General features: G+C 39.3%; 13 protein-coding genes and 10 pseudogenes across 65 annotated transcripts; 14 read left to right on the forward strand and 9 right to left on the reverse strand.

The window, feature by feature from the left end:
• Positions 1-3,136: 3,136 nt before the first annotated feature.
• Positions 3,137-17,415, forward strand: IFIT3 (interferon induced protein with tetratricopeptide repeats 3). 3 transcript variants are annotated; one of them, XM_072755849.1, is made up of 3 exons: positions 3,137-3,458; positions 3,559-3,765; positions 15,459-17,415. In XM_072755849.1, the coding sequence occupies exons 2-3, from the start codon at positions 3,761-3,763 to the stop codon at positions 16,921-16,923; spliced, it is 1,470 nt and encodes a 489-aa protein (XP_072611950.1). In that variant the 5' UTR covers positions 3,137-3,458; positions 3,559-3,760; the 3' UTR covers positions 16,924-17,415. The 3 variants fall into 3 exon arrangements, with proteins under 3 accessions (XP_072611950.1, XP_025844945.1, XP_025844946.1); XM_025989160.2 differs by lacking the exon at positions 3,137-3,458 and having other exon boundaries at positions 3,507-3,765; XM_025989161.2 differs by lacking the exons at positions 3,137-3,458; positions 3,559-3,765 and adding an exon at positions 6,460-6,603.
• Positions 17,416-22,811: 5,396 nt separating this feature from the next.
• On the forward strand, positions 22,812-28,366 carry LOC112912454 (interferon-induced protein with tetratricopeptide repeats 1B-like). The gene is given in 2 exon segments (XM_025989150.1): positions 22,812-22,870; positions 26,983-28,366. Coding segments are annotated over 2 exon segments (1,443 nt in total).
• Positions 28,367-39,766: 11,400 nt separating this feature from the next.
• LOC112912462 (U4 spliceosomal RNA) lies at positions 39,767-39,843 on the reverse strand (annotated as a pseudogene).
• A 379-nt stretch (positions 39,844-40,222) lies between these two features.
• On the forward strand, positions 40,223-47,590 carry LOC112912456 (interferon-induced protein with tetratricopeptide repeats 1-like). Of its 2 annotated transcripts, XM_072755850.1 has the most exons (3): positions 40,327-40,465; positions 42,206-42,361; positions 45,493-47,341. In XM_072755850.1, exons 2-3 carry the CDS (start codon positions 42,336-42,338, stop codon positions 46,928-46,930), a joined length of 1,464 nt encoding a protein of 487 aa, XP_072611951.1. In that variant the 5' UTR covers positions 40,327-40,465; positions 42,206-42,335; the 3' UTR covers positions 46,931-47,341. The 2 variants fall into 2 exon arrangements, with proteins under 2 accessions (XP_025844936.1, XP_072611951.1); XM_025989151.2 differs by lacking the exon at positions 42,206-42,361 and having other exon boundaries at positions 40,223-40,465; positions 45,493-47,590.
• Positions 47,591-50,295: 2,705 nt separating this feature from the next.
• On the forward strand, positions 50,296-59,860 carry LOC112912452 (interferon-induced protein with tetratricopeptide repeats 5-like; annotated as a pseudogene).
• Positions 59,861-65,078: 5,218 nt separating this feature from the next.
• On the reverse strand, positions 65,079-89,099 carry ZNF248 (zinc finger protein 248). Of its 10 annotated transcripts, none has more exons than XM_072755860.1 (6): positions 88,723-89,091; positions 86,877-86,978; positions 86,735-86,776; positions 79,383-79,509; positions 79,000-79,095; positions 65,079-69,697 (listed from the first exon to the last, which is right to left on the reverse strand). In XM_072755860.1, exons 3-6 carry the CDS (start codon positions 86,747-86,749, stop codon positions 68,199-68,201), a joined length of 1,737 nt encoding a protein of 578 aa, XP_072611961.1. In that variant the 5' UTR covers positions 86,750-86,776; positions 86,877-86,978; positions 88,723-89,091; the 3' UTR covers positions 65,079-68,198. The 10 variants fall into 10 exon arrangements, with proteins under 10 accessions (XP_072611961.1, XP_072611964.1, XP_072611968.1 ...); XM_072755863.1 differs by having other exon boundaries at positions 79,383-79,467; positions 88,723-88,799; XM_072755867.1 differs by having other exon boundaries at positions 79,383-79,549; positions 88,723-88,799.
• On the forward strand, positions 87,739-149,791 carry LOC140598746 (uncharacterized). Its single transcript, XM_072757276.1, has 6 exons — positions 87,739-87,953; positions 88,243-89,418; positions 104,264-104,326; positions 131,718-131,839; positions 146,064-146,291; positions 147,340-149,791. Exons 1-2 carry the CDS (start codon positions 87,739-87,741, stop codon positions 89,381-89,383), a joined length of 1,356 nt encoding a protein of 451 aa, XP_072613377.1. The 3' UTR covers positions 89,384-89,418; positions 104,264-104,326; positions 131,718-131,839; positions 146,064-146,291; positions 147,340-149,791.
• LOC140598598 (uncharacterized) lies at positions 131,858-137,373 on the forward strand. The gene is given in 4 exon segments (XM_072755877.1): positions 131,858-133,273; positions 133,275-133,486; positions 133,489-133,677; positions 133,883-137,373. Coding segments are annotated over 4 exon segments (1,461 nt in total). The 5' UTR covers positions 131,858-132,926; the 3' UTR covers positions 134,596-137,373.
• Positions 148,141-149,833, forward strand: LOC112912459 (protein-arginine deiminase type-4 pseudogene; annotated as a pseudogene).
• Positions 149,834-162,553: 12,720 nt separating this feature from the next.
• ZNF25 (zinc finger protein 25) lies at positions 162,554-197,831 on the reverse strand. Of its 5 annotated transcripts, XM_072755872.1 has the most exons (7): positions 194,234-194,377; positions 193,660-193,763; positions 191,760-191,875; positions 168,382-168,508; positions 167,992-168,087; positions 166,257-166,320; positions 162,554-165,806 (listed from the first exon to the last, which is right to left on the reverse strand). In XM_072755872.1, the coding sequence occupies exons 3-7, from the start codon at positions 191,772-191,774 to the stop codon at positions 164,756-164,758; spliced, it is 1,353 nt and encodes a 450-aa protein (XP_072611973.1). In that variant the 5' UTR covers positions 191,775-191,875; positions 193,660-193,763; positions 194,234-194,377; the 3' UTR covers positions 162,554-164,755. The 5 variants fall into 5 exon arrangements, with proteins under 5 accessions (XP_072611973.1, XP_072611971.1, XP_072611970.1 ...); XM_072755870.1 differs by lacking the exons at positions 193,660-193,763; positions 194,234-194,377 and adding an exon at positions 197,486-197,831; XM_072755869.1 differs by lacking the exon at positions 193,660-193,763 and having other exon boundaries at positions 194,234-194,393.
• Positions 197,491-236,232, forward strand: LOC112927383 (uncharacterized). Of its 12 annotated transcripts, XM_026008754.2 has the most exons (7): positions 197,516-197,650; positions 205,041-205,162; positions 205,279-205,328; positions 206,382-206,407; positions 214,161-214,287; positions 214,565-214,660; positions 231,430-236,232. In XM_026008754.2, the coding sequence occupies exons 4-7, from the start codon at positions 206,393-206,395 to the stop codon at positions 233,661-233,663; spliced, it is 2,472 nt and encodes an 823-aa protein (XP_025864539.1). In that variant the 5' UTR covers positions 197,516-197,650; positions 205,041-205,162; positions 205,279-205,328; positions 206,382-206,392; the 3' UTR covers positions 233,664-236,232. The 12 variants fall into 12 exon arrangements, with proteins under 12 accessions (XP_025864541.1, XP_025864535.1, XP_025864536.1 ...); XM_026008750.2 differs by lacking the exon at positions 205,041-205,162 and having other exon boundaries at positions 197,494-197,650; positions 205,224-205,328; positions 206,349-206,407; XM_072755852.1 differs by having other exon boundaries at positions 197,498-197,650; positions 205,041-205,328; positions 206,349-206,407.
• Positions 236,233-247,293: 11,061 nt separating this feature from the next.
• On the reverse strand, positions 247,294-248,718 carry LOC140598596 (uncharacterized). Its single transcript, XM_072755875.1, has 2 exons — positions 247,874-248,718; positions 247,294-247,471 (listed from the first exon to the last, which is right to left on the reverse strand). Exons 1-2 carry the CDS (start codon positions 248,703-248,705, stop codon positions 247,461-247,463), a joined length of 843 nt encoding a protein of 280 aa, XP_072611976.1. The 5' UTR covers positions 248,706-248,718; the 3' UTR covers positions 247,294-247,460.
• A 2,676-nt stretch (positions 248,719-251,394) lies between these two features.
• LOC112927385 (uncharacterized) lies at positions 251,395-341,796 on the forward strand. Of its 5 annotated transcripts, XM_072755857.1 has the most exons (8): positions 251,395-251,468; positions 264,098-264,148; positions 266,210-266,354; positions 266,621-266,716; positions 319,268-319,326; positions 329,287-329,413; positions 329,699-329,794; positions 336,644-341,796. In XM_072755857.1, exons 1-8 carry the CDS (start codon positions 251,418-251,420, stop codon positions 338,092-338,094), a joined length of 2,076 nt encoding a protein of 691 aa, XP_072611958.1. In that variant the 5' UTR covers positions 251,395-251,417; the 3' UTR covers positions 338,095-341,796. The 5 variants fall into 5 exon arrangements, with proteins under 5 accessions (XP_072611958.1, XP_072611959.1, XP_025864544.2 ...); XM_026008757.2 differs by lacking the exons at positions 251,395-251,468; positions 264,098-264,148; positions 266,210-266,354; positions 266,621-266,716 and adding an exon at positions 314,493-317,693; XM_026008760.2 differs by lacking the exons at positions 251,395-251,468; positions 264,098-264,148; positions 266,210-266,354; positions 266,621-266,716 and adding an exon at positions 317,481-317,693 and having other exon boundaries at positions 319,300-319,326.
• LOC112927387 (PRELI domain containing protein 3B-like) lies at positions 255,392-255,924 on the reverse strand (annotated as a pseudogene).
• Positions 274,317-280,284, forward strand: LOC140598595 (leukocyte surface antigen CD47 pseudogene; annotated as a pseudogene).
• On the forward strand, positions 312,658-313,762 carry LOC112927415 (histo-blood group ABO system transferase-like). Its single transcript, XM_072755874.1, is given in 2 exon segments — positions 312,658-313,418; positions 313,421-313,762. Coding segments are annotated over 2 exon segments (870 nt in total). The 5' UTR covers positions 312,658-312,763; the 3' UTR covers positions 313,636-313,762.
• Positions 320,308-320,425, forward strand: LOC112927425 (U6 spliceosomal RNA; annotated as a pseudogene).
• Positions 341,797-359,122: 17,326 nt separating the features above from the next.
• Positions 359,123-372,810, reverse strand: LOC140598597 (transient receptor potential cation channel subfamily V member 3-like). The gene is made up of 3 exons (XM_072755876.1): positions 372,695-372,810; positions 370,669-370,943; positions 359,123-359,987 (listed from the first exon to the last, which is right to left on the reverse strand). Exons 2-3 carry the CDS (start codon positions 370,921-370,923, stop codon positions 359,865-359,867), a joined length of 378 nt encoding a protein of 125 aa, XP_072611977.1. The 5' UTR covers positions 370,924-370,943; positions 372,695-372,810; the 3' UTR covers positions 359,123-359,864.
• Positions 372,811-394,689: 21,879 nt separating this feature from the next.
• On the reverse strand, positions 394,690-900,922 carry CHRM3 (cholinergic receptor muscarinic 3). 22 transcript variants are annotated; one of them, XM_072755889.1, is made up of 8 exons: positions 900,727-900,898; positions 756,020-756,127; positions 709,889-709,952; positions 671,480-671,542; positions 634,527-634,630; positions 517,766-517,932; positions 443,656-443,684; positions 394,690-397,111 (listed from the first exon to the last, which is right to left on the reverse strand). In XM_072755889.1, the coding sequence occupies exon 8, from the start codon at positions 397,090-397,092 to the stop codon at positions 395,320-395,322; it is 1,773 nt and encodes a 590-aa protein (XP_072611990.1). In that variant the 5' UTR covers positions 397,093-397,111; positions 443,656-443,684; positions 517,766-517,932; positions 634,527-634,630; positions 671,480-671,542; positions 709,889-709,952; positions 756,020-756,127; positions 900,727-900,898; the 3' UTR covers positions 394,690-395,319. The 22 variants fall into 22 exon arrangements, 21 of the variants coding, with proteins under 21 accessions (XP_072611990.1, XP_072611987.1, XP_072611982.1 ...); XM_072755886.1 differs by lacking the exon at positions 443,656-443,684 and having other exon boundaries at positions 900,727-900,905; XM_072755881.1 differs by lacking the exon at positions 709,889-709,952.
• LOC112927414 (peptidyl-prolyl cis-trans isomerase FKBP1A pseudogene) lies at positions 468,654-468,890 on the forward strand (annotated as a pseudogene).
• LOC112927413 (testis-expressed protein 10 pseudogene) lies at positions 758,435-776,138 on the forward strand (annotated as a pseudogene).
• LOC112927381 (EP300-interacting inhibitor of differentiation 1-like) lies at positions 865,533-866,190 on the reverse strand (annotated as a pseudogene).
• A 53,692-nt stretch (positions 900,923-954,614) lies between the features above and the next one.
• Positions 954,615-955,542, reverse strand: LOC112927318 (small ribosomal subunit protein uS2-like; annotated as a pseudogene).
• Between the last annotated feature and the right edge of the window lie 197,891 nt (positions 955,543-1,153,433).

Raw genomic sequence — 1,153,433 nt, forward strand, 5'->3', positions numbered from 1 at the left:
TTTTTAAAGATTATTTTTTTGATTTTTAAAGATTTTATTTATTTGACAGAGAGAAAAAAAACAAGAGAGAGAGAGAGAGCACACAAGCAGGGGGAACAGGAGAAGGAGAGGGAGAAACAGGCTCCCCACTGAGCAGGGAGCCTGACTCTGGGCTCGACCCCAGGACCCTGGAATCATGACCTGAGCCAAAGGGAGACATTTAACTGACTGAGCCACCCAGGCACCGCTTATTTTTTTAATTTTTAAAAATTTGTCTTGTTTTAACTTTTGTTCTTTTTGGTTTTGTTTTATTCTCTTCATTTTTTATTTTCTGCTTTTTTCTTTTCTTTTTCTATAATTATTATTACCGTTACCATTATGTTCTTCTTTCTGTAGAAAACCATTATTTATTGTTTTTTCTTCCAAGATTTTATTTAAATTCAAGTTAGTTAACATATAGTGTATTATTGGTTTCAGGAGTAGAATTTAGTGATTCATCACTTACATATAACTCTCAGTGCTCATCCTAAAAAATGCCCTCCTTAATGCCCATCACCCTTCTAGCACATCCCCCATCTTCTTCCCTTCTGGCAACATTCAGTTTGTTATCTGTAGTTAAGAATCTCTTATGGTTTGCCTTCCTTTGTTTTTATCTGATTTTATTTTTCTTTCCCTTCCTCTATGTTCATCTTAAATTGTCTCTGACTGACATTTCTAAAAAGACACTATTTAAAAGAATGCCTAGCATATACAGCCACAGCTCCAGCCAGCCAACAAAAATCATCCAGCACACAATCTACACAGGGGACACCATTCTCAAGACCAGTCCTTCAAGTTTAAGAGAAATATCCATTCCACCTAATCCACAGAAATAAACAGAGAAGGTCAAGCAAAATGAGGAGTCGGAGGAATATGCTACAAAAAAAGAACAAGAAAAAAATCTCAGAAAAAGAACTAGACAAAACAGAGATAAGGAACATGTCTGATAAAGAATTTTAAAAATATGGGGATCCCTGGGTGGCTCAGCGGTTTGGAGCCTGCCTTCTGCCCAGGGCCTGATCCTGGAGACCCGGGTCGAGTCCCACATTGGGCTTCCTGCATGGAGCTTGCTTCTCTCTCTGCCTGTGTCTCTGCCTCTCTCTCTCTCTGTGTCTCTCATGAATAAATAAACAAAATCTTTAAAAAAAAAAAAAAGAATTAAAAAAAAATTTTAAGTAGCTCTAACATGGGACTTGAACTCATGAACCTGAGATTGAGGGTCACATACTCTACTACTGATGAAGCCAGCCAGGTACCTCATCTGATGAATTTAAAGTTATTATTGTGAAGATGCTCACTGGGCTGGAGAAAAGAGTGGAAGAACTCAAGGAGACCTTCAATAAAAATATTAAAAATGTTAAAAAGAACTAGTCAGAGCTAAAGATTACAAGAATTGAAATAAAAACACACCAAAGAGAATCAGCAGTAGATGAGAGGATGCAGAAGAATATATCAGCCATCTGGAAGACAGGGTAATGGAGACCACACAAGCTGAACAGCAAAATGAGAAAAGAATTTTTTAAAATGAGGATAAATGAAGAAATCTCTTTGACAACATCAAGGAAACAAATATTCACATTATAGGGGGTCTCAGAAGAAAAAAGGGAAAAAGGTGTGAAAACTTAGTTGAAGAAATAATAACAGAAAACTTCCTTAACCTAGGGAAGGAAACAGATATCCAGGTTTAAGAAGCACAGAAGTCACTAATAAAATGAACTCAAGGTCCACACTGTCATACATAATAATTAAAATGTCAAAGGTTAAAGATAAAAAAAGAATCCTATAAAAGCAGCTGGAGAGAAACAAAAAGTTACCTACAAATGATAAACTATAAGGCTATCTGCTGATTTTTCAGCCAAAATTTTGCAGGCCAGAAAGGAGTGGCATGATATATTCAAAGTGCTGAAAGTGTATTCTACCAGGCAAGTTTATCATTCAGGTTTGAAAGTGAGATAAAGATTTTCCCAAACAAAAATTCAGATGTTTATCATCACTAAACCAGCCTAACAGGAAATGTTAAAGGGACTTCTTTAAGTGGAAAAGAAATGGCCATAATTAGACATAGGGAAACTATAATTAAAAGACCTAAAATATGACAACACATACATAAAATGTGGAAAAGGGAAGAGAAAGTGAAAAGGATAAAGAAAAAAAGAAAAATATTTTTCTTTTTGTTCTTCAGAATGTATTTGAACTTAAATGATAATCAAATTAATATAGATTGCTATTTACTTAGGATGTTATATATGGTAACCATAAATCCAAAACCTATGATAGACACCAAAAAAATAAAAATAAATAAAGCCAAACATAACACTATAGAAACTCATCACCCACAAAGAAAGAGAGGAAGAGAAGAAGAAAGGAATAAAGGCCACTTGAGAAGACATGGATGGACCTAGAAGGTATTATGTTAAGTGAAAGAATCAGATTCAGACCAATGCCACACAATTTCACTCATAAGTGGAAACTTCAAAAAATGAATCAAACAAATGAAAAGCAGAATCAGAACTATACATACAGAGAACTGATGGTTGCCAGACGGGAGGCCGTGGTAAGTTGGGCCAAACCGGTGAAGGGAAGAGGGAGACACAGCCTCCAGTTAGGGAATGAGCAAGTCACAGGGATAAATAGCAGAGTATAAGAAATACAGTCAGTGATACTGTAATAATGACGCAACAGGACAGATGGCAGCTACACTCCTCCTGAGTGCAGCCTAATGTATATATATTTTTTGAATCACCAAGTTGTACACCTGAAACTAATGTAATATTGTGCATCAACTACACTTAAAAAAAAATTCTTGGGGTGCTGGGTGGCTCAGTCAGCTGAGTGGCTGACTCTTGACTTTGGCTCAAGCTGTGATCTCAGGGTTGTAAGATCAAGCCCTGTGATGAGATCCATACTGGGTGTGGAACCTGCATCAGATTCTCTCTCTCTCTCTCTCTCTCTCTCTCTCTCTCTCTGTCTCTCTCTCTGCCCCTCTCACCCTCTCTCCCTCTAAAAGAAAAAAAAGGGTTTTAATTTTGAGAAAAAAAGTCAATTGAATATGTCATGTTTACAGAATGCCTTCAAAGTAACACCTTGATTCACATTTGATTCAATACTAGGGATATTTAGTCAAGATGATACCCCACAAAACACTAGAACATTTATATTTTGTGTTTTCTCATTCTAGGTTTTTCATTATTCTTTTCATTTTCAATCGAAAAATAATTTATTTAAATAATATTTTTCCTGTGTCTTGTACCTGCGATTAATAATTAATAATAATGATTTCATTATTTTTTTTGATTTCATTATTTTTTAACAGGTTTTTTTGTTGCTGTTTTCAAAAAGAATAAACAAAATGTTCACTTGCAAGAAGAGAAAGCCCTTTCTTGGGACTTGCCCTAGATTTATCGTCAGATTCAGGGAGTGCTTTCACGTTCTCTCCAACTGTAAGTTTCAGGGTCACGTTTTTAAACGACATGCGACTTGCTCTTGCTCAGACTGAGTCATCACAGATGGCCCCCTTAAGTCTTCTTTTCCTCCTCTCAGGCTGAATCAGTTTCACTTTCCACTTCCCTTCCCTTTCACTGAGGCAATGGCTCAGAAAGGGAGAGAAAACATGAGCTGATGGCCTCCTGCAAGCCCCTTATATAGCTGCTCCAGCACTGATTTAAGGCAAACTCGGGAAATTTCAGAAGAAGGAATCTGCTTGGACCCCGCTTTTCAGTTTGGAAGAGGAGCAGTTGCAGACATGAGGTCAGTGACAGGAATGTGTCAGCGCCCTTGATCTCGGATGCAGGTTGTAAAGGCAGCTCTGGGTGCAGGCAGGGTCCTGTGTAGGTGGCTGCTCTTGGATGCAGCCTGCCTTTCTAAGTGGGGGCACTTCCTATGTCTGTGGGTTTGTTTTTTTTCTGGTGGACACACTCCACTCAGGCTTGTGGAGCTTCTAGCTGGGAGTCTGGACGACAGAAAGGCTTGCAGGAATGTCAGACCCACTGGAGCACAGTTTGCAGATTCAAAGTTATACCTTGTGGGGATTTACTCTTTATGGGCTTTTTGGTGGTTGTTTCCTTTGAAAGGACTAAGGGGCTTTCTTCTTGCTGTTTTGAAAAGATGTATTTCTTTTCAGCAGATATTATTAAAGATGGAATTAGTACTGCAAACTCAACTTCTGCTGAGAGGAATTTTGCTCTGAAACATTGGGTCAGTCCAAGGTGGGAACTAGAAGAAACAATTCTTACAGATGGGCATTTTCCCAGAAATCTTATAGGAAAACAAAACAAGAAGCTTAGGGTTTGTTTTTATTTCTCTGCTGAGAGCTGAGGAGCAGTAACCAATCTCTCTTCAAAACACAGTGACCTAATCTTTTTTAATACTGATGTAATCTCTGAGAGACTCCTAACTCTGGGAAACACACTAGGGGTGGCGGAAGGGGAGGTGGGTGGGGGGTGGGGGTGACTGGGTGATGGGCACTGAGGGGGGCACTTGATGGGATGAGCACTGGGTGTTATTCTATATGTTGGCAAATTGAACGCCAATAAAAAAAAAAATGCTGGTGTAATCTCTAGTGATGGAAAGCAGGTCAGTGGTTGCCTGGATTGGAGAGGGGGTTGGGGCTGGCTAGGAAGGTACACTGGGGAATCTTTGGGGATGATGTAAAGTCTATAAGGAGATAATGGTGGTGGTTGCTTGGGTATATACATCTGTCAAAACTCACCAAGCTCTACACTGAAAATGCGTGCATTTTATTGTATGTAAAGTATAATCTTAGCAAACTTGGTTTTTTATTTCTTTTTTTTTTAAGATTTTATTTATTTATTCATGAGAGACACAGAGAGAAAGGCAGAGACATAGGCAAAGGGGAGACTCGACCTGGGATCATGACCTAGGCCAAAGGCAGACACTCAACCACTGAGCCACCCAGGTGCCCCACAAATTTGGCTTTTTAAAATGCATGTAGATATCCTTAAGTCCTGCCATTAGATGGAGCTAAGAGAAGAACAAGCCGTTCCCATCAAACACCCTTGGGGATCCCAGTGACCACTCAGGGAGTGAGGATTAAGAAAGACCCCCCCCACTCCCCACCCCAGGCTCCCAAGTGCTCTGTGGCTTATATTTGGGAATGTGCTGGCTAAGAGGAAGTCACTATCAAGTGCCTCGGGTTACATTTTTCTAAACATTTATCTCCACGAGTAGAGTTGACCAGAAACCTTGGCCCTGCCCAGCGCTCTGTTAGCTAGTTTGCCCAAGAAGCTTTATGGTGACCTGTGTTTGACTGTGTTCAGAGCCACTGACCTGAGGAAGTCTGGGAGTGCAGAGGGCTCTTGGACCCTGGTAAACTGATGTCCACATCAAGCTGCCCTGTTTACAGAGACTGTAAGGACAGGGGCAAGTGGGGCTGCTTCTCCCCAGCTGGGCTGAAAATTGCCAAAGTGGAAAAGCACTTGAGGAGACCCCAGCACCTGCTGGCTGGCTGATGGGTTCCCTCCTCTGCCCCACAAAAAATTCACTTAAAACTACAGCATGAATATGCCAGTGATTGTGGAGGTGGTAACAATGTCTGCGTGGTCAGCAGTTGGTAGTACCACTCTGTTAAGTCCTTTACATGTTCATATTGCCTTCCCAATAGCCCTAGGAAGGAAGAACTGTGATTTTTTTATTAGTCTAATTTTCTAGATGAGCAAACTGGGGTCCAGAGGGCGAGTTACTTGCCCAAGAGAGTAGATGTAGGAGCAGGATCATTAGTGCTAGGTATCTCATAGCTCTGTGTGTAAAGCCCAAGAGGGTGGAGTGTCTTAATGATGGACTGTCTTAATGCTTTTCATGATGCTCACTTTAGAGGATTAGAAAGGACTAAAAGGTCTGGGGCCTCAGGATCCCAATTTGGAGAACAAGGACCACTGTCTTTGGCAGAGACTCACTCTGTAAAGTGCACAGTGCCATACCCTAGATGAACGAAAAAGTGGATCTCCTCAAGGCATAGCTTCCTATAATTTGGATAGAAGGAAAAAGTAAATTCATTCAAGGCCATTTTGAATATAAGTAAATGAGGCTTAGGACACCATGTAAGAAATATTCCAGAGCTGGTGACAGAAATCCAGATGTCTTGTGGTCATTCTCTATTCTAGATTGCCTGACTCACCGGTTAATACACTACATTATCTCTGACAGGTACATGGGAAACCGCTTTTCAAAATCCTCTTGAAAGGATGCTTCTCAAAATGTAGTACAGAGTTCCCAGGGGCTTGTACAAATGCAGATTCCTGAGCCCAAGCCCACCCCCAGACTTCAACAGAAGCTCTGGGAATAGGGCCTGGATATATAATGCCTTTTCTCAAACCTCCAGTTTGTGAGGAGCCCTGTTCCCGGGGGAGGGTGACCTCAGCTCTGACACATTCAGTTTCAGTTTCTCCTCGAAGGGAATCTAGATAGCTTGGCATCAGTTTCGTTGTCATTTCCTGTTTGATAAAAGCACAGACCTCAGGGCTAGCTTTCTGGGTAAAAGCCTTTTGGCATTTGCTTCCCATCCACAAGGAGAAAGAAAATCAGCCTGGACCCCAGATTTTCAGAATTGAGAGAAATAGCCAACATGAGGTAAATATGCCCTTCTTTTCTGATAGAAAGTTGAGAATTTCTCACAAATCTTGTTCTTGCATGCAGCTTCCTGAACTATGCTGATTCGGGGTTTGCTTATAGATTAAATGCATATTTATCTAATTTGATAGTAAAGGTATCTTAACAGCGCATGAATTTTTAGTTCTGTGGCCATGTCTGATTTACAGACACTGAAGGAAGTGTTCCCAGGGGAGCTGGAACTGGCAGATGGGAAGGACAGGAGCTGAGAGAGCCCCAAGGGAAAGCATGCTCAGATCCCTTTGGCACAATCCCATCAAAAGGGCTGGGCCCCCCCCCAGAATAGTTACTGGAGGTCCAGGTCCCTCTTTTGTTCCTCCTGTGAAAAGGCTAAAGCAGTGGGTTTTCCTGTGGTAGCTGTGGTTCTTTCAAAAGCATGCTTAGGGATCCCTGGGTGGCGCAGCGGTTTGGCGCCTGCCTTTGGCCCAGGGCGCGATCCTGGAGACCCGGGATCGAATCCCACATCGGGCTCCCGGTGCATGGAGCCTGCTTCTCCCTCTGCCTGTGTCTCTGCCTCTCTCTCTCTCTCTCTCTCTGTGACTATCATAAATAAATAAAGATTAAAAAAAAATGTTTAAAAAAAAAAAAAACAACAAAAGCATGCTTAGTTCTCTGCAAATGTGCTAAACACTAAGTCAGCACTGCAAAACTCCAGTTCGTAATGAGGTTGCTTTTGCCCAGGAACTTGCTCTTTCAGAACTGAGAAATATGTTAAAGGGAAGGAAGAAATACCACCCAAAAACGTGCCACTTTGGCTTGTCAGTTATTTTGAGCCAAAGGCAATCGAGACCCAGCAGACTCCTGGAAAACTTTTACCATTCCCTTAACTGCCTGAAAGAATTTAGATGTGGGGCCTCCCCCAAAAGGCAGCTGTTATCAGAAATAACTTTTTATCTGAGAGACTTGCTTGCACAGCAGGACAAAGGTAGATTATCAACCATCTGCACTGGTTTTCCTGGGAATCCCTCCTCATTGCTTTGAATTTCCAGACCCCCATTCAGTCAGCTGAAGATGAAACCTGAGCCTCACCTACCTGCCTGCCTCTGGGTCTTATACTTTAATGGGGCTCCTACACATACGAAATGGATTTTTTTCTTTCCTGCTCATCTGTCATGTCAATTTAACTATTAAGACTAGTCAAAGAACCTATAGCAGTAGAAAACAATTTTTCTGGACTGGTAGTGTCTACCTTAGGCATCCTCTTACTGATCTGACATCATCCACAGGTATCCCAAATGGTAGCAGATGGCCTGTATCCCAACAGATCTGAGTCCTCTGATAGAATGCAAATTAGCAGGCCCTGCATTCTGAAATCCAGATTGGGTAGATCAGAAACAAGGCCTAGAAAAAAAAAATACATATTTAAAGAGGACCACAGGTACCTTACCTACACATTAAATGTTCCCTCCATTGTTTGTATGTAAATATGAGTGAAGGACATCCAAAGTGAGTGGAGATGGGGTGGCATGGGAAATGATGAGGAAGCAGAAGTCAAGCTGAGAAGAAAGCAGAGCAGACACCCAGCACCCACCCCCCCAGGTGGGATTTGGGTGACTTTCCTCAGGCACTCCTGGCTGCCCTAAAGCTAAGGAAAGTAAAAAACAAATAGTTGACTTATAGAGATCACAATCCTACAAGACATGAATCTCCCTCAGTTTACCAATGTCTTAGTAATTCATGAGAACAAAGCATTTTTATCAATAACCTAGCTTTCAAAAAGAAATGTAGATAAAATTAAATGTCCTTATAACCTGCAGCCCATTGATGGATGCTTGAAGCTGTTAGAGTGTCCTGTTCCTCCAGGAAGCTCTCAGCTATCTTAACGTTAATGACTTGCTAGAAGGGAAAACAACCCTAACTTGACTATGGCAAGTCTCCGATATCCTGTAAGATATGAAAATCTTTTTGAAACTTCCTTTATCTTTACCTTCCCCCAACCCCAAAGTCAGGCACCCACAACCCCAGGGCAGCTTTTCCTGCCCATGGGTCCTGTCCGCACCCCCCCCCCCCCCCGCCGGGGCTTGAATAAAACCGAAGACTTTTTTTTCTTTTTCTTTTTTTTTTTTGCACCGAAGACTCAAGAATTCTTTTTGGTCCTTGGCTCTGAACCGCACCCCATCAAACCTCACCTATATCCCAAAACTACATCATTTGGTTCCCTGACTAGGAATCGAATCTGCATTACGAAACTATATCAGAAGAACTTTGATACAAAGTAAGACTTGCCCATTTAGGGGCTGTATTAAGATGAGAAACTGGCCACTGGCAATCTCTGCGAAAAAGGGAAGTCTTCCTGGAGCCTTACTGCTCACTCAGTGTGGTGTGAGCCAAATCATCCAAAGACCTGGTACAAATGCAGACCTGGATCCAGTAGGGGTGGGATGCTGCCTTTTTAACAACCCCCTACAGATCCAGGTGTGCATTTGTACAAGGTCTTTGGGTGACTTGGCCCCTGTGCACGTCAAAGCACTGCTCTGGAGAGTTCTTTGGCTCACTTTCTGAAGTGATGGGCTCCCTGGGTTGTGCCTGTTCTGACCAACTCATTGGGCATGAGGTCTGCCTGTCCCTGCACAAGGTCAACAGGAGCATAACTAGAGCATCCCTTGGTATAAGCTGCCTCAGTAATTCCCTGGAACTCCTATTCTTATCATATGAGATAAGAACCTCTTTCCAAAGATTTCAAGATTCTACTCAAGTAACGGCTTTGACTAGGCCCTGGAAGAAGTGGCATCTACGCTGGGGTCTGTGGGTAATGCCAACAGGCTGTCACCACCCAGGGAGGTGAGTGGGAGAAGCACGGAGTATCCGTGGGTTAAATCTAGGTATTTCCTAAGGACTGGCACTGCTGGTTTTATCTGCTTTGGCCAGCAAAACCTCATGGCTGCAGCTGGAGGCCATGAGAAGTCTCTTCCTGGGCCAGAGGGACTCCCACCTCCCAGGGCTTTTCTAGACACAGAATCTCCAGATAGGAAGGGCATTCAACTCTCCATGTTTCACCTGAACTTAGACATTCTCTTTATCAAGTTTCTGCAACAGTCATCCTACCTGCTTGCTTTTCTTCCCTTTAAATATCTGAATTTAATTATTGCTCAGTAATTTCGTGAATTTCATACATATACATACAAAGAATGTTTAGAGCAACTTTGAAAAACACATATGCGCTAAATTAGTAAGTGAGGAAGCCTTGGCAAATGGGTGTTGGTTTTAAAAAAGACAAGTGGGGGCACCTAGGTGGCTCAGTGGGTTGAGTATCTGACTTGGTTTTGGCTCAGGTCATGATCTCAGGGTTGTGGGACTGAGCCCCATGTCAGGCTCTGCACTCAGCCGGAAGTCTGCTTGAGATTCTCTCTCTCCCTCTCCCTCTGCTCCTCCTCACACATGCTCTCTCTTTCTCTAAAATAAATAAATAAATAAATGTTAAAAAACAAAGAAAAGAAAAGATGCCTTATTTGACTTCAGGCTTCTTAAATTTTAAGATTTGCTTTGTGGCCTAACATAGGATCTGTCCTAGAGAATGTTCCATGTGCACTTCAGAGGACTGTGTATTTTGCTGCTGTTGGATGGAGTGTTCTGTGAATATCTAAGTTCATTTGGTCTATAGTGTTGTTTAAGTCCCATGTTTCTTTATTCATTTTCTGTCTGGAGAATCTATCCACTGTTGGAAAGGGATGTGACAGTCCCCTGCTGTTACTGTATTGCTATCTATCCCCCTGCAGGTCTATTAATATTTGCTTTATATACTTAGGTGCGTAAACATCCTATTCTGGGACTGACTGCTTTGTCATTATACAATGACTTTCCTTCCCTCTTTGACTTGAAGTCCATTTTGTCCAATATAAGTGTAGCTACCTCTGCTTTCTTTGGTTTGCATGAAATACCTTTGCGTCCCCTCCTTTTCCGTGTGTGTGTGTGTGTGTGTGTGTGTCCCAAAAGCAGAAGGCAGCATGTGTTCTTTTATATGCATTCAACCATTCTATGTTTTTTGATTGGAGAATTTAGCTCATTTATATGTGAAGCAATTTTGGATACTTATAGACTTATTATTGTCCTTTTGTTCATTGTTTTCTCCCCACTTGACAATCCCTTTGCTTCCTTCCAATTCCCTTACTCCCTCTGTGATTTAATGCTTTTCTGTATTAGTAGCATGCTTGTATTCTTTTCTCTTTACCTTCTTGTGTATTTAATACATATTTTTCCTTTGTGGTTACCATGATGCTTAAACAAAGCATCTTATATTTATAACAAACTATTTTAAGTATATAACTTAAGGGTTTTTTATTTTATTTATTTACTCATGAGAGACACAGAGAGGCAGAGACATAGGCTCTATGACTTAGGGAGAAGCAGATTCCCTGCAGGGAGCCCAATTGTGGAATTTGATCCCAGGACCCCAGGATCACAACCTGAGCCCAAGGAGATGCTCAACCACTGAGCCACCCAGGCGTCGCTATAACTAAAGTTTGAATGCATACCTTTTTAACCCTCCCGCCCTGACATTTGTGTTTCTGATGTCACAATCTGTATCTTTTTACATTGTCTATATATTAACAAATTATGGTAGTTATAGTTATTTTTTAAGAACTTTATCTTTTAATCATATTGGATTTATAAGCAATTTACCTATCAAGGCAATGGCATTTTAGGGCAAATCTCCTGAATGCCAGCTCTAAGTTTCATGTTTCTTCTTCTTTTCCTTCTTTTTTTTTTAAGATTTTATTTATTTATTCATGAGAGATACAGAGAGAGAGAGAGAGAGAGAGAGGCACAGACACAGGGAGAGGGAGAAGCAGGCTCCATGCAGGGAGCCCGACGTGGGGATCGGGTCTCCAGGATCACACCCTGGGCTGAAGGCAGGCACTAAACTGCTGAGCCACCCAGGCTGCCCTCATGTTTCTTCTTATCAAGACATCAGGACTCCCCGTCCAATATACTTTGCACCAAATTTTAGTTCGGAGGGGAGGGGTATCAGGTATTGAATATCTAATCAAATTCAAAACCTACAGAGGAAGGCTTATGATACCAATTTAATATCAGTTTTCAAAAGATTTTATAATTATGAAGCCACTTAAATAGTTGGCTATCTCCCTGAATAAACTGCCCTTTGTTACCATAAATTTCTTAGCATGGCCAGCTCTAGCATTCTTAAAGTGGTGGTATGGATGGAATATCTGTAAGAGTTCAATCCACAGGGCTCTCTTATGGGTTCAGTAACATTGAGTGAGTTTTTCTGCTTGCCTTACACATCATGAGCCATTGCAATCTCCTAGAGCTTATATATGACAGGGTTAGAAAATGTTTCATCTTGGAGAGAGAATCTTTATCAGTAAGTGCTTAGAAATGTAGTCTGGTAAGATCCCTCTGGTTTACTGATATGTCAACCTGCATCACCACCATGGGGAAAAATAAGAAAGCATTATCAAACTGGCAAGGTGGTTTCTGGTTTTGTTGCAGCAAAAACATCCAAAGTCACCCGCCCTTCTGTAGGCTTACTGAGAAGCTGGATGAATACTCTCTAACAATCCTTAGAATGTTCACCTATCATTTCCAGGCACCTAACCCTACAGATACATTCTACTGATCTGAAACTCGTGCCTTCCCTCTTCTCTCTACATGCCCTAATTGGGCAATCAGCAAAGTTAACTAATCTTGAAACATGGAAATGACTTTATCAGTCCTTAATTGCATAACAGTTATAAACATATTTGTTCAGTAATCATCTTTGTAATTTGCTCTTAATATAACTTTTCTAATAATTGCTACCCTGAGTTATGATCTCTAGTCCTTCAAAACAGGGCAGCTAGAATCACCAGGTGAAGCCAAATTGGAAAGCCCTAGAATGGAGACAAAAGACAATGGCATTGTGGTTCTCTAGCCAGGGACCAAGAGAATGGAAAAGACTACCAAGACTAGAGGCCCACACATAAAAACATATCTAGATAAATAGCAACATCCCCCTCTTCCTTTGCCTTGAGTCAATTCTCTCGCCTCTGTGTCTTTGGCTTACATGAGCTTTGCCAGAGAAACACAGAAGCTAGAGCAGAGCGTTTGCATCAGTGGTGTGTGGGCTGGTGCTGATCCATAGGAAACTGCAAATAAACTCACTGGCTCCTCAGTGAGCAAAATGTATTTTGACCAGTTAAAGGACTTCCCTTCATTCTGATTATATTTTTTACTTCTTCAGTGATGATAAAAATGATTCTTTCCTTCTCTCTCTCTTTTTTTTTAATAGTGTTGGTGAGCATAGGTGGTTGGTGTCTTTTGGGATACATTTTCTCCCAATGTCATTGTTTTGCCAAATAAGCTGGCAGATCTATTTGGCTCATAACCTTTTTTCTGAAGTTGTGCTAGTATGTGAAATCTGAAACTAGGAACAGTAACTGGGTTTCATGATTTTTGGAGCTTCTTTCCAATCTCATGGAATCTACTGGTAAGAAAGAAGGAACACAACTCAATAAAACACCCCCCAAGCCCCAGGCAAATATTGACATGAGAACACACTTTGAGAACTCCATAACTTATTTAACTAAATAAAGCAAATGATCTCTCTTGGTGTCCTCCAACAGCAAAGCTCAAATTTGTCAATTTGTTTGTTTCTCAAAACAAATTCTTTCTGTCTGGGGATCTGGCCTGTGTCAAGGAGACAGCGTAAATCAGGCTGAAACTGAACCTCCAGGGGTCTGTGTGTGTGACTGTAGGGAGATGGTGGAGATGCTGAAGGGGAAGGCTCAGTCTCACAGTATGGTGGCAAACACCCCTGACATTTTGTTTCTCTACATGGTTCTTATTAAAAATAAAAATAAATAAAAACTAAAAAAAGATGTTATTTATTTATTTATTTGACAGAGAGAGAGAGAGTGAGTACAAGCAGAGGGAGCTGCAGGCAGCGGAAGAGGGAGAAGAAGACTCCCCACTGAGCAGGGAGCCTGACATGGGGTTGCATCCCAGGACGCCAAGATTATGACCTAATCTGAAGGCAGATGCTTAACCAAGTAAACCACCCAGGGGCCCCTCCATGGCTCCTTCTAACCAGTCTGGGAGCTCCTAGGCCAAAGGACCAGGATAACTAACTTTTATTTTTCTTAGCATCCTTCAAAACTAACCAAGTGACACAAAGGAGTGGCCCTATAGAGGGTCGCTGGATAGCTGCAACAACCTAGCCCAGAATGTGAAGGCTGAGCAGTGACTTCTAATGGAGTGGGACAAGAGATCCCAGTTCCTCTCCCTGCTGTGCTCTCCTCCCATCCACCCCACCTTGACCTGCATGTCTGCCCACACAGTGGAAGGGACGTGCTCCATGGATTCTTGTACAGACCACAGCAATTGGTGGTGAAGCCAGGAAGCAAGAGGAAGAGTACCTCCTCTACTGTCTAGAAAAACTTTGGGAGATCCCTGGGTGGCACAGCGGTTTGGCGCCTTCCTTTGGCCCAGGGTGCGATCCTGGAGACCTGGGATCGAATCCCACATCAGGCTCCCAGTGCATGGAGCCTGCTTCTCCTTCTGCCTGTGTCTCTGCCTCTCTCTCTCTCTCTCTCTGTGACTATCATAAATAAAAAAAATAAAAATAAATAAAAAAAATAAACTTTGGGGGTGGATTAGTCAGCACTCTCCTGAAAAACAGAACTAGTAGGAGATACATATATGTACATTTAAGCTGCTAGGTGATGGCAGGCCCCATCCACCAAGACTGGGGAGAGAGAACAGGCATTTGTTAAAGGCAGTTGTTCCATGTGTTTACTGGCCAAGAAGTAGACTCTTCTGACACCATAATAGAGAAAATCAGTCAGCCTACTCCAGAGTTCAGGCTTCACTAAGGCCTTTTCTTCAGCTTCTACCTGAAGGTTAAGACAGGATGGACTCTGGGATGGAGAACTCTTGGCTGTCCTGTCATCAGTACCGCCTTGCACTAGAGCCATCAACTTTGCTCAGATCAAAAGTAGGCAGGTACACATAGTGGCCTTACAATGTTCTACCTCAACTGCTTTTTCTGTGACTTTGTATATTTGTCAATAGCAAAACCAAACTGGATCTTTAGCTTTATTCCCATTTCTTTATACAAGAGTCTTTATATAATTGGACATATTTTTTGGTTTTCCTCACAGAGAATTTTAACCCTCTTTTTATTCTTTCTACAACAATTTCTACAGATACTTAATTTTGCCTACTTTTTTCTCTACTTTCCAGTAAAATAAAGATTAAAGATTCTCCCTACTGCTGGTTTAAAATGTGTGTGTGTGTGTGTGTGTGTGTGTGTACACACAAAAAATGAAAAAGAGAGATTTGTTATCGGGAGTTGACTCACATGATTATGGAGGCTGAGGATCATAACCATGGTCCACTGTCCACAAGCTTTAGACCCAGGAGAGCCCGTAATGTAATTCTAGTCAGACTCCAAAGGTAGAACTAGAGGTATAATGCCATAAGCTCTAGTCCAAGTCTGAAGGCCTGAGAACCAGCAATGCCAACAGTAAAAGCTCCAGTCTAAGGAGAGAAGACCAATGTCCAGCTCACACAGCCAGATAGACAGTATTCACACTTCCTCCCTTTGTGTTCTACTCAGGCCCTCAGCAGACTGGGTGGTGCCCATCCACTCCTGGAGGGCAGTCTGCTTCCACTTGTTCTCCTGAGTCAGCTGCTAATCTCTCTTGGGGACATGGTCACAGGCACCCAGAACTCATGTTTAACTAGACATCTGGGCATCCCACAAAATCCCAGGGTCCCCTGGGCAAGCTGACCCACAAAATCAACCTGTAATTGCATCCCGGGGTGAGGTGCCTGGCAGGAGCACATCACAGTGACCATGTTTATTTTCTCCACAGTGAGGTCAACAAGAATTCTCTGGAGAAAATCCTTCCACAGCTGAAATGCCATTTCACATGGAACCTACTTAAAAAAGATGGTGTCTCACGTGATCTAGAAGATACAGTGTGCCACCAGCTTGAATTCTTAAACACTGAGTTCAAAGCTACAATGTACAACTTTTTGGCCTACATAAAACACTTAAGTGGTCACAGCGAGGCAGCCCTGCAGTGCCTAAGGCAGGCTGAGGAGCTGATCCAGCAGAAGCACTCTGATCAAGCAGAAATTAGGAATCTGGTCACCTGGGGTAACTATGCCTGGGTCTACTATCACCTGGGCAGATTTGCAGATGCTCAGATTTATGTGGACAAAGTGAGACAAGTATGTGAGAAGTTTTCAAATCCATATAGCATTCAGTGTTCTGAGCTCGACTGCGAAGAAGGGTGGACACGGCTGAAGTGTGGAGCAAAGCACAATGAAAGGGCCAAAGTGTGTTTTGAGAAGGCTCTGGAAGAGAAGCCCAACAACCCAGAATTCGCTTCTGGACTGGCCATAGCAATGTACTGTCTGGATAATAAACCACAGAAGCCAGTCTCCATCAACATTCTGAAGCAGGCCCTTGAGCTGAATCATGACAATCAGTACATCAAAGTTCTCTTGGCCCTGAAATTACAGAGGATGAATGAAGAAGCTGACGGGGAGCAGTTGGTTCTGGAGGCCTTGAAGAACGCTCCTTGCCAAACAGATGTCCTTCGTAATGCAGCCACATTTTACCAAAAAAAAGGTGACCTAGACAAAGCTATTGAATTGTTTCTAAGGGCATCAGAATCCCTTCCAAACAATGGTTACCTCTATCACCAGATTGCATGCTGCTATAGGGCAAAAGTCAAACAAATTCAGAATACAGGAAGATGTGAAGCTAGTAGGAACAGAGAAAAGATTGAAGATCTAAAGAAGTGTGCTATTGACTTTGTGATTAAAGCTATTGAGAAGGGAGTAGATCCTCTGTATGCATATGCTGATACCACTGATCTCCTGGAAACAGAACCATATTATCAGGTAGCTTGCAGTAAGGAGCTCCCCAGCACTGAGAGGCAACAACCCCACCAGCACTATCCCAATTTTCAGGGGCATCAGGGGAAGGGGAAGTCTGAAGACACCGCTACCCAACATGATTTGGAGGATTTCCCCACAAGAGCAAAATCAACAGAGGAAGGAAAGACAAAGTACTCACCGCAGAACATGGCTGGAAATCAGCTTCCACAAAATGCACCGAAGTCTTGGTATCTCCAAGGATTAAAACACAAGCTGAATGGAGAGCTACTGCAAGCAGCTGAGTGTTATGAGAAGGAGCTGGGCTATCTCTTAAGGAACAGCCCCACAGGCATAGGCAGCTTTTTCCTGCTGTCTTCTGAGCTTGAAGAAGGTGGTGAGGCAGTGGGCGAGTGCCCGTGCAATCCCATTCTCAGAGCTCCTGAGCCCTGAGCAGAAATGCAGAGGAGGGACAGGAGCACTGTCCAAGGACCCAAGACACTCCGAGATGGCTTTAGGGGACATTTGTAGAGTTGCTTCCTCATAACTGTCTCCCCCGTCAGTCTCAGCCATGCACACCCTTCTAGTCTGCAGACCTTACTACATACACAATTACCAGTGGAAATGGCTTCAGGGCTGTGTGATGCTGATTAAGTCTTAGTTTGCACTCAGGTCATCAGATATCCCCCATCTCTGCCCTGTTTACCAAGGCAAACAGCTGGCTGCCGCCTGCCAACAGCTCTCCTGGCCGCTGTCCCATTGCTATCTAGCCTTTCAGGGTGGGACCCCTGAAAGACCACCTTTTGACTAACCCTAGAATATTCTTTATGTCTTACTCTTGGCTCCAGCCTTGTGTTTATATAAATTGATTGTGATACTCTGATAAATATGTATTCTTGACAGTGATGCTACAATAAATTTTAAAATCTTGACTCAGGCTAGAAAGCAATTGTGTGGTTTGCATTGTGACTGTGAGTGATATTCATTCTTAAAATTTCTCTTTGGGACACTGTCTAGGGACAGTGGGTCATTGCTACAGCTATACCATACTATTCTCAAGATGCCCATGTTATCACCAAGGAGGAGCTGGCCTGCCTTTAGCCATGGGAGCTGTGACTCTTGTTTTAGTCCAGGGGCCTTGGCTGAGCCCATGGCCCAGTCGGCAGCTACTGCTACTGAGCAGGGTTGCTATGCAACCAGAAATACCTGGGCAGTGGCCTCCCTAACAATGTGTAAGGGGCACCAGTACAAGGCTAGCTATAGAGACAAGGATCTTCACCTTCCAAAGCAAATGAAAATATTCAAGTATCCTCCCAGCTGGAGAAACCCTTAGTGCTGTCCATCATGCAGCTAAGAGGTGTACTGAGAGCCCTACTGACCTCTCCTCAACCCACAACAATGCCTGTGTTCATATGCTTTTCTACTGGTATCATCAATTGTCTATGTGCAGAGGAAGATTGTTATGTGCCAATTCCCAGACAAGACAGAGGGACTGGCATTCCCATCTCCTTTGTAAGTGGAGAGTTCAGAAACTGGACTCTTTACTCACATAGAAGGGGAATTCTGGGAAGGTGCTTTCTAAGTTACATTGGCTAAAAAAGCAGCTGACTTTGATGAGGGTGCCCCCCATCCCTGAATTATCTGCTGGCTCCAACAAGGCTGAGAGAGCAGCCAAGTGCCCAGCAGTCAATTGTTAACTCCTGGTCAGCCTTAGCCTAGAGCAGCACTATCTCTTGTATCTGGTTCCTGAGGAGTTGCTGGCCCAAACAAGGAATATTACAATGAAAACCAACACTGAAAGCATGGAAGAGCATGGAAGGGTAGTTGGGGGCAAGGTGGAGACTGTCCATAGCTACAGCTTGGGGTTAGCTGAGGATCTGCCTATCTATGTGCAAGCACACATGCTCAAGGACACAAAAATTCTGAATAGTAGTGGTAATCAGGGAGATTGGAGGTTTCCCCAAGAACCTCATCCCATCCCCAGAAATGACACACAGCTGAATCCTAAGAGGATCATGGATACCACCCAGGCTGTCCCCCCATGCTCAGAGTCCCATACGGTATTGAGGCTCCTGACCTACATATCTATGCCATGATTTATTTTGCTGCCTAGATGATTTTATTGAAAAGATGCCTCTGCATCTACAATCTACCATTGTCTAAAGGGAATACCCAATCTGCACTTCCTTGTATGTAACCTTGACCTCACACAACTCTGCCTCTGGAGACCCAGAGGGGATAACATAAATTGCTAGTTTTCACAGACATCTACTCCTCCTTACTACGTGGGGCCATACCCAAACTTATCCAACTAGTAAACTGGTGGGTACTGAGAACTTCTAGACCTATGCCATTTTACCACCTAGGCTGTGGGCAGGCTTGACTGATGGCCACACAGCATGTCCCAGCAGATTCCAGGGCTGTCCACAAAAGAGAGTATTGGAGGACTGTGTGTGCGGGTGTCAGTCTCCACAAGGGAAATCATGGGCTCCTCCCCTCAAGCTTATCAGCTCCAGGGTATCAGGAACCTTGACTCCTTGACTCACAACTGTATTCCTGAAATGAACTAGGCTTAGAAAATTTTGAGGGATATAGGAACACTTTGTCTCCATTGAGAACTATGACACTGCCATCATCACCAGCTCAGGGATTATATCTTCCAAAACAACTTATTTGAATCCTGGAAGAGGGTACTGGGAAGATAAAACAGCAAATGTCCCAAGCTATGAAGCCATAACAATAAAACAATAGCAGGTTTACATACTGGTCTCTGAACTATGTTCCAGGATCTGTGCTTAGTCTATTTTTAGCATCCAAAAACCAGTGTGGAAGGTATGAGGCTCAGAAAAGTTTGGTAACAAAAAAAAAAAGAAAAGTTTGGTAACTTGTCCAAGGCCACACAGCTAGGAAGAGGTATAACTGGCAGTCAACTCCATAACTATGAAACCAAGCCACCCTGCTCCCATGGATTTGTGTACATTCTGATGTGCTATGTCCTGATTCTGTTGGCATAAGCCAGAGGTTTCAGGCTCTACTGTAAGGGCAGCTCAGATTCCTGACTTGTGGATTTCTACTAGAATCTTTTACTGTCATTTTCTCCATTTAATACAAAGTGCCCTCCTTCACACTGACTACTCTGTTTGATTTCTGAGCATTCTGGCTTTCCATGTTACTCCTCCTTCCCATTGTGTTTTGCAATCTAGTGTCAGGTTTTTAAATTCAGCCTGACACAGCTAATTCACAGGACCTTGATAGTGGTAACACTCCTCAAGCTACCTGCAAAGATATTTAGAATTATGTCCACACAGGGCTGCAACAACCCCTCTGGAACCACCAGCATTTGACACAGTAAGCTCCATTTTGTAAAAGTCGGGCCTGGACAGCAAGGATCTCTGAAATGCATGGGGGATAGTATCGTTGAACTTTCAGATTTTCCTCTGCAATACATTTTTTAGTCATTCTCATAGGAAATTGAGAAGGGTGGAGAGATCCACACTCAGCAAGTCTTGGCCTGTCTTTTCTTTCCTTTGTTCCACTGGATGGAGTTACCATTCCCTAATAATCTGCTATATCCTGTTCTCCAGTGAGAATTCTAGGAAGTTGGCATCAAGGATCCCTAAAACACCCCCTGGGTCTGGTGATTCAAGAAGGACTCACAGGAATAAACATATCCTACCTGTGCATTAGATTTATTACAACAAAAGCAAAAGCAGCACAAAGAGTACATGGAGTGAAGGCCAAAGAAACCCAGGCACAAATTGCCCTGAGATCTGCCCCAGCAGAATCTCACAGGTTATACTTAATTCCTCCAGCATGGAATGCAACCATACCTCAAACACTAGTTGGAGCCTCAACACTCAAGGGCTTTACGCTCAAGGGACTCGTCACACAGGCACCCTCTGCTTAGTACATATCAAAATTCCAGATGCTAGAAGGAAAGTAGATGTCAACATTAACCACATCCCACTGTTGACACAAACATTTTAGCTGAGGTAAACTCAAAGGGGTGGATAAAATTAGAGCTTACATATTACAGGGGAGGAAAAATCTTTCTCTCTCTATCCTTCTGCATTTAGGAGCTGGGCCCATGAGCCAAACTGATCAGAGCCAGGTTAATAAGAGAAAAAATAGTTTTAGTTACAAACATACATGCTAGGGTTCACAGGGAAAACGTGGCTTCCAGAGGTGCCAGATGATTGAGGCTTACAGACCATCATGCAGTGTTAGTGAGTGAGTCATTGGCAGACCTAATCCCCTTCAGTTCGTATTCAAACCTGGCAGAATGAATTTGCTGACATCATGATGTCAATGAATTTTCCTTTCTCTCTCTTTTTTTAAAATTGTATTTAATTATTTGAGCACAACCTGGGATGGGGTGAGGATGAGCAGAAGGAGAAGCAGACTCCACTGAGTGTGGAGCCTGAGATCATGATCTGAACGGAAATCAGACACTTAACTGACTGAACCACCCACGCGCCCCTCAATGAATTTTCCTAAGGCTTCATTGTCTAGTGTGGAGTCTCCTGTCTCCATGGACATGTGGAGCCCAGGGAGGCCAGAGGTAATTGAAGTGGGATGCTGCAGGGGCAGCACCACAATCTGGAATGATATTGACAATGTTGAACTTTACCTGAGCCCCGTGCTACCAGACAGAAGCTACAGTCAAAAAATCTGCCCACCCCACAAAGTTTGGTGTCTGAGAGTGCGGAAGAGTTAAGCCAAGCTAATCTGTGGGACTGCATTCTCAGTATCCGTTTTGTGTGGCGATATCAGCCTAAGGTGGGGGGGGGGGTGTTGGGGGGGAGGGGGGAGTCTTGAACTAAGTAGCCTTCGTGTGCAAGCACACACCCTCGATAAGAGCCTGCAGAATTACAAGCACATACAGGCTCCTGATAGGATTTCCCCAGCAGCCCGCCTGAGCAACCCTCTCCCCTGCCTCCCAGGGCCTTCTTCTTCTGCCCACCTCCCCTTTGGTAAGTCCCCTGGGGAGCTTACAAAAACCCCACTCTTTCTGATTTGAAGAGACCAATCCAGCCCAAGGCCCAGAACCCCAAAGCATTTCACTCACAACCCATGATAAAGGCCTCTGGCTATGCCTCTCTCTCTCTCTCTGCCTTCAGTCTGCTTTGACCCCTCCATCATGGGACTATAGGACCTGTGAGGAAGAAATTTGTCCAGTTCAACTTGTCTTGTGGTTTTTTGTTAAACCATAAAGAAGTATCATTTCCTGTATGACTTAGATAAAACTCACCATGGGTCCCTAATGAAAGGGACAGGCCAGACGCAGACCCTCCAAATTCCCATTCTGTGTCTCATAAATGGTTAGCTGAATTATTTGTCCCCATGATCAATCAGAACAAAATGTCTATAAATTTGACTTGGCCAAAACTCCTTCCCTACAAGACTCCTCCCTAGGGTTAAACAAGTATTGGAAAGGCCAAACAATCCCTTTCAAAGCTTGGCTGACAAGGAATGATTTCCCTATCTCACCACCCTCTCTTCTCCTCCCTTACACCTAATTTCCAAGCTTGTTTATACCTCTAAATAAAAAGCCCTCTTCTGACTAATCTTTCAGACTTTTGCAGATCTTAAGACCAGAACTGTCTCCCTATTACCATAATCACTTTCCCTTGTTGCAAGTCTTTTTTTTTTCTCACTTAATAAACTCCATTTTTAGAGCACTTTTAGACATACAGAAAAAGGCATGGGAAGTACTCCTCCTACAGATTCCCCTATTATTAACATCTTGCATTTGTGTGTATAGCTCCAACTGATGAACCAATATTGAAATATTATTCCTAACTAAAGTTCATAGTTTACATGAGGGCTCTTTGTATTGGGCACAACACCAGGTATCTACCATTACTTTATCATACAAACAGTTTCATTGCCCTAAAAATGCCCTATGCTCCAACTATACCACTTCCCTTAAAGCTCTGACAAGTGCTGATCTTTTTACTAATCCTATAGTTTGGCCTTTTAGAATGTCATGAAGTTGGATTCATACAGGATATAGACTTTTTAGGATGCTTCTTTCACATAGCAATGTGCATTTAATGTTCCTTCATGTCTTCTCGTAGCTCGATAGCATGTTTATTTTAACTGCTGAAGAGTATTCCATTGTGTGGATGTACCACAGTTCATTTATCCCCTCACCTGCTGAAGAACACCTTGATTGCTTTCAATTTTGGCACCAACAGGGGTACCCAATTAGCCAACTCACTGAGAGGAAATGATATAACACAGCTTTGCACTTCTTTGAGCCCGATCCCCAGGTGGTATTTTGACTGTCCTAAGAAAAGTAAGGGGCTAGGTATTATCTACAGACCATCAAACAAGTGATGCCCTTCGGGGGTACCAATGCCAAGACACCTGAAACAAACGCATGCCTGGCTGGACCGTAAGGATGTTATTCACATATTGGGGCAACTGTCATATAAAATGTTCTATTTCTAGAGTACCAATCTGGTGTCAGCTGGCACCATGGCCAGCTTTCATAGCCCCATATCCTTATCTGCTTCTGTAGGTTTACTGTGACTTGAGATACAAGTGCTGGTTTGATAGTTCCAGGCTAAAGCCTTCTGGAAGCCTTAGTGTGTGCAACCAGCATCACTGTACCTTTGAATAGCCTAAAAACCTCCCTTCCAGAGCCAGGTGTGGTCACAGCACACATTCTTGGAGGTATTCTCTGAGTGGGGAGCCAGAAGGATAATGATTCTGCCAAAACATTTCAGTTGAAAGGTTAAGAGTTAACCCAAGAAGGTTTTTCGGGAAGAAAGAAAGAACATTTCCTCTGTGATTACAAAGCAACCAATGTCACCTGCTCCTGTTAAAATTAAATACTTATGAATCTGTCTCTCCAATTAGATGGCAAGTCACCTGAGAAGAGGAAACATGTTATATCCATGTCCCAAACATCATAACTAATGGTCACTCATGGTTTGCAGACTTTTGAAGTGAATAAGAAGCTCATGGCAATGAAGGCTGCCTTGGACATCCCAACAACATGTTTGAACTACAGGATCCTAAGCATTTATGGGCTTCTCAGAACCTGGGAATGGCATGTGTAGTGGAACTAATGCTTTGCAGCCCAGTTTAGAATCCTAAATTCCAGCTACAACTAGAAAATAGCTTTACCTCTTCTCATTTCTCTAAGTAGACACAGACTCTCCGAAAGTCTCAAGATATTTCAGACAAGTCTAAAACTATGAACCTCCTAGGATCCTGATAACTTATGCTGTAGACATTGTAAGAGCATGCTATGCAATGTCTTTTTTTAATTTTTTTTAAATTTATGATAGCCATACAGAGAGAGAGAGAGAGAGAGAGAGGCAGAGACACAGGTAGAGGGAGAAGCAGGCTCCATGCACAGGGAGCCCGACGTGGGATTCGATCCCGGGTCTCCAGGATCACGCCCTGGGCCAAAGGCAGGTGCCAAACCGCTGCACCACCTAGGGATTCCTGCTATGGAATGTCTTAAGCCTAGCTCAATTTTGTAAATGTTCCTTAAAATTTACATTGACTATGCCAAGTGAATGAATGCTTGACAAGTAAAAATAAAAACACAAAAAAATTCAATTATAACTACAATACAAGGGAATCAGCCAGAAATCAAAGTTACGATAGGTCAGAGACAGCCATTATGACCTCTAACATGGTACAACAATCACTGAAGCTTTCAGAAAAGAGTAGTTCATGCTGGATGAGTATTTTCTCTCATAGATATGATGTCATGTATTTGCAAACATGAGTAATCTCCAAGGCAAATATTAGAGGTCATGGGTATATAGAGGCCAAAGCACTTTGACCAGCATTTTCATATTTTATCATATTGTGTGAATTATTAAGGTGCACACAGAGACACCAAAGCATGCGCAAATGAAGTTACTCAGAACCTCAAAGAAAGATAAGTAGGTACTGGCAATGAGTTCCTGCCCACTCTTCCATAGCACTTGGGCCTGCAAAGGACCTAGGGATTATCTAAGAAAGTACTTCTCAAACTTTAACATACCAATAAATCACCTGAACACTAGGAGGACTCTAATTCAGTAGGTCTGTGGAGGGGTCTGGGATTCTGCACTTCCTAAGCTTTAGTTGATGCTGATGCTGCTGGTCCACAGACCACACTGAGAAGTCAAAGTCAGGCTCAGTGCTTTTTAGCCACAATTATTGGAAACACAATTACATTGGAGCTCCTTCCTTCCTCCCTCCCTTAGTCAATCAATCAGTGATAATTCTGATGCCTGGGGCTCACTGTCAGAGATTCTAATTCAGGACTAGAGATTAACTCAGGTGTCAGTACTTGTTTTTATTTTGCAAAGATTCCCAGGGAACTTTCTGTTTTGCACTCAGGGTTGCAAAACACTGTCCAAGGCTAACCCTTTTATTTAGCTGCTGAAGGAACTTGCAGAGTTTAAATGAAACTCAACTCACCCAGCTTGTCAATCAAACCCAGAACCAGTCCTGGAATTCTGACATTGGACTCATAGTTCCATGCTTGAGTTTCATATCTTCAGGCAGGAACCCGGTCCATTAGAAAGGAGTTGCCCTCTCTTGTTTCCATTGCTCTTTTTGATTTGCACACATGCACACATAAACACGCTCACATACTTTATTGGCTATTTCCTTTCTCCTTGATGCTGTTCTGTCCTGTGAAGTTTGGGGGTCTGTTTATCCCAAGGAGCCACTTGGCAAGATTCCACAAACCTGATGAGCTGAGCTGGAGCCCCACAGAACCAGGACCACTGCCAGACTCATAGCAATCATGGGATACATAAACACTTCCTCTGTCTGACTGACATGTTGTCAATAGATATCAAAGAGGTGAAGGGGACTAAGGGGCACCGACTTCCAGTTATACAATAAATAAGTCAAAGAATATGAAGTACTGCATAGGAAATATAGTCAATGATATTTTAACAACTTTTTATGCTGACAAGTGGTAACTAGATTTATCGGGTGATTATTTCATAATGTATATTAATGTCAAATGACTATGTATTATACCTGAAACTAATATAATATTGCATGTTAACCATACCAATAAAAAATAATGTTTACGCAAAATAATTTTATGCGCAAAAATTCCAAAGCCATACAACTGTCAGTACAAACAGCCTTTCTAACCTTCATGCCAGTACCTGCTTACATGATGGAGCTTTAACCTCCTGCACTCGGAGCACACAGCCCTAAACTATCTGAGATGGTATGCGTCTGGGAAAGTTCCTGCCATCAGTTGATTCTGTCAAATGACAAATCTCAGATGTGCTTCCTAATAACTCTAATGGCTTTTTCACTCCACATAAAACAATGTTTGGCTGATAGCCACTCTTCCCTTTAAGTGAACTTATGCTTCCACAGTGGGCCAGCTTAGCCCTAGTTTCCTTCCTTCTGCTCCCTGGGTAGTTCCACTCTCTTTCTCCACACTCTCATTTTGCTTAGGGAATTTTACTGCCTACTTCTATCATCAAAGCATACTAAGGAGTGGAATTGGGATTCTCTATATTTGGGCAGTCTTGAGACATGCTGAGTTAGGAAGAACACATGGATCCAAATCATATCCTGTGCTTATAAGATGTTAAGAGGGCCAGCACATTGTTCCAGGAATTAGGAATGGACAAATGTGGTCTACCACAAATTGCCTAAGTCCCTCCTTGGATGAGAGATACAAAGATGACTTTAACTCATCCAGAGAGGGATCTTGTATGACGTTCCTTCTCAAGCACACACTTTTCCTTAAAAAAAAAATTTATATTTGAAGGCATAAAATAGATACATTTCATGTTTCATATTTCTTTTTTGGATAATCCTTCCTGTAATATAACCTTCAACTTTAGAAATGTCAGGACACTTCTCTAGGTGCTGAAGCAAAATGTAGAAGTTCCCTGAAGAGAAAGAAGAGCCCCAGACATCTGGGAGCCAGCATGACACTATCAGCTAGGCTCTGGTGTTGCTGGACAGTGACCCACAGCAAGAACCTGTGTTTTTCTGTAGCACATTACATCAACACCAGATGTGGCCACCCTGACACCATGACAGATCAAGACAAAAACAAGGTCACTCCAAAAACAGATCTGAACACAGACAAAAATATGAACACTCTCCAGCTGAGTCCAAAAAATGGCCAAACACAAGGTGAAACTCTCTCCACTTTTCTTCTGACAGCATTAGGGGGACCACAATGTTGAGAGGGAGGTAGGAGGAGACAGGGGTTTTGCAGTGTTGAGGGAAGGGCTAAAATTATTTTTACATTAGCATAATTAATCTCTTTCAAGTTGTATTTTAGACAACACATAACCTACTTGTTGGCGCCATAAAGTGATTAGCATTTCCTTAAAGTTTTTATGTCAATCTGTCCTAAATGACATTGACGACAGAAGCCAGAGGAGCAACAGATTCCTTCCAACAGGAAGGAAAGAACTCTGGGGATAGTATTTGACAATTCAAAGTGCTAGCTTCATTTCCATCAGACTGAATACTCTGAAAAATACAAATAATTGTCTATTTTTTCAGTAACAAATCAAACAGGCATGTTATTGAAGAGAGCCTGGTTCAACTGAGATGTCACTTTGCATGGGAGTTGCTATTTGAAGACACTGAAATGCCTGATTTAGAAAACAGGATCTCTTTCCTATTTTCTAAACAACCTACTGGCCTATGTGAAATATCTGAAAACCAGGAAGCCCTGGGAAGCCTGAAGGAAGCCGAGGACCTAATCCAGCAGGAACATGACATCCAATCAGATGTGAGAAGTCTGGTCACATGGGGCAACTATGCCTGGCTGTATTACCACATGGACAGACTGGCAGAGGCCCAGGCTTACCTGGACAAGGTGGAAAACACTTGCATGAAGTTTGCAGCTCCCTCCTGCTATAGGATGGAGTGTCCCCAGATGGACGGCGAGGAGGGCTGGGCCTTGCTGAAATGTGGAAGGAAGAACTATGAACAGGCCAAGGCCTGCTTTGAGAAGGCTCTGGCAGAGGACCCTGAAAACCCTGAATTCAGCACCGGGTATGCAATCACCATGTACCGCCTAGACAGCTTTAACATGGCTACAGAGGCTAGTGAGGCATTCTGCCTGCAGCCCCTAAAAGAGGCCATCAGGCTAAATCCAAAAGATGTGTATATTAAGGCTCTCCTTGCCCTGAAACTTCAGGACCTGGGACAAGAAGCTGACGGAGAAAAGTACATTGAAGAAGCACTGAACAACACATCCTCCCAGACCTATGTCTTTCGATATGCTGGCAAGTTTTACCGTAGGAAAGGCTGTCTGGATAAAGCTCTTCAGCTCCTAAAAATGGCCCAGCAGGCAACACCCTCCTCTGCCTTCCTGCATCACCAGATAGGGCTTTGCTACAAGGCATTCATGATCAAAATAAAGAGAGCTGCAAACTGGCAGTGCAGAGGTCAGGATAGAGAAAATGTCCACAGACTGGTTCACTTGACTATATATGAAACTGAAAAGGCTTTGATGTGAAGGCCCACATTTAAGTTTGCTTATATTGAACTGGCTGGCATGTATGCAGAAATAGGGCAATACACAAAGGCTGAGGACACTTTTCAGAAAGTGCTGTACATGAAGAACATTGACAATCATCTACAGCAACAGATTCATTACCATTATGGCCATTTCCAAGAACAGGACAAGGAATCTGCAGATAAACCAGTCACCCATTACTTAAAAGGTCTCAAAATCAAAACAACCTCCCGCACCAGGGAAAAGATTCTTACTACTTTAGAGAAGTTGGCTAAAAAACGTGTTCATCAGAACGTACATATGGTGGAAAGTTTCAGCATCCTTGGGTTCATCCACAAGTTGAAAAGGGAAGGGAGGGAAGCCCTGGAGTGTTATGAGAAGGCTATTAGCCTGGTTGCTGACTTCAACAGGGTGATTTGAAATATAGGTCACTTTTATCTGTTCAGTGTGTTCATAACTAAATATGATTAACATTTTTGCTGATTGCCACTTTCAGAAACACATAACATGTTGAAATACAAAACAGTTGATAAAACACATATTCAGGTTGCTGGCGACCCTTGATGTGTGTGTGTGTGTGTGTGTGTGTGTGTGTGTGTGTGTGTGTGTTTAAAAAAAAAACATATTCAGCTGCCTGCTGAACCCCCTCTTTCTTTCCTTGCCGACCCCCCCCACCTTCTTTCCCTCTCTATCTATGTGTCTATGAAAGGAGCATCCATTCTTCTAGAACACATCCCTGTACTCATTGGCCAAAGCTGATTACTGCTATTTAGGGCACCTACTACCTGCTGGACCAATATGAGTCCTTTTCCCTACAGTTTTGCATTTGGAGTGAGCAGCTTCCATCCTCACTCTAACTGGTCTTCTAAATAAAGGAGTCTTAAACAGGGATGATTTCAGCCCCTCCTAGGCGGACACTCCAGTCACATGCCAGCAGAGCTATGTGCACATACCCCTATGGCTTCAGAACTACACCCATAGGATGGATACACATTGGTCCAAAGACACTCCTGCTGCTTGGTTCTCATGTTCAGGACATGAATTTCTTGACATGACAGTGATCCTGAACCAAGAGTTCAGATTGCTCCTATAGACATGCATTGGGCATTGCTCTACACACATGCTGATCCTGGAGCTCATACCAGGTTATTTCTGCATATTTGTGCATACATATATTCTGTATTGAGAAAATACCTGACATTTGCTACCCACTCAGAATTTAAAAAGCATAATAAACAGAAGACAAAAAAAAGAAAGGATTTCTTTTTTCATGGGGCCAGGGGCAGGGACCCAGCAGATCTGAAAGCAAAGCAAATGAGCAAAGATAAGAAAGGAAAAATAAGGGACTTCATGGGGTCACTACTGTGTCCTGCCCCAAGGCCCATTTCCCAAGACCTGCTGGTCAGTGAGCCAAGTCTATATAACCTCATAGAAACTCGAACTTTTCTGTGTACATTAGTCCAGCCACTGGCAATCACAAAGGATCCCTATGTTCCAGACATGTTGCTGGACATGTACTCATATCTAAGAAAAATTAAAATGTACTGGGGAAAGACAAATATGGGAAAAGCCTTTTTAGGAGGTGCAAGCTAAAAGTGACAAAAATATTAATGCAGTTTTTAAGTGCTTGCTCTGTGGTGGGTCATGTAATCTCCCTTTTCTATCTAAAATATTTTCTCGGGGGATCCCTGGGTGGCTCAGCGGTTTGGTGCCTGCCTTTGGCCCACGGCGCGATCCTGGAGTCCCAGAATCGAGTCCCACGTCGGGCTCCCAGCATGGAGCCTGCTTCTCCCTCCTCCTGTGTCTCTGCCTCTCCCTCTCTCTCTGTGTGACTATCATAAATAGATAAAAATTAAAAAAAAAAAAAGACCCTTGCTTTAAAAAAAAAAAAGTGTTGCATAGGGATTTACTTCAACAGGCCATGGAAATGTAAGGTTGGTTTCTCCCAGAGAGCTGGAACTGACCGATGTGGAGGGACACAAAACATGTAAGTAGCCCCTTTTCAACCTCCTTGCTACTAAACCAAGAATGGATTTATTATATTTAGCCTACAAAAAACCACTAGAGCAGGAATATTGTCTTCTTCTTGTAAACAGCATGGACTGAAGTCATCCGGTTTATCAGCTAACTGTACTGACTGATTTCTTACACAAGCACAAAAAGTAAGGAAAACTAATGGGTAGAAACACATTGCATGATATGAAGCACATCTAGTAAAATGTGACTGTAGGATCTGGGTGGTGAGTAAACTAGTGTTTGTTGTAAAATTCTCTCAACTTTTCTCTGTTTGATGATGGTCAAGACAAAAGTGTTAGGATAAAAGGGTAAAAAAAAAAAGCCATATCTAAAAAGTAAACCAAATAAGGCAAATGAACCAAAATATAAATGGGCTAGAGGTTAAAACCACATGGAGAGGAAATATTCCAAGTGATCTGTTTGAAGTGCCAGATGTTTATTTTCCCCACCCCTGGGACTTTGCACACACACACACACACACACACACACACAACATGCACGGGCATCAGCACCAAGGGAGAAAGGGGCACCCCTGGCTCTCAGCCCTGGACCTCATGGTGTGAGAGGGGAGAAGAGGATGGTTTTTCTCTCCTGCACTCATTAAGGACTGAGGGGATCCATGAGCAAACCCCATCCCTTTCACCTCTCAGCCCAGGAGAAGCTGCCTTGGTAACATGTTGCTGCTAACCTTGACAGTAAGTAGAGAAAGGAGATGCCTGTCCCAACCATTACAGGGTCAGGTGTAAGGGTAAAGAGGGGTATGGTTTGGATTAGGCCATAAAGGGGGGCTGCTGATGCCATCCAGAAGCCTATGCAGCCATGGGGGGCGATGGGGTGCACAGTGCTTGGGCCTCTGAGCTACTGTGTCCCTGGCTGAACAGGAAGAGTAGGGGAAGCAGATAGGGTGCAGTCATTGATTTTGCCCCCATTTTGGGCTTGAGGGAAGTACCACGCACAAGGAAGCCACCGCAGCAAGCTGAAGTGCCCAGTCCTTGCAGGTTGCTCCAGTCACAGAACCTCCATTAATAAATGGGATACTCTGAGCCACTGCATCAGCGACATGAGACTTAAACCATTCCCTGGAGCTTCTTGTGTACTTCCTGTTGAGGTCCTGTCAGTATCCATCGCCCACACAGCCTCATAGGCTGGGACAACCTTGCTTCAGCCCTTCATGTTATCTACAGTAAACTTGGTTTGCTCAAAAGTGACCTTCCCAGTGATACCAGCTTCCCTGTGATGCAGCTTCTCCCCAGTGTAGGTGATCACTTGTAGTTCCTTTGCCAAAGTCTGGGCCACTTTCTGTCCCGTCAGCTCATCTGACTCCTCAAACACAGGCCTTTCTCCCAAGTGCCCAGGACAGCCACGGGACTCAGCCACTGATCACCCAGGGAAAGCCCTGTCCCTCACTTTGCAGCATTTCTGCCAGTCACAGCAGTCCTGGGATCTCGCTTCTGTTGGGCCAAGTCTGTGTGGCTGTGGGGATGTACAAACCACTGAGGTGTCTGCCCCAGTTTGGCGGCGATCAGGGTGGTGTGAGTTCCCCCAGACTCTTCTTATGGAGCTCTCTGCCACGAAGAACTTCCTGAGCGCACCATGGAGCTGGAACCCACACCCTGAAGGTCGGTATCACCCTCCAGAGATTTTCAGTAGCTCTATTTTGACTCTATATTTTTAGAAGGATATATCTTTTTTTTTTTTTTTATGATAGTCACAGAGAGAGAGAGAGAGAGGCAGAGACACAGGCAGAGGGAGAAACAGGCTCCTTGCACCGGGAGCCCGACGTGGGATTCGATCCCGGGTCTCCAGGGTCGCCCCCTGGGCCAAAGGCAGGCGCCAAACCGCTGCGCCACCCAGGGATCCCTAGAAGGATATATCTTAAGGATCAAAAGAATAGCAAAAGAAAATCGTAAACTCTACTCAGCAATCGTTTTGAAGGTTGTCGATTTTCTTACTCTGAAGCTATAGTTAGTGCATTGTCAAACAGATCATAGGACTATCGGCATCACTGAGATACTCAGTTCAGGAGAAAAGATACACAGATGTGACATCAGTCAGGTTAAGTAAAAATCTTATAAACCTGAATTTGTAAGATAAACTTGTGGTCTATTTTATCTTTAAAATATACACACAGTGCCAATGTCACGTTGCTGGCTTTGACACTGTACTATGGTTATAAAGGAATTCACCACAAGCAAAAGGCATACAAGACTCTTCCTTCAAAAGCCTATAATCCTTTTAAAATAAGCCTGAAATATCAGAAAGGCAATGATAACAATTCACTTGGTACCTGAATATGTTGCAATAGGCCAAATGGGGGGTCAAGGTGAACTGAGAGGATTCACTGAGAGCTGAAGATGTGAAATCCATCAGACCATTCACAGCAAAGGACTTCTGTGTCCTTTAGTCCTTCTCTGCAATGATTGCAAGTATTTGGAAATAATCCCCAAAACCAAGAATATGATTTTCATGTAGTGGTCCAGACACTCAAGATTCCATTCTTCCTCCCCACTGTGCTATGGACCAGGAAGAGACTATGGACTTAATCATCTGTGGTGCAGGTCAGGCAATAAGCACAGAGTAATGAAGATACTGGACCTAAGCCACACAGAACAGGGACTAGGTCAGGGATCGAGTCCAGATCCCTCAGAGATCTCAGTCATATAGTAGATTGCAGGGATCCCCAAGGCCCAGGTCCATAAAAATCACCTGAGGTTTTCTGTTTACAACAGAAATGGGGTTGGGGGCCTATCCCAGACATATACTCAGTTGGCTTGGGATAGGGCCGAGCTGGCATTCTTTTTGTAAAAAAAAAAAAAAAAATTATTTATTTATTCATGAGAGATACAAAGAGAGGCTGAGACATAGGCAGAGGGAGAAGCAGGCTCCTTGCAGGGAACCTGATTCGAGACTCAATCCCAGGACCCCAGGATCATGACCTGAGAAAGGCAGATGCTCAATCATTGAGCCACCCAGGTGTCCCAGCATTATTCTTAAAACCTCCCTCGATGCTTCTAGTGTGCAGTGAGGTTGAGACCAAATCATCTATTCCAGATCACTTGTTTAGCAGCTGAGGAGACAAGGAAGGGCTTGTGGAAATGAAGCGGTTCATCCCAGCTGGTCAGCCTCTCAGGGAGCAAGCCCAAGCTTCCTGGTAATGGACTTATCACCTAGTGGTGAAATATCATTTTCTGAAAGTTTTGTTCTCTAGCTCTTGTTTTTTTTCTCAACTGTAAACACACACACACACACACACACACACTCACGGGTGTGCATGGGTGTGTCCTTTGTTGGCTGTTTCCTTTCCAATGTGCCACTCATGAAAGTGTCACTCATGCAAGATTCTGAATATCTGTTCACCCTGAGCCAGAGCTCCTGAGAACCAGGACCACTGCCAAATTCACAGTCATGATAAACATTCTGTCTACTTCTTTGCCTGCTATCCAGTGCATTTGGAAAATTGTAAACCTGATCGCTTTTATCCACCAGAATTCCAAAGACACTTGTCTCCCCAAACAGGAGAGCTCTTCTAATTCATGTATTTTGGCGTTTGCTTACGGCCTGAGCATTTGTTCAGAACACAGGGATAAACTTATCATATGCTCTGAGAAGTTTTAATCTGTACTGAACCTTCTGGCTGGTTCAAGATTCCTCCGAGGAAGTTTATATTACTGGGAAGGGCTGAACTGGGCAGCAAGCTGGGCATTCTTATGTCAAACCACAACACCTTGCTCTTACCTCCTGCCTAAGTGATCAGGGATTAAGAGGCTTTCTTGGTGTGTGGTCCATTTTCTTCATTCCTGAACCAGGTAGCTTGTTCATTTTTGCCAGACTGAAACCAAAGTAACCACCACAGTCCTGATCCCTTCCATAAGAGGAGGTTTTTATATGTTACACTAGATTCCTTCTAGAGGTAGGAGGCTACCTGAAAATGGGGCTACCTCCCTTCATCCTTCCTTTCCTGCACAGCCATCCAGAATCCAGCCACCAACCTCCATGATGGGCCAGGACTGAATGGGTCCAAACACTGGCCAGTCACTGAGTCTTTACACTACTGGGAACACCCTTCAGAAGGGTGCCAGGTCCACCGACATTGGTAATTTGTTTTTATCCAATTCTGTACTCACCTGGAAACCCCATAAGGCACTGCACGCAGTCCTTACCCCTTGATTCCTGATGATTTGATTCCTTGATTCCCCTTGATTTTAAGATTTATTTATTTATAAGAGAGAGAGAGAGCATATGCAGGAGCAGGGGAAGGGGCAGAGGGAGAGGGAGAAGCAGACTCCCTACTGAGCAGGAAGCCCAATGTGGAGCTCAATTCTGTGAACCCAGGATCATGACCTGAGTAGATGCTTAAGCGATTGAGCCACCCAGGTGCCCCTTCTCTTAAATTTCAAGCTGAGGCTGTATAACAAACAAAGCTCTATTTCCCTAATGGAGCTCTAGTTGAGGACCCCTAGCAATTATAACTCTATTTGGTCACTCTGTTCACATTTCCCCCTTTTGATCAAGATCTTTCTTCAGGGGCACCTGGGTGCCTCAGTTAGTGAAGCATCTGCCTTCAGCTCAGGTCATAATCTCAGGGTCCTGGGATCAAGTCCTGCCTTGGCCTCCCTGCTCAGTGGGGAGTCTGCTTCACCCTGTGCCACTCCCCCTGCTTGTGCACGTTCTCTCTCTCTCTCTTTCTCTCCCCCCCTCTCTTTCTCTCTGAAATGAATAAATAAGATCCTTTTTTTAGGGATCCCTGGGTGGCGCAGCGGTTGGGCGCCTGCCTTTGGCCCAGGGCGCGATCCTGGAGACCCGGGATCGAATCCCACGTCAGGCTCCCGGTGCATGGAGCCTGCTTCTCCCTCTGCCTGTGTCTCTGCCTCTCTCTCTCTGTGTGTGACTATCATAAATAAACAAATAAATAAAAATTTAAAAAAAAAGATCTTTTTTTCAGAAAGTACCCATGGTCAATAAATTTTCTGAAAACATTGATGATTAATTTTATGTTTTGAATCCTCCATCACAGGAAGTTTCATTTAGGGTATGGCATGTCCCACATAGGAGAAAAAGAAGTGTATGCCAGTTGTTGTGCTAAGATATTGGCCACACTGGAGCAACAGGGAGGCTCAGGGAAGTGAATCTTGGGCATTGTCCTTAGCCAGATGTATTAGCAAACTAGATGAGCTAAGGTGCTCAGGAGGCAAGGCTTGGTCAATCATTTCCAGTCTGAATTACCATCACATTTTGTGAAGAAACAGCAAAAAGAAATAAATGCATGACACAAATAGTTTGAAGATGCTGAATAGGGCATACATTAAGACTATGATTAACAGCACAAAAATTTTCAATACTGAGCATAAGAGAGTTCTGAGTCCAGTAGGAAGCCAGCTAAAAATAGGAGAAATTAAAATAAAATCATTTGGAAGTAAACCATGAATGTCTCTTTAAGGATTTAACTCATCTGACTAATGTAGGGCTTCTACTTCCACCTGTGAAGAAGTGTTTATCCATGTACAACATGAGGTGTTAGCAACAGCACAGACCCTTTCTTGAACTACATTAAACAGTCTAGTGCTATTCTATAACTCAGGACCATGTGGGCTCAGGAATCTAGAGATTTTTGTTGGGTCTTAATGGTTCAGGTGGTGGAGTGAGCTCTTCTGTTAACAATTCTGGGAAGGTTTTTCATCAGTGCTTCTAAGTCTGCCATGTGTATTCCAAGTCATGAATTTATGATTCCAAGGTATTGGTTAAGCTGATCTCCAGAATATCTGGCAGGAAGGTCACAGACTGGGGTATGACCACAACTGTTGTCTTCATATTAAAAAAGATCCTCATCAGTGTAATCATCTACTACTGATAAGGCCCTTCCCTTCTCCTTCTTAAGTGAGATTCGGGAGTAGTGGTTGTAGCCATTTTGAGAAAGCTAGGATAGCAAATGCCAAATAAACAACAACAACAACAAAAACAAAACAAGAAAAACATGTGCCACCGAGGCCTTTTCAGCTATCAAGACATTCCAAAGGCCAAGAATGGTGATCATATTCACACACAGAAACACAACCCTTAAGTGCATACATCAAACCAGACATGTTGCATATTTATAGAGTAATATAACAGGCAATAAAGGAAGGGTGCACTGAAGCCAGAGGTCAGTTTTGGGGAGTGGCCCACAAGTTACATTGAGTTGGCAAGCTTGAGGATGGAGGGTCGTGGGAGGAGGGTTGAATATATGTAAAGACAGGGAGAGAACAATAGGTATACAGAAGCCTCTAAGATTTGGTTACCACCAGTGAAGAAGTCCTACTGAGAGTAAAACAGCAAAAATCATAAGAATTCCTACACAAAGAAAAATAGTCTCATCTCAGTGAGTTTAGGAATTTCCATTAAATTCTGACAGTTATGAAAGAGTTATTATACTGGTTTGGTCCTGACTCCTGGGAAAGTATATTTAGATGTCATCTGCTTCTTTTTCTGGGATGTGGTCAATTTGAGGTTTTCTTTTCTTTTTTTTTTTTTCTTAAGATTTTATTTATTCATTCATGAGAGACACAGAGAGAGGCAGAGACATAGACAGAGGGAGAAGCAGGCTCCATCCAGGTAGCCCGATGTGGGACTCAATCCCAGAACCCTGGGATCACGCCCTGAGAAAGGCAGAAGAAGCTCAACCACTGAGCCCCCCAGGTGCCCCAGTTTGAGGTTTTCAATTGATTTGGTCATCCAGTTGGTTGATGCAGCCTTTTTAGAATGAGAAACATGAAGCCATGATTTTGTGGCACTGGAGGGGGCAGGGTGAAGTCTTTGTGAAGATATTTTTTCCAATAACCACATGTCCAGGTTGGAGGCTATGATTTCAATGTTTTTGTCTCCTGGGAGCACACTGTGGGAAGGCTATTCTACCAAAGTAGGACTATCCTCTACAAATTTGATTAGGCTGTTGTGAAATTGAAGCATATCCCTGTTGAATCAGCTATGGATCAAAGGAAGCAAGGTAAGGTACGCTGAGTGTCCTGATACAGTTAAATGAGAGAATAAGTCTCATTTAGTCTCATTTAGAATGTTAGAAATTTCTATAATTTTTGGAGCATTACATTTAACATACACTTACAGATATAACATAAAGAAGGTTTAGCATTACTTTTTTTTTTTTTTAAGTAGGCTCTATGTCCAGTGTGGAGCCCAATGCATGACTTGAACTCATGATCCTGAGATCAAGACCTGACCTTAATCAAGAGTCACATGTTTAATGAATTGAGCCACCCAGGTACCCCAGGATTACTCTTTATTTAACCCATGTAATTTAACGTTTAATAGATCTTTGTAATGTTCCAGGGACCATCCTAAAAAAAAAATCCTAAAGTTTCTTCCAGGTCAAAAAGACTTTATTTATAATTTTATTTGGGGAGATTTATAAAGCATATCAGAAGGTTTGGACACTTGGCTAAATAGGACCACAGAAAATTATGAAACATACTTAGTTATCAATTTAATCAAGGCAACAAAAGGATTTCAAAAACAAATACAGAAAATGATATAGTTACAAAAGCCTTAGCTCTTTTTGAGGAGAGAAGACTTAAGTTTTTCAAAGTAATCGCTGATGTGATAAAGATGAAACAGAATCTTTGCTTCCCAGGTAGATTACCTTAGCAATAAAGAAACTTTGCTTACAGTTTCTTATTAAGAGCAGACATATGGGGCACTTGGATGGCTCAGTCAGTTAAGCATCTGACTTTTGATTTCAGCTCAAGTCATTGGGGTCTCTGCTCAGTATGGAGTCTGCTAGAGGTTCTCTCTCTCCCTCTCCCTCTGCCCTTGCTCCTGCTCACCCGAGCTCTCTCTCTGTCTCTCAAATAAATAAAATTAAAAAAATAAAGAACAGACCATAACCCAAGAAAATGTTGTTTTCAGTAGTTTTATTTTTACATCTACTAATTAGAATTTTTAACTCTTAGAATTCCTATTTCCTAGTGTAAACTAAGAAAGCAGCAATTGTGGCCTGGAAAATTTATAAACACATTTCATAATTTCCAGAAGCTTAGTCCTCCTTATAGTAATTTTAATCCTTTTGCAATAAAACCTGTTTATTAACAGGCCTAAATATATATAAAGTGTATAATATATCTCTCTCTATATAATCTGTCTGTAAAAATTAAAAACCAAAATATATAGTCTATATATATACACAATCTCTATAAAAATTAAAATTCAAAATATATAGAAAGCCTATAGGTATACAATCTCAGTAAAAATTAAATCCAAAAGAAAATAGAGGGATCCCTGGGTGGCGCAGCGGTTTAGCGCTTGCCTTTGGCCCGGGGCGCGATCCTGGAGACCCGGGATCGAGTCCCACATCGGGCTCCCGGTGCATGGAGCCTGCTTCTCCCTCTGCCTGTGTCTCTGCCTCTCTCTCTCTCTCTCTCTGTGTGACTATCATAAATAAATAAAAAAAAATTAAAAAAAAAAAGAAAATAGACTTATATGCAGAGAGAATATATATTTAGTCTCCCTGTAAAAATTAAGTCAAGAGCAAATAAACTAATGCTTAGCAATGTCTCAGTGTATTATCTTATTAGGAAATGACCTAAATATTTAATGACTAGCCATCATCTAATTTAACTCAGCAAAACTCCAAAGTTTTAAGTCACCAAAAAGATTTGGGAACACTATTTCTGAAGACATTACTATTGCTGGAAGGTTAATTTATAAACTTTATCTTACTTACATCTCTTTAATTCACTTGTTCTTCATAATTATATTTAGATGACTTATGAACATTTCACAAAACATTAAACAGCTGTCCTATTTTGTCCTCTTTTGGCATAAAACCTGTTTATTAACAGGCCTAAATATATATAAAGTGTAAAATATATCTCTCTATATATAATCTGTAAAAATTAAAAACCAAAATATATAGTCTATATATATATAGACACAATCTCTATAAAAATTAAAATCCAAAATATATAGAAAGTCTATAGATATACATTCTCTCAGTAAAAATTAAAAACCAAAATAAAATAGACTTATATACAGAGAGAATATATATTTAGTCTCCCTGTAAAAATTAAGTAAAAATTAAGACAAATTCTGTAACAGAGGTAACATGATCTTATATGATTAATAAAATCCAGGTAGAAAAAGTTGCTTATCTGGATTACATCTAATCCATTACATCTAATGCTGGTAACTCTGCAAACATGCCTGTTTTAATTAAACCAACACACTTCAATTAACTTTTATTTATTAAAGATTAACCTAGGGCATGTGATCTTGAAACTTATTTGAAATAGTTGCTATTATAATTTTGAGAATTGTTATAAATACTAAATCTATATAAGTACTTAATGTTCTTTTTAAAAAAGATTTCTTTATTTATATATGTATTTATTTTGTGAGAGAGAGAGAACGTGAACAGGAGGGCCAGAGGAAGAAAAGAGAATCTCAAGCAGATTCCCTGAGAGCTTGGAGCCTGATGTGGGACTCAATCTCACCACACTGAGATCACGACCTTAGCCAAAACCAAGAGTCAGATGCTTACCCGACTATACCACCCAAGCACCCCAGCCCTTACTATTCTTTAAGCCGATTAAACAGAGCCACCGGCATCTAGGGAACTGGACAATGCTCCTGCACATCTATGAGAGTCCTATCTGACAAACAAGAACACTTTAGACCACTAGCATAGAGAGCATTAAAAGCACTGTCATTAAAGCCTATAACGTGTTCTGTTTGAAGTTTCAAGATGCTAGCACAGACTTTTTCTCTGTGCCAGTGAACAAGGAAGAGGTTATAGGCTCTTACTGTCATTGGCCATTCTCAGGAAGGGTTTCAGTTAGCAATAATCGTGCCTCAGATTAACCTCATTGGCTACGATACTGCCACTGCACAAAGCTCATTCTCAGGAAGGGTATGCAAGACAAAGGCAAAGAAGAATTAGTGAAACACAGCTTCTCAGATATTAGCAGCAAATCTGGGTTCAGACTCCAGTTTAGAAATATATGCATCTTTTTCTTTATGAAAGGAACACCTTCTGTTTCCAGATGAGCAAACAGAAGCACAAATCTGGGGCTTGAGCTTGGCAAGTTCACACAAGCCAGTGTTCACCAGCACTGGCTCCAAGCTCAGTGGACTCTGGACACCTGGCAACACCCCATTACCAGCTCTCCACGAGGTCATTCAGAGCCTGAGAAAGGAAGTAGCCCATCAGTGAAACTGCTTTCACCAGCCTCTTAACAATCAGTCTCCCAAAGGGAACACAGAAAGCAATCCCTGTTTCATTTTCCTCAAGCTGGAACCTTGCTAACTAGTTTCAGTTTCCACTTTCGTTTTTATCTTGGTTTCCAGTTTAACTTGGTAACAACACGCCCATAAGTTACATCATTAACTGTTTATCTTATAAACCCCTTTGCTGGGGCCAAGTCCTTTGCACATCCTCCAGACTGGCTGGATCTCAGAGGAGCCCATCAGCTCAGCAAAACACTGCAGAACCGCTGTCTAATTCACAGCAGGCATGAGGTAAGGATTTCTCTACCTCTCTACCTTTCCGTCTAAAGTTTTGGAAAAAATGTTAAGCAATACTACCTCAAGAGACTTAGTTTCAGTGATGTCAAGTTTCCTTACTCTTCAATTTGAGCACCTGCTTGTGGATGGAGTGTTCATTAATTCACGCATTTTCATTTTTGTTAGCATCAGCCTGAGGAAGCTGACCTCAGAATAAAGCCCAAAGAAGCAGAGGGATGCAGGAAAAGAGTTTTCTAGGAAGGGAGAAAATGACCCCCAGTCTCTGACATTCTTTTCCCTAAATTTCCTGTCTGACCTGGGGAATGAATGGACATTGGTCTAGAAGGAGACTTTGCTTTTTGCTGACTCCTCACTGTGGGGGAAAAGTGGGACCCATAGAGCTGGAGGAGCCACAGTACTGGGTTCTCTCAGATTCTTGAGGAAAATGTGGTGGCAGAAGCTCACTGCCAACAAGGACAACAAGACCTTTCTCTGTAGGCTTCTGGTCTCACTATCTGTACCACTGGGCGCCCATGTCAGGTCTTCCCAATCTGACTGGATGTAAGGTTAGCAGATTACTTCTCCCCTAGGGAAGCCAGGGGTCTGCAGATCTTGATATCCTCTGGGCCGCCGGGCTTGGCCAGAGTCGTGCACTTGGGAACATCCACATCTTCCTTAACTAGGGGCCCTAATGTGGGAATTTCTATATTGTCTAAACTGAATCTTGATTGAAACCACCCTTGATATCAACAGACTAAAAACCAACTAATTAATATTGACTTTCAAATTTACCCCCGGTGCTCCAGTGGACAAAATTTTGAAGGGACAAAAGTCCCAGAAAATGCATAATTGCACACCAGGGACCCTCCTCCCTGGTCCATAGACAGATGGAATGGTTTATCACTGATAAAGAAAACAATAATTAATAATAATCATCTTATAAAAGTAGCTATCACTTCCTCAATGCTTACTGAATGCCAGCCTGGCTTCTAAAAGTATTCTGTAAATTCTTATAGTTAACCCTCAAAAGACAGCAATGTGGCAGGTACTCAAATCATACTGATTTTGCAATAATGAATCTTAGATTTAGAAACATTAGGGATCACACAAATAGTAAATAAAGAGCTGACACATGAGCCAGAGTCTCTATTGAGTGATGCTTTATTTAACTTTTAAACCAATGTTTCTTTATTTTTTAATGTTTATATTAGAGAGGTGGGGGGAGGGGCAGAGAGCAAGAGATAATCTCAAGTAGACTCCCAGTGGAGTGTGGAGCCAGCATAGGGCTCCATCCCAGGACCTAGATCATGACCTGAGCCCAAACCAAGAGTCAGACTCTTAACTGACTGAGCCCACCAGGTGCCCAAAGCCAATGTTTCTTAAAGTATACCAGTGGGGAGTTCATGAGATCATTTCAGACTGCATACTAATTAGTTTTTGTTTTAATGCTTTTGTGTTTATTTCAACATCTACTAGAGGAAAAAAATATATATCATTTGTAGAATTTCTGTTCAGGTTAGTAGTATGATATTTTATTGTGATAACATATATGTATGATAAAATTAGCCATTTTAACTACTTTCAAGTATACAATTTCATGGAATTTAGTACATTCACAATGATATCCAACCACTGCCAGTATCTACTGCAACAATATTGCCATCACTCTGAGAAGAAAGCCCGGCCCTTATAGCAGTCACTCTCCACTCATCCTTCACCCAGGCTCTGGCAACCATTAGTCTGCTTTCTCTCTAGGGATTTGCCTACTGTGGATTCTCATCTAAAAAGGAAGCATGCAAGAATTGATGTTTTGTGGCTGCCTTATTTCATTCAGCATAGTCTTCAAGGTTCATCCATGTTGTAGCAGGGGTGAGAATGTCCTTCCATGTTCGGGCTGAATAATATTCCATGGTATGCATATTCCACGTTGTGTATCCATTCATCCCTTTGCCATTTGGGTTGCTCCCACCTTTTGACTATTGTGAACAATGCTGCTATGAATAGAAGTATGTAAATATTTGTTCGAGTCTCTGCTTTCATTTATTTGGGGTATATACCCCAAAGTGGCACTGCTAAATCATATAACAATTCTATTTAATTTTTTGAAGAGTCATCACCATGCTACATAGCAACTACCCCATTTTACATTCCCAGTACTAATGCGTAACAGTTCTAATTTTTCCACATCCTTGTCAACACTTGTTTTTTTCTGTTTTGCTCTTAGTAGCCATCCTAATGGGTTCCATACCCATTAGCTCATTAATACCCAGTAGCTCATTAGGTTTCCACTTTGCATTTCATTAGTGATTGGTGATGAGTATCTTGCATGTGCTTGAAGCCATCTGTGTATCTTCAATGGAGACATATCTGTCTTTTGCCCATTTTTCAGTCAGTTATGTTTTTTTTAAATTAAAGATTGATTATTTATTTGAGAGAGAGAAAGAGTGTGTGAGTAGAGGGAGGGGTAGAGGGACATGGAGAGAGAGAGCACCTCAAGCAGACTCTTAGATGAGCAGAGAGTGCGATTTGGGGCTCAATCCCTGGGACCCTGAGATCATGACCTAGCTGAAGGCAGATGCTTAACTGACTGAGCCATGCAGGCACCCCCAAACACCATTTGTTGAAACACCTTTCCCCACTAAATGGTCTTGGCACATGTGTCAAAAATCATTTGGCCTCTGTTATTGACTTAATTGTGGCGCCTAGTCATCTGTGGAAGCTCTTACTCCTGCTGTGACTGTATTTAGAGTTAGAGCCTGTAAGGAAGTCCTAAGGGTTAACTGAGGTCATAAGGGTGGGGCTTTCTCTGAAAGGGCTGGCTGATATCCTTGAAAGCAGAGGAAGTGTACTCATTCTCAATCTGTGCTCCACATAGAGTAAAAGTCATGGGGTGCCAGCAAGGGCCCTTATCAGGAAACAGATCAGTGGGCACCTCGATTCAGGACTTACAGCCTCCAACTGTGAGAAATTAAATGTCCTCTGCTTAAGCCACTGAATCTGTGATACATCATTATGGTAGCCCTAGAAGCTAATGCAACCAGATATGCGAGTGTTTATTTTTAGGCTCTCTATTCTGTTCCACTGATCAATATATCTGTCTTTATCCCCATACTACACTGTTTGCATTATTGGTAGCTTCGTAGTAAGTTTTGAAATCCAAAAGTATGAGACCTCCAACTTAGTTCCTTTTCAAGATCATTTTGGTTTTTCAAGACCCCTTGAGATTCTATCAGAATTTTAGATGGATTTTTCGTTCCTACAAGAAAACACCATTGAGATGTTGATAGCAACTGCACGTAATCTGTAGATTGCTTTGGATGGCCTTGACTTCTGAACAATATTAAAGCTTCCAGGCCATGAACATAGGATGCCCTTTACTTCATTTTTTTTTCTTAACTTTTTTCAGCAGTGATCTGTAGTTTCCTATGTACAAAACTTTCACCTCCTCAGTTGACTTTATTCTTAAGGATTTTATTCCTTTTGATGCTATATTTAAAGAATTGCTTTTTAGATTTTTCATTGTTAGTGCCCAGAAACACAAACGATTTTTACATGTTGATTTTGCAATTCTGCTGAAATCATTTCGCAGTTCTAACAGTTTTTCTGTGGAATGTTTACGATGTTCTATGCACAAAATCATAACATTTGTAAACAGAATCATTTTACTTCCCCTTTTCAACTTAGAATGTGTTTTATATCTTTTCTTGATCAATTGCTCCAGCTAGGATTTCCAGTCCTACGTTGAAGAGAAGTGGCAAACATGAGTATCCTTGCCTTATTCCTGATTTTATTTTATTTTATTTAAGATTTTATTTATTTATTCATGAGAGACACACACACACACACAGAGGCACAGACACAGGCAGAGGGAAAAGCAGGCTCCATGCAGGGAGCCTGACATGGGACTTGATGCCAGGTCTCCAGGATCACGCCCTGGGCCTGAGGCAGGCGCTAAACTGGTGAGCCACCCAGGGATCCCCTTATTCCTGATTTTAATGGAGAAGCTTTCAGTTTCTCACCATTGAGAGTGATGCTAGCTATGGAATTTCAATATATGGCTGTGCACAGCCATGCCATGGAATATTATGCCCCAGTAAAAAGCAATGAACTATTGATACACTCAACAGCTTGAATGGATGTCGGGAGCATTGTGATGAGTGAGAAAGAGGCCATCTCAAAATGTCACATACTTTATCATTCTGGTATACCACTTTCTTGAAGTGACAAGAATTATAGTGATGAAAACAAGTTAACAGAGGCTAGAGATGTTTGCTGAGGAGCAGGGAGGGCCACAGGTGTGATTCTGAAGGAAAAGTGTGAGGGAGATGTTTGCGATGATAAAGTAGTTCTGCATCTTGATTGAGGTGGTGGTTCCATGGATTTACTCCCATGATGAAATGACACAGAATTGACACATCTTGTCCCAATGTCAGCATTGACATTATTGTACTGTCATTCTGTAAGGTATAATCACTGAGGAAAACTGAGGGAAACTTAAACTGGACCTCTGTGCAAATATCTGCAAATATCAGTGAATCTACAACTATTTCCAAATCATAAGTAGGGGAAAACACTTGGTGGTACAAATATCATCTCCTTTAGGTGGTCTTAATTTGTTGCAAAAGCTACAGACTAAGGTCCTGAAATGAATAATATTTCCTAAGGTTCCACATTTCTGACCTGATTACAGATACAGGAACACAGGACACTCATAGCATCTAATATGTATGTTCTAAGAGCTTTACAGAAACAGGCTTATTTATTTGCACCCAACTCCAGACTCCGGTGTGGTGAGTCTATCACTATCCCCATCTTACAGATGAGACTGAGGCACAGAGGGGTGACTTGGGGCAAAGTGGGGAAGCCGGTGTATGAGACTGAGAAAAGTGATTCAAAGTCCGTGTAGATCTTAAGGACTTTAAGGAAAATCAAAGCACGTGTGCCTGTCCAAGGCTCAGTTCTAAAAAAGGAGGTGCTTTTATCTGCTTCTTTCTGTGGGTTGTTCCTCATTCAACAAAGAAAATCTGTTTTTATTTTTATAGTAAGAATGTGGATGAGATCAAAGATAAGCTGGACCAGCTAAGATGTCACTTTACATGGGAGTTGCTATTTGAAGACACTGAAATGCCTGATTTAGAAAACAGGATCTTGGATGAGATTGAGTTCCTAGACACCAAATACAAGGCAGGAATCCACAACCTACTGGCCTATGTGAAACATCTGAAGGGCCAAAACCAGGAAGCCCTGGGAAGCCTGAAGGAAGCCGAGGACCTAATCCAGCAGGAACATGACATCCAATCAGATGTGAGAAGTCTGGTCACATGGGGCAACTATGCCTGGCTGTATTACCACATGGACAGACTGGCAGAGGCCCAGGCTTACCTGGACAAGGTGGAAAACACTTGCATGAAGTTTGCAGCTCCCTCCTGCTATAGGATGGAGTGTCCCCAGATGGACGGCGAGGAGGGCTGGGCCTTGCTGAAATGTGGAAGGAAGAACTATGAACAGGCCAAGGCCTGCTTTGAGAAGGCTCTGGCAGAGGACCCTGAAAACCCTGAATTCAGCACCGGGTATGCAATCACCATGTACCGCCTAGACAGCTTTAACATGGCTACAGAGGCTAGTGAGGCATTCTGCCTGCAGCCCCTAAAAGAGGCCATCAGGCTAAATCCAAAAGATGTGTATATTAAGGCTCTCCTTGCCCTGAAACTTCAGGACCTGGGACAAGAAGCTGACGGAGAAAAGTACATTGAAGAAGCACTGAACAACACATCCTCCCAGACCTATGTCTTTCGATATGCTGGCAAGTTTTACCGTAGGAAAGGCTGTCTGGATAAAGCTCTTCAGCTCCTAAAAATGGCCCAGCAGGCAACACCCTCCTCTGCCTTCCTGCATCACCAGATAGGGCTTTGCTACAAGGCATTCATGATCAAAATAAAGAGAGCTGCAAACTGGCAGTGCAGAGGTCAGGATAGAGAAAATGCTGACAAGATGATAAGATTAGCCATATTTCATTTTCAACTTGCTCTGGAACAAAAGCCCACATTTGACGTTGCTTATATACACCTGGCAAGTATGTATATAGAGGCTGGCGACTACAGAAAAGCTGAGGACACTTATCAAAAGGTGTTCTCCTTGATATCCCTTGATGAAGAAAAACTACAAAAGATACATTTCCACTATGGTCAATTTCAGGAATATCAAAAGAAATCTGAGGTCAAGGCAATTATCCAATATTTAAAAGCAGTAAAAATAGAAAAGATGTCATTGACAAGGGAAAAAAGTATTAATGCTTTGGAGAAACTGGCTATAAGGAAACTTAGTAGAAATGCATTGGATGTAGAAAGCTTGAGCATTCTTGGGTTCATCTACAAAGTCAAAGGAGAATTGAACAAAGCCCTGGAGTACTATGAGCAGGCCCTGCGGCTGGCTGCTGACTTTGAGAATACTGGGACAGGATTCCTAGGCGTGGAAATATAAACCACGTTCACATTTTATTTGATTTTAGGTAAACATGTCAACTCTAATCATCTAATCATTTTTTCAGCTTGCTACTTTAAGAAACATATTTAGTAATCTACCATAGCAATATAAATTTTTAACAATTATACTCAAACCTGATAAAATATTGGTTGTATTCAGAAAATAGTGAAACACTGTGGAAGGAGCCTCGGTGTCCATCGAAAGATGATGGATAAAGAAGATGTAGAAGATGTGGTCTATGTATAAAATGGAATATTACTCAGCCATCAGAAACGACAAATACCCACCATTTGCTTCAACGTGGATGGAACTGGAGGGTATTATGCTGAGTGAAGTAAGTCAGTCGGAGAAGGACAAACATTGTATGTTCTCATTCATTTGGGGAATATAAATAATAGTGAAAGGGAATATAAGGTAAGGGAGAAGAAATGTGTGGGAAATATCAGAAATGGAGACAGAACATAAAGACTCCTAACTCTGGGAAATGAACTAGGGGTGGTGGAAGGGGAGGAGGGCGGGGGGTGGGGGTGAATGGGTGACGGGCACTGAGGGGGACACTTGACGGGATGAGCACTGGGTGTTATTCTGTATGTTGGTAAACTGAACACCAATAAAAAATTAATTTATTAAAAAATAAATAAATAAAAATTAAAAAAATTTTAAAAAAAGAAAAAAATAGTGAAACAAAATATATACATCTCTGTGTGTGAGAGTGAAAGGAAGCATTTCTCTATGAATGTTATATAGTAGAAAAACAGTTTTTTGAGTAGATTTGTAGCAAATGAAGCATTGGACTTTCATAAAATAAATGCTTAATTCATTTCACCAATAAACAGTTTTCAGCATTAGATAATGAATGTGGTGATATAGGGGAGGAAAAACTCTTTTTACTCTACCCATCATAGGTTCACTGGCCAGGACCCCATGATTAGACTGACATGGACAGATTAACAAGAGAAAAACAGAGGCTTATTAACACATGCATCGCACATACACATGGGAGTGCCCTGTAATGAGTACCTCAAGGGGTGGTTAGAACTTGGACTTACATAGAAATTAACATTACATTTAGAGAAGGTATAAGAAAAGGAAGGGGGGACCCCTGGGTGGCTCAGTGGTTGAGTGTCTGTCTTTGGCTCAGGGCATGATCCTGGGGTCCTGGGATGGAGTCCCACATCAAGCTCCCCGCAGGGAAACTGCTTCTTCAGAGGAAGAACTCTGCCTGTGCCTCTGACTCTCTCTCTGTGTCTCTCATGAATAAATAAATAAAATCTAAAAGAAAAAAAAGGAAGGGAACCTTGAGTTTCTATGTGGCAAACTCTAGGAAGGTAAATATGTGGGAGAGATGGGAGAGATTAATGGAAAATAAGAGCGAGTTAATAATGTTTGTCATGTAGATTTCTCTGGTAGTGACTCTGGGCTGATGGCTGGCATAGACTTGTCTATAGGAATTGAAGGGACCAAACTTTTTATCACTGAAGGGATCAGAGGTACATAGATGCAATCTTCCCTACTCACTTGTAACTAAAACCAGAGATATATTAGATCGAACAAAAATGGCATCTCATAATGCTTATGTTTGGGGAAGGAGGCCAGGTGGTGCTAAAATGAATCTGATCACTGCCAACTCTCTCAGAGTGAGAAATATTGAAGGTAAATAATTGTTGGATCATTGGTTGATTCTCAACTAGGCAACTCTTCCCAGGTATGGCTACCCATCATTTGTCACCAGAAAACAGAGCTCATGTATGCAAAATAAATCTCTGGATTTTGGGTTGTGTTTTGTGAGGTGTGTTTGATGATCTGCAGAGACCATGGTGATTGGAGTGTCTTACAAACCTAATACCATCTCTCTAACCCATCTCTGCCCTCTCTGAAACAGGCTTCTGCACCCTCAGGTCTCAGTAGCTCTAACCTTTTCAACAACGTGGATGTTTGTAGAGAAAGACAACAAGTAGCAAATCTGTAAAAAACAGATGCCTTTTGGTATTGAAAACACTATTGCCAAGCTTACACATGACCATCTCCAAGGCATTACCAAGAAATCTCTTTAAATTGACAGCTGACTTCCAGGAGCTAGCTATGGAAATGACTGGCAGAACCTCAGATGGTGTCCTTACTTAGAGCTCCCACCACTAAAAATTTCTCCAAGTACCTAGGAAATGTCTCTTGTGTCCCCTAAATCAGGCTGGGCCACAGCTCCTACCATTCACTGCTGTTAATACTTGAAGCCAGATCTTTGCTAACTGCTCTCTGCATACCCCTGCAAGCTCCAGTTCCTTGGGGATCCTCCTTGGCCATCGACATCTCCATTCTCATGGTGCCTGCATTGGGAAGGAAGGCCCCTTCCTCTAGCCTGCCCCAGCTTGAGTGACCTACCCTCAGTCTGAATCCACAGCTTGTGGCTTGTCCTTAACCAGACCAAATGTGATAACAGCTGCCTCCACTCTGGAATCCCACGTTGAAGGGAGCAGGTCTTCTCTGACATTCCCCTTGCTAGCCACCATTTCACCTAGGTGTCCTTGTGAGTTCCAGGACCATCCTCAACTGCTCTTCGCCTCTGTTCAACTCTCCCTCTCCTACCTGAAATCCAGCTCCTGTCTCTCACAGGCTGTGTTGTGAGGACTAACACAAATGAATTCAAACACACGAGGGTATGACTTATAGCACTGATTCTCAAGGAGGGAGGGTGTGAGGGAAGAAGAGAACCTTGCCCCTGAGAGAGAGAAAGTTGCTTTTGGCAATGTCTGATTTTGTTTGTCACAGTTGCAGGATGCCACTACATCTAGTGGGTGTGGAAGGACGCTGCTTTAATATCTCATGTTGGGTTGCTCCCCACAATGTAGAATTATTCAGCCCAAATGTCAATAGTGCCAAAGTTGAGAATTTCTGCCCTATACCCATTGCTTAGAAGAGTTAGTTTCCGAAGCAGAATTTAGATCAACTGCCATGTTTCACTTTCTATCTCCCTTTGTGCCTAGTTGCTATGTTTTACATATTGATTAGAATTTGAAAGACAATGCACTACTGATCTTTCCAAGAACTCACCCAATCCAATAGTCTGTGAAAAAAGATCAATATTCAAATTCCATCTAGTACTTTTGGCATGTTCAATACCCACTCAACAGCCAGGCTTTTGTTTCTTCTCAATCCTGAAAAGGTATCTTCTTTTAAAATTTTTACAGATGGTTTTTGTCTTTCTGAATTCGAATTCTTAAACAATATAAGTAGATAACCAGGATTTTTTTTTTTCCTTTTATGTTCACCTCTGATTACTTAGTAGCTATCCATCTAAACCTTAATAAGCAAAGACAATCTCTTGGCCCAGATATGGTTAAGAGAAAGGAAGGGAAGAAGTAGAAATGGGCAGAAAACATAATCAACACACCGAAAACTTTTTCAAGCCCTGGGGTGCTATTGGATTTTTCTACATCTTTGGTAAGGAGAAAATTCTGGGTTTACCCTTCACCCACAACAAACTGTTCAGTACCTTTTCTAAAATGGCTTCCTGCTTAAGTTAAACATTACAATAGCCTTCAGGACTATGATATTACCTCTCTGATCTCCTTTCTTATGACTTTTTCCCTGCTCTTAAGGCCACTCCAACTATGCCATCCCCGTAGGGCAAGTATACTCCTACCTCCTGGGGTTTGTACCTCCTCCTTCCCCTACCCGAACTTCCTTCCCTGGCCCTATAACCTCAGTGCTCCTTCACCTGCTTCAGATCTTTACTCAAATGCCATTTACTCAGTGAAAACTATCCTCCTCAGCATATTAATAATGGAAAACACCCTGCACTGTAACCCTGACCATGCTTTTCCCCCACAGCACCATCTGCCGCACAATGCTTTATCTGATCTTTATTATTTTTATCTACTCCTTCTAGAAATTAATTCCATGAAAACATTTCTCATTGCTATATTGACGGTGTCTGGCACAACACTTGGCTCTTAGCAGTTCAATATACTCTGTTGAATCAATGAATGAATGATCAAAGTTGAAGGGGACAAGAATTTTAGCGTATGGGTATTTGGCATTTTCTGCTTAGACTCTCAACACCACCTCTACCTTCATTAGAAGCATATTTGTTGGACACTGGCTCACGGGTGCCAACGTGTCCCGGTGGACGCCCCAGAGACTCAGACCCCAGACAGGCAGATGCAATTAGCAAGAGGGTTTATTGGACGTTTGCGCAAACGGGCTCTCCGCCTCCGAGGAGGAAGAGAGCCCCGATTAGCAATCACAGGCATCTTTTAAAGGCAAAAAGACCGCTTAATGGCAAAGAAACCGGGGGAGTAGCGTAGCATCCAGGTTATTGATTTCTCAACATGAACCTGTTCAGGGACATTTCAGTCAGGGCTGGGGGGGGAGGGGGAATGGTTCTCTTATCTCAGACAACCAGAATATTTTTCGTTGCTCAAATTCCAGGAAGGCGCAGGGATGGGCTGCCTCTGGATTAGGGCTGGCCCTACTTACAAGGGGCGGGAGGTTTGTTCATATTAAATGGAACACCTGGGTGGCTCAGTGGTTGAGCACCTGCCTTTGGCTCAGGGCATGATCCCAGATTCTGGGATGGAGTCCCACATTGGGCTCCCCTTGGTGAGCCTGCTTCTTCCTCTGCCTGTGTCTCTGCCTTTCTCTGTGTGTCTCTCATGAATATAATAAAATCTTTTTTAAAAAAGTGTATTAAACAAGGCACAGTTGGCAAGGGCACAGAAGGTAAGCAGTGTTATACAGCTCTAGATAGTTGTATAAATCTTTCGGCAAAGCCTTTCAGCACACAGCCATTAAATTTTAAAATGTATGTTCATTTTGACTCCAAACTTTCTCTAACTTTACCCAACGGGAATAATGACATGGGTGGGTTGTATGGTAGCGCACCTGTGTTGTTTGTTGAATCAAGATGGGAAGCAGGGACTTCTTTCTGCTTAGGATGCAGAGATATAAAGAGCATCGCTGCAACCCTTATAACAAAAATAACGCAGAACAATCTATTGTCCTTCTTTTTTTAAAAAAAAAATTTATTCATGAGGGACACATAGAGAAGCAGAGACAGAAAGGAGAAGCACGCTCCTCACAGGGAGCCTGATGCAGACTCAATCCTCAACCCCTGAGCCACCCAGGCGTCCCTCCTTTTTTTTTTTTTTTTTTTAAGATTTTATTTATTGGGGAGAGAGAGGGAGAGTGGGCGCACGAGCAGGGGAAGGGGCAGAAGGAGGGGGAGAAGCAGAGACCCCGCTGAGCGGGGAGCCCCGGGCTCAATCCCAGGACCCCAAGAGCACGGCCTGGACGCAAGGCAGAGGCTGAACGACTGCGCCACCCGGGCGCACCTCTCCTGTCATTTTATTATCCAAAAAAAAAGGGTCAGTTGAGTGGCCGCGGACCCGGCGAGCTAGGTGAGGGCCCAGACCCGCGCCCAGCGGCCCCGCTGCGAACCCCGCCCCAACCCCGCGCGGCTCCGGTTCCGCAGACTCGGCTCCGCGCGCGCAGCGGCTGTTTCCTGGAGCGGGGCCCGCCTAGGCCGGAAGCGGAGTCGCCCTGCAGCTTCCTTTGCCGGCTCCGGTGCACACTGCGGGGCGCTGACCCGCCCCCGGCCCCGCCCCCGGCCCCGCCCCCGCCCGGGCTCCGCACCCAGCGCTGGGGCCGCCTCCCCGACAGCCCACCACCACCAGGGGTGGTGCACTTCTGCACTTCTGCCTCCTGACTGCCTCACCACCAACAACAAAACAAAAAACAAATAAAACTAGTAATATGAATCAGGATTTTGTCCATTGCAGACAGTAGAAACCTAATTCAAACTCGCTTAAATAAAGAAAGTTATTTCTTTAAGTAAATAGAGGTTCAGGGGTAGACAGGGTGATCCAGGCAGGACTGCTAAGGCATTGTCATGAGCATTCTCTTCTGTCCTTCTCCTGCCAAAGCCCTGTTGTCCACTCTGTTAGATTCCTTCTCAGGAAGGCTGTCCCCAAGCTTGGAAAGATTGTCCACTGGCAAATCCAACCTTATATTCTACTAGTTGAAAATTTTTAGAAGGAAGAGAGATATAGCTCTAGCAAAAGTCCCATTTCAGAAAAATACTTCAATTGGACTATCTCTGAATCAATCACTGGGACCAGGAATGTGCCTTGCCAGACTGGAGTGAACATGAACAGCCCATGTCAAATCATGTGGACTGAGAGTGGAGGGAAAAGATGTTCCAGAAATGAAATCCAAGAGAAGGGATCCTCACCAAATGGAAGCTGTAGATGTCCACAGCCCTGGGCTGTATACACTTCCGGAGTCAATTCTATGGACCTTGGCTGCAATGCTGAGTTCTAACTGCCTGTTTACTTATAGGCTCTGTATGAGCAGGGCCGTGTCTCCATCAGGGTTCCATCCCCAGGGTTGTTTAGAAGATCTTGCACATAGAAGGCTGCCCATAATGAAGAAATATCTCCTATCCCTTCCTTTCTCCTTCATCTAGTTTCAGAGATCATGTTTCCAGTGGGTTCTGCAGAAATTACACTGGGCCTCACACAAGGGGAGCTTGTAATGTGGAGTGAATGTATTAAGGGCACTGATAAGTTCATAATAGTTGCCCACAACCCCAGAGGTCAGAAGGATGTGGCACTTACAGCAAAACCTACTGAGCTTACTCAGCCTCCTTTTGTCTTTTTCTTATCTCCTTTGAAATCTGTTACTCTTCTTATCTATCTCAAACTTATGCTTTCCCATCTCTCGATAGACCTGGTTGTTCCTGTCTGTTTCTGAGCCTTTTCTCCCCGTGGGGTTTCCTCACTCTCTCCCTCCTTCCCTTTCTTCCTCCCTCTGAAAAAATGATATATTGGTATGGCTTCTGGGTCTCCTTTGGTGTACTTCTTTTTCTTATTTTTCATTTCCCCTCTCTCTTTCTACTCACCATGCAGAAATGGGATTTTTATGTTTGTTATTGACTATTTATATATCTATGATTCTTAATTTTCCAGGCTAGTGAACAAAACATTTAAATTTCCCTCTGTAAAAACTGGTGGCACTGGGGGGTTAGTGACTGCCAAAAGGCAATCAATACCCTGCCATCTTTCCAGGACTTGTTTTGCAATAAGTAACAAGAAGTTAATGAAAAAATCTCTAGGATATAGCTGTACACAGAGGAAACTACTACAAAGTTATAGGGGCCTAGTGTTTCAACTGTAAATTCCAATAGAAAGTCAGTTTGGTTGCTAAGCAGAGAACAATGTGTAAGGTTTAAAAATTGACGTATTTCTTCAAAAATTTAAAGACGATTTTATATTTGACAGTGAAATTCCTAAGAACCCCCTGAAGGCCATCCTGGAGTTAGAATGTCTTAGAATGTTACTTTGCGTGGAATTTACTTAAGGAAGACATTCTGTTTGATGTGGAAGATACAATTGGGCAGCAGCTTGAATTTTTCACCACAGAATCCTGATTTACTCTTTATAACCTATTGGCCTGCATGAAACACTTAAAAGGCCAAATGAAGATGCCCTGGAATATTTGGACTGAGCAGAAGCTGTAATGCAGAGAGACCACTCAGGCAAAAAGGAAGTATGACATCTGGTCACTTGGGGAAACTATGTGTGGCTGTATTGTCACATGGACCAGCTCAAGGAAGTTCAGAAGTATTTAGACAAGATAGGGACCGTCTGTAAGAAACTGTCCAGTCCTCTGACTATGAATTGGAGAGGCCTGAGATTGATTGTGAGAAAGGGTGGGCACTCTTGAAATTTGGAGGAAAGTATTACCAAAGGGCAAAAGCAGCTTTTGAGAAGGCTCTAGAAGCAGAACCCGATGATCTAGAATTTAACATCAGCTATGCCATCACAATATTTTGGTTGGACCATTCTGACCACCACAGGCCTACGAAGAGCTCTTCTTTGGGCCCACAGAGGAAGGCTGTCACCCTGAACCCAGCAAATGCCTACATTAAGGTCTGACTTATGCCAAAGCTCCAAGATGTGTTGTGCCCAAGATTGCGAATCCGAGAAACCACCAAGGAGCCGACGCCAATGCAAGTACATGAGCGTTTATTTACAAGCTCGAGCTTGTGTCCAAGTATACCCAACACAGAGGAGCAGGGACTTGGACCCCGAGACTAAGAAGCATAGTAGTGTTATAGGGGTCCGTGGCCAATGAGATTGTAACATACGTAGAAAGTTGCACAGTCATGTCGGTCCACACGCAGGTGGCCAATTGAATTAGGATTCACCCTACAGTGACCATTTGAACTAGCCTATTATTCTGGTTAGAAATGGTGCGCAGGTTTGGCGGGCAAAAGAGGGGTTTTCATTCCTTGGCAGTTAAAGGTCAGAGGTCCCGCATTCCTATGTGTGCTAGGTTCTTTTTTTTTTTGTGTGTGTGTGTGTGTGTGTGTGTGCTAGGTTCTGATAAGGGTGTGCTTAATAGCTGCCTGTTAACAGGCAGGTCATGTGGGAGGTTTTACATGAGATGGCGGGTGTAGCACAAAATGGAGTTAGTCCTGCTCTGCTTGTCCAGGGGTAGGGGATTTTTGTTAAATTTCCTGGGTCCCACAGATGTACATGCAGAAGCTGAAGTGGAAAGGTATTTTGAAGAAATCCTGGACCAGATATCTTCCCAACCTTACGTCCTTTATTACACGGCCAGATTCTACAGGAGAAAAAAATTCCTGGGACAACGCTCTGGAACTTTTGAAAAAAGGTCTTGAAAGTGACACCAAGGTCTTCATTCCTGCATCACCAGATGGGACTTTACCAGAGGGCACAAATGAGCCAAATCAAAGGCCACAGGCAACAGACCTTCAGGGGAGGATAAATGGAGAGTGGATAGGCTTCTTACAATGTTGCTCTCTCATTTCAGAGTAGCTGTGCAACAAGACTCCACGTTTGCATTTGTCTACACAGACCTGGCCAACATGTATGCTGAGGGAGTCCAGGATAGCAAAGCTGAGGAAGTCTTCCAGAAAGCCCTTCAACTGGAGAACATAACTGATGATCACAAACATCAGCTCTACTACTACTATGGCCACTTTTAGGAATTCTACTGTAAATCAGAAAGTACTGCCATCCACCATTATTTAGAGGCCTTGAAGATCAGAGACTGCTCATCCCTCTGTACCAAACTGACCAGTGCTCTGAAGACACTGGCTGGGAAGAGACTTGGTCACAATGCTTCAGACCTGCAGAGTTTATGAGCCCTGGGCTTTGTTTACAAGGTGGAGGGAGAAGAGAGACAAGCTGCTGAGTACTGAGTGGGCCCTAAGGATAGACCCAGAAAATGCAGTGTCTTGGATTCTCCTGAGCTTCAACTTTCTATTTAAATACATACTCTGGGGGGTGGGGTGGTGGTGGGGAACCTGGGTGGCTCAGTGGTTGAGCATCTGGCTTTGGCTCAGGTTGTGATCTGAGGGATTGGTGTGGGATTGGGTCCCACATCAGGCTCCCCGCAGGGAGCCCACTTCTCCCTCTGCCTGTGTCTCTGCCTCTCTCTCTATATGTCTCTCATGAATATATAAGTAAAATCTTTAAAAAAAAATAAGCAGATTGAAAAGCTGGGAAAAATGTTAAATGAATGGGTACAGTATATGTCCTCGTTCTACCTCCATAGATTACCAAGGTTTCAGTGATTTGGTTTTGGGTTTGGACTGGGTGGTTCTCATACCCCCAGTTTCTGGCCTCTGGTTAATTTCTTCAGCATTCCAAAGTTACTTCTGCGTAGCTTTTTCTTTTGCCTAAAAGTTTCAGACTTATTTTCCTGTAGATCTTCCAGGAAGAGTTCAGCCCTGTTTTTGGTTTGCATATCCACCTTGAAGGCTATACTGCTTAAGGGCTTTTATCCCCAGGGGGCTATTTAAATTGAGATGCTGCAGAAAATTGCTTCTCTAATGTTTCTCTGATTATTGTCCACAATTATATTTACCACCACAGTATTAGTAGAAAAGAGTGCCTTGTGATTAGATTCTCCACACTGCCACTGCCATAAGATTACAATGTATATTTTTTATGTTACTATTTTTAAATATCTGTTATGATTTTATAAAAGTGATGATTCTCATTGTAAAATTTTAAAAAACCGAAGCAAATGAATTTAAAATTTAAGAGCACTTCCCTCACCCTAACCCAATTCCACACCTCCATATGCAACCTTCCAGATATTTTTTCTATGCATATTCAAACATACATCCATACTGCAATGTATTTCATGAATTAATTTTTTTTAATGTTTGTTTTACTTAACTCTCTGCTGACTTTACTAACTTCATTTGTTTATTCAAGAAGGAAGAACAGGGAAGGGAATGATCTTTACTCAGGTATTTCAGAAATTCAGGACTGATGTCCTAACCTGTCAGTAGAAACATTTGTCACATTTTGCAGCACATATTTTATTTTGTAGTAAATCATTTTCCTCCATTGGGAATGATGTTGTAATTAAGGTTATGTTCCCAAGTAGGGACTCCACAGACAATAAAATAACAATTATGGTATCTAAACAGTAATACAGCTATAAGCCTCTATATTTAAATGTTAGACTTTAATTCATATTAAATGACTTTAAAATTCACTAGATATTAAAACATTGAAGAATTGGCTCACAAGATTATGGAGGCTGAGGATCATAACCATGGTCCACTGTCCACAAGCTTTAGACCCAGGAGAGCCCGTAATGTAATTCTAGTCAGACTCCAAAGGTAGAACTAGAGGTATAATGCCATAAGCTCTAGTCCAAGTCTGAAGGCCTGAGAACCAGCAATGCCAACAGTAAAAGCTCCAGTCTAAGGAGAGAAGACCAATGTCCAGCTCACACAGCCAGATAGACAGTATTCACACTTCCTCCCTTTGAGTTCTACTCAGGCCCTCAGCAGACTGGGTGGTGCCCATCCACTCCTGGAGGGCAGTCTGCTTCCACTTGTTCTCCTGAGTCAGCTGCTAATCTCTCTTGGGGACATGGTCACAGGCACCCAGAACTCATGTTTAACTAGACATCTGGGCATCCCACAAAATCCCAGGGTCCCCTGGGCAAGCTGACCCACAAAATCAACCTGTAATTGCATCCCGGGGTGAGGTGCCTGGCAGGAGCACATCACAGTGACCATGTTTATTTTCTCCACAGTGAGGTCAACAAGAATTCTCTGGAGAAAATCCTTCCACAGCTGAAATGCCATTTCACATGGAACCTACTTAAAAAAGATGGTGTCTCACGTGATCTAGAAGATACAGTGTGCCACCAGCTTGAATTCTTAAACACTGAGTTCAAAGCTACAATGTACAACTTTTTGGCCTACATAAAACACTTAAGTGGTCACAGCGAGGCAGCCCTGCAGTGCCTAAGGCAGGCTGAGGAGCTGATCCAGCAGAAGCACTCTGATCAAGCAGAAATTAGGAATCTGGTCACCTGGGGTAACTATGCCTGGGTCTACTATCACCTGGGCAGATTTGCAGATGCTCAGATTTATGTGGACAAAGTGAGACAAGTATGTGAGAAGTTTTCAAATCCATACAGTACTGAATGGCCATTGGTTTTTTCAGTGACCAAAACTGCGGGGGTCCTCTGCACCCCAGGTCACACTGGCAACTGTGGGCACCACTGCTGTGTGTTGACACTGGTAGCTCCTGCTCATCCTTGTTACTAACCTTCTATATATGTTTTAGCTTTGCCAGTCTCTGGGTGGCGCAAAACCATATTAGGGCCTTTGCATGGTGCCCTGAAAGGGTCAGAAAGCTGGGTGCTCACCTGGCTCTTTCTTTTCTTTCCCAGCAAGACCCCTTTTTGGCTGGGAGTTCCCTGTTGGCACTGAACAGCACCAGCCAGGGCAGATGGAACTAGGGCAAAATGAAGCTGTTCCCCTCTTTTTGAAGAGTTATTCTCAGTGTTTTTTTTTTTTCCACTGCTGCTGAGTTTTGTTAGGTGGATTCTTGAGCTATCCCAGAATTGCTCTTATTCACAAGTAAGGTGTGTAACTGTTGACCTCAATTGAGGGAGGCAGGATCCCCTACTTCACCATCTTGGTGACATCACTCTCCAACAGTTTTGTGTTCCATTTTGTTTGTTTGTTTAAGATTTATTTATTTATTCATGAGAGACACAGAGGGAGGCAGAGACATAGGCAGAGGGAGAAGCCAGCTCCTTGCAAGAGAGCCCGATGTGGGACTCAATCCCGGGACTCCAGGATCACACCCTGAGCCAAAGGCAGACACTCAACCACTGAGCCACCCAGGCATCCCTGTGTTCCATTTTCAAATAAATCAAATAATCAACCACAAAACTAAGTCACATCCCATGATTGATAAATATATATAGAACTTACATTTTAAAAAATCTTACAAGAATCCCATAAAGTAGTTACTGCTGCCATTCACTTTTTAGTGAGGGAGAAACTGAGGATTTCAGTGGTTAGTCATCTGTCTAGACTCACAACTGTGTTGAGTGGTAGAGATTGGATGTGTATGCAGACCAGACTGACAAGTCCATACTCCTTGATGGTATCTCACTACAGAGGACTGAGATCCCACAGCCCCAGCTCCTATCAGACAGCCTTTAGCAATTCTCCTCAGTCACAATTGCCAGCCCTATTCCCTGGCATATGCAGCTGAAGAATAGACTTTCTGAATCAAGGCTCATACATTTTATTGCATATAAAGAGTTTCCCTCAAAGGAAGTAACAGAGGCGATCACAGCTCACCTGCTTAATGCCAGTCCTCATCCTCTCCCCTACACCCTTCCCTTCACCTTGAAACAGTACTCACTTGGCACAGCCTATCCTCTGAAGGTAAGTCCCAGGCAGGCTCAAAACTCTTATACACATTAAAACACCCAATTAAGAGCATTTGAAGATTTTTAACACTACCCACTGCAATGCAATTATAACTCTTTTTCTGCCAAATTCTACAGAATCCAAAAGAGCACAAACTTCCTTTCCAGTTCCCTGTCCAGCACCAGGTGTCCGAAGGATAAAGGTTAGAGTCTCCTGTATCAGCCCACTGAGGAGGCTGGAGACCACAAAGAACTGCACATGTGCAGAGCAAAGGGCTGTGCCTTACCTTCCCGGTGTCATCAGAGGTCCCATTATTTACAGTTCAGTGTCCATAAGTCTCTATGGCGTCTCCTTTAGAGACGCCCAAAACAATCTTCTCCCTGGACGTGTTGTTTTTACAATTCTAAGGACAGGGTTTAAAAGTGGGCTTTAATCATAGCCTGTGTTTCAACTACTGACATAAAACTACCACAGACATATATATATCACAGGTACATCTATAGCATTCATGAACATAGGTAAAACATTTAAGAAAAGCTAAAAACAGAGGCCAAAAATTTAAAAATGTCATATCTATGATTATCCAGATTTCTCTTGAGTTGCAAAATATGTTTGCTTGGGAAAATTATACAAACATTAAACAAAATGAAAAAATCCTAAAAAGAAATATAATTCAAAAGAAGACCTCCTCCTTTTTAGAGTTAACTTTAAGTTAAACTCTCACATTTTTATAAAGAGTACTATGCTTTGTGACTATCTCTTTATCAAATAAGACACAGTGGAAATCTTTATTAGTAAATATATTTTAACAATATAAAATTCTTCCTTTATGTCCATGATGATAATATATAGTCCAGGAGGGTTATGTGTTCAAAGAAAAATACATCTAGACATATATAAGAAATGTACAGTCCATATGAAGGAAACTACTGAACTTCAGTGAATAATAAGAGATTTGAGTAAATGGGCACCTGGATAGCTCAGTGGTTGAGCATCTGCCTTTGGCTCAGGTTGTGATTCTGGTGTCCTGGGTTTGGGTCTTGCATCAGGCTCCCTGCAGGAAGCCTGCTTCTCCCTTTGCCTATGTCTCTGCTTCTCTGTGTTTTTCATGAAAAAATAAATCTAAAAATCTTTTAAAAAAAGATTTGAAAAAAAAATAAATAAGTAAAAAAAGATTTGAATAAAAAGAGGTAAAAATCATTTTCCTAAATAAGAAGATGAAGTATATTATGGTGTAACATTCCAAACAAAATCTTCACAAACTTTTGGACATTTTTTGTTCTGTTGCTAGGACAAATGTAAATTTTATTGTAGAATAGTGAGGCAGACATTTTGTGCAAAGGCAGACCGAAGCTGAACCAAAATGTCTTTTTTGTAAAGATTATTTATTTATTTATTCATGAGAGACGGGGCGGGGTGGGGGGCACAGAGACATAGGCAAAGGGAGAAGCAGGCTCCATGCAGGGAGCCTGATTTGGGACTCGATCCAGGGATTCTGGGATCATGCCATGAGCCAAAGGCTCAACCCCTGAGCCACCCAAGCATCCCCCCAAATGTCTTTAATAGCTACAATAATCTACATATTTTAGTTCTGAGTCATGAAAAAACAGCAATACATAAAGTCTTAATATCATGTAAGAATCTAGTATGTGTTAATGTTACAATTTGAAAAAAGTAGAAAATAATGAGCCTCGCAGGGTAACTGATGGTGTCTCTAGACAACTAGTAAGAGTAGGTGTTTACCTCCTATATTGTAATGAATACATATCTGTAAGTATAAGTATTCTTAATGGAAATATTAAATTGTAAACTATCAAAGTTCAAAAATTATGAGTTTCATAATTTTAATATTGTAAATGCATGACACCAACAGCAGACAAAAACTTGTTTAAAAGTTTGAATTTATGAAATCTTGACTTCAAAAAGAATCCTTCTGTAGACAAGTTTTAGAGGACACTGCAAATAAAGAAATGGAATCATATTGACACAGAATAATATAAAGTGAAAACAAGCCATTATGTATAGTTCTCATTGTTGCTATAAAAAATATAGATTATTACATAGAGCACATAAATCAGGAAAATATTGTAATACTCTTTTATGATCGACTGTTATAAAATGAGCACCTCTATTAAACCGAGGCTAAGAAACCAAAGGCACTGTAGGTCCTACCGCCACAGATGCCAGGGCTCTGACAGCTGCAGCCAGCCCTTGCGGGGGAAGCCAAGGAGCAATAGGCAGCAATTGGTCCAGTCGTTCCTTCTGCTCTTGCTCCCCCTGCTGGACCTGATCATGTCACTAAGAGGTCTGCGTGACGCCTTTTGAGCTCTACTCCACAGGAAACCTGTGCCCCCAGGAGCCCAAGGCCTCTCCCCCAAGCCCATTTACTGATCTCCACTTCCCTGTACATGTGGCTGCTCCAAGAACCCCAAAATACAGATCTCAGGTCCATCTGCAGCCTATCTTTTTTTGCAAGCCCAGCCTGATATAAAACAATAAAACTAGAAATTTACAAAATAAATGATAAATAAAAATAAAATGAAGCTAAGGACATGAGTCAACACTAAGAAACTGAAGATGAACAGTCAATAAATAATGTTAAACTGCTCAATGTCTCTAGATAATCAGTTCAAGAATATTATATAAGGTTGTAAAAGTCTGTAAAAGAATAGGATCCATTATGGAAATGGGTTTGGAGAATTCACATTTCCAAACTTTGGATGAACCTGAAATTCATACAGCCTTTCTGGAGTCAATTTCATCAGAACTGAAAATGAACTTAACTTTCAATCCAGAAATTAATTTTAGAAAGAAATCCAGAGAAGAAAACTTGGAGGAGAGTAGAAAGGTATATGCCCAAAAGCACTCCTCTACAATGTTAATTTATAATAATAAAAATACTGGAAGCCACCTAAGCAAGTATCAATAGGTTGTAAGTAAAATGGTACTGTTCTATAAGAAAGAATCCTAGGTATTCATTAAAAATAAGCATGTAAGGGCAGAAAAGCCAACAGACAAAATGTTAATCACAATATTGTGAAATGAAAAATGGGAATTTACAGTATATACATTATCCTAATACTGTGTGCGGGCATGTATGTGTATTTCCAAAAAGAATACTGAACTAGAATCCAAACCAAATGTCAGAGACAGAACTACATCCCACCTATGGGGAACGATAGGGAACAGTGTTATTTCATTAATATTCACATAGAAGTAAAACATTTCAGAGAATGTTAAGTCTATGACTCCTGTGGTATATAAAAGTCATTTCATTTATATTTTCTAAGCATTATTACCTCTTCATCATTACATACTAAACTAACAACATGCTGTTTCATGGGTAAGTTTTTCACAGCCTTTCCTAGTATCTACTATTCTAAAGTTACTGAGGTTAGGGTATGTTTTTCATCACAACCACTAACATTAACAGTTCTTAAACTTTTGGATACGTCTTAGAGGAATTTCTAAATGTTTTAAAGTATAATAACACAGAGTATTTGCACAAATCACCATATCATCTGGGAAAAAAACTCCAAAAAATATTAACAATAATAGTTGTTGATAGGCTATTAAGAATTACGTGGTTTATTTCTCCTTAGTAGCAATTACAAATAGAGTTTGCAAATCATTGGGCATAACAGTTTTAAAGTGGCTTCTAATTCCAGGAAACAACATATTATTTGGAAATGGTAATGTATACTTTTGCTCACAACATAGGATTTTAATATTTTGACAGTATTTCTGATTTGCCAAAGTCAAATGCCCAGAAGAGTTTGGTTTATTATAAATTCTCCATAGGTAAACAAATACGGTTAAAATGCACAGAAAAAGGCCGAGGATACATGCTGAATTAAAAACCAATAGTTATTTTAGGAGAGGCAACTACTGAGTAGCAAGGGTGAAGATGACTCATCTGTTACATTCAAGTAGTTCTAAACTCCCCTCCTGTTCTCTGAGGATGTGAACTACTTTTGGGGGGTTAGACAAGTGAGAATTTTTGGCCTGTGTGTCACTACAAGTAAGCTGAAAATAAGGCCCGTTCTTTCTGATGGGAATAACTATTCCTATTTTGTATATGAGGAAACTGAACCAGAGAGGATGAACCATCCAAACTATGGACTCCAGACACAGTGGAGCAGGCAAGATATCACTTTCCAACCTCCCCAAGTATCTGAGGAGACCTTGCTCTTCTAAGAAGAGATCTTGGTTCCTCGTGGTCTGAAAGAGGAGCCTGGAGATGTGTAGAGTCTAAAAGGAGGCAGGTAGGGAAGAGAGAGGAGGCAGAAATTATGTAGTGTCCCACCACTGAGTGGCACGTCAAGATTCAGTGGAAATAAGGGAAATCAGAATAGGATAAGCCTTCCCCAGAAACACAGAGGTAGAAGGGTAGGGCAAGCACAGCTACAGCTGCAATTTCCTGCAGGGAGCAGCAAGGTGGTTGAGGGCATGGGTTGGAACTTTCCAGAGGCTATGGCTCTACCTTTCCTTGCCAAGTATAAGGCTGGATATCAAGTGACAGGGCACACTGGGGAAGGGCGGGGGGGGGGGGGGGCGGGGAGGGCAAGTTTCACATAGAGAACCGTGGGTCCAATTCCCAAGACAGGTTCTAGGGAGTTTATCAGGAAACAATTTCCAGGCAGTGGAATGTAATTCGCTTAGTCAATTCAGAAAGCCATACCTATGACCCAGTAATTCCTTTTCTGATTTTGCACTTGAGCATTGGTTTTTAAAATCTGGAAGATGACCCATTCACTGACTGTGGCATCAGTCTGGTATATGGGAGCAAACATTTCTCTTAACAGAATGTGGTACAATACAAAATAAAACATCAAAGTGCAGGTAATTAGGGTGCTGTTTCAGAAGCAAAATCATAGGTACGTAAAACTGTTGGTTACACATCTACATGTATCACTCACACATGCACAATGCACTTACCAGATAACCAAATGGCTCCCTCCCACCACTCTATCCTTCCCCATGACGTCATTCCCTCTCTATGCTATGTAGAATCAGACTTTCAGACAACTGTTCCTATCTTTATTTTACTTTACAGCACTTATCCCCATTGTCTTCTCTGTTGCAGACATAATTTCTTGATAGGACTTCTGGCAGCAACAAGGACACAAACTATCTGGTCATGATGACTTGTAAAAAATATTCTAGGATGGGTTCTCATTAGCCTATTTTGTAACAAATGGTGACTCCTGGTTCAATACACACGTGGAGCCAGGAAGAGATGGTATCATCTGGGATAAATGTCAACTCTTGTGTTCACAAGGACAGGTTATGCTACTGAAGAATGTAGAAAATTTGCCTTGAGTAGATAAAAAGCAACAGCCACTACACATAATATTTAAGTACATGTTAAAAATGCCCTATTGAGCAGACAATGAAAAGGGTAAATTAATCAAACAATGCAGGGACAAATGGCTATTTATTTGGAAGAATACAGAACTGCTTACCTCACAACACATTTAACAAGAAACACCACAGAGGGATATATGAATAATGTAATTTAACATAATGTCGGCTTCATGCATGTCAACAGACATACCTTCCACAGTGCTCAATTTCAAAAGGAATTTACTTGTGACAATACAAAAGCACAATGAAGTAAAAAGACTTCACTTTCAACTAGCAGAATAAGTTTATTTCTAATACTGAGACTTTACATAGGAATTTACAGAAACAAACACTGTGCTGCTTATTATCCATCGACTGCACCCAGACCTTCTCTCCACTTTCTGTATCCACCTGGGCTACTCTGCAAATAACATCTGGTTAGATTCTTCAAAGGGAGGCATCAGTAGTTCAGGGCCATGATTCTGGTAGGGAAAAGATCTCCTAGGAGATAGTCTCTCCTCCATGAGAGCAGCTCTTATTGGGCTCTGGTGACACTTGTTTCCATCCTTTGCCCCTTTATGACTTAGAATGGTCACGGCTTCTGGGTGATGCTAGTCTCTAGGTGCTTGAGCGTCCCTTGTTTCTGGCCCACGTCACTGTAGTAAGTCTACTGTGTACAATCCTCTTAGTTGGGGTAGAATTCTGTTTTTCATTAGAAGCAGGGCTGATACAAATAGTTATCTTTGTATTACCTTGTCAAAAGAAATCATTCTTCCTCCAAATCACTGTATAGAACACAAACACTTAGAACCTAAATACTCATCTATTGGAAGGCCTTCATCTAGAAGTAACAGACAGCCCTAAGGATAAAAAAGCAACCATTACCACCACAGTAATATGAAGTCCTAGCAGAGAACAGGCCCAGATGCAGTTATGTGGCTCAATGACATCCCCTCTGAGCCAGGCTTGTCCCATCTACTGCTATCTTCAGACTATTGCCCTTCAAGGTCACCAGCTATAATTTGGTATATAACATACAAATATGAAAAAGTCCAGGGACATTTGGGTGGCTCAGTGGTTGAGAGTCTGCCTTTGGCTCAGGGCATGATCCTGGAGTCCTGGGATCGAGTCCCATGTCGGGCTCCCTGCATGGAGCCTGCTTCTCCTCTCTCTGCCTGTGTCTCTGCCTTTCTCTCTGTGTCTCTCATGAATAAATAAAATCTTTAAAAAAAAATAAAAAGAATTAAAAAAAAAAAAAGAAAAAGTCCAGCATAAGAGAGACAATCTCCCCTTGTGTCTTCTCATGTCACAACAATAGTTTATCACTGAGGTCTTTCCCAGAAGAATCACAGAATATTTCCCAAACAGTTCAACAGAATCATTAGACTAGTATCTCCACGATTAACATAGATTCATCTGAATTTACTCCTAAATCATCTGGGGGAAGAATGGAAAGAGAGACAAAACAGAGCCCAGCAAGTAAAAAATAGAGTATGGGTGCTAGGTGGGCAGTGTCTCTTGGAACTGATGATTAGTGTGTTCCAAGGAGGTGCAGGAAACAGTAGGACAAAGGAGGCAGAGACAGTATATGACACCCTATTATTTTAAATACAAATACATAGTTCCTGGGTCACATACAACATATCATGCCTAAATAGATACAATAATGAAATATCAAGAGTAAGAAAGTAGCATTCTAGTAATACTAGAAATTTTATTTGTGCTGTGCAGTGACTATTCCTGTTCATAAATGATGTTAACCTTTGCAAAACTCACATAAATATCACAGTTATTAACAGCACTTACACTATGGACTGACCCAGAGGCAGCTAAAAACCCTCAGTGGCTTCTTTAGGGAAGTAGTAGATTAGTAACAAGGGCCATACTAATTCATATACGCTAGCAACATCAGAGGGAAGGTTGGTGATGTGGTTTTAAGAGAACATATACTGGCCAAACTATAAAGAGACTCAAGTAGTATTTACAATTAAGACTGATGCAGAGGTAGTTAAAAAAAAAAAAACTCACAAAAACAAATTTGGGGTTCTTCACTCAAGAGGCAGTTCAGCAATAATGGCCATAACCATTTATTTATGTCAGGAAATGGGAGAGGGGGATATGTAGTTTGTTCAAATTTTCCAGATATATTTTCATATATACACACACACACACACACACACACACACAGTGGTGTGCTGGTAAGTATTTGACAACAGGTTCTCTGAGGAAATTAAAACCCTGGTTTGTAGAGTTTGCCAATGTCCAGGGCCTAAGTCCTCCCACTAAAGCCGACCTACTCACAGGACAACACTGAGTGCAGAGGCGGGAAGAGATGTGCAGTAGCATGTTATATGGTATTTTTACCATGCCATTTGATAATATAGGTGACCCAAAGAACAAAGATAAGAGCAAAATGTTATAAAATAATTAGGAAATGATGAGTGCTGAATATTTACTACCCTTGGTTTTAATATAACTTAATTTTTAAATAATGACTGTTTAAGAACTGGCTCACAAAATTCCTGAAAATTTAACTTTCAGCAGTTGCAAGCCAGCATGAGCTTATTCCAACACACCACTGCATACGTGGGGGTATGTGTGTATAAACAGATTTACATATACATATATATACATATATAATTATATCAACCTATAAAGACACTGGTGGTGTTTAGTGTGGGAGATATTAATATAAACCGTAACACTTATTTAAGTACGGATATTTTCTCTTCACAAGTATACAAATCAAGCATACCTCCAAATTCTGCTATATTACTATTACTATATCAGGCCTGCAAACATCAGGACTCTTCACACTATTGTGATTCAACTTTTTTTAAACTTCAGATCCCACTGTAAATATAGGTATGAATGAACACCATCCACTATGTTTACAATAAAATTTGGTATCACATCTGGAATATGACACAACATAAATCCTAGACAAAGATTTCTACAACATTCTTTAAGTGAATAAATTTCCCCTCAATATAAATTTTCTGATGAAAAGTTTCAGTTTTTCTTGAGCACTTTCACATATTCAAAATATCAGTAAGTTTTATTCCAGTATTAATTACTTGAAGTACGACAAGACATCACTTTCTAGTAATGTAAGACATTCTTTGGGCTTCATTCATCTTGTTTTTAGAAATGGTGTAAGAATTTGAATGGGTGGGTGAAGGCTTCTGGACATCAGGATGTGGAAAGAGCCTTCACCCTTGTGTGAATTCTCTGATGTTTTGTGAGTACTGACCTCTGACTGAATGTTTTCCCACATCCATCACACTCATAGGGTTTCTCCCCTGTGTGAGTTCTCTGATGTTTAGTGAGAGCAGATTTTTCACAAAAGGTTTTCCCACACTCGTTACACTTATAGGGTTTCTCCCCTGTGTGAGTTCTTTGATGTACGATGAGGTTTGACTTCACACAGAAGGACTTCCCACATTCATTACACATAAAGGGTTTCTCTCCTGTGTGTGTTCTCTGATGGACAGTTAGGGCTGACCTGTGGCAGAAGGATTTCCTACATGTATTACATTCATACGGTTTCTCCCCTGTATGCGTTCTCTGATGTTCTGTAAGATTTGACTTTACACAGAATGTTTTTCCACACTGCTTACATTCATAGGGTTTTTCTCCTGTATGTGTTCGCTGATGGTTGGTAAGGTGTGGTTTCTGACAAAAGGATTTCCCACATTCAGTACATTCATAGGGTTTCTCTCCTGTGTGTGTTCTTTGATGCTGGGTGAGGTTTGACTTCTCCCAGAATGTTTTCCCACATTCACCACATTCAAAAGTTTTTTCACCTGAGTGAGCTCTTCGAAGTTGGGTGAGATGTGACTTTTTGTTGAAATTATTTCCATTTTCATTGTGCTCGTAAGGTTTTTTGCCCATGTGTACTATCTGATGTTTAAAGAGGGCTGATTTTTCCCATGTTTTATGATCTACTTTATATTCATGGGGAATCTTTCTTGCATAGGTTTCTTGATGAATAATGAAAGTTGAGTTATCACATAAGGTTTGCCCATATTCATTGTATTCATAAGGAGTCTCCCCTGTAAGAGTTCTCTGATGTCCCAATCTTAAATCTGTATAAAAGGACTTCCCACAAATATTGCATTCATATGGCTCCATCTCTAAATGAGTAGTCTGAGATAAACTGAGTTCTAAACTGTGGATGAGGGTTCTTCCACATGCATTATATTTACAGAGCGTCTCTCCAATCTGTATTTTCTTGTTTGTAAAAAAGGCTGCTTCCTCATGGAAGCCTTGTCCATTTTCATTATATTCAGAAGGCTGATCAAAAATTGGCTGATTGAGATTGTGGCTATGATTGAGCACATTCCTTTTTTGATTGTATTTATAAGATTTCCCCCCAGGAGGAGTTTTCTCATGCCTAATATCCAGGAGCAATTTCTCATAGACATTAAACTCATCAGGCTTCTTTCCAGAATAGTTCTTCCTACTAATAATTAAGCCTGAAATATTTTTCAAACTCATTTCACACGAGTCACATATCTTATATGGAAAATTTCTTGAAGGAACAGAATCTGTGCCCAGATTGAAAGCTTTCCTGACTCTATCACCACTATCTATATTTACTGTTTTGTTGGCGGTGAAAGCAAGTTGCCAAAAATGTTCGTCTTCATTGTTCTGGCTGCTCTCTATCAGGTCAGCAACTTTCCAGTCTTCTAGAAATGAGAAAAATAACATTTTATGAATCCTAGTACACTTTCTAATGGGACTGAACTCACACAAATGACCCTTTCATGTAGTTGATTCTTTTGTTTTAGGCTCAGTTTTCTGGTGTAAACTAAATCCAAGCATACATTTCCTTTATCCTCCTGGTTCAATGGAAAATAAATACACGCTGCAGTAAAAACAAGGAAAGGAAACTGGTGATGATATGTAACATTTTAAATATAAAACCTTCAAAACTGGACATAAAAGGGTGAAAATTCAAAGTACAGGGAGCTGGGAGTGACTGATTCAGGGAAACTCAGAATGGGGTAAGCCCAAAAGAGACACTGCACACTGAATAAAGTGATGGTAGAGACTAGTGGACAAGGCTTACAGAGGAAGAACTATGTTTGTGGGAGACAGAACAGTTCAGTCCTTATCCCTTCATGTAAAGATTTCTAGGGAAGGATTCCTGCTGAAGCACATGCTTCTATTCTGTGCACCAAAACATCCTCAGGTTCAATCAAGAAGTCCTATAACCCAGAATCTAGTTTTTCTTTTAAATTATTTTATAAGACATCACCATTTTAAAAAAGGCTATAAGGGGCAGGCTAGAGAAAATAAAATAAACTCAACACAATGAGTAGGGATCAGAGATTTTCTGAGAGATATCCACTCAGGAAGCAGGAAACTCAGAGAACTAAATGAATTCAAAAAGAGAGTTTTTTCAAACAAAAAATAATAAACTACAAATAGACTGAGAAACACAGCAGAGGAAGAATTCTGAGGCAGATCACAGTTCATGTCCTTATCTTCTCACAGCTTGACTACTATGGTAGGATCCTCCCTAGTATGCATGCTGAGAAGCCATTACTATGTACCATGCACTGTTTAAACACTTTACGTGTATGATATTAATTTAAGTATCTGAAAAGCAAAGCAAACAAGAATGAAAGTTGTAGATAGAAGAGAAAGCATTTATAAGTGAAATTTAAGATACAAGACAGTATGGGGTCTAGTGTAAATTCTGGAGAGCAGACAAAAAAGAAACAAGATAGATAGAACAAGAGGACCACAATGTAACAGTCAATGAAAGGAGACTTTAATTTTATTTCTTAATAAGTAGCAACTCTGTCAGGCTAGTGAAAGATAAACTGGTAATATAGGTAACAAAATAAAAATCAGTTAGGAATTAGATCAAGCTAGGGATGAGGGAATGTACAGTTCTGGTTTTGAGTGGGATCAGTGAGAAGTGAGAAAACAGAAAGATACGGAAGTTGGTTTTGACAGGCATGCAACGGGATCCCTGGGTGGCGCAGCGGTTTAGCGCCTGCCTTTGGCCCAGGGCGCGATCCTGGAGACCTGGGATTGAATCCCACGTCGGGCTCCCTGCATGGAGCCTGCTTCTCCCTCTGCCTATGTCTCTGCCTCTCTCTCTCTCTGACTATCATAAATAAATAAAAATCAAAAAAAAAAAGAAAAAAGAAAAAAAAAAAGAAAGGCATGCAACCCCACGAGTATGAGACTAGTAATAGGGAATAACAGGTTTAGTGTGCTGACCCTGGAGGCTGCCATTTAGGGTCAGTCATACAAGGACGGTAGGATGTTCCTTATTGGATGGATTCCTGGGAAACCAGGCTTCAGTTGTCACCTCACTCAGACTATTCCTCTGCAAGCTCCTCTCATGATGAGGTTGAATGGATTTTCACACCTTGTCAAAGTAGAATTCCAGAACCACTAATCTCACATGGAAACAACCACTCTCTAAAAAGGAGTCTTCAAACTATGACTGCTGAGGAAGGGTCCTTCAACTATGAGTGTTTTTTACATTTTTAGAGGGGAAAGATAAAAGAGGCAGTGGGAAGGAGTGAGGAAGAAAAAAGAAAGAGGGGAGGAGAGGGAAAAGGAGAACCAGGAAGAAGAGCAATAGCAGCAGCCACCACCACCCAGATCACAGGTGACCCACCAAACCTAAAATATGGGCTATGGTGTTTACATAAAAGTCCACCAAGAGCAGCCCGGTGGCTCAGAGGTTTAGCGCCACCTTCGGCCCAGGGCGTGATCTCGGAGACCCGGGATCAAGTCTCACGTCAGGCTCCCAGGATGGAGCCTGTTTCTCCCTCTGCCTGTGTCTCTGCCTCTCTTTCTGTGCATCTCTTATTAAATAAAATCTTAAAAAAAAAAAAAAAAAAAAAGGCCACCAACCCCTGAACTAGAAGCTCTCACCTAGCCTGGTGCCTTTTCTACCACCCATAGATGATGTCTCTCACACAGGCACTTCCGGCTCTGGCCTCGGCCATGTGCACCATACTCACAGAGAACCATCTTATTCAACACACAGACTGAGTTCTAGTGGTTCTCTCCAGCTTCTTGTGCCCAAGTTTAAGTATGTCCTAATTCCCCTATAATCTCTTTAAATATCCTCTCTATAAATGGCAACCTGATTTACTCAGTTGCTTGAGACAAATCAGTTGAGTCATGCTGGATTCCTGTCTCCCTTCCACACTATCAATCCTACAGAAAATCTTGCTGGCCTCATCCCCAACATATATGCGCAAAACTACCACTCCTACATCGCCTAAGCCACTATCCTCTCTCCCCTGGAGTATAAAATAGTCTACTAAATGGTATTCCCTCCTTGCTCATGCCTAAGCACCACCTAACCACCACACTATGTTTACTACTATATACATGTATGTATATATACATACACACACACATATATATCTCAAATTTGATGATTTAATCTGACTTGCATTTACTCAAAAAAACAAGGATTTCTCACATCACTCAAAATAAAATTACCATGATCCATACCACTTTTTATGACATCATCTATTAATCTCACCAACACCTACTCACCAGCTACAATGCCCCCCTTGCCATTCTTCAAACGCTCTAAGAACACAGCTAAGAAGTCTGGCATCTGTCTGGAACCACTCACACTTACACTTTACTAGGGTCTCATCTCTCCTGCAGACCTCATCAAACGGGTTTTCTTTGACTCCCTTACCCACTGGCAAATGCCATCATTCTCCACTGCTTTAACTCTCTCCACAGTGCTTACCATCAAAACACTGTATATACACACTCACATGCATAAACACACACACAAACATATATGCTACTTGTTCCTCACTGTAATACATGTTCCATGATAAAAGGAACGTTATTCTTTTTATTACCTAAAACTGGGTCGTAGTGAGTGCCCATCACATGTTTGTTAAATGACTACTGCAAGTATGAATAAATACATACCAGCTAATAAAAGGTGTCTAAGGGAAGGTGAACAATTTTAAGACAAACTAACCAGAAAAACTATCTAAGGTGAAGCTGAGTCTGCGTTATGGGTATTGGTAAATCACCCTATCACAGGACAAAAGAAAGCATTTATGAGGGGAAGTGACACGTGGAGAAGTGTGATTAAGGTAATGGAGGGATCTGGGCCAACTGTCCTTAGTAACTTTCAAAGGTAGAAGACTAAAAAAAGAAATTTCTGGAGGAGGGGGAAAGATGGCGGAAGAGTAGGGTCCCCAAGTCACCTGTCCACATCAAATTACCTAGATAACTTTCAAATCATCCTGAAAACCTACAAATTCGGCCTGAGATTTAAAGAGAGAACAGATGGAATGCTACAGTGAGAAGAGTTCGTGCTTCTATCAAGGTAGGAAGATGGGGAAAAAAAAAAGAAAAATAAAAAGCATCCAAGGGGGAGGGGCCCCCTGAGGAGCCGGGCTAAGTCCAGAGGGGGGAGTGCCCCCAGGACAGGAAAGGCCCATCCAGGAGAATCAGGGGCTTCACCAATCTTCCCAGACGGAACGGCGCTTGCAGGGAGTTGGAGCAGGATCCCAGGAGGGGCGGGGATGCCCTCAGGCTCCCAGGGGCACTAACAGATGACCTGCACCCCCGACCCCGGGGAGAGTGCGCCACACACCCCGGGGGGCCGAGCTCCCTAAGGGTAGCAGTGCGCTCCCAGCTGGGCTGGGAGCACCTTGGAAGCGGCTCCGCGTGGAGGGGGCTCTGCGGCCCGGGGGAGCGATTCCAGCAGTGCAGGCCTTGGAGCCCGAGGCGCCGGGGGACAAAGCCCAGGATCCGGCACTCCCCTTGGGACAGGCACAAGCCAGCAGTGCAGAGGATGGCGGGGACACTCCTGCCGCTGGGCGGCCTGAGCTGAGCAGATCAGGGCCCCGCCCCCAGAGCATCCAGGCCCCTGCGGACTGGGAGCTGCTGTAGTTACTCCACGAGCTGACTCTAGCGCTGGAGAGCTGGCTGCCGCCACTGTTGTTGTTCCTCCTGGGTCCTCACAGAATAAACAACTCCCACTGAGCCTCACAGTGGCCTCACAGGATAAACAAATCCCACTGAGCCATGCACCAGGCAGGGGGCTGAGCAGCTCCCCCAGGTGCTCACATCTGAGAATCAGCACAGAAACCCCTCCCCCCAGAAGACCAGCTACGCGGACAGGGGAAAAGGAAGTTATTGACCAAGCAGCCCTGGAAAGTTCCAGGGGAAGTCGAGGGATTTACAGTATATAGAATCAGACGATACTCCCCCTTGTTTTTTGTTTTCTGTTTGCTTCCCCCCCCCCGCCTTTTTTCTTTTCTTTTCTTTCATTTTTTTTTTCTCTTTTCTTTTTTCTCTTCTTTTTCTCCTTTTCCCAGTAAACTTGTTTTTGGCCACTCTGCACTGAGCAAAATGACTAGAAGGAAAAAATAACCTCAAAAGAAAGAATCAGAAACAATCCTCTCTCCCACAGAGTTACAAAATTAGGATTACAATTCAATGTCAGAAAGCCAATTCAGAAGCACTATTATAAAGCTACTGGTGGCTCTAGAAAAAAGGATTCAAGAGACTTAATGACTGCAGAATTTACATCTAATCAGGCCATATTAAAAATCAATTAAATGAGATGCAATCCAAACTAGAGGTCCTAATGATGAGGGTTAACGAGGTGGAAGAACAAGTGAGTGACATAGAAGACAAGTTGATGGCAAGGAGGGAAACTGAGGAAAAAAGAGAAAAACAATTAAAAGATCATGAGGATAGGTTAAGGGAAATAAATGACAGCCTCAGAAGGAAAAATCTACGTTTAACTGGGGTTCCCGAGGGCGCCAAAAGGGACAGAGGTCCAGAATATGTATTTGAACAAATCATAGCTGAGAACTTCACTAATTTGGGGAGGGAAACAGGCATTCAGATCCAGGAAACAGAGAGATTCCCCACCCCCCCAAAATAAATAAAAACCGCTCAAAACCTCGACATTTAATAGTGAAACTTGCAAATTCCAAAGATAAAGAGAAGATCCTTAAAGCAGCAAGAGACAAGAAATCCCTAAACATTACGGGGAGAAGTATTAGGTTAACAGGAGACCTCTCCACAGAGACCTGGCAGGCCAGAAAGGGCTGGCAGGATATATTCAGTCCTAATGAGAAGAACATGCAGCCAAGAATACTGTATCCAGCAAGGCTCTCATTCAGAATAGGAGGAGAGATAAAGAGCTTCCAAGACAGGCAGGAACTGAAAGAATATGTGACCACGAAGCCAGCTTTGCAAGAAATACTAAGGGGGATTCTGTAATAGAGTAAGTCCAAGGGAACAATCCACAAAAACAGGGACAGAATAGGTATCATGATGACACTAAATACATATCTTTCAATAGTAACTCTGAACATGAATGGGGTTAATGATCCCATCAAAAGGCGCAGGGTTTCAGACTGGATAAAAAAGCAAGACCCATCTATTTGCTGTCTACAAGACTCATTTTAGGCAGAAGGACACCTACAGCCTGACAATAAAAGGTTAGAGAACCATTTACCATTCGAATGGTCCTCAAAAGAAAGAAGGGGTAGCCATCCTTATACCAGATAAACGAAAGTTTATCTCAAAGACTGTAGTAAGAGATGAAGAGGGACACTATATCATACTTAAAGGATCTATCCAACAAGAGGACTTAACAATCATCAATATTTATGCCCCGAATGTGGGAGCTGCCAAATATATCAATCAATTAATAACCAAAGTTAAGACATACTTAGATAATAATACACTTATACTTGGTGACTTCAATCTAGCGCTTTCTATATTCTATAGGTCTTCTAAGCACAATATCTCCAAAGAAACGAGAGCTTTAAATGATACACTGGACCCAGATGGATTTCACAGATATCTACATAACTTTACATCCAAACTCAACTGAATACACATTCTTCTCAAGTGCATATGGAACTTTCTCCAGAATAGACCACATACTGGGTCACAAATCAGGACTGAACCGATACCAAAAGATTGGGATTGGGATTGTCCCCTGCATATTTTCAGACCATAATGCTTTGAAATTAGAACTAAATCACAAGAACAACTCTGGAAGGATTTCAAACACATGGAGGTTAAGGACCATCCTGCTAAAAGATGAAAGGGTCAACCAGGAAATTAGAGAAGAATTAAAAAGATTCATGGAAACTAGTGAGAATGAAGATACAACCGTTCAAAATCTTTGAGATACAGCAAAAGCAGTCCTGAGAGGGAAATACATCGCAATACAAGCATCCATCCAAAAACTAGAAAGAACTCAAATACAAAAGCTAACCTTGCACCTAAAGGAGCTGGAGAAAAAACAGCAAATAGATCCTACACCCTGCAGAAGAAGAGAGTTAATAAAGATTCGAGCAGAACTCAATGAAATCGAGACCAGAAGAACTGTGGAACGGATTAACAAAACCAGGAGTTGGTTCTTTGAAAGAATAAGATAGATAAACCATTAGCCACCCTTATTAAAAAGAAGAGAGAAAAGACTCAAATTAATAAAATCATGAATGAGAAAGGAGAGATCACCACCAACACCAAGGAAACATAAACAATTTTAAAAACATATTATGAGCAGCTATACGCCAATAAATTAGGCAATCTAGAAGAAATGGACGCATTTCTGGAAAACCACAAACTACCAAAACTGGAACAGGAAGAAATAGAAAATCTGAACAGGCCAATTACCAGGGAGGAAATTGAAGCAGTCATCAAAAACCTCTCAAGACACAAAAGTCCAGAGCCAGATGGCTTCCCAGGCGAATTCTATCAAACGTTTAAAGAAGAAACCATACCTATTCTACTAAAGCTGTTCGGAAAGATAGAAAGAGATGGAATACTTCCAAACCCATTCTATGAGCCAGTATCACCTTAATTCCAAAACCAAAGAAAGACCCCACCAAAAAGTAGAATTATAGACCAATATCCCTGATGAACATGGATGCAAAAATTCTCAACAAGATACTAGCCAATAGGATCTAACAATACATTAAGAAGATTATTCACCATGGCCAAGTGGGATTTATCCCCAGGATGCAAGGCTGGTTCAACACTCATAAAGCAATCAATGTGATTCATCATATCAGCAAGAGAAAAAACAAGAACCATATGATCCTCTCAATAGATGCAGAGAAAGCATTTGACAAAATACAGCATACCTAGGAATAAATCTAACCAAAGAGGTAAAGGATCTATCTAACATCTACAGAACATTTCTGAAAGAAATTGAGGAAGACACAAAGTGATGGAAAAATATTCCATGCTCATGGATTGGAAGAATTAGTATTGTGAAAATGTCAATGCTACCCAGGACAATTTACACGTTTAATGCAATCCCTATCAAAATACCATGGACTTTCTTCAGAGAGTTGGAACAAATAATCTTAAGATTTGCGTGGAACAGAAAAGACCCCAAATAGCCAGGGGAATATTGAAAGAGAAAACCAGAGCTGGGGGCATCACAATGCCGGATTTCAAGTTGTCCTAGAAAGCAGTGATCATCAAGACAGTGTGGTACTAGCACAAAAACAGACACATAGATCAATGAAACAGAACAGAAAAAAACAGAAATGTGCCCTCAACTCTATGGTCAACTAATATTCAACAAAGCAGGAAAGACTATCCACTGGAAGAAAGACAGTCTCTTCAATAAATGGTGCTGGGAAAATTGGACATCCACATGCAGAAGAATGAAACTGGACCACTCTCTTTCACCATACACAAAGATAATCTCAAAATGGATGAAAGATCTAAATGTGAGACAAGATTCCATCAAAATCCTAGAGGAGAACACAGGCAATACCCTTGTTGAACTTGGCCACGGTAACTTCTTGCAAGATACTTCCATGAACCCAAGGGAAACAAAAGGAAAAATGAACTATCGGAACTTAATCAAGATAAAAAGCTTCTGCACAGCAAAAGAAACAGTCAATAAAACTAAAAGACAACCTACACAATGGGAGAAGATATTTGCAAGTTACCTACAGATAAAGGGCTAGTATCCAAGTTCTATAAAGAACTTACTAAACTCAACGCCAAAGAAACAAAGAATCCAATCATGAAATGGGCAAAAACATGAACAGAAATCTCACAGAGGAAGACATAGACATGGCCAACATGCACATGACAAAATGCTCTGCATCACTTGCCATCAGGGAAATACAAATCAAAACCGCGATGAGATACCACCTCATACCAGTGAGAGTGGGGAAAATTTACAAGGCAGGAAACCACAAATGTTGGAAGGATGTGGAGGAAGGGGAACCCTCTTGCACTGTTGGTGGGAATGGGAACTGGTACAGCCACCCTGGAAAACTGTGTGGAGGTTCCTCAAAGAGTTAAAAATAGACCTGCCCTACGACCCAGCAATTGCACTGTTGGGGATTTACCCCAAAGATACAGATGCAATGAAACGCCGGGACACCTGCACCCCAATGTTTAAAGCAGCAATGTCCACAATAGCCAAACTGTGGAAGGAGCCTCGGTGTCCATCGAAAGATGAATGGATAAAGAAGATGTGGTCTATGTACACAATGGAATATTACTCAGCCACTAGAAACGACAAATACCCACTATTTGCTTCAATGTGGATGGAACTGGAGGGTATTACGCTGAGTGAAATAAGTCAATCGGAGAAGGACAAACATTATATGCTCTCATCCATTTGGGGAATATAAAAACATAGTGAAAGGGAATAAAGGGGAAAGGAGAAAAAATGAGTGGGAAATATCAGAAAGGGAGACAGAACATGAGAGACTCCTAACTCTGGGAAACGAACAAAGGGTGGTGGAAGGGGAGGTGGGCGGGCGGTGGGGGTGACTGGGTGACGGGCACTGAGGGGGGTACTTGATGGGGTGAGCACTGGGTGTTATGCTATATGTTGGCAAATTGAACTCCAATAAAAAAAAAAAAAGGAAAAAAAATTTCTGAAGAATATTTCACAAGTGAGAAACCCCAAACCAATGGCCTAAGATCTTATTCCCTTCTGGCATATGTGTGTGTACTAACTCACCTTGGTGGCAGTGGCTTGGGAATCCTGCCTCTAATATCCAGGGCTCTTCTCCTTGCTCAATCTTGAAGACCACTTCTGGCTTAGTAATGCAATATCCTGTTAAGAAAAGATAAGACAAGATGATGGCTAAATAGCTTGGCTTCAGGGACTCTTAGAAAATGATGGAGAAGAAAGGTATAGCTTCAGAGACTGCCCAAGAAAGATGCCCAAATGAACCAACCCCTGTGGAGATTAAGAACATAGCACTCTTTATGGTGGCCAGAGGGACTGGCCACCTGAGTGCCTTGAAAATTAAGCTTCAATCAAAATTCCACAGGCAGTTCATATGTTTCAACAACTAAAAATGCACGCTACTGGTAGTTACAAGGAAATGAAATTCTTACCTACTGAGACAAAGTGGCTATAATTTTCTAGAATCACATCTCTGTATAGTATCTTCTGAGCAGGATCCAGCAGATACCACTCTTCCTGAGTGAAGTCCACACATACATCTTTGAATGACACTTGTTCCTGTAATAGTATATTCCTTTTCTATATGAAGCTGTCAGAACTAAATAATGTGGAAGAAATTTAAAAGAGCTTATCTCTTTAGATTTTGCTAAGAACTGACACACAGGATGCCTTCTTTTGTGCTACTTACTATGTAGGATGAAAGAAATATCTTGTACAAACTGAGTTTCCACTAAAGCCCTGAACTGTTCCCTTTGCTGCAAATACTACTGATGAAAACAAACACACCATTCCTTTTCTCAAAGTGCTTATGATCTGATGAGGAGATATATTCATTATTTATTAAATTATACATTGAAGGATCTAGCAGTATGCACACAGTAGACTGGGAAGGAAAGGAGACCAAGAAAAAATTAGTTCTTTAATATCATCAGTTATATGATAAAAAAAATACAGAGACAAAACAGATCAGAAGGGGATCCAGACATTGGAATTAATAAGCAGGAATTTTAAAATGGATTATGATTAATATGCTCAATAAAACAGAGGAAAATCTGAACAAAATAAGTAGGAAAAGTACAATGGATATATAGTATGTGTACTGTGCAGCAAAGAATTACGAGAGCAAGCCTGAGACTGCTATCCTTTGAAAGGTCTGCTGCTTATAAGCATGTCTGCTGGCTGGCTTCTGGAAACTTAAATTCCCTTAGAAGAATCGTTCACTGAGTCTAAACTGTTTGTGTAAGCAATATGGCTTATTCAACACATGTATATTCCTTCTAAATCCAGAAGTTTCTGTGCCAAGCAGAGAGTACCAATGTGATCAGCTTCTATTAAAAACTCTGAGCACCGAGTATCTACTGAGATTCCCTGGGAAACATTTCATGTTTGTTGTCTATCTCATCACTAGATTTGGTAGAAAACTCTTAGAAGTTTGCTCCTGGCTTCCTCTCATCTTTCTCTGTGTGCCCTTTCCCCTGGTTGATTCCGCTTTATATCCTTGCACTGTAATAAGTCATAGCCATAAGTAGAATTACGTGCTGAGTCACCCTAGTAAGTCACTGAACCTGGGGATGGTCTTGAGGACTCCTGATAGATGTGAATACAGGCACATACATATACACATATGTACATAGATAAAATGGGTGTTCTAGAGCTGAAAAATATAACACTGGAATTAACTCATTAAATGGGTTCAAAATCCTATTAGAGAAAACATATATAAATCTAACAAGAGTATCAAAAGAATATATGCATCTAACAAAAGGGTACCAAAATACATAGCCCAAAACTGATAGAACTGACAGGAGAAATACACAAATTTATAATCATAGTTGGGAGACTTCAACACCCCTCTGTCAATACTGAGAGAGATCAAGGAGGCAGAAAATCAGTAAGTATACAGATAACCTGAACCGTACTATCCATCAACATGATCTAACTGACAGTTACAGAATACTCCATCCAAAAATAAAACCCATATTTTATCATTCTATTCTAGCTCATATGTAACATTTACCAAGAGAGACCATAGCCTTGGCCAGAAAACATACCTTAACAAATTTAAAACAACAGCTATCATATAAAATACGTTCTCCGACTACAATGGAATTAAATATAAATCAATAAACAAGAGATAGCTGAAAAATCCCTCAAACACTTGAAAATTAAACAATATACTTATAAATAATCTATATTTAAAGAGATCTCAAAAGAAATTTTAAAATATAACACATGAAATAAAAATATCACATATCAAAATTTGTGAGATACACTGAAAGCAGTACATAGAGGAAAACTTATAGCATCAAGTGTATATATTAAAAAAGAAAAATTTTAAATCAGTAACCTATGTTTGCATCTTAGTATACTGTAGAAGAAAAGCAAATTAAGCCCAAAGCAAACAAAATAAACATTAGAATAAATCAACAAAATTGAAACATGAAAAAAAGAAAATCAAAACCAACAGCTGCTTTTTTGGAAAGATCAATAAATCAATAAACTTGCAGAAAACTTAACCAAGAACAAAGAGAAAAGAAAAAAATTGTGAATCTCAGAAATGATGGGTCAACACTACTGATCCTAAGAACATTAAAATAATATGAGACTACTACAAACAATTCTATTCCTGAAAAATTAACTTAGAAGAAATGGACAAATTCCTTAAAAGACACAGCTACCAATTCACGCAAGGAGAAATAGAAAACCTGAACAGATCTGTATCTGTTAAAAAAAAAAAAAAAAGAATAAGTAATCAAATCACTCCCAAACAGAAAGTGCCAAGCTCAAACGGTGTCACTGGTAAATTCTACTAAACATTTAAGGAAAAAATACCAATTCTCCACAATCACCTAGACTTGTTTTTCTTTCCAAAGATTGTTCTGGTTATTCAAAGTAGAACAGTAGAGAGCCCAGAAATAAACCCAGTTATATGGTCAGATAATCTTCAACAAAGGAGGACAAATATCCAATGGGAAAAAGACAGTTTCTTCAACAAATGGTGCTGGGAAAACTGGACAGCTACATGCAAAACAATGGAACTGGACCATTTTCTTACACCATACAGAAAAAAACACTCAAAATAGATTAAAGACCTAAATGTGAGACCTGAAATCATAAAAATCCTAGACTAGAACATAGGTAGTAACTTCTTTGACAATGACCATAACAACTTTTTCTAGGTATGTGTCCTCAGACAAGGGAAACAAAAGCAAAAATAAATTATTGGGACTACACCAAAACAAAAAGCAAAGGTAACCATCAATAAAACAGAAAGACAACCTACTAATGGGAGAAGATATGTGCAAATGATATATCCATTAAGGATTTGATATCCAAAATATATAATTTCTACAACTCAACACCAAAAAAAACCCCAAATAAGAACAAAGAGAAAAGAAAAAAAATTGTGAATCTCAGAAATGATGGGTCAACACTACTGATCCTAAGAACATTAAAATAATAAAATAATATGAGACTACTACAAACAATTCTATTCCTGAAAAATTAACTTCGAAGAAATGGACAAATTCCTTAAAAGACACAGGTACCAATTCACGCAAGGAGAAATAGAAAACCTGAACAGATCTGTATCTGGTAATGATTACAACAAGAGATAAGAGTATAAACTAATACTTAGCTTAATATACAGATGGTTAATATTGAAATACTTTTATGTATTACTGTATACATATTACATATATGTATATTGAAATACTTATATGTATTACTGTATACATAATACTTATATGTATTAATTATATTAATCAGTATATACATGATTGAGTATATGCATATATTTCCTTGTTCAGTTAGCTGAGAGGGCCTGCAAGCAATGACACACCAGGAGCAAAAGACACACCTAGTCCCCTAATCTTTGTTTCAACACTATGCTCCAATGAAAAGAACCAGAACAGGAGCCCGGGTGGCTCAGCGGTTTGCGCTGCCTTCAACCCAGGGCATGATCCTGGACACCCAGGATCGAGTCCCACGTCGGGCTCCCTGCATGGAGCCTGCTTCTCCTTCTGCTTGTGTCTCTGCCTCTCTCTCTCTCTCTCTCTCTCTCATGAATAAATAAATAAATAAGTAAATAAATAAATAAATAAATAATCTTAAAAAAAAAAAAAAAGAACCAGAGCTATTTAGGAGAAAAAAAAAGAAGCCTAATTCTAGAGCAAGAAATACATAAGATGAATCTGGAAAATCTACTAGTAGGAAGTAAGAAATATTCAAAAAATAATGGCAGATGTCAAAAGACAGAAACCAACAAAAAATGCTTTTTAAAAAAAGTTATTGATTTAGAGAGAGAGAGAGAGAGAGAGAGAGAGCACACACATAAGCAGGGGGAGGAGCAGAGGGAGAAACGGAGAGAATCTCAAGCAGCCTCTACCCTCAGCAAAGAGCCTGACATGGGGCCCAATTTCAGGACCCTGAGATCATGACCTGAGCTGAAATAAAGAGTCAGATGCTCAGCCGACTGAGCCACCGAGGTGCCCCTAGAAGATGCTTTTAATAACCAACCTGAGCAACAAATGAACAAGGTAGCATTGTACCATAACCAAATGTAAAATGTAAAATAACTAGCCATGAATTCATATTGATATAAATAAATGAATTAGTAAGTAGAAGAGAATAGAAAATCTCCTAAACAGAATTCCTGAAAATTTATGTAGCTACTCCAGCATGAAGGAGGTAGAGTTTAAGTTCTCACTTCCTTTCCAAGAGTACAGTATGAAAACAGACAAAATTGGGACGCCTGGGTGGCTCAGCGGTTGACTATCTGCCTTCGGCTCAGGGCATGATCCCGGGATCCAGGATCAAGTCCCACATTGGGCTTCTTGCAGGGAGCCTGCTTCTTCCTTTGCCTATGTCTCTGCCTCCCTCTCTTTCTCTGTGTCTCTCATGAATAAATAAATAAATAAATCTTTAAAAAAAACACACACACAAAAAGAACAGACAAAACAAAGAGTAGCTTTACTGCTACTTGTGACCACATTACTTCAGCCAAGTGATCAACAGTAATATATCACTGTAATGAATCATGTTGAAAGCACTCACCCTTGATATGATGTGACCAAATGACATTATATCTCTGTGTTCTTCCTCCAAGAAACCCATAACCTCAGTCGAATCACAAAAACAGCAGCAGACAATTCCCAATTGAGGGACATTCTACAAAACACCTGAATATACTCCTCAAAACTGCCAACGTTATCATAAACAAGAAAAGTCTGAACTGTCATAGCCAAGGGGAGCCTAAGGAAACGACTAAGTGAAATGTGGTATCCTGGAACAGAATACCTGCAAGGGGGGGAGGGAAGGGGGGAGGAGGGGTGGACACACAGATCAATTATCAAAAGACAAATTATATACCATAATAGTTTGCAACCATATAATAGGCAAGTATTAGTATCCCTGATATATAAAGAGCTAAAAAAGAAGAGGAAGAAGAAGGAGGAAGAAGAAGGAGGGAGGAGGGAAAGGAGGAAGAAGAAAGAAGAAAGAAGAGGAGGAAGGAGGAAGAAGAAGAAGAGGAGGAGGAGGGGGAGGAGGAGGAGGAGCCAGAAACCCAAGGGCAAAATGGGCAAAAGATATGAACAAATGGTTCACAGAAACGTAAATACATCTTTCAGATATGTGAAAAAATATTCAACCTCACTCATAGTTTAGAAAATTACAGATACGAACTTTATAAAATACCACTTTTTATCTATCAGTTGCCAAAGTTCCAAAAGTTGAACCACGTGTCCTATGGGAGACTCAGTTGTGGACACACACTCATGCAGTATCAATGGGAATATAAAATGATACCATAATCCCAACTGATCACATTTATCAGTTGTATTCACCCTTTGGCCTGGCATCACACTTCTGGGAATTTACCTGACAAATAACACTTATACGTACAAGGTCATTCGTTAGAATGTGGTTCGTAGTAGCAAAAGGTTTGAAATAGTTCAGAACTAATAATAACCAGTTTAAAAAACTATGGAACATCCATGCTTGAATTACTATGCAGTTATAAGAAAGAAAGAAGCAATCCACGTTCTGTTTACAGAAAGATGCCTGGGACAGGCTGAAAAAAGTGAATAAAAGCAAAGAAAGAATGGAAGATAGTGTATAGACTTGCTACCCAAAGTGTGGTTCCCTGGGCAGCAGAGTCAGCTTCACCTGGGAGGTTTTCAGAACTGTAAAACCCAGGGTCCCACAGATCCACTAAATCAAAATCTGCATTTAACAGGATACCAGTGATGTACGGGAGCACCTAAGTTTGAAGAGCCCTGAGGATGATGGGTTCCCTTCTAAATAAAAGTAGAAGGCATATAAGGATACATTTTAACTGAATAAAGAAACACTGGGAGGACAAACAAGAAAGGCTGACATCTACAGGAGGGTGACCATCCACTCAGGTTTGTCAGGGACTGTCCTAATATATGCCAGCTGTCTCATCAGAACTGTAGAGAACCTCTTTCATTCTCAGTGAAAATGTCTCAGTGTAGATGAGAAATAAATGTTACCCTTCCTGGAGGGAATGTCACTTAATCTTTAACCATGTTAACATATTACTAATTCAGAAGGATTTTATTTTAAAGATTTTATTTATTCATTCATGAGAGACTCACAGAGAGAGAGAGAGAGAGAGGCAGAGACACAAGCAGAGGGAGAAGCAGGCTCCCCATGAGGGGCCCGATGCAGGCCTTGCTCCTGGGACTCCAGAATCATGACCTGAGCCAAAGGCAGACGCTCAACCACTGAGGCACCCAGGTGCTCCCAGAAGTATTTTATTTAAAAAAAAAAAAAGGAGAGAGAGAGACAAAGCCAATCAGGAAAAAAAGACAGACTGAAAAAAAAAAAAAGCAGTGAGCCAAGGATGGATCAGCAATAAACCCAAGGAGAGGCAAAGTCTGGGGCAAAAGGGAAAGACACCATTGTGAGGAACAGAAAGCTAGGAGAGCTAGGAAGGGGGTGTCAGAGACAACAGAGACCGAGGATTATGCCTCAGGACAGTTAAGTAAGACAAAAACAAAAATTGGATTTGATGACAAGTTGGTGGCCTTTTCTAGAACTGATTCAGGTGAGCGGTGGTGGTGAAGGAGCAAGAATGTGTTCCCGTGGCTGAAATGTAAAAGACAAATGCAGAGACCAGGAACACCTGGGTGGCTCAGTGGTTGAGCCTTCTGCTTCAGGGCGTGATCCCAGGGTCCCAGGATTGAGTCCCACAGTGGGATCCCTGCAGGGAGCCTCTTCCTATGTCTCTGCCTTTCTCCATATCTCTAATGAAAATAAATAACATCTTAAAATAAAGAAGAAAGAAACACAGTGATCAAAGCCAGAACTCTACTCAAGCTAGGACTACAAAGAAGCTGACACAAATACTATGGAGAGTTACTTGGAAGATGTGCAGTCCCCACCATTCTGCCAGATCTTCAAAGTTTTATTCTTGGATCAAACAGGACCATGAGAGACCTGTCTACTCAAATCTCATTGTTTGGTCCCCTGAAAAGCATCCACATGTCTTTGCATGCTGCTGTGTCTATCAGAAATGATCACAGGCAATTTTGTTATTAAAAAGATCAGAGAAAATTTTACAACTTGCACAACTCTGTAAATTTAAGAGTCCTGCATTTAATTCTGCCAGATGCTCTTTGAATTTGCTACTCTCAACATTTTTCCCTTAAAGTAATTCTTGCCTATTTCTTCTTTTTCTTTTTAAAAACATGAATCCATACAAACTTTAGAAAACCCATCTTAAAGCAAAGCAGGAATAAACAAACAGAAAGCTTACCTGAGAACTGTTCATTTTCCACTCTTAGTGGAGGAGGGAGAGCTGAGGAAGAAGGAAGGAAGAAGGAAGTTAGGAGACACTTGGCCTGCCTTGCCGTTCCTGGATTTACCTGCCTTCACAGCATCACATACAAGATACTTACGTGTCCATGTGTGGCTCCGATATATGTTGAGCTTAGACATGATACTTTTCACTGAGTGAATGTAAACATTTGTTTCTTATTGATTTATTACCAATTTAGGTTCTGTGACACAGAAAAATTAAAAACATGAGAAGATGAGTTTAACATTTTACAGTAACCTAAGAGGAGGAAACACTATGGATTTGTCAGAACTGATGTGGTAGGGAAAAAAAATAAAAAAACCCAAGCCACATTGTTAATCTGTTTTCCTTCTAATACCATTAATCCCTTGAGGTCAGATAATCGAAGAAAGCTCTGGAAAAAAAGAGATGGGAGTGTTCAGGGCGAGATAAAAAATTGTTCTAACCTGCTTACAACTTAGTAAGAAACTATCTTTAAGGGGCACCTGGGAGGCTCAGATTGTGATCCCGGGGTCCTGGGATGGAGTCCCATATCCGGTTCCCCACGGGGAGCCTGCTTCTCCCTCTGCCTATGTTTCAGTGTCTCTCATGAGTAAGTAAATAAAATCCTAAAACAAGAAAAGAAAAGAAACTATCTTTGACTTAACAGTGACAAGATGGGCAGTGGCCTGGGAATCTGCAGACTTGACCTCTAACCATGGTTCTGCCACTAACAAACTGCACCGTCTCACTTTGTCAGCTTCTCAAACCCAACTGTTTCCCCCCATTTTTCAATTAAGGTCAGAACAGATAACCTCAAAAAAGCCTTGCCTGCACTACCATCCTGTGCGTCTATCAGGCCAGGAGAGCGGGGACCTCAGCGTCTCTCTAGATGCCATCAACAACAGGGCGCTGTCTGAGGGCAGTTTGCTTCTGGAAATAGCGAAGGGAAAATGAGGGGAGGAGGGTGTTCCCGGAGGGGGATGGCGGGCCTCCCGGCTCTGGCTGGCAAGCCTTTCACTCCCCACCACGCCCTCACAAACTCTCCAAAGAGGGGCCGTCTCCTGCGTGGCCTGTCTGTCCGCCCCTCTCAGCTCCAGCTCACCTCGCTCTTCTTAAATCTGTCCCAGACCTTCCACCGTCACTCAGCCTTCGATGGCTTCAGGATACTGTCACGCTCATACATAACAGATAACAAGTGAACACATAATACACAATGACTGGGGGCTGGGGGGTGTCCGAGCCGGGGAAGGGCCGCGGTGACTGCCTAGTGCAGCCTCTTCCCTCCTCCACTGCACAGATGAGGTAACGGAGGAGCGAGGGCCCTAGAGACTGGCCGCTCCAGCCTCACGAATCACCGAAGTAACAGACAAATACAACAGCAGCTAACAAGACGTGAGCGCTCAGAGCGACGCCGGGCGGCAGGGACCCCCGACGTCCGCACGTCACAGATGAGGAGGCCGGGTCTGACGTCGACCGCTCGCCAGAGCATTCACCCCGGCAGACGCCCCGCCGGGCCCCACGGCGGCCCGCAACCGCACCCCTCCGAGGAAGCAAGCCCGGCTCAGGGACGCGCGCGCGCACGTCACAACGTCAGGCGCGCACGCACGTCGTGCACGAGCACTCACGCCGCCCGCGGCCCCACCCCCTCTCCGTGGGCCCAGCGCGCACACGTCACACTCGCGCACTCTCCACCCGCGGCCACGCGACGAGGCAGCCCGCTTCTCGCTGGGGCTGGACTCCCGCGGGCCCTGCGAACCCGAGCGCCCACGTTCCCGCGCGGGACTCCGGTCTTTTAGTCAGAGACGGCCCGCCCGCCGTCCCTTCAACTCCGTAGGCGCCGCAGACGCCTGGGGTCCCTCCGGGCTCCGCCGGGTGCCGCCCCCACCCGGCACCGCCGCCCCCGTCGGGCCCCCGAGCCACGCGGGGCCCCCCGCAGCCCACGCCCCCACGCCCCTGGGCCTCACCCGCAGCTCCCTCGCCGCGTGGACCCGGAAGCCAGGGAAGGTTTCCCACGAGGGGCTGGAGGCCGGGGAAAGGCGAGCCGGCGGGAGAAGGCGGGGATGCACATGCGCAGAGGGGCGCGAGCGGCGCGGCGGCGGGTCGCGGTATCGGCTCCTGGCCGCGGGCGCCGGGACGTGCCGGGGCCCTGGGGGGTGGCCGCTCCGAGCCGCGGGACGCCCGCTCCTCGCAGGACCTCGCTGGCGGGACGGCAGTGCGGTGAGGGGCGCGCAGCACGCTGAGCGCCTTCCTCAAGATTCTCCTCCGCGGTGTGTGGGTCCGGCCCGGCTTGGAAAGGGGGAGGGCTGGAGAGCTTCTGCCGCCTCGGCGGCGCTGAGGCGGCGACCGGGGCACGCGCTCCTGCTTGGCGGAGCCGGGGTTCCGCCCCGCCCCGAGCGGCGCGCCCTGCGGCCGAGCCGGGAGCGGGGAGCGGCGAGCGGGGAGCGGCGTCCGGGGTCCGCAAGCCCCTTCGCGAGAGGCGCGCCGCGCCGGCGGTTGGCAGCACGCAGTCGTGAGAGCAGCCTCCTGTCAGGCGCTGCCGGCTCCGCGGGCCTGAAGAGGCCACGCTCCCCTCCCACCAGCCCCGCGTGCGGCCCGCCGAGGCTTCCCCCGACTCCCCGGTGCTGACACGGAGGGGACGCTGGGACCGCGCAGCCAGCAAGGTAACTCGGCCGCGGCTCTGTGGGCCAGATTACGGGGCTCGCTCGCATTCCGTCAGTTTTCCCGCCGATGTCCTTTTACTGACCCGGGGATCCGATCCAGCAACCACAGTACATTGTATTATATCTGCTCCACTCTCTAAGAGGTTTTTTTTCTTTTTTTCTTTTTTTTTTTGGCCTTTCCTGTCTTTCATCACCTTCACGTGGTTGAGGAAGAGTAGTTAGGTATAGTGAAGAATATCCTTAAATTTACGTTTTTCTGACGTTTTCTCCTTATTGGACTGAGGTTATAAATTTTGAGGAAATAAATCCCAGAGAGGATGTGCCCAGAGATCAGGTGCCATGATATCAACATGATTTGTCATACTAACCCTAATCACTTGGTTAAGGTGGTGTCTGACAGGTTTCTCCACTGTATACTTAGGATTTTTCCCTTTCCGGTCTACACTTAAAAGTGGGTTGCTAAGTCTCATGCACACTCCAAGACATAGGCAATAAGCTCCATCTGGAATTTGTGGTCATATTTTAAAAACACCGCATGTATTAGTAAACTTGAGGAGAAACTCTCTGAGGCTACCCAAGAATACTGTTTCTTTTTAAATTTTTTTTTTATTTATGATAGAGAGACAGAGAGAGAGGCAGAGACACAGGCAGAGGGAGAAGCAGGCTCCATGCACCGGGAGCTCGACGTGGGATTCGATCCCAGGTCTCCAGGATCGCGCCCTGAGCCAAAGGCAAGCGCCAAACCACTGCGCCACCCAGGGATCCCCAAGAATACTGTTTCTATTTAGAGTTTTGGCCACTAATTTTATCATTCATTGCTGAATCTTGCCTGCAACTTTTCCTGAGGTGTTCTAAAGGGCTATTTTTCTATTTTACTTCAATATTTATTGGGATTCTTCTGTAAAGGAAAGATTTTCATTTCCCCCATTTATTAATTCCGTCATTTATATCAGTACAGACGTGTTTATTTTACTCTTCGCCATTGTTAATCCCACCTTTCTCACCCAACCCTTTCATCTGTTTTATGTCTTAAGGTTTTGACTTTTTCAGAATGTCAACAGAATTATATAATAAGTATCTCCTGGGACGCCTGGGTGGCTGAGCGGTTGAGCATCTGCCTTTAGCTCAGGGCATGATCCCAGGGTCCGGGATCGAGTCCCACATTGGGCTCCTTGCAGGGAGCCTGCTTGTCTCTCTGTGTACCTCTAATGAGGTTCATTCCTTTTTTATTACTGAATAGGATTCCATTTTAGATATTACAGTTTATTCACCTGTTGAAGGATACTTGACTTTTTACCTGTTTTGGTGATTATGAATAGATTATATATAATATATAGTACATTATACATTTTTTCTTTAAAAAGAAAAAAGTATTTCCTGAGTTTGGCTATTTTCACTTAGCAAAATTCATTTAAGATTCATCCCTATTGTTGCTCCTTTTCACAAATCAGGTCCTTTCTCCTCCCTCTTTTCATTTCATCTGATACTATTGTGTTATGTTGCTCATGTTGTTCCAGTTTGGGCATTAAGAGCTATCTCACAGGTTGGCCTCTGGGTCCTTTCTCCAAATTCTTATAATTGTTTCTTTTTTTTTCAAAATTTTATTATTTATTCATGAGAGACACAGAGAGAGAGGCAGAGAAGCAGGCTCCATGCAGGGAGCCCAATGTGGGACTCAATCCCGGATCCTGGAATCATGCCCTGAGCCAAAGGCAAACGCTCAACCACTGAGCCACCCAGGCGTCCCTCTTATAATTGTTTCTGAAGTACTTCTTACTTTTTGACACACAGGATGCTTCAGGCTCCTTGTATTTTCTGTGCCCCAGCCCCAGGATCAGGCATTTTTTCAGAGTCCTGATTCCTTTTAATTGGAGAAATCAAAATCTGAGCTCTAGGTGTGCTGATTGGTCCTGAGTGAAACTTTCTAGACCCTCTCAGCTGACCCCAGCTAAGAAATATATGTATGTGTACCAATCCGTGCTAGTCATCTGCAATCACACTATCCATATTTCTATACCTATCTGTATACACACACAGGACTACATATATGAAAATTAGTGAGCTAACACTAAAATATTTTAGTTTAACCCAAGGTTCATTCTAGCCTTCCCACCCACCCCTTGCTTATTTTTAACTTCATAGACACCAAGATACCTGGTTACCATTATCTACAATATATATATATTCTTCTTGTCCTTGCATACACGTAGTTTCAGAATTGCTAACTCCTGGAGAATTTACCAACTAGAGTGTTTATGTACAGTTCTGTTTGTTTTCAGTCTCAACACATCCAGTCAAAGCATTGTTTTACGGAATTATTTAGGTTAGCTCTTTTACTCCCATTTTAAAACAATTCAGATTATGTGATACATACATTTGTAAAAATTGTAAAAACAGAATGGCTTGTCACAGTCTGCATTGTATTTGTACCCTGTTTGATTTTTTTTCTTTATTTGAATAGAGTTACATTCTCTCTTCGTGGTGTACAGCTCTGAGTTTTGATGAATGCATCCCCATGGTACCATGTGCCATGATCCTAATTACTAGGTTTCCCTCAGGTGACCTGTTCTTACTCAGCTGCCCTTTTCGCCCCAAACCCCTGGCATCCACTGATTTGTTCTCTGTCCTATAATTTAACCTTTTCAAAAATGTCAAAATAGATTAAATGATATAAAATGCAGTTTTTAGGTTTAACTTCTTTCACTTACGCACAAATCATTTAAGATTTTTTTTCCTGGGATGCCTGGGTGGCTCAGTGGTTGAGCATCTGCCTTTGGCTCAAGTCTTGATCCCAGGGCCCTGGGATCGAGTCCCACATCGGGCTCCTTGCATGGAGCCTGCTTCCCCCTCTGCCTATGTCTCTGCCTCTCTCTGTGTGTCTCTCATGAATAAATAAGTAAAATCTTTAAAAAAAAAAAAGATTTTTCCTATGATAGTGTGAGGCATTAGTTCATTCCTTCATTCCTTTTTTATTACTGAATAGTATTCTATTTTAAATATTACAGTTTATTCACCTGTTGAAGGATACTTGAGTTTTTACCTGTTTTGGTGATTATGAATAGATATACTATACATTATACATATATTATACATATATATTATATATTATACATATATATTATACATATATATAATTATACATATACTATACATATATATATATAATTATACTATATATTATACATTGTGTTGAGGATTTTGTGTTGACTTAGTTTTCATTTCACTTGAGTAAATACACAGGAGTAGGATTTATGGTAATTTATGGTAAGTATATGTTTAAATTTATAAGAAACTTTAAAACTGTTTTCCAAAATGTTTATATATGTTTGCATTCCCATCAGCAATGAATAAGAGGTTTGTGTGTGTGTGTGTGTGTGTAAGTGTGTAAGATTTATTTATTTCAGAGAAATCATGAGCACAAGCAGTGGGGAGAGGCAGAGGGAGAAGCAGCTTTTCTGCTGACCAGGGAGCCCAACAACGCAGAGCGGTATCCCAGGACTCTGGGATCACTACCTGAGCCACCCAGGTGCTCCAGTGAATGAGAGTTCTTATTGCTCAAAATCCACAGCGGCATTTTGTATGTTTAATGTTTGTTTTTTGTTTTGTTTTGTTTTGTTTTTCTATTCTAATAGGCGTGTAATAGCCTTATGGCAGTTTAAATCTGCATTTCCTTATAAACTGGTGTTGTACTTGTTTTTCACATGCTTATGTGCTAGGTCTGAATCTTCTTTAGTAACATTTCACACCTTTTGTCAGTTTTAAAGTTCAATCATTTATTTTCTTATTTTTGTTTTTAATAACTATATATTCTAATACAAATACTTTGTCAGAGATGTGATTGGCATTTTATTTTATTTATTTTATTTTATTTTAATTTTTTTTTAATTTTTATTTATTTATGATAGTCACAGAGAGAGAGAGAGAGGCAGAGACATAGGCAGAGGGAGAAGCAGGCTCCATGCACCGGGAGCCCGATGTGGGATTCGATCCCGGGTCTCCAGGATCGCACCCTGGGCCAAAGGCAGGCGCCAAACCGCTGTGCCACACAGGGATCCCTTATTTTAATTTTTTAATTATTTTATTTTATTATTACCAGTGTGTGGCTTGTCTTGTCATTTTAACAGTTTCTGAATGGAGCAAGAGGCTTCCATTTTCATAAAGTCTACTTTATCAGTTTTTCCTTTCATGGATTGCGATTTTGGTGTAAAACTCAAAAATACTCTTTGCATAACCCAAGGTCACAGAAATTTTCTCCTACCCATTCATCTTGAAGTTTTAGAATTATAAGTTTATTTAAGTCTAAAATCCAGTTTGAGTTAACTTTTGCAGGAGGTATGAAGTATAGATTGGTGTTTTTATTTTGTTTTCATGTTTTGCATTTGGATGTTTAAATGTTCCAGTACCATTTGCTGAAAAGACTGTCTTTTCTCACTGAACTAGCTCTGTACCTATGTCAGCAGCCAAGTGGACATATTCGTGTGGGTTTATTTTTGTTCCCTCTATTCTGTTCCATCACTGATCTCTGTATTCATCCTTTCACCAATATCACAGTCTTTTTTTTTTTTTTTAAGATTTTATTTATTCAGGAGAGACACAAAGAGAGAGAGAGAGGCAGAGACACAGGCCGAGGGATAAGCAGGCTCCCTACAAGGAGCCTGATGTGGGACTCGACCCCAATCCCAGATCCCAGGACCGTGTCCTGGGGCAAAGGGAGATGCTCAACCACTGAACCACCCAGGCATCCCCAATATCTGGTTTAGAGTAAGTCTTGAGATTGGGTAGCGTGAGACCACCAACTTTATTTTTCTGCAAAATTGTTTTGACTATTCTAGATCTTTTGCATTTCCACATTAATTTTATAATAAGCTTGTCATATCTATACATAGGTTTGCTTGAATTTTTACTGGAACTACACTGAATCTATATATTAAGTTGGGAGGGATTAACACATAATATTGAGGGTTACACTTTGGGTTCCTTGCTCAGTTGGGGAGCCTACTTCTTTCCCTCTCCCTCTGTCCCTCCCCCCAACTCATGCTCTCTCTTGCTATCTCTCTCTCAAATAAATAAAATCTTTAAAAAAGAAAAAAAATATTGAGGGTTACAAGCAAGGAACATTGTATATCTTTCCTTTTTTTTTTTTTGGATTTTCCTTAATTTCTTTCATCAGTGCTTATAGAGTTAAGCATATAGATCTTGTATATATTTGTTAAGTTTTTACATAAATATTCTGGGTTTTGGCACTTTTAAAAATTATACACAGGGCGCCTGGGTGGCTCAATTGGTTAAGTGTCAGACTCTTGGTTTCAGCTCAGGTCATGATCTCAGGGTCATGAGATCAAGCTCCGCATCAGGCTCTGTTCTCAGCATGAGCTTAAGTTTCTTTCTCTCCCTCCCCCTGCTCACCTGCTTTCTAAATAAATAAAATCTTTTTAAAAATGTATTTGGCCACTGTTAGGTGAAATGCTCTATCGATGTCAATTAGGTATTTGGATGGTAGTGCTATTTATGTTGAAATCCTGACTGATTTTCTTTCCACTGAAAAAAATGCCAATGTCTTCAATTAGGATTTTTCTATTTTTTTCTTTCAATTCCATCAGTTTTTGCCTCCTGTATTTTGAAGCTCTGTTGTTAGATGCATATACATTTAGAATTGTTATGCTTTCTTGGTAATTGGTCTCATTTACCCTGTGTAATGTTGCTCCTCATCTTGGATAATATTCCTTGTGACATGAGTTTATCTAGTATTTATATAGGTTTTTTCAGGTTTTTCTGGTTAGCAATTGGTATATTTCCATTCTTTTCTCTAAACCTATGTGTATATTTAGATGTAATTTGGGTTTCTTAAGAGAATAGTTAGATATTTCTTTAAGCACTTTATATATGCCATTCTATTGTTGTCTGCTTAGTTTCTAGTGAGAAAGCTTCTGAAAGCTGCTGAAAGTGTTTGCATATTATTTGCTTTTGTGTGAACATCTCTTTTTGTGAGCATTTATTCATGGTAATCTTTTTTTTTTTTAAGATTTTATTTATTTGCTCATGAAAGACACGGGGGGGGGGGGGGGGCAAAGACACAGAGGGGTGGGGCAGAGATACAAGCAGAGGGAAAAGCAGCCTCCTCGCAGGAAGCCCAATGTGGAACTTGATTTCAGGACCCCAGGATCACACCCTGAGTCAAAGGCAGACCACTCAACCGCCCAGGCCTCCAATGGTAATCTTTTTGATAACTATTGTACATGATGTGAGTGTACATTCATAATATTGCATGAACAACCATCACAACTATTTTCAACATGAACCAAGACCTAAATAAAAAACATTGTTGAGAATGGTATTTGCAAATATTTGCCTATGAATCAAGAACATGATTACCTTGGTCCTACTGTTCCTACTACATTTGCATTAAAGGAGAAAACGTGTGTGGGCTCTGAGGCCTATAAAGTCTTTTCCGGGTTAAGGAGTCTCTGAGTCTAAGACCCTTGAAGACCTGAAATCTTGGGGTGGTGAGAGTATACAAAAAATCCTCCCATTGATTTGGTATGGTCAATAATGCTCTGTTGGTGCCAGGGGCCTAGCAGCCACTGGGGAAGTGGCAGTAACTTTGCTCACTTGAAAGTATATATTACATTCCTAAAGACTGTATCTATTTTCTGAGGATGTTATCTTCCAATTGGCAACATAACTGAATCTCCAGTAAGCCATTCTACTTTTCAGTTAGGCTAGCTGTTTCAGTGTAATAAAGTATTTGGTAAGACCAGTTAATTCAATGGGCATGAACTTAATGCTGCACTTCCTTTGCTATGAAATGAATTTCTTGACCAGAGGAATACTATGATGGTGAATAAGGCATTCTTTGAGACCATGACTAGTGGTGCTGATAGGAGCAATGCAGATAAGAAAGACAAATCCATATCCAGAATATGTATCTGTTCCAAAAAGAATAAATCTCTGTCCTTTCCATGATGGAAGAGGTCAAATACAAATCAGCCTGCCAGGAGGTAGCTTACTAGTTCTCCCAGATAATGTTGCCGTATCAGAACTTGGTGTTAATCTCTGTTCTTGATGACTGACTTGGCACTTAGTAGTAGCATTATCTAAGTCAGTCTTGGTAAGGGGAAGTCCCTATTGTTGTCCATGTATAATGTCTATCCCTATCTGTTCTTGATGACTAATTTGGCACTAAGCAGTAGCATTAACTAAGTCAGCCTTGGTAAGGGGAGGTCCATATTGTTGCCCATATATAATGTCTATCCCTGCTAACATGGGTACTTTATTCATGGATTTATTGAGACCATGATCACTGTAGTAGATGGGGAAAGAGGCTTGCTGACATTCATAGACCATACTACTTTGTGCACTTGATCAAGAGTACCTTTGGTGGACATTAGCTATTAAGTCATAAATAGTGAAGGTATGAAATTTTCATCTTAACTTGCAAGCTAACAAGTTACCTTGCCATATAGATAAATTATTAGCTGTCAGAAAGATAAAATCACTAATATACACTTGCACACAAATACAGAACACACAGGGCAGCCCTGGTGGCTCAGTGGTTTAGCGCCGCCTTCAGCCCAGGGCGTGATCCTGGAGACCCAGGATCGAGTCCCACATCGGGCTCCCTGCATGGAGCCAGCTTCTCCCTCTGCCTGTGTCTGCCTCTCTTTCTCTCTGTGTCTCTCATGAATAAATAAATAAAATCTTTTTAAAAAATACAGAAAACACAAAGTCTCTAGGTCAGAGTAACTTCATAGCACTGATTCTCCAATCTCCTAACCATGGGGCATCACAGTGAAGGTCAGTTGGTGCCTATACGGGTAATGGAGAAATCCTGAAAGTAAAAACTGATTTTATGTAGAATTGCTGGTAACTTTTAGCCTGTAGATGTTGTGGATTACATGATTTATTTTTGATGTTAAACTAGCTTTGTCCACCAGGAATAAATTCTACTTAGTCATGGTGTATTTTATAGATAGATGATAGATAGATGATTGATAGATAGATAGATGATAGATCTATCTGTACAGCTGGATTCAGTTTGCTGGTATTTTTTTGAGGATTGTTGCATCTAAGTTCATGAGGAAATTGGTCTGTTTTGTACTTCTTGGTTGATAATAGTATCAGGATAACATACATCTCATAAAATTAGATGGGGAGTGTTTCCTTCTCTTCTATTTTCTGAATATTGTGTAAAATGGAATGAATTCTTCTTTAAATGGGGCAATTCTCCAGTGAAATAATCTGGGTCCTGAATTTTCTTTTTTAGGAGATTTTTACGTACATATCCAGTTTTAAAATGGTAGTAGGACTATTCCGATTGCCAATTTCACTTTGGTTGAGTTTTGGAAGTTTGTGATTTTCAAGAAATCCATTTCTTCTACGCTGTTGAATTTGTAAATAGAAAGTTGTTCACAGTATTGCTGCAATATTCTATAATGAAATTCCGTGTTTGTTTAATCACATTGATGATTTATATCTATTTTTATCTTCATCTTGACAATTATTTTATTAGCATTGTACCAAACATAGGATTACTAGATAAGGAGCATGTTCATTTTGAAGTATGATATAAAGAAGCTTCTAGAAAGTTTGTTATTGCTTATACAAAAATTTGGTGGGCATAAACAGTTGCACAGATCCACATCAAACCTGGATATCTCCTACTATTTCTTTTATGTAGCTGTGTGGTACGTTTAGAAATCATGAGGTGTGCATCATTCAACTTTGTTCATTTTAAACATTGCTTTGGCTGAGATGCTTCATACTCTTTAGGAATTTGAAGATTAGTTTTTTCATTTCTGCAAAACAGCTGTAGAATTTTGATAGATATTGCATTCAATCTGTAGATTGCTTTGAGTAATATTGCCATCTTAACATTATGTCTTCCATAGCATGAAAATGAATGTCTTTCCATTTATTTCAGTCTACTTCAATTCTTTTAGTAATGTTGTACAGATTTCAGTGTACAATTTCTTTTCCTTAAGATTATTCCTAGATATTTTAGCATACATACTATTAGAAATGGAATTTCTTAATTTCCTTTTCAGATTATCCATTGCTGCTATATAGAAACACAAGTGATTTTTGAGTATTGATCTTGTATCTTAAAACTAACCTAATTCATATATCAGGGCCAGTAGAGTATGTGTATGCGTGTGTGTGTGTGTGTGTGTGTGTGTGAGAGAGAGAGAGAGAGAGAGAGATTGTTAGTACTTTGTTGAGGGTTTTTATAACTATACTGATAATTTTCATCTATAGTTTTTCTTGGTGAGGGCTTTGTCATTTGGTTTTTAATAAGGAGAATGTTGGCATCATAGAATGAGTGAAGTGTTTTCTCCTCCATTATTTTATGTGAGAGTTTGGAAAGTATTGATGTTAATTACTCTTTTAAATATTTGGTTGAATTCACCAGTAAAGCCATCTGATCCTAGGCTCTTTGTTGTTGAGGGGTTTTTCATTACTGATTCAATCTCTATTTGTTATGTATCTGTTGAGATATTCTATTTCTTCTTGAGTTCTGCTAATTTATGTGTTTCTTGGTATTAACATTGTTTTATATTTATCGTTGGTGCATTTATCTTTTACCTTATATTAGAAAAAGGTAGAGGAGTTACTAATAAAAAATAAAGTGATACTGGTTTTTATATTTACTTATGTAGCTATCTTTACTGGTATTCTTTATTTCTTAACGTGAGTTCAAGTTAAAATAAACCAAAACTAGTGGCATCATAATCCCAGACTTCAAGCTGTACTACACAGCTGTAATCATCAAGACAGTATGGTACTGGCACAAAAACAGACACATAGATCAATGGAACTTAATAGAAAACCCAGAATTGGACCCTCAACTCCATGGTCAACTAATTTTTGACAAAGCAGGAAAGACTGTCCAACAGAAAAAAAGACAGTCTCTTCAACAATTTGGGAAAGTTGGACAGCCACATGCAGAAGAATGAAACTGGACCATTTCCTCACACCATATACAAAAATAGACTCAAAGTGGATGAAAGACCTAAATGTGAGACAGGAATCCACCCTAGAGGAGAACATAGGCAGCAACCTCTGTGACCTCAGCTGCAGCAACTTCTTGCTAGACACATTTCCAAACATAAGGGAAACAAAGGCAAAAATGAACTATTGGGACTTCATCAAGATAAAAAGCTTTTGCACAGCAAAGGAACCATTCGACAAAATCAAGACAACCAACAGAATGGCAGAAGATATTTGCAAATGTCTTATCAGATAAAGGGCTAGTATTCGTCATCTATAAAGAGCTCATCAAACTCAATACCCAAAGAACAAATAATCCAATCGAGAAATGGGCAGTAGGCATGACCAGGCATTTCTCCAAAGGAGACATGCAAATGGCCAACAGATACATGAAAAAAGGCTCAACATCACCTAGCATCGGGGAAATACAAATCAAAATCTCAAGAGAATGGCTAAAATTAACAATTCAAGAAACAGCAGATGTTGGCAAGGATGTGGTGTTGGTGGGAATGCAAGCTGGTGTAGCTACTCTGGAAAACAGTATGGAGGCTCCTCAAAAAGTGAAAAATAGAACTACCCCAGAGACATAAATGCAGTATTCTGAAGGGCACCTGCAACCCAATGTTTATAGCAGCAATGTCCACAATAGCCAAACTATGGAAAGAGCCCAAATACCTGTCGACAGATGAATGGATAAAGAAAATGTGGTCTATATATACAATGGAATATTACTAAGCCATCCAAAAAAAATGAAATCTTGCCATTTGCAAAGACATGCTGGAACTAGAAGGTATTATGCCAAGTGAAGTATAAGACAATTATATGATTTCATTCATGTGTGGAATTTAAGAAACAAAACAGAGGATCATAGGGGAAGAGAAGAAAAAATAAAACAATGAACTGAAATAGGGAGACAAACCATAAGAAACTCTTAATCATAGGAAAAAAACTGAGGATTGTTGGAGGGAAGGGGGCTGGGGAGATGGGTAACTGGGTGATGCCCTTGTGACTTAAACAGCACTGGGTATCATATAAGACTGATGAATCACTGACTTCTACCTCTGAAATAAATACATTATATGTTAATTTAAATTAAAAATATGGCTTCAAGTTACTACATAATATCTAGTGCTCTCTTTATGCTTACAGGACAGCTTTTAGAATTTTTTTATATGTCAAATCCACACTGACTTAGCTTGACTAAACTTTGATCTGGCTTCACTTCTCTTCACAAGCCCCTGCATTTGTTTGGTCCCCAGGTCTGAGCAAACACCCTGAACAGCTCAACCAGCGGTTGGCTGACCACAGCTGGAACATTTCATATCAGACTACGCCATCATGCTTTTAGTTCATTTTCCCCACTCACTTGCCCAGTTTCCTCTCAAAAGTTCCTGCTTATTTGTAAATGTCTTCTCATGTACTCCTATCAGACTTCTTACTCCTCCCTCTAAAAGAAATGCCTTTTTCTAAAGTTTACTTACGTAAGTAATCTCTACACCCAAGTGGGGCTCAAACTCACAATCTAAGATCAAGAGTCACACACTCCCCCCAACTGAGCCAGTGAGGTGCCCCAGAGAAGCGTTTTTCTATTGAATTTTGAGATGCTTTTAGATCCTGAAGTCAGAGCATTGTTTTAATTGAAATAGTCTTTTTGAAATAAGGTTCTCTTTACTGAAGTCTGGATTTATTTTTATTTGATATTTGAAGGTCCCAGTTGCTACCTTCTTCACAGCTGAAATGTTATCTATTGTTTACTTTGAAACAGTTTTTTTATTTTATGGCTAGTATTTCCTATTTAATTCGATTTCTAATATTTACAGTACCCTTCCTACTTATATTCAAAATGCACACTGATTTACATTTAGCTTGGTTCGAAAGGCACACTGATTGTGAGACATTTCTTTGAGGTACTGAAAAAATCGGGGCTGCGTACAGAAGCAACAAACCCATGCCACAATCTCTGAATTGCTGAAGAAGCGACGTTTCAGCTATTTTCCAAAGCCCTGGGCGAGCGGGCTCAGGGGAACCGCAGTGCGGACGGGACCTGGCCTTCCGCCGCTCCTTTCGCGCATGTGCATTACCTCGCGGGCTCGCTCAGGTCCTGCCGCGACAGTGAGGGACGGTTCGGAGTTTCCAGGGCCCTGCAGGTCCGCCTGCCGCTCTGGGAGCTGGTGCGGCCGCAGTGGGAGGGCGGGCGAGGCCAGGGGGCTGGGGCGATCTGGGTGGCCCCTGCGTGGCTCCGGGAAGCAGGCGCCGGCGGCAGTGCCTGGCAGCGGGAACCCACCCGGGGACCTCAGCGGGACTCTCGGCTGTTCCACCCGAGACACGGTACGAGGAGGCGCAGGCTGCGTGGAGGGACCACGGACCACGGGACGGGAGTCTCCGATAGGGGGAGGGGGCCTGCGGGGGGGCGGGGACTCGGCGCCCGGGGAGGATGCACGCTCCGCGAGGACCCCGCGGCGCAGGGGGTGCGGCCGTGGGAGGAGCGCGCGCTGCGCTTGCGCGGTGGGAGCGCTTGGTCGAGCGGGGCGGGCTTGAGCAGGTGCCTCGGCCCGCGCTGGGCAAGAAACCCCTTTGCGGTGGATAACCGACGAGACTTGACGTCTGTGAAACTGAAGATATTAGTAGCATCTGCCTCACGGGACTGTTCAGAGGATTAAATACTGCAGCTCAGTGCCCAGCAGTAGATATCAACTGCTGTTGTTAATAGACTTATTCTTATCACTCATCACTTTATGCTCACAACCGCTCACGTAGGTCGGTGTAGTTCTCCTTGTAACGAAAAAGAGCACTGAGACGGCGAGGAATGTTATATACTCCTGTGCGTGCCACAACGCTAGCAAACTAGAAGACAATTTTAGTTGTTTCTCAAATATCGTAGTCTCTGCAATTAGGTTTCTTGGTTATAAAAAGCAAACATTGCATCCTGCATAGCACTTAAAAGAACTAATTTGACATGTGAAAAAACAATTTGAATGATTGAATCTTACCATGTAGTAGTTCAGTTTCGGGGATTCCTAGGTGTCTTCAGAGCTTTTGATAGGGATAGCATAACTGTTTCCAAATTAGGTCTGTAACAGTGTTTTCAGCAGCCTTGATTTGAGTTTATTGATAGTCTGACCTCAGATACTATATAATAACAAATATGTTTGAACTGTGGGCCTGCGTGACAATTGCAGTTAAAATGAATTTGCCCTTCAGGCTCATTTCTCATCTACCTTAGAACAAGGAGGTGAAGTAAGGAGGAGTCTCTAAGAACAGAATGTTAGGTGGAGAGAACCTTCCCACTATTTGAGTTTGTTTTTAAATAGGGTCAGTGCGGGACTCAGCTCATGACCCTGAGATCAAGACTTCAGCTGAGACCCAGTCAGTTGCTTAACCCACCCAGCCGTCCAAGATGCCTCTTAAACTATGCTGCCTCTGTGTTCCTGGAGACGAGGAGACCCTAGATTTTCACAGCCTGTTCAGAATGAGTGAGATTTGAGAGTGTTGCCACATTCAGAGGCTTTCCCAGGCTGCCCAATGATGGGAGGCCCGGAGGAGGGCAACCAGGGTGAAAGGAGTGAAGGGCAGTTAGCCAACACAGGAAATAAAACTTCAGTGGAGGCCTTCCAGGGATATGTGGGGAAGGGCCTTAACACTAGATGTGAGTCAGTTTTGTCTCACCAATCCCAGCTCAATCCCCACTGTCTTTATCTTTCCCTCTTTCCCAATTCTGAGCTCTTCCCATACAATGAATCTAGCATTTAAAGATGTGTTGATGAGTTCTTTATAGGACAGCAGTACAAGAAGAGTTATGTTTCTTCTTAAAAGTTGAGGAGAAATAGATGCTGAGAGTATACGTGAGTTTCCCTGGCATTGTGTTAGGGGCGGAACCCAGAAGAGATGTTGAGCCTCTCCAATTCAATGGTACATCATCACTGGTAACATACATTCCTTAAAAGACAGCCATTGGAGAATCTGCACGTCCTTTAGAAAAACAATTAAAAAGTACCCTTACCTGAAAGTACCTCCTTCCTTTTTTTCATAGCTTTGGTTGGGTTCTCTAACTGGAGGAGTAAACAAGGAAATGTACATGTAACAACTTTTGTTATACAACCTTTGCTGAAGGTTTAGTGTTGCTTCATTTAACATACTGCAATTTGTCTAACCAATTTTCTCATTTTAAAAATTTCTTTGAAACAGAAGAAAGGGGTATAGACATTGTTTTAAAAGTGTCCTAGATAAGGGACAAGCTGGGTGGCTCAGCGGTTGAGCATCTGCCTTCACCTCAGCATGTTCCCGCGGTCCCGGGATGGAGTTCCGTATTGGGCTCCCTGCAGGGAGCTTGCTTCTCCCTCTGCCTGTCTCTGTCTCTCTCTGTGTATCTCATGAATAAATAAAATCTTTTTATAAATGTCCTAGACAATACTTCCATTCATCCAATGAAAAGTTGCACACCCAAGCTCTGCATGGCCAAATCACAGTCACATGTGGATGTGTGGGTGCTTTATCCTATGTCCTTTCCTGCCCGATCTGTAAGGTGAAAAGGATACTCTCACACAGAGAGGCATTTCACCCTGGTGATGTTTGCAGATTTTTACGAAGACAAGTCCAAGGGGATCCTTGGGTGGGTCAGTGGTTTAGCGCCTGCCTTTGGCTCAGGGCGCGAACCTGGAGTCCTGGGATCAAGTCCCAGGATCAAGTCCCAGGATCAGATTCCCTGTGTGGAGTCTGCTTCTCCCTATGCTTGTGTTTCTGCCCCTCTCTCTCTGTGTCTCATAAATAAATAAAATCTTAAAAACAAAAAAAAGACAAGTCCAAGAACTGTAAGGCAATCTGTACCTCTAATGACTTCATTCCTCTTTTTCTATCCCAGCTCTACCTTCAGAGACCTCTACATTTTTCCAAGAGAGATCAGCAAAATATGAAGAAATCCTGTGTGAGTTGTTGAAGTCGTTTTCTGGTTTGTTTTATAATGGATTTTATAAGGTTAATGATGCCTATATTTAAAATGGAAAAGTAGAACTATAATGAACCTGAAGAAAACAACATAGCACAGTAGTTCTCAAACTTTAGTGTGCATCAGATCAAAACTGGGAAGTTTTTTCAACCATAGAGTGGGGCCTGAGGATTTTCATTTTTGAACAGAATTTTAGGTGATGAGGTGTATAGACCAGTAGCATTGGATTTGCAGATCAATAAGGCAAAGTTGGCAGGAGATAGATGCACACACACATCATATGAAGTTAGATGGTTATCAAACTTAACTTGCAAATATTTCTGGCGTTTTCGCCTTGATTCCCTCCCTACCCCAACCTCTGAAAAAAAAAAAAAAAAAAAAAGACATGCATAGAGCAGCCCGCTTTCTTTTGGAACCTAAAGACTTTCTGGTTTCGAAAGCTGAATAAAAAAATTTTGTTCTGTTTATATAAATGATAAACAACCTTCTGTTGGCAACCATAAACTAAATGCCTATAATTATCCTTTAATGGAAGCAAGAGACAGTACCAAGAGGAACCTAGTTAAATGAGGTTTTTTAGGAGGATGTATGACTGAAGCCCATGTAGACAGCTTTCCATTGGTCTTAGTTTGTTTTGTTTTCCTTTGATAACCTAGAACTTCTTTGGAATAAATTGACTACATGTTCTTAAAACAACTCCAGAATTCCCAGTCCCTGGCAACCACTCATCTCTTTTCCCTCAGTATGGACTTTTGTCTTCTGGGTCTTTTATATAAATGCAGTCATACAATATGTATTGTTTTATGTGTCTTCCTTCACTTAGTATAATGTTTTAAAAATGCGTCCATATTGGGCATGTTACAGATGTCATTCTTTTTCTTTTCCATCTTTATTAAGGTATATTTGACAAAACTGTAAGATACTTAGTGAACATCGTGATTTTGATATTTTTATACATTGTCAGAGGATTCTTCCCATCTAATCTGCTAACACATCTATCACCTCATATGTTTCTTTTTTTGTATGTTTTTTGTTTTTGTTTTGTTTTTTTTTGGTGAGAAACTTTTAAGTTCTCTCTTAGAAAATTTTAGTGGTACAATGCAGTGATATCAACTTTAGTCCCCATGTTATATATTAGATCCTCAGACCTTCTTCATTTTATAGCTGAATGTTTGTACCTTTTTACCAAGACTATGTTCCTTTTTTTTACTTTGTTCCTTTTTATTGCTGAATAATATTCCATTGTATAAATGGACTATATTCTGTTTACTTATCAGTTAACAGACATTTGGCTTGTTTCTGCCTTCCCACTATTGTGAATTGTGCTGCTTTGAACATTCATGTGCAAGTTTTCTTGAATATGTCTTTAGTTCTTCTGGGTATTTACTGAGAAGTGAAATGCTGGATTGTACTTTTGTTGTAGTTTTAACTTTTTTTAAAGATTTTTTATTTATTCATGAGAGACACAGAGAGAGAGGGAGAGACATAGGCAGAGGGAGAAGCAGGCTCCCTGCAGGGAGCCCAATGCAGGACTCGATCCCAAGACCCTGGGATTATGACCTGAGCCAAAGGCAGATGCTCAGTCACTGAGCCACCCAGATGCCCCAGTTGTAGTTTTAATTTTTTGAGGAACAGCCAAACTGTTTTTCACAATGCCTGCACAATTTTATATTTCCACCAATAATGTATAAGAGTTCGTTTTTCCTCATTATTGACAAAGCTTATTGTCTTTATTATAGCCACCCTGGTGGGTATGAAGTACTATTTCATTGTGGTTTTGATTTGCTTTTTTCCTAATGACTAATGAGTATCTTTTCATATGCTTATTGGATATTTGTGTATCTGCTTTGCAGATATGTCCATTCAAATCCTTGGCTCATTTTTTAAATTCGATTTATTGTAAGCGTATTTTGGAGACTAGACTTTTATCGGATATATTTTCAAATATTCTTCCCGTTTTGTGAGTTATCTTTTCATTCTCTTGAAAGTATGTCCTTTGATTCACAAAAGGTTTTAATTTGGTTAAGTCTGGCTTATCTCTTTTACTTTGTTGCATTTGCTTTTGATGTCATATCTAAGAATCCACTGTCAATCTAAGATCATGAAGATTCACTCCTGTTTTCTTCTAAGAGTGTTAATACTCTTAAATGTAATAACTCTTACATTTAGGTCTTTGATCTATTGAGACTATTTTTTCTCCCATTGAATGACCTTGGCACCTTTGTTGAGAATCAGTTGACCATAGATGTGTGGGTTTATTTCTGGACTGTCAATTCTGTTCATTTGCTCTATATGTATATTATTATGCCAGTTCTATCCCGTTTTGATACTGTAGCTTTGTAGCATGTTTGAAGTCAAGAAGTGTGAGTTCTCTAATTTGTTTTCCTGAACAAATTTGCCAGTATTGTTTTGGCTATTTTTGTTAAAATACTTATTTATTTTAGAGAGAGAGAGTGCATACAAGCAGGAGAGGCAGTGAGAGGGAGAGAGAATCTCAAGTAGACTCCACACTGAGTACAGAGCCTGACATGGGGCTCAATCTCATGACTCTGAGATCACTACCTGAGTTGAAACCAAGAATCAGGTGCTTAACCAACTGCAACATGCAGGTACCCCTGTTTTGGCTATTTGATGTCCTCTGCAATTACATATGAATTTGAAGATCCTGTCCATTTCTGCAAAAAAAAAAAAAGGCTGCTGGATTTTTCATTGAATCTGTAGAACACTGGAGGAGCATCACCATGTTATCTATATTAAATATTCCATTTCAAGAAAAAAAGAGTGTCCATTTATTTACTCTTTTAAAATTTCTTTCAGGGGGATCCCTGGGTGGCTCAGCAGTTTAGCACCTGCCTTTGGCCCAGGGCGCAATCCTGGGTCCCAGGATCAAGCCCCGCGTCAGGCTCCCAGCATGGAGCCTACTTCTCCCTCTGCCTGTGTCTCTGCCTCTCTTTCTCCCTCTCTATGTCTATCATGAATAAATAAATAAATAAATCTTTTATTTATTTTATTTTTTTTAAATAAATCTTTTAAAAAAATAAAAATAAAATTTCTTTCACCACAGTTTTGTGGTTTTCAGTGTGCAAGTCTTGGACCACCTTGATTAAATCTGTTCCTAAGTATTTTATTTTTTATGCTATTGTAAATAGAATTGTTTTCTTAATTTACTTTTGGATTGTTCATTATTAGTGTATTGAAAAACAACTGCTTTTTGTGTATTCATCTAGTGTTCTACAATTCTGCTGAATTCACTTATTAGCTCTAATAGGGTTTTTTGTGGATTCTTTAGGATTTTCTATTTAAAAGATCATGTCTTCTATAAATAGGGAAAGTTTTACTTCACTCTTTCTAATTTGTGCATCTTTATTTCTTTTTCATACCTAATTGCTCTGGCTGGGATTTCTCTAACAGTGATGACTTGGAGTGGTCTAAGTGGGTATTCTTGTCTTGTTCCTGATCTCACTGGAAAGCATTGAGTCTTTCACTATTAATAAATATATTACCTGTTTTTCATAAATATCTTTTCTCATGTGGTGGAGTTCGCTTTTACTCCTAATTTATTGAGTGATTTGTATTCTGAAAAAGTTTTTATATGTAGTTATTTTTTCTGCTTCAATTGAGAACTGTATGTGTATATGTTCTTTATTGTTGTGATATATTAATGTTCTTATGTTAAACTGCTCTTGCATTCCCCATGTAAATTCCACTTTGTCATGATTCATGATCCTTTTAGTATGTCATTTGCCTCAAATTCATAGTATTTGGTTGAGAATTTTACATCTGTATCCATAAGATGCATTGTTCTATCATTTTCTTTTATTGTGATGCCTTCATCTGGCTTTACTATAAGGGTAATTAATACCAGTTTCATAGTGTTAAGAAGTATGTATTTATCTTCTTTTTTGATGAGGAGTTTGTGAAAGATTATTGTTGTTTCTTCTTTATCTTTGTTAAAATTCACCAGTGAGGTCATCTGGTTCTGTACATTTCTTTGTTGGGAGGTTTTTGATTACTAATTCTATCTCTTTGCTTACTATTCACATTTTGTATTTTTTTTCTTGAGTCTGTGGTAATTTGTGTGTTTCTAGGAATTTATTCATTTCATCTAAGTTACCTAATTTTTTGGTATTATAATTAATTGTTCATAGTATTTTTTAACAACCCTTTTTATTTCTGTTAGGTTGGTAGTAGTGTCTCAATTTCTGATTTGAATATTTTGAGCTTTCTCTAATTTTTACTTGTCAATCTAGATAAAGGTGTTTCAATTTTGTTGATTTTTTTCCAAAGAAGCAAATTTCAGTTTTGTTAATTCTGATTTTTATTATTCTTTGTCCTTCCTGAGACAAAGACAAAAACACATATTTCTTACTCTATCACAAGGAGAGAGACAAACAGGGAAGACACCATGTGATAAGAGATTGGAATAATGCAGCTGCAAACCAAGGAATGTCAACTGTTGCTGGTCATTATTGGAAGCTAGAAAGAGGCAAGGAGAGAGTCTACCCAGAGTCCCAGATGGGAGCATGGCCTTGGTGATGCCTTGCTTTTGGACTTCCAGCTTCCAGAACTGTGAGAGAATATATTTCTCATTACAAAACTACCAATTTTGGGGAATTTGTTGTAGCAGCTCTGGGAATCTCATATGTGTGCCCATTAACAGATTTGTAGTTATTATTTAATGCTTATATCTTTTAAATCAGAGGAAAAAAACGAAGCTTATTAACTAAAAATACAATGCTGTTGGCTTTTATGTTTACCTTTGTAGTTTAGTTTAATGGTGTTCCTTATTTCTTCTAATGGCTTTGAGTTAATGTCTTCCATTCATCAAGGACTCCTTTTAGCATTTCTTGTAGGATAGGTGTATTAACAACAAACTCTCTCAGCCTTTGTCTGAGAATGGCTTAATTTCTTCTTTTTTTTTAAGTAGGTTCCACACCTAGTGTGGAGCCCAACATGGAGCTCTAACTCATGACCCCAAGATCAAGACCTGAGCTGAAATCAAGAGTTGGATGCTCAACTAACTGAGCCACCCTGGTGCCCCTACTTTTGTCATTTTGAAGAATAGTTTTTCTGAATATAGAATTCTTCATTGAATTTTCTTCTTTTAGCACCTTTTCTGATGAGAAATTGGCTATTAATTTTTCTAACACTGTCTTGTACATGATGAGTCTTCCCTGTTCTTTCAAGATTCTTTTTGTTGTCTTGACAGTTGGTATGCTGTATCTCAGTGTTTATCCTATTTGTAGTTCCTTGAGCTTCTTGGATGTATAGATTAATCTTTTTCATCAACTTTGGGAGGTTTCAGCTATTATTTTTTTAAAATATTTTTTTTGCTCATCCCTCTGGGATCCCATTATGTAGCTTTTGGTATGCTTGTTGCTGTCCCACAGATCTCTTAGGCTGTCTGTATTCTTCTTCAGTCTTTTTTCTTTCTGCCCTTTAGACTGTATAATTTCAGTTTACCGATCTTAGAGTTTGTTGATTTCCTTTCCTACCTTCTTGTATCTGCAGCAGAAACCTCTAGTGGATCTTTCATTTTAATTATTTTTTCAACTTGGGAGTTTCTGTTTGGTTCCCTTTTATACTTCCTATCTCTCTGTTGATGCTTGCTTTGGTGGAACATCATTCTTCTGTTTTTCTTTAGTTTTTTTTTTCATGGTTCCCTTTATCTCTTTAAACCTATTTAAGACAGGGATCCCTGGGTGGCGCAGCGGTTTAGCGCCTGCCTTTGGCCCAGGGTGCGATCCTGGAGACCCGGGATTGAATCCCACGTCAGGCTCCCAGTGCATGGAACCTGCTTCTCCCTCTGCCTATGTCTCTGCCTCTCTCTCTCTCTGTGTGACTATCATAAATAAATAAAAATTTAAAAAAAAATTAAAAAAAAAAACCTATTTAAGACAGTTGACTTATAATCTTTGTTTTGTAAGTCCATAGCCTAGCACTTCTCAGAGAAAGCATCTATTAATTTTTATGAATGGAATATACTTTCCCATTTAAGTGCCCTGATATTTTTTGGTGAAGACCAGACATTTTGAATATTATGTTAACTCAGAAATCAAGTCATCGGGGATCCCTGGGTGGTGCAGTGGTTTGGCGCCTGCCTTTGGCCCAGGGCGCAATCCTGGAGATGCGGGATCGAGTCCCACGTCAGGCTCCTTGCATGGAGCCTGCTTCTCCCTCTGCCTGTGTCTCTGCCTCTCTCTCTCTCTCTCTCTCTCTCTCTCTCTCTCTGTGTGACTATCATAAATAAATAAAAAATTAAAAAAAATTAAAAAAGAAATCAAGTCATCCCTTACGCTATACCCCAGACTTGTTACTGTTGTGTGAAGCATAGTTTTGTGGTTGCGTAATGAGTTTCTAAACTATTTCTATAAAGACTGATTGTTCCATGTCTTTACCAAAGTCTCTATTTCATCTGCCAGTGTTGAACTAGTGATTTAACAGAGATTTAAATGCCTAGGGCCAACAAAACCAAAAATCTCTTGAGTCCTTGCTGCTGGGGTCTAGGTGCATTGGGGTACACCTCCCATAACAAGCTGGGTCATTTACAACTCTTCCTTCACCCTCACTTTTTGCTTACCCACAGCTGGTGGCCATTAGAAGTGAGCTTGGGGCTTTTTTGAATGTGTGCCTCATCCTGAATATGTGTGGTGTCTTCCAGATTTCCAGTAGTATACAGATGTTTTTCAAAATCTCAAACCATTTCACTCCCCAGCTTTTCTTTTATTTATTTATTTTTTTTTTTTTAATTTTTTTTTATTTACGATAGTCACAGAGATAGAGAGAGAGAGAGAGAGGCAGAGACACAGGCAGAGGGAGAAGCAGGCTCCATGCACCGGGAGCCCGATGTGGGATTTGATCCCGGGTCTCCAGGATCGCGCCCTGGGCCAAAGGCAGGCGCCAAACCGCTGCGCCACCCAGGGATCCCCCAGCTTTTCTTCCTAGACTTTTTTGTCATATCTTGTTTGCCCCAGCTGATATCTTTTGCCCCTGGTGGCAACAGCTGGCTCATTTGCCTTTAACTGTTTTAGATGCTTTCTCCATAGTCATTTCTCCAGTGTGAGAGAGTTATTAGCATTCTGCATTAGTCTTGCAGATCACCACTAGATAGGTCAAAACAAACAATCCCAATTGTTTGAGAACCAGCTCTGTTTTACTCTCTTTAGCACCAGGAATCTACACCAAGAATATGGGATTTCATCTTCTAAGACTGTGGCTGAGCTAGTGTCATGGATTAAATTTTGTTTGCTGAAGAGTCATATGTACAAGTCCTAACCCCTACCCAGTACCTTAGAATATGACCTCATTTGGAGACAGGGTTTTTACAGAGGCAATCAAGTTAAACTGAGGTCATTAAGCTGGAATCCCCATTAAAGGGAGATTTGGGCACAGAGTTGCATACATAGGGAAGATGATGTGTCATAGGGAGAAGATGGCCTTCTGCAAGCCCTTGAGAGAGGCCTCAAACACCTCCTTCCCTCACAGTGCTCAGTAAAAAACACTGTGCGAACACCAAACTCTTGGACTCCAGTCTTCTGAACTGCAACTGCAAACAGTAAATTTATGTCATGTAAGCCACTCAGTTTTTATAGTTGTTCTGGTAGCCCTAGCAGTTGTGTGCGGCCTGAGAGGGTGTGGTGGAGCAAGATGGAGTTAAAATGAAACGGATCTCTCCCACCAGGTTTCACTTGCCGCCTTCTCGGTCAGTCATTTGCTTGATGGTTGTCAGCTTTTGCCTCTTTTCCAGGGTTCTGATAAAATTCATTCTGATAGTTGTGGGGTTTTTTTTTGATGTTTCTGGGGAGGGCTGGCACTCTGGGAGTTTCCTGTCATACCTTTTTTCCTGAACAAGGTTTGCTTCAGTGATATTTTGCAGTGTATGAGTTCCTTGACTTCTGTAGCATTTGACTTCATTGCCTGTGCTCCTCTGAAGTCTACTGTAGGCTCCTGTGACTCCATGTAGCCCCTTCCTACCTGTCTAATGATAGTGATAGCTCCTTTATGGAGTCTTGACTTGGTAGAAATGTATAACTGCATTAAAAGCTGTAACAAATGACCACAAATGTAGTGGCTTAAGCCAACACAGATTTATCCTCTTAGAGTTCTTGGAAGTCAGAAGTCTGAGATTAACCTTATGGGTCTAAAATCAAGGCAGTGGCAAGATTGGTATCTTCTGAAGGCTCTGAGGGGAAAGTCTCTGGCTTTTTTTTTTTTTTTTTAAAGCTATCTGGCAACTTCCTTCGTTTTCAAAGTGCATTACTTCAGTCTCCACTTTGTCTTTACATTGCCTTCTCTTCTGTAGTCCAGGCTCTGTCTGAAGGCTTGTTAGGATGCTTGTGATTAAGCTCCAGGCCTGATCTGGATCATCCAGGAAAATTTCCTCTTTTCGATTCTTAGCTTAATCCTATCTGTAAAGTCTCTCTGGCCATATATGGTAGTGTTCACAGGTTCCAGGGATTAGGCCATGAATATTTCTGGGGCCATTAAATCAGTCCATTACTGCGTTTTCATCCCTGACTCACTGTTCCTTTCTATTTGTATATGTACATTGATTTGTTGTTCTATTTGTGTAGGTAGACAGAACTGTATGTATATATCGTAAAATAATTATTTTTGTTTTATATGATTTTTAGAATTATGAAGGCTCTCTTATTTGCTATGTATGTTCCTGCAGCTCTGTTTAAAATTTATTTTTAAATTCTTTTAAAAGATTTTATTTCAGAGAGAACAAACGGGGGAGGGGGGGAAGAGAGGGAGGGGAAAGAATCTTAAGCACACTGTGCTGAGCAGAGCCCAATGTGGAGTTCAATCCTTTGACCCCGAAATCATAACCTGAACCAAAATCAAGACCGGATGCTTAACTGACTGAGCCACCCTGGCACACCTGTATTTAAAATTTAGTATTTCATTTAAGATCTGTCCAGATTGGTTAATACTTGATCTTTTTAATATCCTGTTATACAAGTGTAATTTTTTTTTGGATTTGAATTATGACTTTATTTACCATATCAATAATTTATTCTGGTAATAAATTAGTATGTACAGCAATCAAAAGTGTTGGGTGCTTTCCAAGAAAACAGCTTCTGAACGTGTACACTAAAATATATGTAGAATCATTTAAATAGGCAATTTTATTTTCAAACTCAGAAGTGTGGAAACATCAAGATACTGAAGAAGCATGGAGTCTCTTTCTCTAATAGTTCATGATTTAGTTTTGAGTCTATGTAAAGGTTTTAATCACCATTTCAGCTCCTGCAAGCTACAAAGCCTGAAATTATAATATTCACAGTTTATACAAAGTTAGTAAGAGACAGAGAGGCTGGATTACAGATCAGTTCTCAGAGGTCTGAAATGTCTGTTAAGGTACACAAGGCACATAATACACACAGAACTCTACTCATATCTGAAAGATCCTGGTTTTACTTTCTGCTTAACAACTTTGGGGTATATCTCCAACAGTGCAATTGCTGGGTCGTAGGGAAGGTCTATTTCTAACTCTTTGAGGAACCTCCACACAGTTTTCCAGAGTGGCTGCATCAGCTCACATTCCCACCAACAGTGTAAGAGGGTTCCTTTTCTCTGCATCCTCTCCAACATTTGTGGTTTCCTGCCTTGTTAATTTTCTCCATTCTCACTGGTGTGAGGTGGTATCTCATTGTGGTTTTGATTTGTATTTCCCTGATGGCAAGTGATGCAGAGCATTTGCTCATACGCCTGTTGGCCATGTCTATGTCTTCCTCTGTGAGATTTCTGTTCATGTCTTTTGCCCATTTCATGATTGGATTGTTTGTTTCTTTGGTGTTGAGTTTGATAAGTACTTTATAGATCTTGGAAACTAGCCCTTTATCTGATATGTCATTTACAAATATCTTCTCCCATTCTGTAGGTTGTCTTTTAGTTTTGTTGACTGTATCCTTTGCTGTGAAAAGCTTCTTATCTTGATGAAGTCCCAATAGTTCATTTTTGCTTTTGTTTCTTTTGCCTTCGTGGATGTATCTTGCAAGAAGTTACTGTGGCCGAGTTCAAAAAGGGTGTTGCCTGTGTTCTCCTCTAGGATTTTGATGGACTCTTGTCTCACGTTTAGATCTTTTATACATTTTGAGTTTATCTTTGTGTCTGGTGCAAGAGAGTGGTCTAGTTTCACTCTTCTGCATGTGGATGTCCAATTTCCCCAGCACCATTTATTGAAGAGACTGTCTTTCTTCCAGTGGATAGTCTTTCCTCCTTTATGAATATTAGTTGACCATAAAGTTCAGGGTCCACTTCTGGATTCTCTATTCTGTTCCATTGATCTATGTGTCTGTATTTGTGCCAGTACCACACTGTCTTGATGACCACAGCTTTGTAGTACAACCTGAAATCTGGCATTGTGATGTCCCCAGATATGGTTTTCTTTTTTAAAAATCCCCTGACGGGATCCCTGGGTGGTGCAGCGGTTTGGCGCCTGCCTTTGGCCCAGGGTGCGATCCTGGAGACCCAGGATCGAATCCCACGTTGGGCTCCCGGTGCAAGGAGCCTGCTTCTCCCTCTGCCTATGTCTCTGCCTCTCTCTCTCTCTCTCTCTCTCTCTTCTCTGTGCGTGTGTGTGTGTGACTATCATAAATAAATAAAAAAAATTAAAAAAATAAAATAAAATTCCCCTGGCTATTCGGGGTCTTTTCTGATTCCACACAAATCTTAAAATAATTTGTTCTAACTCTGAAGAAAGTCCATGGTATTTTGATAGGGATTGCATTAAACGTGTAAATTGCCCTGGGTAACATTGACATTTTTACAATATTAATTCTGCCAATCCATGAGCATGGAATATTTTTCCATCTCTTTGTGTCTTCCTCAATTTCTTTCAGAAGTGTTCTATAGTTTTTAGGGTATAGATCCTTTACGTTTTGGTTAGGTTTATTCCTAGGTATCTTATGCTTTTGGGTGCAATTGTAAATGGGATCGACTCCTTAATTTCTCTTTCTTTAGTCTCATTGTTAGTGTATAGAAATGCCACTGATTTCTGGGCATTGATTTTGTATCCTGCCACGCTACCAAATTGCTGTATGAGTTCTAGCAATCTTGGGGTGGAGGCTTTTGGATTTTCTATGTAGAGTATCATGTCATCGGCGAAGAGGGAGAGTTTGACTTCTTCTTTGCCAATTTGAATGCCATTAATGTCTTTTTGTTGTCTGATTGCTGAGGCTAGGACTTCCAGTACTATGTTGAAAAGCAGTGGTGAGAGTGGACATCCCTGTCTTGTTCCTGATCTTAGGGGAAAGGCTCCCAGTGCTTCCCCATTGAGAATGATATTTGCTGTGGGCTTTCTGTAGATGGCTTTTAAGATGTTGAGGAAAGTTCCCTCTATGCCTACACTCTGAAGAGTTTTGATCAGGAATGGATGCTGTATTTTGTCAAATGCTTTCTCTGCCTCTAATGAGAGGATCATATGGTTCTTGACTTTTCTCTTGCTGATATGATGAATCACATTGATTGTTTTACGAGTGTTGAACCAGCCTTGTGTCCCGGGAATAAATCCTACTTGGTCATGGTGAATAATTTTCTTGATGTACTTTTGGATCCTATTGGCTAGTATCTTGTTGAGAATTTTTGCATCCATGTTCATCAGGGATATTGATCTGCAATTCTCCTTTTTGGTGGGGTCTTTGTCTGGTTTTGGAATTAAGGTAATGCTGGCCTCATAGAACGAATTTGCAAGTACTCCATCTCTTTCTATCTTTCCAAACAGATTTAGGAGAATAGGTATGGTTTATTCTTTAAACGTTTGATAGAATTCCCCAGGGAAGCCATCTGGCCCTGGACTTTTGTGTCTTGGGAGGTTTTTGATGACTGCTTCAATTACCTCCCTGGTTATTGGCCTGTTCAGATTTTCTGTTTCTTCCTATTCCAGTTTTGGTAGTATGTGGCTTTCCAGGAATGCATCCATTTCTTCAAGATTGCCTAATTTATTGGCGTATTGCTGTTCATAATATGTTTTTAAAATCGTTTGTGTTTCCTTGTTGTTGGTAGTGGTATCTCCTTTCTCATTCATGATTTTATTAATTTGAGTCTTCTCTCTCTTCTTTTACATGAGGCTGGCTAATGGTTTATCTATCTTATTAATTCTTTCAAAGAACCAACTCCTGGTTCTGTTGATCTGTTCCACAGTTCTGTCTCGATTTCATTGAGTTCTGCTCGAATCTTTATTAACTCTCTTCTTCTGCTGGGTGTAGGATCTCTTTGCTGTTTTTTCTCTAACTCCTGTATGTATAAGGTTAGCTTTTGTATTTGAGTTCTTTCTAGTTTTTGGATGGATGCTTGTATTGCGATGTATTTTGCCCTTAGGACTGCTTTTGCTGCATCCCAAAAATTTTGAACGGTTGTATCTTCATTCTCATTAGTTTCCATGAATCTTTTTAATTCTTCTCTAATTTCCTGGTTGACCCTTTCATCTTTTAGCAGGATGGTCCTTAACCTCCACGTGTTTGAGGTCCTTCCAAACTTCTTGTTGTGATTTAGTTCTAATTTCAAGGCATTATGGTCTGAGAATACAAAGGGGACGATCCCAATCTTTTGGTATCGGTTCAGTCCTGATTTGTGACCCAGTATGTGGTCTATTCTGGAGAAAGTTCCATGTGCACTTGAGAAGAATGTGTATTCAGTTGAGTTTGGATGTAAAGTTCTGTAGATATCTGTGAAATCCAAGTGGTCCAGTGTATCATTTAAAGCTTTCGTTTCTTTGGAGATGTTGTGCTTAGAAGACCTATCTAGTATAGAAAGAGCTAGATTAAAGTCACCAAGTATAAGTGTATTATTATCTAAGTATTTCCTTACTTTGGTTATTAATTGTTTTAAATATTTGGCAGCTCCCACATTCGGGGTATATATTGAGGATTGTTAAGTCCTCTTGTTGGATAGATCCTTTAAGTATGATATAGTGTCCCTCTTCATCTCTCACTACAGTCTTCAGGGTAAATTTTAGTTTATCTGATATAAGGATGGCTACCCCTTCTTTCTTTTGAGGACCATTTGAATGGTAAATGGTTCTCCAACCTTTTATTTTCAGGCCGCAGGTGTCCTTCTGTCTAAAATGAGTCTCTTGTAGACAGCAAATAGATGGGTCTTGCTTTTTTATCCATTCTGAAACCCTGCGCCTTTTGATGGGGTCATTAAGCCCGTTCATGTTCAGAGTTACTATTGAAAGATATGAGTTTAGTGTCATCATGATATCTATTCAGTCCTTGTTTTTGTGGACTGTTCCACTGAACTTCTTCTTAAAGAGGAATTTTAAGAGTCCCCCTTAGAATTTCTGGCAGAGCTGGTTTGGAGGTCACATATTCTTTCAGTTCCTGCCTGTCTTGGAAACTCTTTATCTCTCCTTCCCTTTTGAATGAGAGCCTTGCTGGATAAAGTATTCTTGGTTGCATGTTCTCATTTAGGCCTCTGAATATATCCTGCCAGCCCTCTCTGGCCTGCCAGGTCTCTGTGGAGAGGTCTGCTGTTACCCTAATACTCCTCCCCATAAAAGTCAGCGATTTCTTGTCTCTTGCTGCTTTAAGGATCTTCTCTTTATCTTTGGAATTTGCAAGCTTCACTGTTAAATGTCGAGGTGTTGAACGGTTTTTGTTGATTTTAGGGGGGAATCTCTGTATTTCCTGGATCTGAATGCCTGTTTCCCTTCCCAGATTAGGAAAGTTTTCAGCTATGATTTGTTCAAATACATATTCTGGCCCTCTGGCCCTTTCGGCGCCCTCGGGAACCCCAATTAAACATAGGTTTTTCTTCCTCATGCTGTTGTTTATTTCCCTTAATCTCTCTTCATGGTCTTTTAATTTTTTGTCTCTTTTTTTCACTCAGTTTCCCTCTTTGCCATCAACTTGTCTTCTATGTCACTCACTCATTCTTCCACCTCGTTAACCCTTGTTGTTAGGACTTCTAGTTTGGATTGCATCTCATTCAATTGATTTTTAATTTCTGCCTGATTAGATCTAAATTCTGCAGTCATGAAATTTCTTGAGTCCTTTATGATTTTTTGTAGAGCCACCAGTAGCTGTATAATAGTGCTTCTGAATTGGCTTTCTGACATTGAATTGTAATCCAGATTTTGTAACTCTGTGGGAGAGCGGACTGTTTCTGATTTTCTTTTGAGGTGAGGTTTCCTTTTAGTCATTTTGCTCAGTGCAGAGTGGGCAAAAACAAGTTGTATTGGGAAAAGGAGAAAAAGAGAGGAGAGAAAGAAGGAAAGAAAAGAGAAAAAGAAAAAGGGAAGAAAAAAAGAGAAGAAAAAGTGAAAGAAAAAGAAAGAAAGGAAAATACAGGTGGGGTAAGCAAACAGAAATCAACAAGCAAAAAAAAAAAAAAAAAAAAAAAACGAAAAAGAAAAGAAAAGAAAAAACCACGGGGGAGTATCTTCTGATTCTGTATACTTTAAGTCCCTTGACTTCCCCTGGAACTTGTCCGTCTAGCTCGTCTTCTGGGCGAGGGGCCTGTTGTGCTGATTTTCAGGTGTTAGCACTTGGGGGAGCTGCTCTGCCCCTGCCTGGTGCAGGGCTCAGTGGGGGTTTTTTACCCCGTGAGGCCCCAGGAGGAACAGCCCCAGTGGCAGGGCCAGCTCTGCAGCCCTGGAGTCAGCTCCCACAGTAACTCCGGGGCTCTCCGTCTGCAGGGCCTGGAGGCTCCGGGGCGGGGCCGCTGATCTGCTCAGCTGGGGCAGGAGCGTCCTCGCTGTCCTGGGCCCTCCCGGCCTCTGCCTGTCCCGGTGGAGGCCGGATCCTGGGCTGGGTCCCGGCGCCCTGTGCTCCGGGGCCTGCACTGTTGTATTCGCCTCCCGCCCCGCAGCCCCCTCCGCGGAGCCGCCACCCGAGCCCCTCCGAGCTGCTCCAGGTCCCGCTGTGCGCGCTGCAGCCCTTAGGGAGCTTGGCGCACTCTCCCGGGGCGCAGGTGCCTGTTAGTGTCCCCGGGAGCCTGAGGGCATCCCCGCCCTCCTGGGTCCTGCTCTAACTCCTTGCGGGCCCCTTTCCGCCCAGGAAGGTTGGTGCTGCTCCTGCTTCTCCGGGACGGGGCTCTCCTGTCCTGGGGACACTCTTCCCGGCCTCAGCCCGGCTCCTCGCGGGCCCCTCCCCCTTGGAGGCCTTTTGTTTCTTTATTTCTTTTTCCCCGTCTTCCTACCTTGATAGACGCGCGAACTCTTCTCACTGGAGCATTCCAGCTGGTCCCTCAGGCCGAATTCGTTGGTTTTCAGGATGATTTGAAGGTTATCTAGGTAATTTGGTGGGGACAGGTGATTTGGGGACCCTATACTTCTGCCATCTTGCCCCTCCCTCTACATCTTTTATCTTCATGTTTCTGTCTCATTAGATGAAACTGGTTCATAGAGTCTACCTTTCTTTTCTGGATTGCATCAGACTGTTCCTCTCCGCAGATGCTAGGGAAGTCAGACCCTGCATGGGCCCAGTTCAGCCTCTTGGGCTTGTAGTTTTTGGGAAGTCAGCTCAGCGCTTGTGTTCCTTTCTTTGGAGCTGCAGAAGTGCCAACCCCAGCGACCTGACTGTGATGACCAAAAGAGCCAGCCATTGCTAAGGCTACTCTGGCTAGGAAGAAAGGCACATTTTGATTGATTTATAGACTGAGTCCAGTACATATGCAAAACATTTGTTCATAATGAATTACCATATTAGCCTAAGACTCTATGACTCTATTCCCTCTTCCAGATAAACCTTTTGCAGTGTGCTGTTCCTTAAAAAGCTGACATCCTTTCAGTCTGAGTAATTGAAAAGGAACCAGCACAAAATGCATACAAAACTGTTCCAAGAAAAAAGGGGTGAAAAAAATTGGGAAGAAAGCTAGTTGGTGATTGAATTGTCATCTGATCAAAGCAGTAATAAAGTAGATAATTAATGTGACCAAATATTATTATTTTTTTTTTAATTTTTATTTATTTATGATAGTCACAGAGAGAGAGAGAGAGGCAGAGACACAGGCAGAGGGAGAAGCAGGCTCCATGCAGGGAGCCCGATGTGGGATTCGATCCCGGGTCTCCAGGATCGCGCCCTGGGCCAAAGGCAGGTGCCAAACCGCTGCGCCACCCAGGGATCCCTGTGACCAAATATTAAACCATGAATTTCAAAAGGGTGAACTAATTGAATTATTAATTAATTAATTATCTCTTTGATAATAATTGTGGGGTGTCATACTCAGACAAGAATTGGAACAGAAAATAAAATCACAGTAAGGAAAGCAAATTAGAGGAATCCCAAGGAAGAATAGGTACTTTCAAAATTCTGTACAGAAAGACATGAGAAATATAAGCAAGAAGAAAATGAAATCAATTTTGAAGATTACATTAAAAAAAGAGTTGACATAAATACATACATACAATTCATTCTCCAAAATAGAAAGGAAAAGAAATAGAACAAGTATTTAAAATATTTCAGTAATGCTTTTTGTTGGGGAAGAGTTGTATAATTGAGTCTACATATCCCTAAAATAGCCACTCCTCATCAACATTAGTATATATTCTAATAAAGGGACTAGGTTTCAAAACAGTCATTTTGACAACCAGCCAATATAAGAGGAAGTCCTAACTAGCCTCATACTTTTCCATAGTAAAATCTATAGCTAAGGGTCAGTGAAGCAGTTTCTACAAAATCCTCAAGGTGTCACATTGAGAATATTATGCCCAGTTAAGATATTTTTTAACAAAGACAGCAAATATTTTTTGAATAGACAAGAACTGTAGGATCTTTGTGCCTAGAAGTCTCTATTAGAGTAGTGAATATCAGGTAACCAAGGAATGACATAAAAAAGCATGGTTAGAAGACTGGTGGTGGGCTCTGAATTTAACTGAAGTCCAATTTTATTTTATAATGTTTTTTAAAGATTTATTTGAGAAAGAGAGCGAGCAAGCATGGTGGGGAGAGGCAGAGGGAGAGGGAGAGAAAAGCAAGCAGATGCTGAGCATGGAGCCTGATGGGGGGCTTGATCTCGCAATCCTGAGATCATGACCCAAGCTGAAACCAAGAGTCCACCTTGGTGCCCCCAAAGAATTAATTTTAAAGCAAGTGTGGGAGCTAGATGACAGAAAAGATTGTACCAGTTATAAATCTGGGCAACACAGAAAGGCTGTGTATCTATGTATTTAAGAAGAGGCTAAAAACAAATTGAGAGGAAAGAAGGTATATGAATACATTATTCTTTTATAAAATGATGTGTGTATTCCTACAAAAAAAAATCTGCTGCTCCCTATAAATTAGTGTACTGAAAATGACAGGGTTAATGGAAAAATGGGGTTGGGGATACAATGCTCAAAAGCTTTGTCAGTGAAACAATGAAAGGCAGCATTGAAGTCTCCAGGTATAACTTTGTATTTATTTCTCCTTTCATTCCTATTGGTTTTTGCTTTATCAATTTAAAGAATTTTTAAGTGTATAAGTATTAGAATCTTTATGTCCTCTTGATGAGTTTACTCCTTTATGATGATGTCTCTATTGCTGGTAGAACTTTTTGTTCTGAACCCTACTTTGATATTAATACAGCCACTCTGCAAATCCTAGCTAAGCCATTTATTAGCTTAGACAAATCACTTAACCTCTATGAGCCTCTGTTTCCTCACTATAAATTTAGATAATAAGGCCTTTGTCACAGTATTTGTGAGCATCAGACGAGGCAATATACAAATACACAGTACATATATGTGTATTTTTGCAAGGCATGTGTACAAATACATGCCTTGCTAAAATAGGCAGTCAGGAAGTTTATACTTATAATTAATATTTAACTGATGCCCTCCTAAAAGCTCAGGATACCTCAATGAACAAGAAAGCCAAGGATTTTGCTTTTGTGGAGCTTAGATTCAGGAGGGAGGTATAGACGTAAGGACCACAGAGGAAGAAGTAGACAATAAACAAGGATGCAAATAAATTAATTGTATAATTTCAAATCATGCTGAATGCTATGAAGCATTTTAAAGACAAGAAAATAAGATGATGTGATAGAGGATATTGAGAATAAGTGGACCGTTTCAGCCAAGGATAGCCTCTTCAGAATTGTATTTGAAAAGGTGCTAAATTATATGAAAAATATTGATAGCAAAGATCTATAAGAAGAGCATTCCTCAGACACGCAGGAATGCCCCGGGCAGGTGCACACTTAATCAGTTCAATCAGTAGCAAGATGGCTAGTGTATTTCTACAAGAACAGTGAGCAAGTTTGAAATAAGGTCGGAGGAATCGGCATAAACTTGTTCTTACAGTTCTAGGCCATTCTGAAAAATCTAAATTTCATTAAAAAAAATAGGGGTCCATTGTAGTTTTTAGTAATGAGAGTATAATAAAGCAAAGAAAAAACAAATCTTTCATCTTTGCCCACAATTCCACTTACACAGCTCCTAAGACCCTTGGAGTTTCTGGTGTGAAGAGTGTCTTTTGTACTGACATGACACTAGATCACTTCAGCATTGGGGGTTGCCATCACCAGAGGCCAGTGATTTAATCAAGCCTAGGTAATGAAACCTCTATAAGAGCCTCTAAGCAACAGAGTTTGGGGAGCTTCGAGTGGTGTGCCCCAGAGATGGTATGGCAATTCCACATACCACACACATCCCCAAACCTTACTCATATGCCTCTTCTGTTTGGCTACTCCAGAGTTGAATCCTTTAGAGCAAACTATATAAGTAAATTGTTTTTCTAAGTTCTGTGAGCTGTTCTAGTGAATTATCAAATCTGGAGGTAGGATAAATAGTTACAGGAACCCGCAGTGTAGTCAGAAGTACTAGAGGCAAAAAAAAGAAAAAACGTATATAGTACCTGTAACTAGCTAGCTTGCTTGCTTGCTTTCTAAAGATTTTATTTATTTATTCATGAGAGACACACAGAGGAAGGCAGAGACAAAGAGAGAAGCAGGCTCCTCATGGGGAGCCTGATGTGTGGGACTTGATCCCCAGACCCAGGATCATACCCTGAGTCGAAGGCAGACACTCAACCGCTGAGCCACCCAGGTGTCCCAGTACCTTTAGCTTTCGTATAATGTTTACATGGTATATCTTCTTCCATCTCTTTATTTTTAACCTACTTATATTTATAATGGATTTCCTATAGATAGCACATAGTTGGGTCTTTTTTAAACTAATGTGAAAACCTCTACTTTTTAAAGGGAATATTTTAGCCACTTATATGGTTGCCTTATGGCCTACAATATCTTCAGTTTATCACAGTCTGATTTCAAATGATGTTGTACTATTTAATATGCAGCTGTGCAATGTTTTAACAATATACCTCTGTTCCTCTCTCCCTTTCTGTGATATTTTACATCAAACCCCACAAAGTAGGGCAGCCCTGGTGGTGCAGTGGTTTAGTGCTGCCTGCAGCCCAGGGCGTGATCCTGGAGACCCGGGATCGAGTCCCACGTTGGGCTCCCTGCATGGAGCTTGCTTCTCCCTCTGCCTGTGTCTCTGCCTCTCTCTCTCTGTGTCTCTATGAATAAGTAAATAAAATCTTAAAAAACAACCCCACAAAGTAGCAGCTGTTTCTGCCCACAGGTCTTCATTTGTGCAACATATTTTCTCCTGTTACAGAAATCTGAATTGACACTCCTTGATTTACCTCAGTGTTTTCTGGCTTACATACCTACTTCCTTTTCTGATTTTTAAATCTTTGTTCTTCTGTGTTTAATATTCTATTTTTTCTTGTTACCTTCAACATTTTGTTTTCATCTCTGGTTTTTGGCGATTCAACTCTGATATTTCCATGTTTACCTTTGATTTATTTTAGGGGGTGTCCTAGGTACTTTTCTTGTTGTTTTCTCAGTTTCCTAAATGCATGGTTTGATATGTTTCATCCTTTATTTTTTCCTGAGACTACAGTTACTTATGTGTGGCTATGTTTGGCACTGTTCCTAGGTTTTGGCTGTATCATGTCAGGAGAATTTCCTCAGTGTCTGTGCTCCATATTCAGCTTTTGGCTCCCCATCTAAGCCTGTGTCACAGACAGTTTATCTCTCTGCTCCTATTTCTCTTCCAGAAATTATTGAGCTCATGCTGTTTCATTGAGAAATAAAACCAGACACCAGCTAACAGTGATAGATACACATTTTATTCAGTAGTTATTGGAATAGGAGGCAAGACATTTCAGAAAGACTCAGCTCAACTCCAAATACTGCTAAGACAGCCAGGGATTTACAGCCAGTGGGTAAGATGGGGGCATCACTGGATAGAAGATCACTAAGAAAAATATCAACAATAGGGACCAGGCACTCATACATTAGGGGTGGGGTGTAAGGAACCTGATCAGATATCAAGGGTGAGGGGATTGTCACTAGACTGACTTAAATGGATTCCTGCTAAAACTGAGCTCAGCCTGGACAGACCTAGAAGGCTTCATCAAGGCCTGGTTGAGAATAGGGTTCAGAGGAGCCTAACAAGGGTTAATCAGTGGGAGAGGTCTTGTCAGACTGTATGATAAAATTTGGGTTGATAATGAAATAAATTATAGAATCCATACCTTTTATTGTATAATTTCATTGTAAAATTCTAATGGAGATACTACAAGAAAAGAGAAAAATGAAATCCCAGAGAGTGCTTGAGATGAGAGAAGGAGCAGTAAGTGATAAGAAATGAAAAAACTTACATTTAAATCTGAAACAATAGATGTATAAAATGATTATGATACCTAATATGTAGGGCTAAAAAAAACCCATGAGACACAAAGCAATAACTGCATATAAATGAGGTGAGAGGTGATCAAATTGAGTTTGATACTTCTGCTATTCAGAAAAAGAGGTTTAAGACACTGAATTATTTCAGATTTTAAGTTAAAAATTCATGGTATGATATAAAAGCCATCTAAAACTGAAAACAGGTATGCATGATTCCTAAAAAAAGAGCAAATGGGAAAGATATGAAGTTATTTCAAAAGGAAGGAAGAAAAGTACAATAGAATTGATAGTAAAACTGACAAATATAAAGTACCAAGTGAAATGTAAGAGATGACTTGATATATTTCAGTAATCCCCATAAATGGAAACAGACTAAATTTGCCTGTTAAAATACAAATTGTCAAATCAGATCTTGAAATTACAATAATACCTTGCTATATCTAAGATAATAGGTTTTCATTTATTCTGATAACTACATATTTAAATTTTCAGCATTGTTTCTCTACTTAACATTCAGTGTTATACCTGTTACATACAGAATATACAGGATATCCTGATCCCATCAGAGTGTATGTAGCAAGCAGTAATATCAAAATTAGCACTCACAAATCATAAATTTATTGTTTCATTTGTTACATTCTATGAGTCTTCTTTTCTTTTTATTTTTTAAATTTTTTTAATTTTTTTGTTTTTTTTAATAAATTTATTATTTTTTTTTTGGTGTTCAATTTACCAACATACAGAATAACACCCAGTGCTCATCCCGTCAAGTGCCCCTCTCAGTGCCCGTCACCCATTCACCCCCACCCCCCGCCCTCCTCCGCTTCCACCATCCCTAGTTCATTTCCCAGAGTCAGGAGTCTTTATGTTCTGTCTTCCTTTCTGATATTTCACACACATTTCTTCTCCCTTCCCTTATGTTCCCTTTCACTATTATTTATATTCCCCAAATGAATGAGAATATACACTGTTTGTCCTTCTCCGATTGACTTACTTCACTCAGCATAATACCCTCCAGTTCCATCCATGTTGAAGCAAATGGTGGGTATTTGTCATTTCTGATGGCTGAGGAATATTCCATTTTATACATAAACCACATCTTCTTTATCCATTCATCTTTTGATGGACACCGATGCTCCTTCCACAGTTTGGCTATTGTGGACATTGCTGCTAGGAACATCGGGGTGCAGCTGTCCCGGCGTTTCATTGCATCTGTATCTTTGGGGTAAATCCCCAACAGTGCAATTGCTGGGTCATAGGGCAGGTCTATTTTTAACTCTTTGAGGAACCTCCACACAGTTTTCCAGAGTGGCTGCACCAGTTCACATTCCCACCAACAGTGTAAGAGGGTTCCCTTTTCTCCACATCCTCTCCAACATTTGTGGTTTCCTGCCTTGTCAATTTTCCCCATTCTCACTGGTGTGAGGTGGTATCTCATTGTGGTTTTGATTTGTATTTTCCTGATGGCAAGTGTTGCAGAGAATTTTATCATGTGCATGTTGGCATGTCTATGTCTTCCTCTGTGAGATTTCTGTTCATGTCTTTTGCCCATTTCATGATTCGATTGTTTGTTTCTTTGGTGTTGAGTTTAATAAGTTCTTTATAGATCTTGGAAACTAGCCCTTTATCTGATACGTCATTTGCAAAGAACATGGATGCAAAAATTCTCAAGAAGATACTAGCCAATAGGATCCAACGGTACATTAAGAAAATTATTCACCATGACCAAGTAGGATTTATCCCTGGGACACAAGTCTGGTTCAACGCTTGTAAAACAATGTGATTCATCATATCAGCAAGAGAAAAGTCAAGAACCATATGATCCTCTCATTAGATGCAGAGAAAGCATTTGACAAAATACAGCATCCATTCCTGATCAAAACTCTTCAGAGTGTAGGGATAGAGGGAACATTCCTCAACATCTTAAAAGCCATGTACGAAAAGCCCACAGCAAATGTCATTCTCAATGGGGAAGCACTGGGAGCCTTTCCCCTAAGATCAGGAACAAGACAGGGATGTCCACTCTCACCACTGCTTTTCAACATAGTACTGGAAGTCCTAGCCTCAGCAATCAGACAACAAAAAGACATTAAAGGCATTCAAATTGGCAAAGAAGAAGTCAAACTCTCCCTCTTCGCCGATGACATGATACTCTACATAGAAAACCCAAAAGCCTCCACCCCAAGATTGCTAGAACTCATACAGCAATTTGGTAGCATGGCAGGATACAAAATCAACGCCCAGAAATCAGTGGCATTTCTATACACTAACAATGAGACTAAAGAAAGAGAAATTAAGGAGTCAATCCCATTTACAATTGCACCCAAAAGCATAAGATACCTAGGAATAAACCTAACCAAAACGTAAAGGATCTATACCCTAAAAACTATAGAACACTTCTGAAAGAAATTGAGGAAGACACAAAGAGATGGAAAAATATTCCATGCTCATGGATTGGCAGAATTAATATTGTGAAAATGTCAATGTTACCCAGGGCAATTTACACGTTTAATGCAATCCCTATCAAAATACCATGGACTTTCTTCAGAGAGTTGGAACAAATTATTTTAAGATTTTTGTGGAATCAGAAAAGACCCCGAATAGCCAGGGGAATTTTAAAAAAGAAAACCATATCTGGGGGCATCACAATGCCAGATTTCAGGTTGTACTACAAAGCTGTGGTCATCAAGACAGTGTGGTACTGGCACAAAAACAGACACATAGATCAATGGAACAGAATAGAGAATCCAGAAGTGGACCCTCAACTTTTTTGTCAATTCATATTCGACAAAGCAGGAAAGACTATCCACTGGAAGAAAGACAGTCTCTTCAATAAATGGTCCTGGGGAAATTGGACATCCACATGCAGAAGAATGAAACTAGACCACTCTCTTGCACCAGACACAAAGATAAACTCAAAATGGATGAAAGATCTAAACGTGAGACAAGAGTCCATCAAAATCCTAGAGGAGAACACAGGCAACACCCTTTTTGAACTTGGCCACAGTAACTTCTTGCAAGATACATCCACGAAGGCAAAAGAAACAAAAGCAAAATGAACTATTGGGACTTCATCAAGATAAGAAGCTTTTGCACAGCAAATGATACAGTCAACAAAACTAAAAGACAACCTACAGGGTCTTCTTTTCTTGTAACTGAGAGTCATACTATCATTTTATTTTTCTGTCTTCCTTTCTTACTATTGTTAGATCATTATTAGATTTTTGTAAACTTTAAAAAATTCCTTTTATATTCTTACTTTGCACTGATACTACCCACAACACTTTGACATACTTTTTTACTGTTGATTGTTCTAATTCCTAAATGCAATTAGACTTTGTCCCCCAAAGCATCTAATTTATCATGTTCGTATCTGGAATTATATTTTACTCAATATGTAATATAGTAAATTTATGTTTTTCTCATTTAACAACTCAATTTTTTATCTTTTTATTTTTATTTTTTTATTTTATAAATTTATTTTTTATTGGTGTTCAATTTACCAACATACAGAATAACACCCAGTGCTCATCCTGACAAGTGTCCCCCTCAGTGCCCGTCACCCATTTTTTATCTTTTAAAAAATATTTTATTTACTTAGAGCAAGTGCACATGTGTGTGAGGAGGATCAGAGGAAGAGACAAAATCTCAGGCAGATTCCATGCTGGGCATTAAAACTCGATCTCACAACTCTGAGATCACAACCTGAGCTGAAACCAAGAGTCAAACATTTAACCAAGCCACCCAGGTGCCTCACTGACCCTTAAATATGACTACATCTCATTTCTGTGGCACAGAACTGGTGCTAACGTCCTATTGAATCCTTCTTCCTAAGTATTACCCACAGATATGCTTTCCTGCCATATAAGTCCACATTTCATTTCTAACATACTTGGGGATTCTTGAGAATTAATACGTGAAAAGTACATGGAACAGTGCTCGGCTCATACTGGTTACTTTTCCTGTTAACTTTTCCTGTTGTTAGTATCATTATCATTTAAAAAATTATTTATTCATGACAGAGAGAGAGAGAGAGAGAGAGAGAGAGAGGCAGAGGATGAAGCAGGCTCCGTGCAGGGAGCCTGACGTGGGACTCGATCCCAGGTCTCCAGGATCACACCCCTGCCGAAGGCGGCGCTAAACCGCTGGGCTACCGGGGCTGCCCATCATTATCATTATTTTAAAGCACATTTTAAGGTTTAAGCTCAGCTTGCCACAGGTTTTGTAAAATGTTCCTTCCTTGCTTTGTTTTACATTATCTACTACAGAATCTGATTCCTGGTAGTGTACGGATGTTGAATGAAGCTATTGTCTGAATTATAATTTCTTCAAAGAGAGCATATCTTATTATAGAACATATAATAGATATTGGATCATTACTTAATTCATTAACTGCCTCTTGGGATGACTGTGTGACTCAGTGGTTGAGCATCTGCCTTTGACTCAGGTCCTACTCCTCTTAGACTGCTGTTTAGACCTTGCATCATTAACTGACTGGTACAATTCGTATACAAATGTGTGGACACCAAAAACTACAGATGGTAGTAACACAATGACAGGAGCATCTTGGGACCAAACGTGGCATATCTAAAACTGGATGGGGGGATCCCTGGGTAGCGCAGCGGTTTGGCGCCTGCCTTTGGCCCAGGGCGCGATCCTGGGGACCCGGGATCGAATCCCACATGGGGCTCCCGGTTCATGGAGCCTGCTTCTCCCTCTGCCTGTGTCTCTGCCTCTCTCTCTCTCTCTGTGACTATCATAAATAAAAATAAAAAAAATTTTTGTTTTAAAAATAAAAAAATAAAAAAAATAAAAATAAAACTGGATGGGGGGGTGGTGGACACCTGGGTGGCTCAGTGGTTGAGCATCTGCCTTCACCTCCGGTCGTGATCCCAGGGTCCTGGGATGGAGTCCCACGTTGGGTTCCCTGCAGGGAGCCTGCTTCTCCCTCTGCCTGTGTCTCTGCCCCTTTCTCTGTGTCTCTCATGAATAAATAAAAATCTTTAAAAAACAAACAAACAAAAAACTGCCTTTTGATGAGTAAGAGAGCCTTTATATTCATTCATTCAGAAAATACTATAAGGAATTAATTTCTAAATGCACATGTTGTGTTTTAAACCTGTGGATTCTTGTTCATAACTACAGATTTGTATAAAACCTGAACTTTGTTTTGGAAAAGCATACCACTTGTTAAGGACCATTACTTTCATATCCACTCAGATGTATTCAGAGGAAATGAGATATAAATGCTTGAGATACCATAGGTCTAGTTGGAAAAAGAAAAAAGATTATTTTAAGTTTTTAAATTTCAGCAGTTAATAGGATGTGTTTATGTTTCAAGGGATGTTATCCAACATTGTGATAGAATGATGTGTATATACAATGTGATTAATTTTAAATTTCAACGTAAGTAGGACTTGAAATGGTAGTGATGTTTATGAAGGCTTATTATGAGACAGTGTCATTTTCCCAAAGAATGAACTTGTGAGCAAGTCCAAAATGGGAATGTAAGCCAACTGAGTGAAAAGTCTTGGTTGAACTTGAATGATTTTTGGCAAATTAATAGTCTGGAATTCTAGAAAGAAGACCTTTATTATGAACTAGTTAAATACCTAATGTATATATATATATATATATATATATATATATATATATATATAGTTTTGAAAATGGGAAAAAGTTTTTTGTTGTCCCTGCCCCTGCCTGGATTATAACTGCAGTGTTTGCTCTAATTGTGCTTGGAGACAATGGGCTTTGGATAGGTTCTTAAACAGTCATCATTGTTACATTTTTCTGAGCATAAAGGTAACATGAAGGATAGCTGAGAATTCTTAGGGTAAATAAATATATCAATTGAATGTTTTAGGTTGAGGCTTCTGTGGTCATAAGTCTAAATAAAAACAAGAAAGGTAGCAATGTGGGAATAAAAGAAAATAAATTCTTAATACTATTGCAAAGCAAGTTTAAAATGGGGAACAATTAGCATCTGGTGGTAGAATATCTGACAAAAGAAGCTTGAATATGCCACAACTAAAAACAACTGATGGCTTTGTTCATCTTTCAGGTAGCTTTCTCATTTTTTTGGTTTTACATTTCTTGGTAGACATTTGTATTTTTTGTTAACAGTAGCAGAGGAAAAATTAGAAGTTACATTTAGAGGACTCTATTTACAAGCCCAAAAAATCACCTTCAGAAACTTAATTTGGTATTAACAGTATACTAAATTAATGTACAACAAAAGAGAATTTTAAAAGGAGGAGAATGAAACTGGAAACATGTACAGCATAAAGAGAATTTAGCTGTACAAATATAAGTATGTGAGAAAAATTATGTAAAATCTAATCCTTTAAAATAGCAAATCATTCCTCTATTTCTTTAGGGCATTCTTCTCTACTAATCGTCATGGCCTCTCTAGTACTCTGCATTTCCCCTTCCCAGATGAGTCATTCTTTTTTTCAAAGTCTGCTTTCCTTTCTTCACTGTGCTTTATATTTATTTCTAATGTATATATTAAATTTTAAAGTATATATTTCTAAATTGCCAAGTGTAGCTGTGTGTATTCTACGTTTCTATCTTCCTTTTCCACCTTGTCAAGTTTTGACAAGGATGGGGCACATGACTATTTGGATCACTCTTATTTCACAAGACAAAGTCAGTGATGTAAAAGGGCACTTGTTTTAAGTGTAATTTCATCATAATTATGATATGGTTCATGGCTTATGGTTGGTTTTCTCATTTCTAGAAGTCTGCAAAGTTGATGCAACTAGATGCAACTAGAACAGAATCAACAGAATCAAGAAACCCAGGACAGATGTTTCTGGCAAGGTCCATTTATCAACAGCAAAACACTGACTATACACAGAGGTAATGTATTAGGAAGCATTTTTAATTTCAGTACAGACACAGTTCCTTCCATAAAAATACCCTGTAAGGGGGGATCCCTGGGTGGCGCAGCGGTTTGGCGCCTGCCTTTGGCCCAGGGCGCGATCCTGGATACCCGGGATCGAATCCCACGTCGGGCTCCCGGTGCATGGAGCCTGCTTCTCCCTCTGCCTGTGTCTCTGGCTCTGTCTCTCCTTCTATCTCTCAAGAATAAAAAAAAAAAAAATACCCTGTAGGTGTGATTCGTATGGTATGAATTTGAAATGTATTTCAGAATTCATTATTAATAAGTTAAACTATTTAAGAAGTCTGTTGACCTCAATACATATGGGAAGTTGTTTCTTCATATTAACCATGAACAAACTCAAATGGGGAAGAAACCTTGTGAGTTCATTCAAAATGGAAAATACCTCAGTTATAACGAAGGTTTCATCACATATCAGAGAATTAAAAATATAGAGCAATCCTTTAAAAGCAATAAGGAGGGGATCCCTGGGTGGCGCAGTGGTTTGGCGCCTGCCTTTGGCCCAGGGCGCAATCCTGGAGACCCGGGATCGAATCCCACATCGGGCTCCCGGTGCATGGAGCCTGCTTCTTCCTCCGCCTGTGTCTCTGCCTCTCTCTCTCTCTGTGACTATCATAAATAAATAAATAATTAATTAATTAAAAATAAATAAAAAATAAAATAAAAGCAATAAGGAGCTCCAGGATCACGCCCTGGGCCAAAGGCAGGCGCCAATCCGCTTCGCCACCCAGGGTTCCCAATAAAATATTAAAAAAAAAAAAAGCAATAAGGAATACAAGGAGTGTGGGAAAGATTTCCATGAGAAGGCATTTGTCATCCCATATAACTATGCTCACATAGGAGAGAGTCCTTATGAACATAATGAATCTGATAAAATACTCTGTAATAATTCAACCTTCATGGTCCATAAAATGGCACAGAGAACAGAAAACCTTTTTGAGTCTTGTGAGTATGCTAAAACTTTTGAGCAGTCAGCTCTCTTGAAACACAGAGTTCATTTAGAAGTGCAAGGTTATGAGTATATCGATAAAGTAGATAATTTCAATGGGAAATCACACTTTCCTGACAGGAAAGAGAATACTTGACTATAACAACTTGGGAGAACCATTCTGGGAGAAGTCAGTTCTTACTGTAACTCAGAGAACACACATAGGAGACAAAGCCTATGAATGTGGAAAAGCATTCTGCGAGAACTCAAAACTCACCAAACATCAGAAATTACATACAAGAGAGAAACCCTATGAATGTAAGAAATGTGAGAAATGCTTCTCTCAGAAATCTCTCCTCACTTTACATCAGAGAATCCACACAGGAGAGAAACCATACGAATGTAAGGAATGTGGGAAATACTTCTCTAGAAGTTCACACCTCATAATTCATCAGAGAACTCACAGGAGAGAAACCCTTTGAATGTAAGGAATGCAGAAAAAGCTTCTATCATAAGTCATATCTCACAGTACATCAGAGAATTCACACAGGGGAGAAGCCCTATGAATGTAATCAATGTGGAAAAACTTTCATAAGCAACTCAGTCCTCACAATACATCAGAAAATACACACAGGTGAGAAACCATATAAGTGTAATCAATGTGGGAAATTCTTCTCTAGAAACTCTACCTTACAGTACATCTGAGAACTCACACAGGGGAGAAACCCTATGAATGTGAGATATGTGGGAAAACCTTTTGTCACAAGTCAGATGTCACTAAACATGAGAAAATTCACATAGGGGGAAAACCCTATGGATGTACTCAATGCAGGAAAACCTTTAGTCACAACTCAGGACTAAAAGTACATCAGAGGGGATCCCTGGGTGGTGCAGCGGTTTGGCGCCTGCCTTTGGCCCAGGGCACAATCCTGGAGACCTGGATCGAATCCCACGTCAGGCTCCCGGTGCATGGAGCCTGCTTCTCCCTCTGCCTGTGTCTCTGCGTCTCTCTCTCTCTCTCTCTCTTTCTGTGTGTGACTATCATAAATAAATAAAATTTTTTAAAAAGTACATCAGAGAACTCACACGAAGGAGAAGCCGTATGAATGTAGTGAGTGTGGAAAATCCTTCTCTGAGAAATCAGTCTTCACCGTAATCAGAGGATACACATGGGAAAAACCTTATGAGTGTAATGAATGTGGAAAAACCTTCTACAATAAATCAGACCTCACAAAACACCACAGAACTCACACAGGTGAGAAACCCTATGAATGTAAGGAATGTGGGAAATTCTTCTCTAGGAATTCTTACCTTCCTGTACACCAGAGAACTCACACAGGGGAGAAGCCCTATGTGTGTAAAAAATGTGGGAAGATTTTCCGCCATAAGTCAGACTATATAATACATAAACAAACACACAGAGGGGAGAAATCATATCACTGTAATCAGTGTGGGAAAACCTTTACTTGCAGTTCGGTCCTCAGATCACATCAGAGAACTCACACAGGTGAGAAGCCCTATGAATGTAATGAGTGTGGGAAGTCATTTTCTGAGAAATCAGTTCTCACTGTACATCAGAGAATACACACAGGGGAGAAACCTTACAAGTGTAATGAATGTGGGAAGTCCTTCTATCATAAGTCAGATCTCACTAAGTATCAGAGAACACACACAGGAGAGAAACCCTATGAATGTAATCATTGTGGGAAAACCTTCACTTGCAACTCAGGCCTCAAGGTACATCAGAGAAGACACATAAGAGAGAAACCCTATGACTGTATCTAGAGGGAGATAACCTCCAAGAAATCAGTTGTCACAGTACATTCAAAGTTATACACGGGGAAAGAACATTTGTAAATATTGCAATGAGAGAAATCTTTCTCGTGTGATTCATACCTCAAAATACACAGAAAATTCACAAAGGACATGACCCGTAAGAATGTAAAGAATGGCAAATCTTTTACCATCAGTCATCTTCCAAAATAAATAAGAGAATACTCATAGTAGAAATTACTCTGAATTTAATGAATGTTTGAAAATCTGTTGTAAATAAGAAAACTAAAAGTGACTGTAGAAGAAACCTTACTAATGCATATAGGGAAGGTGGGGAATTATTTTATTATGAAGTAGATCTTATTAAACAAGAAACTTCACTGAGGGAGACACTTGATGGGATGAGCACTGGTGCTATGCTATATGTTGGCAAATTGAACTTCAATAAAAAATACACGTATATTAAAAACAAAAAACAAAGAACTTACATAGGAGACAATACTGTCAGTCAAACAGATGTATGAAAATATTCTTCCAGAATTTGGCCATAAATAACAATCAGACCACACTTCGGAAAAAGTGTCAACTCTTGTATTTTTTGAGACCTTCATATACAAGTTGTACTCAGTGAGTGTCAGGGAAATAATAGGGAGATACCCAAAGCAGCAAACGTGGTTGAGGCTTTATCAAGAAATGCCATTTTGTTGAGCAAGAAAATTGATGTTGGAGAAAGTCGTAAAGATGTTTTGAATGTGCAGGCTTTAACAAAATTCAGGCTTTATTATATCTGAAGGTTGTATTGAAGGATGGGTGTCTTTACAAAATATAAACAGAAATTCTTTATGATTTCTTTTTGATTTCTTTATGATTCTTTATGATTATTAACATGTTTTTCTCTGATCTCAAAATTTTAAATAGAAGTAAAGCTGAAAATAGACATTTATTAAAAACATTAGCTGTGGTATGTGAAGCTTTTTGAAAAGAATAAATTGAATAATCTTAGTCTTTGATTTCACTTTTGGAAAAACATCTGTCACCCATGGCCCTCCCTATCATGAGCCATCATAATTTTTTGATTAATTTGCCCCTAAACTATGCTATTACCTTTGCAAATAATGCTAGATGGTCTGGTTCATCCTGGAATCTACTCTAGGGGTTTTCTCCATGGATTAGAGAACCATTATATATTTTTACCAGAATATATAATGCCACCACCTAGGGACAGTCTGGAGGATGTATCTGCTTCCTCTTCTTAGTTTTAGGAAGCAGAAATAACACTGACTGTGTTAATGAAAATAGAGTACTGCCTCTAGAGTACTCTAGGGCATTTGACCTTTATGCCTCAATTCAAATTTACAGGAAGCTCAACATAGTTTACATTCTTGAATTCAAGCCTCTTGATGCAATGATAGCCCACCTTTCCAGGGGAGACAAACTTTGTGTTGTTTTAGTGAAATATTTCATATGTGTGTCCAGTTATGAGGAACATCATAACCAGTGGTGTGCCTGCTGTAGTTTGAAAGTAATGTATTATGAGAATAATTGAAGTATCTGCATTCCATCCTCAAATCTGTTCCATATCCTATAACTTTTACCACCTTCAGTGCTTTTCTAAATTAGGTTAATATTGATCTCACATCTTATTACTTTTATAGTAATATTTTACCTATATTTCTTTGTGATGTAATAACATTGTTTTGCTAGTATATCTGTTGGAACACACGTTTTGCAACTTGCTTTTGTCTTCAAATACATGGTTTTGATATTTATACATATTGATATATTCAGCTTTAGCTGATTTTAATAAAGCATCATATATGACTGTAACAACAATATTGTCTATTTTTCTGGGTATGATTTTCAAAACATAAGAGCTTTATTAAGATAATATTTCCAAATTTTTATAACCAACTCTAGGCAATAATTTAAATATGGTTAAATATACCCTATTTAAGTAGGCAACTTTAGTAACAGTATACTCATATATATGACTCCTACAGTTAAGAGAGACATCACACCCAGGTTTCTCAGTCACCTTCCTCCTAGCCCCTGGCAACCAGTGATCTGCTTTTTATAACTAGGTTAGACTTCTGTTTTGTTTTGTTTTGTTTTGTTTTAATATCATTGCACATAAATGGAGATACACAAGATGTCTTCTTCCTTGTCATCTTTTTCATTCAGCATGATTTTGAGATGTGTCCATATTTTAGCATGTATCAGTAACACCTTAATTTTTAAGTCATATTTGATTGTATGCATATACTACAGTTTGTTTATCCTTTCTCTTTTCAGTTTTTGATTGTTATGAACATAGCTGCAGTAAACTTCTTGTGGATTTTAATATAAGCGTGTTTTTATTTCTCTTGAGTAAATACTTAGGAGTAAAATTTCTGAGTTTGTAGGGTTAGTATATGTCATGTTAGACTTTCCTGAAGTGCTTTATTCCATTTTACATTTCTCTCACCAGTGTGGAAGACTTATAGTTATTTCACATTTTTTTCAATACTTGATATTACTTTTTAATATAGCCATTTTAATGTGCATAGTGGCATTTCCAAGTGGTTTTCATTTGCATTTCTCTTATTAAATAATGATGTTATGCATCTTTCACTTATTGGCCATTTGTATATCTTATTTTGTGAGCATGTGTTTAAATCGTTTGCCTGCTTCTAGGTTTGTCTGATTTTTTAGTTTTAAGGTTTTTTAATTGAGTATTTCCCCCCAACTTGTACCTTCCCCCCCACCCACACCCCAATTTGTGGCTTTTTAGAATTTTTCATTTTGATAAAGTCCAACTTATCAGTTTTAATCTTTTCTAAGAAATCTTTACAGACCCAATGGTATGAAAGATTTTCCCCCTTGATTTCTAAACACTTTAGCTCTATGTTTAGGTATATGATCTTTTTGGAATACATTTTTGTATACAGTGTGTGTTAAGGGTCAAAGTTTACATATTACTCCATTTGAACATTTAATTTTTTAGCACCATTTTTTGAAAAGACTATCTTTTCTCCATTGAATTACTTAGTACCCATTAAAATATCCACTGATTATTTGTATTTGTTTATGGGGGGTGGTTTCTGCCTATGGACCCTTTATTCTGTCTTATTGACCTGTTTATCTTCTCTACATTGTCTGTATTCCTATATCTTTGTTTATAAGTCTTTAAATGAAATTGTAAGTCTTAAATGAAATTATAAGTCTTTAAATGAAATTCTCCAACTTTGTTCTCTTGGTTAGAATTGTTTTGACTTTTCCAAGTCTTTTGCATTTCTACATACATTTTAGAATGAACTTGTCATTTCCTTTAAAAAAAAAAGCTGCCTTAATATTGCTTTAGGATTTTATTGATTCTGTTTGGGGAAAGTTGACATCTTAATAATACTGACTTTTCTGATCCATGAATATCCATCTCACCATTTAATTAGGTCTTTAATTTCTCTCGGCAGTGTTTTGTATTGCCTGAGTACAGATATTGTATGTGTTGATAGATTTATCCTTAAGTCTGTCTTGATTTGAATGCTATTATAAGTAGTATTGTTTATATAATTTCACTTGCAGTTGTTTTTTGCAAGTAGCAAAATCTGTAGCAATACAGTTGATCCTTGTGTATTGACCTTGTTTCCTGTAACCTTAATAAAGAAACATCATTTTGGTAGCTTTTTTGATTCCATAAGGTTTTCTAATTGTATGTGATCATGTCCCCTGTACTTGCCTTTTTCTTTCCTATCTTTATGCTATTTACCTTTTTTTTTTCCTTTACTGCATTCTCACTACAATGCTGAAGAGAACTGGTGACAAAAGTCATCCTTGCCTTACTTTCAGTCTTAGGGGACAACTCTGAGTCATTCACCGTATGTTTCATGTCAGCTGTGGGTTTTTCAGGTCCGGAATGTTGTTTCCCATCTGAATTTGCTGAGAGTTTTACCATGAAAAATGTTGATTTTTGTCCTTAGTTCTTTTAAGCATAAAATCTAATAATCATATGATTCCTTTTTAAATTTTCCTAATATGATTAATTATCTTTATATATTTTTAAATGTTTAAACAACCTTGTATTTCTGGAATAAAAATCTACTTGGTTGTGGTCCATCATTTATATATTGCTGAGTTTGATTTGCAGATACTGTGTTAAAGACAGTTGTGTCAATATTCCATAATGAATAGTGTCTGTATGGTATGTACCAATTGCCCCTCTTTCATTTATATTGATAATTTGCTTTCTTTTTTTTTTCATCAGTTTAGAGGAAATTTATAGTTGTACTGATTATCTTCTTCAAAAGAAGGAGCTTTTGGTTTCATTGATTTTCTCTATTTGTCTTTTTTTCATTGATTTCTGTTCTCTACTATTTTTCTCTTCCCATTCATTATAGATTTAGTTCTTTTTTTAACTTACTAAATGAAAGGTGGATTTTCTTTCTTTTTTTTTACCATTTTCATTTTAATTATAAGCTTTTAAAGTTCTGAGTTTCACTTTAGCATCTGAAATTTTGGAAAGCTACGTGTTCATTTCACTTAGTTCAAAATATTTTCTAATTTACTTTGAGGTTTCTCCACCCGCCCCTGCCACAGGTATTTAGAAAAGCCTTGTGTGATTTCTAAATATTTGGGAGTTTTTCCAGGTTTTTTTTCTATTCATTTCTAACTTGTTTATGTTCAGAGAATATAATCTTTATGCTTTTACTTAAGTTTTTCATGGTGAATGTTCCATGTGAACGTGAAGATTATGTATTCTGCTGTTACTGGGTGAGATGTTATGTCAGTTGGTTGATAATGTTTTCCACATTGTATGTGTGCTCATGCTGAATTTCCCTTTCAGTTCTGTCAATTCCTGAGAAAGGTATGTTATTTTTAGCTGTAAATTATGACTTTGTGTTTTTCTGTTGTTGGTTTGTCATGTAACTTGAAGCTCTTATTTTAGGTACAGTTACATTAAGTTTGTATGACTTCTTTCTTTATGTGAAATTTCCCTATTTATTCCTGGAAAAATTCCTTTTTGCTGAAATCTACTTTTTTGATATTAATATAACCTCTTCAGCTTTTTATGATTAGTGTTTGCATAGTTTATCTAATTTCATCTTTCTTTAGTCTATATTTGTCTTTTTATTTAAAGTGAATTTTTTTATATGATAGAGTTGACTCTTGTTTTCTCTTCCTGTCTGATAATCCCTGCCTTTCTTTTGAATGCTTTTATTTGGCATAAGTTCTTATTTGAACATCTACCATCTTGCTATGTTTTTAAATTGAATTTTTATGAGATGACAGTAGATTCACATGCAGTTTTAAGAAACCATATATACAAGTCCTGTGAACATTACCCAGTTTTCACTAATGGGTGAAAAATGTCATGTAAATATCACAACCAGGATATTGATATTGATACAATTCAGGCCTTACACAGACTTCTCCAATTTTCTTCTTCTCATTTGTTTGGATATATATATTTAGGACAATACAACTTTATCACTTATGTGTATCTGCCACCATAGTAAAAATACAGTATAGTTCCATCATCACAAGGACCTCTCATATGTTGCCCTTTTATAACCACACCCTCTTTACTCCTGTGTGCCTCCCTCACTGTCAGTTCAAACATGTTACGTAAGTATATATGTATGTCACCTTTTGGATTAGCTTTTTCCCTAGACTGGTAACACCTTGAATATTCATCCAGGTTATTACTAGTACTAATGGTTCATTCCTTTTTGTTGCTGAAAAGTGTTCCGTGTTTTTATATATATATGTATATGTATATATAATATAATATAATATAATATAATATAATATAATATAATATATATGTGTGTGTGTAACATTTTGTTTAACTATTAATTCATTGATAGATATTTGGGGTTTTTGCAGTTTTGGGCTATTACAAAAAAAGCTGCTATGAATATACTATTTTTGTCTTCCTATCAGTAATGTATAAGTCATCTAGTTTCTCTGCATCTTCATCATCATTTATCTTAGGACTACTTTTTGTTTTAACAATTCTGATAGGGATGCCTGGGTGTCTCAGTCAGTTAAGTGTCTGCCTTTGGCTTAGGCCATGATCCTGGGGTCCTGGGATTGAGTTTCGCATCAGGCTCCCTGCTTAGCAGGGAGTCTGCTGCTTCTCCCTCTGCCCCTGCCTTCCCCCAGACTCATGCTTTCTCACATTTGCTTACTCTTTCTCTCAAATAAGTAAAATTTAAAAAATATATGAAAAAAATTGATGGGTGCATAGTGATAGCTGTCATTTTAATTTGCATTTCTCTAATGGTGTTTAAAATGTTTTCATCTGTGTATTTGCTTTCTTGTGTTGCTCTTTGTTGAAACCGTTCTTTTTGTTTTTTGCCCATTTTCTTACTGGCTTGTGGTTTTACTGATGAGTTTGAGAGTACTTTGTATATTCTGGATTGTAGTTCTTTGTCAGATACAAGCATACCTTAGAGGTTCAGTTCTAGATCATGACAATAAAGCAAATATTGCAGTAACATGAGTCAGATGAAGTTTTTGGTTTCCCAGTGTTTATGAAAATTTTGTTTACACCATACTGTAGTCTGTTAAGTGTGCGATAGGCATTATATCTAAAAAAAAAAAAGAGTATATACCTTAACTTAAGAATACTTTATTGCTAAAATGTGCTAACCATTGTCTGAGCTTTCAGGGAACTGTAATATTTTTGTGGGCAGAAGGTCTGGCCTTGTTGTTGGCTGCTGACTGATCAGGGTGTTTGTTGCTGAAGGTTGGGTGGCCGTGGCAATCTCTTACAGCAATAATGCAAAGTTTGCCATGTCAATTAATGCTTCCTTTCATGAACGTTTTCTCTGTAGCATGTGCTGCCATTTGATGGCATTTTACTCACAGAACTTCTTTAAAAATTGGAATCAGTCTTCTCAACCCCTGCTGCTGCTTAATCAACCAAGTTTATGTGATAGTCTGGGTCCTTTCTTGTCAATTCAACCATCTTCACCGCATCTTCAGAAGTAGATTCCATTTCAGGAACTCACTTTTTTTGTTCATCCATAAGAAGCAACATCTCATCTGTTCAGGTTTTATCATAAGATTATAGTAACTCAGTCATATTTTCAGGCTCCAGGTCCACTTAAGAGTTCCATGGTATTCCCACCATATCTGCAGTTACTTCCTCCCCTGAATTCTTGAACCCCTCAAAGTCCTCCATGAGGGTTGGAATCATCTTCTTCCAAATTCCTGTTAATGTTGATATTTTGACCTTTTCTCATGAATCACAAGTGTTCCTGATGGCATCTGGAATAGGGAATCCTTTTCAGAATGTTTCCAATTACTTTGCCCAGATCTATCAGAGAAATCACTATCTATGGCAGCTATAGTCTTTTTTATTTTTTTTAAGATTTTATTTATTCATGAGGGACACAGAAAAAGAGAGGCAGAGAGACACAGGCAGAGGGAGGAGAAGCAGGCTCCATGAAGGGAGCCCGATGTAATCCTGGGACTCCAGGATCATACCTTGGGCAGAAGGCAAACACTCAACCACTGAGCCACCCAGGTGTCCCAGGTAGTTAAAATGTATTTTTTTTTTCTTTTTTGATTGAGAGGGAGTGCAAGGCAGGGGAGGGGCAAAGAGAGAGGGAGAGAATTTTAGCTGGGTATTACTTACCAAAAATTGACTTAAAATATTCAGTAAACTACATTATAAACAGATGTCTTGTCATGCAGGCATTATTGTTCCGTTTGTAGAATACAGGCAGAGTAGATTCAACATAACTATTAAGGACCCCATGATTTTTGGAATGGCAAGTGAACATTGATTTCAATTTAAAGTCACCAACTGCATTAGTCCCTATGTAGTCAGACTGTCTTAGAAGCCTTGAAGCCAGGCATTGTCTTCTCTCTAGCTATGAAAGTCCTGGGTGGCATCTTATTCCAATAGAAGGCTGCTTTGTCTACACTGAAAATCTGCTGGTCAGTGTAGCTACCTTCCTGAATTATCTCAGCCCAGTCTTCTGGAGAACTTGCTGCAGCTCCTACATGAGCATCTGCTGCCTCGCCTGGCACTGTGTGTTATGAGGATGGCTTCTTTCTTTAAATGTCATGAACCAACCTCCTCAATATTCCAACTTTTCTTTGCAGCTTCCTCACCTTTCTCAACCTTCACAGAATTGAAGAGAGTTAGGACCTTGCTCTAGAATAGTCTTAAGGGAATTGTGGTGGTTGGTTTGACCTTCTATCCAAACCACACAGACTTTCTCCATACCAGTGATTAGGCTGTTTCACTTTCTTATCATCTGTGTGTTCACTGGAGTAACACTTTTAATTTCCTACCAAAACTTTTCTTTTGCATTCCTAATTTGGCTGACACACGAAGCCTAACTTTTGGCCTGTGTTGGCTTCTGACCTGCCTTTTTCATTAAGCTGAATCATTTCTAGCTTTTGATTTAATTTGAGACATGTGATTTTTTTCACTTATCACTAAGAGGACACTGTAGGGTATAAATTGGCCTAATTTCAATATACTCTTGTGTTTCAAAGAATAGTGAGATCCACGGAGAGAGAGAATGATGGGGGAATGGCTGGTCGGTGCAATAGTCAGAACACACATTATTAAGGTTGTCATCCTGTATGGGCACAGTTCTGGTGCCCCCGAATAATTATAATGCTAACATCAAAGATGACTGGTTACATCAACATAGCAATAATAATGATAGATAAGTTTGAAGTGTTGTGAGAGTAACCAAAAGGTGACAAAGAGACATGAAGTAAACAGATACTTTTGGTAAAACAGTGCCAGTAGAGTTGCTGGATGCAGGATCATCACAAAACTTTAATTTGTAAAAATATGCAGTATCTGTGAGGTGCAGGAAAGCAAAGCACAGTAAGACAAGGTATGCCTGTATTTGAAAACCTCTCAAATTTGGCAGAAAACATATACAGATTGAGGAAGGAAAGTAAACCACAGAGAATAAATTAATATATTTTAATGCATTGCCATTAGCAATGTGGCCTTCATTGCAGAGACATATTTTAATCAACCTTCTAAAACTAATTTAAAAATCTTGAAGTTTGAAGAAAACTTGTGTATTAACTTTTAAGGAACAGCAATACAAATGGCAAGAGATTTCTCACCTGAGACCTTGGAGGCCAGAGTACATGGCATGAAATTGTTCAAGCGATTAAATAATTATGTACTGTGAATTCTATATTAAAAATAGCCCTTGAAAAAAAAGGGAGATATTTCCTCAGATAAAGGAAAACAGAATTTATTACATGGTGACCTACCTTCAAACAGTGGCTAACGGAAGTTTTTCATGAAAATGAAAACAGAGGAGTCTTGGAAATTCAGAAGAGAAAGAAGGAAATGGATAAAAATATGGGCAAGTACAAAATTATTTTTATAAGTTTCTTAATTATTTCATATTGGAAGCAAAAAAATTAACACCACCTGATGTGGTACTCTACATATAAAAATACTAAAGATAATTGTATTTTGAAATAAAACCTGTAAAGAACATAGGTAGTAATTTTCTACATTTCATTCAACGTTATAAAACATCACTACTAGTGGACTAGGAGCCAACAGTAAGAAAATGGTACAAAAAATACAATGGATGTTAATTTTGCCTCAGTCATCCCTCAACAGGATCGATTCTGAGGTGGTACTCAGAGTCTGAAATGGTGTTAGACACTGTTTTTTTTTTTATGATTTTTTAAAAGATTTTATTTATTCATTCAAAAGACACACACACACACACAGAGAGAGAGAGAGAGAGAGAGAGAGACAGGCAGAGGGAGAATGCAGGGAGCCCGACATGGGACTTGATCCTGGGTCTCCAGGACCACAACCTGGGCCAAAGGCAGGCACTAAACCGCTGAGCCACCCAGGGATCCCCTAAGACACTGTTTTTTCTTCAGTGGCACTTTATTAACTTCTCCACTTTCCTGTCCAACTCTCTTCATTCCCTCTGTTCTCCCGAAGTGACCTCCAAAATAATCTGTGCCTGATTCCTTGTCTCAGCTTTTGTGCAAAACCTGAGTAGTACTGTTGGTCCCAAAAGTGGTCCTAGAAATGAGAACTCGAGTTTGAGAATCTAAAACTAGATTGCTTATTAGTCAGATGGCAATGAGGGCCACATTGCTAATGGCAAGTATGAGGATAATAATCATCATCATCCTGTAATAAAAGGATTCTCCTGTGTGATAGATGAGCGTGAGGTTGGGTAGATTTTTATAGTAGCTATAGCACTTGAACAAGATGAGGCAATGATAAGTTTATGAGTTGTGGAGTTACTGACTTTTCTGCCTTACAAGCCTTGAAGATGGGATGCCTGGGTGGTTCAGCAGTTGAGTGTCTGCTTTTGGCTCAGGGCGTGATCCCAGAGTCCCAGGATCGAGTCCTGCATCAGGCTCCCTGTGTGGGGCCTGCTTCTCCCTCTGCCTCAGTCTCTGTATCTCTCTGTGGCTCTCATGAATAAATAAATAAAATCTTAAAGAAAAAAAAAAAAAAAGAAGGCTCGAAGATACAGGTTCAAGTTAGCTGTCAACACAGGGCACACAGTGAAGGATAGTAGACCTCCATAAAAGCATTCAGAAGATTCTTATGTCCTGAGAAGTGAGGCTGTGTCCTAAGTCATGCTCAAGGTTTAATAGCTTCAGGATGGTAAGGGATTGCAATGGTGCAGGTGTTAAAGACTTGTGTGAAATTCAGGCTAGTGGAAGAACCCATTCCTCTCTAATAGAGAGGAGTACCCTACCACTTCCTGGAGACTGTAGATGCCCAACATGAAGCAGATGCCTTTCAAAATCATACGTGGCCTTCTCAAAAACTACCATACCTATCCTCATTTCTTTCATTAATATTTAATGTAGTTATTGATTGATTTAGTTCTGTAATTTCAATATTTATGTTTGGTTCCTCTTTTTTATCTCTAGTTTTTTGCTTTTTTTCTGTTGAATTTGAATATTTTTAGAATTTTACTTTAATTGATTTGTTGACTTTTTAGCAGTATTTCTCTGCATTATATACAGTATACTTCAACTTTTCACCTAGAAACTTTTCAACTAGAAGTTAGAGTTAATAATGCACCATTTCACATAAAATGTCAAAACCTTGCAACCATAAAAGTCCATTTACCTCCTCCCTGGCATTGTTGTTTGTGTTATAGTTGTTTTATGTGCATTATAAATCCAAGATGATGTAATTTTTGGTTTCTAGTTGTTATGGACTAAATGTGTGTGTCCTGCCAGAATTCGTTTGTTGAAACCCAGACCCCCAATATGATATTAGGTATTAGGAATTGGGGCCTTTGGGAATTAATTTGGATTAAATGTGGTTATGAGGGTGGGGCCCCATGAGTTGGATTTAGGGTCCTTGGTAAGAATCACCCGAGAGCTTGCTTCCTCTTCTGTGCTCTCTGCTACATGATTCAATGAAAAGTTAGCAGTTTTGTGATCCAGAAGAGGGTTCTCATCAGAATTTGTTTTTTTTTAATTTTTTTTTTTTTTTTTTTTATTTATGATAGTCAGAGAGACAGAGAGAGAGGCAGAGACACAGGCAGAGGGAGAAGCAGGCTCCATGCACCGGGAGCCCGACGTGGGATTCGATCCCGGGTCTCCAGGATCGCGCCCTGGGCCAAAGGCAAGCGCCAAACCACTGCGCCACCCAGGGATCCCTCTCATCAGAATTTGACCACGCTGGCACCCTGATCTTGAACTGTCAGCCTCCAGAACTGTGAGAAATACATTTATTGGTAAGCTACTCAATATATGATTTTTTGGGGGTAACAGTTCTTGTAATGACTGACACTGAGCCAAAATGTAGAGATTAATATGTTATCAATAGAATGGATCAGAACGTTATCAAGAATTGCATGATAATCCAGGTCCCTTGGGAATATATTGTGATGGAGAAAACAAGAATTAAGATTGTCACAGGGTAATACAGCAAATACGTACTGCTGTCTACCTCAAGAGAAGGTGCTGATCCATTTCAATTATATAAGCTACACTGTGTCTTAGGAATACTGTGGTCCATAGGCCATCACCACAGATCTCTGTGAGCAGAGGCCTTCTAGTTACGTTTTCATCCTGTGCCCTTTATAGTTTTGTACTTGCTCCACCTTTGTTAGTGTTGCCATCTGGCATATGCGGTGTCAGAATTCCATTGTCTCCTTCGGCATTTGTGAGACAAGTCCCACAGTAGCATCTCCTACCATTAGTTTTGGCCTATGGATGACTGTCATCACTAAGCTTACTTGTATCTGTGCTCCCCTCACTAGGATGTTCCTTACCACTTTACTGTCCTTTGGGCCCTACAAAGTTGGCATGGTCTCTGTAGAGTGAACTAGCAATCTCGTTCCTCTTTGTAACTACTGGTGCTTTGGTTTTAAAATTGTAGGATGACATCTATTAATAGGCTGTTATTTCAGTGGATTTGGGTGAAACGTGTTCTATATGCAATGCTGAAATAGAATGTAAAACAATGCATTATAAGTAATGAGAGTATTTTTCCCAGAAATATATATTTTTCAAGATTTTATTTATTTGAGAGGAGACAGAGACAGTGGCAGAGATAATGAGAGACAGTGTAAGCGGGGAGGAGAGAGAGAATCAGGCTCTCCACTGAGCATGGAGCCCAAGATGACATGGGGCTTCATCCCAGGATCCCAAGATCATGACCTGAGCTGAAGGCAGTCTGAACTACCCAGAGCTGCTTCAGAAAATTTTTTAGGATATAGCTCAATTGTATTTTTATATACTATAAATGTATTTTTTCTGTCTTTAATGCTTTTACTCTAGATATCAACATGGCTCATCCCTTATATCCTTCCAGTGTTTTCTGAAGTGTAATATCATTGAGGATTTCCTTTACTGGACCCCACCTCCCACCAACTTGCTGATGAAAAACTTCCTTTTTGTATGTCTTTGCTTTTAAAGGAAGGGTCACCATGTTACCAACCCCATACTGATTCTTTGAGCTTAAACGTTATTGCTTCTAATAGCCTAGAAATAGAGCAAAACAGCATCCTGTAAAACTCTGAAAAGAACCCAGAATCTCAACATTTAAAGACCTTAGTAGAGAAAAAGAATTTTCTTCATCATCTTAAACTGCAAGACAGAAAAGTATTCATAGCTCCAAGTGTATGGAGACACACCGGTTCCATCTCTGCTTTTCTTGCTCTGCTAGTAGGGATGGCTTTGCCTTGCCCAGTCTTTAATAGGTAAAGATTAAAACTCTACATAATAGAGGATTTTCATCTATCTACAAAAGGCTTACTTCAAAATGTGGGTATCTTCAAGTGAAATACAACTGACTTTGCCATTGATGAATTCAGCCTCTATTTTTATTAGCATTGGTGTTGATATTACATCATTTGAATAATAAAATGTCATTTGTTAAAAAAATTTGCTGTTTTTTATGCAATTCAATTTATTTGCTGTTTTATTTAATTCCAAAGGCTTTATAATGTCATGTTTTCTTTTTGTTGGTATGATCGCTTTCTTAATTCAAATCTAAACCATCATGATGCACCACTTATTTAGCTCTTTTATATAACTGGAACGCAGCAATCTGTTTCCTCTGTACCTGCTATTTCCTAAACTTTACAGCATCTGCCTCGAATCTGTTTGAAACTTTGTAAGGTACCTTGGTTTTCCACCTCTCACAGTTACGTTCCCAGGACTTATGAGAGGCTCTCTTGGACTCCAACCCCTCCTGCATGGCCATCATACATTCCCCTCGGAACCGGCCATCCTGTCCCGTCACTTTGCACACTACAGGGACGCTCTCATATTCTCCATGCTTTCCTGAAATCAGTAACTGCTCTGGCTCTGGCCAAGGAAGCCAAGTGCAAGCTGACCATCCCCTCCAAGGAACAGAGCAACGATGATCGGTGGCTGCAGGATGAGATAGAGATCGGCTACATCCAAGCCCCACACAAGACCCTGCCCATGGTCTTTGACTCTCCGAGGAACAGGGGCCTGAAGGACTTCCCCATCAAGTGCTTGCTGGGTCCAGATTTTGGCTACGTGACTTGAGGGCCCGAGACTGGAAAGGTTACTACTTTCCACTCCTTTGGAAACCTGGAAGTGAGCCTCCTGGTCACGGTCGGGAGGAAGAAGTACCCTCTGGGCAGGATCCTCATTGGGAGCAGAGGCTACCCCAGCAAGGAGAGCCAGGAGATGCACCAGGCCGTGCAGGACTTCCTCAGCGCCCAGCAGGTGCAGGTGCCTGTGAAGCTCTACTCTGACTGGCTGTTTGTGGTCCATGTGGACGAGTTCCTGAGCTTCGTGCCCATGCCCAAGAAGGGCTTCTGGCTGCTGCTGGCCAGCCCCCGGGCCTGCTACGCACTGCTGGAGGAGCAGCTCAAGGGGGGCCACAGGGAGGCTGCGCTCTTTGAAGGCATCAAGAAAAAAAAAAGCAGAAAGTAAAGGACATCCTGTCAGACAAGAAACTGAGAGACCAGAATTCATATGTGGATAAATGCATCGACTGGAACCGGGAGGTGCTGAAGTGGGAGCTGGGCCTGAGTGAGAGGGACATCATGGACATCCCCCAGCTCTTCAAGCTCCACAAGGAGAACAGTGGGATCCTCAAGGCCGAAGCCTATTTTCCAAACATGGTGAACTGCTGGTGCTGGGGAAGCACCTGGGCATCCCCAACCCCTTCAGTCCCATCATCAATGGCCAGTGCTGCCTGGAGGAGAAGGTGCGGTCCCTGCTGGAGCCGCTGGGCCTGCACTGCACCTTCATCAATGACTTCTATGCCTACCACGTGCGGCACGGGGAAGTCCACTGGGGCACCAACGTGCGCCGGCAGCCCTTCTCCTTCAAGTGGTGGAACATGGTGCCCTGAGCCCGCCTCCACCCGCAACCCAGGAGTCCTTGCCCTCCCAAAGCTCCCAGCCAGATGCTCTGGTCCCCTTCAGTGTGGCATTGCAAGAGCGCCTGGGCACAGGCTGGCTCCCTGGCTGTAGCCACCCTCCCGGCAACGGCTTGCCCCCTTCCGCTGTGCCCTGGCCTCTGGGGCAACCCCTTATGAGGACCCCAAGATAGTCCTGGCCTTGCAAACTTGTTTCTGCTGTGTGACGCCACAATAAAGTTTTATAATCTCTTTGTAAGTGGAAAAAAAAAAAAAGCCTAAGAGTAGGCTTTCATCCTAGAACTTACTGCAGTCTGCCATAACAAATAACTTACTTTTTTTGACCCCTATCTACCCTTCCCCATCTAGAATTAAATCTCTGTGAGTGCATGGAGTTTCCTTTTGTTCACTGCCATAAACCTATTGCCAAGACTTGTGCCTGGTACATAGTAAGTGCTTAAATGTTGTTGAGGGTATGCCCACATTGAAGTTCTTACTGCCATTGGGAGAATACTGCATTGTTTAGAGGGAACTGAAGTTAAAGAAAAAAAAAGAAAAATAGAAAAAAAAAACCTGGGAGGCGGGGCAAGATGGCAGAAGAGTAGGGTCCCCAAATCACCTGTCCCCACCAATTTACCTAGATAACTTTCAAATCATCCTGAAAACCTATGAATTCGGCCTGAGATTGAAAGAGAGACCAGCTGGAATGCTCCAGTGAGAAGAGTTCGCGCTTCTATCAGGTAGGAAGACGGGGAAAAAGAAATAAAGGAACAAAAGGCCTCCAAGGGGGAGGGGCCCCGCGAGGAGCCAGACTGAGGCCGGGGCGAGTGTCCCCAGGACAGGAGAGCCCCGTCCCGGAGAAGCAGGAGCTGCACCAACCTTCCCAGGCGGAAAGGGGCCTGCAGGGAGTTAGAGCAGGACCCAGGAGGGCGGGGAGGCCCTCAGGCTCTCAGGGGCAGTAACAGGAACTGCGCAACACACCGCGGGCCAAGCTCCCTAAAGGGCTGGAGCATGCGCCCAGCGGGGCCCGGGAGCAGCTCAGGCGGCGGCTGGCAGCGGCTCGCCAGCGGAGGGGGCTGCGCGGCCCGGGAGCAGCTCCGGCGGTGGCTCCATGCAGAGGGGGCTGTGTGGCCCCGGAGCAGCTCAGGCAGTGCAGGCCCGGAGCCCAGGGTGCAGGGGACGCAGCCCAAGGTCTGGTGCTCCCCCAGGACAGGTGGAGGCCGGGAGGACACAGGACAGGAAGGATGCTCTAGGACACCGGGCGGCCCTGGCTGTGGAGGTCGGCGCCCGGCCCCCCCGCCCCAGCATCCAGGCCCCTGCAGATTGGGAGACTGCAGTAGTTTCTGCGGGAGCTGACTCCAGAGCTGGAGAGCTGGCCGCGATACGTGGAACTGAGCAAGGCCGCAAGGGAGCAGGGCCTCATAGGATAAACAGCTCCCACAGAGCTGCACAACTGGCAGGGGGCTTGGCAGCTCCCCCAGGTGCACACACCTGAGAATCAGCACAGCAGGCCCCTCTCCCAGAAGACTAGCTGAAAGGACAGGGGAAGAGCAAGTTTTTGACCAGGCAGCACTAGAAAGTTCCAGGGGAAGTCTAGGGACATAGAGTACATAGAATCAGAGGATACCCTCTTGTTTTTTGTTTTTTGTTTGTCCCCCCACCCTTTTTTTCTCTCTTTTTCTCCTTTTTCCACTACAACTTCTTTTAGCTGCTCTACACTGAGGAAAATGACTAGAAGGAAAAACTCACCACAAAAGAAAGAATCAGAAACAGTCCTCTCCCCCACAGAGTTACAAAGTTTGGATTACAATTCAGTGCCACAAAGCCAATTCAGAAACACTATATTATAAAGCTACTGGTAGCTCTAAAAAAAACATAGGATTCAAGAGACTTTATGACTGCAGAATTTAGATCTAATCAGGCCAAAATTAAAAATTAATTTAATGAGATGCAATCCAAACTGGAGGTTCTAATGACGAGGATTAATGAGGTAGAAGGACGAGCGAGTAATAAACAAAACAAGTTGATGGCAAGGAAGGTAGCTGAGGAAAAAAGAAAAACAAAAGATCATGAAGGGAAATAAATGACAGGCTCAGAAGGAAAAAATCTATGTTTAAATGGGGCTCCCGAGGGCGCCAAAAGGGACAGAAGGCCAGAAAGTGTGTTTGAACAAATCATAGCTGAGAACTTACCTAACTTGGGAAGGGAAACAGGCATTCAGAGCCAGGAGATAGAGAGATACCCCCCTAAAATCAATAAAAACCATTCAACACCTCGACATTTAATAGTTAAGCTTGCAAATTCCAAAGATAAAGAGAAGATCCTTAAAGCAGCAATAGACAAGAAATCCCTAAACATTATGGGGAGAAGTATTAGGTTAACGGCAGACCTCTCCACAGATACCTGGCAGGCCAGAAAGGGCTGGCAGTATATACTCAGGGTCCTAAATGAGAAGAACATGCAGCCAAGAATACTTTATCCAGCAATGCTCTCATTCAGAATAGGAGAGCTTCCAAGATAGGGAGAAACTGAAAGAATATGTGACCACCAAACCAACTCTGCAAGAAATATTAAGGAGGACTCTGTAAAAAAAAAGAGGAAGTCCAAGGAAACAATCCACAAAAACAAGGACTGAATAGGTATCATGATGACACTAAATTCATATCTTTCGATAGTAACTCTAAACATGAATGGGCTTAATGACCCCATCAAAAGGCGCAGGGTTTCAGACTGGATAAAAAAGCAAGACCCATCTATTTGCTGTCTCCAAGAGACTCATTTTAGACAGAAGGACACCTACAGCCTGAAAATAAAAGGTTGTAGAACCATTTACCATTCAAATGGCCCTCAAAAGAAAGCAGGGGTAGCCATTCTTATGTCAGATAAATTAAAGTTTATTCCGAAGACTGTAGTAAGAGATGAAGAGGGACACTATATCATACGTAAAGGGTCTATCCATCAAAAGGACCTAACAATCATGAATATTTATACCCCAAATGTGGGAGCTGCCAAGTATATCAATTAATAACCAAAGACATACTTACTTGACACTGCTTTCTACAAACAACAGATCTTCTAAGCACAACATCTCCAAAGAAACAAGACCTTTCTTTTTTTTAATTTTTATTTATTTATGATAGTCACAGAGAGAGAGAAAGAGAGGCAGAGACACAGGCAGAGGGAGAAGCAGGCTTCATGCACTGGGAGCCCGACGTGGGACTCGATCCCGGAACTCCAGGATCGCGCCCTGGGCCAAAGGCAGGCGCCAAACCGCTGCGCCACCCAGGGATCCCGAAACAAGAGCTTTAAATGAAACACTGGACTAGATGGATTTTTTTTTCTTAAAGATTTATTTATGACAGACATAGAGGGAGAGAGAGGCAGAGACACAGGAGGATGGAGAAGCAGGCTCCATGCTGGGAGCCTGACGTGGGACTCGATCCCGGGACCCCAGAATCATGCCCTGGGCCAAAGGCAGGCGCTAAACCACTGAGCCACCCAGGCATTCCCCTGGCTAGATGGATTTCACAGATATTTACAGAACTTTACAAGTAAACGCAACTGAATACACATTCTTCTCAAGTGCACATGGAACTTTCTCCAGAATAGAGCACATACTGGGTCACAAATTGGGTCTTAATGGATACGAAAAGATTGCGGTGTGCCCTGCATATTTTCAGACCATAATGCTTTGAAAATAGAACTAAACCACAAGAAGTTTGGAAGGATTTCAAACATGTGGAGGTTAAGGACCATCCTCCTAAAAGATTAAAGGGTCAGGTAGGAAATTAGAGAAGATTAAAAAGATTCATGGAAACTACTGAGAATGAAGACACAACCATTCAAAATCTTTGAGATAAAGCAAAAGCAGTCCTGAGAGGGAAATACATCGCAATACAAGCATCCATCCAAAAACTGGAAAGTACTCAAATACAAAAGCTAACCTTGCACCTAAAAGAGCTGGAAAAGAAATAGCAAATAAAACCTACACCCAGCGGAAAACAATTAATAAAGATTCGAGCAGACCTCAATGAAATAGTGATCAGAATAACAGTGGAACAGATCGACAAAGCCAGGAGTTAGTTCTTTGAAAGAATTAATAAGATAGACAAACCATTAGCCAGCCTTATTAAAAAGAAGAGAGAAAAGACTCAAATTAATAAAATCATGAATGAGAAAGGAGACATCACCACCAACACCAAGGAAATACAAACGATTTTAAAAACTTATTATGAGCAGCTATATATGCCAATAAATTAGGCAATCTAGAAGAAATGGACACATTTCTAGAAAACCAAAAACTACCAAAACTGGAACACGAAGAAACAGAAAACCTGAACAGGCCGATAACCAGAGAGGAAATTGAAGCAGTCATCAAAAACCTCCCAAGACACAGAAGTCCACGGCCAGATGGCTTCCCAGGGGAATTCTATCAAACATTTAAAGAATAATCCATACCTATTCTACTAAAGCTGCTTGGAAAATAGAGTACTTCCAACTCGTTCTATGAGGCCAGAATCACCTTAATTCCAAAACCATCAAAGACTCCACCGAAAAGGAGAATTATAGATCAATATCCCTGATGAACAGAGATGCAAAAATTCTCAACAAGATACTAGTCAATAGGATCCAACAGTACAGTAAGAGGATTATTCACTATGACCAAGTGGGATTTATCTCTGAGATACAAGGCTGGTTCAACACCCGTAAAGCATTCAATGTGATTGATCATATCAACAAGAGAAAAAACAAGAACCATATGATCCTCTCATTAGATGCAGAGAAAGCATTTGACAAAATACAGCATCCATTCCTGATCAAAACTCTTCAGAGTGTAGGGATAGAGGGAACATTCCTCAGCATCTAAAAAGCCATCTACGACAAACCCACAGTAAATATCATTCTCAACGGAGAAACACTGGGAGCCTTTCCCCTAAGATCAGGAACAAGACAGGGATGTCCACCCTCACCACTGCTATTCAACATAGTATTAGAAGTCCTAGCCTCAGCAATCAGGCAACAAAAAGAAATAAAAGGCATTCAAATTGGCAAAGAAGTCAACTCTCCCTCTTTGCAGATGACATGATACTGTACATAGAAAACACAAAAGACTCCACCCCAAGATTGCTGGAACTCATACAGCAATTCAGCAGTGTGGCAGGATACAAAATCAATGCCCAGAAATCAGTGGCATTTCTATACACTAACAATGAGCTGGGGAAAAAGAAATGAAGGAGGCAATCCCATTTACAATTGCACCCAAAAGCATAACATACCTAGGAATAAACCTAACCAAAGAGGTAAAGAATTTATACCCTAAAAACTACAGAACACTTCTGAAAGAAATTAAGGAAAACACAAAGAGATGGAAAAATATCCCATGCTCATGGGCTTGAAGAATTAATATTATGTAAATGTCAATGTTACCCATGGCAATTTACACATTTAATGCAATCCCTATCAAAATCTGATGGACTTCCTTCATTGAGTTGGAAGAAATCATCTTAAGATTTGTGTGGAATCAAGAAAGACCCAGAAAGGGGAAAGGAGAAATTTGAGTGGGAAATATCAGAAAGGGAGACAGAACATGAGAGACTCCAAACTCTGGGAAACGAACAAGGGGAGGTGGGCGAGGGGCGGGGGTGACTGGGTGACGAGCACTGAGGGGGGCACTTGATGGGCTGATCACTGGGTGTGATGCTATATGTTGGCAAATTGAACTCCAATTAAAAAGAAAAAAGACCCCGAATAGCCAGGGGAATATTAAAAAAGAAAACCATAGCTGGGGGCATTCACAATGCTAGATTTCAGGTTGTACTACAAAGCTGTGGTCATCAAGACAGTGTGGTACTGGCATAAAAATAGACACATAGATCAATGGAACATAATAAAGAATCCAGAAATGGACCCTCAACTTTATTGTCAACTCATATTCGACAAAGCAGGAAAGACTATCCATTGGAAGAAAGACAGTCTCTTCAATAAATGGTGCCAGGAAAATTGGACATCCACATGCAGAAGAATGAAACTAGACCACTCTCTTTCACCATACACAAAGAGAAACTCAAAATGGATGAAAGATCTAAAGATGTAAGACAAGAACCCATCAAAATCAAGGAGGAGAACACAGCAACACCCTTGCTGAACTTGGACAGGGATGCTTCTGGTGACTTCACTTTTGGAAATTTAGTTCTTAACTTTTAGGCATATGACAGTTTAAATGACACATTAGATACTTGGTAATGTCAATTTATGAGAGGAAGATTGAACCTATTTCTCAGTTCATTTTGTAACAATTTCATGAGAGTTTATAAGGATTTTATTTTATTTTTTATTTTTTTAATAATAAATTTATTTTTTATTGGTGTTCAATTTGCCAACATACAGAATAACACCCAGTGCTCATCCCGTCAAGTGCCCCCCCCAGTGCCCGTCACCCATTCACCCCCACCCCACGTCCTGCTCACCTTCCACCACCCCTAGTTCGTTTCCCAGAGTTAGGAGTCTCTATGTTCCGTCTCCCTTTCTGATATTTCCCACACATTTCTTCCCTTACATTCCCTTTCACTATTATTTATATTCCCCCAAATGAATGAGAACATATGTTTGTCATTCTCCAATTGACTCCTTTCACTCACCATAATACCCTCCAGTTCCATCCACCTTGAAGCAAATGGTGCATATTTGTCGTTTCTAATGGCTGAGGAATATTCCATTGTATGCATAGACCACATCTTCTTTATCCATTCATCTTTCGATGGACACCGAGGCTCCTTCCACAGTTTGGCTATTGTGGACATTGCTGCTATAAACATTGGGGTGCAGGTGTCCCGGCGTTTCATTGCATCTGTATCTTTGGGGTAAATCCCCAACAGTGCAATTGCTGGGTCGTAGGGCAGGTCTATTTCTAACTCTTTGAGGAACCTCCACACAGTTTTCCAGAGTGGCTGCACCAGTTCACATTCCCACCAACAGTGTAAGAGGGTTCCCTTTTCTCCGCATCCTCTCCAACATTTGTTGTTTCCTGCCTTGTTAATTTTCTCCATTCTAACTGGTGTGAGGTGGTATCTCACTGCAGTTTTGATTTGTATTTCCTGATGGCAAGTGATGCAGAGCATTTTCTCATGTGCATGTTGGCCATGTCCATGTCTTCCTCTGTGAGATTTCTGTTCATGTCTTTTGCCCATTTCATGATTGGATTGTTTGTTTCTTTGGTGTTGAGTTTCATAAGTTCTTTATAGACTTTGGAAACTAGCCCTTTATCTGATATGTCATTTGCAAATATCTTCTCCCATTCTGTAGGTTGTCTTTTAGTTTTGTTGACTGTATCCTTTGCTGTGCAAAAGCTTCTTATCTTGATGAAGTCCCAATAGTTCATTGTTGCTTTTTTTTCCTTTTGCCTTCGTGGATGTATCTTGCAAGAAGTTACTGTGGCCAAGTTCAAAAAGGGTGTTGCCTGTGTTCTCCTCTAGGATTTTGATGGACTCTTCTCACATTTAGATCTTTCATCCATTTTGAGTTTATCTTTCTGTATGGTGCAAGAGAGCGGTCTAGTTTCATTCTTCTGTATGTGGATGTCCAGTTTTCCCAGCACCATTTATTGAAGAGACTTTCTTCCAATGGATAGTCTTTCCTCCTTTATCGAATATTAGTTGACCATAAAGGTCAGGGTCCACTTCTGGGTTCTCTATTCTGTTCCATTGATCTATGTGTCTGTTTTTGTGCCAGTACCACACTGTCTTGATGACCACAGCTTTGTAGTACAACCTGAAATCTGGTATTGTGATGCCTCCAGCTATGGTTTTCGTTTTTAAAATTCCCCTGGCTATTCGGGGTCTTTTCTGATTCCACACAAATCTTAAAATAATTTGTTCTAACTCTCTGAAGAGATTCCATGGTATTTTGATAGGGATTGCATTAAACGTGTAAATTGCCCTGGGTAACATTGACATTTTCACAATATTAATTCTGCCAATCCATGAGCATGGAATATTTTTCCATCTCTTTGTGTCTTCCTCAATTTCTTTCAGAAGTGTTCTATAGTTTTTAGGGTATAGATCCTTTACCTCTTTGGTTAGGTTTATTCCTAGGTATCTTATGCTTTTGGGTGCAATTGTAAATGGGATTGACTCCTTAATTTCTCTTTCTTCAGTCTCATTGTTAGTGTATAGAAATGCTATTGATTTCTGGGAATTGATTTTGTATCCTGCCATGCTACCAAATTGCTGTATGAGTTCTAGGAATCTTGGGGTGGAGGCTTTTGGGTTTTCTACGTAGAGTATCATGTCATCGGCGAAGAGGGAGAGTTTGACTTCTTCTTTGCCAATTTGAATGCCTTTAATGTCTTTTTGTTGTCTGATTGCTGAGGCTAGGACTTCCAGTACTAAGTTGAATAGCAGTGGTGAGAGTGGACATCCCTGTCCTGTTCCTGGTCTTAGGGGAAAGGCTCCCGTGCTTCCCCATTGAGAATGATATTTGCTGTGGGCTTTTCGTAGATGGCTTTTAAGTTTCGAGGAATGTTCCCTCTATCCCCTACACTCTGAAGAATTCTCCTTTTTGGTGGGGTCTTTGTCTGGTTTTGGAATTAAGGTGATGCTGGCCTCATAGAACGAATTTGGAAGTACTCCATCTCTTTCTATCTTTCCAAACAGGTTTAGTAGAATACGTATGGATTATTCTTTAAACAGTATTCTTGGTTGCTTGTTTTTCTCATTTAGGACCCTGAATATATCCTGCCAGCCCTTTCTGGCCTGCCAGGTCTCTGTGGAGAGGTCTGCTGTTACCCTAATTCTCCTCCCCATAAAAGTCAGGGATTTCTTGTCTCTTGCTGCTTTAAGGATCTTTTCTTTATCATTGGAACTTGCAAGTTTAACTATTAAATGTCGAGGTGTTGAATGGTTTTTATTGATTTTAGGGGGGTATCTCTCTATTTCCTGGATCTGAATGCCTGTTTCCCTTCCTAGATTAGGAAAGTTTTCAGCTATGATTTGTTCAAATACATAATCTGGCCCTCTGTCCCTTTCGGCGCCCTCGGGAACCCCAATTAATCTTAGATTTTTCTTCCTCAGGCTGTCACTTATTTCCCTTAATCTATCCTCATGATCTTTGTAATTGTCTCTTTTTTCCTCAATTTCCCTCTTTGCCGTCAACTTGTCTTCTATGTTACTCACTCATTCTTCCACCTCGTTAACCCTTGTCGTTAGGACTTCTAGTTTGGATTGCATCTCATTCAATTGATTTTTAGTTTCTGCCTGATTAAATCTAAATTCTGGAGTCATGAAGTCTGTTGAGTCCTTTATGCTTTTTTCTGGAGCCCCCATTAGTTTTATTATAGTGCTTCTGAATTGGCTTTCTGACATTGAATTGTAATCCAGATTTTGTAACTGTGAGAGGACTGTTTCTGATTCTTTCTTTTGTGGTGAGGTTTTCCTTCTAGTCATTTTGCTCAGTGCAGAGTGGTCAAAAACAAGTTCTAATGGGAATAGGAGAAAAAGAGAGGAGAGAAAGAAGGAAAGAAAAGAGAAAAAGAAAAAAAAGGAAGGAGAAAAGAGAAGAAAAAGAGAAAGAAAAAGAAAGAAAGGTGAAAAAAAGGGTGGAGGAAGCAATCAGAAATCAAAAAGAAAAAAAAAAACATGGGGGAGTATCTTCTGACTGTATACTTGAAGTCCCTTGACTTCCCCTGGAAGTTGTCCGTCCGGCTGGTCTTCTGGGGGAGGGGCCTGCTGTGCTGATTTTCAGGTGTTAGCACTTGGGGGAGCTGCTTTGCCCCCTGCCTGGTGCAGGGCTCAGTGGGGGTTGTTCACCCTGCGAGGCCCCAGGAGGAACAGCCCCAGTGGCGGGGGCAGCTCTGCAGCCCTGGAGTCAGCTCCCGCAGTAGCTCCGGGGTTCTCCGTCTGCAGGGCCTGGAGGCTCCGGGGCGGGGCCGCTGATCTGCTCAGCTCCGGGCAGGAGCATCCTCGCTGTCCTGGGCCCTTCCGGCCTCTGCCTGTCCCGGGGGAGGCCAGATCCTGGGCTGTGTCCCGGCACCCTGTGCTCTGGGGCCTGCGCTGTTGGATTCGCGCTCCCGCCCCACAGCCCCCTCCGCGGAGCCGCCGCCCGAGCCCCTCCGAGCTGCTCCGGGTCCCGCCGTGCGCGCTGCAGCCCTTAGGGAGCTTGGCGCACTCTCCCGGGGCGCAGGTGCCTGTTAGTGTCTCTGGGAGCCCGAGGGCATCCCCGCCCTCCTGGGTCCTGCTCTAACTCCCTGCAGGCCCCTTTCCGCCTGGGAAGGTTGGTGCAGCTCCTGCTTCTCCAGGACGGGGCTCTCCTGTCCTGGGGACACTCGCCCCGGCCTCAGCCTGGCTCCTCGCGGGGCCCCTCCCCCTTGGAGGCCTTTTGTTCCTTTATTTCTTTTTTCCCCGTCTTCCTACCTTGATAGAAGCGCGAACTCTTCTCACTGGAGCGTTCCAGCTGGTCTCTCTTTAAATCTCAGGCCGAATTCGTAGATTTTCAGGATGGTTTGAAGGTTATCTCGGTAATTTGGTGGGGACAGGTGACCTGGGGACCCTACTCTTCCATCATCTTGCCCCTCCCTCCTTACAAGGATTTTAAAAGTTAAGGTTTTACTCTTGTGTTTAAGGATTTTAGATCACATTGTCATTATGAGGAATAGCTGTAGAACCTTAGGCTAAGGAATATTAAGCTTTTCTGGAAGCATCCTGTATTATTCATGTCTTTCCTGTATTTTATATTGGGCTTTAAAAAGCTTGTAGGCCAGGAGTCTGCCCTTCTTAGAGATGCAAAGGGCTGGGTCTGGAGCACATCTTTCAAATGCAAACCAACTTTGCAAGTCCCAGCCCCAACTTCCTCTATCTCAAGGCAACCCAGTAAGGCAACCCAGTATGTATGTGCCCTGCCCTACATCAACCAGACAACCTTAAATACCCTTTTGGCCCAGAGCTATACTGCTCAATGAGGGAAGGTCCCAATCCAGTGTGAACTTTACAGATAAAGCAAGATTTGGTCACTTATTCAATCTCTTAGAATCCTTATGGTTAAAAGAAAAAAAAAAAATGCCTGGACGATTTCAACCTGTCGTTGGGGTTTAGTGTTTTTAATTTCCAGTGTACAGCTGTTGTTGAGGTAGCAGCACAAGGCAGTCTGGTTGTGCTAGGATTGCTTCTCTTTCATGGGGGGGTTATATGTGGGTAAATCCTTTTTAGACATCAGATTAAAAATGGTCATTGTAGTGTGGCAAAACTTCTAAGGGCTTCAAATGCTGCATAACTTTTGAGAAAGAGGAGACTAATCAATATCTGAAACAAGCTTGATTTATGGCTCACTTTGTTTCAGTTATTACTGTGTAACAGAAACACCCAAAACATAATGGCTTAAAACAATTATTTCTTGTAGGTAGTGTGATTTCTCTACTGCACCTGGAATTAGCTGAAGTCTCATTTGGCTGGCTAAACTTATCCAATGACAGGGCTGGGCCAGAAGTTCTAAAGAGACTGCTCACCTGTCTGGGATTATAATTTTTCCTCTTGTAATTTGAGGTTCTTCACAGCTTGGTGATTTTAGAATAGTTGAACTTTCTGTATGATGATTAGGTTCAAGAAGGAAAGAGTTGGCCTGGAACTTCTGCCACATTCTACTAAGCCAAAGCAAGTTATAAGGCCAGTACAGATTGAAGATGATGATAAAAAAAGAATATCTTTTTAGAATGGAGCAAGAAAAGGAATTGATACTGTTTTCCTTTGACCATCATACTAATCAAAGAAGGGTTATACTTACAGTATCAGTCCAGGACAGTAAGAAGTGATACGAGGTTTTGGGAAATGGATTCAGGGATTGGTGGGCTTTAAAAAACAGGAGTGTTGAGAGACTGACTGGCTTTCAGTTGTAAAAGTTTGGTCACCAGAATAAGGTTGTGGCTGACTTTCTAGAACAGGGTCATAGTGAATGCTGTTGCTGATTGGATTTCAGAAACATGGAGCTCTTGGGGTGGCTGGCCTTCATAAGCCTATGTGCTGATTAAACACTGTTCAGTTGATCTGGTGATCAGTTGTTTCTAATCCATTGATCCTTGTGATTATTAATTCATGGCTTGAAGCTCTGGCCAAGAGGCAATCCTCCCCTCCACCCTTTGAAGACCAGGAATATTTTATTCCCATCAGTATTTTAAAAGTCCTTTCATTAGTACAGACTTTTTTTTTTTTTAAGGTTTTATATATGTATTCATGAGACACACAAAGAGAGAGACAGGTTCCACACAGGGAGCCCGATGTGGGACTCGATCCTGGGATTGCAGGATCATGCCCTGAGCCGGAGGCAGATACTCAACCGCTGAGCCACCCAGGTGTCCCAGTACAGACTTTATTCTTAATTACAGGTTTGGCAGAGTTAATGGATTTTCCTCAAAAAGTATTAATTTTTATATAATTTTTGATTGAGAAGCCAGGAGAAAGTAGAAAGCAAATTTGCTTTTATTTACTTATTTTTTAAGATTTTATTTATTTATTCATGAGAGACAGAGAGAGAGAGGCAGAAACATAGGCAGAGGGAGAAGCAGGCTCTATGCAGGGAGCCTGATGTGGGACTTGATCCCGGGACTCCAGGATCACGCCCTGGGGTGAAGGCGGCGCTAAACCACTGAGCTACCGGGCTGCCCGCAAATTTGCTTTTATAGGAGGTTGAAATAAAAAAACTCTAAAGGCATAGTATCTATAATCAAGATGGCATGTTCATGTCAGTGGTGGGTAGAATATTGGTAACAATATTGTATTTGAGTATTCAGAAATTATATAGATAAGAAACCAATTACTAAATATCACAGTAGGTATTCATTAGTGGTAAACAGCAGAAAAATCAAGGCATGCTTGAGAAGCCAAGCATCTCAAAAGTTATCATTTGGAAGTCACAGACAACTAGTTGGCAGTGCAGCATTTGACAATCATATGAAGTTTAGGAAATAAAATCATTTTACTAGTGCTGTAATAACAGTAATGTAGATAACTAGTAATGTAGGTGATGGAGTTGGATATTGTAAGGTTTTTGTTATTAGATTATGTTAACTATGACATACAGATCATCATGGGATAGTGAGAAAATTCTAAAATTATATAGGGGAAACTGGCCATTGACTTGGAAAAAATATTTTAAGTAGGGGCCAATTAATTTGTTTTAATTTACACAATGTTTATTTCCTACATGTACTGCTACATTCCATCAGAAAATGTTCCATTTTTTATGATAATTCAACAAACAAAACACATTTATTTGAAAAAAATTCTAATGTTTAGGCTTTTAACATATAAATACAATGTACAAAATAAATACACTGCACAAAAACCACCCACCCACAAATTGCTGTGTGCATCATTTCTCAAACACATAACCTATATAAAAGTACATCCTATACATTGTTCTGATGTTTTCAGCTCTAGGTAACAGAAAAATTTGACTTTGTAAAGTGCCAGGTAGTAACTATTTTAGGCTCTCTGAGCCTTATGATCTGTGTTAGAACTACTCAACTCTGTTCTTTTAGTGCTAAAGGCAGCCTCAGGCAAAACAGAGACACATGGGTTTTTTTCATTAGTCTTCTAATAAAACCTTATTTATGGGCATAAATTTGAATATAATTTCCATATGTCACAAAATAGTGTTTATTTTTTTCCATCTATTTAGAAATGTAAAACCATTCTTGGCTGTAGGCTACAAAAATGGGCTTTGGGTCACATCTGAATATCTGAATCATTTGTTGGAAAATGCACAACCAAACCAAACCAAGGCACTACAGCAATAAAGTGAGTGATCCATGTTGGTAGCCAACCTTTTTTTTCCAGCATAACTCAAGAAATACAAATTATAATTTTAATAGTATCTAATATATGCTTTACTTGTGTCTCAGACACTATTCTAAGTGCTCTAAAAATATTAACTCATTTATACCTCAAAGGAATCCTAATGTTATCACTTCTCTTTTATAGAAAAGGAAACAGAGGCACAGAGAGGTTAAGTGGCATTCCCCATGCTAGAATTTGAGCCTTGGCAGTAAGAGCCCAGAGTCCACACTTTTAACTACTACCATGTTGCTTCTACTATGAAGAAAAGAGCAGTTATCAACATTCTTAAAACATTCATACAAAATTCTAATGCAGATAGATCTGCAATCTGCTAAAACATCAACAGTAAGATAGATATTGCTTCTTTACATAGCATTATTTGTTTTTATTATAGAGTGTTTCCAGCTGTTTTTAAAAATAATTCTGGTCTTTTCTTAGTAATAAATGTGTTCCTAATGTAAAATTTGGCTGACCATGAGACAGTTGAAAATTTTATAAAAACACATTTAGCTTCTTTCTGAAGGATTAGTTCAGTAACATCTACATTCATTTAAAAATGCCAAGAGATAGAAAAAGATGCATTCATTACAATTTTAAAAGAACATCACACTTAAAATACACATAAGAGTAACAAGAGGAGTCAACGCTGAGATGTAATGTGAAATACCCTCACATACATGAAAACTACTGAACCAAGGCTACGTATTTACCTGTGTACAATTATGGATGAGCTCTACATGCACATAAACATCCATAAGCTGTCTTGTAGTGCACTGACACACATTAGTTGTACATACTAAAGGATTTTTCACGTTTGTGAGGACGTCCCCTGGTTTTCTCAATGTGTTTGTGCTTTTTTAAAAGCTTTAAATATCTAAACTTTTGTCGGTTTCTTTAAAAAAATACTCCAGAAAACAAAGCCCCTCAGAATCCAGTTGCTACAACATGACTTCGGGTGTAACTAACTGTTCCGCTTACTCAGTATAGATTGTCTCTGAATTTTTGTTCGGAAACTTTCACATATTTGAAATGCCTACAAAGGTTCTATCCTGGCATCAGAGTTCTGAAGTTTACTGAAACCTCAATTCTCAATAAAACCTTCTGTACCTGTTACAATCTGTGCCTTTGAGTGTTCCAAGTCCATCTGGTGTAAAAAGGTTCTCAATGCTCAGGAAGGATACTGGTAGGAGCTTCTTATTTGTGAGTTTTTGGATGGTTGCCCTGACAGAAAATTTTCTGACATTGAATTTTTGTTATAGGATTCCTCTCGTGTGATTTCTATGTTATGCAATATAGTGTGACTTCTAAAACATTGGTCTCCCTCATGTTTTACTATTCGTTGGTTGTCTAAGACTTAGTGAAGTCTGACATATGGTAAAAATCTCTCCCTTATAGATATAAAGAATTCCTGTGTATTTCCTTTGTCCAGAAAGACTGACTGAAATTTTCCAGATAGATGATGTTCCTAATTTTTTAGTCTTGTGTGAATTATCCAATTAGGATGAATGCCTAAAAAATTCCCACTTCATATTTATCAGCTTTTCCCCTCTGTGTGTGTCTTCTGATGTGCAGTAAGTTTTGATTTCTGAATAAAAGTTTTCCTACATTCCTGACATTCATAGGGTTTCTCCCCTGTGTGTTTTCTCTGATGTATGATAAAATGGGACTTCTGAGAGAAGGATTTCCCACATTCCTTACATTCATAAGGTTTCTCTCCCGTGTGTGTCCTTTGATGTAATCGGAGGACTGAATTCACAGAGAAAGATTTACCACATTCATGACATTCATAGGGCTTCTCCCCTGTGTGTTTTCTCTGATGTTTAGTGAGGTCTGATTTATAGTAAAAGTTTTTTCCACATTTATTACATTCAAAGGGTTTCTCCCCTGTGTGAGTTCGCTGATGTACTGTGAGGGCTGACTTCTGGTAGAAACATTTCCCACATTCCTTACATTCATAGGGCTTCTCTCCTGTGTGAGTTCTCTGATGAGTTTTGAGGTGTGAATTTCTGGAAAAGAATTTCCCACATTCCTTACATTTATAAGGTTTCTCCCCTGTATGTGTTCTCTGATGTACTGTGAGGTGTGATTTCTGGGAAAAGGATTTCCTACATTCCTTACATTCAAATGGTTTCTCCCCTGTGTGTGTTTTCTGATGTACCATGAGGTATGCCTTAACATAAAAGAACTTCCCACATTCGTTACACTCAAAGGGTTTCTCTCCTGTGTGTGTTTTCTGATGTTCTACAAGGTGTGGCTTCTGGTAGAAGGATTTCTCACACTGATTACATTCGTAGGGTTTCTCCCCTGCGTGAGTCCTCAAATGTCTACTAAGAGATGACAGGTGATAGAACGTTTTCTTACATTCTTTACATTCATAGGTTTTCTCTCTGGTGTGAGTTTTCTGTCGTACTGAAAGATCTTCATTTCTAGAGCCAGATTTGTCACATTCCCTGGTTTTGTTCTTTGAATGAATATGCTGATGTATTACGAGGATAGACTTCTGACAGAAGGACTTCCCACATTCATTGCATTTATGGATTTTCTCTCTGGCATGAGTTTGCTGTTTTTTTGTGAGTTCTCCATTTCTAGAGAGAAATTTCCAAATTCAATAATGTCTAAGGCATTCTAGCTAAGAACCAATTTCTAGAGATTTTTCCCATATTGATTAGATTCATATTCCCCACTATGAATGTTCTCTGACAGACACTGTTGTTTAACATTTGGTAGAGGGAATGTTCCCTTGCATTGTATCCAGACTCTCTCAAATGCCTGAGATCTACTTTGTGTAACAAAGCCTCCCTTACTGTGTAACTCAGAAAAATTAAAAGGCTACTTTAAAGTTTGAATCTCTTGGTCCTAAATAAGATCTCCATTATGGAAGAGAGCTTTCCCATTTGCATTATATGTTTTGGAATTCACTTCAGTGTTCGTTTTCTCACATTTAATATTAACTAGTGCTTTCCCACTTCCAGTACTCCTATCAAGACTTTCTTATTACAAGGCTTCTAATCTTAAAACTGAAATCTTGGACTTGCCTTGAATTTTTGGCTCGGCTTTCCTGGTATCTTGCTCCTAGGTCATGAATTTTCCATAGGTCTTCTACAAAGGAATCCAAAATTTAATACCATATAAATCTTAATGTATTATTATGGTTGTAGAGTTGATTTTTAGGCTTCAGGTCAATCTCCCCAAATAAAGGACCTCTCAAATGCAAATTTCCTCTATCCTATTTGTTTAGAAAAAAACATAAACATTAAAAACTTCTGTAGCAGACCAGGGAAGAAACGTGGTTATAAACCAAGTACCTCTAACACTTTATAAATAAGGCCTTAAAAACTCAGAGGAAATGTTAAGGAAAAAAAATGGGGAGCAGAGAACAAAAGATATTCAGAGTACTGCTGAACAAGACTCAGAATGCTGTAAGCCCATGATAGACAAGGAAAATTAGTAGACAGTTGTGTTCACTGGAAATATCAGGAGAAGATGAAAGTGGATGAAAAGCTAACAGGTCTTTGTCAGCTCAGATCTAATTTGCTGGGATATTTTAGCAGACTATAAACTTCTACTTGATTTCCTCTGTATCCATAATGACAATTTAAATGCTAATGCTAAAGTGATTTTGTGAGAACATCAGTTTCCCCGTCGATGGAAGAACAGTTCTACACTTTGGGCTCTCACTCTCCATCTAGCTGGCTTAATTTTCACTGGGACAGTAGATTCAGGAATGCATATATGCAAAAGGAAAGATGACTAAAATGCATAGTGCAAGCCATCATAAAACAGGATGAACTCCCCTTTGCAGCAGAGATTTTCAAGCCTGACCACCAAATACTGCATGTCCAAAGCAGTGCTATCCACCACTCAACACCAGTCTTACTCTGCTTTCATAGTTTAGTTCCCACATCACTGCTTCTATTTACTGCATACGGACTTGTACAAGGCTAACTGGGACACAGAGGAAACGAGATCCTGTGTGTCTCTGGTCTTAAGAAAGGATGAGCCCTTGCAGGAGTTACAGAGAAGAAGACTGTGCCTGTCTCTTGTTAATGCACATTGTCTTTCAACAAATATCTAGTGTACAACTAATAAGTACTGGCATTGTTCCTGGTCCTGGCAACATGTAAGTGGACAAGTCAGAAAGCATTTAAGGAAGCAGATCATCCTAGTTGCTTTTTGGTTTGTTTTTAGTTTTTTAAATCTTAGTGTTAACAACGCTCCGTGTAAGGTATGGTAGATTTTAGAAGGGATAATTAGTACTTTGTGTGAAAGACAGACCTTATCTAAAAGGAAGTACCAACTCTGAAATAATATAATTGATGAAACGCATAAAGATTTATAATCTGATTTTAGAGTTTAAAGAGAGAATAAGAAGTTAATAAAACTGGTGCTGAGACATTGTTAGTAAAGGGAGAGAAATGGCATTTGGAGAAAAATTTATCAGCAGATTTAAGATTTAACACTTTTAAGATTATAGTGTTCTAGAATTCCCAATAACTGCAATTCTAGAAAATAGACAAAAATCGAAGACAAGGTTAGGTAAAGGTTAGATATTGTATACAGCAAAGAAAAGTAACTATTTTTAAAAGTCTGGAACTTATTAGAAGGAACTTCCATGGAAAAATTAAAACTCAAAGTGTGATTTACGTTGCTTGCATATGCTCATCAAGTGTCCTTGGTCATTTCCAGAAGTATCCAGCATTTGAATATATTTCTGAAGGCAAAAGGCATCAACCACCTCACTAGCAACAGAGGCTATAGGTCCTCACTCACCTGGGGAATTCCAATGTGGAAATTCTACTTCTAGTATCCACGGTTGTTTTCCTTGCTTCAGTTTGAAGACTGCGTTCGGCTTATTCACATGGTAACCTATTCATGGAAAAGTATATAATATAGATTACTTGGAATTTAGGGACTCTGAAGGATAAGGAAGTGCCATTTTAGGAGAATAAAGGTCCCACTTAGGCTTGGCATATTTAGATTTAGATTTTTTTCAGTGGGGAGGGTTGGGACATAAATATTTTTTTCTCATACCCAAAATGGATTCATCAACTTTGACCTCAGAAACAAAGCTAATATTTTCAGTCCTGCAGAGACCTTTCCCAGCAACTGGGAAAGGAAATGCAAAGTACTGGTAGTTACATATGGGGAAGTTTTTCTCACCCACTGAGATTAGGTGACCATAGTTCTCTTGCATCACTTCCCTGTATAAGGTCCTCTGAGCAGCGTTCAGTAACTGCCACTCTTCCCGGGTAAATTCCACAATGACATCCTTGAATGTTACTGGTCCCTGTAACAACATATTTCAGTTCAAACTGAAGTAATCCGAGTACTGTGAAAAAATTCACATAAACTAGCTGGTAACAGTGCCAACTGTAAAGTTTGCTCTAGAAACTTAACATACTTTGCTACATAGATGAAACGTTTAATGTGTATTTACTGAGATGCCACCCATGCCTGGAACTCTTGTTGGAGATACAAAGATGAATGAAAGCAATTATTCCTGCTGTCAAAGAGCTTACAGTCTGACAAGGAGGCAAAGATGTAAATGTATGAATGTAATATGTATAGCTGGTACTCTGACAGTATCTTGTATGTACAAGATACAAGACGGTCACAATGAGGATGGGTATTTGCATTGTGTATTATCAAGTCAGATTTTACTAGGTAAAATAACAAACTTGTGGAATAAAGAAAAGAGAATTGGCAAAGGCCTTGATGGTGACAAACTGCAAATTTAGGAAAATAACAAATAAGACAGCATACTATGGGAATAGGAAAAATTAGTTAGAAGGTGATACACTCCAGTCAGGTGAAAGAACATGGAATAATTCTGAATGTGACTGTAGGCCATAAAATACAGATTTTACATACTCAATTGGTACCTGCTTATTAATATATATTTATAATTATTTATTAAAAATTGACACGTTTTGTTTTTCTGCTTATAAGAAAGAAAAATATGAATAGATATTCTATTTCACACTACTGTTACACTTTGTGGGCTGTCCTGCACATCTTTGGGATGGTCACCCATTCACTCTGTAGATGCAATTACAGAGAACAGGGAGCCACTGAAGAAACGGATGTTAAGTACTAGAGTTACAGGAGTAGACTGGTAGTTTAGTGTTTCGAAAATTAAGTAAATTAAGAGGCATGTGTGAACAATAAACACTTAAAATAGCAGGAGTGGGGACAAGAAACAACTTCACTGGAATTGAATAATTACCGAGAGAAGAGGGAGGTTAACTCCCACAGTATCTATATAGTTTGATAATAGCTAGAACCATAATGCTAATTATTTTCCTTCTCTCATTTTTGTTGATAGGACTATATAAGACTGAAATTTCCTCCAATCATTGCTTTGCTTATATTCTATAGAATCTGGAATATAAGGCAAAAACTTGAAGAATTCCTTTGCTGAATATAAACTCTTGCTTCATACTTTTTTCTTGAAAACATTGTTCTGCTATTGTTTTATATATATGTTGCTAATAAGAGTTATGTCAATTTTATTTTTTCATTGGTGAGTGATGTGGACTTTTTTCCTGTGACCTAGAGGACTCTTTTTTTCTCTACTTTTAAATAAGTCTAGTAGTTTTATTAGAATCTCTCTTGAGTGTTTACAATTCTGGGTCAGTTCTCTCTGGCACACAGAGCCTTTTCAATATGTAATTCAGTTTTTCTTTTATGGAAAGTTTCCTTGGATTAAATATTAGCTTTCTTCTGCTATTTTGGTGTTGTTATACAGGGATTCTACCTTAGCTCCTATTTGTTACTCTCTCTTCCTCATCCTTGTTGATTCTTACCACCACTCCCTCCCCCACTCCATGGCCTCTTTCAGTTCTCCTTCTACATATCATTTATCATACTTTCATTTATCTTCTCCCGCAGATGCACTGTAATTTAATCTGACAGGATTTTCTTTTCTACTATTTCTTTCCTGAGTTAATTTGCTTATATTTTATATTCACTTGTTTTTCTGAGTTCCTGAGTCTTTAACCTCTGGATTTTAAAGTTATTTTACATCTGAAACTCCTTAATATTGGAAAGCTGTACTCTCCTCCGCTTTGTTTGTCTAGGGGAGGAGAAAGGACATCAACTGAATAAGTGTCAATTCATACATTCTACTTTCTTCTAATTTTAGTATTGTATGCATGCTGAGTAACATTTTTTGATCATGATCTCATTTTATGGTGGGGAGGGATGAAAGTGTTATCCTCGTCCTTTGTTCAGAAAACTCTCTGTTGGCATAATATATTCACATTCTTGAAGAAAACAGCAGTATGGGGGTGATGTCTTTAGATTCTGTGCTAATGTTTTTTTTTTATTTTTAGGACACTAAATTTCACCTTCTTGTTTTCTTATTTGCCTTCACTACCAAGCACACAAGGGATTCTACTTCTTTTCCTCTGTGTTGCTAACTTCTTAAAGCTGCCATCTATGTTACTGCACACATTCTAAGTCCCTTCTTTTTTTATTTCCAGTGCCAGTACTTGGACCCCACTATCTCAGACCTCTCCTCCATCTCCCCAGTCAGGGTGGGTTGGGTGCCTCTTCTGTGGCAATGCTCACTTGATGTTTTGTTGTTTTACAACTATGACCACCATCAAAAATTTTCTCTTCTATCAGTCCCCTCCTGACTTCCTGCTCTGGGGTAAGCTCCAAGCTGCTTTTGCCCATGACAGTGATCTCTCAATTTATACATAAACAGAGGTTTGTCTTCCTAGCTATATCATAAGAGGAGATTGTGCTGTGTTTAGAAACATTTGTATTTTGCCAACTAACATTATTCTGTGGCAACTAGGAAATCCATAAAGGAAAACTGGAAAACAAGAAAAAGAATCAGTTGGGCAGGAGGAAGCAATGAGCTGAATTCTGTTCACACTGTGAAGTGACCGTGGCTGGAACTATCCATTTTGGCAGAGATACATGTAAGTAAATTTCCACAAATAATATTGTCACATATATAGAAAATCGGGGTTCCAGAAGAGTAAAAAGAAATAAAAATAAAAAAATAAAAAATCTAAAAGCAACAATATTCAAGGTTATGGTAGGAGAAACTAGGCCAAGACTGAAACCTGATAGAACTTTTCTAAATATAAGGGCAGGCCAGGAGGAGAGTGTTTAGGAAGCCAAAGAAAGATTCACAACTAATGGGCAGTTATAGTTCAAAACTCAAATGTAAAAGTCCAAGGTAGAGTAGCTTGGTAAGTGCACAGCAAAGGAGTAAAAGCTGTAATCATTGAGCATGACAATTTGAGAAATTATTGGAAGACTTAAAATTCATTAGGTAAGAGAAACCAGCTTTTGGACACATATCCTAACAGCTCAGGAAAACATCTTTGCTCAGAGTCAAAGGACTGGAATTTGATAAGGACAGCAGAATGACTGATTTAGTAGGGAAACTGATCAAAGCAAAGCTTGTATGATTCCTTGTTCCCACTCCCACCTCCTTTTTTAAAACAAAAACAGCATTTGGTAGAAAGTAAAAGCTGGTGAAATGAGCTCACCATATAAGGAGAGGCATTCAGGGGCTTGTAGTATGGAAACAAGCAGACCAAAAGAGAAACACAAAACTATGTTCTGCGCACATAGACATTTTATTCCTTTTTAATACATATGGATTTCTTAAAAGGCAACACTTGTGATGTAATACTTCTAAGTACTATGTTCTTATAGCTGTATCACGTCAGCAATTAAGAGAATAGCTAAGAGAATAAGAATAAAGCTGACATGTGACTTGGTTCTGACATATGCAGAACCAAAGATGAAGAAGTATCTTCAAAGTTCTAATGGAAAAGATTCTGAATCTAAACTTTCATGTCCTGTAAAAATTTTCATTCAAGGATAGGAAAAAAAAGTTTTCACAAACATAAAGGTATTAAAATCATATAAAACTATGCACATTTTCTCCAAAGAACTAGACTATGCATAAAAGAAAACAAGAAAGAAAAGCACATGGCAAATGAGAAATAACAGCTAACAGATTACTAAGAACTTACTTCTGGTATAGCCATAACAGGAAGCTGTGGAAGTTAAATTGGATTGCTTTCAGAGACACTGAAAAGAACTGGTCTGTTCTGTAAACTAAACAATCACACTGTCCTTTCTAGATACTGGTAAGTATGTTAGCAAGATACATCTTTTCATGGAATATGCACTGACGGACCATTTTCTGGCCAGAAATCTTAAAATAACTGAAATCATACAAAATAAATTCTCTGACCACTGCTGATTTAAAATTAGAAATTAGTTGAATCTGGTGGCTCAGTCCATTAAGTGTCTGCCTTCAGCTCAGGTCATGATCCCAGGGTCCTGGAACAGAGCCCCACATTGGGCTCCCTGGTCAGCAGAGAGTCTCTCACTCTGCCCCTCCCACTGCCCATGCTCTCTTGCTCTCAAATATATTAAATCTTATTATTTCCCTTAGAAGTCAAGGAAAATAATAACAAAGTTATCTGGAAAATTGCCAAATATTTGAAATAATGTTGAGCACTTTGTTTAGTGTTACTGGAAGACAATGACAAAGTTAGTTCCCTGAAAGATTAAGAAAATTAATAGTTATATCCAGTATGACCATGAAAACAAGTTAACAGTATCAGAAATGAAAAGGGGGACAATTCCTTCAGCCTTACAAATATTAAAAGACTAATAAAGCAACACTATGAGCAATTCTAAGCCTATAAATTTGAGAATTTAGATGAAATGGACAATTGCTGGAAAGTAACAAAATTCCATATCTCACTCAGGAAGAAATACCTAAGCTGAGTAGTCCTATATCTCTAATAAGTAAATTGCCTTTGTAGTTAAAAAGCTTTTGAATGTGAATGATGTCACAAGAAATGGTAGAGTAGAGAGCTTCAAAAATGGGTCCCTCCACTGGGGCAACCATTAAGGTAGACAATACTGACAAAAATCAACCATTTCAGAACTCTAGAATCTAATCTTTAAAAACTAATGAAAAACTTAGAGCAACCAGGGATGTATTTAAGAAAGCAGCTGCTAAATTTGAAGAAAGCATTGTGGTATTTCTGCTTACCCATCTACCAACCCCCTCTCCAGTGTAGCAGGGGCAGTACGGACAGGGCCAGCGTTCTTGGTGCAGCTTGACAGGGTTGAACAATATAGACTGTGTTCAAAATCTGCTGTGTTTTGATCTGTCTAGTGGTTTCCTGGTGGATGAGTGCCGAGGCTTGCCTTAATTTTGTCCTTTTAAGGCTTGAATGGCATTCTGGGCCAGACTCCGTTAAAAATACGTAAGGACATATACTATCTGTGGCCATGTGGAGCAAGGGGTGATAATGGAACAAGCACAGACAACTCCAAATGCCCAGGAAGGAGGAAGGTAAGGAGGAAGAGACTAGGCAGAACAAGGGCTTTGAAGGACTATAGTGCATAAACCAGGGAATCCAGAGAGCAATGTGCATGCCCAGGGCTGGACACAGGCTCAGAAACACTTGAGAGGACACTACGTTCATATGCATCTCTGGCTAATTTTCAGACTCATCAAAAGAGGGGAAGGCTAAAGCAGAAGAGTAGGCAGCCTGTGTTGAAGGAGTGCCCTATCTTAGAGCCAATCTATAAATATCAAGTGAGTATTTGATTTTTCTTTTTGGTTCCAGAAGTTTAAGAAAATCTGTCAGGTCACTGGGTAACCATTGAGATAATGGTACAGAAATGACAGTGACCACACCTGACAAGGAATATAGTGTTTGAAAAATAGTGAAAGTAAACATGAACAACTACAACCTTTAGCAAGCAACAAAAGCAAACCCTGGGGAAGTGGATAATTTGATTTCCAGAGTAACTGCATTATAATATTTAAAATATTATACTTATTTAAAAGGATCTTATTTATTCATGAAAGACACACACACACACAGAGAGAGAGAAAGAGAGAGAGAGAGAGAGGCAGAGACCCAGGCAGAGGGAGAAGCAGGCCCTATGCGGGGAGCCTGATGTGGGACTCGATCCTGCGACTCCAGGATCAGGCCCTGGGCTGAAGGTGATGCTAAACCACAGAGCCACCTGGGCTGCTCCAAAATATCCATACTTTAACAAAAAGTTATAAGGCATAAACAAGTAGGCCCATTCGTAGGAAAAAAAAATTGACCGGAATCATCCCAGACCTAGTAAATATATTGGTTTACTAGAAAATTTCTTTTAAGTATGCTCAAAGGGCTAGAGGAAACCATGGACAAAGAACTGAAGGAAACTAGAACAATGTATGTACATACAATATCAATAAAGAGAAGTTATAAAAAGAAACCAAGAAGAAATTATGAAGTTCAAAGGTACAATAACTGAAATATAAAATTCACTACAACAGGGATCCCTGGGTGGCGCAGCGGTTTGGCGCTTGCCTTTGGCCCAGGGCGCGATCCTGGAGACCCGGGATCGAATCCCACATCAGGCTCCCGGTGCATGGAGCCTGCTTCTCCCTCTGCCTGTGTCTCTGCCTCTCTCTCTTTCTCTCTGTATGACTATCATAAATAAATAAAATTTAAAAAATAATAATAAAATAAAAAAATAAATAAAATAAATAAAATTCACTACAAAAAATCAAAACAACAGATTTGAGCAGGCAGAAAAATCTGTAAAATTGAAGATAGTTGAAATGAGTCAGTCTGAGGAGCAGAAGGAAAAAAGAATAAAGACAGATAGAACCTAATGACCTGTGGGGGCACTATTACCCATAATGAAAGAAGCAAAATGGGAGTCCCAGAAAGAGAAGAGGGAGGAAAAGAGACAAAATATTTGAGGAAATAATGGCCAAAACTTCCTAAATTTGATGCTAGACATAAATCTGTCCATACAGGAAACAAAATGAAGTACAAAAAGGATAAACTCAAACAGCTCCATACAACATATTTTAATCAAATTGTCAAAAGTCAGAGACAAAAATCTTAGAGCAGCAAGATTCTCAATATGATTAAAGCAGATCTCTCAACAGAAACCGTAGAGACCAGAAGGCATTATGAACATTAAAATGCTGGGAGAGGGGGATCCCTGGGTGGCGCAGCGGTTTGGCGCCTGCCTTTGGCCCAGGGCGCGATCCTGGAGACCCGGGATCGAATCCCACATCAGGCTCGCGGTGCACGGAGCTTGCTTCTCCCTCCGCCTGTGTCTCTGCCTCTCTCTCTCTCTGTGACTATCATAAATAAATAAAAAAAAAAAAAAGAAAGAAAGAAAAAGAAATTTAAAATGCTGGGAGAAAAACTTGTCAAATGAGAATTCTGTATCCAGCAAGACAGTCCTTCAATAATGTAGGAGAAATTAAAAGGCATTTGAAGATAAGGCTAAGTGACTGGGATACCTGGATGGCTCAGTGGTTGAGTGTCTGCCTTTGGCTCAGGTTGTGGCCCCAGGGTTCTAGAATTGAGTCCTGCATTGGGCTCACCACAGGGAGCCTGCTTCTCCCTCTGCCTATGTCTCTGCCTCTCTCATGAATAAATAAAATCTTAAAAAATAAAAATAGAAGCTGAGGGACTAGTAGACCTGCCCTACAAGAACTGCCACGGGGTGGGGGGTGGGGGGGTGAAGAAATACCAAAGGGAGTTCTTTGGCTTGAAATGAAAAGACTAGACAATTTTAGGCCACATGAAGAACATAGGTAAAGGAAACCATAGATAAATATGAAATCTGTATTATTGTGGTTTTTTTCTTTTTTTTTTTTAAGATTTATTTATTTATTCATTCAGAGAGAGCAAGAGAGAGACAGAGACACAGGCAGAGGGTGAAGCAGGCTCCATGCAGGAAGCCCTATGTGGGACTCGATCCCAGGTCTCCAGGATCACACCCTGGGCTGCAGGCGGCGCTAAACCGTTACGCCACCGGGGCTGCCCTATTTTTTTTTTTTTAATGTCCTATATGGCTTTTAAAAGTCAAATGAGGGGAGGAGGGGCAAGATGGCGGAAGAGTAGGGTCCCCAAGTCACCTGTCCCCACCAAATTACCTAGATAACCTTCAAACAATCCTGAAAATCTACGAATTCGGCCTGAGATTTAAAGAGAGACCAGCTGGAATGCTCCAGTGAGAAGAGTTCGCGCTTCTATCAAGGTAGGAAGACGGGGAAGAAGAAATAAAGGAACAAAAGGCCTCCAAGGGGGAGGGGCCTGCGAGGAGCCGGGCTGAGGCCGGGGCGAGTGTCCCCAGGGCAGGAGAGCCCCGTCCCGGAGGAGCAGGAGCTGCACCGACCTTCCCGGGCGGAAAGGGGCCCGCAGGGAGTTAGAGCAGGACCCAGGAGGGCGGGGATGCCCTCGGGCTCCCTGGGACATTAACTGGCACCTGCGCCCCAGGAGAGTGCGCTGAGCTCCCTAAGGGCTGCAGTGCGCACAGCGGAACCCGGAGCAGCTCGGAGGGGCTCGGGCGGCGGCTCCGCGGAGGAGGCTGCGGGGTGCAGGAGCGCGAATCCAACAGCGCAGGCCCCGGAGCACAGGGACCGGGACACAGCCCAGGATCCGGCCTCCCCCGGGACAGGCAGAGGCCGGGAGGGCCCAGGACAGTGAGGATGCTCCTGCCCGGAGCTGAGCAGATCAGCGGCCCCGCCCCGGAGCCTCCAGGCCCTGCAGACAGAGAGCCCCGGAGTTACTGCGGGGGCTGACTCCATGGCTGCAGAGCTGGCCCCCGCCACTGGGGCTGTTCCTCCTGTGGCCTCACGGGGTGAACAACCCCCACTGAGCCCTGCACCAGGCAGGGGGCAGAGCAGCTCCCCCAAGTGCTAACACCTGAAAATCAGCACAGCAGGCCCCTCCGCCAGAAGGCCAGCTAGACTGACAAGTTCCAGGGGAAGTCAAGGGACTTAAAAGTATACAGAATCAGAGGATACTCCCCCATGTTTTGTTTTGCTTTTTGATTTCTGTTTGCTTCCCCCACCCTTTTTTCCCCTTCCTTTCTTCTTCTTTCTGTATTTCTTCCTTTTTCTTTTTTCTTCATTTTTTTTCTTTTTCTCTTTTCTTTCCTTCTTTCTCTCCTCTCTTTTCCAGACTCTTCTCTGGCAGCCAGCGCCCCTCTGTGCTGCACCCTCTGCCACGAGCGGCTGGAGGACACCCACTTTGTGCAGTGCCCGTCTGTCCCTTCGCACAAGTTCTGCTTCCCTTGCTCCAGACAAAGCATCAAACAGCAGGGAGCTAGTGGAGAGGTCTATTGTCCCAGTGGGGAAAAATGCCCTCTTGTGGGCTCCAATGTCCCCTGGGCCTTTATGCAAGGGGAAATTGCAACCATCCTTGCTGGAGATGTGAAAGTGAAAAAAAGAGAGAGACTCGTGACTTTCCGGTTTCAGAAAAACCCAATGATTACCCTTAACTAAAACTGCTTGAATTGTGTATATATCTCCATATATATATATATATATATATATATATATATATATATATATGTATATACATATATATATATATATACACACACACTCATATATATATATATATATATGCATATATATATATATATATATATATATCCAAGACAAGGGAAATGTAGACTTCATAAACATGGCTGTATAATTTTGATTTTTCTCCTTTTCCCAAAACAACTTGTTTTTGGCCACTCTACACTGAGCAAAATGACTAGAAGGAAACCTCAACTCAAAAGACAGAATCAGAAACAGTCCTCTCTCCCACAGAGTTACAAAATATGGATTACAATTCAATGTCAGAAAGCCAATTCAGAAGCACTATTATACAGCTACTGGTGGCTCTAGGAAAAAGCATAAAGGACTCAAGAGACTTCATGACTGCAGAATGCAGATCTAATCAGGGAGAAATTAAAAATCAGGGATCCCTGGGTGGCACAGCGGTTTAGTGCCTGCCTTTTGCTCAAGGCCCGATCCTGGAGACCCGGGATCGAATCCCACATCGGGATCCCGGTGCATGGCGCCTGCTTCTCCCTCTGCCTGTGTCTCTGCCTCTCTCTCTCTATCGTAAATGAATAAATAAATAAAATTTAAAAATCAATTGAATGAGATGCAATCCAAACTAGAAGTCCTAACGATGAGGGTTAATGAGGTGGAAGAATGAGTGAGTGACAAGACAAGCTGATGGCAAAGAGGGAAACTGAGAAAAAAAGGGACAAACAATTAAAAGACCATGAGGATAGATTAAGGGAAATAAACGACAGCCTGAAGGAAGAAAAATGTAAGTTTAATTGGGGTTCCCGAAGTCGCTGAAAGGGACAGAGGGCCAGAATATGTATTTGAACAAATCATAGCTGAAAACTTTCCTAATCTGGGAAGGGAAACGTGCATTCAGATCCAGGAAATAGAGAGATACCCCCCCTAAAATCAATAAAAAACATTCAACACCTCGACATTTAATAGTAAACTTGCATATTCCAAAGATAAAGAGAAGATCCTTAAAGCAGCAAGAGACAAGAAATCCCTGACTTTTATAGGGAGGAGTATTAGGGTAACAGTAGACCTCTCCACAGAGACCTGGCAGGCCAGAAAGGGCTGGCAGGATATATTCAGGGGCCTAAGAGAGAAAAACATGCAACCAAGAATACTGTATCCAGCAAGGCTCTCATTCAGAATGGAAGGAGAGATAAAGAGCTTCCAAAACAGGCAGGAACTGAAAGAATATGTGACCTCCAAACCAGCTCTGCAAGAAATTTTAAGGGGGACTCTTAAAATTCCCCTTTAAGAAGAACTCCAGTGGAACAATCCACAAAAACAAGGACTGAATAGATATCATGATGACACTAAACTCATATCTGTCAATAGTAACTCTGAACGTGAACAGGCTTAATGACCCCATCAAAAGGCGCAGGGTTTCAGACTGGATAAAAAAGCAAGACCCATCTATTTGCTGTCTACAAGAGACTCATTTTAGACAGAAGGACACCTACAGCCTGAAAATAAAAGGCTGGAGAACCATTTACCATTCAAATGGTCCTCAAAAGAAAGCAGGGACAGCCATCCTTATATCAGATAAACTAAAATTTACCCCGAAGACTGTAGTGAGAGATGAAGAGGGACACTATATCATACTTAAAGGATCTATCCAACAAGAGGACTTAACAATCCTCAATATATATGACTCGAATGTCGGAGCTGCCAAATATATCAATCATTAATAACCAAAGTTAAGACATCCTTAGATAATAATACACTGATACTGGGTGACTTCAATCTAGCACTTTCTATACTTGATAGGTCTTCTAAACACAACATCTCCAAAGAAACGAGAGCTTTAAATGATACACTTCACCAGATGGATTTCACAGATATCTACAGAACTTTACATCAAAACTCAACTGAATACACATTCTTCTCAAGTGCACATGGAACTTTCTCCAGAATAGACCACATACTGGGTCACAAATTGGGTCTGAACTGATACCAAAGGATTGGGATCGTCTTCTGCATATTCTCAGATGATAATGCCTTGAAATTAGAACTAAATCACAGCAAGAAGTTTGGAAGGACTTCAAACACGTGGAGGTTAAGGACCATCCTGCTAAAAGATGAAAGGGTCAACCAGGAAATAGGAAGAATTAAAAAGATTCATGGAAACTAATGAGAATGAAGATACAACCGTTCAAAATCAGCAAAAGCAGTCCTAAGGGGGAAATACATCACAATACAAGCATCCATCCAAAAACTGGAAACAACTCAAATACAAAAGCTAACCTTATACATACAGGAGTTAGAGAAAAAAGGGCAAATAGATACTACACCCAGCAGAAGAAGAGAGTTAATAAAGATTCGAGCAGAACTCAACAAAATCGAGACCAGAAGAACTGTGGAACAGATCAACAGAAGCAGGAGTTGGTTCTTTCAAAGAATTAATAAGATAGATAAACCATTAGCCAACCTTATTAAAAAGGAGAGAGAAGACTCAACTTAATAAAATCATGAATGAGAAAGGAGAGAACACTACCAACACCAAGGAAATACAAACGGTTTTAAAAATATATTATGAACAGCTATACGCCAATAAATTAGGCAATCTAGAAGAAATGGACGCATTCCTGGAAAGCCACAAACTACCAAAAGTGGAACAGGAATAAATAGAAAACCTAAACAGGCCAATTACCAGGGAGGAAATTGAAGCAGTCATCAAAAACCTTCCAAGACACAAAAGTCCCGGGCTAGATGGCTTCCCTGGGGAATTCTATCAAGCGTTTAAAGAAGAAACCATACCTATTCTACTAAAGCTGTTTGGAAAGATAGAAAGAGATGGAGTACTTTGAAATTCGTTCTATGAGGCCAGCATCACCTTAATTCCAAAACCAGACAAAGACCCCACCAAAAAGGAGAATTACAGACCAATATTCCTGATGAACGTGGATGCAAAAATTCTCAACAAGATACTAGCCAATATGATCCAAGAGTACATTAAGAAAATTATTCACCATGACCAAGTAGGATTTATTCCCGGGACACAAGGCTGGTTCAACACTGGTAAAACAATCAATGTGATTCATCATATCAGCAAGAGAAAAACCAAAAACCATATAATCCTCTCATTAGATGCAGAGAAAGCATTTGACAAAATACAGCATCCATTCCCGATCAAAACCCTTCAGAGTGTAGGGGATAGAGGGAACATTCCTCGACAACTTAAAAGCCATCTACGAAAAGCCCACAGCAAATATCATTCTCAATGGGGAAGCACGGGAGCCTTTCCCCTAAGATCAGGAACAAGACAGGGATGTCCACTCTCACCACTGCTATTCAACTTAGTACTGGAAGTCCTAGCCTCAGCAATCAGACAACAAAAAGAAATAAAGGCATTCAAATTGGCAAAGAAGAAGTCAAACTCTCCCTCTTCGCAGATGACATGGTACTGTACCGAGAAAACACAAAAGCCTCCACCCCACGATTGCTAGAACTCATACAGCAATTTGGTAGCGTGGCAGGATACAAAATCAATGCCCAGAAATCAGTGGCATTTCTATACACTAACAATGAGACTGAAGAAAGAGAAATTAAGGAGTCACTCCCATTTACAATTGCACCCAAAAGCATAAGACATGAATAAACCTAACCAAAGAGGTAAAGGATCTATACCCTAAAAACTACAGAACACTTCTGAATGAAATTGAGGAAGACACAAAGAGATGGAAAAATATTCCATGCTCATGGATTGGCAGAATTAATATTGTGAAAATGTCAATGTTACCCAGGGCAATTTACACGTTTAATGCAATCCGTATCAAAATACCACGGACTTTCTTCAGAGAGTTAGAACAAATTATTTTAAGATTTGTGTGGAATCAGAAAAGACCCCGAATAGCCAGGGGAATTTTAAAAAAGAAACCATAGCTGGGGGCATCACAATGCCAGATTTCAGGTTGTACTACAAAGCGGTGATCATCAAGACAGTGTGGTACTGGCACAAAAACAGCCACATAGATCAATGTAACAGAATAGAGACCCCAGAAGTGGACCCTGAACTTTATGGTCAACTAATATTCGATAAAGGAGGAAAGACTATCCATTGGAAGAAAGACATTCTCTTCAATAGATGATGCTGGGAAAATTGGACATCCACATGCAGAAGAATGAAACTAGACCCCTCTCTTTCACCATACACAAAGATAAACTCAAAATGTATGAAAGATCTAAATGTGAGACAAGAGTCCATCAAAATCCTCGAGGAGAACACAGGCAACACCCTTTTTGAACTCGGCCACAGTAACTTCTTGCAAGATTCATCCATGAAGGCAAAAGAAACAAAAGCAAAAATGAACTATTGGGACTTCATCAAGATAAGAAGCTTTTGCACAGCAAAGGATACAGTCAACAAAACTAAAAGACAACCTACAGAATGGGAGAAGATATTTGCAAATGACCTATCAGATAAAGGGCTAGTTTCCAAGATCTATAAAGAACTTATTAAACTCAACACCAAAGAAATAACCCAATCATGAAATGGGCAAAAGAGATGAAGAGAAATCTCACAGAGGAAGACATAGACATGGCTAACAGGCACATGAGAAAATGCTCTGCATCACTTGCCATCAGGGAAATACAAATCCAAACCACAATGAGATACCACCTCACACCAGTGAGAATGGGGAAAATTAACAAGGCAGGAAACCACAAATGTTGGAGAGGATGCGGAGAAAAGGGAACCCTCTTACACTGTTGGTGGGAATGTGAACTGGTGCAGCCACTCTGGAAAACTGTGTGGAGGTTCGTCAAAGAGTTAAAAATAGACCTGCCCTACGACCCAGCAATTGCACTGTTGGGGATTTACCCCAAAGGTACAGATGCAATGAAACGCCGGGACACTTGCACCCCGATGTTTCTAGCAGCAATGTCCACAATAGCCAAACTGTGGAAGGAGCCTCGGTGTCCATCGAAAGATGATGGATAAAGAAGATGTGTTTTATGTACACAATGGAATATTACTCAGCCATTAGAAATGACAAATACCCACCATTTTCCTCAACGTGGATGGAACTGGAGGGTGTTATGCTGAGTGAAGTAAGTCAATCGCAGGACAAACATATGTTCTCATTCATTTGGGGAATATAAATAATAGTAAAAGGGAATATAAGGGAAGGGAGAAGAAATGTGTGGGAAATATCAGAAAGGGAGACAGAACATAAAGACTCCTAACTCTGGGAAACGAACTAGGGGTGGTGGAAGGGGAGGTAGTGGGGTGAATGGGTGACGGGCACTGAGGGAGGCACTTGACGGGATGAGCACTGGGTGTTATTCTGTATGTTGTCAATTGAACACCAATAAAAAATAAATTTATAATAAAAAAATAAATAAATAATGAAAAAACGTCAAATGAATACAGAAGTATAAATCTGTATTAACAAGCATACAACATACAAATACATGTTACAACAACAATATGAAGTGTGAAAAACAGAGCTACATTTCAGTGTTTCTATGCAACTGAAGTTAAATTGGTATCACTTCAAACTAAATTGTTATAAATTAGGGATATTAATAGTAATCTTCAGTGTAATGGCTACAAAACTTTAAAAAATAACAAAAGGAAATGAGTAAATCAAAATGAGACACTAGAAAGAAATACAAAAAATTAGACAATCTTGGCTGAATTAAAGGAGAAGTTATTAGGCAGATAGAGAATAAATGTCAAATTGCACAAGTAATTTACTTTGGGTTTATCTTGGTTAAACTGAGATTATAAATTTTGGAAGCAGAGTAACAGTCTTTCTCATAATAATGTCAGTGGGGGTACCTGATACCACTGATGATATTAACCTGGATCAGTTTGTTAAGGGAGTTTTTGCCAGTTTTCTCCACTGTACAGTAACTCTTTTTCATACTGTATTATTTCTTTTTCATACAGTATTCTTTAAAAGCAATTCATTAATCCAGCCCATACTCAAAGAGGGACAGAATAAGCACTACCTGTAAGAGTTGGCACTATGTACGTATATTATTTCTAATTCTTCATGTAGAGGAGTTCTCCTTTCTCCCTGTTTATTTGTTCATTTATTTATATCATTATGGCCTCAAATATTTAATGCTTTGCGTTAGAATCAAATAGTGAGTTATTTATTTTGTTGCTTAAATTTTTCCAGTTTGCCCATGAGAAGATGTTTCATGTTGTCTTCTATGTCCATTTGACATGTCCCCATCATTCTGTTTCTGAGCACATACTTTTTGATACTACAAAACTATCTGGGCTTATTTTATATTTTTCTACCTTCACCCTAAAATCAGTAATTTCTCCATGTTATTCAGGTCCCATACTTTTTTTTTTTTTTAAAGATTTATTTATTTTAGAGTGTGTGTGCAATCAGGGGTGGGTGCAGAGGAAGGGGGACTGAGAGAGACACACAGAGAGAGAATCCTCAAGCAGATTCCCCCGCTAAGCATGGAGCAGGATACTGAGTGTGGAACCCAATTCAGGGCTTGATCCCAGGACCCTCAGATCATGACCTGAGCTGAAATCAAGAGTCAGCTGCTTAATAGACTGAGCCATCCAGTGCCCCTCTGGTTCCTTCTTATTGGCAAATAGTGTTTAGAACTAAGATCTGTGTGCTGGGTATGTTCATTGCTTCTAGGGTGTCACTGACTATAGGTATTCTCAGCAGAGTTAGTAAATATATATGTATATTAACTCGTGTATACACGTCTGTAATCATTTCTATATCTATTTGTATACATAGCAAGGAAATATATATTAAGGTAACTTTGATACATTTGTTTTTCAATAAATGGAGCTGGAAAAAAATGAGGATCCATATACAAAGAATGAACCTTAGCCAAGAACTTAAACTTTGTATAAAAATCAACTCAAAATGAATAATAAACCTAAATGTACAATGTAAAACTATAATATTCTTTGAAGATAGGAAAAAGTCTCTGTGACCTTTAGTTAAGCAAAGACTCATCAAATACAACACTAAAAGAATTTAGAAAGAAAAAAATCTAGAGGTCAGAAAAATTTGCTCTGTGAAAGACACTGTTGAGTGAAAAGTGTAGGCACAGATAGGAAGAAAATATTTGAAACAACAAATCTAAGAAATTATTTATATCCAGTTCATATAATAAGAACTCTCAAAATTCAATAATAAAACAGTCTAATTTAAAAATAGACAAAAAATTTGAATAGACACTCCAAAAGGAGATATATGTGGGTAGCAAATAAGCACACTAAAACATTTTCAATGTATTAGTCTTTAGGAAAAATGCAAATTAAAACTATAATGAGATACTACTACATACCTATCAGCACAACTTGAAAGAAAAAAAAAACTGACAATACGAAATGGTGACAAGAATGTGAAACAAGTAGACATCTGTACATTGTGGTAGGAATACAAAATAGTACCACTGTTTTGGTAAACAGTTTGGCAGTTTCTTATAAAGTTAATCACAATACTTAATATGACCCAGGCAAACACATGCATAGGTACTTACCCAAGATAAATGAAAATCCATGTACACACAGAAATCTAAATGCAACTATTTATAACAGCTCCTTTTATAATTGCCACAAAACCAAAACCCAAATGTTTTTCAAGTGGTGAATGGGTTAACCAAGTGAGTACACAGATACAGCTCAATACTATTTAGCAATAAAAAGAATGAACTGTGAATACATTCAACATGATTAAATCTCAAATACATTATGCTAAAAGAAAGTTGGTATTCTCAGAAAACTACATAGTATTTAATTTATATGATATTCAGGAAAAGGCAAAGTTATAGGGTGAAAGAATAAATTGGTGATGGCCAGGATTAGTTTTGGGGGTTCCAAGAGAATTTTGGGGCATCTATAGCATCACTGTGGTTATGATTATATGCTTTTATTCATGTGTCAAAACTCACTGAAGTGTATACCCAAAAAATGAATTTTGCTGGAATTTAAAGAATAAAGACAATAAAACAGCACAAAACAAAAATGACTTCATACCTATTAGGATGACTACTTTCAACATAACAACAACATAAAAGCCCAGTAAAATACCAAATATTGGCAAGGATACAGAGGTACTGGAACTCTTATACATTGCTGGTGGGGATATAAAATAGTGTAACCTCTACAGAGAATACAGAAAGCCAGTTCTCAAAAACATAAACACAGAATTAGCATATGATTCAGCAATTCCACTCAACTTGCACATCTATAAGAACTCAAAGCAGGGACTCCAACAGATATGTGTACACCAATATGCATAGAAACATTAATAATAGCCACAAGGTGCAAAAAACCCAAGTGTCTATCACCAGATGAATGCATAAAGAGGAGGCTGGGAATATATTGGTGGAATAGGAGGACCCTTAGCCTCGCCTCCTCCCTTGGTACAACTAGATAAAACTCCCATCAGTGTAAATAAACCAAGAAAACAACCCCAAGACTAGCCGAACAAACTCCACAACTAAAAGGAGAGAAGAGGCTGCATCAGAGAAGGTAAGTATGAGCATAAACAGAAGTTAACTGGATGCAAAAGGAAAGATGGAACTCATTAAAAAGTGTAAAATCTTGATTCTTAATAAAGAATGTCAATAGCAGGGATGCCTGGGTAGCTCAGCGGTTGTGCATCTGCCTTTGGCTCAGGGTGTGATCCTGGAGACCCAGGATCGAGTCCCACATTGGGCTCCCTACATGGAGCCTGCTTCTCCCTCTGCCTGTGTCACTGCCTCTCTCTGTGTCTCTCATGAATAAATAAAAAAACTAAAATCTTAAAAAAAAAAAAAAAAAAGAATGCCAATAGCAAAAAAAAGACAAATGCATAAACAAAATGTGGTAGGTAGAAACAATGGAATATCATTTAGCTTTTAACAGGAAAGAAATCCTGTCACATGCTACAGGACCGGTCTTAAAGACATTATACTGAGTGAAATATGCCAGTTAAAGGGCCAAATACTGTGTGATTCTACTTATACAAGAGACCTAGGATAGTCAAGTTTATAGACGGAAAGTAGACTGGTGGTTCCCAGTGGAAGGGAGAATAAGGAGTTATTGTTTAATGGTTACCATTTCAGTTTTTCTGGGGCACCTGAGTGGCTCAGTTGACTATGTGTCTGCCTTCAGATGAGGGCATGGTCCTGGAATCCTGGAATTGAACCCCACATCCAACTCCTTGCTCAGTGGGGAGCCTGCTTCTCCTCCCTCTGCCCTTCCCCCTACTCCCTACTACTAGCTCTCTGTCAAATAAGCAAATAACATCTGTAAAATAATTTTTTTTTAGTTTTGCAAAATGAAAGCAGTTCTAAAGATGGATGGTGGTGATGACTGTACCATAATGTGAAATGTACTTAATGCCATTGAACTGTATAGCTGAAATTGGTTAAAATGGTAAATTTTATGTAGATTTTCCACTATTAAAAAATAAACATAAAAAAACACAACTCAGAAAACATGCTAAAAGTGGCTGTATGAAAGCATCGAATATATGCACCAAAATTGGAGGGATCAAGATCCTAGAAAAAAATAGAGTTTTTTTCTATACCTTTAATTTGAATTTTCGGGGCATTTTCAAATTTCATAGAGCAGAAAGTAGCTGAGAGCTAGCATCCTGACCATAGGATTAAAAAGCTGGTTCTGAATGTAATATAGTAAGACAAAAGAGAAGCGGATCTCACACTAACAATAAGAACAATCCCCTAACTTAGAAAATTACAAGTTTTCTAAAACCTATCAGAGAACTGAGAATCCAAAGATGAACAAAGGAAAAAAACTCAGAAGAGATGAATACTCCAGAAAAGAAAAGAAAACCACAATGACTCACTTTTAGGGGTAAGTAAAGGAGAGAGGGAAGTAGTCCAACTCAACAAAATGTTAATGTTTGCTTATGGATTTTCTGTGGTGTATTAGAATCCCTGCAGACTCCAGTTACAACACAAGTGAACACCAATCTGCTGTTTGATACTAGCAGGTGACTGGGGGTTTCACATTCAAAAGGTCCCTAAATTATGGAATCCTAGTATCAGCAGAACTCTTTTTTTCTTTTCTTTTTTTTTTTTTTTTTTTTTTTCACTTGCCACCAAATGTCTCAAAGTGATCAGTTTATTTTAAGTTGGGGAAGCAGTTTCTGGAACCAAATAGGAAGCTCCATAATCAATATGAATGGTCTGAAATATAAACAGCGACCAGTTTTCCCCATAGGCCTCTACTGAGTATACAGCAACAACCCTCCAAAGGTTGGGAGCAGAGCACCATGGCAGGAAGAGATGTCTCAGATGGTGAAAGCTCTGCAGGGTAGGAACTCCTCAGTCACCCAAAGGGAGACTGGTGGCTAGACTATAGAGCACATCAGTGGAGCCTCAGTGGTGCTCTGATCCCAAGCTCAGTTGAAGGGAAAGCCTTGATCCTGCCCTTAAACCATTTGAAATCATTAGTGAACTGAATCTAACTAAAGTCCATGGTCAGTTCAACTACCTATTAGATTGACTTGGGAACCAGACAGAAGAAGGGATGTGCCGTTTTTCTGGAGCTGGAACTTTGATCTCTACTTTTATAAAGTGTCTAGCACATAAAGAATTATGAGACATGCAAAAAAAGTAGAAAATGTTCATACATACCAAAGAAAGAAGGCTTCTGAAGCAGATAACCTAGATGTTGGGATTAGCAGATAAGGATTTTAAAGTAATTATAATGAAAATTAAATAACCAGGTAACAAAACAGACAATATAAATTAAAGAATGGAGAACCATAGCAGAAAAAGAACAAAACAGGAACTTTCAGAATTAAAAGATACAGTATTAGAAGTGGATTTTATGGGCTTATGAATGAAAGTGAATTGAAAAAAAGAAGGAAACCATGAACTTGAAAAATCAGTTCAACAGAAATATTCAAACTGACTAAAAAAAAACCCCAAACTAAGTAGAGCATCTGAGACATTTGCATGTTATTTATATTGTCTCTAACATTTGTGTATAACTGTAATCTTAGGAAAAATGAGAATGGGACAAAGAAAATACTTGAAGAGTAAGTGTTTGAGAACTTTCTGAAATGATGAAAGGCAACAATCCATAAACCTTTATTGTCCTCGAGGGATAAATCCAAAACAAACGATAATTATACACATCACAATCTAACTCTTGAAAACTAGGATAAAAGGAAAATCTTAAGCACTAGTGGAGGAAAAAAGACACGTTATTTTCTGTTGAGTAACAAGATGAGGAATGATATCAGAAACAGCAGAAGACAAAGGCATCCTATAAATGCAGAAACAAAACTTGAAGTACAGTTTTATATTTGACAACAATATCTTTCGCAAACCAAGATGAAATAAAGACATTTTCAGAAAGATAAGCAAAGTGAATTTGTCACCATAACTCCTGTGCTACATGAAATGATAAAATAAGTTGCTTAGGCTGAAGGGAAAAGATATCAGAGAGAATCCTAAACCTGTAGGACAGAATACAGAGCACCCAAAGCACAGATACTTGTACAAACATAAAACACTATTTTATGCACGCATGCACACATCCACAGACATATACGTTAAGTTACTTTAAAAAAAAATTAATACTGATTAAAGAAAAAAATAACAAGTATTTAGAGTTAAAAATATATGGAGAAGTGAGATATAAAAACAAGGACCACACTGGTGGGAGGGTTTAAACAGAATTATGCTGCTGAAATTTAATTATGTCGTTCGTGAATAAATATTTGAAGACATAGATAATGGTGAAAAATGTAATCTTCAGACTAAATAATAAACGAAATGAGAAAAAGTAGAGCTTAAAAGTCAATAAAGGAGATCCACTGTAATACTCAAAATACTCAACCCAAAGGAAGTACAACAAACATCTCATCAAGATCAAGAAAAATCCACACATCCAAAACAGTAGAGATAAGGTATCTTAAAAGTAACTAGCCCAAAACATAAATTTACTTTAGAGGTCTAACAAAAGGTCAATCTTCAGTACTATCAGTAGAAGATAATGAATGCTTTTCAATGTTTCAAAATATAAGAACTGTCAACAAGGAGTGCTATACACAGTGAAAAAGTTATTTATATTTCAGATAAACCAAACTTAGAACTTTCCACCAGTAGGCCCTCACTAAAACAAGCAAGTAAGCAGAATAAAAACAACATAAAGGATGTTTTCAAACAGAAGAAATTTATGCCATTACAACTTGAGAGATGCAAGAAGAAATAAAGAACATCTAATTTGGCCAAAATGGCTATGAACAAACAAAAACTTATGGTATCTGCATAAAATAAACTTTTTCAAGAGTTGTTAGTGATGACTGCTCTCAAATTTTTTTTTAAAGATTTATTTATTTATTTATTTATTTATTTATTTATTTATGATAGACATAGAGAGAGAGAGGCAGAGACACAGGCAGAGGGAGAAGCAGGCTCCATGCCGGGAGCCCAACGTGGGACTCGATCCCGGGACTCCAGGATCGCGCCCTGGGCCAGAGGCAGGCACCAAACCGCTGAGCCACCCAGGGATCTCCGACTGCCCTCAAAATTACTTCACGAAACAAAAAGGCTCACTAGTCATTTGTGCTGTCCAGACTGGCCAGTCAGAAATTAGTTACAGAGCCTAATATGGGAAAATCATGGCACCCCTGAATGAATTCTGGATAAGGAAAATGTCACTTAAAAGAGATACATTTAAGACTAAAGCAAACGTCACTTTAAAGAGGCGTTCATGACTAAAGCAAACTGTTGAATGGGCTATGTATTTTGAGCTTCCGCCTACATTATTTCTCCTTCTTTCGAGTGTCTTTTTCCCCACCCTCATGCCCAAAGACTATGATTTTTAGTTAATAACAGATATGTCCACACTAAAAATTTATGATCTGGTAGTAAACCATTTCAAAAGCTGGGCTGTGAGAATTACATAGGACTGATTACATCAAGTGTTTATGAAAGGACTGAGAAACTGATTGCCAAATACACTGTATGATTTTTAAATAAATAAAATTGAAATTTAGTATTTCCTTCAGACTACAAGGTCCTACATATTACAGTCCCTTCTGCCTCTTTGATCTTCCCTCTTAGATCATTCTCCCCTAGGTTGCTTTGTCGCTTCAATGTCCTGAATACTGTTTCTGGAACATGCCTCAGAGTGTATTTGCTGTTCTTCCTAGAATGCTCTTCCCCCAGAATTCTACTTGGAATTTAACCAGGACTCTCATTTAACCAGGACTCTCTTCAAATACTACCTTTTAGACTGGCATTCCCTAACCACCTTATTCTGTTCCTCATATCTGTGTCACACTGTCCTCCTAAACTGCTTATTTGCCTCTGAGCACATGCATCAGAAATAATACTCAAATGCAGACACACATAAAACATATTATCACATTTGTTAGTATCCTCACCAATCTTCTCCGAAAAGTCTTTAAGTATTAGAAGCTGTCAGCTTCACAGTGGAGGATACAAGTTTTCTAAAAATCTGTATTTTCACATGAAAGCTCAACTTTTAACATTGGCAAAAAATACTGAAAGTTATTTTCCTTGAAGTGACAGGCTCACTTAAGCCATTTCTCAGAAAATGTTTGGTAAATACCAATCCAAATAACCATAATTTGTCTGCCAGTTACTCTTTCAAGTAACAATAGTATTCCATATAAAAGGTGGCTTCGTGAGCTCACAGATTAATTGCACAACTACTTTTCCTCTAGACAATCAACCATCATTACACAGCATGTAGTGAAAGTACTCTATGTGAACTTCCCATTTTCTCATACTGAATAACAAAACGTGTATTCAAGGTCAAGGTCTAATAAAATTAGTAATTTTTACTGTTTCATCAAGGTCATCCTTAAGTAATGGTGGCAGTTTTTTATTGCGAGTTCACTGCAGAGAAATACAGTCATTGCTATCATTGTCATAATTGATGCCAACAGGCAGCAACCTAGTCAACACTGCTTTTACACCATTAGTGTAAAAGGCATTTTGCATCTTAGTATTAAGTTCTGACCTCACAGGCCCTGGAAAAAGGCCTTGAGTATCCCAGAAGTCTGCAGACTATGCTTTGGAACTGCTGTGATATTCAAAGAGCATTTTCCCTGAAGGTGACTTTTAACTGTTTGCACTTTTTAGTTCAATGGATGGGTTGTCTTTCATAAAACTCACTGAAAAGAAACACACACATATACACACAGTAAGAGCTAAATAAATGACGCACCTGATACTTGTTCATTTTCTGCAGTTCTTTGTAAAGGATAGAAACTATGAAGCCAAAACAGGGAAAGTTGGAAGATAGAAGTCTTAAGAGACCTTATCTTGCAGCTCCAGAATCACCTGAAAGAAATTTCCATACATTTTAGTAAAACATAAACCCTTAAAACCCTTAGGAAAATATCCCTTTGAGCCATGAGAAGGAATAGGAAGGACCATGATAAAGGAGTACCTGCCTGTACACTGGTGACTCTGGTACAATCTTGATGGATCTGGGAAAATTTTGAGTGAATCTAAACATTTTCTTGCTAGCTGTTTTGAAAATTGTGTCCACTTAATAACACAAAAGAATAAAAAACTTAAACATCCAATAATAGGCTGGGCAAAATGTATAATATATATCCAAATTATGGACCCCTAACCTGGTATTTCAAATAACATTGAAAAGAAATACAGGAAAGTGTTTAAGTTACATAACAATTTTTCCTGTTAATATTATAAACTCCACAAAGTTAGAAAGTCTTCAAAGCCCTCAAAAGTGTGTTTTGTCTCCCTAAATTCCAGCTTCTCCAAAAATCACTTCTCTAAGAAAATTGTGACTTAAACATGGTACAGCGGACGACCTGGAGACTTCTTTTTTTTTTTTTTTTTAAAGATTTATTTTTATTTATTCATGAGAGAGAGAGAGAGAGAGAGAGAGGCAGAGACACAGGCAGAGGGAGAAGCAGGCTCCATGCACCGGTAGCCCGATGTGGGATTCGATCCCGGGTCTCCAGGATCGCGCCCCGGGCCAAAGGCAGGGGCGAAACCGCTGCGCCTCCCAGGGATCCCCAAGACTTCTGTTCTATGCTAGTGTCTGCTATTAGCAAACCTAGCGACTTAGTTTCAATGCTACTATATTGAATGTGAGGAGGAATGAATGAATGACATAATTTTGAACAAACTTTCCAGTACTATTCTGATTCTGTCAGTTCACTCAGTGCGACACATCTAGATGATACCCTGGAATTCACTGTTGGCTCCACCCTTGGGCCGAGCCCTTAGGGTAAAAGTTAATTAGGCCTTGAAGAACTCTGACATGGCCATCTGCTGATCTTCTGACAGCTGCACAGATCTTAACTTCTTAAAATAATAATATGACAGCATAAATCCCAGAACAGACTCTTTGGGTGGCACAAGGTAACTAGATGCCATAATGCTGGGCTAACAGAACCCTCTTCCGGCTGGCATGACGCTTACAAAATGCCTGGTAACCCAGGCTCAGCAGCCAGAGGCAGTCTATCACTTTCTTAGCCTGGAGCGCGGGTGAAATTCCAGTTTTTGCCTTTTAATTTTTTTTTTTAATTTATTTATGATAGTCACAGAGAGAGAGAGAGAGAGAGGCAGAGAGACACAGGCAGAGGGAGAAGCAGGCTCCATGCACCGGGAGCCCGACGTGGGATTCGATCCCGGGTCTCCAGGATCGCGCCCTGGGCCAAAGGCAGGCGCCAAACCGCTGCACCACCCAGGGATCCCCCAGTTTTTGCCTTTTAACAAGGTCCCATTTCCCCTCTCTAAAAACTAGCCTTGGGGCTGGAGAGGATTCCCAGCTTCTCCAATAAGCCTTAAAATTCAGGGCTCACCTTGCGGTTTCAGTTTACCTGAAACCCGCTGAGAATAGAAATGTGTTGGAGAGTGCAGGAAGGGCCTTAATTCACCTTTTGATACAGGAGTTCCGCGGAAGCCTCTAGAATTTTGGAAATACTTAGTGGTAGGGCTAGGTGCACTGCACGCCACAGTTTTAATCAGGGACAATCTCTGTAGTAAATATGTCGACACTGGTTTTAGCGTGAAAACAACACGAACCAGAGTGAGATGGGTGAGTGCGGACCCATCCTCCCCCGCTAATGCTGAGTACACCGATCTACCTCTGAACCTTCAGGATTCCTGTTAGGATGGAGGCGAGAGAAACCGATTCAAGGATGGTGATGGTGATGATCAAACAAGCCAATAATGAAAAGAACAGCAAACTCTGTAAGAACAAAAGCAGCTCACCTTTACTGAGTGCTTATCCTGCCTTAAGGGTACGGCCCCATCGAATACAGCGACCCACCCCTGTGGTTGCGGGGTTACCGGACAGACGGCGCCGGCCCTGGCCCTGCCCCTGCCCCTGCCGAGGCGACGCCAGCGCCGACGTGGCGGGCCCGGGGTCCCCGTCACAGAGCCGCCCCCAGCCTCCCCGCCCAGCCCGGGCCGGGCCGCCCCGGGCCGCCGGGCTCCGCGCTCCAGAGCGTGTCCCCCCCCCCAGCGCCCCGCCAAGTCCCTCGGGCCGCCCCGGGCCGCCGGGCTCCGCGCTCCAGAGCGTGTCCCCTCCCCAGTCCTCCGGGGCCAGCCTGGCGCTCAGAGGGGGGCGGCGGCTTCCGAGGTCTCCGGCTCCGCGCAGCCGCCAACAGCCATGTCCCCGCCCCCGCCCTCGCCCCCGCAGAGAGGGCTCGGACACACCTGCATGGGCTCGGCCGCCGCCACCGGCCCGCGCAGATTCCAGGCCCCGCCCTCTGCCGCCCCGCGCAGACCCGGAGGCTCCAGAGTCCTCTCCCGCCCTGAGGCGTGAGACGGAAGATGGCGACTGTCAAAAGGAGATGGAATTGCGCGTGCGCAAGAGTCCCCTCCCCCCCCGCGTCCCGCGCCGGAGCCCGCTTCCTAGGAGGCCCCGCAGCGCCTGCGCTCCGGGGGCGCTGCCCGGACTTTCTGGAGGTGCCAGCTGCTGCGACTGGCACCCCGCAGTCTGGGGCTGGAAAGCAAAACTACCTCTTGATAAAGTACTTGTAACCAGGTACAACAGTACAAAGAATAATATCCTGTAACATCTGAATTCAAGCTTTCAAAATTATCCAAATGATACATGATACTTGTAATAAAGAGAAAATATGTATAGACAAGCAGAAGACACTGCCACACGTACCACTGCCCAAAGGAAGAGTACACACTCTGAGGTTTGTACTCAATTTATGCTAATGGTATAAAATACTGTAACTCTTTTCACTAGGGAATCTATACTGAATATGTAGTGATTTCGCGTTCAGTAGTAACTTTATGACAGTAATTTACTCTTTCTTGTGCCAACAACATAAATAAGTTTCCATTCACAGTAATGACTAAAAAAATTTTTGTAAGATTGATTTTAAAGCACAGCTAAAAATATATATACATTTTTGTATATAAATATAAAAATATATATACAATTTTTGTAAGATTAATTTTAAAGCACAGCTAAAAATATATATACATATATTTGTGTCTATGTATATTGTGTATCCATACGCAGGTTCCTGGCGTTCGGAGGTGCAGAAGCACCTGGTACCACCACTCACCGCTGACAGGGTCCAAGGGCGGAGAGAGAAGTCATACTGATACAGGAAAGGAATGTATGCCAGTGAAGACGGGGAAGACAATGCACTGGCAGCTCAAAGGTCTCTTCCAAAGTGCTAAAGTTTTTCCAGGTTTATATAACAAAACGGGGCGGGGGGAGAAGTAAAGACAGTGGGTACTGCAGGTAGGCAGTGAAAGTCCAATGGATCATGGCCTTGGGAGTCAAACAGAGGTGCGGCCCCCAGGGCAGAAAGCATCCCTCATTCTGTAAGAGGGTAGCGTAGTTGGGGTGGGAGTCCTTGCCCTCTTAGTCTTCCACCTGAGCCAAGGGACAAGCTGGAAAGAAGAAACCAACTGGAAAGTCTGAGGTCAAAATGGAGACAGCCCAAGTCCTCTTCATAGACACCAGTTTTCAGGATGGGCAGTTTTGGAGAGAGAATAAAAATAAAGGGTCGGGGGACCCCTGGGTGGCTCAGTGGTTAAGCGTCTCCCTTTGGCTCCAGGCATGATCCTTCTCCCGGACCGCATCTGGCTTCCTGTGGGGAGCCTGCTTCTCCCTCTGCCTCTTTCTGTCTTTCATGAATAAATAAATAGAATCTTTAAACAAGAGTAAATAAATAAATAAAAATAAAGGGTCAGGACACCTGGGTGGCTCAGCAGTTGAGCGTCTGCTTTTGGCTCAGGTGTGATACTGGGTCCTGTGACTGAGTCCCACATGGGGCTCCCTATGGAGAGCCTGCTTCCCCCTCTGCCTGTCTCTACCTCTCTCCCTCTGTCTCTCATGAATAAATAAATAAATAATCTTAAAAAACAATAAAGGGTCATCTTAGAATTCTGCCTGAATAAATGATTTCAGATTTGGGGTTGGGGAACCACGCGTCTAGTTTTTATTTACTGATGAAGGATAATTAATGCATAGATATACAAGTGTTTTTACATAATAAATGTATCATTTTTATTTACCATTATGTGTGGTTAGTACCTGCCTTACTCTCTCTCTCTCTCTCTCTCTCTCTAAGATTTTATATATTTATTCATGAGAGACAGAGAGAGAGGCAGAGACACAGGCAGAGGGAGAAGCAGGCTCCATGCAGGGAGCACGACATGGGACTTCATCCCGGGTCTCCAGGATTATGCCCTGGGCTGAAGGTGGCGATAAACCTTTGAGCCGCCCGGCCGCCCAGTACCTGCTTTATTCTCAAGAGGGTTTGTAATGGTCACTCCCACAACTGATGGACACACACAAATATACAAATTATACAGAAATAACCATTCACAAAAATGCAAGGACACAGACTCAATGACACAATAAATACATTTACATTGCCTAACTGGAAGTAATGTCTATTTGGGCCCTTACCTTCTGACAGACACTGTCATATCTCCATGAATACACACATTTTATGGATAGCTCTTTTGTTACTGGCGTGTTTTTTAAATTAAAAATGTATTTTGAATATCTCTTGTGTGATTTAATATACTTCTATCACATTTAAATGCTGCTGCCTGTTATTGTACTTTGTGGATAAGTATACTTTACCCATAAGTTCTTGGATATTCATATTGACTCAACTAAACCGTGAAGGGCATACATAATAGAAATCTTTGAATTATAAGAGCATATCACCCAAAAAGTAGAATTACTTGAGTGAAGTACTTGCTTATTTAAAATCTTTTTTTAAGTATGCATGTATTTTAATTTAAAAAATTTATTGCTTCTTTAATGTTGAAAAATTACTTTTCTTCAATTTCAAGACAAACTCTGCTTCGTAGGGATGTTATTTTCTTATTGTATTACCGCATTCCATTTAAAAAAATATTTTAATAAGTTCCCTTTTCACAAGAACTGATAACTGACAAATGCCTTCCTTTTATTAGTTTTGTATCTAGAAGATACACCCAGGTCTTTTTACTTTTTCCTTCTTTTATTGAAGTTTCTATTTTCAATCTCAGAATAATAAATAAAAGTGAGCACCCGTAAACCATTTTCTATACTAATTTCATATTTTGCCGTATTTATCTTGTTTGCTGAAACATTTTTAGTTAAATTGGATATATTTCACTCCTTAATACTTCAGTATGTATCTCCAAAGTAAGTATATTCTATAATAGATAATCTGTAATGAAATCCCCATAATGTCCGCAAAAGCCTTTCAAAGATTTTTTTTTCCTCATCAGGATGCACTGAGGGACCACAAATTGCATTTGGTAGTTCTTACAGGGAGGGTCTAACCTCGGGCCGTGTAGTAGGGGGGCGGCCTCCAAGTTGCCTACTTGCCACAGCAACAGCGTCCCTGCACTTCAACGAGGGAAGTTTATTTACATAGTTAATAAGGCGCGCGCGAAGGGTCACGGGAGACGTAGTCCCGAGTCGAGTTTGCTTACCCAGCAGAACTTGCGCGCTGGTCGAGGACAGTGCTGAGCGCGCGCAGCTTCGCCATCTTCCCGTTCCCCCTCCTGCGCCAACAGGTCTAGTGAAGCCCGAAATCCCGTTTCCGGATTTCCCAGTAATTCTCAAGGTCCTGGTTGCCCATCTTCCTAAGAGCAGAGGTTAGAGCGTGGGCCCGGTGGGAAGCGTCGGCGACGCTCGGTGGGGAAGAGGCCCGGGACTCCGCAGCCGACCCCCGACCGCGGGCGGGGACTTCTGGGGGCGGGCCCGCGCCTTGGGTCCCCCGGGCCTCCCAGCTCTGAGCGAGGGGTCCTGCCCCTGCGCCCGGGACGGCGCATGCGCATGCGTGAGGGTCGGGACGGGGCGCGTGCGCATGCGTGAGGGCGGCCCTTGTGGCCCTTGGCTTCGCAGGCTTCTTGGCTCTCAGCTCTACAGGAGCTCTGGATGGGGGCTCCCTTGTCCTTGTCCTCAGTGGCTCTAGTTTCTAGGGGAAACTAAAAAGTTTCAAGAGGTGCAGATTTGGGGAACTGGGTGAAGATTCCAGATATGAAATTGTCCTCTAATTTTTTTTTAAAGACTTTGTGTATTGATTAGAGCAGGAGCGGGAGGGAGGGGCAGAGGGAGAAGCAGACTCCCCGCTGAGCAGGGAGCCCAACTAGGGGCTCTGTCCCAGGACCCTGAGATCGTGATCTGAGCTGAAGTCACATGCTTCACCGACTGAGTCACCCAGGCGCCCCTCTTTATATACTGATTTCCAAGGTACCGATGGGCTCCTGTGAGGTTAAAGAGCTGCATTTTCAGAAACAGAAATCTCATCTTGAAGAGAACTCTTGTGACATATGATCTCTCTGCAGAGCTTCAGAATGGAGACAACCCCCTCCCCCCCCGAAAGGGGTGGATCCTAGAACTGCAGGGCCTACAATGGCCTAGATTCTTTATTTTCCTGATAGATGCCACTGTAACCAAACTAAACTGAGTTAGCACCGTGGTGAGTCACACATACAGACTACACCAGATGCAGTCCTCGTACAAAGGAGAAATTGCAGCAAATAAGGAGATCATGAGCAATAATTTACAAAGCCATGACTCCCTGAGGTGGTGGACAGGTTCCTTTTATTTAGAGAGGGGATGAATATTTAGAAAGGGGATCCTTGTCATTGTAGTAGAGAAGGCATAATTTTTTAAAGGTTTTATTTATTTATTCATGAGAGAGGCAGAGACATAGAAGGAGAAGCAGGCTCCCTGCGAGGAGCCCAATGCGGGACTCGATCTCAGGACCCAGGGATTATGACCTGAGCTGAAGGCAGATGGTCAACCCCTGAGCCACCCAGACGCCCCATAAGCTGGTTTCTTTTCTTTTTTTTTTTTTTTATGATAGTCACACACAGAGAGAGAGAGAGGCAGAGACACATGCAGAGGGAGAAGCAGGCTCCATGCACCAGGAGCCGGACATGGGACTCGATCCCGGGTCTCCAGGATCGCGCCCTGGGCGAAAGGCAGGCGCTAAACCGCTGCGCCACCCAGGGATCCCCCATAAGCTGGTTTCTTAAGGAGACATGCCAGCACATATGTACATTCAATGTTATGTCAATGGTGCTTGTGCTCTTTGAATGGAGATTTGATGTAAAAGTGGTTGTCAGTCATTCCGGAGGTATGTCCATGGTTACACCTGCGCAGGTGAGATTCAGGAGTTAGGCTCAAACTGCTCTGGGTGTCTGGGCCTTGTTCTCAGCAGTTGCTGTTGCTTGAGGTGTGATTTCGTTTTCCATTTGCCCGAGTTAAGAGAGAAGATGGAAAGAAGACATTAAAGAAAAATGAGGGACAGAGTCAGTGAGTTCAAGCAGGTGGGTAGTAAAGGTCAGGTCTTGGGGTCTAGCAGACAACAGATCCCTCCTCTAGTTTTATTCTGCTGCCCATTCTTGGGGGACACAGGGCGAAGGTCAATCTCTGTAGTTACTTCCTGCCAGACATGGTTGTGGTCATCTAGATTGTTAGTAGAGCAGAATTTCCCTCAGCTAGTTGTAGATATGCCTATGGGTCACCAGGTTTACTCCCAAGCTGCTCCTGTCATTGTGTTACTACCGTCTGTAGTTTTTGGTGTCCACACATTTGTATACAAATTGTAACAGTTAATGATGCAAGGTCTAAACAGTAGTCTAAGAGCAGTAGGATTATTAGTGGCCTCAGGAAAGGGAGAAACTGTGGAATATTGGGTAATGCTGTCAAATAGCCTGCAGACTTCATTAGAGGATCTTCCTTTTTGGTTGAAAGTATGTAGCCAGGCTGCCTGGTTGAAGATTTTTTTTAATGTCTATTTCCACTTAACTTGAGTATTAATCCAGGTACAGCATGTTTGTTACTGTATATACTCCTCCTTCCCCTGCAATAAGTAGTCTGGGGCTAGTTGTTGTCTAGTACTATTTTGGCTAAAGAGTTTAGGGAAATTCCAAAGTTTCTGAGGACATTCCCTGTATTTTTAGCTAAGGTTTCTATGACATCTGTTTCTTTGCAGTGACTTTATAACATATGAAACCTCACTAAGAGGCAGCTACTCGGACAGCCAACTTAACACTAGCCAGAATCAGTCCTGAGGCTCTTTTTACCCAATGAGAAGACTGAGTATGGGTCTTCAGTGGAGCTAGCTGACATAGCACCATGTTTCTCTCTTGAGGGAGGCTTCACTGTCCTCTTGAAATAATCAATCCTGGGGCATCTGGGAGGCCCAGTCAGTTAAGCAGTGGACTCTTGATTTTGGCTCAGGTCATGACCTCAGGGTTGTGGGATTGAGACTCCATACTCATCGAGGAGACTGCTTGAGATTCCCTCCCCCCCCAAGTCGCTTGTGTGTTTTCTCTTTCTCCAAAGTAAAATAAATAGATAAAATCTTTGGAAAAAACATAATAAACCCCAAGTATTTATTTTATGGTATCCTTAGAAAGTGGGCCTTTTCTTTGAGACTTTATAAACCCTGTCTGCCAGGAAATTGAACATGGATAAAGTATTTTGGCTAGAAACCTCCTGGATGGGACAAGTTGTCAAAATACCACCTACATATTGTAAAATAGTGCTACTTTTCTGAATTTAATTCTCTTAAATCTTGTCCCAGAATTTCCCCAAAAATGGTGGGGCAGTTTTTGAAACCCTGAGGTAAAACAGTCCAGCAGTACTATTGTGTTTGGTTGGAGGCACAATCTTCCCACTCAAAAGCAGGTAGTTCTTGGAATTCAGGATCTAGTGGGATATAGGAAAAGGCATCCCTTAGATCTAACACAGTGTGATATTTACTGTTACTTAGTAAGTTGGTCAGTAGAGTACAGGGATTGGGAATGGATGTCTCAGGCAGCTTCAGTCACAGCTCTGAGGTCTTGAACTAATCTGTATTCCTCACTTCTCAGCTTTTTAATAGGTAAAATTGGGGTGTTACGTGGGGATCTACATGTCAGGGGCCTAGTCAACCCCTGTTTTAAGAGCCCGTTAATTACAGGTGGATCCCTTGTATAGCATCTGGGGCCAGCAGTCTATTTCAATTTTACTTACAGATATGTTGTTGATGGCATGCCCCCACCTTCCCTCACACGCAGACTTAGGAGGTTGACGTGGCATAAGGTTTTTTGGGGGGATTTTCTCTTTTAGATACTAGCATATGTTGTATTAATGACATGAGTTCAATTCCTTGAATCGAACTATTAAGGACTTGAATTTCTAATTTGTCCTGTTGTGAACTTACTGTGGCTTCCAATTTGTCTAAAGTATCTCATCATAAAGGGACATTCTGGCATATATCAAAAAGAGTGTTTTTTTTGTTTTGTTTTAATTTTTATTTATTTATGATAGTCACAGAGAGATAGAGAGAGAAGCAGAGACACACAGGCAGAGGGAGAAGCAGGCTCCATGCACCGGGAGCCCGACATGGGATTCGATCCCGGGTCTCCAGGATCGCGCCCTGGGCCAAAGGCAGGCGCCAAACCGCTGCACCACCCAGGGATCCCCAAAAAGAGTGTTTTAACCAACTTGACCCTAGAAGGGTCAAAGGGTCCAGAAACCTTTTGGTGTTTCCTTTTCCCGAGAATCCTTTTGTATTTCAATTTTCATTAGAGAGCCTCATTTTCTGGGTGTTCAGAGAAAGTTGCTCCAGTATCAAGTAAAAATTCAACCGGCTTTCTTCAATTGCTAAGGTTACTCAGGGTTCCTTGTGGGAGGTGAGGATCTACTTTTTCCAAGACCAGATGGGGAGCCTGTCTCATCTTCAGTGAGGGACAACTGATATGATTCTGCTTTGCCCTCCTTCCCTCCTTTCCAGAGCAGTTTGGCCAGCCCTGTTTCCAGTGTCCTTACTGCTAACACTGTTAGCACTGATCGGACCCCCTCTTTGCTAGTGGTCTCTTGGCTCCACAGTGGGGTTTGGGGCACTCACCCGCCCTGGGTGTCTCCTTTTCCTCTCCCAGGTCATTTCATGTAGGTTGGAGAGCTACCACCCAAAGAGCAGCTTGCCTTCTCATTTTCTGGTCTTCACTAGCATCCTGCATCACATCCAGTTATTGAACACCTTGAAAGCTCATTCTGGAAGCTGAGCAGAGTTAGTATTGGGACTCATGGCCAATTCTGGAGTTTCCTTTGGATTTCTGGATCAGTTTAAGACATGAAATAGGTTATTAAGGACCATCCAACTACTCTGAACCTCAGGGTCCCAGTTTGTATTTCATTTTAGGCAATTTTGTAACCTTCCCAAAAAGGCTGATGGATTCTCATCTGTCCCTTGTTGAATCTCCCCTAATTTGGACCAGGACATCTACTCATTTCCTTCATAGCTTTTAAAAGAAGCCTTCAGTAATGCCCTAAACTTTCTCTCTTTTTGTGGGAGTTGGGATCCCACTCAGGGTCATCTCATAGCACTGTCTCCTTATTTGGTCTTTGAGAACTTGATCTGGGCTTATAATCTTTTTTTTTAAAAAAACGTATTTTATTTATTTGAGAGAGAGCATGCGCTAGAGACAGAGCAAGCATGAGTGGGGGGCAGATTGAGAGGGAGAAGCAGACTCCCCCTGAGCAAGGAGCCTGATGGGCTCAATCTCAGGACGCTGGGATCATGACCTGAGCTGAAGGTAGATGCTTCACTGACTGAGCCACCCAGGCTCCCCGTGGCTTATATTCTTTACCAGCTTCCTGTCTGGCTTGCGCTTAAATGGCAAACTTCTCTTCTGCCCTAGAGATTGATTAGCAAAACTTGCATATCTGCCCAGGTTGGGTTGTGATTAGAAAAGATACCCTACATTAAATGTATAAATCAATCAGGTTAACCCATAGCCCTTTAGTGTGTGCCTTCCAGTTATACAGGTCTGAGGTAAAAAAATGGGATGTGGATATTAATGAGACACCTGTCTCCCATCTGGTACCCATCTCAACAGCAACATTCCCATCCCTGGCTTAAAATAGGTCCCTAATCTGGTAGTGCTGTCAGACAAAGGAGACTAAAGGGATACAGGATACATGGGGAAAGGCTTTGAGGGTGTTTGTAAAAGTATTAGAGGCTGATGTTCATGAAGCTGGGGTTGCTGAGGCCCGAGTACCAGAAGAATAAGGTGGAGGCTGATTATGATCTCATGACTTGCAGGAAGAGACGGAGATGGATCAAAGATTCCCTGATTCATCAGAGAATACAGAATGCAGTTTTTGGGTTTTTGGTTCAAGCTTCATTTTATAAATCTTAACACTTCCTTTGCAACTCCTCATTTTGATGTAATGCCATAAAACACTGGTCGTATGGAATCTCTTCCTATTTTCTTTCTCTTTTACAAAATGAGCTCAGTTGAGTATTGTTTTAAAATTTAAGGTCCCATTTTCTGGACACTTCTGTTCATCCTCTAGAATATATTATCATGTCCAGACTGTTAAAAAAGAAAGTCATCTGTTCTGGGGTTAAGGAAGGGTGGCCAAATGCTTCTATTTTTGGAGGCTACAGCCCAATAGAGGCTCTCCTACATGGTAAAACTGTCCCTCTCATAGTCCAGGATTCTTTCTTAGGGTCTCCTTTTACCCTCCCTTAAGGCCATTTACAGTGTTTAGTGGTAACACAAATGCCACGCAACCTCACCCACAATGTGTATGAGACTCGATTGACTTAAAACCAAACCCTCAAGGAGAGCAGCTTAATGGTAAGTGTCTGATTGGGTCTGGGTGGTTGTGCCTTGAGGAGCAGTGGCCTGGTGCATAGGCTGCCTCTTCTAGCCCCTCAATGTCTGGGTAGTCCCAGAGGATTCACTCGGGGAATGGCTCAGGAAGAACCTGGTTTGATTCAGCAACTCCAGGCATACTTCCCCTTTTGAGAGGAAAAACAAACATAGAACAGTATCAGATGTCCCCAGCAAATACTGAACAGGTGAAACAGGTAAGATGGAGATACCCTTCACCCCTGCTGATTCTAGACTAGTCTCATTTAGACCACTTCCCATCTGCCAGGCTGAAGCATTCAGCCTCTGAATGTCCGGGTTATGTTATCTTTTGCCACCCAAGGATGTCTAGACTCAACTATAATGAGTGTTCAATCCCCAGGAGTGTATACTGGAGAGGCTGCATTCTTTGCAGCTTGCCAGGCTTGTGAGACCACTCAAAGAAAATACTCTTACAGTTGTGCCATAGGATTGATACCACTTAACCTCTGTGGAGAGATTCTCAACAAGAGGGTTGGAGTGGCCACAGTATCTTCAAGGGGCCAGCAACACCAATCGAGCAGCACAGACCTCAGGAAAGGGCAGCCCCCCTCCTGGGACTCTACCCCCTGTCCCTATTGATTGAACGGGTTAGCCCAGAAGGGCTGCTGCTGACACTGCTCTGTTCTTCGGAAACCAGGTAACTGGAGGGCAGAACCTCAGAGGGACAGCAGTCCCATCTGGGTTGCTAGACTTGTTACCAAACTAACATGAGGTTGCTCCTTGCACAAAGTAAAGGAGATCACGGGAATGACTCCCCGAGCAAGGGTGGATGGGTTCCTTTGTTTAGGGTTAGGATGAAAATTCAGGTCGGGAAGCCTTGTCATCGTGTGTAGAGGCAGGCATGAGGTCGGTCATATGTCTTACGGAAACGTGCTTACACATACATTGTGTTCTGGGCGGGCTGAAGATTTTGTCAGGGCAGTTCCCTGAGGGCTGGTTTCAGTGCCCATTTGTCTGAGTTAAGAGATGAGCTGGAAAGAAGAGCTTCAGGAAAAACGTGAGACAGATGTGGGTACAGACTGGTAGGCTGTTAAGGTCAGATTTTGGATCTAGCTGGAGACAGCACCACATCAGACACCTTACTGCTCTGTTTAACCCCTTCACATTTAATATTGTTGGCTTGGCTAGATTTATGCACCCCAGTTTGCTGTATTTTCTTGTCTCATGTCTTTTGTTCTTTCACTTTTCCTTTACTGCTGTCTTTTGTATTACATGAATATTCTTTACATTTTTCTTTGATCAATTATTAAGTAAATTATTTTAGAACAGTTTCTAGATTTACACAGTTATGGTCAACATAATGCAGAAATTCTGTTAGAGGCAATTAGCTGTGTTCTAACAGGAGGCCTGGAGGCTGTGGACGGGAAGTCATGGCCCTCTTGTGGGGAAACGCAGAGGCTTGAGCTGGCAGCCCTCCAAACAAAGCTGCAAGAAAGCTGGATCCAACCAGATAGACCCATGAAGGTGGGTGCCCAGACGGGAAATTCCTGACCAAGCAAGGATGGAAAAAAACCTTTGCTTGCAGGAAATCTCCACCTCAAGTAATGAATATTCCACCCCCTACTTAACTGTCCATAAAGGAGAGAAACCCAAACTCCAGCAACTACAGCTGTTGAGCATGCCCGCTGAAGTGAGTATTTTGACTTTAATAATAAAGTTCCCCGCTGTGTTCTCCCCTGTGTTGTGTCTGTCCTTGAATTCTTTCTTTGGGGATATCTTTGGGGCAGGCTGGGTTGAGATCCCAGGACCCAGGATCTCCCCAGTTCACCCAGCAACAGTTCTGTAGACCCTACAGTAATTTCTTCTGTTCCTAACATCTTACATTAGTATAGTATGTTTGTCCCAATTAGCAAACCAATAAAGTGTGTACATTTTCATATTTTCTCAGTTTTTCTATAATGTTCTTTTTTCTGTTCTGGATTCCTTTCTAGTAGGATACTGCACTGCATTTTATAGTTGTCTGCTTAAGCTCCTTATGGTTGTGATCATATTCAAAACTCATGACTTCCTAAGTAATTTCCTTCCTTTCACTCATATCTGTCTTCTTGAGACTATTTATCAGTATGGTAAAAATCCTACATAATGGGGGACGCCTGGGTGGCTCAGCAGTTAAGCGTCTGCCTTTGGCTCAGGGTGTGATCTCAGGATTCTGGGATCAAATCTCACATCGAGCTCCCTGCAGGGAGCCTGCTTCTCCGAGCCTCTGCCTATGTCTCTGCCTCTCTCTCTCTCTTTCTCTCTCTCTCTTTTTTGCGTCTCTCATGAATAAATAAAATCTTTATAAATCCTGCATAATGGTATGCTATTTCACATTTCTTCCCATCTCTGTTCAGTGACATCATATTGGTAGTCTGAAATTGGCCCTGGCAAAAGTATTTATGCATCTGAAATTGGCAACTACAAGTCGTGTTTTTGTTTCTGTTTCTGTTTATTTTGTCTGTTTTTTTGAGAGGCTGTTATTAAGTATATGAGTCTATTGGCACTACCTCTATGTGGCTATTCCATCTCTTTTTAGGAAACAAAAGGACATTGTCCCATAGGAAAGCATTTTACCCACTGGTATGCAGGGTATTTGTAGGCAGGTGAATCCAAGAACTGTGGGGGAGGCAAGATCATTTATGACTCCTCTCTCTCTCTTACTATTTCTCAGTTGTATCTTCACATGTCTCCATGCTTTTTTCAGAAGAACAGAAAATGAACAAATCCCAGGTGAGTTTTTTTAATTCCTAATTTGTTTTACATTAGATCTTATGAATAAGGTATAATCTTTAAACAGTAAGTGTAGAAATAGATAAACACAAGAGAGAGGGAGAAGCAGGCTCCCCTCTGAGCAAGGAGCCTGATGCAGGGCTCAATCCCAGGACCCTCAGATCATGACCTGAGCCAAAGGCAGATACTTAACTGGCTGAGCCACCTAGGTACCCCTGTTGGGAGTTTTTTGATTACCAATTCAATGTTATTTCTAGTAATTGTGTTTTTTCCCCAGCATTGTCTATTTCTTCATGATTCAGTCTCAGAAGATTTTATGTTCTAGGCATTTATCCATTTTTTTCTAGATTGTTTCTTTTTTCTAGGTTTTTTTATACAATTTTTTTATAGGAATCTCTTCATAATCCTGTGTACTTCTATGGTATCAGTTTTAACTAATCATCTTTCATTTCCAAGTTTATGTTTTGAGTCCTCTTGTTTTTTTCTTGATTAGTCTGGCTAAGGTTTTATAAATTTTGTTTATCTTTTCAGAGGACCAGCTCTTAGACTCATTGATCTTTTCTTTTTTCTTTTTTTTTTTTTTTTTTGTTATCTCTATTTCATTTATTTCTGCTCTAATTTCTATTACTTCCTTCTCTTCCATCTTTATTTATTTTATTTTTTTACATTTCTTTTTTTTTAAGATTTTATTTATTTATTCATAGAGTAAGAAATAGAGAGGCAGAGACACAGGCAGAGAGAGAAGCAGGGTCCATGCAGGGAACCTGACATGGGACTTGATCCCAGGACTCCAGGATCATGGCCGGGGCTGAAGGCAGGGGCTAAACCACTGAGCCACCCAGGGATCCCTCTTCCCTCTTTTTTAAAGATTTATTTATTTATTTTAGAGAGAGAGAGTCTGAGGGTGGGGCGAGGTATGGAGGGAGAGGGAGAGAATCTCAGGTAGACTCCCTGCTGAGCACAGAACACAATACAGGGCTTGATTTCACAGCTCTGAAATCGTGACCTGAGCTGCAGTCAAGTCTCAGTTACGCAACTGACTGAACCACCCAGGCACCTCTCTATTAATTCCTTCTTTGTGCTAACCTTAAGTTTTCTTTTGTCTTCTTTTTTCTAGTTTCTTTAAGTGTAAGTTTAGATCATTTATTTGAGTTAATTTTGTTTGTTGAGGTAGGTCTTGATCACTTATAAATTTCCTTTAGTACTGCTTTTGTTACATCTTTAAGATTTAGGATTGATGTTTTCATTTTCATTTTTCTCCAGATATTTCTTGATTTTCTCTTTGATTTCTTCATTGACCCATTGGTTGTTTAGTAACATGTTATTTAGATTTAGATTCTACATGTTTGTATTTTAGTTTTTTTCTTGCAATTGATTTCTAGTTTTGTACTATTGTACTTGGAAGAGATATTTGATATGATTTCAGTTATCTTTAGTTCATTGACACTTGCTTTGCGGTCTAGCATGTGATCTCTCCTGAAAAATGTTCCGTATGCACCTGAAAAGAACATGTGTTCTGCAGTTTGTGGGTAGAATAGTTCTATACATTTCTGTTATGTCCGTCTGATCTAATGTGTCATTCAAAGCCACTGTTTCTTTTTTAAGCCACTGTTTCTTTTTTTTAATATTTTATTTATTTATTCATGAGAGACATAGAGAGAGAGAGGGAGAGACACAGGCAAAGGGAGAAGCAGGCTCCATGCAGAGAGCCTGATGTGGGACTCGATCCCGGGTCTCCGGAATCTGGCCCTGGGCTGAAGGCGGCACTAAACCGCTGAGCCACCGGGGCTGCCCAAAGCCACTGTTTCTGTATTGATTTTATGTTTGGATGATCCATGCATTGAGGTAAGCAAGTTGTTAAAGTCTCTTAACAATTATGGTATTAGTGTCAATTTCTCTTTTCCTATGTTAGTACTCGTCTTACGAATTTGTATCCTGTTTATGTTGGGTGAAATAGATTTTCATTTGTTATATGCTCTTGTTGGGTTGATCCTGACCCCTTTGTTATTGTGTAATGACCTTTTTTGGTTTTTGTTACCATCTTTGTTTTAAAGTCTATTTTGTTTGATTTTTATACCTTTTGGGTTTTTTAAAAATTAATTCATCTGCCTGGAATATTTTTTTTCATTCCTTCACTTTCAGTCTGTGTCTTTAGGTATAAAGTGAGTCTTTTGTAGACAACATATAGATCTTTTTTTTTTTTTTTCAGATCTTATTTTTTTATTCATTACATCACCCTATGTCTTTTGATTGGAACATTCAATCATTTACATTTAAAGTAATTTAAAGTAATTATTTACATTTAAAGTAATTATTATTAGGTATGTATTTATTGCTATTTTGTTGTGTTCTCCTTGTTTTCTAGTTGTTTTCTGTTCCATTCTTCTCCTGCTCTCTTCTCTTGTGGTGTGATGGTTCTCTTTAGTGTTATGCTTGGATTCCTTTCTCTTTATTTTTTGTGCATGTGTTTACAGGTTTTCAGTTTGTGGTTGCCGTAGAATTCATATACAGTATCCTATGTGTATGGTATGAACACATTATAAAATCACTTAATTTTTGCTCCCTTTTCCATATTTTATGTATATAATGTCACATTTTATATCTTTTTGTGTATCACATGAATGCTTTTTAAAAGATTTTATTTATTTATTCATGAGAGAGGCAGACATAGGCAAAAGGAGAAGCAGGTTCCCTGTGGACTCGATCCCAGGACCCCAGGATCATGACCTGAGCCAAAGGCAGACACTCAGCCACTGAGCCACCCAGGTGCCCCCCTTTGTGTAATTTTTGTAGATATAATTGATTTTACTATTTTTGCATTTTGATTTCCATACTAGCTTTGTAATAATCTTTTACCTTTACTATGTGTTTGCTATTACCATTGAAATTTTTTTCTTTCTTAATTTTCATCTAGTTGTGGCCTTTTCTTTCCACTTAAAAGAGTCCCTTTAACATTTCTTTTAAAGCTTGTTTGATGAACTCCTTTAACTTTGGGACATTATCTCTTTCAATCCTGAGTGATAGCCTTTATGGGTAGAATATTCTTTGCCATAGGTTGTTTTTTTTTTTTTTTTTTTTTTTTCCTTACAGCACTTTGACCATATCACACCACTCTCTTGTGGCCTGTAAAGTTTCTGCTGAAAAATCAGCTGATGGCCTTATGGAGTTTCCCTTTTGTATAACCTCTTTTCTCTTGCTGCTTTTAAGATCTCTCTTTATCTTTATTCTTGTGTGTTGGTGTGAGCCTCCTTGAGTTCATCTTGTTTGAGGTCCTCTCTGCATCGTGGACCTACATATCTTTACTTCTCCAGATTAGGGGTTTTTTCAATGGTTAATTCTTCTGTTTCCTTATGTCCTTTTTCTTTTAGTACCCCTATAATCCAAATGACACTTAGCTTGATGATGTCACAGAGGTCTTTTAACCTATCCTCATCTTTTTTTTTTTAAAGATTTTATTTATTTATTCATGAGAGACACAGAGAGAGAGAGGTATAGACACAGGCAGAGGGAGAAGCAGGCTCCACGTAGGGAGCCCGATGTGGGACTTGATCCAGGACTCCAGGATCACACCCTGGGCTGAGGGCAGGTGCGAAACCACTGAGCCACCCAGGGATCCCCTATCCACATTTTTTAATGCAGTTTTTCCTTTTTGTTGTTTAGCTTGATTGTTTACCATTACTGTCTTCAAGATTACTGATCCATTCTTCTGCATCCTGTAATCTGTTGGAGTATTCTAGTGTATTTTTCATTTTATGTTCTTCAGCTCCACTTGGTTCTTCTCTGTATTTTATATCTGTCTGTTGAAGTTTTCAGTCACTTCATCCACTCTTCTCCCAATATTTTTATGGCCATTACTTTGTACTCTATCTGACATATTGCTTATGTTTATTTTGATTAGCTCTTTTTCTGTGGTTTTGTCTTGTTCTGAACATATTCCTCTGTCTCCTCATTTTGTCTACCTCTCTGTTTGTTTCTGTGTATTATGTAAGTCAGCTATGTATCCTGGTCTTGGAAGTACTTGGCTTGTGTAGAAGGGGTTCTCTTCCCTGTAGTGTAGTCCCCTTGGTCACTAGAACTAGATACTTCAGGATGTTGTATTGTTGCTGAGCCATGATTGCTGTGGGCATGCTGGTAGATGTATCTTACTCGCAGCCCAGGTACCTGTAATGACCCATTTTGTAAAAAAAAAAAAAAAAGACCCATTTTGTCTGCTGCATGCACACTGGGTGCAGAGGTGCAGATCTTGCTCTCCATCCGGTTGTCTGTACTTAGCTACTGGGACAGCTTGGGTGCACTAATGGGTGGCACTTGCTTCCTGTATGGCCAAATGAGAGTCTTGGCTGCATGAGTTTTAGGCACATTGGTGTTTAGGGTTAGCTCCCCTCCTCATCACTTTAAAGAGGCACTTTTCTTGCTGGAGCTGCCCACAAACTATGGTGGGGTAGGAGCTGCTTTGGAGAAGCACCTTCTAGGGTGGGTTAAATGGGGCAGGTCCAGGGGAAGCCTGGGGCTCAGCAGCTTAGCGCCACCTTCAGCCCAGGGCCTGGTCCTGGAGACCCAGGATCCAGTCCCATGTTGGGCTCCCTGCATGGAGCCTGCTTCTCCCTCTGCCTGTGTCTCTACCTCTCTCTCTCTCTCTCTCTCTCTGTGTGTGTGTGTGTGTGTGTCTCATGAATAAATAAATAAAATCTTTTTAAAAAATAGGGCAGGTCTTCAGGGGAGCACTAGGGTGAGGCACATTGTGCTTGAAAGGTAGATGGAGAGCATTCACATTGGCTCCTATAAGTATCCGGCTAGGCTTTGAGAGGGCAAGAAAAATATTGCCTTCTTCCATCTCCTTTGTTTCAAGGGAAGGCTTTTATAGATCCCAGTACTTCTTGCACACATCCCAAAAATAGTCAGTAAATCTTGAAATATACCCAGGTGCTTTTCAAACTGCTCCTTTTGTGCTGTGATTATAACCGACAATTATTTTAACATTTTGGTATGTTACTTTATTGTGTTCTAGTGTGTATGGGTTGCTTATGAAAAGTCTGCTTTAATTGTATCTTTATTCCTTTTTGTAATATTTCCTTATTCACTGGCTGCATTCAGAATTCTCATTCTCTATCTTTCTCTCTCTAATAGTTTTAATATGCTGTGTGTCTTTATGCTTTTGGGAAACATTTATGCTACTTCGTATTGTTGAGCTTCTTGGATTTTTTGTTTTCTATCATTAACTGCAAGAATTTTTTTCTTTTTTTGAGTTTTATCTTTTTGTCTTTGGTGGGGGATGGACTGAGGGAGAAGAACGAATATCTCAAGCAAACTCCCCGCGGAGTGGGGAGCCTGACGTGGAGCTTGATCTCACACCCTGAGATCACAATCTGAGCCGAAATCAAGAGTCAAATGCTTAGGTGACTGAACTACCCAGGCGCCCCAGTGAGAAATTTTAAGACACTGTTTCTTAAAGTGTTTCTTTTGTCCCATCCCCTCCCCCCACCGGGTTCCAATTATGCATGTGCCAGAACTTTTGATTGTTTTTCACAGCTTTTTAATGTTCTGTTTTGTTTTTCAATTTTTATCTTTGAGTTTCAGTTTGGGTAATTTCTTTTGATCCATCTTCAAGTTCATTGATTGTTTCCTTAACTGTGTTTACTGCTGTTGACTGCTGATCATTCCGTTGAAGAGGTTTCTCATCTGTTCTCATTCCTAGATTTCCATTTGGTTTCTCTCTGCTGAAATTACCCACTTGATTTTGCATTTTGTATACCTTTTCAGTCTTAACATACCTTAGAATCTTTAACATATTAGTTGTCACTGATTAAAATTCTGTTAGTTTCCATTTCTGTGTCCTATCTGATTTTTTTTATCTGATGATTACTTAGTATCTTGGTAGTAACTTGTTAGTTTCTTTCCTTTTCATATGCTTTGTAAACTTTCTGTTGAAGTGTTTGTCTTGTGTCAGACTCTAAACTGTGGTAACTAGATTTAATTGCTGGAAATGGGCATGACTTTCCTGGTAGGCCTTTAGTCTAGGGGTTCTAATTTAACAAGTTAGGAGTTAGGCAAGATTTGAGACTTACTGTTTCTGTTACTACTCTTAATACTGCATAGGCTTCAAATTTTATAGTGATACCTTGTGTTTTAGAATACAGGTTCATTTACCAGAGTTAAGTTTGTTCATTTCTGAGTTTTAAGGGTTCTCTTTGCTCTGTGTCTCAAAGAGGGTCTCTTTGCATGCTTTTATTTTTCTCTTGCCTTTTTGTCAGCAATATTTTATTGGTACTTGTTATTCCTAGCTTCTTAGCTTGGTGGTGAGAAGCCACAGGCAGAATGTGTTCTCTTACTCCATTACAGCCTCAGTGTTAGGTCTGCCCTGTGTACTTGAGTTGTGGAGGATGTGGCCTTCTTGGTTTTCCACAAGGACCAAGGACTTGGTTCTCCCCACCTCCCTGCCCAGCTATAGTTGGAGACTCAGTGCATCATCCTACCCTTCCCCCAGGAATAGCATAAGTGCCCAGTGCGGTTTGCAGAGAAAAAGCCTGTGAAAGGATGCCTAGCTGGTGCATTCAGTTGAATGTCCTACTCTTGGTTTTAGCTCAGGTCGTAATCTCATGGTTGTGAGAGTGAGCCGAGTCCTGCATGGAGCTCTGTGCTCAGTTCAGAATCTGCTTGAGACTCACTCTCCCTCTGCCTCTCCTCTTCTCTCCAAAATAAATAAGTAAATCTTTAAAAAAAGAAGAAGAAAAGAAAATGCCCATAAGAATGTGCAAGTCTCCTCCATGTCTGTGGTCTGAAGGGGTTTCACACTGTTATGTCAGCTCACACTCTGTTTTCATTAATTAACATTCCCCCTATTCTGGGGAGTTCCTGCAGGTATTGTCTCTTCCTAGATTTGGGGCACTTGGGTGCTTTGTGACCTTGCCTCTCCTGTAAGTTAGGAAAAAGTTGTAAATTTGAGGTGAGTTTGACTCATTTTCATTGTAGGAATGAGAATGATTTTCTTCCTTGCTTCTTACATCCTGGGGCAGAACCTAAGTCAACTCATGTGTTTTTAATGCCTTCAGTATTTTGGTTATGCTGTGTTGCCTCATAAATATAAAGAACATTTATCCATCACACGTCAAGCTCTACAACATTAACTCTTCTTTAAGCAAAAGTTGTGATACAAAATAGTTTTTCTTTTCTTTTCTAATTTTAGTAAACTTTTTACATTTTTTCTTTACTTTTTACATTTTTTTTAATTTTTTATTTTTATTTATTTATGATAGTCACACACAGAGAGAGAGAGAGAGAGAGGCAGAGACATAGGCAGAGGGAGAAGCAGGCTCCATGCATCGGGAGCCCGATGTAGGATTCGATCCCGGGTCTCCAAGATCACGCCCTGGGCCAAAGGTAGGCGCCAAACTGCTGCGCCACCCAGGGATCCCTACTTTTTACATATTTTAATATGTTCTAGTAATACCTTATTTTCAGTTTTGGACTGTTTTGTATTTGTGTAATATTTAACTTCCTGGAGAACAAGAACAGTGTTTTACTCTTCTTAGTATTCACAACACCCAGGACCTTTCAAGGCATAGTGCATTAATAAATTAAAATAAGAAGGATGTTCTTTTATTTTTCTTTCTTCTTCAAACCCAATACAAAATCAGGTTGTAGGCACATTGTAACATAAATTCTCAACAGTGAACCTGGGAAGAATTAGTTTCCGTATTTCCTATGCCACTCTGCTTCTGACCACATCAGACTGAGCAGAAATTTGCTGTTTTAGGGGTCACTGTCATTTGGGGATGTGACTGTGGACTTCTCCCAGGAGGAGTGGCAGCACCTGGACCCAGATCAGAGAACCCTGTACAGGGATGTGATGCTGGAGAACTATCACAACTTTGTCTCCGTTGGTAAGCAGTTGTCATGTCAAATCTTTTATAGAGCATGCCTTTTACTTCTTAGATACCAAAATGTTTGGTCTTTGGTAGTTAATACTGTTGAGACTTTAGCTTCAGGAATCTGGGGTTGTTAATGTGTTTTGAGCATAAGGATGAATGTGTGTATTCTCATATCCTCCTCAAGGGGTGGCTCTGGAGCCTCTCCCTCCTCTCTGTTAGAATTGCTGTCCGTTAGAACTGCTGTTGCCAGTGTGGCTTGGGACCATTTTTGTGTCTTTTCCCTTTACAGGGTATCTCATTAAAAAGCCAGCAGTGATCTTCAAGTTGGAAGAAGGAAAGGAACCATGGATAGTAGAGGAAGAACTTCTGTACCAGAACTACCAAGGTGAGTTAGTGAGGAAGCCAGGGGAAAGTATAACCTAGGTGGCCAGTGTGGGATACGGAAATTATTTAAAAAGTTTTCTAAGAATCTCTTCTTAGTGGCACCTAGAAGTAGAGAAAGGAGGTATATATGATAAAATTGGAAGAGAAAAGGGTAGTGCCTGAGAAGGAATGTAAGCTGGTTTTCTGATTGCTCAAAGCTAGGGGTCTAAGGATATCATTTATGCAGACAAGCAAGTAATCCTGGCTTTATGGTGTTTAATAGTGCAAAGAGAAAACTAAGGTAATAATACCTACTAAAATTTGGTTCTTGAGGAGAAGGGAGGAAACAGTGTTTTCAGAATTATGTGTTGTATAGTAGTACTTGATACTCTTTAAACAAATAGTTAATAAACCAATAGGATTACATATTTGTATTTATCAGAATAATGTAACAAAAGTACAGGTTTCTTAATTTATGAAATTGTACTTCTGTTGGTAAAGAAGTATTTTTTCTCTTGCATTCTTGAGTATTTTTTTCTTTGTAAATTTCTAATATTTCTCATGTTCTGGCTTTACATCAATATCAGTAAGAACTATATTCCCTCATACTTTTATATTTTCCCATTCCTTATTGTAGCTGGTGAAGAGGTTTTTTTTGTTATTGATGGTGGTATATGTTTGTTTGCCTAGAATATGGTTGTTGTTTTTTTTTTTTAAGATTTTATTTATGTTTTCATGAGAGACAGAGAGAGGCAGAGACACAGGCTGAGAGAGAAGTAGGCTCCATGCAGGGATCACCCGATGTGGGACTTGATCCTGGAACTCCGGGACCACGCCCTGACGCCAAGGCAGGTGCCCAACTGCCGAGCCACCCAGGGTCCAAAGAACATATGTTTTTTTCAGTACCCTGACAAGATCAATCTATATTCGCTCTATTATTTATTGCATGAAATTTAAATTAATTTGCCTTTTATTGACTACTGCATTCTGGCCTTATTTGGCTGCTCCAATTTTATTTTTATGTTGCTTACACTCATGCTAAACATCATTTGACCCACTCATGTCAGATGTCACTTAGGAATACTGTATTCTTTTTCCATGTCACCCATACCTTTCTTTATTGGGTTCTTTCCCTGACTAGGTACTAAATGAGTTAGTAAGTGAAAATCACTCAGAACATCTAGTATATAAGTAAGTTATTTTTACTGATACTATGTTGACTGTGTTTATGGTATAAGCTAAGTGTATCTCTTCTAAGAAAGAGACTTTGAATGTTTGAGCCACTGTAATCTCTTCTTTGAATACTCAGCCTATAGTGGGTCTTTTACAAGAAACAAAAGTAAAATCATGATCTGTTACTTGTTAACATCTGCCTTTTTCCCCACATGGGGCATGATCAAACAATAAAAATGGCAATCATGTTATTCTTTCTTACTTATGGTATATAACTTGAAATAGGGATTTGATAAACATGTTGATTGGAATTAAGTAGCAGAAAAATTTTATATTTTGAAAACATTGTGAGGGATCTCTGTTTGATTACTTACATGAACCTATAATTCTGATTCATGAGGTATAAAACGGCATAGTGTCTAAAACATTTGTGTTTGAAAAAGCTCTCTAGGTAATGCTGATATACGTAGCTTATTGAAGTCTATTCATTCAAAATTACTCAGATTAAAAGGAAATCAGAGTTAACACCTGTTATGAGCAGGGGTTGTAAAGTATGGTCTGCTGATCTAGCACATGTTTTTGTAAGTAAAGTTTTTGGCAACACAGCCATACTCATTTGTTTACACGTGGTCTTTAGCTGATTTCATGCTTTAATACCAGAATTTGATATTGTGACAGGTATGCCCTGCACAGTCTAAAATGTGTACTATGTTGCCTTTTACGGTAAAGATTGCCATTCTCTGGATTGAAGAATGAGAATAAAATTGCATAAGATACTTTAATTTAGCATTTCATTAAGAAAAAATTTTTTCAATTCACTTAAATTGTGACTGAACAGAATATTATTGCTATATATAAATTCCCTAAGATCAGGAGCACCAGTTAGCAGATGGCATTTATATGAGTTTCTTTACAGTCGTTGACCTTTGCTACAGTTGCTTCTATTTTTTTAATGTATATATATTTTATTGGAGTTCGATTTGCCAACATATAGTATAACAACCATTGCTTATCCTGTCAAGTGTCCCCCTCAGTGCCCATCAACCAGTCACCCCATGCCCCCGCCCACCTCCCCTTGTTCGTTTCCCATATTTAGGAGTCTCATGGTTTGACACTCTCTAATTTTTCCCACTCATTTTCTCTCCTTTCCCCTATAATCCCTTTCACTATTTTTATGTTCCCTGTATGAATGAAACCATACAATGATTGTCCTTCTCCAGTTGACTTACTTCACTCAGCATAATACCTTCCAGTTCCATCCACATCAAAGGAAATAGTATTCATCGTTTCTAATGGCTGAGTAATATTCCATTGCATATATATACCACATCTTTATCCATTCATTTTTCGATGGACACCCATGCTCCTTCCACAGTTTGGCTATCGTGGACATTGCTGCTAGAAACATCGGGGTGCAGGTGTCTCAGCTTTTCACTGCATCTGTATCTTTGGGGTCGTGCAATTGCTGGATTTTAGAGTAGCTCTATTTTAAACTCTTTGAGGAATATCCACACAATTTTTCAGAGTGGCTGTACCAGTTCACATTCCCATGAACAGTGCAAGAGGGTTCCCCTTTCTCCACATCCTCTCCAACATTTGTTGTATCCTGTCTTGTTAATTTTCACCATTCTCACTGGTGTGAGGTGGTATCTCATTGTGGTTTTGATTTGTATTTCCCTGATGGCAAGTGATGCAGAGCATTTTCTCATGTGCTTGTTGGCCATGTGTATGTCTTCTTTGGTGAAATTTCTGTTCATATCTTTTGCCATTTCATAATTGGATTGTTTGTTTCTTGGGTGTTGGGTTTAATAAGTTTTTATAGATCTTGGATACTAGCCCTTTATCTGATACATCATTTACAAATATCTTCTCCCATTCTGTAGGTTGTCTTTTAGTTTTGTTGACTGTTTCTTATGGTGTGAAGAAGCATTTTTCTCATTTTTGCTTTTGTTTCCCTTGCATTTATAGATGTATCTTGCAAGAAGTTGCTGTGGCCAAGGTCAACAAGGGAGTTGCCTGTGTTCTCCTCTAGCATTTTGATGGATTCTTGTCTCACATTTAGATCTTTCATCCATTTTGAGTTTATTTTTGTGTCTGGTGTAAGAGAATGGTCTAGTTTCATTCTTTTGCATGTGGCTGTCCAATTTCCCCAGCACGATTTATTGAAAACACGGTCCTTTTCCCAGTGGATAGTCTTTCCTTCTTTGTCGAATATTAGTTGACCATGGACTTGAGGGCCCATTTCTGGGTTTTCTAATCTGTTCCATTGTTCTATATGTCTGTTTTTGTGCCAGTACTATACTGTCTTTTTTTTTTTTCTAATTTTTTTTTTTGGAGTTCAGTTTGCCAACATATAGCATAACACCCAGTGCTCATCCCGTCAAGTGCCCCCCCCTCATTGCCTGTCACCCAGTCACCCCCACCCCCTGCCCACCTCCCTTTCCACCACCCCTTGTTCGTTTCCCAGAGTTGGGAGTCTCTCATGTTCTGTCTCCCTTTCTGAAATTTCCCACTCATTTTTTCTCCTTTCCCCTTTATTCCCTTTCACTATTTTTTATATTCCCCAAACGAATGAGAGCATATAATGTTTCTCCTTCTCCGATTGACTTATTTCACTCAGCATAATACCATCCAGTCCCATCCATGTCGAAGAAAATGGTAGGTATTTGTCGTTTCTAATGGCTGAGTAATATTCCATTTTATACATATACCACATTGTCTTAATCCATTCATCTTTTGGTGGACACCCAGGCTCCCTCCACAGTTTAGCTATTGTGGACATTGCTGCTATAAACATCAGGGTCCAGGTGTTCCGGCATTTAACTGTATCTGTATCTTTGCGGTAAATACCCAGCAGTGCAATTACTGGGTCATAGGGCAGATTATTTTTAACTCTTTGAGGAACCTCCACACAGTTTTCCAGAGTGGCTCCACCAGTTCACATTGTCACCAACAGTGAATGAGAGTTCCCCTTTCTCCACATCCTCTCGAACATTTGTTGTTTCCAATTTGTTATTTTTCCCCACTCTCACTGGTGTGAGGTGGTATCTCATTACAGTTTTGATTTGTATTTCCCTGATGGCAAGTGATGCAGAGCATTTTCTCATGTCCTTGTTGGCCATGTCCATGTCTTCCTCTGTGAGATTTCTGTTCATGTCTTTTGCCCATTTCATGATTGGCTTGTTTGTTTCTTTGCTGTTGAGTTCAGTAAGTTCTTTTTTTTTAAATAATTTTTTAAAGATTTTATTTATTTATTCTTGAGAGGGAGAGAGAGAGAGAGAGGCAGAGATACAGGCAGAGGGAAAAGCAGGCTCCATGCAGGGACCCCGATGTGGGACTCGATCCTGGGTCTCCAGGATCATGCCCTGGAGTGAAGGCAGTGCTAAACCGCTGAGCCACCCGGGCTGCCCGAATAAGTTCTTTATAGATCATGGATACTAGCCCTTTATCTGATAAATCATTTGCAAATATCCTCTCTCATTCTGTAGGTTGTCTTTTAGTTTTGTTGACTGTTTCTTTTGCTGTGCAAAAGCTTCTTATCTTGATGAAGTCCCAATAGTTCATTTTTGCTTTTGTTTCTCTTGCCTTCATGGATGTATCTTGCAAGAAGTTACTGGGGCCAAGTACAAAAAGGGTGTTGCCTGTGTTCTCCTCTAGGATTTTGATGGATTCTTGTCTTACATTTAGATCTTTCATCCATTTTGAGTTTATCTTTGTGTATGGTATAAGAGAATGGCCCAGTTCATTCTTCTGCATGTGGATGTCCAATTTTCCGACCACCATTTATTGAAGAGACTGTGTTTTTTCCAGTGGATAGTCTTTCCTCCTATGTTGAATATTAGTTGACCATAAAGTTCAGGGTCCACTTCTGGATTCTCTATTCTGTTCCATTGATCTATGTGTCTGCTTTTATGCCAGTACCACACTGTCTTGATGACCACAGCTTGGTAGGACAACCTGAAATCCGGCATTCTGATCCCCCCAGCTATGGTTTTATTTTTTAATAATCCCCTGGCTATTCGGGGTCTTGTCTGATTCCACACAAATCTTGATTATTTGTTCCAACTCTCTGAAGAAAGACCATGGTATTTTGATAGGGATTGCATTAAACGTGTAAATTGCCCTGGGTAGCATTGACATTTTCACAACATTAATTCTGCCAATCCATGAGCATGGAATATTTTTCCATCTTTTTGTGTCTTCCTCAATTTTTTTCAGAAGTGTACTGTAGTTTTTAGGGTATAGATCCTTTACCTCTTTGGTTAGGTTTATTCCTAGGTATCTTATGCTTTTGGGTGCAATTGTAAATGGGATTGACTCCCTAATTTCCCTTTCTTCAGTCTCATTGTTCGTGTATAGAAATGCCACTGACTTCTGGGCATTGATTTTGTATCCTGCCATGCTACCAAATTGCTGTATGAGTTCTAGCAATCTTGTGGGGGGGTAGTCTTTTGGATTTTCTATGTAGAGTATTTTGTCATTGCAAAAGGGAGAGTTTGACTTCTTCTTTGCCAATGAATGCCTTTTATTTATTTATTTATTTATTTTTGTTACCTGATTCCTGAGGCTAGGGCTTCTAGTACTATGTTGAATAGCAGTGGTGAGAGTGGACATCCCTGTCTTGTTCCTGATCTTAGAGGAAAGGCTCCCAGTGTTTCCCCATTGAGAATGATATTTGCTGTGGGCTTTTCATAGATGGCTTTTAAGATGCTGAGGAATGTTCCCTCTATCCCTACACTCTGAAGAGTTTTGATCGGGAATGGACACTGTATTTTGTCAAATGCTTTCTCTGCATCTATTGAGAGGGTCATATGGTTCTTGTTTTTTCTCTTGTTGATATGATGAATCACATTGATTGTTTTACCATTGTTGAACCAGCCTTGTGTCCCGAGGATAAATCCTACTTGGTCATGGTGAATAACTTTCGTAATGTATTGTTGAATCCTATTGGCTAATATCTTGTTAAGAATTTTTGCATCCATGTTCATCAGGGAATTTGGTCTATAATTCTCCTTTTTGGTGGGGTCTTTGTCTGGTTTTGGAATTAAGGTGATGTTGGCCTCATAGAACGACTTTGGAAGTATTCCATCTCTTTCTAATTTTCCGAACAGCTAGTAGAATAGGTATGGTTTCTCCTTTAAACGTTTGATAGAATTCCCCTGGGAAGCCATCTGGCCCTGGACTTTTGTGTCTTGGGAGGTTTTTGATGACTGCTTCAATTTCTTCCCTGGTTATTGGCCTGTTCGGGTTTTCTGTTTCTTCGTGTTCCAGTTTTGGTAGTTTGTGGCTTTCCAGAAATGTGTCCATTTTTTCTAGATTACCTAATTTATCGGTGTATAGCTGCTCATAATATGTTTATAAAATCGTTTGTGTTTCCTTGGTTTGGTGACCTCTCCTTTCTCATTCATGATTTTATTAATTTGAGTCTTTTCTTTCTTCTTTTAATAAGGGTGGCTAATGGTTTATCTATCTTATTAATTCTTTCAAAGGACCAACTCCTGGTTTTTAATCTCTTCCACAGTTCTTCTGGTCTCTGTTTCATTGAGTTCTGCTCGAATCTTTATTAACTCTCTTCTTCTGCTGGGTGTAGGATCTATTTGCTGTTTTTTCTCCTGCTCCTTTAGGTACAAGGTTAGCTTTTGTATTTGAGTTCTTTCTAGTTTTTGGATGGATGCTTGGATTGCGATGTATTTCCCCTCAGCACTGCTTTTTCTGTATCCCAAAGATTTTGAACGGTTGTATCTTCATTCTCATTAGTTTCCATGAATCTTTTTAATTCTTCTCTAATTTCCTGGTTGACTCTTTCATCTTTTAGCAGGATGGTCCTTAACTTCGACATGTATGAAATCCTTCAAAACTTCTTCTTGTGATTTAGTTCTAATTTCAAAGCATTATGGGCTGAAAATATGCCGGGACAATCCCAGTCTTTCAGTATTAATTGTGATTTGTGACCCAGTATGTGGTCTATTTTGGAGAAAGTTCCATGTGCACTTGAGAAGAATGTGTTTTCAGTTGCATTTGGATGTAAAGTTTTGTAAATATCTGTGAAATCCATCTGTTCCAATGTATCATTAAAGCTCTTGTTTCTTTGGAGATGTCCGCGAGGAGCCAGGCTAAGGCCGCGGGCAAGCGCCCGCAGGACAGGAAAGCCCCATCCAGGAGATGCAGGAGCTTTACCAATCTTCCCGGGCAGAAAGCGCTCCCAGGGAGTTGGAGCAGGATCCCAGGAGGGTTGGGGATGCCCTAAGGCTCCCGGGGGCATCAACAGAGGACCTGCGCCCTGGTGTGGAGCGCGACACACACCGCTGCTGAGCTCCCTAAAGGGCTGCAGTGCGCTACCAGCGGGGCCTTGGGAACAGCTCAGGTGGCAGCTTCACCTTGAGGGAGCTGCTGTGGCCTGGGAGCGCAAATCCAGCAGCGCAGGCACCAGAACCCAGTGCACCAGGGGACACAGCCCTGGATCCGTCACTCCCCTTGGGACAGGCAGAGGCCCGGAGGCACAGCCAGGACGCTCCTGTCACTGGGCGGCTCCGAGCTATGCAAATTGGTGCCCCCACTCCCGGAGCACCCAGGCCCCTGCAGACTGAGAGCAGTGGTAGTTTCTGCTGGAGCTGACTCCAGGGCTGGAGAGCTGGCCACCGCCAGTGGTATTGTTCCTCCTGGGGCCTCACAGGATAAACAACTCCCACTGAGCCCTGCACCAGGCAGGGGGCTGAGCAGCTCCCCCAAGTGGTCACACCTGACAATCAACACAGCAGGCCCCTCCACCAGAAGACCAGCTAGAAAGACAGGGGAAAAACAAGTTACTGACCAAAGAGCACTGGAAAGTTCCAGGGGAAGTTGAGGGATTTATAATATATATAATCAGAGGATACTTCCCCTTGTTTTTTGTTTTGTTTGCTTCCCCCCCCCCTTTTTTCTTCTTTTCCCTCTTTTTTTTTCTTTTTCCTTCTTTTTTCTCTTCTCTTTATCCTTTTCCCAGTACAACTTGTTTTTGGCCACTCTGCACTGAGCAAAATGACTAAAGGATAATCTCACCTCAAAAGAAAGAATCAGAAACAGTCCTCTCTCCCACAGATGTACAAAATTTGGATTACAATTCCATGGCAGAAAGCCAATTCAGAAGCACAATTATAAAGGTACTGGTGGCTCTAGAAAAAAGCATAAAGGACTCAAGAGACTTCATGACTGCAGAATTTAGACCTAATCAGGCAGAAATTAAAAACCATTAAATGAAATGCAATCCAAACTAGAGGTCCTAACGATGAGGGTTAATGAGGTAGAAGAACAAGTGAGTGACATAGAAGACAAGTTGATGGCAAGGAGGGAAACTGAGGAAAAAAGAGAAAAACAATAGAAAGATCATGAGAATAGGTTAAGAGAAATAAAGGACAACCTCAGAAAGAAAAATCTACATTTAATTGGGGTTCCCAAGAGCGCCAAAAGGGCCAGAGGGCCAGAATATGTATTTGAACAAATCATAGCTGAAAATTTTCCTAATCTCGGAAGGGAAACAGGCATTCAGATCCAGGAAATAGAGAGATCCCCCGCTAAAATCAATAAAAACTGTTCAACACCCCGACACTTAATAGTGAAACTTGCAAATTCCAAAGATATAGAGAAGATCCTTAAAGCAGCAAATGACAAGAAACAGGGACTGAGTAGGTATCATGATGACACTAAATTCATATTTTTCAATAGTAAATCTGAACGTGAATGAACTTAATGACCCCATGAAAAGGTGCAGGGTTTCAGACTGGTTAAAATAGCAGGACCCATCTATTTGCCATCTACAAGAGACTCATTTTAGACCTAAGGACACCTACAGCCTGACAATAAAAGGTTGGAGAACCATTTACCATTCAAATGGTCCTCAATGGAATGCAGGGGTAGCCATCGTTATGTCAGATAAAGTTTATCCGGAAGACTGTAGTAAGAGATGAAGAGGGACACTATATCATACTTAAAGGATCTATCCAACAAGAGGACCTAAGTGTCCTGAATATTTATGCCCCTAATATGGGAGCTGGCACGTACATCAATTAATAACCAAAGGTAAGACATACTTTGCTAATAATACACTTATACTAGGAGACTTGAGTACAGCGCTTTCTGTGATTGACGGATATTCTAAGCACAACATCTCCAAAGAAATAAGAGCATTAAATGATACACTGGACCAGATGGATTTCACAGATATTTACAGAACTTTACATCCAAATGCAACTGAATACACATTCTACTCAAGTGCACATGGAACTTTCTCCAGAATAGACCACATACTGGGTCACACATCAGGTCTTAACGGATACCAAAAGGTTGGGATTATCCCCTGCATATTTTCAGACCATAATGCTTTGAAACTAGAACTAAACCACAAGAAGTTTGGAAGAAATTCAAACACGTGGAGGTTTAAGACCATCCTGCCAAAAGATGAAGGAGTCAACCAGGGAATTAGAGAAGAATTTAAAAGATTCATGGAAACTAATGAGAATGAAGATACAACCGTTCAAAATCTTTGGGAAATAGCAAAAGCAATCCTGTAGGGGAAATACATCACAATACAAGCATCCATCTAAAAACTGGAAAGAAATCAAAACCAATGGTAACCTTGCACCTAAAGGAGCTCGAGAAAGAACAGCAAATAGATCCTACACCCAGCAGAAGAAGAGAGTTAATAAAGATTTGTCCAGAATTCAATGAAATAGAGACCAGAAGAAATGTGGAATAGATCAACAAAACCAGGAGTTGGTTCTTTAAAAGAATTAATAAGATAGATAAACCATTAGCCACCCTTATTAAAAAGAAGACTCAAATTAATAAAATCAGGAATGAAAAAGGAGAGATCACCACCAATACCAAGGAAATACAAACGATTTTAAAAACGGATTATGGGAAGCTCTATGCCAATAAATTAGGCAATCTAGAAGAATTAGACCCATTTCTGGAAAATCACAAACTATGGAAACTGGAACAGGAAGAAATAAAAAACCTGAACAGGCTGATAACCAGGGAGGAAATTGAAGCAGTCAACAAAAACCTCCCAACACACAAAAGTCCAGAGCCAGATGGCTTCCCAGGGGAATTCTATCAAATGTTTAAAGAAAAAACCGTACCTATTCTACTAAAGCTGTTCGGAAAGATAGAGATGGAATACTTCCAAACTCGTTCTATGAGGCCAGAATTACCTTTTTCCAAAACCAGACAAAGACCCCACCAAAATGGAGAATTATAGACCAATATCCCTGATGAACACTCATGCAAAAATTCTCAACAAGATATTAGCCAATGGGATCCAACCGTACATTAGGAAGTACAAGGCTGGTTCAACACTCCTAAAGCAATCAGTGTGATAGATCATATCAACAAGAGAACAAAACAAGAACCATATGATCCATAGATGCAGAGAAAGCATTTCCAGATTGCCTAATTTGTTGGTGTATAGCTGCTCGTAATCCATTTTTAAAGTCATTTTTATTTCCTTGGTATTGATTGTGATCTCTGCTCGTTCATTCATGAGTTTATTAATTTGAGTCTTTTTTCTTTTTAATAAGGCTGGCTTGGGTTTTATCTTATTAATTCTTTCAAAGAACCAACTCCTCACTTTGTTGATCTGTTCTATAGTTCTTCTGGTACCTATTTCATTGAATTCTTCTCAAATCTTTATTCTCTCTTCTGCTCTGTGTAGGTTTTATTTTCTGTTCTTTCTCCATTTCAATTAGGTGCAAGGTTAGCTTGTGTATAAGTGTTTTCCAGTTTTTTGAAGGAGAGGTGTATTGCAATGTACTTTCCCTCTTAGGTCTGCTTTTGCTGTATACCAAAGATTTTGAAGGGTTTTATCCTCATTTGCATTAGTTTTCACTAAGCTTTTTAATCCTTCTCTAATTTCCTGTTTTACTCATTCATCTTTTAGGAGGATGTTCTTTAACCTCCACGTGATTGAGTTTCTTTCAAATTTCTTCTTGGGATTGAGTTCTAATTTCAAAGCATTATCTTCTGAAATTATGCAGGGGAGAATCCCAATCTTTTGGTATCCATTGAGGCCTGATTTGTGGCCTGGTAAGTGGTCTATTCTGGAGAAAGTTCCATCTGCACTTGTGAAGAATGTGTATTCCATTGTGTTCTGATGGAAAGTCCTGTACATATATCTGAAATGGATCTGGTCCAGTGTATCATTTAAAGCCGTTGTTTCTTTGGTGATGTTGTGCTTTTATATGTCATTTGCAGATAGTATCATGTTGAAGTCTCCTACTATTAGTGTATTATTATCGAAGTATGTCTTTACTTAGGTATTAATTGATTGATATACTTGGCTGCTCCCACATTGGGGCATAAATATTCATGATTATTATGTGTTCTTGTTCGATAAACCCTTTAAGTATGATATAGTGTCCCTCTTCATCTCTTACTGCAGCCTTTGGGATAAACTTTAATTTATCTGATATGAAGATTGCTACTCCAGCTTTCTTTAGAGGACCATTTGGGAGGTCTAAAATGAGTCTCTTATAGACAGCAAATGGATGTGTCCTGCTTTTTTATGCAGTCTTTAACCCTGCATCTTTTGATGGGATCATTTAGCCCATTCACATTCAGAGTAACTATTGAAAGATATGAATTTAGTGTCATCGTAATACCTATTCAAGCCCCTGTGTTTTGGACTATTTCTTTGGGCTTCCTCTTTCTTTTACAGGGTCCCCCTTAATATTTCTTGCAGAGCTCATTTGGTGGTCATATATTTTTTCAGTTTCTGCCTATCTTGGAAGCTCTTTATCTCTCCTTCTATTCTGAATGAGAGCCTTGCTGGATAAAGTATTCCTAGTTGCATGTTCATTTTATATCCTGAATATATCCAGCCAGGCCTTTCTGGCCTGCCATGTCTCTGTGGAGAGATCTGCTATTAATCTGATATTTCTCCCCAAGAGTTAAGAATCCCTTGTCTTTTGCTACTTAAGGATTTTCTCTTTATCTTTGGAATTTGCAAGTTTCACTATTAAATGTTGAGGTGCTGAACGTTTTTTTTTTTTTTTTTTTTTTTTTTTCATTTTGGGATGTCTCCTCTATCTCCTGATCTGAATGCCTATTCATCCCCAAATTAGGGAAATTCTCAGCTGTGATTTGTTCAAATATGCTTTCTGGTCCTCTGGCCCTCTTATCGCTTTCTGGAACCCCAAGTATATGTACATTCTTCCCTCTCAGGCTATCATTTATTTCCCTTCACTTTTCCTCATGGTCCTTTAATTATTTTTCTCTTTTTTTCCTCAGCTTTCTCCCTTGACATCAACTTGTCTTTTATGTAGCTCATTCTTTCCTCCACCTCATTAACTCTGTTCATTGGGACATCTAGTTTGAATTGCATCTCATTTAATCTATTTTTAATATTGGCCTGATTAGATCTCAGTTTTGCAGTAACAAGGTCTTAGAGTCCTTTATGCTCTTTTCCAGAGCCACCAGTAGCTTTAAAATTGTGCTTCTGAATTAGCTTTCTCATATCAAATTGTAATCCATATTCTGTAACTCTTTGGCAGAGAGTACTGATTCTGCTTCTTTCTTTTGCGGTGAATTCTTCCTTCTAGTCATTTTGCTCAGTGCATAGTGGCTGTATGAGCGGGCTGAGTCAAGAATATCAACCACAACCTAAATAAAATACACCCTAGATGATTCCGAGGAGGTTAGAAACCAGAAAATGAAAACAAACATCAGAACAAAATAAAACAAAAGGACCTTTAAAGTGAAAAAGAAATTTTAAAGTAAGTAGTAAAAAAATAAATGGCCAACAATCCCAAAGAAGAAAAAAAATAAAAGGAAAAAAGTGTAGAGTTAAAGAGAAAAGAAAATAAAAATAGGGACGCCTGGGTGGCTGGGACGCCTGGGTGGCTCAGCGGTTGAGCGTCTGCCTTCAGCCCAGGGCGTGATCCTAGAGTCCTGGGATCGAGTCCCACATCGGGCTCCCTGTGTGGAGCCTGCTTCTCCCTCTTCCTGTGTCTCTGCCTCTCTCTCTTTCTCTGTGTCTCTCATGAATAAATAAATAAAATATTTTTTTAAAAAAGAAAATAAATATAAAATTTAAAAAAACAAGTAAAAGAGGAAAGAGATGAAAACGAAAAATAAAGATAAAATAAAAAAGGGGTGGGAGGGACTGGGAAATGGTGGTGGTGAAGAAGTTGTAGTGGAGGGAGAATGTAGTTTACCTGGGGGTCCTTGAGGGTGATCGTCTTGGTTCTGAGTCTATTACGTTCTGTATGTTAGAAGATGCTCCATCCCAAATTTATATAAGCCAGCAATACTTGCAGAAAGCCCCAACCTTGACCAACAAAACATAAACGAGATAAAAGAGGCGGGGCAGAATGGGAATGAAGAGAGAATATAATCTCATAGAATGAACCAGCTCGGTGTTCCACTTCGTCCTGGTTGCATGCTGGTCATGTTTCGATGGTATTAACTTCATCCATTGTAGAACAAAATAAGGCAGAGGAAAAAAAAAAGCACAAAAGAAATCTCGTGTCTCGTATGTTTCCCAACATTAAATTGAGTATGTTGATGGGAATCCAGAAGTGAAAAATATATCTAAGACATGTAATTATAGAAATATGAAAGTCAGAAAGGAAGAAACTTAAAAATGAAGAGGTGGTAAAATATTGTAGTTAAGGTGGGAAAAGATAAAAAATATTGGAAAATTTTAGTCTGATAAGAAACTAGTTGTAATGGAAAAAGGGGAAAAATTTTTTTTTAAGAAATGGGGGGACTCTCTTGTTTTGTATACTACAAGTCCCTCAACCTCCCCTGGAGCTTTCTAGCGCTGCTTTGTGAAGAACTTGTTCTTCTCCTGTGCCTCCAGCTAGTTCTGGTGTAGGGGTTCTGCTGTGCTGATTCTCCAGTGTGTGTTCCTGAGTGGAGATGCCCCGCCCCTTGTCTGTAGACATCTTACCAAGCACCTGCCAGATGCCAGGCTCAGTGTGAGCTGTTTATCCTGTGAGGCCTCCGTTCCCTGGCAGCCCCACCTCTCCCAGGCAATTGGTGAACAAAGGATGAAAAACAACAATGGTGTCAGCCAGATCTCCAGCTCTGCAGTCAGCTCCCTGCTAGTAATTAACCACAGTGTCCCAGTCTGCACTGTCCTATTTGCTCCCAGGGCAGCGTGGGTACAATGATCTGCACAGCTTGAGGACACTTAGCATCAGGAGAGTTCTCACTGTCCTGTGCCCTCCTTGCTTCTACCTGTCCCAGGGGGAACACAGGATCATGGGCCTTGTATGCTGGGTGCCCTGGAATCCAGGGTCCTGTGCTGCTGGAACTGTGCTCCTAGAAGTCATGGCTCCGGAAGGCAGTAGGGCAGATACCTCTGTCTGGAACCAGCCCGCCTAACCAACTCCCTTCTCTCAAATGCCCCATATGCTGCGTGCTCTAGCCTTTTACTGAGATTGGTCTGCAGTCTGTAGTGTGGTTTCCTCCAGGCACCCCTCCTCTATTAGTGACTCTGGGAAACTGGAGGCTTCACTGTCCCTCCTGCAGTTCTTCCTGATTTCCCTCCTAAGCACTTTTCTGTCCGGGAAAATTCCAGTGGCGATTTTTAAAGTTCCTGCTTCTCCAGGGCTGGGATTTCCTGTCCAGGAGTCTCTCACCACCCCGCTTTTGCCTGGCTCCTCGCATTCTCCCTCCCCCACTTGATTCTTTTTTATTCTATTTTTTCCTACCTTCCTACCTTGCTAGAAGCAAAAACCCTTTTGTAGTGTTCTGGGTATTCTCTCTTTAAATCTCAGATTGAATTCCTAGGTGTTCAGGATGTTTTGAAAATTATCTAGGTAAGTTGGTGAGACCAGGTGAATTGAGGACCCCTACTCTTCCACCATCTTGCCCCATATGTCAAAATAAATTGTTATTTTCTTAAATCTAAGAAGCCATAGATTATAACTGGTCCGTTTTGTGATAGACCACCAGGGAAAAACTGTTTTGCTCATTATATGGTGGCCTGCTGATCACATATCTGTGATCAATTGCAAGATGCATTCTGATTTTAAAACATTAGGGATCCCTGGGTGGCGCAGCGGTTTGGCGCCTGCCTTTGGCCCAGGGCGCGATCCTGGAGACCCGGGATCGAATCCCACGTCAGGCTCCCGGTGCATGGAGTCTGCTTCTCCCTCTGCCTGTGTCTCTGCCTCTCTCTCTCTCTCTCTGTGACTATCATAAATAAATAAAAATTAAAAAATAAATAAATAAAACATTAAATATGCATATAAAAATATAGTATATTACAAAGCAGTGTTACCTATGGTTGTTTTAAAACAGCTTGCCTACACAGGAACTACTTTTAGATTTATAATATAAGGTTTGAACATTTTGAAAGTAGGAAGATTTGAAAAGGCATTCTTGGAGGTTTAGAATAATATTGTTATTATGTCATTTTCCTACATCCTAGCCTTGGCTTTGAGTGAGAGTACACACTTTGACCTTGTGGTCAAGAATGAGTAATTTAATGAGACAGCTGACTAAACTGACGCAGAGGATATTGACCGGGGTGTTTTACATCAACTTGAAAATCTGATGTGAATTTAGTTGGTGTACGTTTGTTTGCTGAGTGACAACTTGTAACAGTTTTCCATGGGGTACTTGGCTTGGGCCAGTGGTTTTTTAGTTTCAGATAGACTTTGTTCAATTGAGAGGCAAATGTGGACGATATTCATAAAATGGTAAATCAACATTAATGTTACTCATTTTCTGGGATTTTGTTGAAAAATATGATCCTTAAATTCTGATGATAAATAGGAACCTAATATGTGAGATGTGAAAGATAAAACAAAATTAAGTATTAGCATTTTGGCACTGGTAATGCTGTTTTAAGGGAAAGCAAGTCAACATAAATGTGATTATCATGATAGGTTCAGCTGTTGAGTGGCTATAATAGAGCAATATGAAGGTATCAAAACCAAAATAGAATGATTCATCAGATATATGTTGGCACAATATTACTTAATTTGATATTGTCTTATACTTTATTTTGGAAGTTGGCTTTCCTATAAATTATAGTTTGGATGGAAGTTAGAGTACAATCCGATGATTCTTAAATATAAGGTCATTGGCACATTCAGAAATTTATGTGTTTGTTGTGTAGGATAGAAATTCAAGAGGAAGCATGAAAACTTGTTTGGATGCTATGAAAACAATATAGGTTTGAGAGTATTAGACCTACTGTGTAGTCTGTCTCTTTAATGTCTCATATTTTCCCCATGAGCACCTTTGTTTACTGGTTTTTCTTGCGATTCCAGTTACTTTTCATTAGCTCAGTTAGACTCATCTTATTTTCTGTGATTTTTCTCCTACCTCAATCTGTCACTTGTGTAGAATCTTCCATCCTCATTTCACTGCTTCTTGAATTTATATCTTCAGTTCTCTCCCCATTATGGACATTTTATTTATAAAGCACTGAATAATTATACATCTGCATGTTAATAGTTTTTCTCTCTTTTTCCACATATTTTCTCAAACTGGGTCAGGAAGAAGCATCCTTGATCCTGTGAGATTACTGAAACCAAGAATCAAATATATAATAGAACATTTGTATGTTAATCTAATTCCATTAGAACTATAAAATTCTTATGGTTTGTTCAATATTTTTATTTCTAGAAGACAACAAAGTTCATTACCTAACAGAGAGAATCCAGAAATACCAAGACAAATATTTGCCACAACTTTTATTCAGCAACAAAAAACTGTCCTCAGAGAAAGTTTATGCTTTAAGAAAATTGTCTGATATGAGTACAAATTGTGTTCCTTCAAGAAGAGTACCGTTCAAATATGACTTAAATGGAATGAATTTGGAAAATATTTTAATATCAATTGGTAGTAATAGAACTTCTTCAAGAAAAAAGCCTCACGTATCAAATATATATGAGAAATTACTTGATATTAAGCAGGTGAAACCTCATACTGAAGAGATTTCTTATCAAAATAATCAATATGAGAAAGCCCTGAGTCATAAGAATGGTATAATTCAGCACTTAAATACTCAGTCTTCAGAGAAGATTTCAAAATATGGTGGTGGAAAGTCCATAGGAAAAAAGACCACAATAATTCCACACAGGGAAATTGACACAAGAGAAAAATTCTGTGAATATAATGGACATGGAGAAACCTGTAAGAAGTTAACTCTTTTGAAATGTTATGGGGTCCACATGGAAATAAAACAATATGAAAGCAATCAAGTTGAAAATAATTTCAAAAGGGTGTCACATTTCACTCAAGTTCAGAAAAAACAGAGACATCAAGGTCTCTTCAAATGTAGTGAGTGTGAGAAAACATTCAACTACAAGTCAAACCTCATAGTGCATCAGAGAACACACACAGGAGAGAAACCCCTTGAGTTTAATTTATATAGGAAAACAAGCCACAAATCAGCTGTCACGGATTATCAGTTAACACATATGGAGGAGAAACTTTATAAATGTCATGAATGTGGGAAGTCCTTTTGCAGGAAATCCTCTCTCACTCGACATGAGGGAATGTATAAAGGGGGGAAACCCCATGAGTGTAATGCATGTGGAAAAACTTTCTGTAAGAAGTCAGCCTTCACTCAACATCAGAAAACTCATGCAGGAGAGAAACACTTCCAATGTAATGAACACAGTAAGACTTTCCATCGGCAGTCAGGCATTAAGGTACTTCAGAGAATCCACACAGGAGAGAAACGCTTCCAATGTAATGAATGTGGCAAAGCTTTCCATTGGCAGTCAGATGTTAAGCTACATCAGAGAATTCACACAGGAGAGAAACCCTTTCAGTGTAGTAAGTGTGACAAAACTTTCTATCGACAGGCAGATGTTAATGCACATCAGAGAATTCACACAGGAGAGAAGCGCTATCAGTGTAATGAATGTGGTAAAACTTTCTATTGGCAGTCAGATGTTCACGCACATCAAAGAACTCACACAGGAGAGAAACCCTTTCAATGTAATGAATGTGGTAAATCTTTTCATCGGCAGTCAGATGTTAATGTTCATCAGAGAACTCACACAGGAGAGAAACGCTTTCAGTGTAAGGAATGTGGTAAAACTTTCTATCGGCAGTCAGATGTTAATGCACATCAGAGGATTCACACGGGACAGAAACCCTTTCAGTGTAAGGAATGTGGTAAAACTTTCTATCGGCAGGCAGACGTTAATGTGCATCAGAGAACTCACACAGGAGAGAAACGCTTTCAATGCAAGGAATGTGGTAAAACTTTCTATCGGCAGTCAGAAGTTAATGTACATCAGAGAACTCACACAGGAGAGAAGCCCTTTCAGTGTATTGAGTGTGGTAAAACTTTTTATCGGCAGTCAGATGTTAATGCACATCAGAGAATTCACACAGGAGAGAAACCTTATAAATGTAATGAATGTGGGAAGTCCTTTTATGAGAAGTCATCCCTCACCCGACATGAGAGAACTCACACAGGGGAAAAGCCCTATGAATGTAATGAATGTAGGAGAACCTTCTGCCAGAAGTCAGCCCTCACTCAACATCAGAGAACTCACACAGGAGATAGGCCCTTTCAATGCAATGTATGCGGTAAAACTTACCGTCATCTGTCAGCCATCAATGTACATCAGAGAACTCACACAGGAGTGAAACCCTTCCAGTGTAATGACTGTGAGAAATCTTTTCTTACAAAGTCGACTCTTACTAATCATCAGAGAACTCATACAGGGGAAAAACCCTTTGAGTGTAATGAATGTGGGAAGAGTTTCCGTCATAAATCTACCCTCACTACCCATCTGAGAATTCACTCAGGAGAGAAGCCTTATAAATGCTGTGAATGTGGAAAAACTTTCGGCCGGAAATCAGCCCTTAGGAATCATCAAGGAATTCACATAGGGTAGAAACCCTATAGCAGAAAAACTTGCTATATTTTTCACAATACTCATTTTCTTTGTAGTTAACACAACTTGTCAAGATTTTCTAGCATTCTTTCCATTCATGTAAAGCCATATGACCTCTGAATCAGAGTATGAGCACACATTCCAACCCTATAGAAGACCTCATTTGGGATTTTTCCTATTTCCATTTTTCTTTCCTTATTCAAGGGTAATGGAGATCACCCTCAGGGTAACTTGGGAGCTAGTTATTAGAGATTACAGAATCACAAGGTGGAAGAAATCAGGGTTCTGTGCAGAGTTCTGCCTTCTCTAACATCACTTGTAAGTCTTGTCATGAACCAGAAAGAAATTTCAGTTTTGTTTGGCCATTTATGTATAGGACTTTTTATTGTCATAGTATATGCTAGTCATCTCTTATCTCATATATCTTATGAATGTAATGAAGGTATGAGAAATGCTCTATGTCAGAGAATTCATTAGGGGGGGAACTGTTCTCATTATCCTGCATTTTAATAAACTTCCATCAACAAGTCAAACATTTTGTAAATCAGAAATCTACAAATGGAAACCCCCCAAAATGAAATGAACGTAGGAAATTTTTCACAAAGAAGCTACGTCTGATTAGTCATGAGATTATTGAGAGTAGAATAAAAGCTAATAACTTGGAAAACATTTCAAGATTTGTTTATTGGAGCATACATAACAAAAAATTATCAGTTTAGGAAATGAAGAAAGCCTCCTCATCTAGAAATAATCTTATACTAGAAGCAGTGTTTTGGATGCAGCAGTAAATAGCTTATTAATAATCTAACACAAAATATTTATCTGGCCATTATGCTCAACAAAAGATATGTAGTTTTCAGAAGGCACAAATGAGTTGAGTCATCAAAGTAACAGCACTAAGTGTCACATAGTGACATTCACTATGTGAATAATCATAGCCTCTGAGCTTTGTCAGATTTATACATATGAGTGTACTCTATAACTGCTACTTTCTGAATGCTTGATTTTTGTTTTGGACTCCAAAATAGAGCAGGAACAATGCACCCTTACCTAAATAATTTTTGTAACATACACAACAATTTCTGACACTAAATACTCTTGTTGCTACATCATATACTTAGGCCACAATAGATATTTTTAAAAGAAACCTTGAACGCATGAAATGCTATGTGTCATATGTGTTTTCTACTTTTTGGTGGCATATGTAAATCTGTATAGACATTGTTAACCAACTATTCTTTTAGTAAATGAGCCCAATAATGACTAATCAAGATTTACTTGAAGTATGCAATGATTCAGCAAGCCATTGTTTATAGTACACATCTGAATTTTCAAAATTGGCTTTGAACAGTAGTACTTATTATACTGTACAGATTGAAAACAGGGCCCATTGAAGTCATTTTCCCCATTTTATATTTGTGCTATGTCCAAACTATATGCTTATGTAAGTTTTAAGTGTGAAGTGCAGATTTTATGTGAGCAAAAACTATCTACATTTGTATTTAGTGTGGTAGAATGCCACATTTTTCCTTCTACAATTATACACTTTTTTTTCAAACAGGTTATTCTATGTCTTTCACTTATTTGAGTGTTCTGTGTCGTGGTTTAATCTCTTTGCCTCAATTTCCTCATCTGCAAAATGGAGATAATATTGTCTACCTCATAGATACTGAATAGTTTGGATCAGAGTTTTCTGTTATTAGAACTAAAAGCATTTATGTTTATAACTCGAACATTAGAAATAAAAAGATTTGTCATAAAAAAAAAAAAGATTTTGGAGATCCCGGGGTGGCACAGCAGTTTGGCACCTGCCTTTGGCCCAGGGCGCTATCCTGGAGACCCGGGATCGAATCCCACGTTGGGCTCCTGGTGCATGGAGCCTGCTTCTCCCTCTGCCTATGTCTCTGCCTCTCTCTCTCTATGTGTGTGACTATCATAAATAAATAAAAATTAAAAAAAAAAAGATTTGTCAACCCATAGTATAAAATGTATTTCTGCTTCTTGAGTTGATACAAGAAGATTCTTATTAGAACTTTGTGTTTAAAACATGAAACACGTATTTAAAGTAAATGGAATAATCTATTGATCTCTTTCTGTTGATAGTTAAATATGTAAACTAGAGATCCAACTTTGATTTTTTTCCCAAATGAGAAGACAACTTTCAATTTTGATTATTTCACCCCTATTTCACTGATTTCAAACCACAGTTATATTGTATACAGAATTATCTTTTGATGTGGCTGTTAAGTCTCTAGGCCTTACATTCCTTTCCTCATTATTCTACTGCTGGTGCACAATCCAGGTGGGCCAACTATAGGACACCACCCTCCTTCCCTACACTGATTTTACTGCTGTTCATTCTGCTTTTTGCCACTATGTATAAACTCAGTGAATTTCAGTGATTCCAGTAACATTTTGTCATACCTCGCTTTGTGCCTTATCCTGAACACTGTTGCTTTACTAAAACCAGAATAATGGTTTTGAATTATGTCCGTGTTTATACATGTAGCTCTTGTTATTTTTAGCATCTTCTACTCTGTTCTATTAAAATAAGTTAATTCTGTTGAAAGGCATCTTGTTTCTAATTTTTCATGATTACAAACATTACCATTTTGGAGAATGTGTGTTTATTTTATGCAGAGTAGGGCTGAATCTTCAACCCACAGTGAGAAAAACATTTTAGTGACTCCCTATAAATACAAACATTTGTTGATTCAATCAGCATTTGTTAGTTACTTCTTAAATAGAAGGCAATGTACAACAGTGAATGGAACATAAGTTTTACTCTTCCTGAGATTAAATTCCAGTGAAACATATCAGGATTGTCAGAAGACAGAAACCATAACAATGATTTGAACGCACACAATATGATACAAAGAATTGTTAAACTTGGTGCACAATTGTTCACAAAGGATCTGAAAGGGGAAAAGGGAGCAGAGAGAGATTGTGAAGATAGCAGGAATCTGAAAGTAAAAAAAGAAGTCAAGTGTATCACTAAGATAGCAACTGCAGGAAGCAGCTACCAGCTCTAGGCTAGTCAAATGAAGAACAGGGGAGGCATCCCTTAGAGCTGAAGTACAGCCCCCCAAAAGGAACCTATTCCATTGATGTGGGTATCTGAGTCCAGAGGAGAGACCTCATGGGATTGGGGCCCATTTTGGCCAGGGAGAGAGTGCTGGCTGCCTGGCACTGGTATCTGATGGGGCATGATGAAGCTGGTGTACAAGTGTTAGAAAACTGAATTTAGCTGCTGCTCTCAGAAGGCCTACATGCCTGACTGGGTGAAGCAGCATTGCTAAGATGCTGACAGCACAAGAGGGATGGGAAGCCCACAGGAAACAAATGGGAAGAAGCATGTCCATTTGCCCTCCATCTTTGTGGTCCTCAAGTGTATGCTGTTGGCCAAGCGTGACAGCTGGTAAAACATAAGTGTGATTACAATGGAGAACCTTGGCTGACCCAACCCAGTCAAGCAATTGAAGTTAACATAAATAATACTGACATTTGGTATTCAATAGTATTGAATTTGTGTACCATCTAATAGGATGCAATGAGAATACAGCCAAAAGTGCACAACCAGAGTCTAAGCAGGAGGGAAGCATCAAACAAACTACTTTTGAGGTGCACTTTTTAGAATAAATGGCTTGTAATCTTCAAACATAACAAGTTCATGTAAGTCAAGAAAACTGAGAAAGTGTTCCAAGTTGAAAGAGACTGAAAGAAATGGGATATTGTAATGCATCATCCTGGATTAAATCATTTTGCTGTGAAGGAAGGGATTCAGAGAATGGGTGAAACACGAATGGGGTCTGAGGATTAGGTGGTAGATATTAGTGTTTTCTGATTTTGATGATTGAAATGTGATATATTCTGTTAACTAAAGCATATCGACTATATGCTCTCAATAATTTAGAGAATAAAAGGTTATTTGTACTATTGTTGCAAACTTTTTCTAAATTTAAAATTATTCCCAAAGAATAATGTATTTTGTCCTTGATAAATAAATTATGTAATCTTTGTTTCTTTAACTTAGTTAATAGTGTTAAGCTATAAATTAAAATAGGAGGTTGGTCAAAAATTAAACTAGTTCTAAGATCTTCTCTAGAAGAAGCCCATGTATTCAGTGCAGAAGAGACAGACTCTGAGCTGATTACCATGGACCTATAACTCATGCCTGTCCTGTGTTCTTCACACATGGGTCTTTGGTTACTTTCTTTGAAAAGTAAAGGAAGTTGGAGGATATTGGCAGCTGTGACTGGTGCCCGTGTTTAGTCCTCAGTTATGATCTCTGGGCTCAGGCATTTTGTTCCTGGGCTGGCACCAACCAATGTACTAGGAGAAAGAGTCATTATAAATGTCTGGTGGGGAGGACTGGGTGGCTGGGTTATCTTAGGTAGCCCCTCTCTGTGCCCTCTGTATAATGACTAAACATATATTATCAAACATTACATAAGTGTCAGGCCCTGTGCTAGAAATTGTCAAATTTAACTCTTACTAAGCCAGGAGAGTATGAGTGAATGACTGAGTAATGACATTGAGAATGTGGATCAGGATCCCATGGAATGTAGGAGCTAAGGGTTGGAGCCTCCTAGCATCCTTAGTGTGACTAGAAACTATAAACCCCATGTTGTCTAATTGTCCATCTTAGTTTATTCAGGCTGCATGACAAAGTCCATGGACTAGATGGTGTATAAACAACAGATACTCATTTCTGACACTTCTGAAGACTGGGAAGTCTAAGATCTCAGTGCTGGCAGAATTTGTGTCTGCTGAGCCCCTGCTTCCTGGTTCATAGAAGCCTGTTTTGTCCCTGTGTCCTCACGTGACAGAAAGACATGGTGATGGATCTCTCTGGGGTTTCTTTTATATGGGCAATAATCCCATTCATGAGGGCTCCACTCTCATGATCTAATCATCCCCCAAAGCCCCACCTCCAAATATTATATTGGGATTAGTTTTCCACATGAGTTTTTTGGAGGGAACATGTGGTATGGGACATAAACATTCAATCTATAGCATTATTTATTTTTTATTATTTTTATTTTATAAATAATACTGGAGTATGTTTTTTAAAATTACAGCTATTCCTTTCTTTTCCCTTCCTTTCCCAGCACAAGGAAAGCAGTCCCATTGCAGGTCAGTCACGGGAAGAGAGCTCCACGCAGAGGAACAGAATTGTACAACTGTTCATAGCACAGAGTCATGGGACACTGGGGAGTTGGCTGTTAAGGAGATTATAGATAGAGGAAATTTTTGGCATGGTTGGAGATTGATTACATTGAGGGAAAGATGAATGTATTGAAAATGAGAGCCAGGCAGCCGGGGGTGGCTCAGCGGCTTAGCGCCACCTTCAGCCTAGGGTGTGATCCTGGAATCCCGGGATTGAGTCCCCCATCAGGCTTCCTGCATGGAAGCCTGCTTCTCCCTCTGCCTGTGTCTGTTCCTCTCTCTGTATATATCATGAATAAATAAATAAAATCTTTTTAAAAAAGAAAATGAGAGCCACGTTTCTACCCGTTAAAAAGATTTACAAATATAGAAAGGCAGAAGACCGAACAGAACCCCAAGGTGTTGAATCAGAATTGGAGGTATTGGTAGGAATTGATCATTTTTTAAAATACATATACATAGATGTATTTGTAGGTGTGTGTGCATACATATGTGTTTAGACACATGCACGTGTATATGCAAATATACATGTGTATGTATACAAATGTACACACAAATGCATGTGTGTCTGTGGTATATGAATGTCCTCCATACCTGTATTTCCTAGCTCTTCATGCTGAGATTGCTTAGAAGCAAATCCATCCCAGTAGCAATGAGCACTGGCTTCCAGAGTTTGGTTTCTAGATACTGTCTTCCACTTAAAGGAAGCAGAACTCCTTTGTAAATGCCTGATTCCAGACCTGTGCCTGGAAATATGAGCCTAGAATATCTCCCTGTGAGAGAAGGCAAGGAATGTCTCAAGGAATAATGGGCTTTCAATGTACTTTTGCTATGTACATAAAGTACATAAAAGCCATCTTGGAGACGCTCTTATTGGCCGAATCTGGAACAATCTGAGTGTAAAATTAATACAATGGAATATAACCTGTGGTATAAAATAGAAAGCCATGAATCCATATTGATACTGAAATAAGTAAGTGGGGAGAAGGAAAATATCCTTCTCTAGTAAGTGTATGAGGAATAGTGGAAATAGAAAGCCAGTATTTGGTAACCATTATATGAATGATTGATTCAGGTGAGATTATTAATAGATACTAAGATTGGTGAGTGGATGAGGAACAGATTATTGGCATAATCTCAGAATATAGCTCCATGAATGATTACTAATTTCCATGGGGATAATGGTGATATTATGACAGAGAAACCTGGCAGACACCAAAATGACAAAGTGATCAAGGCTAATGTCACCATGGCCAGCACTGTCGCCCCTGACCTGATACACTGATCCATCTTTTCTGTAGTCACTACCAAGAAAGCATGACCTAAGTCTGATAATGAAGAAACATATCCCTTGATGGGATCCAGGACCAGAAGGGGAAGACTTTGTTGGGACAATAGTTGAGATTGGAATAGGATTTGTGGATTTGACAGTAGTGTTCTGTCAAGGTCGATTTTCTGACTTGCTAATTGGGTTGATGGTTCTGTAAGAAAGTGTACTTGTTCAAGGAGAATACCTAGTGGAGTACTTAGGAATTGTGGTGTATTACATCTGCAGCTCTATCTCATATACTCAGGAAAAGAACAATGATAATAAGGCAGTTGAGCAGACAGATATGAAACAAATGCAGTGAACTGTTAATAGTTGGTGAATCTAGGTATGGGGGATATGGGGATTTTTTTTCACTGTTGTTGCAACTTTCCTGAAGTTTGAAGTTATTTCAAAATAAATCATTAAATAGTTTCTTTGAACCCAACTTGTACATTGGTAGCCTTCCTTGCTATAACCATTTCTGTTACTTCAGTGTATAACCTTTAACATCTTCCTTTTCCCATATATTTAAAACCCACATATATGTACATAAAAAGAATATATAATGAGTGCCATCTTTATGACTGTTTTTGATATGCAAATGTTAAATAACATTCTATAAACATTCATGAAGTCTGATATTGTGAATGTTGAAGTAATACAATTTATGAATTATTATTAATTGTCTGGAATAACAAAATGTAAAACTGACTTCCCAGATGAAACACGAATAGTGCCTCTGGTTGCCATGTGGTAATGATACTTTAACTAGTAAACCTAAATGAGTTCTATAATTGTTGGTATCCTGTGAATGAACCCCACTCTTACACAGTGCATAGGAGGTTTTATGGGTGTTTTGATGATTTAGGCTTCTTTTAAATTACAAATTGAAATTGACAATATTTCTTAAAATCTTTAGAAGTCATCTAAATGAAGGAAATTTAAAAACCATTATTAGGTGAACAATGCATCAAATCTGCAGATGCTATCCATTAACAGATATCCATTAACAGCTATCCATTAACAGATATCCATTAAGCTATTAATTAATTACAATGGGAAAGATACTAACTTTACAGCAGAGGACCCTGGTGGACATAAGTTTAACAGAGTGGTTAACATGCCTCGTAATAAGACATAGCAAAATGATGAATGATGCTCTGAGAAGCACACATCTCTTATGTGGTATTCTTGTCCCAAACATGCATCATCCCAATCATGAAAAACATCAGACAAACACATATTGGGGGACATTCTGCAAAATAACTGACCAGTATTCATCAAAGTGTTAAGGTTGTGAAAGATCAGGAAAGGCTGAGGAGCTATCCCTCCAGTCAATTATGCTTCCTGCCCAGGCTGTTAGCCACCTCCTGCAGCTCCAGCTAGTCCTCCCTTCTGAATCACAGTCATAGTCATTGATGGCTTCTGAGAATGGTGACATCCTGCAGGTTTTGCACACTTATTGGGAGATGAATAACAAATTCTCATCACATAAATGTAAGATAAGCTTGTTTTGGGGGGGTTCTATCTCTGCTCTTTAGCGATAGAGAGAGAGAGAGAGAGAACGAGAACAAGCTCAGGTAAGAGAGTGTTGACTTCCAGGTAGAATTCCTGTTCATTATGTTGGGACCTGAGTACCTGAGAAAAATTCACTTGGCATGCGAGCTTTATCCAGGGTACCAGATCTGACTCTCTAAGAATTCATAGTTCCCTAGAAACCCAGACTATATTTTGTATAAACTCAAATACCACTGAGGACCCAGCGAGGTGGGACAGTGCAGGCATGTCCCAGAAACTTCAATTATGGTATGTTCTAAGGGCTCTGAAGAGATAGCAAGAGATCACAGAAAGATAATGTTCATGTAACAAGATCTAGTCCCATATTATTCCCAGCTTGGAAGTGCTAAGTGAGCTGACAGCTGGAAAGAGTACAGCGGTGCTATAGTCTATAATACATGGGGATTATATTTATTTTTTTAAAGCTGGGTTTCTGAAAATTGGTCACTGTTGCCTCTAATATTTTTGGTCAGTTCTTCCCGGGTCCTGAGCGGTTCAGTTCCCTAATACATTTTATCATCTCCTCAGCTTCCTGTCTGGGCAGCTCTCTCTTTTCCATACTTGGCCCTGCAAACTTTAGCTGCTCTGGTAAATGCTATGTAGTGATGCCCTTTTATCTGTGAGAAGGTAATTTCATCTGTATCAAGAATTTAACAAATTAGGCACAGGCTCATTTTATATGCCTTGTAATCTTTTTGGATGATCTAATGAATCATTGTGGTCTCAATCTTTAATACTATTCTGATAAAAACTTTGGAGTAGAATTTTGATGTTAACATGACACATAGAAAGTGAATCCCCCACCATTCTGCAAATTGTAACTTAGAGGAAGATACTTTGTATGAGATATATTAAATGTTGAGAAAAAAAGAAATATATTAAGATACAATGCTCATAGATTAATGCTTTTGAAGAATGTATCCATCCTTTGCATTTTTTCCTATTGTGGTAGGCAGAAGAGTGTCTTATGCAGATGTACACATCCTAATCTCTAGAATCTGAAATATGTTACTTTACCTGGCAAAAGAGACTTTGCAGATATGTTTAAACTAAGTATTTTGAGATTGGGAGACTATCTTGAATTATCCGAGGGGGCCTTATATAATCACAAGGATCCTTATAAGGGAAAGAAAGAGGCAGGAGAATCAGAGTCAGAGAGATGGGACAATGTAGGCAGAGGTAGTGATGCGGGACAAACCAAGGACAGCCCCTAAGGGAAACTGGTAAAGGCAAAGAAGTGGATTCTCCCTCCTGTTGAACATCCAGGAGAAATGCAGCCCTGCTGACAACTTGATTGTAGCCAAGTGAAATCCATTTGGGATGAGCACTGGGTGTTATTCTGTATGTTGGTAAATTTAACACCAATAAAAAATAAATTTATTATAAAAAAAAAAAGAAATCCATTTGGGACTTCTAATAATGTAACATAATAAATTTGTGTTGTTTTAAACCACTGTAGTAATCTGTTATGGCAGGAAAAGGAAATTAAAACACCTACAAAAAAAGTTAATTTTGAAATATGTGGAGTATGATTTGCTTTATTTTTCATTTCTTTAAGATAAGTAGGTACATTTTTATTGAGATATAATTGACATATGACATAAGTTTAAGGTGTATAACACATTGATTTGATACATTTATACATTGTGATGTGATTACCACCATAGATTCAGCTAATACCTCTCACATCACATAATTATTATTCCTTTTTTGTGGTGGAAACAATGAAGATACAGTCTCTTAGCAACTTGGAAGTTTATTACACAGGATTGTTGTCTATAGTCACCATACTGTGCGTTAGATCTCCAGGACTTAAATATCTAGTAGTTGCTAAGTTTGTACCCTTAAACAACATCTCTCCTGTTCCCTAAAACCCCAGCCCTCAGTAACCATCATTCCCTAATCTGTTTTTGTGAGATCAGCTTTTTTAGATTCCATATATCAATGATACAATATAGTATTTGTCTTTCCCTTTCTTACTTACTTCACTCTTATAATGCCTTCAGGGTCCATTCATGTTGCAAATGGACAAGATTTCCTACTAAATCATGGCTGAATAATACTCTGTTGTGTGTGTGTGCGTATGCATATAGCACACCTGCTTCATCCATTCATCTGTTGATGGACACTTAGGTTTTTTCCCTATCTTGCGTGTTGTGACTAATAATGCAATAAACATGGGAGTGCATATATCTCTTCAGTGTCCTGTTTCATTTTCTTTGGGTATATACTCACTAGTGGAATTGCTGGGTCATATGAGAGTTGTTTTTCTAAATTTATAAAGACCCTCCATACTGTTATTTAGAGTAGATATGCTGATATACATTCCAGTGTACAAGGGTTCCCTTTTCTCTGCATTCTTGCCAGCGCATGTTATTTCTTGTGTTTTTGTTATTAGCCATCCTAACTGGTATGAGGTAGTCTCTCATTTGGATTTCATTTGCATATCACTAATGATGAGTGATGTTGAGCATCTTTTTATGTACTTGGCCATGTAGATAATTACTTTGGAAAAATGCCTATTTAGCACCTCTGCTCATTTTTAGTTTTTAAGAAAGCTTTCATTCATTCATTCATTTATGACAGAAAGAGAGAATGGGGTGGAGAGACAGAGGGAGAGAGAGAATCTCAAGCAGACTCCTTACTGAGCTTGGAGCCCAACATAGGGCTGGATCTCCTGACCCTAAGATTATGACCCTGAGATTATGAGCTGAGGTGAAATCAGAAGTCTGATGCTCAACCGACTAAGCTGCAATGAGATTTTCATTGTTTTTGAGTTATAAGCGTTCCTTGTATATTTTTCTAATATATAGTTTGCAAATATTTTTCACCTATTTTGCTTTTCCATCTTTTTAAAGTTTCTTTTGCTGTGTAGCAAAACACCTTTTTAGTTTAATATACTCCCACTTGCTGATTGTTTTTCTTTGTTGCTGGGCTTTTGGTGCCATGTCCACACAATCATTACCAAGACCATTGTCAAGGAGCTTCTTCCCTATGTTTTCTTCTAGGAGTTTTATGGTATCAGGTCTTAATGTTTAAGTCTTCAACCCAGTTTGAGTTAATTTTGAGTGGTATAAGACCGAGGCCCAGTTTCATATTTCTGCCTGTGGCTATTTTCCCAGTACCATTTATTGAAAAGACTATCTTTTCCACATTGAGCATTTTTGTATCCTTTGTCAAATATTAGTTCACTATAAATCCATGAGTCTAGTTTTGGACTCTTAATTCTGTTCCACTAGTCTACCTGGCTACTTTTATGTCAATACCATACCATTTTAATTACTACAGCTTTGTGGTATAGTGTGAAATCAGGAAGTGTGATGCCTGCAGCTTGGTTCATTCTCAGATTGGTTTGACTATTCACGGTCTTTATGGTTCCATACACATTTTATTTTATTTCTTATTTTGTGAAAAATGCCATTAAAATTTTGATAGGATTGCATTGAATATATAAGTGGCTTGGACAGTATTTTAAATTAAGATGTAATTGACATGAAACACTGTGTAAGATTAGGTTTACAACATGATGATTTAGCACATATATATATTGTAAAATAATTATCATAATAAGCATAGTTAACATCCATTATCACAAAATGTTACAGGTTTTTTTCTTATGATGAGAAATTTTAAGATCTATCTTCACACCTTTCAAAATACAATCCAGGATTGTTAACTATAGTTACCATACCAAACGTTATATCCCCTGGCCTTTATTTCTCTTGTAACTGGTAATCTGTACTTTTTCATCTCCTTTGGTTACACTCACTCCCCATACCCTGGCTCTGGCAACCTCCAATCTGTACTATGATTTTGGTGGTGGTTGTTTTTTTAAAGATTCCACATGTGAGGTCATACAATATTTGTCTTTCACTGTGTGACTTATCTCATTTGCCATAATGCCCGCAAGGTGTAAGGTGTAACCCTATTGCAGATGGCAGGTTTTCCCTTTTTGTGGCTGAATCATATTCCCGTGTGTGTGTATGTGTGTGTGTGTGTGTGTGTGTTTATATTTTCTTTACCATTCATCTGTCCTAGGTGAGACCTCTCCAGGTTGTTATCCCAGCCAAGGCAAAAGACACTGGGACAGGTTTGCTGGCTGTTTTGGTTCTGCAGCTCTTACTGTGCTGCAGAAAATTAAGGCCATTCCACCTCAAGTTTAGTGTTAGCACAAGTGCAGCCATCTCAGGCCCCTGTGAACAAGAGCTGAACTTTACCCTACTTCAGTTACAGGAAAAACCACAGAACGCCCTTGACAGAATGTCCCATATCGGAATGAAAACAGAGCTTAAGACAGAACACCCTTGACAGAAAGTCCCGTATTGAAATGAAAACAGAGCTTAAGAAATTCCTCCACCCCTTCTGGAAATCCCCTAGACCAGCCCATAAAAACCCAGCTGTAACCCACTTCGGGGTCCAAGTCCCTGCTCCGCTGTGTCGGATATACTTGGACCCAAGCTCGAGCTTGCTAATAAACCCTTGTGTGCTTTGCATTGGTGTCGGCTCCTTGGTGGTTTCTCGGATTCGCAATCTTGGGCCCAACACTTACTAAGGTCTGCCTGCCTATTAGTAGGTACACAGGTAGAGGAGACTCATTCTGGGTCTCTTGGCATATAGTGTTGGGTTCCACAACTCCCACCAACACATTTTTGTTTATGGATGGATGTCTAAGTAGTAGAGAAAAAGGAGGAACCAACATCTTACGCTGCCATCATGCTGGTGTCACTCTCTGGTACATTTTTTTTAAAAGTAATCTCTACACCCAGTATGGGGCTCAGACTCATGACCCTCTTATTCAGAATTGCATGCTCTATTAGCTGAACCAGCCTAGCACCTCTCTCCAGTATATTTTTTTAAAAATGTGATGTCTTAAATGTTCTTGTGTAAACCAAATTCTTAATGTATTTTGTAACCAACCCCCATGTAAGTTAGTGTACTTCTGCATAACCAGAAGTTTTGTGTTTTTTTTTTTTTTTTAAGTAGGCTTCACATCCAGTGTGGAGCCCAACATGGGTCCTTAATTCATGACCCTGAGATCAAGACATGAACTGAGATCAAGAGTAGGGCACTTAACCTATTGAGCTGTAGGGGACTGCTGGCTGTTTTGTCCTCCAAACTACAGGAGGCTTGGAGGACAGTGTTAGAGGAGGAGCAAGCTCCTTCTTCCTGTTTGCAGGATGCTCTCTGTAACATTACTCTGGCAATGGCCCTTCACCTTGGCCACTAGTAGTACATTACAGCTTTTTATTTTTTTAAAGTATTTTAAAAATTGAGATGATTCACATTAAATTCATTCCTTTAAGAGAAAATTCATTGGTTTAAAGTATATTCACAGAGTTGTGCGACCATCACTGGTATCTAATCCCAGCAGTTCTGTGACTCTGTGGTTTCTACTAGCTCTCCCACATGTAGCCCTATTGATCCCTCTCTGACAACAGGGGTGGGCCCCCCCCGCCCCCCCCCCCCCCCCCCCGCCCAGAGGCCTTACCCCCGCCATGCCCTTAAGTCAGGCCGGTAACTGGACAACACCCCCCTGGAGGTCTGAATGCTTTTGTAGAGAACACATCAAGGTACACAAAAAAAATCAAAGAGGAAACAAGTATATACAAAAGTTTATTGAGGGATCCCTGGGTGGCGCAGCGGTTTGGCGCCTGCCTTTGGCCCAGGGCGCGATCCTGGAGACCCGGGATCGAATCCCACGTCGGGCTCCCGGTGCATGGAGCCTGCTTCTCCCTCTGCCTGTGTCTCTGCCTCTCTCTCTCTCACTGTGTGCCTATCATAAATAAATAAAAATTCAAAAAAAAAAAAAACAAAAAAAAAAAAACAAAAGTTTATTGAGATGCTTAGAGGAATGTTGTCAAAGAATACTGACTCATTCTGTGGAAGGGTGGCTCTCCATTCAGTCAAATAATCTTCCTGTCACACAGGAAGGAATATGCTTATGTGAATGAATAAAGGTCTATCTTTTTTCGACTGGGTCAATTTTCTGGTTCATCTACATTGTTCATTTATTGCTTTCATGATTTTTGAACTAGCTTTCTTGAGTCCGGCCTCAGCCCTTGGCTTTTCATTTTCTCACAGAATCCCTGATGGTGCCAGATACTTTTTTTTTTTTTTTAATGTTCTTTTACTGTATCGATGGAATCTACTTCCCAGTATTTGCGAGTGAACTTACCAGGCAGGTCCCGCACAGAGACCTCAGCTGTATAACCCGTAGCTTGCGGGCGTCCCTGGCGGGCTCCAGCTGCTTGGTCAGCATCTCCGGGGCCCACGCTTCCTCCCGCGGGGAGGACGGGACCCAGCTCTCGGCCAATCCCGCCCCGCCGGGGTCGGCCAGGAAAGGCAGCGAGTCTCGGCGCGGATGGCCCGCACGTCCCCGCTCTGCGCATGCCCGGTCCCTCCTCCTGCCTTTGTTTGCTTCCGCCCCCCCCCCCCCCCCCCCCCCGCCGTTTTCCTCGGGTCTCGCGCGAGAGGTTTCTCCCGGGCCGCGGAGTCTCCGCGCTTTCCTCGGGCCAGTGCCTTGCGACGAGGGAGCGACAGGTGAGCCCGGGACGGTCGGACGAGTGCCCGCGAGCGCGCCGCGCTACCTGGGGGCGGCAGGTCCGGGGTGGGCGGTCGGTGCCCGAGGGCGTGGAGCAGGTCCGCGGACTCCCCCGACGGCCCGATGGGGACAGCTCCATCAGGACTAGGGGTCGGGGGCATCCGGTCACCAGTTCCTCCGCCGAGCGTGCCGCGCGCTTCCGGAGGCCGCAGTAGGAGCGCTTGTGCGCGTGCGCGGCGGGGGTCCGCTGCTCGTGCGAACGGGACGGCGCTGCGGGGAGGGCGCTGCGGGGAGGGCGGCTGCGGGGAGGGCGCTGCGGGGAGGGCGCGTGCGCGTGCGCGGCGGGGACGGGGCTGGGGCACCTGTCAGGGCTGCTTTCAGTTGCCACACCGCTCGGCGAGACCCGGTTCCCTCGGTTCTCCCTTTGCCCTTCCTGGAGTCCGAGCAGTTCCCCAGGCGTGCCCATCACTGCATCTTGCTGTGCGCGTGCCCTCGCATTCAGGATCCTCAAGAATTCTGTTGTCTCATTTAAAAGAAAAAAAAGAGTTTCCCCCTCTTGAAGGTTAGTGACTTGTTCAGAATCACAGTACGTTAGCGGCGAAGAGGAAAAGTCGTGTCCTTGACTCTCGAGACAGAACTGCCCGCTTTTCCTTGCAAGGAAAAACAAATTTAAAAGATACTTTTGAGAAATGGCAACCAAGATATAGAAATTGAAGCCCAGACCTTTCCTTAAAGCGCTGCTTTTCACAGCTTTCTGTGAAAGCCCTAACCAGAGGTCCAGGGAACCTGATAAACAAGATCAGTCGGGAGTAGTTTTACAACAGTTTTGGTGAAGAGTCAACGTTTCTTCACTGGGTATATATTTTGTTTAAACCAGTTTTTTTATTTAAAGATTTTTTTGTGAGCTTCAAGGGAAGTTTAAACTGTTGAATACTCAGGGAGCAAGTATATGCGTTTACCCAGCGAAAAATGTTTATGCCCAAGAGCATGGGAGTCATGTTAGGTGATCTCTGAACATCTGCCGCCCCTTCTGAAGGTCAGGGGTACTGACATTCTTCCCCTCTCGGATATGTGCAGTTTTATAGGGCGCCAGGATTTAAGGAGCCCCCAGCCAGGCCAGGTCTTCCATGACCCCGCTCCTCTTCTTGTAACCCAACATATCTTCAGAGTTGCCTGCGTTTTTCAAGACAGCAGAAAATGAACGAATTCCAGGTAAGTTGTTCATTCCTCACTTTATTTCACGGTGGACTTTGTGAGATTTGTACAAGTCCATATGTTAAGATGGAAAATTAGTAATAGATAAAGATCTAACTTTACAGAAAATATGAAGTAACAGTTGAGTAGGAGGGCCAGGTTGTCTTGTATGTGATACTGATCATTCTATATCTGAGTTTCTAAGTTGGTCCAGAGATACATCTCTGAGGTTTCTGATAATCCTGGGAAAAGGAAGACACTGTGTTTTGGATATAGACTGTTTTTTTTTTTTAAAGACACAAAGACTTCTTGGAAGATAACTTTTAACATAGGGACACATGGTGGATAATCTTCCAGTGACAGCCCTGAAATGAATGCCTAAAACTGTTCCTTATGGTGAGTAATAGAGTCCAAGAGCTAGTTCAGGTAGTTAATTTTATAATGGTCTTGTTTGATCCTGGTACAAAACCTGATACATTTAGAGGAATGAATGGCCTGCCTGCCTGTTACAAAAACTCTCCATAACACTTTAGCCAGGTTGTGTATATGAGTTGCACAGCAGGTGGTTCAGAGTTAGGTTCTCTGGTAAATGTGTCTGAGCTTCCCAGTCAGATTCATCCCACAGAGTTTTGTCTTATTCTTTCCCCTCTACTTTTTGAGATCTCTCTGGGTAAAGGTCGCCAGTGTTTCAGTTGGAATTACTTTCCTTGGAGAACTGCTCCATTATTGACTATGCACCCAGCAAGTTGTCTTTGTCCTCTTCTGATACAACTCTTTTGAGGCTCCTTCTTGGAGTCTTCCGCATTGTGCCCTATTGTTTCAGTTTCAGTTTTTTGTCTACTAGCTTTATCGTTTTATCTCTACATGAACATTGAAAAACAAAACAATATTGTTAAACAATACTGTTCATTGTTTTTGAGGACTTCTAAAAATACATCAGTTACCTTAATGTATACAATATAGCCATTTTTTTCTCCTAGTTCACCAATAATTTGAGATCTATCCATATGTAGCTTATCCCTTTTAATGCTCTGTTTTTCCCACTGTATGGGTGCACTGTATTCTAAATACTATATTTTATTGGTGGACATTTTGGTAATTTCCACTTTGCATTAATGTAAACGCTGCTGTGAATATCGTTGTTCTCTCTGCGTACATTCAAGTGTATCTCCAGACTCTGGGTCAGTGCTTCTCAACGTTAGATTCTTTAGCCAAAAATGGCAGCGTCACCTCGAAACTCATCTGAAATGCAGATTTTTATGTGCCCTTCCAAAACTACTAGAAGAGAAATTTGGGGGGCAAGGCCCAGCAATCCGTGTTTTTAATGAGGTGCCCATAGGATGCTGATACACATTAAGTTTAAGAATAACTGCTCTTAAAAAGAAAAAAAAAGGAATAACTGTTCTAGAGTCCAGTGATTAATATTTTTGAGGTATGGCATACGAAGATTTCTAATTTTTCTAGGTAAACTTACTCATTAGAAGACTACTTTTCTCTCTTCTCCCTAGATATAAAAATTATTTTTACACTAAAGACTGAAAAACTTCACTGTTTAATTTCCATTTTTCTGATTATTGAGTTTGTGCAACTTTCATGAATTTTTGGCTTTTTAGGTTGTTTACTGAGTTTTGTAAGAATTCCCTGTGTATTTTAAATGGTAGTCTTTTGTTTAAAATTGTTGTAATTATCTTCTCTTCATATGTTTTGTCTTTTAATATAATAATATCTTTCCTGAAAGTTTTATATTGTAATGCAACCCTTTTGTGTCTTGTATTTTTTATTCTTGTTTTCCTGATCCCAGGAGCCTAATTTTGAAATTTTTCTATATTTTGTCTTTTTTCTAGTAAGACTTTTCTGTAATATCTAATACCTTAATCTGGAATTTTTTTAATATAATGTGATGAAAGGATCTGATTTTATCTTTTTCCACCTATAAAAAATAAGGAGCACAATGAAAGGACTAACACAACACATGTGAGTTGGAATGCCTGCCATGTCTCTTCTCCATTATGCATGCTGCTGGCTTTGGACTGAGGTAGATTTTGTTATGTTTACAGAGTATCCTTTGAGTCTTATTTTATTGAAAATTAGAGTTTAATTTTTCCAAATGCTTTCTTAAATTTTATGGGAATGGTGATGTAATTTTTCTTTTTAGGTCTCTTGAATTAACATTTCCACATTTCTTAATAACTAATCTTTGTGTTCTAAAACACGCCCCACTTGGTCAAAAGTGTTATTCTTTTAATGATCATCATAATTCTGTTTCAGTATTTTTTTCCATAAACTTTTCTACAGTATTCTTAATCATTTAAAAAATACTAAATTTGGGGATCCCTGGGTGGTGCAGCGGTTTGGCGCCTGCCTTTGGCCCAGGGCGCGATCCTGGAGACCGGGGATCGAGTCCCAGTCTCCGGGATCGAGTCCGACGTCGGGCTCCCGGTGCATGGAGCCTGCTTCTTCTTCTGGCTGTGTCTCTGCCTCTCTCTCTCTCTCTCTCTCTCTCTCTCTCTGTGACTATCATAAATAAATTAATTAATTTAAAAAATACTAAATTTGATTTCACTCATATGTGGAATTTAAGAAACAAAACAGATCAGTATATGGGAGTGGGGGTTGGGGGAGAGGGAACAAGCCATAAGAGACTCTTGAAGACAGAGAACAGAGGGTTGATAGAGGGAGGCGGGAGAGGAATGGGCTAGATGGGTGATAGGTATTAAGGAGGGCACTTAGGTATTGATGAGCACTGGGTATTGTATATAAGTGATGAATCACTGAACTCTACTCTTGAAACCAATATTGCACTGTAGGTTAACTAGAATTTAAATAAAAATTTGAAAAAAAAAATTAAAATGTTTAATTTGTTCCATTTTGTTCCTAATAGTTTTTCTATTTTGGGGTGAATAATTTTTGACATAATATTTTATTCTTCATGGAACCAACTTTTGGTTTTATTGATATTCACTATGTTGTTTTTCCTTTTTTTTTTTTCTTAAAATATTCATTTGAGAGAGAGTGCACATGCTTACATACGTGTGATCACAGGGAGGGAGGCAGAGGAAGAGAATCTCAAGCAGACTCCATGCTGAGGGTGGAGCCTGATGTGGGACTCAGTCTCACAACCTTGAGATCGTGACCTGAGCTGAAATGCTTAACCAGTTGTGGTACCCAGGTTCCCCTTTACTATTATTTTTACTAGCTTCTGCTTTTACCTTTATTCCTTCCTTCAGCTATCTATGGTTATAGGCTGTGTTTTGTAACTTTTTTTTTGGAGATGAATTTACCGTATAAAGCTTTTTATTATGTCCATGTAAGGATATAATATCTCTCTATTACTACTTTAGGTGCAAAATCTATCAATATGTAGTGCTTTTTTTTATACACAGGTTTCAGTTTCCTACTGAAAGGAAGAAGGCATTCTTCCTTCTTCAATTGCTAAAGTAAAATGTATTTTATTTTTTAATAAATCCTATTTTTGTATGTATAGCAAGTATATTAAAAAATCTATAAATCTTTTTTTTTAAAGATTTTATTTATTTATTCATGATAGTCACAGAGAGAGAGAGAGAGGCAGAGACACAGGCAGAGGGAGAAGCAGGCTCCATGCAGGGAGCCCGACGTGGGATTCGATCCCGGGTCTCCAGGATCGCGCCCTGGGCCAAAGGCAGGCGCCAAACTGCTGTGCCACCCAGGGATCCCAAAAATCTATAAATCTTAAGTCTAGAGTTCAATGAATTATTACATATCCAGCGCCCATGTCAAAACAAGCACTGGCAGCACTTCTAAAGCCTCCCTCGTGCTCCTCTCACAATCCCTACCTGTTACCTCGCTGGTGATTCATTTGTGTATAATCTGTGGCTTCAGTGGTGGAGTTGAGTAGTGAAATAATGGGGAGAGGTCATCTGGCCCTCAAGGCCTAAAAATTTGCTGTCTGGCTCTTTACAAGGAAAATTTTCCAGATCCTTAGGTTAGTTTATTAAATTTGTTAATGTTGGTGTCATTTGTGTCCTATTTAAAATTAATTTTCCTTCTCTAAGGCCATGTATATAATCTCTCATGTTATTTTTAAAATGTGTATTGTTTTGGCTTTCTTTCACATTTATGCTTGTTTAAATGGACTTGATACTTACTTTTGTTGTTTAGAAATCTTTTTATCATTAAGGCATCACACCTTTTTCAGAGCAAGTATAATTTACAGAAATTATAGAAGGCAACTTTTTATCAAATGTCAATGTTTAGCAATGTTTTGTTTCGCTGAAATATTATTTCAGTTCTAAAAACCATTTCTAGTTGCAAAAAATAATCAAAAACCTTATTGGAGGGTGCCTGGTTGGTGCCTGACTTGGTTTGGGCTCAGGTCATGGTCTCGGGCTTGTAAGGTGGAGCCCCCCCTTGGGCTCGGCCCTCAGGGCAGTTTGCTTGCAATTTCCTCTCCCTCTGCCCCTCCCACTTGTGTGCACTCTCTTCTTGAAATAAATAAGTAAATCTTACATACTCTGTATGTAACATACATACATACTCCTTGTGTAATAATTACAAGTATCAAGGGTATTATTTACTGGTTGACAATTGCCTTCTACAAAATATGAAACAAAATACATTTATTGGATTGTTCTTTAGGTGCAGCTGCCCCTTGGCATCCAAAATAAGGATTTCCCAAAAATAAAAGCTCCAAAGCAGTTCATGTAGTGCTTAATTTAGATCAGTGCCTTTTTTCTCATTATCACTTTTTCTCTCCCCCCCCACCCCCCTGCAGTTGCGCTATTTTATTAAAAACACTGAGTACCTCAGATTTATGCTTCAGAAAGACATCATTTGAGTAATTTCTTCAATGACATACAGCTTTTCATGTAAAAAAAGATGTTTTGTGGTCACAATTACTTCAAAAAATAATTATATTCAAATAAGCTGACATGTGCTTTAGCAATTGTAGAGCCATTGATAAGTTAGGCAAATGTGAAATGCTAAAATATGTGAACAGCTGTTCTCTCTAAGTTTGGAGTGCTATGAAATTCCAGGTTGACTTTATTTCTTCAGGGAATGTCATAAGCCCATGTTATAGCATACAAAGTCATAAAGTAGAAATCCAAGGAAAGTAGTACCTTTTCTAAGTTACAAAAGTGTAGCAAATTAATACAGTACTCTTTAATACACTAAAATCCCTTTTTGTTGTTGGAGTCATGTATTACTTTAATGATAATTTTCACTCCAAAAATGTCATCTAAGTAACAAAGAAAACACTGTGGTTTTTAATAGTGGTTTATAGATGTACAGATTAATGTCTTTTAAAAGTATATACTTTTCCTTTTTTAAAGATTTTTTTTTTTGAGAGAGAGAGAGAGGGTGAATGGGTGCTCACACAAGCAGGGGGCCAGACAGGGAGAGGGAGAAGCAGACTTTCTGCTGAGCAGGGACTCTGCCTCAAAGAAGCTCAATCCCAGGACCCTGAGATCATGACCCGAGCCAAAGGCAGATGCTGAACTGACTGAATCACCCAGGCACCCTCATAATTTCTCTTTTAAAGAGCATTCCCTCATGCAGGCTGTTGGTGTTTATCCTAGTAGGATAATTGTGTGTATTTGAGTGGCTCTGCTTTGTTTTGGGGTCAGTCCAAAACCAGGTAGAGTTCTAATGCATGAAAATCTTTAAAATTCTACCTTAAAGGAGATTTAATATGCTAATACAATTTTCCAGGTATTTTTCAGAAATTGTTAAATTTTCACATAAATACTAGACTCATCAAAAATTTAGGTGGTCGTTTCAGACAGTACTACCTTCGGATGATCCTTTTTATTTAGAAACCCTTCACCTCTTTGTTTTGATCAAAAGTCATATAGCTTTGCTTTAGCTTATTAAAAAAAAAATACCTAAAATATATTTTTATGTTTTAAATAACAAATATACTGCCAGCTTGAGAGTTGGGGAGTGGGTGTTGTATACCAACTTTCATCATTATGTCTCTTAAAAACCTGCTGCCACCATTGGTATCCTCATGCTCCCTCTCGCCAAAGCTGCCAAGTCTTCAGTCTTAGCATTTAATTTATGTATCACCCATTCCATTGCTTCTAAGCTTTTATTGACATTTGAAGTTATCGTACTTGCCCTCAGTCCTTCAAGGTAACTGCTTACTCCTTTTACAGTGATTATGGCTTCTTGAGTCAGAATTTTTTTCTGGGTCCTGAGGGTATAGTATATGTACAAACTACTGAAGCCATATTTGTAAATGAAATATTAGTAGATTTAAGTTGCATCATTTTCTCTGCAGGATCAATTACAGAATGTCTTGCATATGTTTTAGTTCTTGCTGTACTGGTATGAGATTTCAAATGGAAGGCAGTCTCCACTCTGTTCTGAGAAGTCTTTAGTTGTGCTGCTTCCCAGAGTGGTCTGTATGTCTGTCCAGTATGTCAACTCCAACATTGAGTATTTCTGCATTGCAGCTGATGTAATAGTTTCTGATGGACAAAGATGCAGTCTGAAGTCCAGATCTTCATGGTGCTGACCATCTGCACAATGTCCCTGCTGTTCACTTTTTTCCTTTTTTAAAAAGGTTTATTTATTTGAGAGAGAGCTCGAGCTCTAGTGAGCACAGGGAGAGGCAGAGGGAGAAAGAGACTTTAGCACACTCCTCACTGAGCTCAGAGCCTGACGCAGGGCTTGATCTCACAGTGAGATCATGACCTGAGCTAAACCCAAGAGTTGGATGCTCAACTGACTGTGCCACCTTGGTACCTCCTGATGTTCACTTTTATATGAAGTAGATAAGTTACTTTTTCCCCATACTGTTTATCTAAGAACCATTTTTGAAAAATGACTTTCCCCACTGTTTTGCAGTGTGATATAAATTGTAATACTGTATACATCTGTGTCTGGGTTCTTTATGGAGTTAGTTCTGTTCCACTAGTTTGTCTCTTCTTAGGCCAGTGTCACATTTGATAAGTATATTTAGTAGTGTACATCTTTCCGCATTTTTTCCCTCTTCAACAGGATTCTGGCTCTCCTTGGCCCTTTGCATTCCCATACAAATATTGTTAGTATTCACAAAATAATGTGCTGGAACTTTACTTGGAGTTGAATTGAATTTATAAATAGATGTGGAGAAAGTTGCTCATTTTTTGATACTGAATCTACTATCTGTGAACATGGTATGTTTTCTACATTTATAGAAGTCTTTAGTAATTTTAAGTTTTCTTTTTTTTTAATTTTTTTAAATTTTTATGTATTTATGATAGTCACACAGAGAGAGAGAGAGGCAGAGACATAGGCAGAGGGAGAAGCAGGCTCCATGCACCGGGAGCCCAATGTGGGATTCGATCCCAGGTCTCCAGGATCGCGCCCTGGGCCAAAGACAGGCGCTAAACTGCTGCGCCACCCAGGGATCCCTAATTTTAAGTTTTCTGTGGAGTTCTTGCATACCTATTTATTGTTAGAGTTATTGCTATGTATTTAGTGGTTTTTTTCTGTGTATCTTTTTTTTTTTTTTTTTTAATTTTTATTTATTTATGATAGTCATACAGAGAGAGAGAAACAGGCAGAGACACAGGCAGAGGGAGAAGCAGGCTCCATGCACCGGGAGCCTGATGTGGGATTCGATCCCAGGTCCCCAGGATCGCGCCCTGGGCCAAAGGCAGGCGCCAAACCGCGGCGCCACCCAGGGATCCCTTTCTGTGTATCTTTAATTACACTTTCTAATTGCTGACCTGCTAGTTATATATTGCTATTGAACCCAATGATTTTTCTATATTAATTTACTACGTCTAATAATTTATCTCTACTTTATTTGGATTTGTTACATATACATATATATAACCTGGGAATAGTGATGCTCTTATTTACTTTTCTCAATTTTTAAAGATTTTTTAAGTTTGAGGTGGGAGAGTGTGGCAGGGAGGGGCAAAGAAGGAGAGAGGGAGGGAGGAACTCTAAGCATGCTCTGCACTTAGCACAGAGCCTAACATAGAGCTCCATCTTATAACCCTGAGATCACCACCTGAGCTGAAACCAAGAGTCAGACACTGAGCTGACTGTGCCACCAGGGTACCCCTTTTTTTCAATTTTTTAACGTTTTTTTATTACCTTGTTAGGTCCCCCAATGTATAATATTAAGTAGAAGCAAGAATAAGTTTCCTTGTCTTGGTTCTGTTCTCAAAGGGAAAGTCTTCCTTTCTATATGTGCTTGTTGCTGTATTATTTTGCATTTCTTATTTTTTTCTTACTATTTATTTGAGAGAGAGAGAGAGAGAAAGAGAGGGCATGTAGACATGCGCAGGAGGGGCAGAAGGAGAAAGAGAATCTCAAGCAGATTCCCTGCTGAGTACAGAGCCCGACCAGGGACCAGATCCCACAACATCAAGATCACAACCTGAGCTGAAACCCAAGAGTCAGCTGCCATCCAGGCACTCCTTATTTCACATTTCTTATCACCTCAAGGATGTCCCATTCTGTTCCTTTTTATATAAAGTTTTTCTTGTTCTCATGAGTGCCTATTAAATTTTATTAGCTTTGGACACCTATTGAAATCATCATATGATTTGTCTCCTATTTTCTTAGTTGATGAATTAAATTAATTTTTAAATATAAAACTAACTAGATATTCCTGAAAGAAATTTATCTGGACCATGGTATGCTTTCTCTGTGTTTCTGGTTTTCGTTTGGTAATACTTTTGTTTTAGGTTTTTATATTTGTGTCCATGAGAAAGATCGATTAGTAAGGGTTTTTTTTTGGGGGGGGGTGGCAGAAGGATATGTTCTTATTAGGATTTAGTATTTAGTATCAAGGATATGTTGAATTTATAACATAATTCTTGAGTATTTCCTCTTGCTTTCTCTATAAGATTTTGTTTTATTTTGTTGCTACTTCTTAGGAATGATTAATATTTGAGGCCAGCTGTGCCTGGAGTTTTCTTCATGGGAAGATTTCTTTCTTTCTGTCTCATTAAGGAAGTTCTGTGCCTAGCATGGGAGTTGAACTCACAAGATTGAGATTGAGAGTCAGATGTTCCATCGACCAAGCTGTCCAGGCACCCGTGGGGATATTTTAAGTTATAGGTTCAATTTCCTTAATAGACATGCAGCATTAGATTATCTATCTGTCTGTCTTTGGTGGGCTCCACATCCAGCATGGAGTCTAATGCAGGGCTTGAACTCATGACCCTGAGATTGAGACTTGAGCCAAGATCAAGAGACAGACACTCAACTGACTGAGCCACCCAGGTGCCCCTAGATTTTCTTTTTGTGAAAAATAAGTGTTGGGGCACCTGGATGGCTCAGTCAGCTGAGCATCTGCCTTTGGCTCAGGTCGTGATCCTGGGGTCCTGGGATCGAGTCCTGCATCAGGCTCCCCACAGGGAGCCTGCTTCTCCCTCTGCCTGTGTCTCTGCCCCCTCTCTGTGTCTCTCATGAATAAATAAAATCTTTCCAAAAAAAGTTTTGACGTGTAGATTTTTTCTTTGAAAGTGACCTTTTTCCTCAAGTTTTCAAATTTATTGGTCCATAATTTCTTCACTATATTTCCATAGACCATGGGACCTGTATAGGGATGTTCTTTCTTTGTGCCGGGTATTGGTGAATGAGCCTTTCTTCTTTATCACTTGATTAGTTTTGCCAAAGAACTGTCAAGGCACAGACTTGGTTTTGTCCTCTGTCTTCCTACCGTATGTAGGTATTGTAATTCATTGTTCATATATTAGCTATAACTTGCTCTTTTTCTTAAAAAAAAAAAAAAAGATACTTACTGATTTTTTAACTGTTTTCTGCTATATACTACTAAAGATTCATTTTTTCTTTTTTTTAATTTATATTTATTTATTTATTTTTATTTTTTTTATCAATTAATTTTTATTGGTGTTCAATTTACCAACATACAGAAAAACACCCAGTGCTCATCCTGTCAAGTGTCCCCCTCAGTGCCCGTCACCCATTCCCCCCACCCCCCGCCCTCCTCCCCTTCCACCACCCCTAGTTCATTTCCTAGAGTTAGGAGTCTTTATGTTCTGTCTCCCTTCCTGATATTTCTTACACATTACTTTTCCCTTCCTTTATATTCCCTTTCACTATTATTTATATTCCCCAAATGAATGAGAACAAACACTGTTTGTCCTTCTCCGATTGACTTACTTCACTCAGCATAATACCCTCCAGTTCCATCCACATTAAAGCAAATGGTGGGTATTTGTCGTTTCTAATGGCTGAGTAATATTCCATTGTATACATAGACCACATCTTCTTTATCCATTCATCTTTCGATGGACACCGAGGCTCCTTCCACAGTTTGGCTATTGTGGACATTGCTGCTAGAAACATCGGGGTGCAGGTGTCCCGGAGTTTCATTGCATCTGAGTCTTTGGGGTAACTACCCAGCAGTGCAATTGCTGGGTCGTAGAGCAGGTCTATTTTTAACTCTTTGAGGAACCTCCACACAGTTTTCCAGAGTGGCTGCACCAGTTCACATTCCCACCAACAGTGTAAGAGGGTTCCCTTTTCTCCGCACCCTCTCCAACATTTGTTGTTTCCTGCCTTGTTAATGTTCCCCATTCTCACTGGTGTGAGGTGGTATCTCATTGTGGTTTGGATTTGTATTTCCCTGATGGCAAGTGATGCGGAGCATTTTCTCATGTGCATGTTGGCCATGTCCATGTCTTCTTCTGTGAGATTTCTGTTCATGTCTTTGCCCATTTCATGATTGGATTGTTTGTTTCTTTGGTGTTGAGTTTAATAAGTTCTTTATAGATCTTGGAAACTAGCCCTTTATCTGATATGTCATTTGCAAATACCTTCTCCCATCTGTAGGTTGTCTTTTAGTTTTGTTGACTGTATCGTTTGCTGTGCAAAAGCTTCTTATCTTGATGAAGTCCCAATAGTTCATTTTTGCTTTTGTTTCTTTTGCCTTCATGGATGTATCTTGCAAGAAGTTACTGTGGCCGAGCTCAAAAAGGGTGTTGCCTGTGTTCTCCTCTAGGATTTTGATGGACTCTTGTCTCACATTTAGATCTTTCATCCATTTTGAGTTTATCTTTGTGTATGGTGAAAGAGAGTGGTCCAGTTTCATTCTTCTGTATGTGGATGTCCAATTTTCCCAGCACCATTTATTGAAGAGACTGTCTTTCTTCCAGTGGATAGTCTTTCCTGCTTTATCGAATATTAGTTGACCATACAGTTCAGGGTCCACTTCTGGGTTCTCTATTCTGTTCCATTGATCCATGTGTCTATTTTTGTGCCAGTACCACACTGTCTTGATGACCACAGCTTTGTAGTACAACCTGAAATCTGGTATTGTGATGCCCCCCACTATGGTTTTCTTTTTTAAAATTCCCCTGGCTATTCAGGGTCTTTTCTGATTCCCCACAAATCTTAAAATAATTTGTTCTAACTCTCTGAAGAAAGTCCATGGTATTTTGATAGGGATTGCATTAAACGTGTAAATTGCCCTGGGTAACATTGACATTTTCACAATATTAATTCTGCCAATCCATGAGCATGGAATATTTTTCCATCTCTTTGTGTCTTCCTCAATTTCTTTCAGAAGTGTTCTATAGTTTTAGGGAATAGATCCTTTACCTCTTTGGTTAGGTTTATTCCTAGGTATCTTATGCTTTTGGGTGCAATTGTAAATGTGATTGACTCCTTAATTTCTCTTTCTTCAGTCTCATTGTCAGTGTATAGAAATGCCATTGATTTCTGGGCATTGATTTTGTATCCTGCCATGCTACCAAATTGCTGTATGAGTTCTAGCAATCTTGAAGTGGAGGCTTTTGGGTTTTCTATGTAGAGTATCATGTCATCGGTGAAGAAGGAGAGTTTGACTTCTTCTTTGCTAACTTGAATGCCTTTAATGTCTTTTTGTTGTCTGATTGCTGAGGCTAGGACTTCCAGTACTATGTTGAAAAGCAGTGGTGAGAGTGGACATCCCTGTCTTGTTCCTGATCTTAGGGGAAAGGCTCCCAGTGCTTCCCCATTGAGAATGATATTTGCTGTGAGCTTTTCGTAGATGGCTTTTAAGATGTCGAGGAAAGTTCCCTCTATCCCAACACTCTGAAGAGTTTTGATCCGGAATGGATGCTGTATTTTGTCAAATGCTTTCTCTGCATCTAATGAGAGGATCATATGGTTCTTGGTTTTTCTCTTGCTGATATGATGAATCACATTGATTGTTTTACGAGTGTTGAACCAGCCTTGTGTCCCGGGGATAAATCCTACTTGGTCATGGTGAATAATTTTCTTAATGTACTCTTGGATCCTATTGGCTAGTATCTTCTTGAGAATTTTTGCATCCATGTTCATCAGGGATATTGGTCTGTAATTCTCCTTTTTGGTGGGGTCTTTGTCTGGTTTCGGAATTAAGGTGATGCTGGCCTCATAGAACGAATTTGGAAGTACTCCATCTCTTTCTATCTTTCCAAACAGCTTTAGTAGAATAGGTATGATTTCTTCTTTAAACGTTTGATAGAATTCCCCTGGGAAGCCATCTGGCCCTGGACTCTTGTGTCTTGGGAGGTTTTTGATGACTGCTTCAATTTCCTCCCTGGTTATTGGCCTGTTCAGGTTTTCTATTTCTTCCTGCTCCAGTTTTGGTAGTTTGTGGCTTTCCGGGAATGCGTCCATTTCTTCTAGATTTCCTAATTTATTGGCGTATAGCTGTTCATAATATGTTTTTAAAATCGTTTGTATTTCCTTATTGTTGGTAGTGATCTCTCCTTTCTCATTCATGATTTTATTAATTTGAGTCTTCTCTCTCTTCTTTTTAATAAGGTTGGCTAATGGTCTATCTATCTTATTAATTCTTTCAAAGAACCAACTCCTGGTTCTGTTGATCTGTTCCACAGTTCTTTTGGTCTCGATTTTATTTAGTTCTGCTCGAATTTTAATTAACTGTCTTCTTCTGCTGGGGGTGGGGTCCATTTGCTGCTTTTTCTCTAGTTCCTTTATGTGTAAGGTGAGCTTTTGTATTTGAGTTCTTTCCAGTTTTTGAATGGATGCTTGTATTGCAATGTATTTCCCCCTGAGGACTGCTTTTGCTGCATCCCAAAGATTTTGAATGGTTGTATCTTCATTCTCATTAGTTTCCATGAATCTTTTTAATTCTTCCTTAATTTCCTGGTTGACCTTTTCATCTTTTAGCAGGATGGTCCTTAACCTCCACGTGTTTGTGGTCCTTCCAAACTTCTGGTTGTGATTAAGTTCTAATTTCAAGGCATTATGGTCTGAGAATATACAGGGGACTATCCCAATCTTTTGGTATCGGTTCAGACCCGATTTGTGACCCAGTATGTGGTCTATTCTGGAGAAAGTTCCATGTGCACTTGAGAAGAATGTGTATTCAGTTGAGTTTGGATGTAAAGTTCTGTAGATATCTGTGAAATCCATCTGGTCCAGTGTATCATTTAAAGCTCTCGTTTCTTTGGAGATGTTGTGCTTAGAAGACCTATCGAGGGTCATTTTTTTTTTCTAAGCATAATTTTGTAACTGTGTCTCACAAGTTTTGGTATGTCATATTTTTGCTAATTCACCTAAAAATATTCTCTAATCTAGAGGTGCCTGGGTGGCTCAGTCTGTCTTTTAATCATGAAAACATCTGAAACTGTCTTTTTCCATGGTAGATCTTCAAGACCTTCAGTTGATTATTCAATCCTATTTCGGGTTATTGGTCTTTACACTTTTCTACCCTTTTCTGAAGCCGTTTTGGTAATTCCTTAAGGTTTCTACCCAAAACATCAGTTTCTTTAGGGATTTCATGTGATATTCTCTTCAGAAAAACAAAATATATTTCATGGATATGTGAGTGTATCTCCTATATTTCCATAGATAGGTGACTCTGTATCTTCAAGTATCCTCATATTTATAGTTGTATTTTCTTTAAATGTTGCTTTTCTGGCATTTGGTGCTAAAAAAGATAAATGATTTCTTAAAGAGTCATCTTTGGTCATTTCATTCTTTTAGGCCTTAGTGTCACCTTATCTGCTGTGAATTAAGCCAAACCATCTTTTATTTTGCTTATATATTTTTTAAAGATTTTTTTTATTTATTCATTTGAGAGAGAGAGAAAGCATGAGTAGGGGAAGGAGCAGAGGGAGAGGGAAAAGCATACCTCCCACTGAGCAGGGAGCCTAACATGGGGCTGATCTCAGGACCCTGAGATCATGACCCAAGTAGAAGGCAGACACTTAACCGACCGAGTCACCCAGGCACCCCTATTTTGCATATATATATATTTTGTTTGTTTGTTTTTGTTTTTGCAGTGTATTTGATATTTGCCCATTATTTTCTTTTCTTTTCTTTTTTTTTTTTTTGATCTTACAACTTGTGGCAGGTTTTGTTTTCAAATCAGTTATGTTTGTCATTGGTAAGAAATTTAGCACATTCGTATGCCATCTTACAGCTTAGGCTTTTTGGGTTTTATTTTATAATTTTGTTTGCTGTATATCCTAGTATAACATCATTAACCCTTTGTGTGTTCTACTTAATTATAGTTTTTGTCATACATTCGATGTATTTTTTCACTGCTAGTCAAATTTATTTTCTTTTTTTCCTAATTTGATAGATTGCTGCTTTCTAGTTTTGATTATGAGGACATTACTGCTATAATTGAGTCTGTATTTCTCTGTTAATGCATCTTTGTTGAGTAATGTTTTATCAAGATCTTTTGATTTTCCATCTTCTCTTTCATCCAAGCTAGAAAAGAACATCAGGATGATACTACATTTCCACGTCACTCCCAAACAGGTGTTTTGGTTTTGCTATGATATTTCAGAATCTTGTGTTTCAGTCTGTTAGTTTAATGAACAGTCTATCAATTTTATGCCAAGAACTTAACATGTATTATAATTTACAAAAAATATCTTTCTCAGTTCATTGAGGTAAACTGCATATAACTTAAGTGTCAAGTCTGATGAGTTTTTATGTGTGTGTATATGCACGCATGTGCATGTGTATATGCATGTGTGGGTGCATGCACACACATATACCCCTTAATTTTTTTTTAAGAGGCGGAGAGAGAGAGCATATGCATGTGCATGAGCAGGGGAGGGGCAGAGGGAAAGTGAGAAAGAGAATCTCCAGCAGATTCCCCCGTTGAGTGCAGAGTCCAACTTTGGGCCCAATCTCACAACCCTGAGATCATGACCTAAGCCAAAATCAAGAGTCAGACTCTTAACTGACTGAGCCACCCAGTCACCCCTAAATTGAACCATTTTTGCTGTAGGTATATGTAAAAATCCATTATAATATTGAGGAAATTCCTTTCTAGTTTACCAAGAGTTTTTTCTTTTTTTAAATCATGCTTTTGTGTTTATACTCACATGAACATATCATCATTTCTTTGTTTTTAAAACTATTCATTCTTATACTTATTTACACCCTCAGGAAATTCCTTCATGGCCTTTTCTTTCTCTTTAAGCCAGTTAAAAAGTGATTTTTCCTCATCTTGCGTTCTTGATTATTTTCAGTGTCTTCTCTGAGAGCCTTGATTCATTGTCAGTGACTTCAAACACTACCGAATTATTGTTTGTCAAATCCTTATTTTCATTCTAGACCTGCAGTATTAGGCTTCACATTTAAGATACATCTTGTTAAAATACAGTATCCAACTTCTTTTTTCCTGAGTTTCCTTGCCTATGTTGTGATACTTGTGTTTATACAGCTGTTTGTGCATATACCCTGAGGAAACTTTCTGCCAATGATTGTTGACCATGTTCTACCACTCTCTCCTTTTACCAATTCTGTTTGCTTCACAGTTTTTGTTATAGTAGTTATGTAAGTGGTGGTTTTTGTTCTTTAGCTTTCCCTTTCCTTTTCTGAGAGAATTAGTTCTATAAAGAAAAGCCTGGTCACATAATTTAAATATACACTCAGATCTCTTCTCTGGTTCCCCTTTCTTTGAAACAGTGAGTGCTAAAGAAGAGGTATGCACTCTAAATGATATCCCAAATAATCCAATTGGATATCTTCTGTATGTTCTACAGCAATTTCACATGTGGTAGTTCCAAAATCTTCCCTTCTCATTTTTTACACATCTTAATTATCATCTCTGAATCGAAGACTTAGAACCTAGAATATGTATTGCAGTGAAATAAAATATTAAGCTGACTTTTTACATTTTAAAATTGAGAAAAAATTTAAAAATTTCATAAAATATATTAGTTTATTTCTATAATTCATAAATATAAACTTGTGTAGTACTCAAAAATATTCTTTAAGGTAGGAAGTGATCACATGCTTTGGAGGCTTGGTCTAAAATTACTCTGTAATCCTTTCCATTACTTCTCTTATGGCCCTTTCTGTCATCATAGCTCCAAGCTAGGTCCTCAACTTTTCCTGTGCTATTTGCCCTTTGCTCATTTCCTGAATGTATTAAAGGAGCTTTGCCTTTGCTTGTCATGGCGCTGTGTTCATGAAGAGCATGGTATTACTGTTTCTCCAATAGCTGTTGTTCAGTGAAGCTCAAAATAGAACTTAGTTTTTCCTTATGTAATCTATCTGCTGTGTACTTTCACCTGAGCAGTTATACTACTTGCATGTTTCCTTACCAGTTTGTAAGCTACTTGGATACAAGAGCAATTTTATTAATCTTAGCATTTCTCAGTTAAACTAGCAAGGTCCCAGATACATTGTGAGATTTTATAATTTTTATGAATTAAGGCAATTGCATTAATATTTTGGTTATGGTTTCTCATCCTCCCTCAAAGAATAAAGCCAAACAAATATTCTACAAACTATTTTGGTAATCATGGTAAAGATTGGTTCCCATACAGCTTTTTCCATGTCATCCAATTCTGAACATTGCAGATTGAACAGAAATTCCAGGGATCAGTATCATTTAAGGATGTGACAGTGGGCTTCACCCTGGAAGAGTGGCAGCACCTGGACTCAACTCAGAGGTCCTTATATAGAGATGTGATGCTGGAGAACTACAGTAACCTTGTCTCACTGGGTAAGGTCTGTTTTTATGTAATTCTAAATAGCATGTTTTAATTCTTCTAATTATGAAGCATATTGACACTGTAGAGTTTAATGATATTGGAACTCAGGAATCTGTTGATGATCCCTTTTGGGCACCAGAAAGGTATTTGTGTTTAACCTCTCAGTGAAATGTTCAGTAGCATCTTCACTGAGCAGCTCCAGAAGTTTCCTCCTCTTTCAGAGGCTCTGCAGTCTAGACCATCTGGTCTGAATCCTATTTTTTTTCTATTTTGACAGGGTATTGTGTTACCAAACCAGAAGTAATCTTCAGGCTAGAGCAAGGAGAGGAGCCATGGATATTGGAGGAAGAATTCCCAAGCCAGAGCTTCCCAGGTAGAATAAATGTATACTCTACAGATGAACATTGGGGGATTTACTATTTTCCCATGACTAATCCAGAAGTTGAAAACTTTGAGATGTTTTTTCAAGAATATCTCTTTAGAATATCTCTTTAATCCTTGAAAGTAACTGGGAATACTGATTTTTGAACCAAATCTCCAGATACGACTCTTACAAAAAAAAGTTCTTTTTGAGTATTTACCATTCTTAACATCTGTCAACAGACCAGCCTTTGTCTACCCTACCTCATCTTTACTGTTGTTTTTCTTCATTGCTCTGTTTCTCAAAGCAGTTTCGGTTGTCCACCTTACCACCATTGCACCGCATTCCTCCCATCATCATGCATTCTTTCATATGTTCTTTTTTTTTTTTTTTTGAGTCAAATAAGGTTTGAGTACTTACTATTGTCTAAGTGCTATAGTACTGAAAGAAACAAATGTTGATGAGTTTATACAAGTAGTAGTGGCCAACAAATATATGAAAAGATGGTCAACATTATTAAACATCAGGGAAATGCAAATCAAAACCACATATCACACCATTTAGAATGGTTAGCACCAAGAAGACAAGACATAACAAGTGTTGTTGGGGATGTGGAGAAAAGGGAATCCTTGTTCACTGTTGGCGGTGAGTTAAATTGATGCACTACTATGGAAAACAGAATAGAGATTACTCAAAAAGTGAAATCTAGAGCTATCATATGACCCAGTAGTTCCACTTAGGAATACACTGAAAGGAAATGAAAACAGTATATCAGAGAGAGAATACGCACACTCATATTTATCACAGCATGATTCACAATAGCCAGATACACAAACAACCTAAGTGTCCACCAGTGGGTGAATAGATAAAGAAAATAGGTACGTGTAAATAATAGAATATTATTCAGCCATGAGAAAGGACATTCTACCACTTGCGACATGGAGGGTTTGAGTGCATTATGAGATAAGTCTAACAGAGAAAGACAGATACCGTATGGTATCACTTATATCTGTAATCTAGAAAAGCCAAACTTATTATAAAAGAGAGTAATAACATGGTGATTAACAGTGGGTGGAGAGATGTGGGAAAGGAGAGATGTTGTTTAAGGGTATAAAGTGTAACAGATAGTAAATAAGCCCTAGAGATCTAATATACCACATAGTGAATATAAACAATATTGTATTGTAATAACCAAATTTGCTAAGTCACTAGAACTTGATTATTCCAATCAAGAAATGGTAATTTCTTGGTAAGAAATGGTAATTATGTAGCATAATAGAAGTGTTATTAGTACCGTGGCAATTATACAGTATATAAATATCAAATTAACAGGTTGTACATTGTAAATTTATACAGCTTTATGTCAAATATAAATTAAAAGCATAGCACTAAAACCAGATACTTATGTGTATTAAAGCTCTGTAGTGGTAAAAATTATCCTAGAAATTAGATCAGAGTTAAATTGACAGTGCTACTCTAAGAAGAGTAGTGAAGGTAAACCTTAAGGAGATCACCATCAGAGTAGAATTTGAATGAAAGGATTGTGTGAGCTGTGGAGATCCTGCCTCTTCTCTGCAGAGGTAATAGCAACTGCTAAGCCAGTGAGCAGGAATATGTTTGGTTTTTTCTTGGGAAATAGCAAAAAAAGGGTCACAGTGGCCAAAGGGGAATGATTGATGGGAGGTGGGGTAGGAAATGATGTCAGGCAGCGATGGTCCAAAAGATGAATATCATAAATCTTACTAAAGATTTTAATTCTTACTAGTGTATTTTGGTAAACAAGTGACATCTTATTTACGTGTATAAGATCTTTCTTACCTCTACAGAGAAAATATTGGGAAGAACCTAAGTACTCATATAGTTCACTAGAGGACCCTTGTGGTTTTCCTGAAGGGTGATCAAGGTCATTTAATCAAAATTGGAAGGCATGGAGGTAATAAGAAGAGGTTGGATTCTCTCTGTACTTGGATTAACTAAGGAACTAACATTTCTATCTTCAGAGGAACAGAAAGGGACAAGAGAGTGGTACTTGAAGTATTTAAAGGACTAATGATTAAAAACTTCCCAAATTTGGCAAAAGGCATGGAAGTACTCTTGAAGAATCTGATTGAACTCAGAGAAATCCAAGATATCCACACTAATGGCATGTCATCATTAAATTTCTGAATACAAAAGAGAAAAAATTGTGAAAGTTAGAAATGAACTCATTTCCTTTGGAAATAATAGTGGATTTCTCATCTGAAACTACAGAGACTAGAAGGAAATAAAATATTTTTTTCCAAGTACTGAAAGAAAAGAACTTTCAAACAAAACTTCTGTGGCTTGTGAAAATATATTCATGAAAGAATGACAACCGAAGATATCATAGAAAGGAAAACAAAGAGAAAATGTTGGTAGCATACCTATCTTTTAAAAATGGCTAGAGGAAGTTTCCAGAGAAAGGAAATAACACAAGAAAACTTGGAACCTCAGAAAAGAAAAAAAAAAAAAAAACATTGGAAGTGGCAAAAATAGGGGTAAATATAGTGGAATTTTGTCTCAGGAGTTTCTGTAATCATATTTGATTGTTGAAGCAAAATTTAGAATATCATATGATTTGATGTTCTACATATGGAGGGAGTGATATAATTTAAAAGATAGAATACAGAGATTTAATTGGAATTAAAGTGTTATAATTCCTTTGAAGTAGTAAGATGTTGATCCAGGAAGACTGTGATAAATTATATATGGGCATTTTACCTAGAAATGGACTTAAATACCTAGAACAACCACTAAAAAACTATACGAAGTAAACACTTGGAAATATTATAAGCAAATAAAAATGGAATTTAAAAAAATGTTCAGGTAACCAGTAAGAAAATAAATTAGGAACAGATGAATGAGAAAACAACAGAAAAATACAATGGCAACTTAAACCATGATGTTAGCAGTGTCTACTGTAAATGTAAATGATCTAAATACACCAGTTGAGGTGTAGACAGTATAAAATGATGCATAAATATGTTATTTGCAAAGAAATTCACTTCAGATACAACGTAGGGAGGTTGGTGGAGAATAGAAAAAAATACACTATGCAAACATTAATGAAAACAAAAGCAATACTGACTCCATTGATAGCAGATAAAACAGTCTCAAGAACAAAGAAAATCATGAGAGAAAAAGAGCAATATTCCAGCAGAAGAGACAGTGATCCAAAACGTGACCCTACCAAACAACAGAACCTCATAGTACACAAATCAAAACTGATTTAACTGAAAGGAGAAATAAACAAATTTTCAATTATATTTGGGGAATTTACTACACTTTCAGCAATTGGTAGAACTTCTAGACAGCAGATATGAATTAACAGCAGAACTGAACACCATGGACCAATAGGATTGAATAAACATTTGTGGAATACTACCTAAAAACAGCAAGATATGCATTCTTCTCAAGTGCCTGTGGAACATTCGTAAGATACAACATCCTGAGCCATAAACAAACCTTAGTAAATTTAGCAGAACTGAAATTGTGCTTTGTTCTCCCAGCACAAGGAAATCAAACTATGAATCAGTAATAGAATGTCAATAGAAAAATACCCAAACCCAGAATGAAACAAGACACATGTAAGTAAAACATGAATCAAAGGAAATTTTAAAAATACACAGAACTGAATGAAAAAAATACACCAATTTATGTGGGAGGCAGCTAAAGCAGTGCTGATAGGGAAATGTATAGTACTAAATACTAACATTGGGTAAGATGAAAGGTCTCAAGTCCATAATTAATTTTCTACCTTAAGAAACTGCAAAAAAGCAAAATAAATCCACAGCAAGTAGGAGGAAGAAAATAAAAAAGAGCAGAAATCAATGAACTTGAAAATAGGAAAATATATAATAGAGAAACCTAATGAAACACAAAGCCAGTTCTTAGAAAAAAAAAATCAATAGAATTTATAAACCTAGCAATCTTTACATACACACAAAAAAGACAGACCACCAATATTAGGGAAAAAATGGGGAATATCATTTCTGCATTCATTAATAGGATGATAATTTAAACGTTATGCTCTTAATTTGACAGTTGAGAAGAGATGGGTCAATTCTTTAGAAATTCCAGATTGCCAAAACTCAAGATGACATGCATAATTTGAAGGTTCCATAGATTATCATCGTTGACATAGGTAATTTGAATTAAAGAAATTTAAGATAAAAAGATTAAAAAATCCCTTCTGGCTGTTTTCATTGTAGAAGACTACCAAACATATAAACTTAAGGAAGAATTAACAGTCATCTTACACAGTGGCCTCCAGAAAAATAGAAACAGGGAACACTTCCTAACAGGTTTTTTGTTATTCTGATACCAAAACCATACAACAACAGAACAGGAAACAATAACAAATCTATAGACCTATATCTCTCATAAATTTACTACAAGCAAAATTCCTTAACAAAAATTAGCAAATAGAAACCTGTCATGTATAAAAAGCATCAGACATATCCATTGTAATCCATTATAGGCTCATAAATTTACTACATAAATTTACTACAAGCAAAATTCCTTAACAAAAATTAGCAAATAGAAACCTGTCATGTATAAAAAGCATCATACATATCCATTGTAATCCATTATAGGCTAACAAAGATGCTATTATACATAGAATTGCTTTATTAATTTTGTTTCAGATTGTTTATTGCAGGTGTGTAGAAACACAGGTGATTTGGGACCGGTTATATTGTAGTCTGCAACTTTTATGAATTCATACATTACCTATGGTAGCTTTCTTGTAGGTTCCTTAGGATGATTTGTAGTTATAGGGAACCTTCCTTACTCTTTTTTTTAATCTCAAAAGCAGATAGTGACTTTAAAAGAAAGAAAAAAAGTACAGATATTTCTTATGAATATAGATGCAAAAATCCAAATAAAATTCAACCATGTATAATAAGCATTACATACCATGGGCAAGTAGGATTGATTCCAGACATGCATGCAAGGTTTGTTCAACATTCAAAAATCAATTAATATAATCCATCCCAAGAGTAGGCTGCAGAAAGAAAAATTATGTGATCCTATCAGTTGATGCAGAAGCAGCATTTGACAGAATCCAGCACCCATTCATGATAAAAACTCAGTAAACTAGGAATAGAGAATTTCCTCAACTTGATAAAAAACGTCTACCAAAAAATCTGTTAACAACATACATAGTCAAGAGAAACTGGATACTTTGTCCCTAAGGTCAGGCACGAGTCAAGGATGTCCATTTTTACCACTTACTTGACACCTTACTAGAAATCCCAGGTAATACAATAGGACAGGAATATAAAAGGTATATAGATACAAAGGAAGAAATAAAACTCCTTTTTTTGTAGAGATTTGAATTGTCTTAAGAATCCTGAAAGAGTACCACATTTGTACAAGTAAGTCATTTATAGCAAGGTTGCAGGATACAAGCTTGATATTCAAAAGTCATTTGGCTTTGTTAATATTTTAGTTGTAGTTGTCATTTTGTTGTTGAGTTACAAGAGTTCTTTGCATGTTCTATATGCTAATCCCTAATTATGTGTATAATTTGCAAATATTTTCTCTCATTTCTAAATTGTCATTTTACTATTTTGGCTGTGTGTTCTGCAGCAAAAACGGTTTTTTGTTTCATGAAGTACAATTTATCTGTTCTGTCTTTTGTCACTTTTGGTTTTGGTATTGTATCTAAAAGGACTGTTTCTCTCCCAAGGACACAAAGATTCACTCCTGTGTTTTCTCTAAGTAAATAGCTGTTTCATTTAGATCTGTTACCCATTTTTGTGTATGGTGTGAGAAAAGGGTTTTAATTGTTTCGCATGTATGTATCCAATTGCTTCAGCATCAGTTGTTAAAAAGGATTTTTTTTAACCATCGAATCATCTTTACATCTTACTGAAAATGAATTGAAGAGAAATACTCAGATTTATTTCTGGATTCCCAATTTAATTGCATAGAGTTTGTCCTTATGCCAGTACCACATTGTCTTGATTACTGTAGCTTTGTAGCAGGTTTTAAGATCATGAAATTTGAATCTCCTTTTTATGACTTTTCCAGATTGTTTTGATTTTTTTCAGTTCCTTCAATTTTCTTTTTTTAAAAAAAGGATTTATTATTTATTTATTTATTTATTTATTTATTTATTTATTTATTTATGTTAGACACAGAGAGAGAGAGAGAGGCAGAGACACAGGAGGAGGGAGAAGCAGGCTCCATGCTGGGAGCCCGACGCGGGACTCGATTCCCGGACTCCAGGATCGCGCACCTGGGCCAAAGGCAGGCGCTAAACCACTGAGCCACCCAGGGATCCCCAGTTCCTTCAATTTTCAAATGAATATTTGAATCAGCTAGTTAGTTTCTGCAGAGGCAGCTGGAATTTGCATAGGGAGTATATTGAATTTAGCTACCACTTTGGCATTTATTGTCATCTTTAACAATGTTAAAGTCATCTGATTCATGAGCATGATGGATATGTTTACATTTTAGCTTTGTTTTGTCTTTTCAGACCTAATGAGCTCTGCATCTCCTTACCTAAGATTATCATAGGTATTTTATTCTTTTTATGAGTGGAATTATTTTGTTAATTTTATTTACAGACTTTTTCTTGTTAGCATATGGAAATACAATTTTTTAAAAGATTATTTATTTGAGAAAGAGAATGCACTTGCACTTTCTCCTGCCCACACACAGCATGAAGAGCAGAGTGAGAGGGAGAAGCAGTTCCATGCTGAGCAGGGCTGAATTCCAGGACCCCAAGATCATGACCTGAGCTGAAACCAAAAGTCAGATGCCCAACCGACTGAGCGACCCAGGTGCCCTTACAATCAGTTTTTGTTTGTTGATCTTGTATCCTGTAACCTTGTTGAATTAATTTATTAATTTTAATAGTGTTTTAGTGGATTCTTTAAGTTCTAGGTACAAAATTGTGTCAACTGCAACTACGGATAGTTTTCTTTCTCTTTGTCCAACCTGAATTTTTCTTTTCCTGGCTATAATTATCTGTATGTGTAGTGAGAGTAGATTCTTGTCTTGTTCCTGACCTTAGAGGGAAAGCATTCCTTTTTGCACCATTTATTGTGTTGTTATTTGTGGGCTTTTCATAGATGTTTCTTCCTCTGCCTATGCCTCTGCCTCTCTCTCTCTCTCATGAATAAATAAGTAAAATCTTTAAATAAATAAATAAATTTGCAGTACAGTATTATTAACTATAGTCACTATGTTGTACATTACATCCCTTAATTTATTTTTTCTAACTGGAAGTTTGTACCATTGACTCCCATGCCCACCTCCAAACCCGGAACTCTGGCAGCTACCAGTGTGTTCTCTATATCTGTCAGATCTTTGTATTTGTGTTTTGCATTTTTCAGATTCCACATATAAGTGAGATCATTATTGTATTTTCTTCCTCTGTCTGACTTACATCACTTTGCATAATGCCTTCAAGGTCCATCCATGTTGTCCCCAAATGGCAAGATTTCATTAATTTTTATTGCTGAATAATATTCCACACACATTCATAATATTACAATATATGTACACATATATGTAAAATATATAATACAGTATGTATAAACACATATATGAAATAAATATAGTATACATAATATATGTAGCTTAATATATAAATATTTATTTATTTGTTGTTTATTTGTGTAATGCTGCAGTGAAGAAAGATGCATATATCTTGTCAGGTTAATGTTTTCATTTTCTTCAGATAAATAACCAGAAGTGGAATTGCTGGCTCATATGATATTTCTGTTTTTTTTTTTTTTTTTTGTGCTCCAAGGTGGTTTATTAGTACACAAAGGAGCCTATTTCTGTTTTTAATATTTTGAGGAACTTCCATATTGTGTTCTAGAATGACTGCACAGTTTACATTCTCATGAACAGTACACAAGGGTTTCCTTTTCTTCACATCCTTGTATACTTGTTATGTCTTGTCGCTTTTAAAACAGTCATTCTAATAGGTGTGAAGTGCTATCTTGTTGAGGTTTTGATTTGCATTTCCCTGGTGATGAGTGATGTAAAGCACCTTTTCATATATTTGTTAGACATTTGGATGTCTCCTTTGGAAAAACAGCTTTTTGTGTCCTCTGCCCATTTTAAATCAGATTTTATTTTTCCAATTGAGTAATATTAGTTCTATCTTAGATATTAACCACTTATCAGATAAGTGGTTGTAAATATTTTCTCCCATTCAGTGCGTTGTCATTTGATTTTGTTGTAGGTCTCCTTTGCGGTGCAGAAGCTTTTTAGCTTGATATAGTCCTATGTGTTTATCTTGACTTATATTGCCTTTGCTTATGCGGTCAAATCCAAAACATTGCTAATACATGCCAAGGAGCTTATTGCCTATGCTTTTCTCTAGGGCTTTTTTAGTTTCAGGTTTTATGTTTAAGTCTTCATTTTGTGTTACATTTTGTGTATGGTATAAGATAGTGGTTCATTTTCATTCTTTTGCATGTGGCTGTCCAGTTTTCTTAACACTATTTATCGAAGTTGTGACCGTCCTTTCCCCATTGTATGTTTTTGACTCCTTTGTTGTAGATTAGTTGACAGAAATAGGTTTATTGCTGGACTATCTGTTCTGTTTCATTGATCTGTGTGTCTGTTTTATGCCAATCATACTGTTTTGCTTACAATAGCTTTATAGTATAGTTTGAAATCAGCAAGCATGATACCTTCAACTTCCTTTTCCTCAAGATGGCTTAAGCTATTCAAGATCTTTTGTAGTTTTACACAGATTTTAGTATTATTTCTTCTAGTGTGAAAATTGCTATTGGTATATTCATAGGGATTGCATTGAATCTGTACTTTGCTTTGGGTAATAGAGACATTTTAATGATGATAATTCTTCCAAATCCATGAGCATAGTGTATCATCTGTGTTGTCTTCCATTTCGTATGCATTTCTTTCATCAGTGTTTTATAATTTGAAGAATACAGATCTTCTTTTGTCTTCTTGGTTAAGTTTAGTCCTAGGTATTTTGTTCTTTTTGGTGCAATTGTAAATTGTAAATGCTTTCTTAATTTTTTCTCTATTCATTATTATTATATAGAAATGTAACAGGTTTCAGTATATTGGGGCAGAGGTGGGGGCAAGGCTGCAGCAGGGTCAGTGTGCAGGCCAGTGTGGGACCCAGGAGGGGACAGAGATGAGGGGCTCCTAGGGGCTGAGGTGCTTAGGTCAGGGGGCCTGGCGACTCTCCTGGAGCCTAAAAGTGAGAGAGAAAATGGGAGAGGATCGGGGCCCAGGATGATGTGTGAGGCAGGAGAGAACATCAGAGGGTGCAAGGAGGTGCCTAGTGAGCCTAGCAACACCTGCTCAGCCTCCTGTAGTGAGCTGGCAAACAGACCGCGATGGGCTGGGGGTGGTGGGTTGTGACCCGCAAGTCTGGCGCCTGCCACTGTGTGGGAATGGGGTCTGAGCCTCTTTGGAGCAGACTGGAGTGGGGACTTGAACTTGCAAAGCAGGAGGGTGATATGTCAACAGCCCTGGGGGCGAGGATGAGGGCAAGTGTCTCTGCATACCTGGAGAGGTAGAGGCAGGAGTGACAGAAGCAGGTGTGGGGTAGTGGGAGTGTATGTGCAGGGCCAGGCAGTCTGGGCAGCGGGTTCTGCCTGTGATGGACTGCAGTGGTGACTCTGTGGCAGCCACGGACATGTGGCCCCTTGTCATGCTGCTGCTGTGCTGGGTATGCTGCAGTTTGTCTCAGCTCATATGTAACATAACCAGGTCTTTAGAATACACTGCTTGCAGTGAAACTGTTGTCACCCCATGTTTTGTTAATAAGACGGATGCAACCAACATTAAAGAAGTGTATGCAAAATGGAAATTTAGAGGAAAAAGATATTTTCACCTTTGATGAAGCCATATAAAGGACCACTCATGGCTCTAAATTTGAGTACCAAAATCTCACCACAAGAGTTACTTAATAGCATTGTCTCTTTGAAGGTGGTTAAGGAAGAGGCTATGGTAGGAAACTATACTTGCCAGGTAACAGAATTAAGCAGAGGAGGGGAAACCATCCTAGAACTAAAACATTGTATTGTTTCATGGTTTTCTGCAAATGAAAACATCCTCATTGTTATCCCAGTTTTGGCTATACCTCTGTCTTGGAGACAGTTTTGTATTGTGATAATAAAATGAAATCCAGTCTGACAAAGGAGGAGACCATTCTTTTATATTTGTTGGACTAGTATTCACTAAAGTTGTCATTTCGTCCCGAGTGTATATTCAACAAAGAATGCTTGTAGACTTGGTGGACTTGGTGTAATTGTAATTCCAACAGTGATATTACTACTGCTTCAGTACTGTGTGTTTATGTTGGTGTTTGACTGTCTTCCTTCACCATTGCCATGTTGATCCTTTAGGTACTGGGCTGTGTGCTCTCTGTGGTGGGACTAAGCGTCTGTGTCTCAGAGTGCTGCACAGGGCATGGCCCTCTTCCTTCTGATTCCAGCTTTGGTTATTACAGTTCTAGCAGAATTACTTGGGCTAATTTATATGAAATGTTGCTTCTCATCAGAAGACTATACAATCTTCTAGGAAATGAGTAACTGATGTGAAATGCAGTATAGAAGTGTTCCTTAGGCAGCACTTGAAGAAGTGTGATAGCATATAAGTATACAAACTCCTTTCCTGGAGAACTGGAGAGCCAGAGTGCAGCAGAGGGAGAAGGCAGAAAAGACATCCTCCAGCTTTAGTGAGGCCAAGGGAGAGTGCATCATTGTGCACACCTACCATTTTCAAATGATAAACCAGCCTTGCATCAGTAGGATGAATCCCACAGGGTCTTTGTATATAACTAATTTTGGGTGTTACTATATGACATTTACTAGTTTTTGCTGAGTATCTGTGGGCCTATATTCAAAAGATGTTGATCTTAGTTTTTTTAGACATTGACCTGTAGTTGTCTTTTGTCGTGTCTGATTTTAGTGCCAGTGTGGTATATATACTCTCATGTAATGAGTTGGGAAGTCTTTTCTATTTTCTGGAGGAGTATTTTAATAATTAGTATTAATTATTATTTAAATGATTTTTTAAAATTCACCAGTGAAACCATGTGGACCTGGGCTTTTTTTATGGGGAATTTTAAAATGACTATTTCAGTGTATTTACTTCTTATACTTTTTTCAGATTTCTTATCTCTTCTTGAGTTAGTTTTTACATTTTTCCTTATTCTAGAAGTTTTTGTATTTCAGCAAAGTTACCAAAGTTGTCAGCATACAGTTCAAAACATTCATTTATAATTTTGTTTTTGTAACATACAAAACATTCTAGTTTCGTAGTTAATATATTCTATCCCTAGTGTATGTACCATCGGTATTCCATAACTTTAGGAATTTGAATCTTAGTGTCTTATTTCCATGTTAGTCTAAATGCAGGTTTGTCAGGTTTCTTGATCTTTTCAAAGAATCATCTGTTGTCTTTCTTTGCTGTTGTATTAATTGTTACTGTTACCTCATTTTCTAACCCTGCTTGCTTTGGATTTGTATTGCTTTTTTTCCATAGTCCTTAGTTGTACAAGGCAGGTTATTGATTTAGGATCATTCTTTTTTTTTTTTTTTTTAAGATTTGTGTATTTGAGAGAGTGAGAGAGTGCATTTATTTATTTATTTGAGAGAGAGAGAGATAGCATGCCTATGCACCCGTGTGAGCTGGGGAAGGGGCAGAGGAGCGGGAGTGGGAGAGGGAGAGAGAGCAGAGGAGAGGGAGAATCCCAGGTAGACTCTTCACTGAGTGGGGCTCAATCTCATAACCCTGAGATTATGACTTGAGCTGAAATCAAGAGTCAGACACTTAACAGACTGAGCTACCCAGGTGCCCTGGGATTGTTCTGTTTTAATATGTTTATTTTGGATATAAATTGTCTTCTAAGTACTGTTTGGTGTGTTTCATAAGTTTGGTATATTAGATCTACCTTTTTACTCAAAGTATTTTTCCAAGTTTCCTTGTTATTTTTTCTTCTATTTTATTCAGAGATGTGTTATTTAATCTTATATCTGATTTTGCAAAATTCCTTTGTATTATTGATTTATAATTTCCTTCCATTTTGGTGGGAGAACCTTTTAAAAATCTATCCTGGGGAACGTTTCTTTCTTTTTATTTTTTTTTAAGATTTTAAAAATTTATTCATGAGAGACACACAGAGAGAGGCAGAGACACTGCCAAAGGGAGAAGCAGGATCCATGCAGGGAGCCTGACGCAGGACCCGATCCTGGGTCCCCAGGATCACACCCTGGGCTGAAGGCAGCACTAAACCGCTGAGCCACCCAGGCTGCCCTACGTTTCATTTTTTGAAGAAATATATTCTGCTTTTTTTTTAGTGGATTGTCATATATATATCTTCTAGGTCTAGATTACTTTATAGTATTGTTGTAACATATTTTTTTGTTGTTGTTTTTGCTTGTATTCTGCCACTTGTTTTATCCATTAGTTAAAGGAGATCTTAAAGTCTCTATTATTGTTGACATGTGTGTTTTTCCTTTGAATTCTGTCAGTATTTCCTTCATGCACTTGATTTGTTTTTTGCAGCATATAATTGCTTGGATTTATGTCTCCTGTACTGATTGACTGGTTTCATTATATAATATCCCACTTTGTCTCCAATAACACTTTTTTGTGTTAAAATAAATTTTGCCTAATAGTAATATAACCCCTAAAACCTTTTTAAAATGTTGTGTACTTGATATATCTCTGATTTTTTTTAAAGGTTTTATTTATTTATTCATGAGAGACTCACAGAGAGAGAGAGAGAGAGAGAGAGAGAGGCAGAGACACAGGCAGAGGGAGAAGCAGGCTCCATGCAGGGAGCCCGACTTGGGACTCAGTCCCCCGTCTCCAAGATCAGGCCCTGTGCTGAAGGTGGCGCTAAACCACTAAGCCACCGGGGCTGCCCTGATTTTTAAAACTTTCAACCTATTCATGCTTTCAGTCTTAATAGACAACATGTGCTTGCACTTACATATTTTGTACAACCTGACATTTGCTACTTTTTTATTGGATTTCTAAATCCATTCCCAGTTTTCTGTTACTGATATTGTTGGACTTATGCTTGCCATTTTACTTATTGGTGTTTATCTGCCTCGTGCCTTTCTGATCCAGTAGTTCATTTATTACTGCCTTCTTTTTCAGTATGTTTTAGCATAATTTGATTTATTTAATGACTATTTCACTTAAAAATTATTTTCCTAGTGGTTGTTATAAGATTTACCTCATCAGAATCTACTTGAGATTTATGCTCCCTTATCTACACAGAAGTATAGAATGTCAATCACATATAATTCTATTTATTCTACTCTATTTTGTGATATTACTTTTATGCATAGTAGATCTGTATATGTTTAAATTCCAACAATACATTTGTTATAATTACTACATTATATAATTTGATGTCTTTTTTTTAAATTATTTATTTTATTTATTTTTTAATGATAGTCACATAGAGAGAGAGAGAGGTAGAGACACAGGCAGAGGGAGAAGCAAGCTCCATGCACCGGGAGCCCGATGTGGGATTCGATCCCGGGTCTCCAGGATCGCGCCCCGGGCCAAAGGCAGGCACCAAACCGCTGCACCACCCAGGGATCCCCTAATTTGATGTCTTTTTAAGAAATTGAGTCCAGAAAGGATAGCAAGTTTCTGTTTATGGAGTTTGTTACATTAACTTTCCTATTCACCATCTCTACTTCATTTCATCTTGTTACTGTGAATTCAGTTACCATCTAGGTTCATTTCTTTACTCCCATCTATGTTTGTTTTGTCTTCCTTGTCTTGTCTAATATCAAATATATTTAATTTCTATAGATGAGAGACCTACATTATGATTACATACGTGTTGGTTGTTGCATGGCCTTGGACAATGGTTAGGAGAAAAAAATCCGTCTTTATACTGTCTTTTAGAATTACACAGTTACTTTTACCTGCAGTCTTTGTAGATTTGAACTAATAACAGGAAATGTATGGGTTTATGTATTTTGCCTTCAGTTTTTTTTTAAGATTTTATCTATTTATTCATGAGAGATAGAGAAAGGCAGAGACATAGGCAGAGGGAGAAGCAGGCTCCATGCAGGGAGCCTGACATGGGACTCAATCCTGGGACTCCAGGATCACGCCCTGGGCTGAAGGCGGCGCTAAATTGCTGGGCCACGGGGGCTGCCCTTGCCTTCAGTTTTGAAAACTGTTCTGCTATTTTGTTTTGTATTTTAAATATTTTTATTTATTTATTCATGAGAGACTGAGAGAGTGAGGCAGAGACATAGGCAGAGGAAGAAGCAGGCTCCCTGTGGTGAGCCCAATGCAGGACTCAATCACAGGACCCTGGGATCATGACCTGAGCCAAAGGCAGATGCTCAGCCACTGAGCCACCCAGGTGTCCCTGTTCTGCCATTTTGGTTTTTCTTTTTCCCCAGGACACTGACTATGTCACCCTACCTACTGCTCTTTATTGACTCTGATGAGAATTCAGGCGTTAATCTAACTGGAATTCCCTTATGTGATGAGTTGTATTTCTCATGATACATAAGTTTTATTTTTGTCTTTCTTTTTTAATAGTTTTACTATAATGCATCTTGGCATGGATCTCTATCTCACATGGAGTTTATTTATCTTCTTGAATTTGTATATTGTTTTTCTCTAAATTTGCAAGATTTCACCATCATTTTGTTGATTGATTTTTCTCCCCTTGATCTTCCTCCTTTTCTTTTGATATTCCCATTATGCACATATTAGTGCAGATAATGCTGTCTTTCGTTTATTTGAAGCTTTGTTCAGTTTTCTTCAATCTTATTTCTGTTGTTTAAATTATATCTATTGATCTATCTTCAAGTTTACTAATTCTTCTTCTATAAGTTTCAGTCAACTGTTGAGCCCATGTAATGAATTTACAGTGCAGGTATTATAATTCTCAAATTTAGAATTTTTGCTTCAAGGATCTCTGGGTGGCGCAGCGGTTTGGCGCCTGCCTTTGGCCCAGGGCACGATCCTGGAGACCTGGGATCAAATCCCACATCGGGCTCCCGGTGCATGGAGCCTGCTTCTCTCTCTGCCTGTGTTTCTGCCCCCCTCTCTCTCTCTCTCTCTCTCTCTCTCTCTGTGACTATCATAAATAAATAAAAATTTAAAAAAATTTAAAAAATTTTAAAAATTAGAATTTTTGCTTCATTCTTTCCTGTTGATTGATACTCTTTATGTGATGAAGTGTCACCAGTACCTGCCTTTACTTCCTTAATCATGGTTGCCTTTTGGACATGATTGTAATAGCTGCTTTGAGGTCTGCTAGGTCCAGTGTCTGGACTCTCTCAAGGCCAGTTGGTTGCCTGCTCTTTTCCTGTTTGTGAATGTTTTTTTTTTACAAAAAGATATTTTGTACATAATCTGATACTGATTCCATCTTTGTCTAGGGCTTGTTGTTATCTTTGCTTGCTTATTTATTTGTTTAATGACTTCATTGGATTATTTGACTGAAGTCCTTTCCTCCCACAGTGTACCATCTCTGATGTTTCTTGTCAGAGAGCCCTGCCTTGGGCAGTATGCACACTTAGTAAAATGACAATAGTGTTACAGTGGGGTAGGGGTGCTCTTTGAGTGTATCTGTGATGATTGATTTTGTGTGTCAACCTTAGTGGCCTTTTACCTTTTACCAGGTAGCTGGTAAAACATTATTTTGGGGTATGTCTTCAAGATATTTCTGGAAACAGCATTTAATTCCATAGAATGAGTAAAGAGATCCACCCTCACTAATATGTTCAGATATCATATAATTTTTTGAGGGCCTGAATGGAACAAAAAGACAAAGAAGAGCAAATTATCTTTCTCTTCTTATGCTAGGATGCCCATGACAAAATTAGTGTTCTTGGCTCTCAGGCCTTCAGGCTCTGGAACTTACATTACTAGCCCTCAAGTTTGTAGGCCATAGGCCATTAATATTTGCTAGAAGTTATACCATCACCTCCCCTGATTCTCAGCCTTTTTGACTCAGACTGAATTATGCTACTGGCTTTCCAGGTTCTTTCAAACAGCAGATTGTGGGACTTCTTGGCCTCCATGACTACATAAGCCAATTCCTTTAAAAAACCCTTGAGACACACACCCCCTCCTCGTTTCTCTCTCTCTCTCTCTTTCTCTCTCTCTCTTTCACACACACACATGCATATAATTATTGGCTCTGTTTCTCTGGAGAACCGTGATTAACACACTGTCTTTCACTGTGTTAATTTCTCTGCCTGTACTTGTGTCACACCCTGTGGTTAGCCTCTACTAATTGTTCGCCCATTGGTCTGTTGTTTCCAACATTGTCCTGGGTCATATATTGCTCTGTGGATTGGTCCAGTTAAGTTTGAGCCCTTTCAGAGAAGTAGTCTTTGAGATCAGTCTTTAATATTTCCCTTCATGCCACTGCTTTCAAAATTACCTCCTAGAAAACATAATATGAGAAAATCATTTCAGTAGAAAATCTTCATCTATTATAAGTGTATTGGTGTGAATGTTTCTGGTAGATACAAATAAATCGATAGCCTGGGTTGCCTCTTCTTATCTGTCTCTTTTCCTTGTTCCTTCTGGTATAGTTTTAGTCAGTCTGTGATTTACCTTGTTGCCCTAATGGAGGTACCATTCTCTTCTTAGTTGCTTAACACTGAAATTTCATTGCTTTTGAAGGTGGCCTTATTTTATTGAGAAGAACTTCATAGCTCTCTATTATGCTTGTATTTCTGGGTAACAGTACTGCATGGTAGTTTTGGAGCTAAGCGCCAGAACAGTGTCCTGCTTCTCTCAAAGTGATGCTGTGGTTTGCGACACTATATTTCTGTCTGAGTGTTTCTTAAAACCTGATATAAGCATAAGACACATGATATTCTTATATAAGAAGCATAAGACAGTATTGAAAGACTTAAAGAAGTTAAATATATGTATGTTGTTGATTATTGGAAGAACCAGCATCATAAAGATGTATTTCACCCTAAATTCACGTGCAGATTCCATTCTAATTAGGATTCCTATGAAGTTTGATGTTGTTATGCTTGTTTTTGTTTTTAAGAAGTCAAGTTATCCCATTAATACTTAGAATTCACAATGTGATTGAGATATACAGTGAGCCTGGGGCAATTCGGTCTATTTAGTTCAGGGGGAGCTTAGAGGATAACTTAATTGTGTGAGAACTCAGTATTTGGTTAGATCTACTACTGCAAAGCACTGGCAAAAGATAGTTTTCTAAGTTGTTCTTAATTCATGTAACATATTACATGTGTCTTTACTGTCTCTCCATTAGAATGTAAACCTGGGAAAACAGATATTTTTTTGCCTATTTTCTTCGCTACCATACATCCCCTTAGACTCCAGAGATTGCCAAGTGAGATAAATAAAAAGGGTAAGATTCAATCACATGGCACCTATTATGAGAAACATGTTAGATTCAAAGACTCAAATAGGTTGAGCATAAAAGGGATGAAAAAGATACACAGTGGTAAAATTATTCAAGAGGCTATAGTCCTGAGTCAATATTAGATTAAATAGATTTCAAAGCCAAGAATATTGCCAGAGAAAGAGGAGGATTTTTTTTCATGTTGGTAGAGATAAATTTATCAAGAAAATGTAACAATCCTCTGCTTTTATGCTGCAGATAAGTTTTTTAAAGTATGCAAAGGAAAACCTGATGGAACATGAAGGAGAAATAGATCCATAGTTACAGTCTGATGTTTCACCTTCCCTCTCCTGATAATTAGTAGAAGAAGGAGATGGAAAATAAACAGAGATATAGTAGACTTGAAGAACACTGAGTAACCAAACTGACCTAATTGACATTTATAAAATATTCTCACACACTCATAAACCAGTGGAATACACCTTCTTTTCAGGAGCACATGAACATAAATCAAGGTAGATCACCTTCTAAGACCTAAAACAAATATCAATTAATTTAGAGGAGTTGGGACACCTGGGTAGCTCAGTGGTTGAGCATCTGCCTTTGACTTAGGGCATGATCCCAGGGACCTAGGATTGAGTCCCACATCAGGCTCCCCACAGGGAGCCTACTTCTCCCTCTGCATATGTCTCTGCCTCTCTCTGTGTGTCTCTCATGAATAAATAAATAAAATCTTTAAACAAATTTAAAAGGAGTCATCATATAAAATATTTTCACCTCGGAGGGTGGGGCAAGATGGTGGAAGAGTAGGGGCCCTCAACTCACCTGGTCCCACCAACTTCCCTAGATAACTTTCAAATCATTCCGAACACCTATGAATTTGACCTGAGATTTAAAGAGAGAACAGCCAGAATGCTACAGAGAGAAGGGTTTCACTTCTAGCAAGGTTTTGGTGGTCAGTGTTGGGGCTTTCTACAAGTATTGCTGGTTTATATAAATTTGGGACTGAGCATCTTCTGACATACAGAACTTCTAACATACAGATCCAAAAGGATCACCCTCTAGGACCCCTCAGAATCATCGAGGGTGAAATTTACTTAGGTCTTGGTTGATCGAAGGTGAAATTTACTTAGGCTACTTTTGACTCAGCTCGCTCATACAGCCACTCTGCACTGAACAAAATGACTAGAAGGAAAAACTCACAACAAAAGAAAGAATCAGGGGATCCCTGGGTGGCGCAGCGGTTTAGCGCCTGCCTTGGGCCCAGGGCGCGATCCTGGAGACCCGGGATCGAATCCCACGTTGGGCTCCCGGTGCATGGAGCCTGCTTATCCCTCTGCCTGTGTCTCTGCCTCTCTCTCTCTCTCTCACTCTCTCTCTCTCTCTGTGACTATCATAAAATAAATAAAAATTTTAAAAAAAAGAATGCAAAAGAAAGAAACAGTACTCTCTGCCACAGAGTTACAGAATTTGGATTACAATTTGATGTCAGAAAGCCAATTCAGAAGCACAATGATAAAGCTACTGGTGGCTCTGGAAAAAAGCATAAAGGATTCTAGAGACTTCATGACTACAGAATTTAGATCTAATCAGGCCAAAATTAAAAATCAATTAAATGAGATGTAATCCAAACTGGATATCCTAACGACAAGAGTTAATAAGGTGGAAGAAAGAGTGAGTGACATAGAAGAGAAGTTGATGGCAAGGAAGGAAGCTGAAGAAAAAGCAAAAACAAAAGACCATGAGGAGGAGGTTAAGCGAAATAAATGAGGAAAGGTTAAGCAAAATAAATGATAGCCTCAGAAGAACGAATCTGCGTATAATTGGGGTTCCATAAATTGCTGAGAGGGCCAGAGGGCTAGAACATATTTGAACAAATCATAGCTGAGAACTTCCCTAATTTGGGGAGGGAAACAGGCATTCAGATCTAGGCGATAGAGAGGTGCCCCCCCCCAAATCAATAAAAACCTTAAAGCAGTGAGAGACAAGAGATTCTTAACTTATATAGAGAGAAATATTAGATTAAGAGCAGACATCTCCACAGAGACCTGGCAGGCCACAAGGAGCTGGCAGGATATACTCAGGGTCCTAAATGAGAAGAACATGCAGCCAGGAATACCTTATACAGCAAGGCTCTTGTTCAGAATACGAGAGATAAAGAGCTTCCAAGATAGGCAGAAACTGAAAGAATATGTGACCACCAAACCAGCTCTTCAAGAAATATTAAAGGGGACCCTGTAAAAGAAAGAGGAAGCTCAAAGGAATAATCCATAAAACAGGGTCTGAAGAGGTATTATGATAGCACTAAATTCATATCTTTCAATAGTTACTCTGAACATGAATGGGCTAAATGATCCCACAAAAGATGCAGGTTCCAACTGGATAAAAAAGCAAGACCCAATTATTTGCTGTCTACAAGAGACTCATTTTAGACCTAAGGACACCTACAGCCTGGAAATTAGAGAAGAATTAAAAAGATTCATGGAAATGAATGAAAATGAAGGTAAAACCATTCAGAATCTTTGGAATATAGCAAAAGCAGGCCTAAGAGGGAAATACATCACAATACAAGCATCCCTCAAAAAATTGGAAAAAACTCAAATACACAAGCTAACAACCTCCCACCTAAAGGAACTGGAGAAAGAATGGCAAATAAAACCTACACCAAGCAGAAGAGAGATAATACAGATTCAAGCAGAACTCAATGAAATAGAGACCAGAAGAAATGTAGAACTGATCAACAGAACCAAGAGTTGGTTCTTTGAAAGAATTAATAAGATAGATAAACCCCTAGCCAGCCTTATTAAAGAGAAAAAAGACTCAAATTAATAAAATCATGAATGAAAGAGTAGAGATCACAATCAATACCAAGGAAATAAAAATGAGTTTAAAAACGTATTATGAGCAGCTATACGTCAATAAATTAGGCAGTCTAGAAGAAATGGATGCATTTCGGGAAAACCACAAAGTACCAAAACTGGAGCAGAAAAAAATAGAAAACCTGAACAGGCCAATAACCGGGGAGGAAATTGAAGCAGTCATCAAAAACCTCCCAAGACACAAAAGTCCAGGGCCAGATGGCTTCCCAGGGGAATTCTATCAAATGTTTTAAAAAGAAGAAATAATACCTCTTCTACTAAAGCTGCTCCAAAGGATGGAAAGGAATGAAATACTTCCAAACTCGTTGTATGAGGCCAGCATTACCTTAATTCCAAAACCAGGCAAAGACTCCACCAAAAAGGAGAATTATAGTCCAATATCCCTGATGAACACAGATGCAAACATTCTCAACAAGATAGTCACCAATAGGTTCCAACAGTACATTACGAAGATTATTCACCATGACGAAGTGGGATTTATCCCCAGGATGGAAGGGTGGTTCAGTACTCATGAAACAATCAATATGATAGATCACATCAACAAGAGAAGAAGCAAGAACCATATGATTCCTCTCCATAGATACAGAGAAAGCATTTGACAAAATACAGCATCCATTCCTTTTTTTTTTTTTTAACAGGATCCATTCCTGATCAAAACTCTTCAGAGTGTAGGGATAGAGGGAACATTCCTCAGCATCTTAAAAGCTTTCTGTGAAAAGCCCACAACAAATATCATTCTCAGTGGGGAAACACTGAGAGTCTTTTCCCTAAGATCAGGAACAAGACAGGGATGTACACTCTCACCACTATTATTCAACATAGTACTAGAAGTCCTAGCCTCAGCAATCAGACAACAAAAAGAAATAAAAGTCATTCAAATTGGTGAAGAAGGGATCCCTGGGTGGCGCAGCGGTTTGGCGCCTGCCTTTGGCCCAGGGCGCGATCCTGGAGACCCGGGATCGAATCCCACATCAGGCTCCCGGTGCATGGAGCCTGCTTCTCCCTCTGCCTGTGTCTCTGCGCCTCTCTCTCTCTCACTGTCATAAATAAAAAAAAAAAAAAAAAAAAAAAACAAATTGGTGAAGAAGAAATCAAACTCTCCCTCTTCGCCGATGACATGATATTGTATTTAGAAAACTCAAAAGACTCCACCCCAAAATTGCTAGAACTCGTACAGTAATTCGGCAATGTGGCAGGATACAAAATCAATGCCCAGAAATCAGTGGCATTTCTATACACTAACAATGAGACAAAGAAATTAAGGAGTCAATCCCATTTACAATTGCACCCAAAAGCATAAGATACCTAGGAATAAACCTAACCAAACAAGTAAAGGATTTATACTCCAAAAAGTACAGAACACTTCTGAAAGAAATTGAGGAAGACACAAAGAGATGGAAAAATATTCCATGCTCATGGATTGGAAGAATTAATGTTGTAAAAATGTATATGCTACCCAGGGCAATTTACACATTCAGTGCAGTCCCTATCAAAATACCGTGGACTTTTCAGAGAATTGGAACAATAATCTTAAGATTTGTGTGGAATCAGAAAAGACCTCATATTCGAGCCAGGGGAATATTGAAAAAGAAGACCAGAGCCGGGGGCATCACAATGCCAGATTTCAAATTGTACTACAAAGCTGTGATCATCAAGACAGTGTGGTACTGGCACAAAAACAGGCACCTAGATCAATGGAACAGAATAGAGAACCCAGAAATGGGCCCTCGACTCTATGGTCAACTAAGATTTGACAAAGCAGGAAAGACTATCCACTGGATAAAGGACAGTCTCTTCAATAAATAGTGCTGGGGAAATTGGACAGCCATGTGGAAAAGAATGAAACTGGACCATTCTCTTACACCAGACACAAAGATAAACTCAAAATGGATGACAGAACTAAATGTGAGACAAGAATCCATCAAAATCAAAACCCTAGAGGAGAACACAAGGCAACACCCTTTCTGAACTTGGCCACAGTAACTTCTTGCAAGATGTGAACAAGGGGTAGAAGAAGGGGAAGTGGGTGGGGGGATGGTGAGACTGGGTGACGGGCACTGAGGGGGTACTTGACAGGATGAACACTGGGTGTTATATGTTGGCAAATCGAACTCCAGTAAAGAAATACACAAATAAAAATATAGAAATTTAAAAAAATATTTTCACCTACTAGAGTGAGGTTAAATTTAGCTAAATTAAAAATCAATAATAGCAGGAGCTATAAAATTTCTAGATAATTAGAAACTTAATAGCATACTTTACCTAACCAATCGTTCAAAGAATTCAAAGCGGAAATTAGAAACTGCTTTGTACTGCATGTTCATGAAAACAGAAGTTGTGGGAAATTTACATACAGAAAATTTTTATATCGGAAACAATGTATGTATAATACTTCATTGATTTCATTGTTTTCCATTGGATCTTTATAACTTCTCTTACTTTAAGGTTTATTTTCTCTTTTCTAGTGTTTTTTTTTTTCTTGATTTTTTCTTTTTAGGTGAAAACAGCTGAGATGATTGAGATCTTATGCAACACAAGTAAATTTTTTTGCATGTACATATCTATCACACATACGTGAAATTCTTTTTAAATGGAATATGTATTATAAGTAATATATATTTAATATATGATGTGTAAATTTCATACATGTTGAATTTTGTGTGTGTTTACACCCACGTATATCTAACACACATGTGAAATTTATGTTGGATAAAACGGAAGGTCACCATTTAATGGCTTCAGCTGCTTCTACCTTAAGAATCTAGGAAAAAAGGAGCAAATTAAGTCCACAGTAAGCAGAAGAAAGGAAGTAATAAAGAACAGAGTATTAAATAATGTAATTCAAAACAGAAAAATAGTTGAGAAAATTAGTCAAACCAAAGTTGATTCTTTAAGATCAGCAAAATTGACAAGCTTCTAAATGAGACAAATTATTGATATCAAGAATAGGAGTGGCAATATTACCAAAGATTGTACAGATGCCACAAGGAAAATAAGAAAATGTTTTGCCTCTAACTATATAAACTCAACAATTTATATAAAATGGACAGTTAACTTCAAAGAAACAACTTTCCAAGCCCACTTAGGAGAAATAGATAAGCATTCCATGAGGAAGACCCAGGTACAGGTCTGAGTTCTACTTTGGTACAGGTAGTGCGTTCTACCACACATGATGTAACACCAGCTTTTACCAAACTATTCCAGAAAATCCAGGAGAAAGTTATACTAAGTCTCTGCAGCCAGCATTTTCCTAATACCAGAACCAGATAAAGACATATCTCAGAGATTAACAAATTTCAGAACATACATGGAAAATCTTTAAGAAGACAATTTTGATTAAATGTATTTTCATGGTAGCTGTACCTCTAAATGTGAAGGATTTTGCAGTGAAAGACAGAGATTTGTGTAGTTGAAAAGCACATAGATTAGTTAATGTTCAGGAAGGCTTTGTATAAAGAAAGATAAAGCACGTGTGGCAAAAATTTAACAATTTGTAAATGTAGGTGAAAAGTACAGAAGTGCTTATTTTATGGCTCAGGTAAACTTGATATTTTGTTTCTTATGTGGAAAATATTCTTTTTATATCTTCTGTCTCTACCAAGTTTAATTTTGATAAGGTGTATTTTCTTAGAAAATTATTTGGTACTCTTCTTTCAAATGTATTTCTATCATGCTGAACAAAAATAGCCTTTAGTATTTTTTCATACCTTGTTCCAATTATTGTTTCTTCCTTATTGCTTCTCATTTTGAGTAGTTGAGCTTTCTTTCTCTTGTTTTTGTTGATTAGATTAGTCAATGATTTGTCTCCTTTTTTTATACATTCTTTTTCTCTTTTTTAATAATAAATTTATTTTTTATTGGTGTTCAGTTTGCCAACTTACAGAATAACACCTAGTGCTCATCCCTTCAAGTGCCCCCCTCAGTGCCCTTCACCCCCACCCCCACCCTCCTCCCCTTCCACCACCCCTAGTTCGTTTCCCAGAGTTAGGAATCTTTATGTTCTGTCTCCCTTTCTGATATTTCCCACACATTTCTTCTCCCTTCCCTTATATTCCCTTTCACTATTATTTATATTCCCCAAATGAATGAGAACATATAATGTTTGTCCTTCTCCGATTGACTTGCTTCACTCAGCATAATACCCTCCAGTTCCATCCACGTTGAAGCAAATGGTGGGTATTTGTCGTTTCTAATGGCTGAGGAATATTCCATTGTATACATAGACCACATCTTCTTATCCATTCATCTTTCGATGGACACCGAGGCTCCTTCCACAGCTTGGCTATTGTGGACATTGCTGCTAGAAACATCGGGGTGCAGGTGTCCCGGCGTTTCATTCATTGCATCTCTATCTTTGGGGTAAATCCCGACAGTGCAATTGCTGGGTCGTAGGGCAGGTCTATTTTTAGCTCTTTGAGGAACCTCCACACAGTTTTCCAGAGTGGCTGCACCAGTTCGCATTCCCACCAACAGCGCAGGAGGGTTCCCCTTTCTCCGCATCCTCTCCAACATTTGTGGTTTCCTGCCTTGTTAATTTTCCCCATTCTCACTGGTGTGAGGTGGTATCTCATTGTGGTTTTGATTTGTATTTCCCTAATGGCCAGTGATGCGGAGCATTTTCTCATGTGCGTGTTGGCCATGTCTATGTCTTCCTCTGTGAGATTTCTCTTCATGTCTTTTGCCCATTTCAATGATTGGATTGTTTGTTTCTTTGGTGTTGAGTTTAATAAGTTCTTTATAGATCTTGGATACTAGCCCTTTATCGGATACGTCATTTGCAAATGTCTTCTCCCATTCTGTAGGTTGTCTTTTAGTTTTGTTGACTGTATCCTTTGCTGTGCAAAAGCTTCTTATCTTGATGAAGTCCCAGTAGTTCATTTTTGCTTTTGTTTCCTTTGCCTTCGTGGATGTATCCTGCAAGAAGTTACTGTGGCCGAGTTCAAAAAGGGTGTTGCCTGTGTTCTCCTCTAGGATTTTGATGGAATCTTGTCTCACATTTAGATCTTTCATCCATTTTGAGTTTATCTTTCTGTATGGTACAAGAGAGCGGTCTAGTTTCATTCTTCTGCATGTGGATGTCCAATTTTCCCAGCACCATTTATTGAAGAGACTGTCTTTCTTCCAATGGATAGTCTTTCCTCCTTTATCGAATATTAGTTGACCATAAAGTTCAGGGTCCACTTCTGGGTTCTCTATTCTGTTCCGTTGATCTATGTGTCTGTTTTTGTGCCAGTACCACACTGTCTTGATGACCACAGCTTTGTAGTACAACCTGAGATCTGGCATTGTGAGGCCCCCAGATATGGTTTTCTTTTTTAAAATTCCCCTGGCTATTCTTTTCTGATTCCCCACAAATCTTAAAATAATTTGTTCTAACTCTCTGAAGAAAGTCCATGGTATTTTGATAGGGATTGCATTAAACGTGTAAATTGCCCTGGGTAACATTGACATTTTCACAATATTAATTCTGCCAATCCATGAGCATGGAATATTTTTCCATCTCTTTGTGTCTTCCTCAGTTTCTTTCAGAAGTGTTCTATAGTTTTTAGGGTATAGATCCTTTACTTGTTTGGTTAGGTTCATTCCTAGGTATCTTATGCTTTTGGGTGCAATTGTAAATGGGATTGACTCCTTCATTTCTCTTTCTTCAGTCTCATTGTTAGTGTATAGAAATGCCACTGATTTCTGGGCATTGATTTTGTATCCTGCCACGCTACCAAATTGCTGTATGAGTTCTAGCAATCTTGGGGTGGAGGCTACATAGAGTATCATGTCATCGGCGAAGAGGGAGAGTTTGACTTCTTCTTTGCCAATTTGGATGCCTTTAATGTCTTTTTGTTGTCTGATTGCTGAGGCTAGGACTTCCAGTACTATGTTGAATAGCAGTGGTGAGAGTGGACATCCCTGTCTTGTTCCTGATCTTAGGGGAAAGGCTCCCAGTGCTTCCCCATTGAGAATGATATTTGTTGTGGGCTTTTCGTGGATGGCTTTTCAGATGTTGAGGAAAGTTCCCTCTTTCCCTACACTCTGAAGAGTTTTGATCAGGAATGGATGCTGTATTTTGTCAAATGCTTTCTCTGCATCTAATGAGAAGATCATATGGTTCTTGGTTTTTCTCTTGCTGATATGATGAATCACATTGATTGTTTTACGAGTGTTGAACCAGCCTTGTGTCCCAGGGATAAATCCTACTTGGTCATGGTGAATAATTTTCTTAATGTACTATTGGATCCTATTGGCTAGTATCTTGTTGAGAATGATTCATCTCCTTTGTTAATATTTCCAAAGAACTAGATTTTTTGTTTCTAAGAGATTTAATTGATTTTTAAAGTAACCTCTTCACACCAAACTTGGGGCTTGAACTCACAACCTCAAGACCAAGAATCCCGTTCTCTACTGACTGAGCCAGCCAGGGGTCCCAAAGAAACAGCTTTTTGGCTTAACCCTTGTTCTACTGTTTTTCTCTTTGCATTCCATTAATATCTAATCTAAGTAAACTGTCCAAAAATAAAAGAAGACCTAATCCACATGTTCAAAGAGACCACCTGGAAAAACTGACATGGAATGGTTTGCTGAAGACATCCTTTAATAAAACTACTAGACCTTACAGATGAAGAGAAAGTTTTATCTGTATTATTGTAAATTTATTTTTGTGTTTATCTGTTTTTACCTGTATTATTTCCCTATTTGTGCTTTCTACTTCATTCTTTTGTGTTACTTTTGTTTTCTTTTGTTTTTTTTTTTTTTTTTGAGTCAAGGATTCAATTGTTTTTCATTCTTTTCACCAATACAAAACATTTAATGCTATGAAATCTATGATCAGTATGCTTATCCCATATTTACTCGTAAGTAATACTTTCACTAGTTTTTTTGTTTTAGAACTTCAGCTTTTGTTTGTTTCCTTTTTCACCAATGAATAGTTTGCTAGAGAGCTGGTTTTTTTGAAGTCCCAATGGAAGCTTATTCTTCCCCAATATGTTCTAGTTTTACTGTATTATTACCTGAGCATGTTTGCATATCAGTGTTTTTAATGTTTCATGCACCCTTGAGATGAAAGTGTAATTTTCTATTAAAAGTTTTGACATTATAAAATCAAATATGGGTCATGATATATGTCTTCTTAATTGTTGTCATTAAGTCTTTTACCCCCCAACTTTCTGCTTTTTGATCTTTCTTGAAATATCCTTTTAAATAGTGTATTTTATTTTTTCCTTGCTTTTCTGAGTTCTGCTCCATGAAAGATTTTTGGACTTTAGATTTTATAAATGTTAATTTTGCATTCAAAATTGAGGATTTATCTTTGTAAAGTGGCTTTTCTGTCCTTTCTGGCAACAGATTTACATCTCTCCTTCCTTACTGTTTCCCTTTGTTTGGAATAATATGGTCCATGCTTTTGGTTTTAGCCTTTTTGAGTAAGTCTCTATAATTATGTTTCTCATCTACAGCATTGATTTAGGTTTTTGTTTGTGACTGTTGACTGAAGTCATTTTGTTAATTGGTGAGTTAAACACTTGTTAATATGACTCATAGTTGGTCTAATTTCTGTCATATTGTTACATTTAATGAGTGTATCACATTTACTGAATTATTCTGTTTGGTCTTTGTTTCATTTTGGAGAGAGTTAGGGAATTTTGATGTTTTTGTTCTCAGAATTACTTTTACACTAATATGTTTTATACTGCCCTTAGTTGCCCATTTCCTAATTTAACCCTCTATTTGATTTTTCAGCTTTTAGTGACATTCTTTAGGTGATTACTTATATGGCTATCTCTGTGTGTATTCTTATATTCTTCTTTTGTTTCCTGTTTCCTGTAGCTTTTTTAGTTGCATTATTTCTACTTCACTAGAACCTGTAGCATTTACATATATATATATATATATATATATATATATATATATATACATGTATATATATATATATACACACATATTTTTATTTTATTATTTGAGAGCAAGAGTAGAGAAAGAGAGAGAACAAGAGAGAGTGAGCACACAAGTGGGTGGAAGGGCAGAGGGAGAAGCAGACTCCACACTGAGCCAGAGGGGGTCTCGACCCCAGGACCCTGAGATCACGACTTGACCCTATATTAGACACTTAACCAACTGAGTCACCCAGGTGTCTCTGACATTTATATATTATTCTTCTGTTCTTGTTCCCAATTTTTTTTTTTTTTTGGTCTTAGACCTACAATAAAATGTATCCACTGCTTAGTTTTTCTGCCAGTGTTTCCTGTCAAATCCTTGACTTTCTTTTAACCCGAAAATGTTGCTCCACTGAGCTTCACTTTGTTTATTGGTGACAGAATCTATTGCAAGACCTACATTTTTGTTTGTTGAGAGTTATTCTTTTTGCCCAAAAGACATTTCTTTGGTTTTAAGGTCTAATAGTTTTTTTTGAAGTGTGTCTTAGTACTGTTCAGGTTAGCTTTCCCAGGTTCATGGTGGTCCTTTAGAATAGGTGGATGCTTAGTTTATGGTTTTTAATATTTATTCTGTGTGTTTTTCTCTGTAGAGACTGTAATCATATGTATAATTGTATTTTAAACACTATTAATTTTGCTGCTAAATTTTTTATCCAGGGCTTTCTAATTGATGCAGTTGTTCTTTCATTAGTTTTATCGTCATTCTTTGTTGTCATGCCTTTCTTCAGTGCTATTTACCAAAATTTCAGTGAAGTCTCTTTTTCTTTTGTGCTCTTTATTAGTCTGCCAGGACTTCAATAACAAAACACCACAGACTGGATCACCTAAATAAGAGAAATTTATTTTCTCATACTTCTGGAGTCTGTAAGGCCAAGGAGAAGGTGCCAGCAGGGTTGGTTTCTGCTGAGCCCTATCTCTTCGGCTTGCAGACAGCACCTTCTTGATATATCCTCACATGGCTTTTTTTTCTGTGCACATAATGGAAGCAAGCAAGTGCTGGTGTCTCTTCTGCTTCTAATAAGGATACCATTGTATCAGTACCACATCCTGATGCCCTAAACTCAGCCTTAATTGCCTGCCTAGCCCTCTGTCTCCAGATGTAGTCGCATTGGGGATTAGGGCTTCCAACATACGAATTTGGGAGGAGGACAGTTCAGTTCATATCCTGCTCCTTGTAATTCAAGTCTATTCTAAGATCACTGTGTCCTTTTTAGGATTTTATTCCTCGCGTGGATTCCCATATACTACAAGTCCCTTTTGTTGGAGTTCCCAGTGGCCTAAGTTATCATCTATCAGATGTCATCTCAGTATTTTCCCACTCATACTAGGACTTCCCCTTTCTGGGAGTGATTTTATTTGGATTTAATTATCTCTGAGTTTTCTGTCTTTTCTTTAGGTGTGGTTGCCATGACTCTAGAGGACTCTTAAATGGATGTGAGCTCATTATCAGTTTCTTCTGTATTTAAATGTTTTTTTCCCTAGTGGCAATTTGAAGTTAGTAGTATTTTGTATCTCCTAGTTATACTGAAGTCATGGTTTGTTGTAGGTAATTTTTATTTGCTCTCCTTGTATCGACCCATACAGTTTTCTGGAGGATAAATGGACACATTCAGATTTTAGCAGCTATTATTATTATTTTTCAGACATCACAATGTAGATGTATGTGTTATGATAGCCAGTTTCCTCTCCCTTTTTCCACTATGCCAGGCTTTTTTTTCTTATTTTCATTTTTGTTCTTTCGTGTCAAACCCAAGAATAGGAAAAATATGTACTTACAGTTATTTTCTTCTCAGGAAACTAGATAAGAAATCTAAATCAGCATTTTTATATATGTTGCGTTCCATAAGAAATATGTTAATATTTATATGTAAGGTTGACTTTTCTTATTTTTAGAATCCTGGGAAACTGATCACAAGAAAGAAAGGAGCCAAGAAGACCAGCCTAAACATGTGTGGGAAGTTTCATTCATTAATAAAACAATGACTAAAGAACGAGGTAATGGAGAAAAACCACTTACCTTGAATGCAGACTCTTTTCCTTCCAAAAAGATCCTCTGTCAATGTGACTCATGTGGAATGAGTTTCAACTGTGTTTCAAAATTATTTATCAATAAGAAGAACTATTTAGGAAAAGAGACTGATGAATATAATGCTTTTGGAAATTTGCTACTTGATTTTAAACATGAGAAAACACATACTCGAGAGAAAAGTGGGTTTTTTAGAAATGGGAAAATTTTGAATCATGATGAGAACCCTGTTCATCATAAGAAGATTCAAACTTTAGAGCAAAATTTTGAGTATAACATTTATCAAGAAACCTTCCTTGAAAAGGCAATATTCAGTCCATACATGAGAGAAATTGCAGAAGGGAATGACTGTGAATGTGATGAATATGGGAGAACCTTCTTTGATAACTCTTCCTTCTTACTCCATCAGATGAATTCCTCAAAGGAAAATCACTATGGATTTAGTGGTTGTGGAAAATCCCTGTATGTGAAGGCTACCATTTTGAAACATCATGGGCCACATATGAAACACTATGAATGTAATGGAAGTGGGAATAATTTCCGGAGGAATTTATGCCTTTCACAACTTCAGAAAACTCATAAAGGAGAGAAACACTTTGAATGTAATGAGTGCAGGAAAGCATTTTGGGAGAAATCCCACCTCACTCGACATCAGAGGATACACACAGGAGAGAAACGCTTTCAATGTAATGAATGTGGAAAAACCTTCTGGGAGAAGTCAAACCTCACAAAACATCAGAGATCACACACAGGGGAAAAACCCTATGTGTGCAATGATTGTGGGAAGGCCTTCAGCCACAAGTCAGCCCTTAGGTTACACCAGAGAACACATACGGGGGAGAAACCCTATCAGTGTAATGCATGTGGGAAAACTTTTTACCAGAAGTCAGATCTCACTAAACACCAGAGAACACACACAGGGCTGAAACCCTATGAATGCTATGAATGTGGGAAATCCTTCTGTATGAATTCACACCTTACAGTACATCAGAGAACTCATACAGGTGAGAAACCATTTGAGTGTCCTGACTGTGGGAAATCTTTCTGTCAAAAGTCACATCTTACACAACATCAGAGAACTCATGTAGGGAATAAACCCTATGAGTGTAATGCATGTGGTAAAACTTTCTACCACAAGTCAGTACTCACCAGGCATCAGATAATTCATACAGGGTTGAAACCTTATGAATGTTATGAATGTGGGAAAACCTTCTGCTTAAAGTCTGACCTCACAGTACATCAGAGAACTCACACAGGGGAGAAGCCCTTTGCATGTCCTGAATGTGGGAAATTCTTCAGCCATAAGTCTACCCTCTCTCAACATTATAGGACACATACAGGGGAGAAACCCTTTGAATGTCACGAATGTGGAAAAATCTTCTATAATAAGTCATACCTAACTAAACATAATAGAACCCACACAGGGGAGAAGCCCTATGAATGTAATGAATGTGGGAAAACCTTCTGCCAGAAGTCTCAGCTTACTCAGCACCAGAGAATTCACATAGGTGAGAAACCCTATGAGTGTCATGAATGTGGAAAGGCGTTCTGTCATAAGTCAGCTCTGATTGTCCACCAGAGAACTCATACAGAAGAAAAGCCCTATAAATGTAATGAATGTGGAAAATCTTTCTGCGTGAAGTCAGGCCTTATTTTACATCAGAGAAAACACACAGGGGAGAAACCCTATGAATGTAATGAATGTGGGAAATGCTTCAGTCACAAATCATCCCTCACAGTACATCACAGAGCTCATACAGGAGAGAAATCTTGTCAGTGCAATGAATGTGGGAAAATTTTTTACCGTAAATCAGACCTTGCTAAACATCAGAGATCACACACAGGGGAGAAGCCTTATGAATGTAACACATGTGGAAAAACCTTCTCTCAGAAGTCAAACCTCATTGTACATCAGAGAACACACACAGGAGAAAAACCTTACAATTGAAGTGGGTGTTAGGAATGTCGAGCTGCAGTTCAGCACCCATTATTACGCTTCAGAGAATTCACACTGTGGAGGAACCTCTGTTGACATCCTGAATGTTCAGGAACCTTCTTCCACAAACTGGCTTTATGTTACTCCAAAGTAGAGTGCAACAAATATAGGGCAGTCTTGTTAAATAACATTTCTCTGAATGTCACCAAGTAAATACTGGTATAAGACAGTAAAGATTTTTTGATTTTGCAAAAGTGTTTTTTTTAGCAAAAGTACAAACTAGGTTGTGTCAGATTTTATTTTGAGAAACCTTTCAATTTGAGGTATATAGCTTGAAGATTATTTTTAGAAGTAATATAACATTAGAAGTTGTGTTTTGGGTTTTGATGTCATATTTATCTTTAGGAAACATAAAAAGTTTTAATTTGTAGATGTATATTGTGCAATGTAAAGTTTTAAAAACCAAAAAAAAAAGTAGTAAAATGAAAAATCAATTTAAAAGAAGCTGCAGTAAGTACATAGAATTCTCATGTGCCCTTCATCAAGCTTCCTCTAATGCTATCTTCTACAACCATGGTATATTGTCAAGCACATGACATTGATGGCACTACAGTACTCAGTCACACACAGTCCTTCCCACTTCAACAATGTTTACATGCACTTTGTGTGTATGTCTAGTTCTGTGAAATTTTATCACTTGTATTTTTAGTAACCACCAACACAGGTTACAAAATCAAAAGGGAATCTGGTGTCTCTGTTGCATTAGGATTACAAAGGAATTGGGATTTTACCATGAGAAGTTCCCTCGTGTTGATAGTCATAATGCAACTTAATATAATTGTGAACAGAGAATAGACACCCCCTAATTTAGCTGCTGTTACAATATCAGGCACATCTCCCATGTGCCTAAGAGCCTGGAGCATCCTTTTAAAAGTAGATGCCCACAGAGCTAATGTGTAACCATTTAAAATGTATAAATCAAAATAAGGTGGCAAATAGGTTATGTTCAGTGAAGGTTATCTAGTCCCTAGTGTCATTATCCCCTTTTACCCATGGTTTGTGTCAAGCCATGAGGTGCCTTGAGTGTACATATGTGAGTCTTCTAGCCCTCAGCCTAAATTTTCTACAGACTTAACTCTGTAAGTTACTGCCCTATAAGCATGGGCTGGTGTACCCAGAGACAGATCGGAGCCCTTGGAGATTTTTTACTCTGAGAGGAGAGTGGGTTAAGACTGGAACAGATCCAGAATGAAAGTAGCTTTGGGCTTTTACTCACTGACACAGTAAAAAGTGATATACTAAATTCTACAATCAGTCAGGTTACATAAACCAGGTTATACAAACTAATGATCTTAACTTGCACAGAGAGTCTAAGCTTCTATCTTAGGAAATTAGGAAAAGGAGCTGATTAAATCCAGAGTAAATGAAACAAAAGAAATACGAATTAGAGCAGAAATCAGTGAAGTTGAAAACAAAATAGAGAAAATCAGTAAAATCAAAAGATAGTTGTTTGTAAAGATCAATGAAACTGATAAACTGTTAGCTAAATTAACCAAGAAAAAGAGAAGATATAAGTTGCTAATATCAGAAATGAAGGAGGGCCATAACAGCTGATTCCATGGATATTAAAAGGATAATAATACTATGAACGACTCTGCACACAAATTTCATAGCCTGCCACACAATCTGCCAAAAGTCACAGAAGGATAAACCTGAATAGCCATGTATCTATTAAGAAATTGAATTAATACATAATCTTCCAAATCAGTATCACATCCAGATGTATTCACTGGTGAATTCTATTAGACCCTTCAGGAAAAAAATGATACCAATTCTCTAAAATCTCTTCCAAAAAGTAAGAGCAGAAGAAATACTTCCTAACTCGTTCTGTGAGGCTAGCATTGGTGTTGTAGCAAAACCAGACAAAGGCATCACAAGAACAGGAAAGTGCAGACCTATATGTCTTACAGTTTCCTCACGTAGAAATCCTCAACAAGTCACAAGCAAATTGAACCCAACAATATATCATTTTTGCAGTATGACCAAGTGGGATTTGATTTGTTCTACACGTGCAGTGCTGCTTCTACATTTGATAATCTGTTAATTTAACCCATCATATCAACAGGCAAAAGAAGAAATAATCACATAATCATATCAATAGGTACAGAAAAGCATTTCAGAAAATCTTAACTCATATTCACAGTAAGAAATTTCAGTATACTAAGAATACAGGGAACTTCTTTAACTTGGTAAAGAACATCTACAAAAGCCCAATAGCTAACATCATACTTAATGGTGACAAACTAGATGCAGTAAGATAAGGAGGAAGGCAAAGGAGGCCCCCTTTGACCACTGTCTTTCAACCTCCTGGAAGTCCTCACTAACACAGTATGAGAAGTAAAGGAAATAAACTTGGGATTTGGAAGGAAGAGATAGAACGGTCTATATTTACACATAACATGATTCTGTAGGTAGAAAATTCCAAGGAGTCAACAGCAATATGCTTTGACACTAGTAAGCAATTATATAACAAGGTTATAAGATGCAATGAGTAAAGGGATGGCAAAAGGCAATCATAGCTTTTTGTAACAGAAGTAACAAAACATGGAGGAACCTTGCTGGCAAATTGCTAAATGATAAAAGCCAGCCTGAAAAGGCTTTACACTTTGGTATCCATCTATAATGCATTCAGATACAAAAGCACAAGTATATGGAGATAGTAAAAAGATGTAGTGGTTGTCAGGGATTCAGGGCAAGGGAGGGAAGGATGAATAGGTGGCTTATAGAGGATTTTTGGGACAATGAAACTATTCTGTAGAATATTATAATGAAAGATACATGTCATTCATTTGTCAAAACCCATAAAGTATAAAATAGAAAGGGTAAAAACCCTATGTAAACTAGTTAGTAATAATGAATCAATATTGGCTCATCTGTTGTAACAAATGTACCACACTAATGCAAGATATGAATAATAGGGGACTATTTAGAGGGGGGTAGAAGTGAAGCAGTATGTAGGAACTCTGTGCTTTCTGCTCAATTTTTCTGTAACCCTAAAACTCCTCTAAAAATAAAGCATATTGAATAAATAAACAACCCTTCCTGCATATAGCAATACAGATGAATCTGTGAAGGTGCTTTCTTACACACAATATTTAAAACTCACATTATTCAGTGTCAGTTTTCCTATGGTGGGAGACAGAGTGCATTCTCAGAGATCATATATTGATAGCCACTATAAAGCTAAAGCCTGTTTTCAGTATATAGCTTGCTGTTCTTGTAAGCCTTATCTTTTTTGAAAGTGTAAATTTCCTACATCTCTTCATAACATCTTGTTTCTATACCAAATTGTTCTTGACGGACTGGTTCTGTGATATGACAAAGGCCACTTGGGACAGCTACCAATTGCTGGCAGGCCTACCTTTTGATGTGCACTTTACTGCCTTCTTTTGGGAGTGTTGCTGTGTCTTCCCACCCTAAAAGGCTCTTGACCCTAAGAGAATTGTTAATTGGCTGTATTAAAGGATATTTCCTTTTGGGTTCAGTTTGACTAGAGGTCTGAGGCAGGGACAACACAGGACCCCAACTGCAGTTGAGCCCCACCTACCAAGGGACTGGCTAGAACTCTGGTTACTGCATATAGTCTGGTGACCATCCCTGGCTATTCAGGGTGCCCACACATACCATTGTTTGTTATTGTGCACCACTGGGGTGGGCATGCAGATGGCCCTTTGTGAAATTTTGGAAAGGTAGCCCTGGAAGAATTAAGCATGGCACTTTTGTGGTCTAATGAGCTGTTGCACAGGTAGGGGCAGCAGCCTTTCCCCTCTCCTCTGCTGCTACTTCCCTTGCTGCCATTGCACACATGCCTGATGCCCAAGGGTGTTGAGAACATGTGCAATTTCCTGAGGCCCAGATGATGAGAAAAGAAAAGGGGATCCCTTCCAAATTACCAGAGGGAGACCTCAAATGCTCTTCTAATATAAAACCTTTAGCCAGTGAACCTGAGGTCTGTTTAGAATTGCTATTTTATCAGTACATCAAAGGGCTAACCTTGGGATCTTGGAGCTTAATGGCCTTGACCTGGGCCATGGACAAAAGGCCCATAGTGTTTGTGAACCCTGACCCCAGAGAGATTGACCGGCATTCCCTGGAGGAAGCTGCAGCTGCCTATGAGGTCAGCTGTTGGGCTCTGGCACTTTCCCTCTAACCACCCAGGTCCCAGACATATTTGCCAGGTTTCTGTTAATATAAAGATGTAAAATTGTACATTTCTTTTGATGTGTATCAGACCCCTTTATGGGTCACAATTTGTACTGTTTGACAAATATTGGGTCTTACATCTGGTTATAGGTCAAGTGCAAGTAGAGGTAATGTAGGTAAGTCCTGAAGAGGATCAGAATATCTTTGCAAGACAACTGTGTCACAGAAGGCCATATTAGGTTCCTATGGTCAAGGGAGGCTAAACTCAGGTGGGAAAGGAAGGGCTGGTTCTATTGGAAAGAAGACTCAGCAGGTACATTGAAGGTATTTATAGGCATTGAAGACTCAGCTACTTTGAAATCTGCTCATGTTTTTCCACCCCGGTTTTCAAGATCTCATTCCCAATCAATGCCCTAACTTTAGTAAGAGACCCTATAAGTTTGGGAACTCGATCTGCATTATAATCATGCCAATCAAAGGATTCAACATTGGATTTGATATACATAAATCTCAGCCCTGCAGCTTTAGGCAATAAGATTTTCTTTCAGGGTAGCCACATACCCTGAAAGGTAAAATCCCTTATGTGGTCCTTGAGCTTGGGACTTAAACTCCTGAGCTTCTCATGTTCTTTCCCCCAAGTTCTCCAGCACAATTAGCAGTAAACAACCAATCCCTACTATACTCCTTATGTTCACTAAAATATCTAGAGCAGCATATACATGATCCCCCCCCCCCCCCCCAGAGCCTTGCTATCTCTAGGCACTTGATTACAGGTCTCCAAAAGTAGTAATAGAGTAACCGTATTATCACTACATGGACTATCAATGCTCCTTTACCACTAAAATAGTCCCATTAATGGTTTAAAGTCTAAATATAATCTGATTATATATAATCTAATGCAGATACTCCAGATTCATTTTGGTACAAATTCATGATTCAGACAGCATTTAATTAGAGACAACCACCAGGAGAGTGTCTGTGTGTAATGGGACTTGTTACAGAGAGTTGACCTCATGCAGTTAGGGGAAATGGCCAATTTGTCTCTTCAGTATGGCTGTCTTCATGTCTGATGAAGGCACTTGAAGTCCACAGGGCAGATAATAAGGAAAACAAGATAGACATGACAGAAAGAAAGCAAAAACAAGTCAGAACCCACAATCATGAGTAGAGCTCCTAAGGATGGACTAAAGCCGGAGTTGGTTCTCATTGCTTCTGATCTTGATGGTGGGATGTCTTGCAGAAGCTGGGGCCCTTAATCATAGAAGTGATCACACATACCTGGTGGAGAAGCTGAAGTATCCACATGAAACAGTCAACAGTCCTGATGCTGCCTTAGGCCAGTGAGGTGGTCAATAGATGAGCAACAGCATGTGTGAGCTACAAAGTGGCTGCTACATCACTTATACCCCCCAAATCTTGCACAAGAATGTCTTTTGTCGTCCATCTCATTTGGAAATATACAGAAAAGTGAACTCTGGGAAATGTAGTGCAGTCTAGCCAAGGTAACACATTATAAAGCCACCACACTGGCCTATTAAGGAACTGTGAAATTAATTCAGTGACTTGACTTTTAAAGAAATAGAACAAAATCTATCAGAATTCATTATAGATACAAGGAATTATTGTTTCATGACAAATATGTATAATCATGGACTGAATTGTATTTCCCTCAAAATCCATGATTAAAGCCCTAACCCAATATGACTGTATTTGGAGATAGGGCTTCTATTTTATTTTATTTTTTTAGAAGATTTTATTTGTGAGAGAAAGAAAGAGAACATGAGTGGGGGGCGGGGAGGCAGAGGGAAAGGGAGACACACACTCCCTACTGAGCAGGGAGCCCAACACAGAGCTCGACTGATCTCAGGGCCCTGGGATCGTGAACTGAGCCGAAGACAGACACTTAACTAAACTGAGCCACCCAGGGGGCCCCAGAGACAGGGCTTTTAAAGAGATAGAGGTCATAAGAGTGGGGCTCTAATCTAATATGACTGGTGTCCTTAGAAGAAGGAAGAGACATGAGATGTGCATGCACAGAGAAAAGGACATGTGAGTACACAGCAAGAAGGTAGCCATCTATAAGCCAAGGAGAGAGGTCTTAGAAGAAAACAAACCTACTGATACCTTGATCTTGGGCTTCCAGCCTCTAAGCTGTGAGCAAATACATTTCTGTTCCTTAAATCACCTTGTCTGTGGTATTTTGGGATGGCAGCTGCTGTGTTCTGAATGTTTGTGTCCCAGCCTTAAATCCATATATTAAATCTAATCCCTAATGGGATGATATTGGGGCCTTTGGGAGGTGATTAGATCACAAGAGTGGAGTCCTCATGAATGGGGTCTTCCAGAGTTCACAGCCCTCCTACTATGGGAGGACATAGTAAGCAGGTGCTGGCTTTTACCCAGGAAGAGGGCCTACCCCAGAACATGACCATACACATGTGCTGATCTTGGATTTCTCAACCTCTAGAACTGTGAGAAATTTCTGTTGTTTAGGAGCAAGCAAGTCTGTGATCTTTTGTTATAGCAGCCTGAACAGACTAAGCAACCTTAGTAGTCTGATACATGCATGTGTTAAAGATCGAATCAGGCTTCTGGCAACTCTCTCTTTTTTTTCAATTAAGACTTTTATTTTTTTAGAGAAGCTTTAGATTCATAGCAAAATTGAGGGGAAAGCATAGAGATTTCCCATATATCTCTCCCCACCTACACACATGCACAACCTCTCCCATTATCAACATCTCCACCAGAGTGGTGCATGTTAGAGTTGATGAACCTACATTGATTAAACATAATTGCTTAAAGCCCACAGTTTACATCACAGTTCACTCTTGGTATTATCAGTTCTGTGGGTTTGGACAGATGTAAAATGACATGTATCCATCATTATGGTATCATGCAATGTATTTTCATTGCTCAAAACATCCTCTGCCCATTCATCCCTCCTCCTGACCCCAAACCCTGTCAACCACTCATTTTTTTTATTTGTCTCCATAGTTTTTCCTTTTCTGTAAACTATCCCCTTTCCTACTATAACTTTTTACCAACTTATTACTTAGTATATGTATTTTTCTTGCTTATTTTCTTTGTATTCCCTCACTAGCATATAAACTACATCAAAACTGAGATTTTCTCTATTTTTGTTAGTACTATAAATCCAGTGCCTAGATTGTGGCACATTGTAAATACTCAATGAATAAACGTTAAATGAATATTTGTGTTTATTGGATCATGAATTAACTATAAATTGAGGTTAAAAATATTTACAAACCTTAGCAGTTTTTTACAAGGCTAAACATAGTCTTATACAATCCAACCACTGCACTTCTAGGTACTCAACTTAATTGAAAACGTCCATTGACACAGAAGCCTGCATATGAATACTTATATCAGCTTTATTCATATTGTCCCAAATTGGAAGTAACCAAGATATCTTTCAATAGGTAAGCAGATAAACAAACTGTGGCATATCCCTACAATAAAATACTATTGAGTGGTAAGAAAAAATGGTGTGTTAAAAGTTCCACTAAAACTCATGGAACAATCTTAAATGCATATTGGTTAGTGAGAGAAGTCAATCTGAAAGCTACACAATGTATGATTGATTTCTACATGACATTGGGAGAGGCAAAATTATAGAGACAATCACATTTAGAAGGCTTCAAGGGGAGGTTGAGGGGGCTGAATAAATGATTAGGAAATTTTTTAAGTGGTGAAGCTATTATTCTGTAGGATACCATAATGGATACATGAATTCATGCATTTGTTCAAACCTATAGGACTTTACAACACAAGTAAGGAAACAATGTAGGCTTGTTTATTTATTTATTTATTTATAGATTTTATTTGTTTATTCACGAGATACGCACAGAGAGAGGCAGAGACATAGGCAGAGGGAGAAGCAGGCTCCCTGTGGGGAGCCTGCTGCAGGACTTGATCCCAGGACCCCGGATCACAACCTGAGCCAAAGGTGGACACTCAATCACTGAGCTACCCAGATGCCCCAATGTAGGCAAATTTAAAAAGCCATTGAGGGGTTCCAGGGACACCAGGAAGGATTATAGACTGTGTAACAACCTCAGGGAAAGAGGTGGAAGTAAAATGTGCTGACTTAAGTAACTATGAGAGTGGATGGAGACTGTAATGCTCAAGGCAAAGAACTGCTTATATAAGCATTCCACTGTAGTTGATAAAGTCATTTTCCATGGGGTACAGGTTAATAATTCTGGTAGTGCTATACGTTCACACTGGAATGGAATAATTAAGTAAATGGATGGCAAATGGGAAGAGCCAGGTTTATCATTATTGCGTTGGGAGTTTACAGGTGGACAAGAAAAGGAAGCTAGAATGATCCGTATGGCAGGAATTAGAGCTGGAAATATCAGTATGTATAAATACATATTATTACAAATGTTTTTATGTTTATATACACATGTTAGTATACACAAAATATATCTTTTCTCTGTCAGCAGACAGGATATAAGTGCAGGAATGTCCTAGAAGCAATATGTACATGCAGTGCCCAGATTCTGGTTTTTCTAATACCATATTCCATATTTAATCTCCAAATAAAGACAGTAACAAAGTCATACTTCCTGTACCTAACATTATACAACTATCCAGGGTACAACTGAAAAAACATCAGCCCTATCCCTGAAAGAGGTTGCAAGGTCCTTGGGTGATGTTTATTTACTCTTCTCTTTGATAGCCCATAACTCAAATAGTATTATGTCATATGATTTAAGTTAACAATACTTGAATACTATGATATAAAATCAGTACACCAAGGATGCCTGGGTGGCTCAGGAGTTGGGCACCTGCCTTTGGCCCAGGGCATGATCCTGGAGTCCAGGGATCTAGTCCCGCATCGGGCTCCCTGTATGAAGCCTGCTTCTCTCTCTGCCTATGTCTCTGCCTCTCTCTCTCTCTCTCTGTTTCTCTCATGAATAAATAAAATAAAATCAGTACACTATATGTTATGGATATAGGGATAAGAAAAGGAAGTAAACAAAGACATTTGCTTAATATATATATATATATATATGTATATATATATGCCAAATATAAATTAAGTATGTGTGTTATACTAAGTATAATATGTTAAGTAAATATTTAGTATATATAATTAAAGATATATCCGTACACCTATTAACAAAATAAGGAAGAACTACTCCTCTGACAGTTGCAGTCCTTATTTCTGTAACTGGTCATGCAGTCACAGTGGGTATTTATAATGACCTTCTTCTACTACCCTTTCTTATTCCTTTTACCCTCAGCAAGCACCTCAGCTAGTTATGGTTCTTTACCTGTTGGGGTGATCCAAGCCTTCCTTCCTGAAGGTTCTGGGCTATTAGCAGTCTGTCCTGAATTAGGTTGTTATGGTTTTCCATTGATTTTAATCACAGGACATGCTAGTACTAAGAGATGCCCCAAGAGATCTCCTGTATTCTAGACATACTTTTCCTCACCTCCAATGTGTAGTAGAAGTCCAGTTTCTTTAGTAGGATCAATCACCTCAACACAGTATCTTCTTTATTTGCCTGTTGATTTGAAGTCATGGGGAGCCCAAATTGGCCAAGTTGACAGTCTTAACTTCCATTTCAGTTGAATCATTGTTGTGTCTCCTGGTGGAATTATTCCTCCGTTTGGAACCAATATTTCTATGCCAGCAGAACAGAAGTGTGGTCATGGAGACAGCAAGCATAAATTTTGCTACTGGTCAGCAGGGGTAATAGTGAATGGTGCCAATCCTGTTTCCACCCCTTGGTTCAATGACCTGTGTATCTGGGCAATGAGGGAAATAGCACCATTTATGGGACACTGATTCAGAGCATATACAGCCTTCTGGAGAACTTGCCCCAGCTCTGTAAGGTATTGCCACCTAGTTGGCACTGTAACTGAGTTTTCAAAAAGCTAATCCACCATTCAGTCAACCAACTTCTTGATCATGGTAAATAAGATAGCGACACTAGTGAATTCTATGAGCCTGGGCCTATTGCCTCACTACTTCTGCTGTTAAGTGGGTTCCTTGACCAGAAGCAACATAAGTGTGAAATACCATGATAGTGAATAAAACATTCTATAAGTTCACATATGGTTGTTTTGGCAGAAGTATTGTATGCAAGGAAGGCAAGTATCCAGAGTGTCTGTTTCAGTAAGAACAAAATGCTGCTGCCCCTTCCTTGAATTTTTGCTGGGTTTTTATTTCCCACTCTTGGGCACACAAATGTATTTCTGCTTATTTCTTCTATTGTCCTCCTGAGACTCCTATAATGTGTTTGTGGATTTTCTTGATAGTATTCCATAGGTCCTATAGGTTTTCTTCATTCTTTTACCAAATAAATTTAGGGCAAACAATGTGTGATAAATGATGCTCTCAAGTCCTTACTTGAGGACTAGTTATTGTTTATCTTGACAGCATGTATGTAATGGGTTGTATCTGCTTGTCTATGAAAAGGGGTGAGGGATGCCTGGGTAGCTCAGGCGGTTAAGTGTCTGACTCTGGATTTTGGCTCAGGTCATGATCTAAAGGTTGTGAGACCAAGCCTTGCACTGGGCTCTGCACTGAGTGTGAATCTGCTTAAGATTCTCTCTGTCCTTCTCCCTCTGCCCCTCCCCACCCACTCATGCTCTCTCTGTCTCTCAAAAAAAAAAAAAAAAAAAAAGGAGGGGTTGAGATTTCTTTCTTTCTTTGGATTGTCACATCATTCAATAATAAAGTTGTTTTCTTTGCCTTCTGTATGAGTGGATAAATTTTCTAGGTCTGGAGAAGATTTTTTGTTTTTAACTATATTTCCTTAACAGTTTTGGTGATAAGGATGGGATGAGTCTGGCAATTCCTGACTGGATCAGCTGAAGTTCTATGGTCACACACTAGTCAAATAAGATGCTAAATTGTAAAGTCTTCCTTCTGGCTTTCTACTTTTTTGGAATATTAGCCAAACAAACCACCCTGTCCAAATTCAAGATTTTACTTTCATTATGGGAAAGTATTCAACCCTCCACTATTAAGTATGATGTTAGGTTGGGTTTTTCATTAATGGCCTTTATGCTGAAGAGATTGAGGTAGTTCCATTCTATTCCCAGTTTGTTGAATGTTGTATCATGAAAAGGTGCTGGATTTTGTTGAATGTTTTCATGTCTATTGAGATTTATCTCAATATGTAATTACTTGAGATAACAATATGAGCTTATTCTATTAGTTTGATATTTTACTGTAATAATCATTCTTGATAGTCTGTAACAGATGGTTTGGCATCTCAAAATTGTCATCAAGCTAATGGCTAAAGTTGTTTATATTCATATCATCTCCATGTTCTCACAGGTGCACAGAAATCATACTAGAAACCCTCCAACCACAAACCCTAAATCTGCTTTGCATCTTGCTCAATGGGGCACATCCCCAACTAAGAACTTCCTACCACTATAGAAAATAAGGATATCATCCATGATTTTCTCTTACTTCTGTCTCCTCACCAACCTTCATGCTTCTCAGTGTGGCCCTGCATGGTGTGGTGTTTCCTTTCCTCTTTAAAATTGTAAATAATAAAGTTTTTCTTAAAAGGCAGTTATCTTCATGTCTGTCATCCTGTCATATCTGATTAAAACAAATCCTGTAGTGAGCAGTGTGGTTCAGTGACAGACAGGGATGGCATGTCTCTAGAATGCTTTTGGCTTACTAACCAATCCATTAGACAGCAAATGCAGCCTGGGAACACACTGCTGGGTGTTGGTACTCTTGCACTTTAGTGGCCACCACATTGTACTGTCATTGGGTTCCCTGGTTGTTCAGTTCAGTTGTGTTAGAGCTCAACAAGAGAGATCAATTGCCTAGCTTAGGGTGCTGTAGTCTGGGCAAAGCAGTCCCCTGTTGGTGCCTATGTGTTTGTGACAGAGACACCTAGTCTAGATGAGGTCTCCGGGTACTTAGGGAAACTGGCCACAATACTGAACAGAGGTCCTCTAAAGGGACTGAAACAGTTACCCTCCCAACCTCATCTGATAGGCAAGCTTGATCTATTGACTCTCTAAGCCAATGTGCCTAGGAGCTGCTCCATTATCCACCCTTTTGTTCCTTTAATACAAAAATTGCTGTAGGTTGCCTCATCAGGTGTAGGAGACCGTGTGGCTAGACATTCTTACCCTGAAAGAACCTCTGATTGTTGGTTTGGGGATGCCTGTCCCACAGAGACCACAGATTCCCCACAGGTGTTATGTTGCTATAAACCCCTGCTGGTGTCTTCCTTGGTGCTCAGTTTGACTCCAGACCAAGCAGGCTGTAAGAGAGCCCATCTCTAGAGAACAGAGGCTCAAATGTTCAATAAAAAAAGTTACACGAAAGGGATATCTGGTTCTGACTTTGCCCCAAATCCCAAGGATGTGGTCTAATTAATAAATTATCAAATACTTAATCAGTGTGTATGGGATCTCTTAAGTACTACTGTTTATCAGAACACAAGGATCTTATACTCAAAACAAAACATTTGAAAGCTAAAGCTGATGCCACAGGCAGCCCGGGTGGCTCAGCGGTTTAGCGCTGCCTTCAGCCCGGGGCCTGATCCTGGAGACCCGGGATCGAGTCCCACGTCGGGCTCCCTGCATGGAGCCTGCTTCTCCCTCTGCCTGTGTCTCTGCCTCTCTCTGTGTGTCTTTCATGAATAAATAATGAACAAAATCTTTTAATAAATAAATAAATAAAGCTGATGCTACTATTGCAGTCTTGGATGTAAACTCCAGATACTTTGAGGTCAAGTGGGATACTCTTGAAAGGAAGACCACTGGAGGCCACCAGGAGTTGTTTTTTTTTTTTTTTTTAAGATTTTATCTATTTATTCATGAGAGACACAGAGAGGGAGAGAAGCAGAGACACAGGCAGAGGGAGAAGCAGGCTTCATTGCAGGGAGCCCAATGTGGGACTCCCTCCTTCCCTCCTGGGACTCCAGGATTACGTCCTGGGCCGAAGGCAGGCACCCAGGGATCCCCGACCAGGAGTTTATCAGGTAAGCACTTAAAAGGGGAAAAGCAAGAAAAAAATTATCAGGAACAGATGACAGAAAGAAAGAGAAAGAAAGAAGAAAGAAGGGATCCCTGGGTGGCGCAGTGGTTTGGCGCCTGCCTTTGGCTCAGGGCGCGATCCTGGAGACCCGGGATCGAATCCCACGTCGGGCTCCTGGTGCATGGAGCCTGCTTCTCCCTCTGCCTGTGTCTCTGCCTCTCTCTCTCTCTCTCTCCCCCTCTCTGTGACTATCGTAAATAAATAATTAAAAAGAATTTAAAAAGAAGAAAGAAAAGAAGAAAAGAAAAAGAAAGAAAGAAGAAAGAAAGAAAGGCTAAACTTATCCACCTAGAGATACAAATAATTCTAAAAGATTTTGTTCAAGAATAAGAAGTGGGGGGCAGGGGGATCCCTGGGTGGCTCAGCGGTTTAGCGCCTGCCTTTGGCCCAGGGCGCGATCCTGGAGTCCGGGGATCGAGTCCCATGTCGGGCTCCCTGCATGGAGCCTGCTTCTCCCACCGCCTGTGTCTCTGCCTCTCTCTCTCTATGTCTATCATAAATAAATAAATCTATCTTAAAAAAAAAAAAAGAGTAAGAAGTGAGGAAAGACTCTCATTATATCATAGACTGGGCTTATCTCAGGTAGAACCTGCTGCCTAAAGGCACCAGGGTGCTCCCTCCTCCTCTTCTTTTGCTTTCAGCAGACACATAATCTAAAAACCATGGCTTCAGGTTGCTAAAAGTGATGATTTTTTCCGGGACCGTTTATGCACAGCCCAAGGTGCTAACACCCTGCAGGAGCGATGTGTTGGTCCTGACCCCGTGGCTGGCGCCTGTCGTCTGGGAAGGGACCTTCAACACTGATGTCCTGAATGAGCAGTTCCGGCTCCGGAACGCCACCATCGGACTCACCGTGTTTGCTATCAGAAAATACGTGGTCTTCCTGGAGCTGTTTCTGCAGACGGCAGAGAAGCACTTCATGGTGGGACACAGGGTCACTTATTACGTCTTCACCGACCAGCCGGCTGATGTGCCCCACGTGCCCCTCAGGGAGGGCCGCAGGGTGGAGGTCCTCAAGGTCCCCAGCGCCCCGAGCTGGCAGGTGTCCATGCACCGCATGGAGTTGATAAGCAACTTCTCGCAGCAGCGCTTCCTCCACGAGGTGGACTACATGGTGTGCGTGGACGTGGACATGAAGTTCTGTGACCATGTGGGCATGGAGATCCTGTCCCCCCTCTTTGGCACCCTGCACCCCGGTTTTTATGGGGCAGCCCGCAAGGCCTTCACCTACGAGTGCCAGCCGCAGTCCCAGGCCTACATTCTGAGAGACTAGGGTGACTTTTACTACACAGGGAGCTTTTTCGGGGGGTCGGTGGTCAAGGTTCTCCAGCTGACCACGGCAGTCACCAGGCAATGGTGGTGGACCAGGCCAATGGGCTCGAGGCCGTGTGGCACGATGAGAGCCACCTGAACAGGTACCTGCTGGACCACAAGCCCACCAAGGTGCTGTCCCCGGAGTATCTGTGGGACCGACAGAAGCTGGGCTGGCCCCCTGTCATGAAGAAGCTGAGATTCGTGGCTGTGCCCAAGGGTCACCTGGACATGCGGGGCTCCTGAGGGGCAGATCCAGGCCCCCGGCCACCCCCACGCTCTGAGGTGCTGATTTTCTTTTGAAGGTAGATTCTTTTTTTAAAAAAAAATTTATTTATTTATGAGAGACACAGAAAGAAAGAGAGAGAGAGAGGCAGAGGGAGAAGCAGGCTCCATGCAGGAAGCCTGATGTGGGACTTAATCCAGGGTCTCCAGGATCAGGCCCTGGGCTGAAGGCAGCACTAAACCCCTGAGCCACCGGGGCTGCCCTGAAGGTAGAGTCTAAATTACTTTAGTATTTGACAAAATGCACTAATTGACAAAACTTGTGGATTTCATCAACACTGGGTCTCAAATTATTTGTTATGCCTGGGGATACTGCTAAATTTAAGCATCATATTTACTATAATCTTAGGATATTAACCCAATAACAGAGGGAAAATAAATGTTTCACTTTCACTGTAGCCTTGACTAAATTTTCCATAGTTATAGCACCTGCTTCCTAAAATATCCCATATTAGGCAAAGATGCTCTAATTCAATAAATAATACTTTAAAATTAAAGTAGATCTTTGAGACTTACAAATTGGTTTGATAAAATAGGAACCCCTGGAGTCCAGTTAAAATCGTTAATATATCCTAATGTGAACTAAAACAGGGCATTAGAGGATTAAAACTTATTATATAAAACCTAATTAATAAAGAACTGATTATCCCCACTATTTTTCTGTATGACACCCCAATTTTTCCTGTTCTTAAACATGGAAAATATAAGGGATGCCTCCTGATGAATCACTACAGCCTGAATCCTGTGGTCCCATCTGTTAGGGCCTTTCTATCAGCGTACTTAAGCTGCCATGACAAAGTAGCACAGGCTGGGTGGCTGAAACAATGGAAATTTATTATTTCACAATTCTGGAAGCTTGAAAGTCCAAGATCAAGGTCTGATGGGGTGCAGTCTCTGGTGAGGGCTCTCTTCTTGGCTTGCAGACAGCTGCCTTCTTGAGTGTTGACACATGGAGAGAAAGCTCACTATCTGGTCTCTCTTATAAAGCCATTAATCTTATTAGATCGGAACCCCACTCTCATGAGATAATTTAACTTTCTTACTTCTTTCTCCAAATATAGCCACACTAAGGGGTTAGGTATTCAACATACACATTTTGTGGGATGCAAATATTTGGTCCCTAACAGCCCTCATGCCATCCAATATTGTTAAAATTACTGATTCTACCCAATCAGGAGCTAGTAAATAGTTGGCTCTTGCAGGCTTGGCCAGCATGTGTTCTATTCAGTGCCTAATTTAATAGCCTCTCAGCTGCATTTTGCCTTCAGTACCCAAGGGACACAACACCCTTTTTCAGATCACTCACAGCATACTTCAGTGGTTCTGCCATTGTGCTCAATGTTTGCAGATGAGATACTAACTGCATCACCCTTTCTCCAAATGGCTGACATTGCAGCACAGGTACGGCATGACATTGATGACATCCTCCTACAAGGAGATTCTTCTGACACACTCATTACAGACATACAAATCTGGTATCTTTTAGTCTTTTGGGTGATTCTAGAGGTAACATAGTTCTCATCTATAACTTTTGCTTATTCTCACTGCTGCTGCTTCTTACAAATCAACTCACTGCAAGTGGGGTTCTCTCCAACCAAAAAACTCTAAAATCTGTCCGTGTTAAAATCAACAGGCACTCTTGTGAATGCTCTCAGAAACTTCTTCACTAAAGAGACTTTGACAACCTCTTCTCATGCTTCCTAGAGTCTCTGGACCACTTATGATGGCCATAAGTTGCCCAGGAGCTCCCGATGGGAGAGACTGCATCTTTTAGCTTCATGCTATACATCAAATTACTGATTACATCCTGGGATATCTTGGAGCTAAAGGCTCTCACAGATCCTAAACTTATGGCCTTCCATAATTTCCACCTGCATTTTGGTGTAAATTGATAAATTTTCTGAAAAGCAAACATTTATTAAGCAAGGAAAAATTCCCTTTGAGGCTTTTTGTGCAGCATACAAAAATGGAAGTCAGGTATAGGAGCACCTGGGTGGCTTAGTGGTTGAGCCTAAGCCTTTGGCTTAGGTTGTGATCCCGGGGTCCTGGGATCGAGCTCTGCATCTCCCCTGCAGGGAGCCTGCTTCTCCCTCTGCCTGTGTCTCTGCCTCGCTATCTGTGTCTCTCATTAATAAATAAATAAAATCTTTAAAAAAAAATAGAAGTCAGGTAAAAAGCAGCATTTATTAACAGTAAGCATAAGAGATGTATTATTTTCTCAACTATAAAAAGGGTACTATAGAAAGTGACAAAATTATGATTTCAAGGAATTCAGATTGAGATATAGTAACTTCAGCGTAAGTTTTAAGTATGCTGTGCACTGTATATCATCACCAGTCTCTCATCTCAAATAGACTGTTTGAACGTACTGCTGAATAAGTGTTTTCTGATTCTGAAGTTGCAGTCAGAATTGAGTGCCAGGATGAAATCAACAACAACAAAAATAATAGCTCCACTTATGATTACAGAGATTATTATCTAAATGCACCAACTTTTACAATACAGAAAATAAATATTTTCTGGACCTTTGCTACAGTGTTGCTTTTGGTGGAGGTATACTAATACAAATTTTAGGGGATGTTTGCATAAAGGTGCAGACATTTTTATTCCAAATAGAAGCAAAGCATGAATGATTCTCTGGAAGATGTTAGCTGTCTTGCTTATATTACCTGCTGCTCAAATAGCTTTTGATATTCTTTCTGTACATGCTGAAGTAATTGTTATGAAATTGTTCCCTTCGAATTTATGCTGTTTGAATTGAGTGACTGAAGGATTTATGTATTTTTAAATAATCCACTGAGTGACACTAATTTGCTTACTTCTTGTTCAGTTTCCAGTATCTTTTTAGCATAGGATTACGGAAATGGAAAGAAAAACAAGAAGTATTATTAAATATTCCAATCAATGTTAAATGGAACTTGAAAACATCAAAGGAAGAATTGATGAAACCTTCATAAATGTCAAGCTTGTTCTTAAAAGGGAAAACATTACTTATAAATAGGAAAATAAGTTGACTTGTGGATAATCATTGTACTTGCCATGACTGTCTTTTGAAATGAATTTCATCTTGAAATTTGAAAATTTTGATTTTTTAACTTAAATGTTACTAAATGCTTCTCCAGCATGGGAACAAGCGAATTATCATGTGTAAAGTTAAAGAGGAAGGGAAAAATCGGAAGAAAAAAAAAGAAACAGTTCTCTTTTTGTTAGTGGACAGTATTTTAAAAAGTCATTAACCGAATGATGCAACATAAAGTCTCGAAGAATGGAAAAGGCAGGTCACCCCGTGAAGAACGGTGGCACGTGTCTCAACAAAGCCGATCTTGAAAGCCAGCCCCAGTGTTGACTTCAGGCCAGTGTGAGCGCTCGTCGTGCCAAACCGAGGGCTTAACGAGTGGCCAGAAGTCTCCATTCTATCCGCCAGTGAATGGCCGGAGAGGCAGGCGGGATGAGGGATCCGAGCACTCCTGAGGCGCGTCGGCCGTGAGGGGACGCGGAGCTCCCGGGAAGGCCCTCGGCGGCCGCGCTCCCGACACGGAAGTGCCCCGGCGGCCGCCCGCACGGGCCGAGGTGCGGCTTTAGATGCTCACCGTTAATTTGGGGCGAACGACGCAGGAGACTGTGGTGTCAGCGCGTCAGCGGCTTCCCCCTCAGTTGCTGCACCTCCGCGTCCCCTCGTCTGCGGCCCATTTCCCCGCGAGGGGGCGCCGGCATGTCGGGGACGCGGCTGGTTCCCGTCGGCGGCCGCGGTCTCGCGAGAAGACGGCCCCGGATGCTCCCGCGGCTGCGGGCCGGGGCGCGGGCGGGAGGACGCGCCGGGGAGCCTCGGGGCGGTGTGGGGACCCGCTGCGGGGCGGCTCCGCGGGGCGCGGTGCCAGAGGCCGCGAAGGCTTTGGTGCCTGAGCTCGGGGGTCCTGCTGCGTCTCCGTGCTCGGAGGGTGACCCAGCCCGTCGCGGCGCTCGTTGCCGAGCGAAGCTTGGGGTCTTGCCCTCCGCCGCGGAGGTCGGCGGGAGCCCGGGTGAGTCCGGCGGGAGCCCGCCTCGGGGCGTGCGGCCCGACCCCGCCTCCCGCTTCCCCTACACTCGCGGCCCCTCGTGGCGCGCCCAGCCGCCCGCGGTCATTGTCGCGTTCCCATGGCAACCGCGTGGCGGGCTCGAGCGGGGTAGATGCCCTTCCTGCCCCTCCGTCCGCCCCGACCTCGCTCCCGGAGAGCCTGCGACGCTGGCGCCTAAGGGGAGGCATCCAGGGCCCACGGACATGCCGCAGCTGCCTTTGTCCCCGGGAGCGGCAGTTTGCACGGACACAGGGTCCGGCTGCTGAGTCGGGGACAGGAAGGTCCAGGAGCTTTCGGTCTGGGATGGGGACTCTGACTGGCCGTGCCCTGTTTTCCTAGAATAAGGCAGCTCTTGTGGGGAGGGAGGGGGATCCCGGGGGCAGGGACCCCCTCCTGGCCCCTGACCTCAGTGGAGGTCCGGAGTGAAGGTGGGAGGAGCAGAGACTGGGTCAGCCGGAAGCCACTTGGCCCTCCCGCCAGAACCAGGGTGGCAGCCAGGTCGGCGCGGACGCTGTGGGCCAGCTTCCAGGAGGGATGTGGGCTGCGGCTGGCAGGAGCGTGGGCCGCAAGGGACAGCAGGCGCGGCTCGTGGGGAAGGCGAGGGTCGCGTGGAAGGAAGGGCCTACCGGCCACGCGGGGGGACCACCGCCTTCCTCGCTCGCTCTGGGCTCCCCTCCCAGATCCCGCGGGGCTGCCGATCCGATGGAGTCCGAGACGGTTCTGTAGGGCGGGAGAGGCCTTCACGTCGTCGCTGTTTGTGCCCGGCTAAGCATAGGGGTGGGGTAGGGAGAGAAGGAAATGGGTCTTCTTTCACCTGCCTTACCTGCTCTGCTCTTGGTCACGTCTTGTTGTGGCAGAAACAAGAGCAGACAGGGAGTGTCTTGACAGTCCAGGCAGGTGTTTTCTGCTTTGACAAAAGATAAGCTAAAACCGGTTTGTTGTTATTTTTAGTCAAAAGATGTGTTTGAGAACCTGAAACTGAGTTAAAGCAAACTTTTTTTTTTTTTCCCTTTGGAAAAAGACCGGACCTTAAAAACCCCATCCCTGTTTTCAGAACCTAGTGGGATTCTCTGGTTTATAATGCATTACAGCTTGAATATTTTTGCTCAGCAACGGTTTTTAATGAAAGCATTATGTTCCATTTCTTGGCTTTTCCTAGTTTACTTAATTATAAGTGTCCTGTGTTATTTATTTTTTTCTGTGTTAGAGCATACATTGTTACTAAATCTGTCGAAAACAAAAACATTTTTTAAGGATTTTATTTTTAAGTAATCTCTACACCCAACATGCAGCTTGAACCTACGACCCCAAGATCAAGAGTTGCTTTGCCCACTGACTGAGCCACCCAGGTGCCCTGAAAACAATTGTTTTTACATTTAAGCACTAGCCTGTCCAAGCACTGTGGAATTGTGCATCTGCTGCTCCCTCCTTCCTGTCCTCCTTTCTGCCCCTTCTCAAAACACCTCCCCTTCAGAGGTGTTTTGCCAGCAGCTCTGTGGAGTTTCTCAGGCATCTCATGATGGTTCTTATCTTCTCAGCTGTACCCTCACGGTTATCCACACTCTTCCAGGGCCAGCAGAAGATGATCACATCCCAGGTGAGTTGTTCATTCACAGTTTTGCCTAACAATGATAATGTGAAGTTCATAAAATGTCTATGCCTTTATATAAAATAGTGGAAATAAATATGTTAACATTAAAGAAAATACAGAACACATGCCAACACATTACAGTACATGGGCCAAATACAGCCTGCTGCCTATTTTTCAAAGGCCCACAAACTAAGAACTTTATTTATTTATTTATTTATTTATTTATTTATTTATTTATTTTTAAAGATTTTATTTATTCATGACAGACAGAGAAAAAGAGAGAGAGAGAAAGAGAGGCAGAAACACAAGCAGAGGGAGAAGCAGGCTCCATGCAGGGAGCCCAACATGGGACTCCATCCCAGGTCTCCAGGATCAGGCCCTGGGCTGAAGGAGGTGCTAAAGCGCTGAGCCACCTGGGCTGCCCAACTAAAAACTTTTAAATGGTTGAGAAACCAATCAAGAGTAGATTTTGTGATGGGAAATTATATGAAATTCAGGTGTGTTTATAAAGTTTTATAGACATTCATATGTGGCTGTGGCTGCTTCATGTTATAGGGATAGAGTTGGGTGGTTGAGACAGACAGTATAGCTCAGGCAAGCCTAGACTATTTACTATGTGACCATCTATCAAAAATATTTGCTGTTTGCTGACCTCTGGTACAGTAAGGCAAATATGCACTGTAGATAAATAAACACCTTTGATCTGAGTTTTGAAACTGGAACATAAAAAAGTTTTTTGATAAGCTTCATTTGGTGGCATTGTGTACCTTTCAGTGTGAGTCCTGCAATTACACGAGAAGTGGTAGGCTTATAGTGAAATAATTCTTGTCCAATTCAGAGGAAAAGTTGCACATGAATTATGCCAGCATTAGGACTCATGGTTGTTCAAAGACGGAGCAAATTAGTGCAGACTAGAATGACCTAGGGTGGTCAGATAGGCCTTGTGACAGCCCTGGGGGCTGGGCAGAATCTGCATTCCTGCAGAGCGCTTGCTTTGGCCACATATATACTAAAATTGGAATGATAACAGAAAAGATTAGCATGGCCCCTGTGCAAGAATGACATGTAAATTTTTGCACAGTACAGTGAGGTATGCCGCTTTTTTTGAATTGTGAAATACACATAACATGAAAAACACATAACATGAAAAAAAAATAAAATAGAAAGGTTTAAATGTGAATACATTTAAACCTTTTTATTTTATTTTATTTTTTTTTCATTTAAACCTTTTTAAAAAAAAAAAAGATGTAATTTGAGAGAGAGCGAGCCTGTGCGCGCACAAACAGGGGGAGGGGCAGAGGGAGAGAAGCAGGCTCCCCATTCAGGGACTTCCTGCATGAGGCTTATTCTCAGGCCCCCGACTGAGATCATGACCTGAGCCAAAATCCGAATCAGCCGCTCAACCCTCTGAGCTACCCAGGTGTCCCACATTTGAACCTTTTTAAAGTCTAGAATTCACTTGCACCTAATACATTCACATGTACAACCAAACCACCCACTCCTTCCAGAATAGTTTAATCCCACCAAAAGGAAACCCCCCCCCACCTTTAATGAGCAGTGCCATGACTTAATGAGCAAATTACTCCCCAGTCTCCCTAGCCCCTAGCAACCACTAATGTGCTTTCTGTTTACAGATGTGTCTATTTTGGATTTCTCATTTAGATGGAATCATACAGTATGTAGTCTTTTATGTGTAACTTCTTTCATTTACCTTAATGTGTTCAAAATCCAAGTCGTAGCATGTACCACTCCTTTATCTTTTTTTTATGACTGAATGATACCTTCTGTGTATCCATCTGTTGATGGGCATTTGGAGTGATTCCATGTTTGGCTATTGAGAACAGTGCTGCTATGAGTATTCACGTACAAGCTTTTGTTTGAAGACCTATTTCAGTTCTTTCCTGGGAGTAAAATTGATGAGTCCTTCTGTGTTTAACTTATTGTGAAACTACAAAACTGTTCTACATCAAGATCCCTTGCAAGTCCATGAATTTTAGATTAACCTTTCTGTTTCTGCAAAGAAAGGCTGTTGGGATTTTGGTAAGGATGGCATTGAATCTGTGCATCACTTTGGGGAATAGTGCTGTTTTAACAATATTAGGTTTTACAGTCTGTGAGCTTGAGAGGTTTTACTTAGGTCTTTAATTTCTTTCAGCAATGTTTTCTAGTTTTCAGAATGCAAATTTTAGATATCTTTGCTCAAATTTATTCTTAAGTATTTTATTCTCCTAGATGCTGTTCTAAATGGAACTGTTTTCTTAATACAGCTCTAATTAACTTCTCTTTCAACTTAGTTGAAAGCAAGTAACTGAAAACCACTTGACTTCTAAGAGGGGATGTTATCCATTCTCACTCACCAGTCATTCCTTTTTTGATGTCCTGAAGGCTTTTGCATCATGGGGGTATTGCAGCTTAGTAAGCTTTGACATACTCTTTGTGAGTATATTTTTTGATAAGGAACACATAACTAGACATTTTTAGCCTAATACGAAATGCCCTGTCCTTTATATTGGAGAATTTAATCTATTGTCGTTTTGTTGTGGTGACTGATATGTGGCTTTAACTCCTTCATCTTTCATTGTAATTTTATTCCGCGCACTTTCTTCTTATGTATTTTTTAAAAACCTAGTTAATTGAGGCGAAATTCACATACAGAATTAACTATTTTAAAGTGATCAATTCAGTGGCATTTAGTGTTATATGTTATTCACAGTGTTATATGCAGCCACTGCCTTAATCAAGTTTCAAAATATTTCATCATTCTGAATAAAGCCCTTGATTCACTCATGAAGGAGTTTCCCTCTATTCTCCCATTCACTCAACTCCTGGCAACCAGCAGTCGTGTTCTATCTCTGTGGATTGGTCTATTCTGAGTATTTCATATAAATTGAGTCATTCAGGGGCATTTGGCGGCTCAGTTGGTTAAGCGTCTGCCTTTGGCTCAGGTTGGGACCAGCCCTGTGTCCGGCTCCCTGCTCCCTTTTCCCTCTCCCTCTGCCTCTCCCCACTGCTTGTGCACACACTAATTCTCTCTCTCTCAAATAAACACATAAAATCTTAAAAAAAAAAAAAAAAAAAAAGCCAAATTGAGTCATTCAGTATATGGGCATTTGTGTCTGGCTTCTTTCATGTTTTCAAGGTTCATCCATATCGTAGTATATATCAGTACATTTTTACTTTTTTTTCTTTTTTTATGGTGGTAAAAATACAAATAACATAAAATTTACCATCTTAAACTTTTTTTGAGTATACAGTTCAGTGGTTTTATTTTTTTTATTTTTTTTTAAAGATTTTATTTATTTATTCATGAGAAACACAGAGAGAAAGGCAGAGATACAGGCAGAGGGAGAAGCAGGCTCCCTGCGGGGAGCCCGATGTGGGACTCGATCCCAAGACCCCAGGATCATGACCTGAGCCGAAGGCAGATGCTCAACTGCTTGAGCCACTCAGGTGCCCCCACAGGAGTGGTTTTAAATACATTCACACTGTTATGCATCTATTACTACCATCCATCCCCATACTCTTATCTTGTAAAACTGAAATTCTCTACTTGTTAAACAGTAACTCCCCAATCTCCCCTATCTTCAGCCACTGGAAACTATTATACTTCCTGTTTCTGTAATTTTGATTGCCCTAAGTACCTCACATAAGTGGAATCTGTAGCATTTGTCCTTGTGTGACTGGCTCATTTCACTTAGCATAATGTCCTCAAGATTCATCTGGGTTGTAGCACATTGCAGACTTTTTTCTGCTTTTAAGGCTGAGTAATATCCCATTGTTTGTGTACATGTATTTTGCTTATTGATTCATTTGTCCATGGACACTTGACTTGTTCCATGTTTTAGCTATTGCGAGTAACAATGCTGCTGTGAAAATGAGTGTACAGACATCTTTTGAGACCTTCTTTTGGATATATACCTTGAAGTAGAATTGCTGGGTCATATGGTAATTCTATTTTGAATGTTTTGAGGAATCTCCATTCTGTTTTTCATAGTGGTTTTACCATTTTACATTCCCACCAACAGTACACGGGAGTTCCATTTTTCTCTACATTCACACCAACAGTTATTTTTTGTGTTTTTGATAGCAGTCCTGATGGCTGGGAGGTGGTATCTTATTGTAGTTTTGATTTGTATTTCTCTAATGATTCATGATGTTAAGCATCTTTTCATGTGTTTATTGACCATATGTATATCTTCTTTGCAGAAATGTCTGTTCAAATCCATTGTCCATTTTTGAATTCAGTTGTTTTGGGTATTTTTGTTACTGAATTTTAAAGTTTACATATTCTGGATATTAATCCCTTATCAGCTATATGACTTACAAATATTTTCTCCTTATCTGTGGCTTGCCTTTTTAGTCTGTGGATAGTAATCATCTGTTGTGAAAATATTTTAATTCCCATGAAAAAATTATCAGTTTCTTTTGTTACTCATGCCTTTGATGTCATATCCAAGAAATCATTTCCAAATCCAGTGTTGTTTAGCTTTTGTCCTATATTTTCTCCTAAGAACTTTATTGTTTTAGGTTTTACATTTGGGTATGATATCCATTTTGATTTGATTTTTGTATATGGTGTTAGATAAGGGTCCAACTTCATTCTTTTGCATGTGACTATCGAGTTTTTCTAGTGCTGTTTGATCAAAAGACTGTCGTTTTTCCATTGAATGGTCTTGACAACCTTGTCAAAAATCATTTTACACTATATGTGAGGGTTTGTTTCTAGATTCTGTTTTCTATTCCATTGGTCTATATGTTTCTTTTTATACTGGTACCGTCCTGTTTTGATTACTGTAGCTTTGTATTAAGTTTTGAAATCATAACGTGTGAGTCTTCTATTTTTGTTTTTTTTCAACATTGTTGTGGATGTTCCAGTTTCTTTAGATTCTGTATACATTTTAGGATAGATGTCTTTATTTCTGCAAAAAAAAAAAAAAAAATCATTGGCATTTTGCTAGGGATTTCATTGAATCTGTAGTTTGCTTTGAATAATACTGACATTTTCACAATAAGTTTTCTAATCCATATACATGGGATGTGGTTCCATTTATTTATATTTTCTTTAATATGTTTTAGCCCTGTTTTGTAGTTTCCATTGTGTGAATCTTTTGTATCTTTGGCTACATTAATTCCTAAGATTTCTTTTGATGCTTTTGTAAATGGAATTGTTTTTGTAATTTCCTTTTCAGATGTTTCATTGTTTCTGTATAGAAATGCAGCTGATCTTTGTGTGTTGACATATATACTTCACAAAAAAATAAATGAATTCAGCATTTAGTTGATCGAATAGGGTTTATTTTTTTTGTGAAGTCCTTAGGTTTTTCTACATTTGCAGAGATAATTTTACTTTTTCCCTTCCAATTTGGATACCTTTTATTTCTTTTTCTTGTCCAGTGCTCTGACTAGAACTTCCAGTACTGTGTTGAATAGAAGCAGTAAAAGCAGACAGCCTTGCCTTGCTCCTGATCTTAGAAGAATAGCTTTCAACTTTTCACCATTGAGTATAATTTTTCCTGTGTTTTTTACATACATGGCTTTTATTATGTGAGGGTAGTTCCCTACTATTTCTATTTTGTCAAGTGTTGTTAACATAAAAGATTGTTGAATTTTGCCAAGTGCTTTTTCTGCATCAGTGGAGATAGTCATGTGGTTTTTTCCTTCATTGTATCGATGTAATCATATTACATTGATTAATTATTGTATGTTGAACCATCCTTGGATTCCAGGAATAGACTTGTTCATGGTATGTAATTATTTTTATTTTATTTTATTTTTCAATTGAAGTATAATTAAATACAATTTTGTGTTAATTTAAGGTGAATAACATCCCAATTGAACAATTCTATACATTAGTCAATGTTTACCACAATAAGTGTAGTCACCAGCTGTTGCCATATATTATCACAATATTATTGATTTTATTTACTGCTCTGTACTTTTCATCTCCTTGATTTATTTTATAACTGAAGGTATCTATATTTTTTTTCTCACCAATCTCCCATCCCCTTTGGCAACCACTGATTTGTTCTTTGTATTTATGAGTTTACTTTTCATTTGTTTGCTCATTTGTTGATTTTTTTTTTTAGGTTCCACATGTAAGTGAAATCATATGGTATTTGTCTTTTTCTGTCTGACGTATTTCACTTAGCTATAATATCTTTTAGGTTCTTCCTTTTTGTCACAAATAGCAAGATCTTATTATTTCTTATGGCTGAGTAATAGTCTATTGTGTCTGTATACCAGATCTTTACCCATTCATCTATCAGTGGACATTTGCGTTGTTTCCATATCTTGGTTATTGTAAATAATGCTACAGTAAATATAGGGGTGCATATATCTTTCCAGTTTAGATTTTTGCTTTCTTTGGATAAATGCCCAGTAGTAAAATTACTGGATCACATAGTATTTTTGTTTTTAATTTTTTGAGGATCTTCCATATTATTTTCCACAGTGGCTGCACCAATTCCATTCCCACCAAAAATGTACAAGTGTGCCTTTTTCTCCACATCCTCACCAATGCTTGTTATTTCTTTTTGATACTATATATTCTTACTGATGTAAGGTGATATCTCATTGTGGTTTTTTTTTTTTTAAGATTTTTTTTTATTTACTCATGACAGAGAGAGAGAGAGAGGCAGAGGGAGAAGCAGGCTCCAGGCAGGGAGCCCGACATGGGACTCGTTCCTGGGTCTCCAGGATCACACCCCGAGCTGAAGGCGGCACTAAACCGCTGGGCCACCCGGGTTGCCCTCTCATTGTGGTTTTGACTTGCATTTCCATGATGAGTGATGTTGAATATCTTTTCATGTGTCTGTTTGCCATCTGTATGTTTTCTTTAATCAGATTTTTTTTTTTTTTTTGGTGTTGCGTTATATAAGCCTTTTATGTTTTGGATTTTAACCCCTTATTGGATATATTCATTTGCAGATACTTTGTCCCATTTACTGGTTTGCTTTTTTGTTTTGTTGATGATTTCCTTTGTGCAAAATCTTTTCATTTTGGTATAGTTGCAATAGTTTATTTTTGCTTTGTTTCCCTTGCCTTAGGAGACATATCTAGAAAAATGTTTCTATGTCCAGTGTCAAAGAAATTACTGGCTCTGTTTTCTTTTAGGAGTTTTATGGTTTCAGGTCTTACATTTAGGTCTTTAATTCCTTTTGAGTTTATTTTGGTGTATAGTGTAAGAAACTGGTCTAGTTTCATTCTTTTGCATTTAGCTGTCCAGTTTCCCCAGCACCATTTGTTGAAGAAACTGTCTTTTTCCCAGTGTTAATCTTACTTCTTACTTTGTCATAGCTTAATTGACCATATAGGTATGGGTTTACTTCTAGGGTCTCTATTCTGTTCCATTGATCTTTGTGTCTTGTTTTGTGCCAGTACCTTATATTTCATTTAGTACCTTTGTGGTGTATTAATCCTTTTACTATGCTGCTGAATTGTTTGGTAATATTTTGTTGAGGATATTTTACATCAATGTTCATAAAGGATATTGGTATGTAGTTTTCTTTTCTCTTTATTTTTTTTTTTAAGATTTTATTTACTTATTCATGAGAGACACAGAGAGAGAGAGGCAGAGACACAGGCAGAGGAAGAAGCAGGCTCCATGCAGGGAGCCTGACATGGGACTCGATCCCAGGACTTCAGGATTATGCCCTGGGCTGAAGGCAGACGCTAAACTGCTGAGCCACCTAGGCTGCCCTTCTTTTTTCTTTTAAAACAGTTTATTTAAACAAACAAAAAAGAATTCACCCATTTCCCCCACCCCGCTCCCCAACTCGGGCAACCACCAGTTTGTTCTATGAGTATGTTTTGTTTTGTTTTTAAATATTTTATTTATTTATTCATGAGACAGAGAGAAAGAGAGAGAGAGACAGGCAGAGGGAGAAGCAGGCTCCATGCAGGGAGCCCAGCACGGGACTTGATCCTGAGTCTGCAGGATCAGGCCCTGGGCTGAAGGCGGTGCTAAACCACTGAGTCACCTGGGCTGCCCTGTTTTGTTTTTTTTAAAGATTCCACATATGAGAGAGATCACATGGTACTTGTCTTTCTCTTTATCACTTAGCATCATTCCACAAAGTCCATCTATGTTATTGCAAATGGCAAGGTTTCATTCATTTTTACAGTTGAACAACACTCCATTGTACATATATACACCACAATTTCTTTATGCATTCATCCATTGATGGACATTTAGGTTGTTTCCATATCTTGGATACTGTAAGTAATGCTGCAGTAAACATGGGGGTGCATATATCCTTTTGAATTATTTTTTTTCCTTTGGATAAGTACCCAGAGGTGGAATTGCTGGTTCATATGGTAGTTCTATTTTTAGTGGTTTTTTTTTAAGATTTTATTTATTTATTTATTAATCAGAGACACACAGAGAGAGAGAGAGAGAGAGAGAGAGGCAGAGACACAGGCAGAGGGAGAAGCAGGCTCCATGCAGGGAGCCCGACATGGGACTTGATCCCAGGTCTCCAGGATCAGGCCCTGGGCTGAAGGTGGCGCTCAACACAGGCCACCCTATTTTTAGGTTTCTTGGAGAGCCTCTGTACTGTTTCCATAGCACCAATTTACACTCCCACCAACAGTCCACAAAGGTTCCTTTTTCTTTACATCCTCAGTATAATTTGTTACTTCTTGTGTTTTTGATAGCCATTCTAACAGGTGATTGATACCATTGTGGTTTTTATTTGTATCTTCCAGATAATTAGTGATGTTGAGCTTTTTTTTTTTTTTTTGAACCTGTTAGTCATCCATTGTTTGAAAACGGTCTATTTAGATCTGCCTATTTTTTATCAGATTTTTTTTTTTTTTTTTTTTTTTTTTTTTTGCAGATGGGTTGTATGAGTTCTTTATGTATTTTGGGTATTAGTCCCTTTAGACGTATTACTTGGAATTTTTTTCTCCCATTCAGTAAGTAGATTGCCTTTCCATTTTGTTGATGGTTTTCTTTGGTGTGCAAAAATTTGTAGTTATGATGTAATCTCATTTATTTCTCTTGTTGCTTTTGCTTTTAGTGTCAAATTTAAAATTATTGCCCAGACCTATGTCAAGAAGCTTGTTACCACCTGTGTTTTTTCTAGAAGTTTTATGGTTTCAAAGTTTCCTATTTCTTTGTATACCTTGTAATTTTTTGATTGAACACTGGGCATTGGGCATTTGATAATGTGGTGACTCTGGAAATCAGATTCTCTCCATTCTGCAATGTTTGCTATATTTCCTTATTATTTTTGTATATATTTATTTATTGATTGATTTTTATAGTCTGTCTCTGTGCCAAGGATCAGACATGTGTGTAAACTTAATGTCTTCTTAGGTGTTTTCTGAGCCTTTCCTTGGGTATGCCGTTACATTCTAATTTTCCTAGTATATGCAATTGTTTTTAAGTGTCCTGGTGTTTGATGTCCGGTTCTTGAAGGGGGAACAGCAAAAAACAAAGGAGGGGAGAATGAAAAGGGAAAAATGCAAACTGGGGGAAGTGCATCAACAGGGGCTTTGTGCCTCTTTGTACCCATATGATCAGAGACATCAGTCTGATCAGAGCATGGGGACTTGCACAGAACCCCTTTATTATTTCTGTCTGCATTGCATGTTTGTGGTGTGGATTCTTTAAGTCCTGTGGTAGCTGTGTCTTTGTATGTTTTCTTATGAGGATAAATTCTTTGAGACTGGGAAGAGTATTTTATTCAACTTGGAATTCTCAAAAACCAGGGCAGTTCCAGGAACAGGGCACTCAGATTTTTTGCATTAAATAATAAAATAATTCACCAATGGTATTTCTACTATGATTTCCTTTTTACTCACAAAGTATAACACAAAACAAGTTATATAGCAGAGGTCCTTAGTAATATTTTTTGGCTAGTTTTCAATGATAAAAAATGGTACAAATTAGTCTTTTAACTTCTTTATTTCTCATCATCTAATTCTAACCACTTCAGACTGAGCAGAAAATTGCTTTTCCAGGGATCATTGTCATTCAGGGATGTTACTGTGGGCTTCACTCAGGAGGAGTGGCAGCACCTGAACCTTGCTCAGAGGACCCTGTACAGGGATGTGATGTTGGAGAACTATAGCCATCTTGTCTCAGTGGGTAGGTAGTGTTTGTTTCATCCTAGTATGGGTGTCCTTTTTTATTTACAGAGACTTGCAGAGTTTTTTAAAGAATATAATAGTATTTAGCTTTGAAATTTGGAGGTCAAGGATGACTTTTCTCTTTTGGTTATCAGAAGGAATTTGTTTTCCTCTGCCTCATAACAGGGATTAAATTAATTTTTTCTATTGTATAGCCTTTCAGTTATAATGTCCTCGACCTTTAGAGGCCCTGAAACTCATTCAGTATTCAGTTTGTCTCAAGTCATACAATTCTTATTCACAGGGTATTCCATTGATAAACCAGAAGTGATCCTCAAGTTGGAGCAAGGAGAGGAGTCATGGATATTAGAGGAAGCGTTCCCAAGCCAGAGTGACCCAGGTGAGTTAGTACGTATGAGCCAGGTGGAGTTCAGGAGGAAATTAGAGCACAAAGGGTTAGTTCAGAGCTTTAAGACCATTGACATGGTCTTCAGGAATCACTTTTTTAGAGGCTCTGGACCTTTGGAAGTAGCGGATTGATGTGACTCAGATACTCAGTATCACTGAATCCAGTATCTCCAGTGTCACTTTTATACACAAATGTTATCTTTTTCCCCCTTTAGGAATAAATTACATAAAGTACACAGATCTTGGTATACACATGTCCTGACATCCGGCAGTATTAGCCTTCTAGCTTTGCTATTTTCTTCAAGGCTGCATGGGTATAGCATGAATACAGAATGTTGCCAAGAACAACTTTAATCTAGAAAATATATTAAAATAATTTCTATGTTTCCAGACATTATGGACAATGCTATGGTACTATGAACTTTTGCATTTTCATGTAAACTTTAGAATCAGCTTGTCCGTTTTCACAAATACACACACACACACATACCCATACAATCATACCCATACGCCTATAGCTACTGTTTTAGGGCTTTTATTGGGATTGCATTCATCATTTTGGAGAGAATTGACATCTAATGCAGTGTATAGAACAACATTTGAGGGGCCTCTTGGTGATTCGATTGTTTAAGCGTTTGCCTTCAGCTCAGGTCATGATACGGGGGTCCTAGCATTGAGTCCCATGTCAGTCTCCATGCTCAGTGAGGAACCTGCTTCTCCCTCTTCTTCTGCCTGCTTCTGCTGCTTAATATCCTCTCTCTCTCTCTCTCTCTGTCAAATAAGTAAATAAATAAATAAAATCTTACAGAGGGAAAAAAAGAAAAACTATTGCTATTTGCATACCAGTCTTGTAATCTACAACCTAGCTAAGTTTACTTATTCTGTTAGTTGTTTTGTAGGTTTCTGAAAAATTTTTGGGTAAATAATTGTTTTCTCTATGAATAAAGATAAGTTTACTTCCTCCTTCCTAATGTTTGTACCTTTTTTCTTTCCTTTGCCTATTGTACTGGCTAAGAATGCCATTAACATATTGTACAGAAGTGGTGAAAGTGAACATCTTGTCTTGTTCTTGACTTCAGGGAGAAGCTGTTGAGTAGTTTAGAACTAATACTGATTTTAACTGAAGGATTTCTATAAATGTGCTTTATTATTTCGAGGATGTTCTCTTCTATTTTTAGTTAAGAGGGTTCTTTGTTGTTATGCTTTTGTTTTTAAAGATATATTTATTTTAGAGAAAGATCAAATGCATGGTGGGGTGGGGCAGAGGGAGAGGGAAAAGCAGACTCCACACTGAGTCGGGAGCCTGACGTGGAGCTTGATTCAAAACCCTGAGATTACAACCAGAGCCAAAATGAAGAGTTGGATGATTAACTGACTGTGCAACCCAGGTGCCCCCCCTTCTTTTTTTTTAAATTATGAATGAGTATTGAATTTCGTCAAATGCTTTATCTGCATGCATTGAGATACTCATGATTTTTCATATTTATTCTGTTAATATGGTGAGTAGTCTTGATTAATTTTTCAGCATTAAGCCAACCTGATATATCTGAAGTTCATCCTCCTTCATCATAATGTATTTTGCTTTTTATAAATCACTGAGGTTGGCTTTTCACTATTTTATGTATGATTTTTCTCTGTGTGTGTTCATGAGAACTATTATCCTATAATTGTCCTTCTTTGTAATGTTTTCAGGTTTGGGGTTAAAGACTTCACACTTTTCTATTCTGTGGATGATATTATGTGAGATTATGTTATTCTTTAATGTTTGGAATATTTCACCTGTGAAGCTTTTGGGGTCTGAAGTTACCTCTTGGTGGAGATTTTAAATTTCAGACTGTTAATTTTTTAGTATTTATCTTTGTTAGTTTTACCAGAAATACAACATGAGGTTTCTGGAACAGAGCAGACAAATTAGTATTTACTTAAAACCAAATAACAACTTTGTGGTTCTAGTGTACCTGAGTTTCTTACTCATGGGGCAATGAGACAGAAACCAGGTGTCTTACACATACATACAAAGTTGGTATTTTGGGTGAAAAATAACAGTAAAATGAATTTGAGTGTTTCTGTAGAAGAGAGAGGTAGCTAACCCCCTACCTTTTTAAAAGGAAAGAGGAAAAAAAAATGAAAGAGAAAAACCTTTGCTCCCTTGAGAAGGAAGGATCCTGAGTTCACATTCTAACTCTTTGGACTATGAGTAAATTTCTTCAGGAGAGAAAGGAGACCACCATCTCCAGCTTTATACCCAGGGATGTCACTAGAGCCTCAGGTTCCAGTGCCACCACAGAAATGTGAATCTGGAGTTTGTCCCTATCTAATTAGTCATAAATTACTTTCCAAGCATTCTTTTATCTTAAGCTCCAAATTACTTTCCAAGCATTCTTTTATCTTAAGCTCCAAGTTTTATTGAGATTTGCTCAAAAAGTTCTAAGTGTGCAGAAACATAAAATTTATTTTCCCTACAGACCTACACAACCACTCATTTTATTTCTGACTTCTGGCCAGTTTTTCTGCATACGTGCTAGTCCTTTTGGTGTACATGTTTGGTTTAAAGTCTTTAACCACCAAGTTCTGTGTTAGAAAGCTAGATGCTCTTCAAGAGTTTCCATTCACCTTTCACCTGGCCCAAGGCATCAAACCAGGGGCAGCAATATGTGTTAGTATTTTGCCTAAACTTCATCTTGACCTGCAAGGAAGAAGTCTGTGGCACATTCTGTTATTCATAGAGCTCTGGCCAGCCAGTTAAAACTGACTTGAATGGCTTTCAGGCTGAGACAGGGTCATGAAGCATATCAGCTCAAGGCAGGAACAGATTCTGTACCCCTTTCTAATAGAATAACCACATTATAGGTAAACCTGCTCACAGAAGGCATATCTGAGGTCTGTTGGACTAGCAGGTGTTTCCTCAAATACTTGAATGTTTATGATAATCACTTTTGGGTGCAGATCACACTTAGATTACAAGTTAATGCCTGACTTTCACACATGCACACACGCACGCACAATCCCAGAGGGTACACCTGGAAATAAAGATTTTGCAGTTGTCAGGGAACTCTGCCTCCCTGTCCTGCTCAGTGTGACTTCTCACTGTCTGGTTCTTGCAGGTTTTATTGTAAAAAGTCTTATTCACCTTGCCAGTGGTAGATTCCAAGTTGATCTACCCAAAAATGGGTTCAACAGGCTAGAGACCCATCATCAGACTCCAGTGGGGCCAGGCATCAGATTTTCATAACAGCACATTAGCAAACTCAAAATGACTATTTCACAAGACAACTCCCAAAGTGTCTGTGTGGACACTGCCTCCCTAGTCATGCTCTCTCCTTTGCACACTTCCTTCCTTAGGCAAAAATCATCAAGCATGGAGGCTTGCTCTGTCTCCAGTATTGTAAGATTCTAGACAGGGACACTAAATCCTCACTCACAGACACTTCTTTCCTTGATGGGGATGACTGTCTGTAGGACTTATGCCAAATTCTTTTCTACCAAATATTTGGATGTAGTTGCCACAAAACAAATACAGAGCAGTGTTTTTAAATTCCCCCTTTTTTCACTTACTGCAAATTTTGCAGCATGTCCTATCAACTAAATTCAACATTGGCAGGTTTACAGTCATAGCTGTCTAGGTCCTGAGTGAGGCATAGCTGGGGCTGTAGGGCTGCCATGGACCTTTCTTTTAGGGCCTCCCTCCTTTAAAATGTGTTCTTTGATCCATGGGCTGTTGAGAAGTGAGTTGCTTCTAAAATCATTTTTTTTCTAGTTATCCTTCAGTTCTTGAGTTCTAATTTAAAACAGAGAATTTCAGTTTCTCGAAACAATTTCAGTTGTTTGAAATTTGTTGATACTCTCTGTTTTCATAAATGTTCCATGCATGCTAAAGAAGGAAATATACTCTGTAATTGTTTTGTATAGGTATTTTTTCAGGTCTTCTGTATTCCATTTTTTTTTTCAAGATTTTATTTATTCATGATATATTTTTTTTTAATTTTTTTTCAATTTTTATTTATTTATGATAGTCACACAGAGAGAGAGAGAGAGGCAGAGACATAGGCAGAGGGAGAAGCAGGCTCCATGCACCGGGAGCCCGACGTGGGATTCGATCCCAGGTCTCCAGGATCGCGCCCTGGGCCAAAGGCAGGCGCCAAACCGCTGCGCCACCCAGGGATCCCTATTTATTCATGATAGACACAGAGAGAGAGACAGAGACACAGGCAGAGGGAGAAGCAGGCTCCCTGTGGGGAGCCCAATGCAGGGCTTGGGATCATGCCCTGAGCCGAAGGCAGACACTCAACCACTGAGCCACACAGGTGTCCCAGGTCTTCTGTACTCTAATTGTCTTTTGTCTGCTTTTCCATCAGATACTAAGAAAGGTGTTTCAAAATTCCCAACTGTGATATTTCTTGAAGCTGTATTCATTAGGCAAATAGAAACTTAGGATACATCTCACTTTTTAATGTATGCTTCAACCATTATGCAGTGCCTGTCTCCATATATGCAGTCATACCTTTGCCTTTAAGTCTGATTCTGGTATTAGTGTTGCTGCACCAGCTTTCTTTTCTTTAAAGTTTGCTTGGTATGTTCTTTATCATCCTTCACTGTCAGCCTTACCATGTTCTTATATTTAAAGTGTGTCTCTTATAAACTGAAAACAGTAGCAGTTTGTTAAATCTAGTTTGACACTTAAAATTTCTTACTTATTTAATCCATTTATGTTTACTGGTATAATTGGGCTTAAGCCTACAGTCTTGCTATTTCTTTTCTTATGTACTATTTCTTCTTTCTTTTCTTATTCCTCCTTTCACAACTCCTTTTGGATTTTTTAATTATTATTAATTTCTTTTGCCTCTATTAACTTTTCATTTTATATTCTTTTAGAAAATTATTTGTCTTTTAGAGGTTACACTATTTGTAATGATATGTAAGCATGGATGCCAGCAGTGCAAAGACGTTCAAAGTTGTGGGAACTATATGAGATATTCTTGTTCGTGAATGTAAATAAATGAGAGATGTGGTCTCATGGCTCAATCCTGGGGCACCAAGAGGTTTAGAAGTGAAGATAAGGAGTATTGAGCAGCGGGATGGGACTGTGGGAGGAGTCTGTGAGGATGAACGAAAGCTAGAGAATGTGACATTCTAGAGGCCAAGAGAAGAATGTATTTCAAAGAGAAGTAAATGGACCTCAGGTTTGAAGATGGAAACATGAAGTTGGCATTTTAACCTTGACTTCTTAGAAACAAGAATACAAGAAGAACTAACAGATACAAATCCAACCCCACTTTTGAAAGAATGAACAGAAAGTTTTAACTCTCAACAATAAAACAAAATGAAGGGTTGCCAATAGTAGTGAAATATCAGGTGGAGGTATGTGCAAGGCTGCAGATTTCAGAGTTGCTACTTTCAAAGATGGAACCTCAAATTGCCAAACCTAATCTTTTAGAAAGGCAGGAAGGGTTTTCAGGATGGTGGTAGATCTCTATACTGGGTTTCTTCTTGAGAAGCACAGGGATGGGGTAGAATCAAGACTCATAGGCACAGGCTGTGTTGGAAAGCTGCAGTCCATCTGTGAAATTGTAGAAAATGAAAAAGACTTTGATACTTCAAAAAACCAAAAAGACTTCTGTCAGTTGGATAAGAGTAAAGATTAAGGAGGGCATGTAGTGCCCTTGTTAAGAAATATTCCTACCAGCTTGGAATATGGTTCTCAGTTCACCCGTGGGAAACCTGGATCAGGAAGAAACGCACCTCTTAGTGCTCAGGAATTAAAAAGAACCAAAACAGCCATCACAAGGTATTTTCAAAGTTACTACAAAAAATAAAAGAAGATAGGACAAGCGAGTGGCAGGGGAAAAATAATTCACCTGAAAAATGTTGTCATGTAATGCCTGGATATTTTTACTAATTTTTAATATAAATTAATGATGATTTCATCATTAATGGCTTCTGGTATACAAGAATATAAAGTAGGCAAATAAGAGGTTCAGAAAGAGTAAGACCACAAGAAGATGTATTATGAGCTGTGTTATGTCACCGGAAATAATTGGAAAAAAAGAACAAAATCACTGCAGTAATCAAAATACAATTTGAAAAAAAAAAGGTAAAAAAAGATAAAAAAAATTTTTTAAATCTTTTTAAAAAATATTTTCAGTTCTTAGTTATTGAACTCAGTAGTATTAGTATTGGCATTCTATAGAATTGTATCATATGTCATTACAAGTACAGTATTGTAGATAGCAAAGGAATAAAGACAGGTGTGCATAACTAAAAAATATTAAGGTACAGGTAAATGAAAGTTCTACAACTAGGTTTAGAATTGTAGGTTTTTATATTACGTAGAGATATAAAAGCATATGTATACATATATGCAAGTTTAAAAGCTAATGATAAATCAGGTGAGATTTGGTTGGAGGAAAGCCAGAAAACATTAGAAGAGGGTTTGATGGTCAGAAGTGCACTAATGAACAATTCTGACGGAGTATAAGGAAAACACCATAAATCAAAGGAGCTGTAGATCTGGTCCTGTGGCGAGAATGGCTTTACCACTCATTGATTTTGCTATTTTGTTGTGTGTTTTTATTCCTATTCAATCAGCTAGAAACAGAATTAAAGATATTAGATATTGGGTTATAGTACTATTCCCTTTTGAATTAGAGTTCTTAGAAATTTGATTTATTGCTATTGTGTAGAATAGAAAAGAGAGATGAGACTGAAGGTGTATGTACTGTTGTCATAATCTAGACATGAAGAGATAATGACCTAAACTTGTGCACTCCCCAAAACCTAACTAATTGTTTCTCCTAAATACCCTTGTCAACTAATCTTTCTTGTTACTCTATTTATATTTCAGAATTAATTAATAGCAATAGAAACAATTCAAGAAAGAAGTTGAATGAGTTTAACAAAGTTAGAGATTGGCTCCATAATGATAAGTATGAAAGAATTCATTCTGAAGAGAAACCTTGTGAATATAATAAAAATGGGAATGACCACCTTAATGAAGACTTTGTTCACCATCAGAAAATTCAAATTTTGGAGCAACCTTTTGAATACAGCAATTGTAGAAAAGCTTTCCATGAGAATTCACTCTTTGTTGTACATAAGAAACCTTATACAGGAAAGAACACCTGTGAATACTCTGAATATGGGAAGATCTTCTGTGATATGTCATCTCTCCTTGCTCATCAGAGAACACATCCAAGAGAGAGTCACTGTGAATTTAATGAATGTGGAGAAAATTTCTTGGAAGAATCCATTCTCTTTGAGCACCAGAGTGCTCAGCCTTTCAGCCAGAAGTCAAACCTCATTCCAATTCAGAGAAACCACTCAATTGACAATATACTTGAATATAATGAATACGGAACATTTTTCAGTGAAAAGTTAGTCTTTGGTGTACAACAGAGAACACATATAGGAGAAAAACCTTATGAATGTCATGAATGTGGAAAAACCTTCAAGCAGAAGTCAGCCCACACAAGACATCAGAGAACACACACAGGGGAAAAATCTTGTGAATGTCATGAATGTGGAAAAACTTTTTATAAAAATTCTGACCTCATTAAACACCGGAGAATTCACACAGGGGAAAAACCTTTTGAATGTCAGGAATGTGGGAAATCTTTCAGTGAAAAGTCTACCCTCACTCAACATCGGAGAACACACACAGGGGAGAAACCTTATGAATGTCTTGAATGTGGGAAAGCCTTCTCATTTAAGTCTGTCCTTACTGTACATCAAAAAACACACACAGGCGAGAAGCCTTATGAATGTTATGAATGTAGGAAGGCCTTTCTCAGAAAATCAGACCTCATTAAACATCAAAGAACTCACACGGGGGAAAAACCTTATGAATGTAATGAATGTGGGAAATCCTTCTCTGAGAAGTCAACCCTTACCAAACACCTGAGAACTCACACAGGTGAGAAACCCTATGAATGTATTGAATGCGGAAAATTTTTCTGCTACTATTCGGGTTTCACAGAACATCAGAGAAGACACACAGGGGAGAAACCTTTTGGATGTAATGAATGTGGGAAAAATTTCCGGCAGAAGTCAGCCCTAATTGTTCATCAGAGAACTCACATAAGACAGAAACCCTATGAATGTAATGAATGTGGAAAATCATTCTGTGTAAAGTCAAAACTCATTGCACATCATAGAACACACACAGGGGAAAAACCCTATGAATGTAACATTTGTGGAAAATCATTCTATGTGAAGTCTAAACTCACTGTACATCAACGAACACATTTAGGGAAAAACTCTATAAATGTAATAAATGAGGGAAATCACTCTGGGTGAAGTCAAGAATTTATAGAAAGAGAACACAAAAAGGGAGAAAAATCCATTAATATAATGATTTTGAGAACATCTTTGGTCTAAGGTCCATTCTCACAATCAGAGAACTTGTGGGAGAAGATATGAAGCTTTGGAATATTGAAAACTTTGTGGTGGAATTTGAATTATACAATACATCAGAAAGCTCAGAGTAGAGGAAACATATTGGTAAATGAATGTAGGGAACCTTTTCCCCAAAGCCACAGCTCACTAAATATCAAAGAAAACACACAAGTTAGAGACCTCTGTCCTCATCATAGAGTAGAGAAGACTTTATGCAGAGGCTTTAGAAAAGGCACAAATTATAGGAAACTATAGGAAAGCATTTACTATGAGGCGGTATTTTATTAGACTTGGGTGAAGTGCTTGAAGTAGTATCTCAGTGGATGTCAGAAGTTACTAGAGAAAATACTTGAAATAAGTGGAAGCTTTAAGTTAAAATCTAAGCTTATACCTCAGAGATTTTCAATTTGAAGGAATTCTAGCAATTTAGGAAATGTGGATAATGGTTTTCATTTAGAAATAGCATTTTATTTTTGTTGAGATACAATTTGGCCCATTGCCAGGTGTATTGTTTTCCTCCATTTAATGTATTAGATGTGAAAATACATCACACTGGGACCAATAGTTATAAGCAAGTCAGGCTTTTTGCTCAAGCATATGCGGAACAAGAGATTTTTAGCAAGAGGACCCACCAACAGGATTTTCTGATGTCCAAGTAAAAGAGATTTTGGATCTAGTAACACACTAGATCTAGGAGGATTCTAGGAGGAGCTTGCCAGCAAGAAGTTTTAGTAATTCTGAGGCCGACTCATTTTGAGTGGCTCATTCTGGAATAGTAGATCAAAGGGGAAAAGTGAGTTGCCGTGTATGCAACTTAGTGGATGTAGTAAAAGTGAGTGTGGAGAATAAGTGGATTCTGCCCTGGCAAGTGTTTAACAGTTTGTCCAAGTGTCATCTTCTGTGAGTGACATGTTGTACCCAAATCTATTTCTCCACATATTTAACACCTTTCATCTGTGATGTAGCAATTAAAAAATTCATATACAAAAATACAGTCTTAAATATAGAGCTTTAGAAAGCACAAGTAGATTCTCCGACTGAGTAGGTTATAGTAGCTTGTAGCAGATCAGTGTACTAATTGAGAACAACTAGAAAAATACCACAAAAAGTATCTATTTTAATGGAGTCTATGAAGCAAAGAGGACTAAAAGGAAAATTCAGGAGAGAAGTGAATTACAGAAAGTACATGGGCAAAATGCAGCTGTTTTACCTGGTCAGGATACTTGCTAGTTCTGGCCACAGGGAAGAACCTGAGTACTGAGTATGGCTCAGGTAGAGGAGGAAACTATTTGTAGGAGGGCAGAGCCCAGTCTTTCAAGGCTGGAGTGAAAAATTCTTAAACATTACAGGTTAGACATATACTGGTTTTAAAGAAATTTTTAGAAGGACTCCATGCAGAGCAGGAGCCTGAAAAGTGAATCTGAATGTAGATTTTTTTGTGTGTGTGTACTGCCAGTAGGATGGACCCTTGCTGAGCACAGGATGCTACCATTAAAAGCAAGGTCATTATCAGAGGTAGAGTTACCATATTGCAACTGCAAACAATATCTGGTATTTAAAATAAAAAAAAAAAAAAACCTGCCAAGAAAGAAAACTAAGAACAGATGGCTTCACTATAGTTATTCCAAATATTTAAGAAGGAAATAATACCAAGCTTTTATTAACTTTTACAGAGAAAGGAGGATGGAGCTTTTTTTTTTTATAATTTATTTTTATTTTTATTTATTCATGATAGTCACAGAGAGAGAGAGAGAGGCAGAGACACAGGCAGAGGGAGAAGCAGGCTCCATGCACCGGGAGCCCGACATGGGATTCGATCCTGGGTCTCCACAGGATCGTGCCCTGGACCAAAGGCAGGCGCTAAACCGCTGCGCCACCCAGGGATCCCGGATGGAGCTTTTCTAAATCATTTTGTGAGCTCAGTACAACCTTGATACCAAAACCTATAAAAGACATTTCAGGAAAGTAAAGTTACTGATATTTTATGAAAATGCATAATAGTAAATTTTAAAAAAATCAGTTATATCCATGTTTATTAGAAGAGTCAAAGGATTTAATATTTAAAATTAAATCAATTTGGCCAATTCTTCCTCCTGTTCTCCTTTCTCCCTTGTACTTTCTGTATTTTTCTCTTGCCTTTGTAGAATGGAAGTCAGAATAGGCCTGCCTTGGAGAATGAGAATGGTATTGTGGTGATGTGCATACTTGCATCAGGTGTGTTGATGGCAGCTGGAAGAAACAGCATGGCTGAAATACTGTAACACTGAGCAAATACAAAAATGTGTTGAGGATGATGAGAGCCAGATTGGAGGTTTTTATAAAAATGGAGAAGGGGGGGATCCCTGGGTGGCTCAGCGGTTTAGCGCCTGCCTTTGGCCCAGGGCGCGATCCTGGAGTCCCAGGATCGAGTCCCGCGTCGGGCTCCCGGCATGGAGCCTGCCTCCCCCTCTGCCTGTGACTCTGCCTCTCTCTCTCTGTGTGTCTATCATAAATAAATAAATAAATCTTTTTTTAAAAAAATGGAGAAGGGGAAAGTTAGAAAACCCTGGAGTGTTGGATTGGAATGTAACTCGTGTGTGTGTGTGTGTGTGTGTGTGTGTGTGTGTGTGTGTGTGTGTTTTATGGACTGTCTGCTGAGAGGGCTTACACACAGTGACACCCAGTAGCAGTGAGCACACCAGTTGTCAGTAAGAAAATGTTGAAAGAATCATGGGGACAAAAGAACCACCTTGGACAGGTTCCACTGGCCAAATTTGAGACAGTATAAACATCAAAATAACCATAGCATCAGAATACATGAGACTTAATAAAATGGGACTCCATTAATTTATAGTGATATAAATAAATGAGTAAATTCATGGAGGAGGAGGGAAAACTTTTCTTTACAGATTAATGCCAATTAATAAATGTAGGGAGAATAATGACAATAGAAAAACACCATTTGGCAGCCATCAGAATGGTGGTTGATTCAGGAGGTAGTTGCCAACATAGGCTAGCATTTGTGGATAGAGGTTTGATGAAGAATAGGATGTTGGAATAGTCTTCAAATATCTCTCCACAAAATACTAATCAGCTGCAAAGGCAAAAGCGGTGATTTTATGATTAAACCCAGCAGACACCAACGTGATTAGGTGATTAAAGTTCACCTCACCAGTGGAGTAGGACAAGTCAACATGATGTGTACCCTGATGGGATGCACTGAGAGAGCCAGCATCATGTGGTATTTTTGCCAAGAAAGCGTGACCTGTGTTTCCTTAGGAAATATCTGGTGAACCCATTTGAAAGACTATTTACTGAATGCAAAGCCTTTATTCTTTAAATATGTGAAGGACATGAAAAAGACTTGAGAAACCATTCCAGATTGGGGGAGAATGGAAATATTTTAAAGATTTTTTTTATTTTAGAGAGTGAGCAAGCAAGTAGAAGTGGCAGAGGAAGAGAATCTTCAGACTCACTGCTGAGTGGACGACTCACCGTGGGGCTTGATCTCATGATCCTGAGATCATGACCTGAGCTGAAACCAAGAGTTTGATGCTCAACCAACAAAACCACCCAGACTGCAGCTAGTTTTAAATAAAAACGAAGAATAGATAACTATTAAAACAGTTGACAGAATTCAGTGTATGGATTGGGTGGTGGTGTTTATCTCTTTTAAAAAAGATTTTATTTATTCATGAGAGACAGAGAGGCAGAGACACGGGGAGAGAGAAGCAGGCTCCACTCAGGGAGCCTGATATGGGACTCAGTCCCAGGATTCTGGAGTCATGCCCTGAGCCAAAGGCCATTGATCAACTGCTGAGCCACCCAGGCATCCCAGTCAGTGTTTATCTCTTGACTTGGATGATTATTGGGTGGTTCTGTAGGATAACGCCTCTGGGGGAAATACACACTGGAATGTGTAGGAGTAATGGAGTTTCATGTCTGCAGCTTATTTTCAAATGGCTTTAGAGACAGACTAGTAAGTGTGTGTGTGTGTATAGAGTGCGAGTATGCAAGGGACAGATGGAGGAGATACAGTGCGTTTAGGAGAATCTGAGGGGACATGGGAATTTTTTGGTGTTATGTATATGACTTATAAGTAAAATTATTTTGGAATAAATATTTACAAGTTTAAGTTAATTGACATGACCTACCACATCGGTAGAAAAAGTAAGTGAAGCCACTTTATTATTTAAATAGATGGCAGAAAATATATTTGATTAAGCTTTACACCCATTCATGACTAAAAAAACTAGGACTGGAAGGGAAGCTCATTAAAAATAAAAGGAAATCAACATACAACAAATATCATACTAAGAAGATAAATACTGAAATAGCTCTTTCTGGTATTAATGAGACAAGAATGCTTGGTACCTCTTCTATTTAACATAGGACTGAAGGCTCTAGCTTACCAATAAGGCATAAAGGAAAAAAGTTTAAGACGTTAAATGGGGAAGACTGAAGTATAGCTCATTATTGGTAGGTGGTATCATTGCATAGAAATGTGAAAAAAATCTATGAAGACATTATGAGAGTAATTTGGCAAACTCGCTGTAGAAAAATTGTTTATCAAAAAAAAAGAAAAATTGTTTATCTATATAAATTGCAAATAGAAAATAAACTAAGTGATACCAGGACAATTGAATCCACTCAGGACAAGATAGCAGATTTATCTGCTGCCTAAAAACACAGGGGAGAAAGGAAACATAGTTAATTGTTTTCATGTCAGTGGACATCAGGCAATACAGGGGGCAGTGATCCTTGCTGGTGATGGGTAGGCTCACTATATGGTGGTGATGATTATACAGGTGTGTTTATCAAATTATATCAAGATATAACTTTAACTGCTGTTAAATTGCTGTTAGGTTTACATTAGTCCTAAGAAAGTAAGTTCTAGAAATCCAAAAACTGCATCACCAAATTCAGGGACATTAAAGACCAATATAAGTGGAGGGAATGAGCAAATCTGAATTTAAAACATGCAGATGCAATGATTAACTGTAGCTAAGACAACCTGAAAATAGAAAAATAAACCTACCGGACTTAGATTGCTAGATATCAAGACTGGTATAGGCACAAGCATAAACAATGTCCAGAAACAGTCCCCAATATATTCATGTATTAAAAAGATGGTATTTTTGATAAATGGTGCTGGGTTAATTGGCTCTCTATATGCATAAGAGGAATATTTTGACTATAGCCACCCACCATACACAGAAACTCGTTTTGTATGGATTGTACATCTAAATGTAAAACATAAGGGATCCCTGGGTGGCGCAGTGGTTTGGCGCCTGCCTTTGGCCCAGGGCGCGATCCTGGAGACCCGGGATCGAATCCCATGTTGGGCTCCTGGCATGGAGCCTGCTTCTCCCTCTGCCTTTATCTCTGCCTTGTCTCTGCCTGTCTCTATATATATGACTATCATAAATAAATAATAAAAAAATTTAAAAAAAAATAAATGTAAAACATAATACAGTAGCACTTTTAGAAGAAAATATATGTGAACATATGGCTAAGACACCCTAAACAAGAAACAAAAACCATAGATAAATTAGGCTATGTTAGAATTAAGCGCTGTGGGACTTCTGGGTGGCTCAGTGGTTGAGCATCTGCCTTTGGGTGTGGTCATGATCCCTGGGTCCTGGGATCGAGTTCTGCATCAGACTCCCCATGAGAAGCCTGCTTCTCCTCCCTCTGCCTGAGAGAGGCAGAGACACAGGCAAAGGGAGGAGAAGCAGGCTCCATGCAAGGAGCCCAATGTGGGACTCGATCCTGGGATTCTGGGGTCAGGCCATGAGCCAAAGGCAGATGCTCAACTGCTGAGCCACCCAAGCGTCCCTATGTAAAATATTTTTTAAAAAAGAATTAAGAACTGCTGTTGTTAAAGAAACAGAAACCAAAAATACATGACTAAAAGTGAGTCGCAGACTCAGAGAATATAATTGCAATACGTATATCAAACAAAGCACTATACTACATAATATAAAAAGAACTCCAACAAGTGAGTAAGAAAAAAAATGAGCAGCAGATGGAACATAATTGACAGTATATTTAAATGACCGGTAAATATGGAAAGTTGTTCAATTTCATTAGTCATCAAGGAAAAACAAATTCTAACAAAAATGTTATACCACAGCTACTGCAGCATACAGAAGGGCTACAGTGATAGAACACCAAACTGATGAAGACCTGAAGCATCTGAGACTAATACAAGTTTGGTGGGAATGTAAGTTGTGCACTTTGGAAAATAGGCTTTTTGTACTAAAGCTGGACATACATGTAAATTTTGGCTGTGTAATTATACTTCTAGGCATATATCCAACAGAAATACATGTTTACTAGAAGTAGTAGTTAGTAGTAGTGGTAGTAGTATTCTCAATAGCCCGGAAGTAGTAACCGCACAAGTGGCCACCAACACTAAACTGCATACATAAATTGCGCTTTTCTTCCAGTGCTGTATTCTATAGCAGGAATGAATGAAACACAATTGTATGCATGCAAAAGAACACAGAAGAGTAAGTGCTATGTATTTTCATTCGAGAAGCAGATAAATATAATACTTGGTGTTAGAAGTTGGAATGATGGTTTTTGGATGATGGCAGTTTGCAGAGATTGTCTTAAGGAGGCTCCTCTGGTGCTAATAGTATTCTTTTTAGCTCAGTATTGATTGTAGTTGTATTCAATTTACAAAATTTATTACTTGTGAATTTTTATTTAAATATATTCATGTTTGAGCATAAATGTTCCTTAATAAAAGCAGAAAGTCTGGCATTTTTTTAAAGGTTTTATTTATTTATTTATTTGTTTGTTTGTTTATTTATTTATTTATTTATTTATTCATGATAGAGAGAGAGAGAGGCAGAGACACAGGCAGAGGGAGAAGCAGGCTCCATGCAGGGAGCCTGACGTGGGACTTGATCCCGGGACTCCCGGATGTGCCCTGGGCCAAAGGCAGGCGCCAAACCACTGAGCCACCCAGGGATCCCCGAAAGTCTGACATTGTTTGCTCTCTGCTTAGATTCCTCCAGCAGCTTCTTTAAAAAAACATACAAGAGAATAATTAGGACAACAGCAGTAAGCACGTGTGTCAAGAATCCCTGTGGGGGGGAAAAAAAAGAATCCCTGTGTAATAAGTGTTTATATATGAGTTTAATATCGAAAATATTTTGTTCCCTTTGCTATGTGACCAATAACAAAAGTATTCCATATTAAAAGCTAACAAATTAAAAAAAAACTAAAAAAAAAAAAAAAAAGCTAACAAATTAATTTTATGCAATATACATCTTAAGTGAAATAATACTCCACAATTTTATCATATCTTATACCTGTTCTCTCACAGTTTCCTGGCTTATAAAAGTAGATATGGCCAGTGTTTTGTATTAATTCTTCAATTAAGAATTCAAACATCATGTTTATGAAGTTTTCACCTGCCTTAGAGTCCACAAGTGGGTGTAATGAAAATACTAATTACACAAAATAAGCAATATCAAGTCAGTTAATGAAAGCAGGTGTGAACAGTTCTACTTGAACTCAACACAGTATTGCTTTCCATTATATGAAGAAAATATGCAGCCAAAATATTCAGATGAGAAATCTACTTAGGTACTATGTATTGCATAGCCAAAGTGTAACAGGAACTATCTACTATGATGCTGTATATACATATTTTGTCTTATCCCTTACTTCCCAATATAAGGGAGGCTGTAGAATTAGATGCCAGATTGCCTGGGATCTTTTGATATTGTCTGGCCCTATCACTTAATAGATTTGAAACAAATTACTGTCTGTACTCAGAGTCTCATCTGTAAAATGGGGACATTAATAGTGGCTAGCTCATAGGGGCAATTTAATATGAGTGTTATTCTTTTATATCTTAAATTAACTTCCAAACAATTGGTAGGTTCTTAGAGACTGTACCCAACACTCATTTTTCCCTTGACGGCAGAGCCTTAACTTGTTTTTCACCTTAGCCTTGGAAGGTCCAGAGGTAAAGGTTGATTGGATTAAGCCAGTCACAAGACACTCCGCTCAGAGATTTGTTTGGGATCAGCACATGTTCTAGTTCTCTCCAGCGTTGTTTGCAGATGTGTTCTGAAAACTTCTGGAAATGATTTCCTTCTTGCCCAGCTGAAATGTTTTATGTCTGGACTTGACAATTCTGTCTTGCAACTCGAAGAAGCACATTGTGGACTGAGGATGGTAGAGCAGAGTGAAGGGTTCATGAGGATGTTATTGAGCTTCCTGTTCTAACAGTTCTGCAGTGAGAGGTTGTGTTCATCAGTAGGCAGAGTACTGGAGGAGGGTCCCTGCTGAGGCCAGGCCACAGAATAGGCAAACAGGCTGGCAAAACTCTTGCTTGGGGAGCTGGCCAGGCAGAACTTGAGTGCCCCAAGTTTTCTGGTCAAATGGAGCTAGTGTCCTCACTCTGCAGATGTGTAGTGCTGCTGGCTGTGATCTCCATTCAAGTGCCATGGGGTTAGGCAGCTTCCCCGTGCTCACGTTAGGCCTTTTCATCTGGTAGGGTGGGCCCTGCACTCAGTAGTTTTATATTAGCTCCCCTGGCTGAGTGGAAGGGGAACCAGCTCCAAGCCCTGCAATGCTGTTTGTGTGTGTGGTCTTAGGCTTGTTCTGTGGTGGTACAAATTCCCTAACAATGCTAGTTTAAAAGTTAAAAAAAAAAAAAAAACTTAGTAAAAGTAACCATGAATACAATAACCTTTTATTGTATATACAATATAAAAAAATATATACACTGTAACATCAATAATGGGAATGTCCAAGAGAGGAGAAGTAAAAGTATAAAGCTTAGGAATGCTGTTGAATTTGTTATCAGTTTAAAATAGACTGTTGTAATTTTAAGATACCACAAGGGAAAAACCTAGCATTTACACAAAAGAACATGATAAAGCATACTGACCAAAAGACATCAACACACAAATGGATAAGAAGCAAGAAACAAAGGATCTACAAGAGAGTCAGAAAACAGTGAACAAAATGGCAATTGTAAGCCCCTACCTTTTAATACTTACTTTAATGTAAAGATGGCTTCTTCAAAGACATAGAATGATTGAACGGATAAAACAATTCCACAATATGTTGCCTACTAGAGACTCTAGCATTAAGACATATACAAATAGAGAGTGAAGGTCTCTATATGCAAATGGTAACCAAAAATAGCAGAGGTAGTTAGACAAAATCAAGTTTAAAAACAGTAAAAAGAGAAAATATATAATGTTAAAGGCATCAACTCATCAAGAAGATATTTGTATATATTTATGTACCAAACAAATACATAAAGTAAAATTAACAAAGCTAAAAGGAAAAATAAACAGCAATACAATAATATTAGGGAACTTTATTACCCTTTTCTCAAAAAGGATAAATCATCCAGAGGGAGAATCAATCATTAAGTAGCAGGTTTGAATATTACAATATATGAAATGGACCTAATGAACATATATAGAGGATTCTATCCAACAACAGCAGAATTACACATTCTCAAGCCCGCATGTAACATTTTCTAGGGTAGGCCATAAGTTAGCCCACAAAACAAGTCTTAGCAACAAGAAGATTGGAATCATACCAAATATCTCCTCTGACTACAACAGTATGAATTTAAAAATAATTTTAAAAATCACAAATACACGGAAATTGAACAACACTCTCTCAAAAACTAGTGTATGAAAGAATAAATTAAATGGGTAAAATAGTATCTTGAGACAAATGAAAATGGAAAGACAACATACCAAAACAAACCAATACGTATCCTTCTCAAACTATTCCAAAAAACAAAAGAAGGAATGCTTCCTGATTCATTCTATGAGGCCACACCAAAGCCAGAAAAGGGCACTACAACAAAAGAAAATGATAGGCCAATATTTCTGATGAATACAGATACAAAAATCCTCCATTAAATATCAACAAACCAAATTCAGCAGCACACTGAAAGGATCTTTTACCATGTTCAAGTAAGATTTATCCCTAGGGTGCAAGGATGATTCAGCATATGCATATCAATAAAGGTGAAACAACACATTAAAATAACAAAATTTAAAAAATCATATGATCATCTCAAAAATGAAGAAAAAGGATTTGACAAAATTTCACATCTGTTCTGATAAAATCTAACAATTATAAAAGGAACATATCTCAACATAGTAAAGGCTGTATATGACAAGCCCATAACTAATATCATACTCATTGGTGGAAGTCTGAAAGCTTTTCCTCTAAGGTCAGAAAGAAGACAGAGGTGTGCCCTGACATCACTCATATTTAACATAGTACCGGAAGAGCATTTAGGCAAGGAAAAGGAAGAAAAGGTATCAGAATAGGACTGGAGGAAGTAAAATTGTCTATATTTGCAGATGATAATTTTATATAGAGAAAATCCTGTAGACTCCACCAAAATATTGTTAAAGTTAAATAAAGATTTCAGGAAAGTTGCAGGATACAAAATTAGCATTTTGATACACTAAAAACAAATTTTCAAAAATAAAACTCTGCTATACACAGCATCAAAAACAGTAAAATACCTAGGAATAAATTTAACCAAAGAGATGAAAGGTTTTTTTTACTGAAAACTGTTAAGACACCGATGAAAGAAATTGAAAAAAAAAAACAAAACCCACAAATGAAAGGCATTCATTCCATTCATACAAGCATGAATTGATACAAGCATGAATATTTTTGGCTTCCATAGTAATCGAAGCCATCTATAAATTCAGTGCAATTCCTATCAAGATCCCAAAGGAAATTTAAACAGAAAAAAAAATTATCCTAAAATTTTGTATGGAGCAGCTAAACACCCTGAATAACAAAATCAATACTGTGGGAGGTTCACACTTCCTGATTTCAAGCCATGTTATAAAGCTAAGATGATCAAAATAGTATAGTAGTAGCATAACACAGACATAAAAATAAATTAGGAGCTCAGATGTAAACCCAGGCCTATACAGTCAACTAATATTTGACAGGGGAGCCACAAATAGTCCATGGAGAAAAGACAGTCTCTTCAAATAGTGCTGGGAAAATTGGACATTTGAGGATAAAAGAATGAACCCCTATATTACACTGCTCATGAAGATGAACTCAAAATGGATTAAAGACTTAAATGCAAGACCAGATACCATACAATTCCTAGAAGAAAACATATAGATAAAAAGTTCTTTAATACTAGTCTTGGTGATGATTATTTTTGATATGACAACCTAAAAAGCACAAGTTACAAAAATAAACAAGTGGGACTGTCTTGAACTAAAAAGCTCTGCACAACAAAAGAAATGATCAACAAAATGGAAAGACAATCTATAGAATGGGAAAAAATATTTGTAAACCATATATTTGATGAAGGGTTAACATCTGAAAGGTATAAAGAGCTCATGCGATTCAACAGAAAAAAATTTAAATTAAAAAATGGGCAAAGGGGGACACCTGGGTGGCTCAGTGGTTGAATATCTGCCCTTGGTAGCTCAGGGTGTGATCCCGGGGTCCAGGGATTGAGTCTCGCATCAGGCTCCCCCGGGGAGCCTGCTTCTCCCTCTGACTGTTCTCTGTCTCTCTCTCTAATGAATAAATAAATAAGTAAAATCTTTAAAAAAAAAATAGACAAAGGATCTGAGTGAGCACTTTTCCAAAGAAGATATCCAAATGGCTAACAGGTAATATCACCAATCACTAGAGAAGTGCAAATGGAAATCACAGTAAGACATCTTTGGCTTGTTATAGTGATTAGAAGAGAAAAATACTACTGAGGGGGTGGGGGAAAGGGAAACTTTTGCATTGCTGGTGGGACTGTAACTTGGTGCAGACACTGTAGAAAATAGGATGAAGGTTCCTCAAAAGATTACAGATACAACTGCCATATGATCAGGTCATTCTACCTCTGAGAACACATCTGTAGGAAACAAAATGTCAATGGGATATCTCACTCCATGTCAGGTGCGGCATACCTACAATTGCTAACACATGGAAACAACCCCAGTGTTTATCGACAGATGAATGGAAAGAGAAGATGTGGTACGCACATACATAGTAGAATATTCAGCCATAAAAAGAAGGAAATCCTTCCACTTGTGACAATTTAGGTAGACTTTGAAGGCATTATGCTGTGAAGTGAGACAGAGAAGAATAAATGTATGATCTCACTTATATGTGTAATCTAAAAACCAAGCAAAAACAAATGAAAAACTACTTGTAGAAAAATAATTCAGATTTGTGGTCACCTGAGGTGGTGGGTAGAGGATGTGAGAATTGGATGAAAGTGATCAAAATGTATAAACTGTACGTTATAAATTAAGTACTGGGTATGGAATGTTCAATATGATAACTAATTAGCTCTGCCGTATGGTATACATGAAAATTATTAAGAGAGTAGATCCTAAGAGTTCTTATCACAAGGAAAATTATTTTCTTTTGTATCTATATGAGATGATGGATGTTAACTTACTATGATAATTCATCATATATGTGTATGTATATATACCTGTATGCCAGGTTATGCAGTACACACACCTTAAATTTATACCATACAGTGTATCAATTAAATCTCAATAAAGTTGGGGGAAAAAACACATAAAGTAAAGGTGTTTATGAAAGTGGAATCTGTATTCTATCACAGGGAGTGTCATTTAGTGGAAAGGATGTGATAGACATTCTGTAATGCATTAGAGAAATGTCTAAAACTTATGTTATTGTGATAGTTTTATGAGGGCACAGGTAACCTACTCTGACAAGAGTGTTATTTAAGGGAACAGGTGTGATAGCTATATCAATGACACATTAAGGTAATTTTTTTAAAGTAATGGAGATGGTTATAGTGCTAGGTGTCTGTTACTTTGAGAAGAATATTATTTCAAGGGATGGACATGATAACCTTTCAGAATGCATTTAAAGAAGTGTTTGAAATACATAATAAAAATGGTTATAAGAGTAATGTGACTTTGAGTATGATATTAAGAAATTGACATTTTAAACATTCTGTACATTATATAGGGAAGTGTTTAAATAGACATAAAGATCATTATTAGAGTGATACATAAATCACTGAGAGGATTGTTATTTGAGTGCGTAGATGTAATATCCAACCTGTAAGGCATTTAAAAGAGAAATAAAAACCAAATGTAACTACTGTGGCTCTAAGAGTGCTACTTGCATTCTACTTTGAGAAGAGTTATTTTAGGGCATGGATGTGATATCTATTTTGTATTAACATAGAGAAGTGTTTAAAATTGTACTTAAGGGATCCTCGGGTGGCTCAGTTGTTTAGTGCCTGCCTTCGACCCAGGGCATGGTCCTGGAGTTCCGGCATTGAGTCCCAAATTGGGCTCCCTGCATGGAGCCTGCTTCTCCCTCTGCCTGTGTGTGTCTCTCATGAATAAATAAATAAAATCTTAAATAAATAAATTAAATTAATGAATAAATAAAATTGTACTTAATAAAGATGGATATAAGAATGCTTGTTGCATAAGCTCTGACAGTTGGGTTTTCTCTTTTTTGTAACGTAAGCACCTGACTTAAGCTTTGATTGCTAAGGGTGCACTTCAACAAAGCATCCAAGGCATCCTGTTCAAAGGTGACTCTTTTTTGCCACCTGCATGCCAGCCACATGACATGCAAGTAAGAGCTGGCTTGCACCCCACCCCTGAGGCTCCGTTTATCTTGGTTGGTTTGGTAACTGACCATTTGAGCCACTTGTTTTTTCTTTTCCCATGCTTTAGATTTCCACTCTGTTTAAAATTTACCAACAAAGTGAGCCCGTGAAACCCTAGACCCCTACCCTCAACTCCAATAAAAGCTAAACTAACCCTCTTCCCCCACCTGCAACTTTGAAGTGTGGCCTCAGATGTGTGTATCATTTTCAGGACTTGTAAATAATAAGCCTGTTTTTGATTTTTTTTAAGTTTTCTGATGGTTATTGCTGAGGCATCTTGCAATCATATTAAGAACCATGCAGGCCTGTCCAGCTACACTGGTCATCAACAGGCTAAGACTGGCACACAAAACAAAAAACTTGCAAGCTACCTTGATAAGAGTGTTATTACAGGGGAAGTATGCTATAGACATTCTGTAAAACATTATAAAAGTTTAAAAACAGTAAAAATGGTTAGATGAGTATTATGTGGAAGCTATTTTGAGAGGGGTGTTATTTCAGAGAATGGGTATGATTGCTCTTCTATAATGCATTTTGAGAAGTTTAAAAACACATGTAATAAAGTTTTTAAGTGTGCTGCCTACTGGCTAGGAAAACAGTGTTATCTAATGTAATGGATGTGTTGTCATAATGTAATGCAGGTAGAGAAGTGGTTAAAAACACACGTGTTCTTGAGAATAAAAAAAACCACACATGTTAACATTTGCTATATGAGTGATCTGTGCAAGCTCCTTTGACTAGAATGTTATTCCAGGAATTCATGTGATAGCATTTCTGTAATGCGTTTAGAGAGATTTTTAAAGATCATGTAATAAATATGATTAGAATAGTATTACCTGCCTTCTGTGAAGAGAACTGTGTTGTTAAGTGAATGGATGTTACTGCATCTAGAGAATTATTTAAAAGAACATGTAATAAAGATGATTATATGAATGCAACATGGAGGCTGCTCTAAGAGTGGTATCATTTTAGGTTACAGGTGTTTTTCCACTTTTATTATGATATAATTGACATGTAATTGTATAAGTTTTAGATGTACTACATAATGATTTATGTGTATATTGAAAAATGGTTACCACATAAGATTCGTTAACCTTTCTTAACACACGTTGTTGCAATTATTTTCCTTGTGATCAAATAAACATCTATTCTTTTAGCAACTTTCAAATATATAATACATTATTGTTAAGTTACTATTTTTTTATTTTTTTAAAGATTTATTTATTCATGAGAGACACACACAAGAGAGAGAGAGAGAGGCAGAGACACAGGCAGAAGGAGAAGCAGGCTCCTTGCAGAGAACCTGATGTGGGACTCGATCCTGAATCCTGGGATCATGCCCTGAGCTGAAGGCAGATGCTCAACTGCTGAGCCACCCAGGTGTCCCATTAAGTTACGATTTTTAAAATTACATCCTCAGAACTTATTTCTCTTAGAGCTGGATATTTGCAGCTTTTGTCCACCTTCACCTGATCCCCCACTCCAAACCCCTGCCTCTGGTAACCACAAATCTGATCTCTTTTTCTATGAGTTAGCTTATTTTATATTCTATATACAAGTAAGATCATAAAATATTTGTCTTTATATAACTTATTTCAGTGCCCTCAGGGCTATCCAGGTTGTCACAAATGACATGATTTCCCTTTTTCATGACTGCATAGTATTCCATGTTTACATATATGTATATATATTACATATCCCCCAATTTCTTTAACCAGTCATCTTTTGATTGACATGAAGTTTCCATTTGTTGTCTAAATAATGCTGCAGTGAACATAAGGCTGCAAACATCTCTTCAGAACAATGATTTAATTTCTCCTAGATATATACTAATTTTTAAAAATATTTATTTTTTAATTTTTTTTTATTTGAGAGAGAGAAAGAGCGCACAAGTGGGGGGGGCAGAGAGAGAGAGAGAATCTTGAGCAGACTCTGCTCACTGCAGAGCCCCACACAGGATTAGATCTCACAATCCTGAGATAATGACCTGAGCTGAAATCAAGAGTTGGACACTCGGGGAGCCCTGGGTGGCTCAGCAGTTTAGTGCCTGCCTTTGGCCCGGGGTGTGATCCTGGAGTCCCAAGATCAAGTCCCACATGGGCCCCGCTGCGCGGAGCCTGCTTCTCCCACTGCCTGTGACTCTGCCTCTCTCTGTGTGTCTTTCATGAATAAATAAATAAAATCTAAAAAAAAAAAAAAAAGAGTTGGACACTGAACCAACTGAGCCACTCAGGTGCCCCTGGGTACATACTAAATTTTTAATTGAGTTAAAATCTCAATTTTAGTTTGGATTTTAAAAGCTGAATCATATGGTAGTTTCAGTATTTTTTAAAGATTTTATGTATTTATTCATGAGAGACACAGAGAGAGAGGCAGAGACATAGGCAGAGGGTGAAACAGATGCCTTGTGGGCAGCCTGATGTGGGACTCGATCCTGAATCCTGGGATCATGCCCTGAGCTGAAGGCAGACGCTTAACCACTGAGCCACCCAGGTGTCCTGGTAGTACTAGTTTTAATTTTTGAAGGAATCTCCCTTCATTTTCCTTAGTGGCTATACCATTTTGTAATTCCCACCAACAATGCACATGGGTCTTTCTCCACATCCTCACCAGCATCTGTTAGCTCTTATCTTTTTGAATTCTAACAGACTCTGATTTTGATTTGCATTTCCCTAATATGAGGTTGAGCCGCTTCTTATATAACTTAGCCATTTCAATATCTTCTTTGTAAGAATGTTCATTTGGGTTATTTGCCAATTTTTATTTTTTTTATTTTTTTATTTGCCAATTTTTAAATTGATTTTTTCTTTGCTGTTGAGTTGTGTTCTTTACATATTTTAAATATTAATCCCTTAGATATGTGGTTTGCAAATAAATTCTGCAGTTCTGTAGATTTCTTTTAGATTTTGTTGATCATTTCTTTTACTGTGCAGAAGCTTCTTAGTTTGTTGTAGTCCTGCTTGTTTACATTTTTTATTTTGTTGCCTGTGATGTAGGTGTCATATGAAAGGAATCATTTCCAAGACCCATGGCAAAAAGCTTTTTCCTATGTCGTCAGTCTTCTCAGAGTTTTATAGTTTCAGACTTACATTTAAGTCTTTAATCCATTTTGAGTTTATTTTTGAGCGGTTTAAGATGGAGAGTTAGTTTCATTCTTTTGCACATTATCCAGTTTTCCCAGCACCACTAAATGCAGAAACTACCTTTTCCCCATTGAATATTCTTGGCTCCATCATCAAATGTTAGTTGACTGTCCATATGAACTTTATTTCTGGGTTCTCTTCTGTTCCACTGGTCTCCATGTGTCTGTTTTTATGCCAGTAGCACAGTATTTTGATTCTTACAGCTGTGTAATATACTTTGAAATCAGGAAGTGTAATGCTTCAACCTTTATCCTTGTTGAGATTGCCATATAATACTTTCTTAAGATCTTATGTATGTAATACTCTATTTTATGCTGGTAACAGTTTAATTTGATAGCATTACTAAGCTTTTCAGTTTTACTCACCACCTTCCTCACATTTTAGGTTGTTGGTTTTATAGTTTACATATTTTTATATTGTGCATCCATCCAATAGCAAATTATTGCAGTTACATTTATTTATAATACATTTTTTAAACTTATAAACTAGACTTATAAGTGAATTATGTACAATTACAATATTGAGAAATATATCTTCTTTTTTAAGATTTATTTATTTATTTATTTATTTATTTATTTATTTATTTATGATAGACACAGAGAGAGAGAGAGGCAGAGACACAGGCAGAGGGAGAAGCAGGCTCCATGCCGGTAGCCCAATGCGGGACTCGATCCCAGGACTCCAGGATCGCGCCCTGGGCCAAAGGCAGGCACCAAACCGCTGAGCCCCCCAGGGATCCCCTTTATTTACTTTTAACAGTAGATTTTACACATATCCATATGTTTTATGATGTTAATTTGCATCTTTTTATTTTCGTTTAAAGAACACCTCTCATCATTTCTTGTAAGGCAGGTGTAATGACAGTGAACTCCCTCAGCTTCTGTTTGGGAAAGTCTTTATTTCTCCTTGATTTTGCCTCTCCATAGGCCTCAGTTTCCCAATTGTCCAATGAGGAATTAGATTCAGAAACTGAGTGTGAATGCAGCAGTGGCCCTAGCTCCCTCTGCCCCAAATGCTGCATGGACAGGGCTGCTAAATGTCCATCCGGGCTGCTCAGTGCCCCCTCTCCCCCGCCTCATTCTACTAACAGCCTTTTCCATAGTCCCCTGAGAAAACCCAAGTGCAACCAGGGCCCAACTTTGAGGGCACAGCTGGGTTCACACCTGGCTCCACCTTCTTACTGGGAACATTTTGGGGCCTTCTGCTTCTCTCCTGAGTGGCTCTTTGCAATCCCACCTCCTCATGAACACATACCTGTGTAGTTCGCTTCTGTGAGTGTGGACTGGACTTAGTGACCTCTGCTCCATAGAAGATGGCAAAGCAATGCACTGTCACTTTCAAGAGCTGGAAATGACTTTGAGTGACTAATGTTTCACTCGCTCTTTCTTGCATTCTCTCTTTTCCCTCTTTCTCTCTCTTCTGTCTCATGTCCCTCATTCTGAGGTAGAAACAGAAATTTTATTGGCTGTGCTAGGAGAGGTTCCTACAATCCATGACTGAAAGCGACCAAAAGAGAAGTGCTCAAGCCCTCAGTCCACACTGAGTCCTGCTGCACCGCGGAGTGCATGCAGCTCTAGTCCTGACCTATGGGAGCCTCAGTTTAGACCATAGCCCCCACCTCTTGAGATTCCTTAGGAAAAAGGCTCCTAGGACCACCTGGGTTCCTGGCCCACAGAAACCATGAGATAATCCATGTCTATTGTTGCAAACCACTGTATTTGGGGTATCTTTTCTACCCAGAAATAGATTATCAATTCAGTCAGCCAGACCCCAGGCTCCTCTTCCCGCCCTCTTTCCTCTTCTCCCAGTGAGGAGCCAGCCACGTTGGTGCTTTCTTATGGCTTCTCTGGCCACACTCACTTCTGCCTTTGAATTGCTGTACAGATGAGTCTTGCCCCAACACACTGTTCTAAGGCTTGTTCAGGGCCAGCTTCATCTTACCATTGGCAGTCACAGCATAAAGGTCACCTCAGGGTAACCTGTTCCAACCTCCTCACCTGAGGCACCCAACCCTCTGTCACAGCACTGTGCTTTGTTCAAATACAGCGTTTGGCTTTTTCCTTTTGCATGTATTTGTTTTACTGGTGATGTCCATGTTTCCCCCCAGAATGGGAGCTCCTGGAGGGCAGGGCCACGTCTGTCCTTTGCAGCATTTCAATCAGGGCTAAATCAGTTGCTGAAATGAATACGTGAGAGGATCTTGGAGCCCCCATCGCACCCCGGACCAGTGTGGATTGTGCAGCTGGATGCCCATAATTTAAGGTGCCTGTTGGGCTGGAATGACCTCTGGGTGTCTGTCTGAGATGGCTCCAGTTCCCCCAGAGAAAGAGAGAGGTGGGGAGGGGAGGGAATGGGGGCGGGGGGGAGGGGGAAGCAACCGCTTGCTCCCTGGTGGCCAGCACAGGCATTGCCACCTCAGGAGGAAAACCAAGGAACAAAACACCTTTGTTGGGGGTTCTCATGGCAGTGCATTTCAGAGGGCAAAGAGGAAAAGGGAAGGATCAAGGGGTGCACAGCTGTGTGAGCCTCTCCAAAGTCCCACAGAATTCTTTTGCTCACATTAATTTGGCCTGGACTTCACATGGTCATTCTTAGCTGTAAGAGGTGAGGAGCTAGAGCCTTTTAGCTTGGTGAATGGCTACCCTGAGTGAAACAGAATCTCTGAGGTTAAGAATTGAGAAGAATATAAATCATGTGCACAGGCCGGGGCTCTTTCCATGCACCAAACTCCAGATACGGGAGGCGATGGAGCTATTTTCCGATGCATTGGCCATTCATACCACATTCTACCACAGCCTCTCATTTCTTGGTTTTGTTTCCAGAGACAAAGTCTTAGTTTCAAACCCAGATATGTGAGTAGGAAACATGCTTTCACACAGAAACCATAGGGACAAGGATGGGAAGTATGGAATAGGACCTTCAGGGGTATGTAGTGATGGATGATTCATAAGGTGTGCCTAGAATTGAGATTGATGGGTAGTCTACCAAGAACAAAGATCTAGACACCATGGTTGCCCTAGTGAGAAGTCACGGTCTGTTACCTAACTCTGAGCACACTGAGCCAGTATTAGACTCTGAGCCCCCAGCTGTAGGGAGAGACTGGAGCTCTCTGGGTAATGACCCTGCACTCAGCTCAGATGTGTGCCATGCATCTTCTCCCCACCTGTTGGGGAACATGATTAAAAAGATGTGATGACCGATTGACATGTGAGCTGGACCCAGCCCCTTGGGGGCTTGTACCCCCCACCCCTGTCCTTGGAATGTGGGTTCTGCTTGCCTTTCCACTCCTGGGTCTGCTCCAAGGATATTGGCTTGTGATGTGTTTGGATGGTGATGTGCTGAACCCAGTTAGGGCCTTTTTATAAACTTAAGATTTGGAGTGGATTTGGTAGTGGAGATCCATTCGTTGTGATGCTGCCCAAGACGAGCTTCATCTGTCAGTTCGTTTTGCCACCTGGCAATTGAAATTGCCACCTACCGACATGGAGTAGCCTGCTTTTTTCTTCCATCTCTCCCTCCCCTCTGTGTTTGGAGGCTGGTTTCAGATTATATCAGGAAAGTTCCCGAGAGGGTTGTGAACCTACACCAGCCATCCTCAAATGTCCCCAAAGCTGCAGACACTTACCAGTGTGACCATACTCTGGAGAAAGGGAAATACTGCATTTTTTTTCAGGACTTATGTGTATTAGTTTTGAACATATGTTGATTCCCAAAGATCAGACACACTGTGTGGCCCATCAGTTGAAATAGGGGCTTAGGAGATCTAAGATAGGAGTCTTGACCCCACATGTACTCATCGTATGCTGTTTTCCCATCTGGAAATATATAATGGGACTAGGTATATTAGCAACTGGTGGAATTCCCACCTTGGTCTCCTGAACATGGGAGTTATTAGGGAATAAAGGGCCAAGCAAGCCATGAGGTACTTGGGAACACCCTCCTTCAGAGTAGGCCACAGGCCAGTCCTCATCCATGGAGGGGACAGGAAAGATTAGTGACATCCCTAGGCCCTGGAAAGATGCAGCGCTGGACTTCTTACCATGTTCATCTTACTTGCCAGTTTGGCTACTGTGCAAGTCAGATGGATCATGGAGACTGTTGGTGGGTGTTTGCAGATTTCATCAGATGCAGTGTTTCTGCATATGGTTGGTTTCTCTACTAGACAACTCTACCAGTTATCCCCGTCTCTCAGGGAACCAAGCCTGAGCAGTCCACTGCTGGGGGAAGGGCAGGAGCTGGGCACAAGACCCCTCCCCCTGCGAAGCTGCCTGCTGAGAATGGCAAGGTGACACAGGAAAACCCCCAGTCTCTCCAGTCCCCACAGGAATCACGAGGTAACAGCAGCCAGCACCTCACTAGGAGAATCTGACACCAGCATACCTGTTGACTAGCTAGTCTCAGCTCCCCACAACATGGCCTGGGGGAAGAGATGCTCCTATCTCTGGACTCAAATCCCTTACCTCTGTTGTGTTGTTCTTTTCTGTAATCTTATGTCAATAAATTCTGAAATAAAAACAAAATGGACAAATTTCTTAGAGGAAAAACAAATCTGACTGCTTTACTGTTTAGTGAATTTTTCATACTCAATGAAATGCTCGCAAAATGTCAATCTTTTTTCTCTTTCCCGTCAAAGCAAGATTAAGTAACTTTATTTTCAAAATGCATGTGCTCATTTCTAGAGTACCACTGACATTCTCTATCAACCACCCAAGAACCCCACACCTGCCCCTCGTTCCAGCATATTTCCAGGTTTCCCAGAGATGAGGCTACTGCTTTCCTTGGTTAGGTGATGCTCACAGATGCTCACCTTGCCTCTAAGAGAGACACAGCTCACTGTTCAGGAACATTAACTGTCTCTCCTTCCCGAGTTGCAGGCATCCGATGTGGCCAGATGACAGAGGTCAAGCTTGAGGAATGTGACAAGAATGACATGTGTCTCCTCTGGGCTGCAGCTCTTCTGCTGGGTGAATTCTGGCAACTTGGAGAAAGTCTTGTCTCTGCATTGCATCGAGGAAGAAAACTGCCTGTTGGTCAGAAATATCTGTCATGTGAACGGGCAACAAATTACCATCTTGTCATCCAGCATTAATGTGAGTGATATAGATGTGAGGGTGGATGATAAAGCATTACTCATGTCAGATGACATGTAAAAATGGTTTTGCTAAATAAATATTTTGAAATTTATTTATTTATTTATTTATTTAGCACGTGCGTAAGTGGGAGGAGGGGCAGAGGGAGAGGGAGAGAGAGAATCTCAAGCAGACTCCTTGCTGAGTGTGGAGCCTGATTCAGGGCTCTATCCCATGACCCTGAGATAATGACCTGGGCTGAAATCAAGAGTCAGAGCCTTGACAGTCACCCAGGTGCCCCTAGATAAATCTTCTTAACTAGATGTGGCTAAGACCACTAGCCTCCCCCACTATTCATTGTTTTCTTCCTCCACAGTAATGAAATGTCTAAATTTAGCTAGGAGCATGGTGGCTGAGAATAAAGAAGAAATGATATTTTCCAGCTCCCATTGTATGTCATGGGTGTGACTGACTAGATCTGGCCAAGTGACTAATTCTAGTCAATGAGATATAAGCAGCAGCATCACATAACAGTTGGTAGAATCCTTCCTTAAAAGAGAGATGCTTTATGCAGTGTGCCCTTTTCTTCTTGATTCTTTTCTACATTCTGCTCTCTGGAATGCAGATATGATGGCTGGAGCCCTGACTGTCATCCTGAGTAATGAGGATACATACACTAGGGATGAGAGAGTGTGGGGTAGAAGGAACCTGAACTATGGGGATCTCATGGATTACCTACATTCAGACTTACATATTAGAAAAAGATATATTTTTGTATAAATCACTCTTATTTTGGGATCACTATTATACATAGCTACAGTGAATCTTAGTTGAAAGACTTGGTTTAAAGGATAAGGAGGAGTTACCAAGCTCAATAACTTTGAAAGGACACCGTGTGGGAAGCACAGACAAAGGAACAAGTGAGTCTTTCTTACAGATTGGAGGGCCATAGTACTAAAGGTCTAAGCCATTAATGTGGAGGTGCAAAGGCCTGTGTGGACAGAATACCATGGTAGTGTTGCAGGGCTGCTATAACAGAGTTGCAGCTGGGTGTCCTGAAAGCAGCAATGTATTGTATCACAGTTCTGGAGGCTAGAAGTGCAAGGTCAATTTGTCAGTGGGGTTGGTTCCTTCTGAAGTCTCTGAGGGAGCCTGACCCATGCCTCTCTCCTAGCTTCTTGATCTCTGCCTTCATCCTCACATGGCATTTTCCCTGTGTGCCTATTTGTGTCCAGATTCCCTTTTTTATAAGGACATTGGTCACTTCTGGATCAGGGGCCTGTCCTGTTCCAGTCTTATCACATCTTAACCTAACTCATTATATCCATAGCAGTCCTATTTCCAAATAAGGTCATAATCTGAGGAATTATGAGGACCTCATAATCTGAGGTCCCAGCAGTTATTGACACATGAACTGGGGGAGGAAAACATAATTCAACACATGTACTGACATTGGAATGTCCATAGGCTGAAAATCATTCCTCCTTGGTTTTTCTGACATTGCTAAACATAAAGTAAGACGGCAAGGGCATTCATTATCTGAGGGTTGAGGTTCATTGCGGATTTATTTTATGTGTGTTCCCTCCAGGGTGAGTGTGTGGAGAATACACAAGTGAATGAAAACTAGTCCCGTCTTCGGGACAGCCCCAGAGGCAGAGCATCACGGAGAGCTACAGTCAAAATGCTACAAGTGTGTCTAGGAGGAGTATGGTTACCTTAAAGTGAAAGCAATGAGTATACAAATAGTTTTATTTATTAATTTTTTATTTACTTTTGAGAGACAGGTGTTGAGGGAGAAGCAGAGGGAGAGAATCTTAAACAGACTCCATGCTCGGTGTGGAGCCCGATGAGGATCTTGATCTCATGACCTTGAGATCATGACCTGAACCGAAATCAAGAGTTGGATACTAAAAAAAATAAAAAATAAAAAAAATAATAAATAAATAAATAAATAAAAGAGTTGGATACTAAACTGGCTGAGCTACCCAGGTGCCTTCTGTATGATTTTATTTTATTATTTTATTTTATTTATTTTATTTTAAAGATTTTTAAATTTATTCACTCATGAGAGACAAAGAGAAAGGCAGAGACACAGGCAGAGGGAGAAGCAGAGGAGCCTGATGTAGGACTCGATCCCGGACACTGGGATCATGCCCTGAGCCGAAGGCAGACACTCAACTGCTGACCCCCCCAGGCATTCCCTTCCTGTATGATTTTAAACAAAAAGCCAGTACCACTTTGTTTCTAAGATAATGTAAACAAAGCATGAGGTCTGCACATCCCTTGGAAATCCAGGGTCTCTATGGTCACAGTTGTTTAGGGAAGAAACACTAATGAAATCCAGTTTTACAGGAAATAAGCTGATGGTCCATGATGGGGGGGCAGGAATCACAGGAGCACATTCCAGGAGGCCTGAAGCACAGAAGAAAAGGTGGTGGTGACAGCCTCTGTGGCCTCAGCAGACAGACAGTGATAGCAGCCAGCACCCCGAGCTGGGGGAACAGTGTCAGGGCAGGAGGTGGCCCTCTGTCCAATAGCCGACTTCAGAATGTTCATGCATGTGAGGCAGAGCTGGTACAGTGCATGGTTGTTTTCAAAGCTGAAGTAAGGGTAGATGGGGTACCACATCAGGGTTAACGCCTTAATCAAAACCTGCCTTTCTTTTGGGGTACGTGTTGGTCTGCATAGCTGGGTTCTACCAGTTTCTTCTGTATTCCAGGACTTGGGTTAATACTGTCGGGAAGTCCCAGGCTTGGGGCTCACCCTCTGGCTGCATGCAGATTCTCTGGGTTGTGTGTCGATGCACACTAATGGAGAGGTCTGAATGAGCCCCAAACACACCTGTAGAGCAGCCTCTAGGTGGGTTTGATGCTTGAGCGGCATTCAGAGTTAGCTCACACTTTCAAGAAGGCAAAGGGATGTGAGCAGCCCCTTTAAATTTGGCACAAAGTCTGTCAAATCAGAAACTGGTGATTTGAATCTTGTAATGATATCATCCAAGTATGGATCACCAGCCCCTGGAATCTTGTAATAATTAAGACCATCTAAATAATTAGGGGGAAAACAGTAAAAATTTACAGCAAAATATCCTCCTCTGCTTATTTTAGTTCTCCTCTCTCTATTTCATGGATTTAACTATAATTTCTTGAAACTCACAGAAGGAAAAGCTGTTTTATATGTATATAAATATATAAAAAAATATATAAAACATATAAATACATACATATTTTATATATAAATATATATAAAATATAAAATTATATATAAATATATATATAAAATATATAAATATCTCTCTATATATAAAACAGATATATATATAAAACAGCTTTTTGGAGAGGGAACAAAAAAAGGGATGGAAATTAACATTTAATCGGTACTGACTTCTATGCTAAGTGGCTTTAAATTCACTTATTTATTTCAAAATAGTGATTACTATTTCCATTTTAGGTAAATGGTGATGAAAGCTTAAGAGTAGTTAAAAATGAAATTTATGGAAGGCCTAGAAAAAAAATACTTTTAAAAACAACAGGTTGGTGGATCACATTCCTCGATCCCATGACTACTGGAAATATATAGTAATCATGAAAGTGTGGTATTGTTGTCTGGAAAATAGACATAGAGACCAAAGCCCAGAGGCAGATCCACATTTATACACTGATTGTTTCCTGACAAGAACACACAGACAATTCAGTGGTGGGAGAGGGGTTATAATTTGTGTACTTTTCAGTCTAATTTTTCCTGCATACCATGATGTTTTTAAAGATTTTTTCAATTTTATTGCATTTATCAGTAGTTTCTTCCTTTTGCTGTGGAGTAGTATTTCTCTTGTGCAAAAATACTCCTTTTATATACTTTCCCATTCTTCTCTGATGAGTATTTGAGTTGTTTCCAATTTGGAGCTGTTATGTACAAAATAGTTAGGAACTCTTGGTAGGAGTGTCTTTTGGGGCATGTATTTTATTTATCTTGGTCGATACTAAGGAACATGATGGTTGGGTTATAGAACAGATACACACTGTACTTTTATAAGAAACCGCTATGGTAATTGTACTGTTTTACAGTCCAACTAGCAACTAGCAAGGTGAGAAAGTTCTGACTGGTCCACGTCCTCTCTGGCATTTGGTGTCTTTAGTCTTTTTAAAGTTTTAGCCCTTAGAGTGTTGTAAGCTAGGTCTACTTCACTGTGGTTTTAATTTGTGTTTCCCTGATAACTAATCATGTTGAGACTGTGTTTCTATTAACTATATGTATATTTTGCTTTGTGAAGGTCTGTTTAAACCTCAGGATTTTGAGGCAGGGCAGGATGGTGGAAGAGTAGGGGTCCTCGGGGCAGCCCCGGTGGCGCAGCGGTTTAGTGCCGCCTGCAGCCTAGGGCGTGATCCTGGAGACCCTGGATCGAGTCCCACGTCAGGCTCCCTGCGCGGAGCCTGCTTCTCCCTCTGCCTGTGTCTCTGCCTCTCTCTCTCTCTCTCTCTCTCTCTCTGTGTGTCTCTCATGAATAAGTAAATAAAATCTTAAAAAAAAAAAAAAAGAGTAGGGGTCCTCAACTCACCTGGCCCCACCAACTTACCTAGATAACTTTCAAATCATCCTGAACACCTATGAATTCGACCTGAGATTTAAAGAGAATAGCCAGAAAGCTACAGAGAGAAGGGTTTTCACTTTTAGCAAGTTTGGAAGGTGGAAAAAATAAAAAGAATCAAGTGGGGTAGGAGCAGTGCAAGGAGCCAGGCTAAAGCCAGGCCGCAAAAGCCTCCGGGACAGAAAAGCCCAGCCCCGGAGAAGTGGGAACTTTAAAAATCCGCACCGGATTCTTCCCAGACAGCAAAGCGCTTAGCAGGGAAGTCAGGGAGAATTGCAGGAGAGGCAGAGGAGCCTCCAATCTCCCGGAGTCACTATAGAGGAGGGGCGCCCCGGGGAGAGCTCACCGCAAACTGTGGACTGATCTCAGTAAAGGCCTGGAGCGCGCAGCCCAGGGCATTCGGGGGAAGCCAGTTGGTTATGGGGGCAGCTCCTGACCGACGGGGCTGCGCCCTGCTGCCGGCGGGAGCCACGCCCCTGGGAGTGTGATTCCAGAAGCACAGGGCCCCGGATTCCAGGGCGCGGAGCAGACAAAGCCCATGATCCTATGTTCCCTCTGGGACAGGCGGAAGCAGGGAAGGCACAGGACAGCGAGGACTCTCCTGCCACTGGGCGCCCTCAAGCTGTGCAGATCAGTGCGCCCGCTGCCCTGGGAACATCTAGGCCAGTGCAGACTGGCAGTTAGTTGCTCGCGGGGAGCTGACTCCAGAGCTGGAGGACTGGCTGCTGCCACTGTTGTTTTCCCTCCTTGTTTCATCGTGTGCCTAGGGGAGGCGGGGCCGCCAGGAAACAAAGGCCTTAAGGGATGAACAGCTCCCACTGAGCCTGGCACCCAGCAGCGGGGCGGGCATCTCCCCCAGGCACACGCACCTGAGAATCAGCACAGCAGGCCCCTCCACCGGAAGACCAGCTGGAAGGACAGGAGAAGAGCAAGCTCTTGATCAAGCAGTAGTGGAATACTCCAGGGGAAGTCGAGGGATTTATAGTATATAGAACTAGAGGGTCCCCCCTTTAAATTTTTTTTTCCTTTTCCCATTACAACTCGTTTTTATATCAGACTAAAAATTTCCAATATTTTTTCTCTTTATTACCACCTTAACTACAATATTTTACCACCTATTCATTTTTAAGTTTCTTCCTTTTAGGCTTTCATATTTCTACAATTACAGGTCTTCGATATAATTTCCATTTCTAGAGTCCCTTCAACATACTTGGTATAATTTTGGGAGATATACAAGTTATTATTTTTTTGTTTTGTGATTTTTGTTTTATCTGTCTCATTTTTTTTTTCAAAAATGGCAGAAGTTAATACCTTCTAAAACATGACCAGCATGCACCCAGAACCAAGTGGAACACTGTGCTGGTTTATGCTGTGAGAGTATTTTCTCTCTTCATTCCCATTCTGCCCCCCTCTTTTATCTCAATTATGTTTTGGTGGTCAATGGCGGGGCTTTCTACAAGTATTGCTGGTTTTTATAAATTTGGGATTGAGCATCTTCTAACATACAGAACTTAATACACTCAGAATCAAGAGGATCACCCTCGAGGACCACAGGTAGACTACATTCTCCCTCCACTACAACTTCTTCACTACCACTATCTTCCCTCATTTTTTTCTCTTTTTCCTCATTACTTTATCCCCCTCACTTTTTTCTCTCACTTTTTTTTCTTTTTTCTCCTTCCTTTTCCTTTTTCTCTTCTTTCTTTTTCTTCTTCTTTGACCTTTTTGGCCATTTATTTTTTACTACATTGTTTTAAAATTTTTCACCTTAGTGGTCTTTTTGTTTTATTTTGCTCTGATCTTTGTTTTCATTTTCTGGTCTCTGACCTTGTCAGAATCATCTAGGGTGAAATAGACTTAGATGGTGGTTGATATTCTTGACTCAGCCTGCTCAAATAGCCACTCTTCACTGAACAAAATGACTAGAAGGAAAAACTCACCACAAAAGAATCAGAAACAGTGCTCTCTGCCATTGCGTTACAGAATATGGATTACAATTAGATGTCAGAAAGCCAATTCAGAAGCACAATTATAAAGCTACTGGTGGCTCTAGAAAAAAGCATAAAGGAATCAAGAGACTTCATGACTGCAAAATTTAGATCTAATCAGGTCGAAATTAAAAATCAATTAAATGAGATGCAATCCAAACTGGAGGTCCTAACGACAAGGGTTAATGAGGTGGAAGAAAGAGTGAGCAACATAGAAGACAAGTTGATGGCAAGGAGGGAAGCTGAAGAAAAAAGAGAAAACCAATTAAGAGACCATGAGGAAAGGTTAAGGGAAATAAATGATAGCCTCAGAAGGATGAATCTACATATAATTGGGGTTCCAGAAAGCACCAAGGGGGCCAGACGGCCAGAGGGCCATAAAGCATATTTGAACAAATCATAGACGAGAACTTCCTTAATTTGGGGATAGAAACAGGCATTCAGACCAGGAGATAGAGAGGTTCCCCCCAAAATCAATAAAAACCATTCAACACCTTGACATTTAATAGTGAAACTTGGAAATTCCAAAGATAAAGAGAAAATCCTTAAAGCGAGATTCTAAATCCTTAAAGAGATTCTAAACTTATATGGGGAGAAATATCAGGTTAACAGCAGACCTCTCCACACTGACCTTGCAGGCCAGAAAGGGCTGGCAGGATATATTCAGGGTACTAAATGAGAAGAACATGCAGCCAAGAATACCATATCCAGCAAGACTCTCATTCAGAATAGAAGGAGAGATAAAGAGCTTCCAAGATAGGCAGAAACTGAAAAAATATATGACCATCAAACCAGCTCTGCAAGAAATATTGAGGAGGACCCTGTAAAAGAAAGAGGAAGCCCAAAGAAATAATCCACAAAAACAGGGGCTGAATAGGTTTTATGATGACACTAAGTTCATATCTTTCAATAGTTACTCTGAACATGAATGGGTTAAATGATCGCATCAAAAGATGCAGGGTTTCATTTTTTTTTTATTTATGATAGTCATACAGAGAGAGAGAGAGAGGCAGAGACACAGGCAGAGGGAGAAGCAGGCTCCATGCACCGAGAGCCCGACATGGGATTCGATCCCGGGTGTCCAGGATCGCGCCCTGGGCCAAAGGCAGGCGCCAAACCGCTGCGCCACCCAGGGATCCCAGATGCAGGGTTTCAAACTGGATAAAAAAGCAAGACCCATCTATCTGCTGTCTACAAGAGACTAATTTTAGACCTAAGGACACCTACAGCCTGAAAACAAAAGGTTGGAGAACTATTTACCATTCAAATGGTCTTCAAAAGAAAACTGGGGTAGCAATCCTCATATGAGATAAATTAAATTTTATCCCAAAGAGAGGAAGAGGGACACTATATCATACTTAAAGGATCTATCCAACAAGAAGACCTAACAATCAAGAATATTTATGCAAAAATTCTCAACAAGATACTAGCCAATGGGATCCAATAGTACATTAAGAAGATTATTCACCATGACCAAGTGGGATTTATCCCAGGATGCAAGGGTGGTTCAACACTCGTAAAACAATCAACGTGATAGATCATATCAACAAGAGAAAAAATAAGAATCATATGATCCTCTCAATGGTTGCAGAGAAAGCATTTGACAAAATACAGCATCCATTCCTGATCAAAACTCTTCAGAGTGTAGGGATAGAGGGAACATTCCTCAACATCTTAAAAGCAATCTATGAAAAGTCCACAGTGAATATCATTCTCAGTGGGGAAACACTGGGAGCCTTTCCCCTAAGATCAGGAACATGACAGGGATGTTCACTCTCACCACTGCTATTCAACATAGTACTAGAAGTCCTAGCCTCAGCAATCAGACAACAAAAAGAAATAAAATGCATTCAAATTGGCAAAGAAGAAGTCAAACTCTCCTCTTCGCAGATGACATGATACTGTACATAGAAAACCCAAAAGACTCCACTCCAGATTGCTAGAACTCATACAGCAATTCGACAATGTGGCAGGATACAAAATCAGTGCCTAGAAATCAGTGGCATTTCTATACATTAACAATGAGGCTGAAGAAAGAGAAATCAAGGAGTCAATCCCATTTACAATTGCACCCCAAAGCATAAGATACCTAGGAATAAACCTAACCAAAGAGGTAAAGGACCTATACCCTAAAACTACAGAACATTTCTGAAAGAAATTGAGGAAGACACAAAGAGATGGAAAAATATTCCATGCTCATGGATTGGCAGAATTAATATTGTGAAAATGTCAATGTTACCCAGGGCAATTTACACGTTCAATGCAATCCCTATCAAAATACCATGGACTTTCTTCAGAGAGTTGGAACAAATAATCTTAAGATTTGTGTGGAATCAGAAAAGACCTCGAATAGCCAGGAGAATATTGAAAAAGAAAACCAGAGCTGGGGCCATCACAATGCCAGATTTCAAGTTGTCCTGCAAAGCTGTGATCATCAAGACAGTGTGGTACTAGCACAAAAATAGACACATAGATCAATGGAACAGAACAGAAATGGGCCCTCAACTCTATGGTCAACTAATATTCGACAAAGCAGGAAAGACTATCCACTGGAAAAAGGACAGTCTCTTCAATAAATGGTGCTGGGAAAATTGGACAGCCACGTGCAGGACAATGAAACTAGACCATTCTTTTACACGATACACAAAGGTAAACCCAAAATAGATGAAAGATCTAAATGTGGGACAATAATTCATCAAAATGCTAGAGGACACAGGCAACACCCTTTTTGAACTTGGCCACAGCAACTTCATTGCAAGATACATCTATGAAAGCAAAGGAAACAAAAGCAAAAATGAATTATTGGGACTTAAGAGAAAAAGCTTCTTTACAGCAAAAGAAACAGTCAACAAAACTAAAATACAACCTACAGAATGGGAGTAGATATTTGCAAATGACATATCCAAGATCCAAAAAGAACATATTAAACTCAACACCCAAGAAACAAACTCATGAAATGGGCAAAAGACATGAACAGAAATTTCACCAAAGAAGACATAGACATGGCCAAGAAGCACATGAGAAAATGCTCCGCATCACTTGCCATCAGGGAAATACAAATCAAAACCACAATGAGATACCACCTCACACCAGTGAGACTGGGGAAAATTAACAAGACAGGACACAACAAATGTTGGAGAGGATGTGGTGGAACAGTGGTGCACACTGTTGGTGGGAATGTGAACTGGTGCAGCCACTCTGGAAAACTGTGTGGAGGTTCCCCAAAGAGTTAAAAATAGACCTGCCCTACGACCCAGCAATTACACTACTGGGGATTTACCCCAAAGATACAGATGCAGTGAAAAGCCAAGACACCAGTACCCCAATGTTTATAGCAGCAATGTCCATGATAGCCAAACTGTGGAAGGAGCCTGGATGAGATGAATGGATAAGGAAGATGTGGTCTATATATACAACGAAATATTACTCAGCCATTGGAAGCGACAAATACCCGCCATTTGCTTCAACGTGGATAGAACTGGAGGGTATTATGCTGAGTGAAATAAGTCAATCGGAGAAGGACAAACATTATATGGTCTCATTCATTGGGGGAATATAAAAAGTAGTGAAAAGGAATAAAGGGGGAAGGAGAGAAAATGAGAGGGAAATACCAGAGAGGGTGACTCATATCTCTGCGAAATGAACAAGGGGTAGTGTAAGGTCAGGTGGGTGGAGAAATGGGGTGACTGGGTGATGGGCACTTAGTGGAGCCCTTCATGGGATGAGCCCTGGGTGTTATACTATATGTTGGCAAATCGAACTCCAATAAAAATAATATACAAAAAAAATCTAAATGCAAGTCATATTTCAACATTCACATATCACACCATAGACTCTGAGCAGAGCATGCCCATTAGCCTGAGTTTGTCTCACCTGTGCTGCTGTCCAGTCATACCTTATAATTAAGGAACCTAGACAGAGTTCCCCAAACCTGGCCAACCACAGGGAGATTGTGCAGATTCCCAGGCCCTGCCCCAGATCCACTGGTGCAAACAGTTGTCAATACTATGTGCCGACCTGAGTCCCTGTGAAGACCCCCATGAGAGGTCTCTGCCAGACTCACCTGTAGACGCCAGATGCGCTCACTGTCCTTGGAGACATTCTCCACTGTTTCTCCCATAGGGCATTGAGCAGGTTGAGGAGGAGGACAAAGGTAAGGATGATGTAGGTGATGAGCAGGAACAGAACCAGGATGGAGTACTTGGGAGTTCTGCTGTATGTTCAAGTCGCCCAGGCCTATGGTGAGCTTAAAGAGTTCCAGCACTGTATCAGTGAAGCTGCCATAGGAGCTGCAGTCCTTGTTGTCACTGGGATACATCTCGATCAGCGAGGCTAGGGCTGGGAGGACACAAAACGGTTTGTCCTCTGGCACTGTGCCTGGTTAATTACCCAATAAGCTCATGCATACTTTCATATATATATGAAAATATATTCTTTATTTTTCCCCATACAGATGGCAAAACTAAATTCTGAAAGTTTTTTCAGTATTTGTAACCACTGCCCAAATGAAGATATAGAACCTTTCTGTTGCTCTAGAAATTACACAGGTTTTATTGATTTGTTCATGAGAGACACAGAGAGATAGGCAGAGACATAGACGGAGGAAGAAGCAGGCTCCCTGCAGGGAGCCCGATGTGGGACTCCATCCCAGGATCACGACCTGAGCTCAACCACTGAGCCACCCAGGTGCCCCGCTGCAGTTAAATTCTTTCTCTGAAGTAGTTTGCACTTTGTTAGGTAATAACACATTTCAGGACAAATTCAAGCACAAAAGACAGTACATTCCATGATTCCATTTATCTGAAGTCCAAAAACATGCAAACCCCATCAGAAAGTGCAGAGGGGTCAGGGGGTGTTACATGTCAACTTAACCAGGCTATATAGTCCTTGTCTACCAAGTGCTAAACTAAGTTGCTGTAATGTGACTAACTTCCACAGTCAGTTGACTTTAAGTGAATAAGTATATGCCTCCACGATCTGGGTGGCCGGTAAAGTAGAAGGTTTTCCTGGGGAAGAAGAAATTCCACCTGTGGCCTGGAGCATCAGCTCCTGCCAGAGAGTCCAGGCTGCCCTTCCTGACATGGTGTCCTCTGTTTTTCAGACTTGCCCAACCAGTATCCCTATTTCCTTGCTGCATATAGAGAGACACACAGGTGCAGACAGACAGACGTGGGTCTATCTAGCCATCTAATTGAGATCTATGTCTCCATCCATCCATCATCTATCATCTATCATCTATGTGATGGATCAGGAGGGGGGACCTTTGTGAAGGCATCAAGGTCAGAGGAAGTCACAGGTCTCCACCCTCCAGAATGTGTCCCAGAGAGCGAGCTTCCTCTCGCAAGGGTGAGCCCAGCGCCCGGCCGCAGCCGTCCGTGAATGGGAGGCTGCTGTCCACACGCCAAATGTTCCGGCTTCTTGACCTTGGACTCTGAGCCTTCAGAACTGTGAAGAATAAGTGTCACTTCTGTAGACCACCCAGGCTATGGTATTTTTGTTATAGTGGCCGAAGCTAATGCTAGATACATAAGTATAAATGTCTACATAGATGTAAATACGTGCACGTGCGCAACTGCGAGTCCCACATGGGGACCCCGCGGGGAGCCCGCTGCTCCCGCTGCCTGTGCCTCTGCCTCTCTCTGTGTCTCTCATGGATAAATCAATACAATCTTTAAAAAACAAGTCAACAGCAATGTGAGTTGAAATCCTAAAATCTGGACCAATATAATAGGAAGATAATGGAGTGCAGTAAAGAGGAATCGTGTCCGTTTGCAAAAGGTAGGACCATAGATAAGGAGCACAGGAATCTGGTCAAAGCCTATAGCCCGATCTCCGGGACCTGACATGCAAAACGTGCCACCTGCGGGTCACAGTCAGTCGCGTGGCTTCCACGCGTGTCGGCCGCGCTACGACCCCTGTGGTCCTGCGTAAGCCCCAGGGGTGACCCTTCGGGTGGTGGCCGTCCCGTCCGCTCCAGGCGAGCGCCCGACCGCGCACACCTGGCGGGAGGCGCCGCCGGCCGGGCCGGGTCCTCAGGAGGCGCCAGGCAGCTGCCGTCTAACGGGGACGAGCCAGGAGAACGCACCGACCTGCGACGGCGACGAGAGCCGCAGCTGGGCGCGGGCGCGGCCGCTCGGATCTGAGTCGTGACTGCAGCGGAGCCCGGGACCGAGGCGCTGCACCTCGCCGCGGGAGCCGCCGCCGGAGGAGCGCCCGGAGCTTTGGCGCCACCTTGCGGCTCCGAGGGAAAGGCCAGGGCAGCCGCCCGGAAGCCGGCGTCGCGCCCTCGCGCGGCTTGGGCCCCGGCCCCGCCCCGGCCCGGCCCCGGCCCGGCCCCGGCCCCGCCCCGCCCCGCCCCGCCCCGCCCCGGCCCCGCGCCGGTCTCCCACCGCCCCTCCGACGCCGGCCTTGCCTGGGAACTGGCCCTTCTTTAGCAAGTCGTTTTTAAGTTAGTTTTCACGGTACCAATCACTGTGGGTTGATTTCTCCCTAGAGAAGCGGTGTCTTCTTTGATCAATGCATTTTTTAAACGTTTTCTTTATCTATTCATGAGACACAGAGAGGCAGAGCAGCAGCCCAGGGAGCAGCCCGGGAGCAGCCCGGGAGCAGCCCAGGGAGCAGCCCAGGGAGCAGCCCGGGAGCAGCCCAGGGAACAGCCCGGGAGCAGCCCAGGGATCAGCCCAGGGAGCAGCCCGGGATCAGCCCAGGGAGCAGCCCAGGGAGCAGCCCGGGAGCAGCCCAGGGAGCAGCCCAGGGAGCAGCCCGGGATCAGCCCAGGGAGCAGCCCAGGGAACAGCCCAGGGAGCAGCCCGGGAGCAGCCCGGGAGCAGCCCGGGAGCAGCCCAGGGAGCAGCCCAGGGAGCAGCCCGGGATCAGCCCAGGGAGCAGCCCAGGGAGCAGCCCAGGGAGCAGCCCAGGGAGCAGCCCAGGGAGCAGCCCGGGAGCAGCCCAGGGAGCAGCCCAGGGAGCAGCCCAGGGAGCAGCCCAGGGAACAGCCCAGGGAGCAGCCCGGGAGCAGCCCGGGAGCAGCCCAGGGAGCAGCCCAGGGAGCAGCCCGGGATCAGCCCAGGGAGCAGCCCAGGGAGCAGCCCAGGGAGCAGCCCGGGATCAGCCCAGGGAGCAGCCCAGGAGCAGCCCAGGGAGCAGCCCGGGAGCAGCAGGCTCCCTGCGGGGCCCGATGCGGGGCTCTATCCCGGTCACGGGGGACCCTGAGGGAGGGCGGGCGCTCAGCCGCAGAGCCACCGGGCGTCCCTATTGATCAGTCTCTGCTCTGGCATTTATAGTTTAGCTGATTCCACCATCTCTTGTTGAATTTGTTTTTTCTCCGGCTTCTTGCAGTAGAACTTTAGTTGACTGATTTTCGATGATTCTTCCTTTCTGATACAAGCATATGAAGCTGTAGTTTTCCCTTTGAGCAAAATCCACATGTATTAGTATGTTTTGTTTTCGTTGTTTTTGTTTTGGTGCTTTGTTTCGTTTTCCCCGCCATCCAGTCCAGAACACCTTGCTGTTCTCCTGCGACGCCTTCCCTGGTGCACGGCCCCTGGAAGCACACGGCCTCCTCTCAACACTAGGCCGTCCTCCGGCCCTCTGTCACTGATCTTACAGTTTAGCATAATAGTCCATTTTGGTGAATTTTCCATTTGCCCACCCCGCCGCTGTGAGGTGTGGCGTGTCCATCCTGCCCGTTCCAGCAGCGAGTTCCAGGGCTGTGCACTAGCTCCAACTAGGCCTCTGGATATGTCTGTTTCTTCCTTTATCTCGAATCTACATTATTACTTGCAGACAAATTTAGGATGTTTGTACTGTCCTAGTGAACTGACACTTCTTGAATTTTGAAGTGTTCATCTTGATCTCCAGTAATAATTCCTCACCCGAAGTCCACTTTATCTTATAGAACTGGAGCGACACAGCTGATACAGCTCCCCTGCTGGTGGCCTTCATTATTATTCTCTCCTTATTTTCTGTGTCAGTGCTTGTGTGCTACGTGTCAACAACATAGAGATGAGTCTTGTTTTTTCTTTGAGTCTGACAATATTCACACTTAATTTCCTCTGGATGAGTCCACTCACTTTATGTGACTGTTGGCATAGTTGGAGTTATGTTCACCATGTTGCTACTTTATTTCAATATTCTGCTCTTTGTTGCATTATTTCTCCCTTCTTGCTCTCTTCTGAATTATTTTAATTATTCTCCTTTGTTAGCTTTTTAATGACACATATGTCATATCTCCCTACTAATAATTTTAATTGCTATTATTTTTTAGTGGCTACCCTTGAGATTTGGTAATTATTTTCTTTTGGATTAATTGTTTTTTTAATTCCACTTTTCTGCTAGCTTTTTAGTCAGGTATATATCTCTACATTTATATCTATTTCTATATATGTATATGTAGATACACATAATTATTTTAATTTGGTGTGTATTGCTCTAGACAGTCAATATTTACCATATACGTAGAGTTGCATGGCTTATATTACTTTTACTACTTGTAAACAAAATGTCTGAGGACTCATTACATTCATTCATCATCCTTCTGCCCTTGTTACCATAGCTGTCCTACGTTTTACTTCTTTGTGTTACATATTATTATGGTTGTTACTTCTTTTTAAAGATTTTATTTACTTATTCATGAGAGACACACAGAGAGAGGCAGAGACACAGGCAGAGGGAGAAGCAGGTTCCCTTCAGGGAATCTCATGCAGGACTAGATCCTGGAACCCCAGGATCATGACCTGACCCAAGGGAGATGCTCAACCTCTGAGCCACCCAGGCATCCCATGATCATTACTTTTTAAAATCAATGGTAAGCATTTTCTTCTTTTTACATACACATATACATTTATTCCTCTTCACCTATATGTATTTTACATGTCTGTTATACACACACACATACACACACACGTACTCTTAGCTCCTGCTTATTTCTTCTTGCTTCAAGTAGAAAAAGTTTTCCCCATCTGGAAGAATTCCCTGTTATATTTCTTGTAGTGCAGTTGTAGTGATGAATTCTTTAGGCTTGGTGAGACATAGTTTTCCATGGACCGCTACTTCAAAAACGTTGCCTTAAAACAATGAATGCCAATAAAGGTGGACATTACAGTCAAACAAGGAAAATATTGGATAAATATTTTGCATTAGGTGGGAATTTGATTGCTTCTCAGGTCCCACTGGTGTGGGCAAGAAACCTCTTTCTTTATTCAGATGTCACTGCTTGTCTTAATAATATCCAATTAGCAGTTCTTTTGAAGGTTTTATACATTTCATGCAATGTAAATATTGACTAATTTCACTGCCTTTGTTAATTGATCTTAGGATTAAAGTGCATGGCTTATGGTGAATATCCAATAAACATTTCCTAAATGGATGAACTCAAAAAGAGGTTTTAAAAATAAAAATCATTATGTTGTAGACTCAAAGATAAATATAACCATGCTCTACCACTTGTCAGTTTCTCAGACTCTATTTTGATTAGCAAGCATGACTAATAAACTTCAGTTACATAAGCCAAACTGTTGAGCAACAGTGAAACATGTGGCATTTAACAACAGATTTTCTGGTTACAACTGCAAGAGAGATATTTGAAGAAAAACCTTGAATGTGCAGATTTTTTTCTTACTGTATCATGACAAAAGTCACACTCTTTCTGTTTAATTTGATGCAGCACCATATTAATATTACATAATTATAAACATTATAAATCACCAAACAACTCTCATCCAGATGGAACTGAGTGTATTTATAGCAAATGACATATAACATTATTAATTGAGATCTAGGTAGAACAAATTTTATATTTAGGAAATTGGTAATTATCAAAAGTATTCTTCATTTATACCTGAATTACATTAAAAAGCAAATGAGTCATATCAATATATGTCTCCTTTCATGAATGTAGGTAAATTCTCCAAATTCATCTTCCCATCAGATTTGCCTTGTTTATGGTCAAGACAAACATGTGACTTGTTAGTGTGGAGACACACAAAACACAAAAATTCACCTACTAATGAACCACATATCACACTTCATTAACTTCAAATAGCTTTTCTTCTGTTAAGATAGTTTGCTTTTTTCTTTTGGGTGCAAAAGTAGTCAAGGAGGGCAGCCCGGGTGGCTCAGTGGCTTAGCTCCTACCTTTAGCCAAGGGCCTGATCCTGGAGACCTGGGATTAGTCCCACGTCGGACTCCCTGCGTGGAGCTTGCTTCTCCCTCTGCCTGTGTCTCTGCTTCTCTCTCTCTCTCTCTCTCTCTCTCTCTGTGTCTCATGAATAAATAAATAAAATCTTTAAAAAAAAAAAAGTAGGCAAGGAGTCAGACTTTTTTCCCCTTCTGGAAACATTAGCATAAATTAAACTTTAAAAATCACTATCTTAAAAAAAAATCACTATCTTTTGTTTTAGAAAATTATGGTCTGTCAACGCCAGTGGCAAAATGATAAAAATGAAATATAAAATTCTGTATTTCACTGAATCTAAGTGACCAGTTGTTTCTTTTTTTCTATGTATGGAATCATTTTATTTTTGCTTTTTCTTTTCAAATTTTTCACTTAAATTCTAGTTAGTTAATGTGCAATGAAATACTGTTTTCAGGAGTAGAATTCAGGGATTTCTCTCTTACATACAGCACCCAGTGCTCATCACAAATACCCTCCTTAATGCCCATCCCCCATCTAGCCCCCCCACCTCCCTCCATCAACCCTCCATTTCTTCTGTATCATTAAGAGTCTCTTAAGGTTTGTTTCCCTCTCTCTTTTTACCTCCCCCATGTGTTCATCTGCTTTGTTTCTTAAATTCCACATATACATGAAATCTTATGTGAGCACATTGTTTTTTATACCAGAAAACTTCCTTCAGTTTACAGTTGCTTTTTTTTTTAAATAAACTTTTTATTTTAGAACAGTTTTAGGTTTACAGAACCCTGAGCTTTTTCGTCATTATCATTGTTCATTTAGTGACGGAAACCTGAAACCAATATTTCACTGCCCCTTGGAAACTTTAGGTATGGATTTAAATCATGTATCTTTCTCATGCGTCTGGAAAGAAGGGACCATAAGCAAAATAATTGTTTCAGACATTCTCAAAGCTTCTTGATATTCAGTGTTCCACTTTTCTGAATCAAAGTCCCCAATGTCCACTTTTTTCCCTCACACTCTTTGTTCTCCAGAACCTTGGTGATGCCAACCTTTTAAAAGCATAGCCCCATCTGATTGCTGGGATTTTCTTCCTGCTTTTATGTTCATTCTGCAAGTTTTTGACTACCTTCTCTATCAGGTGTCAAAATGATTTCAGATGATCAGAACATGTACTCCTTTCCTTAATGGTCCATGGAACCATGGAAGCATGGTTTTGTTGACTCAGACAGGTCCCAAGTAATAACCACTAAAGTCACACGTTTATAGGGAACAATCATATCATCCTCCCAACCAGACAACTGTGTTTTTAGGATGCAGTCAATATCAGATGCGTGTGAAACTGGGGAAAGCACGTGTGTCATGGAATGCAGCCCTTCCCCCACCCCTTACCCCAACTGAGCTGGACAGTAAAACAAAACAGTGCAACATACCTATGATTTTTCTTATCCTTATTTTAATGTCAGAGAGAGAAGTGGTTTGCATACATTTTTAAATCATAGAATTTTTTTGCAATACAGAGAAAAACACATTGTTCTGAATTGTATCATTCTTATTGTTTATTACACATTGTTGGCAAAGCCAGCACTGTGGGTGGCCAGGCCCTACAGGCAAGTGGCTGGGGCACTGAAAGATGACTGGAAGCCACGGGCCGTGGTGACCACATAGTGGCAGCCAGCCAGGAAAGCCTGTGTGTTAGGTGTCCTGTGGGGTCACAAGCCAGCAAGGGGGATTATACAGGCAAACTGCAAAGTGTCAGGGGCCTGGGCAGAGGCAGCCCATTCAGGATCAGAGGCTAGACGAAGACACCAGGTAAAAGTCATGGGACATCCTGGAGACTCATGGGCAGACACGAATTCCAGCACCCTTGGGAACTTGGGCTCCTAGAAATAATCCTGGGAGCAGAATCATTTTCAGTCCTGTGATGCAGCCTCACCCACATCTCGTGTCCATGTGCACTGTCTCTGCTCACCAGATTCCATTCATAGGCCCTGCCACCAGTCTCAAAGTGGATTATACTGGTTATGAGTATGACCTAAAGAGCACTGCATGGGAAAAGTAGAGGAAGTGAAAGCAATAATGACAAAATGGGCTTAGGGATCCTGAAAGGACCCCCTTACAGAGTCCATGGCATCTTCGTGGAAGAGGAGCTAAAAAACCTTTAAAATCACACAAACCAATATCTGAATTCTAGCTCAGCCAGTTCATAAATGTGTGATCTTGGGCAAGTGACTTTTCTGAGACTTGGTTTCCTTTTTGTGGACTAAATGTCTCCTAGGACTGTCGGTAGAATAAGTAGGATGCAAATATGTTAGGATAGCACCTTACCCATAGCAGACATCCAACAAAATGAAGCCCACCCTATGTCATTAAGTCCAGTGAATATGAAGTTTTGAGGATTCTTTTATAAAAAACTGGTACTTTGCAGTAAAAACGAACTTATAAGGATTTGGGAAGCTTATTATGGCCTTTCAGAGTACACTGGCTCTTCAAAATTAATGTATATTCTTTCAGTTAACAGGAGAGTTTACACACATTTCATGTTATAAATCATTACGGAACAGCTGTAGAAACTAGAATTTGTAATCCTGTCTGTACATACACAGTGTCATTGAGGTAGACGTTTCTGTATCATTTTTAATACTCTGGGAGGATCCCACCCTTTCCCATGTTCTTCTTTCTCACCCAGATGATAGCATACCTTGAGTTCCATTTTTTAGAAATCACTTTTGTCAGCTTTTCTTTGGAAAGACAAATCTCTGTCCCTCCTGGGGAGGGTGGGAGGGCGAATGACACATTACCAATGCAGTTAGGCGGAGTCACAGCCCCCAAAGACACCCATGTACTCGTTCCTGGAACCTATGAATATTTGACTTTATGTGGCAGAAGGGATTTTATTTTATTTTATTTTTAATTTTTATTTATTTATGATAGTCACAGAGAGAGAGAGAGAGGCAGAGACATAGGCAGAGGGAGAAGCAGGCTCCATGCACCGGGAGCCCGATGTGGGATTTGATCCCGGGTCTCCAGGATCGCGCCCTGGGCCAAAGGCAGGCGCCAAACCGCTGCGCCACCCAAGGATCCCCAGAAGGGATTTTAAAGACGTGATTAAATTAAAGACCTTAAAATGGGGAGATTCATATAGATTATCTGGCCTAGTTTAATCCTAAGAGTCCTTATACATGAAAGAAGGAGGCAGAGAATCAGACTCAGAGAAACAGATGTAAGAGTGGAAGCAGAAGTGCAGTGATGAGATCGTTGGCTTTGAAGGTGGGAGGAGCCACAAGCCCAGGAATGTGGGCAGCATCTTGAGCTAGAGAAGGCAAAGCCGTGGATCCTCCCTTTCTCCCTCTGGAAGGCGTGCAGCCCACCGACACCTTGATTTTAATCCAGGGAGGTTCATTTTGGTGTCTCACCCACAGAGCAGTAAGAATACATTTGTGTTGTCATAAGCCACTACATTTATGGTAATTTGGGACAACAGAAGTAGTAATTAATGCACCTCTCAAGTCTTGTTGTGAAGTAATTTAGTAGATGTTTCATCTAGATCAGTACAGACATGGAACAAGAAGGAACTGGGGAGAAAGACCAAAGAACCCCCCCCAAAAAAAGGTAATGAAAAGATGTCTGAATATGAGTGTATTTTGCATTTCTGGAAATGACCATACAGAACCATCAGATTAAAGGAAACAAAAGAAACCCAAAGAAACCTGAAAACAAACAAATGAAGACTCCTCTCAAATGTGAGGCTGGAGCTGCCCAGTACCTGGAGCCCATGTGATGGTTCATCTGCACATATGCACCCTCCCCATTCCACAGTTACTTTCCAGGTCCAGGTGTCCAAAGCATTATCTTTATCTTGTAATGGCAAAGTACATTTAAGTACTGGACTTTACTTTTTCAAGAAAGAAGACAGAAATAGCTGACTCCCTCATATTCTTCTGTAGTACAAAGGATTTGGGGAATGGTGAGTCATTGTCCATGAAATATAAGAAAACGTTTCAGCCGGGGTGGGGAGTGTGGGACACCCCAGATGATCAACCTGGGAGATTTAATAGGGGCGTGCTTCTGGATACTGCTGCCGGAGGTTTGGGGGCTCTCAGTGGAAGGGACAAAGTTATTATTATTTTTTTGGATTAATAACTTACAAGCATAAGAAGAAAATGTGGGATATGAAGGGTGTTACAGAGATCACTATGGGTTTTGATTTGAGCCAGTTTCAAGCTAGAATAATCCTAAGGCAGGAGAAAAACATAACCATTTGGTGCCTCACTGAATAGTGTGAAGTTTGAAGGATGAAAGGAAAAAGGTAATAGTATCAAAATTGAGGAACTTAAAAAATATGTATGTATTCAATATATATATTATATACTTATGCATTATATAAATATAAATATTACACATTCATATTTTAAAATATATGTACTTATATACACATATCTATACATAAATCTATATCTATCTTTCTATATATGAAAAATCATTGATATATAAGTATGCTATATTAACATTTTACATGGTCATGGAGAAATTTTCCAACTATGAGTACACTTTGGTGAAAAATCTAGAAAGAAATGTAAAACATTACACTAAAGATCTGAAAATGTATCTAGACCATTTGAAAATTCACATCACCATCAAATATGTGATACTAAATATTTCCTAAGCTTTTATTGCAATGAACTCTTTTTATTTCTAGAGCCTTAAAAATAGTAGAAATCATAGCACATCTTGCACAGAAAGGTCTCGACTGGGGAGCAGAGAGCATTGTTACAGGCTATCCTGAAAGGCTGGCAATTCTTGCTGCTTGAGGAGCAATTGATCACACGTTAGTTAGGAAACTCCATATACTGAAAGAATAATTCAAATCAATTGAAATGTGGAAGTTTGAAGACAGGCTATTAGAGTTTAGTCTATCCATTCACCTAACAAAAATATTTTAAGTGCCTTCCAAGTATCAGAGTACTTTTGTAGGCTCTATATACGCACATGGGGTGGAGGGAGACAGGAAAAATAAACAAAAAGTCAGTTTCCATGCAGCTTACACTCTATTGAGGGGACATAACAATAAATGCATGATAATAAATAAATGCATTTAGAAATGTGTAAAGTAGGAGCACCTGAGTGACTCAGGCAGTTGAGCATCTGGCTTTTGCATGATCTTACAGATGTAGGATGGAGCCCTGCATCCGGCTCCCCACTCAGTGGGGAGTCTGCTGGAGATTCTCTCTCCCTCTCCCTCTGGCCATTTCCCCCTCTCTCTCCCTCTCAAATACAAAAATAAATCTTTAAAAAATGTGCAAAGTAGCAAAGTGCTATGGAGAGGCATAAAGTAGGGTAAATAAATTGAGAATGGGGTGGGAAGGTGCTATTTTAGATAGGTGGTGTCAGGAAGGCTGCTTGTTAGGTAAGGGTTGGGGATCCTTGCTCTTCCATAAAGCAGCCACACAGGTAGCTGAGAGAGGCACAATTTGGGTGGAAATGGCAGGAAGCTAAGGCATGCAGTTGAAGCGAGCATCACTTGTGCCTAAGGAAACTCCTCTAGGCTCTTTGTCTCCTGTCTGTGGTCACTAGAGAATTCTGGGCAACTCAGTCCAACTTCAACTGCCACCCAAAACAGATCATCCTAAAGCCACTTTACCCTTTATCCTTTGCTTGACATGGGCACTCTGGACTTTGGAATATTCCCACTGTGCCATTCCTTAAATTTCCCACTGCAAAATAATGAAGGCAGGGCATATATAACCAACCCCTAAAGTACAGCTTCAACCATGAACAGGAGCATTTGAGACAGTGAAAATTCTGGAAACCTTCCCTTTATTATGAGCAGACTTAACCATGAATCTTGTTTCACCGCGTAAAATAGGAAGGACCAGCATAAGAAATGCCATCATGGGGCTTTGAGTAGCCTCTGCACTTCTCAGAGAAAGCCTTGAACACTCTGTGGCCAGCGTGACCTGAGGCGCCTGGGGCTGCTGGTCCTTGAGCCGGGACAGAAGGCTATTTTGGGGGCTTTCCTCTTTGCTTTGCCCTCTGTGTGGTAAAGCAGCAAGAAGCCTTATCAGACAGGAAACAGAAACTTCCAGCTGAACTGGAAAGGAGCCAGAGTTTTAACCCAGAAACGAACAAGCAAACAACAATGGTTGGCTATAGGCTGGAGAAGACAATGGGAGATACAGGGGTCAGGAGGGACTCAGTGGAGGTGCTGCCTGAGGCTCCTGGCTCCGCAAAAGCCTGTTAGCAGTGACCTCTTAGAAACTTGGGGAGCAGGAGGCTTAGAGGCTCAGAGGCTCTAGAAGCAGCCTATGGGAGGTTTTAGAATTTCCAAGAACAGTTTTCTTTCTCTCTCCCTTACTTTTGAAAGCTATGGTTCTGAAGACATCTTTTTATCATATAGGTTGGTCCAAAATCTCCATGGAAGCTCAGAAATTCAGATTTTTGACTCTGTCACTTTGCATCAGTCTTTGCCTTGAGGGGCAATATACAGAAACCTATAGGTTCAGGTGCAAGATTTGGGGGTGAGGGAGACCCCTGGGTGGCTCAGCAGTCGAGCATCTGCCTCTGGCTCAGGCCAGGATCCCGGGGTTCTGGGATCGAGTCCCACATCGGGCTCCCTGTTTGGAGCCTGCTTCTCCCTCTGCCTGTGTCTCTCTCCCTCTCTCTCTCTCTCTGGGTCTCTCAGGAATAAATTTTTAAAAATCTTAAAAAAAAAAAAAAGATTTGGCTAGGGATGAGGGCCTTGGGAATTCTATGGTGGTGACAGAGAAAGTAAAGGACCTGGAGAAACTAAGAACATACAGCCTTGACCCTTGCAAAATCATAGCCTGTCTTGTGTGTTTAAGATGCCACAGGCTCTAACCATATCACCGTTGGTCTTGCTTATTGACACATGCATCTCAGCGGAGGTGGACACACGCTTCCTTCCAGCCTCCCCTCTTCTCGGGCTTCTGCTTTTTGGCTCTTTTCTGCTTGTCCATTGTGCGTCGAGGCCAACCCATCATCTCTGACACATGGGATTAGAGATTCACTGGAGTCCTGTGGTCAGTTTAAACTGTGGCTCTTCAGAGGATGGAGCATGTTTTTGTGTTTGGTTGACTGCTTCTATGTGGACGGTGAGTAGGGACCAGCCAGCTGCTGAGCCTCAGGTATCCTAATGGCCAGGTGGGGGTGTGAGGTCCTGGAAAGGCGGAGCTGGGATTTGCTGGGATCACTGGCTCCTCCCACCCCAGTGATGCCCTTGACCCTGAATTAAGAGGGATAGCTCAGGCTGTCAGGGAGGTGTAAAATGGAGAGCAAGTGGTGTGGAAGAAATGAGAACTGTCTTCCTATCTTCATGACATGCCACGTGATGAGGGGGTTTGGTATTATGTCTTCTGTTTCACTGTTTCCACCGTATTTACATAAAATTTTAAAGCTATATGCCTCTTGCATATTTTTGTCTGTAAATAGTTTCAATATAAGTTCAAAGGATGTAATTTCCCGCATATGCCAAATGATCTCTGTTCATTAAATATATTTTTTATCAAAACTTTGGGGGCACCTGAGTGGTTCAGTTGGTTGAGTAGCTGATTTGATTTCGATTCAGGTCATGATCTCAGGGTCAGGGAATGGAGCCCCACCTCGGGCTTCAGGCTCAGCAAAGAGTCTGCTTCTCCCTTTGCACCCCCTTTGTACTTTCTCTTTCAATAAATAAAATCTTTAAAAACCCCAACTTCGTAGTGTAGATTTTTTTCATTCTCCTTATGGAAAATGTATATACCTTATAATCCAATTGGCAAAGGCAGCCCTCATTGCTAATCAACCAGATTTATTTACTTTGTTAGAAAAAACCTGACCTAATTTTCCAATTTAAATAAATGTGGTCATACATATTCTTATGACAACTACCTCACCTTTGAATTCTAATTCATGAATAGATTAATGGATGGATGGATGGACAGATGGACAGATGAATGGACGCATATATGGATGGATAGATAGAAGCAGCATGGAGGGGATCCCTGGGTGGCTCAGTGGTTTGGCATCTGCCTTTGGCCTGGGGCTGATCCTGGAGCCCTGGGATCGAGTCCCACGTCAGGCTCCTGCATGGAGCCTGCTTAAAAAAAAGAAGAAAAAAAAAAAAGAAGCAGCAGCATGGAGCTTTAGCAAAAGTTTTTTTCTCTGGATAAAATAAGACACTGCTTTCTGAATATTTCTTTGAAGCTCTATTTGCGTTTCTGCTACAAGATATTTTCTGAGGACCTGTGCATTTAAAAAATGTCCTTTTGTTTGTTGCCCAGATTATTTGTGCACATGAGTGAGCTTCAGGCTGAGTGAGAAGTATGTCAGGAAAAGTTGGAGAAAGGCAAGTATAAAGGAGATGATCTTTTAGGCAGGTCAGCTTTGAGAAGGAGGACCTGTGACAGTTGAGGATCTGGTCAATGACTTCCTTAAACTGACCATACTCTAGTACTCGCTGGAAAGTCCTTACATATCCACACTGATATCCAGGTACCCAAGGTAGAAGATCAGTGCCCCAGAGGAGAAGGCAACAGACAGTGGATAAAGTGTAACAAACAATTAAAATCCTCTAAATGCAAAGTGGCCTGCTTTACTTGATGAGTTTCTTGTCATTGAAATTATTTGCATCTGGGTGGTCAGCTGTGAAGCATGCTATAGAAGGAGGGATCCTTGCATTGAGTATAAATTTGACTGGACAATATTTAAAGGATCTTTTCCAACTAAAGGGTCTAAGATGATTTCACTGAGAAGTGCTCAAACTTTGTTAGTGAGCTAAGATCCTGATCTTATTTTGGAATCCTGAAAGAAAACAGAGGAACCCATTATCTTTTAATAAACAATGAGTGTTTATTTTCTTTTTATTTATCTCTGTATCTCTGTTTTTACACATTGGTTCTCTCTTCTAAGTGAAAGTCACTTCTGTTTGCCAACTCTTAACTAACACGATGATCTTAACAGTACACAAAATCACTTCTGTAACTTCAGAAGCAAGAGGGTCTCGAGTCAAATTAGAAAACATATATGAAGTTTCTATATTTGATGTCAACAAGGGGAGACATGAAGCATGAGGAAGGGAATTGAGGTTTGGTGGGAGGGGAGGGCAGAGAGAAAGGTTGGAATATTACCAGAGTTTTCCCACCCTGATAAGGAAAACTCAGGCATGTTACTGATACAACCAAAAAGGGAATGCAGTTGTGGCAGATAGCCTACGTGGATTTTCCAGAAGTTTCTAGTAAGTCTGATCTTGAAGCTGGTGGGCATGTGGATTGGTGGTGGAGGGGGTGCACTTGGGGGATATCACGTATCTGATTGCTGCCTCACAAATGCTCCCACTACTGTTGGTGAACAACTAGAGCTGTGTCACTGACCCCATGGCAGGAAGGGGGATGATTTTGTACAATGCTACTGAGAAAATACTTAGCTTCTGGGTCAGTGGCAAGGGACTGGCCTTTTTCTATTGTTCTGAAGTTAATTTCAGAGGTGGCCCTTCTCTGTGATGCCAGTTACAAAGGTACTCACCAGAGCCAGTGGGTAGTATTGGTTTTCCCTAATGGTCTCTACTAGTCATGACCTTCCTCTAGATTTAGTGGGAACCTCTACTGACTCTTTCCATTTCAAGCTAACCTAGATAGCACGCAATGCAGTCAACTGTTTCTAAATATAGCTGTCCCTGCTGTTGGAATCCATTAAAGTGGTCAGATTTCTAAAGGCATTTTGTATTCTAGAAGCCAGGGGGGTGGTGGGGGTTGTGTCACTTAGAGATCTGTCTGTATCCATGTGCCAACAATTTAATGAAATAGATTACTTTTTAAAGATTTTATTTATTTATTCATGAGAGACACAGAGAGAAAAGCAGAGACACAGGCAGAGGGAGAATCAGGTTCCCTGTGGGGAGCCTGATGTGGGACTCGATCCTGGGACCCCGGGATCACACCCTGAGCCAAAGGCAGATGCTCAACCACTGAGCCACCCAGGGGCCCCAATTAAATAGATTATTATTAACATTTCATTGACCTGATCAAATTACAAGTCAAGGAATCATTCCTATGGAGAGTGTATGAATCACCACTGCTTTCTATTGGTTTTCTCAGCTTGTAAGCAGCTATCTGTAGCAGAAGGACAAATTCCATATTTGTCATCTTTATGAATTAATTGGCTCAGAAAGATAAGCTAGTTAAGAGAAGGGAAAGATAGTATTAGTTATGAGAAAAGCACTGCCTGGGGTGAAGTCAAATCCATACCCAGCCTACCTTGTTACTGCAAATAGTTTCTTCCAAATCCAACAAGTAAAATCACTTAAAAATCAAAATCCATGTTTTTCATGGAAAAGAACAATTGGTAAAATGAATTAAGGACTAACTATGGTAGATACATCATTTGCAAACAAGGTATTATGAGAGATATATCATTTAGTGAATCCAGAGCATTAATACTTTTTATTTAAAACATCCCCACTGCATTACACTGTCTAGATTGAAGAGAAATTCAATGAAGAGACCCTTGATGTGATGATTTTGAAGAATTACAAAGATGCATATCCAAAAGATGACAGAAATGGATGTAAGCATCATTGTTGTCACTCTCAGCTTCAGTATTGGCCAGCTCACCCTACTTTTGAGGTGCCTGGGGGCTCAGACCCCTTGCATGGTGATCTGGTCTTGTATTCATCTTTACTTTTTCAGCATGCTCAGGGCAAACTTTGGATCCTATAAAATATCTATCTTGTGAAAGCATGTATTTTCCCCCCAACAGAGCTTTCTGATTGCTCAAGTATTTTCCAATAGCAAATGGGCAAACAATTGGTGTCAGAATAGGCAAAGTAGTGGCGTGCAGGATGGACTGATGAATGCAAATCTTAGTGGCATGTCTCACTAGCTGTGTGATCTGAAGTCAGCCCTCCTTTGCTTTGTTTTTGTTGCAGTATTAAGTTGGTAGTTCTCTTATGAACCAAGGTTAAAATACTCTGTTTATAAAGCACAGTGCTGAGGAGAGTGAGTTCTACAATCTGAGGCTCTTGTTTCAACATGATTCTCATCAGTGTCTTCATAGAACTCAAATGAGAACCCATCTTTGACAATTATTGCTTATGACTAGTTACTTCTGCCTTTTAATAATGTGAATGCTGTCAGTTAATTCTTGTGGAGAATAACGAGTTCCACTGGAAGATACATGTGGCATCTCCAAAAAACTGAAGCAGGGATCAGGGTGAAGGGCGGTGTGCAAAGATGCCCAAAGAAGACCACACAATTAGACCAGTGAACTTCTGCTCCAAAGAGGAGCTGGCTGCATTCCCTTTACAACTCTGTAAGTGGTCTGGATGGCAGGATGTCTCTTCCAGAAATGTGCTACATGCATACTGTTCCTACACTTACCTTAGTAAGGTATAATTTTAATTAAAAAAAAATTCAAATGAACGTTTAATTGTGAGAATATTTAAATCAACCGAATGGTCAATTAAGCCCAAATGATCAATCCTATTTTCTCACTGAAACATAATTTAAGATTTCACAAACATTTGTGTTTACTAATTCACTCAGCTTGCAGTGGGTAGTCCTGCTTAGATACAAGTAATAGATGCTTAACCCAGTGCCTTCAAACTAAAATGTTACACTTATTTGATGAGTACCTGGGACAGGCAAAATATGTCCGAACAACCGTGCTCGGAAGAACTGTGGAGATGGAGCTGGACCGGAGCTGGACCTTGGGGAAATGAGTGATAGAGGGCATCTTTTTCTTACCTTTATCTCTCGAATCTCATTCATCTCATTTTTTTCTCCACATCAGTTTCTGATGTGCTGATATGATAAAACATGGCTGCTAACTAGTGTGTCACCCTCCTGGCTACATGAGAGGAAACTGACCCCCAGAGCCTCTACTCCTCAAACTAAAAATTCTATGGGAAATTTTTTGATCAGTCCAACGAGTTACCAATCCCTGGATCAATTGACTGAGGTCAAGAGAGCAGAGTTGCTTTACAAAATTGCTTCCCATGTAACCATTCAGATTAAGAGGTAGCAATTCCTTCCCAAAGCTATTTATCATTTCCCTCCAATGTACCTCTCAGTTAAAAATCAACTCATGCCTGGTTGATCTTTCCAACATTAACATGTTCTTATGGCTCATTAGTTTTTCCATACTCTCAGCCATTGTTTTTTCCTCCCTATAGTTATAGGTTATATCTAATATATTTATGTAGCAAATTATGGGAGACTTCAGTACAACAGAAAGCTTTTCTTATTCAATCTCTGTTAATTTCACATGAAACTGCCTGATCATAGAGTGTAAGAAAAGTAGTTCATTTTCTAGCAAGTTGGATAGATCTCCTTAGGAATCATCATAAAATGGAACATCAAATCAGACAGGGTTTGCCCTAGTTGAGAGCATGTGTCCAAATCATAAGCCAAAAATGAGGATTTAATTAATGATAAAGGAGAGAGAGAGGGACAGAGAGTTAGAGAACGTTTTCTTGCTCTTATTCACAAGATGAATATCAGGAAGTTTCCACACTCAGGAGGCATTGTTTGGTTTTTATGGTACATGCTGTGCATAAGAGCCATAAATTAACCAAGAAACACATTAAGAAAAAAAATTCACGTCTCTTGCTAAGAGTGACTTCGGTTGGTACCTGCACCTGTAGTAACTTTAAAGTTGGTGTAATGAAATACTATGCTTGATTTTTATTTTCAGTAAGAAAGCATTTCTGATGGGTCCAAAGAAACAAACAGAAAGAAAAGAAAAAGATGAGCATTTCTTTTAAAAGGAGGAAAATAAAAGCCTCTGTTAATGTATCTACCTAGAGAGAAGTATGTTTCCTCACATATACTTTTGGAATAAGGACTGCATGTGTAGATAGATTTTACACGTGCTTAATACACATCCCTAACACATTATTGTGAGTGTTTTGGGTTATGACAGTAGAAATCTTGGTTGCTGAAGAAAATTCTGGTGTATATAAAAAAGAAAGAGTAGTCAGTGCAAATACTGGCGTCGTTAAGAATTAGCCCTTCTGCACGTTCTCCCTTTCACACAACAAATGGCTGCTGCTGTGTAGACCTTGGATGATAAAGAAAGCAAACCACATTCTTTGTTTATTAAAAGTTTTATTTCCTTATTTCACTGTTAAACTCAGTATAATATCACCACAAAGTTGCAGGCATCATTTTATAGTACAGACAATGGATATATTTTCAGGAGAAAGAATGAGCGTGGCATGTGGCATACTTGAAATGCCTACTGAGGAAGGGGTGGCCACCAGGTCATAGAAATGGGTAAATTCAGTGCCTTTGGTAAAGATGTGGACACTGTTTTAGATACAACTAGGATACATGCCTTTTGCTTACAAAGCAAATATATAGCCATCTCTTTTTGGGCAGTGGTTTCTCACTACATCCTCATGAACGAGAAGGGTGTGATTACTGAATGCATCGTAGATGCTGCCCACAAAGCTTTCTGCCCACAGAAATCAATGTGTTGCTCAGCAACTTGGGAGGCCCATTCTCATTTAATTATCCCTCAAACCTGCACCAGCTTAGTTCATATGTGTTTAAACAAAAAGAAAATCAAAAGAGGTGTTGCTTGAAATGTTGCCTACCATGGCTCTAAGCACAAAGCCCCAAGGAAATTTCTCTGACGGTTGGTACATAGGTGGCTGAAAAGCCCACGGACTGGATGAGGAAGGGAGATAAGACAGGACTTTTGTTCAGTTGCTTGCAGAACAGAATGGATTCTTCCCTAACTTCCCATACCAAGCAGAACTACATGCAGGCAGGCTTTACACTCAATGACAGATCTTCATCTGCACAAACAGAACACTGATCTTCATGACCTCTCCAGGCCCTCTCAGTCTTCTCATACAGGGACAACTGGAGAGGACTCCAGAGAGTTGACCAGTCAGGTCAAAAGATCCCGAACTCTAGTGATAAAAGAGATTTGATTTTTTTTTTTTCCTTTCTGGACTCTTAATTCTGTCAATGACTTCAAGTCTGTTTAAATAGTCCTCCTTGTTGCTTAGTAACATTTTCATAAGCTAATAATCATCACATTTTCCCTTAAGTTACTTTCCAGGCTCAGTGACCCCTGACTACAGTAGCAGTGTGGGGCAGGGGTGTGTACATAGTTCTGTTAAGTGTGTGTTACATGGATTATAAGGACTTTATATTTAACGTTCAACAGCATTTATCAAATGTCCACTCTTTGACAGACACTGTGCCAGCCACAGGAGACAGACACATGCATGAGATCCACTTGGTGGCATCCAGGAACTCACAGAATTGAGGATAAAAATAGTTTGGGGCTGGGTGTGAAAACTGTAGAAGTGTTAAGTATTTTCGACTTTGAGAAAGAACGGTAATATGCTTTGATATTCAGGGGATTATTTATTCTAGGTTAAGAATAGGGTTACTGGATTCTGATTTGGGGGATGGTCAGGGTAGTTAACACTTGTCTATTGTTGAGGCTATGGTTTCGTTTTGCATTTGCCTTTTATGTAGGCAAAAGATCTTGTGTAACTCAGATCGGGGGTGCCCCGAGCCCGGGCCAGAGTGAGAGGGCCAGACCTCAGCGTTCAGTCTCCGTGGTTCTGCTACGACCACCACAGGCCTAATGTCCTCCTGAAGCACTGGTTCTACCCAAGTGCTTGGTGTCCACATCTACACATCCAAGAGCACCGTCTACCTGGGTGTGTGAGGCTGCTAGTGTCACTATGTCCACTGAATGTCAGGAATACCTGCCTATTTTGGAGCCAGTCTGTAGGACATGGTGCAGGATTAAAGTTGCACTGATTAGAGTGGCTGTAACTAACTTGTCTTTGTTCATCTTTTGTTCTCTCATCAGCCCCCTTTCTCAGGCAGGAACACTCAAGCCAGAGAAAGGGAACAAAGTTGACGTCTCCAGTTCTAAGTTCTATTTGCAAATTCAGATCCTTGCGTGTTGTCATTTAGTACAAACATCTGGAGGCAACCCAGAGAGTGTAAGCAATGTGTCCGGCAGAGGACATGTTAAGTCCCTGGTGATAGACCTGGGCCGAGAACTCAGGCCCCCATGCTGCCCCTTCTGCCTGCTAAGTCTAGTGCTTCTTTCTGCCATCTTCACTGGTCCTCTGAAGGTGATGGACAGTGATGGATGGTCCAATTTCTTAGTAATATGTCACCTTCTGGGAATCATCTCTACTCAGGTAAGTATGGGAACCCGGAATGAGCCCCAGGCTCTGTGCTTGTTCATGTGGTCTGGATCAGAGTCCTCCACCAGCCTGAGCCCTGGCACTCTTCTGCCCTCCTGAGGGCAACCTGAGGCACCCTCCACATCAGACTGCCTTCCCACGTCTCACAATCCATCCTGAGGGGCTCTTGTCCCTCTCCAGAGCCATGAACTTGCTCCATCTTCTAGAAGGCCAGTTGACAGAGAAAGCTGATATGCTTGAAAGTCCTTACCCACTGCAGCTTCTAATGCATAATGATGTGCTTCTGTTTGTTTTCTCTGTCAGAGTGTAGAACTAGGATATGTGAAAGCGTGAACAGAGATGAGTCAAGGCTGCATTTAAGGCAAGGATGACTCAGGAAAACGTGAAGAGCCAGCAGAGAACACAGATGGCTGAGGGGCCAGAGAAGAGAGCCAAGGGAGGTAGGGGACCAGACAGGTCGCTTCCCTTATCCATCGGGAAAGGCCTGGAGAACAGAAGATGGGAGAGTGGATGTACATGTGTATTCATGTGAGTGTCAGGGGCATTTTTCATGTGCGGCTTATTTCAGGCTTAGGTATTTTGCTCTTTCCGTTAAAGTGAATAATCATGAAAACTCTGCAGACCTCATTCATGTGGAATAAAATAGGTTGAGGATGAAGACATTTTGATCTTAAGTAAATGCCAAATACCCTCTCACATCCACCCATTTGGGAAGTGCATGAGTAGCTGTGTCCAGTTATAAATGCTCCTACCACTTTGATCACCCATATCCTAAATCCCCCTTATTCAAAAAGAGTCTATTTTTCTTATTTTCCTTCTCTGAAAGCATCCTAAGAGTTGGTCCTACCTTTCTATAAACACAATCAGTGATTAGCATAGAGAAGCAGCTTTCATCCATAAGAGATTTAAAAGTGGGGAAGTTCAAGCAGAGTGGCTACTGACCTTCGCAGTTATGCCAAAGCTCGGGGGTTCTCCATTTCTCGAATTAAACGCTCTCTAATTTGGTTTGAATATTTCAAACAGGGAACAGCCCTTTGGGAGGAAGGCAGCAGAGAAGTTTCAAAGAGAAGAGAAATTACGGAAGTCCTGGGACACTCAGGTCAGCATTCACATCTTTATTAGTGCTAGGCCAACGGGAGCAGTAAAATATAGATGCAGTTGCTCACCAGACGCTTCACAGGTGGGTCACAGAACATTCCGTAGTTTGCTATATGTCTTAGAAAATAGTCTCTGGTTTCTCTTGTTCTTTGGTTGAATGTGCCCCCCACCCAAAAAAAAAAAATTCTTTCAATTACGCTGATCTTTTTTTTTTTTTTAAAATACCCTTGTCATGTGATTGCAAACACCACAGGGGAGGGTTGCCTCGTTCAGTTCCCATCAGGTTTAACTAAAGACTGGTTTTAAATGTTCACATCAACGTTACAGTTGGCTTTTTATTACCCAGGAGTTAGGGACTTGTTGACGCCAGCAGGGTGGCTGTCTCCTTCTTCTCAGCCTCGTGAAAAGCTCAAGAGATTTACTCATGGCCCAAGTGCACCCGAAAGAATTGCTTTCAAGGGACACCGCAGCTGAAGACTGAAGAGTAATATTTATCAACGTTAAACAGACACTTGGTGAAGTATGCATAAATATTTCTTCATATAAACAGAGCACGAAATTAAATAGTTCAGAAACACAAACAGCACTGAGTCCACATCCACTGTCGTCAGCTGTAAACACCAGCTCACACTGAACACAAAAGCAGCTGCTACCCTGGCCCTGGGTCCGAGACGTGAGGCTCTGTACAAGGTGAGATTGCTTCTCGGCCCTGCCACCCCCCACCCCTCCCGTTCCCCACACAGCCCTCGCAGAAAGGAAAAGAAGGTAACCCCAACCACTACAGCAGTGACAAAAATGACAAGCAGCGGCAGCACCCCTCCCCCCATCCCCAAATACAACATTTAGCTTTTGGATCAATTCTAAGGGGATACAGAACACATTTTTTCTTTTTTTTTTTTCGAAACGGAAGGAAATCAACCAGAAGCAATACTTTTCAAAACATTCATACTTTCTCCAGAAGACACACGAGTTCCCAAACCCCACCTATGACTGGGTGAAGGTGACACAACAAACCCTGAACAGCACGGGCCATGGCCAAGCAACACAGGCCGAACCCTCTTCCATCTAGAAGGTGCCAGGTAGCAAGAACTCAAAGACCACGCTCTCCTCCCCTCCTCATGATGTCACTTCTGCTCGGCCATATGTATTGCTGGGTGTGACACTATTGACTGGCTTTCAAACAGTTTGGGTAGCAGAAATTTTGTTGGGAAACATTCAGATTTAGATGATTGAATTCAAACTTGTGGCTGTGGTTCGTGTTTTGAGCTCAGAGGGACCCCGATCTCATTGAGCTTTGTGGAGATCAGCAAACTGCCCTGCTTACACTCAGGGTCTGGTAAAGCCCTGGTGCTGCATCTGCTTTGGGGTGGGTGGGTGGAGGGGGTGGCCGCTCTGCACACACCTGCTGGAAGGGCCTGGCCACGCTCTGCTGCAGGTTCCCCAGGGTGGTTTGTGGAAGAAAATGCCCTGGTTTCCAAAACATTACATTGATGTTGTGTTAGGATCCTAGAGAACTTCAGTCATCAGAGTATTAAAAACATATATTGCAAGAATGATTTGCGAGCTCAGTGATTCCCACTATATATATATATATATATATATATATATATATATATATACACACATATATATATATATACACGCACACACACACACGCACACACGCACACACATATATATATACTTCTATATTTTTATTGGTATGAAACTGGAACTGCACAAAACAGTACTTTGCAAGAATCGAGTCCACAGATGGGGTTTAACAACACACACCAAAGAAAGACAGAAAGCTCTACTGGGACAAGGAGGTTCAGCTTTGCAACGTATGAAAGAATTTCAGAACCATGGATTCACTAGCCTGATGTGTCCCACATGGGATGCAGATCACCACGTTTGGGATCTCGGAAGGAACGTGGCAACTGAGTCAGCTAGGTCTGTGCCTCTGAGATTCCAGTGGTCACGGGAACTCAAAGAACCCAGCAGATCAATTTGGGTATGTAATTGCTATGAAACAATTTTTCTTTTCCTCTTTAAGAAAAAACACCTTAAAAGTCTATTTCAGGATAAATTTCTTTGTATTCGGTAGGACGCTTTATTTTCTTTTTTGCTGAATTGGTATTTGACTTTCTATATTAAGATGGATTTATTCAATGGGTCAGTAAACAGGCAGCTTCCTTTATATCTGGGTGATTAAAAAAACCAATCCATTTTTATCACCCTTGGAAATCACCCCCACCCTCAGCTCACACTCCCCTAAGGTTTGTGGGTTGATGTGTGCGTTTGGTCACTGCGATGGACAGAGCCTCCCTCTACGAGGCCTGCTCGGGCATGCGCTTGTGAAAAATGACTGACTGTCTCTGCTGGTACTGCTGCTTGCGCCGCTTGCGTTTGTCACACTGACACAGCAGCAGCATCTTGAAAGTGGTTCTGAATGTTTTGTTACACAGCGCATAGCACACGGGGTTCACCGTGCTGTTGATGTAGCACAGCCAGTAGCCCAGATTCCAATAGGTTTTGGGTATGCAGCTGTCACAAAAGGTGTTCACCAGAACCATGATATTGTAGGGGGTCCAGGTGATGATGAAGGCTAGCAGGATGGCACTGAGGGTCTGAGCCGCCTTCTTCTCCTTGATGAGGGACATCCGTTTCCGCTTGGTGATCTGACTTCTGGTCTTGAGAGCAAATCTCTTGGCCAGGGTGGCTTCCTTGAAGGACAGAGGTAGAGTGGCCGTGGTCTTCCCTGCTGAGGAGTTGACCTCAGACATCTTGGTCGGGTCCACGGCTGACTCTAATTGGATGGGAAGCTTGGAGAAGCTCTTCTGGAAACTGCCTCCATCGTCTAGGCTCTTCTGGGCCTGCAGCTTGCTGCCTTTCCTGTCCAAGTCTCCCAGCCCCAGCTCCTCGTCAGGCACCTGCAGGTTGTCTGCTGAGGGTAATTTGGTGGCATTGAGGATGGTGCTGTGACCGGGCAGCTTGAGCACGATCGAATAGATGGCTCTTGTCTCAGAGCCTATGTCTTCCTCATCGGAGGAGGCAGAGTTTTCCAGGGAGGCAGCGGCATCGTTGTTATTCCAGCTGTCACTGCTGCTGTGGTCTGGGTCCATCTGCTCGGTGCTGGGCTTCCAGCTCTTGGTGGCAAACCAGAAGTGGCAGCGGCCGTACTTCTTCCTGGCCGAGCGTTTCAGGCTCTGCTGCTGGAGCTCATAGCTGCTGCAGCTTCGAGAGCTGCCTGTGGGGTGGACGAAGTTCTCGGCCTCTGCTTCCGTCCCGGACGCCTGCAGCCCGGCAAGCTCTTTGGTGCGTTTCTCGGTCTCCTTATAGATCCTCCAGTATAAAATAGTCATGATGGTGACGGGCATATAGAAGGCAGCGATGGCCGTGCCGAACGTGATGGTGGGCTCGCTGAGGAACTGAATGAAGCACTCTCCGGGGGGCACAGTTCTCTTCCCGACAAAGTACTGCCAGAACAAGATGGCAGGGGCCCAGAGGATGAAAGAGATGACCCATGCCAGGCCTATCATCACTCCAGCTCTTTTTGTGGTTCTTTTGGCTCGGTAGGTGAGGGGCCGCGTAATGGAAAAGTACCTGTCAAAGCTAATGACCAGGAGATTCATAACGGAGGCGTTGCTAGCCACGTAGTCGATGGAGAGCCACAGGTCACAGGCCAGGTTTCCCAAAGCCCATCGATTCATGATGATGTAGGTGGTAAACAGGTTCATGGAGATGACCCCAATGATCAGATCCGCACAGGCCAGACTTAAGAGGAAGTAGTTATTGACCGTCTTCAGCTGCTTGTTGACCTTGAAGGCCACGATCACCAGGATGTTGCCGATGATGGTCACCAAGGCCAGGATGCCTGTCAGGAATGCAATGAAGACCACCTGCCAGATGGTGTGACCTCCCAGCGGGTCGCTGGTGGTGTCATTTGAGGAGGACAAATTTCCAGCTGCCTGAGAAATGTTGTAGCTGCCGAAGTGAGTGACGGTGCCTGGAGGCAGCCCTGCGTCCAAGGGGCCATGCACCCAGGACAAGCTGATGTTTGGAAACAAAGGCGAGGTTGTACTGTTAGTGTGCAAGGTCATTGTGATTCTCGGACATAGTCTGGAGAGATAAGAGAAAAGACGCAGTTAGAGAAACATCTGCCTTTGTTTGATTGGTTTTTTGCATCGCACAATTTAAAAATACATGGGAGATGGCTTACAGGATGCTCACTCTCAGGCCGGAAATATCCAGCTCTTTCTCTTACTTTAAAGGTAAGGAGATTAGAGCAGGTAGTTTGATTTGTTTGTGCACAGTTAGCTGGTGGCATGCACCGCATTCTCCTCATTTTCGAAGTGTATACCACGTCCCCTTTCACATTATGCTGTCATCAAACCAAATCTCTTATTACTTTTTCTAAAGATTTTATTTATTTGTTCATGAGACTCACAGAGAGAGAGAGAGAGAGAGAGAGAGAGAGAGAGGCAGAGACACAGGCAGAGGGAGAAGCAGGCTCCATGCAGGGAGCCCATTGCAGAACTCGATCCCAGGACCCCAGGATCACGCCCTAGGCCGACGGCAGGCTCTAAACCGCTGAGCCACCCAGGGATCCCCAAATCTCTTATTTTAAAGAGAAGTGGTTGGGGGGGAACACTTGGGTGGCTCAGTGATTGAGTGTCTGCCTCTGGCTCAGGTCGTGATCCCGGGGTCCTGGGATCGAGTCCCACGTCAGGGTCCCCACAGGGAGCCTGCTTCTCCCCCTGCCTGTGTTTCTGCCTCTCTCTCAGTGTCTCTCATGTTATTCATAAATAAAACCTTTAAAAAAAATAAAGATAAGGGGGAAAATATGAGATGCTTCTAGGCTACTGATGCAGCATAGCTTTATTATCATGCTACTCGATAAACTGATCTTATTCGTCTGCATTTTTTCCACCTGGGCCCATACCTATCCCAGGCTGGAGAAATACACAGTGTTAAGGAGACAGCAAGCACTTAAGCCTCCCTGGCATGAGCAACATCAACCCAGAACAAGTGTAATTCACTTTGATTTGTATCACCTCTTTAAGACGCAGATAGAAAAGCAGCATATTGGTTCTGTATGGTGGTTGATAGCGGTATACAAAGCAGCTGTCATATATTTGATAATATGCAGGATCTTTGCCAGAATATTCTGAATGGACCCCACCGGTTTTGAATATTTTCAGTATTTAGATATTTTAACTTTAGTGCTGAGAAAGTATTTTAGCACCACACGCACACCTTTGGTACAAAGACTTGCAAAATCGCAATTAGTTCTTCAAACACTTGTTAACCAAGATACATAAATAACTAAGAATCATTAGAGTGGATGCATCACCAGTAAGACCCCTGAGCTGTCACAGAAAGTTCTAGGTGAGACTTGCCCCATCCCCTCAGATCCTCCGGGGTTGTTGGCCTAGGGATGCTCACACATCACCAGCCACTGTGGACTTGACCCAGTAAATCATTCCTCAACGAGTGTCAGTCTATGAGTTCAATGTCAGATAATCCTAGCAAAATACTATTGGGAACACTTGTGTTTCGGCTCTTGATTTAAAAAGTGGTAACTATGAACTCTTATGTACAAATATGTACATAAATCACCTGGCAAGAGCCCTGGATCAAGCCTTTAGACATCGCATATCACAACAGTCTCTCAACAGACAGCGGTCAGATTCACACACAGCCTTTTGAAATGGCCTCAGCACAGAGTAGGAAGACTTTGCAGTCCCAATGGCGGAGGTTCAAATCTCGGCTCAGCCACTTCCTGGGGTGGGGTCTTGGGTATTAACTTTTTTTGAGTACCAGTTTTCTCATTGAAAAATAGAAATAGGCATGCAAGCTGGTACAGCCACTCTGGAAAACAGTGTGGAGGTTCCTCAGGAAGTTAAAAATAGAGCTACCCTATGACCCAGCAATTGCACTACTGGATATTTACCCCAAAGATACAGATGTAGTGAAAGGACAGGACACTTGCACCCCAGTGTTCATAGCAGCAATGTCCACAATAGCCAAACTGTGGAAGGAGCCATGATGTCCTTTGACAGATGAATGAATAAGATGTGGTCTAGATACACAATAGTATATTACTCAGCCATCAGAAAGGAAGAATACCCACCATTTGCTTCGATGTGGATGGAACTGGAGGATATTATGCTGAGTGAAGTAAGTCAATTGGAGAAGGACAATCATCATATGGTTTCACTCATTTGTGGAATATAAGAAATAGTGAAAGGTATTATAGGGGAAAGGAAGGGAATTGACTGGGAAAATTAGAGAGGGTGACAAAACTCCTAAATCTGGGAAATGAACAAAGGGTTGTGTAAGGGGAGGCAGGCGGGGGGATGGGGTGACTGGGTGACAGGCACTGAGGAGGGCACTTGATGGGATAAGCACTGGGTGTTATATGTTGGCAAATTGAATTTAAATAAAAAATTAATTAATTAATTAACAAAGAAAAATAGGAATGAAACATTCTGTATAAACTGTTGAGAAATTTAATCTAGAATTCAATAGTAAGTGGTCAAAAAAACTTTGTGTCTCAAGGCAATGTTCTAATATGTGTAAAGTACTTAGTATGGAGCCTGGCACAGAGTGTGTGCTTTATAAGCATAGGGTCTATTGTTACTTTACTGTTCTTTTTATTGAACAATGAACTCACTTTGTTTTGGCTTTCAGATGCTCAAAGTTCAATATAGTGCAATAATAAATTATTAAAAGAGAATATATATTGGACACTTCCTAACTGGTACATGTTGTGCAAATCACCATATGTTTTGTCTCATTTAATCTTTAAAATAATCACATTTTATAAAAAAGAGAGACTCAGAGAGTTAAGTAATTTGTCCAAATATCAAGCTAAGGAGAGGGGAGAGGTTCACACCCAGATCATCTCAAGCTCACCACCTCCTAGCTCCATGGTGATGTTTCTCTAACTCTCCACTAACCTGTCCAGATGCTGCATACAATGAGCCTCTCCTAACTGGCTAAAACTCATACATCTTCACGTGGATTTATTTATTTATTTATTTATTTATTTATTTATTTATTTATTTATTTTTAAAGATTTTATTTATTCATGAGAGACAGAGAGAGAGAGAGAGAGAGAGAGAGAGAGACGCAAAGACACAGGCAGAGAGAGAAGCCGATTCCATGTAGGGAGCCTGATGTGGGACTTGATTCTGGAACTCCAGGATCATGCCCTGGGCCTAAGGCAGGCGCTTAACCACTAAGCCACCCAGGCGTCCCTTCATGTGGAATTAATGTGCACATAAAAATTAATGAGATACTGTTTGTCACCTAAAAGATAAGCAAAATATAAACGATTGGATGGATGAAGGCAGTATTGAGGACAGGGTGAAGGAAATAGTTTCATGGTCTCAGCTACAGAGTAAATTGGTCAACAATGTGAGATGTAATTTAGCAGCATTTGTCAGAATAATGCACAAATACCCAGATCTCAGGAGCTGACAATGTGTATGTGTAGTATATATGTATTGTGGGTGTGTGTATAAACATAAAGTACACGGTTGGACATACACAATCTTACATACACTTACATACACATATATACTTGTATGTATTTATTTCAGCACTACCTGAAATAGTAAAAAAATTAGTCTAAACATTCTAATGTATTGTTCTATTACAGAGAAGAATAGTTTAAGGACTTCTGTATAATCCATACATGAAATCTCCCACAAGTCACCAATTTCCAATTACAGATAATGGATAGAGTTTTCTTCCTTATTTCTTTTCACTCCTCTGGGTTTTATTAGGTGCAATCAACTCATCCTCACCTCCAACTTGTTCCCACTGAAGGATGTCCATATCTGGGAGGTGCTACCTGGTGTTTGGGTAGTCAACTGCATTTAGTTTCTTCCCAGATGCAAATGCAGAAGATCTATCTGCTCTCTCCCTCTACCCGGTTCCTGGGTTCCCATGGTTCCTCAAGGTGTCTTCCCATCTTCCATATCACACCTGCACCCATGTGGATAGAAGAGAACAGACTTCTCTTGGACCAGACAGAGTCCAACATCCCATCTCTGAGGTTTACAGTCACCTCCTCCTGGGGAGGCGAGGGACTCTCTGGCATCCTCCACTACTTGTGCTCCAATGAGTATTCTTCACGTGATCACCCTTAGTCATGGATTTCTCTTCTACCTGCCCCATAACCCTGCTAATCTTTTACACATTCTTTGAACAGCTTTATCTCCCCAACGGCTTTCATCCCAAAGCTTCCTGGACATAGCAGCTGAGTTTGTGTCCTTGCTTGGGTGGGACTGTGGCCTGTAGTACATTCCCTCCTTCTTCCTGCTCCTCCTCTCTGCTCCAGCCCCTGCTGCGTGCTCTGAATCTCACACAACCTTGTACAGCACCTTTTAAAAAAGCACAGCACCTTTTAAAAAAAGCACCTTCTAAGTCTCTGCCATCACATCCCATGGAGTTGATCATGTTCATAGCTTTGGCCTGGCAGATTTTCTTGTAAATCACTATAATGGCCAATAACCCCAGTGCTTCATATTTGTGTTGATGATACATCTGTCTCCTCTCTTCTTTGTTTATTCTTGTCAATGCCATGCAGTGGATATCTGCTCATCTTTCCTTCAGCCATTCTTTTGGAAATGCCCTGTTATCTACAGTATGTATTTCTGGAAGGGCATCAACCACACAGCCCTGACTCCTCTACCTCAGCAATAAACATGAAGAAAACATGCAAACAGGATCAGTAAGAGTAAATTTAGGGAGCTGATAAGGATTCTTGAAAGAGAGAGCTTCTCTGTCCTTTGGGATTTCTAGGTACTGGCAACCTATTTATATCCACATGGAAAATCTGAGAAGCAAGCAAACATGGAGGAGAGATATGGGGGAAGGAGAGAGATGGTAGGCAATGTGGAGCACAAAGGCAGCATGATCATGATGTCCTCTCAAACCTGGTTCTAGCCACTCTTGACCTTGCAGGTTATGGGATCCAGCCATTTAGGTAATTATGACTGGTGTTATTGAATTCAGTTAGTCAGGACTCCCCTCTCCACGAACTTACCTTCCTAGATGAGATATGGCATATGAATAAAACAGTTTTTAACAAGCACCAAGTATTTTAGGCAATGTCAAATTGCTCCCTGCAGGGAATCACATATTTGTAAAAATTCAAGAGCATGGGCAGCCTCGGTGGCTCAGCAGTTTAGTGTCGCCTTCAGCCCAGGGCATGATCCTGGAGCCCCGGGATCGAGTCCCACGTCAGGCTCCCTGCACGGAGCCTGCTTCTCCCTCTGCCTGGGTCTCTGCCTTTCTTTCTCTCTCCTCTGTGTCTCTCATGAATAAATAAATAAAATCTTTAAAAAAATTCAAGAGGATATTAATTTTCTCAGTTAACCAATGTTAGTGAAGAATAGAAGTAGGAATTTTAGAAATATACCTTAGATCAATTCTTCTCTTTTGGTTCATTTTATCCTGTGGATCTGATGAGCACCACAAATTATATAATATTCCGTTCGAATTATACTTTGTTGGAACACAGAATATAAAAGAAACCAGAATTGAGGGAAAACACCCAGGACTAGGACTAGATCTCTATATTGGTTTCATTAAGTACCCATTCTGGTGCTCCTGGAGCCTAGGGGCTTCTTGGCTAATCACTAGAAACTCTCACAAACTGTTGGTGATCTTTGATGTAAATTCTTTGGCATATCTTTGGCCATTGTTCTTATTATAATTCAACACCAATTCAATATCTAATACCTTTTAAAAGTTTCAGATATATGCTTTTTCTTATTTTAAAAATATTCTAGTCTCCATCTATCACACCATGGATATAGATTATGAACCGAGCAAAAATTTTACCTTTGCCAAAGTACCATTCAAGAAGAGTAACCTGTAATTCCCCATGTGATACAAAATCCAAAGGACAATAATTAATAAGTTAATAATCATGCATTCACTTCAGATAACTACACTTGTCTCCTGATATCTTCATATGTGAAAGCAAAAAGAAGGATGTGAATATGTCATTGAGTAAAAGAAAGTCTTTTGAATAGGAAGCATAAATTATGAGCAAAGCACATCATCAAAACCTGCTATGGGGAAGCCCTGGTAGCCCAGTGGTTTAGAGCCGCTTTCGGCCCAGGGTGTGATCCTGGAGACCCGGGATCGAGTCCCACGTCAGGCTCCCTGCCCGGAGCCTGCTTCTCCCTCTGTCTGTGAGCACCCCCGCCTCTGTGTCTGTCGTAAATAAAAAATTAAAAAATTAAAATAAAAAAAATCTGTTATGACTTATAGCTATGAGGGGAGAAATGCCTAGGAAATCATGGGCACTCCTCCAATGCTATAATACAATGAGATGCATTAACATCACTTCTAGTAATAAATAGGATGCTGATTACCAGAAAGAATTTTTCATTGGAAAGAAGCAAAAGGTAGTTGAAGAACCATGGTCTTCAGAGCCTATTTGATTTGGATTTGAGTTTTGGGTTGGCTGAGAAGGTGTACACACCTGGCACTTGGCACACTTGGCAAAATGCCCGACTTCTCTGAGACCGCATTTCTTCCTCTGTAAAAATGGATTACCTATGTGGAACCACAAGGCCCCCGAAGAACCAAAACAATCTTGAGAGAGAACAACAAAGTGAGAGGCAGCATAATCCTCGATTTAAAAATATATCACAAAGTTATAGTAATGAAAAGAGTATGATACTGGCCTAACGACATATAGATCAATGTAACCAGAGAGAGTGCTTAGAAATACATCCATGTATATATATGGTCAACTGATCCTTGACAGGGGTACTAAGGACATGCAACAGGAAAGGATGGCCTCTTCCATGAAAGAAGCTGGGAAAACTGGACAGCCTCATAAAATTAATGAAACTGGAGCCCAATCTTATACCATACACAAAAGTCAACCCCCAAATCAACACAAATTGGCTGAAAGACTTACACATAAGACTTGCAACTATAAAACTCATAGGAGAAAACACAGAGTGAGCTTCATGACACTGTTCTTGGCAATGTCTTCTGGGTATTTATCCACAAGAACTGAAATGAGCATCTTGAAGCGCTCTCAGCACTTCCCTGTTCATCATAGTGCTCTTAACAGCAGCCACCATAAAAAAAAAAAAAAAAAAAAAAAAAAAAAAAGTAGCCACCATATAGAAACAAACTAAACATCTCTGGAGGATGAATGAATGAAGAATATACAGTGCGTACATACTGCAGAATACTTTCCAGACTTAAAAAAGGAAATAATGCACTATGTGACAACACAGATGCACCTTGAGGACATTGGGCTAAGTAAGATAAGCCAGTCACAGAAGGACAAATACTGTGTTATTCACTTATCTGAGGCATCTGATAGCAGAACTCAGAAGCAGAGAGCAGATTAGTGGTTGCTGAGTATGGGGAGCCGGGGGCAAGGGAAAGAGGAGCTACTTACTCAGTGGGCACATGTTATAAAAGATGAGTAAGTGCTGGAGGCGTCTTGCACAACAGTATGTCGGCAGTTAACAACGGTGTGCACTTAACATTTTTAAGGAGGTAAATCTCATGTTAAGTGTTCTGATCACAAGAAAAACAAACTGAAACTCTGGAATACCACCACCTGCTCTCTGTGGGTTATGAAGAGGGTAAGGAACATGGTGTGGTAAGTGAATTCTTGGAAGTATTCGCTGATATACTGCCTGCCTCCCACCAATGCCAACTTCTTGTGTCCTTGGGATTGATTGGGTTGTTACTGCAGGAACACAGGGAAACCATGCTCAAAGTTTGCTTTTTATTTATTTATTTTTATTCCTTTTTCAAAAAAGGATTTATTTATTTATTTGAGAAAGAGACGGAGACAGAGGGAGAAGGAGACAAGCAGACTCCTATTGAGTGAGTAGCCAGACATACGGCTCGATCCCAGGACCTTGAGATCATGACCTAAGCCAAAACCAAGAGTCAGATGCTCAACCAACTGAGCCACCCAGGTGCCCCTCTAACTTTGCTCTTTAAAGTAGACTCTAAACATTCTGGTATAGACAGAGTTTAAACATTTAAGTTTTTGAACATCAAGGAATGTTGTACCGGCCTAAATACATGGCAAATACAAAAGGTCCCTCCTCACCCTATTAAAGTAAATTGATACAACAAGGTGATTCAAAAGGATCAATCCCATGGAAAAAGTATGTACACCAGGAGCCAGCAGTTTAATTTCTAGGTATGTGTCCTCTAGAAAATCTTGCAGAGAGTTAATAATCATGCATTCACTTCAGATAACTACACTTGTCTCCTAATATCTTCATATGTGAAAGCAAAAAGAAGGATGTGAATCTGGTAGGTGAATATATGATTAAAAGAAAGCCTTTGAATAGCAAGTGGAAATTATGAGCAAAGCACATTATTAAAACCTGTTATGACTTATAGCTATGAGGGGAGAAATGTCTAGGAAATCATGGGCACTCCTCTGATGCTATAATACAATCCTATAATGCTATAATAATACAATGCTATATAATGTGTATATATATATATATACACACACACATATAGTTTAAATATAAACTATATATAGTTAATTATATATATAGTTACAGATATATACATATATTTAGAGAAAGTTCTGAGAGTTCTAAAAATATATTGTTGAGTAAGAAAAAACAAGTTGTGGGGTGAAGAATAAAAATGATATGGCTTAGGCAGCAATAAAACACATACAAAAATAGTATATATCTTATATAGACATTTATATAGTTAGAAGTCTCATAAAAAGAAAAAAGCAAATCCTACACTAGCACTGATGTCTTGGACGGGGAACACGATGAGGGTGAAGGTGACCAACAAAGAGGGCTTCAGCTTGATCTGTAAGGTCCCTACTGAGAAAAACACACATTTCCAAAGCCAGAGGGATGCAGGGAAGAGAGCTGAGGGGAAGATCCTGGAGGTTTTTTTTTTTTTTTTTTTTAAGAATTTATTTATTTATTCATGGGAGACATAGAGAGAGAGAGAGAGAGAGAGAGAGAGAGGCAGAGACAAAGGCAGAGGGAGAAGCAGGCTCCATGCACCGGGAGCCCGAAGTGGGACTCGATCCCAGGTCTCCAGGATCACGCCCTGGGCCGAAGGCAGGAGCCAATCTGCTGAGCCACCCAGGGATCCCCAGATCCTGGAGTTCTGCCCTCTGTCCTGGCGCTGGTTCTCCAGGACAAGGGTCAGGAAGAACCATGGCTGAGGATTGGTGATAGTAAATAGTAAGGAGTAAATAATAAATAATAAATAGTGAACGGATGTTGTTCTAAGATGCTAAGTGTGTGCTGATTCCTGATGCAGAATGGGGCCTGAAAATAGAGATATAAGTTGTTATATAAAAATAAAATTCCCAGGGTGCCTGGTGGCTCAGTCTGTTAAGCATCCGACTTTTGATATTGGCTCAGGTTTTGATCTCAGGGTTGTGGGATTGAGCCTCGGGTCGGGTTCCGGGCTGGGTGCAGCCTAAGACTTGCTCTCTTTCCCTTTCCCTCTGTCCCTCCCCTTGCAATCTCTCTCTGTCTCTCTCTCTCTCTCAAAAAAATAAATAAAGTAAAATAAAAAATAAAATTCCTACTCCCTTATCAAAATATTAATGGATTGAAAAGATGAAATGCACTTTATGCATAAAGTGTTCACGTCCTATCTGGCACACAGTACATCCTAGTCCTTCTGTCTGTCATGGAGCTGCTCTCTCTACCACTGTGGGGGCCTTTCTTCTCTTCGTTCCTCAGAGGGGACATTTGCAGGGGCCATGTCTCTGCACAGCACACATCTTCTATCTCGAGTGGGGTGCATTTCTGCTGGCCCTGCTCTAGTCACAGCGAGGATGGATCTGGTAAGGGGGTGTCCATATGTGGCCAGGGAATGAGATCCCCTCCTCCTCCAACTTTCACTCAGGTCCTGGTTCCTGAGATATTTTCCACAACTTTCTCTCTGCCCGTGTGCCACATTCATCTACTTAAAAGCATCCTCGAGCTCTGGAGTTTCCACGATGGAAGTCTGGCTGATATGACATCAGAGGAAAGCAACGGGAAGGTCATAAAATCTTCCATAAAGAATATCTAAAAATATTTACTGGACATGAAAGTCCCCTAATGTCTTCCCTCACATACACCTGCCATTTCCTATGTAATAAGTAATTTCCTAAGAACCAGCGGTCCTGGGTGGGATCCCAGTGAAACAGTGATAAACGTGGGCATTCTGTTTAAGAAGGAGATAGGATTTCCATGTGCCACACTCTTCCTCATCCTGACCCAACAGGCCATACACTGCAGAGCTTGTCCATTTCAGATCGAGGATGTTCATAATCTGTGTTGACTTACTGGTGAGGGGAGCTAAGGGAAGCCCTACTTTCAATGCCCAGGAAGAAACAGGTGTGGGAACGGGGACCCCTGCGAGCCTCCTGACCCTAGCACCTTGTAAGTAATCCTAGGCAGAAGGTCTAGGAACGCAGCCCTCACAAGGGCAGAGGGGGTGGCCTGGGAGGAACAGAACAGAAACCGAGGGCAGATTTCCATCCTGTTGGGTGGGAGCCCGTGGCGGGTGGTGGGACACCCAGGGCATTGCTATGGAGGTGTCCCGGCTGCACACCTCAGGCAAGAAGTGCAAAACTGAACCTGATCCTGCCAGTGGGTGCTGACTTAAATGCCTTCACTCCTGGATTCTGGAGGAAGACCTTAACCTTCCATGTGGATTACTCACATCTGTGCATACAGAGGGTGGTTTTTTTTACTTCATCTCTGAGGTGTATTTTTCCAGACCATTCTCACCACATTCTATTTATGAGCACATACAGAATTGATTCACTGAGTTTTTCAAAATAGAAGTCAGGAACCAATTAGTGGGCCAACAGGAGAATAAAAAATAAAAAAAGAAAAAAGAAAGAGAACCAAATAGGGCATGTCTCAAAAGACTTCTGTCAAAGACACACCCATTCATATATATAGTCATGATGTCAAATGGAATTTATACTGTAGGTCCTGGTCGGCATTGTTTGAAAGCCACTGCAGTGAGCAGTTTGGCATCTTCTATTAATATTTAAAACTAGAAAGTGAACCAAAATGTGAAGTAACTATTTGAGAATACTAAGTTTATGGGGAAGTAAAGGATAGTTATGAGAAACATACCCCCTCTAAGTCGTAGAAAGCCTTTTCTGGGATTGCAAATCTGTAAAATATCTAGATGGAATTTTAAATTTTAAAATATGTAAATATCCAACGTGAAAACACATGTGCAAATGCTTAGAGGAACCTGACAGGCCAGTGTAAATGTGGGGCGTGTTTTTAACGTTGCATTCCAAGAGACAAAGTTCTCTCATTTTCTATAAGCCATCCTTGACTGTACCCGTTCCGAGAAAACATTGGGGGTCGTCAATTTTTAATCCTCCTGAAATTTTAAAAAGTGCAAATTAATTTGTTCTAGAAGTCTAAGTTAATGCCACCTTTAGTATTATTATTGCTATTATTTAAATCGTGAAAAATTGTGAAAAATCATGCCAAAAAACCAAAAATACCTTTGCACAACCATGCTTTTTCCTAAGCTCGGTTAATGGGCGCTTCCTCCGTATTCCAAATCCAGTCTGCATCATTTCCAGGGCTTGCTATGGGTCTCTCTTCACCTTTTTGCTAAGAGAGTCTCAGTTTTCTGTCACCGTTCGCACCATCCTCGGCCGGCCGCTAGAAGACTGCGCCCCCGTCAAAAAAAAAGACTTTGCCCCGCAGTCGGGGGAGCGGCAATGCCAGGGCCCGCCACGAGGTGGCGCAGCGGACTCGGGGAAGCGCCGTGCGCCGGCGGTGTCCCGGGCGGTGGCGCGGCCTCCTCCGCGCTCGGCCACGCCGCGTGGGCCGTACCGGGGAGACGCAGGAACGCGCCGCCGTCAGACGCGTCTTTCTGTCTTTCTCTTTTTCTGTTTTCTTTTAAGTCTGAGAGTTGAGTCTTCGACCGGGAGGCCGGGTGTCCTGTTCCGTCGGGGCACTGAGGCTTCGTTCGCACGGTTCATCGCAAGTCTTGGGGTGCAGTGGGCCGGGAGGGCGGCGTGGGGCGGCCCTGTCCGTCCGCTGTCCCGCGCTCTTCCCGCCTGTCCGTCCGCTGTCCCGTGCTCGTCCCGCCTGTCCGTCCGTCCGCTGTCCCGTGCTCGTCCCGCCTGTCCGTCCGCTGTCCCGCGCTCTTCCCGCCTGTCCGTCCGCTGTCCCGCGCTCTTCCCGCCTGTCCGTCCGTCCTCTGTCCCGTGCTCGTCCCGCCTGTCCGTCCGCTGTCCCGCGCTCTTCCCGCCTGTCCGTCCGCTGTCCCGTGCTCTTCCCGCCTGTCCGTCCGCTGTCCCGCGCTCTTCCCGCCTGTCCGTCCGCTGTCCCGCGCTCTTCCCGCCTGTCCGTCCGCTGTCCCGTGCTCTTCCCGCCTGTCCGTCCGCTGTCCCGCGCTCTTCCCGCCTGTCCGTCCGCTGTCCCGCGCTCTTCCCGCCTGTCCGTCCGCTGTCCCGTGCTCTTCCCGCCTGTCCGTCCGCTGTCCCGCGCTCTTCCCGCCTGTCCGTCCGCTGTCCCGTGCTCTTCCCGCCTGTCCGTCCGTCCGCTGTCCCGTGCTCTTCCCGCCTGTCCGTCCGTCCGCTGTCCCCGCGCTCTTCCCGCCTGTCCGTCCGCTGTCCCGTGCTCGTCCCGCCTGTCCGTCCGTCCGCTGTCCCCGCGCTCTTCCTGCCCGGCCCGCCCCGGACGCGGGCGCACCCGTGACTTCCTGGCAGGTGGGTCCGGTTTCAGGGCCGACTTCTGAGGGTGACGGGGCGGCCGAGCCGCTCCTCTCGGGGCCGTTCGTCCGCACCAGGGCGCGGTGGCGCCGGAGGGTGCCAAGGCGGCCTCGGTGGGTCGGTGGGCGGGAGCCCGGAGCCCCGGAGCTGTGCCCCCGTGGCCGCAGGACGGAGCGGTGGGGCCCCCAGAGGAGGCGTCAGCGCCGACCAAGGGGCCGGCCACCGGCCAGAGCCGGCTTCCTGGGCTTCCTCTGTGCTCCGCCTCGAGCTGCCAGGGGGAGCGATGTGCCCTGACACGGCGCCGGCGCCCACGTCGCCAACAGAGCAGCCCGGAGCGCCAAGGCGGGATGGGGTCTCACCTAGAGGGGGCTTGGTCGTGAGATGCTGCGTCGCGCCGCCCGCCCTGCCTGCCGCCCTCACGGGCTCCACGCGGTCCGACAACAGGAGGGAAGGCCGCCCTGCAAAGGCCCCGCGGCCCACCGCGGCCCACCGCATCCCACTGCGGCCCACCGCATCCCACTGCGGCCCACCGCATCCCACCGCGCCCCACCGCATCCCACCGCGGCCCACCGCCGCCCACCGCGGCCCACCGCATCCCACCGCGGCCCACCGCATCCCACCGCGGCCCACCGCATCCCACCGCGGCCCACCGCGCCCCACCGCATCCCACCGCGGCCCACCGCATCCCACCGCGGCCCACCGCGGCCCACCGCATCCCACCGCGGCCCACCGCGGCCCGCCGCATCCCACCGCGCGCGCACCGCCGCCTCGGGCAGGCCCGCTTGGGACTCGCCTGCAGTGTCCGCACCGGCACGTCGGCCTCGGACCGTCCGCTAACAGGACTTCCAGAGACACAGCAAGAAGCAGAAGACAAACAAGAAGCAGCTCTTTCTAAACATAGATTGGGACCACTTTGCCCGGAGAGGCCAGGTCCCTACCCCTGCACTTACTCCTCTCTGAGAGAAAGAGATGGAAAGGGCAGCCCGGGGGGGGGGGGGGGGGGGGGGGGGGGGGGGGGGGGGGGGCGCAGCGGGTTAGCGCCGCCCTCAGCCCGGGGTGTGATCCTGGAGACCCGGGTTCGAGTCCCACGTCGGGCTCCCTGCATGGAGCCTGCCTCTCCCTCTGCCTGTGCTTCTGCCTCTCTCTCTCTCTCTCTGTGTGTGTCTCTCAATAAATAAATAAAATTAAAAAAAGAAAAAGAGGGAAAGAATATGGCCCGACTCTGTCCACTGCAAACTTTCAAGATCTGAAATTCGCTTATTATTTCTTCAAACAATGGCTCAGGAATGGTGCTTGTAAACTGCAATCAATATAATTGTAGAAATGATTCTGATTGAAAAATCTAGTGAAAACAGTCATTTGGACTACATATTTCTAACCTGTCCATTTGTATACTGGAAGGACACCGGGTAAAGAATGTTCTTTTGGCTTAATATTTATGTTTTAGGATTGCTTGGAGGTCTGTATTTATAAGACTATTTCTGTATCTGGACATATTTCACACATCTGATTTTCTTTTAACCTTCAGCCTATTTGCATCTCTCTCCCCCGCACGCCCCCAATTCCCACAGTTATTGAAGACTATTTGCAAAAAAAAGGGAGCAGGAGTCATTTGGAAGGCATGCAGACAAGGATGCACTAAGGCCTGCCTGAGCACATTAGGGTCAGAAAACACACCCTTCTGCCCTGTGAGCAATTGCCTGAGCACTGTGATCCTGCTTCTTCATCTATAAAATGAGGATTATTCTACTTGTGGATTAGATACAATGTGTAGGAAACACTCAGCATAGCCTAAGTGGTCCCCAGCAGTCAGTTTCTGTGATCATCCGTTTGATTTCACAGAATGGCTTTCTCCAGGGTAAACAAGCGCCAACCTTTGTTGAGCTCTAAACCCAGGGCGACTTTGCCTCCTGGGGACATTGGGCAATGCGTGGAGCCATTTTTCTTGTCATGAGTTGAGGGGAATGTGCTCCCCATGTCTAGTGGCTGGAGGGCAGGGATGCTGATAAAAACCCTACAATGCACAACAGAACAACCCCCTACAAGTTACCGGCCCGAGAGGTCAGGAGTGCCAATGCTGAGGAACTCTTGTGTTAAGAGAGGTGTAACAGAGATCCAGAAAAATGCAGCATCCTGTTTGCCAGGAAAATCTGGAAAATGTCCTGGCACTTACTAACCTGGCAAACTCTCTGGCAAGTCTCTTCAAGAATCCGCTCACGTTGAATTCCTCTGGAAATCACAGTCTCCCCCTCCCCGCCCACAGGAATCAATTTTGTCCTACTTGGTTCAAACTCTTCCATGGTCATTTGGGATCGTCAAGGGGTCTGAGGGCTTACTAAGGCCTCAGGCTCGGGACAGATTCTTGCTCCTCAGAAACCACGTGCTCCAGACACTGTCAACTACATCAATCATCACGATAGGAGGATGAACATCAACCATCGGCTTTGCTTGAGTCAACGGGGAGATAGCAAAGGAAAGGGTATTTGGCGAGTCTTGCGAAAGCAAGCCCAGGCTGCCAAGCAGGAAAGAAAGAGCACAGCATTCCGAGGAGGGAACAGCACACGGGAAGTGCTGTGGGCGCACCTACCCATGCTCCCGTCGGAGCGCACAGCATTTCACATTTTCTCTCACCACAGGCCCCTTGAGCGAAAGTTCCATCTTCTCCCACTCGACCTTCTACCCTGAGATCTGGCACAAGTTCTCTCTCCTAGCAGACCGACCAGAGCTGCCTGCACTCCAACGGACCTGGGATGAGTACAGGTGCACTGAGGGCAGGAGAGCGGGTGACAGGAGGGCTGGAGGAGATGCGGGTGCAGGGAGGGAGGCAGAAATAGAGGCTGCACCTGGCAAGCAGCCTCCGAAGGGGAGCAGGGCAGCCTGCTCAGAGGCCACCATGGGGAAGGCAGACACACCACCCCGGGGCCTCCCACCATCGCCTGGCATCCAGTGCCACTCAGCTGGGGGCTGACCCAAGAAAACACAGAATCAGTGGAGTTCATTTTTTGGGACTGGGAGGAGGTGTGGGTGGGAAAGAGGACCCTCCCCATTGTCAAGGGGCGGCCCGAGCCTCTTCCACTGGAGAGAAAGAGAGAGAAGTCCTCGCCTGCCCCAGCCCTTCAGCAGTGCCCGTGATGGACACAACACAAATAGTTTCCTGGGAAAACAAGCACGGTACATTATTCTGTGATCGTTCTTTGCTGCCTCCGACTGTGCTCCGGACCTCACACTGATGACACTTGTCACGTACCCTGAAGGCGCTGGGAGTCCTGTGAGGTGATCGTTTGGGTCGGGTCCTGCCTTGCTATTTCCAAGCTCTGGGACTCCTGAAACCCTCAGTATCTACACCAGAAAATTAAAAATAATAACAGCGTGTGGTCCTTGAGCAAATTTAAAGAGATGATAGGTAAAGCAAGGGACACTGACTGCCACCACTCAGCAGGACCTCAGAAAGAGGTCCTCTGTCTTCTGCTTCATGGTCACACCCAGAGCTGAGTCCCTGGTATGTGCCTGCAAGGTGGGATTGCAGGCTGTGTTTGCACTGTGGCCACCTGTGCCATTCATTTGACATATCGCTTCTTGCAGCTGCGCAGCTTCATTTTACTATTAGGTCATAAATTCCTGGGGACAATGTGAAACGACATTTTTACTGCTTTTTTTGAGTTTCCAAGTCTTAGACTCCATAACCATAATAGAAGTAAATAAGCTCCTCTGTGGTTAACGCTTTTAGTGCATCAGTATTTGAAGCATATGGTTTTATTATAATACTCACTTTTTCTTTTTTTTAAAACGATTTCATTTTATTTTATTAGAGAGAGAGCATGTGAGTGGGGGGAGGGGCAAAGGAAGAGAGGGAGGGAGTGAGAGAAGCGGACTCTGCTTTGAGTGTAGAGCCTGGTGCAGGGCTCCATCCCACCACCCTGAGATCATGACCTGAACCTGAACCGAAATCAAGAGTTTGAGGCTCAGCCAGCTGAGCCCAATAGCATAAAGAGGGACCATCCAGGATTCATTTACACCTTATGACCTTGACTCAAATAGTTTTCAGGGCAGGAAAGTATATGAGACGCAGCGTCTACTGAAGATTCTTCCTTCTTTTAAGTGAAATGTTACAGACTAAATCTCTACAATACTCTGAAGAAGAAAATGACCAGTTTCCAGACTCATTTTCCCCAGTTATTCCCCTAGAGTCCTAGGGGAAGGCAAAGGGTTGTGTCTCCACGTTCACGGCAGCTGGCCACTGACCTCCTGGCCCATGTCACAAAGCCACGCAGAAAAGTTACACAAATGAACAGACATGAAAGACCCCGATGATACAGAAGATGCTTGGGGGCTCGAAAACACTAACCTCCAAGAACAGTGGCAGATTTGGATGAAAGAAAATGGAAATTAAATTCTTCAAGTCTGATAAAGCATAGAAAAGGGACTGCTGTGTTGAAAGTACTACCATTCTGTTAAAATGAAACAATGGGAACAGAAACTGTGAGCATTAAATAAAATAGTAAAATATATATTTTGGCACAGCCCAGACAATTAAATATTAGAAAACAATGATCTCTTGTTTTGGATTTCCTGAAGCCAAATGGAAAGTAGAGCTCATATCACTATTAATTCTGGCTCCCTGGGATTAAAAACAAAGGGGCAAAGGAATAAGGTTGAACCAGTTCAAGAAAACAAGGTGAATCCTTATTCTAAAACCCGAGAGGAACATGCATGGAAAAGAGAAACACCATAAGTATAAAATCAATAAAATGAAAAGATGGATTTAGGCAGAAAAGAAGAAGTTATCCTAAGGATTCGGAATAAAAGCAAACAAAATAGAACTTCAGACTCTTGAGGTTTGGTGCCTTGAATTATTTTTAGAAACCCCCACCAAACTGAACTTCCCTTGAGCGATCCGGCGCTTGCTCAGGGGTTTTGGGGTGGAGGGTTCTCTGCCCCATGAGTTCAGAAGCATCCGGTCTCCCCACTGCCTCTGCCCTCAGGACGGAGGGCAAGGATAGCCTCCAAGTGCACCTGTAGCCCAACAGAGCCAGAGTCACCTGATGGCACAGGGTACACATCCCTGGGATCTGGAAGGTTACTTTGCCTCTGACTCTTGGTCTTCTCTTTCGTCAGATAATACAGGTAAATCTGCTTTGGCGGCCACGATGTTAAGTCTCTGCGGTAGATGTTAGCCTGTCATACTGCTGACCTACAACGCATCAAAGGCTTGGTAATATTAATACAACCCAATAGAGTGGCCATGCTTCTCTGAAGGATGAATTTATCAACGGCCAACTCCCAGGCCCAAATGATCTTAAAGTCTTTATGATATCGGTGATTCAACTTGTTGTATCATATTAATACCAGAGACTGAATTGTGTGCCGCACAGTGAATGGTGCTGACCTGTTCTATTTCAGCGTGAGCCACAACATAACCAGTTCTACAGTAACTGGTCATACTACCATCTGTTGAGTTCCTATTCCATATGTGGCACATGTATTATATATATAATATTCAAAATATATATTCATTAGGGCAAGTCCTTATAATAGCTCTGTAAGATGGATATTCCTAATATTTTATGTTTGAAAAAACAGCTCAGAGGTTAAGAATTTGCCCAAGGTGGGATCCCTGGGTGGCTCAGCGGATGAGCGTCTGCCTTTGGCCCAGTGTGTGATCCTGGAGACCTGGGATCGAGTCCTGCATCGGGCTCCCTGCGTGGAGCCTGTTTCTCCCTCTGCCTGTGTCTCTGCCTCTCTCTCTGTGTCTCTCATGAATAAATAAATAAAATCTTAAAAAAAAAAAGAGAAGAATTTGCCCAAGGGCCATGGGACTAGTTAAGTAGCAGTGCTGGGATTACGGACTGTATGTGTCTGACACAAAACCACAGTCCCCATGACCGGTGGGGTCATCTTGCACCTGGCTTTAACCACATGGTTAACACTGTGTTTAAACACTGCTGGTTTTGAGAGTTGACAACATTTGATCTCTCTTTCTCTGCAATCAATGAAGCAGGTGATGATTCATGGGAGAATTTTATAAAGTTCTAGGGTTAGGCCCTCCCTGAGTTTAAAATTTGCATTCTTTGATACAAAACGTGTCTTACTCATTCTTACCTCCCTCATTTACAATTGGTTAAATCTCTGACGTGGGCTCAGCACATCCCAGTTTGGGATTGGTGGCTGAAACGCCGCCTCCAGGAATTACGGATACTGGGAATGGGCCGGCTCACGGTTAGCCACTGCCACGGACATGACACGGTATTTGTTGATCTCCCTTGCTGGTGTGGCCTGGTCAACCTAGTCCCTATCAGCCTTTGGTAGAGGTGTACACAGAGGTGAAGTCAGTGCTTAGGGCAGGTGTTACATGAGAGGGGAAGTCACATTAAGATTCCTTCCCTGACCCAGGCAAATGAGGAAACCTGACTGGAAACTCCTGATGAGAATTAATTACTCAGGGAAGCTGATACACACTGCTAGGCTTCTCCATGAAGGCACAGTATAGAGAGCTTTAGCCAGTCTGTTTCTCACTGCTCTTCTTATTGCATTTGTTTCCAGAGAAGAACACTGCAGTGACCATGAACACCACTACCTCAATAGGAAGAAACCCTTTCAACCATAAAACCAGGTAGTGAAAGAAAAGGCTTTTGTTAATATTTCAATACATTCCAGTCAGGGGAAGATATAGGCTTTGGGGAGGTTGACTCTTCTATAACCTTACGGTCCCTACAGAGAGGGTGGTGGTTGGGTGGCTCAGCCAGTTGAATGTCCAACTGTTGGTTTTGGCTCAGGTCACGATCTCAGGGTCATGAGATCGAGCCCCATGTAGGGCCCTGTGCTGGGTGTGGAGTCTGTATGAGATCCTCTCTGTTTGCCCCTCCCCTCCCTATTTCTCTCTCAAATGCATAAATAAAATCTTAAAAAATTATTAGTCAAAATGCCATCACTCCCTTCTCCCTCAGGGGCTTGTCTAAAGGGACAGAATAGAAGTTTTAGCTTTATTAGCTTCACAGTAAATTTTCTCCTAATTCCAAGAAAAATCGAGACGGTCTGGTTATAATTGAGGAACTGAAAGTTTTAAAAACTCTACATATAACTAACTCAATATGTGTATCTGTATATTTAGAGGTAATGAAATTCTCTTCCTTCCAAAATACTTCAACAAACATGCAAATACAATGGATGGAAAATCTGATGCTGTGAGGAAGGAAATTTAAGTTGCCCAGGTATGACGTATTCCAATGGATTAGGTATCTGAAAGTTTAATCAGCTTCCAAAGTTAAGAACCCATAAGTTCCTACTGTATGCCACCAAATGATCAGGTTCAAAAAATGGGATTTGGGAGAGCTATTAAAAAAAAAGAAGAAAGGAAAAAGGAGTGAGCTCCCTCTGCTGGTGAGCTGGTGTCAACGCAGAGCCAGAAGTAACAGGAACACTGCCCTGGGTCCTCCATGAGGACAAAGGGAGAAATCAGGACCTACCTGCAAACCTCACACTTGAGGGGTTTTGTTTTTCTGAGAGTGGTAAAGAATAACAAAGAGGAAGTCACTTTGATATGATTACATGTCAAAGAAACGTTTATGGGCAAATGTCCTCCGTGTTTGTGGTACAACATGGCTCACCCAGAGACCCAGCAGTGCTCATTGGAACAGGCTGGAAGACAGCAAATGTGTGACAAATGGTACCATCTCCAGCTGGAAACAGGTGTCTACTGTGGTTCCTGAAGGAATGTTCAGTTCAGCCAACTTAAAATCCTAAATGAGAGATCCAGAAATAAATGCTAATAACATTTTTACATGATAATAAACTGGCAACTACTGAGAGCAAAGCTGACATACGAAATCCATAGAATTGCCTACCAGTATACAGTTTATTAAAGAAAACCTCTGACCAGATGTTATGTGATCCAAGGCCACTGAAGATAGATCTACAGAAAGATTAAGTTTAAGCTGATTCCAGGAAATATTTAAATAAGATATGATAATGAGACAGAAGAGCTAGCCCTGAGAAAATGTTTCCATGGGAACGTCTATTTTTTTCTCCCCTGTGATATTTTATTGATGTTTTTTTTTTTAAATTTTTTTTTTAATTATTTATTTATGTAGTCATACAGAGAGAGAGAGAGAGAGAGAGAGGCAGAGACATAGGCAGAGGGAGAAGCAAGCTCCATGCACCGGGAGCCTGACGTGGGATTCAATCCCGGGTCTCCAGGATCGTGCCCTGGGCCAAAGGCAGGCGCCAAACCACTGCGCCACCCAGGGATCCCTCCCCTGTGATATTTTAAATTAGAATACATACCCATCGGGGTTGGAAACCCTCATGCACATACTCCAAATCATGGGTCTGTGGCACATCTCCTGTCCCATTCTTCTGGCCATCTGTCGTCGGGCAGATCTGTCATGTGCTGCCTACAACTGCAACCCAAGACTTCCCTCACCAAGGTTTGGGCACCAGAGAAGATGAAGTCAAGGCCTAAGTTCGCCCTCAACAAACATCAAGGACCATACCTATCTTATTGGCTTCCTCAGAAATCCCATGGTCATGTGACTGGCTTGGAGTAACAAAGCATATCTAATAAGAAATTAGAGGAGAAGCTTGTGTGGTACCCAGTATCTTAACAGAATTTTGTTGGTCAATTAGAAATAACTGGGCAGCCCCGGTGGCGTAGCGGTTAAGTGCCGCCTGCAGCCCAGAGTGTGATCCTGGAGACCCAGGATCGAGTCCCATATCGGGCTCCCTGCACGGGGCCTGCTTCTCCCTCTGCCTGTGTCTCTGCCTTTCTCTCTCTGTGTGTGTCTCTCATGAATAAATAAGTAAAATCTTTAAAAAAAAATTAGAAATAACTGTGAGATCATTTAGAAATAGCCGTGAGAGCCTTTTAATTAACATTCTCCTCCACTCTCTAGCGAGGTATCAGAGAAGAAGGGAGACAGGGGAGTTTTAAGTCAGGTTGCTTCGACCAGTTAGCTGTTTAGCTGAGTCACCTTGTAAGGGATGGGAGATGTGCCACAGACCCATGGGCCTGGTAGGAGCTAAAGATCCCCTTTGGCCTTTTTGTGGAAGGAAAAGCCACTGTGGGCATTGTGCTGACACAGTATTATTGGCTTAGTCACAGTATGTATGTGGGATGCACAGAGCAGGTGTGCCCTCTGCTCGATGCGGCTGCTGGAGTACCCACCACACACGGTCATTGTTCGGTTGGCACCAGAGTTATCACAAATAAATGGATCTGCTGTGAAAAATATACTGAGGGCTTCAGCACGAAAACACATAGTGCTATTTCTCTCAGGGTACAAGAAATGATCCCAAATAACTGCAATAAGCCAAGCAATTTAATTAGATGAACGAATATACTTACATCATAGGAATTTCCTAGACTAGTGCCTCTCAAAATGTGGTCCCCGGACCAGCAGCATCAGCATCAACGGGTTATTTGTTAGATGTGTAAATTTTTGGACCCCACTGCAGACCTCCTACATCAGAAATTCTGGAGCAATCAGTGTTTGAACAAGCCTTCCAGGTATTTCTAATGCATGTGAAAGTTGGAGAACCATTGTCCTGGATGACTGGCCTGTGCCTTCTACCTCACCTGTTAGCAGAATCAAGACACCCACTGGCAAACATGGGGGTATTTCAAGGACATCAGGTATTTCCCATCTCTTCTGAGACACTTGCCTGTTATGATGTCTCCAACGATCTCTAATCCTCCTCTTCAGGCATTCGTTCTGGTCACCTCTCCAGCCCCAATTCTTACCAATCAGATCTAAACAGATAGTGGATTGCAAGCTCTTTGACAGCAAGAAGGAATCAAGACCAGCAGCATGATTCACATCTTCTATCTGGTAAGACATCTGTTGCTGGGTGGCTAAGCAAGTCCACTTGTTTTCTACGAGCCACTCAGCAAGAATTCACTCTGCACCTACGAATATAGCCTCCTAAGGCTTGGAGGGATATTTAACAAACTTCATGGCATGTTTTGAAACTAAGGGATTACAGTCCAGCTGAACAGAAGGGAACAATTAAAAGCATTAAAGTTACAGGCAGGCTCCTGCTTTGCCTTCCTTCCGCAGTGCCCACAAGAGCAAGGGGCCAGGGCAGACCTTCCCTATGGACCTGCTCCATGCCAATCCAGGAAGCGAAATATTTGAAAACTTAGCAGCAAATGTCACACACATGCTGGATTTACTCTACATTCATCCACAGGCACGCCCAGTAAAGCTGGGGTAGTGAAAAGAGAAAGGATCCTTCAAGATGCCCAAGGTAAGCTACGTTTCTTACATTTCTAGGAAAGAGATGAACCAAATTGGTTTCGAAAAGCTTCATTAGTGAAACTGAGAAGCACTTACTCAGTCTTCTCATGTCAGAGTATTAGTTTCCAGTGGCTGCCTTAACAAATCACAGCTAGGTTGACTTAAAACAGCAGAAATTCATTTGTTCACTGTCCCAGTGGTTAGATGTCTAAAGTCAAGGTGTTATAGGGCTGCACTTCCTCCAGAGGCTCTAGGAAGAAGAACCCTCCCATGCTTTCTCCTCTTTCAGGGGCTCCAGGCACTCCTTGGCTAGTCTGTTCTCTGCTTCTGAGCTCACACTGCCTCCTCTTGCCTTCTCCTATGTCTTATAAAGGATACTTGTCTCTAGACCCACATAGATAATCCGGGGTGATCTCATCACAAGCTCTGAACTGAATTACACCTGCAAAGACCCTTTTTCCAGTTAAGGTAACGTTCACAGAATTGGGCAGGTAAGGATGTGGACCTATCTTTTAAAAGGAAGCTGTAGTCTGCAAACATAAAACAGCCCCAGAACAGAACTTCTATCAAGCCAGGGCTGATGGTTTGAGTGTTTATTGATGGGTTTCTCTTTTCATATGATAAATATATTTCCTTTGCAACTTTAGCTTTGTCAGTGTGTTTTTCATTTGCATTTGAAAGATTTTAAGAGGAAAGAAACACTTTCAATAATACTTCAAGAAAAAAAAGATGAAGAGATTAGAAGCGGGGATAAATATAAATAAAGGTGTAGGAAGCAAAGCAGTAGGGAAACAAACACAGTTAAGTAGGAGACATTTCATTCTCTGCTTCTTTCTTTGCATTTCTTTAAGGTATCCATATGTCCAACAAATACGAATCGAGCATGTACATATTTATTAAGAGGAATATTTGAACACAAACCCAGAGCTAGATTCTGTGGGTTCAAAACCACATAGAACTCAGTTGTGTGCCTTTTAGACATGTTACTTGATCTTCTCGTGCCTTAGTTTCTTCATCTGTAAAACATCCAGTATTGAGTACCTGGGCGTAGGATTGTAAAGAGGATTAAATTACTTAACGAAGCAGTTAGAATCCCGGGTGCATAGGGGAACAGGCACTGTTTGCTAAATAAAGAAAATAAACGTGCCAGGTTCTGAGCTGACTTTTGGGATGAACAAGACAGACAAAAGGTTACATCCCAGGAGAAAAGAGAATCCTCCAAAGAAATGAACAGAATTGAGGTGCTGCAAGGAAATAAACAAGTTCTGGAGTAGAGTTAAAGATGTGTAGGATGGGGAACCCTGTTTTAGAAAATGTGGGGCAGGCTCAGCTCTCTACTGAAGTGACAATTATGCTGAGCATAAAAAAAGAGAGGTGACTTCTTGATAAGGCCGATTGTTTTGTACTTGACAATGACGGGTCAGAAGAGCCAGCACTCATTCTGCAGAGTAACTGGTTCCATAGACGCATACAGAGGGTGGAAATAGGCAGGAAGTTCTCTTGAGCCACAAGGAAAATATCCCATGAGGGAAACACCAGATACAAATTTCCTAAACTACTATGGCGGGATGATCCTCCAACAATCTCAAAGAGGAGAATCCTTTCTTCGCAAAAAGTAGCCTTGGGGCTGTGGCATCTCCCTGAACAGAAATCACACCCGTGGGTAAATTTCACTTCATCGTGGGTTTATTGGACTCTTCCTGGTGGGTGCAGCCAGCGTGCCCCAGACCAGGGGTGCAGGGACCCTGCTTCCTAGCAGCTCACAGCCCATGATAAAGCCCTAGGCTACATGGCCTTGTAGTCACGAATGTATACATTATAAAGATGTGAACGTTCCGGGTTTTTTTTTTTTTTTTCCCCGTTTCAGGTTTTAAATTAGTACAGATTAGGCTTTCCTTCAAATTTGCCCTCTTACCGCTCCCAGCTGAGCCACTCTCAATTTCTTCTACATATGGATGTGAAAGATTAAGTTACTAGATGTCCTTACACAGAGATGTGCCTCAGTTTCCCGGGCAGCAAAGTGGAGATGATAGATAATAGCACCTACCTAATAGGGTTGCATAGGGATCAAATGAATTAATATATGTATTCTGAACGGTGTCTGTCACATAGTAAAAGTCAGGTAAGTGTTAAGATTATAGTTATTAATAGTCTGGCCAGGAAACCGTAATTTGCAGCAAAGTAAAAGCAAACGAAACAACTAAGGGCCGCCTGCCCTAATTAGCATATGATCTGGGCAAGCGGTTTTTCACTGTGGGCTTCAGTTTTCTTCTGGGTCAAATGAGGACAATGAAAGGAAATGAGCTGGTCTAGCTGTAACTTGGGAGAACTCTCCGCTTCTAGATTCCTCAGTGCTTCTGTTGCTGGGGGACTCTCCTGACAGTCCAGCTCTTCTGCTTGCAGGGGAAGAACCATAAAAGGGTCTCTTCCACTGGTGAAACTCAGACTCTAACAAATTACTTTCAACAGTTACCAAAGGGCATAGGAAGCAGATAGTTGAGTGTGAGTTCCAAGTCAGTGGCTTGGGAAAGAATCCTGGGAACATTAAGGGATATGGTTTCTTCTGTCTGATGCAGGACGTTGGAAACTTTGGGAACAATGACACAGAGGGCAGGGCAACTGACCGTGTCCACCCCCCACCCCCCGCCGACAATTAGGCGGCATATACACGGATGGAGCCCAAAAGAGACTGGCATCGCATTTTGCCCTTTCTTTCATATTTTCCCCCTTTCTTTCTCTTTTCTTCTCTCCCACTTTCCTTGCTAGGCCAATGGGCAGCAGCAACCCTCTCCTGTCTGGTTCCTGGTCCCTCTCTCCAGTGCTCGCTTGCTGCCATTATTACCGAGAATCTTACCCTCTGTGCTTCCTCAGCTGAAAACTAGGATTGCCAGTTTCCTCTTGTGAACGTTCAGACATATACAGATTAGTAGCAGCAAGCCCATGTTTGAAATTATCCGTTTTGTTTTCATGGCCCTCAGACACAGCCACGTGTCTATCTAGCACTCCCAGCAGGGCTGGGAAGGGAGAGGTTTCTAGCAACCAGTCCACCAGACAAGAAGCTGCTTGTGAACCTGGCAGGATGTGTGCTTGACCACCTCTGCTCTGGACCAGCAAAAAGTTCAATAAGGGGGCTAGGGAGGGTGACAAGACATCTGCAGGCCAGGCACTCCAGCCCACGGCCCCATGCCTGGACCTGCCAGTTCAGCCAGGAGCCTGACTTTCAATTCAATGATTCATGGCTTCCTTACAGGGGAAATTTGCAGATTGGGGGGAAAAAAGGAAATTGGACAGATTTATGGATGTCTTCATAAACATAAGCAATGCAAAGATGGTTTCTGAAGTAACACATGGATATGAACACTGAATTGATCAAACCTAGAAAGCACATCCTGACCTACAGAGGCCCCCCAGCTGTGATGTTCAGAGCAGTGCTTGCCAAGGGTGGTCCAGTAGCACCAGCATTGCCTGGGAGCTTGCTAGAAGTGCATGTCCTTGAGTTCCACCTGCTGAGTCAGAAAATCAGGGGGTGACACTCACCAGTCAGTGGTGTTTTAACCCACCTTGCAGGTGATCCTAATACATACCTGAGATTGAGGACTTTGGGTTTAAAAGAGTCTTGAACTGGGGTGCCTGGGTGGCTTAAGCATCTGCCTTCCACTCAGGTCATGATCCCCAGGGTCCTGGGATTGCCCCACGTCAGGCTCCCTGTTTAGTGAGGAGTCTGCTTCTCCCTTTTCCTCTGCTGCTCCTCCTGCTTGTGTTTTTTTTCCTCTCTCTCCCTTTCTCTCCCTCTCTGTCAAATGAATGAATAAAATTTTTAAAAAACGATTAAAGAGTCTGGATCATTGTCTCTGCTGTATCCCTGCACTTGCCAGTCTCTTGGCCTGGAAAGTCCAACCTCACCTTTTGCAGTCACCTGGTCAAGCCCGGGAGGAAGATGCTGCCGGAGCCAGTCCTCCTCAGGCTGGGACAGGTGTCCCTGTTATATAGTCACAGAGCACGCAGCACATTCCCTCACATGGCAGTGAGGAAACCAACTGCCTTTTAATGGTTCCCTGCCTCCCTGTACCTGTGGCTATCTGAGGGCAGCAGCTGGTCTGAATCACTGCCTTTCCTGAATATCTGGCAAGCCGCTTGGCACAGAAGCAGTGGATGGATGGACATTCCCGTGTGGGGGAAAAGGGAGATGGGTTTTATTTTTTAAATCTAGCAACTTAATAAATACTAAGAAGATAGTCATCACATACAATTTTCTGTAAAAAAAATTCTGGTAGCACCTGCGTGGCTCAGTGGTTGAGTATCTGCCTCTGGCTCAGGGTGTGATCCTGTGGTCCTGGGATCGAGTCCCATATTGGGCTCTCTGCAGGGAGCCTGCTTCTCCCTCTGCCTGTGTCTCTGCCTCTCTCTGTGTCTTTCATGAATAATAAAAAAAGAATTCTGGATTTTCTCTTACTAGGAAAAAGCATAAGGCAGTTCATGGACTCCCAGGATTTAAATTCTGTCACAAAACGATGTGGCCTTAGGTCAGTTTTCATCATGCAGCCTCAGTATCTTCATCTATAAAATGGAGAGATTACCCGTCTACAGTAGTTCAGAAAGTCAGAAATGATGCGTCACAGTATCTAGCACATAACACTCACTAGATAAATGCAACTGATGTTATTATTCACCAGTGAGACTTCATATACTGTGCTGTGAAAGCAATATATTTAGTCCTTTCTAAATAATGGGGCTGTGGTTCCCCTAATGTCTCCAACTTCCTAGAGGACTTGAAAGAAAAAAAAATGCCCTTATGTTTCAAAATAAGAATCTTTCAATGAATTTCTGAAGGAATGATTACAATCACATCTGTAACTGAAATCCTAACCCTTTTGATGGAGCAGCTTCCCTGCTATGGTGCAGTTGCTCTCTCTGTGAGAGGACTAAGGGAAGCTGAGAACAAAGGAACTGCTGAATAAACACTTTGGGAAACTAATGGTTGGCATAACCAAAATTTTAAAAAAATTATATAGTGTGCCCCAAATGTAGAGTGGTCTCAGTAAAAATCCCTCCGGCTCTCTGGTTTCTTATTGATTGATTGATTGATTGACTGATTCATTCATTCGTTCATTCACTCATGAGAGACCCAGAAAGAGGCAGAGACAGAGGCAGAGGGAGAAGCAAGCTCCCTGCAGAGCAGAAAGCCTGAGGTGGGACTTGAGCCCAGGACCCCAGGATCATACCCTGAGCCAAAGGCAGATGTACAATCACTGAGCCACTCAGGCTCCCCTGGCTTTCTAGTTTCTGTTGGTACCTATGATTGGCCAGGGTGAGCCCCAGACGTCACACGGCATCGTCTCTCTCTGGGGAATGTGTACTTGGGACCCAAGGGCAGTGAGCGGTCAGTGGGGGCCAGTGTCACGTTTGGGGTATTGTGTACTCGGGCTCTGGGCATGTCACCTTCTGCTCACTATTTACACACAGAGAGACGGAGAGTGAGTTTGTCTGCAGTGGAGGTTGGGGCTCAGATAGAGATGTTGCCCTGCTCGGGGTTCTAGAGGCTCTCCAGTTCCCAGTCAGGGCTCCCCATCGGCCTGGCCCTTTCCTGGGCTCAGCTCTCCTTTGATGGCTGGCTGGTGTTTCGCCTCTTTGGTTTGGGTCATAAAAACAAGTGGAGTTACTCAGTCCCTTTCCAGGGGAAGGTGTGCAAATCAGCTTTTCAATGCCCACTGTTGCCACAATTTAATTTAATTTAAGGATTAAGATGCTATGTACTACTCCACAACATCTGTATACACACTGTGTCAAAGTATCTCTGAGCTGGAGTTTGGAGAGAAGTTGGGGCATGGCAGTAAGTGGTCTGATTTTGGAAGAAACAGTAGGAGAAATCCTAAGATGCATTAAACAGAAAGATATAAACTTACAGTGAATTTTGACCAATTGCAGTCAACCAACATGTTACATCAAACACCAACATAAGACCGATGATTTGTAGCAGAACCAATGGCTGTGACATTATCCTAAGATACAGCTTCTTACTTCATTATTGTCAATTAAAAACACAGTTGAGGTAGGTTCCCAACTGTCATGCTGTCCCATAGATCTGGGGTTGACTGTGGGCCAAATCCATCAAGCCTTCTTATTTTGTAAAGCTGCTAACCTAAGAGTGTTTTTTTATACTTTTAAAGAGTTTCAGACTAATATCAAAAGAGTAACATTTTGTGACATAGGAAGTATATGGAATTCCATCTTCAGTGTCTATACAGTTTACTGGAACACTTGTTTACGTGTCGCCTGTGGTTGCCTTAGTGCTATGACACAGCTGAATAGTGTAATCGAGAGAGCGTGACAGCAGAACCTAAAATATGTACTCTCTGCCCCCCTCCTCCCCCCCAACAGAACAGGTGTGTGGAGCACGGCCATAGGAGCATGCTGGGCTTCTGTGTGACACCATCTGCTCTTGGGTGTCACAGGTCCAGAGGGGCTGGAACCTTGTCTGTGTATCATCGCCATTCACCCAGCATAGGATACATGCTCTGCACATCCTTGGCATTCAGACACATTTATCTACGATTGGACTGTGAACAACGTTTTCCTAGTCAGACATGTGCAAAGATATATAATATGCTGACCTTGCCTTAGGCCCTCCCAGGGGCCCTGAACACCTCCGTGTGTATGTATGTTCTCAATGAATAACGAGGCTCTGGAACAAGACAGGTTTGGACTGCGTGGGTTCCCTTACACACAGATTGTTTTCAACCAGTACAGTACTGTAAATATATTCTCTTCCTTATGATTTTTTTTAAAAGATTTTATTTATTTATTTCAGATAGAGCATGAGAGAGAGAGAGAGAGCATGAGCAGGGCAGAGGGAGAAGCAGACCGCCCGCTGAGCAGGGAGCCTGACGCAGAGCTCAATCCCAGGACCTGAGCCCAAGGCAGACACTTCACCGACTGAGCCATCCAGGCCCCCCTTATGATTTTCTTAATAACATTTTCTCTTCTCTAGTTTACTTCATTGTAAGAATACAGTACATAATGCATATAGCACACAGGATATGTAATAATCAACTGTTTACATGATTGGTAAGGCTTCCAGTTAGCAGTTACGTTTTGGGTCAGTCCAAAGTTTTGTGCAGCTTTCTGACTGTGTGGGGCGTGGTACGGGTGACACCCCTAACCCCTATGCTGTTTGAGAATAATTGTTTTATACATGTGTATGGTCTAAAACTAAAGTTGCAAGAAATTATATGAAAGAAGCCTGCACACGGTCAAGTTCAAACTGCATGAATTCAAAACCAGTTTCTTAGATTGGTGTTGGTGGCTTTGGCACATCACCCATCTTCTGGGCCTCACTTTGCTCACCTGTAAGATGGGGATAATGCATATCTCTCTGGGCTCCTGTGGGAATAACAATAGATGACATATGTGACATTCCTAGTTGGGTGCTGCGCCCTCGATAAATGGCAGTCCTTGTGCAGTAAGAATTACAGAGAGAGCCCGATGGCAGGCCACATAACTGCGTGGAGAGGGCTGGCCTATCAAGGACCAGTTCCCAGATCCGAGAGGGCAGGCCAGGGTCAGGAGGTGTCTGGCACACACTGAGGAGGAAAATGAAGTGAGCATTCACTTATAGGGAAACGAGAAAGGCTGGACAGAGGGCTGGAGAAGCAGCATGCCGTGCAGGCCCTTATTTTAGAGTTTAGAGTCTTATTTAAAAATGGAGATCAGGGCACCCGGGTAGCTTAGGTGGTGAAGCGTCTGCCTTCGGCTCAGGTCATGATCTGGGTCCTGGAATCGACTCCCCCGTGGGGCTCCCTGCTCAGCCAGAAGTCTGCTTTTCCCTCTGCCTCTGCCTCTTCCCGACTCATGCTCTCTTTCTCTTTCTCCCTTTCCTTCTCTGCCAAGTAGATAAATAAAATCTTAAAAAGAAGAAGAAGAAGAAGAAGAAGAAGAAGAAGAAGAAGAAGAAGAAGAAGAAGAAGAAGAAGAAGAAGAAGAAAGGTGTTTCTACAGGGAGTGGTCAGCACAAGGGTCTGTCTAGAAAATTTGTCTCCCATTATCTTGTTACCTGGGAGGTCTTCCAGCTTGTGTGCTGTTCCGCCTGGAAGATTCCAGATGTGTTGGCAGGCGACCATCCTGATTGTACTCTGCCCTCCTGTTGGTGACTTTAAAACCATGTGGTGATCTCACCAAGGGCTGTGTTTCCCTAGCATTTTCTGTCCTGGTGTCATTTCAAATGTACATTCTGGAAACAACAGTCTCCTGGTCCTAGATTCTATGTGCAGTTTTGGAAGAAGAACATGAATAAACTTCCAAGCTGAACAAGAGGAATTCTGACAAAAATACAGTTTTGTGCAGGTGGCTATAGGCTCTGAGGATTCAGAGCCTGCTGAGTTTTGAGGTCTGTTGCTGACATCTATCACAGCATGTATATGACTTGAAAAAAGCATACGTACCCACAATGCTAAAAATACTCCACAGCCTACCCGGATGGCAGGCTGTCAGATGCTATATTCTGATTTTTATACTTCCTACTGATATTTGGACATTCTCACAAGTATGTTGTTTACCTTTTTTTTTTTTTTTCTGTAATAAAAGGATGGCCTTGGACTCGGGCTTAGGGAGGACATTCTCAGGAAAGGATGTGTGTTATGGCATGTCATTCCCAGTTGTCATAGATAAATCAGGTTGCCCCAGGTGCTCATCCGTGGAGCCGATGTGGGTTTGGGCCATTCTACCATGTAGAGGTGATTCTAGAGGATTCTCACCGTGGCTACATCTCTTCCTGGTCTCACCGGGGCCCACGGGTCTGTTGGGTATCACTGGTGCTGTGATCTGTCAGAGGATTCAAGCTGAAGGGCAGTCACTGGCTCCCAAACCTCAACGAACCCACTAATCATAAACTAATTTTTCAGATGTGAAGACCCAGATCTTCAGGGTTCTGTCTGTAACTGGAAAGTGGGAGCTCGACTAGAGTTCAGATCTTTGGACTCACAGAAAGCGCGTATTCTGACCACACTTGCTGCCATGTTTCTAAACACTCAAGATTCCCCTTGACTTAGTTTTCCAACCTGTAGCTCCAGGTCAGACTGTCCCGGGCCTCGGGCCTCAGGGGACCCTAGCACCAGTGGTTCCCAGAGAGACAGAGGGTTGTGGTGGGGGTGAGGTGTGCTGGCTACCTTACCAAGTATATCAGGACAACCATGGACTAATTGACTTTTGTTTCTGTTTTCAGAATCTAAGCCACACAATTGCTCAGATTAATTAGCAAGAAGTGGAGCGGCTGTATATAAAAACACAGGCGTACTTATGGCCCAACAACTTTTTTTATTCTTCGACCCAGTTAAAATTCTCAGTGCTGACCTCATATTTGGCAATCTTTGGGAATGCTGCCTTTTACTGATGAGAAAAGGAGAAACTAGGTTAAGGCATTCACATACACTCTGAAGCAGTAAGCATTAGAGCTTCGGAATCCCTTTTGGTCTGAGTAGCTCACACGCTCCACAAAATGTGACAACAGGGGCATATTACTAATGAGCAAACCAAAACAAGGCAGGAGGGAAGACAAAACAAACTGCTAACCATGTATTCTGATTCAGATTTACCCTGGTACTTACTTCCATTCACACTGTGAATAAAACATAGAAAAGAATATAACAAGCCCACAGGTTAGTCTGGGTGTATCCCAGCCAGGCCAGCCAGGCCAGCCAGGCCCTTGTCTTTCAACCTGAGACGCTCTCTTTATATGTAATATTATGTGTGCAATACCATTAGAATATGAACCTTCCACTTCTCTTTCTTTTTTTAAAAAAAAGTTGTTTTTTTTTTTTTTTTTTAAAGAGAGTGAGAGAGCAAGAGAGTGAGCATGAGCAGGGGGTGGGGCAGAGGAATAGGGAGAAGCAGACGCCCCGCAGAGCAGGGAGCAGGTTGTGGGGCTCTGTCCCAGGACCCTGGGATCACGCCCTGAGCCGAAGGCAGATGCTCAACTGCTGAGTCGCCCGGGGGGCCCTGGCCCTTCACTTTTCCTGATTGTCTTCTCTCACTAGTACATTTGGAATGATTCCACAATCCTAACTTTGCAAAACCCACTGGGACCATATCTCAAACAGGGGACCCTACTGGCGCGGGTGGTCGGACACGGTACTTCAGATCAGAACCGGAGCACACCAATCAGGGGTCTGGATACTGCAAGAAGGGATACATAAAATCACTAAAATCACCTCTGTGGCTGGCTATGGTCTCTATACCGTGCTCACTAGAAGTGAAGCTAGTTTTCAGGAATGCCTCAGGCGAAAGCTAATGATTGTCATTTGAGTGAAAAAGAGGATAAACAAACCCAGCACCTGTGTGAGAAGGTTTGGGAAGCAGGATCTCCTTAGAGCAGTTCTGCTTTGACCAGATTTTAGTATTAAGAAAAGTGGGCTAACGAGGTCAGTAGCTATTCTAGAAGCATAGCCATGGAGTGAATATCAGTGTAGAACACACACAGGAGGTGTTTTTTTTTTTTTTTTTTTTTCCTTCCCAGAACAGCAGGTGGAAATTTGGGGAAAAATAACCGGAGAGCAAACAAACCAGTGAGCCAGCCCATAAACCCTGAAACTGCTCACCTCTGAGACCGAGCTACCCTGTCAGCTGGTCCACTTTATGTTTGAATTGCTCGTCTGTCTAACACTCCCAGGAAGGGATGGTGTCGTACGTCTGGCACATTGCTGACATTCAACAAACAATATTAATCCTTATCATATGACTTAATTGAAGGTCTGCGCAGGAAGCTGAGAGACAAGGTTTCATCTGTCCTCCCTGCCCGGAAGGGACAATTCTGCTTATTTGGACAACTGTATGTACCCTGGAGATGGACAGCCGCTCAGATCTTCTCCTCTAGCTTCTCTCTATGTCCCTGGGTACAAACATGTGACTCTATGGATATGTGACTTCTAGCTCTATTTCCTTCTTCAGGACTGCATACAAATGCCTATTCTTTCCCTCTTCAGATAATAAACACCTTGTGTGCAAAGACTGTGCCATTTACACATTTAGAACCTTCCCAGGAGCATGGAGAGTGGGCCTCAATCCTATTCAGCTTCTAGGACTGAAGAAAAATTTAAGAACAGGAGCACCACAAGGGCCTCCCAAATTAAAGCTCACATGGCAGTAAAAACAAGAATCCCTAGGGGCACCTGACTGGCTCAATCAGTAGAGCACATGACTCTTGACCTTGGGGCTGTGAGTTCGAGCCCCATCTTGGGTGTAGAGATTACTGGAAAAAAAAATCTTAAAAAAAAAAAAGCAATGATCCCCAAATGACCTGTTCTAAACAGAAGATAATGTTCACAAGTGCCTCCTGAGTGCTCCCTCCCTTTGTGGACTCTCCCTTTGCAGCTGCCTGAAACCTCTGGCACCTGATGAGTCCAACGCTGAGCGTCCATTGATGAGTATTTGCTAAACACCCTCAGAAAATCAGGCACAGAAATTTTTAGACGCAGCCCCTGCTTACAGGAATTCACAGTCTGGGCACGTGAAGAGACAATACCTAATAAGAAGCAATAACTCCTGGCTCAGTGATTGACTGTCTGCCTTTGGCTCAGGCTGTGATCTCGGGGTCCTGGGATCGAGTCCCACATCGGGCTCCCCACAGGGAGCCTGCTTCTCCCTTTGCCGTGTCTCTGCCTCTCTGGGTCTCTCATAAATGACTAAATAAAATCTTAAAAAAAAAAAAAAAGAAAAAAAAGAAGCAATAGCCCTGTAACAGCAGGCACCGAGCTCTGGAGCTGGAGGAAGCCCCTGGGGACAGGCCTGCCCAGGTGTGGGGAGTGTGGCTCCAGGGTGGCCAGGCCCTGGCAACTCTGTCTGTGGATGAGCCTGCATCCCTGGAGGAGTAGGGGGGGCACCCACAGGCTCACCTCGTTGAGGGAAGAGCAGGCCCGGAGGTCCAGTGGACCCAGTGTCCTCACCTGAGTGCTTGATCCCCCTGCCACAGGCTTATGGATCTGTGTGACTGCGTTATTCTTTCCAGATAGTGAGGTCAGAGGGGGAAGTGGGAAGGCAGTGTCGGCTCCTTCCCTGCTGGCCTCCTGTCATTGCTGCAGGACAGACTTGCCACCATGTCCCTTGAGCCTAAGCCCTGTTTGTATCAGGTTGTGTCACACCTGGTTGACAGTCTGTGAGAGGGACATTTTGTGGCTGCTTTTAGTACACGCTGCTGGAGTTGGGGTACATTGCACTCATACGTGGCCCCCCCACTGACCAGCAGCTACACAGGCGGGGCTCCCTATCACCCTGCTGTGCTGGGGTCTTGCCCCAGGGTGCAGCCAAATCTGTGGGACAGGTGGGCTTCCTCCCTGCCTCATTCTCTGTGGCTCACCCTGGTTTGTGTAAATGCAAGATGCATGCAGCAGGCTCCTCTGGTGTGCATGCGAAGGGATGCTCACAGCCAAGAGTAATGTGTCCCCATCCCCTCTGGGAACCGGGGACTTCAGCAGTTCCACAGGCAAGCAAAGGCTGCTTTGCAGAGGAGCCACAGGCAGGACTGTAGACACGGCTACAAGAACACACTGTATTTCTCTGGGATGCTCTTAGGTCCCATGGCATGAAGTCCCAGATGGTGTGTGACTTCCAGCATGTCTTGAAAAGGCCCTACTCCTAGAGGGCATACTCCCATTCCTTACCATCCAATTCAGTTTCCAACAATGCAGAACACATTTATATGCCCATTGCGTCTACATGTATGGCTCTGCTGTCCTCAGCACAATCTACATTTAAAAACCATCCTCTCCAGGGCTGGTGTTGGGGAAAAGGCAAGATATTTATTCATCTTATAACTCTATTTTGACTGGAATAAAACAATGTCCCTCCATACTGTGGGTGCCTGCTTGAGGCTTTGGGCTAGAAAAGATCTCTGTGCAAACACTCCTGCTCTGAGGTTGGCAGAGAGGGAGGCTACGGGCGGCAGCCCACGGCTCCAGAGTCCCCGGATGCAGGTTTGAGTGTGGGTTTACCACACACTAGCTGTGTGGCCTGTGGCAAAGTGGTTTTCATGGATATTTGTCCATTCTTCCTACATAAAATAGGCTTAGCAATATCTACTTTATTGGATGACTGTTGAGTTCTGGTAGCACGGTATATACAAAACCCCAAGTAAAAGTTCATTAATCCCAGATGATTAATAATGCTTTTTAAAGTAGGATCCACACCCAGTGTGCAGCCCAATGTGGGGCTTGAACTCACGACCCTGAGATCAAGACCTGAACTGAGATCAAGAGTCAGGCACTTAACTGATGGAGCCACTGATATTTACTAGGTGCCCCTGATATTTGTTATTCATCCCATATCTAGTCCAGTGAATTTCTTTGCCCACAGTGATTAATAATATTTGTTGAATGGATGAAGACATATGCTGCTTGCTTTTCTTTCTTTCTTTCTTTCTTTCTTTCTTTCTTTCTTTCTTTCTTTCTTTCTTTCTTTTCTTTCTTTCTTTCTTTTTCTTTCTTTCTTTCTTTCCTTTCTTTCCTTTCTTTTTCTTTCAATATTTTATTTATTTCTTCACGAGAGACACAGAGAGAGGCAGAGACACAGGCAGAGGGAGAAGCAGGCTCCATGCAGGGAGCCCAATACAAGACTCGATCCCAGGACCCTGGGATCACACCCTGAGCCAAAAGCAGTTGCTCAACCACTGAGCCACCCAGGTGCCTACCTTTCTTTCTTTCTTTCTTTCTTTCTTTCTTTCTTTCTTTCTTTCTTTCCTTCCTTCCTTCCTTCCTTCCTTCCTTCCTTCCTTCCTTCTTTCATGTTCAGGATCCTATTCAATGGCAACTGTAAAGATGTCACCTAATATTTCCTGGCTTAGTATGCTATTGCATTTTTTTCTGAATTTTTGTCTTTCCGTTCATGTCCACCACCACAATCCTAGTTTACAGAGGTATTTAAAACAGAGTTTTAGTATTCTTTAAAACCACAGACTATACAGACAGAGTGCTTGGTGAATCCAGGCTCCGCCCTGCCTGGCCATGACTCTGGGCAAGCTTTTCATCAACCCCAGTATCAATTTCTCCCATCTGTAAAATGGGGACAATGGCAAAGCCCCCTCATACGGTTGTTGCCAGGATTAAATCTGGCCCTTCATGGAACATGCTAGAATAGCATCTGGCATATGGGAAGTGCCCTAGCTAGCCCTACTTGCAGGTGCCCCTATTGTGTGCACCAGGCTCTGCTCCAGGTAGGGGTCTACAGGGCCGAACCTGCCTGAGTTTCTGTGCTCAAGGAGCTGATGTGCTAGACTTTTTCCCTTAAACCTATTTTCTCAGCTGGTAATGGGTTAAAGCCCTTAATAGAACATTTTTGATCATGTTTCTTCTCTAATAAAAAGCCTCTGATGGTTTCCCATTGTCTGCCAAATAAAACACAGCTCCTGTCAAGCTTGGAGCCCAATGCCCTATGCAATGCTGCCCTAGGCTTTCTGCCTTTGATTCTTCCTCTGCTCATTCTGGTGAAACCCAAATTCCTGTTACCCTTTGAACATCCTCCCCTCCCGTACCTACTAGCCCCGACCCTGCTCCTGTGTTCCCACCATAGGCAACACCCACACTGTTCTTCTCTGGCCTCACCCCTCCTGTACACGGGGCATCCTTTTAGCTGCTTGGACTACATCAGCTGGTCAGTGAGATTCTTGCCATACCCCCTGCTCTTTCTCTGTTTTCTCCTTTCTTCCTTCATTTGCATTTTATTCATTTATTTTTTGAGAATAAAAAATAAATACTGTGTTCAGATGCTTCAGAATTTAAGAGCTCCAAATGACAATGCTTCCCTGACATCCTCATCCCTCACTCAGTGTTCTGCCCCACAGACATCCAATGCTTTCTGTGTCCCATGATTCCTTTTAGAGGATGTTTTATGCATATATAAACTTATAAATTCTTTTCTTCTTGTCATACAAATGGGAGCTTCCTGTACACAAACAGGAATTTACTGCAGATATTGGTCTCCATCCCGCTCTTGCTCACTTGATGTACCCCAGAGGAGAATTAGTCCATGTCCATTCCCAAGGAGCGTCCTCTTTCCCTTTATGTCAGCATTAGACTCCATGGATGGATCATGGTGGATGGATGGATACTTGGATGGATGATAGCTTAGTCAACTGGCCGCCACTTAGGTTTTTTTCTGTGTTTTTACTATTCCACACAATGCTGCAGTCTACATAATTCTTCACTTACGTAACATGTGTAACTGGTATGTGTAAATATTACCAGTAGTCGATCTGATGGTGGAAAGATATGTGCATGTGTGTTTGTGACAGAGACTGTCACAGTCTCCATCGGAGAAGACATATCACTTTGCACTCCCGTCAGCAACATGAGAGAGTGCCAGCCCGTAATGTGTCACAACGCTTGCTAGTTTTCTCCAATCTGTAGGTAAAAAATAAGATCCTGGACAGCTTAATTTGCACGTGAGTCTATCTTTTGAGAATGATGGAGAATCATCTGATAAAATATTTGTATTCCTAGTTTCACGTTTGATTGCAGCAAGTTCAGGACAATTTTATGGACTGAGGGGACAGTGACCATCCTTGTCTTATTCCTGATTAGAACTGAAATGCGTCTGGTCTTTTTTCCTTAGGGTCGGTGCTGGTTTTGGAGGTAAGATCTATGCAGAAGATCTTATCATTTTTCTCCTTAGATATCTTAGTGTGTTGAATTGTAAGAATTGGTTCCATTATGGCAAACCATCCTTCTATTCCTGGAATAAGCAAGACTTGGTCATGGGCCATTTCCTCCTAATCCTAACTGCTACTGTGTCCTGGCTGCTGCCATCATATGAAAGCTTGGTTCATCACTTTTCTTTCCTTATTTTTTTAAAAAAGATTTTATTTATTTATTCATGAGAGACATACAGAGAGAGGCAGAGACACAGGTAGAGGAAGAAGGAGGCTCCCGGGAGATCCATGCAGTACTCGATCAGGACTCCGGGATTACGACCTGAGCAGAAAGCGGATGCTCAACAGCCACACAGGTGCCCCTATTACTTTTCAAACATAATATTACTTGGTGGTTTTTGTCCTTTGGTGAGCTTTCTAACATCAATGTACTGGTTTTGTTAGGTTGCCCCACCCTCCCTGCCAATCCCACACAATGTTGTGAAGCAATTTTAACAGCAGCAGGTGATCTGTTGTTAAAGAGTTTGCTAAAATTCCCCTTGGAAACTGTCTAGATCCAGTGCTCTTCCTGGTCCCATTTTAAGGACCTAGCCTCCAGTGGTTCCATCGGCCACCCTGGCTGCTATGCTTCCCCTGGGTGACACCAAGGAGCTGAAGTAAGGTGCTTTGTAGTGAGCTTCTGGCCGGTGAGGTCACCCACACTGCAAAGTGACTGGGGACCTGACACACTGAGCTCTTGGCAGTTCTGCCATCTGAGCAGCCCACACAGAAGGAAAAGAAAGTGTTCTGGGCTGCTCAGAGTCTCGCAAAATGATGGCTATGTCACTGCAGGAACAATCATAGCCCGAATAAAGACCAGCCATGATCCCCATGCTTTCAGAGGATGGCAGAACAAGCCATTGTGCCTTCAGAGCAACCAGGTCTGAGCTTATGTCTCACATGTCTCTTCCTTGCAATAATATTCAGAACCTTAGTGATATGAGAAGATATGGCTTAGCCACAAAGAGTGCAGTTTTTGGAGTAGAATAGGCCTGGGTTTGAGCTCTTGCCCCCTCTCTGTCAGCCTCCTGCCACTCACGCCAAGACTCCCAACCAGCCTGGAAGGTTCCTCAAGGCAAAAACGCTTCCTGATGTCCTGAGGCTCAAAGACATTTATGATGAAAATAAATGGACTCTGTCATCTTGTATCCACTTTATTAATCCAAAGGTTAGGGGCATTTTTCTAGAAATCTCTTTTTTTCCACAAGCTTTTCATTTAGAATTATAAGGCTGAAGATAAATTGGAAAACTGCTCTGATTGTCTCTGTAAAGTGTCTATGAAGTTCAGTGGAATAGGTGCTGTGACCTGTAAAGGCAAATGGAAAGAAGCTGCGTGAACGTGAGCTGCGCTTGGGCAGCTCAGCCTCTGAGCATCTCCTTTTGCTTTTTGTTCTACGAAGTTGTGCGAGAGTTTTAGTCATATTTATTTTCACAACCTGCTAATAGGCAATAACAGGCCACTTATAGAAAGCAAATTAATAACTCTCGAAACATAAATTTTAATTATTTGCCTACATGTTTAAACATACCCTACCTGAAAATCTCTACTCTAAGTGCTATTTTAAAAATGTTAATCCTTAGTTACTTTTTCAGATTCTACCATCCTCTTGGGACTCGGCGAAGAAAACAAAGTAAAAATAATAATGTCATTGGCATCGTCATTCACGATTTCCCTAGTCTACTATCACTACACGAATGAACCGGTCATTGTAAGTGTTTTTCTTTGATGTAATCTTAAGTGAGGTCAAAGGGACGATGGTCATCCAAGAAGTGATATTGCAGAGGTTTCAATTTTCTGATACAACTTCCTTTTTAAATTTATTATTTTATTATTTTTTTTAAAGATTTTTTTTAAAGATTTTTATTTATTTATTCATGAGAGACACACACAGAGAGAGGCAGAGACACAGGCAGAGGGAGAAGCAGGCTCCATGCCGGGAGCCTGACGTGGGACTTGATCCTGGGTCTCCAGGATCATGCCCTGGGCTGCAGGCAGTGCTAAACCGCTGAGCCACCAGGGCTGCCCCAACTTCCTTTTTTTAATACCTAGATTTCTCACGTAAGAGGGAAATACACTAGCCTAAGAGTTGTGTTTTCTCAAAGTCAGAATAATTACTGAGAAACTTAGCAAAGATCCTCTTGTCTTTATATCCACTTTTATACTCACAAAATTGTGTGTCTTTTATACTCACAAAATTAAGAGAGAATTCCATGGGTTCTAGAAAGCTTTGCATTCTCTGATTTTGCGCCTTTGTTCAGACAACTAGTCCTGCATGAACTGAGGGGCTGGGTCTGCAGCGAGTTGTGCCATCCCCTATTGGAAACCAGGGACAGAGGCTCAGGTCCTGCAAGCTGTTCTGGATCTTTCTGATAGTTCTAGCATGGGCTCCACAGACAGTCTCAGAGAGAGGCCTGTATTAGAGAATTTAGTTTCCCATCTGCAAAATTGCCTCTCTCCAGAAACCATTCTTGTTTTTCTACTAAAACATTTTCTTTCTTCTTTCTTTCTTTCTTTCTTTCTTTCTTTCTTTCTTTCTTTCTTTCTTTCTTTCTTTCTTTTCTTTCTTTCTTTCTTTCTTTCTTTCTTTCTTCTTTCTTTCCTTTCTTTCTTCTTTCTTCTTTCTTTCTTTCTTTCTTTCTTTCTTTCTTTCTTTCTTTCTTTCTTTCTTTTTCTTCTTCTTCTTCTTCTTCTTCTTCTTCTTCTTCTTCTTCTTCTTTTCTTCGATTTTACTTATTTATTCATGAGAGACACACAGAGAGAGGCAGAGACAGGCAGAGAGAGAAGCAGGCTCCCTGCGGGGAGCCCAAGGCAGGACTTGATCCCAGGACCTCAGGGGATCACGACTTGAGCCAAACGCAGACATTCAACCATTGAACCACCCAGGTGCCCCTATGTTTTTCCATGATTTGATCAGCTTAATCAATTACTAAAATCACTAGAATTAAGAAGGCTGGAACAAGAAAACACAATGAAATACTGGGTTGGGGGATCTCAGTATGAGTTTCCCAGGGACATTTCTAACGTCCTCAGAGATGTGCTTTCGGGCAGCCTCTGAAAAGCAGACTATGAAGTCCATATGGCCTTGAACCCGTGACTCAGCATCTGCCACCCTCATCTGCATCTGCATCCCTGTCCTATTTGGTCCTGGGGAGAGTCTTGAGGACCTGAGTGGCCCTGCTAGTTTCCCCTGCCTCATCTGGGGCCCTTCTCTGCATGGTCCCTGCTTTTTAGCTGTGGCCACCATGGTGGCCACAGTAAGTTTGGGCTGTTTCCCCCAACCTGGACCCATCTGGCTGCCCACTCTTGCTGAGGCATACACAGCCATTCCTTAAGTATCAACTCCATCATCACTTCCTCTGGAAGTCCCTCCTGATCTCCCATTTGCCTCAGCCTCCCCTGCAGACCCCATTATTACCAAATGCAAGGGTATTTCTCTAATTGTGACTTTGCTTATGTGGTTACTGGACCACAAGTTCCCTTTAGAAGCTCTGCAGCCTCTTTACAGCACGCAGCACTCCTAGGGCCCAGCTGAGGGATGAACTCATGGAATATACCTGGGAGAATATAAACTGGATGCTATTAATAACGAACATTAATGACAAGAAGAAAAAATCCTCCTAAATCTTAGTCATCATTCTCCCACCAAGTGACTTTTGAGACATTGGGGGCTGCATTTCTTTGGTCTTTAATTTTCTCACCCTGTGAGTATGGACAATAATAATAGAGTTCAAAGGATATTAGAAAAACAAAATCATGGGTATGACTGTAACCAGTCAGGATTAATAAAGGATATTTGAAATGCTTCAGAATTCTTTGATAAACTCTACTACTCATGTGTTTGATGCCAGAAATTTGAGCTGCATGGACTAGTTTCTCAATTCCACCCTATCAGTTGCTATCTGCATATTTAGAAATAATGGTCAATCATATTTGCAATAATTTATAGTTTAAAAGGCCTGTATACTTTTGATTCTGTGCTTGCTGTTAAATGCAGAAATGTAGGTATTCATACATTTTATTTATAATAATGTTTTTGTATAGTGCTTTATAATTTACAATGGGCTTTCATAGACATTATTAGGGTCCCATTTCACAGCTAACAGGCTCTCGTTGATGTGATTAGGTGAGTTGCCCAAGGTCATAGGCCTAGGAAACAGAAGTGATACTTAGGTGGACATCTTTTGGCTTGAGTCTCAGACTCAGCTCTGACACTTGGAGCATCCCCACCACCTGCCAGGTCCTAGGCAGTTTTCTTCTCCTTGTGACTACAAATATTAGAGAAAGTGAACTTCCTTTTCAACTGCTGAGTGTCAGATTCTTTGGTCTGCATATTTCAGCCTTAGTGAGTTTGAGGTTGGGTTTTAGAGTGTCCCGAAGCTCTTTTTTTTCTTTTTTTGAAGTAGGCTCCACGCCCAGCATGGAGCCCAATGCAGGACTTGAACTCATGACCCTGGGATGAAGACCTGAGCTGAGATCAAGAATTAATGGTACCTAGGTGCCCCCCTGAAGCTTCTTTTAGTGCCCACCTGTGGTCAGGGTGATTTTGGCCAGATGCCACAAACAACATAATCACAAGCACTTCAGCTCCTACTACTGTATTGTATATGTGCCTACTCTCTTTCAGATGCTATCCTGGGTCTTTTTCACCCATTATAGATCATTTTAACAATAATCCTACAAAATAGGTGTTACTGTATCCATTTTATAGTAAAGCAATGGATTTGCCCAAGGTCATCTGCTTGATGCTAGCAAGAAGAAAATCAAGGCTGTCTGGGTTTAATTTCTTCCTAATATTTCCCCCACCTCTTTAATTCATACAGGAGGATCCAAGTACAGAAAAGAAAGAGTGGTATTACACAGCGTGAGTCTGCCTTACACATCATCATGGCCACACCACTTTTCTGGGTGTTAGTAACCCAGCCATGTCTGGTGGTAAATAATTTCATGCTAACCTCTGACATTAGGTACATAATCAGCTCCTTTTTTGCTTGCTCAGAACTTAATTGGACATTTCCAAACAATTAGTCATTTGTTGCAATGTCCCTGCCAATGGTGAACCTCATATTTCTAACTACTCTAAATGGGCTGTGATAGATGGAACAAGCAAATCTCCACGTCACATCAAATACTAAAGAAAGAGTAAACTAGTTGTGTTCTCACTCTCAAGATTATAGGTATGAGAATTAGAAGTGCAGATTTTTCCTGTAGCAGATTAAAGGAGTGGCTGCATTTGAGGTAGAGTCTCCTCTTCTTACGATCCCCCTACCCTCGTCTTCCCACTCCTGGTGGGAGGACTCGAAAGGGCAAGGAGAAACAGGAGGGACTCCCACTAAGGAGTGGACAGGACTCCACCTCACTTCCTCAGCTGACCCTTAGCTGTGCTTCCCAATGTCCCATCCCTTCTGCTCTTTCTTTTTCCTCATGATGTAGGCATACTTCTTGCTTCTTGTTTACTGTTTGTTTTCTGTTCTAAGGATGGTAAGCTCCAAAAGGAAGATCCTTTCCCCATCATTTTCTTTTTGTTTGTTTGTTTGTAAATTGTTATTATAAAACTCCTAGAACAGCTTCTGGCATATGACAAGCACAATGCATATTTGTTGAAAGTATGAATGAACAAATGAATATGTGAATAGAATAGAACTTCTTTTAGGTTTATGTAGGAACAAAACCCTAAAAGGACTTCTGGTCTACCTTAAGAACAGAATCCTCATTCTTGATGAACTAAAAGCAATGAAGTGATTGTTCTACATTTGGCATATTCTGGAATGACAGAGAGGGTTAGAGAAACAATTCTCGTATCTTTTGGGTATTCTTTCTTTTTTTAAAAGATTTTATATGTTTATTTTGATAGAAGGAGTGGTGGGAGAGGTAGAGGGAGAAAGAGAAAGAGAGAGAGAAAGAGAGAGAGAGAGAGAGAGAGAGAGAGAGAGAGAGAGAGAAATAGACTCCCCACTGAGCAGGAAGCAGGATATGAGACTCAGTCCCAGAACCTGGAGATCATGACCTGAGCCAAAGGTAGGCACTTAACTGACTGAGGCACCCAAGTGCCCCTCTTTTGGTTATTCAGTGGAAGATTAACTAATGGTGAATAAGTTATCTTCTTACATTTCAATAACATTATGTTCTTTTCTATGCTTGTTCTCTCTGGTTTTCCATCCTAACTCACATTTATCATTTGTGAAGTACTGTTCTAAAAACTTTACATATAATGATAGTATACTTATTTTGAGATTAAATGATTATATATATATATATATATATATATATGCATGTGTATATATATGTAAAGTACTTAATATAATACCTGACACATGGCATGTACTATACACGTATTATCTAGTACTCAATCAGTCTTTATTAAAAATGATATTAGGCCAAGAGGACTTTGAAAAGATGCTCAAAAAAAAAAAAAAAACAAAAATCAAAAAATAAAAAAATAAAAAAAGAAAAGATGCTCAATCTCATTCATTATTAGGCCAATGAAATCAAAACTACAAATAGATGCCACTTCATGGCTACTGAGTTAGGCATAATAAAAAATTAAAAAGGAAAATAACAAGTATTGACAAGGATATGAAGAAATTAAAACATTCATCTACTTGGTGGGAATTTGAAATGGTGCAGTCGCTTTGGAAAACAGTGTGGCACTTCTCCAAATGGCTAAACATAGAGTTCCCATATGACCCAGGAATTCCACACCTAGGTTCAAGAGAAATGAAAACATATTTCCACACAAAAACTTGTACACAAACGTTCTTAGCAGCATTATTTATAAAGTCAAAAGGCAGAAACAACCCAAATGTCCATCAGCTGATGAATGGATAGACAAAATGTGGTATTTCCATGTAATAGATTATTATTCAGCCAGAAAAAGTAATGACATACACCTGGTACAATGTGGATAAACTCCCAAATCACGCTAAGCAAAAGAAACAAGAAACAAAATAGCACATATTGTGTAATTCCACTTATATAAAATGTCTAGAATAAATAAGTCCATAGAGATAGAAATCAGACAGGTGGTAGCTAGGGGCTGTAGGCAGGAGGGGATGGGGAGTAACTGCTCTATGTGTATGGAGTTCGCTGTTGGGGTGATGACAATATCTTGCAACAAGACAGAGGTGAGTTACCAATGCTGTGAATGTCCTGTCCTAAGCGTCACTTAATTAAAATGATTTGTGGTATTATGTTATATAAATTTTACCTCCATTTAAAAAAAATTGCCTTGACTGTAGAAAGCAAGTATGATTACTATCTCTGTTTTTATAAACGAAACTCCTCAGACACAGGAAGGTCAAGTAACTCATTGGGGGTTTCACAGGTAGTTGATAGAAGAGCCAAAATAGAAATCTAGGTGGCCTGATTTCAGAACACATACTCAAACAACTATACATTAATGGTCCTATTATTATTGCTTTCTGCTACTTTTTGATTTGACAAATGACAATAAAAGCTCAGAGCCAGCTCTAAAGGGGTTAAGTGTGGAGAAGGAAAAAGATCCAAAATATACTTAGAATGCATTCATGTGTGTGATTAAAGAACAATACTACCTGGTTATGCAATATTGTGAAATCACAATGCCAGTTTGTGAGAGCTCTTGAAAATTGGTCAAGGATTTTAACTGTTGGTGCTTCCTGGTTGTCTAATAAAATGACCAGTGTATCATTCAGTGAATTAATTTGAAGTCACCTTGCTCTTTGGCAACCAAGAAGAGTTATGATGGAGGCAGTGTGAACTATATAATTTCTACCTTATATTTATAGTCTTATTTCCAAGAGATAAGCAACTTTAATTAACATCTGTATCACGTAAACTGCCTACTTTTCCAGAGGGACCACACAGATAATATAGCCCAAGCAAGTTCAGATCATGTTACATAACATACAAGACTTTAGATAGCTAGCAATAGTAGCAAAGCATAATTAAAGACCCCAGGTAACTTAACAAACCCTTTGTCAGCTGATAAATTATTTCACCCCTTCTATCCGATGGTGGTTTCTCATCTCTTATGCTTACCTGGCTGCCTCCCAGGTCTGGTCATGGTCCTAGACAAAGTAAACAAAAGCACTTCAAGTCCAATTACTTAAAGCGAACCTCTGGCAGTGCTAAATAATTAGAATAATTTAAAAATTATTTAAAGAAATAAAAACTCTAGTTCAGCTTCCAGGCATCCAGACTGTAATTCTGAAAATCTTTTGGAATTAGAAGAAAAATTTTAGAGAGATGCTTTTTTTTTTTTTTTTTTTTTAGAGAGATGCTTTATTTTTATCTTGATTTTTTATTATGTGCAAACACATAGTTTTCTTGATTATTAAATATTTTCGACCTTTGAAAGCCAAAAATCTTACCTCCTCATTTTTAGGGAACACACCAATATTTTCTCTGTTTGCTAGGCTATCATCACGAGTCAACCTGGGAAAGGCATCTTCGTTGTCATATACATACATAGGAGGGTTGCTGGTTCCAAATGGAAATGTCAAAAACATTATTTTGGCTTTCTGTGTAAGATGTGTGTTGAGACATGATCATTTTCCTGATAAATACTGGGGTTGTTAACTAAAAGTTATGCATCTGTTATTGGCTTTAGCAACTTGCTTGTGTCCCACACTTGCCACTCACTCATCTCTACCCTTGCAGTTTCTATCTGAATCTTAAGTCCTTAAAACAGCCTCCTATGAAATCGTCTGTTTTAAAAACACTCATGAATGCTATTTTGTCTTCTGGAAGCTTTCCCCAGTCAAGTTTCCACCACCAAGAATACAAATACTGGCCATTTCCACTTTTAATCAATGTGCTAAGGAGATTATGCCCAGCTGAGGGTTTGCTTAAAATTTTCTATCGATATGAGTCGTACCCCTGTCTTCATGAAACCTCATTCAAGTGTCAACTCTTCCAAGGAGCCTTTACTTATCCAGCTAATGGCGTCCCTTCCTCTCCTTCCCTCTCTCCCTCCCTCTCTCCGTCCCTCTCTTCCTCTCTTCTCCCATTCTTATATCCATAAAGGTTTATCGAGTACCATCTACGTTTCAGACACTGCGAGGCACTCTATCAAGTACCACTGCCTTTCATGATTTGCAATACTCTGGCTGTCATCTGTCTTTGCTGGTACTGATTTTACACCACCCATATGGCTGTAAGCACTTTGGTTCAAGAACTTTAACTGATTCATGGTTGCATACACAAGTCAGTGCACTGTAGGGGAAAGGATAGAGATGGGGACACAGAGTTAGGACAATTAGTATCAGGCTCCAGGGAGTTGTAGATGAAGTCAAAAAAGAGAAGGGAGAATACTGAATCTTTGCCAAAGCCAGACCAACTAGACTAAAATTCTGAGTAGCTTATGATATTTAAGATCACCCCAAATGATCCATTCTTGGAAACTGTTATGTAAAAATTAGTTACGTTGGTATGTTTGCTGAAATATATAGGGGAACATATACTGATGTCTGCAACTTGGAAATGCAACAAATAAATACGATGACTTGTTGGATTGATAGATGTAGATATGTACTATGTCAAGTATTGCACAACCCCGATGATTGATTCTAAGAGGTTGGTTTGGGGATGCTCACTGTGAAATTCTTTGTTTTTTAGTATTGAAAAAGTTTTATATTCATTGTTGAAGAAAAGTTAGTTATGATGGAAAAAGAGATAAATCTTATTTTACCCACTGATCAATCTACAAACAGACAGGCTTATCTGTAAATATAGCCCTTGCATGTGTGTGTTTGTTTGCACATATGTGTGTTGTGAATCTGTAAAAGGTCCATGGGTTAGTAAACCTATTAATGTTAACTAGGTTCACAGAACATATTGATATATTAAGCTCATGTGCATTCATCTAATTTATTGTCTGCGTTGTCTATGTACAGTGAAGAAAATTCTTGTCTAATGGAGGGAGTGTTCTGGAAATAGTAATTCATCTGAAGTGTACATAAAAATGTTCGATGTAAAACGAGTTATGTGGTTTCTGAATGGATTTCACAGTGAAGCTGCTAATCAAAACAGGCCAACTTCAAGCCTAAAAAATCTCTCTGTCATTTTTTTATTCACATGCTAAGAAATGTTTTGGGAATATTTGAGGACTCATGATCATTTTGACCATTTCAAAGTCATTATTGAGAGGTAAAGATTTATCCAAGGGATCCTCGTTTATGTTCAAGTAGGCCTTCCTAAAGTAACTGCTGGCGAGGTGGAATATGCTAGAGTGTCTGAAACACTTAATGCATCTAGATCAATAAAATATATTTCAATTTGCAAAGTCAAGAGTGAAGGACATTACCAGAAATAACTGCATAATAAGACGGTTAAATCATTGTAGACTATGAATTAAGTGACATCCAATACACAGTGAAAGAAGATACCTGACAAAAACTAGGAAATGGCTTTTACTCTTCAATTTGAGCAATGCAATTTATAAAATGGAGCAATTAACTTTAAAGTGCCTTCCACTTATCTGAATTCTTTTGAGTCATCGGTGTTAAGCTTTAAAAGAGTGAGGGAAACATGGTAGAGCTTAGTAAATTTTCCCCATAAAAATATTTCTGAAATCTCTAATAACCTTAGCAATTGAGAATGAACAGACTGGTAAAAACTTTGGAATTACAGTTCTTCCTTGGGAATAATAATGGCAGAGAGCCCATGTTTCTTTCATGCAGGATATGATTCCTTAGGCATGAAAGACAAGGCAACAAACAGGTGGTTTGGAAAGTATTTAGCCTTTTTCATTATGAACTCAGGTGGCATATGAGTCATATTTTCTGTAAATCACTTAGAGGCAAAATCGAGCCCATAAAAGTTGAGCACTTTGGTGTTTGCTTTTTTTTTTTTTTTTTTTTTTTTTTTAACGTGCCCAGCAGAAGCTTTTACACATCAGGCAGGAACAAATGTAAGCTTAAATGCCTATGAGCTCAATATATCTTGATAAATTCCCTCATTACAGGGATATGGCCACCATGGCAGATGGTGTTTTTTAATGCTTTTAAACCATAGAGATGTCAGAGATGGTTTAATAAGAAACCAGATGACTTTAACAGACAAGAGTCTTCACATGAAATTATTATTTCTTTAGCTTCTTTACATTTGGACCCATAAGCTATAACCAAGGATTTTCCAGGTGCTATCAACAAAGAGATTCACACATGGAATAAAATGTGCTCTCGAGGATAACCAGGGAACAATCCACTTAAGCTTTTGTAAATCACTGACTGTTCTGTTCACACATGCATGCATTTCAAATGATCAATCAAGTGTGTATTACTCGCCAATTCTGTACCCAGTGCTATGGTGAAATGTAGGAGAAGTAAAAAGCACACAGCATGGCCTTTCAAGAGCTTCTAATCTGGCTGGAAACAATTAGTGAGTGACAAAAGATCCAATATAAAGGAGTATTAATTATGGAAGCATAGACTATAGAAATGAATTATTATTGAGACACAGAAATACATAGAATTGATACAGTATTTGCTTTAAACTCTCTTAACAGTTATCAAGGTACTGCTAACCTTTGTTAAGTTACAGCTTCTCACCCCTGGGAGAGTCAAAAGCTCATGGAAGAAAGAGATTCACTTGGCTCAATTAAATTCAATATACTTATTAAATAACTTACATAGGAAATATAATTGTTTCCCTTGTCATGCTTCCCTTTTGAGGAATATCTCTAGTCTTACGTAAATGAGAGAAAAAGCAGGAATCATGGAATTTAATTTTCGAATCATCTTTGTAGGTCTATCATTGTTTTGGCTCTATTTTTTTTTAAAGATTTTATTTATTTATGAGAGAGAGAGAGAGGCACAGACACAGGCAGAGGGAGAAGCAGGCTCCATTCCATGCAGGGAGCCCAATGTGGGACTCGATCCCTGGTCTCCAGGACCACACCCTGGGCTGAAGGCGGCCCTAAACCGCTGAGCCACTAGGGCTGCCCTTGGTTCTATCTTTGATGTCAATTGGAAAGGAACAGCATGTGAATGATTTTAAGTTTGCTAATTTACTCTTATATACATTTCAAAATATTCACAATACATAGCTGGCTCTCAATGCATATCTGTTCTACATCCCTCCTAATAATCATTTGCAAATATGATAACCTTGTAAAATGACTTCTGAAGTTGCATAGAACAACCCAAAGTAACTTCCATTATAAAAATCCTCCGAACTATATTTTACAATAGAGGTCACTTTTTCACCGCTCCTTATTTAAAAACAAATAGCAAAAGCCTAAGGAATCCAGTTATAAAATGGGCAGAGGATCTGAATAAGCACTTTTCCAAAGAAGCATATAGATATACAAATAGGTATATAAAAAGGTGCTCAACATCACTCATCATCAGGAAATACAAATCAAAACCACAATGAGACATCATCTCACACTGTTAGAATGGCTATTATAAAACAGACAGGAAATCACATAGGTTGGTGAAGATGTGGAGAAAAGGGAATGCTTGTGCACTATTGGTCCGAATGTAAATTGGTGTAGTCACTACAGAAAATTCCATATAGGGCCTTAAAAAGTTAGAAATACCTTATGATCCAGTAAGCCCCCTACTGGGTATTTATCTGAAGGGAAAGAAAGCACTGATTTGACAAGATATACATGCCCATATACATGTATATGACTTGTATACATATACAAGTAATTCATAGCAGCATTACTTAAAGTAGCCAAGCCATGGGAGCCACTTGAGTGTCTGCTGATGGATGAATGGATAAAGAAAGTGGGGTGTATGATTTCACTTATATGTGGAATCTTAAAAAAAAAAAGCAACAACAAAAAGACAAGCTCATAGATACAGAGAATGGTCTGGTGATTGATGGGTAAGATAGATGAAGGGGTCAAAAGGTACAAACTTCCAGTTATAAAATGAGTAAGTCATGGGATGTAATATACAGTATGGTGACTATAGTTAACAATACTGTATCATATATTTAAAAGTTTCTAAGATGATAGATCTTAAAAGTTTTTGTCATGGGGGGTGGTGTCTGGCTGGCTCAGTTGGAGAGGCATGTGACTCTTGATCTTGGGGTCCTGAGTTCAAACCCCATGTTGGGTGTAGAGATTACTTAAATAATAATAATAATAAAACTTAAAAAAAAGGTTCTCATCATAAGAAAGAGATTTACATCATAAGAAATACCATTTACATGATAGCCACATGTGGCGATGGATGTTAACCAGACTTATGTGATAATCATTCTGTGACATATACAGATATTAAATCATTATGTTGTACATCTGAAACTAATGTTATTTTTCAATTATATCTCAATTTTAAAAATTAGTAAAAAAAAGTTCCAATTAAAAAAATAAATAATTCCATTCATTTCCCATAGTCTTTCCTTGTTTATTCTGTATGTATCTTAGTTCATATAAGATGGTGTAAATGTTATAAAACACCTAAAAACACAAAGTCTAAAAACACCATGTTATAAATTAACTGCATTTATTTATGTCTTGATCCAACACTTATTCATTAAAAAATCATCTTTTAAGTATTCTGCTTTAATAAGTCTATTTGTAGCTCAAATATTTTAAACTGCCCTTTATTACAGACTGTATTGATATTTTAAATGAATCTCTCTCTCTGGATATATATATATCTGTATGCCTATATATCTTTATCTGTATCTATAAACTGCTCATTTTATTTTAAACCCTTCTCCCAAGACCTCATTCTTTTCAAAAGCATATGAATAACATTCTTAGCCTGTCTTCTTATACTATATTTTAATAACTCACATTCTGTTCTTCAGCATTCCTTTAAATGCTTTCTACTTTATGCATTTTCGCGTTTAGGAAACAATAATTTAGATTGAGTTTAAGAATGTTTAAAAGCAACACTCTAGATGAAAGCCTATGAAGATAAATAGTTTTCTTTTTTCTTCTATTTCCAACTGTTTGCTTCTTTGTGATCCTTGCCTCCTCTTGATTTTTCCTTGTCAGAACTCTGTCTTCTGGGTAACATTTATTATTACTAGTTCATTGTACCTATGCTAACGATTAGTACTCCTTCTTCCCCTTAAGTTTTGTTTTGTCACTTGTACTTTCATGGGTAAAACACATGATGCTTTCCTATCCTGGTCACTCTTTCTGCTCACAAGATCCCTGGACACCCTGTGTTGCTCAGTGAGAGGCATCTCCAGTGCTGAGAATGATGCCTGACCCATAGTTTACAGTTTAAAATGCCTGATAAGGAATGGAGCTGTTCAGTGCAATATCATTCCATCCTTACCATTAGCCATGAAAGTCATCCTGTCCTTGGGAAAAATTATACCACTGGGTTACTTTCTTCTCTGATAATTTAAAAAAGAATGAATTTTATTATTAATTGGAACATGGACTGAGCAACATGAAAAAGCATGTATTTTATTCAGTGTAAAGGATATGCTGGGAAATACCATTTACATGAACTTCCATGGGAATGATGCCACTGAAGTCGTGCAATGGAGTGGTTCAACTATTCCCTTTAGTAATGCTACTGAGTACAAAGTATTTTTTGTTCCCATTTAATTTCTTAAAAGTATTATTTATTTATTTATTTATGCACACACAGTGGGGAGCAGGGTGGGGAGGACCAGAAGGAGAGGGACAGCAGACTTCATGCTGAGTGTGGAGCCCAATATGGGGCTTGATCTTAAGACCTCGAGATCAGGACCTGAGCTGAAATCAAGAGTTGGATGCTCAGTGGACTGAGCCACTCAGGTGCCCCACTTGAAAGTACTTTCTAACATAAGTTTCTTTTATTCATTTATTCATTCACTCACTGTTCATTTATTTTTTACAGTATTATGGAGACATATGGCACTGTCATATGGCACTCTGAAGATGTAAGGTGTATGGCATGATGACCTGACTTCCATAAATTGTGAAATGATCACCGCTATAAATTTAGTTAATGTCCATCATCTCCTATAGATAAAAAAAAGATAAAGAAGAAAAATTCTTTCTTGTGATGAGAACTCAGTATCTATTTTCTTAATGACATCTAAATACACCACATAGCTGCATTAGTTATTTCTTAAAAAATATCTTATGTCATGATTGAAAGTATTTGCTCAATAATTCTGGAGTATGGGAAGAATTGATAAAATATGGGCAACTGGAACAACTGAGGTTGGTTGTTCATAATCTAAGATTCTGCGAGCACCTTTTTCATTTACACGTTTCTGGAGAATCTATTGGCATTGTGGGTCTGAATGCTGAGTCAAGAAACCTGGATTCCCATCTGGGCTGCTAATTATGACTTTATGGTCTTTGTTTCAAATAAAAAAAAAAAAACCCTCCGTCTCTAGAAGGATAGGACACTGCTGGTGTCTGAAGCTGCTCAAAAGAATGTAATTGAAGACTTGAAAAATATGCCTGTTGTTATACTTGGCCAAGTGCATAATCATGATGTTGGAAGGGACTTGAGGATCATTTTAAGAGACAAAACAGGTGAGTTATAATGACTAGACCAAGTTCCCATTTACAATGAAGGGCAATGCCAAATTCATTGCTTTTTCAAATTTGTCAGATTCTCCTTTTCCTTCACTTCACTTCTATGAAACAAACACAGATGTAAAAAATAAGCCTTTTCTAAATTCCTTGAATCCTTGAATTCCTTGAATCTCCTTTACAACTCTCAACAAATGCATGTTAATAGGAATAGAGTGAGTTAACTGGAGTTGAATTGGAGCTACTGTCTGAAGGGTGATAGTGAAGAAGATGATCTAAATCAGCACTTCTCAAACTTCAGTGTGGCTTACAAATTAGTCTGGAATTTGGTTTGACAACAGATTCTGCTGCTGTAGGATCGGGTTGGGATTTGAGAGTCCTCTGTTCTAACAAATTTCTAAGTGATGCTGATGTTGCCGGTCACTTTGAGAAGTGAATGTCTACCAGATGGTAGGAAAGCCATGTGGGAGAAAGCCTTTCATTTAGTAACTAATTTTATGTAAACTCATTTCTAGAGTGAAGGAAGCGACAACCTTCCTATGCTAGCTTTATGGAATACAGCAAAGAGTCAGCAGGCAAGTAGATGGCAGCCATGCTTCCTATAAACGAAGTTCTAGGCCACTGCTGAAAGCAGCACATGTTTCCACCATGTCTACATTACCAGGATCCTGGTTCCTGAGAAAGTGTCAAATTTTCTCTTTATTTCCTATTCAGATAGGACTGTAGGTGTTTAATATGTTTCAGAAAAGGTTTTTCATCAAACATGGTTAAAATCAAATTTAGATTCCTGGGGCAGCCCGGGTGGCTCAGCAGTTTAACACCGCCTTCAGCCCAGGGCCTGATTCTGGAGACCCTGGAGACCTGGGGTCAAGTCCCATGTCGGGTTCCCTGCGTGGAGCCTGCTTCTCCCTCTGCCTGTGTCTCTGCCTCTCTCTCTGTTTGTGTCTCTCAGGAATAAATAAAATCTTAAAAACAAAAACAAAAACAAAAAAACAAATTTGGATTCCTAAGGGCGTAAATTTCATTTGTTAGACAATTGCATTATCTGTAAAAGCTTCTTAAGGGTAGGAAGTAAGAGGCATGTTTTTTACAGTTTTGCTTGCTCCTACCACATAATATGGGAAGATAAAAAACACTTGCTTTTATTTGCAATAATTTAGTAAAGAGATAGTTCTTAAATTTAAAAAGATGGAAATTAGTTTTTTAGAATTTCCATATTTCAGTGATATGGATTCTACCTAAAACACCTAGTTTTTTTTTTTGTATTGAAGGATTTAAAATCACTAGATTGCATTCTTGAATTTTTTTATTTTTCATTTCTGAGATCAATGATTAAATTTTTTAGGTAACCCTTACTTTTCAGAATGAATTGCAATTTTTTACTCATTCAGCACATTTTATGTATTTCACTGGAAAGTAATAACTTAAGTTTACCTCATCAATATCATTTTTCCTAAGCCAGCCTTGGTTTTACTCACTTATTCCAGAACTTCACTATCCTTTGGAATATAGGCTCTGATTCTCAGGGTTTGTAACAGATATAAGAATGTCACATGTGTCATGGATGTCCATAGTCTGGAAAACATAGATGTTATTTTTCTTCTGCTTGATATAAAATATGTGGAATGGTAGAGTCACTTCATTTTTTCATATTGGGTCATTTTATTTTATCTCTTATCGATGGGAACACACAGAAAATAATATTTTTAGAGACCCGCATATCTCATAATTGGGAATCTACCTTCCATAGATGGATGACTGTTACAACAGATTTCCCACCAAATGATGTGAAAGTTTTGAAAAGATCATATATTTCTTAAGTATTTTCCCAGTAACTCAGTAAAATTATATTAAAAGTGTATGGCAAGTGTGAAAAAGGGATCAAATACATTTCAGTAAGGAAACTAGGCTCATGAGCCAGATAGCAAGTACGTCCATAACTAATATTAACAAGAACAACTAACATTCATTGGGCACTTACTAGTAGCTTTCTCTATATTCTCTTATTTCTTGGAGAAACTCTATGAGACTAATACTGTTGTTATCTCATTTTATGGATAGGGAAATTGAAAAAAGATGAGGTGAGTCAACTAAGTCACACAGCTAGTAAAGCAACTATCTTTATTGATCAAGTCAGAATCAACCTACTTCAAACGCATGCGCTTTTAACTACTACTTCCGAAAAAGGGGGAAATGTCAACATATTTTAATAGGAGCTCATTGCATTTTATTGCACAATAAATATGATTTTACTTCTTGCAAATTTTATCATTTCTATGGCAATTTTTCTAGTATTCAAAGAGATGAAGTCAACAACCGCACTATGCAGTCAGGATTTTAGTTCTAAGACTCAACCCCCAGGCATGCAATGAACCTATAATAGGAACTGTCTGTAGATGGAAGAATGTAGCTTTGGTCTTATATTTATGCTACAATGATACTTGAATCATCACCAGTAATAAAGACTCTGAGGACAGTGAAGTAAATATGCAAAATCAGAATGGTATTCAGCGTTTTCCTCCATTGATGTGTTGGCTTTGCTAAAAACAGCCCAGATTTTGCCTGAATTGTAAACTAAGCAAATATGACTAGAGGAGACACAGGGAACAGATGTTGATTTTTAAAAGACCACTTATCCATCATCACTTTTGTACATAATCAGCTGAAACCAGCATTCAATCCCTTTTCTTAAAATTGTTGTAAGTTTATCTATGAAGACTAAACCTCAAAGATTGTATGAGGAAAATGGAATGATTTCTTTTGAAAACTCTACTGTAATGATGATTTGGTGAAGTTATTTATAGATGATCAAATTATTTTCAATCTTATTGAATCAAGAAAGTTCGGAATTGTATTCCTGTACATGCTGTTTAAACACCATGACACATATGTAACATGATTAGATTAAGGAGTCAAGGGGCATTCTACCATTTCTTGACAATAAACAAGAGGTGTGAGTTGTTCTGTTATACACAAAAATGGAATATGGAGATTCCCTTGCAGAAATAAATTCAAATACATACAAATACTTCCGAACAGATGAACAGTCTTTTCCCAAGTTGGAGAAATACAGCATAAGGGTTCAGAAACTAAGATCAAAGCCAGCACCTGCTGCTTTCTAGAGATGAACATCAAGTTATTTAACTTCCCATGCCTTAGTTTCCATTTGAAAAATGGAGATAAAGTCTCACAAAGATAAAGAGACAGTGTTAGACCACTGAACACAATACCTAACAGTCAGGAATTGTACTAGTTTTCTATAATTTTTGTGGAGCATCATTAAAATCATATACATTTAACCTCTGGACAACATGGGTTTGAACTTCATGGGTCCACTTACACATGGAAATTTTTTTTCAATCAGTAGACATACAGTGCAGTAAATGCATTTTCTCTTTCTTACGATTCTCTTAACATTTTCTTTACTATTGTATGAATATACACTATAACACATATAACATAAAAATATTTGTTAATTGACTCTTTATGTTGTCTGTAAGGCTTCCAATCAACAGTAGGCTATTAGTACTTAGATTTTGGGGGAGTCAGAAGTTACATAGAGGTTTTCAAGAGTACAAGGGTCAGTAGCCCTAACCTCTGTGTTGTTTAAGGGTCAACTATAAAATTCCTCAGCACCAGGGAAATATTGATAAGTGTATGGTTTTTTGCTATGGGTCTGAACCAAGCAGAAAAATGACTGAGCAAACCAAGATAATTTTGAGGTCAACCTATTTCCAGAATAATTCTGAATAACAGAAAAGATTGATCACAACTCCATCTTCTATTTTTTTTAAGATTTTATTTATTTATTCATGAGAGAGACACACACACACACACAGACAGAGAGAGAGAGAGAGAGAAAGAGAGAGAGAGAGAGAGAGAGGCAGAGACACAGGCAGAGGGAAGTCCCCTGCTCCATGCAGGGAACCCAATGTGGGACTTGATCCCGGGTCTCCGGGATCACACCCTGGGCGGAAGGCGGCACTAAACCGCTGAGCCACCCGGGCTGCCCTCCATCTCCTATTTTTAAAAGCATTAGAGTAGTGATTTATTCTTTAGTTGAATCAGAACTAATCTTATTATTGGATAATGAAAATTTTCTGAATTTGGACATTGTCTCGCCAGTCATGGATAGGTGGACATATGTATTACGATTAGGCAAACTTACCATAAAGGTCTTAACAAAAAGATATTTTTAATATAAGGGTGAAGACTATGTTAGATGGTGGTAGTTTCCATTTCAAAGAATGAGATCAGCTGCTTGCTATCATGAATCCATGTAGTTATTTATCCTTGGCTTATTTTACCCATGTAGTTCAATCTTTCATCTGTTTTTGTTGTTATTGGTTCAAGAAAGTCATAGCAGTAAAAAAAAAATCAAAGGCATTGAAAATAATACTTAGATGTATCCAAATCATATGGAAATACTTACATTATATATTGTTTCGATTATCTATTTAGTGATTCTCTTTCTCTCTGAAATAAACAGATACCCTACTTTTAGCCAAACATAGGACTACCTCATAAAAAACTGCATTTCCCTGTCTTCCTGGCATCAGGACTAAGTTTTAGCTAACGAGAAGTAAAAGGAAGTGTTGACTGAAAACCTCTTTAAAAGACAAGTGGCAAAAAATAAATAAATAAATAAATAAATAAATAAATAAATAAATAAATAAAATAAAAATAAAATAAAAGACAAGTGGCATATCATACCCACTTTCATCTTATTTTTGAAATACAGATGTGATGCATGGAGCCAACTTGGATTATAATACCACAGATCAAATTCTATGGTGAACAGAGCGGAACATCTGAAGAAGCTTGAGTACCCTTTAGAAACAGAGCCATGTCAGTCCTGGCCTGCTTCTAAACTTCTTTTACATGTGAGAGAAACAAGATTGCTAAAGTTTACTAATCTGTCTTCCACAGCTGAATTTAACCCTAATCAATATATGAAGAATTTTATGTAGATTATTCATCCGAAGAGATGTTCTATCCAAAATGGATTTCTTTTAGGAATTACCATATGCCATATATCTTCCCTGGGAATTCACCATTCATATTAACAGAATAACATAATAAAAACTCAGAGAATCCCATAATAAAAAGAAAATGTTTGACTTCATTAATGTATTGATTCCCAAATTTATTTAATCAGAGATTTTCAAATTTTTGGAATAATACTAATATCCAGGTTATTAGTATTCCTTCCACACAATGCACTTTGGGAAATGCTGATCTATTTCTGTTGCTGTTCCTCTGAATTAGCATTTGTCATGAATTGTCCATATTGTTCAGTCTTTTGCTTACTTGCTGCTTGGGGAGCAAGCAGTCCCTCAGTTTTGTCTCAGATCTTGGCAAAGCTGGCACTTCTGGAATATTTTTTTATCATTTTTCCATTGATGCATTAGACTGAGAATCCTTTCTGTGATATGGAGGATTAGTTTGATTGAATTTTGACTAAGTCTGTTGGATTTTTCTTGAGTTTATAACAACAGATTACTAGATATCTACTAGAAGTAATAATTTTCCTTTATGCCTAGATAAATGTTCAGGCCAATAATTATAGCAGTCCTAAGAATATAATTTTTATTATAGGCCTTTCAAGAGAAAGTATTTTCTGGACTTTACTTTAAAAATGACATTGCGGGGGGATCCCTGGGTGGCTCAGAGGTTTAGTGCCGGCCTTCGGTCCAGGGCGTGATCCTGGAGACCCGGGATCGAGTCCCACATCGGGCTCCCTGCATGGAGCCTGTTTCTCCTCTGCTTGTGTCTCTGCCCCTCTCTCTCTGTCTGTGTCTCTCATGAATAAATAAACAAAATCTTAAAAAAAAAAAAAGTTTAAAAAAAATAAAAAATAAAAATGACATTGCCATCTATGTCAGAAAATTTATAAGGAAACAAAGGACAGATTTACTGTGTCAACAGGAGTCCTGGCCTAGAAAATGTGTATTAAATCATGGCTTTTTCTTTTTTTTTTAAGTAGGCTCCACGCCCAGCATGGAGCCCAATGTGGGGCCTGAACTCAGGACAGATCAAGAGTCAGATACTTAACCAACTGAACCACCCAGGCACCTCAAACATAGCTTTTTTTAAAAAAATAAAAAACCTATAAAATTAATATTAAAATTGTTAAACCTGAGATAAGTGTTATCAAGATACATTTTCTTCAACAGTTAAAATTTAATTAGTGTGCATTTAAAAAGTGTACCCACCTATCCCTCTATTGATAATTACTTTCTACCAAACCTTTATGTTATAAAAAAATATAAATTTAAGATCCATTTCCACAAAGGCAGTACTTAAGAGTGATCTATTTTAGAAAAGCCCAAATAAAGTAAGATTAAAAAAACACAAGGACCTGTCTAGAAGGATATGGCTTATACTGATATATGAATGTCCACGCTTGAAGTATGGTTTAGCATCTGTAAAACAGGCCAGAAATTAGAATTTGGTATGCAAGGCCTAAGCCTTCAACTGTTTTGTGGATGTTCTTTAGATATACAGCAAGTTTATTTTCTTTAATGCTCCTTTGTGCAAAATTGCTTCAGAAATAAAATTATGCCTTGTTCCATGTAGTGAACTTTAGCAACTTAAAAAGTGTTCTTAAAGCTGTCATAAGGAGGTGGGTCTATGCCCACATGACTACAAGAGCTGGGTAGATGGCATACTGAGTGAGGCAGGCAAGTTGTAAGACAAAAGGGCATGATAGGAACCTTCTGGAAACACAGGACCATTGAACCTGTGGATTCAGATCCAGTGTTGCCAGATTTGTCTCTTCAAGAAAAGCATATAAAAGTCCTGACTGGGATCCCTGGGTGGCGCAGCGGTTTGGCGCCTGCCTTTGGCCCAGGGCACGATCCTGGAGACCCGGGATCGAATCCCATATCGGGCTCCCGGTGCATGGAGCCTGCTTCTCCCTCTGCCTATGTCTCTGCCTCTCTCTCTCTCTCTGTGACTATCATAAATAAATAAATAAAAATTAAAAAAAAGTATTTAAAAGTCCTGACTTTAAGATATTGGCAACTATTTAAAAGCAAAACCAACCAAACAAAGCCCACAAAAATGAGCAGGGTAAAAATCAACCAAAATCTAATGAACAACAGCATATCTGTGGGTCTAATTCCTGATTTGCCCAGGGGCTGCAGTTTGCTACATCTGGTTTATACCATCCTATTTCTCCGCTCAACACCTTATTGAGGAAGCATTTTCTACAGTTTTCTAGTATCTCTTTCTTAATCAGCTCTTGCACAGGCGCTATGTAACTTCTTTCTACTGTGACTAAGTGGGGCATAAGGGAAAATTCGCTGTGAACTGACTACAGCAGATTCAGTCCATTTGTAACCTCTGATATCTTTAAAATAAACTTATCTTTTAGATATAGATAAGTCTCCCCTGAATCTGGAGGTTGGGAAAAAAATTCCAGACTCTTCTATAAGCCTTTTCCCTTTGTCGGCATTGCATTCCATCTACAACATTCTCAGACCATGTTCTCCCTACCCCTGCATCCCCGATTACCAAGATGGGTGTCAGTGTCTTGGTTAAGAGTCTGAGCTTTAAACTCAAGACACATGGGGTGACTTCCTGTTTTGCTACTTACTCATCAGGTAACTCAGAATAAACTGTCCAGTATCTTTGCATCTCAACATCCTTATTGGTGAAATAGGCTTGATAATAATGTAATAGACTGATGGGAAGGATTGAATGGAGAAACAAACCACAGTTTGCTCTATCCTTTCTTTCTTTTCTTTTTAAAGATTTTATGTATTTATTTGACAGAGAGCGAGAGAGAGAGAGAGAGAGAGAGAGAGAGAGAGACCAGGGGAGGGGCAGAGGAAGAGAAAGAAGGAGAAGCAGACTCCCTGCTGAGCAGGGACCCTGATGTGGGACTCAATCCCAAGACCCTAGGATTTTGACCTGAGCCAAAGGCTGACACCTAACTGACTGAGCCACCCAGATGCCTCAGTTTGCTCTATCCTTAACAGTAGATATTAGTAAGGGCAACCCATTTTGTCATTACATAGCTGTAATTCTCAGGAAATTCTCCTTGAATTCGAGTTAAAATGGTACCTATTAGCCTCATTCTATCATCTATCTATCTATCATCTATCTATCTATCTATCTATCTATCATCTATCTATCTATCTATCTATCTATCTATCTATCTATCTATCATCTATCTATCTATCAATCATCTATCTATCATCTATCTATCTATCATCTATCTTTCTATCTATCTACCTGGAATATTACTCAGCCATAAAAAAGAATGAAATCTTGCCATTTACAAAAATGTGGATGGAACTCAGATATATTATACTAAACGAAATAAGTCAGTCAGAGAAAAACAAATGCCATAATTTCACTCATATGTGGAACTAAAGAAACAAAACAAATGAACAAAGAAAAAAGAGACCAGTGAAAAAACAGACTCTTAACTATAGAGGACAAACTGATGGTTACCAGAGGAGAGGTGGGAGGGGAGAAACAGGTGATGGGCTTTAAGAGCATACTTATCCTGATGAGCATTGTGTAAAGTATGGAAGTACTGAAGTTCTAAAGTATTGATTATATTGTACACTTGAAACTAATATAACACTGTACATTGATTAAACTGGAATTAAAAAAATTAAATATTTTTGTATCTGTTTCTTTCTTTTGTTGGAAGAAAACAGAGGCACAGTACTTCTCCTATAGGGACAATTTAAGTTTTTTAGCTGGTCCCATGTGGAAATGCTAGAGGAACCCCATGTTTCCTTCTAGATGTAGTCTTATTATTCGTTCATTTTCGGTGATCTATTACAAGTCACTGTAGAATTTTATTGTGTGCAGATTCACACCCTACCAGCTGTCTCTAAGGGAGGAAAATAAAGAGTAAAACTCCATTATTTGTTGACTTCTTATTTTTCATTAGACCTTCAGGGACTACTATTTTTCCACAATGAAGAGAAGTTCCATGTGGTTAGATACCCAAAAGGCTGTCTGTGGGATTTGGTATACTAAATTCATTGGCAGGTAATGAAGGCATTCATTTAAGGCATTAACATAACTGGCTTAATTTCATCTCCATGGGAAGATGGACAGCCTCAGAAGCCCCAGAAACTGGTCTGTTTTATCAGAATGCAGCGTCAGGGTCAGACATGCCCCACCAAACCCCACATTCCTTTTAATTCTTCTCCAGAGCACACTAGCTCAAGGCAAAAGTTCTAGCAAAGTGTCCCCCAAGTGTCAATATCTAACACATACTACATCAGTTTTATTCAAGGAGAGGCTAATTCTGTGAGAAAATTCAGTGAAGTGTACAGAGCTTTATCATATCCAAAGTCATTGCTCAACCTTTAAGGGTCAGTGAGGCAACACTCATGTTCTCAATCCCTGCTTGGTAATAAGGACATCTCGAGTCAGTTTTGTAGTCGACAGAGAGGCAGGGTGTTTTGAAGTACAATGTAGGTGGATGGCCTCTGATCCATCTGTTCTGGTAGCTGGGCCTTTGTAAATGGCCTAAAATTATGATGTCTCCTCTGTCTGCTGCTGCCCACACGTGCACCATGAAAAAGGGATGATCACTTCATATGCCAGGGCAACAGTAATGAATATTAATCACAAAGGAGTGGAACAAACAGTGACTGTGCTCCATTTCTGATTAGCATACTACACACTGACATCATCCTGGAAGTTCTAAAGAGGCAACACCATGGTAACTCTTTCTCTTATTCTAACTAATGCTCTTGGAATTATTGGAGGAGCACACAAATGCAAAGAATGAGATTTCTGTTGTTCTGAAGATTTGGTTTGGTTTGGCTTTTATTTTATTTTATTTTTTATTTTTTAAGATTTTTAAAACTTATTCATAGACACACAGAGAGAGAGGCAGAGACACAGGCAGAGGGAGAAGCAGGCTCCATGCAGGGAGCCCGACGTTGGACTCGATCCCAGGTCTCCAAGATAACACTCCAGGCTGCAGGCGGCACCAAACCGCTGCGCCACCGGGGCTGCCCTGGTTTGGCTTTTAAAATCAGGTCATTGAAACTTTTCTCTTTTTATCCCAGAAAAATAGCCTGTACATTGGGCAGCAACACTTTTAACATCCTGCCATTCATCAGTCGTGTCTAATTATGCTCCCTAAACCTATATATTATATTACTGTCATTTTCTTCCAAATATCAGTTTATTAGAAGTTAAACTGGACTTCAACAGCTAGACTGCTTCTCAAAGCGTGACTGTGAATAGGAAACCAATGCTGTGTGAAGTGTCTGAGTGCTTGGACTAGTGATTGACTCTTAAATGCATCATAGGGCATAGAGATTGTGTTAATGGGGCAAATTCTATTAACTTAGTGTCTTAAGGTAATCGACTTCTCAGTATCTTTACTAAGGTGCACAGCCACCCATGCTCAGTGGTTGAGCATCTGCCTGTGGCTCAGGTCATGACCCTGGGGTCCTGGGATTGAGTCCTGCATCAGGCTCCCTGTGGGGAGCCTGCTTCTCCCTCTGCTTATGTCTCTGCCTCTCTCTGTGTGTCTCTCATTAATAATAATAAAAAAAAGATGCAAAAGAGAGATACCACTATCAAAACAGATGTATAGATTTCCAAATGCACACTGAGCATAAAGATAAACTTACAATTGTCCAGAGGAATATGCCCAAAATTGAGGGAGGAGAAAATCCTCTAGGGAGGAGAGTGAGACCAAGTGCTGGTCAGGGAGAGATGGTAGTTCCATCTCTCCTGTTAGAAGATGTAGAGTAAGAATGTATCATTCGTTCATTATTGTCCAAGTTAAAAATAAAATTTTGAAAATGGAAATGTGAGTTGGATTGCACTCTGCACCAGGGACTGACATTCTTCCTCATGCACTGGGGGAAGAGCCCAGGTCTACCTCTTTCCTTCCCTCTCTCTTCACTTCTGCTCCAGCTCTGAGAGTGCTATGGGACTGCTCACACTGTCCCACTGAATTCAATATCAAGCTTCCCAAAGCCTTTAGGGCCTTAGTTGCTCCTCTGTAAGCCTCCTCACCCTTGCCTCTCTGTTTAAAGGCTGGACACGAATAAGTGGACCTTCAGGAGGTCCTTATCACTGAACCTGGATATTTTAACACACTTAAACATTTAAGGATATAAGTGGTAGTGTTCCTTAGCATCCTATTCTGACTTGGATAGCGCTTCCCAAAGCCTAAACAAAAATCTATCCCAATAAAACCTAAAAGATATGGATGATCAGTATGCAGAACCACTAGAATAGGTTATGTATCCCAAATCAAATACACAGTCTGTAACACTTTATTATTAAATCATCTCAAAGGTCCTGATGTAAATCTAAAGGCAGTCAAAGTGGCTTTGAATTAAGAGGTATAAGAACCACCTGAGTCCCAGTCCCAGTATTTTACTAGTGTGACCTGGGGCAAGTTAATGAGCCTTGGTATTTTCATTTACCGAGGAAGGCATAATTATACCATGGTTCTCTTAAGCGGTTATTTGGAGGATCATCTGTTCTGAGATTGCCCTGAAGGGCGGATCACATGGAGGAGGTATTTATGTTGCATTTTACATTTTCAAAGATGAATCTAATGCTCCCTTCTTTTTACCTGTCCTCTTAGAAAATCTGTCCCCATCTGAGCTCGACCTTTTTAGATGACATGACACTTTGTTTGACATCTTCCTTAATCTAATTTGAGTTTTTTAGGGGTCTTCTATGAATATATAAAAGATTATCTAGCTGCATTTTCCAGAAGTGTCAGTTTTCCAGAAAATAACTTCATATTTCTGCAATAAGAGTTTTCCTTTTTACCTGTAATTTTTTTTAAAGGTTTTATTTATTTATTCATGAGAGACAGAGAGAGGCAGAGACATAGGCAGAGACACAGGCAGAGAGAGAGGCAGGCTCCCCATGGGGAACCCCGTGTGGCACTCGATCCCAGGACCCCAGGATCACGACCTGAGCCAAAAGCAGATGCTCAACCATTGAGCCACCTGGGTGCTGTGATAATGTTTTACACATAAAAAGACCCACTGTATTATTTCACAGGGCTGGTGGTTAACGGTACAGTAACAACTATGTATTGAGGGCCCTGTCATATAAGAGGGAATTCCCTGGATCTGCAGGCAGAAGATTCCAGTGTCCACTTTGTCACTAACCAGCTATTTGACCAGATGTCCAATCAACAAACCTTCTTGGGTTTTCTTCACCTAACATGAGATAAACCTTCATAGGCTTGTGGTAAGGAATAAACGAGATCAGTTGCATACAAAATGGGCACGTCAATTTTAAAGAGTTTACGAATGTTAAGAGAAGTAATGAAAGAAGAAGGAATGTATTCGCCATGTGTTCTGCCTGCCACTTACAACCAACACGATACCCATATATTGTAGTGTCATACCAAACTGTCTGAAAACAAATGGTGTTTGTAGTGTCACATGGCTTTAACCACACACATCTGTCTCTGATCACATGGCTTCTTTCTGATCAAACCCCTTCCATGGGTCCCCACCATCCAGACTCAAGTTGAAGCTCTGTTACCTACAATTGTCTGACTCCATGATACCCTCCAACTTTGTGTCCACACCACCTCCATTTATAGACCCCATTGCTCAGTCAAAGGAAACTGCTTCCCATCTGCCAACTACTACTGAAATTTCTGACCTCACTGTTTATCCACTGCCCAGAGTGCTGTCTCCCATTTTTATATGTCCTGCCTGGTCTTTGGGCCTCAGGCCAAATGTCACTTCCTTTATGATCTTTCTCTGAGTCATACTTTCTGAAGTCTACTCTCTCTTCTTTAAAATTCCAGAGCTTTGCCATTTTACCCCTCCTACCTTTTAGTATCATTACCTATGCACACAATTTACCCTCCCAATGACACTGCAAACTCTTTAAGCCTGAGCCACCCTGTTTCAGCCTCATGGAACCTGCACAGTTTGGCCCAATGCATCTCACTTAATAGAGACTTGGCCAATGAGCAATGAATGGATAAAGGAAGTGGAGTGACAGGGATCACATTCAGTTGATGCAGGTCACAGAATTTCAAAAGGACACCCCCAATGTAACCTGCTCTGAAAGATCAGCGATTTCAGATAAACATGTGTACTTAGCAATCTATAAAATTCCAAAGGAGAAATGTCTGGCCATCATTATGTAATTGTGTAGTTAGGTGCTTAAATGTAAAGATAGTTTGCAGGGACTGAATTGTACTGTTATCAGACATTCTTCATGTCCATGCTTCACCTTAAGTTCTGTGGTGTCTCATGGAAAACTTATATAACCTATTAAGTCTCTGGGGTTAATTGGTTGCAAATGTCTGTTGGAGTTGGCAGATTTCTAAGGAGGGCAGGACAAATGGGGGAGGCAATGAGGACCGGCACCTGACCCCCTGGCCAGGGTCCTTCCCCACTCAAAACTTTGGTAATGTCAGTTTTAGGAAGATATGTAGACAAGAGGCCAGCCTGGACAATCTCTATGGATTCAATCTAATTTTGCAATTCTAGGCTCCTGGGTATTTTTCTGGCTCTCTTGAGCTATCATTAAGGATGTGTCAAATATGTCATTTTATTGGCTCTAAACAGACACTTCAAAGGGCGAGCATGGAAATGAAAGAAAAGTAAGATGCGTTCTCTCTGCTTGTACACTGTGAGGCATGACAGATTCCCAATTCATGGTTTGGGCAGCATTTTGGTGGGTGATCCATGAAGCACGAGGCAAAAGGACTCAATTTCTTCTCTTTACAACCCTATTTATTGCATTTCTGACAGCAGGGAATGATGACTATGTGCTCCAAAGATTCCTTGCCCACTTCTATTCATCTTAAACTTTTTTTTTTTAATTTTTAAAATTTATTCATGAAAGACACAGAGAGAGGCAGAGACACAGGCAGAGGGAGAAGCAGGCTCCATGAAGGAAGCCCAATGTGGGACTTGATCCTGGGACTCCAGGATCATGCCCTGAGCCAAAGGCAGATGCTCAACCACTGGGCCACCCAGGCATCCCTCATCTTAAACTTTAAGAAAATTTCCTTTTGTTGCCACTTCCTGCATATGCCAACATTGTTTCAGGAAACCTAGGAGGCTCTGCTCTCACGTGAAAGGGAGCTTTGAGGTTTGTGTTCAGGAATGGTGGTAATGAATTCAGATCTCATACTTCTAGCAGTATGTTAAGTATGTTAAGGACAGAATATGCTCCTACTTCAATTTCCCAGCCAAGAAATATACTGGGATGGGAATAACATAATCACAGAGTTTCTTATATTTTTATCAATTGAAATATATTTATATTCTGCTATTTTAAAAACAGAGAAGGATTTGATATGGCTTCATTCAGCAGCACTGTGCCAGGCTCAGATGCTTGGCTGGGCCCAGAATGAGAAAAGCACACTTCCTCTGAAGCCACGCCCTTTCTTGGTCTGAGGATAAGACTTTGTTTTTGAAATAGCTTCAAGAGATGGTACTCGACCAGCTTGCATTTCCTGATGCTGTGTTAAGTGTTCCTACATCTCACTTATGAATTTGCTGGATGGGGAGCTGGTCATGGGAGATTCATCAATTTGAAGCCATATACTCCTCGGTCGAAATAAGAGTGCACACCAGGTCACTGGCTGGAAGCTCGATCCATGAAGAAGTATGCGTGCCTGTGCAAACATGGCACTGATCACCTTCTTCTCCACTAATGCATCTCCATCAACTCAAAATAAGCCCTCCTCTAACTTACCCTGTGTAGTTAAATTCATTCTGCACTGAACATATTAGTGTGTGTGCGTGCACATGCACCTGTCCTTTTGTGTTGACTTTACAGGCTGTACGTGGTATTATTTACTGGGCATTTACATAGATGTTTCACAGGGAAAATGAACGGGTTTCCTGAGACACAGGCGGGGTCATGTGAATCCAAATGTTGAACAGAGGAGTCTGATTTATTTCCTTATCCTATTTTGCTCTTCTTACCTAGTTTCAAACTTTGTTGCTAGCACTGGAAGTTATTCTTGAATTGGCTTTCCATTAGGTAGGTTCCCTACTGCCTGGCAACTCCGATAGCTCTCCTCTACCTGGGTCAGCTTCCTTTGATAACCCTTGGATAAGCTGGATCATTTTCTCCTCTGCACCTGGTACTTGCTTTTCCTTATTGGGCTTTAATGCACTGTTTTGATAGTGATTTAATGCTTTCTTCCCCTTACTAGATTATAAATCCTTTAAGGGCAAAGACCATGTTTTATACCTCTGTGTTCCCACTGATTAGCCCATTGATAATTAATTCATGTTTATTACATTTAACTTGAAAATAAAACTCTAAAGATTATTAGCTTCAAAATTTTTAAGATTTTCCTTCAAATGCTCCAAAAAATATGTGAGAGATATGGTTGATTCTTTTTTTTTTTATAAAGATTTTATTTATTTATTGGAGAGAGAACAAGCTTCAGAGAGAGAGAGAGAGAGAGAGAGAGAGAGAAGGAGAGAGAGAACAAGCATGAGTGAACATAAACCCTGGGGAGAAGCAGAGGGAGAAGGAAAAGCAGGCTCCCAGCTGAGCAAGGAGCCCCATGTTGAGGCTTGCTTGATCCCAGGACCCTGAGATCATAACCTGAGGCAAGAGTGGACACCTAACTGCTTGAGCCACTTGAGCCACCCAGGCACTCCATGGTTGGTTCTTTCTTGAACAAGACTGAATATCTGAGCTTTACTCAGACACATTTAGAGATCCAAAAAAGGGATCTGTATATAAACGCATAATATATGATACGTAAAGAAAATGGCCTCAAGTAAAATACCAAAAGTGATTATCTCTGGGGAATGAAGTTATAGGTCATTTTTCTACATCTTGCACTATAATATGATGAGTATGTCTTATTGTTATAATAAAGACAGTAAATATTAATCACATGGCAGAAAACATACATGAGAGCTTTTCATCCGTGTCCTTCTGCATATTACATAGCAATGAATTAGTTCATCTAAGTCCACTACCTCATGAAAGGATGCTTAGGGTAGCACTTCCATACAGAGCTCCCTGGTCCTGGGAAGGGAAAGAGGCAAAGTGGTCCAAATGTGATGTAGTTGGAGCAGTCTGGATCCTTGACACTTGTTCATTTGACATTGGATTCTCTCACACTTCTCAACTTTAATTTCTTAAAACCTGAATTGTAGTGACTTATGTACATCTTCATTGATTCCTCTGAATCAGTGGGCTTCTGACTTTTCTGACTGTATCTTACAGAAACCTTGTATCTTCGCTGTGATCTGGTGCACACACATAGCCACTCTACTGAGACTAAATCTTATGTGATAATATCTTCACTTCATAGGAGGTACTCAGATGCTTTCTATTCTTTACTATTCTACATAAAAAATGCACTTCTTAATCTACTACATTGATTTCATATCTTGAAACTTGAAAACCATTGTTTGAAAGTCGAAGGACTTTGAGGTCGACAACCATGCTTTATTCATCTCTTATAATGCCTTCACACATAGAAGAAAGTCAAGAAATACTGTTACCTATTTTTTTTTCCAAGTAAAATGAATAATCTCTTGAACACCACTGACCAAATGATCTTTTGATCCTTGCCCCATGTTTCCTATAGTGCAGAGAACATAGTGGGCATTGGCTTGCTCAAAGACCACAGAAATCTATAAATATTCACACTGTAAAGTCTTCATGGAAGGAAGGAATAAGGAAAAAAAAAAAAAAAAGAAAGAAAGGCAGAATCAGTTCTGTTTGTCCTTGAACAAAAGGTACAGGAATGAGTTGGCATGGAGACTCTGAAATGACTAAAGATTTGCTGAGTCTCATATGGGCCAGCAAGAGCTCCATGTGCTTTTTATTTTATCGTTACTAGACAAAACTTTGCTAACGGGGAAACATGCTTAAATCAAAATGGCAGGTAAACCAGCACTTTTCCCTTGATCCCCAGTCCCATCGCCTAAATCTGTGGCAGATTTGTTCTCTGACATCTCTAAGTATTGAAAAGGCACTAATTAGTCAGGAACCAAGAATTGCCCATATCTTCATTTGCTTTTCCTACTGTAGTGTCAATGTTAAGCATACAACCTTGTGCCTATATTAAACTTTATCCTAAACAGATTCATTTTAAGACCCTTCTCTACTGGGACTTATTCAAGTTGTGCTGAGCAGGTGTCACTGAGAACTTGCTCTATATCGGGCATGATTTTAGATCATGTGGGGCAGAAACCTAAGTGATACCTGAACAGTTCGTGGTCTAGTTGGCAGAGGCAGCCATATCCACAGTAAGCTCTGCTACCATATTTCAAGTGTAATACCAGAGGTCTGAGCAAAGAGCCATGGATACACAGAAAGGGAGCCCATGCTTCTGCTGAGCGTGATAAGTAGAGTCGGGGGTGGGGAGGGCTCACAGAGGAGGAGACATTTGAGCAGGGCTTTGAAGACTGGGCAAGAGTCATCAAAAATAGAAGTTATGGGGAATGGCTGCCAGGTCCGCTGTGGGCCCACGCCACCTGCCGCTCACCTGCCCGTGCCCAGCATCCCCAGCTGCCTCCGTCAGGGGAGTGCAGGTGGAGACCATCTCCCCAAGCAACGTATGCACCTTCTCGAAGCAGGTCAGACCTGCGTGGTGAACTACAAGGGGATGATTGAAGATGGAAAGAAATTTGATTCCTCCTGGGACAGAAACAAGCCCTTTAAGTTTATGCTAGGCAAGCAAGAGGTGATTCCAGGCTGGGAAGAAGGGGTTGCCCAGATGAGTGTGGGTCAGAGAGCCAAACTATCTTCCTAGGCTACGCCTACAGTGCTACTGGGCACCCAGGCATTTATCCCACCAAATGCCACTCTTGTCTTAGATGTGGAGCTTCTGAAACTGGAATGACAGGAACGGCTTCCTCCCTGAGTTCTCCATTCTTGGATGTGCCATGGAGGGATGGTGCCTCCAGATGTGCACACGCGACTTTGTATAGAGCTTTTCCTGATGTTCCACTACACTCTTTGTATAAACATCAACCCGACTGAATGTATTCTATCACTCAGCTTTGTTCTTTCCCTTTCTCCTCATATGTGTGTTGACCTAAACTATATGTCATAAACCTCAAGTTACTCATTTTATTTTGTTTTCATTTTGGGGTGAAGGTTCAGTTTCAGTCTTTTGGATCTGGGTTTCCACTTAAGTATTAATTTTCCACTTAAGTCAAGTATTAACACCACAAGTCACGGGTTAACTTTAGAATAGGAATTGGTATTGGGGGATTACAAGAATCTTTATTATTTTTTCAGATGAAATTTTAATCTATTATATATTAAGCATTCTTGCTGCTGCACTACAAAGCCATAGCAGATGTGAGGCACAGTTGATGGCTGAAGTAACTCTCCCAGTTGAGAGATGTCCTTGGGTGGAGTTAAAAGCCCTACCTGATGACCTATCAGATAAAGGGCCAGTATCCAAGATCTATAAAAAATCTGTTAAACTCAACAGCAAAGAAACAAACAATCCAATCATAAAATGGGCAAAAGACGTGAACAGAAATTTCACAGAGGAAGACATAGACATGGCCAACAAGCACATGAGAAAATGCTCTGCATCACTGGCCATCAGGGAAATACAAATCAAAACCACAATGAGATCCCACCTCACACCAGTGAGAATGGGGAAAATTAACAAGGCAGGAAACCACAAATGTTGGAGAGGATGCAGAGAAAAGGGAACCCTCTTACACTGTTGGTGGGACTGTGAACTGGTGCAGCCACTCTGGAAAACTGTGTGGAGGTTCCTCAAAGAGTTAAAAATAGACCTTCCCTACGACCCAGCAATTGCACTGTTGGGGATTTACCTCAAAGATACAGATGCAATGAAACGTCGGGGCACCTGCACCCCGATGTTTCTAGCAGCAATGTCCACAATAGCCAAACTGTGGAAGGAGCCTCGGTGTCCATCGAAAGATGATGGATAAAGATGTGGTTTATGTATACAATGGAATATTCCTCAGCCATTAGAAATGACAAATACTCACCATTTGCTTCGACGTGGATGGACCTGGAGGGTATTATGCTGAGTGCAGTAAGTCAATCGGAAAAGGACAAACACTATATGCTCTCATTCATTTGGGGAATTAAAAATTAGTGAAAAGGAATAAAGGGAAAGGAGTGAAAATATTAGTGAGGGTGACAAAACATGAGAGACACCTAACTCTGGGAAATGAACAAGGGGTAGTGGAAGGAGAGGTGGGGGGGTGGGGTTACTGGGTGATGGGCACTGAGGGGGGCACTTGGAGGGATGAGCACTGGGTGTTATGCTATACGTTGGCAAATTGAACTCCAATAAAAAAATTAAAAAAAATAAAGCTCACCCACAAAAACAAACAAACAAAAACATATTAGACTGTCAAATCACTGTTATACACCTGTATCTAATGTACATTGTGTCAGCTGTACTGCAATTTAAAATAACAAATACTCCCTCAAACCAGAAGATAGTAAAAAAAAGTTTGAAAACACACATATAAATAAAAATAACTGTAATTAAAAAGAAAAAAAAGCCCTACCTGAAACTGAAGTGGGGAGGAGGAAAGCCTCTGCCTTCACTGCCCCTCTCCCCCATAAACCCTCTGCCTTTCGGAAGCAGATTGTTCTGACAGCAATATTGGACACTACAGATATCTGTTCCCAGGCCAGCAGGGACCTCCTGCTGAAAGCCTTCTTTATGGCCTGGCTCTTTGTTTTGTTTTGTTTTTTTTCCATCTTGTGGTTTTTCTAACAGATATTCAGGACTTTTGTAATCTCATAGCTATCTGAGCTCCACTTTCTAAATTTTAAGAACTTTAATTGAAAGTTTAAATTGAAGGTGCTGTTTGTAGACACATAATACCCAATAAAAGCCCAGCCATCATGACAAACCCTTGAGTGTTGTCTTGAGGAAATGATGCTGGTCATCACAGCTTCAGCATCTCCTGGTTTTTGATGTTCAGCTCCCCTGGCTGATCTCAGAGTTTCCTGGCTTTTCCTCCTCCCTCTCTCATCCCATTGCTGTCCTGCGTAGTGATCTGGTGAGAGAAATTATTGCAGCCTACCCCCACCCCCACTTGCCCGCATTACGTATGAGTTTCAAGTTTTATTATTGCAATAAAATTGCTTTATTCTGGCTTTTCTCCAAAAAAAAAAAAAAAAAAAAAAAAGAAGTTACTGGTAAGGGGCATTCAGGGTAGTGGGGACTATATGAACTTGGCTGTATATGAACTTGGCTGTCAGCCGCAGGTTAAGTGCAGGATTCTCTGAGGATTTCTGAGTGGCTGGGTGCCTAAAGGTTTATGGTGTAAGGAGGGGCAAAATTAAGTTGATATCGAGATGAGAAGGAACTTGAGTATCATGGTAGGGAGTTAAGTATTTATTGGGCGTTTGAACATGGACCACTTTGTTTACTCGTTAATTGTCGAGTATGTGCAAAGCTTGTACTCTCCAGTGTTTGTGATGTGGAATTATACAGCTGCAAGGGAGCTCAGGTTATTTTATACAAACCACTAATTTTATACATGAAGAAACAGAGAAACAGAAGTCATTTGGTTAAAAGGGTCTTTTCCCAGGGTTTGGAGAGAATTCAGCCTATTTGCATATACATAGAAAGCAATCTTCCTGCTGTGGTTGTATAGACTGGCTCTAGTCAAAAAGAAAAACAACTCACTGTTTATTTAAATTAACCAGGAAGGAAGTGTGGGGGCAGGCGGGTGTACCGAATAATCTCACTATTCAGGACACAGAGGAATTTGGTGTAAAGGTAGCTTTGATTTGGATACCTTCCAAGGGAACAGAGCTACATAAGTACCGGAAGGACTTGGTAATGAGGCAGTTTTATGCCTAAAGTAATCACAAGCAAGAGCCTCTCTTCAACTCCACCAGGGCATCTTTTGCATTCAGTCACGAACAACACATGTAGGAAATCTCCTTGGGGATTTAAAACAAAATCCTCCTTAGTTAGTGTACAGGAATTCCTCTGTTGGTAAAAATGATTTTTGGGTGGAGTCTGAATCCCATGAATATACTGAGTCTAAGAGTATCGGCCTCCTTCAATAGGTCCTGTTTTGAATGTAAGAAACCTCTCTTCTCATCTGGCTCTTTCCTTCAAGTGCGCTACCTCCTGATTTTTATGGTTGTCAAGCTATGGATTGTAGGGCCATCTTGAGCCTAGGTCGTACTCATTGTAGTGCCAGGCCAAGGTTAGTGTTTTTGCACAAGCAATGAAGAAGTCTGTTGAGAAATATCTCATGCTGAGGGAGGACAGAGTCTAGGTAATAAGCTAGATCCAAGGAAGAAGCCTTATTTCTGTGGGGAGATCCCAAGTCATTAACTCTAGTTCAGCCCTGGTCCAGTCCTACAAGGGAGGCGAACCCCAAATCAAGTCAATACAAAAGCAGAACTTTACTAACTCTCTGGGAGGATGGAGCTTACAAGGCTTTAGGCCCAGTCACCATTGTCCTCACTGCTAAGGAAGGCTGGGATGACTTCTTAGCGTGTACAAGTAAGGAATGAATAGAGTGAAGGCGCATATATTTCTAAGAGTAAAGACAAATGCTGCGGATTTTGCAAAGGCAAAAAAGTGATTCAAAGTTGAGCAAGTAGCCATGGACGTCTAGATGTCTTCATAGGCAGCACAGATTCCAATAATCAGGTTTTGTCTCAGTCTGACAAAATTGTAAACGAAGAGCAAGACAATGACAAAAGGTCACTGGCTGGCAGCTAACTGGTGGAGAAGCACCGCTTCCTCTGGAAGTCAAGAGGTCAGTATCACAATGGAAGGATCCTGCAGTTCACTCATGGCAGTTTCCTCTCAAGTGATTTTACCATGAAACAGTAAGTGACAGGTTATGTCCTAGGTTGCAAGCAGGGAGATCTAATTCTTTTCCTCATTTCCACGAAGGTCATGAGCAAAAACTGAGCATGATGGCTGAGGCAACAGTGTAATGATCTTTTTAGTAAATATATAAAGCATAAGCATATAAAGACTGTGAGTGCTTCTAAGTGGAAAAAAAAAAAAGGTATTTCTACCTGCTTTCACAGACTTACTGTTTTATTCCTGAGAAGATATAAATATATTGATTCAACCTATAGGGCACCTGATCTCCTCCTCAGGTGGCTCTTAGGAAATTCTGTCTCCCTCGCCACCTGTTGGTGTTCTGGGTCAGGGCGCCTCCAGACCTCATGTTTGCCGCTGAAATTTGATTACTTTTTCAGAGAGTGGATAATTTGTCAAGCTGACTTTGCAATGATAAACTGCACCCCTCCCTCCATAGTTCCCCCAGTGTCTGCGACTCCTTCTACAACTAGAGACAAAATTGTGGAAGATGAGCTTCCATCTTCCTGCCCAGGTCTGTTAAAAGTGCCAGAACGCTTACCGTCATATGGCCAGGAATAGAAATATATATTTTAAAGTAATATACAAAGAAAAATAGTTCCTTCTCATAGTGAGTTTGTTCTCCCAAATCGGTCAGGAGGTGTTTATAAAGCACTTGGTGCCAAAAGGCTGTGCTGGAGGAGCCAGCACCTCAGACACCACCAGCCAGCAGCTCTCCTCCCTCTCCTGGTCCATCTTGAGCCCAGGCTATGACCACCTCTGAATTTCATTTCTCAAATAGTCTGATCACAGGGAATCCAAGGATTGCAGATGAATGGAAGACTGTAGGGAGCATCTTATTGGAGATCTTCCACTTATAGCCGAAAGAATGCAGAGATCGACTGGCACATTTCAAGGGCCTCGCCTATCCCTGCTCCTGGCCACATCCCACCCTTGGGCAATGCTGCCTTTACCCTCGGGGGGACAGGAAAGCAGAGAATGCAGCATGATACAGCATAACCATTTCCTACACGTGCCCTTAAAATACAAAGTCCACATAAAAAAAAAATGCTAAGCACAAAGACAATTTTGAAAACCTTCTCGTGAAATGAATAGGGGATTTTCCACCTCCTCAGCTAACTGGTACTGAACATTCTGAAACTGGGACAGAGGATACATCAAACAAACATCCAGCAGTTTCAGGCATGAGAGATGCCCCACCCCCACCCTGCGACTCTCACCCAAGAGAGACACGTCCCACTGAGACATTTCATTCCTGAATCTTGGGGCATCTTGTTAAATTCCACAGATGCTGCTTTAGGTTACACACATTGTGCTTGGGGGAAGGGAGGGATAAAGAATATTCAAGATATTTTTCAGTACTTCACATACATTCTCTCTTTTAATCCTTTCAACAACCTTGAGAAGTACGTCTTTTAATCTCTATTTGACAGATGTAGGAATAGAAACTCAGAAAGAATCTCCTCAAACATACAGAGCCAAAGAATAAGCGTGCTGGGATTAACAGAGTTCTTTCTGAGTTGAAAATCTAGGGTGTTTCAAAAGGCACGTTTCACAAAGGGTCTTAAATCACAGTTCCTGGGCATGGGTATCATTTCACTATTAAAGAGGATTCCTTGAAAGAGACACAGCATTTTCTAGATTCTTTAAAAGTAGAGGTGGGTACAGTGTTCGAGTAGAAAGAAGAACAAATAATTATAAGAAACTCCTATTTAGTTTGTTCATGTATTAGGCTATGCTTCAAGTGCTCATCAGATTAATTTTTGTGGTCCTCATAGCAATCCTGTGAGGGAAGACCGCTGTTATCTCCATTTTAGAGAAAGCAAACTGAGCACAGAGAGGTTGAATAATTTGCCCGAGATCACACAGCTATGAAGTGGCAGAGATGGGTTTAAAATCCCAGTGGCAGGGCTCCAGAGACCCTGGTTTGACCACTCTGTTGTGGGGCCCTCCCTAACCCTCTCCAACCTGCCAACAGACTACTCAGGTCAAAGCATTTCTGGTAAGGCTGGTACAAGAAGGAACACCAAAGATTTTTTTTTAAAGATTTTATTTATTTATTCAAGAGAGAGAGAGAGAGAGGCAGAGACACAGGCAGAGGGAGAAGCAGGCTTCATGCAGGGAGTCTGATGTGGGACTGGATCCCGGGTCCCCAGGATCAGGCCTTGGGCTGAAGGCAGAGCTAAACCGCTGAACCCCCAGGCTGCCTGGAACACCAAAGATTGATATGCTAAGCCTTACCTGAAAATAAATGCTTTTAAAATATGGAACGTAAAATAAGGTAATGGATAGCAGGTGTTTAGAACCCCAAGGCTGAAATAATTGTTGACCTGGCTAATCAAGTTTAAAAATTCTAAAAAGAAGAAGTAGAGGAGGAAGAAGAAGAAGGAGGAGGAGGAGAGGGGGAGGGGCAGTAAGGAAAGAAAGTAGAGAAAAAAAACCCTTCTAGTTGGTACAGCCAACTATACCTACACCACTGGGAAGCTCTTTGACCAAGCTGTGGCAATTGTGCTGGTAGAGGAAAGGGGTTTATAGTTTACATATAACTTATTACTGGGGAAACGAGGCCCAGAGAGGCCAAGGTTCCCACCACTGGAATCCAACTTGGAACTGCTAGTTCTACACGTAGCTGTCCAACTCACCACACAGATTCCTTTATTTCACAAAAGGATGGAGTAAGTCAGAGCTAAGCCAAACCAAACCAAACCACAACAGAAACAAAAGCAAGCTGACCTGAAGGGCGCTTTAAGAAGGCAAGTTTCTGCACACCAGTTTTGACAAGTCACATTTAGCTAATGTCCCACAGTTACCTTCTCGAATGTCTCCTACACCATTCTTCCCCTTACCCACTGCTCTCTGGCCGTACATTCTCTCTCTACGCTGCTCTGGGAATACTCCCAATGTGCTTCTACTCCAATGCCTTTGCACACTGGGCCTGTCCTCTCTTCCTTGAACTGGTCTTTTCCCAGAGAGCACTGTCATGTCACTCAGTTCTTTCTTAAGTGTCATTGTATCAGAGTCCATCCCTGACTACACCAGATAACCATCTTCTTCATGCAGTTCTCTCCATAATCATTTTCTTTCATGATCATTTTTGTTCTATAACTTTGTGTGTGTTTCCAAATAGGAATATAAGCTCCATAAAAGCAGGGGTGTTATTCAGTTCACTACTGCATCCCTGTGTCTAGAACACTTCCTGGAACACAACAGCTGCTAATAACATGTGTCTAGTGAGGACTGAATAATGGATGATCACAAGGGTGAGTCTGTGACACAAAGGGAAAATTAAAATTTCTCCTACGTATTTTGAAAACAATGTAAAGAATTGTCATGCACTTTATAAGGATTTTTAAAAATTTAAAGCACATTGAAATTATCTTAGCTTTGATACTTGATTACCAAAAATATCTTTGTAGTTCAAATGATATATGGCCTAAAATTTATGAATAATTGAAGTTCACTGTTAGGTGGAAATGATGTTGGTTTTTTTTTAAGAAGAGTAAATTTGTGCTTTTAAAAATGTCACATTCTTGGGGCACCTGAGTGGCTCAGTCAATTAAGCATCTGACTCTTGGTTTTGGTTCAGATCATGATCTCAGGGCCCTGAGATTGAGCCCTGTGTCAGGCTCTGCGCTCAGCAGGGAGTCTGAGTGAAGATTCTCTCCCTCTACACCCCCATCCTGTGTGCATACTGTCTTTCTCAAAAAATAAATAAATCTTAAATCTTAAATCTAATAATAAATCTTAAAAAAAATTTCATACTCTCTATGCATAATGAAATTCTTGCTGGTCACCAAGTGTATCTTAGTAAAAGTGATAACAAAAATAATATGAGAAAATAGCTAATACTTATGGAGGTATGTTCCTCCCACGCACTGGTCTAAACTTTTTATCAATTCTCTTTCGTTTAATCCTTTAAAAATTTCTGAGGCAGGAACCATTATTACCTCCAATTTACTAATGAAGAAACTGAGATACAGAGAGTTAAAATATCTTCATCAAATCACACAGCTAATTAGCTGTGGAGCAGGGATACAGTCGGCAATTTGCCTACTTCTACTTACTCATCCATTTTTAGTTTAAAAAACCCATCTTGCATAGCTCCAACGTGGTGGGCACGGAATTAGGTAACAAGGATGCCACACAGTGATGCAAGCCCTCCCCTCTGGAATAGAGGGATGGACAAGATGCCAGGCTGCCCTACTCAGGGAGATGCACAGCAGGAGTAGTTCATGGGACAATGACTCAGACCCTTCCCCATTTGTCTTCCTATTTTATTTTCTTTTATTTATTTTAAAAGATTTTATTTTTATTGAGTTGAGAGAGAGAGTGCATGACAGAGGTATGGGCAGAGGATAAGGCAGGTTCCCTGCTGAGCAGGGAACCCAATGTAGGGCTTGATCCCAGAATCCTGAGATCATGACCTGAGCCAAAGGCAGACACTTCACTGACTGAGCCACCCAGGCACCCTTGTCTTCCCATTTTAATGGTGTGGTCATTAAGCATCACGGAGGGATCCAGGGTCTCCCTCTTGGGTCCTTAGAGTCTTCTACTGAACCCAGAAGGGAAAGGGACAATTTCAGCAATAAGTTGCTTAAGGCGTAATGTGCATTTGTGACTTTGTAGCATGTCACTCTGGCTGCACACTTCCATCCAGGTTTTTCCTGACATCTGAAGAGGCAGTGTCTCCAAAGAGTATATTTTTGTATTTCTCCATATGCTGCTTTTTGTCTCCTCACATACACTGCCAATAAAAGTTGTGAGCTCCTCCACAGGCCAGCTCTGCAACTTGCGTTTAGGGTTGGCCTGGAAAGAAATAGACTATTGCTGTTTCCCCTGATTTATAGCTTTCCTTCTGTTGTAGAAATGATATTTCTTGCATTTTCCCTCAGTATACTGATGCACTTTTTGTCATCTCATTTTATCCGTATTTCTTTTATATGACTCATAGGTTGCTTTTATTCATGATTGCACTTGCTTCCACCTAAAGGCCACTTAATAGAGTGCCCTACTTCTGTGTTTCTCTCAAAGCTTTCCTTTGATTATTGGATTCTTTTCATTTTTTCCAACCCCGTGGATTAAGGTAATTTTTTGCTTATTTGGCTCGTTGCCACAGTCTTCTCAAAATATCAGTGACATTGACTTTGGTTTCATCAGACTATGGCTGCCACACGACATTGAGTCCAGAGAGGTCAGAGATGCTTTGAAGCTGGAGAAATTTCTCCCTTTGCCTCCCCCACTCTCTCCCACATAATTCACTTTGCAGTCATTCAAGTATGTCTATTGAGCATCTTTGTTTATCTTGTGTTTTCAGTGTCTACAGAATGTAACAAGTGATGCCAGTATTGTAAAATAGCAAGAGGCAGGGACCCTCAAGGTCTTCACAAACAAATGGGATGGGGAAATGAGCATAAGAGATTTTTACCAACATATATGTAAATTGTGGTAAAATACACACAAAAAATACCACCCCAGCCATTTTTAAGTGCACTGTTCAGCGGCATTAAGTATGTTCACATTGTTTTACAACCATCACCAGAACCGTTCCATCTTACAGGACTAAACTCTGTATATCTGTTCAACACTAACCCCCTACGACCTGACAACCACCATTCTACTTTCTATCTCTACAGATTCTGTATCCCCTCTAGCAACCTGGTGTAAGTGGAATCCTACAGTGTTTGCCTTGTTGTACCTGGCTCCCTGCATTCGGGACAATGTCCTCAGGGTTCCTGCATGTTGCAGCAGGTGTCAGAATGCTCTCTTCCTCTTGAAGGCTGCATAATGTTCCACTGCATGTATACAGCACACTTCGTTTATTAGTGTCTATGTCCATAGACTCATTAGGTTGCTTCTCTCCATAGCTATTGTGACTACCGCTCTATGAACATGGATGTGCAATTATATCTTCTTAGCATGTGTGACTTTGAAGGCTCAAAGTCACTGAATATCACAGACACATGGTGAGCACTTACAGCAGCACGTGGTGCTGAGTGTCATGGGACGGGTGAGGCCAGCTGGAGGCTGTGCGGAAGAGGGAATTGTTGAGTGGCACTTTCGATGTGGTAGGAGATAAGGTTTGAGAGTGAAGAAGAAGGAAGGGTGCTCGGCATAGTAGACTTGTACACAAGTCTTTGAAAAGACACAAAGACACAACGGTCTTTGACTGTTGACACCGTAGAGCCCTTGAGGTGCACCAAACCCTCTAGTCACCTGTGGAATAACCACAGAAGTTGAGAAATGAGTGATGGGGTTGGGTGGGGGATGGGACATTCTCTAGGTGTGAACATAGAGTGCAATGAATGAGAAAACTGATAGAAAACATTAAAGACCATAACTGTAATGGGTTTTTTTCTTTTCTTTTTTTTTTTTTTTTTTAAGATTTTTATTTATTTACTCATGGGAGACACACAGAGAGAGAGAGAGGCAGAGAGACACAGGCAGAGGGAGAAGCAGACTCCATGCAGGGAGCCCAATGTGGGACTGGATCCCAGGACTCCAAGACCATGCCCTGGGCCAAAGGCAGGCTCAGCAGTTTTGCTGAGCTACCCAGGGATCCCTGTAATGGTTTTCCAAAGAAATCTAGACAACGCAGAAACTGTGAGTTTCCCAGATCTGACGAGGCATCCACTGGATGGCACATACCATGAGGGCAAGACCTGGTGCCCAGCACAGAACTTGCACCAGGACACGTACAGCAAGCATCTGTCAAATGTGTGTGATCAGCTGAGGAGGGGACAACTGTTAGGCTGGAAATGGGTTAACAGAGAAAGCTAGAGGACTGGGTTTTGGGTTTCATCGCCAGGAATTAGGGCTGAGTGCACAGCTGTGAAAGTAACTAAGGTACTAGATCTGAAACACTGTAAGAAGGAAGAGTCTGTGGACCAGATGCCGGAACTCTTTGGTGAGGATTTTGTTTGTAGCCATCATCAATGCCAAAATAGGTTGGTTTGTCCTAAGAAAACTGATTTCTAACTGATGGATATTTTAACAGGTGTTAATTTCCTTCCTTCTGTCCTGGGTTGGGTGTGCTCCTAATCACTCATTTTCTTTACAAGGCTCAGTGGTCGTCAGAATTTTCACAGGAAGATACAATCCTAAGGGATACAAAAAAGCAAACATGACCCTCATTAATGGATATGCTAATTTTGTTTTCTCAGCTAGTCTACTTTTCCCTCTTCCAAGAAAAAAGAAACAATACATTGATTAATTACCCTGTGTTCATCCACAAACTTACAGAGGTTTTTATTTTTTCACTGAACTTTGCAATTATGTGCCAGCAATAAATGGAACGCTCCCGGCAGTGGACAGGTCCTGGAGGCTGGCATCTGATAGTTTAAGGCGTTAAGCCTGGAAAGGAAGTCTCGTTCGCAATGCCGCATTGGAAATGCTTCAGCTGAAGGCCTGGAGTCCACCTTGTGTATTCCTGGACTCTAAATGGAAGATGATAAAAGTATTCGCTGACTTGGGGGTGCCTGGGTGGCTCAGTGGGTTAAGGGTCTGTCTGCCTTTGGCTCAGGTCATAATCTTGGGGTGCTGCGAATGGGCCCTGCATCAGGCTCCCTGCTGGGGGGGGGAGTCTGCTTCTCCCTCTCTCTCTGCCTCTCCCCCCTCATGTGTGCTCTCTCTCTCTCTCAAATAAATAAAAAAAAAAACAAAAAAATATATATTTGCTGACTGAGATGTCTGACATGCATGGCATGAGGGCTGGAGTGGAGTGAGGCACTGCTGTGGCCAGGGTGAGATGCCAGGGAACCAGATGCCACCAGGCAGGTGGCCCTTGGCTATGCTCAGTGGTTATCATCAGCGTGGTTGTGAGCTTTGGGTATCTGCAGAGGGCCAGCATCTGATCTAACACCCCATGGTCTCCTTTACTCTGTTTGCATCTGACATTCTACCAGCTTGCCCATTTTCTCTTCAATTCCTTCTGGAAAACTTTTCTTATCCTCGTTTGCTATTTTACTTAAAAAAAAAATCATGAAAGGATCCTCTTCTTGAGTTGTCCACCTTTTTATTGCCTTTCCTCTTCAAACACCTCACATGAACCTCTTATTTATGAGAAAAATAATTTTATCTACATCATAAGTTTATAACTATTTCTGAAATTATTTCTTAAGTTTGAGCTGACTCATCAATATGTCATTTAATTGGTCATATTTTGAATGATCAGTTAGAATATATTCTTTTGGTGATACTAACTTGAGGCTGAGAGGGGAGGGAGCAGGAACACAGGTGTGTATGGGTTGACACTCTGGGAAACAGGACGCATGGCAAGTGGGCAGGACCTGGGCTCTGCCTCGGGCATCACACAGGTGGCCTTCCTGGAGCAAGGCTGGGGGATTTGTCATCACCGGCTTGTTGCCCTTCCTGGGCACTTTAGACTCCATCTTGCTTAAAGGCACGAGGCATAACCATGTGGTGCCTGGAAGCCTTTCCTAGCTCTACTATTCCATATTACTGTTGGGTTTTACATTCCCAGCTGAATGCAATGATGCTACTCATTGCAGCTCTCAATTTCCTGGAGGAACGTCACATTATCTGCCTCCCTCATCAAACTGTCTTGGCAATCAGATAAAATGATGTAGGACAGAGTGCTTTGAAATTTATAAACTGCTACACAACTGTTAGAGATTATTATTAGAGATTAGGTGATATATAGCAACAGTGGTCTTTGACATAAATCTGTGATAACCTTTCTGCCATTGCTTTGTAACATTTCAGCCTCAAGTTCCTGAGCACTTGACCGAACAATTCTTAATGATATTATTTAAATAATAAATTTCCAGGGGGAGGCCACAGTTCTAGTCTATTTCTTTGCCACTTTAGCCATGGGAAAATGAGAGCTGCTGGGTCTGGGTCTCTGTGTATAACCTTTTTTTTTTTTTTCACTATTTTCTGGATCTGCTTCTCTGAGTACCCATGTTACTACAGTAATGATGCTAACATATAGTTTCCTATGTTCCTTAAAGGAGTTACTTGATGCAAAACCCTGTTGCATGTTTCATTCATTAGCAATGGTGTTAGTGTCCATAATCCAAGTTTACTTCCTATTAAGTATATTCTCTTGTTTTACAAGTTAGGGTGAAGGTGTAGATGATAACAATCTCTGGGTTATGATAATTTACTGAAAGATAATTTATTGAAACCAGAAAATGAACAACTCCTACCCAGCTAGTTATCTTTGTGCCATGCTCTCCTGGTTTTAGAAACACAGATACAAGTTACAAGACATGGGTGCTTTTCAGGAGCGCCAGCATCCCAACTAAATTATATGTATCGTTTGTTGGTTATAAGAGAGTTATTGTTATTTAATCGTGTTGCTTGTGGGCCATAATTTTTGGATGATGCTAAAATTTAATGGGTTAGGGTCCCATCTAGAAATACCCGACATTAATGCTTCTCTTTTATCTCTTATGTTGTGAATGTTCAAAGTAAGTTTTAGAAAGCTATATTCTGATTCTAGAATTTTAAAATTCTATTCCAGCTGAATTTAACCCTCTATAAAGTAGTTCCAAATTTACTTTTTAAAAAAATGCCATAAAGAATTGGGCACTGGTGTGCAGGTGGAAGGGTAGATTCTCATTTCAGTGTCTGGAAGACTGGCACAGACCAGGCTCGTGTCCCCACTCTTGCCCCTCTGTTCCCTCATCATGGACACTTCCATGGCATCTGTCACTTGGTTCCTATTTCCCACCCAGAAGCACCAGGTAATGTCTGACCTCTGTTGAGACCAGAAAGCAGGTGTATTCAGAAGGTGCACCAGAAGTCTTCTGGGAAGATCCTGATGACTGATGGGCCTGCAGTGTCATCTAAAGGTCAACAATAATATCAGAGTGAGAGCAGCAGAGAGCACCCCCTGCCCTGTGTTCCAGGAGACACTTCAGATCAGCATCACATGCCACAGTGGGGTAAATGGAGCCACTGTTCTTTTAGAGCAGGCCGAGATGTGCACTACAGACTGTGTCTTCTCAGTTTGGGATGGCCACATAACCCACTGACTCAGGACGTGTAGCTCTTTCTGCTGTTCTCTTTGGGTGGTTTGGAGGCAAACACGGGACAGTAACAAGCCCACAGAAATCAGGACAGGTTGTGGCTTCTAGTTTGTAAAAGAATGTAAGGAGAGAAAAGAAGAAATCTCACTCAGTGCCCTCATTGTGAGTCTCTAATGAACAACATATAAACCCAGCTACGATTGTTTTCAAATGGCTATGTTCTGAATGGCGTTAATAAAATTGGTTAAAGAGACACATGGTTCCTTCTGGAATGCAAAATAGCAAGGACACACTTTCTGGCCACTTGTTTTTGTTTTTTTTTTTTTAAAGATTTTATTTATTCATGAGAGACACAGAGAGAGGCAGAGAGACACAGGCAGAGGGAGAAGCAGGCTCCATGCAGGGAACCCGATGTGGGACTCAATCCAGGGACTCCAGGATCACGTCCTGAGTCAAAGGCAGATGCTCAACTGCTGAGCCACCCAGGCATCCCTCTGGCCACTTGTTTTACTGTCTATCTTGAAAGCCAAAGTGGAAACTTCCCATTTACTATGCTTCAGAACTACCTGTTCTTTTGGGCTCTGGAAGTCATAAGCGGTATCTTAATACCCAGGAAGTCTCTTCCACCTGCTACACACAGGCCATGGCCTCCCCAGTGTCCTCACTGTCAGGTGGGCATAGGGACAGGTGGCCATCTCTGGGGCTGCACCCCGGGCTGCATCTAGGAAATGAGGTCAGTGCGTGAAGCTGTGAGCTGAACAGGCGAAAGGCAGATCCTTTTTATGGGAACAGGAAGATGATTGGTAGAGAATAAAAGCTCTTAAATACCTCTAACCTGCTCAGTACTTCAAGCTTCACCATCAACAGATTCACAAAATGATGGCATATTGATGTAGCAGGTCTACACATGTCTATGCCTGTGGTAGTGGGGTTTCCCCAATATCTTTAGCATGCTAGTTTCTTCAGTGTACATTTCTTGAAAAAAAATTTTTTTTTAAGATTTTATTTATTTATTTAAAGGGAGAGCATGAGCAGAGGGAGGGGCAAAAGGGGAGGGAGAAGGAGGGGGAAAGAATCTCAGGCCGACTCTGCTGATTGTGGAGTTCATCATGGGGCTGGAACCCCACAACCCTGAGATTATGACTTCAGCCGAAACCAAGAGTTGGATGCTCAATCGACTGAGCAGCCCAGGCCCCCTTCATTGAACATTTCAACACAGCAAGTACTTCCCACAGTCATCTTATGCCATTGTCCAATCTTATATCTACCTTTCCTACAAGCTTTTATACAGTTATTTAGCTCTCTGACCAATTTTCTCCTATTGTTTACTATGTGCACAGCTCCACACCTTCAACTGTTCTTCTAACACTGCCAGGAAAAAACAGAAAATCCAGGTAACAGACCCAAACATCTGCTATTCTTATTCCTCCGAAGGGAGGACAGGTCCCAAGATGATACCCAATCTCTAGAAATAATAGAAACTTGAAACTGTGGCGAGTGTTGGCTCTACCCTTTCCTATGCATGTGATAAGACACTTGAGCAGGGACCTCTTAGAGGGGACCTAAGCTACCTGCCTGCAACTATAGGGTCTATGATCATTTATTTGGGGTGCTACCAGCTGGAGGGAGTACAGGGCCGAGGTGTAAGGAGGGTGAGGCAGAGCTCCCATAGGTGCACAGCTGCTCAGTGTGGTGGGGGCCCCAGTCAGCTGTGCATGCAGAGTGGCAGGAAAGTGGAAGCTGAATGACACAGGGTGCAGGCATCCCAAGAACATGACAAGCTCTTAGGAGCACAAGGCACTTCATCTGCTGGGAGGCTGGCCATGTGCATGAAGCAGCAGAATTGAGAGGCTCAGTTAATAAACAGGCTGCCTTTCTGTTTTTGGTGGGGGTTGGGGTGTCAGAGGGAGAGGGGGAGAGAGAGAATCTTAGGTAGGCTCCATGCTCAGCGCAGAGCCTAATATGGGGCTCCATCTCATGACTGCAAGATTGGGACCTGAGCCAAACCCAGAGCTCAGTGCTTAACTTACTGAGCCCACCAGGCACCCCAATGGGCTGCATTTGAAGCAGACTCCAGGGCAAGAGGGACACACGCATTTGATTTAAAGATGAAAACCAAAGTGTCACCAGGGGGTGGGAGAAGCATAGGAAGAGCGAGTGATGGCCACTTACTGTGCAACTGTGCTGTGTGCTGGAGGCTGAGACATGCCCCCTCAAAATTCTTATGTTGCAGTCCTACCTACCCCTAAGGTGACCGTTTTTTTGGAGACAGGGCTCTTAAAGAGGTGATTAGGGGTACATGAGGTAGTGAGGGTGGGGCTCTAATCTGATAGGGTAGGTGTCCTTATAAGAAGAGCAAGGGACACCAGAGATCTCTGCCCAGGTGTGTGAGGAGCCGAGGCCATGTGAGAACGTGGTGAGAAGATTGCCATCTGTGAACCAGGAAGGCAGGTCTCACCAGGAACCAGCTCTGCTGGCACCTTGATCTTGAACTTCTGTCCTCCAGCTCAGTGAGAAAATAAACATCTGTTGTTTGAGCCACCCAGCCTGTGGTGCGTGCCAGCCTCCAGAGCGGACTGAGGCAGTGCTGCATGCCGTGCCTGCTCTCAGCTCCCTGAATTCTCAAACCCTCTGTGTGAGGCAAGTTTAGCATCTCTATTTTATATACATAAAAGCAGTTTCAGAAAAGGAAAGTCATTTCTCTAAAGTTGCATGGCTGCTGAATACCTGCAGACATATGAGCAGGGGAAGGGAGTGTGCAGCAATACAGGAGCTCATCAGCTGCCTGAGTCACGGTGCCCTGGGTCTGGAGAGTTAGAGCTGAGGGGCATGTCAGTGCAGGTGGGTGGGTGCTGGGTTTTGGGTGCATGCTGCCTCTGTTGGGGGGAGACACCTGCTGAGGAGAGCTGGCAGGAGGCTGAGGCAGAGGAAGCCAAAGGCCATGCCCCAGCAGCCCATGGAGGTGTCCACATGCCTTTAAGAGATTGTAGGAGGTCCTAGGGACCTACACAAGCTCTAGCCCATGGTCATTTCAAGGTGCTGTGTCATCTTGAAGATTTGGGTGGTTCTGGGGGTTGGACAGGTAGGGAATATGACTTACCATCAGCCTGACTGGAAACCCCTGCTAGGCAGGGGACAGTAAGGAGAAACAACTCAGGGAACGACACCTGGAGGGAGGGCTGGCCGAGATTTGAGTGGGGCTTCAGGGTCAGGTCGGGTATTTCCTAGCTTCTCTGTGGGTGCCCCTGGCACCTGGACAGGCTTGGGGCTCTCGGAGTCTGGTCTCACTGCCCCACTGCCTCTCTGGAGAGGGTGACAGGCACAGGTCCAAGCGTTGTGCAAGGCTTCTGGCATTCATCAGCTCCTGTGCCTTCACCTGTATTTTGTGACGCAGGGACTAACACCCCCACTTTGGAAATAAAGAGGCATAGAGTGGCTGGATCATTTCTTAGAGGTCACTCAGCCAGCAAAGAGGACAGGTGTTGAGCCCAGGCAGCCTCACTCCCCTGCTCCTGACCATCAGATTCCAGGCCCCGGTGACTCCCTGGAGAAGAACCTCCTTGCCATATACTACCTGGACCAGAAGACAGGTGTGGTGGGCAAAGGGCTGAGCATGGTCTTAGAAGGGCTGACGTCGAGGTCTTACTCCACCTGGGTCTCAGGTTGCCTTGCTTTACAGAGTGCCATTTTATATGGATTTTACTTATGGGCTCTCTGTGGGGATTAGTGAGGGAATGCTTAGATGTTCTGAATAAAGCTTCTCAGGAAAACAGGATTACGTGGATAAAAAATTATAAAAACGCAGCCACACAGCTGGAGTCATTACACAGCAAGACTGTATTAGGAAAGACTATCTCTTTGAAGCAAGACAAACACATTCCCTTGGCCTGAATCAGCCTCATGGGGGTTGGCAGTAGCAAACATCACAAGGAGGTGCTGCCTTCCCCTGATTCTAGATGCTTATCTGCAGCCCCGAGGCTCTGCCTGCTATCAGAGCAGCTGCTGGTAGCGACTGGTGGGTGAACCCTCTGAAGATGACGATGGGAGGAGAACCTGAGAGGAGCACTCTGACGTGGAATCCTGGCCATGGGTTTTGTTTCCCCGAATGAGAAAGTCTTAACCAAAATCGAAAAGCAAAACCCAACCAGAGTGAAATGCACTGATAACCAGCAAACGGCAGGGACCAAGTGTCCAAGTTGTCATTGACGTAAGAGCGCTGCAGCGATTTTGCTGAAGTCACTACACGTCATTCAACTGCAGAAGAGTCCATTCAAAGTGCGATTTAAAGATACCTAAAACACGACAGGAGGAGTAGCCTTGGACCCAGGCAACACATACCCCAACAGCAAAGTCAGGGCCCAAGATGAAAACGTCTTCCCCTCCCAAAGTCAATTTACCTCTGTCCAATGTTCAAATAACATCATATTGTTTTATATTTCATTTGACTGCCTGCAGGCTAAGCTGGACCTTCCCTGTGGTGAATAAACATTCTAGCATTTTCTTTATATCAGAGTGTATGAGAGCTACTTTCTCCTGTTTTTTAAATTATTATTATTATTATTATTTTTTTTTTGCAAGAGGGAAACTTTCAGAAGGATTGAACTTCTGCATTTATATGCTTGGTTTTAATTACTGTAACTTCTGAAATGAGTACTAATTAAGTCAAGATACTATACCTAGTTTATGGAATGAGAGAAAAAGGCGGAAGAGCTCTGAGAACGTTTTCAACAAATCTCTTCATTTTACAAATAGACAACCTTGATTAAAAATGGAAGGGAAAAAATTCCACAGGACAAAATGCAGGCAGTTTAAAGGCCTTGTTCAAAGTCACACGTTGCCTTTACTGGGTGAGTCATGAGAATGGGTACATGCTCAACGGCCATGACAATGCAGAGGAGGTGTAGCTACATCGGCACAGCACTTTTGGATTTTATTCATGAATCCTTTTCGATCCTTTGACTTGCAAAATTTACTTTATCTCTACTTTCCAATAACACAAAACACGATAAAGAGCCAAAATGCATATGGTCAGGGGGCAGGTTGCCAGAGGGAAAAGAAGGAAAAGCAAATGGTCAGTAATGCGAGGAATAAGAAGGGGCTGAAATCCTGCCCTTATCTCTGAGGCCAGCTCAGAAACCACCTGCTGGGCTGAAGCACAATGCTGCCATTTACAGGGCTTTTGTGTGGTGCCTTCCCTGGACCATCTTGCTCACCAGCTCAGTGGCCAACCAATGTCCTGTATGCCTGGCATGACTGAGTCAGCATTAAAGCTAATTTTGTTGGCTTCCATAGTGCTGAAGGTGGCAGCAGGTACACGTGGCAGTTCCCACGGATGAAGGAACAGGTGCATTCCCTCCAGGGGAGGTGGGGGAGGGGAAGGAAGCTTTGGTTCCTCAGAAAGGTTCCACGTTCATATATTCATCTCTGCACAGCTTCGATGTGACTCAGGACTATTCTCTGGTGTGTGACTAGGACCAAAAGCAGCCAACACTGTAAAGCAGAGTAGCCTGGGTTTGCCAAGGAACACATCAAACAAACCCTACGGTGACCTTCTTAAAAATCGAACTTTGTCTCCCAGGAGCAAGACCTAGATGACACAAATGAATCTTATGATATGGAGGGAGAGAAGGAGGGAGGGAAGGAAGGAGAGAGAGAGAGAATCCACACTAATCTTCATTTTTACTTTGAAATTAACCATTTGTCTTCTAGTCCAGGGGTACCAAAAATGTTTTAAATTAATTTAAATTTGGATTTTAGGAGTGAAAAGAAGGGCATACCCCTCGGAGTGACAGCTGCTGGCACCTCCATCAGTGGGGACTTCCCAGTGCCTCCCCCTCCACGTGGAATAAGACCTCAGAGTGGGAGATAAGGTATGAGGTGGCTGAGGAAGATAAATATTTGCTGTAGTTAGTTCATGGAAAAAAGTTTTGTTTGATCAAACAGGTGTCTGAAACGCTGGGCAGTCCAAAGCAGGTCTTCCTCCTCCTTTTTTTAACTGTAAATTTTACTATTTAGAATCATCAATATACTGGCATGTATTGTGAACCTCCAAATAGGAGAATGTTTTTATTTTTTATTTAAAGATTTATTTATTTGAGTGAGAGAGAGAGAGAGAGAAAGAGAGAGGAAGGAAGCACTCAAGTGGGGGGCAGAACAGGGGGAGAAGGAGACAATCTCAAGCAGACTTCTCCGAGCATGGAGCCCAATGTAGGGCTTGATCCTATGACCCTGAGATCATGGCCTGAGATAAAACCAAGAGTCAGATGCTTAACTGACTGAGCCACCAAAGTGCCCCCCAAAAATGTTTTTTTAAAAGATTGTATTTATTGATTTGTGAAAGACACACACAGAGAGGCAGAGACACAGGCAGAGGGAGAAGCAGGCTCCCCACAGGGAGCCCGATGCAGAATTCAATCCCAGAACCCTGGGATCATGCCCTGAGCCAAAGGCAGACTCTCAACCACTGAGCCACCCAGGTGACCCCAAAATGTTTTTTTAAAGGAGATTTCACTCATTCAGCTTTCTCAGAAGCTTCCTTAGGAAGTGGGGCAGCAAGAGAAAGAAATCAGGTTTTAGAAGGACATACAGACCCTGGCTTTGCCATTTCCCATGTATGTGACCTTGGGCAAAATTCCTGTGAGCATTTTGCCTCCTCTATTAAATAAAATACCTGTATTTCCAGGTTGCTGGGCTGGAAATTGTTGTGTGCTTGGCAAAGTGCTGGCATAGGTAGACACCCAACTGATGGGGGCTAGACTATGATCTTCATTTCCATGATGGACTTATGGTTTGCTCATTAAGATCATACTAGTTGAAAATAGATGTTTTTTGCAATTGTAGAAAAATGTGATTTGTTGCCAGCAAAGTCAGCCTTTTATAAATTTGTATAAGTGGAATCTATGTTAAGTGGAATCTTTGAAATTGTCACTCCTACTTTGTATTTAATTTTACAGAAACCCTGGACTCCTAGTGTACTTCTCTCTCATTCGAAATAGCCTTTTGAGTTATCCCATGCAGTACGTAGGAGTGTCTTTCTTATTACCTAATTTTGCTATTGCTCATGTGGTCTTGAGTACATCATTCAGTACATGCTGAGTCATCTCTAAATATTATCAAATTAATATCTTTTTTTCCTCTGTTAAATATTTCATGATATACTTTATGGTTTCTGGGAAGCCCTGTCACTGACGGCTTATAAGTAAACATGTACATGCTTACAGGAATATTCTGCATTTAATAGGGAAGATTCTAACCAAAAAAGTGGCTAGGAAATCCCCTCACATTGCACCACCAGTTCTGGGGGGGTCCCAACGAGACCCAAGCCTCATAGCTCAGCAATGACAAACGCCAGGGGACTGCCTGTCACATCCCATGGCTGAAAGATTGTCACAATAGCAGTATCAGGTTATTTTTCCTCTCGGAGAAGGAATGGTTTCCACTAGCTACTAGATTCTAGCAAGAGACTCCAGGAGACAGAAATCTATCAGCTAGTTCCTTCATCAATGAAATGGAGTCAAGCTTTGCTCGTGGTGTTGAGCCTAGGACTGGAGTTGCTGAGTTGGGAGCCATGGTTTCAAGCTCAAACATGCAGCCTAGGTGTTCTTTATAGACAGTAGATATCCAAAGGTCTAAGAGATGGACTGGGAAAACAGATACAACCGCGAAGAGATTTGTATTATTATAAAACTTGCCCAAGTTTTCTTAGTATAAACCATGAATCTTAAGTAGTATTTAAAGGAAGTTGGGGTGTCTGGGGGGGTGCTCAGCTGGTGAAGAGTCTGACTCTTGATCTCAGCTCAGGTCTTGATTTCAGGGTCATGAGATTAAAAAAATTAAATTAAATTAAAAAATAAAAGAAGTAGACACCCTTATGTTGAAAGAATTCAATGGGAAGCCCACTCTGGTTGCTTTCACCCCTATAAATATCCTGTAAGTCCTTCTTTCCTGGAACCAATGACTTGTTTTGTTAGCTTAGAGGGTAGAGAACATGCCTTTTTAGTTTTCTGAATTCCACCTGACACGTATGAGGCTTTTGATATGTTCTGTCAAACAGATGAATGAATGCACAAGTGCATTTGATTAGGAGTGGTCTGTGCCTGGTACTTTGTGTCATGTTGCTCACTTGCAAAATCTACCCATTAGTCACCGAATAGCTTTTCATTCTATTCACTCTGATTGCTTCCTTGTTTGTGCCTACAAATTAAGTTTTCCCCCCTCCCATCTTTAAACATGCTTAAACTGTGTTTATTTATTTATTTGTAAAAAGATTTTATTTATCCATAAGAGACACAGAGAGAGGCTGAGACACAGGCAGAAGGAGGAGAAGCAGGCTCCATGCAGGAGCCTGACGCTGGACTTGATCCTGGAACTCCAGGATCACGTCCTGAGCTAAAGGCAGATACTCAACCACTGAGCCACCCAGGCGTCCCTTAAATTGTGTTTAGAATAACATGGAAAACTTTCTTCTCCCCCTAGAACCTCCCCCCGGAGGGACACTGACATTAGGTGGTCTGGTGACCATTTAAACACACAGAACATGAACTGACACGAAGGTCTCATTGTGGCACATTCCTTCCTAGCTCCCAAGGGTTAGGGTGCCAGTGGAACCAGCACGAATGAGACAGAGACTTTGGTTTATATGTCCTCATTCTGTTTCAGTAAAGTGTCCTAGTCACAACAAGGTATTGAACAGGTCAGACTGTGTTCAAGAAGTCTGAGAAGAACCGTGTTTGGCTGAAGTTGAGGAGGTGGCAGGAGGTGAGGGGAAGGCGGGGGGAAGACCTGTGGTTAGGGAGGCGACCGTACTGTGCCACGGCAGCCAGAAGGAGGAGGCTGGGGCTGGAGAGAAGGGCTTTAGGAGCCAGCCAGAAGCTCTCAGGGAGGGAGTGACAGGATCAGAATGGCTGGCAAGAAAGGTAATTTTCACAGCGGTCTTGGATGCCTGAGTGGGAGACAAGGTCTTGTGGTCAGCCTGCTATCTGCTACCAATTGAGCTGCCACATCATAAGCGCTAAAATAAATCCTATCACAGACTATCTGGAAACAAAAGGCAGAGCCTCCCTGTAGTGTCGATCTGCTCGTGGTTTACAGATATTGTTCTCACTGATGCCCTGAAATGTTACCTAGACTCTGAATCAGGATGGCTTTTACTGACAAAGTAAAATCATGGCCAAGTGCAAATTCATAAACTGGGTCTTGCTTTAAAAGCAAAGAGGCTTGGGGCTCCTGGGTGGTTTAGCGGTTGAGTATCTGCCTTCGGCTTAGGGTGTGACTCTGGGGTCCTGGGGTCGAGTCCCATGTTGGGCTCCTGGCAGGGAGCCTGCTTCTCCCTCTGCCTGTGTCTCTGCCTCTCTCTATGTCTCTCACGAATAAATAAAGTCTTAAAAAAAACCCAAAGAGGCTTTTAATTCACATGTACGCATTGAGTGTGCGTATCCCTCGAATATGCAAAGTATCAGGGCTCTTCTATGCCCTTAGAAGCAAATCGTGTGGTGAGTCTAAGGCTTTCTTTGGAAACCGTGTCTCATTTGGAATCGCATACAGGTGCAGGTACTTGGCCGTGAACTTTACACTTACAGATGGACATTTTCAGAAATGCACCCACAGTATATTCCAGGGAGTGAATGGTCAGATGAGGACAGCCCCTTCCCTCAGCCTGGGAGCACTGATAAGCAGGTGGCAGTATTTCATCACAATGCAGATTCCATCCCGCTTACTAGCTTTTACTAACATGATCAAAATGCCTTTGGCCTTGGCCAAAGATACACGAATGATAACTGTGATTATGCTAAAACTGAACATTTGTTACTTGGCTCTCAAGGATAGCTACAGTGGGAAATGAAACTTCCAATAAATTCCATAGAGATAACGTTTGAAATAACTAGTGTGGCTTTAAATTCTGAGATCCCCAAGCACCTGATTTTAAAGTCCTACTTCTAGTAGGACTAGAAGTCCTCCAGGCTCATTCCCCATGAAGGTCTTGGAATGTGCACCATTTGGCCTATGCTTTTTAAAAATCTCACCACAGGAAGTCAACATTCCCCTGGCTAGCCTTGCTTTCTGATGAGACTGTGCAGTCCCCGGGGAAGCTACAGCTGTGCCTTGGCCCCCATGCGTCCATGGGCGGTTGGACAGATCTTCAGCAAGAGAGCAAAGCATGGTTCTCTCTTGTCCCTTTAATAGCCTGGGAATCCAAAGCAGCACAGATTCCTTTTCAGTGAGGATTACCTCTCACCTGGCATCTCACCCCAACCCCCAGGGTTGCAAAAGGATATTTGTTAGAATAGTCATCATACTGCGGAAGTGGCAGTGCATGGATGAGCGTGGGTCCCTTGGTCCGTGGCTTGGCGTTGGCCAGAAAGCACAATAAACACAGTGCCCTCCCCTCACACCCCATGAGAGAACGGAGTCTCAAGACTCCGTTCAAGGAAGCTTTCCTCCTGTGTTTTCTGATGGTCTCACCATCAGAAACTGCTGTGGCCACACACCCTGCTCCTCCTTAGTTGAGCAGATGGACATTTACCTTTCTGAGGCTCGGGATCACATAGGTACACACAGGTGTGCAGCTTCCCTGTCTTCTCACGTGCTCTGACGAACTCAGCTGGAAGGACACAAGGAGCCTCTGGAGAAGCGAGCAGGTAACAGCAATAGGCAGGCAGGAGATTTACTCCTGGGAAGGGCCAGGGGTCGGGGACAGGGGCAGAGAAGGGGAAAACCTCGGAGCCACTGCGGGCTTAGCGCCAGACCGCCACCCTAAAGCTCATATCACCCTGAAAAGTGTCAGATGGTTTTCTTCTTTTTTGTACTTCCTGGGGCTTATAAAAGTTATGTTGACAACTACAAAGTAGCCGATGCAGCATGCAATTGCATCATGTCTAAAAAACACAATGTACACATCTTAGTCAAAAAAATCCTTTATCACTGGGACGCCTGGATGGCTTAGTAGTTGACTGTCTGCCTTTGGCTCAGGTCATGATCCCAGGGTCCTGGGATCGAGTCCCACATGGGGCTTCCTGCAGGGAGCCTGCTTCTCCCTCTGCCTGTGATTTTGTCTCTCTCTGTGTCTCTCATAAATTAATAAATAAAATCTTTAAAAAAAGAAAACAAAAAAATCATTTATCGCTGAAAAATGCCATCAGCTGAGGTTTCAGTAAGTCAGAATCACTGATCACAGACCACCATAACAGAGTAGTAATGAGTCAGGTCATGTTCGAAGTATCCGGAGATAACCGCAGTGTGGCACAGAGACAGGACAGGAACAAATGCTGTTGGCAACAGTGCCAAAAAGACTGGCTCCACACAGGGTTGCCACAGACCTTCACTTTGTCAATAAAACCTAAACAAGCCAAAAAAACAGTATCTGCAGAGCACAAGAAAATGAAGCACAGTAAAACGAGGTGTGTATGTACAGATCTTGGTCGGGGGGAGGTGAGCAAAACATCAACTCACAGAGTCTCTGATTTCCTTCCGCTTACCTAGAGATGTATGAAGATACTGGTAGGAGGAAAGGCAGGATTACAAACCAGCCTTTTAATAACTGCTTGTGCCCTGTCAAGGAGTCTTCTTTGATGGGTTTTCTAGAAGAGTGCTCATTAATTCTCTTTAAAATCAGTGTATTTCTAGAAAGGGAAACTCCTTTAGGCAAGGGTCTGGAAGGCTTTTTCAGAGTCTATGTAAAGTCTAAGGTTTGCCCTGATTTTTCCTTCACCATCCATTTTAGGCTGCGGGAAATAGGAGGCATGGCAGTTCTGTCACACTTGATTCATCAGCCCCACAGACACGGTGAAGACGATCACTAGGCATTTTCAAAGTGATAAATAAGAAGATGTCTGCTTCATTCTTTTAGACTTGATGTCTCACTACACCTAGAAAAGATCACCTGCTAAGACTGGAAGTGGTTCACACAGCGTGTAATTAAGGCAGCATGAGGTCACCTCCTCAGCCATTGCATGATTTTAGGGCAAATTCTCTGTCTCCCTTTGCTCAAACACCCACCATGAATTCCCACTTCCTCTGGTGCAGACAAATCCTGCCCATACAACAGCCTGGCACTTTACTGACAGAGATCAGGGCTGTACAAATGTCCCACGCCCAAAGGTCACATGATGGGGGGAACAAAGGAGAGGATTGCGCTTCCTTTCTGCAACTCTGACTTCAGCTCAAAATTGTGCATGAGAGCTTTATGCAAGGCGGTCTTTATGGAACTCCTACAGAGAGGACACTTGATTCAGAGGAGCCAGGTTGCCACCAGACTCCGTGACTCTCTCGATTGGGGTCGAAGCAACCAGTGTCTCAAGTGGCAAAACGTGGATGAAGATTGACAAAGAATTTAAATGATTTTGGCATAGGTTTCTTTAAAGACATCTTCTATTTTTTATAAATATAATGCATAGACATTGCATAACAGCTTGGAAACAGAGGAAAGAAAGTAGTTGATGTGATAGATCACTGTAATCACCCCGGGGCACCAACTACTTTGACAATTCTGGTGTATTTCAGCATTTGGGGATATGTGTGTGTGCACAACAAAACAAAAACTCGACAATGTGTTTCCAACACATGACAGCAAATTTGCCTCTCTTACAGGTACTAAAAGGTATAAATTAGATCTTTTATTTGGTGAAGCTGATGAGTTAAAATACAACAGAGCACATAAAGATCAAAGACAAAGTGAGAAAAGCCAGAAAACATTTCACTTAAATATTTGAATGCAATGCATGATTACTAAGCCAAAGAAAAACTATTTATCTGGCCTGAAGAATGTTATTTAAATCCCAGGCTCATTCATGCTAAACAGAGGCAACATTTTCCATTCACTTCTCCAAGGCTTCTCTTAGGCTGGAAGTGACTCCCTCCTCTTCCATCTAGCATTCCTATTTATGGGCTTAATGCCCACAATTGAGAAGGATAAGTTTAGAAAGTGCTCATTGCCAAAATGATGATATTTAAATGGTAGGTCAATTTTAAACAAGGTGATTTTTTTTAGGTTGTGCCAACCTATAAACATTATTCTTGCCATAAAACTATAAACTAAAACCCACTAATAAAAAGGCCAGAAGAATAATTATTTACAATGATGTATTAAAGAGCTTGGACTACTTTTTCCTTTCTAAAGAAGTAAAAAAGAACTGAATTTTCAAAGATGAAAAAGTCACACGATCTCCCTAAATGAGCCTTTTGTTTCTTTTCCTATATTTTCATTGAGTTCACAATTAAAATGTGCAGAAGAATGTATTTGTCAAAATCTTGTAGTTTGCTAGACACAATCCGATGCTAACGCCAAGTAAAGAAGTATTATCATGAAGAATTTTCATTATCATCACCATCAAAGCTCACGGGGAGGCACAGCCATTTGGAACATTCTCTGACCAGAGATCACCCTATGGAGTGATGGCAGGTGCCACTCTCAAGACAGAATGCAACTTCTTTTCAGTTCTTCTATGAACTATTTATTATGTCTTGAAAGATAATGGAAGTATACCTAATATTGCCAGATTTCTTGTATTTCTAGCTCCTCCTTTCATGTTTTTCTTTCCTTGCTAAAACTGCCTGTTCTGAATGATGAAAGGAAAAAAAAAAAGTTAAAATGTATCTCTATTTTAGAAAGGGAAATATCACATAGGCATATATTTGTTTTCAACACATATGCATTTTTTAAAGATTTTATTTATTTATTTGTAAGAGACACAGAGAAAGAGGCAGAGACATAGGCAGAGGGAGAAGCAGGCTCCCTACAAGGAGCCCGATGTAGGACTTGATCCCAGGACCCCAGGATCACACCCTGAGCCAAAGGCAGATGCTGAACTACTGAGCCACCCAGGTGCCCCCCTCACATATGCATTCCTAGCAGTGAACACAGTGATGGTCCACCCCGCCCCCCAGAAGAAGGAAGCCCTGCCTGTATGGCTTGTCCAAACTCGAGGCCATGTGACCTGCAACGCTGCCTGCTATTACTCTGCAGGCCTAATAGGTCTGGCCTACTAATTCGCTTACTGCTCTCGGCTTAATTCGCACAGTCAATCCTATTCTCTTGCTAAGCATGCCCATCTGCTCCCGATGGGCTCAAAAATTATAATTTCTGGATGTGCACAGATGTGTGCATGGTGTGTAATTCTATCCCATATTGCTGGGCCCCATTTAACACCCGTGCACAGGTGGTATTTTTTAAGTGAATGAGGCCAAAGCAATTTGAGGCCAACAGGACACTGGAAGAACAGAAAGTCTGAGATTTTCAGTTCTCTTCTTTAATAGATAGTTGCTCAAAGCCAGGCAAAAGCTGCTATTGAATTGGAGGCCAACAAGTATGTGTGTGTGGTTGATTACAGATCTCAGAACCCCTCTTAGGATCTGCTGACAAGAGCAGGGTAGGGGGTTTATATGGGGCTGTGTGCCAAAGATGTCTGAGCAGATGGGGTTTCCTGATGGCCTTGGGAATCAAAAGCTTTCAAAAAATAGACTCAAGCTCTGAGAGAGATCTCTCCCTCTCTTTTTTTGTTCCTCCTTAAAATGTGGCACTGAAATACCAATTACTAAGATATTGGAAAGAAACAGAGTGGAAGCAAACTTCTTTGGAATTAATCAATAAGGGAAATCAAGTGCTTTGAAATTGGTACAGTAAATAATAATAAAAAATGATGATTCTAATTGCAGTCTTCCTTGGAGCATGTTTTACACTTCATGAAGCGTTTTAAAGTACATTTAGTCCTTACAATAACATAATAGGATATATGGCACCGATGTTCTCATTATTCAAAAAATGTAAACCAAGAGACAAATACATGTATGAAGTCACAGAATGGATGGAGCTGGGACTCAGACCCAGAGGTTTATTCCATTGATGCTCACCCTGCTAGTTAACCCTTTTCCTTTTTTTTTTTTTTCCTACTTTATGGTTTCATGGTAGATTTGGCATTTTGTGAGGTGATATTATAGCTGAGGGAAGCAAACCATCAGAAGGTACCTACTCCATACTGCCTGGGTTGGGGCAGGGTGATTTGGAACTACATAAACATGTGATACATTTTGACTGAAAGCCAATCTTGTGGACATTGCTACTCTGAACTTTGGGGTGCAGGTGCCCCTTTGGATCGCTATATTTGTATCAAAATTTGGAAAGAGCCCAGATGTCCATTGACAGATGAATGGATATAGAAGATGTGGTACAAATATATATATATATATATATATATATATATATATATATATATACACATACACACACACACACATATATATATGTATATATATATATATACAACAGAATGCTACTTAGCCATCAAAAAAAAAATGAAGTCTTGCCATTTGCAACGACGTGGATGGAACTAGAGGGTATTATGCTAAATGAAGTAAGTCAGAGAAAGACAATTATCATATGATTTCACTCATATGTGGAATTTAAGAAGCAAAACAGAGGAGCATAGGGGAAGGGAGGGAAAAATAAAACAAGATGAAATCAGAGGGGGACATAAACCATAAGAGACTAAGAGACTAAACATCTTAGTCATAGGAAACAAACTGAGGGTCACTGGAGAGGAGGTGGGTGGGGGATGGGGTAACTAGGTGATGGACATTAGGGAGGGCATGTGATGTAATGAACAGTGGGTTTTATTTATTTATTTTTAAAGATTTTATTTATTTATTTATGAGAGACAGAGAGAGAGAGGCAGAGACACAGGCAGAGGAAGAAGCGGGTTCCCCATGTGGAGCCCACTACAGGACTGGATCCAGGACCCTGGGATCATGCCTGAGCCAAAGGCAAATGCTCAACTACTGAGCCACCCAGGCATCCTGAGCACTAGGTTTTATATACAGCTGAAAATCACTGACCTCTACCTCTGAAACTAATAATACAGTATATGTTAATTAATCAAATTTAAATGTAAAATATTAATAGGTTAAAAAAGGAAACCAACCTTATGAATTTGTATATTTAATTAAACCAACTGTAGGGCAGCCCCCGTGGTGCAGCGGTTTAGCGCTGCCTGCAGCCTGGGGTGTGATCCTGGAGACTAGGGATCGAGTCCCACATCAGGCTCCCTGCATGGAGCCTGCTTCTCCCTCTGCCTGTGTCTCTGCCTCTCTCTCTCTCTCTCTCTCTCTCTCTCTCTCTGTCTCTATGAATAAATAAGAATAAAATCTTTAAAAAAATTAAACCAACTGTATATTTAAAAAATATATTTATAGTTTTCTTTACTACAGGAACAATCCTCCAGCTTCATGGGAAGGGGTAAATAGGACCAGGATAAGCTTGACCATTCCTTGCCCAACCACTTTAAGGCTGTGATTCCTCACATCACCCCCAGTCAGGCCCCACATTTCTGGGAGCTCAGCTGTAGCAAAGTACTTCAAGTCTTAGAAAGATCAGTTCTCTCATTTGTTTGCTCTCCCAGCTGTTTTTCTTGTTCCCTACCTTTCTTCCTTTCCTCATCCTCCTTCCTCACTATGCCCACCTCTAGTGCCTGAATTTGTGAGCTGCTTAAGATATCCAATATATAACTATTGAAAGGTGTGCAGTAAAATAAACTTACCTGCATCAATGGATACGGGTCAATGAATGGCCCTGAGTGAAGTGAAATGGTGTAAATATTTATCAAGCTTCACTCGAGGCCTATGAGTTATTGCTCACAATTAAGCAAGCCATGTCCTTTTTTTTTGTACACCGGGAGTCAGATAAATTGTACCAGACCAGTAGTTCTGTCAGCTATTCATTGTATGAGCCTCATCAAATCTCATCAATTAAAAGGGCACAATGTCATCTTCTCCTTTGCAGGGATTAAATGAGATGCCAGATGTGAAATGTGCAGCCCAGTGTGTCCTGAAACATAACAGCTTCAACATATAATAATTTCTACTCTCATCATTGTGACTTATTTTAGGTCTAGAAGGCAAATAATGTTTAGAGTTAAGGAAATGAGCCGAGCATGATTTCAGAATAGGGAAGGAACAGGAGGTGGAAATGAGTTAATGATCTTTGGGATAAATGAGAAGAGATTAAAGAGTAGAAATATTAATACAAGGACATGATAAAAGAGAACATTTTCAAGAGAAGAAAAGAGCTTGCACAAGTCACAGCCAGAGAGACAGAAATTAAGGGGAAAATATACACAGTGCAAGCGACACAGGGAGGAAAGGACTGATATGAGAGGAGTGGGAAGAAGATTCATAAGAATGACATTCAATCTTCTGCTGCCTCCCTCTGCCTCAATTAAGAGGAAGAGGCTCCATTTACAGAAGCCAAGTCCTAGGATTTTGGGATGAACTTGCACATGGCCCCTGTGGACCATAGGACCCTCTAGGAAAGAAGCCATAGAGTTAAGTAAGACTCACCATCAACTTGGCTCCCTCAGAAATGCAACTACAAAACAAACTCCCTCAAAAACAAAAGGCAGTTTTTATCTAAATGAAGACAAGACTTGCAACAGTAATTAGTGGCAGGTGGGTCCTCCACCTATGCGAAGTGGGAACAAGGCAGCTCAGAGGCTGCCAACTTTGAGGAATCCCCAGGAGAGAATGTCACAAAGCAAATACACAGGTCTTTACCACAGGAAGAGCAATTTCCACGATGTGGTCTTTTATGAATAAAGAAAAATGGGGAGGGCATGTGAAGCTGCCATAAGATAAATCAAAGGATAAAAAAGTCAATTTCCCTTCATGGTAATGACATGTCGTTTCTCACTCCTGAGTTTTATTCAGTTTCTACTTCATAATGTGGTTCCTCTTTCCTATGCCACTGACCTTGGAAATATGTCAAAAGACGGCTGATCTTGTGAAAGCACCTTCTGTGGATTTTCTCAATAAAATCATAAAGCTATCATCACTGAGGAGAGATAATGTTCCCTGAGAGAGGGGAAGCTGCCTGTCTCCATTACCACAATGCCTATCACTTCTGGAGGCTATAAATCCTCTGATCACCAGAATTTAAAGATAATTTGGTGTGGTTGGCAAGTCTTAGAATGGCTGGATACCAGTCTCTCTGCTATGGGACTCAGGGCTGTCTCTGCAGAGTGATATTCAGACAAATGAGAATGTAATGAGAGGCAGTTACTGAGATCTCCATAGGCCATCCTGACAGAGAGCGCCCTGCTTCTCCACTTCCATTTGTGAGAAGCCAGCTCTGCCTGGCAACATGGTACAGACTCTCACCCTTTATCATGTAACTTGTTAGCCATGATCACCTACCTTATGCCTTTTGGACTGGACTTTAGTGGCTCAGGCTATAATATTCATACTCAGAAAAGAGTTGATCTTCAAAACATTATGATTAAATCTGACACTGAAATGGTCACAACTTTGACAATCAGTGAAGATGGGTAGAGAGACCAGGCACCTTTTGAAATTCAAAGTTCTTTGTATTAGCTGCAGCTGATAAAAATGGAAAACATTGCCTAGGGACTCCTGCCTCACATAAACATATTGGGGAAATGCACGTCTTTTAAAGAGGAGTTGGTAAACAGATGCACGGTTCTGAAGGGGATGTGATGATGGACATGTGTGCCTATAATCTTAAGTTCTTTTTCTTTCCATTTTCCTTACCATAGCCAATGGAATAAGTGGTAAGCAAAGGTGTACTTCCATTCACCTGTAGGAGGTGCTCTAAGGAAAGACTTCTCTGAATTTGCTGCCATGCGTTAGGCTTTGTGAAGAACTCAAAGGTATCACCTTTCTCAGGGACATTTGTATTTTAAAACAGTGGGAAGAATATGGCAAGATTTAGCATGAATCCTAGATTGCATATGGTGGATTGCAGGCTCCACCAGAGGAAATGCTTAGCTTCTCTGCACCTCTCAATCAAATCTCTAAGTAAGATGTAGAGATGACTCCACATGCCATCTACATGAGGAGTCCTGTATGCCCCTCAGCTTCCTTTCCTTGAAAGGCTGTGTGCTGCTTCACTGCTATCCTAAGACGACAGAGGGCACTGCTAAGCCATTAGCTAAAAACTTTAGCAACTAGCTCACAGGGGTAGTGGCGCTTCGAACTGCATTACCACTTGGTGTTCTGTATTTCTTGCTTAAGAGACTGTGCTGAATTTTTGCATATTCTTAGCTACTGGTAGGAAATAATTTGCAAAATGATGGTGTTGTATGGTGCAGAAGAATATTTTTCATTAGTATATGCTCCAGGGTTATCAGCTTAAGGAGAGAGACACAGAACTTTAGGGTTCCCACTGACCCTGGGTGCTACTGATGGTCTCAGCAACATCAGATTGCATAATTTCAAAGCTACTTGATTTTCTCCACACCTGAGCCACTACAGAATCTCCCTTAATAGAAATGACCCAGAGTTTCCCACTTTTAGAAAATCCAGGGGGCAGCCAGGGTGGCTCAGCGGTTTAGTGCCGCCTTCAGCCCAGGGTGTGATCCTGGAGACCCAGGATCGAGTCCCGCGTCGGGCTCCCTGCATGGAGCCTGCTTCTCCCTCTGCCTGTGTCTCTGCCTCTCTCTCTTTCTCTGTCTCTCTCTCTCTGTGTCTCTCATGAATAAATAAATAAAATCTTTTTAAAAAATCCAGGGATTCGTTATAGGGAGAAGGAGAAAATTTTGATATTTTTGTCAAATGGAGGGCCGGAATGCATAAGAGAAAGTGGCCTGCCTTGGGGCGACAGACCCTGCAGCACTTGCTCTTGGCTGCCAGGTCAATCTGTGAGCAGCATGTTCATCCACATCCCAGAAGGTATGTAGTGCATAACAGCACAGACACGGAAGGAGTAATATCACAAGCATGGAAAAATACTACAAAAGACTGGCTTAGATAGCTTCTAGAATGCTGAGTTGAAATGCACAGAAGAAGGGAATTTATTCTTTGTAACATGCCAGGTGCTACCCTTTTATGTTCCATTTGTATAAGGGACGAAACCCATTAACTGCCACCTAGTAATGCAATTTATAAAAACTCATTACAGACACTCTCCTCCTTCAGCTGTGACGGCGGCTTGGCAGAAGTCTGTCCACATTAGTGAGAAAGTACTGGACTGTCTAGGAACCTAGAACTGGGGATCAGGTACTGAGGAGAAAACCCAGTGAATCTGCTGGCTGTTATCAGGAAAAAAGCAAGGAAGGAGTAAATATCCAGGTTCATACAAGGCACATCTCTATAATTTTCAAAGGCATCCTGCCAACTCCATCAACCTGCTTTCTCTCAGCTTCTCCACGGAGTCCTGGGCGGAAGTGCGCTGTTCTGGTTCTAGCCCTGGCTCTCTCCTTCCTTGGGAGGCTCTGGAACCCCATGGTTGAACAGCAGGGACTTTGACGAAAGTTAGATGTCTGTTCTGGGGCAAACTGCACAGCTTCTCTAAAGGCTCATTTTCCCCAGGTCCAAATGGAAACAACCATAATACACATTCCAGAAAACTGCCATGAATAGCGAGATAACATATGCATTGTGCACCACACCTGGCTTGTACACAGTAAGAACCCAATGAATGTCAGCTGTCATCCTCCATGTTGTAGGAAGCTGACGAGCGACTCGAACCTCCCTGGTCTCCATTTCCTCATTGGGATTATACTAGTGCTTCTGAACTTTTGCCTCTGAAGTCTCCCGGCAGCTTCTGATCTGAATGCATCCTCCAGAGCCAAACTGGGAGCGTAACTTGCAGGGGGTGATCTCAACAGCAGATAAATCTTTTATACTTTGTTGTTTTACAGTTTCCGTTTCTTGCAGTTTTTAAAATCGAGTTTTGCATTTGACTTCACAATAGACCTTTGTCTAAATATTTTAAAAGATGTCGGGCGTTCAAATTCTGTTCAGCCACATCTGACACCACTGGAAGAGGACCTGGGATCATCCTGGGGGTCTGCCATAGGGGAGGGAGTGCACCCCTGCCACACAAGTCATGGGACTGCTGTGGTCTGCAAACCAATGTGGAGTGGAGGCGCCGCTGTAGAGCTTGTGAGCAATGCAGAATCAGGTCTTAACTGCAGATCCACAGGGTCAGTGCTACATTTTCTCAAGATCCCTGGGAATTAGTATGCCTGTTAATGCTGAGAAGCACTGCACTTGATTTCCAAAGGGCCACCAGGGCTGACCTACTCTGATAAATCAGATGAGGAAATCAGCATACAGTCATTGAGGCTGGGAGCCTGACATTGTGTTAATTAGGTGAGGAGCATAGAGATGACAACGCTTTGTTCCTTCTTTCGAGGGTTTTCTGGCTGAGAACAAGTGAACAGCAATGACCTGGCCCCACAGAAAACTGCTATCTGCCCCATTAGAAATTTGCTCAGCTATTCATTAGAGATTGTCCCCCTTTAAAGAGAGGTGATTATAAAGGAGTTTGGTGATCTGAACCTGGAACTCTTAGAATAATGACTGTGATGCCCTCTCCTTCTCTACCTTCTAATCCATCTCCAGCCCTAATAAAATATTCTTCAGTGTTTTAATATATTATTATTTCATTCCTACACATATCATTAGTGTTGAAAAATTTTAACTACCTGGTGTGAAGAAGAAATAAAAATCCATTTTGACACGATTGGCAATAAGCAGTTTTCTTAAGGCAACTCTTGGGATGCATAATGAGTTGTCTGAATGCTGCAGACACCTGTTTACAGTCTAAGCCTCCGACATGCTCTCATTTGACTCTGCTGCTGATAATTCATGGGTTCATTGAGAGTTACAAGGGAATGAATGCTTTTCTGTATTTTATAGAGCCTTCACGCTCTTGCTGAGACAGGGTTGTGTTGAGCAGCTAAAGTTTGATGCTGTGCAGAGTGACATTTTCGCTTGAAGATCACAGGATCCTCATTGTTATGAAAGACTGTTGGGGCAGCAAAAACAAAAAAGTCAATGGAAGCTCAATCCAACTGTTTCTCTTGATGTCTGGGGCTGTGTCACCAAAAGTGACAGTCAGTGGCAGCAAAGTGTCATCTGTGGGCCTGGGACTTTGGAGAAGAGGAAGGTAAGAACAGAGCCAGTGGAGTTCTGAGGGATACTCTGAGGGGCTGCCTGGTTCTTTTTTTTAAGATTTTATTTATTTACTCATGAGAGACACACACACACACAGAGGCAGAGACATAGGCAGAGGGAGAAGCAGGCTCCATGAAGGAAGCCCAATGTGGGATTCTATCCCTAGACTTCAGGATCATACCCTGAGCCAAAGGCAGATGCTCAACCGCTGAGCCACCCAAGGAGCTGCCTGGTTCTTGTGAGCCTGGGTGCCAGGGCGGGAGGGAGGGCCTCTACCCCGCCCATCAGAAGTGCATATGCCACAAATGTGGCCTCCCTATTTGATGGCATCTATGGCGTCTTATTCCTTTCCTGTCTAACACCTGAAGGTCTTACCAGTACCAGCGCTCCTCCTTCCCACATGCTCATTTAAACCGCTGCCAGCTGGCTCACCCCCTTCCCTTCCAATTACACAAAGTCTGCCCATGGCTTCTTAGGTTCCAAGGCCAGTGGCTTTCTGAAAGATCTCCTCCCACTAGATTTTATTCCAATACTTGAAACAGTTTGTCTTCTACCCTCCTCTCTTCCTTCAGCACCTCATTAGTCTGCTTTTTTTCAACATATCTTCTCTTCTGTGCTCCCTTTAATGGCTTGACCCCTCACCCTGTTAACCATTCACTTCCTGAGGCCCAGCCCCTGACTTTGTAGAGCTCTGCTTTTCATTTTTTTAGATAATGTATTCACTCCAACAGCTGCAAATGATGCTTCACCAAAAGTACCTCTCAGATACATAGATCAATATATGGGGTTCTTTTTTTAAAAATCTTATTTGCTTATTCATGAGAGATACAGGCAGAGGGAGAAGCAGGCTCCCTGGGGGAAACAGGACGCGGGACTGGATCTCAGGACCCTGGGATCACGACCTGAGCTGAAGGCAGATGCTCAACCACTGAGCCACCCAGGTGCCCCAACATCTGGGGTTCTTATTCCCTGGGATCAAATAGTAAATCTCCCACTGTCTCCTGGCTATTTGCTTATGATGGATAATCTCTCCATCTACCTGCATCAACTCTAAATGCTACCACCACTCCAGGTTGAGCACTGGTTTTACTAACACCGTGAAGCCTTCAACAACTTCTAAGCCTAGAACAACCTGCCTTTCCCCTGTGAAGTGTGCCAGTTGAGAGATCTGCCTAGTAACACTTGCTGCTTGGTATTTTGCAGAGCTATTTCTCTCCCCAGAACAGTGCAAGATTGAGCAGTCTGATATTGTGCAGAGTAAGATTTCTGCCTTATATCACTCATTTATTTAACAAATATTTATGGAGCATCTACAGTGTGCCAGGTACTATTCACACAGGTAGGAATAGAGAGGTTAACAAAAATAGTTTGCCATCAAGAAGCTTATATTCCAGAATGGCAGGTGGACCTGGCCAATCATCCACCTACCTACCTACCTACCAACCTACCTACCTACCTACCTACCTACCTACCTACCTACCTACATATTACAGGTGGTAATAAGCACCATGAGAAAAAGTGAATACAAGTAAGAGGGAAGGAAATGATGTGTTTATAGAGGAAGGCTATTTACTTAGGGTTATAAAAGGGGCCTTTCTGATGGCTTGATATTGAACAGACATCTAGAGAGAGAGAGTAAGTCATGCATGAGACATCTGCAGGAAGGGCATTTGGTGCCAGGCACAGAGCATGCTTATTGTGTACAGGGCCAGTGATGAAGCCAATGGGGGCCTGACAGTGAGGGAAGGGGACGGTGTGGGGAGATGATAGTGGAGAAGCAATAGGGAACAGATCACTGAGGGTGTCAGGTCCCAGCAAAGACTTTGGATTTCACTCCAGATAAGAGAAGAAGCCATTACAGACTTTTGAATATGACTGAGTGTGACAAATTGACTTACATTGTGTAAAACCTGTTCCGGCTGCCATGCTGAGACGAGGCTGGAAGGACTTTTGTATTCAGAGAAGAATAAAATAAAATAGTTCAGATGGGAGCCAGTGGTGAGTTGGTCTGGGAAGCAGGTGTGGGGCTATTAGAATTGGTCGGATCTTGTTATATATATATGTATATATATTTTTAAAGAGAGAGCTAGCAGCAGAAAGAAAGAGAAAGAAAGAGAAGAGAAGAAAGAAAGAGAAAGAGAAGAAAGAAACAAGGATGAGCTCAAATTTTTAGACTGCAGGACCTGGGAAGAAGGCGATGTGAAAGACAGAGGAGTGGGTTTGAGGCTGTGGGAATGCAGGATTTGGTTGGGCTTTCTGAGTTGGAGGGATGTGCTGGGTTTAGAAGTAAAGAATCACTAAGGCAATTTGTTATATATGCCCTAGATACCTCACTCTAGCTTCTCCAATGCTGGGTAGCCATAAGAAATCAACTACACAGAGGAAGGCAGGAGGCACATCACACAAACGGCTACTGCCTTTATGCACGCTACACATGAAAACAGCCATTCACTACATGAAGCTGTTTCCATTCCATAATTGAATTATTCCCTCAAATCAGCCTAACCATTTTCATTTTTAAACCATCATTTTGGAACAATTCAGTTCTCTGGTCTTACTCTTATTGTAAAAACTGTCAGTGTAGTGGAAGGTGAGATATTCGTACAGTTGATGAACTCTTTAGTTTATAAACAGCAGAGGATCAAATATACACAGGTATGATGTGGTAAATGCCAAGGAGGGGTTGTGGACACTGAAACTCTGCCTATCTGAAATAGCCTCTCGTGATGTTCATTTTGAAACCTCCATCCCTTCCTCTCCCCGGTGACATTTGGGTAAAATTAGTGTTCTCCATTTCCCTTTCTCCTCTGACCCCTTTTCTTCTCACTTTATCTCACTATCCTTTCTTTAACTCTAAAGGAAAAGAGAGAATATAGAGGAAGGAGGAAAACATCAAAACACTTCTATGCCTGTGCATCCTTGGATGCTCTAGAAAGATGAGGTCCAATCCCGACATGAATTCAACATATACTTGTTCAAAGCAATAATATTAATAAATGTTTTAAACAGGAATTTCAACATGTTGCATTTCTTTAACTTAAAAACACACTTAGCTAGAAAATTCTAAGAAATACGTTCCCCACGCCAGAATGTAAATGTCACTGAATGCAGTCAATGAGAACATTATCAGCATAAACTCTCCTTACACCTTATCATGTGGAGACCAGAGTTTATTTATACTCAGCTCAGACGAAGATGAATTGGTCAGATTGAATGTGCTGCCAACTAAGCAAATAACAATTTCAGTTATTTAAAAATGTGGTCCTTCTAAATCTGAAAAAAACCAAACAAACCCACAAACCCCTTTCATATAAATGCAAGGATGAAAAACCTTTGATAAAAACTGTGAAGCTTTTAAACATCTTCTCAATTTCTGAAGTTACAGTAAATCCACTCAATAAGTATACTACTACAGATTAGAAAAGAATTTTATGAGATGGAGGGAACAAATGAAAAAATTAAGAGAAGGTCTTCACCTTTACTCTCCTGTCCAAGTCCAATCAGTTTGATTATTTTATTTGGACAACTAACAGTACCAAAAGACAGCTACTGGAACAGCACAGAGGAGACCCACTTCACAGAAGATTAATCAGAAAATACTCCCTGAGAAACTGATGTGCTAACTCACAGCATGAGGGGTTGAAATGACCAGCAGTTATACAAGTCACTCTCAATGCAACTAAACTCCACTGGTGAACAAACTTTCAAGTCACTTCACTCAAAAGCATGCATTCTCTTGAAGGATCTTGAGAAAAACTACTTTAAAGGATAGTCAATAAAAATTTCCATCTACTTTGATAAAATTATTATTATTTTTTTTTTGAGAGAGAAAAAGTACATGCAGGGGGAGGGGGTGGAAGGAGAGAGAGAGTGTGTGTTTTAAGCATGGTCCATGATAAGCATGGGGCTCTATCTTGCAACCCTGAGATCATGACCCAAGTGGAAATCAAGTGGCTTAATCAACTGAGACACCAAGGCTCCCCTAGTAAAATTACTCTTAAAGGCCATCAGAAAATATCCACTATTGCCTACCTACTTTTTATACTCTCTCATTTTCAAAATATAATTCAACAAATCAAGGGACTTTATATGCGTTAACACCAGAGAAGCAAATATTGTCTAATTTTTGGTTAAAAGAAATGTGGTTGCTGCAGCAAAAATAATACTTAGTTTTTCACACAAAAGGGCAAAATAATTACTAAAGACAATTCTACTCTCTTATGAATAACCAATAGCACAGCAAGATATAAAAGAATGAAACAAGACCACTTTCTAACGCCAGATGCAAAAATAAACTACAAATAGGTTGAAGACCTAAGTGTGAGACCTGAAACCATAAAAATCCTAGAAGAGAGCACAGGTAATGACCTCTCTGACATCGGTTGTACCAACATTTTTTTAGCTATGTCTCTTGAGGTAAGGAAAACAAAAGCAAAAATAAACTGTTAGGATTACATCAAAATAAAAAGCTTCTGCAGAGCAGCGCAAACCATCAACAAAACAGACAACCTGCTGAATGGGAGAAGATATTTGCAAATGACATATCTGATAAGGGGTTAATATCCAAAATATATAAAGAATATAAAGAACTTATACAACTCAAAACCCTAAACACAAATAACCCAATGAAAATGGGCAGAGGATCTGAACAGACACTTCTCCAAAGAAGACAGACACAGACACATGAAAAGAAGCTCAACATCACTGATTATCAGGGAAATGCAAATCAAAACTGCAATGAGATATCACCAGACACCTGTCAGTATGGCTAAAATAAAAAACACAAGAAAGAACAAATGTTGGTGAAGATGTGGAGAAAAGGGATCCTTCATGCACTGTTGGTGGGAATATAAACTAGTGCTATCACTATGAAAAACAGTATGGAGGTTCCTCAAAAAATTAAAAATGGAAATACCACATGATTCAGTAGTTCCACTATTGGATATTTACCCAAAGAAAACAAAAACACTAATTTGAAAAGACATATGCACCCATGTTTAATGCAGCATGATTTTCAACAGCCAAGATATGGAAGCAGCCCAAGTGTCCATCAATAGACAAATGGATGAGGATGGTGTGAGGGGTGTGTGTGTGTGTGTGTGTGTGTGTGTGTGTGAATAATGATATGTTAGCCATAAAAAAGGGAAGACACTGTGCCATTTGTGAAAACATGGATGGACCTAGAGGGTTTTCTGCTAAGTGAAATAAGTCAGAGAAAGACAAATACCATAGGATTTCACTCATACATAAAATCTAAAAACAAAACAAAACCCTAAAGGGTTTAAAAAGCAGAATAAGACATGTAAAAATAAAGAACAAACTGATGAGTGCCAGAGGGAAGGTGGTAGGGATATAAACAAAATGGGTGAAGAGGAGTAGGAGGTATAGGTTTCTAGCTACAGGATCAATGAGTCATGGGCTAAGAGGCACAGCTAAAGAATATAGTCCATGCTACTGTAGTAGTTCTGTATGGTGACAGATGGGAGCCATGCTAGTGATGAGCACAGCATAATATATAAACCTGTTGAATCATTATGTTGTAGACCTGAAACTAACGTAACATTGCGTGGCAACTATACTCATAGTAAAAAAAAAAAAAAAAAAAAAAAAAAAAATATATATATATATATATATATATATATATATATATATATACATACAATGTCAACAAAAATAAAATCAGTACCATATTATAAAGATTTTGAATACCAACAGTTAGCTTGCAAATATGAGTTAGTTAATGAGCTAATAATCTATTCTCATGTATGGATCATATAAGCTACTCTGGAAGTGATCCAAAATTGGATATTTATGGAAATGTGACAGCAACTTAATATGGTTATCTGGCCAACATAATGGCTATTCTGTTTAAAAGATTTGTTAAATTTATTGGTATGACCAGAAACAGCTTGAAAACATAAAATTCAAGAAAAAATGATGGAATGGAGATATAGCAATGTAATATAAATTACCTGCTTAATATTAGAAGTGGTTTAATAGCTTATAAAACTTGCAAGTTAATAAACAGAAACACTACTGCTTATTCACAGAGTGGTAACTAAAAATTTGCAAGTTTTATAAGCCAAAACAAACCTTTGCATTCAGACAGCCCAATTCCCACATTTTACCAGTAGAAAAATAAAAACAGAGATTATGTATCACGTACTCCATGGGCACTGATAGAAGCATAGCACAGAAAGTATACATCAGGCCCCTGGCTACCACTCTTGTTGCTCAACTATCTGAAATCCTGGCATGCTACTGAAACGTAGTGTGAATCTGAGTCACAGAAGGGTCATGTGATCCATGTGATACAAATTACAGGTCAGTCCAAGGGTAAAAAGACAAAAAAGGAACCAGTTTATAAGTGCAGGAGACAAAACTCAAGTTAATTCTGAGATGTGTGCTGTGCTTATGAGGTTTTCCCTACTCGAGTACCTGTTGTCATTACAGCAGACAGGCCACCTCTCATTTTACTGTATATTCTGTATTGTCTTTAGTCAGAAGTCTCAGAGCTAATACCTGGTACATAATCTGTTTTACTGTAATCGCTGTATTTTCCATTCAGAAATATTTGTGTACAGAAAATAAAAATTATCTGACCTAAACAATTGACATGAGAGCCTGGAGGAAGTATGTGTTGGGATTCCTAAAAGTTACACATCTGCTCACTTCCAAAGCAGAAGGGTGTGATAAAGTGGGAACTCCCCAGAGTCCTCAGCCGAGATGGTGTGCCAATTGTCCCCCATCAGACTGTCTGCCCAATCCTAGCAGATGAAATGTTTTCAGACTTACAAGCTCAAAAGATAAAAGCATCTACAAGTGGCGTTCACTCCATGACTGCTAATCTGATACGCTTAATTATTTTGCCTGAACAGTTAAGTAAAATTCTGGATGTTTCTAGGGATCATTTTGCTTTGTATTTATGGTATCTTTGCTTGCCATCAGTTTTTAAAAAGTCCCTAATGTGGGTGTGCTCCCTCTCATTGTTTTCCGGAATTATAATGACTTGGTGGATAATCTGAGAGGTGACTGTCCTCAAAGGGAAGGTCACTGATCTTGCCAGTGTCCTCCTGGTAACTCCATCCCAGTGAAAAACTAGGGGGCAGGTATTTGTAATTTTATTTAGCACTGCTCCAGGGACAGATAAAATCTTCATCTCTTGAAACGAAAGATAAAAACTGTATTAAAACAAAATCCTGAAGTAACCCCCAGAGAATTAAGACACCAGTGTCCCAATATCATTTAGAATGCCTAGCAATTTTAAAAGAAGCTCATTAATTCATATTTTAAGGTTGGGAAAATAATCCAAGTGTGTGACAAACATCGAGAAATGACTAAAGTACATTTGTAGTATTTTTTGAAAAGTAACTCAGAGGCCAGTCAAACCCTCTCTAGTCAGGAAGAGCAGCTGGCAAGTTCCGGATTTGCCTTCCTATATTGATACTTGTATTATAAAAGATAATCCTTCTCTATATAATGGCACCTGTAGCTAGACCATTCACAAATACAGGCTAGGTATTGCTGTAAAATGCAAATCACAGCTGTGTCACTTATGCATGTCATGATTTACCAAAGACACCAGAGCAACACTGTAACTTGATGAGCAAACCCCAAACCCAGGGCACAGCTTCGGTGTTAAACTTGATTCTTTGGTCCACTATCCAAATGTCCTTGGAAAGGACCAGTTATTGTATATGACCCTTGAAGCTCACCATCTTTAAAATCGATTCAAGTCCTAACATCCTGGAGCTTTATACAAACGCATTTTGTTTTTAACAGACAGCTATAAACAGCAGGCAAACAATGAATTTTAAAGTCATCTTATTGATAGTTTGTTGGATAGAAGGAAAATCTTATAAAATGATTTCATCCATTCGTGAACCTTAAATTGCATATTGATATTGAAAGTTTCTTGGGATTTGTTTTGAGCAGAACTTACATGAGAAAAAGAAAGTGACTTTTTGTCTGTCTGTCCCAAGGTTTTGCCTGGCCCACAGGCTATCTTTAGCTGATACTTGAACATTAATTCTGCATCTCAGAAGCTTTTTTTTTTTTTAAAGATCTTATTTATTTATTTATTCACAAGAGACACACAGAGAGAGGCAAAGATACCGGCAGAGGGAGAAGCAGGTTCCCTGTGGGGAGCCTGATGCGGGACTCTATCCCAAGGACCCGGGGATCACGACCTGAGCTGAAAGCAGACCCTTAACCACTGAGCCACCCAGGCGCCCCTCAGAAGCTTTTTGATGAACAGATTGAAAACACTCAGTGGGCCGGGACTTCTGTCCTGTTCAGCATTGCTTCCCTGCTGTCAATAATCCACAAATAAATAAATAGCAGAGCCTTTTCTCTTCCATGATTCAGGCAGTAAAAGTCAGATAGAGAAATAAAAGAGCATAGGAAAAAAATAGCATACTATTTTTTTCTATTAGCCTTGCTACCGGTGGCCAAGCAGCTCAGAGAGGCAGAGGCTGGGAGAACACCCACCCTGTGGTCAGTGGCCACAAAGACACTTGACATAGGGAACTGAGGAAGCCTCTTTTATATTTTGACATGTCCAAGGGCTTGCCCTATTCACTGGACTCTTCCTCCTCTTCTTTATTAAATATCAGTATTCTGAGGGACACCTGGGGGGCTCAGTGGTTCAGCGTCTGCCTTCAGCCCAGGGTGTGATCTGGGGGCCTGGGATCGAGTCCCACATCAGGCTCTCTGCATGGAGCCTGCTTTTCCCTCTGCCTGTGTCTCTGCCTCTATTGCTCTCTCTGTGTCTTTCATGGATAAATAAAATCTTTAAAAAAAATCAGTATTCTGGGAGGATTTACAAGAAATTTATCTATTTAAATAGATATATTTATAGACACACACACACCACACACACACTGTAGACCTTCTTGTCCCCTGCTCACCCAACCAGGGTGGTTCTGGAGTCCCCATGCCCCATCTCTTTCTCACCTTTACAAGTGGACTGGTAAGCTTTTATCCCATCTCTTTACCCAACTCCACAAGGACCTAATCTTCCCCCTTCTGCACCACCCAAGTGTCTGCACCTAATGAAATACATTGGGGTTTTTGTCCCCTCGAGCTCTCAGGGCTGGCAGAAATGATACTGAGCCTTCAGTTTGGATCATGATCTCCCAAGGTGAAGCAAATCTCTGGAAGGCTAGGAAAATGTACCATTCATCTCAGACATCGAAAAAATGAAATTGATTAGAACACTGAAACATCAACTGTAGTACTTCTATGGCGGCTGAAGATGCAGAGGTACCCAGACAGATCCATTCTTAATTCATCCTGCTTCAGCACATCTTTATTGATATTACTGAAACTGCTCAGCCTGCCCCTTTGACAGCCAGGCTACGGATCTTGACAAACTGTGGGACATGCCTTTTTTTTTTCTTCTGGAGAGACTCCCTGTGGATATCTTCCTGTATTGTGTGTGTGTGTGTGTGTAACTTTACTACTTAAAAGCAATAGTCTGTGAATAATTTCATTGTACATTTTTCTTTTAGTAGTTCTTGCCACAGAAGTCATACCTTTCATGTAACTGCAGAGTAAATGGGGTTTTGTCCTCCAAGTGTGACTTTCATGTCCAGAAAGCTGCGTTTGGAGACACAAGCAAGGTCCTGGCTCTTGTGTCTGGGCTCTAGGAGACTAATGTGATTTAGGAACTGATAATGCGAGAGCTCAGGGAACTCATCTTCCACTTTTCATGCTTCTACTAACAGCCTTGTATTTGCCTCTGTTTAGGTTTGCACAACTGCCAGGTGAAAGAAGGGGTATTTATCATAAGTAATCCTCAAAAGACTAAGGAGGAATTTCTTAGGTAATCCTCAAAAATTAAAATCGAACTAAGTGCGTATTTATTCAGTGTGGCTGGGAAGGTGCTATTCCAGTTAAGAACAGTAAAAAATATATGCACAAGGGACACCTGGGTGGCTCAGTCAGTTAATTGTCTGCCTTCAGCTCAGGTCATGATCCCAGGGTCCTGGGACGGAGTCCTGGGTTGGGCTCCCTGCTCAGCATGGAGTCTACTTCTCCCCTCCCTCTGTTCCTCCCCCTGCTTGTGTTCTCTGTCTCTCTCATTCTCTTTTTCTGTGTGTCAAATAAATATAATCTTGAAAAAAAAAATATGCACCATTTCTTATCACTTACATACTGTGCATTGACTGGCTAATCTTCAAATTAACTTTCTCTTTCTCCTGAGCATAGAGCTAGATAACATTGTCTGGCCTCCTTATAATTAGGTAAGGTCTGGGCACTAGCTACCAGCAGACCATGGGCAGTAGTAACGTGCACCACTTCAAGCTTGGCGCACAGCATCCTCCCATGACCAGTTTTATATGCTCGCTTTCTCTTCCAAATGGTTGCAAAGGAGATACCCTATCTGAACACGGTGGAGCCAGAGGATGGAATGATCATCAAATCACTGCTCAGAGAAGAGATGCCTGACCAAAAAAACCCAAAGAGTACTCTTGCATAAATAAAATAGAAGCTAATGCTGGTTCTTTTTCTTTTTTTTTTTTAGTTTGCTGAAAAGTAATTTTCATTTACTTAATGGGCATGAATTGCATCTTAATTTGCAAGCCTTTAAATTTTTATTTATTTTTTATATTTTAATTTCAGTGTAATTAATATACAATGTTATATTAGTTTCAGGTGTACCACACAGTGATTCAGCAATCCCCTATATTACTTAGTGCTCAGCATAGCAAGTGCTCTCCTTCATCTGCATCACCTATTTCCCACCCCTCCACCTCCCCTCTGGTGACCATCAGTGTATTCTCTATAACTAAGAATCTGTTTGGGGTTTGTCTCTCTTCCTCTCCCTCTCTCCCTCCTTTTCCCCTTTGTTCATTTGTTTTGTTTCTTTTTTTTTTTAAAGATTTATTTTTATTTATTTATGATAGTCACAGAGAGAGAGAGAGGCAGAGACACAGGCAGAGGGAGAAGCAGGCTCCATGCACCGGGAGCCCGACGTGGGATTCGATCCTGGGTCTCCAGGATTGCGCCCCGGGCCAAAGGCAGGCGCCAAACCGCTGCGCCACCCAGGGATCCCAAATTTCACATATGAGTGAAATCATATGGCATTTTTGTCTTTCTCTGGTTTATTTCGCTTAGCATTATACTCTCTACAGCAAGACTGAGTTCTTTTTTTATGGCTGAATAGTAGTATTTCATTATATATATAATATTCCATTATAAATATATATAAATATATATACCTCATCTTCTTTATCCCCTCATCTACTGATGGGCACTTGGGCTGTTTCCATAGTTTGGCTATCGTAAATAATGCCGCAATAAACATGGGTTCGTGTTCCTTCAAACTAGTGTTTTTGCATTCTTCGGGTAAATACTCAGGTGTGTGATTCCTGGATTGTAAGGTAGCTCTATTTTTATTTTTTTTAAAGATTTTATTTATTTATTCATGAGAATACAGAGAGAGAGAGAGAGAGAGAGAGAGAGAGAGGCAGAGACACAGACTGAGGGAGAAGCAGGCTCCATGCAGGGAGCCGGACGTGGGACTCGATCCCTAGTCTCTAGGATCACACCCTGGGCTGAAGGTGGCGCTAAACCCCTGAGCCACCCGGGCTGCCCTATTTTTAATTTTTTAAAGAATCTCTATACTATTTTCCACAGCAGGTGTGCCAGTTTGCAATCCTATCAACAGTACACGAGGGTTCCTGTTTCTACACATCCTCGACAACACTTCCTGTTTCTTGAGTTTTTGATTCTAAGCATTCTAACAAATGTGATGTTATATCGCATTGTGGTTTGGATTTGCATTTCCCTTATGATAAGTAATGTTGAGCGTCTTTTCATGACTTTGAGTTATATTACAAAGTTGTCATAATCAAAACAGTATGATATTGGTACAAAAATAGATACAAAGATCAATGGAACAGAAAAGAAACGTCAGAAATAAACCCACAGTTATATGACCAATTAATATGCGACAAAGGAGAAAAGAATATGTAATCGGAACAAGACAGTCTCTTTAACAAATGGTGTTGGGCAAATTGGACAGCTACATGCAAAAGAATGAAATTGGACCACTTTCTTACACCATAAATTTACACTATAAATTTTTTCTTACAAAAATAAATTCAAAATGTATTAATGATCTAAATGTGAGACCTTGAAAACATAAAAATCATAGAAGAGGGCACAGGCAATAATTTTTCTGATATCGGCCATAACAACATCTTTCTATGCTTTCTACGCTTCCTGAGAGTAAGGGAAATAAAAGCAAAAATAATCTACTGGGACTACATCAAAATAAAAAGCTTCTGCACAGTGAAGGGAAAAAGCAACAAACCTGAAAGACAACCTACTGAATGGGAGAAGAAGACATATCCAATAAAGGGTTAGTATCTAAAATATATAAAGAACCTAGACAACACCAAATAAACCAAATCATCCAGTTAACACAATGGGCAGAAGACATGAACAAACATTTCTACAAAGAAGGCTTACAGATGGTCAACAAGCTAATATTGTTTTATTTCACTCAGGTTTTGGAGTTAATCAAATATATTAGCTAGAACTACCATAATTAATACATGTTGAGTATCCTTTCAAGGAATTAAAATGGCATAAAATATACTATTTTCCATAGTCAAATGAAATTTCTTCCTTCTCTGGTGTTTTAACATATTCTGCAGAGAATTTCATTCAGAGTCATCCAAATAAAAAAAAAAAAGTCAAGTTGCTGCAGCTTGGTAGTTGTCTGATTTCACACCATGAAAATAGTGGCCTTACCTGGGATTCAGAGGAAGTAAAACACTTAATTGAATTATTCAATCTAAGAATGACGGTAAAAATGGCCACAATTCTCATAAAAATGTACTTTATATATGTCCTATATTTATATGTTACAAATATATAAAATATATCAAACATAAAATCTTTGTACACCTATTGGCACATTTAATCCCCCACATATTCTTTGAGATGCCCAGTATTAACTTCACAGGTTAGAAGCTGCGGGTAAGGTGTACTGTCACTCACCTAAGGTCCAACAGGTTTGTCAATGGCAGAGCTGTGCTGTGAACTCAGTTGTGCTGATGCTCATGTTCAGTCTCATTAAAAGATGAGTCAGAGAGAGTTGTTTCCACATCCTCCTGCATGGGCCAGCATGATCAGAGTCTGCGCTGTGTTTCACTCCATTGACCTATCTTAAGATCACAAAGACCTCTGAATTGCCAGATCTGATGAGCCCTCTATCTATCACTTCTGCCACCAGAAACTCTGGTCTTGGCTTCTAAGACTTGATTCTTTCCTGGCTTGTTCCCATCCTCACAAGCTCGCCTCAAGCTTTTCCACTTCCTGTGACATCTGCCCCGTGAAGCTCTCACTCTACATATGGGTGGTTTTACTCCACTGCCTGAAGCCCCCCCTACTTTTGCCAGCTACTTTGAGGCAGAAACTCTAGTCTCTTCATATTCCCTACCGCTCTCTAGCTGCCTTGCAGGGACACCATGATGACTCTGGCATTTCAGCCTCTAAGGATCCAACATCTAAACTCACAATCTTTCCTTTTCTGCTGGTCTTACTGAGTTCTCTATCTGAAATGGTATCACTGACTTATTTATGAAAGCCAACACCCGAGATTTGAATCTTCTCCTGAGATTCTCCCGGGGTTATTGCAATCCCCCACTGATTAGGCTCCCTGCCTTCTGTCTGGACCCTCTGCCAGCCATCGCCACAATCAAGCCAGAGTGGTCTTTCTGAAAAAGACTTGTCATTGAATTTGCTTGCATATTGTCCTTTAATGGCTCTGTATGACTTCAAACTCCCTGGTTTGGCTACAAGATTTTCTACAACCTGGTGTCCTGCTCACCAAACTCCGCTACAGCACTCTGCTCACTCGGTTTTTCCCCTGCCTTCCGTTGTACTAAATGGACATACATGACTTTAAAAAATAAAACTAGGGATATCTGGGTGGCTTAGTGATTGAGAATTTGCCTTTGGCTCAGGGTGTGATCCCTGGGTTTGGGAATCGAGTCCCACATCAGGCTTCCTGTGATGAGTCTGCTTCTCCCTCTGCCTGTGTCTCTGCCTCTCTCTCTGTGTCTTTCATGAATAAATAAAATCTTAAAAAAAATAAAACTAAATCAGACTGCATCTTGACTAAAGCAACACAAGACTTCCTGAAACTAAACTGATAACAGAAGAATGATAGGCTGTTGTTATTGTAGGGGAAAAAGAAGATGGGTTTAAAGTGAAGCTGATGAATCCCTTCATGATTACTATGGTGGATCCTTGAACAACACGGGTTTGAACTACACGGGCCCACTTATATAATGGACTTTTTTCAGTAAATGTGGGACAGTACTGTGAATGCATTTTTCTCTTCCTTATAATAACACTTCTTTTCTCTAGCTTACTTTATTGGAAGAATACAGTATAAAATACATATAACACATGAGAGCACCTGGGTGGCTCAGTCAGTTAAGTGTCTACCTTTGTCTCAGGTCATGCGTTGAGGGTCCTGGGATCAACTCCCACATTGGGCTCCCTGCTCAGTGGGGAGCCTGCTTCTCCCTCTTCCTCTATCCCTCCCCCTGCTCACTCTCTCTCTCTCACTTTCTCTCTCAAATGAATAAATGAAATCTTTTAAAAAACCACATATAACATACAAAATATGTATTCATTGAATGTTTATGTTATTGGCAAGGATTCCAGCCCATAGTAGACTATCAGTAGTTAAGTTTTGAGGGAAGGCAAAAGTTGCACTATATAGATTTTCGACTGCTGGGGTTGGTGCTGGGGTTGGTGTCCCACCCCCATGTTGGCCTGAGTCCTCAAACAAATCACCTAAGATAATGTGTTTAAAGTATCAGATTTGGGACACCTGGGTGGCTCAGAGGTTGAGCATCTGCCTTTGGTTAGGGCATGATCCCAGGACTCCAGGATCGAGTCCCACATTGGGCTCCCTGCATGGAGACTGCTTCTCCCTCTGCCTGTGTCTCTGCCTCTCTCTCTCTCTGTGTCTCTCATGAATAAATAAATAAAATCTTTAAAAACAAAGTATCAGATTTGTTGATATCATGAAAGCACTCACATGTGCACACACAAGCACGCTTGACAGGATTTGTTAAAACATAATAGCACTTAAAGAAAATATTTCCACCCCCTAGCAGAGCAAAGGCTCCTAAGTGCCAAAACAGGAAGGATCTACAAAGGAAATCTTTCCCTGAAGATTAAAATAACAACTGTGACCCACTGGGGATGGCTCCATCCAGAGTCAGTTTTGTTCCCATTTTTTTTTCAAGGAACGAACCCTTGTCAGTCTCAGATGATACATGTGGGATCAGGAGAAAGCATTGTCCAGGGCAAAAATTAGCTGCGAAAACCACAAAATATTAAGAGATAAGAAGTTAGATCATAAAAGAAAGAAAGAGGAAGGAAGGGAAGGAGGAATGAGGGAAGGGTGAGAAAGAAATCTCACACCAAAAGGAGAGAAAGAAAAAAAGGTAAAAAAGGACAGGGACACTAAAAGGCCCAGAGAAGTACTGAGGCTGGAAGAGAAGAGAACAAGCCATCTTTGGGGTCTCCATGCAGATAGACAGAAAGCCAGGGGCTCCAGTGCTTTTTCTATGTTGATACCCTCAAATTCTCATCTCAACTAAATCCCAAAATCCACTTAAAATAGAACAGCCTTCATAACTTAGATTTGAACTTCAAGAAGTCACATAAACCAGATCTTATAAGGTGTCCCATCCCATTAATTTCACCTTACAGATGCGAAAGAAATGCTCCTACAGGGAGTCCCAGGGGTCCATCGGTAATCATGGGTCACCAGGACGCTGGCCTTGGAGTATGTGGCTCTGTGGGCGGAACAAGAGGCTGGAAGGGTTCCCTCTGCCTCCCTGATTCTGTTTATTCTGGGACCCTCAGATCCTGCCGAAGGAGCCACAACCTTGCCAGGAGGTTGCAGAGCTGGCACGTGGGTGGCGGGATATCACCAAGTCAGCAAACTGACATACGGTAAATTAGAAATCGAGCAAGAGAATGGAGGAAGGGATGGAAATGATGGGTCACTGTGGATGCAACACTGTTTGGTTTTAATTAACAATTCGGTATGCAAATCTAGTACACAGTAGAAGGAGAACAGGACTAAACCCAAATCACCGAAAAACAGAGCTGGGAGAGACATTATAAATAACGTAGCGCTCACCCCCCCTCCAAAATTTATCAAGGGAGGAGACCTGGTCACAAGACCTGTGTAAGGCCTTGCTGCCAACAAGTTAATTCAGTCCCTAAAAATACAAGCAAATAAAAACAAACCCATACATCGAGATCACTTAGGATTAGTAGGTGATCCTTCTAAATATAAAGACAGGAAAAACAGTCCGCTGGCCCTTTGACCAGAAGATAATGTTATTTCTTCCTCCTGGAGGGAATAAGAGTGGAAATGGACTCACAGAGACCTCACCTTTCTGAAACTATAAGTGACTCTCCTTTAAGGATAGGGCTTTTTATGGCCATTGCACGTGTTTATAATCAGGGAAGGAAAAGTTGGACAAAAAAGGCCAAAATGAATAGGATCTGGCATCCCCTATAATTGTGGCTCTAAGGAGAGGAATGACAGGATCGCGTGTGGGTAATGTCCAAGTCATTTCTGAATCGAATCCAAATCCCCTAGCTGCTATCAGAAAAACACTGTTTGTGAACCCGCCGGCCTATGATCGCCCACCTCACAGCAAGAAACGTGTAGGCTGCCCTTCCAGAATCCTACAGTGTTGTTGGAAACAGGCCAGACAGAGGCGGTGGAAATGAGGAGGGGCAGGAGGGGGCCGCGAAGTCTGTATAAATTCTCATCTGCCAAGATGAGTGTGCAGGAGGAGCTGATGCAAGCCTGTAAGATCATAAAGGCTTGGATAGGGTAAAAATGGAACTTTTATAGCTAGATGCTATTAAAACCCACAGTTCTGAGAGGCTGGTGGAGGAGACAATGCCTCGGAGATGTTAGGACTAAACTGAGGATGAATAAGGATACCACTTAATCAGTATATCGTAAACTTGTGTCACTCATTACTTCAAGAACTGGTAATGGCTGAAAATATGTAGAACTCCAAAGGATGGCTTATGTAATATCAGGTCTAATAGTTCAATTTTCTCTTTTGAGACTATATCCCTAACATGTCAGGATGGAAACTATTTGGAGAGTATATCCTTATGCTTTTGAGTTTAAGGGTATAGCCTTGCTGAGTGTGTTCCAGTTAAATGGAATACCAGGGTGGTTGGTCAAGGGTCGAATCCAGCACTGTTTCCCTGAAGCAAAGAAACATCACATAGTGTCTGGAGGCGCAACATTACCATGATCTGAACAATTCAAGCTCATTGCTATTGTCTTTCATAAATCCCAAAATACAGCACGCTCTCTATGACTAAGTGGTTCCTTTGGTTTCTTCTGCACATCACTTGTGTCTGAGTAGCAGAGATCACTAGTTAGCCTTGTGATCCTTGTGCTCAAGGAAGAGAAGGCCTTTTTCACTTTTGTGTACACGCATCCCCCTAATTCCTGTAAACAAAACTTTTGTGCCTTTCCCAAATTTGTAGCTGTTTACTGGCTTAAAGGTGATATAAGTTCATGTTTTCTCTACCTGAAGGCTTTGTTGCAATTCAGTTAATTGTAACTATTCCATCCCAAAAAGCACAATCCCAGAACAAAGCTTTATGGAATGATGTCAGGTGTTCTTTGTTATTTGAAATGTTAATTACTGATTTAATAAAACATCCATCTCATTGCATTATTAAGCAATCCATGTATTTTTTCCCAATCATAATGGCTTGAAAAATTTTGTCAAATGTCATTCTGAAATCAAGATGTTCTCATTTGAAATCAAGATGCACAATGTTTCGCTTTACCAATCTCTTCTATCAGATAGATGATGATGTTGCTGGGGCTTGATTTTATTTTGGTGGGCTCTTGTTTCTCTCTCTTCTATTTATCCATTGCTCATAATCATCTGTTTAATAAACTTTTCTAGAATACAAATAGTACAGTGCATAACAGAGACAGCCAAAGAACTTTGGTTGAGAGAATTAGGACTCCCACTCATAGATGAAGGATGTACTATTTTACATTGCACTCTACAGGCAGTCCCCTGGCATGGACCTCATTTGGTATCTTTTCTTGGGCTAGAGTCTTTCTTTCCAGTCCTTCCTTTTCTACTTCCCCCCTTGCTTTCATGAAATTGTGTGAAGTGTGGCATCTAGTTCTGAGTAGCAATGTTAAGAGAGATGAGAGTATCTTGAACGATTCTTTATATTATTACCTTCTTAATAATTGGAACTGGTTTTGAAATTTTACTTGATACTATATTTTATTTTATTTTTTATAGGGAGAGTGTACATGCAAGTGAGCAGGGAGGGGATGAGCAGGGGGAGAGAGAGAATCTTAAGCAGGCTCCATCCTGAGCATGGAGCCTGACAATGCTGGGTTCATTCTTAGGACCCTGAGATCATGACCTGAGTTGAAATCAAGAGTTGGACACCTAACTGACTGAGCCACCCAGGAGCACGAAAATACTGTTTTACATATTGTTTTAAGGACTTAAATATCATTAATTCATGTACTTTTTCGTAACGACTTTATAAGGTAGAAAGTTATTCCCGTTTTACGGATGAGAATACTAAGGCAAAAACCCAGGGAGTCTGGCTCCATGGTCTCTGCTTTCAGCCACCTTACTATGCTGCTATGGAGGCAACAGAAGAAATATCTACAGAGGCCAATTCATCGCCTGACGTCTTTTTCAACAGAGAAGACTGTGAATGAAATGAATGGAGAAACAAATAAACCAGCACACATGAGAATACAGATGCACAAAACCGGTCACACTTCTTGAACTACAACATGCATAATATGTCTACCATGTATACGACACATATGACAGGATGTCAGATCTACAAATACCTGTGCAAGTTAAAAGCCTCAAATGGATAAGAAGCAACCACAGGGCACCATCGCCAGGTGGTGAGATCTCCCTTCTTTCAAACTTGCCTATATTGCACTAAAAGCTCCTCCCTTTCCCCTGTTGTCACTATTAGCAGCAACATTAAACCTCAGTCTGCTTCTCCTCAAATTCTGCTCTGGATAATCTATTTCTTCTCTCTACTATATTCCACAGATTATTCAGTGAGTATTACAATATGTCACACATTTATTTGTCCCATAACATGATATGGTCCACAATCCATCTTTTGTAATACCCTGAGCTTTCTTCCACCCAAACATGGAAATCCTGAGCAAATGTGCTCCAGGCATTGCCACAGGAATACAGGCAGCTAGGGGACCACAGTAACATGTAGACATCTGGGAAGTTCTAAGAATAAGCTGAAGCTCAATAGAATTATCTGTTTCAGGAGATTCGTGACACTTCATTCATACTACAAAGTCATATGTATTTATAAGCCTGTTTTTCACAGCACAATTCTTTTAGGTAAAGTTTGAAAGTTGCAAAAATCCCTCCCATCTGGGTGGAAATCTTAAACATTTTCACAGACGGTCCTTTACCTTCTAGAAAGCTGACTGTCTTACGTAGACAAAGAGCACCTGGATTTCCCAAATAAGTACTTTTCAGAGAGTGATATTTAATTGTGCAAGGCTGCGGTTCAAATATGCTTGGAGAAGTAAGTAGGAAAACTTTCAAGCCTCAAACTACTTCTTGAATAATAAATAGAAAAGTGTTACTGGATTATTAGTGTGGACGTCAAAGACAAAGTTATTGTTTGATATTTTAGTAATTTGCAAAACTGATCTAAATTCTTTTTATAACTCACCTAAAGAAGTAAAATAAACTTTCAGGCCATGATCCCAAATTGGATCAGACAAGGGAGGCTGTCAGATAAGGGAGAAATATCAAATAGCATTTATTGCAAAGTTTCAATTCAGAAGAGCTCCAAAAAGACAGAATTCATATGAAGAATACATGTGAGGTCTTTGGCTTTTTATTTTCAGATCCTTATTTTCCACCAAGATTGATTCTCTCTTCTATGACAGAAACAATTCCAGAACTATTGCGTACTCAGGTTTAAGGAATCCATTTCCCCTTCCTCAAATCCTCAAATCCTTCCTCTTTGTACCTCAGAGTGCTATCAGGAAATGCCTGAGTGGTATATGGTGTCCTTTTTTCTGTGAAGAGAAAGCCTTCCTGATCCTTTTCATTAGTAGGAATATCTGACAAGGCAGGGATCAGACAATTTTTGTTTCTAATTTAAGGGACTTCACCCACATCCTTCTATGAGCTGATGCAACCTCAGATTTTGGAGAAACTTACTGGATGGAAGTAAGAGTGAAGAGCCCCAGATGGTTAGCCCTGTTCTGAAACAGGATGCAATTCCTCAGATTCATTTTACTTAATGATATGTCTGTCATTGTTGATGAACAAAACATTAGATTTTAACAAAGTATGTCATCCAAGAACTTCAGGTTCAAAAGAAATTTTATTTTGCATGGGTCCCTAAATTACATGCTATTTTTCTATATCTTGATTGTACAAATCTTTCTTTTCCCTATATTGAAATAATATTTCAATATTATTTGCCTTTCATGATTATTTGCATGAATATTTGATATTTGATATGAAGATTAAACAACACAGGAACTGCTATGTGTTGTAAACACTTCATTTTAAATTAGTACGTTGTCTAGGTATCCTTACTTTGACCAAACACTTTAAAAGCACCTAATTTATATCCAACCAGACAGAGCAATGACTACACAAAGAACAATGACACCAGTGAATTTAAATGGAGATTGAAAGTCAAACGCACAGAAGAATCTATCAAGATCCCTGCACCCCAAGGGTTCTGGTGCTGCTGGTATGCCGATCATGGGGCTCACAGTGGCTTGAGCTTGAGGCTAGCAATCTTGATTTGATCCTTACCATGATCCCATGAGATAGATACACGGTATTTTCATCTATTTTGTAGCTAGGGCAAAAAGTGCAGAGAAGTCAAGCAATCATCTCAATTCCCATAGCTGTGAATAGAACTAGAATCTTCCTGTCTAATCTCTTTATGATTTTTCTTCCTAGTATATCCAGGTCCAGTCACCTGCTATTCTGATAATAGTAATCAATACTGGCACAGACAGTATTTGCTCACCAGATTCATCCTCCCTCTTTCTTTCATTTAAAAAATATCCTTACGTCTTGAGGTAACATGCAGAATTTCCTTTAATTAAGGGAGGCCATTTTCATACTCCCAAGGATGTTGGGAGTTGAATCATGATTGATGTAAACTAGTCACCTTCATCTCATTTCCCTTGACTAATGATTGATAGGTGAATGGCCATGGGTAAGGGGTCAATGAAATGTAAGGCAAAGACTACTCGTAAAGACTTCTTTTTCAGAATTAAAAGACCATGAAGAGAGGCCTTTGCTCCTATACTTTACCTGCCTCAAATGTGGATGTGATTCTTAGTGGTGTGTAGCCAATGCAATGAGCATATGCCAATAAATAGTAAATGTAAAGATGAAAAGTGCATTTGCCCCTGTTGCCAGCACTGAGCAGGTAATTAGGGATCAACACATGCCTTCCCCTAGACTTCATATATGAGACAAGTAAACACTTCATTATCTAGGCCATTAACAGGGTACTCTATTACTTACAGTTGAATACAGTCACTATGACTATAGCTATAAATCAACATCTTAGAATGTGTTATTCGACTTAAAATGCAAAAAGTTTTTGTTTGTGTTGGCTACTTAGATGGTGCTGAAAACATCTGAGTCCACAAGCAAAAAAGCATATCCACGTATGCACACTTTTCTACAGATCATTAATGAATAATCCTTTTCTAGATGGGGATATTTAAAACATTTTGCCATATGAGTCTCTGTTGTAGACTTTACTGAACGTTTTTAAATTTCAGTGTATAAATTTGAGTGTAAACATCTCCCTATTGTACCACTAAGATTCTTAAAACATTTCTTTGACTAGAAGTCTCCATCTGTATAGATTTAATGAGTGTGTACTGTGTGCTAAGCTCTGTGCTGAGTATGGAGATTCAGAAATGACAAGACAATAGCCCTGCCTGAAGAAACCCAGTCTAACAGTGGATATGAAAATGGAAATATTAAAATGTTGGGAGCAATTTTTGCCTATAGGCAAAAGTGAGAGATCATAGAGAAGGGGACATTGAGCTGGGGCTGTGACATATATGAGGAAGATCCTGGAGGAGAAGCAGAGCAAGAGCCAATTAGAGAAAAGGAAGCATCATTTGTGCAGAGAGGAAGTCACAAAATGGCATGGTGTGCTGTAGCGTAAAAGGGGTTTTCCAGACGAGGCAGGATGATTTGAGATGAGATCAGAGCAGGTGGCTGGGCAGATCACAAACTGCCTTAGAAGCTCTAATAAATGGCTTAGAGTCTATCCTATAGAGAATGCAAAACAACAGAAAGAAGGTCTTTAACCAGTGGAGAGACAGGCTCAGATTTTAGATGATTCATTATTTCAGTATTTTCCTGTAATGTAAATATAATACATAGTCATGTAAAAGTTTAAACAATACAGAAGTATATAAAAATGTAAAGTATGTAAAAATGGAAAATTTCCTTGCCTTCATACCTATCCTCTCTCATAAGAGCATCTAGTAATATTTGGTGTGTATTCCTCTGGATTTTTCTTTTTTGTGTATACTGTATCACATATTTTATCCATTTATTCCTTTGCTTGCATCTGTCTCTGTCTGTCTGTGACTCTCTCTCCCTATTATACATTATTTGTTTTAGAGAGGGAGAGAGAGAGCGAGTGAGTATGTGCATATGTGTGTGTGCAAAGGTGGGGGGTAGAGAGGGAGAGAGAGAATCTCAAGCAGACTCATGCTGAGCATGGAATCTGGTGCAGGGATTGATCCCATCACCCTGAGAACACAACCTGAGCTGAAATCAAGAGTAAAAGGCTTAATGAACTGAGCTCCCCAGAGGCCACTATCGTTGTGGTAGCTAGTTTCTTGATATAAGAGCAGAGTCAAGTAATCATGGCAGAGATCGAATAGCATGAAAAACCAAAAGTATTACTATTTGCCCCTTTACAGAAAAAGTCTGCTGACTTCTGGTATAATATATATGCATTAGAAAAAATGTCATCATTTTTGTATTCACAGACACTTAGGTCACCCAATTGTTTTGTCACAAATAAAAGATTAACAAATGTTTTGATACATATATCTGCATCCTTTTAAGTGAGTTTTCTGTAGAAGAGACTACTACTTCTCTAGAAGAGACTTCTAGAAGTGGATTTGCTGTATGAAGAGATTTTCTCTAATTTTTTTCTTTTAAGGAGGGAGTCCTGGTGGTAGTGTAAAGGAGTCTTAGGGCAGATGGATCCAGTAAGAGGTTACTCCCATGATCCAGGCCAGAGGTGAGGAAAGCCTGAAGGTGAGAACAGGCAGAGGTGTTTGAACTGAAGGGAGAACTATTGAGAATGCCACACTGGATAAAGTCAATGTGGAAGGGAGGCGTTAAGTGCTTCCAAGGTTAAAATGCTCCTGAAATCACAAGATGTGTAACTTACCCCCCTGAGAAAAAGGATAAATACCATTGGGAATACTAATTTAAGGTAATATATTTTCTTGAACATCACTTCTCTAACAAATCGAAAAGCTCACACATGCACTTTCATTTTGTGATAAGCAAGATTGTGAACAAAGATTTGTGATTCTTCGTATTACCAACGTTAGCTATTTTCAACCCAACAGTTCCTGTGTGGCTGTCAGGATCCTGTCTTTCCACCTTCCTGCCCATGGTGAGCCTTCCCTGGTCCTGTAGGCAGCTGTCTTCATTACAACTCATCATCCACCACAGGGCTGACAACATGCAAAGGCCACCAGCCTGAGTCCCTCAAGTTAAGATTCTTGAAATGTTTATTCAGGGGCCTAACTTTTTTCTGGATCACATTTTCATAGGAAGTCACATATTTTCTGTATATATCCTCACATCACAAATTAAACATATTTTCATATTTCACTAAAATTGTTTATTGACCATGTTTCACAAAGAGATAAGTTTTCCATGTCACAGGCTTTACTGATTAAGTTCAGATGATTGGAAGGCCACAAAGTCATATGGATATATACACACAGGTACTGTCGAGGCTCACCCACAGCCTGGGAATCCATTCGGAAGTAGACGTCCACAAACGTTCATTGAATTTGGCCAAATTAGAAACTAGTAAATCAAGCCACCCACCATGCCTGGGTGGCTCAGTGGTTGAGGTCATGATCCTGGGGTCCTGGGATCGAGTCCCACATCAGGCTCCCCACAGGGAGCCTGCTTCTCCCTCTGCCTCTCTCTCTGTGTCTCTCATGAATAAGTAAGTAAGTAAATAAATAAATAAATAATCTTAAAGAAAAAGTAACTAGTAAATCTGAAAATGCCATGGGGGTCCGTTGTTCAAGCACTGTTCAACATGTTTTAATATAGAGTCTTGGTGAATATTAAACCAGAATGCTGTGAAATCTATAAAGTACTTTAAAGATGAGGTAATATCACATTTGTGGTTTGTTGTTTATCATTGCAACTTTTAAGAGGAAAGGAGCTGCTGTAACAGAATCTGACCAAAAGAAAGCTACATTAGTTATCCTCAAGAACAGGTAAGTACCAAACAAATGATTCCTGATCCTCAGAAGAAAAAGTGATGGAATTATTGAGTGATCTAGAAAGAGAAGACTATAGCAACGAAGCTGATAGCAAAATGTCAGGATTCCTTTTTGAATGTGAGGTTTATACAACTGTTCTATATACTGAATAGGTCAGTAATCATATGACCAAAGTTCACATTTTAAAAATATTTTTATTTTTCTTAAAGTCTTTATTTATTCATGAAAGATACAGAGAGAGAGAGAGAGAGAGAGAGAGGCAGAGACATAGGCAGAGGGAGAAGCAGGCTCCCACTAGGAAGCCCGATATGAGACTGATCACAGCACCCCAGGATCATGTCAACCACTGAGCCACCCAGGTGGCCCCAAAATTTGCATTTTATTATTTTTTTTCAAAATTTGCATTTTAAAGGAAAGAAGATCCTGTGGCTGTCTCAGTCTGTGAGAACCAGAGTTCTTAGCTCTGGCCAACATAATAGCAGCCTAGATATATTTGCTTGAGATCTCTGAGATCAGATCCAGGCAACCAGGGGTAAGACCAACGAAAGCCCAGTTTCAACAGCCAGCCAGGGATGCCAAGGCAGGTAGGTGGTGATGCAATGGCTGTTCTTTGCTACTTACTGCCCTGATTCCTCCCACCCTGGAAGGGAAAAGCAAATGGATCCAAGTTGTCAACACTCCCCCTACAAAGCAACTGAATTGAAGAAGCAATTCAAAATGCTGATGTGGGCAGCCTGGGTGGCTCAGCAGTTTAGTGCTGCCTTCAGCCCAGGGTGTGATCCTGGAGACCTGGGATAGGGTCCCACGTCAGGTTCCAGCGTGGGGCCTGCTTCTCCCTCTGCCTGTGTCTCAGCCTCTCTCTCTCTGTGCCTCTTATGAATAAATAAATAAAATCTTAAAAAAAAATGCTGATGTGCAAAATCATGCAGGACATGTTCTGAAGACAAAAATAACCCACTGATGTTCTGGCCTGGCCCCCATGCAGAAGTACGGAAAGGACAGAAGAAAAGGTTAAATCTGGAAAATGTTTCTAACCCCTGCACAAGAAATTCATGCACAGTCTAAGGATGTCAATAAAGGAAGCATCAGATACAGAAAAAAAGAATTTAAAACTACAAAGAAAAGTTTAGAATGAATAATTCCTCTATTTCTTACTGCATTTTTAAAAACTTACATTTAAAATTCATTTAATCCTGCTGTACAGTTATTTTTTTACATTTATTTCCACCAGGTTGGGCTCTCCTTGAAGGCATGAGTCCTGCTTTATTTATTTTTGTATCTCCCTCTCCTCCCTCTGTCCCTTCCCAACTCCAGTAACTATTAGGCATCATAACAGTTACATAATTTTACCCCTTTCTGACTGCTGCCAAATCTTTGTTTTAGTATTTTCCAGAAAAGGCATTACCTTTAAATAATCAGCTTGATGGAAAGTGATACTTTGGAAGTGAACGCTAATCCTGAGGTATGCTTTAGGAGAAAAGATTTCTACTGCCAAATAGATTTGAAAAATGGGATATATGCTATTCTCCTTTCGGGTCACAATGCATATTAGCAAATTAAAGGCTCTGAGAAGAACTGCAAACAGGTCAGTTCGGTCTTGCTTATCCTAGTCTTCCCTATTTTGGTGAATAAGAGTACTTTTTTTTTTTTTGCTTTAATCATTTCTATGGAAATATTCTGGGATTACTGCACTTCAGAACTTTGTACTTGAAGTGTGGTCTCCATGGTCACCAGCACTGACATCAACCGGGAGCTTGTCAGAAATATCCAAGATGATTCACATACACATCAGTGTTTGTAGAACACACCTGAGGAAGCTCTGGTGTCCTGGAAAGGGTGTTAGCTTTGGAACCAAGTAGATCCATCTGATTCTATCAGTTACAAATTGTATGATCTCCTGCCAGAAAATACACATCTTGAGTGGTCATGGTAAAGATAATACATAAATCACCTGGCACATGAAAAATAATCCATAAAGTGTAGGAATTAATATTACTCATGCTCTTTATATACTTCACTCATATATTACATAGTATATAATTATAGCCCTTCATTTCAAACGATCACCAGAATTAATTTGTTAATGTTTTTGATGTTTATTAAAATTAAAGGTGAATTGCATAAAACCCAAAAAGTTCCCTTTTACTCCTCCAAAGGAGTTTTATTTTATTTTTTTTTAAATTAAATTAAATTTAAAAATTTTAATTCTAATTAGTTAACATATGGTGTTATGTTAGTTTCAGGTGCAAAATACAGTGATTCAACACTTCCCTACATCATGCTCATCATGAGTGCACTCCTTCATCCCCATTACCTGTTTCACCCATCCCCCACCTGCTTCCCCTCTGGTGACCATTAGTGTGTTCTCTGTAGTTAAGAGTCTGTTTCTTAGTTTGCTCCTCTCTCTCTTTTTTTTCCTTTGCTTCTTTGTTTTGTTTTTTAAGTTCCACATGTGAGGAGATCCTATGGTATTTGTCTTCCTCTGACTGACTTATTTCACTTAGCAGATGGCAAGACTGCATTCTTTTTTTGGCAGCAACATTCCACTGTACCTGTATATACCACCCCTTCTTTATATATTCATCTATCAGTGGACCCTTGGCCTCCAGAAGTTGTTTTTATTATAGGGACCTACACTTTTGAAGGAATGGACAGTGTTTTACAAAAGTTCTAGTTGGTTCTCTATGATGGTTTTCCTTTTCCTGCAGGAGAAATGAAAGACACAGACTTGGAACTTAAGTCTTGAATCTGAAAGATTTAGATTCCTGAGGGTCACATTTTATGCCGTTAAATTAATAATCTAACATTTAATTAGCATTGCAACTTCAGTTTATCTTAGGCACATATAAACAATATGCAGTAAAAAAAATCACACCAGCCTGATTTTCATGTTGTATGTAGCAGACATTAACTGAACTATCATTAGAAAGAAAAATATGCAAGTCCATTGGGAAAGAGGTGAAAATGAATAAGAAAAGATTTGATTAGCAAGCAAAGGTCCCTTCTGTTCACATATTTTCTTTTTTTTTAAGATTTTATTTATCTATTTGTGAGAGACTCAGAGAGAGAGGCAGAGACACAGGCAGAGGGAGAAGCAGGCTCCCTACGGGGAGCCCAATGCAAAACTCAATTCCAGGACCCCGGGATCACGACCTGAGCCAAAGGCAGGTACTTAACCATTGACCCACCCAGGTGACCCTCTGTTCACATTTCTATGTTTGCTAACTTATTTAATATAGAGCTTGTGAACTCCATCTTTATTTTCTACCCACACATGCTTTAAATGGCCAAAATTTTAATTTTTCCTTAGGATTACAGAGTCCCAGAAATTATGTGTTTCAGTCTCTCTCTAATCTTCTCTATGTTATATTATCTGTATTATGTATCACATATAACTCACATGTAATATATATATATATATATATATATATATATATATACACATATATTTTGAAGATTTATCTGAGAAAGAGAGTGCAAGTGCACTAAAGGAGGGAGGGGCAGAGGGAGAGAGAGAATCTCAAGCTGACTCTGTCCTGAGTGTGGAGCACAACGTGGGGCTCAATCCCAATACCCCGAGATCACAACCTGAGCCAAAATCAAGAGTTGGATGCTTAATCAACTGAGCTATTCAGGTGCCCTGCATAATATATATTTTTAAAGGCTTGGGAGGTCCTTTCCCAGTTACCTTTCTCTAAGTCTTGCAATATTTCCTTAGAAGTAGAAGAGACATATAGCATTTTTTTAATAGAGCACTTCAGAGGCCTCCAGGGGCTTAAGAGTTGGGCAAAAGGATACACAGTGTTTTACAGGCAAAGCCAGGATAAGAATTCAGGTTTTCTGTGTGGTTTTGTCATTGCCCTTGCTATTTATATGCCATTCTTCTATGAAATCTACTATTGCATCAACACTAAGTCTTCTCGGATATAAAGACACAGTGAAATATCACTTGGCCATAAAAAAACAATGGGGTCTTGTCATTTGTGACAACATGGATGGGCCTGGAGGGTATTATGCTAAGTAAAATTAGTAAAAGAAAGACAAATACCACATGACTTTATTTATATGTATAATCTAAAAATCAAAATAGATGAACAGACAAAAAAAAAAAAGACAGAAGCAGACCTATAAACAGAAAACAAACTGGCAGTTGTCAGAGGGGAATAGGGTAAGGGGTGTGTGAGAGACAAGCTCCAGTTCCAGAGTGAATCAGTCATGATGAAGTACAGGGAACAGAATCAGTGCTACTGTAATAGTGTTATATGGTGACAGATGGTAGCTATACTTGTGAGTGCAGCATAACGTATAGTGATGTCAAGTCACTTTGTGGTACTCCTGAAACTAATGTGACATCACGTGCCTACAAAAAAAAAAACCAACCCCCAGAACCACAAGTCTTTCGGAAGTTTGATTCTCTAGTGTGGGAGTCTGCATGTTCTGAAAGTAGCTTAGCTGTTGGAAGCTTGTGTCTTCCTGATGTAGAAAACACTTCCCCATCTACCTAGCAGGAGGATTAGTGAGATCCATAGCTGTGAGAACACAAATCTTCTTCCCCTTGAAGTGTCTGTATTGGATGTCACAAAGAGAGTGCTCTGTGAGATGGAGGGTAAGGTATTTTATGTATTCTTCACATATGCTTAACTATATGCTTAACAAAGGTTAAGCAAAACCACAAATGACATTAATAATTTACTGCATCCTAAAGTTGAAGATGTTACTATCCGAAACTTCTTTATTTGCAGTATTACTAGTCTGCATTTACTTATGCTTAAAGGACCTTGGCTATTCATTGTGTATTTCAATAAGCCTTGGCAAGACAGTACGCTGTGATACGTGTACTGTTTTTTCCTCTTTCTCTGCACTTTATTTTCTCTTTATGACAATACATCCATTTGATGATAAACTCTCAGAATTTCAGTTATTTATACAAGCCATTTCTTCTTACTTATCTCACCCATTTCTAGCATTTTTGGTAAGAAAGTACTCATTCATTTTATTGTTTCTTTCATTGCTAGTTCGATGCCCACCCCCCTCCACGTTTGACCATAAAAATGTGCACTGAATGTACTCACTGCTTGAGGGTCTTTTTTACCATATTTCATATGTTCTTATATCGAATAAAATAGATAAAAGTCAGAAGTTGGGCTCTTCCCCTACAATGCCACCTATGGTGTCAGGTAAGAAGGAGACTTCAATTTTTATGACCATCCTGACACCAGCAACATCAAGAAATTAAACTACTGGTCTTTCGTCCTCAAAATGTGTCTTCAGTTCATTTCTGTCAAATGTCACAGACTGTTGAAATAAAGTCTGCATAGGTTTCTACTGTCTGTTGCTATAAACAATTACCATTACAAACGTCATAACTAGTGCACAACTAATGCATAATAATAAAGCATTATGCAAGTACTTGACCCTGAAGAGAACTTATTGTCATAGGAATGGGGACTTAAAAACAGCCAGCTAGGCACAGAGGCCAATGGCAAGGGGACCTCTTGGGTTTCCTAGAAAGCAATGGAGAGCAAAGGGGAGAATAAAGATGGATTCCCAGGCTCCATGAATAAAGAGACATCTGTACACAGGTTTGCTGGCTTCCACAAAGAAAGATCAACATCTCTCCAGAGAAGCCTGGGCAGCAGACTTTGGCACCTCTAGTACCTTCTAGAACGTTCTGAGGGAGGCACCCTGAGACACTGAAATGAGGGAATAAAATGACAATCTCCAGGTCTCTTTCATTTCCAGACTACTACAAGTTATGTTTCCAGACAGAGCTAGGAATTTTTTTTCCTGGAATATCCTGAGTCATAGAGCATGGTAAAATGGCAGAAAAGGCTTTCTAGAGTCATATAATTTCACGTCAGTGGTGGCCAATCAACTGTATGACTAAATTCCTTCACACGATCACAGTTGTCATCCAACAAAAGGCAATTTCAGGTTCACTGGACAAGACTCTTTTGAATAGTAACTGTGTGAAGTATGTCTTTACCTGTTCAGAATTTGTCAAGCCAGGAGATAAATACGAGGAGAAGTGGCTAGAGAACAGCCCTTCTTTGCCAAAAATATTCTATTGAGTTAATGAAGCCTAGTTTATCAACCTATTATGCTATCGGACATTCACAAGCTAGCAGAATTCTTTTCTGTGATGAAAAATTGCATACACACACAGAAAGGACATGAAGGGATTCTGAGAAGTGGAGTTCCCACAGCAGCTGCATAAGACCCCTGGATTCGTACTGTCCCATACCCAAATCTTGGGCTCAATACACACACTGGAGCAGCTGATCTGCTCCACGGACTCCCTGAGAGAGCAATCCACCCCAGATGGAAACTCAGTCAAGGTCCATGCACCACACGACCTCTGTGCTAATATTCTCCTCTTTCCCTTCTGTTCTGATGGGAACATCTTCTGCATGCAAAAGATAATTCTTCCAGTTTAGCTTCAATTTTACCCTTTTTTTGGTCCACATTTCAACAAAGACTGTCATTAACTTATTGTTTTTTAAAAAGATATATTTATTTATTATTTGAGAGAGAGAGAGCATGAGCATGTGTGTTTGGGGGAGGAGATATAGGAGAGGGAGAGAGAGAATCTCAAGCAAACTCTGTGCTGAGTGCAGAGCCTGGTGTGGGGCTTGATCTCATGACCTGAGCTCATGACTTGAGCTGAAATCAAGAATTGGATGCTTAACTGACTGAGCCACCTGGCACCCCAACTTACCATTCTTAAAGAGGAATACAAAACAACTTAAAAATAAATAAATAATTTCAGGTGGCATAGTAACATAAATCACTAACTCATATATAATGGGAAAAGAGTTGGCAACATTGTCAATTTATGATATTTAATGGTCATCTTACCCCCAAGGAGTTAAAGAAATGAAAGCTCACTGAGGACAAATGTTTTAGGTTGTCTTTCAAATTTTTTTTTTTTTTTTTTTTTTTTTTTTTTTTAAATTTTATTTATTTATGATAGGCACACAGTGAGAGAGAGAGAGAGGCAGAGACACAGGCAGAGGGAGAAGCAGGCTCCATGCACCGGGAGCCCGACGTGGGATTCGATCCCGGGTCTCCGGGATCGCGCCCTGGGCCAAAGGCAGGCGCCAAACCACTGCGCCACCCAGGGATCCCTGTCTTTCAAATTTTTAGTGCCACAATCTGAGAAGTAACTAATATATTTTCTTTTCTCCTGAATTTTGAAGGAATTCATGGGCATTCACAGCAGCACTTTTTCAGGAGGGTCCAATCTCCAAACCACAAACAATAATATTTACTATCTCCCATTTTATAGCACTTTGATGCTTTTAAAGTACTCCACAATATATCCATGCATTTGGGACTATTTGTTTGACACAGAATTGTAAAAATTTCTATTTCTGTTTAGACTATGCTACTAATTAGCTATCTGACTTGAAATAGGATTCATCTCTTTGAAACTACTCAATTTTAGGAGTGCCTGGGTAGCTCAGTCAGTTGAATACAATACTCTTGATTTCAGATCAGGTTGTGATCTCAGGTCTTGAGATCGAGCGTTGTTGGGCTCCATACTCAGCAGAGATTCTGCTTGAGATTCTTTCCCTCTGCCCCACCCACCTCCTCGTCCTACTTGCATTCCCTCTCTCTCTAATAGGTAAATAAATCTTTAAAAAAAGTTAAAGAAAATACTCAATTTTATTATTTGTAAAATGGAAATAATATTTCACAAATTAGCTGTGAAGTTTATGTATATATATGTATATATATAATATTATATATTCATGATACAGCAAAATGCCAAAAAAGTTATTTGAATACTAGGCATTTTTAACATGCCTGAAAGCAGTTAACACAGTACCCACTGAAATGTTAGTCAATGTTCATAATAGTTTGCCATGTTTTTCATTTACTGGCTCTCAATGCTAAGGCTAGTACTTTGGTTTTGATTATAGGCAGTGGTTGTTCTTTTTTGTTTGCATGTTTTCTTTGTTACAGCATGATAATTTTCTGTACATGCACCTCGTTCTTGCAGGAAAATAAAAAAACAAAAAGGAAAAAGGGAATAAGGTTTCTTCATGGGTTCCATTTGCAACAATTTAATAACTTTCTTCTTAAAGTCCTGTATTTGCTAATGCTCTTAAAATAAAAATAGACCTCAAAAATGCTACAGAATTTTATAAGGATTGTATGATTATGACTGTAAAAGGATAATTATCTTTGCCACTTTTACAAAGCATCTTATAACAATAGGAAATTTCACGTTTGACACATTTTCAGCTTGTGATTCACTATGGCTCTCACAAACTTCCGTGGTTCCAACCATCTCTATCATGACAGGTGGTTTAATTGCTTTCTAAAATTTAATACCTTGTAGTTTCATTTCATTTTACTTACTTTATGATCACTCATTCTACTTGCCAATCATATAATTAACCCTAATCTTGTATTTTGAGATTATTACTCCCTTTGGATTTGGTATATTCTATAAATTTATTGAATGTGCTTATTATTCCCTCCTTCCTGTCACTGGTAAAATCATGCAGAAAGACTGAAGAGAGAAGGCTGGGCAAATGCAAGTATTGGAAAACGTGTTTCATGTGTTTCATTTTTCTGCAGTGTTAAACAGAGGCCCAAATTCTCCCATATTAACTAATGTGGATATATTATGAACACTTCCATTCACTCAATTGACCTTTATGATGCACCATGTTTGCACTACACATTTTGTCATGTGTAGTAAGGAAGAGAGGGGCTTTAAAAAGGGTGTGTCGTGGATTTTTTCAAGAAGCTTACAGTTTACTGAGAAGTAACTTGTAAATCTCAAGGAATAATGCAAAATGCACTGATTTGTGCCATAATGCTGGAAAAAGTGAAAAGCTGAAAAACTGTAGATGAAGTTATAATCAATTCTCTTGGGGAGAAAAGAGATTCACAAACGTCCATGAGGCATGTGATGCCTGGACTAGTATTTAAGGAATTGCAAAGAGAGGGGGTTCTGGAAAGAGAAAGTCGGGTGTGACTGCCCAGGGCGCGTGTTGAGGAAAACTACATGAGGCTGGGGGATGGACCCCAAAAAAGGAGTAGCAAAGTGATCTTCAGAGCACACAGGGCAGGAAGAATTCATATCTTATCCAGAATGGAAAAAACTCCTGACACATGGGACAGCTGGTAAAGCACTCTGAAGGTGCCACCACTGCAGTAGTTGGGCCATTTTAACCTTAGACTAAAGACTCTCTGCATCTCTCTGAAAAACCTTAAACACAAGTCTCAAAAAAACTGAAAAGTTTCCATCTTAAATGCATCCCAAAACAAAGACAAAACATTTTAGAGGAAAAAAAACCACAACATTTTAGAGGAATATGAAGTATCAGTACTCCACAGAATAAAATTCACAATGTCTGGCATCAAATCTAAAATCCCAGATATGCAAACAAGCAGAAAGCTACAATCCTTGATGAAGAGAGAATCAATGGAAATAGGCTAGGGCATGAAATCCATGGCATCATAGTAGACAAGGATATTAGGGGACCTTACACACACACACACACACACAGACACACACACACACACACAGTGTTGAGAAAGTGAAGTATAAGCATGATAACAGAGTCACACAGACATAAAAAGCACTAAATCAAACTTCGAGACAAAATATACAGTGCCTGAGATTAAAAAAAAAAAGAATGGGGCATTAGTGAGAAGTGGGACAACACCACATGGCCAAAATAATGTGTAATGAGATTTTCGTAAGAGGAGACAGAATGGGGAGGAGGAAGGTAGGCAAAATATTTGAAGAAATATTGACTGAAAAATTTCCACATCTGATGAAACCTGCAAGTCTGTAGATTGAGAACCTCAAAAAATACCAAACAGAAGAAATATGAAGGAAGATACAGCAAGGAATGCCATAAGCAAATTGTTTAAAACCAGTGATAAAGAGGAACTCTTAAAAGCATCTGGAGAAAAATACCAATAAGTGGAGTGGCAAAGTAAAAGATGACAGCAGACTTTTGTCAGGTTTGACGCAAACCACAAGTAAATAGAGTGACCCCTTCAGATGAAAAGAAAAACCAGCCCTCCACTTGGAATTCAGAATCAGAGAACCTATCTCACAAATACAAAGGAAGAGGGCCACCTGAGTGGTTGAGTGGTTGAGTGTCTGCCTTTGGCTCAGGTTGTGATCCCACAGACCTGGAATCGATCCTGCATCAGACTCCCAGTGGAGAGCCTGCTTCTCCCTCTGCCTGTGTCTCTGCCTCTTTCTCTCTCTGGGTCTCTCATGAATAAATATCTTAAAAAAACCCAAATATAAAGGGAGTGAAGGAGTTCACTAGTGTAATAAAAGGTGTGGAGGTAAGAAGAGGTAACTGTGAATTCAGGGAGCAGACAAGAAAGGGAAGGCATGTAGGGAGGGGGAGTACATGGAAGGCAGAGCTGGTCACAAGGGTGGAAGGACAGGGTAGCAAGAGACTGAAGGGCCCCTTGACTCTCAAGCCACAGTAAAGACACTTAAAAAAAAAAGATTTTATTTATTTATTTCGAAGACAGAGAGATAGAGAGTACACTGGGGAGGAGCAGAGGGAGCAGGGAGCCCAATGTAGGGCTTGATCCCAGGACCCTGAGATCATGACCTGAGCTGAAGGCAGACGCTTAACTCACTGAGTCACCAGGCACTCCTAAGAAACTAGTTTTTTCAAGCACAACAGGCAACAGTGTAAATTTTAAAGTGGGATGATATGCTGCACAGTATTTTATAAACTTTTTCCTGAATAAAGACTGGAGAGCCAGCCAGTGTGCCAAATTTTGGTGCATACGTGTGTGTGTGCATGCATAAATATGTAAAATTATATATTGTGTAACAATATTATATATTATAGAAAAATATAATTATTTAAAATATAAGTATTAAATATAAATGTATCAATGACAATAAAAGGTACATTTTGGAAGTTGGATAAAAATTATTCCATTGTCTCTATAAAAAAATAATGTCCTTACTTTTTTATCAACTAAGTACCCAAAATTGTGTTCCAGAAGAAAGAGCCACGAGACCTGCACTCATTTCCTCTGTGACTTCCTGGCTGTATAAAAATGCACGACACATGGCACAACCACACCTATGTTTCCCGTTTCAAAATCTCTTAATTTTACAGTTTCTTTCAAAACAAATGGAAAGTAACAATGTGATTGTTGTTGCTATTTTAATACACAGACTGAAGAACAAATTTAGATATCTATATAGACATGGTGTTGTTCCATCTTGGATGACAAAAAGGTTGGAAAATACTATAGTTTCTCTCATCTCTTTTGTTTTGCAGGTACATGGCCACGATTTATTTGGCATACCAAAGAACTGTTACTTTTTTTGCTTGTAGTTCCTTTCTTAAAGTATGACAAGTATCCATATACATCCTCATGTCCTATTTGATAGATTGATATAAAACAAAGCCTAGATGATATTAAACAGATGATATATTAAAGAGCTTGTTCCAAAATAATATATTTTTATTGAGTTAAAATCCAGTCTAAACCGTGTTTGCATGTAATTTAAGGTATGAGTTTCCTCTCTGCTAATGCCCACAGACCTTTTGGGCCCTCTTATTTTTTTTTTTAAAGATTTTATTTATTTATTCATGAGAGACACAGAGAGAGAGGCAGAGACACAGGCAGAGGAAGAAGCAGGATCCCTGCAGGAAGCCCGATGTGGGACTCAATCCTGGGACTCTGGGATCATGACCTGGGTCAAAGGCTCAACCACTGAGCCACCCAGGCATTCCCCTTCCAGGCCATCTTAAGAGAAACACCAAGTTAGGAGGAAAATGTTCAGGTTCTGTTGGTTCTCCACTCTTGCTTTTAGGATTTAGGTATGGAGCCACTTAATAAATCTGAACGTTCAACTGTATATGCTGTGGAAAACCTAAAAGTTCAAGCGCCAAGTACCTGATTATAAGATAGTCTGTAGAGCTGATTTCCTGATTTCTTCAAAAAGATACCTAGAGCTTTAAGTTTCCAACAGGAAGCCTTCAACAGCCAGGTGTGCGAGAACTGAGATCACACAAACCAAGCCCAAGCTCTATTATGCAAATATTTGCAAAACAAAGTTGTCTGTTTCTGAAATTTATCAATAACTGCAACAGCTTACTCAACACCACAATAGGCTGTATAAGATTTTTCCTAACAGAGAAAAAAAACACCCAAAAGAATCATAAACTATAATCTTCAAATTGAATCAGTTATATTTCAAATTGCTTTTAATAGACAAGCCAGTTTAAAAAAATCAAACATTCAACAATTTCAGTTACCTGAAACTTATGAGGCATGAAGAAAACTCCTAAAATTTGGCATGATTTACATGTATGTTTTTACATACTCTTGTTCCATTAAGCAATTGCCAACCATTTTCTACCTTGTTGGTGGACCAGGAGAGACCATGCAAGTTATCATCTACTGACTCATTCACACGCATTCACTCACCAAGAGCTATCATGTGGGGCACAGAGCTCCATGCTACATGGGAACACGATCTACCTACCATTTAGGGCACAATTATTAAAAATACCAGATACAAAAGGTTCTCTCCTAATTACCATTTTGAGACATTTATTTAAAGGTTCAAGAGTTGCAGTCCTTGGAAAGAACTGTTCAGGTCAAGGCAAACTTTACTTTATCCCCAACCTATCCCCCAATTGGGGTCTTAAATTTGATTAAAAAAATCTAGATCGTTAGCTAAGTTTCTTGTTTTCCTTTTTGGATTCTTGTGGGGGGATGTGGTCAGAGGCTAAAGTACATTGATGACAGGCAAGAGGAAGTATTCATTTGCAATGCGCTAGTCCTGACTGTAATGGCCAGTGAGATCTGGCAGTATCAGGCATCCTTGCCAAGTCCAGAACAATTGCATAAGGTACTCAGTATTATCAACCACTACCAATAATTACTATTTATGCAACAAACTGATAAGATCTAGCACTCCTTTGTTGGGCAGTGCTGGGAATTATTTAATTCTACAAATTAAGTCGGATTTCTTAACAGCACATAAGATGTTTGCAGTTGACTGACTGCTTCTAACCTAAGAGTCACTCAGCAAGAATGAGTGGCACTTAAACATCTTCATTTCATCAGGATTAAGTGCTTAAGTGCCTGCTGCCTTTAATAAGGCACCTGCTTCCCTTTGTCTATTTCATGAGATGAGCAAACAATGCATTAACATTCAACATTCATTTACCAAATGTTTATTGAGCTTTAAGGTAAGAAAAGCAAAGAATTAAAATGGATTGCTTATATTGAACTTCTACTTTAGATAGCCCCTGGCAAGTACATGAAAAATAGCTTTCACATCTACCATCCAGACATTCTTTATTGTTTGTTTGTTTTTTGTTTTGAATTGAGATAGTGAGAGCAAGAGAGTGTGAGCGAGCGGGGGGAAGAAAAAAAGGGAAGGGAATGAGAATCTGAAGCAGACTCTGAACTGAGCATGGAGCCTGACTGGGCTGGATGCCATGATCCTGAGATCATGACATGAGCTGAAACCAAAAGTCAGATGCTTAGCTGACTGAGCCACCCAGGCACCCCTCATCCAGACATTCTTAACAAGGATATCTTCCCTACGTCTATTTTAAAATAGAGTGTAAATACTGAATGGGACATATACAGTCATTCATTAGAGAGGATAAGGTAAGATACGTGAACAGCTGATTTTCAGTATCTCACTCCTTGGATTACTAATCAAAGGAAGTCTTGGATAAACATGAATTTGAAACTATTTCATGGATAAGGAAGATAAATTAAAAATCGCCTACAATTTTCATTTTTGTTCTCAAGAGCCATCAGCACCTTTGTCTTGAAACTCTCAAAGTCCTTCACAAATAATGTTCACAACACTGTCGTGTGAAAGAAAATGGTATTTTCAAGTGAAAAATAGGAGGCTATAGCAAGGCATGTGGTCTATTTAAAATTCCATTTAATAGACTATGTATAACTACAAAACTCTTCAGTGGTTACAAGTCCCTTATCCAATGCTTAAAAATGCAGACGATAACCTGCACCTCAGAATTTCCACTTAAGCAAGCGTTAAGAATCTAAAATATTTACCTTTGTGTAGTAAGAAGGCACAAATATTATGTAAAATGCTCAGGCAAGAATAAGATGAGAAGAGACTAAGGATAACAGTTTAGTTACACTGCCCACTGTGGGTACCACAATTTATCTACACCTCAAAACCTTAGACAGAAACAGGCCAGTCCTTCCCACCTTTGTTCTACTCATAGCATCCAGTTCATTCTCTTAGGGCCATCACCCATTGTTTATCATTATTTCAATAAGTAGTATATTTTTCTTCCTTATTGGATATTGGGTATTAGAACAATAGTGATCTGAGATACACAAACATTTTAGGGCTCTGCATTTTACTCTGTCAATACTGATTAGTCCTTTTCTGAAATAAATTGATAGGCAGAACATGCTCCACAAATGCAATTAGACTAATCTAGGACTTACTAACAAAGAGATAAAAATAATCTAATATGTAAGCTTTAATTATTACATAACTGATATTTTCCATTTTGGTAGCATTTGATTTCTGTCCAATTCCTCAATTCTCTTTACATAGGCTAGTGCAAAATGAATAAAAGAAGTGCTCTCTCTCCACTCTAAGGGATGTTGGAAACTGTGGTTTCAGGCATGAACCAGCCTGATGATGCAGGTTAGTGAGGGATGGAGTCATGAAGCATCCAAATGTACATGAGGAAATCAAGTGAACTACATACAGTATCAAGAAATCTGTAGGTCAGGAAGATAATCTCCTTTGGTGAGGGGGGATAAGAAAATACAGAATTTGCTCTGTTTAGGTTTGAATAATTCCAACTTTCGAAGGTGGATTTCCGAACTTTTACATTGATCCAGTTTTATTAGGAAGTGAGCTATCTAAAGAAGTGTTTTTTTTTTTTTTCTCCCCCAGACAACTATGGCTTAGTCTTATAATCAGCACAATTTTTAAAAATTACAAATTTGGAAAAAATTTTACACATTTGAGGGGAACCTCATAAACGGTGCTACAAACTTCTCCTGCTTCTTTTCATATGGTACTAGGATCACCAACGACCACACCAATAGAATGAGCTGTGTTTCAGGAACGGCCTAGCTGGACGGCCCCTCTGAACAAAACAACTGGGTTTCAAACTCACATGGTTTTAGAGTTCCTTTATTTTTTTCAAATAAATGTGCAGTACGCTTTTCCTGTACCTTCTCCTTGCTAGGCTGTAGGGCAGTCCTGTTCCAAACCTCAGCCTGAACTGAGCAAGTCTCTGGCTGTGCATTTTTCAATCTGTCGCAAGCCAGGGAAGCAGATCATCAAGCTTCTTAGACCTGTATGTGAATTGAGAATACACTGACTCCCAGGAGAGCCTGGAAGTTTTTCATTTTTGGCATGAAAATCAGGCACTTTGTTGCTTGGGTTTACTATATCCTAGATATTTGAGGTTCACAGATAAGGCACTTCCTGATAAGTGAGGTTTTATTGTGTTACTGAAATAAAACACAATGGTTTACAAAATTCAGCCTGGGTACTGCCTGACATACCTAAGGTGAAGGAAACTTTTCAGAATGTTGATCATAACATCCTCAGTGGTTTTGAACAGACTTCCTTCAAAAGAGAGGAGGATAGAGTCCCCCAGAATATTTAACCTGATTAAAGGTTAAAGTGATAAGGACATGCTTTGGATTCAGTTTTAAGAGAACAAAGAAAAGATAAATCGCATTAAAATTAAAAAGAATTCTATCTCAATAAGGTAGGAAAGTTCTTCTAAGCTTTGCTGGAACAGAAAAGTCCCATAATCCAATCCATAATCCTTTTAAGACAGGGTAGGACAGCCTTGGGTCTGCACATTTTAAATTCATTAATGGTCTTAACCTGAGAATAACACTGGGCATTTTTTTCCCACCATCAGACAAATTATGAAGGAAAATCTTCCCTGCTCCTTCTGCCCCTTTCAGCCTCTGGAGGACTCACCCGTAGCTCATAGATTTTTCTTCCTCACTGTCCTCTGGCTGGAATTACCTTAGGATCACAGCCCCTGTCACGAACATAGCATTAATTCTCAGAGGTTCTGGTATAATTCTTTTTGTCCTGTGTTCCAGTATGTGAATGGCCTGCCCATGCTTAGCCCAAGACAGATATCTAAAGCAGGATCTTCGGAACATAGAAATGGAAAAAGAATGACTTGATCTCTCCTAGTGCTTTTTAATGGGAAGCCAGTGACATTTTGGACAGAATGACTCTCCAGGTGTACTGAGCTGTCTGGGTACTGTAGGGCATCCAGAGATCTCCGCCTCTGCCCAGAATGCACAGTCACGGTGAGAAATGAAAATGCACCCAACGTATTTGCAAATGCCTTCTGGGGCAGGTGGACTGGCCCCAAGTTGAGAGCCACTTCAGACACTGCTGTGCTGAAATGTCTCCTAGAACAATCACTACCACCACCCTCTCGACAAAAAGTCATATGGGTGAAAATTAGTACCCGGTAGAACCATGAAATAGTTGCTGAGTCAATATACAGAAGATGTTCAGGTTCCAAATTATTTGTTCACGTGGTATGCAAATATTTACAGTTTATAACCATGCTTATCAGACACATTTCCTTTGTTTCAACCACTGCAATTGAAAGACATTTGTTCAGAGTGTCTCCTAATTGAAAAACCCTGCATATCTTATATGAATCCTGTATATATACACATACACAGTCTGCATAAACTAATAGCGTGGCCACTTGTCTGTATTTTCCCTTGAAGTATAAGTTCATCAAAGGCAGTCCTGTCACCCTTGTTTGTCACTATAATTCCTAAGCTGTATCTGGCATAGATAAATATTGAAAAGAAAGAAAATAAATGAGTAGGTGAATGAACACAGCAAAGCCTCTACCAACCATTCAAGATGCCTACAACCAAATGGGCTCTGTCACAAATGATTTATGATATTCAAAAGGTCAACAGATGAAATTGTCTACTTCTATTGGGTTACTTTTCTTAACCTGTCAAAAAAAAGTCTTTAAAAAAAATTCCTTGGGAAATATCCATTGTTGTCTTTGTAGCAACTATGGTCATTTGCCAAATGACATCTTCCCAACCTGCAGGTTGCTTACATAACCCAGGAGTAAACTGAGGCCTCTCTGATGCTCCAACTTCTACAAATCAACCATTCATTCACTGAAATATGGGAATTTAAACAATTCTATCTGTATCTATAGCTTTATCTATATATTTATATCTATAATCACTCAGGCATCGCTCTAAATCTTGAGGCTGTGTCCTGGTGAATCAGACAGATACAATTCCTGCTTCAGTAAACTATAATGAAATTTCCATATTCTAAGTGCCAAATTCCTTGGAAGAGGTTCCTATGCTCACTCTAGTAGATTTCAGAAAGAACACAAATCACAGTAATATTACACGGAGTAGGTTATGTCTTTGCCCTCTATGTTTGGCCATTTATCAAAGTAGTTCTTCTAAACAAATACTGTGTTGCCCAAAAGATGAATTTTAAAAAACATCACTTATCTCCTTGTATGTCAATAGCAATAAAGAATCAGGTATACCTTGGAGTTTCTTGTTCTCTTTACCAAGATCTGAAAAAGCTGACACTAACCCTGACCTTCATCCCTTTTCTCTTTGATTTCTGATGTGAATTTCAGGACAGCTGAAGCCTGGTGAAAAAAATATCTTAAAAATACAATGATCACATCTAATAGACAATCATAGGAATTTCAGGATTTTCTAATTTAGAAAAACAGCTTAGGAAAACTGGCATTGTTAAACTTCTCTATTTGTTTTTAAGAATCTTTGAATGGATAAATTTGGCAGTTGTTTATCCTAACCTCACTTAATGTTATTTCATATTTGAAAATGGAAAACAAAATAAATCCTCATAGTACTTACCCTATATTTTTGTTGGCGATTTTTCAATTAGGAAAATATTTAACCAAAGTGGGATTTTGCTAAAGTCAGTATTCTCCAATTCTATAATACTGGGAACTAGAAGCAATCTTGTAAATGGTTTATTCCCTCTCCTCATGTAATACAAAGAAAAACCACAAAACTATACACTTTTGATGGGCTTGGCTCACAGACTTCACAAGTTGGTAACTTGTGTGCTCTGCCAATCTCCCCAAAGAAGACAAACAGCTCAAGGAAAATGCACGCTCTCTCTTCCATAGAAGCAGAAATGTGGCCGGTCAGCTGTGTCCCTTGCTATCGTACCCAGCTCTGTGATTATTCTTCCCCAAATCTCTCACCTTTGCTCCTTCTTGCTTTTTGTTCTTTCCATGTGCTGAGATGACACTAACTACAGAGACCTTGAAAATGACCTCGTGAGGTAGAACTCACTGTCTTGGGACACCCCTTGAAAACCTTTATGTGAACAGTACATAAACTGCATTACTTGAGCTCTTGAACTACAAGGGATCTTTTGCTAGAGCTTCGTAGCATTCCCTATCTAACACATACATCGTCCTGATGGACTCTTCCAGCAAATTAATTCTTTTGTGATTTGCTGCATTACTTTAAAGTAATAATGTGTTATTATTATAGCTTCTATTTTTAAAACGCTTAGTCCGTCTCCACTCAGTGTTGAACACTTTGCCTAGATCATATTATTTATTCACACAAACTCTCTACCAAAATGCAGGTAGACTGTATTGTTCACCCATTTTGTAGATCGAGGGTCCTTGATTAACACGGAGGAACTGAGATGAAAGTCCTCGTTTATCTGACAGAATCCTTATGTTCTTTCTTCTGACCTGATAAACATTTGTTTCTTGGAGTTACACTAGCTGCTTATGTAAATGGGCAGTGGCTCGCAACACCAGCACCTAAAAGAATGATGTCAGGAGTAGAAATATTTTTGATAAAAATGTCCATAGGGATGCCAGAAATATGAACGTTTTTGAGAGGATTTTTCTTTAAGATTTTATTTATTTATTCATGAGAGACACAGAGGGAGAGGCAGAGGAAGAAAGAAGTAGGCTCCATGAAGGGAGCCCGATGGGGGACTTGATCCTAGGACCCTGGGATCGTGCCCTGAGCCTAAGGCAGATGCTCAACCACTGAGCCACCCAGGCGTCCCGAAAGGATTGATGTCCACTAGTTCCTAATTCACGAGCACAGGTCAGTTTAAGATGACTGTTGTAAATTGCGGGTTCACACTACAGACATCAAATGGCAGACATTGATGGGGGGTTGGCGCTTTTAGCCCAGAAACCCTTAGAGCAACACAGAAGATGCAAACGGGAGGTGGCAGTGACTCTTCAGTGCATATCCTCTCAAGGGGTAATTATCTTATACATCTTGATCTGGAATCTTATCCTTTGTTAAGGATAAGAATGAAAGGATCCACCAGGAGGTATTTGGTGGAAAGAAAATATTCGGGTAACGGCAGTGTGGAATCCTCAGATGGGAAGTCCTCACACAGAAATGGGATTTGAAGGGTTGACCGAATAATGACAGAAACACATATTATTAAGGAAATTGCAAAAAATGCATTTGACAATAAATATACATCACTGGAGACTTCGTGGAGTAAGCTTCCATTATAGGACCTGCATGTGATTTTTTTCCCCCAATTTTGCTTTTATAGCCTTTCATGTACTTTCTTCTAAGCACATTTATCCATTTCTATTCTGCACACATTTACTAAATCCTGTTCCAGCCAGTCCATCAACTAGGTTGCAAACTCTGATGCTGAGTTACAGGACAAGGATGGAGGGACATACAGATCAGAACAGCTGGGAACGGCAGTGCTCCAGAAGAGAGTGGGAAGAAGACGTGTCACAGAATGAGTGATATTTAAGATAAAACTCGATGCAACAGGACAAGTATTATCCCAATTAATAAAAATTTCATTGACAAATAACTATTTCTTCCACAGCTGTCATGGACTATATCCTAACCATTAACTGAGACTCAAAGCCACAGTGTTAAGTGCCTTTATAACACCCACACAGGGCCTTATAACTCAAATATCCTCTTTCCATCAGGGCAAGTAAGTTCTTGAATAACTTACATGGACATTTTAAAATCTGAGGTCAGGATGTCTTCTATGTTTTAATTTATTTACAATAAAAACTCTTTAATAACATACAATAATTTTGGAGAGTGATGAACCTGCCTTTGTTAAAATTCCATTTTAATTTCGAAGCTCAGATGATCACAGACCAGGCAAAGCTACTCCTGAAAGTGTGTGCTGAGCACTTCAGAGTTTGCAGTGATAATGAGAACACTTCTGCTTTCCTGCTTTAGGATTTGTCAGGCATAATTCAGCATGCACAGTAGTCTGATCAAAACAGAACTTCCAAAAGAAAAAAATAGATTTCACTGTAGCTCACTACTGCAAAATTGTCAAGGATCAAAAGATAAAGTTTCGCTATTGGTAATGATTCCTCATTCTTTACCAAATAGTTCCGAACCCAAACCCACAATGTACTAAAATATAAAACAGATCTTGGCGGGGGGCGGGGGGGGGGGGAGGCGGAGAAATACGTAGCTAGCCTTCTGTACCAGTGAGAAACACAACCTGTAGTCTTGGAGCCATGCTGCTCATTGCGTGGGCTTTCCTCACCTGGACTGTACTAAGGAATCATCTTTCCTGTGCATTTCAGGACATGGTACTCATTCCTTTCTTTTTTTTCTTTTTAAGATTTCATTTCTTTATTTAAGAGCAATAGGGACAGCACATACACTCACACTTGGGCATGAGAATACAAGCGGGGAGAGGAGAGGGCAGAGGAGGAACCGAGGAGAAGCAGACTCCCCACTGAGTCCAGAGCCTGACATGGGTCTTGATCCCAGGATTCTGAGATAATGGCCTGAGCTGAAGGCAGACGCTTAACCAACTGAGCCACCCACGCACCCTGATGGTTCTCTTTTTAAGACTTGTTTTCACAGAGTTGAATCTCTTTCACAGAACCACAGGTACTGCCTTGGTATTTCATAGAAATCATTCTCCCTCAGTGAAGCCATCCATTCAACACGAAGGTCAAGTATTTCAGCCCTGTATAAGTCTAGATAGGGCTAACTCCTAAAACAGAAGACACACCAAGATTTGCATAAACCTCCTTTGTCTTCTGCAAATTGTTTCTTGTTTAATGACGTTGGTGTTTAAAGGCTGATTGTATTTATCAAATGAATTCAGTCCATCCATTTTGGACTAATCACATATTCCCTGGCTGTTCCTTCTTTCCTTCCTAACACTGGAGTGACAATGAAGCCAGATAGATGTAAAATGAGTCCAGTTAATAACTTCATAGCTTGAATTCTTCTGACCTAGAAATCAACTTTTGCACAGAATTTACTACTTAACTGTCCAGACATTTTATTAACTGGAAAACACTATTTAAAAATTCTATGGAATTAAAAGGAGTCAAGGATAGATGGGTATTATGACTTATCCCTTACTAGAATAATGGCTGAACAAAAGTCCACCATGTGATAGTAGGTTGATTAAACTGAGAATGAGAAAAAAATGCCCATAAAACCCTGCCTTCAGAACAAGAAAGAATTAATGTATGGAAAGCCAAAAAAAAAAAAAAAAAAAAAAAAAAGAAGAATGTGACTCTCAAAGTGAGAATTAATGAAAAGTAGTTAATACCCAATGCATTCTAAAGTAGTGCAGATGATGGGGAGTGTAGTATGTGCACACTTTCCTGCTGAGTGGTAATTTAAGATACCCCAAGAGCTGATAATCTACAATTTTACACAACAGTGAAATCTACAGGTGCCTATTCAACTTAAAATAGCATAATTTCCTTATTCTTGTTTTGATCACAGTACTTTGCACATCACTGTTCCTACTAGATTAAAAACATTACTCCGCTTGTAAAACCGATTAGAAACATCTCATCAATACCTTTAAAATACTGAGCAGATTACACATTCTCAAAGCAAGAACTCTGTGCTCTGTGTTTTCTCAAGTTGCTCTCCGTGTTTGACCAAAGGGTGGGAATTTGATAAGAAAAGAGCAAGTATGGTTTGCAATGGAGGGATAATGTCTATCACCACTTCTTTCTACAAGAGCTTCCCAGTCCCAGGTTCCTAATCAGTACCCTGTGAAATTTTTGAAGCTCGCAAACATCCTAGGATTCTGATGGACGTTCTATGCATCTTCAAGGTGCTCCTTGGGGAATTCTGATGGATGTCCTCAATTGAACACACTGCAAAGTTAACTGAATGCTCCCAGAAGGCAGGGATTTCTGTTTATGTTGTTTACTCTATTTAACTTCCAGAACAATGCCTTGTAGATAGTAGGTGCTTAATAAGTATTTATGCAATGAATGCACGAGTTCCTTGCTAAGGAAACAATTGTAGAAATCTGTCCATGTAAGTATATGTAAAGTCAAATAATTTATATTTCTTACATACTCAAAAATAAATTTTAATTTTTCCTTTTATTTCATCAATTATCCTCAGAAGTGAGACAGATTTCTTGTTAATGGATGGAGATATGTGGAGTTATAAGCATTAATAAACATTAATCTTAGGAAGGCTTTTAAGTCTTGGAGAGCAGACAGGCGAAATCTCTTTGTTTTTGGACCTTTCATACTTATACCTGCATCCTGACCAGGGAGAGAACGAATGACTTAGAAAGAGAATTAATGTTTATTGATGAGATGGATCAATCTTCCTAACAGCATTCCAAACCTTCTATGAGAACAACATTAGCGAGATGCTTCTACTCATCTACGCCTATTTCCCTGTACACATCAAAAATGCTTTCTTATTATAGCAAGCTAAGCAGAGGTCAACGGAAGTAACCATAACTTTGGATAAGAGCTGTTTGTCCTTAGCCAAGTTACTTAAATCTCTGAGCCTCAATTTTGTCACCTGTAAATTTACACATGTAACATAGTATTTTAAAAGTTAAATAAAAATTCACTTGACAGTGACAGTGCCTGGCACAGAACAGACATGCAAGAAATGTGGCTTTGCACTCCGACTTTATCAACCCAAAGAATCTCAGCTCCTGTTTGATTATTGGGACCTCCCTCCAACAAGTGTTAAGGTATGCATATGCTGGCTCCTACGGCCTGTGTTTGGATAAAACACTCCCCCATTTCCAAAATGAAATACTGCAATTTGGTTGGTATGATATGGGTAAAGGCATTCAGGGATTGAAAATATGGGGACATTGATTACCACATTTCTTTTTTCATATGTTAAATTAAAATGGGGGCGAGGTGCCTGGATGGCTCAATCGGTTAAGCATCTGTCTTCAGCTCAGGTAGTGATCTCAAGGTCCTGGGACGGAGTCCCACATTGGGCTCCTTGCTTAGTGGGGAGTCTGCTTCTCCCCCTACCCCTCCCTCTCCCTCCTGCTTGTGCTCTCTCTTTTTGTCAAATAAATAAACAAACAAACAAATAAATAAATAAATAAAATATTTTAAAAAATAAATCAAAATGGGATTTAGTCGTAAGTAATTTGGATCAGCTTCTTCAGAACCAAGTAAAATGAGTAGTTAACTGTGACACTGGAGAGTCCAGCTATGTGGAGAGAAACGTGAATATTTACAGTGTACTCACATTTCAAAATTGATCATCTGTTTATAGAAGGAAAATTATTTAAGGCCTTCAAGAAAAAGAAGTCACACCCATTATATTATGCTCTTACAAAAATGATAACAATAAGTAACATTAAAATAGGCCATTATTTTTTCTTTCAGGAATATCTTTCAACATACAATCTTTCCATAGCACTCAACCTGTATGTCATGTGACGGTCACTTTCAACCTTGTTGATAGTTACTATGTACATGAGTTAAGTCTTCTCCAATTTAGCCTTCATTGTACTGCCAGGTATCTTTCTAAACGATGTATCCGATCATGTCACATTCCTGTTTAAAAGCCTCCATGGCTCCCATCTGGTTGCAGTACAAATACTAAATTGCTGGGCATGTCGTATAAAGATATTAGCAATCTGGCTCTCCAGTCTGTTTCTCTAACCTCACCACCAGCTCCTTCCCATCCCCTCCGCACTGTGCCCTGCAATACAGCCACATCTGACACCACTCCCAGCACTCCAGACCTTTCCTTGTCCTGTGTCCTTGTGCAAAGTCCATCCCTCTGGCTAGAATATCCTCATTCTCAATTTCTGCTCCTTGATCTAATGCAAATTCTTCAGCATCCAGCCTGGATACCATCTCTTCTAGGGCAACTCATCGTATTCTCTTCCTTCTCTGGGTTGCCACAGATCTAATTGGTCTATGAACTGAAGACTTCCACATGGACGTGCCAGCCCAGATATCCTCCTGCCTGGTGTTCCTAATTCTTGTATCTATCTATGTGCCTTCTTGATCACTGTCTATGGATGTGCATCTCAAAATGAAAACATCTAAGAGAAATCCTGTCCTCTCACCTGTCCTTCTCAGTAAACCTCCCCTTGCTGGCTGCCCTCCAGCTACATGGGCCTCGATCTTTCTTGAACTACTATTCATGCTCCTGCCTCAGGACACTGTGCAGGGAACAGATTTCTACTCCAGCAGCCACTGGACCCTCCCCCAACTCCCCCAGGCCTCTGCTCAGCTGCTGAGTGAGGTTTTCCTTGTTTTCCCTATTACAATTCAGTGACTCCCTGTCATTACCCACACCCAACACACCTTCCCTTTTCCTATTTTTTCTATAGTGTTTATTACCTACTTATATGGTATATGTAGTTTATTCCTTATTTTTGTTTTTTTGTTGTTCCCCTGTTCAGAATGTAAGCTTAACTGTATGAACTAGGCCAGTTTGTTTGCTGTCGAATCTCTAGGGCCCAGGAGTCTACTATAGTGCCTAGGACATACAGTGAATACACGCTGAGCGAAGTAGGTGTTAACTGTACCATTAAAATGGAGGGTACTTATGTCGAGTTTTAAAAAATGAAAATAATTTGATTCTTAAAAAAAAATAAAGGCCCTGAAGCAGTGAGAAATTGAACAATCAGTTCTGAGTAGCCTGGAAAAGGAATAAAACCTGGTGGTTAAGAGTGCAGGTTTGGATCTGGGTTCTAATCCGGACTTTATCACCTACTAGACCAGTGTCCCCAAATGTATGACCAAATCGCTCTGTCTGGGTTTGCTTCCACTTGAAGTGGGAGAAATCAGATACCACACTTGAAGGCTGCTTGAGGTCTATTTAGCAGGTCATAACTGCTCAGTCAAGGTCAGCAGCTACTATGATCAGATCCTGGGACTCTTATTTCCATCTCCCAGGACTCTTATTTTCAGGCTACACCCCAGTAAGATCACATCATCTATTTCCATGGTTCAATTATTAAGGAATGCAAGTCGGGTGCTCTGTTAGAATCTGGGAATTAAACTTCAAATGAGGATGGTCCCTGCCTTTGGAGAGTGGACACCTGACCACGGAGGAGGCCAACATGTAAAGCAACAAAAAGAGCCTGATGGGCTAGAATTTCAGTACAGAGAGCACGACAGAGGAAGTCTGTTAGAAAGTGTGATGCTTGCCTTGACTTCTAACAAGTGAGTAGGAGTTAGATACACCAGCTTCTGATGTACGTTCTGTGTAACCCCAAACAAATTTCACAATCTTTATGATCCCCAAGGTCCACCTGCTGTAAGAAGGCTGACCCAACGTGCAGTCGATGCTCAATAAATATCAGTGCAATGGCAGCTGTTGCTGCTGATTTCATCATTAGCTAACTTTGTGGTAGCGCGTGGTCAGATGATCACTCCTGAAATGATTCAAACCTACAACCCTCTAAGAAAGAACCACAGAGTGCTGTGAAAGAAATCACTGTAGCCCAGATCACAGTTTAAAGCAAGGAGACTTCCCTCCTAATCCCAATCCCAAAGAAAAGGAAAGAAAAGAAAAACTGGGGGAAGTAGAATCAAGATCACTGGTTGAGGCATCCCATCCCAACTTTGTTTTTTCTTAAGGGTCCATCACTTCTAGGGGACTAAAAGCCCTTTTGTATGTAGTATTAATTAAAGACGCCTTTTCCTTCCAAAATATTCAAAGAATAAAGGGACGCATTGACAGAAGAAAGGGAACATGTGGAGAAAGCCTTGAAGGATAAAAGGTTAAAACTATGAATTACAATAAGGCACAGAGATTTGGGAAGAAAAACGATGTGTGTGTTAAAATCCTAGCTGAGCACCAGTTAGTGCCAAATCTAGACCAAGTTAAGTTGATGGCATCTAGTTCTCTTGTCTGAACCAGGATAGCAAAACTTTTGGGGCTGATGACACAGCCTGGATTAAACTGTAGGAATGAAGGAAAAGCTGGTCCTCAGTGCCCCAGCTATGCACACTGTCTAAAGCTGTGGCTGAATGAATCAATGACTGCTTGACAGAGCTCCCTGGACTGCACTTGCTTATCGAATGGGTGTAACACAATGCCCTTTCTTTAACACTAACCTCTGGAATTATACAGACTTGAGACAAAATATTCAGATTTTTCACACATTCAAGCTGACTTGGGAACTGACATGGTCAGAAGTAATAAATTTGTAACTGACAGCTTTTTTTTGGTTTTGTTTTAAAGATTTATTTATTTATTTATTTATTTATTTATTTATTTATTTATGATAGACACAGAGAGAGTGAGAGGTAGAGACACAGGCAGAGGGAGAAGCAGGCTCCATGCTGGGAGCCCGATGCGGGACTCGATCCCGGGAGTCCAGGATCGCACCCTGGGCCAAAGGCAAGCGCCCAACCGCTGAGCCACCCCGGGATCCCCCTGTAACTGACATCTTTAATTTGGCAGTGGGAGTAGGGGAAATTTTTCTCAGCAAATAAATGTATGCTGTGTTTCTTTCTTGCTTTATGAGGGAAATCGTAAAATCTTACTGTAAATCTCCTCTACACAGAGTTCATGAGTAAGAATATCGTCTTTTGAAGACACATCCCTTCCCCAAATAGAGCTCCACCCTCAGCTTTATGGAAGTGTAACTGACAAATGTATGTTTTGTTTCTTTCAGTTGTAGCTTGGATCTGAAATGATGGGGCTCACTTGATGGGACTCTCACAGTAATCTCATCGCCATGTTTCATGGAAGTGCTGTGTGGATGGATTTGCATAAATTTTACAAGGACCAATTTCCCCAGCAAGAAAACGTCAATGCTAAAATGATTAAAAGATGTTTATGCCTAGCTGGAGTTTACTGAGAAGTATATATTGAGAAAAGCACCTGGAATACAATATAAAGTGATGATAAATGGCATCCAATGGTCACTTGACACTAATATAAAAAAATTCTTTTTTTGGAAAACCTATCTCAATTTTGAGGGCAAATTATAAAGAAAACTAGTAGTAAAATGGAAGTATCTTCATTACATAAGTGAATGCTAGAGTTTCCATCTAAATAGAAGTTATTTTTTAAATTGATTTTACTTTGGGCTTTGAGTAATGGTTTCAGTGAATTATCAGGCACTGAACACATCCTCACATTGTTTCCTCTTTCAAGAAATTATAGGAACTGGTAGATTTTGAAAAAGATCTGTACTCAGTAGGCGAGGTTTCGGTAGAGCCAGATGATAGTACAAATGAGTAACATGGGCAACAACAATATAGATATTCAGTTTTCTCTCAATTATCACAGGACCTGATTTTTCATTGACTCTTATTAGAAGTTTAAAAATGACACTAGACTCGTTTCCTTAATATTCAGACTTGTAACATGTTATTTCTTTTAGTTCTATATCTACTACTAATTAAATAAATGTGACACGAATTAAGATGGTGGTAGATTAAACCTGGTCACAGATGATTTCCTGTCTTTCCCATCATGGGAGAGTATTTCTTCAGCCCTAGATTCCAAGCTGGACTTGTGACTTGCCTTGACCAAGAGGATATGAAGGTCCTGACATATGTGACTTGAGTTTGGCTCTGATGAGGCCTGTTCTTGCTCTCAACCTTTCAGACTGGGAAGATTATCATCAGAAGCCTGGCTACCCTGTTGGATCAGCCACGCAGAGGGAAACTGATGCCTTCAGGCATCCCTGCTAGCTGCCACCATACAGATGAGTAAGACATTCTTGGGCCATCTGGCCCCTGCTGGACGGCTGCATGAGTGACTGACCCCTGCTGGACAGAACACCTGCCCAGCTGCAAACAGCCCAAATTGCAACAATGTGAGCAGCAGATGGTTAGTCCTTGTAGTCACTAAATTTTGGGGTGGCTCTGTAGCAATAGGTAACTGTGACAACAGTCCTTAAAATAACTTAAATGACACAATTGTTTTCTAAATTACATCATTTTAATATAAAATTTCTCTTGTATCAAGTTCAGCAGAGAAGGAGTAAACAGAGAAGGAGGAAAAATATATGCACCATTAGTTGTAACGCTTTAGGACAGATATCCATGGCAATTGCTTCGACTCCTCTTTCCCTGCTCCACCCCCCCTCCGCCCCCGAAAAAAACTCCTGGATTCATTACATTGCTGAAGAAATTTAGAAGTATAGAGGAAATTGTTCCAAGGTGTATTATAAAATTAACACTTATATTAAGTCTCGACTGATTGAAACTATTCTGTTCCTTTTTGGTGCCTCTCGGGGTCCATGGATCTGTGACTCATGAGGCACAGAATTCATACATACTTTTATGCACAAAATAATTAGAAAGCAGAAATGTCAACTTATTTAAGGAATAAACAATGTGAACTGCAGGGGCCTACGGGTCCAAATCCAAGTGCAACAGGCAGAAGACCAGAGAGGCCTGGGATTGGGAGCAGTGTGAGGAAGTGTGGACATGGCCACAGTGCTGGAGGAGATGGTGGTGACAGGCCGAGGGGATCAGGAACTGCCACAGTGTGTGGAGCTTTCTCACAGGGACAGGCGGAGATGTGGCTGATGGACAAGATAGACTCAGATTTACATTTCAGAAAGAAGCTTCCTTTAATCTACCACAACTCCATCTTAGTGAAGCTAAATGTAGCTTTTGACTATGTTTCCATGTACAAGTAAGGGGTGTGTGAGGGCGTGTGTGTGGTGTGACTATAAGTATATATGAATGGGGTGGGGGCTTCATTGTAAATAAATAAAAAGACTTTGACTGAATTTAGTCAATATTCAATTGTCTTCAGCGATGGAATTCCTCTCATTTATTTGTTCAAACCCAGATGTCTTATGAAAAGGATATGAGATCGCTTACAGAACATATACAAAGAGCTGAGAAGAAAACACATGAATACATCAAGAAAAAAGAAAAACAGGGAACCATAACAAGATTAGGCTGGGGGAAATATTTTGAAAAACAACAGTGATTTATTTTCCTAACTTGACCTTCACCATCACTTCTGTAGTGTTTGTGAAAACACCCTCAGGATCAATTTCCTGGGTAGCCCGTGGTACCTCCGTATGAGCAGCATTCATGCTTCCTGCTCAAGCAGCTCAGACTGAGCCTAGAACATCTTGTCAAAATTCCAGACTCCCAGCTTTGAAAGTGGGGAAACAATGGTTAATAATGATAATAATAATAATAATAATAAAGACAATTTTTCCTCACATCTGAGGCATAGCACTTCGTAATATTATTTTGAGGTTTCCAGTTGTGTTAAAAGACAAGTTTTCTTAACTTTGGTCTTAGCCTCTAAAATTCCTGGACAAAAGAAGATCCTATTCCCTGACAGGAAGAAGGCTGGATGACAGAAAGTGATCTTGCCAGAGACACCCGAATGCCTCAGAGCAGACTAACTCTTCACTACAACTCTGCCATGAGCTCCACCCCTTCCTGGCTGCTCTTCTGACTTGGAAACCAGCACAAGTCACTCCGTTAATACCCACAGAGAAGTCAAGTCCCGCACAAGCATACATGTCAAGGAGAGCTCTCCCCTGTCAAGCAGCTCACGTTCTTTGCTCTGGTGCAGGATGGTGCAAAAAAAGTCAACTGGCCTTCAGATGCCAAGCACCCTCCAGCTACAGAGGATAAGAGAGATCAATCTTTTTCAAAAATATTGGACTGCTAAAGAAAAGAGACACTAAGATTTTGACATCATTTTTTGCTCTTTTTCCCATTTTTCCAAGTGGGTTTTCTTTTTTTTATTATTATTATGTGTGAGCCCAAGGTAGGGCTTGAACTCATGACACTAAAATCAAGACGTGAGCTGAGATCAAGAGCCTGACACTTAGCTGACTGAGCCACCCGGGCACCTCATTCCAGCATATTTTTTTTAATTAATTAATTAATTAATTTATGATAGAGAGAGAGAGAGAGAGAGAGGCAGAGACACAGGAGGAGGGAGAAGCAGGCTCCATGCCGGGAGCCTGACGCGGGACTTGATCCCGGAACTCCAGGATCGCTCCCTGGGCCAAAGGCAGGCGCCAAACCACTGAGCCACCCAGGGGTCCCCATTCCAGCATATTTAAGACAATATTTCCCTCCTTCCCCAGCAAATATATTTACCCTCCAGCACTCGACTACGGTGATATGGGTACATAATATGATGCTGAACTCTTCAGAATTGAACAGTGCCCTGACATTATAGCTGAGTTTGGTGTTGCCCAGAGTAAATAAGGGGACCTCTGCATTCACCAATCCCATACACTATAAATTCTATAATATCTTGTGCACAAAGGAATTATCTTGCCTAAAAGTGAATTTGATTTAGCTCTCCTGACCAAAGTTTTAACAGCTACATGATGGTATGCTGAAAGACTGCTACAGTTGGCTTGATTGGTAATGTTTTGGAAGAAAAAAGCTTTTGGATTCTTCTCCACCCACCGCCCCCCCCCCCCAATACACATATAAGTTCTGAACTCCTATTAATAGTCCTTGCAAGTGCTGTAGCAAAGCCCAGTGCACACTCATTTTCAAGTGCTTCTGAAATGACAGGGAGCTTTCAAACAGAACCAGGCAATGCATTTTTCCAATGCCTATCCATGCTGGTGCTGCTGGACTCTGTCAAATACATAATATTGAAAAGCCCAACTAGACACCTATTTGCTACAATGGTCTTGGCTGTTCTCCGCCCCATCATGTCTCAAGATAGAATCTGCTCAGAGCAACATCAAGTCTATTCTTAGGTGCTTCCAGTAGTGAACATTAACAAAATGACTGAAATCTATGGAGGCAGGTAGGGATGGGGAGGAGGGCCTGGAGAGTGAAGACTCCCCAGGAGCAACCTCATGAAAGACAGGACAAGTAGGATGCTTTACAGTCTGATGGAGACTTTTACATCAAAAACACATGTTAAATGAAACCAACACTTTGCAGGGCTATGGGTGGATTTTTCAATCCCTTCCTAAGAGATACACAACTCCCTGTTTACACAGTGCTCTACTAAGTGCACTGAATACACTACGTATCTATAGAGAGAGCAGAAAGAGTGCCAAAGTGGTCAATTTTCAGTTTCTGTTCCCAGAGCACAAGAACTAGCAAAAGAAAGTAAGTCATGGATCTGCCTTGATCGAGTTCTCTCTCTCTCTCTCTCTCATCTTATTCCTCATGTCCAAACATCTAGTTCACAGGTCTCTTATACCAAACCAATTCCATTCACCTGCCAAAGACCAGAGTCACACTTGCTCCTGGGGGGAGAAATGGGTTTTTGACCATCCTGGGATTAGGGCATCCCAATCTCCCATTCACACATAGCCCCTGGCTCTCAAACCCCTCTGAGCCTGGCCCTAGGATGGTAATCCCCATCTGGCTGGCTGGGATTACTCACTGTCCCTAACAATAAGCTCCAATGCTGACCATAAGCCAGGGCTGTCCCTACGGGGTGTGGATGCTTGTGCGCTGGGGATACAGCTTATCTCTAATTCTGTATAAACACAGGTGGATCCTACAACTACAGATGGCATCAGAGTGAGGAAATGAAGGGCACAGAGTGACCAAGGATGAGGATGGGGCGGGGAGAAGGGACCAAAGGCTCTTTTCCAAAAGAGATATGTTTAAAGAAAAGTTGGGTTCTCTGCAAATCCTTCATGGAAATGAAACTCATGAACCTCAATCGCTAGTAGGTATTCAAAGTACTTCTCTTCATTCTTTTTTATTATCATTATTCATGAGAGAATGATCATTATCCAGTCCTATTCATTGCTTTTTATAGCAACTAAAAAATAGAAAAACTAAGAAGTTCTATCCATGAGTAATTATTTTTTCTTGAACTGACCATGAGAAATAAACACAATGCTCACGTGTGTTCTGAAAGATCAGTTTACTTGACCTTGAGTTGTGGAGGTGTGATCTCAGATACCTCAACAAGCATCTTTGTAATCTGTTCAGATTCTCTCCTCATTGGGATATTTTAGGGAGAGTTGTCTGCATTAGCTATTACTTCAAACAACTCCAAAGAGCAGAGAGAGTAGCACTGCACTATGATGCTCTCCTGTGAAAACACTGCTCTGCCCTGGGTCACCTCACAGGGCCAGGTTCAAGCTGCAAAAAAGAATGATAAAAAAATGCAAGAAGAAGGTAGCTGTATCTTAAGGGTGAGGAGAAAAATATTGAGAAAAGAACAGACAAGGTTAAAGCTACTTGGCAGAGCTCTAGCTTTGAACTATGTGTTTGGGACACTGGTAAATGGCTTTGACAAATATGAGCACCTGTACCTATGGTTAGTTTTTTGGTTTGTTTTCTCCTTGAAGTGATTTGTAGCAATCATGACAACAGTAACATCATTACAGTTTCCACGACTGATCCTGGATGAATGATTAGATTCATGTTCCATTATTTGCTCATCTTTCCTGTGGAAAATTCATTTTGTTTGAGTAGATCATTACGAAGCAGCTATACTCATTACCCGCAGTGATAAAGGGCAATAATTAAATTATAAAAGTTATTTGGTCAAAATGCAGCTAAAGATTCTAGTAAATAATATGCTAAAGTAAATATGCCCTGGATGACTAATGATTCTAAGTCGACTCGGGCACATCATTCTCAATGCATATATAGTACTCTAGAGTGATATACTGGAAGTGATATATTCATGGAAAATACAGGTATTAGATCAATTATATACTTGGTCGTCCAGAAATTAGTGTTTTGGGGAAAAAATTCCTGAAATTAACAAACATTAAACTAAAAATACTTTTGCAGTAGCAGTAAATACAGGCAAATACAAATACAAATTTGTATTCCATGCAAATACAAATGTGTTACATAAATGTATCCACACATTTTTGCTTAAGACTTAACTTTCATACAAAACCCAATTAAGGGATCCCTGGGTGGCTCAGCGGTTTAGCGCCTGCCTTCGGCCCAGAGTGTGATCCTGGAGTCCCGGGATCGAGTCCCACATCGGCTCCCTGCATGGAGCCTGCTTCTCCCTCTGCCTAAGTCTCTGCCTCTCTCTCTCTCTGTGTCTCTCATGAATAAATAAATAAAATCTTAAGAAAAAAAAAACTAAGAGCAGAGAATTGACTTCTGTGATTACACAATGGATTGTTCCAAGTTGATTCCAAGTTGGAGCCATTTTTATAGGCAATTTCTTTAAAAGTTACATTATTATACCTTATTACATTTAAGGAAATAATACAAATGGAAGACTGCCAATTTAATGCTGACAATGTGAATTTTATTGGCATCATCTGTTATGGGACAACTATGAGCAAGTGATTACACTTGGAAAATTTTCAAGAACAAAAAAAACTAGATAGAGTTTCAAATCTTTGACATAAAGCATAATCGTCAGCCTTCTGTATTAATATGGCAGCCATTAAGTTTAACATCTGATGATATATCCTAAAATAAATCCTTTACTCCCACAGTCCTAGCTGTGGACCTACCAATGCCCTGATGTGTAATGCAGTTGAGGTTGCTATCATCTGTGTTTGGGGCAGTATTAAAGTCAAGATGGACTTAAATGATATGTCAATAGGTTTTAAATTCTTCTTCTCCTGCACCTTCTTGTATTATTTGGTGATTGGTTATATATTTTTATTTATTTATTTTTTATTTTTTTTATTTTTTTTAAGATCTTATTTATTTATTCATGAGAGACACAGAGAGAGAGAGGCGCAGAGACACAGGCAGAGGGAGAAGCAGGCTCCATGCAAGGAGCCTGATGTGAGACTCGATCCTGGGACTCCAGGATCACACCCCGGGCTGCAGGCGGTGCTAAACCGCTGTGCCACTGGGGCTGCCCGGTTATATATTTTTAAAAGACTTAATTATTTGAAAGAGAGACAGAGAGGGAGAGAGAGAAGCAGACTCCCTGCTGAGCACACAGCCTGATGCAGGGCTCGATCCCAGGACCCTGAGATCATGACCTGAGCTGAAGGTACATGCTTAACTGAGCCACCCATGACCCTGGTGACTGGTTATGTTTTTAACTACATCTTCTCTTTTAGCTGATTCATCCTTAAAGAAGCTATTCATCCTTAAAGAGGCTGTATTGAGTAGAGTTAAAAAGTACAGGGGTTCAGCTCAAATTGCAGATTTCAAATCCTGGCTCTGTCACAGTCTAGTCCATTGGCTTTGGGGGAGCTCATTTACTATAGCTCATAAGACATGTATGTCTACAGTAATAAATAACACCCTCCCCACATAACTTCTGTGAAGATGGCACACAGGAAGTTCAGGCTCTACCAACTGTTACCATATAGTCAAGAATGTAACAGTATAGTGTTGGTTTAGTTCCCTTGCCTTCTAGGCTCCAATCTCATTAGGGGAGTAGTGAAGATGGGGGGTCATCACATCATTAATTTATTTGTCCATAGTGTTACAGAAAGAGTCCTGATTCCTGAGAATGGTTAGCAACACATGTTATTGCACATCCATGCATCTCCGAGGAAGTCCTCCTTTGTGGGCTCAGCTGCTAAATTATTTCAGCCTAGCTGCTTTTCTGATGTAGTTTATTTGTGTAAATTATATAATAATGTTAATTTGTCAGCATTCATCTTAGGGGAGGTAGTTTTCTTTGCATAGCAAATTTCAAGGACAAAAGAAAAAGAAGTAACTAAACCGAATTCAGTCCTCAAGAGGTAGTGATCAGTGCAATACAGGCGGTCAGAAAAAGAAATGTGACAGCAATTTACACCTCCAGCCAAATTACTGCTTCATTTATTATTTGTTGTTTCTATTCACTGTTTTTATTTTATTCAGAAGTTATGAATCTGTGTCTGGGAAAGAAAAGTTTGACAGTGGCTTGTTTTGACAAAAATACTCAGAACTATTTCATGATTTTTAAAACTGGGGTTATCATTTTTTTAAAAAATAATGAAAGCAGGGAAGAAATGGTCTCTCATTTTAAACTTGTCAGTTACACAGAACATGTGTAGCTGCAGTGGATAGACGGTGGTGAACAGGATTATCTGGCATTGCAGAAAACGACAAGGACAGTGTGTTTTGAATACCCAATTAATGCATTAAGCAAATCAGTGGTGTCTGTAAGACAAAGATAGAAACAACTGGACTTTTGCTTTGAAAGAAGACCCATGCAGGGCCACTAGAATTTGAGATCAGTCACATGAACTCAGCCAGGGTAGCATTAGGGATGATAAACTCATGTGACACTGATTTTATATTAGAGTTTTATGTTTCTGTGTTTGAGCATATATATTTAGTTGCTTTTTTGCCTACAAAAATGGATAAATTAAAAGTATGATAATTCTTTCCCTTTGCTGACATCACCACCCTTTTGGAGCAGATGTAAATGCCCCTTCTTTCAAATGAGTACAGCCTCTGGAATAAAAAATATGTTTTTTTTTATTTTAAATAATGGAAAATTTCCAACATACACAAATGTAGACCTATTGTATTGAACTCCATTACCCAGTTTCAGCAACTGGCAATATTATTTCATCTAACTTCCCACCTACTTCTCCCCATCTTGGATTGTACTAAAGCAAATCCCAGGTGTAGAACCGCTTATCAATGTCACACCTAAAAAATTAACACAGATTCCTTAATGCCCACTAATAGCATTTCTTCCATTATATCCTAAGTGTTATTTAATGGTTGGTTTGCTCAAATCTGGGTCAAAATAAGGCCTACACATTGCATTTATTTGGCCTTATTCTCTTTTAATCTATAACCCTCCCCCTTGCTGTCCTTTGTTGAAAATCCTGATTTATTTATCATATATAAAATGGTGATTTTACCAGTGATTGATGATCTGTGCCCAGATTCATTATTTTATTTACTGGTTAAATAAACTGATAGTGATATTGAGTTTATCCACTTGTTAGATTCCACTTATTAACTGGAATTCTTCTAAAAGGAGCATTTCACTCATCAGTGACTCAGGATAGCCCAAGATCCAGCTGGCAAAGAAAAGGCAGGAAAAATCCCTGAATCCTTCTCTTCACTTACCAGTTTTCAGAATGCTAAATTCAGTTCCTAGCATTCTCCCAAAACTATTATTTTACTTGTATTATTATTACAAATCCATAGAACTGTAACACATTTAATGTGCTTAAGTTATTTGTGGATGTACTTTCTGACTTTCGAACTGTCCCATCTCTCATTAGTAGAAGTCCACTAAATTGGCTCCGGGTCATTTTGCTAGAACTTCAGCAGACTCTGTCTTCCTCGCTATTGGTGCAACAAGACACTCTAGGCTCATTCTGACTATTTCCTTTCCCAGACCTGGAGCTGGCTATTTCTCCAAGAGGAACTCTTTCCTTTAAATGGCAAGTGATTTTTTTTTTTTTAAATCTTTTTTTTTTTTTTAATTTTTTTTTTTTAATTTTTATTTATTTATTTAGGATAGTCACAGAGAGAGAGAGAGGCAGAGACAAAGGCAGAGGGAGAAGCAGGCTCCATGCACCGGGAGCCCGATGTGGGATTCGATCCTGGGTCTCCAGGATCGTGCCCTGGGCCAAAGGCAGGCGCCAAACCGCTGCGCCACCCAGGGATCCCGGCAAGTGATTTTTAAAGACCAAAATCTGAATGCTTGGATATCCATGGTTATTAGGTTAGCTGTCTTCCAAGAGTAAAAGTTTGGCTTCATAGAGCCAGAGATGGAGGTAATAGTCATGTCATGGATGAAAATAACAGGCAATTGACTGGCATTGCACCTGTTATGTCATGCAATAGTGTGGACAGTCTGTGGGATACGGTAATTTCTCTCATTTGAGAAACTGCTTAAATAAAAATAAAATTTGGAACCACAACATCTAGAACCGAGTTCAGTTCAGTTTAATATCTACACAAAGAAGCCTAAGAGAGCAAATGCTTTATGTTAAAGTGGATTTAATGAAATAAAGTTGGTAAAAGGCCCTGGCAGTGTCTGACAGATCAGAAATAGGATGAGAGTTTACTCCCTTTCACCTTTCCCTATCTAAGGAAAGTGTAGCAAAGCCATACCTATGCTAATATTTGAATTTACTTCTTGACTCAATCCAATTTCCCATTTAGTCTTACCTTTAATTTTACTTCAATGTTTTCCCCTCTCAATGAAAACAAATGTGCTTTGTGATGAAACTACAGTACCTTTATGTGCATCCTCAGAGGTGATAGCAAAACAGGAATTTATGGCTATGGCTCTCTATCTTGAACTTTACTAAATAATAATAAATATTTCTTGGATGCATATTGAATGTCAAGTATATACGTGCAAATAGTCACCTGCCTACTGTCTCAATTCCTTCCTTTTGCTCATAAATCTATGAGACAGCTGAAGAAACCCTGGGTTTGGGGAGGGGGTCTTCATTCCCTTCTACTCTGCATCCCTCTTGACCTTGGAGCCTCTTCCTACCTTGCATACTTGGGGAGCTGTCCAGATGCTGGAGCTGGACCCAGTCTCCCCTTGGCTCAAGGCTGATGGAGATAATTGATGATACAGTTTAGGATTAGGACCATGGAGTGGTAACTCAAACAGGTAGAGAGCTAGAGAGAATGGAAACATGTGGACAACTCAATTAAATGACCATAAAAACAGATGATGAAAGGATAAGATGACATAAAATCTTTTTTGAATAAAATGGCATTTAGGCAATGGAAACATCTGGAGGGAAAATATCACTTCTAAGAATGGAAGCAAGGTTAAAATGACATTTGTTCCTCTTTCTGGATAAAGTTAGCTCAATTAATCAAATGAAATATTAACTATGATTATCTAAATGCAATATGTTTTAAACAACTTCATGTGAATCTCTTAATTTTATCTGCATTTTATCTGCATGGGGGCCAACCAAATGCAACTTTCTTCTATGGAAGAATGTCCTCTGCTCAAGCTGGCTGTGTCCTGTGATTATGTCACTGAGCATTTTCTGGACTCAGAGATTTTTCTCTGTTAGAACTCAAATTGAAAGGTTGCTAAATAATTGTGTTGAGCCTGTTTATACTTACTCGTCATATTCTAAATCCATAATGTTTTACATTATGCACATATGGCTGGTTACTGGTTAATTTTTCAGTTTTGGACTAACATTTCTGTCAAACTACTGAGGACAGCAGTAAAGATTTTTAAATGTTTTTGAGGGAACAATTTTAATGGCTATTTGTAGATCATAAATGGTTGGCAAAAGATACATTTGACTCTAAACCAAAATTAAAATGTTTTAAATGATCTAAATGCTGCCAAATACTTAAAAAGAGCAGATTTGTACTACAAAATGTTCACAGTTTCCATATACATTCACATTCACTACACTCCATGCCCTTCCATCTCTTTTTCTCCCCACTCTTTTATTCTTACTCACATGAAAGAATGCATACAAATATCAACATATAATGATAGCATAGGAAACCAACCGTGGAGGAGAATCAACCACTGAATTCTTCATTTGTAAACAGATCAACAGCTGGGGTCCTTCTTAATTTCAGCCTTAGGGAAAACAGAAGGTTGATACTGAAGTTCTTCTAAATAAGACAATAGTCACTACAATAGCCAACATCACCTGCAGCATAATTCCTTTTGCCCTGTGTAGCTCTTTGACTGATAGCCTCAACCCTCATCTATCCTCACCCTATGCCCCATGTCTCAGCCAGAACTGTGGATCCAAAGGATGTCTCTGTACTGACAGCATCCCCGTCTCTGCTTTCAGCTTCTGTGTTCCTCCTTTTTTTTCTATTTTTTTTTTTTTTAATTTATGATAGGCACACAGTGAGAGAGAGAGAGAGGCAGAGACATAGGCAGAGGGAGAAGCAGGCTCCATGCACCGGGAGCCCGATGTGGGACTCGATCCCGGGTCTCCAGGACCGCGCCCTGCGCCAAAGGCAGGCACTAAACCACTGCGCCACCCAGGGATCCCCTTCTGTGTTCCTCCTAACAGACGTGTACATTCAAGTGCTTACTGGCTCTCTCCACTTGATGATCCAGTCATACACAGCTCAAAATGTTCAAGTATACTAATCAACACAATCCTTTCCCAATTTTTCCCTCCTTTCTTTCATGCAAAGAATGGCACCATTGTTATCCAACAACCTATGCCAAAAAACTTAACAGCTATGTTTTTTCACCTTCTTCGTCATCCTCTGCATTCAGTTGGCTCCCAAATCCTAGAAATGTAACACCACTATCACTGCTCAAATCTACCTCTTTATTCTCCCCACTCCTACCTGTGATTGACAGTCTTTCTCAGTGCCCATATGAGTCTCCAGGGTACTGCTAGAGTTGGCCTTCTACAACAAGAATCTTTTAGTTGTTTCCTCCATGGTCAGAACCATGTTCAAGTTCCACTGCTCCAGCTTCAGCTGGACTCACTCCAGCTGGACCGCGACTCACTCATGTAACCTAAATTTGTAGTTTCCAGAACACAGGATGGACTCTTATAATCAGTTTCTTTGAACAGCATGTTCTCTCTACAAGGATTCCCACATGATCCTTATTGGCCTACTATGTACTCAAATGTCAAGATTCAGATGGATATCAAGATTCAGATACACATAAAGACTCAGATACAGTGTTACTTTCTTTAAGAAGCCTTCTCTGTCCCACTTCTGTGAGTTACAAGTCCTGTGTCTTGTCCTATAGCCTCTTACAGAACTTCTACTTCAGTGTCACACAAAATGTAGCAGCTGCGTTGCTTGTTCTACTTCTATGAAGTTGTGAAGGCGAAGAGCATGGCTTTGAGTCTGCACTCCCCACATCTAAAACACTGCATCTCAAAATTTTAGTCCTTTTTACACCATTAAGATTATCGAGTATACCAAAGACCTTTGGTTTATAGGGGCATAGATAGCAATATTTACCATGTTAAAAGGTAAAACTGAAAATTTAAAGAATAATCTAAAATAAGTCAATTACATGTCAACATAAATAATGTATTTTTGTGGAAAAATGGCTATATTCTCTAAAGCAAAAAAGGTACTGGTGAGAGTAGTACTCTTCTCCATTTTTTCAAATTACATTAATGTCCAGCCTTATAGGAGATACTTGTTTCTGAATTCAATGTGTTATGAGATGTGTTGCTTCAGTTGATATACGTGAAGAAACATGTCTTTTTTTTTTTTTTAAGAAACATGTTTCTTGTTTACTTTGAAAACACACCCAGGGGGCCTGAGTGATTCAGTCGATTGAGTGTCAGACTCTTGGTTTTGGCTCAGGTCAACTGGGAGATCATGACCCTCCTCAGAGGGGGGTCTGCTTCCCCTCTCCTTTTGCCCCTTCCTCTCGTGCTCTCTCTCTCTCAATAAATAAATACATCTTAAAATAAATAAATAAATCTTAAAAAAGAGAAAGTACACCCAAACTCAGCAGTAGTGGTTTCTTAAATATGAGATGCATGTGGAATCAAAACCATACCTACAAAGTTTCAAACTATGTTATATTGGAATCCCTTGTATTTTGAATGAATCTTTACCCATGATTTTCACATTTTTAAAGAAAACATCAGTTCACTGAATTATGTAGATCTTCCAAATGGCAACACTTTTCATTATGTAATACAAAAAAAGTCACATTAATTAACATCACAGCTTCTTGTCAGAAAGCTCTTTAAATTCTACAAAGCTGTCAAACTCACGGTGGTGGATTTAATTTTGTCACAATTTTCATTTTTACTTGAAAGTTTAAATTTTACCGTTGGCAACAAATGCTGTCAACCATTTTCCCTGAAGTAACAGTTAATTTCATTCATCATTGAGAGAATACCTATAAAAGTCTGAATAACCCAAGTTTACCTGTTAGTCGTTCTTTTAAGTACAAATGGTGTCCCATGAAGACATGATTAGTTCAGTTGCATTTCAAACAACTACATGTGTTCCTTTTGCAAGACGAACATCATGCTTCTGAAGCATGATGAAACAGAAATGCATGCATGTTTCACATGTATTAAAAACATCGAATCTTTAAAATTTTTGTGTACTCAAGGATGGAGATTTAACAACATTAGTTGATTAAGAAAAAGAAAAAAACTGCTTCATTGCAAATGTTCTTACCTGAAAAATGTGTGGGCAAGGGGCAGTAAGGAATGGCAGCAAGTAGTATAGTTCTGTGTTCCTGCCTGGATTCCTGCTAAGGGACCGTAGTTTCACTTACTACTGATTTACCATCATCAGTGCAAATGTCCACAGAGTGCACATCCTCTTAGTATTATAACCTAATGCTCTCTGACCTGGCCTACTCCCTAAAAAAGTCTCAAAGACACACACAGCTCAACAGACCACACTTGGAGAGCTGTTGGTCTAGACAACACCTAAGACACAGTGAGCACTCAGAATATTCTGAATGAATGAATCCATTTTGCTTCATCTATAAACACAGTCTTTCTGATGGCTTCAAGGATATATGTGAGTGTGCATGCACCTATGGGTGTGTACGTACAGAGGAGACTGTCTCCTTGATGTAGTTTAGTAGACCCTGGAGTCAAAATCAGAATGAAAAACTGAGACTTTGTGCCAAAATGTCCATTCTGACTTGGGAATATACAAATAGGAAAGATCTGTTATTCCATTAAGTGTGCCACCTTCAAGTACAAGGGAATATAACATTTTTGTCTCATTTTATATAGACTGGTTAGTTCATGCTATTTTAATTATTTTGAAAAGCAACTTATCTACTTAATCCTTAATTGAACTACTCTTATGAACTTATAAAAAATATGGGACAAACAAAGATGAGATGATCTGAAAGACTCACTCAACCAAATTGAGTCAGGAATATGGACAGATGCACATAGCATATTCCAGAAGATCTAGCTTCCCCTCTCTCCATTGTATCTGCATTATTTCCTTTTCCAGAGAGTTGGCCATGAAATAGGGATATCTTCAAGTCACATGAATCAGAAACTTGGGATTTTTGCCAGAACCCCTAAGATCTCATTGTTTTAGATCCTAGTCTCATTCCAATGGTGTATAACCCTGACCACTAATGTTAAATTTTGCTTCTGTCAGTGGGGGTGACACAAAGTGTGTGTCTGTTCTGAGAGAAATACAGTCTTTGTTCCATTTATGAGAAGCCCTTATCAAAAACAGGCAGAAGTGGCTGCCTCTAGAATCCTGCTGACACTGTGTAAAAAGGAAGTAGGTTATGTAAATTAATTTGGCCGGGGTATCCCCTCTTTAGGAAAGGTATTTTTTTCTTGTACTCTTACAGAGTGATGAGGTTAATATTGACAAGTTCAACAAGCAAGCTTAGAGGCAGCATGAATTCCCATCAAAATAATAAGTGTATCTGATGTAGTGTGTTTAACATGCCCTTGTCCCAGCACTCTCAAAATGGGCAGGCTGAGACTTTACAACCAATGTGGGGTGATTAGCTGTCTACTCCAGGAGAACACACGTGGAGAAGTTGTCCATCAGTGGAACGGGTTTGCAAATATCCAACATGGGAGACTCGCCATTGGTCTTAATGAAGCTTGCATACGTCAGTGCTGAAAGCAAATGGCAAGGCTGTTGGTTTTTTTCCCTCCCTCTCTGTATTACTTCTCTCCCGTTTTAAAAAGTCATTTTGACCCTTGCTGATCTGCGGGGGCAGAGTGCCCAATTAAATTACTTTCATTATAAAAGCACATACAGACAAATACTTTTTATAGCATGGGATTCCAAACCTATAATAAGCATCAAGAAAAAGTAGCACAAAAGCTTTTTAAAATTAAACAGAGACTTTTAAACAATTGGTGATACCAAAAAAGGTCAGAGAGAGTACCTCACTCTCAAGGGTTCAATAGGCAAAGAAATTGTGAAACTGACATTTTGAAATGAGAGAACATTTTAATAACTCATTTTCGGAGAGTCAGGGGTAGGCTACTCAGAATAACAATTATATCCAAACAGAAGATGAAGATCTTTCAGGATGAATTACTTTCAAAATAGTCTATCCTTCTTTACTTAAAATTTGTATTACTACATGATAATAACTTGCATTCATTGAGAGCTGCCTATGTGCCAAGTGCGTTTATTTGAATTTTACCCTTTGATCCTCATAATAGGCCTATGAAGTGGGCACTGTTATCATTCTCATACAGAGGACTGTGGCTGTGAGTTTTATTGTAGTTAAACTCTGTGAAACTGTGGCATAGAGTTTAATTAATGTGTGTGAAGTGGCTGAGATAGTGAATGGTGGAGCCAGAATCCAAACCCAGAAGCTGCTAACTCTAGAGGCTACACTTCTATTGTTCTGGAAGGCTATTGCATCATTATTAACTTAGACAATAAATATCTGATAAGCACTGCTATCTATCAGGCCTTGTGGTAATAAATAAGAAATTGACTTTATTTCTTCACTAACATATAGTTTCATCAGCACATCATTTCTTGGAGTTGACTTGGTAAGACATTTATTGTCATGACTGTTTTCACAGAACGGATACCAAAACAGATTGTCCAGGATTTTACACTCAATTGAAAACAGGATTACTGTCCATTGATTTCATCCACACGCTCTGTCCACTACACATCACTCGTGTGTCTGGTAGGGAATCAGGAAAATAATTTTTGAGACCATAAAGATGGGTTTTGTCCCCCCAAATGTTCTAACCAACTACTTGGTTAGAACTCTATAGACGAAAAAAAAAAAAAAAGAACTCTCTAGACAAAGAAGCTACTTTAATATTTTAAATTGTATGGTGGCCATATTTTTAGAAAGGCAAATCAGAATTAGTCAAAATATAAGAAAGTAGAAAGGAACTAAATGGCCAATAAATGTAGCCTAGTTTAGCAATATGGCTCATTAATTCATTATCATTAATTGTAATGGATATTACAAATTTACCAATACTTTTAATTCTGAAGTTCAGTGCAAATATTATTTGTAATTCATAGATAAAACATATATCTGCTTACAACGCACCAAAATTGCATATTAATATAACCACATCTAGACAAAATATTACAACAGCTAATATGCTAAATCAGGGCCCTTTCATTAAAGGGCCCAAGAGCTTCTAGTTTGCAGCCTCTGTTGCAATTGCTCAGCTCTGCCATTTTAGTGCGAAAGTAGTCCAGCAAAATGCAAATGAATAAGCCTGGCTGTGTTCCAATGAAACTTTATTTACAAAACAGGCAGTAAGGTGACTTTTAGCTGAGGGCTACAGTTTGCTGACTCGTGTGCTAGACCATGGGAGTATGAAAGAGTTTAAAGAGATTTATGCTAGTGTTTTTAGCAATATTTTCTGATACTGCTTAGTACATTTTAAAAAAGGGATAATGTGCACATTTCAAAAGTCAAGCCACACATTTGCTTATTTGGATTCAAACTAGCAGCACTCAAAAAAAAAAAAAAAAAAAAAAAGAAATCCAATCTACCTTTAACCCTTTGAAATAGTTTGCATACTCTAGGCTAGATTGTAGGGAAAGAAGCCTTCCTAAAATATTTAGCCAGGCAACAAAACTCTCATTACCTTTGGTTAAATAATTCAAAATTAGCTATCTGACCCTCAATCAGGCAACAAGCATTTACAGATTGATTACAAAGTGTTTTGTCTTTTGTAAACACAGGGGAAATTCACTCTTCTAAGAGTTCCCTTGTCAAGAAGCTTAAAATATAATAGATGGAGGCGGGATGCCTGGGTGGCTCAGCGGTTAAGCACATCTGGCTCAGGGCTTGATCCTGGAGAACCAGGATCTAGTCTCACATCGGGTTCCCTGCATGGAGCCTGCTTCTCCCTCTGCCTGTGTCTCTGCCTCTCTCTTTCTGTGTCTCTCATGAATAAATAAATAAAATTTTAAAAAGAAAATAGATGGAGACAACTATACTATATTTATGCAGCGACTGACATAAAAAGTATGACTATCTATAGAAACAAGGTGTATGTCTAATAACAAGAAACAATTAAGTGCATCAGGCTGCATAGGGTGGAATTACTCCAGCCTACTATATATATACATATATGCATATATATATGTTATATTCTAGTATATATATATATATATACTGTATATATACATGTTATACTGTATATATATATATATACAGTTATATATATACTGTATATATATATGTTATACTCTAGTATAATTTAAAAATTACACTAATAGGGACACCTGGGTGGCTCAGTGGTTGAGTGTCTGCCTTTGGCTCAGGTTGTGATCCTGGGGTCGGACTCTCTATGAGGAGCCTGTTTCTCTGCCTCTCATGAATAAATAAATAAAATTGTAAAAAAAAAAAACAAAACCCGAAAAAACAAAAAACCAAACACCCTACTTTAGTGTGTCTGCATCCATCTTAGGTAGAAGTGTATTCAATTTTAGCTCATATGGGTATATTTCTACCTAACATGTTATTTCAAACTTCTCATATTTTGAGAAACAAATGGTCAGTAATTTACTGGTTTTAGCTTCTGACTTAATATTCACTTCCCATGTTCTAATTTCATCACAATGGTAGTAGAAAAGCGGCAAAATTATTTGGTAAAGTTTCCTATATTAACACCTCAAAAACAAAGAAAATATAGTGTCGTCATTCTGCAGACAGTGATTAAGCCAGATTTTTTTCTAATAGCAAAATAATTGTAAAAACTCATTTCCTAAGTAACGTCCAAAGTGCAAAGCGGGTGTGGAATGAAATTATATTAGAGAGCCAGAAAGCAGCTAGATCAGAGAAGAGGCCCCCTACTTTCAGGAGGGCAGCATGGGGGTCACCATGTCAGGGAAGGACGTTCTAGGGAGGGAGTGACAAGGGGTCACATAGGGAATGTCGGGCAAGACTGCACATGAGAAAAAGTGATTGGCTGCTTTATAATCAGGTCCAGAGATGTCAAGGGCTAAAATATGGCCCTGGCAAGAGAGGAAAATGAGGAATATATAGACAGGAAAATCATTAGACCCTGGTAACTGATTATACATGGGGAATAGAGAAGGAAGAGTAAGCAATGAGAATTTCTAGCTTCGAGGATTAGGGGAGAAGTTGAAAGGTGACATCCAGAAACACAAATGGATCAGGGGAGGAAGATGAAGGAGTTCTGTTTGAGATATGCTTGGAGCATTTGTGTGCAGAAAATGCCAGATTGATGACTCATTAATATAAATTCTTTGAACATTGACACTTGTCAAATGTGGTCTTTGTACAAGAAACTGTGTGATGCATGTTACATGTACAGTCTCACTGAATCCTCAAAAAAGCTCTACTGGTGTACACATTTTCCAGGCAAAGGAACTAATGTCTACTGAGGGTCAGTGATGTCAAAGCATGAACAGTCAGATAAATGGCATATTCTGGCTTTTAACTCATTAGTTCATGATTCTAAGTGGACTCTTAACTACTAGCAAATTGTGATAAGACAACTCACTCCAGAATATATTGAAAAAAAAAAAAAAAAAGACTGCTGTAGCCAATGCCAGCCCCACTCACATGCTGTTTGGGATTTGTCATGTGTCTTATCAACAAATACTTGATAAAGCAGATTACATTTACTGCACTTGACTGGGAGCTCAAGATATTCTTCCATAAAGAGAGGAGGTTTATTAGGACCAGAATGTATTCATGTCCTCCTAAGTTGACATTCTTGCCAACCTGACACTGTTCCAGTGTTCCCATATCTACAACATGATCAACAAAGGGAAGACTTCTCACTTCGGCCAACTCTGATTTACAGAAAGACAAAAAGCCAGATTTGTGGGCTTCCAACCATATTTGAAAGTAACAGAGATTGTACAGCTTGGCTTTTGTGAGTATCAACCAAGGGCCCAAATATAGCCATTCATACAAAGGAGTTTGCTTCCCGACTTATTGTGGTGAAAGCCTCTGGGTTTTTGGCGAGTTCCACAACTGGGCACTCAATTGAATTTGAGTGCTTTAGGGAAGCAACATACTACTGGTCTGTATGCTGGCGCCTCCTATTTAAGTTCCAGAATCAGTAGAAGCTAAGAGGTGTAGAGGCCTGGATGAGTCATGCTGACCACAGCAATACCCAATCTAGTTCTAGAAACAACTCACACAATTTGCCCTGAGAACATTGATCATATTTAATTACTTTACCTCTTATACTACTGGTATAGTGAGACACAGCATATGGTGTACTAAACGCTGCCTGGCACACACAAATTGTTTGATATATGTTAGCTATTCTTACTCTAACTTGCAGAAGTGTAGTTTAGTAATAGTGGTAGGGGAGCTTAATAAACATCCGCAATTGTTGAACTTGCCAGTTAACATGAAACATTATATATTTTAAAGATAAAGTTGAAAAATAACATGTCCAAAATAAGTAAAAAACAAAACTAGCATCTCTATTAAAGATAATCTGAACTATTGACCTTTCAAAAAACATACTGGTGATATCATTAAAATTTTTAAAATTAAAAGCTGTGTGGGGCTTCTGGGGTGACTCAAAAGTCAATTAGGTGTCCAACTCTTGATTTCAGCTTGGGTCCTGTTCTTCAGAGTCATGGCATGGAGGGAGCCCTGAATCATCAGTAGTGAGTCTGCTTCGGATTCTTGCTCTCCCTCTGCCCCTCCCTGCCCTTGCTCTCTTTAAAATAAAATAAATCTTTGAAAAATTAAAATAAAAGCTGTGATTCGATTATACTTTAGAAAACAATTTTATCCTCATCATAAAGTATCTATAGAAATCACGTAGGCACTGTTGTATGCTTACTGAAGGGAAATGCTTCATGTATTTGGTATTTTTGGAAATTAGCCAAATAATGATGCCTTCTGCATAGCTAAATAAATTGAAGTAAGGACCTCTTCCTCACATAAGCATATTTAGATGCCACTGACAGGGCAACTTAGTAATATTTATAATCTCTTAAGTGTTATCTGCTCTCTATCTACTCTGGGATGTACTCACATTTAAGAAGCCAAGGTAAGGGGCACCCTGGGTGGCTCAGCGGTTTAGTGCCACCTTCAGCCCAGGGAGTGATCCTGGGGACCCGGGATCGAGTCCCATGTCAGTCTCCCTGTGAGGAGCCTGCTTCTCCCTCTGTCTGTGTCTCTGGCTCTCTTTCTCTCTCTGTGTGTGTCTCTCATAAATAAATAAATAAGATCTTTTTTTAAAAAAACCCAAGGTAAAAGAAAGATTAGGTTTGATAAAGCACAATCATGTTTGTGAAAGTTATCACAGTAAGCACAAAGCTTTTCGAGGTAAGAAAGAACTCATTTGAATTGTCATCATACATGCCACCCTTGCATGGTCAGCAAGAAATGAACTTTATATTTGTACAAAATTATATTTTTTACTTTAAATAATGAAGATTTTTAATTCCCAAATATTTGCTTTGCTGACTAAGCATTTGCATTGTTCAGTGTACTTAACGAGTAAGAACTTGATGAAGAAACACTGCAATGAAGGTTGATTAAATGACCTGACCAGAGTCACAAATCTAGTAGGCAAAGACAGGAAGACTAGGATCTAAGTCTTCAGATTTTATTATATCCTTTTTACTATAAAAATGCAAGAGGAGAGATTGTGTAAGTCAGTAGAAATACTTAAACCGGGAGGTGGTGGTGGTAGGGAGCTATCATATCTGTTCATGCAACTGATTGGGCATATGTGAGTGGTTAGGTGCATATGGCCAATAGGTGCCAAGAAACATGTCCGCTGGGTTTTTAAATTTTTTGCTAGCTATCAAGTCAAACTGACTGAGCAAAGGTGCATTTCACAAGAGTGGAGGAAAATTGGTTTCAGTCGATCCTTTTAGCATTTTCCAGAAGAGTGCATCTTTATAAACCTCCTGGAAAAAATCAAATGGTTAGTTACATGGTTTCACAAGCTTTGGCTGGAACATTAAAGAAATGGAATATTTTATGCAGGAGAAGATCAAATAAGTGGAATTGTATCTAAATGCTGTCCCTTGAACCAAAAACTGAATGTGAATAGGAATAGTAACTATTTTTCACTTTTTTCAGGGATTTTATGGTCTGGAATATCTTTCCTAGCCCTCTGCTCAGGGGATACATTTTTCCCATTTTCAAAGTCCGTCATAAAAATCAATGTCTTGGAAATTCCCCATATGAACTCTGGTTCCCTCCCTCACCTTCACAATATTTATTTTTACATGTTACACTGTTATATATTTTTTTGGTGTTGTTTATATTTTCTCCAATTGTTTCACGAGTACATGTAACACACAGGAGTGCATACAATTCCATCCAGACTCAACATGCTCAACACTTCTTGATATTTTCCATACTATAGAGAGATAATATATATTGATTCTCCCACGATGGATTTTCTCTTTTCTTTCTGTTAAGATTTTTATTTATTTGAGAAAGTGAGACAGAGATAGTCACAAAGATAGCAAGAGAATACATGAGCAGGGAGGAGAGGGAGAAGCAGACTCCCCACTGAGCAGGGAGCCTGATGTGGGGCTCCATCCCAGGACCCTAGGATCATGACCTGAGCTGGAGGCAGATACTTCACTGACTGAGCCACCCAGGTTGCCCCCATGATGAATTTTGAATGCAGGAAACATTTCAATGAAATGTTCTTCATTTAGGCTGACAGTATGTAAGAGATTTTTTTCATTTTTTGGAATCAGGAGGGTTTTTTTCTGTACTTGATTAAAAATAAATTCTTATTTTGACTTTCAGTTTGAAACTTTGTACTGCTTATTAATGAAATGCATTTATATCATCCATGGGTTACACTTTCTTTCTAATGTTTTAGAAGCCCTGGAAAACACTAATGATTATTCAATAAACATGTCATTCTTAAGGTTTGTTTATTTATTTATTTATTTGTATTCTTAAGGTTTAATGCCATACATATCACTTAAATGTTCTTCTTCCCACCTGATATGCAATATCTGGGATTCTGATCTAAGCAGGGCCCTCTGAGCTGGTGGGAAAGGACTCCAGCAAGGGGAACAGGAGAAGGCATTTCTTTTCCATTTATCACTAATCTCATCTTCTGTGTTCAGCATTCCCTCTACAGAGAATTTCACTCACAGAATTAGACAGGAACTCCTTTACAGTGTCTGTTTTAAGAACTAAAGCACATTTGATTTTCTGAGAAATAGGCATCATTTCACCTCACGGAGAGTTTGGGCTTTTGACATATTTCTCATCCTTAAACTGAGTACTTTCTTTAATTGGATAACCTGAGTACAATTATGATTACTTGAAATTTCACAATACATAATTTCCATATTATAGTAATTAATGGAGACCCCTGCCTAAATAAACACATGTTCTTCTCAACTCTATTTCAGTCAAATGTAAATGAAACAAAAATAAAATTTTAAAACGCACCCTGCCTCTCAACAAAATCACTTTCCTGTTTAAATCACTCCTGTTTAAAGAAGGAAATTTTACTCACACAGAAAAAAGCTGCATTCAAATAAGGGTTATTACTGGTCTTTATTTTCATTATATGCAAGGAAATGGCCCCTCTGATCACATGTAAGGAGACCTAACAATAGTCATTATTTCCAACATGAATTACACAAGGCTTTGTTCTCTCTTTAAATCATGCCTGTCCCATGCATTTTATAGTAAAAGCTCTGGAGAATGGCATATTAGAAAAGAAAAAAAAAACCACTCAAATTTCCCATATCTCTATAGACAAAGCTCATTAAGGTTTGGGATTAAGCATCTGGAAACATCCGGAACATTTAAAATATGCTCATGCTTAGCTCTTGGTACTATTTGCAACATGGAAAGGTCTTGATTTACACTTTGAGAAACATGGAGGCAAATGGCTTTACTATTCCATTTTAAAAATCCATGCTGAATTTTTAATATAATTTAATTCTATTTTATTTTATTAAAGATTTTATTTATTTATTCATGAGAGACACAGAGAGAGAGGCAGAGGCACAGACAGAGGGAGAAACAGGCTCCATTCCGGGAGCCTGACATGGGATTTGATTCCGGGTCTCCAGGATTACGCCCTGGGTTGAAGGCGGCGCTAAACCGCTGAGCCACCCGGGCTGCCCATAACTTTTAATTCTATTTTAAACTTTTTTATTTTAAATTGGGTGCTACTTTGCCTCTGAATAAGTGATCAAATCATTCACTACCAGTGGCTTTATGTAAACTGTAGGAACAATATAAACAGTAAATTTTGGTTTTAGCAAAATTTATAGTCCCATTCTATATATTCTGGACATCCTCACTGAAACAACAAGCAGTAGCTCAAAATGTTACTACCAGAGGACTCATTAGTCTGCAGGCTGGATATAGGACATGTCAAATCCCTTCCCCTGAACCGTAGTAATTAATGACACAGCTATAACAAAGTTTGCAAGTCCTTGCCCTCCTCTTCAGAACTTAAAGCTATCATAGGTTCCTGCGTATGTATCTTTAGTGTCCAGTTCCTAGTTCAGTGTTTAAAAATCCTGCTGATCCTGGAGTTGGAACAAAGCTTTCGGAAGCAATCAACGACTCTTGCCATCACAGGTGCCAAACACACCCAATGTCCTTTTATTTATGGAAATACACACAGATCTATTCTACATGTGCTCTGAGCACAACACAAATACCACCCCTTTCCCACAGGCAACAGGAAGGATGTGGTTTGAAGGACACGGTTGCTTCATCTGAATGTTCACTCCTTCAAAGACCTCTTGTTTCTACACTGAATCGCTGCACTTTTTAAAATAAGAAACAACTGGCCTCTGCCTGAAATCCCACTCTTATTTAGCTAAAACTGGCACCGAGGTAGATCGTGCCATATTCTTTTCCCCGCTTACCTTCAGTGTCTGCATGCTGAAAGTGTGTTCATAATCAGAAGGCATTTCCATGAGTGGGTGATCTAGTAATTCCCTACATACACGGGTCATCTGCAACAACAGTACTAAAATCGCCAGATGAAATGGTCAGAATTACCCAGCAGTTTAAAAAAATCAGCTTACTTTGAGTCTAATCCAGGGATAAATATACAGAAAGCTCCAAGCAGTGGAAACTGTAAACATCGTGGAACTGCCCCCGAAACTATAATACAGGCAGGTCTGTCACTGCCAGGAAAACAAACATTTGTGGAATTAGAGGGCATTATCTTGGTTTTTACCTGAATGCGAATGGGGGCCACATAATCAATCACAGGCTACTGTTGAAAGTGGAAAAATGTAACATGCAGTACAATGGACTCTTTCCATCCCCCCCAAACAACTGTAAACTCAGAACATGCAATCCGCTAAACCTGATCATTAATTCAACATATCCTGCATTCCTGGAGCTCACCCACTTCATCATTTCACTTGCAAACCACCAGAGCTCTAAGCATGTACATTCAATCCACAGCCCTGCATCTTTTATTTTCTCCATTATTCTCATCCTTCCCCCTTTCCTGTGTGTTCGACAGATGACCTCTCTTTTTAAGTTTCGCCCCTTGTACCTGTCTGTCATCCCTACTAACCCAATATTTCTGAGCTCCTAAGAAATATGTTAAGTTTTTCCAATTCTGCAGATTCAGTCTTTTGGGGACTGGAACTTACCTTGGGGAAGATGTATTGTTAGTTACCAATTGCTTCTTCAGCTTTGCACACAGTCTATTCTCCCTTTATGATTCCCCTGCAAAGGTACTAGCTCATGAGGATCTATAATTTGAGAAAATAGCTTTGTCAAGAAGGTGGGTAAATTGCTACTAGTGGTTACTTAGGAATTACTGGAAGCTGACTCTTGTGTTTTCTCTAACCACTTCTCCTTTTTTCTAATCAGTTTTACTATGTGTGACATATGAATATACTTAGAACTACTGAAGAAGATGTCAAAAGAAAGCAAAATGGAAATAGGATGAAAATATTTTACTGGTAATACAGACCTAAAAATACCACCTTCTGAGAAAGTATAAGCAACTCCATCTATCAGGTGGAATATTACTCCTGCCTCAGGGTATTAATAAGTACCGATCTTTCCCCAGTAGCAACAAATAACTCTTGATCATGTCTGTGCCCTGGTCTTTCAGAAATCCATATCTGGCTCTCAGGTGCCAGAGAAATTTCACCTAGCGTTATGTTTTCTGCTGAGAGTTTTGTGTAGCTCTTGTGTAAACCTTGGGGCTCTAAGACACATTCCAAGCTGAATTTATTTCGAATTCCAAACTGGGTTTATTCCATTCCATTCACTTAAAATTCCTATTGTGATTGGAAAATATACACTTCATTTATCTTTTGTGTAGTGTTCAATGAACCACTTGTCATGTTTCACCCTAGAAAGCTGCGTTTCAATCCGGATGGATCTGTATCAGTTGATTAAAGCTTTGCCATTATATTTGAAAGGAACGTGGTAACATCCACTGTTATCTCTCTCAGCATTCTTTGATACGGTAACATGAAAGTTCTGACACAATAATATGTTGGTTGCTACTCTTTCCCCTACACCTATAGAATTTACTTGTCAGTACACAAAATCATGTTTCAAAAGAAGTAGAAATACATGTACAAAAATCAACCTCCCTCTCCTATTACATCTCTATCACCATATAGACAGACATGACATAAAATGTGATCACTTGATTAACTGATGAGTTAGACATGGATTACTACCATTTATTTAGGGCAGGATGAGTCATTTCAGGACATGGCCTCAAGGAATGTCAACTTTAGAAGAGGAAGGATAAAACTCAAGCCATGGAGCTGGCTCTTTGTTTAGTTGAGGTGGATTTCCTGGACGATGTTTAAGCCAGAAAATGACAGGTAGCATAAAAGAGTAAACCCACCTTGGGAAAGAAAATGGTATGAGTGCCTCAATCCCTGATGTTTGCCACACAAGACCTTACTACATGGGTCTTTCCTCAGATCTGAAGAAATGTAATTCTCATCCCTAACCAATTGATAATAACCACCAACCACATTTATAGTTACTGTTTACTAACAATGAGAAACATCTGTGTGGATGTCTATTAAGTTTTGTAGTAGGACAGGTGATGGAACTGTCTATTAAGTAAAATATTTCGATTTCTGCCAAAGGAGTGGCCCCAGCTCCCCACTATGACACTGAAATGTCCAGCAAGGCTCTGGCTACTTAAAAATAATCTGTTCAATGCTTTACTGGTGCCAGCATGACAAAGTCAATACCACTAGCTGCTCAGGAAGTCAATGGCTACTTCTTCAGCTAGCATATGGGCCCAGCATGTGCATAAACCCTGCTTAGGGTCCCAGAATTTGCAGTTGAGACATGAATCTAAAAATACTTTTTTTAGAATCATGATTCATCTCAGATCTTACCCTTGAACTTTCTCTTTCCTTGGAAGATGTACTCATGGCAACTTTTTCATACAAGACAAATGAACATGATTAAGAACACCCATGTCTTTCTGGAACTGAAGACATTTCAATTATTGTTCCCTAAAGAGTCACTCCCCCCTTTTTTTTTCTTAAGATTTTATTTATTTATTCATGAAAGACACACAGAGAGAGAAAGAAAGGCAGAGACACAGGCAGAGGGAGAATCAGGCTCCATGTAGGGAGCCTGACGTGGGACTCAATCCCAGGTCCCCAGGATCACACCCTGGGCTGAAGGCAGCGCTAAACCACTGAGCCACCCAGGCTGCCCCCTGACTGTCTTTTGGACAAGCATTCTTCAAGTATGCTTGTGTGGATGGTTAGAATCAAAGCAAACTAACAAACCTAAACCAAGTTGAGCAAACACACACAGGAACCAACTAAAACCCTCCTATGCATTCTCATATTCAGAGAGATCTACTTTTCCGTTCCCCCCCCTTAGCCACACCTGGGCTCTTCTCTGAGTCCACTCATATTTCCTAAAGTTCAAGGTCTTCATTAAAAAAAAAAAAATCCTATTATCTCAGGATCCACTGGCCAGCTTTCTTCATTACCACCTTAACAAATGCTATTCCTTCACTCTCTTATAGAATGCTCTATTCTAAGGAGCATACTGTTCAACTGTACCCTGTTTCTCTTTGCAAACAGTTGCAACCTGAGTGAGCCCCCCTACATATAACAAAGAGTTTAGCATGTGTTTTAAAGTCTTATTATCCAGTACAAGATCCAGGGTGACTTCAATGTCCTTTTGAATGACTCCCTAACACCGTAGCTTATTCACTGTGGTGATTCCCACCTCCACTCTGCTTTGGCCAGTTATATTCACAACCATGCACAGGTCAGTTACCTCTAGACTGGTTTACTCTGGGATATTCTCCAATGGGCACCCTTCTCCACATTTCATCTCTCAACATCGTATTTCTATTATATCTATTTTACAACCTCGTTAAGGTTTTGAATCTCTTAGAAATAGGATTTTCTTTCAGTTTAACAACTCCTTCTGGCTCTATTTTTTTTTCTCCCTCTTCATCCTAGACATCATTGCCTATCACTTTGAACGTTCTCTTGTCATTATGCACTGCTTCCCTGAATTCTTGTCCTCCCCTCCATATCTCCTGCAAAATTTGAACCCGAGAACCATGCAATTGTTTTATTTCTATGTTCCTATACTTGTGCTGCTAAGTTTTGGAGAACTCCACATGGCTTTGCAGAATGGTACTGGTATAGAGCCCTGGTCTGCAGTATCAGTGGAACCCAACACTGCCCAACTATCCTACCACACCCACCTTTCCTTCAAACTTTGACTATTCCTTCCAATCCAGTATCGTATATCAACTGTAACTTCCTCACTGTCAGCAAAGTCTTCATTAATTGATTTTATTTTACAGATAAAATAGCCCAACGAAGTGAGCTCTTTCAACTTCTTCTCCTCTCTCTCAATTTATTTTAACCTGGTTCTTTGCCTCTTAGTTCATTAGAAAAGGTATCTTTTCTCCTGTCCAACATTGATCTTTTGACCTTTCTTCTCAACTCTACCTCTTCCTCTTTACCTGCACTATAAGGTAGTTCATTCTGCATGCAAACCCTTAGCTACTCCCAGTGTGCTAGTTTCTACAAAGTGTTGTGCTAGAGCTGGTGGCTGATTCTGTGTCTCTTCCCCTATCTGCATCAGTAATGTCACACTGACAACTTGATGTCAGCCATGGTGGGAGTACTGACAACATGGCAATAGGCCAAAGCTACAAATTGGGTGTTTGGTCATCAACTCCAACTCAGGGAGCTGGTTTGTCAGGATACCACTGCACATAAGCCCTGCTCAAAAGAAACAAAAATACTGACAAAAAAAAAAAATCCTTACTCCAGTTAGACTATGTCCCCTTTGAGTTATATTATCCTCTCTCCTTTATGTTCTACTTAAAAATGTGGTGTGTACTCAATCATTCCCTCCTAACCAATCTAAGTATGCCTTTAATTCTTACCAGTTCTTCACTGAAGTTGGTATTTCCGAGGTAATCAGTAACCACCTAGTTGATAAATCTAATGGCAATTTTGCAGTTATTACCAACAATCTGATTCTATTGGCAGCTCCCTCTTTATAATTCACTTGCCTGGGCTTCCAGGATATCGTCATGTCTTGAATTTCTCCTTGTCATTTCTTCTCAGGGACCATTATTTTGTGTTCTTTCCTCAGACTGACCCCTACACATTTATTCGATGTAGTTAGTATCTGTCTCTCTTTAGACAGGGACCTCTCGGAAGGCCAGACTGTTCTTTCTTGCTCACAAGTACACACCTTGGGGAGCTCTGGGGTGGCTCCATCTGTTAAATGTCAGACTCTTGATTTTGGCTCAGGTCATCATCTCAGGGTCATGGGAGCCCTGCATAGCTCTCCAAGCTCAGCAAGGACTCTGCTTGAGATTCTCTCTCCCTCTGCTTCTTCCCTTGCCTTCTATCTTTCTCTAAATAAATAAAATCCTTAAAAAAAAAAACAAAACCACAAAACCTTAAAAAAAGAACAATAAGTTTGCAGCCGGGAGTTTATGTCATGCTAGCAGTGCCAGTCCTGTGAATATTTACTGGATGCATGAATACAGATCCTGGGGACTTCCAGGATTTCTTCAGGTGGGGAAACTGGTAGAACCCTAGATTTCCTGCAGACAAGCAGAAAGCAGTTTTAGGGCAGGAAATTAAGTCTCTGATAGAGACGTAACCTGATTCAGTAAACATCACAGGTGAGGCACAGACAGAATTACTCAAATGATTTAAGAGAAGTTTGTTGTCTTCACAGGACTTCTCACTTAAAGATCAAGGTTTAAAATCATAAAGAGCTATGCACATTTTTCTAGTTCTTATGCTCAGTCTTTATGTATGCTCAAATAGGATAACAATATAATTTATTATGCAAACTGGGGCATATCTGTCAGTGAAAGGAAGTGATATTAATAATAATGCCACAACAACACAGATAAACAGTGGAGACCTCCAGATAACTGGGACACATGATCACCTTAGCTTCAGTTGACGGAGCAGAACAAAATAGGTAAAGGCCAAATTCTCTGTTCATGGGAGAATGTGATTAGAGTCAGAGAATGACCAGATCCGTTACAGAAGAAAGCTTCTTATATTGTGGTGTTGGTATTTGAAACTATGGGATGAGGAATGTATCTGCAATGACCATCACAGATAATATAACTGCATTGATCAGCCTGCATTTAATCCAGAGATTCTGTTGTTTATCATGCTATTTGATCCCCATGATAAACCTAGATTCCTCAAAAAGCTCTGGGCCCCACACAATAGCAGAGTAAAGGAAGAGCCAGATATAGACCACCCCTAGAGAATCTATTGTTCAATTAGAAAGCAAAATATTGTCCATATTTATGGATGAAGAAACTGGCACCCAGAATTCAGAAATGTAGATCACAAATTGCATAGCTGGAACTCTGAGTCAGATCAGAGATTGGTTCATTTGCTCAGCTGCCTTGGAAAACAGGGATGGCACACCTAAAAGTATTTTATGTCCTTGTCTACTACCACACAGAAATGCCCATAAAGAACATTTACACAATCTTTGCAGAGGCAGGCTGTGTCCAGGATTAGTTTGTATTGTCTGTGCAGACTTCCTTTTTAGGTACTGAGAGCTGGCCTTGTGACAAGGATTTAAAGGGGCTTTAAAATGCCAAACACACAACTTCTGACTGGCTTGTTGTTGTATCATACCTCTGTTTAAATCCTGGGTAAATTAAAAGAGCAAAAATATATCCTTTACTGTGTGGTCAAATTTCACTTGGGGGAACAAAGAAAGAGTCCAGTTGTGGTCACTGTAGTCTCAGGGATAAGAGGCCACCTCTACCACACAAAATGTGGGTATTTCTCCACGATTTTCCATGAAATATTTCACCTTACAGTTAACAGTTGAATTCTAATTTATTAGTGCTTTGGGAGTCCTCTTCAGTCTTTACAAGATAGATTTTTCGCTGTTCTCAGGTTCTTAAGGGAACTCGTTTTTCAGATTGCAATTAGGGTGTTAAAGGCAATATGCCATCATGCTGTATTCTAAATGTGGGCAAGAGGAACACATTACAATGTTGAGGCTTTTTGGTAGTCAAACTCCCCCCTGTCCCCTGTTACAAAGACCTCTGGGTTTTCATTAATTCCAGAGACAGACTTCTATTAGTATAAGATCCTAGTAATCAACTCAAAGGTGAATTTTGGTATTTTCAAAATACTGTTTTTCACTTGTTTTACAGAAATATTTCCTAAGTAGGTGATAATCTTCACACTATCTTTCTGTCTTCTGAGAAGAATTCTGTAAAGGACAAAGGGAAAATTAAAATAGCTCACCAATCAATGAAGTCATTCAAATCACAAGCAAGGATAACTAAAATAGAAGACTCTGAAAGTTACCTAAAATTGATCAGAGGCCAAATTAACTGAGACAGTAACAATCAATGAATGTTTGTTTGTTTTAACATCTATAGATATCTTGATCCTCTTCTCATGACAAAGATGAATAAGATATGTAATTGAGATAAAAGGAATAATTCTCTTTCTAGATTGTCTGAGAGTTTCTCCTAAAGGAAGAACTTATTTTGTTGGGAACATTTCTGAACAAGCTTGCTAGGGATAAAAGCTGAGCTGATGGGGAGCCTCGGCCTAGGAGGGGCTGCCCTGAGTGAGCTCTGGGCAGGGATCTGGCTGTAGCTTTAAAGGGGAAAAGGAAGATAAAAGAGGCAGAGGGAGAGAGACCGATCAGGAACTCAGGATTGGGTGGAAGGAGGCTTGTTGTGTTGTTGTTGTGTGTGTTGTTTTCCTTTCCTGGAAACCCTTCAAGTCTTTGATAAATCATTAATTAGTTCATCAAATTCCAGGGAAAGTTGAAAGAAAATTGTGAAGGGATTGAGTGGTGTGCGTGGGTGCTAGATCATTACTAGCCACACAGTTAGGAATGAAGACATCGGTGATGACAAAGAAATAAACCCATGAGTAAATTCCAGGGCTTGTAGGGAGAACTCTGGACTCTAAGAGGATGCAAAGGTGGATGTGGTGAATACTGTTCATCAAATCTCAGAGGAGCAAGAAACTCTTACCATCAAGATGACAGATACAGTCTATGCACGACCCCAAAGCCTCATGGTGAGGAGGGCAAGACAGATGGGCAAGCAATGAACAAAACCTTGATAGTCTCACCTGCCTCAGAGTGGCTATATCTGTACAATGTTGTGGGGCCCCGGGGTAGGGCTCCCTTATGCTACCTTGGGACTCAGGGAGGTGTCACCTGGGAGGTGGCTTTTATGGTACGTACTGCAGGATGAACATGAGTGGTCACATAATTTGGAAAACTCAGGACCATATTCCTTCAATTCCCTCAAAAGAAGACAAAAAAAAAAAAAAAACTGGAAAAGAAGAGGATAGAGCTTTCCATATAGCATGAAGGAAGTTGGCCAGGGACACACACAGGAATGGGGGAGGGGGGGCGGGCAGTAAAAGATGCTGGGCACATGGCTGAGGAGTGCTCAGATGTAGCACCTAAAGGCTCTAGATATTGTCCTTATGCTTAGGAAGAAGCAATTTCCCCAAATGAGACATAAGAAAAATTTATTAAATTACTTAATCCGAGCTATTCAATTACAGTCATCTAATTGTCCATACTCTACTTGGTTAAATAATACTCAGTAAATTATTTTAATATGCATGTTTAATTGAAGTTTATGTCTGAAGTGAACCTCAGCCTCCCTCCCCTCGTGTCAGATACAAAGACCCAGATACATCTCCTTCTAGAGTTTTAATAATCTTAATCATTTACGGTGCTCTGTCATTACTTCGGCGGTACTGATGTATTTTCTTGCATTATCTGCCTTACCACTGATATGAAATTACTATGACTTTATGGAATTTCCTTAGATCAGGGAATTCTGTCATGACTGATCTTGCTATGAATATAGTTACATAGACGGAATATAGATATCAATAGATGGAAGGACTTAAACAGTCCTATCTTTTAGTCTTGAGTTGGGATATGAAACTGTTTAATTCACAAAGGCTTATTCCTGGGGTCCCCTGAAAAGCTCATCAACATTATCCAGTCTTCAAGGTCAATGTTGGCAAAAAGAAATTGCCATAACAAACACTATAATCAGTGCTTTTCTTGTCTGACCGGGGTATAGGAGGACTGTAGTTTCCTTTAGTAGTATCCCATGATATAAGGACATCTCATGCCAAATGCCAATTAATATCACTTTTAGCTTACCATGACGTGGATATTGTTTTGATTTATTATAGTGACTTTTTAAAAACACTTAGGCGTTAAAGCTAAAGTAAAACAAGGTCACTTTGCTATTGAGTTAATATTTGTTAGTAGTAAAGAATTTAGGTATATCAATGGTTATCTCTTTAAGCTTATCTGGAATTTAGCTACTTAATAATATCTCGCAACAAATCATAAATTGCAGAAATTGCCTTACAGAGAACTCTTTAAAAATTTTTTTTTCTTTTATTTATTATTTATGATAGTCACACACAGAGAGAGAGAGAGAGAGAGAGAGAGAGAGAGAGAGGCAGAGACATAGGCAGAGCGAGAAGCAGGCTCCATGCACCGGGAGCCCGACGTGGATTCGATCCCGGGTCTCCAGGATCGTGCCCTGGGCCAAAGGCAGGTGCCAAACTGCTGTGCCACCCAGGGATCCCAGAGAACTCTTAATAGACTGTCTCTGACAAGAGGACTTCCAAAAGCAGACAAGACAATGAACAGGATAAAAGGACTTGTAAAATCCTTTCAGCAGTTCCATGTCTACAAGAAGGATTTCATTCATTCATTCAATCACTCATTCATTCAATCACTCATTCATTCATTATTTCAACAAATACACACTCCCTCAACATAGTAAGGGCTACTTTAGTTTGGGGCATAGAGGTAAAATAGATAGACAAAGTCAGTAATTAAAAGGGATGTATTCCAACAGGAAACATAAAACTGCAACTGAATTTGTATAATAACATTAGCTGCTTTACTGAAAACATAAAGCAGGGTACATGGATCAAAGGAGCAACTGGAAAAAAAGAGGATGAGGTGTCAAGATTATGACAACGTTAAATCCAGTGGTCAGTGAAAGCTGCCTAAGGTGGAGATAGCTGAGCAGTCCCCTGCTCCCCAGAGGGCAGTCTGTGAGAGCATATTCTAGACAGGGAACACAGAACAAAGGCCTGGGATGGGGACAAGCTTAATGTGCCCAATAAGCCACAAGGTCAACAGGAGTGCGTTTGAGGGCTCAAACCTTGGATAAATACTGAGTTTAGCTGCAGAAAATAGGGAGAAAAGAAAGCATTATATTTTTCAGGTTATGCAAATGACCCGGGAGGACGAGATGGAAAGAGTAAGTTTTGGGTAAGCTCTTTTGTTTTTAATGGCAGTGTCTTCTTGCCAATGCGGACCTTGAAGGCTAGTTAATGTTGTTGAACTTGTCATGGGACCTGAAGAACAAACCACTATGGATAAACATTCTAATTGCCCAATGAAAGACATGGGTAAATAACTTCAAGGTGACGTTTGGCCCTCAGGCTCAGAAACCATTTCTACAACCAAGTGGAAGACAAGCTGGGCATTTGTGAATATTCCTTCACTAAGTAACCATTCTAGCTTCTGAGGAACAGCTGTCTTAAGCTACCTTGTATATTTCACAAAAGAAATTGAAATATATATCTTATTCCTAAACATCATTTCCAGGATAGAAGAAAAGCTTTCTCTGTATCTTTTGGCTGGGCTCATAAAGTCATATCCTTTTGGATATCCTAATTTCTCAGAAAATTAATTTTCCATTTCTTCATGGAATGTTTAATGCTTACATTTTAAGGGTTTTTGTTCTTCAAAAATCCACATTCATAGTAACTCTGCCAAGGCATTATTATAATTTGAAATGTATTTTCTTTCTTGGTTTTGAGGAGTGAAAAAACTAAATAATCTGACATTAGGAACTGCATTCTAAGGCAATGCAGATATGATAAATCTTTAGCTATTTAAGAGGGTACTCACTGCATGGTCATTTATTATGTTGAAAATATTTAAACACTGAGATTGTTATAAATGCCCAACAATAGAAACATATTCAACTAGATGAAAGACTATATTTCCTGAAATATATATCGGACAAGATGAGAATTATGAGTTAAATGAAGCAATGTGAAAGTCCATACTATGATGGGAAATTTAATTAAGTTTTGTAAAAGATATGTAAACCTTTATACACACTCTGATCATGAATAGGAAAAAGGATAAAAATGTTAAAAGCTGAGTGAAATTATATATATTTTTTTCTATTTTCTTTTTTTTTTTTTAAGATTTTATTTATTCATGAGACACACACAGAGAGAGAGAGAGAGAGAGAGAGAGAGGCAGAGACACAGGCAGAGGGAGAAACAGGCTCCATGCAGGAAGCCCAATGTGGGACTCGATCCCAAGTCTCCAGGATTAGGCCCTGGGCCAAAGGCAGGCGCTAAACCACTGAGCTATCCAGGGATCCCCTATTTTTTCTATTTTCTAAAAAAATATATAATGTTATATTGCTAGCATTGGATTTTGTTTTGTTTCATCTATTGGTCATGTTCTTTAAGTTTCTACTTAAATTCCAGTTAGTTAACATAGAATGGAATATTAGTTTCAGGCATACAATATAGTGATTCAACACTTGCATACATTGTCCAGTACTCATCAAAACAAGTGCACTCCTCAAAAACAGACACATAGGTCAATGGAACAGAATAAAGAACCCAGAAATGGGCCCTCAACTCTATGGTCAACTCATCTTTGACAAAGCAGGAAAGAATATCCACTGGAAAAATAGACAGTCTCTTCAATAAATGGTGTGGGGAAAATTGGACAGCCATGTGCAGAAAAATGAAACTGGACCATTCTGTTACACCACACACAAAGATAAACTCAAAATGGTTGAAAGATCTAAATATGAGTCAAGAATCCATCAAAATCCTAGAGGAGAACACAGGCAACACCCTTTTTGAACTTGGCCACAGCAACTTCTTGCAAGATACATCTATGAAGGCAAAGGAAACAAAAGCAAAAATGAACTGTTGGGACCTAATCAGGATAAAATGCTTCTGCCCAGCAAAAGAAAAAGTCAACAAAACTACAAGACAACCTACAGAATGGGAGAAGATATTTGCAAATGACATGTCAGATATAGGGCTAGTTTCCAAGATCTATAAAGAACTTATTAAACTCAACACCAAAGAAACAAACAATCCAATCATGAAATGGGTAAAAGACATGAACAGAAATCTCACAGAGGAAGAAATGGCCAACATGCACATGAGAAAATGCTCTGCATCACTTGCCATCAGGGAAATACAAATAAAAACCACAGTGAGATACCACGTCACACCAGTGAGAATGGGGAAAATTAACAAGATAGGAAACAACAAATGTTGGAGAGGATATGGAGAAGGGGGGATACTCTTGCACTGTTGGTGGGAATGTGAATTGGTGCAGCCACTCAGGGAAACAGTATGGAGGTTCCTCAAAGAGTTAAAAACAGAGCTACTCTACGACCCAGCAATTGTACTACTGGGAATTTACTCCAAAGATACAGATGTAGTGAAATGCCGGGACACCTGCACCCCAATGTTCATAGCAGCAATGTCCACAATAGCCAAACTGTGGAAGGAGCCTCAGTGTCCTTCAGCAAGTGAATGGACAAAGAAGATGAGGTGTATATATACAATGGAATATTACTCAGCCATCAGAAAGGAAGAATATCTACCATTTGCTTCGCCGTGGATGGAACTGGAGGGTATTATGCTGAGTGAAGTTAGTCAATTGGAGGAGAATCATCATATGGTTTCACTCATAGGTGTAATATAAGAAATAGTGAAAGGGATTATAAGGGAAAGGAGGGGAACTGAGTGGGAATAATTAGAGAGGGAGACAAACCATGAGAGACTCCTAACTCTGGGAAACCAACAAAGGATTGTGGAAGGGGAGGTGGGCGGAGGGTTGGAGTTACTGGGTTATGAGCACTGAGGAGGGCACGTGATGGGATGAGCACTGGGTGTTATACTATATGTTGGCAAGTTGAATTTAAATAAAAAAATATGGGCAGCCCCGGTGGTGCAGCGGTTTGGTGCCGCCTGCAGTCTGGGGTGTGATCCTGGAGACCCGGGATCAAGTCCCACATCAAGCTCCCTGCATGGAGCCTGCTTCTCCCTCTCCCTGTGTCTCTGCCTCTCTCTCTGTGTGTCTATGAATAAATAAATAAATAAAAAATCTTTAAAAAAATATATAAACCCCCCCATAAAACCAAGTGTACTTCTGAATCCCTTCACCTATTTCACCCTTGCTGAAATCCCCCTCCCCCCTCCCCTGACTCAAATATCCTGCAGGCCACAGCTTCTCCCATATTCCACAATTACTACACTGAAATACCGACAGTCCTTTTTAAGGAGATAAGTAGGTATTTTGCTTGATAAAATATTCCATAATATTTATTTACCAAGTTAGAGACAGATTGAAGGAAATAGCTAAATTAGTATACATGAAGGCATTTAATGTCTATAACTGTGTAAAAAATTGCTCCAAGGCCAAAGATAGCCGGTACTCTACTATATTAAGTTGTCCCAAGGTATGTTTATTTTCAATCTATGCTTATGTTTAGCTACAGAGTTAGGGATAAAGTAGGATAAGTGAAGGTATTTAATTACTGTTTTCTCTTATACATTCTCAGCAGAATAATTGCTGACAAACTCTGTTGCCCAGAAAATGTCTATTGGAATTACTGAGAATAAAAAATAGAAAAGCAATGAAAAAACGGAGGATTTATTTACGTCCTTTTTAAAAACCAGCGCCTCTGTGTTATTAATGTCTTGTAGGACCAGGACCATACATCTGCGTAAAAAGTTTGAGATTGTTCCTAAAGTTTTCTTCCAACATTCACTGGTATATTCATTTGAAAATGGAGATTTTATTTACTTATAAAACAAGTATCTCATTATTCAGAATATCCAGGTTTGTTGGGACACCTGGGTGGCTCACTTGGTTAATTAAGCATCCCACTTTCGATCTCAGTTCAGGTCTTGATCTTGGGATCATGAATTCAAGCCCTGTGTTGGGCTCCACACTAGGTTTGCAAAACTAAACAAACTGAAGGGAACTTTACAGAAACAATAGTTACCAGTTTTGCTGAGACTCATCACACAGTCGTATAAAAGCTATGTGTCTTTCCATCCAGAGATTCAGATTTTTTTTTTTATTGCCCAGCTAATTTATTTCCAACTTATAAACAAGACAGCAGATCAGTTTGTGCATATGCTGGTGTTTAAATCTAGAGGGAGAAATGTCTGGAAGCCTTTTGGATAGGACAATTAGAATTCATAATAGTGAAGGAAATATACAGCACTTACTGTATTCTTCATCTAGCTCATTTCATCTAATTGTCCAAATTACTAAATGACACATTTATCCCCCTCTTCCGTGGCACATTAACCAGTTTGTAAGATTAGTTCATAAGTCCACAGCCACCTAGAAAATGTTGAGGCAGCGCATGTGCAAGATGGCCTGCCAGACTCCAAGTCTTTGCTCTATTATTCACTGCCTTCACTTTTCTCACACAAGCTGAAGAATACCACAGTTTTTCACATTTCCCTGGAAATTACTGATAATAAACCTGGTTTTTGTAGTACCTCCTTAGTACTTCCCAACATCACACATAGACATGTATGTCTGTCTGCACATGCATGTGCACACACATGTGTGGAGGGGGGATGTGTGAAGCAGAAAGGGAGTAAAATTTTTTTCTAGATGCTGAATTTCAGGAAGTAGTGGAAATCCTCATGGCTAACAAATTCTATCCCTTCAAAACCCACAAGGAGACGGTTGTTCTAACCTGGGAGATGGTGCATGACAATAGCATTTCAGGCATTTTATAATTTGGAGTGAGGAGACAGTCTGCACATTGGGTCATGGGATGTCCTTGCTGTGTTCCAGCATCTTTAGAATCTCTTGGAAGCTGAAAAGGTATTCTTTCCCTCAGTTAATATTCCTTCCATCTCAGTAAATTAGCCATCCTCCTTGACGTTCAAACTCCTCCTCTCAGATTTAAAATATTTATTTAAGATTTTATTTATTTACTCATGAGAGACACAGAGAGAGGTAGAGACATAGGCAGAGGGAGAAGCTCCCTGTAGGAACCTGATGTGGGATTTGATTCCAGGACCCCAGGATCACACCCTGAGCCGAAGGCAGACACTCAATCACTGAGCCACCCAGATGACCCCAGATTTAAAATATTTACTTGTAATTTCTCTAGTATCTTCAGTATCATCTACCTCTCTCATTCATTTCACAACTTTGCATCCTAATGGTGTATGAAAGCTTATTTAGCATCCCGAGGTAACTTAAACACCTTGCACCTATTGGCCATAGAGCTCCAGTGCTTAGAATAACGTCTATATTTCTTATTTTGAAAATCAAGGCCATTGGATATATATAGTGAATCTTTCTCCCAGCCTGTCATTTTTCCTCCTTAACATACTTTTGTGGGTTGATTTGTGTCCTTCCCAAAAGATGTGTTGAAGTCTGACCCCAGGACCTCAATACGCAATCTAATTTATAGTAGCATCTTAAGAGAGGTAATTGAGGAAAAATAGGGTCATTAGGATAGGTCCTAAACCATTGTGAATGCTGTCCCCATCAAAAGTGGAAATTTGGACACAAACATGTGGGAGAAAACCATGTGAAGATGAAGGCAGAGATTGGGGTGATACATCAGCTTGTAAGCTGAGGACACCAAAGGTTGATGGCAGCCCCATGATGCGAGGAAACAGGCATGGAACACATTCTCCCTTCCAGCCCTCAGAAGGAACCAGCCCTGCCAAGCACTGTGATTTCAGATTCAGCCTCCAGAACTCTGAGACAATACATTTTTCTGGCTAAGCCCCTCCGTCTGTGATACTTGATAACAGCACCCTAATAATTTTTTTTTTTTTTTATGATAGTCACACAGAGAGAGAGAGAGAGAGAGAGGCAGACACAGGCAGAGGGAGAAGCAGGCTCCATGCACCGGGAGCCCGACGTGGGATTCGATCCCGGGTCTCCAGGATCGTGCCCTGGGCCAAAGGCAGGCGCCAAACCGCTGCGCCACCCAGGGATCCCACAGCACCCTAATAAAGTAATAACTTGAACTACGCTCAAAGAGGGCGATTTGCTTTTCCTCAGCCATGTTCCATACTTCTACTTTTCAAACCTTATTTCATGTATGCCTAGAGAATTCCTCATTATCATTTATGATTAGCATGAAGATGATTTCCACTGTAAACTCTGAAAAATTGCTAGCTAGAAGAAATTTATTTCCTCTACGCTCCCTGTAGCACTTTATTTATTTTTTGTTTTTTAAGATTTTATTTATTTATTTATCCACGAGAGACACAGAGAGAGAGAGAGAAAGGCAGAGACACAGGCAGAGGGAGAAGCAGGCTCCATGCAGGGAGCCCGACGTGGGACTCGATCCCGGCTCTCTAGGATCAGGCCCTGGGCTGAAGGCTGCACTAAACCGCTGAGCCCCCTGGGCTGCCCCTCCCCCTCCCCTTTTTTTTACTTTATTTGTATCTTTATGGTAAATGTTAATAAATTCTACTTTGCTTTGTTGTTACTTGTATGTATGTCTTCCTCTAATAAATAAACCAAGTTCTTTGGGGGTGAGGACTACCTCTTCATCCTTCCTGTACTGCTCTGGTCACAGTGCTCTGTATTGAGAAGGCATTTCATGTTTATTTTGTCACCTGAGTTGCACAAGAGAAGTCTAGCTACTTGGGAAAAGGTTGTGGTGAATTGTTTTTCTGCTTCCATGACAAGAAGCTAAAAACATACTTCTTGGGGATCCCTGGGTGGCTCAGTGGTTTAGCGCCTGCCTTTGGCCCAGGACATGATCCTGGAATCCTGGGATCGGGTCCCGCATCGGGCTCCCTGCATGGAGCCTGCTTCTCCCTCTGCTGTGTCTCTGCCTCTCTCTCTATCTCTCTCTCTGTGTGTATCTCTCATGAATAAATAAGTAAAATCTTTAAAAATAAATAAATAAAAAATAAAAACATACTTCTTTTTTTTTAAATTTTTATTTATTTATGATAGTCACAGAGAGAGAGAGGCAGAGACATAGGCAGAAGGAGAAGCAGGCTCCATGCACCGGGAGCCCGACGTGGGACTTGAACCCGGGTCTCTAGGATTGCGCCCTGGGCCAAAGGCAGGCGCCAAACCGCTGTGCCACCCAGGGATCCTAAAAACATACTTCTGATGCTTTATTCCTTCTCCCTGGATCTCAGATAACACATTTTCCCTTTTTGTAATCAATACAAAAATTCAAATGAGAGTTTGGCCAAAAGGTCTTTTCTTAGACCGATTCATCAGTTCAGTTGGAAGAAAGAATTGCCCACTCATTCATCATTTCCCTGGCCAGCACTTCATTACTGGCTTAATCCCATGGCTCTTGACTGGTACTGGATGCAGACACACTTTAATATTTGCACATGATGTTGGTCTGCATGTGCACTTACTTCTGCTCTTCTTGGTAAATTGACCTTCAAAGTTATTTATGTGGAAATCATACTTGGTATAGGATATTTCCAAAAAGTTACGGGAGGGAATTTCCAAAAATTTTCATGCCAGCATTTCTTCTTTAAAATGAACAAAGCTGGGGATCCCTGGGTGGCTCAGTGGTTTAGTGCCTGCCTTCGGCTCAGGGCATGATCCTGGAGACCCAGGATCGAGTCCCACGTCAGGCTCCCTGCATGGAGCCTGCTTCTCCCTCTGCCTGTGTCTCTGCCTCTCTCTCTCTCTCTCTCTCTCATGAATAAATAAATAAAATCTTAAAAAAAAAGTTAAAAAAAATAAAATAAAATGAACAAAGCTGGATCAGTCCTCTGAGACTTTCATGAAAAGCCTACAGGTGAAATGTGTACTACCAAAGAACTAGTGCCCTAAAGTTATGGCACTCTCTTCCAGCTAAAATGTCAAACTGGATGCAAAAATGAATTGCTCCCACATTACTTAATAAACAAATACATTCTGAATAGGAGTGAATCAAATACAAGTTCTATTTTTTTAACTTTTTTTTTTAACTTTTATTTATTTATGATAGTCACAGAGAGAGAGAGAGACAGAGAGAGAGAGAGAGGCAGAGACATAGGCAGACGGAGAAGCAGGCTCCATGCAAGGAGCCCAATGTGGGACTTGATCCCGGGACTCCAGGATCACGCCCTGAGCTGAAGGCAGTCACTCAACCACTGAGCCTCCCAGGTGTCCCTAGTTATTTTTCTGTTTGTTTGTTTTTAAAGATTTTCTTTCTTTATTTGACACACACACACACACACAGAGCAAGTGATAGCATAAGCAGGCAGAGCGGCAGGCAGAAGGAGAGGGATAAGTAAGCAGGGAACCTGATGAGGGGTGGATCCCAAGACCTTGGGATCTTGACCTGAGCCGAAGGCAGACCCTTAACCGAGTGAGCCACTCAGGCACCCCTCAAATACAAATTTTAAGTGGGTTCATCAACAAATGCTTACAAGATGACATTATTACTTATTAAAGTTATATCACTTATTTACTGATTTGTACTTATTATGTTATTATCTCACAAAAGCAATAAGAACTTCGCTTCCTTTAACTTGAATAAGAGGACATGTATTTGGGGGTGAAAAGAAAATGGAAGCTTGTCAGGTAATAGTCAATAGTTGGGTGCCTTTGTGAATTTCTTGATTTCGTCATCATTTCTTATACTTCTACCCAAGACAATAAAGATCATACTAATAAGTACTTATCATTTTGTTTTCCTTCCTTAACATAATACCTCCCGAATGTGACGGGAACCCAGAGTGGACTCCTGTATTTTTCTTTTAGTCTGTAGGCACAGGAACAGTGAAAGCTAACTCATCTAGCTGCAAGTATGTGGGGATATGCAATCTCCAGACAATTTAGAAACTTCCTCTGTCATCCTAGGAACCAGATACTGATGTAAACTTGTAAGACAATGGAGCAAAATAGAGTTTCCCAAGAGAGCAAAAATATGGCTTATCCACACTGCTCCCTTCACATAACATTGAGCCCAGTGCCATGCCTAATGAGGGGCCTAGTTAATACATTTATGGGGTGAGGATACAGTTTTGAATTAATTACAACCACATGTGATATAGGAGGATGGGAAAACAGCCCGTGAAATTTTGGAAGCAGTTTAAAATGTTATCAATCTACGTATGATATCTATTGAAGACTATGCACGAGGCTGAAATAAAAACACTGAAAATCAAGTTACGTTACATGCCACTTTTAGGAATACAGATTCAGGTCTCTACAGAAACTCAATGGACTGAATTCATATTTTAAGTTATTATGTACCAAACAAGGTGAATTTTCTTTTTGTAAATGTGAAACTGATTTAGTATATAAGACAAGAAATTTCTATAACTCTTTATAATACTGAAGTTTCTTTTTGCATGTCCCTTATGAAATTAAAGTGGAGAAAACAAGAATAAAGAGAAAGACAATGCCTACTTTTCTAGACATAAAGTGACACATGTGTAATACATTGTGAATAACATTTGTGAAAGCTCGAGTAGCACCCATTGCTCAGCAAAGATAAAAATCTGTGTATAAAGTGTTTAAAACAAGAACTACCTACATTCTTCTCCTTTCACAGGAAAGTTAGGATTGAATCTGAGAGAGCCATGGTTACGAGACAAGTAGAAAACTCTCCAGAACTATTGTTAGAAGGGTTGATTTTAGTTTTCCCCAAATACTGTTCTCAATCTGAAATTCCACAGTTAATTTAATTGCACAATTGATCAGTGATTAATTTAAGCACCACATTCCTTTAATGGTAAAGATTTCAACCCGAGAAAAACATTCATCAAGGATCCACTGTAGGTTTAATGCTATCTCTGGAAAAGTATTTAAATAAAGCATTAACTGACATGGCCCCTTCTCAAGGTGCTTACCCTCCAGCCCAGAACGAGGAATGTAACACACCTGGAACTATTAAGAAAGTGGTAATAGAATCTTTTGGAGTTGACTTAGGTTGATTAGTGTGGGCCAGAGCAAATACATTACACAGGAGAAGGGGACTAAATCTAGTTTTTGAAGAACAGGTAAGATTTGGATAGTTGATAAGGAGTCTAAAGAATGTTCCAGGTGAAATAAATAGTATGAGCAAGGCATAGAGCAAGAAAGAGCAAACTGGTATTTAAGTCTGTAGGAGTCCAGGCTGCTCAGAACACTGGGTGGGTCAGAAAGGAATGGGGGTGGGGGGTGGGGAGATGGAGATGGTCACTGAAACTATGCTCCCCACAGCAAACAATGTGTCCTTCCTTCCTTCCTTCCTTCCTTCCTTCCTTCCTTCCTTCCTTCCTTCCTTCCTTCCTTCCTTCCTTCCTTCTTTCCTTCCTTCCTTCCTCCCTCCCTCCCTCCCTCCCTCCCTCTCTCTCTCTTTCTTTCTCTCTCTCTTTTTCTTTTCTTTCTTTCTTTCTTTCTTTCTTTCTTTCTTTCTTTCTTTCTTTCTTTCTTTCTTTTCTTCTTTCTCTTTCTTTTCTTTTTGATTTTATTTATTTGAGAGAGAATGAGATTGGGAGAGATCACAGAGGGAGAGAGAGAAGCAGACTCACCACTGAGCAGGAAGCCTGATGCAGTACTCGATCCCAGGACCTTGAGATCGCAATCTGAATCTAAGGCAGGCACTTCGCTGTTTGAACCACCCAAGCTCTCTTCCAGAGTCAATTTAACCAGCATGCCTCTAGACATTTTGCTATCAGTTCACAAGCAAAAGCCATCTTGAGGGAGGTGTGCGGCCCCCTGTTTGTGGGGCTCTTCTCTGACTGGTCCTGCAAAGGACTGTAGTAGGACATGACAAAGATTGCAAGCCTCCCACAGACAATGCAATCCCATGAAGGACAGACAGAATCAGGACACAGAAATTCTCAAAAGTTTGATTGGTGGGCCAATGTGAGGAGGAGATGCTCAGGAGTCACAAGTACAGAGCCCTGTGCTTCAGTTCAGGAAACTAACTGCAGAGGAGAGTGCCTGGGTGGCCCAGTGGTTGAGAGTCTGCTTTTGGCTCAGGGCATGATCCAGGGCCCTGGGATGGAGTCCCGCATTGGGCTCCTCACAGGAAGCCTGCTTCTCCCTCTGCCTATGTCTCTGCCTCTATCTCTCTGTGTCTCTCAGGAATAAATAAATAAAATCTTAAAAAAAAAAAAGGGAAAGAAAACCCCTAACTGTAGAAATAAAGGCAGAGTATAGCCTCAACAGGACATCTAAATGGTGGGAAAACAGCCTTAGGAACTTTAATTGTTATGAAGAAGATAAAGAAGAGTAAACAAAAGACAAGTGTATAAATTGCTGATACACAGTCAATTGATTTTAACCCACATGTGGAATGTCAGTAAAACTAGGGAGATGACAGCTCTCTTTTCCTCCAAGAGCTTCCAACCAGACCTAGTTTTATGTTCAAGTGAGGGATGTGCCTTTTAAGACAGAGGTCACAAACAGAAACGTGTCTAAAAGATGTCAGGTAACTCAGATGAGTAGTAACTTCAAGGAGCAGGAACAATGGGAGAACAAGCCAAATCAACGAAATAAAGGCCCTTCAGATCTTTCTTTTTTTTTTTCCTCCCAAATACTCAAGGATTAGAAGCCAAGCTATAGGCTATGGGTTTATGACATCTGGTTTAATAGGAACATGCCCACAAAGGGCATGTTCTAGAGGTTACAGGATGCTAATGGGAACTCAAAGCTCTATCACCTATCGGAGAGAGGATGGATGGATAAGATTTACCCAGAAGAAGGTTTATTTGACAGCTCCTTTCAGATTTCTTAAGGCTTTCAAGTCAAAGTGGAATTAGATTTGTTTGTGATCTGTCCAGAGGGTAGGTATCAGCAGATGAAACTGACCAGTGAAGTGGTGGGTTTCCGGTCACTGAAGGTGCTCACACAGATTAAACGAACATTCAGTGAGGCTGTTATACAGGGAATAACACACAGTGGGTGGGATGTTGGGATGATAGCCTCTGAAGTCCTCTGCAAATCTAAAATTCTAACACTGGATGACATCGAGGTCCCAAGTGGGAAAGGATGGAAAAGAAAAAGTACAGGAGCTGATGAGGGAAGAGCCCCCAGAGTGTTGGTCCAGTATTTCTTTCATGAGCCTCTAGTTATCAGGCACCATCTTTGTAAATGAAAGAATGAATTAAAGATCTAAAGGCATAGGAATGCAGGAAGGATTCTCTTCTAGTGAAGGAAAATACAATCCTGCTGAATGGGAAGTATACTAAGCCTAGGAAAAAGGAAACACAAAAGAAAATAAATCTAACTTTCTTCCCTAATTTCTTAAGGCTGGTTCCAAATACAGTTCTGATAGTTTAATATTTGGAGGGTTTTTGTCATGAATTTCTGTTCAGTGCTGTGAGGCTGAAGACATGCTTTCTCCATATTCCTTTTGGCTATGTCATTTGGTACAACCAATTTACAAACATTTAGCAAGCATTCTTATCTTTGATCAGATAATTCCACTTCTGAGAATTTGCACAAAGGAAGCAATGTGAACTAGAGAAAAAAATACTTTATGCACAAAGATGTATACCACAAGGACAGAGTTCACCTATGAATAATTAGAAATAAACAGTATAACAAGTCACTTGCTTTAATCACCTCAGGCTCCTATAATAAAATACCACAGACTGGGTGGCTTAGACAGCAGAAATTTCTATCTCACAGTTCCGGAGGCTGGGAAGTCTAAGACCAAGGTGCCCACAGATTCAGTCTAGTGAAGGCTTTCTTCTCGTGGCTGGCAAATGGCCATCTTTTCACTGTGTCTTATTTGTGTTTGCATGGAAAGAGAATGAGCTCTTTGGTGTCTCTTCTCCTAAAAGCACTAAACTTTTCAGTCCAGAACTCCACTCTCTTGGCCCCTTTTAATCCTAATACCTCCCAGAGACCTGACATCCAAATTCCATCACACTCAGGGTTTGGGCTTCAACATATGCATTTGGGGTGAGGGAGAAAGAAACATTCAGTCCATCAGACTGCTCAACAATGAGCTTTCCAAAACTATGTAAGAAAGCAGAACATAGGGACGCCTAGGTGGCTCAGCAGTTGAGCGTCTGCCTTCAGCTCAGGGCATGATCCCAGGATCCCGGATCGAGTCCTACACTGGGCTCCCTGCATGGAGCCTGCTTCTCCCTCTGCCTGTGTCCCTGCCTCTCTCTGTGTCTCTCATGAATAAATAAATAAAATATAAAAATAAAAGAAAGCAGAACATATTTTTGATAGATTAAAGAAAGAGGATTCAGAAATTGCACATATAATATTACTAAAATCATGGTGAGAAAAACTCAAACATAGAAAAAGAAAGTCTTCAAAGAAAAATAGTAACATGCTAGCTGTGGTTGTGTTAATGTGGTCAGACTATGAATGGTGTTTCTTTTTTCTTTTCTTTTTTTTTAAACCTTTTTGTTTTCCAGGCTTTAATAGATAAGTATGTAGAACTTTAAAATCATGCTGAAAGAATTAAGTTCCTGGGAACAGGCCTGCCAACCTGCTCAACAACAAGTGATTGAGAGTTTACCACCTTTGTTATGCAAATGGCCCTGAGAGGAAACCAACCCTGGCCACCCACACACCATAGACAGAGCCCTCTGGACACACAGTGGACCCTATTGAACTCCCTATTGAACTCACTGTTTCTGCAGTAAGATAGTAGCTGAGTATTGTTGCGGCAACTTGAAAATCAGTGTGGCTCCTCCTAAGCCAACGGTCTGTGCTCTAGTTAATTAGCTTTGCTATGTAGAAGAATTAAGATCTGCATTAACAGTCTACTTAACTGGAAGGACATTATATTTATTGTGTTCTAAATCCTGTGTCTGGTTAACAGTTTAGTGGCTTCATAGCAATACGTATTTTACTCCCAAAACAAAAAGAAAAAAGAAAAAAATGAAACTGGTTCACTTCTTTTTGTGGATGAAATGCTAAGCAGCACTCCAGAATACCAACCATATCAGTTGGGCTTCTTTTGCTCTTTTGAAAGGTCCACAGACATAAGTTAAATTATTGCAGCAAGTAAAGAATAAATCTGCTTTAAACTTTTAAGCTATTTTCCTATATGCTACCTTAAATTTCATTTTAGATTAATGACTTAGAAATAATGACCTTTGAGAAGGAAATGAGAGTGATTTCTTGAGATCTGAAATAATCTCTTAATTATGTAGCAATGTCAAGTGTAGACATACATAGTGGCATTCATAATACCTGCCACGGTGTAGTTTTACAAAATAATAATTACCTCTTCTTAATGCCTGTTTTTAGCAAACGAATTTGACAAACTTCGTTTGTCATTCCTTTCTTAGAATCTTTTTTCTTAATTGCCCCTGTGTATGAATAATTCTCTGGTTCTGTGTGCACAAAGCCAGGGATGTCAAATTTAGTGCACCTTCCCTTCCTACATTTTTATGCTGCCAGTTTCCCCCTTCCTATAAACCAAGGAGAATGGTTTCTGATGTCACAAGTATGAAGGGAATGATTCAGAGTTTCTTTTCCTATTTTATTTTTTCTTGGGAAACCACTGGAAAGTGGTTTCTTTTCTTTTTTTTAAAAATTTTTATTTATCTATGATAGTCACAGAGAGAGAGAGAGAGAGGCAGAGACATAGGCAGAGGGAGAAGCAGGCTCCTTGCACTGGGAGCCCAACGTGGGATTCGATCCCAGGTCTCCAGGATCGCGCCCTGCGCCAAAGGCAGGCGCCAAACCGCTGCGCCACCCAGGGATCCCAGTGGTTTCTTTTCTTTCTTTTCTTTTCTTTTCTTTTCTTTTCTTTTCTTTTCTTCTTTCTTTTCTTTTCTTCTTCTTTCTTTTCTTTACTTTTTTTCTTTTCTTTTTTTTTCTTTCTTTCTTTCTTTTTCTTTTATCTTTCTTTTTCTCTTTTTTATTTATTCATGAGAAACACACAGAGAGAGATAGAGGGAGAAGCAGGCTCCCTGCAGGGAACCCAAAGCAGGACTCAATCCCAGGACCCCACAATCAAGCCCTTGAGCCAAAGGCAGATGCTCAACCAATGAGCCACCCAGGTGCCCCTGGAAAGTGGTTTCTATGTGTACCTCTTGACCCCTCTCTGTGTTGCTCTCTCTATGAATCAGCTTCGGTGACATATCTGCTGGTAGAGTGGCCAAATACTCTGGGGTGAAACCAGGAGGATTCTACCCTCAGCAAGGACATGTACTTTAGTTATTTAGACTTTGGAAAATTAAAGGAATTCTCAGTTCTTGTTAAAAACTAGCATAGTTTTGAATGTCTGTTGCTTCTTTCTCTTTAACACTTCCTTGAATTCCTCCACCGCCACTGGTTTCCATTCGTAGGGACTGGTTTCTCTGCAATCCAAATCCATCCCCCTTCTATCCTATTGTTACTTTGATTTTCCCTGAAATTATTTTTCTTCAAGCGCTTTTCCTTCTGAAACCTGCTAAACAGTGACTTGGGTAGTTGGGCTGATGGTAATTTCGTTTACTTCTGGATGCTTTTCTGTATACTGTGAGCTTTTACAGCAAAGATGTATTACTCAGCATATAGAAAATTTCTTTTCTTCCATAAAAGAAAAATAAATATTACAAAACTGAAATAAAAAATCATGTTTTCTTCCTCATGTATATATATAGGATTCTGAGCAGGTATTACAAATGCCAACTACAAAAATGTGCCAGTATGATGTTGAACATGTGTGTTTTTAAAAAACTCAATATGAATTATTATTTATTTTATGCTCACTACATGCCAGATTCTTCTGTAAGTAATTTACATGTATTTCTTGTTTAAAGTTCACTTTGACCTGGGAGGGAAATGTTTTCATAATCCCTAGTTTAAGGATGAAGAAAAGGAAACTCACAGAGGTTCATGAATCTTAACCTAAGTTACAAAGTTGTCAAAAATGACATATGAGAAATGAATCACAGAAGGACACCAGTGTTTGTGCTTCAACCAAAATACCTACATTATTGCCCCAATGAGAACTTGAATTAAAAAAATTAATAATGTCTTTTATTTAGCTTTACAGGTCCCAAATATTATAACTTCAGAATTTAACCAAATGAAATTTACTAATGCAGGCATTTCAAGTGCTGAATGGCTGTATGTGGCAGGTGGCTACCATAATGAATACTAGTTCTAGCCATAGATAATTTTCAGCTCATAATTTATACTGTTTCTTATGTTTTTGTTACTTATTTTTTGCACTTTTAAAAATTTCCAGCTTTATTGAGATATTACTGATGTACAAAGTAAGATTAAGATGTACAAAGTGATTGGGGCACCTGGATGGTTTAGTACTTGAGCATCTGCCTTTGGCTCAGGTTGTGTTCCCAGGGTCCTGGGATCAAGTCCTGCATCAGGCTCCCACAAGGAGCCTGCTTCTCCCTCTGCCTGTGTCTCTCATGAATAAATAAATAAAATCTTTTAATAAAAGGTGTACAATGTGATTTGATACATGTATAAATTGCAAAATATGACCATACTAAGGTTAATGAACACCTCCATCTCCATATATAATACCTATTATTTTGGTGAAAAGAATATTTGCAATCCATTTTCTTTTTTATTTTTTGCAATCCATTTTCTTAACAACTTTCAACTTCCAATGTAAGTGACAACACACAAAAGCTTGCATTTAAAAAAATTCTAGTATAATTAATACATAGTGTTATATTAGTCACAGGTGTACAATATACTGATTCAACAATTCTATTCATTACTCAGTGCACATCATAATAAGTGTATCCTTAATCCCCTTCACCTATTTTACCCATCGCTCCACCCACCTCCCCTTGGGTAATCATCAGTTTGTTCTATATAGTTAAGAGTCTGGTTTTTGGTTTGTTTTTTTTTTCTTTGTTGGTTTGTTTTGTTTCTTAAATTCCACCTATTAGTGAAATTACATGGTATTTGTTTTTCTCTGATTGACTCATTTTACTTAGGATTATATCCTCTAGATTCACCCATGTTACTGCAAATGGCAAGATTTCAATCTTTTTATGGCTGAGTAATATTCCACACACCACCTCTTCTTTATCCATTCATCTATCCATGGACAGTTGGGTTGTTTTCATATCTTGGCTATTGTAAATAATGCTGCAATAAACATAGGGGTGAACATATCTTTTCAAATTCATGTTTTTGTTTTTTGTTTTACTTTAGGGAAATACCTAGTAGTGCAATTATTGGATCATAGTTCTTTTTTTTAAAAGATTTTATTTATTTATTAATGGGTGACAGAGAGAGAGGCAGAGACACTGGCAGATGGAGAAGCAGGCTCCATGCAGGGAGCCCAATGGAGGACTTGATCCCAGGACTCTGGGATCACACCCTGTGCCGAAGGCAGACGTTCAACCACTGAGCCACCCAGGCATGCTGAATTGTTCTATTTTTAATATTTTGAGGAATCTCCATACTATTTTTCACAGTGGCTGCACCAGTTTGTATTCCCATCAACAGTGCACAAAGATTCCTTTTACTCGGCATCCTGACCAACACTGTTGTTTCTTGTGTTTTTGATTTTTTTCATTCTGGTAAGTGTGAGGTAATAACTTGAGGTTTTATATTTCCCTGATGATGAGTGATGTTGAGCACCTTTTCATGTGTCTGTAGGTCATCTCTATGCCTCCTTTGGAGAAATGTCTGTTCGTGTCATCTGCCCAATTTAAATAAAAATTTTGGGGGGGGTGTTGAGTTGTTTATATTCTTTATATACATTGAATACCAACCCTTTGTCAGGTATGTTCTTTGTAAATATAGTCTCCCATTCAGGAGGCTGACTTTTTAGTTTTGTTGATTGTTTCCTTTGCTGTGCAGAAGCTTTTTATCTTGATGTAGTATCAACAGTTTATTTTTGCTTTTGTTTCCCTTGCCTCAGGAGAGATAGCTAGAAAAAAGTTGCTATGGCCTACATCAGAGAAATTACTGTTGTGCTCTCTTCTAGGGTTTTTATGGTTTTAGGTCTCACATTTAGGTCCTTAATCCATTTTGAGTTTATCTTTGTGTATCATGTCCAGTTTTATTCTTTTTCAAGAATGAAATCTTTTTAATCTTTATCAAAGATTAATTGAGCGTACAATCATGGGTTTATTTCTGAGTCCTCTAATCTGTTCCATTGATCTATGTGTCTAGTTTTGTGCCAGTACCATATTGTTGTGATGCTACAGCTTTGTAGTATGTCTTGAAATTTGGGGTTGTGGTACCTCCAGGTTTATTCTTCTTTTTCAATATTGCTTTGGCTATTTGGGGTCTTTTGTGGTTCCATACAAATTTTAGGATTATTTGTCCTAGTTCTGTGAAAAAATGCTACTGGTATTTTGATAGGGATCACATTGCATCTGTAGATTGCTTTGGGTGGTATAGACATTTCGACAATATTGGTTCTACCAATACTGGGAACATGGAATGCCTTTCTGTTTATTTGGGTTATCTTCAATTTCCTTCATCAGTGTTTTATTGTTCTCAGAATACAAGTTTTATATAATCACTTGGTTAAGTTTACTCCTAGCTATTTTTTTGATTTTTGGTACAATTTTATTTATTTTTATAGGTTTTTTTTTTAAAGATTTTATTTATTTATTCATGGGAGGCACACAGAGAGAGAGGCAGAGGTTTTTGGTTTGTGTTTTTTTTCTTTGTTGGTTTGTTTTGTTTCTTAAATTCCTATTAGTGAAATCACATGGTATTTGTCTTTCTCTGATTGACTCATTTTACTTAGGATTATACCCTCCATCCATGTTATTGCAAATAGCAATATTTCAACCTTTTTATGGCTGAGTAATATTCCATACACCACCTCTTCTTTATCCATTCATCTATCCATGGACAGTTGGGTTGCTTTCATATCTTGGCTATTGTAAATAATGCTGCAATAAACATAGGGGTGAACATATCTTTTCGAATTCATGGTTTTTTTGTTTGTTTTTTTGTTTTCACTTTAGGGAAATAACTAGTAGTGCAATTATTAGATCATAGAATAGTTCTTTTTTTTTAAGATTTTATTTATTTATTAATGGGTGACAGAGAGAGAGGCAGATACACAGGCAGAGGGAGAAGCAGGCTCCATGAAGGGAGCCTGATGTGGACTCGATCCCAGGACTCCAGGATCACACCCTGAGCCAAAAGCAGACGTTCAACCACTGAGCCATCCAGGCGTCCCTTTTTGGTGCAATTTTAAATGGGACTTTTTTTTTAAATTCTTTTTTTACTACTTCATTATTATTATATAGAAATGTAATGCATTTCTGTACATTAATTTTATGTCCTGCAACCTTACTGAATTCATTGATCACTTTTAGTTGTTTTTTGATGGTGTCTTTTGGATTTTCTGTATAGTATCACGACATCTGCAAATAAGGAAAGTTTTACTTCCTCCATATCAATCTTTTAAATCATTTTGTTGTCTGATTGCTGTGGCTAAGACTTCCAATACTATGTTGAATATAAAAATGGTAAGTGTGGACATCCTTGTCTTGATCTTAGGGGGTAAAGCTCTTGGTTTTCACCATTGAGTATGATATTAGATGTAGATTTTCTATATATGGCCTTTATTATGTTGAGGTATACTCTCTCTAAACCTATTTTATTGAGTGTTTCTATTATGAAGGAATTTTGTACTTTGTATGAGATATTGGCCTGTAGCTCTCTTTTTTCTTAGTGTCTTTGGTTTTAGTACCACAGTAACGCTGGACTCAGAATGAATTTGGAAGATTTCCTTCCTTTTCTATTTTTTTGGATAGTTTGAAAAGAATGTGTTCTAACTCTAATTTAAATGTTTGGTAGAATTTACCTGTGAAGCCATCTATCTGGTCCTGAACTTTTGTTTGTTGGGAGGTTTTTTTCTTTTTTAAAGATTTTACTTATTCATTCATGAGAGACACAGAAAGAGAAGCAGAGACACAGGCAGAGGGAGAAGCAAGCTCCAGGCAACGAGGCTGATGTGGGACTCTATCCCAGAAATCTGGGATCACGCCCTGAGCCAAAGGCAAGTGCTCAACCGCTGAGCCACCCAGGCGTCCCGTGTTGGGAGTTTTTTGATTACTGATTCTATTTCATTGCTGGTACTCAGTTTGTTCAAATTTTCTATTTCTTTCTGATTTGAGTTCCTGGTTTGGGGAGGTTATACATTTTATATTATATCTTCCAATCCTTTTTATTTCTGTGGGGTTGGTTGTTATTTCTCCTCTTTTATTTCTGTTTTTTTTTTTTATTGGGGTCATCTCTCTCTTTTTTGATGAGTCTCATTAAAGAGTTATCAATTTCAATGATCTTTTCAAAGAACGAACTGCTGGTTTCATTGATCTCTTCCATTTTTTAGCTTCTATTTTGTTTATTCCTGCTCTAATCTTTATTATCTTCTACCTTCTACTGGTTTTGGGTTTTGATTGCTCTATTTTTCTAAGAGTTTGCATTTTTATATAAGATATAATCTTATATCTTATAATCTTATATAAGATAAGATTTTTATATAAGAGTTTATAAGATATAGCACTTATATTTTGACATAAGATTTTTATTTCAGCGATGCCTGGGTGACTCAGTGGTTGAGCGTCTGCCTTTGGCTCAGGGCATGATCCCACGGTCTGGGATTGAGTTCCACATGGGGCTTCCTTCGTGGAGCCTACTTCTCCCTCCGCATGTCTCTTCTGTCTCTCTGTGTCTCTGCTTCTGTCTCTCTGTGTCTTTCATGAATAAATAAATAAAATCTTTAAAAAAAAAGATTTTAATTCCAGCCCCAGCAAAGGTATCATCTTTATTTTAATAAGGCAGAACCTGGAGTTTAGGGAGTTTAAGTGTCTTACTCAACGCTAGACATTTCAGAAAATAGCAAACTCAGGCCCAGAAATCATGTCTTTTGGCTTCAAATCCAGATATGTATTTTCTAGTACTTTACTTGGTAAAGATGGTCTACACAATCTGTGTGTTACAAATAGTAGTCTTAAGAAAGAATGGTAGTGCATAAATGGAAAAGATGGAGAAGATGCTGAATTTAGAGGTAACATTTATCATATGTTATGATGACTACAGAGGTAATCCATTCATTAGAAAAGAAAACAGAAATCACGAGAAATAATTCTGAGGTAACCAGGGCATATGAATTGTGCATATTTTCTAGAATATTCCCCAAACAACTAAAGTTAAATGTGTAACTGTAGTTCAAGATCCAATTACAGAATAGTAAACCTGAAATAATTCAGGGGCAATGAAAATTTTTTCTCTGGTTCTTAAAAATAATTTTCTAAGTGAGTATTCTTTCCTTTTCATTTCCTCTAGATATTATTACTCTGGGAGAAAAAGTGATTTCATATAACCTTCATAATAGCTTAAAAAACTTTTAGAGCCAAAGTTTGAGTTTCTAATACTATAGCTTATAACATGCACAAAAACCTTTAATGTTTTACATGTAATTTGCATGTTATGACTGTAGTTTACCACAGAAAAGGCAATGATTTTAGTTATTGGTCCCTCAAGATCTCCCAGATTTCTAATGAAATTAAGATAAAAAAAATATGTAATATCAGTGTGCCAACATGTCAAAGCAATAAACTAAATTTTTCTAATTAACAACCATCAAAAAATAGGGATCCCTGGGTGGCGCAGCGGTTTGGCGCCTGCCTTTGGCCCAGGGCGCGATCCTGGACACCCGGGATCGAATCCCACGTGAGGCTCCTGGTGCATGGAGCCTGCTTCTCCCTCTGCCTGTGTCTCTGCCTCTCTCTCTCTCTCTGTGTGACTATCATAAATAAATAAAAATTAAAAAAAAAATTAACAACCATCAAAAAATAGTAATTCATTTTGTCAGTATTGTATAATGTAAGATATATAAAATATGAATAATTTCCCCAAATAAAATAGAAATATTCTTTAATAATCAACTCCAATTTTACCCACATTGTCATTTCTATGATCTTTTTTTGTTTTTTGGGTGGGTTGTTTTTTGCTCTGCCATATAGATGTCAATGAAAAATAGATATAAAACTCAAAGAAGTAAAAAAGAAGTATGGAAGTTTTTATTAAAATTAGATATACATATTATTACTAAAATAAAGGATAACTTTTTTCATATATGATGCAGATCAAAATTAGTGTGATAATTCTAGGATATTAAATGTATTAAAATACAAATGAGGATCCCTGGGTGGCGCAGCAGTTTGGCGCCTGCCTTTGGCCCAGGGCGTGATCCTGGAGACCCAGGATCGAATCCCACGTCGGGCTCCCGGTGCATGGAGCCTGCTTCTCCCTCTGCCTATGTCTCTGCCTCTCTCTCTCTCTCTCTCTCTGTGTGTGACTATCATAAATAGATAAAAATTAAAAAAAAAATAAAAAAATAAAATACAAATGACTCAGAGTTTATTCTTCAGTATCCATTTTTATATGCTCATTAATGTGCAGGAGAATGGAACCTTTTAATTCTTTTGATTTTTAAGCCCAGAGTCTCAAGGTAAATATGAAATAAAATAAATTATTTTTCAAACAGAGAGAGGGCAGTCTCCACTCTTTAACATCAACCGGAAAAAGAAAAACAAAAAAAAAACAAACCACAAACTTACTTCCACAAGCAAGAACAAATTTACATTCCATAAGCACTTTGCCCAATAATGTCAAAGACCTTTTCTTATTTCTTGAAACATCTCACACCTCCTTTGAAAGATTCAGAACTTGGATGGCTCATTTACATAAGATATGTGGAAGCAGAGACATCATCATATGCCTGATTTGGCTGAGCTCTTCCTATAACCTGTGATAAATGATTTGTGCCTTGCTCTTACTGACCCAGGAGCACTTCCATGTGCCTGGTGGAAAATGAAAGCAGATCTTGCATGCATTGTGTGACTTCACATCTTAAGACAATGTTAAATTATCCTCATTGTATCCATAAGTTTTTGGTTCCATACTGATCTAATTCTTTATAATTAAAACACATCTGAGAGGTAGAGAAGCTCATGATTGAGGTTGTATGGAGTGCATGCAGACCAGAAGTGCTGAGAGGCAGTAGAGACTGGAAGTACTGTACACCCAGATTGATGGGGCTCAGCTCCTACCTTGTGACTTATGCAAACAATATTTTTAGCCTTAACTACTCTGTCTGAAAAATGGGCGTGATGATCATAACATCCACTTCAAAGAGGAACACTATGTGGAAAACAGGAATTAATAATTGTAAAACCCTTAGAAATTCCTATGGCTCAGTGTATTCTAGGCGTGATGATTTTCTAAATTTGCCAGATCATACTGAATCCAATGAGGATCATTAAGACATTTAATTACAAGCTTCTATAACAAATCTGTGAGTCTGTGCTTAGATTAATATCTATCTCTCATGTTGGTCTTTTATTCTGAGCATTCACTCCTTCATGTAAGATGTTTACTGAGCAATTGTTGTTATTGTATGAATATACAAATGTAAGAACAAAATGTTTTAAACAGTGGTGATGTTCTAAAAGAAAACATGCCTAAGTTCAGTATCTTTATCTTCTTTGAGTTATTTGTAATGATGCCTTTCTTGGCTAAATTCCTATTGTACTGGGAGTAGGCAACTTATCAAAGTCTTCAGCTGCCAACCACAGTCTTATTTGCTTTTGATATGTAATTCCTGTCTCATTAAATTTTGACTTTTGTCCTTAATTCTCTTAAATGACATAGATCTGAAACTTGTTTACCATACAAATAACGTAAAGCTCACTATATCCTAATACACGGTATCTAATATATAAGTTATTGCTATGTGAAAAGGAATTGAAAATCATCTTTCTGTAGCATAGCTTACTGTCATTTATATATTGGCCAGAGGCTAACCCAGCTTTTATTTATATTGGAAAAATAATCCCACTGTGCATCAAATCAAAGGAAGCCCTGTTAAGTTTATCTCCTGATCTGTTCACTAAAGCACTAAAGAGGTCTGATTTAAAGAGTGTTCTGGCACTTTCCACGTATGGCATAACCCAAGTCTGTTTTCACTCTAATGAGAAACAGCTGAAGGTGGACATGCCTTGAGCCTTTCTTATCCTACCATCCTCCTCTCGTCCCCACTACCACAACTACCCCTGCCCTTCACCTCCATGGATATACTTATGAGAACAGTACTGTCTAATTTCTAACCTTTCTGCTAATTAAAGCCAGCTTGAGATAAATGAGATTATGATAGTCAAGCAGCAAGCATTCCTTTTATTAGTCTACTCAGATTACCATAACCAAATGCTACAGACTGGGTGGTTCAAAAATACAGAGAGCTCACAGTTCTGGGGGTTAGAGAAGACCAAGATGAAGGTTTTAGAAGATTTGATTCTTGGTGGGAGGATCGAGTAGGTGAGGGCTACGTTTTTTTTTTTATTTTTTTATTTTTATGTATTATTCATGACAGATACAGAGAGAGAAGCAGAGACACAGGCAGAGGGAGAAGTAGGCTCCCTGTGGGAGCCCATGTGGGACTCCATTCCAGGATCCTGAGATCATGATCTGAGCCAAACTACTCAACCACTAAGCCACTCAGGCACCCCTGTTTTGTTTGTTTGTTTGTTTCTTTTCTATAAGGTCACCAAACCTCTGGGATTAGGACCCATCCTTATGATCTCATGTAACCTCAATTCCCTCCTAAAAGCCCTATCTCCAAATAAAATCGCATTGAGGGGTAAGGCTTCACACATGAATTTGGTGCTCTCAAAAGTTATTGTAGCTTTGTGACCAAAAAGGAAGTGGTTTCTGTTTTGGTCTAGCCGGCCAGGATTGTATACAGACCTGATAGTAACAATCACAATACTTTTCTTACAAAATTAAGTAAAGAAAACACCGGGCAAATAGAAGTTTGCACAAATGCACAGCAGTACTGCAAATGTTGCATATTCTCTGATGATCTGGTTTCCTACTCCTAAATACACTGAAGATGTATATTTCTGGAGCAATGAAGAAATTCACAGAAATGGTTAGAAAAGACTAAGGAGTCAATCTGAGGGTAGAACTTACTGGAGCCCAAGCAAATAGATGAAAACACATCTCTAAACTCCAATTCTTTGAACAATTAAACTTTACAGTCTTTTAATGCCCTCCCTCCCTTGCTATTTCCGTTTCACTGTCAAGAAATAATTTTTCATCCTGCAGTGTAAAAGCCCCCATGCCCAGCTACTGTCTGTTTGGTTGTGCAGAAAGAATAAGACAGAATCACCATCTCCTCTCCAGAAGCTGTTCATGCATTTAAGTCCTTCTTGAGAAGCTCTTTGGTTTTCTTAACGGCTCCTACTTTTTCTTCCATTACTCATCCTTGTGATTATCCTTTAATTCCTTTTCAAATTCTCCATGCTTCTCTTGAGTTATGGAACCAATGTACTCATTAAGGTCTCTGCAGGGAGGAGCCTAACAACAGGATTACCTGGTTATTTTTGAAAATAGCTAGCAACATTGCCAGAGGCACAACAGTTCTTAGCCCACCTCAACTGCCAATTCTTTTTTTTTTTTTTTTTTTTTTTTATTCAGAGAGAGAGAGAGAGAGAGAGAGAGAGAGAGGCAGAGACACAGGCAGAGGGAGAAGCAGGCTCCATGCAGGGAGCCCGACGAGGGACTCGATCCTGGGTCTCCAGGATCAGACCCCGGGCTGCAGGCGGCGCTAAACCGCTGCGCCACCGGGGGAGCCCCTCAATTGCCAATTCTTAATTTGTCTCTTTTTGTCTTATTTTGTCTTTCAAAATTGTAACTAACTGGAGGCCTTCAATTATTTTGAATTATTATTAATTATTTGAAATTATTTTGAAGATGGCCTCTAACCAGAGTTCAAATTTCAGAGTGTTGATTCTGAAACCCTAATTCTCTTCAACTCCATAGGCATACTATATTCTCTATAGAGTCACTTGGCCCGAGCATATGCAAAATGCTCTGGAAGATGAATGGCACCATAAACAAGGCAGATTTCTTCAAAAGACAGTGTCCCATTTTTTTTCCCCTTGCCTGATGGATTCCAGTGTCTGAACATTTATCTCAAAGATATATATTTGCTCAAGATACCTAAGAGACAGACCACCTTTCAGACTCAAGAGAAAGAACCTGGAGCAGATTCCAGGAAATTAGCCTTGGGGGAACTGACATAAGATGCTGGTAACATCTGAAGTCACTAATTCATTTTGAGGTACTTCCATCCCCCATGGTCTCTTCCCTCAGGATCCTTAAAACATTGAGACAAGTACCATTTGATTGTATATTTTCATAACTGATCTTTCTAGACACTTGGTCTTAGGGGAAAATCCTCAAATGATGTGCCATGGGGAGCTGGAAGCTCTGAGTCTAAAAGTGAACATCGTATTTCACAACAAAATACAGAGAGAACCATTCAGTCCACTAGTCCTGTGCACACCCAAATTAGGAGATGTCAGCATGACTGAACAGAAAAGGTGAATACAATTTAAAACATTTAGAGTTTATTTAAAATTATGATTGATTATTTTATCCCTAGCAACAATATTTAAAACTTAAAATGGATGAATTACTCTATGATGAGATTCCCCAGGTTCACATGAGGAACACGGCTTAATGTCACTTTCATCCACCTTCAGATAACTGAGCAATAGTTACTCCCTCAAGCTGAAATTTTATTTAAATCAAACAAATACATGGACGACATTATCTATGTCTCTTGGCTAAATGATGAAAAGTCTGTAGCCTCTGACCTTTAAAATATTTTCTTTTTCTTTTTCTTTTGATAAGAGCCAGGAAATTTTTGTAACAACATGTTGAGTTAAGGTAAAATCCTTTAAGCAAACACAGGGCATATCCACAACATTAAAAAAAAATTACTCTTAGAAGCAAGTCATTTGAAAGTTTTTTTTTTTTTTTTTAAGATTTTATTTATTTATTTGAGAGAGAGAGGCCATGAGCCATGAGCAGAGGGAGAAGGAGAAGCCGACTCCCTGCTGAGCAGCCTGCTGAACAGGGAGCCCACCATGAGGCTCAATCCCAGGACCAGAGTTGAAGGCAGACGCTTAACACACTGAGCCACCGTGGTGCTCCCCTTTGAGAGTTCTTTTTTTTTTTTTTTTTACGAAAAGATTTTGTTTATTTATGAGAGAAACGGAGAGAGAGGCAGAGACACAGGCAGAGGGAGAAGCAGGCTCCTTTCAGGGAGCTTGATGTGGGACTCAATCCCGGGACCCCAGGATCATGACCTGAGCTGAATGCAGACCAGACCATTCAACGGCTGAGCCACCCAGGTGTCCCTGGCAAATTTTCTTGAGTGATACTGGTTGTTTAGCTCCTTTGGTCTCATCTAGAGCCATTCACCAACCAGAGGTTTCTGCTTTCTGCTGCTCTTAGCTAGTGTCCAAACAACGTAATTAATTCAACTTCGGATACTTTAGAGCTTGTTATCAACACTCTGGATTCCTTTCTCTTGAATTACTATATACATAGCTATATAGCTATATGTATATGTGCTTAGGTATTTTGTTACAAGCCGATGAAACAGAGATAAATATATATTTAAAAATTACCAGGGGGGATCCCTGGGTGGCGCAGCGGTTTAGCGCCTGCCTTTGGCTCAGGGCACGATCCTGGAGACGGGGGATCGAGTCCCACGTCGGGCTCCTGGTGCATGGAGCCTGCTTCTCCCTCTGCCTATGTCTCTGCCTCTCTCTAGCTCTCTCTCTGTGTAACTATCGTAAATAAACAAAAATTAAAAATAAAATAAAATAAAAAAATTACCAGGCACTACAGATCACACAAACATTATGAATTTTTAGGAATACTAATACAAACAACCATATGCAACTCTTAAATGATGATTCTTTCCCAAAGCAGCCAGAAAAACAATTAACCATGAATTTCCATGTAAGGGGTAATTTTTGAGAAAACAGTCCTATTTTTAAGTGATTCCACCCCCCCCATAAGATGAAAAAGTACTTTTGCATGAAATATGCTCAATTTATGTTAATATAGCCCCTTCTTTTGGTGATTATTTTGTCCTGCTGGGATCTGCTTAAGAATTTCAAGTATTAAAAAAAGAAAAAAATAATTTCAAGTATTATATGTCCTAAAACTTGCTCTCACATTAAGTTGGAGAGGCAAATTGGAATGAAAATCCATGGCATTCTGGATGTTAGAGCAAAAAAGGAAAAGAGAAATGAAGACAAAAAAAATTCCACCTACCAACACCTACTCTCCCTCTGAAGATGAGGTGACCCTTTGAATATGTTCTAGAATCATGCTTAGAAGCATTGACATCCCTATGGTGCTTGTATTTTTCACTTTACAAACTTTTGTTTCCACGGCTTGAATTGATATATAACAATATAAAAGAACCCCAAATCTTCTCCAACCAGACAACTCCCATGTGCCCCTCCCAAATATTCCATTTGGAGTTCATCTAAGCACCCAGTATTTTACATGTTCAAACCCTAACTCACGACTTCTCCTCCACAAACTTAGACCTCGTAACCCATGTGCTACTACTGTGAATGACACCGAAACTGCCCTTTGCACATTTATATCCACTCTCCATGTTCTTGCCTCCCCTCAGACTCTTAGCTGGTCACATGGAGACCTTCCTTACAACTGGGCATGGCTGTGCAAGGAGGAGAAATGTTCATGTCTACTTCTCACACTCCTCTACATTATTGATGGATTGCAACCCTTCCTCCATCACAGGAAAGCCAGAATGATCTTTCTACAAAATCCTTAGATTACATCACTCCTTCGCTCAAAATCTTCTAAAGGCTTCCCAGGTCATTTCGTCTAGAATTCAAGGTCCTGCAGTAGTCTACTTGGCCTTGCAATGATCTGCTCCTCTTCCATCAATTTCTGATTTGATGCCATTTTCACAGTTATCCTACTCTCTATCCCAGTCTCTTGGCTCCTCTCTGCCTCTCCTCAACACCTCAAGCATACTCCTACCTCAGGACCTTTGCTGATGCTGGTCCCTTGCCCTGGCTTCTTCTGGTCTCTTTTCCAATGTGGCCTTACTAAAAGGGATTTTTTGAACCCTGTCTTTAAAAGAACACTGTGGGGATGCCTGGGTGGCTCAGTGGTTGGCATTTGCCTTTGGCTCAGGTCATTATCCTGGTGTCTTGGGATTGAGTCCTGCATCAGGCTCCCTGCAAGGAGCCTGATTCTCCCTCTGCCTGTGTCTCTGCCTCTCTCTCTCTGTGCCTCTCATGAATGAATAGGTAAAATCCTAACAAACAAATAAAAGAACATTGTGCCACATCCCTTTCCTGCCAAGATTCTTTGTGGCCCAAATATGCTTATTAAGACGGATCTCCTTAGACACTCAACATTTGCATGTGTATCTCTGTAGTTTCTATCTGCCTCCATCTGTACCATGACCTCCAAAAAGGCACAGCTTTTTGTTTTATTCTCTGTCAGTCTTGGTGTCTAAGGATCTCTTAGTTTTAGAATCTCTCAGAAAGAGGAAACATATGCTCTCTGAAGACACAGTGCAAAGTTGGTGAAGTATAGGACGTCCGAAATACAAAATAATTTTATATTTGGGGTGGTAATGTGCAGCATTATAAAAAATCTAATAAATAAGCCCTGCTTTCTACAGGGCTTTTTTCTTTTTTCTTTTAAGATTTTTATTTATTCAAGACACACACACACACACACACACAGCGAGAGAGAGAGAGAGAGAGAGAGAGAGAGAGGCAGAGACACAGGCGGAGGGAGAAGCAGGCTCCACGCAGGGAGCCCACCGTGGGACTTGATCCTGGGACTTGATCCTGGGTCTCCAGGATCACGCCCTGGGCTGAAGGCGGTGCTAAAACCCCTGAACCACTTGGGCTGCCCTTTACAATTCTTTTCACTCTTACTTTTAAAAAAATTCTAATCAGAGAAATTTACATTTGTATTCATGTTCTTATCACCCTTTTATGGAAATGTTTACTTAGCCTATGTCTGAATGTAAATCTTTCTGTACACAAAGAAGTGTTCTAAGCTAAGGCAACGCTTGGTCCCACTAATATTTTATTACTCGTCATTCCTCCTGCATCTTAAATTTGTGACACTTCAATTAGAATCCTCTTCTGAAGAAAAATTAACTGAAAAAATCTCACTCTGTGTTTTTCAACAAAACAAATTAGCAGCATTTCAAGCAGATCATATTTTCATTGTACTTGTTATAAAAAAACACTGTGGAGAGAATTAAAGAGGTTTACATTATTCTAAAACAAACCAGGAATAATTATCTATCATCTATCTATCTATCTATCTATCTATCTATCTATCTATCTATTATCTATCATCTTCCAGAATATCTTTTAATTATTATCTTCAACCTTTGGTTTTTGAGTTAAATCCTTTTTAAAAAAGATTTTATTTTTGGGACACCTGGGTGGCTCAGCAGTTGAGCATCTGCCTTTGGCTCAGGGTGTGATCCTCGTCCTGGGATTGAGTCCCACATCGGGATATCCTCGAGGAGCCTGCTTCTCTCTCTGCCTATGTCTCTGCCTCTCTCTGTGTGTGTCTCTTATGAGTAAATAAATAAAATCTTTAAAAAATAATAATAAATAAATAAAAAGATTTTATTTTTTAAGTAACCATTACACTCAAACTCAAAACCCCAAGATCAAGAGTTGCACACCCTTCCTACTGAGTCAGCCAGAGCTTCCCATGGTTTTTGAGTTAAATCTGGAATTGTGATGTTCAATGATGAATTTGTAATATTGGGAATGAAGTGATATATTTCTAATAACCAAGACAAGAGAATAAATAAGACTGCAGTTCAAGGACTTAACTATCCTAAGGACACAAAATGATTTAAAGGACTTTAGAAACATTTGTGTTTTTGAAAGTCTTGGTATTCCTTAAGTATCATTCTTTCACCTCCCTAACATAGGTACCTCAAAAGTACCACTATCAGCACTTTGTCTGTTAATCTGTGTTACATATTATGTACAAAACGAAACAAACAACTATGTCTTGACTTTCTTTTCATTTAGTACACATCAACAAAGTTTTATTTCATTAGGGATGTTAAGAAGAAGATAAATATTTTAAAAATATTGAGAAGACAAAATCCAGTCATTTATAAGCAAGAAAAGGAAAAGAAAAAAATTAAGGAAAGAATTTTAGATTGAATACAGAAAAGAACACAATGAGACCTAAGGTGAATAAAACTATCCTAAAGGCATATATTATTTCCAAAGTGTTAGTGAATAATAATAATAATAATAATAATAACAATTTCTTAAAACTTGAAAATGTTTTTCTTAACACTCTAGTTCTAGTTATTCAAGTTCACCCATTTGTTCAGTTATTAAACAAATATATATCGAGTGTCTGTGCCAGGCACTCTCATACCAATTAAGACAGGATTCTTGCCCTTGGGATGTGAAAGCAGCACAGCTTCACCAAAAAGATTACTTTCTTTTTGCTATACTCCTGTGGCTTGAAGACTCTCTGTGCTCATCCCTGACTTGAATTCCCCATAGGAATTCACTAAATTCACTAAAGTGTCAAATTTTTCTTTAAATGCATTATTACCCAATGTTTCTGGAACTTCTGGAGTTTCAGAGCATGGAAGATGCAAAGATCCCTCTGGCCCACCAGGACCTCAGGGCTGGAGTCCCTGTGAATGGGCATGAAGGAAGCCTTCATTCTGGCGCTCCAGAGCTGCCTGACTTACATTCAGATAACTTTCCTATTGCTTTGCACATGGCCTTTCCCCCTCTATCCCTCCTTTTGACATAAAATTGAGCTGTTTTTTAAAAAAAATTTTAAAAAAAGATTTTATTTATTCGAGAGATAGAGAGAGAGAGAATGAGCCAGGGAGAGGGGCAGAGGGAGAAGGAGAAGGAGATTCCCCACTGAGTAGGGAGCCCAGTGTGGGCCTCTGGCCCAGGACCCTGGGATCATGACCTGAGCCAAAGGCAGATTCTTAACTGACTGAGCCACCCAGGAGCCCCTAAGGTTGAACTACTAAAGGCCTTTGTGAGGTCTAAATTAAAATCACTCTTCTCTGAACCCTAACCTGCAAAGGCATGGAGAAAGCCCTTTATATACCTCATTTCATGGAATCTTCAATCTCTCTGTAAGGTGGGCTGGATTACTGGGAAAGCAGTGGCTAAGATAAGTCAGGAAACAAGGCGACTCCATTGGCCCAGAGCTGCTGGGTACAAGTTTATGCCCATAACCACTACACTATGCTACTTACTGCTTATATGGAAGTACTTTCTAAATCATTGATACACTGACATACAATATTGTTAGACTCAAACGAAGAAGAACATATACAAATAAATATGTACTAATGCAAATATGCACTTAGTGGACTTGAATAGTCTTAGCATTAAAATATAGAGCATATAAAACATTAAATTTTGTATTGATACTGCAGTTTGAATAAAGTTAAAAAATAGTCATCAAATTTGTGTTGAATACCAGTATGGTAAAATATTTTTTGGGAAAAAACCATAACAATGCTTCTAAGTTAGTGAGAAATACATATATGTATATATGATAACATATATGGTAATAAACAATAATATAAAACAATATATAATACACTAATTATATACAATATTATACACTAACAGATTTATATCAGTCCCTTCTTCAAATAGTTTGATGAAGAACACTGACATATTAAAAAAATAAAAGAAGGTATCATAACTAATTTTTTTTTTTCTGACTGGCAACTACCTTAAAAGCAGAGTCTTGTTCATAATTGTAAAACATCCAGTATGGCATAATGCATTCATAACAGTATTTGATGGTGATAAGAATATACTTATATAGTAAATTCTATATATAGTATATTTTGTTCTTGAGTGCACCTGGTTAAAATATGTCATATTTATCTTGGTAAAGGCAGGTTTTTTTCTGATTTTGTGATATGAAGACCACAAACTTGTTATATTTGTTCAATGAAATGTAAAAGGAATGGCTTTAACTATGTACTGAACTGATTTTTTAAAAGTATATCTAAGCATTTCTACGATCTAATTTACTCAGAAAGACCATGTTGTAATAACAATATTGCATGATGTTGTTGTTCTGGAATATTCCTGCCCATAAAGCACAGTGACCAATAATCTTTGAACCCCATGATATAAAGGTAACATTATCTTCCATTAGGAGTTTATGAACAAATAAATTTAAAGCCCTAGATCAAATATAAAACTTGTAGATATTTTCTAAGCATAAGTGAGTCAATTAATTATTCTTGGGCATTAGAGGACACTTTTTACATCTCATTAATTTTCAAAAAATTACTATGATTATTAAAATATAGTATTAATAGAATAATAATGTTCTAGGTAATCTGGCACAAAATAGACAATAACACAAATCTACTGAATGAATGGATGACCTCTGACCATAAGGGACAGCATTTTTTCTTGAGAGATCAAGATAATATCTTAAATTTTCCCCAACTACTTATGTTAGTAAATGAACTGCCAAAGCGAGCACTAAGGATTTAAGTTAATAATTATGAAGAAATTGAATGACAATACATCTTATAAAAGGTGTTAATGTCTTAGGAGGTAGGTACATTATATTCTTCTCTATCTGAATTTCTTCCCAACTGAAAAATAATGGGAGGGTAAAAGCTCAAGTTAATGAAACACTGCTAATCTTTTTGGATGCTCCAGAATGTTGAGCAAATTAATTTATTGCATCACTTCCCTAGCTGCAAGGGAATAATAAGTCAAGAGAGATTCATGGATCACTTAGCATTTATTCAACAATAAAGCATTTATGTAGTGGCCACTTTGTACTGCCACTAGAATACTATGATGAAATGATGGGGGTCCCATTCCTCAAAGAACTCACAGTATGAAGGGGCAATGATCAAGGACATCAAGAAGCTATAATACAGGGTGGTAAGTGCTGGGTGACTAAGAAGGAAGGGTTTTGGGGTAAAAGCATGGTGAACTGATCTCTGCCTGGGGGAGACGATCAGGGCATGAGGAAACCCATCAATGAACAAGTGAGATGTAATCTGGGTTTTGAGATGAATGTACATGTGGCAAGTTAAGGGGGGGGGGGTCAGTGTACTGCAGGCAGAAAGAGCAGCATGTGCAAGCACAGTGTTTAGATAATTCCCAGGAGACAGTAAGACGCTGGAGTAGTGAAACTTATATAGGATTGGTGGAAGGGAGCTTGCAAAAAAACTATGTGATTTCAGGGTGAGTTTGTAGGACTGGTGCCTACAGGCACCACGGAGCCAATAGTTTTATTTTGTTTTGTTTTAGATTTATTTATTATTTGTGATAAAGAGAGAGAGAGAGGCAGAGAAACAAGCAGGCTCCCTGTGGGGAACCGAGGTGGGACTCGATCCCGGGAGTCAACAGTTTTTAAGGTAGAAGGGCAACATTATGTGGTTCACTTAAAAACAGATTATTCGGGGGATTCCTGGGTGGCTCAGTGGATTAGCGCTTGCCTTCAGCGGGGCGTGATCTTGGAGTCCCAAGATCGAGTCCCGTGTGGGGCTCCCTGAATGGAGCCTACTTCTCCCTCTGCTTTGTCACTGCCTCTCTCTCTCTCTCTCCCCCGTGTCTCCCATGAATAAATAAAAAAATTCTTAAAGAAAAAAAAAACCAGATTATTCTGGGATCAATGCTGAGAAAAGACAGGAGTGAGGTAAAACTGGTGGCAGAGATAATCGAGGAAATTATTGAAAAGGACATTAGAGGGCAGCTGGGTTGGCTCAGCGGTTTAGCGCTGCCTTCAGCCCAGGGCGTGATCCTGGAGACCCGGGGATCAAGTCCCACATCGGGCTCCCTGCATGGAGCCTGCCTCTCCCTCTGCCTGTGTCTCTGCCCCTCTCTCTCTTTCTGTGTCTTTCATGAATAAATAAAATCTTTTTTAAAAATAAAAAGACACTAGAGTCATTAAGTTGCAATGAGGGGACATGCAGGATAATGGGGGAGGGTGAGTCAAAGATAGAACACAATTTGGAGAGCTAGCAAGACCCAGACTATGGGGGAAGCAGAGCAGAAGGTTTTTATTACTGCTTTTGTTTGTATATTTGGGTGAGCACACAGAATGCAGAGACAGTATTCACAGAACTACTGGTTACAACTCCCTTGCCCTGTTTTTGTTTTTGAGATAGCCAATGAAATGACACGTAACTGAGGACCTCATAGAATATCTAGAAGAACTCAATTTGTGTTAGATACTCCTTTATTCCTCACTACAATCCCAGGAAGAACATACTACTATTTTCATTTTTAGAGATAAAGACATCTAATTTCAGAGAAATTAAGTACCTTTCCTAGAATTATCGAGCTATCTAGTTCGCGGCTAGGGTTCCATGAGTGGTACAGCTGAAATGCAGATGTGGAGTGAGACAGAGCCCCCAACATGTAGTGGGTCAGGACATTTCTTAGAGCTTACATGCCCTGTGGCATCAGAAAGGGTAGGCAGACAGAAAAAAACATGAAAGTCCAGCAAAGTGCTCAGTGAGGCTGAAGCACAAGATGGTTGTGTCTGAAGGGATGAATGAAAGGAGGAATAGCCCGTTTTCAGGCAATTGATTTCAACCCATATTAGAAGTTGAGCTTAAAATGGAGATGGACTACCTCTGAGTTTGTTTCCCCCAAAAGAGTGTGCCTTTTCGAGGGGAGATAGCATGTCCTGTATTTAAAGGAAGGGGACAAACTTCGTACAGGTTTCCACATGTGTCTCTAGGCTCCATCAGCAAAGCCTTCCACTCCCTCCTTTTCTGCAGCCCCGCAGCCTCTAGGCTCACTCTTTCCAGGGTCCCTGTCAGAATATTCACACTCCCTGTACACTTTCTTTTCTTATGCACATCTGTGTCCTTTCACTAATTACTCAATAGTAATTACTCAAAGGCACCTTTTTAGAGCAGGGTTTCTCCACCTGGGCACCATGGACATTTTGGTCTAGATAATTACTACTTGGGTGATAGGGGTATCCTGTGCATTGTCGGAAGTTTGCATCATCCCTGACCTCTGCCTACTAGATGCCAGGAATGCTCCCCTCCTCCGTTGCGACTAACAACATGGCTCCAAAAATTGCCCCATGTCCCACAGTGGGCAAAATCATCCCGGATGAGAAGCATTGATGTGCACGATGAGGGTTTTGCACTGAGAAGGTAAGGTTCTGGTTATGATGGGTCATCTTTCTTAGGATATGGGAATTACTGGTGACTCAACTTTATTGTAATACATTTTTTTAGTTACATGAAAAGTGAGGATGATATTATCTAACTCACAGGGCTGCTTTGAAGATGAAATCAGATAACCAAAGCAATGATATGTGCTAGGGGTCCTACACAGGGACTGGACCGTAGCAGTGTCCAGTAAATATGAAATAGTCAAACAGATTAAAGGTGATATTCAAGTGTTACCTGCTTTGCATTAAAATAATCAATTTAAGATAGTCTTTATAAGTTGGAAAAATGTCCCAGAAAGACAGCTTTCAGTACCACCATGTTGACATTTTGTTTACAATTTGGAGACAGGCTCTCAAATTTATCTCTTATTCTAAATAGGAAGAACATACATTGCAACCAGAAGTAAAAAATATGCTCAAAGTGAAATTATAAAAGAACGGCTATTAGGAAAAAAAAGAATATGGTCAAAGTAGGTAACTACTGTAACTAGTGGAAGAAGAATATAAATTTGAGATATTGGCCACTCATTACTTTATTCTACCTGCCCTGATGTTTTAATACTTTGTATTAAATTAATGAGTATGTATTACTCAGTATTTGGAAAAGAGCTATATATTAACATGGAAGAGGGGTGTTTTACTGATGATTCATTCTTTCTTATGGATTTATTTCCATTAGTTTTTCCATATTGAAAATAGACTTTTCAAAAAAAAAAAAGAAAATAGACTTTTCAATCTCTTAAGGCCAGAATTCATACATAGGGATTTCTCTTTATCTTTTATGTAATGTTGCTTGCAAAATATCTGATTCCCTTTTTTAAATTTATTTTTTTTCTGATTCCCTTTTCTTTCCTTTTTTATTTTTTGAAGATTTATTTGTTATTTTGGAAAGAGAGAGAGAAAGTATGCAAGTGGGGGGAGGGGAGCAGAGGTAGAGGTAGAGAGAATCTCAAGCAGACTCCATGCTGAGCATGGAGCCCAACACAGGGCTTGATCCTAGGACCCAGAGACCAGGACCTGCACTGAAATCAAGAATTGGATGCTTAACCAACTGAGCCACCCAAAAACCCCATTTTTTTTCTTTTTAAAATGATCAAATTGTGTGTCATGCTTCTATGAGAATTGATCACAAGAATTTTCATATTGTATTTGCAATTTGAAATTTGATGGAAGATTTTTTTTTAATTGTATTTATATATTCATAAGAGGCACAGAGAGAGAGAAGCAGAGACATAGGTAAAGCAGAGGGAGAAGCAGGCTTCTTGCAGGGAGCTCAATGCAGGGCTCGATCTCAGTACCCCAGGGTCACGCCCTGAGCTGAAGGCGGACACCCTCAACCACTGAGCCACCCAGGCGACCCTACGATTTAAAATGGGGTGGATTTCAAGAGCAGGACAACAACATACAGTTTGTGCCATTAACACCAGAAGGTGTTGTTTCAGAAAGTAAGTAGCACTTTACTAGTCTTTGTTCAATGATTCTAATCAGAATAAATAAATAAAAAAATAAAGATACATTCATTTTTTTCCCCCAAAAGCTTAAAGAGTAACAAAATAAAAAAACATGTATATCTGGTAGTAGTCAACATAATAAAAACAGTGTTAGGCAAGCACACATTTTTTTTTTTTTTTGCCAAATGAAATAAACTAAAGAATTTGAAACAATAAAATTATCTCCACTTTCCTGAGAACCTAGAAAGCAATTCTGAAACTATAGCTTCAACTTGATTGCATAAAGTATCTCAAAATTTAATGCTGACAAAGGAACCTGGCTGGCTCAGTCAGTGGGGTAGGGGGACTCTTAATCTCAGGGCTCTGGATTTTAGCCCTACTCGGAGTGTAGAGGTTACTTTAAAATAAAATCTTTAAAAAAATTTAATGCTGACAGTGGTAGGCAGCAGAAGACAAAATGAAGACTTCTGAGACCATTGAGGTTAAAAGGCCAATGAAATTCAATATACAAAATCCTGACTTCAATGGATTTCTTTCAACCATCAGCTGAAACACGACTACAGATATAAACAAACAGATATAAACAAACAGATCCATACCTATGGTTCAGGATAGCTATCTTGTTCCTATTGCTGTGATCCTTCATATGAGTTCAATGGTCCTTCCACATCATAAACACTCCTTACTCCTTGACTCCCAACAGGTGTGTAATTTCTTTCTATGTTAATGAGTATGTTAATGCTAGGCGGTATTTGCTTTTCTTAAGGTTTTTTTTTTTCTTTCACATAACAAAATTGCCTAACTAACTTTTGCTTTAGCTGCCAGGAAACTCAGAGGCAAGCCTAAGGATCTACAGTAGCAACTGCTAGTTCCTAGGGTTTGCCTCATTGTGACTGATATTTTATTTCTCTTCTGGTTCTCTGGTTTTATTTATATTTTTCCACCCCTAATTTTCTATTTTGTATAAAACTATTCTATTTTATTCTTGTGCTAACACACCTAAAATCTTTTTTTTGGTAAAAACAGCATAGTACAGATACATACATAAAAACAAGTTAATAGAAGAAGAAAATGTTTTAGAAAATTAGTAATGTAAAGAAAAATATGTTTGAGCACCGATAAGGCCAAGTTAAGTATGGACGTTCTTGATTTCAAAATACTTGTAATCAAAGTTATCATCAATCATATTTTAGGATTCTGATAAAGAAAAATGGTTTGTTTTTAAAGTCTCACCAATATGAGAATATGATTTAAGAACTCTAAATATAAGAAGTTACTTATTTCCCAGGCACTCCATGGCAAATGCAATCTACTTTTAAAGTCAATCTGCACAACGACTGAAAAAAATAACTTCATGTATGAAGGGCTTCTAGTATTGTGAAGACCATCATATCCAATTGGACCATCTATTCCTTTTCTAAAATGCAAGCGTGAAGCAATATAAAGCCTAACATCTTATTTTGGGCTTTAACTTTGCCAAGAAAAGACAGAAATTTTAACAGATAAGTAGACAGACACATGGGAAAGATTCAGATACTTGCTAGCTTTTATTTGAATGCATCAGAAGCTACTCAATTGCTCACTAGTGTGGCTCTTTCTATACTAGACTAGTGTTTGTAGCCACTCTGTAGAATTTTACCTTCTGATGTTTGTCCACATGACTCTAGCAAAGTTTCGAGATAAAGCACCTCTGCGAGGAGATTTTAGACCAGAACATCTCCTCAACATAGCAGGGAAAAAATTAAAGATGAAAATTCTGGTGAAGAGGAAGGAAGTAAATGGTCCTGGCCTTAATAAAATCAGGATGAGCTGCTAACCAAAATATTAGCTTTCTTGGCCCTTTGGCTTTGTCCAAATCCTTTAAAAATGATGCCCATCTCTCTGCTTTGGCAGAACACATCAGATATAGTCTCTGATTTGATGAATTACCATTTTCATTGCTCATTATTTCATGTGTGTACTTCACTGGCCAAGTAACTTTCTAGCTTTGGCATTTCATTTGCTTGTGTCTAAGAGTAAAATGCATTGGAATTATACATGCCACAGATCCCACAAATATTTATGGAAGTGTAATGGGGAGTCCAAACACGGAGGATACTGAAAGACTATATGTTTTGTTCTAGAATATTCATTCTCAAAAGTTGGCGAGGGGAATGATAGGAATAAGAAAAAGTCTGATGCATTAGTAAGTATCTGTGACAAATGTGTAGTTTTGGAACCATTTGATGTATTAATATAAAATAAGACAAATATTCGTAATGAACTCAGTATTACCAAGCATCCATACTGTGTCTGCCCTATGATAAACACAGGATATATTTATCTTTTATATTCGATTTTATTTTATTTTATTTTATTTTATTTTTTTTTATATTCGATTTTAAAAATTAATCCAAAGCAACTGTATGTTAGTTTTAGGGAACCTCTCTGATTTAAAGAGACATCGTGGCAAATGAAAAAGTCATAGAAAATGCAAAGTGAAGTATGCTGAACCCAAGGTTCATTTCAGACACTATAAATTTCTCTCTCAATAGTTGTTCCATATGGTGGCAAAATGGCAGATTTTATAGAAATTTTAATCTTCCCTGTCCAGAACCCAGAGATTCAGGGATATAAGGAATTTAGAAAAAGAATGGTTTTATACTATTTGAAAAACTTTGCCTGTACTAATGTAAAACTCTACAACAGAGGAAGCATCACTGCCTGAATCCTTTCAAAGAAATTCCTAAAATGGCATGAAAAGAATCTGTGGCCTTATTCCAGCTTTATTCACCAGAGAGAATTCTACGCAAGACCAAGCCTCCCTGATCCCCAAAGGAAATGCATGAGCATTTCATTAATAAGCATTGTCCTGTCACGAATTCCTAGGGATACTCAGTGCGTGTCTATGCACGGGTGTGCATGCGTGCATGCATGCCCTCTCTATTTTTTTTCTCCATTTACCCCCAAAATAAACCTTTAGGAGAAAGCTTAAAATATCAACTATTTTCTTAAATGAAAGATAATGCTGTGCAGGCACATTATTTGGGCAAATTAGGTCCACAAACACACTTTAGCTTCATGGATGAAAATAATTGAGGGTAATAAAGGGAGCCGTACTGCAGGCATTAATTCAACCCCTAGGAAACCACATTTAGAACCTCTCTACCGATCTCCATTACCTCAATGTCAAACGCACATTTTTGTTATGTTCTTAATGCACGCAGCTCCTTGATCTTTTTAATAATGTAAGTGGTGAAATGCTGCAGTTCTATGTGGAAGACAGCATGAAAGAAAAGCATGAAAGAATAGTTCATTACACCATGTGTGAGGGGTGCTGACACAGATCCAAATTTCTACTCAGCATCAAAGCAGCTTACAATTATTGATTTCTCTTAAACCTCTGATTAAAATAGCATCACTATCTCTCAAAGGGTATCTTTTGACAAAAACATTTTGATGACAGCTTATCCTCTTCCCTTCCAATGGAAGTGCAACATCTATAGTTACAGGGTTCTTAAGGTCTGAAGGAAAGATTTCGGTGGCTGAAACAGTGGTCTATAAAGTCACTCTACAGTCATTATGAGAAAAAAATGTCTCCACCACAGCTCAGATAAATAACTGAATTTACATAATTTACTGGTGAAAAGAAAAGCCTATATATCTGAGCTACAGAAGAAAAGATCCTAGCTATAACCATCACCCGCCCCCCACCCAACGGACACATGCCCCTAATTCTGTTATTCTGCCTAAAAACTTACCAATATCATCGTATTTTGCTGGGTGAATCATGCCACTATGAAGGAGTGACATTCAATAAACTTTAGTGGCTGTGCCATAAAATTAATGTCGTAATAATGTCACTGACCAATTATGAAATCTGTTTGCTCCTAATGGTAGTGTGAGACCAAGACGTGGATTAGGCAGCGGTTTGTGGGACAGGTCAACACTTCTGGCTTCTCAGTCACTGCCTGGAGGAGCAGGAAGGCAGAAGATTTGGCCAGAGGCTTGATGAGGTGATGCCTTGATATCTTCAACAACATCTATTATGCCCTTTCTCCCACTTGCTCCTAAAACTCACTGCCTCAAGTGACTTGATCTTTCAACAAAACCTCAATTCAGATTATTTATCCAAGCAAAGCATAAATGATCAGTACCCATTATCTATTTTACTATTGAAGAGGCATAAGCAGGAATTGAATAGATATTTTTCTATTTATAAACAATCTGGCTGTTGGGTGGGTAATGAACTGGAGACTAGAACAGAAAGCAAGAAGGTGATTTGGGGGACTATTGTAGAATGCTGATGAGACAAGGAAATGATGGATGTCACTCTCAAGGAAATGATGGATGTCACTCTCATTCACTTGCATTGAATGAAGATTTTGAAGCAGTGCTTTTAAATCCTCAGCTACACCTATGAATCATCTGAAGAGCTTTAAAAAATCCCAAAGCCCCAGCTCCTCTCAGAGATTTGGACTTAATTTCCTGGGTACAACCAGGACACCAGCATCTTCTTACCCTGAGGGTTGACAACCACTGAGTCCAGGTCAACATGGAAAAACTGGATGGGGTAGACAGGGAGTGGTTAAAAAGAGGGAATTCTCTTGTATGGCAACTAGATTTGTTAAGTGAGTAACTGGCTAAACTGTAGTACCACAGAGGAAGACTGGGAACCCAGATTTTTATGTGAACTCTCCTGGTTTTATGATTTGATAATTTTTATAAACACATATCAATTTTGTGTAGGCCACAAAACAAAACAAAGCCTGATAAAAATAAACAAACTAAGATAGATCTGATACAGAGGTGGCCAGTTGCAAATTCTGTTGTTTTTTTTTTTAATTTTTATTTATTTATGATAGTCACACAGAGAGAGAGAGAGGCAGAGACACAGGCAGAGGGAGAAGCAGGCTCCATGCACCAGGAGCCCGGATGTGGGATTCGATCCCGGATGTCCAGGATCGTGCCCTGGGCCAAAGGCAGGTGCTAAACCGCTGCGCCACCCAGGGATCCCGCAAATTCTGTTTAAATCAGGGAGTTAAACTCTAGTTATGGATTTCAGACTCACAGAACTTAGGAGTGAGATTCTTTGGAGACTCTTAAAAACACAATCATTAATTACCTGATCCTTCATTAAGAATAAAGGTGACCTGGTGTATTCGGTACATTGTAATTTTGAATTAATTTATTTTCTCCCCCTCTGTCTTACAAGTTAAGTGACAACACTCTTCCTAAGGAAACAAAAAATTCTTCCAAGGTAATGGGTTAAGTGGTAAGGCCAAGTCCTCATATCTGGTTAACTCTCAGGTCTGTGCTACTTCCAAATGTGGTTTTCAGAACCTTTTTTTGAGGGGAGGTAGGGAGTAGTTAAAGAGTTTTAGCTTTGAAAACACAATTATTACAGATGGGACACTTTTGTAAATTCGTAAGAGCATCTCAACAAGCCTACTGTATTCCTAGTAATATTTTAAAAGTTGAATACCAAAAAGCAATGAATCTTGTAATCAAGTGTCCCTTAGTGATAACATACCACACACACCCACAAAGTAGTCATCCAAGTAGTCTGAATTAGATCAAATCAAGAGTTACAGGGCTCATGTCTTATAACAATCTAATTTTAGAGAATTTCCTTCAAGAAAATTCATTATATAATAAAACTGTCAAACACTGTACATTTTGTTTTAAGCCATATTCCTATCATGATATACACCAAAGGAGTAATTGTCACAAACTTCAGAGATCAAGGGATCATTAATTAATTCACATGCGTTGTTATTCAGTTCATAATTTGGCATTTAGTTTTGTCTAAGCTTGTATGAATTTTCAGGAAAAAGGAAGTTCATACCTGTCTGTTAGAACTTTGAACAACAGACATTGCTTTCACAAATATACCAGAGGATCGGTCATATTTCATATACTTGATTTCCACAGAGTTGTAGATAAATCTTGTTATTTTCAGAATCATATGAACACAAAATTTCCCCTCTTTCCTGGAATGGGTGTATTCTTAATGTGTATTTATCACATGAGAAAAAAAATAAACGGGTCTTTAGGAGCCTTGTAAGTCATACTATAAACATATACTATTAAGCAATAAAGACAAAGTCATCTCTGACATGAATTTTACTCCTCAGAACAAACTGCATTCTCAGTGAGCAACAAGAATAACAGTAATGGTTTCTTTTGAATCATATTTATGATTCAAAACAATGGGTAAGCATATGGACATTTTACATACCTATTCCAGGTAGGACCATCAAACCAATCCAATTTATCAAGGACTCTGCTGTGCGCTGAATTTCTCTTGTAGAAACAAAACAGATGCCATATCACCACAGAAAGCTGAAAATCAAACAAATAAAGAAGAGGTAAGTTAATCTAAGTCAAAATAAACTTTGAAGGAGGATACTTGGATCACTAAACCGTGAGAGAGCATTTTATTTATTTTTTTCCCATTTTACTGAGAAACAATTAACGTACATGACTGTGTTAAGTGTAAGGTGTACAGCATAATGATTCAGCTTACACATATTGTGAAATGATTACTGCTATAAGTTTAGTTAGCGTCAATCATCTCATATAGATACCATAAAAACAAAGCAAAAAAGAAAAGAAAAATAATTTCTTTCTCCTGTGATGAGAACTAGGAAATTTGTACCTTTTAAAAAATATTTATTTATTCATGAGAGACACAGAGAGAGAGGCAGAGACACAGGCAGGAGGAGAAGCAGGCTCCCCGAAGGGAGTCTGATGTAGGACTCGATCCCAGGACCCCGGGATCATGCCCTGAGCAGAAAGCAGATGCTCCACCACTGAGCCACCCAGGTGTCCCAAGTTTGTACATTTTGATCACCCTTCTCCTATTCCTCCAGAGATGGCATTTTAATTAAATGAGAAATTTTACAAGTAGAGATTTATGCCAGCATTTTCCAGATATTCATCAAGAAACTCTTATCTTCTACAATACCTGCTCATATCCTATCAGGATGAATGAGTGATCCACAGCAGCTACTGAGATCTACTTACAAAATGAGTTTGTGAAGCCTACCTTTCCACACAAACATCACATCTTGTGATCTCTGTCCTAGTCACATGTCCTCAGCCTGAAATTTCCAACAATTGGGAGTGTTTTATTAGCTTTCCCTCTTACTATGTACACGTGATGCATATATATTTGTGTTATTTACAGAAAGCCAAGTATTGAGTTTCCTTCATTAGTTTTATAGCAAATAAGCAAAGAACCACTTAGTTAATACAATTTTTAAAGATTTATTTATTCATGAGAGACTCACAGAGAGAGGCAGAGTCACAGGCAGAGGGAGAAGCAGGCTCCATCCAGGGAACCCGATGTGGGACTCGATCCCAGGACCGCAGGGCGCCTTCCTGAGCCAAAGGCAGACACCCAACCACTGACTCACCCAGGCATCCCCATAATTAGTACAATTTATTTCATGGCAACAAGTATTTGACATTCATTCATCATTTTGATCAACATTAACTGAGCAAATAACATGAACCAGGTATTGAGTTGAGAACTGAGTAAGACCTGGTCCTGCCTTCAAACAGCTGGAGTCCGGTCAAATGGAAGAGCACACTGGATACAGATCATCCCAACAGGGGCAAGTAACTGCCCCACCATGGAACAGAGAGGGCACAGAGGTGGGCACTGGCAAGCAGGAGGTCTCTGAGTCCTGAGTGTTGAGTAGTAAGAAGCAGACAGACAAAGGGACATGGGGGTGGAGGGGAGGAGGAAGATATTCAAGCAGTATATTCAAATGCAGGAAGCTGTGAGGAAGAATGGCATGTTCTGAAAGCTGCCTTAAAGGGCGTACAATAGAGTGAGAAAAATAGAACCTACACAAACAAATGGGAGCATATCTTTTTACAGATTTTAATTACTGGAAATGAGCCTCATTGTACTAACAAAAACCCCTACCCCAATAATTGTAGAGAATTTGAACCCTGTTCCGAGATCCTGTATGCATGTAATCTCACCCTGGCGTTGCAATCTCTCTGTAAGGCAGGATAGTGTGACTTGACCCCGCACCATGCACTAGGGGAGATCGTAGTTGAGGGGCTTGCCCAAACCAAAAAGTGAGTCGTGTAGACCAAGGCTGAGGCCGGGGGCCAGTCCTCCTTTGGCTCACAAGGCCAGGATTCACAAGGAAGAGCATGTAAGATGATGAACATGGCATGGCCACTCTGGTCACCCTCCCATTTCACATCAAGAGCTTTTCTTATTGTATGCTACAGAGTGGGCTCTGGGCACAACGACACTGTCTCTGGTGTCACCACTTCTGCTCCCAGCTTCATGAATGCAAGTGTGGGGCAGAAACACAAGTTTGGGATTCTAGGTGCATGTTGCTTCATCTTGTCAGTTTCGATATTTTCCTTTCCTTTCTTTTTTATTTTTAAGATTTTATTTATTTATTCATGAGAGAGAGAGAGAGGCAGAGACACAGGCAGAGGAAGAAGCAGCCTCCCTGTGGGGAGCCGGATACAGGATTCAAACCCAGGGCCCTAGGATCATGACCTGAGCCAAAGTCAGACACTCGATCACTGAGCCACCCAGGCATCCCGAGTTTCGGTATTTTCAATGCCAGAGGTCTCTACAGCCACACTGCAGGAGTGATGGCTGCTGCATACTGCTGAGTCACAATGGAAACGTCAGGCATTTTGTCTATACCCCGCTGTGATCCTCCAATTCCTTCTGTGGACTTAATTGTTACAGAGGAGCCTCTCCCAGGCTTGGTGGGTTTTCACCTCAGAAATTGTCAGTACTTGAATAACTTTGCTGGTCCCATGTGTGGATGAAGGGCTTTGATGTTTTTAAGAAGTTAGAATTGTTGCATCTACTGAGATGGGAAAAGAGGCCAGCTCATTTGTAATATCTAAAAATGGGGAGAGTGGGCCTGGAGATGACGGAAAGTGGGTTTAGCAATGCAAAAATGAAGAAAGCTTGTATGTGACACATAAAGAGAAGGCTTATGTAAGAAATAAAAAATCAAAAGGAGCCCGTAGCATTCTCCAGACGATAAGAAACGCAGTTGCTGAGGCTGGAAAAGATTGCAAAAAACTTTTTCCCTTCTTCTCCCCCCTCCCCCATTTCTCTTTACAAAATCCCGAGTGAAACTACTTAAAATACATCTTAGTTCAATTTCTCATCATGAAGGTAAGAGACTGGAAAATCTTCTGGTAGTCCCCAAATTGCCTTGCCCTCATGGAAGAGGATAGAAATTTATATTTTCAATGCTTTCCAATTGACAAATTATATGCCTGTTAATAGGCTTTCTCATACCTTACAACGTATCAGGAATTATTATGGCTTTAAAGAAGAATATTTGCTTTGAAAGACAGTTCCTGTTACAAAGGCCCTCAAGATGGAAACTAATTCCAGGCAACCACTAAGCAATAATGCCTGGAAAACAGACACTAGATGTAAGACAGACAAAATTCAAATGACAGCATCACCCAGAATGCAGCGTCTAGCAATTATATTATCTTTCGACTGCTTGACCAACTGTACTTGTGACTACAGAAAAAGCTTGTTCTTGGCTGGGATGCAACAGATAGAAGGTTAAGCTAAAGTATTACCCAAAATCAACAGAAAGAGGCAAATAAATCAAAACATCTCTGAGAAACCTAATGGAAGAAAACTCGGACAAGAGACATTTAATAGACAAACTGGACCATACACAAAATCCTAAGGTAAGTAATTTATGGAAAGACATTTATGTTGAATGTGTTACCAATTTGTTTGTGAGAACACTTAGTTAGTTCATGGGGTCCAACAGATTTGACCTCAGGGCTCTGCAATATAACTGAGCACTTGATGGCAAGACGGAGATCAGTTCTCTAGAAAATGTTGACAATGAGCCCCCCATGGATTATGACAAAGCAGGTTCTATGAAATTATGTACCAAGAGAACTTGAGTGAATAATCAGTGTGAGAAGTCAGAGGCAGGAGGGTTGGTAGAGAGATGAGGAAGGCAGAGACAGAGGGAAGAAGAAGTAACCTTCCCCTGTGTGCCACTAACACATGAGGCATCAATCAATTCATTGAATCATTTTAACAATTTTAAGAAGCAGGCCTCACTGCCACTAGTTCATAAATGAAGAAATTATCATTATTTTTTTTTTTTTGAGAGGTTGATACACAACAAGAAGTGGCCTGAGCTGGAATTTGAAACCTATACTTGTCTGATATTTAAGTGGTTTCCTTGATTAAGCCTCACTAATAATAAGTCTTATGAAAAGTAATATGTAAACTTTTAAAATCCAAATCGCAATTAAAGAAATACAAATAAATAAAAAAGTGACACAGATTACATTAACTAAAATTATAAATCATAAGATATAAATGCAGGCGAGACAATTGGGAAAACAACTGATAAACTCATGTATTTCTGGTGGTACTATAGACATGTACAGCCCATTAAACCCCCAATATGACCTATACCCATATTAAGAATCCCCAGATATATTCATACCCTTGGATTTAGTAATCTCACAAATTATCCCAAGGGAATAATGAAAAATTAGAAAATGGCATACTTAGGAAAATGTTCTTTACAGCCTAATTCATTATAGTGGATAACAGAAACAATCCAATAGGGGAGGATCTAAGAAAATGTTTCTATATTAACTCCACAGTATATTAAGTAGCCAATAAAGTAATAAACAAGTCATAATACAGAGAATGATAAAGAAAGCTGTTTAAAAATTGTATGTTCTGATTATAAGTAGGAACAAAGTATACATGTGAGTAAATACTAGCTGGTGACCACAAAAGAGATAATAGGGGTGCTAGGGTAGAGTAGTTATGAACACATTTAAGAACCTTAATCCCCTTCTCACCATATAATTTAAAATTGTACTCATTTAAAGTACCCACTGAATTAAAATACAAATACCTACAAATACAATATAGTCAGAGTTTGTGTTCACATGGTTAAATCGTTTCCAGCATCTACAATATTATTTTGTCACATCATTAACCATTTGATGGTGGAGGAAGGGAGAAGGAGAGACACTTTGTATGATGCGAGGATAAAATACATCTATTTTAATATAATGACGAAAAGCAAGTATTTTTATATTATGATAGTCCATGGAAAATAAGATCACAATAGGAAGATCTGTTGACATAATTGCCAGTGTATATGATTTTAAATGGCTCTATGACCAACAGTCTTTTCCACTATGTATTACAGTTTTCATCTCTTCACATTCCCTCCATCCCATTTTCTAAAGGGAGAAAAAGCTCAAGAAAATAGCTCAGCTGCAGAATTCTCCCACTCCTCTGTTTTCTGTTCTAAGACATCACTCAGGTCTCCAACAAGGTCTTTTCCATCTCTGGGAAGACATTTGTCTTTGGCCAGGCAAGAAGGAGGAGCATTTGAAGAAACAAAACTAGTCTTTGGCCGCTTGCTCCTGACTCATGTAGGACTAAGGGAGAGCCAGCAAGTGTGTATCATCTGTGTCATCTGGTGTCACATTCCTCTCTGCCCACTCTTGGTCTTACTCTTGGTTTTAGGCAGTAAATCTCTAGCATTTGTTGCTCCGTAACACTCCCTGTCTTCTAGAAGTGAGATCAAAGTAGAGAAACTTTTTGGAAAGCAAAGGTGCTTCCTAAGTTTATAAATCTTACAAATCACTAGAAATTTACAAGCCACATCTCTGTCCTTCTTCCTACATTGTATTTAATGGAAAGAGATGTGCCTTCAATACATTTGGGAACAGATAAAAGGGTTTGTATCTCCAGACATAACTTTTTCTATCTGCTCTGATCTATGGGGCAGGGCTCCTTATCCATCTGTGTGCTCCCGGTTTTCCTGACATTATAGTTAAATCCACCACAGGGTAGGTATGCTGTCTGCCTTTTTTTGGCCTGCTATGGTTGGGCAGACATCTCTGTTGAATGCTTCTTGCTTCCTCCTGCTGATGATGAGGCCTTTTCTGGGTGTGATCCCAACATCCCCACTGAGCCCAGTGCTGCAGCCCTTAGTAGAAGTAACCTGACCCACATGATGGCACCCCAGCTGCAGCGCCAAGTTCTCCAGCTATCCTGAGGTCCTATCTCTGCCACACAAGGACCTAACTTCCAAGGCTTTCCTTTGGCCTAGCAGGCTGAACTGCTGATTTCATTATGATGTTGTAGAAGGGCTGCGTGTGCAACAGCTCCCTGGCTTGGTGTATGCCTCATTTTCACTGACACACCTCTCCTTCTCTGGGCTCAAACTCCAAGAGAGAAAGTTGGCAGGCACACATTCTACAGCTTCACTTTCCTACCTCCCACTGTCATTCCTGTTTGGCAGAATTCCTCAGGCTCAGGAAAGGAGCATGCTTTCTTTTCTCTTTCTCAGCATCATATTCTCATACTATCAGAGAGTAGGCCTAGGGTTAATAAGTTGAGGGTTTTTTTTTCCCCAGACAATATGACTTGAATTTTCTGGGCTTGGCTCTTGATAAACTAAAAAAGAAACAGAACATTTTCAAAAAATAACCTGAACTTCTATTTATAGCCATGGCAGAGTAACAAGGGTGGAGTGTAACCTACATTGCTTATACCTCACGACCCCCAAAAAAGGTACCTTAGAAGACTGCACAAGATAAACTAAATAACTGTTCTCAGGAACAGACAACAAGTAGTGCATGCAGGACTGTAATGATTGAGAGACAGGAAACCAGTAAGTCAAGAAAATCTAACACCTGGGCTCTTTGTTTGGAAGAGATTTCTGGAGACTGGGAAGAGGAAGTGGGCAGAGCACGGCTGCCTCATTGAGTTGAGAAAGTGATGATCCGAGTTTGAGGAGTCCAGTAAACCTATGAGTAAGCTGCTCAGCAATGTGAGTTATCAGGAAATGCAAAATAAAGCTTCAATTAGGAGTCATCACATGCCCATAAGAATGGCTCACATCAAAATGACTGCCTGTACTCATGTTGGCAAAGACAGGATATAAAGCAACTCCCATATGCTGCTGATAGGAATGCAAAGTGGTACAACCACTTCAGAAAACAATTTTGCAGTTTACTATGTAGTTAAACATATATTTAGTACATAGCTGAGCAATTATACTCCATTAGTTTCTAAAGAGATATAAAAACACTTATCTATACAGAAATTTAGAAAAAAAAATTTTTAAAGACTTTATTTATTTATTTGACACACACACACACACACAGAGCACAAGCAGGGGGAGTGTCAGGCAGAGGGACAGGGAGAAGCAGGTCTCTGCAGAGCAAGGAGGCTGATACAGGGCTCGATCCCAGGACCTGAGCCAAAGGCAGACACTTAACCAACTGAGCCACCCAGACTCCCCCCAAATTTCTTTTAGAGAGAGAGGAAGAGAGCATACAAATGGGGTAGGTGGGGGGCAGAGGGAACATGATAGACAGAATCCCAAACAGATTTCCCACTGAGCAGGGAGCACGACATGGGACTTGATCCCAGGACCTGGTGCCCCAAATATGTTTAATCTCATCCAAATATATACTTAGAATGGGTGCTTGTTGTTATGTATACATTATACCTCAAATTAGTTGATTAAAATAAAACCTTAACTGGTTTCTTAATTCTTTTATAATATCAGAGATAATCTCTTAAAATTAAATATTTTATTTAAAAATAATTTTATTATTCAAATATTACACTAGGGACATCGGGAAATACACGTATCTTGCATTTGTTTTAAAATAATACAGTGTCTGTGGCACCTGGGTGGTTGAGTGGTTGAGCGTCTGCCTTCACCTCAGGTCATGATCCCGGGATCCTGGGATCGAGTCCCACTTCAGGGTCCCTGCAGGGAACCTGCTTCTCCCTCTGCCTGTGTCCCTGCCTTTCTCTCTGTGTCTCTCATGAATAAATATATAAAATCTTAAAAAAAAAATAATCCAGTGTCTGTGGGAAAAGAGGGCCATAGAGAAAAAACCAGCTGTCTGAGTGCTGCCAATTACTGAAGCTAGGGGGTGGGTACAGGGGTTTATCATGCTCTTCTGTCTACTTTAAGTAAACTGTCTACTACAGTTTAAATATCTAACAGGTTGCATTTTTAAAATTAAGATATTATTAATAGATTTGTTACCAGGAGATATATGTTTTAACCCTCTCCTCTCCATATCCTTATCCCTGGGTTGTGTGGCGAAGTCTTTCTGTGCCTTCCTTAAATTTTCTTTGCTGTCTTTCACTTTTCTCTTGTTATCTTTTAGCTAACAGCAGCTCTCATATGAGAATCAATGTGTGTCACACATATAAGTCAAGACCTGAATAATGAGGGGAAATTGGTTAAATCTGAGTCTAGTTCGTGATATTAAACAATAATGCATTTCAATGCAGTCTGGCCTGTGGAAGAGGGGCTCTTCTGGGAAAAAAGAGAGCAAGGTGTAGAGAAACACCCACTTTGTCACATGAAGTTGAGTAAAGTCCACTTTAACAAGTTGATTGAAACAAACAGAACCAAGAAACTAGTTCCACATAATGAACACCAAGGAAGAAACAGTAAAAAAAATTTTCAAAGGGAAAGGAAATTTGGGTTTCATCATTTTCATCCTACCTCTCCCTTTTAAGGCATTAGAATTCTTGCTAACTTTGGGGAAAGTTGGCTGCAGGCTCACAGTCACATGAGTGGGGTTTGGGTCCAGAAGTACTGAGCCCCTTCCTGATGAACACGTGCATGAACAGGCTCTGTGCTGGCAAAGCCTCTGAGATTTTCCAGTGAGATTGAAGCTAAGGATGAAATCAGTCAGAATAGAAATTGATGAACAATGTAGAAGGTAGTGTTCAACGATGTATGCGGGATGCCCTTTAGAGAAATTAATGTCCCTTTCAATTTTTTGGTATTGTATAAAATGGAATATGGCATTTCCTCCTTGATCCTATTATCGCTAGAACTACCCGTTCTTTCTGTGAATAAGACCCCAAACTGTTTTTCTAATAAGCAAGAATGGACAAAAAAACAAACCAAAACAAAACCATGTACTAATTTCCACCAAAGAACATAAGCTTCTGCAATCACACTCTGATGTGATAAATTAGAATTCTGTTTTCCAAAAACTAGCACATTATGGATGAACTGGGAATTGTTCTGAATGTTAAGCTAGAACAATAAAACACCAGGATGTTTAAGAGTGCAGGCTGTACAGAAACAAAACTTAATCCCATTATTGTGGAGCTCTAATTTTCCTGTAGGCACAATTTTTTAAAAATTTTAACTTTATCTCCTTGTAAAACAATTCACTTTAATAGTAGGAGACCTTAAATAACGCCAAAAGAAAGAATATGACTACATAGAATAAGGGTCAGAAAAACTTTTAGAATAGAGACATATTACATCTCTTTCTTTTCCAAGATGTTCTGTATTTAATTATTCCAAAGGACTTCAAGCAGAGAGTATGATACACGAGGGATCTAACGTCTCTGTGGGATATAAAGAAGTGGAAATCATCGTCATTGCCTTTGGGAAGCTTATATGATCTTTTGGGCAAAAAGATAACCATGTTATCAGAAAAATGACAGAAAGTTACATATATGCACACACACATATGTATGGTGTGGATCTATCTAGCTATCCACCTACCCATCCATCTATCTATCCATCCATCCACCCACCCACCCATCCATAATGTGGTGCTCAGTGTTATTGGCAGTGAGTCCTATAGCCCCAATGGGAAAGGTTTACATTCATAAAAGATAAATTGAAAAAAGAAGGAAATGCTTTACAGGAGATAAGCTAGATCTTAAATTCTGAGTGTAATTCAGAAGTGCTTCAAGGAGGGGGTGGACAATAAAAACAAAGCCTAAGAATCAAGATGATATACTGTGGGATCAAGGGGGAAAATAACACTGAACTGAGTTATAGGAAATTAGGTTGGAGCCAGAGTGGGGAAAGCTTTAAAAACTGGTCATTAGGAATTTGTGTTTTATCCTGAGAGCAAAGCAGAGTCACTGAATGTTTTGAGTAGAAGGCTGATGTGATAGAGATCTTTAAGTGAAAGAGATCTATAAGTAATGCTGACTAGATACAAAAAGCCAGGGACTAAGCAAGCAGAGGTCAAATCAAATTTGGAAAGTATGTCCTTAAGTGATGAATGAAGAAAATTTTTAAGTAGTAGCAAACTCCCAATAAAATTAGGTGCTTCGAGTCTGAACATATTGCTGAATTTCAAAGCAATTCAACACAAAACACTGACTCCATACCTCTTGGAGTTGTGGGAGAAAGACAATAGGTTTTGTACCAGAGTTATAAAGCTACAGGAACACAGAGAGAAGGATGGGCTCAGTTCTCATCAGGCAGGATGAGGCAGTGGGAGATTTGTTGGATCCTGCAGAGTGGGGTAGAGTTCTGACAGGACAACATGGAAGATAAGAGGGTTCAGGCTCTGAGGTACACAAGAAAATGTCCAGAGGCTGTGGCAGGGAACATGCCAGGTAGCATGCCTAGCCCACCTATACTTATGGAAGGTGGCACATGCAAAAGGAAAGAATAAAAAGATGCTTCTTTGAGTAAAATCCCCTTTGAGCTGCAGTCTCCTCAAGGAGCTCTACGTTTTTATGACTTGGATTCACACTGAAGACATGTCAAAAAGTTGAATGATAATCAATCTGTAATGGAGAATTGAAACAGAGTCATGGTGGGGATCAGTCACACTGGGGATGGTGAGAAAGAATGAGGCCCTTGGTAGGACCTGGGGGGCCACATCAAGAGTCTAGGCACACAGTGACTGAAGCAGATCCTGTGCCAGGACTGGAATAGGAGGGACAAGTGACAAAGAACCTCATGAAGAACACGGTTGACTGGACTTCGGTAGTACAAGATCACTTTTGATCACTGCGGCATCAATTTCAAAGACATCCATCTCAAGTTAACATACTGCTTCTGTGGGACACAGCTGCTAATAAAACCACCAGATAAGGAACCAGCCTTCTCCCACGCATGAAGTTCCCCTTCTAGAAAACCCTGGGTAACCGAGGGAACCAACAGCTTCAGCAATTTCACTCTTCCCTTCCTAAACCCTAAGTCCTGCTTTTTCTCATGTTTTAAATTGGTCACTAGTGAACCTATTAGTAACCCCTGGGGACCCCACCCTTGGACTCCTAGAAAGGGGAAACCTAGGTCATGCTCCTTCTTCCTATCTATGACCTCTCTATGTGGCCCTTGGGTGTGGCTAACACTTTTCAGAACTGTGAGAAATACATCTTCTTCCTCAAAGTCCCCTGATGGTGGTTGCTGAGATGTGTTTTGAAACTATAAGAACCACAAGGGCCGGTTGAGCCCCAACACTGTCTCCGATTGGGGAAACGTCAGCGGGGGCCTCACTGCAGGTAGGATGGACTCAGGCAGAGATCAACACAGAACTTCTCAACTGACTGGATATAAAAGAGAAAGGAGATGATTCACATATTTTGATCAGGCCAAATTACCAGGAGAACAGCAATTCCTTGGAGATAAAAAGGAGAAGGAAATGCATGTGTGTGTGTATGTAAATTTCAAGAGAAAATGTTAAGTAGTTCTGTGTTTCAGAGGGGCTAATTTTGATGGGAGGGTGACTCATTGGGCCATTTAAACAGTAACACAGAAATTAAGCCTTGAAGAGATAGTTGTTTTTTTTTTTTTTTTTTAAGATTTAATGTATTTATTCATGACAGACACACAGAGAGAGACAGAAACAGGCAGAGGGAGAAGCAGTCTCCATGCAGGGAGCCTGATGCGGGACTCGATCCTGGGTCTCCTGGATCAGGCCCTGGGCTGAAGGCGGTGCTAAACTGCTGAGCCACTCGGGCTACCCGAAAAGATAGTTTAAAGATTAAAATATGAAGACAAACTATCCGCCCAACAGCTATGAGAGTTATGTGAGCAGAGGCACAAAGACTAGGAAGAAAAGAGTGTAAGACAGGAGAGGGAGACTCAGTCTTAGGGAATAACTATTTTAGGAGGCAGGAGGTGGAAAAGAAGCTGCTAGCCAAAACCCAGGAACCAACTAAAGAAAGTGAAAAAACATAGATTCTCAGATATTACTGATGGCAATGTAAAAAAATTGGTAACAATTGCCTCAAATTCTAAGAAGTTTCCGAGGAGAAAAGCCAGAAAAATAGGGTAGGTTAGATTAGGTTAGGGTAGACAAGGATTCACTGCAAGTCTTTATGACCAATATTTTGAGATGATGAAGGAGGAGAAGCCAAATGACAGTGACTAAAGATGAGAGGGGCCTGGGGAGTGTAGGTGACACTACGGAGTCTCAGCAGTGATGGGGAAGCAGGGAAATGCATGTTTGCTGGAGACAGCACCAGGCACACAGTGGGGCACTCAAGACTTTTATTTTATTTATTTTTTTAAACATTTTATTTATTTATGGGAAAGAGAGAGAAAGAGAGGGAATGTGTGGGGGAGGGGCAGACGGAGAAGCAGATGCCCCGCTGCACAGGGAGTCTGATGCAGGTCTCTACCCCAGGACCCTGAGATCATGACCTGGGTTGAAATCAGACACTTAACTGACTGAGCCACCGAAGCACCCTGGGCACTCAAGTCTTTTAGAATGAGTGAAAAGAAGAGAGGGAGGTGAGGTCAGCAAACATTTAAAATTATTTTTATTTTTAATGTTTGCATTAAAAAATAAGGATAAGAAATCAGTATTAGGTTAATAACTAGAGCAAATATTGAAGACCAGAAAGAGAAGGAAGAGTCCGGATAGCAAAGAGGATGTCTTAGTTGCAGGATGCTTCTCCAGCAACAGAGGGTGGGATGAGAGAGGGGTGGAATAGGGACAGGCGGCCTTAAAGATGCCTGGAGGGCACAGGTGTGAGCTCTGGGTTTCTCACAAAGCAGGTGACGGGTATTCTAAGAGAATTAGGTTAGAAGGGCAGTGTATAGGTTTAGGGGTGAAGAGTGAAGGAGAACTGGCAAAGCCACTGCGAGGAGTAAACTCGGATGTTCAGGAAGGTAAGCAGGAGGCATGCTGACAAGCCAGGAAGACCCAGATTTACGATGGGCTTTGTCTGCAAGGTTTGTGGGAGTTTCCAATAATGTCTTGAGACACTGAATCAAGAGAAAAACTCCAATGAGAGTGACAGCCTCGGGAGCCCCGGGGGGGCCCTGAGTGAGCTGGCCGAGGCCTGTGCAGTCTGAAGGGAAGTCCCAGAGTAGTCTCCACTGGAGACTCTGAGGAACAAAAGGACCCACAATTCACGAGGACGATTCTGAAGATAAGGGGTGTGGGAGCACAAAATGAATTCTGAAAACAGTACTGGTCCCTTCGCCAAGGGGGCAAGGGAAATTTCTTTCTCCCTCTCACAGAATAAAAAATGAACATGTTTGGAAAGTATTTGGATATACATAGAAGGCCCGATTTGTTCTTAAGGAAGCAAAAACCAGTGTGCTTGTGACTTTCATTGTACAGCACAAAGAACAGGGCCACACAGAAGCAAGAATTTAAAACACGCTTTTGATACTATGCAATCAGTGATAAATCAAGCATGGAATAAAAGCTACTTTCCTTCCCAAACTCTGATATCCTTGTAAGTGTGCTATTACAAAAGTCAAAGTTCTTGTGGTGATCTGTATTTAAAGAGGAGCGAAGACAAAGGAAGAGAAAAAGAGGTGAGATTGAAAGCCCTGATGAAGCAAACAGGACAAACACTCCTCAGCTCCAACCTGATAGATACCCCAGCACCAAACAGCCCTGGTGACTAAATTAAGACCTTCTGCTTCCCAAGCACATTAATTCACAAGAGATATTTAACAGAAGAAGAAGAAGAAAGAAGAAGAAGAAGAAGAAGAAGAAGAAGAAGAAGAAGAAGAAGAAGGGAAGGAGTAGGAGGAGGAGAAGAGGAGAAGGAGGTAGGAGGAGAAGGAGGGGAAGGATGGTGAAAAGGGGAGGAGGAAGAAGGAGGAAGGGAAGGAAGGAAGAGGGGCAAGATGGGATAGGAGAAGGGGAAATAAAGACCAACCAAGCAACATAAAAACAAAATCACCAGATAAATACTCCTGTTTTGTATTAACATCAACTGCAGACAGTCTAAAATTGGACTTGTATTTATTGGGCATCTCTCCTGAGCAAGGCAGAGCCACATCAACACAATCTTTATGTTCACAGGTTCCTTCAAATATTTGGCAAAAACTAGGGCTGATATTGTTTTAAGGTGTCAGTCAGTTCTGCTGCTCTAAGAAAAAAAATCAAGACACTGACTATTTTACCCAAACTTGAAAACGTAGCTACTACATCCAGTCAGGAATGGTGAAAAACATTCTGACAAAAATCATTTTGCCATCCACATCTTTTGGGTTAATTTCATTATGTCTTATGGTTGAACACTTTCATAAAGCATCCTGTAACTATAATGTACAACCATTTCAGAAAGCAGACATACCACAGCAAACACACTTCCTACTCCTTGATGGCTGTGGATGAAGGACCATTCCCTCTTATGGGAGACAGCCCTACAATCATGCCCAGAATTCCGAGTTGGCTTTTCAAACAGCCAGCAATTATGTATTGATTTTGTAATATTCTCTAAAACAGTGGCTTTCAAACTATTTTGACTTTCTTATCCACAATACAATATATATACTTTTCTGTCCAACCCTGTGCACCGCTTTGCATCCCTGCCTACACATCTAAGGCTGCAAAAATGTTTCTTGAAACAGTAATTATTTTCAGAATGAGTGCTGTGCTTTGATTATTTTCTGTCCAATCTTTTAAGTTAACAGAACTTATTCTTTAGGGTAGTTTTAGATTTGCAGAAAAGCTGAACAGAAACCATACAGAATTTCCACATATATCCCTTTCCTTCCTCCCACCTCCCCCCAGTCTCACTAATTACAAACCTCTTGCCTTGGTGTGGCACATTTGCTAAAATTAACAGAAAATATTGACACGTCTTTATTAACTAAAGTCTGTAGTGTACATTAGGGTTCACACTTCATGTTGTACAAGCTTTGGCTTTTGACAAATATATAGTGACATGTATCCACCATGACATTATCATAGAAGTGCTTCACTGCCCTGAAAATCCCCTGTACTCTATCTGTTCATCACTCACTCTTTCCCTCCCCCAGAATCCCTGGCAACCACTGATCACTTTCCTGTCTCCATAGCTTTACTGTTTCTAAAATGTCATATACTTGGAATCCCACAGAATGTAGCTTTTCAGACTGGCTTCTCTCACATAGCACTATCCATGTAAGTAAGGTTCCTCGATGTCTTTTAGAGCTCATTGTTTTCATTGCTGGGTAATATTACATTGTATGGAGATACCATAGCTTGATGTTATTGTGTTCTATTTCATTCAGATAATCGGGTTGTAAATTAGGTAAATAATAAACTGATTTCAGAAACTAACAAGGGGTCATCTAGTTTTAAAATGATTGCTTAAAATGCAACATTAGGTTTTTGCTAGACACAAAGGGCAAGACAGCTTGGTCCCTATCTTAGAAGCTTAGATATTATTGGGAAAGAAAAGTCTTCATAGGTGAGGTGTTCAGTAATAAAAGGGTAAGAACAAAACAATGGCTAACAATAAAACAGAAGACAAAAGAGCAATAAGAATGTAGGAATTCTTTAGCACAGTTGAAGAATATGAAGAACTGACAAGTGTTATAAATTATGTAAAGGAGCAAGGGAGGGGCAAGACAGTAGAAGAGTAGGGGTCCTCAACTCACCTGGCCCCATAAACTTACCTAGATGATTTTCAAAACATCCTGAACACCTATGAATTTGACCTGAGATTCAAGAGAGAACAGCTTGAACACTACAAAGAGAAAACTTTTCTCTTCTAACAAGGTAAGAAGACAAAAAAATAAAAATAAAAATAAAAAAATAAAGTGGGGGTGGGAAACTGTGACTATCAGAGCTAAAGTGGAGCAGCGAGAGCTTCCGGGCAGGAAAGCCCAGCCCTGGAGAAGCGGGAACTTTAAAAACCCACTACAGTTTTCCCTGATGGAAAAGTACTTAGCAGGGAAATCAGAGAGAATCTTAGGAGGGGCAGTGAAGCCTCCAGAGTCCCAGAGTCGATAAGAGGAGGGGCACCTGGTGAAAACCCCAGGCCGATATTAGTAAAAGGCTAGAGCACTGCAGCCCTCGGAGCATTTGGGAGAAGCCAGTGGGTTATGCGGGCCAGCTCCAGGGCTACCTTGACCCTAGAGTTGGCAACAGACAGAGGTGGCTGTCCTCTGTTCCCTTTGGAAGAGGTAGTCCTGGGGAGTGCCGGTCAAGCAGTACAGAGCCTTGGATCCCAGGGCACCCAAAGTGGACAAAGGCAGTGATCCTCCATGTCCCCTGGGACAGGCAGAGGTGGGGAGGGCACAGGAAAGTGAGAACTCTCCTGTCACTAGGCGCCCTGTGGGTTATACAGATCAGTGCACTTGTGCCTGCCCCAGGAGTCTAGGCCAATTTGGACTGGGAGACTGTGGTTAGTTACTCGCGGGGAGCTCGACTCCAGAGCTAGAAATCTGGCCGTTGCCATTGTTTTTCCTCCTTTTTTCACCTTGTGCCTGGGAGAGGCGGGGCTGCCAGGGAACAAAGGCCTCACGGGGTAAACAGTTCACACTGAGCCCTACACCTGGTGGGTATTATGCTGAATGAAGTAAGTCAATCGGAGAAGGACAATCATCATATGATTTCACTCAAATGGGGAAGATAAGAAATAGTGAAAGGGATTATAAGGGAAAGGAGTGGAACTGAGTGGGAAAATTAGAGAGTGAGACAAACCATGAGAGACTCCTAACTCTGGGAAATGAACAAAGGGTTGTGGAAGGGGAGGTGGGCAGGGGATTGGGGTTACTGGGTGATGGGCACTGAGGAGGGCACTTGATGGGATGAGCACTGGGTGTTATACTATAGGTTGGCAAATTGAACTTAAATAAAAACAAAACTATAACAAACGAAACAAAAAAAAAAGCTTTCTATCAGTCACTGATCATGGGACCTTGGTATGTCACTTTAATATTACTTAGATTACTCATCTGTAAAATTTATAGAATAATAATATCTATCCCATTGGATACTTATGGGTAGTGAACCAAATCATGCACCCATAGAGGTAAGAAGAGGACCTGGCACATAATAACAAACATTTATTATTATTATTATTATTATTAACCACTTTATCTTTGGTGCCTGCCTGAAATATAGTAAAACGTCAGTAGGTTTTTTTTTTTAAGATCTATATATTTATTTATATGAGAGAGAAATATAGTAAAACGTCAGTAGGTATTTTTTTAAAGATCTATTTATTTATTTATATGAGAGGAGAGGGATAATCCTTAAGCAGACTTCCCACTGAGGCAGGGCTTGATCCCAGGATCCTGAGATCATGACCTGAGCTGAAATCAAAATTTGGCTGCTTCATGGACTAAGCTACCCAAACACCCTTTCAATAGATATTTTTTAAAGCACTGAAGGAGGGGCACCTAAGTGCCTCAGTGGTTGGGCGTCTGCCTTTGGCTCAGAGCATGATCCAAGGGGTTCTGGGATCCTGTCCTTTATCGGGTTCCCCACAGGGAGCCTGCTTCTCTCTCTCTCCCTCTGTCTCTGCCTCTCTGTGCCTCCCATGAATAAATAAATAAAATCTTTAAAAAAAAATGAAGGATTCCAATTTTCATAACCTTAATTTTTGGAGAAGCCAAGATGTGAGCCTCAATGAATCTATGTAGTTGTTGAATGTAGACAGGAAGCGGGGTGTAACAATCTGAAGAGATAGCATTAGCCGAAGCTGAGAGGTAGAAAAGTAAAGGTACCACTCAGAGGATAGTGATGCATTACTTTAAAGGCCATTAGGAGTCAGGATTGAGAAACTGACACTGGACTGCCTTCTAGAGATGCTAATGACCTTTGCAAATGACATATATTTGAGCTTCCTCTTTCAAATGGCTGTAAGGATGGCTTCAGTTAGCTAGGCAGAGAGAACTAAGTCCTGGCGCCCTCAGACACCCACTCCATGTGCTGATTTCACTACTCCCCACCTTGGGGCAGTACTAGCTATGTACTCCCCTTGGGTGGATTGGAGAAGATACACTCACTTTCTGTGACTTTCTGTGTTCTGTGGCTCAGGGGAGGGACTCTGGCTCAGAAAGTCTACCTAGTTTCCATTATCGCACCCATTTGCCCTATGTGACTGTTTCAAATTTAAATTAAATGCGAAAAATTGAGAATTCATTTCTTCAAGTTACACTAGTCACCTTTCAAGTGTTCAACAACTGCCAGTGCTGAGTGGCTACTGTGCAGAGATAGGACATTTCTGTCACTGCAGAAAAGTATTTGAAAGATATAAGATCAAGAGGCAGGAGAGCCACTATGAGAGGGGAGAAATGAGATGGTGAGGGAGAAATGGAGGCTAGTGACAGAGTGTGAAGTTTATCCTGAAACAGGGAGACTAGTAGATCTTTAAGGAAAAGAAAAAGCTCCAGACAAGAGAAAGGCAGGGAAGTTACTACTAATCTTGGGAATGGCTGAAGCACAAGTTTCTGGGAAGGGCAGAAGATAATGGCAGAGCAGGAGCTTATCTCAAGGTGAAGGAGAGAAGCCCCCTATCCCCAGAGACATAAGGAGCAGATGGAATGTACACAGAGAGTTTCAAATAGAAAATATATAATTTGCACCTGTTAACTTTGAGCAATAAAGGTTAACAAAATGGCAGATGATGGATTTAGAGTGTTCTAGTGTTCCCACAAAGTGAATATGGGATCAACGTCCTTACCAAAAATGAAAATTGCAAAATTATTTTGAAGAAGCTATGAGGGTGCACAGACACACTGCAGAACTTGGCAACTTTCAGGTGCCAAAAATTTGCACCTTTGTATATCCATTACTCAACCAATCAATTATTATTGATTGGGTCCTGACATACCGGGTATTCTGAGCAAGCTAACAACACAATCAAAAAGTCTGTATTTACAGAAAAAGCTTAGAGAACAATAATATAAACAGATACTCAATTATAGAATACAACTTAAAAATGTTACCGCAAACTGGGCATGACAGCACCCAGGCATTTGCATGCACCTCCTGGCTCCTGTCCCTTTGTAAATATTATGAATCTGTCTTGATGTTCCTTTTGGTTGGGCCCAAAGAAGCCTCTGGATGCCCGTCAACACAATACTTATCATTCAATCTACCACTTAGTATGAGAACTAAAACTTATTTGTAAATCTAGTGCAAATAATGTTAGAGTTGTGTGGTGAGTCACACAAAGGAAGCCCGTGGTGAAGCTACAATTTCTTTTACAATAAAATAAAGTCATCTCACTACTTGAAATCCAAAGAGTTAGTCACTTGGAATAAAAACGTAGATCTCAACAGTTGGTCTCAAACTCTATTAGACATTCAACCTCTAATCTGGGGACTTCCCTTATTTCAGACAACCACAAATACAGCATTTTAAGAATTACAAAGTAATATTAACAAAGGGGCACACACTAGACCACTTAAAAAAATAACTTCAATAACGTCTATTGCATTGTTCTCAGTTTTTCAGTACTTAAGAAATAACACAGCTGTCAGATAAAAAGTTAAATCTTGCAATTTCTCTCCGAGGACTGTAGAAGGAAGAATATAGATATATTAGTTATTTAAAGGACAAAGCCACCAAGGGCAGTGGAGACAGATGTCATTTTTAATGGGATTTTGTTTTACTTTAAAAGGAGCCTACGAAAGTGAACTTTTGCTAAGGGCCAATGACTTTTACCTGTCTGTACTTTAAATCACAGAATCAAACTACAGTTAAAATGGCTTTATAGTGAGATTTAGTACCTAAAATATATTTCTGATGGGGGGAGGAGGATGTTAAAGTAAAAAAAGGCAATTAAGGAAAAGGAAGGATTCTCAAATGCCTCTTCTGGTACCATTCTTGATGAATTGTTACATAAGCTGCTGACTTTTCATTGCTGAATCATCAGTGTCCTTAACTGCTGAGGCTATCTTGTTACCCACTCACCTGACTCCTGAAATTCCCGGATTTTCAGGGGAAAAAAATTGGCAGGATGGTTGGTTGTACCTTGGTGTCTCTCAATTTACCTGGAACGTTCCAGATTAAGTGCAATAAACATTGTGGAGTACTGTTCCATTTTCTTTGATATTCTTGCATAAAGTTGGATAATTTTATGACAATAACAGAGAAATTGAGACATTGGAGGTATTCCATCCTTTGCTCATGTTTCACTGTAAAATGACTGTCTCCAAAATAATTGTATTTGCTAATTATGTCATCATGTAGAATTTTAATGGATTCGAAATGGTATATACATGTGTTAATATAGCACTCATAAAAGTTTGCAAAAATATACCTACTGGCCTTTCTTGTGAAGGATCCTTTTTTGTTCTTAGACCAAGTTTTTTATAGTAGAATATCCTTTCGTTTTTTTCCCCATTTTTTAGAGAGAGAGAGAGTGGAGAGAGGAGTAAAAGGAGAGAGAGAGAGAATCTTAAGCAGGCTCCATACTTAGCACAAAGCCTGATGTGGGCTTGATCTCATGACCCTGAGGTCATGACCTGAGGCAAAAATCAAAGGTGGAATGCCTGACCGAGCCACCCAGGCACCCTTACACTTTCCTTTTCTTAAAAATTAAAAGCAAAGATTAGTTGCTCTTTACAAATTATTTCATTTTTCAAAACCAAAAATTTCTAATTTCCTATTAGCCTCCTAAGCTATTTTGAAATCCTAAAATTTAACAACCATCACCATAGAAGAAAAGAACTCTGATGTGCACAATCAACAAAACATTTCAAATGTTATTCAGAAATGAAAAATCAAAATTATAAAAATGAAGTATGATATGTATGCTTAGAAACGTTTTTTAAATAATAGATCTTTTCCCATCATCAGATGAATGATAAAAGAAAATGAGGTAAATATATACATATATAAATACATATATATATATATAATAAAATATTATTCAGCCATAAAACAGAACAGTCTTCCCATTTGTGACAATAGGGATGAAACTTGAGGGTAATGTGCTAAGTGAAATAAGACAGGGAAAGACAAATACCACATGTTCTACTTATGTGTGGAATCTAAAAAAATAAATCTTATTAAAAAAAGAAACACAATCCAAAACCAAGTTCATAGATACAGAGAACCGAATTGGTGGTTGTCAGAGGAGGGGGTTGTCAGAAATGGGTGAGGGGGGCCAAATGGTGAAAACTCCTAGTTATAAAATAAGTATATCCGGGGATATAAGGTATAGCATGTTGGCAACAGCTGATAACACTATACTGCATATATGCATGTTGCTAAGAGAATAAAAGTTAAATAAGAGTTAAAAGTTCTTAACACAAGAAAACAAAAATTCTTAATTGTGTGTGGTAATGATATTAGTTAGACTTATTGTGCTGATCTCTTCACAATATGGGTAATACTGAATCACTATATTGCATACCTGAAACCGATATAAGTTGTATATCAATTATATCTCAATTTAAAAAATAATAGTTTTTCCAACTCCTGTAAGCAATATTTGTTCATTACAAAGACTGAAAAGAAAAATAAAACATTTTACAAATCACTTACGATACCAGTATCAATATCACTTACTTTTCTTTGCATTTTCTTAGTATTTACTTTTACAAAAAAAGGGGGAATGGCATGAAGTCAGTTGTTTCATTTCATATTATTTGGGAAGCCTTTAGAAAGACTGTCCCTGAAGAGACGATATTTTAAGACAACACTAAGACCGTGCCTCTTTTGCAGGTTTTAATGAACTAATTTTGGAGATGAGAAGGCAGGTGGGCATCCAGCTCTGAGTAAGTGGGATGAAGGTGGCTAGTCCTCAGTTTAGAGAATTTACACCAGGAGAGAAAGCTGGCTTGGAGCCATGTGTATGAGGACATCCAAAGTATGTTTAATTTTGGACTCTACGAAAATATCTTGAAACCAAGGCATTTGAAAAGCCTTAGTGAGAAAGACTGGGATAGATGAAAGTATGATTATCTCCCATTCAACAGATGGAAAAAAACAAGTTCAGCCAACAGCCCAGGGGGTCAAAGAAGGGATGAAAGTTTTCGATGCAGTCTTGAGCTCTATTGTTAGATCTTGCAAATTTTGGTAAGAAACAAGAAACAGTTTAACTTTACTTTGCTTGGCCTTTTGGCCTGCAAAAATACTAAGGCAGGCTGACATTTCGGCTACAAATTTTGCAGCTGTGTAATCGCTGGGGTCTGGAAGACCTTACTATACTTGGTTCAGCTCTTGAATGCCTTTTGAGACCAAGACAATAGAACTTATAATTAGCAAACTACCATAAGTCTCAGAGTATGACACATCAAAAGAATTCTTCCTTTTTCTCTTTCCCTACACAGGGACATAAAAATAGAACAAGTAACTAGTATATTCGCACTTCTACTCACACTAACTTTAAAAAATATATCAAGACCTGGAGCTTGGCTAGAGCAATGCTCATTGAGAGGTGAGTGATTTTTATTTTCCTTTAATACTGAGGCTTCTTGCTGACAGGGAAGAGTCATGTTCCAAAGGCATCTGCCCCAAACTGTCCTTTTCTTCCATTCACAGTGTTACAAATCCAGGGCCTGATGACTTCTCCTGGGCCACTCAAATACTGATTCAGTCTCCCTACTTCTTCCTGGTTCAAGCCAAATCACATACGGATGCCTTCCCTCATCATGTCAGTTCCCAAATCACAAACAGTGTATGACTAGCCATCACAGAGAAATTAGGAATTGAGCAGTCGAGCTCCTCCAAAATCTGGTTTCCACCTACCTCTACAACTGACTCTTCCTCTCCAGCCCGGTGCAATCTGGAGCTTCCAAAGTCGATTCTTCACCCTTCCTTCACATGCCTCAAGCTTCTCTGGCTCTTTTTTCTCATGCTATTTCCTCCATGAAGACGGCAACTCCCTCTCAAGATTCTATCCATCCCCCAAGGCCAACCATAAAAATCTCTCTCAGAAGCTCCACTGACACCCAACCAGATGCCATCATTACTTTCTCTGATCCTCTTTAGAAACCTTCCTCTATGCCCACTTACTTTTGTCTTGCTCTTTAAGTCAATGTGTCTTTTTTTCTGCTCCTACATAAGATGAAGAGCAAAATGATTAAGGATCCCTTGAAAGTCTAGGTCATTTTTTCAGAAACAAACTTTCTGGGATGTTTCCACAGAGACCTCTGTCTCTGAAAATGGAGCTAACTTCCTATCCTCCCTATCTGTACCTAGAACCCACCTGCTCTCTATCAAAAGAGAATGTCATTTCAGTGATTCCACTATGAATTGCTAGCAAATGATAGCAATCATTTAGGTAATTCAGCACTTGAAGTTATTCAGCCTCTCATCCTAGGAAGATTGTTTCTAATTGTGAAATCTGCTATGCTCCCTACTCCAGATGAGCTCCTTAAACAATAAATAACAGACTATCTAATAAACAATGTCTTATAGACCATTTCTCTTGGTTTCTCACATCTCTGGGCAGACTAATGAGACCATCCCATGATCCTGGGGAGGACAAGGGGGCTCGAAGAGGATAAGTGACTTGTCCATAGGAATGTAAGCAAAAAAAACTTAGTAGCAGAAGGAGACCCAGAGAAACTATGAGCTCTACTGCCAAGCTTCTGCTAAGTTTAGGACTGGGAAAGTAGAGAGAAAGGTCATGGTGAAACTCTTCTTCCTCACTATTTCCTTTTCCTCCTGCTCATCAGAAGGGAAATAATAGAAGTAGCTAAGATTTTTCGAGTGTTTACTAAAGGGCGTGCACTAGACAAATGCTTTACATTTAACAATCTTATTTACAAGAAATGATATTTATGAAGTGTCTGGAACACAATCCTATCTACACTTATATTAAATGCATTTCAGAATGTCTGGCCTTTTTCCTTTGACTTAATACATCAATTCATATTAAATTCCTTAATTTTGGGAGTGCCTGGGTGGCACAGCTGGTTGAGCACCCAACTCTTGGTTTTGGCTTGGGTCATGATCCTGGAGTTGTGGGCTCAAGCCCCACCTTGGGCTCCATGCTCAGTGCAGAGTTTGCTTGAGATTCTCTCTCCCTCTCACTCTGTCCCTCCCAATTTTGCTCTCTCTCTCTCTAAAATAAGTAAATAAACCTTTAAAAAATTCCCTAATTGTAGAGCTTTCAATAATTAAGCATGGTTTTGTATTATATCTGTTTGTAAGAAACAAATAGAATGTAATGGCTGTTTTTTCTTTCTTCTTTTTTTTTTTTCCACTGAGATGGAGTCCTACAGTATAAGCTACACAAGCTGCCAACACAGGCTTCATTTGTTCATTTATTCATCCACCATTGTCCAGTAGCTACGATATCCCAGGCACTGTGCTAGGTTTGCCTTTGGATCCTTGTGATTCCATTTGAAAATCAAGACGCATAATATACATACATATATACGATATATATATATATGATATATATAAATATATATATTTATTTAACAAACTAGATTTTAAAGGTTTTATTTATTTGTCAGAGAGAGAGAGAGAGAGAGGGAGAGAGCACAAGCAGCGGGAGCGCCAGGCAGAAAGAGAAGCAGACTGAGCAGGGAGTCTGTTGCAGGGAATCCCAGGATCCTGGATCATGACCTGAGCTGAAGGCAGACGCTTAACTGACTGAGTCCCCCAGGCATCCCTTTAACACACTGTTTTTATATTATATTCATGATACTACAAAACACAATATTTTGATTAAGTAATTCAGTTTGCTTAGTTTCAACCATTTTGTATACTTGCTCAGATGCTCTGATATAATGTGGTAATTAATGTCACTTCCCAATATAAAATCTCATTACATTAAGGTAGGCTCTGCAGATATGTGTTCTGAAATCTGCCTCTGTACACACAAAACATCTGCTCACCTTTACTAAAGTGAAAATGAATAAATTTTTATTAAATTTATCAACTTCAAAAGAAAGGCTGGGCCTTGGCCACATTACCAGGCTTCAACTGGCTTCCACTTTGTTAAAAAGTAAGTTTTAAAAGGTTTTGTCTTCAAACCACAAATCATTCTCTCTCCCCATTTTCATTGCTGCCCAGCAAAGATGTCTCGGACACTCACTCAGTTTCCTTTTCTTTTTATGCTCCCTTGTTGTGTGCTGGGAACTTTATGTGCAATTTCTTTCTCATTCTTGTGCTATTTGTGTGTGGCTGGAGTATCATCAACTGCATTTTGTACATGGAAACTTAGGCTCACAGAAGTGAAGGGCACAGATGAAATGTATGTAGTAGGCTCAGTTTTACAAACTGTATGGTGTTCTCTGAGTAGTGTCATCTTTCATCACCATGTTACCACAGCAGTGCTGAGGCAGGAAGAGCTAAGTGCTCGGCCTCAGCTGACGTGGACAGTTGTAATGGGTTTGGGGTCCTGGCATAGGAGTCCAGTCTGGCCCAGTCAAGTGCCTCCCACACCAGCGCCTCCCACACCAGCTGTGACAAGGGCCCCACAGCTGAAGTAAGAGGTAAAGCCAGGACACAGAAGTCTATCTGAAAACAGGCCACTGTGGTCAGTTGCTGGGCACATGGCCTGCTTTCTTCTGAGGGGGCCTTCAAACTGCAAATCATTTAAACTGAAGGGAATACAGAACCCTGCTGAAGAAAAAAAAGTGATAATGATTGGGAACCGCTTCCTTTTCTGAGCCTTGTTACCTATCCACTCAGTGCCATCCATGCTCATGAAGTCTACCTTCCCTCCCTGCATCTGCCAAAGGCCATCCCAGGCACAATTCCTCCTCTCCCACTTCTCACAGGTCTTTACTCCTGAAGCAGCCCCCTCTCTCATCCATTATTGGTTTGTCATTCCTTCTGTCCTTTCTTCCTTAATCATGTCCACCATTTCAAAACAGACTTTCATATCCTTCAGCTTAAAAAGGCCCTCTCTGGGTTCCATGTGCCGCCCCTATAATCTGGATCACAACCACTACCGTGTTTCTTCTCCCCTGTGAGATCAAGCGGGCCTATAGCATTGTCTATACCACCTACCCCTCCACCTCTGTTTTAAACCCCATTTCATATCAGTCTTTGATTTCTCTGATTGCCAGTATTTTTTATAATAAACACTATAATACTCTTATAACCAAAATGCAGTTGATCCTTGACCAACATGGGTTTGAGCTGCTTGGGCCCACTTACAGCAGGTGTTTTTTACAGTACTCTAAATGTATTTTCTCTTCCTTGATTCCTTAATAACATTTTCTTTCTTTTTTTTTTTTTAAGATTTTATTTATTTATTCATGAGAGATACAGGGAGAGAGAGAGGTAGAGACACAGGTAGAGGGAGAAGCAGGCTCCACTCAGGGAGCCCGATGTGGGACTCTATCCCGGGTCTCCAGGATCACGCCCTGGGCTGAAGGCAGTGCTAAACCGCTGAGCCACCGGGGCTGCCCCTTAATAACATTTTCTTTTCTCTAGCTCACTTTAACATAGGAATACAGTATAGAATACGTTTAATATATGAAATACATCTTAATCGACTGTTATGTTACCGGTAAGACTTCCAGTTAATAGCAGGCTGTGAGTAGTTAAGTTTTCAGAATCAAAAGTTATACATGGGTTTCTGAGTGCAGGGGGTCAACACGCCTAAGCCCTGTTATTGGAGGGTCAGCTATCTATAAAAATGTGTAAGTATACATGGCACTATATGGCACTACATACACACATACCGTAACCAAAAATACTGTGACTCATTACTACTGTGTGTATATGTTAGCATTGTATCTCAGCTTCCTAAATATCACAAACTTATGTGTGTTTTGTCCTTTCCTCATTCTTAAGACTGAAAGCCTCTCTTCTTTGGAATTTTTTTTCTGGAATTTTTTATGCAGGTACAAATTTATCACCAGGTCAGCATGAGCTCTCCTTGTCTTGCTGGTCGCCCCCATCATAGTCCTTTGCACTGTGCCCCATGGATCTCTAATCCATTGTGAACAATCTACCACTTCCCTCACATCTTTGGTTTAGCCTTTCCCCAATATCATCCTATTCCCTTTTGCCTTCTCCTCTTCCAACTTCCGCCTTTTCAGCTATCTCAGACTCAACTGAGGAGGAAAAGGAGCTGACTCTCCTCTACCCAGGGCCATTTCTAGGTGTACAATTGGTGTGTCTTATGCTTATTCTCTTTTGTCCATATCTTATGGTTATACTTCTTCTCAAAACCACTCCCACCTAAAGATAAATAGTACATCTACCACCGAGGAGCTGACAGGACGGAGAGGCAGATAAAGATGTGCAATCAGTGGCAATGTAGAACAAATTATTCTAAGGTAGTGGCTTTCTAGGGGCACCTGAGGGAAAACTAATTGAGACGTGGAAAGACAAAAGCAGGAAGAGCTATGTCATATACACTCTGATGATCAATGGAAATGACCACAGTTAAGCTGTGATCTAATACCAGGAAGAAGAACCAGTGAGCTCAGGGCAGGGTGGGGCAGAGCATAGCACCTTAGAGCATCTTTTTTTAGGGGCTTGTGGATCATGACCACAGGGTTGAAGTTGGGAAGTGTGAAAAGTGAGGTTTGGGAATTAGGCAAAAATAAAATTCCATGCTAAGAAGACTAGTTTTGGCTTCTTTTGAAGTCAATGGGGAGTCTATTTCAAAGAATGCAAGGGTCAATATTTATTGAGGGCTTACAATGTGCCATTGATTATCTTTATAATACCACCTGTGAGGCAAGTGCTAACTATTTTTTCCAGTTTTTAGATAAGAAAACTGAGAGCCATAGAAGTTAAGTAATGTTGAAGGTCACAGAGCTAGGAAGTGGCTGCATTTGAATTATGATTAGATTTTCACTTCAGGAAGGTAAAGGGATGTGTCTGGTTTCAGGGTTGCACCTGGATAATGCTCATAACAGTAGGGCAGACCCAGAGAAGCAGGGAGTGGCCAGAGGAGCAGGAGTTCAGTTCTGCTATTCTGGTTATGAAGTAGGTGGTGAAAACCTGTCCAGAGAGTTGTCTGGGTGGATATATGGATGTGGACTAGGCAAGGATGTCTAGGCTAGAGGCACAGATTTGAGGCATCGGGATAAGGGTTATAGCCTAAGCCTGAAGTTCAATGACAGGAGAATGCTGAACAGAGCTTTGTGGGGCAGAGAAGAGGATGTGCACTTATAGGCAGGTGACAGAAATTCAAGGAGAGGGAGTTCCTTGCAATCCAAGGAAAGAGAGAATTTCAAAAAGGCTATGGCAGCAAAACTTGCAGGGACCGTCAATAAAGCTAGGGATTGAAACTTCTTGGGGTTCCTCACATACAAGGAGATCGCCACTCATTTGGGTAACAGCATTCCCAGGCAAATGGGGAAACCAGAGGCCAGGCTGCAATGGGTTCTGGAATGCAGGAGGAGGAGGAAACAGAAGGAAAACTGGGGTCAGCCAGGGTTGGAGGAAGAGAAAGATGGAGACAGAAATGAAGAGAGAACCCAGGCAGCAGTGTTTGTTGACTGTTCTTTCTCTTTCCATCTCACATTTACAGATGAAAGGTGAATCATCAAAAGCACTGAAAAGTGTGAAGACACAGTAGAACAAACAGCACTGTGATGAGACTAAGTTTCTCCTTGTTGATTTCTGAGTCTATTCTTCCCTCGTTCCGGGGACAGGTTCCTCTTCAGTCCTTAAGGTCCTTACTCCTGATGAAACTTACCCACCTTCCATTTACTGCCATGTAGTGTTGCCCAGTTCATTCTCTTCATGTCAATCCCTGGCTCACGCTCCTTCAGCTGTACTCTGTGATTTTTCAGATAAAACCCAAGCTGCTGGGGCACCTGGTGGCTCAGTGGTGGAACATCTGCCTTTGGCTCAGAGTGTGACCCTGGGGTCCCAGGATTGAGTCCCATATCGAGCTCCCCGCAGGGAGCCTGCTCCTCCCTCTGCCTGGGTCTCTGCCTCTTTCTCTCTGTCTTTCGTGAATAAATAAATAAATAAAATCTTCAAAAAACAAAACAAAACAAAACAAAACAAAACAAAACAAAACAAAACACCCCAGGATCCTGTACAATCCTCCACATTCTGCTCGTCCGGGTCTCTCCATATCCTTGGAGCCCACCTCGCCTGCCCCAACTCGCCCACACTAGAAATCTGTAGCTATCACCTGTCTTCTGCCCCATGATCCCTGGCAATGCCTACCGGTTCCTTTCTGCCCATGTAAGTCCTACCTTTGCTCCTGCCTCTATGTATGTCACCTCATCTTCGCCCTTGAAGCCATAAGGAAACATTACCTCTTGTTCTGCCCTGGCAATGTCATTAACGCATCCTCTTCAGGCACACATTTGAAAGCTCACCTGAGTCTATCCCTGTGGAAAGTATCAAGGATGTTGAGATGCTAAAGTATGCCCAAGACAACAACAGAGCCATGGTCTGTTTGCTACTTAAACTGCTTGGTTATGTTCCTTATATAGGGTCTTGTATCTAACACAACATTTAAAAAGTGTGTGGAACTTCTCATCCAAACAGGACTGACTGCACTGCATGCTCTTTAAGAAAAGAAGCTATATGAAAGCATGGGTATAGATTATCTAAGACTTCTCTTAAGAACACACAGCAGGAACTGAGTAACTAGTTTGCTGAAAAGAAAACTGGACAAAATTTGCAGTCTTACAACAGTAAGAAGCTGCATAATGGAATCCTCCCCCTGCCCACCCACCATAGGCTAGAATGTAAATAAAGCACTTGCAATAAGTGGAAGCTTTGGCCTTCCATCATCACATGAGATCTTTGCTTTTTCCAAGTCATTCTCATGTGTGCTTTGAATTGATGTCTGCTCATGGTTGCACACATGCTGTATATTGTTTGGTGTGAAGATAGTGGCTCTAGTTTTCCATGTTCTTTTCTGCAGTTTTTATTGTAATGAGCTCTTTCATTCTCTTGGAATGTGACTGAATTTTGGTTTGTTATGGAATTATGTCTGAAGCTTCCTTTCAGATAAAAAGTGTCCCCTACCTAGTTAAAAAGTGTCATCTACAAACTTGAATATTTATGAAATTAATCACTTCTCTTACTTTACCTGATAACTAGTTTTCTAGTTATCAAGCTGTTCTTTTGTTACAAGTTTTTAGAGTCATCCCATAAGATTTATTTTATTTTTGATTCCCATCACCTGATACCATTTGTGTATTTGTTTGAAATGGTGTTCTGTGAGATATTTTGATAATCCAATCAACCTCAGGGCAGCATTTTATTTCATTCGCATATTAGATTTTCACTTCAGGAAGATAAAGGGATGCGTCTGGTTTCAGGGTTGCACCTGTATAACACGCATAACAGTAGGACAGACCCAGAGAAGGAGGGAGTGGCCAGAGGAGCAGGAGTTCAGTTCTGCTATTCTGGTTATGGAGTAGGTGGTGAAAACCTGTCCAGAGAGTTGTCTGGGTGGATATATGGATGTGGACTAGGCAAGGATGTCTAGGCTAGAGGCACAGATTTGAGGCATCGGGATAAGGGTCATAGCCTAAGCGTAACACATACTTATTTCCCGAACGTTCCTTTTAGCTTATTTTATTTTGTTCCTGGTGTGGACGTTCTTTTCAACTATTCCTCTGAGAATTTAGTCTTTTTTTAATGCACTGCTTTTCTTGGGTCATTTATGAAAACTTTTTAATCTAGTCCCACATAACATATTACAATCTTGCTAGAGAACTATTGGAATTACTACTTCCCCCTAATGTGTCTTTTGGAACCTGATTGTGGGGCTTTCCCACACAAGGAACTACAGCGCCCTGGGTAGTAGGATACTCGCAGATGCCCTCGGAGCCCTGTGCAGCCAGTGGGTCTGGGTGGAGGCACCAGCCTTTCAGAGGGCAGGTGTGACTGAGCATAGGTTGGTTCTGAGCTCTCATGGGCTGCAAGCACGATGGGGACACCTGGCCCTTGATGCCACTCTGCAATGCTCTGAGCAGAGCCAACATGGGCTCTGCCACCTGGACATCAAGTTCAGTGCCCAGCCACACAGTAAGCTGCTACACTCATGCACAAGTGGCTGGGAGCCATGGAAGGTACAGCTGGTGGCTCAGGTAGACAAAGGACATGACAGAAAATTGGGAGGAGTAAGGGTGGCAAGAGATACAGGCCAGGGGATCCTGGGGGTGAAGTCAGTGCTCTGTGGCAGGCCTATGTCTGTCTTCACCTAAAGCAGATACTTCTGCCCAGTACTGCTCTGCAACTCAGGCAACAGTACCCCTGCCATGACTCTGTGGTCCCACTGTGTCACCATCTAGCTCCTAAGAGCACAGTCAATGTCAACATCAGCCTCATCTGGGACCATGTCAGAAATGCCAAAGCTCGAGCCCACCTCGGTCCCTCTGAATCTGAATCTGTATTTTAACAGGGGTATACACATTAGTGTTCGAGAAGTGCTACATCCTAGAATCCACTCTGGGTTTCCTCTGTCCATGAAATGCCCTCAGGGAGTCAAGTTTCTACTAGATCAGGCTTCATATCTGCAAGTCCCCAGTATCCCTTGCCAAAGGCAAAAGTTTGCTCATTTTTAAAAAAAATTTTATTTATTCATGAGAGACAAAGAGAAAGGCAGAGACACAGGCAGAGGGAGAAGCAGGCTCCCTGTGAGGAGCCCAATGTGGGATTCGATCCCAGGACCTGGGGGCCACAACCTGAGCAAAAGGCAGATTCTCAACCACTGAGCCACCCAAGTTCCCCAGGTCTACTCATTTCTTTGAGCATAACTGGTTTCTTCACCAGATGCATACTTACGTGTCCCTGGGACCCAAGGCTGGCTAAGGGACAGCTGTGACACAGTGGGGGAGAGGCATGTTAGCATTTCAAGCTGAATGTCCACATGAATGGAGAGAGGCAGGGAAGAACCAGGGGAGAGAAGGGGCAGTGAACCCAGAGCCTCCAAATGCCCTCTGCCTTCTGGATCCACAGATAGGCTCAAGCTTATTTTTGCCCATCTGTGACTACTATGACCTTGTAGTGGAGCCCAAGATATGTGTAGGGTGATAGCTACAGAAGAATCTACGCTTTCCATGAAGTTTTAAAATCCTTGATACTAAAACAGGTTGGATTCCAAAATCATTTGCTTGTAGAAATTTCAACATAGCATTTGCCCATGAAAGAAGGTAATAGCCATTAGATTTTTTTTTTTTTCATTAGATTCTTTAAACATAATTTCAATTGCAGGAAACTCTTGAATGACTAAAACACGTTTTAAATTTTCTGTCATCTACTTGTTCTTACAAAGCATCACACAGATAGTGACTGTCAAAACTTCAGACAGACCACTGATCAAGAATTATAGGTCACTCTTCTTACATAATACCTGATAAGAAAAAGTTATATGTAATATCTTTTTAAAAAATTTATTTATTCATGAGAGACAGAGAGACAGAGAGAGAGAGAGAGAGAGAGAGAGAGAAGCAGAGGGAGAAGCAGGATCCCTGAGGGGGGCCTGATGCAGTACTCCATCCTGCGATTCTGGGATCATGCCGCTGAGCCACCCAGGTATCCCGAAAACGTTATATGTAAATGTACACTTCTCATAAGAACATTTGGAAGTATTTTATTGGAAAATTCTTTTTTTTAAGATTTTATTTATGAGAGAGAGAGAGAGAGGCACAGACACAGGCAGAGAGAGAAGCAGGCTCCATGCAGGGAGCCTGATGTGGAACTTGATCCCAGGTCTCCAGGATCAAGCCCTAGGTTGAAGGCAGCGCTAACCTGCTGAGCCACCCAGGCTGCCCATTTCCTGGAAAATTCTATATAAATTCAATGCCTAGTGTTGTTCCCAACACTTATTTAATCTACTTTCAATACTAAAAATATGTATGGATTTTTTTCCTGCAAAATTCCATAAAGATGGTCCCAAATCCTGTCTAATTTACCCATGTACCACACAAACATTACATATGCATAATAAAGTGAAAAAAATGAGAAGCATGTATCTAGCTGGACAGAGCTGATTAAGAAAAGCTAAGGTGCCCAGAACAGACAGGGTGGAGAAGAATATTCCTTCACCTTACATGCAGTAGGTCTTTGGATCACAAACATCTATTATTTCTGACTTTTATTAGAAATATATCCTTTAGTAATTTCCTTCCTTTGTACAATTTGAAAAAAAAAAACAGATTTTTTTCCCCTCACCAGATTGGCTTCAAAAATTTTTAAAACATTTTCCTAACATGTAATTAACATCTTCCAAAGACCCAAAAGTGCTGTCAATGTGCCTGAAATAAGAATGTAAATATTTTATAAACGGCTGTCAAATCTCAATTGGCAAAAAACAAAAAGCCCCCAAATTGCTATAATCTAACTACGAGGCTACATCATTTAATTGACAGATAAGACATTTTTCTAGTTTCCATTTTCCCATCCGCATTTTAATACATTAGCACGGTGTGCCATTCTGGATAGTCACTGTGACAATTTACTTGAAGAATAAATGAATTCTGAAATGCTCTCAGGGAGATGCCTAGCACAGTAACCAAATTCTGTTTCATGGAACATTTTTCACACTCAGTGTATTTGGAATGTCTGTTACTAACACGGACTGAATATTGGCATCAAGGGAATATTATCATGCCCACTTTAAAGAAAAAGGCAAAAATGCTCTTAGCAGTTCAATAATTTATTATTTCATCTTTTGGGTCTTCATTCCACAAGCATTTCTGATCATCTATGTGCCAAGCTTAGCCAATAAATCTATGTGAGATCCAGAGAACTGGCCTCTGCCACACATCATCACAGACCAAACACACTGCTGGGAAAAATACCTGGAATGGTCCCTCCCAAATATTTATTGCTATTTCTGTGTGCACGGCTATCTGTCCCTCCCCTTAGAAGTTTTTTGTTTGTTTGTTTTTTTCATCTTTACTTTTATTTTTTTCCCCTTCCTTCCGAAGCAGTAGACTTACTGGGGACACCTGTAAGCTCTGCTTAGCTTCTTTTGGGATATCTGACCTATGGCATTTTCTGCATCTACATTCATCCATTCAGTAAATATTTACTAAGCTTCTTGCAGGGAACAGGCATCTTCATAGGCACCATGGCTTTGGCAACGAAGAAACCCAAGGGCCTTAGATCATTCTACGGCAAGAGATAAGCAACAAACTATCAACAAATCTGGCTGAATTCTTCATGTCCTGCCTAAATCGCTTAAGTTGTAATGTGTACATATGTTTACCATATGGGGGGTATTGTAGTACACTTTACAAAATAAAATTCCTAGTTTTTCGAAGGAATTAAATTCGGGTGCCTGGGAAGCACTCATTTCCAGAAAGTGGTTAGGGAAGATTGTGGCAGCAGAGCTGTGAATGTAAAGGGCCTCAGGATGGGGACGGGAACAGAAAGAAACACTCAAGGAACAGTATAGAGGACAGACAGTGGTGCTGGGAAGCCAGGAGGAAGGTATGGGAAGGGTAAGGCATGGTTGTACGTTGTGCCCTTAATGCAGAGGAAGGCATGGGTTGAAGGGTTCTAAGCCGGTCCCAAGCAGGAGAGTAACAAGATGTGACCCGGGATCCCCGGACACTGGCTGCTGCACACAGAAGGGACTTCGGTAAGACAAGAATGGAAGCCAGGAGACCATCAGGAAGCTGATGAAGCTGTCCAGGCAAGACAGAAGGACTTGCAGTCACCACAGAAGAGACAGAAAGAAATGAAGGGATTCAGGATCACTTTGAGAGAGAAGAAAGGGACAGGAAAATCAGTGAGAACTCATAGCTTCAAAGGCCAAAAGGAAAGGTTGGCTTTAGTGGATACAGCATGTCCCTGGCATGAACAAAGGAGATCCGACAAGGTAAGCTTTTCTTTCACACAGAGAATATCAGAATATCTGACATCCTCAATTTTTAAATGAAGAACAAAGGTCTGGGGAGGTGAGATGGCATTTTTAAGCCTCAGAAGAGCTGGCTGTCACCTGCATTGCCCCTCTTGTATTTTCCAGCCCAGAGACTTTCCCATTACCTGAGCACCTCCTTCCCTGACCCAGCTCAGTACCTTTTTCAATATCGTGCATGACTTTCTTTGGAAAGGAGTTTCTTTATATAACTTATCTTCTACCTGCATTTCCACCCCCTTCCTGAACCCAGTAAGTATGAGTGAAGTAATAGAGGCTGTCAGAAGGAGAATATTTAATATTAGGACTGTAGGGGTCAAAAGCTGAATTTTGTGGCCATATTGAGACCATTAGTTCTAACCTTTTATTTCAAAAAAAATTTTTAAAAAGCAAAACCAACCCACCTTGGAATTAATATTTCCTTCACTTGCTTTCATAGGCAGTTCTAATTCACCTTGTTTTCCCCAAATTAGAGTTTGCCCTTCTCTTCTTTTTTCTCTTTTAATGTGAAATAGCCTCAGTTTACTTAGTTTCATAAATGGATAGTCTAATAGGAATTCCGTATTATTGAAGAGCAAACATTCAAAGGGCTAGTGAGCTGGCAATGCCACTGACTACCTAGCAGATGTGATCAGCAACAGCACAGGCTCCTGGCATATATTGTCAGGGTAAGCATCAAGGTAGCAGAGTATGGGGAAAGGCACCTGACAGGTCCAGTTCAAAAATCGCCTTTGACAACCTGTAATCATAGGCCACAGTTCTTAACATCTCAGGTTCCTCATCTGTAGATGGGTATAATCATACCTGGATGGCACTCTTGTGAAGATGAAAGAGGCATGTCTAGCACAACGCCCTGATCTGAATGTCCATGAATCAGCTATGTCTGCATTCAGCTCCAAGTGTCAGGAGATCTAACAAATCAGGGATTTATCCGAGTAATGCCACAGGAGAGTGTATGGTAAACTTGCTAGAGAGAAGGAATGTCATCAAGGAGTCAAGCTCACTTATGTTTCTTTGCCAACATCTCTAGCTGTGGCTTTTGTCCTTGGGATGATGAGATGGGGGCTGTGCTGGGTACTAATCTGGTTTTTTGTGTATTTTATGATGTTTTGAGATCTTAAAAGCTGGCTGCCCAGGGATAGACTGCTTCTCCCAAGCTAGCCAGTCTTACATATAGCAAAGAACGTGGCACAGAGCACACCTTTCATATGTAAACCAAGCAATCTACAGTCTCAATTCTCCTCTTTTACACCCCAAGCCAGTATTTCCCCAGCCCTAAGTCATACAGGGCCAGGGACCAGACAGCCAGAGATCATCCCTCTAATCCAGACACCAACCACACTGTTCCAACTGGCCAGTCCTCAACCAAGTGCCCTGCCCTGCAAAGCTATTCCCACAGACCTTCCCAATAAAGGCTTTGACTTAGCCTTTCTTTCTGAAAGACTTTCTTTCTGACTTAGACTTTCTTCTCATTCTGTCTTCTGCCTCCAGGTCAAAGCTGGTGCTTCCTCAGGTGGCCCTGGTGGCAGGGAGTGGCCTTTCTCTCAGGATGTGTAAGTAATAGTCTCCTTTCAATGGCACTGACCTCTCTGTGTCATCATTCAGTTACCTCTGTAAGTTAAAATTTGGCTACAAATTTTAGAATAGCTTTCCAGGCAGGAAGATGGAGTAATAGCAAAGAAAATGTTCCAAAAATATTCTGCTCTTAAAGCCCTGCTCTTTTATTTCAGGAATGAAATAAAATCAGGAAGGGAATAAACTCAAGAAGGGAAGCCCTCCCTGGAGCTCACCATCCACAAGTCATTAGCCAGAAGCGACTTACATATGTGGCCTCAGTAAAGGAGTCAGGGAAGGAACAGATTTCCAAAGTAGGCATTTCACTGCCCTTCAAAACATCACAATTAGTATTATTATTATGGAAGGGTGAAGGGATATTGGGTAGGCTAGTAGGACTGTCTGCTAAATAAAGTTTAAACAACGTTTAAAGGAGATTCAACTTTTTCCCCACATTGCTTTTTCTTTATATTCACTAGCAGATTTTGTACAGCATTGTGGATAAAGTGATATAAATCAAGGGATAATATTTAAGCTTCTAAAAATTAGATGAGCTATAAGATTCCATATATGCTAAAAATTCAAATGTTTTGCATTAATTTCCAATAACCCCATATTGCTACAATTAACACAGAAATGAGTATTTGAAATAAAACAATTTATTTCATATTTTAACAAACATGCTTTCATTGTAATTTTGAATATTATCAGCAAACAAGCAAAAGAAGTATCTTAACTAAGGTGCAAAAATCGAGCATGACTAGTATATCTGTATTAAGATGCACAGGGAGCAATTATAATCATATTGAAACACACTGACTCAGGAATTCCTATTCTTCGTTAATGTTTCACTCATCAAGCCATAAATCCTTTTATGAAAGCAAAGAACTCAACCCCCCAAAAGCTCTTACCTTATAGTACCTTAGTGGAAGTTCTGAATGTCACTTATTCAGCCTCTAATCAGAATACAGGTGCTAGAAGAAATTAAGGAAATGAGGTTAACATATAGCCCTGGGAGGGGATAAGTCAATAGGGTACACAAAAGGATTTGAGGATGTCAGAAAATTACAGAATTTTCTAGACGAAGTGATCTCAGAGATCATGGTACCTAATCATCTCATGTAAGAGATAAGGATACACATGGTCAGAGAGTTAAGATCCCTGTCATTGGCAGAAGAAACATATCCACTGACTTTTTACAAAAGGCTCTTTGTATAGAGTTCCACTCCTCACACCCGCCAAAGTTCTGGTCACAGTAAAGGGACATAAAGCAAGAAGAGAAAACAAGAGAAGTTACACATTCCTTCACTTTATATGTTAGTGAGGGTACCCTCCTTTTTTTAGCCGGTGAGGACATGTACACACACACACACACACACACACACACACACACGGTTAGCTCTGCTTAGCCCACTTTTCACCCAGGAATACAGTAAAATCTTTTTTTTTTAATTTAATTTTTTATTTAAATTCAATTTGCCAACATACAGTATTAACACCTAGTGGTCATCTCGTCATGTGCTCTCCTTAGTGTCTGTCGCCCAGTTACCCCATCACCCCGCCCACCTCACAATAGAGTCAAATCTTAAAGAAAATCCCCCAACCCCATTTCAGACACTGATATTCACATTTTAAAGTGTACAGAGCCTGACATTTAGGCCAGAACCCTAGGAAAGCTTTCTGAGGGTGCACTAGGGAAAGAAAAAGAGGCACCAAATTCCATGAGCAGAGAATGAAGGAAGGGTTTTCTTGTCAATGCCATCACTGGGTCAGGAGGCAACAATAGGTGCTATGGGAGAATGTGAGGATGGGAGTGACAAGATGTTGCTGGATTTTTAAAAGAAGGACCTTGCAGTTTCCTGGGAGGTGAAGGTGAGTTCAGAGGACAGGATGAAAGAGGCTGTGAGGTTAGAGGTTGAGAGTTCCTGGGATGTGTGTGATCAGAGGAGCTCAGGGCAGCCTCTGAGAGTATGGTCTACAAGATAAGCCTTGAGATGAAAAGAAACGTTTCATTCATAACAAAAAACAGATTCATGTTTTGCATGTTTCTCTTTTTTGAAGTAGCCATCTGCAAAGAATTGGGGCAAAGGGAAAGAAAGAAAAGTCACTGGTCCTGCATCAGTGTGAGAAGCACTGTCCTAGAGAGCATCTTTTTCTAGATGCTAGATCTCCTCAGGAAGTAACATATAGGCAACTGGAACTTCAAGAGAATATTTGGCCATATTGACACTCTCATTCTTACTAGAGGAAATGGTGGGAAAGTCACCAAATTACACTTTGGTGGGAGGATACAGACACTTCTGTCTCTGGTCTCTAACACATGGATGTTTTCAGCCATGTGGGTCATTGCCAGTGACCCTAGACTTCACCTTTCACCACTGATTCCTTCTAGACTCTAACAAGCCCAAGGACGAGTAAATACCACAGAGGCACATGTCAGTCCTCTCACTGTAACCTGCTAATTGTCCCGCGGATAGTAGTAGTTGCTTGCTAAGTATTTGTTATATGGATTTTATCGTTAATATTAACAGTTATCCAGAACACACCTGCCTAATTTACAAGAAGTGCCAACATTCCTACATACTGGGATTTAGATCATTTTAATAAGTAAATACTTATCTCTCAATTAAATAAAGTCACACAATGATAAAACAAACATTAAAGTGTCTGCTAATAAAAAATATTCTGTTCACTAAATGAACTGGAGAACAATAACTGGGATTGAATACCTTGAAGTATCTCTGAGTTTCTTGTGTTAGATGTGGCAAAGCATTCATTCTGAAAACCATTGAGAGAACTAGCTTCACTCTAGCTTCAGATTACTTCTCTTGTAAATTAATTGCACGTGACATTCATTTAGGGGTAAGCTTCAAATCTCTGAGTATAGATGACAGGCTCTACCAAATCCCAGTAAACACAGTTCAAAGGTTATATAATGAAAATATGATTGCCGATTCCAGAGTTTGTTGTCATAATCATGCAGTTAGCCAAATAAAGAGGAACACAAAGCCTGAGACTAATAACTAGGGAAGGGCTGATGAGAAGCCTCGTTCAATAGGCCAACACAATACTACTTTTTGGATATATTCAGAGAGAAGTAGGCATTTTCGTTAATGTCCTTAAAGTAACAGTTTCTTTTTGTCACATCATAGGTATTTACAGACGTAATCAAGTATCAATGAAGTGGCAGTTCTGGACTTGTAGTATCACCATCTGAGCCGTCCCATTTCCTTCCATCTTTTCCAAAACGTCATTATTCGCCTACTTTCTAATTATTGTGAGCAGGCATACTGCTCTTATGCTCTTATTGCCTGGAAGACACAGAACACTTGAGCAGATGTTTTACTATCTGAGTAATGTTAACTCGATCCTCGGCCATCTGATTTAGACAGCATCTTACCTGCTCACAGCTCTGACATAAATAAGCTTAATTAACTAATTTAACTTCTTGTATTCGGCTGAATTAGAGCCCAGTCTCTTAGGAAAGATATAGAATATTCCTTTTAAATTTCACAATATAGCTTTAGTTTTTAACTTGCCTTATCTGAAGACCAAAATAACAAGTGTTTTGACAAAGTTGTCCCTGACAGCCTGTTTTAAGGGAATATGATAAATATGGTTCCAAAAATGTATATATTATGCTAAGTCTGGTTTGCATTAAGTTCTTATTTACAAACAGGATTCACTAAGTATCTGCGCTTACTCAGATATTGCATCATACCCTGACTAGTTGCCTTCAAAGTCTATCTTCTCATTTTTCAAGCCATTCCATCTAGACAAGGAAAGACAGAATTTTTTTTAAAGATTTTTAGATTTATCTACCTGAGACTGAGTGAGTGAGCACATGAGTGGGGGGTAGAGGAAGAGGGAAAGAATCTTCAAGCAGACTCCCTGCTGAGGATGGAGCCAGACACAGGGCTCTGTCACACAACCCACAAGATCACGACCTGAGCTGAACCCAAGAGTCAGACACTTAACTGATTGAGCCATCCAGGTGCCCCAAAAGACAGAGATAGTTAAAATGTGTAATTGTTCTAATGAATGCAATTATTCATTCCTTTGTTATAATTCCCATTTTTCAGATGAGGCTTAGAAATCGAGTAACTGTCTCAGGGTTGTCCAGTGAGAGATGGGTAAAGCTGCTGTCCAAGCTTGGATTCTTTCCATTTCTAATCGCACCTAATTGTAGCAGTAACAATAACAGCAATGATGACTATTTACCAAATGCTCGCCATCCTCCAGGTGCTACAGCAAGCCCTTTATACACACCCAATCATGTCATCATTACAGCCCTATCTATTGTCTACATTTTATAGATAAAGAAGTAGCTGCCTGTTTGCCCTGTGTAGGGGAACTGCAGCTCTATCAGGATCATTGAGACAAAATTTGGTGCTGCTTCATCTTTATCCATTCACCCTTCCCCTTCGCTTCCCATTCCTTTTTATTTTAGTTCATTCAAGACAAAATTAACACAATTCCTGGTTTGAATGGGCCGTGGTACAACAGGTCCAGCAATATCTACATTTTTGAGATGTTGCTTTGCCTATTTTGATAGTCAATGGGGTTCAGCCAGAGCAGCACAATGAGATCTCTTAGTGGACACTGAGCACTCTAAGACAGACAGCCTCTACCTGGGTATTCCTGAGAACATAATCCTCTGGAATGGAAGTGACAGTAAGTGGGAATAGCATTCTTTGGGGTTTGCTGTCTAGGAGAGCTACCACACTGCAGTGTCTGAGAAGTCACTGCAAAACCAGGATAATGTCCAGTGGGCCAGGTTGATGGAAAACACAATTTCAGAAGTCTTCAGGGCAGGCTGCCTACTCATCATCAGGATGGTAGCAGACTGAGTGACTCACATGCGCTGACGAGACCTCAGCCAGCTGCTGGGAACATGGGCAAGGTTTACCATTCTGCAGTGAGTGCACTGGTAGTGGTGCAGCAGATCACCGAGTCCCTTGCTTTCAGAGGTGTGTTGAGGTAGGGGTTGGGGGTCATCAATTTTAAGTAAGAACTAGGGGAGCAAACTAGGATTTGAAGGCAATGAACTGTAAATGTTGTCTCACCAAGACCCTAGACGTCTAAGTTTTACCTAGACCTCTCAGAGGTCACACAATTCCCAGAAGCCGCCAAGCAGAGGGGATGAATCTGCTTATTTTCTGCAACTGGGCAGGGTGGAGTCTTACTGGCTGGCAGTTTTCAATTCTTACTCTGGGAGCCTGAGATCAGCAAGAGTGGCCACCAAGATTCTTATAAAGTCTCATTACGCCAAGAGTTTGGGAATTTTGATGCAGAATCAACAATTAAATGAAGAGAAAAGAACTGCTCTCCATTTCACTTTTGGTAGAAAACAGGAATGGAGAAGAAAACTTTACCCTATCTGTGGCAAAGAACGGCTTCTCCATCCAATTTCCACAGACCTAATCTTACACAGTGGAGATAAAAGTTGGGAGGCTGGATTCGACTAGATGTAGAAAACAGTGTGAAGAGTACTATCCAAACTTTGTAATTTCACATTTCTCTGTACACAGGAGAGGTAACAAAATGGAACTTCTTTAATAATATTAACACTGTTGGCTGACTCTCTAATTAGATGTGATTCTCTTGTTTTCTTTCATTTTTTCTTATAAATTAGAAGAAAAAGTCTTTACTATCAACAAACTAGTATTTCTACAGGGCCAGTTAAATAATAGAAGCTGTTGTTTACCAGAATTTAACACATTTAACCAGTTCTTGCAGCATTAACTATCTTAAAAAGCAAAAAAGGTAGAGTTTTAAAAGTCACTTTTGAGAAAGATATACATACATACTTCACATTTTATGTTAAATATGAAGACATCTTAACAATTTAATGAAATAATTCATGACCTTCTAAAATAAGATTCTATAGATTATGCCTGCTGGCTTGAGTAGGCAGTTAAATGTCAGTTCAATTTTTTTCTTTTACCAAAAGACACAGTGAAAACTTAGAAGGGAGAAACTTAGCATAACAAAAATATACACAAATTTAGTATCCCATAGTATCCTACGTTTGTTTTTCTTCCTGTCACAGACTGAATTTTATCCCTCTCAAACTCATATGCTGAAAGCCTTAAGCTCCCAATGTAACTCCATCTGGGGATAGAACCTTAAAGAGGTAACAATGGTTAAATAAGGTGACAAGGATGGGACCCTAATCCCATAAGATTGGTGTCCTGATAAGAAGAAGAAGAGGAGCCCTGGGTGGCTCAGTTGGCTAAGCATCTGACTCTTAATTTTGGCTGAGGTCATGATCTCAGGGTCATGAGATGTAGCCTTGTATCAGGCTCTGCACTGAGCATGGAGTCTGTTTGGGATTCTTTCTCTCTCTCTCTCTCTCCCTTAATTCCTTTCATAACATAATCAATCTGAAGGCAATACATAGCAATAAATAATATGTGGACCCTATATCTAAATTAGAGTGAAAGAGTCATTTGCTGCATGTGATTCATTATGATATTTCTAAAACTGTTGAGGTAGGTTGATCAAAACGTAATCTGTATTACTAGTGGGAATGAGGTGGGAAGGAAAAGGAGCCATGGGTTTATCCATTTTCACTTTTCCTTTTATATAGAAAAACTATTATATTCCATCTTTTAATCACCTTTGGATATGGAGGTATTTATGAGTTGATACATCCATTTATAGGTAAACCTAGGAAACTAACTTATCTATAATTTCAAGGAGTCTATGGAATCAAAGCAGAAAGCATAAGGTAGGGGCAGGAGGCTCTTCTGTTCACCCAGAGTCCACCATTAATTTTTGTTCTGGAGCCTTCATCTTGGTCGGCCTGAATTCCAGGCAACCTAATGATTTAGAAATGGAATTACATGGCCATTCATGCACAATAGTACATAATAAAATATTTTCTATTTTTTAGCTATAAAGTAATAAAGCTCACTTAATAATCCAAAACATACCTAGTTATATAAGGAGAAAAAATAAATGATTTTTGTCTTTCCCTCATTCTCATGCCCAAGTTCAACCCCCATGAATTTAATAGTTTGATGTTTATTTCTCCTTATGCTTTGTCTTATCATTCAGCATACCCATTTTTTTATTATTATCCTACTTTTCATATCACTATGCATATGCTCTTCTCAGTAAACAGTGCAATACATACTCCTCATCAATCCATATGCATCTAACTCATGCTTCGTGAGAGCTGATGAACCCACCTCAGCATGAAGTGCCAAATTTTATTCAATCCTTTTACCATTTCGATCCTTTTACCATATATGAGATTAGGACTGTTTCATTTTTTTCTATTAGACACAATTTAGCAATAGCCATCTTTGTGTATATGTATGTTCATTTTGTAGGTATATATCCCTAAAGCTGTAATTTATGAATTAAGGGGTCTTCATATTTTATATGTAAGCAGATAATGTCTATTACTTATCAAAAAGGTCGTAGTAATTTTATTTGCCATTGTCCATAATTGTGTATTGTCTCTAATCGTGTATTATCTCTCTTTCTATTAATCAATGAATAAATCTATATTATTTTTGGCAAGAAAATCCATGTTCTCAGAGTTATCTCTTTATTAACCTGTTGGGCCTCAGAAAGAGTTTTGTACTAATGGCACCCTGTAAATAATCTTTGGCCAATGTTCCAATGTTGTGGCATAAGAGGGAGATAGCCCTTGGAAAATATATTTTAGGAAAAGCAACTGTAACTACTATTCAGAGAAAGAATGTAGAAAGGTGTTGCACTGAGTGAAAACAAGTAAATGCTCCATTCAGTGAGTTGCTCTACATGGGACAATACATTCTGATTCATAAAAGGCATTTCTAATATTTTATCCATAATACTGTAATTTTAAAATGTCTAACCCAACAAATGGTTTCCTGTATTCTTTAAAAGTTCAAAGGAAAATCTATACCAAAGGAAAAGGTCCAGTCTTGAAGTTCTTTTATTTTATAAACAATATTATATTACTAAAATGCTACCCTTCAGCCAGAAATGGCTCAGTTCACACACTGGAAATGTTAATCACCTTTTCTTCAGGTAACTGTTCCTCAGTCCCTACTCAGGTGGCTTGAATTATAGTCCTTAAATCTCAATCTTTCTCTCTGTCCCTGAAGTTAAGTCATAATAGGACTGTGAAAGCTGGAAAGGAGTATTTTTTATTTTTGGTCGAACCAGTGTTAAAAAGCCTGATCAAATAACAACAATGTTTATACGGATGAATTTTAAAGGAGAAAAATGTGCCTAGAGTCTAGATTCTTGAGAAAAAGAAAAAGAAGCCAAAAGAGCAGCAGCCGGAACAACCGCAGCCAAGTACAAGTGCAAATTAACTGCCCTCCAGGTCAGTCTGTTAGTGACTGCACATTGTTTCTGTGTTTATTCATGAGATTCATGAGAGACACAGAGAGAGAGGCAGAGACATAGGCAGAGGGAGAAGCAGGCTCCCTGCAGGGAGGCCAAGGCAGGTCTCCATCCCAGGACTTGGGGATCATGCCCTGAGCCGAAGGCAGAGGTTCAACCACTGAGCCACCCAGGTGCCCCATAAAGGAATTTTTTGGGGGCTTCCATTAGGCATCTGCAAAATTTCTACAGGAATGAGGACACGTGTACAAAAGCGATAGGAAATACTACGTCTAAAGGATAACATGGCTGCATTTTGAATGATGGGAATCTGTGTGATTTTTTTTCTACACGACATTCCAGTTTTCAACTTTTTAAAAATCTAAGCAGATATTATTCTGACATCAAAGTCATCTGAAACAAATCCCCTACAATAATATGAAGGCTGAGCACTTCTAAGTCAGACAGTATCCTCCATGCCTGACACCTTCTCTGAGCTTCTTCTTTCCCCACACTCCTGCTCTGGGCTGTTAGCTTCATCTGCGGTTACCATGCTCCCTGTAATTAAATTAAGCCTACTTTCTATTCATGTGTCTGGCTCTTACACAGGATTGTAGGTAAGGACTGTGTGCCCCAAATGTTCCCTTAAGTGTACAATGCTTCCCAAGTAGACAAACAGCTAAGATCAGAGGAAATAATGAAGTCACGCCTGGCAAATTCTTCTAGCAGGCACTTCTCAGAGTATCTTGCAGCTAAGGCAGATTCCTCAGGAATATAGTTTATCAAACAAACTAACAGAGGCAAAAAAATTTAACTGCAGGAAGAATCTGAGATTTATAAATTCTTCTATAAGATACCAGATAAGCAGGATACCTAGAGACACTGTCACGAAACAATAGTAGTGTAGGGACATGAAAGGGACTATCCTACACCATTCAAATCCAGATACAAAAAAAACCTCCAGTGGAACACTACAGTGGTCATCTAGCTACGGATTGTTATCCAGTGTGTGTGTGTGTGTGTTTGTGTGTGTGTGTGTGTGTGTGTGTGTGTGTAGCAAAGGAAATTAGCATTAAACTATCATTCACAGTGTACTGTATATAATATGCATATACAAATAAAGACATTTTAACATTATACTGGAGATTCAAAACTTTTGGCACAGAACTATCATTTATATAAAAATTAACTCTTGCTGGCATTGTCACAGTGAGCCACCCTAACTGGATTCTGATAAATGACCTACGGAATACTGTTTAGAGTAGACAAAAGCAATCAGACGCCTCTTCACAGGCGTTTACAACATTTTCTGAGCTGTACCTCCTAGTACCTCCAAAATATTCAAAAAAGAGATTTGGTGCTCAAATAAAGCTGGGAACTACTGGGTTAAAGAATACATTACCATCATCTTTACATCAGGATCATTCAGAAATTAAAAGGGAGACGCACATTATGAATTTTATAAAGGCAGATGCATTATGATGCTTGCTTTTACAATTTTTTTTGGTCACGTGAGTTTCTCTTAGGGGAACTAAGGTAAATGCTGCATTGCACAGCTCAGGATTTTTTTCTACTTTGGTACAGAAAAAAAAAGATATATTTCTTTTATAGCCGAGGTTGAAATTGAATTTGCTCTTCAGTCTGGATTAGTATTTTCCCCCAAATTCATAGACTCTATAACATCATGAAAAATAAATTTGTCTTTCCCAAAAGAGAATATGGCATGTTGTACTGCACAACAAAAACTAATTGATTTGGAATAGAAAAAAAATGCAATAACCATATTCGAAATACATATTTTCAAATACCACATTTTGACATGTAACCATGATATTCTAGGATAGACTCTTGAAAGTCAAACGAGCTCCTGAAACTGTATTTAGCTAAAATTTCAACCTCCTATATTTGGAAAAGGTCAATTTTGAAGTGATGAATTAGAATTTTGAAAATTCCTATTGTACAGCTGTTCTTGGGAAATATAATGCTGTTGGTGATGGAAAAAAAACATTTAATCAGTTCTCCCTGGAGTTTTCTTGTAAAATATCTTTCAGAAAACGATCAAATGTTCTGAGTTAGTATCGCGTTTCCCTGCTGGATTCAACAATATCTTTGGAGGAAACCTGGGTAGCTCAGTGGTTCGGTATTTGCCTTTGGCTCAGGTAGTGATCCTGGGATACTGGGATCAAGTCCCACCTTGGGCTCTCCACAGAGAGCCGCTTCTCTCTCTCTGTGTCTCTCATGAATAAATAAATTTAAAACAACAACAACAATATCTTTGGAAGGTAGATGGTTAACATATATTGCCTTCTAATAACCAAGGCTATGCCTTTCTAAATCAGAAGCAATCTGAAGGATTCCTATAGCCAACATGCTAAAAAAAGTTCTAAAAACTAAAAAAAGTTCTTTCCATCACAAAGAAGTGGCTTTTCTCCCAGCTGAGGCCATGGGAGGAGCTGATTTCCTAATTGATGGCTGAAAACATGAAGGCATTTGTATCTTCCCGTAGAGAAATCCATCCAGATAAGTCTGTCTGGATGTCTGGATTTCACAGAAATGGCTTCATTCTAGTAAAACTCATTTTATTGAGATCACATACATCCCTCCCCCCAAATAACATGGGCAAGAAGAAAATAACTAGACTCTAATAAAACTACTTGTCATTCAAAATAAAACAAAAACCAGGGAGAATTATTAAGAGTCAACCAACACTGTATGCCAACTACACAGGAATTAAAATAATAATTTTTAAAATAAGACAAAAAAGAAATATTCAACTAAATAATAATGCTTGAAAAAATGTATTAATTTTTTTCTATATTACAGACACTACACAGAAGTGAACACTTTTCAAGCTAATGAAGGGTATTTTTGTTCAAGTATAATATCTTCATATTCCATCTTGTTTTTTGAAATTCCATTAATCCTACTACACCTGAGATATTCATCACTTTGAAAAAGCTGATCTGAGTTTCTGCCAATTATTTTTTTTTAAGTTTTTTTTTATTTATTTATGATAGTCACAGAGAGAGAGAGAGAGAGAGAGAGAGAGAGGCAGAGACATAGGCAGAGGGAGAAGCAGGCTCCATGCACCAGGAGCCTGATGTGGGATTCGATCCCGGGTCTCCAGGATCGCGCCCTGGGCCAAAGGCAGGCGCCAAACCGCTGCGCTACCCAGGGATCCCAGTTTTTGCCAATTAAATACTCAATTAGGGACTGAAAAATATTCTACATGAAAATATTTCTATAATCCATGAAATCATTTCCACCTTTGCACAGTTTTCTTTCAACCACATGGAGTATCAGCTAGCTATACGGGGAAAATATAAGTCGGTTTTTTTTTTTTTTTAGATTTTATTTATTTATTCATGAGAGACACACAGAGAGAGAGGCAGAGACACAGGCAGACAGAGAAGCAGATCCCCTATGGGGAGCCCATGCAGGACTTGATCCCAGGACCCCCGGATCATGACCTGTGCAGAAGGGAGATGCTCAATCACTGAGCCACCTGGGTGCCTAGAAAATACAAGTTTTGTTGGATGAGGTAAGATCTGGATGTTTTGATGGCCTAGAAGTTAACAGGTGCCACTGGGAATCTGAGGTATAGTGAAGGAAAAGACACTGGAACGTAGGTTCGGGATTTATTTTCCCCAAGCCAATGAGTCTGTTCTATGCATAAGTATTAAAATCATAACAATGATTGCCATGACTTCCTTGTGAGACTTGATAACCACTCTCCCACATCCATAATGTTATAATTCCTTGAACTCAAGATTTATATTTGAAATTTCACATTATATGTAACATTGTTTTCTTGTACCTTTTGCTATTCACCCTCATAACATTATCCAATTGATGTTTTGATTTGTTTAGTTGTAAGGTATCGATAGGATTGTGAATATTTTTCGAGTAAGTAGAAACGTGGTCTTTAAGAAAGCGCAGGCCAGATACAGAGCTGTTTGACCTACTCTACCCTTCTTTTTCTCTTAAATGAGATACTGCATACTTCCTGATTATTGCTTTCATGATTTTACATTTCTGATTAATCGTTATTAATGTGGGGAGAGTGTGTCTAAATGCCCATGCACATGTGCGTGTAACAGGAAGAGACAGAGCAATAGATTAAGAAACACAAACAAGCAGAAAGACTGGCAGAAAGGCTGACAGAAAGGAGAGACACACACACACACATGGACAGATGTAAACATATACAAATACACAAAGACAGACATGTTTTTCTTCACCTATGGCCTCTTTATTTTCATTTCTCTTTACCTGTAGAACTTTCATCAATGAACGTTACACATGTTGAGGCCTGCAATTCCCTAGGCTTCAACTTTTGGTGTGTGTGCATGAGGCTGACCATGAATAGTGCTGTAGCGTGTGGTACCAGAGAGATTTTTAGAATATATAATCTGTGTGATTGTCATTGCTGTATAAATACACACCATATATTTAAATATGCATAAAAACGTATGTTGTCTTCATTCTAGTTTTTAAACAAAACTAAAGCAATTTGTTGCTCTGAGATGGCATGTTCTGCTCCAAACCAGTAGTTGTTCCTCAGAGATAACCTATAATGTGGCCATATGAATGATGGTCGCTGGAGGGGGTTAAGGTGAGGGGATGAATAAACTAGGTGATAGACATTAAGGAGGGCACGTGATGTAATGAATACTGGGTGTTATATAATACTGATGAATCAATGACCTCTGCCTCTGAAACCACTAATATATTATATGTTAATTAATTGAATTTAAATGAAAAAATTTTTAAAAAGAATGATAATGCGTCTAGCCTTTGCTTGTTGTGCACAATAAGTGCAATTTGCATCTGACTTGGCAAAAGTTTGTGCTTAATGACATCAGCTCTTCACTATCTGTGGAAGTCCTCCCAGGAGCACTGGATGAGATTCAGGGAAGATGAGGTGAGGACACCAAACCACATTTGCCTATTTTGTGCTGTGCTTTTAGGTGGGATTCTCCTTTTTTTTTTTTTTTTTTTTTTTTTTAGGTGGGATTCTCCTAATCTTGAGTTCACGAAAAGAAAAGAAAATCTGACTTCAACACGGTGCTTTCAACAATTGATAGATCTTCTAAGCACAACATTTCCAAAGAAACAAGAGCATTAAATGATACACTGGACCAGATGGATTTCACAGATATTTACAGAACTTTACAACCAAATGCAACTGAATACACATTCTTCTCAAGTACACATGGAACTTTCTCCAGAAGAGACCACATAGTGGGTCACAAATCAGGTCTTAACCGATACCAAATGATTGGGATCGTACCCTGCATATTTTCAACCATAATGCTTTGAAAATAGATCTAAACCACAAGAAGAAGTTTGGAAGGATTTCAAACACATGGAGGTTAAAGACCATCCTGCTAAAAGATGAAAGGGTCAACCAGGAAATTAGAGAAGAATTAAAAAGATGCATGGAAACTAATGAGAATGAAGATAGAACTGTTCAAAATCGTTGGGATACAACAAAACCAGTCCTGAGGGGGAAATACATCGCAATACAAGTATCCATTCAAAACTGGAAACAACTCAAATACAAAAGCTGACCTTGCACCGAAAGGACCTGGAGAAGGAACAGCAAATAAAACCTTCACCCAGAAGAAGAAGACAGTTAATCAAGATTCGAGCAAAACTATATGAAATAGAGACCAGAAGAACTGTGGAACAGATCAACCAAACCAGGAGTTGGTTCTTTAAAAGAATTAATAAGATAGATAAACCAATAGCCAGTCTTATTAAAAAGAAGAGAGAAAAGACTCCAATTAATAAAATCATGAATGAGAAAGGAGAGATCACCACCACTACCAAGGAAATACAAACGATTTTAAAAACATATTATGAGCAGCTATATGCCAATAAATTAGGCAATCTAGAAGAAAGGGACACATTTCTGGAAAACCACAAACTACCAAAACTGGAACAGGAAGAAACAGAAAACCTGAACAGGCCGATAACCAGGGAGGAAACTGAGGCAGTCATCAAAAACCTCCCAAGACACAAAATTCCAGGGCAAGATGGATTCCCAAGGGAATTTTATCAAACATTTAAAGAAGAAACCATACCTATTCTACTAAAGCTGTTTGGGAAGATAGAAAGAGATGGAGTACTTCCAAATTTGTTCTATGAGGCCAGCATCACCTTAATTCCAAAACCAGATGAAGACCCCACCAAAAAGGAGAATTATACACCAATATCCCTGATGAACACAGAGGCAAAAATTCTCAACAAGATACTAGCCAACAGGATCCAACAGTACATTAAGAAGATTATTCACCATGACCAATTGGGATTTATGCCCGGGATGCAAGCCTGGTTCAACACTCATAAAGCAATCAATGTGATAGATCATATCAACAAGAGAAAAAACAAAAACCATATGATCCTCTCAATAGATGCAGAGAAAGCATTTGACAAAATACAGCATCCATTCCTGATCAAAACTCTTCAGAGTGTAGGGATAGAGGGAACATTCCTCAGCACCTCAAAAGCCATCTATGAAAAGCCCACAGAAAATATCATTCTCAATGGGGAAACACTGGGTGCCTTTCCCCTAAGATTAGGAACATGACAGGGATGTTCACTCTCACCACTGCTATTTAACATAGTACTGGAAGTCCTAGCCTCAGCAATCAGACAACAAAAAGAACTCAAAGGCATTCAAATTGACAAAGAAGTCAACTCTCCCTCTTTGCAGATGACATGATACTGTACGTAGAAAACCCAAAAGACTCCACCCCAAGATTCCTAGAACTCATACAGTAATTCGGCAATGTGGCAGGATACAAAATCAATGCCAGAAATCAGTGGCGTTTCTATACACTAACAATGAGATTGAAGAAACAGAAATTAAGGACTCAATCCCATTTACAACTGCACCCAAAAGCCTAAGATACCTAGGAATAAACCTAACCAAAGAGGTAAAGGATCTATACCCTAAAGACTACAGAACACTTCTGAAAGAAATTGAGGGAGACACAAAGAGATGGAAAAATATTCCATGTTCATGGATGGAAGAATTAACACTGTGAAAATGTCAATTCTACCCAGGGCAATTTACACGTTTAATGCAATCCCTATCAAAATACCATGGACTTTCATCAGAGAGTTGGAACAAATCATCTTAAGATTTGTGTGGAATCAGAAAAGACCCCAAATAGCCAGGGAAATATTAAAAAAGAAAACCAGAGCTGGGGACATCAGAGTTCAGATTGAGAGTTCATGCCAGAGTTCAGGTTGTACTACAAAGCTGTGGTCATCAAGCCAGTGTGGTAGTGGCACAAAAACAGACACATAGATCAATGGAACAGAATAGAGATGTGGACCCTCAACTTTATGGTCAACTAATATTCGACAAAGCAGGAAAGACTATCCACTGCAAAAAAGACAATCTCTTCAATAAATGGTGCTGGGAAAATTGGACAGCCACATGCAGAAGAATGAAACTAGACCACTCTCTTGCACCATACACAAAGATAAACTCAAAATGGATGAGAGATCTAAATGTGAGACAAGAGTCCATCAAAATCCTAGAGGAGAACACAGGCAACACCCTTTTTGAACCTGGCCACAGCAACTTCTTGCAAGATACATCCATGAAGGCAAGAGAAACAGAAGTAAAAATGAATTATTGGGACTTCATCAGATAAGAAGCTTTTGCACAGCAAAAGAAACAGTCAATAAAACTAAAAGACAACCTACAGAATGGGAGAAGATATTTGCAAATGACATATCAGATAAAGGGCCAGTATCCAAGATCTATAAAGAACTTCTTAAACTCAACACCAAAGAAACAAACAATCCAATCATGAAATGGGCAAAAGACATGAAGAGAAATCTCACAGAGGAAGACATAGACGTGGCCAACACGCACATGAGAAAATGCTCTGCATCACTGGCCATCAGGGAAATACAAATCAAAACGACAATGAGATACCACCTCACACCAGTGAGAATGGGGAAAATTAACAAGACAGGAAACAACAAATGTTGGCAAGGATGTGGAGAAAGGGGACCCTCTTGCACTGTTGGTGGGAATGTGAACTGGTGCAGCCACTCTGGAAAACTGTGTGGAGGTTCCTCAAAGAGTTAAAAATAGGCCTGGCCTATGACTCAGCCTTTGCACTGCTGGGGATTTACCGCAAAGATACAGATGCAGTGAAACGCCAGGACACCTGCACCCCGAAGTTTATAGCAGCAATGTCCACAACAGCCAAGCTGTGGAAGGAGCCTCGGTGTCCATCGAAAAATGAATGGTTAAAGAAGATGTGGTCTATGTATACAATGGAATATTACTCAGCCATTAGAAAAGACAAAAAAAAAAAAAAAAAGAAGAAGAAGAAGAAAAGAAGAAACGACAAATACCCACCATTTGCTTAGAGTGGATGGACCTGGAGGGTATTATGCTAAGTGAAAAAAGTCAATCAGAAAGGGACAAACATTATATGGTCTCATTCATTTGGGGAATATAAAAAATAGTGAAAGGGTATACAGGGAAAGGAGTGAAAATATCAGTGAGGGTGACAAAACATGAGAGACACCTAACTCTAGGAAACGACCAAGGGGTAGTGGAAAGGGAAGTGGGCGGGGGGGTGGGCGTGACTGGGTGATGGGCACTGAGGAGGGCACTTGGTGGTATGAGCACTTGTGCTATGCTCTATGTTGGCAAATTGAACTCCAAAAAAAATTAAATTAAAAAAAAAAGAAAATCAGCATACACATATAGCTTTTGATGTATTCCTGGTGGTCTTCAAGAATGACATCTGATTCTCATGAAAACTCCTTATCCTCCATGTAACTGAGAAGAGAAAATTAAGATCTGGAAGGGGAGATTCCTCAAGACAGCACAGGTAGTAAATGGCAGTGGCAGAGCCTGAACCTAGACTATCTGGATCCACAACTGGGTCTCTTGACTACCACACTACTGCTTGGTGAGTTAATCCCATCTCATATCAAACAGAAACTTCAGGGGGTGTGACCTTCCATGGTGGATCTGGAGGTTTAATGTGAGACAATGGACAGCATTTCGTTAGGTGTATTCTGCAGGGGATGGGGGAAAAAAAGTGGAGAAGGGGGGGAATACCAACTAGAAATGAGACTGCTTCTGAATGATACCCTGTCTCAACCTACATTTCTCAGTGTGTAATGAAGAGTAGGGCTGGCAGGCAGTGAGGAATAGGCCAGTTTCTGTTTATCTATGGATTTGATTTCTTTTTTCTTATCTGTCTGAGGAAGAGGGCATGCAATTTATAGAAGAAGGAAAAACATATTTTCTGATTTAAGGAAAAGTTTTAAATGCAGACCTCAGAAAATGTTGAGGCTCTTGATTTATCAGAAGTGGCATTCAATACACAAAAAGCGCACCCTATTGCTATATGTCAATTAATAAAATCACCTCATAAAAATTAAGCAAGAACTACTAAATGATATGTGGTATGTCTTTTGACATACTAATTAAAATAAAAATTAAAACTCTGGTACATGTCTTCTATGAGTCTCCCTTTTAAGAAAGTCAGAGTAGGAGAAATTGTGATTGTCCCTTGGATAGGACAAAATACTCATTTATGATTAAAGAAAAAGACGTGGTGTTTCCATCTCTGAATATCTTTAAGCAGAGAGTTTATTGCTAGGTTCATTTGGACATGGTAGAGGAAAAGAGCCACTCTAGAAACCCACAAGAGCAATCCTGGTTTCATGAGCCACTGGGTAAGTTATTTTATGAACGAGTGTATGTGTATAAACTCAAATCCATAAATTAGAATTTTAAAATTCTACTTAGAATTCTTAAAACCTGTGAGAATTTTCTCTTCATTTCACTTGATCAATATCAACATCATACACTTCTTACTTATAACCCACTGACAATAAATTTTAGGTAAATGTGCCTGAATTATCCATGTTATAAAAATTTTGTATACAGTGAGAAATGACCATCTTAAATTTTCTCTTAGATGCATAAGATGTCATTTAAAAAAGTATGGATTTAGAGGTGCCTGGCTGGCTCAGTAGGTAAAACATGCAACTCTTGATCTCGGGATTGTGAATTTAAGTTCCGTATTGGGTATAGAGATTACTTTTAAAAAAAAGTATGGAGTTAGCTAATGTTTAATGAATTGTCTACTTATTCGATATTATACTATTTAAATTGTCATTTTATACTATTTACATGCTGTAGAAATTAGCACATTAATGTATCATACTCAATGTGTTTAATGAATAAGAGCTTGATTCAGAATTCATAGATTTTCCAGTGAGCTTAACATTTTTTCTTTTCTCCTATACATTTCGACATTTTCATTACTTAGAAGGGGAAATGAAGTTAGCGCTCAAATTTTTGTTTTATTTATACAATGGTTAATCTGGTGACAAAAAAGTCATTAATGCCCAAAGCTTTCTTTTTTTTTTTTTTAATTAACTTTTATTGGTGTTCAATTTACCAACATACAGAAAAACACCCAGTGCTCATCCCGTCAAGTGTCCACCTCAGTGCCCGTCACCCATTCCCCTCCAACACCCGCCCTCCTCCCCTTCCACCACCCCTAGTTCGTTTCCCGAGTTAGGAGTCTTTATGTTCTGTCTCCCTTCCTGATATTTCCCAACATTTCTTTTCCCTTCCTTTATATTCCCTTTCAATATTATTCATATTCCCCAAATGAATGAGAACATACACTGTTTGTCCTTCTCCGACTGACTTATTTCACTCAGCATAATACCCTCCAGTTCCATCCACGTTGAAGCAAATGGTGGGTATTTGTCGTTTCTAATTGCTGAGTAATATTCCATTGTATACATAAACCACATCTTCTTTATCCATTCATCTTTCGATGGACACCGAGGCTCCTTCCACAGTTTGGCTATTGTGGCCATTGCTGATAGAAACATCGGGGTGCAGGTGTCCCGACGTTTCATTGCATCTGAATCTTTGGGGTAAATCCCCAACAGTGCAATTGCTGGGTCGTAGGGCAGGTCTATTTTTAACTCTTTGAGGAACCTCCACACAGTTTTCCAGAGTGGCTGCACCAGTTCACAGTCCCACCAACAGTGTAAGAGGGTTCCCTTTTCTCCGCATCCTCTCCAACATTTGTTGTTTCCTGCCTTGTTAATTTTCCCCATTCTCACTGGTGTGAGGTGGTATCTCATTGTGGTTTTGATTTGTATTTCCCTGATGGCAAGTGATGCAGAGCATTTTCTCATGTGCTTGTTGGCCATGTACATGTCTTCCTCTGTGAGATTTCTCTTCATGTCTTTTGCCCATTTCATGATTGGATTGTTTGTTTCTTTGGTGTTGAGTTTAATAAGTTCTTTATAGATTTTGGAAACTAGCCCTTTATCTGATATGTCATTTGCAAATATCTTCTCCCATTCTGTAGGTTGTCTTTTAGTTTTGTTGACTGTATCCTTTGCTGTGCAAAAGCTTCTTATCTTGATGAAGTCCCAATAGTTCATTTTTGATTTTGATTCTTTTGCCTTTGTGGATGTATCTTGCAAGAAGTTACTGTGGCCAAGTTCAAAAAGGGTGTTGCCTGTGTTCTCCTCTAGGATTTTGATGGAATCTTGTCTCACATTTAGATCTCTCATCCATTTTGAGTTTATCTTTGTGTATGGTGAAAGAGAGTGGTCCAGTTTCATTCTTCTGCATGTGGATGTCCAATTTTCCCAGCACCATTTATTGAAGAGACTGTCTTTCTTCCAATGGATAGTCTTTCCTCCTTTAACGAATATTAGATGACCGTACATTTCAGGGTCCACTTCTGGGTTCTCTATTCTGTTCCATTGATCTATGTGTCTATTTTTGTGCCAGTACCACACTGTCTTGATGACCACAGCTTTGTAGTACAACCTGAAATCTGGCATTGGGATGCCCCCAGCTATGGTTTTCTTTTTTAAAATTCCCCTGGCTATTCGGGGTCTTTTCTGATTCCACACAAATCTTAAAATAATTTGTTCTAACTCTCTGAAGAAAGTCCATGGTATTTTGATAGGGATTGCATTAAACGTATAAATTGCCCTGGGTAACATTGACATTTTTACAATATTAATTCTGCCAATCCATGAGCATGGAATATTTTTCCATCTCTTTGTGTCTTCCTCAATTTCTTTCAGAAGTGTTCTATAGTTTTTAGGGTATAGATCTTTTACCTCTTTGGTTAGATTTATTCCTAGGTATCTTATGCTTTTGGGTGCAATTGTAAATGGGATTGACTCCTTAATTTCTCTTTCTTCAGTCTCATTGTTAGTGTATAGAAATGCCATTGATTTCTGGGCATTGATTTTGTATCCTGCCACGCTACCAAATTGCTGTATGAGTTCTAGCAATCTTGGGGTGGAGGCTTTTGGGTTTTCTATGTAGAGTATCATGTCATCGGCGAAGAGGGAGAGTTTGACTTCTTCTTTGCCAATTTGAATGCCTTTAATGTCTTTTTGTTGTCTGATTGCTGAGGCGAGGACTTCCAGAACTATGTTGAACAGCAGTGGTGAGAGTGGACATCCCTGTCTTGTTCCTGATCTTAGGGGAAAGGCTCCCAGTGCTTCCCCATTGAGAATGATATTTGCTGTGGGCTTTTCGTAGATGGCTTTTAAGATGTCGAGGAAAGTTCCCTCTATCCCAACACTCTGAAGGGTTTTGATCAGGAATGGATGCTGTATTTTGTCAAATGCTTTCTCTGCATCTAATGAGAGTATCATATGGTTCTTGGTTTTTCTCTTGCTGATATGATGAATCACATTGATGGTTTTACGAGTGTTGAACCAGCCTTGTGTCCCGGGGAGAAATCCTACTTGGTCATGGTGAATAATTTTCTTAATGTGTTGTTGGATCCTATTGGCTAGTATCTTGTTGAGAATTTTTGCATCCATGTTCATCAGGGATATTGGTCTGTAATTCTCCTTTTTGGTGGGGTCTTTGTCTGGTTTCGGAATTAAGGTGATGCTGGCCTCATAGAACGAATTTGGAAGTACTCCATCTCTTTCTATCTTTCCAAACAGCTTTAGTAGAATAGGTATGATTTCTTCTTTAAACGTTTGATAGAATTCCCCTGGGAAGCCATCTGGCCCTGGACTCTTGTGTCTTGGGAGGTTTTTGATGACTGCTTCAATTTCCTCCCTGGTTATTGGCCTGTTCAGGTTTTCTATTTCTTCCTGCTCCAGTTTTGGTAGTTTGTGGCTTTCCAGGAATGCGTCCATTTCTTCTAGATTTCCTAATTTATTGGCGTACAGCTGTTCATAATATGTTTTTAAAATCGTTTGTATTTCCTTGGTGTTGGTAGTGATGTCCCCTTTCTCATTCATGATTTTATTAATTTGAGTCTTTTCTCTCTTCTTTTTAATAAGGTTGGCTAATGGTTTATCTATCTTATTAATTCTTTCAAAGAACCAACTCCTGGTTCTGTTGATCTGTTCCACAGTTCTTTTGGTCTCAATATCATTGAGTTCTGCTCGAATTTTAATTAACTCTCTTCTTCTGCTCGGGGTGGGGTCTATTTGTTGCTTTTTCTCTAGTTCCTTTATGTGTAAGGTGAGCTTTTGAATTTGAGATCTTTCCAGTTTTTGAATGGATGCTTGTATTGCGATGTATTTCCCCCTCAGGACTGCTTTTGCTGCATCCCAAAGATTTTGAACGGTTGTATCTTCATTCTCATTAGTTTCCATGAATCTTTTTAATTCTTCCTTAATTTCCTGGTTGACCTTTTCATCTTTTAGCAGGATGGTCCTTCACCTCCACGTGTTTGTGGTCCTTCCATACTTCTTGTTGTGATTAAGTTCTAATTTCAAGGCATTATGGTCTGAGAATATACAGGGGACTATCCCGATCTTTTGGTATCGGTTCAGACCCGATTTGTGACCCAGTATGTGGTCTATTCTGGAGAAAGTTCCATGTGCACTTGAGAAGAATGTGTATTCAGTTGAGTTTGGATGTAAAGTTCTGTAGATATCTGTGAAATGCATCTGGTCCAGTGTATCATTTAAAGCTCTCGTTTCTTTGGAGATGTTGTGCTTAGAAGACCTATCCAGGGTAGAAAGAGCTAGATTGAAGTCACCAAGTATAAGTGTATTATTATCAAGGTATTTCTTGAGTTTGGTTATTAATTGGTTTAAATATTTGGCAGCTCCCACATTCGGGGCATATATATTGAGGAGTGTTAAGTCCTCTTGTTGGGTAGATCCTTTGAGTATGAGATAGTGTCCCTCTTCATCTCTCACTATAGTCTTCGGGGTAAATTTTAATTTATCTGATATAAGGATGGCAACCCCTGCTTTCTTTTGAGGACCATTTGAATGGTAAATGGTTCTCCAACCTTTTATTTTCAGGTTGTAGGTGTCCTTCTGTCTAAAATGAGTCTCTTGTAGACAGCAAATAGATGGGTCCTGCTTTTTTATCCAGTCTGAAACCCTGCGCCTTTTGATGGGGTCATTAAGCCCGTTCACATTCAGAGTTACTATTGATAGATATGAGTTTAGTGTCATCATATCTATTCAGTCCTTGTTTTTGTGGATTGTTCCACTGAACTTCTTCTTAAAGGGGAATCTTAAGAGTCCCCCTTAAAATTTCTTGCAGAGCTGGTTTGGAGGTTACATATTCTTTCAGTTCCTGCCTGTCTTGGAAGCTCTTTATCTCTCCTTCCATTTTGAATGAAAGCCTTGCTGGGTAAAGTATTCTTGGTTGCATGTTCTTTTCATTTAGGACCCTGAATATATCCTGCCAGTCCTTTCTGGCCTGCCAGGTCTCTGTGGAGAGGTCTGCTGTTACCCTAATATTCCTCCCCATAAAAGTCAGGGACTTTTTTTCTCCTGCTGCTTTAAGGATCTTCTCCTTATCTTTGGAATTTGCAAGCTTCACTATTAAATGTCGAGGTGTTGAACGGTTTTTGTTGATTTTAGGGGGGGATCTCTCTATTTCCTGGATCTGAATGCCTGTTTCCCTTCCCAGATTCGGAAAGTTTTCAGCTAGGATTTGTTCAAATACATATTCTGGCCCTCTGGCCCTTTCGGCGCCCTCAGGAACCCCAATTAAACGTAGGTTTTTCTTCCTCAGGCTATCATTTATTTCCCTTAATCTATCCTCATGGTCTTTTAATTGCCTGTCTCTTTTTTCCTCAGTTTCCCTCTTTGCCATCAACTTGTCTTCTATGTCACTCACTCGTTCTTCCACCTCGTCAAGCCTCGTCGTTAGGACTTCTAGCTTGGATTGCATCTCATTTAATTGATTTTTAATTTCTGCCTGATTGGATCTAAATTCTGCAGTCATGAAGTCTCTTGAGTCCTTTATGGTTTTTTCTAGAGCCACCAGTAGCTGTAAAATAGTGCTTCTGAATTGGCTTTCTGACATTGAATTGTAATCCATATTTTGTAACTCTGTGGGAGAGAGGGCTGTTTCTGATTCTTTTTTTTGAGGTGAGGTTTTCCTTCTAGTCATTTTGCTCAGTGCAGAGTGGCCAAAAACAAGTTGTATTGGGAAAAGGAGAAAAAGAGAGAGAAGGAAAGAAAAGAGAAAAAGAAAAAAGAGAAAGAAGAAAAAATAGGGGAAAAAGAAGAAAAAGAAAGAAAAAGAAAGAAAGGAGAAAAAAGAAAAAAAAAGGGGGGGTGGGGGAAGCAATCAGAAATCAAGAAGAGAGAGAAAAAAAAAGCACAAAACAAAACAAAACAAAACAAAAAACAAAAAAAAAAACCACGGGGGAGTATCTTCCGATTCTGTGTACTTTAAGTCCCTTGACTTCCCTTGGAACTTGTCCGTGTCTCTGGTCTTCTGGGGGAGGGGCCTGCTGTGCTGATTCTCAGGTGTGAGCACTTGGGGGAGCTGCTCTGCCCCTGCCTGGTGCAGGGCTCAGTGGGGGTTGTTCACCCCGTGAGGCCCCGGGAGGAAGCCACAGTGGCGGGGGCAGCTCTGGGGCCCTGGAGTCAGCCCCCGCAGTAGCTCCGGGGCTCTCCGTCTGCAGGGCCTGGAGGCTCCGGGGCGGGGCCGCTGATCTGCTCAGCTCGGGGCAGGAGCGTCCTTGCTGTCCTGGGCCCTCCCGGCCTCTGCCTGTTCCGGGGGAGGCCGGATCCTGGGCTGTGTCCCGGCGCCCTGTGCTCCGGGGCCTGCGCTGTTGGATTCGCGCTCCTGGCGGTGCAGCCCCCTCCGCGGAGCCGCCGCCCGAGCCCCTCCGAGCTGTTCCCGGAGTCGCGCCGCCCCCTCCGTGGAGCTTCTTCCTCCGCCCGAGCCGCCGCCACCGAGCTGCTCCCGGAGCCCCGCAGCCCCCTCCGCGGAGCCGCCGCCCGAGCCCCTCCGAGCTGTTCCCGGAGCCGCGCAGCCCCCTCCGCGGAGCCGCCGCCCGAGCCCCTCCGAGCTGCTCCGGGTCCCGCCGAGCGCTGCAGCCCTTAGGGAGCTCGGCGCATCTCCCGGGGCGCAGTTCCTCTGTTACTGTCCCCGGGAGCCCGAGGGCATCCCCGCCTTTCTGGGGATCCTGCTCCAATTCCCCGGGAGGCCTTTCCCCCGGGAAGGTCGGTGCAGCTCCTGCTCCTCCGGGACGGGGCTCTCCTGTCCTGGGGACACGCGCCCCGGCCTCAGCCCGGCTCCTCGCGGGGCCCCTCCCCCTTGGAGGCCTTTTGTTTCTTTATTTCTTTTTCCCCGTCTTCCTACCTTGATAGAAGCGCGAACTCTTCTCACTGTAGCATTCCAGCTGGGCTCTCTTTAAATCTCAGGCCGAATTCGTAGATTTTCAGGATGATTGGATGGTTTTCTAGGTAATTTGTTGAGGACAAGTGACTTGGAGACCCTACTCTGCCGCCATCTTGCCCCTCCCCTCCAAAGCTTTCTTTTTTTAAAAAAAAATACCCAAGCCTTTAACAGAGGTAGAGAGTATGCACGCTGGAGTCAGATAGCCTAGATGTGAATCCTAACTCCACCATCTACTCGTCCGTGACTCTAGGCAAATGTTTTTCCTTCCTTTGACTCAGTTTTCTCATTTCTAAATGGGTTCATAATAGCACACTCATGCTGTTGTGAGGACCAAATTTTTAATATATGTAAAGACCTCAGAATAGCTTAGAATAATGCCTCACAAGGAAAAGTGCTATATTTACTTTTAGCTATTATGGTTATCTGTATAAAGTTACAAGATATTATAAATCTATTACAGATCAAGAATAACATTAGAGAGAACTTGATAACTATGGCATGAGAAATGGGACAGCAATACACCATTTAATAAAATGTTATAATCTAATATATAAAAGACGTAGGCATTAAAAATAAGAGGTATAAATAATGATAGAACAGTTCTTTTTTTTAAAAAAGAGAAATAAATTTTCTCTTAAATTTATTATTATTTAAATTTATCATTATTATTTAAATTTCTCTTAAGAGAAATAATATTTATTTTATTTTATTTATCCTCAAGCATGCACCTCATGGAGCATGATCTCAGGACCCATGAGATTACAACCCAGGAAATCATGACTTGAGCCAAAACCGAGTCAGATGCATAACACAGAGTCACCCAGGTGCCCCAGTGATATCACAGTTCTTGAAGCATGAACAGTAATATTAGAGATGATTCACACTTTGGATCATTCTTTTAACATCAATTTTAAGAGTTATAGAAATTTAGTGTGATGCATTTTTGGATAAAAATTGATCTTAATAGCATCAAATTAACTGTAAACCTTAGTTTACAGAATTATACCTGAAGCCCATGAAGAACTATTAAAACTCAATAATAGAATGAACAGACCCCAAGAGAAATATAAACAAAAGATTTTAACAAACACTTGCTAAAGAATGTATACAAATGGTAACTAAGCAACATGAAAAGATGCCCAAGGTCATTAGCCATTGGGGAAATGCAAATAAAAACAAGTACCAACACATATGCTAGAACGACTAAAATAAACACTGGCCATAGTAAGCATTCATAAAAATGTGGAGCAACTGGAACTCTTAATTGCTGCTGGGAATGTCAAATCTATCACCATCTTGAAAAAGAGTTTGAGGATTTCCTAAAACATTAAACATCACCTACCATAAGACCTAGACATTTTACTCCTGAATATTTGCTTAAGAGAAATGAAAACATTTTCCATGCAAAGATATGTACACAAAGATTCACAGCAGAATTTTCTTAACAGCTCAAAGCAGCAAACAAGTCAAAGGTCTATTAAGAGGCAAATAGATAAACAGTTACAGAATACTAATAAGCAACAAAAAGGAAAAAACTACTGATGCAGGGCAGCCCAGGTGGCTCAGCAGTTTAGTGCCGCCTTGGGCCCAGAGTGTGATCCTGGAGACACCGGGTCAAATCCTGTGTCAGGCTCCCTGCGGGGAGCTTGCTTCTCCCTCTGCCTGTGTCTCGGCCTTTCTCTCTCTCTCTGTCTCCCATGAATAAATAAATAAAATCTTAAAAAAAAAAAACTACTGATGCATATGTAAGTATGAAAAAATCTCAAAATAATTATGCTGAGTGAAAGAAGCTAGATCAAAACAGAGTACCTATTATATGATTCCATTTATATGAAATTTAGAAAATGCAAGCTAATCCATACTGCCAGAAAGCACAGCAGTTGTTGCCTGGTGACAGGGAATGAAGAATGGACAATGAAGAGAGTGATTGCAAAGAATTGCAACATTACAAAACATTACAAAGTGACAAACATTGTCATTATATTGCTTCTGTTGATGGTTTCACAAATAAACATCATGTTATGTCAAAACTTAACACTGGATGCTTTAAATGTGTGCAATCTATAGACGTCAATTATGCTTTAATAAAGCTGGAAAAAAATAATAAATCAACTGTATGTTTCAATTTAATGTATTTTTCAATGTCCTGCACTTTATGCAAATAGACAATAAAGAAATGGTGTTGGCTCTGCAAGAAAAATGATTTTGCGTTGAATTGCTATATATAGGGCAGCCCCAGTGGCGCAGCGGTTTAGCGCCGCCTGCAGCCTAGGGCATGATCCTGGAGACCCAGGATCCAGTCCCATGTCAGGCTCTCTGTATGATGCCTGCTTCTCCCTCTGCCTGTGTCTGCCTCTCTCTCTCTGTCTCTATGAATAAATAAATAAAATCTTAAAAAAAAAAAAGAATTGCTATCAAATCCAGTTGTGCAGTTAAAAAAATCTTCTCTAAGCAAACATCATGCTTAACAGTTTTTATATTCAAAACCTTTGTCCTGCTGAAAATCGCCACATTCCCCCCACCCCAACTGAGAAGTGGAACAGATAAACTTTGCTTTCATTAATGTTGCTGCGTGTGAACCACTGTTAGTGTCACCACATGCATTTGCAAGGTGGTGTTCACAAGTACCAAATGAACTGGTCCATATTGGAAACCTCAGAGTTATCAAAGTTTATGGTTTTTGGTTTGGCAAGAGAGCTCTGGCTCGCTCTTTTCTTGCATGTGAAAGTATCTATGTTGGTTATTTTAGCGCATATAGAACAATTAAAACAGATGGAAGTATTTAGGAGGAAATATCCTTGCCAACAAGAGTTTTGTCAGAGCAGTTCTTTTCAGAAACTCTAAATTATTAAAAACCACAAAAGTTTATTTAAACAATAAGTATGTGGGGAACATTTTCGAAAGCAACTTCTGAACAAAGAAGGCATGTGTGATAAGCACATAAAGATTCAGATGGCAGACTTGGGTTATATCCTGCATTTACCATGATATTTATCAAGAAAGTTCAGGCAATGATAAATGAGTTTGATTCATTTATAAGTAAATGACTTCTTTTTTTTTAAGATTTTATTTATTTATTCATGAGAGACGCAAAGAGAGAGGCAGAGACACAGACAGAGGGAGAAACTCCCTTGGGAGCCTGATGTGGAGCTCGATCTCAGCACCCTGGGATCATGCCCCGAGCCGAAGGCAGACGCCCAACCACTGAGCCACCCAGGTGTCCCTACATGATTTCAAAATATAATTATACATAAACTTCAAAGGTTTGCTGCAACAAAAATTATTTTTAACTCAGAGTGAAATTTATTCTATTCATTATGATAGAGTGCGGCCTGTAAAATAAAGGAGCCCATAGAACCTAAGAAAATACGAAAACTGCTTTGCTTATTAATACCTACCTGGTCATTTCTTCCAGGAAGTAAAAAATATATATATTCCTAAATGCAAACAAAAGAATGCATAATTATGCCACGATCTTAGAATACGGGGTATAATGTGAAGCATATTTTCATCAAGTTTCTTACATCTTAGTTTCTTATATCATAGTTTTCTTTGCTGTGCAGAAGCTCCATAGTTTGATGAAATCCCACTTGTTTATTTTTATTTTTCCTTTGATTGCCTTTGCTTTTGGAGCCAGACCCAAAAAAAATCTTCACTAAGACCAATGTGAAGAAGCTTACCAGCTATGTTTTCTAGGAATCTAATGGTTTCAGGTCTTACATGTAAGTCTTATGGTATAAGGGGATCAGTTTCATTCTTTTGCGTGTAGCTGACCAGTTTCCCAACACTATTTAATAAAGAGACTGTCCTTTCCCCTGTGCATATTCTTGGCTCCTTTGTTGTAAATTAACTGAGTATACATATGCCTGGATTTATTTCTGCGTTCTATATTCTATTGCATTGTTCTATGCTTGTGTTTTATGCCTGCACCATAGTTTTGTAATATAGGTTGGAATCAGGACATGTGATCCCCCTAGCTTTGTCTTCTGACTCTAGATTGCTTTCGCTATTCAAGGTCTTCTGTGATACCACACAAACTTCACAATGGTTTGTTCTATTTTTTTGTGAAAAATGCCACTGGAATTATGATAACAATTGTACTGAATCTTTAAATTGCTTTGGGTAGTATGAACATTTTAACAATATTAATTGTCCTAACCCATGAGCACAGAATATCTTTTGTGTCTTCTACAATTTCCTACATCAATGTCTTATAGTTTACAGCATACAGATATTTTACTTCCTTGGTTAAATTTATTCCTAGATATTTTATTTTATTTTATTTTATTTTATTTTATTTTATTTTATTTTATTTTTAATTTTTATTTATTTATGATAGTCACAGAGAGAGAGAGGGGCAGAGACACAGGCAGAGGGAGAAGCAGGCTCCATGCACCGGGAGGCCGACGCGGGACTCGATCCCGGGTCTCCAGGATCGGGCCCTGGGCCAAAGGCAGGCGCCAAACCGCTGCGCCACCCAGGGATCCCCCTAGATATTTTATTTTTTAATGCAAGTATAAATGGGATGAAAGATCTAAATGTGAGACAAGATTCCATCAAAATCCTAGAGGAGAACACAGGCAACACCCTTTTTGAACCTGGCCACAGCAACTTCTTGCAAAATACATCCATGAAGGCAAAAGAAACAAAAGTAAAAATGAACTATTGGGACTTCATCAAATAAGAAGCTTTTGCACAGCAAAAGAAACAGTCAATAAAACTAAAAGACAACCTACAGAATGGGAGAAGATATTTGCAAATGACTTATCAGATGAAGACTAGTATCCAAGATCTATAAAGAACTTCTTAAACTCAACAGCAAAGAAACAAACAATCCAATCATGAAATGGGCAAAAGACATGAACAGAAATCTCACAGAGGAAGACATGGACATGGCCAACATGCACATGAGAAAATGCTCCGCATCACTGGCCATCAGGGAAATACAAATCAAAACCACAATGAGATACCACGTCACACCAGTGAGGATGGGGAAAATTAACAAGGCAGGAAACAACAAATGTTGGGAGAGGATGCGGAGAAAAGGGGGAACCCTCTTACACTGTTGGTGGGAATGTGAACTGGTGCAGCCACTCTGGAAAACTGTGTGGAGGTTCCTCAAAGAGTTCCTCAAAGAGTTAAAAATAGACCTGCCCTACGCCCAATGCAATTGCACTGTTGGGGATTTACCCCAAAGATTCAGATGCAATGAAACGCCGAGACACCTGCACCCCGATGTTAAGGTCCATCCTCCCGCTGTCCAGAGCCCTGGGCCCCCAAGGCTGACTACCCAGGGCATGTGTACAACGTGGTCTGCATGGCAAAAAAAAGTCATTTCCTTGGAGACTTCCTAATAACCTCTCTTTATACTGGAAATGCTGTTTCTGCTGTGACAATTTTTTAGTCTGTCAGGTCGTACCTTCTCTCTAGAAAGGAATTGCTTAAGGTTAAATTCCATGTGCCACTAATAAAACATATTTTGAAAGAAAAAAAAAAAAAAGGTCTGCTTATTTGATGTAGCAGCAATGTCCACAATAGCCAAACTGTGGAAGGAGCCTCGGTGTCCATCAAAAGATGAATGGATAAAGAAGAGTGGTCTGTGTATACAATGGAATATTACTCAGCAATTAGAAATGACAAATACCCACCATTTGCTTCAACGTGGATGGAACTGGAGGGTATTATGCTGAGTGAAATAGGTCAATTGGAGAAGGACAAATTCTCATTCATTTGGGGAATATAAAAAATAGTGAAAGGGAATAAAGGGGAAAGGAGGGAAAATGAGTGGGAAATATCAGAAAGGGAGACAGAACATGAGAAACTCCTAACTCTGGGAAAAGAACAAGGGGTGGTGGAAAGGGAGGTGGGTGGGGGTGACTGGGTGATGGACACTGAGGCGGGCACTTGATGGGATGAGCATTCGTGCTATGCTCTATGTTGGCAAATTGAACTCCAATTTAAAAAAAAGAAAAAAGAAAAAAATTAATTTCTCTTTCCACTAATTTGTTGTTAGTGTACAGAAAAGCAACTAATTCTTGTACATTGATTTTGTATCTTGCAGCTTTACTGAATTAATTACTTCTATTTTTTCATTCAATCTTTAGGGTTTTCTATATATAATATCATGTCACCTGCAAATTGAGGCAATTTTACCTCTTCCTTTCTAATTTGGATGCCTTTTATTTTTTGTTCTTATTGAATTGCTCTGGTTAGGACTTCCAGTATTATGTTGAATAGAAGTGGTGAGAGTGGGCATCCTGGTCTAGTTTCTGATTCCAGAGGAAAAGCTTTCAGTTTTCACTGTTGATAATGATGCTAACTGTGGGCTTGTTGTATACAGGCTTTATCATATTGAGATACATTCCCTCTATACTGAATTTGTTGAGAATTTTTATCAGAATGGTTGCTGAATTTTGTCAAATGCTTTTTCTGTGCATTTATTGATATGATCATATGATCATTATATTTCAATTTGTTAATGTGGAATATCACACTGAGGTTAGACAAGGTTGAACGATCCTTTCATGCATGGAAGTAAATCCCCCTTGATTTTATACTTTTAAATTTTACAACCATGACTTGCATTGCAAGAAATATTTCAAATTAAGCTAAGGAATGCATGTGAGCTTTTAGGTATTTTTCAGATCAAGTAATAAATTCCAAAATTAATTTATGACTCACACACACATATATAATGGAATGGTTGATTTTTCATTTTAGTTTTTCATACTAGTGGCATTCCAGTGAGATAAATAATTTAGATGGAAAAATAAAATCAATTTTTTATAACAAAAAAAGCTAAGTGAGAGTTTTATCTTTAGTTGCCAGCATTCTAAATTATTGAAGAAACTGACCCTACCATTAATATCAGTCCTATATGTATTTTTATTTTCCCTAGGGACATCAAAGCGAGGAATACAGACAGCCTCCACACCAACAAACACTTGTTCGGCAAGATGCCTAGGTATTTGCTAAAGGAAATTTGACAACTCTTTTTTTATATAAGATTTTATTCATTTATTCATGAGAGACAGAGAGAGAGAGAGAGAGAGAGAGAGAGAGAGAGAAAGGCAGAGACACAGGCAGAGGGAGAAGCAGGCTCCATGCATGAGCCGGACGTGGGATTGAATTCCCATCTCCAGGATCAGGCCCTGGGCCAAAGGCGGCGCTAAACCGCTGAGCCACCGGGGCTGCCCCAACAACTCTTTTTTAACAAACAAAAATGATCTAGCACTTTTCATCCATTTATTATGTCCCAAACATTATTCTAAGCACCTTCAATGTACTAATTCATCTCTCACAACCACCCTATGCAGCATTATTGCATTACTATTCTCCTTGCAGGGCTGAGGACTGGAGCCAGAGTGAGAATTGGCTTCCAGAAAGGAATCAGGTTAGCTAACCGGGCTTGCCCATAACACACGGACTTACTTTTTTTATTAGCACTCTGCTTACGTAGAAATAGTTTTTTGCTCTTTTAGTTTAGAAATTAATATATTTCGACCTAAATGAGATGTGAGTGGCAGGGGGGAAGAGAGGCCAAGTGGAGAGTGAATAAGAGTGAGAGGCCAGTATCCCTCCTCAGAGGACATGTGCCACAGGACTGCAGCCAGGAGGCTCTCACATCTTGGGTACCACCCTGTTCACCTAACGAGAATGCGATTCGATGGTCTTAGGGGCATTTTGGATGCACAAAAGAGACGACTTAAAGGTTGACTCTGGATTTAAAATTTAATTTTCAGTTCATTAAAGTTATGAATCGAAATCACACCTTCCTTAGGAATTTTACTTAACCACCCGCCCCAGCCCACACCCCCACCATGAATCTGGTAATTTTAGCAATCAATTTAGAGTAGTGGGTCTCAAGGTTTTAGGCTTCAGGATCCTATGCCACTCTTAATGATAATCGAGAAGCCCAATGAACTGTTCTTTAAGTAAATTAAACCTATCAATATTTACTATATTAGAAATGAAAACTAGAAATTAAAAAAAATAATCCACTTGAAAATAATAAATACCTACAAAAATTGACAGGAGTAATTTATCTTTTGGTGAAAAATAACGATGTTTCCCAAAACAAAGCAACAAAACAAAAATGTAGTAAAAAACAGTGGCACTGTTTCACATTTGTGCCGATCTCTTTAGTGACTGGCTTAATAGAAGACAGCTGGGTTCTCCTATCTGCTGCATTCTGTGGGTTGCAATATCATATTTGTGGAAGCTTCTGGGTGAGTCCACTGGACATGCTGAGGCAGCAAGAATGAAAAAGCAAAAGAGTCTGAAATTTTAGCATCTTTATGAAAATAGTTTTGACCACATGAAATCCCTAATAGATCTGGGGATCCCACAGAATTCCAAGGCACACTTTGGAAACTCATCGCAGCAGTGACTTTGAATGCTGTTTGTTACCAATCCATAGGTCTAAATCTTTTTAAGGGTCACAAAAACCCAGAAGAAAAACCTCCCTAAGCACGTATGTAGTTCTCATGCATTTAATAAGTTAACTTCATAAAAGCCAGAAACCTGAAGTTATCTTAATTACCCAAAAAAAGAACATAAACTTACCAAGATTTTTGTCCCAAATCCCAAGTTTAAATGATTATACATTTTACACTGGAGTTATCAGACTGTGATTCTACTAGGGTGATCTTAAAATTACATGTCTATAAACTACTGATTATGCAAAGATTCTCCTTAAAAAATATTAACGTTATGGTCTTGATTCTCTTAAACATTTATATTTTAATTCTGTATTTTCTCAGAGGTGAAAGATGCTTACTTCCTAGGGAAGGCAATTACCTTCCCAGTCTGACTGGGATTCCTTTCGACCTGTTCCCTTAGCCAGTGTTTTCATGGGTTTTTAATTAGCTGATCTTATGAGAGGCACTAGACTTCACATGGTCATTATATCAATGGTTCCATACCATCAAGAGGGAATAAATCATGTAGCCCATGGTCCTGAATTCAGTTATAGGTATGACCTATTATTTTCCTTCTACTAAAAAAAGTCTAAAACTCTCACACAGGCTGGTGGCTTGACTGGATTTTGAATACATCTGGATCTTAAGCTTTGTATATGTCTTCTGGCCTAAGGACCTTTGAACTTGACAGTAATTCATCATTCATTCATATTATCTGGACCATACAGTCATTCAGATATTTAAACTCTTACCTGACTCAATTATGGATAGCTCATGTGGCTCTTCCTGGCATAAAAACCAGTGTCACTCAACCGATAAATGATTTCGTGAGATACAGAATTCATCCTAACTTTATAAAAATAGAATTAAATCAAATTTTCCTATTCATAATCTCAGCCATTAAATGGAGCATTATGATTAAAAATAAAGAAAACCTAATGAAATTAACCCATGTAATCATAGGTTAAGAAAGTAAAATGGAAGGAATTTAGTCTGCACTTAAACAGCCTAACAACCTTTCGAAGGCACAGAAATTTAAAAATACCAGTTGGCATTCAACTTTTCCCAACTGCACCACTTCAGAGGAAAAATAGCTACAAATCCCTGGATTAAAGGAACAATAAAAGTATCTATATTTCTCAGACTGGAATGTTGTAGATGAACTCTATGTTGGGATCGATTTCTCTTGGATTATTTAGACTGATTTATCAGACAGTAACTGATCCTGTCTCTGGAGATCCACAGTCTGTCACTTCATGAAAGGGCAGTTGCCACTTGACATGCAGAGAGGCAGTAGAGTCTCACATGACTCTAGACAGAAGTCTCAGAGAAGGAAGCATAATGTTAGACATATTGTCAGAGACTGTAGGGGATCTTTCCATTTCTCAATCATTTCAGTTTTATCTGAAGAGAGATGGAAATATGTTTAAGAATTCATCGAGCCCAGAAATACAGAAATGGGGTACATGAAATGAATGGAATGAACAAATACCAATGATATTATTTTCCTGATTAAAAAAAAGTCTAGCCTCAGGTTTCTCAGATGGGCTAAGAGTTTTCTATCCCATTTAAAATGTTACTAAGTCTCCAATTCAATAAATGCTACTTCTTGAGGTGCAAATAATCATCATTTTTCACTCACAGAACACAAAAGCACAGGCATGAAATGTTTAATCCAACATCTAAATCCCAAACTTGACCACAAAGAAGATGTTTAATTCAAAGAGAAAGGACTTACCTGAGGAGAGAAAAAATTTAAAACGTATTTCAATTTTAATATTTACATATTGTGGATCCTCTTCATTTTTACCAACATAACTAGGTAGCCTGTGGTTCTTACCAAAGTTCATCTTTTACTGCATTGTTGAAACTTCAAAATACCACCAAGGAAAGTCAAATAGAATTTAGGCCATAAACTGCTATCTCCAGTAGCAAATGACTAAGCTATAAAAAATTATTTATGGCTATAATTTTTACTCCAAACAGAACTTAAGGTAAAGCTACTCATTTTTATGATGCAATTTATCTTTATTTATAAACTATCCATACTGTATCTGCGTATGTGTATATATGTGTGTATATGTATGCATATGTGTGTGTATAAATGTAAAAGAAACACTCATGCACCCACAACTCAGCATACCTTTGAAGTTCCTATAAGCATATCATGCATTAGTCATATATGGCCATTTTTCATGGGGCATTTATATATTTTCTCGTATAAAAAAGAAGGTCAGTTTCTAGATACAGCTTCAAAAAAAAAAAAAACAAAAGAAAAACTTATAAAAGTTTATATAAAAAGGGTTATAAAAAGGTCAAACCCAGAGCTCGTTGGCTTGGACTACACATGCTTATTTTTAAAATATTTTTTTTTTAAGAAGTGAGCAAACAAGAGAGAGAATATGAGCAGGGGGAAGGGCAGAGAAAGAGGGAGAATCAGACTCTCCGCTGATCAGGGAGCCTTGACAAAGGCTCTATCCGAGGACCCTGAGATCATGATCTAGCCTAAGGCAGACGCTTCACCAACTGAGCCACCCAGGGACCCCTACATGTTTATTTTATAGCCAATTTCCTTCCAAAGGCTAAGAAAGTCTGATCAATCCCAAGCAGAACATGAAAATAGCATATGCCTGCTTTGTCCAAAGTGACAAAATGCTTACCAGGATACAGCACACATGGCTCTGTCTATGAACACAGAAGTGTTCACATCTGTTTAGAAAAACTCAAATGTTCTTGAAATATTCCTTTGTTATTTATTCTTGCTTTACCTCTCTATTCCAAAAAGTTAATTTGTCTGAGTTCTTGCCTTCAATTGTAGGAACTCTTACAAAAAATTTGACATGAAAAAGAAGAAGCATTATTTTATTTTATTTTTTTTAAATTTTTATTTATTTATGATAGTCACACAGAGAGAGAGAGAGAGGCAGAGACACAGGGAGAGGGAGAAGCAGGCTCCATGCACTGGGAGCACGACGTGGGATTCGATCCCGGGTCTCTAGGATCGTGCCCCGGGCCAAAGGCAGGCGCTAAACCGCTGCGCCACCCAGGGATCCCAAGAAGCATTATTTTAAAAAATATTTCCTATTATGATAAGGGATTATTAAATATTCTTACTTTTTTAAACAACAAATAATGAACTGAAAGTATTACGATGATTCTATATTCCTTTGATACAAAGGAAAATGAAAATTAAAGAAGTAATTATAAAAAAATAGACAATTGGACTATACTAAAATTCAAAACTTCTGTGTATCAAAGAGCATAACCAACATAGTGGAAAGGTAACCCACAGAATGGGAGAAAATATTTGTAAGTCATATACCTAATAGGGAATTAATATCCATAATATATAAAGAACTACTACAACTCAACAACAACAAAACAAATTTAAAAATGGGTGAAGGATGTGAATACATAGCTCTCCAAAGAGGATACAGAAATGGCCAACAAGTATATGAGAAGATGCTCAATATTACTAATCATTAAGCCAACGCAAATCAAAGCCACAATATCTCTTGACACCCATTAAGGTGACAACTATCAAAAAACAGGAAATAACAAGTGTTGTTGAGGATGTAGAGAATATAAAATGGCACAGCCACTATGGAAAACAGCATGAAGTCTCTTCAAAAAAAGTAAAAAATAGAATTGCCATATGATCCAACAATTCCACTCCTGCATATAAATTTGAAAAAGAATTCAAAGCAGGATCTCAAAAAGATATTTGTACCCCACGTGCACAGCAGCACAACAGCCACAAGTTCTAGGAGGAACCCATGTGCCCATCAACAGATGAATGGATAAGTGGACATGGCATATACACGAAATGCAGTATTGTTCAGTCTTCTAACATCTGCTACAATGTGGGTGAACCCTGAGGACATTATGTTAAGTGAAATAAACCTGTCACAAAAAGACAAATACTGCATGATCCCATTTATATGGATGAGATATTTAGAGTAGTCAATATCACAGAAAAAGAAAGTGGAATGGTGGTTGTCGGGGGCTCGAGGTGCTAGGGACTGTTGTTTAATGGGGATAGGAGTCAATTTTGCAAAATGGAAAAGTTCTGCAGATTGGTTGCACAACAATGAAAATGTACTTAACATAACTGAACTTATGAACACTCAAAAATGATGCAAGTCCCTTACATTGTCATTGCAAATAGCTCTAAAAAATGAATTGTTCTACAGATATTTAGGAAAATACTTCTAGTTTTACATAGGCACACTTTCAGCAGGCTTCATAAATAATGCACACCAAGCATTAATTCAAAAAACATATGTTTTAAGCACCTATTTGCCTGTTGTTAAAAATGCTACTTTTTATTGCATAAAGATCTATCAAATAGACACTTTTATTAATTTCTTTAGAGTTCAGGATGGGCTTTTCAGGGCAGAGGGACAGTCTATTTTCTCTCACCTAAACACATCACTAATGGAAATCCCTCATTAGTTTAACATTTCATACTCTTCTTTTCACACCAAAATTCATGATTCTTTTTTTAAGATTTTATTTATTTATTCATGAGAGACACAGAGAGAGGCAGAGACATAGGCAGAGGGAGAAGCAGGCTCCCTGCAGGGAGCCCGATGTGGGACTCGATTCCAGGACCCCGGAATCAGGACCTGAGCTGATGGCAGATGCTCAACTGCTGAGTCACTCAGGTGTCCCCCAAATTCATGATCTTAAATGGATACTACATCTCTGACAATATCTCAAATTGTCCATGTTTGTTGTTAGAATGATTTTTTAATTATAAAATGATAATCTTAGAGTCTGAAGTAACTCTTCTCACTCAAAACACTTTGAAAAAAAACAGGACCAACTTATTAGCATCATGGGCATTTACCTATTAAAAGTTTTGGGAGAAGAAAGAAGGAAGGAGGCCACAGGGAAGTCATAACCTGTAGACTAACATGGTGAAAAACAGGTATTGCACAATGAAGACCCAAAAGATAGGGAAAGGATTTACATCAAAAGCATAGCAATGGAATACACTGAAAAACATACAAATGTCTAAATAACAGCTATGAGAGCAGTCACAGAAACAGAGCCAGGGCCATCAGTTACCCATCTATTGAATACTCATGCTTTGCACTGTATTCAGTGCTTTATAGGTTATCCATTTATTTAATAATCACAAGGAATACATGTGATTAGGCTATCTTCTCCCTCATTTTAGAGGTAAAGCTGATGTTCAGTGAATCTAAGTAGTTTACCTAATGTCACATAGTTGGTATTGTGAGCCTCCCACCTTTTTTCTAATTGTTATTAGGAGCTATCAGACTAGGAGAGGCCCAAATATCCCTCTAAAATGCAGGCACTTTATTTAACTATAACCTCACTCCCATTCCTTCCCACTTTATTACCCAATAAGCTCTGCATATTGACATTTCCTTTAAGCAAATACAGTTTAAAAACCATTTCCATCACAGAGGATCAATCAGGTCACAAAGATTATTTGCTTGTTTTATGGATCAAGAAATAACCCCACATTGCCATTGGTTATGTCACCACAACTCACTTTCAAGGCTTCTTGAAGGTCTCCCATCAATCACCAAACAGCACAGACCTCAGCAAATTAATGGAGGAACACACAAAATTTGAGAGCAGAGGATGGGGGAAAGCTGATCCAGCATGGGATTCATTCCCTTAGGATAATTAATTATAGCATTCCTGAAAGAGGAAGATCCACTTAAGAAATGACATAATCCTTTCCATTGGGTTTTTAAAGGTAATATTTCAGAAGAAAAAGATGAGTCCAGCCTCCTGTCACTGGGTTTTAAAACCTCTTTCTTCCCCTACCCCCAGGCCACATCCTTTAAATCAATGGATTTAAAAATCTCAAATATACTTTGTACAATATGGGAAAATATGAGGTTACTACCTACATGAAAAACGACCTCTGTCTTGAGTTTCCATGAGTAGCAACGCATCATTCCATCCTTCATGTCTCTGTGAAAAATAACACATGCCTTATTTCCAACTTCACAAATTGTAAAGAAGAGTCATCCATTAGGAAAAACAGTCATCTTTCTTGTTTCCATTTGTTTTTTGAGATATTAAACCAAGTGACACAATCAGTTCACATGATGGTATGCTATTTCCATGTTCTGCCTGGGATTGATCAGACTTTCTTAGCCTTTGGAAGGAAACTGGCTATAAAATAAGCATGTAGGGGTCCCTGGGTGGCTCAGTTGGTGAAGCATCTGCATGGGCGGGGGTGGAGGGGAAGAGCATTCACAGATGACTTTGAGGTTTCTAGTTTGGGTTGGGGAAGAGGCATTGCTTTTAACCAAAAGAAGGCACACACAGTAAAATATAGATTTAGAAGAAAAATCAGTTCTTACCTGTGCATGTTATGTCTGAGGAGCAGTGTAGTGGGCATAAACTGTATGTCATTGGGTTTTACCCTACCTTGGTGGGAGGTATGGGTAGGTAATAAGCTTTGGGAGTAATCAAATGGGTAGAAGTTAACTTCTCCCCACCCCCTTCTTCCCCCTCTGCCTGTACCCCTGCTCATGTACTATAAATAAATAAATAAATAAATAAATAAATAAATAAATAAATAAATAATGCTTTAAAAGAATAAAAGAAAAAATACAAAAACCAAAGGAGAGGTAAGAAAATATGAAAGCATAGCTCTCTGCTCCAGGTGAAGTAAAAGGGAAAGTTGGAAGAATAAACACAAGTCAGCATTGCAATCAGTTGCCCTGATTTACACAGGACATGAAACAAATCAGAAGGATCAACGAGAAACAAATTATGATGAGAAAATGAAGTTCAGTCATTTCATTAATACCTTTTGTACCTAGATCAGTAACTTTAGAGACCACTGTTTTACAGTGGTTGCACTTTGTACCTTGGACAAGACCTTTGAGCATCCCCTACAGGTCAGCCCTGACAATAATTTTACTGCATACCATTTTATCTTTCACAAATAAATTGCCCTTTTGATGAAGCCAATGAAACAAAAATAAATGTGCAATTATTTTTCTGTAACAAAAAAATATCAAAACATTAGAATCACTGAAGAATAGAGAACACACCCCATACCTCCTTGTGTCTCCAGGCATTCACTCATAGGAAATGCACCCAAATTGTATTTTGATGATGTAGAAAGAGGAATAATTCCAAAAAAAAAAAAAGCTAAAATAAATTATAATTGAATTTTCATCCATAAAGTCTTTTGTTTTAATTTAATTTACTTATTTGTTTTATTTTATTTTATTTTTGACTCCTCTGTTTAAACTGTGAGCAATTTGGAAAATCAAAAAATAGCTCATTTCTTTGCATAAAGGTTCTTGTTCTTGGATTATGCCTCACTCCCTTCTAGAGACACGCAGAGGAAACTGAAGCCTCTTTGGCTTTCTGTGTCGTGAATCTTGTGGGGAAAAAAAAATTCTGGTCACTTGTGCAGCACTTACACTTATACATAGTATATGTATATATATGCAGATAAAGAAAAATCCATTTTGGGGCCCTTTATCCACTAAATTTTAATCTTTTAAAAAATCATTAACAGAGATTATATCTGATTCCTCAGAAAGTGCTTCACAATCTGGCACAGCACAGCGTGCACTGCTGCAAGAAAGGGTTCTTCTGAAAATGTGATGATTAGAGCCGGATCCATCCTCTGATTTACAATTAACCAATTTACTAACTGAAATTAAAATTTATCAGATGAGGGATGCCTGGGTGTCTCAGTTGGTGAAGTGTTTGCTTTCAGCTCAGGTCATTATCCTGGGTCGTGGGATCGAGTTCTGCATCCGGCTCCAGACTTGCCAGGGGTGGGGGCAGGGGGGTCTGCTTCTCTCCTGTCTCTTCCCTCTGTCCCCCAACTTGTGCGTGTTCTCTCTCTCTCTCAACACTAAATAAATGAAATCTTTTAAAATTTTTTTAAAAATTAAAAAAATAAAATTTATCAGTGACACACCCATCTTTGATAATATAATATTTATCCATCATGAAGAAACAGTATAGTTAAGTAGCTCGTTTTTATTATTTTTATTTTATTTTTATTTATTTATTTATTTTTAAGATTTTATTTATTTATTTATGAAAGACACATGGAGAGAGGCAGAGACATAGGCAGAGAGAGAAGCAGGCTCCCTGAGGGGAGCCCGATGCAGGACTCGATCCCAGGACCCCAGGATCTTGACCTGAGCCGAAGGTAGACGCTCAACCACTGAGCTACCCCGGTGTCCCTGTAGCTTTATTTTTTTAATGTGTCATAGTCTCCAAGTAGTAAAACAATGGTTTGTTATTCTTGCTAAGAATTTTTTAAACATGAGATGCTCTACTTTGGTTCTCTTTGCTATTTTCCTTAGGTATGAGCTGCTGACTGTGTCTCAGATTGGCAGCAATTCTTTCACTCAAAAAAAATAAAATGAAATAATTAAATAATTAAATTAAATTAAATTAAACTTTTAGGGACATATGGCTTTTCTTCCACCCCCAGGTTTCAATTTTACTTCAAAACACCTACACAGAGTTGGAAGTTCCTAAAGTGTCAACAGCTGAAATGTCCTAGGAGTTGCAAATGCTTTTCATGTAAAGACTCAGAGATGGAAAATCACTGGATTTGAAGACAGAAGAGAAGAATGGAGAAGAAGGTGGTCTTAGAGGAGTTAATTCAACATTGATTTATTTCTATGCGACTTCACATGGTCCAGTGGAAAAAACAGTCAACACAAAATGTTTTAAACTTCAAATTTTGTAAAACCAGCCAGGTGAAATATACTTTAAAGTGAATTAAAACTAAGAAGCATGAACTAACACTGATTCTTGGTATAAAGACACTGAATGTTTTAGAATGGTTCTGTTTCCTATATATAACATGTATTACATATACTAAGAAAGACTAGTATAACTTAATATTCAAAATCACAGGGTTACTTGTAAAGACTTGCATGCAGTATTCTAAAAATTAACTCTGAAGTTAAGGAAATAAAAAGTAGAAAAACAGAACTAAAATTTGGCATTGATGTTTATATCAGAACATACTTCCCCTGGTATGCAATTTTATTTTCAGCAACACTGGTACTAATTTGGCCATCGTATAGTGAAACGGTTAAAGTAGATTTAAATTTGTTTCTCTCTTTTAAAAAAAAAGATTTTATTTATTTATTCATGCGACACACACACACACACACACACACACACACAGAGGCAGAGACATAGACAGAGGGAAAAGCAGGCTCTATTCAGGGAGCCCGACAAGGGACTCAATCCCGGGTCTCCAGGATCAGGCCCTGGGCTGAAAGTGGCACTAAACCGCTGAGCCATCCAGGCTGCCCGATTTAGATTTGTTTAAAGAAAATTCTAATCTCTGCCACTCAAATGAATAAATATTAAACATTGTTTCAAAAATTTGCCATGCTCACAGCCTTGGAGAGTTGGACAATTGAAAGAGAAGTTTAGAAAATACCCTGATACACTTTGGAAATATATGGCTTTCAAATACATAAAGAAATCCAATGATTTTGTGCTTTATAAAAATGTAAGTAAATAATTAAGATAGTAGAGGTCCAATTGCATATGTCAATACCTTAAGTTATGGAAATACACCCAAAGACATACTCCTATTTTACAACTGTGCTTATCAAGTTTGCCTGGTGTTAGAAATGTACTTTTATTCACTTGCTTGTAAATGAAAGGAGTCATTTGAAAAGCACTTCACTTCTGGTTTCCAAACGTTAAAACTAATAGCATTGTTATATCATCACACAGAATACAGAAATAATCCGTGCCTTGCAAAATAATTTAGACATTAAAAGGGAGAAAAAAGCTTATCTGCTTCCATGTTTCACAGCACTTTCTGATACCACCCATGCCTGAATAATCATTAATACAACATCAAGAGGGAAACACGTCAGTAATATGGAAAATACCTAAGAACACAAAGTGGTGATACAGAGCAGTCAGTGATGAACTCGCTTAAGAGTGGACTTGAACATCAGGGTTTAATTACACTTCTGAAGATTTTAATGTAAGTGCTGCTAAGTATGAGTTATAGGTGCTAAGGATCGCTTTTGAACAAGATTATAATCAACTGTGGTAATGTCAGATGTATTAATGACTTCTGTTCTCCTTAGTCCTGAATGAATGTCTCCATCAATGGATGTTCTGCTTAACCTGGTGGTTCCCTGAGGGTTTGACACTGTATCTTCTAGTTGAGAAATGCTATCTTAGGAGACTCAATAGTGTTGTCTTTTACCTCAAATCACTCCAGGTTGTAAACTTCACTTATGGTGAAATTCTGAGCTTGATAAAGAAATGTGTATATATTCTCTTGAATGAGGTTTCAAAGAGGCAATTAGTTTGAAATTGTGATCTTCTGTGTATGAGTTGGTCCACAAAGACACATTTTTAGAGAAATCAGGAGAACTAAGAGAAAAAACAAAACCCTGGTCATTTGTCTTTAAAAATGGAGCAGGGAAAAGTTTGGAGAAGCTACTGAAATTAATATAGTTATTACACTTTTTAATATAAGTTGGTAACTGCTTTCATAGATACTATGAACTCAATATTGAATTATAACAACCTACTAAGCAGATCATAAAATTGATATCAGGCAAATGAAATAAAATATTTGAGCTTTATCATTTTTTTAAAGGAAAGGTCTGAAGTAAGACATAAGTCAGGCAAATCCAATTATTACTTTGGTCTGATGCCCAAAGAGATTTTGCAAACTAAAGTAGAAATTGAGGCCTCCAGGTATGAGAATGAAGATCAAAACAAAAACAAAAACAAAGACAGTTTCTAATGAGGAAAAAAATGGTAGGTGTATTATGGAGGAAGAATACAATTTTAGCTTTATTTTTTTTTTTAAAGATTTCATTTATTTATTCATGAGAGACACAGAGAGAGGCAGAGACAGAGGGAAGTGGGCTCCTCACAGGGAGCCTGATGTAGGGCTCAATCCCCAGACCCAGGATCATGCCCTTTGCCTAAGCCAAAGGCAGACGCTCAACTGCTGAGTCACCCAGGCATCCCTAAAAGATTAGTTTTAAGGTCAATCATGGTAGATCACTTCATGCCCAAATAATTATAAAGGGCACATATTTCAACACTCATCTATTTTTAAGAGAAAAAGGCCAAAACCTCTTCTGTAACGAAGATTTCTGAGAGTAAATTTTACTTTTCTATACAGCTATGCCACTATAACATCTAGGACACCATGGAATATTCTGATGTCACATATCAGGGACTCCAAATATTTTTAATGAAGACATGGTGGTAAGGCCTAATTCAAAGGAATGAGCCCCACTAATAGTAAGTCATCTTTCAAGAAAGAAAATTAAAGACTTGAGATTCTGCAAGCACGGACCCATTTGTTTGGTATGCACAGAGTTTTCCAGCAGGGGTCTGGAGCTTTACAGTGATCAACAATGAAAGTCCCAGACAATCAAGGCCCATGAATGCTGATACCCCGGGCCCTGATGAGGGGTAGATACCTGTATCTCCCACCTCACTTACTGCACTCTCTCTCTCGAGGGAGTGGAAATAGCATTCTTCTTCTTTATAAACGGAGACAAAATACTGTCATTTCTCAGGACTTACAATTAGGAGCAGTTGCATGCAGATAAATTTGAAACTGTGTTACCATAGTATGTTCTCAGACAAAGAGCCCAATGATTCACCTGTTAGGGACCCAGCTATTTTGAACTCAGAGCTACAACCCATACATTTACTTAAGTGGTCATGAAAACTTTGGTTCAGAAGATTCACTTAGAGTGATCTTTTTGTTTGTTTCTTTCTTTTGGGGAACGGGGCTGGGTAGCAAAATCAGCTGAGCAACTGACTCTTGATTTCAGCTCATATCGTGATCTCAGGGTCTTAAGATCGAGCTCTGCATCTGGCCCCCAGCTCAACAGGGAGTCTGCTTGGGATTCTCTCTCTCTCTCTGCCTCTGTCCCTTCCCGTCCCTCCCTGTCCCTCCCCATCCTTCCCTTTCTCTCTCTCTCTCCCTCTTTCTCTCTCCCTCTCTCAAATAAATAAATCTTTTACAAAAATGAAAAGAAAGAACACTTCTTAAGTAGTAAATTAAAGTCTCTGTGTTAGCATGTTAAGATGGTTAACCATACTCTTTCACCTTAGCTGTGAACTGAATACTAGACAGGAAAACAAGATGATCAACACCATGGGTAAGGCTGCAAAGTGTGTAAGCCCTGTCTCTGACACCAGGGAATGTCAGGAAAGCAGGCACCCAGGGCAAAGTGTTAAAAACAAAAAGAAAAATAAACAAACAACAACAACAAAAAGCCCAGCCAGGTTATCCATCTGGATGGATGTTAGAGCATTGGTGTCAAAAATGGATGTCGGCCTTATAAAGAGAAGAGCTTGTCAAAGGGAAGAGTGATTCAGTTTGAGGGAACTAAGAACTGTTGGAAGTGAGGAACTGATTGAACAGGTAAGAGTTGTTACAAACTGGACTGTGTATCTGTGTGTAGCATGTGGTACAGTTGGTTGAAACCCATATTCAAGATGGTGGGGCTAGTTGAGAGAAACGTGTGTGGATGTTTCTTCACACAGAGCTTTTGGATTTTCCCTTATTTTAAATGTGACACACAGAACCAAACTGAGTATTCTTCAGTCGTGCTCCGACTGGTGCCTGGGATAATGAGCATAATAATATTTCCTGTGATGTGGAGACTATGTCCATAAATGATAGCCCAATGTTGGGGTTTTAGTTGTTACATCCTACAATGGGCTTCTACTGAAGTTTATGGCCAAATGAATTCTTTAGACCTTTTTGTTCTACATGCAAGCCAGTGCTTCTCTTGTCTTTTATCCGTATGATAACATTTTTAATTTAAATATAGGATTTTATGTTTATTCTTGTTATATTTAATCTTTTCTGTTTTGATCCAGCAATTCAAATTCATCGTGCCAAAAATTCAAATTGCTAAATAAGGGATATGAGTAAGCTGTGTTCTGTCTTACCTAGAGAAAGTAAGGAATTTCAAGTTAAAAATGCATCCCGAAGAATTTGGGTAAGATATAAAGAATTTCATAAAGGAAGGGTCAGAGAAGCTCAAATATACACAGGGAAAAATTTTGGTCTCAACTTTGTAAAAATTTGTCAAGGTCCTTTTTCTTAAATTATCAAGTTTTATCTTATTAAAAGTGATTAAAGCATAATGCTTTAAGTAAGCTTTTATCCCTATCTCATGGTGAATTGGCCACCCATTCTTTGTATCCCAAATACATCTTGTTTTATATGTAGGTCATAATACTAGTAAGAAATACTACTCTTCTTTGCCCACTGGTCTCCTTTTTATGCTCAATTGTGAGGTTCTTGGGGATAGGAATCATATCTTATTGCTCTTGATATCCCCAGATATAATGGGCATTTAAAATATTTTTAGTGGGACACTTGAGTGGCTCAGTGGTTAAGTGCCTGCCTTTGGCTCAGAATGTGATCCTGGGGTCTTGGGATTGAGTCTGGCATTGGGGCCCCTGCAGGGAGCCTGCTTCTCCCTCTGCCTATGTCTCTGCCTCTCTCTGTGTGTCTCTCATGAACAAATAAAATAAATAAATAAATAACCTATTAAAAAAGATTTTTAATGGTTGACTTAATAGATCACCAAATGAACTGGAGGCAAAATATGAAACATCCAGCATCTACTATATTTCTGGCTGAACTAGAGATCTTCATGGGCAAAGCCACTGCTTGGCCTCCTGAGGAGATGAATGGAGGAAGGGAGTCAAACAGACCAGGTGATCTATTAAGGTGACCTGGAGTCACACGGATCCATCATGTTCACAATTTTAGTTCTAAGGCCAATTACATACAAACATTATAATACGCCTCAGAGAAGAATCTAAAATAATAGAAGTTTTTTTTTAAATTCATGATGTTTAAAATGTGGATTTTTATATAAAAACCAAAGATACTATTATTTTATATTCATAACTAAGGTATTCTATGACATTTGTAAATAAATCGTCTTCTAAAGTCATGCATTTAATGAGGACTTCTATAGTACTTCAAATGCAAAGTCAGAAATATAGTTTTATACAATTTTCATGTACTAATATATGCTTTTTATTTTCATGAACAGTACTTGCATTTGGTGCCTTGAATCATCTTTGGCAGAGAAATGCCTACAAATGTAGGAGGCTATTTTCACTCAGTTGAGTGATTTAGTAGATATTAAATTTGGTTCATCATTGAAATCAGTACATTATTCAGAAGTAATACATTGCTTGATTCTCTTATAATGATGCTTCAATAACTCATTAAGGTAACAGTTTTGCTTTTTTTTATAACACCTAAAGGTCTAAGGTGGCTTTATAAACCCATTTCCTTTCCTACAAAGTTGTCTGGGCATTTATGAACTATCATATAAATGCACATACATGCATTCCATTTCTTACATAGCTAAAGCCTGTGGTTTTTGTTGTGGTTGTTTTGTTTTGTTTTTGTAAAATGTTGTTATAGGCAGCATCTTCCCCAGCCTGAGCATCCAGAACTAATGACATTCTGGTTCTTCTGTCACAGAACAGGACACTATGGTACAAGACATATGTATATATGTTTTTTTCAAAGTTTAGCTCAGTGCCCTTGGTTTTATTTTCCTTTTGATTTTCAAAATCATCTTTTTTCACAAAAGTAAGACAACTGTCTACTCAAGCAATATAACATCTGAAAACAGAAAATGAAAAGAACAACTGAACATTTCCAGTGGGGGCTTGATTATCGTCACACATGGAATAGATGATCAGTGACTCAGTCAACATTTGCTGGTTGAGCTTTTCTCAGATACCATGCACTCTGCCACCTATTGGAGGTCTATGCATTCTATAGACAGATACTTGGTTAACAATAATAAAAATATCTCCCTATGATAGAGAGACACTTCCAGACACAGGACTTCATCTCCAAAGACCAGTGTCAACTGAACAGTGTGAAGCTTGATCGATATTCTAGATTATAGTTTCATAAATATTGTCCCCAGGCTCATCTACTCCCCAGGAGCCGCAGGAATGGTATTCTAACTAGCAAATGAACCAATCTGCATACATGCTTAAATCAAGTTTGTTTAAAATTAGAAAATGGCATAATGTATACAAAAGTTTTTATGCAATACTCGCACAGAATTTAAAATATGCTACATGGTTTGCATTAAGAGAGCAGAGATGTGTAGCTCATCTATGGGTCTCAGAATGTTTGAAAACCAAACTTTAAGAAACCTTTGTACTTAGGTAAAAACAGGAAAATAAAAAAGTAGGAAAATAGAATGCACAAGCTTGTTTAGTGGTCTAATAAAAGTACACTTAGTAGATGTGAGAGAGCTACATCGGTTAACCAGATATATAAAATTTAAGTCAACATGAAGCTTCTTTCAGTGCTTAGCCCAAGAGAAAGTTTCATTATAAAAATGTGAGAAAATGTTTCTGTTTGCCAGAACAGGCTTTTTAAACTGTGGCTGTAATTCCTGAATTAAGCCCTGGAAAAATGCTGTTCACGGGCTAGAGAAATGGAGAAAGGAGGGCAGTGTAGGACAGAAAGACGGGCAGATAAACAGAAAAATAAAATAAAGACTGGTGTCTGTAGGTAATTTAAACAGTTTTGCCAACCTTACTATTTTAATTGCATAGCTGGCTTAAAATGCCCCAATGCACTGACCTCATGGGCCACCATCGGCTTCCCCATGTCCCAACTTGGCTTAAATGATACAATTTCCTGATAACAAGAGACAGTCCTTTCAGGTTTGTGTGTTTGGGGTGGTCTTCCTTCCTTCCATATTTTCCATCAAAAGGAAAAGAGTTGCAGTAAACTAACTGGTAAGAACTGGCCTCTCTGGGGTGTGCTATTTACAGGATGGAGGGCTGAGATCTCCGCTCAAGAGGGAACTGGCAGCGTGTCACTGTCTGACTGTGGTGAGTGTCCCAGTTCTGAAGGACCTAACTGGTTGCTCCGCTCAACACCTGTGGGTTAGGCTGAGGGCCCACCTGCCAGACGAAGGGTCACCCCGAGCTGACTCTGGTCTGCCTGTGACAAAACATATGAAGTAGAGCTGAGGTCAGTCCTCCTCTGGTTCAGGTAAGAGGACATGCACCGAGCTTTCTCTACAAACCTGGAAAGTTACAGCCCCAAGAATTTAGAAGAAGCCCCAGATTTGTTCATTAGTCATATTTTTAAATCCAACTTTACCAAAAAGACCTGTGTTGGGAGATGCCACAATCCATCCTAAATAAAAGTGAAGCATCAACCTTTCCTTTTCTCTTCCTCTCTACCAGAGAGAGCCTAGAAAGAATAAGAGACAATAAACCAGCACCTCAAACTTCCAGTACCAAGCCTAGAACTGGCTGTAGCTCATTATGTATCTCAGAAAGTGCAAGAAAATAATTTTAACTTACTCCAGAAATTTAAGAAGCCTCCTAGCACATTTTTTTCTTGACTGCCAAAGTTATAATCTGCACACAGAAATAAAAAGGAAGCATGCAACATATCTGCTTTATAACATCCCAAAATATATAATGAAAAGAACTGAAATGTTTCTCCAAGAACACCTGAATAATTTATAAACAAATTAATGGTGAATTTAAGAATAATCTCCTTGACACATTGAAGAATGGGAAGGGGATTATTTTTTAGCCTTTTGTTTTGGTTCTAAGAGGTATCTAAAATTTTGTTTCTGTCTGTGTTTTGATTCATGAGTATCGAAGCCCTGACATTTGCTTTGAGAAACTTCCATGCGGCAAAAAATAGACTGTAGTCCAAGCTCACCTCTGCAGTTTTCACAAAAATACCTTTATGGCGGCATAGGCCACAGTTTTATATTAATAGGCTTTGGTGTAATTCCAGAGCTAAAATCCACTAGAGATAGCAACAAAAAAAAACCTATATAACTTGCCATCAGTTCTGACTCGGTTTGGCCTCAGATACTGTCTTAGAAGAATCAAAACATCTTTATCACATCAATTCACAGACATCATAGGTCTCTGGAACTGTCTGCTTTCTGAAGCAGAGCAGGGTTAGATAGAAACTGTTCCTTCAAAAAGACAGTGTAGATGGAAAGCCAATCTATCAAATCAGGCTTTGCATCATGATTGATTAATGGAGTTCGCCTAGCAAGATCACGGTCACTGGGCCTAAGGATTCTCATCTCTAAAATAAGAATGACAAATAAAACTGACATTGTAGAGAACTTTTTTTTTTCAAGTAGTTGCCAAGTGCTGTGGCACTTGGATCATGGAGTTCTTTCCCTTTCTCCTGAATGCTGTGCAAAATTTGATATAAGATGTTGACCATAGTTTACAGACCTAGTTTATTTTGATATGGCTACTAAGAATTCACATTCTGTCTCGTCAAGTACAAGGATTCACTAAACTACAATTCTCCACTGGCTTTCATAACATTCAGCCTGAGGAAGAAGGGAGGTTTTCTGCCTGCCAAGCATTTACAGTCACCTTCCACTATGATCATCAGACGCAGGCTACACTGGACCCATTCAGCTCAGTGTTTACCCTTGAGCACTTCTGTTTAGGGGAAAAGCTGATATGGGGGCTTTTGATGACAAGATGATCAAAGGCAAGGTGTTCCTTCTACATACCTCTGAACTATGAAAAGTTACCAGGGTCCCATTCTATGAATGCATCACATCTTATCTTGCTTCAATCATCCCAATCCTTTTTCTAATGTTAGAAATGCTCAAGATCTTTGCCTATTAACCTCGGCTTCAACTATCTCTCTACTATCATCAAATAAAATAACTTTCTCTCCTGACCAGCTGGTAGACTCTTACAAAGGTCCTGGACACCTATTTTTTCTCCCAGATGATACATCTGGATAATCGCAAGAGAGGAAGGGCAACCCTTCTTATCCAAATGAAATGTCCAGATTATTATCCAGATTATCAGTATCAAAGTGTTTACAGACGTCTGCCTACAGATATATGTCTGAAAGTATGTGTAGTTTTATATATATACATATATTCATTGTATCTCCAAACAATCATGTAAGTCATTTTTCAAGTTTTATTTTGTTGCTTCATGAAGAACTATCGCCTCTTAAAGCTGTAAGTCATGGGCCTATTTGAATTATTCCAACCAGAATCGAGTGCATACATTCACAAAATAATTTGACCTTTGAATTAAAATACTGAACTCCAGGTCTTTTTTTTTTTTTTTTAAGATTTTAGTTAGTTATTCATGAGACACACACACACACACACACACACAGAGAGAGAGAGAGAGAGAGAGAGAGAGAAAGAGAGGCATAGACAAAGGCACAGGGAGAAGCAGGCTCCATGAAGGGAGCCTGATGTGGGACTCGATCCCAGGACTCCAGGATCATGTCCTGGGCCAAAGGCAGGCACTAAACCGCTGAGCCACCCAGGGATCCCCTGAATTCCAGGTCTTAATGAGCTTCTGGAGTATCAGGGAACACAATTTACATACTGCTAGTCAACACGATATCCATGCCACCAACAGATGCTTTTCCAACCTGCATTTCGAACGAATTATGAGGAACACACCTTGAGCTGAGGAGAGAAGATGTCCTTACATGGGGCACTTTATGGCGACTAAATCTGAATAGTAATGAGAATCTTCTAAACCCAGACCTTCTTGACTCTCTTCTCAACACAAGCTGTTAGCCACTCTCAACAGTTCCCAAAGATTTAGTTTGTATCATACCATTTTTAAAAAGATTTTATTTATTTATTCATGAGAGACACACGGAAGAGAGAGGCAGAGACATAGGCAGAGGGAGAAGCAGGCTTCCTGCAGGAAGAGCCCGGTGCGAGACTTGATCCCAGGATTCCAGGATCATGTCCTGAGCCAAATACAGACACTCAGCCACTGAGCCACGCAGGCGTCCCTGTATCACACCAATTTTTAAGACTATTTTGTGTTTACTCTTACCCTCACTTTTCTCTTCTTATATATGCTCTTAACTACTAAAATATTTTAATTCAGCTTTAAAAAACTATAAAATAATGGTTATTTAAAAAAATTAAAAGCTCAAGAATTTGAAATAGACACTAATCATGGGCATTTGTGTTTTCCATCTCAGTCACCCAGAGGGTTATTCCAGTCAAATCTGAGAGAAACAGAGCTTGGCTCTGACATTCTGATGCTGAGCATGGTCTGGGAGGAGGTAAAGGGGTTCTGGGGCCAGTTGGCAAGGGGAAAAGCAGATCTTGTCCCAGAGTCAAGACTTCTTCGTTTAACGGAGTCATAAGGTTTGAATCTATGGTGTGTTCACTGGGCAGCAGGCTAGAAGAGAACCCATAATTTAAAACAATTTTTTTCTAAATAGTCACAAGATTTTTGCAACACTTCCCCAGCTAGAGTAAATAAAAATGAATGATTAGTAACTATTCTGACAATAAAAATGTGCTGGGTGATAAAAATTAAAACAAAGTCCTCTTATGGTGATTACACTGATGACTTTATATTGTCATGATGCCAAATGAAGGGAATTAAATAAATCTTACATTTCTGCTCAGAAAAGTGGGTGTAGGGGAGGAGAAAAGGGAGAGAAAAGGAGGACAAAATTAGTAAAATTATTTTCAAAGTAACTCTTAGCTAAGTAAATTAACCAGTAAAAATAGGTTCTGAGACATATTATCCCTATATTAAATTGATCTACATTACTGCAGTTCTTTGTGTCTATGTCCTATCTTCTCAACTAAATTGTCCAAAACTTTGAAGACACACACTGTGCCTTATATGTTCTATATTTAGCACAGTTTCAGACATAGGAGAGGTGTTTACTAAATATTTTTTGAACAAATGCATTCTTTCTTGTGCCTAGCATTTAGTATGCACTTAGTAAATATAAGCATTTTTGAGACTCATGATATACTTGGCTATTTCCATGTCTTATAAACTCAGTGAATCATTTACAGTTAAGCTATAAACAAATACATATGAAAATTTAATATAAAATACTACAAATAGTATTAACATACTTGCTTTCCACATGCTTTATTCGTACATGAGACCTGCCCTCATAAAATGTCACTCTCCCAAGAAAAACAGACAGTTATGAACTAAAGTGTGGTGGATAGAGATATGGGGAAGTCACATGGTCCAGAGCAAGCAGAGACTCATCGAATGGGTGACAGGGGAGATGTAGGCTAGCCCCAGTAGTCAGCCTGAGTGAAAGCATGGGTATGAGTGAGCTCTCACATCAGAGAAGTCCAGAGACAGGAAGCCTGGTGGGAGGGCAGCAGGGAAAGAGAGTGGCTTATGGTGAGTCCAGAGAGCTCACCGGGTACCATATCTGAAGATGGCTTGCAAATTGAATAAAAGCCATTGTACTTGATCCCAAAGAAGACACTCAAAGTGTTCTGAGTGAACTCACAGCTTGATCCCATCAGAAAGACCCATGTGATTTTGGAAAGTTTCCATTAGTCACTGTGTGAAGAATAGATTCTAGAGGGGAGAGACTTTGTTAAGGGGCTTAGTTAAAGGCTATGATGCCATTTCAGTAACTCAGATGACAGAGAATGGTGCCATGAGCTGGAATGGCACTGGAGAGATGAATTTGAGAGACTGAGAGCCAAAGAATGTTTAGTTTGAGAGGTGGTGTGTTTGAAGTATCTGCAGCACACGGGAAGTGGTGTGGAATACAATGAAACGCAGGATATACTGTTCTGGAGCCCAGGACACCTTCACTATCCAGGGATATTAGCACGTGACTAGTGGCCAAAGCCACACCGTGCATGGGTTCTCAGGTAGGAGATTCACCACTTGATTGAAGAATGTTGCTACAAGTAGAAAATGGAATTTGTGGTAAAATATTCAAAAGGTAGGTACTATAGACTTATTTACTTTACACAGAGATGGTTCATTTTTTTAATGAGATAATAATATAGATTAAAAATAAGTATTTTTAGCAAAGCAAATCTGCTAATTCTCTAAGATGATGGTGCAGTCTAAATCCTCTTCAGTTTGACATTTTCAGGGTAGTAAAAGCAGAGGCAAAAGTCAGAAGGATAGGTGCTGCCAGAATCTGTATTATCCAATAGTATCCTGTGTTTGTAGCACATAACCTGTTTCACTCAGAACACAGTTTAGCTTCACTATGCTCTCTTACAAGAAATTCAAAGCTTTAGTTACCTAAATGGCATCGATTTGCAAAATAGGTTAAAAGTCCTACAAATATTTGGCTGTTATGTTTTCATTCATATGTATCTTTTTATGGTATTGTCACAACATTATGGCAGAGATGAAAAAGGACAAAAAGAAAAGGTATCTCACATCATTTGTGGAACTTATTTTCCTCTGCTCTGTACACAGTTGAAAGTATGAAAATATTTCTCCTAATTTCTTTTCAGAATAGCAAACAAACAGACACAGAGTAGACACACAGGCTTTGGAGGCAGGCAACCTAAGTTCAGGCCATGGCTCTTCCACTGACTTGCTAAATGACACCCTAAACTTCAGTTTTATCATCTGGAATACAGAACATCAGCTACCTTTTAGGGTCACCTGTGACATACATTATTAAATAAGATAATACAATAAAAATAGCCAAACTGTGGAAGGAGCCTCGGTGTCCATCGAAAGATGAATGGATAAAGAAGATGTGGTTTATGTATACAATGGAATATTACTCAGCCATTAGAAACGACAAATACCCACCATTTGCTTCAACGTGGATGGAACTGGAGGGTATTATGCTGAGTGAAGTAAGTCAATCGGAGAAGGACAAACATTGTATGTTCTAATTCATTTGGGGAATATAAATAATAGTGAAAGGGAATATAAGGGAAGGGAGAAGAAATGTGTGGGAAATATCAGAAAGGGAGACAGAACATAAAGACTCCTAACTCTGGGAAACGAACTAGGGGTGATGGAAGGGGAGGAGGGCGGGGGGTGGGGGTGAATGGGTGACGGGCACTGAGGGGGGCACCTGACCGGATGAGCACTGGGTGTTATTCTGTATGTTGGTAAATTGACCACCAATAAAAAATAAATTTATTATTTAAAAAAAATAAAAATAAATGAGATAATGTAATTAAGATATCTGCATAGTGCGTTACCCATAAATCACTCAACACATGGCTAACCACGGTGAATTGTGTCCAGTTAATGCTTGGCCCTTAATCATGTCAGCACTCACAAGGTGACCGGTAGAGGGAGTTTGGCTTTGCAGGTCCTCAATAAATATTTGCCCAATGGAAACTCTGTAAGCATCTGATCCACATGCTCACACACACATGCATGTACATACATGCAAAAGCATGAACACACACTCGCACACACATGCGCCAACAGGAAAGTCTCAGCAATCTCCGTAAGAAGAGAGAGCACTGGTATCAGAAAGCCCAGGGTTCAAATTCCAGCTTTGTCACCTGCCAGCTGTGTGACAACTTAAACAACTTATAATCCTTGAAGCTTTGATTTCTCCATCTGCAGCAGAAGAGTAACAATCCTCTATCTCATAACAAACTTTTGAAATTTCAATAAGGTAACTATAAGTCCTTAATGCATTCCTCCTCCCCCTTCTCATTACTAATATTCACAGTCAAGAAACAAAACCACACAAGTAAGAGTATGTGTTCTGTCCTGTTACTTCAATGGCTCATACAGTAATTTCTTACCAAAAGATCCTTAATTAAAATGAATATTAAGGGCTGTGTTGAGAGGATTATGAAAAGAAGTGATGAAATGCAACTCTGGACTACTTAGAGGTCTCTGTAAAGGGCCATGTCCCTGGGTCACGGCCAAGTGCTCAGAGTGTGACCCAAATAGCCCATGGTGGTCAGATACCTTAGAGGCAAATAGTCCTCTGTTCCAGTGGGGGAGAGAGGTGCTCATCTGAAAATCCAAACTAAGAAGCAGTTTCATTGAAAACTTCCTATATGTTAATATCACATAAAATTTCTTAACTTCTATATAATGAATATGAATATATACAATAAAATGCAAATATAAATATAAAAATTATTTATAATTTTTATTATTTAAAAATTATTGTATAAAAATAAAATACAAATATATAAATTTATATATAAATAGAGAAGCTTTCTAATAGGGAATTAGGTGTTTTCTTAAAAAGATTTTATTTATTTATTCATGAGAGACATGCAGAGAGAGAGAGAGAGAGGCAGAGACACAGGCAGAGGGAGAAGCAGGCTCCATGCAGGAAGCCCGACGTGGGACTCGATCCCGGGACTCCAGGATCACTCCTCTGGCCGAAGGCAGGTGCTAAACCGCTGAGCCACCCAGGGATCCCCTGGTCCTGTCAGTTTTGATAAATTCTCGATGACCACAAATCAATCACTTACGGTTTTCTTCTTTGGTTTGAGTGAGAATAAGAGTGACTTCCAGCAAGCCATAAACAATTGCTAAAGTTTTCACCAAAAGAGAAGATTATATAAATAGTTGAAAAGTGTGAACAGCATGGAGGAATTTTAGTTTCCTTCCTCGTTAGATAATAGCATCTTAACAATTTGATTTAAAAAGAAAATATGGAAACTGGTCACAATATTCAGTTAAATTTATTTATTTATTCATTTATTATTTTTAAAGATTTTATTAATTTATTCATGAGAGTCACACAGAGGGAGGCAGAGACATAGGCAGAGGGAGAAGCAGACTCCCTGCCGGGAGCCCATTGTGGAACTGGATCCCAGGATTCTGGTATCATGACTGGAGCTGAAGCCAGATGCTCAACCACTGAGCCACCCAGGCGTCCCTTAGTTAAATATATTTAGTCAATTTCTTTTCAACTAACGTCGTGGTTAGTGTGTGCATGTGGGTGTGTTTTCTGAATAACATGGTCTGATTCCAAGAGACATGGCAAAATGTTGAAGGAAGTCATGTCATCTGTGCATTCACAAACACTCTTGGTGACAGAGGAGGGGGTACGAAATGAACAGGGTCAACGCAGATGCATATAATACTCTTCACTAAATTCATCCAGTACCAAACTCTGGACAAAAGACATGGACCAATGATCCATACCTGACAACAGCTAAGTAACAAGGCAGTCTGGCAGAGTGGTTAGGACTATTAGAGCCAGGCTGCTTGAACTCAAATCTCAACTCAAATACTTTGGAACCATAGGACCCCTGGACAAATTACTGGACTCACCTGTGCCTTGGTTTCCTCCTCTGTAAAATGGTGATGATAGCTGCCTACCTCGTAGTGTTTTTGTGAAGATCAGTAAGTTCACCTACACATATAAAACACTTCTAGCAATGCATGCCATCCTGTGAGGACGAAGTATTAATTATTAGAAAGGACCGATAGGAACATTGTAAAAGATATAAAACTCAAAAGAAGTTAAAGGGCACAGCACTTATTAAAGCCAAGAAAGATTATTTTAGGAGTAAGGAAGATCACATTGATGACTTTGGGGTAATTGAGTTATGTTACTAGATGAAAAAGGGATGTGCAAGAAACTGAAAATTCTCCAGCTTTAAATATATTTCTTGTCTTCTTGAGCCCTGAGTGGATGGGAAAATTGCTAAGATGAAATCCCAACTCTAGTTACAGGAAAGCCAGGATTTCACAAGGGGCTCCTCCAAGGGGGTTCCATGAGTCTTGCCTCTGGGGAAACAATTTACAGGTACTGAAAGAATCCACAAGCAAGAATATTTAGTCCTGACTGGCGACCTTTAAAACCATATACAGGGATCCTTGGTTGGCTCAGCAGTTTGGCACCTGCCTTTGGCCAAGGGTGTGAGACTGGGAATTGAGCCCCACATCGGGCTCCCTGCATGGAGCCTGCTTCTCCTTCTGCCTGTGTCTCTGCCTTTCTCCACTCCCCCACCCCATCTGTATCTCATGAATAAATAAAATCTTAAAAAAAAATAAAACCATATACAGCACACCAAGAGTTCCTATAATTCTGGAAAATGTAAACTGTCACCAAGATTCGGTAATTCGGAGGAATGTGTGATGTAATAAAACCGGGGTCAGAAAGGCATTTAACAAGGTCTATCATGATATCTCCATTCATTCAATTCATCATTCATTCAACAGATATTTCATAAATGCTCAGATTATGCCAGAATAGAATTCAATTCTCTTATTTGAGAGAAGTGGTGAGACATTCATGTTCATAAATATAATAAAGGGATGGTGAGAGAATTTAAAACATAAAATTGAGTGGTTCATCAGTTAACTAGCTGACTCTTGAGTTCAGCTCAGGTCATGATCTCAGGGTTCTGGGATTGAAACCCTCAACAGACTCCATACTCAGTGAGAAGTCTGCTTGAGAATTCATTCTCTCCCTCTCTCTCCACCTCTCTTCCCACTTGCTCTCCCTCTCTCTCTCTTTCTCTCAAATAAATAGAAAATGTAAAATGTAAAGTTGATAGGATCTTGTTGCTTGATAAAGCGGGGATGAGGAACTTTAGAGTCACTCCAAGTTTTCTGGACGGGGTAACTACATTAATCGTTCGCAATGGCCCCCAACAAGCAGTCCCCTGGTTGCACAGGGGTACTTCCGAAGCCAATTACAACTACACATTTTGGGTGGGAGACCAGGAGATTCTGGGTCAGGTCTCTGGGCAGAGTCCTAGTGATCTCTTAGTGTAAAAAGCTTTTGAGGTGGTTCTGATATTCATCTAGGCTTCAGAAATGCTGAAAAAAAAAAAAGGTAATAAAGGGCTTAACCCAAGATAGTGAGATTCATTTCATAAAACCTGACACACCCGACTCTGTCCATTTTGGTTAAGTCAGGTCATTTTCACAATAATCACATAAGAAGTTTCATACTAATGATACAAAAAAAGTATCATTTTATTATAATGTCATAGAGTGCCTCTTCTGAATGTTCCTCAGATTCTGTAGCATAATCCTTTGAATGCTGACCATGGTAGTAAATTCTGACCTTTACTGAGAGATTTAGTTTTTGGAAAAATTCCAGTTATTCAGAGCTAAGTAATATCAATAGGTGCATAATTACTTGTTAATATTCCTGAACAAAGTGTTATCAATGAAACATATGAAATCTATATCTTAGTAAAACTCAGAAAATAATTCTGGTAAATATAAAAATATGAAATATAACATATAAAATATGAAAATGTACACAGAGATTTCTTGAACCAGACACAAGACACAGATTCAGAAATGTACTCAAAGTAATTGCACACAGAGATGGGGCTATAAATTACTGTAACCTGCAAAAAGCTCTACCTGGCCTTCCATAAAGACAATCATCTGTGTGATCAGACTTCAGGGTTCTCCAGAGCCTATATCTTACCAAAAAAAGTCTCATTTCTTTGGTTCACTGTAGACATTCAAAATCCACCCGTAAGTTTTCTATTTCTCAGGCTAAAGCATTGACCATTATAAAAATGCTGATACCCTTGGGAAGGATGACATAATAAGCCCTCTCAGATACTAATGCCTTCACATTAATAAGTCTGTCATTTCCTTCATGAACAGGGTTTTGCTAGAACTGTAATGATTCTCATGAGGGATCAGAGGCCCTGTAATGGGCACTTGGGGGAAGTGCCACTGACAGGAGAAGTCAGGATGCTGTAAACAGGACTTGCCTCCTTCAGGATAATGTACAGCTTGGGCATATTTGAAATGGCAACACATAAATCTAACAGGAAGCAGGATTTGTGAAAAAAAATAGAATGTTACATTCAAACATGGTGCATTTTATGAAGGATTTTTAAAATTTTTATTTGTTTATTCATGAGAGACAAAGAGAGGCAGAGACCTAGGCAGAGGGAGAAGCAGGCTCTTCGAGGGGAGACCAACATAAGACTCCATCCCAGGACCCAGGATCATGACCCGAGCCAAAAGCAGATACTCAACCACTGAGCTACCCAGGCATTCCTTTATGCAGGATTTTACAACGAAATAGGTAGCAATGCAAAATCATTAAACGGTTGTATTCAGAAGCAATCATTATTCCAAAACCCAAGTGCAAGTGCATGTTGCTAACAGTTTTAAGAATTTATATAACCATCATTGTGCAACTGTGATAGAGGGGAGGGGATGATGCATGTGGTTGTGGCAACACCGGTCATGTGACACACCCTCCCCCCTTCCATGAGAAGATTATGTATTAGTCCCAACTGAGCTGGCCTGCAGGTTTGGCCCATCCTCATCTCAGATATGAGAACTGCTTTATGATGAATTTTCTCTGGAATGGCTTGTTTTCTACTCTGGTTTTCAAAATGTGTATGAACAAAGAAGGATTTCTCATTTTAAAATAAAACTAGAAGGATAAAGGTCATAGCATAACTTCATCAATGAACAAATACCCAAAGAAAGAAAGAAAACGGGACACAAGATAAGACCAGAACAATATTTAGTTGGAGATTAGAAGCCTCTAGATCAGAGTCCTTTACAAATTTAGAGGAAGAATCACAAACAGATGAAGTTTCTAGTATTCTAGTTTCAATGTAAAGATTTCAAATGGGCTTGAAAATTCTGGACTGCTTGTGATCATCATTTTTACCCCTGGAAACGTTTTTTTCTATTTTTTATTTATTTATTTATTTTTCTTATTTATTCATAGAGACAGGGAGAGGCAGAGACACAGGCAGAGGGAGAAGCAGGCTCCATGCACCGGGAGCCCGACGTGGGATTCGATCCCGGGTCTCCAGGATCGCACCCTGGGCCAAAGGCAGGTGCCAAACTGCTGCGCCACCAGGGATCCCATAAATGAAATTTTTAAAAGAAATAATAATTTTTTTGTTGAGACAAAAACCCATATAACATTAAATTTACCAACTTAACCATTTAAATCAGTACAGTTCAGTTTTATTAAATACATTCACATTGCTGTTCTGCCCACCTCCAAAAGTGAAATGGTGTCCTCTGTTCTAAGGATAAATTAGGGGCCAAGTTATCAATTGTGTAAGATCATTACTTCCATTCAATAAATATTTTTGAATACCCACTATGTGCCAGATATTATTCTAAGTGATGATGGTGATGACAAGCATCATAATTGTAATTACATGATGAAAATTATTGCACTTACTGAATATAAGTAAGAGAATAAATAATAAATCCAGTAAAAAAGTAAATTATATAGAATGCCGTGACAGGAACAAAGGACAAACAGAGTGAGCTGATAGTGACAGGAAAGACCTGGGTGTGGTGGGGAGGTGGGACAGCTTGCTCTATTCTGCAGGATAGTCCAGGTAGGCCTGGGAAGGGAAGTGAGATTTCATCAAAGACTTGAAGGAAGTGAAGGGGTTGTCCCAGCATGTACCTGAGGAAGAATGTGCCAGGCCCTAAGCCAGAGCACTGACTCCAGGACAGAAGCATATGTGGCATGTGTGAGGACCACAGGGACAATGAGCTGGAGAGAGATGAGAGGCAGAAGGGGAGGCCTGCTGAGAAACAGACATCCAGAAGCTGGGCCTTTTGGACCCTGGAAAGACCGTGGCTTTGACTCAATGCAATGAGGTGCCACAGAGGGAGATGAGTAGAGAAGTAGTGTGCTCTCCTTTATGTTTCACAGAGGTCACTTTGGCTGCTTTGCTGAGCATCCACTAAAATGGGGCAAGGAATAGGAAGATCGATCTCTCTCCCCCTTTCCAGAAACAAGTTGTATATGAATAAAAGACTAACTCTTGCTGGACTGTCAGGGTCCATCAGCTGGTGTGGACTACGCTTAGATGTGATGACAACAGGGTCATCCTGGTATACTGCAAAGAGCACTACATCAGGAGGCCAGAGGCCTCCAAGACAAATGGGACAACTGAGTATCAATCTTCCAGGGAGTGGAGGGGACCTGGCATGGGAGACCAAGTCCAGAATATTAAAGCTCTGGGAACAAGTTACAGGAAGACTGTGGATCCAGAAACAAGAAAGTTTGAAGAAGGTCAAGATGAATTTATCTACAAGATGGGGATTTTAGCTCAGTGCCATCGTTTAGAAGAGAGCAGGACAATCACAGAGGGAGGAGATTTAACGGAGGACCTTGAGAGCCAGCAGAAGGAGACCTTGGCCAGAAAAGCTGCTACCTAAGGAGAATTAAAGTGAATAAAAAGCATGGTTCATGGGGACTGCTACTGCACTGCTTTATGAGATTATGGGCATTTACAATTGGCTGTTTTTAATATAGGTTATGTGCATTTAGTATAATTTTGTTCTCATCCAATAACTCTTTCTTAAGCAGTAAAACCATTAAGGGACTTTAGCAATCACCAGGGAAGAATATGGCTTAAAAAAGAGAATTTCTGGGACGTGTCAGAGAGCTACGGCCAAGTTTTAGCCCTGGATTGGATCAGTGTTAAATTAATCAAAGTAATTCTCTACAGAGAATCTTTTCTTGATATTTCAATATAATATTACTCAGCAGCCTCATCTTTTTTGAGTTTCATTTCACAGTAGGCACTCTGCAAAACTGCCCAGCAAGACAGTCCACACAGCACCGGAAAAAGGATTAGGGGAGAAAAGGAGAAATCAAGTCTAAAGTTGAAAGAAACTGGCCATCAAAGGTGGTAGGAGAAGGGATGCCAGACTGCCAGCCTTGTAATGGAAAGGGATACTGAGAGGAAGAAAAGCCCTCGGGGTCTCTGTGCTCCATATGCTCATGGGAGAACGAGGGTCCAGTCAAAGCCCTCCAAATATCAGAGAACCCCTGGAAGCCTGGCTGGAATGGGAGGGTATGTACTACATACTAAATGAAGCAGAAGGTAAGAATGTTCTGGAGAAGTAAGGGTAAATTGGAAGTGACAGTTAAATTAAAAAAGGGATAAACAATCACAGAAAAGGGAGGGTTATATGTAAAGTATATACAAGCTCGCTTTGCTCTCTTTGTGCTTTGGAAATGTTCTGTATAATCTTTAATAACATGATTTTATTTCTCTTAAATAAAAATAGTCACTTTGAAAGAAATTTGAGGGGCACCTGGGGACTCAGTGATTGAGCATCTGTCTTTGGCTCAGGTGGTGATCCTGGAGTCCCAGGATGGAGTCCCGTATCGGGCTCCCTGCTGTGTGTGGAGCCTGCTTCTCCCTCTGCCTGTGACTCTGCCTCTCTTTGTCTCTCATGATTAAATAAATAAAATCTTTAAAATAAATAAATAAATAAATAAATAAATAAATAAATAAATAAAATAAAATAAAATAAAATAAAATAAAATAAAATTTGAAGCAATGGATATGTGTAAACAACAAACACCTCAGATTCTATCCATGAAGAACTGGCCATTCCTTGTCACTGTTTACTTAACTAATTGCCCAAGGGCACATCATTATCTCAAAATGATGCATAAAAATCCACTAATCCTTGAGAACAAAGTTTTGATATATATTAAGTACTTAATGGAAATAGAAAGCTTCAATTAAATAAACTGGTTCAAAAGAGCAGTGGAGACAAAAATGTATGAATTTGCTCATTGCTGATGATTATTAATTATGATGCATACTGGCTGAAAAACGTGCACATTATCCTAATACACGTTGATGCTGAATTAGGAAATCTCATTCAATATGACCTTCATCAGTATCACATTTCTAACAGTAATTTACTGATATACAGTCTAGAAATGATAAGTTTCTCAGTTTCACACAGAAAATTAGCAGTGTCTCGGATCCACCTAATTGCCTGGAAGAGAGGGCTGAATTTGTGAAAGACTTACACATTGGAATCTCTTCTCCATTTCATCAAGATGGTCCAGGATCCCCAGCACTCACAGTGGGAATCCCACAAGGCTTCAAATCATTCTGGATAAAGGATTACTCTCCCTAGCACCTGCATCTATACTCCCATGCACACATGTAAGTCCTAGGTGGCAACTTTCAGGAGCTAAATGGCTAATAATACAGCCTTAGGTTAAATCCAAGTTAAAATGAGGAATGATGTAACTTCCCTATAGGATGCTTGTAAAAGTAATTTGACATTGTATGTAAATTACTCAGCGTGGTGTTTGGCGCATGGCATCTGGGATTTGGTACTTTTACAATTAGATGGTAGCTGACAGGACATACTGAGTGAGCCGGGGCTTAGAAAAAGAAGTCAAAGAAGTCAGCTCTACTCCAATGCATTAACCAGTATTGAGAGATCGAATTCCAGTGGGAAGAAAGGTGCTAATGCCCAATGCCCACATATCTACTTAACATTTATGAATTAGTACGATGATTACTTTTAAGAGAAAAAAAAAAAAAAAAACACCCTGGACCTTTGACCACTTCCATTTGGAGTTGGGCATTTCTGAGACCTCTGATGGCCTGAGATTGCCCTGACAGAGCAGGATAGAATAATGAAATATGATGCAGAAATCATTAGGAATAAAAGAAGTTCGAAGTGGGAGGGCCTGTGTGGAATGTTACTGTGGTGGTGGCTTTGTCTTCAAACAAGTGTGTGTCCAAGGTGGTTCCTCAGGGTGTAAGGGAGGACATCTCTTAGAGATTATTCCAAAGATCAACGCTCCATGATGGTCTAAATGTCACAGTCATGTGCGTGTCAATCTTAATTCACTCAAGTGGAAAGCAATGACATGTCTCTTCAAACTGGAGACATTTGCCCTCAGTTTTGAGAAATGTTTTTGCACCGTCTCATTATTAGAATCTTTCCCTGCAATTTTCTCTGCACTGTTTCTGGAATATTTTGTTAGAGGCTTTCCTCAAATAGCTTGTGCTCCTTGGCTGTCCGTTCTTATTAACTTGTGAAGCCCCAACAAGCTCATTGGAAGGCCTGGTACACTGGGGAGGGCTTGTCCATTTCATGGTAGAGTGTTTGCAGGGCTAGTCAAGGATTTTCATCTGGTGGTCCCTTCATTGTTATGATCTTTAGGTTATTTCTCTGGGTAGAATTAGCATATCAAAAGAGAGCTCCCCCAGCACCTCTGGCCAGGCAGCAGCTGTCATCTAGAACTGGGCAGACAAGAAGGTTTAGCACCAGCGTCTCCAATTCACTGCAGAATTTCACATAAATCCCCGAATTTAGTCTGGCACCTGCCCCTCTTCCCATTTTCCCAGAATTATTGCTAGCAGTAGCTCCCACTATCAGAGAAGATGGAGTTTGAGTTTATTTCTAGTTATTTTTGTTTTTTTGTTTACAAGTGATTAGATGAGAAGGGAACATCTGTATACCAAGGTAGGGGTTTGGATAATCTGAATATGCCCTATTACTAAGGTTCCTCTAGTCAAGTTACTTACTTCTCTCTAGAGGGCATTTCCCACCTGACATCTATGAGCAAGCTCTATGATTTAAGGGAACATCCTTTAGCCAGTTCACCATTTTTATAAGGCACCCTCAATTATCAATTATTTGAAACAATGGACAGATCAATGCTCAGCCTAAAGCAAATAAAACTGATCTGCAAGCATTACTGGAGATTTCAGTCTGTCTGACAAACTGGCCATTTGTAAATCGCCACTCCATTTGATGTTAGTAAAAACTCAAAGGAAGTAAAAGAAAGATTTTTCCACACCTGTGATGGTTCTTCTCACCGGGGGAGAGCAGGAGCTTCTGACGTGTCCATTTGAGAAGTGGCAACCTCACCTTTCTTTGTTTTGCTATTGCCACGTTTAAAGTTTTATTTATTTTAAAGATAGTATTTATTTATTTGACACAGAGAGAGAGATTAGGCAAGCACACAAGCAGGGGGACCGGGAGAGGGAGAAGCAGACTCCCCACTTCTACATTTTCTTCTACTTTTTAAAAAGATTTTATTTATTCATTTATGAGAGACACAGAGAGAGATGTGGAGACACAGGCAGAGGGAGAAGCAGGCTCCATGCAGGGAGCCCGATGCGGGACTCGATTCCGGGACTCCAGGATCACGCCCTGGGCCAAAGGCAGGTGCCAAACCGCGGAGACACCCAGGGATCAATGGTCCCCCAATGATGTGTTTCTTAGAAAACTCTTCCAGTCATCCCGGAATAAAGATCTTGGTCTAGTTAATTTTACTCCACACAAATTTGGTACATTTCTGCAAAGACTTCTTAACCTATACTGCGAATGAGCTTGCACCAGACACATTATATGTACTTATGTTCAGTTAAAGGAATCGTATTTGTTACCAAGAGAGAGCTGCGCCTATTGGCACCCTTTCTTTTTGGACCATCTCTCTGCCACGGGACCTACTGTTCACAAGGCTGCCTGGCTGTGGTGTAGAGTCCACACTCAGTAACTGAATTGCCAGTATTTCTTTGTGAACGTGGTGGGGTCAAGGGACAGCAAGCATGTTTCTGCAAAGTTCCCTTCAAATCCGCATTCCTAGGAGAAATTTTCATGTCCCATAAAGAATTCAAGTCCTGTTGCATTTGACAGCAATTTAGAATAAAAAGCAAATAATGAACCCGAGGCTGAAGAATCCTTCAAGGTAATAAACATACACAGAAGAACCTGAATTAAAAGGGTCTGAAATCAGGCATCTAAGTAAAGATGAACAATTCTGAGGCAAAAGTTATAGTGTGTTTTAATAACCACAGCTTCTCTTTCCATTAGCAGGTATAACTGCTGCCACTTAACGAACTAATATGTCTCTCCTGCCTCTTATTACGATGATAAATTGCTAGTGAAATGCATTCCAAAGTGAGTAATGTCTTGCTGGACATTGGTAATTCACTTTAACTAATTAACATAATAACAGATACAATGACATAATCTCCGGATTCACATTATCATCTATAGCTTGGTCTGCTCTTGCAGACATGCTGCTGAATCAATATCAGACAGGCTGGGGATGAAAACAGTGTTTTGTTAATGTGGCGTTTTAACATGTATCTTTTTCCCAGTTGGACATACTATATAAAACAAGACCAGATCAGAGATGTTTTTTTATCGTCTTAATTTCTTTACCATGAGAACAAATTGTCTGAATGTGAGGAAATGATCACTAAAAAACCAGAACAAGAACAAGTACACTTAAACAACTAATTTTAAAAATGCCTAAGAGCAAGAATTCTAAGGTATTCCCAGTATACACCAACAAAAACCATTTAGGCAAAATTTGTTCATGAAACTCTGGAAAGTGAATTTCTATTAAATAAATTTTACTAAACCATTTAAAACTTGATTTCTACAATATTTAATTAGCACAGGACCATAGAGCTTTATTGTATGACCTCAGTAACTAAGAAGAGATGAAGTCTTTGAGGTAAAAAGTAATTTTGGTACAAAGCTAATTTTTTTCACCCCAAATTCCTCCTCTCCTGTACTATTACTGTGATAGCTTTGATTAGCTTTATTTAGTTAAAAGCTCTAGTTAACACCTATATATTTTTTTAAAAGATTTTATTTATTTATTCATGAAAGACACAGAGAAGCAGAGACACAGGCAGAGGGAGAAGCAGGCTCCCTGCGAAGAGACTGATGTGGGACTTGATCCTGGGATTCCGGGATCACGACCTGAGCCAAGGCAAACGCTCAACTGCTGAGCCACCCAGGCATCCCTAACACCTACATTTTAAAATATTGTACAGGGGCAGCCCCGATGGCTCAGCGGTTTAGCGCCACCTGTAGCCCAGGGCGTGATCCTGGAGACCCGGGATCGAGTCCCACATCAGGCTCCCTGCATGGAGGCTGCTTCTTCCTCTGCCTGTGTCTCTGCCTCTCTCTCTCTCTGTGTGTGTCTCTATGAATAAATAAATAAATAATCTTTAAAAAAATAAAATATTGTACAAACTACATTAGATTAAAGCTACTTGAGAATAGGTAACTCCATGTTGTAGCATAGAGTAGATAAATAATGCCTCCCAGGAAATTTCAGGCCTAATCCCTGGAACTTGCAAATGTGATCTTATTTGAAAAAAGTCTCTGCAGATGTGATTAAGCTAAGAATCTTCAGATGGGGGAATTACTGTGGATTATCTAGGTGAGCCCTAAATGCATTCCATGTGTAAGAGGAAAGCCAAAGGAGATCTGACCCACAAGGAAGAGGAGGTGATGTGAAGATCTGGACAGAGGTAAAAGCAATATGGCCACAAGCCAAGGAAAGCCAGCATCCACCAGAAACTGGAAGAGTGGAGAGTCCTCTCTTAGAGCTTCCCTGGAGTGCCCGCTCTATCACCATCTTGATTTTGGACTTATGTTCCCCAGAGCTGTGAGAGAATAAACAACGGTTTTATGCTGGTATTGGGAAACACAGCATTTGATTTTTGTTCCCCAATATCTAAATAAAATCTAGAGTCAAAGAGGCAAAAATTCCCATGAAAAATGCATTTTGTTATTAAAAAATACAGTTAGTTGCAATGGGTAATGAATGCAGTGCAATCATATATCCTAAGATGTATATCTCATATAGTCACCTTATAACTATAAATTTATGTCTTCTAACTAACACCTCCCCATCTTCCCCATCCCCCAGCTCCTGATAAGGAAACTTTAAAAAAAATATTTGTGTGTGTGTGTGTGTGTGTGCGTGCGGCGGGGAGCTTCATAAAGAGATTCCACTCAAATCTCTTGGAATGATTTTTTAAAAAGATAATCCTACCTATGGGTCATTAGTTGCATTAAAATATTTTTCCATATATATTTTTACATTGTATGATTTACCCTTTTCCTTTATCTACTCTAGTTCTTGGGTCTTTAGGGATTCCAATTACTATTTCTACCAATCCTACTACCTCCTTATTTGGAACAATTAAGTGTAGTTTTATAAAACGCTACATATTCTACTTTACATTGGGTTTCTGGATCATTTTCTCAATGTTAGCTAAAATGTTTATTATTCTATAAAATGGATTCTAAGTGTGGATTTCAACCTAGTACAATTTTTATGAATGACGTAGGCAGAAATTTGTCTCCTTTTATCTTTACTCTGTTTGAAAAAAATCTCTATTCTAGGATAATTTCTGAGTAACTAAAGTTAGAAATATATGCATTGTCTCATTTAAGAGTCCCTCAAATGGCTAAGAAATGAGCTTCTAAAACTCATTTTCTGCTATTAAAGTTTTACAGAAATCTGTTAGAGGCAAGTCAGCGTACTTTCTGAGCCATTTTGTCTCCTTCTTCCAGGGCTCATGATAAACAGGAATGCTTTAGATGAACCAGCTGCTGGATTGCCTAGAATAGTAAATTACTCTAACACTCCTATTTGATCTTGTCACACTTTTTTTTTTTCCAGCAGGATTTCCTCATTTTTCACAACTATTTGTTTCCACTCGAAATTAGCTTCCTACAAATAGTGTCTTGTCAAATGTGTACTGAGTTATCTGCTCAGTTACCATAAATAAACTCCAGTTCACTATGCCCACCTTCCTTTAGTTAAATATATCACAAAATATAACATTTCATTAAAATGTGGCTCCTTGCACCGAAATATATTACTGCACTAGTATAAAAACTTAAAATTTTCTGTGAACTCATTTGGAATATTTCATCATTATTGAATTTTATTGCAAAATGTTAGAGATTAAAAAAGAACAATCGTGGGAAGTCTGGGTGGCTCAGTGGTTGAGCGTCTGCCTTTGGCTCAGGTCATGATCTGGGGGTCCTGGGATTGAGTCCCCCAGTGGGCTCCCCACAGGGAGCCTGCTTCTCCCTCTGCCTGTGCCTCTGCCTCTCTCTGTGTGTCTCTCATGAAAAAATAAATAATATCTTTTAAAAAAAGAACAGTTATGAAAAGGTCCTTCATACCTCTGAAGAACTAGTATAAAAATGATTCAAACCTCTTAATTTTTTTTAAGTGTAAGCCGTTCTCAACTCTTCTACCTTTTATGTACCCAAACGGTGATTTTAGTGACATTCTGAACATTCTTTATGAAGTTAGCGCTCTGGGAAACTCAAAAATATCACAAACGCACTAAACTGACCTCATGCCGTTTCTGTGATGATCTACTTATTCTTGGAAACAAATAAATATTCATAATTTTTATTATATGATCTAAAGAAAGGGTCTCCACCTGGATGGATCCCTTCATGGTTTCTTGCCTTTTTGCTCCATATCAACCTTAGAATGAAGGACGTATTACCCTTTATGAGAAGGAAGGCAAGTCTCTGTACCTGTAAGCTTGTCTAGAATATGATATAAATCCCATCTGCACCAATTTTGATGATGCAATTTTATTAATGAATAAATAAAAGGTTTGTTGAAATATGCAGTAGCAGTTTATCATTTCTTTCCCTGGATAAATGATGGATTCCAGTCTCTTCCATTTCTACCTGTGAAATATTCCTTTACATAGTAAAACAGATACCTAAGTTTCTGGAAATATTCTAAAGGAATGACACCTGTTTCTTTTTAAAATATTCTGAATAGAACACTGATATCCAGAATCCACACTAAAACTTAATGATTAAGGCTCAGGAAGTTTGGATGATAGACATAAACCTTTTATTTTTATGACATCCCATTAGCAGCTGGGGCTTTGGCACCGGCCAGACTTGGGCACACATTTAAGTTCTACCACCCGTTAGTTCCATGAAACATAATCCCTCAGAGAACATCCCTTCATCTACAAAAAAGGAATAATATCTATTTTTCTAGGGTTGTCATGAGGATCAAATGACATACACGTAAATACTTAAATGAAAACAAGTATGATGCCTAACAGGATCTCAATAAATGTGTACCCATTTGCTTCCTCCTTTACTTTTAGACATCATCAGATACATGTGGCCTGCAAGCATTGGTCAGAAGTGAGGGGCGCCTGGGGGCTCAGTTGGTTAAGCATCTGCCTTTGGTTCAGGTCGTGATCCTGGGATCCTCGGATTGAGCCCCACATCAGGCTCCCTGCTCAGCAGAGGGTCTGCTTCTCTCTCTCCTACTGCCTCTCCCCCTGCTCACACTCTTTCTTTCAAATAAATAAAATCCTTTTTTTAAAAAAAATTTATTGGAGTTCAATTTGCCAACATATAGCATAACACCGAGTACTATCCCGCCAAGTGCTCTCCTCAGTGCCCATCACTCAGTCACCCCCACCCCTCGCCCACCTGCCTTTCCACTACCCTCTTTTTTTTACTCTTGTTCATTTCCCAGAGTTAGGTGTCTCTCATGTTTTGTCACCCTCACTGATATTTTCACTCATTTTCTCTCCTTTCCCTTTATTCCTTTTCACTAATTTTTATATTCCCCAAATGAATGAGACCATATAATGTTTGTCCCTTTCCGACTGACATTTTTCATTCAGCATAATACTCTGAGTTCCATCCACGTCGAAGCGAATGGTGGGTATTTATTGTTTCTAATGGCTGAGGAATATTCCATTGTATACATAAACCACATCTTCTTTATCCATTCATCTTTCGATGGACACCGAGGCTCCTTCCACAGTTTGGTCACTGTGGACATTGTTGCTATAAACATTAGGGTGCAGGTGTTCCGGCATTTCACTGCATCTGTATCTTTGGGGAAAATCCCCAGCAGTGCAATAGCTGGGTCGTAGGGCAGGTCTATTTTTAACTTTTTGAGGAACCTCCACACAGTTTTCCAGAGTGGCTGCACCAGTTCACATTCCCACCAACAGTGCAGGAGGGTTCCCCTTTCTCCACATCTTCCCAAAATTTGTTGTTTCCTGTCTTGTTAATTTTCCCCAGTCTCACTGGTGTGAGGTGGTATCTCATTGTGGTTTTTATTTGTATTTCCCTGATGGCCAGTGATGCGGAGCATTTTCTCATGTGCTTATTGGCCATGTCTAAGTCTTCTTCTGTGAAATTTCTGTTCATGTCTTCTGCCCATCTCATGATTGGATTGTCTGTTTATTTGCTATTGAGTTTAACAAGTTCTTTATAGATCTTGGATACTAGCCCTTTATCTGATAGGTCATTTGCAAATATCTTCTCTCATTCTGTAGGTTGTCTTTTGGTTTGGTTGACTGTTTCTTTTGCAGTGCAGAGGCTTTTTATCTTGACGAAGTCCCAATAATTCATTTTTACTTCTGTTTCTCTTGCCTTCATGGATGTATCTTGCAAGAAGTTGCTGTGGCCAAGTTCAAAAAGGGTGTTGCCTGTGTTCTCCTCTAGGATTTTGATGGAATCTTGTCTCACATTTAGATCTTTCATCCAATTTGAGGTTTATCTTTGTGTATGGTGCAAGAGAATGGTCTAGTTTCATTCTTCTGCATATGGCTGTCCAATTTTCCCAGCACCACTTATTGAAGAGATTGTCTTTTTTCCAGGGGATAGTCTTTCCTGCTTTGTCGAATATTAGTTGAGGGTCCACTTCTGGATTCTCTATTCTGTTCCATTGATCTATGTGTCTGTTTTTGTGCCAGTACCACACTGTCTTGATGACCACAGCTTTGTAGTACAACCTGAACTCTGGCATTGTGATGCCCCCATATATGGTTTTCTTTTTTAATATTCCCCTGGCTATTCGGGGTCTTTTCTGATTCCACACAAATCTTAAGATGGTTTGTTGCAACTCTCTGAAAAAGTCCATGGTATTTTGATAGGGATTGCATTAAATGTGTAAATTGCCCTGGGTAGCATTGACATTTTCACAATGTTAATTCTTCCAATCCATGAGCATGGAATATTTTTCCATCTCTTTGTGTCTCCCTCAATTTCTTTCAGAAGTGTTCTGTAGTCTTTAGGGTATAGATCCTTTACCTCTTTGGTTAGGTTTATTCCTAGGTATCTTATGCTTTGGGGTACAATTGTAAATGTACCTTGTACATTTGTACAATTGTAAAGTACAATTGTAAATGTACCAATTGTAAATGTCCTTAATTTCTGTTTCTTCAATCTCATTGTTAGTGTATAGAAACGCCACTGATTTCTGGGCATTGATTTTGTATCCTGCCACGCTACCAAATTGCTGTATGAGTTCTAGCAATCGTGGGGTGGAGGCTTTTGGGTTTTCTCGGTACAGTATCATGTCATCTGCAAAGAGGGAGAGTTTGACTTCTTCTTTGCCAATTTGAATGCCTTTTATTTCTTTTTGTTGCCTGATTGCTGAGGCTAGGACTTCCAGTACTATGTTGAATAGCAGTGGTGAGAGTGGACATTCCTGTTGTGTTCCTGATCTTAGGGGAAAGGTTCCCAGCATTTTCTCCATTGAGAATATTTGCTGTGGGCTTTTCATAGATGGCTTTTGAGGTGCTGAGGAATGTTTCCTCTATCCCCACATGTGTACCCATTTGCTTCCTCCTTTATTTTCAGACATCATCAGATACAGTTGGCCTGCATGGATAGGGTCAGAAGTGAGGGACGCCTGTGTGGCTCAGTTGGTTAAGCATCTGCGTTTTGTTCAGGTCATGATCCCAGGATCCTGAGATTGAGCCCCACCTCACGCTCCCTGCTCAGCAGGGGGTCTGCTTCTCGCTCTCCTTCTGCCCCTCCCCTTGCTCACACTCTTTCTTTCAAATATACAAAATCTTTTTTTTTTTTTAAAGAAAAGGAGTGGGCTTATAATGAAAAATATTTTAAGAATTTTTTTTTAAGATTTTATTTATTTATTTGAGAGAGAGAGCACAAGTAGGCAGAGTAGCAGACAAAGGGAGAGGCAGGCTCCCTGGTAAGCATGGAGCCTGACAGGGAGCTACATCCCAGGACCCTGAGATCATGACCTGAGCCGAAGGCAGATTCTTAACCGACTGAACCACCCAGGAGCCCCAAGAAAGATTTTCAAACTTTAAACTATTTTGGCCCTGATGATAGAAAGTAATATGAAAAATTTTTACAATTGGTTAAATACTATGTACTGAACTGATAAAACAAAATTATATATGCCCTGCTGGATTTTGGGCGGGGTGGTAAATTTAGCCCTGCCATATAATGGGTGATGGGAGGGAACATTGGCATTTTGTAAGTATGGGCAGTAAAGATTGAGAAGCAAAAAGTCAGAAAGTTTTTGACTGAGAAATTCTATTTAATACAAATTATGGTAACACATCTCCATGGTTTATTTGTTCATTTAGTAAATATTTAGTTTCCACCACAAAGTAAAGCGCTATTCTTGGTTCTGGCGATAGAGCTGTGAGTGAGTAAGACTGAGTCTTTTGTCTGCTTCCGCGGAGCTTAACATTCTGATGTGTAGATGTATAATAAACAAATACATGAGTATTTAAGAACTAGTACACATACGTGGGAAACAAAATGTGGAGGTCTGTTTGAAAGTAGTTGGGGCTTTTTACTTTGCACTGGGCAGGAAGCCTCTTTGGGCCATGGCATGTCCACTGGACCCTGAGCAAAAGGGAAGAGGAAGCTTGAGTGTGAAGGGAGGGGATTTTCTACCAGGCAGAAAGAAGCCAGCTTGGCAGACAAAGAGCCAAAGAGGAAGAGAGTGGTGGAAGAGGAAGGGCAGCCAGCGCAGGTGACTGTCATATGGGGCCCTGGCAGCAGCCAGAAGAGTCTGGACTTTATATGGGTGTTGTGAGAGCCTCCCGCAGGGTGGTGAGCAGAGGAGAGGTGTGACAGGTGTCAAGAGTGGTCGCGGGGCGAGCCAGTGGGAAGTGACAGCGATCCGAACCCAGGCAAGCCAAATAGACCAGGCGGTACTGGAGCAGTGGGAGGGTGTGTTAGAAAACTGACTTAAAATGTACTGGTGAATTACATGTGCGGAATGAGGAACGAAAAAAAGGAAGAAAAACAACACCTAAGCTTTGCCTGGCTCTCTTGGGAAAGGAGTAAAGTTTGGAGAAGTGAAACAAGACAAATGGGGAGAAGCACATTTGGGGTGGAATGGAGAAAATCCAGTGCAATTCCACGCATGTTAGTTTAGAACTATCTGTCCGGCACTCATGTGATGACAGCGTCTTCGTTACATGGAGTCTGATCTGCAGAGAAGGGCTGAGGGCTGGAGCTGTCATAGGATCCAGACATACAGATTTATAGCAAAGGATGTTTACAATTTTTTTCTCAAAAAGTTGTCATGTAGAGTGAATGAAAACAAATGAAATTAATGCTAATACGGGATAAACACATTATGGTACATCCATATGACACAATGCTATGTATCCTTAAATTATCTTTTAGAATAATATTTAGAGAGACAGAAGGGCACCTGAGTGGCTCAGTAGGTTCAGTATCTGCCTTTGGCTCCAGTCATGATCCCGGGGTCCTGGGATGGAGCCCCACATCGGGCTCCCTGCTCACGGGGAAATCTGCTTCTCTCTCTCCCTCAGCTGCTCCCCCTGCTTGTGCTCTTTCCCTCTCTGTCAAATAATAAATAAAATCTTTATTTTTATTTATTTATCTTTAAAAAGATTTTATTAAAAAAATAAAAAAATAAAAAGATTTTATTTATTTATTCATGAGAGACACAGAGATAGAGTCTGAGACACAAACAGAGGGAGAAGCAGGCTCCCCGCGGGTAGCCCAATGTAGCACTCGATCCCAGGACCCGGGGATCACACACTGAGCTGAAGGCAGACACTCAACCACTGAGCCACCCAGGCATCTTATAAATAAAATCTTTAAAAATTAAAAAAATACATATTTGGAGGGACAGAGAAATGGGAAAAAAGGGAATGTACTGTTATATTATTAAGAGGAAAAAGGTATGAGTTTTGTAATCCCACATTTGTGTAAAAGTATGTAAAGTTTAGATGTCTACAATATGGGGGTGCCTAGCTGGTTTAGTCGCTGGAATTTGGGGCTCTTGATCTCAGGGCTATAGGTTCAAGCCCCATATTGGGTGTAGAGATGACTTAAAATTTTAAAAAGTCCAGAATAGGGGATCCCTGGGTGGCTCAGCAGTTTAGTGCCTGCCTTTGGCCCGGGGTGTGATCCTGGAGTCCTGGGATCAAGTCCCACATCAGGCTTCCTGCATGGACCCTGCTTCTCCCTCTGCCTGTGTCTCTGCCTCTCTCTCTCTGTGTCTCTCATGAATAAATAAAATATTTTAAAAAAATAAAAATAAAAAGTCCAGAATATAAAAATATTTGAAGTTACTTTGGAGTTTTTCAGTGGTAAGATTAGAGGTGTTTTGTATTACTTTTTGGATCTTTTTTTGTATTTTAAAGTTTATAAAAATATGGGAAAATTAACGACAATAAAAACATCACTCAGCCTCTGAGTTATAATAAAACAGCAGGATACATTAAAGAAAGGTTTAGCAAAAACAGTTCAACAGTATTTCTTTCCCTAACATTTCTAAAAATTTCTTAACTGAGAAATAGAAGTATTGATATATTTTCTAATTAATGTGCTTTATAAGGGTATTGTTTAATTTTTTTTACAACACAAAACATTTCTCAATATTTTTTTCTTGTTCTTTGCATACATAAATTTTTGGTCCCAGAGAATTTTTGCATACAAGTTACTATACCTCCCCATTTGTACTTTTTCTTCCAAATAAATGGTATATAGTTAGTTTATCCATCACTCTTAAATTTACTTGGAAAAATGCAATGTGACATCCACTGCTGTTCATTTCAAAACAAAAGAGCCATGAAATGTTTTATTACTCCTTAATGATGGATTTGGATGACACACTGGAAATGATCAACTGTATAAGAACTGAGTTCTGCAATAACAAAAAAGGGGAAAAATGTGATTAAGGCACATCATAGTCATTGGAATAGTGTCATATATATATATATACATATCTACAGTTATAAAATCAATGCAATACTTTCCCTTATTAAACATATGCTATTGTGGCCTTCCAGTGAAATGTAACAATGTCATCAATTCAGGCACAAGAAATGTTGATTAGCTTCCTATAACAGATATGTCTTTACCAAAATAAACAAGTCACTATGCTCTCTCTTGAAATTCTTCCTAGTTTTCTTTGAAATCTTACAAAGAAAATTTTATATTTAAAAAAGTCAGCCCCTCAGAATTTGATGTTAAACTCTGATGCGGTGGTTAAACTGTCAGTTGTTTGTATTTAATTAGAAACTTTTGATTATAATAAAGTAACCAGGGAAAATGTTTTGTAAACAGTATTCAAGGTCAAGGTTAGGGTCAATGTTAAGATGAAATCCAAGATCTGATGTTATTATCCTTATGTTTTATATTTTTAAAGATTTTATTTATTTATTTGAGAGACAGAGAGAAAGAGAGAGAGAGCATGTGCAACAGAGTGTGCACACAAGGCGGGAGCGGAGAGGCAGAGGGAGAAGGAGAAGCAGGCTCCCTGCTCATTATATGGGGCTCGATCCCAGGACCCTGAGATCATGACCTGAACCAAAGGCAGACATTTAACTGACTAAGCCACTCAGGTGCCCCTCAAGATCTGATTTTAAATACTAGTATTTAAATAAGCATTTGTGCCCATATTGGAACATTTCTTTAGGAAATATACTGTAGTAATATAAACTGGTGAATCCATGTAAAATGATCTTAATCCAGGTCCAGAGTATCAACTGGTTATCAAGGTATTTCCATGGACTGTGAATAATGGAGACATACTGCTTTTCTTAGACAACCTTTTCATGTATTATAAAACTCACAGATTTAGAGAAAGTGATGGAGAATGGTTATGGTGATTATCATTTTATGTCATAATTATTATGAGGTCAGCAAGAACTATCCCAGTGATAGAGTGGGGATAAGAAGATAAGGAGGGCCATATCAGTGAAAGAGGACTGGCAGATATCTTAGATGTTTCTGGCACAAGAATTCACTCAGCCAGTGTGGACTGAGCATCCTGCTAGGGCTCAGCACTGTGACATGTTCTATCTTGGATTGCAAAGGGAACTTGGCAACACAGATGCAAGAGAAGCTTAAGAGTCCTATTAGGGCCAGGAAGCTGAACATACAGTGAAGGATTTCAGTTCCATAAATACTTAGTAAGTAATGGCAGAGAAGCAGACTCAGGGGACTCAGAATTCTTACATTCGGCAAAAAACTTGGAACAATATCTTAATGGATGTGTTGGCATTTTCCAGGCATAACAGAAGGTGAAGGCATTCTAGGCAAAGAGGAGAACAGAGGCTAGTCCAGGCTTGTGGCCCAGTAACACAAAAGATCTTAATATGTGGAATAGCTGAGAATACCAACCCGAGCTCAAATGTTAGCTGTGTGAGTGGGTGGAGCTGGATATATTTAAAGAATTTACAGGAGGGCCGCTTCTTCTCACTGAAATGTGCCTGGATTTTAATCTCAAGGCAAAGGGCTATGGGGAATGTTTGCACAAAGAGTAAAATATTCAGAATTCTGTGTTAGAAAGGATTCCAACAGCAAGAGCAATAACATACCAGAGGGAGTAATGCTGCAGTCCGAGTCTATTACAATGCTAATTGTAATAGTTTAGGTATAAAATCACAGGACCAAATAGTAGTCATGTCAGGCTAAAGAATAGGATTGGTTTTATTTGGATTTAAGAGAGAGACAGAGAGAGTGAGCACAGGATGGGGGGCAGAGGGAGAGAGAGAATCTTAGGCAGATTCCATGCCCAGAGTAGAGCCTCATGCGGGACTCAATCTCAGGATCCTGAGTTCTTGACCTGAACTGAAATCAAGAGTCAGATGTTCACCTGATTGGGCCAGCCAGGCACCCCAAGAATAGGATTGTTTAATAGGACATGAGGTCGGGATCCCTGGGTGGCGCAGCGGTTTAGCGCCTGCCTTTGGCCCAGGGCACGATCCTGGAGACCCGGGATCGAATCCCACATCGGGCTCCCAGTGCATGGAGCCTGCTTCTCCCTCTGCCTGTGTCTCTGCCTCTCTCTCTCTCTCTCTCTCTGTCTCTCTCTCTCTCTCTGTGTGTGTGTGACTATCATAAATAAATAAAAATTAAAAAAAAAATAAGACATGAGGTCATCTGGACTGATCACTCACTTCAGTTAAAGAGGTGAGGAATTCCAACGGGGAACTGCACCAGTGGTCATAACAGGTACTAGGGGAGGAGTAAGCGGGGAATTAAAAATTAAATTCAAATTTGGGTTTATAAAATTGTAACTGCTGTCTGAATGCCATGAACTCCTTACTTCAAATGACATTTACAGAGCACCCCAGGGATCTCTGTACTAAGTGTTGGCTATCATGAGATAGATACTGAGGAATAAGAAACTATCTATACTGATATAAAGGAATTACTGAAATGAAGATTTTGAAAAAAGTATGGACTAAAAAGGACAAATTAAGAAGACAGAATTTAGAAGAAGGAGAGGGGATTAGATGAGTAATAGCAGTTTTCTAACTTTTTTGACTGTGGCCCCCAATAATAAACACACTTTATCTTTAACACATCTATACACAAATATAAATGAAACAAAGGCTTTATAAAAAGTAATGATGGGATATACTCGGGCCTTTTTTGTTTTCTCGTGTTTCATCTAAAAATGCTGCCGGCAATCTACTAAGCTGATTATGATCAACTCAGGGTCACCCTTGAAGTTTGACCAACGCTGACAGAGAACTCCAATGGAAAGCCTAGTTTTTTGTTCAGCACCCAGCTGAACACAGAAATCTGAGTGTCAGGAGTGATGTGATTCAGTTGCCTTACTCATTAGCTGGCAAAACAGAATCTGAACAAAGGGAGAGGGCTCTCTCTACTAATTAAGTGGCTTTTCCCCACTCTACACAGCCCCTGAGGATCTCCTGGCCCATGGCAGAAAGGAAAGAATAAGATTAAAGTCTATGATTCAGTTACTTTTTAAAGTTAAAAAAAATAAACTTTTGGTAATACAGTCTAAGCTTGTAGTTTATCTCTCAAAGAAACTAGGAAGCATCATTCTAACTCAACGATCATTTATTTGCTTCTTCCTTTGTGCCCCACGTTGTGTTAATTCCCCACTGAGAGTTATAATAAGACTGAAATAAACAACCTCAAACTCCTATACAATGGGTTTTTCCTTGCCTTAAGACTTATTATTTCTATCTTGCAACTTATCATATGTGCTTCCTCCTTAAGGAAGGTGGAGATGCATCTCTAGCTGAATTGAAGAAGATTCTGACATTCTTTTTTTTTCTTTTTAATATTTATTTATTTATTTGACACAATCGAGGGAGGGGGAGAGAGAGAGAGAGAATATCAAGTAGACTGTGAGCTGAGCGTGGAGCTTAATGCAGCTGACCCCGAGATCATGACCTGAGCTGAAACCAAGAGTCAGACACTTAACCAACAGAGCCACCCAGGTGACTCAAGACTCTGACATTTCTCTAACCTGTTTAATATATTTTAATAGACAAATATTAGGAGTATTAGACACTGAAATGCAACTGTAATTACTCTACTGTTAGAGTGCCATACTTTGCAGGTTGTTCGTACACAGGATGGGGAGTCAATGATAATTACTTTGTCAACAAGTTTTACTTTGTCAGAAATCCTTTATTTTTGCTCTCTATATGGAGTAGTGGAAAAAAGCAAAATTAGCACTGAGGAGCTATTCGTGTTCCTCTACCTAGTGCTGTTGGGCCCCATGTCAAAAAGCCATCAGATATTATCATTTGACTACATTATTTTTTAATCTATGTTATTTTTAAAAAGCTAGATTTAAAAATCCACTATCAAGAATGGCTATGAAACCTTTTGTCACATTTTGTATCAAGCACTGATTTTTACATCAATGGCATGGAAGTTAAGTGATCTTGATTTGGGAAAGCTACCAAAATCATATACTCAGAGAACCCTGAAAGTAGGTAAGTTTTCAAACACAAAGCTCTGCTTCATGAAAAGAAAAGGAATGTTTTTTAAAGGGAGGCATGGTTATGATGTTTTTCATTTCCCCCCAACAGGAATGGGCTACTTTATCTATCCCTGCAATCTAAGTAATCAGAGTTTAACATACACTTATTTGCTGAGCTTAAAAGGTCATTATTTCACATCCAAAAATCACTAAAAATGATTGACTCACTGGCTCAGCACAGTGCATGGCTGATACTTTGTTTATCCAATTTTTTACTTTTTCCTTTTGTCACAAGCTCTGCACATCTGATACTACATTTCTAATTAGGTAATGTATATGAATCAATGACTCTGGTTCTACAACCAACTTTCACATGATTAGGTAACACAAGTGCAACACATCCACTTGACTCCATGCTTTAGCAGAGAGAGAACTTCAACTGTGATTGAAGAATAAAAGATTGGAGTTGCATTTCTTCTGTGTTGTTTTTTCCCATTTGGGTCTCAGTGTGTGTACATTTTCAGCCCCCCTTGGTCCCCATAACCACTCTCAAAGCAATCTGATGATGCAAAAATAGTCCTGAGGATTTCTCCTTTAGATTCTGGAGCACCTACAAATAATCTTACAATGAATAAGGAAAACAAGATAGGAAACACATGAACCATTTGTAAACAAAGATTGTGATAGTTTATCAAAATGTTCATTTCTGGAATTGATCAGAATATGAAGTTTTGGTGAATAAGAATTTCCAACTTTGTAATCTAAAATAATGCTTTAGAGAAAATTCAACAAAAGAATTATTTTTGCTATAGAAAGCAACTGCTTTTATGTAAAGTTAAATTTATTACTATTTGTATATACATATATTATATATAAATAAGATATATATGTATATATATACATATACACATATACACTTTATGTCCTCCTCCATACTTTCTGCTCCCCACTCCCCAGAGGCTACCTAGAAAACTCCATGAAAACAGGAATTTTGTTTCTTGTTCACAGCCTTAGCGCCTACTGCACAGAAGGAGGTCCAAAAATATTTGTTGAATGAATAAAGGGAATACTCGACTTCTCCAGTTCAAATATTTAATATACTTTAAAACATGATTTCCTTTCAGATTATTTAGTCCCCTAAAATTTTAAATGATTTCAAAATATTATAAATATCTTCTTTAGGGCAGCCCGGATGGCTCAGCGGTTTAGCGCCACCTTGGGCCCAGGGCGTGATCCTGGAGACTTGGAATCAAGTCCCACCTTGGGCTCCCTGCATGGAGCCTGCTTCTCCTGCCTGTGTCTCTGCCCCCTCCCCCTTTCTCTCTCTCTCTCTCTCTCTCTCTCTGTGTCTCTTATGAATAAATAAGTAAAATCTTAAAAAAATATATCTTCATTATTTAAAAGCAAATGTTAAAACCACTGCTTCTTCAAAGCTATCTCTGTTTCCCAGGCTTATTTTTTTTACTGCATTTATGTGTTCCTTGCTGGAGGAAACAGATCTGTTGAGTGCATATCTAAGAGACAGTAAAACACTTTAATATCTGTCCATGGGAGAGAGAAGCAAAATATGAGAAACGTCATCAAATTCTTTTCAACTAATTGAGCGAAAAGAAATAATTAATGTAAAACCATTTGGTGAGGTGCCTGGTGTACAGGACACATTCACTGAGACCAAGAGTTTAGTCTCAATTTTGTGAAAGCAATCGATTTCACTATGAAATACATGCTGATTTCATGGCATTTACACTGACCATTCATATGAAAAAAATAAGACATAAGACAATATGTTGAATGAGATATTACTAAGGATAAATTGTCCAGTCTTAAAACTAACACCTGCTTGCATCTGTCACTGAGGACATATCTCAAATAAATGCATATTCTCATTTTTATTCATATCAGTTATTGCAGAAGGATAAAAGAAGGAATATTATTAATTATAATTTTATAAGCTATTTATTCTCTAGGTCATGAAATAAACATGGCTGAAAATCTGAAGCTTATATTTTCAAAATTTTATTTCAGAAGTCAAATTAGTTTTCTACTTTCATAAAATAGGATATGCCTTCATATGTATACGCCCATTCCAAAGTGATGAGGCTGTTACAAATTTAGGTTATGTAAGTATGCATGTAAATCAGTAGTGTGCAACGCATATTATACATCTCCTTTGTAAAAGAAGATGATAAGGCTGTTCTTGAACAGCTGCTGTGAAGATGGCATGATGATGTTGCATAATTTGAGATGAAACCCCACTGCACAGTAACTAGCTCAGTAGATGGTACTCACCATTATTATTACTAAATTTCAACATACAACTATAAGTTCTTGAGCTAAAAAGAATGTCAAAATATAGTCACTGAGATATTCTAATCTTCAAATACATAAAATGAAGACTTAAATGAGATATTCTCTGATTCTGAAAATGTCCTTCTTGCCATATGTTATATTTAGGGAACTTTAGAAATGTGCCCAATTATAAAATTGACTTTGTTAGATCCAGAATTTCAAAAAAGACAAATGAATAAGTTAAATCAAATCATAAAATGCAAACATAACTTATATATGGCATCCTGATTTTTTAAAAATTACTTTAAAACTACATTATATAATAATTTGTAATTATATCTTCACAGCTCTCGATGCAGGGAATTGTTTACCATTCCTTGCCAGATGCTCTAGTAAACCATCGTAACCAAAGCAGTATGAGATATATTTTAATTATTTCCTTTTCTTCCCTCCAGAAACGGAGACTTCAAAAGGTTCAGTACCACCATAAATTAACAAATGGTTATGAACCTAGAGCTTTCTGATTCCAAAATCTGTGATGGTCACCACAATCCCACACCCATCTAGTAAATAATAACCATTAATACTAACTGGTTACTAAGCACCACACAGCACTCCTAAGCACTTCACTCTAGTAACTCACGCAATCCACACAACAACCCTATGAGATAAATATTCTTATTATTAGATTTATTTTATGAATGAGCAAACAAAGGCACAAAGAGATTAAGTGATTTGTCCAACGTTGCAAACCTGGAAAATGAAAGAATTGGCTTGCAATTCCAGTCAGGTGTCAGTCTGACTCTTGACAGCCATCCATACTTAAGGACTATGCTACAATATTACTTAGTGAATATAGGTTACCTATTATTAAGGTTTTTTTTTCCACCTAAATGCAAACACTATGTAATAAACCTTTTGCTCTTCAATAATAATCATATCCAATTTCTAGAGAATAATTTGCAAACCAGTCTCATTGAATTGGCCTTGTTATATAACAACTTGTTTAATTTTAGTGAAAAAAGTCTTTCTCAATCTAATTAAATATATTTGTTAAGATTTTTATTTTCAATTTTTTAAACTGAGTAGCTGTATTCTGTTAGCAAAAGAGAATGTTCATATGAGGTACTGAAGAGAGTGCAGTAGAAAGGAATTAAATATATTAAACCATACAAATAATATCTGATTGGATTTCTACATCATGTCCTTAGTACCCTGAAAATAAACTATATTACATAGTTAACATAATTACCATATACATTAGATAAAAAGTATCTAATGTATCTTTTTTCCTCCAAGTTAAATTCCCAAAATTAAGTCTAATAAGTGACTATTCTGGAGATCAGAAGCAGAAACCTAATTCTTATAGTTGGCGATTGGGTGTCCAGTGTGCATTGAAAAACATGTTTCTCTCATTTCTCAAAATTTAAACACAATTTTCTCAAATACAAAAAATTAATTTGAGTCATGAATTAAAATTAGGTATGATTTTATATTCTAGGGGAATAATACACAAAATATCAAGCTGTATTAACCACCTTAAAAAGGAAAGTATATGGGGATTATGGAGCGCACTTATTGTGATGAGCAATGGGTGACATATGAAGTATTGAATCACTAATTGTACACCAGAAACTAATATTATACTGTCTGTTAACATTACTAGAATTTAAACTTAAAAAATAAAAAAAAAGCAAAGTATGATCACAACTTTTGTCCAACTCCCTAATTGAAATATAGGTCAGTCACAGCTGACCTAGATGGGATTTTTTAATGGAGTTTGTGGTTAACTAATAATTTCATATTATTATCTCACTGGATCTATAATCTTATTAATTAGGTAAAGCAGAAATTCTTCCTCCCATTTTGCAGATGGAGAAAACTGAGGCCTGGAAACCTAAGGAACTAGTCATATGATAAAAGTAAGGTTTTCTGACATAGCATAACTCCCTTTTCATGACACTATAAACATCACCTATCATTTACCATAGGACACATGTGTAAGTGGAAGCGTTATCACATACCTTGTTTAAAACTATAATAAAATCAAACCCCTTCAATACATTAGGTAAAATTTTTACGCTTATATTGCCAGATTTATATGATATTACACAAACAAAAGGCATTGAAACTTCCCAATAAAATTTTTTCTCAGTTAAAAGAGAGGTAAAATTCTATACTCCTAAACTCTGCTATGAAAATGCATATATATTACTATACAAATAGACATACACATACATAACAGATGCATTTTAACCTGTTCTTTCATTTTGCAGTTGGTTGGCACATAACTAGAATAAATCTAAATACATTCATAACAGCAACATGAACACCTTTACCTTGCACGTTTTTTCATTATAAATATATACTCTGTTGAAGATCTCAATATGTAACTATGTAAATGATAGTAGAAAATACCTACTAGTGAAGGCCCTTCGAGGTGTACATCAGGACGGGAATGTTTATAGTTCCATCAATCCACAGCTCACTGAGCAATTCAGACTGAAATATGTGCCATCACTATTCAGATCTAAAAAGACACACAAAGAGAGAACAAAGTCAGTAAGTGTTATTTTATATCATTCATACAAGAGTATCTTTCCAACCTACAGCATTAAGAAAAATGTTTGACAGGGATGCCTGGGTGACTCAGTGGTTAAGCGTCTGCCTATGGCCCAGGGCATGATCCTGGAATCCTGGGATTAAGTCCTGCATCAGGCTCCCTGCAGGGAGCCTGCTTCTCCATCTGCCTGTCTCTCTCTCTCTCTCTCTCTCTCTCTCTCTCTCTCTCTGTGTCTTTCATGAATGAATAAATAAATCTTAAAAAAAAAAAAAGTTTGACATCCAGCAGAAGGGCCTTAATGCACACATCTCTGTTTTCCCCACAATGCATAGTATAGCCATGGAAATGCACTATGCAGTCAACAAATAAGTCTGATTAGAAAGTAGTAAATTTAGTAGTAAATTGGTGTAACATTACTGAAGGCTATACATTTACCAACAAAGAATAAAACAGAGATGCCTGAGTGGCTCAGTCAGTTAAGTGTCTGACTCTAGATTTCAGCTCAGGTCATGATCTCAGGATCGTGGGATCAAGCCCCACATCAGGCCCTCTGCTGCACATAGAGTCTGCTTAAGATTGTCTCTCTCTCCTCTCTCTGCCTCTCCCCACTGCCCCTCACATTCTCTCTTTCTCTAAAATAAATAATAATAAAAAGGACAAAACAAAGGGCATTTTTAACACCCTAAGTATATGGAATACATTTTAAGGCCTACATACCAAACATTATATCATGTCTCTGAATAATTGTTTTTTGGGGTTTTTTTTGGCTTCACAACAAAGCTGCAACATAGATAATCTCATTTACAACATTTAGGGCTCAGAATAGTAGAGCAACTGGGCCCAGACTCTGACCTCTTTCAACATACCATGTGGAGTGTGCAGGCACATGCCTCATCCTACACTTACTTGTACCCCGTATGTCCTACAATATGAGTAACAGATACCAAGAAGATCATAGAAAGATGAATTTCATTGATCTCTGCCTCCCCTGTAGTTCTCTGGAAGATAAGCATGGTACTCTGCTCATCACCATATGTAGAGCTATAAAGTGAGATTTCATTTTGAGATTTAGTGCCTGGCACATGTAAATATTTGCTAAGTAAATGAACAAGTAAATGGCAACAACAAAAGTAGGAATTGGCTATATTTTTTGTCTAAATTCACATTTTTTGTTTCATCAATCCTTTCATTTACTTGCCAAAGTTATCTTCCTGTTTGCAACATGATCTCAAGAGAAAAAAAGTAGAATAAGTAATTTGAAAAATCATGTGAATTATACTCATATATGTTCCCTCAAAGAATTACAAATTAATTAGCAGTCAGTTTAATTTTTCAATTAAAGAGATTCCTGAAGAACGGCAAAAGGTTAAGAACAAAGAAATTTTCCAGAGGAAAAGAATTCACCTTTCATGCTCAGATCAGATACCAGCTTGCTAACAGAACCTAAGCACCTTCCCCTATGCCAGATCCCTTCATGCTGTCCTTCCCTGGCACAAAGGCAGGAGCAAACAGAAATGACTAAAGCCTCCAGGAAGGAACTAGAAAAAGTTTCTTTGGATTGGAGATGCTGTAGAAAAAGTTACATTCAGAGATTCCAACAGTCAGACCCAAAATGACCCTGCTGAAGAAGCAGTGAGTACTGTGGTGCACTGTCTAGAGCAGAGGCTGGCAAACTGCAGCCTGCTGTCTGTTTTTGAGCTAAGAATGGGTCTTACATTTTTAAATCGTTGAAAGGAATCAAAAGAAGCATGCAAATTATTTGAAATTCAAATTTCAAAGTCTATAAATAAAGTTTTATTGGAACATAGCCACAGCCATTCATTTACATAGTCTCTGGCTGCTTTCACACTACAATGGCAGAGTTGAGAGGTTGTGACAAATAGCATGACTCGCAGAGTCTAAAATATAGACTATATGACCTTTTATTGAAATGGTTATCTGCTTTCTGGTCTAGAGAATTGTTAACCCTTCTTTTGGAGGGGATAATATTAGAGAAAGAGCACGCTATCGGGCAGACCGTAAGCAAGTGGTGGGAATCCAATCCTCTCATAAGACGGGGAGTCCCAAAGGCAATGCAACAACTGATCATGGCCAAGCTTGTTTGGGAGGGGCAATGGGCTTTTCCCTGTAAGAGACACCAGAAAGGAGGTTAGACTCCACCACATTCAATCTGGCACACAGGCTGGGCCGATGCGGATGGATGGAGAAAGCAGGCCACCAGGATAGGTGTCATTTTCCAATGGGCCAAGATGTTCTCACTAGCCATATCTAAGGATGGATAAAGGGGTGATGAAGGTAAACAAAACACAGCATAATGCCTATAAAGAAGAAACTGTTGTGATGAACACCGGGTATTGCATGTAAGTGTTGAATCACTAAATTGTATACCAAAAACTAATATTACACTGTATATTAACTAGCCTTTAAATATAACTTAAAAAATAAAAAAAATAATTTATAAGTCTTATTAAAAATAATCTGCTCTGTGGCCCACAGAAAACCATGCTATCTTTATGAAGAGGAAACATTTACATTTGAAAGACATCAAAGAAAATTAAAATAAGTTTTGTAGAACATCCGTGTTGTACTGTCAATGAAGTTTGAGACAAAGCAGAACAAAATCCCAAAAATTTATCTTCACAGAAGTTAATTACACTGAAAGAGGGGCATCTGGGTGGCTCAGTGGTTGAGCACCCACACCTTTAGCTCAGGTTGTGATCCAGGGTCCTGGGGTTGAGTCCCACATTGGGCTCCCTGCCTCTCCCTCTGCCTACATCTCTGCTTCTCTCTGTGTGTCTCTCATGAATAATTTTTTAAAAATCTTTTTAAAAAAACAAATAAATGAGAAGCCATTGATGTGGTTTTCCATTTAAGTACTAATTGCATCTTGGTGAAGAGGGGAGAGATTCTGATCTCAAAGACTTGGCTCTGAGCACCAAATTCACCATTTTCTTGCTGTATGACCTTGAACAACTTCAAATTCAAAGTCTCATTTCCACCACCTCTAAAACAGGGTTATTCAAAACTTAGAAGAAAAAAAAGTACATAGAATGTCCAGCATATTGCCTGTCACGTGGGAAGTATGTGATATTTACCAGCTTCCACCTTCTCTCAGATCGACCTCTGCTTACTTTCCCACCCTCCTGTGCTAACACTCATCCATCCACCATGACAATGACAGCTATAAGAAAAGGATTACTGGAATGTAGGTCTCTCCTGACTTTGCATTTTCTGCTTTCTTTGGTCAGATTACACTTTTTAACATTGAGCTCTTTTCTAATATCACTGATAAATTGGTATTGGCTTGAAAAAAAATGTTTAATTCAGTAGTGAATTTTGTTGCCACCCTGAATCCCTTGGGCAGAATTATACAGCCACAACCTTTTGTGCATAAGCCTAATACTATAAGTCATAGTGTATTCTTTGTTAATATGTGTCTTTCCCAGGAGATTGTATCTTGATTATCTTCATTGATACCATGATATCAAAATGACCACTATAGTCTCATGCAGAAGACAGATATGTAACACACACACACACACACACATACACACACACACACACACACCCCACAGACATTTCTGCCTACCTACTACTAGCCTAGCAGCGGAGACCACACCCAAGTCTTTTGACTCTTGTTGACCAGACAACACCTCTTTCATGCCAGCTGCAACCTGAATATAATAGCGATTCAGAAATGCTTGGTGCACAAGACATCTGTTATTTGTTGAAAGAAGAAATGAAGAATGAACAGAAGAAGAATGCAAAAACAAACGTGGTAAGGATCTGGTAAGGAAGAAATGAAGAATGAACAGAAGAAGAACGCAAAAGCAAACCTGGTAAGGATCTGTTCAAAAAATGAACAGTTAGCACATTCTTGGGGGGCACCTACTGCTTAATTATCCTGGAAATCCATTTGGAAATATGGACAAAACAGTATACATCTCTTCATCTTACAGATTTGGGCAAATCAAGTTCAAGAGTAGTTCTCAATTACACTCTTTCCCACTTCTTGAAATGTGTCACTCTGGGAGGTACAACCTCAAGGTCAACCTATTTCCAGTTTTAATTTTTTCAGAAGAATAAGTTAAAAATGAGCAAAGAATAGGAAGTTCTTTCTTGATTAATGTCACACAGAGGTGGAACCTTACATATATCAAATTCTAGGCATTTCTACTTAAACTAAGCTTGGTGCCTATTTTGTTAAAAGAAGCTCTTAACAGAATACTTACTGTGTAGTCAATAAGTAGTAACTTTTTATTTAAAGATTTTATTTATTTATTTATCAGAGACAAAGAGAGAGGGAGGCAGAGACACAGGCAGATGGAGAAGCAGACTCCCTACAGGGAGCCCAATGGGAGACGATCCCGGGACTCCAGGATCACAACCCAAGGGGAAGGCAGACACTCAACTGCTTAGGCATCACTAAGTGATAGTTATTGTTACTACTATTATTATAACCCAACAAAAGGGAAACAGTTTATTACTGTGGACTGTTATATCCTGAAACTTATATTATGCTTTGTTTGCTATAATAATAAGTATGGAAGTTATGCTAACATAAGAATATGTATCTATAAACACAGAATATAAAAGCTATGATAGGCTCATTAAAATTACAGATAATTTCATGTGAGCAAATAATAAATACTGGAAGACACTATGATTTAGATAAGACTGTGATTATAGCTAACTTTTCTGAAATAAACTGAATTTCAAAAAAGTACAAACTTGCTTGAATTCAATTTATGTTTTTAAAAAAGCAGACATGTCTACATTTTTTTTTTAGATTTTTTTTTAATTTACTTATTCATGATAGACAGAGAGAGAGAGAGAGTGAGAAAGAGAGAGAGGCAGAGACACAGGCAGAGGGAGAAGCAGGCTCCATGCAGGGAGCCCGACGCGCGAACCGATCCCGGGACTCCAGGATCAGGGCCTGGGCCAAAGGCAGGTGCTAAACCGCTGAACCACCCAGGGATCCCACATGTCTACATTTTTAAAAGTGGTGGTAACATCCCAGACTCCTCCACATTTGAAATCTCACTTTTTCTCTGAGCAGGAGAATGCTCACTGTTGTTTTACTAAGAGCTATTTGTTTGTCTACTTATTTTGCTCTTGGAAACGTAAACATTTAGCGGTGGGTTTAAAAAAGCACGAATTACTGAAACTAAGTTCTCTTTGAAATGGAGTCATTTAAACTATCTACTCTACTAACATAGACAAGTTTACCTTAATATTTGCCAATTAGCATAAGTAAACAACACATGATGATGCTGACTCCTGCAGTAGGAAGATTTATATATATTTCATACAGAGAGTGCACTGTTTTAGCAAAACCACATAAAAGATAATGACAAAAGTCATCACCCAGAAAGGGAGACAACATTTGACAAAAGCAACAGCTGAAGCTCGAAAACATGTTGATTTGTGCTCAGACAGGACCTGAAAGCTAACTCTGCCGGAGGATTTCCAGCTAACAGCTCATCTTCTCAGACTGAAGGCAGTTTTAACCTGTGTCACTCACTCACGAGGCAACTGATGTTCTCTTATTCTCATTGCATTATAACAGAACAAAGCCACAGAAATTTAAAGAAATCTGTTTAATCAAAAGCATCTTCTATGAAAGAAAGTACAAAAGAGTGATCTTGATTGTATAACAATGAAACCTGATCACCCAGGAATCAGAAGCAGTTCCTTCTGCGTGAGTGGGTGGCTTTTCTCTCATACAATGATTATGCCCAGAGATCCACGGATCTGATATACACATGGCTTGAGCACACTAATGGCTATGCCCAGGGCACACAATGATATTCTGGATGAAAATACACATCTTAGTTATGTTTCCCACTATCGAAAAGAAATTTGATGGGTACTTATCTTTCTCTCTTAGGACTCTAATTTTCATGAGAATTAACTATTTTAGTAACTCCATTGGGCAGCTATAGTGTTAAGGTAGGAAATAATAAATCAAAATGAACAATAGCTTTGCTGAAAAAGGCTCAGAGATCACCAAAGTAGAAGGTGTATTTCTAAGTTTGTTTTAAATTGCTACTGGGTAGGTTTATATGTGTTTACATTTGTAATGAGGCAACTGTCACTTCATGTTTATGTTTATTGGCTATTAAACTTTAAAGACTAGTGGCAGTGACAATGAACTTCCATCCTTATTCTACATTTGCTTTCTTGATGTTCCAGTTAGTCTTTTCTATTAATTTTAAGAAAGGGACAGTTAAATTTACTAGACAAAAATCAGTAAACTTTTCATATGTAACATACAAAACAGAGATAGCAGAGTCTAACTTAATTTAAATTTTAAGTCTAACCCCAATATTATCTGATTGGGTTGAAACATCCATTTGGCAGGCTGTGGATAAAGCATTCTCTTATGAATCACAGCTGTCATAATGGTGGAGAAGTGGCCTAGCCTTTTGATGGAGGGGCAGTGTGGAGGTTAGCTAATGCAGTAAGACAGTGGAAAGTTAGGGCAAAGGGCCAAGAGAGAAAAGGTAGGAAGCACTTTCTATTGGCATCTTCTTGAAAAGAAAAAAAAAACCTTTCAGAGACTCTCATCACCCTTTGTGATCACATGGAAGATGACAGCTATTAAGTTAAAAGAAGAGATACTTGGGAAAACCCTCCCAAAAGGCTATGGTACAATCTAGAATCTCATTACTCTAATCATTCCATGGTCCTTCTCTTGTCTTTCTTCTTTTCTTCCTCTGCTTCTTCTCCTCCTCTTCTCTTCTTTCTCCCTGTCCTTTTTAGCAGGAGCATTATAGCAGTCAGCATTACTCACATGTCTACTTGTGTGCCAAGCACTCTGATGGATGCTTTACATTTGTTTTCTTTCCACAATATTCCTAAACTGTTGCTATTGGTATTTCAAAGAAGCTGAGGTTCTTACAGACTGAATTTCAAAGCCAAAGAGCCATTAGTGGGCAAAGGCAGAAACTAAGCCCAATCTAACTGATTCTTTCATTAAGAAAAGTAATATTCCTGGGAGTAGAGCTCTGCATAAATGCAGAACTCACTGCAACATTACAGATCCTAAGCATATAAAGAATTACAATGTGGATTTGGGGTGGAGTAGGAAACTGGGAGCTGAATTAGGTTATTCCTCAGAACGTGATTCCAAGGGCAGCCTGGGTGGCTCAGCGGTTTAGCGCCTTCAGCCCAGGGCCTGATCCTGGAGACCTCGGATCTAGTTCCACGTCAGGCTCCCTGCATGGAGCCTGCTTCTCCCTCTGCCTGTGTCTCTGCCTCTCTCTCTCTGCATGTCTCTCATGAATAAATAAATAAAATCTTTTTAAAAAAACACCTAATTCCCTATTAGAGAGCTTCTCAATTAAACATTCTTAATACGAGAAGAACTTAAGGAACAAATGGAATTGATGTCTGAACCTTCATGTTAAAAGGGACCATGATCAGTGCCAATGTCCAAGTTAATTTATGGATGATAAATGGTAAGAAAAAGAATTGTTGTTATTAGACCAAGAGGTAACTAGACTGGAGAAGTAGCTAAAGGGCTATTTCTTTCTTTTTTGTTTTAAAGATTTTATTTATTCATGAGAGAGAGAGAGAGGCAGAGACACAGGCAGAGGGAGAAGCAGGCTCCCCACAAGGAGCCCGATGCGGGACTCGATCCCGGGACTCCAGGATCACACCCTGGGCCGAAGGTAGGCACTAAACTGCTGAGCCACCCAGGGATCCCCTAAAAGGCTATTTCTTTACCAAACTGCAGCAAAATTAGCAATCTATGAATACCTCAGTCATTTGATTGATATCTGCTAGGGCTTCCAGAGATATAGCCCCAGGAAAGCAAACTTAAAAGTTATCTTGAAGCCTAAGAAACGAAAGTAAAGGGGGAAAAAAAAGTTTAATTATGATCTTAAAACCTAATGGAATCTACTAATGGAATGCAAAGTTTTCTACCAGAATAGATCAACAAAGGCAAAATATGCATTATCTCTAAGTGGGAATGGTTTCCTTACAAATTCTTATAAGCTGTCTGTTAGAGTGTATGCTAACTTTCTAGTACTGAGAAGCCAGTCCACCAGCTGGCTTCTGACACCTAGAAAGGCCTTGATTTCCTGGAAGCACAGTAAGAAGGAAGGCAGCCAAGAGAACACAGAAATTAACTTTGGGGTTTTCGCTTTTTACCTTACCAGCCTGGATATTTAGATGGTTATCATCATGAATGCCTTTAGACGCTTTCCTAGTTTTGTCTTGAAAGGAAATGATTTATGACTCAGAAATCACACAGCTACCTCTCGTGAGTATTACAGTTTTCAAAAAAGATGATGGTTTACTAGTATTTCGGGTAAAGAGATGTCTCAGGTAGATTTTGGAGCCAGAGCTACAAAAAAAGTCAAATCTAACAAATGTTCCTTAGTCTTTGGAACTGATAGCACTTCTTAATGTCAGGGCTCAGGGAAAGACAAACGTGCAAGCATTCCTCGGTGCTGATATTCAGTGTTCTCTTGACTAAGTAAGGAAGACTAGAGCAAACGTTCAGGGCAATAGGATACTGTGTTCTTAGGGCAGAAGGAGGACACCCTCAGGGCTTTAAAGTGGCAGCAAGGCTTGCTTATGGCAAAACGCATTCAGGATTTCAGTGCATGGCTTCATGTAGCTGTCTCTCGGCGCAAGGGCCCTCCCTATCCTACACATTTAAGCAAGGAAAGTATTACTCTAAATGTGGATAAAATGAAGGACTTCCATTCCATTAGAGAAAGTAGGTTTCCAGGCCACTTACAAATTGATATTGAGGACAGGATTAAGATATCAAAGGACAAGCAATGGTCCTGAGGTATACAGGCATCTTATGCATATTACTAAGCTGTTCTTAAGCTATGCCTTTATACAATGAACACACCCAGAAGATTATTAGCCTCTGGAAAGGGATATAACTGAATTCCATAGGCATACAGTTTCCTGATGGACACAGGAACACACTGGCTGGCAGCCTCACCTTGAACTACCAGGGCCAGTTGGTGAATGCACCTTTTACACATCACCCTCTTCCCCAGTTAGAGCTCCTGATCATTAATCCTGAAGCTATGCTCTCCATTGCAGAGGAGACTATTCAACATGGGAGGTCAATGGCTGTAGCCATGAGAAAACTAGTAACTATGTCCTCCAGCTGGAACATCTAAATAAATAGTTGAGATTGAACAGAGGGCACTCAAGCCACATTCTCCTCAAATACTTTCTGCACTGTGGGAATTGGAAAACCAAATCCAAAGTGAGAATTTTAGTACCTAAACTTGAAACCATGAAGATTAGCCATATGAGTCCAGGGTTAATCCTGACCCCCAGACTCCAAGCAGAGAGTGGAATCAGGAGCAATGGACCATAGATGGTCAATGCCAAGACTCAGACCTAGTAAAGTAATGATGGAGTCTCAGCAGTACTTCACATGGGCAGCAGGCACGCAGTTTGAAAGCAATACATTGCTCACCCATCATGCTTAAAAGAGTCAATCTGCTCCATCAACAGTTCCAGGCTAGGCAGCAGGTCAAAGTCAAGCTGCAGCAGCCTGTGTCCAAAGGCCCAGGTGACACCTCTACTCAGGCCTAATCTATGACCATGCTCTTTAAAGCAGATTTCTGTGAGGCTGACTCCTTGATGCTAGGGAGCATGCTTCAGAAGTATCCACAGCAGCTCCAGGCCAGGAAATCTACAGGGAGGAATCTCTAAGAAGGAAAACAAATGTACAGATGAGAGGGAGAAATATCTTCCCCATAAAAAAGGTTACTAAAGCCTAAGACAAAACCAAGGTCAACATAAGAATCTGAAGATTTGCCTGGCAAGAATGTGAATGTGTTTTCACAAAGCAAATCTCACACTCAGTGTGGGTCTGGGGTGCTAGAAACAGAAGGCCCAAAGAGGGAAAAATAAATCTAAAGGACTTAAAAACATATACTAGATGGAAAATAAAGGTCTCTTAACTAACACCTGGTGATGGGCTCCACTCGAAGTTCTCAATTTAGTAACATGGCAGCAATATGATGAACTCTTCCTTTTGGAGAGAAGAGACAAGATGCATTAAGAGCTTTTTGCCCCAGGTATGATGAGAGCATAATGCCAATATTAACCATTAGGTGATTGCTCCCAACTGAGTTTAAGTCCACAGCATGCAGACTCTGGGCCCCTGACACTGATTGGCAGGCATCCTCACCAAAGCCAAGTTTTAATCTGTCCATCCTCTTGTCAACAAACACTTGGTGCTGAATGAATTCCATCACTGAGGTTCTGATAAAGCTACAATCATTTGGTGGAAGAAAAGTTGTAGAAGCAGTCCAGGATACACATGCTAGAGGCCCATCTACATGGTCAGCTGCATGCGAGCAGAGGCTCTTTCTCAGTCCTGCATCTCCAGCACCTAGAATCGTGCCTGACACAAAGTAGAATACTTTCAAATGGATGAGCATCCTTACAGAAAGATAGTATCTTCAAAATAAGCCGTTACTCAAGTTCAGCAGCCACCAACAATGGTACCACACACTTCAATTAATGAGAGCTTTACTACAACCACAGATCATTATTTTCATTATACACTGCTATTTACTGAGGTTCTCCCATGGGCTAGGTCATATGCTAATTGTGCCAAATATGGACTGTATCATTTAATCCTTCCTACTACGTTGAATAGGTATATTAGCCCCATTTTACAGATAAGGAAACTAGTGATTCACACTTAGGTTGGATTATGCCAGATTTCACTACCTTCCACCACACAATAACTTAAATTCTTGTTTATTTTCTATTTTAGGGAATGTTCCTTAACCAGAAATGATTGGTAGACTTCTTCAGGTGATAGGTAGTTGCTAATTCTGACATCAGCATATAGTCCTATGACAGTAATCTAGCCTGGGATCCCTTTTCCAATGCTACTACACTGGATAAAAATAAGTAACATGCATGTGAAAATGCCTTGAAAGTTAAAGAGTTATCACTGTTAAGTCAGCGTGTGTGTTCGCTTAAAATGAACACGGCCATTCTGACATGCATATAACGGTGAGGAAAGGAAGCACCTCAGCTACAGAGCAAGGGCTGTTTAGTCTGCTCACACTCAGTGGGGCAGCAAAGGTGGCAGTTAGATAAGCCTCAGTGCATTTACCATCATGGAATGGTAATGGCTTAGTTATGAAAGCCTTAGTATGTTTCCTTATCAAATTCACATAAAAACTGAGGAATAAAAGGAATACAACACCTTTCTTTTCTAAAAATTTGTGATAATTTAACCCTTTGTTCTCTCTCCTAAAGGGGAATGAGAATACATCAAAATGTTATTTCTATCAGAGTGCTTTAAATAGTTCAAAGATGCTAAAGAATTATTTAAGGTTTTAATTAGCAGCATTTTGAAAAAATAAAAAAATCATGAAACTAATGAATAAAAGTGAAAATCAATTTGAAAACATAAATAACACCTGGTGCACCAGGGAGGCTCAGTCTCCTAAGCATCTGCCTTGGGCTCAGATCATGATCCCAGGGTCCTGAAATGGAGCCCCATATCGGGAATCATCTGTTTGTTGGCTACAGTTAAGAGTCTATTTCTTAATTTGTCTCTCTCTTCTTTTCCCTTTGCCTGTTTGTTTTGTTTTTTAAATTCCACATATGAATGAAATCTTATGGTATTTGTCGTTCTCTGACTGATTTATTTCACTTACTATAATACCCTCTAGCTCTATCTATGTCGTTGCAAATGGCAAGATTTCATTATTTTTCATGGCTGACTAATATTCCACTATATACATATGCCACATCTTCTTTGTTGATTCATTAATCGATAAACCCTTGGGCTAATTTCATACCTTAGCTATTGTAAATAATGCTGCTACGGACATAGGGCATGTAATCCTTTGAATTAGTGTTTTTGTATTCTTTGGGTAAATAGTTGTGCAATTGCTGGGTCTTTGGGTAGCTCCATATTTTTTTTTCTTTTTGGTAGCTCCATTTTTAACATGTTGAGGAACCTCCACATTGTCTTCCATAGTGGATGCACTAGTTTGCATTCCCACCAACAGTGCATGAGGGTACCCTTTTCTCCACATCCTCACGAATATTTGTTCTTACTTGTCATTTTTATTCTAGCTATTCTGAGAGGTTTGAGGTGATATCTCATTGTGGTTTTATTTTTATTTTTAAAGACTTTTTAAATTTATTTCTTTTTCATGAGACATACAGAGAGAAGAGAGACACAGGCAGAGAGGGAAGCAGGGTTCCTGCAGGGAGACTGAGGCAGGACTCAATCCCAGGACCCTGGGATCATGACCTGAGCCAAAGGCAAACACTCAACCACTGAGCCACACAGGTGCCCCTCTCATTGTGGTTTTAATTTGAATTTCCATGATGATGTTGAGCATCTTCTCAAGTGTCTGTTTGCTATCTAGATGTCATCTTTGGAGAAATGTCTGTTCATGTCTTCTGCCCATTTTCTAATTGGATTATTTTTTGGGTGTTGAGTTTTGTTAAGTTACATGTTGGATACTAACCTTTTATTGGATATGTCATTTGCATATATCTTTTCCCATTCCATAGGTTGCCTTTTAATTTTGTTGATTGTTTCCTTTGCTGTAGAGAAGCTTTTTATTTTGATGAAGTCCCAATAGTTTATTTTTGGTTTTGTTTCCCTTGCCTAAGGAGGCTTATCTAAAAAGAAGTTACTATGGTCAATGTCAAAGAGGTTACAGCAGTGTTAATAGGATTGTTATAGTAATTTAGGACTCACATTTACTTCTTTAATCCATTCTGAATTTATTTTTGTGTATGATGTAAGAAAGTGGTCCAGTTTATTTCTTTTGCAATGTTGCCGTCCAGTTTTCCAAACACCATTTGTTAAAGAGATTGTCCTTTTTCCATTGAATATTCTTTCCTGCTTTGTTGAAGACTGATCATACAGTTGTAGGTTTATTTCTGGGTTTTCTATTTTGTTCTATTGATCTATATGTCTATTTTTGTGCCATATATATTGTTTTCATACTAAAGCTTTGTAATATAACTTGAAGAATGGAACTGTAAAGCTTCCAGTTTTGCTTTTCTTTTTCAAAATTGCTTTGGCTATTTGGCGTCTTTTGTGGTTCCAATTTTAGAATTGTTCTAGTTCTGTGATAAATGGCATTGGCATTTGATAGGGACTGCATTAAAAGTGTAGATTGCTTTGGAGAGTATAGATATTTACATGATATTTGTCCTTCCAATCCATGAGCATGGAAAGTTTTTCTATTTCTTTGTGTTGTCTTCAATTTCTTCCATCAAATTTCATAGTTTTCAGAGTACAGATCTTTCATTTCTTTAGTTAGGTTTATTCCTAGGTATCTTACTGTTTTTGGTGCAGCTGTAAATGGGATTAATTCCCTAATTTCTCTTTCTGCTGCTTCATTATTGATGTATGGAAATGCAACAGATTTTTATATCCCGTGACTTTACTGAATTCGTGTATTAGTTCTAGCAGTTTTTTGGTAGAGTCTTTTAAGTTCTCCATATTTAGTATCATGTCAATGGAAAATAGTGAAAACTTTACTCCTTCCTTACTGATTTAAATTGCCATTTATTTCTTTTTGTTGTCTAATTGCCATTATTAGAACTATTAACTCTTCTTTTGAGTTTGGTAGAATTCACATGTAAAGGCGTCTGGTCCTGGACTTTTGTTTGTTGGGAGTTTTTGATTGCTGACTCAATTTCTTTGTTGGTTATCAGTCTGTTCAAATTTTCTATTTCTTCCTACTTCAGTTTTGGTAGGATATATGTTTCTAGGAATTTATTTATTTCTTCTAGGCTGTCAACCATTGGCATATAATATTTCATAATAGTTTCTTATAGTTGATTGTATTTTTGTTATGTTGATTGTTATTCCTCTTCTTTCATTTGTGATTTTATTTGAAAACTTTTTTTTTTTGTCATGGTAAGTCAGGCTAGAGGTTTATCAATTTTTATTTTTTCAAAGAACCAGCTCCTGCTTTCATTGATCTGCTCTATTGGTTTTTTAGTGTATCATTGATTTCTGCTTTAATCTTTATAATTTCTTTCTTTCTTCTGGTTTTAGGGTTGGTTTGTTGTTCTTTCTCTTGCTCCTTTGGGTGTAAGGTTAGGTTGTGTATTTGAGATTTTTCTTGCTTCTTAAGGTAGGCCTGTATTGGTATATATTTCCTTCTTATGACTACTTTTGTTGCATCTCAAAGGTTCTGGACTGCTGTGTTTTCATTTTCATTTGTTTCTATGTACTTTTTGTTTCTTCTTTTGTTTCCTAGTTGACCCACTTATTGTTTAGTAGCACATTATTTAACCTCCATGTATTTGTGGTCTTTCTAATTTTTCTTTCGGTTTATTTCTGATGTCATATGGTTGTGGTCAGAAAAGATGCATGAGGGGATCCCTGGGTGGCTCAGCAGTTGAGTGCCTGCCTTCGGCCCAGGGCATGATTCTGGAGTCCCGGGATCGAGACCCACATCAGGCCCCCTGCACGGAGCCTGCTTCTCCCTCTGCCTGTGTCTCTGCCTCTCTTTGTCTCATGAATAAATAAAATCTTTAAAAAAAAAAAAAGATGCATTATAGGACTTCAATCTTCTGGGCAGCCCTGATGGCACAGCGGTTTAGCGCCACCTGCAGCCCAGGGTGTGATCCTGGAGACCGGGGATCGAGTCCCACATCAGGCTCCTTGCATGGAGCCTGCTTCTCCCTCTGCCTGTGTCTCTGCCTATTTCTCTGTGTGTTTCTCATAAATCAATCAATCAATCAATCAATCTTAAAAAAAAGAACTTCAATCTTCTTGAATTTGCAGAGGCTTATTTTATGGGCTAATGTATGATCTATTCTAGAGAATGTTCCATGTGCACTTGAAAATAATGTGTATTCTGCTGGTTTAGAATGGAAGGTTTTAAAATTATCTTAAATCTGTCTATTCCAGCATGTCATTCAAAGCCATTGTTTCCTTATTGATTTTCTGTTTAGATGATCTGTCCACTGATGGAAGTAGGGTGTTGAAGTCCCGTACTATTATTGTACTATTATCAAAGAGTTCCTTTATGTTTGTCATGAATTGTTTTATGTATTTGGGCCCTGCTATGTTGAGTGCATGCATGTTGACATTTGTTATATCTTCTTGTTGGATTGTACCCTTTGTGACTATATAGTGTCCTTCTTTGTCTCTTGTTATAGTCTTTATCTTAAAGTCTGTTTTGTCTGATATTAGTATTGCTATTTTGGCTTTCTTTTGACATCTATTTGCATGACAGATATTTTTCAATCCCCTTATTTTCAATCTACAAGTGTCTTTGGATCTGAATGACTCTCTTGTAGGCAGCATATAGATGGGTCTTGTGGGTTTTTTTAATCCATTCTGTTACCTTGTCTTTTGATTGGAGCACTTAGTCCATTTACATTTAAAATAATTATTGATGGGGCACCTGAGTAGCTTGAGTAGTATTCAAGTAACTGCTTAAGTATCCAACTCTTAACTTTAGCTCAGGTCATGATCTCAAGGCTCTGTGATTGAGCCCCAGGTCAGGCTCTGTGCTCAGCAGAGAGTCAGCTTCTCCCTCTGCCTGCCCCTCCCCCCCTGCTACTTTCTCTCTTTCTCCCTCTCAAATAAGTAAATCTTTAAAAAACTAAAATGATTATTGATAGATATTAATTTATTGTCATTTTATTACTTCTTTTATGATTATTTCTGAAGATTTTCTCTCATCCTTTTTTATCTTTCATGGTTTGCTGATTTTTTTAGTGATATCTTTGCTATTTCTTTCTCTTTATTCCTCACATATTACTGGTGATTTTTGATATATGGTTACCATAAGTTTGTATATAAACTCTTCTGCAAATAGCAGTCTATATTAAGTTGATAGTTATTTAAGTTTGAACCCATTCTTTTCTTCTGTCCTCTCCACATTTGGGTATATGTTGTTATATTTTACATCCTTTTATTTTGTGCATTCTTTGACTAATTTTTTTACAGAAATATTCATTTTTACTGCTTTTGTGTTTTCTACCTCTACACTGTCACTTTTGATCTATCCTTTCCACTTCTTTCCACTCAAGAGTCCCCTTTAATATCCCTTGCAGGGCTAGTTTACTGGGCATGAATTCCTTTAGCTTTTGTTTGTCTAGGAAAGTCTTTATCTCTCCTATTCTGAATAACAGCCTAGTTGGATAGAGTATTCTGAGCTGCAAACATTTCACATTCAACAATTTGAATATATCATGCCACTGTCTTCTGGCTTAGCGTATTCTCAATTACTCTCATACTTACCCTCTCAGCTTTCATTACACTGCTTTTCTTTCAGGGTCTAGTTCATCAACTAGAGTGGAACTCCTATATATCTTGTAAGGAAAATTTTTCATCTTAGAAACCAATTCTGGAGACATTCTTTACTACAAGACAAACTATAGACACAATTCTTAGAATTAGCCAAGTTTATGATACCTTGAAATACCTTGAAATACTTAATTCAGAATAATTCCATTTTAAGTAGAATTTCAGAGTGCTACTCTCTAACATTTTAGGATTACTGACATGATCTAAGTAAATGATTTATGCTTAATCCCTAAATACAATTATTTAAAAGTTTGTAATCAGGCATTCTCATAATCCTTTAACATTTTTAAATATAATTTTCCTCATTTAAATCCATCATATCAAAACAAATAAATTCATCATCTGTATCATATATGTAGTTATTTCCTTCTTTTTGTCCTCAAAACTTTTAACAAATACTGGTCAGCTGCAATAAAACAAGTTCTGAAATAAGTCCTACACTTTTATTATCACTATCAAATACATTAACATGGTGAGCTTGGTAAAAAAATATGATTCCAGGGTGCCACGAAGCGCACATGTTTAACTGCAGAAAATCTTATTCCTTCAAGAGTATAGTTAGCAAAGAAATGAAATAAATCTTGATTTAACTTTATGATATGAACAAATAAGACATATAATTTGATATATAAAAGAAATCACATTATCTAAATGTATGTACATTTTAATGAGAAGGGTTTTTGAAGATACTGATACACTAAACTGGATTGACCAAGAAAAGCTTCCCACAATACACCCATCTGAGCTTGGACTAGACAACAGAGAAACACAAGAAACGATGGCCCATTCTGAGCATGGGAGACAGCTCTTTCTCTGTTCGTGATGACAAGTCAGATGGTCTAATGTAGGTAACTAAAGTCCCTGTGCTAGAGAATAAAGTTTGGTTTGACAGGATGGGCAAAGGGAAGGGAAATGCACTTCATTAAAGTCTTGCATCTCTGAAATGGCAAAGACAGAAAAGACAAAAACAAAGAGAAACCCTCAACTTTCAGTTGATATTTTCAATATTTTTAGATATAGGAAGAATAGAATTAATACAAGATTATGTGGCAGTTACATAACTTTTCTAAATATATCATTTCTGATAACTGAGAAAATTGTAATACGTATTACATGGTAAACACTGCCATTGCATTTTAGTGAAAAGAAAGTAAGTTTTCAGCTGCTAAGTGGCAAAGCCTAAGTTCACAAACATCATGGTTCATTGATTCAAAAGTTCATGTTCTTTTAACTAAATTGGCAGTATTTACTAATATGTTATTATAAATACATTCAAGATGTTCTTTCTTTAATTTTAAAGTTGAATTTGTTGAGATGATATCATATACAATAAAAGTCACCCCTTTTTTAACTGTGTGGCTTGTTGAGTTTTTGTAAATGCTCATAGTTCAGTAAACATGTCAAATATCATAGTATACATTTCCATCACCCTAGTAAGTACGTGCATCTCTTTGTCATCAGTGTCCTTTTACTACCCCAGTTCTGGTAGCCTCCGCTCTGATTTTCATTCTTCAAGTTTTCTAGAATGCAATACAAATAAAATCATGCAGATAAAAGCCTTTTGTGTCTGACTTCTTTTAGTAAGTAAAATCAATGATCTGTCTTTATACATCACATTGTTTTGATTACTGTAGTTTCATATTAAGTTCTAAAGTCAGGACATATTAAGTTCTCCAACTTTATTCTTCTGTTTCAAAATCATTTGGTTATTTTGGATGTTGGAAATTCCCACATAAATTTCTGGATCAGCTTACCTTTTTGCAAAGATCCTAGAGGGATACTGATAGGATTTTTTGAATCTACTGATAAAGTTGGCGAGAACTGCCATATTAACAATTCTGAGTCTTCCCATCCATGACCATGAGATGTCTATTTATTTAAATCTTTATGAATTTTTCTCGCTAACATGTTCTGTCAGCTTTGCTTTGAAATTCTGATGTATAGGCATTATACTTCTTTTGTTAAATTTACTCTTACATACTTAATTTCTTTGTGAATGAAGTTTATTTTCATTTTCAGAAAATGCATTGATAGTCTGTAGATATGCAATTGTCTATGCTTATTGATATTATATTCTCTGGTATTGCTGAACATTTTTATTAGTTTTAACAGTATTTTTGTGGACTGCTTAGGATTTCCTTCATATGGGATCACATCATCTGCCAATAAAGGCGATTTACTTTTCTATTAATCTGGATGCCTTTAATTAATTTAAAAGGTTTCATTTATTTACTGAGAGAGATAGAGAGTTTACGAGCAGTGAGGAGGGGCAGAGGAAGACAGAGAAAATCTCAAGCAGATTCCACACTGAGCTTGGATTCTGACACAGGCTCAATCTCACTACCCTGACATCATGAGCCCCACTGAAATCAAGAGTCAGACATTAATTGACTGCTCCACTCAGGAGTCTCTTTATTTATCTTATTTAAATTTAATTTTGGCCTTACTGCAAGTGGTCAGAATGTCCTATACAATGGTGAGTAGTAATGAGATTGAATATCTTGACTTGTTCTCTATGAAAGGGAGCAATATCACTCTCTCATCATTTATCTTCCAACAAACAATAGAAAACATAAAGGATTTGCTGTCACAGATGCATCACTACAATGCTGGGGTTAAACAAAGTGCTCTTCTTGGACTTAAAGACCTTTTGTCTCAGTACCCATTTATAATTGATGCACATCTTTCAAACATATTAAGTGAAGTGACTGCTGTGTTTACAGATAAAGATGCTAATGTACGTTCAACTTCTTCAATTCCTGGCCCCCAAAATACAAGCCGAACAAATTTCTCCATTTTTTCCTTTGGTAAGTGCCCATCTCTCTAGTGCCATGACTCACATTACTGAAGGAATTCAGGAGGACTCTTTAAAAGTTTTGGACATTCTGCTGGAACAGTACCCATCCTTATTTACTGGCCGTAGCAGTATATTGCTTAAGAATTTTGTAGCACTTATTTCTCATCAGCAGCTGTCTAAAGGACTAATAAATAGAGACAGATCCCAGTCCTGGATACTTTCTGTAAATCCTAATCGGAGACTCACTTCTCAGCGATGGAGGCTGAAAGTCTTAGTGAGACTCAGTAAATTCCTTCAGGCCTTGGCAGATGGATCCAGTAGGTTGAGAGAAAGTGAAGGACTTCAGGAACAAAAAGAAAATCCCCATGCCACTAGCAACTCCCATTTTTATCAACTGGAAGGAACATGCCAATGACCAGCAGCACATCCAGGTTTATGAAAATGGGGGTTCACAGTCAAATGTCAGTTCACAGTTCAGGCTACGGTACCTGGTTGGAGGACTAGGCAGTGTGGATGAAGGCCTCTCATCTACTGAAAACTTGAAAGGATTTATTGAGATAATAATTCCATTGCTGATTGAATGCTGGATTGAAGCTGTGCCTCCACAACTAGCTGCTTCTATTGGAAATGGTAGAGAGTGAGAACCTCTGCAGGTTATGCAGCAAATTCTTAATATTATTTCCCTTCTGTGGAAACTCTCTAAACAACATGATGAAACTCATAAATTGGAGTCATTGCTTCTAAAGAATTATCTTCTTGATTTCAAACACCATTTTATGAGTCACTTTCCATACACCTTAAAAGAAATAACCAGGCACAAAAGGAAAGAGACATTTAGCATAGTATTAGCTGTACATTTTTTGTAAATGCCTTTTAATAGACTGAGAAAATTGCATTTTATTCCTTTTTGTTGAAAGTTTTTTGTTTTCACTTTTGTTTTTAAATAAGAAATGGATATTGGATTTTGAATCATTTTTGCATCTTTTATGATGATCATATGTTTTCCCCTTTATTCTATTAATTTGGTGCATGACATTAATTGATTTTTTAATATTACACTAATTTTGTTTTGTTAAAATGACAAATCTATTAATTTACACATGTTGGTCAATTTAAACATTGATTTGGTTTGCTATTTTGTTTATGTTTTTTGCTTAAGATTTTATTTATTCATGTTTCATGAATAAATTCATGTAAACATAATTCATGTAAACATAAATCTATGTTTATGAAGGATATTGATCTAATTTTCTTGTGGTATCTTGTCTGGCTTTGAAATGACAATGATATTGGAATCAAAGAATTAGATAGAAAATGGTTTTTCCTCCTCCAAATTCTGAAGAATAAAAGAATAGTATTACTTCTTCCTTAAATATCTGAATATGCACCAAGGAAGCCATGTGGGCCTGGGTTTTCCTCTATGTGAAGATTTCAAATTGCTAATTCTATTTTTTAATTATTGGCCATTCAGATTTTCTATTTTTTTTTTAGTCAGTTATGGATGTGTATCTTTCTAGGTATTTGTTTCATCAAATTGTCCAATGTTGACAAAAAATAGTTCAAGTATTTCTTTACAATGCTTGCTTCTGTAGGATTGGTAATGATGTCCTCCCTTTTATTTCTGATTTTGACAATGGGTATCTTTTCTCTTTTTTCTTCGCCAGTCTAGCTAAAGATTTGTCCATTGTGTTGATTTTTTTCAAAGAACCAATCTTTGATTTTATGTATTTTCTCTATTATTTTATTGGTTTTCTCAACTGTTTTCCTATTTACCATTTCATTGATTTCCACTGCAATTTTTATTATTTTCCTCCACATTTTCATTTTCGTTTGTGCCTTTTCTAGTATTTTATGATGAGGCTTAGATTATTTTTTAAAGGTTTCATATATTTATTCACAAGAGACAGAGAGAGGTGGAGACTTGGCAGAGGGAGAAGCAGGCTCTCTGTGGGGAGTCTGATGTCTGATGCAGGACTCGATCCCAGGACCCCAGAATCATGACCTGAGCCAAAAGCAGATGCTCAACCACTGAGCCACCCAGGTGCCCTTGAAGCTTAGATTATTAATTTGCAATTTCCTTTTATTATAATATTGTAGGCACTTGAAGCTACAAATTTCCTTTATCACTGTGTTAGTTAAATCTCACAAATTTATATATGCCGTATTTTCAGTCATTTCAAAATATTTTAAAATTTCCCTTGTGATTTTTTTGTGACTCATAGGTTATTTTAGAAGTATTCTGTTCACGGCAGCCCTGGTGACTCAGCAGTTTAGTGCTGCCTTCGGCCCGGGTTGTGATCCTGGAGACCTGGGATTGAGTCCCGTGTCCGGCTCCCTGCATGGGGCCTGCTTCTCCCTCCGTGCCTCTCTCTCTCTCTCCCCCTCTGTGTCTGTCATGAATAAATAAAATCTTAAAAAAAAAAAAAAAACTTTCACCTTTAAAAAAAGGGAAGTATTTTGTTCAATATTTAATATTTGAGGATGTCTCCAATTTTTTAATTGTTGACTTCTATCTTAATTTTGTTATTGTGAGAGAACAGGTTGTATGACTTGGACTTTTTTAAGTTTATTGAATCTGTTGTATGGGACTAGCATATGGTCTATCCTGAAAATGCTCCATCTGCACTTGAAAATAATATGTGTTTCAGTGTTTTGTGATGGAGTGTTCTACAAATTTCACTTACTTCAAGTTAGTTGATAGTGTTATTCAAGTCTTCATGTTCTTGCTGGTTTTGTCTCATTATTCTATGAATTGTTAAGGGTAGAAGTTTGAACCAATTCTTGTTGAATTCTCTATCTCATTTCAATTTTATTAGGTTTCCTTCCTGTTGTTAGGGGTCTATATGTTTTTAAATTTTTTATCTTCCTGATAGGCCTTTGTCTCTATTAAATGTCTTTGTTTTTCTGTTAGTTCATTTTCAAAATTTTACCCTTGTTTTTGTCTTTCAAAAGTTTGAGCATCACGTGTCCAGGCCTGGATCTCTTTGTATTTATTTGATTTGGAGTTTGTTATGATTCCTAGATATACACATTGATATCGTTCATAAAACTTGGAAAGTTTGGTCATTAGTTTCTAAAATATTTTCCTGTGTTTTCCGTCTTCTTCTGGAGCTCCTATATATTGATACGCTTGATGCTATACCAGAGCATCTGTGGCTCTGTTCATTGCTCTTCGTTTTTCTTGTTTTTCATGAATTATACCTAGTCATAAGCTTCAAGTTCACTAATTCTTTCTTCTGCCATCTCAAGTCTACTTCTGAGTCCCTCTAGTAAATTTCCATTTTTTTATATAATTTCTTCCTCTTTGTTCATACTCTCTATTTGGTGATATGTCATTCAAATACTTTCCTTCAATTCTTTAAAGCATAGAGTCCTTTAGTTCTTTGAACATATACTTATCATAGATCCACTGAAGACTCCTTTTGCTAAATTCTACACCTGGGCCCTCAAATGATAGTTTCTATTAAATACTTCTTCTTTTTTATTCATTCATTTATTTTTTTAGTATGGATCACACTCTGAAAGTCCCACTTTCCTTAAAATTTATAACTATTAATTTTTATAAACATACTACTTAGGGTTGCTCACTGTTTAAATGTCAACATAAGTTTTGCTGGATCAACCAATATAGACAAAAAATGTTATATTAGTTTTGCTTTGTTTGTTAGGATGGAAATTTGAATTTGAGGAATTGGGAAATTAGTAGCTAATTCAATTGTGCAATTTAAATTTATTTTTTGACAAGTTTATTATCAAAAGTAATGGGAGACATGATAGCTTGACATGGTTGGAGAAAAGAATTTGTCTGTCAAATAAAAGTGATTTTATTAGAAGAACATAAGTTCTATCAGCACCTAAAGCTACCAGTAAACCTGCAAAGGGTAATCTCTGAAGGCAAATGACTGTTAGGTTGATGTAAAGATTAATGATATAGGGACAGAAATGGGAAAATGCATAATTAATCAAGTAAAGTAACAGGTAATTAACAAGACATTTCATAATGTATTATTTAAATTTAAAAATGAAAGACATTTTAAATTAGAAATTCATATATTCACTTTTTAAACTACATCAAAGCAGCTGATAATCACTAAACTGAAGATCTGCTATATTCCTGACATGGAATATTCTCTGCAAACGAAACAAGATTTGCAAGTATGTCTTCAGTAGCAATTTTTTAATCATATTTTCTTTCTTTAAGGGCAACAACTGCCGAAACAAAAAAGAAATCGCTCTGCTGAAAAGGGAATGAAAGCTGGAGAAGATCCAGCAAGTAAAGATTGCTCTTTTAAGCCTGATTAAGAAAAAGAATGTCCATACTATGGGGGGAGTTATTCCAGAAGACAAGATTTTGTTATGGTTGTCTCCATTCCAAACTAAATGAATATCCTTTTATTTCCCTCTCTAACCTCTGCTGCTCCAGGATTTGTAGGTCCTACTTATAATGAAAATTGCCAGGGTCCCTATTCAAATCATCTTGGCATCTACAGTAGATGGATTTAGTAGAATTTACAGGAAGGTATCTTATTTCTTCCGTCACCATTATGCCCTACACCTTCGAACAAATGAAGTCCAAGGCAGAATAGTAAGGATCTATTCAAAGTGTTTATCTTATTGTCAGAGACATTCAGTAAGACTTTCCAGGTCTCTCACTGATCAATATAATATTTACTCCCTGGACAATAGCAGGAAGCAGTTCAGTTGCACATTAATAAGACAAAGTCTCAAGACTCGTCATATTCCATTACACAGTGAGGTTTAGGAGACAGCTGACACAGACAGCTGTGATTTGCCATCATCTCAGATAATAAATAGAAATCAGCAACATGAAAGAGCTTTACTCCCTCCTGAATTCATCCATGCATTTATCTAAACTTATTACATAATGACAGTTGCTGGCATTTATTAAGGGATTTCCAAGCTAATCAGTTTAACACTCTTAATCCGCATACAACCCTATAGAGTCTTCATTACTGAGATGGAGGAGTTAGGTAACTTGTAAGAGCTCCTAAGTTTCCACTGTGTGCTGAGCACTTGCATAATATGGAAATACAAAACATATGTCACTGTGCCCATCCTTATAGAAAGTAACCATGTAAAATGAGGATATAGGTTTTTTAGGAAATTGTACTATGATAAGACGTAATAATAAAAAATAGTTAATGTTTTTTAAAATGCTTACTACTATACAGCATACTGTTAAGCATCTTAAATTCATTATGCCCTATCATCCTCACAAGATTGAAATGGGATAACTGATTAACTTTATTTTTGTAGATGAGGAAACTGAGTCTTACAGACATTCATTAAATCCTCAAAAGTTATCAGCTGGGATGCCTTGGTGACACAGCAGTTGAGTGTCTGCCTTCAGCTCAGGTCGTAATCTTGGGGTCTGAGATCAAGTCCCACATCGGACTCCTTGCAGGGAGCCTGCTTCTCCCTCTGCCTGTGTCTCTGCCTCCCTCTCTCTCTCTCTTTCTGTCTCTCATGAATGAATAAATAAAATCTTAAAAAAAAAAGTTATCAGCTAGTCAGTGGTGAATGCTATGATTGTGGTATTTACTATGTGCTATAGGAACACAGAGAAAAGAGCAAACAACCAATATGGGAGCTCAGTGAAAGGTTCACACAGAATCATCTGACATTTGAACTAAGGTTTGGATCTTGAGTGGCTGTTCACCTTGAAGGAGATAGCAAAAATATCTGACCTAAGGAAAGACATTTGGAGAGACACGTGGTTATCACAGTTGGGGGACATTCCATAGGTAGAAGGCTCTTGAGAAAGAATGGTGAAGACAACAGTGAGAACATAGAAGGATATAAGCGGAATTGGACAGTAGGTTTTTTGAGGGTCTTGCCTATTTTTTTAAGTCCAGTTTTCACAAGACCATGGTGAATAGCTCAGGCTCTGGGAACTCATCACTCCTAGCTTAGATCCTCTTACCTCTGTCATTTATCAAATATGTAACCTTGGCCAAGGAAGTTTATCTCACCCACTGTTTCTTTGTCTGAAAAACGGTCCTAAGTATATAGGAATTATTTTGTAGGTTGTTACAGCAGCAAATGAGATCTAAAACTTGTAGAAGACTTATTGGTGATGTAAAAAGAATCCAATGAAAGTTAGTTATTTTTATCATTGTACTTATTATCATGACGGATGAGACAGACTTAGTTTGCAGCTGTTGTAAAATAAAAGTAAAAAAATAAAAAGCCTAATAAATGAAAATGAGCTCTTTTTTCCCTGCTCAGGGAGTTAGTCCTATTAAGTACAGCAAAAACTGCTGTATTTCACTTGCATTTAATTGTGGCAAAGGAATCCGAGCAGGAGTGTGTTTGCTGAGGCCAGAAAATGTCTTTCTCATTAAAGCTATGGGGAGGCCAACCTAGCCAGGGTCCTCTAGCAAGTCCTCATCCCCTGGCCAACAGCATTGGTATTTGTCACACAGCTCCCTCCAGTAAGCAAGGGATGCCCTAAAAATACTGGGCTAAAGTATGATTGTTGTGACTCCCTGTTAATATAAAAATATCACCAAAATATCAGGTATCCTTTGTACAACCTCAGCCAGGGTTTGGAGAGTCAGGAAGCAAGACTTAGCTCTGCAGGGAAAAGGATCAGGGAAGAGCAGGCAAGCAATCAGATGTGTACCAGTGACACTGATGACAGTGTAAGGAGGGACCAGTATAGGGAAGAAAACCTGTCTTGTGTGTCATTCCCACATGCAGAGACAAGATAGGCAAGGATGCAGGCAGTAAGAGGAGATTCAGGGTCCAGGTAGGGTTTGCTTCAGCAGAACAGATCCCAGTAAGGCAAGAAACACTACCTAATTCTGACTGCCCCAGTTGATAGAGTTAAGGCTACTTCTCTCCTTCCAGCTCCAGTATTGCTCCCAGATGCAACTGCACTACCAGGTAAGTTCAGGGCTTCCCAAACCTGGCTACCCAACGGAATCACTTAAGAACCTTTAAAACGGGGGTGCCTGGGTGGCTCAGTCAGCTAAATGTCTGCCTTAAGCTCAGGTCATGATCCCAAGGTCCCAGGGTCCTGTAATCGAGCTCTGCATCAGGCTCCCTGCTCAGTGAAGAGCCTGCTTATCCCCCTTCCTTTGTCGTCAATTCCCCTGCTTGTGTGAGCTCTCAAATAAATAAATAAAATCTTTCAAAAGAACCCCAAGAATCTTTAAAATGTACTGAAGGCAGAGTTCCCTCCTAAGGACTATGATTAAAGTGGAAATGGAGCATCAGGGTCATTAAAAGCACCCCCCAAGTTGATTACAACATGCAGCCAAGGTGGAGAATCACTGAGGTTGACAATATGCTGTGAACGGTATCTCATTTCCTGCCTATTTACCATTATTCCAGATAATGGTAACACAGAAAATTATCCTTTAGAAAAAAATGCATCACCCTGAGGATGGTTAAAAAGCCACAAATCTAATCTACTTTTAAGCATTAAAACAAAAAAAGCTTAAGCTTTCATGAAATAGTGGATATGAAAAGGTGAAGAGGTATATACACATATGTTGCCAAATAATTTGTTCATTTCCTCTAAAGGAAAATCTGGGAATATGTTATAATTTGTATTATTCAACTTCAGATGAACTTTTCAATTAAATCCCAAATAAATAGTCTAATCTGTATATAAGTATTTATACTATATGTGATTTTAAAGTTTTTTTAAGATTTTATTTATTTGTTCATAAAAGATACACACAGAGAAAGAGGCAGAGACATAGAGGGAGAAGCAGGCTCCCTGTGGGGAGCCCGATGCAGGCCTGGATCTCAGGACCACGGGATAACTCCCTGAGCCAAAGGCAAACGCTCAACCACTGAGCCACCCAGGTGCCCCTTAAAAGTTTTAAAAAGAGAGAGAAAAGGAAGCCAAAATGTTTAACAACCCAATAGCTGATAATCAAGTTAAGATACAGCAACATGGTATCATGTGACTAGGAAAGTAAAAATCAGGTGGATGGTTTTAAAATACAAAACCTTGTATAAGAAAAATGAAGCAAAACACACAATAATATATTCTGATTAGTATTATGTAAAAGATATGTATGTGAACAGATTGGAATGCTTGAGCACACTTGGTTTTTCACTTTGCAAAACCCAATATAAAAATTCTTAATTCATCCAAGTATTAAAAGAGGGGATGGTTAAGTTTTTTTCTAAAAAAAGATGGATTTAAGAAAAATCAAAAGAGTAGTATCTGGAAGCAACCTTTGTGGATCAGGCTTTCGGATCTAAGCCAGGCTTCACAGAAAGGTGAAGATACTGCAGCTTAAGAATACACTCTGACATTACCAGTGTCTCTTTTCAAATTTTTTTTCATTTAATTTTATGTATGTATGTATGTATGCATTTATTTCTATTATTATTTTTTTAAAGATTTAATTTCTTCATTTGATACAGAGAGAGAGAGAGAACATGAGCAGGGGTAGGGGCAGAGGCAGAGGCAGAGGGAGAAGCAGACTCCCCACTGAGCCAAAAGCCCCATGTGGGGTTTGATGGCAGGACCCGGAGATCATGACCTTAGCTGAAGGTAGATTCCTAACTATCTGAGTCACCCAAGCACCCCTTATTTATTTTTATTATTGAGGTAAGACATAGTTCACTCTGATTAGAATTCAAAAATGGAAGGAAGGGGTGCTTGGCTGCCTCTGTCAGTGTAGCATGTGACTTGTGATCTAGGGGTTGTGAGTTTGAGCCCTGACGTTGAATGTAGAGATTACTTAAAAACAAAAATCTTTAAAAATAAATAAATAAAAATGGAAAGGAAATTTGATTTTCACTCTCAGTTTATAAATTCAGTCTGTGGACTTAAATATGATCGATCATATTTAACAGAAAATCCCCTTGTGAGAACACTTTTCTTAATTACATTTATCACATTTTAGCCAGGTATGCAGTTCACCAATCCTGCAGATGGACTTGGCAATACATAACTGAATTCTCCATCCCTTGTTTTCAAGAAAACCACGCTGCAGAGATACAGAGCAATTTCACTGGGTTGTTACCTTAAATACTACACACTGGAGAATAAGTTACTTAAACCAAATGCCAGATTGCTCGGAAGGCAATGACAAGGAACTGTCTTCTTGAGGAGATAAAAATACAGACTGTCAGTAAAATCTGTACTGATTTAGAAAATCACAGAAGGCCTGTTTTGGGGGAAAAACAGCAAAATAATATTATGATATATGTATGTATAAATATATATATATATATATATACTTTAAGTCATTTGGAACCTAGAATTATAAATTGGGTGGTGCTAATGGGTTTTCAAAACTGTTAAAAAGGTAGGATGCAGACCTAATGTTGTTGATAGGTTTAATACTGAGTTTTAAGAGCTGAGAAATGTGACTTTAAATTTCACAGGAGTGCCAGACCCTTGGTTGAGTTCTACCTTATAGATCTTACTTTCTGATAGACTTGATTGATTTGACATAGTCTGTCTGGTTTCACATCCCAAATATTTCATTTATTAATTTATTCTTTGATTTATTCAATTTCCTGATTTGAGCACAGCTTTTCTGATTGTAACTTCCACACAAAATGACATGGAAAAAAATCCAAACGAAATGTTTTATTTGACACGACCACACTCCTTCTCCCCTTTATTTTCATCTTACCTTCCATCATCTCAGCTATACTTTTGGCCCTTCTGAACATACTGTTCTACCAAACACACAATAGTTCTTTGCTAATTGTCCCTGCTAATTGTCCCCTCTATAGGACCTTTTATGTTCTTGCCTCTATTTTGATCAAGAAAATAAAGTGAAATCAGAATTTCTGAATTACAGTATGATAATAACAGAGAGACATCAGATGGGAATTAAAAAAATAACATAAAACATTTTCACATATGGGGGACAAAAGATTCAGATTTTATTTTTGTCTTAGACCACATCTGTCACTCTCTCTGCACTCATCAGCTTATCTGTAATTTTTAAAATATATTTTCATTTGCAAAACATTGCTGCTGCGAAATTAGCTTCCTATTGCAATGCTAGTATCTAGAGTACTGGCTTCAGAGCCAGAAGCCTAGTCTGGACATATGTCACTAATGTGTTAACCTGGGCATTAGCCTTACTGTAAGATCTGTAATCTCAACTATTAAATGACAGAGCAGGACTCATAAGATGATAAAGGCTAATTCAGTCTTTTAAGATTCTAATATTCAAGAATTCTCCCTAAACTGTACCTTCCTTAGTGAGAAGGAACAGGATATACCAAAAAAGTGCTTGGTTTATTATAGAATATTGTAAGATAACCAACTAATGAAACAATAGGCTAAAATAAAAGCCAAACATTCATTAATTTACCAAATATTTAGGGAGTACTTAATATGTGCCAAGCCCTCTGCTAGGAACTATGGATAGATCAGTGAATAAAATGGTCATGGATGATGTGCTAATGGGAAGACAGACAAGTAAACAAGTACATAAACAGGTAATCACATAACTTATAGGAAGAAAATAGAAACAGTGCAATTAGGCAATGAGCAATGGGATGGCCTCAGGTCGATAATTAGGGACAGCTTTTCAAGGGGGAGGTGATGTCTGAGTGGGATCCAGAGGATGAAGGTAAAGTGCAGAGGTGGAGGAAAAGCTTTCCAAAAGTGGAAACTCGGACGAATACCCACGCCCATGTGTTTCTGGCTCTACATTCTTGTTACTGCCATTTAATTGCCAGATCTCAGGGAAGGTCCCAGATTGAAAGTCTTATAAATGTCGGCACAGGGATCCCTGGGTGGCGCAGCAGTTTAGCACCCACCTTTGGCCCAGGGCGCGATCCTGGAGACCTGGGATCGAATCCCACGTCGGGCTCCCGGTGCATGGAGCCTGCTTCTCCCTCTGCCTATGTCTCTGCCTCTCTCTCTCTCTCTCTCTCTCTCTGTGACTATCATAAACAAATAAAAATTTAAAAAAATGTCGGCACAAATAACTGGAAAAGGAAAAATAACTAGATCAGAAGAACTGTAGGTAATTTCTTAGTGGAATTAGCTGATCACATTGGATATGCTGAATGTATTAAGAGAGTGAGGAACTCCAAATGTGAAGCAAAATGTACCACTCTTAAGTTTTCTAGAAGTTATCCTCTACCACACCTGTGAAGGAAAATTATGAGACCACAATAATCAGTGCCAAAACTGCTGGAAAGCAGCTGCCACTGTCTGCAAATCAAAGACCAAGACAAGTCATTTGATAGCATCCTGGTTCTTCCACTACAGAATGCACCTAAGATTGCTATGACTAGTTTCTGGGGCGTGTTTGAATTGCACTGTATAGATATTATCCCTGTTTTGCTAACATTTAAAAGATTTATTTATTCATGAGACACAGAGAAAGAGGCAGAGACATAAGCAGAGGGAGAAACAGGCTCCCTGCAGGGAGCCTAATTCAGAATCCTAATTCAGATCCAAGGACCCCAGGATCATGACCTAAGCCAAAGGCAGACACTTAACCACTGAGCCACCCAGATGCCTCCGTTTTTGCTATTAAAAATTTTTGATAATACAAACTCCTATTTGGATTCACTACAGAATGAAATGTTTTTGATCAAACAACCCACTAATGACAAGTGTACAAATATAGAGAATATCTTATTTTCCAATACCTTGTAAATGGCATAAATCCTTAGGTAATTCTGCATGAACTTCAGGTCACCACTAAGAATGGTGTTACCAATCTCTGCTCAGATAAGAGGCATGGCTGTGGAATAAGATGCTGTCTGTATTTTTCTCTCAAAAACTGAAGCCTAGGTTTTGGAATAATTTTGCTACAAAATTCTTCATTACATATGTTTTGAAATGTAGTCAATCCCCCGCTGTTATGTGCTGGATGCCTGTTAGGTGCTAGGCACATTTATACTACAGAGTTTTTAAATTATTAGAAAAAACTAATGAACACAATCATCTCTTGATGCTACGTGATACACATTTCTGAGGCGTAAGGGGAAGGTTTTAAAATCAGATTTGCTTCAAATTATAGTTCTGAAATTAGCCGTGGGATGAGCCTCGTGAAACTAACCTCTTTATCTTAAGTTCTTCATCTATAAAATATGTAAATTGTAGGCATCAAGAGTTTTTTAAAGATTTATTTATTCATGAGAGACACAGAGAGAGAGGCAGAGACATAGGCAGAGGGAAAAGCAGGCTCCCTGCAGGGAGCCCAATGTGGGATTTAATCCCAGGACCCTGAGATAATGACCTGAGTTGAAGGCAGAGGCTCAACCCCTGAGCTACCCAGGTGTCCCTATGCATCAAGATTTTTGAAGGAATTTAAGGTGGTAGCATGGTAATCTCTGACTTGACAAACAGAAATGGCTACTTATTGAATATTGTAAGGGATCAACAAATGGTTTAGATATATGCATGAATATATGTAGATGCTGGTGTGTATATATTGTCAAAAAAGAAAATCACTATACGCATATACATATAACATGTATATTATATACTGAGATGGTTAATTTTGTATCAACTGACTGGCTCACCTGTTGTCCAGATATTTGGCTAAACATTATTCTAGGTGTGTCTGTGAGGATGATTCTTGAGATTAACATTTGAATCTGTAGACCAAGTAAAGCCAATTGTTCCCTGAATGTGGGAACTGACTCAGGAATAGTGAGAATGTACTCTTCCTGTCTGAATGGGTCTCCAACTTGCCAGTTACAGATCTTGGGACCTCTCAGCTTCTAGAGCTGTATGAGTGAATTTCGTAAAATAAATAAATACATAGATATATATCTCTGTATATTTTATTACTTCTTGTGTCTCTGGAGAACCCTGATTAATACATCTACAGGTGCAATCAACTTGACTTTTGTAATTTTCTTCTTTTTCACTGCTGTTCTTCATGTGAGTTGGATAGGTGGGAAGAGTCCACACAACACAACCCAGTGAGTTCTCTGTTCCACTTTATTACAATGTCTGACCTTGCGAGGCAAGCCTGGGGCTGATCCATCCCTTACAGCAGAGCCATCCTGGGCCCAGGAATCCATGCCAACACCCGCAGGGGGAGTAACACTTTATACCCAAGAAATGATTTTGCCAGGTCTGACAAGATCGAAGTGTTTGCTAGACCATCACTTTTTCTTCTTAGGTAAGCTTACATGACCTTTCCAGAAGGATTTAAACTAACAATGTATGAATTTCTGTAGGGGAGTGTTTAGAAACATTGAGAGTGTCTTTTTCTCAAACTCAGCATCTGCAAGGCCACATATTTTTTGGTTGGAGAAAGTGTGTTCAAAGCCTATACAGTCCTCTATCCAGAATGACTTTACCTCTTGATTTTCAGCAGCCAGAAAGCACACTTCCCCAAATGCACAAAAGCAGAACATGATGACATATATGCCCAACCTAAATTGATGTCTGCTCTCTATTCCTATAAAGTCATTGCCTCAAAACATAGTGGCTCCATACAATAATCATGGCTATTACTCTTCATGTGGTTCCTGTTGGACAGGAACTTGGGAAAGGTCTGGCTGGATAAGTCTACTTTAGGGTCTTTCATGCAGTTGTAGTCATGTGTTGGCTAAGCCAGGAGGATCCATTAAAATTGGGTGGGGATGAGGCATTAACTTCCCAGGAGGCTTATTCAAAAAGCTGGCAGGTTGGTAGAAGCTGGAGGTTGAGAGCATCAGGCCCTCTCCTTAAGGCCTTACCTCCTCAGGGTGGCTTCAAGGTCCGCATGACAGGACGCCTGCCTCCCTAATTGCAAAAATTCAAGAAAGCAAGATGTATGCTGTAAAGCCTTTCATGACATGGTTCACAAGTCAAGTGTCTTATACTAAGAGTTGAGGCAGCAACAAGAGTCTGCCTGTGTTCAAGGAATGAGAGAACATTCCCATCTTTTGACTGAAAGTTTTCAGTGTCACATTGAAAAAACCGTGCTATAACCAAAATAATATATATCCCTCCCACACATAAAACATAGAGTAAACCTGTATGTCCAGCTGTGCAGTGAAATTTCAAATTTCACCATATTTCTGTAAAATTAATGTATGGAAGAAATCATTTGACAATTCAGCATAATTCATATGGTTTATCATTTCAATATCAGAAATTGCTTCTTCATTTAGTAAATAACCACAAAATTCTACTTAGGGGGAACCATTATTACAATGTCAACAATGGAGAATTCAGAGAATTATGTGGAGCACAGATTTTCAGTGAATAATTCTGAAGCTGCCTTACAGGAGGGTGGCAAAGACCCATTGTGTTGTATCACTCAGATACAATGTCTTCACAAAGACACCCATAGCTTCATTGGAGTTTTAACTCTAAAGGCTTAATTACCAGGAAAATTGTGTGTCCTAAGGGAAGTAGGAAGTGGGCAATGCTGAGCTTAGCAATAACCATCTGTTGACCACTGGAGAGCTTCAAATTGCTTGACAACTACAAAGGAGTATCTTTAGTCTTTAGCTGATAGATGAAGACTAGGTTTGTTGCTATAACTGGAATTAAAACTAACAGACTTCTGGATGGTGCTACAGTAATGTGGGAGGAACATATAATCCAATTACTTTTAATACAAATCTTAATAATAAAATACATTCTAAAGGATTTCCTGCATGTCTATTTTTGCACTCTCACTGCCAACTTTCAAGTTCTTCCCAGGTCAAATCTCTGTCTTTTCTGTGCTTTATAATTATTCATACCAAAGAGACAGGAGTTTTATTAGGATACATTTGAAACACTTTGTAAGTTTGCACTAACAGTATGTCGTGCATGTACAAATGCTTTGGATTGAAGTTGCCTTTTGAAAGTCAATAAATACTTCTGCAAATACATGAAAGAATCCCTAAAACAGGGTCAATATTAAATCAGCTCAAAGGAGCTGACTACTGCTAAAGCCCTACAGAACCAGAACCTTGTCGGGATGTTGTTTTAGTTATTGATTTGACTTGAATTACGACACATCTGCCTTGTTATGAACCAGAGTACCTGATGATCATAAAACATTTCCATTCCCCAAATATTACTGATTTCAACATAAATTCCTGAATGCATTTCTTGGATGCCAGAATATTAGTACATCATGGGAATTAAAGTAGTTTTTTTTCTCAGCAATAATTGAGCACATTTAGAGTTAAGACAGTTGGTATTTGAATGTGAAACAAAAGAGGAAAAGCAAAAGAATAAGAACCAAGGAGCTAGTTTTTAACCATGTGAAAATGGCAAGTGAGTCAAATGGGAAGGAACATGGAAGAACAATTCTCTTACGGCGAAATAGTCAGGAAGTCAAAATAAAGTTGATGGACACTGAATTTTCTCTGTTAAAAATCTCTCTGCTGGGATCCCTGGGTGGCTCAGTGGTTTACTGCCTGCCTTTGGCCCAGGGCGTGATCCTGGAGTCCCAGGATCGAGTCCCACATCGGGCTCCCTGCATGAAGCCTGCTTCTTCCTCTGCCTGTGTCTCTGCCTCTCTCTCTCTCTCTCTCATGAATAAACAAATAAACAAAATCCTTAAAAAAAAAAGTCTCTCTGCTAACAATAGGTCTTCCTTTGATGATAAAAAGAATATTAACCCAATTAATGAACTGCTGAAGAATCACTAACAATTCACATGTAAAACACGGAAAATTGAGGTTTCTAATATCAATGAAAAAGTACAAAAAAGTTTGCAACGTCTTAAAACCAAAATTTTGCATGTCTTAAAACATATAGAAGATGTTATATTTGTTAGTACAGCCTCACAATGCATGGCTTTATTTGAACTACAATAAACAATCTTAAAATTTGAGTTTAAATTACAACAAAGGAAAAACTATAAATTTTTATTTATGTAGGTGGGTACCATATGCTACATTTTTATACTGTTTACACTGAAGAAATTACATTCAAAGTCTCCCTAAGTTATACTCAAAGAAAAATGTATGTTGATGACCTTTCAAAGTCAAATCGTGGGCAGCCGGGGTGGCTCAGTGGTTTAGCGCCACCTTCAGCCCAGGGCGTGATCCTGGAGTCCGGGGATCAAGTCCCATGTCAGACTCCTTGTATGAAGCCTGCTTCTCCCTCTGCCTGTGTCTCTGTCTCTGTCTCTCTCTCTCTCTCTGTGTCTATGAATAAATAAATAAAATCTTTTAAAAAGGTCAAATCGTTATGATAAAAAAAAACATTAGTCCATTATTCTGAAACTTCCGATTCTGAAAATTTTCAGACCTATAGCAAAATGGAAGGGCCTTCACCCAGGGTGACATCTGCTTTCTCCATCACCTATCAAGACAACCTAATGGGAAGTCCTTTTTGTAGACCTCAGTTTGGAAGACTATATAGCATAATATAACTGAAACCAATCACTTGTGCTTGTACATGTATTATGCATCCAGTCCATTTATAAAGTTGAGAGTGACTTTGGTAAGAGAAGGGGGCAGTGGGGTTAACTGATGATTGAACTGAGATGGGTTCACATCCATATTCACTTGATTCCCTTATGTAAATGGGGGGAAGTCTTCATTTGTATTTACTATTTCCCTGCATATATTTAATGAGCTGGTTACTTCTGCTTATTAGAGATAGCTTGGAAAATTTACTTACTATTTAGTCTTCCCTTGTGCTCTTTAAAAAGCAATTAAATGAAAGGCATCTGGATGGCTCAAATTGTAGAGCATGTGACTCTTGATCTCAGGGTTGTGAGTTTGAACCCCACAATGGGTGTAGAGATTACTTAAAAAATAAAGATTGTTTTAAAAGCAATTAAATAGTTAGTTTTTAAAGTAGAGTATGCAAAGACAATCAAAAGAGTCCTTAAAATGTATCCTTTGAAATGCTCATTCCTAAAGATTTCAGTAGTTCCTAGAGAAAAATAAAAATAATTCAGATGTTACATTTTTTAAAATCCAGGACTCTGCTAGAAGGTCTGAAAGACACTCTTTGTTCCTCTGTCATTAATGTTGCTGATAATTAGCCACCTCATGTATTATACTTCATTAAATTCTGAAGCATCTTTATACGGTATATTATATCTCTGATAAACTAGTGTTTATTCATCATCTAAATGCAAAGCATAGCAATGGCAACAGATGTAAAATCAATGGGAAAGTGAAGATTTTGAAAGTAGGAAGACTAACTCTTTGCTCATAAGCTGAGTGAACTTGGGAAAGTTGTCTCTTTTTACCTTAGCTCTCACATCAAGGAATGGAGAGAATGTCAAGGTCTGAGATTTCAAGTGATCTATTTTTTTTTTTTAAGGACAAAGGTTTCTTTTTTTTTTCTTTTTAAGATTTTACTTATTTATTCATAGAGACAGAGAGAGAGAGAGAGAGGTAGAGACACAGGCAGAGGGAAAAGCAGGCTCCATGCAGGAAGCTTGATGTGGGACTCGATCCTGGGTCTCCAGGATCACACCTCAGGCTGCAGGTGGCACTAAACTGCTGAGCCATGGGGGCTGCCCATCAAGTGATCTATTTTCAAGATTGTAGAAACTACTTGCAAGTAGCATATTTCTTTCAGCTAGTCCCCTTAATTTGATATGTTTGCGTAACTGCTTACAATGCATCCCCTCTAGCAAGATCCCTGTTTCATATGGTAAATCCCCTCAAAAAAAAAAAAAAGAGACGGAAATATTACACTAGAAGGACTAGGCTACAAATGGTTGTTGCAAATAAGCAAAAACTGAGCTCTCAGTTTCTGGCAATCTCAAGAGAAGAAAAGGGAAAGCAATGACTTATCCATCTCTTCATGGCTATTAAAAGGAAGATTACCAAGAATAAGATTCCTACAGTCCTATTCAAAAACCAAAGCGCAGCACTCTTAGTTCCTAAAAGTTCCTAAAAGTTTTTAATGAAGTTTTTAAGAAAGAAACGGAAAGTCATGGAAATATAAAATATGTTATTTTTAGGTACCTAACTGGCTATTAATGGTATTATATTTTATTTATTGCAAAGTGAATAAGTCATATTTTGCACTACCTTGGCAAAATGATGACAGTTCTGCATGTTTCATCATTTTGTTTGTTCCGGATGCAGATTTCTGCCTGCCTAAAAATATGATTCAAGGAGTTGAACACATTGTCACTTTTCATCTCTCACAATAGTTGTTTGTCTGCCATGTTTTTGAAGCCATGCAGCATACTTTTAGAAAAGTAAATAAGTTAATGTCCAGAGAAATAATTCTCTGTTTATGGCAGAAAAACAGGTTTGCGACAGATACTGCTCTTCTTCAAGTATAAATATCGTGAAAATATTTAAGCTAAGATAATTTCCCTTCTTCATTCTTCTCCCAGAATTTTAAAAGGACATATGAATAAATTATTCTAGATGTTCCATTAAAATTTTCAATTATATAACATATGTTCTGCCTTTTATTCTATTTCTATTTTTAAGTTAATGCTTATTTGTAAAGTCAGTAGAAGATTTGAATTCTATTTCTATTTTTAACTTAATGCTTATTTGTAAAGTCAGTAGAAGATTTGAAAGGCAGAAGGGATCTTTCCAGATTTTTAGGAAAAAAATTATATTTATTGTTCTACTAAGCATTTTTTAAACTTTGAATTTAAAATTTTACTTTATTTATAAGAAAATATACACAGTTATCAAGCACTATCACACTTTAAGCATTAAAAATGTGACCAGTAAATACACCTATCGATAAATAAAATTAGTACATTTTTTCTTATACAGTTCAGCATTACATCTACTCACATTTGTCTTATTTCTACAAATACAGAGGTTGTTAGGAAAGGAAAATATTTTTAAGTTCTTAGATATTCAATGAAGTCATTTTAATTTTCATTTCTGTGGTGATGTTTGGATTCAGAGAGGATTTTATGATAAACTGAATCCTGAATTTTTTAAAAATTGTATTTCTGTTATGGTTTAACACTTTATAATGAAGTACTTCCACTTGCAAATTTTCTTGTTGATCAAGTTCAGTAGACAGTAGCCAGGGTAGGGCACTGAAATAAGTGATCTATGCAAAACACTTAAATTCTGCACAGAGAAAATATTCAAAATAGTAAGTTTTATAAAGGCACCCTTAGGAGAAACTAGAAGCTTCCCCAGTAATCTCAAGAACAAGCCAAAGACGTCCCCAAAGGATGACAATGCCTTTTCAAAATTCTACTGGAAGTCCTAGCCAATGCAGTAAGTAAAGAAAAGGAAATAAAGGTATACAGATTAGGAAGAGAGAAATAAAATTGTCTTTGCAGATGACATGAAGGTCTATGCAGAAAATCTGAAAGAATAATTTAATTCTTGAACTGATAACTGATTATATCAAGATTACATGATTCAAGGTTAATACAGAAAAGTCAACTGCTTCCCAGTTTACCAGCAATGGACAAGTGGAGTTTGGAAGTAAAAAGTAATACCATTTAAATTAACATCCAAAAATGAAATAGGTATAAATTTAGCAGAAAAATACAAGATCTACATAAGAAAAACTAAAAAAAAAAAAAAAACATCTATGGGTGAATAAAATCAAGAAGAACTAAATAAATAGAGAGATATTTCATGTCCATGAATAGGAAGAACCAATTTTGTTAATTTGTCAGTTCTTCCAACTTGATCTGTAAGAGCTGATGCAATCCTAATCAAAATTCTAACAAGTTATTTCATAGATACTAACAAACCGATTCTAAAGTTCACACATGGAGAAACAAAAGACCCAGAAAACCAACTGAGTATTGAAAGAGAAGAACAAAGTTGGATGACTGACACTACTGGACTTCAAGACTTACTATAAAGCCAAAGTAACCAATACAGTGTGGTATTAGAGAAAGAAATGACAGATGGAACAATGGGATAGAATAAAGAGCCAAGAAACAGACCACTATATAATTAACTGATTTTTAACAAAGGAGCAAAGTAATATTATGGAACAACGATGGCCTTTTCAAGAAGTAGAGACAAAGCAACTGGGCATCCACATGCAAAAAAAAAAAAAAAAAATCTATAAACAGACCATACACCCTTCATGAACTCAAAATCACAGACCTAAATGTAAAATGCAAAACTACAAAACTCTGAAAAATTAGCACAGAAGAAAACCTAGATAACCTTGGATATGGTGACAATTTTTTAGATAAAACACCAATGGCATGATCCATAAAAGAAATAATCAATATACCGGACACTTCTTTGAAATTAAAGATTTCTGCTCTGTGAAAGACTATCATGAGTATGAAAGGACAAGCTAGAGATTGGGGAAAATATTTGCAAAAGACACGCCTGGAAATGGATTGTTACCTAAAATATATAAAGAATTCTTAAAACTCAACAATAAGGGGGGATCCCTGGGTGGCGCAGTGGTTTGGCGCCTGCCTTTGGCCCAGGGCGGGATCCTGGAGACCCGGGATCGAATCCCACGTCGGGCTCCCGGTGCATGGAGCCTGCTTCTCCCTCTGCCTGTGTTTCTGCCTCTCTCTCTCTCTCTCTCTCTCTCTCTCTCTGTGACTATCATAAATAAATAAAAAAAAAAAAATTAAAAAAAAAAAAAAACTCAACAATAAGAAAATGATCAATTCAATTTTAAAAAAAGCGAAAAACTTTACCAGACTTTTCACTAGAGACGATATACAGATGGCAAATAAGCATATGAAAAGATATTCAACATCCTAAGTAATTAGGGAATTGCAAAATCAGAACAAGATACACACCAAATAAGTCAAAATCCAAAAACACTGACAACACTAACTGATGGTAAGGATGTAGAGCAACGGGGACTCTCATTCATTACTGGTAAGAATGTAAAATGCCAGAGCCACTTTGGAAGATAGTTAAGTCATTTCTTACAAAACTGAACATACTCATACCATATGACTCAGCAATCATCCTCCCTGATATTTAATACAGATCAGCTGAAAACTTATGTCCATACACAAATCCGCACACAGATGTTTGTAGAGGTTTTCTACATAATTGCTAAAACTTGGAAGCAACCAAGATGTCCTTCACTAGATAATTGGATTAATAAACTGTAGTCCATCCTGACCATGCAATTCAGTGCTTAAAAGACAAGAGCTATTAAGCTATGAAAATACATGGAAGAACCTAAACTGTAAAGTAAGTACAGGAAGCAATATGAAAAATCTACATGCTATATGATTCCAATTATATGACATTCTTGAAACAGTAAAACTATGGAGATGTGAAAAGATCATTGGTTGTCAGAAATTAGTAGAGGGGAGTGAAGCATGAGCAGACATAGATGTATAGGGCAGGAAAACTAGTCTCTAGGATAATATAACTGTGGATGAATTATACATCTGTCAAAATCCACAGATTGTATGACCTTAATGTAAACTAAAGACTTTGGGAGACAATGAAGTGTCAATGTAGGTTCATTGATTATAACAAATATACCACTCTAGTGGGGGATATGGAAGAGGTAAGGTAGGGCATACAGGGACTCTGTACTTTCCCTTCATTTTTGCTGTGAACTTAAAACTTCTCTAAACAGTAAAGTCCAACTGAAAAAATAGGCACTTTTTACATAAGCTTATACTTTAAGGCATTTTCCAACAGTATCGTTCTTTTTTTTTTTTTATGTATTCATAGAGACACAGAGAGCTGCCCTATCGTTATTTTCATTCACAAAACTGACTCTAGTTGAAACAAGTAAATGATGTGTTTGCTCCAGAAGAATGTAAGTGCTGTGATATCAGGAAGTTTCCTAATTGACTTTCCAGGGCCTGGAACAGTGTATGCCCACTGCCATGAATTGGTTATTTGTTAAATGACTAATTATCTGACTGAATTAGTTAATTAATATTTCAAATACTGGGAACATAGCTGATAAAAAGATAATTAAAAAATTTTGTATATCTAATTTACAGAAAATGCTCTATTTCCAATTGTTAGAATATTTATAAAGTTTGTAGAAAATAGGAAAAAATATCGAATCAATTATGTATAAATAAATCAAAATGTTATTTTGAAAAATAAAGACAGAATTAAAATCAACAGATTTAAACTAACTGAATCAAGATAAAACAAAAACCAAAAACCAAAAAAAAGGAGCAGGGTAGGATGCCAAAAGACTAATAGTACCCTTTTATTATCTTGTTATGGTTTTACCATTCCTATAACAACATTTAAAATATATCATTAGAAACCCACTTGATATTGGACTAACTTCCAAAATCTAGATTTCTGATATCAGAAATATGACCTAAAATGTAAAAACCCTTTCAGTATAAAACATTTATCAATGCTGGAGGTAAAGGGGCATGAGAACAGGCATCTCTCAAATGCATGGCACAGCTGCAAACAACATAAGAGAAATCATCAGAGTGAGCCAAGAGTGAAGGAGAAGCTGACAGCTGGATTGGGGAGTTGGCACAGAACATGTGCATGGGCCTTATGCCTTTCTGCTCAACCAATGGTTCTGATTCTTAGAATTTTTCTTAGGGCAAGAGGTTATGACTGGGACCCACACAAAGTAAGGAACTGAAACCTTCACATACAGCTAGGTGCCTTAGAGTGTTGGTTATACCTCAAAAAACCCAGACACCAAAAAAGAATATCCATCAGCAAAGGGTTATGACAGGAAGGAAAGAAGGAAGGAAGGACGGACCAGCTTCTAGATAGAACAGGCCAAGCTCTCCTAAAAAACAATATTCTGAAGTTAATGTCAAACTGTAGTGAAGTCAACAAAAGAGACTGGAGATAGGGATCCAGGGATAGAATGGTGATGCTCAGGCCTCTGCTGCTTCACGTGCCTTCACTTTTAGTGAATGAGGTCTCCTACACAGAACAGACTTTTTGCCATGAGGTCTCCTACACAGAACAGACTTTCATTCCAGTAAAATTAGTTGAATGGAGTTGAAATCCTTTAGCTATTACCAGAGCTCAAGGGCTCCCACATTTCTCTGAGCCCTCACCTGATTAAAACCCTGAGTTCTACCTGCCCCCCCAAAAACCTAGACCTAATGATCCCACATTTACATCAATGACTGTCTAAGAGTGAATTGGAGTCTCCACCCAAACCGCACCTCCTCTGGACTGCCCTTTTCTGGATTCTTTATTCTTTGAAAAAAAAAAAAAAAAAGTGAATCCTTCACCTCTCCCGCTGGTTCCTTTCAACCAGTTCCCATGCCAGGGTCCTAGCCCAAATCCTCAACCAGAATGAGCAGCTCCCTCCAGCTTGCTTCTTTCTGTATTAATAACCCTCCAATCCATGTATGTATCATAACCAATTATGATTCCAATAATATTCCTCTCTTTGCATAAATGAATTTAAAATGTACTTGCAATAAAAATATAAAGTGCTCATTCATTACAATTTCAGTTACCTTACAAAAAGCTTATTTTGCTTCCTTGATCTACGATTTGGCAATGGTAGGATTTTCACTTTTGTTCTCTTCCTTTTAATTTCCCATGAAACGTGTTTCATTCCAATCAAGAAAATAAATCTGAAAGCTAAGTATCACTCTGTACTTCATGGAATTAAACTTAATCACAAGTAAAGTTTTAATTTGCTACAGGTCAGGCAAAAATTCTCCAAACACTTCCATATAATCTGGTGCAACTCCCAAACTTATTGAGCCTGATTTATTTTTGAAATCCCATATAGTTGAAATCATTTAATAAAGTAATGACAAAAATGGAAGAGACAGATCTAACATTTTTGGAAATTTATTTTTAAGGAGAAAAATAACCAGAGAAATCAGATTTGACACTTTCATTTTCTAATCCTTTAAGATACTTAATTCTACCAGAAGAAAGTGAGCATCTACTTTCAGTTACAGAGTAACAGTATTATAACAAATAATCTCACCTTTCTCTGTGTTTAATTAATTTTTAAAAGATATTATAAGTAGTACTGGAAAGTAACATCCATGGTTCTACCAGTTTTCATAGTCATTAATGAAATAAAACTGTATGTAATCAATTTGATTAAAATCTCTCTCTGATTTCTTGCATTAATTAGAGTGCAAAACCTAGAACCACATACAGGTGACTGACAAAGGCTGTTCAGTTCTAGGCATCTGGTATTTTTCTTTAATTAGCCCTTAGACATTTCATTCTCTTCTCATATAGAGGTGTTGGTGTTTCCTTCTTTAATATTTTATTTCTCTTTATTGCTGCAGTTGCATCTTTTTTTCTTCTGGATAATTCTATTTTGCCCCTAGGCGAATTCTGTATCTGTTAAGAGGTAGGTAGGAAAAAACCTCAAACTAGTTAACACTTATTATTTTACGATACAAAAGTCTAGAGGGTTAGTGTGGGCTTCAGGCACATTCTAATCCAATGATGCTCCTGAAGACACAGTTCTTCTGTCTCAGCTGTGCCATTAGCTTCTCAGTGATGGTCACCATTCGGTGGTCACATTTTCATGCCTCAATACCCAGAGGAAGAAAAGGAACAATCTGTTTTCATTTCTCTTTCTAATGAATAAGAAAGCCCCAAGCTGACGCTGCTCTTGTCTCAAAGACCTAGATTACTGCACATGGTCTCTTCTAAACTGGCATTTGGTAGGAAAATAGAGTTACTACCTCTTTAAAAAAAAAAAAAGGATTACTTTGTTTGGCTTAAACTAACAATCTGGGAGTTTGAGGAGAAAACCTCAATGACAACTACGGCTTTTTCTATGGTATCTCAGAATTCTCACACAGGGTAAATAGCTTTTACTTCTTAAAACTTTTTAGTTGTTAACTAAGCAAAACCAAAACAAAACAAAATAAAACAAAGAACACCTCATCAACACACACGCAATTCCTAAGCAAAATTAATGTTCAAGAGGCACACATAAAAATATCTTTACACGTTGAATTTAGTCTAAAACATAAAAAACACATAATGTTATTCTTATCGACACTATGATAGCATCAACAAATAAAGCTCAGGACAGCATGCAACTCTTAAAAAACTGTGTCTATTTGCTACCCATAGTATAAACATTTCTACATAAACAGGCATGGATGGTTTCACATGATCCCAAAAACTTGTGAGTTGCTGGCTGGAAACCAACCACTCAGATCACATGGTAACAAACTCTGCCTGTACTTTGGGGAAAAACATTTGCAAGTATTCTATACAGATTTTACCAAGTCAAAAGCATGAACATTGTTGGACGGAAATTCTAGGTTGATTTCCTCTTTGTATACATGGAAAAAGCATAGAGCTGGGTATTTGCTGGAATTTATTTTAAATATTTTCAAGACCATAACATATATGATTACTCAATAGTAAAAATAAAAAGTTCATGTTATAATATATTCAAGAAGACTGGGTAAGAAGAAAGAGTATTTCTCAAGAAAAAATTTCAGTCATATACATTTATAAAAATCCTGAAGATTTTCATTGGATGGATTAGTTAAATCAAGAAAAAAAGAAAAAGAAAAGAAGAAAGAAACAAAGAAAGAGAACAAAGAAAGAAAGAAAGAAAGAAAGAAAGAAAGAAAGAAAGAAAGAAAGAAAGAAAGAAAGAAAGAAAGAAAGAAAGAAAGAAAGAAAGAAAGATACAGTCTATGGTCACACTACCCTGAGTGCACCCCACCTCGTCTGATCTCTGAAGCTAAGCAGGGTCAGGCCTGGTTAGTACTTGGCTAGAAGAAAATAAAATACTAGGTAGATTCTGAAGAACATGTCTTTCATCTGCTTATCCAGTGTATTCAACTGCTTATCCAGTGTATTTATTTGAAAAAAAGTCCTGCTTCTCCTAATCTTCTCTATTGTTTATAGTTCATGAAAAGTTTATTTTTCCCCCACATTTTCCAAAACATCATCTCACAATAGCTGAAAGGGCCCTCAAAAGCACCTGGTTCAAAAGATTTTAAAGCCTAATTTGAAGGAGATTAAATGAGTTGTCCCATGTCACAATTTAAGGATCACAGAACTGAAACTAGAACAGAGCTTGCTTGATACTTGGCTCAATTAATCAATAATTATGTGTAGAACATCCACTATGTCAAAAGCACTTTGCTAAGACTTAGAGCTGATTTTAAAAACATCATACAGGGGCCCCTGGGTGGCTCAGTTGGTTAAGTGTACAATCCTTGGTTTCAGCTCAGGTCATGATCTCACAGTTGTGAGACTGAGCCCCTTGTTGGGCTCCACGCTCAGTGGGGAGTCCGCTTGAGATTCATTTTCTCCCTCTGCCCCTCCCACCCTTGCACTCTCGCTATAAAATAAATAAATAAATCTTAAAAAAAAAAAGAAAATGGTTGACTTAATTCTCACTGCCTTTGTTCATAAGAGGATTCACTTTTCAAGCTCAAGAAATAAGTATCAATATGGGAAACATTCTAGTCTTTGTAAGCTTCTAGTCCTTTCCATAATAATGTACCCATTGGAATTGTAAATAGGTTATTGTGATTATACTTAAAGCAGAATCCTCAGGGCAGAAGTCAGACTGCCCTGAGTTGAGGAAGAGAATAGAGAGCAAAAAAGTAGAATCACTTTTATCCTAAACCTTAGAAGAGGAAAGAATAGAAAGCAGGGACAAAATAGAGCTTGTGGTATAGTTTTTAAAAATGCAACGAATTCGCTTACATTCATATTTGGCGCTTAAACATTTATATTTTTGTGAGAACTTCTGATATTCATGATATTCAACCAACCCGAATTCCAGAAAATATTGAGGTAAGTTTGAGGTCCTATTTCATCGTACAGAACTGTGCTTTCATGGTCAACTACTAACAATTCCTAGATTGAAAATTTGTAGTTTCATCTCTCATTTTTCTATGAATGCTAAAATGGAGAAAGCCAAGCTAATCCTTTTCTTCGGAGGATAAATTTGCATATGATTAATAGTCATTTCTAACGTCTTCAAGATTTACAGAAGTTTGTCCAGTGCCATGTACTCTGAACTCTTCTGTCTCCTCCATCAGAAGTGGTGTTTTCAGCTCAGGCTCTGTAGCATTGGTGCTGGAAATGATAACTGCATTCTGCCTTGTATTCTTATCAGCCATATACCACGGAGATTCTCTCCAATTGTGTCTTGAATTATCACCCAAATCTCTGTTTTTCTCATGGGCACAAAGTCCTATTTTCAGGGACTTCTATATAAATTTTAGGGATATCCCCTCACATCCTAAACCCCAGAAGGATCAAAATAGAATTTATCTTTTTCACTCGAATATCTGTTTCTTAGCAGTCCAACAAGCACAGCTGTGCTTGACATACAAAAATAAATGAGATCAATTCCCTGAATTCAGTGAGTTTTAGTCTGTTCACATAAAGAGGCCCATAAATACACCATTGAGAATATAATACAGTAAGCACTTAGCCTACAAAAAGGTGATCTCTTGATGTTTGTATCCCACTCATCAGCATTATCAAGAACTACCACCATCGGCATCATCCTTATCATCATCACAATAGATAGCTACTGAGTCCTAATATGTCTCAGGCACTTTTCTATATGTTACTTCCACTTATTTCTCACAACACTATCAGATAAGTATTAGTAGGATCCCCAGTCTTAAGGTTGAAGAAACCAAGGCCAAGGGAGCTCAAGAATTTTCCCAAAATACAGAGCTGATAAAGAATGAAGTCTTTAGTTGTGATTAAGTTACAATCTAGCGCTCGCTTCGGCAGCTCATACACTAAAAAAGTTATAATCTATTAATGTTATCAATTACGATATAGGATAAGCATTAACTGTGTATTAATGTTACATACGAAACCATTATATAATATAAATTACATACAAAATATATATACTGACTATAGGTTTATAAGTATATAATTGACTATATACTGATAATATTAATAAAGTTAAAATGAGTTATTCAATTCCATTTTAATATGCAGTTATTAAACACTAACAATACATATTTTGTTCACAGGTCTGCAGTTTGGACAAGGCTCAGTGGGGATGGCTCATCTCTGCTGGTAGCATCAGATGGAACAGTTCCACTGTGGATTGAGGGACCCACTCACAGGGCTGGCAAGTTGGGATGCTGGCTGCCAGTTGTGAGCAAGGCAGGGGCTGAGGGAAGGAATTTTGGGTTCTTGTCCACATGGGCTCCTCCTTCTGCTGCTCTGCAGCTTCCTCACAGTATAGTGGCTGAATTCCTAGCATTTCAAGAAAACCAGGTGGCAGAGCATGTCACTTTCATAATTTGACCTTAGAAGTTACTTCCACTTTATCCACTGGTCTGAGCAGTGATAATGGTTTCCCTAGGTTCAGTGGAAAAGGACACATCTCTGCTTCTTGATGGTGGTGGTGCTGGTGGTAGCAGTGGAATAGTTCGAGAGACCACATGGGATGGAAGACACTCTTATTTCTCTCTTTTAAAAAGTTATAAAGAAAATCCTCTTTTGAGAAGTTGTAAAAATAAAGACTCCTGAATGCAAGTATCCTCACATTTACTAGGAAAGGAGGATCCATATATAAGAGAGCATGCTAAATAAGTTAAAAATTTGTATAGCATTCTAGGGAGGAGGCATAGGTCAAAGTTTATCAAAGGTGTAATTGTATCATAACTTGTAAACACCTAGAATCGAGAACTGATCTATTAGAGTTTTACTAGCTACCTGACCTCTAACAGGACAAGAGGGAAGAAATATATTTTACATGTAACTCTCAGAAATTAATTTACACATAAAAATATGGTTTTGCCAGACATCTACATTTCAGCTTATTAAGGTGATGTCCATTACAGCATTGATGAATAATTCACTCAACAGTCAGAGACAGCATTCTTATAGACTCAAAAAGTCTATACTTTTTTTGTTTATGTCCTCTTGTTTTACTTATTAATAAAAAAAGTGTTTGTCTTCTGTGGGTCCACCTGCCTCTTAAAAAAACTTAGGTTACACACACACACAAAAGAGATGTAGGATTCATTAGGTGGAAACAATTTTATTTATATCAAATTCATTTTCTATTGAATAATCTATCTCTTGCAATCCATTTTTATAATTACTAGGTTAACTTTAATAACAAATATAATGACTACAAAAACCAAGAATGCATGTGACTTATAATCATATTCAATATGCTAGATATCTCAAAAATCTCTAAATCACTTGCATCTTTATAAATTGAATTCTTGTTTATAGTAAAAACTTGATACTTGTAAGATTTTTAGTTCTAAAGGCAAGTGTCTTGATATGGACTTACATATGATGAATAAAAGGTTGAAAAAAGCAAACATATAATTCCCCATATCAACAATGATCAATGTTCACATTTGACTAGCAGTTTCCACCACTGGGACCTCAATCTTGCTCCACATGTGGCCTTATGGCAGACATTCACAGTAGTTCGTAAATTATCAAGACATGTTTGTGTTAGTTGATAAATAGCTGCTGACTGACTCAAACACCCTGGTTCTTCCCTGGCTGCCCGGGGAGACCTGGCTCATATTCTAGACATCTTACACTTTTCCAGTGGAGAGCTAATGAGTGGCATGGTGGGCTTCCTGCTCCAGCAACATGGCCAAATCCATTCTGACTGGTTGCTGCGACTACTCTAGTTGTTTTAAAGAATTCACAACTCACTCTCTAGTTTCTCCTCTTGATCTTCTCAAAGCATTGGCCATGGCCTCATGCCCTGTTTGGTCCATCACCACTACTCTGCCTTAGCCTCATACCGCCATTTTACCTCTCTCCTGGAACCCTGGAACCTCAAGAAAAAGAAAGAAAGCACAAAAAGTGAGTCTCTCTAATCTCTCAACCTTCCATTATCCTTTAGAGGTAGTAACTTCCAGAGAAGGAAAGGAAGATCTCAAGACAATGCTATGATTTGCTTCTACTCATCTGAGTGAAGTTCATGAGCAAGCAAAGGACTGAGACCACAGAAGCACAAATGGACATTCAGACAACAACCTCAGTGTGCTGTGGGGCTTTGGTGACAGTCTCTGGTACCTCTGGCTTTATTACTACTCCACGGAAAATTGTTTATGTATTTGTTCATTTATTTTCTCCAAAGCCAGTCTCTTCACAACCCCCAGAGAGCACTGAATAAAATGAAAAGTAACTGCCAAATTGGGACATCGAGCCCCTATCCCAAAGTATAAAAAAATGACCACGTGGGTCCTTATCCTCATCACCAATCATCTTCTAAAAATGTTAACACCACTTCACATTCCTTGGGATAACATTTCTCTCTCTAAATCTACTCTCCAAAGCCATGATTCTGGTTACTATTTTCAATAGACCAGAATTTGGGAACTTTAATGCAAGGGTCCTTTTTGGGTCTGTCTAGTTATTGTAGCATACTTTCCACCCCAAATACCCCTCATAGAAACCTAGGAGTCTAGTTCAGTATCTGTGTTTACACATACATAGATGAAAAGACTGGATGGGGAAAGGGGAATTTTCAAAAGCAGTGATGAGGCAGAGAAAATGGATTTAGTAGCAGCTTCTCTTCAGCGGAGAACCTCAGTGATTCGTCAAGACAGTGCCCTGATTGCTCTGTTTACACATTAAAAACAAACAAAATTAAACCAGGGTGGCTAAGAAGATTCAAAATCTGACTCTTGGTTTTGGCTTGGGTCATGATTAGGGGATCGAACACTTTGTTGGGCTCAGAGCTCAGTGTGGAATCTGCTTAGAAGATTCTCTCTCTGCCTCCCCCTCTGTTCCTCCCCCCACTCATGCATGTGCATGAGCTTTTTTTCTCTCAAATTAATAAACAAAATCTTTTTTTAAAAAAACAAACCTTCAGACTGTAGAATTAATCATAATTCTTTACACATATAAAAGTTGTGTGAAAATTATATTCAAAACACATCACCCAAGTTGGAGAATTCTAAATATCAACACAAGGAGCTGCTTCAAAAGTTCATTCAGGGTGTAATCTGGAGATAAAAAAGACAAGAGTTGTCACTGCAGAAAAATTTTCATTGTACCCCTAATTGTTGAGGTGTAGAAAGTTCAAAAAAACTCATAAAACTAGCAAACGTAGGACTGGAATTTGAATGTAGGTCTTTGGTTCAGTGTCTCTCTCCAAGCCTGGAATCCCCACATGTAAAGTGAAAGTCTTGTGGAAGGCCGGCTCCTGCTAGCTTCCCCTCAGATGGCATCATGAGATATGCTGTTTTCATCTAGCTTGTCCCTTTGATGATTTCTGCACTATAAACCCACGAAAGAGTGAGATATAAAGAGACATCTGAAAATAAAGAGTGGAAAATGTATTATTTTATGGACTCCATGAAAGATGATGAATGTCCTCAGGCTCCAGGACATTAGTTAGCAGTAGACAGGAAACACTGGTATAGAATCCCTGGTACACCCTCCCCCTCCCAGGGACAGTGTATATACATTGTACCCCTTTACCCTCTTACTCCTGGTGTTTTTGTAGGTTGCCAAAGATAGGAAAAAATGGATAAGAAATTTATAGAAGGCCTGCTTGCTTTCGAGTAGAAGAGAACTTCAACATGGGGTGTGCAGGAATGAGTAATAATAATGACAGCAGTGAAAATTAATAATAATAATAGCTAATATCTATTGAGAGGTTATTACATGCTGAAAACTTGATTCATTCATTTTACAATATTATACAATAGCAATTGTAATTATCACCCTCATTTTATATGTGACGATCTGAGTACTAGTGTAAGGGCTTATGGTTGATGGATAGCAAAATCTTGTTCAAAAGGAGGTAGACTGATATCAAGTAGGACCCGCCTGCTGCACATGCAACATTCTATCTCCCATATCCACTGTGAACACAGAGAGCATTGCTCCTCCGACTCAGAACAGGGATGGAGAGGCACACAGCACTGTTTCATGGATGGACCAAGAGACTGCTTCACAGAAAAGACAGCCAAATTTGCATGAGGGTGGTGGGAGAGTGGTGGTAGGGAGGGCAGGAGGCTGAAAGGAAGCTTAGTAGAGAGGAGAGAGACAGGACTACAAATCCACTGCCTGTTTCTTGGGCTAGTTTCTTGCTCTTCCCTTTTGCCAAACAGTGGATAGTTTAATGTGGAGAAAACCCAAACATCTACATGAATTCTATGAGTTTAATTCTAAAGACACTCATGTAACCTCCTTCTTGTGAGTAGACAAACCAGTAACAATACACGAAAGCAACATAAGACATGCTGCCTCCAGGTCCTGGTACCTAAATTGTGAAAAATTATAAGCAGATGCACTAAGAATTTTGCCTCCAATTGAATGAAAAGCTGTGATATAAGGAAGTGAATGTCCTAATCTGGACAGACATGAAAAATGAAATACTTACTGAAAAATGTCAAATGCTTTACTACAAAGATGATTATAAAAGAAGACCCAGGAGAACCCAAAGATATTATTCTATCAATTGGGGAAAAAAAAAATATTTTCCCTAGGGAGAAGAAAGTGGAGTAAAAATACAAACTACACAAATATTTTTGGCAACTTGTTTAGGTGTCATGTATGTAAATGTCCAGACATATATTTAATATCAAGTTAACTGTCTATTGAAGTGAACATTAATATATAGTTTGCATTTTTTTTAAGATTTTACTTATTTTATTCATGAGAGACACAGGCAGAGGGAGAAGCAGGCTCCATGCAGGAAGCCTAACGTGGGACTCAATCCTGGAACCTGGGGAGCCAAAGGCAGACACTCAACCACTGAGCTACCCAGGTGCCCCTCCAGTTTGTATTTAAGAATGCTTTTGGAGGCACCTCAGTGGCTCAGTCAGTTAAATGTTCAACTCTTGTTTTGGCTCAGGGTTGTGAGATGGAGCCCTGCGTTGAGTCTGCTTGAGATTCTCTCTCTCTCTCTTTCCCGCTCTGTGCTCCTCCCTGCTGCCAGCTCTCTCTCTAAAATAAATAAATGAATCTTAAAAAAAAAAAAAAAAGTGCTCTTGGACATTATCAGACAGCAGTACCTGGACTAGTGGACGTTGAGCATAAATAATGTTGAGGGTCTGAATTCCTGTTCCTCCTTACACATAGTTACAGAGTTAAACCACATTGCAAGTCAGAAATTTTAATTTTCTACTTAGTGGGAACCTATTAACTAAGTACAGAGCTCTTACACATATTTAGTCTCACTGCTTTTGAAATCCCTACTGTGTGTTTGGCATGGTATCCAAATAGTTTTTTAAAGCTATTTTGAACAGTTTTCAAGAAATCTCAACCATAAATAAACTTCCACCTTATAAATATGTGATAAGAGCAACTTCCCACAGAGATTAATTTAGCTGTACAGGAGGGATAGAATTTTCAGTACAGGAGCGATAGAATTTTTTTTATAACTCATCTGGTAGGGCTGTGTAATTAAAGGGGACAGCTGAACAAGCCCAGTGTGAAAACAGAGTTCTTCAGCTAATAACTGGCATCTCCCAGTTGGGTGCCATAGATCTTACTGAGAAATAACATGGGTCAACTTGCAGTGAATGAATGATTGAGTGAATGAACGGATGAGAGTCAGCCTGAAGGAGCTCCTACCGGCCAAACACAGGACAGTTTGAGCACCAAAGTAATTAAGGGCAGTTATAAGCTATAAATCACTGAAAAAAATCTTGGAATCCAGGAGTCCACAACAATAAATATACAAAGATGTGAGCAAGGAGGGCTCCTACTAAAAGTAAAATGCCAAATACCAACTGGTAAATATAGAGAGAGTGTTAAGAGTCAGAAAATCACCACTCAGCAACAAGTAAACACTGGTTCAGGCAAAATTCATTAATAAATGCTAAACCTAAGGAACAAATGTCTACGGTGCATGACTTCATCAATTGTTTATTCCTAATATTTAATTACATTAAAACTAATATAATTCCTAACAGTATTTGGTTTTTAATATTAGCTTTTCTTTGCAAAATTTTGATTGCTGGAAAAGTACTGAATCTGTGTTTTAGCTTCAGTTCAGCTACTGTCTGAAACTGTACAAATTCTTTATTTCTTTGAGCCTCAGTTTCGTTACCTATAAACCGAGAGTTTGCAATGGTGAGTTCTCAGGACTATCACAGTTCCCAAATAGTGTCATAGTGAGTTCTGAACCAACTCCATATATACCAGCTGTCTTCTTAGATGGGTTTTGGACCAGTGAGAAGTAATACCAAAGAGTCAATAAATCCCCCTGAGTCTGATAAAAGTTGGTCTGGAGAAGGAGCAGAGTAGTCAACTCCACTTATCTCACTGGGGGTAGCCTTGGACTGGGCAGCCCCCCTCTGCCAGTGCAGGGACGTTGCCCCCATGTTCCCAGCCTGGCCCACACAAGTAAAGGGCCTGTTCTTTGCAGGCAGGCAGAAAAAAGTGCTGCTAATCAGAGAACACCGGGTTATTCTACAGCAATTTCTGCTACAACACTTTTCCCACGTGGAGGAGGGAAAAGTGATGGATTACATCGAGGCCACCTGTTTGGGCAAAATACCTTCCAGGAAATTAGGAACAGAGAAGAAACATTTCACTTTAAAAAATGAAACCATGATTCCTGACACATCCAGCTTTAAGGCAGGAGGTCCTGATGATATATAAAAGTTTAGATTACATTCATTACCAGGAGATGAATGCTCAAATAGAGTAGTCAAAAATTACACCCTGCCTTTCTCTACCTGCAAAGTTTCTAGGCAAAACTTGATAATCTTCATTTGCAACCAGACTTTATTACAAAAATAAAATATGAATAAATTGAAAACAGGTTTGTATATTTAGTAGTACAGATTTTGTTAAAGGAATAATATTTTTCTTTTCGAGATTAATATTTATAAATTTGATAGGATTGATAAGTGTGCTATCATCTTAGGTTTATTTTTCTCATATCCTTGTAAGCATTACGAAGATAGTCTTTTGTTGTTTTGATTGGGAATGCAATACAGTTATAGACTAATTTATGGACATTTTCACAATACCAAAACTTCCTATCTAAAAACATGCCATGTGTTTCCATGAATTCAGTCATTCTTTTATGCCCATAGTGAAGGTTTGAAATGTTTCATAGTGGTTTGACACAATTCTGACTGAATTTCTTCCTGGATAGGTTATGGTTTTTGTTGATATTATGCATGGAGGCTCTTCTTCCAAAATTTAGGTGTTTATTTGTTGTGTGTATGGAAGCTTACTTAGACTAAGTTATGTACAATAATTTTTTTAAAGATTTTATTTATTTATTCATGAGAGACACACACAGAGAGAGAGAGGCAGAGACACAGGCAGAGGGAGAAGCAGGCTCCATGCAGGGAGCCTGACGCGGGACTCGATCCTGGGTGGGTCTCCAGGATCACAACCCGGGCTGCAGGCAGCGCCAAACTGCTGCACCACCAGGGCTGCCCTGTACAATAATTTTTTAATGCAGAACTTTTACTAAATTCTTTTTTTCATTTGTTTCCACTAAGATTTTCAGGTTTACAACAGATAATGTTATCTGAAAATAATGATAATATTATACTTAATTTGAAAGGCTAACAAGATCATGATTGGGATTTTGAATGTCCTTTACCCCAATAATTCTACATAAACATCAAAGAAAATAGCTCTTCCTTTCATATTTCAATGTCTTAAACAAGGGCCTTTTTCTTATATTTACTTGGAGTTTATTGATTTTACAAAGTCCAATATATGGATGGTTTCAATTTTCCTTATTGACTTTTCATATTTGAAAGGAAGAAAGATTAGCATAAATATGACAAGAATTTTATCTTCCTTGCATTGGTTTTTATTCCTTTTCTCAGTAAGTTCTATCTACAAGTTGGTATTTGTAGTACGTATTGAAAATCAGAAATTTCAGTGATATTGAGCAAATGGTTCTTCATATTTTCATTTAACCAACATTCAGTATAGGGTATATAAAGAATGACATGTGGCTTTCTCCCCCAGGAATCTGCCACCTTGTTACAGAGGTAACCATTTTATTACAATAGACAGCAGTAGAGGTGAGTGCCACAGATCAGAAACCAGAATTATTTTCTAGTGATGATGATGAGAAAGCATCAGAGAGCAGAAAGTTCAGGAACACAGAGGTAGGGATCCCTGGGGGTGACGCAGCGGTTTAGCGCCTGCCTTTGGCCCAGGGCGCGATCCTAGAGACCCAGGATCGAATCCCACGTCGGGCTCCCGGTGCATGGAGCCTGCTTCTCCCTCTGCCTGTGTCTCTGCCTCTCTCCTCTCTCTCTCTCTCTCTCTCTCTCTCTCTCTCTCTCTGTGACTATCATAAATAAATAAAAATTAAAAAAAAAAAAAGGAACACAGAGGTAGGGGAGAAGATTTTAACTCAGGTATCAGTAAACTATAGCTTGTCAGCCATCTGTTTTGTAAATAAAGTTTTAGTGTAATATGCTCTTTCCTTTACATATTATCTAGCTGTTTTTTTGTTTTGTTTTGTTTTAGATTTTATTTATTTATTCATGAAAGGAAGTCTGACATGGGACTGGATCCCGGGTCTCCAGGATCACGCCCTGGGCTAAAGGTGGTGCTAAACCACTGAGCCACCCGGGCTGCCCATTATCTAGCTGGTTTTACAGCACAACTATGGAGGTGAGTATTTTCAACAGAGATCACATAGCCTGCGAAGCCTAAAATATTGACTTACTGGTCCTTTACAGATAAAGTTTGCCAACCCCTATCCTGAACCATATCATGACTACATTCCCACAGACAGAACAGAACTAGATATTTTCCATGGTTTGTGTATGTGGGTGGGACCTTTGGAAGTAAACGAGATTGAGAGCGGATTGGGTCTACGAGAAATAGTTTGGAGCTAATACCCAAGGCTGTCACGTCTGCAGTAAGCACTGTGATAAAGAGAGGCTGAAGTACAGCTCCATTGAACAAAGCCTTGAACTTCAGGCTAAGCAGTTCAGAATGCATTTGGTAGTAGGAGGAATTTATAGATGCTAGAAGGTGGGATATGATCAATATAGATACTGAGAAAGGTAAACCTGGTGTCTGGAGAAAAAAAAAAAAAAACCTGATGTCTGGGCAGGAGTATTTGCAAAAAGATACAGCTGAAAAAGGACAAGCGTAACAGTCAGAGAATATGGCTTATCCAGCTTTGTGTCCCAAGCACTTCCTACAGTGTCCAACACAGAGAGTAACAAGTAGGAGACGTGCAGGAGGCCCCCCTCCGTATAAGCAGGGGTTCCTATTGTGCCCCAGCTCTGCCATTCCCCGAAGCTTCCCAACATTGAGGCCAAATATCATCTGCAATTAATCATTGAACTGGACATACAATTTTCTATTCCCATATCAAAAGAAAGAAGGATAAAGAGGCGAGGATTTTCGCACCTTTTGAGAAAGAAATGGTAGGTAGCAAATTGCCTAAGACTGAAAAGACTAGTTCTGCTGATTTAATAGCAAACTCCTGGCCTACTATGTGACTCCTGTAGACAGCTCAGCTTTTGTACACTAATCCTATTCATATAAGACATAGCAAAAAAGTGGGCAAGAGCTGGGTTCTCAGGCATTCTAAGACAGCTAAATTAATCTATAAAGTTTTCATAGCTTAATAATACAGATAAATGCAATTGCTAAAAAATACAATGCTCTATTCAGAATATTAAGAAAATATTAAGGTGCACTGATGAACCTAAAGATCATAGCCAATGCAGGGAACTGTTTAGCAAAAATCAATTTAATTTCAAGATTACCATAATGGAGGTATGCACTACTTTTCTCTGTCTGGCAAAAATGGATAAGTGAACATAGAGTTTTTTTAGAAATGAGTAAGTTGGAGTTTCCCTATAATATATTCTCTTACATAAAGTATTATGTTGCAGAAGGCTTTATCATAAGACCCCCTCTAGATTTTGTCTTTGCTTTCTCAAAACACAGCCACCTGAGCATATATCAGCTTCATACTATGACTTTCACATCATATCCCTGCCTCCGTCTATGCAGAATGCCCAGCCTCACCCATGGACCACACCTGTCCTCCATTCCCATGTCTGGCTTTCTTCCATTCTAATAATCATGTTCTCCATGTTGGAATTATATCCTAGAAATGCCTTACAATGAAGATCTTTTGGAGATCTTGAAGGGATGTTTCAGAGCTGACTTGTTTACACATTTATTTTGTTAATGGTTTTCTGGTATTCAATAAAGTCCACTGCAGTGCAATTGTTTTCCTTCCTGCACAAAATAAACATCCAAGAGAAAGACAATATTCGAAGCAGGCCATATCCTGGTTGTGTAAAATCTACATTTGCTGTGATACCAAACCAGCTTTCTAGCCAATTTAAGGGTAGACAAAAAGTAAGGACAGTAGTTTACCTACAGCCCACTTAAGTAGCCAAAGGAGGGGCATGATTTGCCTCTACTTTATTCATACCACCTTCTGTTTATATAGACTGTCTCTGAGGTGCTCACATAATTTTTCAGACGGTATCCAATTAATCTCTCACTATGTAGGTGGCAGCATTTCAGATTAAATTATCTTCCAGTCACTCCCTCATTAAAAAAAGAAAAAAGATGTCAAGCATGTGACAAAGCATCTTGTCAAAAACAATTTCACAGTTAAAGAAGCTCTCCAAAAGAAGGGCACGCTGCTCCCATCCGCTCCTGCAAAGCCCCGTGTGTGCCGCAGACCCCATCTACCCTTTTGACAGGTAAACCATCTCAGATTACTGGGTTCAGTGGTAGTAAAAACTCCAGGGGTGAACAGCCTCTTTCAGGGAGGCATGCAGGAAATGGAGATCCAACACTGGGAACCCCAGCAGCATGTGATCAGTTAATTCTACAGAAGCCTGGAAAGAAATAGTTTAGAATTACAGGGGGTGCTTATGACGAGAGCTTCTCACCAGCTTCTGCGGAGGTGAAGCAACAGCTTCTGAGTTTCTTCTCATTATAAGACTTGAATACCTTCCTGTATAATGAAGGCTGGAATCCTAAGAATTCAGAAATGTAGAACAGACAGGTAAAGTTGTTGTAGGTTTTTCAAACACTTTAAGTCTGTTAATTATTGCTGGGTTCACACTGACATCTTCAAAATACTCCATTTACCTCTTTCAAACTTACTATGAGAGGGCCATAAATCAAAAAAGACCCATTTGATTCAAATAGTACCTTTTACAAAGAGGCCTATGAAATCAGCACAGATAGAATGAAGCATCTTTCACGGTGGGGAGGAGAAGCCATGCTTCAGAATCCCATTGGATACGAAAATATTGAGGATAGGAACAAAGTTCGAGGAATTCAGTGTCACGAAAACAATAATGAGATATTTCCCTATATTTTATGTCATGCTATTCATTCATTCATTTGTCAAATATTTCCTGAAAGTCTACTAAATTCCAGCTACTAAGCTAGGTACTGGCCATAAAAGATGAATACGACAAATAGGATACAAGGCAGAATGAAATTTATGGCTCAGTGGATAATATGAACAGGCAAGTGCACCATAAGTTAAGAATAAAGCTATGCAGCTCAGGGTTACATAGAGGCAACCTGGGGGTGGGGTGTCAGAGAAGGTTCCCTGGAGGAGAGCTATCTAATCTAACACATGAAAGATGAGCAGATGGCTCAGGTTGTGATCCCAGGGTCCTGGGATCGAGTCCCACATCGAGCTCCTTCTGGGGAGCCTGCTTCACCCTCTGCCTATGTCTGTGCATCTCTCATGAATGAATAAATAAGATCTTTTTTTAAAAAAAAGACCTTCTTGCCAGATGAATCGTCCTGAAACCCTGTTATGTCTGACGCCATCAATGACCCCACATCCCCACATTTTGCTCCACAATAAAGCACCAACCTACCTACCTCCCCATGCTCATCATTTCCCCCAAAACACCGCACTTCACCAACACATATTGGCAGTTTTTGGCTTCCCCCACCTATAAGTGTATCATTCTTACCTAAGGTGATATATATGACCTACCTCATAACTCAAACCCCAAAATACTGCCCATCCAGTAGCTGTTCAAATATTACCTTCTACATTATATATTATTCTAAGCAGTCCTTTTTTTACTGTGTTTGTCTTACACCAATATTTCAAAGAATTGTCCTCCAACATTATCAACATTCTTCTAATTGAAAGCTCAACACATATCAATGCCAATGTGCCAGGGCATTATACTGGGTAAAAAAGGAAAGACATAGATTAAAAAAATAGTCTCTGTCCCTAATAAGCTCATGTTGTGAGTTCTCCACCAATTTGGTGCAGTGAAATGAGCAAAATTCTGATTTAATTTAAAAACCAGGCTTTTCAAAACTGGGAAAAATTAATCAAGTATGTACTAAAAATACTTGGATCTTTTAAAAGATTTATTTTAGAGAGAGAGAGAGAGAGAGAGAGAGAGAGAGAGAGAACAAGGCGGGGAGGGGCAGAGGGAGAGGAAGGGAGAATCCTGAACAGACTCCCTGTTGGAGCGCAATGTGGAGCTCGATCCCAGGACCCTGAGATCATGACCTGAGCTGAAATCTAGAGTCAGCTGCTTAACCGACTGAGCCACCCAGGTACCCTGAAGTATGTAGTAAAAATTTTAACAGCAAAAGTGAGTGCTAAAAGAAGTAGCAATCCTAACCCTCAAGTTCTAAAGTCTCTCTTAGATTCAAAACCTCTTAGTAGTTCTTATTTATTGTTAAAAGCTAGTCTATGTGTGTACATAGAGATGTGTGTTTGTGCATAAAAGCATAAAAATTTGCACACCTATAACATACATATGAAAATATATGATTCTCACTATATTCAACCTGACTTTTCCCACTTAAAATTATGTCATGGATATTATTCCAGGCCAGCATATTTAGATCTACTACCCTTTTTGATAGCTGTATAATATTCCATCAAATGGAAACACCATAATTTATCATTTTCTTCTTAGTAGAACTGTGTTATTTTCTGTTATTTTCTATTCATGCAAACAATTTTAAAACCTTGTCTGTGCATTTTGGAGTGTATAAGAGCAAGTGCTCAAGTCTCACTTGGTGACTTAGTTGCTGTGGGGTTAGGTAAGCTATAAGTCATGTGAGCCTACATTTCCTAGTTTACAAAAGAAGGGCTATAAATCAGTTTAAATGTGGAAAGCATGGTACCTGGCACAAGGATACACTCAATAAATTATAGCTCTTACGTTTAGAAGATCATTCAAATATTAAGTATTATGAGATGCTGTTCACGGGCTATAAACCTCATGCTGTATTGCTACATATAAGCTCTGAATAGTTAATATGTTTTAAAGATAAATATATATACATAAGTGTAAACCAAAAACAATCTGTTGTTTTAGCTACGTATTTATCCTTTTTGTTGTTCATTCTTTTGTATAAATCTGAACTTTCATCTGGTATTATAACCTAAACATTAATCTTTCAGCCTAAATCCCTTCCTTTACTATCTCATTTAGGGCAAGTTGGCTGCCATCAAATTATCTTAGCATTTGTCTGCCCTAAATGTTTTATTTAGCCCTTATGATGTAAGGATAGTTTTTTCTTGATGTAGAATCTTAGGAGGACAGATATTTTCCCAGTGCTTTGAAGATGTTCCATCAGCTCACCATCCTCCATTGTATCATAGGAGAAGTTACCTGTTTTTCTTACCTGTGTTCTTCTGTAGGACTTCTCATCTGGCAGCTTAAAAAGATTTCTTTCATATCTTTGGTTACATAAGTTTAAATACAGTATATTTAAGTATGGTTTTTGTTGTATTCACCCCCATTTGGGTTTATTCGGCCTACTGGACTTGTAGATGACAGTCTTACTTTAATTTTGAAAAAATAGGTAATTATTTATTCAAATATTTCTTCTACCACAATCAGTTTCTCCTCTCCTAAAGGAATTTCAGCTACTAATATAATATTATTTATTGTTGTCCATAGTTCTCAGGTATCCTATTACATTTTTTTCACTTTTTACTTCCTCTTTATGTATTAGTTCACATAATTTCTATTTATCTGGGACGCCTGGGTGGCTCAGTGATTGAGCATCTGCCTTCAGCACAGGGCATGATCCTGGGATCTGGAATCGAGTCCCACATCAGGCTCCTTGCAGGAAGCCTGTTTCTCCCTCTGCCTGTGTCTCTGCCTCTCTTTCTCTCTCTGTGTCTCTCACAAATAAAATCTTTAAAAAAAATTTCTATTTATCTGCCTTAAAATTCACTGATTCTTTCTTATCATTATTAAAGAATTTATTAAAATTCCATTGTTAAAATCATGGAATTAATCTTCAAATCTTATATTTTCAGGTTCAGCATTTCCATTTTTTATTTGTTTGTTTTACTATTTGCTCTGCTAAAATTCCATGTATTGCCTTGCCTATATTCCTACTACATCTTTTAGAATATCTATTATACATATTTTTAATTCTTTATCTAGTAATGTTAGCATCTATAGCATTTCTAGGTCTGTATATACCAACTATTCTTCTTTTGACTATTAATGATCTTTTCTTGCTTCTTCAACATTTTGTCATTGTTTATTTTATGCTGAAATTTATGTGCAATGATCAATCAAGACTGAAGGTAGTAATATATTGTTCCAGAAAAGGTATACCCCCTTCTACTGTCAGGTTGTGGTGTGGGGATGAATCAGTGTTATCTGAATTTGACCACTGTTTGCGCTTTTTATATCTTCATTCACTTAACCATGGAGGAATCAGGACTTCCCTTGCAACAAGACTTGTGAACTTAACACCAGAAATAGGCTAGATAATCAGTTTTGCTTCCAGACCAGCCACCTGTTTTCTACACTGTGGGAAATCTTTCTCTGCCTTATTAACCTCCTTCCCAGCTCTTTGTTTCAGTGGGGCATTCACCCTCCCTCCTATTCCTGGTTTACTGTACACTGGGAGCTCTCTGTGCTGCTCTAGCTTCACGCAGCATTTCTAGTGCAGGTAATAAAGGCCCACAGGGCCTCAAGGGAATGTCCTACTCATTTCAAAGTCTTGAATAGTCACTATGTGCACATGGTGAAGTATGGAGTCCTTGCACGAGGATTCTCTCAGCTTTCCTGCTTCTCCACTACTCTGCACTCAATGAAGGCCTACAGTTTTATAAAGGGTGGGGTTTTTTCCCTCAACTTTCTCAGACTTTGCTAAGTTTACCAGCGATGACCTCAGCTTTGTACTTGCAAAGGCACTATATAGTCAGTGAAGGCTCATAGGAAAGAGTTGAGGGGTGGTACAGACTCATTCTGCAGCTGGAGTTCCTCAGGATTCTCAACTACCACATGAGCTCTCATGAAGATGTTAAAAGTTTATTAAAATTTAGCTGGCTCCTTCTTACCCCACATGGTAGACTCCTCTCTTTTGCTACTTCTCTAAGATCGAAAGCAACTGGGCGGGGTTTGGGGGAGTGCCACTCTTCATCAATTTCTGGATTTTCAGTTCATTTAAGTTTCTTTGCTTCCTCAGGTCTTGGGTGGATTTAAAAACAATGATTTTATAGCATGTCTAGGTTGTTCTCACTGTTAAATGGTAACAACAGTCTCTTAAGATTTTTTAAATCTTTATGTGGCAATTCCTTAAGCACATATTTATGTCCACTTAGGAGTGCTATTGTTCCAATGCTCACGACTTTATGATCCTCGATTTTAGAGTTGGAAATGGAGTCACAGAAAGATGAACTTGCTCAATTTATATAGGCAGTCGGTGGTTGAGTCAGGATTTTAACCAAAGGAGACTAACACAATTTATTATTCTGTTTTAACCAGACCTTAAATCATACAGCATTAGGTGGGCTTCTGTGAGTTTGCCATCGTACTCCACCCGAACACCTGTGTACATACTGTTTTAAAATCTACGCTGTCCTCCACTGGATGGTCTGCAGGACCAACTCCTACTTATCTTACATTTTTCTTCTAATACCTAAATCACTTTTATCTTGTCTTCTTGCCCTTTATGTCCTCCACTCCCTTGAAAACTGTCCTATTTTCCCTGTGTTTCCAGACTTTTTGATGGTTGGTCCTATGTATATTATATTTTCTGAGTATAACAATGGGATCAATTGCCTTAAGTTTAGAGGTACTCCTCTTGAAAAGATATCTGGAGGTTGAAAAAAATCCACATTGAGCATATTATTTGAAAATGTAATTGGTACACTTATTAAAAGGACTTTTATTTTGCATTCTCTAGCTTTGTACCCCCTGACCAGTATCTCCCATTTCTCCCTCCCCCAGGCCGCAGTAACTTAACCACTACTCTCTACTTCTGTGGGTTCAACTATTTTAGATTTCACATGTAAACTTGAAATTTGCTAAGAAAGTTAAGTGCTGTAACAACAGCAGCAACTAAAACAAAAATAAAGGAGAAAGAAAGGAAGAACAGAAATGGCAACATATGAGCTGATGAATATGTTCATTAGCTTATTAGCGGTGATCATTCCTCAATGATCACATGCCTTAATCGTGGTTGATATTAATATAACTAGTAACGTTTCAAATTCTTTTTGTACTAGCATATCTCTTATTTTCTTCATGTCACATTCTTCTTACCTGTATATATCCTTCACAGATACAACATGTATGAGTTTGTTCTAACTTCATTGCTTAACCACCCTGTATACAATTTTGTCCACTTAGGAGTTAAATTATTCCACTTTCCTGATTGTTTTTGTTGTTTTTCACATAACTTCCTTTGAACTGCATATATCTGTCTGGTATTTTGGTACCTAAAAACAAATACATAAGTATGGTTTACTTCATTCTTGAGACTGGGTGAGATCACTGGCTCTGCTTGTAGCCCAAAACAATACTGTGTAAGTATTACCAACTTATTCAGATGTCTAGTTTATTTTGTTTGATGTAACTGTGGTCTAATATTGTAAAAATTAGTGGTTTATAATATTCAAATGCTTACCACTTATCTAGACTTCAAGTAAAAGTGATTTTAGATTATTTTGGGGAGAGCTCTTTTATATGTAATAACTGCATTCTTTGTATGCATAGCCCACCTGCTGCAAACAAAGTGTCACTGACAGCATTAATTCTCAAAGCCATCTTTATTTTTTTTATTTGTCTCATTATATTTCCACAATATGTCATTCTACAATTATTTATTGAGTGTAACTAGGTATCACTCACTATTTTAGGTGCTGGTGACATGGTTACATAGGAGAAGACAAAATAAGTTAGCAAAAACATACATATATGCTCACATACACACCAACAAACAAAATATGTATATGATGCTTACGGTATATATGTAATAAACACTTTCTCACTTTTATATTGTGATTTTATTTATCTTATTATTTATTTATTTTTTAAAAGATTTTATTTATTCATGAGAGACACAGAGAGAGAGACAGAGACAGAGGCAGCGGAAGTAGCAGGCTCCATGCAGGGAGCCCAACACGGGACGTGATCCTGGGTCTCAAGGATCACGCCCTGGGCTGAAGGCGGTGCTAAACCGCTGGGCTACCTGGGCTGCCCTATATTGTGATTTTACATATTGCTCATATATCGTGGATTGCATCTCTAGTCATTTATTTATAACAGAATTAGGGCAGTGGAAGCGATGCTAAACCAAAAGGCATGAAGCATAAGGGCTGCTATATTATCTTCCAGAGTACTTTTACCAAGCCCGTCACAGTGAAGTTTAGAGGAGGTATGTTTCAGTGTAACTCAGCTGGTTATTTTTTTAAGTCTTTTCTAGTTTCATTTCAACGCTTTAGATGTTATTTTCAAATAAGATGTTATTTTCAAATAAGATCCTTTATATGGATAATGACGGTATCTTTATTTCTTTGTTTGTATTGGGAAATACTTGTGTTACCTTATGTACATACTACTGAAAATCATTACCTAACACACGCCTTTCTAAATCTTAGCATTTGTCTGTTTCAGTTATTTCTTAATAAAATAATGATTCTGTTGAAGCCCTCCCTGATACCATTTTTTTCTCTGTTACTCTCTTCAGAGTAACCACTACCCTGAATTCGACATTACTACAAACATATGTATACATAAATAATACATGTGCTTTAACAATACAGAAATGGTATAATATAGTATGTACACCTCTGAAAATTCCTCTTTATTTATTTGACTTGCTTTTGCTTAACGGATGTAGGGGGTACACTTATCCATGTTGATTTCAGAGCACAAGCTGATTCATTTATGTTATTCCACTGTATTAATATACCACAGGTTGTCTGTTTTGTTATTATTATTCAGACTGTTACATTATATCATTATCACAACAGTGTTGTCATTAAAATATCAAATAAAATTGCTTTACTATATGTCCTCAAATTATAATCCAAATTAATTATGTAAATTAGTCACCCACTGACATTTCTTTCCTTTCCTTTTCTTTCTTTCTTTTTTTTTTTTTTTTAAGGTTGTGGGGGCAGACACAGAGGAAGAGAGAGAGAATCTTCATCAGGCTCCATGTCCAGCCCAGAGCCCAAGGTAGGGCTTGGTCTCACCACTCTGAGATCATGACCCTGAGATCATGACCTGAGCTAAAATCAAGAGTTGGACACTTAACCAAGAGAGTCACCCAAAAGCCAATCACCCACCAATATTTCATGAAGGGTCTGTTGGCTTCACATTTTTGCAGCCGTTTGGACCGTGTCTTATGTGAACTGCCTATTCTTACTTTTTCTCTATTTTTTATTGTTACCTTTTTCTTGCTGTATATAAGAATTTTCTGTATACTGTAGTCTAAATATCCATCCATCCATGGTTGATAATATGTGTTGCAGATAAATTTCCCCAATCTGTGAGTTGTTTTTCACTCTTTTGCGTATCTTTTTATAATTTTTGCTTGTGCTTAAATTCAATTTAGTTAAAATATTCAGTCTTTTTGCTTATAGGCTTTTTGATTTAAGATTTATGCAGTTAAAAAAAAGATTTATGCAGTTTTCTTTCATTCACAAAAATATTATTCTATATTATTTTCACATTTTAAAATTTAAAAAAATTAAAATCCCAGGCTTGATGAACCTGGGATTTACTTTTATTAGTTTTTATTTTTAAAAAAATTTTAATGGAGTTCAATTTGCAAACATGCAGCACATCATCCAGTGCTCATCCCGTCAAGTGCCTCCCCAGTGCCCATCACCCAGTCACCCCAACTCCCTGCCCACCTCCTCCTCCACCACCCCTTGTTCATTTCCCAGAGTTAGGTGCCTCCCATGTTCCGCCATCCTCTCTGATAGTTCCCACTCATTTTCCCTCCTTTCCCCTATAATCCCTTAGAGAAAGAAGCAGGCTCCATGCTGGGAGCCTGATGGGGACTCCCAGGACTCCAGGATCATTCCCTGGGCCAAAGGCAGGCGCTGAACTGCTGAGCCACCCAGGGATCCCCTCACTATTTTTTATATTCCCCAAATGAATGAGACCATATAATGTTTTCCTTCTCAGATTGACTTACTTCACTCAGCATAATACCCTCCAGTTCCATCCACGTCGAAGTGAATGGTGGATATTTGTCATTTCTAATGGCTGAGGAATATTCCATTGTATACATAGACCACATCTTCTTGATCCATTCATCTTTCGATGGACACCAAGGATCCTTCCACAGTTTGGCTATTGTGGACATTGCTGCTATAAACATTGGGGTGCAGGTGTCCCGGCGTTTCATTGCATCTGTATCCTTGGGGTAAATCCCCAGCAGTGCAATTTCTGGGTCGTAGGGCAGATCTATTTTTAACTCTTTGAGGAACCTCCACACAGTTTTCCAGAGTGGCTGCACCAGTTCACAGTCCCACCAATAGTGCAAGAGGGTTGGGATTTACTTTTAAATTGGTTTAGTTTTTGTCTTATATTTACTCATTTATGCCAGTAGGAATTTTTTTTAATTATCTGTTTTTAAAAATTTTATTTTATTTAAAGTCAATTAATTAACATATAATATATTATTGGTTTCAGAGGTAAAGGTCAGTTATTCATCAGTCTTATACCTAGTGCACACTATATTATGTGCCCTCCTTAATGCCCTTCACCCAGTTACCCCATCTCCCATCCTTCTCCCCTCCAGTAACCCTCAGTTTGTTTCCTATGATTAAGAGTCTTTTATGGTTTGTCTCTCTCTCTTTAATTTCATTTTATTTTTCCCTCTCTTCTCCTATGATCCTCAGTTTTTTTTTCTTAAATTCTACATATGAGTGAGATAATATAATTGTCATTTTCTGACTGACTTATTTCACTTAGCATTAATACTCTCTAGTTCCATCCACATTGTTGCAAATGGCAAGATTTCATTTTCAGATGGCTGAGTAATATTTGTGTGTGTGTGGGTGTGTGTGTGTTTGTGTGTAGACCACATCTTCTTTATCCATTCATCTGTCGATAGACATCTGGGCTCTTTCCACAGTTTCGCTATTGTGCACATTGCCTTTATAAACACTGGGATGCAGGTGCCCTTTGAATCACTACATTTGTATCTTTGGGGTAAATACCCAATAGTAATAATTGCTGGGTTGTAGGGTAGCTCTATTTTCAACTTTTTGAGGAACCTCCATACTGTTTTCCAGAGTGGCTGTACCAGCTTGCATTCCCACCAGCAGTGCAGGAAGGTTCCCCTTTCTCCACATTTTTGCCAACATCTGTCATTTCCTGTCTTACTAATTTTAGCCACTGTGACTGGTGTGAGGTGGTATCTTATCTGCTTTTTTAAATGCCAATTTATCATACATCAAGATTTCTTTTGTATGTGAGACTATTTCTGATCTTTGTTATTTCCTTGGTTTATTGTTTATAACTGCATCAATACCATAATATTTTAATTAGTAGGGGCTTCTAATTTAATATCTGTAAGAGCAAACTGTTACCTGCTTTTATTTTTAATTTTTAAAGATCTTATTTATTTATTCATGGGAGACACAGAGAGAGAGGCAGAGACAGAGGCAGAGAGAGAAGTAGACTCCATGCAAGGAGTTCGATGCGGGATTTGATCCTGGGACTCCAGAATCACGCCCTGAGCTGAAGGCAGATGCTCAACCACTGAGCCACCCAGGCATCCCCCTGCTTTATTTTAAAAGAAATCTGTCTAGTCTTGGCACTTCAGTCTCCCACATTTGAAGAGAACTGACCTATTTTTGATACTGCATTTTGCCTGCTATCAATGAATATGGCCTATCAGTCTCTTCATTCTTTTCAGAAGTTTCTAGCAAAGGGGATTTCCTATAGAGGTAGGCTATAGGAAGCAGGAAGAAAAATCACAGAATGTACAATATTAGTTTACCACAAACACCAAATCCATAAGAAAAATAAAATCACTATAGAACCAAAATAAGATGAATGGTAACAAACGTTCTCAGTCCTCACACTTGAAGACAAGAAAAGGACATTCAAGGTTGTCTACAAGAAGATGGTCCAGGAATGGAATCATTAAGAGAACAGTAGAGAGGTACTTGGGTGGCTCAGTCACTTGGGTGTCTTTGGCTCAAGTCATGTTCTTGGGATTCTGGGATAAAGCTCATGGAGTTTGCTTCTGCCCCTCCTCCCCGCACTTGTTCTCTCTCTCTCTCTCTCTCACACACACACACACACACACATATACACATATGTATATATATATATATATACATATACACATAACATTTAAAATTAAAGAAAGGAGACCATAGAGATATATAATAAACTATCCTCATACTAGAGGGTCATAAGCTTACAATTACTGTGTTCCTTTTGTCTATGAAGTGATGTTGGGTACAGCATGATAAATGCATGGAACTCAGGATGCCTGGGTAGCTCAGCGGTTGAGGATTTGCCTTTGACTCGTGATCCCGGGTCCTGGGATCGAGTCCTGCATCAGGCTCCCTGCATGGAGCCTGCTTCTCCCTCTGCCTGTGTCTCTGCCTCTCGTGAATAAGTAAATAAAATATTTTTTAAAAATGCATGGAATTCCATGAAGCTATTTGAGGAATATTTGTTTATCCTCTCCACCTTACTGGGGTGTCCCTCCTATCTGGAAACAACAAAACTAAAACTTGAGGAATTGGGCTTTTGGTTAAAATCTTTGTATGATTCTTCAGAACTGACCACAGGCAATTTTGCCTGGCAGGTGTCATGACAGAAAGCTGCCCTCTCCACACCAGATCTGGTGCACAGAAAATAGTGCAATGCAGTGTCTGAAAGAGAGGAGTTACAGTCAAAACTCAGGACCCTCCCCCACAAACCCTTGCTGATCATGTTCTACAAGTGTCTGCATAACTAGCCCCAGTGCCTTCATTCCTAGGTCTCTCTATCTAAGGCCTTGGACAGAGGTTTTCTTCAGATCTCGGAAGATCTCCTTAAGGGGAAGAGGAATGGAAACACATGAAGACACCTTTCCCAACCCAACGTGGTACCCAATACTTTCCACTACCAGTTTTTACCTCCCCTGCTCCCCCCACCTTCATCCTGCCAGGGTTGATGAATCTCCCAGAGCCTTTAGATAGGGGCTTCCTCTACAATGAGACTTTTGTGCTGATGCACTTGACCATCACCCAGTGCAACCATTTTATGGGGCAAACAGAATGGGGGAGTTCAGCACTTTCTCCAATTTTAGACTGCTTATACCATCTCAGTAAGTGATTAAAGTTTTAACTCTTTTGTTCTTGTTGTTGCTTTAATTATTCCACCTACTCCAGTACTTGGCAGCTGGGTTTTCTCTCCCTCAGCTGAGCTCCTGACACCACTCTGATTTAAAAAGGGAGTCTTTTTTAAATAAATAGCAACAATGAAATATTAACAAAAATTTAGTGTCATAAATCCATAAGTTATTTTGAAATTCCTTAAAGTACAATTACTGACTCATGGACTTATCTCATATAATCAATGTAGTAATCTATGCCCATTTCTTAAGACTATTAAAAGGTTAAAAAAACATATGGCCTTTATACCTAATTGCAGAGAATCTTATTGCTTATGTAAATGATATATTTGATTCTAGGCCAGAAATTTGGCCCCTTAAGACTTTCTGCTAAAGACCATTCTATTTCACCAAGAATTTCTCAGGAAGTGAATTCAGTAAAAACTAAAGCCTTTTTGTAATTCTTCAACTTAATATATACAGTGTCTTAGCTAAGTCTTTTACAAAGCAGAGCCTGAAGCAAGTAGTAAAATATACTTTTTTGTGAGGTCCGCTTCCACAGTGGTGATGAAAGTAAGGAAAGAAGGAAAGAAGGAAGGGTTCATACAAGAACAGTACTCACGAATATAGGGAGATGATCCCGTCTCAAAATCCTTAATTAAATTACATCTGCAAAGATGCTACTTTCCAGATAAGGTCACAATCACTGGTTCTGGGGTGTTAGAATCTGGACACCACTATTCAATCCCCTCCAGGTTGAAGGCACAGGTGAGGCTCAGTGGGTGTTGTGCAAAGGCCCTGGGGTATCACCTCAGACTCCAGCCTAATGCGGGAGCTTAACCAGGGTAGGGGTGGCCACAGTCCTGGGAACAGGTGGTACTTTTGGAAAGAAGGTGGCCATTGGAGGAATCCAAGAAAGTGCTCAAAGCTTGTGTCCTGGACATGCACTGCATTTACTTGAGGCCCAGGCTGAATGAAGATCTTCACACAAGTAGTGATTATGCAAACAATGTTCAATCCTTCTATCGTAAGTTACTAGGAGCGTTCAGGAGCTACAGATAACAAGAAGATTCACATACATACCTTGAAGTGCTTACAGTCTACCAGGGAGATAGACACGTAAAATAAATCGGCAAAATAAACTCCAGGGTATGGGAGGAAAGGAGGTAGAACCATAAGTAGAAAGTTAGGAAAGTGCAAAGCACTTTAACATGCACTGTATCTGTCTGACCCTCCACAGAAATATTGAAAAATAGGTCAGTTTGAGACCCACACTGAATACATTATCCAGATCTCCCTGTGAGACATATGAGAAACACACATTAGGACTCGGGCCTTTGACTACAAGTCTAATTTATATTTTTCATTATGCTTGCCTTTCCTAGAAATTAACAACTTCTGGTCTTCCCTTACTAATCTGGATTTTAATAACCCAGAACAATTTTTCCTTCTGTAGGAATATATTAATGAGGCGATATCATTTACTAATTATGGCCTATTTTTTTAAAGATTTTATTTATTTATTAATGAGAGACACAGAGAGGCAGAGACACAGGCAGAGAGAGAATCAAGGACTCGATCCCGGGTCTCCAGGTCCAGGCCCTGGGCTGAAGTTGGTGCTAAACCGCTAAGCCACGGGCTGCCCCTAATTATGGTCTATTAATGAATATACTAGCCATAGCTTTCCTAACGTGGCTTAGAGACTGAACTGCAGGAGCCACACAGTAGATATTTGAGTTTCATTGTTTGCCATCTGTGTCTGAAAACCTGTTTCAAAGTATTTTGTGCATAAGACTATATATTAATCACATGTTAATCATTTAAAGCATATTATGGCATTAATTTCCTTTTTGTAAAGATTTTATTTATTTATTCATGAAAGACAGAGAGAGGCAGAGATACAGGCAGCAGGAGAAGCAGGCTGCCCGTAAGGAGCCTCATGTGGGACTCGATCCTGGGACCCTAGGATCATGTCCTGAGCCGAAGGCAGATGCTCAACCACTGAGCCACCCAGGCACCCATATGGCACTAATTTCTAAGATAAAGTCATAGGAATGATGTCTAGTTCCTCTCTTTTTAATTTCAGTATGCCAAATGCTAAATAGTACAATGACATTGTTTAAAATACTTGGTGTACCACTTAAAGCAAAGAATTTAAAGAATTTTTTAGAGATTTTATTTATTCATAAAAGACACACACAGAGAGAGAGAGAGGCAGAGACACAGGCAGAGGGAGAAGCAGGCTCCATGCAGGGAGCCTGATGCAGGACTCGATCCTAGGACCCGGGGATCATGCCCTGAGTTAAAGGCAGACACTCATCCACTGAGCCACCCAGGCCCCCAAATTTAAGGATCTTGACATAAAATCTTAGTGCTATTTCTAGGAGCTAACAAAAATCCTTCCTAAAACAGCAAATTTCAATCATATAGAATTGGCACCTATCACTCTCATTTTGCCAAAAACTTCATGCCAGACATTAGCTTCAATGAATTAAATTTTCCAAAGAAGAAAAACTATATTTTAAAATGAGTACATACTGACTAACTATTTATAGAAAAAATATATTTAACATTGATGTAATGGTAGAAGTATACTGCAGTGGTAAAAGCAGCCGAAGATTTCTCTGTTACCAAAAGTCAGAAGAAAACTTAGTAATAATCTCATAATTTGATAATATATTTTATTTCTCTTATCATTAGAGTTACCCATCATGGTCACTTTTTCTAAAAGTCTATTAAATCATCGTTTCTCAATGACTGATCCAAAATGGACATTTTGCACTCTGACAAAAGAGCAGTGAGTCAGAGTGGGGAGAAGCAAAGATTTCTTTATGTGTTACTCAAGAATAGCAAAGTCTATTCCATTACTAAGCCTAAGTTTTGGAGCTTTTTAAAGAAAAAATTATAAGAGGCCATGTGCTTTTTAGCATAATTCCATCTGTTTTACCACTCAGAACTCTTTAACACCCTCAGACTCTGAGGAGACAAATGATCACATTTTGTCATCTTTTCTTTTTGGAATAAAGTTTGGAGGGGGCAGGAAACATTGGTGGAGAAAATGATGAGTTCTATTTTAAGGATGGCATTCTGGGAAATACAGAAAATAAAAGTGATCTAACCCTGTAAGCAAGAGAAGAAAATGACATTAATCATAATTCCCTTTAATCCAAGCAATAAACTATCTCAGCAAAAGTGTCACATACTATTCAATGTTAGCATTATAGCTGCATACTATAAAATGATGCCAACAGGTAAAGTTTATAATATATCCAATGCCACAGAAATCTACCCCAGATACTTTTTTCTTAATGTCTATGTTCTCTTGCTCAAGATCTAAAGGCATTTAAACTCATTCACCCATCACTGGAACATATTCATCACCGAAATTTAAAAAACAAAACAAAACAAAAGAAGGGCAGGCCCGGTGGCCCAGCGGTTTAGCGCCACCTTCAGCCCAGGGCGTGATCCCGGAGACCTGGGATCGAGTCCCATGTTGGGCTCCCTGCATGGAGCCTGCTTCTCCCTCTGCCTGTGTCTCTGCCTCTTTCTCTCTCTCTGTGTCTCTCATGAATAAATAAATAAAATCTTAAAAAAAAACAACAACAAAAGAAAAACAAGCATTCAATTCTAAGGCATGCAGTCTGTGTTTGAAGTCCCGAGAGGTGTATGTTTCAAGTCACAGGGCCACTTTCTTGATTGCTAAGTGCACCATGTTGAAGGAAAAAAAACTAACCAGAGGAAAAAAATTCAGTATACTTAATCTCCTGTTTAAAGAGGGGGGAACACTAAAACACTTCTTTATTAATCTTCAAAACTGCATTACTCTTTCTCCAGGATTACAAAGATCTTCTGGAGGGACGAGAAGAGGCAAAGAAAAAGAAAAAGACCCAAACATCTGAACATTATTATTAGCCTTAGTTGGACACCTACTCAGGTAAGTGACCATGAGAAACTGATAGGAACCACTTGCATCATTTCCTCACGTGTCTAGTACAGATTTATCATCCTCCTGTCCATATTAGGAGATTTACATGAACCCTAATAATTGGAGTAGAGTTGCAAATTTACCATTTTAAATTATAAACACTACATAATATGCAACAGAAACTGGTCCTTGTTCTCAGAAACATTCCAGCAGCCAGATTGGGAGATTTGGAATTACACAGCACAGCTAAGTATTACCTAATTCGAAGTTTCCTGCTCAGCACCGAGACAGTGGGGAACACAGAAGAGTCAAAAGTGACCCTTAACCTTTCATGTCTCCTAGCTTGGCTGTAGAAGAGAAGATAAGCACAATGCTACGTACGAATGGCAAACACAGGCAAGCCAGCTGCAGAAGGAAACTGATGAGCAAAGGACCGTCAATGGCACATCTGCATCCTGCTCAACCACCTGCCGGGCTGTGTCAGAAACGACTTTGCTTTTCTTGATTCGATCCCATAAGCCTGGAGGTTTCTCTTTGTTACCTCCTCTATCACCAGAGAGTCCAGGGCATAACTTTCACTAAAGGACTGGGAGCTGAGAGATGGGGCCACACCCTCCCTGTTTCCCTAACAGGGGCACATAACACAGAGCTACACTGGCTTCTCATACATGTTCTGTATTGAATGGTCACTGTATAAATAAAGCAAGCTTAGAAAACACCAAGTCTCCATTTACATGCTTTGATATTAGTATGAAATATTTTTGGAGAAAAATGTGTAGGCATCTAAACTGAATTCAATTTGGGAGGAATATATCAAATTAGAGGCATAGCTCTCCAGAGCTATTCTGTGAGGAGGGGCTTTGGCTCACTCCCTTTTAGTCTTGCTTTCTTCATTTCAGGGATTTGCAACACTACATCAAAGTTAAGTATTGCACTTTTCTTAGAAAACACAGGTATGGACATAAATTCATAGATAGGTCCAGGACGATTTTTATTTTTTATTTATTTTTTAAAAGATTTTATTTATTTATTTATTTATTCATTTGAGAGAGAGAGAGAGAGAGAGAGAGAGAGAATGAGCAGGGGTGGGAGTGGCAGAGGAAAAGCAGGCTCCCTGCTCAGCGGGGCTTGATTCCAGGACCCTGAGATCATGACCAGAGCCAAAGGCAGATGTTTAATTGACTGAGTCACCCAGGCACCCTGATAATTTTTATTCTTATAGACTCCTTGACTTTGAACTTTTTAACAGTGCAATTTTTTTTCATTAAAAATATTTGTTCATATTCCTCAAATAGGTGTGTGCATTCATACATAAATCATAACCACATTTTACACAACATGTAGGCTAAAATAGAAATGATGCACCAAATGAAAAATTTTAAATATGCAACAAATGTAAACAATAGCATTTGCTTCCTACACCCAAATAAATAATCTTTTACGCTGTGCTTTGGAGACCACTGCTTCCAGTAGCGATGTCTTAAATAAAAATATAAGTTAGAATCAGGAGCCCATTACAATCATTTCTTTAGAAAATAGGAAAAAGGAGGGGATCCCTGGGTGGCTCAACGGTTTAGCGCCTGCCTTTGGCCCAGGGCGTGATCCTGGAGTCCCGGGATCGAGTCCCACGTCGGGCTCCCAGCATGGAGCCTGCTTCTCCTTTTGCCTGTGTCTCTGCCTCTCTCTCTCTCTATGTCTATCATATATCAATCAATCACTCAATCAATCTTTAAAAAAAAGAAAATAGGAAAAAGGAAACAGGACCACCTCCGGGTGGTCAGGCTCTTTATGCGGAGGCTTGCAGAGTGGACATTGACACTCCAGGTGAAAAGAAGCAGAAGCTGCCCATCTCTCAAGGCTCAGGACTGGAAGCCAGCAGAGGGTCCCTCCCGACATACTGTGTTGGTCAGAACATTATAGAAGCAGCCCATGTCCAAGGGCAGGGGAGACAGACATCACATCTCAGTGGGAAGCATATGAAATAATTGGCAGTCATCTTTAATCCATCACAGCCAGAAACAAACCCAAGCTGCAAGTACACTTAAACAACTGCAGAGTGAAGTATCACACAGCTTTGGGGAAGAAAAAAGAGCGCATTCCAGGCAAAGGGAGAAAGGCTCCTGTAGAAAGTGTCACAGGAATGAGTTCACAGGAATGGGAAGTAAAGTCCAGCACAGGAGGAAGATAAACCAAACCAAAATAGAGATCACATGCCAATCAGAAGTGGGGAAGTTCTGGTTTCGAGCTTCTAACTGGAAAAGCCAGAGAGGTAATAGCTAGATTTATAATTTGCTGAGAAGAAGCATCGTGAGATACTATTTAAGACAGATGGATGTGGCAGTCACAGATTCAGAAAGCTCAGCTGGGGAGCTAATGTGGAATTGCAGAGCAGGGAAGCACAATGCTGGGAAAAGAGCAAAGAACAGGCCAGGAGGAATAAGGAGGATCCGGATAGATGCTGTCATGAAAGCCTTTCAAGGGCGCGCCTTTTCAGAACTCACCAGGAGAAGTTATGAACATTAGACCATATGTGGAAACAAGCTCTGACTTTGGTGGAAACGATGTCATGCAAAATTGCAACCTAGATACAATCAGTTGTTGCTTATCTATCTGTTAACTGGCCTCCTCAGGACTTACCGTCCTCTGTTATACACGAGACTCTGTGCCAGGGCTGATGCTATGTGTGGATACTTCCCATGTTGTGACCTATGTCATTCAGCTAATGAAGTCATTATATGTAGCCTGGAATAATACAAAATGTAGTTATGTATTTTAGCTGCATAAAAGTGAACTGCTTTTTCTAGGAATAATGACTCATGAATCATTTTTCTCTATTCCTCTCATCATTTATTTGCTGACTGGTGATCAGAAAATTAATTTTGTCAACCTGAAGAAGAAACCTAACATTGTCTGAAACTGGTTTCATAAAATGTCTGAAAAGAGTAAGTTTTTTTTTTCACAGTGTGGAATTTTAAAACCTGATGCTAGTAAAATATAACTATCAGGAAATTGCTGTCAACTAAATTTGTGATATAAGTTCAAAAGCTTGAAAAATTGCTTTTAGCGTTAAACACAGTATATATATATAAAGTCGATCTAAGACTAATTTACATATTTTTAAATTGTCTCTATTAAAGTATTTGTGAGTAGTTTAAAATCAGTCATCTCTCTTGCCCTCTTAATCTGCCAGAAAAGTGAACCTGTAGTCAAGTTATTTTTACACATACCCTGCAAGCAGCTGTAAAAGTGTGAATGTACAAAATGAAATGCTGTTTTTTATATCCCTGGGATGCATTTTATTATAAAAACAAAACCAAACAAAGGAATTTATGACCTGGCACAAAAACAGAAAAGTTTTCCTTTTTTCTTTGGACAACTATGGACTTTCAGAGTCACAACTTTTGAAACAGATCAACTCTGGGTCACAAAAACCTGCTTCTTGTTAATATGACTAATCTGATATTACCCCACCTACCTGATTTATTTACCCAGTGATATGACAAACAGTAAACACTTCTGCTCACATAAACCTGCTTGAAGGAAAATAAAATGAATGCTCCCTCAGTTCTCAAATTTAGTAAACATCTCTAAAGCCCCCACACATTTTCAACTTTAAGCAAATTTAGCATTCATGCATTTTAGGGCTCAGAAAGAAAAAAACAAAGAAATTCACAATTGTTTACCTGTTCAAATGCATGCAGAAAACTGAAATTTGACTCATAACTAAATCAAACATAATTTAAAAAATTAAAATTGCCACTCGTCTGTGAAATAAAGTTGTGTTACTTAAGGGTAGAGAAGTCAAAAAGCAGGCTCGACAGAAGGTTGTTTTCTCCTGACTTTACTTATTTGCTTTTGAAAATGGGAGATTATTAAGAATGTAGAGGAGAGACAGGGACGCTTGGGTGGCTCAGCGGTTGAGCCTTTGGCTCAGGTGGTGATCCCGGTGTCCTAGGATCAAGTCTGCATCAGGCTCCCGGCAGAGAGCCTACTTTTCCCTCTGCCTGTATCTCTGCCTCTCTCTATGTGTCTCTCATGAATATGTAAAGAAAATGTTAAAAAAAAAATGTGGAGGAGAAAGAGCTTGTAGGAAGCAAGATGGTGGAGAAAACGAGGTCAGGGTATAGCCCCCAAAGATGTCCCCAGAGGCGACAGGAGAGGGGGTATGCAGGGTCCTAGCAGCATTAAGTCCAGAGAGAAGAGGCTGAAAGTGGTATTAGTTACCTTCCAGTGAAAAGGGTATATGTTTGCATGTGCTGGATGGAACCATACTGCAAATCAACCAGAAATACTACCCAAAGAGCTCATTCTGTCAAGGGAATTACACGATTTTTTGTGTGTTTACAGAGACAAGCACATTCTCCAAGGTCGGCTTGTATAGAATCTGCATTAAACACACACAAAACAAAAAGAACATAGATGTAAAGGAATTATGACAGGATATAGGATTCCAATCCTCCCACAGTGTAATTTGTTTTAAAAATCCAATCAAATAAACAAATAATATCAACTTTTGCAAATCCCTTCACCTTTAAATTATTTCTTCTCAAGATGGCATGAGATTGAACACTGTATCATCTATGTATATTTAACAAAGAATGCATCAGTTTATGTCTCCTCTCAGAAGAAGTCATACACAATTTCTAAATTACAATGCTTTCATTCTACAGTAAATGAAAACAACCATTTGATTAAAAAAAATAAACTGGATCAGAACCTATAACCCATATAAGTCTGTCCTTGGTCGGCACATCCTAACTAGACTTAAAACATTCGTCAGAGAATACAAACTTAAACTTTCTTCTCTATTAAATCTGGGTACACCTGGATGGCTCAGTCAGTTAAGTGTCTGACCTTTGACCTCAGTTCAGGTCTTGATCTCACAGTCCTAAGTTTAAGCCTCACATTGGGCTCCACACTGGCCCTTCAGAGAACTGCTCTGGCGAGAGCTTTCTTAGATATTAAGCTACAGACCTCAGTAAAGGTGGTATTAACAAACAGCCGATGAACTTAATTTTTGTATTTACTATCAGTATCACAGATGCTACTCATTGTAACACAATGTCTCTGCATGAGGAACCAAGAAAGTCCTCTCTGCCGCACGAGGATGATGACATTCTGCCTAGGAGTCTTTTTTAACCCAAAGACCACTGCATTTTACATTTCATTTTCTTTTTTGTATTGACTGCTGGGATACTGCAATCCTATTTGTTTCCCATCATTTTTAAGCACACCTGCATTGATGTTAATTAACTGCTAGTCTTCTAATTGTTTTCTATCATTACTTCCCTTACTGACCTCATTTAATTTTATTGTGTTGTATTTCAAGTATTTTTGAAAACCACCTTAAGTCTTCTGGGGGGAGTTGTATAGAATTTCTTTTCTTTTTTTCAGAGAGATTTTATTTAATATTCACAAGAGACAGAGAGGCTGAGACATAGGCAGAGGGAGAAGCAGGCTCCCTCTGGGGAGCCTGATGCAGGACTCAATCCCAGAACCCTGGGAGCATGACCGGAGCCAAAGGGAGATGCTCAACCACCCAGGCGTCTCTAGAATTTCTTTTCTTGATGTATAGGAATGTAGAATAAGAAAGGATGTTTTCCTTAAATGGAAAGGACAAGTAATATATATAAACAGAGAATTGCCAAAAGCGACAATGAAGAAGAGAAAATATCATATGTGATGCAACAATGAGTTGAAATCAACCACTAGGGGACACCTAGGTAGCTCAGTGGTTGAGCATGTACCATCAGCTCAAGGTTTGATCCCAGGTCCTGGGATTGAGTCCCGCATCAGGCTCCCTACGGGGAGCCTGCTTCTCCCTCCTCTGCTGGTGTCTCTGCCTCTATCTTTGTGTCTCATGAATAAATAAATAAAATCTTTAAAAAAAAAAGAAATCAAGCACTAATTTCACTGGTTACAAATCACTTCTGAATGGAGTTTGGTAGGAAATCCATCCCACAATACAAAGAGGTTTCACTGGCTTTGACCAATGATGGCAAGTTTGGACTAATAAAAAAGGCAGAACTCTCTTCTTAATACTTCAGTTATGGCTGAAGAAGTAGGAGTTGGATGCTCATGCCCAAGACAGAACAGAGGAGGAAAGGCATAGCTGGACCCACTTCTTCCCTGACCCCTTTTTTATTTGTTTGGCTTTGCATTCTCCCCTAATGCTTGATTGCTCCTTACACTTTCTTAGAAGCTCCTAGAGAAACATCCAGCACATCTTCCTGTTCAGAACCATTCTGAAGGTCTAAATCCCAGCCCCACCACTGACTAGCCAGGTGGCTGCGGACCAGTTATGTAATTATTTTGTGTCTCAATTTCTCCATCTGTATAATGGAGATAATAGTATCTTCCTCATGGGGTTGTTTGCAGAATTAATTTAATTAACAGTGCCTGACATACAGTATGTGTTACTTATTCATTAAATGAAAATGATCACCCTGAACACTGACATCTTTCAGGTGACAGTTAACTAATGTCAATGTTCTACATAAATGCATTTACATCACTTCTTTAGGAAATTTGGAAGTTACTTTTAATAAGAATCCTCTGAAGAAAGACTTCCCACCATGGAGAAAGTCAAAAGACTCACTCACCACCTTGATTTGCTTCACCTAACCGGCAGACAAATCTATCAACTGTCTTAAAATAATACTGAGTTGGGGAGGAAGAACCTCTGAGCACTCTGTCCAAAAATGCTATCTAAAAAACTGAAATAAAATATATTTTAAAGTACATTTTTTTTCCATTTGGGTATAATTGCAATTCTTAATTGAAAATGCACTGCAGGGGATCCTTGGGTGGCTCAACGGTTTGGCCCCTGCCTTTGGCCTAGGGCATGATCCTGGAGTCCTGGAATTGAGTCCCACATCAGGCTCCCTCCATGGAGCCTGCTTCTCCCTCTGCCTGTGTCTCTGCCTCTCTCTGTGTCTCTCATGAATAAGTAAATAAAATCTTAAAAAAAAAAAAAAAAGAAAATGCACAGCATTCAAAGGAATTCATTCAGTTTTACCCCTATAGTATCCCTCTAGAAGCCTAGTGCTTATGACCGAGGAAGGATTTTAAGGCCAAGGATCATAATAACCTGGAAAATAAATAAAATATTAAAAACATCGACATCTGGGGAAAGATTACTATACACAAGGTGTAGAGAAATTTAAGAGGATTAAATGGACTCTCAAAACACTTTCAAGAAAAAATATTTTCATCTGTATTTTATTGTAATCTAACTAGAGAAAAGCAGTGAAACTAATACAATGATTTTCTTCTTCGTGGGTTTTATTTCTTTTCTTTAAGATTTTACTTATTTATTCATGAGAGACACACAGAAAGAGGCAGAGACACAGGCAGAGGGAGAAGCAGGCTCCCTGTGGGAGCCCGATGTGAGACTCGATCCCAGGACCCCAGGATCAAGACCTGAGCCTAAGGCAGACACTCAACCCCTGAGCCACCCAAGTCCCCCAGTAAGTTTTATTTCTTTCTTGGTTTTAATTATGACCATCCTATGGAATTACTGGGAAGCAGAAAAGATTCAACTCACATAATAAAAAAATCAATTAAGGTACTTGAGGAAACAGAAAAAAATTAATACTTTCTGTTCTCTTAGACCCACTACATTTCTTCTCATAAGCTTTAGTCCATTCCAAAGACTCTAACTCTTTTTTAAGGCTCTACCCACTTTCAGGAAACTCCTGTCCTGCATCTAACTTGTTGACTTTCTTACAGACCATCAGAGTTTGGCTAAGTAAAACCAGATATTGGACAAAAGTCTTTCTTGCTACTAGGAAGCTGCCCCACCCTCAGCAAGTCCATCCCCGTCCCATGTGGGATCTCACCCACATGGTCAGCAAGACTCCCCTTGTGTAGATCCGAATAACTGGGGGTTGGACAGTTATTTTTTTAAAAAGTACTTAATTTGGGGGTGACTGGGTGGTTCAGTTGGTTGAGCGCCGAGTTGGTTTTGGCTCAAGTCATGATCTCAGGGTCCTGTGGTCAAGCCTCACATTGAGCACAGAGACTGCATGAGGATTCTCTCTCTGCCTCTCCCACCATTCACACACACTCTCTCTCTAAAATAAATGAATGGATCCTTATTTTTTTAATTTAAATTAAAAAATTAAGAAGTACCTGATTTTTCTTTTACTTTTTTTTTGGGGGGGGGGGTGGGTGGGTTAAGACCCCAGACTCCAAATGATAAACTTCATCCTGCTTCATTAGAAATGCCATCACCACACCTGTAGCCACTGGTCAACATCACAAAATCCCGTCTAAAGCTCCTCTATGTAACAAGAAACTGAAATCCAGACACCCAGCTGGGGAAGAGCCCCTAATAAGAGGGGAGAGACACCTACCTGCAGTGAAAACAATTCTTTTAAAGAAACTCCTGACAGCTCTGTTCAACATAATGGGCCATTTCTGTATAACCAATATAAATAAAGTCCCTGGATCCAAAGTACCACGTAGCCAGAAGAGCTGCACCTTGATGATACTTCTTGTGTTTCTTCTTCCTGCCTGCTAATTACTCACAGTCTTATTTTATTTATTATTTTACTGAGGTAGTTGACATGCAATATTATATTAATTTCAGGTTGTACAATTAAAAACTTTTGAGCCTGCAGTCTTTATTTCCAGAACAGTACCAAGTAATTTCTTGCTTTCTGTGATGAGGACCTTGCAAAAAAAAAAAAATTATACAAAATAATAACGCAGGCTAAAAACAGTGAAGGGTTTTCAAAATTTGGAAATGCCTTCAAAATACATTCAAGAAGAAAAATCCTTTGAGTTTTAAAGCTTGTACATTTATAATACCTTCTAGAATTTAGACACAATGTGTATGCCTTATCATTTTAATTATTCTGCTTCACCTTATCTATTTTCGTTCCTGTATTAACTTAAATACTAAATTTACTGTTTCGTACCAAGTATTCAGTATTGTTTCATTTATTGTTCAGTACCAAGATAGCAGGGACTGCTATCTGGAAAGAAGCAATGTATTTGTTTTCATCAATGTATTTGTTTTCATCTGCCGGCTTGTTGTATTAGTTAGAACCATACCAATAAAGCCTAGAGTATGCGTTTAGCTTTGCTTCCCAGCTGTACACCACATCCCTGTACTCAGCCAGGCATCTTAAAAATATGGGTCTTGGGACCAGTGGCTTCAGTATGCCTGGAAAAACAGTCACAGTTTATGGTAAATCTTGTCATGTAATACCCAAGGCCTTCTTCTCAGCTTTATTTTTCTCCATAGATTTATCACCACACAACATACTATATATTTTCCTCTTTCCTTATATAGTTTCTGATTTTATATTGTCTTTTTTTTCCTTCTCCCAACTATAATGCAAGCTTCCCGAGAATAGGTTGTTTTTGAGGTATTAATATTCAGCTACCACTGTAGTATGTTTTCCTGGACAGAACACAAGGGCAGCATCACTGAAATTTAATTGACACTCATAAATTTATACTTTCAAATGAGGAGCAAATTCTGTCACTGGCAGGGTCAAGTGATGAAGCAGTTTCACAAGTCACTTGGGTTGGATCCACATGAGAAGCTGCTGTGTTCAATCTCACTCTTCATAATCTCTTTCTCAAACTATTTTACTTTTCTCCTATCTATCAAGGGCACACTCAAGTAGTTAATTTTGTGGTGTGCATTTTTCACAAAGTAACAAATGTAAGAAGAGCTGTATCATTTCTTGACTAGTAAACCAAGCACCTCTGAGTTGCAGGTGTGTTTGCCTCTGTCCAGACGAATGGTGTGTTTCCTTTTATCCATGAGCTTCCCAGCCATTGACATTTATTTTTGTTCCTCAGAAATATGAAATGATAGTACTCATTGCAGAGCTGATTTTGCTTGCCAATAGTCAAAACATCACATTTAAAATCTACAGTACTAGACAAGGTCCCAATTTGGTATTTTACAGATCTCTGACATCATTTATTCTATATTTTACATTACACGAAAGGACACAATCAGAGCTTTCAAAACAAAGCCTGTCAGCTCAAGTGGAAGCCATATATATGTGTGTGTGTATATATATATATATATAGCAACTCAGATATTTCTGGGCAAGACTATGAAATGTATAGATAACAGAAGGATACTCAAAAATTGTACTCATAATAAAAATTGCTAATGTTTTCAAGCGCTTAACAGAAGGCAAACATCATATTAAGAGGTTCATATGTATTCTGTCATTAAATCCTTACTTTCAATACTTGATTGTCTTCCTCCCAGTTTACAGTTAAGAAAAGTGAGGCTTAAAAAGTTAAGTAACCTGCCTATGAATCCAGACCCCAGTGACCCCCTGGTTTGAACTGGGAAAGCATGGCTCAAACACCAAAGACACAACAATGTGACATTTTTGTGGGGTAACAGAAGCAAGTAGTTTAACCTACTGCCAGGCCTCAGAAATGAGAGGCCTAAAACTTAGAAATCAAACCATAAAGCAAAGACGTACATCTATAAATTGATTAAAAAAAAAAAAAACAGTTAGAGACGGATAAACTTCCAAGTGCTAGGTAAAGGTGAGTTTTTACTTTTTCCATGGGCATCAGCAAGATGGCTCCAGCACTCTGCTCTGAACTCCCTCCAACAGAACCTGCTTTGAGGAGAGTCGTTGCCTAGCAGCCTCTAGTCCCTGTACTTTTGATCCACTATATTGTTTCCAGCAGACCATGTGCCCTTCTGCCAAGCCCAACCCCTACTGTCCCACTCCAGCAGCTCCAAGTCAGTTGTCAAGCAATAGCAGGCTACCAGGGTCAGCTATTTCTGCCCAACACTCAGGCTTGGAGACTTTCTCTGAACCACACAGGCCTCTGAAGCTCCTGCATCCTGACATTCCTTCCCTGCTGCCTTCAGAAATGCCAGACTGTGGTTTGAAGGCCCTCCCTACCAAGTCCCACCCACTTCCTTCCCTGACCCTTCACAGGCATCTCCCACAAGTGAATCTCTTATACATTTAAATTCTCTCTGGTGTCTGCTTCCGAACTGATACAGATTTGCTCACAACAGTAATAATACTTTGTTTCAGAATCCTTGCAATATTTAAGATTATCTAAGAGAGTACCTAAGTCATATCATATCTAAGATATGTCATATCTAAGATATACATATCTTGTATAGACAAGACATACTTTATGCCTATGTGCATCCTTCTGCTTTTAATGACTCAACTTGTTCATTTCTTCTGTGTTCATTGTGTGTAAATATAAGTGAGCAACATCTTGTTTGTAACATGACATAATGTGTCTGCATGAAAATTTTGTGCAAAATTTTACAAAGATGTACCTTTGTCATTTAACATGAGAACATGGATGCTATTACAGACATCTGCATATATTTAGAATGAAACCACATTCAAGAAATTAATCAATTTCCCAAAGTAGGCATTTTATTTTATTTATTTTATTTTATTCTTAAGATTTTATATGTTTACTTAGAGAGAGAGAAAGAACAAGCAGAGGGAGACACTGAGGGAGAAGCAGACTCCCTATTGAGCAAGGACCTAGACTCCAGACTAATTCCCAGGACCTCAAGATCATGACCTAAGCCAAAGCCAGACACTTAACACCTGAGCCAGCCAGGCACCCCTCAAGGTAGGCATTTTAGTTTAGCTTTTGCTACAACACATAGGATAACAACAAACCCGTCTCCATTTACTATTCTGAATTAGTAATTTCATATTGATAAATATGGTATGGTAAGAATTAAGAGGTTAAAATGAGATTTTCTCTGTCTCATTTCTCAGAAGCAATGCTGAAATAAAATGGAAAAGTTAAATTATCTTCAAGACAGCATACTGAGCTTGAAATTTTCAGACTTCTGAGCTGATTCGCCCTCCTCTTGGTCTCTTTTATCAACACTACCCTGCATCATTTAATTAGAAACAAGCCTAAATACAGAAAGAATCTGTTTCATCTTTTTAACTCTCCCTGCTTTCTGAATTAGAATGGCTTTCTTTTCAAATATAACTGTCAGATATTTTTTTTTTTTATTTATTCATGAGAGACAGAGAGAAAGAGGCAGAGACACAGGCAGAGGGAGAAGCAGGCTCCCTGCAGAGAGCCTGATGTGGGACTCGATCCCGGGTCTCCAGGATCACACCCTGGGCTGCAGGAGGCGCTAAACCACTGCGCCACCGGGGCTGCCCTGTCAGATATTAATCTAGAGTTTTGCTACAATTTATACTCCCTTTGGGTAATGAATGTGATACAACCATTAACTCTGTTTGCTGACATCAGGTACTGACTCTGATAGATCCTACATTATTACAATGAATTTACCCCCATGAAATATCTTGGCTACAGTAGAAATTGGTATTAGGAGAACTGGAAAGCTCAGTGGTTCTTCTGGCAGAGACTCTTAAGATAGGAAACCACCTTTAAAATCTGGGCTTAATGAAGCAATTAATTTATAGAATTCCTGACATCTTTTTCTGACTTTAGTGTCAACCCCCTGGAAATGCCATTGGTCACTGCTATAGATATTCATGGATGGGTAAAGAGACTCCCGTTGTCTAATAGTATATGTTATAAACTTTTTAAAGAAACAAGTTATAATTAGTTTTTATAAATAACCAGTGATTCCTGCTACATTTATGCAATCCAAGCCTAGGTTAAAAATAATTCAAACACATGTATTCACAATTATTTTAACATGTGAATTTTCTTTCCTTCATGCGGCCTAAATCAGGATAGAATGTAATATATTTGAATTATAACATGTGGGTACCAGTTTGTGTTGCATAGTGATTGGAAAAGGATGGACAACATTTCTTCTTTGGGGGCATAATATTTCATGGAAACTATATTTAAACAAGAATGTTGTATAAAAACAAAAAAGATACATGAATAGTGCGTTTAGATTTCATATTTTATTTCAAAATATACTTGTGTTAATCAATTAATGATTGTATTTCTAAAATCTAACAGAATAAGTATTAGAAAATATAATATTCAACTTAAAAAGGCAACAGAATTTAGGAAAACAACATCAAATATTTTATGTATTATGTTAATTCTGAACACCTTTACTCATATATTCTGCATTGTAAAATGTATTTTATTTTTCCTGTCCTGCTGGTTACCAAGTTAAGTTTATTAAAAATGCCTTCCAAGGGTGGCGCCTGAGTGGCTCAGTCTGTTGAGCATCCAACTCTTGATGTCAGCTCCAGTCATGATCTCAGGGTCCTAGGATCAAGCCCCACATCAGGCTCCACCTTCAGTTTGGAGTCTGCTTAAGATTCCCTCTCTCTCTCTCTCTCTCTCTCTCTCTTTCTCTCAAATAAATAAATAATCTTTAAAAAAATCTTCCTGGAGCTCCTGGCTGGCTCAGTTGGTGGAGATCACAACTCCTGGTCTCAGGGTCATGAGTTTGAGCCCACATTGTCTGTAGAGATTACTCAAAAATAAATTTTAAAAATATATCTTACTGAAGTTCCCAGTTCTGCTTCAGTGGAAATATCTGATTAAAAAAAAATGTTCCAGACACTTTAAAAGTTCCCCTCTCCACATGTGTGAATTTGTTTAATCTGTATGAGATCTGCAAAGTGGTGCTATTCTTATCTCTGTATGCCAGTGAGGAAACAGAGGCACACAAGCTGGAGTAAAGCTGCCTGTGGCCACATGAGCAGGATATCAAACCAAGTGGTGCGCTCCTGAGCCTGTGCTCTCAATACCAGGAGGGCCAGCCCTCCACATTTTTTACTAAATAGGTCTTTTCTTGCCTAAATATTCATTCGTGGCCATAATCTTGGTATTGTCTGATATAACTTACAAACTTAATTCTGCAAAATTATAAAAGATAGGCTGTTTTCTTTTAATTTAAATGCAGGCTACTGTGGTGTATTACTTTGACTCAAAGAGTGCTTCCTGGGCCTATACCTAAAATGCCCAATTTTGAAACTGATATTGCTACCTGAACGCTGATTTCATCTACCAATTCACCCCATAATGAGATTTTTAGAATCAGATCCACACATGTTCTAATTTTATAATAATACTTCAATACTGCCTTGAAAAGAATCCTTAAGAGACTTAAGGACAGACAAACTAATCAAAGATAAATTGTTACATCTTATAATTGCACACAATACAAACCAAATATAGACCCAATGTGGACATGTGTTAAGTGTGAGTAACCTGCAACAATCTCACCAGCAGCACAAGTCTCTCATGCATTGGCGAGAAAGTCTATACCTTTCCCTCCAAAGATGTTTTTATAGCTAGCTTCACAGAAGTTTCCTGCTAAATACTCATAATCAAAAGTGGAATTAGATAGAAACTCACTTTTCACGACTCTATTCATTCTCTACACAGTGAGTGCTGTGTAGGAGAGGAAATCTGTGCAGGACATAACAAAGCCAGTCCTAATTGTCACATACTGAAACTACAGGGCTGTTCAATGAAGTGGCTGAAGTAGCAGCATTTCATACTTTTTAATATCACAGACAATTAGAATAAATGTACAGAAAAATATGACAGAGTAGAAAAAAAACAAAAACTGGAGAAGTATGATTCATTCTACAAACTTCAAGTCCGCACTTCCTTTCCGGTGGTAGGGTTAGGCTCTGCACTATACCCCAGAATTCATAATGAGTAAGACACAGCTCCTGTCACCTAGAAGTTTGTAGTCTAGTGAGTGAGAGAGACAAGTAAATAGTTAACATATTAACAGCGTGATGAGGGCTGCCCTTCCAGGAAGAGCACTGTGAAAACCAGCCCCACTGCAGAGTTAGCTGGCAGCAGTGCAAAATGATGCCATCACCCACCCATTTGGCAGCACATTTCAAAAGTATGAAAAATATACATACCCACGAATTCTTTTTCTAGGAATCTGTCCTATAGAAATAATATTAGATGTGCACAAGAATGCTTTGCTTATAAAAGCCAAATATTCTAAACATTGTTGATGGAGAACTATTAATTACACTCTGCATGATGGATTATTATAAAAATACTAAAATCATGCTTTCAGGGCACCTGAGTAGGTGAGCCAATTAAGTGTCTGCTTTCAGCTCAGGTCAATGATCTCAGGGTCCTGGGATGGAGCCTGGCATCAGGCAATCTGCTCCATAGGGAGCCTGCTTCTCCCTGTCTTTCTGCCTGGCACTCACCCTGCTTGTGCACACGTGCTTTCTCTATCAAATTAATAAATAAGATCTTAAAAAAATAAAATCATGCTTTCTAAAAACATTTAAAGACATGATCGAATATTGAGTGGAAAAGAGAATAAAAAAGTATATACACAAGAGTTCCCAGTTGCTATTGTTATTGCCTGTATTTTGGAGGGGTTAGAGTTAAATGTGAGGTAAATATGCTAAAATGATACAATGATATTTAGGGGATTTGACAAGATAAACTAAACTGTTTCACCATAAGCCTTCCTAACTAATTCATTTATTTAAGGGGGTTAGCATACAGTTAATTTGGAAAAAATATATTAAAATATTAGTGGTATTTACCTATTCATGGAGTTCATGGTTCATACTTATTTTCACTTTTTTATGTCTGTATTTTAATGTAATGTATTTATATTAAGTTTAGAAGCTATTAATGTTTTTAAAGCAAAATAAGAGGTAAGTAAAATAACCCTGGAGAAAAGCTTTAGAATGGAGGTGGCATTTGAGATGGGCACAGAAGGATGACAAGCTCTCACTTGGAGGGGAGCCAGAGGCATTCTTAACAAAGGAAAGGGCTTGTGCAAATGCAGAACCACTGGGTGCTTAAGACAAGGGGGATCTCTCTTGGCTGGAGGGAAATGTAAAGAATGGTGGCTCGCAAGGGCACAAAATGTGTAATTTGCAAAAGTTCCTATGTTATTAATAGGCCCAGAACATCCATAATTACCATTTAACTATGAATTAATAGATTTGAGAGCTTTAATAAGCTCACAATAATTTACTTTGTTACTGAAAATGTGATATGTATACACGATGGAATATTACTCAGCCACAAGAATGAAATCTTGCCATTTTCAACAACATGGATGGAGCTAGAGAATATAATGCTAAACAGAATATGTTAGTCTGAGAAAGACAAATTCCGTATGATCTCATTCACATATGGAATGTAAGAAACAAATGAGCAATGGAGGGCAGCCCGGGTAGCTCAGCAGTTTAGCACCACCTTCAGCCCAGGACCTGATCCTGGAGAACCGGGGATCGAGTCCCACGTCGGGCCCCCTGCATGGAGCCTGCTTCTCCCTCTGCCTGTGTCTCTGCCTCTCTCTCTCTCTCTCTCTGTCTCTCATGAATAAACAAAATCTTAAAAAAAAAAAACAACAAATGAGCAATGGAAAAAAAAGAGAGAGAGAGACAGACCAAGAAACAGACACTTAACTATGAGATCAAACTGCTGGGTTCCAGAGAGGAGCTAGATGGAATAGGTGATGGAGTTTAAGGAGTGTACTCGTCATGATGAACACTGGGTGATGTAGGAAGTGCTGATCACGATCTTGTACGCCTGAAACTAACATGACATTGTATGTTAACTATACTGGAATTAAAACAAAGACTTAACTAAAAAAAAAAAGTGGTCGTCTACCTAACACACGGCTGAGTAAGGACTTGAATTTAGGTCCTACTCCAAATCTATGCTCTTTCCAATCCACGTTGTTGTTCTGCCTCTTTATGTTACAATTTTACACACACATGGACATACACACACACACACACACACACACACACACACACACGCTAGAAAATGGCACTACATCCTAAGTAATAGAAAGCTGAGAAAATTAAGTCTGGTTAAATAAATACTGTAATTAACTAAATTCTTTGTCTTGGTGGGATCTATTCTACTTACTAGAAAAGAGCATTTGGAGCCATCTGCAAGTTCCACAACACACCCTCTCCAACTCCTTCACTTTTACCTTGGTTCTAAACCGAAATCAAATCCTAGATCAACCTATAGGAAGGAGTATGAAAAATTATTTTAATAAATTACACATCTTTCATTTTTTAAAGTCTCCCTTTAAGCTCATATGTTTATGAGCTTTATGTTCACCTCCTTTGCAAGTTTTATGTATTGTTCAGGTTTTTGTGCAGTAATTTTTTTTTGGCTCTTTTTTCTAAATAATCAGCTAAAACATCCTTTCCTTTAAAAAAAAAAGTGGTTGAGGGACATTTGGGTGGCTCAGTGGTTGGTCTGCCTTTGGCTCAAGGCGAGATTGCAGGATCCCAGGATCGCGTCCTGCACACGGCACCTCAACGAGCATGTTTTTCCCTCTGCCTCTCTCTCTGTGTCAGGAATAAATAAATATAATCTTTTTAAAAAGATGGTTGAGATTGCATTATTAAATACCTATTTAAATATGCTAAAATTAAACTAATAATATCTTTGGGGTTTGACCAGATAAACTAAATTGAGCTGTCATAAGCCTTCTTAATTTATTTGCTCAGCAGAATTGTAAATGCAGCAAAAAACAGCTTACTGTAATGTAAACAGAGCTTTCCATGTACTGTGCACAGGACAAGTTTATTTAATGTAATATATTACACTCACCCATCATTGCTACCTTTCAGTTTATACTTTTATGGTAACAAACGGTTATAATAAACAGAGCCGTTGTGTTAAAAATCAAATAGAGGCTCAGTATTCATCCTGTAGTTGAAAAGGACTGGATATTCCTTAACTTTATACTTTGTGATACTAAAACCTCACAGACCAAAGTATTTTAAAACTAGAAAGACCCTTGATTCCTAATATTGATCCATGGAGAATTCTGGTCTAGATTGTTTACAACTAATCTATCCTTCAGTATCTCTTTTCGTGGTTTAGCTGATTTGTAAGCAGATTTAAAAAAAACTATATTTGCCCACAATAGCATTATTTGGGTGTTTTATTGTAATTATTACCAATACTTCTTATTTTACAATTATCTTGCAACAACAGTGATATTTTAATCATGTCAAAGAAATCTGATAGTATATCATTCTGAATGTTTATAAAGGAACATTTATTTCCTTTTTAAACAACTTTTCGACAACTTAGGTAACCTTTTCTTGTATGAGGTAAAATTGGGCTCAGTATTTGCTACAAACTTGATAAAGTGTTCGTGCTCTAAAAATCCATTATCTTTGATTCAGTATTTTGAGATATAATTTAATGAAAGATATACTAGGCTCCAACCTACCATATTTACCAAACATTTTATTCTATGTGTAATACTTTTAAATTAATGATTTGACAAAACCCCTAAGACTCTGATCCAGGAAGTGAATTACACAGGAACATTGTCTCCATTTTGAGAACCAAGAATGGAGTAACCCACACTTTGGCACTGACTGTTTCTTGAATATTTATTATTGGTGGATGCTCTGCTAAATCCTTCCCCAGGTTGTTTCATTTAATCCTCCCCCCACCCCCCGCCCAAATCACTTTATAAGGTGGTAGTCTTCAGCTTAAAATTAACGACACAGGAGCTTAGAGACTTTGACTAATTCACCCAGGACCTGGGAATGGTAAAATGACAAAATCCAGACTGGAATCTGGAGGTGGCTCACCTGAACTGCCTGCCTCTTTTTTTCGAGAACAAAATGATGGGTTAAGTTTACAACCAATGGTGTGGCTGGGATGGGTCTAGCATTGAATAATGACACGCCAAACTGTGTCAAAAAACAAGAAGATACTAAAAGGGCTGTAGATGCCAAGATAAACACTCTAATTCATACTGTCAACTCTGACAATGCATCTCAATAAACTGATTCCAATTTTAAGGCTCTTCCGCCTAGACCCAAAGCTCCTGCTATAATATTAAGCATTTGTGAATTTTGTTTTGTTTGGTTTTTCCTGACACTCAGCTGCTTTTGAAGAAAAAAAAAGTGCTTGCAATTTTTTTTCCCTCCAGAACTTTCCCTCTACCCTTCCCCCTCTTTCCCCAAATTCTTAGAATATTCCAAGAAAATATATAGGGAAACTCACTTAGAAATCTACTTTTATTTAATCTTTTCCTTCTACATCTTTTTTTAAATTAAAGATTCTTACAACTTTTTCCAAAATAATATTTTTAATATTGGACATTTATGAAATCCTCTTTTTTTAATCTCTAAAAAGAAAAATAGATTACCAGCCCTATCAAATTATTCTGAAAAATCAAAGTGAAATCATTTAGGGAATATTTTTAAATGCTAATTAATTTTAAGCTTGTGATGAAATTAATTACATACATACATATCCATGAACTAGATTCTAATTAAAAATAATTTGTAAAAAGTGAAAAATCAAAAATCACTTATAGACTATGTACCAAGACCCAATACAACCAAAAATAATCCCTCTTTGTTTTTATTTTTATTTTTTTTAATTTATTTATGATAGTCACACACATAGAGAGAGAGAGAGAGAGAGGCAGAGATACAGGCAGAGGGAGAAGCAGGCTCCATGCACCGGGAGCCCGACGTGGGATTCGATCCCGGGTCTCCAGGATCACGCCCTGGGCCAAAGGCAGGCGCTAAACCGCTGCGCCACCCAGGGATCCCCCCCTCTTTGTTTTTTTTTTTTTTTTTTTTTTTTTTTATTTATGATAGTCATACAGAGAGAAAGAGAGAGAGGCAGAGACACAGGCAGAGGGAGAAGCAGGCTCCATGCACCGGGAGCCTGATGTGGGATTCGATCCCGGGTCTCCAGGATCGCGCCCTGGGCCAAAGGCAGGCGCCAAACCGCTGCGCCACCCAGGGATCCCCCCTCTTTGTTTTTAATGCCTATATATTTACATACATACTTTTTGTAATCTGCTGTATTTATTTATGAGTGTTATATAGGCAATTTCCATGCTGTTAAAAAACTTACTGACATCCTTCTAAAAGGTCCCTTAGAACCACTGTTACCTAATCACTCCCCATGTCTAGATGAATATCTAGGTTATTCCAATTTTGTCCTGCTTCAAATAGTGCTGACTTGTTGGGATGAACACTGGGTATTGTATGTCAGTGATGAATCACTAAATTCTATACCTGAAACTAATATTACACTGTGTGTGAACTAAAAAAAATAAAAACAACAGAAAAACAGAAGTAACATCTTTCTTTAATAAAAAAAAAAAATAGTGCTGAAATAAAGATGCACGTTACTCTCACCATACTTAATCATACTTCACTAGAGTAGCCCATTCAGGTTTACATGTTGCTAACTTTCTTGTCACAGGGATGATACCATTTAAACTGTTGTTGGTAATGCATGAGTTAGCTCGTTTTACTGCATATTGACAATCACTAAAAATGTCTTAAAATTTGAGTCTAGTCTACAAAAGAAAATTTAGGTCATAATGGTTTTAATTTATAGTTCTCTGATTACTGTTTAAGATATAATGGTTTTGTTCCTGTTTAGACATATTGATTACTCTTTAGTAAATGGCTGGTTACTTACAATGATCACTAATCTATGAGGTATTTATTAATTTAAATTAATTCATTTCTTAACAGTTTAATTGCTATTATGTACCAAAGACAGTTTCTCTTTATTTTGTTGCAAGTTACATTTACAGCTTAGTCAGCTCCTAATGTGATTTCTTATGTGGCATAAAGGTTATGAACACTAATGCGTTCAATTCTATTTGCCTTCATTCTGTCTTCAAGGCTTAGAAAGTGTACACCATTTAGGATGTTTGGTAATTAACTCCACTTTTTTTTTTTTTTAATGGATCAATACCCTCTGTAGTTGGCTGTTTTGCATTCCTTCCTCCACTGGACTGTTTCTTAATGGCAGGCTCTGCCTTTCATCCCTGAGTTCCCTGATACCTAGTAAATAACACTCCATATTTACCGGTTTTATATAAGGATGAATGGATGGATGGACGAGGACAGTAATAACAATGGCTAATGTTATTTGATTTCTGAAGCATTGTTCCAATCACTTTTATAAATATTAACTCCTCAAAGCATTAAGGTTTCTATTCTTAACCACACTTAGAGAACGATCTTAGAAAGAGACAGAAATCCACCTTCAGTAGCCTGCTTTTCTAATGAGGGGACATTAGAGAATAATTGTCAAACTTCTATCTGCACCTTATGTCTTAGTTGGTGGCCGTTCTGACCACCTGCAATGGTAAAGTAAAGGTGACGGCAAAGTGCTGTGGAACATTGAGGACATCACCTCTCGCTTCCAGCTGCTGTTGGGAACGCACGTTCTCACCCCTAAGCTCAGATGCCTTAGTCTTTGAGACAAGTCTGTCCTATGGATGTCACTCTCTAGTGAGTGTCTTTTTTCCTTCATCAGTAGAAAGAAAACCCTAATACAAACTCCTTCTGCTGTGAAGAGTAAATGGGGAAATACCTCAGGCAGTGCCTGGCACCTGGCAAAGCTCAATAACCATTAGCCATTATCAGCAACATCATTCCCGTCAGAGTAGCTAGCGTCACCCAGGTTTCCACTCCTTCTCTGCTGCCAAGCTAGAAAAATTTCTGAAAAATAATTATTTCATACCTTTATAGTTCAACTTCCCCAACTTTCAAATATTCTCCAACATTACAATCGCATTTCCATTCATGAGGATACTAGCCCCAGGGTCCATCATCTCTTCCTTGCTAAACCTGCTGCTCCGCTGCACAAAATGAAATCATCTATCAGCCGAAACCTTCGAAACCTTCTGTTCATCCCTCCGGCTAATGCCAGAGACCTCAGTACCACTGTCTTTCCACTTGTCCCTATAGGTAAATAATTGTCCCACAAATATCCATCAAATCTGATCCCTCCACCTTGGCAAGACTCTATTCCTTTCCACTCTCTTAGCTCACATCATTTCCAGAGGCCACCAGGAAATATGCAATATCCTCTGTTCTTTTTTTTTTGATTTGTATTTTTCTCTTTCTAAGACATGGTATATTCTATCATCCAGTTGACTTTCCCCTCAAATTCTCTGAAATCAACCAGACTGACCCACCATTCCAGATTTTACATCATCTGGCTCCAGCCTCCCTTCCCAGCCACCATCTTTTCTTTTTAGTCTATTCCTTATACATGACCTCTCTCCTTGACAAAGTTCTTTCTCTACCTTCCTTTCAAATCCTGGCTCGTCCAGCAGGGCTTCAATGAGGTCTTTCTTTTTTTCATTCTAGCACAAATTAAGTGTTTCATCTTTTATAAATTCTTAGTTTTATATTCCTCAATTTATCCAAAACATTCTTTTTATTTCAGTTGTGTATGAAATGTCTGTCTCTCCTACTATATTACATGATTCCTTGTTTATCTTTGTAGGGCTCATTGTACCCAGTAAGAGAAGAGAAGAGAGAGAAACAGAGAGTGTTATTTAATTCTTCTGGATCTTTTTTTATTCCTTTTCAGAAAAAGAAAACAATTTGAAAAACAGAGAGAGAAACCAAGTGGAGTAAAAATATAAGAGGCTTTCATATTTTCACCGACATATTGCATGACTCTTGAGGGAGAACCCACAACGAGCCTAAAGGGTTTTTACTTATCAGTGAAGCAAGAATACTGATCACTAGCTGAAGGGTTGTCATAAGAACTGGAGAAAACATATGACAAGCCTGGTGTGATGCTTGGCTCTTAGTATTCAAGGTTACGACTGCAATTATTAAAAGCAAATGCCTCATAAGCTATTTTTTGGTAGGCATTACATAATAAGAAGTGGAGATGGATTTTTAAGCTATAAAATGCAGACACATATTTTACACAGGAGAGCTCAAATAATATAATTAGGAGAACTGGAAGACCTGAACAAATGTTTAATTGAATCTTCGTTTACTCTCTCTGAAATTCTCTGTGATGACTGAAGCTTCCTTCGCCCAACCGATTTTGGGTATATCTAGCCTCTGATGAGTCAAAATACACCAATGACTAATGCTCAAACAAAGAAAAAATACTTTTCTCCACATTTTCACTTCCTAAGCATTTCTTCAGATTCTTCATTAAAGTAAGTACTTTCCAACAAAATATTCTGGATTTATTATATACAGCTTCCAACGTGACAGTCACATTAAACAGCCGGAAAAATCTTATCCTAACAGTGGTTTTTCTTCACAGACACTTTGATACGATCTTTGCAATTCCAACTTCGTTTGTGCTTACATAATTGTAGTTTATTGGCAATTTTTTTCCAGATTTGATGTTCTCATAATTATTGCTTTCAAAAACCTGGTATCAATTTTGTACTAGTCACACTGCAAAAAGATTTCTTTAGTAAACCACAGGAGACTTTACTAAGAGATATTTGCTTTAATACCATATTAGGATACATGAACCATGATAAATTATACAATCATCAGATTATTCCTCAAATATAGGACTATTCCCATAAATGACTTTCATCGTCTATGGACACCAAAAACTGCAAGTCACATATGGGGGAGGGGGGTAATACAGCAAATTTACTTCAAATATTTTTATAAGTGACAACAATTACCTCAGACTTCTGTAATTCACTATTAAATGGAATAAAATAAGCGTTGTTATCTCACAATAAATTAAACACATAAAACCATCAAGTAGTAATACTTTGTACAATCAAATGAAAATGTTAAAGATAGGGAGGGGCTGTTAAACTGGAAATTCTTATCCTTATTTATAAATATGTTTTGGACACCTCAGACTTGGTTACCAGGACTTGTGCACAGGAACAGCACATATACCCACCGCCAGGGAAAGAAGGGTGACCAGCACACAGAATTCACCAGATAGAAACTCCACAGGTTCTAAGTATGAAATGAGGATTTTGACTTTCTCTTCCCTCGTCTGTTGGCCATGGGAGAAAGTTTAAGTCTCTGCCATGTCTGGTCCCTTTCTAAACTAAAAAATAAAACCTGTCATAAGTTTAACCAACTTTAAACATCTCCCTGCTTACAGTTTCCTTTTTCATCTTCTCTAATCTCTTTGATTTTGCTCTGAGAGAGTCTGTTCTAGGGGCCACCTGAAAGGATCCAATCCACAGTGCCCACTCTGCTCAGGTGATCCCTGACATGTAAAGAAATACAACTGGTGTGAACCCCAGATACATCTGGGTCCAGGTACAGTCCATAATTTCTCAACTTGAAAAAATCATTATCTCAAGAACACAAAAAGAAAAAAAAAGTCGTCTCTCTCTATGCTTCCATCAAAAGAGCACGTACTTAATCTGTCTTTAATGCTAAATGACAATCTGAGACAACCTGATATTCAACCCTGCTATTTGAGAGGAAGCACTTAAGAAAACATACAATTATAGGCCCTATGAAAATTAATACCTGGGCTGTCTCTTTCTAGGCATACAATGAAATTCAAATCGCACCATATGGTAAAAATGATATATCGGTTATTTTATCTTAATTTCTGTTAAACATTTCTTTGTTATCAAGGATTTTAAGTTTCATCTGTGCATGGCAACAGGAGGCAGTAGTTCAGCTCATGAGAAGTGCATAAATTCTCAACCACACAAACAGCTTTATAAACAAATGGGTCAGACAAGATTTGAAGAAGTTCGTTTTGTTTAAAATTATTAGTTGCAACCATGAGAGAGAAGTGAAAGCTTTAACCACCAGGGAAAGTGCTTCCCAGTCTATCTCAAGGACTTATCTGAAAGGATCTTCATTGCTTTATTTCATGCCAGGTCACAAACAACATTTACACTGTCTATGGCCCTTTTCAAGATGTGCTGGCAGTTGGCTCAAAGAGTCCACTTAGTGTCCCTCCTTCTCCCTGAATAAGCGAGGACAGGTTTCCAGACAGGTGTGCCCAACTATAAATCTGCTAATTCTCGCGCCCTCCATTTGTAGATTCAATTCCACTCACATGCAGAGAAATAATGGAAGCTCTGAATGAAAAATGAATGGAAATGTGAACTTACCCCTCTTTAGAGGAACAGAGATTTTTGAATGTCTTCGAAGATACATATGGATGGCAGACACAAGTGTCTAAGATCTTACATAAAATGTTCAGAACTAGCTCCAATTTAGGTAGCAGTTCTGTTTTGTTTGCTTTTTTTTGTTTTGTCTTACTTTTGCTTAAGTTGGCAAAGAACCAATAGCTCTAGTAACTTTTCCAATTATAAATGTTCTTTTACATTTTTTGTTCCCATTCTGGACCCATGCATCAGCAAACGATGAGACATGCTTACAATAATAATCAATAATTTTGTAAAACTTTGTAAGGCCTTCCATTAGTTAATAACCATTATTAGGAGAATTTACTTAGCTTATTTTTTTCATTTCTGTCCTCAATCTGTGGGTTTATTAGTTCAGCCTTGGACACTCAGAGTACTCAACAGTCAAAAAAATGTCAAAATAAAAATGCCACCCAGGGTAAAGTCTGCCTTACAAACGAAGAGTAAATGCAAATCCAATCACCCAGGGAGACTGAGCTATTTATGAAGTTGAACCATAAAGATCTGAGTTAATACTACAGGTTTCCAGACAAGGATTAAGAGATTATTTAATTAGGTACAAGTCTGGGGCCATTCCTAGTGTGCCATTTTAGCACTATTGTGAAGGATACATTTGGTAATTCACAGTGCATTGAGAGCTCTATGGCAATGAGAGCTCTATGACAAAAAGTAATACATTTGACAAATATTGCTATCAATGAGGAGATAGGAATATTCTCAGTGATGAATCATCACTTTTTTAATATTTCTCCACCCTCCAAACTGGAACAGCTTAACCCCACCATCAAGAGTTAACTGTGTCCTTAACGCTAGTATTTTTCTTAATGCGATATATACATTGTGACAGACCAACAGCTCGGCTTCCTGGTTGGATTTCCTGATCTTCTGTCCTCTTTTTGTGTTCTTTGTGACTCGATTTCAAGAACTACCTTCTAAACCCACCAGGCTCTTGGCACTGTAGTGAGGTCTTATAAACTTCCAGATATCACCTTCTTGCACATTATTTCCTAAAATCTAATGGGCTGAGTCCATGCCCTAATGGCAGGTACGATGACTGCCTTCTGCTCCCCTCTGCATGTTCTCTGTACTGACAGCCCCACTCTATGTCCTAGATACACTCAGTCTACACCATTCAGGTACATCAAGCATAGTGACACTGAAATGGCCATGACGGATCATAATAAACCAATGAAGCCTAAATTAGCAAGAGTTTTAATAACTTGGATGTTTTTCAAGATCAACTTTTTGTAGTATGTTGAATGTCTCCTCCATGATTCTAAAAAAAACAATTAGAATTTGTCCAACAAGCCCTCTCTGATCCTTCATTGTGCCCTATTTCAATGTCTATGCTTCATTGCTCTTCCATCCTTCCAGGGTTTGCTGTCCTAGTGCTGTTCCAGTACAGAGTCCAGAGCTAACTGTAGCCTCCCATCAGCTCTGGTCTTCAGAATGTCATAAATGCCAATATTAGTTTTCTTTCCCTAGCACTCTTCACATTTTTCCATGAGTGACTAAATATAAAAGCTATTGAGTGCTATTACTATTATTATTTTTGTTTTTTTTTTTGTTTTGTTTTTTGTTTTTTTGTTATTTTTAACATCAGCAGAGCCATTCAGATTTAGGTCTCAGAAGACTGCCTAACCTGACCTAATCACCTAGGATAACCCAGGAGTTCCAGTGCAACCCAAACCCAAGGCGCATGTTTCAAAATTGTACTTTTACTAACTAATGGCCTTCAGTGTGATTGCTGGACCAAAGGAAATGTGCCTTTTCATTAACTGCCATTAATGTCGATTTTCCCACTATGTATGCCAAGAAAAGATACTATTGCTACTATTTAAGAAACTGAATATTAAGCTGGACTCGTTTTATATAAGTATTTAGGAGGAGTGTCACTATGTTCATTAGAGTCAGAATGGCACTTTGATTTTGTATGAAACATTCTTTGTTTCCAGAGTCCCTAAGTTATCTCAATTTGGTTTTCTATTTTTTGATGATTGGGGCACATCTGAGCAATCTTTTGTTTAAGTAATATCAGAATTCTGGAATAGGTGTTAGATGCACATCACTACTGAAAAATACTGTACAATAACTATTTTTTCTTAGTTTGCACACTTAATTAGGAAGCTTCAATGTTCTTTAGAAGAGATTCATAATTATAAAAGTAAACATCTCTCCTAACACATAGATCACTTAAAGCTTTCTCAGCTTAGGAAAGCTTCTTGATTCTCAAATATTGAGTTGCTATTGTGACTGACACAACAGTTCTAACAAGTTTACAGTAACTATAGGTTTACTATAAGTCCATGTCATATAGACAATCTACAGGAAGGAGATTATATAACAAGCTTTGGTGTATAAAAGTAAAACAGAGAAACAGACTCCACCTCAACATGCTGAGGAAAGTAGCAGACTGCTTGCCATGTTTAAGCTTGGCCGGATCAAAGCAGCAGCTTGTCCTTTATCAGTTTATAAAATGCAACTCCATTTTCAGTTGGATATGGGTTTGAAATTACACTCAGAAGTAGCTTTACTTGAATATGTCTCTGTGTGTTTATGTGTGTGTCAAAAATCAGCACTATTTTGGGGCACCTGGGTGGCTCAACTGGTTAAGCATCTGCCTTTGGCTCAGGTCATGATCCCAGGGTCTGAGATCAAGCCCAGCATTTGGGTTTCCTGCTCAGCAGGGAGTCTGCTTCTCCCTCTGTTCCTCACCCTGCTTGTGTGTGCATTCTTTCTCTCTCGAATAAAAAAAATAAAATCTTAAAAAAATTAGCAAAAAAAAAAAAACACTATTTGTAGACAACTTATGTAAGTTTCATGTCTCAACACTTTAGCTATAGTTGTTGAGGGCTAATCTTTCTTAACTTTTAAGAAAACATGCCAGGGTAGAAATGAGTGTAACTGTACTTAAAATACCATGTCATGAAAGATGATTTAGGTGAGAGCTTTAGCATGTTCTGTTGTATTTTAAAATATAATAAGCTTATGACTCATAAGGAGAAATACAATGACCAGGAAGTCACTAACGAACTTTAGGATCTATTAGAGCTGTAGCTGTCATTTCTCCTCTGTGTGACCCTGATCCTGAGATTCCCGCATTCCCTATTTCAATTACCACAGTGAAGCTCACAGCTCCACACTAGGCAAAGACATAAGGACATAAAAAGACTTTAAAATATTATTTTAAAATGCTTCGGTTTTCATTTAAACAGATAAAATCTTTGTTCTTTGATAGTACCAGCTAACAAAACCTCAGTTTCAGATTTCAGTCTCAGGTTCCTGAAGTTGTTCTGATGAATCTCTGGGATTCTCTGGTCAATTTTCATCTTCTGCCATTTCTATGGTGTGTGCAGGTCCAATAAGAAAGGCTCTCCAGGGACGCCTGGGTGGCTCAGTGGTTGAGCGTCTGCCTTTGGCTCAGGACGTGGTCCTGGAGTCTTAGGATCGAAACCCACATCGGGCTCCCTGCATAGGGCCTGCTTCTCCCTCTGTCTGTGTCTCTGCCTCTCTCTCTGTATCTCTCATGAATAAATAAAATCTTAAAAAAAATAAAAGAAAAGAAAGGCTCTCCATGTGACCACACTCCTGAGTGCCCCCAAGGCTATAAAGGGGAATCAAGAGAGCAGAATCCCAAAGCAGAGACTGTGGTTTTATTTCAAAGCTCTGTAAGAGGCATGGCCAAATATCGAGAATTATTTAACTGGAAGTGAAATTAAAATTTTCCTTACCCACTAGATTGTAAAATATGTGAGGTCACTAATCTGAAAAACAGAAGAGTTCATGTACACGATATGTTGCATATAGCGAGCCATTCTCATGTGGTTCTGGAATTGGAAATCCCAGGAGAGGTCACTTTACTGGGGCATCCTTAATGATAAGGGCAAACAAACAAACAAAAAATGGCCAGGAAACGGCAAAGCTCCCAATAAAGATGGAAAAATAGCACCATTCAAATCAGAATCTTATCTGGGAAGGTGACTGGGGCAAAAAAAACAAAAACAAAACCAAAAAACTAGGCATAAAGATAAAACCCTACATTGTTACCAAAATTAATATGCTTGCCCTAGAAAAAGTAACTGTGTATGACTCTGAGATCTTTCCCTGCAAAGCCTTTCAAGGAAGAAGGTCACAAAGAAACACCACACAGAAAAAGTATTTGAGCACAATTAATGGATGTGAGAGACATCCATAAGGCTCTCCCACTTTGGATCAGTACAGGGGCCACTAGCCCCAGCCTGGTTCTGACAGGTTGGTGAGTTAGATGAACCAGTATAGCAGTAGATACAAAGGAACAAATAAAGCCATATTATCTCCAGATTGCACACACCACCAGGCTGCCCACGATAAAATGCCAGGGGGCAGGGACAACCTGCCCGTTCACTTCGTAATAGTCCAGTGAGAGCAACAGCAGTGGACACACAGCTTGGCTGAGGAAAGCAGGCTCACATCCTGTAGCCCCTGTCCAGGGATGCTCAGGAACAACCACATACCGAACGACCCCATGGCTTGTGTCCCTCACACTCACCAGTTGAGAAATGCCTTGACTGGCCTAAAGTGGTATCTTTGAAATCAATGTGTTTCAAATCTGCCGGGCCACATCAGAAACACTCTACCAAACCAACCCCCCTGCTTTTTCAAACGCTAAGCTAAAATAGCCAAGACTTCCCTCCCTTTCTTACTTATGTGCCCAGGAGCCTGCACACACATGTGCACATACAGATTCATTCTGTAAAAATTTGTCTCACGTTATTATTTACAGTATCTTTCAAAATCATTTTTAAAAAACACTGCATATCTTGGGGTGCCCAGGGGGCTCACTTGGTATGGTGTGTGACTCTTGATCTCGGGGCTGAGTTCAAGCCCCACACTGGGTGGAGAGATTACCTAAAAATAAGATATCTTTTAAAATACCATATATCTTTAATTCCCAAAAGAGAAGTGTGATCCTCTGAACAATGCCTTTTTTCTAGCCTCTACAGTGCAAAATACCACACTATGGAAATGTTGAAAAACAGTAGTATAAAATGAGTTCTGGGAAAATCAAAGGTCCAGTTGAGCCCAAAATTAAATGTAGGTACTGTACAAACATGGTGGAATTCATTATTTCTATACATTATCTTGTTAAACATGGAAAACACTGAGTGTATGTCTAAAAGCATGGACATTTACCAAAAATAAATAAGAAACTGCCAAATGCTTAGCATATCTTAGATACTGATTGGCAGGAAAGCTGCAAATCAAACATTCATTCGCTTACTCATTATTTCTTTGGGATCATACCAAGTGGCAATTCCACCAGTAATAGTGGGGAAACCTTTTCTCGTATCCTTAAAAGCACTGAGCATTATTAACTAGTGTTCTTATTTCTAAAAAAAATTAGATATCTGTTCATATAAATTTTTTTCTACTCCCAAGTTTTATGAAACATTAAACATTAATTAATAGGAAAGAAAAGGGCACAATACTGCCCTCCACAGGCAATAGAGTCCTGTAAGGAAGTCCTAAAGCAATAAATAGAAAGCATGAGGGGAAACAAACAAAGCAAAACAAAAACCCCTGAAAAGATCTTAAGAAGTTTGCTTCCCTTTCCGTAGACTGATATTTGGAAATCTCAAATCCCCAACCAAAATACCCATTATTATTTCCCTTCAAAGCAATAACATCCCATAATTTAATCTGTGCTTCTTTCTCTGTTCTCTCTCCTTCTCTCACAGTATCAAGCAAATATTATATGCTAGAAGATAAACTCAACGTGCAGGGATTTCTTTTTGTTCACTTAAGTGCTACAAGTAGTTAGTGCCTAGCACAAGGTAGGTGCTCAATAAATATTTGTTGAATTGAACTGAATATGTCCATTACTGGGTAAAGAGCAGTAAGACAGTTCCTACTCTCAGGGCAGTCACTATATATCTAAAGAACAGCCAAGACTATCATATAAACCATGTGTTATGTGGTAAATTACAGGAGACATGCACAAAATGTTCCTGGAATGCAGAAGGGCAGCCTAGTTATTCTACTTCTATATAGATGGAGTCGTCTTGGGAAAGATCCAAGCGAAGATGATGTTTATCCTAAGTGTGGAAAGAAGAGCAGGAGTTAGCTAGACATACAAGGCAAGCAAGGGCCTTCCAGGTAGAAGAAATAGGGCACATAAAGGCATGAATCATGAGATCACAAGGCACTGCCTGCCCAACTAAGGAGAGGCTTGTATAAAGATGAAGGGGATCGAAGCTACCAGGCATCAAGACTCAAATGTGACTGATGGGAAACCACTGAAAGAATTTCAAACAGAAAAGTCATTCAATCAGATTGTGACCTTCAAAATCCAGGTTTGAGGGTCAGGGAAGAGGATACATGGAAAGACTGGAGGACTAGAGCCTAATTCAGGACAAATTACATTTGTTTAGGCCAGAGTGTGGTGGGGAGAGTAAAGAAGGGGGCAGAGCTCAATACATAACTGTCAAATTAATAAAAGATCAAGAATAATATCTAAGAAGCCCCAGTATTTGAAAATAAAAGAGCCTACAAACTCAGAAGAGAAAGCAATACTTAGATATTAGCAGACATACTATCTTTAGGCAGAAAATGCACTTGACTAAGTCTGACAGTTTCTCTTCAATTCTGAAATACCAGAGAAAATGGAATCTTTTCTCTAGATGATTAAACTATACTTGGTTTTCATATATTCTATTTTCAAACCCATCTTGTTGTTTATCACATCACATTTTCAGATGATAAACATCAAAATCAACTCTTCAGAGTAAACAAAAGCAGACGTCCCAGCACAGCACTTCCAAATAACATATCACGGGGTCAGTGTTAGCCCAAATTAGTTCACTTTTGCATAAACAACTCTGCTCACAATCTACCCATAAAGCATCCTCCCTACTCACTCTTCATATACCAAATAGCAGCAGCACTGAGACAGCTAATTACATAAGATTAAACATAAATGAAACCAGATGACTGAGGAGGAGGATTAATATATTTCGATATAAATACAGAATTTGAATGTCATGTCAAATTATATGTGCACAGACCAGCTAATGTAATACCCCTGAGAAGTTATCAACCAATAACAAGATGCTCCCCGGATTTTCCCAGGAGGTAAAGAAACTGCTTATGAAATGACTGAGTAGGTAGGTAATCACCAGACACTTCCAGATGGGATTCTGAATTTGACCCTCTGGCTTATCTTTTCTTCCTCTTCCACACCCTTTGACACTCAACATCCATAAACCACCATAGGGTGACATATTACCGTTGCACCACGGCTGTGATAGCCACATTCTTCAAGGGTAAGGGAGAGAGACAGTTCACAGTTACAATGCAAGGGTGTCAGCTTGCCCTGTGATGAGACGAAGGGGAGCCGCCCCCCACCCCCACCCCCTCTTTCCCGCCCTCCGGTTCCCTGCTCTCCCCCACAGCAGCGGCTCGCTGAGGTTTTAGATCTGGTCACAGCATAGTTGTTAGCACTCTAGCAGATTTACCCTAAGCATGTAACTTCCTGATTCTTGGGGGAAAGCCTCTGGACCCAGTAAAATGGAGATGAATGTAGTTTAGGGTTAGAGCCTAGAAGTTTAGTCAGCTAATTACCATTTTAAAATCCCCAAGACAGGGGTCAAAGGAACTCTTGTTAGCATAATTTCTTCAAAGGATACAAAACATTGTTTTCTACCTCTCTGTATCTCCCGCAGTACTTAATATGCACTAAGTGAATGAAATGAATCACTGTACACTCAGGTGACAACCAACAATATCAATGACTGTAAATTACAGAGCATGGGAAAGAAAGGCAGAGAACTTAAGGGAATTCATGCCAACAGTCAGTCTTCTCTTCAAAAAGCAGTGCCTGACCTTGAACTCTGTCTGGGTTTATTTTGCTCCAACCTAAGTTCACACAAAGTAACTTTTAGGGATAATATTTATTTCCTTGTTAGTAAAGAGACTATTGTGTCATGTAGAGCCCTTGACCTTGTTAATTTCTTATCTGGCATGTCTAGTTATATCCTCAGGCATTTTAATTGCTCTTTCATAGCCCTTAAAAATCCTTTTTCTGAAAATGAAAATCAGTGAAGCAGATTTGATAACCTGTGGAGGGTTGAGAGGTAACTAAAAAAATAAATACACCTTAACAATAAAAGAAACTCAATGTCAACCAAAAATAATAGATGTTATGATTTTCAGTATGTTGAAAACCCTTTTCTATTATATATAATGTTAGAAGTAACTACAATCTCCTTACCCACTATTCCCTTGATGCTCTGAAAACTCCTCTATCTTACAAAAAAATGTACTTATTATAGAAAATCAATGTACCAGGGAGCATATCAATGCAAAAAAAAATATTTACAAGAAAATGGTAAAGAGTTAAACTATCAGCCATTTGATATATATATATATATTTAGAAAAGTTTGTGTGTGTGTGTGTGTGTGTGCATGCACACACACGCGTATGTGTATCTGTATATACGCATATATCTGCAGGATAAAAAACAGTATAACTTAGGTATGAAAATCCTTTTCTAAAATTGAATCTACCACGGCAGCCTGGGTGGCTCAGTGGTTTAGCGCCTGCCTTCAGCCCAGGGCATGATCCTGGAGACCTGGGATCTAGTTCCACGTCAGGCTCCCTGCATGGAGCCTGCTTCTCCCTCTGCCTGTGTCTCTGCCTCTCTCTGTGTGTGTGTCTCTCATGAATAAATCAATAAAATCTTTTAAAATCTTAAAAAAATTGAATCTACCCTCTATATATGTCATCAGGGAAATACAAATTAAAACAACAATGAGATATCTATCTCCATACATGATTAGAATGGCCAAAGCCCAACACAGGGACAACACCAAATGCTAACGAGGAATTAGAGCAAGAGGAACTATCATTCACTGCTGGTGGGAATGCAGAATGGTACAGCCACATTCAAAGATAGTTTGGTTGTTTCTTACAAAAGAGGATATACTCTAGCCCTGTGATCCAGCTTCTTGGTATTTACTAGAAATAACTGAAAATTTATGTCTACACAAATGGATGTTTGTAGCAGCTTTTGTCACAACTGCCAAAACTTAAAACAACCAAGTTGTCCTTCAGTAGGTGAATGAATCAATGAATGGTGGCCCACCCAGACATGGAATATTAAAAAAGAGATGAGCTATTAAGCCATGAAAAGACATGGAAGAAACTTATATGCATATATTATGTGAAAGAAGCCAATCTGAAGAGGATACACACTATATGATTCCACCTATACGACATTCTGGAAAAGGCAAAACGGGAAATAGTAAAATTATCAGTGGTTTCCAAGGAGTTGGGGGCATGGCAAGGTATGAATGGGTAGGTAGAGCACAGAGGATATGATACTATGATGGATACATATAATCTATATTTATCCAAATACATAGGATTTACAATAAACATCAAGAGCAAACCATAAAGTAATTTATAGACTTTGAGTGATAACATTGTGTCAGTGCAGATTCATCCATTGTAACAAATGTACCACTCTGCAGGGAATGTTGATAGTGGGGGAGATTATGCATATTTTGGGAGAGAGGAATATATGGGAAGTCTCTGTACCCTTCTCCTCAGTGTTGATGTTAACCTAAAACTGCTCTAAAAAACAAACTCTTCATTTTACAAAACTGAGTCTACCATGTTTAATGCTTTTAGCTAGTTATCTATAGCAATGTTTTCCTAAAATTCAGCTAAATATGGTTTTCTTCTGATTATTGCAGCCAATGAGGAAAAAATATCCAGCGGTCACATGAAAATTATACCTATTAACTTATAAATGTTGAATGTATCTTAAACAGATACCTAGTAGTAGTTTGCAAGAGTTTGTGAGACTAATGTATTTGGGGCATTTCTTTACTTAATTTAGAATCAAAAGTGAAAATGTAAAAGATGTGTTACCTTATGCATTTTACCTATTTTCATGTAGAGTGAAAAATACTTACAGGACTGAGTGCTTATTTACTTAATCAAGTGGTTTTACATCATTTGAGCATATATTTTATTTAATTATAATCAAATGTTTAATAAGATAAGAGGTACTAAGATGGCAAAACCCATGTGCAGGCAGTTTGGGAAAACATAAAAGAATTACCACTAAGATGTTAGAGGAGAAAAACTCATGATAACGAAGACGAACAGAAAACAGTGACAGAAGGGGAAAATAATTAAATGCAAAGAGAAGAAAAATGCAATCAGACTAACCAGATAAAAACACCAAATATGAAAAATCAACACATTGTCAGAAGTGTAAAAGAGCAAAGCACAGAAAATATGTGCCATGCATTTGAGTTCTGTAGTGTAAAATGACAGGGCAAGAGTCAAACATTAAGTAAGTATTGGTATGTAACAGTCACATCCTGGTTAGCATATGTTATACTGCGTATGGGTGCTAGGTCACAGTTAGCCTTTTTTTTCTTTTTTTTTTTTTTTACACAGAACAAGAAATTTTATTATCTCGAATGCTGGTGCATAACCAATGACAAGCGTAATTAGAGGAGATAGAGGGAAACTTCAGATACAGAGGTGGATTTTTGGGCAGGTTTTAAAACCTTTAAGGGCTGAGGGCATAATTGTTCAGTCTTTTTTTTTTTTTTTTGGATGTAGGGCTTTCCTTTTACTTGACATTTTCACTTTAACAGTTCTTATATTATGAAGTTCAACTAAAGTCCTTCACCTGTAAGTTAAATGAAAAACTGAGAGCAAGTAAAACAACTTCCCTAGTATGTAAAAGTATCAGATAGTCTGTTCCTTCACATACATTTTAATGTCTAACTTTGAAATTACGGACGTCTTAATTTTTGAGTTTTAAAAATGGCAAGACAAATTTTCTTGAATTATAGATCATAGTAGCTTTATAAATGATCAAGATACATGTACAAACAAAATTTCAGATGCTCTTGAAAACACATTTTGAGATAGATCACACATGATATATATTTCTTCTTGGGTTTATCTTTTTGGGATAGTGCAGAATACCCATTTTTTTTTTACACTAAAAATTTGGCCTTTGAACACTGGCTTGGACAGACCACAGAGTGGAACCTCCAGAGTTCTGCCAGTGGGCTTTCAGTCCAAACGATTCAGACATCTTGCGTCCTAAATTGGATGTCACTACTTTTTCTCATGTAATTGGTATCAGTGGGGGTCTCGGACTGGCAGTTTGTCTCGGTCATAACTTATTCTTGCAAAACCATTCCTTATAGTGAAATATGAAAGGTATTTTCCCCAATGCAAGGAAAACAATCGGGATCAGTAACCAAGTCTAAGCGGCAGGTGTTTCAGGAACATTCTTGAAAACAGATCTCCACAGTCCTGATGTGTTCCTTCTTCTCCAGCAATGCTTTCCCGAGAGCGCAGTCCCTGCCCTATTCTAGTCTCTGCCAATGATCGCATCACCCGAGTTCTTGGGTCAGGCGACTGACAACTGTAAGTGAAGAAAGGCCAACGGATCAAACAGGGTCTTCCTCTAATGCATTTGAAACCCGCCACCCAGGGCTGCTTCTCTGGCTCTGGACGTTCTCGGAAGCATCTCGCTGGCTTCCCCCAGGCCCGCTGGGGCTCTGCAGCCCGCAGCCTCCGGTGCTCCTCCTCCGGATAATCGCAGTCTCCTCCCAGGCATCAAACTGCCCACCTCGTCCTGGCTCTCAAGTCAGGGCCCGGGCTGGGCCGCCTGCTCCTCCACTGGGCCCTCCTCGTCCGGCTGCGGCTGGGGCTCCTGCTCCCGCCGCCCACCTCCACCTGCGGAAGGTCGCCCTCGCCGGGCATCACTCCCGTCTGCAGGTCATTGCTCTCCTCATACAGCTCGGGCAGCTCGTCCATCTCCGACATGGTACTGCCAGCGCAACCCTAGCCGGGCGTTCCTGCAGACAGCCTTTTTGAAGCTAATCTTAACTGGACTGGAATAAATCACCAATAATGACCTAAGAATCATGTATTAAAACCTTACTCACCAGATTCAATTCAGTTAAATAAGCATCTGTCATCTTATACACCGTATTCGGGGATGATGAGTTTTAAGACACTGTTCATGTCCCTCCTACACAGAGCTACCACCATACCATGTGCATTCTGCAGGCCTACAATATAAACCACCAGGTTTACTTAGTTGAGAGACTTGTTAGATACCCCAAATGCTGAAGATACTGAAAGTGTATTCATTCAAAGGCAAACTTAAGAAATAGTAATATCAATGTGCCTTAAACTGCATCGGGATGCATAACAATGTTTCTGCTCTCGGATCTAGTAATTTGATTTCAGGAAATCCAAAAAATTTCCTGAGAAAACAACCCAAAACTCAGTGGAAAAAATTCTGGGTACAAAAACCTCATTATAATGTATATTTGTAGGAGTGAAACACATGAAAAAGCATCAACTTCCAGGCATAGGATAACATTTAAGAAGATAGTCTTGAATTTTTCAAATAGGTGATTTAATTCAGCCACTAAAAATGATGCTTGTGAGTAACATGGAGAATCCCCATCATATAAAGAAAACCAGGAAACACTACATAGAACTGTATTAACTGTATACGTAATATGTAAGAAAAAGGGGCATAACACAACAATCTTGGAAGAAATTTCTCTAAGTGATAAATATATGTTGGCATGTTAAAATTGCTGTTGTAGTTGTTCTGTTAACAAATTCATATTTTGTAATGGGCAAAAATAAACTAGAAACAAACAGTGAAAATGTTACTTTTGCTAATCCTTTGGTGAGATGTCAAACAATACAAAATGAAAACATTTCCTCTACCAAGTATTCTTATGACTAAATTTGATAGCATCTCTCCAAGTGTTCCTTTGTTTTATTCAACATACATTTATGGAATGTTTGCTATGCATTGTGCCCTTCCCCATATGCACTTCACTCGTACTTCCAAGTGCGAGTCTCCTAACATTTCTACAAATACAAGGTACTCTCTGTAGTGATTTCTGACTCCTTGTCAATTCACAACCAGGTCATATTTTGTATTCTGAAATATCACTTCAAACTGTGCCAAAGAGGGAACTATTAATCACTTATGTAAAATAATCTACTACCATTTCTGAAATGGAAAACACTGAACTCTTGCTCCTATGTCTGCCACTCTAAGAGGAGTGTCAGACTCCGGGTGGGGGTGAGGGGGTGGGCAGGAGTAGGGGTGATTAGCAAGCAGCAAGCTACTCCTTTCTTGTTGCTGGCAGTTGCCACTGCCTTCCTTTCTTGGGCAGCATCATTGTGGTGCACAGAAGTTAAAAATTACCCATCTTCCCTCACACTCCTTTCTTTCTGAGTGTGTACTTGGGAGAGTCAGGGGCACAGATGGTCCAGGGGATACAGAGAAGGAGGAGTCCATTATTGAGAACGGCCAACTCTCTAGCCTTCTACTCATGTTTGATGCAAGAACAATGACACTCAATGTTACAGATCTGTTCCTGTGGCCACCGTCAATTTCATAAACTTGTTTGTGCACATCACAATGTGAAATAAAAACATTCACCAAGGATCCTCAATGACTAATCTGCTGGGCATGCTTTGACCTTTTGTTATTAGGTTTGTCTCCTGTATATGACAACCTACAGTCTCACTATCCACTTTTCTCTAGGCCTACTCTGGGCCCAAGGAAGGCGACCTTTATGGAGCCTCAAAGTGTTTCCTTGCCCTTTGGTTTCATTGTGGATTTGGTCAATGGGAGGCCACAGTTCAGATCGTGGGAATAGACGGAGGTCATAATATGTATCCCCCAAGCCTCTTTTCTTGCTAGGCCACTTCTGGCAGTGGCCAGGTTCCTGTGCTGAAGGCTACAAGTACTGTTAGGCAACTCTCCTATAACCACATCTACAGATTTCACTTCTGCTGGTCTACGTTCTGGTAAATGCTCCTTCTCTTTAGCTCTCCAGACCTAAGAGTAACAATGGCTCTCTGCTGTTGCTAGTCCCAGCATATTTTATCAACCCAGTTGGTTTCCTTCATCCTGCCCATAACCTCTATGAACCATCTTATCATCAAATTCCCTTGATTACCCCATTTGTCTATGACATCTGTTTCTTGCTGCAATCTTGACTAATACTCCATCTTAATCTCACTCAGCCTTGATTACCACCACAGGGCAATGACTTTAAATGACTATCACCCAATTTCTTTCCAATTTTCAAGTACATGTTTTAGAGTACCTTCTAGGTATTCTAAAATAATTTCAGATTAACACTGCACTGCTTAAGTTACACCTATCCCCTTCACTGACTTCTGCCTGCCTTACCCACATCTTCCTTAAACCCACTTCTCTGTAATTCTCATTTTGGAGATAGATAACCATCCATCCACCTGCATAATCTAGAAAACTGGCAATTACCATCCAGTCCTCATTCTCTCTGGCCTATTGTCAAGTACTTTCAGTTTTCCCTCCTACATAGTTCTTAAACCCATTTCCATCTGCATGGCTTCTACTTTAGTTCAGAGTCCATTCTCATTATATTGCACAAGCATCCCTATTGGCTCCCATTGACTAGGTTGTGATCAATTTGAGGATGAAGACAACTGCTTGCTATAGTCACCAGTAAGAGCATTTTGAGTGAGTGACAGGATGAATAAGGTGCAAAGTGAAGATATGAATAACAGAATCTCACTTTTTCCCATGGGTCTTACAAATAGCTCCAAACCACTTCAACCTGTGTATATGCGCATGTGCACACACATATACACACTTGCTCATTGTAATCCACTAATCTTAGTTTTGTTTTATTTTTTGGTTTTTTGGATTCAAAGCAGTAGTGTACTGGACAGTAACTAAAAAACCAGCTTTCTGAGGGAAAGACCAAAGCTCTGATTTGTAGCACTTGGCAGTTTCCGTGGTGAAAACACTGTCATTATTGCCAATTTCAAGCTACCAAAGCAACATCACTGAATAGGAGCGGGCGCATTGGGCTCTCCTGAGCCAGAACCAGCTGGTCCAGCATACCACTGAAAGCCCCATTTGTCACAAGGAAGGTCAGATTACCTAACCCATCAGAGATTTCTGAAAGAACACAGTTACAAGGAATGGAGCGTTTAAAGATTCAACATGAAAAATAATACAAATTAATAATCATTTGCCAGGAAAATAATAAAAATAATAAATAAAATTAGGGACATTGGCAGAATCTGATTATCATTTGGAGACAATTTAATTTCATTCTGTGGAAAATTGCCCTCCTTTGTTTTCTTCAATTTACTTTACCTTAGTTGAATAAGCATTTACCATGTGCCTATACTTTGTGGGTCTCTGTTCCAGTGGGAGGAACCAAATGTGAAAAAGAGGCTCTTTGTCCTTACTACTACTGACCAAGTGGAATGCCTTCTTGTTTGAGAGTTGTAACATTTCTGGAAGGCTGGGTGAGGGCTGCTATTTCTAACTAGGAAGGCCCACAAAGTGCTCTTGGAAGAACAGGTTAGAGTTGCACTTTAGTGAGAGAAATTACAACAAATGGAGAAACAGAGGAAAGGGAGAGGTTAACAAGGGTACGTGGTTTTGTGTTGACACATAGTAGGCACAGTCAGTACTGAGTGAATGAACGAGTAAGTAAATGACTCACTGTAAAAATGACTGAGTAAATGAAGTAAAGGTAAAGGCAGAGATGTGAAAGGTCATTTGATTTGAGTTTGATCTATTGCATCTAAGGTTGCACCTTTCAGCACTCATCTCAGAATAAACTATTAAACCTTAATTCTTGTTATTCCTAAATCACTTATAGTGAGGTTACCAATCCTTCTTTGTCCCGTTATCCATCTACTCTGTCTCCATCATTAGCACTCACATCCAAGTCTCCAAGGGGCTGCAAACAACCTCCTTGACCCTCAACTGGAATCCAATCTGGCCCTGCCTCCCTGCATCACCCACACTGCAGCCAGAGTCAGCTCTTTGAATTCCCAGAGTGAAAGTCTGATGATTTCTGCCACCCCTTCACTGCTCATGTTAAGATTAAAGATTTCTCAATGGTTTGGACTGTTCTACAAGAAAGTCACACGTCCTTAAAGTGGAACTATTTGATCTGGTCCCCACTGCCTTCTTCAGGCTAACACCCACTACTTTCTGCCCCCTACCTTCTTGCACTGGCTCCACAGCCTTCTTTCAAAACATCACATTGTGTCTGCAACCCTGTTCCTTGTGGTTAAGAATCCTCCTCCTGTCACCACATTGCACATAACACTCTGTGCTCTCTGACCAGGTCAAACACTGTCTTAGAGCTCCATGTACCTCGCATTTGTGGAATTTATCACAGCTACTAATGTGTACTTACTGTCATGACTGTTTGATTAATGCCAATTTCTCCCACTAGTCTGTATGTTCCAGAGGGAGAGGCTATATCTGTTTTTACTCAAGTGCTTGGCACCAAATTGCTACTTAATAGGTGTTTGTTGAATGAATGAATGAATGAATGAATGAATGAAGTGACATGCTCATTTCAATCTCCACATCTTTAAAGATGGTTCCCATTCCTGAAGAGACTCTACCCTCCATGTCCTGCCATGAACACAAATCTAATATTTCTTCCCATGTCCAGCTCAAAATCCACTATTTAATTAAACAAATAGTCCTTTAGGGACTCTTATGTTCCAGGTCCTGTGTTATAAGGACTTGGACCATATAGTTACATAAAATCTTCTCAGCTCCCCGGAGAAATTACTGGTCTACCCAGAAGGATATACCACCAATTGCCATACTATGTGTAAGGAGCACTAACATAGGTATGGCAGAAATCTATGGACACACAGTAGAGAAACAGGTTAATAGTCTTTGGACATTCGATGTAGCTTCGCAAAGGAAGAGGCATTCAGCCTGCAGTTTTAAAGCTTTCTTCTTGATGCTTTTCTATTTCTTAGGGGAAAAAAAATCAGAATAATATCTTTAATTTTTAAATCTACTAGTTATTGGGCTTCTACACTGTACCAGTCACTCTGAATAAGGCTTTTTATAAATTTACCAATTTAATCCTACTTCAAATATTTTCTGACTCTACATTTTAGTAACATCATTTTACAGTAACATTCCACTCAAGCATATATTGAATAATTGTTAAATAGTTTCACTGAATGTCTTAGCTTCCCAAAATATTGCTCAAAAACTGCGATCTGATATTGTCTTTCTTCTTCATTTCCACTGTCTTTATTCCTCCATGGTGCTGCCCTAGACACATGCTAAGTGGTTAATGGATATCTTTGGATAAATGGATTTCAGGTGGTCTTTGAGTATATGTGGTAAAGAGCCTCTATTCCAGTCAAAATGTTCCATAAACAAGTTATCATCATGAGAGTTTTAACTTCTTGATTCATATGATTTTTAATGCAAAAATATGAAGATCATCATTGCACACCTGCTGTATATATTTTTTTGATGCATGTCCTAAAAATATCGAGAAACACTGAGGAAGAAACAAAGTGGAATTTCAATTTCCCAGAATTCCATAGGTACAAGTGTCCTGCAACTGACTCTAACATGCTTTAGCCCATTTTGCTCTGGCTACAGCTCTTTGAAATTGATAGTGCTAACTCTGTTTCACAGATAAGAAAACTAAAGATCAAACAAAACTTATGCAACTCGGTAGAGATCAAACCAAACTAGCACCCATGTCCTCTGATCTTGAGGCCTATCCTCTCCTACCATACTTAAATTTTCTTAGTTGCAAATTTGTCCCATAATGACTTATTCTATGTGATCACTGCCTTCATGCGTTCCATGGGTTTTACTCCTGACAAAGTATTTCATAACTTATCCTCATTACAAAATCTTTGCTTTCTCAATTGCTGAGACTATCTTTGTTTTTTTTTTAATTTTTTTCGAGGTTGTCTTTTAAAACTAAATCTGTGAAGTGTGGCATGATACAACTGCAATCCCCACTCTTCCAATGCTCATTCTGAAGAAAAAAAGGAATGCAGAAAACAGCAACAACAACCACAACAATGAAACGAAGCAAAAGAGGACTTACTGACTTCCCAGGAGCTCCCTACATGCATGCACCAAGGCAAAGTCACTTTCTCAAGATTTGCAGCGTTGAAAACATTAACTCACTGAACACAGTGAAACTGAAAACTTCAACAAAGTCTGCAACAGGAAAAATGCAGTCTCTGCCCAAGTCCTGTAATTCCAAAGCTTCCTAATATCATTGAAATGGTCTTTTATCTTTGCATCAAATACAAGCATTTTGTAAAATATAAAAGAAAACTCCCTTCTTTTGACCATGATAGATAAGTGACTTTTTTTACTTATTGTCTCTTGGTTAAGGTGTCACCATAGCCTTCATTTTCCTGAATGTTATCCATGTCATAACTTAACAATGAAGACAAGTCAGCTACAGGGGATAATTGCATATACGTGCCTTACAATTATTGTATTATATGCATTCTACAGTGTAATATAAATTATAACTTTCATTCTTCATGAGGTTAAAAAAATAATCACATTAGCTAGTCCAATAAAAAATCTGGCATCGGGCAGCCCGGGTGGTGCAGCGGTTTGGCGCGGCCTGCAGCCTGGGGTGTGATCCTGGAGACCTGGGATCAGGTCCCACATCGGGCTCCCTGCATGGAGCCTGCTTCTCCCTCTGCCTGTGTCTCTGCCTCTCTCTCTGTGTCAATAAATAAATAAAATCTTAAAAAAAAAAAAAATCTGGCATCAGTATGGTGCGGTTTGGCAAAGAAAACCAGAGACTAAAACTAGCCTAATATAGATAAGTGGACAGATAAAGAGCACAGGAGAGGTGATGCAATCCACAGGGTAAATTTCACATGGATGAGTGGAATTTCTCAATAAAAGGATAAGAGAATTGAATATTTCCTGAACTATGTTTTGGAGGTCAAATCAAGAATGACCAGTTAATATATTTGGAGAGCAAAGAAATTCTTTTTATAAATAGCAAGTCACACATACATAAATGTACGTAAAAACAATACATAAGTGCAATTTTTTAAAATTAACATTCCTGGGACACCTGGGTGGCTCAGTGCTTGAGCAGCTGCCTTTGGCTCAGGGCATGATCCTGGGTCCAGGGATTGAGTACCACATCAGGCGCCCTGTGAAAAGCCTGCTTCTCCCTCTGTCTATGTCTCTGCCTCTCTCTGTCTCTCATGAATAAATAAATAAAATCTTTAAAAAAATTAAAATTAAAAAATTAAATTAAATTAAATTAACATTCCTTATGGGCATCTTAACGAGGAGTTTAATATTTAAAATATACTTAAGGAAAAAAATAAAATAAAATAAAATAAAATATACTTAAGGGATGCCTGGGTGGCTCAGCAGTTAAGCATCTGCCTTCAGCTCAGGGAGTGATCCTGGAGTTCTGGGATCGAGTCCCACATCGGGCTCCCGGCATGGAGCCTGCTTCTCCCTCTGCCTATGTCTCTGCCTCTCTCTGTGTCTCTCATGAATAAATAAATAAAATCTTTAAAAAATAAAATATACTTAAATGTTAAGTATTTATTAATGAAACATTAAGCTTATATAATCAAATGCAGATTCATAACACCCCCCCCCACCAAGTCACTTTAATAAAACGTCAGTGCCCCCCAAATAAAAGACTAAGAACACTGTGGTAGTGTGGAAGTCAAAAAATACTAATTGTCACTAATGACATGATGTTTCCAAGAATTATTTTATTTATTTATTTTTTAATTAAGTAGGCTCTCTACCCAACATGGGGCTTGAACTCATGACCCTGAGGATCAAGAGTCACATGCTCTACTGACTAAGCCAGCTAGACACCTAGGAAGAATTCTTTTTAACAAGCATTCTAAACATACAGAATAATCTTGCCATTTTATGATAACCAGGATGTCTTATATAACAAACATTTGGTGAATTATTAAAGAAAGCTGGTACATCTTTTTAAAAAATCAATAAACTGGAATGCATTATTATTCGTTTCCTTTGAAAAGATCCAACTCTATCTGGCATCTTATACAAAGGTTTTATGAATTCTCTATAGACTCTTGTCATTTTTCCCCTTTAAAAATGTGAATCCTTTTTAAAAGTAGACAAACTTGTAAGAAATTAGATGAAGTTATCAAATGGCCACTAGACTTATCGGTCAAATATGAGAAAACAATCTGCATCATGGTGCTCTGATGTTTTAATGTTTTAACATCACAGTAGGCTTATGAAAGTTTCATTTTCTTTCTTTCTAAAAAATAAGGCGAAAAAATACATTTAAACTTTGGCCATTCACATAAAACTTATAAAATAACTGGGGAAGCTAGCATAGTAGTCCCAGAGGATTTATACTGAAATTAATACTTATTTACCAGTCTTAAAAGATAGCGAGTACTTTTAATAATCTTATTCAGAGTGAGGAAAAACCTCATTAAGATTTCTTATTATGAAACACATTTTTAGACTAAAATTTAAATGTTCCTTAAAGTGTGTCAATACTATTAAATTTACAAAACCTTAATAAAAATCCAGCTCAGTGGCTTTCAACTCTGCTATAAATCAGGATCCCCTGTGAAACTTTAACCATCTATTGAATCAAAATCTCCCAGGTAGATTCAGAACACCTCAACTTCTTTAAAACTTCACAAGAACTTTGAGAGCTCCAGTCAGGAGTCTGTTTCTTTCATTTGGCATCTGTTCCTGATGCCTACTACATTCCTGATGGTGACTATTATATAAGGTGCCAGGAAAGCAAGGATGCAGAAAACATTATGTCCCTCTCATCTTTAAGGAACGGAAATAGTTGGTTACAAAAAAGTGAGGGAAGTGTTGGACAGAGGTAAACACACAGTGTGCTTTGGAGCACCAAAGAACCCCTGAACCAAGAGGCTATGCGAGAGATCTCATGTCTCCAAAAACAAGAAGTCTTCATAGTCTCTTCCTTTGCCCACACACCGTGCTCCTCAAGGAGCCCGAGCCAGCAAAGGAATGATCCACTCTTACCCCATGTTAGAACTTGGACCATTGGATGAAGTATACAGTCTGATTACTAAACTGAGTTTGGTGTGTGACAGAGGAGCCAGAAAGTCCCTGGACTGTTTGTTTTCATACAGGAGCAGAAGAATGCAAAGCCCCATTGAGATGACATGAAGAGGCAGTGGGAGAAAGATACAAATACAACTGCTTTCCACTCGCATCACACAAGTTAAGCTTGTTCCAGGTCCCCTGGATCAAGTGCTGTACAATAAGACCATGAAGAATGATGTAATCTAGAATGCAAGGATGAAGTTTTGTTTGTTTTATCTTTTTATACAGTGAACTGCTCCCCATTTGCATTCTGATGGTTTACGTGAACATTGTTAACATTTAATTTTATTAAATTTCGGGATATATGAATAATATGGACTGTAGATGCCTAAAGTCCAAAAGCTTTAATCATATACAATCTGATCCTTTTAACTACCGTCCTTCAAAATAACAGGCAGATAAACTTAATAGTCTTATAAAAGTCTTCCCTTGTGAATTCCTAACATGAAATCTTAAATCCCAATTGTATGTGATGTTATAACTTAAATAAAAATCCAAATGTCAAGACAAGTTCTATCTTCATGCGGTTAAAGAGACAAAAGGCATAACACTCCCATCCTAATTCTTCTAAAAAAGTTAATGCAAAGGCTCATGATACTCAAATTTGTTTGACTCTATAAGTACTTGTAAGAATTCTCTTGAGAGCTGGATATCTAAAGTCAAATCAAGTCAAATCCACAAATTCAATGAGGCAATACTATGGATTAAAACAAGAAGAGATAGATGTCTCTGCCTTCAAAAACATGACAAGTCAGAGAAACAGGTACCATATAAAGATTCGCAATACAAGGACTCTTAGACTAGAACGTGACTGTGTGTCTTGTCTTTCACTTCCTTCCTGCTTTTATCCTAAGCTTCAGACAAACTGGGCGATGCATCCAACCTCTGCCCCAAATGCACCTACCACAAAACCCACCCTGCCTTTCTCTACAAACATCATTTCTGCTTCAGAAATCCCACAGGTCCGGGATCCCTGGGTGGCACAGCGGTTTGGCGCCTGCCTTTGGCCCAGGGCGCGATCCTGGAGACCCGGGATCGAATCCCACGTCGGGCTCCTGGTGCATGGAGCCTGCTTCTCCCTCTGCCTGTGTCTCTGCCTCTCTCTCTCTCTCTCTCTCTGTGTGTGACTATCATAAATAAATAAAAATTAAAAAAAAAAATCCCACAGATCCTTCAAGGTCTATTTCAAAGACACGTTCATGCTTAACACACACTGGATTTGCCCTTATCCTCCTATGAGCTCCCATCTCACTGGGCAGCCCGAGTGGCTTAGCGGTTTAGCACTGCCTTCAGCCCAGGGCCTGATCCTGGAGACCCAGGATTTGTTTCTTGATTTATTTCTTGTCTGTCATCATTTCTGTTTCCCATAATAAGTGATCTAAATCTATTTTTTAAAGATTTTATTCTTAGGGGATCCCCAGGAGGCTCAGCAGTTTAGCGCCTGCCTTCGATCCAGGGCATGATCCTGGAGTCCCCGGATCGAATCCCACATCGGGCTCCCTGCATGGAGCCTGCTTCTTCCTCTGCCTGTCTCTCTCTCTCTCTCTCTCTCTCTCTCTGTGTGTGTGTGTGTGTGTGTGTGTCTCTCATGGATAAATAAATAAAATCTTTTTTTTTTAAAAAAAGAACAAAGTCACCAAGAATGGCATGCACCAATGTCCCATGAGGCAGCAGCAAGGAAACCAACCACCAAAGGACTAATTCTCAGGGGCGATATCTTCCTTCTCAGGCACCACACTTTGTCCGACTGTACTGCCAATATCACCATAATTTCTCCCTAAGAAATATCCAGGGCAGGCGGAAAAAAACACATAGAAAACTTCAGCTCCTTCATCTAAAGCAAATGGATTTTGAAGAATGCTATTTTTAATAATTAAAACCTTTCAAGGCTTTCAATAAACTATAAAGATAACCATAAAAAAAAACACACACACACGAATGTTGGGTTACCTGGGTGGCTCAGCCAGTTAAGCATCTTTGTTTGGCTCAGGTCATGATCCCAGGGTTCTGGGATCTAGTTTGGCTTTAGCAGGGGTGGGCCTGCTCAGCAGAGAGTCTGCTTCTCCCTCTCCTCTGTTCCTTCCCCCTGCTTATGCTCTCTCTCTCACAAATAAAGTATTTTTTAAAAAACAGCAATGTCTCCCCAATATATCAAAGATTGATGGACTCAAAATCACAAATGCTTCTAAGACATAGGTTAAAATTCAAGTAATACAACACTTGGTGTGCAATATCATGGACTACACACAAATACTGGTTCTTAATGTAAACACAAAATGTCTGTCCACTAGCTAGATTTTAACCACAAAAATCTTTTGTTTGCTCATGAAAATTTTTAACATATTTAACAGAGATATATGTTAACATATTTATGTTATATGTTAACATATTTAACATATTTAATAGAGATATACATATCTATGTAAAATTATGAAAAAAGCAAAAATGAAAATTTAATTTTTAAATTTCATATACTGGTTTAAAACATAATTTATGAGTATCAAGGATAATAACCATACCACCATGAATTTATAACTTATTGTTCATTGTCAACCTTTTGTCAGCTTCTATGGCAATACTCTGAAAAAGTGAGTATGGAGTAATCTCTTTTTCTTTTCTTTATTTTTTTAAAATATTTTATTTATTTATTCATGAGAGACACAGAGAGAGAGGCAGAGACATAGGCAGAGGGAGAAGCAGGCTCCTCACAGGAAGCCGGATGTGGGACTCGATTCCAGGACCCCAGGATCATGACCTGAGCTGAAGGCAGATGCTCAACCACTGAGCCACCCAAGTTCCCTTTTCTTTTCTTCGCAGAACCAAATGGAACGAGCTTAAAGTTTACCCAGAAGCGCAGAACACTTGCTCTAAAATATACTAGACTATATTTTTTATTCTACCATGAAATCTATGAATTTCACATCTTAAAATTTTTTCCATTCACACATTTTTCTTTTGAAAACAGCATGTGTGAGCAACACATATTCACAGCTGAAATTGTTTTCTTCGCATCTTAGAAAGATGATGAAAAGTTCACATGCATCTTCTTTCCCCAAATTCAGAAACAGATGGTAGGGTGATTGCAAATTCACCCAGTCAGTCTGTTATTAAGCAGCCTCTAGATACCACAGGATTCTGGTATCGCAGACCTTTTTTTCATCCTACAGATGAACCACTGAATTCCCATAATATTACAAGTTTATCCTCTTGTTCCATACTCTTGCTCGATGAATTGAAAAAGCAATTTCAGCAACCACTTTCCTTCCTACTGGTTCTCCTTCCTCCCTCTTCATCAACAATGGCGTGACCCAGCTCCTCATATTCCCCAACTACACATTCTCCTATCTAAAGAGAGGGCTAAAGCAGCTTATTAGCTGGCAGTACTGTGGGCTGCCAAAGAGTTTCCAAGGAAGAGGAGGAGGGATGCATACAAACCCTTCCAGAAAGTCTCCTTGCCTACCAATCCTGGAATGAGTCTGAGAGGTAAGGGCATACTCGTTAAGCCTTATGCTTCTTTAATTTAAACTTTCCCCTCCTTGTCTTGACTTACAAACGAGAAATCCATGAAATCATTTTCAGAAAAGAAGGAAAATATCAATTGGTAGCAAAAAGAACACACAGTTCACAACTGCTACTGATACACTGATACCTCATAGTCATTAGTACAGATGGATATATTTTCATTAGAAAGAAGATACAAATCCATTTCATTCTAGTTCCCATTCCTGATCATTTATCCTTCAAAACAAAAAGATTCAAAATGAAATGCCCATTAGAGATTCTACTCATCACCCCAGAGAACAATATTGTTCTAGAGAGAACACCTGTCTTTTATGTTTATTCCTCTGCTTTTCTACATAGGTCAACAGTAAGTTTCCACATTGACAACAAATTGTCATTTGCTCGAATTTAAATTTCAAAGGAAAATGAATAATAGGATCAGATAAAAATTAGTCTACAAAACTAAACAATTCTTAACAAAAAACAACCTATGATCATTGAAGACACACGATGATATGAAGAATAGTCTTTATTGTTTTATTTCCTTAAGGTAGATTGTGAAATTCAGATCAAGCATGTTTTCCCCAGGATACTTAATTTTGTTCCTGAAGAGGCTTTTCATACTCTCAAGACAGCTGATAATCAAAGAAGCTAAGCACAATGGCCTTCCCACTAGCACATATTCATGTTTGAAAAGTCTGCTCTTCTTCCCTTAATTTTTATCTGTTTGGAAAATCTAAACCACATATAGAAATTGAGGATTTCTATTTGTCATCTTTTATAGCAGCAGTGCATTACTTACATGAGACTACTAAATTAGTTTCCAATTCTTTTCTATCAGTCTGTGAGATTCATTTTTTAGTCCAAAGACTGCAAACACCTTTATTTTTTTAATAAGATTTTTTTTTAAAGATTTATTTATTTATTTATGATAGACACAGAGAGAGGGAGAGAGGCAGAGACACAGGCAGAGGGAGAAGCAGGCTCCATCCTGGGTCTCCAGGATCAGGCCCTGGACCGAAGGCAGCGCTAAACTGCTGAGCCACCCAGGGATCCCTGCAAACGCCTTTAAAACCAGAGTCAGACTCTCATTTGTTTGAAACCTGGTTTGGACAAATCATCAAATGTATGTGTGGCTTGTTATGCTCACTTATTAATCAGCAGATACCTACTTTGTAGTTCTGTTTTAAGGATAAATGAGGTATTACAAAGGAAATACTTAGCACTGTTCTAACACAGGGCAAGCACACAGCATGTTTTGTAAACATTAATATTTATATTATCGCCAGTGAATCATTCTGTATGAAAGTCATACTGGTTTCCTACACCTATCAGCATTTCCACTACTAGCCATTTGTTCTACAAGGACAGAAGCTCCCAACAAACTGATCATAAAATACAATTTTCTATTCAATTCTACTCTATATACATATAGATTATGAGCACATATTTCTATAGAGCATATTCAATTTCTACTCTATACATTGAAATAATCCTCCTTGCTCTCAGCTGAATTGAATTTAGGAAAATTAAGCATATTAGCTATGCTAGTCCATTTTTCTGAAAAGTATGTTATCTCATTAAACTATTTTTTTTTGTTCCAGATTTTTTACTACCTGATTTGGAGCAAACATAAGCTAGAGGTTGGTGTCTGGTGAACATCACACAGCACAGGCAACTTGGAAAGTGCATCCAAATAATATCAAACTGTTGTAAACAGTTGCCTTAGGGAGTTGCAACTTACATGAATATTAAAAAATTAGGTTTATTAAAGTCTAAGTGAGGAAGGGGTGAACACCCTTTTAAAAAGATAAGCCACTTGTGTGATTCATTGTGGAATTATTCTTTTGATTTACGTCAAAGACAAGTATTCAGCTGTCACCAAAGCAAGTGTGTTCAATACAAAATTAGTTGTGAATAGAAAAGGAGCCAAGGATTAGATGGAACACAGAGCACAGCAGTGATGAGGCAGGCCAGTGCCCTAACATTCACTCAAACACATTTGGATTTTCAGCTGCAGAGACACCACCTGTTTGTAATGGCAAACGTGAGGATTGCTTACAAAATTACCACAGAAGCTTCACAAATGACAAGGTCCTAGGCAAGTCTGAACCTCAAATTCCTTTTGTCAAGAACCCTCCTTTCTTTTCAACAAACACTTCCCTGTCTTGGGTTTGCATTATTCTGATATCATCAATATGATTAAAACCACCAAAGCAAACATTTGCAATGGAAATAATCACAATAGAAAACAAGCTAATGTTGTTTACTTCTTTATCTTAAAAAAGTATATGTCTATTTGTGTGTGTATCCTCTACACCCCAAAACCAGAGTAACTGCAAAGTAACATCTAAATCCCCTTGATTTTGAGTCTTTTCCATTTAATGAATTAACTAAATAGCCTGTACAAGTGAGTTCTCTGTTTCGACATAGCCATTCATCCTTTGATGTTCTCCAGTTTCATTCAACACTAGAGTAGTTGATTAAAGTTCACAAGAGTGTAGAAGACTATTAAAAGACACCACCATTTGATTTAAATTCAGATTATGGTTCAGTTCCAACCTTCACAGAAAATGGGCCTTTTTTAGGAGGGCCAGAGTACAGGGAGGTATGGCCAACAGGTCAACCAGCACCTCTCAGCCAGACTGCGAAGAATCATCCTTCTCTCCTCCAAATGGTATCTGCTCGATTGACCCTTGAAAGAAGCCTACAGTATGGTGGATCATTAATAGTAAGTGTGACAATTACAATTACATAACTCTGCAAGGCTCTTAATTTATTCCACAGTGATCTCCTACTCTACTTATATCATCTCATAGAAACTTTGCAATGAGACAAGATAATAATAAAAAAGTAACAATAAAATAGAGTATATAATAGCAATAATAACAAATAGTTACTGTGTTTTGGGGGTGCAAATTATGTGCAAGGTCTACTAAGTGCTTACACATATATTCATTTAATCTTCCTGATAATCAGAAGAGGCAAGTACAGTAAGTATCTTTCTCATACTATAGATAATAAAATTGAGGCACTTTGAAGAAAGGGACAATGCAGGGAGGAGTATAGTGAAGGAAAACCCTAAGAGTGCAGATAAATGTCAGGTCTAGAGAACCACCAGTTCTGGAAGACTCCTGGGCAGATGGAGGAAGGAAGGAAGGAAGGAAGGAAGGAAGGAAGGAAGGAAGGAAGGAAAAAGGAAGGAAGAAAGGAAAGAGAGAGGAAGGGAGAACATGAGACAAGTATTAACTCTGAGAAAACTAAAACAAAAATACAAAAAGAGAAAATATCCTAGTTCACTAAATGGTTCAGCAGTGAGCAAAATCTACATCATCAAAACATGTTCATATTCAATACCGATATAACCAAAATTTTAATGTAATTCTCTCGGGAGTATAAGGAAAGAGATTTTCTATTGTAGGGAGTAAATTCTAAAAGCCAAAAAGCAAGACACAGCAGTCTACGCATGGTATTTAGAAACATGCTGTAAATAACAGAAAAAAAAAAATAGCCAAAGAGTTGAAAATGACTGCCTCTCAAGAGCAGGAAGCCGGGAGGCTCGGGTGCTAAGGACTGCTGTAATTTTATCACAGCCTTGGGAACCAGGTGATTTTCTAAAAGACTGAGATATTACAAAAACTCCAAAACTCTTTGATGGCACAGGAATGGAAAAACTATGTAAATCATGTAAAAAAGAAAAAAAAAAACACACAACAGTGGCTCTATCTAGGCTGTGCCTTATATGCACTGTACTTGGGTGGTAAGAACAGGCAGACTTGCCAGGGAACACAGCAAGTTTAAGGACACCTGCAGCCGTGTAACTAGGAAAAAAACAGTAAGCAGCTGGAGATAAATGAAATCATGCTTGGTTTTCTTATTTTGCCTTAGAAAAACATACTGATCTTCTTGACTGCTCAGAAACCCAGTATTAAGGAGCAAGAGTGGAAGAGATGTTTTACTGGAAATCCTTCTTTCTCAATAGCAGATGAGTCAACTCTATAACCAGTCCTGCAGGGTCAGAGGATTCCCACAGAGATGGTGGAGCAGGGATACTGATACTGAGGCTTACACGAGGGGATCACGTCAGCTTCCAGGGAATGACAAAAGGGGACTAAAGACGTAGAGAAGTGTGAGGAGCCACAGAGTCACTTCTGCACTGATACTGTCCTGGTTGATGGCTAAGGTAGACATTCTACGCAGACGATATTAACCCCCAAGCAAGTAAAAATGGGTTCTTACAGGGCAAATAAGAGTGGCAGAGGTTGCAAAGATTTCCAGCTTGCTGAATGGCCACATGTTATAAATAGATACACAGTATATGTATGCTATTAAATTCTCCTGGGTTAGAAAGGAGATTATAAAAAACAAAGCCCAACAACATTGAAAAGGCTTCTTAGGGGGATCATAATGAGGAACATCTAGATGAGAAACACTGAAATAAAAGAGAATAGGAGAAAAGAATGGCTGGAGAACTTTGGAATGGAAATTGGTAAAAACTGAGAAGGACCTTACATTCTGGGAGTACAAGAGCATTTTGTGGTTAAAAAACATATTTAAGGTAAAATATCAGCCACCTAATAACATACACCAAATCATTCTTTAAAATGTTAGAGCAGTAGAAACCCTCAAATCAAAATGATCAATGAGTTTGTTTTAACCGAAGATATTCTCTATTCAGTGAATTTCTTGATACCAATCCCAAGCATCTCACTGCCCTTTAGAGATCAGTTAAGCTCGTAACAACCCCAAATTCTACTGGACAGTGGCTTTTGTATGATCCCAATAAAATATCTACCTCACTTTCTAAATACCTGCTTTGAAGCCACACCTCCTGTACAAGCATTGTTTCCCACTTTGATTCACAGCCCAGACAAAAGTTTCCATTTACACACATATAGTTTCAAGCCCTGAGAAATGGGAGAATGTCAGGCCCAACTGAGTTCCGGGCGCTGCTCAAACAATCCATACACTTAAGTGTGTGTCTGGGTCCGCAGGTTCCAGAGAAGCAGTGCCTCCAGTGAGTGTCTTCTATCCAGCCATCATCAGATCAAAATTTACAGGATTAGGACTGTTGGTCTCCTCATGATTATGCCCACAAATCAGCACCCTTCAAACCAGATAACAATAATATTTTTTAAGGCTACTTCTCAATAGCAAGAAAAAATAGTTGATCTGCTTAAGCCTCAAGCTCCTATTCTCCAAGTCTGGAATCCCGTAATTCACTATAAATGATGCTATTAGTGATGACAGTATTTTTTTTAAAGATTTTATTTATTTATTCATGAGAGACACACACAGAGAGAGGCAGAGACACAGGCAGAGGGAGAAGCAGGCTCCTCACAGAGGGCCTGAAGCGGGACTCGATCCCAGGATCCCGGGATCATGCCCTGAGCCAAAGGCAGACCCTCACCCACTGAGCCACCTAGGAGTCCCAGTGATGACTTTAATATGGGTGTGTAGAAGAAAAGGCCATGGTCGAAAGGACAATATGGGGTGGGTTTGTCAGATTTTGTTCTGCAGTAAGAAACACAAAAGTGGCACTATTTATTTATTATTCAGTTAGTGTTTGTTGTGAGCCTACTGTGGGCCAGGCAGTGTTCTAGGAACTAGAGATTTAGAGATTTAAAAAAAGGATCAAGTTCTTGGTCTCAGAGAGCTCATATTACAGTGATTATAAAGAGACAATAAATGAAGAGGTAAATATACATGATGTTGGGTGGTGGTATTTATGATGAGGAGAAAGATGGTAGAATGAGGAGATTGTGAATCACGGAAGAGAGTGCACGTCATTTCAGATGAGTTGGTCAGAGAATGCTGGGAGCAGGTGACCCTAGAGGAAGACCTAAAGGAAGTGAAGCAAGCTGTATAGATTTCCAGAGAGTGTTCCAGACAGATAGAATAGCACATGCAAAGTATCCGAGGTGGAATGTTCCAGGTTCGGATAGAAAAATAGCAGAGAGTCTCTGCACATAAGGTAATTTTTGCCTGACTAGCATGCCTTGCATCTCCTTCTATTTAAATCTTACTGGTCCTTTAAAGTATCTCTCAAGTGAAATTCTTGCAACTGAGAAGTTCCTGGAATCCTTCCAAAAAGATTTGGCTTCTCCACCCTTTGAGTCCCAAGAACAACTTGGCTCAGATAACTCTATATAACAAATTAACATTCTTGTAGATACAAACACATATCTAAGGACAAGACTTTGCCACAATTTTTTATAGACCCTTCTGAACTTAGTTGCCCTAAAACAATCCTGTCCAAGCTGCATAGGAAGTCAAAGACGGCATTTGTACTTGGTATGGGATTTAAAAAAATTTTTAAGAGTAAGTACTACTTCTTTATAGGTTGGTCTGCTTTGGACTTGGAAAGCACACAGTCCTTTAAAAGACACACTTTATGTCATGATTTGGTTAGTTACTTCTGTGCTGAAAAAAGGATAAATAGATGGGATCTTCATTAGCAGGATTTGAGTCAGCTTTTCACTTTGTAATGGTAATGTTAATCTTGGTGTACACATATGATTTGGATAGAACTTCTGTTCATGTTTCATTTTCTCTGGATTCCTGTAACAATAGTATATCAAATGAAGTAGTCAGGCTGGGTTTCAGGTATCTTTGTTTCTTCTGTCACCATAAAAAGAAAGAAACCTCTGTTTCTCACACATCTGGAGTAGTAGCACACTGCCTGGGTCCACCAGGTGTGTTCATCTAGGTCTCAGCTTGCAAAGTTTATTTTAACTTTTTTTTATGTATATAAAAGGAACACTGGTCAAAGTATGGTAGAAAATTTCTATTCTAGCTACTATATCTCATATCTTATAACAATTTAAATATTATAAGATAAAATAATATCTTACATCGTAACTTCAGCAATATATGTGACTTTCAAAAAGGGTTTATTTTTTTTAAAGATTTATTTATTTATTCATGATAGAGAGAGAGAGAGAGAGGCAGAGACACAGGCAGAGGGAGAAGGAGGCTCCATGCAGGGAGCCCCACACGGGACTCGATCCCAGGACTCCAGCATCACACCCCGGGGCCAAAGGCAGGCGCCAAACCACTGAGCCACCCAGGGATCCCGGGTTTATTTTTTTTAAGATTTTATTTATTTATTCATGAGAGACACACACACAGAGAGGAGAGACAAAAGCAGAGGAAGAAGCAGGAGCCATGCAGGGAACCTGTTGTGGGACTTGATCCCACGTCTCCAGGATCACACCTAGGGCCGAAGGCAGTGCTAAAACACTGAGCCACCGGGCCACCCTCAAAAAGGGTTTAAAAAATGGGTTGCTCTGTGTTTAAAAAGAAACAAGCACATTAAAAATGCCACGTTAAAAATGAAGTGCCCAAACAAAACAAAACAAAAAATAAACTGAATGCCAGGGAGTAAGGACTGGTCATATTTAAAGCCTGAAATCTATGGAATGTAACAGCAACCCCTATCTCTACCTCCTGTGGAACTAACACTTTCTCATGTCAAGGGATTCATTTTGAACTTCATTTTAATTTTTCAAGACTTGACCCATTCAATGGACACACAAGTGCAGATGCCTGCCATCTAGTGGCAAAAAAACAGTATCAGCAGCCTTATTTTTATAGAAAACACTCAAATTTTTTTTTAGAAAAATTCAATCTAAGCTGTAAATTTAAAAGGTAAGAGAAAAGTAAAACCTAGGAAGGTCACACATCTAACTGGCCATGCTATTCCAATACCCATATCTCTCTGATCTTGACACCAAGTTAGGGCAGGCCTGTTTAGAACCCCTTGGGAATACTCTTTCAGAGCCTATAGATCTTCACAAAGAAAGAAGTTCCGTGAAGGCAGCATCATGGCATATTTATTCATCTCTTTATCTCTAGCACCCAGATCAGTGCCTGAAACAATTCAGGAAACTTAATAAATTTAATGAACTAGTGAATGGCCAGCAGAAGAATGGGAAACAGATCAGACTACGGGTCGCCTACCACAGGAATTCCTAAAATTCTAAAGAATAGAGGTGATTGATAATTTTACTTAATTCTCTTAAAAACTAATATAATACACTTTAAATTTGTAAAATACAATTAACTGCATTATACATGCATTTTAAAACTTATTTCTAGATCTACATAGAATGCCTTTTAATGAGCAAAACTAATCTATGCCGATTTTTATGAATATTCATAATAACTGAATTATTATGTACATATGCAGCAGTTCTAGACTATTTTGTCTCACTTTCTTGACATTATGTTTTTCATATCAATAATATATGTCATATACTTACTTAGAAAGATAATCCCTAAATACAGCACTACACATATGCAAAAATATGGTCTGCTTATCATAGCTTCATAATATATGATCAAGAAACAAAAAAAAATTGTTGAGGACTGCCTATATTTGTGATAAGAACTTCTGTTTTAATACCACCTGCGAACACATATCCATATTATTTTAAAAACACACGCAAAAATATATTTAGATACGGTGTAGTACATTCAATGGAAAGAGTTTCATCTTATTTCTACACCTGAGATCTGTCCTTGCTCGCTTGTGTTTAAATTCCAATGGAAAAGAGCACTCCACCCTTCCTCAAAGCCTGAGAAACACCCTAAACTGAATATGACTCATCTTACCAGAGAGAACAGCCTAAGATAATGTCCGGTTGCCAACTAGGCTACACAGAATCTACTTAGGAAAAAAAAAAAATGTTTCTCTTTCAATCTCTATCTCTGTATCTCTGTCTCTCTCTCACAAACACTGTTATTCAATTAGTGAGTCTTAAAATTTAGCAAGCGTAAGTATCATTTGAGATATTTATTTAAAAAGCAGCCTGACAGAACCTGAGTCCATTCTGATTCAAAACTGACTAAAACCGGTCTGGTTTCAATCCCCAGGATTGTATTTTTAACAACCACCTCAGGTGATTCTCAATCTTGGGTTCTGTATGGCTATAGACACATAACTATTTTATTTTTATTTTTTGTTACCAATCATTTTTTATTGGGTACTCATTCTTTTTTTTTTTTTTTTTTTTAGATCCCATTTATTTATTTAAGAGAGAATGAGAACATGAGCAGGAGAGGGGAGGGGCAGAGGCAGAGGCAGAGGGAAAAGCAGAACCGCCCCCCCCCCAACACACACACCCCGAGCAGGGAGCCGGATGTGGGGCTCCATCCTAGGACCCCGGGATCATGACCTGAGCAGAGGGCGGACCCTTAACCAACTGAGCCACCCAGGTGCCCTGAAACATCAAAATTTCTAAATCTTTCCAGTATTTACAAGAATCCCTCAAGAGAGCTGGCTACTTAAGATATCAACCAGTAATGACTACTTCCAGAGTATAATTGGCACTAGTTGACGAGAGGAACCACACTAGGAGGTTGCTATCTGAAAGAACCACGCCTCTCAAAATGTTAGGGTCACCAGCGTAACCATTAGAACTACACAGACAACCCTCCAAAGCAAGTGAAACTCTGAGTCTGACCTGGGATAATTCTGTTGTGGTCTGTATGATACTCATCAAGAACTGCTGTTTATTAACATACAAACTATTTCGTCATTATGAAGATACACTGAAAACTGCTAAATCTCCTATTTAATTTTCCTCCCCAAAAGGAGTAGTAAGAGGGAATTCACTTAACCACAAATACATAATGCGAGTCTATTAGGTGCCAAGTGCTGTTTTTGGTCTTTGGGATATATCAGTGAAAAAAAAAAAAAAAAAACCATAAAAATCTCTGCCCATACAGGGACAGATTCTGTGAGTTTCTCATTCAGATTTTACAACATCAAGTTATTTTTTTTAATTAATTATTTTTTATTGGAACATCAAGTTACTATAGATAGAAAAAAAAATAATGGTGGCTCCCGATGAGATAAGATGCTGAAAACCTAAAGGAGAAGCCCCTTATTTACATAATTTAGTTCCAGTACAAACAGGTATGGCAAATGTTATAGCAGACAGGGGAATAATACAGCCAAGGGGCAAGAGGACTGGAAAGTGAGCCTCCAGTATCTGCAGGCTCACTCACAGAGCAGGGCTGGCATCTCAGGAGGCATGGGGGATTCTGGACAGAAACCCTGAGGTAAGAGCATGAAGGCCCATGCAAAAACCCTCCGGCAGCCCAAGGTGGCCGCAATGCCCCAGCAGAGGGAGAAAAGGACAGTGGAACTGAGTGAAACTCTAAAGGACTTTGACCTCCTTACAGAATAGGGAAAAGCAGACTGAGCGCCGGGAGACACGTTCAGGAAATACAGATGCAGAAGGTGGAGTCTGAGATCCCAGGGTGACTGTGATACAGTCAATTAATATAGGAAAAACGGGGAATATTTTGGGGACAGGTGATCGGTTCTAATGTCCAAATGGAACATTAGAAGTGCCCAGTTGATAGTCTTCATGGAAATGTCCAGAAATGGATGTTCCACACTCAAGGGAAGAGAACTGGGTCTGCCATCACCAAAATCCAAATCGCAGCTGGGATCTCCAGGCGAATATGACTCCAGGCAAGAGATTCAGCACAGAAGAACACAGAAAGAACACAGAAATCCAGATGTGGGGTCCAAAGACCCAGGCTTATTAAGTCTCTGACCTTGGGTGAATCACTGAACGTCTTGGGATCTTGGTTTCCTCAAATATAAGACAAAAGATGTAGAAACGTACTCCATATAATTTCACTAACTCTGACCACAAGAGTCTCATTCATTTCCAAGTTGTTAGCCGTTTATTGTCTTTCTACTTCAAGATTTTTTCTTCATAACACATGACCAGCTTCATGGACAACTGCAGATGCCCAAACATACTTCACCCCGCCCACCATCCAGGCAAATGATCTTCCAGAATTCTACCACAAAGACGATTTTTCAAAAATGAACAAATATGGTAGTAGTAGCAAACATGCATCTTTATTATGAGTTGTCTCTCCAAAATTCTTAGAGGAATTTTGATTTTTACTTCTATAAGAATTTTCTTTTCAACAAATGCCTTATATTGTGTCTTCACTTACTGACATTCTAAGACATAATACATAGGACCTTTCTTTTTGGCACTTCTCCCTGAATTACAATTTTATTAAATATACAAAACAATTGTGTTAGATCTTTGTTAGAGATTTTCTGGTTCTTTTACCCTAAGCTTAGATTCATTCATGAAACAAAAAATAATATACATATATATGTGTATGTTAAATAAATATGTCCACATTCATAATTCAGAATGAATCATCTGCTCTTTACAGATCTAAAAGTACCAGAAAGTTTAAATTTCAATATAAAATTCAGCTATCTGAGAGTCCATGTCATCAAACATAATGACTGCAATCTGGCATCAAGCATGAGTGACCACTACATCTCCACCAGTCCACCTGCCAACATTAGCCTGAAGGTACAAGAATAGCCTGTGCCTATTGGGGCAGTATTATGTCTTACTCTGACAAATCTAAAGTGTCTAATCCCGGGGGCAAAGAAAGTGCTGAATAAAAACAAGCTTAACTGATCACAATTTCAAAGCATACATATTTCTATTCTGCTGGGCCATTTTAAGTGGACTGATTTTTATGCAGTGAAATCAGTAGATATTTTGGAAAACATTGCAGATTTTAAAAAATAGGGAGGTAGATTTACATTTAAAGTCTGGTCACAAAAATATATTATTATCTCAGGTTTGTATAAAGTAAATGTGAGGATGTATACAGAAAAATATCAGAGGACTGGGGTGCCTGGTTGGCTCAGTCAGTAGAGATGTGACTCTTGATCTTGCAGTCAGGCGTTCAAGCCCCACACTGGGTATAGAGATTATTTTAAGAAGTATCAGAGGATTACGTACCAAATTTGTTAACCATAGGCACTGGGTCATGACAGACTTTTACTTTTCACATCATATAAATTGTTGTAATGTTTGATTTTTAGTATAATCTCTATTACTTTCATAACAATAAAGCAGCAAATATACTATATTTACACATTTTATAGCCTTTTGTTTTAAAGATTTTATTTATTTATTCATGTCAGACACAGAGAGAGAGAGAGAGGCAGGGACACAAGGCAGAGGGAGAAGCAGGCTCCATGCAGGGAGCTCAATCCCAGGTCTCCAGGATCACACCCCGGGGCCGAGGCGGTGCTAAACCGCTGAGCCACCGGGGCTGCCCTCTATTTATACATTTTATATTGTTGATGAGTATACTGAGCATTTACAGGAAGACTCCATATAGAGTCCTTTAGGGCAATCAAGGACAAATGAGACATGGCATCTTCAAGGACTTCACACTCCAGTATTTGAAATAATTTACACACACACACACACACACACACACACACGAGTAAATGTGACCAGTGATGGAACTGAGAATCTGATAAAGACTAAAAGATGAATTCATAGTAAGAAATGTCAGTTCAAGCAGTCCTTGACAAATTGCTAAAATCTGGGCCCATGAGGATGTGGAAGAAAGGGCATTCTAGGCAGCATAAAAACACATGAAAGTCATGAAAATGGCAGAGCGTATACAGAACAGCAAGTGCTAGGGGTAAAGTGAAAGGTGACCCTGAGACTTGGAATTGAATTTAAAATGTAAATCCAAGCTACAGAACAAGTCAAATGCTAGTTGAATGCTGATATAACAGATTTAACTGTCATTCAATAATAATAGAAGAGGATATCAAAGCAGTTTTCTGAGGATACGAGAAAAAAATGATCAGACTGGTCTTCAATAAAAGTGATCTGTATTAAAATAGACTAGAAGAAGAGGGCATAGTCAATGAAATCATGGGGGAAGCTCAGAGATTGTGGGAGAACAGTGTATAGAAGGCATGACTTGCATTAGCATCCCCATCACCTGGGCTTGTTAGAAATGTAGATTCTCAGGCCCCAGCCCAGACCTCCTGATCCAAAGTCTTTCTTTTACCAAGATCTCTATGTGATTTGAATGCACACTAAAGTTAGAAAAGCAATAAATCAAGGTGCTGGTAATAGGAAAGAAAAGAAGCCAAAAGGTTTGAACTATTACTTGGTTGAATTATTACAATTTGGCATCTGACTAAATGTGGGAGGCAATGGAAGGGCATAAATCAAGATTACTCAGAAATGCTGAGCTGTAGGATGGTCAGGCTATTCATAGAAATAGGAAACCCCAGAGGAGCAGGATAAGGAGGAAACAGATGAAGGCTGTGCTGTCCAGCCAGCTCATGGAAATCCACCTTCCAGAAGCCAAGCCAGGCTTAGAGACCATGATATGGGTGTGATCCATACTGAGGGCACTAGAAGCCATAAAATTAATACAATTATAAAAGGCGGAGGGGGTGAAAAGGCATGGACGTCAGCCAGGGAGAAATTTTTACAGAGCCTTGCACTACTTAAGAGACGGGTGGGGAGGCTAGGAGGAGGCAGAGAAGCCACAGGGGAGAAGAGCCAGGGAAGTATGATGCTTTGAAAATAAAGGGAGAGGAAAGGTGTTGCTAAGAAGTCACAGGGGACACCTACGGAAGGGTCACTTGTTTTGTGACTAAGAGGTCACAGATGACATTCAGCAGAGTGTTTTTTGTGAACCTGGTGAGAGCCAAAGATTAGGGTCACAGGATAGTGAAATTAGGTGTGTGTATGTGTGGGGGGATTGGGTTTGGATCTTAGGCACTTGCACTTTCCGTGCAAGTGAAAAGATTAAGAATAAAGCTAAAAAATATTTAGGGGCCCCCGGGTGGCTCAGTGGGTGAAGCGTCTGCCTTCTGCTCAGGCCACGATCATAAGGTCCTGGAATCAAGCCCCGCATCAGGCTCCCTGCTCAGTGAGGAGTCTGCTTCTCCTTCTCCCTCTTCCCCTCCCTCCAATTTGTGCACATGTACTCTCTTTCTCAAATAAATAAATAAAATCTTAAAAAAAGAATAAAGGTAAAAATTTCAAAGGGGATAAAAGACTAGGTTGAATTAACTTTAAACTGTTAAACTTTAAGGATTTTCTTATGGAAGAAAGATCAGAAGCATTCTCTTCATAATTCTCAGAATTATTAGGAGGGTAAACAAGCACAGCTAAGAATTAGAATTTTGACTCGATATAAAGAGGATCTGCTTCTCACTGCTCTCTGGAAAGGGAAAAGGCCACCTTTCAAGCATTAATTTCTCAAAGCCTGCAGAACAGACAATTCAATAAGGAATCACAAAGTAGAATGTTGCTCATCAATGACATCTGTAGTTGACTGAACGGTGGTCCCTCAAAATATATGTCCACATACTAGTTCTCAAAACCTGTAAATATTATCTTATATGGTAAGAGATGTGATGGTTAAGACTTCTGGAAGGAGGAGCTTATCCTGGATTTTCTGGGTGGGTCTTAAATGAAATCACATGTATCCTCATAAGACACGCACATAGAGAGGGAGGCACACAGAAAAAGAGGAGGCAGAGACTAGTGGCAGCATAAGTCAAGGAATATAACAGCCACCGGAAGCTGCAGGTGACAAGGAAGAGTTTTCCCCAAGAGTCTTCGGAGGAATTGTGCACCTGCCTGCACCTTGATTTCAGACTTCTGGCCTACAGAATTATGAGAGAATACATTTCTTTTGACTTAAGGCATGGGAAATCAATACAGCACCTAACGTCACCTTTCAACTCTTAGATTTCTGGAGTTGCGCTCAACTCATGCAGATTATAAGCTCCTGGAAGGCACAGCCCTGGTTCACTCTCTTGTGAATCCAAAAACTGATGTCCTTGGTGCCTGGCACGTTACATGAACACTGAACACTGACAGGGAGAGTTACCACAGAGATCTACGCTCACATGTGAGTGGAAAGTAGAGATGGATACAAGACAGAGAGAAAGTAGATAAACAACAGACAGACAGGCAGATGGACTGATAGACTCATTTTACTCAGGCAAGCAAATTAAAATGTACTTATACTCTCATGAATCTAACTTCACAAATCCTACCTGAGTTATCCTTGACGGTCACATTTACTCTTAAGGATGGTACAACCAAAATTTGGAGGAAGGACATATGCCTTGTGGTTGCTTAAACTTTCAGTTTCTCACAATTAAATGAATTAAAGGGTTGAAAATAATTTATCACAAGAAAAGCAGAATGATAGCTACACTAAAGGAAAGTTGAAAAAGGTTACCTGGGGATTTGGGGCAAAGAAGAAAGAAAGGAAGACTCTATATGAAGGAATACTGTGTCAATTCCAGTTTTCCCAAATGCTTCCCTTCCCCCAAGGTAATGTACATAGTACATGTTATCATCATGTGAGGACTCACGGGAAAACAAGACATGAGGATCTCCACATCCATTTTATGCATGAGAACTTCTTTCCAATGCAGACAACTTGAGAGATCTCCACATGAGATAAATTGTGCTTTTAGACTATTTTGAAGTAAAAAAAAATGGAAAATCACACCAAAAAATCACTGTGTTCAATAACACTTCTCAGTGAATACAAATAGATATAAATAGATATTTATCTAGATAGATACATACATAGTAGACACACAGAACCCAGAAATACTTGAAATTTATATGGATTCTTGGTTTCTGCCAAATACAACTGGATTGGGATCCACTGGAGTTAAGAGATGGCTAGATTAAACCCCAAATGGCTGTGGGCAAAAAGTGCTTAATTGAACAGTAACTGGGTTTCCTCCTGACTGGGTCCCATGGGCAATTCCAACAAGGGAATCTGCTCCAAAGTGGTAAGTTTAAAAGAAGTGGACAAAGGCTGTTGGTAGATCCCTCCTCCTAAAGCTCATTAGCAGGATATTCTGGTATGAGTTTAATTCCACGGCCATGGCTACCTGTGATAAATTAGGAGACCTTAGCAGAAGAACACCTCACATAAATGCATGGTTCTCTGTAGTAGACATCTGGTAGCCCCATCCTCTCTGAAATGGGCTGGTAATATTTTACTTTGGCTTAATCTTACCTGAATTTTATCTGAATAGCAGTATTTGGAGGATATCCTGCCTGACCCAGGATGTCTATACTAGCACTACTTCCTGCAGCAGAGGTGACTGAAGGTAGAATATGTCATGGCTCAGCTGGTGTGCCAGATTTCAAGGGAACACTGGGGACAGGAAATAAGCTAGGGCTAGGCTAGAACAAATGACCTAATGAAGAATTAATTTTGTAGTGGATAGTCAGCAACTCAAATTACAGTGGCCAGGAGGAGTGTGGAGAACTGAGATTTGATCCTGCCAACAATGACACACAAGGAGATTTTATTTGTCAAGTGGAACTTGGCTGCACAAGTCTCCAGGCAGAAACCATACACTGTCAGGAGGGTGGCTGAGCCTTAGGCCGGGGGTGGGGGAGGTTGTCCACTTTAGGGCTGCATCAGAGACTTAGAAGAGAAAGAACAGTCTTGCTCCTGGAGAGAAGTTCTTGGCAAGGGTGAGGCTCACTGCCAAGGTCATCGCTAAAGTCCTTCCAGGCAAGAGTCTAGTACTAAAAATGCAAACATAGGAGAAGGCTAGCCTCAGAGATGGCAAATATGACAAGAGTTAAGAGAAACTGAGGCCAGCTGGGCATGGCAAACACTGGAGCTCACTGGGGTTAGGCCAGGTGAACCAACCTCACATTCCGTTCTGTGGAGTTCACTGGTAGAAGAATCCAGAAGCCCAGCCTCTAAGTCTCATGCAGCACAGGGCAGGAGAAGGCTAGAGCTCAAAGCTGCCATGCATCTGCCAGCTACTGTTTGTCCAATTTTATTCACACATTTTCTCCCATCATTGTTTCTCCTCGAAGTGTTCCTATTCTAGCTGGCTTCAGGGTGGGAAGAAGGAGGCAGTGGTTCAAATATGCCTTCTGTTGGCTTGCTGTCACTGCCAAGGGATCTCAGGACTGTGTCAATGTGGGGAGCTGCAGCCACAGTCTGGGCAGAGAAAAGTCTAAGAAGGTGCATGCCAGCCAGAGTACTTGGCCTTCAGGAGTGGATGAGCAGGAAGTTTCAACAGGTGGACAGCAGAACTGCCAGCCTGACAGGGGAGAGCCTGCCAGAGGCTGGGGAGTCTACAAGCTGCCAAAACATGTGCACAAAAAGGAACACAAGGCAACCGACTACTGAGCCAGAGGGACACCTATACTCTGGCTCTCCGTACTTGACATCAAATAATATTAATTAAGGGTCTAAATCGCACATCACATTTAATAGTGCTTCAGGGATTGTTCAAAAATCACTTTCACATGCATCACTTCTTTGGACCCTCAAAAGCACTCTGCAACATGCACAGGGCAACTACTTATCCCCTCCACTTGTATGCCGCTAGGGAGGAAACACAATTTTTTTCTAAGGTCCATTGTGATTTAATATTTTCAATAGCTTCACTGCAACAAAACTGTCTTTATTTCCTTATTTGAAGGCAATACAAATGCAGATCCATACAGCCCAAGATAGATGGAAGGGAATGAAGCAGTCTAAAGGAGCCCTCTGAATGCGAATGCAGGGTAACAATGGAAGGGGGTGCCTACACAGACTTTCTTCTGGAGTGCTGGTAGAGCAAGAAGGGCCATGACTACTGATTTAGGCTTCAGAGAACTACTTCTAATTTGATCTGAACAAGGACCACTTCCTTAATGGAAAAGACAAGAGTCCATCAGACGTGAGAAATTACCTTCCAACTTGACAGGCTTTGCCACTTGTCAAATTCATTAGATGATCTTTTTCCCTTTCTCCCCTAAAATCAAAACTTTCCACAGAGGCTGCAATTCTATCCCAAAGTTCTGTTAAGATTGATAACGAAGAGTCCACTGGACTAAATGAGATTGGTAGGTTAAAAAAAAAAAAAATCCTGTGGAACATTTCACTGCCATCACACATAGGGAAGCACCACATTCAAGGATTAAGCATAAGGCATAATTTATTATGCTGATTATTGTTTTTTTTAAATAACCATGGTAGAGGCAATTAACTTTTTCTTGGAGCCATCTATGTCTTTTTTATATTTTCTTGCAAGAAAAATGTATTTTAAATTCACAAACGAATTATATTAAATGAAGTATAAAATGAAACATTTCCAAGTACTCACTGATCCTTCAGAACTACAATGTGAAGATAATGCTATGGATCACAATATATTATGACCTAAAATTAGATTCCATAAGTGAAGGACAGATGCATCTCTCTGCATACCCATCAGAGACTCCATCTTCATGATTCACAATTCATTCATTTCATATCTGAAGTGCCACTACACCACAGCTGTTCTCAGTATAAACTTCCCTGCATTGCAAAGAAGACCTAGTTTCTTAATAGTTACACTGACAATGTCCAGGCCATGTAGGAGTAGGCAAGTAATTCTTCCAATGTTAACTTTGTTAGGCAAGGACAATATGTTGGCCCGGGAAATGACAGAGGAAATTTTAGGTAAAAATACGAACAAAATTATTACTTTATAATTTGCAAATGCACAAGGGAACTTTGCTTTTAATTACATCATTTAATTTTCTTTTTATCCAATATACTGGTGTGGATTCTAAAATTCTAGTTTGTGAATTTTATGCTTTTTTTTTTTCCAGGCTCGTTCTCAACAGGTTGCCCGCAGTTAAAAGCTAAAATATCATTAAAAGACATTCACACCTTTACCACACTGTACCTTAAACAACACATTTTCTTTCAGTAAGAAAGTAAATCATTTGTCTTTATAAGGAAAAGAAAATGGGTGCATCCTCAAGAACTCAGTATGCTTAATCATCTTCAGAAATAAGTAATACTTTTGAGGTGATATTCCCCTTTTTCCCCAAAAGAAAAATAGAGTAATGTGCATCCATACATCTCTCTAACTTCAAAGTTTCCTAACTAAGTTTAAATGTAGGTTTACTGCAGAACTACTCTTATAACGCTCTCAGTCTTTCTCTGTATGTTAACCAATTCCACAAATTTTCCAAACTATACTTTTCTCTTACAATAATTTTCCATGCAAAAGATATATGTTGTCAAGGATTTTTCAAAATCTCTTTATTTCATTTTCTTTTTTTAAATATCAAGTCTATCTGAATAAATATTATTTGATGTCATTTACATAAATGGCACTTTAATATTACGACTTTCATGTTAAATTCAATCTTACAGCACCCTCCAGCTTATAGAAACAGTCTAAATCACATCTACAACATAAATGATTTTAATTTGGTCATTTAAGATAAAGTTATATCCCATATGGAAACCCTTTTAAAAATAACATGCTTTCTAACTCAACAATAGCTAATCATATATTAAGCTAATTGAGACAAACCATGTAAACAAAATCTCAAGATATGCTATTCGGTGACAGGATTCTGTGGCATGCTGAAGAAGCGGCACACTGGAGAGGTGGGCATGTTCTACGCATTCTTCGCAATACCGGCTCCCCTAATAAGAGGGTGCGCCCAACGCCATATATATCCCACCACATTTGGAACAGAAAGAGCTCAATTTTTAAAAATTAATACATGACTATCACAACTTTGTCTACGTGCAAGTATTTGTTAGAACAAATACTTCAGCTCTCCCCTTTCTTAAGTGCATTTCTTAGGCAGGGTCTCTTTCTTAAGTAAATATGGGAGCATTGTTTTAAACACAGGAAATAGTGATGAATGTTTCACGCAATTCAATGATACCACAACATGAAATTATTTGGGACTACATAATCAACAAATACACTTTAAAAAAAGATCATTTTTCAAGTAGTAACCCGGATAGACCCAAGATGGGGGATTAGGCTATGTGTTTTGCTGGAACTCAGAGGCCAAGAGAGGAACGAAAGGCCTGTGCAAAGCATACGCTGCTATCACCAGTATCCTTAACGGCACAAACGCTCGGATAAACACGTTTACCTCCTGAGAAGAGCCATCCCCTCCGCGCCGCGGCACAGCCAGCCGGGACCGCGCAGCCCTGCAGCCAGCGGACGGCTTCAAGTGACACTTGCAAACAAATGAGTGTTCGCCTTCTCGTGCTCCGTCCATCGGGATGCAGCTCCCAAGCCCCCGCTCCCTCACCGCTTCCAACGTGTGCGCTGGGAGTTGCACAGGCGCGCGGGCACACGCGGGCACAGGCGGGCACACGCGGGCACACACGGACACACGCGGGCACACGCGGGCACTCACGGGCACGCGCACACGCCGACCCGGAGCGCGATTCCAACCCGCGCAGCCCGAGGACAAGCGAGCCGCCCTCCAGGCGACCGCCTGCTCCCCCTCCCGGCTTGAGAACGCGCGCAAGTTAGCCCCGCGGTGAGCGGCTGCTCCGTGCAGGGGTCCGGGGAGGAGGCCCGCGGCGTCCGACGGCTGCCGCCCGCGGGTGTGGACCCTGCGTCGGGTAGGGCGCGCGCCCGGGCTACCCACCTTGGCCCGGCGCCGCACGGGTGTGTCACCCACGCCCCTTCGCCCCCTGAAGTGCGGTCCGGACGGTCCGCCGGGCTCGGGGCTGGCGAGCGCCTGCCGTAGCCTTCCCGAGCGTCGCTAGGGCATCACGCGGGGGGCACACGCGCACGCACAAGCACACAAGCGCACACACGAGCACACGAGCACACACGAGCACATGCACACACACGAGCACATGCACACACACGAGCACATGCACACACGAGCACACACGAGCACACACGAGCACACACGAGCACATGCACACACACGAGCACATGCACACACGAGCACAGACGAGCACACACGAGCACACACGAGCACACACGAGCACATGCACACACACGAGCACATGCACACACGAGCACACGCGCACACGCACACCGCGCGCCGAGGGGTTGCTCGGGCCGACACTCCGCGCCTCGCTCGCATCCGGCGTTCCGGGGGAGGATCCGGGCGCAGGGGGCCGGGGGGGGGGACGGGGCGGCCCGCGGCTCCCCCGCCCCCCCCCGCGTCCCCCCCGGCCCGCGGCCCCCCGACCCCCGGCCCCCCCCCGCCCCCCCCCGCCCCCCCCCCCGGCCCCCCGGCCCCGGGCTGCGGCTCGGCTCGAGGCCGCGCTCCCTGCACGCAGGTGTCGGACACCGCCCGAGCCGGGCCGGCCAGCTCCCCGCACGTCTCCGGCGCCCTCCGCGCGCCCCCGAGCAGAGCCGTTCCCTACCGGGCCGAAAACTTTTTCTCGCCTCCCGGCGCAGTCAGGCAAGAAACCGCGTCCCGGACCGCCGCCCCCTTCGCCCCGCGCGGCTGAGCGCCGCCCCCTTCCCCGTTACCTGCCCGCTGCTCCGGGGCGGCGTCCCGTCCTGCCGCCTCCCGCCGGCGCCCGGGGAGCGGGTGTCCGGGACCGCTCGCCCGCGCTCGAGCCGCCCTCCGGTCCCGCACGTCCCGGCAGCAGCGACGCTGCCGCCCGCCAGCTCCCGCGGGGGGGCGCGGGGGGCCCGGGACGGCGCCGACCGGCCCGCGGTGTGGCTCCGGGGCCCAGAGCGCTCCGCCCGCGGGCAGCTGCGGCCGCGTCACTTGCCGCCCCGGCGGGCCCGGCACCTGCTCCAGAGGCAGCGCCGCGGGCTCCGGGCTCGGGCTCGGGCTCCAGGCTCCGGGCTCCGGGCTCAGGCTCCGGGCTCAGGCTCCGGGCTCAGGCTCAGGCTCAGGCTCCGGGCTCAGGCTCAGGCTCAGGCTCAGGCTCCGGGTTCAGGCTCCGGGCTCAGGCTCCGGGCTCCGGGCTCAGGCTCAGGCTCAGGCTCAGGCTCCGGCTCAGGCTCCGGGCTCAGGCTCAGGCTCAGGCTCAGGCTCCGGCTCCGGGCTGAGGCTCGGGCTCAGGCTCCGGGCTCAGGCTCAGGCTCAGGCTCAGGCTCCGGCTCCGGGCTCAGGCTCGGGCTCAGGCTCAGGCTCAGGCTCAGGCTCCGGGCTCAGGCTCAGGCTCAGGCTCAGGCTCGGGCTCAGGCTCAGGCTCGGGCTCCGGGCTCAGGCTCGGGCTCCGGGCTCAGGCTCAGGCTCAGGCTCAGGCTCAGGCTCGGGCTCCGGGCTCGGGCTCAGGCTCGGGCTCCGGGCTCAGGCTCAGGCTCGGGCTCCGGGCTCAGGCTCCGGCTCCGGCTCCGGCTCCGGCTCCGCACGCCGCCCCGCGCCTCGGGCTCCCCGCGCTCCGGCCCTCACCGTCACGTCGCCGGCGTCTCCGTGCGCACTTTTCCCGTCTCTCCTCCTCCTCTATCTTGTATATTCTGTTTCTCCAAAAGCAGACCGCGGGCGCTCCGAGGGGGAGGAGGGTCTCGGTCCTCCGAACCCTTCCTCTGCCTGGCGGCGGCGGTCGCGGCTGCCGCCCGCCCCTGCTCCCCTCCCCCTCCCCCTCCCCCCTCCCCTCCCCTCCCGGGCTCCTCCCCCCAGGCCCGCCCCGCCCGGCCCGGAGCCCGCCCCGCCGCCCTGCTGCGCCCCGCTCGGCCCGAGCGCTGCGCCCCAGGTGTGGCCGGTGGCTGTGCCGCGTGCTCCCCCGCGCTCGCCGTCCGGAGCGCTGGACGGATCCGAGGAAGCGCCTCGGGCACGACTGCTCCGAGGGCCCTGCCCGCTGCCAGACCCGGGACGCGGCTGAGGACCTGCCCAGCCCAGCAGCCTCACGCTTCTTTTTTTTTTTTTTTTTTTTTTTTTCACTCCTTCGGCGAGTCTCTTCCTACGGAACAATGTGGCCGAGAGAGCACCACGGACCTGGCCTCTCCTCTCCCGGAAACTGGCACCTTAGGACTCAGCGAGAAACACGCATCTTAGAAGACTCGCGCGCGCGTGCGCGAGCCACGCACCTTTTTTTTTTTCTTTTTTTGATCAGAAGATAAAACGTCCAATCTTGCTGGCCAGGCTTTTAAATTTTCTAGGTGACCCAAGAGGAATGAGAAGCTACAAGAGAGAAAGAAGGAAAGAAAGAGAGAGTAGGAGGTGGGAGGGAGGAGCCGCGCCTCACTACTCAGCTGACTGAGTAAGGGAAAGTGCACAGATGCCAAAGTTGCAGACAGACCAACGGGGCTGCTCCACAGCGCTCTGGAGGTTTTTCAAAAACCGTGTAAGGAACAATTACAGGATAATGGCACAAAGAAGGACGAAGACAGTAACTGTAACTCGGGGGGGGGGGGCAATAAAGCAAGTTAGAGCGCGGTATGACATGAAACTTTGGATAATAGGGGAAGAGGCAAAATGATTTTGTTAATCTATTTGGAGCAGGAAAATAAACAGGAAAAGAGCTCTTTGAGAAAATAAGTCATGTTAAGAGGGAAAGAGAAGTACACAAATTCCATTCGGAGTCTATGTATTATCTTTTAGGTATAACTGTCTTTAGGAGAGAAGACACTAGATATTGTTTGGAGACAATTAAGATCACAATAGGAAAAATCTAGTGAGAAAGCATGTGGCTACTCAAATCCAAATATCCAAGCTCCTGAATTACATCTGGAATGATAATACCTATTAATATAATAGCCATCTTGTTTGGAAACCTCTCAGGTGGAAATATAATAGCCTTCATTTCCCTAATCTTCAAAGCAAACATTCAAAAAAGGTATTTTACTCCCATTTAATAAAGGAGGACAGAAATTTAAAGGACTAGGCAAATTGCCCATTACGTAGCTAGTAGGATGATTATAAATTCAAATTTAAAATATCTTTTCCATCACATAAAATGGCTATTTGCCTGTGGACACGGGAGTACTTTTGATAATATTTGGTAAATCCATAAACAACATACAGGAGGCCAGAAGAATGGGCATATAAAAATATCCCAATTTCTGGGGATCCCTGGGTGGCACAGCAGTTTGGCGCCTGCCTTTGGCCCAGGGCCCGATCCTGGAGACCCGGATCGAGTCCCACATCGGGCTCCCGGTGCATGGGGCCTGCTTCTCCCTCTGCCTGTGTCCTCTGCCTCTCTCTCTCTCTCTCTCTCTCTCTCTCTGTGACTATCATAAATAATAAAAAAAAATATATCCCAATTTTTTTAAAGGTAGATTCTTTTATCTATATAAGAGAACTATATACATAGCTCACTATGTAGTGATTAAGTGTCAGATGGATTACTGACAATATTCTAGAGAAGATCATGAAATAAATCATTTGCCACTGGTTTGAAAACAAAATAACTAAAATTAATGAAAATCTTTTATCTGACTTGCTTCATTTTTTTCTTTCTTCATTAAACTCATGAACCCAGTTATAGCTAACTTTCTCATTATTTTTATGGACAAGGTAAGTGTAAATTGTATGTTAACATTGAACCATCTGAAACTAACAGTCTGGCAGAGCTTCCCCGAGTGTCTTGGCAAGTATATTCCTGCTAGATCAGAGTAGTGTTTGATGTTGAGCTTGGTGCCCTATTGTTCAGCAAATTTATCAAGTTTATCTATCATCTACCTATCTATCTACCTACCTCTCTATCTAGAATATACAGAATTATATATAAATGGCATTATCTATATTAAATTATATATATGTATATATGGAAAATATATGGGTTACTTATTAGATTTGAGAATGAACCAAATTAAGTGCAGCAATAATTTATAAGATGCTAAAAGTCAACCCCAGAGATCTTTACTTCAGATGTTGATGTAAAGCAAAGGAGAGAAACCAGAGATAAAATACATTTTGAAATCTTAACTTTTAGGTTTGCTCACACACACACACACACACACACACACACACACGATGAGGTGTCTGGCTGGCTCAGTTGGTAGAACATGAGACTCTTGATCTCAGGGGTGTGAGTTTGAGCCTCACTTGGGCCTGGTACCTACTTAAAAATAAACAAACAAAAATCACACACACAAAGGATAGACATAAGATTTATTCATGTATTCAATTATTAAATAAGATGGGGGAGGGCTGGGTGACTCAGTTGATTAAGTGTGTCGTTTCAGCTCAGGTCATGATCTCAGGGTCCTGGGATTGGAGCTCCGTGAGGCACTCCCTGCACAGCCAGAGTCTGCTTCTCCCTCCCCCTCTCTCCCTCTCCAAGCTTGTTCTAGCTCTCAAATAAGTAAGTAAGTAAGTAAATAAGTAAATAAATAAATAAATAAATAAAATCTTAAACAAAAAAAGACTGGTTATGGACAAGACAGCTAATAGCACACTTATCCTTCTACCATAAAATAACTACAAAACCTGGAAAAATCTATAAAACTACATTTTCAGCTATTAACAGCAACCAACACAGGGCTGAAACCTTTGAGTGGAGGCACTGGAGGAGTCATTCTTCCAGATTCTTTCCTATAGGCCATGCCTCAGCCCTCCTGCCAGCAGAATCACCAGGAGGTCCAGTTCAAGATGGCTAAGTGGGAAGCTCCTAAGCTCACCTCCTCCCACAGAACCGCTGAATTCAGTTATATGCGGAATCATTTCCTCCCTGAAAGACCTCAAAACTAGCAGAACAACCCCTTGGCATCAGCCAATGAGAGAGCCCACGGTCACAGGTAGGACGGGCAGTCTCAGCATAAGCACCACCCCACCCCCTGCACAGGCCCACAAGTGGGAGGTAATTCAAACCTTGAAGCTTCTCCCTGAGGAGCCAACGGTGCCTCTTTCTCTTTGGGTACCCCAAGTTTAAGACCAGCACCTGAAAGGTGAGCCCCCAGAACAGGTGGCTTTGCAGACCATTGGAGCCCCCACCCAGGAGCAGGAACAGGAGGTGCAGGGTGCACTCTTGCCAACTGAGGAGCCAGTTATTAAGGGTCCCCTCAGACGCCCCCATCCTGGGCCCAGCGCAGAAGCTGCCCTTTTGCAAAGTGCCCAGACTTTCTGAGAAAGGGACTCATTTGGTCATTTAAATTTATTTATTTATTTTAAGATTTTATTTATTAATTCATGAGAGACACAGAGAGAGGCAGAGACACAGGCAGAGGAAGAAGCAGGCTCCCTACAGGGGAGCCCCACATGGGACTGAATTCCAGGACCCCAGGATCGTGACCTGAGCCAAAGACAGACATTCCACCACTAAGCTACCCTCATTTCTTCATTTTTAAAGCAAATATTGGCTTGACACACCTAAAACACACACACACATACACACACACACACACACACACACACACACTGGCCAGAAGGGCAGCCAGTGCTGAGAGATTCACAGGTGGACAGAACTGGCTGGCCCATTTTCCAGCTCTCCTCCTGTCTCACTAAAGCCAGGGGGCTGCAGATTTTTCTTTCTTTCTTTCTTTCTTTCTTTCTTTCTTTCTTTCTTTCTTTCTTTCTTTCTTTCTTCTTTTCTTTTCTTTCTTTTCTTTTCTTTCTTTCTTTCTTTCTTCTTTCCTTCCTTTCTTTCATTTTTCTCTTTCTTTCTTCTTTCTTTCTTTCTTTCTTTCTTTCGTTTTTTCTTTCTTTTCTTTCTTTCTTTCTTTCTTTCTTTCTTTCTTTCTTTCTTTCTTCTTTCTTTCTTTCTCTTCTTTCCTGTTTTTCATTTTTCTTCTTTCCTTCTTTTTTTTTTCCTTTTTTTAAGTGGGCACCATCTTTGCACTCCCTTTCCATCTGGCTCCAGTCAGTGGGCAGCTTGCCTGGCTCTTGCTCTCCTGCACTCCAAAACTATAGGCTCTTTTGCAAGAAAGCCTTTATACCAGTCCTGCATTCTGGTTTTTGCGTCTGGTGCCCCAGGTTTTTGCACACTTCTGCTAATGATATGACCATACTGTGCATCACACTTATTGTAGCATCTTAATACATTAAATATGTTATTTCTGTTATTATAATCTCTTGATAAAACCCCTTTGGTAGAGGTGAAAACAGGCTCACATGGACACGAATATCTTGTTAAATATGACAGACGGAAATAGATGGCAGAAGTTGGATTCATATGTTCCATCCCCACCCCCCAATCACACAGTGATAATTTCTGCCTACAAATAATAACATTGTGGTGATGATGGAACAGTTGTGCTTAAGTGAAACAAAGTGAAACAAAACTTTATGATCCCATTGCTGGAGCCAATTCAAGGTCGTAGTCTTAAGAAAATAAAGTATGGTTGAAAAGAACTGAAAAAAAAAAAAAAAAAAAAAAGAAAAGAACTGGAAAGTATATATGAATAAACCCTGTGAAGGCCTCTATATAAACTTCTAAGATAATGGCAGTTGGGCTTGTGGCTGCCCAAGACAAGTCTCCTATATAAATCCCTTGGCTTTATATCCCTTAAACCTGCCACCTACCAATCTGGAGTGTTCTGCCTCTTTGGGATCTCCTTGCCCTCGGTGTATTGAGGGCAGTTTGGAATTTCATCTGGGGAACTCTCCAGGTTATCTATCAACATCAGCCCCTTGGCTTAGGGAAACAGATATCTCCAAAAGAAAAGTAAAGAATTCTATCAGGCTCACTCAGATATGCTTTTTTCTTCTCAAGATCTTGGTCTCTGAAATCAGGTTGTGTTGAGAGCAGTTTAATGCCTTTGATTTGTTTTAATATACAGTTTTTAGTTATTCCCGTTGGAAAAGTTGGCTTGACTATTATAGATGTCAATTAATGGAGAGTTGCATATGAAGGCTATGTTTAAACAAGTCTATAAGGACATTTTAAATGAGTTATAATTGCAAAGGGAAGGCCGGAAACACAGTTGTGTCAACACTGATCGGTGACAGTTGTGTTTGACTCTATTGTCGTCAGTTCAATTTCTTTACTTGTACCTGGACTTGCTACCCTGTTCCTATATGGGTGCTTTTAGGATTGAATATTATATATATATATATATATATATATATGCACAAGTTCATATATATATAATACAAACTCAAATTAACCTCAACATTAGACAAGTTGGAAGCTTATTTTGCTCACTCTAAAAATAATCCAGAAGTATGGTAACACCACAGTACCCAGGGAGGCATGTTCTTTCTTGCTTTCTGCTCCACCAGAAGTTTGTAGTGATTGTCAAGATCTCTTCATGGTCTACAGCGGCTGCAAGAGTTCCTATAATAATGCCTGTGCTGGAAACAAGTATAAGGAGGATATGGTAAGGAGGGAAGATAAAAGGGATAATCTTTAGCCTGGGAAAGCCCACTGTAAGGTCAAAAGGATCCATCTGCCCCTTTATATCTCATTGGCAACTCCATTCGCAAAAGAGGCTAAGAAATGTGGTCCTTTGCTCAGAATATAATTGTAAATAAAAAAGGCTGGGAAAGTAGATATCAGATAAAAACACTAACAATCTCTACTAACACTTTCCCCTTTGCTCTTAACATTAATGTATAACATGTTTTGAAGCATTGCCTCCTTCTAGCCATAACATAGTCTGACTCAGATAATTTTACTCACCCTTTTATAATTCTACTGTAAGGTACATCACCACCTATATCACTCTCTTTATAAAACATATTAAGCTGTATAGCTGATTACATTGCTATATCTATCTATATTATTCTAAACAAACCTGATCCGAGACTGAATTCCACTTAGCTGAGAACATACAAAAATAGCAGATACTAAAGGCATTTGTCTCTTCTAAACTGTACTTTCCTTTTAAGAAAAATGTAAGTTTTACTATTTTACATACTCTTAAAATTTGATCAAAATTTAACAATAAAATATGAAAACAATGGAATAGGTCAAAATTAATAAATGAGAACACAAGTTCATTGAGAAAAAGCAAACATATTTTAGGACTCTCAGAACCTATAGAGGTTTCGCTGATACTAGCAACCTGACTTATTTTATTTTTATTAATTTTTAATTCCTTTTAAGTTTCTATTTTAATTCAATTTCAACCAACATTTTATTTGTCAGTCTTTTTTTTTCTCTACCAACTCCAAAATTCTGTAACCAGCTTGGTCTTCGGATATATAAACCAGCAAGTAAGTAAATAAATAAATAATAATCTCAATAATTTAGAATAATCTGTTCTCAATCAGGAGTTACTTAGGAAGCCATTTCAGTTAACACAAGCAGGAAATGACTTAAGAGGATAAGCCAAGGGTGATTCCTGGGGGATAGGTGAGCTATGATATTCAAAACTATTAGTTCTGGAGAATGGCTTTGTTTAAGAGTGAAAATGATTTCAGTGTTTCCTTTGTTGAGTTCACTTTCCTTTGGGAAATGAAAGTGGAGGTGACCATCAAGCATTTGGAACTCACATTCTGAAGATTAGTGTGGATCTCATGCTAGGGGTGTAGAGGTGGGTCACCTGCATGTTTGAGACAGTTGGATCGATGAGAATCAAGGATAATATTCCGGAAAAATGTTAAGATTGAGGTGAGATGCTAGTGAAATCCTAGGAAACAGCTACAGTTCAGAATTTGGAAGAGAAACGGGAGTAGATACAGAAGAAAGACCAGAAACTCTCAGAGACATGTCAGCAGAATAAAGGAATTTGGGAAATTGGAATTACCACAATTAATCAAATCCGCTGGAGAGGTCTGGTAAAATAAGGATTTAAAATGTATAGATATAGATAGATAACAATTCAAATATTAATGAGGATCTTATTGAAGCTGATTCTCTAAAGTGATAAGAACAGAAACAAATTTTAGCGGGTTAAAAAATAAATGGGAAACCATGTGTATGTAAGTTTTAATAGGTTTGCTGAAGTATAATGTATAATTGATATGTGTTGACATATGTGTGTGTGTGTTTAATCAGATAATAGAAAAAAATGCATATAGCTGTCTCTGCCCCTGGTTCCTGGAACAAAGCCCCTAAACCTTGCAATTTCCTAAGTAATAAGAGCACTAGGAGCATCTTTGTTCTAATATTTGGTCTTTGACCTGGGTTTCTGACACAGAGCTCCAGCTCCCTTGGACTGTCCTGGGTGATAGGAGTGTCTTTTGTTCTCATGAGGCAACTCTTAGTAGGCTCCTGGATGGGGTCTTATCACTGGAAAGACCAAGTTGTGAGCGTCCCTCCATCCCCATTCTTTAGAGAGGAGAGAGAGAGAGAGGCAGAAAATGAAGTTAATAGTCAATCATGCCTACATGATGAAGCCTCCTTAAAAACCCCTACAGTAAGGGGTTTGGACAGCTTCTTGGTTGGTGAACACATGGAGGTACTGGGAGAGTGGCACCCGAGAGAGTGTGGAAGCTCCATGTCCTTTCCCATATATACCTTGCTTTATGCATCTCTTTATCTGACTGTATCCTATCTATCTGTATCATTTATTATAACCTTTATAATAAACTGGCAAATATAACTAAGCATTTCTTTGACTTTTGTGAGCCATTCTAGAAAATTGCTGAATCCATGGAGAGGACCATAAGAACTCCAATTTATAGCCCACTGATCAGAACTACAGAGGACATCCTGTGACTTGATACTGGCATCCCAAGTGGGGGTTGTCTTGTGGAATAGAAGCCTTAACCTGTGGGATCTGGTGATAACTCCAGATAGATAGTGCCAAGGCTGCATCGAAATATAGGGCACCCAGTTAATGTTGTAGAATTGCTTAATGTGTGGAAAACCCACATAGCTGGTCAAAAATGTTGTGAGTTTGGTAGCAGTGTAAGAGCAAAGGAGAAACACAGGAGTGATATGTACACACACTTACCCTCCTTGTTCTTCATCCCCTGGAACTCCCGATTTGCTTTTAGTCACTATAGATTACTTTTCATTTTCTAGAATTATATAGGAATGGACTCATAAATTACATTCTCTCTTTTTGGACTGGCTTCTTTCATTCAGTGTAGTATTATGGGATTTATTCATGCTGTGGTTATTATAAGTCATTAATTTCTTTTTTTAGTACTGAGTATCACAGTTTGTTTATACACTAACCTATTAATGGACAATTGGGCTTGGACTATTATATATATGTATAGATTCTATGAACATTTCTGTACAAATCTTCTTTGGATGTTTCCAAAGACTATACTTTGTTTCTCCAGGATAAATATCCAGGTGTTGATTGATTTGGTCATGCAGAAAGTACCTGTTTATTTTTTTTAATGATACCAAACTTTACCATTTTATGTTACCACACTTCCAGTATATGAGAGCTCCAGTTCCTCCATACCTTCACCAACACTTGATATGGTCAGGTCTTTTATTTTTAGCCAAATAGGTGCATAGTGATATTTTATAGCAGTTTTAAATTTTTTTTTTTAAATTTATGATAGTCACAGAGAGAGAGAGAGAGAGAGAGAGAGAGGCAAAGACACAGGCAGAGGGAGAAGCAGGCTCCATGCACCGGGAGCCCGACGTGGGATTCGATCCCGGGTCTCCAGGATTGCGCCCTGGGCCAAAGGCAGGCGCCAAACCGCTGCGCCACCCAGGGATCCCCTATAGCAGTTTTAATTTGCATTTCCCTGATGACTACTAATGTTGAGCATCTTTTTGTCTGCTTGTCACTGGTACATCTTTGGCCAAATGTCAGTTAAGTTCTTTTGCCCATTTAAAAACTTTTCTCCTCATTACTGACTTTAGAGAGTTTTAAAAATATACTTTGTTTAACAAGGATAGAAGACAGAAATCCTGATAGATAATATCTTGGAGATAGAAAGGCATATGGTCAAAAGAATAGATAGCAGGGTTAGTTGAAAGGAGCTGGCATAATTATCTTCTACAATTGGAAGGAGAAGAGACAAAGACAAGCATGGATATAGGAGCATAAATGCTCAAAGCATCTCACAGTTTTCATTCTATTCTAAGAAGGAATGTGACTTGCCACAGAGAACCTTTGTTGCGGTAGATTGGAAGAGATCTATACAACTGAGATCTAGAAATTGAGATACATAAGGAACGACATGGTACTCCTCTTAGAGAAGAAAGTATCTGGGTGAGGAAGCCACAGGTAATTTTTTTTTTCCAAGAACCACATAAAAATGATGTTGGTCAGTAGCTGTAATGATTAGTGGAAGTTTAGAGAACTCCTGGGACATCTTGCTACTATTGGTATAATCCTATTAGTACTTCCTCTGGGGAATTCAATACTGACTTCCATTACTCTTCAATGGTTTTGAAATTAAAATTGTTTCTTTTGGATACAAAACTCCTGCAACTGATTTCAGGCCAAGATTTACACACACACACACACACACACACACACACACACACACACACACACGAGTTTGTAATTGGTGGGGATGAATATGGTAAAGGTACATACATAATTGGTAAGCCAAGTAGAGTTTATGAATTAGGGGATAAATTATCCCTGGTAGTGTGAAGGATGGAGTTTAAATAGGGGGTATAAAGAAGGTAGTAAAGAATAATTTTTCAAAAAAATCATTGAGGCAGCTGAGAGAAGAAGCTGAAAGAGATTAAGTGAAATTTTTGCAAGTTCCTCTGAGGTCTCAGCTAACTTTTAATGCCACAAGATTTTTATGGTTAGGCAGCTATTTGTAGGAACCCTCAGCTTCCAGGGTGTAGGAGCTAAGAAGTTAGATCATCACAACAAATGCACTGAGCCCGGATAGTGGAAACATAAGACAGCCTCTGGGTGGCAGATAGGAGGGGAGACCTGATGTCTCAGAAACAGGCTGTGTAGGAAAAAGGAGAAAAGCAAAGAAGGTGATAGTTCTGGGGGTACACAGTACTGACATCAGGATGAGTAGATCTTTCACTGATCTCTATTCTTCAACTTAGCTGTGTCAAGAAACTGCCCAGTAAACCCAATCATTCTATCTCCTTTATTACAATTGTCATTGAGTATCAGTACACCAATAATGGCATATTAACAGGTACTGAACAAACATACATGGCACAAATGTGTAATATGTGAGGGATGCAATGATGACTAGTACTTGGACCAGTACTGGACTGATGGTGTTCTCAATTGCACTTCCTTTTACAAACTCACATCTTCTGTTTCTTCAACATAGTCTTTTTTTTTTTTTTAAAGATCTTATTTATTTATTCATGAGAGACACACAGAGAGAGGCAGAGACACAGGCAGAAGGAGAAGCAGGCTCTGCGGGACTGGATCCTGGACACCAGGATCACATCCTGAGGCAAAGGCAGATGCTCAACTGCTGAACCACCCACACATTCCAACACAGTCTTCTATCAGCAGCTGATAATCTGATAACTGCTCACATTCCTTAAAATGCTTTTTGACCACTGTTCCCCACATGACCTGATACTGCACAATTGTCTGCTTCTTTTGTAGGACTCTTTCTCCACCTTATATTTTGTTTACCTCAGTAAAACAAGGTACCTCTATTGACAAGAAAAGATTTAAAGATAACTATTTGGGTGCCCTACAAATTGTCAACTGTTTAAATTCTGTCATATATTTATCACTTTTACAGAAGTTAAGCCTCTAGTTCTTGCTCTGTATTTACAGTTGTCTTTCCTTTTTAGTAGTTCACTTACTTTTCCCCAATATTATTACAGCCCTGGGATATAAAAGTATGTATAATTGCTCCATTAACCCACATTTTTTGTGCTTGCAAAAGATAGGGTTTCTAGCCAGATATCCTTCTACTCCAGTCATTTATTAACGGGCCAATAAAACATACCTTAAAATGTCTTCATCCAAGAGGAACCGTAGCAGACATTTATATAGAGGTTTCCATTCTGTGAGATCCAAAGTGCTTGGCAGATTTTTGCCATCAAACTCACCGAATTTAGGTGTAGCAGAGTAATAATTGATTAGGCAAAGAAATGTAATGATTTTATTAATACAAAATTAAAAGAGAGTGGCTAAAGGGGAAGGAGGAAGAATATCTTTGCCTTCTTTTAATACACCAAAACAATGGTATTTACCATACAGGAAAATATGGGATGGAAACAAACTAACAAAGATGTGCTCCTGGGGTGCCTGGCTGGCTCACTCCGTAGAGCATGTGATACTTGATTTGGAGGCTGTGAATTTGAATCCCATGCTGGGTGTAAAGATAACTTAAAAAAAAAACTTTTAAAAATGTGCTCTCAAGTGGGCAGTAATGAGTTTGCAAAATAAACGGAAGGAAAAGAGAGTAAAATGATAAGTTTGTGAGGTACAAAGAACTTAAAGGAATATAGGAAGAGAAATAGATGTTTCTATTGCACTCGCTTTGAACCTGCCCTACCTATTGTGTCAGGTCAGATGCCAGCAGCAGAAAATAATTCCTGGGCTTGTTCAGCTGGTGCAAAGTGATCATGCTAAACATACAGATTCTGAAGCCTGAAGCTACAAAGACTGTAATATCCCCCTCTTTTTTTTTTTTGTTTTGTTTTACTTGATAGGCAGTGAGTTTTGATCCTCTTGCAAGGATAATGGAGTTGACATTTGAATTCATATTTATACGTGGTATAGGATTTCAGATGCACAAATATAGGCATCATAATGAATGGGGAAGTCATTCTCCTAGGTTGAATATATGATACAGGAACAGTTTAAAGGCGTCACTAGAAGAAAAAGGTTTCTATTTTATCCTTGTAAAAAGATGAGCACAAGAATAAAACATAAAATCCAAATTACATTATTCTTCCTTAGACATTTTGATGGGGTAGCGTAATTGGTAAATAATTCCATGCATTACGTTGAAAATACTGTAAGTTGGACTTTACTACTGAGTGCAAAGCAAATTCATATGAACTTTTAAAATAAAAGAGAAGGCTTTGGAGAAATTTCATGCTTGTTGTGAAACGCTTTGAGCTACTTAGTCATCCCCTACCTCCAAGAAATAAGGCTATTTTCTTCTGTCTTAGGGGGAATTTGCTGGGTAAGTTTGAGCTTTATGGCCTTAAGAGAATAGATCATGAAAGTGTTCTTGTAAGACTCTAGCAGCCAGTTTGGAGTTACCAAATTGTTGATAAATCTAATTAATACCATTTGAAAGCTAAAGAATGAGAAAATGGGAAAATGAACCATTTTACTACAACAAAGCAGCATTAGTGACTCCAAGTAATGCCTCTAATAAAGCTTGTTTAATCACCTGCTATGAGCAGGAATTTCCTTTCAGCATTTGTAGACTCAGAACAAAGGAACTATTTTACTTTCTCCTTTTAATGCATTCTGTCAAAGCCAGCCTTCAGTGTAGTTGATTTGGTTACCTGCTACAAGGGATGATTTCAAAGTGTGGTGAAGCCTTTCCTGCCTCTCAGCTCCACCCCACCACTGGGTGTCCCAGTCTCTTTTGTCTAGAAACTTCACCTTTGGAGTCACTGTTGAGCAACAAACGGTCACTTACATTCATGTGTGTTACCCAAGAAGAGGTTTGTGTAAAAAAAAAAAAAAAAGAAGAACATGGCTTTGGCTGTTATTACACAAATCAAATATTATGTATATTTAAAGCTGTGGGCTATTGAGGTATTGGAAACTCTTCAAGCAAAGGACAGATTTGGATTGGATGCTGGGGAGATGTTGCTCAAGCTGTGGCCACAGGTTTCAGTGACCATGACCAAACCATGACCAACTGACCACCTGGCAACATTCCTGATTGACAGCTTCAACTAAAGCAGGCCTACCCCTATAATTCCATGGAACCATAAAATTAGTGCCTAGGAATAACCTTCTACATCAACTCTTGCATTTTAATAAATTGGGAAACTAAGTTTTTAGAGAGATTCAATTGCTTTCATATAGTCTCACCAGTAGGTACTACAAAATCTAAAACTAAAACATGCATTTTCTGGTTCTTAGTTCAGTGTTCTTTTAGATATCATTGGTAAATCTTCTAAATATGAGTAATCAATGCCAACAAATTAAAAAACACATAATTTTAAATTATTCTTCAGTTTTTAAGATAAGGAGAAAAGAATGAGAGAAAATAAACATTGGAGAGGAGGAAATAATCAAAGAAATAATACAGAAAATTCCCCAAAGTGAAGGATATCAATCCTCAGATTGCAGTGAATCATTGAGGCTTCAGAATAAGGAATTAAAAGACTTACCCAAGTCATGTTTTTAGAAGACTTTTTTTTTTTTAATATTTTTATTTATTTATTCATGAGAGACACAGACTGAGAGAGAGGCAGAGACACAGGCAGAGGGAGAAGCAGGCTCCATGCAGGGAGCCCGATGTAGGACTTGATCCCAGGACTCCAGGATCACACCCTGGACTGAAGGCAGGCACTAAACCGCTGAGCCACTTAGGGATCCCCCTGCTGAGCCACCTAGGGATCCCCTTAGAAGACTTATCAATATCATATCATAAAAGTTCCCAGAATAAAATGACCAATGCTATACAAAGGATCACAGCTAAAAAAAAGGATGTATACATACATACATATAATGAGAGTTTTCTGTAATGACACTTGAAGCTAGAACACATGGATCTGTGAATTAAAAATTGTTTCTACAAATGTTATAAATTGCTAAGGTTGGGTAGCCTGGGTGGCTCAGTGGTTTAGCCGCACCAAACCAATGCGCCACCAGGGCTGCCCTTTCTGGATTTTTATTTTCGAATTTATCACCTCTCATTCACTCTTCTATTTACTTCAGTTGGACCTTCCTTGTTACCACTCTAAGAAACTGCTCTCATCAAGGTTCCAGTTCCCCACATTGTCATATATAATATCTAATTCTCTGTTCACATCTTTCTTGCTTACTGAACAGAATGTGGCACAGTGAACTACTGTCTGTTGTTTGAACTAAGTTATTTACGTGACTTCTGGGACATTACCATGCATAATTTTCTGGAAACTTACTAGCTCATCTTCCTTGGTCCACTCCTCCTCTATCTGATTTCTCTTGTGAAGTTTACTTGGATGTCTAATGGACATCTTAAAATTTTTACAACATATTTCTAACTACTTCTCATTGTATTTAAAAAGCTGCAATCCCTGGGGCACCTGGGTGGCTCAGTTGGTTAGGTGTCAGACTCAGTGCAGAGTCTACTTAAGATTTACTCCCTCTTCCTCTGCTTCCCTCCCCCACTCACACTCTCTCTTTCTAAAAAAAAAAAATAATAATTTTAATTTAATTAAAACAGCTGCAACTCCTGACTATAACATGAAAGTCTCTATATTGATGCTGTCCATTGAAAATATAATGTAGGCCATAACTACAACTTAAAATTTTCTAGCAATCACTTGAGAAAAAGTAGGGTTTTTTTTAGCTGGTTCTAGTTCCGTATATATATTTTTTAATTTTTTTAAAAGATTTTATTTATTTATTCATGAGACACAGAGAGAGAGAGAGAGGCAGAGACACAGGCAGAGGGAGAAGTAGGCTCCCTGCAGGGAGCCTGATGTGGGACTCGATCCCGGGTCTCCAGGATCATGTCCTGGGCCAGAGGCAGGCACTCAACCTCTGAGCCACGCAGGGATCTCCCTATTTTTTAATTGCTTTAATAACTTACATTCAAATATTTATTACTCATTTTCTTTTTAAAAGATAGTTTATTTATTTATTAGGGAGAGCGAGTGAGTGCATGAGCAGGGGGGAGGGACACAGGGGAAAGCAGAATCCCTGCCAGGCAGGGAGCCCAATGTGGAACTTGATCCCAGGACCCTGATGAGATCATGACCTGAGCTGAAATCAGATGCTTAACTGACTGAGCCACCCAGGAACCTCTCTTTTTTTTCGATTTTTAATGTGTGTAGGTGACAAACAATGTTACATTAGTTTCAGGTGTACATCATAGTGATTCACCATCTTTATACATTGTGTTATCTATGGTCACCACAGGTGAAGGTAACCATCAACAGAAGAAGACAACTACTAAATGGGAGAAGATATTTGTAAATGATAATATCCAATAAGGGGTTAATATCCAAATATATAAAAAATATTCAAAACATATAAAGGACTTTTACAGTTCAACACAAAAAGCTCCCAAACAATCCAATTAAAAAATGGACAGAAGATCTGAATAGACATTTTCCCAAATAAGACATACAGATGGCCAACAGACACATGAAAAGATGCTCAACATCACTAATCAGCAGGGAAATGCAAATCAAAACCACCACCTGTCAGAATGGCTAAAATCAAAAAGACAAGCAATAACAAGTGTTAGCAAGGATGTGGAAAAAAGGAACTCTCATGCACTGCTTGGTGGGAATACAAACTGGTACAGCCACTGTGGAAACCGTATGACATTCCTCAAAAAGTTAAAAATAGAAATATCATATGATCCAAAAATTCCACTACTGGGTACTTACTCAAAGAAAATGAAAACAGTAATTCAAATAGATATATGCAGGGATGCCTGGTTGGTTCAGTCAGAGGAGCATACAACTTTGATCTCAGGATTGCAAGTTTGAGCCCTCTGTTGGGTGCAGAGATTACTAAAAAAAAAAATAGATAAACTTAAAAAAATATAAGTACCTCTAAATTTATTGCAGAATTATTTACAGTAGCCTGGATATGGAAGCAACTCAAGTATCCTTCAATAGATGAATGGATAAAGAAGATGTGATAATTATGCATATATAACTGATATTATAGTATTTCATTTATATATTATATTATACAAATAATGTATAAATAAATAATTTGTATAATTAAACATAAACAAATAAAATATATAAAATTTCATAAATAATTATATAAGTATTACATATAAAATGTATACCATATATATAATTGAATATTACACAGCCATAAAAAAGGATGAGAACTTGCCATTTGTGACCATGGATAGACCTACAAGGTATTATGCTAAGTGAAATAAGTCAGACTGAGAAAGACAAATACCATATTATTTCACTCAGAAAAGTAATTTAATAGTAAAACCTAACAAGTCATCTCACAGTAAAAATGCATTTCATTTGGAATACCTGGGTGGCTCAGTGGTTGAGGGCCTGCCTTTGGCCTGGGGCATGATCCAGGAGTCCCAGGATCGAGTCCCACATTGGGCTTCCCGCATGGAACCTGCTTTTCCCTCTGCCTGTGTCTCTGCCTCTCTCTCGGTGTCTCTCATGAATAAATAAATACAATCTTTAAAACATATATATATACACACATATATATATTTATATTATATATATATTTATATTTCATTTATATATATTTTATATATATATATTTCATTTCATTGAATATATATATATTTCATTTATATATATATATATTTCATTTAATCTAGTATGTCCCAAATAGTCATTTCAATATAAAGTGACATTCAATATAGCAGTATAAAAATTATTAATGGGATATATTCTTTTTCTCTACATTCAGTTTGTATTCCAAGTCAGACTATCTTGATTCAGACTTCAAGTGCTCAGTAGATCCATCTAGCTAGGGGCTCCCATGCTGGATAGTGCAGATGTACACAGCTTAGCACTAATTACTCCTGCTACCTCTGTTATTGTCAAGTCTCTACATCTTCAGTCATACTCATCAAACTGACCTTCCTTTGTTCTCCAAATATGCCATGTTTGTTCCCATCTTAGGTCTTTTGTATTGCCAGTCCCGCTCTCTGGATTTTGATCCCCCAGAGTGTCTCAAGATGAACTCCCTCTTATATCAGTTCAAATCCTGCTTCCTTGGTTAAGTCTTGCCTTACCATCCAATGTAAAGTAGCACTCTCTCTCCAAATCCTCTTAGTCTTATTAATCAAGTTTGTCTTTTTCATAAAATGCATGTGTTTAGTTATTATCTGCCCTTTTGCACCACTATACTGCTGTCTTGACCATACAAACATTTTTTTTTTAAGATTTTATTTATTTATTCATGAGAGACACACAGAAAGAGAGAGAGGCAAAGACACAGGCAGAGGGAGAAGTAGGCTCCATGCAGGGAGCCCGAGGTGGGACTCAATCCCGGGTCTCCAGGATCACACCCTGGACTGAAGGCGGTACCAAACCGCTCAGCCACCCAGGCTGCCCGACCATACGAACTTTATGTAGCTTGTTCACAGATGTATTCACAGGGCTTAAGAGCAACTCCTGGAATACTGACAGAAAGTATGGACGAATATATAAATGAAAGAATAAAAGGAACATTAAAATGTTAATAGTAGGGCAGCCCAGGTGGCTCAGAGGTTAAATAAAGAGAATAAATAAATAAGATCTTTAAGAAAATGTTAATAGTAATAATCAGGGATGCTTGGGTGGCTCAGCAGTTGAGTATCTGCCTTTGGCTTAGGGTATGATCCCAGGATCCGGGATCGAGTCCCATATCAGGCTGCCTGCATGAAGCCTGCATCTCCCTCTGCCTGTGTCTCTGCCTCTCTCTCTGTGTCTCTCATGAATAAATAAATAAAATCTTGAAAAAAATAGTAATAATCACACACTATTGTTTATTCCATTGCTTTGTCTAAGTTTGCTATAACAAACACATGTTACCTTTGGAATAAAAAAGTAATAATAAAAGCCTTGTAATAAATTAACAAAAAATGTTATGAAGCCACTGGGTGCCAGACTAGGTGAATAGTCAGAGGTATCAAAAGTATTAACCTTCCTGGTGAAGTGAATGTAATTTCTTCTAAATGAGAGATTTAGCTGCTTTACAATATACATTTGATGAATGTTCTGACTCTTAATCCTCAGCTGACCAAAAGTATGGTTTACCCCAGATGATGCAATGGATGGATAATACTCATTATCGAATTCTGTTCTTCTTGGTATTTGGCATCAGGCCAAATTATAGCACTCATACACTGCCTACAAGGTCACTCTAGAGAGCATGGTGGGAAATATTTGAGAGGTATTAAAACCCCTTGCTTTAATCTTAACTATTCAGTTGAGTATGGTGAGCAAACATATGTTTGCTCCAGGTAAACGGTACTTATTTCCCAATCTCAATCTCAGGAGATTCTCTAATGCATACATGTTTAACTAGTATCTTGCAAACCTGCATTCCTAAACATTCATTCCAAGAGATTCTTTTTTTTTAAGTTTTTATTTTTTTATTCATGCAAGACATAGAGAGAGAGAGAGAGAGAGAGAGAGAGGCAGACACAGGCAGAGGGAGAAGCAGGCTCCATGCAAGGAGCCCAATGTAGGACTTGAACCTGGGAATGCAGGATCAAGACCTGAGGCAAAGGCAGCTGTTCTACTGCTGAGCTACCTAGGCATCCCATTCCAAGAGATTCTGTTGACCTTGGTTGTGAAGCCCAGCCTGAAGTCAAGAATCTATTCCCAATAGTTCATTTTCATCAAGATAAGAAGCTTTTGCACAGCAAAGGATCCAGTCAACAAAACTAAAAGACAACCTACAGAATGGGAGAAGATATTTGCAAATGACGTATCAGATAAAGGGCTAGTTTCCAAGATCTATAAAGAACTTATTAAACTCAACACCAAAGAAACAAACAATCCCATCATGAAATGGACAAAAGACATGAAGAGAAATCTCACAGAGGAAGACATGGACATGGCCAACATGCACATGAGAAAATGCTCTGCATCACTTGCCATCAGGGAAATACAAATCCAAACCACAATGAGATACCACCTCACACCAGTGAGAATGGGGAAAATTAACAAGGCAGGAAACCACAAATGTTGGAGAGGATGCAGAGAAAAGGGAACCCTCTTGCACTGTTGGTGGGAATGTGAACTGGTGCGGCCACTCTGGAAAACTGTGTGGAGGTTCCTCAAAGAGTTAAAAATAGACCTGCCCTATGACCCAGCAATTGCACTGTTGGGGATTTACCCCAAAGATACAGATGCAATGAAACGCCGGGACACCTGCACCCCGATGTTTCTATCAGCAATGGCCACAATAGCCAAACTGTGGAAGGAGCCTCGGTGTCCATGGAAAGATGAATGGATAAAGAAGATGTGGTCTATGTATACAATGGAATATTACTCAGCCATTAGAAACGACAAATACCCACCATTTGCTTCAATGTGGATGGAACTGGAGGGTATTATGCTGAGTGAAATGAGTCAATCGGAGAAGGACAAACATTATATGGTCTCATTCATTTGGGGAATATAAATAATACTGAAAGGGAATATAAGGGAAGGGAGAAGAAATGGGTAGGAAATATCAGAAAGGGAGACAGAACATGAAGACTCCTAACTCTGGGAAGTGAACTAGGGGTGGTGGAAGGGAGGAGGGCTGGGGGTGGGGGTGAATTGGTGATGGGCACTGAGGGGGGCACTTGACGGGTTGAGCACTGGGTGTTATTCTGTATGTTGGCAAATTGAACACCAATAAAAAATAAATTTATTATTTTAAAAAAAGAATCTATTCCCTTTTGCAATGCAAATTCTTCTGAGAGGAATACAGTGATGACATAAGCTATTAGCAATTTAGAGGATGAGATTTTCAGATCTTTTTGAATTGGCAACTTACTGAAAGCAGAGTTTAAGGAGAAAGCAGTAAAGTTTTCTGTAGAGGGTGATGGCTGCCCAGGGAGAGTTATTATAATAGAATTTCTGAGCTGTCAGGGCTCAGATAGCATAAGACTGGGCATGGCTGATCTGCAAGAAGATGGAAAGGCCTCAAAGAAAAGCAGTGCCTACCACACAATTTTTCGAAAAATTGCAATCATGTTGGGGAAAAATCCTCCATATACAAATAGACACACAATTCTAAAGAAGAATGAAGAAAAATGTTAGTATTTTGGAACATAGGGTTATAAGCAGCACATTCCCTAGATCCCTGTTGGAAGCTTAGAGATTTACATAACTGAGGTGTGGAAAGATAAATTGTTTGGTATGACACTCCAGTATCCTATCAGTGATGAGAAATGAAGACTGAATCAGGGATCTTAAGGACTCTGAATCACCTGGCTATTAGCCTAAAGTGGAATAAAGAAACCATTTAATCTCTTCTTTCCCTTTAGGATTTAGGTTTAGTGAACCAGTTTACACCTACTGCTGATGAATCATCTTTCTAAATGACCCTGCTAAATCATATGCAGTTAATTATAAAGATTTTAGTGTTGTTTTGTGTGTGGGTTGCAGATTACCATTGCCTGACCACATCCTCAGTAAAATTTTAAACTGTCATCAGACTACAAATAAGAGTGGATTCTTCATTTCCTGTAGCTGTAGAGGAAGAAAAAAAATATGGGATAAACTCTCATGGCAAAATAAGATTTGACTCCAGCCCTTTGTCTCTGAATGTCCTGGCTGCACACCGCTGACTCAGACTACATCCGGGACTCTTTGGTACTGTTACTTTAACTATCTGCTTCTTTGTGAAGGAGAATGCCGGTAGAAATAGAACAATAGTCTTGTTAAAAATTAAGAAAGTTTTACATCAGGAAAAGAGAATTACGTAGGGTGAAAGACAGGTTTGTGGGGTCAGGTGATGTGAAGGGCAAATGTTTCTTGTAGGTGATAACTTCATTGGGCAAAGACAGATTCATCTCAAAATAAAATAACTTTTCCATATCATAAGGGATAAAAGTTATTGGAGGGTGGGATGCTCAATATTGGATACCTGAAATGCCTGATTCACTTGAGGAAAAAATAGTATCTGTGTTTATAATTGTACTCCTTGGTATTTACCCTAAGGAGTTTAAAACGAATGTCCACACAAAACCCACAAACAAATGTGTACAGCAGCTTCACTCATAATTGTCAAAGCTTGGAAGCTTGGAAGCTTGGTGCTTGGAAGCACCTCCAATAGGTGAATGGATAAACTGTGGTCTATCCAGACAGTAAAAGTTTAGCACTAAAAACAGATGAGCTATAAAGTAATGAAAAGACAGGGAGAAACTTTGAAAGAATGTTCCTAAGTGAAAGAAGTCAATGTGTAAAGGTTTCACACTGTGTGATTCCAGCTATAGGTCATTCTGGAAAAGACAAAACTATGGAGATGGTGACAAGATCAGCGGGTGGGGAGGGCTGAATGAACATTGAAGCACAGAGGATTATAAGGACAGTCGAGACACCCTTATGAATACCACAGTGATGAATACACGTCTTTCCACATTTGTCCAAGCCCATACAGCATACAACACCAAGAGTGAGCCAGGTAAACCATGGACTTTGAGTGATGAGGCTGTGTCACTGTGGACTCACCCACTGTAACAAATGTACCATGTTGGTGGAAGATGTTGATAATTGGGGGGTGGGGGACAATGCATGGGTGAGGCAAGAGGGTAATGGGAAATCACTGTAGCTTCTGCTCAGTTTTAGAATAAACTTAAAACTGCTCTAAAAAAGTAAAGTCTTTTTAAAAATATATTTATTTACTTATTTTAGAGAGAGAGCATGAGAGCCAGGTTGGGGGAGGGGAGGCAGAGAGAGAAGCAGAGGGAAAATCTCAAACAGACTCTATGATGAGCATGGGTCTGCATCTCATGACTCTGAGGTCATGAACAGAGCCAAGACCAAGAACCAAAGCTCAACTAACTGTGTCCCCCAAAGTGAATTATTAATACAAATATTGCTGCCATCAGTTTTACTATTTACCACAAACCAAGAAGTCCCATAAAATATATCAAATTTACAAATATTTGATTTAACATTTTACCAAAATGTGATGCTGAATTAATGGGGAAAAAAACACATTTTTTTTTTGCCATTTCCTCTTAAAGAGACTTTAAACCTGGCTTAGCACATATTTTTTAAAAGTCTTTATTGCAGAGAAACCTAAGTTGTTTCCCTCAACTTAATAGTCCATATAGTGTTTTAATAGCAAGCACAAACATTTCTTAATTCTGAGAAGGGAATGTATGAACTCCTAAGTCAATAATGTCCAATGTATGAACTCCTAAGTCAATAAAGTCCACCTCTGTGAAAAGAAGGAAAATAAAATGCTTAAAAGTCTAATTTTAGGGGATCCCTGAGTGGTTCAGTGGTTTAGCGCCTGCCTTCGGCCCAGGGCATGATCCTGGAGTCCCAGGATCAAGTCCCATATCGGGCTCCCTGCATGGAGCCTACTTCTCCCTCTGCCTGTGTCTCTGCCTCTCTCTCTCTCTCATGAATAAATAAAATCTTTAAAAGAAAAAAAGTCTAATTTTATCTGTCATAGAACAGATTATAAACAGTAGAGCTTTTCTTCTAGAAGAAGTTTTGAAGCTCCTCACAATTAATTTTATCCTAATTTTTATTATTGTTATGTTTTGCAGAATATAATTCATGTTAATTGTAGATTTTAAGAGTAGAGACAAAGTGAAAGACTCCTATACATCATCAACCCTAAGATACTCCATTTTTGATGTAACATCTTTGTGATCAAACTCATAAGTGTTAGTTATTTCTCCCTTACTGTTCGCTTCTGTAATGAATGTTACAATAAAGCGCTTTTGTTCAAGTATCAATTGGCAGTTGTCTAGTGGTCCAGAAATGTCCTACCACTATCTATGAATAGTAAAAAGTACTATGAATTTTACTCAATTTACATTTCTTGGTGAACTAGTCAATAAATAAACACAAATCAATGTCTATTAATTTGTAATTAATTGGTAGCAAAAGTGGAATTCTTTTTAATCTTCTTACTACCTATTTATGTTCCTTTGCTATTAATTTACCAGCTCATGTCTTAGCCTATTTTTAAAACACTGGTGATTTTTTTTTAACTTCAGGTGCATTGAGTTAATTGTACTCATCAGTAGTCTGGCATGTTATTGTTGTTTTCTGCAGAGTACAATCCTGTTTTGTTCCTTTGTTTTTGTTTTTTACTTATTTATATATTCCATTTCTTTTGTTATACTTCTAATCTCTACCCACACAGATATTTGTGCAAAAGTAATCAAGGTACATTTTTTTTTGGTCTGTGTTTTTGTATGTATGTTGTGCTTTATGCACATATGAATTTGGTTTACATAAATTTTATATTGTGTTAGATGTAGTGTTCTAGGGATCCCTGGGTGGCTCAGTGGTTGAGCGTCTGCCTTTGGCCCAGGGCATGATCCTGGAGTCCCAGGACTGAGTCCCACATCAGGTTCCCTGCATGGAGCCTGCTTCTCCCTCTGCCTGTGTCTCTGCCTCTCTCTCTCTCTGTGTCTCTCATGAATAAATAATTAAAATCTTAAAAAAAAAAAGACATAGTGATCTATTTAATAATTTTCTATTTCTTCATATTTAAAAATAATTAATCTAGATTGTTGGGTGTATATCTAGTTTATTACTTGTGACTTTTACAAAATAATTCTGTGTTGGGCAGCCCGGGTGGCTCAGTGGTTTAGTGCCGACTTCAGCCTAGGGTGTGATCCTGGAGAGCCGGGATCGAGTCCCACATTGGGCTCCCTGAATGGAGCCTGCTTCTCCCTCTGCCTGTGTCTCTGCCTCTCTCTCCATCTGTGTCTCTCATGAATGAATAAATAAAATCTTTAAAACAAAACAAAATAATTCTGTGCTCATTAGGCACATTTTGTGAGTCTTATCTCCCAAGAAAGGGCACAAGATTGCCCGTAATGTCCCAGCAATAAAATAAAATACTTTTAAAAAAAATCTTTAATTTTACCTAGGAATGTAGTTGCTCTGCATTTTTGACTCAGCACTGTTACCTGTGTCACAAATACTTCCCCTACTTTGTAACTTATTGATTGATTTGGCTGATTGATTATGTAATCAAATCTGTCAGCTTACTCATAACTCTTTCTGGCCTTGGCATCACATTTAGAAGGCGGTCCTAATCTACTAGACATATACGTATACTATTTGTCTATGTGATTTACTTTATTATAGTCATAACTGTAATGAATTTGGAATTAATTTTGTTAAAAAGAAGAGGTATAAATTTCACTTAATCTTTTTCAAATATTTAACCAATATATCAACCTAATTCATTGAATACTTATTTCTTTTCTGCACACTTTGAAATGATAAACTTATCTTTACTCAGTTGTATTTGAATCTGTTTCTGGACTTGCTCTTCACTTTCACTGATTATTTTATTCCCATGCAGATGTAATATTTTTCAATAAACATAGAATTATAGTATTTTTTTCTGGTTGAGTAAGATACATTTTTATTTATTATTTTTTATTTTAAAAAGAACTGCTTGTTTTAAAAAATAAAATTATAGGGCAGCCCCTGTGGCGCAGCGGTTTAGCACCGCCTGCAGCCTGGGGTTTGATCCTGGGGACCCTGGATGGAGTCCGACATCAGGCTCCCTGCATGGAGCCTGCTTCTCCCTCTGCCTGTGCCTCTGCCTCTCTCTCTCTCTCTCTCTCTCTGTGTGTGTTTCTATGAATAAATAAATAAAATCTTTAAAAAAATAAAATTATACATAGGAAAAAATTAATACTCATAATTTCTTTTTTAAAAAATTTATTTATTTATTCATGAGAGACACAGAAAAAGAGGGGCAGAGACATAGGCAGAGGGAGAAGCAAGCTCCTTGAGGGGAGCTCGATGCAGGGACTTGATCCCAGGACACCAGGATCACACCCTGAGCTAAAGGCAGATGCTCAAATGCTAAGCCACCCAGGTGCCCCAATACTCATAATTTCTTAATCGCTATAAGTCATCATAACATTGTTATGATTTATAACATTGTTAACATTTATAAGTCTACCTTGTGATAGTTTGCCCTATCTCTTGTAACATATATGTATTCTTCCAAGTTTTTTTAAAAATGTGATTCTAATATATATATATATTTCCTACAACTTGCTTTTTTCACTGTTCAGTATATCCTGGATATATTTTAAATACGAAAATACTTTTTATCAGTTATAGTAAGCTGGGTTATGCTTCAATAATAGTAAATATAATAATAATAGTAGTAATAAACCATTCCCATATAGCAGTGTTTTAAAACAATTAAGGCTTATTTTTTGTTCAACTATGTATTTATTGAAGTTGCTGGGATCTGCACTCTATAATATTCTTATTCAGTGTATTGGAACAAGTTATGTCTATGACAGAGAGAAAGAAAACACAAATTATAAATAAGTTTCAGCCGAACCAAGCAGTGTCATTTCATTGGCCAAACCAAGACATATGGCCAAGTCTAACTCTAAGAGGATCTGAAATTGCAAAGTATACTACATACCCAGGAAGGGGGAAATGACATATTTTTGAGCCATTCTAACAACTATCACAAAACATAGCTGAATTTATATATAAATACAATGTCATTTTTTCAGACGATCTTCATTAATAAACATTCAGAATATTTCCATTTTCCCTTTGTCATAGAATACTGTGAGAGATATCATTTACTAAAAGTGTTGAAAATATATTTATGGATCAAATATTTTATGAATGCATGATGAATTTTTAATTAACTTAATTGCTGGATGAAGTAATTGTCGAATTACTTCAAAGTTTAAGGCAACTTGCCATTCACTGTTGCATAAGCATACTCATTTCTTTATATTCATGTCACATTAGATAGTATCAATCTTGTGATTTTTTTTTTAAGATTTTATTTATTTATTCATGAGAGACAGAGAGAGAGAGGCAGAAACACAGGCAGAGGGAGAAGCAGGCTCCATCCATGCTGGGAGCCCAACGTGGGACTCCATCCAGGGTCTCCAGGATCACACACCCTGAGCTGCAGGCGGTGCTAAACCACTGCACCACTGGGCCACCCCTTGTGATATTTTTATTTTGTGTTTTAATGATCACATCTTTAATACTGGTAGGATAGAAGGTTCTTTCATGGGTTTAATGTTTATATTTACTGTTTTGTGAATTGCCTTATAATATTCTTTGCCTAATTTAAAATTACTATTTAAACATAAGTTTATACTGAAGCCAAAAACCTAGGTACTTAAATCTGTATCATATTTATCAAAAAATCTTGTGTTTTCCTAAAGTCTTTGTGAAAAGATGACTTTGTTTATTCTTACCCACTCCCATTTGAAAACAAAATAAATGATTATATTATTTTACTGGTTTGACAAAATTCTTTGGCTAGGAGTTAATTTTTTTTTCCCCTTAAAGCTATTCATAGTACAAACTGCAAGGAAAATGTGGGGAATAGTTTATGTAAATACTGTGTCAGGAGGGTGATCAACCAATAGTCTGTTTTTAACTTTCTAAATTATCAAAAGTCAAGAACTACATTTTATTTGTTTTTGTTTTTTTCTTTGCCCCTCCACACAGTGATTGCCATGTAGTTTATTAGTAGTATTGTCAATAGTGTTTGACGAAATGCATGAATGTGTTACTGGGAAAGTCCAGGCATTTATTTATATTGCAGCACTTGACTTTTTAGATCAGTCAACTACAGCCCTATAAATACTATGTAACATGCTGGGGCTTGGGGGGGAGGGGTGTTGTTGATTTTTGTTGTTTTGTTTTTGTTTTTGTTTTTCTTGTATTTTTAAGACAGAGAAATGTATTCTTAAATTCCCAAGGGTTAAACTCTGGGGTTATGGAACATGTTTGCTTTCTTTCCTCTCAATCAGGATGACAGTAAATTGAAAATCATTTAGGGAACCTGCTCTGAGGGCCAGGGGCCCTATGGCGTCATTGCTCCTGATAATCCAATTATGGCAGGTGGCAAATCAGGCAAATCTCTCAGAACCTTTGAGAGCTCCACAGCTACAAAGAGATGTAAGGCAGGAGAGATTTACAGGGAAGTTTATTTGAGTGCCAGTTATATTGCTGTACAAATAAACACCTTCCTACATTATTACCATGTCTAATCATTAACATGTAGGTATAAACTTTCCCTTGTTCACACCTCACTCAGTTCACAGCTCTAGGGGACTGGGATTCACCTTTTCTTTTTTATCTACCAATCTTTGCCTAGGGAATATATTGGTGTCTCTCTCTCTTAAAACTTTTTTATTTTCCTTTCTATTGACTCTCAGACAACAAAACTGCTGAAGTCACTTCTGCCTAAAATAATAAACACAAACAAACAAGTGGACAAATCTCTAAAGTTACTAGCTCTTCCCACATGGCCCGTATCTCCTCTTTCTTTTGCCAATACAGGACTTCAAGAGGAGAATGTGTTCCCGGGCTCCTATTTGCTCCTCTTTTAATTTTTATTTGTTTGTTTGTTTGTTTGTTTTTTCAGTGTTTTTGTCCCTCTCCCATTCCCAAAACTTCTAAGTATCAAATCCAATGAATTTTTTCACAGTCTTCATCCTTTTTAAATATTTTTTTTTCCAGACTATGACAATGTGGCTGATGTCCTCTGGGGTAGATTGTTGCACTAATGGAACCCAATGACTCATGCCTGCCTACAGTCTCATGCATGTGTAAGTCTTTTCCCACATTCCTTCAGTGCTTGACCAATAGATTCAATGGATTGTTGAAAAGGCAATTTGTTCCCAGACTAGAGAACATCTTTCATCCTGAAACATAATTTCTTTAGCTTAATTTCATGTTCTCTTATGCTCCTGGTTCTTTATATTACTCCTTCAGTGATTTCTCTCCCTTGATTCCTTTTTTTTTTTTTTTTTATTCCTTTCCAACTCTAATAAGAAGTGGGATGTATTGGGCAGCCCTGGTGGCTCCGCAGTTTAGTGCCACCTTCAGCCCACTAATACGCCTCCAGCCTGATACTAGAGACCTGGGATCGAGTCCCACATTGGGCTCCCTTCATGGAGCCTGCTTCTCCCTCTGCCTGTGTCTCTGCCTCGCTCTCTCTCTGTCTCATAAATAAATAAATAAATGTAAAAAAAAAAAAGAAATACCAATGTTTAAAAAAAAAAAGAAGTGGAATGTATTAACTTTAGCGAGACTAGATTACAAAGTAGAACTATAAAGATCGTTGGTATCCAGGCACTTTTTCTTTTTTTTAAATATCCAGGCACTTTGTATCTCTACCTACCATTCCTGTGGAAAAAATGCAAATGACCAGTGACTTTCAGTAGTAAGAAAACAATTCCTCTTTGAGTCCAAAGCTTATAATCAGAATGGTGGTTGTCATTACCTGTATGCTGCTTGTGAACATTAGACCTACTTAGATATTCCTTTGAATGAAATCACAGGTTTTAATGTGTCATCTGTGTGAATTATTGACACTCTGCTGTATGAAGAAAAAGTGAATCATTTGGTTTTTGATTTCCCACATGTATTTTTCGTCATTTATTGTTATTAAAGTGACAAATGTACCTATTTTCTGTGCATAATCAAAAGTTATTTATAAACCTACAGTGAGTCACTATATAGCATATTTAATTACTTATGCAATCTTCTTTATGGTTATTTATGTGTAATAGCAAAAGCCAGAGCTTTGTATATTAAATAATGGTTTAGTGTGGACATACTCTTGATGAACAGGATATTTAATTAAACAGGAAGAAATGTGTCATTCTACTTTGAGTACTGTCTCACATTTCTGACTTGGGTCAGATCAGATGACAAAACTAAATAATCTTGTATATAGATCTACATATAAATTTTTTCACACAAGAAGTGAAGCTATACTCCTTTATAAGCCTACAGTCTTTCTGTTGGTCATTCCAGTTGGAATTTCTTCCTAACATTTTCTTAGGCTGAAGTGAAGATATGGAAGGATTACTTTTTGGCTGGCCCACCTGAAAATAGTTATGTGATTATAAAATGCCTGCATCTTTAGTATTTCCCTTAGTTTACTAAGTACTGACAAAACTTTTGGTTATTCTTCCAATAAACAAAATACAGTGAATATTTATTAAATTACAGATTAAGAACATGATTATGTTAAAAAAAAAGCATCAAAAAAAAAAAAAAGCATCACTCATTTAGCTTTTCTCTAAATATGCCTGCCTGCAGGACAACAGAACATGTTTTAGCTTGTATTACATAAGGAATAGCAAATCCAATTTTTAAAAAAGTGCCATTGAATGGAAAATGTGTTTAATTCCTATGAGTTATTGTAATGCATTTGGTAGAAAGTATTTAGGGGAATTTACTTGTATGCCCTGAACCTTTAAAGCTCTGTATATCAAGTCAGCCAAGGAGAACTAGCTTGATGGTATTCATCATAAGCCAAAAATAACACAAATGCTGTTTAGCATGAAATACATTTTATTTCATCTAATCAAGAATATATTCATGAGAGTTTTTTCTTGGTCTTCCAGGCTTCAACCAACCTTTGGCTGTTTTTACATCCCTTTTTTTCCTCCTCTCAAATCAAACAAAACAAAACAAAACAAAACAAAACAAAACAAAACAATACCGACCCCAAGGCTTGGACTAGTCACAACCCAGGTCTTCCCCTGTCATCGGTGGCTATTCCTGCACAAATGATTGCTACGTTCATTGAATTTCTTACTGTTAAGGATGTTTTATCTTCACTGTAGGCCTGGCCTGAATAATTTTATTTATTCAGAATCATTTTTTTGCCACTTTTTTTACTTTATCAACTTGTTTTCTTTGTTTAATTTCAATAAAAGCAGTTGGAAATGATACTAGCAATGAAGCTCACATTGGTCCATTGGATATTTTTTCCTTCTTTATATTTTATATTTATATAATTTATATATTTATTTATTTTTATTTATATTTATATTTAAGAATTCAAACCTGAAAAGATATGGAAACCTAAGTAGAATTTCAACTTGAGCTGCTGAATTAGTGATGACCAATATGAATTCTTGAATTAAAAGCATAATGTCAAATATTCTACTAAAAATGCAAACTGGTTTGACCTAGTTTGAATTATATTACTTTTCAGATTTATAAAGGAGCTATTCTATTGGTTGTAATATAAAGTACAAAAAAACAAAACCTGGGCAGCCCGAGTGGCTCGGTGGTTGAGCACCTACCTTTGGCCCAGGGTGTGATCCTGAGGACCCTGGATCGAGTCTCACATCAGGCTTCCTGCATGGAGCCTGCTTCTCCTCTATCTGTGTCTCTCATGAATAAATAAATAAAATCCTTAAAAAAAACCAAAAACAACAACAACAAACAAAGAAACAAAACCTGAATAATTAGGTGTTTAAGAAAGTTCTTACAAATTGTACATTTTGGAATTATTTTAAAATTAATTTTCTAGTCAGGAGATATTTATGAAAAGAACTCAAATTGTATTTTGAAAGCCAAAATGTTACAAAACACTTCTGATCACTTCTTTCCCCTCAAAAATAAATAAAAGTCAACATGCTCATTTATTTTTTTAATGTTTATTTTATTCTTAAATTAGAGTGCCAGTATCAGAGTTATCCTGCTGTGAAATGAAAAGTAATATTCAGGCCTTGGAATGCTGATGTTTGCTGAAGCTGCCTCTTGCAGCCTAACCAGTGCTCATTATAGAATTTGAGCCGGAGTGCCTGGGTATACATCCTGACTTCCTCATGTAGTTGTGTGACATCTGGAGTTATTTACCGCTCTGTTTCTTGACTATTACAGGAGCTATAAGTACCAAACATGTCAACAATACCACCTATAGACCAGTGCCCTAAACATGACGTGGACTAGGAAGCTCATTATTTTGCTATTATTTCTATCTGGTCTAATGATTTACAATCATTATAAATAGTAAATCAGAAACAAGTTTATCAACAACTTTGAGTTAATGTTCTTGTTTCTAGAGGAAGAAACATAGAAATGAAAGACTGGATCGCTAATATGAACCATGTAGTTTCCACTGTATCAGAAAGGTTCAAAATAGAGTTACATCTCTATTAAATTGAAAAAAAAGTTATTTCCTTGCATGATCACATAAAGGTCGAAGGCTTTAGTAACACTGATACAAAGTACAGAAGAAAAGTCAACATCTATAAACTAAACTATTCACTACAAAGAACGCACTGCTTGTTTTTTTCTGGCTGTTTTGGATGGGGAAGAAGTGTAGTTTCAATTATATATTATATTGCACTGTGTAACAAAGACTGATTATTTAATCAGATAAAGTAATGAAAGAAGGAAGACTTTAGATGAATTACAGGGAAGGGAAACTTCTCTTTTAATTCAATTTTCTCTAATGAGATTTTTTTTAAAAGATTTTATTTATTTGTTCATGAGAGACACAGAGAGAGAGAGAGAGGCAGAGACACAGGCAGTGGGAGAAGCAGGCTCCATGTAGGGAGCTTGATGTGGGACTCAATCCCAGGTCTCCAGGATCACACCCTGGGCTGAAGGTGGCACTAAACTGCTGAGCCACTGGGGCTGCCCTAATTAATGAGGTTTTATGAAAGCTTATAAAATACAAAAATATCAAGTCACGGTTCTCACTGAAAACTATACAATTTAAACCACCAAGAATTATATAAAAATCTAATCACCATAATAAGGTAAATACCTTATTCCTAGGATTTTCACTGACACCTATAGTTATATACTTGGTCTAATACATGAGATGAATTCTGTTAGTCTGGTGAGGCTTCAAAAATTTAGCTTATTGTCATCAGTGAATATCATAGAAACATGCCAGCCTTTGTACTTGAGGATTATCTGAACCATTATAGTAAGAAATAGCTTCCGGGTGTATACTCTAGCAATAGAAATAGATTTGATTTTGTGCAAATGTATTCTGTTGTCCAGTATTCCTCTTAACCAATGGTAGAAGTGTCAAAGTTATTCTGAGCTAAGAGATCTTGGTTGCAAAGCATGCTCACAAAGGCTCCAGAGTCAACATTTGATGATTGAGTAAGCCCCAAATGTATTCAATGTTATTAAAAATATAATACTAATTGAATCTAAAATACTAGATAATAATACTTCTAATATTCATATTAAAAGATCATATTCATTGATTTAATCTTTTTTTCTATTTCAATTGCTACGTTTGATCACTAAGTTTTGCTATAGTTGTTATACAATCAAAATTTTCTTTTTCTTTTCATTAATTATTTTCCCTATTAATTTTCCTTAAAAATCTCTTTAAACTATGCTCAGAGAGCACTGACATCTCTCCTTGAGGCAATTTTAGAAACAGCTACATCATTATCTTAAGAGAAAATTATCCCTAAGCCCTCAAGATGTCAGTTCTGTTCTCAGAGGGTAAAATGCATGGAATTATTGTGATTTTCCCCCTCATTTTATTTCAGCTTTTCTTTGAATTTTAATTAGCTGCAGAAATGAATTTACATTTTGGGAAGAAGTTTGATTCTTATAATTTTTTTATTTATAAATTGTTATACTATAGGCTATGAATTTTAATGCTTTGGTGACTAATTAATTCATCAGCTTTTTCCCTATGCTGTCAGACATACAATGTCTCTTTCTGAGTGGTATTCACCACCAAGTGGAGCAGATTTGTCCAGAAAAACCATTGAATCTATGAAAAAAGGAAAATACTTTTCCTGAAATGAGTGCTATCTTGGTTTTTCATTTGCCCCAATCAAATATGAAATTTAATATATCTTATAATTTACCTTTCTCATCCATCATTCTCTTCCAATTTATTTTCCCCATCATAAGGGAAAACAATGCTCTGAAAAACACTCATTATTGGACATCTCTATACTTGTTTCAGCGTTCTACATTTATTAAGTTATAATGAATCCCTATGTGGGAGGCCAGGACACAATTACTCAAGAGTATTTATTAGACATCTAAGCAAAACATCATTGAAGTGCACATCTAGAAGGACCCTTAGATCCTTAGAGATATTTTATTTTTTTATTTTTAATTTTTAAAAGATTTTATTTATTCATGAGAGACATGCAGAGAGAGAGGCAGAGACACAGGCAGAGAGAGAAGCAGGCTCCACGCAGAAAGCCCGATGCCGATGCGCGACTTGATCTTGGGTCTCCAGGATCACGCCCCGGGCCAAAGGCAGGCGCTAAACTGCTGAGCCACCAGGGATCCCCCCCTAGAGATCTTTTAGCTTTCAAAATGACTTCTTAGGGATATACTACCTTCTTAGAGATCTTTTAATCATAGTCTTTCATTGTTTAATCAAAGTCTTTCATTGAATGTTCCTAAGGCTGGGGGAGGGGGAAGTGACTTTTCCAGAGCCACACAAATACCTCTCCTGTTAGTATAAAAACAGAACAATAACTGCAGGAAGGGATGGAGAGCTAAAGCATTTGACACATTCTTCTTTCTAATCTTTTTGTTGACTCAATCACCAAGACTTGCAAAGCATTTCCTTTGTTCTGTTCCCTTCCAGGTCAGCCTGTCCTTTAGCTTGTTACTACCATCAAACATACCCTTCTGTTTAAAACTAGAGTTCAGTTTATTCCAATGCTTACTGCTGGGGCTTGATCTTTGGTACTATTCAGCTGTGTGAAAAGAAACTTCAGTCAGCTCTATCAGTATGGAGTGGGGGCTTCATATTTTTGCTCATGCTCAGCCCCACCTGGAATGCTGTCTCTATTTTCTATCTATTTGTAAGGGCTCAGTTTAGGAACAGGTAGCCAATCCATTTCTCTCATCTTTTCATGTCTGATAGCATATACTGTAAGTATGTCTCATGGTTTAATGGGGAAAAAAGCAAGACTGCCTCCAACAGACCTGGTCTTGAATTTTGACTCTATTATGTATAATTTATATATTTATAGCCTTAGGCAAGCTACATTACCTCTTTGAGCTTGTTTCTTCATCTGGATTATTGGAATATAAAAGCTTATTTTCAAAGGTAGAGCTGAAGATTGAACAATAAAATGTTTAAAAATATCTAGAACCTCCTATCACATAGAAGGCCCACTAAAAATGAAAACTGGGGAATCCCTGGGTGACTCAGCGATTTAGCGCCTGCCTTTGGCCCAGGGTGCGATCCTGGAGACCCAGGATCGAGTCCCACGTCGGGCTTCCGGCTTGGAGCCTGCTTCTCCCTCCTCCTGTGTCTCTGCCTCTCTCTCTCTCTCTGTGTGTCTATCATAAATAAATAAATAAATAAATAAATAAATAAATAAATAAATAAATCTTTAAATTTAAAAAAATAAAAATGAAAACTATATTTCATTAATACTTTCTTGTATCATTATATTTTTCTTTATATGAATGCATTATCTCCCAACTTGACCCTAAAATGCCTAGAGTTTATATAAGTTTTTGTATTATCACTATTTGAAGCTGGGTATTGGATAAAAAGACCATTAATATTTGGGATGGGAATGAAATACTAAATTTCTAATTTTAGTAGTTTTGATTTAAAATTTTCACTTCTACTATCACGTTTACTATGAACTGCTTTCCCTCAAGTATAATTTGGTTGCCCAACAAGAAAATTCTTTTTTTGAACATATTTATTCAGGAAAAATTTTAATTACATCATTTTTATTTTAAGATGATTACAGTTACAAAGAATTCTTAGAGCCATAATGACTACATTTTAACTACAGTTCTAATATCAACTATAGTCTTGGCAACAATCTCTATGGCTTTGGATAACATTACACAAGTATATTGCCAACCCTGTAAGATGTACGTAAGCACTGTTGTGCCTCCTGCCCCCTCACAAGAGAATGTGAGAATTATTAATTCTATGCAAAAGTGTTTGAGTCTTGAATGCAAGCAGGTCTGAGCCAATATTGAAAGCATGTGGGTTTCAGATTGTTGAATCCAGGGAATGTGCATCATGTTCTATTCCTAAATTTCACAGTAGAATTGAGTAGGTGTTTTTTTTTCTTCTTCTTTCTTTTGAACTTCTTAGTTTAGGAATTTATCAATATTGGGACATCTATTATTGTAATGTCTTAAATCTAGTCTTCAGAATAAAACTCAGTTCCTAGGACATTTTGATTCTTTTCATATTCATCTCCCTACATGTTGGAAGTGTTGTAGGTGGGATGCATGTTGTAAATTCTCTTTTCAACTTCAGTTTTGAAAGTACTAAGTTTATAAAGTACTGAAGAAAGGACTCAAGAACATTTTTTACTTGTTTCCTCTGTTATTTAGAATCAGTCCACACAACTAGATGCTAATCTTACATCTTCAAATTTAAACAAGTCTTGTTTCAAATATTTAGCAAAAACACTTACCTAGAATGTGATACTTTACTAAATGAAAAAAAATCTTCACGATCTTTATAGATTGCAAAGAATTAATCTGCTTTAAAAAACAGTATCAGCTTTTAGGATGTGAGAAACAATAGTATTTTAAACTTTGCTAAGAAACACAGAAAGAGATATATAGGATCTCTGTCTATTCTCTTTCCTCTTGCTTTCAATTTTTATGATAATCCTGCAATGTAGGTATTTATCATTTCAAACGATGGGAATATTGAATCTCATAAAGGTGGACTGATATGCTCAGGGTCTTGGAGCTTATTACTAACAAACTTGATATTTCAATTCAATCCTCTGATAATAGATTCGATTCCTATACTGCATCCGTAATTAATAAGAATCTTGAAACTGTTTTTGCCATCGGTACTCATGTACCGTTTTCTGGTGAAAAATTTTCAAGCTATTTTGAAAGCCATACATGCTCTACAAATAAATATTAATGAACATGTTTGCTCTTCCAATTCTGTACCACATGTGTAATGTAAGCCTAGGAGATTAAGGCATTTTGTATCTCCTTAGATCTCCAAAGAGAGAATAATAACTTCAATAGAAAACCTATTTTAGGGATCCCTGGGTGGCGCAGCAGTTGGCGCCTGCCTTTGGCCCAGGGCGCGATCCTGGAGACCCTGGATCTGGTCCCATGTCAGGCTCCCTGCATGGAGCCTGCTTCTCCCTCGGCCTGTGTCTCTGCCTCTCTCTCTCCCTCTCTCTCTCTGTGTGACTATCATAAATAAATAAAAATTAAAAAAAAAAAAAGAAAAGAAAACCTATTTTAATCATCTTTGGGGTGAGAAACTATTGAACTTAGCAGAGGAGTAATGGAAACCCTATCATAAACTATTCTGCAGTGTATGTAATTGACTCCAAACAGAGCTTTAGCACCTTTACTCATGAATCAGTGCTCAGTTTAAATCCTTACTGTATTTAGAAGTAAACATCTTTTTTTTTATTTTTTTAAATTTATTAATTTTTTTTTAATTTTTATTTATTTATGATAGTCACAGAGAGAGAAAGAGAGGCAGAGACACAGGCAGAGGGAGAAGCAGGCTCCATGCACCGGGAGCCCGACGTGGGAATCGATCCTGAGTCTCCAGGATCGCGCCCTGGGCCAAAGGCAGGCGCCAAACCGCTGCGCCACCCAGGGATCCCTATTAATTTTTTTTTTTTTTTTTTATGATAGCCACACAGGGAGAGAGAGAGAGGCAGAGGGAGAAGCAGGCTCCATGCAGGGAGCCTGATCAGAGACTCCATCCCAGGACCTCAGGATCACTATCTAAGCCAAAGGCAGACACTCAACCACAGAGTCACCCAGGTGTGCCTGAAATACAAGCCTATGTATCTAATATAAAAATAGAACTGTGTTAGTTTTATACTAAGTTCAGGATGAATAAGAACAGGATGCAGAGGGAAGGTAAAAAAGAGTCTCAGTAACAACACAAAACCTTAAGTTCTTTATTAAGTGTATGTTTATACCCACATGCATGTAAGCACATATGCACCTGTGCACACATGCACATTTTTTAATCACAAAATTATATTTAATTCTAAATGATTTTAACTCAGATTTATCAGGTGAGATGTTTTTAAAGTGTGTCATATTTGTGTACTTAGAAATTCTAAAGCCACAATATTTTCCCCACTCATTTCTTCACATAGAACAATGGTCTAGGGATCCCTGGGTGGCACAGTGGTTTGGCGCTTGCCTTTGGCCCAGGGCGCGATCCTGGAGACCCGGGATCGAATCCCACGTCAGGCTCCCGGTGCATGGAGCCTGTTTCTCCCTCTGCCTATGTTTCTGTCTCTCTGTGACTATCACAAAAAAAAAAAAAAAAAAAAAAAAAAGAACAATGGTCTACTGTTAATGTATGAATTAATCCAATGTGTGTGACAAGACCAAAGTACTACTATATTGTCCAAAAAGTCACAAGCTGACACACAGACATTACTTGCGAAATATTAGAAATGTTGAATCATCTCAGGTGTGGGAACTTCCTACTACTGATTGTATTGTGCCACTGTGTTTAAGTGCGATCTCTGAGAAAAAATAGTTTCAAATACTTTAATTGCATTATAGATCTCCTCAGCTCCCCACAGTCATAGAGCTGGCTTTCTAAGGCTCTTTACTATGCTCAATTAACAAGCTTAAAAACTTGGGTTTTAGAGTAGGGCTGATTTGGAGCTAAGTCTTGGCTCCCACACTTAATCACTGTGTAAATTTGGTTTAATGACTGAATCCTTAAGAATTATATTGTTTTCAACCATATATTTTGAATAATGACACTCATATACAGGATCCACTCAACAGATGTATGACAAAATGATAGACAAAAGAGGCATGACCTATCTCCCAGGATGCCTGTAGGAAACTGGGAAATGTTCACATGAAGCAGTTAACAAATTATACAGGGTAATGAATACATAAATGAAATCTAAGATGCCAAGTCTAAGCTCTTAACAATAATTGATGTAGGAAAGACGTTAGGGTTTGAAGTTGATGTCCAAAAAAGGATTCTTGAGATGTCTTTCATGCAAAAAGGTGGTGCACAGGGACAGGACCCTTGGGCAGAAAGAGCTGCACTGGGGTCCTGAGGAGTGGCCCATGATATACTTTCACATTGGGATGGGGTTAGGGACACCATACGCCTCCCAGGCATTTTTGAACAAGGTTTCCAGGATCTTGAGAGGGCTGGCAATTGTTAGGAAAGGTCATTTATTACTGTTTAGTAGAAACTCAGTCATGAGACCCTTCAGATGTATATCAGTGGGTCATATGCTTGGGGAATGATAGCCAACATCTATCTGGGGTGGTGGGGGTAGAGATAAAAGAAGTTTCCAAAGAAATTTTTATATATTAATGGACTTACAGGGCCCTTGGGGTCAGGCTAAGATTACCTGTTGTCTTTAGCAAAGTATCCACATCAAAGCAGCTAAGTCTCCAGAGGAATGTCACTCTGCCTGTTTCCAGGACTTGTCAATCAATGGGCTGTAGGTAATAAGGAAATTCAATAATTTTTCTTCTGCTCTGTTTCCCATATTAATAATAATTATCTAAGATAATTAGTTGAATAAGATTTCAGAAAAGAGTGACATGGTTGATAACAAGGATCATTCCTAGAAGACTTCAGATAAAATAGCATTATATCTATCTATTATCTATCTATCTATCTATCTATCTATCTATTTATTGAATTTATTTGAAATTAGCTCTTTTAATAGCTAAGAATCCATTTTTTTAAGTAATCAAAGACCTGACGAAGACAACATGAAACACATAAGATTCTTTTGAGAAGACACAAAAATCTTTGTTTTATGGGCAGATTACTTAAAGAGTAAAGGAAAACCTTTTACAATTTCTTATCAAGAACAGACTAATAATCCAAGAGACTTTATTGTTTTAACAGAGAGAAAAACCAAATTTTAATTTTGTACTACCTTACTTTTTATATTAAAACACATTCATTTTTTAAAAACTTAATTTATTCTAGTCTGAGCCAACTTGATCACACACAATGTTCTTTTCCAAAGATTCATTTTCCAAAAATTGTCTACAACATTTTTAGTATCCCTTCAGTTTTTATCCTGTGTCTTTCCTCTTTACCGTTCTGAAATAATCAGTCTCACTTTAGGACAAAATTACTGTCTTTTCCCTCAACAGAAAATGCATTCCTTACACCTTCTTTTACTGAAAACACACATCCTACCTTCATTGCATATGGAGGTTTTTTAAAAAATTATTTCTGGTAGCTTTAATTAGTAAAATAGGCATTTAGATGTCTACAGGAAATTGGAGAAAAATTTCCAAGAGGAGAACTATATAAGCAAAGATTCAAGCAAAAGGGACAGAGACCTAATTCCCCCCCACACCCTGGCATTTAGGGAATTGGCTTTAACTTTTTTTTTTAAGATTTTATTTTTTTCTTCATGAGACACACACACACACACACACAGAGGCAGAGATGTAAGCAGAGGGAGAAACAGGCTTCCTGCAGGGAGCCTGATGCAGGACTCCAATCCAGATCCCAGGATCATGCTCTGAGCTGAAGGCAGATGTTTAACTGCTTGAGCTACCCAGGCATCCCAGTAATTGGCTTTAGAAGTGCAAAGTTAAAGGTGGTGGTGGAGAATGTTCTTGACAGGTATGATAAACCCAGGTTATAAAGGGTACCAAATGTGAGAAAACAGAAGTTAATTTCAATGTGTTAAATAAAACAAAATCAATCAACTTTTAGAAGAGGGAAGTACTATGATGAAAACAAGATGGATAGGAGAGCGATAATCATGGAGGAGTCACGGGAGGAAGAAGGAATGATGGCACCAACTAAAGAGAAAAAAGTTGGGGAAGAGGAAGTGCTTGGTTTTTAATCATATTGACTTGAGAAACAACAGCAACAATAACAGTGGGACATTGGGTGAAAATGGCCAGTCAGAAGGATGTGCAGTGCAGATTTCAGTAGCTAGTACAGAATGCTTCAGAACGGACAGTTCCCTTAAAAAACAAAACAAAACAAAACAAAACTATTCATTGGCAAATGAAAAATTGAGATCTGGAGATGTTGAGAAATTAGCCCATGAATTGGTTTGGGGGCTCTCTCCCAGCTCCTAGTCTAGCACCATTTCCATCAAAATGACATCGTAGCGGTGAGAATGACTGCACTCCCCAAAGGGCAGGCAGGTTGTCAGGAGAGGAATCCAGGAGGCTTAAATACGTTGAGTGCAAATGTTTAGAGGAAAATAAGTCTGTGAGGAACATCACAGGGATGGTCAGAGAGAATGAGGTAGGATTAGTATATCCCAGCTCCCGGAAAGGAAGGGAAAGGAGGAAACCATTCTGTGGGGAAGATGATGTTCACCTGAACCTGTGCTTGGGAAGGACAAGATCGCGAATCCGAGAAACCACGGAGGAGCCGGCACCGATGCAAACACACGAGGGTATATTACAAGCTCCAGCTTGGGCCCAAGTGCACCTGACACAGCGGAGCAGGGACTGGGACCCCGAGGTGGGTTTTAGCTTCCTTTTAGGGGCTGGTCTCGGGGACCTCCAGAAGGGCTGGAGCAATTCCTCCAGTTCTGTTTACATTCTGATATGGGGCCTTCAAGGGCGTTGAGCTCTGTTCTCATTCTAATAGGGGCTTCCTGCCCTTGGCCTGGGCTCAGTTCTTATGCTCATGTGGGGCTTTCTAGGACATTAAGCTGTAAACTTTTGTTTTTTTCCTGTAACTGAAGTAAGGTAAAGTTCAGCTCTTCTTCGCACCCGCCTGGGATGGCTGGACGTGCGCTAACGCTGAACTCAAAGTGGAATGGCCTTAATTTCCTCGGCCTCCACACAAGTAGAAAATAAGCACAGACAACAAACAGCGTAGGCAGAGAAGAAATATCTAAATGAGTGAGAAAATTCAGAGGAGCAGAATGTGAGAGCTGTTGGAAACGGATGCCTGCCCTCCAGGATGGGAGCAAGCAATGTTAACACAGATTAGCTCTAGCCAAGTGAAGGGAGGGTTTTATTTCAAGACTCATGGGAGGAACAAAAAAATGTACAATACAAAACACAACTGTTAAACTAGATGTAAGGATAAAAGAATACAATTCAAATTTATTCATTAATTGGTTTGTTTGGGGTAGAATAAAAGTCAAACTCACAGGTACATAACAAGGCCACGAGGAGTGGTGAATTGTTATTTCAGAAAGAGAATTCAGGGAGCCTGGCTGGCTCCATCGGTAGAGCTTGCAACTCTTGATCTCAGAGTCATGAATTCAAGCCCAACGTGTGATGTAGATATTAAAAATAAAATCTTTTTTGCAGAGGGAGAAGCAGGCTCCATGCACCGGGAGCCCGACGTGGGATTCGATCCCCGGTCTCCAGGATCGCGCCCTGGGCCAAAGGCAGGCGCTAAACCGCTGAGCCACCCAGGGATCCCCTAAAAATAAAATCTTAAAAAAAAAAAGAAAGGAAGAGTAGAATTCCTGCAGAAGTTAGTGTATGGAGATTAGAAGGAAAGAGATAAGGGGCGCCTGGGTGGCTTGAGTGTCTGCCTTCGAACTCAGGGCATGGTCCCCACTCAGGGCCTGATCCCCGGGTCCTGGTATTGAGTCCCACATCAGGCTCTCCCAGCAGGGATCCTGGTTCTCCCTCTACCTGTGTCTCTGCCTGTCTCTGTGTGTTTCTCATGAATAAATAAAATCTTTAAAAAAAGAATGAAAGAGTTTAGGAAGGATATTGTATTAGAAATGTGTTGTGATGAAAATAACAAAATAGCGGAGTCACTGTGGCTTTAGATATTTAGAAAACTCCCATTATAAAAAGTATAAAGAAAGGTAGTTTCTGAATTGGTTCAACAATTCAACAATATCAGGGTTTTGTGTCAGGACAAAAAGGTGGAAGGAAGAGTGTGAGAACAGAAAATCTCCCCATGCATCTTTTTCTTTTGTATTAGAAACAAAACTTAGACCTTGTTCAAATGAAAATTGTTTTATCTACATCTTGTGAAAGAAACTTGGTGAAAGAATGAGTTAACAAAGATGGGTGGTTGCCAGGAGCAGGGTGTGGGGAGCTGAGGAAATTGAATGAGAATGGCCAGAAGGTATAAACTTCTAGTTTCTTTTTTTAAAAGATTTTTTTTTAATTGATTCATGAGACACACACACACACACACACACACACACACACACAGAGAGAGAAGCAGAGACACAGGTGGAGGGAGAAGTAGGCTCCATGCAGGGAGCCCAATGTGGGACTTGATGTGGGACTCAATGTGAGACTGGATCCCCAGACTCCAGGTTCACACCCTGGGCGGAAGGCAGGCACTAAACCACTGAGCCACCCAGGGATCCCCAACAAACTACTACTTGTGAGGTAAGTTCTGGGGATGTAAGGTACAGCATGGTAACTATAGTTAACTCTATTGTTTATTTGAGAGTTGCTAGGAGAGTAGATCTTAATCTCATCACAAGGGAAAAAAATAATATGGGAGGTGATGGAGGCTAACAAAATTTATTTGTTAAGCATTTCACAATATTTACATATATCAAATCATTATTTGTACACCTAAGACTGATATAATGTTATGTGTCAATTGTGTCTCCATAAAACAACAAAATAATTCCAATGATGTGAAAAGTTTGGGACTCACAGTGAATGATCAAGAAAGGATTCTTGATGCATCTTTGGTGCAAAAAGATGGTTTTTTTTTTAAAGATTTTATTTATTCATTCATAGAGAGACACAGAGAGAGAGAGAGAGAGAGAGAGAGAAGGGACAGAGACACAGGCAGAGGGAGAAGCAGGCTCCATGCGGGGAGCCCGACTTGATCCTGGGTCTCCAGGATCACACCTCAGGCTGCAGGCAGCGCTAAACCGCTGCGCCACGGGGTCTGCCCCTAAAAGATGGTTTTATTCAAGCACAGGAACAGGACCCGTGGGCAAAAAGAGCTGCACTGGGGTCATGAGGAGTGGCCCATTATATACTTTCAAGTTGGAAAGGAGTTAGGGATAGTGTAACTCTCTAAGGAATTTGGAAGCAGGGTTTCCAGGACCTTGAGGGGCTAGCGATTATTAGGAAAAGGTCATTTATTACTAAGAGTCATGAGACCCTTCAGGTGCATATCAGGGGGCCATATGCTTGGAGGATGATTACTAACATATATCTTGGCAGGGTCAGGGGTAGAGATAGAGCATGTTTCCAAAGTAATTTTTTTTTTAAATATTTGATTTATTTATGAGAGAGAGAGAGAAAGAGGCAGAGACACAGGCAGAAGGAGCAGCAGGCTCCATGCAGGGAGTCCCCGACATGGGACTCGATCCTGGGTCTCCAGGATCATGCCCTGGGCTGAAGGCGGCGCTAAACTGCTGAGCCACCCCCACTGCCCTCCAAAGTAATTTTTATATGCTAAAGGAGACTTAGAGTATCCTGGAGGTGGGATTGATGTTAAGCTAAAATTGCCTTTTGCCCTGAGCCAAGTATTAACTTCAAGGAAAGTCACTTTGTCAGGGACTTGTCAATGGGTTGTAAGTTGTAAGGAACTTTATTCTTCTTTTGTCTTTGTTCTCCATAATACCAGGAGGTATTCTACATCTGTTGGTATATAAATGGCTTAATAGACTTGGGCTAGTCACTCAGCCTCTCAAAAAATATATATATATACATAACATTTTGATATAGTATTCAAATGGTATGACAAACACTTTAAATCAGCTTCCTAATATTTAAAATAAGGAAACATTTGCAATTGAAATTCTGTCTGCAGGGTGATATTCACATGAAGGCTTTAAACAGTAGACGAGTTGCATTGATTTAAAAGTGTTTTGTAATGAAAATTATCTTTCCAGTTTTCTTTATTATTATTAATTAGATCTCTAGTAGAAAGAAAAAAACACTCTGGCAATGGTATTGGTGGTACTGGTGTTGGTGAATTTTGTCAGACATTATAAAACCACAAAAGAGCCTTGACATAATGCATACCTTATCTGAACTCCTAATGGAATAAATAAGTCAGTAAATAAACATAAATCTATTTGACCAACATTACCAACATTACCAACGATACATGGCTAGTATGCTACCCTATAAGTGATCCACATGATAGATTAGTGTTATTAATTTTCTACAAAGATAAGAATTAGATGTGTTTCTTGTTAATGCAGTCTCTGTCATAGGAAGAAGTAGTGCTAATTGGTACTATACACTGAATAATGGACATACTGAATATATGTTGGATAGGGACAGCTGGGTTAACACATATCTGGGTTCTGGACTGGCCTTTGCCTCTGGGTAAACTTGTGGTCGCTTAAACTCTCTGACCCTTAGTTTCTTTATCTGTAAAATGGGAATAATCACAGTAGTTAAATGAAAAGATACATGCAAAACACTTTGCATGGTGTTTGGCATGTTCTAGGTGATCAGTAATTGTGAACTATTGATAATCTTGATTATTAGTTTTTACACATAGTAAAGCACGTATTTCTTTAAAAATTTTTGCTTAGAAGAATCAGAAACAGTTTCCTTAAGAGCTCAAATTTCACCTATATAGCAAATTAAGGCAAAAAGTCAGTAAGAAAAGAAACAAGATAAAAATTTTTCCATGCCATTTACCTGATAGGATGCCTCTGGAAGAAAGATATTCACCTAATCAATGATTATAAAATAATTGATCTGTTAAGGTAGGGCCAGAGAGGAGCTTGCTTTGCTACCCCCTGCTTCATTGCAGAATATAATCGGAGGGTCCTTATTTCATGTTTTGTTTTGTTTTTCTTAATTTTCTAGAGATCCTTTCCAGTCAACCCCCACTGCCCATAGAAAAATATATTGTGATTTCTGTCACCACAGATTGGTTTTGCCTGTTCTGAACTTAATGTAACTTTATGGTATGTATACTTTAATGTCTAGTTTCTTTCACTCAACATAATAATCATGAATTTCATTTGTGCTGTGTGTACCAGTATTTTTTTGAAAACTTTTTTTCAAGTATACATAAAAGCAAGACTAATTCTTTTTTTTTAAGATTTTATTTATTCATTCATGAGGGACACACACACAGAGAGAGGCAGAGACACAGGCAGAGGGAGAAACAGGCTCCATGCAGGGAGTCCGATGTGGGACTTGATCCCGGGACTCCAGAATCACGCCCTTGGACCAAAGGTAGGTGCCAAACCGCTGAGCCACCCAGGGATCCCCTGCAAGAATAATTCAAAAGATTTCTGTATACCATTCATCCAAGGTACTAATTGTTAACATTTTACTTTATTTGCTTTGTCTTTCCCTTTCTTAACCACTTGAGGTAACTTGTAGACTTTATGCCCCATTAACCCTAAATTCTTCCATGTATATAGTTCCTCAAAACAGCATTCTGCAGAATATCAGTATAATTATCAAAGTCAAAATATCACATTGCTCTCATACTAACATCTAATCTAGACACCTTATTAAAATTCCACCAGGTGTCCCTATATTTTCCTTTATAGTTGTTTTGTTTTATTTTGTTTTTGTATGGTTTGGTTTGGTTGGGTTCAAGATCCAATCCAGGGCAAGTATTACATTTACTTTTGAGGTCTCTTTGGGATTATTTAATTAGGAACAGTCCCTTAGTCTGACATTTTCTTTCATAACCTTGACATTTTGAAGAGTGGAGGCATTGTATAATGTCCTTGAATTTGGGTTTGACTGATATTTCCTCATTATTAGATTCAGGCTATGCATTTTTTGGCAGGAATATCCTAGGAGTGATGATGTATTTTTCTCAGTGCATCATATCAGGAGACTCAGAGTGTCAATTTACCCCATTAGTTGTGATGTTTGTATTGGAGATCTGGTTAAGTTAGTGTCTGCCAGGTTTTTTCTTCTGTGAAGTTATTATTTTTACCTTTGTTATTAAGAAACACTTTGAAAAGAGTTACTATATTTTACTTTTTTAGAAAAAAATTTATATAATTTCTATGCTCAGTATGGGGCTAGAACTCATGACCTGAGATCAAGAGTCACATCCTCTTAGCCAGCCAGGTGCCCTAGTTTATTTTTTTTAAACCAAGTATTCTCAATGGTCAATTTATTAATCTGTGTATCTGTTGTTGGGAATTGAGTTGCTTCCATTTTTGTGTGATTACGAACAAATCTGCTGTGAACATTGTTGTGCAATTGTTTCTATGGACATATCTTTTCATTTATCCAGGTGGATAGTAAGACTGAAATTGCTAGGTCATGTAGTAGATGTTATCTTCCTTCCTTCCTTCCTTCCTTCCTTCCTTCCTTCCTTCCTTCCTTCCTTCCTTCCTTCCCTACTTTCTTCTTTTCCTTTCTTTCTTAGTAAGCTCTACACTCAACCTGTGCTTAAACTCACACACCTGGGATCAAAAGTCACATGCCCTATGTGACAGCCAGTCAGGCACACCTGGTAGATGTATATTTCACACACACACACACACACACACACACACATACACACACACACACACACAAATGGATAGAAAGGTTTCCAGAGTGGTCATACCAGTTTATAATTTTCCTTAACAAGGTAATGTTTTCCTGCCACTCCAAATCTTGGCAATACTTGGCATTGACTTCTTTTTAAATTTTAGCCATCTGAGTGCTTGACAAATGGTATCTCAATTTTATTTTAGTTTTAATTTCCCTCATGACCAATAATATTGGACACATTTTAATATGCTTACTGGCCATTTACATGTATTCTTTTGTGAAGTGTCTCTCGAAATATTTTTTTAAAAGATTTTATTTATTTATTCATGACAGACACACACAGAGAGAGGTAGAGACACAGGCAGAGGGAGAAGCAGGCTCCATGCAGGGAGCCTGATGTGGGACTTGATCCTGGGTCTCCAGAATTACACCCCAGGCCGAAGGTGGTGATAAACCACTGGGCCATCAGGGCTGCCCTGTCTCTTGAAATATTTTGTCTACTTTATGTAGGGCTATTTTACTGTTGATTATTATTCTATAGGAATTCTTTATATATTCTGGATACAAGTTTTTCTTTTATAATTTTATATGGGTTCTTTATGTATTCTGGATAGCAGTCTTTTGTTATACATACTGATTGTATATATTTTCTTCCAGCCTATTGCTTATCATTTCATTTTTCTAGCAGGAGCTTTGATTTTAATGAAATCAATTTGTCAAAAAAAATTTAAAGAAAGAAGTCAAATTGTCATGAAAAACATTGTAGCTAATAATTTTCTCAAACTAAGAAGTCTTTTGTCTAACTCAATTTCATGAAGAAATTCTTGTATGTCTTCTAAAAGTTTTATAGTTTTAGCACCTATACTCTTGGTTATGATCCATGACAGAGTACTTTTGTTTTAAAGATTTATTTATTTATTTATTCATGAGAGATGCAGAGAGAGGCAGAGACATAGGCAGAGGGAGAAGCAGGCTCCCTGCTGGGAGCCCAATGTGGGACTGGATCCTGGGACTCCAGGATCACTCCCTGAGCTGAAGGGAGGTGTTCTACTGCTGAGCCACCCAGGTGCCCCTTTGACAGATAATTTTTGCACATGGCATAAAGCAGAGTTCAATTTAATTTTTTTCCTATATGTTAATTTAATTGTTTTTGCTTCACTTTTTTTTTAAGATTTTCCTTTGTCATTTAATTATCTCAAGCGTTGAAAGCTTGTTAATTATATATGTATGGTATTCAAACTAAATCGATTTTGTTAATGTGTTTGCTTATTATTATACAATATCAGTTGCCATAGTAAGGTTTTTGGCTATTTTCATTGTCATATAAACTTTACAATAAAATTTAAATTTCTATTAAAAAAACCTGTTGGGATTTTGAATCGGTTATAATAAATTTATACATCAATTTGAAGGGAACTGCCATGTTAGTAATCTTGAGCTTTTCTTGTTTTTTTAAGATTTTATTTATTTATACATGACAGACACAGAGACAGAGAGAGGCAGAGACATAGGCGAGGGAGGAGCAGGCTCCATGCAGGGAGCCTGATGAAGGACTCAATCCTGCGACTCCAGGACCACCCCTAGGCCAAAGGTAGGCGCTAAACCGCTGAGCTACCCAGGGATCCCCTAATCTTGAGTTTTTTAATCAACAAGCATAATATATCTATTAATTTATTTAACTCTTAAAATTTTTTTTCTGCACTGTTTGGTAGTTTTCGGTTTACTGTTCTTGAACATCTTTGTTAAATTGAATCCTAAATGCTTTATATATTTTATGTTATTCTAAGTGGAATTGTTTGAAAATCCATTTTTCAATATTAATTGAAATACAATTGATTTTTTTCTATATTGAGATACAATTGATTTTTTTGTAAATTGAGGTTGCATCCTGTGGCAGTCCTCCAGAGTGTGAACTTAGCTCCATGTTTTTCCTAGATACCCTTGACCATACTGATAAAGTACCTTACAATTTTTAGTTTGCTAGAGAATTCTTTTTTTTTTAATCTTTAATGAGTATAAATACAGTCACTTGCTTTATCTGATAATCAGGTTTTAATCCTTTATTCAATCTTGGTGGTGAATTAAATGATTGATTTTTTTTAATGTTAAACTAAATTACATTTCTGGAATAAACCTCACTTGGTCAGGATGTGCTGAATAAAATCAATCAATCAATCAATCAATCAGGGAATGCCTGAGGTCTCAGAAACTAGAGAGATACAAAGAAGGAGCCTCCCTTGGGACTTCTGTTTTTAGAATTCTATACTCCAGAGAATAAACATCTGTAATTTTAAGCCACAGAGTATGTGGTCCTTTGTTATGGCAATTTTAGGAAACTCCTACGAGTTCTAATTCAAATACTGGTAATTTCTACTTTGCTTTCCTTTTTGGGGGGAGGGGGAAGGGACGACTCTTGAGAAGTTTGTTAATTTTATTAGTCTTTTCAAAGGAACAAATTTGATATTGTTTGCTTTTACTTTTCTATTGTTTTCCTGGTTTTTATTCGTTGAAATTTGTTCTTATCCTCATTCTGTCTACTTATTTTGGGTTTAATTTGCACTTCAATTTTTATATTATTTTTTAAATTAAGTTTAAAAAATTTTAATTCCAGTATAGTTAACATATAGTGGTATATTGGTCTCAAATGTACAACATAGTGATTCAACAATTCTGTATGTTACTCAGTGTTCATCAAGTTAAGTGTACTTTTAATCGCCATCACCTACATCACTCATTCTTCCACCCACCTCCCCTTTGGAATCATTAGTTTGTTTTCTATAGTTGAGTCTGGTTTTTTTGTTTGTCTCTTTTTTCCTTTGTTCATTTGTTATGGAATTTGTCTTCTCTGACTGACTTACTTCTCTTAGCATTATTCTATACTGTGTAGCTCCAACAATGTTGTAAATAGCAAGATTACATTTTTTATGATGAATTATATTCTATTGTGTATATATATATATATATATATATATATATACATATATACAACAACTTCCTTATCCATTCATCTATCAATGGAAACTTAGATTTCTTCCATAATTTGGCTATTGTAAATAACGCAGCAATAAACATAAGGGTGCATATATCCCTTCAAATTAGCATTTTTATTTTCTTTGGGTAAATGCCCAATAGTGTGATTACTGGATTAATTAGAGTAGTTGTTTTTTTAACTTTTTGAGGAACCCCCATATTGTTTTCCACAGCCGCTGCAACAGTTCCCATTCCTACCAAGAGTGCACAAGGGTTCCTTTTTCTCCACATCCTCACCAACACTTATTGTTTCTTATTTTCTATATTCTTAAGGTGGGAATTTAGATAATTGATTTAAACTATTTTACAATAATATAATCATCAAAAAGTATAAATCTTCCTCTATGCATACTTTAATCTTCATTGCAGGAAACTTGATATGTCATGTGGTCTTTATTATTTAGTTAGAAATATTTTCCAATTTCTCTTGTGATTTCTTTGGTCACATGGGTTGTTAGTAGTATGTGATTCAACTTCCAAATATGTGGATAATTTTCTAGACATATTTTTATTTGATTCTTAATTTAATATTGGCATTGTCAGAGAAAATAATTGGTAAAATTTTACTCTTCAGAATTTAGAGACACATTTTATTTCCATTATGTGGTCCCTCTCAATAATATTCTATGTGCACTGGAAAAGAATGTGTATAAACCTTGAATGTAAACATCGAATGTAGTGTTCTGTAAATTATTAATTGGTTATTTCAACTTGAATAATAATGTTTTTGAAATATCTATTCTTACTGACATTCTTTCTAGTTTTTCTATGAATTATTAAGAGAGGGATCAAATTATCCAATTAAAAACTTACCTACTTCTTTATTTCTGAGTTTTTGTTTTATGCATTTTGTAGCTCTGTTAATAAGTACTTACACATTTGGAATTGTTAAATCTTATTCAATCAATTCACCTTTTATGGTGACATGTATGTATTTTACATATTATACATATTTACATGTTATAATTGTACAATGAGCATACATTTTACAATATGATTTTTATATATTAACATATACATATAATAAGAGGTTACTGATATACATCTGTACATATATATATACACACAAAGGTGTGTAACACAAAGGTGTTATATATTATTTTATGTATATACATACATATGAATTAACACACACACATATATATGTATATATATGTAAAATCTGGTAATCTTACCTCTTTATTTCTGCTAATATTCCTCATCATTTTTTTAAGGTTTTAAAAAATATTTTATTTTTAAGTATTCTCTATATCCAATGTGGGGCTTGAACTCAAAGCCTGGAGATTGAGTTGCATGCTCCACCAACTGAGCCAGCCAGGATCCCCAATATTCCTTATCTTGAAGCCTAATTTAATAATGCCACATCTATTTTCTTGTGCATACTATTTGTATGTAAAATCTTTTCCCTTTTTATATTTTATGTATCTTTATCTTTTAAAGTAATTCTCTTATTATAGAGTTGATTTTTTTTTTGAAGATTTTATTTATTCATGAGAGACAGAGAGAGAGAGAGAGGCAAAGACACAGGCAGAGGGAGAAGCAGGCTCCATGTAGGGAGCCTGACATGGGACGTGATCCCTGGTCTCCAGGATCACACCCTGGGCTGCATGTGGCACTAAACCTCTGCGCCACCAGGGCTGCCCCATAGGGTTGATTCTTCGCTTCCTAACCAGTTTGACAATCTCTGTCTATAATTTGCATGTAAATTTCTTTTATAGTTAATGTAGCTATTTCTATGTTTGAGTTCAAATCAAGTCTCTTGCTCTATGTATTCTAGTAGATCCATTGAATTTCTGTTCCTTTGATTTTCTTTTCCTGCTTTACTTTGTATTAACTAAATAATTTTAAGTACAATATTTTAATGGCTCTTTGGGCTTGCAACTATATTCTCTTCTTTGTATGATTTTCTAGTGTGGTGAATATGGGGTTGCAATATACATTACTAATCTATGAAAGTCTACTTAGAGTTAATAGTGTATAATTTCATGCATAATACAAGAATCTAAAAGCAATAGAAGTCTATTTATTTTTTATTTTTAAAGATTTTTATTTATTTATTCATGAGAAACACACACAGAGAGAGGCAGAGACACAGGCGGAAGGAGAAGCAGGCTCCATGCAGGGAGCCCGACGTGGGACTCCATCCTGGTACTCTAGGATCATGCCCTGGGCCAAAGGCAGGTGCTCAACCCCTGTGCCACCCAGGCTTCCCAGAAGTCTGTTTAACTATCATTCATCTTTATGTGATTGTTGTTATATATTTTACATCTACAGATGTAATAAGCCCTACCAGTCAGTGTTATTATTTTTGTCTAAACTATCAGTTGTTTTTCAAAGAAAATGAAAGGAAGCTAAAATAAAGTCTGTGAAGTTCACCCCATACTTATCATTTCAAGTAATTTCTTACTATAGATTTTAGTTTTTGAGTGAAATTATTTCCCTTTAGAATGAAGAACATCTTTTAGTATTTAAGGTAATGATTGTAAACCGGTAACAAATAACCTCAAATTTTCTTAACTGAAATGTTACTTTTTGTAGTGGTTTCTCTCTATATAGAATTTTGGATATTTCTTTTTTTGAATGTTTATTTAAATTTTAATTAATGTACAGTGCAATATTGGTTTCAGGAGTAGAATTAAGTGATTCGTCACTTCGTACAACACCCAATGCTCATCACATGTGCCCTCCTTAATACCCATCACCCATCTCCCATCCACTTCCTTAGAATTCTGTGTATTTCTTCAAATTTCCTTAAGTACTTTGAGTATATTGTTTTATTGTTGTTTTGTTCCTATTGTTCCTAATTAGAAACCAGTCATTACTCACATTTTTGCTGTAATGTACCTCCCCACCCTGCCACTCCCAGCGTCCTCAAAGATTTTCTCTTCATCTCTAGTTTTAAACATTTTAACTATAATGCATCTGAGTGTGGTTCTTTTCTATTTTTTTTTTAACAATTAGAGACTCTTTTTTATTTATTTATTTTTTAAAAAAGATTTTATTTATTTATTCACGAGAGACACAGAGAGAGAGAGAGAGGCAGAGACACAGGAAGAGGGAGAAGCAGGCTCCATGCAGGGAGCCTGATGTGGGACTTGATCCTGGGTCTCCAGGATCATGTCTTGAGCCGAAGGCAATGCTAAACCGCTGAGCCACCCAGGCTGTCCTCAAAATAGAATTTTAATGTCATATTTGCAAATTTAGGTAATTTTTTCAAAAATATTTATCCTATTCTCTCTTTCTAATGGGACCCAATTTCATATGTATTAGACTATTTGACATTTTCCTTCAGCTGAGACTCTGGTTGATTGTTTTTAATTATTCTGTTATTCAGATTGCATATATTCTCTTGACCTGTTTTCAAGTTCAGTGACCTTTCTTCTGCCAGCCCTAATCTATAGAACTCCATTCAATTTACTTCTGACTTCAAATAATGAATTCCATTTTTTCATCTATAATTTTCTTTTGTGCATTGTGACCCTTTGCTTCTTCTTTTTTCTTTTTAAGTTCTCCAACATATTTAGTAAAGAGGCTAAATTCTTACTAGCTAATTCAAATATCTGGGTTATATCAAGGTCAGTTTATATTGGAAAGCTCTTTGTCCTCCTAGATTAGGGGATATATTTTCTATTCTGTTGTTTTATTTCCTAATAGTTTTGACTATTTGGTGTATATTGTGTGGAACGTGTTTGAATTAGGTCATCTTCCCTTAAAAGATGTTGAATTTTGTTCAGTGAGGTAGTTACATCTTTTTTATTCTGTCAGGACTGGTTTAATCTTGGCTTGATGGAACTACTTCAGTTTTAAACTTAATCTTTGGGATCCCTGGGTGGCTCAGCGGTTTGGTGCCTGCCTTTGGCCCAGGGCGCAATCCTGGAGTCCTGGGATCGAGTCCCGTGTTGGGCTCCCTGCATGGAGCCTGCTTCTCCCTCTGCCTGTGTCTCTGCCTCTCTTTCTCTATGTCTATCATGAATAAATAAATAAAATCTTAAATAAATAAATAAAATCTTAAATAAATAAATAAATAAATAAACTTAATCTTTAATTGTGACCCTTCTTATAAGACATTTCCCTTTTCCCTAAGTCATGACATTTATAAAATCTTACTTGAAAGTCACAGGAACTCACTGAAGTTGTATCATTCTTGCTGGACTAGAAGCCCAATGTGTCCCAGGACTTGTGTTGCCTTTCAGTCAAAGATCATTGTCCTATGCTATGTGTGGCTTAATTCCTGAAACAATTGAAATGGTAGTGTCATATATGTTAGCTTGTTACATAGTAGTCACTATTAAAGATGGAAATGGAGTTTTGTAATTTTTCTTTTTCTTTCTTTCTCTTTCTTTCTTTCTTTCTTTCTTTCTTTCTTTCTTTCATTTATTTATTCATCCCAGAGACAGAGAGAGAGAGAACATGCTAGCACTCCGGAGTGGGGAGTGGGGAGAGGAAAAGAGAATCTCAAGCCAACTCCCCACTGAGCATGGAGTCCCATGGTCATAACCTGAGCTGAAACCGGAAGTAGGTTCATCAACCCACTGAGCCACCCAGGCACCCCCAGTAAATTCTCTTTCAAACAAAAACTTTAAACTTTGAAGATTTTGCTGTCATATAGAACATACCTTCACTTTTTTTTTTTTACTTTTAGAAACTGTTTATTTTCCTTCAACCTTATTGCCATTTTGTTTGCTTCTGTGGAAGAGCAGCTTAAGACCACTCAGTGGTTGTTCCTACCCATTCAGTGGCCTGAGCAGTGGGAGCTGCAGACCAATCTTCAGTGGCTGGCTGAGTGCTCCAGTCTTCAGTAGGGAACAGAATAGGCAGAGAGGGCACCTGCATGCCTTCAGACCAGTCTGCAACTTCAGGCTGAGAGCAGGGAACTCAGGGCTGGAGCCATTCATTCACCCTGAAATTCATCCTCAGTCACAGCCTTTTAAGCAGCGGCCTGTTCTTCCTTTTCAAACTCTTCAGGGTCTCTGTAGAAGTAGAGATCAGGCATGATTTCCTGTGAGTGCTCACGGGAAATGGTGCCATGTATGTGCAAGACTTCCTGGGCTAGCATCCACCACATCAGACCCACTGAGTGAGCTCCCTTGTTGTTTTAAGGGGTGGCAATGTCCATGTAGCTCAGAGGAGAGTCTGTGTTACACAGAGCAATGGTAGGCAGGTTAATGTAAGAGGCTTCTGTGAGAGGCTGGTGGTCAGCCCTGGGATCAGTAACCACCAGAAGCCTTGGCTCTTGGAAGGCTGCCTGCCTGGATCTGGTTAGTCAAGTTTCCAGAAGTGAAGTGGCCAGCAATAGGAGTGGCTCCAGTGGCAGCAGTAAATTTCAGCACAGCAAACTGGCCAGTATTCCTAGATGATATGACACTGACATTGGCAGGGTTTTCAATGGCAACAATGGCACAAGCTGCTAACAGAAGCTTCTCCCAGGTTCTCTTCAGATTTATGATGTAGATACCATCACGTTTCTTTTTGTAGATGTACTGTTCCATTTGGAAGTCAAGGTTGGTGCCACCTAAGTGGGTTCCTGCTGCAAGGAATTTGAGGACATCCTCCTCCTTCATTTGCAGAACATCAAGGTCTCTGGACATTGATGGGAACACAAAACAGTATCATATGGACCCTTCTCTGGGTAGTGTGGAAAGCCCTTTGCTTTCTTTTAATAAGATGCAACAGTGTATTAATTTCCTATTTCTGAGGTAACAAATTACCACAACCTTAGGAATTTCATGCAACACAAATTTATTATTTCTATTTATCATATGTTTATCATATAATTATGTATTATATTTGTATAAATATATATAGTATGCTTATATTACATATTTATATAATATATTCATATAATATAAATCATTGTATTTTATTATATAACATTCTATTTATATTTATCACATAATTGCATATTATTTTAACTTATTATTTGTTTGTTATGTACTTATCTAATAGTTTGGAAGTCAAAAGTCAGAAAGGAGTGTCAGTGGGGCTACGTGCTTCCACTGGGTCAGTGAAGGACCTAAGACCAAGCCCTTACCAGTCATCATGGGCCATGTGCACTACTTGGATCCAGGCTGCTTCCTCTGACTTGTATGTGCCTGGATCCAGATTCTGATTCCACATTCCTGTCTCCTTGTCTGGCTTTGACTCTCTTGCCTGCATCTCACAAGTCTCCTGTGATTACTTAGGTCCATTTGATAATCCAGGGTCATTTTCCCATCTCCAGATCTTCCTATCCTTAATTTAATCACATCTGCAAAGTTCCTTTTACAGGTACAGCAGTGTTTTAACAGCTTCCAGAGATTACAAAGTGGACATTCTGGGGAGACCATTGTTCTGTTAATATATTATATATAAACATTATATTATTATATTAATTATATTATGTTATTTATGAAGTGTAGTCAATTCTGGACTTCATGGCTTTGGGCAGAAGGCATGAAGAGGCTATAGGATAACCTGATCTGAAAAGGAAATATATAAGAAAAGTTATCTAGGAGAGTGTTCAGGGAGAATGTATCTTAAAAAGCATAAGCATCAGTTTCAATTTCAGAAGTTTTAAGGGGATGATTTAGATTCAAAGCTAACCCATCTAGTGATGTGATGAGGGGAAAGTGTCAAGGTACTTTGTTCTATTTCACTATCAGGTGGGACAGATGGAGTCCCAGGGCAAGGAATGGCAGTGTGTCATTTCACAGGGCTTGCTCCTTTGGGATTTATTATGTAGATTGGGAATCAGAACAGAAGTACCATTTGAAACTTGGGCATGACATTGAATCTAGTGGAGAAGCATATGGATTCATATCTTTTTTTGAGCAGGAAGACTCTTGGAATCTCATCTGAAGGTGAGAGTTAACATTCTTTTTTTTTTTTTTTTAAGATTTTATTTATTCATGAGAGACACAGAGAGAGAGAGAGAGGCAGAGACACAGGCAGAGGGAGAAGCAGGCTCCACACAGGGAGCCCGACGTGGGACTCAAACCTGGGTCTCCAGGATCACATCCTCTGCTGAAGGCGGCACTAAACCGCTGAGCCACCTGGGCTTCCCAGAGAGCTAACATTCTTAAAGGAGTTCCCAGGATTGGCTCTTAACTGCTTGAGGCCTAGAGTGGGCTGTATTTGCTGGCTTCAGGTTTTTAATAATCACAACTATGCAGTCCTGATCAGTCAGAATTTAATAATCCATAAATATAACCGGTATTAACCAACTTTTGTTTGTTGCATAATGGACAGTAATGGATGAAGCTCTGAGCAAAGCTTTATACTACATAAATGGTTCATAATACTCAAGTTGTGAAGATCAAACATAGACTCTGCACTGCATATGCTTTCCACCTAATCCTTAAACATAGTGGATGCTCATAAATGTATTACCAATATTGTTCTTCTTATTAGCATTCTTTGTCATGTGACAGCTCTTTCCTGCCTTATTGCCTCCACAGCCTACCTAAAACATGCTCCAGCCATGCCTGCCCTGCAAATATGCAAATCTTTTTGGTTCTTCTCAGCATCTTCTGCTTTGGCACAGTCGGTGACTTCCCTTGCCTCACAAACTCTTCACCTTCAAATTCACTTTGTGTAAATGTTTCTCTGACTTTCCTAAATAAAGTTTGCTTGTCTGTCTCCCCATAGCACTTTATGTGTCTCATGGTACCTTTCTCACATGGATTGTAATTGTCTGTGCCTTTGTCAGTAGACAGAAAGGCAACTTGCCAACCATCTTTGTGTTTCCAGGAGGTAGAATCCAATGTTAGTGCTTGACACCTGGTTGGTGACTTTAATTAATTAATTAGTTAATTTTATTTATTTTATTTTTAAAGTAATCTCTACGTCCAATGTGAGGCTCAAACTCATGACCTGAGATCAGGAGTCATGTGCTCTACTGAGTTAGGCAGCCAGGCACCCCTCTTGGTGACTTTTTAGATTTAAGTAGTTTTATTTACTATAAGGCAAATCTTTGATGTGGTATTTCATATTTAGTATTAGTAGTTATAATTGTACTACTTTTAATGTAATAATTAATATACTGGTAAATTAATAAAAAGAGTCTTTACCAAGTTTCAGTATTAGGTGCCACTAATACAAAAATGTGATAAAAGATGAACTAAAACATACTGGTATAATTTATAATTAACGGGTGAGATAATTTATAATTGAATGGGTGACTTGTGGCAAGCTTTATAACACAATTTGCTGATTACCACAACAGAGGTTCTGTGGACTCACAGAATGTCAGCTGTTAACCATTGTCTGGAAAACCTATTACTTGTGTTTCCATTTGATCCCACAGGTCTTCCACATTCTACGTACACATAGTCTCTGCATCTTCATGCCTCTCTGCTGACATGAGTCCTCATTCTGGTAGCTTTTCTCCGCCTACCACCTTACTTCTACCTCCTTGCACTGCATCACACTTTCTTTCTTTTCTTTTTTTTTTGAGATTTTATTTATTTATTCATGAGAGACACAGAGAGAGAGAGGCAGACACAACAGAGGGAGAAGCAGGCTCCACGCAGGGAGCCCGATGTGGGACTTGATCCTGGGACTCCAGGATCACGCCCTGGGCCAAAGGCAGGTGCTAAACCACTGAGCCACCCAGGGATCCCTCCATCACACTATCTACCAGAAATATTCCCATAACTCTCAGTCTGGTCCTAGGGGCTCACACTCTGTACTCCAGGGTAATCCTTTCCATATGTCTATTTTTGTAATCAGCACATTGTGTTATAATTGTCTGCTCAAGTCATCCACTCCGTTGTAAAAGCCTTAAAGCATAAGTAGGATGCTTTTTTTTTTTAAAATCACTTGTTGCTGTTGAGTTTAAGAAGTAAGCATGCTCCCTATCCCGTTTGGTAACCACACTAAAAATGCATGGGTTCCTGGGAGGCAGCACACAGCAGGGAATAAAAGACAGACTTCCAAACAGCTTAATTTAAGGAATACTCCACAATGGTGTCAGCAGCCATTGGTTCAAGCCAAATGACACAAATTAGTTTAGTATAACAAGAGATTAAAAGATAGTTTAACCAGAGGAAGAGAGAAGCAATAGAAGAAAGTTGAAGTCTGGAGTTCTTTTTGGTCTCTGTAATGGTGGGTATATGTTCAATCTGTCTCCCCTTAAAAATGGAGGCCATCAAGATCATTGCTGAACATTGAGGAGGCTATTCTGGGCATAGGAGACTAGAGTTTAGGGGTATTTGCTCAGCAGCAAAACTTGCTTAGAGTTAAGTGCAGCAGTTTGGTCGTGTGGATAGTGCAGTCTGGGGGAAGGGACAGAACTTGGTAGAAGAAAGCAAAGACAATCTCCAGTTTCCCTCAGAGCTAAGTTTGATTCATAGATTTCCAGTGGGTCTACAGTTGCCTGTGAAAAGATCTAGAAGGGTGAGCCACCTATTATAGTAGAGCTCTGGCACCAGAACATTTGACTGGAACTCCCTCTGCAGTGACTTGGAGGGGGGCAGCCATGCTTCCCTGCACTGGGACCCATCGGGGGATGCACAGACATGGAATATTTCATATGCTGAGGTGAGCTTTGGCTGCTGTCCAGCCTGACATAGCCAGTCCCAGGGATGGATTGAGGTTTGCCAGTAACAGCAAAAGACAAAGAAGCACCCAGACCACAGATGCATTCTCTCTCCTTTGAGGGAGGACAGTCAGTTAAGCCCTCTCACCTTCTCCCACCTGCAGCTCCAGATGAAAGGAACACAAGCAGCCTAAGAAAAGGAAGTGAGAGCAAGAGGTGATGTAAGACTCTGTGGTTAGTGGAAATAATAATACTTGAATTTTACTGAATATTTACCCAAAGGAAGTGAAGTTTTAAACTAAGAGAAAATAGAATACCTGGAAATGTCATGATTTTGTTAACCCTTGGCTATTGAGAAAGAATGAGGCCTTGAGAAAGGAAACCCGTTTTATATCAAAACAAAGAGAGGTTTTTTTTTCCCCCTGCAAACATTTGATTTTACTGTCTAATTCATACCTGTTAAGAATTGCAGTTATGCACCATGTTGATATTCAGGGCACTTTCGCATAGAATCAGTATGCTTTCACTCTTGTGATTTGTAACAATAAATGGAGATCAATGAATACTATAATTATAGTTTATTATATTATTTTAACTTGACAAGGATAGAATTTTATTTCTTAGTTGGAATGATCAGCCTCAGAAAAGTTGTGACTTCTGACATACAGATCAGTGATTATTCTGCTGCCCATGCTGCTTCAATAAAGATCAGTGATAAGAATGTTCCAGACATCATTCAGGGACCCTCTGCATCAGAATCAATTGGAGTATTTGTTAAAAATGGGGATTCTTGGGCAGCCCGGGTGGCTCAGCGGTTTGGCGCCGCCTGCAGCCCGGGGTGTGATCCTGGAGACCTGGGATCGAGTCCCGCGTCGGGCTCCCTGCATGGAGCCTGCTTCTCCCTCTGCCTGTGTCTCTGCCTCTCTCTCCCTCTGTGTGTCTGTCATGAATAAATAAATAAAATCTTTAAAAAAAATGGAGATTCTTGGTCACACACCTGATCTGTGGAATCAAAGTATGTAGGAGTAAAGCCTATCAAAACGACGTCACTGTGTTGCCCAGATGATTGCCGCTTGCTGAAATCTGAGAGCTACTGAAGACTATGCTCCTTCAGCTGATGTGTCATCTTGAAATGGCCTTAGTGTTTGTGAATAGGGCTGAAAATACATCAAATTCCATTTTTGACCTTTGCAATTCAGGATTCATGTAGAAGCCCTTTCCTTTTACCTCCAAATCATGCACTTTAAACAAAAATTAAAGTCCAAGACCTCAACTGTGAGAAATTGCAATTGAATCGTTCATATTCTGAAATGCTGTAGCTGACAGCTTTGATCTGTGCAGACAGAAGTCACTGTGAAGCAGAGTGTGCAAATGACTTTTCCTCTACTTGTTAGGTCATTAGTTTTCCTGTTGCTTATTCTCAGCTTCCTCTCTTCCTTCACTTCAAACCTTTAAGCCATCTTGTATCTGGCAGTGAATACCTTTATACTTTCTTCACGTCCTGCTTGTAGGAGCCACTGCTTTTTACTCAGATATGTGAGTAAGTGGTTCCTGTGAGTCCTGTTTCATTTTTGGTTTTATGAATGTTTCTTTATTTACAAGTTAAAAAACACTGCAAGTATCTGGAGAAAATAAAATAGAAGGATTATGATATGTGAGCTTGACATGCACAGGGATGTCCCAGGCCTATGCAGATAAGGCCATGTATCTGGGCTTCAGAAGAAGTTGGAAGTAGGTTATGAATGCTTCTAGGGCTTGACCTCTCAAGCTCTTTCTTTTTGGAGGTACTTGGTCTCTTTATCTTTCCTTCTCCCTACACATCAGTTTTATCCTTCCTGTTTTGTGGATGATGGACACTTAAGACCTACAATAATCGAATCTTTGTTCATCTTCAAGCCTTCTCTTACACCAATATTTTTCTATGCTTTCCTCAAAATAGGTGGCTTCCTACTGAGTTACTATGCCCTGTGTTTTCCTTGCTTTGGTCTCACTCTGCCTTTATTTTTATTTTTTTTAAGATTTTACTTATTTATTAGAGAGAGAGAGAGAGAGAGAGAGAGGCAGGCAGAGACACAGGCAGAGGGAGAAGCAGGCTCCGTGCAGGGAGCCCCGATGTGTGGCTCGATCCCATGACCCCAGGATCATGCCCCTGTTGTGCCCCAGATTGCGAATCTGAGAAACCACCAAGGAGCCGACGCCGATGCAAACACACGAGGGTTTATTTACGAGCTTGAGCTTGGATCCAAGTGTACCCGACACAGCGGAGCAGGGGCTTGGACCCCGAGGTGGGTTCCAGCTGAGTTTTATGGGCTGGTCTAGGGGACCTCCAGAAGGGCTGGAGCAATTCCTCGAGTTCTGTTTACATTCTGATATGGGGCTTTCAAGGGCATTGAGCTCTGTTCGCATTCTAATATGGGGCTTTCTAGGACATTAAGCTGTAAACTTTTGTTTTTTTTTTTCCTGTAACTGAAGTAATGTAAATTTCAGCTCTTATTCACAGGGGCCTGGGATGGCTGGACGTGTGCTAATGCTGAAATTAAGGTGGAATGGCCTTAATTTTCTTGACCTCCACACCCGGAGCTGAAGGCAGGTGCTCAACTGCTGAGCTATCTAGGTGTCCCTCAAATTATGCTTTCAGTGTGAAATTTAGGTAAAGAAAAGGCCGTTGTCAAAACAGTTACAAGACTTCATTAGGTTACTGATGTACTCTTGAGAATATTTTTTATAATATATAAGTATATAGCACTGGGATACCCTATAGAGTAGAAATCCTGTGGAAGTAGTCAGGAAGAGTGTATAGCAGCTGATTTTCAAAGTTAAATAGTCTGTTTTACAAAAGGAATTATTCAAATATAAGAAAAAGCTTTCGCTTGTAGAAATCAGTAACTAAAAAAAGATTATTCTCAAAAACATCCTTCCTTTTGCTGCTCTTGGGGGAAAAAAAAGACAACTTAAAATAAATAAAATGTCATCCAACTTCCCCTCCAACATGCATAGCAGTTTAAAAAAATCGAAGAACAAATGTGTATGCAGCCAGAGCCAAATTGAACCAAATGCAAATGGGAATGCTTTCCTAATAATACTCTTCCCAATAAACCCTTCAGAATGGCCTCACAGTGAAATTTTTGACGTATTGTTCAGTGTAACAAAATTCTAGGGTCAACATAAGTGCCAACTGTGAAGTGTGGCTGTATAAGGAATAAGAGGATAAGAGAAAGAGGAGAGAGAGAGAGAGAAAGTGTGCATGAGTACGGGCATGCTTGCATGTGCACGCAGGCAACCTTTAGAAGAGAGCCAATAAAAAGTGCCAGATGAGTGGCATCTAATTGAATATAATTGCTCTTGCGGTATTGGTAACTGAGCCAGAAAGTAGGTCATGCAGCCCATTTGACTTCTTTCCTGGGATCAATTAGCCTGGAGCTTTTGCATTCTTTGAACAAAAAGAGAGGAAAATGATCAAGGCAGACATCTGAACAAAGACCAGCTGTTGATATACACAGGGTGGCTTCTAGAGCTGATCCCTTACCTGATTTGGTCTATCAGTGATTTGTACCTTCTGCCTCTTATGTAAACTCAAAGCTGTGCCTTGCCTTGCTGATTTTCTCTGATAAGTTTTCACTGCCTGCCTTCAGCAGCAGTTTGCATACCGTAGGTAATACCTTCACTCAGCATCCATATCTGACCTACTGTTCATCAGGAACAGTGAGTTACAAAATTGAATCCTCAAATACGAATGTGTTCTAAAATAAAAGTGAAGGAATATTGGTCCTTCAGAGTAATCAGACAGGAAAACACAGACCTATAGTATATGGAGGCATAAGTAATGTGCTATATCTCCATATACAGTGTAATTTATAATATATCTAAAAATTAAAGCAGAATTAATGCTTGCAAATCAAAATTAAAAACTCAAGTAATTCTAAACCTCTCCCTTAACTGCATATTTCAGATTTTCTTTCACAAGATCTTTCTTTCATGAAAGCAGATCTGTTGCCAATATGATCTGGGAGATCTGACTCATGAAATGTAAGAAAAGAGACCTCGATACATTGTAAATAATAATTACCATCATTGATAGCATTCAAAGTGTATTTTTGATTTGATAATAATAAAAAGAGTCCAAATTTTTAGTAAGAGGGAAACCTTGATGTTCTTTATAAACACACTCCTTGTATGGAAAACCCAGTTGTTTGACAGTCTGGACTAACATCCAGACACTACGACTGTTCTGTTTTGATTTCTATTTTGATTTAATGTAAAAGCTGCAGCTTTGATAACAAAGTAAAGTAGCTCATGGTGAGATATATTGAGCATATATGACTTGCATTGTAGTGCAAATAATTGCAGGTAATAACATGTGAAAACACTGGTTCTCACACTAAAGGTGTGTAATAAAAGCTTATTGAGTAAATATGATAATCCAGTATATCTTAAACTATAATGTGGTTATAACCTTCATAACATAAATGTCCAATATCTCACAGGGCAGCCAGACTTTCAACAGAATTATTTTACTGGAAGATGGATTTAAAGCAATCTAGATGGCAGCCCAGGTGGCTCAGCGGTTTAGTGCAGCCTTCCGCCCAGGGCATGATCCTGGAGACCCGGGATCGAGTCCCACGTCGTGCTCCCTGCATGGAGCCTGCTTCTCCCTCTACCTGTGTCTCTGCCTGTCTCTCTCTCTGTCTCTAATAAATAAATTAAAAATAAATAAATAAATACATAAATAAATAAATAAATAATAAAAAATTAAAAAAGCTTATAGGGCAGCCCCGGTGGCTCAGCGGTTTAGCACCGCCTTCAGCCCAGGCAGGGAGCCTGCTTCTCCCTCTGCCTGTGTCTCTGCCTCTCTTTCTCTCTGTGTGTCTCATGAATAAATAAATAAAATCTTTAAAAAAATAAATAAATAAATAAAGCCTATAAAATCAATCAAGATGGAGAGTATTTCTTTGTGATTTTAGTTTGTTGAATGTAATTTTACTAATAATATACTTAAAATTATTCAATGTATAAACATAAGAGTGACACTATTTTGGACTTAATGTTTCTAATTTTTAAAAATTTTGTGACTTTATCAATTGCTAAACCTAAAGCATAGTGATTCTTTGGGTTTTGGAAGGCCATTTCATTCCCCAAGTATCTCACATTTATGAGTATTTTTTATCATCAGAGAATGTCATTCCCTGCTACCATTCCCTTACGCATCAAGTGAGATAACAAGTAAGGCAGGTCTGCTACTTGAGCAGTTCCTGTTCGAGACACCTTGTGTTCCCTAGCAAAGCCTTCTTGATTTTTGTCCTGTGACCTTTTACCTCCCATTGATTGGTCCAGTCATTTCTCCACTAACATTCTTTACATCATAGCCCAGACTCAATGATAAGGTTGGGTAAAGTAAGTGTGCAGTTATTTGGATAATTTAAGCTACCACCATGCTTTGTCTCTATTACCTAAACAATTGACTTTCTAGGAAGTGAAGAGATTATTAACTTGTAATTATTCAGGCAATTCAAGTCAAAGCAATATTTTTACTTGAATTATCCAGATAATTGTTTCAAATCTATATTTTGCTTTGCTAATTGAGAGCTAACCTTGGGAAGCATGGCTTTGGCAGCAAATAGCCTCAGAGATTCCAATTCAAACATTCATCCCTGAAACTTTTATTGGTAGCTGATTTCATTATACTTTTATGAGGTTAATACATCTAACTTCATGGACAAGGAACAGGTAGGTAAAGCGCCTTGTGTGACTATGGATAAACATGAAGTTACATGAGCTTCATAGACCATTAACTTGCCATTTAACCTGTAATTGCTGTTGGTCAAAAGCAAAAGAATATTACGGATGATATTCCATGTTCTGTAGTTCTTACTCTATAATTAGGCAGATTATATCATGGTTCTCTTGGGTTCAAAGAAAAGTGGTCTACCTCAATGCCTAAAGAAAGACAGGATTTATTTTTAAGATGTACAAAGGCTGGAGCTGAATTGGAAAGGTGTCCTCTTCTCTTTCTCCCTCTTAGGACTCTCCGGAAAGCTCACTCAGGAATCTCAGCATCTCTCAGCACATTTGGTCATCATCCTACTCTTTGCATTTTGCTTGTGAAACATCTAGAATGGCTGCTCCTGCTTCCAATCTCTTCCAGCTATCCAGCTCCATTAAATCATTTCAGTCCCAAAGCTTCCTATTTCTGAACTCTCAAGAGATGAAAATGATGGTTCTGCTCAGTTTTTCAAGCAGGTGGAAAGTGGGGGCTTACCATGAATCTATTGACCATGGCTAAGTCAATAAGCTGGGGGCAGTCCATTAGATTCAATGCAGAACAGTCCCTTGCTCTGGAGGTTCAAACACAGAGTCCCTTGGAAGTATGTGTGGTGAGTCAGGTAATGACTCACTTCTATAATGCTAAATGTATGCCTTACGGGTATTGTTGAAAAATTGCAGGATTCAGCTAGTCTTTTTCTTCAAATGATGGTAGTATATAAAAATCACAAATATCCAACACATATTGTCTTTATTAAAAAGTAGGGCTCTGGAGACTAATAAGTGTTATCTGCAAACATCTATTGAGTGTCCATTATATTTCAGGTGCTGGTGCTTGGAATACAGTAATAAGACAGATGGCATGTCCTATGCTGCTTAATTTGTAACGGAGAGACACACTAAGCAAATATGTAAATTCTACAAAAAGCAGGGTCTGCAATGATAATTGCAATGAAGGAAAATAAAACTTTGTAAGGGGACAGAGAATGTTTAAGGTTAATATTTAAATGAGATGTCAGAGAAGGCTTTTCTGAAGGGGTGACATTTAAGCAGAATTGGAAGGAAGCATGTGACTGTCTAGGGAAGGATATGCCAGATAGAAGGAAGAGCAAATGCAAAAGCCTCCCCCTTCCCCACAGTGGGAATGTATTGCCTAGTGTCTTCTAAGAATATGAAGGAGGCCACTGTGGCTGGATAGCGGGGAGCTAAGGGGCAAATAGTCATAGAAGAGGTGACTATAAGGGAAGAAGGCAAGTGTGGAGTTCATATCACTCTTCAGGTCATAGGATCAAGTTTGGACTTCATTCTATATGAGATTGCAGGGCTTTGAGCAAGACAGTAGCATTGACATTTTTAAGTTTTAAGAGTAACTTGTGCTGCTATTTGGATTGTAGACTGTGCAGGGTGAGAGAGAAAACATGGAGCCCATTAAGAGGCTGTTGGAACTTGTGGGTGTCATTAGCACTTAGTATAGGAATGGTGAGAAATGCTGCATTCACAGTTCTAGGATGTATTTTGATAGGAAAGCTGATAAAATTTGCTGAAGGTTTTGATTTGGGTTATGTGTGAAGCAAAGGAGTTAAAAATGATTCCAGTCATGTTAGCCTAATGAAAGGATGAAGGGTAGTACCATTTTCTGAGATGAGGGAGACTAGGGGCACCAAGGTTTTGGGTGCAGGGAAGCAGTAGTTCATTCTCAGATGTGTTAATTTTGAGTCATGCAAATGTGGATGCTAAATAATTAGTTGTCTAATTCTAGAGTTGAAAGAAAAGATTAGACTGGAAAATAGATGAGAAGCTATCTTTTTTTTTTTTTTTTTTTTTTTGATGAGAAGCTATCTTTAAAGTGAAGCGAGGATTGCATCATTGAGACAGTTGTGTGGAAGAGAACTATCTCTTATTCAATTCCTGAATTGTCTTACCTAGTTTTCTTATATCTATACACAGAGAAGTTTCCGACCTCATCATTAGCACAAATACCCTAATTATGATACTGCCTGATTCCTTGCACATTATCACTATAGTTCCCTGCTCATAATTACTCCTGCTGGTTTTTTATTTCACCAATGCTAGTGATTTCCTTTTGTTGTCTTCTCCACCAAATTATGAAGTTATATCTCTCACTGTTTAAAGAAATTAACTTAATACTCATTTTCCACATTAATTTCATGAGGTTCTGACTCATCCTTTATTCTGTACCCATATTCCAGTGGGTTCCATTTGTGCTATATTGATTTTATATTTGATTCAACAATACTTGTGAAGAATTATTATGAGCCAAGAGTTGTGCCCTTATGCTTTATAAAAGTTCTGATTTTTTTTAGTATCCATTATAATGTTAACAGCATTGTCTTCTAATTTAAAAAAAATTTTAGGGATCCCTGGGTGGCGCAGCGGTTTGGCGCCTGCCTTTGGCCCAGGGCGCGATCCTGGAGACCCTGGATGGAATCCCACATCAGGCTCCCGGTGCATGGAGCCTGCTTCTCCCTCTGCCTGTGTCTCTGCCTCTCTCTCTCTCTCTGTGACTATCATAAATAAATAAAAGTTTAAAAAAATTTTTTTTAAAAACATTTTAAAACTACCTTTGCTTAGAGAGAGAGAGAAAGAGAGTGGGGGGAGGGGCAAAAGGTGAGGGAGAGAGAATCTCAAGCAGGCTCCGTGCCCAGCACAGAGCCCAACATGGGGCTGGATCTCATAAGCCTGAGATTACGGCTTGAGCAGGGATCAAGAAGGGGACACTTAACCAACTGACCCACCCAGTAGGTGCCCCTACAGCATTGCCATTTATTTATCTATCGATCTATCATCTATCTATCTATCTATCTATCTATCTATCTATCTATCTATCATCTATCTATCTATCATCTATCTATCCATCATCTATCATCTATTTAAAGATACTCTACCACTGAGCCATCCAGATGCCCAGCATTGCCATTTATTTATTTTTCTTTCTTTCTTTTTCTTTCTTCTTTCTTTCTTTCTTTCTTTCTTTCTTTCTTCCTTTCTTTCTTTCTTTCTTCCTTCCTTCTTCTTTCTTTCTTTCTTTCTTTCTTTCTTTCTTTCTTTCTCTCTCTTTCTTTCTTTCTTTCTTTCTCTTTCTTTCTTTCTTTCTTTCTTTCTTTCTTTCTTTCTTCTTTCTTTCTTCTTTCTTTCTTTCTTTCTCTTTCTTTCTTTCTTTCTTTCTTCTTTCTTTCTTTTTTTCTTTCTTTCTTTCTTTCTTTCTTTCTTTCTTTCTTTCTTTCTTTCTTCTTTCTTTCTTTTAAAAGATTTTATTTATTTATTCATAGAGACACACACAGAGGCAGAGACACAGGCAGAGGGAGAAGCAGGCTCCATGCAGGGAGCCGGATGTGGGATCCTGGGTCTCCAGCACCATGCCCCAGTCTGCAGGCGGTGCTAAACTGCTGTGCCACTGGGGCTGCCACCTTTTATTTATTTATTAAAATTGTTTTTGTTTATTTTTTTATTGGAGTTGCATTTGCCAGCATGTAGTATAACACCCAGTGCTCATTCCATCAAGTGCCTCCTTCAGCGCCTGCCACCCAGTCACCCCATACCCCTGCCCACCTCCCCTTCCGCTGCCCCTTGTTCATTTCCCAGAGTTAGGAGTCTCTCAAGTTCTGTCAACCTCATTGATATTTCCCACTCATTTTCTCTCCTTTCCCTTTTTTTTTTTTAAATTTTTATTTATTTATTTATGATAGTCACACAGAGAGAGAGAGAGAGAGAGAGGCAGAGACATAGGCAGAGGGAGAAGCAGGCTCCATGCACCAGGAGCCTGACGTGGGATTCGATCCTGGGTCTCCAGGATCGCGCCCTGGGCCAAAGGCAGGCGCCAAACCGCTGCGCCACCCAGGGATCCCTCTCCTTTCCCTTTTAATCCCTTTCACTATTTTTTATATTCCCTGAATGAATGAGACCATATAATGTTTTTCCTTCTCCGATTGACTTACTTCACTCAGCATAATACCCTCCAGTTCTATCCACGTTGAAGCAAATGGTGGGTATTTGTCGTTTCTAATGGCTGAGGAATATTCCATTGTATACATAGACCACATCTTCTTTATCCATTCATCTTTCAATGGATATTGAGGCTTCCTCCACAGTTTGGTTATTGTGCACATTCCAGCATTGCCCTTTAGATAATAATGTTAATGTTTGTAATCATAATTACATTCCATAATATGTATATGCTGCTTTACTTTTTTTTAAGATTTTATTTACTTATTCATGATAGACAGAGAGAGAGAGAGAGAGGCATAGACACAGACAGAGGGATTAGCAGGCTCCATGCTGGGAGCCCGACTCAATCCCAGGACTCCAAGATTGCGCCCCTGGCCAAAGGCAGACACCAAACTGCTGAGCCACCCAGGGATCCTTTACTTTCCTTTTTTTACAAAGACTGGTCACATGTAATATCTCACTTAAGCTTCCCAATGAGACTGTGAGGGTGATATTACTGTTATCTCAATTTTATAGGTATTTATATTATCTGTTATGACACCTGTTCCAGGATATAAAGAAGATATAGAGAAGGATGGGAAAATGACACCTCGTTCTATTGGCTTATAATTTGAAATAATATTTACATTTAATTAGATAGAAAAAGAAGGCAGATCAAAGGTAGAGTTGTGTAGCAACTAGAGGTGCAGTGGCCTGTATTATATGAGCAAACACCGTTAATTGTGAGGACAAGATTTCCAGCAGTTCCAAAACTGTAGTTGTTTTAAGAGTGTGTTAACATTTTTTTTTAAGATTTTATTTATTTATTTATTTGTTTATTTATTTATTTATTTATTTGAGACACACAGAGAGAGGCAGAGACACAGGCAGAGGGAGAAGCAGGCTCCCTGCGGGGAACCTGATGTAGGACTCAATCCCAGGATCTGGGATCACGCCCTGAGCTGAAGGCAGAAACTTAACCACTGAGCCACCCAGGCATCCCATCTAACAACATTTTTTATTGTTATTTTTGAATCTAAAAATGAGTGTGAAATGAAGCTTAAAGTTGGATTATACCATTTTGAATTATTTTAAGTCAAATATATATATACGCAGAGTCCTTTGCTAAAGAGAAAAATCATTACTCCTTTCTTAGTTGACTAGATTGTTGAGGAGTCAAGAAAAACAAAAACAAATTACTCTTTTTTTTCCTTATTCGACATTCTCAAAGCAACAGAAGGCTATATAAAACTAAAAACCATGGGGATTTTCTCTTTTTCTTTCTCATTTTATCATTGTCATGAGTATGATCATTGTTTGGTTGCTTCCAGCAAAGGTTTAGTGGACTTTGTCTAGTTAAAACATTCCTTCCTCATTATGAGAAATTGCATGAAGTAAGGAAGGGGCCCTGGGATTCCTTTATCCTATATACTAAGGAATTATTTTAACATATTTCAATGTCTTGTGATCAGAAGTTGTTGCTTCTGTCCATGGTGTGTTTCCTTGGGCTAATATATTGATCTTGTTGAGCCACCAGGAACCAAGCTGTGCAACTTTGAGCAAGTCACCTAATTCCTTAGTCCTTAAATGTCCCAGCTATGAAGGGAGGTAGTTGAACTATATGATCTCTGTTCTTCTAAGTCAGAAGTTTTGTGAGTGTATGACATGCATAACAAACTCGATATAATACTCTGCCTTTCCTGGAACTGTTGGTGTTCACAATTTTGCAAAGTTCTATTCTTGACTGTCCTTTGTCTGTGAACAATCACATATACTGTCAAGGCTTTAATACCACATGAATATTGCTTACTTCCAAAAGCAGATCTACAGCCCAGCATTCCCCAAACTGTGTTTGTAGGGCTCTAGTGTTCCTGGAGATAGTAATAGTAATCAGTCAAAAACAGTTCCATTGGATTCTGCTTACTCTATTCCCCACTTGGAGATAAACAAAGCTTTATTTGTTTACACATTAAACACACATTAAGTGCTTTGAAAAATCTTGCAGTGTAGAGAGTTGTTTAAGACAATGTCAAAGACCTGTTTTGGGATATCAGCAGATATCTTTGTTTGCCTATCTTCTCTTGAACCCTGCAAATCCTCAGTAAGCACGAAATATAGAGCTCCTGGTACTTGAGTAAGTCCTCTGGGGTTAGGATCCTTGCATATTTGCCCATGTGAGTCATGAAAGACTAAGATCTCATGTTTTTATTTCTCAAACTTCAAATACTTTTTTTGCATTCATATTTTCTGCAGTGAAAAATTGCTGTAGTTCAAAATATCTAATTGATCAAAATCTGGATGATTGCTCAAGTCAGACCAATAAAAAAAGGAAAGGAAAGTCAGATTGTGCATTTTCATTTGCTCATCAAACAAATGCTGCAATATTTATGATTTTCCTCTTCTACTTCAGTGGTAGAAAAAACTGAATGTTTAAATTAATACTTATGTGGAATGCAGAAAACAATTGTTGGGATATAAAATCTGGTGAGGGCCAAATTTCAGATATGATATGAAATTTAAAAGATAGTGTTTCTGAAATCACTTCACAAAGACCTATTTTAGCCCACATAAGGAAGCAAGCTGGATATTATTTCATGAAATTCAACCATGTAAAATAAACTTCTTTATGACTGATTCTGTCATTAAAAAGTAAAATTTCTTGTAAATATTGGAAGAAAGTGGGTGAACACTGTAATTATTGTGTGCACACATAATATTAGGGCATATTTAGAACTTATTCTAAGAATAGAGCTACTTAAAGCTCACTGCTCACCTGTGAACTGTATTATTGAACAAGGTCATTCTTATCACACATCACAATTGCAGCTTACCTTAGTTAATTGTTAATAGGCCTGAGCTGTGGCTTTCAGTAAACAAGTTATCAGGTCAGTGCCACAGTTACCTGAAATGAAACAAGTTCCTCACCATTTTTATTCTGGGCATTAGACAAATTATCTTTCATGAGATAAGGTTAAGTGCATAAATTTGTGTCACAAGAATATCTTATTCTCTATGAGGGTGATAATAGTTGTCTTAGAAAACAGAGTTAAATCTTCAAACATTGACAGGGGATACTCCCATTTGCATTCTATGACTAAAATTTTGGTTTAATTCTCAGAGGAGAGCTTGTCATTCCCTTAGATTCCCTGCTTCTTTAATGTTTTCAAAGATTGAATTTCCTACAAGGAGAAAGATTTAGGAAAGCAAATAAGGTGTCTCTGCTTATTAACAAGCAAAAATGAGACATTTAAATAAGTTGAGCTTTGCCGGTCTTAACCCAACAAATCCCCCAAAACAAGTTTAGCATTAAACATTAAATTGGCCAGAGGAAAGAATTAACAGGAAACCAAGTCAATTATATTGCAGCTGTCCAGCAAAAAAAAAAAAAAAAAGTTTTTATATTATAATTTCTTTTCCCCTCCCACAAATATATGCCTAAATAGAGAATCTTATGTAGGAAATATGGTGGGTTCTTATAACTTCTATTTATTTATTTTTAAATTTATTTTAAAGATTTTTTTATTTGAGAAGGAGGGAGAACAAGTCAGGGTCAGGGAGAGGCAGAAGGAGAAGTTGACTCCCCACGGAGCAGGGAGCCCCATGTGTGGCTCCATCCCAGGACCTCGAGATCATGACCTGAGCCAAAGGTAGATATTTCACTGACTGAGCCACCCAGGCACCCCAAGGGTTCTTATAATTTTTAAAATGCTCAGGAGAAGATGGTTTATTTTTCTTCCTGGTATGAACTGTACAAAGGTAAAATTCTACTTATAAAATTGTGGGATTTTTGTAACTAAAAAAGTAATTTTCATTAAATGGCCAAACATTTCTTTGGAGTTCAGAAAATAAAACTCAGTAAAAGAAGAATATTAAAATAGCAACAGACAATGTGTATTAGGCTCCTGGCATTTCTAATTCATTCTTCTTACACTACTGATAGCCTTTCTTCCAGTCATAAGTCATCAGGCATAAGCTTTGCTCGAGTGCTGTTCACTGATACTACATATCCATTGATAATTACTATTGGAGTGTGTTCTGTTCTCAGGCTAAGGGCCACCTTTTCTGCTCAGGAGGCATCTTGGTCTCAGTAAACCAGAGATGATGTGAGGAGGTATACAAGTAGAGGTCTGTTCCAGTGTCAAAATAAAGCAGACATTCAGCTTCTCTGCTGGCATCTAAACTGCATGAATTTCACTAGTATAAGGAAAGGTTCTGACATTTAGCTAATAGACCCAGAAATTTGGGTGTGACACTTGCTCAAGCTGAAAAACAGCTGGATTTCTAAGTTAAACTAAGCAAATCATTGCAGGTAATGGAAGATAAGGCAGCACAAGGTGGATGTTTGAATCCATTCTCTTCATTTTACAAATTAAAAACCTGGGGTCCTGAAAGGTCATGTGGCATAGTGAAGATTTCATGGCATGTAAGTGTTGGCTAGGAGTTTAATCAGATTCAAATCCAAGTACACTACCTGACATGCTTTCTCTTTCGACATGTTCGGTCAATGAAACATTGACTGATTTTTTTACAGTGAACAGAACACTGAACTCCTCCGGGAAATATACCTAGGAAATTAAACTCAATGTAGGGATTTTTTCAAAAAATTAAAAAAAAATATACAACAAGATAGTAGAGTTGAGCACTTATCCCCTGACCTTAAACATTATCACAAGTTAGTCTATGTAATTTATGACAAGTTGACATAAAGAGGCAAGGAGAGATGAAGGAAAGGATACATAATCTGGGCAATTATTTTTCATCCTGTACTTGCCTACCCTTTGTGTTGTTTGTAAATAAGAATTTTTTAGAATGTACTTGTAGGCTAAGCCAGAAAAAATCAGTGAGAAGCATTACAAATCTCAACTCCACTTTGGCTTGGATGCCATCACTGTAATGGTTTTATGATCATTTATACTGATACTTAAGAACTACTGTAGTACAACATTCTGAAAATTACTTTCATTCACTGTATTTAGACATAGGGAGGGGATGTTATTTACCTTAATATTATTGCATTGGCTTTTAAAGAATAAGTATAAGAAGACCTGCAATCAATTACCCCGGATCCCCTTCTGAAGCACCCTTAAATTTTATGAGAAATTCTCTTATAGCTGCCCTAACTTGACTTCACAGATAAGGAGAGCTCTTCCTTCCTTTACATCCAACATGGCCTGAGAAGTCCTGATAACTTCTCCCCTTCCTTAAATGTCTCAGCCTTCTTTGAATTTCTGGGTTGGGATGATGCTGAAATTAACATGGCTCATTCTTTCATTTCTAAGTAAGCTCTTAACATGTCAAATTCCAATTTGAGGAGGTTTATTTATTTATTTATTTATTATTTATTTATGTATTTTTAAAAGATTTTATTTATTTATTTATTTGAGAGTGAGTGAGAGAGAGAGAGAGATCCCTCTCACAAGGATGGGGAGAGGCAGAGGGAGAGAGGGAGAAGCAGACTCTTTGCTGAGCAGGGAACCAGACATGGGGCTCCATCCCAGGACCCCGAGATCATGACCGGAGGCGAAGGCAGACGCTCAACCAGCTGAGCCACTCAGGCCCCCCAGAGGTTGCTTTAGAATGTGGGAATACCTAACACTTCTTTAGTTTCTGTTTTGGGCCCATTAAGAATTCCTGAAAATCAGGAAAGTGTTCACATAGCATCTTACTAGGTAGTCTGCTGATACCAATCCTGCTAACAGTGGTGACTATGATTTCTTTCTTTTTGAGAGGCTTAACAGTTATAATCCAGTTTAAAGTGATAAATGCTTGAAGTTTGTCTGGAAGTTGCTCACCATCTTTAATACTTTAGTCTATTGGTTTATTTTGGAAGCTGATGATGGTGGAGGTTTTAATAGAAATTAAAGCAAATTGTGAAAAGAGTCTTCCAGCTTCTTCAATCCTTGCTCTACATGCCTCTTTCCCCAACCAAGCCATGCTTCAGTTCCTGGTATTGTGGTTGGCACCAATAAAGAAATGGTTCTTTGAAATGATGACAAGCCTGCTGCTTCTTGCATGCCAAGCTCAGCTCTACTTTGGGAGGAACACTAAGATACTGCTCCAAGTATGTGGACAGAGTTGCTCTCAGTGTCCATTGGAACATGTGTAATTCTTTTTGGTGGGGCTTTTGTCTTTATAAACAAAATTCATGGGTCCATATAAGGTATGGTGACTCATTGATTTAGATTTAGATTTAGATTTAGAAGAATGGGTGGAGAAGAGGTATCCAGTTATTTGTTTATCATTCAATCAGTGCATGAGGATCATTTCTGATATTTAAGTATTATCATCTTCTGTTCAGATCTAGGAACTATCTACCTCCTTGTGGACTTTACTAGCAAATGCACCTTTCTTAGGTAATTTCATATGTCCACCACAATAAAAAGGTGGCAATTCTGTTAGTATTTAAAATGGCACCACTCCTCAGAATCTGTTTCTATTCAAATAATTAGATATTTCTCCCTTTGCAGTTGCCTTATATTCTTTACTTAATGTTGAGTACATTGATCCTCATGACACCATATTATCCACTGAACCTTCCATGAATATTCTCTCTAATCACAGGTTGTTACTATGCCTTGCTGAGAATGAGCTCAGATGTAAATCTTACCCAGGATATTCAGAATAATGTGAAAGATAATTCATTTTCTTGTCATGTTAAATTTACTGTTGGGATTTTATGGTGTAAACACAGGGACAACATATCTTCCAGTCATGTCTTCTCTTGAGCTCTTTGGGCCACAGCCACCATATTCCTAGAACATAGTCTCTTACAATGTTGCCCACATACCAACAGAGGTGGGGAGGATAGTTAAAGGGCAAAGCAAGAGGTGTGGTACCATTTGCACAAGGAATGTTAGTCCCTCTTCTGGAATGGCTTAATAATGTCCAAGGAGAGCACAACATTGCCATACCTATTGGAGGCAAGAGAAGACATTGATTAGCATGGCCCATTTCTGTTGTGGAGCAATAATTTCAGAATCCCTTGAGAGGATTTGGCACAGCTACCTCTGACTACTGCCTCATATGTTCTGGGAAGTTTGTGGAGGAGGTCAGTTGACAACTTTGGGGGCTGGCGGCATGGAGAACACAGGGTGAGGAAATTCTACTGTTACTCCATTACTCTCAGGTATAGACCAGAGGCAGTGATGCATGGGTAAGAACCAATTACGTGTCCCACACATGGCTCAGGTCCTAGGATCAGTGGTCTTCTAGTAGCCAATAGCCATGAATGTTTTCTGTTTCCTCCATGAGTCAAAATCATCCCCAAATTGGTGTGTCAGCATGATTCTGACAGCACAATCTCACATGATCCTATAAAAGAAATACTACACCAGCCAGTGGGAGTAATCTGTTTACCAGATTGTTCTTCTGGAAGTGGAGGTTGAAGACAAAGTCCTGGGATAACCCCAAAGGGATGAATCCTACAGCTCTTCCTTGAGGCATCTGTAGAGTGGGTGTGGGAGAGGTGGGTTGATGGGTGAGGTTGGAAAGTGCCCTGTAAGGGAGAAATGGGGACTAGGGCCAAGCAGTCTAGGCCTGGGGCACCGTGAACTGATAGCAGTGGAGCGCCACACACTGGAAGGATCCTAAGATATTCTCAGGAAAGCATTCTGAAGTGGAATAAGGACAGTACTTGGCCAGATCTAGTAGTGGTATTGCCTATGAATGGCACAAGTAAGGGTTGGCCAATGTGTGCTATTTTATCAGTGAATATCACATAGTTGGTATCTAGAAAAATTGCCATTTAGGACTCAGATTGTCCATTTTAACTGATAAAAATCACTGTTAGCAATCTGTCTGCTTTAGTACAGGTGGGATTAGATGGTATGTCAATTCCGTGCATTTCCTGAGGTCCTCTGTCTATCAGATCATGAGTAAATTTGATGTTAGGGTTTATCTTCCCTTTACCTGGATGTGTCTAGACCAAGTCTGAGATCTCTGCATTTCACTGATTCTCAGAGGCCCTTTCTTTCTTTGCTGTAGTCACCCATATGTACATGATCCAAACCTTTGGTATTTATCTTTCTCCTAAAGTGGAGTCCCTAAAGACATATGGCTAGGATCCTGACTGTTTAGCTCTTGTCATCTGGCTGATGTCTCTCAAGTTTTTGTGTGAGTTGGGCAGAGAAGAAAATCTAGGATGAATTTAACTATGTATCACTATCTGGGGCTCTGGCTTCCAATTTTTATGAAATCTACTTTATGGGAATGGAACACACTATATGTGAGTCTGAGAAATTTCCTCTTTTTCTGGACTAGAGATAAACCTATGCTTCTTGCCCCATCATTTCTTTTCCTGTCCCTCACCCCAAGGCCTCACTTGGTGCTCCAGAGATGAGGGCTATGCATCATGTCAAGCAGGAAGGTATACCATACCAAACTAGACAGGAGAAGACAGAAACAATCCAAAATACTCAACCCCAGAAGGAAACAAGAATTACAAAAGGGCTGAAAGAGATTGATCCCCAAAATGGTGATACTAAGAACATCCCAAAAAAGATTTTCCAACTGGAAGTAGTTGCTTTTCGAATTGTTATCATTCCCCTACCCACCCCAAAACCATGTGCTCTAGCACCAGTGGTGTGTTTGGCATTGTTCTAAGCCAGCAGCCTGTATCCTGCAAGGAAGGGTGAAACTGTGAAAGAAGGTGGGAAATCTGGATCATTCTCCAGAGCAGGGAACATGCTTTTGACCTGTAGCACTGTTTCCTTGCCAGGAGCAGACACACTGATTTAAGAGCCTTAATTCCTAGGTTACAGTGAATATATGGAATTGATTCTTTATTTTATCTTCTCTCAAGATGAAGTGTTTTTTTGGTTGTTGTTTGTTTTTTGTTTGTTTGTTTATTTTGGCTGTAAATCAATTGATAGCAAAGAAAAAAAAGTCACAAGTTCTCCTAAATTTTTCTTTCATGAGCACTTCAAGCCTGCTACTGTTCTTGGAGAAAACAAAATGTGAAACTAAATCATGGAAACTTTTTGGAAAAGATTAGTTTATAGGAAAAAAATTAGAGAACCTGAAATACCAAAATAAAACTGTGACTCACAAACCAGAACTCTGATTAACAACATATTATGTAATATGTTATTAAGACCTGGCAAATAACAGAGCACATTATATGCAACAACATTTATGGAAATAAATATAATCATCCAGTCCCTCTCTCTTAAAAACCTGTACCACTATTTTAACTTTTCAGACAAAACTTATTTTTCACCTGATTGTTCCTTGGTATAAAAAATAATGAAGTAAGATATTGCTAAGGTATTTGAAGTTTGTTATATTCAAGTGATATACATTTTTTTCCAATTCTCTGAATATTTAATAATTTGGTGGAAAAAGATACTTCTAGATACCTATTGGAAGTGATAAGGGAAATTAGAGCTCTCTACATTTCTACAATATAAAAAATTAAACCAGTTGCTCAGGCCTTTGAACAATGGCATTATTTTACCTAAATAAAGCTATGTTGCTTGAGACTAAATAACATGAGAAGCATGTTTTTATGTATTTTCAGATGTGCTTTTCCCTAGCCACTTACATAAAGAAAATATGCAGTCTCATAATAATTTAATTATTTTAAATGCAGAAAATATGGATTTCAATTTTAAATATAGACATAGTTTATCTCAATGAACATATATCCTCCTCTTGGGAATTTATCACAGATTTTTCAAAGCAAATTTGTCTTGAGGTTACCATTAGTAGTTGGAAAGCTCAGCTTTTCTTTCTTTTTTTGATTTATTTTCTTTCTTTTTTTAAAGATTTTTTTAAAATTTATTCATGAGAGACACACAGAGAGAGGCAGAGACATAGGCAGATGGAGAAGCAAGTTCCTTGAGGGGGGCCTGATGCAGGACTTGATCCTAGGACCCTGGGATCACGACCTGAGCTGAAGACAGATGCTCAACCACTGAGCCACCCAGGTGCCACAGAGAGCTCAGTTTTTCAAACTATGAAACGCTTCTGTTTCAAGAGTAATGAGTTCATTGCCCTGTGACAATAGGCTGTTATATATTTTTTGAACAATTATCTAATAAGCACCTTAAGCAGACTTGTGTTCCTGCTGACAGGAAACTTAATACCTTATTCAGAAAATACATCCTGACTCCAATACCCATAGTGAAAACAATAAAGCCTAAGAGAGTTTGAAATGAAACCCTAAAATAAAAACATTTTGTGTAAAATCTTTTTTTTGAGACAAATTATAAAACATTTTAGTCAAAGAGAGCAGAATGCACAAAAAAATGTCAAATAAATAAGCTGTTTTTAGGAACTGACCAATAAACCATTTTGTCTGAACCATGGAGTAATATAGGGACCAAATGGTGTAAGGGTTTGTACTTGATGGTGAAGAAAGCAGAATCTGACAGGAGATGAGACGTCTGGGAAGACATCAACTGCAGGCATCTGGAATGGGGACCTGGGGAGTGGTGGGGTAGAGCTGGCTGGGCATTCAGACCCTGAAGTCATCTGCATAAAGAAAAGAAGTGGAGCTATCCGAAGGCATCACTTTCAGAGAGCTGGAAATCAAGAAGATAAAAGGTGTTGGAAAGAACCTGGGACACTACTCCTCAGGGGATATTAGGAGAAATAAGAATGACTGGCTGGACAGAAGAAGCATTGGTATAGAACACCTGTGGGGGCATGGCAAACAAAGGTGATCAACAGGGGCAAATGATGGGCAAATCTGATGAAGGTGTAAGCTGAAAAAGACCATGGGGTCTGGAAATGAGTGATATTTGAGTAACAATTCAGTTGACAGCTCTGGCAGAAACAATGGGTATCCATTTAAAATACAACAGTTATTTCTGAAATGTTTCCTTTGTGGGATGTGAGAGTTATTGCATTTTTCTTAAAAGGGCCTCATTGACCATTGTAGAATAACTTGGACACTAAAAAATCCTCCTCTTCATGTCTGGAATTAATCACCTCCAAAAAATCTGCGGAAGAATAGTCAAGACAGTGAGAGTGACAGTAAATTTATACCCTTCAGGTTTTTTTTTTTTTTTAAGATTTTATTTATTTATTAATGAGAGACACAGATAGAGAGGCAGACACATGCAGAGGGAGAAGCAGGCTCCCTGCGGGGAGCCTGATGCAGGACTCAATCAATCCCAGAATCCCAGGATCACCACCTGAACCGAAGGCAGATGCTCAACCACTGAGCCACCCAGGTGTTCATACCCTTCAAGTTTTATTAAAGAATCAGAATCTGGGGCGCCTGGGTGATACAGTCAGTTAAGCCTCCGACTCTTGGTTTTGGGTCAGGTCATGATCTCAGGACTGTGAGATTGAGCCCCTCATCCAGCTCCAGGCTCAGCACCGAGTCTGCTTGAGATTCTCTTTCGCTCCCTCTCCCTCTGCCTCTCGCCCTGCTCTCTCTCCCTCTCTCTCTCTCTCTCAAATAAATTTATACATATTTTTTAAAAAATAAATTAAAATCTAAATTGCTAGGCTGAAGTATGCATCACTATACAGAGAGAGACACGTTCAGCAAAGCTAGATGTTAAATAAACTTTGAACAAATGAACTTTTCACTTCTTTCTGAAGTTTCATTACAAAAATGAAAATATGTCCTTAGGACACAAAAGCACTGTGCTCTAGATGAAAAATAAAAAATATCTTTGACCATGGATAAAGTCAAAGATTGAAATATAAAGAAAACTAAGTAGTTTTCTTCTAAAAAGTTAAGAAATGTCATGCAAACAAAGGTGCATACATATTCTTGGAGATGAAGTCTTATCTGGGATAAGCATTCTTTTTTTTAAAAATAAATTTATTTTTTATTGGTGTTCAATTTGCCAACATATAGAATAACACCCAGTGCTCATCCCGTCAAGTGCCCCCCTCAGTGCCCATCATCCAGTCACCCCCACCCACTGCCCTCCTCCCCTTCCACCACCCCTAGTTCGTTTCCCAGAGTTAGGAGTCTTTATGTTCTGTCTCCCTTTCTTATATTTCCACTCATTTTTTCTTCTTTCCCCTTTATTCCCTTTCACAATTATTTATATTCCCCAAATGAATGAGACCATATGTTTGTCCTTCTCCGATTGACTTACTTCACTCAGCTTAATACCCTCCAGTTCCATCCACGTTGAAGCAGATGATGGGTAATTATCATTTCTAATTGCTGAGTAATATTCCATTGTATACATAGACCACACCTTCTTTGTCCATTCATCTTTCGATGGACACCAAGGCTCCTTCCACAGTTTGGCTATTGTGGACATTGCTGCTAGAAACATCGGGGTGCAGGTGTCCCGGCGTTTCACTGCATCTGAATCTTTGGGGTAAATCCCCAACAGTGCAATTGCTGGGTCGTAGGGCAGGTCTATTTTTAACTCTTTGAGGAACCTCCACACAGTTTTCCAGAGTGGCTGCCCCAGTTCACATTCCCACCAACAGTGCAACCAGGTTCCCCTTTCTCCACATCCTTCCAACATTGGTTATTTCCTGCCTTGTTAATTTTCCCCATTCTCACTGGTGTGAGGTGGGATCTCATTGTGGTTTTGATTTGTATTTCTCTGATGGCAAGTGATGTGGAGCATTTCCTCATGTGCTTGTTGGCCATGTCTATGTCTTGGGATAAGCATTCTTTAAAAACCAAACATGAAAATTAAAAGCAGCTTTCTACTCCTTTTGGTTCTTTGTTCTTTACTGTAAATATACTAATTGTTCATCTGTTTAACTCTGCAGGGCTGACAGCACATTAAAGGTATTTGCTGCTATTGATTTGTCATGAACTACAGACTTGTACACAAGTAAGAGCCTGCTTGGACTTGTACCAGAATATATATACGTATTATCTTTTCTCCTTATGGGGTGGTTTTTCAAAATGGCATTTTCTAAAATGAGATTGATGACTTTTCAAGGAAGCAGTATGAATATACCTCTCTAAATAGGCATAGACTTCGTTAGACTGCTTAATTAGTCATTGCTCTGATCTCACTGTTGGAATATTCTAAGTTTAAAAGAAAATTGATAGGAATTTAATGGTCTGGATCTTTTCAACCTAAGATTATACAAACGACAAAAATAAGCAAAAATGTCCAGCTTGAAGAATGCATTATTTTTATGGAATATAATAATAATTTCTTCTATATTTTGAATGCTACAAACAAAATCATTTATATCACCAACAAGATAATCAAATTACCGTTTACCATTTAGTCTTAACATCTTTCTAGGGTTAAGCTATTATTTCTATGAGCTAAATACTGGGATTCATTTTTCTTTTTTGAGTACGTACCTAAATGTTCTTATAATGAAAAGACTAAGGTAAAGGAAATGCCATATCATAAGATGGCTAAAGGAAGGAGGACAATTTCATAGTTAAAAAGTTAATATTTCCAATCTTGATGTAACTTAAGAACCAGAAAATGAGTACCTCATGGTATTGAACATTTTCTATTATTTATTTATTTATTTATTTATTTATTTATTTATTTATTTATTTTAAAGATTTTATTTATTTATTCATGAGAGACAGACTGAGAGAGAGGCAGAGACACAGGCAGAGGAAGAAGCAGGCTCCCTGCAGGGAGCCCGACATGGGACTCCATCCCAGGTCTCCAGAATCAAGCCCTGGGCCAAAGGCGAGCACCAACCTGCTAAGCCACCCAGGGATTCCCGAATATTTCCTATTTAAAACTTGGTGGCTTTTATCTATTTTTTAGAATTATTGAGGTGGGTTGCATTTAATTTGTTACTTAGCAACTCTATAACTTTAGTAAATATCTTAACATCCAAGATCCAAGTAAATGTATTCCTACTCAAAATTATTATGTTTGTTGGTAACAAATATTAATCCTAAAATGCTATTTTTTTCCTGTTTGATTTAAAGCAAGTAAAACCAAAAATCAGTGTAGTTTGATTGAGGGATGTATATGTTTTCCATATGTATATGTGTTTCCAATTTAACCACTCTCAATGATATTAATATATCATAGTTGTCCTCTAAGGAAGGAATTCAATAGGTTCCTGCAGTAGGTTAGGATTCAAGCAGATTTTGTTCACATCTGAACTCAGCATGTGATCTTGGTTAAGTTGTTTTCCTTTCAGAGTCTCTCCTCTTCTATAAGATAAGCGTAACATGCCAGATTCATAGTTTAGAAATGATAAAGTAATGGTCTGACCCAGTAGCTTAATGTCTTTCTGTAACTTAAAACCTATCAGCACACCTTCACACTCCTTGTCCCATGTTTTGATGTGGAAACAAAGCCTTTTGTTTGAATAGATGTCCACTGATGGATATCTCTGAGTCTTTCTTGAATAAACCATATTTAAAATTCTTTGACTAAAATTTCAGTTCTTAATTTTTTTTTTAATTTTTATTTATTTATGATAGTCATCAGAGAGAGAGAGAGAGGCAGAGACAAAGGCAGAGGGAGAAGCAGGCTCCATGCACCGGGAGCCCGATGTGGGATTCGATCCTGGGTCTCCAGGATCGCGCCCTGGGCCAAAGGCAGGCACCAAACCGCTGCGCCACCCAGGGATCCCGTAGTTCTTAATTTTTAATGTCAAGTGGTAGCTTGTAAGTGTTATACACAAACACTTATGAAACACATTCAGGAAAATCAATATTTTTACATCTTTAACTCATATTTTACAGTTATTTATCCCACAACCTAATTGCACAGATGGTTTGGGGGTTAGTGGCAAGGAGTAACCACTTGCCTTTACTGAGTTTTCAGCTATTCAGCTTGTTTTTTCTTTCTACAACTATGTGTTGTTCAGTTTTTTGCTCTCTAATAAAAATACATTGTGAACATAATGAGTGAAAGGTATAAACAGGTGAGATAAGAAGCCCCTGCATCAAGTACTGGGCCCATATTAGTATTTTTACAGGGAGAATGAAGAATTCCTGGTAATTCCAAATCAACACCATATAAGTTAAAACTCTTCTGTAGTATTAATGACCTCAAGCCCTCTTCAAATATGTGTTTATTAAAGCAAAGCCATCATCTCATATTTTACATAATCTTTTTTTTAAAGATTTTATTTATTTATTCATGACAGAGAGAGAGAGAGAGAGAGAAAGAGGCAGAGACACAGGCAGAGGGAGAAGCAGGCTCCATGCAGAGAGCCAGACGTGGGACTCTGTCCCTGGACTCCAGGATCACACCCTGGGCTGAAGGCAGGCACCAAACTGCTGAGCAGGGATCAGGGATCCCCTCTTTTACTAATTTCCTAAAAGCACTTACCACATGGGGACAATTAGAATACCAAACCATACTGTTCTTCAACCACATATTTGCTCATTTCCTCCTTAAATTTCACATTCAAGTGATGTCTATTCAATTATTAGCTTTCTAGTTTTAAAGTTATAATATTTTAAATTTAAATTTAACAGTGCTTTTCAAAATTTAAATTGTGTTTATTATTTTCTTTAAATTGTGTTTATTTTTAATAGTTCAAATGTCACATATTTTGTTATTTTAGAGTTATCCATTTCAGTTAGTGTGTATATAGAGTTTATTAACCACTAAATTTCAAGCTGTTTTTTTTTTTAAAGTAAGTTGGGAATTTTTTTTTTAAGATTTTATTTATTTATTCATGAGAGACAAAAAGAGAGAGGCAGAGACACAGGCAGAGGGAGAAGCAGGTTCCATTGGGAGCCCCACGTGGTTCTTGATACCAGGTCTCCAGGATCACCCCCTGGTGGAAGGCGGTGCTAAACCGCTGAGCCACCCGGGCTGCCCTAAATTTCAAGCTCTTAAATGTAAGCCAGCACAAATACATTTTCAAAGTTTATCTGTTTTTTTTCTTTCTAACTTTTAATGGCTATAGTCCTGATGTTTGTGCTGCTTCTGAGTTTATCCACAAAAACAGAGATTTAAAATGGGGGTAAAGTCTAGCATTTTCATCCTATGAGAATTCAGAAAAACTCATACTTATCTGGCCTAAATACTATGGCCACTTCCTGGCATTAGAAAATTCACTAATCAGCTACAGGTAATAGAAAACCAAATGAAAAAATGCTTAAAAAAGAGGGATTTTGTTTGTTTGGTTTTCTAACATATCAAGTAGTCCAGAGTAGGCTACCCAGGACTGGTATTGTAGCCCTAGGGCTCTGCTTGGGATTCAGCCTTTCATTCAGCCATCTTTCACATGTTGTACTTGTCACCTCCCATTGGCCTCCAGGGTAGCACTAAGTTTCAGGCAGGAAGAAGAAATAGAAAGGCCAAAAGGCATATGTGTGCTGAGTCTCCCCGATTTAAAAGAAATTTCCTCAAAGCCCCACTCAGTGTCATTATGTACCTGTCATTAGCCACCTTCAGTTATCTCTAATTACAAAGGGGCCTATATATTGAAACTTTTTATCTGAGCATATTGCAACCTTGAATAAAGTGGGAGCCTTGTGGGCAGGAGGAAAGGGAGAATAAACAGTGCCTAGGCTGGCAACAGCACCTTGCACAATGCACTAAGACCCATGCCCTTGCACATAAAAGAGCTCCCCCTAAAACTGTACAGTTGGAGGTTTGTATTTCCTGTCTGCCTATGTGTATGCTGAGATGGAAAGCGTGGAAGCATTAGCAGGGAGGTGCTACATTCTGACATGTTCTCAAGTTTGAAGAGATGCCTTGGAAATCCCAAGATCTGTGCTTGTGAGCAAGAGTAGTTTGCTAAGTGACAAAGTATGTTACACTTTAACACAAGCTGTGACACCTCAGAGTGAAGCTGGGAAGGAGGGCAGATGCTGGGTGGATAGATACTCCTAGCGGAATCTAGGAGAAATAATTTTCAGTTTGGTGATAGTATCGTCAGATTTTGAGAAAATAGCATATCTTCGTATAACATTTTAAAATTAAAATGCCTCTATTTTCCTGCTTCATTCTGTAAGTCTTGCTGGCTGGGTGATATTGGTTCTTTAGATGTTATAATGTAATCTAAACTTTCAATAAGTGCACCTAAAATGTTTATATATATATATATATATATATATATATATATATATATATATACACACACACACACACACACTCTTACATAGCCAAATGTGTATCTTTACGGTTCTTACTGTGTCTGCTGGAAGGTGTGCTGTACCTTTGATGACTATGGCCTCCAATTCTATGGAACACAGAGATATAGTGATGAGAAAGTACAAATCCCTCAAGAAGGTCACTGGAAGTGATGGGAAGTAGAATCCAGATGAATCATCTCCAAGGGCTGAACATTAAAAAAAGAATTGTATGTTAAAGCAATAAGAAAGAAAGAAATTTCACATAATAGGATGTTGTTTTGAAATATCTGTGATATATTTTTTTATGAGAAGAGATGCATTATATAGGAGCATTTTTATTTTTTTCATAGCATTCCCTGAAATGAGTGATTTCCTACTGACAGATGTATTTCAACTTTGTGTTTGGAGTGGAGAAGCTAATGGGCACTATTTAAAAGCGTGGTATTTTTATGTCAATATAAGCGAAATTTATTGAAAGTTTTTAAAACAAGATTTTATCTACCTATCTATTTATTCATTGAGAGAGAGAGAGAGAGAGTGTGTGTGTGTGTGTGTGGTAGGGAAGGTGGGGGAAGGAGGGGCAGACAGAGAGAGAGAATCCTAAGCAGGTTCCATGCCCAGTGCAAGCCTGACATAGGGCTCGATTTCACGACCTTGAGATTGTGACCCGGGCTGAAATCAAGAGTTGGATGCTCAACTGACTGAGCCATTCAGTCACCCCTAAAGATTTTATTTTTAAGTAATCCAGTGTGGGGCTTGAACTTACAACTCTTGACTCAATCAAGAGTCACATGCTTTACCAACAGCTAGCTAAGTTCCTCTGAAAGTTTTGATGATTGTTTCAGTTTTGAGAAGGGACAATTAAAAAGTAATTTTTCTTTTTTTTAAAAGATTTAAAATTTTTTTAAAGTAATCTTTATACCCAACATGGGGCTGGAACCCACAACCCTGATCAAGAATCTCCACCAACTCAGCTGGCCAGCCACCCCTAAATACTATGTTTTCTAAGAAATTGTATCTCTGCTTTCATTCTTGCCAGGAGACTGTAGACTCCAGTATAAAACAACTTCCCATGACTTTGAAATGTATTCACTGCAGCTTGAAGCTGGACAATATACAAAATGTTTATAACTAAACTTTTCATACGTACCTTAGCTAAAATTCAATTTTATCTCCTCATTTTTGTATTGCTAATCATACCTACAAGAAAAACAAAGACTAATTCTGTGCATATAATAGCACAAATTCAGTTATCTTCTGAAACTAGACTTCTTTCTTTGTAAATTGGATTTTTTATAACCTTGTCATTTGTGAAGGGAAATAAAATTGTTTATAAGGAAAAGGAAAGGAGGTTTTTTTTTAGTTTCAAGGTTTTTCTCTTAGTATTCTTATATTTTTATGAAACTGTGTATATACTGAAGAGTTTCTTAACCTACAAAACTTAAAAAAAATGTTTAACTTTTTCTTCTGCCATCAGTGCCCAGAACAATAGTCTTGTTCAAATCCTTCATTCCTTGACTGTAGCTTGCCTGCCTGGCTGCAGACACCTGGTATCTTCCTCAAGTTCTGAGAATGTCTAAATTAGTCTAGCGGTGAGCTTTTTCACAGTGCTACCTTGCCTCAGGCCTGTTTCTTCCTTTTTACCAAAACTTGCTCATCTTACATTCTAATATGACAGACATGGTGTTATTCATGCCAGCACTGGACAGTTTATTAGAGAGTTCTTTTTTTTTTTTATTAGAGAGTTCTAATAAATTAATGTCTTAGTGCAAATGTATACAAGTTTCTTCAAAGACATTGGTATCATCTTATATTTTACAAACTGACTTCTATCTAACAACACTGCCAAAAGATGTTTATATATGTCCTATTAAAAATATAAAAGCATTTTAGAAATGGTGCATTGCAGGTACACTCTCTGTGTTTAGTTTTCTAAGTTAATTGTAATCCAATCTTCCCTGAACTGAGAAAATATTCTTTTATGGCTTTTATACAGCTATAGATACCTACCTCTAGTTTCCTTGTAATTCCCACTAGGGAAATGGTGGCTTAACCCAACAGTGGAATTCTAAAAATGATAATTTAAAGTGACACCATTTTAGCCAGGAAAGTAGATAAATGGGCCTTTGAGAATAACAGAGGAAGAACCCAAGGAACTGTGGTATTCAAATGAGAAACAGAAAGAAAAGAGAGAGGAGTGAGAAGTGAGAAGGAGCAAAGAGAGGGTTGTGTCACACAATCCAAACAAAGAGAGAGAAGTCTAGGTGGTTAAATACTGGATATACTGAATAAAATTTACAAGGAAGTTGATTGCCAGATGACTGGAGGTCATGGAAAGTTCAGTTTCAGCGGGAAGAAAAGGGGCACAGACCAGATTATGTGGAGCAAGGGAAGACAAATGAGAAAGTGTGACTTTAAGAACCTTCTGTGAAGTTTGGGTATGAAAGCACCGAGGGAGCACACGGAAAAAGATTTTGAAATGTATTCAAAGATTTTGAAGCATTTTGTCTAAGGGTGAAAAAGATTTGGACTTTTCTTAAGCAGAGTGGATCCATGAAAACAGTGGAGAACAGCAAATATAATTCTCAATGGGGAAGCACTGGGAGCCTTTCCCCTAAGATCAGGAACAAGACAGGGATATCCACTCTCACCACTGCTGTTCAACATAGTACTGGAAGTCCTCGCCTCAGCAATCAGACAACAAAAAGACATTAAAGGCATTCAAATTGGCAAAGAAGAAGTCAAACTCTCCCTCTTCGCGGATGACATGATACTCTACATAGAAAACCCAAAAGCCGGGGGATCCCTGGGTGGTGCAGCGGTTTGGCGCCTGCCTTTGGCCAGGGGCGCGATCCTGGAGACCTGGGATCGAGTCCCACATCGGGCTCCTGGTGCATGGAGCCTGCTTCTCCCTCTGCTTCTCCCTCTGCCTATGTCTCTGCCTCTGTCTCTGCCTCTCTGTCTCTCTCTGTGTGACTATAATAAATAAATAAAATCTTAAAAAAATAAAGAAAACCCAAAAGCCTCCACCCCAAGATTGCTGGAACTCATACAGCAATTTGGCGGCGTGGCAGGATACAAAATCAGTGCCCAGAAATCAATGGCATTTCTATACACTAACAATGAGACTGAGGAAAGAGAAATTAAGGAGTCAATCCCATTTACAATTGCACCCAAAAGCATAAGATACCTAGGAATAAACCTAACCAAGGAGGTAAAGGATCTATACCCTAAAAACTACAGAACACTTCTGAAAGAAATTGAGGAAGACACAAAGAGATGGAAAAACATTCCATGCTCATGGATTGGCAGAATTAATATTGTGAAAATGTCAATGTTACCCAGGGAAATTTACCCATTTAATGCAATCCCTATCAAAATACCATGGACTTTCTTCAGAGAGTTAGAACAAATTATTTTAAGATTCGTGTGGGATCAGAAAAGACCCCGAATAGCTAGGGGAATATTAAAAAAGAAAACCATATCTGGGGGCATCACAATGCCAGATCTCAGGTTGTACTACAAAGCTGTGGTCATCAAGACAGTGTGGTACTGGCACAGAAATAGACACATAGATCAATGGAACAGAATAGAGAACCCAGAAGTGGACCCTCAACTTTATGGTCAACTAATATTCGATAAAAGAGGAAAGACTATCCATTGGAAGAAAGACAGTCTCTTCAATAAATGGTGCTGGGAAAACTGGACATCCGCATGCAGAAGAATGAAACTAGACCACTCTCTTGCACCATACACAAAGATAAACTCAAAATGGATGAAAGATCTAAATGTGAGACAAGATTCCATCAAAGTCCTAGAGGAGAACACAGGCAACACCCTTTTTGAACTTGGCCACAGTAACTTCTTGCCAGATACATCCACGAAGGCAAAAGAAACAAAAGCAAAAATGAACTATTGGGACTTCATCAAGATAAGAAGCTTTTGCACAGCAAAGGATCCAGTCAACAAAACTAAAAGACAACCTACAGAATGGGAGAAGATATTTGCAAATGACATATCAGAGAAAGGGCTAGTTTCCAAGATCTATAAAGAACTTATTAAACTCAACACCAAAGAAACAAACAATCCAATCATGAAATGGGCAAAAGACATGAAGAGAAATCTCACAGAGGAAGACATGGACATGGCCAACATGCACATGAGAAAATGCTCTGCATCACTTGCCATCAGGGAAATACAAATCAAAACCACAATGAGATACCACCTCACACAAGTGAGAATGGGGAAAATTAACAAGGCAGGAAACCACAAATGTTGGAGAGGATGCAGAGAAAAGGGAACCCTCTTACACTGTTGGTAGGAATGTGAACTGGTGCGGCCACTCTGGAAAACTGTGTGGAGGTTCCTCAAAGAGTCAAAAATAGACCTGCCCTACGACCCAGCAATTGCACTGCTGGGGATTTACCCCAAAGATACCGATGCAATGAAACACCGGGACACCTGCACCCCGATGTTTCTAGCAGCAATGTCCACAATAGCCAAACTGTGGAAGGAGCCTCGGTGTCCATCAAAAGATGAATGGATAAAGAAGCTGTGGTCTATGTATACAATGGAATATTCCTCAGCCATTAGAAACGACAAATACCCACCATTTGCTTCAGTGTGGATGGAACTGGAGGGTGTTATGCTGAGTGAAATGAGTCAATTGGAGAAGGACAAACATTATATAGTCTCATTCATCTGGGGAATATAAATAATAGTGAAAGGGAATATAAGGGAAGGGAGAAGAAATGTGTGAAGAAATATCATAAAGGGAGACAGAACATAAAGACTCCTAACTCTGGGAAACGAACTAGGGGTGGTGGAAGGGGAGGAGGTCTGGGGGTGGGGGTGAATGGGTGACGGGCACTGAGGGGGACACTTGACGGGATGAGCACTGGGTGTTATTCTGTATGTTGGCAAATTGAACACCAATAAAAAATATATTTATTATTAAAAAAAAAGAAAACTGTGGAGAATCCTAGAGAGAGCCAGTCTGAGGGGCCACAATAAGCAGCAGGTGGGGTCCCAGCAAAGGGAGCTGTCACAACGGGATATATTGTTTTTGTGTGGAGTAGAAAACTGAAAAGATGCACCTGAGGTTGATTCCATTTTCTTTGTGATGTAAGAGAGCAAGAAACTATCCTAACCATGACAGTGGTTCTTTTAGGACAGAAGACCTAATAAAATCATTTAAAATTATGAGTGATCATTGAGGAAGATGGGCTAAGAACTCACCAGTGATGTATAAGACTTTGTTTTGCATCCAGCTAAGTGTAGCTTCAGGTTAACATTCCTTGGCATCTTCCCTCCAACTGACTGCCTTGTAGAATATCGAAGAAGATGTTTAAGAAGAAAAAAATGGGAGGAGGAGAGACAGCTACAGAAAATGCAGATTATATGTATTATTGAAAATTTACAAGGATTTGTTTTAATCAGTTATGGCAAGACACACATCCACAAATAAATGTCATGGAAAAAAACTATTTTTACACTCAAAGATCCCTGGAAACAGAGTCATGGCATGCCATGCAGGGCCACGTGAGGAAACCATAGCGTCGGTCAGATGGCAGAAGGAGTAAGAGGAAAATTTGGGCAAAAGTTTTTATCTTGGTTTGTATGAGAGGGGATGGGTGAGGCCAGGTAGGCGGGTTTAGGATGGCTAGTTAGGGGCAGCCCGGGTGGCTCAGTGGTTTAGTGCTGCCTTCTGCCTGGGGCATGATCCTGGAGACCTGGGATTGAGTCCCCCGTGGGGTACCCTGTGTGGAGCCTGCTTCTCCCTTTCCCTGTGTCTCTGCCTCTCTCTGTGTGTCCCTCATGAATAAGTAAATAAAATCATAAAAAAAGAGAAGAATTTAAGGATTGGCTAGTTGGAGTACTTTCAATGGGCTCTGGAGTGTAGGGGTGGTATAGGTGTAGGGATGGCCCCGGGTTGTCTGATACCTGGACATGGGGTAATTAGGGCTATTAGGATATTAGGTAATTAGGATAGTCGCTAGTAGTGTGAGAGTTCTAGAAGGGAGGTGGGCTCTGGATTGGTTTGTGTATGAAAGTCATGCTCAACAGAGGAATTGTTTACTCTCCATAAGAACTGGCTAGCCTGGAAGGGGCAGTCTCTTACCAACAGTGAGGCCTCAGAGCAGCAGAAATTTGGGGATATATATATATATATATATATATATATATATATATATCATAAAAGTTCATAGGCCCAACAGGGCTATATTTGCTGGATTGAGAAAACAATTGGTGGTTTATTTAATATTGTCATCTTCTGTGCCTTAGCAACAACAGCCAAGAAGAAGGAAGAAACATTCAACTTGATTGACGACCTGTGAATCAGTGTTCTCCAGCAAAACAAGCGTGACTCTAGCTCCTTCTGGAAAAAAATAGTTTAGTATAAGAAATGGGTTACACAGATGAAGAGTGGCCTGACAAGATAAAGAGAGACAGCAGGGCATTCTAACCTTAGCTACAGTAATGTGAAGCCACTATCAGCCCAGAAGTAGAGGAAGAAGAAGAGATAAGGTTAATAGAGCTCAGAAGCTAAAGACAGGGCAAGAGCAGAAAAATCACAGTTGGTTCCCTGCTTGGAGCTGTGACATAAAGGGAGGTCCCATCCTATGGGAGCTAAAGCTAAATGAGGAGACGCCAGGAGGCTGAGGGTGGGTGACACACGGTACAAGGGCTTCTCTCTTCCTTCAGCACTGCTTCCCATGGGCTCAGAATGCCCAGAGGCCAGAGGACAAGGGGGCATGGAAAATAGTTTCCTGAGATGCAGAGCAGGCAGGAGGCTGTCAGGAAAGGATCCAAGAGCAAACAGGCCATATCCTGCAATTCAGAGATGCAGGCTCAGGAGGACCAGAGAGGAAGCCTCTGGGGTGCTAGTGCGGGTGCTTACTTCTGAGGCAGCTACATCCAGGTCACCCAGTTGCTCTCCTCCAATCTGTTATGAGGAAATGGAGCCAGAAGGAGAATGTAGGGAGAGTTCCAGGCCTTGTAGGACCCTCTGACTCTTGGGTCTTCCACACCACAGCAGCCGTGACTAGGAGGCAGAATTCCTCAGCTCGATCCCTCAAAGGAAACATCTTCTCCAGTCTCTGCAGCCTGATTATTTCTGCAAGACAGACGGTCTTCGTCTTTCCCTTTGTGAGAACTTAACTGCAGCCTCTTTGAGGCTTCCTCTGACTGCTAAACCTTGTTTAAAATTTGCATTTTAGGGATCCCTGGGTGGCACAGCGGTTTAGCGCCTGCCTTTGGCCCAGGGCGCGATCCTGGAGACCCGGGATCGAATCCCACATCGGGCTCCCGGTGCATGGAGCCTGCTTCTTCCTCTGTCTATGTCTCTGCCTCTGCCTCTCTCTCTTTCTCTGTGTGACTATCATAAATAAAAAATTAAAAAAAATAAAATAAAATTTGCATTTTAGGCTTCGTCGCCTGTGAATGGCTCTGTGCATGTATAGGACGGAGGGGTTGTTGCACACTGCCCTCCATAAATTGTCTTCTGATGCCTGTGTTAGCAGAAAACACACTGAATTAGCTGCTTCCCTTCTAGTTCTTTCATAACTTGATTGGTTTCCTCTAGGACTCCAGACTCTGGGCAGAAAGAGACATGCTGTCTCAGTGGAAATTGAAAGGTAACTTCTGTTTCCTGCCTGCTTGTGTGTGGCTTACAGTAGCACGCCTGTCTTTAATAGCAGTGCTCTGTGAATATGAATACTATAACCTCATATGTATCTGATAATTCTGCTGGATTATCCTCCCAGGCTCTGCTCAATAAATAATTGCTGATTGACTAGTAATTTTCTTTTGTGCTTTGACAGTATCTCCAAACTGTCTCCAAATGGAGCACAGCAGACTACAGAAATTACAATATTCACCTAGTTACAGAAAAAAGCAAGTTTTTTTTAAAATTGGAATTCAATTTGCCAGCATATAGCATAACACCCACTGCTCTTCCCGTCAAGTGCCCCCCTCAGTGCCTGTCACCGAGTCACCCCAGCCTTCTGCCCACCTCCCTTTCCACTACCCCTTGTTCATTTCCCAGAGTTAGGAGTTTCTCATGTTCTATCATCCTCACTGATATTTCCCAATCATTTTCTCTCCTTTCCCCTTTATACCCTTTCACTATTTTTTATATTCCCCAAATGAATGAGACTATATAATATTTGTCCCTTTCTGATTGACATTTTTCACTCAGCATAATACCCTCCAGGTCCATCCACGTCTAAGCAAATGCTGGGTATTTGTCGTTTCTTTTTTTTTTTCTTCCTCTTTTCTAATGCCTGAGTAATATTCCACTGTATACATATACCCCATCTTCTTTATCCATTCATCTTTCGATGGGCACCGAGGCTCCTTCCACAGTTTGGCTATTGTGGACATTGCTGCTAGAAACATCAGGGTGCAGGTGTCCTGCCATTTCACTGCTTCTGTATCTTTGGGGTAAATCCCCAGCAGTGCAATTGCTGGGTCGTAGGGCAGGTCTATTTTTGACTCTTTGAGGAACCTCCACACAGTTTTCCAGAGTGGCTGCACCAGTTCACATTCCCACCAACAGTGCAGGAGGGTTCCCCTTTCTCCACATCCTCTCCAGCATTTGTGGTTTCCTGCCTTGTTAATTTTCCCCATTCTCACTGGTGTGAGGTGGTATCTCATTGTGGTTTTGATTTGTATTTCCCTGATGGCAAGTGATGCAGAGCATTTTCTCATGTGCGTGTTGGCCATGTCTATGTCTTCCTCTGTGAGATTTCCCTTCATGTCTTTTGCCCAATTCATGATTGGATTGTTTGTTTCTTTGCTGTTGAGTTTCATAAGTTCTTTATAGATCTTGGCTATTAGCCCTTTATCTGATATGTCATTTGCAAATATCTTCTCCCATTCTGTAGGTTGTCTTTTAGTTTTGTTGACTGTTTCTTTTGCTGTGCAGAAGCTTCTTATCTTGATGAAGTCCCAATAGTTCATTTTTGCTTTTGCTTCCCTTGCCTTCATGGATGTATCTAGCAAGAAGTTGCTGTGGCCAAATTCCAAAAGGGTGTTGCCTGTGTTCGCCTCTAGGATTTTGATGGAATCTTGTCTCACATTTCAATCTTTCAACCATTTTGAGTTTATCTTTGTGTATGGTGAAAGAGAGTGGTCTAGTTTCATTCTTCTGCATGTGGATGTCCAATTTTCCCAGCACCATTTATTGAAGAGACTGTCTTTCTTCCAGTGGATAGTCTTTCCTGCTTTGTCAAGTATTAGTTGACCATAGAGTTGAAGGTCCATTTCTGGATTCTCCATTCTGTTCCATTGATCTATGTGTTTGTTTTTATGCCAATACCACACTGTCTTGATGACCACAGCTTTGTAGTACAACCTGAGATCTGGCATTGTGATGCCCCCAGCTATGCTTTTCCTTTTTAAAATTCCCCTGGCTATTTGGGGTCTTTTCTGATTCCACACAAATCTTAATATGATTTGTTCTAAATCTCTCAAGAAAGTCCATGGTGTTATGATAGGGATTGTATCAAATGTGTAAATTGCCCTGGGTAGCATGGACACTTGCACCAAGTTAATTCTTCCAATCCATGAGCATGGAATATTTTTCCATCTCTTTGTGTCTTCCTCAATTTCTTTCAGAAATGTTCTATAGTTTTTAGGGTATAGATCCTTTACCTCCTTGGTTAGGTTTATTCCTAGGTATCTTATTATTTTGGGTGCAATTATAAATGGGATTGACTCCTTAATTTCTCTTTCTTCAGTCTCATTGTTAGTGTATAGAAATGCCACTGATGTCTGGGCATTGATTTTGTATCCTGCCATGCTACCAAATTGCTGTATGAGTTCTAGCAATCTTGAGGTGGAGTCTTTTGGGTTTTCTATGTACCATATCATGTCATCTGCAAAGAGAAGAGTTTGACATCTTCTTTGCCAATTTGAATGCCTTTTATTTCTTTTTGTTGTCTGATTGCTGAGGCGAGGACTTCTAGTACTATGGTGAATAGCAGTGGTGAGAGTGGACATCCCTGTCATGTTCCTGATCTTAGGGGAAAGGCTCCCATTATTTCCACATTTAGAATGATATTTGCTGTGGGCTTTTCATAGATGGCTTTTTAAGGAATGTTCCCTCTATCCTTACACTCTGAAGAGTTTTGATCAGGAATGGATGCTGTTTTTTTGTCAAATGCTTTCTCTGCATCTATCTTGAGAGGATCATATGGTTCTTGTTTTTTCTCTTGTTGATATGATCTATCACACTGATTGCTTTATGAGTGTTGAACCAGCCTTGCATCCTGGGGATAAATTCCACTTGGTCATGGTGAATAATCTTCTTAATGTACTGCTGGATCCTATTGGCAGTATCTTGTCGAGAATTTTTGCACTTGTGTTCATCAGGAATATCGGTCTATAATTCTCCTTTTTGGTGGGGTCTTTGGTTTTGGAATTAAGATGATGCTGGCCTCATAGAACGAGTTTGGAAGTACTCCATCCCTTTCTATCTTTTGGAAAAGCTTTAGTAGAATAATATTGTTCCTCTTTAAACGTTTGATAGAATTCCCTTGGACAGCCATCTGGCCCTGGACTTTTGTGTCTTGGGAGGTTTTTGATGACTGCTTCAATTTCCTCCCTGGTTATTGGCCTGTTCAGGTTTTGTATTTCTTCCTGCTCCAATTTTGGTAATTTATGGTTTTTCCAGAAATGCATCCATTTCTTCTAGATTGCCTAATTTATTGGCATATAGCTGCTCATAAGATGTTTTTAAAATCGTTTGTATTTCCTTGGTATTCGTTGTGATCTCTCCTTTTTCATCCGTGATTTTATTAATTAGGGTCAAAAAGCAAGTTTTGCATACAAGGTGTCTCTCAAAATGGAGTGGCCATTGTATTGATAGTATGAGTCTGTACCAACTGCAATAAATAGGCACAGATGAACTCATCTTCATTTTAATTCTGCTAGAATCATAATAAACTGAATTTGTGAAGTGAGGGAAAATATTTGGAAATATTCCTGACATACCTTGGCCGAAGTAGGATTTATAATATGAAAGTAAAGAGAAGAAATATGTACATAGATATCAGTTACGTTTCCACTAACATCTAAAGAGTTTTTTACTTTTATTCTCTAAGAACCAAAATAACAGTGTTCCCTGAAAGGAGCTGACATATACCTTTTGACTTACTTAGCAGTTTTAAATCTAAATGTCTTCTCAGCATGGTAGGGCAGGTCAAACAGCAAAATAAGATGGGAACAAAGGTCAGAATGGCTGACAGAAGCCAACTGAGTAGGCGGATCATCATTATTTACAAACATAAAGAAGGTAGGTGGTAGGAAACTTGAAAAGGAAAATTCAATACCTGTGCTAAAATAAAGAATGGCGCAAGCTGTCCAAAATAATTCCCCTTTTCTTAAATCAAATGTGAAGACCAGAAAAGAAAATAATATTGCACTGTGCTTGTGTCTTTCTCCATTTGTCTTCACCGTCCTTTTTCCCATTTTAACTTTGTCCTGTCTGCCCATACTCTCCTTTTCACTTCACTAAATGCTGGCTGTGTTGGTTACCTATTATAGAAATGAGGTTAGGTCCCGGGAAGTATTCGTTCATTTGTTCTTTCACTTGCCTGCTCACTTGTTTCATACTCTTTGCAATTTCTGTACATACTTTTTGAGTGCTTCCATGTATCAGGCACTAAGTGCTAGGAAAACAGTGGTGAGCAAAGCAGACAAAATCCCTGCCTTCTGGGGTTTATATTTTAGTGAGGGGACAAAGACAATCAATTAATTAAATAACTAAAGCATATAACAGACTACACAGATGGTAAGTTTTACAGAAATAAATAAAATAGGAAGGAGATAGAGGTGGTCATGGAAATTTCACCTTCTTGAGAGGATCCGGAGGGCTGCTCTAGGAAGCTGACATTAATTATTTATTTTTTAAAAATATTTAATTTATTTATTCATTACAGACACACACACACAGAGGCAGAGATACAGGCAGAGGGAGAAGCAGGCTCCCTGAAGGGAGCCCCATGTGGCACTTGATCCCGGGACTCCAGGATCACGCCTTGGATGGAAGGCTGAGCCACCCAGGTGTCCCGGAAGCTGACATTTAAGAGAATTTGAAAATTTGAGAGAAGTTGAGAGAATGAGCCATGCGGATATTTGGGAGAGGAGTAGACAAAGGGAATAGCCAGTAAAAATACAAAGGAGTTTGCCTGGGATATTTGAACAACAGCAAAGAGGCTGAAGGACCATCATGGATCCCAGTGAGCTGGGGCTTAATGGGCTGAAGCAAGGGTGACAAATCTTAAGAAACACTGTAGCACATGGCAGTAAGTTGGCTTTTTACTGTGAGTCAGATGTGAAGCCATGGGTAGGTTTGAGCAGCAGGATTTCTTTAGCCATCATGTTGGGAATAGGTTGAAGAGAGTGAGGGTATCTGTTGGGAGACAGATTTGGAAGCTGCTACCACACACCAGGTAGGAGGTGATGGTGCTTTGGGCCAGGATGGTAGCAGTAGAGGAGGTGAGAAGTGTGTGGGTTCTGAATCTATATTGAACATAATGGTAAGAGATTTTGGTGATGGACCACTTATGGGATAGGAAATGAACAGAGTCAGAAATGACTCCAGAGATTTTATTTTATTATTTTATTTTATTATTATTTTTTAAGTAGGCTCCATGCCCAATGTGGAGCTTGAACTCACAACTTCAAATTCAAGAGTTGTGCACTCCACCAACTGAGCCAGCCAAGCACCCTGATGCCAAGGGTTTTAGCCTGAGCAATAAGAAGGGTGGAATTTGTCCCCACTCAATGTGAGAATCTGCATTAAGAAAGGATTTAGTGGGCACCTGGATGACTCAGTTGGTCAAGCATCTGCCTTTAGCTCTGGTCATGATCTCAGGGTCCTGGGATCAAGCCCCGAGTAGGCTCCCTGCTCAGTGGGGAGTTTGCTTTTCTTTCTCCCTCTGCTCATGCTCTGTCTCTGTCTCCCAAATGAATGAATGAATGAATGAATGAATTAATTAATTAATTAAAGGAAAGGACTTGGGAGCAAGGAAAACTCGAGGCTGACTTTAGGACAGGCTGGGACTTGGATGTCTTTAGAGATACTGGTGGAAATGTCAAATAACCAGATAGATATAAGAGGTTGGAGTTCATAGAGAAGTTTGTGGCTGGAGATATAAATGCAGGAGTTGTCAACACACAGGTATTTATTTATTTATTTATTTATTTATTTATTTATTTATTTTCATACAGATGGTTTTTAAAGCTTAGAACTGGAGAAGATAGTGAAAAGAATTAAAGTAAGTAAAATATAAATGTTCAAAGGATTGGTCTGGGAACAGGGCTACCATACTCAATAGCACAACTAGGTGCTGCACGACTCCTTCACAGGCCATTTACCTTGACCAGAAAGAGACAGAGAAGCAGGGGTGGTGTGGGCACAGGAAAGCTAAGAGTCTAGTAACCTGACAGTCAAACAAAGCAAGAACTTCAAGGAAGGAGAATCAACTGTGCCAAATGCTGCTAAGGGTTCTAATAAGCTGAGGACTGAACAATTGCCTTTGGCTCTATCATACAAAAGAAATAGGACATGGCCATGCCCTGGGAGTAATTCAGAGTCTAGCAGACTCTAACAGGCCAAGTTTTACAACACAGCAATAGGCAAAATGCCAGGAAGAACACAGGGTTTGGTAGCAGTTCTGATGGAGAGTTATGAGAAAGAGTGCAGGGAAAATGTGATATAACCACGTAAGTGTTGATATGAATAGCTGTTAAGGGCTAAGGCAAATATTTGAAGATATTAATGCAGTAAGTGACCAAGAATAAATTATTTCTGTTCAGTGGAGGAGACTTATCTTAGTGAGATTGGTCTGGAAGATGTTCCTTCCATGATAGCTAGGGCTGACCTCCCACTCTTATTTATACTGTTTTGGGTACTTCTGAAGGCATTTCTGGTAAATAGAGACACACATCATCTTGGAAGCACCCAACACTAGGCATAGGGCAGAAGAAGCGCTGGAATGTTTCGCATTATGTAGACCCAAGTAGGGTCAACTAAAGATAAGGATATCTGAAATACTATGAATGCAGTTAATCCAAGATTTGTTTGAGGATCCGGACTTTGAGCAGAGATGCAGAACTCTGTACAATCAGTTTAGCAGTCCAAATACTGATAAGAATTTGTTCTATCCCTTATTTTTTAAAAAAAAGAGAATAAAGCTTGGGACAATTAACTAATATAACTTGTCTGGATTAAATGAGAAAATACATCTGTAGTGCCCAACGTAAAATAATCACTCAAGACAATGCATATATTACTAGTAGTTTATGTAATTCCTTAGTCAACTATTACCATTCCCTTCTAGTGTTTAATTATTCTTAACTAATTTTTTTTTGTTTTGTTTTTTTACATTCCGGAGTAAAGAATCCTTGAGGTTTGGTTATTGATTGGCTTTTGACATTAATATTTTGTCACTCATTGTAAATAAACTGAATAAGACATAGCCAACAAATACTATTTCTTTGTTTTTGTTGTTTTGCTTGCACTGTGGTGTCAAGAGCATTTAAATTGTATTTTGAAGGATATTTAGGTATTTTTCAGTTAAGGAATAAAGTCTGCTTTAGAAAGAGGGCCTAGATATTAAGGCTTGGTGGCAGGAGAATGGCATAGGGCACAGCAGTTAGCAGTACAATGTGATTGCAGGACAAGATGCACACATACGGGAGGTAGGTATTAAGACTATGCACTTTTCATAATATGCTGACAAACTTGGACATTGAATTAAAGCTTTTCCACGGGGGTTTAATTAATGTGCAATTTAGAGTATACAATTTGATATATTCTGACATAGGTAGACACTGATGACCATCACTGTAATAAAGATAATGAACATATCCATCATCACTAAAAATTTTCTCATGCCCCTTTTGTGGTTCTTCCTTCCTGAAATGCCCACATCCCCATTGATTTGCTCTTCTCACTATTGATTTTACACCCAATTTTAGGAATATTCTAGAAATGGAATCATTAAGCACTTTTTTGATTTGGCTTCTTACACTCAACATAATTAGGTTGAGATTCATCCATGTTTTTTAATATATCCATAGTTTATCCCTTTTATTGCTGAGTAGTATTACGATGTGTACTTATACCGCAATTTGTTTATTGATTCAGCTGTGGGTGGACAAATGGGTTGTTTCCAGTTTTGAGCTATTATAAAGCTATTATAAATAGTAATGTGCAGGGGTCCCTGGTTGGATCAGCCTGTATAGCTTGCAACTCTTGGTCTTGGAATTGTAGGTTCAAGCCCCAAGTTGTGTTAAAATAATAAAATCTTAAAAAAGACCCATTCGTGTATACATGTATTGTTATATGCTTTCATTTGTCTTGGGCATGCCCAGGAGAGGGAGGGTTGGGGCACCTGGTGTCTATTTACAGGATTAAGAAACTGCCAGCCTATTGCCCAAAGTGATTGTACCACTTAACATTTCCATCAACAGCTCAATTTTGCTTCACATCCTTGTCAACATTTGGTATAACCAGCCACTTAACTTGAGCCATTCACATACATATTTAGTGGTATCTCACTGTAGTTTTAATTTGGATCTCCTTAATGACTAATGCTGTTGAGTAACTTTTCAGGTGCTTATTTGTCTACCATCTTCTTTGGTAAAGTCTTTTGTGCATTATTTTGATTGGATTGTCTGTTCTTATTGGTGGGTTTTTAGAGTCTGTTATATATTCTGGATATATCCCTTTATCAGATGTGATCTATCTTTTGTTTAATTCTACTGTGATTAGAGAAAACATTTCTATGGCTTGAAATCCTTTAGACTTGTTGGCATTTTTTAATGGAATATTTTCTTAAAGGTTCCATGTGTACTTGAAGAGATATGTATTTCATATTGTTGGGTAGAGCAGTCAAGCTAGTTGATACAGTTGGTTAATACTTCTATATCCTTATTGATTTACTGTCTATATGCTATATCATTTATTGAGGGAGAGTTATTGAGTCATCTGACTGTAATTATGGAATTTTCTTTTTCTCTTTTCATATCTATTATAAGTTTATGTGTCATGAATTTTGAAGTTCTATTATTAAGTACACAAACATTCAGGCTTTTTATGTTCTCATAGTGTATTGACCTCTTTATCATTTTTGAAATGACCTTTTTTTTAGGTCCTTAGTAATATTCTTTGCTCTGAAAGATACTTTGTCTGGCTATAGCAATTGTAGCTTACTTTGGATTAGTGTTAGAATGCCATCTATTTTCCCATTTTTTACTTTTAATCTTTTGTGTTTTTATACTTAAAATTAGGTTACTTATTGGTAGTGTATGAGTTATGTGTTGGCAGAAAGTTGGACCTTATTATTATTTTTAAAAGATTTTATTGATGAGAGAGAGAGAGAGAGGCAGAGACACAGGCAGAGGGAGAAGCAGGCTCCACGCAGGGAGCCCGACGTGGGACTCCATCCTGGGTCTCCAGGATTGTGCCCTGGCCTGAAGGCAGCGCTAAACCGCTGAGCCACCTGGGATGCCCTTTCTTTTCTTTTTTTATTCTTTTGAATTCACCTTTTTTATGGTTCTATTTTATGCACTCTCTTGGCTTTTGAAGTATAATTCTTTGTTGCGTGATACTAGTAGTTCCTTTAGGACTTTTAGTGTATGTCTTTAGCTTGCCACAGTCTACTGATATTACACCACAACGTTATAGTATAAGAAATACACATACACACACCCCTTATGTATGAGGTAACAGGAATATTTATCTTATCTTATCCTTTGTCTTTTTTTTTCCTTTGGCTATACATTTCACTTCTGATAAATATTACAAATCCCACAGTACATTGTTATTTTTGCTTTAAACGATCAATTACCATTTGAAGAGATCTAACTGATAAGAAAAAAAGTCTTCTGTATTTGCCCATGCAGTTACCATTGCCTGTGCTCTTCATTTCTTGGTCAGATTTCTAGCCTCTGTCATTCTCATTTCCTTGCAGGACTTCTTTCTGTATATATTATGGTGCAAGTCTGCTGATGGTGAATTCTTTCAGCTTTTCTTGGTCTAAAAAATGTCTCTCTTTTCTCTTTGCTTCTGAATGTTGATTTTTGTTGGTTTTAGAATACTAATCAGTGGTTGTTTTTTCTTTTAGAGCTTTTAAGATTTTACTTTACTGTCTTCTGGTTTATTTTGTTTCCAATGGGAAATCTGCTATCATTCACATCTTTGTTCCATTGTATGTAAGTTGACTTTCTCTCTGGCTGATACTAAGTTTTACTCTTCATCACTTCTTTTAAGTAATTTTTAAAAGCAACCATAGTTTTTTTCATTTGTTGGAAGGAAGATTAAGGGGTTGTTGAGATTCTGACAAGTGTTTATATTTTGAGCTTCTTATGAAAGAGCTATAGACTTCATCAATTTTTTCCTGCCCTCTCTCATCCTTTTGGGATTATAATTAAATATATATTACGCCATTGAAGACCTTAGAATTATTATAATTTATGAAATATTTTTAAAAGTCTTACGTTTTGGCATGTTAACGACTTTGGTAACATTTTGGACTGTGATTAATAAAAGGGAGAAACTAATGATTGAAGGGATCAATTGGGAAATATGGTAATAGCATTGGTGAATGATACTGAGGTCCTAAATTTAAGCAGTGGAAAAAAAGTAGAACTAATGGAATAATATGTATCATATAGAATTTATTGTTTGGACATTCGGACAATGTTAATGAGTTACAGAGAAAAATCTAGAAAGTTTGCCTTTAGTTTGGACAATCAGGTTCTGTTTATTCCAGTAGGCAACATATAGATAGGCAACAGCAATAGATTTGAAGATGTAAGGGAGATGATGATTCTAGATGTTCATTCGAGTGTCATGCAGGATATTTGGGTTGAAATGCATATTTGCCAGGAGTATAACTTTGATGGGGAGTTATACTCCCTGTCTCTGGGGAGACAGCAGCAGAGAGGATATTACGTGGGAACTTATAATATTGTTCTGTTAAAATAGAGTGCACAGGTGCCTGGGTAGTTTAGTGGATTGGGCAAACGACTTAGCTCAGGTCATGGTCTCAGCTTTTGTAGGGCTCCATGCTCAGGGAAGAGCTTGCCTGTCCCTCTCCACCCCCCTACTTGTGCATTCTTTCTCTTCTCAAACAATTAAATAAAATCTTAAAAAAAAAGAGTGCACGTGAGACAAAGAAGAGGTTGCTGGAATACTTGTATAGGATCAGGAGCTAGGACACTGAGACTCACCACATTAAAAGCAGAAAATAGTCTCACATCATTTCATGTCATGTAATCAAGTCTTACCTTTCAGGTAAGACTTATCAGGAGGCTAGAGAAGTAGGATGGGGCCTGTGGAAATGCTGAAATTGGCCACTGATCACTGTTCATCTTGCAAACAGAAGTTCCAGTAACATGTTTGGAATTTGAGTCAGCTTAGTGTGGCTAGAAGGATGCATAGAAAGCTAAGGAAAGAAAGGCAGGAGACATTTTATGAGCTGTGTGATTAAGAGATGAAGAAGAGGGATCCCTGGGTGGCGCAGTGGTTTGGCGCCTGCCTTTGGCCCAGGGCGCGATCCTGGAGACCCAGGATCAAATCCCACATCAGGCTCCCGGTGCATGGAGCCTGCTTCTCCCTCTGCCTCTCTCTCTCTCTCTCTCTCTCTCTCTGTGACTATCATAAATAAATAGAAATTAAAAAAAATTAAAAAAAAGAGATGAAGAAGATGGACAGTGAGGAAAGAAGATTTAAGTTTAGGATAGGGAGATAAGGGTGTGATTAGGAAAATGAGAGACTGAAGATGTTAGAATTGAGGAGGAAAGTGAATTGTCTCTCACTGAGCAGTGACTGAGAGACAAAGACGATTGAAGTCTTGGAGAGTTTTGATTTAAGAAAAAAAAGCAGAGAGAGAAATTCAAGATTTTTTAGGGCCTGTATATTGCTGGTTGCTTATCACTTCTTATATAATTTATATTGTGGGTAACTATCACTCTAAAAGGTAGTACTTATCACCTGCACTTCAATTGGGAAAAAAAGAGACTCAGACAACTTTAATAATCCATTGTGTCATGGTTAATAAGTGATGGGACCGGGATTCATATCTAAAGCGGTATATCTAATATTCTTTTTCCTCCACCAAGCCAAGTTGGGGAAAGCTTTGAGTGTGAAAATGGGATCCTTTTTTTGATCTTTCACAGAAAGAAAGGAAGTAAATATAAGCGAATACAGAGATCTTTGTGTCTGGAGGCAGAGTGAAATCAAAAGGTTCATATCTGATGGTCCTATTTTATCTGCAGATGAATGTATACCTGGGTATACAGGTGCATACCTGGGGGTGCATACCTGGAGACTTGGGGCAAGCAATGGAGATTTAGATAATTTGGGGCACCTGGCTGGCTCAGTCAGTAGAGCATGCAACTCTTGATCTCTTAAGTTTGAGATCCACTTTGGGTATGGAGATTACTTAAAAACAAAATCTCACTTTTTTTTTTAAAAGGTTTTACTTATTTATTCATGAGACACACACACACACACACACACACACACAAAGGAAGAGACACAGGCAGAGGGAGAAGCAGGCTCCATGCAGGGAGCCCGATGTGGGACTCGATCTGGGGACTCCAGGATCATGCCCTGGATCGAAGGCAGGCGCTAAACTGCTGAGCCTCCTGGGGATCCCCTAAGAATAAAATCCTTAAAAATCAGATTTAGATCACTTATTATGGGAAACAGAAATGATGACAGACAAGAAACAAATCAAGAAATTATGTTTGTTCAACTTTTAAATATATTTAGGAGAATTTCTTTGAAGTTTCATCTGTATATCTATTATTAGAAAATGAAGCATATGAAGTTCTTAGTAAGAAATTAACACTTCTGACTATCATAGGAAAAGTAGAAGTAGATGTAAGCCATAATTTGTTGTTATTTTGCCTCAGTGTTTCATTTGCGGGGTATAAACTGTTCTAAATTTATTAGAGGGGATCCCTGGGTGGCTCAGTGGTTTAGCACCTGCCTTTGGCCCAGGGCCTGATCCTGGAGTTCCAGAATCGAGCCCCACATTGGGCTTCCTGCATGGAGCCTGCTTCTCTCTCTGCTGTGTCTCTGCTTCTCTCTCTCTCTCTGTGTCTCTCGTGAATAAATAAATAAAATCTTAAAAAATAAATTTATTAGAACTACCCTGGAATACACTGAATTTATTACACCTTTAAAGTCACAAATCTTCTGAAAAACAGCAGATAACACATCCATTTGGGATTGGGTATAAAGATACTTTCATCAAATTCAATAACTTTTTCTTTCAAAACTCTCTTTTAGATTATAAATAAATTATGGTAAAATAAAAATTAATCTTTTTTGAAATCTCTTGAAATGAAAGGAAAATTGGCTTGAAAAGATAGACATGATATTTTCCCTCTATTCATGATGACCATTGATCATGACAAAGGAGATTATTTTAATCAAATGTTTAAAATAAGTATTTAAAAATGTAGACAGTGAGAAATAATTCCACTTATTGGAGAAAAATACATTTATTTATTTATTTATTTACTTATTTTTAAGATTTATTTATTTATTTATTCATGATAGACATAGAGAGAGAGAGAAAAGCAGAGACACAGGCAGAGGGAGAAGCAGGCTCCATGCCGAGAGCCCGACGTGGGACTCGATTCCGGGACCCCAGGATCACACCTTGGGCCAAAGGCAGGCACCAAACCACTGAGCCACCCAGGGATCCCCTGGAGAAAAATAAATTTATCCATAAATGAAGTGGCTCCAAGAAGATAACTAGAAAAATTCATGATGATTCTTTAGTGTGTGTTATAAAAGCAAATAATAAACAAACCAAGTGTTGAAGTGTTTACTAAGTGAATAGAATGAAAGGAATTACTAATGCTTTGTGAATTGTGCTGGAAAAAAATGAAAATGAAAATGAAAATATGAAAATATAAGGAAGGGCTTTAAGAAAGACTTTGCATTTGCCTGCTGCCTTGGAGTATGGTTAGGATTAACCAGCTCTTAACAGGGAAAGACTCTGATACAGAATGAAAAAGAAATAGTAGCAAACACCTGTGTAATGGTTAGTATGTGTTAGTATGTGTCAGGCTCTTCCTAAAGATTTACATAAAATAGGTACTGTTGTTATTGTTTTGTATGAAGAAACTGAGGCATTCGGAAGTTAGTAATGAGCACAAGTTTTCACGGCTAATATGTGATGAAGCTGAGATTCAAACTGTGAACATAAAACATGAAAGAGTGAATTAATGCATTCTTCCAGAATATTCTTGAATATTCTTGAAGGGAAAGTTTCAGATCAGTAGGCATGAAATCTAAAAATAAAGCAACAACCTGTGAAATAGACAAGATAGATATGATTCTCAAGTTATATAATATCATACATATATGATATTAACGATAATATATGTCAGAAACAGAATTGAAACAGGAATTCTAGGGCAGCCCGGGTGGCTTAGTGGTTTAGTGCTGCCTTCTGCCCAGGGCCTGATCCTGGAGACTTGGAATTGAGTACCCCCTGCATCTGGCTCTCTGCATGGAGTCTGCTTCTCCCTCTGCCTGCGTCTTTGCCTGTCTCCCTCTCTCTGTGTCTCTCTCATGAATAAATAAGTAAAATCTTTAAATTAAAAAAAACAGGAATTCTAGTTTCAAGTGCAATGTTCATGCTCTTTCATTTGAATGTTGATCATGTGCCACTCAGCAATCATTTATTTGGCCAACAAATATTTATCTTGAATTTATTATGTACCAGATATTCTCCTAGGAACTGGGGATTCAGTGAAGAATGAAGCTTCCATTTTATTAGGGACAATAATAAATAAATATATAACTAAATATAAAGTCCATAAACAAAAATATATGATGGTGATAATTCCGGGAAGAAAATATAACAAATACAGAGTGACTGAGCAAATTTAGACTGAATGGCCTGGCCGGGACAGTCTTCTCTGAGGATGTGATGTGATTCATCTCTGAGAGATGAGTGAGATGGAAAGACAGATGAGGAGAGTGGTTCAGGTCCATCTCTGCTCTCTTGTCCAGCAGAGAGCACAAATGATGAGATGCTGTGGCACAGGTGAGCCACGTGTGGTCAAGGAGTAGAAAGCAAGTACGTGCTGCCAGAGGTAGCAAAGGGAGGGGAGCGTGGAAAGAAGCCAGTGAGCAGAGTTATTCTGTCAGATTATGTATAGCAAGGGTTCGGGTTTTTTTTTTTTTTTAAGATTTCATTTATTTATTTGAGAGAGAGAGAGAGAGAGAGAGAGAGAGGCAGAGACACAGGCAGAGGGAGAAGCAGGCTCCATGTAGGGAGCCTGACATGGGACTCGATCCCAAGACTCCAGGATCATGCCCTGGGCTGAAGGCAGGTGCTAAACCGTTGAGCCACCCAGGGATACCCCCGGGTTCAATGTTTTTTAAATGTTAGTAGGAACACTGGAAATTAACCATTTCGTGTGCAGGCATAAGCCACTGTTTCCAAAAGCATACATGCTGAGTTTCATGTAATCCATGCAGACTATTTTTTTCACAGCCGCTTTCTTTATAGACTTATCTTCCTATAAAAGTTCAGAAAGTTCCAGAGTGATTCACATATCATTATGTTCAGCATACAGAACCTAAGTAATCAAAATGCAGCTAGTGGGATCTCTCAGGACTGGAAAAATTCTAGGAGAGAATCTAGCAGGAAAGCAATATTTAGTAATGCAGATGTGGATACCTCTGGAAATAGAGCAGGATTTTAGGTTCTAGTGTACTGTGCGGATATAGATTCATAGTTTCATAATGTTAGAGCCGGAATGGAGCTCAGTGATCATCTCATTTTATAAATGAAGAAATTGGAGCCCAGCCAAGTTATTCACTTGCTCAGGGTCATAAAACTCATTAAGCAGAGCCAGAATGAAATTATTCCTGTAAGTAAGATGCTGAAGAAGGGAAATAGGAAAATCTCTCCTTTATATTAATTGACTTTGCCAAAGGATTTCATTCTGTGCTATAGTAATTCATTGAGGTTGAAACCAGTCTTTTGTGCAATTCAATGATTGCTCCATCTATGCTTTTCTGTCCTTTGTCTTGCCCTGGAGACTGCCCATCTCCTCATGTATTCATCTACTAAGAACCAGAGATGCTGCTATTCTAGCCTACATGAGACATTTTTTGTGTCCCACCTCACTTTCCCTCACCCACCTCTAACCTCTGTGTGGCCTTCAGTGTGTAGTTGCAACCTGAAATACCATGACTTAGCTCTGTCACATATTTCTTACTTTTTGCCCTGAGAATTCTCTGTTGCCCTCGCCCTTGGCCCCCATGGGCATCTTAAGGGATCCACTTGCCATTCTGAGGTAAGTAAGATAAGCCAGGAAGAATGAGGAAACTTTGCCAATGAGAAGGGAGGTTGATGGATAAGTATACACTGCTTCCATGGCTAAGGCAACCAACCCTGAGGACTACATTTCATGGCTCCTTAGAGAGTCCCCAGTGGAATTGGTGCCCCACGGTCCACAGCAGTAACCATGTAGCCTTGAACTTGTCTTCAATCTTGCCCTGTTTCATGCTTTTTAGTCCTCCACTTTTGTGTAGTAGATCTTGAAAATGCTTCTGAAAATAAGCTACAGGAGTACCATCCTTTGTTGGGGAACTTACACTGATATTTCCCATTTGTTTTATGTGGCAGTTAGATGAAAATTCAGGTGAGAGATGGGATTAAATAATTTTAAGTGATCCTATTATTCATAAAATTATATCCTAATTTATAAACCAGTATAACCACTTTATGGAATATGTGATCAGAAGAGAGAAGAAAAAAACATGACATAAATCTTAGCATCTAAATGTAACTTCTTTCAGAATATTAATGTATTTCAATCAAATCTTCTGTCTTATATTTATTTTATATACATGTAATCATAGTTTGCTAACGTTTTTGGGTCTGTGTTTAAGGATTTACTATATTATTACATGGTATTTATTAGAATGGCAATGATGGTTATATAACCAATTGGCTTATGGTGGCATCTCAACTACTTTGGGGATATGAACATAAAACTTTTTATTTTTGTTTCTTTTTTAAAAAGGATTTTATTTATTTATGCATGAGAGACACAGAGAGATGCAGAGAGAGAGGCAGAGACACAGGCAGAGGGAGAAGCAGGCTCCGTTGATCCGGGTCTCCAGGATCACACCCTGGGCTGAAGGCAGCGCTAAACCACTGAGCCACCCGGGATGCCCTTTATTTTTGTTTCAATCATTGCTTTCAAATTACAATGTCAAATATTTTCCTGGCTGCATTTCAAGCACCCGATGACATCTAGAGTTGATTCTAACTCTTCTGTCATTTTTTTGTCATGGAAATGAGTTCACTCATTTAAAATTCCAATTTCATATCCAATTCAAAGCCCTTCTCTTTCTCTTGGGAGGGCTAGCTTGAAGTGTGGAATGGGGTAGGGGCTTGACATCATCTTAACAAGTCCCTTTCTTTTTCAGGTAAAGTCCTTCCAATCTTGGGGTCATAGAAGAGAGTTTTGAAGGAGCAGATGCCTCCATAGAATTAATAAGGTCCAGTCCTCTGCTTGTTGGTTGTCTCTGTCCCTCCTGTTAATACTGACGCACTCTGTGTAGCTGATGCCCGAATGGCAGTTCTAATATGGAATGTGGCTCTGGCTCTCTGTTTCCATCTTATTTCATCTCCAATGCCTGAATTCTGTTGCTGGTTGGATCTCCTTGCCTTTTGGGTGGTACCCTTAGTTGGATTATGAAAAATCAGTTGAAGCTCTACTACATACATGTCTTTGAATTCAATGAAAAATCTAAAAGGCAAAACTTCAAAATAAATGCTTCTAAATATATGGTGCAGACTCTGTGGAACAGTTAGTTATAAATTGACCTCTCTGGCTATCTCAGCTAAAATCTTTGGCTAGATTAAACAACAATATATTTTAGAGGAAAGTGGATTACCTAATTTGCATGCATACATAGACAGTGTCATGATATCAAAGCCCAAATTGAATGTGGTTCATGGGGAAGACAGCAATGATGTGTTTGCTCTGATATTCTAGGGTTAAGACACACAAATAAGTAGCTCTAATTTTAAAAGTCAACAGTCCTCATGGACAGGGAAAGAATCTAGAGCTGTGGCTCGTCTGACCACCCTGAGCTCCAATCATAGATCACAGACAAGAGATAATCAAGGGTGATGCTGTCCTTTTGTCCCTGCTGGAAGGAAACTTAATGATAGCCGTAGCTACCATTTATTGAATACCATGTACCAGGCACTTTATGCACATAATCATTACATTACTCTGCAAGATATATATCATTTGCATTTCATTGATGATGCTCAGTGTTAAATGATTTGTCCAAATCTACAAAGCTAATAAGGGCCTGTAATGTTTCTTTCTCAGAGACTACATAACCTGGGGAAGAAAAAGTCTTATTTGCATTACCACTGTAATTGTTGTCAAATGTTAGCTTTCTTTTTGCCCAAATTTCAAGATCTTTTTAAAGGAAGAGATGATAAACATGCATATTCAAAAACAAATGTTCCTTCAAAATATTTTGTTTCAGAGTGTGGAATATTACAGGCAAACACATTTGCTTCTCTGTCAAAGAGAATCGAAAGTTCAAGTGGCAGAAGTAGAAAGAGGTGCAGTGGGTGGCCTCCAAGGAAAGCAGGCTAGACTTAGTGACTTTTCACTTGAAAGAGCAGAGGCAGAGCTTGTGGAGAGATGAAAGTGCTGAGGGACACAGGCGCCCTGTCCGAGGCCAGATCAAGGTGATGCAAACAACATCCAAAGCCCACGCAATGGAGTCAGCGCTGAGTAGTCCACCGTAGCCCAACACCACTGCTGTATTCAGACAGGAAAGTGAAGCCACAGACAGGAGAGGGGAAAACAGAAGAGAACCATTAAGGGAACCCCTATGATATGTACATATTGGGCTTGACATTATTCTAAGATCAATTATCTGCTTTTTTTTTATATGAGGTTAGCTGAGGCTTTTCTTTTTTCTGACATCCTTCACTGTGGCTTGAATATTCAAAGCGCAAAACTGACATTTCAAGAGAATAAATCATTGACAGGCTGCTTTAATCTCCCCAAGGGGCAGTAAAGAAGAGGTTATTTTGTTGAGGTACTTGACTGAGTGTTTTGAAATGACAAAGAAAAACTAAGGTTTTCAGCATATCTGAACACGGAGCATGCCAAAATGAATCAATTGCTGTTACTGAAAGTCTACCTAATGTTTCATGTGAAAGTTAGCAGTTCATAACTGAGTAAAAATAATTGAGTTTTGTTAATGACAAGCTATTGTCCCTACATGAGCTTATCAATTATCTACCTAAAATTCTCTTCTAGTCCGATACTTGCATCTGTGAAGATGTGTACCCATAAACTAACCCACATAGATATGAATCGAGAGAATATTCATAAAATGAGGTAAACCACTTAATATAGATTCATACCTAAAACCATCTTTCTATAAATAATGTCAGAAATTTGAAATAGTTGATTCATAATAGAGTAAAACAGTCAGAGATCCTATTTGTTTTCTTGGGATTTGCCCTACTTTATTATTATTATTTTTAAGTAGGCTCCATGATCAATATGTGGCTTGAGCTCATAACCCTGAGATCCAGAGTCATATGCTCCACACTGACTGAGCCAGCCAGGCACCCTTGTCCTACTTTATTTTTATTTTTTTTAAAGATTTTATTTATTTATTCATGAGAGACAGAGAGAGAGAGAGAGAGAGAGAGAGAGGCAGAGACACAGGCAGAGGGAGAAGCAGGCTCCATGCAGGGAGCCCGATGCAGGACTCGATCCTGAGACTCCAGGATCACACTCTGGGCTGAAGGCAGATGCCCAACCGGTGAGCCACCCGGGTGTCCCTCCTTGTCCTACTTTAAACCAAATTCACTATTGGCTTTAAAAGTACTGATCATTTTGTTCATAATTTTGATTTTTGTCTTTGACATTCAAAATCTGGAAGTTGTATCAGTTGGGTTTCCATCAAAGAAACAGCATACACACACACACACACACACACACACACAGGTTTTTTTCAAAGAATTGGTGAATGTAATTGTGGAGTCTGGCTAAGTAAATCTGATATCAAAAGGTCAGAACAACAGGCTGGAAACTCTGGCAGGAGCAGGAGCAGAGGATGCAGTTGAGAGGTGGGATTTCTTCTTTCTCACAGAAGTTTCAGTTATGCTTTTGAGGCCATTCAAATGATTGAATGAAGCTCACCCACATTGTTGAGAATAATCTCCTTTACCTAAAATCAACTGGTTGTAGGTATTAACCACATGGACAAAAGAACTCACAATAACATTTAGAGTAGTATTTGGATACTGGACACTCAGATGTAGCCACATTGATGCGTGAAAGTAGCCAACACAGTGATTGACTCAAAGTTATATTTAGAATTTGACTTCAGTTTCCATAGAACATGATGCAGAAATTAAACAAAGAGACGTTTAAAGATACAATATATTTTTAAAGGTCTGTGGAAATCATAGTGCATAGGAAGAAGGGAAGAGGTTTCTGGGGGGCTCAGTCAGCCAAGCAGCTGCCTTCAGCTCAGGCCATGATTCTGGGGTCCTGGGATGGAGCCCCACATCGGGCTCCCTGCTGAGCAGGGAATGTGCTTCTTCCTCTGCCTCTGCCCCTCTACCAGCATTGCCCCTCCACCTGTGTGAACGCTGTCTTTGTGTTTACTATTTTTTAAAAAAGGAAGAAGGGAAATAGAATACAGTTTGATTTGACATGACATGACATTCTTCCTATTTCATTTTTATTTTAAAACGTTGATGTTCTTTGGATGCTTGGGTGGCTTAGTCAGTTAAGCACCTACCTTCTGCTTAGGTCATGATCTCAGAGTCCTGAGACAGAGTAACATACAGGCTCCCTGCTCACTGGGGAGTCTGCTTCTCCCCCTGCTTGTGCTCTCTTTCTCAAATAAATAAACAAAATCTTAAAAAACAAAAAACAAAAAAAAAAACAAAACCCCGCACTTTGGTGTTCCTCCAGTGCATAGATTTGAATTTGCATACTCCTCAATTTGAAGCACACTACTTCATTAATTTGTGTTACGATGTTGGCTTCCCAATTTATTTTTTCCTTGCTCAAAAATAATTTGCCTGTTTTCACTAGGACCAACTTTCATCCTTCCTCCTGTACTATATCGTCTACATTATACTGCTATAGTGTGTCGTGCTGGGTGTGCTATACTATACAGTAGTATGCATATGATACATACTATACGTACGTCTATACCTATTATGTTAGATAAACATGCATCCTTTCATAATGAAGGATACATATCCTTATATATTTATATATTTTAACATATTTTAAATTATGCTATATGTTTCATTCTGTTTTCTACTTTTATTACTCAGTGATATGTACTGGAGTTCTTTCCATGGTGCTGTGCATTCATCAATTTCAATACTTCCTTCTGCTGTATACGTTTCCCTGGAATGTATCCACCATATTTTATTTTTCAGTTTTTCCATTTTTATGGACACCTGTCTTGCTTCCAAACCATTATTATTCTACACATAATAATAGAGTGATGAAATTTAAGTACATGTCTCCTTTTGGATTTTTGCAAACATTTTCTGGTAAATATATACCCTGGCAGTTATAGCAGTTTATAAATGTAATTTGCCACATGAACTGACAAAAGAAAATATAATGTATTTTGTTCAATGCATATAAAATACAGATAAAATTCAATATGTATTTTAGTTAAAAACTCTTGAGTATGATGGGTAACTTTTTAAACATACTTTATTTAATAATTTTTAAACTATAATTCTAAGTGAAATGAACTTACAGTTTACTTCTTGCAGTCTACTTATTGTGGTTTTGATATTGAGTTTGTAAAAGCCTTAGAAAATGGATTAAGCAGATTTGTCTTTCTCTGTTCCGTGAAATTTTGGTATAAGTCATCTGGTCAGCAGTCTTCTAGGAGAGAATGAAAGGTATTGTTTTTTACTCTTATTGCTCAACTTTTAAAGATTTTCATTTCTTTTTGCACCAACTTGGTGTTTTGTATATTTTTCAGAAACCCATCAACTTGGTTTGGGCTATTGAGTATATATCTGATCAATATTATTCCCTTGTTCTACTAACCTTTCCTGAATCTAAAATTTATCCCCCTTTAATTATTTGTATTTTGATTGCCTGAAATTTATTTTTCTCTTGTTCCATATTGCTAGAGGTTTGGTCATCTTATTGATCTTTTCAATAAATTAGATGTTCAATATGTTGTTATTGTATTCACTTTTTGGTTCTCTGATTTGTATGTTTTGATCTTACAGTTATTTTTTTCTTTCACCTTCTTACTAAAGGAGTTGCTATTTTTTTCTAGGTTCTTGATTTGAGTGCTTGGTTCTATATTTTCAATATTTCTTATTTTCTGGTAAATACATTTAGAGTATATATCAAGCTATAAATATTACTTCTGCACTATCTTGCAAATATCAGTATATGATGTTTTCATTGACAATTACTTTGATGTATACTTTCTTTTACGCAACTCTCTTTAACAAAATTAATTAGCAATATATTATGAAATCATAACGTGATTTCATTTTGAGGTATCCTTTGGCAATTGATTTCTAATTTTGTTGTATTGCGGTCAAGGAAAAAAGTCTCTATTATGTTGATTGTTTGCATTTTATTGAGACTTGAGATTATTTTTTGAGAATTGGTTCATAGTAAAATTTAGTGAGCATTCCAGGTGCAGTAAAAAACCCCACAATGGTTGTAATATTTTCTTTGACCATTTTGTCTATTCTATCAGTTTCTGTGAGTGTGCCTTGATAGTTGGCCAGTTGGTGCTATATTTACCTGAAGTTATTATATTTTACACACACATTATAAAATATAGGTTTTATTATTATTTAAGCATGGAAAGGCCAACAGGTCTGGAGATGATTGCCATTGAAAGGACAGATTATACATACAGACTGTAAAAGCAGGAGGCATGCCATGCTGGGGGGGCAGGCACACGGGAAGCATGAAAGTCTTTCAAGAAGGCAGAAAGAGAGAGAGAGAAGATAAATGTGAGCAAGACCCTTCATGTGGTTCCTGTGGGAAAGAGTGAGTTAGGCAGGTTAAGCAGGTTTAGGATTGGTTAAATTGAATAACTTTAGTAGGAGTTGAAATGACTACAGGCTTCTCAAGCAGACAATCTGACTTTTGTCTCAAATCCAGTAGTGATCAGTTGTGGTATCTTGGGAAAGCCACTTAAATTCTCTGAGCCTTAATTTCCTTTACTGTAAAAAGGGAAGAATAATAGTTCCCTTATGGAGGTGTTTAAGTGTGTGAAATTCTCTTATGTAAAGGACCGGTCTTACAGTAGGAACTCCTTAATGACTATTCTCTTATGCATGTCTATTGTTCTTTGAGTCTTGCCTCTTTCTTGCCTCAAGTTAATAAATTACCTTAGCTGCAAACTCTCAGAGCCACTGGACATTGTCTCAAGGGTAAAATAATTTTCACAACACTGCATATTTGCCAGTATTAATAATATTTCCTCTTATCAGTGCTGTACTTCTGCCATTCTTGGCATGTTTTATAAAGGGCAGTGTTTCTAGGAGAAAACTCTTTCTCTCTCTTCCTCTCTCTTTCTGTCTCTCTTGAGTTAAACCTGGCTGCTTCCATGAAGCCTTTTCCTTAAATTCTGGCAAATTTCTCAACACTTGTCTTCTTCAGATTCGTTAAACTAGAACAGGGAAGGCCCAGAACTGTCTGGCTCATTCCAGATCATTTTTTTTAAAACAATCCTAATAAAGGTAAGAAATACACGAGGAGCTTTACCTTAGCAATAAATGGGAATTGAAATTAGTCTTAAATATAGTATTCAATGATCAGGGCTGAATTTACAGAACAAAATATCCACTGAGTTTCCTAATTTATTCTAACTCTAGGAAAAATTTATCTCAACCTTGGTTTTTATTCAATTTCTTTGAGAACTTCTACAAACTCCAGCTTACCTGACAGAGGAACTTGGAACACACTGATTCTGGCTGGCCCTTTTCTCAAAGCAGGGGAACTCTGAATCCCATCTGAACCTGAACAAAGTGCATGGTACCATGACCCCAGCTTCATTAATATGCCCCTTATTCACCAAGTGTACTCCTTTCCCTCCCCACTACATTTTAAAAAAGATTTTATTTATTCATCCATGAGAGACACACAGAGACATCCAGAGAGACACAGGCAGAGGGAGAAGCAGGCTCCCTGCAGCAGCCTGATGTAGGACTCCATCCTGAGACCCTGGGGTCATGATCTGAACCAAAGGCAGACACTCAACCACTGAGGCACCCAGGTGCTCCCCACTACATTTTTGCAAACCAATAATTCTTTTGCTTTATTCTGCATAATAGTTATAGAGTGAGAGGGGTGCTTAGCTTTAAATGTGTACTTCCCTCTTTGTCCAGATTCTGATATATAAAATGTCTTTGTTAGGACCCAGGGATAAAAATTTTAGTATGCAGACTTACTGATTCTGACAGTCATGGTCTAAGGAATCCACTTTGAGAAGTATTGATATATCCAGGCATGGATAACCAGTTTCCAAAAGTCAACTCCACAGTGATGGTTTATGTCTTATTTCTTGCTGACCCTTCTGTCAAGAGCATCCCCTGTCATTCAGCTTCATTGATATTTGTTCAAAGACTGCCTGTCTAGGTCAACATGAGCTAGTCCCTGGGATGCAAAGTCCTAATTTGGATTGTTGGCCATACCTATTGAGGGCTATCCCCCAAATCAGATAGGTCCATTCCTAGAGTCTTTCCCTGGCCTTTTGGTCTATTATACCTGAGACGGTATCTCATAGACCCCCCCACTCCCAACTACTGGGATCATAATTTATCAAGGGTTTCAGATGCTATAATTTGAAATACTTTGCTCAGGTGTACCCCCTGCCTCCACTTTACTGTCCTAAGTGCTTCCTTGGATAAAATCATTGCACATTTCTTTCTTAGACTCTACTTTCCTAGAAACCAGTCTAACACAAGTGGTACCAGAAGAGATCTGATAAAATATACAGCACAATAAGGATATAGGACTGATTTGCCTGCCACCCAACAAGGAAAGAAGATGCCATCTTGGTTGGTAGGTGAGGCACCAGGCACCTCCCTGCTGTAAGGTAGCATTTGAGTTGTTAAATATTTCACTAGTGGCAGCCTGACAATGTTTTCATGGAAGAGAATGCCATAGCTGGTGTACTCATGTAGGCATTTCAAAAATATGTGGGGGAACATAGTCTATGGGAATAGCATAGTGGCATTAATGCTGACTTGTAATGATGGAATTCAGAAGGGGAAAATAGACTGAGGGATGTGCACAGTTTATGGCTGAGGATGAGAGCTGAAGACCCCCATGGTGGCTTACAAAGAACCCCTTATCTTGTCTACTAGGGGCAGAAAGAGTTGTGCTGAAGCCTGAATTGATGGACTTACAGAGCTCTGAGGACTTGTGGGCATTCAGTCAAAGCAGGCGGGTCTATGATATGGAGATCAAAGACTTGGTGGGAAAACCTGGACCACTGAAACGTTGGCCTGGGACATTTAGGTGGGTGCTCATTTGGATGTTGACTCTGCAGCCCATTTCTTTTCTCTCAGACTCTTTGGATTTGCAGAGATGGCCCACTCTTCCCTGCCAAGAGTTAGCACTTCTGTTGTCCTAGAACATGTGGCAGAAGCATCTTCTGAATGGTGACCCCTCATATGTCCTCTACCTCTGTCCTCATTGCTAGGCTGATAATCCTAACATAACATAAGTTATAAAATAATGTGGCTACGGATATTCTAGACTTGATATGAGAGGAAACAGAAAATAAAAGAAGAAAAAGATCTAAAGACTCCAAGATTTTTTTTCAAGAATCTAAAAACTTATTGGAATGTACCAGCCTGATCCAGAGTAGCACTCTTGTTTGGATTGGATTTCCATCATTAGCTTGGAAGCATTTTCTTAGGGTAGGGGCAAGCTCTCTGCTGGGGTAATGTCAGAAGCCTATAAAAATTTATGGGTAACTCTCAGTGAAGTAGAGTGCTCAAATTGCCCTGGCAGAGAGTAGAGGAGGAAACTAAGAGGAGGAGGTGAGTGGGCATGCTGGAATGGATCTACTATTTTAGGACAGAAGACTCACCAGAGATTATGTTTCATGAGAAGGCTCAGCAGATACATCATTCACTGAAGCTATCAGCCATATCATCATGATCTAGAGCCACTGACATTACTAAGAAATTCGGTATGGCTCTCCTCTGTAGGCCAGGGCAGATTGTAGATCTAGGCTAATTAACAACCATGGGGATGACAAAGCCCCAGAGTAATAGAGATCAGGTGGAGGCATTTGAACAATCACCATAACAATCTGCAAGGAATAACGAAGGGAGCTTGAGGTGTATTAATAATGCACCATTTCCATAAGGCAAAATAGGTGAGCAACCAACGCAGGTGCTGCTTAACATCCACAAGAAATAAGAGGATAAGGGGCATCTGGGTTGCTCAGTTGGCTGAGTGTTGGACTTCCACTCAGGTCATGATCTCAGGGTCCTGGGATTTGGCCCTCAATTGGGCTCAGGGCTCAGGGCTCAGTGGGGAGTCTGCTTCTCCCTCTCCCTACTCCTGATTGAGCTCTCGGGCATTATCTCTCTCGCTCTCTCTCTCTTTCTCTCTCTCGATAAATAAATAAATAAATAAATAAATAAATAAATAAATAAATAAATAAATAAATACTTTAAAAAGAGCAATAAAAGGATGAGAATGGAGGAGCAGAAGGGTAATGATGAACACTCAAAGTCAGTAATGTTGCCTGATTACCAAATGACATAATCATTTTGGCAAGGAAACTTAAGACAAGGTATCCAGTAGTGCCTTTGGAATGGATACCTGTATCATAGTAACGTTTTCAGACTGGTGAATAATCTGTGATTTATTTAGCCAGTCTGCAAGATTGTTTTAATTAGGGTGGCCAAGATGCTGTGGAAACTGCCTTTTAATTGGTTTCTGCTTAATGTCTAATGTTTTCTTATATCTCATTATTTTCAGTGAATTTGGATGAGAGAAAAAATTGTGACAAATATTTGTCATGGGTTTCAAGATCTGATTTACCCATGTGAAACTGCTGTTTGATTCTTCTAAGCTTGACTATTTTCACAGTCTTTGGAAATAGAATATCCTGCTTCTGGACAGTAGTTCTGCCCTGTAGGTTGGGCAGAAGAAGAAGCCGGATCTTACCCTATTCTGTCTAAGAGGGATGCTTGCTTTCCTACTGCTTGTGACCTACTGGGGAAGGTGATTAATTCTGAGCAGATGTCAGGGTGACTTAAATGAGTCAGGACCCAATACTAGGAGTCTTAAGACACAAAGTAGCTGAATTTTAATGAAGAAAGACATATGTGGAGAATTGGATATCAGCAAAATTTTTCACTGTCTTGGCCAAATAGGCAATTGCTACTTTGCTTTCTTAGAACATTTGTTACCGTGTTGACATGGTATTAGTTTAAAGCCAGGAGATTTGGTTACTATATTCCAAGTGTTCTTCTTGTAAAACAGATAAATCTAAAGTATTCTTGTTCTTTCCAGTGAAAGAGGAAATTATATTGATTGTGAAAGAAGTTTTATTCTTAACTATCTCGTTAGATGTGAAAAGCATAAATGGAAAAATAAGGGGCTGGTGGGTGGCTCAGTCAGTTGATCATGGACTCTTGATTAGGCTCAGGTGGTGTTCTCAGGATTGTGAGAAAACCCCACCTCAGTCTCCTCTGCACTGAGCAGTGGAGCCTGCTTAAGATCGTCTCTTCTGTCTCCCTCTGAGCCCCACTCTGTCTTTAAAAAAAGAAAGAAAGAAAGAAAGAAAGAAAGAAAGAAAGAAAGAAAGAAAGAAAGAAAGAAAGAAAGAAAGAAAGAAAGAAAGAAAGAAAGAAAGAAAGAAAGAAAGAAAGAGAAAGAAAGAAAGAAAGAAAGAAAGAAAGAAAGAAAGAAAGAAAGAAAGAAAACAATAGTGATTTCACTAAAAATTGCTTTACCTTATTCGCTAAATTTTCTGATCATTATTCTCACCTTAGCACAGATATAAATAACCTATTTAATTTTAAAAGCCAGTGATCCATAGAGAAATTAATAATGCTGCATAAGAAAAAAATACCCAGATCCAGAATACACACACACACACACACACACACACATACATGAGTTTCATGATGGGGAGTCACCTGTACATACAAAAATGGAGTAATAAAGGGAGCTAAAGAAAAGACAAGGGCTTTAATGATGTGTATACTTCATAAAATTATATCCATGTACATATATGTTTATCTATGTAAAATATTTACAATGGCTTTACCTACTATTTACCTAATGCTTTGCATTTTTAAGAACAAGAACCCTCACTTTTTTTTTACTTTTAAAAATAGCTGTAACCAGACCACGTATTTCACGGAACATAGAAAAGTGACAGGAAAATCTGATGACACTATTCCTCATTTTTGTAGGCATCTTAAGAAAGAGCTAGGTATTTCAGACACCTGTATGAGAGAGTGAGTACATATATTTCTTGACATTTACTATGACCTAAGGAAAAACTGAATCTCTTTTTTCTGTACACATGTTATATGAAAGATTCATTGAAAAGTCAAAAGAATTTCAAAATATTAGATAGATTTGGGGAGGAAAAAAAGGAGAAAATAAAAAGTCCATAATTGTTATCGCTCTAAATATCTCTGATGGTGTTTTTATATTTTCTTCCAAATTTTTTTTCCTCAATAATATACCTTACGTGGTTAAACTGAATTAGATTAGATTTATATGAATTTAGTATTGAAATATTACTCATTTTATATAAAATTCTCTTTTTGGTTATAATGATACCAATATTTGGCCATAATATAATTTTATATCATATTTTAAAATAATCATAACATTAATAGAAATTAAAGTGCACAAATATGTGTCTTAATGTCTACTTATAACCAATTAGCAATTATTCTAAAAATGAAACTATAGCTATAAATTATACCCAAATACTCAAATAGAAAGACTGATGAATTAGATGAAAATGACTGTATTGCAGAAAAATAGATTTAACAAACTGAAAAGAGATTTAACATTGTAGGAGCATATTTTCTAATTCCCATTGTTACTAATAGCTTTGATAAATAACAAAACCTGGCCAAGGCCTTGATCTAGATTTTTAAAGAAGGAAATAAATATGGAATGTGATGAATACATTCATCATTATTGAACTTTATAAAACTAATAAGACATTAAACATTACCCTAAAATTTAAGAAACCCAAATTAGTTAAAGTGCTCTTTTCAAAAACACAGGCTTTGGAACCAGATTCTCAGACAATCTGTATACAAACCTCAACTCTGAAACCTGGCAGGTCATGACCTTAGACCAGTCACTTAGCTGTGCTGTATCTCAGTTTCCTCATCAGCAAGGTGGGGATAGTAGCAGTTCCTAGTGTTGTTTTGGGGTAAACTGACCTTCATAAGCATTCACATGTGGTGCCTTGAAAAAATGAGCTCTCATGTGAGAGGAGGGGTCACGGACTTGAGCCCCAAAGGTACTTCTAGAAGCAAAGAGTGATCCCAGGCAGCAGCCTACAAGAAAAAGGAAAACACAGTCATACAATCTAAGGAATAGAATTCTGACAATAACCTTGGAGCCCCAGAGGAGAACACAGCTGCCAATGACATGTTGATTTCAGTCTGGTGGGATCCTGAGCAGAGAAACTGGCTAACTGGCACCCACCTTCATGATGCAAGGAACTGTAAAATGATTAATTTGTGCTATTTAAGCTACTAAGTTTGTGGCAATTTATTATACCACATCTTCTCATTCGCTGAGAATGAAGGTCTAGTAGAGTATACATAGGAGTTTGTGAATAAATGTTCGTTCAGCAAATAAATAAGTGATCAACTCTGGCTTTTAATTGGCTTTTGAATACTTTATAGTAAAATAGTTCTTTTAGCTAAGGACTTTCTATGATTCATAAGCCAAAAACATCCATTAAAATCAATACTTACATCCAAGGTGAAAATAAGGAATGAAAATAAAATACTAAGATTCATTCCATAAATCATCCAAGAATTTCTTTCCCTTTTCCTTTTTCTTTTCTTTCTTTCTTTTTCTTCATTGTAGTATAGTCATATCAAGTATTTTGGAAAGGAAACAGAGAAATGATTATGAAACATATTCTTGGTTGATGAAGCAGGAGAGAATATCAGTAAATTAAATGACACCTTTATAGCACACCAAAGCTTATTTTGCTTGTAGTAATATCTAGTGAAGGTAGTAAAATGAAATAAAACTCTCTGTTTTCTTGATAACAACTAAAAGCAAAATATGAAGTCTGTCCCTTCCTAGAGTCACACAAGGACTTACAAGGTTCCTAACAGTCCCTTTTTCACACTCTAGCATGAGGAGAGGTTTAACTTTTAATCACTTTTTGAGGAATCTCTGTACAGTGAAGCATGAACAGGAAAAGGTTTTATTTGTTCTAATCACTGCTCCCCACCTGTATCATACTGAACTCTATATATTTTGTTGAGTGCTAGTTGTCTCAGTAACACGTTGGCCAAATTTCAGAACTTTTCACTCACTTTAATATTTGGATATTTTCATTATGATATTTAAAGTCACTACATGTGTCCTCACATGGTAGAGGGGGTAGGAAAGGCCTGTGGGGCCTCTTTTTTTTTTTTAAAGATTTATTTATTTATTTATTTGAGAGAGAGAGAGGAATGGGGAGGGGCAGAGGGAAAGGAGAAACAATCACAAGTAGACTCTGTGCTGAGTGCAGAGCCAATAAGGGGGTTCAATCCCAAGACCCTGAGATCATGACCTGAGCTGGGAACAAGAATTGGACTCTTTAACTAACTGTACCACCCACGCACCCCTGAGGGGCATCTTTTATAAGGACACAAATACCAACCATGAGGTTTCACATTCATGACTTCATCACTCCCCAAAGTTTCCACCTCCAAATACCATTATTTGGGAGTTAGAATTTAACATATGAATTTTCAGAGAATATAAACACTCAGTCTGTGGTAGGTCCACTAGGAAAAGCAACAATAGGTTTAGCCACTGAACTATTGAGGAATGCTCTTTTTTTCTCTGTCTGTCCATAGTATTACTGGCAACATCAATTTGGGCAGGATATTGCCAGTGGGTATAGCATATTCACGTATTTTTACTACTACTACTATTCTACTAAATACTGTAGTAACAGGAGAACATTCTCACCTTCACTATTCTTGGAGGAACTAATAATTCCTGGGTAATTAATATTTTTCCCAGAATTTAAATATTAGCCCATAACCCTCATACCTAAAATAAGATAACCAAGGTTCAATTTTAATTTTATCTGGTGTATTTTGCTTGCTTATCAGTGGGAGATATAATATTACCTCTTTGTTATGCATGATTTTTCTCAATCCTAAACCTTACAAGGGCTGATAGAAATCATGGCTGGGGTGCCTAGGTGGTTCAGTTGGTTAAGTGTCTGCCTTCAGCTCAGGTCATGATCCCTGGGTCCTGGGATCGAGTCCTACGTTGGGCTCTCTGCTCAGTGGGAAGCTTCTTCTTCCTCTCCCTCTGCCGGCTGTTCCCCCTGCTGTGCTCTCTCTCTCTCTTTGTCAAATAAATAGAAAATGATCTTAAAAAAAAGAAAGAAAATCATGGCTCTGTGAAAAATCTCAGTGGTAGGTGTTTAGTTCCTTTACCGGATGTTTTCCTTTAGCCTGGGATTATTATGCTAAATGCCCATGCCACTTCACTATCAATTACTTGTAACTTCCTTCTCTGGATAACCTATGAAGAGCTTGTCACCTGTATGTATTTGAATTACTCTGAACTTTCCCCACATGCTACAAAAAGAAAAACATGCATTTTCTGACTACCTTAAGGAGGTGGACTTCATATTATCTCTGAAGGATATTCCCTGCTAGGAAAAGATAGTGCAGTGACAGGAGAATGAAGCACATGATTCTTTGAAATAGCAGACACAGAGAGAAGATAAAAAGGCTTTCAGAAATAGTATCTTTGATGCCTACCAGCAGCCCAGAAACATGAGGACAGCACCCTCTCTAACAAACCTATTAAATTGCTATTGGCCAAGGTTTAGCAACTTTTTTTTTTACAAAGTGCCTCTTATATTTGTATTTTTTTATTGGAATACAGGTGAACTTATACAATTTTTATCCTCTCAGGAGTGCTTTAAGAAGTTGATTACTGAGGGAAGTTAATTTAATAATGGATATACCTCTCTAGTCCATCCGGTCATCATCTGTCATGTTGCCAGCAAAGCAGTGCATTATTTCAAATCCCGGAAATAAAAAGAACAGGTTAAATGTGATTATATTAGCTGTTATGAAATTTGGCTAAAACCTGGGATCATATACCTTTACTGGGTTTTTTTTGTTTTGTTTTGTATTAAGTGCCAGAGGACTTAGAAAATAATGTTTATTGCCTTGAATGTAACATTGCATGGAAAGATGTAACTGAGAAATTCATATTGAGAGATAATATTTCTAGAGGTACAAATTTCATTTTTACCTTGTTCTCATCCATTTCTCATATAGCAGCAATAATTAACTTAAAAGTTATGTTGGGAAAATGAATATTGGATGTAAATTGGTGCAGCCAGCTAAAACTCTTAAACTTAAAACACCTAGAAGAACTGAGTAAATTATAACCACAAAAAAATAAAGTTATGAAGTTCCCAGGTGACAGAGATGGAGAGTAAAATCGAAAGCTACAGCAAAAATAGGTGTGCTGATGTCATTATAGAGGACTAAGGAAAAGGTAGAGATAATCTGACCAGAAGTCAGGAAAAAGACAAAGCTTTGTGTACTTGTTAGGTTGGAATTTACCTATGGCTGCTGTTTTAATGTGAGACACTCTGGGTGCTGCATCCTTACTAGATCAAAGCCATTATTTAGTCCAAGGAATTAGCAAGCTGCTTGGGTATTGGGTGTTAAAAAAAAAAAAAAAGAGGACCCTGTGAACAATGGAATTCTATTTTACACAGATTTAGAATAAATTTAGGCTAACCATGTGTCAGGATTCTCTAAAATCAAAAGTGGGTGTAAATTGTTTAATATCCCTGACAACTTTGGTGCACCTGGTAGAAAGAAACACAAAACTAGTTTGAAGGATTTTTTAGAAACCAGGTTTGGATATTCCTATAGAAGTAAGCTCTGCTGTAGATCAAATAATTCAATTTCAGAGAATATAAGAAAAATAAAATACGTTGTGGGCGGGGGGTGGGGGTGACTGGGTGACGGGTACTGAGGGGGCCACTTGATGGGATGAGCACTGGGTGTTATGCTATATGTTGGCAAATTGAACTCCAATAAAAAATAATTTTATTATCACCTCCTAAAAAATAAAAATAAAATAAAATAAAATAAAATAAAATAAAATAAAATAAAATAAAATATGTCACATGAATGCAAGTGAGTGAACCCAATACATAGGCAGTAAAAGACTTAGTAAATTCACTGAAGAAGCTGACAATAATAACGAAAACAACAATAAAAACTGTAGCAACAACAATGGGGTGATGCTAAGAATCTGATTTCAAGAGTTGTCACATTTTATCATTTTTAAAATCTAATGTTAAAAAAAAAAATCATGTGAAATGCAAAGATGAAGAAAACTTTGACCATATACAGACAAACAGCTAATAGAAACTGTTCCGGAAATGCACAGAAGTTGGATTTACTAAACAAATACTTTATTTTAAAATTTTTAAAAATTTTTATTTATTTATTCATGAGAGACACACACACAGAGAGGCAAAGACATGGCAGAGGGAGAAGCAGGCTCGGGATCCCTGGGTGGCGCAGCGCTTTAGCGCCTGCTTTTGGCCCAGCGCGCGATCCTGGAGACCCGGGATCGAATCCCACGTCGGGCTCCCGGTGCATGGAGCCTGCTTCTCCCTCTGCCTATGTCTCTGCCTCTCTCTCTCTCTCTCTCTGTGACTATCATAAATTTAAAAAAAAAAAAAAAAAAAAGAGAGAGAGAGAGAGAGAAGCAGGCTCCATGCAGGGAGAACTGATGTGGGGCTTGATCCTGATCTCTGGGATTCAGACCTGAGCCGAAGGTAGACACTTAACCACTGAGCCACCCAGGCATCCCATAAACAAATACTTTACATAAGCTATTTGAAATATTTTAAAAATAAAGGAAGCTGTATTTTAAAAATGAAAGGAAAATATATGAAATTTCATTAAATAGGAAATGTCAACAAGGAGAAAGGAATTACATTAAAAAAAAGAACCAAACAGAAATTTGGGGTTTTATTTATTGTTTTTGTTTTTTAATTTTCAAAAAAAAAATTCATTTTTAAGTAATCTCTACATCCAACGTGGGGCTCAAACTCACAACCCAAAGATCAAGAGTTGTGTATTCTACCAACTGAACCAGGCAGGTGCCCTTGGGTTTTAAAAGTAATTGAAATGAAAAGTAAGTAATTGTAAGTAAGTAAGTAATTGAAATGAAAGTGGGGGATCCCTGGGTGGCGCAGCGGTTTGGTGCCTGCCTTTGGCCCAGGGCGTGATCCTGGAGACCCGGGATCGAGTCCCGCATCGGGCTCCTGGCGTGGAGCCTGCTTCTCCCTCCTCCTGTGTCTCTGCCTCTCTCTCTCTCTCTCTCTCTCTCTCTCTCCCTCTATCTATGTCTATCATAAATAAATAAATAAATCTTAAAAAAAAAAAAGAAAACCTAGATCAAATGGGCAAAGTCCTAGGATATAACAGATTGCTGACTCCGAGTGAAGAAATAGAAGATCACAGTAGACCTGTAATAATAAAAGAAAGTAGACCTGTAATAATAAAAGAAATTGAAATGATAATTAAAAACTTCCCACATATGGGGCACCTGGGTGGCTCCTCAGTTGAGCGTCTGCCTTCGGCTCAGGTCATGATCCTGGGATCCAGGGTCGAGTCCCATGTTGGGCTCCCTGCATGGAGCCTGCTTCTCCCCCTGGCTGTGTCTCTGCCTCTCTCTCTCTGTCTCTCATGAATAAATAAATAAAATCTTAAAAAGAAAACCAAACTTCCCACATAGGAAAAAGCCAAGATCAAATGGCTTCTATGGTGATTTCTCTCATATATTCAAGAAAGAATTAATATCAGTCCTTTACAACCATTTCTAAAGAATGAATCTGAAAGAGGAAGGAACAACTCCCTGCCATTCTGTGAATCCAATATTACTTTGTTATGAAGACTAGACAAAGATATCTCAAGAAAGGAAATCAACAGGCCAATATCTCTCATTAAAATATAGGCAAAAATCCTCAGCAAAATATTACCAAACCAAATCTGAGAATATGTAAAAAGGATTATACACCATAACCAAGTGGGATTTAATCCATAAATATGAGCCTGGTTTAATATCTGAAAATCAATTAAAGTAACATATCATATTAACATAAAAGGAAAAAAAAAACCCTGTGATCATCTCTAGAGATGCAGAATATGCATTTGACAAATTCAAAAGTACTTTATAATTTAAAAAAAATCAACCTCAACAAACTAAGAATAGAGTTAACTTCCTTAATCTGATAGATGGTATCTGCACAAAACCTAAAGATAACATTGAATTTATGGAGGGAGACTGAGGACTGTTTCTTTAAGATAAGGACAAGACAAGGATGCTTGCTACCTCTGTTCCACTGTACTGAAGATTTTAGCCTTGACAGGCAAGAAAATGAAATAAATAGCATTCAGATTGAAAAGGAAAAAAGTACTGCTCTACTTGTAGGTGGTATCATCTTCTACAGAAAATCCTGAGGAACACACACACACACACACACACACACACACACACACAATATTAGAACTAATGAATGAGTTCAGCAAGTTTGCAGGATACAAGAGTAAAATACCTCAAAAATCAATTGTTTTTATATATCAGCATTTAGTCAGAAAATGAAACTAAAAACACTCCAGGGGCACTTGGCTGGCTCAGTTGGGAGAGTGTGTGATTCTTGATTTTGCAGTTGTGAGTTTAAGCTCCATGTTCAGTGTAGAGATTACAAAAAAAAAAAAAAAAAAAAAGTCAACGCAAAAGAAAATACTCATTAATAATAGCATGAAATAGACAAATACTTAGAGATTAATTTCACAAAAGATGTGAAGACTTATGTGTTGAAATGTACAAAACATCATTAAAAGAAATTAAAGATGGTAGGAATAAATGGGAAGACATTCAATATTCATGCGTGGGGTGACTTAATATTGTTATCATGGTCTTACTCCCCTAATTGGTCTATAGATTCAATACAAGTCTTAACAAAAAAATACAAAGAACTCCGAATAGTAATAGTAATCTGGAAAAAAAAAATGTTGGAGAACTCACCCTTGATAGCAAATTGTAACAATGCTACAGTAATCAGTAATCAAGACAATGAGTTACTGACATGAGGATACAAATATAGATTAATGAAATAGCACTGAGATTAACACATATTTGAAGTCCATTAATCTCTGATAAGGGTTCCAACTATTTCGTGTTGGAAAAGTGGTTTTTTCAACAAACAATGCTGGGAAAACCAGATATCCATATTTAAATAGTGACGTTGTACTACTTTCTCACAACATATACAAATTTAAACTCAAAATAGACTTAAAAACCCTAAGAGTGAGGGCTTAAACTATAAAGATTTTTGGAGAAAACAGTAGTACATCAAATGCCAAATCTTAAAATATGTTCTCTTATCACAACAAAATTGAAGTAGAAATCCATAACAATAATGTATCTGGAAAATCTCAAGTATTGGAAAATAAACAGCCAACATCTTAGAAACCTATGGGACACAGAAGAAAATCTCAGGTGATTACAATATGAACGGTAATGAAAATAAAATAAATATATCAGAATTTGTAGACTACAGTACAGTGTTTTATAAGAAATGTATAACTTTATGTATGTATTGTTTTAATCAACGATTTGAGTTTCCAGTATTAGATATTTGAAAAACAATAGTAGACTAAAAATAAGGAGACAGCAGAAAATAATAAAAGAAGAAAACAATAAAATAAAAAACTAATAGTAAACACAACAGAGGCAAAATTGCTTTTAGGGGGAAATATTAATAAAGTTGGTAACCTGTAGAATGGATGAACCAAAAAAGGCCAAAATACAAATAATCAATAGTAATGACTCTCAGCATACATGGGTCACTGCTTCCTATGCTACCTTCTCTTCTGAAAGCTTGTCTGTCTTGTAAATCCTCTCATCTTCTGACTTTTGTTGCAAACTGCTAAGTGAATAGCTCATGTATAAGTTGTTAGCAAGGACTTTGGAAGTTTCAGGAACCAAAGCTCAAGCCTTCAGTGGCTGAAAATAATTATGGCTACTCTTTCTTGGTTACTGTTTTGGCAAGGAAGACTGTCAAGTGGTGAATAATTTGTTGAGTCATTGGCAAGATGAGACATGTGTGAGGAAGGGGGCAACTCATGCTGCTTAATCACAGAATGAATGAGTTGAGAAATGAAGAGTAAATAGATGCGACAGGATAGGCAGTGGTTGTCTCAACAGCTCATAAAGACTTACCATGTTATTTTTATTGTATGTGTGTGTTTATTTTGACACTAATAATGTGAATGAACACTGATGAGTTCACATTCAGAACTGCTATGATATCTCTAGAATAAAATGAAATGCAAAACATAAAACTTGTGGCACTTTCTATATCCATCACTGTCTTCTCCTCTTTAAAACAAATGTCTTTTATTTATTGACTTTTTACTTAAATTCAATTTGCCAACATATATAGTATAACACCCAGTGCTCATCCCATCAAGTGCCCTCCTAAAACAAATGTCCTTTAAAGATGACTTGGCTACTAACAAAACTAGGAGGTGATTGAAAGATAAACAAAATTGGTACAAAGAGAAAAGAAACACTGTATTGAAGAGATATCTGTACCCCATTTCAAAATATTTTGAAGTCAAATCATGCTGGATACCTTAAACATATGTGGTGCTATATGTCAAGTATATCTTAATAAAACTTAGAAAAAAGAAACACTATGACTTGGCTATGCTTCTGTGTCGTCACCTCCCAATCTTTCTTAGATTACTCTAACAGAATTCTCATCTCTATCATTTCATTGAAATCCCTATCACTTTTATCTTGGTTACAGGTTTCTAAATATAATACATGATCCTAAGTTGCCATCTTACTTGGTATCTCAGTGGCATGCAAAAATTGCTGTTGTCTTTCTTGAGACATTTTACTCCAGGACCACCACTTCCTTGGTTTGTTTTCTTTTTTTAATGTGTTGCTGTTCCTTTTCACCCTCCTTTATACTTTCTCATCCTGTTGACTCTATTACAGTGCCCTAGTGACTAGGCGTTAGACTTCTCATCTTATATATACTGACACTGTACTTTCATCTATTTCCATGATATTACTTACAATCTATTTTCAAATATGACTAAGTTTTGTATCTCTCTCAAGTCCAAACACATATATCCTGCTACAGACTGAGACTCTCCTGTCAGATTTCAAATAGGCATTTCAAACTTAGTACATTTAATCTCTGCCTTTCTCCACATGTGCTGTTCCAGATTTTTCTAGGAAATAGTGCCTAATTCCTCCTTCACATGCAATGGGTAGTTCACCAAAAACTTCTTGTCATTTCCATTAAATAGATCCATAACACAAATGCTTCTTTCTAACTTCTTTGCTACATCACAATCCCCAATGGCAATGCTGATCTCCTTTCTCATCTGAACTACTGCAAAAACTTCCTGGTTGGTTTTCTGGTCTCTCTTTGTAGAGTACCAGAATTAATTTTACACATGGAAGATAGTATGATTCTTTGAAAATGTAACCAGGTTATGCCTCTTTTTCCAACTTCTTCCATGGCTCTCCATAGCATTTAAAACTATATGTTAAGTCTTTACTAAGGTCTACATAATCCTGACTATTTAAATCTCTGATCTTATTTTGTTTCATTATTGCTCACATTCACTTTGATACAGTGATACATGTCTTGTTGATGTCTCTCAAATAAATGTATCAAGCATATTTTTTCTCAGCAGAAACATTCTTCTTCTTACTATGCCCTCTCCCTGAATACTCTTCCCCCAGAGAGTGTTATGACTAATTCACTAATTGTAAGAGACTCTTATTCTTCCCCATTGCCCTATGATTTGCAGTGTTTCCCTCAGGGAGGAGAACCCATTCCTGCTGCCTATAATCTACCATATGCTATGAGTTTTCAGCTGCATCTGTGGCTAGACAAGGTATACCTATATCAATCAGTATTAACATATAAGATCAACACGCAGATCATAAGTTGGATTCTAGAGGATCCATGAAGTGACTAAGCTATTGAGAAAGCACATACATGTATCTCACTGGTAATGGAATACCAGTAAGGTTGAATTAAGGACAGTCTTGTGAGTCAATTTTCTTTCCCTTTCATTCAAGTCAATGAGCACTTTAAGAAATGAGAAATACTTTCAAAAGCATTCCTATGAACCACTGTTCCATTAATTGAGTCTTTTATGATAACTTTATTAGATATGCTTATCCTACTATGTTTAAAGTTACTGGAATAATTGAGATGAATGGGTTTGTACAATGTACATTTAAATGTACATTGGTATATTTAACCACCATGATAATACAACCCAGAAAAGAGTCAGGGGAACATACTTTAAGAGTATGCTTAAAACAGCATATTATGATACTGAAAGTGAAGGATCTAAAGGAGATATTTTCAAGTCAACTGGTTTTACGATGGAATCTTCAGGGAAGCCAATGATCAAAAATCTAAAGATCATAGTTTATAGTTTTCTTTAAAAATATTCCTATTAGTTGTACACTTTCTCATCAGGTTGCTCTCCTGCTAATCCATGTCATAGTCTCTACATTTTCACAGTAAACTTGAGGTCAAGGACCAGTGTCATGAAAATATTTGTAATCCTCATAGTACCAAGTGTGATGTTCTACAATTATAGACAGCAAGCCCTAAAGGGATTGTGTAGGAAAGGTAATATTTGGCCATCCTTGAAGATGATCCACAAATTTTCTAAGCAATTTTATTGCATAAAATCCTTGAAGACATCACACAACTTGCCACCCCCCCCCCCCCCTTTCTAAGGCAAAGCAACTCTAACCTGTTCATCAAACACAGGAATAGTCACTATGGGTAAGAGTCTAGTGCTATAGACTAAGGAGAGAAAAAAAAAAAGAAAAAGCAAACCAGGTATAAAATGCAATCATACTTTATACACATGTGAGTTTAAGCCCATGTATCTGCTTCATTGTTAAGGTGGTGTGAGGATACTTAAATTATTTTCACTTAGTGATAATGCAAAAAAAACTATTTAGAAAAAGTCACTTTCTGCCTTTTAACAAGGGAAAAAAACCCCAAGATACTTCTGTTACAAAAAGCATTGGAAAAATATATGTGCTATAAAAGAAATATCCATTATAGTCTTTCAGTTAAAATAAATTTATATTGGAATCAATTCTGACAGGTTTAGAAAAATCCTGTCTCAGACAATATGTACTAAGTAAATGCATGATTTAAAAAGCAGTACTAGCAAGCAACTGGGGAGTTTTATGACCTTCATTATCTCCAGGGTACTCCTAGACCAAGAGACTGATAAGCTGGTCACCAAACTCAATTTTCTTTTCTTTTTTTAAAGATTTATTTATTTATTTATTTATTTATTAATTATTTATTTATTTATTCAGAGAGAGAGATAGAGAGAGAGGGGGGCAGAGACATAGACAGAGGGAGAAGCAGGCACCAAGCAGGAAGCCCGACTTGGGACTCGATCCCGGGTCTCCAGATCATGCTTTAGGCTGCAGGCGGCGCTAAACCGCTGCGCCACCGGGGCAGCCCCAAACTCAATTTTCTGTTCCTCTTGTTAGTCCTCATGTCTCAATTTATGAGAAGCCATATGACTGAGCTCTAGTCAATGGAAGGTGGGCCAGAGTAATGTGTACCATAGGAACACCCATGGACATGACTTAGGTTATTTTTCCCACTCTGCTCCATGAAAGAAAATAACTTAGATGCCTCCCAGGCCCATCTTCCACTAACATGGAACCAGGATAGACTGTTAAATGTGTGAGAATTAAAAATGGTTATTTTGTTGACTCACTACATTTCTGGGTCTGTTTGTTACTCCAGCCTAACCTACCCCAACGAATCCATTGTACAGTGCATACTGAAAGGCATTTAGATTCCCCAGAAAAACAGTTTCTATAAAATTTTGGAAAGATATCTATAATTATGATTTTAAAAGTATGTCTAAATGAACACCTTTAATATTCAACTAGCTATATGATCTCTATACTTATAGTATAAACCTGGTCATTTCTGTAGTGTAAAAATTTAAACTACAAATTACTGGCAAAGCTAAGATCTTGTGAATGTCAAACTAACAATTATAGGCTAATAGTTTCTTTCTTTCTTTCTTTCTTTCTTTCTTTCTTTCTTTCTTTCTTTCTTCTTTCTTTCTTTTTTTCTTTCTTTTTCTTTCTTTCTTTCCTTTTCCTCCTTTTTTTCCCTCCCTCCCTTCTTTATTTTTCATTCTATAGATATTTAAATAAATGTTAACTTTGCAAAATTTTCTCTCCATTAGGAGGCATTTCATCTTTTTTCTTGTGTGTATGTTGTATAATGAATTACTCGAATGGATAGCCATTCACTTCATTCAAAGGCACAGTTCAATTACACAAAAGGAGTAGAAAATACTGTTCTGCTTTTTTTCTTAGGCAATCTACACAGTATATCCTGTGCTTATCATGTAGAGTCTAACACATGGCAAACTTGTGGTAAATGTGTAGAGAGTTTCCTGACAAAACTTGAGCCCCAGGCAGGGAAGATCTATGTAGTCATAGGGTAAACTTTTAGATACTGAGGGTACAAGACGGGGGATGAGTCCTATTGGTCATAAGACAAATACAAACCAATCCAAATTGGGATCAGAGATTGAATGATACTGACACTAAGTTCTTAAAAATAATTTTTTTTTCACTACTTGTGAGCTAAAATAGATCCAAGGCCCACAAGGGAAAACCTTGTGATGACAAATGTGAAGTTTGGATGAGTTTTCAGGAAGGCAAAATAATACCTATTTATCTCTACTTTAAAAAAAGTGCCTTCTCACAATTTATCAACCTACTGTTTATCTCTTTCCAAATTAGGTGGAACAAGAAGACTGGAGATGCACCTGATAAAGAATATGATTTGGGTCACCTGGGTGGCTCAGTTGGTTGAGCACCTGACTATTGGTTTCAGCTCAAGTCGTGATCTCAGGATTCTGGGATCCAGCCCTGTGTGGGGCTCCCCACTGGTGGGGAGTCTGCTGGAGAATCTCATTTTTCCTCTTCCTCTGCCCCTCCCCTACTGCATGAGCATGTGTGTGCACACATACACTCTCTCTCTAAAATAAATAAATAAATCTTTTTTAAAAAGAGTATTATTTGACTAGTTCTGGACATTTTAAAAAGAGAAACTCTTGTCTTTGGGATCTGCATGTCTATCCTTTTGTCCTTCACCCAATTACCCTTTTGGAATTTTAAAATAAAGGTGTAATTTATTTATAGTATAATACACAGATTTTGAGGAAATCTGGTGAATATTGATAAATATTTATGCCCATACAACAAAAACCCTAATGAAGAAACAGAATGTTTCTGCTACCCCAGAAACCATAATTGTGCCTTTACCCAGATAATGCTCAAATCTCTCATGGAACAAATGCTACTTTGATTTTTATCACTATAGTTAAATCCTGCTTTTTATAGAATCCTTTATAGATGAAATCATGCAGTATATATTTTTATTTCTGTATTATTTTATTCAATATAATTTTTTAAAGAATCATCCATGATTTGCATATATGGTTTGCTCTTTTTTGTCGCTGAGAATATTCTATTCAGTTGATTATTCATTTTTTTTGTTGACAGATATTCCCTGTTGTGAAGATTTTTGTATTTGCCTTTTTTATGATCACATCACATGCTTTCATATCTCTTGTGCTTATACCTAGAAGAGAAGCTGCTAAGACATGGTATATATTGAACTTGAAATGAAATTGCCCATCGGTTTCCCAGAGTAGTTACACTAATGTATACTCACTCCAAAAATATGTGAGAGTTCCCACTGCTTCATATAATTTATCACAGTTGGTATTGTCTGGCATTTTATTGTTTTCATTCTAGTTCATGTGAAGCAGCAGGTCTTTGTAGATTTAATTTGATGCATAATGATACTGACCACCTTTTCATGACTTACTAACTAATCATCTAGGTATCTTCTTTTGGAAGTGTCTGTTCATATCTCCTGTTGGATTTCATTGGGATATTGGCTCTAAATTACTGAGTTGGAGTTCTTTGTGTAATTTGGATCCAAGTCTTTTGTTAGATATATGGATTATGAATATTTTCTCCCACTGTGGCTTTTTCTTTTATTAGTTGATGTCTTTTGATGAGCATTTCAATTTGTTGTTTCTTTCTATTGTCGTTGGTACTTTTATGATTTGTCTAAAAATTGTGTACCCTATAGTCAAGAAAATATTTTCCTGTGTATGCTTTTAGCAGCTTTATAGTTTAATTTTTGTTCAGGTCTATGATCTATTTGGAATTTATTTTTTTAAAGATTTTATTTATTTATTCATGAGAGACAGAGAGAGAGAGAAAGGCACAGGCAGAGGGAGAAGCAGGCTAAATGCAGGGACCCCAACGTGGGACTCGATCCCTGGTCTCCAGGATCATGCCCTGGGCTGAAGGTGGCACTAAAGTGCTGAGCCACCCAGGCTGCCCTGGAATTGATTTTTTAAAAGGTTTTTATTTACTTATTTGTTTCAGAGAGAGACAGAGAGAGAGAAAGTAAGTGCAAACTGCAGGAGGAGCAGAGGAGGAAGAAGAGGAAGGGGGGAAGAATCCCAAGCAGACTCAATGCTGAGCTTGGAGCCCATTGTGGGGCTCAATCTCACTACCTCAAAATCAGGACCTGAGCCAAAACCAAGAGTCAGACACTCAACCGACTGAGCCACCCAGGTGCCCCTGGAATTAATTTTTTGATTAGTATGAAGTAGAGCCAGAGTTCATTGTTCCACTTGTTCAATGCCATTTATTGCAGAGATTTGTTTCCCCACTGAGTCAAATTGGCTCCTGTGACTCACTTTTCAATTCCATTGATCTATTTGCCTTGTTTTGTCAATGCTATGCTGTAAAAATTAATGTAGGTTTATTGTATACTTTGTAATTAGGAAGTAAGTATATCTTTTGATGTAGTATGTTAACTTGAAATCAAGTAGTGAAAGCCTTCTAAAATTTTTTTCTTTTTCTAGGTTGTTTTGATTATGCCAGATCCCTTTCAATTTCACATGAATTTTAGAAGTACCTTATATTTTTGTAAATTAAAAAAACAAAAACAAAAAGACAGGATTTTGATCTAGATAGAATTGAATCACTACTTAAATTTGAAAGTTCGTATCTTAACAATACTATCACTTTATAAAGAAGACATATCTACTAATTCATGTAATTCACCTTTAATATTTATCAAATTGTTGTTTTTTTATTTTGTTGTAGAGTTCTTGCATATCTTTCATTAAATTTATTTCTAAGTGTTTTGTTTTTGATACTGTATTGTTCTTAAAAATTTCATTTTCAATTTGTTCCTGTTATGTAAGAATGCAATTAAATTTTGTAAATTGGCCTGTGTTTTCTGACCTTTGCAGTAGTTTTTTAGATATACTTCTGAATTTCTTTGTTGATCTGAAGAGCTTTCTTTAGTATTTTTGTGGGTAGTTTTTGAGTAAATGAATTCTCTCAGCTTTTGATTGTCTATATATTTCTTTATTTTGCCTTTATTTTTAAAAGATAGTTTGCTGAGTGTTGAATGAAGGGCTGTCTTTTTCTTCTTTTTGCACATCAGAAGTCTCATTTTGTTGTCTACTAAGTTTTATTGTATCTAATGGGAAGCCAGTTATTCTTACCATTAGGTGGGGCCTACTTAAAAAAAACTAAAGCAAAACAAAAAGAAACAGTGAAAAAGCAATACAATTATTTTAGATTTTCAATAGTTGTTTGGCATTTTGTTTCTAAGATTTTACTTATTCATGAGAGATACAGAGAAAGAGGAAGAGACATAAGCAGAAGGAGTAGCAAGCTCCCTGCAAGGAGCCCAATGTGGCACTTAATTCCAGGACCCTGGGATCTTGCCCTCAGCCAAAGGCAGATGCTCAACCATTGAGCTACCCAGGTGTCCCTAATTATTTGGATTTGATGTGCCTAGAGGTGGATTATTTTTGTATTTATTGAGCTTAGGTTTGCTATTCTTCTTGGAAATGTATATTGATGTTTTATAATAAATATGGACCTTTAGTTATTATTTCATGACTTTTTTGTTGTATTCTTTCTCCTGTATTTTTCTAATTACAAATAGGTTAGAAATTTGATGTTAAAAAAAAAAAAGAAATTTGATGTTTTCCTACAGGTCACTTTATGTCTTTTCATATTTTTTAAAAAGATTTATTTATTTATTTTAGAGAGAAAGCATGATGGGGGTAGGGGGCAATGGGAAAGAGAGAATCTGGAGCAGACTCCTCACTGAGCATGGAACCCAACCTGGGCTCAGTCCCACAACTCTGAGATCATGAACTGAGCTGAAATCAAGAGTCAGAGGCTTAACCAACTGAGTCACTCCAGTGCCTTTTTCATTTCACTTTTTAAATTTATTTTTGCCTTTACTTCAATTTGGAAAATTTCTATCAATCTGTGTAAGCTTCACTAACCCTTTCTATTATCTGTCAGCTATGTCCAAAATTATCACCTAGGACAGGAGGAGGGAAATTGATTTACACTACTTTAAATTTATTATCTTAAATTTTACATTTCAGATATTATGTATTTAAGTTTTTGTTTCATTTATATAATTTCCTTTCCTGTTCTGTAATTCTCCATTTCATCTCCCAATATATGCTAATTTGGTTGCTTTGTGTTTTTGTGCTTGTTTTTTGTAATTCTTTAACATTTCTATTATAGTCCTTTTAAAATTCTTTCTGCTGATTTCAATATCTGGGTCCCCTGTTGATCCGTGTGCTTTGAATATTTTTTTCACAATTATGATAACATTTCCTGTTCTTTGCATATCTCTTTAAAAGATTTAATATGGGGCATTTACATTAAATAGAGCGAAGATTAGAACTGTAATATTTTTTTGTTGTTTTGTCATTATTATTATTATTTTTTAGGGAGTTCAAGTAGTATTTCTCTGTTGGAGGAGAAGTAATATGAAGGAGTAGTTATTTCAGATTCCATGAAGAAGTTTAGTTGAGTTTGTGTGTCCTGTTACCATAAATTGATTGCATTCACTGTGGTTTCAATTTGGGTTAAGACCCTCTCTTTGCTTTTCTGCTAATCCCTTTGATCTTGTCAGGGTTGAGCTGGAGGTGGTACTGATGGCAATTTTAGATAGTTTTGGTTCACTTTTGGATTCTACCTCTAGCTGATTTCTAGAATATGAAACACTCCATAGCTGTGCAAGCCTGCATAGAGACTCTGCTTTTCATTCTTACCACCTTTGTCTTTACTCAGCAATATTCTTAAAAAGGAAATGAAAGAATTGACAGGTCAAGATATTTAGTTTTTCTATTACTTGTTTTCTATGTTCCATCTGTCATTGGCTGGCTTTATAATGTCTCTGCAAGGCTCTTTGTCTTTGACAGGCCTGCTTTTCCACTCACCTGTTCCCACCTTATGTCCTGATTCCAGCTGTGGAAGTGGTACTTTGATAACCTTTGAAGGGCTTATCCCTATCTGGAATTTAGTTCATTAAGACATCTTTGAGTTCATTGCTCTTCAATAGCTTTGTAAAAATTATGCATGTTAGCATATCTATTTTCATCTTGATGCTACCATGGGAGTGAAATTCTTTCATGTACTCCTACATCCTAATTGGAAGTAGAAATCCAATTAACCTTTTCCAAAAACACAAAACTCTAAATTTTATTAATACCTTCAGTGTGTAGTTTGTAACATCTTCTGCAATAGTAAGGTTATATTTACATAGATTTTTGCCCCATTTATTTGTCCATCTTGAAAGTGTCCATATTTGTTAATGATATCATTAACCACAATACTGGTTGAGGAGAGCAGTGTGAAGTTTCTTTTCAGAGTATGGGCTTTGATGTTGAGAGACTTGGCTTTGAATCCAACATTGTCATATGCTAGTGATCTCAGTTTGCCTCAATGGAAGATGGTGATACCTAGCAGCAAGTTATTTAGTTGTTACAAGAATTCAACGTTATTGCATGTGAAATGTACATGTCTGATGCATAGTAAAGCATGTAATAATAAGTTCCATTATTGTTCTATCTTATTACAAATGGGTCTTGTTTTCTTACGTGTGTCACTCATCACCCTCTTTTTTTCACTCTCAAATTATCTAATGAGAATTTAGATGTATTCTGGTGAGTGGTCTGCAGTTAAAACAAGGAACTTTTTGCATGTCAAGGTACAAACGACTCAACTTTTCCTGTCTCAATTTGACAGACATACAGATGAAAGACAACTGAGAAAATGGTTGCAATATTTAAGAAATTTTTTACACGTAGTTACTTTAATTCTCTGTCAAAGCTTTGGTTTAATGAACCATACCATGACTTACTAAATGAACTAATCAACTCTTTGGAGTTGTAATCAACAATACTAATTTCAGGTGATTATTTTAGAAACAAATGTATTTAAATGTCTACACGTTGCCAAGGCAAATTCATTGAAATGATAATATAATTTATAAATGGGAAGAACATACAATATGATGATGACTTTATATTTGTAACTGCCATAAATATGTGAAACAATGTAATGAGGCTTAAGACTCCTAATACTGGGCAGCCCCGGTGGCTCAGCAGTTTAGTGCTGCCTTCTGCCAGGGGCTTGATCCTGGAGGCCCTGGATTGAGCCCCTCGTTGGGCTCCTTCTGCCTCTCTCTCTCTCTCTCTCTCTGTCTCTCGTGCTTAAATAAATAAAAATCTTAAAAAAAAAAGACTCATAATACTTTGTTCTGAACTGCTAAACATGTTGCTGAAGGTAAGTCACAAAATTTTTTTTTTTTATATTTGCTGAATATCTACATTGTACCTTCGCAAGAAATTGACATAGACCTTATAAGGAGCTAATATAAAAGAAAAAGTATTCTACTTTTTTTTAAAGAAAAAGTATTCTAAATCTTCATTTGTTTTTGAATATTGACAAGATTCCTTGTCAATATTTTATATTGCTGGACAATTTAGAAAAAGCTCAGATGGCTATTCCTTGCCTTCATCTTAAGGCCCAAATAAATGTTGGCCAGGGGAACTCCCTCCATGCCAGCTTCCTTGACAACCACAATGGCTATAAACATCTTTTTCTTCAGGCCAGGAGCAAAGCTTGCCTAAACTAATTTCCAGGACATAGGGCTTTTGTATTGTGACCATTGGTTTACCTTCCAAGTGTTAAGAACACCTGCAGGCAGAAGTAATCTGCAGGCCACCTTATCACAACTAGAACAGAAGAAGAAAGGAACAAAAAACACTAGAAGGAAGAACATTCAGACCTTTTTTGATATCACCCCTGAAACCCCACCCACTGGCCCGCTGATTACAGGTCTTTCAGAATTTCCAACTTTCCCTTGATGTCCCTGAGGATGAAATGAAATGAGCTCCCCCAAGAGGTTAGAAGGTGACCTACAATCTAACATCTTGCTTTTATTGAGATGAATATTTTTAAAAAAGTATATTGTTAGCAATTGCCTTAGGTTTTTGTCTCCAGGATTATTTCATCATTTTTCTGACCCTATATCTGCATTCTGATGCTACACAGATTTTTTTTTTCCACTTGAAAGTCTGCTAATTATTTAAACCTCTGTTCTTTAGGCTAAAGATACTTAATACACCTCCACACTTAGCAACAAACCTGATTGCCTTATAGGGATCAATTATGGTTTCTGAAATTTAATTTCCACCAAACATGTGAAAATATTGTGTGCTACCATCCCTCAGAAAACCATTTTCTTGTTAAAAAATCATACTTTGGAGTTTAAAATGTTAAATAGATATTTGTAATATGTTATAAATACATTAACCAACTTAGAAAATATGAAATATGTATTCAAAAAATTTAATGGGTCAAATGCATGAATAAATAGTTGAAGGCAAAGAACTATATAAATGGAATTATTTTATACTTCATGAGCATTTCATAGCTAATCTTCATTAAATTTTCTTTTTACTCCGTAGGTTTTTATTTTCTTTAACAGTTCCATTAAGAGAATAGTTGCTTGCATTATTTACTTGGAAATGAAAATTGCGCTTTTGAGAGACCAGCTTTGTTTGTTTCATCTGCACTTGTGGTGATGATTTAAAGAATGCATATATTTTACCCTGTGTAAGGGTATAAAGTGAGGAATAAAATGAGTGGACAAATGAGCAGCTTAATTGTGGTGATCAGTGTAAAAATTGTAAAAAACATGTTTTTTTTTGCCATGGTTTTTTTTTTTTTTACCATGTTTACCATGTTTAAACCATGTTTTCTTAACTATTGTCTTGATAGTATTGTTGCTAGTAGGACCAAATTCTATGCTCACCAGTAGAACATTCAATATTCTCTGTCTTACTAAGAATTTTGCAGTTGGCTGTCATAGCTCATGCTAGATCATGATGGTGTTTGATTCGAGAGCAAGAGCAGTATGACTTACAGTTAATAATGCAAGCAGAGAAGTGGCCTTCCATTAAGTAAGGCTGAGAGAAACTCAAGCTCAGATTTTTAAATGCATAGATGATAAAACTGAATGTCACTTCAAGGATAGAACCTCTACTAATGTAGATTAAAGACGTCAGAAAACTAAAAGCTTTTAAGGGAATTAGAAATATTTCTTTTCACCACTCATGAACCCAGGCATAAAATCTTTCTCATTCATGTTCTTTTAGTTGAGTCTCAAATAAGATTTATTTAATCTGTGCTATAGTACTCATTATGGTTAGAAATTCTCATACTTGAAAGCAAAAGTAACAGCATATGTCTCCTAATGTTGTGTTAATTAAAAAAAAAAAACCTTTTCTCCTTTTTCTTTAAATTTGGCTCTACCATTTATTAACTGTGTGATCTTGGGCATGGTTTTTATACTTGTTGAGGCTAAATTATATCATCGGTAAAGCTGTTTAAAGGGCACTTATGTGAATGATTTAGAAAATGCCTCATTGCCCAGCAAATAGTAAGTGCTATTGTTATTTGTTATTGTTTTTTGTTTCCTTGTATATTTGTTACCTAGCCAGTCTGACCAAATAGGGAGACCCTGGCTTAGCACTTCCAGATTATGGAAAATTTCTCTGTGCTGTCCAGTGTGTCTGCCACTGAGTACTTATGTGTGGTGAGTGCTACTGAGGAACTCCATCTTTAGTTTAATTTTTAAACATTTAAATTCACCTGTAGCTAGTGGCTTCTGTATTGGACAGTACAGTTGGAGATAATTTGGCTCATTCTGATATTCTTTTTCAACATTCTTCTTGTATGACCAGGCCCTGGGTGGGTTTTCTTCTGAAACAAATGATAATTGTCATTCACAATCCTTATTAAGGATTGCTACTGCCCAGAGATCTCTGGTCCTTTGTTTCATCTAAGGATTAAGACCTCCTAGAATCTACCCAGGCTGGTATTAGGCCACCTAACTGGCTGCCAAGTCTGGAAGTCATCTGAGTGTTCTGGATGACCACACTGCCTATCTTTCTGACTTCCTGCTAAGAAACCCTTGAGCTTGAGGGTCAGTATCTCTGGAAGCTGAGTTGATATGAGATTCAGCAGTAGGGAGTATGTCTTTTTTTTTTTTTTTTTAACTTGGTGATTCATTGCTTTGCTCATTTTGCATCCAGATTACACTTGTGCTTCTTCTACCTAATGATTCAGTTTTTACTGTGAGGTGCTTAATGTTGCTAATGGGAAGATGTTTAAAGAGACAGAGGAGGAAGATGGAAATGATCTCACTGGCATTATACAGTCTGAAGGATTGTAACCATATTTTAAATTCATATCCTTTCCTTGTGATCACTAAAGCAAAGGAATGTAAAAATAATGTATTTCTCCAGCATTTTGTGGTTTTTGCTTATTTCAATGTATTTCACTGGGGTTTAGCCTCTTTTCAAGACCTCATTCATTCACTCAAAGAAAGTGCCCTATTAGTTTATAGGTCCTCCTTTTTTATTTGCTTCTTTGCTCTCAATTTTCAAAGGGTACAACACTGAAGATGTGAATATACTGATCTAAACTCTAAGGAAAGCCTTACATATATACATATTAGTATTTAACACAGCTAAATCAATATTATATTAAAGGAGAACTACTGAAATCATACAGCTGATTTGGTAAATATTTAACATAAAGCTGTTCTTGAAATGAATCTTTGATTAGGACAAATTCTGTCAAGGTTTCTGTTACATTACCCACGTCAAATGGTCTGTTCTTGAGCAATACCCCAGTTGAAAAAGGTATTCTTTTGCTGCTGTTTCTTAATATTTAAATCCTGAGTTAAAGACTATGCACAGTTGAAACTTTAATACATATTGCCTAATTGCTCTTCAAAACGGTTGGAAAATTTATATTCTTACAATCAAAATGTATCTATTCCCATTGGTCAATATCCTTTATAATACTTGGTATTATCAGACTTTTACCTTTTCTCCCACTTGATGGGTATTACATGATGTCTTACTCTTGCTTTACTTCTAATTTCTCTAATTTCAATTTCTTTAATTCCTATTGAGGTCTTTTATGTGCATTAGCCATTTACAGTTTATAATTCTATAAATAATCTCTTCCTATCATTTATCTATTGAGTTGCATTGGGTTATGTATTTTATATATCTGCATGCTAATACTTTATTTTATTTTAAAATTTTTTAAAAGATTTTATTTATTCATAGAGAGAGAGAGGCGTGGGGGGCAGAGACACAGGCTGAGGGAGAAGCAGGCTCCATACAGGAAGCCTGACATGGGACTCGATCCAGGGTCTCCAGGATCACACCCCAGGCTGCAGGCAGTGCTAAACCGCTGCGCCACCAGGTCTGCCCCATGCTAACACATTATTATTATTGCATATCCTTATTCTTCCACACTGGTCATTTTTATTGAGTTTCATTTATTATTTATTTTTTAAAAAGTAGGCTCCAAGCCAATTGTGGGGCTTGAATTCATGACCCTGAGATCAAGAATTGCATGCTCTACCAATTGAGCCTGCCAGGCACCCCTACACTGCTTCTTTTTCGTATGTGCTAAGTTTTGTATAAACATGAATTCTCCAAAATTCTCCTGTGGAACTCTAATATACTTATTATCAAATAATCTATTGACTTCATGTAAAAAACCTTACAGCTCCCGCTATTATCCTGTTCCTATCTGGACTGATTTTTTTTTTTTTAAGATTTTATTTATTTATTCATGAGAGAGAGAGAGAGAGAGAGAGGCAGAGACTCAGGCAGAGGGAGAAGCAGGCTCCATGCACCGGGAGCCTGATGTGGGACTCGATCCGGAGACTCAAGGATCACGCCCTGCCCCAAAGGCAGGCGCTAAACTGCTGAGTCACCCAGGGATCCCCTGGACTGATTGTTTTCTAGTCTAAGGACACATCTGTTCCCTGACTCTGCCTGTCAATAACATCCTAGAAAGTCCCTTGCTCGAATTCCGCATTGGATCCTCTCTTTCCTAGATTCTATGTAATCTTCTTGGTACACTGTTCATTTTTTTTTTTTTTTAAGATTTCTTTATTTGAGGGATCCCTGGGTGGCGCAGCGGTTTGGCGCCTGCCTTTGGCCCAGGGCGCGATCCTGGAGACCCGGGATCGAATCCCACATCGGGCTCCCGGTGCATGGAGCCTGCTTCTCCCTCTGCCTGTGTCTCTGCCTCTCTCTCTCTCTCTCTGTGACTATCATAAATTAAAAAAAAAAAAAAAAAAAAAAAAAAAGATTTCTTTATTTGAGAGGGGGGAGGGACAGAGAGAGAGGGAGACAGAATCCCAAGCAGACTCCCCACTGAATGCAGAGCTCGGTGTGGGGCTCAATCTCAGGACCCAGAGACCATGACCTGAGCCAAGATCAAGAGCCGGCACTTAACCGACTGAGCTACCCAGGCGCCCCTACACTGTTCATTTTAATGGAGTTATTTTTTTATTGCTGTCATGAAAATAAGGGTGGTGTCCATGAGGTTAATTTTTGGGAACTGTAATGTCTGAACATCTGTTTATTCTATCATCTTGTTTGATCTTTTATTTCTCATCTTTCTTTTTGATGTATTTTTGGAAGATTTTCTTAGCAATAGCTTCATATTCCTTACTGAATTTTAAAATTCTAATTATCATATTTTTAGTTTAAGAAATTGGTCTTGTTATCTATTCCTCATTATTATTTTTCTTCTTCTGTAATGGAAAAATTATCTTCTCTCATTGCTATAAGGATATTAATTCTAGCTTGTAAACTTTTCCTCTTTCTGCACCGTCATTTTCTCTTCTGAAATCTTCTTTGATCTATTTGATTTGATCTCAGGTTTTCCTCAAATGTTTGTTTTCTTGGCTTAATGCATTATCAAGATTGACATTTTATGCTCATATATGAGACTTATCAACTGATGGGCTCCATTGAAATAAGTACGATCGTGATCTGGGCTTTTCTTTTTTTGCAGGTATATTAATCAGTGTATTCCAGAGAAATAGTGACTTATGTCTAGAGCCTCTTGTTTCAAGTTCTTCAAAGAATGAGTGCTGGTCTTTGCTAGCATAGAAATAGAATAGAAACTTCGAATTCTAACTGGTTCTTTATACAGACATTCAAGTTTTCAATCTAGTTTTCAATGCCACAGTTCACCTATGCTTGCTGAGGTAACTGGATGTTCCTATTCTTTATTGTCACCTAGGTCTCTGGGTATGAATTAGCATGCTTCATGTTCCTAGAAAACCCTTAGATTGCATTCTTTTTATTCTGTTAACTTGGTTGCCAGTCTTTTGCCAGCTACCTGACTTCCAAAAATTTGTTGCTAAAGCTCATCCATTGATATATTTTCTATTCTCTTTATTTTCATGATTTATGCTTTAAAAAAAAAGATTTTATTTTTAAGTGTTCTTTATGCCCAACATGGAGCTCAAACTGACAACCTTGAGATCAAGAGTCTCATGCTCTACCAAGTGAGTCAGTCAGAAGCCCCCATGTGTTTATACCTGTTAAAACCAGCTTTAAAGATACAATTCATGTATCATGTAATTCATCCATGGAATTTATAACTAAATTAAAAAATTATTTTTTGCAGTTTGAGTAGAGGGTAGGAATAAACATGCTTGTTTAACTATATATTTTTTGTAATTCTTTGTTCTTATGTTTTTAAACCTCCCTCTTCTACAGATTTTTAAAAATTGGGATATAATTAACATATAAAATTCAACCTTTTAAAGGGTGCCAGTCAGTGGTTTATAATATATACAAAAAGCTGTGCAACAATTATGACTATCTAATTTCTGAGCATTTGCTTTGTCCTCAAAAAGGAACCCCATACCCACTGCTATTCCCCTTTTCTACCTTCCTCTGTCTTTTGGGAATCAGTAATCTTCTTTGTGTCTTTGGGGTTGTTCCTGTCCTGAACATTTAATATTAATGGCAACATACAATATGTGGCCCTTACCACGTGGTTTCTTTCACTTAGCAATGTGTTTTCAAGGTACTATATTGATACTTCATTCCTTTTAATGACTGAATGATATTCCATTGTGAAGACATAGCATATATTGTTAATCTCTTCATCTGTCGATAGACTTTGGAGTTGTTTCCACATTTGACTATTATGAGTCATGCTGCTGTGGACATCCACTTACAAGTTTTTGTGTGAACATTTATTAATGTCCCTTGGATTTATACCTATACCTGGGTTATATGGTAATATTTCTGAGGAATTGCCAAAGTATTTTCCACAGTTGCTGACATATTTTATGTTTCTACCTCCAATGTCTCAGGGTCCCAGTTTCTCCATATCCTTATTAGCACTTGGTATTTCCCAGTTTTTATTATAGTCATCCTTGTAAGAATAGAGAGATATCTTGTGGTTTTGATATTAATTTGCCTAGTGATTGATGATGTTGAGCATCAGACTATGGCTATTTGTATAAAATCTAGGAAGAAATGTCTTTCTAAGTCCCTTGTCCATTCGTATTTGAATTGACCTTTTATTGTTGAGTTGTAAGATTTCATTTTATATTCTGATTATTAGATCCTTATCAGATATATGATTTGCAGATATTTTCACCCACTCTGTGTATTATCTTTCCACTCTCTTGATAGTGTCCCTTGAGGAACAATAATTTTTAATTTAATAAAGTTTATTTTTTCTTTGGTTGTTTGTATTTTAGGTGTTATAGCTAAGAAACCATTCCCTAACTAAGGTCACAACAATTTATACTTATGTTTTCTTCTACAAAATTTTACAGTTTAACCTTTAAGTTTGTCTTCAATCAACTTGGAGTTAATTTTTTACATGATGTATATTAGGAGTACACATTTATTCTTTTCTAAGTGGATCTACAATTGCCCCAGCACTATTTGTTGAAAAGACTATCCTTACCACTTTGAAATGTATTGGTGTCTTTGTCAGGAGTCAGCTGACTATAGATGGATGGGTCTATTTCTAGACTCTCAATTTTATTCCATCAGTATGTAGACCTATTCTTATACCAGTATTGCACTGTCTTATTTAATCTTTGTATAAGTTTATACTTTCTAAAATGAGCTTTATAAAGATGTAATTCACATACCATGCAATTTATCCATGGAGTTTATAGCTAAAATTTTAAAAAGATTTTTTTTTTTTTGCATTTTGAGTAGAGAGTACAAATAATCATGCATGTTTAACTATAAGTTTTAGTATAGTTTGAAATTGGTAAGTTTGTGTCATCCAACTCTGTCCTTTTTCCGTTTTTATTTGGCTAGTTTAGTTCTCTTGCATTTGCATATGAATTTTAAGATTGACTTGTCTATTTCTTCAAAGAAGATAGTGAGGGGATCCTTGGGTGGCTCAGTGGTTTAGCACCTGCCTTGCCCAGGGAGTGATCCTGGAGTCCTGGGATTGAGTTCCGCATGGGGCTCCTAGCATGGAGCCTGCTTCTCCCTCTCCTGTGTCTCTGCCCCTCTCTCTCTCTGTGTGTCTATCATGAATAAATAAATAAAGTCTTAAAACAAACAAACAACAACAAAAACAAAGAAGATAGTGAGATTTTTATAGGATTGTACTTAATTTGTACATCAATTTGGGAGAGTACAGCCATTGTATTAGTCTTATGTCCTTCAATCTATGAACAAGAGATCTCTTTGGACTTATTTAAGTCTTAAAATTTCTCTCAACAATGTAGTTGAAAGTTTTCAGTATACAAATATTGAACATTTGTTAATTTTTTTCTAAGTGTTTTTTTCCATTCAATGCTATTATAAATGAAATTATTGGGATCCCTGGGTGGCGCAGCGGTTTAGCGCCTGCCTTTGGCCCAGGGCGCAATCCTGGAGACCTGGGATCGAATCCCACATCAGGCTCCCAGTGCATGGAGCCTGACCTGCTTCTCCCTCTGCCTGTGTCTCTGCCTCTCTCTCTCTCTGTGACTATCATAAATAAATAAAAATTTAAAAAAAATTTTAAATGAAATTATTTTTAAATTTTTAAAAAAATTTTCACATTGTTCATTGCATGTGCATTGAAATGCAATTTATTTATGTATATTAATTTTATATCCTGCAACTGCACTGATATTGTTTATTAGCTTGACTAGTTGTTTTGTGTGAGAATATATCTTAGGATTTTCTGTTTAAGACTATGTTATCTGCAAATAAAGATAGTTTTACTGCATCATTTCTAATCCACTCTGGCTAGAACCTTGAGTATAATATTGAAAGATAGTGATGAGAAAAGACATTCTGTCTTGTTCCTGATCTTCAGGGGAACACTTTTAGTCTTATACTGTTGTGTATATTAGCTATCTCCCTCCCCTCTTGACTCTCCCCACTTTATAAAAAATAGATGATTTAAGCCTTTGTGTGGAAAGTCTAACACCTGGGCATCCTTAAGAATGGTTTCTGTTTATTGAAATTTGTTGTTTCTTTGCATGCATTATATTTTTTTGTGGTTGATAACTGGAAATTTCAAACCATACAGTGTGGCAACTCTAAAAATCAGATTTTCTCCCTTCCCAACACTTTTGTTGCCACTTTTTAGTTGTTTTATCATTTAGTGACTTTTGAAAAAAAATCTAATTCTGATGTCAATATTCTTTCTTGTATGACTCTCAGTGAGATCAGTGACTCTCTACTCTCTTTGCTTAGTTTTGGCTTTACTAATGATTTGGACATATATTTGCTTAAATGCCAGAAACCAATAAATCTGTTTTTTTTTTTTTTTTTTTTTTTTGCCAGGGGACTTTGTGTTTATGTCTAGGCATGTTTTTAGCACTCAGTGAAGCAGTTAACAATTCTGTCTTTGCCTTCACTTCATCCTTATATAGACCTTCAAAGTCAGCTAGAAGTGAGAGTTTAGGGTTGTCTCAAGTCTGTTCTGTTCAAATGTTCATGTGTATGACCTTCTAGATACCCAGAATGTGTCATAACATTTCAAAAGTTTATGGAAATCTCATTTCTCAGCTTTTCCTTTTCATCTTTTGGGTTAGTCTTTTGTTTGCACCAAATATTGTCCCCCATTACATCAAGCAATGGGAGGTTATAACACTTGCCTTTAATTGCTTTTGACAAATGCCTTCTAGGTGAGGAATTTTTGCTCTGGGTGAGCTTCTAATTAGGTCACATACAGACAGCCTTGTAAGTGGGGTCTCCCAGGGAACTTACCAGCAGGTCAAATTAAAACAGTTCTTTGGGAATGAGGCAGTGAAAGTGATCCAATCCTTTCTGCTAACTCCAATGGCTGCCAGTCTGCATCAAGCTTGTAGATTATGATTTTTCAAGGCTGTTACAAAGCTGGGGAGCAGGAGATGGAACTAGGGCAAGTTAAAATGCCACAAAAGTTGTTTTGACTGAGATCAAACTACTTTTCTTGAGTAAATGCTGCCGGGGGTCAGTGCAAACCTTTGATTGATTTTCAGAGTTCTGAAAATGAAAAGTCTTGTCATTTAAAAAAAAATTCTGTTATGGAGGAACTCATTCTCAGAGGTCCTTTGCCATTTTTGCTGATGTCACTCTGTCATCAGTGTTTTGGTTATAGAGCTTGAGACATTTGGAAAATTATTTATGCTGAAATGGTCTAGTCTATGAAGAGTTACCCAACATGATGAGGCCCACAACTAGCCAGCTTTGTCATTTGATGTGGCCTGGTCTAATAAGGCGTATATTCCAGTCTGCCATTTTTGTTATTATATCGTATCTGCTCTAATCCATGGACATAATTATTTTTCCTCACTTGACTGGGATAATGTGGAACAATTAATTTCATGTCAGCCATGATTAACATGTACCATACTGTCTGGAGGTTTGAGAAATATAACCCTTATGCTTTCCAGCACTAGGAAACTCAACTTCTTCCCACTTTGGTCTAGGGTACAGAAATAAAGTAATGAAAAATGCTTCAACTTAAAAAGTCTCTAGCGATCTTTTTGTTAGAGGAAAGTAACAAGCTGTTACCTTTATCTTGGATACTGAGAAGTAAGCACACTTTTTTTCTTTAAGCATATTAACCTGCTGAAGATTACTGCTTAACACACTATGAGAGGAAAATGATTAAATGGTATAGCCATGATTACTTTGCTTTAAAAGGGGCCATATATAATGGGTTCCTCCAGGGCCAACAGTACCTGGGATAATAGCCTTCATCTTTACTATGTTCTAGAGTCTCTGGCCTCTGGGCTGCTAACCATACTTGTTCAGCTTATGAGGCACTGGTGATTACTTTGCCCTCACAAGGTGAGGGCCACAGGTGATCCTGGTAGCACCTGTGGGTGGAAAAAACAGCTGTCTATGTCATTCCCCAAAGTTTCCACTGGACGCTTGTCTGCTTTTGTGGCTGTGTTTCTGGTATTGCCTCCAGCCCTAATGAGCAGTAACCACTTTCCTCAGTCATAGAAAAGGCTGGTATAAACTTAGGCCTTTGGTACCCAGGGTTTTCATGAGCTTCCTGTGCTATTCTGTTGCTCTCCCTGTTGTGGTAAGAGCCCTACAACCAGCTAAACATAAAATTTGCAGTTATGGGATCCTGGCTTGAGTAGTATCACCATGAGTGACTTACAGCTGATCTATTCCCTGACATCCTTTCTGGTCTTTCTGTTTTCTTCATATGCTATTTGCTTAGGTTCTTGATATCTCAGAAACAAACCAGGAAGCCTGTGGCACAGGAGACTAGAGGCTTCCTAAGGCTTGCTTTCTGAATTCCTGTCACTTTCCTGAATCTTCCTTTTTTGATAGAGATGAAGTCCTTTCCTGGATGGAATTTGCTTGATCTCATTAGTACCTCTGACATTGCTTTAAACTGCCTATGAAAGCCTCTATTAGCAGGACCAGTGATATTCCTCACTACCTGCCCCAGATATTGTAGAAGAATTGTAGAAGAATCCACTGCTCCTCCAACTTTCACAGTTGGAGGGAGTTTATAAACATATTTCCTATGCTAAATTCTGATCAGCAGTCTTGATCAGAAGCTCCCTTCCAGGATTGGGACTTTGGTTTGAATTAGTGGACCATATTTTCTAGCATGCTTGTTTCATTTTCTTACTTTATGGGGTCAGGAGTATTTAAGTCCCTATAAATCCTTTACCAGCTTGTAATGATACCTTTCTTTGATTGTTTCCCTGTCATCAATAGTAAGATGAAGATAACAAACCTATTAACAAGGACTGAACCATAACCATGCAATGCTCTAACAGAACACATCTGCCTACATGAAGAAAATTGGCTGTAATCCCAGATTTCGGGGGCATAACTCCCTGACACCAGCAACCAATCAGCTCAAAGTCATTATGTAAAGGCCAGTTCCTTGTTTCTTGGCTTTAATGGTATGGATTATTCAGACACCGATATTCATCTCAGGGAGAACCAGCTTGATCCAAGAAACCTTCTGCATCATTTGCAGAGAGGGCATCTGTGGTCTCATATATGCCCAGAAACTAGAGTGATTGTACCTCTGTTAGTCTAGTAGGGTTGCCATAACAAAGTATCACAAACTGGGTGGCTTACACAACAGAAGTTTATTTTCTTATGGTTCTGGAGGCTAAAAGCCCAAGGTCAAGGTGTTGGCAGGAAGGGTTTCTTCTGAGGCTTCTCTCCTTGATTTGTAGATGGCCAAGACATCTTCTCCCTGTGTCTTCACATTATCTTCCTTCCTGTCCATTCTTATTTTCAGTAAGACTGCCTATAGCTGTCATTGTGTGTATGTGTGAAGCTCTGATTTTAACCTATTGTCTAAGTCATCGTCACATACACGTAAAGCAATGTTCGATATTGGCTTCTGCAAAACAGCGCACCATACCCTAAGTTGACTGAGTAGCCTATCAGCCAACTCACTGAAAACTTGTTGTGTACATGTCTGCCCTGCATGTTGCTTGTAACAACTATCCAGCACTATGAACCAATGAGAATCCCCACAGCAATCCACAATTGGGAGTCTACTCTTTTTTTAAAAAATATTTTATCTATTCATTTTAGAGAGGGAGGGAGAGAGAACAAATGGACTAGCAGATAGGAGGTAGAGAGAGAGAAGTAGACTCCCTGCTGATCAGGGCTTGATCTCAGGATCCCGAGAACATGACCTGAGCTGAAGGTGGACACTTAGCCTACTGAGCCACCCAAACGCCCCTGGGAGTCTACTCTTAACATCTCAGATGATCTTATCTTTATTAAAAGTTTTCTTTTAGGGCAGCCCAGGTGGCTCAGTGGTTTAGGGCCAACTTCAGCCCAGGGCGTGATCCTGGAGACCCAGGATTGAGTCCCATGTCGGGCTTCCTGCATGGAGCCTGCTTCTCCCTCTGCCTGTGTCTCTGCCTCTCTCTCTCTCCCTCTGTGTCTCTCATGAATAAATAAATAAAAATCTTAAAAAAATAAATTTATATAAAAAAGTTTTCTTTTAGAATGAGCTTTTATTACTTGTGTAATAATACAAGTCATCCATTATCTTTCTAATATCTGAACAATAGTTATTTGTATGAGATTATCCACAAAGATTTAAAAAGAACAAGCAAGGAAAACAGGTTCACCAAGTATCAAGGAAGACGCCCATACCTGAAGCAGCTCCTGAATGATACTATTCTTTGTCAGCTTGCTCTTCAGAATGGGAAATAACACGTGTGGCTGACCTGATCCTCACATGTGGGAGAAGGTAACCAGTGTCTCCTGATGGAATGAACATGAAGAGGTGAACAGTAAACAATTTTTGTCTGAAAAGTCTTGACTAAGTGATCAAACTTTATGCATGCAATGTATTCAAAGAGAGCTTTGCCTTTCCACTTCATTTTTCACACCAGTCCTTTCTCACCTTCTTAGTATTCTTTACTGAGTGAGGAAAGACAAGTCCCTAGATGGTTCATGGTGTCTCTCCATCCCCCATCCACCCCCAACTTAGGAAGCCCCTAGCCTTGACCCATATCAGCAGGACTGAGCTCTGTCTGGCTTTTTTTAAACTAATAAATGTGTAAGGTTCCTGTCTTCCACGATGTTTTTTTTTTTTTAAGATTTTATTTATTCATTCATGAGAGACAGAGAGAGAGAGAGAGCGAGAGAGAGAGAGACAGAGAGAGAGAGAGGCAGAGACACAGGCAGAGGGAGAAGCAGGATCCATGCAGGGAGACCGATGTAGGACTCGATCCCGGGACCCAGGATCATGCACTGGGCTGAAGGCAGCACTAAACTGCTGAGCCACCTGAGCTGCCCTCTTCTACAATGCTTTTTAAATATAGAAGAAATTTATCAATTAGTTTGATGTTCTTGTTCTCTCCCAATTTTCCTCTAAATACATGAAGTTGCATGGGGTAGGTCTTGCCTGTGGATCACTACTCACAATCTGTTCAGTTATGTCCAGCCGTGTCTAGGTATGGACATAATCTAATTTTCTAATCTAAACGAGCCCTAGAGGCACCTGGATTGGCTCATTTGATTATGTATTGGACTCTTGATTACAGCTCAGCATCATCTCAGCGTTGTGAGATCAAGCCCCATGTTGGGCTCCAAGCTCAGTGCAAAGTCTGCTTCTCTCCTTCTCCCTCTGTCTCTCCCCCTGCTTGCATGCTCTCTCTGTAAAATAAATAAATAAATCTTTTTAAAAATTATAAAAAAATACATCTTTAAACAAGCCCTAAATTCTAATTGCAGTATAATAATTTTGTTCCTATATGCAATTTTAAGAAACCTAATAGCTTGCTTGCTAAGTAGCTTGCTTCTTAGTATTTTGATAGAGTATATATAAATATACACACACACATACATATATGTGCAAAACCACTTATTTTAAACTATTTACTCTTATTTTATTGGCTCAAGTGAGTAAACAATAAATGGTACAATATTGTGATCTAGTTTACTCTCTGTGAATACATAATGATCATTACATATTTTAGGATAATAATTAATGGCAGGGGTATCTTGCAAGTGTCAATAAAATATTTCAGTTGGAGAAAAGAAATATAATGTACTAGGGACAAAGGTCAGAAAAGAATATGTATTTAAGTGTCCCTGAAAGCTGACATTAGCAAATCTAATAATTATCCAGTGTGCTGTTTGAATTTCAAGTGCTAAACTTTGGTGCTGAACATCTGGAGCATTTTCATAAAAGCTCGGGTTTCTTTCAGCTTTCTACCATCCTGAAAGTAATGTAAGTGAACTAATAACTCCCACAGATCAAATGGTTATGCTTGTGGTTGGACAAGATGGTTATACAAATAAACCTTGACATGAATGAGTCTGTTGTCAACTCGATGTAAGTGAACATCTGCTGATCCTGTAGTATGTTAATAAAACACATTTAGAATGACTGGCTCACTCAGAACATTGGCAAAAAAGTGATAAAACCCTTAAACCTTAGGCAGCTGGTGCTCATTTGTCTCACAATGGAAATTGACCATTGTAGTATTTTCTACTTCTGTCTTCTATTAATATTTGCTAAGGGCTTACCAAAAGTCTTCTACAGTGCTATGAGTGTATGCCATTTTTAAAGGCATATATAAGCGAGAGCAGCTCTCTTCCAGAAATTTTATTATTGTGTTTAGATAAGAAGTAGACATACCGAAGCATTGGCATATTTATACAGGAAATGTGGACAAAAAAGACAGATGTATGCCTTTGTTTGAGGGGAAGCCCCACTTTTGGTGAGAAGCAACTACAAAACCTAAAATTGGGGGGATCTCTGGGTGGCGCAGCGGTTTAGCGCCTGCCTTTGGCCCAGGGCGCGATCCTGGAGACCTGGGATTGAATCCCACGTCGGGCTTCTGGGGCATGGAGCCTGCTTCTCCCTCTGCCTGTGTCTCTGCCTCTCTCTCTCTCTCTCTCTGTGACTATCATATATAAATAAAAATTGAAAAAAAATTAACCAAAAAAACCCCCTAAAATTGGGTTGTGAGGAATGGAAGGAAAATATGATAAACAATGGAAGGAAGCCCTTCTCTGCAAAGGTGATGGTGATTGTTGAGCACAAGCCTGGTTAAATGGCAGTTAAGAAATAAATATATTTGTAAAGTTAATGAGAGTCTACAGAACAGGACAGCCAGAGGCCAGATTTAGAAGTCTTAATGTGATAGAGCAAGGAGCAGCTAATGATGAATTTTTAAATTATGTTTACCATATACCGACATTTGCTTACCTATTCTGAACAGTCACCTCTAATATAAAGACCAAGGTGTCAGTAAATCTTTATGATGTTTTACAAAAGATAACTTTCTAGCAAGTATTTCTTGACTCCCAACTACTTACTGTGTATAAACTCCATGTTATGAACATATGAAAAAGGCATGGATTTTGATAGAAACCTAAAATCACCAAGAATATCCAGACAAACATGTGATATCTATAATAAAAGTGGACTGTGTTAGGATCATAAAAGTAATATAACACTCTGGGAGTTAAATCATGAAGACATTGAGTCCAAAAAGAAGCAAGATGGCCCTTTATGTCACTAAGTCACTGAAAAGAAGAATTTTTTTTAAATAATAAATTTTTTATTGGTATTCAATTTGCCCACATACAGAATAACACCCAGTGCTCATCCCATCAAGTGCCCCCCTCAGTGCCCGTCACCCATTCACCCCCACCCCCAGCCCTCCTCCCCTTCCACCACCCCTAGTTCATTTCCCAGAGCTAGGGGTCTTTATGTTCTGTCTCCCTTTCTGATATTTCCTACCCATTTCTTCTCCCTTCCCTTATATTCCCTTTCACTATTATTTATATTCCCCAAATGAATGAGAACATATAATGTTTGTCCTTCTCCGATTGACTTACTTCACTCAGCATAATACCCTCCAGTTCCATCCACATTGAAGCAAATGGTGGGTATTTGTCATTTCTAATGGCTGAGGAATATTCCATTGTATACATAGACCACATCTTCTTCATCCATTCATCTTTCGATGGACCCCGAGGCTCCTTCCACAGTTTGGCTATTGTAGACATTGCTGCTAGAAACATCGGGGTGCAGGTGTCCCGGTGTTTCATTGCATCGGTATCTTTGGGGTAAATCCCAAGCAGTGCAATCGCTGGGTCGTAGGGCAGGTCTATTTTTAACTCTTTGAGGAACCTCCACACAGTTTTCCAGAGTGGCTGCCCCAGTTCACATTCCCACCAACAGTGTAAGAGGGCTCCCTTTTCTCCGCATCCTCTCCAACATTTGTTGTTTCCTGCCTTGTTAATTTTCCCCATTCTCACTGGTGTGAGGTGGTATCTCATTGTGGTTTGGATTTGTATTTCCCTGATGGCAAGTGATGCAGAGCATTTTCTCATGTGCGTGTTGGCCATGTCTATGTCTTCCTCTGTGAGATTTCTCTTCATGTCTTTTGCCCATTTCATGATTGGATTGTTTGTTTCTTTGGTGTTGAGTTTAATAAGTTCTTTATAGATCTTGGAAACTAGCCCTTTATCTGATATGTCATTTGCAAATATCTTCTCCCATTCTGTAGGTTGTCTTTTAGTTTTGTTGACTGTATCCTTTGCTGTGCAAAAGCTTCTTATCTGGATGAAGTCCCAGTAGTTCATTTTTGCTTTTGTTTCTTTTGCCTTCGTGAATGTATCTGGTAAAAAGTTACTATGGCTGAGTTCAAAAAGGGTGTTGCCTGTGTTCTCCTCTAGGATTTTGATGGAATCTTGTCTCACATTTAGATCTTTCATCCATTTTGAGTTTATCTTTGTGTCTGGTGCAAGAGAGAGGTCTAGTTTTATTCTTCTGCATGTGGATGTCCAATTTTCCAGGCACCATTTATTGAAGAGACTGTCTTTCTTCCAATGGATAGTCTTTCCTCCTTTATCGAATATTAGTTGATCATACAGTTCAGGGTCCACTTCTGGGTTCTCTATTCTGTTTCATTGATCTATGTGTCTGTTTTTGTGCCAGTACCACACTGTCTGGATGACCACAGCTTTGTAGTACAACCTGAAATCTGGCATTGTGATGCCCCCAGCTATGGTTTTCTTTTTTAAAATTCCCCTGGCTATTCGGGGTCTTATCTGATTCCACACAAATCTTAAAATAATTTGTTCTAACTCTGAAGAAATTCCATGGTGTTTTGATAGGGATTGCATTAAACGTGTAAATTGCCCTGGGTAACATTGACATTTTCACAATATTAATTCTGCCAATCCATGAGCATGGAATATTTTTCCATCTCTTTGTGTCTTCCTCAATTTCTTTCAGAAGTGTTCTATAGTTTTTAGGGTATAGATCATTCACCTCTTTGGTTAGGTTTATTCCTAGGTATCTTATGCTTTTGGGTGCAATTGTAAATGGGATTGACTCCTTAATTTCTCTTTCTTCAGTCTCAGTGTATAGACATGCCACTGACTTCTGGGCATTGATTTTGTATCCTGCCACGCTGCCAAATGAGTTCTAGCAATCTTGGGGTGGAGTCTTTTGCATTTTCTATGTAGAGTACCATGTCATTGGCGAAGAGGGAGAGTTTGACTTCTTCTTTGCCAATTCGATGCCTTTAATTGAACAGAAGAAATTTTGCCATCAGTTTAATAAGTTGCACAAAATGTGAAGTGAAGACTTAGAATCCTGGATCCACATTAATGTGTGTGAATTTAAGTTGTATTATTTAATATTGTTAATAACTTGTGTGTTATTTAATATCTTTAAGTTTCAGTGTCTCCATCTGTAAAGTGAGAATATTAATACTGAAGTGAAATCATTCATAAAAATCACAGACTCAGGAAATGGCACTCGTGAGCACCCACTGATGGTTGATTTTTCAGATGCTTTTCCTTATGCATTAACCAAACAAGAGAATAAGATTGCTTTTTCTGCTTTATTTGAAATTATTTTCACAGGAATTTGTTTATTTTAAGGATTAGAGTAAAAATATTTTTACAGAGCTATTTGTATCCTACACTAAATGATACTGAGCATGTTTTCTTATATTGGTTGCATTAAGAATTTACAATATCGTAAGCTTTTTGATATCCATCATACTTTACCAGTACTTCAGATATTTATTGCTTAATGAGGGCATAAGTTGATATTTAATTTACAAAAGTAAAATACAAGATAGAGTGAAGGGGAATCCACTTAAAATAGAGGACCAAGAACCAAATATTCATAATTAGAAATTTGTCAGCAAATTCTTTTCATTATAAGACAAACTCTACATTCATATGTGTATCAAATGGGGCTAGCCAGTGAAAACTGACTGTGTTTTTGCATGTTTGGGATTTACTTGATGAAAGGAATCAATGTAAAAGTTTAAAAAATTGAAATATTTTGATATTAAATTCATTTGAGAAATTATATCCAACTATCTCTTGTAGATTGTCATGAGAAATACATTTTTTAGACTTCTCTTCAGAAAGTAAAACAAAAGGTTTACTGTTGTGATAGGTGAACTCCACAGTCATTGAATATTAGAATAAATGTGTAAGGAGAAATCATAATAAAAGGATATAATTCTTAATCACTAATGTGGAGAGTTTAGAAGAAATTAAAATCCTGGTTTTTGCACTTTAATACATAAACATTTGAAAATGAGCTTCCCCCTCCCCAGGAATTGTTGACTTTAAATATTTTTGGGGAGCACCTGGGTGGCTTAGTCTGTGAAGTGTTTGCCTTCAGCTCAGGTCATGATCCCAGGGTCCTGGGATGGAGCCCCACATGGGTGTGTGTGTGGGGGGGGGGGGCGGGGGGAGGTCCCTGCTCAGCAGGGAGTCTGCATCTTCCTCTGCCCCTCCCCCTACTCGTACTCTCTCAAATAAATAAAATCTCTTAAAAAATAAAAATAAACAGTTTTAATTTTTGAGAATGCAACTTATGAATCATTGACAAGAAATAGGGTAAAACCTTAACGGTTGATCAACAGAGTGGAAGACCACTAACAACTTTTTTCCTCCTTTTCTCCCAAAAAAGATAGATTGGTAATTCTTTCCAATTCCTCTGTTTTCCATAGTTGTATAAAATTCTCCTCTGGTAGCTGAGTGTCCTTTCCTACAGACCAAAAGAATATGTCTGGCAGGTGGCCAAACTACCTTTTTCCAAACATAAGGAAATGTCACTAACTCTAACATCTTCCACCAGATGTGGCTCCATTGCCTCCTTAGTGTCCTGATACCCCATGGCCAAAATCCTGATATAGAAAGATCCCCAGGGGAAAGGTAAATGCCAGAGAAATGACTCATTGGGAGACACAAGGGATTCTGTTTCACTGCAAGTCATCTGTTTAGAAAGAAGGATTTTTATGCTCTAGCAGTGTTTCATCGTCAATTGATGGAAAATGTTTTTCTCTAAGTCCTGGCAACTGTTTTTCCTTATCTAATCAGTGTTCACAGTAGCAGTTCCACAAAAAATGGAATTGGTTTTGCTGGCCACATTCGAGTATTTCTGCCAATTTTTCTTGCATTGCAGAAGCTTACAGTAGTCATGCATATATGTCTTTCACCATGAATGAGGCAGTCTTTGTTCCATTGTAAGCTTTTTCACATTGGCTATGCTGTTTTGACCACAGTCACATGAATTGGTCTGAGCCTTTATCTTTAGAGACTTTGATAAAGTTAATCTCTTATACAAACTGGACAAGAGCCAGTATTCATAAGTCTCTACAACAGAACAGCCTGTTATGACAAAGTACACAGCAATATTTTCAGCCAATTGATCATAAAGCATATGGATATTTTCCCCTTCTTGGGAAATTTTATGAGGATGGCAGAGTGTTCACTTGGAAAATTTTATGTTTGGACCAAAATGCTCCTTTCAACACCTTAGAGGTTTAGTTGTGGCAATTGATATTCTCTACATATTACAAAACTCAGTAGAATTGAGATGGCACTTTTAATCACTATATTTCCAGTTCTGGGTTAACTACTAGGGATATAAAGAAGATTAGGATGTAGGGCAAATGCATGATTCCAAGATTTAATAAATTTGGCAATCTGAACAGTGAGAAGTTTAGACATTTTAAAGAATTGTGTCTAATATTTTTTGTAGTGTACTTATGTGGTCAAATGATGCTCACTTTCTTATTCCGCAGTGAGGTCTAATGTCAAGTTTTCTATATGAAAAATACATTGTCTTTTTTTCTAGTATTTTCTGAGCTCTATTATCTTTTGTGGTAGGATACTCAGATTTGTAGACATTAAGTACTTCCAGATTTACTAAATACAGACACTATTGCTTTCTGTTCTTAACTTGGTGGTTAATTCCACTTATTTCAATATACCCGTAAGTAGATAGAACTAGCAGTAGTCAATAACATTTAGAAGTGTCTCTAGAAACTGTATTTTCTTTGATCACTATGAGGTAAGGTACTAATGATATATGTCCTTCCTGTTGTTTTTGCGTTGTCATCAGTGAAAACAATAGAATAGGTGTAGTTAAAATGGTGAGCATTAAATATGGTCTTTGGTCCTGTTAAAATTGAATGAGCAGGAGGATTATGAAGTTTTAAGTATTAAGATGTTAGTGCTGCATACATTTTTATATAGTTTGCAGTTTTGGCAAATCCCTCAGCTGACCCAGAGCTAATCTTTAATATTTGAATGAACTTGTAAGACATTATCGTTGTGTAGTGAGAGAACTCTGGATTTGCAATTATATATGGATCCATTTTAATTTCAATTTGATATACACATTTGCTGGGTGGAAGCTTTTCTTATAGTCAGGGTTTCATGCCTGGGGAAGGAATTATAAAAAATTAGGAGGATATTTCAAATATTTATAAACATTTTGTCTCATTTGTGTAGATTTAGATGCTTTTATTATAAATGCTTCAGGTTTTGGGTGCCTGTGTAACTCAGTTAAGTGTCTGACTCTTGATGTTTGCTCGGGTCATGGTCCTGGGGTCATGGGATGGAGCCCCACATCAGGCTACTTGCTCAGCAGGGAGTCTGCTTCAGGATTCTCTCTCCCTCTGCTCCTCCCCCTGCTCACTCTCTCTCTTTCTAAAATAAATAATTAAATCTTTAAAAATAGTAATAAATGTTTTAGATTTCATGAAAACCAGTTGGTTTTTAAAAATTATATTGCCACAGCTTGTGCAAGTGTCATGAATCTCTTTTTTTTTTCTTACTTGCATTTCACTTGAATTTTTCTCTTTTGCATGTTTGGGTATAAGGGAACAGGATAAGATATCTGGACAAAATAGTAGAAGCTCTTCCATACATCCAAAGTAACTAAAACAACTGAGTTTGTCTTTCAAGAATGCTGAGCCAGTAACATCATAAAGTAAGGTTACATCTATCCTTCAGTGATGGAAACTTCATAGTAGGGAAAGAAGAATATTCCACGATCTGCATTTGAGACTTTTTCCTGCCATTTACAATGTATTTGAATCTCATTGAATCTCATCTTAACAGGGAGTAAAACAGTATTTTTCCCAAAGGTATATTGAAAGAAATTGATGATCTGGTATATTTGAAAGCATTTTTAAATGTTAGGAAGTATTAACATATACACACCTTTTAGTAGGCAAATATTTGGTTTTGGTTTTGAGAATATTTATTATTCTGTATTCACTCAAGGAAAACTTGGATGAATAATATCACTGGGTGTGGTTTCTTGATTGTGTGTAGCCTGTATTTTCATGATTTGCAATAATCTTTTGACTAGTAGAAAACAGTTCCTAAATTATGATTGAAGGCATTGAAAGTACAAAGTCAAAGTCTAACAAGAGCACTATGGTTATTTGAGTAATTTTCCTATCTAAAAATATCATTTCTGATTTATGTGTGTTGACTTCAGTATTGTGTTTAATTTAGGAATTATGAAATTTGCCAAGAATAACTTGGGTAAGGCACCTTGACATGTGTAGCTAAAAGACTCCTGTTGCTAATTGGATACCAGTTACACAATACCTGTATGGGACTTATATCTGTGCCTCAGAAAAGTTCATCTCAGGGGCACCCAGGTGGCTCAGTTGGTTAAGGGGCTGCCTTTGACTCATCGTGATCCTGGGTCCTGGGATAGAACCCTGCATTGGGCTCTGCTGAACAGGGAGCTTGCTTCTCTCCCTCTGCCTGCCGCTCCTTCTGCTTATGCTCTCTCTCTCTCTGTCAAATAAGTAAGTAAAATCTTAAAAAAAAATACAGAAAAATTTATCTCTGTTTCCTCTGTGGTCATGTCATTGGCCCTGGCTTGCTATAATATTGTTAAACATCAGAAAACTTTATTTTATTTTGTTTTATATTTTAATCAAGATATAACTGACATCCATTATATTAATTTCAGGTGCAACATAATGATTTGATATTTGTATATATTGCAAAATTATCACCATTATAATTTTAGCTACATTAATCATCATACATATTTCCAAAATTTTGTATATATGTGTGTGTGTATAATGAGGACTTTTAAGATGTACTTTCTTAACAACTTTGACATATGCACGATAGTATTATTAACTAGAGTCACCATGCTGTACCTTTTCACCATTATGGCTTATTTATTGTGTAACTGGAAGTTTGTATCTTTTGACTCCTTTCAACCAATTTCACCCATGCTCCCGCCCTTTGCCTCTGGCAATTACCAATTTATGCTGTGTATCTTATGAGGTTTTTCTTTTTTAATTACACATATAAATAAGATCCTATGGTATTTGTTTTCCTCTGACTTACTTCACAAAGTATGATATCCCCTAGATCCATACAAATTATTACAAATGGGCAGCCCTGGTGGCCCAGCGGTTTAGCACCACCTTCAGCCCAGGGTGTGATCCTGGAGAACCAAGATTGAGTCCCACATTCAGCTCCCTGCACGGAGCCTGCTTCTCCCTCTGCCTCTCTCTCTCTCTCTGTCATGAATAAATAAATCAAATCTTAAACAAAAAAATTATCACAAAAGGAAGATTTCCTTAAAAAAAGTAATTAATTGACTACCATTTGCAACAACATGGATGGATCTTTTCTTCCTTCTTTAATGGCTGAATACTGTTCCATTATATACATATGTGTATATAGACATGCTTTTTCTTTATCTGTTCATCCATCCATGGACATTTATTTTTTTATGTATTGGAGTTCGATTTGCCAACATATAGTATAACACCCAGTGCTAATCCCATCCAGTGCCCTCCTGAATGCCTGTCACCCAGTCACTCCATCGCCCCACCCACCTTCCCTTCCACTACCCCTTATTAATTTCCCAGAGTTAGGAGTCTCTCATGTTTTGTCACCTTCTCTGATTTTTCCCACTCATTTTCTCTCCTTTTCCCTATAATCCCTTGCATTATTTTTTATATTCCCCGTATGAGTGAAACCATATAATTGTCCTTCTCTGATTGACTTACTTCACTCAGCAAAATACCCTCCAGTTCCATCCACCTCAAAACAAATGGTGGGTATTTGTCTTTTCTAATGGCTGAGTAAAATTCCCTGGTTGTGTATATATATGTATATATACACAACCAGGGAATTATATATATATATATATATATATATATATATATACACACACACACACACACACACACACACATCTTACCATATCTTCTTTCTCCATTCATCTTTTGATGGCCACTGTGTCTCCTTCCACATTTTGGCTATTGTGGACATTGCTGCTAGAAACACTGGGGGGCAGGTGTCTCAGCTTTTCATTGCATCTATATCTTTGGGGTAAATTCCCAGTAGTGAAATTGCTGGGTATAGGGTAGCTCTATTTTTAGCTCTTCGAGGAACCTCCACACAGTTTTCCAGAGTGGCTGCACCAGTTCACATTCCCACCAACAGTGCAAGTGGGTTCCCCTTTCTCCACATCCTCTCCAACATTTGTTGTTTCCTGCCTTGTTAATTTTCCCCATTCTCACTGGTGTGAGGTGGTATCTCATTGTGGTTTTGATTTGTATTTCCCTGATGGCAAGTGATGCAGAGCATTTTCTCATGTGCTTGTTGGCCATGTCTATGTCTTCCTCTGTGAGATTTCTCTTCATGTCTTTTGCCCATTTCATGATTGGATTGTTTGTTTCTTTGGTGTTGAGTTTAAGAAGTTCTTTATAGATCTTGGATACTAGCCCTTTATCTGATAGGTCATTTGCAAATATCTTCTCCCATTCTGTAGGTTGTCTTTTGGTTTTGTTGACTGTTTCTTTTGCTGTGCAGAAGCTTTTTATCTTGATGAAGTCCCAATAGTTCATTTTTGCTCTTGTTTCATTTGCCTTCATGGATGTATCTTGCAAGAAGTTGATGTGGCCAAGTTCAAAATGGGTGTTGCCTGTGTTCTCCTCTAGGATTTTGATGCATTCTTGTCTCACATTTAGATCTTTCAACCATTTTGAGTTTATCTTTGTGTATGGTGTAAGAGAATGGACTAGTTTCATTTTTCTGCATTGACTGTCCAATTTTCCCAGCACCATGTATTGCAGAGACTGTCTTTTTTCCAGTGGATAGTCTTTACTGCTTTGTCAAATATTAGTTGGCCATAGAGTTGAGGGCCCATTTCTGGGTTCTCTATTCTGTTCCATTTATCTATGTGTCTGTTTTTGTGCCAGTACCACACTGTCTTGATGTCACAACTTTGTAGTATAACCTGATCTGGCATTGTGATGCCCCCAGCTATGGTCTTCCTTTTCAATATTTCCCTAGCTATTTGGGGTCTTTTCTGATTCCACACAAATCTTAAGATGATTTGTTCCAACTCTCTGATGAAAGTCCATGGTATTTTGATAGGGATTGCATTAAATGTGTAAATTGCCCTGGGTAGCATTGACATTTTCACAATATTAATTCTTCCAATCCTTGAGCATGGAATATTTTTCCATCTCTTTGTGTCTCCCTCAATTTTTTTCAGAAGTGTTCTGTAGTTTTTAAGGTATAGATCCTCTACCTCTCTGGTTAGGTTTATTCCTAGGTATCTTATGCTTTTGGGTGCAATTATAAATGGGATTGACCCCTTAATTTCTCTTTCTTCAGTCTCATTGTTAGTGTATAGAAATGCCACTGACTTCTGGGCATTGATTTTTGTATTCTGCCACATTGCCGAATTGCTGTATGAGTTCTAGCAATGTTGGGGAGGAGTCTTTTGGGTTTTCTATGTACTGTATCATGTCATCTGTAAAGAGAAGAGTTTGACATCTTCTTTGCCAATTTGAATGCCTTTTATTTCTTTTTGTTGTCTGATTGCTGAGGCTAGGACTTCCAGTACTATGTTGAATAGCAGTGGTGAGAGTGGACATCCCTGTCATGTTCCTGATCTTAGGGGAAAGGCTCCCAGTGTTTGCCCATTGAGAATGATATTTGCTGTGGGCTTTTCGTAGATGGCTTTTAAGATGCTGAGGAATGTTCCCTCTATCCCTACACTCTGAAGAGTTTTGATCAGGAATGGATGCTGTATTTTGTCAAATGCTTTTTCTGTATCTATTGAGAGGATCATATGGTTCTTGTTTTTTCTCTTGTTGATGTCATCTATCATGTTGATTGTTTTACAAGTGTTGAACCAGCCTTGTATCCGGGGGATAAATCCCACTTAGTCATGGTGAATAATCTTCTTAATGTACTGTTGAATCCTATTGGCTAGTATCTTGTTAAGAATTTTTGCATCTGTGTTCATCAGGAATACTGGTCTATAATTCTACTTTTTGGTGGGGTCTTTGGTTTTGGAATTAAGGTGATGCTGGCCTCATAAAACGAGTTTGGATGTATTGTGTCTCTTTCTATCCTTTTGGAACAACGTTAGTAGAATAGGTATTATTTCTTCTTTAAAGGTTTGATAGAATTCCCTTGGGAAGCGACCTGGCACTGAACTTTTGTGTCTTGGGAGGTTTTTGATGACTGCTTCAATTTCCTCCCAGGTTATTGGCATGTTTAGGTTTTGTATTTCTTCTGTTCCAATTTTGGTAATTTGTGGTTTTTCAGAAATGCATCCATTTCTTCTAGAATGCTTAATTTATTGGCATATAGCTGCTCATAATTATGTTTTTAAAATAGTTTGTATTTCCTTGGTATTGGTTGGGATTTCTCCCTTTTCATTCATGATTTTATTGAGTCTTTTCTCTTTTGTTTTTAATAAGGCTGGCTAATGGTTTATCTATCTTATGAATTCTCTCAAAGAACCAACTCCTGGTTTTGTTGATCAGTTCTACAGTTCTTCTGGCCTCTATATCATTGAGTTCTGCTCAAATCTTTATTATCTCTCTTCTCCTACTTGGTGTAGGTTTTACTTGCTGTTCTTTCTCCAATTCTTTTAGGTGTGAAGTTAACTTGTGTTTTTTAATTTTTTTTCCAATTTTTTGAGGGATGCTTGTATTGTGATGTATTTCACTTTTAGTACCGCTTTTGCTGTATCCCAAAGATTTTGAATGGTTGTATCTCCATTTTCAGTAGTTTCCATGAGTCTTTAATTTCTCTAATTTTCTGGTTGACCCATTCATCTTTTAGCAGGATATTCTTTAACTTTCACGTGGTTGAATTTCTTCCAAATGTCTTCTTGTTATTGAGTTCTAGCTTCAAAGCATTGTGGTCTGAAAATATGCAGGGGACAATCCCAATCTTTTGGTATCATTTAAGACCTGATTTGTGACCCAGTATGTGGTCTATTCTGGAGAAAGTTCATTGTGCAGTTGAGAAGAATGTATATTCAGTTGTGTTCAGATGGAAAGTTCTGTATATAGCTGTGAATTCCATCTGGTTCGGGGTATCATTTAAAACCCTTGTTTCTTTGGTGATGTCGTGCTTAGAAAATCTGTCATTTGCAGAAAGTGCCGTGTTGAAGTACCCTACTATTAGTGTATTATTATCTAAGTATGTCTTTACTTTGGTTCTTAATTGATTGATATACTTGGCAGCTCCCACATTAGGGGCATAAATATTCATGATTGTTAGGTCTTCTTGTTGGATAGATCCTTTAGGTATGATATAGAGTCCCTCTTCATCTCTTACTACAGTCTTTGGGATAAACTGTAATTTATCTGATATAAGGGTTGCTACCCCAGCTTTCTTTTGAGGACCATTTGAATGGTAAATCATTCTCCAACCTTTCATTTTCAAGCTAGAGGTGTCCTTAGGCCTAAAATGAGTCTCTTGTAGATAGCAAATAGAATGGGTCTTGCTTTTTTATGCAGTTCAAAACCCTGTGTCTTTTGATGGGATCATTTAGCTCATTCAAGTTCAGATTAACTATTGAAGGATTTGAATTTAGTGTCATCATAATACCTATTCAGTCCCTGTTTTGGTGGATTATTTCTTTGGGCTTCCTCTTTCTTTTATAAGGCCCCCTTTAGTATTTCTTGTAGAGCTGGTTTGGTGGTCACATATTCTTTCAGTTTCTGCCCATCTTGGATGATCTTTATCTCTCCTTCTATTCTGAATGAGAGCTTTGCTGGATATAGTATTCTTGGCTGCATGTTCTCATTTAGGACCATGAATATATATACTGCCAATCCTTTCTGGCCTGCCAGGTCTCTATGGAGAGGTCTGCAGTTAATTTGATATTTCTCCCCGTATAAGTTAAGAATCTCTTGTCTTTTGCTGCTTTAAGGATTTTCTCTTTATCTTTGGAATTTGCAAGTTTCACTATTAAATGTCAAGGCGTTGAATGGTTTTTATTGGTTTTGGGGGAAAGGGATCTCTATCTCCTGGATCTGAATGCCTGTTTTCCTTCCCAAATTAGGGAAGTTCTCAGCTATGATTTGTTCAAATATTCTTTCTGTCCCTCTGTCCCTCTTGGCATTTTCTGGAACCCAAATTATGTGGTTTACTCTTCCTTCTGAGGCTTTCACTTATTTCTATTAACTTTTCCTCATTGTTTTAATTGTTTTTTTCTCTTTTTTCCTCAGTTTCCTTCCTTGTCATCAACTTATCTTCTATGTTGCTCACTGTTTCTTACACCTCATTAACCCTTGTGGTTAGGACCAGTTTGAATTGCATCTCATTTAATTGATTTTTAATTTTGGCCTGATTAAATCTACATTCTGGCATCATGAAGTCTTTTGAATCTTTTATTCTTTTTTCCAGAGCCACCAGTAGCTTTATAACTGTGCTTCTGAATTGGTTTTCTGACATCAAATTGTAATCCGTATTCTGTGAGTCTGTGGCAGAGAGTGCTGTTTCTGATTCTTTTCTTGTAAGTTCTTCCTTCTAGTCATTTTTCTTAGTGCAGAGTGGCTGTATGAATGGGCTGAGTCAAAACTATTAACCACAACCTAAGTAAATTTCATCCTAGGTGATTCTGATGAAGTCAGAGACCAGAAAATGAAAACAAAGACTGGAACAAAACAGAAGTACCACTAAAGTGAAAAAAAAATTTTAAAACAAAGTAGTAAAAAAAATAAAAATAAAACAAAGTAGTAAAAAAAAAAAAAAAGGCCAAGAATCCCAAAGAAGAAGAAAAGAAAAGAAAAAAGAGAAAAAGAAGAGAAAAACGCCAAAGTAAAGAGGAAAAGAAAAAGAAAAAGGAAAAAAAAAGAGAGAAGAAAAAAAGGGTGGACTGGGAGATGGTGGTGGTGAAGAAGTTGTAGTGGAGGGAGAATTTAGTGTACCTGAGGGGCCCTAGAAGGTGATCCTATTTGTTCTGAGGTATTAAGTTCTGTATGTTAGAAGATGTTCAGCTCCCAATTTATATAATCCAGAAATACTTCTAGAAGGCCCCAACATTGACCACCAAAACATAAATGAGATAAAAGAGGGGGTCAGAATGCGAATCAAGGGAGAATATCTCATAGAATGAAACAGCACAGTGTTCCACTTGGTTCTGGGTGCATGCTGGTCATGTTTTAGAAGTCCCTATTAACTTCCGCCATTGTAGAACAAAATGAGGCAGAGAAACAAAAAATCAAAACAAAAAACATATCTTGTATATCTCCCAAAATTAAATTGAGTGTGTTGAAGGGAATCTAGAAGTGGAAAATATATCTAAGACATGCAATTGTAGAAATATGAAAGTCAAAAAGTAAGAAACTTAAAAATGAAATATTGGTAAAATATTATAGTTAAGGTGGGAAAAGCCAAAAACTATTGGAAATTTTTAGTCTGATATAAAAATGAGTTGTACTGGAAAAAGGGAAAAAAAGGGAGGGGTACCCTCTATTCCTATATATGTAAATCCCTCAACATTCCCTTTCCAGCACTGCTTGGTCAAGAGCTTGCTCTTCCCCTGTCCTTATAGCTGGTCTTCTGGGGGAGGGGCTGCTGTGCTGATTCTCAGGTGTGTGCACCTGGGGGAGATGCCCCGCAGGTCATCAAACAGGTCAGGGTAGCTGTTTATCCCTTGATGCCTCTGTTCCCTGGCAGCCCCGCCTCTCCCAGGCATAAGGTGAAACAAGGAGGAATGACAACACTGGCGTTGGCCAGGTCTCCAGCTCTGGAGTCAGCTCCTGCAGTAACTACCACAGTCTCCCAGTCTGCACTGGCCCAGATGCTCCCGGTGATGGGGGTCACTGACCTGCATAGCTTGGGGGCACCCGGCAGCAGGAAAGTCCTTGCTGTCCTGGGCCCTCCCCGCCTCCGCCTGTCCCAGGGGGGAGCGCAGGATCCTAGGCTGTGTCCCTTGGCGCCCTGGGATCCCGGGCCTGTGCTACTGGAATTGAACTCCTGGGGCTGCGGCTCCCAAAGGCAGCAGGGCACAGCCCCCTCCGCCCAGAGCCCGGGCCTGACCAACCAGCTTATCCCGGAGGCCCTGCTGGGTGCACGCTCCAGCCCTTTACTGAGATCCGCCCACAGTCTGTGGCTGCTCTCCCCTGGGCGTCCCTCCTGTATTAGTGACCCCGTGAGACTGGAGGCTCCACTGTACCTGCTGCAATTCTGCCCAATTTCCCTGCTAAGCACTTTTCCATCTGGGAAGAATCCAGTGCGGATTTTTAAAGTTCCTGCTTCTTGGGGGCTGGGCTTTCCTGTCCCAGAGGCTCCCCGCCTGGATTCAGCCCGGCTCCTCTCGGTGCCCTCCTCAACTTGATTCTTTTTAATTTAATTTTTTTCTGCCTTCCTACTTTGCTAGAAGTGAAAACCCTTCTGTCTATAGCATTCCAGCTGTTCTCTGTTTAAATCTCAGGTCGAATTCGTAGGTTTTCAGCATGTTTTGAAAGTTATTTAGGTGAGCTGGTGGGACCAGGTGAGTTGAGGACCCTACTCTTCTGCTGTCTTGCCCCGCCCTTAACCATCCACGGACATTTAGGTTGTTTCCATATCTTGCTTATTGGAAATAGTGCTGCAGTGAACATGGGGCTGCATATATCTAACACATATTTTAATTATAAGTTTCTGTAGTCAAATTATAGGATTGAAAGGTGACTTTGAAATTTTAACATAATTTTGCTTTCATTGTAAGTGAAAATTTTTAGTGTTAAGAAATAAGCTAGCAAAAGGGAGAGAGAAGTTGATTTGGGGAAGTACTGATGACATATCTTGTAATAAAGATGCCCAAGCAGATGACTGGTCTGGACATGTAGGAAATCTACGGGTTTCAGTACAAAATTTGGCATAGCCAGGCTCATTAGTTACTGGGTACCTCTTGGTGTAAGTAAGGAAATTGAGGGTATAGTTCCAATGTGCTAGACTGTGTCTATAAGAGGATCAGGCTTCTATTTTCTGTCAATTTACCTTCTAACTCCCTGGAACAACTCCCTGGCTGTTTCTAAAAAAATCAGAATGCTGGTAAATGATCAGAAATACAGGAATGATCATACTGAATACCCAAAATGTGTATAGCTATGATTCCAGGAGGTATATTCCAGCCGTTTTCATTATTGTCAAATTCACAACCAGATGCTTAGAGCAGATTGGCTTGTAAAGTTAATGAGACTGAACAGCTTCCCTGTGTCATCTGCAGCAATGCCATCGAAAGGTACTCCCTTGGCCAGCTTGAGATGACATCGATTAGATTCAATCTTCTTGCCCCATTTTTTAAAACTTTGGCTGATAGGAAAAGAAAAGCGAAAGATCTCCCTGAGGGATAAGGAAATGGCAATTCTAGTGTCATCATTACTATTTTATTTTCTGTCTATTTGTAAGCAAATTTATAGACCATTCCAGTCCCACTGGGAGGGAGATGTTTTGGGGAGACAAACATCAAGAAATATTTCATACTGGAGTAATCTCATTAATTTATTATTCAATGAAACATATGCAAAAATTGTGAAGTGGAAATGAAATTATGTATTATGTTATTTGAATTAAATCACCTTTCATGCCTTTCAGCCCTCAATATACTTGTGAGGCATGATCAAAATGATATGTTGAAACAGATAGAAGTCTCTCACAAAAGTCTCTTTCAGTTGTTGCCTTAGCCTGTTCAGGCTGCTATAGCACAATACAACAGACTGAGTGGCTTCTAAATGACAGAACTTTATTTCTCACACTTCTGGAGGCTGGAAAGTCCAAGGTCATGGCACAAACAGATTCAGTGTCTGGTGAAGACTTCTTGGTTCATAGATGACCATTTTCTTACCATGCCTCATAGGGGAAGGGGAAGGGAGCTCTCTCTCAAGTCTCTCTTTTAAGGGCCCTAACCCCAGGCATGAGGGCTCCACCCTCATGACCTAATCTCTTCCCCAAACACCCACTCCTAATATCATCACTTTGGGAGTTGGCATTTCAACATGAGAATTTTAGGGGGACAAGAACATTCAGACCACAGCAGTTGTATTTACATAAGCTTTTCTTGGAAGAAGTTTGAATGCTTTCCCCAGGTCAGGGGGACCCACAGATAAGTTGGTCATTACCTATTATAGTCAACATATATTATTTGTTTTTTTTTAAGATTTTATTTATTTATTCATCAGAGACAGAGAGAGAGAGAGAGAGAGAGAGAGGAGAGACAGGCAGAGGGAGAAGCAGGCCCCATGCAGGAAGCCCAACATGGGACTTGATCCTGGGTCTCTAGGGCCACACCCTGGGCTGAAGTTAGCACTAAACCGCTGAGCCTCCCGGGCTGCCCCAACATATATTATTTGTGTTAGTCATAGAATTAATAAGCTGAACTTCCAAAACTTAAATCTTCATTCCTGACTTTGACCTGAATCTAAGACACATCTGTGCAATGCTTATATAACCTGTCCAGTTAATATTAATTTCATATTTTTTGTATGAAAAGAGAAAATGATTTTCATCCCTTTACTTTCTCATAGGATTCATTCCTTATTCCTCTATTTCTCTCTTTTCCTCAATACTCACATTCAAATCCATCAACATGCCCTATATGCTACATTTTTAAAATAGATTCCCAATCCAACTCCCTGACACCTGTCTACTGCTATCCCATTACTCCAACCCACTCTCATTTTTCACTCTGATTATGGCAATCCCACTGTCCCAAGCAGTCCTTCTGTCTCTACTATTGATCCAACAGAGCATTTCTGGACAAGACAGGGCATGTGTGATCATTTTATTTTATTTTTTTAAATTTTATTTCCAATATAGTTAACATACAGTGTTATATCCCAGTGATCATTTTAGTGATAGGTTTATTCATGCCATTCATATACTCCGAACACTACACTAGCTCCTCCTCACATATAGGAAAAGTAAAATACAACTATCTCCTTCCACTGGTCTCAAAGGCTTACATGAGTGGTTTCAATTTCTAAGCACATTTCTCACCACTTCTTTTATAAATGTGCTCTGACTCACTGGTTTCTTGCTCATTCTTGAGCAAGCCTATGTGGTTTACTCTTTCTCCTCATTTGTTGTCTGTTCAAATTTCATCTTCTTAGATAGACTTTGCTGATTCTGCTACCTACATTAGGTCTTTTAAAGTTCCATTATCATATGTGAGGCATGGACTCTCTAGTTTTCCTTCTTTGTGTGTATGTTCTGCTTTCTGTGTCTGTAAATCTGTTTCTGTCATTAAAGGGTTTATATCCTTCATGTAATCTGAAAAATCTTCAGGCATTGTCTTAGTCAGTTGGGACTGCTATAACAAAATACCATCAACAGAGTCACTTAAGGAAACATCTATTTCTCATTCTGGAGACTGTGAAGTCCAAGATCAGGGTACCATCATGGTCAGGTTTTTGGGGAGGACTCTTCCTGCCTTAAGGCTGCCTTTTTGCTGTGTCCTCACATCATACCATCACACACACACACACACACACACACACACACACACACACACAAACACCCCTCTGGTCTTTTTCTTTACTTATAAAGACACTGATCTCAATATGGAGCCTCACTTTTATGACATGATTTAACCCTGATTACCTACCAAATGCTTCACCTTCCAATATCATCATGCTGGGGAATAAGAGTTCAAGATATCAATTTGGCATGTGGGGAGGAGACACAGACATTCAATCCACAACGGGCATTGTTTTTACAAATATCATAAAATATTTGTATGTAAAATATTTGTATTTACGAATATCATAAAATATTTGTATGTAAAATATTTGTATGTAAAATATTTGTATTTACAAATATCATAAAATATTTGTAAAAAGAGATGATCTCTATTCTCCTCTCCATGGAATATGATTATTTGCCTCTTACTCTCTTGTTTTCAATCGAATTAATAATTCATAAGGACCCTGAATTCCAATAGAAGACAATTAAGATGGCAATGTACAGCAACAAAAGCAGTTTTAATGAATTTTTACACACACACTTAACTAATAATGAAATGTTCATATTGGGTAATACAAAGATTACCTCTTTGTAACAAATACAATTAGATATTAAATATGTTAGGAACCTATATGTCAAGTTAAAAATATAATTTTCTCAAATTTAACCAGATGCAAAAAGAGGTACTTAAAACATAACTATAGATAGAGCTCAATAAGATACGAACTATGTAAGCTCTCTCAGGTCAAGAAATAGGAGAAAATAATGAAATGATGTTATAATGGCTTCAATAACAGAAATGTTAACCTATAAGAATATCTGAAGGGTGATGAGTGCTCAATTGAGTTTAGGCACCATTGCCTTAAAATACAATCTACAGATCTATCTCAATATTTTCTTCCCCCGAGTTGTTTATCTGTGAAGGTTAAGTTACAGAGATGGTTGAGGGAGTTAGCATTCACTCAGGTTTAGCATTTTGACTCAAGTGTAATGGAAGAAAATAATGATAAGGAAATTAAAGATTTTGCAAAATACCATTAATTAATACACTGTAAAGGTAAAGGCAACCTACTGAATGGGAGGTTTGTTGATTTGATTTTGGCCTTTTCAACCATCCAGCAAGCTTTTTATAGCCAGAGGTTGTATTGTAGACATCTTTTTATCTTTAATACCTTGTGTATTGCTTAAAACTTAGTAAGCTCTCAATCAATTTTAAATCAACAAATGGATGAATTAATATGTTGGGCATATTAGGGAAGATATTGAATCTTAGGACAAGGTGAATAGATTTTGTCCTTTTTTCTGTTCTGTTTTAGGTCATGACAATTCTGGATTGCAAAATTCAGGGAAGTTATGAGAGAAAGAGTGATGTCTCAGTAGGGCTTTGGCAGGTAGACTTAGATATTTGCCAAATAGACAAGAAACAGAAAATGGCATTCCTGGCATAGGAAAGAGCCCATGCCAAGGTACAGAGTCAAGAAACAATAGAGTGTGTCAGGGACTTCTAAGTAGTTGCAGTGCTGGAACATAACTAAGGTGGTGTATGTGAGAGGGGAGTCAAAGAGATAGGTGGGAGCAGAGAAGTAACACCATTTTAGGTAGAAAGTTTTGTAATTTGAAGCCAAAGAAGCCTGCAATATCTCCACAGCCAGCTCATCTTTATAGAGGTTTCTACATGAATAGGTAATGACCTGCCAAGGAACCCAACCAGAGGGCAAAACAAATCAAAGTCAGCCAGGCCCTGGCCCAGTCGAGAGCTAGTCACAGGACAGTGCATGAATTCTCAGTTCAGAGAGCTTGGCAAGAAGTAAGAGAACAACTAGGTGGCGTATATTTTGTCTGTAGTTATACATGTGTCTATCTAGTGTAGCAATTCAGGAAACAGATCTGTAACTCAAATACAGATGCATTTAAGTTCCTCATAATTTGTTGCTTGTTATTGCCAGAAGTACACATAAGAATGAATATTGTGAAATCATTAAAAAAATCCAAAACCTGAAATAAGGTTTGTCTGAACAGCTTTCCATCACAGTGTTCATCTGGATGAGTATACCAGTTATTAGGACTTTGGCAAACTATTTGCTGAACTGTTGCTTTAAGGTAGGTACTACTTAAACAGCTGTAAGGAAAAAGCAGGTCTTTTTTATTTAGTTTTTTTATTTTTATTTTTTTAAGATTTTATTTATTCATGAAACACAGAGAAAGAAAGAGAGAAAGAGAGAGAGAGAGAGAGAGAGAGAGAGAGAGACGCAGAGACACAGCCAGAGGGAGAAGCAGACTCCATGCAGGGAGCCCGAGTGGGACTCGATCCCGGGTCTCCAGTATCAAGCCCTGGGCTGAGGGTGGCGCTAAACTGCTGAGCCACCTGGCTGCCCTAGTTTATTTTGTTAAAGATTTTATTTATTTATTCATGAGAGACACACACAGAGAGAGGCAGAGAGGTAGGCAGAGGAAGAAGCAGGCTCCCTGTGGAGACCCCGAAGTAGGACTCAATCCCAGGGCCCTGGGATCAGGACCTGAGCCAAACATGCAACCACTGAGCCACCCAGGCATCCTAAAAATGCAGGTCTTGACCTTGAAGAGCTTACTGAACTTACAGATGCTAACTAGTCCAAGTGCTTTCTGAGTAGGGACTGGCTCTGATCTGGGTACCACTGGGAAAGAAGATGTAAAGTAGTTTAAGCCATGATAAAGTTTAAAAACAAAGATATGTCAAAAAATGGGACCTGTTACAAATCTTTAAACTGTACAGATGTATTATTAAGTGACACAAGCAAGCACACACACAAATAACAGGAAACAAGACATATCAAATACAACTTAGAAATGTTTAGTATTTTTTGAAGGACTTTTATATTACAGACAAAATTGAAGCCACCTGCCGAATTGCATCCACCTTTATGCCCTCTAGATACATGATCAATAAATCAAATTCATTGTTTATCGTTTCCCTTTGTGTTTTTATACCTTTCATACATACATATGCATCCATAACTAATATATAGTATTTCTGTTGTTTTTAAAATTTACAAAGGCAAGATATATGTTAATTTATTTTACACTATTGTTTAGTCATCCATTTATAAATATATCATAATTTAATTTCTCAATCCCTTATTGATGGAATTTTAAGTTGTAGTTTCCTCATGCCCTCCCTCCCTCCTTTCTTTCTTCTTTCCTTCCTTCCAAATAGCATTCTAATGGACACTCTTTTTACCTAACTTTTTATGTACACATAGGAGTATTTCCATAGTGTAAATACCCAGAAGTGGAACTTCTTGACCTAAGATGTTCACATCTTTATAAAATTGACCTGACATTGGAAAATTACTTTCCAAAGTGGTTGAACTAATATGTACTCCCACCAGAATTATCAGAGAATTCCTTTTTTCTCTGTAAGCATCAACAGTTGGTATTATAAGGCTTCTAACATTTATGTTGGAATTTGTTATGTGTGAAATTGCATCTTTGTTTTACTTTGTCTAAAAACCAACAGCTAATGAGGTTGAACCTCTTTATTAGCCACTTGAATTGTCTCTTTAGAGAACTGTCAGCCAGGTGGGATTTTGGTGAGGAATCCTGGGAGAAAATTCACTTCGGAGCTAATTCTTATTGACAGAATTCAGTTCATTGTGGTTGTAGGACTGAGATTCCCATTTCATTGCTGTCTGTCACTCAGGGGCCATTCTTAGATTGAAGGGGACACATACATATTTTGCCAGATGGCCTCACCCAAACTTGAAGTCAGCAGTAGCATGCTTAATCCTTCTCATGCTTTGAATCTTTAGCTTTTGCCTCTCACTTCTAGATCCAGATTTAGCGATCTGGTGTGATGACATAAATAATCTCCCTATTTTAAAGTAAACTGATTTATGACTTTAATTTCATCTACAAAATCCCTTTTATTATGCCATAACCACGGAAGTTACTTTTCATCATATATACGATTCTTCCCCACATTCATGAGAAGGAGATTACACAAGGGTGAAGGTCATTGACTATTGTCTACCACAGGTCTACATGGGAATAAGTAGAAAATTTTACTTTTAGAAATTAAGAAGAAACAAAAAATTAGAGAAATAGATTATATTCCTAAGTAGAGAATAAATCTATATTACAAGTCCATTTATTCTTTCAAACTGATCTGTGATTCAATCACAAAATCATATCAAAGAAGAGAAAATAAAAGATCCACTAGAAAATTTATTCATAAGCACAAATACATAGCCAAAAATTAATCTTAAAAAACAAAGTTGGAGAATGTATACCAGCAAAAAACATTACTTAGTACAAAACTATACTAACTAGTACAATGTTGGTAGGAAAACAGACCAAAGAATATAATAAATACTTGGTTCAACAACAGTTCTACACATATGTTAGACATTTGACTTACAATAAAGATGAACTATAGGAAGAGGAAAGAACAGCATTTATAAAATGATGGCAGCATAAATTGGATATCTATTGAAAAAAAAAAAACACCCAAAGATTTTGACTCCATCATCACATCATACAGAGAATCTATTTTAGGTAGGTGGTAGTGTTGGTGAGGATATGGAATAACATCATTTGTGGGTTAAAAACTGTTAAATACTTTAGAAAATTGTTTGGTAGCATTTAGTAAAGCTGAACATATGCTTCACCTATCGTTTAGCAGCACTACCCCTGAGTAAAATCCAGAAATGTGTATAAATGTATACAATAGGTACATTAATATGTTCACAGCAACATTATTGAAATAGCTCCATGCTGGAAACTACCAAGTAATCCATCAACATTAGAATGGATAAATAAATTGTAATATATCCACAAAATAATAAAGTATTAGATCACAGGAAAGATAGACAAATGTGTACACAAAACAATGTGATTGACTCTCAAATATATGAAATTAAATGAAAATAGCTCAGCCACTAAAGACAGCATACTGATTAGCACTGTCCTGATTTTATTGAAGACATTTAGCTGAAGAAAGGTGACACACATCCAATATTTGTTAAATAGACATGGTGTCACACCATGAGGATTCAGTAGCAATAAATAGCTGGACATGTGTGTTGGGCTTTTGTCCCCTAAGCCTAAGATATTGATGACTATACTTCCCCCCCCAAAGAAAATGATATAATTAAATATATTATACATGTAAGTATAGAATAGAAGAAAATAGGTATCCTTTATGTTTCCTTACTCCTATGATCATCAAGTAAGGTACAACCAAAAAATGATTTCTCCTTCAAAATAAAAATAAGTAAATACTGAATAATTAACATTGTTTGGGGGATATATAAATGTGTGAAATTATATAAGTTTCTTAGAACCAGAGGAGACAATAGCATGGGAAGATATATTTTACTTAATGGAAAGAGAGACATTTGAAATGTTTCACCTGGGTGGCTCAGTTGGTAAAGCATCTGTCTTTGGCTCAGGCCATGATCCTGGAGTTTCAGGATTGAGCCCCGCATTGAGCTCCCTGCTCAGCAGGGTGTTTGCTTCTCCCTTTCCCCTAACCCTGCTCATTCTCTCTCTCTCTCTCTCTCTCTCTTGCTCTCACTCTCTTGTTTTCTCTAAATAAATAAATAAAATCTTAAAAAAATGTTTCAACTGTTCTCAAGTTCCTTTGCATATTTATTACAATCTTGATAAAGAATAGCATAATATTTTTAAAGAATTATTAATTTGACAAAACACAAAGTTTAGACCATATGATGCTATCTAAATGTACAAAAACAAACGTGATGGTAAAAGTTCATGAACCTATGTCAGAATATATCAAAAGACAACATATAAAATTGGGTGTTGCTGACATATAATATATCTTATTATACATTGGAGTATATAAAAACTGTTGAATAGATGTAAAGATATAAACTTATGGATAAAAAAATCAATTCTATGTGTGATGTATAAGAAAATCTGTAAGCAATCAGGAATAAAGGATTCCAAAGATTTTGATGTGTGAAAATATAATGAAAACACCAATTGTTTTGGTCATAAGAGTTGAAAGGGAATTACAGTTATGTAAAGTTTTAGTTTTTCCAAATATATCATTGCTATTTAGTTTTGCATAGAAAATTTGAAAATGTATAAATTAGCATACTTCATTGATCTTCATAAAGAAAGAAAATCCTGTATGCATGATATTCTAGAAAAAAAATTTTAAAAATATGCATTACATGGTGATCTTGGGGAAATTGAAAACCAATGATAGATTGCTTAAAGTGAATTCTAAGAAAAGTCTAACATTTTTAGTAATTTACATCTTCCAGTTCCCTGGTGACCACACCACCTAGAGATTATTTGGTTTATTTTGATAAAAAATACAGCTTTCTCAATCTTTTTAATCAGTTAAGACATGCCAGCATGGTGTAATGGTAAGTGTCCCAGGTCAGAAATCAAGACATTAAATTATATATGGTTCTAAATAAGTCCTTAAATAATTGTGTTTCGATTTCCTAATCTGTAATAATGGAGATGGATTTGTGTTTTTCTGCCTCTTAAATACTGATACCAGCTAGCCAAAGACAGGTGACATGGGGAAATCTGAGCATGCTGTGAACTCTTATGGGACTTTTTTTTTAGCCTCATTGGAATTTGGTTTGCTTTCCTGTGAAATGAAACAGTTGGAATAAATGATGCTTAAGATTTTGTCTGTCTCTAGTATGCCATGTATCTATTTTGCTGCTTCTAACTGACAAATGATTATAATATAATCGCTCAAATAGATCTGTGACATTTCAGGATCAAAAAATTATGAAAGCATAACTAATATAACATTTTAAAACATTATCACTGTTTTTTTAAAAAGATTTTATTTATTTATTCATGAAAGACAGAGAGAGAGAGATAGGCAGAGACATACACAGAGGGAGAAGCAGGCTCTTTGCAGGGAGCCTGATGCAGGACTCGACCCAGGGACTCCAGGATCACATCTTAAGCTAAAGGCAGATGCTTAACTGCAGAACCACCCAGTTGTCCCACAGTATCACTTCTTAATGTCTTTTCTTCCCTTATCCTTCCCTCCAGTTTGTAACCAAAGGCACTTTCTCACTTAGGCAATTTTATGTCTTTTATATCATACATATTGAACCAGAAAAGAAATAGCCCTTTCCAAAATCTAAACACATTGAATAGATTCTTCTCTTGTTTTTCCTTTGTCAAGCTGTTAAACAATTTGTCTCATCTTAAAACACCAGTATTAAATTATTGATGTGTGAAACTGTCCTTAAAGCACAGAGATGTGCTGATTCTTATATACTTTGTAGGTTTTGCTAATGTTGCTATTGGATGGAGTACCTAATTTCCATTACTCCAAGGGTGGGGTGTGGGGAGGGCTTTTGTAGGGGTCCTCAATAAGTCATTGTGACAAAAATTATTTTGAACTGAAGGCATGTGTGTTCCTGAAATCCCTAGCTGTCAACTTGCAGAGCTTCTAGAAAGAACACAATTGTTTTAAATTCCTTCCCCAGAGCAACTGTAATCTTCTCTTTGCAGAGAGGAGCAGTCAGCACCACACACTACTATCACATCTCCCTTATATTCTCATAGGGACCCATTTTACTTCCAAAATTTGTTTTTCTATAGTACCATTACTACCCCCCCTGCAAATAAGTCATTTGTTCTCCTGGAAGTATCCCTCTGGTCCTCCTTATCCCCTATTGAGATGGTATCTAAGCACCAAATTTGAATCTTCTCATTGAGTCACATGTCTTTTGTTGATCTATTGTCAGTTTAATTTGCAGGTTCCCAGAGAAGAACATAACAGGGTGGAGGAAAAGTTTCTTCTCCCCAACACTTGCTATCCTGTGGGTCTCTTGATTTTTATGTAATTAGTTGACAGATCTGCAATCTCAGTACAGGAATGCCATTTCTTTGGGAAATTTCAGTGTCTTGAGAGAAGAGTTCTCAAATCTCAGGTTTTAAGTCATATCCCTGAGATGGAGAAGGTGAAAAACTTCTCACCATTTACTAGAGTATCTTTAACTTAATCCTCCTGTTCTTATTTCTGTGCTAACCCCTTTTCATTAAGTGTTCTTGATGTTACTGAGCCCAGAGCTTTTCTGGTTAAATTTCTATGAAAGTTAAAGGGCTGGTGGATCTCCTGTGGAAACAAGGGTTAGTGGGCTTATACACTACTCTTTATTAGATACCTGTGGCCCAACTTTTCTACCCTGACATTCTCTTTATTTTTGTTTGTTTTTTTTTCATTCTCTTTATTTCTGAAGGAGGTTTCTTTCTTTTTTTTTTTTCCCCCTCTTCCCATTTCTGTGCTATAAGTTAATGAGATTTCAGAGGGTAAGGAGGTCGATATTGTGATGATCCCTCCAGGTTAATAGTGTTGGCTATGGTAATCTCAGTCATCAGTCAACCTCTCCTCCTTTTTTCTTCAAAAAAAATCAATGTAAGAAATTAGGTAAATTAGAGAATTTAGGGGAAAGACTTTGAAATGGATGAAAAGATTACTGGGTGTCTTCAAAATAAAACTAGGCAAAGTTTGTGATCCTGTGGAATCTCTGTGTCTTTCACTGTGTTTGAGCTCTTCTGTAAATTGTCAAATAATGATATTAATACAAATGACCTGCCCATAGGAATGCAAATTTCCTTGGAGATAGGGTTGATTATTGCCTTGTTGATATTGGCCAGTTTTGCATCTATAGAGGAATTTATGTCAGTATTTTTCTCTACTTAAATACATGTGTGCTTTTTGGATTCTCCTTTGAAACCCTTGTAATATCTTACTGGTCCTCACATTAATGAGTTAATATTTGACACATGGGCCTTTCAAATTTATATGAGTCATCATTTTACCTTTACAAAACTGTCCTTTTAAGTATGAAGTTTATAAACTATGAAGTCCTAGAAAAGTAGTTTTTATTATTATGGTTTCAGGAGAGTGAAATTTTAGTTTTATATTTCGATTTGCAAAGAGGGAACATGATTTAAGAAATAGTGACTATGGGGGTGCCTGGGTGGCTCAGTCAGTTACTGACTCTTGATTTTGGCTCAGGTCATGATCTCAGGGTGATGAGATTGAGTCCTGCATTGGGCTCTGTGGTGGGTGTGGAACCTGCTTGGGATTCTCCCTCTCCCTCTGCACCCTCCCACCATGCTTGCACTCTGTCTCTCTCTCTCTCTCTCTCTCTCTCTCTCTCTCTCAAAAAAAAAAAAAAAAGTAAAGGAAAGAAAAGAAAATAGAAAAGAAATAGTGACTATGGAAGAGCTAACATAAATGAAAGTAAAGAAAGATTAAGAGAACAAATGGAAGCTGCTTTTCATGGAGGCATTAGATCAATGCCCTGACCTTGGTAGCCAGATAGGCATCGTTTTAAAATGTAAACTTCAGGAGTTACTGACAGAATGATAGTGGAGGGCTATCCCCTTTAAGTGTCAGTTTTCACAAATGTAAAATAAAGATGATAGTAAAAATCACTTCAAATTTTTGTGAGAATAAATAAAATAATCTCTGTAAATTACTTAGCAGAGAGTCTATTATGTAGTAAGCATTCAATAGCTATATCAGATACTAGATATTTATGCTCAGAGATATGGGAAGTTAATCAATTTTTGTAAATAATCACGGTCTATCTTTTCTATTCTATTCTATTCTATTCTATTCTATTCTATTCTATTCTATTCTATTCTATTCTATTGCTTTAAGTTGGCTCCACACCCAACTGACAGCCATGAGATGGAGAGCCCTATGATCCACTGACTGAATCAGCCAGATGTCCCAGTAAATTTTAAAGGTAAAAGGTCTGTAGTATTTGAAAACACCTTCTATCAGGAAAATATAAAATATAACTATAAAATATGGCCTTTTATTCTTCTGCATTATCAAAATAATATGAATATTACACATCAACAGGAAATTAACCTATTTTTTAAAAAAGATTTTATTTATTTATTTGAGAGGGAGAGAGATCACAAGCGGGGGGGGGGGGTATGTGGAAGGATAGAGGGGAGTAAAGGGAGAAACAGACTCCCTGCTGAGCAGGGAGCCCAATGCAGGGATGGAGTCCAGGACCCTGGGATCATGACCTAAGCTGATGGCAGATGCTTACCTGACTGAGCCACCCAGGCACCCCAGGAAATTAACTTATTATGTTGAGTTATTCTTCCCTGCCCCAAAAAGTTAGCCATCAGAATAATCATAATTAGTTTAAAAAGAAATTTTTATATTATATGCTTTTTTTTTGGATTTTTGGATCTTTTCTGTGAAAGATAATACAAATTTGCCACTTTTTTGTGCAACCTTCTTCAACATTTTTTCTCTTATAAGAACTCACTTTCTTCTCTCTCAATTTCTACTTTCTTTCCTGTACATTGACCTTGAACAATGGTATTAGCTACTGCTTATGAGAGGAAAAAAACCCATCAGCCTCTCTTTCAACTGAAAGGATTTTTGGTGTTGCTATGAGAGATAATAGTTGTGAAGGTGTTTTGGCTAATGAAGCATAGTCACAGATATACCATAAGATGCTCTTGTACTGGTTCCTGAAAAACAGGTTGCTCTTGATTATTAAAACCTCATTTCCTGTTGTTGATAATTCAAACACTACCTTTTTCCTTTGTTTTCCAAAATGTGTGATTGCTTTTATAAAAATTACAGCTTTAACAGAGGGCCAGAAAGGAGCTGGGGTAAAGAGGAGAGGAATGGACAGGAGAGACTTTTTTTAAAAATATTTTATTTATTTATTCATGAGAACACACAGAGAGGATTGAGAGAGAGAGGTAGAGACACAGGCAGAGGGAGAAGCAGGCTCCATGCAGGGAGCCCGACGTGGGACTGGATCCTGGGTCTCCAGGATCACGACCTGGGCTGAAGGCGGCGCTAAACCGCTGAGCCCCCCCTCCTCACCCCCAGCTGCCCAAAGGAGAGACTTTTGTTAAATTTTTACTTGTTCCCTTCTCAGTAAGTGGTCTGTTTTGGAGGGAGGTTGTAACAAGGAATGTGATGGGTTGCTACTTATGGTTTCAATTATTTCTATGTCACTGGTTGTTCCCATTAGCATAAATAAGACAAAATGAGCCATTTTCCCCCTGTCCTTATGTTAGGAATTCTGAAAAACAAAAACCAAAATGGTGAAGGATAATACAAAGGGACAGTGAAATTGCTAGCATTATCTATAACAATTGTTTTGCTTAGGGTAGTGCTAAAATCATTTTTACCCTGAATAGTTCTTGAAGGATTGAAGAAAAGCTAGGCTGGCTAGGGACACAAACAAAATATCAGGTTTGATTTTTTTTTAAGACTAACTTTTTATCTTATTTTATTTTTTTAATGAGACTAACTTTCTAAAGTGACTGTAGTCAGATACACACTGTCACCATGTTAACTTGTTCACTGTTCACCATAGTAAGTATTCTCCATCCCACACACCCTGTTTTTCCTTTTTTGACAAGACCTGGACAAAGAATTTTTAAAAGAATTGCTTCAGGTAGCCTAGCTAATAAATTGCAGAGCTGATATTTGAACACAGCTCTGTATGACTTCAAAGACAATGTTCTTCCTAGAGCACCAAGTCAATTTAAGAAGGAAAAAGAAATGTAGGCAAGCCTTGAACTTGGCTTGAGAAAGCAAGACCTGAAATCACAAGAATGAGTGAGATGTATAGTCTTTTGTTTCGTTTGAATTTTGAATAGGAGGATTAAGTATTATTTTTTCATGATATTCTTCTCTAAGACTGATTAAAATAAATATTCTGTTCTTCATAGCTGAAAAGTGGAAGTGTATTATATCTGGTGCATGACCAGTCATTTTCAAGCTCTGTACTGGTAGTGAGATTACTTTTTCTGGTGGCTCCTGAAGAATATGAGATTCTTCCTTGTTTCTGACTGGAGCTATTTCAACCATCAGAAATGACTAGATTTTCCCCTTATTTTCATCTAGAAATTTCATTGTCTTTGCTTTTATGTATAAAACTATGATCCTTTATGAGCTAATTTTAGGGATATTGTTAGTTAGAGGTCAAAGCTAAATTAAATTTCTACTTGTTTTGTTCTTTGACAAATTCGACTTTTCAAAAGTCATAGTACTATTAAGGGGTGGAGCCAGCACTAATTGCAGAATGTCTTTGTAATCTGTGCTCTAGGCCACTACAACCCTACCTTTTTTCACTAGATTATTGATTTAATTGTAAATAATTCATTTTTCCCACTTGTTACAAATGTCACTCTATTCTATACTAACTCATAAACTTGGCTTTTCCTAGAATTTTACTGATTTACCCCTAACCAGTGATTTGCCTCTAACCACTGATTTATCTCTAACCAATGCTAGGCTGCTTATTCTTTTAAGATGGTGGAAGAAAATACTAGATTTATTTTTAACAGCTTTCATAATGTATAATTGACATATAATATGCTGGATCTTCTGTTCTCTCTCATCTGTGTCCTGTTCTGAGGCAACCATTGATCTGCTCTGTGTTATCATCATAAATTAGTTTCCATTTTCTAGAATAAGAGTGGGAGGGCACCTAGCTGGCTCAGTTGGTAAAGCATGCAACTCTAATTAAAAATTAAAATCCTCCTTCCCACCATCAACTATTTTTAATTCGTTTGTTTTCTCATTATGGAATTTTGAAGGCTCTTTATATGTACTGGATTCAAGTCCTTTATCAAGTAAGTGATTGTGTGCAAATATTTACTTCCAACCCATGGCTTGTCTTTTCTTATTTCTTGTAAGAGAAGAATTTCTTAGTTTGGAAAAGTTCAGTTTACCAAATTTTCCTTTTTTGGTTGTGCTTTTGATGTTGATCTAATAAATCTTTGGCACATCCAAGGTTGCAAAGAGTTTCTCTTAAATTTTCCTTTAGAAATTTCAGTTTTAGTTTTATATTTAAGTCTGTAATCCAATTTAAGTTAATTTTTATATACAGTGTGAAGTATGGGTCAAAGTTAACATTTTTAATTGATGTCTAACTATTTCAGTCTCTTTTGTTGAAAAGATGAGCCTTTCTCCATGGAACTGTGCATGAAACTTTGTCAAAAATGAATTAATCATATATGTTCTATTCTGTTTTTGTACTCTCTTCTAAACCATTGATATATTTGTGTAGCTCAAGGCCAATACCACACTGTCTTGGAGACTAACTTTAAAATAATTTCTAAGTTGCTTGGCCTTTTCTGAGTCCTTTGTATTCCATATGAATTTTAGAGGGGTGCCTGGGTGGCTCAGTTGGTTAGGTATCCAACTCTTGGTTTTGGCTCAGGTCATGATCTCAGGGTCCGGGGATTGAGTCCTGAGTTGAGCTCCACGCTCAGTGGGAAGTCTGCTTGAAGATTCTTTCTCTCTCTGCCCTTCCCCTGCTCTCTTTTTCTCTCTCTCTAAAATAAATAAACCTCTAAAAAATAATTTTTAGAAACAACTTGTCAACTGCCTTAAAAATTTCTGCTTTCACTACATGATATTCTATGTAGAGAACCCAAAATACTCCACCAAAAACTTGCGAGAACTAATAGAGGAATTCAACAAAGTTTCAGGATATAAAATCAATGCCCAGAAGTCAGTAGCATTTTTATACACTAACAATGTAACAGTAGAAAGAGAAATTAAGGAATCAAACCCATTTACAATTGCACTCAAAACCATAAGATACCTAAGAATAAACCAACTAAAGAGGTAAAAGATTTGTACTCTGAAAACTCTAGAACACTTATGAAAAATATTGAGGAAGGTACAAAGAAATGGAAACACATGCCATGCTCATGGATTGGAAGAACAAATATTGTTAAAACATGTATGCTACCCAAAGTAATCTACTCGTTCAATGCAACCCTTATGGAAATGCTACCAGCATTTTCACAGAGCTGTAACAAACAATCCTAAAATTTGTATGGAACTATAAAATACCCCGAATAGCCAAAGTAATGTTGAAAAAGAAAGTCAAAGCTGGGGGTATCACAATTCAGGACTTTAAGCTGTATTACAAAGCTATAATCATCAAGACAGTATGGTACTGACACCAGAACAGACACATAGATCATTGGAACAGGACAAAGAACCCAGAAGTGGGCCCTCAACTTTATGGTCAACTAATCTTCAACAAAGCAGTAAATAATAGCTAATGAAAAAAAGAATCTCTTCAACAAATGGTGTTGGGAAAATTGGACAGCCACATGCAGAAGAATGAAACTTGACTCTTTTCTTATACCATACACAAAAATGAACTCAAAATGAATGAAAGATATTAATGTGAGACAGAAATCCCTCAAAATGCTAGAGGAGAATCGACCGCTTTGATCTCAGCCACAGTAACTCCTTGCCAGCCACATCTTCAAAGGCCGGGAAACACAAGGAAAAATGAACTATTTGGATTTCATCAGGATAAAAAGCTTTTGCACAGCAAAGAAAACAATCAACAAAACTAAAAAGCAATCTATGGAATGGGAGAAGATATTCACAAATGATATGTCAGATAAAGGGCTAGTATCCAAAATCTCTAATGAATTTATCAAACTCAACACCCAAAGAACAAAAAGTCCAGTGAAGAAATGGGTAAAAGATATGAACAGACATTTCTCTAAAGAGCACATACATATGACCAATAGACACATGAAAAAATGCTCAAGATTACTCAGCATCAGGGAAATACAAATCAAAACCACAAGGAGATACCATCTCACACTGGTCAGCATGGCTAAAATTAACAAGTTAGGAAACAACAGATGTCAGCAAGGATGTGGAGAAAGGGGAACCTTCTCATACTGTTGGTGAGAATGCAAGCTGGTACAACCACTCTTGAAAACAGTATGGAGGTTCTTCAAGAAGTTAAAAATAGAATTACACTATGACCCAATAATTGTACTTCTATGTGTTTATCCAAAAAATGTAAACATAATGATCCAAAGGGGAACCTATACCCCAATGTTTATAACAGAAATGCCCACATGTCCATATGTCCATCAACAGATGAATGGATAAATAAGATGGGGTGCATATATATGGATATATAGTATTACTCAACCATCAAAAAGAATGAAATCTTGCCATCCATTTGCAATGACATGGATGGAACTAGAGAGTATCATGCCAAGTGAAGTAAGTCAGAGAAAGACAAATGTATGATTTCACTCATGTTGGAGTTTCAGAAACAGAACGGATGAACATAGGAGAATGAAAGGCAAAATAAAATAATATAAAAACAGAGAGGGAAGAAACTATAAGAGACTCTTTTTTTAAAAAAAGATTTTATTTAATTATTCATGAGAGACACAGAGAAAGAGAGGGAGGCAGAGACACAGGCAGAGGGAGAAGCAGGCTCCATGTAGGGAGCCTGATGTGGGACTCAATCCCAGGACTCCAGGATTATGCCCTGGGCTGAAGGCAGGAGCTAAACCACTGAGCGACCCAGGGATCCCCAAGAGACTCAACTATAGGAAACAAAGTGAGGGTTGCTGGAGGAGGGGTTCATGGGGGGATGGGGTAACTAAGTGATGGGCATTAAAAAGGTAACTTGATGTAATAAGCACTGGATATTATATGCAACTGACAAATCACTAAATTCTATCCCTGAAATTGATAATAATAAAAATGTTAACTAAATTGGATTTAAATAAAAATTAAAAAAATAAAAGAATAAATTGATGGTTTTCATTATGATTATGATTGCATCATATCTATAGATCAATTTAACACATGTTATTTTAACAATATTGATATTTCTGATTCATTTTCATTTATTTATGCATTTTTAAATTTCTTTTAGGAATGATTTATAGTTTTCAATTGAGAGGTCTTTCATCAGGTCAATCCCAAAGTCTTTCATATTTTTGATGCCATTTAAAGTTACTACTCTTTAATTTCAATCTCTTATTGTGCATTGCTAGTATACAGAAATAAAATCTGCTTTCATGTTGATCTTTTATCCTGAGACCTTGTTGAACCAATATGTTTCTGTGTATTGTTTTTTATTCTAGTCTGATCATCTCTGTTTTTGATGAGGGTATTTAGTCATTTCCAATTTAATGTATTATCTATATGGTTGGAATGATGTCTGCTATTTTGTTTGTATGTATGTATATATGTATGTATGTATTTATTTTATTTATTGTTATTTTGTTCCTCTGTGTCTCAAGTATGTTTTAAGTTATATATATATACACACATATATATTAAGATACATATATATGTAAACATGTATTGTATACTTAATCTTATGTAATTTCTCTGTTGATTTTTCTTACCATATTGTACTGTATAATGTATATACTATATTTTAAATTATTTTATTTCTTACCCTTCACTTCCTTGAATAGATCTGCCTTAATATTCTTGGCATGCTCAGTTATTAACTGAGAACAACCCTGAAGAAGTGTTGCCTCTGTGCAAGTACATCAATAGATTTCTGAGGGCTGGGGATTCCCAGGTGGCTCAGCAGTTTATCACCTGCCTTCAGCCCAGGGCATGATCCTGGAGTCCTGGGATCGAGTCCTACATCAGGCTGGCTCCCTGCATGGAGCCTGCTTCTCCCTCTGTCCCTCTCTCTCTCTCTCTCTCTCTCACTCTCTATCTCTATCTCTATCTCTCATGAATAAATAAAATCTTTAAAAAAATAGATTTCTGAGGACAAAGCTGGGGCCCTCACTACCTTTGTGGTCAGAGATTTGAGAGGAATATTCATTCGTCCTACAGAGCCAACCTCACCCCTGTATCACAGTATAAGAAATATCTATAGGAAGAAGGAAGAAAGGTAGAGTGATGGTAGCGTTATAGATTGAAAGCTTATGTTCCCTTTAAATTCACACATTGAAGCCCCAACCTCTGATGTGACTGTATTTGGAAATAGGGTCTATATGGAGATAATAAGGTTAAACTAGGTCATAAGAGTGGAGCCTTGATTTGACATAAGTTTCTTATAAGAAGAGACATAAGAGATCTCTTTCTTTCTATGTGAGGACACAATGAAAAGGTAGCCATCTGCAAACCAGCAAGAGGGTCCTCATCAGGAACCACATCAGTGGGCACCTTGACCTGGAACTTCTAGGCTCTAGAACTGTAACAAACTAAATTATTGGTGGCTAACCCACTCAATCTTTGGTATTTTGTTATGAGAGGTTTGACAGACTAAGACACAGGGTTTACCTCACTTTTTTCTTTTCTTGGGGATCCTATCATTTATGTCTCATGTCCTATGTCTGGTAATGATATTTTTCATATATTTTGTTGAATTTTCTAGCTTCATGTGTTTATGGTAAAAGGGTATGCCCAACCGCAGTAATTTCATTGTATCTGTAAGTGGAAGTCTTTTGGTAAAGTATCTGCTTCTGCTTTTGGGTTGGGCAATATACATAGCAGCAGGAGGACTTGAGCCACTGTTTCTAGTTTTAGAATTCATTACCTCTTTCTCTGGCCCACAGCAATAACTTTCCTTAAAGATTGTCCACCTACAGGAAGCCCTAAGATAGTTCTTGCACATCTCCTTCCTGTCCCTTTTCATATATCATTCCCACATTTCTGTTTATAGCTTCCATGGAATGCTTCCCACAGTACATACTCTAACACAATATATCTGTGAGGATTCATGAAAACAGACGTAGGCTAAATATTTTGAGAAATCTGTATTACAATTCCTTCTTGGTTGTTCAAAAAGCAAATTAACATGTCTACAGGTATGAAAACTCTTTTCTTTCGACTTATATTTCCTTGTCATCGATGGTGAATTTTATCAATATTGTATGAAATCTTTATTTTGCAGAATGCTATGTCAGTGGAAGAATTTAGAGGTGACATAGGGTTAGTTTAACATCTGATATTCAGCTATATTCAGCACATATTATTTCTTTGATTAATATTAGAGTGAACTTTTATAATTTCAACATTTCACCTCAATTATGAAAATATTATTGCAGAATCAAATGAAATGATGCACACTAAAGTGTCTGACGCATATGTAGACACTCAACATGTAGTTCACCTTATTCCACCTTTATTTGTCAAATATAAAGAAGTTAAAAAAAATTAAAGTATAAAATACATTATCCAAATGTCATGCACTTTTTTATGTGTCATTTAAAAAAATCTGTGGTTCTAACCAAGGGGACCATTCTTTCTGTTGTTGTTTATGGTGTGTTTAGTGTCTGGCAACATGTCTCTATCACGTAACAAATAAATGTTTTAATAAACATTGGTCTTAAACCAGGTAGCTTAATCCATTTTTTTTGGTATTTATTGCTCTATTCCTGTATAGTAAATTTTGAAAGAAGTCTAATTATAGAAATTGAAGTATATTTTTTCCATTTACAAAAAGAAATTTTAATTGATCTCTGTGGAATTTGAACAAGTGATGGAGCTAAATATAATCTAATACTGGAGACTCATTAGAATAATTTAATAAAGTTTATTGCCAAAAAAATTGTGCAGCATCAGAGTGTGCTTCAGCAGAACACTGAGGATGAGGAGTCTTGTGGTGTAGAGTTATGACAGGTCCACACTTGTGGGGCAAGGGACAAATCCTAATCCTATGAAGCTGAACACGCTCTGCCTCTGAACCTACTGTCCTCTACTAGTAGTTCCAGAAAAGATTTGAAATATTTTACTTTCTCTCCTATCTGTTTGGTTATTTGCATATTGACTTCAACATTTGTGAGACCCATGGGATAGAAGTTATGCTTTCTTTTTGTTAGCTTTCCTAGGCATAACACAGCACTTGACAAGAAAACGATATTTAGTAGATGGTGTTAATTTAAACATTTGTCCATACCCTGTCACATTAAGACTAGTATAATTTGTCACTAAAACTTTGTCTCAGCTTCACATTTGCTTTACTTCAACTAGAGATCTAATAATAATAAAAAATTTACTCTATAATGTCCACTCTAAGTAAATTGAGAACAGCAACTATATCGATGTATTTCCCCAGTGGTAGAGCATCTGCGTCTGGCTCAGGTTGTGATCCCGGAGTCCTGGGATGGAGTCCTTCATCAGGCTTCCTGAGGGAGCCTACTTCTCTCTCTGCCTATGTCTCTGCCCTTCTCACTGTAACTCTCATGAATAAAGAAGTTTAAAAAAAAATCTTTAAAATAAATAAATAAATCTTTAAGAAATATAATAATTTACTAAACAGATCCAATGGGATATGTACTTTGGCAGCCATTGTAGCCACAAAAACGAGAAAGCTCATGATAATAATTCGGTTGATAGGTACACAGGAAGTCAGTGGTCATCTGGATAGGTACTATGATCATAGCAGTGCCATGTTCAGTGGGAAGGTCTAAGTTGGTCTTAAGGGTCCACACAGAATCTGCAGAGGATGTACCATCTTCGCTGAGCTTAGGAGATCCACAGTATCTCTGTGTATGTGTGTGTGTGTGTGTGTGTGTGTGTGTGTGTGTGTGTGTTTTAATGTTCTCAATTATAACTTGAAATGAAAAGCTAGAAGTAAGTCTCTGAAAAACAAAACAAAGCAACTGGCAATATTTATAATGATTCCAGTGGATTAAGAATGACCATTAGATGTTATTTAAATGGAGAACACTCAGATATTCTAAACCCTTGTAATTAAGAATCGATAATATAAAAGCATTAATGAGAATTGAGTAGCACTGTTATTCATTCCTCCCCATCATCACAACCACAAAGTTTTGTAAAATTCTACTGACTGATTTTTAAAATTATTTTTAAAATTTTTGACCTCTATAATTAATTTGAAGGTGAATTTGTTTGGAAACCTTGATTATATGCTTTTAGCTTGTCATTGTTATACTGTGGAAGGAAGCATGATGATTTTTACCTTGAGCTAGGATGTTTCTGTGTACTGATGCAATATGCTTACAAATTACATCAGTAGATAATGGGCTGTGAAGAAAGAAGTATAAATTAAGTCTAATGATGCTTTTACCATTAGTAGTCTATAATTACTTCTTTATAATTTCATTCATTTAAATAAATTTTCCCAACTGCTACATTCAACACATTGTGCTAGGTAAATGGACAAATAGACATGGTCTTGATGTTTGTATAGGATGCTCTAATTTGTATAAACTTCAGTTTGGATCTGATGACAAATCTACTAAGCAACATCACTTAATTATACTTCTTTTTGTTTTGATGTTGAAGCCACGATGAGAAAAGCCTTGGAAGCAAAAATCTCATCACAGGCTTTCCTCCTGACTAAAATGGAAGTGTACTTACTCTGTGACATGAAACAGACATTCAACAATGACATGACCCCAAAACAATTGCCCTCAGAATGTTTTAATTCTATGGCTTTTCTTGGGTCAAAACCCAGGTTTTAAAAAATTAACTCAAATCAGAAATGTTAAATGTAATTTTGAGAGGCATGCTTATTAAAATAAATGGTTAAGAAATGTGTTAATTTGCACTTCTTGTTTTGTTGGCCAGGAAAGGTCATACATCTTGTTCACATACTAATAAGTGTTATTTTTCCTAAGAAATATTGTTTATGAGAATATATGACCAATGAATTAAAGTGTTATAGAATATTACAGATATATCAAAGTATTCATGCCACTACTTCTGTAAGAACTTTGCATTTGTTATAGAATATAAATTTCAAAAAAAAGAATATAAATTTCTCTGAGTTTACACTGATTTTAGAGTTTTTTAGCTAGGAGATAACTTATTATTTATTTGCCTACTTCCCTAACTGCCATCTGAAGAAACAAGTATGGCAATGTGGCTTGTGCTGGGTTATAAAGCTAATGAATGAGCCATAACAATTGAGGTTCCCAGGACTCTAGACTCATTAAGCATTCCTCTGAAGGCCAACCTGTATCAGAAAGTTCATTCTTTAAAAATTCATTGGTAGCCACAAAAGTGAAATATAGTTGAAAAAGATTTCCTTGTTTAAACAATGCATCACACTGCCCACAAAATATTTTAACTGGAAGCCTGTTCAATGATCTCCTGCCATTTGATGCTGTCCTGATTTTTGCAATTCAACTGAAGTCCTAAGTAGCTGTGTTACTCACTCTGTAAAAGCAGCAGGCATGTCCCTATTTGGTAAGATCCAAATATTTTATGAGTGAGCTGTATATCTATCATTTCTAAGTGCCAGTCAGTTCTTTCCATTCCTTGACATGCAACAGCACTTTCTTTTTCAAGGAATAGTATGTACAGGATCCAAGACCCTCTCCTAAATTTCCATTTTATGCCTTCACCCTCAAAGTGTTGGCGAACATCAATAATCAGCCTTGGCTTTCTCTTGCCTCAGTCTGGAGGTAGCCTTCCTCTGGGAAGTCCCTAAGAATGAAATGGAGCTGCCAAATGAAATTAAACTTGTTTAACATCCTGGTCTTACTCCCTTTTGCTCACACTCTGGCACTTGTTATTCTCTTTTTCCCCTCCTCAACTCTATTTATCTTGAAAGACACTGAAGATTTATAGCGTGGACTTTCTTAAAATGTACACAAACTAATTTTTTTTTGACATGACGGTATTAAAGAGCCATCATGGTACGGGTGGCAATACAATTCTACATTTCTTGGTTTCTTTTGCTCTATTCATTGTTATGTTTTCATTTCTTTTGTTATTAGTGATATGGCAACAAATAGATTCCTCTTCCCTTGGTGTCTGTCCCTTATCCTTCAACTCTCTGCTTCTAACTTCTCTTTTCAGATATTGTAAACTGAAAAGCTACAAACTAAACATGTGTCTTTACTAAACTGGTAAAGGAAGTATCCATATAATTGTACATGGTACAGGTAGAAAGATGCATGGATTTTGGGACTGCTATTATAGAAACTCAAAGTCCCTTCTTTTAAGATCTGGGTATAAACTGAGTTGTGGTGCATCGCACAGAAGATTAAGCCAGATTAAATGGAATCACTCAGCTTTCTCTGTTTCCTGCATGTATCTATTTGTTATAATTCAAACATGTTTCTCCTGAGAGCAGAAACCAGACGTTGGTCTTCCTCAGTGTCCATAGGTGAACATAGCTCAGATCAGAGTCTTAAAAGACACGTAGATTGGCCTGGTAGTATATATAGTGATTATGGCCAAATCAAATTTTCAATCTATTTTCAAAAAGAGAAGTCCAGTTTTGGTTGAGCTAACATCTGAAAGCAGGTGTGAAGAGCAGGCAGGATTGGGGGAGCAACCTTGAGTGGGAGCAGTAGTTCAGGCGTTGTACAGAAAATCTCTCAGTAAGCAGAAGACTTCAAACATGGGGATTTGGTATAAAGCTGTTCCCCCTGGATATACAGACCTATTATCTATGAGTAGAATCAGTTTTGCAGTTAACTTATGGTACTGCTGTGATTTTCCTTGATTTGGAGCAGTAAACATGGAGTATTTGTCAGCACAAGCCTCCAATTGCATTCTAGGCAGTACCTGATCAGGATTAAGGAACTGGGTTGGCCTGTGGCCCAGTGTGGGTTGAACAGTTTTCATTCTACCTGCACAGTTGTGTGACATTTGATTTTCCACTGAAAGTGAGCTAGGTATTGGTGCTTGGCTTTCTCCTTCTGAGTTGCATTGTTGTTTGGAATTATCTTTGATTTCAAATTCATTAATTAGCTCTGTAATGCACCCTCTCAAAAGATCTGCCTGGAAAACTGTCAGTGCTTACCATGAATGATAAAATGTTGCCATCTTGAAATTTCTTATCCAGTGTGAAGCTCTTAACCACTTCCTCTCTGCTTGTTATGATGCTATCCATGGGATATCTACCACTTTTATTGAGAAAGTACTAGCAGTCATTCAGATTTTCCAATCCTTTCTTGAAAATAGTCATCATCTTAAGCAATATATTCTCTTATAAAAATCCTGAATATTGATTGTGTTTCCCCCAAAATGCTTCGATTGCCTTTTAAGATTGTAGATGGACAAGTTTGGTGAAGTACCTTTTATTACTCTGAATCACAGAAGAGGGGTTTCTCCTTGAAATACAGTATCTTCTGGATGCTTCCAGATCCTTCTTGTTTGTTTCCTTTTTTTTTTTGTTTTCTTTATAAGGTGTAACTGGAGATATCAACAGTACCAGCAGTGGCTTTGGAATGATTCTGAGTAGAAAATGGGTATCTCCACTCCTGGTACTGAGTGCATTCTCAAGCATCTTGCAGGTGGAGTGCATCTCTTCTATCAGGGCTTGCATTGGTTCACTGCCCAGTCAAATGCCATGTTTTCATGGCCAGACTGGCATTAGGGACTGTGTAGGACAGGTCTGGCAACATGCTGCAGTTATGGACCAGTGAAAAAGCCATGAAATGGTGTGTAGTAGAGTGGATTGTAGTGGAGTGGACAGCCATTTAGAGCTATGAATGTGATGCACATCATTAGGGTGCAAGGACCAAATTTTAATAACTTGAGATGTTAATGTCTTCCAAGATGATCCCATCTCCACTTTAAAAGTCTCCACCGTGGCACCTCATTCCTCCTCTCTATATAGAGTTTTATTTTCTTTACATTTTTCTCATTCCAATCTTAACACAGATGCTAGATGACACAATGAAAAGCTTAGACAACTAGTTACAAGATCAAGTGGGCATATGTGGTCTGCCAAAGCCCAGAATTGACTCCATGGTATTGTTTACCAGTTTAGCAACTCCTGTGTATTAACTTAAAATGGATAGTTTGTATTCTTTGGGAGGACAAATGACAGAAGAAAGATGGGATTTTAGGGAGGCATTGCTATCCCACTAAGTGCCCCTGTCTTTGGGAAGCAGAGCGTTGCTCTCTACAGTAGTTTGTTTCTCAAAAAGCCTTCATCTTCACGGCTCTGGGCCCTTCCTTTCTCAAACATCTGCAGTAGGGAGCAAAAGCCGAGGCCAGGGAGAAATGTGGCATTCTTCAGACTAGACCAGGGGATGCACAGCAATATACTTCATCAAAGGACCAAGTGATGGCTGCTCAGAGCTCTGCTCTTTGATCAAATTGTGGCTTCTTTCTTGTACTGACCTTCTCAGCCATGGTGTTTGCCATTTTTCCTGACCTTGAGTCGCTTCCCAATACTGAGACCCTTTCTGCCTTTCTTGACAGACTCCTAGGCTCTGCTCTAGACTTGCACTGCAGCATATTCCTGCTAATCATTGCTGCATGGCTGAGAATGCCCCTGGGCAGTGTGAACAACTGACACTCAAATCAGTGTGACAAATTAATCACTTGTTTCTTTCCTAACATGAATCCCCCTCCTTCCACTCCAACAATACCACCAAATTAATCAGGGTCTAAACCTTATTGGAGAAGAGACAGTGTTTGCCAAACAGGCAAACTGTTAATGCTGTCATTGATCACAGACAAAATTTCTTCGGGAAAAGAGTAGTCATATCTTCTCCAATATTTTAATCCAAGAGCATTAGCTTTCTCTCTGGTGATTTTACAGCTTATGGGAAATGTATTTAAGATTTGAAAACAATATTCAGAGAGAGAGAAGATGGACTGCATTCTTATTACTGTCATTAAAAATAATAATGCTTTTAGTTTTGTATTATAATGACTCTAATTCAGGTTGCTGTAAGCTACTAGAGTTGAGTTGCTTCTAAAAATATATATGGAATGTATTTGACGATGTTTATTTCATATTTCTGGTAATATTTTGTGAATGCCTGCCAGACTTCGTGCTGTTGCAAGCTGAGGTATTTTGTGTTTCTCAAGACCAATTAAGTACCTTTGTTTCAGGAACAGTCTAATCCTCCTTGAGAGAATTTGGCTATACAAATTCTCTTATTTTGGTGAAGTACCCTTTCTAAATTATTTTGTTTATTTACACTGTGCCAATGTCATGCAGTCTTAAGTGCCAATTACTTTTAGAGTGAATTTCTTTCCTCTTAGTCATTTTTGAAATATTATTAGAAAATTACTGGAAACTTTCATTGAATTGCACACTTCCAGAGAAGGTAAAATGTATTTCTCATTGCTATTTTATTTTCCTACTAATGGATATTAACTCCTGTTTTCTAACCTATCTCTTGTATGGTCCGTTAACAAAGAATACCAAATTGACTGAATTTGGTTACCTGTCATGGACAGAGTAGTTTGTGAAAATTTTAAAAGGAACTTGTGACGTAAAGATGGGAGGAATGTGTTGAGCCAGAGATTTGGTAATGTTTGAGGGATTACTGTTGGGACTTTTTTCCCCTTTTCTGTGGGGGTGGGTGGGTGGGAAGGGCAGAGGGAGAGGGAGAGAGAGAATCTTAAGCAGGCTCCATACCCAGTGCAGAGAGCCCAATGTGGGGCTCAGTGTCATGACCCTGAGACCATGACCTGAGCAGAAACCGAGTCAGATACTCAACCAACTGAGCACTCCTACTGTGGAGATTTAAACCAATGTGGCAAGAGATCAATATTTGCTTCAAGAAGTTTCTCTGTTTAAGAAGGGGAATCTACTTAAGCTTCTGAGGCAAGAACATTTGTAAAACAAAACAAAACAAAACATAAAAAACAGTACCCATCTCATACTCTACCACCAAATACATTTCAGATTTTTAAAAAATTTGAAAGGGAAAAACTAAAATAATTAAAGTACTGAAGGAAACTTAAGTGGATAATAATATGACCTTACAGTAACAATGGCATATCTAGATAGGACAACAAAAACTTAAATTGTAAGGGAAAGTGTTTATACATTTGACAGTAAAAAAAAATTTAAATTTCCATTTGGCAAAATGGTGAAAACAAGAAATAATCTAAGAAAACTGTGGTTTGTGCTTTTTCCCCTCTATGAAATGTTCTTTTGTCCTTCTTCACCTGGCTCATTCTTAAGTACTTTTTTTTTCTTTTTTTTTTAATTTTTATTTATTTATGATAGTCACAGAGAGAGAGAGAGAGAGAGAGAGAGAGAGAGGCAGAGACACAGGCAGAGGGAGAAGCAGGCTCCATGCACCGGGAGCCCGAGGTGGGATTCGATCCCGGGTCTCCAGGATTGCGCCCTGGGCCAAAGGCAGGCGCCAAACCGCTGCGCCACCCAGGGATCCCTCTTAAGTACTCTTCAATCTCAATTTAATCCCTATGTCCATCAGTGGTCTTTCCTGATGCCCTGATGGACTGACTTTCTGACCTCTCCTGCCACATTTGCTCTGTCAGGGAATCATTTACCAACCACATCACAAATTTCATTGCGGTGGCCCTCTTCTTTGTTAGACTTGGGGCAGAAGAGGGCAGAAGCCATGTTTTATATCCACAATGCTATCTGCAACTCCTAACACATATTACCTAGTATATAGTAGGTCTTCAATAAAATTACTTGTCATTGAATGAATGAAGTTCGTTATATAATAGTAGATGAAGGATAGGAAATTTTATTTCAAACACACACACACACACACACACATACATACACACACACACATAGAAGTGCCTAAACATAAACACTTGTGACACTTTAATAACAATCAAATACAAGTTAAATCATATTTATATGCATCTCAGTTATTTATAATCATGTATGTGTGTCTATTCTTTGTCAGAATAACTAAGAATATGAATAATGTCATCAATTGCCTGTGAGGGTATGATAAAACATGTATCTCATAAACCACTTGTGGTGAGAATTTCAGTTGGTGCAGATTCTCTGTAAAACTGAATGCTGTTTACATAGAAATTTACATTAAGAAAGTAGTGTGTTTAATTCAACAAGGATGAATATAAAGTTAAGCTTCTGATAACAAGAGCAAGAAACTGAAAATAAACTGATGTTTATCAATAAGACACATGTATTCATGTCTGCCTGCCTATGTGTGGATATATGATAGTAAAATCCCATTTTGTAAAAATATATTATAGATGCATAAATATTTAAATATCTGAAAAATTCAGATAGTATGCCCAACATATTAAAATGCTTATGTCTTGGTATTTGTTAGCATATCATACTAAGTAGCCATAGATCTATGCTTTCTCTCAGTTCAACTATTTTGGTCTAAATTACAAGGTCTTTAAAAAGGATGGGTGAATGGATAGAAAGATAGCAGACATAATGAGACATGAAGGTATAGACTTCTTTTTTTCAGGAGCTTGAGAGGAAAAAAAAATTTTGTGCCCATGATTGGTTCTGGAACATTGTCCTAGGAGAAAGCATTAGGGATAGGGATGTGAAGCAAGAGAAAAAATCCATTAAAGACTACATTATCAATTTGACTGCCACTTTGGTCGTTAGCTGCTGCTTGATGAAGGTCAGATGAATTTTATTTGCCTTGTGACAGATGAAAAGTCTGACTTTTGTTGGTCCCACTGTGCACATGTATCTCTGTGGGGGTCAGGAGCTTAGAAATCAAGCCCTGCCAGGTGGATGTGACTGAGCTACTTGGAAGGAAATCATGAGAAAGATGCAAAATGCAAATAATTATTGTAACTGCTAATTTTGGAGAGAACACTGTTGTGATTAAGAAAAAATACTAGCACTGAAATCAGGCTTAAAAGCATTCCTTTGGAAATATCAATTCTCCTTTGGGAGAATTCCCTCAGCAGTCCAGAGCCTTTTCAACTGTTATTCTGTTCCTGAAGACAGAGAAAGCCCACACAAGCCGAGCTGCATTAGATTGTTCCTGAGTTTCTAGCATGGATCACCAAGAGTTCAGAAGAGACATCAGGCCCATTTCAGAAATAGAATCTGAAGAGCAGATACCTAGTTTTGGTTGCTGGAGAGAAGGGATTGCAGCATAAACAAAGCAGGGAAGTGCCCTGATAAATACAATTTGCAATTAGGGATTCATTTGTATCCAGAAAATATTTTTCATTCCTAACTCTTGATAAGGAGTTGATAGCTAAGATCAACCATCCTAAGAGTGCTTTTTATTTAGAATTGAAGGTTAGGGATGCTTTAACTGCTAGATACTACTGCTACTTGGAATGCTGAGGTGGTGAAGCAGATGTGGTCTGGTGACAATAATTGTGTTTTTCTGAACAGTACCTCATCAACTCTAACAACATCGTCCTTTGGATAGAGAAGTAAATATAATACAATAATTATTTTCAGGTATGGGTTCAATGTATTAATATCAAAAGTAATATAAAACATTTTTGATCAAGAATTTCTTTTGAAGTTAGCATTGGAAACTGATTTTTTTAGTTGTGGATAGCAAAGTGTTGCTTATATACTAATTAAATATGCTTATGTTAAAGAGCAGATCTATTTGCACATGGAAAAGGTGAATAGACATGAGAAAAAGTGTTATAAATGTGCAACTCTCATTTATATATGTAGATGAATGAATCTGAGGTTTAAAAATAAATGCATCGGGGCAGCCCCGGTGGCTCAGTGGTTTAGCGCCGCCTTCGGCCCAGGGTGCGATCCTGGAGACCTGGGATTGAGTCCCACTTTGGGCTCCCTGCATGGAGCCTGCTTCTCCCTCTGCCTGTGTCTCTGCCCTTCTCTCTCTGTGTGTCTCTCATGAATAAATAAATAAAATCTTTTAATAAAAAACATAAAAATAAATGCATCTTACTAGATCCATGCTCTTACCATGAGAAAGTTAATATCATTGAAGTTCTGGCTAAATTAGAAAGGTTCTAAAATTTAGAATTTTTAAATTTTTAAATTTAAAAACATGATATCCGGGGATCCCTGGGTGGCGCAGGGGTTTGGCGCCTGCCTTTGGCCCAGGGCGCGATCCTGGAGACCCGGGATCGAATCCCACCTCGGGCTCCCGGTGCATGGAGCCTGCTTCTCCCTCTGCCTGTGTCTCTGCCTCTCTCTCTTTCTCTCTCTGTGACTATCATAAATAAATAAAAATTAAAAAAAAACATGATATCCAGTGGAAAACAACAATAGAATAGAATGAGATACTAATCTAGTGACAGTTGAAAAATTAAAAACGTGTGCATACGTGAACACATATTAATGGAAAATATCAACATTTAAAAACCACAGTAATTCTCTAGGAAGAAAGCAGAAAGTGAGTAGAGCATAAGACATGGACACTAGTACATACAAAAATGTGCTGAAGGGAGAGCTTTTAAAGGGAATAATTGCTTTTTCTGAATGGAGAACAATGTGGAGGTGAGCTCTTTTTCTTTCTTTTTAATTAAGGTGTAGTCATCCATTTCAACTCTTTTATATTTTGTTTGGCATAATTCAATTAAAAGGAATGTGATCCAGAGGTAAAGGAGAAAAGCGGGAGTAATTTGCATCGAACTCCTCAAACTCTACCATGACTGAGCCTCAGAAGGCCAGGGGATTCATTAGATCCCAGTTCTCTAATTCCACACTGGTATGTGGAATGCTTAGAGAAGCAGAAAGAAGTCCATTAAGTAGCTTTGTTCTAAGGGAGAGAATTTGAAATAAAAGTTATTTACTTCTGTCAGCTTGAATTTTTCTTATGTGTCCAACACATTCTCTCTCTCTCTCTCTCTCTATATATATATATATAATATTATATAATAATTATATTATTATATAATCATATATATTAAGATTTTATTTATTTATTCATGAGAGACACGCAGAGACCGGCAGAGACATAGGCAGAGGGAGAAGCAGGCTCCCTGAGGGGAACCCAATGTGGGACTCGATCTCAGGACCCCAGGATCACAACTTGAGCCAAAGGCAGATGCTCAACCACTAAGCCACCCAGGGTACACCCCCCATTATATTTTTTAACTTGCAGAAATTGAAATCCATTTGTTCAATTAACTGGCTCCATACACTGCTCAAAATACATGTCATTCTCTTTCTGATGAACAAGAATCTTCACCTTAGGGAAAACATTTGTTTTCCCATCCACCTTTCCCTTTCATTTCCTTCCAGACCTGTTCCTCTGGCCCTTTCAACCCCTATTCTTCCCCATACCATCTTCTACCAGTTATTTCAGTGGTATCTGCTGGAAATGTCACTGAAATACCAAGAAATTTCCTGACATCCTTCACCTTGCCTTAAATGGCCACTGTGGCAGATCAGATTGTTGGATCTCAATCTTTCACTTTAAGTTTTTCGATTAAGTGAGAGGACTATCCCTCACCCACTGATCTTGTACTGGCCATGGTATTTGCTTTGTCCAATAGAAAACGGAAAAAATAGTGGTTGGTTTGTGCCAAGCTGAAGCCTCAATGTCCCTCACTGTTTTCCTATTCAGACTCTTGTCTAGTGACAACTTGTCTCTGGACAAGTAGCTATGGTTCCAAGGAATGGGAAGAGATGCCTGAGAACAGATGGAACATAACTCAAGGTCTAGAAGCAAATCCAGGTGATCTGTTGGCTGAAGCAGAATAGCTCCAGACAAACCTGAGGTAAGAAAAAGGAATGTCTGTCATTGTAAGCCACTGATTTTTAGGGTGGCTTGTAATGCAGCATTGTTATGGTGATGGATGACCACAACCTACTCCTTTTACCCACTCAGATGAACTGAAACCTAACAACCTCTACTCCTCTATCTTCACTTAGCTAAAAATTGCTATTTCATTTATGTCATTTTAAGGTTATCAAATCCATTTGGAGAAGTGTAACTGTTCTGGAGTGTAGGCTGACATCATCTATTCAAATTAAAACTAAGCCGCCCCTACAAACATGCTCACCCAGGGGCACCCATGAACTTGTTCATTTAAGTATGATTCGTGTTCCAAGGAGTTGGCTATAATTGGAGTGCAGTCAGGTAAAGGGTTAACTGAGTTCAAGTAGATGAACAGGCAAAGTAATCAATAACAGAACAGATTCTCTGTCATCTCTCATTCAAGAGATAAAAGATATCTATAAACCATTGATCCATTTATAGTGATCATCAAATAATCAGACCATAAAACCAAATCCTCAATTGTTGTTGCCAACGAGGAATAATAACTATCTTTCTCTAATAAACCAAAAACAAAAGCACTCCATGCCCACTCACCATGGAGAATCACCCAGCAGTTTGAAGAAATTGTTGTATTTGTACATATAGCAACATGTGGAATTTTAAAAACATGATATCCAGTGGAAAACAACAATAGAATAGAATGAGATACTAACCTAATGACATTTGCAAAAATTAAAAACATGTGTGCACACGTGAACACATATTAATGGAAAATATCAACATTTAAAAACCACAGTAATTCTCCAGGAAGAAAGCAGAAAGTGAGTAGAACATAAGACATGGACACTAGTACATACAAAAATGTGGTAAAGGGAGAACTTAGAAGTCATCCAGGATGAGTATGTCACAGACCAGGAGCTTCACAGAAACAAAACTGCCAGCTGAGTTAAAAAATAATAATAGTAATAAAAAAAAATCTTGGGCATCAGGGTGGCTCAGTTGGTTAGGTATCTGACTTTGGCTCAGGTCATTATCTCAGGGTCCTGGTTCAAGCCCCGCATCAGGTTACCTCCTTCTTGGGGAGTCTGGTTGTCCCTCTCCCACTCCTCCCTATTCGTGCTCTCTCTCAAATTAATATTTTTTTGAAAAGCATATTATAAAGTCTTCCCCCAAACAGTGTAAAAATAATCTTATTTTTTTTCTGACAGTTATTAAAAGGATTGATTTTTCTCATTTTGTCATTTGATATATCTGAACTTGCTTATATTTGATAGTATAAAATTAAGACTTAACTTTATTTTCTTTCCAAATAACCAAATCCCTCCATTTTTTATTGAATAATCCTTGTTTTTCTCTACTGATGTGCGATGCCTCTATAAACATAAATTATTATATGTACTCTATGGACTTGAAGCTACTTCACCTTTTATTGAATTGTTTTCCTATTTTCTGTATTAGCATTCCAAAAGTTAAATATGGTAACTTTATATAATTTCAGAGATCTTCCCCAGAGACGCTTGGTGGATCCATCTGACAGAACTGGATGAACTTCCTCACCAGGGAAGTGGGGTACCTCATGCCCAAGGTAAGTCTCAATATGATGAATTCAAAGTGTCAGTAGAAAAATTAATTTCTCCTCTTCAATTACTTTGTGTTTTGCTGTGTTTTTGGTTTCTTTAAGGCATTAAATTATGATCTATTGGTGGCAGCATGATTGGTCTGATAACTTGCTGATCGCTATAAATGGATTAACAGTTTATGAAGATATTTTATCTCTTGAATGAGAGACGATGGAGACTCTGTTATGTTATTCCAATTTGTTTGATTGTCTATTTGTCTATTTGAGTTTTAATCAGTTAGAATTTTATGAGTATTGGGAAGGAGAAAAATTCTTTTCTAAAAAAATTCTTTAATATCTAGACTGGTGGATATTCATGTTTCCATATTTATTCTTGGCTAAAATTGTGGAATCGCAACTATAAGCATCCTCTGGGTTCATATATCTATGGGTCTGTAATTTAGAATTTACCTTTTATGATTGTGTGATGTTTTCCTATTTCTCAAGATTACTAATGATTTAGATTAAAAAGACCTGGTTTTGGGGATGTGGATATAAGCAAAGGGACTTTCCATGGAACTGGGTGCCTAACCCAAAGTTGGAGAGCAGGAGGACTCTACAATTTCTCCAGGAAAAAATTACTGGCCATGGTGAGGCTTACCACATCTTAAAACATTTTTTTTTAGGCAGGGTAATGATTGCAATTCTTTCTGCTGTTTTGTAGCATCAATGTCACAAATTTGGATAGATATTTCTCAAATGTACTTTATATGCATACCCTATTCCATTTCTAACTCATAGGAAAGTTTTATTTCCGAGAAAAGTGCACAAAGATGTTCATGTGGCAAAGCTGACGACAATAGTTAACAGTCACAATTTACTATGATTATGATTATGATTTGCCTAAGAGGAAAAGGAGAAAATCATGAGAGGTTTGAAGGTGTTCAGACACTTCAGGATGTAACCCACGGTCACCTGAAACACACAATGCAAACACACGCACAGCCACATGCTTGGAGCACCACACAACTAGAAGCACGTCCATGAGGATCTATGTGGTGTTTTACTGAGAGTTTGGAGATGAGCAAGGACATTTACATAGCCCAAACAGAAACAAGTTAAAATTTAATTTTAAACAACTCTCTTCTTCCCTCCTTTTTTTAGGATCCAGAAATAACAAATAATGTAAAAACAAATTCCCCTCATTTTCTAATCCAGAAAAATCTCATTCTAGCTCAGACCTCCAGAACAAGCTCAGACTCCCTAGTCCTACCTTGTACAAAAGCTCATTAAATTGCTCCATGTACAGGGAGTCATCCTTTGAAGGCCTTTCTCTCCCCTCTGTAGGTGCAACAAGGCTTTGAAAGCCAAGGAAAGATAGTAGGAGGCCTTTCCTCAACATGTTCCATCACCTATGAGCAAAAGGCACTATGGTTGATACAAAAAAAAAAAAAAACAAAAAACAAAACCAAAAACTCCTTTTTTGGCTCTATCAGTGCAGTCTGATATCCATATTTCTGTTTCTGTTTTTCCACCATTGGCATGCTAATTGTTTTCTTTTCCCTTATTTATTTTTAAACATTCTGTATTTTTGGAAGTATATCATAAAACTGGTATATAGTCAGATTTTGTTAGGTAAGTTCATGCATATTTCCATTTTTTCTTTTCTTTCCTTTGTGTCTATTCAATTGCTCCCCTCCATTTTTTTTTTTTTTTATTTTTACGTGTGTATTTCAAAAACGTTTTGTATGGTCAGCATTTAGTTGGATGTCATTATGTAAATTAATTTGAGTGCTATCCCAGTTTATTAGGATGCGATCATCTGGTACTCATTATGTCTTGTTCTTGGATTCTTGGATTCTAAGGATAGCATTCTTCTGCATAATCTGACACCCTAAGCTTTCTCTTTGATTGTAAGCAAAATTCAGGAAACACTTCAAATTCCTTGATCCATCACTCCGGAAACTACACTGACTTACCATTCAGATGAGATAGGCCCCCAATCCTTCTATTTCCCACTCGTTAAATGAAAAGCAAGGGCAGTAGACTAGGAACCCAATGAGGGAGAAGGTAAGGCTTCTGGAGGAATGGCTTTGTCTTTCAGGTTTTTATATTTCCTCTACTGAGGGGTTGATATAATGTTAGTACTTGCTTCATGAATTATGGGTTATGATTAAATGAGATAACACGTTGTAAAATTCCTGGCATAGTACTTATCATAGAAGAAATAAAAAAAATAAGTGTATAATTATTGTTATTACCAGTAAATGTGAGGTTTGTCTGGTTCTTTTTTTTTAAAATTATTTATTTATTTATGAGAGACACAGAGACACAGGCAGAGGAAGAAGCAGGCTCCCTATAAGAAGCCCAATGTGGGACTCGATCCCAGATCCTGGGATCACAGCCTGAGGTGAAGGTAGATGTTCAATTGCTGAGCCACCCAGGCGTCCAAAGATTTGGCTGGTTTGTAAGCATCTTCATTCCTGGACTGAAATGGGTGGAGCTTCCTGAGTAGTTACTCGGGGGTATTTATAGTACTTGGGGGTACCAAGCACCATCACTAGGGTGTAGAAGAGTTAAGGTTGAGTGTGAAGAGACTGCAGGAGGATACAGGTCGGGGGATTTTACCACAGTTTAGGCAAATCAAGATAACTGTCTCCTTCTAATTTGCATCTTAGAAATCCCTAAGTGAAAGGAAGAATCATTTTGGTGGCGGGGAAGAATATTTTGGGGAGTTTACAGTTTTATCATTTACCTCGTATAACTTTGGGGCAATAGTTTAACTTCAGGCAGCCCAAGTGTTCTTATTGTTAAAGTGGGTAACAACAGTGTCTCTCATAAGTTCCTCTAGAATGTTAAAGCAGATAGTACACATGAAGCAGTTTCATAACCAGAAAGAATTGTTCAAATGTCAACTGTTTAAAGACTTTCTAGAATGTCAAACTTAATGCTGCAAACAAAAGCTAAATCTAAGTTCTTGGAAAAGTCTGGTAACAGGGCAAGAAATAATTTTCACATCTCTCCCCCCACCCCCTTCACAGAATAACTTCCTGGATGTTTATTTTCCTTCTTAAATAGATACTTCCTTTCTATCTAATTTTGCAGCATTCTACAGCTTCATCAGCTATCAGCAAAATCAAGCTGTCCTCACTTGACTTGGAATATCATAGAAATGATAAACTAAACAGCTTAGAATAGCACAAACTGGAGAGTGTAATGCAAGCGTCTCAAGTTCAGAGTCTTAACCATTCTATACAGACTGTATGTGTAAGCTTTCCAGAGCTGATTAAAACCACACAAGTTCAATTGTGTCATTGTTTGTATTTCACACCATTTGCTAAGTCCTCATTAGCATGTGGTTTTCATATCAACTGTGTAAACTGTAAATTAAATTTAAGGTATGGCTTTAAAAATGCTTTCATCACTGATGTAAAAAAATAACGATCTGCCGATCTCCAAGCTTTGAACATAACTTGTGCGATTTGGGAATAATTTATTCCTCAGCTACCTTAATATTTACTCTTTAACAGCCACGTCTTCCTAAGAAAAAAGATGTTTTATCAAGAATAATATTTTAAAAATGTCAAGAAGATCATTTTTCTGCTATTTATGTTCCTCAGAAAAAGCATGGTGGACTCTCTCAGAAAACTCCCAGTCTTAAATTAATGAACATCTTCGTCTTTGAACCTTGAAGGATGTGATTTCTGATGACATGGCAGACATACATCTAAATATTTAAAGATTTGAGATGCCCCACCATCTCCCCTTGGGCTTGGACCATTTTCCGTAGATCACATTCTTCTTTGAAGGAAGGGTGGCCTGAATTTTCCCTAAGATGTCTCATTTAGGCCCAAAGTGGAAGGTAAGAGTCAGCCAAATTTAGAAAACTAAGTGAATTTTAATCCACCTACCTTGCAAGGGGCTAACTCTCAGATCTAGCTCTCTTTCTGTCCTTAGCAACAACCCACCAACTCCAGAAGCCAGCTGGCAGAAGGCCCTGGGAAGGTCCATCTCCTGAAATGGATGCCTCTGGTTTGAAAGCACACTTTCTCGGGGCTGCAGAGAAGAGTTGGTTGCATTCCGTGATCATTTAAAAGAATCCCTGTAGCTCCACATTCCTTATGAGGCTCTCTGTCTACTATCCTACCTTAGCAAGGTCAGCCGGCAGTTCCTAGCTCATAATAAACGTGTCTCCCCTACCCCCACCCCCCACGTTGGCATTACCACAAAAACTTTGCACTTTCACAACAGACTTTCGTATAGGGACAGGATTTGACAAGTCAACAAATGATCATTTTGCTAATTCCATATGCATGTATGACTCACAACTCATCCAGCAGTACTGTCAAGCTGCTTTTGTGAGAGTGACAGCTGCTTTACATTAAGCATCATTATGAGACAGTTTTTCTTTATAGAAGATGTGTGAGGAATGATTTGTCTTAAAATGTAGGTAGTGGAGCACTTGGTGGCTCAAGGGTTGAGCGTCTGCCTTTGGCCCAGGGTGTGATCCCAGAGTCCCGGGATCGAGTCTGCATTGGGCTTACTGCGGGGAGTCTGCTTCTCTCTGCCTATGTCTCTGCTTCTATCTCAGTGTCTCTCATGAATAAGTAAATAAAATCTTTAAAATAAATTTAAAAAATAATAAAACATAGGTAGCTTTTCAGGTTTAGAATACTAGATTGAACAAGTTCTCTACATTTCATAGTAGGTTCATAAACTCTGATGCTGTCTCCCTTTGCCCCAGGACAGAGTTGGAGCATGGTGAGCCGCAGAGTGAAGATGCCTGGCCCCATTTTAGTTTGGTTTGCTCACCATTAGCTGGGTGTTGTTAGGACCTTAGCTTTAATGAGATACCCGGATGTTTTCCAGGTAAAATAACTGAGTGCCTCATTAAAATGTAAGCTTGTATTCCTCTCTATATGCTAGGTCCTTTATTCTCTGGGTCTTTCTCAGGAATCTAGGGCTTTTATCAGATTTTCAACAAAGTCTGTGATTCCCAGCCGATCAAGAACTACTCTTACTATGTCGTGATTCTAATTATGAGGTTCATTTCATGGGTCTTTCATTGTCTCCCAGTCTCATCTAAAGATGACCTGAATAACAAACTGTGACGAAAAGGAGGCAGCTTTGTTTTCATAAAAAATTACATAAATCCAGACTTCTTTGCTATAGTTATATTTTAGATTACCTTCTCTCTCTCTCTTTTCAAAACAAGTCTTTGAAAAATAATAAAAGAGAAACAATCAAGTGGAAGCTTAATTATCTTATTTATTGTAATAGCAATACAAGTCATTTTCCTCTTCAGTCTGTAAGTGTGATCCTGCTAACCTGGGGTATCAGGAAATCCAGACTTTCTGCCTGTAAATCTGGAGAGTTGGTTACTTCTGCAGCTCTCTCCCATCATGGCTCACCCTGAAGAGTGGTCTGTGTGTGGTTATTCCAGCTGCTAATCTGCACGTCCCTACTGGGGCTCTCACAGAATGCTTGGCGAGCATGGAGTATGCTTTCCAGTGTCCCCAGAGTATGATGGCTACAGATCAAATGTCACCCATGTCTCGCTGAAGAAACAGGTGCTTTGTGGTTTTTTGTTGTTGTTGTTGTTGTTTTTTGTAACAGAGCAAATAATGGGAAGAAGAGATTCTGTAACTTAAACAAATGTGCTTCCTTTTCCACATTAGTATTAAGATTTTGTTCTACCTGGATATTTAAGTGTTCCTCATTCTTTCCTAGAGGTGACTCTAAGCCTTCCCCTACCATGCTCCCTCTGCTTCTACTGACCATTTATTCTTCTCTGCTGAAGGAAGAGTTCCCTAGATGCTAACCACAGCTCTCCCTCCAGGGTCATTGCTCTCTGGACTCTCCCTGGAACTCCAGCAGTGCACTAACCACTGCTCTTGGATGGCTGATTGGTACTGTGGTCCTAAGATGTTCCAAACTGACTTCATCATCTTTTTTCCCCCAAACTACTCTTCCTCTGTTCTTTCCCCACTGCCTTCTCCTCTCTCTCTCTCACTTGGTTTCTGCACCTGCCTCCTACTCCTCTTCTCTTGGCTCACTTCCCTGTGGCCACCCTGCCCTCTTACTGTTCCTCTAACACAGAGCACACGACGAAACATACTGGAGGCATTTGCTGTTGCATCTAGTAATGATGCCCCAGGCATTTCCTGGTCTTTGCTCAACCTACACCCTTCAGGTCTTTGCTCAAATGTGTCTACTAAGTTCACACTTCCCAGGATGTTCTATTGAAAGGTTCCACCCCTCTGCCTATGTCCCTAGACCTCTCTCTGCTTTATTTTTCTCTATAGCACTTATCTCCACGAGTCATAGTATCTATTTTATCCTTATATTTGTTTGTGGACTGTTTCCACCCCCCCCAAGTCCAAATAACTAAAGTGTAACCTCCACAACGCCAGAGATTTTTGTCCCTGATGATCATTGCTGTATCTACTGTACCTGGAATAGTGCTAGTAACAGTTTTTAGGCTCTCTGTAAGTGCTTGCTGAATGAAGTCATGAAAGAATATAGAATTAAATGTAGAATAGCCATTTACCTTGGAAGTTTAGACTCTGTAATCTTAATGGGAAACTGGCATTGATTGGTGGACTCCTTTGTATTTTAGTGAAGAAATTTAGACATTTGCAGCTGTCTCAGCCCAACTAAAGAATTACCCAAGATTGGGACAATGCACAGAAGTTTCAGCCTAGGTCTGGAGTAGCAAACATATTTGGTTTTACATGGCAACTCGGATTGATTCATCGTTCAGAGTATTGTGTTAAAACATCCAGTTAGGAGTTGAGGTTATTGGTTGGAATTCAGAGAATCTCAAGTCATTTACATTTCCAAACAAAATTTTATAAATGGATTCCATTTTCAGCTTCACATTTTATTTTTCTTAGCAAATGATGATAAATGATCACAGAGAGCAAGTAAAGATTGCAGTTTATTAAATATTTCTTTAAAAATGCAGCCAAGAATAACTATTTAGCCTTAATTTTTTTAGATAAAAATGCTGGTGATATGAAACAAAACATGACTATTAATTGTGGATTTCTTTTTACTTTACAAAAGCATTGGGAACTAAAACACATTTTTCTCTTCCAACCCATGCCTACCCTTGACTTCAAATCAATTGTGAAAATACAAGTGTGTCACTTTGTAGACCAACAGCTTCAGAATAATGATGGATGAGTTTATGGTCACTCTGAATTTTCATGTCCTTAACCACATAAAAATTGATGAGACCTCATGCTGGATTACAATATATTTAGCATTTGTTTTCATTTGGCCGGAGGCAGAATACCCATGGTTTGAATGTATTTGGGGGTCGGGTAGGGATCAGTTAGTCACTTTATCTTTTTACATAAAGGAAAATAAAAAGGCGTCCAGAGGAATTCCTGGCATAGGAGAAAGCATGCTATGATTGCACCTGCCTCTGAGATTAGAAACAGGAGAGGTTGGTTGTGTTGATTTTTATATCAAATTATAATTACTCTAAATATTGTATTCAGATAGAAAAACAACAAGAATATATTCTAGAGATAATGCTACAACCCAGTCTTCTTCTTCACAATGACATTATGTTGCATTTGTCAATAAACCATTTTACAGGACTCCAGGGCTAAGATAGCTTTAAAAAGTGGTGAAAATTCATGACCTGTGTCAGGGGGAAAAAATTAAAACCCAGATTGTCTGTTTTTTTAGTGATACTCAAAGGTCAGCACAATTCATCATTACCATCTGTGACAAAATGTTATCATATGACAAAAATTAAGATCACAAAATAGTTAAAAAAAAATGAGCACCTGTTCCCCAGAGGTGACTGGCTGCTCATAATTGCAAACACCAGAGGTTTTGTAGGAAATCTATGTGGTTCCATCTGTTTCAGTAGAACCAGTCTGTAACACCAAGGAGACACTTCTAGAATAGAGGAAAAACTTGATTTCCTGCACAGATCTATTCATTTAATTTATATATCTTTGCTCATAATCCAACTTCCTAAGGGTGACTGGGAATTCAAAGTCTACAAGATACCTGAAAATCCAGGCGCGTCTGCTTTGACATGTTGATAATTTGTTCTCAGCCCTGATTAGGAAGAGCAGCGAGAAGCTTTGCCTGACTTCTTAGGGAAGGGATCTACCTGTGCTCCCACCCAGCAAGGTGTAGAGCTCATGACTGAGATAGCTCGTGTGGAGACAGAGGTGGATCTGACTGCTGTCTCTCTCCTTTTTTGGTTGAACATCAAGGGATCCCCTCCAATCTCCTCACCCTTGCTTTTCTGCCTCACCAGCCCAAGCTGACTTTCTAACCCTGGAATTGTCCTTTTGAAGATTTTCAAGGGTTCTATATCGGCACATCTAATTCATCTTCATCTTCTCTCCTTTCATCATTGCACTGTATTTTTGCAGGTGAAGTCTCTGCCAGCCATACAGTTCCACTTGGAAAAAAATAAGATGGAATCAAGCAAAGCCAAAATAACACTCCTTCACTCACTTCATTTCCTCTCTCTTAAATAGCCTTGTTTCCATGTGAAGACACTGCTTAATTCCTACAGTTTTACCTTATATTTCTATATCAAGTACTAGCATACCATTTCCACTTTGATCATCTAGTCTTATGTTTAACTTGTTCTTTTCTTGAGGAAGCAATAACCATTTACTGTTTGTGTAGGTAGACATTATCCTAATGCTTTACCTTAAATGTTTATTTTCTCCTTTTTCTCTCTACTATTAAACCCATGAGGTAGAAATTATTATTCCCATTTTACAGATGAAGAAATGGAAGATCAAGAGGCTAAGTGATTGGCCCAAAATCACAGTCAGTAATTTCCAGATCTGGGATTTCATCCATGGGCTGTGTTCCTTCCATTCCTATGCAGCCAGTTTACACCAGTGAATCTAGTGGTTGCAAAGAAAGACTACAAATGAGACCAAAGAGAGGAGAATGACTTAAATTCTTGCAGGTTTACTTCTAAATCAGCTTTCACTCCAGCTTCTTTCCATTCCCAGCGCCACTACTCTCATTCTAATTGCTTCTTAAGGGGCTCTGTGTTTTCCATCTTTTCTCTATCAAATTCCCTCTTCCCACAGATGCTAGACATGTCTTTCAAATGTAAATCTGATAGTATCATTTTCTTCCCTAAAATCCTTTGGTAGTTTCTCTTCACCTACACTATTACCTGCAGGTGTTCTAGTGATTCAGCAGATACTCATTTATGATTTTAGTTTAAATTAGTTTTAATATGTTATACTGTTTTAAAAGATTGAATGTGTTTTAATAAAATGTCTTTATTATTTATTTTTTTAGATTTATTTATTTTAGAGAGAGAGAGAGAAAGAGAGAAAGCATGTGTGTGAGCAGGGGGAGGGGCAGAGGGAGAGAGTCTCAAGCAGACTCCTCACTGAGCACAGAGCTGGACTTGGGGCTTCATCCCAGGAAATGGAGACCATGATCTGAGCCAGAATCAAGAGTCAGATGCTTAACTGACCAAGCCACGCAGTCACTCCAATAAAATTTATTTTTAACCCTTGAAAATCGGTGTAGGATTAAGGGGCAGGCCACCAGCTGGCTGCTCACAATGCACATGTGCTAAGGGGCTTGAAAACCTTCCTAGGGATCCCTGGGTGGCTCAGCGGTTTAGCGCCTGCCTTTGGCCCAGGGTGCGGTCCTGGAGACCCAGGATCGAATCCCACGTCGGGCTCCCTGCATGGAGCCTGCTTCTCCCTCTGCCTGTGTCTCTGCCTCTCTCTCTCTCTGTGTGTGACTATCATAAATCAAAAAAAAAAAAAAAAAAGAAAACCTTCCTAATAAGAATAGGTGTTTTTAATGTCAGCAAACTCGGAGTTCGATGAGGAACCCTTAACATCATCAGCAAAATGTACATTTGTTCTTCTTTCCTTGAAGTAATCAGTGCTCTCAGACAAAAATAAACAAAACAAATAAATAACAAAACCCCCACAATTTTCACTGGTACTGACCGTTTTTTTGCTATTTTACAATGGGCACAGGCTAAGCGCATGCTCCAAACCCAGTGCCACTGCAAATTGATGTATTTGATATGGTTATTCTGAAGTATCAGGTTTTTTTTTTTTTTGGTGGATATGGACACTGTCTAATTTTTACAGATCCTGAGATCTATAAGTTTTCAACCCTCCATCTGGGCCCTGAAAGAAGGTATTAAAATGAAAGTTGAGTCCTAGACAGGCTTCTACCACACATAAAAACCATCTCTTTTGCAAGAAATTACAAAAAGTTGTACTATCACTTCTGAAAACTTGGAGTTCCAGCTCTCTGTTCTTACACTTCACATAAAACATTCACCCAAGCCAGATTTGACAGCAGCTAATTTTCTGCACAGGGAAAGGAAATCTAAGTCTAAAGCACTGTTTCACAATGTGTAGGACATGGGGCTCAATGCATTGTGGGGAGGATTTCTTAAAAATTTCTAGTCAATAACCATATCTTGAAAAATGCTAAGATCCATCATGCTAATTACCGCAATCTTCTCTGTAGTTGATGGAGAAAGCATTAGCACTTCTAGTAGCTATATTTTAAATGTGTGTTTCTGAATAATAAATCTTTATAGGATAACCACAACTGGAGTTAAACTAAAAAGATACAGAGTAAAACTAAATCTAAATACCAGCCTTACTAGAATGAAATAAATAGGATCCAGTAAATTCACTTACATAACATCGGGGTGGTCTTGGGACATGGGGCCCAGGGCATGGGCAAGGCTGCCTCATCCTCCAAAGAGGAAGAAATAGTGTCTACTAGCAGAGCATTGAAGGGCAAGGGCTAGTCAGATGATGAGGGCAATCCCTAACCAATTCATGATTAAACGTGAGTTATCATGGTTTTTAAATTTTTATTTGTTTATTCTTTTTATAAAACAAGCTGTCTCTATTGAAGTATTTCCAGATAAATTACAAGCCATATAAGACCTCACTACCAATCATGTGAAATGCCTACCAAGAGTCCCCTAAAGTTGACTGTCCCAGTAACCATGCACTCTAACCTAAATGTACAGTGACCCTCTAGTCTTCGTTGGGAATGCGTTTTATTTTGTGTCTCTGTATTTTAAAAATCTTTCGTGTGTGTTCCAGGAAAATGTTTGATTTGGAAATTCCAAAAAAATTGAAGCAAAAGTAAGAATAATAGAATAGTAGGAAATGTTCTCTCACAGAGAAGACTGTAAAAATTAAATTTATTTTAAAGAAAATGTCGAGAATTATTAGCCGCTGTTCTTCATGAGTATAAATAACCGGTGTTAACTAGTTAGGATTGATGAACAACTTGAAACATAATTTCAAAAGGTGCATTTATTGTCTATAAGTTCTTCATTTTTCATGCAAATGCAGTTGATATCAATTTTAGTCTGCAGACCCTCAGAATAAGTGTAGCATAGAAGCTATAAACATGGACTCTGGAAGGAGACTGCCTCGATTTGAAACCTGGTTCTGTCCTTTATTTACTGTACAATTCTGTTTAGTTTCACAGTTTCACGCTCCCTCATGAGTAAAATGAGATAATACTAGTACCTATTATTCGAGGGTGATGTGAGGATACAATGAGTTTAATGTGCCAAATGCCGTGATTATCATCTGGCCCATAATAAGTGTTAGAAATTAAGATTTCTTTTCTCAGTGTCTAAACTGTATGATATACTCTGAGCACTTACCTACTGACTTGCTCTCCCTAGAAATGTTTAACAGTCTTATGGAATATAGACATTTCAAGGAAACACCCCTTCTCCTGAAATTCTGTCCATATTGATAATAACTGGTGTGTTGTCAGAAAATGATGTCGATGAAGGCAGATGTTTCTCTGCCTCTGTACCAATCTCAGGCACTTTCCTATTGTGGCCAGAGGAAAGGTCATCAAAGACCAACCTCATTAGGTTACTAATCTGATTTTTTAAAAAGATTTTATTTATTTATTCATGACACACACACACACACACAGAGAGAGAGAGAGAGAGAGAGGCAGAGACACAGGCAGTGGGAGAAGCAGGCTCCATGCAGGAAGCCTGATGTGGGACTCGATCCTCGGTCTCCAGGATCATGCCCTGGGCTGAAGGTGGTGCTAAACTGCTGAGCTACCTGGGCTGCTGATATTTTATGAATTCCCTAGGATGTTGGGGAAAGAACAGGCAATGAGCCCCTGCTATTCACAGAATACATAAAACTCCCATTCTCTTCTGAGTTTCAAGGGAAAATCTCGATGATTTCTTTTCTCAGTGATGGCCTGACTTCTACAGTCTAAACTTCAGGCATAAGCTCCTTTACTCACTGGCCGCAACCACTTGCTCATCCTTCCACTCCAGAAGCTGCAGAGAAAAGGTCCTCTTTCTCCCTCTCCCTATACAGCCAGGGATGGGCTCAGAACCTGAGCTCAGCTAAGAAGACATTCATGCCCAGCACAGGGTAGGAATCACTCATGAAACCACCGTAGCGTCCCATGGGGGAGACAGTGTCCTGCTGCACACACAGACACATCTTAGCTGATGTGCCACCTCTGAAGGTAGAGTTCTCATTTTTCCTGACTGGGAACTTTAAGATTGTCTTATTTCCTGTGCGTTTACTAAGCTGTGTCCCTTCGTCAATTCTGTGAACCTCCATACCTTCTAATAATTTAATCTCTTTTGTCTAAATACCTAGACTTGGCTTCTCTTCCTTGGTAATGAGAAAATGATACAAAGAAACATGTTGTTTCCTTTTTTTTTTTTTAAACATGTTGTTTCCTAAAAGAAGCCCAGCCCTACCACTGCCTTTATTATTTTTTTTTAAGATTTTATTCATTTATTCATGAGTGACACAGAGAGAGGGGCAGAGACACAGGCAGAGGGAGAAGCAGGCTCCATGCAGGGAGCCCGATGTGGGACTTGATCCCAAGACCCTAGGATCACGCCCTGAGCCGAAGGCAGGCGCTCAGCTACTGAGCCAGCCAGGTGCCCCGCTACCACTGCCTTTAATCAGTGTTAAGCAAGTGTTAGAGTTTACTGGTGACAGGCTATTATAAGTTCTTAGCCAGTCCTGCGGTGCTCTCCTGAAAGACCCATCACTGCTCAGCTTATTAACCTGTGCTTCAGGTTGGCTGGCACTCAGGCTCTCCCTTTGTTCACCAAGGTCCAAGAACAATGTTTCTTTTGCCCCTTCGGTTTGATAAAAGTTGTTGAATGTCTATTTGCAAAAGTTTCTTTCTGTGATTTGAGAATCTTATTTTTGGCTAATGTGCAACTAAAATTAAATTAGGAATAAAATATGCTGGGGGCCAGATTTTCCATGAGGCCATGGTACTTAATGCTTGACTGTATACATTGATGTCATCAGCTATAGCTCATTCGCTCATACTTACTAATAAGGGACTGTTTTTTTTTCCCATTTTTTTGTAAACTGGATCTCTGGGTAAATATTGTTTGCATAGGAAGTTACTGCACTTCAAAAGATTGAAAAGTGATGCACTGCAGAATATGCTTCAAAGTACTTAGCATAGGGTTAGAAAGCCCTCTATGATTTGGGTCCAACTTGCTAAAGTCTTCAGCCTCATTTCTGTCTACGTAATGACTCATTCCATAAACGTTCTGACAACTGCTCAGTTTTAAGTCCTGCTTCTTTTCCTCCTACACAATGTATTGCTTTTGCTTCATATTTTGCCTTCTGCCGGCAATGCTTTCTTTGCTCCTGTAAGTTGGTTAAGTCCTGCCACCCCTTCCAACCTGAGCATGAGAAGTTGTGGCCTGCACATATATGTGCAGGGGTAGGATCCCTTCAAAGCTGTTTTCCTTATACCACAGGAACAAGATTGTCCTTACCCTATTCCCTCATTGGCTTTGCATTGGGTTTGCTGCCTGCCCTAATGGAAAGACAGCTACTTGGGGGCAGAGAAATCACATTGGCCCTTAACAGAGACATTGTGATATGGTGGTTTATAATAAGAAATCTAGAGGATCCCTGGGTGGCCCAGCTGTTTAGCGCCTGCCTTCAGCCCAGGGCGTGATCCTAGAGTCCTAGAATCGAGTCCCACTTCGGGGTCCCTGCATGGAGCCTGCTTCTCCCTCTGCCTGTGTCTCTGCCTCTCTCTCTCAGTCTGTATCTCTCATGAATGAATAAATAAAAATCTTAAAAAAAAAGAAATCTATATTTCTGGCACAGAGCAACTAAAACCCCTGTAAATTCCTAAGTAACAAGAGTACCAGGAACATTTTTTTTGTTCTGGTATTTGGTCTTTGATCTGGGTTCCTTTCATAGGACTCTTGAAACCCTGCAGATTTCCTAGAGTGATAGCAGTGTCTTTTGTTCTAATGAGGTGACTCTGAGTGGGCTCTTGGATGAAGGCTGGTCTCCGGAAAGACCATAAGATGATCAGAAGCTTGGAATTTGCCAAGTGTTTGACTCCCCTCTATTCTTTTGAGAAGGGAGAAGGACCAAACTTGGAGTTAATGATAGATCAGACTTATGTGATGAAGCTTCTGTAAAAATCCCAAAGGTATGAATCCCAAACACCCAGAATGATGTTTGACCAAATGTCAGGGCATCCTAAGGCCCCATCAAGTTGACACTTGAAATTAACCATCACATGGAATGTTTTTGACTATTTTATGAACTCCTTCTGTTCATCACCATATGTCACACGGACTACCACTTAACATCCTCAAGCAACATGTCATGATTACTATTTCCTAAGTGGAAAAGAAAATTATAGAACATAACTTTAGAAGAACATATTAAAGACCAAGTATAAAATTTGATTTTTGAATTCTTTTTATGTGCTCTGTGCACTTAATTTTTAGTGATAGAAAAACTTTCAGGGACATTCTTGTCTGACTTTAGCAGCTAAAATTCAAAGATTTATTTCCTTTGAATAAGCCTCAGCTCACAAAGAAAACTGGGACATTTGAATAAGAACACAGAAAGTGGATGCAGACATGATTGGATTTGAATCCTGACTTGTCCACTTTGGCCAGTTGCTCTTGGGCCTCAGAGAGGCTCAATAAATGTTTCTTGAATGAATAAACGAGTCAGTAGAACTTAGGTTTCTATTTTAGATTACATTTAAAGTGCTGTAAAGATTAAACTTAGATATGAATATACACAGAAATACTAGCACACAGTCATAGCTTGATGAATGTCAATAATAATTGTTGTTATGGTGGTGGTGGCTTTTATCACCTGAAGCTGACATCAGCCCTTTGACCACGGGTAATAGAGTAGAATATCTGTGTTGATATGAATGCCTGGGGATACTGAAAGCCTCATTCAAATGAACCTAAAAGCTACATCTATAATATATTCCCTATCAGTAGGTATCATATAATTTAGTACTTAAGGATTTTTTTTTTGCAATAATGGTAAAATGACAAGATGACACATATTCTGAAACATTTTCACAACTTATATATATGATGGAAAATGAAATAGGGCTATCTTAGCCCTACCTATATATTTTCATGGACTTAAAATTATATGATTGAAAAGCAATTTAGTTAATAGAGAAGGTAGCACAAAATGTAGTAATAAAAGGAAGAAGCTTATTATTGTAAAACAATGTATCTAAAATGAGAGATGATTGGATGGATTTGCATTTTCTTAGAAGTAAGGCATATCTGGATGCTTGGGTGGCTCAGTGATTGTCTGCCTTGGCTCATGTCGTGATCTGGGAGTCCCAGGATCAAATCTTGCATTGGGCTTCCCATGGGGAGTCTGCTTCTTCCCCTGCCTATGTCTCTGCCTCTCTCTCGTTGTCTCACATGAATAAAAAAATAAAATCTGAAGAAAAGAAGTAAGACATGTCTATTTCTTCTTTTGCTGCCCCAAATCATTATGAATTCAAATTATTTTTTAAAGGATTTATTTATTTATTTATTTGAGAGAGACAGTGCACACAAGTGGGGAGAGGGGCAGAGGGAGAGAATCTCAAAGTAGATTCCCCACTGATCATGGAGCTTGACATGGGGGCTCAATCCCATGACTCATGAGATCATGACCTGAACTGAAATTAAGAGTCCATTGCTTAACTAACTGAGCCACCCTGGTGCCCCTGAATCCAAATTCAAATTCAAATATTTGTCAGATATTTACCAGGATGGAAACTGAGAGACTAAATACAAATGGACAACCGCCAGAGCCAGATCACATATAAAAATAGAGCCCTCATACACAGTCTGTAGCAATGAGTCCAGGAAGCCAAACCAGAACCTCTGTAGCAATCAGCCCCAAATGGAAGTAACCTATAACTGTCAGCTTTCCTAATTTTTGCTTCCACTTCTAATTTATGACCAAAGAAAGCCAAACATGCTCCCCAAACCAATTACTAGAGATGCCTTACTTCCATTTAGCCTGTCTTGTTTCCATACGCCCCCAGCCTTCAATCAGGGCAGACCCAAAACCTTCCATTTTTTTCCCCTACTATAAAGCTTTCCCACTCCTCTGCCTTTGGAGTCTCTGCCAGGCACAAATGGTGGTGACTGACTCTTGTTACAGCAAGTTCTGAATAAAGCCTTAACTTGTTCTCATTTGGGTGGGCTTTGTTTCTTTCTGCAGAACAGAAAAAGAAAATTTCATATAAAGGATTATATGAAATCATTTCATGTAAAGAATTCCCATCATCATTTAATATAAAGAATTTGAAGCAGCAAATAACTCTGAAGATTTGCATGTGTTGTGTTAATGAGTTACTATCGTGTGATTTTTGTTTACTTTTTTAAAAAAGATTTTTTTTTTAAATTTTAGAGAGAGTGTGTGTGTGCACATGGCAGGGGGAGGAGCAGAGGGAGAGGGAGAGAGAGAGAATCTCCAAGCAGACCCCCCCACTGAGTGTGGAGCCCCACACAGGCCATGATCTCACCACCCTGAGATCATAACCTGAGCGGAAATCAAGAGTCAGATGCTCAGCCGATTGAACCACCCAGGCACCTTTGTTTACCTTACTTTTATGATGCCCTGGTTGTTTTTCTGCTCTCCTTTCAACTACATCAACTTCCCTTTGTAATACCTGGCAAATTTACTAGTTGTTAAGCTCTCTTCCGTTGTTAGCAGTCTAGTTAAGTATTACCGTAACAATCTTAGAGATAGCTTCTTATGTGTAAAGCATAGACTGTGATAATTTTACCTGGAATAGTTAATGTTTAACAGATACTTTCAACAGCTGGCTGTATTTAGTTTTAGAAAGCTTTTGAAGAAAGATCGCAATTATAGATCTGTGACTGCCTAGATATCAAAGTCCTTCTTAGGCTATATGCAGGAAGCAAGTTGGGAATTACTCTTTTTTTTTTTTAAGATTTTATTCATTTATTCATGAGAGACACATAGAGAGAAGCAGAGATACAGGCAGAGGGAAAAGCAGGCTCCATGCAGGGAGCTCAATGTAGAACTCGATCCCAGGACCCCAGGATCACACCCTGATCTAAAAGCAGACGCTCAACCGCTGAGCCACCCAGGCATCCCCAGGAATTACTCAACTAATAAAATGACTGCCAACTCGCTATATACATAAACATTTGTATAACATTGAAGTATATTGCAAAATTGTGCTTGAGTATGAAACTGGATTCATTTTAAATTGAAGTTCTAAATAAAGACAATGAAAATACAAAATCTGTGATGGGTGTTGTGATGGATTGAATTGTGTCCCTGGCTCCCCATTCGTATGTTGAAACCATGACCCCCTGTGCAATCTTATCTATAGATGGGACCTTTGGGAAGTAATTAAGTTTAGATGAGGTCATTAGGATGGCACAGTCATGATGGGATTAGTGTCCTAATAAGACTGCAAAGAGAAGAGACTGAAGCTGTCTCTTTCTGCCATGTAAGGAAAGATACAAGAAGGCTGCTGGCTTCAAGTCAAGAAGAGAGCTCTCACTCTGGAATGGAATTGGCTGGCATATTGACCTTGAACTTATAAGCTTCTAGAACTGTGAGAAATAGATTACTGTTATTGTAGCCAGACAATCTGTTGTATCTTGTTATGGCAGCCCAAGCTAATACAGGTTTTTTTTTTTTTTAAGATTTTATTTATTTATTCATGAGAGGTACAGAGAGAGGCAGAGACATAGGCAGAGGGAGAAATAGGCTCCATTCAGGGAGTCCAATGCAGGACTTGATCCCAGGACCCCGGGATCATGACCTGAGCCAAAGCCAGATGCTCAACTGCTGAGACACCCAGGTGTTCCTGATTAATACAGGTTTTAAAAATCCATCAAAATATTCAGTTATTCCAAATGCTCTTATTTTAACATTTTAATGAAAGTTTCAGTTTTCATCGAATAATCTACTATGTGGAATATTTTCTATTAGTCTTTTCTTTTGCCTTTAGAGAAGACTTCTGTTGAAATTATTCAATAGATGGGGTTGATTAAATGTAGATATTAAGATGACTGAAAACCATGATGTTAATAGATAGTTTGAATTAGATTCAAAATAAAGTATGAAAATTACATTTTGATAATGAGAAATTTTAGCACAATAACTATTTTCTTTAATAATTAAAGCACTTAAGGCAATACCACTTCTCCACTTACAGTTTGGCAGATTGTAAGGGTTTTGTATGATTTGTTCTTTCTATACCTTTGTAAATTTATAAAAGATGTGCATTTTCTATTTTGATCCAAGAGTTATTGTGGATGTTATGCTTCATTTCTAAGTAGGACAGATTATGTTGGTATGGTTTTTGTAACTTATTTCCAATTTCATTTGTTTAGGATAGAAATGTGCTCTATATTTCATTCTCTCTAATATATATCTTGGGCATATGTTCAACAATTGTTGATTACTTATTCAATTGTTTTCTTCCTTTTTATTTATTTCTAATCTAATAGAGCTGTTTCTTTACAGTTTCTTTTCTCTTTATCATTAAAAACATTTTTTTAAAAAGAATTGAACAAGTTGTATTTATTTTTCCTGTAGCTTTTATTTCATTTGTAGTCATTAACTCTGGCTTGGCAGCGTTGGCAGACTCAGGTTTCCCTGCTGTGCTTGGGGACAAGTCACTAGCTACTCCCTTGTGAGAACTCTATCTCCCTGCTCTCCAGCACCCTCTCCACAAGCTGAGGTTTTGGGAATGTGTTCATTTCCCTAGTCTTCTTTTTCACCACAACCTGAAAGAGATTTTCATTTTTTCTCTTCTCTCTCCTTTATGACACCCTATCTCCTGAATTTTAATTGGCATAATTTAATATTTTCAATCCCATATTCTTATATTTTTCCTTTCAGTGTCAGTTCTCTTTAATTTTGATGATTTACATTCATTTGATTTCAAGGATTTCTCTTCTATCTTGAGCATTCTTATGTTCATTTTATTACATCCACTTCAATTTAGATATATGAAATCTGACCTCTGTCCTCTCCTCCTCTACCTTTTCGACACTTGAGGAAAACCCCTGATATAATTGTGTTGGCTAGATGAGGAAGAAGAATAGTATATATTTCCTGAAGTGTGGCATATCCACATCTATCTTTCTTTTTTCCCTGTCAGTGATTAGTACCTTGACTAGGAATGGAATGATCAGGCTATCCTTCTTACTTCTCAGTATTCTTCTGTACATGATTTTCTGCTGCTTTGTTTTTGCTACTGTGGCAGATAACTTGCCTGTGGCTGCTCTGATCCATTTTCCTTTTAGGTAATGTGTTTCTTCTCTTTGGAAGCTTGTAAGTGTTTTCTCCTTTTCTTTGAAGTTTTGGAATTTCTCCAAGCATTTTTTTTTAATTGTTAACTTTGCCTAGGTTCTTTAATGAACAGTTTTTATCTGTAGGCTTGGCTTTTTATTCAACTCAAGTGAAAAAAAATACTTGTTAATTTTATTTCATTTCCTATCCTCTGTTTCTGTCCCTTCCTCCAGAACTCCAGAACAATTCACATGCAAATCTATCAGATCTCTCCTCCAAATTCTCATGTTCTCAGTATGATTTTCTATCTCTTTATGTTTTTGGCTCTGTGCTTTAAAATATTTCTAATGCTGTTTCACTTAGGTCACCAATTCTGATCTCACCAGTAACCATCCTATTTTTCAACATATATTGAATATTTTTAGTTTTATATTTCTATAGAGTCTTTTGTAACATGATTGAAACTCCCTAATATACTATTCTTCATGGTCTGGTCTATCTCTAATAGGATAGAGATATAGTGTATAGAGATGTATACACTAATAGATCACTATTAGTGATCTCTAATAGTGGCTTAATTTTTTATTTTTTGTGCACCTAGTTTAAGATTTGTATCCCTTTCTCTCTTCTTACTTGCTTGGCTGTGTTAGATGTATTAGCATTATTTTTTTTCCTTGTGTGTTGATGTCCTGATCCACCTTCTAGGGCATCTCCAGAGGAAATAGCCACATTACTGGCAGAATTAACAGGATTCTTTTTTTAAAAAAAAATTTTAATGTATTTATGATAGTCACACACACACACACACACACACACACACACACACACACACACAGGCAGAGACATAGGCAGAGGGAGAAGCAGGCTCCATGCACCGGGAGCCTGACGTGGGATTCGATCCCGGGTCTCCAGGATTGCGCCCTGGGCCAAAGGCAGGTGCTAAACCGCTGTGCCACCCAGGGATCCCAACAGGATTCTTTACTTATGGGCTATCAGTTGAGTGGCAGCAGGCTCTCAATGCCCCATTACAGGACACAAGGTTGACTCTTTTTTCTTCTATCTCTTCTCCTTCTTTTATCTGAAGAAGGGATTGAGATAGCCATTTGACTTTTCAGCAATTTAAGATTGAGAAGACCAAGCTCATACTGGCAGATGGACACATTTTCCCCTTGAGTGCACAAGGCTGTTTTCATTAGGATATACTATATTAAGGGTCACTAGTTGGGTACCCCCAATACTGGTCTCCAGGTTCTTACTTGGCCCAAATATCAGTTAGTCATGAGCCAGTTATTTTGGTCAAGGCTCTCATATAGTATAGTCCAGGTACCACCAGATATTTGATTCCAAAGAGGTAGATTGATTTGTTGGATTTAACTGGAATCAAACTTGATTTAACTTGAATGGAGTAACATGTTTTGGTGCTATATACACTTTTATTTACATATTATCTACTTTATGAATAGCCTGTGTCTGTTGGTTCCCACAGGACTCCTATACATCCTCAAAGAAACAATCCTGTTTTCTTACATGGAGCCTTTGCCAATCCAGTGTTCTCTCCTCTGTCTCTTATGTTCACACCCTTTTCCTATAGTTTTATAGCTTGAAGAGTTTATTTTGTTCACTGCCTTTAATATTGCATGACACATATGAATAATTCAACACATATTCATTTAATGAATAAGTAAGTGAATGAATTCATGCTGACACAAGTATTTTTAATAATTATATTAATTTTATTGATTTTGATTGATTTTATTAATTAATGATTTAATAAGGTAAATATTGAAAAGGTATGTCATGCATCTTGTAGCACATGATATACTTAATAGTGAAAAAATAGTATTTATGAAATATTCTGTAAAAAGCAGAAAGTAACTGATCACTGGGAATCTTTGTTCAGTGCTCCTTTTCATATCTGTATAATTTTACTGAAATATCATTGGCAAACCATATAGACTAAATGTATTGAAATCATCTCAGATCAAAAGTTGTGTCTTAACCACTGTCTTATCTCCGGACCTTCCTCAGAGTAGGCCTCCAAGTGACAAATGTTAGTGTGGAGAAGAATAACCAGAGGCCCTGTGAAGTGAAGGCTCTTTTGTCCCCTCCTTGAAAGTTTAATTCAGTAGATATAAAGTGGATCCCAAATTTCTGCTTCCTTATAAAGTACCCCAGGTGATTCTGTTTAGGTCATGTGAATTCTGCACTTCGAGACACACTAGTTAAATGCCTCAATAAATATTTGTTGAAATGCATTAATTCATCTAAGGAGCTTAATCATTTCATAATTTATCATTCTTTAAGAAACGAGTAAAGAATTCTTTTCTTAGGGGCTTCTGGGTGGCTCAGTGGTTGAGTGTCTACCTTTAGCTCAGGTCATGATCCTGGGGTCCAGGGATTGAGTCCTGCACCAGGATCCCCACAGGGAGCCTGCTTCTCCTTCTGACTATATCTCTGCCTCTCTCTGTGCCTTTCATGAATAAATAAATCAAATCTTCTTTTTAAAAAGATAATTCTTCTCTTAAAATTAAAGAAAAACAGATACAGAGAACAGATAGGTGGTTGCCAGAGGCAGGTGGGTAAAATGGGTGAAGGGGATCCAAAGGTATAAACTTCCAGTTATAAAATAAATAAGACCTGGGAATGTCATGTGTAACATGGTGACTAAGTCAATAACACTGTCTTGAATATTTGAAAGCCACTGAAAGTTCATCTTAAAAATCCTTCACACACACACAAAAAAATCCTTCACAAGAGGAAAAATGTTGTGTAATTATTTCTGGTAAGAGATGTTAATTAGATTTATTGTGGGGATTATTTAGCAATGTATACAAATATCAAATCATTACATTGTATACCTGAAACTAATGGAATGTTATATGTTAATTATACCCCAAATAATAAAAAAGGAAGGGATTTTAAAGATATAATTTCTCTATGGGGATATAATTCTGATTTTTTAAAAAGATTTTATTTATTTATTCATAAGAGACACAGAGCCATAGACAGAGGGAAAAGCAGGCTCCATGCAGGAAGCCCATGGGACTCTATCCCAGGACTCCGGGATCATGACCTGAGCCAAAGGCAGATACTCAACCACTGAGCCACCCAGGGGACCTGAGATATAACTCTGATTTAAATGCCCAGGAGAAACATGCCAAGTGACTGGTATTGAGAAAATCTATGTAAGGGTATAAAAGAAAGGGAGCAATATGAAAATGCCATGTCTGGAAGAGATAAATTCAGAGTCATAAAGTGGATTAGTGATTTCCAGAGGCTAGATGAGGGATAACTGTTAATGAGAATGAAGTTTTTTTGGGATGAAAAATGTTCTAAAATTAGATGGTAATGGTTAAACAATTCTGGAAACATACTAAAAACTGTTGAATTCTGCACTTTAAAAGGGTGAATTTTGTAGTATATGAATTATAATTCACACACCCTGTGCTATAGTCTCAATGAAGCTATTATTAAAAAGAATAGGATGAGTCCAGTAAATTATAGAAAGATTAATGTCAGGTGAGAAGACAAAGAACAACTGTGCACTTACATCTGACTCCTTTTAATTATAAGACTGACACCTTTGTGGATGACATTCATATAGAGAGCTCTTTATGGGGGTCAAGGGAACTTTATATTCAAACCTGATTGTGAAGGTGTCTTACCCTTGCTGAACAAACCATCAATAAAGCTCAAATATTTAAAAAGATTATGCACATTGAGATCAGAAGGAAGAATTGTATTTAACACATGAATAAGTTCAACACACACGTGCACACACACACACATACACACACTATAATGGGCTATTGTTCTCCTGATCCTGCAGACAAATATGGAAATAAAAAAATCTCATCCAGTTGCTCTATCTAGAGGTAGAAACGGAAGTTAGTCTCTTAATATTACTGTTAATACTTTCTTTTGGTTTGCTTGCTTTCTATTTCGTTTTTTAAAGGGCAAGAACATCCTTCCTCTCCTGCCCTTACCATTCTTTAAAAAATATTTTATTTATTTATTCATGAGAGTCACAGAGAGAGACAGAGACATAGGCAGAGGGAGAAGCAGACTTCCTGAGGGGAGCCCAATGCAGGACTTGATCCCAGGACCCTGGGGTCATGCCCTGAGCCAAAGACTGACGCTCAACCACTGAGCCATCCAGATGCCCCTGCCTTTAGCATTAACAAAAGATTCAGAAAGCCCAAGATGTTATTGTATCTTGACAGTGAGTGGCAGAAGGAACAGAGAGGAAGAATGTTTGCAGGCAAGGACTGAGCAAAGTTACCAGTTTTCCTTTGTTATCAGGTAGCCTCATTGACAAGGTGGTTTCTTTCTTTCTTTCTTTCTTTCTTTCTTTCTTTCTTTCTTTCTTTCTTTCTTTCTTCTTTCTTTCTCTTTCTTTCTTTCTTTCTTTCTTCCTTTCTTCCTTTCTTCCTTTCTTCTTGAATATGAGAGAAAGCAGTTGTCCAAAAAGGGCTAGATATTCCCTAGATTTATTTTTTTAGTTGGTATAAACATTGAAAAGATACCATAAGATATTCAAAATGATGAGTGAGAGGGCAAGAGAAGAGACTTGCTAGGTTTTCCTTCAGTCTCTGATTTTGCAAGCACAATAATAAATATTTTTTAAAAATTGCCTACTCGAAGCTAATATAAAATTTGCTACTATTCTTTACATATTTTATTACAGAACGAACTTTAAAAGTGGAAGTGCATTGTTTTTACTAATAATCATGGGAAGATAATATTGTATTAAGTAGGTAGCTGGTATCATCCCTCCTTGGTGGGTAGGAATAAATGAATTTTCAAAGACTTTTCTTTAACATGGACAGAAAATGATGACTAAATGAACCTTTGTTTGTTAGATGGGTACTTTGTTTTTTTAGATGGATACTTTATTTATTGAAGAAGACATAGGAACTGCTCGTTCTGTTTCTAGAAATCATGGCTAACTATCAGACTGATAGTTGGAGAATGGCAAAATTTTAATTTAAATAACTGCTTGAACACAGTTCAACCTTTATTGTAGTGGATTAGCCAATGAAATAGATGAGCTCTGGAATGCATAGTTACACTGTGAGTCTTTAGGTACCAATTGATATGTATCCTCCCTGTATCATGCGTAGATATACTTTGTGCCATCATGTTTGTTTTGAATGCTTTGAATATCAACTTTATATTGTAGTAAAAATAGTTTTATTCAGTCACATAGGTTTCGTTTAATAGAGGCATTTGTGCACTTAGCTAGGACATTGCAACAGACAGAAAGGATCAGAGATTTCCTCTACCCTTGATAACAAATAACCCCTGTCATTTTGGAAAAAATAACGTGAAGCAATAATAAGACTAATCATAACTACATTTCTTCAGTGTCTGCCGTCTACTATACCTGGTCTTTTGTTGGATGCCGTGTGTGTGTGTGTGTGTGTGTGTGTGTGTGTCTAAACACTGTGATCCTGTGTAAAGCACTATAAACGAAATATTTTCTGTCCTGTGTTTTCATGTTTCTTATGGCTGCTATGAAGAAAAAGTCATCTTTTCAAAGAGGCAGACATTAAAGAAAGATTTCTTGAGACCTTTCAGTACCATCAAGGACATCAGATTGTAATTTGATGCATACACAGCTTCTGGTCTGGAGAAAACCAGAGTTTGTCTCAGGAGTTTCTAGAATTTTATGTCCACCTATATGAAAGGGAGAACCTAAGTGGGACCACTGTGCTTTGTGTCTTTAAATTTTCTTTCCAGGGTTAACTCCTTTAATTTCCTGCTCTCAAGTCCCAAAGACTGTGCTTTCAAGGACACCAAGCCCCATCCTTCTTAAACTAGTACATGTGTGGGACACCTGGGTGGCTCAGCGGTTGAGCCTCTGCCTTTGGCTCAGGGCCTGATCCCACATCGGGATTGAGTCCCATGTCGGGCTCCGGGCGAAGAGCCTACCTCTCTCTCTGTCTGTGTCTCTGCTTTTCTCTCTGTGTCTCTCATGAATAAATGGGTGAAATATTAAAAAACAAAAAACAAAAAAACAAAAAACAAAAAACAAAATAACCAAAAAAACCCCCCAAAACCCCCCAAAACTAGTACATGTGTTTTCCTGCTCACTCAGATTTCAACAATAGTTCTTAGGTTCATAATGTGAGCTCTTCCCCTAATATTCACTGAATTTGCATATTGGACCATGGAGGAACATATAAAAACAGGTATTCTTTGATTTCTTTCTTTATTTTTGTTAAAATATTTTATTTATTTATTGATGAGAGAAACACAGAGAGAGGCAGAGATACAGGCTCCATGCAGGGAGCCTGATGTGGGATTCGATCCAAGGTCTCCAGGATCAGGCCCTGGGCTAAAGGTGGCGTTAAACCACTGAGCCACCCGGGCTGCCCCCTTTTATTTCTTAAGTAAATTTTTATGTTAATTATGCTTATATGGATGAGCAATATTAATCACTTGAAAATAGTATTCAAACATAATTCCAGTGTATGCCTTCAAAAGGCATATATTCTTTAAGAGTGCCAATAAGGATATTGTAATAAGTTACTAGTATATAATAAAAACATTTTTAAAATAGTGGATTTAATTTTTTAGAACATTTTAATTTTTAATTTATTTAAATTTACGGAAAAATTGATAAGATAGTATTAGAATTCTCATATACCCATATGGCCTGCATCCAGTTTTCCTTATAATGAGCATCTTATGTTTGTGTGGAACATTTGTTATCATTAATGGACAGATATTGATACATTATTATTAACCATAGTTTATTCGGATTTCCTTATTTTTATCTAACATTATTTTCTGTTTCCGGATCCCATCTCAGGTATAGCACAATATTTGTCGCTTTGATCTCTTCTTGGCTGAGATAGTTTCTCAAAATTTCCTTGTTTTTCATCTTTGATAGTTTTAAGGAGTACTAGTCAAGTATTTTGTAGGATTCTCCTATGTTGGAATTTGCCTGATTTTTCCTCACAATTAGATGGGGATTGTGGGTGTTTAAGAGAAAGACCGTAGAGGTCGAGTACCATGTTAACATCATATCAAAGACACAAACTATCACTGTGACATATCACTCTTGATACTGACTTTGGCCATCTAGCTGACATAGTTTTTATCAGTTTTCTCCACTGTAAAGTTTATATTTTTTCTCCCTTTTCATATATACTTTTGTGTGTAAGAAGGAAGTTACTATGTGTTATTCATACTGTTAAAAAAAGAGACAACAGACCCCAAATGGAGTGATTTATGCTAAACCATTGTCCCAAATCAAGACTTAATATGTAGCATAAATTACAGTATTAGCTTCTGTGTCATATTTGAGTCTGGTTCTAATCCTTGTTTTGACTCTTTAGATTTTATTTTTTCTTGCTTATTAACAGATCTTGTAATTTTGTTGAAAAATGGACATAGCATTGAATAATAGAAATGAGGTCAATGAATATGAAGTTTTACATTAATTGAGCTAGAAGTTGGGGGCTGTGAGTTGTTATTAGTGCAATTTTTAGGGTCTTCAAATTCCTCTGGCATCCCATATTGTCTCCCATATGTCTCTAATTTCCCCCTAGAACTTAGATCCCTGTTTTGCAGCTCATTCAGCTGCATCCGTTGTTATTATTCTAGAGCCTTTTATGTGGTGGTAAAGAGTAGGGGATGGGAAAAATTCTGTAATCTCTCTCTCTTTTTAAAAAGATTATTTATTTATTTATTTATTTATTTATTCATGATAGACATAGAGAGAGAGAGAGAGAGAGAGAGAGAGAGAGAGGCAGAGACACAGGCAGGGGGAGAAGCAGGCTCCATGCTGGGAGCCCGATGCGGGACTCGATCCCGGGACTCCAGGATCGTGCTCTGGGCCAAAGGCAGGCACTGAACTGCTGAGCCACCCAGGGATCCCCAATATTCTGTAATCTCTTGATTAAATCTCAGTCTTTTTGTAGCTTGTGTGCCCGGAGTATGACCTTTGCAATGCAAGTGCATCGTTGCACTTTTTTTTTTCCTTTCTCACCTTAGGTGACACAGGAAACCTAGAGGGACCACCAGGTGGGTAATTTGCACTTACTTCTAGTATAACTAAGGTGGTTTTTGTTTTTGTTTTTGTTTGTTATTGGAAAGCAAGTCTTCATCATGGAAAATGGCTGCTTCTCCCTACCAGAACCATGAGATCTTTCCTGGCTCTTCACTATGAGAATTTTGTGGGGCTCCTGGAGGGGTTCTCATAAAGTAAAGCCTTTAGATTTTTTTTTTCTCTTGAGCTAGTCCACATTCAGCCTTTGGTAATTCATGAAAGTTACCATTTCAATGTTCTTACCTGTGTCTGGATTAAGTGATTTCAGCTCCGGGTAAGCTGATCTAGTCTGTGATTCTCTGATCTGTGGCACATCAGGAATATACCTGCTACTCTGGAATTCTAGGAGGCTATTCACCCATGTGACCTCAATTCTCTGATGGATCTAAGAAAAGTCATTGGTTTTCAGGTTATTTAGCTTTTTTCTTTTCGTAAAAATGGGTATGTGGCTGATATCTTTATGTGTCTGTTCTAAAACCAGAATATTAATAAGAGATTTATTAAATAACCATCATATTTGGGTTGAAAAAACATAGGTAATATTTACCTTATTCATGATTACAAATTTACTTTAAAGTTATATATTTTCCTGCAATCACATCAATGTAGTAAAATGCATTTGTAGAGCTCACACAACTACTTCAGTTAAGTTAATCCCAAAATCTCAAATACTGATACTCTGATACTGCTCAAAATTTCTAGCTTGATTAAATGGCCCAAATTAAGAGGATAATTACCTAGCTTAATTTGATACTTTATACGAACTGCATGCATATATAGCTTCCAAAATACTTAAAATAAACACTCTTTATTTTGTATTTGTTCTGAGGTTTATATAACCTATCTCACTTTCTGTTGTTATACAACAGGGAAAAAATTATTAACCTGGGTGGTTGTGAAGAGCAGCTGATAACCTTGACTGCCAAATACTGCAAGGTAGAAGTTGCTAAGGGCAACTTTGATAAAATAAGTTGTAATTTCTAACGAACACATAATACACTCTTATGCTGAATAAATGCCTCTGTTCTTATTCATATTTATGCTCAATTCACTTAGCAACATTTTTATTATCCAACTGAATTTATTGGAGATTTGATTCAATGTTCCAGTCTTAAAGTGTAAGCAGTAACTTAACCTCAAAAACATTATATAGCCTAAATTAAAAAAATGTAGGTTGAGTAGAAAAATCATTACCAAAAACTAAATTTGGCATCTGTTTTGCAGAGTGTTACCCCTGTAGTCAGACTGATAATTCATTCTGCACTTGATATTCTTTGTCATCCAAAACAATTGCCCATCTGCTTCTATACTTTTGGATTTAAGATAAAAGAAAGAGTATTTAAAAAAATGTATACTGTGATAAATTCTGTATCATATCATACAGCATGTACCATGCACCTATCTAGACATATGAGTGAAATATACACTGTGGCCTGGTCTGGGAGCTCTAGTTTACTTTTCATTCCTATATACAAAAAAGGAATGAGTGGAGTTTACCTTTTTATCATTTTTAGTTTGAGTGAGCTGCCTGAGAAAGGCTCCTTTGACCTGAAGATAATAGAAAACTGAACTCAAGCATCATTTTTCAGTTTTCACATTTGTTGATAGGACACACAAGACAGCCCAATATGACAGGATATAGTTATTTATGGAATTACTCTTACTTCTTAAATTTACAGTTTAATATCTAATAGTGTTTTAGCAAATTTGGAGATGAATATTTTGGATGTATAGATGATACTTAACATGCTTCTTAATGCTAAGACAAGGAAAGTTTTGAAGAGGACCATCTAGAAAAACACTATCCTTTGGTTTACTTGTTACCTAAAGTAGGGGACATTGGATTTAGTACTTAGCTACTTGCTACATTTAGCCACCTCTGAAACCTGTGTGTAATTGTTTTGGCATGTAAATCTTGTTTCTATGGTCCAGTACTCTTTTAGGGTAAATGTACAGAATGCTTTAGTCATTTTACTAATCTTATTAGTAAGAACTTAACTCTGGAAATCTTATTTTGGTGATTATACAATTAAAGAAAATAAAAGATTCCCTAGCAGATAAAGTAGTCTGAAGGAAAATAACTCTGATATTTCATTGAGTAGAACAAAAAAATGTCAAGGAAGCTACTTGAAATAATTGTGAATTGTTATGATAATCTTTTTTTTTAAATTGTTCTGATAATCTTAAGTCAAATCTACATATAACATATCATGATGTATTTGTTACTCTCACCTTTTTAAAGGAAGGTAAACCCTGGAAACTGTTTTCTCTGATTTACTTGCCAGCGGTATTCCACCTGGATTTTGTTGACAGGAGGCATTAGGCATTTGAGCAAGATGTAAAGATAAAAGACAAAGGGAAGCTATTAGTCTCTAATTTTTACATGGTAACCAATTTGAAGAATGAGTCTTATTCTAGAATCCACAGCATTACATAGGATGTGTGAAAAAAGAGAGAGTAGGCTCCTTTTCCTGGATATTTACATCACACAAATAATGCATTTTCACAAATTGGGAGTTTATATACTAAAGGGGTGGTTACATTTGTTCATTTGAAGATACAAGTGAAACTTGTGGGGGAAGGAACCTTTAAATTTTTTTTTTTAATTTTTATTTATTTATGATAGTCACAGAGAGAGAGAGAGAGAGAGAGAGAGAGAGGCAGAGACACAGGCAGAGGGAGAAGCAGGCTCCATGCACCGGGAGCCTGATTTGGGATTCGATCCCGGATCTCCGGGATCGCGCCCTGGGCCAAAGGCAAGCGCCAAACCACTGCGCCACCCAGGGATCCTGGAAGGAGCCTTTAGAATTGCCAAACGTAGCCAGAATCTTCCAAGTGCTGGAGGGAGTCTCTCCTTGAGCTAAAGCTCTTCCAGGAGATGAAACTACAGCTGGAATCTGAGTAGGGATGACTCCTGACAACTGTTCATGATCAAGAGTTAATTAACTGTAGGTCCCAGTAACAGAAACTGTACAAGTATAGTGATAACACTTTTGTTTGAGGCTGCCACTGAAGGGGATCTGAATATGCCACCTTGAAATATGCCACTTTGGAATGTGGATTATTTTGAACTCATGTCAAATGAGAATTAGCAGAGTCAGAAAGGTCTTCTTGGAGCTTCCCTTATCTGATGAAAAGCAGAAATTTCTAAGACATGAAGACTGCCATAAATCCCCTCTCTAGGCAAATATTATGGCCATGGAGAAGACAGAAAACAGTGAAATAATTCTGCACAAAATCACCCTTATTTTCCATTAGTTTCTCTGTTTATTTACTTTCTGACAATTTATTGTCCCCAGGAGCCCCCAAACCCCTTTCTCTTAGGTACCTCTCCAGAATTTATTCCTTTTGTTAAAACGGTATATAAGCTCTCAGGTCTAACCATTTCTTTGGGTTTTTACTTTTTTCTGTGAAATTCCCATGCATGGAAAAAATAGTAACATCAATGAAATGTGCATGCCCTTTCTCCTGTTAACCTGTTTTTTGTCAACTGAATTCATAGGCCTTGGACACTATAGTTAAGAGGGAGGAGAAGAGGTTTTCTGTCCAATTATTACTTCCATAGAAATAAATGAGTAATAATATTTTCCTTTTTGCAAGATGAAAAATTTTAAGATAGGATGATGTTACAACATTTCTATAGAATTGGGAATAAATTATTCATGAAATGTAAAAAAAAAAAAACTCACCCATATCTTCTAAATCCTTAGTTGATTCAAACATCCAATCTTGCCCTTATAATCTTACCTCTTCTATATAGTCTTGTTTCTGGATTTTTATGGATTGAGATAAAAAGATAGTGCCCAAGGCTTATTCTGCTACCCAAATTCAAAGCAAGCTATGAAGTAGCAATAGAAGGAAAGCACTGTTGGAAATACTTTTGTGCCAACTCAGACCAAATTTGAGACTTTAACTTTGATACTCACTATTTCATGTGTTTCATTTTACCTTATTTTATTGTTTTTCTGGCAAATCATAATTTAAAAAAAGACCTGCCTTTACTACAGTCAGTTAAAATAACCAACTGTGAAAACAAAAATCAAACTTGCATACTAGCTGAGTGAATTTTTTCCTTTAGGATTTATATCTAAAGTGTTCTACAATTATCGCTATCTAAAAGGTAGAAGCAAGCATTGCCCAAAATTACAAGAATCTTTTTTTCCTTTCTGCAAATTCTAAACTGAAGCTTCAGCTTCTCATTGTTTCCTTTAAAACCAAAACAAAACAAAAACAGAAAGACCCATAACAATGCTAAACACACAGCAGGGGTTTAATAAATGCTTAATTGTTTATCATTGGTATAAAATTTAAATTATTTTAATACTGAGGTTATGACTTTTTTTTTTCATTTTTTGGCAACTGCCTTTGTTGCTTGATATACTGGTCACTCAAACATTTATTTTGAATTAGAATGAATCAGGATTTCTTTAGCTAAGCACATTCTAATTTATTACTTAAGAAACATTTAAGGGATCCCTGGGTGGCGCAGCGGTTTGGCGCCTGCCTTTGGCCCAGGGCGCGATCCTGGAGATCCGGGATCGAATCCCACGTCGGGCTCCCGGTGCATGGAGCCTGCTTCTCCCTCTGCCTATGTCTCTGCCTCTCTATCTCTCTCTGTGACTATCATAAATAAATTAAAAAAAAAAAAAAAAAAGAAACATTTAATATTTGCAGCACCTGGATGGCTCAATCAGTTAAATGTCCAACTCTTGATTTTGGCACAGGTCATGATCTCAGAATTGTGAGATTTCAGGCTTTGCTCTCAGTATAGAGTTTGCTTGAGATTCTCTCTCTCTCCCTATTCCTCTGCCCCTCCTCCTGCTTTTGTGCACTCTCTCTCTCTCAATAAAAAAATAAAATCTTAAAAAAGAAACATTTAATATTCATATTAATAAGTTCTTTTTGTGAATTTGTGGTTTTATATCTATTTTTTCTTTCGTCATTTGAATGTACTACTGTGTTTATGAGAACAACTACTGATTTGTAAAGATATGAGACCTCTTTTTATGTAAATTATTTGGCTGAAAAAGCTTTTATTTTTATTTTTTTGAAATAAATTTTGTTTTAAATAAGAATAACTAAGTGAAGTTGGACAAGATAATAGTAACAAACACTCCAGATGATCTCGGGACCTTTACGAATAAACATTGCAATAGCTTCACTACCTATGTCGAGATGAGATAATTGTTAAGAATCCTATCTGGAGTCTGTTCAAGAAAAATCTCTGATTTCAAACATTTTTCCATCCTTTGTTCTTGTAAGGATAGATACCCAGAATATTGGCCTTTTGTATTCCATCTATGGGCTTTGGATGTTCAAGAATAGTTGGTGTGGGGAAATGGAGAGCTAAAATGCTCTGATTAGGAATGTGATAGTTTGGAGCTGGCAGCCCCAAAAGAGTGATTGGTAGATACAGAGAAGAATATAGAAAATAAAAGCAAAGAAGAATGTGGTCAGAGAGGGGCATCTGGGTGGCTGAGTGGTTGAGCATCTGCCTTTGGCTTAGGTCATGATCCCAGGGTCCTGGGATCGAGTCTCACACTGGGCTCCCCATAAAGAGCCTGCTTTTCCCTCTGTCTATGTCTCTGCCTCTCTCTGTATGTCTCTCATGAATGAATAAATAAAATATTTTTAAAAAGAATGTGGCCAAAGAGAACTTCCATAGTAATAAATGGCCAGTGGGTTTGAAAATAGTGAACTCTTTAAAGTTAGGGGTTATGTCTTAATTATCTCTTTATCTCTAGTTCTTAATCAAGTGCTGATCTTTGCCTAGGACCTAAGTAAATAATGAAATGAGTCAACTGAATTAGCTTGTTGCATTTATATAATGACTCTATTATGTCAGTAATATTTCTTGTTTATTATATATGATGATATCAAGGCTCAAATATATAATTATCAAGGGGCAGAGCTGGAAGGGATTGGGATGTAAATGTAGTCTCCAGGAATCCCCAAACCCATGTTTCCACTATACCAAGATTTTTCAAAATGTGTCTTCAGTCCTATCTATGGTAAAGTTGAAACAGTTCTGCTGGGGAAAATATTTTTCTTCCACCTTTCTAGATTCTTTGGCTGATCTAATAATTAAATTGACATGAGACAGATCAACAGGAGGAAAACAAACACAAGTTTGATAACATGTGTACCTCCTGTATATGTAGGAAAGGCCCAAAAACTGAGTAACATCTGAAAATGACTGAAGCCATCACCTTAAATACCATCTTCAGCTAAAGACAAAAGAAGGTATTGGAAGTAGGGAGTTCATTTTGGGAGGTTACCAGGAAAAGCACATTCAAGGTTGTTACAGAGATTTCCAGTTATTGTCTTCTTCATAGATAAATTTCTAGAGGCTGAGCCATTCCTTTTTCTAGGTATAGGGAGGGAGACACTTTTATAAGTGGAGATTTCCATTATAAATACCTTTCTTACAAAAGAGTAACTTCTACTCAATTTTAAGAGCTTCTCTTGTGTCTGCAGTTCTTTTTTATAGATTTTATTTATTTATTAATTCATGAGAGACATGATGAGACAAAGAGAGATAGAGACACAGGCAGAGGGAGAAGTAGCTCCATGCAGAGAGCCCAATGTGGGACTTGATCCTGGGACTCCAGATTCATGACCTGGGCTGAAGGCAGGCACTAAACCACGGAGCCACTCAGGGATTCCCGTGTCTGCAGTTTCTTAAAAATAACCAGCTTAAGGTGTGCCTGGCTGGCTCAGTCAGTAGAACATGCAAGTCTTGATCTCAGGATCATGAGTACAAGCACCATGTTGGTCATAGAGCTTACTTTTTTTTAAAAAAAAAAAGCTTAAAATAATCAGTATGCCAAAGAGCGTATCTTCTGTCCTTCAGTTTCATGGTTATAGATTTTCAGGAAGTCCTGTATAGTGTGTTGTCCTTCCTGAAATTTCATAAGGCATATTAAAATATTAAATCTCTGATAAAAGTTTTATTATTAAAAAAACTTTATTTATTTATTTATTTATTTATTTATTTATTTATTTGTTTATTTATTTATTTAAAAGACACAATTTATTCAGCATCATGATCAGACTATTACATTTAGCAACCAATAACATGGGTGCAAAAAACAAAAACTACGTTAAAACCTTTCCTTGGATGCTTTAGACTTTTCACAGAATAGAAACTAACCTGTTATATAGTTAATCACAAATATACTCCTCGAGTTTTTTGCCCATACACACGAGTATTATCTAAAATATGTCTTCTTTGTAGCAACTAGCCCCTGACACCACTAGGCTTGGCTGAGTCCACAAATCTGTTGTAACCTGTAGCTTTCCTGTCACTTCTCTGGCTCTCCTCTCCCTCTAAGCTTTGTTTCCTGGCAGTAATTAAAACCTTCTGCTATAGCTACTGCTGCTGCTGGAATGACCATAGCCAACTTGGTTTTGTGGTTTGGTGAGGTATTAGCTTCTGCCACTATAAAGGCCAGGGCTTCTGCCTTACAAAATTCCTCCTTTCCTGGACCCAAAATTTGAAGATTGATTGTTGTCATTGCCAAAATGGTCACTAGCTCCTATCACTTAAAAAAATTGCTTCCTTCATTACCAAATCTATTAGAGCCATCCACATTGCCACCATATTCACCACCACCTTGACTGCCACCCAAACTACCTCACCTACTGAAGTTTCCTCCATGACTAAAGTTGTCATTCCCACAAAAACCACCTCCATGGCCACTACCAGAGTTTCCAGAACTTATACTTTTTTGGCTGGATGAAGCCTTAGCCATCTCTTGCTTAGATAGGGTTTTCCTTACTTCACAATTGTTTCCATTCATAATATCTTTTTCTTTTAAAGATTTTTTATTTATTTTTTCATGAGAGAGAGAGAGACAGACAGACAGACACAGGCAGAGGGAGAAGCACGCTCCATGCAGGGACCCCGACATAGGACTCGATCCCGGGTCTCCAGGATCAGGGCCTGGGCTGAAGTCAGCTCTAAATTGTTGAGCCACCCGGGCTGCTTCGTAGTATCTTTTTTAAAAAAGATTTATTTACATGAGAGAGTGATAGCACTAGTAGGGGGAGGCACTGAGGGAGAGGGAGAAGCAGACTCCCTGCTGAACAGGGAGCCCAACACAGGACTCTATCCCAGGACCCCAGGATCATGATCTGAGCCAAAGGCAGATGCTTAATTGACTGAGCCACCCAGGGGTCCCATAATATGGTATTTTTCAGTGACAGTCTTGTCTATGGAGTCATGGTCACCAAATGTTACAAAAGCAAAGCCTGTCTTCTTGCCACTGCCTCAATCATTTATGATTTAAATCACTTCAATTTTCCAATGCTGTTTAAAATAATGATGTTCTTTAGTGTCTTCTTTAATGCCATCAACAAAAAAACCTTTTTTACAGTTAAGTGAGCACCAGATCTTTGAGAATATTCTCTTGAGACAGCCCTCTTTAGTTCCACATCTCTTCCATCCACCTTGTGTGGCTCTGCATCCATGTCTTCCACAGTGGCATATCTGACAAACACGAAACCTCTGGGGCACTTGGTGCTTGGATCTGTCATTACCACATAGCCTGTAAGTGTTCCCCATGCCTCATAACGGCTCTATAGACTCATCAGTTTCTTCAAAGTTCAAACCTCCAGTGAAGAGCTTCCACAGCTGTTCAGGTTCTTTGGGAGTCTCTAACTTAGGTATAATAATGATGAGAGAGGAGATTTTAAGGATGCTTACTTACATCACATCATCATCCATGGGCAGAAAGCTCTGATAAAATTTTTAGTTAAGTAATTGTTTGAACTTTGTTTCTGTCAGAATTTCTCAAAGGTGGTTTATTGCAATTTTAGGTTTTTTGGATGGCATGTTTTTTGAAGGGTGGAAAGAAAATTGCAGGAAATGTTTACTATCCACAATACTACAAGAAATTATATCACTGGCAAAAAACATGATGAAATATCATAGTCAATACATTCTGGAAAAAGATAAGCTCAGATTATAGGAAGCTATTAGGAGTATAAACTGGTAGTTTTTAAGTTTTGGGGAATTGTAAGGGTATTTATAAAGAGCTTAATTATCTATCTTTATCCATATTTCCTAGAATAATAGGACCTATAATTGGAAACATACATTTTTAGCATCTACTACTTCCTTGAAATAAAATAGTCAGAAGAAATGGATTATTTTTCCTTCATCTGTTCAGATACTTGTCATTTAAGAGGCTCCAGGGTGGCTTAGTTGGTTAAGCATCTGCCTCTTGGTTTCAGCTCAGGTCATGATCTCAGGGTCATGAGATGGAACCCCGATTCTGGATCTGTTCTGTGATCAGCAGGGAGTCTGCTTAGGACTCTCTATCCCTCTCCCTTCACCCATCCCTCTTCTCTCTCTCTTTCTGTCAAATAAATAAATCTTTAAAAAGACTGGTCATTCAATTAAACTACAAACCTGGAATTTGGAATTTCATAATTATTTCCCATTAATGCCTGCTTCTTATCTTTACTTTGTAAACTGGAGAGAAAGAGCCACAACTAGAGGCAAATATATGTTTATTTGGGGGTAAGCATTATAATTTGGGGATCACAGATTTAGATGGTTACCCAAATGTGTTTCTACTTCCAGAGTGAAGGCAATGGATTTTTTAATGAGGAAAAGGAAGGATATTAATTACATAAGTTGAAGAAAATAAGTTTTTCTTTTATCGTTAAGAAGTTAACTCTGGGTTAGACATTGATTGATAACTCACATTATCTTCAGAAATTCCATAAATTCCATATTGTCTTGTGACCGGGATGTCCATTCTCCTACAGACTTCTCAAGAAATTGCTCAAAACAATTGCCATTTTGCCCAGCCCAAAGGTTTTTTTCCCAGTTCAAACAAAGGTAGGTAAAGCGGTTTCTCTGTAGTGGTTTCTCCAGCTCCATTTTTAAAATGGCTCCAGTCATGACAGTTTTTCACAACTTAAAGTTCAAACAGATTAAACTGTAGATCAAGGTAGAAATACTGCATTTAAATTTATTTATTTATTTATTTAGTTAGTTAGTTATTTGAGACAGAGACACAGAGAGAGAGAGACAGAGGGAGAAGCAGGCTCCATGCAGGGAGCCTGATGTGGGACTTGACCCCTGGTCCCCAGGATCACGCCCTGGGCTGAAGCTGGTGCTAAACCACTGAGCCACCTGGGATACCCAGAAATACTGCATTTTTTAAGGAGGTGATTGGAAGCAAATTGACTTCTAAGTAAGTAACTGGGCTGTGGAAATAGTAATGAGTATGTATGATTATTAAACCCCTTGTATAGAAGAGGATATTTTAAACACCTTACAGATAACTAACTATTTATGAGGTACAATTATGAGAGAGAAATAAGTAATATATACTTATAATTAAGTGTTAATGTAGCCCACTTAATGTTAACACTAAAGTGCTGATGCTTTATTCTGAATTCTTATTCTGTTAGTTGATTTGGAATAAGGTAAGCTGTAATAATAAAAATTAGGCAGATCAGACAAAACCTATATTAAGATTCTAGCATTTTCATTATACTACATACAGATTTTTCAATAGAAACTTTACCATTTTTATAAAAAATTCTTAAATTAGAAAGAAAAAAATGCTATACACTTTATCATCAGGAGAAGTATAACTAATAATGCACATAAATATGTATATTCAATGTTTAATATGTGCATAATTGCCCTCTTATAGGAATTGAAGATTACATAAGGGACATTAATAAAACAAAGATGTATTTTTACATATTCATCTATATATACATTCTCCTAACAAAGAGATTAGGAAGAATATACTCTAAATACACAAGAATGAATATTTTTGGAGTTGGGAATTAACATTCAGAGTCCACGTAGAGGTAGAAGATGTTTTAGGATGTAACATTATATATGTATCATAAGATTTCTGTAGAATGAACATATATTATTGTGTAATTAATGTAATTGAAATAAAACATATTTTTAGATATCCAAAAAATAGAAAAAAATACTTGATAAAATGCAATTTTCTTGACAGGAATAGAAAAGGGATATACAGTCAATAGAAAAAGTTGCAAAAAATAAAATAGAAACTTAGAGGATAGCTTGTCAGCCTGCAGCACATTTCTGAAGAAAGCTATAGAAGATGAAAACAGAAGGAATAGTTGGAAACATATTCTAAAGGATGAAGTCTGAGAATATTTATAATAAGTTGGTAGGAGAGTTTTCAGTTTCGTAATAACCTACAGGATTAGGTAGGTTGAATGAATTTTCGTCCTCTAATTTAAACTCTCCCTTTGTCATGCTGGGCAGTCCCCCCACTTAGAAGAAAGTGTACTTCCCTTTCTTTTTTGGTCATGTGTCTGGCTTCAGCACAGAATGTGGGCAGCAGTGAGAGTGTACTATGTGGGCCCAGCCTGTAGCTGGGTGTTCCATCTTGCCAAGTCCCATTAGGTCAGCTAATCCTAAGCCTAGCTGTAGCTGCATGATTATCAGTGAGTGATATTTTGAAACCACTGAGTCGTTGTTATATAATGATAACTGAGTAATACAAGTGTCACATAGGATAGATAAAATGAACCCACACATAGACATAATGCAGTGAAATTTACAATATCAAGGATAAGAAAAGAAAATTCTCAAAAGCTTCCAGGAAAAAGGATTATCTTCAGATCCACAGCAAGTCTTAACATTAAAAGGCAACAAAATTATATCTTTAGTCTAGAAATGTATATGCAGGTAAAATACCCTTTAATAATGCAGGCAGAGCAAAAGACACCAACATACTCAAACATCTTCACTTTAAAACTACAGCTACTGCTAAAATAAAGGCATCATGTGTGAGATAATAGTATACTTCAAGCATCACATAAAAAAATATCTAACAATTTCAATCCTGATAGGAAGAGTGCTTAATAACAATGCAATGATCATGGCCTTAAGTGAATTAATATTTGCAAAGTTCTGGAAGAGTGTCTGGGCCATAATAAATACTGTGTAAGTATTTTTTTTTTAAATGATCAACTTTGCAGACACTTGAGAACATATTTTCTTACAGTATTGATTTTAACATTAGTCTACTGGAGACTGATGAAGTAAACACAAAATGTTAAGTGCATAATTGAATTGCAAAACACAATTAAAAAGCTTGATCTAATAACTATACACAGAGACTTGCTCCCAATAAATAATAATTGTATATTCTTTTTGAAAAATACAAGACATTTAAAAAAATTAACTATATTAAAAATTACCAAGATATATGAAATATAATATATATCTTTATCTTTCATCTAAGAGAATATATATTATGTACACTTAAATAATATATATACTCTCATATAGCATAAGTATGTATAATATATATGAGAGCTTATATATATATATATACACAAATATTAATGAAGTGTTCCATTCAAGAAGTTAGAAAACCAAAAATAAACTCTACACTAGAATGGAAATGAGAAAAGAACATAAAGAACAAAACCAGGGGTGCCTGGGTGGCTTAGTTGGTTAAGCAGCTGACTCTTGATTTCAGCTCAGGTCATAATATCAGGGTCATGGGATGGAGCCCTGAGTTGGGCTCTGTGCTCAGCAGGGAGTCAGCTTGAGAGTCTCTCTTTCCCTCTCCTACCGCCCCTCCCCTCTTCATGCTCGCTTACTCTCTCTTTCAAATAAATAAATAAAATCTTCTAAAAACCCCGAATAATATAAATGATAAAAATTCTTCCTTAAAAGGATTTATTTATTTAAGAGAGAGATAGTGAGCATGAGTTGAGGAAGGGGTAGAGGGAGAGAATCTCAAGCAGACTTCCAGCTGAGTGTGGAGCCCAGTGCCCAGCTCAGTCTCAGGACCCATAAGATCATGACCTGAACCAAAACCAAGAGTCAGAAGCTTAACCAATCGAGCCACTCAGGTGCCCTGATAAATAAAAATTCTAATGAAGGAAGGGGGAAAACAGATGGTAAAAATAAACAAACACATGATAAGGTGTTCCTAACTATAGATTGAATATAGTTTTAAATTTTATAAAATCTCACCCTTAGTACTATACCTTTCAAAAGATGCTAGGGCTAGATCATTTTTATAAATAATCTTTCTATTCCAGCAAACAGAAAAGGAGGCTGGCAGTGTAGGACCACTGTTTGGCTATCCGTGGTACTAGATTGAGGAGGAGAGAAAGACCAGGCCCTACACCCAACTTGAGTAAATAAAAAGAACTTGGGTTAACTATCTACTGGATACTTAAGGGAGTTGGTACAATAAGGATACAGACTATACCAATCACATTCATGCATTCATCCAGCACCAATTATTTATTATCTACCAAATGTGTGGCATGTTTCTAGACGCTGGTCACACAGTAGTTAAGTAAGAGTCAGAGACTCTACCCTTAGGAAACCTATATTTTGGTGGGGGCATCAAATGTATATATGAGTATACTCATATATACATATGTATGCAGTTAAAATATATACACGTTAATCTATAATGATATATAGAAAGAAATATATAAATACATATTAGAAGATCAAGAAGTAATAAATGGGTTTATTAGAGAACTAATACATTCTCTGAAGAACTGTAAAGCAGGGTAAGAGAATAAAGTCTAAGTAGCAGTCCTACTTTAAATTCCTTCTAAGGAGACACTCTGCAGGGGGAATGTGGCAGGGTGGCAGGTTTATGGTGGCTGTGGGAAGAATACCTGGTCTGTGGGCACAGCCATGGGAAAATCCCTGAGCCCAACTGGTGCTGGTCTGTTTGAGGACCATACGGAGCCCCAATGCAGGGGAGGCAGTGTAGTGCCAATGGGAGGAAACAGGCCACACACATAGCCAGGGTATGATCGCTGAACATCTCTAAGTCATGATAAGGACCTAGAATTTTATTCTAGGTGTGATGGGGAGCAAAGAGACAGAGTTGAGGGGAAGAATGACATGATTTGTCATGATGCTTTCTAGAGGATCACTCTGGATGAGAATGAAATATGAGGGGTCAAGACTGGAGACTGGGTGATGTGTCCTGAGGCCAGTGCCAGAATCTGGATCAATGATAATCCTCATCCTTGCCTGTTCCTCCAGTTGGAAATCACAATCTTATTCACTTGAATAAATAACCATTATTTGAAGGCTATTGTTAAGATAGCCCCTTCCCTTTTCTTTCAAAAGGCCAGATATTCCTAGCAATTTTATACTAATTTGATTCTCATTACTTAATCATTTGACTTGCCTTTGAAACCTCTCCAAATTATTCACATTTGTCTAAATCATTGGGCTCTAAAAATAGAACCAAGAGTCCCATAATGTCCTAAGTAAGATCAAGAAAATTAGTCACAAATTTTTCTATTGGAGTTAAATGTATTCTGATGATGCATCCAATTGTCTTTTCTTTAAAATCAAAGGTTCTGTCGCTGGTGGTTTTATAACATCTATGAAGGAATTGGTCATTTGAGAAATTTGTCCCTAGGAAAGCTGTTGTCTTAGGCCAGATTTCCTGAGAAGTGGTGTGTGCAGGAGGTTTATTGTGGGGCACTCTATAGGTGCTTTAACATAAGGTAGTAAAGGACAAAGGATTAGACTGATGGAGACACTGACCTATACCAAAATGAGAGCAAAGTTCCCAGCAATTTCAGACCTGCTCTGATTGGAGATAAGATGTGGCCCTCATACTCTGTATCCACTAGTCAATGGATGCTGAGTGTCCTGGACAAAGTTAGAATCTCCATCAAGGCAGCTCTGTTTGGCCTGAAGACCTTACCTAGAGAGGGATTCACCAGCTGGAGAAGGAGTGTCTTGGTCCCAAGGAGGGAATCCAGGCAGCACAACAGCCAACACAGCTGCTCACTGAGTCGTAATTTTAAGCAGAGGTGATAAATAGTACTTATGCTCTTGTGTGTCTCTTCATTCCAGAGATGTGACTCTATCCAACTGTGAAAAACTGCCCTGCTTAACTATTCCTTACAGTCTGCCAAGGGCTCAGGCATCATTCTCATCTCTGTATATGCTTTCTTTCTAACCACATCTTTAGTCTGTTGATTAGTACTTCCTATTTCTCTGAACGTTGCTGTGCTTTGGTTCTTTAATTAAAATACAAGGGGACCAAAAGCTAGAAAATCAAAGGTCTTTCTACATTAAAAGCAATGCATCAGCTAATAAAGAGCACCTATTCCATCACACTAATGTGTTTTTTTTTGTTTTTTGTTTTTTTTTTGTTTTTTTACTGCAGCACTTTATTTTCCTCACACAACATCACACTAATGTTTATCCTGTTCTGCTTCTAGTGATTATCCTTTTTTTCCTAGTGATTATCCTGAAGGTAGAAAGCTTTAATTGTCCTCATCCCTGAGCTCTACAGTTGGTAGTTTTTAACTTGATCGTAGTGATGGTGATAGGGAATGGGAGAGACAATAGAATATTCTAGACAGAAGCTTCCTCTGAGTTCCTGTTTAGAGTAGCCAGTGACCATCTCAGCAAGTTGCAAGACTGTCCTAACCTTTGTTTCCATTGCTTTGAGCATAAATTGTTGATCCCTGAAGACATGAAATGTCAACATTGTTTTGGCTTATTTTGAACACTAAAGGCAAAGTTCTTCCTTATCTCTACAGGTGAAAAAACAAAGAAGCAGAATTCTTAAATGGAAGATATCATTAAGAGATAGTGTTCCTCCTCCATGAGTGTAAATAAGGATACGGTGTTGTGAAATATCCACAGTTTTCTTGTAAAAATTTTCAATTTCCCGTTTGTTTCATACATGACTTTAAGAAGGTTAGCTCCAGAGCATAAGGCTTGATTTTTGTATTTTCCTAAGCATCCATGCCATCACATATCACCGGGAAAAAAATCTCTCTCTTTGTGTTCATGTGACAGTTGTGAGTGTGAGTCAGTGTCATATATAGAGGAGTATGTTGGTCAGCAGAAGACCTGAGTGAGCTGGGGCTCTGACAGGTAGTTCTTATTTGATTTGAGCAAGGTAATATGGAAGAAGATGAACGAGGACACACTGAACCTAAGACTTTATTTGTAATGCTCTGGCATGAGAACTCTGAAATAGTGTTCTACCTTGGGAAAGAAAGGTGGAGGTTTTAGAGTGTTAGCCGGAGACATAAGCAGAAATTCAGCTAGTTTAAGGAAGAGTAGGTCAAAATGGTTTTTGGAAAAGGGAGGAATTACTCTTACATTTGGCAGTTGCTGGTTACACAGTTTAGGTTAAGCAAGAAGGTGGAGTAGGAAATGTAGCAGGGACCAAAGTCATATATAAAAATGGTGGAAAGTGAAAGCTCCAGGGGTCGAAGTAATACTAGTGCCACAGTAGAAAGTTTTAGTCTTTCAAGGTCTCTTATGGGCTGTCTTCTTGGTCAACACGGAAACTGTTGCTCTCGTCTGATCTCTGAAATAGCTACCTCACTTTTGTCCAGTGTGACCTCAGACTAGGGGGCATGACTACTGTCAGGGCTTCTTGAGACTTCTGTCATTATAAGTTGGATTTTGGTCATCAGTTGAGTGAGTAGCTGTGCAGAAACATTTAAGAATCAGGAAAAAACACAGTAAACTGTAGTAAAAAAAAAACAAAAAACAACCAAAACATAAATATGGACAGGATAATTATCAGAAGTCTTGGGACCATGCCTGCTAGAACAAATCCCGCCCCACCTGGAATCAGCCAGGGAATAGATTCCACCATTTCTCAAGATTTATTCTTTGAGACTAAATTTAATTATTATGTTTTCTCTGATCTTTCTGGAATTTCTTTGGGTAGTGTTAGATTTTTTTTAAGATTTTACTTATTTATTCATGAGAGACAGAGAGGCAGAGACAGAAGCAGGCTCCCGAGGAGCCCCATGTGGGATTTGATTATGGGATCACACCTTGAGCTGAAGGCAGACACTCAACCACTGAGTCACCCAGACATCCCTGGTGGGGTTAGATTTAAATTAAATATTATCTTGTAATATTTTGTTTTCCATTTGAACACTTAGCACATTTGTGTTTTCATATATTTATATTAATTGTTCAGCTGGTCTGTCTATTCTACTTCATGGTATGTTTCTAATTCAGGGGTCCCACAGAAATCCAATTACAAGGGTATCTGGGTGGCTCAGTCAGTTAAGGAAGTGTTTCACTCTTGATCTCAGCTCAGGTTTTGATCTCAGGGTCATGAGTTCAAGCCCTATGTTGGAGCCTACATTAAAAAAAAAAAAAAGCCCAATTGCAGGTATACCTTGTTTTATTCTGTTTTACTTTAATACATTTTGCAGATATTGTGTTTTGTACAAATGGAAGGTTTGTGGCAACCCAGTGTCTAGTAAGTCTATCAGCTCAATTTTTCTGACAGCATTTGCTCCCTTTTTGTCTCTGAGTCATGCTTCAGTAATTCTCACAATATTTCAGTTTCTTTCATTATTGTTATACTTGAATTTTTGCAATATAATGCTAAAACTGTAACGGAGGAGTTGCTTCTTATGGATAAGCAAAGAAAGCAATTTCTTGAGGTGGAATCTACTCTTAGTCAAGGTGCTGTGAAAATTACTGAAATGACAACAGAAGATTTAGAATATGATATAAATTTAGTTGATAAAGCAGCGGTGTAGTTTCAGAGAATTGACTCCAATTTTGAAAGAAGTTCTACTGTGAGTAAAATGCTGTCAAACAGCATCCCATGCTACGAAGAAATTGTTCATGCAAGGCAGGGTCGATGAGTGTGGCAAACTTCACTGTTGTCTTATTTTATGAAATTGCCATAGGCATCCCAAACTTTAGCAACCACCGGCCTGATCAGTAGCAGCCATCAACATCTAGGACTGATCCTCTACCAGCAAAAAGATTACAACTCCCTGAATGCTCAGATAATGGTTAGCATTGTTAGCAATAAAATGTCCTTTAAAAATTAAGGTATGTACATTGCTTTTTTAGACATAATGCTATTGTACACTTAGTAGACTATACAGTGTATTTTAAACATAACTTTTATATTTACTGAGAAACAAAAAATAATAATTTGAATCACTTGATTGCAGTATTTGCTTTATTTTGGTGGTTTGGTATTGAACCCAGCATATCTCCAAGGCATGCCTGTAATGGTAAAAGGAGACTTTACATAACAATTATTACTGAGAGTTTATTATGTATTAGTAGTTGTATTTACATTATATTATCTAACCTTAAAGCAACATTCTATGTGATAAGAATTATCCTTAATTTGCAGATGAAATGGAGCTCCAGAGAAGCCTAGTGACATGTCCAAGGTCACACAGCTAGAGAATAGTTGAGGAATCAATCCTTGCCTAGTTTACCTGACCCCAAAGACCTTTCTTCTAAACACAATATTAGATGTTACACATGCCTTTAGTCAGTTTCTAATTTATCTTTATTGAAAATACAGATATGTATGGGAATATTCACACTAAAGATCAAGATGAAGCCTGTTCCACAACTAATTTTATTTCTAAAAGATTCCGGAAAAATCTTCCGTGAAAACGTTCATTTTCAATTACTGTCTTGGCTGTCAAGAAGAGCTTGTTGAAATGAGTAGTGAGTGAGTTATGAAACATATTGCTTGTTATAAGCAGATCCTCAAGAAATTATTATTGAATTGAATCTAATGGATGAATTACACAGAGGGATGTGATTTAGAACTTTGGCTATTTTCCCCAATTCACTTTTTATATATAAATACTGCCCTTACATAGCTGAACTTGTAGTATGAACTTAATTAATATATGTTATTGATTGCTTGAAGTACTTTATCTGGGCTTCTCTAGTAAAAACAAAGAGTAATAATTTCTTAAATAGATCATACTCAAGCTCTCAACATTACTCAACTAGCATATATGTCAGATCATGGGTAGCTAAAAAAATACTACTGCTAGTTATAAGGATAAGGGAATAAATACATGGCAAGAACTAAATGGCAAAAACTTTCTTCTTTCTTGTATGATGTACTTGAGGCAGTCGGATTTCGCTTGGAATATGTTGGTACTGACAAAGATTCTCTCTTTGAGCAAATTCTAGCCAGGGTTCTCTGAGCTCTTGTCTCCACTAGGTCTGAAGTCTACCATACAGTGACTTGAACAAACACGGACATAGTTTCTAATAGCTCGAGGTCGCATCCCTAGACTGACCCCAGCCTCCTTGAAGTGTCTGCCTGAGAAAGCTCCAAACCAGCAGAATAATTGACACTAGAACACTAGCCACACGTGAGAATACACCTCTGACCATGTTTTCTTGAAGCATTTATTCAAAAGGGAACACTTCATTTGACTGTTTGAGATATATGTGCATCTACTACTTCATTGTCTCTACTGTATCTACTACTTGG

The sequence above is a fragment of the Vulpes vulpes genome, chromosome 4 (assembly GCF_048418805.1).
Source record: "Vulpes vulpes isolate BD-2025 chromosome 4, VulVul3, whole genome shotgun sequence".
Classification (NCBI taxonomy): Eukaryota; Metazoa; Chordata; class Mammalia; order Carnivora; family Canidae; genus Vulpes; species Vulpes vulpes.

Coding starts and splice junctions, on each gene's coding strand:
- LOC112912456 (XM_072755850.1), top strand. CDS start 42,336: ATGTTCGGGCTGAATAATATTCCATG. Junction 42,362..45,492: donor GGGCTGAATAATATTCCATG/GTATGCATATTC, acceptor TTATTTTTATAG/TAAGAATGTGGATGAGATCA.
- ZNF248 (XM_072755861.1), bottom strand. Junction 79,096..79,382: donor TAGCCACTTTGTCTCAGTAG/GTAAGAATTTCA, acceptor TTTTCTTAACAG/GATATTGCATTACTAAGCCA. Junction 69,698..78,999: donor CCCAAGCCACTGCCACCAAG/GTGAGTTAGTAC, acceptor TCTCATTTCTAG/AAGACTGGAAAGTTGCTGAC.
- LOC140598746 (XM_072757276.1), top strand. CDS start 87,739: ATGGCGGGCCTCCCGGCTCTGGCTGGCAAGCCTTTCACTCCCCACCAC. Junction 87,954..88,242: donor TCATACATAACAGATAACAA/GTGAACACATAA, acceptor ACCGCTCGCCAG/AGCATTCACCCCGGCAGACG.
- ZNF25 (XM_072755870.1), bottom strand. Junction 166,321..167,991: donor TCCACATTGGAATTCCCCAG/GTGAGTGAGGAC, acceptor ATTCCTTTGTAG/AAGACCTATGGAAAATTCAT. Junction 165,807..166,256: donor AGCCGAGCCAAAAATTCAAG/GCAAGTCCAAGA, acceptor ATTTCTCTCTAG/AAATGGAGAACTCACAAAAA.
- LOC112927383 (XM_072755851.1), top strand. CDS start 205,200: ATGGAAAAAAACCTTTGCTTGCAGGAAATCTCCACCTCAAGTAATGAA. Junction 205,329..214,160: donor TGTTGAGCATGCCCGCTGAA/GTGAGTATTTTG, acceptor TTGCTGTTTTAG/GGGTCACTGTCATTTGGGGA. Junction 214,661..231,429: donor TCTGTACCAGAACTACCAAG/GTGAGTTAGTGA, acceptor TTTTATTTCTAG/AAGACAACAAAGTTCATTAC.
- LOC140598596 (XM_072755875.1), bottom strand. CDS start 248,705: ATGGGCACGCCTGGGGAACTGCTCGGACTCCAGGAAGGGCAAAGGGAG.
- LOC112927385 (XM_072755857.1), top strand. CDS start 251,418: ATGCCTGCCATGTCTCTTCTCCATTATGCATGCTGCTGGCTTTGGACT. Junction 266,355..266,620: donor CAGTAACCTTGTCTCACTGG/GTAAGGTCTGTT, acceptor CTATTTTGACAG/GGTATTGTGTTACCAAACCA. Junction 319,327..329,286: donor AGAAGATGATCACATCCCAG/GTGAGTTGTTCA, acceptor TTGCTTTTCCAG/GGATCATTGTCATTCAGGGA.
- LOC140598597 (XM_072755876.1), bottom strand. CDS start 370,923: ATGTATCCCAGTGACAACAAGGACTGCAGCTCCTATGGCAGCTTCACT. Junction 359,988..370,668: donor AGCGCATCTGGCGTCTACAG/GTGAGTCTGGCA, acceptor TCTGACCAACAG/GCAGTTTTCTTCCTCGATGC.
- CHRM3 (XM_072755878.1), bottom strand. CDS start 397,092: ATGACCTTGCACACTAACAGTACAACCTCGCCTTTGTTTCCAAACATC.